General features: G+C 39.7%; 1 protein-coding gene across 3 annotated transcripts; it reads left to right on the top strand.

Moving 5' to 3' along the window:
• Positions 1-75020: 75020 nt before the first annotated feature.
• Positions 75021-809255, top strand: LOC122791582 (sodium-dependent neutral amino acid transporter B(0)AT2-like). Of its 3 annotated transcripts, none has more exons than XM_044059347.1 (14): positions 75021-75134; positions 231501-231615; positions 289232-289360; positions 512886-513137; positions 538939-539096; positions 553849-553975; positions 586700-586878; positions 631631-631741; positions 667479-667720; positions 703724-703898; positions 709893-710094; positions 752576-752735; positions 766662-766824; positions 803948-809255. In XM_044059347.1, exons 4-14 carry the CDS (start codon positions 512948-512950, stop codon positions 804308-804310), a joined length of 2070 nt encoding a protein of 689 aa, XP_043915282.1. In that variant the 5' UTR covers positions 75021-75134; positions 231501-231615; positions 289232-289360; positions 512886-512947; the 3' UTR covers positions 804311-809255. The 3 variants fall into 3 exon arrangements, with proteins under 3 accessions (XP_043915282.1, XP_043915285.1, XP_043915284.1); XM_044059350.1 differs by having other exon boundaries at positions 289235-289360; XM_044059349.1 differs by lacking the exon at positions 75021-75134 and adding an exon at positions 108344-108641.
• The last annotated feature ends 53245 nt before the right edge of the window (positions 809256-862500 follow it).

An 862500-nucleotide genomic window follows, 5' to 3' on the forward strand; every position in this document is an offset into this window, starting at 1 on the left:
GTCACAACACACACTAACACACACTAAAGCCCCTCACAAACACACTTACACACAGATACTTACCTGAACCGCAACACCAGAAGCGCTAACTCGATATCCCTTAACATCGGGATTTTGAATTTCGCGCTTCTGGTCTTTCAGTAATGTGGGGTATCGGGCTACTGGTCTCGGTAATTTGGGCATCAGGATTCTGAGCATTCGGTATTTCATAGGGGACCCATACACACACATATACGCACACAAATATATAGTTATATAGAAACATGTATCATATTAATATGAGTACAATATGTAGAATCCACATTAAGGCACACAAATTTTAGATGAGAAATTTCACATATTTTATTTTACAATAAAAAATATGTAAACAGAAAAGTCTATGCTGGCAAATGGAAAACAAATTTCCTCTGAGCCTCAGTAAGTTTTAGGGAGTGGTTATAAGGGTAATTATATGTTGAAAATAGTTTTGAAATTAATGATATGAACTGAGAGATGAGTTAATTCAGAAATTCATCTAGAGATAAGTAGAAAGATCAAACTTTAGTTACTTACATGGTGAGGTAGAAGACAGAGAGAAAGAACATCCCTCTAGGAAAAGTGGCATGTATGATGTATATGATATTAATGGTACAAATTAAAGTAAAGGAGACTAAGCATAAAAGGGCAAATAAAATAATTTAAATAAATGAAAAGAAAGCTGCAAGAGAGGCCAATGGAGTAACAGAGGAAAGTGAGTGAAGAAAAAAGGGGCAAGGTGATTAGGAACAGAGAGAACCTCCAAACACTGGAACCATCTCAGTCTGGATTCATCGCGAGCAGACCATGCTTACTTTTCCCAGTGGATTTTTTGAAAAGATCACCAAAGCAGTGGATGACGGTAAAACAGTGCACACCACATAACTTGACCTGGCCAAAGCTTTTGAGAAAATCCCTCACTCAAGCATAGCAGAAAAGCTAATTAAACTGAATAAATCCGCATGGCACTCCTCACAGGATTGTCAGCTGGCTCACAAATAAGATGCAAGAGATCAAAACAAGGGAAGCTACCCCAACAAGAGACTAGTCACCAGTGGAGCCCCCCAAGGTTTAGTGCTGGAACCTCTTCTGTTCAGTATCTGCTTCTCTGAAGTTAAAGCCAATACTGAATGACTCTGGCTGTCTAGGTTTGTGGATGACTACAGTCTAGGAGTAGTAACTGAATCCCTAAATGTCATTCCCAAACAAATAAATGGTGCCAAAATAATCTTTTGAGAGGTCATCTACTCTAGGTAACTACCAGAATGACAGCACTCCCCTAAGAGTTGACCCAGTTGTATGGGATGTGGGTTAGTGATCTAAAATTTGACCAGCATGTGTTCACTGCCATAAGAAAGTCTAAATCTAGAGATGTCATTGTCCCCCTTTACTCAGGCCTCATTAGGCCAGTCATTGAGTATAATGCCCCCTTATCATGTATCTATCTGTTCAGACACATGCATACAAGGATACAATACCTAAACAATATGACCTACATAGTCCAACTCAAAGCCCTGTCGCTATACTCGGTATCCTACAGACTACTGAGAGGTGAGCAGTATTTGGCAAACAAGGCATACTTCATCCCTATGCTGATGAACCTACTGCACATCAGCAAGTCAAATGCCATCAGAAATACTTAGTCTAGGGATCTCAACTTCTTCTGGATCATCAGCAGAACATTGTGGAGGAACAGGTATATCTCACAGAGGATACAACTGCTCTGGAACAGACTCCCACTTCAAGTAAAACAAAGCTCATCCTTGTACATATCCAAGTGCAAGCTGGATCTATGAATGGGTATTAGAATACTTACCAAAGGACTGCCCCCGTACAGAGGCATCTCTTAAAGGCTTTATCCCACACTTGGGTCCCCTCAAATAATCCCCGTTAGTCTCACCAGGGGTAGTATACAATTATCAACCATGGGATGGGAAAGACCTGTTATTTACAAGTTAATTCAAGCACCATAAGGGAACTGGAGAGGCTTAAAATGGTCTGTTAGGGCAACTAGCCTAGTACTTACCTATGAACCTAGAATAGGAAGGGGGAGTTCACAGAAAAGGGTGTTACTGCCCAAGAACAATGGAGTAGAGCCAGGTGATCAGACAGTGGGAGGAGTTAAGGTCATATGAATGTGAGAGTGGAGGTGATTTTATGAAATAGAAGAAATATAAGAGCAGGTGGATCTGATACTGTTGTCAAGGAAAATAGTGAGGGGAAGGATGTCGGGCAGGAGAATGCGTGTGGAATGAGGGAAAATGGCCATCAAGGGGGTATTGCTCTCACCTGTCCCTGATTTTTGGCTCATAGTTTTGTTCTATCTTTTATAAATGTTTTGATTTTCTTGTAAATCACTGAGGATTATAGACTCTCAATAAAGCCAACTCTTAGTTTCATACTTCTTATTCTTCAGAAAATACATTGTTAAAAAAAATCTTGCTGTTTTATTAACTTTCTAAGCAAGTTTTTTGGCTTTGTCCTTGACTGGCAGGCTGCATATAGCATATGGTAGAACTAGACAACTCTTCTACATTAGTTATACTTACGACAAGATTAACAAAGGTACTGAATGTTAGACAGTTCTCATACAAAGGTACTGAATGTTAGACAGTTCTCATACAAAGGTACTGAATGTTAGACAGTTCTCATACAAAGGTACTGAATGTTAGGCAGTTCTCATACAAAGGTACTGAATGTTAGACAGTTCTCATACAAAGGTACTGAATGTTAGACAGTTCTCATACAAAGGTACTGAATGTTAGGCAGTTCTCATACAAAGGTACTGAATGTTAGGCAGTTCTCATACAAAGGTACTGAATGTTAGGCAGTTCTCATACAAAGGTACTGAATGTTAGACAGTTCTCATACAAAGGTACTGAATGTTAGACAGTTCTCATACAAAGGTACTGAATGTTAGGCAGTTCTCATACAAAGGTACTGAATGTTAGACAGTTCTCATTCGGTAGACATTTAAACTGTTTTGTACTCAGAAGTAGCTATCAGCCCCAACACTATACCAAGCAGAAAAATATTTTCATACTCTGCAGAGGCAGAATATTGTTCCTGAAGTAGATGCTAACTACTGCATAATATCCAGTAACTACAATAAGGAAAGCAGATGCAGGGATATGCGAAAACCAAGATATATACCAAGGACAATGCAGAAAGAGGCATAACATCTGGTGATGACAAGAAAAGTAACGACCGTAACGACCTACGTTTCTGAAACCAATGCAACAGAGCTCCTTCCTTCCTTGTGCTTAGCCCAGCTCTTCTGGAACAGCAGAGCAGTTTCTACATCAGGCATAAATAACACAATGTATTCGCCACAATACAAACCTTATCAATAAAGCCTCTTGAAGATTAGCTTGACGTAATTATTTTAATGATTCTTTAGCTGTGTGCCACAATAACAGGTCAAAAACTGAGATGAGCAGTAACACTGCAGATTACAGCAAATCTAATGTCAAGGTCATTGAATTTTCAGTGGTATTTTTTTGTTTTTTTCTCCCTATGCTATACCTTTAGCACTTCAGTTTAGTTTCAGTATTAACTGTAGTTAAATCCATGCACTTAGATTAAAAAAATATAATTAAGAATGCATTACAAAGAGGTTTAACTGTGATAGACAAAAAATCGCTTATATCTATATATATATTTGTTCGAATAAAGTCACTGTTCATGTTTGAACTGCACAGTATATTTCTATATAGTATATATATATATATATATATATATATATATATATATATATATATATATATGTGTGTGTGTGTGTGCATGTACACACATATATATGTATATACAGACGCATGCACACATACATACACTCATATATATATATATATATATATATATATATATATATATATATATATATATATATATATATATATTAAATGCCCGTCATAACTTTAATCCAGACCTGATTATACAGGATAAACATATATCATAAAAATATGAGTCTAATACCGTCTCCAAATTAAAGTACACAAATTTTAGATGAGATATTTCATGCTAGAATCAGAAATATTTAAATAGTAACATAATGGTCCAGATTCCAGAAGAGTTGCTCTTTAGTGTAAGTCTGCCCTGATTCCAAAATATATGCTGCCATTGTAATTGACCTACTTTGGTGTAAGACCTATCTATAAACAGGCTTACACTGGGGACCACATTCCAAAACACCTGCTCTCAGACTGCTCTCAGTGTAAGTGGTCACACTGATAGCCAGTCTATTGGAATTGGGTCTAAAGTATAGGCTCTCAAGTGACAGAACAATAATTGAATGTAAAGTGAGAATAAGAATATTTTGTTTTAAAACACTGGACAGAAGGGGGAATGGAAACAGACTAAGGAGTGAAGCAGAAGTACAGTAACTCCAAGCAGCTTCAGTAAGTTTTAAGCAACTAAATGTTAAGGCAAATTGTAGGTTGAAAAAGAATGGATAATAAATGATATGAGCTAAGTGATGAGTTAAACAGAAATTCATCTGGAGATAATAAGCCAGATCGAATATAGTTGCTAAACCTAATGAGGTATCAGATAGAGAGAAAGAACAGCCCTCTAAGAGAAGTGTCATGCAGGCATACCTCTCAACAAGAAATCTGGACAAAGGCTAAAATAATGTGAGAACAAAGGTCCAAAAAGTAGAGACAAATTTTAAATATAGCTGTTATAAACTTGGTTGCTAAAATAACAGATTTTGTGTTAGCATGCATTTTTTCCGAAGGATATGAAGTCAAACTCAAATGTATGTCATTATTTAGTAACTTCAATCCTCAATAGTTAGAAAACCACACATTTTATGAGGAACAGACTAGAAATACATAGCAAACATCGGGACAGTTGAGGTATGCATGCAGGATATTAATGGTGTAAATTAGAGGTAAGGAAATAAGGATATAAAAGGGAAAATCCATATAATTTAGATAAATGAAATGAAGTCTACAAGAGAGGGCAATGAAGTAACAGTGGGAAATGAGTGAAGAAAAACGTGGAGTGGAAAGTGATTAGGAAGGTTTAGGAGGGAGAGTTAAAAGAGAACGGGGTTTCTGTCCAAGGTCAGGGGAGTAAAGCTAGATGGTTAAAGATTCGGAGTTAAGGTAGTAGGAATTTGAGCCTGGAAGTGATTTTGTGGAAGAGTAGGGCTATAAGACAAGGTGGGTATTATGTTGCTGCCAAAGAAACAGAGAAAATTGTGAGAGAAGGGAAGGAGGCAGGCAAAGAAGAGTGTGTGCGGGGTGAGGGTTGAATGGTCATAAAGGAGACATTTATTTCAACTGTCCCTGATTTTGCCTCATATTTTTCCCTGTCAGTCACAACATTTTTGATTTTCTTGTAAATCCCTGAGAATTACAGTCCGTCACTAATGCTTTAGAGTCTCATACTTCATATCCTTCAGAAAATGCATGTTGATGGTGCTGCAGATTAATAAATAATATTTCACTGGGAAAAATATATGGTCCTTGTGTATGTTTTGGGTTACTTAGATGTGACCTTTGCTGGTTTAAAATGTAATGCCCGATTCAGTTCTTTTTAAAGTTTTTTGCCTGAAGCACAGAAGCATCCTGAGAGAGTTAACACTTAACTGGGGAACAGTTTATTAAATGTAAATATCAATAAAAATAAAAAAAAGATTCATACTTTATCCAACACTTTGCAAGTTTATAAAATTAGCTTCCACTAACAGTAAGAAGAAGCCAGTCAAGGCCGTTATTAACTTACCTCAGAAATGATCTTGAGATATACAAGCAAAGCTACAATCATTAAGATGGGGATACAACAATAAAGCTTCGAAGACCAGGAGATTATGAGCTTGTCATTTAACCTTCTGAGCCTGTGATGTTATGTGAACCAATGATCCTGTAAATTGTGTGTGCGTGTGTGGGGAGGGGGTGCACATGTGTGCTTAAGTGTGTGTGTGTGTGTGTGTGTGTGTGTGTGTGTGTGTGTGTGTGTGAGTGTGTGTGTGTGTATTCTATGATGGACTGGCATCCTATCCAGAAATGGTTCTTTTAACTTATCACTGTCTCTTGCCCAGATAGGCTTCACCTTCTTCTCAATCATGAAAGTGATGAAGAAGGTATTAGATAATAACATAGCAAATAAATAAGCAATACATATGAAGCTTTAAAATCAGTAGTGTTTAAGATATGCTGTGAACCTCCATGCTAATTTGTAATCATCATTGCAGTTATTATAAATGACATTTCTGATTACTTTTAAGCATGTTCTAAACTATAAAACTACTTCATGTTAAAGAATGTATTTCTTATTTTAAAACAATAGATATCGTAATTTAAGCCAGTCCGACGCCCAACCTTCAAGGAAGGCACACCCACTCACGCATGCACCTACCTGCATGTCTTTAAATGTCACTCGACCGCAGGGAGGACTCAGCACCGTAAAAATTCACTGTCGATCATTAGCAGACCAGAGTTCCACTGTGGCGTCCCCTAACCGGGAAAAGCCGAAAGAAGATATCTTAATTTAAGCATCCTGTGTTGTTTTGTGCTTTCCTGTGTAGCTAGTTGGAAAGAAACTCTTTGTTTGATTTATATTTTGTTTTATTTTTTTACCTCTGATTTACACTATTTATTGTTAAACAGGGACAGATTGTAGGAAGGCATACCCTAGCCCTCCTTAGGGACCTATCTAGTTATAACTTGTACTGTACTTGTAAGTGGTTGTGAGCAGAACTACCTCAAATATTCATGCACTGCTCAGAGACATAGTTATCATCTTCATATGACATGCATGACTGGTGCTGTGGGTCAGTGTAGCTCCTTTATGAAGTACTTCCCTTTTTACATAGTTAGTTCAGTGTACTTCATATACTGTTGGCTGTATATTGTTTGTGTTATTTCTTTATACAAATTGACAATTTGTTAGTTGTTCTACTTTCTCTGAAATACTTTATTATTGAGTTAGATATTTTTTCTTTTTACTTCTTTACTGTAGTTGTTGTCACTCAGAATGGATTCATTAAATGAGTTGCCATTAATGCTTTGCTGAAGCATAAGTGTTGTGTACAATCTACTAAATGCTGAGTATATATAAGAGTAACATATGATAACACTGGAGACTTGTGTTTCTCATGTCAAAAGTTGAATGATTTACTTTTAATATTTTTTATACCCCCTCCTCTTCTGCTTCATTCTTTCTGGCTATCCCAGTGTCTCTGTCTGTCATCACGTCTTTCTGCTACTCCTTCCTCCCTTGGACTACTCCAAGTCAGCTGAGGCTAGCATGGAACATTTATTTTTTTATTTATTTTACATTTGTTAACCAGGGGTGTCTGACTGAGCTGAAAAGGCCCTTTTTCAGCAGAGACCCAGGGAGAAAAGCTCCACACAGAAAAATTACAGATACATTTAGATATTTACACATGATCAGTATACACACAAATTACAACAGACATGTTTTACAGTGGTATGCAGCACATCAACAGTTACAGTGGAGAGAACAAACAAGAAAATATTAATTTAAAAATAAAGGTAATCAATAGATTTGTGGTGTACAGCTGAAATTTGGAACATAGGTAGAATGTATATCAATAAAGTGCGGTTTTTGGTGCGCTGTTTCCATCTTCATTTTTTTACTAGAATGTATACATAGTACACAGGTACAGTACATACATTGTATACTAGCCAGTGTTTGTGAGTAAGAGTGAAAACTTCATCATAAGGACTTCAACATAAGGGCATCCTGATGGGTAGTGCTGGCAACTGCTTCTACTGTTGATGAGGAGTGTTTTTTTTAATAATTTGCCCTTACTCTCCTGACCCCACCCCTGTATTTACTGAAAACATCCGAAGGCTATTTCCCTCTGAACCACACCTCCTGCCAGGTAGCGTATTCGATAAATGTCCTTCCCCCTAGATGGGCATGCCCATCCTCCCTGCCAGCACCTCAGATGCCCAAACTTCTAATCGAACTGGGGTTGCTTGGGCCATAGTAAGGGCTTTATCCCTCTGTGTCACTCCACTGGTCACTATTTGCTTACTGTTATTGATAGTAAATACAGACTTGGTAAGGTTGATTGTACAACTGGCACAACTTGGAGAATCATTAATACATATATTAATGACTGGGCTGATGAGATAAATAATATCAGGCAAAGTGCAATCAGAACACATTTAGAAAAGAAAGTGTCCTCGGCTAGTAAAGATCACTCAACCCTTTTTAAACTTGATACTACAAATGACAGCTATGCAATACGGGATACACATATATAGCAATCTGAAGATTCATAACATGAAGGAGTAAAGAAAAAAGAAAAAAGGGAGACAGTCACAACAAATAACTAGGAAGAGAAAGAAATTGTCTAATGTCTAAAATGCTAAGTGAAAATGCACTAAACAAAAGGTCACTACACTGATATGTCATACCTAGATTACATGGAGATAGCATTGTTCAGTCACCAACATTCAGTCTACAAAAATGACATCATTGTTCCAACAGAGAAGTTAAAAAAAAGGCAAGGGGCAAGCTAAAAGAAAAAAAAATCCAAATTGAACTTGGAAGGTTTAGAAAAGATTGTAAGGAAGAAGAGAAGAAATACCGAGATTGGCAACATGGCTCAGGCTGTGAAAAGTACAGTTGTATAAGCTGAACTTACTGTAACAATAGATATTCAAATGATGACTGCTGCAGTAGCCTTATATATATTAGTTATATCCTGCTAAGGATGTAACAGCTGGTCATTCCTTCCACAAGCCCAAACTGTCAAGCAGCTTGAGATGAGCAGACTAAAAGACATGTTTGGGTACGAAGCCCTTAAGAGCTTTCCTGTCAGCAGAGACAGTGAGGCTGATCCCTGAAAGGACAAGACTAGGAATAACAAAAAATAAGTGTTCACACCCTGGAATAAAAAACACACCAAGAAACAAGAGAAATGGAGGGAGGGAGCAGCTATTGCAACAGTGATCATTATAACATCTAATGTAATGTTAAGTTAAACTTACCCAGCTGCGTTATGTTTTTCATATTGATCACTGCTGCAGTAGCCTTAGCTATATGGGTAGCTTATCATGGCTAACTATAGCTGAGAGGTAGAAGGAGAAGGATCTAGAAGCTCCTGCAGAAGTGTCCTAGCAAAGCAAGATCTAGACCTAGAGAAGGAATCTGGCTTATAGTGATTTGTAAAAGTATGTACAGAGGACCAAATAGCAGCTTCTATAATACTTCTAGAATCCGACCTTTTCCAATAAGCCACAGAAAAAAAACAAGCTCCTTGTAGATGTTGCCTTGACCCTGCCTGGAATAGGTTGCCATGGTGACTATAGCAAAAGGTAATAGCCTTAGACAACCATTTTGAAATAGTCTGTTTTGACACCAGTTGTCCCTTCTTCTTACCTTCAGAAGAAATGGACAATTGATCCAATGATTCAAAAGATTTAGATCTCAGGATAGTACCTGAGTTGACTGTAGACATCCAGGGTATGTAGAATCCTTTCTCCTTCATTTTTAAGTTCAGAAAAGAAAATGGGGAGATGGATAGTTTGACTTAAAGTAAACTTGGATACCACTTTAGGCATAAAAGAAGAATTTGTTCTAAAGGAAACCCTGTCCTTGTGGAAAATGAATTAGAGTTGACTCACCATAAGAACTTGCAACTCAGATACCGTTCTTACAGAGGTCAGAGCAATCAATAAAACTGTTTTCCATGTTAAAAAACTCAAGTCAACCAGATCATCTGTTTCAAATGGAGCAAGTGTTCGTTTCTCTAACATAAAATTAAGATCTCAAGGAAGGGACACCGGTTTACCTGAAGGCCTCTTACATAAAACCCCTTTCATAAACATCTTGAAATGTGGCTGCCTTGAAAGAAGAGGATCCATGGGTAGTAATGCTAAAATGGTTGATAAATGAACCTTGATAGGGGATTAAGAAAGGCCATAGGATAGCATCTCACACAAATATTGTAACACCAGGGAGCAACTAGCCCTGAATGGGTGCTGGTTATCTTGTTAGCACAAATTAGAAAATCTTTTCTATATGCTAATATATGATTTTCTAGTAACAGACTTTCTTGCTTCCATTAGAATTTGCTGCACAGCCTAAGAAAACAGATGCCTAAAAGGAATTAAGACCCTATCATCCAGGCAGTCAACTGAAGATGATTAATGTAGGGATGTATCAAACACACCTGTTCTTGTGTGAGTAGATCCATTCTGTGAGGAAGCTTGAGGTAATTTCCCCTGGCCATTTCTAAAAGTAGGGAGAACCATGGTTGCCTGGGTCAAAAGGGAGTCACTACAATGAACTTGGGGAATTCCTTCTGAATCTTCAGAAGTACCCTATCTATTAGTGGAAAGAGTGAAAAGGCATACAAAAAACATTCCTATACAAAGAAAAGGCATCTGTCTTCCAGACCTTCTTGCATGGAGCCTGGAACAGAATTATTCCACTTGATTGTTCAGAGAGTAGGCATAGAGGTCTACTTGAGGAACTCCCACAAATGGATCAAATCTTGGAAGACCCTCAAATCTAGTTTCCATTTGTGAGGGTCTGCCCTAGTTCTGCTCAGCTTGTCTGCCACATAATTTTGTTCTGATGGAATGTAGGCTGTCTGTAGAGTGATATTGTGATATGAAGCTACATCCCAAGCTTACATGGCTTGTCTGCAAGGGAGGTACAACCTGGTTTCCCCTTGCCTGTTAATGTACCACATCACTGTTGTATTGTCTATAACCACTTAATGAAGTCCAGGGGGGCAAAGATGGTACAGAGAATTGACTGCTTTGATCAGGGCAAGCATCTTCTTGATATTTATGTGCCTGCATCTGTCCTTGGTGTCTCACACATCCCCTGTACTTTTATCTCTCTGAAAACTACTTCCCAAGCACAGTCTGAAGCATCTGTGGTGACTGACTGCTTTGGAGCAGGGAGACAGAAGGGGATACCTTTATTTAAGGATATTTGTTGTCTCCACCGAGTGATTTCTCCTGACAAACCTCATTACTGGGATATGAAAACATAAAGGGTGTTGATGCTGGGACCAAAGATATTTCAGATAATACTGTATCTATCTCATGTGAAGTCTTGCCAGGGGTATCATGAATCATAGATGCCATGAGGTATTCCCTCACATTGGCTGAAGTCTGATTGGAAAACTTTAGAAACAGATCAAAATAAAGATCTGTTTTTTTTCTTGTGGAAGAAAAGCTCTTTCAACTAAAGCATCTAGTTGACATCCGAGGAGCACAATCCTGTGTGAAGGAGTCATGAAAGACTTGTACAAGAGATTGCTCACCCAACAGAAAGATTCCTGACATTTTGAAAAAGACTCTGCAAAAATAAGTATGGCATCTAAGTGGATATCCTGTATCCTGGAATTAGCTGTAGCTCGAGCTAGACACTTTGTGAACACTCTTTGTGCAGTGAATAGTCCAAAGGGTAAGGCATATAACTGATAATGTGATCCAGGCCAACAAAACCTGAAGAAATGCCTGAAGTCTGGATGAATAGGAATGTATTGATAAGCATCTTTTAAATCTAGTTACCACGAAACTTGAAAGAGTAAGAAGAAGCAACGAGTTGTGAACTGACATAATTTTGAATTTGGGCATTATTACAAAAGGTTTAGGAAAGAAAGATCTAGAAGTGGACTCCAAGCATTTTCTTTCTTTGGAACTATGAACATCTTTGAATAAAACCCCTTCCCCACCTGGAAAGGAGGAACTGGTTCTATCAATCTTCAGAACAGTATATCATGAAGAACTGATGAAAACAAAATAGTCTGATCTGCAGGATGAGGACTGACCCCCTGGAAAGGAAGAATTTCCTTCCACTGCCATCTTTAACCCTGATGAATGGTTTTCAGAACCCATTTATCTGAAACATTCTGTTGCCAAAGAGAAAAATGGAAATTCTGACTTTCTGGAAGAGAAAGAGGGCCAGGATGGGGGGGGGGAGGGGGTGACAAGGTCTCTTGAATAGTCATTCAGGCTTGTTGGACTATTCTTGTTTTTTTGGAGGTTTGAGACTTCTTTTTGGAACCACCTTGCCGCTTCTTATTAAATGTTTATTTACCTGAATTATGTGGAGGCTGTTTAGTCTGTTTTTGCTGAAATTGGACGAAGAGAACAAAAATCCCTTGGACAATTTGGAAAAGGAGGACTGCAAAATCTTAGAGATTCCCTGACTCAGCTTGCCAAACACTAAATACCTATCCAAGGAAAAATTTTAAATCTTATTTTTATCATCATTTGTAAGTTTCTGAGAATGGAGCCAAGCAAACCTACATAAAACCATACCAGTGGCCATAGCCCTGGAAGAAGTATCAACAGAGTCATACACATACTGCGAACAATGAGAAGTGACATGTACAGTAGAAGAAACTAAGTTATTTAAAGCAAATGTTTTCTTCTCAAGAAGAATCTGTAGATAAAACATTCCTTATGCTTTCACAATGTCAGAATATACTATGAACCTGACAATTTAAAATTCTGAAATTCAGAATTTCAGAAGTATACACTTTTTCCCATATCTATCAATACTTTTCCCATCTTTATTAGAAAAGGTAGGACTGGAATTAACTAAGTGCTTAGAAACAGAGGAGTCAACTATGGTTATAGCTGCTTGGTCAGGTTTGGAACAGTGTATACAAATTTAAAGGACTGAGGAACTTTATACATCCCGTCTGCCTTTTTAGGGACAGCTGGCTGACTATCAGGAAAATTGCAAGCAGTAAGACACACATCCTCTAAAGCAGACAGGACAGGAGGAATGGGTGTAGCTTCTGGAGCATTTTTTTGTAACAACTCATAGTATTTTTTGAGGGACTGAGAAACCTTGGCATTCTCACAATGAAAACACCGGGACATTCTAGCAATAGTCTCACAGAAAAAGAAACCCCCACAAGGAGAATCAGAGAGTTCTCCTCTGAGTCTGAATCAGAAATCTGAGGACAAAATCCTGAATCCATCCCTGCATCTTCCTGTTCAAATTCAGGATCTTGAATTTCTTCAGGAAAGGCGGTATCCCTCTTTCTTTTACTGGAAACTACTATACAAAAAGGATTAATACAGCCTGACTCAAACCCTCAGACAGTCCCAGTAAACTATTACTATCCAAAGAAACTTGATGAGGAGTAAACACATGCTTGTTTTTCTGTTTCTTTTTGACAGGAAAAATGGGGCCAACTGTGGTACTAATATCAGCAACGGCTTCACCAGGGACTGACAATGCATTCTGACACAAAAGAGAAACCTTTCCTGTTCCCTCTCCCAGGAGCAACAAGAGTAGTTCTCCTTTGCCCACTGAGGGGACCGCAATAGCTGCAGAGGACATGTCTAACCCCCAGTCCATAGTGGCTGTAGGTGCTACACCAGAAGGATCCGGGGTAAAATATAAGTGGTCTGAGGTACAACAAATCGCCACAGCAGAATCACCTACCTGTGGCCAAAGCAAATTGTTAGCCTGCTGTGGTGGCAAAGGCTGTTTGCTTAACTTTTTCTTTTTGTTCCTGGAAGAAAGACTGACCATGGGTGTGACAATCTGTTCTATGGTCAAGCCGAAAATGGTGCTTCTATCCTGGGGAAAACAAAAAACAATACCAGTAAAACTACCAGTCCAAAAAAGTTACTTTTTTGACAGAAAAAAACACAGTAAAAAACTCTTTCAAATCTTATGGCTGCCTCACTTAAAATACACACAATTTCTCCATAGAGCATAGTTTAGTAAGATAACACTACATTTAAACTGACAAAAACTATGAGTGTTCCACTTGAAAGTAGAGTGGTTTAATGCAGTTTGGTGGTCTATTCCATGCACCAGCTACTGTCTCAGAGAACCAGTTAGTTGACTTCTCATTCATATAGAATCATCTGCATAACTAGTCTGATGAATCTCTGCTTCTTTTTGATGACCCCAAACATTCCCAGAAGTAATTGTCACTAAATGATCAACATGAAATTCTGTACAAGTTCAGATATTTTAGTCTTTCATAATAACTTACATTTTCACATCCATGGAGGCCCTTGGTATATTTCTGCTGTATTATTTCCAGTTTACACATGCTTGTTTTCTGATAAGGTTTCCATATTGTTATTCCATATTCAAGTTTGGGTCTAATGTAACTAACAAACAACGACTTCATCATTTCTGATTTCCCAGACTTTATAAATCTTTTTATACATCCTATAGTTCTATAACTATAATTAATTAATTGGTTGATATGATTAGAAAAAAATCAAAGTTGTCTCTATCCATATACCCAGGTCCTTAAATGAATCTACACTTTCAGTCATTGTGTACTGTATTAATTATTCACCTTTCAATTTATGTCTACAAAATTTCATATGCTTAGTTTTTTATGTATTTATCAGCATATTATTTTCCTGTGCCCAAATGGTTAATTTAGTCAAGTTCTTTATTAGGCCTGCCCTATCTGTAATATATGAAATCAGTTTACCCATTTTTAAGTCACCTCTATATAGACTGTAGAACACCTCAGATGAAAAAGATAGATCAGAAAGTGTATGGGCCTAGGAAAGAGCCCTGTGGGACACCCTGACTGTAACCTTGAATTTTACCTGCCGAATTACTATATGACACTTGTCACATCCCATTTCTTAACCAGTCAACTATCCATCTTATAGTTGTTTTAATTTTTGTGCTTGACCCCATCAAATGCTGAAGCTATATAAATTACATAACAGCACAAATTTTCATCCATGGCTGTTACTATATTGTTATAGAACATCATGTTACAGGCGGTAGTAGATCTAATTTCAACATATGCATGTTGATATTTTGTTTGATGTCCCAGCTTTTCCAGTTCTGACAATAATTTATCCTATATAACCTTCTCCATTATTTTTCCACAACATGAAAGTAAACTTATGGGTTGGTATGACTCTGGGATTTTTCTACTCCACTTTCCTTTAAATACTGGTTTAACAAGTGCATGTCTCTAGTTTAGAGGAATCTCCCCCTATTTATATGCCCTAGTAAATACCAAATATAATGGTACTGTAAGTTCATGCCAAAGAGTTCTCATGTCATTATTAGTAGTTCTGCCTCCTCCATGTACTTTGTTTGGATCCAGTTTGTGTAGCTCTTTTTCAATATAATATAATTTGATTTCAGTATCTGAAGTTACCTGAATGTCAGTAGAACAATTGATTACCCCCTTTGTGGAGTCAAACTGTTTTGCAAAAGAGTTTATAACTATATCTATAATCTGTTGTGTCTGAGAATACATTTTATAATCTACATACAGTTTATTAATTTGTATGTCTTGACTCCTACCACATCTTATGTATCTATAAAATGGTTTCCTGTTATACTCAATATCTTTATATAAATTTTCTTCAAATTTTTCTTGATCTTGTCACACACTATGTTTAATATGTCAGTTCAGCTTATTCATTTCAGTTTTCAAAGTCATAGTTCAACCTCTTGTTAGCTCATCAACAGCAGTTTCTATAAGTGCATATAAATCAAGAGCCATTCACAAAAATTTATTCCATTGAACCTGAAGACATTCTTTTTTTTCAGGAAGCAAGTCCCGCATGTGGGAAGATACCTCCCACCCTTCAAACATGTGTAGATAGATACAGATATAAATACAGATATAGATGCATACACACAGATATATATATATATATATATATATATATATATATATATATATATATATATATAAAGTCTGAGATCGCACAACATTGTAGAAAGATGAAAGATGAAAACTTCACTACTGGTGAAAGCACTTCTGGAAAACAGATCTCAATCTATTTGTCTATGCTGAAACTGCACTCTGTGACTTGACAGGAATAAATACCAGTACTGTAGATTGTGTGAACATGGTAATAGAGATAACCCAGGAACAGGTTACAATAGTTGTATTAAATAGATCAGTAAAGTCAAGTGCTGATGACTTAGGCAAATTCATAATTTCTTGCATGAAACACAAGAAGGAAAAAATATATAACAGCTGGGGACTTCATTGTACCAGAGACAGACTGGAATGACATTCGTTCTTCAACATTAGTAAGGAAAATATTTACATGATATGTGCAGGGACAACAGTTGTTGCAGACTGTAACCAAACCTACTAGGGAACAGAACACAGTGGATATTGTTTACATTCCTTAGGAGATGACTGTTACTTCATGTCAAGTTTTACCACCCTTACAGTGATCATGGGGTTAAAAAGATTAAACTACTGTAAATAAAAATTCTGCCAGACTAAAATGTAAACCAATGCACAGAAGATTAATAGCAAAATATACAGAAGTGAAACAGTTACTTTGCAAAACTAATTGCAGTTATGCATTAATTGAAAAGACAGCTGAAGGAGTGAGACAAGTTGTGAATGGGAAACAGAATGCAAAAAAGTAAAATAAAATAAAAACATGTTTAATATTAGGATCTAGGCACACAAGATCAGGAGGATATATTTGTATAAGAACAAAATAATTAAGTTGTGATATAACAAATGTATTGTACAGAAACAAGACCAAACTATAACTTTGAAAACTGAAATAAAAAAATGGTTCATCAAACTAAACATAGTATGAGACAAGATCATAAAAAAATTTGAGGAAAATTTATATGAAAATTTGAGCAGAATATAAAGCTATTATATATATATATATATATATATATATATATATATATATATATATATATATATAATGCAGGAGTAAAGACATACAAGTATATAAACTGTGTGTGTAGATTCTAATATGTATTTTCAAACACAATATATTATAGTCATTTTTTACAAAATCTTATAAAAATCACTTTTGCCCCACAAATGGAGGAGGCAAATAGTGATAGTAACATCCAGGTAACTTCAGATACAGAAATGAAGTCAGACTATGTTGAAAAAGTACTTAGCAAACTACACCCTAGTAAAGCACAAAGAGGCGGTGTAATTAGTAGCAATGACCTGAGAACACTTAAACATTAATCTGTTATTTGCTATGTTATTTAAGTATTTAAAAATACCTCAAGATTGGAGACATGCACTTGCTAAACCCAAATTATCTAAACAATCATATCTTAGTTTGGGATTTACTATGGAGTTGACTAGTAAGAGAAGTTTTATTTGAATTTAGGTTTTATTTTTTGCCACTGTTTTCATTGTTTGTATGAAGGAATGAATTGCTTGTAGACAAGAAGATTTACTTAGATTTATATTTTGTTGTTTTACTTTAATTTTCACAGCTGGTTGTTAGAAAGAGATAGGTTTTAGACAGGCAAGCTCTAGCCATCCAAAGTGCCCTAGTCAGCTATAATTTCACACAGACTGCAGAGTGGACAATCCAGAGCTCATCTAAACAATCCTATATTGGTTTGTGATTTATTGACTTTTACTGTGAAAAAGAAGTGCGACTACTGTGCACATTTGTATATGATTTAAAGGAATTACAGTTTTTGTCTGACTATTAGAACTTGTGTGGTCAGAACAACAACTTTCCTCTACTTACTTTAGTATTTAGTTGTATATTGTTTCGGTGATTTTTCTCATAGAAGTTAAACTAGGTTCTCTTTAAATTCTTTTACTGATTTTGATTATTCTTTTCTTTTATAATGTTTTATTCTTTTGAAGCTGAGTATGGATTCCTTAAATAAATATGCCATTAATGATTTACTAAAGCACAAATAGATTGTACAGTGTAATAAATGCTATGCATATTTAAAGGTAACACCTGATAACACTGGAGATCTGTGTTCCTCATGTCAAAAGTTGGATGATTTGCTTACCATTATTATTAGTAAATCTAGAATTACTGATGATGATTGCACTTGTGCCATTGGCACGGCTTGGAGAACTGTTGTTACATATATTAAAGACTGGACATGTGAGATAAATAAATTAGCCAAAGATCAAATAGAACATATATAGGAAATAATGTGTCTCCTGTCTGTAAAGATCATTCAACTCCTATGAAACAAGACAATGCCTCTGACAACTTTGGAATTCTGGATACAAGTATTCAGCAATAAAATACTGTAAGAAAAATGAAGGGAAAGATAGATGTTGACAATATGGCTCAAGCTGTGGATGTACAAGCTCAGCTGGAAGAGAACTATATGCTTGCAAATTTAATGTTGTTGTATCTTTCAGCTTTTCCTGGTTAGGGGTCACCACAGCGGAACTCTGGTCTGCTAATGATTGGCAGTAGATTTTTATGTACCGACTTGCCAGGCCTGACGCACAACCTTCAACGAAGGTATGCCCATTCATGCATGTCTCTACACAGAAGACGCTTTAGCTGAGAATCGAACAGGACAACGTCTTCCTGTGAGGCGACAACGCTACCGCAGCACCACCACCGCAGCATGCTTGCAAATTTAATACACAATGAAAACAGTGAGACTAATAAGAGTCATGGTGATGAAGATCATTCCTTTGTAACAATTGATAGAGCAGATATTACTGTATTAGACGCTAAAGAGTCATTAGATCTTGTAAGGAAAGATATTCTTGTAACTGGAGACTCAGTAATTAGAGGAGCTGATACTTAACATTTGCAGAGAAGATAATGAACATCGAATAGTGTTAGGCTTGCCAGGAGCAAAAATAGAAGATGTGAGACAGGCCTTGGAACACCTTAATGTAAGGAAGTATGTTTCTGTTTTTATTCATGTTGGTACAGAGGATTTCATCCACAAGGACTCTCTGAATGTTAGTAGGGAACTTACAGCCCTCTTAGTTAGTAAAACTTGTACTGGTGTTAGGATGAATTTTTCACAATTCACAAATAGAAAAGATAGTCAGGTCACCGTGAAAGAAAAGATTTTGTGGTTAGATACCTACATGGAAAAAATGTCCAGTTTAAAAAAATGGAAATGTGTAGAGCATCCAAGCCTAGTTTTGGGCACACGTGATCAGACAGGATGGCATGTATTTTTTCAAGATCAGGGAAGAGAAATTTTACAGAAGATATTTTGCAATATTTTCTCTAGGCAGAATTTTTGCCAGGTCGAAAATTTAACAGTTCCCAGATAGGAACACCTGATGCATCTCTGATGGTTGTTACTGTTGGAGCATTAATAATAAAGTTTTTTTATTGGAAAATTTGCTGCATTCCCACAAGATTGATGTTATTGTTTGTGAAATATGGTTAAAGAACAATGACTGGAAACCAATTCTGTCAGGGTATAAATCTTTTTACTGTCACAGACAGTCTAACAAAAATTCAGGTGGAGGTGTTATGATAGGGATTAAAGATAGTTATGACACCTGTGATTATTACATGTTCAGTGTTAACACCAATACTATAGACTGTGTAACTGTGACAATAAAGACAACCCTGAAACATATAACAATTGTTGGAGTGTATAGACCACCAAAGTCAAGTGCTGATGACCTAGAGGAATTCATACATTTCTTACAATAAACAGAAGGGGATGAATAATATTAGCTTGGGACTTAAATTTACCAGACACAGACTGGAATAATATTGTTTCAACAACATTAGTAAAGACAAATTCCTTAAGCCACCTGCATACAATATGCAGATGACTCTACTTTCATTTGTTCAAACAAGACCATAGTCTCTCTCCAGTCCCTCACTCAAACTGTATTCAACAGTGTTGAAAATTTTGTTCATGCAACATTGCCTCCTCCTGAACCCCAAAAAACAAAAATATTACACTGCGCTCCGACTCATAAATCACCTCAACTGTACTTCACAATAACCTCAAACAATGCAACTAACATAACCCCAGACACTACAACCCATCTACTAGGAGTAACAATTGATAACAACCTTAACTATGATGACCACATTAATTCTACAATAAAGTGTGTTAACAAAAAAACTAGGCACCCTTTACAAAATCAAACCCTTCCTTATCCCCTCAGCCAGAATGACTATTGCCCAGACCCACCTTATCTCTACCCTGTTCTATGCTTCTGCGATATATACCAGTCTGTCTAAAAACAACCTTACCAAACTTTCCACCAGTTATAATAATATAGCCAGATTTGCCACTGGCACCCCATTTAGAACTCACCACTGTCTCAACCTCAAACAACTGGGATGGCTAGAACTGCAAAACCAACTACTTTGTCAACAACTTGTTATCACCCAAAAGATCCTTTTTCACCCTAACAATACCCCTATCCTCACTAATCTGATTGCACCCTTCAAAAATTTTGAAACACTACGCTCGGCTAAATAGCTCCTTGTTTCCACCATTAAGTCAAAAAACAAAGCTGGGGACTCACTTTTCTCCAACACAGTAGGTAAAAACTGGAACCAGCTTCCTACTGAACTTTCCACCCTTGCTTCCACTTCCCTATTTAAAAAACATCTTAAAGAACATCTTAAATCTCATTGGCTTTGTCCATGCTCTAACCCTGACTGATATCTCATTCCCCTTCTTGCTCTCTCTATACTTCTCTTCCATACTATTCTTTGATGCCTACTTTGCAATTTATAATCTCCTTCATATTACAAAAAAAAAATGTATTTTTTGTCTATCGCTCTGTATTTTGATATTAACTTCAACCTACTAAAAGACTCAGTACAGTTTTGTTCTGACCATTGTAGCCAATGTACTGTAATTCACTTGACTACTACTATATATTGTATTTTTGTCACTGCTAGTGCTTGGAGCTTTTCTCCCTGGGCCTCTACTGAAAGTGGACATATATCCAATTAGACTAGCCCGGTCAACAAATGTAAAATAAATAAATAAAATAAAATAAATAAAGAAATTATTCACAGTGTATGTTCAGGAAGAAAGAATGGCTTCATATTGTAAAAAAACTACCAGGAAACAGAAATACTAGACATTGTTTGTGATCCTAAATAAATTACTGTTACTTCAATCCAAGTTTTACCACCGTTGATATGACATGATCATGGGGTTATGAAGGTTAATTTGTTGCTAGATAATTCTGCCAAATTGAAATCTAAACCAATGCACAGAAGATTAATTACTGATTATATGGAAACAAAGCAGTCACTATGTAAAACTAACTGGAGTGATGTGTTCAGTGGAGAAACTGCAGATGAATGTGAAAAGTTTTGAATAAGAAATTGTTTGAGTGCAAAAAATTAGAATCTAGACATACAGCATTGGGGGATATATTTCCATAGCAACAAGATACCTGATTAAGGTGAAAGACAAAAAATATAAGAAATGGAAGACAGGCCAAACTACAGCTTTGAAAACTGAAATAAACAAGCTGTACATATAAATTAAGCATAGTGTGAGACAAGATAAAAAAAGAAGGCAATTTATATGAAGAAATTGAGCATAATAGGAACGTTTTTTATAAATACATAAGATGTGAAAGGAGTAAAGACATACAAATTAATAAACTGCGAGTAGATTCTAAAATTTATTCTCAGACACAATAGATTATGGATATATTTACAAAATCTTATGCAAAACAGTTTGGCTCCACAAAGGGGGTAATAATTTGTTCTAGCAACATCCAGGTAACCTCAGATACTAGAATCAAATGAGATTATATTGAAAAAAAACTGCATAAACTGGATCCAAACAAAGCACAGGAAGGAGACAGATTTAGTAATAATGACCTGAGAACACTTCAGCAAGAACTTACAGGGGTCTGAATGGAGAGATTTTAAGTCAGCAAGTAAAGGAGAGTATTATTGCTGAAATTGAATTCATCCCCAAGTGTTGGTGAGTACCTTTGTGAGTTGGACCCTGTTTTTCACACGATCTCACCAAGATGGCACTGATATATAGACTGTATTTATATAGCATGTATCATGGATGGAAGTAGGTTAAAAATTTAAAAATGATAGCTGGGTGCTCAAGACCCAGGATAAAAAAGTGTCCAATCCTGGTAGGCACACTGATGCCAGGACTGGAAAAGATGACAGTGCAGACTCCTCAAAATATGGCATTCCTACAGTGGGGCCAGGCCAGGCACCAGTGGAGGATGGCCCCCCCTACTGTAGAAGGAAATAGTAGTCCACAAAAATCACAAAAACTGATAGGCCAAAGAAGAGCCATAAAGACGATGGAGTGGACTATTGAGGATAAGAAAGACATTATGTATTGTTACTATTATGCAAAAAGCCCTTAATTTCCAGACATGATATACAAAACGATTAAGAGAGAAATTAGAGGAAAGAAAAATACTTACATAAGAAAAACTGTCAGAAGCTTCAAATAAAAAAATTTATTTATTAAAACAACAGATTTGTGAAAAACAGTATATAGATCAAGACACTTTGATCTGTTTGGAAAAAGAAGCATTTGAAGAAGTGAAAAAATATAAACAGTAAAACCTAGATATTTTTGAAAAGTATAGAAAAGAAATATGGACATGGGAAGGAAAGAGAGATTTGATATGGTGCAATATTTATGCAAAGGAAAAAAGCCAAATTAATCAATACAAAGAAGGCAGCCCCAAAGATGTTCAAAGAGAAATACACAAAAAGGCATCCAGATATGGAAAATTTCACAGTAAAAAAATAATATCACAAAGAGGGAATGTAGAAAAGAAGATTAGTAAGTAGAAGTTAAAAAAATAGAAGTTAAAGTTATGGAGTGCCTGTGAAGTGAAGGATTTGGTGTAGAAGGTCTAACACAGGTTACATTACAGCATAATGGAATGAGTCCCCAAAGTAAGGTGAAATAGAAAGATCAAGAGACATCTGAAGAAGAAATATGGACATGGGAAAGAAAAAGAGATTTAATATGGTGTAATATTTATGCAATGGAGAAAGCAAAACTAACCAATACAAAACAAGTAGCACCAAAGATATGTGAAGAGAAATACAGGCAAAGGAATCCAGACATGGAAAACTTTACATACAAAAAATAAGAAGACAAAGTGGAAAAGCAGAAAAGGAGATTAGTAATGGAGAAGTTAAAGAAATAGAAACTGAGGTTATGGAGTACCTGGGAAGTGAAGGATTCAGTGTAGAAAATTTAATTCAGAAAGCACCACAACAGGATAGAGAACTGGATATCCAAATTAAGGGGAAACCAGTGGAACAGGAAGCAATTGATCAGGTGCCATATGAAGATATTTTGGACCCTTCCACAGGAAACCAGTATAAACATTCACTTGAAGCTGGACAGCAAGAGTAGGAACAGGAAACTGTGGAAATTCTGATGCAGTCAGTGTTAAGGAGTGATAAGCCAGTGAGTTCCCATATGACAGAGCAACGGATGGCACAGGATGAAATTGAAGAGAATATGCTACTGGAAAATTCCATAGAACTTTCTATAGAATGCCCACAAGAAATAGAAAACAAAAAATGTGCTCTCAGTTTAGAAGAAAATGAGCTAAGAGAAGAGTTACTTGATTTAGTACATAAACAGACATATTAAGATCAATGGAAGAAGTAGACAGCAGAAGGTCAATAAAACTCAAAGTCAGAAGTTTGATAAAACAAATGAACACAGTAATTAGGACTGTCCACAGAGATCCATGCAATATAACAGAAGTAAATAGAATATATTACTGTGCAGCTAAATTAATATCTGATAAAGTTCTACCACAATAACACTGGGTAATGAGGGAAAGGAAGGAGAGAAATTGGATACCATCATGGGAGTATTGAATAGAGAAAACTAAAAAGAAATTAAGACAAGAAGTGTCACTGTTACAAGAATATAGAAGATGGAACAGATCAACAAAAATACTAAGAAAGATTGATGTGATAAAACCAATATGCAGTACTAGAACAGACCAGCATCTATCATACACTATCGCAAATAACAAACTAAAAATCTCAGCACAGGCGGGAAAACTTAGAAGATATGCAGATAAATATAAAGGAAAAGTACAAAATAAGCAATTAATTGATAAACCAAAAATGTTTTGTAGAGAACTGGGAAACAAGGTAAAAGGAATTGAAAGACTGCCAAAAAACAAGAAATATATACATTTTGGAGAAGTGTCTATAAAGACCCTGTGGAACATAACAAGGATGCTAAATGGATAGAAGAAGTAAAAGAAAGAATAAGAAGTTTAAAGGTACAGGGATATAAAATGGGATGAAGTAACAGCCAGAGAGATTGAAACAAAGGTAAGAAAAGCCTCTAATTGGAAAACCCCAGGTCCAGATGCAGTACCTAACTTTTGATTAAAAGTATTAACATCTTTGCATTAAGATTTAGCCATGAGTAAGAACTATTTGTATGCACACCCTGAACAGACACCAACTTGGCTAACAACAGGAAAAACGATGTTCCTACTTAAGAATGACCCTGCAAGCTACTCTAAAAATTATAGACCAATAACTTGCCTTCCAACGATGTATAAACTATATATTGATGTTGACAGAGTTTATAGTCACTTAGAAGAAAACTCAATCCTGGCAGTAGAACAAAAGGGCAATAAAATAAGTCATGTGGAACAAAGGATCATTTGTTGTTAAAATCATAGTGGAGAACTGTAAAAGGGGAAGAATCTAAGGATGGCATGGACTGACTATAAAAAAGCATTTGATATTATCCCATATTCATGGATAAAAGAGTGCCTGAAAATGTATAAGATACACCCTACACTGATTGACTACATTACAGTGACCATGAAACAGTGGCAGACCACTTTGCAATTAAGCCATGATAAAGGACAAATTATTATCCAGGGATAAAAATTCAAAGGAAAATATTCTAAGGTGACTGTCACCGCTGCTATTCTGCCTTGCCCTTAACCCATTAAGCTGTCTACTTAACAGCTTAGGCCATGGCTATAATTTGGCTCCTAGAAAACAACAAAGTGTAAAGACTTCTCATCTTCTCTTTGTCAATGATTTAAAACTGTATAGCACATCAGATGAACTGAAGCACAACTACAAGTTGTCAAAACTTTTTCAGATGCTATAAGAATGTCATTTGGTATTGATAAATGTGCAAAAGCAACTTTTAAAGCAGTAAAACTTCATCACCAGAAAAATATCGGTTTGGGACAAGAATGTGATATAAAAGAACTAGAGCAAGAGGGAGTGTATAAATATTTGGGAAATGATGAAGGATCAACAATAAAACATGAAGAAATGCAAATAAAACTTAGTAATGAATACTTTAGAAGACTTAAATTAATCCTGAAAACAGTGTTGACATCTAGGAACAAAATCCAAGCTATACACCAATTTGCTCTTCCTGTCTTAACTTAGAATTTTGGAGTGATAGACTGGCCCCAAAATGTGTTGGATAGATTAGATGGGAAAACAAGAAGGATGCTTCATGCTCACCAAATGATTTATAAAAATCAGTGCATACATGTATAGATCTGCAATCGTGGGACTCTACACATATCTATCTGCTGACCTCACAAGACCCAAACAAAGTGAAAGTTTTGAAACATGAGAAGAATAAATCTAAGATGACTTCTCTGCTTAATCTAGCAAAAGCATATCATCGCATCATCATGGGTGGTTCAGTGGTGCAGTGGTTAATGTTGTTTCCGCACAGCAAGAGCTTCTCTGGTTTAATTCTCAGCTGGGGTGCCTTCGGGGTGGGTTTACTCTGGGTGCTCCGGTTTCCTCCCACATTCTAAAGACATGCATCTGGAGTGTTCTGCCTGGGCCTCTGCTGAAAATAGGCTCTGTTCTAGTCGGACTTTCCCAGTCAACAAATGTTAAATAAATAAATGTCGGTGTCAAGCAGGAATGGAAATCACAATAGAAGTAGATAAAAATCAGGCAGCAACTGAATGCGCCAAAAAAAAAACAAACGAAAGAATATAAGGTTAAGGACCAGATGAGAAGGCAAGAAATGTGGAAAATGCATAAATATAGTTGCAAGTATAGAAAACGTCTGGAAGAACCTTATGTTGATCAGGAACGAATGCAGGAATGGTTAAGGAGAGGCAAATTCAAACCAAGAGATGAAAGCTTAATATTGGTGGCCCAAGATAGTGGGCTATGTACACGTTGGTTTACAAAGTCCATTGAACATGAGGGGGAAACAGACAAATGTAGGTTTTGTAAAACTGAATTGGAAACAGTCGCACACTTCATTGCTGGTTGTGACATATTAGTGGCAGAAGGACTGTAGACTGAAAGGCTTAATAATGTGGCAAGACTGTTGCACTGGGGATTGTGCAAACATTATAGTACTGAATTAGCTGAAAAACACTGGAAACATGAGCCATAAAGCATCATAGATAATATTGAAGGTTACATCACATGGGATCACCCATTACTAACAGTTCAAAAGATAGATGCTAGAAAACGGGATATAGTGGTCCATGAATAGAAGACAAAAGTAGCATTGATAATTAAAATCACCACAGCCAGTAACTACAGTGTCTTGCATATAGAGAGACACAAAGTCATAAAATATCAGGTTCTGCAGGCAGAAACGAGAGCAAATTGGAAGAAAGATACCCAGGTAGTTCCAGTAGTAGTAGGAGCAACGCATAGGCGGCAGAACCATAGAGCGAGGGGGAGGGGCCCCCCCACACACTTTTACAGCTGCAGCCCCCCCCCCACACTTTTACAGCTGCAAGACCTGTTTTAGGACCCAATGGAAGATTCATGAGTGTGTCGCATGAATATTAAACACAGACGTGCACGGGTTCCCAGTCATGTCATTGCTGCCAGAGTCACCCACGGTAAGCATTGCTATTTGCTGGCTTGTATACCTATTTCATTTCTTTATGCACAATTTTCTTTACTGCTTTTTAACTCTTGAGCATGTGTCTTAAGTTTTTTTGGCCAGTTGTTCAATTTTGTTTTTGTTAGCAACTGTATTCCACTTTGGAAACTGCCATAAAATACAAGCTTTCTGAGTTCTGAATCTCTGAACACACACTTACATGCATTTCTCAACAAATTGTTCACAGATTAAGTGATGCACCTAGAAACGATTCTCAAATGTGATTTCAAAGAGATATCCAATTTTTTAACTGGGACGAGGCAGTTTTTGAAAGAGTATATTTTCTTTAGAGGGCCAACAAACGGAGAGCATTTACAAAGCTTATAATTTCGAGTGACACCCCTGATCACAGCATCACAATTCCTCATTATGTGCTTTATATTGCTCAGGTGCAGAGCAGATAATAGGGAATCTACTAACTTCATAAGGTTATTCATTTAAGCAATCTCAACATTGGGATCACATGCCAGCTTCTCTCTGTTCCTTATTTTGGTTCCAAGTTTTTGTAGTAACCACACAACGGATCACATAATTTGATCAGCAGCCCTTGCTGTGGAGATCGTTTACAATTTCATCAAAGTTTAGTCCCTCTTTTGAATGGATTATATATGCCCTCTCTTGTCAGACATTCAAATAAAACATTTTTCTCTTCATTGTTATGTATTGCATTACCTGTTTGCTTGTAAAGTGTAGCACCGGCTCTACCCTGGAAATGTATTTAAACAAACATACACAAGTAAATGAATACTCGACAAGCTAACCACTTCACAGAAGCCTCCTTGAGACCCTGTATTAGAAATACCAGAATTTCACCCACCATTGATTTACTTTCATTACTTTTTTCTCAGCCTTTCGTTTTTATTCTTAAATACATTTACATAAACGCAGGACAAAGACAGAACAGGCCACCCTGATAGCTGATGGTTTTGTGCTGCGCTGCTCATTGCAGTTTCAGTATGTTTGCAGTCTGCACTTTGCTAAAGGTTTTTTTGCAAGTAAAGAGGCATCCCAGTGGGGTTAGACATGGGCATGCACTGGAACTGGAAACTATTTTCTCTTTACCTTTGTACTTCAGAATTAAAAGAAAAAGTTTGATGGTGCCACGACAAAATAAAAATAATAACTAAAGTGCGGGGTGCAGGCTTATATTTCATCTCCTTTTTGGTGCATTTTACTAACTGTTTTGTGTAAATAATACTTTTCTTTAGCATACATGGCATTTTCCCATCTCACAAGTCAAAGAGGACAAATGTAATCTGATTGTATCACAGTGTAAAAATATCAGGCAAGGTCCTTGGAAGATAAAATCTCGAGTGTAGTTTCCATTGCCTTCTAAATTTCAGAATACACGTTTCCTTTGTGTCAGTCATTCTTATAACACAAAGCTAAACAAGTTCTAGTGATTTGTAGCACTATGGTGTTAAATAGGATGGAGTTGTGGTGAATGCATGTTGTCTAACTCATGTCACATATATGGTTCTACATAATCTCAAACAAGTAACCGCAGGTTACGGCTTAGGTGAGGAGAGGAGAAACAATATAATGTCTAAGCACAAAAAACAAAGATATAGCTGTTGTGCTTATCTGACTATATTTTTTGTCTAAGCGTTATTTCAAAAACATTACAGACTACTCAGACCCGATCTACAACTGTGTAAATGAATAATACTCATGTCATAGATCTGTTCACAGCTTCTTTAGAGAAGGGATTGTTCATCTAAAAATAATCATTTTTATAGTTAAAGGCACCATTGAAATGGTCTGCACATATTTTAGACATCATCATCTTCTTTCGGCTGTTCCCGTTAGGGGTCGCCACAGCGGATCATCTGTTTCCATTTCTTCCTGTCGTCTGCATCTTGCTCTGTCACACCAACCACCTGCATGTCCTCTCTCACCACATCCATAAACCTTATCTTAGGCCTTCCTCTTTTACTGTTACCTGGTAGCTTAATCCTTAGCATCTTTTTCCCAATATACTCAGCATCCCTCCTCAGCACATGTCCAAACCAATGTAATCTTGCCTCTCTGGCTTTGTCTCCAAACCTTCCAACCTGGGCTGACCCTCTAATATACTTATTCCTGATCCTGTCCACCCTCATCACACCCAGTGCAAATCTTAACATCTTTAACTCCACCACATCCAGCTGTAACTCCTGCCTTTTTGTCAATGCCACTGTCTCCAACCCATATAACATAGCTGGTCTCACTACCCTCTTGTAGACCTTTCCTTTCACTTTTACTGGTACTCTTCTGTCACAAATCACTCCTGACACTCTTCTCCACCCACTCCATCCTGCCTGTACTCTTTTCTTCACCTCTCTTCCACACTCACCATTACTCTGAACTATTGATCCCAAGTATGTAAACTCATCCACCTTCGCCACCTCTACTCCTTGCATCCTCATCATTCCTCTATCCTCCCTCTCATTCACACACATATATTCTGTCTTAGTCCTGCTAGTTGCCAATTCCAAAAGACTTGTTCTCAGTGTAAGTGACCATTTACACTGAAAGCAGGCTGAGAGCTGTCCCTGTAGTAAGCCTGTTTATATATAGGCCTTACACCAAAGCAAGTCAGTTACACTGAGAGCAAGTCTTTCAAAATCAGAACATAATTTCACTGGGAGCAACTCTTATGTAATCTAGCTCATAGGGAACAATGTTTGGAGAAAAGTGTACATTGTTTTATGTGAGAGAGGGTGAGGTTGTGAATATAAAATTAGCATGGTGGCTAATTGCTAGTAGAATACATAACAGAAATTTCTGACCCTACTGCTGGCAGTGAGTGGTTTATTTTAAGATAATTTTAACTTTTAACAAACTTCACCAGGCTTAAAAATAAATAAAATTCAAGCCAATGTACTAGGTTGAATGTTTTTTTTTTATTTTTTGGCACATGAAATAATGACTTGTACTTATATTGTATGCCAGAAACATTAATGGAGACCTGACATATCATCTGTGTCACAAATTTTCATATTCATGTAGCCAACCTTCTGTTCCCTTAATCAATCACCATTGATGTTATAGGTTTTCCCAAAATAAATCCTCTTCTTAGGAATGCGTTTCAGCTACTTTATGTATGAGCAAGCTTTATGTTGTGTCAGTTAATTCAGCTTCTTATTCAAGACAGGTAGGCTAGTATGAAAGCCCTATTTTCAGCTATGACGCTGTTTAATTAAAAAAAAGTAATACAGTAGATTCAAAGCAGTACAGTTACAATATCACTACTTAAAAACTACAAATTACAAAACAGACTGTGAAAAAGGGAGATACTGCCCGCACAGCTATCTGGAATTTTTTAAATAATTATATGTCATTTGTGAATATCAACATGATCATATAAGATGCTTGTGTTACAACTGTAATAGAACTGTATGTCGTGTATATCAAACCTGTTTGTACAGACGTGTGTTGAAAAAGGTTTTTGCAAAGTGCTCAAAATGTATCCATAGTGTGCTCTACTGGAACAGAACAGAACAGAAATGTACATGCACTATTGTGATTGTTTAAATGTATATATTTAAACAGCAGAAACTGGAACATAGGAAGTTGACTTCAGTCTAGCAAAACTGGGCTCTGTGTTAAGCTGAAACTGCTGCCGGGCTCTGTGTTAAGCTGAAACTGCTGCCAGGGTCTGTGTTATGCTGAAATTGCTGCTGGGCTCTGTGTTATGCTGAAACTGCTGCTGGGCTCTGAGTTATACAGAAACTGCTGCCGGGCTCTGTGTTATGTTGAAACTGCTGCTTGTTAGACACTATAGCTAAACTCATCATTGAGCATCTGTTATCAGTATACACATTTAAAGGGAAAATGTAAACACAAGATTTTAAAAGATATTGGAAAAACAAAGCACAAAATCAGAACAGAATAGCATCCCAGCACAGCGTTCTTCACACACAAATTTTAAATAGTGCATTTGCTGGAAGGATTTCCTGTTACAGCACAGACATCACATTCACACTACCACTTAGGAGAAATATACAATTAAAGATAAATATAAAAGAGCAAATTAAAAAAAAAGCATTTGCTACTTTGGGTTGGATACAGTGCTACACACACAGAAAAACACAAGAGGATTTTTTTTTCTCTAGCACAGCTCAATTCACACAATATAGCTGGGACACTGGAATGATTCACACTTTATTTAAAAGGGGAGAAGAGGCAAATTCTTTCATACTGCCTGTTAAAAGGCAGCACCAAAAGCAAATAAATAGCACCACACAAGAGAAAGAAGCAGCATTTCTCTTTCACAGCTTGTTTTACACACTATAGACTTTGCGCTTCCCAGATGTCTCTCCTTACATGCATAGGCTCAGATGATTGAGTTTATCACATCAACACCCACCACTTAAAACATAGCTCAGTTCTCACTGTATTTGGTGCAGGTAAGTTTCTTATATGTAGAAACTCAGAATAAGCACATCACATTCACAACTCCATTTAAAGGGAGAAACAGACTAAGACATACAAATATGAAGAGTCCACATAATTGGGTAAAACAGCACCCCACCAGCTTACAGGAGTTCCATCAAGCACAGAGTGTTTTTTATTCACTAAAAAACCTAGAAGATCAGCAAATGAACCTATCACTATATCACTTAACGAGCAAATAAAACACACAAGGAAAATTAAAGTGGAAGAACTACTCTGGTTAAACTGTAACAGTAGATCAATGCATGTGTGTGTTACTTATTCCTGGTGGTTAGGATGACCAAGGCTCAAACCCTGGGCCTTAGGTACAACAGCCTGCATTCTCTACTCACACCACCATATCTGATTCAGAAAGTCCACAGCTCTCAACCATCTAGATTAATCGGTGAGAACAGAATTCACTAAATAATGATAGTGCTTTAAGCTTCAGTCTTCCTGTCTTTTTTGGAAACACAAAGCACTGTTTTAGCAACTTTCTAAGATTATACAAGCAATATTTAAAATGTGACCCTGGTTTTGGCCCTTTGCCCCCCCCCCAATAAATTTTGTCTTTTTCCAGATTTCTTCTGCTGTGAAATTGAGAGATTTAGGTGTGTCAAGTGGATGGTGCAGTGGTGGTGTTGTCTCTTAACAAGAGGTCCCTGGATCGATTTCTGGCTGGGGTGCTTTCTGTGCGGAGTCTGTATGTCCTCTCTGTGTTTGTGTGGGTTTCCTTTGGGTGCTCTGGTTTCCTCCAATGTTACAAAGGCATATGTCTGGAGCATTTCTCCCTGGGCTTGTGCTGAAAATTGGCTTTGTTTCAAGTCGGACTTTCCTGGTAAACAAATGTTAAATAAATAAAACATTTTACAAGGAGCTGAGAGCTTCAGGGGAAGAGACATTTAGTGCTGCTTATTCCAAGTCTGTTTGCATTGTTAGCAGCACAACAGATAGTAGCCTTACTTTTGATGCAGAAGGCTGTGTGTTCTACTCCCACAGTATGCTGCAGCCCTGTGAATGTCTTCCTTTAGAGGAATTATCTAGTAACTATGAACCTGTTATCCGTTTGCCATCCATTCCCTATTGCAGTATTACTAGCTTATAATTTTTAATGTAACATAGGTAATTCATTCTTCAAGGGCAGCAGCCACTTTTATTTGTAGATGAATAACAGGAGCAAACACTTGCATCACTAGCTGGATTGCCAACTTGCCGACAGGATGCAGGAGGTCAAAATAGGGAAGAGACCAGTCTCCAATGGAGTCCCCAGGGTTCGGTGCTGAGACTTTTTCTGTTTGGCATATATATCTCAAAAGTAATAGGAAATACCAAAGGGCTTTAGCTGGCTAAGTTTGAGATGACTGCAAGCTAGGAGCAGTTATTGAATCCCCAAATTACTTAACCATCATGCAGGAAGGTTTGTCCCAAATAATAACTGATGTCAAAATCATGACAATGCCCTCTGAGAACTGACCCAATTGTTTGGCATTTAGGAACGTGTGTGTACAGTGACCTAACTTTTGACCAACATGTGCCCAGAGTCATAAGAAAGCCTTTCTATATTGCACAGCTTATAAACAAATTGATTGTGACTAGATCTAGAGATGTTGTTATCCCCCTTTACAAAGCTCTCATTAGATCAATCATTTTGTATAATGCCCACTTTGGCATGTATCTGTCCAGCTCCGTGCAACAATTGGAATCCCTTCAGAGATACCTTACTAAAAGGATACAAGTCCTAAGCAATAGCTCTTGCATGGACCACCTCAGAGATTCATTACTATACTCAGTATCCTACAGAGTTCTTAGAGGTGACATGTCTGGCATACAAGGTATCACCGACCTAATACAGATGGACCTACTGAATGTATGTCAGCAAGTCAAATGGCATCAGAAATACTCAGTCCAGGTATCTAAACTGAATGTTGTGAAGAAATGGATATATATCACAGATGCCACCACTGTTCCAGAACAGACTATTCATAAAAATAAAACAAAGCTCATCCGTCCATATTCAAATGCAACTTGGATCTAAAGATGGGTAATAGAAAATTGTACTCCAGGATTGCCCCTCATGCCACTAATGGATAGAGGCAGTTCCTAAATACTGCATCCCCTAAAATTATCTCTGGTATGATCACAGTTATTCTCACTAGGGCTAATATACAATTATCAGCCATGGGCTAGGTAAGACCAATCAGAAAATGTTAATTCAAGCATCAAAAGGGAATTGGCTAAGCTTAAAATGTCCTCCAAGTGAACCTATGTTGTGGTACTAAACAGTTATAAAAAATTGCCTTTTTTAGATCACTAAGTGCCCCTCCCACCCCCCCCCCCAGTCTTCAACAGCTTCCGGCGCCTATGGAGCAACGGGTCTTATAAAAAATAATCTACAGTAGTATTTAGATATGATACCAATACATGAACCCCATACAAACTGCAGAAGGAGTCATTGCTGGGCACATTGCGGGTGCTGCAAAGAGCACTTTTGGCTGACATCAAAGATTGAAACAATACTAATTTCAGGAACTTTAATCGTACTTTGACTTAGGAATGGGGTCCATTCTCATCATGGTATTAATAACCCAAAAGATATGGAGGAATTAAAAAAGGGAGACATCATTATATCTATTATTCACTAGGTAATATAAATATGGGGAGATTCCTCAAGATTGGAGACATGCGCTTATTAAACCTGTCTTCAAGGGAAAGAGGAGTAGGACCAACCCAGAGGCATATGTATTATGTATGCATGTATCTGGAGCATTTCTCCCCAGACCTCCACTGAAAATAGGCTCTGTCCTAGTCAGACTTTTACAGTCAACAAATGTTAAATAAATTAAATATGGACCCTTAAGTCTACTTTCATGTAGTGGAAAAATATTGGTGGAACTTATTGTTGGAATTGGATAGGTCAGGACTTTAAACCATATATCAGCATGCATATGTTGAAAACAGATCTATTACCACCTGTAACAGCTAAAAATGGAAAATTGTGCTGTGATGTAATTTATATAGATTTAACTTTAGCATTTGACAGGGTCATACACAAAAAACTTATCAATAAATTAGAACAACTAGATATGTACTGCATGGCTTACAAACAGACATGGCAAGTATAATACAGCAATTGGACAAGTAAAATTCTTGGTTAGAGTCAGGGTGTCCCACAAGGCTCTGTCCTAGGCCCTTACTTGTTTAGATTGTATCTTTCAGACCTATTTTTTCATCTGAGGTGTTCTACAGTCTATATGCAGATGACCTGAAACTGAGTAAACTGATTACATGTGTTACAAATAAGGCATATCTGCAAAAGAACTTGACTAAATTGGCCATTTGGGCATACGAGTATATATGCTGATAAATACATCAAAAACTAAGCATATGAGATTTGGGAAACATAAATTGAAAGGTGAATATTTAATACAGCACACAGTGATTGAAACTGTAGATTCATTTAAGGACCTGGGTATATGGGTAGATCCAGCTTTGAATTTTTCTAATCATATCAGCCAATTGGTTAATGATAGTTATAGAACTATAGGTTGTACAAAATGATTTATGAAGTCTAGGAAATCAGAAATGCTGGAGTCTGCATGTCCTCCCTGTGGTTGCGTGGGTTTCCTCCGGGTGCTCAGGTTTCCTCCCACAAGCCAAAGACATGCTGTAGGTGGATTGGACACTCTAAATTGGCCCTAGGTGTGAGTGTGTGCATGTGTGTGCCTTCTGTGGAAGGTTGTGTGCCGGGCTGGCAACTCAACACCGGAAAACTCCACTGCCAATCATGAGCGGACAGGTGATCCACTGTGGCAACCCCTAACTGGAAAAAGCCAAAAGAAGAAGAAGAAGGAAATCAGAAATGCTGAAGTCATTGTTTTAGTTACATTAGAGCCAAACTTGAGTATAGAATAACAATATGGAAACCTTATAAGAAATTAAGCATGAGTAAACTGGAAAGAGTACAGCCGAAATATATCAAGGGCATCCATGGATGTGAAAATTTAAGTTATTATGAAAGACTAAATTATCTGACCTTGTACAGTGTCTCTTATAGATATACAAGAGGAGATCTTTTTCAGGTATATAGGACATTTAGAGACAACTACCTCTGGGAATGTTTGGGGTTATCAAAAAGTACAAGAGAATCATCAGATAACCTATATAGAAGATTCTATATGAATGAGAAGTGTACTAATTGGTTCTCTGAGAAAGTGGCTGATGTATGGAACAGACTACCAAATTACATTAAAGCAAATACTAGTTTAGATATTTTTAAGAACACCCTGGGCACTTATTATGGGAACAAGTGTTTTTGTATATTGGCAGGCTAGAAGGGCATTAATGCCAATGCTTAAAATATTTGTATGTATGCACATATATATGTGTATATTTAAAAGAAATGGGAAAAGGACAAACCCAGAGTCACATAGAGTGATAAATCTACCTTCTTGCTGTGGAAAATAATGGAGAAGGTTATGTTGGATACTTTATCATCAGAACTGGAAAGGTTAGCACTTGAAACAATATATCAGCATGCACATGTTGAAAATAGGTATATCACTACTTAGAACATGATCTTTATTAATAATAATAATAATAATAATAATATAACAGCTATAAATGATATAGTGTATTGTAATGTAATTTATAGAAACCTATTTTCCACCTTTGATAATGTCATACACAAAACATTGATCACTAAATTAGAACAACTAGGTATTAATGCAATCTTGTTAAGATGGATAACTGCATGGCTTACAAACAGGGCATGGGTGGTATTATATAGCAAATGGATAGGTGAAATTCTAAATTGCAGTCAGGATGTCCCACAGGGTTCTGTTCTAGGGCCATACTTGTTTACATTGTAACTTTCTGATTTATCTTTTCATCTGGTATGTTCTATAGTCCATATGCAGATGACTTGAAAATGGGAAACTAATTACATCTGTTATAGATATAGCATATCTGCAAAAGAACTTGATTAAGCTGACTAGATGGGCACAGGAGAATGATATGGTAATAAACACATTGAAAACTAATCTACTAAACATACGAGAGTTAGGAGACACAGATTTAAAGGTGAAGATTTAAAATAAAACACCGATTGAAGCTATGGATTTATTTAAGGACCTAGGTATATGGATTGATCTAACTTTTAATTTTTATAATATCAACCAAGTGATGAATGATAGTTATAAACCTATAGACTATATAAAGAATTATAAAGTCTAAGAAATCAGAATCATCATCATCATCATGATAAGAAATGATGAAATTATTGTTTGTAACTCACATTAGACCTAAATAACCATATAGAATAATAGTATTATAAAAATCTTATAAGAAAGCTAGCATCAGTAAATTGGAAAGAGTACAGTAGAAATATACCAGGGACATCCACATATGTGAAAATTTGAATTTATGTCATAAGATTAATGTTTCATACCATCGACTGTCATATGGATGAGACCATATGGTCAACATTCTGATATGTTTAAAATAACCCAAACATTAAATGCATTTTTGCATCGTGCAGGCCCCCTTGAGCCCCTTTCATCCACTGCTAATGTTATATACCAACAATGAGATTCCACTACAGTGGGGAAAAGTGCAAATTGCCTTATCCTCACTCTATTGAAATCTCTGTAAAAACAGTCTTCCTGCCATACAAAGCAGGCAACAGAACATCAACCATAGGCTTGTCACCTTATGAAAGTCAACGTTCTGACAGATTGAGCTTATGACATACATCCAAAAATGTAAGGTAATATGAAATATTAAAATATCTGAACCTGTGCAGTGCTTCATAAAGATATTTACGAGACCTTATTCAGGTATATAGGGCATTTCTAGATAGATACCTTTGGGAAGGCTTGAGGTTATCAAGGAGTACTAGAGAATCATCAGATAACATGTGTAGGAGATTATATAGCAATGAGAGGTGTACCAACTGGTTGATTAATAGAGTTGTTGTTGCCTGGAATAGACTACCAAATTATATTAAAGCAAGCACTAGATTAGATATTGTTAAGAACATCTGGGACCTTTATTATAGGGATGCCTGTTTTGGTCTTTTGGCAGGTTAGAAGGGCAGTATTGCCCATGACTGAAATATTTGGATTTGTGTGTGTATGTAAGTTATGAATAGTTATTCAGCATTTTAAACACATCTACCTTCCTGATGACGTATTAGCCAAGATGGCAGCTCCTTGTGTGGCAGCGGCCTCTCTTGCTCCCAATGTGCATTTTGTGTTTTTGTGTTGAATTTGTGGATTATGTTGAGCTATTGTCTGTCTGGAGAGTTTGTTCTGACTTCATCAGGTGTGCAGTTAGCCTGCAGCCATGGTCTGTTGGATCGTTGGATTTGTTTGTGTTTGAGATCTTGTGCTGACTAGGGCCGTTCAGGTGGGAAGTTGCTCTGGATGCAGTTGGCTTTTGTCTGCTGAGTGATCAAATCAAAAACTGTTGATCAGATTGACCGGACTGGTTTTTGAGCATGTTGCTGGTGTTGGAAATTATGTAAATGATGTTGGAGATGAGACAGTGGCAGCGTGGATGGAGGAAATTGTGGGGAGATCATTGCACTGGTTGTGGCTGTTCAGGCCTTCAGGTAACGGTAATTATGATGGATGCAGGTAGTGGAAACCTGACTATGTCAGACAGATTAAATTTGGAGTTGAGGTTCTACTGGTCGGAGGGAGCCTGACTGGGACTTTGGATGTTGCTGGTGTTGGAATGGAGATAGTGGCAGTGTGGAAGGACCACATAGATGCAGTCACTGTGATTCTGAATGAATTGTGCATGGTTGATGAAACTTTTGTGCCTTCATTTGGCTCGGACTCTGCTATTGTTGTGTTTTTGTGTATGTTTTTGGGTTTATGTTGTATATGAGCTTGTTTATCTGTATATGAGCTTGAAGAAATTAAATTTCATTCAGTTGTGCAATATTATATGTTAGGATATTCTAGTACTCACACAATCTTTAAATAGGCAAATTTTTGTTTTAACAGTTTTCTATTAAATTTTAGTAGTGGTCTATTAAGGTCAGAATGGTTTCTAGCACTATGATTACTACTGGATAAAGTGTCAATTGTACTGGAAAATAGCCAAAATCAGCAAAACAGGTTTCCCAAAATGATTAGTGATGGCTGGAGGTTTTGCATTAATTACAGTTATTAGTCTTGTAGAGTAATGGTGAGTGTGGAAGAGAGGAGAAGAAGAGAGTACAGGCAGGATGGAGTGGGTGGAGAAGAGTGTCAGGAGTGATTTGTGACAGATGAGTACCAGTAAGAGTGAAAGGGAAGGTCTACAAGAGGGTAGTGAGACTAGCTATGTTATATGGGTTGGAGACAGTGGCATTGACAAAAAGGCAGGAGTCAGAGCTTGATGTGGCAGAGTTGAAGATGTTAAGATTTGCACTGGGTGTGACGAGGATAGACAGGATTAGGAATAAGTATATTAGAGGGTCAGCCCAGGTTGGAAGGTTTGTAGACAAAGCCAGAGAAGCAAGATTGCATTGGTTTGGACATGTGCTAAGGAGGGGTGCAGAGTATATTGGGAAAAAGATGCTAAGGATGAAGCTGCCAGGTAACAAGAAAAGAGGGAGGCCTAAGATAAGGTTTATGGATGTGGTGAGAGAGGACATGCAGGTGGTTGGTGTGACAGAGAAAGATGCAGAGGACAGGAAGAAATGGAAACAGTTGATCTGCTGTGGCGATCCCTAACGGGAGCAGCTGAAAGAAGAAGAAGAAGTCTTGTACAAAGTATTGCTCTGGGCTGAGCAAAGATGATTGGTCGTTTTGCCACTTCCTTAATGGAATTAATATTGTTTTCAGTTTGTTACATTTTGTATGCATGTAATATTATTTGGATTTATAAATCTGCATATGACAATATTTGTGTAGCTACAACTGACATGTTCAATAACAATGGGAAAGAAACTCAAAATAATAATTTATTGGTTATCATTAACATCTGTAAAACCGCAAAACATGTGTCAGGTTTCAAATACAGTGCAGGAAAGCAATGGAACTGATGGACTGTTGGCAGGGAAAATGGCAAAAGATTTAAGAATTTTTAAAAATAGTCTGGATGCATGGTTTAGTGGCCTATAACATCACAGAGATTAGATTGTTATGAGTTCGAAGAAGGTCCTTAGTCACTAACATACATGGAAATATTGAAGCATTGCTTCTTACCAAGACAGATTACCTTTCCAGAAAGTATAGTCCCTGGCTTGTTTCTTCTTATTAGAATATCATTTCTTTTTAAAGTTATTTTCCGTATAAACTCATTAAGTATATTCTTTAAGTCAGTCATAGGTAGAAGCGTTTGGAAGTCAGTGTATAAACATTGGGTCACGGAGGTTGGTTTTGCCCCTTTAGTTGTGTTTGCAGAACTTTCGTAGCTTTTCAGCATGCTGTTTAACTTCTGCTTCCATGGTTTACTTTTCATTCTGGCAATTATTGATTTCTCTTATTTTTGCTTGGAGACATTATCTCTGTCATCTATGTTCTTAAGCAGCCACAAATGACATGACCAATGTAAACAGAAATCCATATGCACTAATACCTGAAAACTTGTTTTGCTGTTACATAGTTTGTTAGCTCATAAAACAAAAAAAATGCATAGTTCAATTGTTTCAGCATCTGACCATTAGCTTGCTCTATTTAATACAAAAAATTATTATATACTGACATTAACCTAATAATTTATATTTTACATGAAAATTGCTTAGTATCTTTCCTTTTTTAGAAATAAATGTAACAGAAAATTCACTGTATATTAATCTGATGATTAATAAGTCTCACTGAAAGGTACATTTTGTAATTATTTCCATTGAGAAGTATTTTATTTATTTATTTATTTATTTCAATTTAACCAGGAAAGTCCATTGGGCCAAGGTAGCCCGTTTTCAATGGAGGCCCAAGGAGAAAAGCTCCAGACAGAAAGACAATATACAATATACAATGTATTAGTACAGCATATGAGAACAACAGTTTAACATTCAATATACAGCAAGGCAAGATTTTACATATCTTGAAATATATGAGCTGAGTCAATCACTTATAAGATATTAGCAAAAACAATAAATTTATGTTCATGTAATACACTACATGTATTTAGGTAAAGGAATTTTAGAGAGATGAATTGAAGCAGTGGCAGAGATTAGAGTAGAATAGAATAGGGATAGGCATCAGGAATCAGGTAGGATAGGCACAGGAGCACTCCCAGAGGGAGTAGAGGTGAGAGTGGAGTAGGGTTTTAAAGGATGGTAGGTTAGGGGTAGTTCTAATGTAAGGGAGAAGAGAGTTCCATAATCTGGCAAGGGAGAATGATAGTAGAAGTTGCCCTGGTGTGTGTAAAGGCTTGTAAAGTTCTAAGAGGTTCTGATTTGTGGATCTAAGTGTTCTATGTGACTGGTGAAGTTTTAGGGAAGAGGAGAGTGATGGACAGTTAGAAGGTTTGAAAATTAGCTTGTGTGCTGTAGTTAGTTGAATGAAATTTAGGTAGCTTGGGAGTTCCAACCAATTTACTGCATGTAGAGAGTTGCAATGGTGAGTAGAGGATTTGGATCCTGTGGCAAACTTTGAAATTTTGTTATAACATGAGGAAAGTTTAGATTTTAGGGATGATTGGTGTTTAGAGAGTAGCGGAGCTCCATACAAAAAAGGGAGGGTAGGAGGTAGGTGGTAGATAGGAGTTGTCTAGAAGACAGAGAAAGGTAGCATCTGTGTCGATAAAGCATACCAAGTTTTTGATGAGTCTTTTTAATATTGTTTTTTAGGTGGGTGTCAGATTTTAGCTGGTCATCGATAAGAACACCCAGAAGTTTTGTATGGGGAACTATTTCAATAGTTGTTTTGTTTAGGCTAAGTATAGAGAAGGATGCTTTGTCAGCAGCAGTATGTCTAGAAGGGGTAAATATCATTATTTTAGATTTGGAGGCATTTAGGGCTAGGTGATTGTCAAGCATCCAGGACTCAGTGGAGGAGAAGGCTTCTTGCATAAGGTTTATTAGTAAAGGAAGAGTTTTGGCTGAGCAGATGATAGTGGAGTCATCTGCGTATTGCACCAGTTTAGCATTGGGGATCTTTTGGTGGAAATCATTGATGAAAATGTTAAATAATAAAGGACCCAAAATAGAGCCTTGGGGTACACCTGTTGGGTTGTGAAGGAAAGAGGAAGTGCAGTAGTTCCATTTTACAGCTTGTTCCCTGGCTGAGAGATAGCTGGAGAACCATTTGATAGATGAAGAGGAGAGATTAAGATGGGAGAGTTTAGAAAGTAGATGCACATGAGAGAGAGTGTTGAAAGCCTTAGATAAGTTGAGGAGGAGCGTAGAAACTATGTTCCCAGAGTCACGAGCAGAGTTAATGATTTCGAGGAAGGAAAAAAGGGCAGTGGTGGTGCTATGTCCTGGTATAAACCCATGCTGGGTAGGAGTTAGGAGTTGGTTGTCCAATAGGTAGAGTAATACTCAGAGGTGAATACATTTTTCGAGTATCTTAGAGATAGGGGATAGAATAGCAATAGGGCGAAAGTTGGAGATTGAACAGTTTGTACCTCCTTTATGGAGGGGGATGATGAAGGCTTTTTTCCAGAGGTATGGTACATAGGACTCCTGAATGGAGCAATTGATTAGGATGCTGATTGGAAGGGCTATGCCATCAGTAGCTAGTTGGAGAAAGTTGGATGGAATGTCATCTGGGGCATTAGAGCAAAGTTTTAACTTTTGTAGGAGCTTTTTTATAGTGTGGGTAGGAATGGATATGAGAGTAAAAGGGGAGGACTTAGGGTTCATGGATGTTAAGTTTTTGTTATCAGTTAAGTTGGGGGGTGTTGTTAGGGAAAGAAGAGGTGAGTTTGACTATGGAGTCAATGAAAAAGAAGTTGAATTGGGTAGCTAGGTGGAGGTCTGGTGTGTCTGGGTCAGGGCAAGGGTTCTATTTTTTGCCTGGGGATAATATTGATGAAATACTATTCCAAAATGTTCTGGGGTTGGTTTTATGATTATTTTGAAGTTTAAGGTAGTAGGATTTGCAGTCAGTGGCTATTTGTTTTTTTACTTAATTTCGCAGTTGCTTGTATTCAGCAAGAGAGTTGGAAGTTTTGCATTTTTGGCAGTATTTCCAGATTTTATCTTGGTGATGCATAAGTAGTTTTGTGTCTTTAGTTAGCCAGGGGGCTGTTTTGGATCTGAGTCTTTTGGTCCTACTGGGGGCGAAGTGGTTAAGTATATCAGTGAAAATTCTATTGAAATGTGAGACTGCGGCATCTAATGGGAGGGACTTTAGAGGGTTCCAGTCTATCTGTTTTATGGTATTAGAGAAAATTAGGGGGTTAAAGTTTTGCATGTTGTGGGTGGTAATGTGTCTGTGTTGAAAGAGGAAGATGGAGGGGGAATGGCATATGTAGGCAGGGAGATGGTCACTTAGGGAGTCTGCGAGAGTTCCACTATCAGAAACTCGGTTTGGGCGGGAGACTAGTATCCAGTCAAGGATGCTACTTGTGGTATAATCTTTATTTGGTCTAGTAGGGGTTTTGATTAGCTGTGTGAATTGATATAGGTTGATGCTTTGAGAAGGGGTAGATGAGTCAATGGAAGACCAGTTTATGTTGACATCGCCTAGGATTATAGTCTCACTATTTATGTTGGAAGTGAACCAGGCAAGAATATCTTCCAGTATAGGGATATTGCTACCAGGAGGAATGTACAGGGAGGCAATGCATAAAGTTTTATTGTTATTTACTTTGAGAAGGGCGAGGGTTAGCTCGGCAGTGTCAAATGAGGGTACAGGCTTAGTATAGGGTGTTACTGTTAAGGAGGAGGAGAAGAGTAAGGCTACTCCTCCACCTTTCTTTTGAGGTCTGTCACTTCTTATAAGTTTATAGTTAGGGAGCATAATTTTGGTATCTTTTATGTGTGGTTTTAGCAAGGTTTCTGTGATAGCAACAATATCAGGTTTGTTATGAAAGATCCAGGCATGAAAGGAAGGTATTTTATTACAAATTATTTATTCCCTCTTATCTGAAAATCATAGTATGTTAACTTTAAAATCAATGTTTTTCCAGATTCTGACTACATATATTATTTTATAGTGTAAATGCACCTGGAATTTCTTGTTAAGCATAATTATTTACAAATATTTCTGATTATACACTTTTTATTAATAATTTTTATTGATTTTCATGAAATAAAATGATACAAGAAATATGATATATAAATATACATAATATATGTCTTAAGAACATCATAACATGAAACAATAACTATTTACAATGTCCATAACAGATATAATGTCATTGTTGTGATTATTTTTTATCTAGTAATTTTTCAAGCTTTAGCCAAGTTAATTTCTTATGTGTCAACTTAGTAGTTCTTTCTGAAATAGTTTGTAACTCCCTATTTCATACAACTTTAGCTAATAATAAAAAATCTGCAAATGATGTTTTTTTTTTACACTTTCAGTTTGATGTAATGATTTTTCTTGCAATTGCAAGTAAGGACCAAAGAAGGTGCACCTGTATTTTGGTGATATGCGTTGGTATCGGTGCATTGAACAGTAATAATGAGTCAGACACTTCACACTTGTCTGACCACAAGGCTTTTATGAAATTTCTGAACTTTATCCAAAATGGAGTTACTATTTTACATGTAAGAAACATGTGTACCCAATCTGCACAGTGTTTCCTCACATCTCCAACATTTATTAAGATTATTTTTTTATATCAAATCCATTTATGTTGGGTAATAAAGCTCCTATGGATGTATTTCCAAGTGAAGATTTTCCAAAAAGGGGATGTCGTTGTGATGTTAATTGATTTAAGGATTAATTCTTTATCACTATCTGAAAAAATGGATTTCTTTATTCTTTCTGTGAAATTCCATAAGGAGTTCTCTGTGATTTGCATAGCAGTTCTTAAAATGAGAGAATATTATTAATGTGCAAAGTGTTTATTTCACAAAGAAGGGAAAGTATCTTGGGTATAGGTGCTGTGTTGGTGATATGACATATTTTAAATTCATTAACTATGTATTCGCTAAATATTTGTATGTTCAACCAGTTTATTACATAGAAACTGGTGCCAGAAAACTAAACCATTTTCTTCCATTACTTTTATTTTAGATACATTGAAAGAGTTAAGACATGTCTCCATGTATGCTATGGGAAATATTAAAAATCTTAAGTTTTTATCATATGATTTTTGTCCATTATCTTTTTAAAAGTATCTAATATATAGTTAATGAAAAGAGAGTTTTGTTATTCTTATTGGCATTGTACAAATGGTCTTTGACAACAAGGAAGAGTTTTTTATTCTCTGAGAAAATATTATTGTCAATAGTTGTACCTATGCCAAATAATAAAATACTTGCATGGAGATTTTTCCAGCTAGAAATATATTTGGAGTTTAACCATTGACTTATTACATTAATTATGGTCGATTATGCATAAAGTTCTAAATTTGGAAATGCTATTCCCCATCTTTCCAGCTTCTGTAATGCCATACATGACTAATTCTTGGCTTTTGTAAAAACCAAAGAAAATGTATTAACATAGAATTTAGTTACTTCATTAATTTTTTGAATGGGGAGGCAATTAAAGTTTGGAAATAATGATCATTTTTATTGATGACAGTCTTTTTTCTATCGTGAGATACATTTTATTCCATCTATTTAAAAATTCCTTAACTGGAGATAATAGGTATTTATAGTTTGTTTTTAAAGTATTGTTCCAGCTTGATTTTATGTATATTCCTAAATATTTAAGAGTGTCATTTGCTCAGTTAAAACTGCTATGATTTCTTAATAAAGTGTCTACTTTTTTATTTATTAATAATGTTTCAGTTTTGGTGAGATTAAAGCTTAGGCCTGAAACCTCTTCAAAAACCTGTAGGGATTTTGTTATATGATCTATAGAAGAATCTATATTTCCAATTGTTAGCATGATATCGTCTGCAAAAAGTTGTATTTTGGAATTGTAATTTCGACTAACAGAAAATCCCCTTATATTACAGTTTGCTCTTATGTAGTTAGCTAGAGGTTCTACTGATAAGGCAAATAATAAGGGGGGAAAGTGGGCAGCCTTGTTTAGTACCTTTTAGGATGTTGAGCAGACCTGATAAGAAAGCACCAGTTTTGATGTATGATATTGAGATTACATATAATCTGTTAATTATATCAATAAAATCAGGGGAGAAGTTATATACTTCTAATCCTTTAAATAAACAGGACCAATTTATAGAGTCAAATGCCTTGTTTAAGTCTAAGTTAATAATTGATAGTTCTTTTTTTTCTTTTCTACTAAGGATAGGAGCCTGATGACACTGTCTTGTACTCTTCTATTCAGGATGAAGCCTGTTTGATCATCAACTATTAGATTAGGCATCAGTTGACTTAATCTGTTAGCTAATATTGATGTAAAAATTTTATAGTCTACATTTAATTGTGAAATGGGATGATAAAAGTTACTACTTTGGGGTCTTTGTCATATGGGAAGTCATGGCATATTTCCTGGAGGGGAATAAGCTTGTCTTTTTTTCTAAATTCCTCAAAAGCTTCTAAAAGTATCTTTAAGGTATTGTCTGGGGGGAACTTTATAAATTTCTCCTATTAATCCATCTAATCCTGGACCTTTATTATTCTTAAGACTTTGAATCCTCTCTTTTAGTTCACTTAATGTTATTTGTTTGAGAAATTTGGTAGTCTGTTCTATTGATAATTTATTGCCTATGTTCTCATTTAAGAAATTATCTTTTAGGACATTGTTGTTAATATTTGGATTTGTGTTATTTATTATTTCGTGATGCTTTCTAAAAGTCTCAGGAATGTCTTCTAAATTTGATACAATTTTAGTTTTATTTTTGGTTTCATCAACAATTTTCCTTATATGTTTGACATTAGTTAAGTTTTTTTATTTCTAATCTATGCATGTTTTTGGGTTAACAGAATAAGACTGTATTTTGATTCTTTCTAAATGTATTGCCACTTTGTGATTAAGAATTTCCATGTAGTCAAGATTTAATTGTTTTAGTTCTGTATTTGCATTTATGTCTATATTGTTCAGATTTCTTTTTAGTTCATCAATTTTTGATTGTATTTTTGATAGCATACTATCCCATTCCTTTCTTTTGTTTAGGTACCAGGTTTTGATTTTACCAAAAATGCAAGATTTCAGGTTATCCCAGACAATAACTTTAGAAGTACTATCATTGTCATTTATGTCTAGAAATATTTTTATTTCTTTCAGTAACCATTCTTTAAAACCAGTTAGTTTAACAATGTATGCTGGTATTCTTTGCCAATATACTAAATGAATAGATTTCATGTTGATTTTAAAGAATATAGCATTGTGGTCAGACATTGGACAGGCTCTAATGAAAACTTCCTGAATTTTTGAGAATAAATTGTCTGTACCCAATACCTTATCAATAGTAGTTTGTGTATGAAATGTGTATGAGTAATGTATGTATTTTAGGGATTTAGGTTCTATTTTTTCATAAATATCTTATATTTGAATTATTGATGAAGTTATTCAATCTTGTAGCAGGTGCAGACATCTTAGAATTATCATATTTAGTAGTGTCACTTCTAGAAAAAATACAATTGAAGTCTCCTACATATATTATATCTCCTTTAGATTTGATTGAAAGTAAATCAAGATATTTATTCACTGTTGCAGCACCGATACCGAGTATCCAATAAGTGTTGGCTAATGTGATTAATTTTTTTATTGATATCTAGAATAATTAAGCAGAACATGCCATTTTTGTCATTTATGTGTCAATTATTTTAGGTATTGGTAATGTTTTCCTCCATAATATCATGGTACATCTTCTTTTGGTCTGAAAATGGGATTCTGCAAGTATAGAGTAGCCATTAAAAGACATCCTGTCCAAATCTTCTTCTATTATATGAGTTTCTTGCAAGAATGCAATATCTACTTTGGTTAAGCTTCATCTCTTTATAGGGTTGTTGAGTCCATTTACATTTAAGGATATACATTTATAAGAAAACATTCCTATAGATTTTCTTAGATACTAAAGATTCTGTTATGAACATAACATGTACACTGAGCGTGACTGTTAAACATTTAAAACTATTTACAAGTCTAAACATGGAATATTTAATTCCTGGTTTGATGAGAAATTCATCTAAACCACCTGCATCCATCCTAAGAACAGTAATCTTCATCCGTTCTGTGCTACTGCCATTACAATAACTGTACAGAATGTAATAAGAAGACAGAAAAAAAATAAAGAGCTACTCCTCAAAATTATTACTGACTTGAATAATAAAATATCAAAATGTATGAGATTAAGGTTAACAGATTATGTGTGGTAATTATGTATATTAAAAGTAATTATCTTTATACAACCAAATCTTAGAATTATCTTAAAAATAAAAGACCTATGTGTATTATTGCAGAAGTAGAAAAATATTAATGTATTTAGGTAGCTTATGGTTAGCTATGAGTCTAAAAAATTATTCAGATATATTTAATAAAAAACACAGAACTATCAACAATTTTAAATAAAAGCTAGTAAGATTCCAGATAAGCAATAAAGTTAGGCAGATCACTTAAATCTGTACTTGGCTCAATAGTCTGCATCTATATGGTGTTACTATTTTCTATCATTAGAAAAGAGGAATGATGTTAAGTAAAATAAATCTCTAAAATTATATCTATTGGCAGTCTGTGTAATCAGCAGTTCATTTACTAACATTTTGGGATGTGAAAAGAGACTAAAGTATCTGGCAGAATCTCAAGCCGGCACAAGCAGGAAACGCAGACTTCACAAAAGAAGTATCTCACATGAGAATGTGAAACAAATCATGCAACCATATGAAATGAGAGTCTACTTTGTCTGAAAAATATAACTAAACAGGGACTATAAACTTTTTATAATGTAAACATCTTGTCTTCTCTGAGTAATATATAAATGTACATTTATTAAACTAGAAAAGACAATAGCTATCCAAAAACTAGTAACTCTCTCTGTCATTTGATGAGAACGGGTATTGCAAGTCATAGCCAGAACAAGTAAAAAAATTATTAATGCCTGACACCTGTACATAGTGCATTGAGGACAACTATAAACATAAATGTGTACAAATGATACAAATAACACAGTAATATGCAACAGTTAAGCAGCAAATGCTATAGAAACACAACAAAGGTAGGCTTGAATATCACATACCTATAATGTTACATATATATATATATATATATATATATATATATATATATATATATACATACATATACTGTTATACAAACATAATGTAACAGGTTGTAAAATTGCTGTCATCAATAGAAATATCACAGTACATATGTAAGGGTGGTCATAGCAGAATGAAATGAGTACACATACCTAGGTACATATTATAAGGATGATTGTGTGTCAGACATATAGAGCCATAACTATGTATACTTAGGTAAAATAGTGCATGTGAACTACGAAGGGTACAAAAGTACAGGATTACTAACCTGTGCACACATGTCTTAGAATAAGCAATGTTCAAAAAGTCTAGTTATTAAAGCTAGAAAATAAAACAGGTATCCAAAAACTAGTAAGTAACCCTCTCTGTAAATTTGGAGAACTAGTACTTTTTTACAGAATGTAATTAAATAAGAACCTTGGTCTTTTAGGAGCATACATATGTTACTTTCATCAAATTGGAGATACAGGTAAGTCAGTTAAACTGAAGAAAGCACAATAATTGTCATAAAAAGAAAAGGAGAAAAACAGACAAATAAAAAACTCTCTGTATGTTAATTATTTTCATTAACTGAACATGTAAAAGCCTTTCTGCAAACCTATCTGCAAGCTTCAGTTAAATGCTTGTTTAAGTAGCTGCATTATTACAAATGATTAAAACACAGAATATGCATTTTAATAAGGTCAAAATATAGTTTACCATAAAAAAAAATTTCTATGACAATATGCAGCATTTAGCACTTACATAGAGTAAATCCTTTCATTTATTGATAGTCCTTTTATTTGCGATGATTCTGTGGCATTAACTTCCTTGTTCTCATCAAATAACATCATCTAAGCATGCTAAGAGGTCAAAGGTCACACTGCATGTCTATTCGCGTCATTAAATGATGTAATCGGCTTACAGGCAAGCAGGAAGAGTTCTAGGCTCGAGAAAGTTCTTTTGAAGCTTTTTGAAATTTCGGCGGCAGAATGCAGCACGAAGGTATTTTAAACAAGTAGATTATGCTAAAAATGTTGTATGGCTCTCATGCATAGCAAAAAAAAAAAAACAGGCAGAGAGAGTTAAGCAAATAAAACAGTAAAATGTTTAAAATACTTCTTTTTAAACAGTAAATCTGTACATTTTAAAGCCCTCCTTCCCCTTCCACTCCCCTCAATTTTAACAAACTTTGTTAATGTAAAATTAGCATTATTTACGTAAAAAATAAAGACATTTCTGCCATCTATCTCATGGTGATTTAGAGCCAAAAGTCTGTGTAGAATGTTTGTATGGTGACAACAGATGCATACATTGTATATAAATCTTACTATAACTTTATATAGTAAGTATGGTGTGCTAAAAGTAATAAGTTTAAAAGGAAGTAGTGTGTATCATTTGTATATTATCTGAAGTTATTTGAGGGCTATTATCAGTTATTAACTGCATCTGTGAGATTAATGGAAAAGTGTGAATGAATAGAAAAGAAAGATATCAATAAGCACTGCTAGCGATGATGTTACAACTGATGCAATGCATAGTCTGCATAATAAATGTTTGCTGTAAAGTGTTTAGAATGCTGCAGCTTATTTTAAATAAATATTTAAACAAGTTTGTTTATACTAAAGTATTTAGAAACTGTATATATTATTATGCAAAATGAAAGGAAAAGAATGAAAAATAAAGGAAGAAAAAAAAGAGGGGAGCAGGAGTGAGAAATAGAGAAAAGTATTATAGAAGAAAGCAAGCTTGAGTATATATGTATATAGTAAATAAGTAGAAAGTTTGTACCTTATGGTTTCATTTGTTTCCTGTGTTTTCAGAAGTACTGTTTGTTAATAAGCTTTGAGAGTAATTTTTTAGGCTATTTCCCATTAAGCTTTTACTAGATTTGTCAACTGTAGTTATTTTGCCATTAGTAGCTTGTCTTTTCAGACTGGGCAAAGAAAGGTCCATTTCTTCTACTTTCTCAAGTAGGTTGCTTTTTCTCACAAAGGCTGATGCTTCTTCAAGAGAACTGAATATTTTCTGACCATCCGAAAGGGTAATTTTGATTCTGTCCGGAAACATAATCTAGGCTTTAATGTTGGCTTTTTTTAAGTCTTAAATAAGTGGGACACATGCTTTTCTCTTTGTGATCACAGTGGAAGTGTAATCATTGTCAAATCTTATATTTTTCCCATCGATTTGGACTGGATTTCCTGACCATGCAGCTCTTAGTTTTAAGTCTTTGTCTTGTGTAGATAGGAATTTTACAATGATGGATTTCACAGCAGTTGAATTTTTTGATGCAGGTATATATGACAGGGACCTGTGGGTTCTTTTGATTCCAAAAGATAAAGATTCAGGGAGGTTTAGTATTTTTGGAAGCCAATCATTTAGGAAGAGGATCATATTATTTCCTTCCATTTTCTCTGGAACTCCATAGATCCTAATGTTGTTTCTTCTGGATCTACACTCCAGGTCTTCCACCTTTTCTAGTAGTTGATTATTTTGTTTTAGTAAAAAGTTTATCTGGTTATCATTTTCCATTTGTCTGCCATCTATTTCATTTACTGATTCTTCTATAGCTGCTATTTATTTGGTCAGAATGAGTAGTAATAATTTCCTTTAAGTCGTCAATTTGTTTCTTACTTACTTTCTTCATATTTTCCATAATCTTCTCTAAATTATCCATTTTCATAGAAAGATCTAGAATACTGGTAATTATTGTTTGAAGTTCCTTTTTCATGTCTTGTAGAGAAGCCTTTGAGTGACTCATAGCTGTTTCAGTCTGTAACTAGTGACAGAACTTCTGACTGGGAATATGTTGATAACTAATAAAATTAAGATTTCTTCTGATAAGGTTGTTCACAATTTCAAGATGAGTAGTTGTGAAAAAATTCTTCAATATTTTTTGAGTTAAAATAGAAAAATCCTGTCAGAAAAAAATAATTTCAGGCAGAGCATGAAGAAGGTGCAGCTAACTCCTTGGCATCCTGGCCACCTGATTATACACTATTGATATGCACCTTGGTCTTCCATCTTGGTCAACATAAGGTTTTCCTTCCATCATGTTTACCTTTAATCCTTTTTTCCCTTTTCTGACCAATTCTGCTAGTTTCTGCAATCTGAGATGGCTCTTGTGCACACAAGAATCAGTCTTATCAGTAATCTGTTGCTCATTTGCGTAACATAATACCCTGTAAATACTTAATAAATACCTGGAACAAAAACTGCAGCACATTGTACTTTATACATGACTGCACACCTTAGACTGGCACTCTACATAGCTCTCAACAATCCATGATTCTGCAGAAAGCCCTTGATTTTGCCTCTTATTTCTGCTATGTCTACTACAAGTGCTCACATGCTATTAGCTTGTCACACATTTGTTCAAAGTTACTTACTTTAAATGACAAACGCCCTAACTCCCATTAGCCTAATCATACTGAATTACCTAGCCCTCCCCGTTACTTGACCCTAGTAAATTGCATAACCCTCACTCCCACTGTCCTAAATTTAACACTAAAACTATCACACAGTCCTTAGCCTTAACCTGAATACTCACCCCCAGACCTCCCAACTGTCCCGAATTGCTTAGTTTTTACCGAGTTTTGGGGTCCCAATGAAGGGGTGCCACGATTCCTGAGTGGCACCCCTTCATTTCCGATTTTTTAATTTATTTATTTAGATTTCGCACTTTTAGAGCTGACATCATCACGTGCGCAATGACGTCAGCTCCGTTAACCTGTCGAATTAAGCTCAGATGTACGCAAGTGTCCGTTTGAATACTCGAGTTACCGTTTTGCCGGGCAGAGTCTACTTTTCAGCTAGGCCATTTTGAATATTGGAGTTGCCATTATGATTCTGCCGTTTCCACTTTCCAAGCAGATTTGCTTTTGTTTGAATACTTGGGGACTGCTGCAATCCATAACTGCACAGTAATTAGGAATTCTGATGACAGGTACCCTTTTGCTTAAGGTTTCACCATGTGTGTGTGTGTGTGCGCGTGTGTGTGTGAGTGTGTGTGTGTGTGTGTGTGTGTGTGTGTATGTGTGTATGTATGTGTGTATGTGTATGCGCATGTACTCTGTCCTGAGACGGTCTATTTACTAATTATATAAAAATATTACCTTTACATGCATGTACTTTTCTTACTACTTTGAAGTATAGTTGCATTTGAAAGGGTTCTCTCTCTGTCAGTCATCCGATATCCTTAGTGGCATTACTTTCTCATTTAACCATCTAACTAGTACCTTTTACCTCTGCTATATATAACGAGTGAGCACTTTTTGTGTTGAAAGTGTTTGAAGAAACTTTTGTGAGTACAATCTCCTTTCTTGAAGGTGAAGATTGACATCTCTTGTATATACAATCAGATTATATATGTTAAAAAATATAGGTGTTGCAGAATCAAACAGCGTGTATTTATTGTTTGGGAAGCTATTCATTTGGCATTCATTTCTTCTGTGAACTGAGAATTTTTGCATAAATACAAACATTTATTTTAAATATCTATTCCCAGTCAAGGTATATTTAAGCTTTCTGGTGTCTCCCTTGGCTTCAATACTATGGCTGCTGCTGAGCAGGCATATTTAGTGCTTACCAACTGACAATTATGAACCATAAGGCAGGTTTCTTATCACTTAAAAAGAGGGCTAGGAGGTAATTTATTTTGTCATGATCAGGCCTTTCAGTGTACTGTTTTAATTTGCCACCCTATAATAGTGTTGCCTACTTTCTGAAAAGAGTACCTCTAACAGACTGCTTTATTCCTTATTTCATCTTTTTCAAACTGGTACACATTTAGCAGGAGAAGAGCAGGTGTGTGAAATGCTGGTGTTTTGTGATTTTCCTACTCAGAATTATGACATAAACAATGTTGGGAATGTTACTCTTGTGAAAACATGTAAACTATCAAGTTTGTTCAGAACTATGATGTGAAGAACAGCAGTTTGTCTGTCAGAATATGGTAATCAGTTTGTTAGACCGCTTTGTTTCTTAATTTAAACATGGTGTGAGAAGGTTATTGTAATGTGGGACTAAAGCAGTTTCATAAAAGCACCCATATGACATCTGAAAGTTGTTTAAATCAGTAATTCCTTATTAGGAAGAATGAAGATAAATACAAAAATAAATATGGCACTAGGTGATAACTGGAAATAGATTTTAGCCACACAACCCTTTACAGAGTTACACATAATCATGAGATGAACTTGTAGCAATCAGTTTAATAAAAATGGATTTTCAAACCTGATCTGTTCTAGAACTCTGTCCCCAACCTCCCTACCACAGCTGGTATAATTCCAAATGTTAGATAATAATTATCTGTCATATTAATTTTTCATAAAGATATGAAAACCAGACCTCACAAGGGGCTGACAATTAGGGCTAAGTAAGTCATGCAAGACTAAATTTCACTGTACACTTTGTACTTTCTAAAGCAATTTCCTGGAAACAGCTTGCAGTGTGACATGCGCAATGACAAGAAATTCTGGGTCAAATGCTAATATGAAAAATAAAAACCCTGTAAAGCTCAAAATGCAATTTTTTATCACTAGGTTTGACAGTTGTTAAGGAATCATGCTAAGAATGTCATTTAGAGGTTGCCAGTTGCTCTGTGAGGCCTAATATCAGGTGTACATTAAAAGCACTTCAGCTGCTAACCGCAATATTATGACAAGCAGGTCAATGCCTGGTGTGCTTAACTTCATAGTGTCAGTCAGCGAATGTTGTCTCAAAACATGAGCTTTTTTCTCTAAATTGTTTTTTATGGAGATCATGTATATCATACCTGAATACATAGTTCAACTCATTTGTACACAGACAGACAGTTTTCACACATCGATCATTATGCACATATTCGTTACAAATGCATTAATTGTTATGATTCTTATTCATTACATATTCTGAATATATACATATATATATATATATATATATATATATATATATACATATATGTGTGCGTGTGTGTGTGGTGCCATGTTTTGGTTGTCTGTTCTTCAATTTGCGTTCAAAAGTTGGTATCCCACAATTCTATTGGAGCGGGTGGGGTTACATAATTATGTATGCAAATTAGATGTTAATCAGCGTACAGATTTGTACCTATTTTTCATGGGTCTTGTCCAGATTGAGAGGTATGCTCACCCCCTAACCCTACAACTCCACTCCCACTCCCTAAGCCTAAAGCCCCAATTGCTCCTTAACCTTAAAACTTCCCTCCACTCCATAAACATAAATTCCCTGACCACTCTCTAAACTGCTTCCTAAACCTAAAGTCGCAGATCATTCTCTAAACCTAAAACTCTACTCCCCTCTTAAACTTAAATTCTCTAATCACCCCTAAATCTAAAACTCCCTTCTCACTCCCAATTGCTGCATAACCCTAGATTCCCTTAAAGTCTCCTCCCAATTCCTGCCTGAAAACCTAACCTACCTCCCACCCCCTCCCACTCCCTCCCTTTCCAAAGCTGCCGCACTTCCCTTACTCAAACTCAAATATTGTGTTTGAGCAATGTGCAGTAGCTGCACTCTCTCACCATGCCACTGCTTCAGCACATTATTCAAGTATGAGCAGGAGCAGTAGCCCATGTGAACTGCAAGGCACAAAAGTCCCTGCATGCAAGACAGTGAGTCTCTGGTAAGCATAGGAGAGCCATTTTTGCCCTGAACCTCATAAAATGTTTTATTGTCTGCTAAGTCAGTGAAGATTGCAGTCAGTTAATAATGACAGACATTAGGATTTCATATGTATTATTGTTCAGAGAATGCATGCTGATAAAAAATGTCTTTCTATTAACATTTTAAGTGAATTAGAGTAATAATGAAACCTAAAAGGGAATGCCCAGCTGTGCACCAAACCTATACAGGATGGTACCACTTACACTGAACCTGAGAAATTAGCCAACCTGCTAGCTGACAGATTTAGCAATAACTTCGCCCCCCTGTTCTCACAAACATACTCCAAAGCATTCCTGACACCAGTCCTCTACCAAGTATCTCCAAAGAACAAGTCATAGAAGCGCTCTCCAAAGCCAAAAGCACAGCCTCTATGGGACCAGATAACATCCCAGGCTGCTTATTAAACAATCTAAAACAAGACCTAGCAGAAACACTGGTCACTCTCTTTAACCATAGCCTGAGCACTGTCTTTGTTCCAGCATAGTGTACAACAGCAACAGTAATCCCCTTGCACAAATGGGGTCCATCAACTGACCCTAGGAACTATAGACCATAAGCCTAACCAGCCTTATCTGCAAGGCCATGAAAAGAATCATTATGGACCTTATCCACAAGGACATAGGCAACCTACAAACACTTGACCTGACCCCATCTGGTTTTGTCAAGTGTAGATCTTGCTTATTAAACATAGTGGACTTGTTTGAGAATGTCACCAAACCCCTGGATGAGGGCAAACAGTACATACCACTTATCTTGATTCAGCCAAGGCCTTTAACTCACTCCCCCTCTAAGGTATCACAGAGAAACTCTCCCAGCTGGGGATTAACCCATACATCACTAGATAGGTAGCCAACTGGCTCACTGACAGACTGCACAATGTCAAAGATGGGGAGTCCACCTCCACCAGTAGACCAGTTACCACTGGATCGGTGCTGGGTCTTCTACCATATGGAACCTATTTCTCTGAAGTCCAGGTGAAGGTAGCAGGCCTGTGGCTTACCAAGTTTGCAGATGACTGTAAACTGGGCGCAATCATAGAGTCCCCCAATGATGTGAACATATTACAGAAGGGGCTGAGACAGACAAATGACTGGTGCCAAACTCACGGACTAAACCTTAACACAAAAAAATGCCTCATTATCCCCTTTGGCAAAGAAGTACCCCCTGCTAGTTATGATATAGATAGCACCCCTCTTAGGTTAAACTCAGTGGTGTGAGACTTGAACACAGACTGATAGTAATCTAAACTTCAATCACCATGTGTTCGTAGTGGTAAGAAAAACATTCTACATTGTGCATCTCATAAATAAGGGCATCACATCCAAGACTAGGGAGGTTATAACTCCACTGTACTTGACCCTAATCAGACAACTAACTAACTGAGTACAATGCTCCCTTCTGTATGCACCTCACCAGACACATGCAGCAAGTAGAGAGACCACTGAGGTTTCTAACCAAGAGAATCCAGGGCCTCCAAAACATGACCTACATGGAAAAACTGAAAGCCCTGCCACTGCACTCTGTATCATAAAGGCTGCTGAAAATCAACCTGTACATGGCCTACAGAGCAGTCTCTGACCCTGTCCTAATGGAAATGTTGCACATCAGCAAATCAAATGGAACAAGAGTAACTCACTCCATGGATCTCAGCCTAGCCTGTGACATTAACAGAATATGCTGGAGAGACAGATATATTTCCCAGAGACTGCCACTCCTCTGGAATAAGCTCCCACTCCATGTGAAGCAGAGCTCCTTAATGACCCTATTTAAGTGCAACCTTGACAACTAAATGGGTGACCATAAATTCATCCAGGGGTGGCACCTATATCCCTCATGGACAGAGGCAGTAGGTGCTGATCACAGAATTGCTCTGCTAACTACAACCACCTAACTATGGTCAATAAGAGTACTCTGCTTTTCATATGGCTAGGCTTGTAAAGGCCTTAGGGCCATTAGCCTGGTAACCTCCTATGAACATATAAACCTATAGTTAAAAATTATCCCTGATTTTGGGCATTTGTCCTCCATTTTTTGGAGGGCATTTTCTTGATTCTTGAGCAAAGAAATTGAATACTATGTCTGAAGTGACTTCTAAATATGCACATGAGATTCAGCATGCTTAATCTGTAAAGAGAGCAATCACATTGAAAATAAAAGTAAGGTGCCCTGTATGGGTCAAACAAACTACTATAGTCACTTGTATACTGCATGTAATTAAACAATTTCACTAATGTGAACGAGATAATAGCAATGTATTTGGGGTACAGTAATTATTTTGGATAGGTTAACCAATCACAATTCAAAATTCGCCATGAATATACTTAACAACATTTTAAAAAAAAAGCAACAGTCACACCACAATGCCAATAATCTGTTTAAAAATTAGCATAAATGTATATTCAAAAACATATTAACAAAAGGCAGTGGTAACAGAAATGCTCGCCACCAAAACCATGTCTACCAATGCAACAAATTGTATATTTAAAAGAAAAGCACACTGAATGTAAACATCATTTCACACACACACGCACATATATATATATATATATATATATATATATATATATATATATATATATATATATATATAATATAATATATATTTTATGTATACATTAATTTAGGAGTAGATCTCTTTGCCCACTGCTGCCTTTACTGATGAAGTGAAGTAACATTTTTTTTTTTTTATCAGCAGCATTCTTTACCAAGTGTTGAGTTTATCAAATATTGGAACGTGGAAGGAAATGTGTCTATATAGGGTATGTGCTTAGAGTTACAGTAAGTCAGAATGTGTGTTAATGCAGAAGCTTTCAGATAACAAGAAAATTTCAGAATTTGGGAAGAGAGAGTGTGTGTGTATGATTGTTTGCAGAGATTAAAGAAAGTCAGTGGACACAGAAATGCCCACCATCATAATCATCTCAACCAATGCGACAAAGTGTATGTTTAAAAGTATACATAATGAATATAAACATCATTATGTGTGTTTATATCTATATCATATACAGTATATGTATATATATATATATATATATATATATATATATATATATATATATATATATATATATATATATATATATATATAGATAGATATATATGTGTGTATATAAATATTTTATATTTATTTTTTTTTTATTTTTATAGGTTCATACTAGGCTATCTGCCCTAGGGCATTTATAAGCCTAGCCAGAGTGTGTTTGGCTTTCGCCACCCATTTTAAATTAATTTTGCTATGCCCTTTTTCGAGGTTAGTATACTGTGCCTCTGTCTAACAGTGACACAGAAGTGATACCCGGGGTAAACCTACGATCTCCCATCCACTCATCAAGATTCCTCTTGAAGAGAGTCAATGAGGGACGCTGCCTAACCTGGACTGGGATTGTATTCCAGAGTGAAGGGAGCCTCTGGGTTATGAATCTGTCCCTCCAGCATGTCCTATTTATTTCAGTGCTGAGGTTCAAGTCTCGAGTGCGTAGCTCGATGGGATTTGGATTTTCTGAGGTGCAGCATGTCCATTAATTCCGGGTTGGACATGGCTTTATACGTCAGGCACAGATCGCCTCTGAGCAGGCGGTATGCCACTGAGTAGAGCTGGAGTTTCTTTAACTGGGCAGCATATGGTATCTGTTTGAGCCCTTTGATCCTCTTGGTGAGGTACTTGGGGTCTTTCCAGTTGCTGCAGGTGTCTGGTAAGGTACATCCCAAAAGGGGCATTGTACTCCATTATGGGCCTGATGAGGGATGAGTAAAGAGGCACGATGACCTCCCCTGATCTAGATGTGAATCCCTTCATGATTAGGTGGGCTATATAAAATGTTTTTCTAACCACTTTGGCCACGCGGTTGTCAAATGAGAGATTGCTATCAACTTGGGTCCCCAGGTCCCTAATTACTTCTTCTGTACTTAATGGAATACCACCTATGTGGTAATTTGTGGGCACTTTGTTTTTGCCAAAGGGGATGACTATACACTTTTTGGCATTTAGCTTGAGGCCATGGCTCTGGCACCAGTTGTCTGTTTCTATGAGGCCCTTTTGGAGGATGCTTGTGTCGGCTGGAGAGTCGATTATGGCGCCTAGTTTGCAGTCATCTGCGAACTTGGTCAGCCACAATCCTTCCGTGTTGGCCTGTACCTCCGAGAAATATATACCGAACAAGAGAGGTCCCAGGACTGAGCCTTGTGGGATGCCACTTGTAACTGGTTTGGAGTCTGACATGGCTCCAGCAATTCTAACCATGTGGGTTCTGTCCTTGAGCCAGTTTGCAACCCATCTAGTGACATAGGGGTTTATATTTAAGCTGGTGAGCTTATCTATAATGCCCGAGTGGGGTATTGTATCGAAGGCTTTTGCGAGGTCCAGGCAGGCTGTGTGGACCACCTTCCCCTCGTCAATGGCCTTGGTGACTGTTTCAAAGAAATCAACCAGGTTTAAGAGACAGGATCTGCCCTTAACAAAGCCGAACTGGGTAGGATCCAGTGTCTGTAGGTCCTCAATATCTTTATTTATGAGGTCCATGATGATCCTTTCCATAGCTTTGCAGACCAAGCTAGTCAGGCTTATGGGGCGATAGTTTCCAGGATCTGTTGAGGCACCACCTTTGTGGAGAGGGACCACTGTTGCTGTACGCCACTCTTTGGGTACATATCCTGTAGTAAGGCTGAGATTGAACAGTAGTTTTATGTTTGGATTTAGCTGTTCTTGGAGTTCATGAAGGACGCAGCCCGGGACACCGTCTGGTCCCATTGATGCTGTTTTTTGCTGTGGAGAGGGCAGCTCTTACCTGAGCATCTGAGATGTCAGGGGGGCAGCACTCTGCTGGGATACATATTTGCCCTTTTGGTGGGGAGGGGGGGGAGAAGTTTGCGCTGAACCTGTCAGCTAGGATGTTGGCAATGTCTGTGGGTTTGGTGTAATTTTTTGTCATTTTGGACTAATTCTGAGCATATCTGGGAATTCCCACCCAGGTTCCTAACATAACTAAAGAAAGCCTTGTGATTATCCTTAGTGTCCTGTGCAATTTTTCTCTCGAAGCTGGCCTTAGACAATTTTATGAGTGCCCGTAGTTTTTTGCTAATACTGATCAGAGATGCCTTCCCTTTTTGGGATTTTGCTCCATCATGTAGTAGCTTCCTCCTTCTATTGTATAGATTGTTTATGGCTGGGGTCCACCAGACAGGACGTCTGCCTTTGGAGGATTGGGTCTTGGTTTTATTTGGTATTGCATGATCCTTGCATTCCTGAAGGTGTTCATAGAATGTGTTTATAAAGGATTCTGCGGTCTGGGCCGTATTTTCCACAGGCCCAGGGGCTTTGAAGGATTCCACCTCGGTTTTGAGGAGTGTGAAATTTGCTTTAGAGAAGTTTTTCACTGTGGTTTTCAGGGCAGGGGATGGAGTCAGGATGTGAATATCCAGTGAGATTAGTTTATGGTCTGATCTTACCAGTGAGGGATACACTTCTGGTCTGGAGCATAGAGTCCCCATGTTGGTGATGATCGGGTCCAGTTTGTTTTCCCATCTTGTGGGAGTGGTAACAAGTTGTTCCATAGCATTTGAGTTTATAAATTCTAGGAACCTTTGGGCTAGGATGTTGGAGCTAGAGTAATGCTCCCAGTCTATGTTTGGGTAGTTGAAGTCGCCTAATATAATGGTGTTTGGAGAGACCTTCATATTTTCCAGTGTTCTCAGGAAGGCCGAGTGGGGTTCCTGGGTTTGGGAGGGTGGTCTGTAGCAGGCCATAAACTGGAAGGCAGTTTTACCCACTGTTAGTTGCACATGGATAGTCTCTGATGCTTTGTACTGTGCCACCAACCTGGAAGTGTGGGTATCTTTGACGAATATTGATACTCCCCCTCCTTTTGTGGTTCAGTCCAAGTTTTGGGGCCAAAAAGCATGGTATGAGGTATAACCTGGTAGTTCTGGGGTGCTCTCGGGAGCCTTGAACCAGGTTTCTGTTACTGCACAGATATCGATGTTCTCCATGCTAGGGAGAGTTTTGAGTGCATGCATCTTGATGTTTAGACTTCTGGCATGGAGTAGCATTACTCTTAGTTTCTTATCCCTTGTGATACCTATGGAGGTGGGTTTGTCTTTTGAGCCTTGCCTAAAAAAGGCACTATGGGGGTAGCAAGAGCCTTTGCCAATATCCGAAAGCCCAGGGGTGACAGGGCTAGTCCAGCTGGATGTATGTCCATTTTCAGTACAGGCCTGGGGAGAAAAGCTCCACAAAACACTGTATTATTTATATTATATGACAGTTTGTACAGATGTAGGTACATTACAGATTTTAGCAATTCTTTACATTTCCTTACATTACTGCTTACAGAATCTATATACATATATATGGATAGTTATAAGAAGATATTTATAATGACATTAGATTAATATACAAAAGCAAACTCTCTTTATGGTTAACAGAAAAGCAACTAGTTTATACAGGCATAGTGATAAGTACCCAAAGATAAAGGAGGTAGTTAGTCAGGGTTAGCACAAGGGCACAACCAATGTGTTTTAAGGTATAGTTTCAGTTTGTTTTTGAATAGTGTTATTGAGGAAAGAGAGGTCAGGTCACTGGGGAGTGAGTTCCAGGTTTTGCCCACGGTATTAGAGAACAAAGAGTCACCAGCCATATTGTTGGTTTTACCTATTTGTACAAGTAGTTTATTTGACGAGCATAGGGTCTTAAGGTTATGATAGGGGGTGATAAGGTTGGTAAGTATTGGGGTGTTAGTAGGTTGATACAGGATCTCGTGGGCAACTATTAATTGGTTAAATAATAGTAGATTTGGCAACTCTAGCCATCCTAGTTGTTCAAGAATATGACAATGATGGGTTCTGAAAGCAGAGCCAGTGGCAATATTGTTGTAGGAGATAGCCAGCTTGTTCAGGTTGTTTTTACACAGATTAGTATATATAGGGGAGGCATAGAGGAGAGCAGAGAATAAGTGGGTATGGGCAATAGTAGCCCTGGCTAATGGAGTCAGAAAGGGTTTGATCCTATAGAGGGAGCCTAGTTTTTAGTTGACTGTTTTTATAGTACTATTAATATGAGTATCAAAGTTAAGGTTGTTATCAATTAGTACCCCTAGAAGTTTTGTAGTGGGATTAGGAGACATGACAGTACGATTGTTTGATATAACAGTAAAGTTAAGTGGGGAGGCCCTACGGGTGGGAGTGAATAGTACGAGTTTTTTTGGGGGGGGTTCAAGATGAAACAAAGGTGCAGAAGTCATTTCTCGACTGTATTAAACACATTTTGGGTTAGGGTCTGTAGGTCAGATGGAGAAGTGGCTGAGCATATTAACGTGGAATCATCTGCGTATTAAATACAGGTAGCCTGAGGTATTACAGAATGTAGTTCATTAATAAAAATAGAAAATAGGAGAGGGCCTAATATGGAGCCTTGAGGGACACCAAGGGCAGTGGGGAGGTGGGTAGATAAATTGTTCTCCCATAGTACAGCCTGCTGTCGATTGTTTAGGTAGGATTGGAACCATTGTATCGCCAGTGCATCTAGTGACCGGTTTTTGAGTATGCTTATGAGTAGCTGGTCGTTAACCATATCGAAGGCTTTAGAGAGATCAATAAAGAGGGCTGAGGAAAGAGTGTTATTATTGTGATTTTTGTTAATACAGTCAGAGAAGGATGAGTATATATATATATATATATATATATATATATATATATATATATATATATATATATACATACATACATACATACATATATTTATATAAATATATATAAAGCCATGGATATATACATTCATATATTTGACAGCAGTTTTCCTTGTCAGCTGCTCCTGTGCTATGAAAGTGAAGTGCCATTCCTTTCGTATCAGCAGTATTCTGTATCAATTCCTGAGTTTATTACACTTAAAAATGTGAAAGGATGTATGTGTATATGGTGTGTGTATGGAGTTACTCTAAGTGAGTATGTTTGTTAATGCAGAAACTTTCAGATATTAGGAGAGTTTCAGTCTTTGGGCTGGAAGTGTGAGTGTATGAGTGTTTGCAGGCTAGGGTTAGAGTAAAGGTGAGGGAAAAGGGAATAGCTGTAGTGTTGTGCTTGTGTTTTATTTAGGAAAGGTGTATGCAACTTGCTAGTAACACACAATATGTACATAAACATTTCTATACATATATATAGATATAGATATAAATATAGATGTGTTTATGTACATATACACACACACACACACACACACACACACACACACACACACACACACACACTAGACAGCTGTATAATTTATTGCTTCCACACTCGGTATCTAAAATTGAGTTGACCCTTTTGGTAGGCATCTGTGATTGCATAGCTTTATAACCTGAAATCCACAACTAACATCAAGTTCTGCCTGGTCAAAGTACTGTAAACGCAGCTCATGCACGTAATACTAGGCTGGAATCAGTGACTGAAACATATTGTCTGCTTTGTAATTGCATTTGGATGATAAAGCTTTGAAATCAGTATAAATTATTTCCATATGGACTATAAAACTAAATGCAGTGAATGTCATCCTGCCTCATTATAATGTTTGCAGGAGTTAATATGTGGAATAGAGGTTCAGTACCTAAGTGGCAAGGAAACAAATGCATATAGAACATTTTCTAAACAGATGCTTTTCCACAATCCCAAGGCAGAACTCACAGAAGCTTGAGTACTTCAGTAAGGCATTAACATTCTGACCTAATAGCCAAGACATTGCACTGAATTAAAGTCCCAGGCTGCAGAAATTAATAAAACCCTGTTGTGATGGATTGTGTTACCTTCATAAAGAATATCATATGCCCAAGATTTAAACTAGGCTTGAGGTCTTCTATTTACATCTAGAAAAAAATAATATAAATGAAGGACAAGCTTTTTTTAGAATTGCAGAACTGCCATGAAGCTTTAAGGTACTTTTTACAGTCACCTGCATTAACTTGTTGACCATCTGAATTGCCCACAGCCCCTTTATTACTCATTAATCTATTTCTATCAGCATATGGATAATCAGGTTGTTGCGGTGAAAATGTCATCTTGGCATTGGCTATTAGATGTTTTTCTGCGAAATAAGTTAATCTTTATTTCAACGAGTAACAATCTAAAAATACACATTTCCACATAACGTTTACAGGAGCACAGAATACCTATATCATAATTTACTGTTTCAGTAATAATAATACATTTAACTACAGTATAACACTAATTTAAAATCAGCTTGATACATAATATAATACAGATGCTGATTTTATCAGGTACATTCATATTTGACACTGTATTATCTAAATATTCACACAGTACATATCTCAGATGATACAATATACATACCATAAATATATTTTCAAGGGTCCTATAAAAATATTTTTTTTAGATTTCAAAGAGGGACAGTATTATAAAGTTACAAGAGGACAAAAGAAATTATACATTCTTTTCATGTTTCAAACCATTCAAGTTAATCTAGTTAGCCAACCGATTCAAAGATGACCATCAGTAATTCATAATTATTTCATACTTTAACATCTTGATAGCAATCTATTAATACTAGTAATCAATTGTATCATTGTGCATTCGCCATGGGAGTCTCCTGGCTGGATATGTCTCTCATGAAGCTCTTTTTAATAGAGCAGTGTCTTAACTCCAGTTCATCCATAATTTCTATTACATAAGTTACTGTTGGAGATACTATTGACTTTGATTCCTTTGTAATAGCTTTGCTAAATTCCAACATCAACAAGAGTATTACTGCACAGTCTGATGTAGTACACTTTACCATATCCCAACAACATTACCATTTTAGTAAATTTTACTTCTCTCCTCAATACTTCTATCAAACAATTTTCCATATTAATTTTAAAAGCATTTAAATTGGATCATGACCAAAATGTGCTGCCATGAAACAAATACTATTTCTTCACACAGGTATCAGGGAGACTCTGCAGTTGGATACAGCTTCCTCAGCTTTTGTGGAGTACAAAAATACTTTATTAGACACTTCTATGCAAGAATTCTAAATCCCTAGATTTGATAGCACACTGCAGTAACTTAACTTACAAATTAACTTCTGAGTTGCAGTAGCCAAATCACTGTTTAACTGAGTAATCCAGTCATGCATTGCTTTAACCATTGTTTCCATATTTAAAGCCTTTAATCCTTTATATGTACTTTGTCTGGTATATATCCCTGCACTGTTTCTTGGAGGTCCCCAACCATTTGCAATGTTATTAGTTCTATTCCTCAGGAATACTGGAATTTTCCTTGGGACAAACACCACTGACAGCATGAAAGATGGGTTTGATTTCACATTGAACTCCTTGTAAATGACTCAAACTAGTAAATAAAAATTCTCAGTACAAACCATTCCTATATACAAGTCACTGTCATAACTCTGCTCCAAGACATGCATGCTATTTAATTGAAGATTTTTTTCATTTATAAACATTTGATTTTTTTTTTTTAATATATAATTAATTAAGTGTGTTTTAATTTCATCATCCTTATAACTACAGCTCATGCAATACATATTAACAACACATTTTTCTTAATGTGGAGTTAACAACAACATGACTAGAACTTTCACCAATTTATGATTCTTCCATTTTGAATGAAACATTAGATATTTCAAACTTTTCTGGGAGCTCTTTTAAGTATGACAGTAATTTTAGTCTTTCAAATTCAGAAGTCTGCCCCTTTCCTGATATTTTCTGATACCACAGATGAGTCTGCCTTGAACTAATAATTTTTGTATTTCTCAGATTTATGATTGTTGGTTTGATTCTTTATTTTAGTAACTTAAGCATCAAAAGACTCAATGGGATATCATGCTTCATAAAGAACAAAATGTGAATATTTGACAGACTCATTCTCGGTCCACAGTAACTCTGTAAATATTGTCTCATCACTGCAATATTCTCTATTTCTTCCTCTAAAAATGATTTGTACTATCATTTTTCAGAACTCCTTCTCTTGTGATAGGATATTCTACTCACAGCCAGAAAAAAAAAAATCAGGAGGAACACATTGAATTTCTGGATGTATGATGTTTAGTTTTCAGACAAATTGTCATGAAGGCAGAGATTTTCTGCTGGGTGCAATTGCATCATTTCTCAAAGGAAAGATAAAACACTTTATTTAGAATCATTTCTGTATTTTTTGATATTCAGGATGGATAAGATAATTGAGGTGAACACACACTGCAAGTGCCAGCTTCATCAGCACTTTTAGCATTTGCAGTTCATACAGACTACTGATGACATGATACACATTTCAGAACTCACATCCTCAGATTGTATGGTGTTCTTTCCTTTTTTATCTTCATCCAAGTGTTCATTTCTCAGCTTTACCTGAGTCTTTATAACCCACTTTTTTACCAGTTTCTGCATTCTTCCAGTTTCTTTTTTTACCGTCCTGAATGTATTTTCCTCTAAGTGATTATTATTCTATTTGTCAAATCAAACAAATGTTAACAACAGTAATGGAAGCAGAAACAGTAAAATTGAAAGAATAGAGAGACCAATATGTTTCAGCCAGAAAATGCAATTGGCATTACAAAAGAAATAAAAAAAGAATGAAAGAAGAGGAGTGCAGACATGAGGATAAGGCAAGCAAGAAATCGTTAACAAAGTTGTCTGATCCCACCAACTATCTATTTTCCCCATTTCAGAATTGCATTGTTTTCTTAGCTTAATATAGTTTCCCTTTCTGTAGTCCCATTTCCTTGACTTGTTGCTTTCATTTTTCTCCGCTGAAAGTATACAGTGGCCTGATTAGTGCTGGCCGGGGGTGACTTTACCTCTATGTTTCTAAGACCTCCATCCCACCCTAGTATTGTGCTCATTGTTCTTTCTTTTCTCATACTTTATTTCCTTGCATTTTGGTAAACCAGATACACTCATTTGGTAAATGTGCCTGTGACAAAGACCCACATATGCAGACGTGCTCACATGTAACTTACCCAAAACTCAAAGGCCTCTCAGGCACAGTCCTCAGAAACTTTGCCTGCACACAAACAGGGCACTTCCCATCACAACACATAAAGCCACATCTTGTGTCTCAACAATCATGCCAATAAGGCAAAACACTCCACAACCCAATATTTTGGTCATAGGAGACTCCACTGTGAGAGAAGGCTGTTTAGCCGAGGCACTAGAGTATTTTGGATTGTAATAAATTTGCTGTGTGGATTTTTATTCACTGTGAAGTTTTTGGTCATTTTCTACATTTCTTATATCGCTGGTTTTGTTGTGGATATATATTTTTCTTGTTCTGTGGTTTTGTAAGGTTACAGTTAGTTGCCTGTCAGGGATCAGATCCTCCAGACCATGCAAGTACTCAGGTCACTTACTCCTAAGTGCCAGTATTGCTCAGTCATAGCCCATGTGGGTGTGAATGACCTGAGATGTACCTCCTTGGACTATATAAAAAGGGACACGATGAAGCTCTTAGAATATGTGTCACAGGGAGGTATGAGCCTAGTATTGAGCAGCATCCTACCATCTCCAAGGATGATGCCACAATACCAGCAGGTGCGAGCCTAGCATTGAGCAGCATCCTACCATCTCCAAGGATGATGCCTCAATACCAACAGGTGCGAGCCTAGCATTGAGCAGCATCCTACCATCTCCAAGGATGATTCCACAATACCAACAGGTGCGAGCCTAGCATTGAGCAGCATCCTACCATCTCCAAGGATGATGCCACAATACCAGCAGGTGAGAGCCTAGCATTGAGCAGCATCCTACCATTTCCATGGATGATGCCACAATACCAGCAGGTGGAAGCCTAGCATTGAGCAGCATCCTACCATCTCCAAGGATGATGCCACAATACCATCAGGTGTGAGCCTAGCATTGAGCAGCATCCTATCATATCCAAGGATGATGCCACAATACCAGCAGGTGCAAGCCTAGCATTGAGCAGCATCCTACCATCTCCAAGGATGATGCCACAATACCAGCAGGTGTGAGCCTAGCATTGAGCAGCATCCTACCATATCTAAGGATGATGCCACAATACCAGCAGGTGCAAGCCTAGCATTGAACAGCATCCTACCATCTCCAAGGATGATGCCATAATACCAGCAGGTGCAAGCCTGGCATTGAGAATCATCCTACCATCTCCAAGGATGATGCCACAATATCAGCAGGTGCGAGCCTGGCATTGACCAGTATCCTACCATCTCCAAGGATGATGCCACAATACCAGCAGAAAATGATTGACTTAAACAATTGGCTTAGCTACTGATGTCATTACAAATGGGTCTAATACTTGTCAGCTGGAAGGACATGGTTGACAGGCCATGTGGCTTTTCCAGGGATGGTCTTTACCTGTCACCTCTAGGCTTTCAGATACTGACCAAATACATTTTCCACCCCTGTAGTGCATTTTTTAGGCATTGTCGAACAGACAAAACTTCCAACATAACAAAAGCTGCTCAGGATAAGCTAAAGGTGTTACTGCTCATTGTTAGGAGTCTCAACGAGAAACTGCATTATCTGGAAGCAAAGCTTATCCTGTAAAATGCTGACATCTGTGCAGTTACCGAAACATGGTTCAAATCCATGGAAAGCTCAACTGCAGTGTGTGGCTATAATGCTTTTTATACATTCTAACCATGCACAGAACACAAAAGAGCAAATGGCAGAGGTGTATCTATCTCCATAAAGTATAAGCACACCTCAAGACTGGTTAAACAATATGACATGTTTGAGCTGCTCCATGTCCAACTAACCATGAGAAAATTCAGTGCCATATTCTTGCTAGCTACAGGTCCCCCACCATGAACCAGGAAATCCATACATCATACCTGAAGTTAAAAGAATCACTCACCATCCAGCCCATTACCATACTTATGAATGATTTTAACTACCCCTCCATTAATTGGGAGGCATGCACAACTGTTAGCATGCCAGCCCAAAGATTTCTTGACTTTGTAAATTCAAATGCCCTGGAGCAGCTAGTTTTCACTTGTTCTAGGGGAACAAACATCTTAGATCTGGTACTCACAAATATGGGAGAGTGCTGTACTTCTCTTCAGTGTGATGTTCTTACTGGTAAGATCAGATCTCAAAGCAGTATCCTTTGAAATAAAGGTAAAACTAGTCCTCCCACTTAACCCCAAAAACTTTAAGAATTTCTCTAAGGTAAATGAACCCCTATTAAGGAATGGCATGGCTAGTTCTCAGTCTCCCCCAAATCCAAAAAACACAAAAACCTATGCAGAGGCATACATAAAACCCTGTTTAACCATATAAACAACTGCACAGAAATGGCAGTGCCAGACCAAAATAAACCTAGATCAAGCCACAAAACAAGCCAACCTGGTGAACCCCTGGAATTAATAGGTTATACAACAAAAAAAAAGAAAATCCTATTGTGAAGTAAGAGGGAATGTGCACAACAGTGCAAAAAGTGCCTCATTAGTCTGAACAAGTGAATCAGAGAACTAGTCAAGTCTCATAAAGCAGACTTTGAGGTAAAAAAATCCTCTAAAGCTAAAAATAACCACAAAGCATTGTTCAGTTTTGTTCACAATCTTAAGGGCAACACCCAGCAATGTGCAGAATTAGTTGTTGATGGCATCACCTATACTCAGCTAGAAGATGCAGCAACTTTTCTGCTTGACAAATTCAGCTCAGATTTCACCATCCCATCACCCTTAGTTCTCCCCCAAGAAATACCCTCCACCACTCCACCACCAATTATCATCAAAGAAAACAGGTTGCCACCATGCTCTCTAAAGCTAAAAACATGGCTTCATTATGGCCTGATGATATACCAGGTTGTCTCTTAAATAGCTTAACTCAGGACTTATCAGGCCCATTAGGATCTCTATTTAACCTCAGTGTCCAGACTGACTTTGTCCCGATAGAGTGGAGGACAACAGTCATCCCTCTGCGTAAAGGGGAACCATCTACTGATCCATGAAATTACAGACGCATAAGTCTGACTAGTCTTATATGTAAGGCCATGCGAAGAATAATCATGGACCTTATGAATAATGTAACAAACATCCAAACACTGGACTCAACCCAATTCGGTTTTAGCAAGAGCAGTCATGCCTTTTGAATTTGGTGGATTTCTTTGAGAAAGCCACTAAGGCCATGGATGAGGGTAAGAAAGTACATACCACCTATCTCAATTTGGCCAAGGTAGCTGACACATTTCCAAACTCAGGTATTATAAATAAACTCATAAAACTGGGCATGAATCCCTATGTCACCAGATGGATAGGCAATTGGTTCATGGACAGGATACATGTGTTTAAAGTGGGTGAATCCAGATTCAGCAAGAGGCCAGTTACTAGTGTTGTGCCACAGGGCTCAGTGCTGGGACCACTCCTGTTTGGAATATACTTCTCTGAAGTCAAGGCCAATGTGAAAGGTCTCTAGAAGACAAAAGTTTGCCAATGACTGCAAGCTAGAGGCAATCATTGAATCCCCCAATGATGTAGACATATCTCAGGATGGTCTAGATCAGACAAATGAATAGTGCCAGAACCATGGCCTATAACTAAATGCAAAAAAATGCATTAATATACCTGTTGGGAAGTCAAATACCCTTGCAAATTGCAACATCAACAGTTCAATCCTAAGAGTAGACTCAGAGGTGAGGGATCTAGCTAAACAGATAGATAGTGGCCTGAACTTTGACTAGCATGCATCCACAGTGGTGTGGAAGTCCTTTTATGTGGCACAACTTATAAGTAAAGGTATGGCATCCAGATTTAAGGAAATTATAGTTCTGCTATACTCAGCCCTTATTAGATCAATAATTGAGTATAATGCACCATTTGGCATGTACTTAACTAGGCACGTGCAAGAGCTGAAGTGACCTCAGATGTTCCTCACAAGAAAATACAGAGTTTAAACAACATGTCTTATATGGCTAGAGTAAAAGCCCTATCCCTTTAATCTGTCTCCTACCAGCTATTAAGGTGTGACCTATGCCTGACCTACAAGGCACTCACAAATCCAGCCCTGACAGAGCTGCTACACATCCTCAACTCAAACAGCATGAGGATCACCCAGTCTAGGGATCTAAACTTCATCAGCGCCTCACACAAAACATGCTGGAAATGCAGATGTGTCTCAGAGATTACCCCTTTTTTGGAACAGGCTTCTTATTCACATTAAGCAGAGCCCTTCCTTGGCCCTCTTCAAATGCAGTTTGGATCAATGATTTGGATCAATGAATGGGGAATTGCAAATTCCCACCTGGAGTAGTACCTTTGTCCCTTATGGACGGGGGTAATCTGTAAGACACTCAAGGCACAGGCACAAATTGATGCCATCCTCTTGCCCCTGGGGTCCATATATTGAGTAAAATCACGTTGTATTGTCTAGGCTTGTAAGGGTCTTAAGTCGTTAGCCTAGCAGATTCCCATGAACCTATGAACCTATGGTTAAATGTCTTGCTTAAAATCACACAGTAGGCAAATAGACACTATGGCAATTAAGTTTAGAACAACAGGATAAAACTAATTAGCAGCTTAGCATTTAAATGTCCTCCCTGTAGTAGCTACATGAAATATGCCTAGTATACTTTTTTTACTCCGTTTGTTCACCTTTCTAGATTTACATGCTGGAATACTTCAGACAGCCTCCTGGAAGCCAAAGTCTTGCAGAAGAATAGTCTTGATTTTTTTTTGCCTGCTCCAATGTTTCATTCTGTTTCTTTTTCTTTTGTAATGTGTGTTTTCCAAGTATGGTGGATGATACAGTGTCCAACCACCATTGTTTTCCTCCTGTATAAATTTTCTGTGTTGCTGAGGTCCTTCTCCAGTCTTTGCATCTGTATTTTCCTCTTGCCCCTCACAGGTAATGTACTGCATTGCATGGCAACCCCTCTTCTTCCTAGCTTCTGTTATTTATGTATTTATTTATTTCAGTTAAGGCCTCTTATTATGTCTTGGGTTTCTTTTCTTCTAACAGTCAGTACAAGTTAAGAGGTTAATAAAGTGGCATAAATGTTTTAAGAAAGAGCTTGGATAAGTATCCCAACATGTATAAAATAATCTGATTATGGATTTCATTTTATTTGTATTTGCTAGGGATGTGGATGATACAGTGAATTGCTGGGGAGGCAGAGAGTCTGTCAGATTCAGATAAAACTCTTCTGCCCTTAGTCAAGAAGAAGAAAAATAATTGAAAGCAGATGAATCTGACTTAGGCAATCTATGGCCAGCTTAATGTGGACAGGCAAGATGTTTATTGCTTTTGCCGTAGCATACAGTCTGTACTTCTCTTTTTTTATATTTGCATTGGAGTATAATTTGTAATGTGTGGTCATTTGCAAATCTGTGCCCATTTCAATTATGCTACAGCTTTAAGAAGCCTGGATGCACTTGACATGTTAACTAAATGATTTTTCTGTTACACACAGGTAATACAGTATCTTGAGTATTTGGTTGTTGGTAACTGTAGAATGGAATTCAGTAATTAGTTTTAGCTGGTACATACTATTCAGAGTAAAGATTGCTATAATGAACTTTCATTTATTATCAGTTTCAGTCTGGTTCCTTTTCAATTATGCTACAGCTTTAAGAAGCCAGACTGCACTTATGCGTTAACTAAATTATTTTTCTGTCACAAACAGTAAGTGGGGTATCTTTAGTATTTGGTGGTTAGTAAGTGTATAATGGTATTCAGGGAACAGACTTACTGGGATATATTGTTCAGAGTAAGGACTGCTGTAACGGACTTGCATTTAGTATCAGTTTCAGTCTACTCTGAGTCCGACTTACCACCTAAGTTATCTTTTCTTGTTGCTGCACTGTTTACTCCAATTTTTTAAGATACTGAGCTATGCAAGATGTTGCTGCGTCTATTACTGTTGTCTTGCATCTTGGATTACTCATTAAAACTTTTGAATCTTTTAAAGGTATTTGTTGTAATACATTTATTTTTGTGAGTGATTGAGTTAAGAAATTAAAGAATGTTGGCACTTATATAAACCTCAACAGGAGGAAAATAAAAGAAGATGTGACTATGTTAACAAGAATCTTGTTAATAATTCATGTTACATCAGATGCCAAGTATAGATTTTTTTGACTTAGATAAGTTTCTTTATGGCATAAGTCAGTATATTCTTAGCCTTTCTCCTTTTTAAACTCATAACATTCATGCAACCAGACTCCTTCTGCCACTTGTTACCAAACTCCAAACTAAGACCACACACTGCAGCTTCCATAACATCTCCCAAGCATACATCTCAACTTCTTTGTGCAATAAATCTGGACAAAGCCTAAAATAATTGGGGACAAAGGCCCAAAAATAGGAACAGGTTTTGAATATTGCTCTTACAAACTTCGAAATTTGCTAGAATAATAGTATTTGTGTTAGCATGCATTTTTCTGATGGATAGGAAGTCTGAAACTCAAACGCAGGTCATGATTTAGTGACTTCAATCCTCAGCAGTTTGCCAGAAAACTACAAATTCTATGGAGGTCAAAGATATGTGCAAAAATCCGGACATCCTGTGAAAATCTAAACAGTCGAGAGCTATGCTCCCAAGGGACTGTATCACTTCAGAAACTTCAAAACAAACTTCAGTGTTTTTGTCTCAGATTTTGCTCTGTTCCTTCTAATCATAGCTTTCAACCTCTTACAGCAAGAAATTTGGACAAAGCCACAATTAATGGAGTAGCTCTTACAAACTTTAAAAAATGATAGAATAACAGCTTTTGCATAGCATGACTTTTCTGAAGGGTGTGAAGTCTGAAACTCAAATGTCTGATATTATTTCCTGACTTCAGTTCTCAGTGATTTGCCAGAAAACCACAATTTTAACAAAAACGGGCCAAAACTAGGAGGCAAAAATTAAAATCTGGACATTCTGCAAATATCTGTTCAGTTGAGCGGTATACTTCTAATTCCTTCTTAAATAGGTGATTTGAGGAGAAAGGGTGGTGGATTACAGTTAATAAATAATGACAATAATCAGTTATAGACTTATAGACTCGTTTAGTTCAGAAAATGTCAATTCACAGTCTGTTATTCTTCAAATTCTCAATTTAGTAGCAAAAATATTATAGAAAAGGTCAGATTATTTCTGGATTTGTCCCTGATTCTAGATGTAAGAGACTGGGAGCTATGGATACTAGGGCTGCTACCTTTTTATATGCCCAAAGTGGGACATTTCTGGTACAAACATCAGACTTTGGAGGCCGAAACATACCCACGGCAAGTACAAAGGACAGAACTTCACTTTTTTGCCTAAATAAAAACTTATTATTGTAGCATTTTAGTTGCTTATCCTGTTTCTTATAACATTTAGGTGTTTCAGATACAGAATAACTGTTTTATGCAACTATTACATAAAATATAGGAAGCAATGTTGTCCTAAAATCTCAGGACATTTGCCATTTTTACAATTTTTTGCAGGACACAACTGCCCAAAGAGGGACTGTCCCTCACAAAGTGGGATAGGTGGTAACCCTAATGGATACGAACAGCTATACTTCTCAATAAACCATTTGGACCTCCCCTAAGAATACAGAATTCCCAAGATGCTACAGCAAGAAAGAAGGTTGCGTGGCACTCGTGTGTTTATACACAGATCCCAGCTCCTCTTAAACAAACACAGTATTATGTATAATAATAACCTGGCATTTCTTAAACCTTTGAAAAAACGGTGTATAGTGTTAAATAGTCACCTTGTAAGCTGTCTCCCACGCTTTGAACCCAGTCAGAAAATATAATGCTTTAAATATCTTACTTTTATTATCACTTTAATGGTACTGCTTGCATTGTATCTCTCTTAATACCTCTTTTAATGTAATCCGCATTTATTCCTGTTTCTTAAAGTACAGTCAATAAAGAAGTGGGTGTGTCGGATCAGAGGTTTCTCATCGGAGCAATGTCTGCACTTCCCGGCTCTGAGTTGCGCCCCCATTTTTCTTATTGTAAAAGTAGTATTAAAATACCATTTAGTTGGCCAACAAAAGAAGAAAAACAATGTTGTAGTGTGTCCATCTCAGGAAAACATTCGATAACCAACTTGCAGCTGCCTCCAGCATTGTTTTTGTTGCAGCCCCTACCAACATGAATAAATAAATGAAACGCACCGCTAGTTATGAATAAAGTGCTGCCGGGTGGGGCTAGCTCGCACGGAGCATAACTACGAGCTACGTTGCGAACCATTCCACGTGGCGCACTGTCAGCGCCTGCAGTGTGTGAGAGTAGCATGTGCCAGGTGGTAGAGTGATGGTGCCCATGTTTGGACAGATGAGAAGGTGCAGCGCGAGACGGGCCTTTGGGTTGCAGTTCGGAAGCAGGTGAGTTAGCGCTGCAAGCGGTGGTGTGTGCTTTCTTATCAATGTTTATGTCGCCTATGCCCTGGGAGATCTGATTGTCATCGCTTTATTAACATCTGAAAGTATTATCTACCTTCTGCCTGTAGAGTGCGCTCAGTTTTTGCGCGGTCTTTTACTTCCTTTCTAATGATAATTATGTGCGTTTAATTTAGGAAGTCATACACTGTTAAGCTAACATCAGGGAGGAAAGGAACTTGAGCCATAGTCTGCCTCTCAACCTTCCAGTTCCAAAATATGGAACGCTTAATATCGTTAGCTAGGAAGCTGATATCCACAGGATGGTTAATATAAGCACTTTTCAGTGAACTCAAAATTAGAAACGTTCCTCGTAATAAAGTACAGTTGAGGGTTACAGTGGAAACGTATCTCTCAACTTGTAAGTTCAAAAAATCTGGACAAAAACAAAAGTTGTTGGGGGGGCAAAAAGCCCCAAATCAGGGACATATTGCTGTTATGGACTAGAAGGTTGCTAGAATAACAGGTTTTGCATTAACATGCATTTTCTGAAGGAAGCAATGTCTGAAACTCAAGTATATGTCATCATTTAGTGACTTCAGTCCTCAAGGACTTGTCAGAAAATTAGTAATTTTAAGAGGAACAGCCCAAAAATATGAGGCAAAAAAAAAAAAAACTGGACATTCTGTGAAAATCTGGACAGTGGAGAGGTATGAGTGGAAGTGATGATGCCTGCTTATTAAACACTTGTCTGTGATGACCACAGAATAGTTGAAAGTGGGTATTCTTCCACATTAGTTATAGTTTTCACAGAAAACTATAGATACAGGGCTTAACTTTGTTTATTTGTGTATGTATGTATAACTAATATATGTTTTTGTTTTAAACAAAATGTGCTGGTCTTTGTGGTCTGCATTCTTCACAACCCATTTCAGTTGTAATATAGTTAGAGATTTGGAAGGACAGAGGAAGACTACGTACTTTGCTCACCTCACTAGATGCAGTGTAGTGAGACATACACTTAGAAGTAGGCACAGTTTAAAACTTCATCTGGTATATCACCATTGAAGGTCATGACTTAGGCAGTCATTTTATTTATATACATAAATATGTATGTTTGTTTATTGGGGTAGTGCACTGATCTCAATGCACCATTCGCAGGCACAGCCAGGGATCACATTAGAAATGAACAAAAGATGTGTACATATACAAGGTATACATATTAAGACGCAAGAGTACACTACACCATTCAGTTCAGGAAACAGTTCACAATGAAATTATGTTTAGCAGAGATTTTTGGATAAGATGTAGCCATAATGACCGATATGGCTTATACTGCAGGGGTAGCAACATATCTTTATATAGAGAGCTATGAAGATATTAGAAGAGGCAAGTGTGAATGTTGCAGGAAAAGATACAATGGAAGGAAGACAGAACAATGTTGGGATAGGCATGCAGAGGGAAGAAGAGGAGAAAGGAGAGGAACTGAGAAAGATGTGAAGAGAAGGGGGCGGTAGGATGAAAGCGAGGCAGTAGGTGAGGGGATGACAAGATGAAATAAGGAAGGATGAGACAGGGATAAAGGGGAGTGAGAGAGCTGCAGGGTTCATGTAATATGACATGTGTGAGTGCACCTAAACTTTGGTTGAAGAAGTGATGTTCCTTGAGCTGTTGTCTGAAGTTAGAATTTTTGGACGTCTCTGAGGGAGGAATGGAGTCCCATAGCTTAGGGTCTAGGATAGAGAATGCAGTTTCATTTAAATCTGGTTATTTTCTTCCTGTAATAAGTGTCCTGAGCTATTTTAAGCCTTGATTGTATTCGCAATGGTAGATTGAATCTCATTATAGTCCTTGTAAAATGTAGGTATGTGTGTATATATCCAGGCACACACACACACACACACACACACACACACACATACTTATGTTTGTGTAAACCATACTTGCTGTATTAATCAACTTCACCATGCACATACAAGTGTAATCCATTGCCTGTTTACCTTCTAATCTAAGGTTTGGCTGAAAAGGTTCTTTTGGCCAGCCCACCTACCCAGCTGGCAAATAGTGACTTGATTGATAAAAAGAGAAGATGAATCTTTTGCATACCTAAATATATTGAATATTTTCAGTGTTAGGGTAAATTGAAACAGAAACAAGGAGTGCAACATCTTCAAGGTGACATGCAGTGTATGAAAGAAAGTATTTGCAATATAGAGAATAGTTTGAAGTATAACGTTTACTCAGAAATTATATTTTTATTGATGTGTATGAATATAAAGTGGTGGTACGATGGTAACGTTGTTACCTCACAGCAAGAGGTTCTCCCGTTTGATTCTGGGCTTGGCTTGGGAGTGCCTTCTATGTGGAGTCTGCATGTCCTCCCCGCGGTTGGGTAGTGTTCGAAAGACGTGCATGTGTAAATGGGTGTGCCTTCATTGAAGGTTGGGCATCGAGCTGGCACCTCAGCGTTTTGTAAAAAAATTACTGCCAATCATTAGCGGACCAGAGTTCCGCTGTGGTGACCCCTTACCGGGAAAATGCCGAAAGACCAACTACAACATTGATGTGTATGAATAATTAAGATCTCAAAAGTGACCTGTGTAATATTGTAAGAATGCAATGCTGTGTACTTAATATAAATGTTCTTGGTATCCTGGACTATGTCTAAACTATATTGCCACTGGATTGGTGCATTAACTTAAAAACAAATTCAAATAAGTAAAAAAATCCTATTGTTACACCAGATTCTAAGTCTTTGAAATGTATGTAGCTGATTATAAAACTGAGAAAAAATAACATTGTTATAACAAAGTCTGTACTTAAGAGCCTTGCTGTAATAATATAGCAAGGTTCAAATGTATGAAATTTGCAGGCATTAATGATCCTTCTGCTACCACACAGGATGATCATCACAGGACTGCATCAAAAAACTACAGACAGATTTCAGAGCTGTAACACACTTCTTACTGCCACATAAACAACCACACCAGAAGTGTGGTAGGGCAGTGGCTGACCAACAGTCATGGCTGATTAGAAATGCACATAATTTCTGGCTGCTGTTTCTTTGTGGGAGTGAGGGGTGGGCCCATCTTTTTAAGAAGGTAGACATTTCACACTCTTACTTTTTATTTATAGCTGGTAAGAGAGTTGTTCTTTCCTACTTTTGTAGACAACATAAGTTCTGTGTCATAGGCAAGATTATGTTAGGTGTGTAATCTGCCTGATTTTCTTTATAATAAGGGCCTTCCATATATCACAAATACATTCAGGCAGGCAGATAAGAAAATATAATCTGTATTGTTTGTAAAATAGTTAGCAGTTTGACTGTAAAAAAATCAGTTCTCAGGTACCAGTAGACGTGGTAAGGAATAACTTTACTGTGTGAATTCATATTGCATTCAGACACTTGGTTACCTACATCATTTTTGTATTTTTTTTTCATGAATGTGCATTAGTACAGATGTTTTAGTATATGTATTTTTCTTAGGTTGTTCTAAGATAGGATTATCATTGGACTAAAAGAAGGATCCAAGAGCAGGAGCTCTAACAATTCCAAAATTGAAGACTAGGAGAAAGTAATTTTCCTGATCCTAACTCCAAAGATTGCAGTTCCTAGCCAGCACCATGGTGTAGACATATAAAGCCTAGACTTTGGTACAGTCAGCCATGTTTCAAGTAGTAGCTTGGGTGTCTGATGGAAGATAGGCATGCCTCCCCTGTGTGTGTGTGTGTGTGGGGGGGGTTGCATTCCCTGTGGGCATACCATTGTGGTTTGACTTCCCTGATGGAGACCTAGGAAACAACTGCAAGGTGCTGCCTGAGGGTGGTTGGGAGTGCTGTGATGTCAATCCCTTACAGAAATGAGAGGCACTTCAGCACTGCCACCTGTTGCACATCTCAACCTCAGGGTGTTGCTGGGCATACACAGGGGTGGAGGGTGGTTGTACATGAAGGAGAACACTCCTTTGAAGCAGTGAGATGTTGCCATGGGCTGCATGACTCTCCCATTGAACCTAGATATGGGTCTGGTTTAGCTCAGAAGAGATAAGGTAAGTCTGGCAGACCTGATGGACTATGAGAGAAACTGGGAGCTACTGATGGTCAGCTCAGGGGAACCAAAAGGAGTTTTAATATATTACATTATCAGTCAGATCTTGGTTGTGAGAGTATTTTTTTTTTCCTTTTTATGGTTTTACTCTTTTTTTTCCCAGCAGACACATGATCATGGAGTTAGTGTATGTCTAAGTAAGGTGAAGGGGGCAAATTCCACACCTTTAAGTTGCACAGATTTTAGACTTAACCACAACGTGATTTGGGCCAAATAATGTAAGACCACAGATCATTTATGTATTTTACAAAAAGTACTTGTAAAAAGTATCAGGTTGTGCCAAAATTGAGTGCAGCATAACTAATGAGAAATTCAAACATAAATATTACATGTACAAAACCAAAAAAAATAAAAACAGTAGCAGAGAACCTGAATGTTCTAAATCATCTTGTACCTTTACTAAGATTATGCCACTACAAACTGATTAATACATAAAAGGAGTTCAAACAGTACAAAGTGATTACTTCATATTGTCTGTAGATGACATTGCATTGTGATTAATTCAGAATTGTTTGTTGTTGTTGTCTTTTGGCTTTTCCCGGTTAGGGGTCGCCACAGCGGAACTCCAGTCCGCTAATGATTGGCAGTAGATTTTGACGAACGCAGAGGTGCCAGCTCGACATTCAACCTTCAACGAAGGCACACCCATTTACGCATGTCTTTTGAATGCCCACCCAACCACGGGGAAGACATGCAGACTCCACACAGAAGGCACTCCCCGCACTCCAGCCGAGAATCGAACGGGAGAACCTCTTGCTGTGAGGCAACAACACTACCGCAGCACCTATTGTGAACTAAATCCAAAATATGGTAGTTCTGATTAGCATTCAGGATGAATGATTTGTTCGTAGATTCTGTATATAACATTACAGAGTGATTATTTTCATAAGTTCAGTTGTCAAGCTTATATCTTGCCTGCTTTCAAGGTTCCCTGATCTGGTGTTAGCTCTTCCAGCAGAGTATTTCAGGCATTACTTTGAAATAAAACTTGATAAGCTATTGTCATATAGACTAACGGAGAACAACTATATCATTTTAAGAAACAAAATATAGTAACAGTTTTTGAAGCCTTTCCAGGTAGTTCAAATTGCCTTATCCTATAATTTTTCTACTAAGAAATTATTCAAGTTGTTTCAGAAGACATGCTTCAGGGCTACAGAACGCTATGTGTTGTATTCAGTAATGGGTCAGATCAATGAGGTAAAATGTGGTTATCCCAAACGGTCCATAAATCTCAAAACAAACAAAAATATTTATTAGGAGATAGAAAGATTTCAGGTCAGCATCCTGAACACAGAGTCCTTCCTAGTAGTGCAACACATTTCACTAAACTTATTAGAGAGACACATCAATCAACAGTAATAATTGTTAGTGCATCAGGTCACTTTATCAACAAATAATCTTCCAAATTATGCCCTTATTTAGTCCAGTGAAGAGACAATATCATACTTTAAAATGTATTCTGTTTCTTTTTTTTTTTTCTGTAAAAAGAACATAGCTTTGTAGAGTACCAAATATATTTTTACAAGCCTTTGAAAAACAAACATCAGAATACTGATAAATAAGCATTATGGACCGACATAAAATGCTTCAATATGCCATTCAAAACATTGCCATTAATACAGTCCCTTATAGGTTCCTGTTTATAGGTACATACTTATCAAGCACTTTTGCCACTATAAAATAACCAGCAAGAGCTTTCCATATAGTGACATGTCTGAACTGCAGCTTAACGGCCTCTTTACCATTACATTTTAGAAGTTTATATCCCTATTTCTTTCTAAAAAGAGAAAGTATAACGTATTTTCACTTGCACTGCTTTTCTGATAAAATGATGACACTGACTTATTACTTGCTTGCCCAGTTATCACATCTTCTTTCTTAACTACTTCTGAAAGTTGCATAAAGTAAACCATTTATCATTAGGCAAGCTGAAAGAAGGTGGACCTAATTAAATCCCTAATAATTACACTGTTTTGTCAACATTAAGGTAATTTCTCACACATTTAAAGCATTAGCAATTACATTAGTACAAAAATCACCACTGTAGGCCATTACTGGAATAGGGGTGGCCGCAGTGGTGCAGCGGTTAGTGTTTCTGCCTCACAGCAAGAGGTTCTCTAGTTCAATCCACGGCTGGGGTGCCTTCTGTGTGTAGTCTGTATGTCCTCCCTGTGGTCGTGTGGGTTTCCTCCCACATCACAAAGACATGCTGTAGGTGGACTGGACACTCTAAATTGGCCCTAGATGTGACTGCATGCATGTGTGTGCCTTCTGTGGAAGGTTGGGTGCCAGGCTGGCAACTCGACACCATAAAACTCCACTGCCAGTCATGTGCAGACAGCTGATCCGCTATGGCGACCCCTAACCGGGAACAGCTGAAAGAAGGCCATTACTGGAATGGCCTTCAAGGTCCTGGTGTCAGTCCTAAGCTTTATATAAATGTAAAAATAATTTAAATCCACGTCCAGAGAAATATGTAGTCTCTCTTGAATAGGATGGAAAAGCAATTTCTGTATTGTCTGTACATAATGAACTACTTCATGTTCTTACTCTGTCATTGTGATCAGTTAACTAAAAGATCCTGTCTGTCCACAAACCTGTTAAATCTGCTGGGCAGAGTTTATACTCATACAATGTTGCTAAGGCTTGGAACTCCTTACATGTATCTATCAGGTCAATACCCTGTCTCCAGTCCTTTAAAACCATTCTGAAAGACTTACTAGCTAAAATCTGCCTCTGTTCTTGCTCAATCCCAGGATGAACTATATTTGTAAATATGAGTAAGTACCACCTATTCATACCTTAGACCTCGGCACTTGATATTGCAATTCCTGTTTGTATTATACTAGCTTATCATTAATTTCTCTAAACTGGCAAAAATTTATTTAAATATTAAATCATTGTCTTGTACGTTGTATCTATTCTTAACCAGTGTCAGATGCCTGGCAAATATGTGGAGACATGTAGTTTGCTTGTTGTAGGTCTGCCTGGGCTGTGGCAATCCCCACAACATGGTAGTGGTCCAGTAGCTTGGATGTCTGACAGTCCATTGTAGTGGGCATGTTGGGACATGCCATGCTTTGTACATGCTTGAAACCATGAATATGTGGAACCCGCTAGCATGTTTTGTGCATGTGTGTTATGACAGCATAAACATTGAGGGTGTATTGAGCAGTATGCACCGGTGGCACATATGTCTGTTACAGTTCCCTCTACGTAATTATTACATTCTGCAATATACTGCTGCTATTACTTATCTGTGCTTTAGGAGAAACACACCATTATTCTCTGAAGGAGAAACCTGGTCTCCTGTGTCTACTCATGAGCTGAAAAATGTAAAGAAAAATAAAGGAGAAACATCATGAATCATATATCATGATGGGGCTCTTGTATCTCTGAGTGCAGTGCTGTAAAAGTGACCTGGTATACATAATTATTGAAAATTTCTGGAGCACGCTGTCTGACTACTACTTTCCACTAGTGTAGAAGGATCAGGTGGTGCCTCTTGAGGTTACTGTAATGGTGCCTGTACTGCTCACCAGAGCAGATCATGCTAGTAACAGCATTTGCAACCCTAGCAAGGCTGTACCAGGCATCCATCTTATACTGGGGATCTTCAGAGGTGTCCCCTAGCAGGTACTAGTCCTTAAGGCCATCACCTTGGAGCTCCACCACCCTTGGTACCTTCTGAAGTCATAATCACTTATCAGGTCACTGTATAGTGGACTATGGTAGGTGACTCTCATCCATGCACATAGCTTCTGCTCAGATATGATGCATAACCAGCAGGCCTTTAGCTTGCACAACTTGTCATGGTATCATCATAGTGTGACACTGATATACATGGTGTGATGCTGTAAGGGTGTGAAATACAGCATGTAAGGGTTGTCACAACAGCACAGTAACCAGATTTGCTTCCATAAAATGATACTTTTACCCACATTCCCACAGGGGTCAGTGACCCACCCATGCATGTGCATTGCACGTTGCAGGTACTCATATGAGTGGACTGTGTTGAACAAGCTTCATAACACAGGCTTGCTCATGTGCATAATTCGATGAAGGTGCATTTCAAAGACCCACTCCAAATTGGCTTATTAGGATGATGCCATGCTGAGAACATGAATACCGTGGGATAAAATACTGCAGCCATTACGTTTGCTCATCTCAGTCTGGAATTTGTTACACAGAGCAAAAACAGAGTTACAGAGAACCTATACTGGAGAAATCTTTCAGTTTTCTTCAGTTGTTAAAAGGTTCACATGAGTTAAGCAAAATGGGACTACTGCCTGCAAATGTTGGTTACTGCTGTGTATATATGCTGTAGGTGTTTGATTTAGAGGCTATTACTTTTGGGAAGGGGGTTGAGCTTGTGATTAATCTTAGAATCTTACTTGTCTGGGGGATATGTACATGGACAGGCTGTGTACATGGTATAACTGTTGCATGTGCTGTAGTTAATAAATGCCATGTGTGGAAAGGTTTGATATGTGTTTCAGAAAGGGAGATGTATGGACTCCATTTTTAGGCTGAGGTATGTGCGTGTCATACTGTTATGTTTTGTACACAACTGTACATAACTACCATATGTTACCATATGCCCTACAATGTTCTGTAAGAGAAGAAAATGGACAATATGCCACTTGTGCATTCTCTGGGGAAGATATACAGTGGATGATACTCAGTGTGTCAGTGTCAGGTTGGTTGAGATATAGTAGTAGGCCACTACACTGCTAGGCCCAGTAGCACTTCCTCAAGTCTGGGGTTGGACAAGATGAATGGAAGCACACTTGGACCCATCCACACTTTGGGTAGAGGCAGTTTGTATGCTGCTGTAGGACATAGAAACACCAAACACAAATATATATCTGTATTTCTGCATGGCCTCCTGCTGTTTGTCAGTACAGCACCTAGTATTATCCTGTACTGACTGCATCTGAAAGTCTGTCCATTATAAATGTGACTTGTGCTAATCATGGGTGATGTATAACACAAGCCATGGTAACACTGGATATTTTTGTGTGGTGCTGAGAAATGAATGTGTGTAACATGACAACAGTTACACACCTTGTAATTTACAGGTAGACATGCCTGATGCAGGGAGAAAGAGAAAAAGTTATTCTGCCAGACAAAGATATCCTGCTGCAGACCCACAGTGAAAATGGTTGGCAGATGCTCTGAAAATACAGAACAGGACAGAATAAGCTTTTCGTGACCTTCTCTGTTGGGACCTTATTGAGCAAGTAAATGTGGTCTGTGGCCATTGTATAACACATGAGCAGGTGCAATGAAAGGTCGCCAGCATGATTGCTTGTGCCTACTCCAAGACATCCTATCTGGCAGAAGAGCAAAGGATCATGGTTGGGGGTTCATAGACAGTGTCACCTTCAGCAGACATGAAGGAGTTCTTGGCATCTTTGACTGTATGCATGACAATGTACTTATTCCCAGTAGAGGACTTGACCTTGGAGCTGAGGCATGTTTATTTTCACTAGTCAGTGGGTGTTAGTGAAGGGAACATTCGTATACTTGTGTATGTTTTAATTTCTCTCAGCTGTTACATTGCTGAGATCTTCCACCCTGAATATATGCATGCCTAATGACAGGGGTCTGTCTGAGCGTGCTGATGGCAGTCACAAACAAGCACAAAAAGTGTTCACAGTGTCCGTGTTGGACACTGGTAATGTGATGATCATATCCCCTTCCCCTTATGTAGATACATGATCTTGTGTTTGTGGAACCCACCTCTCAGTTTCAGGATGCCATAGAAGGATAATGGTTGTCCGTCCCAGCAACACAAGGAGTTCCACCTTCTCCAGCAGCAGAGATATCTTAGGTTGCCGCCAGCTCAAATGCTCATGATTGAGGTAGTATGGGTCAGTGTACTGGTGGCCGGCAATATATATAAAATATCTACCACTTTTCATTTGTGAAGAGCTATTACATAGGGATGGGCAGATGCCTTGCAGCCATAACAGAGGTGGCAGGGGTGGTACGTGGTCTATGTGAAAATCTGTGTGAGAGCCTGGGCCATTTATGTTGCATATTTGAAAGCTGGACAGGCGTTGTCCCCTTATAGCAAGAGGTTCTCCGGTTCGATTCTCGGCTGGAGCGCCTTCTGTGTGGATCCTGCATGTCCTCCCCGCGGTCGAGTGATGTTTAAAGTCATGCAGGTAGGTGCGTGTGTGAATGGGTGTGCCTTCTTTGAAGGTTGGGTGTCGGGCTGGCACCTCGGCACCATAAAAATCCGCTGCCAATCATTAGTGGACCGGAGTTCTGCTGTAGCAACCCCTAACAGGGAAAAGCCAAAAGACATTCGTATTTGAAAGCTGGCCAAGGAAGTCTGTATGCTGCAGATCTTCTTAGGTGGCCACCGATTGTGGCCAGTGCCATTCTCTTGGCTGGTCCTCCTTCACCTCTGGGATAAGCTTACCATGGGAGGGTGAGGACACGGGTTAATTCCCTTAGTACCACCAACTCAGTACCTCCATCCAGAGTTGAGGGCAGTAATGGATGCTGTGGACACAGTGGTGGATGGGGTGTTCGTGATGAAGCCAGCTGTAGTACATCATGCCACTCATTCTCACAGAGCATTCCATCCTTTGTGCATATCTTAAATTGTGCCTGTGATATTCCCCATAGAGGGAGCCCCTGTGGATGGGAACTTACATAGTTGTTGTGTATCTTGTGTGGATGTCCTTATCCATCAGACTCCAGCACAGTGCTGCATCTTTTGATGGGCATGCATTTATGCACACTTGCACATGCCCACCAGCATCACTCACTTCTTTCTTGTGTGTGTGTGTGTGTGTGTGTGTGTGTGTGTGTGTGTGTGTGTGTGTGTGTGTGTATATATATATATATATATATATATATATATATATATATATATATATATATATATATATATATATGTGTGTGTGTGTGTATATATATATATATATATATATATATATATATATATATATATATATATATATACACACACACACACCACACTGGTGACCTCACCCCTTCCTGACCAGGCTTCCTAGCTCCCCAAACTCACCTGACCCAGACAAAGAGGCACACACTCGCCCACAACATTGCCCACCACAGACATGCCCATTATTCGTTAACACCTGTGCATATGGTAATTGTGAACTGCTGTTAGCATTCTGTTACTGGGATGACCTGTGCCTGATGCACAGTGTGGCTTGTCCATGCATGGTATAGCATAGCCTGGTTTTAGTATTGCACACCTAGAGACAGACACAGAAACAGACAGACATACACAGACACACATGTTAATGCGCGCACACACACACACACACACACACACACACACACACACACACACACACACACGGAAATCTGCAGTCAAATGCACGTTTACTGTTTTGTTGCAGTTTCTACAATATGAAATATTCCACTATAACTCTACAAGGAAAGGAACTACTTTACTATGTTAAATAATACAAAGAAACAAATGAAAGCATCCTTTAAAAAATAGAAACAATTTCCTATGTCCTGTGCATGTTGGAGAATGAATGGACCTACCAGAGATGCAGAGGTATTGGGACAGTGGACCAGCAATGTATTGTATTGCCACTGTAATTAAATATAATTCACAGATGTCATGGTAATCTGACCCTTGGAGGCATTGTTACTGTTTTTTCTGTTCTTTTTCATGGTTCCCTTGCAATATTGATGCAGTACTGTTGTGCGAGCTTTTAAGGCAAAGACTGTATTTTTTATTCTTTTCAATTGAAATAAATACAGACTGCTGTATGAGAGGGATGGAAACTCTGTAAAAGAGACAGACAGTTGTCTCAGCTGATGGCTGAACACAAACCACCAGGGATGTTCTTCCAGCCACGCTGGCAAACTTGACATCAACAAGGCAGCTAAAAGTGCCCTCCAGCATGTTAGTTTCTGAGGTGAACATCCTGTGGCAGACATTTAACTATTTCCATGATTATAGCGGTGTTCTCTGTAGTCCTAAAACTTAAAATATGTGCTAACCAAAATGAAGTAATTACTCAAGCCAGGACAAGTTTAGAATTCTAATGTCCCAATGTATACATTTTTTTCTTTAATGCATTCTGTAGTTGCATGCCTCATTGTAAATTAAATTGTCAATCTTCAGCAGGCTGTTCCCAAGGAAAACAGTCTTTAAGAAGTTTCCACTTCGTACTTGTCCTCGTAGTACACTTGTTATTGTTGCTGTAGTAATATTTTGCATAGCTTGTTTTTCATTTGAAGCAGTTTTCATCTCATGATATCCTACAGTTCAGTGTTTGACAAGACATGCTACGTGATATGTTCTGAGATTAACCAATGATTATTGTAAAAGGTGACTGTACAATTCACAAGTTAATGTTTTCTGCACCCTTTACTAGTTATTTACAGTGTATTCAGATTTCTCCCAGAATGAACCTGAAAATTGCCCATGTGGATCAGCGTTCTACCTCATCAGTTAAACAAACAATACATAGAGTAATAAAATGTGACACATGACCAAGTCTGAGTCTGGACACTTGGATCATAGTGGTAGTGTGTGCATTCATGCTTGTAATGTTGACTCGTTAAGGAAAATTGTCGGTCGTTATACATTTGTACTTTGGAATACTGTTGAATAGTACTTTGAATAATATAAAATTTTTGTTGCTCAGAAATTAGCAGAGATGTAAATGAGTGATGTTTTATAAACTGACAAGGTCTGAATGCTAGTTATATTTTCATAGGTAGGTGCTAGGCTATCTGCCCAAGGGCCTAAGTAAGCCTAGCCAACAAGGTTCACTGGCTTACGCCACCCAAGAAAGTTATTTTCCTGTGCCACTGTTGAGCAGAGCCACAGAAATGATCTCCGGGGTGTATTTCCTATTTCCCACCCACTCAAGATTTTTCTTGAAGAGTGCTAATGAGGAACTTTGCTTGACATAGATGGGTAGCTTGTTCCAGAGTATGGGAAGTCTCTGGGACAGGAATCTATCCCTCCAGCATGTCCTGTTTATTGTGGTGACAAGGTTTATGTCCCTAGAGTGTGTAGCTCGGAGGGATTGGGATTTCTTTAGGTGTAGCATGTCTAACAGCTCTGGGTTTGACATAGCTTTATATGTTAGGCAGAGATTACTTCGGAGTAGGCAATATGCTATGGAGTAAAGCTGGAGTATTTTAAGACGGTCAGTGTAGGGCATCTGTTTGAGGCCAGTAATCCTCTTTGTGAAGTACTTCTGTGGCATTTCCAGCTGCTGCAGATGTCTTGTGAGGTACATTCCAAAAGGGGCATTGTACTCTGTAACGGGTTTAATGAGTGTCTAGTAGAGAGGAACAGGTTTAATGAGTGTCGAGTAGAGGGGAACAATGACTTCTTTTTTCCTGGATGAGAACCCTTTTGTGATGAGGTGTGCCACGTAGAAGGACTTCCTGACTAATGTGGCGATGTGATTATCAAAGGAGAGACTACTGTCCACGTGGGTCCCAAGGTCTCTTATCACACATTCAGTGTTAAGCAGACTACTGCCTGTATGGTAGTTCATGGGTACAGAACTTTTACCAAAGTGGATGACCATGCACTTTTTGGCATTGAGCTTCAGGCCATGCTCTGACAACAGGCATTTGTCTCAGTGAGGCCCTTCTGTAGGATGGCCACATCATTTGGGGACTCTACTCTGGTTCCTAGTTTGCAGTCATCTGTGAACTTCGTTAGCCAGAGGCCTTCTGTGTTAGCCTGTACTTCAGAGAAGTAGATACCAAACAGGAGAGGTCCCAGGACTGAACCCTGTGGTGCTTCACTTGTCACTGGTTTGAAGTCAGATTTGGAGTCTGCAACTTTTACAGTGTGGGTTCTGTCAGTAAGCCAGTTGGCAACCCATCGTGTGACATCGGGGATTTATACCTAGTTTAGTGAGTTTAGCTGTAATTGCAGAATGGGGGATAGTGTCGAAAGCCTTGGCGAGGACAGGATAGGCTATGTGAACCACCTTACCCTCATCTACGGCTTTGGTGACTGCCTCAAAGAAGTCGATCAGGTTCAGGATGCATGATCTGCCTTTCACAAACCCAAACTGGGTGGGGTGCAGAGTTTGGAGGTTACCAATGTCTTTATTTATGAGTTCTATGATTATACGTTCTATGGCCTTGCAGACCAGGCTCGTCAGGCTAATAGGGCGATAGTTGCCGGAATCAGTGGTGGCTCCCCCTTTGTGGAGTGGGATAACTGTTGCTGTGCGCCATTCACTGGGCACAAAGCCTGATGTGAGGCTCTGATTGAGCATGGTGCTTAGGCGGGGAGCCAATTCGTTCTGAAACTCATGTAAAACACAGCTTGGGATATTGTCCGGTCCCATGGATGCTGTGTTTTTGGCCTTAGAGAGTGCAGCTTTTACCTGCATAGTTGTGATTATAGGGACTCTGCATTCTTCCTGTATAGATGTGGGCCCTTTATATTCTATAAAGCACAGCCGGACTGAAGGAGGGGTAGAGATAACAGAACATCTTGCGATATTTCTAACTGAGGGGTTGTGAACTGGACCCCAACCTTTGCTGAGTGCTGTATCTATCATAGGAGTTGTTTTTTTAAATGATCTGCTAAAGTGCCGTGGAAGAGATTCTATATTACATCATTAGCAACAGCAATAGTAAGTTTAAATAGGAAGTATAAATGTAGACAGGCACACTGAAACTGCAGAATGTGATTTCTCGACCCACACAGTTCAATTCCTAGTAGTCGAATATCTTTCCTTTTGAGAGCTGAACACAACGTCTTCACTGTCTTCATACTGATATGAAGTCTTCTGTTCCTTTTTTTCCCATTTATTTTGTCCTTTTGAGTTCCATATCAATGTCAAGTTTCTACCTTTTATATTTCAGTCTTTGTTAAAGACCTTTTGCTGTATGCATATTGGTATATTTATTTTTTGCATTTTATTCATTTCATAGTTGCATTAGGCCTCCCCGTGTTTTACTGCATGGCCTTTCGGAAAAGACATGAAAGTTAACTCTTTGGAGAACATTTGATCCATTTGTCCATCCATTTTCTGATCACTCAGTTTATCCTTTATAGCGGTATGGGGACTGTAGAGCCTTTCCTGGCAGCCAGTGGGCACAAGGCATCGAAACTTGCTGTGAACACAGTGCTAAGATAGTCCATCTCAGAAAGCATAGTCTGACTTGAGCAGTACATTCACACCTATGAGCTGTGTAGAGAGTGGCAGAGGAAACCAGAGCACCCAGAGGAAATCCATGTGGATGTACAGGGCATGCAAACTACACTTGGAAGGCATGTCAGCCAAGAACTGAACCATAGAACCTCTTATAGGTTCCTAGGTAGTTACCAGGCTATTGGTCCAAGAGCCACATTTACAAAAATATCGCTGATGTGTCGGTACCCCAAGGAATTTAGCAAGTAACAATATAGGCTTGTACTCAAGTGTTCAAATGGTTAACCCTGCCCATTAGGGACATAGGTGCCAAACCAGTGGTAAAGTTGAGATTTCTCATCCATTGGTCCAAGTTACATTTGAATAAGGTTAGGAATGAGCTGTGCTTCACATGAATGGAAAACCTGTTCCAGAGAACGGGTAGGTTTTGAAACACTTACCTGTCCCTCCAACATGACTTATTTATGTTGCAGATGAGGTTTAGCTCCTTGAAATGGATATTTCTGATGCTGTTTATTTAGCAGATGTGCAAACAAATCCTTAGTGTGTGATCAGAGAATGCCTTTAGTTTAAGCATAGACCGCTGCACAGCAGTCTTTAGGAGGCAGAGTAAAGAGATATGTCTTTGAGATGGTCCATACAAGAATTATCATTTACTCCCTATATTCTTTTGTGAGAAGCCTCTGTGGTCTCTAAAGCTTTTACAGGCACCTGGTCAGGTACATGCCAAAGGATGCATTGTACTTTGATTGGTCTGATGAGAGCCTAGTACAGCAGAACAGTGACCTCTCTGCACAACTTATAAGTTAGGACAGGACATCCTGGTCCAACATGGAATGATCTTCCAAAGTCCGGCTACTGTTAACATACATTCCCAGATCTCTGACCCCTGGCTCTACTTTTAGGTGTGCATTATCAATGTGGTAATTTCCAGGGATGGCAGTCTTTCCAAAGGGTACTACTATGCATTTTTTCACACTTAGTTTTAGTTCATGGCTCTGGTACCAGCTGTTTGTCTGCATCAGGCCGTCTTGAAGGGTTTCTGTTTTCTGTGTCTTTTGGGGATCCAGTGACCATCTAGTCTGCAGTCGTCTGAAAGCTTGGTCAGCCAGAGACCCCTGACTTTTATCTTGACTTCAAAGAAGTAGATGCCAAAACAGAGGTAGCATTGCAGAATTTCTTTATCCTGATGGTAGAGCTCTTGAGTTTGTGGGGAGAGCAGGCCAAAGACCAGGTTATTTACTTGAAATCAGGCAACACAGTAGTAACATGTGTAATAAATTGTCAGTTGGTACTGTTAGAACAAAATTGTGGAGATGCTAATGTGCAATTTCATTCTTCTCTGTTTAATGCTGAGCAGAACAAGTACAAGAAGTACATACCTCATTACCCCGACTCCTTTTGTTAATCTGCAGTGGACCTGGTGCAGGAAATTGGTGCCAGAAGCTGGACTAATTACAAATGAAGTACATTGCCTTATATGAGATTTATGGGGAAGCAAGAGTAGAAGATTATGGTGAATGGCATTTTTGTCTTCACTAGGCATTTTCAGAAGTGGACAACCAAAAGGCCCATCCTGGTAGAAGAGGTCAGGGATTAACTCGTGGAAACCTCTGAAGCAATACAAAGGTAGAGAAGGGCAATCCTGCACATTGCTACCATCAGCTGGCTTCAGAAGGACATAGGTTCATAGGTGTTTACTAGGCTAATGACCACAAGGGCCTTTTTAAACCTAGCCATGCATCCCAAATCTCTGACAAGTTCCGATACCCTTCATAAGTGTAAGCAGGGACCTGAGAGATGAACCATTTACAGGTTACCTGTGTCCATTGGAGACATAGGTGCCAGACCAGGGATGCATTTTCGGTTTCCCATCCATTTGTCCAAGTTGCACTCGAATTGGGTTAGGGAGGAGCTCTGCTTCACATGGATGAGGAGCCTGTTCCATAGACTGGGTAATCTCTGGGATACATACCTATCTCTCCAACAAGTCCTATTTATATCACAGGCAAGGTTTAAATCTTTAGAATAGGTAATTCTGGTGCTGTTTGTTTTGTGGATCTGCAGAACGTCCATTAAAGTGGGGTCTGACAATGCCATGTATGCCAGGCATAGATCTCCCCTAAAAAGCCTATAGGAAACAGAATACAGGGATAGGGCCTTGAGGCGGTCTGCATAGGACACTTTACTTATGCCCTGTATTCTTTTAGTGAGGAACCTCTGTCCAGTTGTTGGATATGCCTGGTTAGGTACATACCAAAGGGGGCATTGTACTCAATGATAGGTCTGATGAATGCCAAATACAGTGGAACAATGACTTCCATGGACTTGGATGCCATACCTTTGTTTATAAGTTGAGCAACATAGAATGATTTCCTCAGCAATGTAGACGCATGATGGTCAAAGGCTAGATTGCTGTCTGTGTGTCCCTAAGTCCCTGACTACTGGGTCATCTCTAAGGGGTGTGTGGTCATTATGATAGTAACCCGGGATGGATGACTTCCCAAAGGATACTATTATGCATTTCTTGGCATTTAGTTTTACTCCATGGCTCTGACATCAGTTGTTTGGCTGTGTCAGCCTCTCCTGGAGAACATTTGTGTCATTGTGAGATTCAATGACAGCTCCTAATTTGTAATTAACTAAATATAGTCAGCCAGAGGCCACTGACATTGGCCCTGACTTCTGAGAAGTAAATGTCAAAAAGAAGCGGTCCAAGGACTGATCTCTGAGGGACTCCACTTGTGACTGGCCTCTTTGTAGAGATGAACTCCCCAATTCTAACTTCCTGGGTCCTGTCTATGAAACAGTTGGCTATTCATTGGGTGACATACGGGTTTGTAACTAAACTCTTGTTTGTCAACAATGCCCAAGTGAGGTATTGTGTCAAATGCCTTGGCCAGGTCAAGGTAGGCAGTGTGAACAATTTTGTCCTCGTCCACTGTTTTGGGTACCTTCTCAAAGAAGTCCACAGGGTTGAGTAATCATGATCTGCCCTTTATGAAACCAAACTGGGTTGGGTCCAGTGTGTGGAGGTTTACAATATCTCTATTGATCATCTCCATGATAATTCTTTCCGTGGCTTTACATGTAAGACTACTGAGACTTATGGGTCTGTAGTTTCCAGGATCTGTAGCTGGCCTACCTTTGTGCAGAGAGATGACTGTTGCATTTCTCCATTCATGAGGTGTGAAGCCTCTTTTGAGGCTACAGTTAAATAGTAATTCCAGAGGCTCTGATAGGTCATGTTTCATGCTATTTAGAAGGCATCCTGGGATATTGTCTGGGCCCATTGATGCAGTGTTCTTGGTCTTAGAGAGAGCATTAAGAACCTATTCCCTAATGATAGTAGGGGGAGTTGTATTTGATATTTACTGAGGGGGGGAAGGTTGAGGGGGAGAGAGGGGGATAAAGTTGGAGATTAGTTTATCAGCCAGGAGATTTGCTATGTCTTCTGATTCAGTAAAGGTGGCTACATTTACAATGAGCTCTGCACACAATTGTTTAATGCCTTTGAGGTTGCTGACATAGCTAAAGAATGCTTTGTGATTGTCCTTGGCCTGGGAGGCCAGACTTGCTTCAAATTTGCCTTTGATGGATTTTATTTGTCTTTTGAGTTGTTTGTTTAGTTTGAGTGTGCTTTTATCCTACTGGGTGCTGCACCTCCTAATTGTTGCCATGATTTTCTTCCTCCTGTGATACAGCCTATTGATTTTGTGAGGGTGAGTTGTTTTTTTTGAGTTAGTGATGTACATCTTCCTGGTGGGTACAGCTGCCTCTATGCAGCTATTAACATGCTTGTACATGGTTCCTTTGAACAGTTCTGCATAGGCAGCAGTGTTCTCAGGGTTTATGGGGGCTTGAAATTTTACCAGGTTCTCACTTAATAGCAGGAAGTTAACCTTAGAATAGTTCCTGAATATTCCAGGTTTAGCTGGGGGTCCAGGTTTTATTTTACTTCAAAGGAGACCATTTTGTGGTGTGACCTTACCAGGGAAGGCATTACAGTAGGGGGTGTGCAGCAGTCTCCCATGCTAGTGAGGACCAGATCCAGTATGGTTGCACCCCTCTTTGGTGTATTGACTATCTGGTCCAGGGAGTTTGTGTTTACAAAATCCAGGAATCTCTGTGCCTGTACATTTGGTGTTGTATAGGAGTCCCAGTTAATAGTGGGTGTAATTAAAATCACCCATGAATATGGTTTTGGGTTGGATGGTTAGTGTTTCTAATAAGTTTAAATACATGGTATGGCTTTCCTGGTTCATAGAGGGGGACCTATAGCTTGCAAGGAAGTGGTATAGGGTAGGATGATGATGCCAAACATTTTTAGGTGAAGAGAATGCTACAAGATTGGGGACTTTAGCATCCATATGTGGTACATAAGGGATAGCCATTTGGCTCTAAAATAATAGAGGCAATGTAGTTGGTACTGCCTTAGGTTTCTGTTGGAAAATTTGAGGAGCTTTGTTTAGAATATGCTTTTTAACAGCATATTTTAAAATACTACAGCTGAGTAGGAAGATAGGGCAGCCTGTTGCCTTCAAAGTAGCTAACGAGAGCATTTTAGAAGACGAGATGTGTATGCACATTGGCAGGTTCAAGACAAATGAATTGTCCAGGGTCCATTGGGTATGGCTATAGACACTGGCAGACTATTTGTGAAGAGTAAGAGTTTGGTTCAGTGTTATTAGATGGAAAGAGAGACCAAGCGGGCCCCTTCTTATGTCAATATCATGGGGTCCTGCTCATAGAGTATTTGGTAGAGCAGTATTGCATAAGAAAGTGGAAGCTGTCAGACTAGATGCTGGGAGATGTTATTGCACAAATAGGACTATCTAGAGAAAGCACTAAAAATGTGACTTTGGAGCACTTCATCTGCATTTCGTTGTGGCTTTGTTACAGTTTCAACAAGGTAAAACAGATTGGATGAAGTTTCAACTAAATGGCAGAATTATGAAAAGCAATTTCTGCAAGTGGTGACAAGCCCATTGCACCCCTGTGGGGGTGCCTCTCTCCCGCCCACTATATATATACACCACCTTTTTGATCAAACATATATGTGGAAACTAACAAAAAACAAATGGCTTGAATCATTGCTAGCACATAAATACAAAACATATAGGCAGTGATTTCATATTGAAAATTTTTTAGGAGTTCCAGTGCGGGGAATAAAACAAATAAGTTAAAACTCATTCACTTTACCGTTGACCAAGTACTGGGAAGCATCTTAAAGACCTATTACATGTAAGGCATGCTAATAAAATAAGTAGCTTTAGCTGCTTTTATTTCAGCTCAAGTTGATCCAGTGAGGAACCTGTACTGATAGGCCATTTGTACATACGTTAGGGGACTAGAGCATTGGCAGCAACATACAGGAATGGGACACAACCTAGGTTTTGGTGACAGACTGGGAGCCATCAGATAGGCATAAAATGGAAATGGTTCAGCAGGGAGATAGAGCAGCACTGCTGTTGCAATTATATTTATTTTTGGGGGCCGGGGGGGGGGGCAATAATCTGTGCCAGATACTCATAGGAAGATTATTGAGAACCATAAGACATGAAACAGAAGAGTCTTTAGCAAGTGGCTTTAAAATGACACTGATGTGGTCAGATATAGTGAGTGGGTAAAATGCCAGCTCAGTACAGGCAGTACAAAGGCTTGGGCAAAGTGTAAATGCCTACATGGATAAGCAGACTGTGGGCGATGACATATGTATAAACTACTTGGGAGTTAAGGTTAAGTAGCCAGAAATGGGGATTAAGATGGGATCACTGGTCCAGTCCGGACATTTGGTTCTTTCAGTAGATTTGAGAGCAGCCGTGAGTCACATTTAATGTTAAAAATCAGAAATTTCAAGACTGACAACTTCCCAGACTAGTAGCTATAGAATCAGTTAGTGAGACAAAGGTTTGGTTCTGCATATTGAGTATGTCTAAAAGGAGGTGTGCATGGTGAATGGGGGAGGGGGAGAATTGTCCTTTCCTTGGGTCACACTATTCGGGATTAGTATGAAGGGCAAAGGGTGTGTGTGTGTGTGTGTGTGTGTGTCTGTGTGTGTGTGCGTGTGTGCGCGTGAGAGCTTATGCATACATCATGTGTATGTGTGGTTATGGGGACTAAGAAATGGAAGTTGTCATCCAATCATTTCACAAAGGTGATGGCTCAGGAGAAAGTCATGGGACTTCCTACCTAGCATCCCCTTCCTGGAAGATTGTAAGGCAGCATCTGATGTTGTAAATCTTTATTCATTCCTTACTGTTAGGACTTCGGTTCCATCCTCGGAACCGACATGGCCGTTTCCAAGCTCACGCCAGCTAAAACTCTCAGCTAAGACCTGCCTGTAATGCCCCACTCATAATCTCTCCAGATCTCGTTTGCCGCGTTCCTTGTCAGACATGCCTAGCCATCTCTCTCAAAGCTAAATGGAAAGTTGTGAATTTTTTGTGTAGTAGTCAGTTTTGCCTTTTCTTACTAATCGCCTATAACCTGTTTTCTATTTCCTACCCTTTACCTTTGGTAGTTAAATCTCTACCATCATTGGTACTGTCCCTCTCTCCTGCCTTTGATAGGCCTTCCTTTACCACTTGTGGTATTTTTAAATACCATCGTTGGTATTTTCTCCTTTTCTTTCATTTGTTGTTGTTGTTGTTTCCTTTAGGATAGCCCTTTGTTGCCTGTACTATGTCAAACAAAGTTAAGTTTGCGTGACAAATGTGGGCGTAAGATGCCCAACTCGGACGGCCATGCTCTATGCGTTTACTGTTTGGCCATGGACCATATAAATGATGATTGTGATATTTGTTCCAGTCTTAGCAATTGCACTTTAGCAGAGTGCAAAAACAAGCTAATTCTAAAAGGTTTAATCAAAACCCCTTTTTCGGAGGCTCTCTGTGGGTCGGAGGTCTCTGCTTTCTAAGACCAAAAACCACACAAGGAAAAACGGAGTCCTTCGGTACCTGCATCTCTGTCAGTTACGGAACCGACTCAGCTTCATGCTTCTACGGCACCCTCGGCGCAGACCTCTTCAGCACCAGGCCCTGTGTCTTCTCCCTCTGTGCCATTTCTGACTCCTGTTTCGGTTCCAGCCTCGGCACCATCGGCTTCGGTGCAGTCCTTGGTTCCGACATTGGCTTTCACAGCCATACCTACTTCAGCACTATCTCCGACCACGGTGCCGATAGCTTGCTCGGCTCCACAGACTATGACTTCTGCTCCTAAAGTCGAATACCTTCCAAGAACCAGATACTCTCCAACATACAACCCTTTTTTGGGGCATCGGTTTAGTCCCTTTCTTGGAAGACCTGATTCTCCTTCAGCAGCCTTCTGTAGATCCTCCAGGAGTCTTTCTGAACTAGATGTAGTGTGGGTTGTGGACCAGCTTCTGGCAGCTAGGGGCTTGCCCACTCCAGCTAGACCTTCCATCCCCTTTGGGTCGGTACCCTTCACAGCATATTCTCCTGTTTATCTTCCTCCGGCCTCGACCCAGGCCCTGGAGATCTCGGTACCAATGTCCACCGTGGTGCATACTGTCTTGGCCCTGACTGCGGAGTTTTCCCTGTCGGCACCGACCACCCTTGCTGCATCAGCTCCATTGGAGCTGGTGCACTCTTGGAGCAGTGTTTGGACTGTCGGCACCTTGGTACCTAGATGGCACCTACTTTTTTGCTGGCGCCATCTATGTCCACGGCTCCGACAGCTTCCAGTCTTCTCGGAGCTCCTCACCTGGAGGTGGGCTCCTCGGGGCAGGGTGTGACCCCGGTTCCGGGCTCCCATCCCTCCTCGGGCGGCCCTGCCTTCCAGGTGATGGAGAGGGTTCTTGCCTCCACGGGCTCACAGTCAGCATCAGTGACATCGGCAAAAGAACCCCCTTCTAGCATGCAGCTGTCCCAACCTCCTACTGTGGGATTATGGGCACACGAGCCGCAAGACCTCCCTTTGAAGGGAACCCTTTCTCCTGAGTCCTTCTCAGAAGATCCCACTGGGGAGCAACCCCGGAAGAAACGGTGCAAGAGGAAGCACCTTGATTCCCCTGAGGAATCTATCACTGAGGACACCGATTGCGATGAGGGAGAAGGGTCCCCATGGTCTCCCCTAGACAACGTCTCATTTGGAGACATTCTTGAAATCCTCAAGCAGCGGGGAGGCTGGAAGTCCTGTAATCCTTCTTCTAAGGTATCGTGGTGGTGGCCACCAAGAGGGAACTGGCAGAAGAGGGAGTCTCGGGCCATGGACAGACTAGGGAAGAGGACCTATGCTTCATTGACCTTTGGTTGCTGATTTATCTGGCACACTTAACTCGCCTCCAAAGAGACCTAATCTCTGAAATGTCTTCTCCTCTTTGGTGGGGGTACTGCCTGATGAGGTGCGTGGCACTGTCACCTCGCAGCTAGCTACCTTTGAATCTATCTCAGACTCCTCGATGCATCTGATATCTCACACCAACCATCGAGGGGGCAGCTCTTGCTGCCGCATCAGGCATTGTCATGAGACGTCATCCTTGGATGCGTTTGTGTGATTTCACAGACCCCTTTAAATCTTCCTTCATCAATGCGCCTATCGACAAATCTGCACTTTTTGGTCCCAAAGTACGAGACACACTAGCATGAAGTGAGAAAGACGGAAAGACCGTGTCTGCTGTGGGCATACGTTTTTCCACCCCCCAGAGGTCCTACTCCAGGAACCAGAGGGAAGGAAAATTGTGGTTCAAGAAATCCCAAGGATCTTTTCGTGACACTCGTGGTGAGCAACCCCCCCCCGGGGTAGGGGGGGGGCAACTCATCTGAAGACTCCCCTTTTGGGGTAGAGGTGTCCGCATAACCAGGGCACTAGAGATTCCTTCTCTGGCCGACCCTACCAGTGCTCCTGAGCAGCGGCCTGATTGCTTTCCTCTGGAAGCAGTCAGGGGTTCTTTTTCTCTGCACCTACCAACCTGGCAACTTATTACTACCGATGTCTGGGTGCAGAGAATAATATCCAGAGGCTACCAGATACCATTCGATTTAACCCCCCTGACCTATCAAACGAATCCCCGATGTGCCACCCAATCAGAGGGAGGTAGCAGTCTTAGAAATAGAAAAGCTGCTAAGAAAAGAGTCATCCAACCAGTCCCACCAGACCAGAGAGGATCCGGGTTTTACTCTAGGTTCTTTTTAGTGCCAAAAAAGACAGGGGACTGGAGACCAATCTTGGATCTCAGCCTATTGAACAAATTTATCAAACCTCAAAAATTCCAGATGGTCACAGTACAGTCCATTCTCCCCTTTCTAGGAAGGGACAACTGGATGTGCTCTATAGATCTCCAGGATGCATATTACCACATAAAGATGGATCATTGCTCCCGGAGATTTCTCCGCTTCCGGCTGGGAGCCAATCACTTCCTGTTCAGGGCACTGCCATTCAGTCTCTCGAGAGTCCCCTGAGTGTTCACCAAATGTTTGGCAGTTGTAGAAGCTCATCTTTGACTACAAGGATTCCAGGTGTTTCTATATCTAGACGATTGGCTCCTTACTACCCCGACCATGAGTCTTCTAATCCGCAGCCTCTGTTACACTCAAGGCCTCGCTTTCCGCTTGGGGATTACAATCAGCAAGGACAAATCTCAAATGTCCCCAACAGAAACACAAATTAATCGGAGTAGTTTTGACACAATATCCTGTCAAGCTTCTCTCCCTCCTCACAGGCTTTTGAAAATAAGACACCAAATCCAAGCCCTTCTTCCACAGACCCTTGTACCAGCATGCCTTGTACTGCAACTCTTAGGCTCCATGGCAGCTGCCATTACCCTAGTATGACTGGCGAGGTTGCACATGAGAATAATACAGTGGCTCCTTTCTTCACAATGGTTGAGCTTAACTCACCCACTCAACCACATGATACGTCTTACAAACCTTTGCAAGGAGGAAATGCTATGGTGGATGAAGTCAGAGTCGAATCTTTGGTGTCGACTGTTCTACCTCCCATGGCCACGGTGACCACGGACGCTTCCCTGTTAGGGTGGGGGGGGGCATTTCCAGGGACAGACGATCCATGGCACCTGGTCCCCCATGGAGGCCAATTTGCACATAAATGTCCTTAACTGAGGGCAGTTCTCTTGTCGTTGCAAGCGTTCCACACGCCCCTCCCTTCTGGGACTATTGCAATTCATTCAGACAACATGTCAGTTGTCTGGTATATCAACAAGTAAGGCAGAACCAGGTCTTACCCCCTGTGTTGGGAATCCATGAGGATTTGGCACTGGGCAATAGCTTCCAACTGCTTTCTTATAGCAACGCACATTCCCGGGAGTTCCAACCTTATTGCGGACAATCTGAGCAGGAACATCCTGATGCCTCACGAGTGGTCCCTCAGTCCTGTAATAGTGGATTGGATTTTCCACTGCTGGGACAAACCTAGCTGTGATCTGTTTGCTTCCCCCTTAAACAACAAATGCAGAAACTACTTTGCCCTGATCCCCCCTCAGGGGGAACCACCGAGGGATGATCTAACGCACGATTGGCCCCTGGGTCTACTGTATACCTTTTCCCCCATTTTCCCTTCATCCTGAAATTCCTCCAGAAACCTCAAAGGTTGAGAAGCAAAGTGATCCTCATTGCCCCCTATTGGCCCTGTCAAGTCTGGTTCCCATTCCTATGGCCTCATCTGATTCACAGCCCATGGATCCTGGATCACTCTCAAGATCTGTTAGCTCATCCTCAGGGACTGATTCACCCCAATCTCCACAGCATCAAGCTCACAGCTTGGTTCCTCTCCACTTCCAATGATTGCCAGGCTGCCTGATATCTCATCTCCCATTCGTGAAATCCTTCTGGCTTCACACAAACCTTCCACCAGGAAAATGTATTCTAGCAAATGGACTAGGTTCTTTATTTGGGCCAAAGATCAGAACTTAGATCCTTTCTCTATGCCTATTCAAAAGATCCTACATTACCCGACGACTCTTCTACATGCAGGAGCCTCAGCATCAACAATCACTGTACGTTTAGCATTACATTTATTTGATAATTTTTCTGTTATGTCACATCGCCTGTGCAAAACCTTTTTGAAAGGAGTATTGCACATTAAACCTCCTGTCAATCCCCCCCCATAGAACCCTGGAACTTGACCTTGGTACTTCAGTCATTAGCAGGCCCTCCTTTCAAGCCCTTTGACTCACGTGATATAAAGTTTTTGTCATGGAAGACTCTACTTCTAGTAGCACTTACCTCAGCGAGAAGAGTATCTGAGCTGCAGGCCTTGAGTGTCGAGACCTTACTTGAACTTTTACAGAGATAGGGTGTCCCTTCGTACTAACCCTTCTTTCTTGCCCAAGGTCATTTCTGTTTGTTCCATTAACCAAAGTAATTTCAGTTTTTTCCATTAACCAATCTATTGATCTGCCGGTTTTCTTCCTTCAGCATTCAAACAGAGGGGAGTATCTGTTGCACACCCTTGATGGTCATAGGCAGCTTCGTTGTTATTTAGACAAGACTAAATCTTTCAGGAAAATGGATCAATTGATTGTGGCCTTTGCAGGACCCAGATTGGGTAAACCTGTCTCCAAAGTGACTCTATCCTCCTGGCTTAGAAATGTTATTACCTTTATCTACCATCAAAGTAAGCTATGCTTACCTTCCAGAATAAAGGCTCATTCTACTAGATCGATGGCTACTTCTGTGGCATTTCATTCCAGAGCCTCTATGGAAGATATCTGCGCAGCAACCACTTGTGCAAGACCCCATACCTTTATCACTCCTTACAAATTGGATTAGGCCTCCAGGGGACAAGCATCTTTTGGTTCTATGGTGCTTAGGAATATCCTTCCTTAGGGCCACCCAGGACTCAAGTAGTTGGAGACTCAGTCCTAACACTAAGGAATGAATAAAGATTTACAACATCAGATAAAGAAGTTATGTCTTACCATAACGTTCCATCTGTGTTGTAGATCTTTATTCCTTCATTACTTCCTGCCCTCCTTCCCCCTGCCTGGACTCCTGGTGGACTTTAGGAATTCCTGGTTAGGGTATTTGCTCAGACAGAGCCTCCTTCTGTTTTTCTCTTACTATCTCTATATTATAAGGGTTGTCAAACTCGATCTGGACAGACTGAGAGGGACATTATGGGTAGGTCTTAGCTGAGAGTTTTGGCTGGTGTGAGCTTGGAAACGGCTGTGTTGGTTCCTAGGACGGAACTGAAGTCCTAACGGTAATGAACGAATAAAGATCTACAACACAGAACATTATAGTAAGACATAACTTCTTTTTTTATGTGAACTTCAGAATGATGCAATTGGAAAAAAAAGTCTTTATTTTGTTATGAGGCCTAATACTGGTAGTGCTGCGAGCTTTGTAGAGGTGTGTATCAGACTAGACTTCTGAAAATCTTGCTTTATGCAGCTCTGCAGTATTTATATGGTTAAATTAACAATAAACACATGATTATGGGCATTAACTTCATCTTGACGTTGTTTCATTTACATTGAATACTGTTGGGTTATATGATTTTGAACTAAAAGTAAGGATGCAAGATATTTTTGACTGGAGTCATTCGTAAAGTAGCCAGCAAGAGCAATGCCTTATCACAGACAATTAAGGGTATGAGACAGATTTATATATGAAACTAGGTCTACAAATGGTAACTGTAGAGGTTAATACTACGATAGCACAGTTATTGACCTATCCTTTCCCATGTTTCCTACAAAACTACTCCACTGTAACAGGTAAGATGCACTGTAACTGTTTACGTAGTGCCTACAGACATTATTTAAAAAGGAAAAAAGTCTTGTACGTTGTATCTTGAAGACCCCTCTTTCAGTAGAGTTCATGGGCTTTTTCTGTGTTGGGTAATTGTTACAGTCTGTTTGACCTTTAGGTTTCCTTGTGGTGGTTTTACGCTTTGTGCAGTGAGTATAAATGGAGTCTTTCTTATACTTGACTTTATACTGCATTGATTTCTTTCCCAGTGGTACATTAGTTTTTAATTTTGTGTTAATACATTGGGTATCCTGCATAGCCCACATTTGTTCCTGCTTGCAGATGTTTTACTTAAATTAAACTTTTTTTTTTGCTGGGATTGTGATCGTTGGGATATTAATTTGGTATACGAAACCGCACTTGCCATTTCACATCCATTTTTTCCTTATCAGTTTCACATTCAAAAAGTGGCAGATGTTCACAGCAAACTTTTACTGAAAGTGATCATCATTCAGGCCTAGGATTTAGTGAGTTGGGCATGACAGAACAAGGATGAATCGTATGTAAATGCTGAGCATGTTTTGGGTAACCATGGTGCTCACTTTATTTTTGTACTTTTCCACTGCTAACCAGAGGCACCTTGAGAATGCTGTCTGGTTAACTTACTTTCTTAACCCAACACAGCATGCAAAGAGAAACTGAGGGTTTCCGATTCACTGTTACAGGATAACTATAGCCTTAAACTCCTGACCCATGCCGCCATACAGTATTTTGTAAGATATTGTAAATTTAAGATAGTCAAAAGGAAAAGGATACTGAGAATCTGAAACCCATTGTCTCCGGAGTGGTTCAGCAGGTTTCAGTCAAACTGAGTGACTGGTGTTACACCTGTACCTAGACTGGTTGGGAGAATGCCTTGAGGCAGTTAGTAACTTATTTTCTCAACACGTGGTAAGAGTGAAAGATCACACTAGCAAAACTGGGATTCTGTGCCCCCACTTTAGCATGTGCTTGTGTGTGATCTTGGCACTGATGTTTTATTTACATCTGAGGAAGAGTAGGCAAAGGTGGCGGCAGTGTGAAGATAAAGTAAACAAACTGAGTCATGTGCAGAAAGGGAAGTCTTGCCAGGTAAATATGCAGTCTTCATCAAAGAATAGACCTACAGGAGTAGAACAGTTGTGTGTGTGTTTGACATTCACAAAGTATCGCAGGATCTGCTGTTTAACACGGGCAGGAATAAACAAAAGCAAACTGACAAGGAAATTCTGCATGTTATCTGAGAATTGATTTTAGTTACTGTAGATGGGGGAGTGGACAGAGATATATTGAGTTTGTGTGTAAGAAGTGAGGGAGAAGAAAAACTAACTCGTCAGGGGTTGTGCAGCAGTAATTAGAGGCTTAGTAGCCCAGATTCCTTTTAAGATGTATAGCTTCTGAAGTCTGTGCTGGTTCTAGGACCTAATGAGACAGAGGTACATATAGTTTGGACAGAGAAGGGCATGATGCAGTATGTAATTTTATTGAGTAGTTTGGAGACTGTTTCATTAACCTTGACAGTTCTTATGGTGAATTTGCTTTTCAAATTATTTATTGACTCAGCAGTATATGTACGTGTTTTGTACAAGCTGCTCTCTGATTTTGGGTAAGTGTGTTACTTGTATGCATGGCAGGAAGTTTGAGTAGGTTTCCGCTCATGAAATGAAGGGGCTAGTCACAGGGCTCAGATGTTGTTCCTTCTCCAGATTTTTATTTCAGTAAATATTGTCTGACTTCGGAATAAAGCTTTTGCTGTTCTGGAGCAAGCATGCACTTACAAAGGAATGTCATAGCCCCTTATTGTTTTGGATATTCTGTGTAAGGATTTTGATGTTGTTCCATCATGGAATTGGTGCTTTGAACGCAAGAATGATGCTGTTGGAACACATCATGTGTAAGATGTGTAGAGCAAGAAAAGTCACAAGCCGTTCTCTGAGAAGCTGCCCATTGCCCAGCTTCTGCCACCATTTCATCCCTCACTTATTTGCAACTCTTTTGATACCCTCCATAGAGAAATATTCTACAATTAAGTATTGTATGGATTCCTACCACCTTCTCAGGGAAATAAATTGTCCTTTAGACTGCACTAAACCGCAGTCCTTAAATCGGCCATAACTCCTGAGCTCCATTTTGAGTGAAGGTGGATAAAAGTAAAACTGACTGGGCTTGACCCATAGTGGAGAAGGGACTTGACCCATAGTGGAGAAGGGACTTGACCCCCAACTCTGCTGGAACAGTCAGTAGTGTACTGCTTAATAGAGGGGAACAGCAGTAGTGGAAAACAGAGTAACATAAGACAATCGAGAACCTCGGCCATATAACACAATATAAATAGGATACTAATATGTGACCCCAATTAAGTATATTATCCCAGCTTTACTTCAGTAGACCGAAATTATACTTAATTGAAACTTACTTTACCAAGAGAACATCACTGAAGTTTAAATAAAGCAAAGCTTCACATTACCACATTTTTTACAGGGAATGGAAGAACTTGGCCAACATGCAACATAAAAACACACTGCATATCTCAAACCCATCCAGGAAGGGGGGGCTGCCCCCCCCAACTAAATATACCAACTCCAGGATTGCACTAAAGTAGGGAAAAGGGTACATTTCTCCATGTTGGCCAAATGCCTCCTTTCCCCTGTAAATGTGACCCTCTCAATGGCTAATGCACCTAGAATTTCTAAACCTTTTCAAGTTATAATAGGAAGATGTGAGCTTAAGTATTATGTTGTTTCCGGAGGTCTGTTACGTCCTGCGGCAGGTCTATGTACCGGCTAGGACACTTCATACGTAGCATTGCTGTCATATCTCTAGGGACATGCTATGCTTGGCACTGCTGGCTGTAAGTTTTGTAAGGCTAGCTCTGCTGTTTGATGCATGTTTTTTTGCTAGGTACTGCTTTTGATACTTCTCTGCAGTTTTGTCTGGGCACTGGCGTCTGATGCTGTGACATTTTATGCAAGCACATGTATCTCCAGGAACATATTAGATCTGACCCTGCTGTTTGATACAGTTTTATGCCTGTCACTAATGTCACATGCTGGAACACTGTATGTGAGAAATATCTTTGCATTTGCAGGAACACTTATGCCAACATCTGTAGGAATACTTTGTCTAATTTGCTGTTTTGGTGAATCAAAATACTAGATGTTATAATAGTAATAGGTGGTGTGTGTGTATGTGATGAAAAGAAGAAAAAAAAAAAAAAATATTATTTATTTATGCATACTAAATCTGACAGACAGGAAAAACATGTTTAAAATCTTTTCTCTTTTTTGTTTTTATGTTTTATAATTAAGAGATTTCAACTGTAATTTAACTAAGAGAAAAAGAGAAAAACACAAAGATGAAGATAAGAAGTTATTATACATTTTAGGACACAAGAAGGGAAAAAAGAAAAGAGAATGTCTTTATCACAAAGTGATATTTAAGGCAGAGGTTATGTCATATGTTCTAATATAAAATATTAGTGGAAGCAGAGGGAGGTGTGGTGATTATTGGATTTTCTGATCAAAGAGTTATGTGTGAAAGAATCAAAAATAAAATACACTTTATACCAGACACTGCTGGTTTGACCCTGGGACACTGCCTGAGTTTTCTGCTTGATGCTTGGATGGTTTATGTCAGACATTTTGGTTTCACTGTCTGTGGAGACTTATGCTTGGCATTTTTAATGTAGGGACATTTTATGGCAGATGTTTTAATAACTGCAGGGGCACATTATGCCTAGTGCTTTTACCTCAGTATCCGCAATGACTCATTATATCCTTCATTGATATTTTGATACTTGTACAGAATATGCCTGGTACTGTTCTGTGAAGGTGGGATGCTGCATGCCAGAAATTTCTGTCTCCATATCCTCAGCAGAGAGTTATATTGGGCACTTCTGGTTTGGTGTAGGTCAGGACATTTTATTCCTAGCAGTAATTTTTGATGCTGGGACACATTATACCAGCTACTGTTGTCACAGTGTGTGTGGAGATAGTTTGTACCAGGCATTACTGTCTCAGTATTTGCTGGGAAATTTGTCTGGAACTGCTGGTTTGACATTGCCACATGTGCCTGACAATACGTTCTCATTATTTTCTTGTACACTTTGTACTAGACAGTATTGTCTCAGTAACTGCAATTTGTAACAGGCACTGCTGTCTTAGTATCTAGAAGGACAAGTTATGCCCAGCTGCGTTGTTTTGGGGACACAATATGCCAAGCATTGCTGTTTGTTGCAAACGCACTTCATGCCAGCCAGTACCGTTTTGATGCTGAGTTTTATCTGCAGGGACATTTTATACCTGGAGCTGTTTGACATAATGTCACTTTATAGTAGACCCTGTTGTTTTGGTACCTGCTAAGACTTTTTTTACCAGATGTTGTTGTATCAGTAACTGCTGGCTACCTTTTATATTGGGCAGTTCCATGTCAGTGCTTACTGTAATCATTTTAAACCAAGCCTTGCCGTTTCAGTATCTGTTGTGACCCTTTATACCAGGGTCTCTTTTACATTTGACATTCTTGTTTGTAGAGGTAATTTATTCCAGACACTTCTGCTCGACAGATACACTTTATGTCCAGCAGTAATGTTTAGGTCATGATAAATTTTACACCTGATTGTATTGCATTACTAGCTACAAGGGCATTTTATGATCACCACTGCTGTCTCTATTCAGATATTTTATTCCAGGTACTGCTCCCTGTCTTTTCCTGCAGGGATACTCCATTATTCCTGGCACCTTTCTTAAAGCATATTCGTAGAGGATTTGTGTCACATTAATAAATACTGCCTTCTTGGCAAACCCTCATTTTCTGAAACACTTTCTAAAGAAGTTAGGTAATGTAGCTGTGCACCTGTGCTTTGTTGTATAACAAGTGTGAGAATCAGGAATGTCAGGAGAGGCATATGACCACTGCCTGCAGATTCCTTTGTCTGCATTTTAATCAGCCATGCACACTCATGCCAAGGGTGTAGCCAGGCATACACATTGTATTCTACACAGTACATTTTTTGTTTGCATCACTCAGCAGCATTGTGACTGTTTGTTTTTGAGAGAGAGAGAGAGGGGGAGGGAGGGAGGGGTTTGCTGTTATCCTTTCCACACCTCTTGAAAGTCTGTTCCGTTCCCCAACCCATTGGCCCTCCCATGAAAGCTGTTCTCGTTGAGACTGCCTGAAGGCTATCTATGACATTGTATCAGATTACTTATAAAAAAGGAGAAGCTTTTAAGAAGTTTATTTTCTCATTATGCATTAAAGAGGCTACATGCTTTCATAACGACCAGCAAAGCTATAGCTCCTCATAAGCAAAGAAACAAGGTGCCACAGTCAATAAAGTATTGTTTTAATGTTTGAGAAACGCTAACAGTCCTTCAGATAAGGAAAGGCAGGCAGTATGTGTTCACTTTGGCTGATGCAATCACTGGAGGGGGAGTGTTAGCTGTGTGGCACATGTTGTAATCCCCCTTCGCTTAGCTCACTTGTCTCTTCTGTACAGTCCGAACTCTTTAGGATATTTATATAGACACAGAAAATAACCGCTTACCAGGTAAGTTGTAAATATAATTAGTATTTTGTTCTGGTTAGGTATCTTTCTTGATTACCACTTTGCCTGGTTCCTGTGATCTGTATGTAGTAAATGTCACCATACTTGCAGCAAGCTATGTAGATTCCATTTCATTGTAGACACCTGTGAGGTTTGTGTACCAGGGAGCCTGGGGAACTGTGTGCTGTAAATGCAAAGGGCCTTTCACTGTGTGAGACTGAAATGCTAGATGTGAAGTGTCACTCTTGTAAAAGTTGCTGCTTTATTTAAAGTTGGGATCAAAGGAAATGAAATGCTTGACACTTGTGTGTGATGTAACAGTAACATTACATTGGTGACTGTTTGTTTTTCGTTTTTCTCTTTCTTAGCTGTGAAAAAGCATTTTTCAGCATGTCCTATCCCATTGTAGTATATTTGCTAATGTTGACATTTTATGTGCATTGAATTTTGAATTCATTTATTTGTATAATTGTAACTAGGTAGTTGTGCTATATGTTGCACAGTCCTGTTTCAAACATGGCTTGAGGGTAAAACTTTAGTAACTAATTAATTGAATATATAAGACACCTTAAGCTTTTTGGGAAATGATGACATACTGCAAACAGATATAGTTACATGGTTGCTGTTCTGGGACTCTTGAAGAAATTACAAGATGACTAATTTTATTATTTAAGGTGAGTCATGAGTGTTTCAAGCATTTTGTTTTCAAACCCAAGTACTTTTCTTATTATTTCTTTTATTTATTTAGTTATTTACATTTCTTGACCGGGAAAATCCGATTGGACACGGGCCCTTTTTCAGCGGAGGCCTGGGGAGAAAAGCTCCACAATAAAAACAACAATTACAAGTTACAAGAAGTATAGATAGGTTTTTGTTTAACAGTAGTAGTAAACAGTTATAGTTCAAAATGAAATTAAGTATTTAGTTAAATGGTACAACACTTATATCACTGGTGCCATAAAGACTAGCAAGTATTTTAATAGCTGAGCTAGCAGCTATTACCCCTGAATAACAGTGACTAAGATTACAGCTGAGATATAGGTTTACAAGCAATGTATTTGGCTGCAATCCATGGTAGTTAGAGGGGTGGTAGAAAGGGATTAGAGAGGTTGGGGTAGAGATGTTAGAGAGGTTTGTTACAGGGGCGTGTCCACTGCTCTTTTAGATGAGATTTTAGAGCAGATTTGAAGTTAGTGTGTGATGACACAGAAGTTATAGTGTGAGGAAGGGTATTCCATAATTTTGCTATGGAGTAGGAGAAGAGAGCTTCTCCAGCAAAGTTCCTGGTTCTAGTTACCTGTAATTGATTTTTGTTGCTATAGCGTAGTGGTCTGGTGGTATGATAAGGTTGGAGTAGATTTTGGAGGGAAGAGGACTTTTAGAGGATGATTTAGTAGTTTGTGGGCAAGTGAGAGTTGGTACCATTGAAGGATGTGAGGGAGTTGTAGCCAGCCTAGTTCAGTAAGTGAGGTGCAGTGGTGGTTACGGTAGTTTGTGCTAATGGCAAACCTTGCAATTTTGTTGCAGCAAGCTTCGAGTTTACCTAACTTACTTTGCCTTAGGTTGGTAAATATTGGAGAGGCGTAGAGTAGGGTGGAGATAAGGTGGCTATTAGCAACTGGATTCTTGGATGTTTTGGTGAGGAATTGCTTATTTCTGCATAAAGCTCCTAGTTTTTTGTGTACTTTTATATGGTTAATGAGATGTGGATGTCAAACTTGAGGTTATTGTCAATTTCAACTCCAAGTAGTTTGGTGTGGTCTGTTGAGGGGATAATGGTGCTGTAATTGGCTTTAATATTAAATTGGTGGGTGTTTAGATTGTGTTTGGTGGGTTGGAAGATGAGGAGTTTTGTTTTGTGTGGGTTAAGTATTAATTGTGCATTTGAAAGCCAAGTTTCAACTGAGGAAAAGGCTTCCTGTGTGGTCTTTTGAAGTTCAGGTAGGGAGTGAGCTGAGCAGATGATGGTGGAGTCATCTGCCTACTGTATGAGAGTGGCTTGTTTGGTAGCAGAGGCTAGATTATTAGTGAATATGGAGAAGAGTAAGGGTCCAAGGTTGGATCCTTTGGGAACACCTATTGAGAGAGGGAGTTGGGTGGATATATCATTATGCCAAACAACAGATTGATGGCGGCCAGTCAGGTAGCTCTGGAACCACTTTGTGACAGACTGAGAGAAGGATATAGTATTGAGGACTGTGATGAGTTGTTTATGAGAGACCATGTTGAATGCTTTAGATAGGTCTAGGAAAGTTGCAGAGCTGAAATAACCATTTTTTTATGTTGAAGGATTGTATTATTGAAAGCAAGTAAGGCAGTGGCTGTGCTGTAATATGGTCGGAAACCATTTTGTGTGTTAGATAGGAGGTTATTATTAAGGAGGTAATTTAGAACTTGGGTGAATGCATCTCAAGTATTTTTGATAGAGGAGACAGACTTTCTGTCCCCCTCCCCCTGCAGAAACATACCTTACAGTTTTAAAAAAGAAGATGGGAATAAATTCCCTCTCTCCATGGCATCTACCAATTCCCATGGGTGCTGGTTAACTGAGAGTTTACTGTACATATATTTTACAAATAGGCTTCTCTCTAGGGTCATACATGTGTGTAGTTTGTGGTGTCACTGAAATCATGATCATAATCCAGTTTTGTATTTTTTTGCACTTACACCCACATTTCCCATACCATGGGCCAGTAGTTGGTGAATTCTGTGGAGGGCCCACCTTTGTGGAGGGGGATAATGTGGGATATTTTCCATTGTGAAGGGATATAGCTTTCAGATAAAGATCTTTCTTAGCTTAGTAGAAAGAGTTTTAGGGCTACTACAAAGTCAGAACACTACTAGTTAGTAGGCTGATGATGGGGGAACCCTTGTATGAAACATGAGTTTATAGAGGGAACAATGGGTAAATCTGTGGATAAAATGAAGGTCTAAGTATTGTAAGGCATGAAAGGTTGTTGGTACACATGGTGACCATAGAGTGAAGAATGAAGATTAGAAAGCAGATTGAATGTTTCACCGGTGCAGCTAAAGGTTATTCGTTCTTAAAATAGTGATTTTCATTATGAGGATGTAGTTGTGTGAATTAACCATTTCTGTGGAGTAAGGTTTGAAGGAGCATTGCATTAGAGGAGGAAGTAGGCATAGGGTTAAATGAGTCACAGAGGAAAGGAATTTACTGTTGTAGGCAGCTTGATTTGTTGGTTTATTTTAGTTTGCAGGTGATTGTGTAAGTGAATAAATTTTCATTCAGTCCATGTTCAGTACATGTTGTTGCTTGCTATTGTTTCTTGTATTTAATGCTTGTGTAAAGCTTTTACGATTACACTAAACTCTCAGTTAACCCAAACTCAAGCAACCGGCAAAAAATATCAAAGAAATACAGTACAATTTTCACGTGTTGCACTTTCTGTCCCCCTCCCCCTGCAGAAACATACCTTACATTTTTAGAGTTTTAGAGTTTTAAAAAAGAAGATAGGAATAAATTCCCTCTCTCCCCAGCCCAAAAACAAGTCAAACTAAACAAATGGTGTAGGATACAGTACTGCACAGTATCAGTCAGGCCTGTTTGTAATAGTAACTCTCATGCAACCAGAAACTACAGTTGTCCAGCATCTACCAATTCCCATGGGTGCTGGTTAACTGAGAGTTTACTGTACATATATTTTACAAATAGGCTTCTCTCTAGGGTCATACATGTCTGTAGTTTGTGGTGTCACTGAAACCATGATCATAATCCAGTTTTGTATATTTCTGCACTTACACCCACATATCCCATCCCATTTGCTGCTATTTGGTTTTGAACTGTCCCTTGTCCATCCTACCGTGCTGCTCCTTTCTGGGCAGTCAAAGACCTATTCCTTCTTTGGGCATGCCTGCTAACTTTTTGTAAGGAGGACTCTGTAGCCACCAAATATTAGAGCCAGAGGGTAAGAACTCGTGAGGAGCTGTGGTCAGGAGCTTGAGCCATCATATTACAGTTGGTCAGTAAAAGTCCCTGTGTGAGATGTAACATGCTGTGATGCTACACATTGGTCTTTGGGTCACTTCTCTTTTCAGCAGTTGGATGTCTATGATCTCTGCCAGTAGTGAAGTAGACTGTTGCAAAATTCGCAGCTTTGCATCTTCACCACCCCCACCAGTATGGGAGAGCTCACCTCCTGTTGCTTCATCCTGTTCCTCTAACTGTTTCTTCCTTCTGGCACACTGACTCTTCTTGAACCAAAGTCAACGGCTGCATAGGCAGTCGCCTGGCTTCTTCACCAGCAGACTAACCATCTTATATGATTTCTGTGATATTGCAGTCTTACATGATGGCAGTTACCAAAATACTTATTGCTTCAGGAGGAGAGAAAGCAACAGCTGAACATATACATTACATATATTTGTTTTTGCATAATAGTTCAGCCGTACGTGAATGAGAAGGAGAGGTGCAGTTCTTAAAACATCTCCCACAAGCTGAACTCTGATTTTGTATAATTCTTAATAATAACTTTAAGTCTTTGAAAAAAGCATGGTGTTCTGTAAAATCACTAGTTGTCCAATCCTGTAGGATTTGCTATAAATATCATTTTTTTTTTGTTGCTTTGTGTGTTTTATTAAGGTATGAATTTACTTCAGACATAATGGTATGTAAAATATCTACATGTGTACTGATACTTTGTAGTTATGCTGTGAAGATCCTCCCCCACTTATATACTGTACATTCTGGCATGTAAAGGGAGTATCTGGCTGTAAACTCTATTAATAGAGCACAGCAGACTTGGAGAGGGGAGACATGTTAGCACTCGGCACATAACAGAAGATGCAAGCAGATTCACAGCACATTTAAAATAATGAGCTTTGGTCCCCATTGGTCGTATAATTTTACCAGATTTCATTTACTGAAAGTGTCTTAAACTTGAGTGTAAATGTCTACTCACTCATCGTTGTTTAGAGCAGTGCATGACTGGTATTTTTTCACTCTTGTCAGAGGTATCTCTTCCTTTATGTCCCATCACAACTTAATTTCTTAACATTGTACAATATAGTTGAAGACCGACTCAGGCATGTTCTTTATCTGTAAACTGTCTAGAAACAACATAATTGTAAGGAGGAAATTAGGTGGACTGGTCATTAGGACTGTAGGTTAAATTAGCCTAAAACTATACTGTTACCAGGAAGAGTTAATGGTTAGGTAGAGGCTGATAATGTAATTCAGGAATGGCATAAGGACTGGATGGAAAAGATGGAAACATGAAGAAAGGGAGAGTTGTTACTTGTTACCAGGTACAGGGGCTGTGAGGATGCATTATGTTTTATAGGTTCATGGTTGATTGCTAGGTTAATGACCCTAGGTGGCCTTTTTAAGGCCAGTCATGCTTCCCAAATGTATCTGACAAGTTTTGATACCCTAGGATTGTTTTTGGTGGTGCTGCAGTAGCGTTGTCGCCTCATAGTAAGATGCTGTCTGGTTCGATTCTCAGCTAGAGCGTCTTCTGCGTGGAGACATGCGTAAATGGGCGTACCTTCGTTGAAGGTTGTGCATCAGGGCTGGTAACTCGGCATGTAAAAATCAAATACCAATTATTAGTGGACCGGAGTTCCGCTGTGGCGACCCCTAACCGGGAAAAGCCGAAAGACACAACATGTAGAACTGGGCATGGATGGTCAAACATTTATATGCTGCTTCTGTCCAGAAACATAGGTGCCAAACCAGGGATAAATTTCCCCCTCAGGGAATTGTGGGAAGAACTGGTCTGTGGTTTGTATGAGGTTGAAATTACTTGTGAATGATGTCAGGTGGTGATGTGCGATACCTGGTTTAAATTAAATGGGAATTGTGGAAATCTGGAGTAATATGAAATACTACCAGAGGCACAAAGGAAAAATTCAAAAAAAATAACAGTGAACTTGTACCCCAGTGGAGGGGCAGAGAGAAGGTTGAAGGGGAAAAAGAGAGGATGGGGTGACAGGTGTACTTTTATATTGGGAGATTCTTTTATTTGCAACGCTGGATGGAAAAGGATGTTTGGTTGTGTGGTGACTGCTAGGTCTCCTGCTATAAAGAGCATGCAGTCAATAAACATAGAATATACCTGCTATGGTTTATGCAGACTCAAGCACATGGCATACACAGACCAACTAAAGTCCCTATCACTAAACTCTGTATCATATAGAATTCTTAAGGGAGACTTATACCTGGCTTACAGAGCAATCTCAGACCCAAACCTAATGAACTTGCTGCATATCTGTAAATCAAAAGGGACTAGGGCCACCCGTTCCTGGGGCATAAATATGGCCTGCGACTTAAATAGGACATGCTGGATGGGCAGATTTATCTCCCAGCGACTGCCACGTCTTTGAAATAGGCTAGCTATTCATGTGAAAGAGAGCACCTCTATGACACTACTCTAAAGGAACCTGGATGAAGTGGATGGGGCATTGTAAATTCTTACCAGGAATAGCACACACAACCCTCCTGGACATGGGCAGTCATTACTAAGTGCAATCTTGGATATTAACTAATATTTCTACAGCATTACAGTGGGATGAAAAGGCTAGGCTTGAAATGACCTCCGGATAGATAGCTTAGTAATATCCTATGATCCTGTAAGATGCTGTTTATGCAGTGGTTTAAAACTGTAGAGTTTGTGAGAGTTTTATGTATGTGGGGATACTATTCCAGCGACTAGCAATATATTGGGAGTAGAGCATATAATGCATGATATGTATGTCAGAGATTGCTTTTTCTTTTTTAGAAACCTGCAATATCCAGCATGAATCACTGAACCTCTGGAACCGGCTTTGACATTTTTTCTAAAGAGGGCAAGTCTGTGTCTTCCCCTCTACCTGTGGCCTAATGACTCGAAAAGTTGATTAACTGTGATCACCATTGGTAGTTCTGTAAGATGACTGTTCCTTAATGAACCCTTTCCAGCATGGATGGAGAAAGGTGCATAAACTGTACAGAGATGAGAATATACAGTGTGCATTTCATTGTTCAGATGTAGCAGAATTTCTGTGCATGCTTTTTGTATAACTGAAACTGCTTCTCTTTTTACTAGAGTGAGAATAACATAATTATGTGGTGAATTTAGCAAGAAAATGTGAGCACTACAGTTTGTTAGGCTAAATTTTAATTAAAGAGATGAAGGATGTGATGGCTTCTATCCAATTAAATATTTGTGCGGTGCATGCTCAGAAATGCAACTGCAAAATGGCTTCCACATCATCAGTAGTTAACATAATATTAACTGAAACAGAAATCCCCCCCCCCCCGGAGAGTGGAAATGATCCTCTCTTAAATTGATTTTTTAAGAGTGAATTTTAGGAAGCTGTAGAATGTCTGTGCAAAGGATAGAAATGGCAAGCAAAGCAGTATAACAATATAGAATATTATATGAAAATATATACAATTCTAGGTGAAGTAGTAAACTTTGTTATTTAGGAGTGATGAAATGAAGTCCTGACATGTCTCTTGCATTCTTAGCACTTCTACAATGTGAGCACACACAGCACCTGTATTGATGCATGTCCGTGTCTGAATTCTTCAGAGAGAAAACCTTGACTGTTACCCTAGACTTGAGCGTGGCTAGCCAAATCTGAGTGTGAGTATCTTTGTCCACTGCATCATGTTACTCATGTGTGGTAACCCTAACCCTTCACTTCACCCCCAACACTAAATTTTATGTTAAGAAAAAACTTATCTTTAACAGTATCACTACACAAGACACTCTGATCCACATCTCATGTATTATATACACATGCAGAACACTAAAACTATCCCCTTACCTAGGCTTTACTCAAACCGTAGACCACAAGCACTCGTGCACACACTCATACCTCACTTATCTGCACTAAATGCAGACACCACACTACCTACAACACTCAACGTTCCGTTGTTTGATCAGCTGAGCACTTGAAAAATTGTGCTACTTTTAGGAAAACACAGCAGAACACTTTCAGTGAAAGCACCACTCCAATATAATGTATATCTGTGTGTGTGTGTGTATGTGTGTATGTGTGTGTTTTTAAATATCAACTATCCTTAGGCTGTCCCACCATAGTCCCACAGGGTTAAGTGCAGGGACCTTACTGTTTTTGTTCTAAACAGCAACAATCCGGCATGCATTAGAGTCACGCTGCTGATGTATGTATATGACTTGTTTATGCAGAGACCATAGAATTGTTTCAAGGAATTCAAAGTCTTTTCCTTTATTGACTATCCAGAGTAACCATGTGGTGTAGTCCAATCTCACCTTCATTTTTACATATGGGTTCGGAGACGATCCTCTGCTCTGACTCTGCCAATTTACAAGCTCGAAGACTTCTGGTTGGCTTGTGGCTAAGCAGGTATCCCATAGTGCACCAGTACAAACCTCAGATCTCATTTGCCGGTTCGACAAGTTCGGTTGTGCTTCTCTTGGCTCTGGCTAAGTGTTAAAATTCTTCTATTTAAATTTTGTATTACAGTTATTACAGTGTTGTAAGGTGATATTATCTTAGGCAGTAGTGTTTGCCCTTTTCAGTGCATTCTTAGTTTAAACTTGTTGTTAGTTTGGTATCCTGTGCACCAGTTTAAAGTTTTTGTAGGCGCCGTTGCGCTTCTTTTCTTATCAGGTAGTTTAGTTTGTGGCGATTTTCTGCTGATAGTTAACAGGGGCTCTTGTTATTCTGTTGTCTTTCTAGACCGTTATTGGCAACTTAGTTTCATAACTGCGGTGGTGGTGCTGCGGTAGCGTTGTCGCCTCACAGTAAGACACTGTCCTGTTCGATTCTCAGCTAGAGCGTCTTCTGTGTGGAGACATGCGTGAATGGGCGTACCTTCATTGAAGGTTGTGCGTCAGAGCTGGCAACTCGGTATGTAAAAATCTATTGCCAATCATTAGCGGGCCGGAGTTACGCTGTGGTGACCCCTAACCGGGAAAAGCCGAAAGACGCAACACAGCACAACACTGGCAGCTTAGTTTCCTTAATCTGAGATTGTATTTTTGGCTGGGATCCGCTGGTTATTTGCTAAGGGCTGGATTTCCTCCCTTAGTACGTTAGTTCTTTCTTCTATTTGTTCCACATAGAATTATATACAGCTTTCTGTGTGTGTGAGTTTTCTGATCTGTTTAAATTAGAAGACACAATTTCTGTCTCACCGGGCTGGGCCCGCTTAAGTTAGAGGACCTAGTCCTCGTGGTACTTCTTTCTGTACGGCTGGGCCCGTTTTAGTTACAGGACCTAAAAATTGTTACCACTTAGTTATTTACAATTTTCTGTGTGTGTGCGTTTTGTGTTCTGTTTAAATTAGAAGACCTAGTTTCTGTTCCACCGGGCTAGGCCCGTTTAAGTTAGAGGACCTAGTCCTCTTCCCTCATTCTTCTTATTCTTCCTTTTGTTTGTGTTTGTGTGTGTGTGTGTGTGTGTGTGTGTGTGTGTGTGTGTGTGTGTGTGTGTGTGTGTAATGTCTAAAGAGAGTAAGGAGCACAAACCTTCGGGTTTTAAGAAGTGCATGAAATGCTCCCAAAAGATGTCTTTAATGGATGGCCACAGTAGCTGTGCCTACTGTTTAGGGGCCATCCACCTGCAGGAATCGTGCTTGTTCTGCCATGCTTTCTCTCCTATGGTGTTACAGGAGAAAAAGAACAAGTTTATACTCGAGGGTCTACTAAAACCATCTTTTGAGGAAGTTCTATCCAGTTCTTCAGCCTTCCTCCAAGTCTGGCAAATCTAAGTCTTCAAAAATGCCTTCTCCGGCACCGGCTGGTGTCTCGGAGCTTCCTTCTAAACAAGTCAAAATCTGCCTCCTCTACTCCACTGCCTTCGGAGCCAAAGGAGAGCACTATTGTGGTGTCAGAGTCTGTTCCAAGTGTTTTGGAGCCGATCTCGGAACCGATTGAATCCGCAATTGAATCTGCTTCTCGGAGCCAGTCTGTGGATTCCCTACTGGTTTCCGCATTACTAAAGTCTCCAGTGCCCCCTAGATCAAGATCCCCTACTATGTCTTCCAGGAGCCTTTCGGAAGAAGATGTGGAGAGGGTAGTGTTGAGGCTCCAGCTCCGACCCAGTCGGCTCTGGAACCACTTGATCCAGCTTTGTCCTTGTCTGCTATTCCTCCTCCGAGCCATGTTGGCCCTTCGGAGCCGGAGTGCTTGGTGCCACCGGAGGTACTATTGGTTCCAGCTCCCATTGTCGCTGCTTTGGAGCCAGGTTCAGCTCCGACATGCTCAGTGCCATCCGTCGTGTCCAGGGGCCGCAGCTCTCCTGTCTGCGCTGACAGGGAGGGTTGGAATCTATCTTCGGTTCCGAGCCTTCCTCTCGGTGCATCGGCCAGGGTGAGCTTGGACCCTGCATCTATCTCTGAGCCGATGGCTCTGGCTCCTACATCAACCTTTGTCTCTTCGGAGCCGGAGAGGTCGGCGTTTGAGATGATGAGAAGCGTGCTGTCTCATTCTCCAGCCCCTACCAGTGGTACTAGCACTTTTTTCCCCCGAGAGCACCCATTTTGGTCTCAGCCCCTACTCTCTCTGGAGACAGCAGAGACCCTCAGTCTCAGGAGCCATTGGCTGGAGGCCCCCCATTCTTCCGAGGTCTCCCCTGAATGCCCTTTCTAGGAGCCTCCCCGGAAGAGGCTGTGTAAGAGGAAGCATTCCAAACTGAAAAAAAATTTCCAAGACAAGAAAGAGGCTCCTCAGCTGCAGCAAATGTCCATAAAATCCCAAAAAACAGAACTGAAAGAGGCAGCCAAAACACAACAATAAGAAGCCGACTATTTATTAGAAATAAAATGAAAAAACAATCCAAACAAGGCACAAGACTTAAAATTCAGTAAGCGCTTTCACATTCAAAAGGAATGCTTCTTCAGACTATTAACTATTGACTTAATTGGTACCATTTAAAAAGCTTTAACATTTCATTGGCAAGCCAATCACTATTCGGCTCATGAATATTGAATGAAAATAATATAGTACATCAAAAACCTTGTGGATAGTTCATTAAAAACATTTTTAAGACATTTTTAAAGCATTTTAACAAGTATGATATAATAATCTCACATTTATAAAAGTGTATAAATAATATATATATAAATGTGTATGTGTGTGTGTGTGTGTGTATATATATATATATATATATATATATATATATATATATAAATGTGTGTGTGTGTATATATATATAAGTGTATATATACAAAGAATACATATAAGGATCTAATCGTATGTATTGATAAATCCATATGTATTGAGAACTGTATCATAGAAGGAATTCTTAAGCAGACTTACTTACAGCTTACAGGCAATCTCAGACCCACCAAACCTAATGAAGTTGCTGCATATCTGTAAATCAAAGGGACTAGGGCCACCCCCTCCTGGGGCATAAATATGGCCTGCGACTTAAATAGGACATGCTGTTTATGTATGTGGGGATACTATCCAGCGACTAGCAATATATTGGTATGTATGTCAGAGATTTTTTTTTTTTTTTTAGAAACCCTGAACCTCTGGAACTGCTGACATTTTTTTCTAAAGAGGGCAAGTCTGTGTCTTCCCTCTACCTGTGGCCTAATGACTCGAAAAGTTGATTAACTGTGATCGTTGGTAGTTCTTGTAAGATGACTGTCAGATGTAGCAGAATTCTTGTGCATGCTTTGTATAACTGAAACTTCTCTTCTCTTTACCAGAGTGAGAGTAACATAATTATGTGATGGTCTATCAATTATTAAATATTTGTGGTGCATGCTCATGTAACTGCAAAATGGCTTCCATCATCATCATAGTTTTAACATATATTTAACTTTGAAACAATCCCGAGAAAGGGAAAATCCCTCCTTAAACTGATTTTTAAGAGTGAAATTTTAGGAAGCTGTGTAAACTTTGTTATTTAGGACTGTTACCCTAGAGCGTGGCTAGCCAAATCTGTAAAACTATCCACCCCTAGGCTTTACTCAAACCGCAGACCACAGCACTGTTGCACACACTCATACCTCACTATCCTCTGCTCTGACTCTGTGATTGCCTAAGCTCAAGACTTCTGGTTGGCTTGTGGACCAGTACAAACCTCAGATCTCATTTGCGGTTATTTAAATTTTGTATTAGTTTGGTATCCTGTGCACCAGTTTAAAGTTTTGATACCGTTGCCCTGTAGGCGCCTGCCTTCTTTTCTTATCAGGTAGTTTAGTTTGTGGTGATTTTCTGCTGATAGTTAACAGGGGCTCTTGTTATTCTGTTGTCTTTCTAGACTGGTGGTGCTCTTGATGGCGTTATTAGCCCTCACAGTAAGACACTGTCCTGTTGACCCTAACCGGGGAAAAGCGAAAGACACAACACAGCACAACACTGGCAGCTTAGTTTCCTTAATCTGAGATTGTATTTTTGGCTGGGATCCGCTGGGATCCTGGTTATTTTTCCTCCCTTAATGCGTTAGTTCTTTCTTCTATTTGTTCCGTTATATATACAGCTTTTTGTGTTCTGTTTAAATTAGAAGACCTAGTTTCTGTTCCACCGGCCAGGCCTGCTTTTGTTAGAGGACCTAGTCCTCTTCCGTGTGTGTGTGTGTGTGTAATGTCTAAACATGAAATGCTCCCAAAACTGCCATGCTTTCTCTCCTATGGTGTTACAGGAGAAAAGAACAAGTTTATACCTCCGCACCGGCTGGTGTCCGGAGCCTCCTTCTAAACAAGTCAAAATCTGCCTCCTCTACTCCACTGCCCGGAGCCAAAGGAGAGCACTATTGTGGTGTCAGAGTCTGTTCAGCCAGTCTGTGGATTCCTACTGGTTTCCGCATTACTAAAGTCGGAGCCTTTGGAAGAAGATGTGGAGTGTTGGCCCGGTGCTTGGTGCCACGGGAGTTCGGGAGGAGTGCTTGGTGCCACCGAGGTACTATTGCATCAACCTTGTTCTCGGAGCCGGAGAGGTCGGCGCTTGAGATGATGAAAGCGTGCTGTCTCATTCTCCAGCCCCCTCAGCTGCAGCAAATGTCCATAAAATCCCAGAACTGAAAGAGGCAGCCAAAACACAACAATAAGAACCGACTATTTATTAGAAATAAAATGAAAAAACAATCCAAACAAGGCACAAGACTTAAAAAATTGGTACCATTTAAAAGCTTTAACATTTCATTGGATGAATATTGAATGAAAATAATATAGTACATCAAAACATTTTAACAAGTATGATATAATAATCTCACATTTATAAAAGTGTATAAATAATATATATATAAATGTGTATGTGTGTGTGTGTATATATATATATATATATATATATATATAATATATCTATATATATATATATATATATATATATATATATATATATATATATATATAAATGTATATATACAAATAATACATATAAGGATCTAATCCTATGTATTGATAAATCCATATGTATTGAGAACAAGGGCGCCCGCAGGCAGGTGCAAGGGGGTGCACTTGCACCCCCCTGGATTCGGCTGGCCTGGAGAATTCATTTAATTTAAAAAAAAAATGTTTTTTTTTTTTAGTGTTAAGTCGCACAGACGGAACAGGTGTTTTGAGAGGTGTGAATAGGTAGTTAGGGCGGGGATGTTAAAAGATGTTGGGGACGAGGGTACAAGTAAGATAATTAGGTATTTTCAAATGAAAGTCTTCATCTTTGTAAAAGTTGTTCATGTTAGTTTATCAGAACTATAGGAATGACTACTTGTTCAGGTTAGGAATCTCCATAGACCTTCCCAGTCTACAATGCATCCAAGTCCTCCCACCCAACATATATCATATATCAACCACAGCACAACCCCTTGCAGAATGTTTCATGCAGTTAAGCATTATCCTGTAATGCTAATGTCCCCTTTACCGAATCCTAAACTATTTTCCATACCAGTGTGTTATCTGCTTTGGAACTGTTCTTAGAGAGTGTGATATTACTCTTCCAGGGATGTAGGACAGTGAATTCTGTATGAATTAATCACATGAGGCTGCCCACAAAGGGTGTGGGGGTATTGATGCTGAACAGAAGATATGGCAGAGGCATTACAGAAAGTTTGTAGATTTAGGATGGATGGAGCAGCTTATTGCGTCATGTTCATCTCTACTTGATGTTGCCAAGTGAGCTTTATTGATGCATTAATGATGTTTTAGTAAATTATTTATGAAACATACAGGTAATACATCATTGATTAAAATTAATTTAGCAGTCACTGGGAAGATGGATGGCTTTTTGAAAAGTCTCAGTGGCTTATAACAAACTTGTTTTCCTACATCCTTACTTTATTCATGCAGGATGTCAAATTTATCTGAAAAAAGAAATGTATTTTGAACTGAATTCACTGAATATGTTTGGGGCTGTATTCACCCAGTATTGGCTTTGTTCAGGTATTTATAGGTTTTGTGCTAAGGTTGAGAGCCGTACGTAAGAACTGAATTCACTGAATATGTTTGGGAGCTATATTCCCGTGCTAAGAGGTTGACAGCTGTGCTGTGGTGAGAACTGAATTCACTAAATGGTAGAAAACAGCTGATTTGGGTGGTGGTATGTACTGTTCTGACTGTTTTGCACAGGGTCCTCTGGGTTCAAGACAAATAAATTTTGGCTTTTCCAGATTTCTTGTGCTGCAAAGTTCAGAGTCTGCTTGCATTGTTAATAGCACCACAGATAGTGCCCTTGCTTTTGATGCTGAAGGCTGTGCGTCAAACTCCCACAGTAGGTAGATGCATTGCTGATACTGTACTGTGTTGTAAAGGGGATGGATGCTGCAGTCCTTTCTGTTATCAGTTTGCTATCCATTCCCTATTGCAGTATTACTAGCTTATCATTTTTTATTGCATGCAACAAAGGCAATTTATTCTTCAAGGGCAACCTCTTTATTAGTTACAAATTTCTTTAATGTGGATTTTACAGAGATTGTGCATATTTTTTACTGATACTGGTGGACTATAGAAGGTTAACTTTTATGATGGAAATGTTCTGAATTGGGCAGTTTTGTCAGTGGTGTATGCATTTTGTTTAATTGTTTCTAACAACTGTACTGTATTGTACAAGGAATATAATGTAATACAGTCAGGAAGGTGTATCAAAGAGCATGTGTCCTATGATTTTGAAGACAGCCCAGAGTTAATATTTATCTGCCACTGGCAAAATGTATTTTCTAAGTTTTAATGTTAGTCTATTTTCATTGTGAGACTGCTGCATTGCTTTGTTTAACAGATATGTATTAGGGTTTGTGCTGTAAAATGCAAAATAAAATGTTCAAATGAAATCCTAAATCATACATAGAAGTAAAGCAGTATGCACATTACAGTGTTTATGGTAAATGGGCAAAATAACCAAGGAATGGGACATTGATTGAACTATACCTCTCAGTTGTCCATATCTTTGCAGAATGAACAGATATTTGCTTCTTATTTTTGGTTTGTTCCTCATAAAATTTGTGGTTTTCTAGCAAATCATTTAGGAATGAAGTCACTAAATGACACATAGTTAAACCTCTCAATTGTCCCCAGTTTTGGCTCAAAAGTTGCTCTCCCTAATCCCCTCCTCCAAAATGGCAATTTTGGAAGAATGTGGGGGGTTTACAATTGTATATAGCTAATGATGAGAGTTATAGATTACTTTTATTTCAAATGCATGTAGATGCTCTTATTTTGTTAGCTGCTCAAGTTAACAATGTTAATACTAAAAGGTGTCCCTTTTTTTTTCTGACTAATAGTGGCAAGTTATTAAAGATTGAAGTTAGAAAATAATGGCAGACATTTGAGTTTCAGATTTTATACCCTTCACTAATGCAAGATCTACTACTGTTCTATTATCTAAGTTAATAATGCAATATTTAAAATCCTTATATTTTTGGGCCTGTGTCCCACTTCTAGTTCTATGTATGGCTTTGTCCAGATTTCTTGAAGTTGAGAGGTATGAGTCCAAAAGACAGTCACTGCTATGAGGTATGAGTCCAAAAGGTCGGTCACTGCTATATAACTTCAAACATCAAACAAGGCAGCAACAAGCGCGTAAGGACTGCCACCAGTTCATTAGTAAGAAAACAGTTTATTTCATAAAGGAATTTGAATCGTATTTTTTCTCTGGTCGCTGAACTGGTGGCAGTCCCTACGCTTGTTGCTGCCTTGGTTGATAATTGAAGATATGAGTGTTAGAGCCATCACTGTCAGCCAGAGACATTTCAAATTATGACATACTTATTTCACCCCACCCTCCATTGTAGTGGCTCTGGATGTGTCCAAGGAAGGCAAGGAGCAGTTACGGTGTAAGTGTGCAGAGCATTCCCCATCCAAGGTAGATCACAAATACGACCGTGGCTTTTCATCTGTCCTTGATTTTGCAGAATGTTCTGGTTTTCTATCAGATTTTTATACTGTTGATTTATGCTTCTTATTATTCAGGAACTGCATGCTGTCAGAGTGCCCTGTTGCTCTGTTTAAGTAGCCATGGTTTAATGAACATCAGGTAAGCTTGTCGGAGATTGTAAGATGCAAGTAAGCTTTAGTAAGCATATTGTTAAAAATTACCAGCATTGAAAGCCTTTGTTGCCATGCAGAGAATATTTACATAACTAGATAATGTATAAGCCTTTGGTATTGAAATGCATATGACAGTATTTGTAATAGAAGGACAGGATTACAGTATTTTCAGAAGCTCATTACATTTTATTGGAGACCAGTGTCTTATAGCAGTGTCTGTGTGTTAGTACACTTAGTTGGGTGGCTTTAATGGTATATGGTAAATAAGCATTGCTACCTTACTTAAAAGCCAAGCCCTGCAATAACTAGGTAAGCTCCACACTGAAGTCAAAACACAATAGCTCTGGTGGGTAAATGTACTCTGTAGTAATCAAGAAAGGCAAATGTTTGAAATAACTACAGCTTACGTGCAAACACAATAGGTAGTGATGAAACAATGCTCTGCTAAAAATGCTTTAATGCTCCACATTGCTGAGCTGCAGATCAGTTATTATCACTGGCTACCAGGATTTCACCCACTTCAGATCAAGCACGGTGCTGTTCAGTGCAACCTTCCCAGAACTAATTCAAGTCTGACCAGAATTATTTTGTGTGTGTGTGTGTGTGTGTGTGTGTGTATGAGGGAGGTAGCATACCCCTCAGCTGTCCAGGTTTTTGCAGAATGTCCAGATTTTCCCATATTCCTCCTAAAAGGATTGAAGTTGCTAAATAATGAGATTTCAGTTTTAGATGTCATATTATTTAGAAAAATGCATACTAACACAAATCCTGTTACTCTTGCAATTTTCTAAGTTTGAGAGCCATATTTATAATCTGTCCCTATTTATTTTAGGCTTTGTCCAGATTTCTTGCACTAAGGTTGAGGCCTTGAGGGGTATGGTATGTTTGTGAGGGAGAGAGAAAGTGAAATGCCCAAGCTAGAGTTAGCAGGTGGAATTTATTTTCAAGTGCATTTTCAAGGAACTGTGAGTTTAAGTGAAGTTTACTGCTGCTCATGCCAAGTCTATTTACAATGTGCAACTGTTTTGTTTAGCAAATGGTATCTCTACTGTGGTATAAAGTTTTAAAGCTATGTTAGTAGCACCACAAGTAGAATACTTGCATCTTAATGTAGAGGCTTGAGGTTCTATTCCTACAGCATGTACATTCGTATGCTGCAGTCCTGAGGATGTCCTCCTTTGGATGAGACGCCTAATAACTATGAACCTGTTTTTCAGCTTGCCATCCATTTTCTATTGCAATATACCAGCTTACCATTTTTTTTTAATTTAACATAGGCAATTTATTCTTTGACTGCAGCAGGCACTGAATTTGTAGATGAAACACTGAAATATACAGTTGTTTTCTAGCAACATCTTCATTAGTTTCATATATCTTTAATGTGGAATTATTCGGATTACTTTACTTCGGCAGAGACACTCAAACAAGTGTTGCTGTATAATACAAGGGATATAATTCAATTGTAAATTATAATTAATACAATCAGGTAAATCAAAACTCTTGCATGGCCCTAACAGTGTGCAAAGAGCCTATTGCTTGAAAACAGTTCAAAGGTAAATAACCTGCCACTGGCCAGATGCATTTTCTTTGAATATGGATTTCAATGCTGTTTCATTGAATGTGAGTTTCAAAAGTAGAGAAGCTTTAATGCCAAGTCTGTTTTCATTGTAAGACTATTGCTTTGTTTAGGTTTAGTAAATGTCTCAGTGTTTGGGCTATAATGTTTGAAATAAAAGTTTTAAATTAAATCCAACTGCCTGTAATCATTGTAGAACTAAAGCATAAAACAGTATGCACACAGATTTGAACAGTGTCTACGGCAAATGGGGAGAAATAGCCAAGTAATGGGACACTGGAATGGATGTGTGGGCAGGGATTGGGGTGGACTTGGGCGGGGCTGTGTTGGCAGGGGGCGGGGAGAGCTATGTGGGTGGGGCTCTGGGTTTGCACCCCCCTGCAAAAAATCCTGCGGGCTCCCTTGATTGAGAACTATATATACACCTTTAAAAAACTTTTTGGATGAACTTTGTCATGAATTATAACGTTTTTTTATGGATAGCGTCATAAAGATATGGCATATAGCTATTCATTTATCCTTGCGTATGAAGTATAAACTGTTGTATATAAACTGTATATCTATACTTAAACACTACATATTTCATGTATATACAACTATACCTGATAAAAACTGTGTGTATATACATAAACAGACAGTACTAATGTATACTTATCATAACTTTTATCAAAAATATGAAAACATTTTTGAATAAAATAATAAGAAATAAATACATGAAATAACATATATAGAACACATATATTAATGCCTATATAATGCTTATGTGTTTTCTCATGTTTAAGATCCTTAGCTGCTAGAAAGGGTCTCATGGACACCTTATCATTGAGTCCCAGCCCTCTATCTGCTTGTAATCTTAATATCCATCTCATTTCTCTCTGCTCTGTATAATTCTTATAATTCCCTGGAGTAGCATTCTTATATATAATTTCTAATACCATGAATTTAAAACTGTGTGATGTGTCTTTGTTTATGATATGTTTTGCTAACGCATTATTTTCATCCTCCCTATTTATTGCATAAATATGTTCTTTCACTCGTTCCCTTAAGGTTCTATTTGTCATTCCTACATAGAACGAGTTACATTTACCACAAATAGCAAGGTAAATCAAATCACGTATTCTGCCGTATTCTGCAGTCAGCATAACTATTAAACTCATATTCCTTTCCTGTCTCTGGATGTATAAACGTGTGGCCATTTAACATAAAGGGACATTGATTGCAGCTCCTGCAAGCAAAAGTTCCTTTTCTGATGGATGTTGGTGTTTGTTTTTCATTCTTTTCATAGCACAACATGCGTTTCAATGATTTTGTATTTTTATAGGTAAATCTGGGATGTTCTCCTACCATGGCACCCAGTTTTTCATCTACTGTTAATATATTCCAATTATTAATAAAAATTTCTTTGATCTTCTTGTTGTTGTTTGTAAATGAAATTACTGGTTTATTCATATAGGTCATGTTCCTATCTTTTGTTTGTGTGTTCACTTCTTTGTGTCGAGAGTATATATAAGGTTTCCTTTTAGAAGCTGTCTTAACAATGTCTTGGTGAAATAACAATTCAGTTTCTTCTTCTCTATATCCCCTTTCTTTGAATTCCCCATGCATCATTTCAACAGTTTCATGGAATGTAGATTCCTTCCTAGTTAATCTAGATATCCTCAACACTTGCCCTTTGACTATATTATTATAAATATGTGGCGGGTGCATGCTGGTACGATGTAATATGGAATTGTTTCTACGTTCCTTTCTGTACGGCTGTGTCTGTATAGTATTATTTTCATTGATAATGTCAACATCTAAAAACTCTGTATTTGATGCTGACCATTTACCTGTCAAAGATAGAAAATTGGTGGTTCCGTTTATGTAATAATGTAATTTAATGTAAGAGGAAGCCTGTTGACTCCCAGGATGAGTCCTTGACATCGGACGCTGACCTGGAGGAGTCAGAAGGGTCCCCCAAGTCGTCTCCTGATGAGGTCTCCTTCATGGACATCTTGGAGATTCTTAAGGAGAGGTGCGACTGGCCCACTGTCAACCCTTCTCATGAGGAGTCTGTGTACCTGAAGGCTTTCGGGTCTCATCCTTCTGCCTCTTGGGTGTCTCCACCTTTTGACGAACTAATGGATCTAGTTAGTCGAAAGGTGTGGGATACTCCTGATGCCATGGAGCCAGTCCCCAGGAGACTCAATAAGTTTCTGTCTGCCCGTCCTGGTAAAGAGTTTTTGTCTAAGGGCGTTCCTGTAGATGCCATGGTGGTGATGGCAGCCACAAGGAAGGAGCTGGCGGAGATGTTTTCCTCTGTTCCTCCACCAAGTAAGGATTCTCGACAGATGGACAGATTTGGGAAATGTTTCTTTAGTTCAGTGGCATTTACTCTTTTATCGTTGAACTATCTCACTCACTTCACGAGATTACAGAGGGATCCTATACAAGGTGTGGGTACTGAGGGAGTCCCTGACAAGATCTCTGCTCAGTTGTCCACCTTAAATTCTATATTTAACTCTTCCATGCGGCTTATCTCCTATGCGGCTGATGGAGTGAGTAGAGCAGCGGGTTCAGGAGTTGCCCTGAGGCGTCACTCCTGGATGCGCTTGTGTAATTTTGTGGAACCGTTCAAGTCTACTTTCACCAGTGCCCCATTTGATGGTTCCTCTTTGTTTGGTTCCATGGTGAAGGACACACCCACTCGGTGTGAGGAAGAAGGAAAGACTCTTTCTGCCGTGGTAGTATGTTTTACTGTTCCCTCTCAACCATAGCCCAAAGATCAAAGGGGCGGTAAAATGTGGTTCAAAAAGTCCCAGAGGGTCTTTCCGAACACACAGGGTGAATCCTCCTTCAGAGGCGGAGGAGGAAATGGGAGACGTCAACCCTAGAGGCAAGGGGTGGTCCGCAATACCAGCAAGGCCGTGATTCCTTTCGGGGAAAGCCTTATCAGAGCTCCTGATGTGAGGCCTGACTGTATTTATCTGGGGCTGGTCGGGGGTCGCATTTCTTTGTAGCCAGAAGCCTGGCTAAATATCACTCAAGACAAGTGGGTACAAAGAGTTGTTGCCAGAGGCTGTATCATACCCTTTTCCCTTCCACCGTTTGTTCCCAAGAAGATCCCAGATGTACCACCCAATCACAGGGATCAGGCAACTGTGGAGATCAACAAGTTGCTTTTAAAAAGAGTCATCCAGTCCATCCCAGCAGACCAGATAGGATCCAGAACTTAATCTTTTTATACCAAAACAACCCGGAGATTGGAGGCCAATATTGGACCTCAGCAGGTTAAACGAATCCATGAAGAACAAGTTTTGGATGGTAACTCTGCAGTCAATACTCCCATTGTTAGGGAAAGACTATTGGATGTGCTCTCTAGATTTCCAAGATGCCTACCACCATATATATAAAAATGGACAAGGCATCCAGGAGCCATCTATGCTTCCGGCTGGGAGCCAGTCATTATCAGTTTCGTGCTCTGCCCTTTGTTCTCACCACAGCCCTCAGGGTGTTCACCAAATGCATGGCAGTAGTGACAGCTCACCTGAGACGTCAAGGATTCCAGGTGTTTCCGTATTTGGATGACTGGCTCCTGACCGCCCCCACCAGGCATCTACTCCTCCAAAACAGAGACACCACTATTCAACTTTGTGCTCAATTAGGGATCTCCATAAATTGGGAAAAATCTGCATTATTGCCCTCTCAATCTGTGATTTTTATAGGCGCAGAGGTAGACACAGTGAACATGATAGCTCGTCTCCCCACCGACAGGGCACAAAACTTAATCTTTCAAATTCAATGTCTTCTTCTGTTGTGGAAGGTCAAAGCGAAGTGGGTTCTTCAGCTCCTCTGGACTATGGCTTCCACCATTCTATTAGTACCATTAGCCAAGTTGCACATGAGAATTCTCCAGTGTCTTCTATCTTCCCAATGGTCCTTCCAATATCTCCCGCTGAGTCATCCTATCCTGCTGACGGAATCATGCTAGATGGACCTTCATTGGTGGATAGCTCCCAACCAATTGATCACGACGCTCCCTTTGTTCCTGCCCAACCCATTGCTACTGTGCCCACGGATGCCTCCCAGATCGGGTGGGGGGGCATTATCTCGACAGGACTGTCCAAGGCACATGGGAAGAACACAAGGCTCACCTGCATATCAGTGTTCTGGAGATGAGGGTGGTGCTTCTGGCAAGCACTTCATGACCTTCTTCCTCTTGGGACTATTGCAATACAGTCAGACAGCATGTCGCTAGTTTGGTATATCAACAAACAGGGCGTTACCAGATCTTACCCACTCTGTTGAGAGGCCATGCGAGTTTGAGAATGGACAATTTCTTCCCAGCACTTTCTGGTTGCAACACACATTCCAGGGACGACCAACGTGATAGTTGACAAGCTCAGCCGGGCGATCCTACTTGCTCATGAGTGGTCTATGGAACAGGAAAGAGTGGAACAGATTTTCCACAAATGGGGACAGCCTTACTGCCACCTCTTTGCCAGCCCAGTCAATACCAAATGCAGCAGCTATTTTTCCCTCATTCCCCCTCTGGGAGAGACGCCCAGAGACGCTCTGGCTCACAATTGGCCCATGGAACTTCTGTATGCTTTTCTCCATTTCCTCTCATTTCCAAAGTGATTCAGAAAGCCAGTCGGCTGGGAAGCAAGTTGATCCTGATTGCTCCTTACTGGCCTCGTCAGGTCTGGTTCCCTTTTCTCAAGCCTCTTCTCCTGGATGATCCTTGGATCCTGGACCCAGCTTCAGATCTGTTGACTCACATGTCAGGTTCACTACATCTCTCAATCCACACCCACAGGTTGACAGTGTGGCTGCTCCAGTTCCATCCTTAGTCAGGCTTCATGCTGTATCATCCTCCGTATCACATATTCTTATGTCCTCCCATAAACCTTCAACTAGGGGGCTGTATGGCAGTAAATGGAAAAGATTTTCTATTTGGGCACAAAATGAATGTAGATCCCTACACTGTTTCTATCCCTGTGATTTTGGAATTTATCGCTGAGATTTTTCAACAAGGAGCTGTTGCCGCCACTATCAGAGTCCAGTTGGTGGCGATATCTCATTTTCACTTAGGGTTTCCAGATAAGCTATGCAAGACCTTTTTGAAAGGAATCGCTCTTTTGAGACCACCACTGCAAGAACCTGTGGCTTCTTGGGATTTAAATTTTGTGTTGTCCAAACTGACTTCTCCCCCATTTGAACCTTTACACTCATCTTCATTGAAATTTTTCTCTTGGAAGACTTTGTTTTTGGTAGCTATTACGTCAGCTAGACTGGTATCAGAGCTACAAGCTTGGTCTCTTAAGCCACCTTATTTGATCTTTCACAAGGACAAGGTGTCACTGCGTACTAATCCCTCCTTTGTCCCCAAAGTTTGTTCCCCTGCTACCTTAAATCAATCCGTAGAACTCCCAGTTTTCTTCCCTAATCACTGTAATGCAGCTGAATACCGTTTTCATCAGCTGGACGTTCATAGACAACTACGTTTTTATTTACAGCGGACCAAGGAATTTAGGAAATCAGATTAACTGTTCATTTCCTTTTCTGACTCCAGATTGGGCTTACCAGTTTCTAAAGTGACACCATCTAACTGGATTTCCAGTTGCATAGCCTTTATCTACAGTTCGGAGGGCAGACCTTTACCCTGCAGGATCAAGGCTCATTCTACCAGGTCGCTGTCTACCTCTGCAGCCTTTCAAGCCAGGGTTGCACTTGATAATATTTGTGCAGCAGCTACGTGGGTTACCCCTCACACTTTTATTACACATTACAAATTGGATTTAGCTTCCAGGGGTAGAGCATCCTTTGGCTCCACGGTGCGTAGGAGTATTTTCCAGTGAGCCACCCAAGACTAAGGCGCTAGGGACGCTGTCCCACATGTAAAAATGAAGGTGAGATTGGACTACACAACATAAAGAAGTTATGTACTCACCATAACGTTCCATGTTGATAGTCCATCTCGCCCTTCATTTTTACCAACCTGCCCTCCTGCCCCCATCCTGGAAGATCTGGAGATAATAATAATTTGGTTGTCTTTGGTTGGAGACCCTTTAGTATTGGTTTGTCTGTTATAGTTTTTTTTCTTTTAGTGAGCAGCAAACAAGATCGGGGGGTTGTACTGGTGCACTATGGGATACCTGCTTAGCCACGAGCCAACCAGAAGTCTTCGAGTTTGTAAATCGGCCGAGTCAGAGCCGAGGATCGGCTCCAAACCCATATGTAAAAATGAAGGGTGAGATGGACCACCAACATGGAGCGTTATGGTGAGTACATAACTTTTTTTTTTTTTTAATAATGTATGTAATGCTCTCGCTTACTAAATTCTGAATATATGTGTTGTTTAACTTTTGTAGGAAAAGTGGCTACCCTTAATCATTGGAGGATGATTCCTGAACTTTTTTTGCTGAGTTTTGGGGTTTACCTCTTTTAAACTCTATCATTTTGAGTTTTCAAGGGGATTTCTGCATGTCTCGATTTCTGACGATGTGAATGTATGCATGACTTTTATGACACCTTGTCACAGGAATATTTCCATTAACGGTAGCTAAAAACAGATAAATATTTGAAATACTGCTTGGTAACAAATTTACTAAAAATACATTTTTGTAGTGATTTTATGCCCAGTCTAAAAGTGCAAAATTAAATGTATAAGAAGCACTGCTGTAGTTCTTCGTGGTCCTTCATTCATACGAATGATGAACAGATGATCTGTTTCTCACTGCATGAACGTAACTGGTTGAATGCTGCTTGTGTGAGACTGCTGGGAGTTGCTCTGAGAAGTTTCTCCTTTTCCAACTGTTATGCAGCTGTGGAGTTAATGTATATAAATTAGAGGGTGTGGGGGTTTCTTACTCCCACTTACTCAATGTGGGATGGTTGTGTTCTCAATCAGCTATGTTCACAGATTTTTTTTGCTTATTTTTTGATCATTAATGGGGAAATGGCCTGTATTTTTAGCATCTAGAATTTTTTCATATAGACAAAACTGGCTAATTGCTAGTCATCAGAAATGTGACTGTTATGTTAAAAAAAAAAAAAAAAAAAAAAAAAAAAAACCCGCAATCTTGCTAACAGGGAAGTATTCCTACACCAAAATAGGGATTTTTGAATAACTAATTATAAATCTAATGACTGACATAATTCATTATTTGGTGGACACATTGCACTAAATGACTTGTACTGCAAAAAACTCTTGTCTAACTGCAGAACTTTGTAAAGTGCTTACATTTTAATGAGACTTTGTAGAACACTGCCTTTAAAACCAGTGTACTCCACATGCTAATTTAACCGAAACAAAAGTAACTTTATAATAATAAATACTGCTCGTGTCTTTCAAAAGTGTAACTTCTGAATATTAGGTAGTGTACTAACTTTTGTATATTTTAAATAGATACCTTACTTTAATGCTTTGCATACTTTTCTGCTGTAAAACATTACCTCAGAAGTTGGGAAATGTATGTACAATCTCAACATTATCTTGTAAATGTGGGACATAAAAATCCTCACTCCTTGGATAAAACACAGTTAAAGGATGAATACAAAAAATATTTGAACAGTTTTTTGAAGTATACACAGTTGCAACTTTGCTAACTCTATATTGTTGCAAAATCATTGCTCATCACTTAAACCTCGTTGAGCTGTGAGCATTTGAAGTCCAAAAGATATTGAAAACAGGCTTTGAAGAAGCAAATAAAACAAAACAGAGCAGCTGCAGATACTATAGGGTGCATAGGTGGAACATGCATATTTTTATGGATTTTGAGTATTCTAAATATCGCTGGAACCTCTAGGTGATCTACCATCAGGAGCTAACTGTAGTCAGGGACACCTTGATCTGACAACTCCTTAAGAAATAATTTAATCTTATGTTGTGTCTTTCGGCTTTTCCCGGTTAGGGGTCACCACAGCGAAACTCCGGTCCGCTAATGATTGGCAGTAGATTTTTTACGTGCCGTGTTGCCAGCTCTGACGCACAGCCTTCAACGAAGGTACACCCATTCACGCATGTCTCCACACAGAAGACGCTTTAGCTGAGAATCGAACAGGACAACGTCTTACTGTGAGGCGACAACGCTACCGCAGCACCACCACCGCAGTTTAATCTTATAATAAAAAATATTAATCTCATTCTTAGAAACTGTAATGTATTGGGACTCATTATTAAGCAGATTCTACAACCTGGTCAAATAGTCAATGGTATCCATCAAAACCATCCCACCCCCTTTGTCAGGCTTCATTATTCTAAGGTCATGCTTTTTTGCAGATTTATTCATTAAAAAACATTCCACTTTAGTTAAATTAATAGCTACGTGACCACTCAATTGCCTGGCAAACTTACAAATATATGACTAAAGGTAGGTATATTGGAGCATTTATGAAATAAAACCTTCAGGCTTAATTTATGCATGTAAAGCTTTAAGTTCACTAGTATATCAGCTATATCGAGCTTAAATTTAGGGACAAATGTGAATCCCTTTCTAAGTAGCCTAAAATGTTCCTCCTTAAGTTCTTGGCTATAATCAAAAATCTTGAAACCATAATATTCCTGCACAACAGGATAAATTTCAATGTCAGACTCGCATAAAGCACCATTAACTGAAAAAACTAACACATTTTAATGCCTGTATCTCTTCTGATAATATTGACTGATAGAATTTCATGTATCACAATGTGAATTCACTCTGTGCCCCATATGTGTTCGTCTTCCTCTGTGCTGCTTTCTCCGATCGCTGGAGCAGAAGAAATTGCACAGGGTCTAAAAAAATCACCATTGTTATCATTTGGTTCCATATTCTCATCAACTGAATTATTCTAAGCATCATTATAAAAGGTATAGTTAACTTTTCTGTTACCACCCAAATAATCTCCTCTAGTAGATTGTGTGTGTGTGTGTGTGTGTGTGTGTGTGTGTGTGTGTGTGTGTGCATGTGAGTCTTCTCTGGGCTGGCAACGTGACACCATAAAACTCCACTGCCGGTCATTCTGCAGACCATTGTTTCACTGTGACGACTCCTAATGGAAAAAGCCATCAGGAGAAAAAGAAGAAGTTTGTAGTCAACAAATTTTACCTTGTACAATAAATACATTTTTAAGTGATGTATCCAGTGAATTAATTTCATCCAACAATCTAGCCATCTTCTTTTCATTAAACCTAATTAAAACGCTCATTATTTTACAGCCACATTCATCAAATGCCATAATAAGTTTGTTTAATAATGAGGCATTCCCTACTATACCATTAGGGAATTTCCACAACTTGAGTCTGTTAGGGACCCTCACTTGTGATACATGTTCTAGCATTGTCTAATTGCAGTGTCTTATATTTTACATTTTTGTTTCAAATGTTCTTAATTGTTCTTTAAGGGTCAAACTTGCAGATGGAGCTGAGTTTTCCGGTGAAAATCAGTGCAGGATTCATTTAGCCATGTATTAATATCCAAACCTTCATTCCATGTTTGTGGTACGTTTGCATTGATTGCATGGGCTCTTGTACCTGGTTCACTTTCTATATGAACTGACTGAATGTGAGATTAAGAATGAGATTTCCACTCTATCAGCAGTGTAGGAATGTAAGTGAATTGGAGAAGAGCACCTGCAAGCCATTTTTTTTTTGTTTGTGCAACTTTAACTGGATGGAGCTACTGCCATCACATGTATCACCACCAGCGGTGTTTGTTAGCTTCAAACTCTCCTTCTGTGCCAGATGTTGTGCAGCAATTTGTCACATGATTATGGTACTGCCTTCGTCACTTGTGGGTTGTGTGTCACATTAAAGGCAAAGCCCCCATCCTTCTTCTGAGTGCATCAGCCTACAAATAGCCACTTGTTGATACCCTCTAACCTGGCTCCTCAGCTGCTGATCAAACTCTGGACATTTGGGTCATGGACAAGGCTCCACCCCTTTATGCCATGGTGCTGGGGTTCAAAATGCTATGCTGTTCAGAGAGATGCAAGAGGCAGTGCCTTCAGTGATACCTCACCTATGATCTGGAGCACTTCCCTTCAATGATACCTCCCCTATGATTTGGAGCACTTCCCTTTAGTGTTACTTCACCTATGATCTGGAGCACTTCCCTTCAGTGATACCTCACCTATGATCTGGAGCACTTCCTTAATTCAGCAGGTACTTTTTTACCCCTAAAGTTAGCTTAAAAGTGCTGCTAATGCTGGCAGATTTGAACGATCTAGAATAACCTGCTCCTCTTACCCATGTTTACATAAGCATCCACCTGTGCGCCGTGTGTATATTATTAAAATTGTACTGTCCTGTTTACTCTGTTGCTTCTCAAGTTGTAGTATTTGTACATTCATACCTGTGCCATGGTTTGTTTGCAGAAATGTATGTCTTACTTTATCTATGAAATGGCTGCATATTTTGTAATCAAATGCTCAAGCGAAATATACAGGTCTTGTTGGTCTGTGTTTATGTGATTACAAGTGTTACATTTTTTTTCTTTTGTTTGGTGACTTTACATCATAGTAAAGGATAGTGATAATTGTATTGCCTATTATATTTAATGCATGTGCATTGCTTGCATTAACCTATGTAATTTGCAAAACTGTGAATTAAGCAATCCAAGTTACTGGTCTGGCAGATTTGACTATTAATTTATTGTGACCCTCCCTAGTTTTGAACATAAGTGCCACATAATGAGATGAGATTTCAGTCTCTGGAGAGTTTAGTGGAATTGATAGAGCTGGGGTAAAGTACAAAACTTTAGTTGTAGCTACATTAAGATAAAGACCAATAGTCAGCAAATTAATTGGAGAAGGAGTTTTGTTGCTGGGATATGATGTCCCAAAGGGCTAGTGGCCATGAAGAGTAATGTTTTGTTGTTTGTGTGTTGGATACGTTTGGAAGGAGACCTGTAAGTCCTAAAACAAGAGGCTTAAGAACAGAGAAGCACTCAGCAGGACATCAGGAGGCTGCTTGAGGTTGTCTTCCTACATCAGATAACTGAGTTGTTCATTCTAAGTAAGTGGAGGCCTAACTGACAAATGTAGGAAAGAGACCACTTATAACAAAGTAGTGTAAGTAATCTGTCAACTCCTGAAGTATGGTTCCCTTACCGTGGCCAAGTCTGTGGCCACATTGAGAAGGAAGAGATGTTACACTCCTTGATATACTGCAAAACAAGTCTGTGTGTGCATATCCTGAGTACATTTGACAGTGGCAGTAGGAGTATTGTACATTAGGAAGTGTTGTAGGTGCTGGCATGGCCCTTTTTTTGTAGAGAGGAATGAAGATAACTTATTTCCAAAGATGAGGAATGTAGGAATAATAAGTGGAGCAGTTTAAGAATAGATACCAGCCATGCAGTGCCATCAGCTGTAAGCTTAAAGAATTCAAATGGGAGACCATCACAAGAAAGCAAGGAGAGCTTGATGTTTTTATAAACACTTTACAGGCATAACTATCTGGTCTCTATCATTCATGCTGACAAAGGCTTTTGAGTGTAAGTCCTTCAAATTTATGACATGATGGGACTTGTGGCGTACTTGAGCATTCAGTGGTGCTGTGAGGGAGTTACCCCTGCATATGAAGTGACATAGTCCTGTCTCTCCCCACACTAACAATTTTTGCATTGCTTTCTCATCATGTCTCCAGTTTCACAACTGGAGCTAATGACCTAGGTGCTCTAGCAGCATGTCTGGACTCCAACACAAAAGGAGAAGAACAGGCATTGCCTTATCACCCCCCACCCACCTGCAGTCCCTGGTGTGCTTGATAAATAAACCAAATTCATCTGGGTCTCAAAATGTCAACAAGCCAGAGAGAATGTTGCTGCTTTTACTTTCCCATGTCTGTGCTGTGTCAGGATGTTGAAAGGAAGCTGCTGTTGGACCTTTCACTGAGTCCACATTAAGGAAGTATAATTCTAACCATTTAAACCACTTCACGGTAAACGTAGAGGCATTGATTTGTGTGTGTGTGTGTGTGTGTGTGTGTGTGTGTGTGTGTGTGTGTGTGTGTTGTGTTCCTAGTGACCGTATATTGATAGGCTTATGTGCTCTGTACTGTGATCAACAAGCAAAGATTGAAAAATAATTGAAGTCTAACATCGCTCCAAAGAAGGAAATGTTGCCTGAATGTAAGTTTTTACCAATTCTTGTATGCTTTATATGCTGAAGACTTTTATCAGTTCTGGTGTCTGAGCACAGAGTTGTGCACTGTCTGTCTTGTCTGTGTTCAGTTTCATCCTACGTACCTTCAGTTTTCCAGTCCAGTCTCCTGTCATTTGCTTAACTTCCTGTTCACACTCTGCTTGTAGCGGCATGTCATCTGCATACAACAGATTTGTTAATTTCTCCCTGTGACCTGTTTTCTAATGTAGCCCATCATCTTTTTATAAATGGGGACTCAGAGCTGAACCCTGATACACATCCATTCCCACCTGGAACCCCTGTTTGAGCCCTTACACTGTTCATAATTGTGGCGTTAGGTCCTGGTATGTAGAATTCTGCCATTGTTTCTCTGATTTAAAGTATCTCAAGACTGCCCAAATCAGCTTCTTGGGATATTGTTATATGCATTCTTCAAGTCTAGGTATTCCCAGTTGGACTTTTTGTATTTTTTTCCATTTTTTTTCTTCAGTTCTTCATCTCCAACTTCTCTGCTATCTGTCTCACTGCATTTGGGTCAGTTATACAGTATCATGATCTGAATTCAGACTGTTCATGTCCCATTTTGCTTTCTACTCTTCTGTATATTCATTTATAAGTCACCCTCTCCATTACTTTCAAGCAGTGCACCAGGAGTTTGATACTTTTGTACTGTCCACAGTTGTGAATGACCTACGGGCACTAAAATGCTTATTTTCTACTCATCTCCGATATATCTTTTTTTTTTTTTTTTTATACTGTGATGAGTTCCAATGTGTCGACATTTCTACCCCTAACTCATCAAACACATGATCATATCTGTGGGGTTTTCATCTGAGTGCTTTCTGGGCATCATTTTCCTTAGTGCACTTATGTACTAGAGTAGTTTCTTCTTTCCTCCATAATTTATGCATGGGACAGTACAACTGCTGTGGAGTCTTCTTCATCTAGAAGATCCTTAAAAGTACTGCATCTGTCACTAATCTCCTGTAGACCAGTTAGCAAATTGTTGATGGCAACCCTTATGAATGCTGTCTGCCAAGTGTCTTCTTTAACTTTCTTTCTTTATTGTCTTTCATCTTTATAGAGCTTCTTTGTGACATCCACCGAGTCATTTTCCAAAACTATTAAGATTTTTTCCGACGCCTTTTTCTTTGTCACTGCAGCTGCTTGCTTAGACTCTTAGCCAATCAATAGTCCTTCTTAGCCTCCTGTTTCTTCTTGCAGCTCTCCTCCTTTCTTTGATAACTTCCTGGATATCTGCATTCCATCAACAGCTTTCTTTATGTACCTTATTTCCACACCTGGCTTGGACTCCTGTTCTGTAGTCCTCACATATGCTGTTATGAGGCCCCCCCATTCATCTTCGGCTCCACTTATTTCCTCCTTTTCCTGAAGTGCTAGCACCATGAGGATTTCCTTGAACTCCTGTGCTTTTGTTCTAGTCACTTTCCAGGTCTTCATACTAGTCTCTGTTGACCTTACAACCTTCTCTGACCACTGCATTAGGGAACCTGTTAGTTACTGAAAATTATTGCTGTTGCGTATACAGGCATCAGTATGGTCATACTCCAGATATGGAATATTAGATGGTATTTAGAGTTGATTGGACATCACACGACTAATGATGTTTGTATGGGTCCTGTGAAGAGAGGAGCAAGAGTCAAGACAGGAGATTTAATATTTATCTGTATTTGTAAACCAGAATAGAGCCAGTTATCTTGATGAACCATTCACAATTACAGACCGAGAAGAGAAAGATGACATTATAAAAATCTAAATTATTGTAACAACCAAGTAATTAATACACAACCAGTGCAGTTCAAATGGTGATTTCACATAATTGGAGAAGTTCCAGATAGGCTTATGTTACAGAGGAAATTTTCGCATAGTAAAATTGACTGTTTGTAATGCACATGTTACATTTGTTGTACATGTCAGGAAGACCAATTTGTCATGTAAGATAAGTTTGAAAAGTTATGGAAAATAATAGAAAGGGCAATGTGGATAAGAAGGTGGAGAGTGGGAAGGGAGCGTGAGGAGGAGAGAGGTGGCGAGTGGTAGGAAATGGTAAGATAATGATAATTGATAATGTGAGATGGGAACCAAGGGAATGATGGTGTCTGTGGAGGTTGGAGGGCAGAACTAGCTGCCAATAAGTCTTGGGTGGTCTGCTTCAGTGTATAAGAGAATGGGTAGTTCCAGAGAGCCTTAGAACAAAATTTTACAACTGCGTTCTTCAGTGTACTACTCTGGGTAGCTACCCAAAGAGCAGAGTCATTAGAAACTATGTAGGTAGCACTTGTTCTAACTTTTTTGGTTCCTTTATAAGACCTAGAAGAAAAGAGGGGGGGTGTCTATACCCACAAGAGAAGGTTAAGCTTAAAAAGAGTTGCAGTGTGTGTGTCTTTTTACAAAGCTGTTTCTTTGCAGGGAGTACTATGTTGACCCTTTTAGTCATAGGTGTATTTCCGTTCAGTTGTAAGTTGGCATTTCATGGTCACACTAGATTGACCCCTGTAGCTGCAGGGGTGGCATTTACTGTGAATCAGGTCTTGGGGGTTCAGTGTGCTGGGAGTGGGGTGACCAAAAGGCAGGAAAGATGCTTATGCAGCTGTCTGCTAACAAGCAGCTAGGGGAGTACTGTCCTTGGAAGTAATGCTTATACAAAATGGTTCCATAGGTTACTGATGGGCAATGGTAGACCTGAGAAAGACGTTGTTAATTATCCATTGTATGTTGCATTCGGCCTGCAGGAGGCTAGGCATGGGCATGTTTATGGGTTGTATTTACCTCCAGGTTGTGATTACCTCTCTGTGCTGTAGCCCTGCTCCTTTTTCAGATTGCATCCCTTCAGAGCTAAAGGAGTACTATTGCAGTTGTAATAAAAGGTAAAGGAATAATCAGGCAGTTTGTGACCCTAAGGCATGAGGTGGGGGGTGGCAGCAGGAAAATGTCATTAGCCATTGATGTTCTAAGAGGGTCACTGTAATAGTATATTACAACATTTGGGTTTACCCATCTGCCGCCCTACCTCATATCAACTAAATGACATTAATGACAGTTTTTATAAAAAAAGTGTGCCAAGTAACATCCATGTTTTTTTGTCGGCTGTACCATTTTTCCTGGGAGGGCCAATGCTGGTCTTTTTAACCTCCTGAAGGTCTCTATATAGCTGCAAGATACATCCAATTATCATGTGCCTGTTTCATTTCTTTTTGCCATCTTATTACCACAGATTCCTTATACAGAGCTAGAACTATTTAATCTGTGTAATTGCTCACACTAGTCCTGTGTTGATCATTTTTTGTAATCTCTGTAGAAATTCAGAAAAAAATCCTTGTAAAGTATGCTGTTATCTATTTATATTGTATTAAACTATTTATATTGTATTAAACTATTGTATCTGCTTTTCCACATTTATTCACAAAATGCAAAGAAAGTACAGCGGCAAAAGGAAGAAAAAAAGGATAGACCTGTTAGGCCTCACAAAGGAGAATCTACTACTTGTAAGTTGTTCACCAGGGAATACTTGACAATATACAGGCAACTGCAAGGCAGCAGAAAGGAGTTGCGTTGGACCCTTCACTGGGATGACATCCAGCTGTCTTTGGAACACAGAGATATGAGCTTTTGCTGTTACTGGTGATGCACCTGAGGAGAAACTAAAAATAAAAAGTAAAAGAGGGAGAGAGAAGTAAGCCCTTCACCATGTTCTTCTGATTTTGTGAATGATTTCTGCTTCTCAACCTTTGAGAGATTCTGAAAATGGGGATAATTATTTTTTTCCAGAATGTTTTTATTCATTTTATAACACAATAACTTAACAGTATAGTAACACACACACACACACACACACACACACACACACACACACACACACACACACACACAAAAAACTATATACAATCTCCATAACAATTAAAAAAGCAATATACATAGGAGAACACTTAATATTTCTCTAACAGATTAGACAGTTTTGTCCAAGCAATTAAAGACAGGAGTAGATTGGGATTTCCAATTTTTAGTAACCATTTTCCTTGCTATAGTGAGGAGAGACCATAGTAAAAATGTTTGGGTTTTAGGAATGACTTCAGGAACATTGAAAAGTATAAGGGAATCGGAAATTTTACAGTTGTCATTCCATAGAACTTTATAAAGATAGTTAAATTCTAACCAAAATGGGGAAATTATTTTGCAATTAACAACCATCTGTATCCAGTCAGCATCAGGGTGTCTACATCTCCAACATTTAATTTCATATTTCTTGTACTTTATTGCTAGTCTATGTGGGGTGAAAAAATATCTCTGTAAAAATTTCCCTGTGTATACATGCCAGAACAAGGCAGATGTGGCTTCCTTTGCCAACTGTAAACAAAGTTTTTTTTATCTTTTTTCTGAGAATACTTATTTATTAACTTTATTTTATTTATTTATTTTACATTTGTTAACCAGGCTAGTCCAACTGGATACAAGTCCATTCTTCACTTGAATAATTCCAAAAAGAAACATCTTGTTTTGCTAAAATCGTTTCTGAGAATTTTATAAATAACAGATATGTATGAAGTGTTCTTGGGTGAGCTGTTAATAATTGTTGAGATAAAGTCCAAGATTTTTAAGTTACTTTTATTGTATGCCTCAGAAGGTACGAGCTTGGTATGTATAAAATCCTTAACAAGTTTGGATGTCCAGCCAGTTGCAATTATGTAAACTATATCTGCTGATCAAATAGTCTGCAGAACTTATTTTATTAGCTGAGAGAAATTCTGACATTTTCTGAGTATCAAAAGATATCAAACATTCCTTTGTGTAGGCAATAGAAAACATAATTATTGAGCTGGAGCGTGGCCAAGATACCAGACTCCTAGCAGCACTGAACATTAGCTCTGCTTATAACATTTTTATTCTGACAGGAAATTTAATCTAATTTTTGGAAATACTAATCCAAAAGTAAATCAGAGGATTTGTGAATATAGGTCCTTTATTACTTTTCAAAAATTAGCACTAAAACATAAGTTTTTATTATTTTTTCCTGTCAAGAAGTTTTTCCTCAAGAAATCCAAGTATGAGTAACTCAAAGAACTCTCATCAAGACAGTGTGGTAAAGAAGGAGCTGCAAATATTAATTACTATTCAAGAACTATCTATAAAAATGGACAAACTAGAGAATAAAATAGATACTATTAAACAAGACTGTAGTAAGCAGCAGGACATTCTTAGTGAAATGGCTAAAAGCCTTCTGAGCAAATTGCTTCTATCGAAGAATCTATAACAGATATGGATGGCAGACTGATGGAATGTGAAAGTCAAAATGAGTTTCTTTTGAAACAGAATACAAAACTAACAGAAAAGCTGGAAGACCTTGAAAGTAGGTCATAGAGAAACAACATTAGAATCTATGGAGAACCAGAAATGGAAGAGGGAACTGGTATGATACACTTTCTTAATAACTGGCTTCCAACAGCACAAAATCTTCCTGAAGCCTTTTCCATCGGTATAGAGAGGGCTCACTGGTCTCTAGGAAAACCTGCTTCAACAACAGTTTCTCCTAACCCCAGATCCAGCATTGTTAGATTTTTGTCCTCCCAAGATAAGGATTTAGTTCTGAAGTCTGCGTGGAATAATTCTCCCATCAAGATAAAGGACAAACTCGTTTATTTTGACAATGACTATACTTCATCTGTAATATCTAGAAGGAAAGAATGTGTTCCCTTGATAAAATCTCTTAAAGTTAACATCAAAGCACAAATTCTCTTTCCCTCCAGGATAAAAATATTTTTACCAGAAGGTGAGAAGATCTTTAGCTCTTAGTCAGAGGCTTTGGACTTTATTCACAAGAAAAAAGTACTAACTGATATAGAGGACATGGAATGGTCTACAAAGAGTCTGAAAAGACATGCAACTAAGAACACTTGGACTGTCAAAGTGCAAATAAAAAATTAAAAGACAAATAGGATTGTTATCAAATAATTCTAAATACTTACTTGCAGAACTCTTTACATAATGTTTTATTGGAATATATACACAAAGCAAAGGTAAAGTGCCTTTATTTTACATAATATTTTATTGGAATACATATACAAAACAAAGGTCTTTATTTTGCATAGGCATATATCTATGTATGTATACATGTATGTGTGTGTGTGTGTATGTGTGTGTGTGTGTGTGTGTGTGTGTGTATGTATATATATATATATGTGTGTGTATATATATATATATATATATATATATATATATATATATATATATATATATATATATAATATGTGTATGGATCTAGGACTGTTGAACGAAAGTTCAATAGTCTGAATCCACATTCACCGAACACACTTTAACGAAGGCACTTTCACTGAAAAAACGCTTTTGTTAAAGTGTGTTTAAAAAAAAAAAATAAAATAAAACATTACTTTTACATTTTTGCAGGGGGGCAAGCCCCCTTGCACCCCCGTACTTAAATATTCTCATGCCAAGGTTGCACTACAGTGGGGAAAAAGGAAAGTTCCTTTATCCCCACTGTAGTGCGATCTCCGCAACAGGCATACTTACGTGAAAGTGTTTTTAGGTGGAAATCACTTTTGCTCAAGTATGCCTGGCCGAATTTCTTTCGGTTATGTTGTCTTTCGGTGAGCCGTACGGATCCCATACACATATATATATATATATATATATATATATATATATATATATATATATATATATATATATATATTTATGTAGTGTGTGTATGTTTGTATGTACATGTGTGTGTATGTTTGTATGTACATGTGTGTGTGTGTGTGTGTGTGTATATATATATATATATTTATTTATTTATTTATTTTCTTCTTCTTTCATACCATATGTTTACTATAACCGAGGCGCAGTTAACTTCATTATATATTCATTTGGGATACAAAAGTCATGCTATCTTACTATTAATTCATGAGTTCCAAAGTAAAGCATTCATGTGTGTTAGTGGTGGGGTATAGAGTTTACTGTTTAGTCTATTATGATTACACTGTATGGAATCCCCCCAACAAAAGTGCCCTTAGGAGATGGTTTACTTAAGATAGTTTTGTTTCCTCTTGACATTTTTGAAAGATGTTCATATCCTGATTAATATATATGTCTTTACTTAAAATCTGCATTTTGTAGTGTAATATATCAACATTCATTACATTAACTAAATGTTCTAATTTTAATTCTTAACCTAATTTCATTGAAGGGATGAAGTTGTTGATTTATGGGGAAAATCTTACTTTCCCAACATTTTTAGCGAAGGGCTGTTCATGTTTTTTTCACTGTGGAGGCTGCTCGTGCCCTTTTTATGCTTCTTTAGAATGGAGAAAACTTAGTTGTGTGAAATTCACACCAAAAATGCCTTTTCTAAGCCTCTGTGACTGTTCATGTGCACGAGCATCTACAGGGCACTAGCAGCAAGCTAGAGAAGCTGGAAGCAAGAATACAGTAAGCGATGACATCACACAACCTTTGAACTCATGCATGACTCAGAAACCAGGAAGCAAAGCTGAAAATGAAACTAGAAGAAAAAATAACCATTTTTTTTGTTGTTGTTTTTTCATCTTTTATGCATCTAAAGGTATGAAATCACTTTAAATGTGTATTTTTAACAAGCTAGGACTTTAATGGAGTGATTAGTAGTCTACTGAGGGAAAATTGCATTTTAATGCTACTGTATGTCTGTTGCTTTGAAACGCTGAAGTCTGACAGGATACCATTATTTGCTTTGATAGCATGCCCTAAATGATAATGTATTAATATTTGACTACTTAAAACAACTAATTTCTTTAATATTCTGAATGCAAAGATATATATATAGGATTGAGTCTCCTTTTCCTTTTGCTACTTTCATGCTTAAGCAACTTTAATCTATATTAGGTATTCTCATTGATGCAGATTTAAAGTAATATAATCAGACTCCGTTGCAGTGATAGTTATGATGCTGTGATTCAATCCTTGTATGACCACATACACTGTAGGAATGGATTGTTAAAATGTTCTAGGTCACTCTATTCTGTTCATTTAGTATTAATAGACCAACATATGGCCCCCCTTTTTTTTCTGTATTGCTGTAGTTATAAACACAAGAGACTGTAATGCAGGTATAAAATATATATGTATTAGAAGCTTATGCCGATAAAGCAACTATGTTAACTGATGAAACTGACTCCTTATTATTCTAATACCTGCTAGTGGTTTACACAATATTACATACAAATCCACTGTGATTGCCTGATGGACTTTTTATGTTCATATTTGTTTGAGTTACCTTAGAAATGCTTTACTGTTTGTGTAAACTACATTTAAAGCAGAAGCTGTTTATGTATGTTTTTGGTGTGTGAGATGGTGTTAACGGGTGGTTTAGTTAATTTATTAACTAAATCTGGAACATGTATGTATGCTTTCTTAGTTATTGGCTTCAGAATTTGTTTCTAAAGATTTTTGACTCATCCATGATACATAACTTCATAAATTACTTCGTTATTATACTTGGAATATATTATTGATGCTCTAAATATAACTTTAACAAATGATATATAAATGCTTATTAAATATTAATGGCTTAAATAACAATGTCAAAAGAGCTGGTTTAATTAAATTCATTAAAATGCACAGAACTCAGATAATCTTCTTGCAGGAAACCCACTTGCTGGAGAAGGATTTGCAAAAATTATAATTTAATGGTTTTACAGTTCTCATGGATTCCTACTTTAGAGCCAAAAGGAGAGTACTATTTTACTATGGAATAATACTTGTACACTACCTAAAATTTTAAACACCTTTTCAGATAAAGACAGAATGTTAAGCTTAGTAGTGCTAGAAGTTAATAAGAAATGCTTCACACTGGTAAACTCATTTTGGATTCCTGGTCTAGGAACTAAATATGTGAAGAAATACTTGTATCTCATTACTTTACATGCAAAGGGAGAAATTATTCTGGTGGGAGATTTCAATTGCTTGTTAGATGAAGACACCTCTAAAAATAGTAAGGTTAAACTAACGACACAAGCTAAAAAGGTAAACAGTTTTATAGCCTCAATGAATTTTAGAGACAAAATTCACTTCAATACACTCATTATTCTTTCTGATTTGGCGCACAAACTAATATTGATAAGATTTTTGTGTCTAACAGTCTTTACTCTAGAATAAGTGATGTTGCAATACAGTCATGCCCACTCCCTGGCCACAATGCCTTTTTGTTCAGCTTGACTGTGAAAAAAGATATGATAATTTTTCAAAGAATCCCAGCCTGTGTTACTAAGTTAAAAGGTTTTAAGGAGTGGTTATTAAAATAAATGCATTTATGGAAAACGACAATAATGGTGAAGTAACAGATATCATAATTGGGGATGCATTAAAAGTTCACATGTTTAGTGGAGTTAAAACTTGGTATTTTCGGAGGAGAAAGGAATGGGACAAGGAACTTTCTGATTTACAAGCCAGAATAGAGAAGTTAAAATCAAATGATAAAGCAGTACTTATGAAAATTTCTAAGCTAAACCACAAATATTTATAAATATTGAATTATAAGGTTGCTATAAGCTTAGAAAAGATTAAACTACAGTCCTATTCAGTAAATCCCAGACATTTACATAAACTAGCTATCAGATCCAAACAAATTAATAAACAAAATCACATTAATGAAATTAAATACAAGAATAATAACACAGTAAAAAGAACAACTGATTTAGGAGAGATATTAGAAGCCTTTAGAAATCCTTATCGGTCAATCAGTGACATGCAATCACCACTAGATTCAGACGATGTAATAGATATATTTCTACAAGAAAATATTAAGACTAAACTATCAAAACAACAAAATAGTACCCTAAATAAACAAGTAACATTAGCAGAAGTGAAAGAACAAGTTAAAAAATCAGAACGATAATAAAGCCCCAGGGGTAGATGAGATAATCCCAGAAATATATAAAATTCTTCTAGAGCACACAATAAAGTTATTATTAAACACATTATCCATGGTTAAACAAGACTTAATTTTCCCTCCCTCGTGGAAGTACTCAATTTCCCCCATTCTGAAACAAGGTAAGGACCCCCAACCATGTGCATTCTATAGACCCATATCATTGTTAAATATTGATTATAACATTTTCATGTCTATCCCGGGCAAAAGACTAAAGAATATATTACCCAATCTAATACACTTTGATCAAACTGGCTTTATTTTACATAGAAAAGTACAAGACAATATTATTAAGCTATTATCTCTAATAGACACTGCAAACAAAACCAAGAAACAATTGACTATTATTAGTCTGGATATTGATAAGGCGTTTGATTCCCTTAGTTGATCCTACTTATAAAAAAATCTTTAAAGAATTTTACTCTACTTCAGATTTCACTAAACTGATATTAAATATTTATAGTGATTCTACAGTATTTGTTAAGATTGGTTCATGTCTATCATCCCCAGTACAAATTCATAAGGGAACTAGACAAGGTTGCCCTCTATTCCCATTATTTTTCACTTTATTAGTGGAACCTTTTGCTTCATTTATTAGAAATATCCCAAATATCAAAGGATTTCAAGTTCATGAGGGATACTGTCCAAAAGTTCAGCTTTTTGCTGACGATATTTTGCTAACATCCAGTGACATATCATGAATGCTATAACTCTATTTGGAAAAATCTCAGGGCTCAATTTTAATCAAAATAAAACCAAAACTCTTTTAGTCAATAAGAAAATAAATAGCAGTTTGCAAAAATACAATACATTCAACTGGGAAAACGATAAGATAGATTATCAATAAGTATTAAGAATAAGTGGAGTGAGGCTATTAAATTTAACTTCACTAAACTGGTAGCTATAATCAGTGACTTGACTAAAAAGTGGAACAAAATGTTTTTCACCATGGAAGACAGACTTACATTAATAAAAATTATCATTGTGCCCAAGATTTTATTTTACATATACTCAATGATTTTTACCTCCTCCTAAGAAATTCTTTAAACAAATAGATTCCCTATTACTAACTTTTCTATGGTTCCCAAAGAAACTAAGAATAGCCTATAAATGGCATGTCAGAGCCTGGGACAGTAATGGGACTGGCTTTCCCAACATAGAATTATATTCCAAGTCTGTTATTATTAACATAATACTGCACTGGATTTCATCCATATGCACCTCTAGCTGGAAACAACTACATGAAATGCATATAACTTCCTATGAGAACTCCGAAACCCAGTTTAAGGAAACCTTTGGAATTAACAAAATATTTTGGATACTCCGTGAATATTGCTTATATAATAAGAAATGTAGCCAATTCTCACATGGTATAAACCAAATATTTTATATTTTCAAAAATATAATCAACAACAGTTATAGTCTATAGAACACCTTTTTCATTACATTTCCCATAGCTTATCCACCAGATTGCCTAGATACCTTCAATATCAATAAGATGTGGAATCTTAAAGAGAATAATCTAAAGTTTTGGCACCAGTTTATAGACAATAAGAACATCCAACCAGTGAACTTTCTCTTAGCCAGATATAATGTCTGTCGAGATAATCGGCTCTTTATTTAATCTTTAAGACAGTTTGTTGAAAATAAAGTGAGAGTGTCAATAAATCTGAAAACTGATATTATACCAAGATTGATACAACTATTCATATGGTGTAGTTCGATGAACATTGAACATAAATTAACCTCATCACTTGTATATAAAATCCTATGAGAAGACTTGATTACTTTGACCAAGCTTTTTGGAATTACTCCATAAAGATTAATGGTGAACCTTTATCTAACTATAATAAGAAACGGTTATTAAATTCAATAAAAAACACTTCATCATCTTTATATTGGAGACTATATACCTGGAGATTTATTCAGAGAAGCTTTTATACTCCACACAGAATTGACCTTATAACCAAGGGTAATGAAAGCAAATGCTGGAGGTGTGGTGACATTCTTGAAGCCAACTGGGTTCATATGTTCATCGAATGTCGAACTCTTACAAAATACTGGAGTGATTTTAGACATTTCGCAAAAGCCCTGTGGTCTGATAACTGTCAAATTACTAGCTCTTTGATATTATTCAATGTCCCCTACCCCAAGTGTAATTCCTAGACATCAGTTGCCTGTTCTTTGGTTAATTTTAGCTATTGCTTGAAAAATCATTACATTGAACTGGAAAAATAAGCAAGATCTTATGTTTACTGAGTTTATTTCAATAGCAAAATCTGTATGTAAAAAAGAAATGCAAACTGTTTATCAAAGGTCATCAAATGTAACACACAAAAGACTAGCTTGCCAAAAATTGGAGAGATTGTTAGATAAATATCGATTACCTTTCTTGATTAAAACAAATGTTTATTATGGATGTTTGTAAATAGTGTAAATAGTCATGTTTTATATTTATTTTTAATACTTTATGTCCATGTTTATTAACAAAATTTAATAAAAATGTGTTTGGAAAAAAAGATAACATAATTATTAATAAATTCTTAATTAATTATTAGAAAACATAAGCTTTTTAAACAGCAATATTTGTTTTGTAAGAGGTATTAAGAACAACTTTTGACCTTTCACTTTGAATGTTTATTTTTAAAATCCATATAAAGACGTTTGTATATATTTGAGTATATTGTTCAAGCAATGTCCTATTACTATTAAGAAGTAAGGTTTCATGTATTGATTTCCATATGATGTATAAGAAGTATTATTCCAAAGAAACTATGTTAATGCATGCAGAGTTTAAATAAAAATCACTATTTGGAAACACTATACATCCTTCATCCCACTTGTGGTATGCCAGAGAAGAGAAATTCTTGATTTTATTTTTGGGATAACAAAGGAAGTTGAGTAATAAGTTACTAATTTTCTGTTTAATTTTGACAAGGTGGGGGAATTTATTAGAGCTTGACCAATGAATAAGATTTTTAGGTAATGGTATCATTTTGATTAAAGTTAGTCTGTCTTAAAATGTGAAGAAGAGTCTGTTCCAACTGTCAGTTAGACTTGCAATTGAGTTCATAAGTTGTTGGTAATTAGATGTGCGTGATTTTTTTTATAATTAGATTCAATAATGATACATAGATATTTAATATGCATGCACTCCCAGTTTGTCTATTTTGATCTAAGTTTCATAGTAACATTTTTATTCACTAGAAGTGCCTGAGTTTTTTGTGATTGAATTTTAGACCTGAGATGTTTGCAAAGAAGTCTACATTATGTAATAGATTGAAAATTCAATATATTACTAATAGGTCATCAGCAAACAGTTGTATCTGTTTATATACATGGCATAGCACTAGTGAACATGGGGGTAATTCTTCATAATTTTCAGATTTTGGCCCCAAATGATTGGAGATACTGTAAATTATACGGATAATTATTTTTAATCGTCTACATGAGATGTCCTCTTCTCCAAGTAAGAGGTACAAGAAAATGAAGAGTGTTCCAGAATCAAGTTGAGGAGTTCATTCAGCTTATAAGACTTTTCAGGATGTTCTTAAGGCTAAAGATCAGAGTCTTGATTCAGTGTCAGCAATCTCAAGAACAGGTAGCTGAATGTACGAAGCACCTTTGGACTCGTAAGATCTGTATAGCATTCTTATTAGCATAACTTTAATACAAAACTTTAGCAGGGAATACTTAACATAGTACAGGAAACTGAAAGGCAGCAGGAAGGACCTGTGTTTGTCCCTTCTCTGGGATGACATCCAACTGTACTTTGAAACTTTAGCACATTTGCTGTTTGACGGTGAATCAAAAATGTCAGAAAAATGTGGTAAAAAGTATACTGTTCTAGCATTTTGACTGCTGAATTATTTAGCCAATATGGTTTTCCTGACAGACTTCTGTTGTAAAGCATAAACTGGAACTGTTAAAGGTACTACCAGCTTCTGTTTCACTAATTAGACTGGAGAAGCTTACTGGTTATAGTAGGTAAGATGGAGGTTCCTACCCTGAAGTGTACTTATGATGGGTACTTGCCTGTTTAAAGTCTTTATTTTTTATTCAGAATGGTTATAAAATGCTTGTATTAGTGACCTACAGAAAAAAGGGAAAACAATGTTGGTCTTTAAAGAAATTTGTAAGTCTCTCAGTCCACAATTCAGAATTTCTACCCTTAACAGAAAAGCCCTCTTTTGGAAAAAGAAAATCTATTCAGCAGTGTTGTGCAAATGGTCAGTCTAGGTGGAAGCAAACTAATTGTACAGAGTTCGAGGAAGAGGCAGATGCAACCAAAGGTCCACCAAGTGACCATCTGCATTTCTATGGTGGCTTTCCCCAGTATGCCTAGCGGGTAGCTTTCAATCTCATTTTCTTCATGGCACATAATAATTATAAACAAATGGATACTTCACACATTTAAGTGAAGGTTATTCAGTGGTGTTTCTTCACAAACCTCAAATGCATCTGTTTTTATAGATATAGCAGGCTGTAAATGTAATGCATCAGGCACTGTTAAACATGAGACTGCTGCTAAACATATAGGACCAATGTCAGTGTTAAACCATGATTATAAAATATTTATGCCAATCATGGCAGAAAGAATGGCAAAGAGCTTCCAGGGCATGATAGATTTAAATCAGTGTGCTTTTGTTGAAGGGAGACAGACTTTTGAGGATAATATCAGTAAAACATTTAATACCTGGGTAAAAAAGAAAAGCACAGATGAACAAGGATACCGTAATGATAATTGGATTAGATTCAGTGAAGGCATTTGGCAGGGGCAGCTGATGATTTTTGAATCAAGTATGCTCTGAGACTTGGATTTCTCAGGAGATGGGTTGAACTGTCAGGTAGGGGCTAAGGCAGTCATTAAAGTGATGTGGACAATGCCATGCTATCTGAGCCTTTCAAGAGACACTCTACTGCTTCTGTTTGCACTGTACATAAAACCATTAGCAGTCAAAAATAAGTGAGCCCTCAGTATGAGTGTATAATTGGTATGGATGTCAGGAAAAATTAGCATTATTTGCTGCTGATGATTTAATTTCTCTGTATTATAGATCCTCAGGATGATATAGCCAAGATGTTTGATATACAGTACCATAGTAACAAATTATAGGGCATAAAGTTAATGGAAAAAATTGACAATTATATGCCAATATGAAGTAGCATAAAATAATGAAATATTTTAGTCTGGCTAGACACAAACCCAGCGCAAGCAACCTGAGTTATAAATAATTGTCTTTAGGCTTTTTCCAGTTGGGGGTCACCACAGTGGAACTCCGGTCCGCTAATGATTAGCAGTGGGTTTTTACTGTGCCAAGTTGCCAGCCCGACGACCAACCTTCAAAGAAGGCACATCCATTCACACATGCACCTACCTGCATGTCTTTAACGTCACTCAACTGTGGGGAGCACATGCAGACTCCACAGAGAAGGCGCTCCAGCTGAGAATCGAACAGGAGAACCTCTTGCTGTGAGGCAAAAAAGTGAAGATGACGTGCATGGATCTTGATATTAAAGTTCAGGCAATGCCGACATTCCTGGTATAACATGATTGTAGGATAAGCATATTTTAAGAGACCAGACATGGGAGAAAATAGAGATGAGATAATTTAATATGGGAAGAAAAAAAACCAAGAGTAAAATGGAAAAGGCTGGTAAAGGCCAGTAGAAAAGGGAGGTGTATGACTGATGGACTCAAGAGTTGTGTTACATTGCTTCTAAGATAAGGTTAAACTGCATCATATAGACTGAAAGATGCATAGCAAACTGGAAGCATATGTGGAAGAAGCAGATGGGACCAGGACCAGAATTAATAGACTTGCACATGTCCAAAGATGGTGAATATTGGCTGCCTGCAGACAATCTTTTTTGGATTTTATACTAATTCATGTTATTCAGGCCACGGTGGTGCAGAGGTTAGCATTGTCACCTCACAGCAAGAGGTTCTCCCATTCGATTCTCAGCTGGAGCGCCTTCTGTGTGGAGTCTGTATGTCCTCACCTGTGGAGTCTGTATGTCCTCCCCCGCGGTCAAGTGACATTTAAAGACCTGCAGGTAGGTGCGTGCGTGAATGGGTGTGCCTTCTTTGAAGGTTGGGTGTCGGGCTGGCAACTCGGCACCATAAAAGTCCACTGCCAATCCTTATCAGAACGGAGTTCCGCTGTGGCGACCCCTAACCGGGAAAAGCCAAAAGACATTACTTTTACTAATTCATGTTATTTATCAATTTGGACCCTAAAGTTTCAGTATCTGTTTGTTGCCAACTGACTGACTGATTGTGCTGGACTATTTGCATTTTGTTACTACAGCTGGACTTTATACCTGGATTTAATGTAGTAGACCGGAGCACTGGAGATGTCATTTGTGTATTAGAAACAGTAATTTTACTGTGTTGTCTCCAATGCTCATCTTGCTACGTAATTGTGACATTGAAGCTGTGTATTTCAAAAGCTTTGGTGTGCATTGACTTTTTTTTTTTTTTTTTTACTTTAGTCCAAGTTGTTTGCTATGGTTTACCGTGCAGATATCCATTCTTGTTACCATTTGTTTGCAACTTTGTTTTATGTACAACATTTGGATACTTTGTAGTTGTTTTCCTCTGGGAATGCATAATTGGTTTATTTCTTATTGCTGGGACTTGTTCATCTAGATTTCATCTTTCCTTGAATTCTGAATTTGTTTGTGTGTCAGTTTATTTAAGCCAGTGGCGTGTTAATTAGTGTGCAGTCATTAAAGGAGGCTGTGATTTTATCCACATATTTTATTCCTTTATTTGGATAGTTTGTTGGATATCAGGACACTTCTTCCTTTGTTTGCACATTTCTGAATATTTTTATTGGCACTATTTTGCAGAATTGTTAGAATTCAATAATTTACAGTCCTTACTTTTATACTATTCTTCAATTTGTTGTAATTGTGTATGTGAAGATTGGGTAAAGATGGGCGAAGGCTGCCAGCCTAGTCAAATAGAATTTGATATATAACTCTATCATTTGTATAAATAAATGTAAAATACAGGCTTGTTTTTTTAAATGAAAGAAAACACTAAAATGTGAACTTCATGATTGTTGCAACATTGCTATCTGCTGTAACGAAAACCAAGCCAAGCATTTCAAATGCTCTTTGAAGTTACAATTATCAAAAAATGGTGCAGAAGCGTCTGGCTGAACACATTCTTTCTATTGTCTTAACTTAAGAAATGATTGCTTGAGTGTACATGTGAAATGTCTTTTGTTGTTGTAGTTTCCTAAGCAGGTGTTAGCTTGCTAAATAATGCAGTTTGTGGCGTAGGAACTCTAGGCTAAGTGTCAAGATGATGTAATGTGAAGATTGAGAAAACCTAAGTGTCAAAAATGATGCAATTTGGGAGGGCCTTAGCAGAGCTGTTTGTTAGTGTTTTAAAAACTATTGTTCAGTGAGAGACTGCAAACATTTGTCTTGGACCATCAACCTGCTTATGCTCTATATGTCTGTAAGTAGAATTATAGCACTGTTTTCTCTTAAGAATGGCTAAAGCTTAGAAAGTTAGGTTGTGTTTTTCTTTGACATCAGACCTGTCCTACTGTATTATTTTAAGTTTCTGTGTGATCTCTGAACTCTTAAATATCTCTGTGGTATAGTAGTATTGTCTTGTGTTTTATTTATTAGTAAGTATTTTAAAAACTTTTACCTGTGGCTAGTTTGTGTAGCAAAGTAGGTTCTAGAGTACATTGCATATTATAGAGGTTACTGCAATAGGCCACTCTAATAAGCCTTAGACTGTAGTCACATTACCAATTGGATAATAACATTGCACAGTAATAATTGGACACCCTCTTGAAGGCCTTTGGGTAGCTGATAAATTATTAAGCTGGTGGTGGCAGTAATTAATAACGTATAGTCTGGGTAAAGGGGCACAGCTGGAGAATCTGTGTCCGCCTTTCCCAGGAGTGTCTGTGAAGTTGTATAAATACTTATCTCAAAGTGTGGGTGTGTGTCAGCTACCTGGGCAGGGACACAAAGCACTGGTGGGACAGAGAGGGTACTGGAGGTTAGCTTCCCAGCTAGGCTGAGATCTGGACCCTATAGCTGTACCAGTGGGGAGTCTTATTGTGGACCTGGATAGCCCCAAACTGACTGTATGCACTTAAGGGAAATTGTACTTTACTGTGTGTTAGTTATCCTTTCCTCTTCTAGGAGACAACTTCCCTGGTGTTAGTGGTGAGGATTAAGGCTCCTTGATTGCTGGGCCAGGGCACGGTCGGCACAGTGTACATGCTTCATTGCTCTATTTTTCTTCACTTTTATTTGTACTAAATGCTTAGGTAATAAGCACTATAGAAAAATTGAAGTTGTGTTTTTGGAGCCACTCTATAAAGTTTGATGTCACTAAATGTGTCATATGAAGGAACACTGAATATAATAAAAACATACAAAAATGGATGGTATAGTTGACACTGACAGGGACAGAGGTAGAAAGAAAAGCAGAGAAGAATACAATGGCAAATAGAAGAAATTAAAAGGAGTAGCAAGCTACTGAACATAGAACAAGGAGAGAATAAAAAAATGGGCAAGAGAGAAGAATTTGGTTTAGGAAGACATGAGGAATTTATAAATGTGGGCTTGGTGCAAGAATGGGGAACGAAGAGGAGCTTGATGGTACTTGAGGGGAAATACCCAAATTAATAGACCTATTAATAGGTCAAGAACAGAAGTAGCTTCCAGTGAAAGGCTGATAAATAGATTTCAAAAGATATTCGTTGAAACTTTTAAGGGAAAAGCAGTGAGGAAATAAAGGCTAACTGTGGTTAGACTGTTGTGTTATCATCTATGTGAACACATATGCCAGGCCTCCAGATACGGGATCAGGTCTAGGAGGTTTTGAGTTTTTGCATGGAAGTGTCTCCATAGATACTTTTACTCACCACATAGGCTACCTAAAATGCAGTGACAGGTAGATGATAGATGCAACACAGTAGAAAGGGGAAGTTTGGAACATATTTTTTAGGACTGCAGTGAACTAACTAGATAGAAAACGGACATAAAAGAAACTGGAAGATAAAATATGGGGAACAAAAGTAAAAATAACAAAGAAATTATTCCTTTTGAGTTGGTATCCTGTTTTGCAGTAGCCCAGACATAGCCAGGCACTAATAACCTTAATAATGATTACACAGAAGAAACACCATTACCAAAATGGAAATCTAGAGGAACACTAACATTAACAGTATTAATTGACCTAATGAATAAAACTGAAAAGGGAGCAGAACTGACTTATAAAGAGAAACGCAATAGCTTTTGAAAAATAAGGTTTGCAGAAGAATTATAATGTATAATGATTGGAAACTGACATACCGTGATAGATAATTTAAGAAGTGCATTCATTAGATAGTGCTAAACTCAAATCTTTTAGCTAGAGTAATGTGGGGATAGATAAACAGTGATAAACGGGTCATTGTCTGGTGAAAAAGTTAGTTGTGCACCACACATAGACTGCACCATCTATAATAATTGTGTATACTGCTGATGATAAATAAAAAGTTGTATTAAAAAATACAGCAGGTACCTTCAAATGCATTAGGGCAGGGTGTCTGTCTATTCCAAACCATTTCCAATTCCCAAAAAAACAGGATGTGGAAGACCAGTCATAGACATGTCTGACCTGAACAAATGCATCCACACAAGGTATATCAGGAGAGCAACTGTAAAAGCACATCTCCTTTAGAGAGTGATTTCTACATGGCAGCACTGGAAGAGGAAAAGGCCTACTTACATGTGTAAGTCCATCTCACAGAAGGTCCTTAAGATTTAACATACCTTAGCTTTGCTTTCATTTCTGTTATTTTGGCTATCTACAACTCCCAGGAGTATTTACAGATGAGTAAAGTCTTTGAACACCCCTAGAAGTAAAACATAACTCCCCTTCATTGAGTTACTGCCTAGCAGTAACAAAGTTGGTGGAGCTTCTGCCATACCATTTAAATATGATCATTTGGATGTCAGTCTTTGGGAATAAATATAACTTATAAAACGATCATCTCTGTCTCCTGGCCACAGAAAAGAGTTCCTAACTCGGAACAAGATTAAAGTGATTCAGAGGGACCTCACAGACTTTTTTCACCAAAACGGATAATAACATGGCAATTTTGGTATGCTGCTTTCTTGCACTTTCCTACATCATTGGGCAAGACTACACTTGAGAATTGCAGGCAAGTATCTAATAAGTCCATGGAATTACCAGTAGTTTATTTATTTATGTATTATTATTTAACATTTGTTTACTGGGAAAGTCCAACTTTGAATGAACCAATCTTCAGTGGAGACCTGGAGAGAAATGCTCCAGACACGTCTTTGTAATGTGGGAAGAAACCAGAGCACCCAGAGGAAACCCACACGAACACAGGGAGGACATGCAGACTCCGCACAGAAGGCACCCCAGCCAAGAATCAAACCAGAGAACCTCTTGCTGTGAGGTGACAACCCACACCACTACACCAATGCATTGTCCAGTAATACCCTTCTTTTGCCTTCTTCAGGGGTAGAGTTTCTGACAACATGCTTCCCTGGGAGCACACTAAGTGACATTGGCTTATAGAATAGAAACTCATGCATGAACTCTCAGTAAATGTGGGAATCTCCATGACTTGTATAGGCACCAAACAAAGTAAGCACAAGTCCACCTTTGATCCTCAGAGGGAAGAATGGCACAATTGATAAAAATTCAGCAGGACAAAAACTTGCCAGGAAGTGGTTAAACCCAAATGTTACATTAGTGTATCAGGATGTTATCTCCTTGAAAGGTATATTATTACTATGAATATCTTGCACAACTCTACTGTTTGTGAATTGCTAGCAGTCTGTGTCCTAGGCCATCCTGAAATCATCAGTTCATTTAAGTTGTCCATTGCTACACAAGTAACCGACATGCTTGGGGTCATTTCTAAGTTGCAAGCCACTAAAAGCTCACGGAAGCAGTACAGGTAATGCATTTTGGACTGGAACATTGACGCATCACACCATTACATTTGTTAGCTACCAAACGTATACTGCAGTTTTCTTGCATTTTGGACTGGAACATTGACGCATCACACCATTACATTTGTTAGCTACCAAACGTATACTGCAGTTTTCTTGCAGGCTAGAGTAGTTGTGTTCTGTCATAGTCTGCTAATTACTAAATTAGCCATGGATTTATCTTCCCTTACATGATCTCTCTTCATACACTTTATACATTGCATGGGAATGACCATATACTTCATATATATTTTTCAGAAAGTAGCCATCATATATATGGTTAACTCTGAGTTCCAAGGCACTAAAGGCTCGATCTAGCAAACTTATATGCATTCATTTGCTTTTAACTGTCTTTAACCAGTTCAGGATTAGGGAGGCTGTGGATGCTGTTTCACCACTCTGTGAGTAAAAGGCTGAGAAATAAAACACTGTCTTACACACACACACACACACACACACACACACACACACACACACACACACACACACACACACACACACATGTAAACCTACAGGCATTTTGGAAGATTCGCTTGTAAATCTAGAGTGTGTCTTTAAGATGTGAACTGAAACAGGACTATCTGACAGAGATCCATTTAGTCACAGAAGGACATCCAGAGTCTGCAAAAAGGTGCCAAAATGGAGAACCAAGCACTCTGGGCCAGCAACACTAACCACTCTGTCACCCTAGCAGACAGTATAGACAATACCTTTTAGTTCCTGGATCAATTACAACGTGTTACCTATCAGTCACTGCACAATACAACTGCCTTTAGATCAATAGCACAGACAAGTACTAATGCTGACATGAATTTAGCTGAGCTACCATTTTAGTAGTTCATAGCGTTTGTACATACATCCAGAATACATGCGTATATAATAGCTTCAGTCTTTACATCTGTCATTATGTACATATTTTATACACAAGCCTGTCAGGAAGTGATGAAGAGACTAAGTATTATTGGGATGTCATGGATAATATACCTTTTCATTGTTCTTTGCATCCTAGTGGTAGAGGGAATTGCACTTTTCGGCCTTCCTGAGAAAGCCTACTCCAGAGTGTATAAAGGAGCCTTCATCTGATAATTAAGGCTTTCCTTTAGGAGAAGCAGTCAGGATTCTGTCTTATCCATTGAAAAGTGGATCAACTCTTTGCCTTTGCATAGATGCTGGCAGGGCCATGACAGTTTTTTTGTTATTCTTTCTTGTCTCAGTTCCTTTCAGACCATCAAGCCATACTCCCAGCTGACTAGTTTATTTGTTCCTCTTTTGTCATTGAAAGACTCCATGAGGGAGAGGTGAGAACCCAAGATGCTGGTTGTTATCCAGTAGGATGTTAGGCAATTTTGTTATGCCTTTTTTTCTCCCTGTTAAATGGCAGACAAGGTGCTGAGCTGCTAAGAATGTGCACTTCCACACAGCAGTAGAACTTACCTATAAGGCATGCAGTTTTGGCTGTGATTGCATCTTTGAATCTCTGCCATGGAGCTCTCCACTAGTCATTTTCCATGTGGCTTACCTTTAGAAGGACTTAGTCTAACTTTCTCGCCCTGAAACAGGAGAGCCTACCTCAGCAAATCACTTCCATTGCTGCAGGCTGATAACTCCAGTGCCCTACCTGCTGATAGAACCTTGGCCATCCAAAATTATAGGAGTTCCATTTCTGTATCCCATGGACTTGCCAGAGTTTGCCAGTGTAGTCTACATTTTTTTTGCTTGACCTATAAAAACTAATGGTCTGCAGCACTTGGTTTTGGCACACAAAATGCCACCAGTATACCTAAATATCCAAAAAGAACTAGGCATGCCCGATTATTTTCTAACATCCAGGCATAACCACAGCTCAGTATTTGATGTTTGTGCTTCTAGAGTGCTAGACATTGATTCAGGTTATCTGTTGTGAGCCAAATTGTGGTGATAAAATGAAGGCCATGATGTGAAGATCTAATGTGTAAACTATATGAAGATGAAATAAATCACTTCAGGGGAAAAATGAAAACTGTTTTACAACCATAGAAAGTCATATAAATGAAGATATTGGACCAAACTAAACAAATCGTGAACAAAACAATAGTAATGGTATTTCCCTGTCTGACAGGAAGAACCCAGAAATGGGTAACAAATCTAAGAGATAAGACCTTGTACAAATATCTAAATAGGCTAAACAGCCAAAGAAATTGAAGAAAGTAGCCAAAAACATGACCCTGCATGAGACTAGCGGAAAGTTCACTCAGCTGTTCATGATGCTGTCCTGTTAGTGGTTACAGTGAAGAGGGCCACGCCTTATTGATGCTTATAGCACTAAGTATACATAAGCAGAAGGCATATGATTGTGCTCCATGGTGTGTACTGTACAGTGTGGTATAACCATATGTCGTTTCTGGACTACCGCTGAGCACCATTCAGTACCTTCACCTGCTAACTGAGACCTGCGCTGTCATTGTCAGCATGTTCTGTCTTGGCATAGATCTCCACCAAGCTTATGCCTTGTCTTTGTTCTGTTTATAGTTTTCATGGGCATCATGTCATAATGCAGTTGAGATTTTCTAGTTTGTGGATATGTGGATTGCATCTTTGTTTGCAGATGATGACCTCTTTGCCTCATATGACTGTGATTACTGGCATGCACTGGAACAGTTGGATACTGAGTGTAAAGTGTGTGAATTAAAAAAAAAAATCTGTGTCTCCTAGTCAGAGGTTATGGGTCTCAATCAGAAAAGACGAGATTGCTGTCTGCAGGTGAGGGAGTGGGAGCAACTATATAAGGATGAATGTAAATATCATGAGGTCTTGTTCATGAGTGTGGATAGAGGAGGATGGAGATTTACATGGAGATGGGCACAGCAGCAGAAGTACTGGATATGTTTCCTTAGAATGTGATGGTGAAACGTGAGGTGTCTCGGAGGATGAAGCTATTGGTTTATAACTTGGCCTTTGTCTCCACCCTTACCAGTGGTTGTGAGGTTTGGGTAATGATAAGATGTGATTGAAAATGTATCATAAGTGATGCTCCTTCACAGCACTGCTGGACTTACAGTACTCAACAACATTACGGGATAGGCAGTCTGAGACAACCTTAGAACAGTGCTGCTGCTTCTCTTGTTTGAGAATATATGTAGGTGATTTTGGCAATTACTGAGGAAGTCAGACCAGAGAGGTAACTATGCCCTTTCCGGGGAATGCCTAGGGATCATATAGGATGAACATGAGAATGTTATCAATGACAGGGAATTTGGCCAGATTCACTTGGACTGCAGTTGGTGTGACTTCTCCATGAACCGTAATGTTAACCCTCAGTAGGTATTATGTGTAACTTGGCCTTTCTTGCTTAGCATGCACTGGAACTGCCTGTAAAAATGTCCATTCTTGTTAAATGTGGACTGTTTATTGATTGTTGTTAATAGCAATGCCTTTTGTTTCCATACCTCTGTTACATTATATTTGAAAAAGCTTATTCCTATTTTATACTTGGTACCAAACATTTGTGCACTTTCTTTTGCAGGTAGTTGAATGCTATCTTTGCGATTTGTACTACAGTCATTTTGTACATAGAGTAACCGTAGGTCATACTTATGGTACTGATTTTCCTGCTGTCCATGATGCTAAATGTCTGGAATTGTTATATTAATTACTTTGTGTGTCGTGTATAACTACTTACTGACTTGCACTCTTGTATTGTGTATAATCGTTTCACTAGTGGTATCTCTTACCCAGCCCTCCATTATAGAAGGCTACTGCTTTAGTAGGATTACCCAGTAACAAATTAAGTGCATATATAATTACATGTATACTCTGGTCTCCAGATATTATTTCTTATTTTATTTTATTTATCCTTTGTTGACTGGGTTAGTCCCACTAGGATAGTGGTCTCTTTTCAGGTACGAACTGAGGTGTTTTTATACCATTAGAAGTTTGCCAAGGGCATTGGGGAACCACCCCTGCTCTTTTCGATAGGTGTCATGGGATCTTTTACATCCTCCTGAGCTACCACCAACTCAAGCAGATGGGGCCTTGGTTTAACATCTCATCTGAAGGGCAGCACTCTCAGGAGTGTAGCACCCCCTTATGCCCTGCTTCAGTGTCAGCAGCTGATCTACCTGGTCTTGGAACTTATTTTCAGAGTAAAACAATAAAATTAAATACTTAATTTTGTAGATCAGCTTTGATGCACTTGAGTAGTTGGACTATAGATCCTTTATTTGCTGAATCTTTTTTTTTTTAATTTATCAACATTTCAAGTCCCAGGTCGTAAATTAAACTGTAGTCTGTAAAACATTTGATGTTATGTGATCCTATCTCGCCTACATTCTGAACTGATGGGTTCGGAGCCGATCCCTCGGCTCCGACTCGGCACGCTTATGCTATAGAGCGAGGCCTCTAATTGGCTGAGCTATCTTTATCCCAGGATGCACCACCACTAATCCCCCAGATCTCGTTTGCCGCTATCAAGCTTAGACGTGGTCTCAACATTGGCTGGGCTAAGTACTATTTAGTTAGGCTTTTCCTGTCACAAATTTCTTTCTTTTGAACCCAAAAGCTGTTTTAACAGCTATTGTTGTCACATCAGTGTGTTTGGTGAATTTTCGTTAAATTCGTGATTTTTTTAGTCGGGGAAGGTTTCCCGTTTTAGAGGGGCCTTCCCCTGTTGCTTTGCTGGTTGTACATCTTTCTTGGGTCAAGCACCCGTTTAAGTTAGAGGGTCTTGACTCTCTTTATCTTTTTGTCTGTTTATCTGTTTAGTGTAAAAAAAAAAATATATATATATATATATATATATATATATATATATATATATATTTTGAATTGTTGAAGTTGTTGTTTCAACTTTGTTTTTGGCTAAATTTAGTGTTTCTTCACTTAAAGTTCTGTGGTTAAAGCAGTGATGTCTAAAGAGCACAAACCCTCCGGGTTTAAGAAATGCACGAGGTGTGGTTTTAAAATGTCCATAACGGACGGCCACGCCTCGTGCGTCTATTGCTTAGATGCTAAGCACTTACAGGAGTAGTGTAGTGTGTGCCACGCGTTCTCTTCCAGAGTCCTCCAGGAGAGGAGAAACAAATTAATCCTCAAGGGATTAATCAAGCCTTCCTTCGAGGAGGCTTTATCTTCCTCTCCGTCTCCTTCTAAAAAGAAAAAAGCGTCGGCTCCGACCAGTCAGTCGGAACCCACCGCTAAAAAATCTAAGCAGACTTCTCCATCGGCTCCACGGACTTCGGCGAGGTCGAACAGTCTGCCTCGATGCCTCCAGCCTCGACCCCTCTGGTTTGGAGCCGAGGTCTGGGGCATCGAGGCGGGTCACCCTCATCGGCTCCACTGATATTGGAGCCGATCAGGGTTACCGGCTCAGACTCTTCCCCCTCTGAGCCGAAGTCCTTATCGGCACAGAGGGAAATTTCCTTGAAACCTTCCTCGGAGCCGATAGTTGTTGAGTCCTTTCGGAGCCGGTCCCCGAGCCCTTTGGAGCCAATGGAGAAATTGGTTCGGGCCCGATCGGTATCCTCGAGATCATCCAAGATGTCTGATTTGGACATCGACAGGGTGCTCCTTCGACTCTTCCAGTCTCCGGTGTTCCAAAAGCTGGTTTCGGCTCCAGCCCATTTGGCTTTGGAGCCGATGGTCCACTCCCCTACTGTGATTCCTCCTCCAACAGCTTCGGCACCGTTGGAGCCGGTGCTGGGGGAACCTGTGGAGGTGTTAGGGTCGGGCCCGACCCTTGCTCCAACTCCGGCTCTTGGGTCGGAGTTCAGTACACGGACTTCTTCCTTCGGCCCTGGGGGGGAGGCTTCGGGATTGATGCTTTTGGTCCCAAGTCTCCCTCTTGGTGCGTCGGCGGCGGGAGTACCGTCCACTGTTGTGGCCACGGAGGTGGGACCCTCCCAGGATTCTGGTGGTCCCGCCTTCAGGGCTATGAGGAGTGCTTTAGCCAAATCCTCCTTGGCTACCTCCACTGTTTCCCCAGCTCCTTCCCTGCATTTGGAGACTGGGTCATTGGCAGTCCCCCTGTCCTTAGACAGCGGAGCCCCTGGGCCTCAGGTTACCCCCGCTGGGGTTTCTCCCCCTCCTGGAGGTCCTTCTGAAGCCTCTTCGGAAGAACCTCCCAGGAAGAGATCGTGCAAGAGGAAGCACGTTGACTCCCCTGATGAGTCTCTGACATCCGACACTGATCTCGATGATGCAGAAGGGTCCCCCAAGTCGTCCTCGGATGATGTCTCCTTTGCAGACATCCTGGAAGCCCTAAAACAATGAGGCGGCTGGCAGTCCAAACCTCCCTCTGCTGATGAGTCGGTGTTCCTGAAGGCCTTCGGGGTTCAGCCGTCCGCCTCCTGGGTGTCTCCACCCTTCGACGAGCTCTTGGATTTGATCTGTCGAAGGGCGTGGGAACACCCAGACTCTGTGGAACCGGTGCCCGCTCGTCCGAACAAATTTCTCTCAGCGCCCCCTGATAGAGAGTTCCTTACTAAAGGTGTGGCTGTAGATGCTTTGGTGGTGGCATCTGCTACCCAGCAAGATGTAGCAGAGGCTTCTACGTCCGTCCATCCTCCTAATAAGGAGTCTAGGAGCATGGATCGGTACGGAAAGCGCACCCTTAGTTCAGCGGCCTTTACACTGAGGTCCTTGAACTACCTGACGCACTTTACCAGATTTCAGAGGGATCTGATTAAGGAGCTATCCGATACCCTCTTGGGTAACCTGCCTGAGGAGCTGGCCCAGACGGTTGGCTCTCAGCTGGCTACAATGTCGTCCATTTTGAACTTCGTCCATGAGGCTCATTTCGTATGCGGCCGAAGGGGCGAGTAGAGCAGCAGGTACAGGCATTGCTCACGGAGACCAGCCTGGCTCCGCCTGTGTCATTCGCGGAGGCCTTTAAGTCTTCATTTGCCGGCCTTTGATGGGTCCTCCTGTTTGGACCCAAGGTAAAGACACACTAACCCGCTGTGAACAGGAAGGTAAGACTCTGACTGCCGTGAGGCACGATTTTCCACTCCCTTTCGGCCTTATCCCAAGGCTAAAGAGGAGGAAAATGTGGTTCCGTAGATCTCAGAAGCCTTACTCCTCTCAGCAGGAAGGTTCCCCTCCAGAGGCAGAGGAGGGGAAATTCATCGGAAGACGCCGTCCCAGAGGCGGTAGAGGCCCTCGCAATACTGGAGTCCGCTAGTCCTTTCGTGGCTCTTCAGCCTTTCATAGTCCCTGAGGGATTGCCCGGCTGTGCTGCTCGGAGCCAGTCGGGGTCATTCTCGAAGCACCTGAAGGCCTGGGAAGGGATCACTCAGGACCGATGGGTGCTTGGATTATCGCGGAGGTTACTCCATCCCATTCTCTCACCCCCTCAGTCCAAAAATCCCGGACCCGCCACCCAGTCAGCGGGATACGCAGCCTCAGAAGTTTCAAAGCTGCTGCAAAGGAGTCATCCAACCGGTCCCCGCAGACCAGATCGGATTAGGGACTTACTCAAGATTCTTTTTGGTGCCAAAAAAGACCGGGGACTGGAGGCCCATTTTGGACCTCAGCATCCTAAACCGTTCAGTCAGAAAGTCCAAGTTCCGAATGGTCACTCTACAAACCATTCTCCCATTGCTGGAGAAAGGTGTTTGGATTTGCTCCATAGATCTCAAGGACGCGTATTATCATATCATGGTACATCAAGCGTCCAGGAGACATCTGCGCTTCAGCCAAGGAGGCAGTCATTTTCAGTTCCGTGCGCTGCCCTTTGGTCTCACCACAGCCCCCAGGGTGTTCACCAAGTGCTTGGCAGTAGTGACTGCTCACCTGAGAAGTCTAGGATTCCAGGTGTTTCCGTATCTAGACAACTGGCTCCTAACTGCCACCTCCAAGCATCTACTTCTGCGGAGCCTACAAGCCACCATATCACTGGGCAATTCCCTTGGAATCACCTTCAATTGGCCAAAGTCTGTGTTGCGGCCATCTCAACGAATAAGATTCATAGGGGTAGAGATAGACTCAAACCAAATGCGGGTCTATCTACCTACAGACAGAATTCAAACCATACAAAATCAAGTTCGAGCCTTACTTCCCAGGTCCAAATCCCCAGCCAGAATGGTCCTGCAGCTATTGGGATCCATGTCTGCCACGGTTCTTCTAGTCCCCTTGGCAAGGTTGCACATGAGAATCCTCCAGTGGCTTCTTTCAACTCAGTGGTCCTTTCAGGAACTCCCTCTCAATCACCTCATATGGATCACGGAATCTTGCAAACGGGAACTTCGCTGGTGGCTAGTGCCCTCCAATTTGGATCAGGGACGACCCTTTGTTCTTCCTCCTCCCGTGGCCACTTTGACCACGGACGCCTCCCAGATGGGGTGGGGGGGGCATTCCCTGGGCAGGTCAGTCCAAGGCAAATGGCGCCCGGAAGAGACTCTTCTTCATATCAACATCCTAGAAATGAGGGCAGTACTCCTGTCCCTTCAAGCCCTTCACGATTATCTCCCTCAGGGCGTAATTGCTGTTCACTCAGACAACATGTCAGTTGTCTGGTACCTGAACAAACAGGGAGGGACCAGATCCTATCCTCTTTGCAGAGAAGCCATGAGAGTTTGGGAATGGGCAGTCTCGACCAAACGCTTCCTACCGGGCAAGTCCAATGTCATAGCCGACAGATTGAGCAGAACCATCCTCTCTCCTCACGAATGGTCTCTGAATATGACAGTTGCAAGTCAGATTTTCAGCGAATGGGGAGTTCCGTGTTGCGACCTCTTCGCGACTCCTCTGAATGCGAAGTGCAAAGAATTTTTCTCCCTAACCCCAGCTCCGGGGAAGAGCCCCATGCACGCATTAGTCCATCCTTGGCCCACCGGCTTGCTTTACGCCTTCCCTCCAGTTCCTCTCCTCCCCAGGGTGATTCAAAAGGCATCTCTCTTGGGGAGCAAAATGATCTTAATTGCTCCTTACTGGCCTCGTCAAGTGTGGTTCCCCTATCTTCGGAAACATGCTCTGGAAGGTCCATGGTTCCTGGACCAGGTCCCAGACCTACTGGTTCATCAGTCGGGACTATTCCACCAGTCCCTACACACCTTAAAATTGATGGCCTGGCTCCTCCTCTTCCGACGATAGTCAGGAGTCATACATTGGATCCAGATGTCGTGCACATATTATCTTCAGCCCATAAGTCTGCTACAAAGAAACTGTATTCTAGCAAATGGAAAAGGTTTGCTATTTGGGCTCAACTCCGGGGCCTGGACCCCATTTCTATTCCCGTGGCAGAAGTACTAAAATTTCTGACCTCTCTTTTCAATCAAGGCTCTTCAGTTTCTACCATCAAAGTACAATTGGCAGCAATTTCTAATTTTCACGAATCCATAGACCCACCTTTAATGAGCAACAGATTGTGTAAGACCTTCTTGAAAGGTGCTGCTCTATTAAGACCTCTGATTTCTCATCCTGCACCTCCATGGGATCTCGAAGCGCCTTGACTTCTTTCCCCTTTGAACCGGCAGCTACCTGTGATCTAATATTTCTATCATGGAAGACAGCCTTTCTGGTGGCGATTACTTCTGCCAGAAGAGTTTCAGAACTTCAAGCTTTGTCCGTGAAACCCCCGTACTTGGTTTTTCATAAAGACAGAGTATCCCTCAGACCAAATCCTTCCTTTGTTCCTAAAGTTTGTTCTACTTTATGCTTACAACAATCGTTAGAGCTTCCAGTTTTTTTCCCAAAATACTCTAACAAAGCAGAGTTTATATTCCACACACTAGATGTCCACAGACAGTTAAGTTTTTATTTAGATAGGACCAAACAAACAAGGAAAACAGATCAGTTGTTTGTATCCTTTGCAGATAACAAATTGGGCAACGCTGTCACAAAGGTCACTATTGCCAAATGGATCAGGGACTGTATTACTCAAGCTTATGTTTATTCTAACAAAGAGCTTACCACCTCTGTCAAGGCTCATTCTACAAGGGCTATGGCTACTTCGGTAGCATTTAATTCTAAGCTTGCTATTAGTAACATTTGTGCTGCGGCTACATGGTCTTCCCCGCACACCTTCATTTCCCACTACAAATTAGATGTGGCATCTAGAGGACGAGCTTCATTTGGTTCCACAGTGCTCAAGAGTGTTTTCCAATGAGCCACCCGGGATTTAGGTGCTAGGGACGCTGTCCCATCAGTTCAGAATGTAGGCGAGATAGGATCACATAACATCTTTTAGTTATGTACTCACCATAACTTCAGATGTTTGGGATCCATCTACATTCTAATAACCACCCTCCTTCCCCTTCCTTGGAGATCAGAGGATATCAGAAGGTCCGAATCCTGTTTCATCTTGAAACATCTAACAATGTTATATAACCAAGTTGTGCATGTGTGCATGAATGCGGACAAACAAGATCTGGGGGATTAGTGGTGGTGCATCCTGGGATAAAGATAGCTCAGCCAATTAGAGGCCTCGCTCTATAGCATAAGCGTGCCGAGTCGGAGCCGAGGGATCGGCTCCGAACCCATCAGTTCAGAATGTAGGCGAGATGGATCCCAAACATCTGAAGTTATGGTGAGTACATAACTAAAAGATATTTTGTTAATTGGTGTAATTCCCCATTTCATCCCTTGAGTTTGTATCACTGTAAATTTTAGGAAGGCTTTTTGTGAGTTGAAGCCTTTATCTTCCAGCTTAGAAGTAAATATTACCTTATGATCTGCAATAGTATTATATAAGATTTGCGCTTGAGTGAGTATTTTTGGAATTGTATACAAATTTATGCTGCAGATTTCAGAATGTAGCCCCCTGCCCTGTAGGAGTAGCGATGTTAATTAGCCAGTCAGGCATTCTGAAAAAAGTGACGTAATGCATTCTGTAACTTAATTTAAAATCAGACATTGTAAGTATGCCACAGCTTCTTTATTTTACTCTGAATTCTAGAAAAGGTCATCATAAAATATTAGTTATTTTAAAATCTTCGCAGTGGAGAACAAAGAATGTGCTTAGTTGTACCTGTAGATATGACCTTCTTGTTAAGTCGGAGTTGCCCATATACTGGAGGATCAGAATTTAGGCAGAAAAGATGTAACTTGTAGGTTACCTGGGTGAACAATGGCTTATAAGGAGTTAGGCTGCACTTTGCTGCCTTTGTCAGTGACCTACCAAACAACAGTTGCTGCAGGGTTTGTTCTTGCCTTTAGAAACCATTCATACCCTTTCTTAACATCATAACAGGAAATCACCTGATGCCGAGTCTTTTACAGGAGTGTACAGGAAGCTAGTTCAGTTCAGGTGGGTATGCAAGGACTCTTGTTTATTCATTCCAGTTCTTGGTATTTGATTTCATCTGCAACAGAGAAACAACTCACGTGTGTTTTACAGCTGTACACAGTAACAGTAATTCACATAGTCACGTTTGTCTGAACGCCTTCTCTACTTCCAGCAGAATACTAGAGTTGTTACATAAAGTAACACTGGCGTTCATTGCAAAGGCAAGGTGGGCCCTATAATACCATTTTATGTAAACGCGTAGCTGTTCTACTTCTGTTACGTATTTTTATTTTGTAGTACCCAAAGCAGTTATTAATGTGTTGATAAATAACCAGACATGCTTAAAATATGCTTCTGTTTACACATGCAACATTTGAAGCTTGGATATATGAGTAGATAAGTCAGTGCTGTAATGACAAAAGTTAAAATGTTATGACCTTGAAAATTATCAGTATATGAGCACTCCACAACATGGAAATTTTTGTCAAGTGCTGTAATGTTATGTGAAGTGCACATTCATTAGTTTTTTTTTTTGTTTTTTTTTTTGGCACCGTTTGGCTTATTTGTTCCTCATCAACCAGACGAAGGTTGGCAGGGAGGGGCTATCATACAGGCAGCCACCTGGGGTGGTTTGAATTTTTTTTTAAGTTTCCCCATCCCTGATGATATTTAACAGAGGGGTGTGCAGTGATACAACAATGGATAAAGTCCACTCACTTCCACAAGGAGTGGTCCCTCCAGGCATCCCTGCCCCACCCCCTAAGGCATAAACAGTGATCTACCCGCTTATCACCAGGAAGATGGGGATATAACCAGAGAATTTAATTTTGTACTAATGTTCTTATTGCTACCTTCCAACCCACCTGACTTTTAAAAAATTGACACATTGCCTCCCACAGCACTTTGCATCTCTAAAACCATTATATATATATATATATATATATATATATATATATATATATATATATATTTTTTTTTTTTTTTTTTCAATCTATTTAATTCTTATTGGCGGCATTAATTTACATACTATGGCCTAAAAAAGCCGTGGTTTCTTTAAGTAATGTTTAGAACATTATACTGAGTAGAGCACGAAGAGTATGCCTAGTTGTACCCTTGCTCAGTACTAGTTGTGCCTCGAAGTGCACATAGCCTCTCCCTCTCCTGGGAGAGGTGAGCCAACCATGCTTCTTCATGTGTTTCTCATTGCCTGGTTCTTCCAGTGCTGGGGCTGCTAGTTGAATCCTTGACACCAGTCAGGCATGTGTCCTTGCATATTCATTACATGTTATTGCAGACACAAGTCTGCTCTGGGCAGGCAGAATCTTAATAAACAGTAGCTTAGTACATGGCAGTTAAAGGTACCGTCCACAACAAAATGCACTTTGAGTAGGTAGTTTTCAGACAAGTGTGGAAGAGTTTCATAAACTCAGATGGACTGCATTCCAAAACAGCAGCCTAAAACTGGCAGCATTACACAAACACAAATGCAAAACGCAAAGTGAGAAAGAATTAGACTGCTAAGGCTGAGAGAAGAAAAGAAGTAGCTGAAGGAGGCCTAGTGCATGCAGTCATATGCAGTATATTCATAATAAACATGCATCCATGACAGTCTGTTGGACAGCAGCTAACAGCCAGTGCAGCTAGTGCATGCAGTCATATGCAGTATATTCATAAAAAACATGCATCCATGACAGTCTGTTGGACAGCAGCTAACAGCCAATGCAGCTAGTGCATGCAGTCATATGCAGTATATTCATAATAAACATGCATCCATGACAGTCTGTTGGACAGCAGCTAACAGCCAATGCAGCTAGTTTTATAGGAAGCAGTATTCCAGATAGGGGTGTGGAAAATAAAGCAAAGTGAAATCAAAATATCAAAAAAATATTTTGGTATACAGTAAGGTTTTAGTGAAAACTGCGCAGAAATACTTATACTTTGCATTTTCTGTCACTGCACAAGTTGTAATAAGAAATAAAAATTTATCGTTAAATGTTGACTGGATGGAGGAGATGGGGGAGAAAATATGACGTAGTATATGTCATACAAGCCATGAGCAAAAAATTTATTCTGAGGGTAATACTTATTTCAAGGTGTATTGCTTGCTTGCCATTACTGCAGGCTTATTATGAAATCCTCTGTTGTAGAGAGGAAACCAGCGTGTCAAGAAGTGGCTTGCCTTTGTCATGATGCATGTTAACTTTCACTCCTAGAGATGCTTAGAAAACTGGAACATTGTAAATAAATCAACTGGGCAAATAACTACGTCACTACTTGTTTTACAATTTGGTTACATCAAATGCCACGGTGGTACGGCGGTAGCGTTGTTGCCTCACAGCAAGAGGTTCTCCTGTTCGATTCTCGGCGTGGCTTGGGAGTGCCTTCTGTGTGGAGTCTGCATGTCCTCCCTGCGTTGGGCAGCATTCGAAAGACATGTGTGCATAAATGGGCGTTCCTTCGCTGTAGGTTGGGCGCCCAGCTGGCACCTTGGCATTTCGTAAAAATCTACTGCCAATCATTAGCGGACCGGAGTTCCACTGTGGTGACCCCTTACCGGGAAAAAGCCGAAAGACAAGCAACAACTGTCATATTTAGTGCAGCCGTTTAAGCTTTTTATTGCGCATTTATTTTCATTATCTTTATTCTTGACATTCTTTCACTCTTTTTCTAAGAAGACACTAAAAAGAACTTTTGCTGAAACCCCAGTTATGAAAAATCTCCAGGGACCATAACTAGCGACCGAGCAGCTGTTTAGTACCGCCTTTATATAAAGTTTATAGTTACTGACCATGAATCAGTATCCTGTGTACAGTAGGTCAAAATGAAGTTCACAGTGCTGCGTTAATGTTATTCAAGCAAGTCGACATTTAGCATTCACACATTTCATGGCGATGCTGATAAAGACAACATTGATATGTCATTAATCAGTCCATATATCTCTAGTTTAATCACTGTATATTAATCAGATCAGACAAAAGTAGTAGAAGTAGCGAACCTAAACTCGTCTTAATAAAGGATTTTCTACTTAATAAAGGATTTTCTACTGGAGTCTGTGTACTTAATAAAGAACTTAATAAAAGATTTACGACTGAAAACAGACTGCCTGCCTTGCTTGGATTACTTTTGAATACTTAGTAATTCTGTACAATTATATATTTTTTAGTATTATTTTTTTTTTTTAATTGACGAGTTTAAGTTTGCTATTTCTACTACTTTTGTCTGATCTGATTAATATACACTGATTAACTAGAAATATATGGACTGAAAATCTTCCACACAGAGAAGTTTCTTACACTGGTTTGTTTTTAGTCCCACTACACTTGTTTTACTGGGTTGTTTTGAGACTTCGGGGATACCACAGAGATTACTTGTTTTTTTTAAAATCAGTGTAATAAATACAAATAATTTGCTTTACCTTTCAGCTTTAATTCCTGTTAGCTTTCTGACTGATATTGGGCATGTAGAACAACTGTCTTCTCTTGCCTATTTTGTTACTTTGCTCATCCCAGTTTTCCAGCCATGCATGGTACAATTCTATTTGGATTTACCTAAACTCGTTTTACCTGACCCGTGTACTAACTGAAGCCACACTAAAGTTGCCATGTGCTTGGTGATAAGGAGAGTTTCCGTTAAAGTCAGGGATATAATAATTTTTGAGTATTAAACTGATTGACTGTTATTTAAAATCATTGGTAAGGAGGCAGTAGATCTGTCTAATAATCATAGTAAAAAAACAAAATCCATGCAGTACTTTAATCCAAGATTACAAACACTAGCTGAGGTACTAAATGTGTGCTTTTTGGAATAAATTATTATATGGATGTTGTTGCTATGAGTTTGTCATTTTTAACTTGGTTGTTATTGGTAAGGAGGCACTAGAACAGTATAATAATCGGGTCTATATTATATCATCGAACGCTTAAAAAAGCGAACACTGATTGATTGACCTAATTTAAGCAAAAGCTTACAATCTCGAACTGTCAGATCAGCAATTTTTTTCCCAGGGGAAAAAAATCGCTGATCCAAAACACATACACACAACACAAGCACACCAAACAAATTGAAATCCACACACATACACCTAAAATCTGATACCTAACCCTACACTAAACTATGCACATACCACTAACTACCCACTTACCTTAACCCAAACTGTAACCCTAAGGTCCGTCACTATCGCACACTCACCTCACCCGCTCCCTAACCCTAACTCACTTAAATCCGCCCTAACCCTCATGTCCACTCAATCGCACACAAAACTAACCCGAGCCCTAACCCTAACAGTCACATCCACACAATCGCACACTTACCTGAATCCGACCGGTAACTTTCCACCATAACACTGAAAATACCGAAGCAAAAGCGGACAACGAATTCTTTCCCTAGGAAAAAATTTGAGTTTCTGCTGCTTCGATATTTTGCAGTTTCGTGAAAATAAGTTTGATCAATCAGCGTTCGCTTTTTTAAACGTTCGAGGATATAATATAGACCCTAATAATCATAGTACAAAAAATCCATGCAATACTTATGTTGCCATGAGTTTTTTTTTTCATTTTTAACTTGGTTATTAGTAAACAACACACACAGTAATTTAGACATTGCTATCAGGACAGTGGTTCTTTCATCTTCTTTCAGCTTTTCCTTGAGGCAGGGGCAGCTATAGATTTCTCCTTCTCTACTGTCTTCCCAGCTGTCTGATGACCTTTCTTCAGGAGTTCACTGATTTACTTGTTTATTTGGTGCTTGACTACACATGCTGGTTAGCTGTGGGCAGTTTTAATCTTTGGTTGATAACAAATCAGTGGAGCTTGCCATGGAATTTCTTCAAATTCTGACAGGCCTCAATAGCTCAGCAGTTTTCTTGTGCTTCCTGTAATAAGAGGATATTAATTGGACTTCATTTTCTCACTTAACATGCTTGTATGTGAACAGGAGTTGGATCCAGAGTTATCTAATCATTATATCTGAGACATTTCATTTTAGGCTCCATTTATTTTGGTCACCTGATGCCTCCATCTGAATATGTGGGAAACAGCTGAAGCTGTGACCTGATTAGCCATTTGGATTAAAATATTGGTGATCCTCCTCTATTGCTTTTGATTTCTCTGTAGTAATTTTTCTGTGCTGTAGATCAGTTTGCCTCTGTTCATGTGTCTCCCACCCCTACCGTTTACTTCTAAATGGTGACTTGCTTATGATATTCAAAAGATGTATGCAGGGCAAAGTGTTGAGCACATTTGTAGGTGGTGAGACCTGTTTTGGATGTCCTCTTTTTATCATATTGTTCAGAAATCTCCATAAGAAGGCAGTTTTTACCCCATGCCTGCAGCCATTTTGTCATTATTGGCTGTTCTTCATATAGTATTCAAGGCAGGCTTGTTCAGCTTTTTGATAGCTTGTGCTCCATATTTGGTCCCATCTGCAACGCCTTTTTTGGCCTTGTGAGAAGGCCACAATTTTTTGTTTGTGGGTGAGGTTGTAAAATTGAGCTATCTTCCTGTTTGCACAAGTGCAGTGTACCACACTGGTCTCATTGTGAGCCCAACAGATGTTTGCTTGCTGGACTGTAACTTTTGATTACACCGAGAAGACCATTATCATATTTTTACTCTCCATCTGATGTACTTTAGGATTCTGACTCTTGCCTCAGAGTGTGCAAAATTCTGTAATCAAGTCATTAAAAGGAGTGATTCATTTTGAACATGTCCTGTACTGTGGAATTTGCACTGGTTGCTTGGGATGGTGTGATTGCTTTTAATATTTTAGTACTTGCCCGGGGATGAGGGTCTTATTTTCCTAAAACAGCATCTGGTTCTCTACACACCCACCTGCAAGCCTTTCATGACCAGTATTTCCACCTGACCAAAAAACACGTTGTCATTCAGTAAACGCCTACCTGCTAGCTGTAGTCTACTAATGTGGATTTTAGTTTCACAGACTTACTACATCTCTGAACTTTTGCTTATCTAGCCTCTGTCTGGTCGAATTCTCTACTTTGCTGGGTTCATCCCAGGCAGGATCTGCTTAATAACTAAAGTGCTGACTGCTGAAGTTTCACCAATTTGCTGCCCGGTACTCACATTGCACTTTATCCTCAGATGACAGTGACTTAAAAAAAAATTGTAGGGGGCACCCACCCTCAACACAGCACACTCGTGATCTATAAATATACTGCCTCCAAAGTGACAAAAACTCGAAGACAGTATGTTTACAGAAACAGCCTGTGTAAGTGTCTCCCAGTAGAATCAGTAAACAGCTGAATGGTGAGTAAACAAAAATAATTCAGGAATAGCTGTGTTATTATATTTATTACTGCAATGCCGCAGTTGCATTTTTTTCACTTATTTTGTAAGCTTCTATGTGATTTATATTTTAACATTGCGTAGTCCTTGGTTTCAAGCTTCATTAAAGTGCTTTCTGAGTCACAGTTAGGAAATCTCTGAACTCTCTCTTCCAGTTGTATAGTTCTTAATGAACTAACAAGCTTAAACAACACTGTTTGTCTTTTCGGCTTTTCCCGGTTAGGGGTCACCACAGTGGAACTCCAGTCCACTAATGATTGGTAGTAGGTTTTTATGGTGCCGAGTTGCCAGCCCGACACCCAACCTTCAGCGAAGGCGTGTCCATTCACTCATGTCTTTCAGAGGCCACTCGGCCGTGGGGATGACATGCAGACTCCACACAGAAGGCACTCCAGCTGAGAATCCAACAGGAGAACCTCTTGCTGTGAGGCAACAGCGCTATTGCTGTACCACCACGGCTTAAGCTTAAACAACACTATAAAGAATTAAAAATTCTTTATAAGCTTAAAGAACACTATAAAGAATTTTATTGTGCAAGTCTTGGAAACAATTTTGCACAATAATTTCATTCACTTTGAAGGTGAATACTTTAGACAGAGTAAGGGGGTTGCAATGGTGGCTAGTTGTGCCCACATCTGTGCAAATTTAGTCATGTGGATGGGAAAGGAAACATGTCTTTACATCTGACTACAAAGATTATTGAGTGAGATATCTCCGTTTCCTGGGCGACATTTTTGTTCTTTGGAAAGATAAGGGAACAGGGAAACATAATTTTGTGAAATTTATCAACAATATTTCTCTGTGTTTTACATTCACATACACACATGCAGACAGTAGTATAGATTACTTAGATGTGACTTTATAAACACCTAGATGGGAAGGGGTTCGCCTCCAACATTTTCAGGAAACCAATGTTTTCAAACAGTTATTTGGACTAAGACAGTTGTTACCCCAGTTATACAAAAGAAAATATATATATATATATTTTTAAAGGTCTGGCCATTCGAGCTACTAGAATGTGCTCCAACTTGGAAATTTTTAAAACAGAATTGGGCTTCTTATTTCAAATGTTTCAGGAAAGAGACTACCCCAAAGATGATCTTCCTAAAATCAGTGAAGAAGTACTAGAGGGATGGGTAACTAAATTTAAACCAATTGTAGGAAATACTCAGGACCTCCTGGTGTCTAATATTAATTGTACAGATAGCATGGTGGTGCCTTATGGCAGTGGAGCAAAAGATATTAAAGACATCATTATTAACAACTGGGTAATCTTTAAAAGTAACCCTGAAATATTTGATATTCTTGGAGCAGCTCCTCAGTTTGTATACAAGATGGGAATAAACTTCTTGTTCAAACAGTCCAAAATTTATAAAACACCAAGCAATAGGGGTACGGCCAGGTGTTGTTCATGTAACCAATGTAAATATATATTAGAAAAATCAGTGGTGCAACTGAACAACATAGGTATGAGGATCAGTCCTAGGGAAGTAAATTGTAACACAAGACGATTAGTCTATATAGCTATATGTCAGCAATGTGAATTTTATTACACAGGTAAAACAGAAAGACCAGTCAGAAAACACATAGATGAACATTTTATGCTTTTTCATATATGAACATTTGTATGCTGTTTCAAAGGGTAATGTCAACAGCGCATTATTTAAGCATTCTCAGAACTGTCAAAGATTCACTCGATTCAGATTTGGAATTTTAGACATTATACCTAGGAATACAAGAGGAGAATGGTGGAGCTTGATATAGAAAGGAGAGAATTATTTTGGCAAATGAAACTTAATGCCACAGCTTTACCAGGACTTAATGAAAATGTATCTATTATTCTCATGCTTAAATTTAAAGCACAACAACTGTAGAGAATAAAAATGTTTTAAAAAAAAATCTAGTATGTGATTTTAGTGAATTAGATTGGCTGAACATTACTGAAAAGTTGGTGAAATTCATTTAGTTTATTACAATTTTATTATTGACATTTTATTAATATGCTTATTGTGGAAAATATTTTAAGATCACTATATAAAGAAATGTTATCACAAAGAGTAAAGAGATACAGTAAACATTGTAATGTGTGTTTTTTAAGTTTTTATATTATAGTATTTTATCTTTAAGAAATGCATCATCACTTAATAAGCATTTAAGGAGATTTAATGGATTTTGAAAAATATTCTGAAGAAGTCCTACAAGAAGGGACAAACGCGCTTGACAATTTTTTAATTACTTGAATTTTAATACAGTGGTGGAATAAAACATATCTTTTTTTTCTCACAAAGATTCAGATTGTTCAGCACATCGAGTTGTAACCTTCGAGTTACAAGCTTAAAAAATGTCTTTCTTTCATGTCTGATAGAAAGGTAAAAAACTCTATGAATACAAATAAATTAAAGTACAATCAAGGTGATCGTGTCAGAAATGTCTGAAATTGATTATTAACCTCATAATAAGGTCCCAGACCAGACGTTCATCCTTTGAAAATAAAAAAAGTGGTCTGGGACCTTATTATGAGGTTAGTCATCCATTTTAACACTATCACATTGACTGTGTTTTATTTATATTCTTACTATAGTTTACATTTCTATTAAATATGAAAGAAAGACATTTTTTAAGCTTGGAAATGGAATTGTTTATTTATATATTTAGAACACAAACACAACATGGTTACAGACCGCACCACAGTACAGCCATTATCCTTTTCCCCTTAACTCTGTAAACCGGCAGAGTGACAAAGGTGAACTAGTTTCAGCTGTGTTCCTAGAGTTACCCGAAGCTTTTGATGCTGTACCACATCAACATCTACTCGCTGAACTCTGTTCTAAACGTCTGACAATCCCCCCCTTGCACAGTTCCTTAGTTTTCAGTCTGGAAGGCAACAAGCAGTCAAATGGCAACAGGACCTGTCCTCCTCTGTCATCATTGTCATAGGTATCCCTCAGGGACCCCTTCTGTCCAATATTTTAATAAAGATGGTTTACATTGCCATAGACCGAGCAAATTTTAGTGCAACACACAAGATGATTCAACTTTAATATGTACAGCCCAGCATATCCAAATTCAAGACGTCACTCAAGTGTCTTTCTCTTCAACTGAAACTTGGCTGAAAAATTCAAGCCTGCTCTTTCCCCAATAAAACAAAATTGATGCTCTTCTCTCCCTAAACAATGTCTGCATCAAAAACAATTTATTTTTGGGTATACCTGCAAAGAACAGTAAAATTAACACAGTACCACATACTAAATTACTGGACTTTGTACTAGATGACACTCTTAAACTTGATGCATATATTTTTCAAACTTAAGTGGACCTACCAGAAGCTTGGCTCCCTTTACAGGGCCAACAGTACTTTGCACACCCAGCCTGAAAAACACTAGCCTCATAATATTTGCTTCCAACCTAGTTGTATCCCTCACCTATCCTTACAAACATAATCTCTACACTGAAATCCTAACTAGCCTTCTTTTATAACAAAGTAGCTAAATTTGCTACCACCATTGCAAACTCACCACTGCCAAACCTTAAAACAGCTAAACTGACTAGAGCTTAACAATTGCTTAACATACTCTCAGCTAGTTACTGCCACATACTAATAATGGATTTTCCTAAAAAAATCCCCTGCATTAAAAAATATACTATTGCCCTACACCCCCCAAGAAGCCTCCATTCTGGTGATGTCTACCAAGCACTTGTAAGGCAAATAATTCATCAGGGGGCTTGCTATACTCCTGTTGCATCTCCAAACTCTGGAACACCATCTCTATACAAGTGTAAATGACTGACATTCTCCCCAGCTATAAGATCCAGCTAAAACAGCACCATACTTAGTCCTGGTTATGCTCACGTTCATTACCAGGTTGAGACCTCTAGTGAAAGCACAAACTTCTCATTACCTATCCTTAACTTTTTTACATCCCGTAATCGAGTTAGTGTGCCCCTAACAACTTTTCCTTCTGCACTTGAATCAATACACCTCTCTTCACCCACCTTTTAAACAACACTTCTCATCCTTCTCTTTAACTGTCCCCACCCACCTCTCTACCCGTCTCATGCATTACCTCTATACTTAAGTTCTAAGCCTTCCAGATAAACCAGTTTGGAACAAGCAGCCTAGAGAAACTAATCATATACCCAAGTCTATCATTCATATGCTATAACTACTGTTCTCATGTACAATACTAATATATCCCCTCCTACATACATTTTATAACTTCTCAACTGTGCTCTTCATTCTATCTCTTGAACGTTTTGCAAACCTTTCTGTACCGAAATGTAAGATCACTAAACTTCTTTACAACAGTGTTTTCCCTTCAACAGCATACATCTGTTTACTTCCTGAAAGAATTTAGAGCTATAAGGACTATAGATAGTTATAAAAAATTATGTAAATATTTTATGTATATACTTTTCTCCCCAGACCTCTGCTGAAAATGGGCTTTGTCCAGTTGGAGTTTCCTGGTCAATAAAGACATAGAGATATTGAAACTGTCTGGAAGTATAAAAGAAGTTCCTTGAAAATGTTTGTCAATCTACATCTTAAAAAATGTCTAAGCAGTCAGATGATAGTGTTAAATAACCTTTGCAGTTTTGGTGCCTGCTTTTGGTAGCGGTCTGATTTAACGTGGAGGTTACTATTAGACCCTAGCAAGGTCTTTAGGGCTAATGATTATGAGAATCAGTATTGCTTGTTCGAAATCTGTTATATTAAGGTTTTATTATCATGGGGCTTGCAGAATTTCATTTCATGGGTGAGCAGCCAGTCAGAGTTAAAATAAACCAAAACTGTCTGCCAGAGTTGAAATATGACAGATTAATGGGCAAAACCATGTGGCATAATGCAGTCCATTAAAAGCAGTCATACATTCATTATATACAGGATTGGGATTGGTACAGCTGTCATAACCAATTTGTTAATGTGCTTGAGAAATGGATTCAAGAATTTCATCTTGCCACTGAAGTTCGAGGGTATTTTTTAATCCACTACAAAAACACGTAGTTAAGATTGATGACCTGATCGTAATTCTTTGTAATACCTGAGGAGTTATAACTACGCTGGTGTGCTATAACTTAAAAAAAAATTAAAAAAAAAAATTACAGAACTGTGTTTGACCACTTTAAAAGCTGTAAAATACTTCTTTGCGACACAGTGTCCAGAAGTAGAATGCAGCACTTTTCAACAAAGAGTTTTAAAATCTATTTGACACTTTGCTATGCCACTGTTTTATTGTTTGTATGGCAGTGTGAAGTCTGTTACAGCTGTCAAAACTATCTGTAGGTTTCTGAAGCAATTCTGTCTTATTCAGTGTAGCAGCACATGCCTCACTAATTAGTAATGAGGCTCATATGTATGAACTGTACTGTAACAAGCTTGTAATAGCATATGAACTTTTCTGTAACAATGTTATGTTATTGGTGCACTCCATTTCTTTTGAAGTTTTTATCACAGTTGTAAACTGTGCATAACATTTAAGGTAATCTGGCACAACCAGAGCTGCAAATGATGGAGTACATCAAACCTCTAGTGTGAATGGCAAATACCAGCAGAAAAGCATGGAGATGTTTAAGGGATCCTGCAGTCTTTCTTCACCATTAAGACTGCAGTATTAAATGATTAAGCAATAACCCACGCCTGGGTGTGGGTAATGCTGGATTTACCCACGGTTGGTGTGGTTTGGTCACGAAGGCAAAGCCCGAGTGGCCAAACAAAGACCACCTTGGGTAAATCCAGCATTACCCACACCCAGAAGTGAGTTGTTGCTATTATGAAATGACATTACTTAAGAAAAAAAATACTTACTTTTCTTAAATAATGGCATTGTATAATGCCTCCGTGCTGCCCTTCCGAAGCTGGCTGATATTCTGCGGCAGTTCTGATGTACTGTGCATGCATTGGAAGCAACGGAGAAAGCAAGATCTCCATTGCTTTTTAGTTTAACATAGCAAGATAGCTTTAAAAAAAGCAAGGGAGATCTTCCTTTGTCCATTGCTTTTTTTTAAATTTGTCTCGCTATGTTAAACCCGTTTAGCATAGCAAGACAGTTTAAAAAAAAAAGAACAGAGAAGGGAAGATCTCCGTTGCTTTTTTTAAAGCTATCTTGCTATGTTAAACTCCTTTAACATAGCGAGACACTTTCTATAAAGCAAACAGATATCTTGCGTTCTCCGTTGCTGTAACAAAAAAAAAAAAAAAAAGACTTATACTAATGGGAAAGGTACGGGCGACCGGACCCTTTTCCATTAGTATATGTGCACGCTGACCAATCAGCGTGCACGTTTTGGAGTATTAATGTGGGGGTCATTGTATAATACAAGATATTGCATCATAATGAATAATTACTGCACATCCTCCACCCTTTTTGGATTTGTCATGTCTGCAAATATTGAACTTTTAAAGTGAATGTTTACCTCCACACTCGTATATAACCTTTACCGAAGGCCAGAATATCAGAGGTAGATTAATTTATAGCTATTCTGAGTATGTGTGTATTTCTGTAGTGACATTATCTCTCTTCCATTCCAAATTAATTTTTAAATGCTAAGAATAGTGCTCCTGAAATAAAAGCATGTAGACAATTATAAAATGGAAAAGCTTTTCTAAAGGTCACCATTATTTACATTTCAGTACAAAAATGGAAATGTGAAAATCACTTGCATGTGTAGTTAGTCTTTAACAGTAAAAATAACAGGCCTTTATGTATGTTTTAGCTTTTTGACTGGTGCTTCATCATCAAATATAGCAAAAACATCATCTCCTAACATAGTCTGGGAAATGGCACTTTTTTTAACCAGTAGTGCAGTGCATACCCTTTACCCATCTAATGCCAGGTGCAGTACATACCCTTAACCCATATAATTAAGTTTACATGCATTACAAATCTTCAGTTTCTTCCTCTTCTCCAAGAACAGTTGTATATTCCTGTTTTCACTATTATATCATTTACTTTTATTTGCTGTTTCTTTTCTTCCTCTTCCACATTACTGTTCTTATTAAGATAATACACGTGTATCCCATGCAAAAATATATTTCTATGTCTTAATGATATGGCACTTTTCTTGAGTAAATGCCTTCTTCCATTAGAAAGTGTATCTGCATTTTGGCTCTATATTAGAACTCTGAAGTTTCAAAGCTTTGAATGTTCTAATATCAACCCCTATTCAGCGAAAGATGAAAACATCAAACATACAGAACAGCGAATATTTTCCTAGGGAAAAATTTTGCTGTTCCAAAACACATACACACAACACAAGCACATCAAACAGCAATCCACACACATACACCTAACCCTACACTAAACTGTGCACATACCACTAACTATCCACTTACCTTAACCCTAACCCTAAGGTCTGTCACTATCGCACACTTACCTCACCCGCGCCCTAACCCTAACTCACCTAACCCACCCTAACCCTCATGTCCACACAATCGCACACATACCTAACCCGCACTCAATCGCACACTTACCTTAACCCAACCTGTAACTTTCCACCACAGCGCTGAAAATACTGAAGCTACAGAAATGGACAACCAAATTCTTTCCCTAGGAAAAAAATTGGTTTTCTGTTGCTTCAGTATTTTCAGCTTTCGCTGAATAGGGGTTGATATTAGAACATTCAAAGTTTTGAAACTTCGTTGTTCTAATATAGACCCTGCATTTTCAATGCTGGACTCTTTCATACGGCATGAAACCTTCCATCTTGGCTTGTGGACAACACTGTGCTCGTCTTTGTTATACCATGACAGCACCTTGGTGGTTTTGTATTTTATCCACCCAGCTACTCAGTCATCTGGAATGAAAACAATCTCTGTGTTCAGATAATTGAGCTACCATGGTTAGTATGATCTCTTTGCGAAAATCAACAGTTTTTTAATACAATGCGAGATACACAGTCATATGAAAAATCAGTCCATTGCACTTTAGCTTAACAAGCGTTCTGCCAAGAGGAATATATCTTTTCAAGAAACTGTGCCCTGTAATGTTACCCTCGTGTGATGTTTTTAAGCTATACAAATATAGAAAATCAAATCCCTTTCCTTTGCATAAATAAAAATATAAGTACTGATACGACTATGTGCATTAACATATCCCAAAACAGTTATATACACCTCCTTAGTCAAACATAGACAAAGACAAACAGTAAAAAAAAAAACAGACATACTGAGTGTTATAAAAGTTAAGGTGTTATCCTTACAGATATGTCACAGGGTTTTATTCTCACTTCTTTAAAGAAAATTTGCTAGGATTACAATGGTCCACAAGGGCAGTTACCCTAGCACGTACCTATGAACCTATGAATGGAAGTCATAAACATCACTTTTACTCCTTTATATCTTGTCAGTATATTTGTATATTTCCGTACGAATCATTTATGTAAACTTTGCTTATTTTTCTAGTTAGATCTCATGGCAAATGTTTCCTGGCTTGTCAGAGCAATGCACAGCCACAGTTATCCTTTTAACACCTAATGGGACAAAAACTTCCATTCCACTCGTATCCTCGTGAAATGTTCAGAAAAAAAATCCATGTCATTTTTATTACTTTTCAAACTTAATTCAATTATTCATCATCTTTATATACCTTGGAGGCCTTGCTTGACTACTCCACCACCATAACATCTTAATTTTTTCCTCTTGTCAAATGAGTCCATACTTTATCTGTTGCCACTAAAAATGAGAAATGATCTCAAAAGGAACATCTAATCTTAATTTGGATTAAAGGTGAAAATTGTTTTCATATCTTCACTGTCAAACAGATAATAGATTCTGTTCTACATTATACTGCTAGCATCTTAAGTCATATAACTAAACTTGCTCACAGGAAATGATTGTACGTTTGCATAAAGTAAAAAAGGAAAACATGCTTAAAATCCAACTTCAAATCCAAGCTGTGCTTTTCTCTTGAAATTACTAAGGTACTGTTATAAAAAATTGGGAGTCAACCTGTGAAGGTGGGCGGTTGGGGTGGTTTGAAAATTCCAACTTGAAAAAGTGGTCAGTGTATTGACTCATAAGAAATGTCCCTAACATTTAAGTACTGTCCAATATTAGTAAGTGAGATGATGTCAAAACAGCAAAACACATCATTGCTCTACATTAGAGTCGTAAATCATTTGCAGCCAAAGCAGATGTATTCCCAGATTAAGACCCTGGTCACTCACTATGAGAGATGATGGCACCATTTAAACATGTTTGAACAAATAATTATTATAGAGCCATTTTCATTAATAAAGATCCCTTTTGTTAGCAACATGTTGTATCCCCTACAGTAAGTGAGTCCTGCCACTGAAATTGGCTGACAGTTAAAAAAAAGATTGTACAATCTGTAGTAGGATTGCCAGAATCGGTCTTTTCTAGTCTTAGGTTATCCTGTTGCAAAGAACACATATCTTGCAAAGGCTTTATTTCAAGTTTTAGCTCAGATAAGTATAATTCCACAACATCATACCATTCTGCAACTTTGAAATAAGCTTCCATCAGGTCAGGAAACAATCTATCCCATCTAGAGAATGCACTAAACACTGCAGAATACATTAATTTAAATATATATTTTTTCTAAAGCATTCTCTTATTGCTTCAGTAAATTAAGCTTATTGATCAGAAGTTTCTGAGCATAGTCCGTATCAAAGCCATTCTTCTTCTTAATTAAATGTATTGTCTGGTGACCAAAGTTTATATAACACTAGCACCTTCTCATTACAGGATTCAGACTGAATTAATACTATATATGGGCTCCCATGGACTTTTCTAAACCCAATTAAAGAAGTAGAAAATCCTAGTCAGTGCAAAGAGTTTTCATTGAAAAACCTGCTTATGTCACTAGTTTCTCTTGCATATATTTCAAACAGTTTAGTCCCTCTTCTCCCTCTGTTGTCATAATCATCCGATTTCTTTTCCTTTTTAGCTTTAACTTCAAGTTGACTAGTTTGAGTGACTGTGCATGTCATTGAAGTGATTGCTTTCTACTTGATTTTTTTTCCTGCAGAGCTACAATGACATCATATTACTCCTAGATCTCATCAGCTCTTCCACTCCACCCAATTTGAAATGCATAGTTTATTCATCAATTTTCTTAAGTTCCAATGGGACTTATTACTTCTATAAATGCATTTGGAGGTTACGTCTCAACTTTTTCTTAAACTTCACATATCACTACCAGCCCTGAATCCACGTGCTTAATCATACGGTCTAACAATTTGGTAGTCGTCAGTCTTTTCCCCAACATTTTCAGTCAGTTGTCAACACAATCTTACAAATGCAGAATAAACTGTTTGCTAAATTACCACTTGTTGACATGTTTGTGAACTATGCATTTTTGTCAGTTTAAGTAATTTTAAATGAGAATGGCTGAAGGAGATGCCATTCTTCCTGAGCCACTTTGAGATCTCTAAATAAAAAAAAAACTTTTAACATCACAAAGATAACCGAGTACCACCCAAAAGTGTTGTGTATTATTTGGTATGCCTTTCCACAAATATATTGAGCAAACGGCAAGGATGTTTAAGAAGATGATGCAACGACACCTTCTGTGAAATTAGATCAGATAGCAAAGTGAGTTAACATTACATTTCAGAAGTCATCATCATGATAACGTAAAGGAATTTCAATGTGCATCACTACTGTTTTGGAAAGGTTTGTTTGTGACCGTCCAGTTTAACTGAAATTGCAAAGATCTGAAGTAAAACAAATACACGTTTTATACTATTCACCAGATGCATCAGCTATAATAATGATATCTAGTATTATTTTACAACAGCATCATATATTTTTATGAAGTGGGTTCTGTGAGACATGGGAAAATGGAATTTTTTAAACAACTTTATTGAATTATCACTTGTGACATAGGCAAACTTACATTTATATAAAAGTAATCAAAACATATTAGCAAGTTCACATTTATAAACACTGTACATCACATATATTGTAATTTTTATTCCTTCCTTCTCCTAAAACTCATTCCTCCTGCAAAACTTAGCAAAACTTATTTTTTTTGCATGTATCGTTCCCACAATTTCCATTTTTTTCTGCGTGATTACTCATACCCTTTTCTAAATATCCTACTTCCTCTTTTGTCTCTGTTACAATATTCACTACTTCAGGTGTAGTTGGTTTATATTTTCTTTTCCATTTTCTAGTAATTATTTTTAGCAGCCACCAGAATTAAACGTAACAAGGTCCTATTATGTCTGGGCAGTTCAGATCCTGCATCCCAGCTCAAAAAATAATTTCCTTACTTACACTCATTTTATTACACAGCACTCCTGATGCAGTACTCTGTATGGAAATTTTGAAGTCTGCCAACTCATTACGCTCCCAAAACATGTGTTTTCTCTTTCTTCCCAATCAGACCTCCAACATTTGCCATCTTTCTGAGGAAAAATTATTTGGAGTGTACTTGAGGTATAAAAGTGTCTATGCATACACTTCCAGGCAAAAATATCTTAAATACCAGCACTGTGATACTTCAGCTGTGCCACTGAGCAATGCTCTACCTAAATCTTATCTTTTTTCTTCCTTTACTACTATACTTCACAACCCCCCTTCTCACAACTACATAATTTTACTCTTTTTACTGTCCTTTACCTCCCACCCCCTCGACTTCTACCCCTCTTACTTCTTCCTCTCCACCAGTTTAGTTTAATCATTAATGATATTTTAAGAGCTTTTCTCTTTGTAAATCTACCTTTTTGTAATTTTTAGCTATTAGCCATGCTGAATGTATATGAATTGTTAATTTTCATTAGTACATGACTGTATGTTGCTTTGTACTCATATTTCATATATGGCATGAATGTATGTAGTCTGTTACACTTCAGAATCTCGAACTACTGAAATATTGAACTTCAGTTGAATCTGCAGTTGTGGAGGAGCGTACATGACGTGGGATTCCCTGTGTTCATAATTTGCGGTCTGGTATGTGGATGTAGATGGAGGTAAGTGATGTTTTAGGTAGGGATTTGAGTGTGTGTGTGTGTGTGTGTGTGTGTGTGTGTTTGGAGTTTTGAGGTGTGGGTTAGGGTAGGTAGGTAAGATTGTGAGTGTGTAAGTGTTGAGAGTTGTATTTGTATGTGATGTGTGTTTGTGCAGGGGGAATGTAGAATGTGTAGTGGTGTTTTTTGTGTGTTTGTGTTTTTAGTGCATCCTCGGAGTTAGTATATATAACTGGGGTGGGGTGGGGTGGGGGGTGGCTTGCCCCCCCCCGCTTATATGTAGGGTGCATGCGTGTATTTGTTTTGTTGTGTTGGTTTGTAGTACAGGAGGGAAGGTGTAAGTGTGATTGTTTGTGTGTGGAGTATGTATGTGGGTAGTCGCGATTTTAAATTTCGCTCTTTTGGAGTTTTGGGTTTTGAAGTTTTCGGCTTTACAGTCTTGAGCCACCAGCCCAGTGGACTAACCCTGTAACAAAAGACAAGTAAATAATTAAAATCCTAAATGTTCTAGATTTTGTTGCATTATTTGAGAACTATACGTCCTCCCTGCGGTTGAGTGGCATTCAAAAGACATGCGTGAATGGGCGTGCCTTCGTTGAAATTTGGACGTCGGGCTGGCACCTCTGCACCATAAAAATCTACTGCCAGTCATTAGTGGACCGGGAAAAGCCGAAAGAAGAACAAGCAAACAGATGTTCTTCCATTGTTTCTTTGTGAAGTGCATATGTAAACTCTATCTTTTGCGACCTCTTCTGATTGATTCCTATAGTTTTCATGCAGTGTTTTATATGTTGTACTAATTGTTGAAGAGATGGAAAGAGTACTTTGAGGGGTTGATGAATGAAGAGAAAGAGTACTTTGAGGGGTTGATGAATGAAGAGAATGAGAGGGAGAGAAGATTGGATGATGTGGGGATAGTGAATCATGAGGTACAGTGGATTAGCAAGGAGGAAGTAAGGATAGCTATGAAGATGATGAAGAATGAAAAGGCTGTTGGTCCAGATGACATACCTGTGAGAGGATGCCTGAGGAATGGAGAAAAAGTGTTTTGGTACCGATTTTTAAGAATAAGGGTGATGTGCAGAGCTGTAGTAACTACAGAGGGATTAAATTGATCAGTCACAGCATGAAGTTATGGGAAAGAGTAGTGGAAGGTAGGTTAAGAAGGGACATGATGATTAGTGATCAGCAGTATGGTTTCATGCCGGGAAAGAGCACTACAGACGCGATGTTTGCTCTGAGAGTGTTGCTGGAGAAGTACAGAGGAGGTCAGAAGGAGTTGCATTGTGGTTTTGTAGACCTAGAGAAAGCATATGACAGGGTGCCTAGAGAGGAGTTCTGGTATTGTTTGAGGAAGTTGGGAGTGTCAGAGAAGTATGTAAGAGTGGTACAGGATATGTACGAGGGTAGTGTGATGGCGGTGAGGTCTGCGGTGGGAGTGACAGATGCGTTTAAGGTGGAGGTGGGATTACATCAAGGATCAGCTCTGAGTCCTTTCTTATTTACAATGGTGATGGACAGGTTGATAGACTAGATCAGACAGGAGTCCCCATGGACTATGATGTTTGCAGATGACATTGTGATCTGTAGTGAGAGTAGGGAACAGGTGGAGGAGAGATGGAGATATGCTCTAGAGAGAAGAGGAATGAAGGTCAACAGGACTAAGACAGAATATATGTGTGTGAATGAGAGAGAGGATAGAGGAATGGTGAGGCTGCAAGGAGTAGAGGTGGCGAAGGTGGATGAGTTTTTAAATACTTGGGATCAGTAGTTCAAAGTAATGGTGAGTGTGAAAGAGAGGTGAGGAAGAGGGTACAGGCAGGATGGAGTGGGTGGAGAAGAGTGTCAGGAGTGATTTGTGACAGACGAGTACCAGTAAGAGTGAAAGGGAAGGTCTACAAGAGGGTAGTGAGACCAGCTATGTTATATGGGTTGGAGACAGTGGCACTGACAAAAAGGCAGGAGTTTGAGCTGAATGTGGCAGAGTTAAAGATGTTAAGATTTGCACTGGGTGTGACGAGGGTGGACACGATTAGGAATAAGTATATTAGAGGGTCAGCCCAGGTTGGAAGGTTTGGAGACAAAGCTAGAGAGGCAAGATTACGTTGGTTTAGACATGTGTTGAGGAGAGATGCAGAGTATATTGGGAAAAAGATGCTAAGGATGAAGCTACCAGGTAACAGGAAAAGAGGAAGGCCTAAGATAAGGTTTATGGATGTGGTGAGAGAGGACATGCAGGTGGTTGGTGTGACAGAGCAAGATGCAGAGGACAGGAAGAAATGGAAATGGATGATCCGCTGTGGCGAACCCTAAAGGAACAGCCGAAAGAAGATGATGACTAATTTATCCCCTTTTAACAGCAGTTTCTGTTCTAGATTCAATTAAAAATTCAACCAGTGCAGGTCTTTTATTTAGGATTCCTGTATCCCTTTCTCTTTGTTAGTACTCTGATATCAATTCCTGATAGGGAAGACAATCACTAGCCTGCAATCCAAATGTGTTCTAGGCCTCTTCCCATTCTATTACTTTTCCCTCTGTGATTATTTGTTCCGAATACCTTGGTTCCTTTGCCAGCTTCCTCCAGTAAATACCAGACTCCTCTTGACTATTCTTTGTACTCCTAACTGCAGTTATCCTTGTTGGCAGAATATCCTTTCTGCATTCCCGTGCTGGCTTACTTCTTAGGTGCTTTCTGCTACTTTATGGATATAATTTATTTATTTATTTTTTAAATATAATAAAATAAAAAATAAATAGGTGCTTTCTGCTACTTTATGGATATAATATTCTGTATGACTGTTGCTGTTCTTAAGGATCTGATTCCAAAATTCCACATTTTCCTTATTTCTTCAATTACCACTTGCTTCATCATCATAATCCCTTTCCACTTTGAATTGCAGCTTTCTGCTTGTGTTATTTACAAGAGCCTTAATTGTGTAACTTTAAAGTATCCCTTCAAATCAGGTAATCCTAAACCTCCTTGTTTTATTGGGAGGATCAGCTTGTCCCACTTGACACTTGCCCTCTTTCACTCACAGAGAAATCCTACAACTCTTTACTAGTTGATAGAAATATACCTGACCAGTGTATAAAGTTAAAGGGGCTAAATACATGTTTACTGCTTGTATCTTGCTATCCATAGCCTTAGGAAAGAGCTTCCAGTTTCTCAGTTTTTGTATTATCTTTTGTTTTGTCTCTTCCCACATATCCTTAGATACCATAACAGAATCCTTTTTAATCCATACTCCTAAATACTTCATTGTATCATGTCCCCATAAATATAGGCATTGCTAAACCAATTCCTGTGTGGGTACATAGTTAATAGTTGCAGCCTTTGTTTTTATCTTCATTCATTTTATATTCTGAAAATATGAAACTGTCTCTGAATGTTCCACAACACTGAAATGTCCCTTTCTGGTTCCATCAGGTACAAAATAATAGTATCTACAAATAAAGCCAGTTTTTCCTTGAACACCATACCAGTTATATCCTTGAATTTCTTAGTCCCTTATTTTCTTTGCCAATGGTTCTAAATATAACAAAGATAGGAAGGAGGACACCCCTGCCTGCGCCTGCTTCCTGTGTTCAGACACAACTTATCAGAGAAGAACCTTCCCACTTTGATTTTTGCCTCTGACCCCTTTATATATTCTTCTGATTAACTTTATTATTGTATGAGGAATATAAATACCTCCATCTCCTTAATCTTAAAATACCAGATTACTTAGTAATCGAATGCTTTCTCTGCATCAAGACCCACCAATATCAGTGGTACTTTCTTACATCCTGCTTCCTTCTATATCATCATTGCTCTGTTAATGTTGTCAAGTGTTTGCCTCCCCTCTACAAAACCACATTGGTCCATCTGTCAATCTTGGCATCTTTGCCATTCTTTTAGTTATTATAAACACAGCCACTTTATAATTATAGTTTAAAACTGAAATGGGCATATTTGAAGCTAGATCAGAAGGGTCTTTTCTATCTTTAGCTATTAAAGTTACCACAGCTTTTTTCCCAGGATGTTCTTGCCTCCCCTCCTTTTAAAATGCTGTTAACCACCACCTTCCAGATGTTTATCACTTTCTTCCTTTGTAGCTTCCAAACTTCCACTGGAATACCATCTGTTCTGGAGGACCTTCTTGCGGATCGGTTATGCATTAACATTTTTATCTTATTGCATTCTATCTCAGCTGTTAGTTGTTGAGTCTCAGCTATGTCTAACCTTGGCATAATTAAGTCTTCCATAAATATTCCCATTTGTGCTTTTTCTTGACATCTTCAGTTCTCTGTTTTATATAAATTTTCATAACATTTCAGAAATATCTCTTAATAGCTCTAAAGGATCTTGTTTATTCGTTTTGTTATAGGCTACCCAAGTTTGGCAACAACTCTTTCAACTTTCTGTTGCTTGAGTCATTGTGCTAAAGATTTGTGCTCTGGAGTTATCAAAAAACAGTTGCTTAAAAACAATCTTCTAAACTCATGGATATTATCCAGGTACTCCCTTATTTTCCATTTAGCACTCTACACTTTTGCCTCTTCTTTGTGAGATTCCCCTTATTTTGTAATATTTAACCTTTGTCAGTCCCTCTGAATAACTCTTATCATTTCTTAACCTGATCTTTTTTTCTTTTATTTCTATCCCATTTTTAAATTCCACTTATCCCACTCACTATTTATAATTTCTGGAACACTTTCTATCTTCCTTAATAACTCTTGGATAATTTCCACTACTCATTTCTTAAATTTCTCTCTTTATAACTGGTAGGGGAGTCAGCGCCAGTGTTTCATCTTTACTTCATAACCCTGCACGTGTATCTTATTAATTATTGGTGCACGACCTGAAATAGTGATTGGATGTGTGTCAAAGTTCTCAATTAAATGCACCTGTTCCTTTGAGATATAATTTTTGTCTAGTCTAGCCCAGTTTTTTGTATCTTGGTGTATAATTAATATGTAAATTCTGAGTTCTTACATTTCATACCAAATATTTTCATAAATTCCTTTAGAAATCTACCTTTTTTGTTATATTTTTCTTTCTAGACCCTCCAGGTACATCCTTATTTTTGGCAAAACAAATTCCAGTCCCCACCTATGAGTTATATTCCCTGCTGGAAGCAAATTATTTCTCAAAAAAAAATGTTATGGTCCATAATAGGAGTTTTTAGGTGGCATGTAAATACACGCCACTGCAATCCTCATACCTCAACAATAGCCCCTTCCGAGCACAGATCTGCCAGTGTTATTATTTTCTTCTCCTGTCACTACCAAACCTCCTCTAGCAATTAATGTAAGTAGTCTTCTTTTCCTTCATCCCTGATGTTCTGCAGAATATCTGTCCTGAAATCCTTTCTTTATCAAATATAAATGCTTAGTTTTTTTCCAAATGTGTCTCCTGTACCTCTGTATTCCTTAATACAATTGAGTGTTCTTTCCTTTTTGACCATACTGGTGAGACCATTCACATTCCAAAATAAGATGGAAAGTGTTGTATTGGTAAGAAGTCATTATTCCCTTGTATTAGATATGGCAGTTTTTTAATGTTGTTTTTCAGCTTTTGTGATACATGCACTCATTAATGTTTAGCAGGTTAATCCTTTATGCATTTTTTTTCTTATCAGCACTGGAACCGATGCCATATTTTACAAGACTTTTTATTTTAATAAAAACCTTAAAAAACGGGTTCACTATGTAATCCCGAAATTCAGTATTTTGAAATTACATAGCCAAACACACCAAATACTGAAACCCTACAACCGCGAAATTCAAAATCCCAACAGTACACTGCAGATGTATCACACACAAACACATGCACATGCACACAACTTCCCCCCAACTCAAATATAAAATCCTGCACTACAGATAAGCAGGGGGCAAGTACCCCGGAGCCCCCCCCCCGCTTATAGATACTAACGCCGAGATCGCACAATCAGACACACAAAGGTAACTCACTCCCACACATTTTACACACCCTCGCACACAAACATCACAGTGCAACACACACTGACATATCCTAAAGCCCCTAACCAACACACATGCACATATATACTTACCCAAACTCACAACTTACCATTCACACACCATAACACCAGAAGCGCTAATTCAAAATCTCTGTACTTTGGGATTTTGAATTTTTCGCTTCTGGTGTTCCGGGATTTCAAGACTTCACTATTAAAATTTCAAAATACTGAAATTCATGATTTCAGTATTTCGAAATTATATAGGGAACCCTTAAAAATCACACTCATTTAGAACTGGATGGGGAACTAGTTCTTGAGCATGGGAATCCTCTGAGACACATATTTGTCTAGCCAACATGTCTTATTTATGTCATAAGCAAAACTGAAATCTTTGGATCTAGTGGTTCTGATCCTGTTTATTTTGCAGATGTGCAAAAGGTTCATCATAGATTGATCCAAGAAAGACTTGTATGCCAGGCATAGATTGCCTCTCAATAACTTGTAGGAGATTGAGTATACAGATAGGACTTTAAGGCAGTATGTATAGGACAATGTGTTTATACTCTGGATTCTCCTGGCAAGGAACCTTTGTAGGAGTTTCAGCTGTTGCTTATGTCTGGTCAGGTACATTCAGATGGTGGTGTTGTACTCGATGATGGGTCTGATAAGGGCCGAATAAATTGACAGTATAACTTCCTTGGACCTGTATGCCGTGCCGTGGCTTATATGTTGGGTGATTTAGAGTTCTTTTCTTGCTACCTCAGCCACATGTTGGTCAGATGCCAGAGTACTGTCTACATATGTCCTCAGATCACTGACTACTGTGTCAACCTTTAGGGGTGTCTTATTGATAGAGAATTAGCTTGGGTGGCCGTTTTCCCGTAACACACTAAACTGCATTTCTTCTCATTGAGTTTTAATCCGTGTCTTTGTCAGCAGTCATTTGTTTGTGTTAGACCCTCTTGTAATATGTTTTGTGTCATGGGGAAATCTGTAATGTCTTCCAGTTTGCAGTCATCTGTGAACTTGGCCACCCAAAGGCCCTTGACATTAGGCGTTACATGTGGGAAGCAGATGCTCAAATAGGAGTTGTCAAGGTACAGAGGCCTGAGGTACCCTGCTGTTGACTGGTCTTTTAGTGGAGGTTGCTTCACCAATCTTGACTTCCCGGGTCCTGTCTGTGTCCCAGCTGGCAGTCCAGTGAGGTATGTAGGGATTTATGCCCAGTTCAGTGACTGTCAGCTATACCCAAGTGGGGTATTATATTGAACACCTGGTCGAGGAAGGTGGTATGCACCATTGTTTCCTCACCCATTGCTTTGGTGACATTCTCAAAGAAGTCCACCAGGTTTAGTAGGCATGACCATCCCTTGATAAAGCTAAACTGGGTTGAGTTCAGTGTTTGAAGGTTGGCTATGTCTTTGTCAGTCATTTCCATGATAAATCATGGGCTTGCATATTACCCTAGTCAGACTAATAGATTTATAGTTTTCGGGGTCAGTTGATGGTCCACCCTTGTGAAGTGGTCATGATAGGTCTTGTTTCAAGGCATTTAGGAGGCATCCTGGGGTATTGTCTGGGCTCATTGAGACTGTTTTTCACCTTAGCAAGATCTGCCAGGACCTGCTAACTGTTAGTAGTTGGGGGGGGGGGGTTATGCTAGTAGATATTTCATGGGGGAGGCAGGGAGGGAGTAGGGGGTCAAGGTTGTGCTGAATTTGTCAGCCAGTAAATTTGCTCTGTCACTGAGCTCATTGAGATGGCACCACTGCCCACCAATGTGATATACTGATGTGTGCTGCCCTTGAGGTTTTGGACATAGCTGTAGAAGACCTTGGTTATCTTGGTCTCATAATTGACCTTGTTATACTTAATCAGTCCTCTTTGTTTCATGTTTAGTTTAATTAGAACCCTGTCATGATGGGAGTTACTCTTTCTGATTTTAGCCATGACTTTTTTTTTCCTTTTTTATACCCTGCTAGTGTGGTTCGTTTCTATAGTTTGTTTTAGGTTTGCTACTAGTAGGTACAGTAGCCTGTATACAGCTATCTGCATGGTTCTACATGGTCTCTGTTAACAATTATGCATAGGTTGCTGTGAATTTTGGGTTGTGAGGGCCACTGAATTTTGACAAGCTATTGCTTAATAGGATGTCAGTTGTTTTGGAATGGTCTGTAAGTGTTGTAGTATTTGCTAGGGCTGCTGTGCTGAATTTTATTTTGAAGTTGACAGCTTTGTGGGCTGACCGCACCATTGAGGACATGACATGGTGGGAAGCACTCTGCCATACTGCTGAGTACCAGACGCAGTATGTTTGAACTGTCTGCTGGGTGTGGGCACTGTCTGGTCAAGGGTATTTGTGTTAATAAAAGTCCAGGAATTGTGCTTGCAAGTATGAGGCAGTGTATAATTCCCAGTCTACAGATGGGTAGTTAAAGTCTCCATGAATAAGGTATTTGGTTTAATGATATTCATGGATATGATAAGGACATTTTGAAAGTGTTGGCCATTCTCTAGGATTAATTAAGATAGGCAACATTTTAGGGACAGGGGTCTCACTGTGGTTCTGTAATTACCTCGTAAATATATCATATCTGAGGAGCAGTAGAAACACAGTCTGACCTTAGAAACCTCACCTGAAGAGTACTGTAAGGTCAGTCTTAGGACCAGTTCTTTTTTCACTTTTCATATTTATTGCCAAACAGGATGTCCCACACCTGAGTATAATTACCTATGCAAATTACATTTTATTGTGAAATTCAAATATCTAAAGTTTTCTGATATCCACCATTCCCATTCAGTAATTTTCAAAATATTACTCCACTTAAGGTTATACTGCAAAATATCTAACTTGCTTGCTCCAGAAGCAAGAAAAGCCCCTGCTTTAAATGTACTGTTACCATAGTATCCAGTGCCTCTCTTCTATAAACCACAGTAAACAAGATATGCAAGTTTATTATGCAGCTGACCCCAAACACACCACTGTCAGCTCATTGGTTGCAAAAACCACATTGTCTACCACTGTCTGGCAGAGATACCTTACTGCTAGCCACCTATTGTTATACTAAAATAATCAATAAGTGATGCTGCCCTTCTAAACTTCACATTTGGAATCATATTCTCCTCTTAGAAGTAACGGTGACAGTACATTTACACCATCTAGACCTCCATGATATCAGTCTGCTGGAACCATCTTCCTGCAGATATTAACAATGAGCAATGACTGGGTTTAAAATAACAGCAAAATACCTTTTTATAGAATATGAATGCACTGTCTTTGGAACAGTGGGTGACTGTGTATACAGATTGCCTACACTGCAGTAGCTTGCAAAAGAACTACACTTCTGTTTGTTGTGTAATTTGACATGTTTTTCATTTCTGCAAATGTCATGTTATTTCCTTGTGTGTAGCAACTATTGTCATGTTATTTCCTTGTATGCAACAACTATTATTAATATTGTGACGTCCAGTTAATATCCCACTGAACTGCCACCAATAATGTGACATCCCCTACTATCCTGCCTCAGTAACTAAGGAACTTTAATCCTGACTATTGACTCCAATGTGAGACCATCACTTAAACAGGAGTAATATTTCATGGTTTTCCCTAAGAGCACAACAGGAACATGCTCTATAACCTGGGACTGGACTGTATACTTTTGTCCACCCCTAATGTAACTCCATATTACACACTCCAGAGCAATGTGTCCCAGTTTAAGACCTCTGATACACTCACACTTAAATAAATTGAATCTCACACATCCAAACACAGAGCAACTAGAAACATTCCAGTGGCATCATGTGTAGATTATCTGACTCTGAGACGGTCTGCATTTAGAATCTCCTGTGCAAACATACACAGACATGTAACAGACCACTGTTCAACTCTTTAAACATTCTGATCAAACAGAGAGCATCAATCAACATACAAGAACTTATTTGCAATACCATAGCTGGTTATGCTGGCATATATTACACAGGTTAATCTGAATTAATGTGCAACTTCAGCCAGACATGCTAGCACAGATGACAGTGTCTAATTTCTTCAAAGATGCCATCAAACATACCATAGTACTGTACTGAAAGTGTAATGTAAATTGGAAGTATACCAAATTATCTGTTTTTATGTGATCTTTATAGACTGAAAAGGGATGTTCATCGTGCATACAGCTGCAGTCATAACAGATGGGTTCTCCTGCCGTCAGGTGGGTCCTCGGTCGGCCAAATTCCAAAGTCTAGGTCCAGCGTCGGTTGTCGTCACTTTCTTTCCTGATGTCAGTGCGACAGGGGTATATAAGACACAGCCGACGCCATTTTCTTCAGTCTTTTTTGCCGCGCGGTGCCCGAAGCAGAAGCAGTTTGCAAGTGCCGGTCGGCCAGCTCCTGAAATTACGAAAATTTGGAAACCGAAGTCTTCTTTAAAGCTAAGTACCCCATTGGGGAAACTTTTCTTGCCTCAGACCGATGTCAGACAAAGTTAACAATTGTATTTCTTGTGGGAAGCAAATACCGCATAAGGATTTCCATTCCCTCTGTATACTTTGTTTAGGCCCAGACCACGATGTCTCGGGCTGTCGCTTTTGTGCTACTTTCAATAAACGCACTATTAAGCGTCGGGCGGAGTTCGCCCAGCACTTTTTTGGTAAAGCTTTTGATTATAAAATGTCGTCGGAGACTCAGACTACTGTTTTGTCCAAAAAATGCAAGGACAAAGACCGACACGCGAGGTCCGCGGTCTCCACCGACACCACGCCAAAACCGACTACATATGGTCCGGTTCTCAGCGAGGCACCTACGCAGCCCCTGACTACCGACGACACTTCTCTGGCGGTGTCTTCTGTAACCGAGACCGCAGGTGCCTTGGCCCGTACCCTGACTACAGCTACCAAAGCCACTGTGAGTGTTGAGCCTCTTAATGTGGACAGGTCCACTTCCATCCATGGTGTCTTCAGACACTCATCTTCCTTTTCCATAAAGGCCTTTACTAAGTCCAAATCAGCCATGCATCCCAAGAGGCCTGTTGCACAGGGCCCATCTCCAGGTCCCATGCCTAAAAAGCAGATGCTCAAAATGGTTGAGGATTTAATTACTCTTATCAGGGGTTCCCAACCCCCTCCGGACAAGAGACCCAGAGTGGAGGAAGATTCTCCCTCTTCTGACCAGGGCTCCATTATTTCAGAACATTCTGATGAAGAGGAACACTCATACTCCCCTTTTGAAGATTCTGATGCAGAGCAGTCCATTCCTTCTGTATCTCCCCCAGAGGATTTTTCTTTCGGGGAAACCTTGCACACCTTGAGGGAACACTTCCATTGGGAAGGCCAAGGTTTTTCAGATTCCAAAAAAAGATTTAGGGAATTTCTTTTGCTACCTCAGCACAGACCTCTGGCGATTCCTCCTGTCTTGGACATACTTGATGATGTTTACTCGGAGGCTTGCCTTAATCCGGATTCCCTTCCTCCTGCCCCAGTCAAGCCTGATAGGTACTACAGAGTTCCTAACTCACACCAATTTCTTTACAAAAGCCATAATGCTGACCCTGAAACCATTTCTCAAGGCCCCAAGGGAATTAAGGCCACTACTGCTAAGAATCCATTACCTTCCGAAAGAGAGTCTAGATCCTTAGAAAGGTGGGGAAAAAGGTATATACCTCGGCCACCCTAGCCATGAGGGCCTTAAATTGTCAGTTCCATATGCTTAAATATCAGCAGTTTCTGTTATCACAATTAAGGAATAAAATTTCACAACCTGAACAACCAGATTTGAAGGAGTTGCAGGATATGATGCATAGTGCAGAACAAGTGGGTAAACACACCTTACAATGTGGCTATGATGCTCTAGAGGCCTCAAGTAGAGCTGCTGTTACAGGATCAGTCATTCGTAGACATGCCTGGCTTAGGGAACAAACCTTGCCTGATCTTGTTAAAGCTAAACTACTAGATGCTCCTTTACAAAAGGATGTATTATTTGGTACTAATGCTGAGGAGATACTACGGAAAATGGAAGAAAAAGCTAAATCTATGCAAACTGTCAAAGCTTTTCTACAGGTACAACCACCACGCTTTAGGAGAAATTGGCCTTCAAAAACTGGTCCTTTCCAGCCACGGACAAGCCCCAAAGAGGTAGATACAGGCGCACAAGGGGCAGAGGACAATCTCAAGGATCATATAGAGGCAGACAATGGCAAACTCCAGCACCAAGAGGTGGCGAAGACAGTGCACAACAATACAGGAAACAAACCCAATGACTTTCCCCTTTGCATGCCAAGCAAGTCTCAGCTGGCAGCACCCTTGGGAGGAAAGCTGGCATTATTTTCAAAAAAATGGCATATTATCACAACAGACAAATGGATCCTGGACATTATAAACAGAGGCTACAGATTTCATTTTCACACTCTTCCAAAAATGAGAGGCATGCCGAACCTGCCACACAATCAAAGGGCAGAGGCTCAAATACAAATTTCAAAGCTCATGGACATGAAAGCTATTCACGAGCAAGGTCAAGGTTTTTATTCCAGACTATTCCTGGTACCAAGGAAGGGAACCGATTGGAGACCCATTTTGGACTTATCCATCCTAAACACATTTCTACTCGTACCAAAATTCAAGATGCTCACCTTACAGCAGCTTCTTCCCATGCTGGGCAAGGAGTCTTGGCTGGTAACATTGGACCTCAAGGAGGCATACCTGCATGTCCCAATCAGACAAAGCTGCAGAAGATACCTCAGATTTCTTGCAGGTTCAATCCACTATCAATTCTCTGCATTGCCCTTTGGCTTATCTACTGCTCCCAGAGTATTCACGAAATGCCTGGCATCAGTAATTGCCTACTGCAGACTTCAAGGGATACAAATTTACCCTTATTTGGACGACTGCCTGATCCAAGCGGACAGCAAACACATACTTCTGGAACATCTGGCTTATGTAACACGGTTATTGAATTCTCTGGGATACACAGTCAACAAAGAGAAATCCAGGCTAACACCATCTCAGAAAATAATTTTCCTGGGTGCCAACTTGGACACAAACACCCAGATGGCCTATCTTACGCCAGAAATACAGGGGCAACTAACTCAGTACTTCAAAATACTAGCAAATTGTACCAGGCTAACTGCAAGGAAAATCCTGCAGGCTCTGGGCTTCATGGCATCTTGCATTCTTCTAATCCCATGTGCAAAGTTGCATATGAGGAAACTTCAGTGGTACTTAAAAAACCTATGGTCTCAACACAGCCACAGTTTGGAAACAATAATACCACTAATCCCATGTTTGCAAAAGGAATTTCTATGGTGGGCCCAAGCATGCCAAACAAACACAGGTCTACCATTCTGCAAGCCTCAAGCAAATCAAGTCATCACAACAGACGCCTCAGACTACGCCTGGGGGCACACATGACAGACAGGTGCATTCAGGGCAAATGGTCCCAAAAGGAAAAGCACCTTCACATCAATCAAAAGGAAATGCTAGCAGTGATAAATGCAATTACAGCTTTCAAGGACCTCCTGCATCCAGGGCAATTATTGATAAGAACAGACAACACCACAGTAATGTGGTACATAAACAAACAAGGAGGAACACATTCATACCCCCTGTGCAGGCTGGCCATGTCACTTTGAAATTTGGTTCTGGAATGGCAAATCGAACTTCAAGCACAGTACCTGCCAGGTTTGGAAAACACGCTGGCAGACAATCTAAGCAGAAATATGACAGACCCGCACGAATGGAAGTTGCATCCTCAAGTGTTTACAAATATAATCCAAGCGTGGGGAAGGCCAGACATAGATCTCTTTGCCTCCCACAGGAATCATCAATTGACAAAATTCTGCTCAAGGACATTCCATCCAAAGGCCTGGAGAGTGGATGCCCTTTCTTTCAGTTGGACAGCACGGACAGTTTACGCCTTCCCACCTTTGCCTCTTCTGCCCAAGGTACTCTTGAAAGCAAGAGCAGACAGACCGAAGATGATACTGATTGCTCCAGACTGGCCAAGACAACACTGGTACCCACTCCTGAGGAGCCTAACACATTCTCCTCCCTGGACCCTACCTCTAATGCCTCTTCTACTGATTCAGCACAGCTACAAAACTCTTCACAGTCAGCTGAAAACACTCAATCTGGCTGCATGGAAAATTCCTTAACACCACAACAGACCCTACTCTCCAAGGTGGTGCAGGATGTCATTTTGGAGGCCAGAAGGCCATCTACTAGAAAGGCTTACTCCGCAAAATGGAAACAGTTTTGCGCTTGGAATGAGAAAAAAGGCCAGGATCCTAGAAAACTGAATTTGCCTCAGATATTACAGTATCTAGCTGAGCTGTTGAACAGTGGACTTTCATTTTCCTCCATCAAAATCCATGCCTCAGCCATTTCTGCAGAATACAACACTGATCCACCCTTATTCTCTCACCCACTCTTAAGACAGTTCCTCAGAGGGGCTAAGAATATAAGACCTCCAAGGAAACAACCAATACCAACCTGGGATCTTAATTACATTCTAGAAAAATTAACATTGCCTCCCTTTGAACCAGCTGCCTCAACAGATTTGCAATATTTGTCCTGGAAAACAGCTTTCCTTCTGGCCATTACCTCAGCTCGTAGGGTTTCGGAACTACAAGCCCTCATGGCTGTGCAGCCCTTTCTCATCTTCTATCAGGACAGGGTTTCCCTACGAACCAACCCGTCATTTATGCCTAAGGTAGTATCCAGGGTATCTTTAAATCAGGCCATACACTTACCTACCTTTTACCCCAATCCTAAAAACAAAGGGGAAAGGCTGCTACATTCCTTAGACATCCATAGACAGCTACGTTACTATTTGGACAGAACAAAGCCTTTCAGGAAATCAGAACAACTCTTTGTGTCCTATGCTGTAGGAGCTCAAGGGAAGCCAATTTCCAAACAGACAATTTCAAAATGGATAGGCCACTGCATACGGTTTTGTTACTCCTTTCATGGTAAATCTGTACCTGCAGGCATCAGATCCCAATCCACAAGGGCCACAGCTACCTCTGCAGCCTTCCTCAGAGGAGTCCCTACCAAAGATATTTTGGAGGCAGCCACTTGGAGTTCTGTGCATACCTTCACTAAACACTACCACCTACCTTTATACTCCAAAACTAGAGCAGGCTTTGCCACTGCTGTGTTGCAGGGCATTCTGGCTCCTCCCAGTTCCACCTAGTGCCTACCACCCTGTGCGTAGCTTTGGGATTCTACCCATCTGTCATGACTGCAGCTGTATGCACGATGAACATAGTACAGTTTTGTACCTACCATAAATGTAGAAGTTAGAGTGCTAATACAGCTGCAGTCCAGGTTTCCCTCCCTCCTTCCCCTCTGGGTACAGACCTAGTGGCTAACTCCTCATCTTACAACTTGATTGGGTTATCCTTCTATGATGTATTTGCTTGCAACTACTGGTTTTTGATTATATTGCAATGCATGATTATATATTTTTTTTATATATATATATATATATATATATTTTTTTTTTTTTTTATATATATATTGCCTTCCTTCTGGGGGCACCTGACATCTGGGGCAAGAAAGACTGAAGAAAATGGCGTCGGCTGTGTCTTGTATACCCCTGTCGCACTGACGTCAGGAAAGAAAGCGACGACAACCGACGCCGGACCTAGACTTTGGAATTCGGCCGACCGAGGACCCGCCTGACGGCAGGAGAACCCATCTGTTATGACTGCAGCTGTATTAGCACTCGAACATCTACATTTATGGTAGGTACAAAACTGTACTTTTACAGATCAGTCTGTCCACATCAGTTAACTCGTAGAAGTAGACTGAGAGAAAACAAGCTAGTCCATGGTAGGTAGGTAAGTAAGTAGATAGATTGACCGATGGATCAGTAAATGGATAAATGAGAAGTTAATCCTCCATCCTCCCCAGGAGTACCTAAATGACTGAGTTCCTTAGAAACTGATTTAAATACCAAGGCTTACGACTTCCTCATGCAACTGATGTAAACATTTTCTGAGTACCTATGGTTTTCTGAGATCTTTGCTGTGCTGAACCTAAAGCCTAGTGGTGGACTTTCTGAACCCTTACTAAATGGGAGGTAGTACCAGTGTCATGAATTTACTGGAAACAAGAATTCCTCATGCATTGATATCGCTAAGGGGCGATCTCAGCTTACTTTCAAGAATCTTTCATGGCTGTAGCTGTAAAAAGCTTTGTAAACTTTATATTAAGCTACAGCCCAAGTAAGGTTACTGTACCCCTTGGTGAAATGACCATGAGAATAGCATGGAGAATGTCAACAGACTTTAATGGGCATGTCTCTGTGCATGTGTGGTGGTGCATCCATTTAAGTCTATGAACACATCCAATGCTAATTCCTAAACCGATGTCACTGAAAGTAAAGTTTGCCATTTGCCCTCAATGACGTCAACATAATGAAAATAAAAATGTATGAAGGATTTTAACTAAATACAGAATGCATATATTCAGTAATATGGGCCTAAATGCTTCATGGCAGTGTACACACCACATGCTGTGGTGCAAAAGATAAGAAATGTGAACAATGCACTTTATATCACAGGGAAGTGATCACTTAGATGTGAAACGGAAGACATCCGTGTTTAATATCAGTAGCAAAGGTCATACTCCACTATGATATTTTCATACACAGTAGACATTTGCTGTAATGTTTTGCGCTGTGAATTCTGCCATTGAGGAAAATTGCAATTCTCAAGCTACTCTCTAAAGAGAGCTGAAGTTGATTCTCCTGAAGAACAGTGCCATTGTTGCCAAAACATATTCAAGCCGTGAACACACCCTTAACTTCAGCTTGTTTTTAAGTGTTTTTATCAGTGAAACTCTAATAACAAAAAGGCATAATTTTACACATGCAAATAAGATAACAGTAACGTTAAATAAGAACAAGAGATTACTTAACATGAACTGAAAAAATTTGCTTACAAAAGAAAATTTTGACACATTTTAAGTTTGACATTTTCACTTTGTGCATCTTTTTAGGCAAGTCTCGGTTTACCTACTTAGCCTGGTGAGTTGCAGTTTTGAATTGGTGAATTTAGCAGCTAAAGATACCAACAGATTATTAATAGCTGAAATCTAGATAATGATGTTGTGAATGTAGAGCAAAATCTGACCTGTATTGGCATAGTGTGTTAGGAGCAAGTTTTGTCTCTTAGCTGTCGATAGTGATAGTCAAAATATCTTTACAAAAGGAAACAGAGCTTTCGCAGTCAAAAACAGCCGTTTTAAGTTGTTACAGTTGAAATTACTTAATTCCTTGGGCAATCATTGTTAAATGACAGGCTGTGATAAGACGCATTGGCTTGCAGAATTAACAATAAGAAAGTTACTAAGAGACTAAATTCACCAGTGTAATGGGATTGATAACTTTCATGGTGATATTTACTCTATTATAGGGTTTGCCACAATATCTGGTAAATCTGACACAACTTTTTTTATGGTGTAATAGCTGCACAGCACATTTCTGACATTACAGTGGCACCACCTCTGTTATATGCATTTAGATAAGTAGTGTAAATTTAATAACACTTGATCGATGCCACAAAAATGTGTCTGAGATGAGCAGAATAAAATTAAGGTATTGGCTGTAATGGTAGTAGCCACTGGGCACAGATAAGATGGTGTGCTTTGTCCACACCAAAACTGCTAACAATCTGTGTATGACTCTCTGATGTTTAAGAATGATTCTGAACCTTGAAAAAGATTGATTCTGTCACTTTGCTTTAAAGGAGGTCAGATAGTAATACTTGAATCACAGAATGATGAGATGGTGCAGAAAACAAATAAGGCAGCAGAACTGATGCAGTGTCTAGATGTGTTGATATAGCCAGGAGCGTGTAATTATAGTGAATTGCCATAACCGCAAATGCTGTTTTCAATATTTTTTTTTTTTGCTTGCAGGCAACTGTGTGTGCAACATCTGGAGATTTTTTTCCATTCTTCATTGTAGTACAATCTTTGAGGTGTTTTATAAAATTAGCAGGGGGTATGGTATGGGGGTGCAGGGTAATTTTCGCCATTCAGTCTTTTTTGATATATGTTATTTAAGCATTCTTTTGAGCTTTTGCTCTTGACTGAGACACTCATGCAAAAGTAGTAATGAAACTTCGCTTTCTATACCCTAAAGAAAGGATGAACAAAGGAAATATAATAGAACCATTTTAGTAACTCAGATGTGAATGTACAAGAGACCAGCATATTTACGAGAGGCTGAGCAAAAACAAGGAGCACAGTTTGAAGATGGAGGAGTAGCTGAGGGGTGATGTAAAAAAGCATTTTTTTCTTTCAAAATTCTGAAAGCAGATGCCTAAATCCTGAGTGATAGATAGCAAAAGCCTAAAAACACAAAAAGACTGAACCACAAAAAACAGATGAACTGAAAAACATTAGTGCAGTGTGTTAAATCATTAAGCAAATTTAATGTGATGGGTCAAGCCCTTTATACCTCCCATAGTAATCCCACTTAATGATTTTCACTCCTTGGTTACACCTTCTTAGAGTAATACTAAAAACACAACATTTTTTTTATTTTTATTGTTACTCCTAGATGGTACAGTCTGAGTCTGACAATAATTAAGAATGAGAATGTTGGGTTGCAAAAGGAGTACTTCCCCACCCTCTGCTTTAACATGTCGCTTTTTAATATTGGTGTTTTTTGGCCATTTTTTGACTTAACTGTGTTCAGTCTTTTGTTTTCCACTATTCATAATTCACTGTTTCGCTTTCCAAAGCTGTGAGACATAATTATTTTTTTCAAAGGGTAGTTGGTGCATGGATTAGGCTTCCTTGGAAGTTGTGCAACTGAAAATTATGCTGAAAGACCAGAATACACAAAGGAGACTTAAAACAGTTGTAGATGAATGTAGGAAGAACAAGAAACTATAGCTCATTCATTATGTAAGGTAATGGGTATACTAAATGGGTAAAGCAGTCATTACCTGCTAGGAGAGTCTTTGTAAACTGACTCACTAGAAGCAGTGGGTAGAAGTTAAAGGGAACTGACTTGCAGAGATATAATAACCAGTGGAGAACCACCAGGTTTATGGTCCTTTGTGGCACTTTTGGTTTAGATATCACACTGTATCAGAATGCATGCTAACCCAGTTCCTGTGTGACAGATGTTAGTGCTGTGGTCATTGATGGAGGCTTCAAGTGTACTGCAAGACCTGGAATAGTTTGCAGGGTAGGAAGATATGGCAGTTGGTGTTTAAAGTAGGAAAAAATGCAACAATAACATATAAATGTTATAAATATTTCTGTGGGTAATACAGGGAAAATCTGAAAGCTTGGTGGAGTGACCTTGGCAGGACAGAAGTGGAAAAGGATACAGCAGGTATATGTGTAGTCAAAGCATTAGCTGACTGAGAAGAGATTGAAGTGAGTGGCTAATGCTGGCTTGCCCACTTTTGGGGGTAGAAAGAAGAGCGGAAGTCTGGAATTGTAGCAGTTACTGACAAGGATCCAGGGAGAAAGTTTATAGAAAGCATGGAGTACCCTAGCAATACTGCATGCTGAAGGCAGTTTGGCAAATGCAAGGATGCATGCAGATAAGGGTCACATGAAGGTAAGCAAAGTGCATTTTGCAGAATGCTACACAAATGAGCAGAAATTCCTACCAGTTTTATCTGATGGTCACCTGGTGCCCTTCATTCTCCCCTAGAAGGGCAGTAATTATGGTTGCCAAAAATCTACCCCTCTGGAAAGGTGCCCCCTCAGGGAGTGACGCAGACAATATTAAGGAGAATGGAGGCAGTTGGTGGCGTGAAGAGCCACTGGCTGCAGGGAGCTCAATTGTCATAGTTGCTAGCGGCCAAAATAAATCTTATGTTCCCATATTTGAGTTTCATGTACCTTCTTTTATTTGTGTATTATAGCTCCTCTGTGTTGAGGTAAGGGGTATGATTCAGAGTCCTCATTTTTTGATTTCCTCTTAAATAGGCAGCCATATCAGCAGAAGTAAATGCAAGCTGAGAATGTAACAAACTTTAACTTTGAAGGTTCCTTGCAGGGGCTCCCCTTGTCACAACTTTGCAGCAGAAGTGCCCTATGCCAGAAGATTTGGAGGAGGGAATACTGCATCTGTTACACAGAACCCTGTAAGTCAGACCGAGATGGTGATTATTTCATTTATATCTGCTGTAGCTTAGTCTGTATGGCTTCCACAGATGGAACTGTTTAGTGAAAATCTGAAGCAGTGTCCCAAAACCCCAAGCAGGAGTGGAGAGGACATGAAGACAGCTTTAGGATAGGTGTCATAAAGAATGTTTTAGTTTTGTGGTAGGAATCCTTATTATACTGCTTGGTAATGAAATAGGATGATTTTTCTGAACAGACAGGTCTGTCAACTTTCCTAAATTGGACTTCCAGTAACAGTCTTTCAAAGCCAGGGAAGGTTATCAATGAAAAGACTGTGGTAAAGAGAGGAAAACACGTATCAGATTTTGAGGAAGCAGGGTACAATTTACTTACTTTAGGTTTTCATTTGTTCTAAAGGTAACCTGTCATCTGAATGAGAGGTAGTATGATGTATAAAGTTATAATAGGCCCCTTAGGAAAAAGAGGAAGTAAGAAGTGCCTTAAGAAAGCACTGATTGCCAAATATGAATTGGAGCAGAGAGACTTTTTATTGCAAGATAAATAGTGAGTGTTTCTTTACGGAAGGAAGTGTGTCTGCTAAAAAGGGAGTTTGTGAAGTGTGAGTATTATGAGCATGAAAATCATGTACTTCTGAACACAAAGGTTTTGTAGAAAAAAAATCACTATCTGTTGTCTAAAATGTATATTAAGAATTGATCAGTCAATAAATTGCCCATAGTGTCCATTAGCTTGATTTTGTTATAGTTGCTATACATACAGGTTAGTACTTAGTCTAGAGTGGAAAGCAGTCTCTTTCCTTGAATTATCTTAAGTCCAGTGGACAGTAAAGTACTCATAACTGTATAGTTCAGATTTCTGCATGATTCAGGTTTCCATGTCAGTGCTGAAGTTCCCTAGCAGAAGAACCTTTATTGAAGAAAGATTGTTGGCTCCAGTCATACAAGTATGAAAGCAACTGTTTTGCCTGAAAGAGTAGTAAGACATTGTTAATGAACGTTTCTGTCCTCGCACAAAAGGCCTGCATAAGCACATTCTTTCTAACATCCTTGTATGATAAAGGGCTACAGTGACAAAGAGCTTCAGTCTGTAGAAAGTTGCCATAGTTCCTCCAACTTTTTTTGTACTCAGCATATAAGGCAGTTTATGTATCCTGAAGAAAAGCCTTTAGCCAGGTTTATAAGTGCCTCCATGCCTCTAAGTCATGGACATTTTCTAATTTGCATGATGTAAATTTAAATGGGGTGATGTAAGAAAATCTGCATTTTTCTAGACTGTGTTTGTGAGGTTCACAAATTATAGGATTATAGTGTCATAGTAAATTACTAGGCTATTGACCTGGAGGTCATTTTAAGGGTTGTAGGAGCTATTCCCGGTAAGAATTTACAGTGCTCCATCCACTTATTCAGGTTCCTCTTGAACGGTGTCATAGAGGTGCTCTGTTTCACATGAAGTGGTAGTCTGTTCCAAAGACGTGGCAGTTGCTGGGAGATGAATCTGTCCCTCCAGCATATCCTGTTTAAGTCACAGGCCATATTTAAGTCCCAGGAACGAGCCCTAGACCCATTTGATTTACAGATATGCAGTAAGTTCATAAAGTTTGGGACTTTGGTTGCTCTGCAGGCCAAGCGTAAGTCTCCCCTAAAAAGTCTGTACAATACGGAGTATAGTGACACAGATTTTAGTCAGTCTATATAAGGTACATGCTGGAAGCCCTTGATCTTCTTTGTTAGAAACCTCTGAGGTCTCTCTAATTGCTATAGATGCTTAGTACGGTACATACTGAATGGGGCATTATACTCAATTATGGGCCAGATAGGTGGTGAGTATGGGGGGGGTTATAATTTCTTTTACTCTGGAGGTGATGCCTTTACTAATAAAGTGAGCTATGTGGAAAGCTTTCCATAGAACGGTAAACACGTGGTGGTCAAAGTTAAGGTCGTGGTCAACCTGTGATCCCAGGTCCCTTATTACGTCATATGTACTTAGGGTATTGTTATTGATTTGATAGTGTGAAGGGACATTTTTCTGTGCCGAAGGGAATGATGATGCATTTCTTTGCCTTCAGTTTGGGACCGTGATTAATACATCAGTTGTTCGTCTGTTTGAGACCATCCTGGAGTATACTGACATCATTTGGGGATTCAGTGATTGCACCAAGTTTGCAGTGATCTGCAAACTTTGTTAGCCACAACCCTTTAGTTTTGACCTGAACTTCTGAGAAGTATATACCAAATAGTGTGTGGGGGGGGGGCAGCACTGACCCCTGTGGCATTTCGCTGGTAACAGGTCTGCTGGTTGATGCAGTCACTCGCTTTGATGAGTATGTGTCCAGTTTGTGAGCCAGTTGGCAACCCATCTTACAACAAAGGGGTTTACATTCAGTTTGCTAAGTTTATCATTAATGCCTAAATGTGGGATTGTGTTAAAAGCCTTTGCTAAGTTGAGGTATGCTGTGTGCACAGATTTGCCCTCATCAATTCCCTTGGTCATACTTTCAAAGAAATTCACCAGATTTAACAGGCAGGATCTGCCCTTCACAAAGCCGAATTGGGTAGGGTCCAGGGTTTGGAGGTCACCTATGTCTTTATTTATCAGGTCCATAATGATATGTTCCATGGCCTTACAGATGAGGCTAGTCAGGCTTATGGGTCTTTAATTCCCTGGGTCTGTTGCTAGGCCACCTTTGTGGAGGGGAATAGTAAATTTAAAAGCGGGATCTATCAGCACCAATACGACATAAACAAGAATGACGAAAGAAATGCTCTTGCAAAACACGTGATAAAAAATCCCACACATTCTTTTAAATACACTTGTATAGAAAAGGTGGGTTCTGATCAAAGGGGTGGACTTCATGAATTGCTCCTAGAATATAAGAAGTTGATTTTGCAACTCAGAAGTAATGCTCTGGAGCTCCCTGGGCTAAATGAGTCTGTCTCGATCAGCAGTGTTTTGAAATTAAAGGCTGAATATGTTTTTTTCCTTAGATTTGTGTTTTTGAGCTTTTTTTAGTTATCACAATGCTGTTATTTTTGTTCATATAGTATGTATGTGTTTTTATACACATATTTTATCAAAGTGTTTTTTGTAACAAGCAAGGTTTTGAACTATGTAAAAACATGCTTTTTTGGAATTTAAAGATTTTTAAATTGCACATATTGGAGTGGATTTAGTATCATGTGACTGTGATGTACCTATTTAAACATTTCACTGTTGTATGTTGGTGTTCTGAAGAAGTTGGAAACTGTTCTGACGAAAGAACTAAACTTTTATTAAAGTGGAGTTCTGCAGTACATGGTTTTACTGTTTTTTTTTGTCAATGTATTTTGAGCTTTGTACAGTAAATCAGTTTGTAATGTTTTGTGAACATGTAGATCAACCACATAGCTGCCTTTCTGATGACTGTGGGCTGTGATGTTACTCTACTAAGGAATACTTCCTTCTCTGCTGAGCTAACTGCCCTTAGGTCCATTCTTAGCCCATCAGTCTTACCATAGTACAATAGACTGATGACGCTGCCATACACTAGGACAAGTCACTTTGCTGCCCAAATTGCGCTTCAAGACAGGCATGTATTTCAATGGCAGCTGCTTCTGTAGCAGAACGAGTTATTTATGGCTCCATGGTAAGGGTTACTGAGCCATAACAGAATCCTACACAAAGTGCCCAGTTGTAAATTTTTTCCTTACTGGGGCCTCTGGTTTGCTAGCTATGAATGAAGAAAAAGGTTTTGAACTTTGAAGGATTTCTGATATCGTTCATTTTGGAAATGTATGCAGATTTCTGTGTCCCATCCCGTGACGAATAAATTTTGAAGAAGGGATTTTAATTAAGGTCAGTATTTGACATGATTAAAAACTTAGAAAGAAGAGTGGTAGACACAGCCACATTATCCTTAACTGGGATCTTGCAAGGATTCCAACTGCAAAGAATCTGATATTCTGGCACTCTTTTTATCACCGAGCAGAAATGTGTTCTTGGACATTAATTTCAGTAAGTTGACATTAATGTCAACAAGCTCACTAAAAGTGAGGTTTTGCTAGGATTTTTAGAACAGAGTTAATTTCTGTGCATTAAACAGAACTTTCAGTACAAAATTCAGATGTGACATTTCCTTAAGAGGTAATTACATTTTCAGCTTGCAGATCTCAAGGCAGGTGTGGTGACAACGAAGAACCACTTCTTGGTAGATTGCTGTCTCACCCTTGACAGCGACACATAATGATGATCCAAGATCTAGGAAAGAGCCATTGGGTGTGCCACATTCTTCACATCAGTGAACCAATTTTTTCTGTTGAGTAAAAGGTTTCCTATTTCCTTCCTACTGTATGTATTCTGTCACCTGTGTGAAAATAGCTATGTATTCGACATTAGAAAACCAGCATCTAAGCAGTGAGATAGAAAGCCCCCAGTACCAGATGAAGCACTCTGCCTTGTTGTTGAAGGAGAAGGACCTCTCTCAGTAGGAGTGGTAAAAACGAAATTAATATTTCTTTGTTGGGAGAGAACCATGTCTGTCTACACCATAATAGTAAAACCAGGATAAAAATTAAATTAGTTTCTTTTAAAGAATTAGTGAGCAAAACAGCTGTTTTTTTCCAGGATCTTGACATGGTATTTTAATACCTGCTTTAGAATTTGGGTTCATGAGTACACTCTAAATATGCAAATGGATCCCTATGCAGCTGAACTCCAGGTGGCCACCATATCCTGAAAAATGGAGGGACTAAAGCTGCCATGTGTAATCCTGATGACCTGTTAAAACAAGAGTGTCTGCTAGAAAGTTTTCTGTGTCTGGAGGATAAAGTGCTTGCAACTGTAGATCCATGGACAGTGTGGTTAATATTAATTGCATGGCCAACCTGAAAAAGTTATAAAATTTTAATGTACCTTACTTATTTATATAACACGATTTGTGTAGTTGTAACTGTTTTTCCAAAAAAAAAAAAAAAAAACTGCAGTAGTTATGATTTTCCAGATTTCCTTTAGTACAAGAAAGTTGGGCAAAGTTCCCTTCTTCACGACACAAACTGGTAAAGACAAAACTCCAAAGGTGAGCATAGAAGTTCACCAGAAACTTTAATGATTAGCGCTTTCGTCCGTTCAAAAACAATTGGACTTCATCAGATAACAGTTCTTCAAGTCATTCAGTCTTTTATAACACACAAACCTCTCTAGTAATTAGTTAAATCAGCCAATTACAAACTAGTTCATAGGTTGGTACTAGGCTAGCTGCCCTAGGGCCTATGCAAGCCTAGCCATAACAATTCCCTGGATATTTCTTCCCACAATATTTACATCTCCAGGCCCCTGTCTAGCAGGGCGACTGACATGATCCCCAGGGTGAATTTCCTATCTCCCATCCAATCATCAAGGTTCCTTTTGAAGAGGGCCAAAGAGGCGCTCTGCTTGATATGTATGGGCAGTCTATTCCAGAGTATGGGAGAGTCTCTGGGTCAGGAACCTATCCCTCCAGCATGTTTTGTTCATTGTGATGACAAGGTTTAGATCCCTGGAGCGTGTAGCTCTGAGGGATTGGGATTTCATGTCCAACAGCTCAGGGTTTGACATGGCCTTGCATGTTAAGCAGAGATCGCCTCTGAGTAGACGATATGCCACAGAGTATCGCTGGAGTTTTTTTTAGACTGTCGGTATATAGCATCTGCTTTAGGCCTGTGATTCTTTTAGTGAGGTATTTCTGTGGCCTTTCAAGCTGTTGCAGATGTCTTGTGAAGTACATACCAAACTGGGCATTATACTCTATAATGGGTCTAATGAGGGATGAGTACAGTGGGACAATGACCTCCTTTTTTCTGGATGAAAAGCCCTTAGTGATGAGGTGTGCCACATAGAAGGATTTCCTGACTGTTGTGGCAATGTGGTTATCGAAAGTGAGACCACTGTCCACCTGTGTCCCTAAGTCTCTCATCACACTTTCGATGTTTAGTGTCCTGCCACCTATGTGGTAATTCATGGGTACATGTTTTTTTCCAAAGGGGATAACTATACATTTCTTGGCATTAAGCTTGAGCCTATGGCTGTGGCACCAGGCATTTGTTTCTGTAAGGCCCTTTTGTAGAATATCCATGTCATTTGGGGATTCAATAATGGCTCCCAGTTTGCAGTCATCTGCAAACTTTGTTAGCCAGAGTCCGTTAGTGTTGGCCTGTACTTCAGAGAAGTAGATGCCAAACAAGAGTGGTCCCAGGACTGAACCCTGAGGTACTCCACTTGTCACTTGTCTGGAGCTGGATTTGGAGTCTGCTACTTTTACTGTCTGGGTTCTGTCAGTAAGCCAGTTAGCAACCCATCGAGTGACGTAGGGATTTATGCCCAGCTTAGTAAGTTTATCTATGATTCCAGAGTGGCGGATGGTGACAAAGGCCTTGGCGAGGTCCAGATAGGCTGTGTGGACTGCCTTACCCTCGTCCACAGCTCTGGAGACTGATTCGAAGAAGTCAGTTAGATTCAGGAGACAAGATCGGCCCTTCACAAACCCAAACTGGGTGGGGTCTAGTGTTTGAAGGTTGCCAATGTCTTTGTTTATAAGTTCCATGATAATGCGTTCCATGCCCTTGCAAATCAGGCTTGTCAGACTGATGGGGTGGTAGTTCCTGGGATCCAAGGTGAATCCTCCCTTGTAGAGCGGGATAACTGTAGCTGTGCACGTGTGTGAGCACGAAGCCTGAGGTGAGGCTATGATTAAACATGACACTTAGGTGAGGTGCCAGTTCATTTTGTAGTTCATGTAGTACATAGCCTGGGATGTCATCTGGTCCCATGGATGCTGTATTCTTAGCTTTGGAGAGTGCGGTTTCTACCTGTGTGGCCTTGATTATCGGAATTTGGCAATCTCTTGGTATTGAGATGGGCCCTTTAAGGGGTGAGAGTGGGGTGAAGTTGGCACTAAATCGATCTGCCAGGATATTGGCAATATCCTTGGGATCAGTATATTTAATGCCATTCTGTTGTAACTCAGAGCAGATCTGGGCATTGCCATTTAGATTTCTGACATCATTATAGAATGCCTTGTGGTTGTCTTTGGAATCTTTGGCAATCCTATATTAAAGTGACAGATACAAAAATTCCTTAAAATGTTATTGTGACCTTACCTAAAGGTATAAAACCATGTATGTTTTCATATTAAAATTCACTTTTTGATAAAACATGAATTTACACTCCACAATTATCATATTGTCACTACTCCAAAAAGAAATTTAAATTATATATGAATCATATGAAACGTATAATGCACAAAAATTAATACACGAAAAATAGTGAAAAGATGTTGAAATAAAATGAAAAGAAGCCTTATAATCCTAGCTTTCTAAGGCACTCAATTTAAGCAAACAGTAAATGGAACTAAGGTCATTCAGCCCTGGCCATGAACATGCATTCGGTCTGAGTTGCCAAAGTAACGCCTTCCTTTCCAGATGAAGGCCTATGGGTCCACCTCTTGGATCAGACTGAATCTGGGTTATCACCATGTATTTGAATGAGTGACTTGGGCATTCAGTAGTTTGCTTCGCCAATGAGCTAGTATCCTTACTTTTCTTAATATTGTATTTGTGTTCATAAATTCTGTCTCAGAGTCTACGTTCTGTCTTACCAATGTAGAACCCGAGACAGCATTCACAAGTACCCAGATCTTGTACAAGACAAGTACACAAATCTTGAATTACAATTATACTTATTTTTCAACTGAAAAACTTCCCCTCTGACCATGAATGTATTCCCTATTTTTATTTTAGTACAATAGGGTCAAAAAACACATCTAATCATTGCCCCTGAATTACTTTTTTTCTCTTTATTGTTCATATTATCAAAAATATTTTTAAAATGAGAACCCTTTCGATACGCTATACTAGGTGTAACGCTCACTTTCATTCTAATCTGCTTCTCATTCGATAATATTCGCCAGTTTTTATTTAGTACCCATCTGATTAAATTATGTTGGCCGTTATAAGTAGTAATGAAGGCCAAACTGTACTGGGTGTTGGAATTATTCTCTACGTCCAAATTATCCACTACATTATGATCCTGACTAGAAACTGCTCTATTCTCATTACCATTAAGTGAATTATTAAATGTACGTTTATTATTATTATTAGCATTATTAAACAAAATGGGGTGGAAAAAAACATTCTCCCTTTTATTCATAACCTCCATTTTAAGCTCACTCAACAGATCCGGTGGATATCCCCTCCTTGAGAACGTATCACACAGTAGTTCACATTCCTTAATGAATTCAGTTTCTTCAGACACCATCCTTGCAGCTCTCACCAGCTGGCCCTTCACCACTGATCTCTTCTGGTGATAAGGGTGTGCGTTGGTGAAGTGCAAGAATGTGTTAGAATATGTGAGTTTTCGATAAATTGTTGACACATATTTGTTGTTGATTCTGTCTACCATTAAATGAATGTATCATCTGGAAGGGGACTGAACAAGAGCTATCAGAGTTTATTGATTATATAAATAATACATCTCAATTTTTAAAGTTTAGTCAGGATGCGAGTCATGAGGAACTTTCTTATTTGGATGTTCAGTGGATAATTTGGACGTAGAGAATAATTGCAATATCTTGCAGAGTTTGTACAGACCAGTTGTGTATGGGTCAAGAGTATTTCCTGATGCACAAAATTACATACTATAGTAGGAAAGGTATTGTTAGTATTAATGTATGGATGAGAAAAAGTTCAGATGTGTAATGAAATAACATTTTATTCAGTTGAGACTCAACATATAACTAACATCTTTAAGCCTTACTGTAACAAAAGCTCAAAATATCACAGTTTAAACCATCACAACACGATAATCATTTTTACAGAGTGCCGTATCGTATGACTTAGAGGCTTTGTCCTCACTCAACATGACCTGTAAATAAAGTAACTCCATGGTTGCACAGAGAAAAAAAAGTTTTCATTTTCTACAATCTATTTGACTTCAGAGGTGGGAGTACACAGCAACTGCGGGAAGACAGCATCCATTATATTGAAATCAGCAGCACAATTGGTAAAAGTTCACTGCAAGATATGTGGTATTTCAATTGCTGACAGAGTGTCATGCAACAAATGGCAGCATTCCTGAGAAATTCCATGAATGTGTAAGTGGTGAAGAAGTTCAAATGGAAATGAACCACAAACCTTTGCAAAAGCATATTCAGAAGGTCTTTCTACAAGAAACTTTCTTGATTGGAGAGGAGCTTATTTAATTTTATAGAAGTATGATTTGTAAGTTAAACATGAACAAGGCAAGGACCTACATATAGCATAAATATTTGGATACTATCATAATAACCAAAAACAGACGAAAAATAGATTTGAGAGCTGTCCTGATACTGTCTTTAAAATGAGTGAGAGGCAGGCCAGGGGTAAATTTTATCAGTAAGGAAGGAATTACAGTGTTCTTTTTTTAAATAAGAATTACGTTGTGCATTTGACAAAATGGTAGCACTCAGTCAGCTCAGAAGGTTGAAGCTTTAGAGTATACATGATTGATTTAGGGTATAGTAGCATTCAAAGAAAGGGCAAAGGATATAATGCTTTGGATAGAAATGTTGACCCACATTGAGAGGAAGTCATACAGAGTTATACCATCTGCATTGATGGATAAAACAAAAATCCAAAAGAAAAGATGGCAGCAAAGAGCCAATCTAATTATATAATAATTATATACAGTCTAATATATAGACACAACAATTCCAAATTTATTGAAATAATCAAACCGATAAGCAACAAATGCAAGTATAACTAGTGCGTTATATTGTTGAGATGTAATACCTGATATCCTATCTGACAGTGGTCCACAGTAGAAAAGGAAGGAATTCCAAAGACTTATGCATGGGTAAGAATTCAGGAAATTCAGTCATGTAACTCTCTGCTCACAATGTCTGTATTGTAATGACAAGTAGAAGGTAGTGCAAGATCTCATTTAGCAAAAGCTACGATGATGGTTAACTCTCTTTTAGAATACAGTAATACTGCACTGACTCTGTCTCTTACAAGCTCAGTTATTCATGAGCAAAAAGTTGAAAAACAAATTAAATTCTTCAGCTAATCTGTTGGTGATTGAATATCAACAAAAGTAAGCAAATCACTTTGGAGAAATCAGCTGAGAGAGAAATACTGCAATGATGGAAATTCCAAGAAACTACCAAGAAATCGCCAAGCTAGTGAAGGATACAAAAGCCCTGGGACCGTTTGCAGTCTGAAGCTTGAAGCAGCTATTAAAGAAGTTAAACTGAGAGCCTCTGTTGTTTATGGGAAAGAAGGAAAGATGTATAGAAGGAATCCTATAACCTCTGCAGACAAGAACTGTGTCAAAGTTCCAAGGAAAAGAACATTCAAGAATAGCAACCAGTCTCTACCTTCTTGCCGCAAAATCCTGAGTCATGGTAGTTAACTGGAGAGAACGACTTCTCAAACTTTGTCTGCAAAAAACCTATACTATTACAATAACTGTCCGAAAGGCAAGATGAGATGTCAGTTGTAAATACTCTGATCAATATTCCAGATGTGTTCGGCAGTTGATGAAACCAGACAAATGTGGAGACGGTTCAAAAGTTAACCATGATTCTAGGTACTGAAAAGAAGCATTTGTTTAAAATGTATTTTAAATATGTGCAAAAGTATTATTTTGATGTAACCAGGTCATGACGTGCTTAATAGAGAGACTTTTAGTCATGTCTCTGATTATAACCAGGTTATGTGTTTCAGACATGAATGTTAAAGTAGTTCACCTGGAAAACAAAACTTGAAAGGTAAACGACGTAAATGTTGAGATCAGGTAACTCGGGCTATAATCAGTGAGAGACCCAATCATATTTTTTTTTTAGTGAATGGAGCTTTACCTGCTTGAATGTACTACAAAAGTTGAGGGAGAAAAGTGTAGTAGCTGCCACACAGAGAGCTACCACAAAAGAATATTGTGAAGTTGTTAAACACTTTTCTGAATGAAATATGACATGTTTATCAGCTTTCTGAAGCTCTCTTTCTGATGGCTGCTGACTGCTGTTAATGCTCTAGCATGACAGCAGAGCTTAGCAGCACTGTAAGGTGCTTGACAGAAGCTTGTTTAGAATTTCTGATTTTCCCCCAATTTCAGAGTGAAAAATACACATGCTAGTGTTGAGATTGATTTTAAAGTGATCAGTGTAACAAAAGACATACTATGTCATGGAAATACTATACTGTCTATATTTTATCATTTAAAAATCAAGATTTGGAATTTGTGGTAGATAGCTTTAAATGCTAATGAGCTCACGACAGGAAGTAGGATGTCATGCGGTGCACTACCTTTCTGTAGTGTTCAGGCCGAGTGAGGACCACATAGAGGTCAGACCACAACGACAGTGCCTTCATCTTTACCATCCAGACACAACAGAAGATGTTTGTGGGGTGGGGCTGTTTGCAGAGTGGGCTGTACAACCCATCCAGCACTATGAAGACATGGAAAATATTGTTTTTTTTTTCTGTGTGTGTGTGTGATTGTGATTCTCTGGGTTTCCACATTGTAGGTATAGTGTAAGAACTGGACTGAATGTCTTTTACTTACCTGGAGAAGTACTGGACAAGTGCCGATCATCTGAGCTTCTCCTTTATGTGCCAAATCTTTTTTGTAATTTTTAGAATAAAAGTCTTTATTAACTGTAAGTTTGATAAAGATGGTTTATTATTTAGTAGCAGCATACAGTGGAGGTAGATATAGTAATTCAACGAGATCCAAACAGGTCTTATACTAATACCGTACCAGATGACTTCTATAGTTCTGAAGAATGAATTATACTGTCAGTTGTAACATCTTCTTCTTCTTCTTCTTCTTCTTCTTCAGCATGTAACTCTGAGTTCCAAATTGTTCCTTTTCTCCATAATGCAGAATCAAAATAAATGAAACTGTTTTCTGTAGTTTCGGGCCTTTTACTGACTTCTGAAACAACTCACTGCTGTATATTTGAACTGCTGGATCTCTAAATGGACTTCTCTGCTCAGTCTCCTTAGCATCCAAACTGAAACAGCCTCCTTAGCATCCAAACTGAAACAGCCTCCTTAGCATCCAAACTGAAACAGCCTCCTTAGCATCCAAACTGAAACAGTCTCCTTAGCATCCAAACTGAAACAGTCTCCTTAGTCCCCAACCTGAAACTTCTGCCTAGAAGGCATCTCTCATAACATTAAAACCCTATAAACTTCTTAGTTCTACATGCCTCTTTAATCTTGGTTTCAAAGCCTTGTACCATCTAAATAATTTCTGTTTTTGTACCAAATGTTCCATCTTATATCACTGCTTTGACCTGAAGGTTATTTCACTGTGCTCGTTTGTATCATTCGTTGAAACAAAACAGTGTAAGAAACTTCTCTGTGTGGAAGATTTTCAGTCCATATATCTCTAGTTAATCAGTGTATATTAATCAGATCAGACAGTAGTAGTAGAAGTAGCAAACTTAAACTCATCTTAAGTAAAAAAATAAATAAATAAATAAATAATAAAAAATATATAATTGTACAGAATTACTAAGTATTTGAAAGTAATTCAAGCAAGGCAGGCAGTCTGTTTCCAGTCAAAAATCCTTTATTAAGTACACAGACAAGCGATCCAAGTAAAACAAAAATAGAGTAATACGTTTTCTTACAAGCTTTCTAAATATATATACTTTTTATCAGGCAAGGTAGTTTTTTTTGTTTTTGGACCCACTATACTTGTTTAGTGGGTTGTTTTGTGACTTTGGGGATGCCACGGAGATTACTTGTTTTTTTTTTAATCATTCATTGAAGCATTCCCTTCTATCGAAACTGCACTTACTTAAACTGCATGTAAAAAGTGAAGTATAAAATGAAGATATAGGCCTGCTTTAATATGGCTGCATTTCTAGGCCTATGGAAAGAGAATACTGTATTTATGGTGGTTTTTTTCTGGCAAAACTGTATTTATGTCAAGCTTATAATTACATATAGGTTCTTAAAAAGTGGGACATGCAAGTTGTTATGCCATTCAGTTTAATGATGCTGAAATGGCTCACATGATGTAATATATGCGTCATCTTTGAGTTTCACTTGTTTGCCATTATTGGCTAGGATGTTGTCAAGGTAGATCACAGGGATCACTCACTTTGTAGTATTTGTAAAACAGAACAACCTAATCAATTTATGGAAACATAGTAATGTAGGTACATTAATAATAAGATTAAATTTAGTTACTTTTGTTTCCAGGTATGTAGACTTCTCAGACTTCTCTTCTTTTCAGGACTTTGCTCTTGATGATCATTGTAAGCACAGATAATAGTTTTATACTATCAGGGCTCAGTAGCTCCATGGGGATAAGACATCTGGCAGGAACACTTAACTCTTTGTGTATTGTGATAGTTTTTTAAATATAGAACATATTGGTATTTGCTTTTGCAGTTGCTCTTTTCAACTTGAAAGAAAAAGACTAAATTTTGTTAAAAAAAATCTATAAGGTGTGCATATTGAGGTGTGTCAAGTTTTGTGACACTGGAGTTGGTGTATGCAGGTGGGTTGAAATCCCTCCGTATGGCATTCACTGGCAGTTGTAACCCATTGTTTGGATGATTGTTTAAGACAGCATGTGTTGTTGCTTAGAACAACAGGTTAACAAAATAAATCGCTCTGCATGCTACAGTCAAGATAACCCAGAGAGAGAAGTGAGAAGGTGGACTAAAGTAATTGGTAATTGAAGACGGAACAGGAGAAGCAAGGGGATTTCAGCATCACTAGTAAGAAGGAAAAGGGAGACAAGAACAGAGTAATGTAAAATAAATGAAAGCTTCAGTAAGTCCAGTGGAGAAGACGGGTGAGGAAGGGCTGGTGTAATGCCTCACTGTAGCAGCTCTCATGTAGTGTGTCAGTGTCTTGGGCTTATTTACCTGTCCAGAAACTGGTGAGCTGATTGATGGAAGAACTGAGTGCAAGTTGTCACTCTTGATTTTTCAGGGGGCGGAGAGTGAGCAGTCTGCATTGTCATTTGCCATGTACTGGTAAGCTTTCTACTATATTTTCCCTTTCACTGCCACTTAAATGATGTTGGATTTCTTGAATTTTATCATTAGTGGGAAGAACAGAAAATCTCAACTTCTGTTGCCCTTAGTAAGACTGCAGTGACAATGTCAGGACCTGTTTGGTGGGCCTGCCTAGCACAGGTCAGTGAGTGGGTGGGACTACAACTTATTTAAAAGGAAAAATGTGAAGAATAGTAGGAAGGCAGCAGAAAGTGTAGTGCATTAGAGGCCAGGTGGAAGGAAAGTAGTAATTGGATACTTTTCTAGACTATATTGGTAATAACGTAAGGATACCATGACGTATATTTTTATATTTTCTACTGAAGTGAGCCAGAAACATTAAAAGCTAAGTCAGCCTGAGAAATGAGCCTTTTTAACTTGATGTGAATTATAGGATAGTGAGATCTGATAAGCTATGCGCAAATTGGCTGGAACACAGAACGGAGTAAATGGCAGAGGTGTGATATGGGACATAGAGTTTGTAATAGAAGTGGAATCCTTTTGTTATATGTGCTTCACAATAGCTTCAAACAATAATAGTCATTAATAGGTTGATGTTTTTCACAATCCCTCCCAATTCCATGTTTTCATTTTTTTCCAGGATGCCCCCCCAAATTCCTCCTGACCCTAATTTCACCTCAGTCAGACTGAGCTTAATGTTATCCATCAGCTTTTATTGCCTTTTGACACACTTGTCTTGCTGTCTGACCCAGGTAGCTCTGACTTTCCCCTAAGACCAAAGCTCTGTGGGATCTTGGGCCAGGATCTACTTTGTGCATTACCCTTTAGCAGCTTCACTTAATGTAGGATTTGAGCTATGGCATTTCTACTGTAGTCCTAACCCCACCATTTTTTGTGATGTAAGCATCTACATCCCTACATGGAATGCCTGCAACTGTTTAATGGTGCACAGTCTATCTTTTGCGGATGCAGACAAAGGCTATCATCGCTTGTGTAGCCACAGTCTGTGTTCTTCTAAATTCCAGCGCCATGCTTATTATGCAGACCTTTGCTTTCGGTGCTAGCCATCTGGGAACCCCCACATCTCTTCTCCCATATGGTTCCCATTCCCATCCAAACCTGCCTGGCTTTCCCAGTGACTGTACCACTGTTTGGAATCTGGTCACCTGGGTCACACTTGCGCCTTCATCTGTCTACACCACAGAGCTGGGGTCCCTGCTAGCTTTTGGTAGAATGAAGAGAAACCTAGGCAGTCAAGGTCAAAGTCAAGCTGCAGTACTGTAGGGGATGTCGAAACTTTTCCAATACCAAGGGTTAGAAGTCTGATACTGGTGTCTGGTTGCTGCTGAAATTAATTTGATACCCATGGAACAGCCTGTAATAATAACACAGCTGTGATGGGATGTTGGGAAAGTGATAAATCTGTTCTCACCTGTAGAAATATGAGCATTCACAGTACAACAAATGGAGGTACCCAAGTAGTATATACAAGCACAATTATGCAAAGCACCATAGGCATGAACTCAGTATAACTTTGGATCTCTTGGAACCTAATACCCTAAGAAGTAGATAAAGGGAGGGCAGCTTTTTTGCCTCTAATAGTAATATAATAGAAAACAGTCTGAAATATGTGACACACTAAATACCACTGAGTCAGTGAAGATACAAGGTTGATCTTTGAAGGTGGCATTGTCTTTAGGAAGCAAGAGAACCGGAATTATGAATTTCAGTATTCATTCAGTTGATAATTGTTATTTATTAAGCAGATGAGTGTGCTAGATACAGTTTGTATTTTGCAGATATGACCTGACCGAATATTCAAAACTCTGTGTAGGCTGTGAATGGTATTACCTATAGCAGAAACTTATAACCAACAAGGCAGTATATCTAACCACTATAGTCAAGGGTGTTACTAACATGTTTCATGGAAGTCAAACATATAATCTGCTACACTGTGGTATAAGGTGGATTGCAGTAGCCTACACAGTAAAACTGCTGACATATAATTAGATTGTTTCATCAATAACTCCGTGACTGGGAAGTGAGTGATGGCAGGCAACAGAGCTCACACAAAGATATGAAACACCCCTGGGCTGACGCAAGCAGGGAAGAAGTTTAATTAGAGTTACAAGAAAAGACTTGCGTTTGGTAAGTTTCAGAGGTGAAGTAGAGAGGGATAATTGTTTCAGAGAAAAAGGTGATAAGTTCCACAGCTTTAGCATTGTAGAAGACAACCTGTGGTTAAAGGGGGAACCTTAAGAAGAAGTGCTAATTGGAGACAGCAGTTAATGATTAAACAAAGAAAACACTGGCAGGTAGCAAAAATGTCATGTCTCTTATTTAAATGGTCCAAGCTCCTGCAGCCACTGTTTAGAAGTCTTAGCTGTTGTCCCGATGCTTTTCCAGTGTGTCTATAGATAGATAATGTCCTGTAGCGAGCCCTAAGGAGAGTAAAGTTTCGACACGTTTCTTGGCTTTATATTTGTTATTGGCATTTTCATTCACGTTTGGACCATTGGAATTGTGTATTTTAGTTAATGTAAAGCTGAGTGGTTTCTAGATTAACATTTATGATCAATCTGGAGAGCTGTTGAAAAAGAGTGGTAAGATGTGAACTGAGGACTGATTGGTAGCTGCATATAGGTTCATCGGTTCATATTAGGCTATCTGCCCTAGGGCATTTATAAGCCTAGCCAGAATGTGTTTGGCTTTCGCCACCCATTTTAAATTAATTTTGCTATGCCCTTTTTTTGAGGTTAGTATACTGTGCCTCTGTCTAACAGTGACACAGAAGTCATACCCGGGGTAAACCTACGATCTCCCATCCACTCATCAAGATTCCTCTTGAAGAGAGTCAATGAGGGACTCTGCCTAACCTGGACTGGGATTTTATTCCAGAGTGAAGGGAGCCTCTGGGTTATGAATCTGTCCCTCCAGCATGTCCTATTTATTTCAGTGCTGAGGTTCAAGTCTCTTGAGCGTGTAGCTCGATAGGATTTGGATTTTCTGAGGTGCAGCATGTCCATTAATTCCAGGTTGGACATGGCTTTATACATCAGGCACAGATCGCCTCTGAACAGGCGGTATGCCACTGAGTAGAGCTGGAGTTTCTTTAACCGGGCAGCATATGGCATCTGTTTGAGCCCTTTGATCCTCTTGGTGAGGTACTTTTGGGGTCTTTCCAGTTGCTGCAGGTGTCTGGTAAGGTACATCCCAAAAGGGGCATTGTACTCAATTATGGGCCTGATGAGGGATGAGTAAAGAGGCACGATGACCTCCCTGATCTAGATGTGAATCCCTTCATGATTAGGTGGGCTATATAAAATGTTTTTCTAACCACTTTGGCCACGTGGTTGTCAAATGAGAGATTGCTATCAACTTGGGTCCCTAGGTCCCTAATTACTTCTTCTGTACTTAATGGATTACCACCTATGTGGTAATTTGTGGGCACTTTGTTTTTGCCAAAGGGGATGACTATACACTTTTTGGCGTTTAGCTTGAGGCCATGGCTCTGGCACCAGTTGTCTGTTTCTATGAGGCCCTTTTGGAGGATGCTTGTGTCGGCTGGAGAGTCGATTATGGTGCCCAGTTTGCAGTCATCTGCGAACTTGGTCAGCCACAGTCCTTCCGTGTTGGCCTTTACCTCCGAGAAATATATACTGAACAAGAGAGGTCCCAGGACTGAGCCTTGTCGGACGCCACTTGTAACTGGTTTGGAGTCTGACATGGCTCCAGCAATTCTAACCATGTGGGTTCTGTCCTTGAGCCAGTTTGCAACCCATCTAGTGACATAGGGGTTTATATTTAAGCTGGTGAGCTTATCTATAATGCCCGAGTGGGGTATTGTATCGAAGGCTTTTGCGAGGTCCAGGTAGGCTGTGTGGACCACCTTCCCCTCGTCAATGGCCTTGTTGACTGTTTCAAAGAAATCAACCAGGTTTAAGAGGCAGGATCTGCCCTTAACAAAGCCGAACTGGGTAGGATCCAGTGTCTGTAGGTCGCCAATATCTTTATTTATGAGGTCCATGATTATCCTTTCCATAGCTTTGCAGACCAAGCTAGTCAGGCTTATGGGGCGATAGTTTCCAGGATCCGTTGAGGCACCACCTTTGTGGAGAGGGACCACAGTTGCTGTACGCCACTCTTTGGGTACATATCCTGTAGTAGGGCTGAGATTGAACAGTAGTTTTATGTTTGGGTTTAGCTCTTCTTGGAGTTCATGTAGGACGCAGCCCGGGACACCGTCTGGTCCCATTGATGCTGTGTTTTTTGCTTTGGAGAGGGCGGCTCTTACCTGAGCATCCGAGTTGTCAGGGGGGCAGCACTCTGCTGGAATAGATATTTGCCCTTTTGGTGGGGAGGGGGGGAGAAGTTTGCGCTGAACCTGTCAGCTAGGATGTTGGCAATGTCTGTGGGTTCGGTGTATTTTTTGTCATTTTGGACTAATTCTGAGCATATCTGGGAATTACCACCCAGGTTCCTAACATAACTAAAGAAAGCCTTGTGATTATCCTTAGTGTCCTGTGCAATTTTTCTCTCGAAGCTGGCCTTAGACGATTTTATGAGTGCCCGTAGTTTTTTGCTAATACTGATCAGAGATGCCTTCCCTTTTTGGAATTTTGCTCTATCATTTAGTAGCTTCCTCCTTCTATCGTATAGCTTGTTTGTGGCTGGGGTCCACCAGACAGGACGTCTGCCTTTGGAGGATTGGGTCTTGGTTTTATTTGGGATCGCATGATCCATGCATTCCTGAAGGTGTTCATAGAATGCATTTATAAAGGATTCTGCGGTCTGGGCCGTATTTTCCACAGGCCCGGGGGCTTTGAAGGATTCCACCTCAGTTTTGAGGAGTGTGAAATTTGCTTTAGAGAAGTTTTTCACTGTGGCAGGGGGTGGTGTCGGGATGTGAACATCCAGTGAGATTAGTGTATGGTCTGATCTTGCCAGTGAGGGATACACTTCTGGTCTGGAGCATAGTCCCCATGTTGGTGATGATCAGGTCCAGTATGTTTTCCCCTCTTGTGGGAGTGGTAACAAGTTGTTCCATAGCATTTGAGTTTAGAAATTCTAGGAACCTTTGGGCTAGGGTGTTGGAGCTAGAGTAATGCTCCCAGTCTATGTTTGGGTAGTTGAAGTCGCCCAATATAATGGTGTTTGGAGAGACCTTCATATTTTCCAGTGTTCTCATGAAGGCCGAGTGGGGTCCCTGGGTTAGGGAGGGTGGTCTGTAGCAGGCTATAAACTGGAAGGCAGTTTTACCCACTGTTAGTTGCACATGGATAGTCTCTGATGCTTCGTGCTGTGCCACCAACCTGGAGGTGTGGGTATCTTTGGCAAATATTGATACTCCCCCTCCTTTTGTGGGTCGGTCCAAGTTTTGGGGCTGAAAAGCATGGTATGAGGTATAACCTGGTAGTGCTGGGGTGCTCTCGGGAGCCTTGAACCAGGTTTCTGTTACTGCACAGATATCGATTTTCTCCATGCTAAGGAGAGTTTCGAGTGCGTGCATCTTGAGGTTTAGACTTCTGGCGTTGAGTAGCATTACTCTTAGTTTCTTATCCCTTGTGATTCCTATGGAGGTGGGTTTGTCTTTTGAGCCTTGCCTAAAACAGGCATTATGGGGGTAGCAAGAGCCTTTGCCAATATCCAAAAGCCCAGGGGTGACAGATGCAGGCTGTCCCTAGCGAAGCATCGTGGCTTGTCGAGCATGTCATCCCAGACTGACAGGCATTGGATCCCCTTTGAATGACACCAATAATTAAGCCAATTCTTGAAATTGATCATCTTGTCTTCATATTGTGGCATCATTCTTGGTGAGGGTAAGATGCTACTCAAGGTCAGGGTCATACCGGCCTGGGCCACATGCTCAGAGAGCTCCTCTATGTCTCTTTTCATGTAGTCCAAGGAGGTACGTCTCAGGTCATTCACACCAGCATGGACAATGACTGAGTCATATTTGTACTTGCCTTGGAGTGACCTGAGTGCTTGTGTTATGTGGCGGATCCTAGCGCCCGACAGGCAGCTCACCGTGACCTTCTCCTTGTTCAGCCTGGTGAGCGGGACGTCAGTGTGCCTGATGATAGAGTCACCTATTACAAGTGTATCAGGTGTGTTGTTTAGCCTTAAGGGCTGTGACTGTTCGGCACACTGGCTTTGTGAGCTATGTGTTGCACGTGTTTTGTTTTGGGGTACGGTTGCTTGGGTGTCTGCTTTGGAGGTCTCTGCTGCTTAGGCAGATTTTTATTTAGAGCCTCCAAGTATGTTTTTGTGTGTTTATGTGTTTGGTCTGCTGTCGTGGTAGGTCTATGTGAGACTGGAATTGTACTGAGTGTAGTTTCCTTCTCCTCCTGACTGGTTATGCCAGTACTGAGTTGAGAGAGCTTAGCCTCCAGTTTGGCTATATGGATGCATCTCTCACATGTGTTGGAATTTATTGGGAGGAGGAGAGGGTTGTCTGTGTACATGAGGCAGTTGTAACATTGCCTCAAGATTCCCAGATTCACCAGCTGGACTGGAGAGAAGATTGACAACTGACCTTTGGACATGCTAGAATAGTATTGGGAATTCCTTTATAATTGAAAAAAAGGGCCAGTGGGGAACAAGGTACTCGAGAGGACTTTGTGAGAGTGTAGTGCTTTTAATTTTTTAGTGCTGACTTATATAATTGCTTTAGTGAGCAAGTGCCTTTAGTGAGCAAGTGCCAGGTAACTTAAATGCAATGTGTTACAGGTAACTTAAATGCAAAAATGACAAACAGTAACTTTCTTTTAAGTGAAACAAGGAAATGAGTACAGTAAGCAATGCAGATATCACTAGGGATCCACAGAAGCGCTGAAAAGCCACGTTTTAGGTGGTATTAGCGTTTCAGGGAAATAACAAGCAAACAAACAACACGCATACAAACAGCTGGATTCAGCAGGCCTGGATCTAGTCTATGCTACAGCAAACAAGGTGTACCAATTTCAGTAAGAAGCAGTTCAAATATGCAGGCACTATAAGCCTTTAACCAGAAATTCCCAGCTCAGAAGGGCAGAGTCCAGCCTCTCCTCCCACAAGAGTGCAGACCACGAACCCTTTTAATGTAAAATAACTGGCCTGAAGCCCAAGTGCTTAAACCAGAATTCATACACTTTTAGAATAACAGACACTGAGCCCTCAATCAGCAGTTCCCAACTTGGAAGGATGTAAGCTACCTGTCCTGCAACTACAGTGCAAACCACAAACCTTTCTAATGTAAAACAACTGGTCTGAAGCCCAAGTGCTTAAACTAAAAGGCTTAGAATGAGTTGCACCAAGAAGTAATAAATACAACTGAGTACGTTTAAGATGACGCAAAAGCAAAATAAATTAGGAAGAAACACAAATACAGTAAAAGCAGATAATTTTTTATTTTTTTTTCAGAAAAGTAGCAAAAACAGTAGTAAAAACAATTCACATGCAGTGCAAGCTGGCACACTTGAGTATGTAGCAATATTAGTCCACACACAGTTTGAAAAAATGTAATTAAATTAAAAAGGACTAAAAGCAAGTGCAGAAAGGGTTTATTAGATAGAATGCGGTAAAGAGATGGGACTGGGGGAGTGTCCTAGATCAAATCTACAGTGGGGCGGGCACTGCAAAAGCCACCAAATTTAAACTACAACCAAGAACAGGGAGGGGGGGGAGACAGTTTCAACAGAGCTAGATCTGAGGAATCAGTCCAAATTATAAAACCACAAAAAATGCAGAAAATATACTTAAATCAGCTTATGTCCAGTTGATGTATGCAGACAAATCTCAGTAGCAAGCAACTCAATTTAAAATGATTACAAGAAATGTGACCAACACAGGTTTTAATGTTATCAGAAACCCCCCAAGCTAATTAACACTTAAAGGAATTTCAAAGCAGTCTGACAACTAGTGCAGAGCTTCAGAGACACACACAAGACAGTTTCAACAGAGCTAGATCTGAGGAATCAGTCCAAATTATAAAACCACAAAAAATGCAGAAAATATACTTAAATCAGCTTTTGTCCAGTTGATGTATGCAGACAAATCTCAGTAGCAAGCAACTCGATTTAAAATGATTACAAGAAATGTGTACTGGTGACACAGAACAGTCACTGGTTATTGTTTATCCACTGTCATTTACATATGTGTTGCATTTCACTGGGAAAGTACACCTGACTTTGCATACAGTCGTAGTATTTGCTTCCTAATCTCACCACAATTTGTGCAGCGGTCCCTTAGTTTGCTAACATGTTCTCAGCTAAACCTTAACTCTTACCATGTGATTATTTTTAACTTCTTATTGTATGTAGCCAGGTCACTGAATAGAATGCTGTGCTTTGCACTTTTACCATGCAGTTTGTAATGTTTAATATTTCATTCTTTGCAGCCACCTCACAGAAGAGATAAGAACAGTACTCATGCTCATCATATGGTATGCTTGGATTAAGCGGTCTGAATCATTTACAGATGGTCTTTTTATCCTGTTCCAGTAAATTCTAAAGGTAAGGCATATCTCTCTAGCTGCCTTTTGTTTTTTGGTTGATAAATTTTATTTATTTTACATTTGTTTACCAGGACATTGGCCATTGGCCCATTTTCAGCAGAGGCCCGGTGAGAAAAGCTCCATTAGCAAAGAATTATAACAATAGAAGTAATACATTATATACACTTACAAGTGTAGATGAGGTGATTAAGCAATTATATGTTATAGACATAAATGGTTCAGACAGAAAGTGAAAACATGAAATAACAAGTATTATACTGATAAATGATGACATGAAATAATACAAAACGGGAAGCAGAGGGAATATCAATAGAGTCACAACCATGCTTCTGAGTACTACATGGTATAATCTCGTTATAGACTAGATAAGAACACTTGAAGTTTAGTACTAGAAAGGAGAGAACAGTTAGAAGGGGGGGTAAGGATACAGTTTGATAGATTTGGAGTAACAGAGAGAGAGCATAGTATGTATGGATGAAAGGTAATCATGGGATTAATGTTCCGGGTTTAGTATAGGAGCAAAGCCTGTTGTTGGTGAGGTATCCCCTTAGTAGTAGTTTAAACCTGGGAAGTGTTGGTGGTATTGATTATTGTTTGGGGTATGGAATTATAGCACTTGGATATTTTGTTTGATAAATATGGAGTCCTTGTAACTATTGTTGGATTTGGTTACCTTTAGCAGGACTTTGTTGGTAGATCTTAGTGATCTACAGCTGTAGTAGGGCTGAACTAGGTCCCTGAGAGCTGGGTAGTTTGGATGGTGGAAGACATTGTGAGTGAAAATTAATTGCTTGAAGGTTAGAAGATGGGGGTAGTTCAAGCCATTTTAGTTGGTGCAGTGAAGTGCAGTGGTGTAATCTATAAGCGAGGTATGTGGCGAAATAATGTAGTGTGTGTGTGTATGTATGTGTGTGTGTGTGTGTGTGTGTGTGTGTGTGTGTGTGTGTGTGTGTGTGTGTGTGTGTGTGTGTGTGTGTGTGTGTGTGTGTGTGTGTGTATATATATATATATATATATATATATATATATATATATATACACACACACACACACACACACACACACACACACACACACTCATGCATTTTCTAGTGGAAGTTACTGATAATTAGATCTGTATGCAGCGTGTCATGTCTGTCAGAGTGCAGTTCAGAAAAGCTGTTGTTGAACAGCAACATTTCTAATGTCTCTTAATTTAATTGTCTTGACTGTGTTTATATATACTGTATGGATATACTGCATGGGGTCGAATGTGAAGTTCTTTTCGCACTACATGCTGTTTTTCAAGTTTTGGAACTTCTGGAACAGTTTTCTTCAGAAGTGTAAGTTTTTCCTTTTCTAGGATGCCTGCAAAATATCACATCAGTGTGTGGCAACAGCCTGATTCATTTTCCAATCTTCGTTGCAGAAGTTGGTGAAAATGTTTCATTTATCATATTTCAAATTGCAGATATTGAAACAAGTTATATTACAGTATTTTTGAGTAAATTTTAGACCTTCCTTTTGCATACAGTAATTTTGTTTTTTCACTGTTTTGTGTGAATACTTTTGAGCCATTAGTTACTGTTGCAACTCTCTGTCTTTGGCTCAGATTCTCTTCACTTCAGTAACCAGTGCCCCAGAAGCTACAAAATAACGTGTTCAAAAAGTTTAAACCTTTCATTTAAAATTTTGAGCTGTATCTCACTGTGAAATGAATTGCAGAGAGGGCATAAGTGGTCCAGTGTGCAGAGTTTCTTCATACTTGTGGTGAGGAAGTTTGGCAAATTTAGCCTTAAGGAGAAGGAAGGAGACAGTTGGCAATCATGAAAGAAATACTTTGTGCATAGCCTATGCCAAAGCAGAATCTTCTCTGCATAAGGGATTTCTTTTCCACTTGAAATCTAGGCCTTCAGGAGTCACAAGATGTTTCAGCCCAGTCACTTGAACATGGAGTGAAAGGTTAACGAGTGTGGAGACTTCATAATTCACTGGTAAGAGCAAAGTTATATACAGAAATGATCAAGTCCGAGACAGACCATTAACTCCATGCCTATAGCTCTGACTGTGCTGTGTTCCACCCCACATCTGCAGTGATCGTTGTGTGGGCTGATCTGTCTCAATGTAACCTACAGAGCTTGAAAGATAGGACCATACACAATGTTCTTTCAGTGTAGCTTAATCATGGCACTGAATTTCTGGCATTTATTGTGCCACAATGAAATGGCTTAAATGTAAGGGTTAAGTTAAGGAAGTAAAGCAAAAATCTGACTGTCCTCTGACTGTGTACTGTATGATGTCCTAAACTCACATTGTATAGTCTGCCTTTCAAGTATATTTTATATGTATTGTCTGTTAACATTAGAAATGTATTATTTGAGTTTTCTCCCCGGGCCTCTGCTGAAAATGGACTTGTATCCAGTTGGACTGTCCCGGTTAACAAATGTAAAATAAATAAATAAAAATAAAATCTGCTTTACTCATTTAATTGAAAAGCATTTTCATATGTTTAAATTTAACCCATGACTCTGAGCTCCAGGCAGATACTATTCAGCCTGCCAGAACACAGGAATTTGTTTTGTTAGAGTGCTGGGCTGTGTGTGAGTAAGTTGAGATTCAGTCCTGGCACTTGATAAAGTATTGGATGTGTATTGAATATATGTACTTTCAAATATTCAGCTTAAAAGTATTGCTTAGGGATGAGAAGTGTGTAAAATACGTTGTGAGTGAAAGTAAGGGCAAATTAAAGCTCAAAACGAATAAAACAAATAAAAGTAAGAATAGTATTGCTGTTGGCACCATTTATGAACCTGTATAGTCAAGAAATAAATGAGCACTTAGATACCACAACCAGTTAAGTAGTGTGTCTTCAGGCACAACAAAGCACATTGCTGAGCTACTAATCATGTTACTAGGTTGTGGGAAAGTTAGAACAGTTTTGCAAAAATGTGTAAAAGTTGAAATAAATCTGTGCAGCAGAATTTGTGTAGTAGAGGCAAGTAACCAGAATAAAACATAAATATTTACAGGCATAGTTGAAATGTGTAATTCAGATGTAGTACAGTTTATGAGTAGTAGTAGTGAATGGTAACCTCAAACTTGACAACAATGGGGGCCTGAATGCCGTTTTCTGTCAGAAAATCACTGAATCTCTTTAATATTGAGTATACATCTCGCCATATACTTTTAACATACTCAGGGCAGAAATTAAAGCCATTGGATCAAACTGTGCTTTTTGAGAGTTCAGTACAGTTGTAACAGTAATAAGCTGGTAATCCAGTTAGTATTTTTGGAAAAGTAGTTAAGGCAACAAAATATTTGGTCAAAGTGTTTATAAGAAACTTGATATAATTAAATGGATTTATATTGTGCAGTTACAGAATGATTTGCAGATTTTTGTAGGCAGCAGCTTGACTATTTCTGATAGCATTTTTAATTGTACTGATGCTAGAAATGAGAGTATGAAAAGCAGCTGGAAACACAGCACAAGTATTCATTGGAGTCTCTGCATGTATTTAAACAGTTACAGATTAACTGAACTTGTTGGAAACAATGGCACAGCCATTTCTCCTAGGAACTCCCTAGATTCTTTTAGAAATATGAAAAGGTACAAATGTTTTAGCAAGTGTGGCAACATTTAGGGTCATGAAGCAGAACACCAAAAATTTAGTGAGAGATGTAGAACTCCGTGAAATCATATCTTCCAATGTTTTCATGTATCACCCATGCTGCAGAATTTTAATTATGTGAGGCATTTTTGCACCAGTCTGTTTTTCACTGTAGTTGGAATGGGGGAAGAGGTAAAGGTTGCAAATGGGATTTCGCCCCTTGTAGAATCCCTATAAAAATACTTTCCTGCAGTTTTTTGTCAGGAGTTATGAAGCAGTGACTCACAGTGGATGTAGATTCTGCAGATGTTGTGCAGAGCTATTCTGATTTATTTGCTAGACTGAGTTGTCTGCTGGGACAGTACCACAGAAAGATTTCACTCGACTCTCTTAACTTAATAGAAATAATTTAAAACACCTTTTACAGACAGAGACATGCTGTTTTATTCTGTGAAAATGCTGCACACTATTCTTTCCTGAGGATTTACATTGCATATGGATGTATAAGTTTTGAGTACTTTAGCTGTTTGTATTGTAGCTTATTTGTTACAAAACACTGTATTTTTCATATTCATGTTTCTTGTATTAGATGCTTATGTACTGTTTCTTTGGTTTGTTGTTCTGTTTTAAAAGCAGTAAAACATTAAGCAGAATTGATTATAACAATTGTATGTGCATCAGGAAACACTAGCACATAGAAGTAAAATAGAACAGGAGCTGAAGTGCATGGAGGCTTTAGATATAATTGTTAAGTAAGTGAAATGGATAAATAATATGGTGATAGTAAAACAAGCCAAGCTTAGAATATGTATAGTCCCCAAGTACTTAAAGCAAACTAGATTAAAAGAGAGCACTGTTGACTTCAAACAGTTGAGACAGCTGCTGTGACTGTGTCTAATACTAAATTGGCAAAGTAGGTTTGATGAAACTACGAGGTAACTTAAAACTGTGCACATTCAACACCTCTCAGGGCAGCTATAGGTGTCTGAGATTACATTTTGAAATATCTTCTACAGAAGTGTTTCACGTAGCAATAGTTATATGAAGGGCTAGAAGGATCAGTCTGATCTTCTATGTTGGGAGGTACCAAAATAGGACTGGATTTGTGAATAATCAAGTTGCTGAATAAAATGAGGCAAAAAGGATTGAAAGTGAATATCAAACAGTGTCAGATATGAAGCTGATCTTATATATGCTTATATGTTGTAGTGCTACTTGGGAAGTTGTTAGCATAATGCTGTATGGCTCTGTTTGCAGGGATAAGGCAGACGTTTGGAGATGTTATAAAGCTGGACGCTGAGACACTACTTTAAAGTTCTGTGACATTTCACAACCAGTAATACTTTTAGATAGGTGCAACAAAGGCCTAGTGCACTATTACTGCAGGTAGGTAGACAGTAGTTGCATGGGTGAAGGAGTGTGACAGATCGTCAAATACTCTCTCTACTCAAACAGAGAGAGAAAAACTGGCTATAATATTTGGTTGTCAGACATTCCATTATTGTGTTTATGGGAAATAAGTTAAAGTATACTTGGGCCATAAGCCACTACAGAACATTTCCCAGAATTCTCTTCAAAAGGCATTGGCAAGACAAAGGGTGTTACCAAGCTTGCAGAAAAATGACCTACAGGTTCTAGTATAAATGGAGACAATTGATGTATAGAGATGATGCATGTGACAGAGCTTACTTGGAAGAGCATATATCAGCCATGCTAAATAAAGATTTGGCAGTTCTGTGTGTTATTTCACAATTATTGTATCAACAGAAAAGCTTGAAGAGTTTATAATCTGCACAAGAGAGGACAAAAGAATACTTTTAATGAGACAAAGTCAAGAATAGTTGGCTAGGTAATATGAAGTCAATGCAGACATGCATGAAAGTGCACCTCCTATATAATTAAGGCTTAAAGGTTAAAGGTGATACAATTGTCATTCCTTCACAACCTTGAGATGTTGATATGCAAGATTCCTGAGTTACATATTAATATAACAAAATGTAAGTAAATACCGATGTTTGTGTTGGTGTCATAGATGATTAAGTAAATGACTCACAGATGTGAAATTTGCAGTACTTTCAGGAATCTGAAGTCTGAGGGAGGAAGTACTACCTCATGAAATACCACATTTTCCTTGAAAGAAGTTTTGAGCAGATTTGTTTCAGTATAAATATGTCCTTTACCTACTTTGTGTTGACTGTTACATGAAATGCCTAGTAGCAGTACATTTTACTTAAAACTAACAATCATGCAGTGATCACTGTATTGAAACAATTTTTGCTAGATTCACTACATGAAGCATATTGGACAAAGGTCTGTAGTCCATAAGCCAAAACCATCTTATGGTTGCTAAATTTTGAGAAATTAAACATACTTCCACAAGTCCTAGATGTCTGCAAATTACTTGCTTAAAGTAAAACTCCACCTTAGAGCTAAAGAAATGTATTTTTTCACTCTTTTTTGTTTTTGAGCTATTTTAACACCTCAAAATTACTCTGACTGCGTCTTATAAAATTTTAATATGTTTTCTGCAAATTGGCTGCCAGTGAAGCTTGACACATGTATGTGATCTTAATTTTCTTCAAGCCTTTGTTTCCCATAATCCATTTCAAGTCTGCTTTGTATGAGTAGTAGTGTATTCCCATGCCATTTACATGTAATGGGATTAGTATAAGTCATTGTCGTCTTGTATACCTTCTGTAACAGGACTGCTTCTTTTATTTCTTGACTGGCCCCTCATTTGTGTGTGCCTAAGGGCTTGTTTTATAGTATACTAAGAAGTTATACAGCTGCAACAAAACAAGTAATTCAATTGCAGGTCTTTATTCAAAGTGTCTTTTAGTAGTCCAAGAGACAGGCCTACAAAAAAAGTGGGTGGTCTTTCCTTTCCTTTGATCCATGGCAGGGAAATGAAAGTTTTATAAAGTACAAGTAGGTTCCAGGTATTAAAAACAATACTGGAATCGTATTGTATGAAGTACAGCAACCTTAATATTGAGTTAAACTGTAAGAGAAGGTGGAGTTTTCCTTTAAGTAGAACACATGGTCCAAACTGTATAGAATCTCATGAGAAAGTGTGACAGCTATAAGATTTCAGATTACTTTTTTCAGTTTAGGAATAGAAGCTCATCTGCCCAAGTTGTGTGACTTTCAGTGTTATGCTTTCTGATGAGCAGATGTTTAAAAGCTCAGTTGCCACCTTCATATTCATTACTAGTTCCATAAAATCCAAGAAATTCATATATTTTTATTTATATATCTTTATTTAAGATTTGCTGCACACTTATCAGTGGCATATTTTTAGGGGAGACTCAAGGTTGTATTCACATTTACGTGGGGAAATTTGACCAAGAACATTTCCTGATCTTTTTAATAAGGGCCATGGGATATTTTTACAACCACCTGAATATGCCTACCATCTCAAGCAGATTTATTGAAAAAAAAAGTATTATAGAAGTTCTCTAGTGATAGATTGATGAAAAATATTTTGTATTAGCTGAAAGGGGCAAGGGTGAGTATCTTCACAGATTTTGGAATTGATGCATAGAAATGTAATATACCTACCACAGTGATATGGAGAACACTCAAGTTTATCCTGCATACAAGGTCCAGATATGTTGACATCTGGGAGGAATAGAAAGCACTTAATTAAAGAGAATGGATTTAAAAAAGCTTGGCTATTAAAAAAGCTTTCTGATTTTAAAATGTTGCATTAGCGTGCCGAGTCAAGATATTTCATAGCTTCAGCCACTGCAGCAGCGATCAATATGAAGAACTACTTATTTCAGATCAGTTCTCAAGATGTGGAAGATTTATCAAGACCAAGAGACAATGAAGTGACTTTACGTTAGGTATACAAACTCTGTGAATGTTAAAGTGATTATTTTCTTGAATTTTGTATCAAGGTTGAGTATTTTGTCTACTAAGTGAATTGTAATACATCGTATGACAGACTCGGTGTGGATATAGTTTTATTTGTATTCAGTGTATTTAAATGTAATGTTTTGTATCTTCATTGTTTTAAAATAAAGGGGAGTTGGCTTTTATGATTTATGTTGTTATGCATACTTAGATATACATACAGTGGATATAAAAAGTGTACACACCCCTGTTAAAATGCCAGGTTTTTGTGATATTAAAATGTATTTTTTAAGGGTGTGCACACTTATGCAACCAGCTTATTGTACGCTTTTTATTTGTTATATTTTTCCCCTAACAGATTTGTTTGTTTTTCAATTGAATTGTATAGGTTATAGGTCACACTAAAGGTGGGAAAAGTTTTGAAATGATGTATTGTGGTCTAATTTTTTTATATCACAAAACCTGGCATTTTAGTAGGGGTGTGTACACTTTTTATATCCACTGTATATCTCATGATACAGTAGTCATGTCATTAAGTATTAGTTGCCAATAATTGGGTCATTGTGATATGTGATATCTGTGTGCAAAGCTGTTCAGTGCACAGTTTGTGTAATATCTATTCATTTGTTTTGTGTGTGTGTGTGTGTGTGTGTGTGTGTGTGTGTGTGTGTGTGTGTGTGTGTGTGTGTGTGTGTGTTTGTGCGTGTGTAATACAATTAACAACCAAGAGGAGGATAACTTTGTGTCCCTTAATTTTAAAGCATTTCTTAACTCTTTACTTTATGAGACACTGTTTATACTTTGAAATGCAAGTAATTATTATTCTTTTTGGGTATCTGAGATAGTGAGCAGGAAGGAATCACATCACATGCTGCATGTTTTCAGATATTATTTTTTAATTTGCAAACACAGTGTAGATTAACTTAAGTTCATTCAGTATTAGGAAGGTTAAAAATGTCATTGAAGATACTTAATCTGACGCTTTGCCATGCGTTTCTTCAGAGCATCTGTGGTGTTTTGCTATATCAAATACCGTATAACTCTTGTTGGTTATCATTTTTTTAACTTTTTTAAAGTATAGGTATGCAAGTGAAACCAGAGAGACTCACCATATTTATTATGCCTGTTTAGACACCTGTTTTTCAGTTTGTTGTTTGGAATTACTATCCACTGTGGTCATTACTGCATTATCTCATCTAAGTTTAATCACATTATTTTGCACACTTTACTGCAAACAGCAGTGTTTACAAATGTATGGTGTTCTTTTTGTACTTACTCTGTTAATGTGTTTTTGCATGGAAACAACATTCAGATTATGTATTTACTTCCTTTGGGTGCTTCATGTTGTACTTAGTTCTGCATTTACAGTGAATCCTTTGATTTAAAAATGTTCTGCCTGTTTTGGGTCACCATATTTTTCTGCAGTATACAGTGATGCACAGTTATCCCTGAGTTGCTGATGCACAGTTATCCCTGAGTTGCTGTCAGATGCATTTTCAGTTTCCTACATGTTCTGTATTCCTCAAGACACAGTTATTGATATGCACAAGGTTGACTCTCTTCTCCCTTGGTTACAGGTTTACAATAATTTTGAAACAGTACTCAGAACCCACTGGGAATGTGTAGTTATTAAATATACAAATGCAGTGTGAGACCTGGAAATGTATTAATTAAAACTGTATCTTTTGATGCTCAGAGAAGGGGAGTTTGGTTTTCTAAGGATAGATGTAGCATGAACCAGACTGTCACTTGCAGGTGGGAAACGCAATAAGTTGACGAATTTTAAAGTTGTTTGACACTTCAGTAGGGGCTAGATGTCCTGAGACATACTGGTAAAACAGGCAGGAGCTTATTGTAAATAGAACCACCTATACTGAGCCAGAGCATATAGCAAACCTACTGGCTGACAAATTCAGCTCCAACTTGACCCCTCTGTCCCCCTCAACCTTCTCTCAAGAAATAGCCTCAAATATAACTTCCCCTGCTATCACTAGGGAACAGATCCTCAATGTTCTCGCTAAGGCCAAGAACACTGCATCAGTGGGCCCAGACAATATTCCAGGATGCCTTCTAAATAGCATGAAACATGACCTATCAGGCCCTCTTGAATCGCTGTTTAACTGTAGCCTCCAAACAGGCTTCATGCCTCATGAATGGAAAACACCAGCAGTCATCCCTTTGCAGAAAGATGGACCATCTATAGACCCTGGAAACTGCAGACCCGTAAGTCTCACTTGTCTAGTATGTAAAGCCATGGAAATAATTATCATGGTAATGATTAATAATGACACAGATAACCTCCAGGCACTGGACCCAACCCAGTTTGGTTTCATAAAGGGCAGGTCATGCCTACTCAGTCTGGTGGACTTCTTTGAGAACGTCACCAAGGCAATGAATGAGGGCAGAATGGTTCAAACTGCCTTCCTTGACCTGGCCAAGGCATTTGACACAGCACCCTATTCAGACATTGTTGTCAAACATAAGGGATTAAGTGCAAACCCTTATGTCACCCAGTGTATAGCCAGCTAGCTCACAGACAGGACCCAGGAAGATGGAATTGGGAAGTCCACCTCTAAAAAGTAGTCATTCACAAGCAGGGTCCCTCAGGTATTGGTCCTGGGATTGCTTTTGTTTGGCATTTACTTCTCTGAAGTTAAGGCCAGTGTCAGTGGCCTCTGGCTGACTAAAGTTGCTGATGATTGTAAATTAGGAGATGTCTTTGAATCACCCACTGATACAAGTATCCTCCAGGAAGGGCTGACGCAGACAAACAACAAGTATCAGAGCCATGGACTAAAACTAAATAGTAAGAAATGGATAATAATTTCCTTTGGGAAGTCATCCATGCCTGGTAACTGTCATATTTTACAACACATCCCTAAGAGTTGACCCATAGTCAGGGACTTGGGGACACACATAGACAGTAATTTGGCCTTTGACTGTCGCATGTCTATGATACTGCAGAAGCCATTCTGTGATGTGCAACTTATAAACAAAGGTATGGCATCTAGGTCCAAGAAAGTCATTGTTCCACTGTATCCTATAATTGAGTACAATGCCCCCTTTGGTATACACCTAACTAGGCATACCCAACAGTTGGAAAGACCACATAGGTTCCTCACTGAAAGACTACAGGGCGTAAGTAACATGTCCTATGCAGACCACCTCAAGGCCGTATCCTGTATTCTTTCTTCTACAGGCTGTTAAGGAGAGATCTGTGTCTGACATACAAGGCATTGTCAGACCCCATTACTGCATATCCACATAACAAAGAGCACCAGAATTACCCTTTCTAAGGACTTAAACCTTGCCAGTGTTATAAACAGGAGATGCTGGAGAGACAAGTATGTATCCTAGAGGCTACCCTTTCTCTGGAACAGGCTCCTCATCCATGTGAAGCTCCACCCTACCCCAATTCAAGTGTAGCTTGGACAGTTGTATTGGGAGCAGGAAATTCATCCCTGGTTTCGCACCTACATCTCTAATGGACAAAGGCAGCCTGTAAGTGGTCCATTTCCCAGGACCCTGCTTGTAAATGTTTCACCTCACAAGACCCTGCTTACACTTATCAAGGGTACAAGAACTCATCAGAGATTTGGGATGCATGGCTAAGCTTAAAAAGGCCCTTGTTCTCATTAGCCTAGTTAACATCTCTGAACCTATAAACCCAAGTCTTAAGATGGCTGTACTTCTGCTTAACCTCTACCAGTGATGATTTTTTAACACCTATAAATGCACAGTTTATTTTTCCAGTTATTTAACTACTTGAGCAGATAGAGAGACTGAATTGTTTTGAAGAATTTTAAGACCTGACTTGGGTTCAGAAGGCACACAGAACAGTTGCATCAGGCTTGTAGTAATGTGATAATGCAAAGCATTTTAGCAAAATAGTTTTACATAATGTATAGTTCAGTGTAGTCTGAATTATTTCCTCACATTATCCAACACTTTCAGTGTCCTGAATTCCCTGATTTGTTTTATTAGTTAGCCTGGGTCAGCATGTAGAAAAAAAATTGTCTAAAGGGGCATATTACTTGGCACACAGAGAACCATGTAAATAACAACATGTAGAAAAAGAAATTAAGTGTACAATGCACTGATCTGAGGAAATTTATATTAAATACAGTGGAGATGTAAAACAAAGTCATGCTGATAAAGATGATCTTGTCATATTAATGTAAACTATTACATCCAATGATTTATGTAGTTCTAAATGGTTGTTATTTAAGCAACAGCTTTCATGGTCTGTGTTAAAAGGGATTTATTTTAAACTGTCAAGTGCACAAATCAACGAACTGCAGAAAAATCAAACTCAAAAATTAAAAACTGCAAAACATCAACCTTCTAAAAAGATAAATGTAAAATAACATGGGTACAATCTGAATTGCATCCGGAGGGGGGGGGGTGCCCTCCACACCCCCCACATCCCTTGCTAATTACTTATGCCAACTAAGAGATCACCTTACATCTGGGAAGGGGCAAAATCTGTTTCCTTGCTGTATCATGATTTCTGACAGGCTGCTACCAGCTATATCAATATTATAGCAATAACCCACGCCTGGGTGTGGGTAATGCTGGATTTACCCATGGTTGGCGTGGTTTGGTCCCGAGGGCGAAAAATCCATCTGGAGTTAAAGAGACTTGAACTGGAGACCAAACGTTTGGAACTAGAATCAGCAGAGAGACTGAGATGTCTGGAAGCCAAAGAAAATGAGAGAGAGCATGAAAAATAAATGCTGACTCTTCGCCAGGGTCATGTAGGTAATGGGGAAGGGAATAACCAAACCTCAGAAGCAATAAAAGTCAGTAAAATTCTTCCACAATTTACAGAGGGTGATCATTTTGATAGTTTTATTCATATGTTTGAAAAGGTATGTAAACAGTATAATGTTGACCAAGGGCTTTGGGTACGGTTCCTGACCCCCTTACTCCATAGTAAAGCAGTAAATGCTGTTTCTAAATTGTCTGATACTGATTACTTAAATTATAATGCAGTTAGAATTTGTTTATTGGAATGCTTTAAGTTAACACCTGCAGCTTATATAAAAAAAGTTTTGTGAACATAGATGCAAGGCAGATGAAAGTGTGTGATTGTAGTGCTGAGTTAAGCACTTGTTTTCATAGGTGGGTGAGTGGGTTTCATGCCACTACTTTTGAAAAACTGACAGACCTTTTGGGGAGGGAACAAGCCCTTAGCACTTTGCTGAGGACATGAGAATCTGGTTGTCAGATAAAGAATGCAACACCACAGATGAGTTGGGGAAAAAGGACACCTACAGCTAGCAAGCAGGACATTACTGCACAGGAAAGGGATACCAAATGCTGCACATGGGTATAAGGAAACCCATGGTGGGCAACCTAAACTGCCCGAGCAGAGTCTGCCAGTAACAGACGAAGCCTTCAGGCACACAGCCAGGATCAAGAGTTAAATGTTTTAAATGTAACCAGTGGGGCCATGTAGCATATAGATGTCTATGGAGGCAAGGTGAGGGACAAAAGGTAGGGGAGTCAGCATGTGGCAATAACAGTTATTTGGAGACAACAAGAGTACCAAGCTACCACAAGACATTATATCCTATCTTAGCAGATGAGAAGTAGGCCACTGCCTCTAACCTAACCATTGTGAAACCTGCAATGGTTAAAGAGGAGTGCTACTTGCTTGGGCACTTTACTCCAGTCAGATGCCTTTGGCTAGGGTTCGCTTTGACTGGGAGGGTGGAAAAAGAAGCAAGCAAGTAGGTGTTTGAAGATATCTCTGCAGATGTCTTGGTATGGAATGATTTTGATAATGCAGTACCTGGTGTACATGCAGTAACACAGGGACACAGACAGACCGCACATTTAAAGCCAGGACTGGTGAGGTGGCTACTTCAGGGAGGGAACTATGCTGTAGCAGTGAGATTGAAGGTGTGCCACAGCTGCTGGTGGGTACTGATGTTCCCTTGAACAGTGTGACTGCAAGGGCAGAGGTGAGTAGTAGTACTCAGGCTGACAGTGAGGCACTGCTGTCAGAGGATACCAGACTTCCTGTGGAAGAGGAGCTCAGAAGGGTTACAAAGAGAAAGTTCATATAGGCTCAGCTCTCAGACCCTACATTACAAGGCTTGAGGGAGGTAGCTAGGGAGGTGCCTGATTCTCAAGGAAAAGGGATTCCGTATACTGAAACAAAGGGTTATTGTTTAGAGAATGGACCCCTGAGGGAGAGCTAGAGGGTGAGAGAATGCAGCAGTTGTTAGTGCCCAGAGCCTACCATCTGGCACTTCTAGCCATAGCCCATAATATTCTCTTTGCAGGTCATATGGTATAAAGCATACCAAGAGACATATTATGCAGAACTTTCATTGGCCTGGGATTGCAAAGGATGTAACAGAGTACTGCAGGACCTGTGAGCAATGCCAAAATGTAGGCAAGGCAGGAGACAAGGTCAAAGCTCCTTTGATGCATTTGCCTGTGATTGAGGAGCCATTTCAGAGGGTAGCTATGGATATTGTGGGGCCTCTGAGTACCCCAGGTTCCATAGGGAAGAAGTATATCCTAGTAGTAATAGACTATGCTAGCAGGGCTCTATGGTACATACCCAGAATGCCAGATAACAGACGACCAAATAACCGAGGCAAAAAAGACGAGTCATTACATACACAAACGTCCACATTGCCAAAATGTTTCCCAAGGTAAGTAACCACTGTAATCATGTATGTGAAGATTTGGCTTTTTCATTGTTATTTCATCTTCGTTTCAGTTATCTGGTATTTCAGGTATGTAAAGTAGACCTGCTACCAGATACCCTGAAGCGGTGGCCGTGTTCTCCTTTGAGGCAGAAAAGGTGGCAAATGCTTTTCTAGGCATTTTCATCAGGATAGGTTTCCCAAAAGAAATACTGACTGACAGAAGTGCCAATTTCATGTCAGACCTGATGGCTTGTCTGTGGAAGCACTGTGGGGTGAAGCACCTAAAGACCACCCCTTACCACTCCCAGACTAATGGTCTGGTTGAGAGGTTAAACTCTAAAGACCATGCTATGGGCATTTGCAGACCAGTTTAAGAGAGACTGGGACAAATATTTGCCCAATCTGTTTGTTTACAGAGAGGTGCCCCAGGAATCCAGAGGTTTCTCACCTTTTGAGTTACTATATGGGCATGGGGGGGGGGGTTAGATTTGATTCACAGTGAGTGAGATGGTGAGTGTGAAGGGCACAAGGAGTCTGTTGTGGCATATGTCCTAAACCTCAGGACAAGGTTCAGGGAACTCATGGGCTTGGCCCAGGGGAACCAGGCAGGAGCCCAGGAGCAGAAAAAGGCCTGGTTTGACAGGAATTCTCGAGCCAGAGAGTATGCTGTGGGGCAGCAGATTATGGTACTCTTTGCTGTCAGACACAATAAGCTGCAGGCAGTGATGCTAAGTACATGGTGGAACTGCTAGGCAGGAGGTAGAGGCATAAACTGTACCATGTTAACAGCATGAAACCTTACCACAACAGGGAGGTCCTTGTGCTGGATATTTGCAGTAGGAGGCAGGAAGAGTCTGAGGGGGATCTATGACTACAGGGAGCCAGCCAGCAAAATCACAAGTTACTATGGTGGAGCCTAGGGTTACAGGCATATGATATGACAGTGCAGCACTGTACTGCAGTTAACAATGCCAAGGCAGATGGCATGTCAAGACATGATATGGGGTAATGTATTCCCAGAAAGGGTAATCCCTCTCAAGCAATGTTTGTCAAGGTGCACTTGAAAAACTAGCTTGAGTCTGAAGTGGGGGGAGTGTGACAAAAGGAGGTACTGCAAGCACAGCTACCTGAAATTTTGTATATAATTATATGTCATTTGTGTATATCAAACTGATTCATACAAGATGCTGGTGTTACAAATGTATTAGAACTGTATGCCATGTATATATCAAACTGATTTATACAGACATTTGTTTTGAAAAGGTATTTGTAAAGCGCTTGTGTTTGAAATGTATGCAGTGTGTCTTTCTGGAGAGAACAGAAATGTACATGCACTATTGTAATTGTTTAAATGTATATGTTTTGAGAGGAAAGTGGAGGGTTAACCTCAGTCCAGCAAACTTTAGAAAATATCTGAAATTAAATCACTTTATAGGCTAGGCCATAAAGATGCTATCTCACATGTTTTACAGCAGCCAGAGACATAAAGTCTGTACTAAGAAGCTTTCTGTATTGTCTTTGGGGTGTTCTGGAAACATGGAGGAATGCAATTGTTTTATGACTTCCAGCACCTGCAAAAAATCTGAGCAGAAGCCCTTGAGTGTATATGTTTACAGGTTGCTAAGTCCTGCCAGCTTCCAGCAATGGGGGGTTTTGCATGGGAAATAGAAGTCGGATGACAAGAAGTGATGTCATTCTGCAAGCTATCTCAGAAGTAATATTTTAGATATTATTTTCAGAAGTCGCTTAGTGAGACAGAGCATTCTGTATTCTGTTTTGTGTCTAACAACAACAAGAACCATTCACCACATCATCTGCCTTGCTCTATTAAATAAGTTATCAGGGTATTGTAACTCTCTTAGAAACAGATAGAAATACAGTGAAGCTTAGTTTAGATATTGTTTTTCTTAATTTGTCCAAGCCTGCCCTGCAATGTTATTTTAAATATTTCCTGTTCTGAACTTTGATGTCACTCTGAATATATACTTAGTATTTTCTTGTTGTTTTGTTATTTATTATTAAATATATTTAAACCTTTCATTGTGGCAGATCTTTGTAGAAATATTTAAGTTTTGAGAGTACTTGCATATTTATTTGGTGACTCTGTTTGGACCACTCCTAATAGCCTTGCTCTTGGTTAAACTACCATTTGTATTAATATTAATTTCACTCCATATATTGGGTACCCTTGGAAGAGCCTTAAGGTAGCTGGCAGGAGCGTCTGGTGGCCATCATAACTACCTTATATTCTGAGCAGAAGGGGTCATAGCTAGTAAAACTTTGCCAACCTTTCCCAAGTGTGTGTGTTTGTAAAACAAATCTCCAAGAGTGTGTGTGTGTCAGCTACTTGGGCAGACACACAAAGCACTGGTTGAACAGAGAGAGTGTTGGAGGTCTTGGATTGGAACCCTGGCTAAGGACTTAACTCCATAGCTGTGCCAGTGAGGAGTCTTATTGGGGATTTGGAGAAAGAGGGAGAAACCAGCCCTGGACTGACTGTGCTCTCTGTGTGCTGTTAAGGGAAATTACACTATACAAAGAGCTGCATCTGGAAATACTGTATGTGTACCTGTTATCCTCCCAGTGAATCTTTCCCACAGGTGCCAGTGGTGATGATTGAGGCACCTTGATTACTGGTCCAGTGGTGGGTCATCACAGACTGTAGAAAGAGTAATTTGAATATGAAAAAAAATGAAGGGAATTTAATAATGTGGCAGTATCTTTGTGAAATAAAATGCTTGATACTTGGTAGCATTAAGCATAACTTATTTTAAGCCCCACGTATAGTTTTAGCAAACATTTCTAACAGTCTTAAAATAATACTGATGTAAGCCTGGATTTGAATTTGTGTAAGTCATTCACAATGCCAATAATGAAACTAATTAGCTTTAAAATGTGTCAGTGTTGGCACTTGACACAGTAGTTTTGAGAGGTTCATAGGTTCATAGGTTCATAGGTTCATAGGTTAGTACTAAGCTAACTGCCCTTGCGAGCCATTTTAAGCCTAGCCAATTATCCATTGTGAGACTCAAACCCTGCATGTTGTGTTTGTAAGGCAAACACCTTAACCATTAGGCCACCCTCCCAAACCCTACAGGTGTTTCTGAAAAGTATCTGAAATGTGTTAAAAGCTGTTTACAGTATTTAGAGTAGTCTATTTTGTGGGTGGCCATGGTGGTGCAGTGGTTAGCATTGTCGCCTCACAGCAAGAGGTTCTCCAGTTTGATCCTCGGCTGGGGTGCCTCCTGTGCGGAGTCTGCATGTCCTCCCTGTGGTCGCATGGGTTTCCTCTGGGTGCTCCAGTTTCCTCCCACATCCCAAAGACATGCTGTAGGTGGATTGGACACTCTAAATTGGCCCTAGGTGTGAGTGCGTGCATGTGTGTGCCTTCTGTGGAAGGTTGGGTGCTGGGCTGGCAACTCGACATGGTAAAAACTCCACTGCCAATCATGAGCGGACAGGTGATCCGCTTTGGCGACCCCTAACCAGGAAAAGCCAAAAGAAGAAGAAGAAGAGTAGACTATTTTGGCTTTAGGCATTCTTAATTGTAAGCCATATCAGAAAATGAATGCACCCCCCCAAAAAAAAATGCTATGAATTATAATGTATGTTAGTCAGAATACTAACTCTGCAATAGAGACTTTCTAGGTATGTTTCATCCTCCAAGAGGTGCTTAAACAAATTGATTTCTAGAAGGGATGTGTATACATGGCATGCAGCTCCTTCATCTGGTATTAGTGTGTTTAAAGCTACAAACCTAATATATGATTGCCAGTTTTCCTATTTTGTAAAATATATTTATGCATTCTTTGAAGTGGCAAGCATTATGCTGCACTTGTTATTTTAAATTAACCATAGCTTTACACTAAGAATATCATCAGATTTGTACTTCAGATGTGATTGTTCAAAATGCATTTTAGTGTATGAAGCCTTTCAGTCTTTAGAATCCTGATCAGCTCTCAAAGTGTCCATTTAATTGTCTTGTTTCTTTGCTGGTCTTGCAAATCTGGAATATTTGATAGCACAGCTCTTTCTGGAATTTTGATTTTTATGGGGTAGGGAACAGTTCTAACCATGTTACTACTTTACATGTAGACATGGCATGAGGAACCTTTCTGTCTAACTCTTGACTATCACAGTTCTTACATGTTGTGTTTTCTGGTAACTGTACTAGCTGTGACAGTTGTAGTTGTTTTTCTTCCTTGACCTTTGTATTTGTGTTAAGTCCTCCTTTACAGTGTTACATTTTCCCCAAAATTACATAGGAACTTCTTAGTGTCTTCATTATGTAAATGTGGTAGCCTTCTGCATTTTTTTTCTTTCTTTTTTCACTTGTTTTTCTTTCTCCTCTGATTTCTTTCCATCATTTCCCTTACTTTGTATTTTAGGTTTCAGCAAATCAGTTGAAGTAGCTAGTTCCTTTTTCAGACATCTCATTTTTAATATTTGAGATGGTTTGCGACCATTCCCCTACAGTGGTTTATTCCTATATTCCAAAACTCGAAGATGTCCATCTTCATACCTTTTGCTACACCTGTTTCACATGAGATTTTTTTCACTGTTCAGATACTTTTATCTGTTTTCTCCTGTTTGTTACAGTTCAGTAGATTTGTTGCTGCATGCCTCAACTCTCTCCAATGCACAAACCTTCTGAATTCCTGAGCTTTGTCTTATGTACCATTGTTACATATGACAGTGCTAGGAATCCCCTTTCTCAAAAATATAGAACTTAATGTTCTAATCACTCTTGCAGTTTTGTTTGTCAACATGGTTATTTCAAGGTATGGCTGCGGTGGTGCAGCGGTTAGCGTTGTCACCTCACAGCAAGAGGTTCTTCGGTTCGATTCACGGCTGGAGCGCCTTCTGTGTGGAGTCTGCATGTCCTCCCCACGGTCGAGTGACGTTTAAAGACATGCAGGTAGGTGCATGCGTGAATGCATGTGCCTTCTTTGAAGGGTGGGTGTTGGGCTGGCACCTCAGCACCGAAAAAATCCACTGCTGATCTTTAGCGGATTGGAGTTCTGCTGTGGCAACCCCTAACCGGGAAAAGCCGAAAGACATTAGTTTTTAGAGTAATAATCTGTGCACATGAGGTACCTTGTTGTTTGAACTGAGTCAAATCTGTACCTGCTTTATATTGTGGAAAATCTGATATGCTAGTATTAATTTATTTGGATTATTTTGAATTGATATTTGTGTCCATTACATTTAAGCTCTTGCTGTTTCTTTGCATTTTGCTATTTCATGCTGTGATTCATATATTTTCTCAAGCATTTGTCTTCTCAGTTGACTGGGAACTTTTTTGTCAACTTTAAGCATTAAGCACTACACGCAGCTTATTTCTTAATTGAAAACCTGTACTATTGGTTTCCTTTCCTTGTATGATGTGTTTTGCTTTGGCTAGCCTCTCATTGTTGCTTCTTTCAATAACTACATTTTAAATCAATGTCAACACTTTAATAGAATTATTTTAGTGTTTCTTTTGTCACAGACAGCTTGGACTAGACAAGTGATTTTTAGTTTCCCCAACGGTTGTGCATTCTTCTCTGGGAAATATGTTTAATGCGTCTGTTATGTGCACATCTTTCCCTGGACTGCATTTTACTCTCCAAGCATAATTTTGTAGGTTAAATAACGTCATTTGCAGTCTGTAAATGCTGGGCGGCCATGGTGGTGCAGCAGTTAGCATTGCCGCCTCACAGCAAGAGGTTCTCCGGTTCGATTCTTGGCCGGGGTACCTTTTTGTACAGAGTCTGCAGGTCCTCCCTGTGGTCGCGTGGGTTTTCTCCGGGTGCTCTGGTTTCCTCCCACATCCCAAAGACATGCAGTAGGTGGATTGGACACTCAAAATTGGCCCTAGATATGAATGCGTGTGTGTGTGCTTTCTGTGGAAGGTTGCGCACCAGGCTGGCAACTCGACACCGTAAAACTCCACTGCCAATCATGAGCAGACAGATGATCCGCTGTGGTGACCCCTAACTGGGAAAAGCTGAAAGAAGAAGAAGCAGTCTGTAAATGCTGTTGGCCCAAAGGTAACTAGTCGGTCATCCTGTATGATCCCATCTCCTATAATGTTCTTACTGCCATCTGTTTCAGCACAGTTGGCTTTTTCACATCATGAATATTCAACACTTTAGCTTTTATAACTAGTTTATTTTGCATTTCAAAACTATTATCTTGTTTAAAACTAAATTCCCAAACTACCTCTTGCTCTACCATCCAGAGTGTCCACAGAAACCAAATAAACAAAGGATGTTATTCCAGGTTCATCCTGGTGCCTAGGAAGGAAGGTCCCTTGAGACCCATCCTCAACCTGTTCTATCTCAATACCTTCCTAAGAGTACCTGCTTTCCGCACGCTGACCCTCCAGACTCTGTTCCCACTCGTTCTGCTTCAAGTCTTCAGGATTACCCTTGATATCAAAGATGCTTATATCTGCACATTCCCGTCCATCCCACCTACAGGAAGTTTTTACACTTCTCTGTATCATCATGGCATCTTCAATTCTGTGCCTTGCCCTTTGTGCTTTCTACCGCACCAAGGGTCTTCACCAAACGCCTTGCTCAGATGATTGCCCACTACAGACTCCAGGGAATACACATCTTCCCATATCTGAACAACCTTCTTCTTCAAGCTACCTCCACAGAGGAGTTAGAGCGAAATATTGCCTTTACCATCAATCTTTTACAAATTGTGGGGTTCACCATAAAATGAAACAAACAGGCCATGGTGGTGCAGCGGTTAGCAATGTCATCTCACAGCAAGAGCTTCTCCAGTTCAATTTTTGGCTGGAGTGCCTTCTGTGCGGAGTCTGCATGTCCTCCCCGCGGTTGAGTGAACATTAAAGATATGCAGGTAAGTGCGTACGTGTGTGGGTATTCCTTCTTTAAAGGTTGGGCACTGGGCTGGCAACTTGACAACGCAAAAATCCACTGCCAGTCATTAGCAGACTGGTGATCCACTGTGGTGACCCCTAACTGGGATAAGCCGAAAAAAAAGACCATAAAATTAAACCAATCAGTTTTCACCCCTTCACAGGACCAAATGTTCCTGGAGCGCAGGATACAAACAGATCTTATGAGGGCCTCTGTTCCCCCACAAAAGGTACAGGACCTTATCTCTTACTTCCAAAATAATCTGCTGGTTTACCATATCACAGCCAGAGAGTTCCTCAGGGTCTTGGGCCTCTTGGCATCCACCATTCCCTTGGTCAAACTCCACAAGAGAAAATGGCAATGGTATCTAAAATCAGTTTGGATGCAACACCAGCACCCCTTAGAATTCTCCTTTCCCCTCATCTCCCCTCATCCCCTGTCTGAAGAGGGAACTTCAGTGGTAGATGCATCGTGTCCCTCGAACCAGGACTACCGTTACACCCTCCTGCTTCTCATCAAGACATCTGCACAAGCACCTCAGATATAGGTTGGGGAGCAACCTTCTGCCACCTGAAAGTACAAGGAATCTGGTCTCCATCTCAGTTGAAGGAACACATCAATGTATGGGAGATGAGGGAACTGCTATTGGCCATGCAGATTTTCCACTCCTTATTCCATCCAGGACCTCTAAAGCTGTTCACAAACAACATGACAGTCCTCTGGTATGTCAGCAAACAAGAGGGAACCAAATCCTGTGTATTATGCAAACTGGCTCTTCAGGCTTGGGAGCTGGCAGTAAAATTCAGGTAACCCTTCAGGCAACGTACATCCCTTCTTCTCAAAATAGTATGGCAGATTACCTGAGCAGGTCCCAGACACCATTCCATGTGTGGATGCTTCGAAGGGATGTGTTTCTAGACATTGTCCACCAGTAGGGTATTCCTCAAACAGACCTTTTTGCCTCCCCCATGAACAGACAACTTCCACAGTTTTGTGCCAGAAAACCCTATCCTCTGGCTTGGAAATTGGACACCTTTTCTTTCTCTTGGGAGGGGATGTTTCTATACGCATTCCCTCCCCTTCGCCTCATACCAAAAATCCTGTCTAAGATTCAGTGGGACAAACCAAAAAATCTTGCTGGTGACTCCCTTTTGGCCAAGACAGCAGTGGTTCCTCCTCCCTCTGCATTTAGCCAAGGGCAATCACCACAAGTTACCGTACAGAGTGGACCTCCTCACACAAGACAAAGGGACACTCATCCATCTTAACTTGGCGACTCTTCAGCTGACCCTGTAGGTGATGGGGTACCAATCCCTTTCAGACACCTGTTCTCTGAGGACATCCTCACAGTCATGCAGGAGGCCAGGAAACCAAATACCAGAAAATCTTACTTAGCAAAATGGAAGAGATTTTCAGTCTGGTGTCTGAAACAAAATCAGGACCCATTAACAGTGGAAATTCCCCTGGTTTTGACTTATTTGTGAGAATTTCTCAATGCTAGTTTGGTTTACTCTTCAGTAAAAGCTCATATGTTAGCCATATCTGCCTGTTTGACTCTGTCTCCCCCTTTGCTAACAGATTTGAGCCAAAACATTTTCTCAAAGGCATCCTACGCGTTAGGCCTCCCAGGAAACCTGTCCAGCCTCCCTGGGACCTTAACTTTATTTTGGAAAAGCTTGACTCTCCCACCCTTTGAGCCAGCTTCCTCAGCTTCTCTTCAGCGCCTTAACGTCAGGCAGATGAGTGCCTGAGTTACAGGCTCTCATGTTATCTCCACCTTTTCTGGTCTTCCCCAAAGACAGGGTCTCCCTGCACACAAACCCCTCATTTATGCCAAGGGTAGTCCATGACCTATCTCTAAATTAGTCCATCACTTGCCTATCCTTTTTCCTTTCTCTCCAGAACAATAGTGAGAGGATACACCATACTTTAGGTGTCCAGAGGCAACTTAGATTTTATTTCGATAAGACCAAGGCTGTTAGAAAATCAGATTAACTTTCTGTTTCTTACCATCCCAGGGCTCCGGGGCAGGCTGTGTCCAAACATACTATTTCCTCCTGGAGTTCCAAGACTATTTCCTTCTGCTACACTCATCATGGTAAGACTCTGCATTCCCCTGTTAGTGCTCATTCCATCAAGGCCGTGCATCATCTGGGGCCTTTTTCAAGGGATTGGGCACTAATTCAATTCTTGAAGCAGCTACGTGGACCTCAGTCCATACCTTCACCAAACACCATAAATTAGATGTAATTTCTGAATTTAGAGCAGGGTTTGCCAGAGCCATACTGTTAGGCTTCCTGGAAAGCTCCTCAGCTACTCCCTCCTCCCTTACTTCATGACCATTGGTATTCTCCCTCAAGGACATGTAATAGTTGTGTAAAATCTTACCATAATGATAGATGTCTTTCTCTTTTCTGTTGCAGTATTCCCGTCCCTCCCTCCCTCCTTCCCCCTGGACTTGCTTCTTCTTGGATGATTCTTACCCTACTTCCTTAGGCTGGCATTCCTCCTAGGATAGTCAGTTCTGAGGATGGTGTGCATGTACATCACTTTTATGGATGATGTCCAATCAACGCCTATGTGTGATATACCACGCACCCTACAGTAGTAAGTCTTTTGTATACTGGCCAACGTCGGGTCACCTACGGTGGGGAACTCCCTCATGTTATCAATACTGCAACAGAGAAGAGAAGGTGAAAGGGGGATACCTGGAAGTCTGTCTTGGACCTTTCAAAGCTAAATAAGTTTCTCAACATCCTAAAATTCAAAATGTTTACGTTGCAAAAATTACTGCATATGATCTTACAAGATGCTTTCATGGTCAATGTTCATAGGTTCATAGGTGTGTACTACGCCAACAGCCCTAGAGCCTTTAAAAGCCTAGCCCATAGAATTGCCCTGGCCCTTCAGTGTTCAGTGGGCTACCATTAATGTGGTAATTAGTGGGAACTGAGTTTTCCCAAAGGGTATGACAACGCATTTTTTGGCATTAAGCTTAAGGCCATGGTTTTGACACCAGTCGTTGGTCTCAGTGAGGCCTTTCTGTAGGATGTCTACATCACTTGGGGAGTTAATAATGGTTCCCAGCTTGCAATCGTTTGCAAACTTGGTCAGCCAGAGTCCCTAAAAGACACATACTTCCATGTCTCCATAGCAGACAGTCGGAGAAAGCATGTACAGTTTGTAGTAACAGGCTCTTGCGTCCAATTATGTGCTTTATCAGTTGGACTATCTGCTGCTCCCAGGGTTTTGACAAAATGTTTAGCTCCTCTGATAGCACATTGCAGAACTCTGGGAGTCCATATTTACCCTCCATTTAGATCACTGTCTCCTAGGGTTCATAGGTCAGTACTTGGCTATCCATCTGCAGACTGTTACAAGCCTATCCAATAATCAGAGGTCAGAATCAAACCCTGTAGCTTGTACCTGTGAGGTTATGACCTTAATCATTATGCCAACCCTCAGGCAAGGAAAATCCACATCAGAGACCCGAAATGCCTTGCAGATCACCAACGACTGCTTTCAGAAGGTAGGTCTCACCTTAAATTTTTAAAAATCACAATCACTTCCTCAACGAGTCCTCATAGATTCAATCCAATAGAAAGCCTTCCTTCCTTCCTCAAGATTACATTACTTTCTTGACAGGCTGTGTGACCAGTCTGCTTCCAAAGCAACTCATCCCAAGGAATTCCTGAGGATACAGGGTTATTTGACATTGTGCATTATCATGATCCCACTTCCAAATTTACACTTGCGAAAATTTTAGTGGTTCCCAACCCCTGGAAACCCTATTGCCACTCCTTCCATACCTAGAAATGGAATTCCTTTGGAAGAACACCACACAGAACACAGGGTTGAATTTCTGTTTACAGACATTGATGTCCCCTTCAAGCTCATCCATCTCAACGTAGTCCAGAATGATACATTTAAAAACAGAATGTCTGGGGTGTTCTAATAAGTGTTTGGATAAGGCGTTCCTCGGGCATTTACGTCAGATGTCAGAAAGATGACCAGATGTATCCTGCATGAAAAAGATACTACTACTACTATAGGAAAAAGGAAAATCACATCCAGTGCAAAACATTTAAAGGATTTCATTAATTTATATCATTTGAATGATATTAATAATCAGACAGATTCTAAATCATTACCATATACTTTTTTTTCTAACAGACATAAAACTTATTCAAGAATAGATAGAGTCTTTATTTCTAACCAACTGGTAACAGACCTAACTGATTCTAAGATAATTTCATGCCCTATATCAGATCATAATTCAATTGTCTTCAAATTTATGGTAAATATTACTTATAATGTTCAGATCAAAAGAATACCAGCATACCTAACTCAACTAAAAGATTATAAAGATTATATACTTACAGAGGTGCAACATTTCTTAGACTTAAACACTACACCTGACGTCTCCATTATTTACATTTGGGATGCTCTAAAATCTTATTTATATGGATAAAGTATCAGATGGTATAATAATAAAAGGAAATCTTGGGACAGGGAATTAATAGACATTCAAAACAAATTAGACTCATATAAACATAATAATAAGGAAAATATTATGGACAAAAAAGTCATTGAGGAAATAAATAAATTAAATGAGAAATACAAAGAAATTTTAAGTCACAAAGTCAAAATAACATTAGAGAAATATAAATTTTTGTCTTACTCAATAAGTCCCAAATACTTACATAGACTTAAAAATAAAACAAAAAGGCTGAATAAACAAAATCACATCAAAGAAATTTTCTCTCCAAGGAAAAAGAAGAATGTCTCTAGTTTACCAGAAATATTAGATGAATTTAGAAATCACTTTCATAACATTAACCATAATAACATTAATATGGATTCTAAAGACAAAATAAAGAACTTTATAATTGCAAACATGAACAAAAAACTTAATAAACAACAGACTAGATTAATAGATAAAAAATATTTCATATACAGAGGTTATCACACAAATAAATAAACTTAAATCAAACAAAGCACCAGGTAATGATGGTATTATTCCTGAGATTTATAAAATCCTTCCTAAGAGTACTTATTCATTAATACATAAGGTTTTAATTTCAGCTCAAAATGAATTGTCAATTCCCCCATCCTGGCAATACACATTTATTTCACCAATTTTGAAACCCAATAAAGATCCAACTAGATGCACTTCATATAGGCCTATTTCATTACTTAATGTTGACTATAACATGTTCATGAATATATTTGCTGACAGATTAAAGACAATCATTCCAAGTATAATAGATATAGATCAGACAGGCTTTATTATAAATAGAAATACTTTTGATAATATAAGGAGAACTTTAACTCTGATTGATTATGCAAACAGAAAAAAGAAAGATTTGACACTCATCAGCCTTGATATAAGTTCAGCATTTGACTCAGTAAGTTGGGACTATTTGTTTATCTTATTGAAGTGTACAAATTTCTCTGATACATTTGTGAATTTAATTGAACATCTATATAAAGGAGCATTGGCTTACATTAAAATAGGAACATATGTCTCACAAAAAATACCCATATTAAAAGGTACAAAACAAGGGTGTCCACTTTCACCATTATTATTTACTTTAATAATGGAGCCTTGGGCTAATTTGATTAGAAACAGCAATGATATAGAAGGATTTGATATAGACGAAAATACAATATCTAAAATCCAACTTTTTGCAGATGATGTTTTAATTACATCAGCAGGAACAAATTCTTCTATGCAGTCATTATTTGATAAGATGACAGATTTCAAGAATATTTCTGGTTTGATATTTAATGAAGAAAAAACTAAAATATTACCAATATACACAGGGAAAATGTTCTCACTAATGATTTTCTCAAATACATACCCAGTTCAGGTCAAATAACTTATTTAGGCATAATATTAACTAAAGATATTAAATCCATTATACATAATAATTATAGTAATTGTCTTCATAATATACAAAATCATTTCAATAGCTGGAAAAATATGTTTTTTACCATGGAAGAAAGACACACAATTATTAAAATGATAATATTCTAGAAGATATTATACATAATACAATCAATAATACTCCCACCTACAAAAATAATTATTAAGAAATTAAATTCACAAATGTTAAATTTCTTATGGGCACCTAATAGACCTAGGATTGCATTAAAGAAACATACTAATAGTTGGTCTCAAGGGGCATATCATTTCCAGACTTTAATTTATATGCTATCTCTTCTATTATAAAAGTTATAACATTGCTAATAGATCAGTCATATGTTGCAAAATGGAAGGAATATTGGGAATTAATTAGCATGCACTTCACAAAAATATCGTTAATACACAAAAATACTATTATAAACAATCCCATGTTATGGTTACTAAAAGAGTTTTGTACCTCATCTATTACACCAAAATATATAGCTAGTTCCCCATTAAATATTATTATTAGATATCGTAATTTTATATATATATACATCCTAAGTATAAGGAATGGAATTTTATCTTATTTCCTATAATGTATACACAAGGTATTCTTTTATCGTCCACCTCTGAAAGAACTCTTCTAGTCACAGAGAATAATTTAAAGTATTGGTATCAGATGCTGTCTGACAATAAAGTAAAAAATGTAGACTTCTTAAAGCAAGAATTTGATTTGAGAGAAACATGTTGGTTAGAGATTCAAACTTTTAGACAACATCTTACTAACAAACTTGATTTAATGTCTTTAACAGTTAAAGAATCGGTTCCAATACTGATTGACTACTTGATATTAAATTTACAACATAGGGTTTCTGATAAAGGTAAGCTCTCACACATACATAAAATTATTAGAGATGAAACCTATTATAGTTCAGATAATTACTGGAATTATTTAAATTCCATTAATGGTGAATTGCCAAAACAACAAGATAAACAATATATATTGGAATCTGCTTATAAAACTACTTCTTCTATTAATTGGAGACTTTTTACCTGGAAATTTTTACATAGATCTTTCTATACACCCTTAATGATGAATAAAATAAACAATAAAGACAACATATGTAAGAGATGTACTGTAGAAATAAATGCTGATTGGGCACATATGTTTTACGATTGTATAAAACTGAAGGAATATTATAGCAATAACCCACGCCTGGGTGTGGGTAATGCTAAATTTACCCACGGTTGGCATGGTTTGGTCCCGGTGAAGCCCGAGGACCAAAAGCCAACCGTGGGTAAAGTTTGCATTACCCACACCCAGAAGTGGGTTATTGCTATTATCATGACATTATTTAAGAAAAGAAACTATTACTTTTCTTAAATAATGGCATAGTATAATGCCTGTTTACTGCCCTTCCCCAGATGTCTGGCATCCGCAGCAGTTCTGATGTACTGCGTGCCTGCGCAGTACATCAGAGCTGTGGGCAAAAGCAACAGAGAAAGCAAGATCTCCGTTGCTTTTTTTTAGTGTCTCGCTATGTTAAATGAGTTTAACATAGCGAGACAGTTTTAAAATAAGCAACGGACATCTCCGTTGCTTATTTTAAAACTGTCTCGCTATGTTAAACTCATTTAATATAGCGAGACACTAAAAAGCAACAGAGATCTTGCTTTCTCCGTTTTAAACATTGTCGCTATGTTAAATGGGTTTAACATAGCGAGACAGCTTTAAAATAAGCAACGGAGATCTCTGTTGCTTATTTTAAAGCTGTCTCGCTATGTTAAACCCATTTAACATAGCCAGACAGTGTTTAACGAGTTATACTAATGGAAAAAAGTCCGGGCGACCGGACCTTTTTCCATTAGTATAACTCGATTTACAACGGGCATGCTGGCCAATCAGCGTGCACGTTTTGGGGGGGGGGGTCATGGTATAATGGATGTTAATCAATGATTTTTTGCAGGCTCTTTTCACAGATAATTTCATAGTCTCTAAATCACTTATATTATTTAACACCCCTGTTCCTAAATGTGTTAAAAAAGTTAAACTTCCTTTATTATGGTCAATTCTAGCAGTGGCTAGAAAAATAATAACCAGAAACTGGATTTCAGATACTCCTCCTTCATTTAATGAATTTAAAAATGTTATGATTGAAGTGTGTCATATGGAACTAATGACAATAAAGTCAAGAACCATTAGGAAAACATCTTACTATAATATATGGGATACCTTACAAAACTTGTTAAAACAGTCTTAGTTTCATTAGTAAGATGTTACAGTTTAATTAATTGATTTGATTTAGAGTGGATGTCTTTGTAAATACTTTAGTTGTTTTATCAAATGTTATAACTGTTTATATGTTAACTGCTTGCATAAGATTGTTATAATATTTATTTTGTATGTTAAAACTAATAAACTTGTTTAAAAAAAAAAGAAAGATGACAAGAAATCCTCCTTTTCAGTTTATTCATTGTCTTACCCGCATAAAATGCAAGGCATACACTTGGCCCTATATACAACTTTTTCAGTATTACAGTTACCACCTGCTGAAGATTTCACCAACTTTTTAAGATAGGGGCAACTCAAATGAGTCACACTCCATCAAGTACTCACAGAAACTGCAGTTAGGTGGCCCACAGATTTTAATGCTCATGTCATCCTGGTGTTCCTTAATTTTCTTTCCCACGTAGCTACATATGCTTCTGCTTTTTTTATATACAAAAGTATAGTACTCCCCTAAAACCCCTACAAGCTGCTGATTGTCAGTGAGGATTGATAACATAAAACAAACTGTTCCTCTGACCAAAATTCACCATAAAACACCTCAAGAGTTAGACAAAAATGCTTCAAATTTTATTGTATAAGCTTCTGGTATCTTGGCTAGAAAGCCTTCAAGGAATAACTTTCTCATAAAGCTGCAGCTCTTTTAAACACCATGAATAAAGTGTCCACTTAAACCAATTGTCCTGTTAACATTCAATTAAATCCCACACACCCAAAATTCAGGCATACTTTTACCAGCAACAAGAATGAAAAAATAGCAAGAATATAAACAGTTTTAGAATGACAATATTCTTCTTCTTTCGGCTTTTCCCAGTTAGGGGACACCACAGTGGTTCACCTTGTCCGCACATGATTGGCAGTGGAGTTTGTTCAGTGTCGAGTTGCCAGCCTTCCACAGAAGGCACACACATGCACACACTCACACCTAGAGCCAATTTAGAGTGTCCAATCCAGCTACAGCATGTCTTTGGGATGTGGGAGGAAACCCACACGACCACAGGAAGGACATGCAGACTCCGCACAGAAGGCACCCCAGCCGAGGATCGAACTGGAGAACCTCTTGCTGTGAGGCGGCAACACTAACCACTGCACAACCGCGGCCGCCCTAGAATAACAATATTCTTAACGTCCATTATTTTGACCTGCAGAATACAAAATATTAAATATAAACATATCCAATGACCTAACATCATTTTTTACATCATTTTTACATACCCAAATTGACATCCAAATTCATCCCCTGAGGATGCATGGTCCCTAGATTTACAATAAGTTTAGCTTCCAAACTTAATAATTTACGTGTAAATTCACCCACATGACATCCTCACCAAAGGGCCTTGCCAATATACTAAAAAAGAAACTGTCAATGTTACCACCATGAGAAGAGCAAAAAATGCTGGGCAACTGGACTATCTAACCTAGAATTCCGTATGTCTCCCAAATTTTCCAGAATTTTTAATTTGACTTTCCTTTTTGTCTGCCCAATATTACATTTAGATGGGGAATGCCCACAGGCAAGAATCACACCTGAATCGATCTTTCACCCAAAACTTCCTTCCATTAATAAGTGTGTCATGAAGATTTCTAATTTTATTGCACACTTTACATTTTCCACAAGGAAATGAGCCTGCTTCTCCCTTAAATTATTTGTGTCTTCAGACTTAGCAATTCCTTCATATTGCTGTCCCATATGAAAAAGTGACTTTATTGGGAAACAAACTGCCCACCACGGAATCCCTACTTATTACTGGCCACAATTTGTTCACAAGTCCCATGAGGGTATCCGAAAATGGGGAAAATTTTGTCACAAAAAATACATCATCTTTTTCCTCCAAAGCACATCTTTCACTTCTCAGATTCTTACACTCACATATCTCTTCCCTTTAACTTTATTCATGGCCTCCTGCATATGAACCCCCAGATACCCCATCTTGAGCAACCTGTTTTTCACTTTAAGAAACTCCAACTCCAAAATCTGTTTATCAGATGTATTAGCAAAAATGAGTTTAAATTCCTTATAGGACAGATTTTAACAAATGTGGGGGTGAGAGCTTATGCTGTGGTATCCCCCTGTAATACAAATAAAACTCTACGTCAAGAAATTGCATTGACTTCTCATTGGTTCTATAAGTAAATTCCAAACCAAATGAGTTCAGACCCAGCACTTTCATAAACTCCTCAAATTCCCTATGATCACTCCTACATACAAAAATCAAATCATCATAGTTCATAGTTTAGTACTAAGCTAACTGCCCTTGCGAGCCATTTTAAGCCTAGCTAATTATCCCTTGTAAGACTCAAACCCTGCACCTTGTGTTTATAAGGCAAACACCTTAGCCATTAAGCCACCCTCCCAACATGAAATAAATCGCTTATACATCACTACCTTTTTCTTCTAAAACAATGTAGGATAGATTAACATATTTTCAAAATACAACATAAACAAAATAACACAGTGAGGGTTGCCCAGTTCTCCTTAATAATGACTTTAATTGTATTCAAATCACAGGTGTAAGCTAGAATGCAACATCAGTGGTGTTTTGGGGAAAAAATAATTATGCTGGCAGCTGAAATTAAATGTCTATTAAGAGTGTGTTGAATTTACATAAGCTGCCACACGATCTGTAAATTTTTTTTTAGGGAATTGGGAATTTGTGAGGAAATAGTTTTATGTAATAAAGGTACCAAACCTACTAAATAAATAATAATAAATGATGTGTAGAATGTGTTTGTGTGTGTGTGTGTGTGTGTGTGTGTTTAGTTATTTTAACCTCAATTCTGATTTGATTAGAGTTAGTAAACTCTTGCATCACATGAGAGTTTTAAATGGTAGAGTCAAAGCACACTTTTATACATGACTAGTTTACTTTATTCACTGTTTTCTGTATTTTTGTGTGGTTTTTCTGCTGGTTTTCATTGTATAAACATGTTTGGGGGGTTGTAAACATGAAAACTGTCATGACAGGTGTTTTCTTTTTTCTCTCAATTGCAAAGCACTGACATGTTTTCTGCACTGTGAATAATTTAGTTTTTATGCACACTAATACATATGGATGGATGCTTATTAGATATTGTTACACAGATATATATTTACAGTGTTCTAATTGGATAATGTTTATGGTTAAATAGCTATGTGTGTTTTTTCTTGTATCTATCTAGTTAGCTCTTTTTACGTATTTACCTATGTGTATGATTTTTAGTTCTTGTCACAGACCCGATTAAGGCTTTATTGCATTAGTTAGCCAAAAGCACTTTTAGTTAAGTCAGTCTTTTTATATGTATGCTATGCTTTTCTTAATATGCGATTTTCAAATGTGGGATGCAAATAGGTAGTGTTTTCCTTAACTAGGATTTAGTTTGATCTAATCTATAGTAGTGTGCAAGGATGTGTACTTGCTGTTTTTAAACTTATTACCTGCGTTTTTGCTAATCCGAGCGTTCGAGATTTTGATTTTTCGTCTGTGTAATCTTCTTTTGGCTTTTCCCGGTTAGGAGTCGCCACAGCGGAACTCCAGTCTGCTAATGATTAGCAGTAGATTTTTATGGCGCCGAGATGCCAGCCTGACGCCCAACCTTCATCGAAGGCACGCCCATTCACGCATGTCTTTCGAACGCCACTCGACTGCGGGGAGGATATGCAGACTCCACACAGAAGGCGCTCCAGCCGAGAATCGAATGGGAGAACCTCTTGTTGTGAGGTGACAACACTACCGCTGCACCACCACGGCTTAATGTCTTCCACACCTACTTCTAAGTGTATAAAGGTTGGTATGTTTGACATTGTGAAGTATTTCTTAGGTTCATAGGTTCATACTAGGCTATCTGCCCTAGGGCATTTATAAGCCTAGCCAGAGTGTGTTTGGCTTTCGCCACCCATTTTAAATGAATTTTTCTATGCCCTTTTTCGAGGTTAGTATACTGTGCCTCTGCTAACAGTGACACAGAAGTGATACCCGGGGTAAACCTACTATCTCCCATCCACTCATCAAGATTCCTCTTGAAGAGAGTCAATGAGGGACTCTGCCTAACCTGGACTGGTATTTTATTCCAGAGTGAAGGGAGCCTCTGGGTTATGAATCTGTCCCTCCAGCATGTCCTAGTTATTTCAGTGCTGAGGTTCAAGTCTCTCAAGTGCGTAGCTCGATGGGATTTGGATTTTCTGAGGTGCAGCATGTCCATTAATTCGGGGGTTGGAAATGGCTTTATACGTCAGGCACAGATCGCCTCTGAGCAGGCGGTATGCCACTGAGTAGAGCTGGAGTTTCTTTAACCGGGCAGCATATGGCATCTGTTTGAGCCCTTTGATCCTCTTGGTGAGGTACTTTTGGGGTCTTTCCAGTTGCTGCAGGTGTCTGGTAAGGTACATCCCAAAAGGGGCATTGTACTCAATTATGGGCCTGATGAGGGATGAGTAAAGAGGCACGATGACTTCCCCTGATCTAGATGTGAATCCCTTCATGATTAGGTGGGCTATATAAAATGCTTTTCTAACCACTTTGGACACGTGGTTGTCCAATGAGAGATTGCTATCAACTTGGGTCCCCAGGTCCCTAATTACTTCTTCCGTACTTAATGGATTACCACCTATGTGGTAATTTGTGGGCACTTTATTTTTGCCAAAGGGGATGACTGTACACTTTTTGGCGTTTAGCTTGAGGCCATGGCTCTGGCACCAGTTGTCTGTTTCTATGTGGCCCTTTTGTAGGATGCTTGTGTCAGCTGGAGAGTTGATTATGGCGCCCAGTTTGCAGTCATCTGCGAACTTGGTCAGCCACAGTCCTTCCGTGTTGGCCTGTACCTCCGAGAAATACATACCGAACAAGAGAGGTCCCAGGACTGAGCCTTGTGGGACGCCACTTGCAACTGGTTTAGAGTCTGACATGGCTCCAGCAATTCTAACCATGTGAGTTCTGTACTTGAGCCAGTTTGCAACCCATCTAGTGACATAGGGGTTTATATTTAAGCTGGTGAGCTTATCTATCGTGCCCGAGTGGGGTATTGTATCGAAGGCTTTTGCAAGGTCCAGGTAGGCTGTGTGGACCACCTTCCCCTCATCAATGGCCTTGGTGACAAGAAATCGACCAGGTTTAAGAGGCAGGATCTGCCCTTAACAAAGCCGAACTGGGTAGGATCCAGTGTCTGTAGGTCCCCAACATCTTTATTTATGAGGTCCATGATGATCCTTTCCATAGCTTTGCAGCCCAAGCTAGTCAAGCTTATGGGGCGATAGTTTCCATAATCCGTTGAGGCACCACCTTTGTGGAGAGGGACCACTGTTGCTGTATGCCACTATTTGGGTACATATCCTGTAGTAAGGCTGAGATTGAACAGTAGTTTTATGTTTGGGTTTAGTTCTTCTTGAAGTGCATGTAGGACGCAGCCCGAGACACCGTCTGGTCCCATTGATGCTGTGTTTTTTGCTTTGGAGAGGGCGGCTCTTACTTGAGAATCTGAGATGTCAGGGGGGCAGCACTCTGCTGGGATAGATATTTGCCCTTTTGGTGGGGAAGGGGGGGAGAAGTTTGCACTGAACCTGTCAGCTAGGATGTTGGCAATGTCTGTGGGTTCGGTGTATTTTTTTGTCATTTTGGACTAATTCTGAGCATATCTGGGAATTTCCACCTAGGTTCCTAACATAACTAAAGAAAGCCTTGTGATTATCCTTAGTGTCCTGTGCAATTTTTCTCTCGAAGCTGGCCTTAGATGATTTTATGAGTGCCCGTAGTTTTTTGCTAATACTGATCAGAGATGCCTTCCCTTTTTGGGATTTTGCTCCATCATGTAGTAGCTTCCTCCTTCTATTGTATAGTTTGTTTATGGCTGGGGTCCACCAGACTGGACGCCTAACTTTGGAGGATTGGGTCTTGGTTTTATTTGGGCTTGCATGATCCATGCATTCCTGAAGGTGTTCATAGAATGCGTTTATAAAGGATTCTGCGGTCTGGGCCGTATTTTCCACAGGCCCGGGGGCTTTGAAGGATTCCACCTCGGTTTTGAGGAGTGTGAAATTTGCTTTAGAGATGTTTTTCACTGTGGTTTTCTGGGCAGGGGCTGGGGTCAGGATGCGAATATCTAGTGAGATTAGTTTATGGTCTGATCTTACCAGTGAGGGATACACTTCTGGTCTGGAGCATAGAGTCCCCATGTTGGTGATGATCAGGTCCAGTATGTTTTCCCTTCTTGTGGGAGTGGCAACAAGTTGTTCCATAGCATTTGAGTTTATAAATTCTGGAAACCTTTAGGCTAGGGTGTTGGAGCTAGAGTAATGCTCCCAGTCTGTGTTGGGGTAGTTGAAGTCGCCCAATATAATGGTGTTTGGAGAGACCTTCATATTTTCCAGTGTTCTTAGGAAGGCTGAGTGGGGTTCCTGGGTTTGGGAGGGTGGTCTGTAGCAGGTTATAAACTGGAAGGCAGTTTTACCCACTGTTAGTTGCACATGGATAGTCTCTGATGCTTCGTGCTGTGCCACCAACCTGGAGGTGTGGGTATCTTTGATGAATATTGATACTCCCCCTCCTTTTGTGGTTCGGTCCAAGGTTTGGGGTTGAAAAACATGGTATGAGGTATAACCTGGTAGTGCTGGGGTGCTCTCTGGAGTCTTGAACCAGGTTTCTGTTACTGCACAGATATCGATGTTCTCCATGCTAAGGAGAGTTTCGAGTGCGTGCATCTTGAGGTTTAGACTTCTGGCGTTGAGTAGCATTACTCTTAGTTTCTTATCCCTTGTGATACCTATGGAGATGGGTTTGTCTTTTGAGCCTTGCCTAAAAAAGGCACTATGTGGGGTGGCAAGAGCCTTTGCCAATATCCGAAAGCCCAGGGGTGACAGGTGCAAACCGAAGCATTGTGGCTTGTCGAGCATGTCATCCCAGGCAGACAGGCATTGGATGCCCTTTGAATGACACCAATACTTAAGCCAATTGTTGAAATTGATCATCTTGTCTTCATATTGTGGCATCATTCTTGGTGAGGGTAAGATGCTACTCAAGGTCAGAGTCATACTGGCCTGAGCTACATGCTCAGAGAGCTCCTCTATGTCTTTTTTCATGTAGTCCAGGGAGGTACGTCTCAGGTCATTCACACCAGCATGGACAATGACTGAGTCATATTTGTACTTGCCTTGGAGTGACCTGAGTGCTTGTGTTATGTGGCGGATCCTAGTGCCCAACAGGCAGCTCACCGTGACCTTCTCCTTGTTCAGCCTGGTGAGCGGGACGTCAGTGTGCCTGACGATAGTCACCTATTACAAGTGTATCAGGTGTGTTGTTTAGCCTTAAGGGCTGTGACTGTTTGGCACACTGGCTTTGTGAGCTATGTGTTGCACGTGTTTTGTTTTGGGGTAGCGGTTGCTTGGGTGTCTGCTTTGGAGGTCTCTGCTGCTTAGGCAGATTTTTATTTAGAGCCTCCGAGTATGTTTTTGTGTGTTTGTGTTTGGTTTGCTGTCGTGGTAGGTCTATGTGAGACTGGAATTGTAGTGAGTGTGGTTTCCTTCTCCTCCTGACTGGTTACGCCAGTACTGAGAGAGCTTAGCCTCCAGTTTGGCTATATGATTGCATCTCTCACATGTGGTGGAATTTGTTGGGAGGAGGAGAGGGTTGTCTGTGTACATGAGGCAGTTGTAACATTGCCTCAAGATTCCCAGATTCACCAGCTGGACCGGAGAGGAGATTGACAACTGAACTTTGGACATGCTAGAATAGTATTGGGACTTCCTTTATAATTGAAAAAAAGGGCCAATGGGGAACAAAGTACTCAAGGGGAGTTTGTGAGGGTGTAGTGCTTTTAATTTTTTAGTGCTGATTTAAATAATCGCTTTAGTGAGCAAGTGCCAGGCTTTGCAGTGGGAATAGGGTGTTTATTATGAGAGCTAGATCAGTTCTAAGGGAAAAAGTGAAGAGCAGACTTTGTGCAGCCGAGAATGGTTTAAACCCAATTAAGTGGCGCTGCCCGATGCTGCTCTATGTGCAAAATTGCGCAAAGCCGCGCTAAATCAGGTTTTATACAGGGGGACTTCAAAGAGCAAGAAATTGGCTCAAAACGGCCAATAGACTACCAGATTCTTGTGCTGGGAACACTCATCCAGGGATAGATAGGCCGCTCCAAACTCCCCACTGCCACTGGTGAACAAAGAAGCCTCCTTTTATCCAAGAAAGGAAATGGGCAACACAGGAACTACCAGATTCTTGTGCTGGGAACACTCCTCCAGGGATAGATAGGCTGCTGCAAGCTCCTCACTGCCACTGGTGAACAAAGAAGCCTCCCTCTATCCAAGAAAGGAAATGGGCAACACAGGAACTTTCCAAAAGTCCAGAATACAGCAAAGCCTGTATTTGGACTACTCTAGGTCAGGAAAGATGGGAAACAAGGATATTTTTTTTGTTTATTATTTTTTTTTCTTTTTTGCAACAAACAGCAGGAAAGTGCAATAAATATGTAACACAGGCTAGCGCACTTGAGCGTGTAGCCTCAACAGGTAAATGCAACAAACAGGGCAAACTTTAAAAGTGCAGGTGCAAAAACAACTTTGAACAGTTTAAAAACAGTTCAAGAAGCAGAAATAATTGCAGTTTAGCTAGATCGGACAGTCGCCCAGTAGTAGCAGGAAAAAAACACTTTTATCAGGTTAGCAGTCGCTCTTTTAGCCTCTCTGCTGCTGGCACCACTCTGCAGGACCACGAGGAGCTTGGCTGAGTAGTAACAAGTGCACAAACTGCACCAAAGCGGGTTTTATACAGGGGGACTTGAAAGAGCTAGAAACTGGCCCAAAACGGCCAATAGACTACCAAATTCTTGTGCTGGGAACACTCCTCCAGGGATAGATAGGCTGCTCTAAGCTCCCCACTTTGTTACCGAGAATTGCTTGCCTGTGATAAATAAAGGCTTGTTGATTTGGAACCCTACCTGGGTTTCATGATTTTTGGAAATTATTGTGACTGAGCTCATTAACTTTTGGAGGTGTCTTACATGGAAGAAGGCAGAGTATTACTGATAGCTTCCTATTATGTACATTTTGTTTTATTAACTGTATTAAGTAAATAATATGATTCAGTTTTTGTGGACTGACAGTTATTTCATCTTTTTCTTTCACATTTCTTTCACAGGTCCAAAGTTGTCTGTTAGTGGCTTCAGCACATTTAGAGAGATCTCTGCTCTCTCACAAGCATAACACACTCTTAGGACAAGTATACCAGACAGTATTAGAATTCACCATTTTCCTGGAAGCTCCAGACATTGAGTTTTGTTGCTGTACACCAGGATGACAACTTTAATAATTTGCATGACAGTTTATGAAGGTTGTTTGAAAGGTACTGCAGTGCACCAGAAATATAACCGAGCAGTATATACAACACAAGAGCTTCTGTCTGAAAGTTAAGTCATTTAACATTGACAGTATATGTGACTTAACGGGTAACCAGAATAACATTAACATGTTACTCATTTGTCAACTAGACTGTGTATGTGCTTTGTATATTTTTACAACATCACCTACAGCTTTTGCACTAGAAAGGGCAAACACAGGACATAGCACCTCATTGTAACATTACTAAGAAGATGGGACGAAGCTTGTATGACCTTGTTGGCAAACCGTAGCTGGAATGCTGTGATTTTTATTTCATACTCTGAGAGAAAGCAGCCTTTTTCTTAGAATTTAGTTAGACTCAAAAGGTGACCTAGTTCTCATAGTGAGAACTGAGGTCAGTTTGTTTTTGTTTGCCAGAGGCAGAGCTGAATGCTGGCATGGTGTTTAGGCCAAACACTTTCTGATGGTAATGCCAAGTGTTTTTTTTTTCTCGCTTTATGTAAGAAATTGTCAGTGACTAAAGGCAGTGAACACTTCACCAGCAGACAGTAAAAAAACCCTTTTCATATAAATGAAATTAAGTTGGCCCAGTGCACTGAGTATAACTTCCTCTCTTGGCCTATCTTTCTGTGACAGACTGATTCATTAGCATTTTTTGAATCATGATGTTCTTTTATGAATTCCAGTATCTGCTGGCTTCTAATTAAAACCCAAACTTTGGTGTAGCTAAAAGAAAACAATGGCCTGTTCATGTTCATAGTAACAATGCTGATCCTGTCTGCAGTGATACAAAATCTGTATTGTCTATTAGAGGAGGTACCTTGGTGCATTGTATTCTTCAGAACAGTCTGTCCAGCACATTTTTTCTACCACATTTCCACGAAGTGTTCCTCAAACAATTCACTGTTGTCACTGTAGGAATGAAGGAAGAGACAGGTGTAGCTACCCTAATGACATCCAGACCAATGATGTCTTTCTTCTAAAAAAACGTGATTGTCGGAACCAGCCTCTGATGCAAAATGTTGGGAGAATAGCATGCACTGCCATTCAAGCTACAAGCCTGGAAAAAATATTTGCTTGGCACCCCCCTAAGTAAAGGGTTACAAGTGTGTGTCTTGTCTACTGTTTGAGTTACCAGTTTACATCTTTTTACATTGGTCAAATTGATTTTCTTTTACTTACAAACTGAGCTTTACAGCTTTGTAACATAAATCCTAATGACTTTCCGTTCTTAAATGCTTTTGCTTTGTCATTTTTGGCCTGTACAGTCTGACACGTTTCACCGTTTATTGCCATGGAAGTTTAAAAATATCAAGTTACAAGTCAGGGAGTTGGAAAAACAAGACTTTTAAGTGTTTTAAAGAGTCAGTATAGCCAGGATAGGGGATGAGATTGGCTTCCTATTGAAATATTGAGTGCCAACATGCTAATAAAAAAAAAAAAAAAAAGACTGAAAATGCAGGAAAAGGGTAGATGTGGAACATCGCTCTTTTCCGTTAAACCTCTTCCACCTCTAAATGTGGGGGGCAAGCCCCCCACCCCTCGAACTTAATATATATTAACTCCAAAATCACCGTTATTCAGAGGAAAGGTAATATCCGAGAATTGGCCATCTCAGGCTTTAGTATACGTTGTCTGTTTTTTTTTTTTCAGCCATTCAATTTCCGTATTTCGTAACTTCCTCTTGCAGGTCCCGACATTTGAAATGATTAAGGATGATATTTTCAAAAAAAAAAAAAAAGTGAAAACAGCATACTGCATTTTGAAATTTATTAGGGGTAGGGAAGCACATTAGGGGCCGTGTGATAAAGCATAGGCCCAAGGTATATGATTAGAATTCTTTGATCCCATCGTGTTTAATTTTGATATCTCAGCAAAAGAAGTCATATTTATACTGAACTCATCAGTTTTTTGTGTATGTCAAGCTACCACTCTCAAGAGTCTTCCTGATTGGATGTCTGGTGAATGGTTTTATCAATGCAGTATTTGCTGCTGATGAGAGACTTGAACTCTTAATCTTTTAATGAGACAAAATGTAATGACACTTCTTGTAGATCCTCTCTTGATACACCTTTCAGCACTCTTTACGATACCTTACTGCTTATTTTTTTTGGACAACTCAAGTGTCATGACTTGCCGTAGGCAATGTTTTCTTTCCTCAGAAGTTTACTCAGACTCTCATTACTTATCTGATGCAGATGTCTCCCATTTTTCTCTAATTTCTTTACTTTAAGAAATTTTTTTACAGTAAATCTTGATTTTTAAAGCTGTGGTAGTTTTTCATGTGAATCTGTTTATTACCTTGTCTTCTTTCTCCAGTTAAGACAGAGTCCTGGTTTGTCTGTCATACAGAGCTTGACTGATTCTCTTTCACTGTCTTGTACTTGGAAGTCGGAGACAGAAATAAAGCAGATAAAGGAATTAACTTCCTTTCATTTTATGACCCATATGCATCTGATAGACCAGTATCTTGCAGTGGAGAGTTCCTATATTCCAGTAAGGGAACATGGTAATTACAGTTACTACTTTGACATTCCTTTAAGTGTTTCATGGTTTGAATTGATTTTTAAACCTGACCATTTGACTGTCCATTATTAAGGCTGGAAGTGACATAATAGAACTCCCATTCCAAGAAACACTTACATTTTGTAGTTGATGACTGCAGACCATCTTCTGACCCCTTGAGGAGTACCATTCTTTGGGAAGATAGCATTTAGTGTACATAACACCTTGTTTTAATTTTATTTAATTCGTCTTCATGACTTCGGTAAACTTTAAATAGCTGTTGTATATCATATACATATTTTGTTGGTACTGCAAAAGCTCAATATGCATTTTGCACCATTGTCTTCCTAGAACTGAGTAAGACATGTCTAGTTATTATGATATGAATAATGTTCACCACCTTTCTGTGCAATTTGTTCCATCTACATTGATATTCCTAGCCAAAATAACACAACTGACACTTTTTCTTCCTCTCTTGGTACATCCACATGTATTACCAGTACGATAATTGGTGATAAGGTACTAGAATGAGTGGTTGATCTAGGAGCTTGTAGGACTGAACTGTCGCCAGAGGTTAATATCTTAGGGAGTGAAGGAGTTTTCTTCTTTTAGAGATATGCACATAAGAGTGTGAAAGACTAACTGGTTGTAGTGCTTCTTTGCTAACAAGGCCAAATATATCTTTAGTCAGAGTGTTGCAGGAAGAGCGTTCAGTACCAAAGTGGAAAAGGGATCCAAACCTCTTGAGGTGCAAAAAAGCAAAATGTATCCATTCTCTTTGCAAGCCGTCTGCTCTCTATGCTAGTGTATTCTGTAAATTTCCTGTGTACCCCCACCCCTTGCATGAGCTGTCTCATGGAACAGGCTTCCCATGTCTGTACGAAAAATAAACCAGACTCATGAATTCAAGAACGCTCTAAAAGATTACCTGATTTCTATTCGGACATGTCAGTGTAAATATCCTACCTGAACTGCCTACCCTCTACCCTATCCCGCTCTCACTCCCTTGTTATTATCTTGTTCCTGTTACGCCAGCTCATCCCTTATTCTTCTCTATTTTCTTCACCAAACCTCTCTACTAACTTTATCTCACCATCCGCCCATCTTGTACCTAATCCCTCTCTATTCTTAATATCCTGCCTTTAGTCCCCTTCTGAACATACTTTTCTTTATCTGTTTGACAAACTACCATTCCACTAACAGGACACTATCCTTGCACACTATTGTTATTATGTTTCTGAGTCTATTTCTATGTGTCTGTATTTACATATATTTATAAAGCTGCATTTATATTACTTCCTGTACCTCTGTTACACTAAACATTTCTGTATAATAGATGTATGTAATAATGTTTTATATTTGTAATGTATGCATATGGTACTCTTGTATCTTATTTTGTATCTTACTAACTGTTGTGACTTACTGACTTGTACTGTGGAGCTTTGCTTCCCGGGCCTCCTCTGAAAAAAAGGGCTATTGCTCAGTTGGACTACGCCGGTTAACACATGTCAAATAAATAAATAAATTGATTTAGATGGAACTGTCATTTTCTTATGTTGATGGGAAATTCTGTGCAGATTATATCTTCATTAAATGAAAAATAAAGTTGAATTTGTTTAGGAATACCACTTTTTTGCTCTGGGTAGCCAAGCATTTATTTCCATTTATATTTGAATTTTCATGGATCTTCTGCTTATTTCCTATCATAGGTAGTTGTGGTCTGAACCAGTAAATTTCCAAGTCAACTCCCAGCAGATCCTTTTCCTGCCCTTCTAAGTATGAATAATTCAACATATCTCTTGTGTACATTGCCCTCCTAGAATATAACTCACTTTCATATCACATTTCTATAAATGTTAACAGTGACATTTTTTGCAGCCTCTGTGGGGCTTTGTGCAGTGACATTTTGAAAACACTGTTTAATAATGTAATGTCGCTCTCAGATTGAACTTGGTTTCAGTACAGATAAAACAGTCAGATACAGTTGCCGTTAGTTTCTTTAGTTTCTAAGTGTATCTTTTCTGACATTTATAACTGCACGAGCTATATGTACATCTTTTCTCTTCCTGCAGAATTATTAAACCAGTACCATTCTGGTTGGCATTAATTTGTAATATAACTAGCTTATTCACTACATTGTCTTTGTTGTGGTGACTGTTTGATTAATTCCAAATCTTTTCCTGGTCCTTGCACCAATGCCAATGTCATATCATATTCTATTAATTTTCTTGATGGAACTGTCAATCCAGGAAAATTCAGAGTAAGCTTTGGAAGAAACTGCAACATACCCCAAAAATGCCATAATTGCATATTTATTCCTTGATGGCAGTAATTGTGTAAATCTTCTGACCTTCTCATCCCCTAGTTTCAAGCCTTCGAAAATTAAAATATGATTTATGCATCATAACTCTGTAACAGCTTGAGGTTGTACTAATCCACGTTGTTTAATAACAGCATCCATCTTGTTGTGTTATTCTCTAGGTTCATCAAAAAAGTATGTCATCATTAATGTTAATGACACCATCAAGCCCTTCTGTCATTAGCACATTAGCTTTCTGAAACATTTTAGATTTCCCCCCACTGGGCTGTTTGTTTTTTGTGCTTCTCACAATGCTCAGCTGCATTGTGGTTCCCCCAAAGACTTTACTTCTCTGAATCCATGAGCACTGTTTTGTGGCTTTACTTGCAATTGACCCTTTCTGGCTAGAGACACTGGCTTCCACTCTGATGATGATAGACCTCCCACAGGAATTAAGTGACCCTGGGAAGCCACCATAGTTGTTAGCAGAGGTTGGCCTTTTCATAAATTTTTCCTTGTATGTTGTGACATAATTTTAAGTAGGCTAGGAAAGTAATGAGGCATGGTCTTCAGTCCATCCCTGCACTAAACCAAAAGGTGGTCGTGCCTCCCAGATCCACTCAGTCACCCAACCCAACCCAGCCCAGCTGTCCTTTAGAGCCCTAGTCTGCACCTGTGCTGTTAAAAAGTGGCCTGCCCCCACCAGCACTTTTCCCTGCCCCCTGCCTCAAAAAAAGCAAGCAGGCAGAACCTTTCATTCTGTTCTGTTCCACTGCTAGTTCCAGCAGGCATCCAAACTGCTGATTGAATTTGGGTCCCGTGCATCAGAATTAGGGCTTTAGCTCTCTATGCTAGTGAGCTGACTTTTTTGAAATATTTCATGTACTAATGAAATGCCATACAAACATCTTACAAAATCTTTTTATTCTGATAGGCATGTACACGGCTTAGAAGTTTCTTTATCTAGCCTGTTTTTCCAAAATCCTTGATTAATAAGGCCTTTTGCCTTAAAACAGAAGGGTGACCAGATTGCTGTTTCTGGGGAAGACTTATCTGTTATCCCTGCCTTTGACAGTGGGAGTTAAGTTGGTAGCACTGTGGGTGCAGAAGTTTTATGTTACTTGAAGTGCAGATGGGCTGTATGTGAGAAGTAGACTATCTGTGACAGGGGACTAGTTCGGAAGGTGTGATTCAGCAGGCAGTGCCAGCTGTCACATCACAGGGATAGGCTGTCGGTTTTATTACTGTGCGCCTGCCTTGTAATGATGGCTGGTAAGCAGAGTCACCAGTGTGGAATATAGTTTGTTTCTACTGTTCTGATGCTGATCAGTGTAGTGAGCATTGAGAAGCATGGCTCTCTGGTACATGTTATGTTGTCATCACATGTTGAGCAGTAAAAGAAAACCGCATGTGGAACCTAAGGGGAAAAAACATTGCTCTGAGACAACAGATGATGGCCCTGAACATTTCACCGACAGAGGTACATCCACACGTATTACCAGTACGATAATTGGTGATAAGGTACTAGAATGAGTGGTTGATCTAGGAGCTTGTAGGACTGAACTGTTGCCAGAGGTTAATATCTTAGGGAGTGGAGGAGTTTTCTTCTTTTAGAGATATGCACAAAAGAGTGTGAAAGACTAACTGGTTGTAGTGCTTCTTTGCTAACAAGGCCAAATATATCTTTAGTCAGAGTGTTGCAGGAAGAGCGTTCAGTACCAAAGTGGAAAAGGGATCCAAATCTCTTGAGGTGCAAAAAAGCAAAACGTATCCATTCTCTTTGCAAGCCGTCTGCACTTTTGGTTTCTGAGAGGAAATTATCTGTACTGTGGAAGGGAAGGAAGGGTTGTTATTCACTTCTGGAAGTACAAAATACATGTGGTCAGCTGAAGGAAATGACTTCCCAGGTAGAGTTTGCCTGATAACTGACACTGGAAGGGTCTGTGGAATGGAAGTAGACACTTCGGCATGCAAAAGCAGAGGAATCCATACTTGTCTAGGCTGTTAAGGACTTGTGAGAATGATCTTTGACTTGTATTTGCATTTCTTTGTGAACTTCACCATAAGAAAAAAAATTGAGAAAAGTATTAAAGAAGTCTTGACCAGAGCATCCCTGGGGTATTCCCATGGTGAATGCATTAGAGAAATGGAGCTTCTGCGTTTGGCATTAGTTATAGATGCAAAAAGGCTCCAGCAAAGCTTGCCCCATCACGATATGACTACTGAAGAGTTGTGAGGCAGCTCTTTTGGCATCAGCTGATAACAGCTGAGCCTCTCTGCAAGTGAAACTCTCAGACTCTCATGGTTTAGTGAAACAAGGAGTATGAAGGAATGGGTACTCCCACTTGTTGATATTACTATACCACACTAATTTTACACCATATGTAACTCTATTAATGCATACTCTTCTGCAAATTGTATAATATTGTAACAGTGCTCTACATAACATTTTTATTTTTTACATTGTTAGTTCTGTTATTTTTATTCTGCCTGTATTTACTTTCATGTACTTTGTCCACTTTTCTGAGCTTTTCTCCTTGAAAATCCACTATTTGGCCCAGTCATACTATCCAGGTTCAAAAACTGAAGTAAATGAAATGCTGTCAAGAATGGATTTCTGTCACTTCCAGAGGTGGGAATTTCTGAGAGGCATAGGCTTGCATACAAATATTTCAAGTACGGGCATTAAAAGCCCTTCTAGCTTGCCAATATACCATAACACTTGTTCCTATAATAAGTGTCCTGGCTGTTATTAAAATATCTAAACTTGCACTTACTTTAATGTAATTTGGTAGTCTGTTCCATGCATCAGTTACTCTGTCACAGAACCAGTTAGTACACTTCTCATTCCTATAGAATCTTCTACATAGTTTGTCTGATGATTCTCTAGTACTTTTTGATAACCCCAAACATTCCCAGAGGTAGTTGTCTCTAAATGCCCTATATACTTGAATAAGACCTCCTCTTAGATATCAATGAGACACTGTACAAGTTCAGATATTTTAGTCTTTCATAACTTAAATGTTCACATCCATGGATGCCCTGTCATGTTTCTGCTGTACTCTTTCCAGTTTACTCATGCTTGTTTTCTTACAGGGTTATAATATTGTTATTCTGTACTCAAGTTTGGGTCTAATGTAACTAACAAACAATGACTTCATCATTTTTGATTTCCTAGACTTTATAAATCTTTTTATACAACGTATAGTTCTATAACTATCATTAACCAATTGGTTGATATGATTAGAAAAACCCATATACTGAGGTCCTTAAATGAGTCTACAGTTTCAATCGCTGTGTGCTGTATTAAATATTCACCTTTCAGTTTATGTCCCCCAAATCTCATATGCTTAGTTTTTGACGTATTTATCAGCATATTATTCTCCTGTGCCCAAATGGTCAATTTAGTTAAGTTACTTTGCAGACATGCCTTATCTGTAACACATGTAATCAGTTTACCCAATTTCAGGTCCTCTACATATAGACAGTAGAACACCTCGGTGAAAAAGTTAGGTCTGAAAAATACAATCTAAATAAGTAAGGGCCTAGGACAGAGCCCTGTGGGACACCCTGACTGTAACCAAGGATTTCACCTGTCCAGTTGCTGTACGATACTTGCCATGTCCTATTTGTAAGCCATGCATCCATCTTATCAAGAGTACATCAATATCTAGTTGCACTAATTTATTGAGCAATGTTTTGTGTATGACCCTGTCAAATGCTGAAGTTAAATATATATAAATTACATCACAGCACAATTTTTCATTCATAGCTGTTATTGTATTGTTATAGAACATCAAGTTACAGGCAGTAATAGATGTGTTTTCAACATATGCATGCTGATATACGGTTTATCAAGTTACAGGCAGTAATAGATGTTTTTTCAACATATGTATGCTGATATATGGTTTTATGTCCCAGCCTATCTGGTTCTGACAATAACTTATCCAATATTACCATCTCCATTATTTTTCCACAATATGAAAGTAGACAAGGGTCTGTATGACTTTGGGTTTGTCCTACTCCCCTTTCCCTTGAAGACAGGTTTAATAAACACATGTCTCCAATCTTGTGGAATCTCCCCGTATTTATATGATCTAGTGAATAATGTTAGACTTGTCCATGCAGGGGTCCAATCTCCTTGGCAACTTTGCAAATCATAATGCCCCACCCAAGGGCAGATGCATCTATGGTGATTTCTGCCAAGAGAGTGGGTACCCAGAATGGATCTGCTGTCTTTAAATTTGAACAGATCATTACTGTTCAAGATGTTTTTTGCAGGGTATGGAATTTTGTAGTAGATGGGACATGGAATCTTGACAGTTGAGAACAGTGGACTGTTAGCATCCAGTGAACACAGTTATGTAATAATTTGCTTAACATGCCATAGGAATGAGAGTTGGCTTGAGACCCTTTATTTTGAGACAAAGATGGCCAAATGTCTGGGATTCCAGAAGCACAGAAACTTTGTTTTGGAGAAACTGAATTCTGTCTGTTGCCGTAATGCATGGGGCTATTAATTAGTTGTGTGAAATCATATAAGTTCATGTTGGATGTAGTGGAGTTAGAGGGTATCTCCAACTAATTGATATTGACATCACCTAGCAGTAGTTTTTCTTGGGGAATTGCTACGGCTGTCTAATGTAGGATATGTTCCAGTGTAGCTGCCTTGTTGCTAGGAAGGATGTAAAGGGCATTAATACATATTTGTTAATATTTGTTTATTGTCAGGAAAATAATTAGAGGCTCTGTTGAATTGGATTTGGTATTAGTTTGTTGTAGGGGGAAATGTGGTAGTTTTTGGGGAAATATTAAAGCAATACCACCACCCTTTTTCTTTATGTTGTCATTGTGGATGATAGCATAGCCAGGGGTGAGTCATTTTGGAGTCATTTATGCTGGGTTTAAGCCAAGTTTCAGTTATACCAAGAATATCAGGCTTGTGTTTGGTAATTCAGGCATGTAGTTCAGTACTTTTACTTCTTCTACTTCTAATATTTATGTAACAAAAGTTAGATTACCAGGGTGGGGGGGGGTTGACCATTGTGGGATTAGAATAGTGTCTGGAAGGGAATTGGTCTTGATATTGGTTGTTGTAGGTGGTGGCGGGATTAGGATGAATGTCTACTCCTAGGAGGATTTTATTTTATTGGGATATTATTCGTTCTTGTTTTTTTTGGAGAGTGTTTTCCACTTAATCCATTTGAATTCAAATCAAAATAAAATGTAATCAGTCTGTATTTGAGGTAAAGGTGAGGGGCATCATTAAATAAGTTTTGTGTAATGCGTGTTGAGTTTAGGTAGGAAGTGTATGGATAGGTGGTTGGGATGGAGTTGGAGAGATGTTGAGAGTTGTCCTTGAGTCATGGGAGAATGAGAGATGGCTCCGTAGGAAAAGAATAGAGGATAAGCTGGGAGGCAACATGATTAAGCAAAGGGAGCTATATTTTATTGATAGCAGATATTGGAGACGTAGGTATCAAAAGTGAAGTAAGAAGTCTCAGGGTAGGATATTTATTTGTGGTGGAGTCAGGTAGGAAGGAAGTATCTTCTATGAAGGAAAGAGTTAGTTATGTTTCTGAAATGTAAGAAATAGAAGGTTTTGAAAGGATATAGTATGATGATGTAGTTAAGATAGGAAGTAGTGAGTGTTTATTTGGGGAAGTAGAAGCTGAAATGTGAAATAATAGGTACTGTTGGAGAGGGGGTTGAGTATGAATAGATATGTTGCAAAGCAGTATGGAAAGGAGAAGAGTTGTTGGAAATGATGCTAAATGCTAGATGAAAGCTGAAAAATAGAAACTCGAGTGTTTATTTGATAGTAGAAAAGCTGTTGGGGTAGGTCTATGGAATAGGTATCACAGGTGAAATGTGGATGTGGAAAATATAATAATAATGGTATAGCAAGAGGCGGTAGGGTAGCAAAGCCGAGTATAGTTGGATTTCCACCATCAGGTCAGTTATTACAAAGTGCAATCAGTTTGTAACCAATACAAAACAATTAACAAGGAAACTCAAGGTAGAACAGGTTTGCTTTCATTTACTGAATGCAGAAACCAGGAAGCTAGTGAGACTAAGTAACTGGCAATATGCAGTGTGATCTATATGCCAAGAGAAAGGACTGTGGCCAACTTAATAAGTGGACCTTAGAGTAGAAGCACTACTCCTTTGAGAGGAATGTCACAACCACTTACAGCTCAGGGCAGGCAGGTATTTCACTAGTTAAAGTAATGCCCAGCAAGGCTCTTTGTGTTTAACCTGCTTACGTTGTTCAAAGACAGTGAAACCTCAGTGAAAATGTTTGAGGGTTGGGCCTTGTGGCAGACCTCTTGCAGTATCTGGGTCAGGGAAGGATGTAGTGACCACAGACTCAGAAGGGAAAGGAGAAAAACTCTGCTCCAGTGTAATATTACATGGAGGGAGTAAAGTTAATATTCATACATGTAGATGGAGGAAGGACCATGTTGAGTCAGCACAAGAGAATATGGGATATTATGAAAGTAGGTTTAGCAGGAGGTATACTAATAAAGAACCACAATAGTAGTGTATTGAGCTGAAGAGAGGAAATGATCAGGACAGCTCTACACAGATAAGCACAGTATAAAACCATAGCTTAGTAAACATTCATTGGATTAACCTTTATGTCAGAAGAGTGTTAACATATACCAAGCCATCAGTAACTGAAATTGCATATATACTTGTTAAAGGGCACAGGCTTAATATAAATAAAGCTTATCTGACTTGAATGAAATGGATACCAGTGCAACACACTACCAAGGTCTTTTCATTGTCCTGCACAGTCTTAGAACAAACAAAAGGATGATGGTGACTGAGTGGAAATGGAGATCACAAGGAACAAAACAACATAAACATATAAAAAAAAGTCACCTTTCATCTGTCTGAAGTAGTAATTGTATTTTTCAAATCTGTTTAATAGCCATTTCGTAACTGCTAGGGAAAACAGCTTGTAGTGTTTTTTTTTATTTTGAGAAATAAGAGTCAGAATCGGCTGCAATCCAGATGTTCTTCGTGTTTCACTGTTGCAGCCATCACCTGTGGGTTATCCCTGCTGTGGTAGCCCTCAGCTGGCCCAAATACCAGAGTCACTGTTTTTCTGCGTCGGCTACTGTTGCCTGTAGTCTGACATCAGGTCGTCAGTGCTATAAAGCAAGGCAGCCGACGCCATTACATCAGTCTTTCTTGCCGTGGAGCCCACAGCAGAAGCAGTTTGCAAGTGTGCCGGTCGGTCACTACCGGAGTTTGAATTACAGCTGAAAATGTCTAAAGCTAAGTACCCCGTTGAGGGTTCCCTTTTTCTTGCACTAACCGATGTCCGAAAAAGTTACCAGTTGTCTCACCTGTGGTAAGCAGATCCCACACCGAGCTTTCCATTCATACTGCATCACTTGTTTAGGCCCAGACCACGACGTCCCCCGTTGATGGTTCTGTGCCCTCTTTAACAGGAGAACCATTCACCGTAGAGCTCTTATTGTAGACAGGTGTTTTCGTCTTCTGTCTTCGCATTCCGAAATGGCGTCTGTCAGCCAACAATCCATGGACTTTCTGAAAAAACGCAGAGATAAAGATAGAGACAGACCATGCAAGGCTAAGCCTTCCGACGACTCTACCGCTAAGCAGGTTGTCAGTTTTCCGGAATTCAGTGAGGTGCTTTCACAGCCCCTGATGCCCGATTTGATATCTACGCAGGCCTCTAAGGAGACCCTTTTGGTGTCCAGAATGCCACAGAAAAATCTTCTTCGTCTTCTGAGCCTTTGGCTGTCTCTGCCTCGGTTGGGTCCAGAGCAGCGACACAGGCACTGGCTTCTGAGGAGGCCTCTCGCACTACCGAATCTAGACAAAAAATGTCTTCTCATCTGACTGCCGTTTCTCTCAGACCGATGACCACTCTTAGGCCTAGAAGCCAGGCCACTCCTAGAAAATCGGCCTCTAGCCACCATCTTGCTCCTGCTCCACCACCCCAAGCACAAATGCTTAAAATGGCGGAGGATCTCATTTCCCTTATTAGAGGTAGTCAGGCCACAACGTTTAAAAGGAAAAGACACCCTTCTCCTAAAATTATGACAGAACAAGATTCTGAGGAATCTGATTATTCAGATTTTGAAGAGGAACAACAACGTCTGACTTCTTATAAGGGTTCAGATGCGTGGAATCCATTACTTCTGCCACCCCACCAGAAGAACTTTCCTTTGGGGAAACCCTCCACACCCTCAGGGAACATTTCAAGTGGGAATCTCAGGATTTCCCCCAGTCTAAGAAAAGACTTAGAGAGTTTCTGGACCTGCCCCAGCACAGAACCCTGGCCATCCTCCCTATTTTAGAAGTCTTGGGTGATGTTTTCCATGAATCCAACTTAGCCCCTAATGCCTTCCCACCTGCTCCCAGTAAACCTGACTGGTATTGCAGAGTACCGGATTCTCACAAATACCTGTACAGAAATCCTGCTGCAGACCCAGAGGTCATTACACAGAGACCTAAAGGAGCTAAGACTAGTTCTGCCAGGAATTCTATTCCTTCTGACAAGGATTCCAGGGCTCTGGACAGATTGGGTAAAAAAGTATACACTTCTGCAACCTTAGCTATCAGAACACTCAGTTGTCAGTTCAATATGTTAAAATATCAACAAACCACTTTGGAACTATTGAAACAAAAGATTTCAACCTTTCCTGACTGTGCCAATTCGAAAGAGTTAGCAGATTTACTGCACTCTACTTGTCAAGTGGCCAAACACTCATTACACTGTGGATATGACACCCTAGAAGCCTCAAGCAGGGCAGCAGTGTCAAGATCTGTCATTAGGAGACATGCATGGTTGAAGGAACAACCTCTCCCTGATCATGTCAAGTCTAAATTAATTGATGCATCCCTAGATAAGGACCACTTGTTTGGAGTAAAAGCAGAAGAGGTGCTTAAAAATATGGAAGTCAAAGCAAACTCTATGCAAACAGTAAAATATTTCTTTCAGGTTCAACCTCTCAGATTCAGCAGGAACTTTCCCTCTAAGCACTGGTCCTTCCCTGCACCTAGCAGACAGGGCCAAGGTAAGCCCCGCAGGGACAGACCACCCAGGCCCCTATCCCAGGGGCAGCAGAGAACCAAACAGTGGACCACTTCCGCCCCAAAGGCAGGGAGTTCTAAGCCACCCTTTTATGGCAAAAACTCTTAATGACTCCCTCTCCTCCCTCTGTCCACCTTTCTCTCACCAGAAGCTGTGAGGAAGGCTCTCCCTCTACAAAGAAAATTGGCTTTCTGTAACAAAGGACCAATGGATCTTAAAGATAATTTTTCAGGGATACAGATTCTCTTTCAACAAACTCCCAATTCCAAGAAGGTACCCAGACTTACCTCCAAATCAGTGGACAGAGGCATTGAAACAGGTCCAAATTCTCACATCCCAGGGGGCAGTAGAACCTGTCCCCTCAGATCAAACAGGCAAAGGCTTTTATTCCAGGCAATTCCTTATTCTTAGAAAAGAGGGCACTTGGCACCCCATCCTGGATCTGTCCATTCTGAACACTTCCCTGGTGGTCCCCAAATTCGAAATGCTAACTTTGAAGCAGCTGCTGCATATGCTGGCAAAAATGCCTGTCTAGTGAACCTAGACCTAAAAGATGCCTACCTCCACATCCCCATAAGGGAATACTACAGGAAATTCCTGTGCTTCAGAGCAGGCTCACAACACTTTCAGTTCTCTGTGCTACCCTATGGCTTGTCTACTGCATCCAGAGTATCCACCAAATGCTTAGCCCCGGTCATAGCATTTGGCAGACAGAGAAATATACAGATTTACCCTTATCTAGATGACTGCCTCATTCAGGCAGAGTGCAAAGAAAAGCTGCTCCAGGACCTTCTCTTTGTCAAAACCCTCCTAACTTTCCTAGGGTTCACCATCAATGAGAAGAAGTCAAAGCAAACACCCTCCATAAAGATCATATTCTTGGGAGCACTACTGGACACAGCATCCCAAATGGCCTTCCTATCCCCAGAGAAGCAGAGCTTCTTGCCTCTCTACTTTACCCAGCTGGCTTCCAGAAGTCACCTCACTGTGAGGAAGTTCCTGCAAGCCTTGGGATACATGGCATCTTGCATCCTTCTAATTCCTCTGGCCAGGCTTCACATGAGGAAACTTCAGTGGTATCTAAAGAACAGTCCAAATGAAAAGAAAGTATGGTACTCCACGACAATCGAAGCTGACCCACAGTATAAAATTCAAAAATCCTTTATTAGAACACAAGTAAGCGCTTTCACGTTTGCATCAACGCTTCATCAGACTTTCAAAATATCTCAAACAAAACTCCATATAAATACTATCACTTGTTCAAAACAACCAATAAAATCCTAATTGAATAAAATCCTAATTGAATAAACATTTCAACGCTCTTAAAGTTCCCTCACTTGTGTACACACACATCACTGATTTACTTAGCAGTTTCTTTGAAACCCTTTCTTAAAGATCGCCCCGTCAAGCAATGATATGAAGTTATATATTGTATTACAAGTTGGTTATAGTTAACTGTTTTTACAAGAAAATAAATGTCGTAGATGTCTGCTTATATTTAATATTTATCATATCTATGTTTTATGCTGTGCTCTAGAATTATATCCAATTCTCTGCTGCTAAGTAAATCAGTGATGTGTGTACACAAGTGAGGGCACTTTAAGAGCATTGTAATTATATTTATTCAATTCGGATTTTATTCAATTAGGATTTTATTGGTTGTTTTGAACAAGTGATAGTATTTATATGGAGTTTTGTTTGAGATATTTTGAAAGTCTGATGAAGCGTTAATGCAAACGTGAAAGCGCCTACATGTGTTCTAATAAAGGATTTTTGAATTTTATACTGTGGGTCAGCTTCGATCCGCGGTGGTGGTGCTGCGGTAGCGTTGTTGCCTCACAGTAAGACGTCCGGTTCAATTCTCAGCTAGAGCGTCTTCTGCATGAGACATGCGTGAATGGGCATACCTTCGTTGAAGGTTGTGCGTCAGGGCTGGCAACTCGGCACGTAAAAATCAAATGCTAATCATTAGCGGACCGCAGTTCCGCTGTGGCGACCCCTAACCGGGAAAAAAGCTGAAAGAAGAAGAAGATACTGTGGGTCAGCTTCGATTGTCATGGAGTACCATACTTTCTTTTCATTTGGACTATTTTTGACGTTGTGAGGTGGTACTTTACCCATTTGGTGGTTCTCTTTTTATCCGGTATCTAAAGAACCTTTGCTGTCAGCACTCTCAGTCCCTAGAGACCTCTCTTCCTCTGATCCCCAGTATAAGGGCCGAGTTTCTGTGGTGGGCAGGGGCCTGTACCAAGACCAAGGATCTTTCCTTCATCATCCGCCCTACTGGGCAGACCATCACCACCACCGTCTCAATCAGAAGGAAATGATGGCAGTACAAAAGGCTCTGACATTCTTCAAACCTCATCTCAGGCCAGGGGTTCTCCTTATCAAAACAGACAATACCAACAGGGAGGGACCCAGTCTTACTCTCTGTGCAGGCTAGCCATGAACCTCTGGCTGACAGCCTCCTCCATGGGATTACAACTGATTGCCCAATACCTACCAGGGATCATCAACCCCCTGGCAGACCACCTAAGCAGAAACTTACTGGACACTCATGAATGGCAGCTCCACAGAAAAATCTTTTTGCAAGTCATTCAGGAGTGGAGAACTCCGGAGGTAGATCTCTTTGCTTCGCACCTCAACCACCAGCTGAAAAAATTCTGTACCAGGGAGTATCACCACCTAGCATGAAAGGTGGATGCCTTGACCTTCTCCTGGAACTCCCTCTTTGTGTACGCATTCCCTCCTCTGCCTCTTATTCCCAAGGTACTGATCAAGATAAGAGAGGAGAGACTAAATGCCATCCTCATTGCTCCAGATTGGCCCAGACAGCATTGGCACCCCTTAATGCGCAGCCTGACATTACAGCCTCCCAGGCAGCTTGCCCTGATCTCAGACCTCTTGACCCTGGTGGGGGGGGGGGGTGCTGCACCCAGACTTGCAGACTCTCCAACTATCAGAATGGCTAATACTTTAAAAGCAAACAAGGGGCCCCTGTTAAGCAAACAGGTCCTTGACATTATCACAGAGGCCAGAAGGCTCAGCACCAGGAAATCTTATGCAGGGAAATGGAAAAGATTCTGCTCCTGGAGCCAGTCCAGAGGGGGCAGTACCTCACAACCTTCCATCCCTCTTATCCTGGACTACCTAGCCAAGTTGCTTAATAATGACCTCTCCTTCTCTTCTATTAAAATCCATGCCTCAGCCATTTTAGCTCCTTTCGATACAGACCAGCCTTTCTTCTCACATCCTTTGATTAAACAATTCCTCCGAGGTGCTTCTAATATCAGACCTCCAAGAAGGCCACCCATGCCAGCCTAGGACCTGAATTATGTTTTAGAAAAACTAACCTTACCACCCTTCGAACCTGCTGCTTCAGCAGTACTGAGATACCTCTACTGGAAGACTGCTTTCCTACTAGCTATCACCTCAGCCAGAAGGGTTTCAGAACATTAGACACTCATGGCCATTGAGCCCTTCATCATTTTCCATGGAGACTGGGTCTCCCTGAGGACTAACCCCTCCTTTATGCCCAAGGTGATATCTGATGTGACCCTCAACCAGGCCATACATCTACCCACCTTCTTTCCTAACCCTCAAAACAAGGGGGAAAGAATTCTGCACTCACTAGACGTGTACAGACAGCTCCGATACTACCTGACCGTACTAAACCCTTCAGAAATACAGACCAGCTTCTTGTCAGCTTTGCCCCAGTGGCAGAGGGGAAGCCCATTTCCAAGCAAACCATTTCCAAATGGATATCACACTGTATCCATTTCTGCTACAGACTACATGGGAAATGACCCCCTAAGTCTGTTCGTACCAATTCCACTAGGGCAGCCTCCAATTCCACAGCATTCTGCAGAGGAGTTCCCACCAGGGACATCTTGGAAGCGGCCACCTGGACCTGTGTCCATACCTTTACAAAGTATTACCACCTACCTCTTTTGTCTAAGGCTAGGGCAGGGTTTGCCTCTGCAGTTCTGCAAGGCATGCTTACCGATGCCTAGGTCTCTAATCCTTCCACCCCTCTCCTCAGCTTTGGGAATCCTCCCACAGGTGATGACTGCAACAATGAAACATGAAGAACATAGTAGAGTTGTGTACACGTACCGTAAATGTAGATGTTCAAGTGTATTCACTATTGCAGTCCTGGTTTCCCTTCCTCCTCCTCCTTATATCCTCTTTCCTTAGGGGAACATAAGCTTCTCACGGTGGCTTTTAGCCACCAGGACCACTTTACCATATTTCCTTGTGCTTCTGACAGGTTAGGGCAAGAAAAACTGATGCAATGGCATTGGCTGCCTTGCATTATAGCACTGACGACCTGTCGTCAGATTAAAGGTGACAGTAGTTGACACAGAAAAACATTGACTCTGGTATTCAGGCCGGCTGAGGGCTACCACAGCAGGGATAACCCACAAGGGATGACTGCAACAGTGAATACACACGAACATCTACATTTATAGTAAGTGTACACAACTGTACTTTTTCACTACTCCAGGAAAATAGTGCTTTTTTTTAAATTTTTTTATATTTACCTCTCATGAATTTTGTGGGTGTTAATAGACTAAAGTTAAGGTTTTTTAAGTGATCTTCCTAGATATTAAAATGTTGAACTTCTGTGTTTTGTCACGATAGACTTTGGTGGCTTTTCCAATACTTGAATGTTGGCAGCCTAGTCTTAAAATATTGTCTTTCTTATTTTCTTGGCAAATATTGCCAACAACCATTATCAGGACAGTTATCTGTCTGTTTAACTTTAATAATTTGCTATGTAACTCAGAGTCTTATTTTTGGGTTTTCTGTTCAGTTTTAGTAACTGTAGATTCTTCTATCTCTCTGTTAAATTGCTATATTTAAAATTAAAATTAGAATACAAAGGTGATGTGTTAGATTTCATTGGAGCAGCCTTAGTTTTTACCGTACAGCCTGCCTGAGATTTTAGACTTCATCACTTTTCTGATTTAGCTCCTGGCATGTAGCCTGAATGTCTAAGTAGGCTGTATTGTAATGCAATAAAACCTGTATTGGTTCAGTAAAAAGTATTGCAACAGTCTGTGTTTTTTTTTTTTTTTTTGCTTAATACCAGCATGATATTTCTTCAGTTTTAATTTATGCACACAGATAATGTTGTAGTAATATTAATCTTGATCAGTCATAGTTAATGAAATATAAGTTATGTGTGAGTCATATACCATTGTTTACAGTTTTGAAAAGTGAATTTATGATTGCTTTCTTTAGCAGGTAAAAATATTGAGTGGAAGATCACACCTGTATTGGATATGACTGGATTCTACGTTCATGTTTCTGGATGCATACTAAAATAATGTTAAAACTGTCTGCAAATTTGTCATCAGTAAATATCACACGGTATGTTGCTGCTTTAAATTCATACATGAGTAAGTACTTCAATACTGTTACGCTTGCTAGATTATAAATTTGTAAACTGTCGAATATGTAATGCAGCAGTTTTTTCTTAAATGTTCAGGCTTTGCACTATACAGTACTTGTGTATTTATCATACTGAAGTATGTCCTCACTTTTCTTTAAGTTGCATACAAAAAAACAGAAGGTTTTTCTTTTACTGATAAATTTAAAGGGTTCATTTTGAACCTGGAAGGATCACATAGGTGATCCTCGTAATGCAGTGCTAAAAGTGCAAAAGGGAAATGTATACTGTCCGTCTTTGTTGAGGCTGTACAATATTCTCCTTACTCTGAGATTACAGCAGTGTCATAGGTGTGTATAAACAGCAGGGGTGTGAGGGGCACATGTTGACACACTGACAAGGAGTGCAGGTCACCCTTTTTAATTTCTCCATATCTTTTGGATTTCTAATACCATGATGGGAATGGACCCCATTCCTAAGTCAAAGTATGATTTAAAGTTTATGAAATTAGTATTGTTTCAATCTTTGATGTCAGCCAAAAGTGCTCTTTGTAGCACCCGCAATGTGCCCAGCAATGACTCCTTCTGCAATTCGTACGGGGTTACATGTATTGGCTACATATCCAAATACAATTGTAGATTCTTTTTTATAAGACCTCATACTACTGTTAGAACTGTCTGGGTATATTTCCCACATTGCTCTGGTTTCTGCCTGCAGATCCTGATATTTTATGACTTTGTGTCTCACTGTATGCAGCACAGTGTAGTCACTAGGTGTGGAGATTTCAATGGTCAATGCTACTTTTGTCTTCTTTTCATGGACCACTATATCCGGTTTTCTAGCATCTATCTTTTGAACTGTTGGTAATGGGTGATCCCATGTGATATAAACTTCATAATTTTCAATGATGCTTTGTGGCTTATGTTTCCAGTGTTTTTCAGCCACTTCAGTACCATAATGTTTGCACAGTCCCCAGTGCAACAGTCTTGCCACATTATAATGCATTTTAGTATACACTCCTTCGGCCATTAGTATATCACAACCAGCAATGAGATGTGCGACTGTTTCCAATTCAATTTTACAAAATCTACATTTGTCTGTTTCTCTCACATGTTCAATGAACTCTGTAAACAAATGTGTATGTAGCCCACTATCTTGGGCCACCAATATTAACCTTTTATCTCTTGGTTTGAATTTGCCTCTCCTTAACCATTCCTGCATTCATTCCTGATCAATATGAGGTTCTTCCAGAAGTTTTCTATACTTGCAACTATATTTATGCATTTTCCACATTTCTTGCCTTCTTATGTGATCCTTCACCTTATATTCTTTCTTTTGTTTTTTGGTACATTCAGCTGCTGATTGATTTTTATCTACTTCTGGTTTGACTTCCATTCCTGCTTGACACCAGTATGCTTCTGCTAGATTAAGCAGAGAAGTTATCTTAGATTTACTCTCCTCATGTTTCAAAGCTTTCAGTCCGTTTTGGGTCTTGTGAGGTCAGCAGATGTGTGGAGTCCCACGATTGGAGGCCTATACATGTAATCAATTTCAAGGAGGCCGTCCCTCCTTCGGAACGGAGTATGTATAATCTTGGTATATACTGATTGTTATAAATCATTTGATGAGTATGAAGCATCCTTCTTGTTTTCCTATCTAATATATCTAACACATTTTGGAGCAAGTCAGTCACTCCAAAATGTAAGTTAGGACAGGAAGAGCAAATTGGTTTATAGCTTGGATTTTGTTCATATATGTCAGCGCTGTTTTCAGGATTAATTTAAGTCTTCTGAGTATTCCTTACTAAGTTTTATTCTCATTTGTTCATGTTTTATTGTTGATCATTCATCAATTCCCAAATATTTAAACACTCCCTGTTGCTCAATTCTTTTATATCACATTCTTGTCTCAAACTGATGTTTTCCTGGTGCTGCAGTTTTCCTGCTTTAGAGGTTGCTTTTGCACATTCATCAACACCAAATGACATTCTTATATCATCTGAATAAGTTTTTACAACTTGCAGTTGTGCTTTCAGTTCTTCATCTGATGAGCTATACAGTTTTAAATCATTGACAAAGAGAAGATGAGAAGTCTTTACGCTTTGTTGTTTTCTAGGAGCTAAATTATAGCCATGGCCTAAGATGTTAAGTAGACAGGTTAATGGATTAAGAGCAAGGTAGAATAGCAGGGGTGACAGAGAGTCACCCTGGAATATCCCCCTTTGAATTTTTATCCCAGAGATAATAATTTGTCCTTTATCATGGCTTAATTGCAAAGTGGTCTGCCAGCGTTTCATGGTCTCTGTAATGTAGTTGATCAGTGTATTGTGTATCTTATACATTTTTAAGCACTCTTGTATCCTTGAATGTGGAATACTATCAAATGCTTTTTTGTAGTCAGTTCATGCCATACTTAGATTCTTCCCCTTTTTACAGTTCTCCACTATGACTTTAACAACAAATGATCCTTTGTTCCATATGACTTTCATTTATTGCCCTTTTGTTCTACTGCCATAATTGAATTTTCTTCTAAATGACTGTAAACTCTGTCAGCATCAATTCCTATGTATAGTTTATACATTGTCAGAAGGCAAGTTGTTGGTTGGTCTATAATTTTTAGGGTAGTTCGCAGGTTCACTCTTAAGTAGGAGCATTGTTTTTCCTGTTAGCCAGATTGGTGTCTGTTCGGGGGGCGCATATAAATTAGTTCTTACTCGTGGCTAAATCTTCATGCAAAGATGTTAATACTTTTAGCCAAAAATTAGGTACTGCATTTGAGCCTGGGGTTTTCCAATTAGAAGATTTTCGTAACTTTATTTCAGTCTCTCTGGCTGTTACTTCATCCCATTTCATATCCTATACGTTTAAACTTCTTATTCTTTCTTTTACTTCTATCCATTTAGGATCTTTGTTATGTTATATAAGATCTGTCTCCAAAATGTATCTATTTCTCTTTTTTGGCAGTCTTTCAATTCCTTTTACCTTGTTTCCCAATTCTCTATAAAACTTTTTTAGGTGTTCTATCAATTGCTTATGTTTTACTTTTCCTTTATATTTTTCTGCATATCTTCTAAGTTTTTCCGCCTGTGTTGTGATTTTTAGTTTATTTGCGATAATGCATGATAGATCCTGATCTGTTCTAATACTATGCATTGCTTTTATCATGTCTATCTTTCTTAGTATTTTTGTTGATCTGTTCCCTCTTCTATAGTCCTCTAACAGTGAGGCTTCTTGTCTTAATTGCTTTATAGTTTTCTCTGTTCGATACTTCCATGATGGTATTCAATTTCTCCCCTTCCTTTCTCTCAATACCCTGTGTTCTTGTGGTAGAACTTTATCAGTTATTAATTTAGCTGCACAGTTATATATCCTGTTTATTTTTGTTATATCACATGGATCTCTATGGACAGTCCTAATTGCTGTGTTTGTTTTGTCAAATTTCTGACCTTTGAGGTTTTATTGACCTTCTGTTGTCTGTTTTTTTCATTGATCTTAATATGTCTATCTATGTCTATTAAATCAAGCAACTCTTCTCTTAACTCATTTTTTTCTAAACTGAGGGCACATTTTTTGTTTTCCATTTCCTGAAGGTATTCTATGGAAAGTTCTGTACCATCTTCCTGTGGCACATTGTCTTCAGTTTCATCCTGTGCCATCCGCTGCTCTGTCATATGGGAACTCATTGGCCTGTCACTCCTCAACATTGAATGCATGAGTTTGCACAGTTTCCTGTTCCTTCCCTTGCTGTCCAGCTTCAAGTGAATGTTTATTCTGGTTTCTTGTGGAAGGCTGCAAAATATCTTCATATGGCACCTGACCAATTGCTTCCCATTCCACTGGTTTCCTCTTAATTTGGATATCCACTGCTCTGTCCTGTTGTGGTGCTTTCTGAACTAGATTTTCTACACTGAATCCTTCACTTTGAAGGTACTCCATAACTTCATTTTCTATTTCTTTAACTTCTCCATTACTCATCTCCTTTTCTACTTTTCCTCTTTGCCTTCTTATTTTTTGTACTGTAAAGTTTTCCATGTCCAGATTCCTTTGCCTGTATTTCTCTTCAGATATCTTTGCTGCTGCTGTTTTTGTATTGGTTAGTTTTGCTTTCTCCTTTGCATAAATATTACATCATATTAAATTTCTTTTCCCACATCCATATTTCTTCTTCAGATGTCTCAAGATCTTCCTGCTTCTCCTTACTTTGGGGACTCACTCCATCATGCTGTGATGTTCATAGGTAGGTACTAGGCCATCTGCCCTAGGGCATTTATAAGCCTAGCCAGAATGTGTTGGCTTTTGCCTCCCTTTAAGACTAGATTCCTGAGCCTCTGTCCAGCAGGGCCATAGAAGTGATCTCAGGAGTAAATTTACGATTTCCCATCCACTCATCAAGATTTCTCTTGAAGAGGGTCAGCGAGGGGCTGTGCCTAACATGGACTGGGATTCTATTCCAGAGCGAGGGAAGCCTTTTGAATATGAATCTATCCCTCCAGCATGTCCTATTTATTATTGTGCTAAGGTTTAAATCCCTGGAGCGTGTAGCTCTAATGGATTTGGTTTTCTTGAGGTGGAGCATGTCCAACAATTCCGGGTTAGACATGGCCTTCTACATCAGGCAGAGATTGCCTCTGAGTAGGCTGTAAGCAACTGAGTAGAGCTGGAGTTTCTTTAGTCGAGCTGCATAGGGCATCTGTTTGAGGCCCACGATCCTCTTGCTAAGGTATTTTTGAAGTCTCTCCAGCTGTTGCAGGTGTCGGGTAAGGTACATCCCAAATGGGGCATTGTACTCAATTATGGGCCTGATGAGCGATGAGTAGAGGGGCACAGTAACCTCTCTTGATCTAGATGTGAACCCTTTTGTGATTAGGTGAGCTATATAGAAGGTTTTTCTAACAACTTTGGCAATGTGACTGTCAAAGGAGAGGTTATATCTACTTGGGTCCCCAGATCCGTAATTACTTCTTCTGTACTTAGTGGATTACCTCCTATGTGGTAGTTTGTGGGCACTTTGTTTTTCCCAAAGGGGATGACTATGCACTTTTTGGCATTTAGCTTGAGGCCATGGTTCTGACACCAGGTATCCATCTCTGTAAGGCCCTTCTGGAGATTGCTTGTGTCAGCCGGCGAGTCGATTATGGCTCCCAGTTTGCAATAATCTGCGAACTTGGTAAGCCACAGTCCTCCCGTGTTTGCCTGTACCTCAGAGAAGTATATACCAAACAAGAGGGGTCCCAGGACTGAGCCCTGTGGGACACCACTTGTAACCAGTTTAGAGTCGGACATGGCACCCGCGACTCTTGACCATGTGAGTTCTATCCCTGAGCCAGTTTGCAACCCATCTTGTGACATATGGCTTAATGTTTAAGCTAGTAAGCTTATTTATGATGCCAGAGTGGGGTATTGTGTCGAAGGTCTTTGCGAGGTCCAGGTAGGCTTTGTGGACTACCTTTCCCTCATCTATGGCTTTGGTTACTATTTTGAAGAAGTCAACTAGGTTTAAGAGGCAAGATCTGCCTTTAACAAAGCCGAATTGGGTAGGGTCCAGTTTTTGGAGGTTCCCAATGTCTTTGTTTATGAGATCCATGATGATGCGCTCCATAGCCTTGCAGACCAGGCTAGTCAGGCTTATAGGGCGACAGTTCCCGGGATCTGTTGTGGCGCCACCTTTGTGGAGTGGGATCACTGTTGCTGTACGCCATTCTTTGGGTACATAACCTGTGGTAAGGCTGAGTTGGAACAGTGAATTTATGTGAGGGTTTAGTTCATTTTCGAGCTCGTGTAAGACGCAGCCCAGGATACCATCCGGTCCCATTGATGCTGTGTTTTTTACTTTGGAGAGGGCTGCTTTCACCTGTGTGTCTGTGATGTCTGGGGGACTGCATTCTTCTGGGATAGACACTGGCCCTTTTGGGGGGGAAGGGGGGGTAAAGTTTGCACTGAATCTGTCCACCAGGATGTTGGCAATGTCAGTTGGTTCAGTGTATTTTGTGCCATTTTGCACCAGCTCAGAGCAGATCTGATAGTTGCCACCCAGATTCTTGACGTAGCTAAAGAACGCCTTGTGATTTTCTTTAGAGTCTTTGGCGATTTTTCTTTCAAAGCTAGCCTTTGATGATTTTATGAGGGATCGAAGTTTCTTGCTAGTACTGATCAGGCATGCCTTCCCTTTTTGGGATTTTGCCTTATCATGTAATAGTTTCCTCCTTCTGTTGTATAGTTTATTTATGGCCGGGGTCCACCAGACTGGTCTCCTGTTTTTGGAGGAGTGAGTCTTGGTTTTACTTGGGATAGCATGATCCATGCATTCCTGTAGGTGCTCATAGAGTGCATTTGTAAAGGATTCTGAGGTTTGGGTAGCACGTTAGAACTTCTACACCAAATCGTTCACTTTGCAGGCACTCCATAATTTCAACTTCTATTTTTTTAACTTCTATTTTACTAATCTTCTTTTCTACATTCCCTCTTTGTAATATTATTTTTTATTGTGAAATTTTCTATATCTGGATTTCTGTATTTCTCTTTGAATATCTTTGGGGCTGCCTTCTTTGTGTTGATTAATTTGGCTTTCTAGTTTGCATTAACATTGCACCGTATCAAATCTCTCTTTCTTTCCCATGCCCATATTTCTTTTTTGTACTTTTCAAAAATCTCTAGGTTTTGTTGTTTATATGTTTGCACTTCCTCAGATGCTTCTTTTTCCAAACAGATCAAGGTTTCGTGTTCTATACACTGTTTTTCACAAATCTGTTGCATTAATGAATACAAATTTTTATTTGAAGCTTCTGACAGTTTTTCTTGTGGAAGTAGTTTTCTTTCTCTAATTTCTCTCTCGTTTTGTGTATCTTGTGTCTGGAAATTCTGGGCTTTTTGCGTAATAGTAACAATACATAATTTCTTTCTTATCCTCAGTAGTCCACTTTATCGTCTTTATGGCTCTTCTTTGGCTTATCAGTTTTTCTGATTTTTGTAGACTGCTACTTCCTTCTAAAACAGGGGGGGGGGGGCATCCTCCCCCTGGGCCTGGCCTGACCCCACTGTAGGAATGTTTCTGTATTTTGAGGATACTGCACTGTCATCTTTCCAGTCCTGGCACCAGTGTGCCTACCAGGATTGGGCACTATTTTATCCTGGGTCTTGTGCACCCAGCTGTCTTTTTTTAATTTTTAACCTACTTCTGTCCATGATATATGCTATATAAATAAAGTCTATATGTCAGTGTCGTCTTGGTGAGATTTTGTGAGAACAGAGTCCACTTTGTGAAGGTACTCACCAAGACTTGAGGGTGAATTCAGTTTCAACAATGCTGCCCTTTTCTTGATGACTTATCATGTCTCCGTTCAGACAGGACCCCCTGTATAAATGCTCCAATGATATTATAGGAAGTTTCAAGATTTGTTGTAAATGTTTGTCATCACATTTTTAAGTTTTGTACTTTCAATGGAGAGATATAATTGTTTGCTTTATTTGCATATTCCTTTTGAGGGAAATATCAAGAACTGGCCAGTTCATTTTAACAGCTGTTAGAGCCACTATCATTATTTTAGTCCAAGACCCTGTCAGATGTTCTCAGTTAAGGTGACAAACATGTTGCTGTTATTCAGTCTTCTTCAGTAAAATAATGGACTTTAAATACAATTTTCAGTTAAGAAGTAATGCGTCTCTGTTGTTCCTTTTAGCATAAAACCAAGAGAGAAGTAAAATGCAATTTGGTTAAAAAATGTGGAAGTACAGCAGGATTTGCTTTATTTTAGCTTTGACAAAAGGCAGAAGACTACAAAATTCTTCAACTTCAGTGAAATCTGCAGATGAAAGATATAGGGCCGGATTCATGAAGGCTTGCACGGAGTCTAAGACTAGACTAAGACTCCATGCAGCCAACATGTCTGCCGAGCAATCCAGGGGCGTGCAAGAGAGCTCCTAAAACGACTCTTACACGGACAGGGTTAGGTTATGCAGATTACCTCATTTGCTGCTGAAAGCTATGCAAATGAGGTAAATTTGCAATCCAGGAAACACTAACCTGCCCGAGTAGGAGTAGTGTTATTTGCAGAAATGTACTCAGTTGTCAACTGAGTACCATTCTGCAAATAGCAAAACGGAGCCGTGACAGCTCCAAATAAAGGATGCATGCAGTTGAGGAAGCATGCCAGTGGCCAAATATATGGCCATTGGCATTAATTTCCGTTGCAAAATAAAAAAAAATATATATTTTTTTTACCTCGATCTCCGATGTTTAAGAGCAGCGCCGCGCAAACGTGCTGCGCTCTAAAAACCAGAAAACCAAAAAATAAAAGCCACAAATGGGGATTTTATTCAAAATATTAATTTTCCATACAAGTGAATGGCAGGCTGAAGACAACATGGCTACTGAGTAGAGGTTTCTAAGGGGGGAAGCTCAGTCTGAGAGATGTAACTAAGCATTAGTAGGCAATCCTATGCAAATGAGGATAAGGATAGTGAATCCCAATATTTCCTGCTATGTGAACCATGTCCCTAGAGTGTAAGAGTAGGAAAAGGGGAGTAACAGAGTAGGAGATGGGTGATATCATGAGGGGGTATGTATGAAAAAGACTGTAAGCTTATTGGAGCAGAGTGGCATGTGGTTGCTGTGAGTTACTCAGGACTAAAAGAGTGTGTCTACAGTTGTCTAAACTGAAATCAAGAAACTGAAGGTGTACGCCATGGCTATCACTAAAGTTTCTTGCAAAGCTGCTTTCACTGTGTGCGCGCGTGTAAACCTGTCTAAGCCTGTGTGCACGGGTGTGCTCCCGTGTAAGCCTGTGTAAGGCCGTCTAAGCTAGTATACACGAATGTGCACCTGCCTAAGCCAGTGTAAGCCTGTGTGCGCGTGTTTGCGCGACGCTGCCCCCTGTGGAAACAAAATGGGAAAAGGAAGGAAAGGAAGTAGTAGGAAGTTAACCAAGGAGAACTAGCAGAGCTGCCAGGTGAAATCAATCAGAATCAGCCAATTACACAGGCAGTACACTAGCCCAGCCCAGCCCAGCACCCAAAACTCTGCAAACAACATTCCCCCATGTTTTTCTCAGAAACACTGCAACACTGCAGTCAACCAAGAGAAGTGAAAACTTAAAAAGCTGAAACTGAGACATAAAAATGTTAGGGGCTGCCATGGCTGTTATAAGGCAACATGTGCAAGACGCTGAGGGTGGTGCCATTGTGAATGCTGCTGAGCAACCCACAGTGAGGGGACGGAGAAGAGTGTACAGACCCAGGGTAACCTACCAGGGGCTACATGAGCTGGAGATAGTGGAGCGCTATAGAGTGGACAGAGAGCTCCTGCAGCAAATTGTTGAGCTGTGCAGGCCACGCCTTACACACAGAACCAACAGAGGTGAACCCATCCCAGTGGAAACCAAGGTATGTGTTGACCTAAGAATACTAGCCACAGGTACCTTCCAGAGACCAACTGGTGATATGATGGGGATTTCACAGGCATCAGCATCAAGTGTACTGCACCAGTTCCTGAATGCCATGTCAGCGCATGTCGGTGATCATGTATATTTCCCCAATTCCCATGAGGTATTGGCCAGCAGTATGCGTCTCTTCCAGCAAATAGCGGAATACCCTGAGGTAGTGGGTACAATTGACTGCACGCACATACACATCAAAGCACCAGCTGGTGAGCGGGGAAGGGCCTACATCAACCGCAAGGGCTTCCACTCCATCAACTGCCAGGTCATGTGCGATGCCCAGGGCATAATACTGAATGTGTGTGCTGGCTGCCCTGGGAGCTACCACGATTCCCATATCTGGCATCTGTCGCAGCTGTTCCAGACATTTGCAAATGGGGACATCCCTGATGGTCACCTAGTGGGGGATGCTGGATACGCACTGGAGCCGTGGCTGATGATATCCATCAGAAATGCACACACACCTGAACAAGAACTCCATAATGAGGTGCACGCACAAACACAAAATGTAATCAAGCGTGTGTTTGGGATGCTCAAGTCACGGTTCCAGTGCCTGGACACATCTGGTGGAGCCTTGCAGTACTCACCAACTACATGTACCCACATTGTTATGGTATGTGCCATGCTACACAATATGATCCTGTGAAAGCAACTGCAGCAGGAACAGCATGGGGCAGGGCCAAACCCCCCCACCATTGCCAAGGCCTGCACAGGCACAGCGTGACTCAGAGGAGGAACAACTTGAGCCTACCCAAGTAGCAGAAGGAGGCATGCCCAGTATGCCTCCTTCTGCTACTGGGGTAGGCTCAGTAGTAGAAGGAGGCATGCCCAGTATGCCTTGTCCTTGGCAAAGAAGCAACGCATAGCACATACACTGGCACAGTAGGAGCCCTGGAAATGATACCTCTCACTGACTCGCACATAAAATAAAAGGGATGCCTAACTTGACACTACCTGTTTCCAAACATGTATAGGGAGTGTAGTATGTGCATCCGACATAGGCAGCCCTGCAGCACCACCTGAGGCATGATTGCCATGTTTTAAGCAATATAAAGCAGTGCTAAGCAGCTTTTACCAATATATAGTATATGTAAACAAAATTGCTCGTGTAATGTTGGCCAAGGTCGGCCAAAGTTGAGTAAAGTCAGTTAAACATGCTCATATCTGCTTTACTGTACCTTAAGCAGTCTGGTCTGGCCAGCATGAAAATAAAAAGGAGTGACAGGGCTTGAACCCAGGATACTGTGCACTGTAGTCACAGTACTGAACCACTAAGCCATGATAGCATTACAGTGGTACAGACACAGCAGGACAATTGTACACTAATGCAAACACAAAGCAATGCTGTATCATGCCCCTAATGAGACAAATGGGTAACCTCACCCACATGCCTATGCAGACAGAGAACATCAGGCCAGGTGTTGTGATGTGGTTTGTGTAGGCTATGAAGTCGCAATCTAATATATGTTGCAAGGACGCTAAGACCTGTAGTACACTAGTATGCCTCAAGCCAGTACGATAGGCAACTGTACACACTGTAATGGTGTCCTGTACATAGCAGTGCAGGCACAGCAAATCTGTATAAGTGTCAGGTGAAACCCACATCCTATGTACACCCACAGTAACAATCCGGTGTACCCATGGTTAGAAATGTACAAAGAATAGCTGTCCCCCCTGTATGTAGAAATGTTGATAGGTCTATGCAAAGTTTCTCATGGAAGCCCTGCAGGCACAGCATGATCCCTGTTGATCTATGACACAAAGGTGAGCCCTGCTGTAAAAATACACCTTGATTTACCATACACATATGGTATAAATGTGTATACTGTGCATGCTCACACACTCCAACAAATGTAGTAGATTTCATTCTGCATCACACTGAAAGGTCATACTGGGCATACTCACACACTTAAACAAACAAAGCAAATGTCAGGCAGGAAGATACTGAAAGGTCATACTGGGCATGCTCACACACACAGGCTAAATACGGATGTGATGATAAGGGATCTATGGACAAATGTGTATAGTCATCTCTACTTCCAGAAACACATTCACAAAGTGGTCTGAAAATCCTGCTATGTGTACACACAAAGTGCCAAGGTCTGTGCATGTAGGTCAAAGGAGGTTGCCACAGCAGTCATCAGACCTGTCAGAGACTACCACAACACACTTGCGAGGAATCTGACTAGGCACATTCAGCAACTAGAAAGAACAATGAAGTACCTTAACAAGAGGATTACTGGCCTCAAATAGTTGCCATATGCAACAAGAATGAATGTAACCCAAGCTGTACTCAGTTGCATACTGTCTACGCAGGAGATCTCCGCCCAACAGACAGGTCCATGTCATGGTTACACTCAGATCTGTTCTGAGTTACAGCTCAATGGCGCTAAATGTACAGAGCCAACTGATATTGGCAACATCCTGGCAGATAGGATCAGTGTTAACTTTACCCCCCTCTCACCCATGAAAGAGCACATGTCTCTAATGGAAGACAGCAAAGTTGCAGACCTCATGGCTGCACAGGTAAAAAACACTCTCCGAAGCCAGTATCACAGCAGCCACAGATAACTTCCCAGGCTGTGTAGTATCTACTTCCCTGAAGTAAACATTAACATGGAAGTTCTGTGGCTACTGACATTTCCAGAGGACTGCAAACTATGAGCCATTATTGTAAACACTAAAGATGTGGACATCCTGCAAAAGGGCCTCACTGAGACAGATGGCTGTTGTCCAAGCCATGGGCTGTAGCTCAATGCCAAAAGGTGCATTATGATCACCTTTGTTAAAATCTCTGTAGCCAAGAGCTACAACATAGGTGGTAGTATACCTCACACTTTAAGTGTGACAAGAGACCCTGGGTCACGGGTGGACAGTGGATACAAATGTGATAAGCACATTCCCACAGAAGTCATGAAACCCTCTTATGTGGCACACCTAATCACAAAATGTGTCTCATGCAGAAGAAAAGAGGACATTGTTCCCCTCTACTCACCACTCACTAGAACTATAAAAGAGTACAATGCCAGTGTTGCTATGTACCTCACAAGACAACTACAACAACTGGAAAGCCAGCAGCAATACCTCACTGTTAAATAAATTTGTTAGAATCGGACTGTAAAAATCATTGAGTTATTCAAAAACAACGTCAATCAATAACAAACAATAATGCAGGAGAACTCAGATATCTTATTCTCTAATGTACATTAGGAGGCAAAAAACCATACACAAAGTTTGTATAGAATTTTGACTAGTTTATTCGTACAGTGTTTGCCATTTTATAGCATTTACAATCAGCTTTTGCCCACCTCACTGACGTGGTCAGTGACAGGGTCTTTACATCATAGTAACTTAGTAAAAAGTGCTGAATTTGTGTTTTTCAAAAGTCTTTTTCCCATGAGAATATTACAGCCTTGCAAACACCTGGTCAGTCACGATGACCTCCTGAGGATGTAGCCAATTCAAGGTTCTCTGATTAGTTCGAATACAATAGATGTATGTCTTCCTTAATGCCTTCCTTTGTCTTCCTCGTACCCAGCTGCACTATCAGAGATAGTGCACACAAGGCTACTCTCCTGGTGGAGGCAGGAAAGAGGACACACATGCGAACAGATTTATTATTTTCTAACTTTGCAAAATAATCTTTACTTGAAAGACATGAGCCAGGCTGTGTGCAAGCTGCCAAGGTCAAATTTCTGATTACACTGCAGCTTGTGCTTCAAGCAATAATATGCAGGTTTATTTCTACTATTATTCTAGTAAGACAGAATTAAATGCATTACATAACTTTGTTCTCTATTATGGATTTAAGTACATTTATTTCTAACTAAAGCACACATTTCTCCATATATTTGATCACACAACTTATATATGTTTGAATGTTTAAATACACATCTTCCTAAGCAGCACACATTGTAAATATATTTTTCTAAGCAGCATGTATGTAAATATATTTTTCTAAGCAGCATGTATAGATTTTTCTAACATTCTCCTCCTGTTAATGCATTTAATTCTGTTTAAAACATAAACAATATTATTTCATTCCTCAGCCTTTCCCTTTCAAGGGCTTTCAGCTAAGTAAGTCATTGGTTTTATATTTCAGAAAAGCATCATTTGAAATTAATCTTTTAATTTCAACACTTTGGTAAAAGTTTCAGTAGCAGATATATCAACAAATTTTGATTAATCTTTTCATGCAGGGAATTTCACAGTAAACACATGCTCCTATTAGGAGTATACCCACACAAATAGCAATTAAATGTTTAATAGGATGGAACCCCACCCCCCCAAACAGATTCTGGAAAAAGTCCGTCAGTGGGTTTGGGCCTGGTTTAGTCATTGCTGATACTTGCTGAATTACCTTTAGGTGGTCATTGATTTCATGTTGGTTGTCTGGAATGTACGCACAGCATTCTTCTTCGTGTACCACCTCTTGCCGCTAGGGTGAAGTAAAGAGCCATTCGATTTTGTAGCACAACAGTTTTTATTGCATTCAGTTCATTAGTCACCAATTCTAGGGTGGAAAAAGTTGCATTGCTCATGACTTTTTGACAGCTTCCTCAGCTCCCAGATCGATTTGACTGCTCCATAGGCTGGTGGCATTCCTGCCCTGGATATAACACTGTTGCCCAAGTTTATATGAGTCAATTTACTTTTGTCTTTCACTGAATTATGGCCTTTTCAACCAGCTTCGATTTTACCAACTGGATTCACAGGTTTTTTTTTCACTGGACCTTCAGATTCTCGAGCTGTTTTCTTACGTTTCGTATTTTACCCAAAGGTAATTCTGCAGTATGTCTTATTGCTGAAACCAGATAACCCAAAAAAACAACTGCCGGACCAATTCTCAGGTAACCATTTATATGCCTTTTTCCCACAAATAAAATCATTACTTTGGTACTGATACGTGTTATCCCTGCATGAAACATTTTTCTATTCTTAATAGACAATTGCTTAGTTAAGACTGGATTGTCACATACTGCATTTAATGTAGTTTTCATTGAACTCAGATATGAATCATGGTTGGTATTACAAACAGTACCCCCACTTTTGACTTTAATGTAACATTTATAAGACATTGTTATATTACCATTACTCCAGCCCACCTGGAGGGTATTACTTTTGTAGAGACATACAACTCCTTTTTGTGTGAACAGGTAAAAATAAAGCAATTTTGTCCTGTGATCTCACAGTTTCTGTATATAAAACTTTCCAAAGTCTTATTTTATCCCCAGAGGGACAGAGGACGTTAAAGTCTATTATATTTTGTTGGTATAGCTGTACAAACTCAGCAATTTGAAATGTGCATAGTTTCTGTATACACTTGCTTCATGGCCAGGTACGTGTTAAAGTTTGGATGCCAGTCTATAAACAGTTCATCACGTCTTTTCACTTTCACTTGTGTGGTTGAGTGCAGGGAAAAACCACAATAAGAGAAAAATTGTCACACTTATAGTTAACAAATACATAGTTAAAATAATTATGCAATAGTTCTTGGGTTGCTCTGCTTTTTTGTCTTCTTTACTCTTGGCCATTTTGCCCTTGTGTATCAGTCACAAAGTTTTTATTCAGCTGAAAGTTCTTTTGTCTGAAAAAGAGTTAAACTGCAAAACAGATTTATTTATAACAGTTTCTTTATTTAATTAGCTAGTGAACTGTCAGCCTCCAGCCCTGCAGGCATGAGAGCTTTTTACTGAGGCACATAATATGCCCTTCCAAATACTACTTTAAAGGGGATTAAACCCTTCACATTTGTTACTGTTTTCATGCTCAGCAATGCTAGAGGTAAACAGCAAATCCAATTCTTCTGAGTCTTACTCATCAACTTTCTTAACTTGTTTTTTTTTAAAATCCCATTGTACCTCTCCACCAGTCCTGCTGACTGTGGGTGGTAAGCACAGTGATTCCTTAAGGAAAAGCTTCTACCCATTTTGAAAACATATCTATGATCACTAAACAGTATTTTTTCCTTCACATTTATTTAACTCTATGAAGTCCATACAAATAGTATGGAATGGATATGGTGGTGTAGGGAAACTCCTTGCTTGTTTTAAATGCTCCTTGTGCATGGTGCTTGTTACAAGTATGACAAGCTGCACAAAATTTTATTGTATAATTTATGTATCCATATGTTTGGAATATTTTATTTACTAACTGTACCATCCCCCTGTTGAGACATGGCTCTGCCCATGGCTCAACAAAGCTGCATTTCTAAATAAATTAGACGGTAATATTGTTTTTTTCCTTTGGAAATGTACAGTCCATTTTTAAAAATTGCACCTCGTTTTACCCAGTTTTGTTTTTGCTGTTGTAGTAAGCATTTGCATTGTTTTAACATGTTTAAATCTAAAATCTCAAAGGGCTGTAATTTTTATTAAAAATAAAGTTTCTGAGTCTGAGGCTGCTTGCTTTGCAGCTGCATCAGCTCGTGCATTACCTTTTGAAATCTTATCCTGTTGTTTTGTATGAGCTACACATTTACAAATAGCTACTTTGGTAGGCAACTGAATAGATTCTAATAGCTTCAAAATAAATTAGCATGATTAATAGGTTTTTCACTGGATGTAATCATCCCTCTATTTTCTTTATTATTGTGCAAACACATGCACTGTAGAAAAAGCATACTGATTATCAGTATATATGTTTACTTTTTTGCCTTTTACTAAAATACATGCTCCTGTCAAAATTACCAGTTCTGCTGCTTGAGCATACAAGTTGTGTGGCAAAGTTTGTGCTTCTAAATTTTTAGTGTCTGTAACTACTGCATACCCCACCAGATTTTTCCTGTAGGACCCCTTCTGCATGAGCCATTCACATAATATGTCACCTCAGCATTATCCAAGGGCATATCTGTAAGATCTTGTCTAGGTAAGGCTAACTGTTTATATGAGGTTGACTCAGCAGTATGGTCATACATGAAAGATGTCTAGCAGGAGAAAGGTATGCAACTTTTTCTTGTAGCAGAATTATTGCAACTGCATGAGGCATTCTCAATGTGAGAGGGTGGAATAACACCACTGAGGCTGAAGCCTGTACTGCCATTGCTGCTGAAACTACTGCTTGTACACAGTGAGGCAAAGATTGCACCACTGGGTCTAACTGTGATGAATAGTAAGCTATGGGGCATTGCTTATTCCCATGTTGTTGCTTTAATACTGATGTCATGTACCATTGGAAGTCTTAAAACTAATGAAGAAGCTATTAACTGCTTTAACCTGCAGAAAGCCATTTCTGCTTTTGTTTTTCATTGTAAAATAATTTGGTACCCAGTTTCAACAAAAATTAGTTGTACCTAGGAAAGACATTATTTCTTTTTTAGCTGTTGGTTTGGGTGCTTGCAAAATTGCTGTTTTTTTTTCCCCTTTTCTCTTTCCCACTATTTAGTATTTTACCTTTACTGAATATCACATATTCCAGGTATCTAACCTGTGTTTTTTTTTTCCCAAAGTTTGTAACTTACTCTTGTTTACTTTGTGTCCTTGTATTACTAAAAATTTTAACAATGCTACTGTATTCACCCTGCACTGCTGCTGGGTGCTGCTAGCAAGATGTCATTTACATAAAGTAAAATTTGACTACCTTCTGGTGGGGTAGACCCTGCCAGATTGCTAGCCATTTTTTGTGCAAATATTATTGGGCTCTCACAATATCCCTGTGGTAGTCGTGTATATGTATACCTTTTACCCTGAAATGTAAATGCAAACCAATATTGACTATCAGGATGTATAGGTATTGAAAAGAAAGCATTGCTTATATCTGCCACAGTAAAATACTTTTGTTGTGGCTTTAAATCATTTAACAAGGTATGTGGGTCTGGCACCGTAGGTGCTTTAGGTATTACTGCATTATTCACAGCTTATAAATCTTGTACCATCTGCCATTCCCCGTTTGCCTTTCTTTAACAGGAAATAGGGTGTATCACATGGTGAATCAGGAGATTCTACCAGTACTCCTTTTTGAGTAATGCTGCTTATTATAGGCTTAATTTTTTTTGCATTCTTTCCCAAAATGTATTGTTTTTTCTGTGGTCTAAAAGCTGACTTTGGGGTAATTGTAACTGGTCCTGCTGCTTGAATAAGCCCTACATTTAACTTGCCTGTTGACCACAGAGTTGTTGGAATTTTACACAAGGCCTTTTCTTTTTCTTTTAATAAAAATGCTAATCAGCTGTCCTTACTAGATTGCAAGTGTACAGCTGTATGTGTCTGTGTCAACCAATTCAGTTTTGTTTTTATATCCCTTGTCCTGACATTTTTAAATCAGTCTGTTTTCCCATTTTGTTACCTTTTTTTTTTAAGTCTGCCCATTTAAAACTTTTGTTTTTTGTCAAGCTGACATGTGGCAGTCTATTGGACTTATACAATCTTATGAACTCCTGAGGTAATGAACAGCTTACTACACTGTTTCCCTCAGTATCCCAGCATAAAGTTTGTAATATTAATTTGTCAGCAGGATTTTTACTTATATTTTTTATTAGGTCCTGGTGTGCTACAGTAGTATGGAGTACAATGTAACAAGTGCTGCTGATCAGTGTCAAGGGAGGGTACCTTACTGATGGCTACGTTTATCAGTTCTTTGGTTACTGCCCCTGGACCAATCATAACTAGGTCCTGGCTGTACCAATAATAGGCTTCACCCTCTGATCACACCACAAGAGCATTCATTTGTCTTTGTGCTTCCATACCCTGCATGGTAGGAACTACTGCTATGCCAAATATCTGCACAAGGTCTTTTCCCAGTAAGTTTACTGGATATTTTTGCAGAAACTACAATTTTACTTTTCTGAGTCATACCTGAAACAGGGTCAGTTATTGCTATATTATGGGAAAGTGGTTCCCTGTATAGCTGTCTATTTGCTGCTTTTACTAATATATAATTAGGTGATTTAGAATGTTTTGGTAACTTGGAGGGTGTATCAAAGTCCGTGACGCTCCTGAGTCACACAGGAATTTGACCTTTCTTCCCTCCACCAGAAGTGTTACTTCTGGTTTTGTATTTGCTAGGTAGAGCTCCAGGCTCAACAATGCTAAATCTAAAATTTTATTTTCATTTTTATTCTTTACATCTGTTTGTACTTCCTCTATTCCCTCTACTACATTCACATTTTCTTTTTGTTTATTAACCTTTCCTGATGATTTTTGGTTATTATCACTATTATATAGTCAGTCCACATCTCCTTTATCTTCTGTTATTGCTTTCTTATTTTGTTTATAGTCCCTAGCTAGATGCCCTTTTTACCTGACTGTAATACAAATACTTCAGCTCCGTCTTCAACAGTGAAGACTTGTGCCCTTTTTTTCTTTTACTATTAAGGTGTCTTTCAGTACGTCTAGCATACTCAAGTAAGGCTTGCAGCCTGCTTGTTCAGTGATTTATCATATGCCTTGTAATAAAACTACTAACAGAGGCAATGCAACCTTTTAAAAATGTATATATATATTTTTTTTAATTGTTATTTTAAGCATTTTAATAATCTAGCATAATATCCATCTACTGTCTCATTTCCCTGCTGTATGCATTAATTAATGCAAGTCCAGTCTGCTCTAAGTTTTCATTTTTCAGAGATTCTGTCTGTTAGACCTTTCACTCTGTTGTCTAAAAATGTTTCAGAATTTTTTAAGCTTCTGTTTTTCTTTTGCCTGACGCCCTGCATCAGATTAAAACTTGTTTAAGGAGTTTAACTAGTGAAAGTTTATCTAGTTTACTATCAAATTTATAGTTGTTAACACATTTTGCAAAATATCTCACATTATTTGCTTACTGTAATTGCATATGCTTCACATTATCCGTTAGGGGCGGATCTCGTGATCTCTTAGTGCACTGATTTCCCATGTCTTAAAAAGACTGTTACGTAACCCTTCTCTTGTACCACGTGGTATCTTATTTCCCCATATCCACAGTAGTGTCTAGAATGACTGTTTACTTTGCTTTGTTATTCCCTGATCTATGACTCAAGATACAATACTTCGACTCTCTCTCTCCCTGCTATCACAAACCTTAGCAATAGCACAGTGTAACCTGGTCCCTGATCTAAAACAAAGACAAAGAGGGAAATTCTTCTTACCTGAGCCTCCTGCTCTTATTGTTTCTCCTTGGGGCCCAGTCTTCCGCTTTTCAGCCACAGATCAGAAAGTGGACAGCCTCTTTACATACAACAATTCAGTCGGAGGTCTTTTCACTTTAAGAAGAACCATTCTTTTCGCAGCTTCTCCTGCAGATTTATTAGCACTTATGCACTCTGTGACCTGCAGCTTACCAAGGGAATTCGCACGATTAGGACCAAAATGTTAAATAAATTTGTTAGAATCGGACTGTAAAAATCATTGAGTTATTCAAAAACAACGTCAATCAATAACAAACAATAATGCAGGAGAACTCAGATATCTTATTCTCTAATGTACATTAGGAGGCAAAACCATACACAAAGTTTGTATAGAATTTTGACTAGTTTATTCAGACAGTGTTTGCCATTTTATAGCATTTACAATCAGCTTTTGCCCACCTCACTGACGTGGTCAGTGACAGGGTCTTTACATCATAGTAACTTAGTAAAAAGTGCTGAATTTGTGTTTTTCAAAAAGTCTTTTTCCCATGAGAATATTACAGCCTTGCAAACACCTGGTCAGTCACGATGACCTCCTGAGGATGTAGCCAATTCAAGGTTCTCTGATTAGTTCGAATACAATAGATGTATGTCTTCCTTAATGCCTTCCTTTGTCTTCCTCGTACCCAGCTGCGCACTATCAGAGATAGTGCACACAAGGCTACTCTCCTGGTGGAGGCAGGAAAGAGGACACACATGCGAACAGATTTATTATTTTCTAACTTTGCAAAATAATCTTTACTTGAAAGACATGAGCCAGGCTGTGTGCAAGCTGCCAAGGTCAAATTTCTGATTACACTGCAGCTTGTGCTTCAAGCAATAATATGCAGGTTTATTTCTACTATTATTCTAGTAAGACAGAATTAAATGCATTACATAACTTTGTTCTCTATTATGGATTTAAGTACATTTATTTCTAACTAAAGCACACATTTCTCCATATATTTGATCACACAACTTATATATGTTTGAATGTTTAAATACACATCTTCCTAAGCAGCACACATTGTAAATATATTTTTCTAAGCAGCATGTATGTAAATATATTTTTCTAAGCAGCATGTATAGATTTTTCTAACACTCACAAAGAGCATTAGTGGCCTGAAATACATGCCTTACACAAACCATCGCAAAATGCTCCATCCGTACCCCCTTGCATATGGCCTACTCAGAGGTGTTCACTGCGTAACATCCAAAGCTATGTCAAACATGCAGCTGTTGGATATGATCCACGTAAAACACTCACAATCACCCTGACCTTGGGACCCAAGACCACGAGTGAAATACAAAAGGAAGTGGTGTAGCCATTTACCTTATGGATATCCACACCTCCAGGTTACTGCCACAGCATGAGGCCTTGGACACCATGCAAGTGCAACTAACATTGGGAAAAGCTGCCCATCAGATTGTAGCTTGCTACAGATCATGTACCTTGTCTCAGGAACCTCACTCAGTATTCTGGAGAACAATGGCAAATATAAAGGTCCTATCAAACACCATTATATGAGGAGATTACAACTACCCAAACAATGAGTGGGTGAATTACTCGTATACAATGTCCTTTGCCCAGTGTGTACTAGAGTTAAGAAACTCTTAACACCCTGGAACAGCTGGTCAGAATGCCCACTAGGGGTGACAACATACTGGACATGATCATCACCAACATGGGGTACCAGTGTTCCACAACAGAGATAAACCCCTAGCTGGTAATATCAGATCATTAAGTAATCACACTGGACATCCACATCCCGCCCCCACACCCAGTCAATGAAGCCACTGCGAAGACAATTTCAAAAGCAAAATGCACACTTCCCAAGACCAAAGTGGAAAATTCCAAAGCCCTCTTGCTATAGGATAATGGTATATAATCTGCCAAATCATTTACAAGTGCATTCTATGAGCATCTACAGGGATGCATGGATCGAGACATTACAAATAAAACCAAGATGCACCCCTCCAAAAATAAGAAAACAATCTGGTGGTCGATGCCCATAAATAAGCTAGACAACAGAAGGAGGAAACTAACACCTGATAGAGCCAGCTTCACTAAAGGAAAGGCATCACTGATTATTATTAGGATGAAACAATGATCGCTCATAAAATAATCCAAGCAGAGTTTCTAAAGACAAATTGCCAAGGAATATAAGAATAACAACCACAAAGCCTTCTGTAGCTATATCAGACGTGTAGGTGTCAACTTCCAAATATGCTGTCAGCTACTGAAAAAAGTAATGACATACACCAAACCAACTTTCATTGCCCACACCCAGGGGGACAAGTGCAGTGTAAACTCCCCCCATCACCCCCAAAAGGGCCTGTGTCTATCACAGAAGGATGCAGAGACACAGACGTCACAGACATGCAGGTAAAGACAGCCCTCACCAAAGCTAAGAACATAGCATCAATGTGACTGTAAGTTGTCCCAGGTTGCGTCTTACACTAGGCCCACAAGGAACTACACCCTCACCTATATTCACTGTCCAGACTCAAGTGTATCACAGGCTATGTACCCAAAGAATGTCATACACTAACAGTCATCCAGCTCCACAAAGTGTGTGCCAAAACAGAACCTGGAAACCATTGCCCAACATATGTACTCAGCCTGGTCTACAGAGCTATTGAGCAAATCGTCATGGAACCCATACACTGAGACATTGGAGATCTCCAGACACTGGACTCTACACAACTTCGCCTTGTTAAAGGCATAGCCTGGCTCCCAAACCTAGTTGACGTATTTAAAACAGTTACCATGAACATAGATGGAGGTGAATGTAGTCCACACAGCCCACCTAGACCTCACTAAGGGCTTACCACACCATTCCCCACTCCGTCATCATGGACAAGTGTAGCAACTTGAACATGAACAGCTATGTCACAGGATGGGTGGCCAAGTGGCTCACAGATCAAACACATATGTTCATAGTTGCGGGTGCCATGTCCAACTCTAAGCCAGTCACAAATGGCATCACACAGGTCTTGGTCCTGGGACACCACCTGTTCAGTCGATACTGCTCAGAGGTACAGGCAAGCACGGCAGGTGTAAGGCGGAACAGATTTTCAGATGACTGGAAATTGTGGTCCATAATTAACTGTACAGCTGACACAGACATCCTCCAGAAGTGTCTTACAGAGACGGATACCAGGTGTCAAAACAATGCCCTCAAGCTGAATGGCAAAGAATGCATAGTCATCCCATTTGGGTAATACAAAGTGCACACAAACTACCACATAGGTGGTAATCCAGCATGTACGGAGAAAGTAATTATGGCCATGGGGACACAGGTAGATAGTAAACCTACCTTTGATGATCACATGGCCAAAGTGTTTAGACATTCCTTCAATGTAGGCCATCTAATGTCACCTAATGTAACACACTTCGTATAGTCTGATGATGTCACCATCCTACAAATATACCTGTGGAAAAGAATACTGACAGTAATATGTATAGCATGTCGTGTTAATGCGTACTCCTCTAGTGTCATGAAGTAGGTAGGGGTTTGAATCCTGCTCTTGGCAAGTGTGTGTGTGTGTGTGTGTGTGTGTGTGTGTGTGTGTGTGTGTGTGTGTGTTCCCCTTGGGAAGGAACAACTTTTAGGAGAGTAGTGAAACACCTCAAAAGTGCATCTGTGTGTGTGTGTGTGTGTGTGTGTGTGTGTGTGTGTGTGTGTGTGTGTGTGTGTGTGTGTGTGTGTGTGTGTGTGTTCCCCTTGGGAAGGAACAACCTTTTAGGAGAGTAGTGAAACACCTCAAAAGTGGTAATATAACCTTTGTCAACTCTGATGATGTCAGCATCCTACAAATATACCTGTGGAAAATAAAACTCCCAGTAATCTGTATAGCGCGTCGTGTTAATGCGTACTCCTCGAGTATCATGAAGTAATTAGGTAGGGGTTTGAATCCTGCACTGGGCAACTGTGTGTGTGTGTGTGTGTGTGTGTGTGTGTGTGTGTGTGTGTGTGTGTGTGTGTGTGTGTGTGTGTGTGTGCGTTTGTGTGTGTTCCCCTTGGGAAGGAACAACCTTTTAGGAGAGTACAGAAACACCTCAAAAGTGGTAATCTAACCTTTGTCAAGTCTGATGATGTCACCATCCTACAAATATACCTGTGGAAAAGAATACTCCCAATTATTCGTATAGCGCTTCGTGTTAATGCGTACTCCTCTAGTATCATGAAGTAGTTAGGTAGGGGTTTGAATCCTGCACCGGGCATCTGTGTGTGTGTGTGTGTGTTCCCCTTGGGAAGGAACACCCTTTTAGGGGAGTAGTGAAACACCTCAAAAGTGGTAATCTAACCTGACAGTAATGTGCATAGCGTGTCATGTTAATGCGTACTCCTCTAGTATCATGAAGTAGTTAGGTAATGGTTTGAATCCTGCACTTTGTGAGTGTGTGTGCTGTATGTGTGTGACACTGTTGGTCAATGTGTTGTGGGTTTTGCTTTTACCACTGTATGATATATCAGTATGCATTGTACATGTGAGCTAGCTGTGTGTCAAATACATCTGTACATGTTACCTCAATGATTGCATGTGTGGGAACCCTGCTTTCTCCAAGAACACAGCTGTTATCCTTGCCAGACTGTGCTGCTGCTTCCCAGACCTTTGGTCACATCTGTATGCTTGTGACAAGGACAGCCACTGCAGTGATCCCTGGCCTAGGTCATCTGTGTCACACAAAGTCATTACGATTCCTATTGGAATGTGTGAGTGAGGGTCTATAGCCGAGGTATATGTCTGACCTGTTCAAACGCAGCAAAGTCTGTCCATGATGGCTATTCATAGGTGTAGAACAAACTGTGGATATGCATGCAGACCCCTTATTGCTTATGTGATCCACCAAGGGATTCCAAAATACCTTTGGAAATGTGATTAACAAATGAGAGATGACATAACACTTGGTTGCATGTACACATCGGTACCTGTTCATCATGCTGGTGGCTACTACCTATGTGGTACTGTGGGGATAATGTGTTCCTTAAAGGTGGATGACTATGCTTAGTTTGGCTTTTAGCTTTACATCATGGGTTTGACAACAGGCATCTGTCGGTATGATACCCTTGTGGAGTATGTGTGTGTCATCTGGAGAATTCATTATAGGCCACAGTATGCATTACCAGACGTGGACGGACATATCCCTACTGTGATTGCTTGTACCTAAGAGAGCTATATGGCAAACAGGAGTGGTCTCAGTAATGGGTGCATGTGAATACCAGTGGTTACTGGTAGTGTATAGTACCTGAAGGATCCAAATGTTGCTGTGTGTCCTACATCTGTGTGTCGGTTGTCAAGACATCATCTAACGATTGGTTATGGTCAGGTTGTTGAAGTGATGTATACCACCAGAATGCAAAACAATGACAGATAGTAACAGTATCACCCATAGCACAGTGTCAAACCATGTCATGCACACATGTGCAGTCAGGTTCCGGAATGTGTGTAGTACAATGCATACTGGCCACCAATAGAAACTATGGAGTGTTACTGTGTAATACAGAGCATGTCACCCTGGCCATGTGTCCACTATGCACGTACATGCAGACAGTGCACCTCCACCATATTCACAACTGTACACCTGCAAATCTGTGCTACACACATCCCACACATACTGTCCACTCTCTAACACATTCAGCCAATACTGCACACATCAGCCAACTGGCACGTGGCCGGATAATACACAATTGGAACCAACACTGGTGTAAACAACTTTACAATGACAATCATAGCTTTAATGCATCATGCCTGCTCAGCTACACCTTCAAGCATATCATTACACTCTACAGCTGACAACATGCTAACATTGCTATACTGCTATATAGACACCCTGTGCATCAGCACCATGGTAGCCTGATCCTGCATCGATGTTACAGATGACAGGAGGCGGCACAGGTTTCATCATATGCACAGGGTGTGTTGTTAGTTCGCCAGAGGCCTACAGTGAGCCATGCAATTGACATGTATGTGTGTGTGAGGGGCAAGAATACTGGAATGTGCCAATGTTGTTGTAATGTCTGTGGGTATGTGTTAGCCCTAGGTGTCTGGAGTATGTGTGTGTGTCTGCATGCACACAGTTCCACCATGTGGCTGCCATATATGGGTATTTGTGGGACAGCCACAGACTGTACCTGCGAGGCTTTACAGATCACCGTCTCTGGCCACGGATACGGTACCTGTGCCTGGCAGGGGTGCTACTGACACTATCAGGCACTAAGCCAGACTGGGTACTATCCCCAGAGGTGGATGAATGTACACTGGGCACAGGTCAAGGCTGGGACTGTCCAGACCACGTGCACGTTGTCTTCTAGGACATTCTATTGACAGCACACCTCCAACATTGCTGGGGCTGGTACTGGCACTACGGGAGCGGCTGTGGCTTGAGGGACGCCCGCGGCGACTGCCAGCTGCTGATGTTGCTGGCATACGTCCACGTCGACGTCTCAGCCGTCCCGCACTGTCCTGACACATGGACATGACATTGCGGAGGATATCTTAATGTCTCTTCCCAACGTCTGTCAGTGACCTCAGTGTAATGTCGGATGGCACCTGCTAGGTCATGGATAATGTCAATGACAGCATTGTTATGGGCCCTCTGTGCCCTTAGTCCCAGGCTGGTGTACCGTTCAATACTTGCCTGTACCTCCATGACAGCCTGGAACATGCGTGACGTTGTCAGACCTGTGGCACATCTGCCAGTGGCATGATGAGCAGCAGTGCTCCTACGAGAACCCCTGGACATCTGCCTATGTGATACCCTTCCAGACATCTGGGTATGGCTGCTGTGTCATGGATACCACACTGTCCTGGCCAATGCCAACAGTACGCTGTCCCTCGGCTATGGGCATTGATGATGGATGTATTGTCAGTATGACTGTATGCATGGATGGGGTGGACAGCTGTGTACTGTCGATTGGTGGCCCAATGACAGACCCAGGGAAACATGCCTGTGCCTCAACACACCTATCTTCATTATCACTATGTGGCTCAGTGACATCAGTTTCCCTGCTGCAGTGAACCAACCCTAACACAGCACCTGTGGGAGGGAGACAGGAAACACACTTTACGACCTGTACATGATGTTGGCACACATGAACACATGAACACATGCACACAAATACACTCCTCACTACAGCAGATACCCACACACACCACCAGCAATCCAAAACATACTTAATAGTGGTTGAAGGTGGGTTACAGTATCACAAGGCAAACAGTCATATCACACATGTCAGCATGCAGAAAGTTTGTTGCTCAAGACCATGCAGTACGAGTGTAGACAGCCCGTGTTAATAACAGTATACATGGCTTTGATGCATGTGTGTGTTGTTGTTCAGTGATTGGCCTCACAGCCACTTGTTACATGGGTTTGTAAAGTGCCCAATAGGGAGCATTGACTAACATGAATGTGTTATGTGTTGAAGAGTGTCACACAGCCCAATGATAGGCCTCTACCCCTCAGGTATATTATGTGTGCTGTGTGGATGACATGCGGGATACTGAAGTGTGACCTTTCAGCGGGTGTCTGGATACGCAATGTGTAGCATGTTAAGGTGTACTGCGTATGACAAAGTTGTGTATGTTGTGTACATGTGTATCAACTATGCCTATCCAATGTCCAGTACGGTGTTGCCACAATTGTGTGTGATGCTCTGTGTATTTCATGTGATTGAAGCAGTTACTGTCATTACTGAGATGTGCATAGTCTCACAGCAAACATGCACAGCATGCATTATGCGTAGGTGTGTTACATGTACATGGCCTACACCTCGCCTGTGACATGCACATTTCATTAGCAATATTAAAATTATAACACACTCACCAGCATCGACCGGCTGCCTTGCTGTCACACCAGAAGGACCTACAAGAATATGAGACAGTTTGTCAGTGGCCACAACTGTGCCATTGCTACTGTTAGTTTGCTAAACTACAGTAATACAACAGTCGACAGTCACAGGCGTACAGATTATATTCCAAATATCAGTACTGCACAACACTATGCAGCACAACTGCTAAACACACAGTACACATGTCACATATGCATAATCTACCAATACAGGTAACAGTAGTCTACAGATAGGTCATGTTACCTGCACTCTCCATGTCAACATGCTGGGTGGCTCCGGCCTCCATGATGACACATGTAAGTTGCTGTTCCTGTGGTTGGGCAGGAGCCACCACGCTTAGGAGCAGCTCCTCCACTCTGGTGAGGGGGGATGAATGGCATCCCCACCACCTGTGGCAAGCTGTTGTCGACGGATATCAGATGCACGCTGCCAGACATGTCTAATTAAATCACTGCAGTGATGGCGTATCTGCTCATATGTCCGGTTATGCATGCCTATGTCATTTACCCGACGAACAAGATCTTGCCACAATGCAGTCCGCTCATGCTGGTCCTGGCTGGTTCTAGAGAACAGCAGGGTGTAGTGCTGCACCAGGCTGTTGTGTATTTCTGCTTCCTCTTCAGCTGTATAACACGGGTTTCTTTGGTGGGACATACCCCTGGAAGACAATTAAACAAGACGTTTGAGCAAGTCATGTGGCACACTTAACATCCTAAAGTATAGATGTCAATTACCCACCATATTACGCATCTGATTGGTTGTCAGAGGATACACATGTTCAATAGCAGATATTAGTGCTCAGGCCACAACTGGCTGACAGTGCCTGCCACGCTCTATATATCAAACCATGTTCTGCACAGCAGCAAAGAGAAGCCAGTATGTAAGACTGTACACCAGTACATGGCACACTGTATGTGACACAATGCACCACCTAGCCACAGGAGGTATATATATCAAGGTAATGCATAAAGAAAGATGTCATCCGTTGCAATGAATGTAAAGTACAGTTACAGTATTACCAGCATACTACAGTAGTCTTTGAAGCCAAACCCCTGCCTAACATATGTGCACAGTTGTTAATATAGGTGGCATAGTGCTGTACTAGACTATACATGTTGCTAGATACACACCTATACCCTGTAACACAGATATGATTGAGGGCATGGTACAGGCATAATTACACACACATCAGACATACATACAACACACAAATGTATGCCAGCACAGATGAGCTTTACCTGTGTACCATACAGTACTGTGTGTCACTACTTACAAAACCTTATGCCTGAGGTATGTAATCTGTGAGGGCTACAGGGAGCACACAAAACTGTGTTTCCAGGCAATGTGAACATACACCATACTGTACTGTTTAGGCCTACAGCTTCAGGTAGTACTACAGTTCATATGGGAGTTGGATTCACCAGCAGTACCACTCACTAAGCATACATGTATTGCCTTAGCCTACAATGGGACACCACAGTCGACAACAAGGGACTACGTCACACCGTATGCCATACTACTTTTTCTGCCTAGCAATAGCATGCACATCTTTTGCTGGGATCACAGCTAGGGCACAAACTACCATGACAGATACAATTTCACACTACGCTATCACACCTTTACAGACCTTGCACACATTCACCAACACATTCACCATCACACTCAGTAAACCTCACATAGCAATTATTGCACTAAGTACATGTGTGTGTATGCATAGTGTCATGGGTAGGTAATACATTATTGGCCCTAGGGCCTACAGCAGCCTAGCCATACGCTACCCTGGCATTTGACACACATGTAATTTAATTTCACTTGCCCCTGTTAACCAGAGCCACAGAGGTGATTCCCGGGGTGTATTTTCTATCTCCCAAACAATCATCAGGAGTATTTATGACAACTGCTAATGAGGAGCTTTGTTTGCTATTGATAGGTGGTTTGTTCCAGAGTATGGCATGTCTCTGAGGTAGGACTCTATCCCTCCAGCATGTGCTGTTTAGTGAGCTGACAAGGTTTAGGGCCCTAGAGCGTGTATCTGGGAGGGATTGTAATATGTTTACATGGAGGATGTCCAACAGCTATGGGTGTGACATAGCTCTGTATGTTAGGCAGAGGTCTCCTCTGGGTAGGCGGTATGCAACAGAGTGTAGCTGTGGTTTTGTGAGTCGGTCTGCATAGGGCATCTGTTTGGGGCTGGTATTACTCTTTGTGAGGTATGTCTGTGGCCTTTCCAGTTGCTGTAGTTTTCATGTGAGGTACATACCACATGGGGCATTGTACTCTCTAATGGGTTTTAAGTGTGATGAATAGAGGGGAATACTGACCTATATTTCCCTAGATGAAATACCTTTTGTGATGACGTGTACCACGTAGACAGAGTACATGACTAGTGTGGCACTGTGATTATCAAAGGGGAGGCTACTGTCCACCTGTGTCCCATGTTCCCTTATCACACCTTCGGTGTTAGGTAAACTACCACCTATGTGGTAGTTAATGGGTACAGTGTTCTGGCAAGAAGGGAGGCACTGCAGTGTCAACACTGACCTTCAGTCCATACCTTGTTCACCAGGCACCTGTCGCAGTAAGTATGCCCCATGTCTCTCTCCCTCTCTCTCTTTATATATATATATATATATATATATATATATATATATATATATATATATATATATACACACACATATATATACACACACGCACACACACACACACATACATACACACATACATATAAACATCCATTGCTGTACAGATAGATGTACATATAGGCACATATACAGCCCACTATTCATGGTGGGAATATCAATTATGCAACAGTTGTAAGATATACAGTTATGTAATAATATTGCACAGTGTTGTGCAGACTGCATTGAAGGTGTCCTCAGCCCATGTAGCTTTAGCAGGCCTCACTGGCTGCAACACTGCAAAACTGACAGAGCATACCCACAGCGTTTAACCACCACATGTCATATACCAGCACTGCATGCTGATTTCTTTGCCACACACTACAACCTACATAGAAATATGCACATAACCTTCAACAATGTATATATGTATATGTATATATATATATATATATATATATATATATATATATATATATATATATATATATATATATATATATACACACTTCACAAACAGTTGCAGTATGTCCCTTGCCCTATGCACATGTACAGATACATATAGATACGTACTGCTGCCACATATGGATGATTCACAGTTTGTAGAGTACTCTTCAAAAACATCTACTACATGCCAGCAAATACATATGTGTTACATACCTTTCCTTTATGTTTCTCTGTTCCGTCTGTTTTTAAAGGAAATATTTTTTTGTTTATAATTTTTTTTTGGTTTGTGTTTTCCCTGTCTGTTGCTGTTGCTCTTTCTTTTTCTGTGTCTCTCTGTTTCTGTCTCTTTGTCTGTGTCTCTGCCTCTGTCTCTCTCTCGCTCTCTCTCTCTTGCACCTTCACAGCCCCAAGGGTGGCTGTATAGGAGGGGCAGGCTCACCCGTGCTTTTCTAGGTATCTGCACATGTGCATGTGATGGCCTCTGCACCAATTGGTGCCCACCATTTACTAATTGCATGCAGCCTGCTGTGTGGTAATTGCAGTACTCACTGTCATAGCAGCCCACTGCTATAAAATGCTAAGTTAGGTAGGCGTAGCCCTTTCAGCTTTCCAAAGTGGGGCCCATGCTTGTTTGCTATGGACACTGTTGTGTCAGTCAGAAGGTTGGTATACTTCTTATATGTGAAGCTAGGTTTGTAGCCAGTGATTTGCATGTTGTACTCAAACCTGAATGTTGCTGCTTCTAGTGCACACTTGTCAGTGTAGAATTTTACTCACCCCTCCAAATGCTTACACAAGATACATGGGAGTATGTACTTTGTTTTCTAATTAGACAATTAACTGCCATACAAAAGTTGTTATTGCAATGTATTCTTCTGGCACATGAACTGTTTGTGAACTACTATACTGTATATATTAATTAACTCACTTCTGAACAGTTTGTTGTTTATTTGTGTTGACATTAGCACAGGCTGCTCAAGACAACTGGACAAATTTCAGTGCTGAGTATGCCTATCTACATCCTTGGTAGAGCCTGAATACACAGGTATATTGTTCTTTTGGGGGTAGGGGTGCAGAAGTACAGAGAGCATTATATATTATTGTATGATGTTTATCTTGCTGAACATACAGGGTCGCTGTGTACCTGTTAGTCTAACAAGGCAAGTAGTCTGTCTGTGTTGCTCCCACCTGTGGACATATCCAGATGGTAGCCAGAGGTTAGCCTATTATTCTTTGTCTGTGCACCACACCAGTCTTTTCTGCACTGGAACAATGACATTGTCACAGTTGGTTGCTACCAGTACATTGCTACATCCTTTGATATTTCTGTGTTGTACTCCTACATAAGGGTATGCTTGTGTGACTCGTTCCAAAGCTATTTGCAGAGTGTGTAACACCAAAAAAGCTGAAATGTGTGTGTGTTTCTACTTCTGCCAGGCTTCTGATACACTCAGGTATATATTTAAACAGCCTCAGGGAAAGGTACATATAAGTGAGGTACACCTGTAATATATTACAGACATTAAGTTGAGACTGTGAGAGAATCTGAGCATATGTATTAATACACCTTTTCTGATGTGCAAGCAGTGTGTACTCTTACTTATTGACATTATTCATTAAGTGTAATTCCCCACTTTTCGGCCTAACTTCAATACTTTTCAGAGGAATTCTGAGGGACACAGCTAACATTTGTTTATGAATCAGGGACATCCATGAAAAGCAGTCACAGTTGGGAAGTATGGCCTCTGCCCTATTCAAGGATGCCAGTGTTTATCCTGCTCTGATACTGTGTGGGGTTTGTAAAGTGCTACTGTAACTTTATTTCCTGCTAGAATGGCTGGTTCTCTTTTCACAGTTATGTCATGCAATTCCACAACAACTGCTGGTAAAGATCCACAGAACAAGATTTGTGTTATGGCATTCCTATTTCCCTTTTACATTCACTCATTGTAATGCATGATATATATTATTACAGCACCAACTTGTTGTATGTCTACTGTGGCTTAGTGGTACTTCATGCAGTGTAGTTTGTCCAAGGTCCGGGGTTCGAGACTGACAGAGGTGTTTTATTTTGCTGCTCAGCAGAACAAGGGCCCTGCCATGCAGAGTGACTAAGGCACTTTAAGCAGTTGTAAGCGGGTTTGCGCAACGCTTAGAAATACTTAGCTAACCGCACACATGCGCACACTCGCTCAAACCCGCTAACTACTGCTTAAAAGTGCGTACTCCCGCTAACCCCCGCGCTAATTTCTTTGAAAGAAAAGAAAATGGGGAGATAGGAAAGTGGTGAAATAGGGGGCACAAAGAGGGAAAGACAGTAGGGAAACCAGCTCTGGGTGTGCAGGACGGGTGTAGGGAAGGTCCATAGCTGCCCATTTCTTTACCAGCAATAGCTGTGCATATGTTAGAAATTTGGAGTGAGATTTGAAACCTTCCACCCCTGAGAGAGGGGTGAGGACAACAAAGTATGTTGTACTGCCAATTATAATTATCAATTTACATGTCCAGAGGACATGTGTGCGAAATGGGCAGCTATGTACTGGGCGTAATTTTTTTGTGGGAACAGATTGCCCTTTTTTTTTTTTTTTTTTTTTTCAGGTGAGAGTGAAATGTGAGGTAGAGGAAGTAGGTATATTTGGGGAGGTAGGTTGGGGAGGTAAACCAACAAGACAAACAAGACACATACAGGGGTGGAATATGACACATGGGGTGGGTGAACACAATTGATGGGGATGGATGTTTGGAAATCATAAGCCCACGAGCCCATAGATGGTAACAGTGGAACTGAGATCCCCACCCATGGGCAGTCACCACTGCACCTTCACAGCCCCAAGGGTGGCTGTATAGGAGGGGCAGGCTCACCCGTGAGTCGTGCCACTCTTGCCTCGAGCTGGCATAGGGGATCAGTGACTGAACGCTGGATCTCCCTACGCACCACAGCCTGGACCCTTCGGAGGGTGACAGGTGGCCCTTCTCCACCCACGCTTGCATGGGAGGGACGAGCCCCATCCCCTGCAGTGCTTCCACCCAAAGGTGGCACAGGACCAATGGAGGAGGGGAGCCCTGGCTGGGCACCAGACCTGCTGGTGCCAGGTGCAATTGCCAGCTGAGGAGGGGCAGGTGGGTCCGCTGGGACCGGCCTTCCCATACGTTCTGTGTTTAGATGTGTTTAATTACAACATAGACAACAGCATTCCAAATTAGTTGTAACAGCATGCAGTAATATTCCCATTAACCCAACACACCAGGGTTCCAACAGTTGAACAGCAAGCATAACACATGCATATATTGAACGACCGTGGACATTCCAACAGCATGCAGGGATGATTGGTGGCAACAGGCCACCAAGATTGTGGTGTTTGAACAGGGTGCATGCATCATAGTAAATGCAGATATTTATAGAACAATAGGACATATGTCCCAACAAATGTTTTGGGATTACACATACCCATTGAGGTGTGGAATTGCATTGTTTATGCACATACAGTAGGGTGTAAAAAGATACCTCCATTAACATCTTATAAGTACTTATAGTTTACACTACATTCCTATTGACTGCAGGTGTATATCCCCTACATGTATTATTACACTAGGCAACGTGCATTAGGTTGTGTGATGGGTTTGGCTAGTTCATTTTATACCCGATCTATATCTGACATACTAACTGTCCAAGATGCAGATGTTACTGCTACATAGTTATATATTTTATTTATATTTATGTATCTACATATCTGGATGTGTTCACGTGACATTTTCAGTTATATTTCTACAGAACCCTACATTTCAAGTAGCACACTCACTTTTCTGGGGAACACATTAACAAGCTACTCGTGTGCCAGATCTGCCTATGCATGCCAGCCATTAACCAGCTGTTGAGGACTGTATATATGCTTCACAGCTACTGCCACTTCCTTCATCCACTTTATATGGGACTGCCCAATTGTGGGTTGACAGCGCTTAATACAACAGTACTATTTATATAATGCAGGGGTACAACAACATTTTAAAGTAAGTGACACAGACACACTCCAAGTATTATACCTTTATTAATTACATTACACACTTTTCTAGAGGCTCTCTCATTTATTTGATATTACAGTGCATGCAGAAGACTTATTCAAGATGTATTATACCTTTATTAATAGGTTACAACACTCTTGTTCAGGCTTGCTCACTTATTTTATATAACAGTACATGCAGAGATATTATTCCAGACTTATTTTACCTTTATTAATGGGTTACAACACTCTTTTTCTGTCTCTCTGACTTATTTTGTATAACTGTACATGCAGAGAAATTATTCAGGGCATTTTATGGCTCTATTATTGGGCTACAACACTTTTTTTCAGGCTCTCTCACCTATTTTATATAACAATACATGCAGAATAATTACTAACCTGCCTGGTGGCACAACCTTAGCAGCCTATCTGCATAGGCTTGCTGATTCGCAGCACGGACACCTGCAGCTCTGAAGTAAATGAAGGGATATTGAGACATACCTATCCATTATACAGACTACATTAGCATGTCTTACATACTTCATTCCATGGCTACCTACTCAGTAGTGGGGCATCTTGCATGTCACGGGCCTCCTGTATCCATTGGTTCAGTAGGTCCTGCTTCCATCTCTTGAGGTCTGCATGGTGGTGACGGACCTGCTCACCAGTCTGAGAGACGCCTGTGGCACTGGTGAGATCATGAGCTAACCGGTTACCTTTATATGTATACATTTTGTTCACTAATACATAGGCCATTTCAATGCTTTTTACTAAAATTTCATTCATATATGTCAGGAATTATTTTATATATTAATTTAAAACATAAAATTGACAGGGGAGTGGTGGGACTAGAACCGGGAATGCCTCCTCTTTGTGCGAACGCTCTACCACTATGCTATTGCTATTTGGCTTGATTTGCATAAACATTTCTTAATATACTCTTCGATGTCGGAATTGCTAACTGCAGCTAAGCAATGGGCACACCCGCGCAAATGTGCAAATACGGGCAGCTATATCGGGAATTATAAAAAGAAAAAATCAGTTTACATTTTACATTTACAAAGGGGTTTAGTATGTGGGGATGTGTACTGTTTGCTATGTGTGCATTTCAGCAGACTCACTCATTGCATTTGTCATTTTCACTTTATATGGTTGCAGGGGCATGGATATTTGGACTGCTCGGCAGTCCGACGCGCCCCCTGCAGTCTTACACGCTCCGTGTAAGCCTTCCAGTTGAGTCAGCGCCCTCATGCATATGCATGACGTGCTGACGTCATAGTCTTAAACGGCAGTCTCCGAGTAAGACTTGGTTAGTCTTACTCGGAGGATTACTGAATCCCACCCACAAGCTTAAGATTTTATGGAAAGGCTGTGTGTACAAATCACTCTCATTGCAGTTTCTTTTACAGGAACTTCCTGCCATATAAGAGTCTTCCATTCATGTTCTGTATCTGCCCTCCCTGCTATAACTACCTCTGGACTTTTCAGACATTATCTTCAGTGATTAAAAATGAAAACAAATAACCATGTTTATACAGAACAAACAATAATTAAGAAAGATGAAGTCAAAGTATACATGCAGTTGTCTAGGAGTCACAAAATTAACTTAAAAGTCATTTCCAGCCTACAGTTAGCGGATGCAACCATGAAGACCACTTTGCCAGAACTCTGAAATGTTTGCAGCATCATATTCAGCCAGCCAACAGCAACATCATTGTGATGGCTTGTGCCTGTTACGTCAGGGCAGCTAACAGTTTAAAAAAAGAACACACTGCTGATATGAAGCACAATAAACTGCATTTGATATACCATTCTACAGTGGCTGGAAAAAAATCCATTCCTTGACAAAGTGCATCAAACTCATGCTAGGAAAATACCCAGAAAACAGTTTAAGACTGCATTTGTTCAGGTAGTTTAGCAGAGTTCTTACACTAAAATTATTCACCAGTGGAGTCTCCCAGGCTTCTTTGCTGAGGCCTCTCCTGTTTGGCATCTACTTTTCTGAAGTAAAAGCCAATTCCAAAAGGCTCTGCCTGACTAATTTTGCAGATGACTTGTAAGCTAGGAGCAGTTATTGAATTCCCAAATGATTTGACCATCCTGCTGGAAGGTTTGTCCCAATTAAATAACAGCTGCAAAATCATGGACTGAAACTAAAAAATGTATTTACTGTATCCTTTGGGAAGTCATCTACCCAAGGGAACTACCACATTGACAGTACCCCACTAAGAGTTGACCCAATTGTTTGGGACTTAGGAAGTTATGTGGACGGTGACCTAATTTTTGACCAACATGTGTCTGTTGTAAGAAAAAACTTATGTATCGCACAGCTTATAAACAAAGGGATTACGTCTAGATCTAGAGATGTCATTGTCCACCTTTACTCACATACAGCTTGTAAGCAAAGGGATTACGTCTAGATCTAGAGATGTCATTGTCCACCTTTACTCACATCTCATTAGGTCAGTCATTGTATATAATGCCCCTTTAGCACTTATTTGTCCAGACACATGCAACAAATGGAATGTTCAAAGAGATACCTTACTAAAAGGATACAAGGCCTAAACAATATGGTCTACATGGACCAACTCAAATCCCTGTCACTATACTATGTATCCTACAGACTGCTAAGACATAACCTGTGTCAGGTGTACAAGGCAGACTTCTACCCAGTACTGATGGATTAACTGCACATCAGCAAATTAAATGGCATCACACATACATGGTCTAGGGAGTCAAACGTCACCTGCAACATCAACAGAATGGCTTGAAGGGACAGGTATATTTCATGGAGAATACCACTGCTATGGAACAGACTCCTCATCCACATAAAAAAAGTTCATCCCTGTCCAGTTTCATGCACAACTTAGATCTATGGATGGGAAACTGAAAGTTTATCCCAGGACTTCCCTTTGTACTGGTAATGGACAGAGGCAGTTCCTAAATGCTTTATGATATCTATGATATGATCCCAGTTATTTTCATTAGGGGATAATAAATAATTATCTACCATGGTATGGGTAATGCCAGTCTATAACCAAATGGGATAGGTTATTTCAAGCACAAAAGAGGAAAGTGGCTAGGCTTAAAATGGCCTGCAAGGGCAACTAGCCTAGAACTTAACTATGAACCTGTTATCACATACAGCCCTGCTCAGCCTGGGAGTTGAACACTATTAATCTCTTAAAAAGGGATAATTGAACTTTTATGTGTGTGTACTTAAAGGTGCATGTACATATGCTTTGGCATCTTATGGGTCCCTGTTATTGCTGCCTGGAATTTTTCCTTTGTTTCTATGAGTCTTTCCTAGTATTGCCAAACAAATGAAAGCATCACACAGTCCAAATACAGCCCCACATCTTAAGCTGTGGGTGCATTCATAACTAAAGTACTGCTAGAAGGGGTTTAGTAGAACAACCACAAATAATTCAAACAGTAGGTGAGGTCAGAACTCAAAAAAAAAAAACAAGTTAAGTGACATAGCAGCAGCAGCAACATGGCAATGCTTAGTAGCTCCAAACTGCAAGTATAAAAGGCTTCTTTCTACCTGTGGTCGAAATACGTCAAGACTGTACAAGTACAGTATTGCAGTGTAACGAGACAGTGATGTACAGCAAAAGAAACTGGAGAGGTCTATATAAATATAGTGAAGTACTGTGTCTCAGCTTAAATACAGGACTGACCATGCAGTGTGTGCCTTCAATTAAAAAAAAAAAACATATAATCAGTGCAAGCACTAAGAGTATAAAAGCAAAAATAAAATGTGCTTGAGGTTTGTCCTCGCAAGACAAATTATCACCACATTGGGCAACACATCACTTCTTAGCCTTTTGGCTAAGATCAAGTATAGTAGTAAAAACGGCTTGGATGATGGACATATCCAAGCAGGAAACCAACATTTAAGCATCTCATTCCCACTCCCCTCCCCCACCTTCAGCTAGCTCGTCCACCATGTGGACTTACTACTCAATCACAGATCTCCAGGGCTGCAGTCTGACCTCCATCCTTCTGCATCATGTTGCCAGCAAAACAGTCTTTTCTTATAGCTTAGTTAATGGGACGTATCCTCTGTGGCTCTACAGTAGAATGTGGAATTATTTGAGCTCCATTGTGTAGGGACAGATTATAACTAGTTTCCATAGTAAAGGAAAGTAATTTTTCTTTATGGCAGGGTTAAAGAAAATGGAAATAGGATTGGTAAGAAGTGATACATGATGCAGAAACTTTTGAGAAATACCATTTATAGGTATTACTTCAGAGCCTTTCAGCGTTTTTGAGCAAAAAGGCTAACAGATGGTCATGAGACGTTAATTAGCCGGTTATGTTGAAGGTGCATGAGTTAGGTTTGAGTGCGTAGAATTATGTCCTTTGTAATATGTGGAGTGCTTCTGGGTGGTGATGTGTGATGAGGAATTGAGATTTGGGTTTGGTATAAAGGTTATCCTGGGGGGGGGATTCCTTGCAAAATGTCTTTAGATCATACTGAAAGTTATAGAAACATTCCTTCTTAGCACTGCATACAAGGAATCTGTACTGTATAACTGTACATTTCTACTAGTTTTAGTAAGGTGATAATAGGTGGTCTTTGGTCCATTGTTTTAATTTGTAATATAAAGTAAGTAAGTTGGATATCATTCTTAGGGATCTGGTTTGGTGCAGAGAACTTATCACATCAAGGTGGGAGTTACTCAAATAGTTGACAACTTCAAGAATGGCAATATTTTTAAAGGGAGATCAGTTTGTGATGTGCAATAGCTGGTTATACAAGTCAGTGTCAGCATAAAATGTTGTCTCAATAGTGGTAGGAATTCTAGATCATTTAGAGGCATTCAGGAAAACAAATCTTGAAGAGAGGGTTTAGATACCAATAATGTTGGAAGGGGTTTTGAGATAAGAACATAGTCAAAAGTGGATTATCTGTATTTTTGGTTTAAATAGTTGATTTGTTTAATTTACTAGTTGTATAGTCATACAGTGGGACATATGTATTTTTAGGAGTCTGTATGATGAGGTCAGTCAATATTAACATCACTCAGTACAATAGATTATCCACAAGTAACAGCATATTAGAAGAATCTTCTCCTCAGGCCTTCCCCACCCCACTCACTAGGTGGGACCTCCTGCAAGTCTTTCTGTCCCAGCTGAGCCCAAAGAATAGAGGCTGATACTAAGACATACACACAGATGCTGATGTCTAATGAGACTTGTTCTTTTGGGTGTAGCTGCACATCCATATTGAAAATGAGTGGAGCTTTTACCAACACTAAGCCCAGAGTAGGCCTCTTACAACCCAGAAGCACCTCTGATCTGTTGCCTGACTCCCAGCACTTGCATGCAACATGTGCATCACCTCATGTACGAGTGAGTCCAGACCATCACACCTTTTCATGCAGCAGGGGAGGGCGCACCTTTCTTCAGGTTCCTGGCAGGGGATATGCAGGACCTTTTGTCTTATAAAGACAAATATAATTAACCTGTCTTCATTGTAGTTCTCCACAGGATGGCCCTTTCATCCTTTTTGAGATGCTTAGGATTATGAAATCCACAGTGCGCTGGCCTGCAGTTACCTTGCCTTGCACCTAAAATGCCTCACTCAGTATTTAGAAAAGAAGGATGAGTGACCTTGAGTCATTGTGTGAAGCCCTGATGCATTATTATTCACGTGTGTACTTCCAGGAAGAGAGATGCTGTTTGTGAATTCTTTTAGAATGTAGTGGTGTCCACAACAAGCATACCAACATGGATTTTTACAGGATCTATTTAGTCTAGCTTAAGTCTCAGAGACCGCTGCAACTTTCCACCTAATAAGAAGTCTAAACGTTTTTTTAAATGATTTAGTATTAGTTTTCTGTACAGTTCTGTTACACTGGGACATCAGCCTCTGAACTGTCTCACCTTTCCAGGTTCCAATTGCTCCTCTCTAGATTAGGTTCTGGAAAAGCTTCAAGCTTCCTTGATTCAGGAGTCAAACACGAACTGCCGACCAAATTGATTTTCTGTCAAGCACTTTGGCAGCAAGTCTTCTCTGGATTTTATTTTTACATGGTTTTTCCTAAAATATTTTTTTCTTTCACTCCTGTCTGCTTTCAGTTCCCCCCATACAGGTCTCGATGTCTTGTCTCTTTCAAAATCCTACACTGCTTTGCATCACCACAAATGGTGCCAATGGCAGAGAGAGAGAGAGCTGACTAGAGGAGGTTGACAGCCCAGCAGTAGCAGAAATTTATTGTGCCCTTCACCTTTGTCCAGTCTTTGGCCTCATCTTGGTAACCTGAGGATCTGGATTCATCCCCCAACAGCAGGGTCACACTGCTTTAAGGGAAGACCCTGATTGTCACCAGGTTTGAAGGCCACCAAAAAGCACCACTCCTTGGGCCACACCATAAATGAATTTAAGCTGGGGGTCTCACTGTTAGCCTAATCCCTAGTTCTGGTGCTTAGCTTTTGCCCCAGCAGCACCACAAGGGCCTACCATGCCTTCCCCCGATATGTGCACAATCCCACATGTGTGCCTCATGATGACTACAGAGAACAGCTTAGCAAGTCTAAGCACACACCCCACTCCATAGCGCTGCCTACCGTGCACACCCTTCACCGAAAAATTGTTGTACTCCAACAGACCAGATAGAACCCAGAATGGACAAGCCAGCATCAGTCTTACTCCTATTCTCCCTTCTCACCTGGTCTGCTGGGTCGTAATCAGGGCTTTATAAAATGATTGTACCATTTATAAAGGTGATGGTTCAAAGGTTCATAGGTTCATAGGTTGGTACTAGGCTATCAGCCCTAGGGCCTATACAAGCCTAGCCATAACAATTCCCTGGCTATTTCTTCCCACATTATTTACTTTCCTGGACCCCTGTCTAGCAGGGCGACTGACGTGATCCCTGGGGTGAATTTCCTTTCTCCCATCCAATCGTCAAGGTTCCTCAAAGGGAGATAAATAGAAAATATCTTTGCATTTTGTTAAGGGATGATCTGATAACATCTTTTAAATGAATAAAGCATAGGATTGCACATCTGACATGCTGTGCAAGAATACTAAAATTAAAAACTTTTTTGATTTAGGTGGTACAAACATAAACAAATATGTATTTCTCATTTCTGTCCTTTATACATGCAAATTAAGAGATAGCATGCAATTTTAGATCAGTTTTAAGGGTATTTGGAAATTTATATTGATTGTATTTACATGACATTCAGTTGCATATTTAGGAAGGTAAGGCATAAACAAATTTTAGCAAACAATATATGCTTTTTATGCTTCAGTCATGAAATTATAATATATACGATGACTGATGTGCTAGAGTGAAAAGCAACAGCTGTCATCGAGATTGTTTGACACTTTATTTTTATAATGTCCTTCACTCATGCTTAGTATTCTGGTTTTATTTATCAAAGTTGCTAATCTTTTCAGGATTTTAGAATTATTTGTAAATTATGGTACAGGCTTGAGTTTTAAATAGCAGGAAGCAACTGTCTACATCTGCTTTTGTGAAGAACTTTCTCAGCAGTAGTTATGTCATTTCAGATGTGGACTTGACATTTCCATGTTATTTATTTATATGTAATTTTTTTGACACAAATTTTGGAAGTGTCCATCAGAAGAAGGCAGAGTATTCCTAATAGCTTCCCATTATGTACATTTGTTTTAGTAACCATTTTAAATAAAGAATATGATCCAGTTTTTTGTGGACTGGCAGTTATTTAATCTTTTATTTTTTTCTTTCATCTTTTTGTCATGCGTCCAAAGTTTGCTGTTAGTGGCTTCAGCACGTTTAGAGAGATCTCTGCTGTCTTACAAGCATAACACACTCTTAGGACAAGTATACCAGACCGTATTAGAATTCACCATTTTCCTGGAAGCTCCAGGCATTGAGTTTTTTGCTGTACTCCAGGATGACAACTGTAATAATTTACATGACAGTTTATGAAGGTTGTTTGAAAGGTACTGCAGTGCACCAGAAATATAACCGAGTAGTTTATACAACACAAGAGCATCTGTCTGAAAGTTAAGTTATTTAACATTGACAGTATATGTGACTTAACAGGTAACCAGAATAACATTAACATGTTACTCACTAGTCAACTAGACTGTCGGTGTGCTTTGTATATTTTTACATCATCACCTACACCTTTTGCACCAGAAAGGGCAAACACAGGACATAGCACCTCATTGTAACATGACTAAGAAGATGGGATGAAGCTTGTATGACCTTGTTGGCAAACCATAGCTGGAATGCTGTCACTTTTGTTTCATATTTGCTTGGAGAGAAAGCAGCCTATTCTTAGAATTTTGTTAGACTCAAAAGGTGGCCTAGTTCTCATGGTGAGAACTGAGGTAAGTTTGTTTTTGTTTGCCCAAGGCAGAAGGGAAAATGCAGAACTGAATGCTGGCATGGTGTCTAGGCCAAACACTTTATGATGGTAATGCCAAGTGTTTTTCTCTTGCTTTATGTAAGGAATTGTGAGTGACTAAAGGCAGTTTCCAACTCACCAGCAGGCAGTAAAACCCTTTTCATGTAAATAAAATTTATTTGGCCGAGTGCACTGGGTATAACTTCCTTTCCTGTCTGTGACAGACTGATTCATAATCACTTTTTGAATTGTGATGTCCTGTTATGACCTCCATTATCTGCTGGCTTCTAATTAAAACCCAAACTTTGGTGTAGCTAAAAGAAAACAATGGCCTGTTCATGTTCATAGTCACATTGCTGAACCTGTCTGGGTATGCAGTGATACAGAATCTTTATTGTCTGTTTGAGGCACCTTGCTGCATTATACACTTCAGTACAATCTGTCCAGCACATTTTTTTTCTGCTACATTTCCTACCCTGATGACATCCAGACCTGTGATGTTTTTCTTCTAATACTTGATTAAAACAGTGATGGTCGGAACCAGCCTCTGACATGAAGTATTGGGAGAACAGCATGCACTGCCATTTATGCAACAAGATCAATAACAATATATGTGCCTGACATCACCAAGTAAAGGGTTACAAGTATTATTTCTCGTCTACTGTTTGAGTTCCCAGTTCAGATCTTTTACATTGGTCAAATGGATTTTGTTTTACTTGCACATTAAGTTTTACAGTTTTGTAACATAAATCCAAATGACTTTCCCTTCTCAAATGCTTTTGCTTTGTCTTTTTTGTACATCACCATCTGGCATTGTTCAACATTTATTGCCTTGGAAGTTTAAAAATATCATATAACTGGTCAGGAAAGTAGGAAAACAAGACCTTTGAGTGCTTTAGTGAATCAGCCATGCCAGGTTAGGGGATGAGATTGGCTTACTATCGAAATGTCGGCACTCAAAATGAAGTGCCAACATACCAAAAAAAAGTCTGGAAATGCAGGAGAGGAATGAATTTCAAACATCGCTTTAAACTTTAAACTTCTTTCTTTATGGAGGCAAGCCCTCTTGCACCCCCAGATGTGGGGGGCAAACCTTCATCACACCCTGAAATTATATATATTAACTGCAAGATCGCCATACCTCAGAGAAAAGGGAATATCCCAAGAAATGGCCATCTCTGACTTAGTATATGTAAGTCTGTTTCTTTCAGCCGGTCTCCATGTTTTGGGACTTGCTCTAGCAGGTCATGACATTTCAAAAGGTTACCTGTGAGATTTTCCTTCCAAAAAAAGAGTTGTTAAAACAGCATACGCAGTTTGAGAATTCATTATAGGTGAGGTAACACATTAGGGGTAGTGTAATAAATCATAGCCCCCCAGAATTAGGCATATGAATAGAATTTTTCCATACTGGAATTTGCTTTGATTCCATCAGATTTCATTTTAATATTTCAGTAGCAGTACACACACTTAAACTGAACCCATCAATATCTGAGTGCATCAAGGCGCCATGCTCAAGGGTCTTCCTTACCGGGATGTCTGGTGCATGGCGATGTAGTTACGTCAGTGTAGTACCTGCTGCTGATGAGAGACCCGGACGCTAATCTTTTAATGAGACAAAATGTAATGGCAGTTCTTGTGGATCTGCTCTTGATCCACCTTTCAGCACTCCTTAGACACCTTACTGCTTATCTTTCTGGGCAACTCAAGTCTCATGACTTGCCATAAGTAATGTTTTCCTTCTCCAAAAAGTTACTCAGAATCTCATTGTTTGCCCTAAGGAGATCTTCCATTTTTCTCCAAGTTCTTTACTTTCCGAAGTTTTCAAAGCAAATCAAATGCTTCAACAAAATAAGTTCCTAAAGTAGTTTCTTTGCCATCCTGTTGAATTATCACCTTGTCATTCTTCACATCAGTCCTGGTTTGTCTGTCATAGTAGAGCCTTTGTATTGACTGATTCTGCTTCACTCTCTCTACTACTCAGAAATTTATTCTGAGTCCAGAGTAAAACAGATAAAGGAATTCTTCCCTTCGTTTTATAACCCATCAGTATCCGTGTATCTGACATACCTATATCTTGCAGTGAAGAGTTTCTGTATTCTGGTAAGGCAACATGATAATTATTGTTACTGCTTTGTCAGCTGTTTGAGTGTTCCACAGTTTGCGCTGTTTTCAACCTGACCATTTGACTGTGCATTGCTAAGAATTAGTGACATACTGGAAACCCCCATACCACAAAACTTTAATTCTGCAGTTGATAACCTCAAACCATCTTCTGACCCCTTGAGGAGTACCATTCTTTGCGAAGATAGCTTTTAGTGTATGTATAACACATTGATTTTTTTTGTCTGTTTGGTTTTTGTTTTAGCCATCTTCATGACTTCAGGAAAATTTAAATAGCTGTTGTATATCATATACATATTCTATTGTTAGTAGAAAAGCCGTCTGTGCATTTTGCATCATTGTCTTCCTAGAACAGAGTATTGTTGTTTGCATATGTCATTTGGCAAAAGTTTTATACCAGATGCCCTTCCTGACGTAACCCTCCCCATGTATCCGGGCTTGGGACCGGCACGAAGGAATGCACTGGCTTGTGCATCCCCGGTGACTGGTTGTCTTGAATTGTTATTGTGATATGAATCACATTCACCACACTTTATTTGTTTCATCTGCATTGACATTCCTAGCCAAAACAACACATCAGAGACTTTTTCTTTACTCTTGGTTATTTTCAAGTGAGACTTGTGTGTTCTATTCATCATCTCCTTTCTGAATTGATTTGGAACTATCATTTTGTTAACTTTGATGGGAAGATTCTGCGCAGATTATTTTCTTTAGGAATGCCTCTTTTTTGATCTGGGTACCCTACCATTTTCGGACATTTATTTCCGATTTCTCATGGCTCTTCTGTTTCTTTCCTGTCATGGGCAATTCTTGTAAATTTCCAAGTTATGTCCCAGTGGATCCTTTTTCTGGCCTTTTATGTGTGAATAAGAACATATATGTTGCATACATCTGCCCTCACTTTCATGTCACCGCTTTAGAAATGTTAACAGTGACATGTTTTCCAAGCTTGATGGGGCTTTGTGCAGTGACATTTTGAAAACACTGTTTAATAACTTGAGGTGACTCAAACTGATCCTGTATTTTATAAACGTACAGATAAAACCAACAGTCATGTACAGTTGCCTTAGTTAGATTCTAAGTATATCTTTTCTGACATTCGTAACTGAACATAAGATATATATATATATATATATATATATATATGTATATATATATATGTTTTCTCTTCTTGAAGAATTATTAAACAAGTACCATTCTGGTTAGCATTAATTTGCAGTATAACTAGCTTATTCACTTGAAAATGCTTCAGTGTATTTGTCGTGGTAACTGTCTGATTAAGTACAAACTCCTTTCCTGCTCCTTACATCATTGCCATTGTCACATCATAGGTTCATAGGTTCATACTAGGCTATCTGCCCTAGGGCATTTATAAGCCTAGCCAGAGTGTTTGGCTTTCGCCACCCATTTTAAATTAATTTTGCTATGCCCTTTTTCGAGGTTAGTATACTGTGCCTCTGTCTAACAGTGACACAGAAGTGATACCCGGGGTAAACCTATGATCTCCCATCCACTCATCAAGATTCCTCTTGAAGAGAGTCAATGAGGGACTCTGCCTAACCTGGACTGGGATTTTATTCCAGAGTGAAGGGAGCCTCTGGGTTATGAATCTGTCCCTCCAGCATGTCCTATTTATTTCAGTGTTGAGGTTCAAGTTTCTCGAGCATGTAGCCCGATGGGATTTGGATTTTCTGAGGTGCAGCATGCCCGTTAATTCCGGGTTGGACATGGCTTTATACGTCAGGCACAGATTGCCTCTGAGCAGGCGGTATGCCACTGAGTAGAGCTGGAGTTTCTTTAACCGGGCAGCATATGGCATCTGTTTGAGCCCTTTGATCCTCTTGGTGAGGTACTTTTGGGGTCTTTCCAGTTGCTGCATATTCTGTTCATTTTCTTTATGCATAGTCACCCCAGGAAAAATTGAAAATAATAAAGCATGCCCAAAAATGCCATAATAGTATGCTTATTCCCTGGCGGCAGTAATTGTATAAATGGTGTGACTGCCTCATTACTTAGTTTCAAGCCTTCAAAAATTAAAATATAATTTATGTATCTTAACTCTGTACCTGTCATACTCTTTGTCATTCAGTTTCAGGTTGTACTAAGCCACATTGTTTAATAACAAATCCATCTTGTCATGTTATTCTGTAGTTTTATCCAAAAAAAAGTACATCATCAGTAATGTTATCACCATCAAGCCCTTCAATCATCTGAAACACTTTAGATCTCCCCCCACTAGGTTGTTTGCTTTTGTGCTTCTCAGGGTGCACTGCTGCAGTGTGTTCCCCCCAACGCCTTTACCGCTCTCAGACCATGAGTGCTATTTTGTGGCTTCACTTGGGTTTAACCCTTTCTGGCCAGGGTCACTGGCTCCCACTGGATTGATGACAGGCGTGTCACAGGTGTTATGTGATCCTGGGATGTCACCTTGACTCCTTGTATGTGCTGTTATAATTTTAAGTAGACTAGGAAGGTGGTGAGGCATAGTCTTCAGAACATCCCTGCCTTAACTCCAGGGTTGGTAGTGCCTCCCACACCCACTCAATCACCTAACCCAGCTCAGCCCAGCAGTCCTTTTGAGCTCTAGTCTGCACCAATGCTGTTGAAAAGTGGCCTGCCCCCACCGGCACATTTTCCTGGGGTCTATATTAGAAGACCGAAAATGTAAAATTGCGAACGCTGTAAAAAGCGAAAATGCCGGAACTCTAAGTGCTTTTTTGAGATTGCAGTACAGTGAAAAATTGGAATATTTGCCCTTTCCTCACTGTAATATGATCTCAGAGTTGGACTATATGTTTAGTGGGGGGTGGGGTGTTGGGCACAGCCCCCACAATAATGATTTTGAGGTCCAGCATTTTCGCTCTTTAGAGCATTCGCGATTTTAAACTTTCGGTCTTCTAATATAGACACCATTTTCCCGTCCCCTGCCTCAGAAAGACAAGCAGGCAAAACCTGTCATTCTCTTCTCTTCCCCTGCTAGCGTCCAAACTGCTGATTGAACTTGGGTCAGCTGTGTCGTACTCGGGGCTTTAGCTCATATGCCAGTGGAGCTCACTCTTCTGAAACCATTATAAAATGCCATACAGACATCTTACAAAATCTTTACCTTCTGACAGGCATATACATGGATTAGAAATTTCTTTCTCTGGACTGATTTGTCAAAATCCTTGATTAACGAGGCCTTTTGCCTTAAAGCAGGAGGATGACCAGATTGCTGTTTCTGGGGAAGACTTCTCTGTTGTGCCTGACTTTGAGAGGGGGAGTTAAGTTGCTAGCACTGTAGGTGCAGAAGTTTTATGTTACTTGAAGTGCAGGAGAAGTAGACTATCTGTGACAGGGGACTAGTTCGGAAGGTGTGATTCAGCAGGCAGTGCCAGCTGTCACATCACAGTGATAGGGTGTGGGTTTTATTACTGTGTGCCTGCCTTGTAAATGTTGGCTGGTAAGCAGAGTCACCAGCATGGAATATAGTTTGTTTCTACTGTTCTGATGCTGACCAGCTTCCAGTGTGATGAGCATTGAAAAGCATGGCTCTCTGGTACATGTTATGTTGTCATCACATCTTGAGCAGTAAAAGAAATCCGCATGTGGAACCTAAGGGGAAAAACATTGCTCTGAGACAACAGATGATGGCCCTGAACATATCACTGCCCTCCTTTGTGAGTGACAGAGGTACGCCCACACGTATTACCAGTACGATAATTGGTGATAAGGTACTAGAATGAGTGTTTGAACTGAGAACTTGTAGGACTGAACTGTTGCCAGAGATTGATGCGTTAGAGAGTGGAGAAGCTTTCTACTTTTAGAGATATACAAATAAGAGAGTGAATGTGTATCTTGGATGAAGAAATAATATCCTTTTGATAGTTCAGGAAGACTAACTGATTACAGTGCTCTTTTGATAACAAGGTCAAAAGATGTCATCAGTCAGAGTGTTGCAGGAAGAGCTGGCAATATTGTTGTATTCTAGCTGAGGATGTGGTTTACTTCGCTGGTAGTAGCTAATTGCTTTGGTTCCAGCACAGACAGAACTCTGGTTAGGAACACGGCTGAGCACTATTCTATTTGGAATTGAGGAGGTGACTTGTTGCACAGGAGGAGGTGCATGAGGAGTGCAGTGAACTGTAAGTGGTAGTGGCACACCGAGGTCAAAAGGGACAGCGTACATCGGAGAGCTACAGAGAGGGAGTGATATTTAAGTGAGTCATGAGATGTATTAAGCGGCACCAAATAATTGGCCATTAGGCTGGAGTTTTCAAATGGCTAACAGTGAAATGACCAGGATGACCATTTCAGGATCCATGGTTAGTGATGAACTTAGTTTTCAAAAACAGAAATCCTCATTATCAGTAGGAGTGGGTAATGTGCATATAACTGCTAGGATGTCTTCAGTACTGTGCTAGATAAGTCACAAATAGAAACTTGGTAAAGTCATTCAGTAAATTCCTTTTGTTATTGGGGAAACTTTTACCACTGAATGAAAACATGACCTTTGGGATTAATGCAGGAAAATTATTTCTTTGAGGTATAATGGGGAGTCAGACATTTGGACAGAAAGGATCAAACTTGTATGGAGGAGGGACCAGTAGGATGCCAGTCTAGTTCAAAAAAGAGAAAGAAATGTAATATAGTGAGTATGGATAGGCTGTATTTAACAAGGATGGAAGGGTGGGTTATATGCTTGGGCGCTGGAACCATACAGTGAGGGGGAGGGAGCACCCCCCCCCCCTTTTACAGCAGTAAGACCTGTAGGACCCATGCGTGCATTGTGCGCTAACATTCAAACACAAAAGTGCGCGGAAAGGAAGCTCCATTTTATGCAGGCTGAGGTAAGGAGAGTGTGTGTGTGAGGTTCTGTTTTGTTATGCTGAGTGTGTGATATGCAGCCAAGACAGGTTGGTTTAAGTTTACCAAAAAGCTTTTTTATGGTGTTAGTTTGGATGGGCTTGAAGTAAAAAGCATCCTTAGTTTCTTTAGGAGGATTAGGGAGAGTAGAGAGAGGTAGTGGGAAGTTGCAGCTGTTTTTGGAAAGAGAAAGTATTGCGGTACTAAAGAATGAATTAAATTGTGTAGCTATACTATCTTGAATGTTAGCCCCTAATGGGATTGGCGTTGATTGTTGACCGAGTTGCAAGAGTATTTTTAGGGTAGACCAGAATTTATGTGGATTATTTTGGGCTTTATTTAAATGTCACATTAGAAGATTTTAAGCTTATAATAGTGCTGTAGACTTAAGGTAGCATCAGAAAAAAACTTTAAAAACAGTAATAATTATAAGTCCTTCTGTGGTTACATTAACTAAGAAATAACACCCAGCAGTTTTGTAGACTTATCCAAAATTTCACCACCCACTCAGACTCAGTAGATATAGCAAACAAAATTAGCAGACAAATTTAATGGCTGTGCTGTTCTGGAAGGAAGCTTTGTTTTTATGCAGGCTGCACTGGTCTGGAAGGAAGCTCTATTTTTATGCAGGCTGCACTGGTCTGGAAGGAAGCTCCGTTTTTATGCAGGCTGAGGTAAGGAGTGTGTGTGTGTGTGTGTGTGTGTGTGTGTGTGTGTGTGTGTGTGTGTGTGTGTGTGTGTGTGTAACACGTCCTTTAACCAAGCATGTCATGTCAAACTTGGGGCATAGTTTTTACTTTATGGTAATGCAAGTTTTATTAATACAAGTCACTGCCTCAGGAAGCAGAGTATATAGGATTAATTAACAACCCTGATGCTGAAGGCACCAGTGACAGGTAGTGGGATTGAATGGCCAGCATGTGCTCACTTGTCCTGAATGGGAGTGAAGCACTTTGGCCTGCTGCAGTGTCAGCACCTACACATGTATGGAATACAGTGTTATAGGCTGGCCATGAGTAGTTTGCCTTTCATGGATGTATTCAGGTTTGCACAGCACATACTCTATGACTTGGGTCATTTGAGAGGGATTAAAGCCTGACAGAACCATAGCTTAATCATCCACATACTAAGAGTTTAATGTCTCCATAGTATAGCCATATATTGTCACCATATAAACAGTAACACTCCCAAAGCAGTTCTGCTGGGAAATCTTAACTGAATATAGTATGGTATCTGCAACACTGATGTCTACCTTTATTGTGCTGAGGAATCACAGAATGTCTGGTGAAGCAACATCAGAGGCAGAAACTACTTGCGGTAAACATGGAAATTCCATTACACTGAAAGATTCAGACAAGCTGTGGAGTAACACAGCAGTAGTGCTTCTACCTGACCCAGTTACTTTCCAGGGTAATACCATCAGCATTCATATAAGTCATCTTACTAATTTTTACATAAAAAATTAAAGGCCTGAAATCCTTCAACTACCCCTATAGATTACAGCAACTCTGTTTACGCCCAGTAGCCTACCAGATGCTACTAGGTGACCAGTCTCTCACTTTCTGAGCCACAAAAGACCCGTTCCTATTTGTCCTCCATTTGCTTACAAAAGCAGAGGCTCTACAAATACTCATACATAAATGTGTATGCTAACAGTATTAACTCATAGGAGAATAGACAAGCAAGGGGACTGTGCAATTACAACGATTATCTCATTTACCACCATTGGAGCTCTTTTGAGTTTGTACTTTTAACTTCCAATGGGTGTGGCTTGAGCCTTTAAACAATTAAGTTATTGCCTCACAGCTGAAACAAATGTTCTTATCTGTGGAACATATATGTGTCTAAACTGTAAATGGCAAATTAGTCAGCACAAACTACTCTACATAGTGGTAGCAGTCATTTGACTCTAGGTCTAAACTGTCTTTTATAAGCTACAATAACCACAGTAAAGATTAACTTTTTTTTGTAATGTTATATAAGCAGTTTGCTGTATATGAGAAAACATTCAGACAAGACACATGCTGCCAGCAGCATTTCAACTGTTTGCCTTTGTATGAGGTTTAATAGTTCTGTCTATGTCACGTGAATGTTGATATATTTAGAAAACAATTACAATACAAATAAATAGTATACAAATAATATTCAGTGTCTCTTTAGCTGTATTAGACGGAGAGATACATAAAAACAATTGTATTTGCCATCACATAAGCTTTAAGATAAAATATTTTATTACATTGTTTATAGCATGGTTTTGGAATATTAATGCAAATATGAACAACCAGTGTTAGACACCTAGAGGCATTAGTAAGATGCAACTCAGAAATGCCTGAAGGCATCACAAGTCTGTAATGGGTTAAGTTACAGATTACTGAAGTAAAGTTAAGTTACTGAACATCAGCACGTCAAATGGCATCAGAAATACGCAGTCCAGGTATCTAAACTGAATGTTGTGGAGAGATGGATATATACCACAGAGGCTACCACTGTTCCAGAACAGACTATCCATAAAAATAAAACAAAACTCATCCATCCATATTCAAATGCAACTTGGATCTAAGGATGGGTAATAGAAAATGTACTCCAGGATTGCCCCTCATGCCACTAATGGATAGAGGCAGTTCCTAAATGCTGCATCCCTTATACGGGTCCCCTCAAATTATCTATGGAATGATCACAGTTATTCGCACTAGGGCTAATATACAATTATCAGCCTTGGGATAGGTAAGACCAATCAGAAAATGTTAGTTCAAGAATCAAGCATCAAAAGGGAATTGGCTAAGCTTAAAAAGTCCTCCAAGTGAACTTATGTTGTGGTAGTAAATAGTTATAAAACATTGCCCTTTTTAGATCACTAAGTGCCCCTCTCACCCCCCCCCCCCTGCAGTCTTCAACAGCTTCCAGCACCTATGGTTATATGCCACAAATCTTAAGTGAAACTTATATACCAACAGTAATGAAAGTTGTGGAACAGCAGGCCTGTGCTAAGTAACAGCAGGACTAAAAATAGCAGGCATTAGAACAGCTTGCACATACAAACTTTCCCAGGCCACTTTGGTCTCTCCCCTTATCCCACAGTACACTGCAGTGCCATTCTCTCTAGATGATTTCTGAGCTGTGTGAAGTGAAAAGGGTGGTGGGTATATTACAAAGATCAATATGTTCTGCCAGGTATGGACAAGAATTATGAATGTCATGGAGAAGCTTTAACTTCTGGGCCACCTCAGGAGGTATGGATCCCTTTTTCAATTCTATCTTATCAAGACTAGAATGTTTTGCCAAGATTTTCAATTCTAGACATGATCATTCTTCTGTTCAAGTTCACCTGACAATATATTGTTATGGCAAATATTTAATTTTCATGTCTGTTAAAAAAAAAAGATCCATCCTTGGTTGCAGCACTGCAGAGTCCCAAGCTAATCCTCCTGGTCAGTCTCCCATATAAAAGCATGCCCGTTATAATGGTGGAACCAAAGGAAGACCTGGACCTGAAATTCACACCCATGTTATAGCCCCTTACAAAAGTGCTGAGAAAAGACCATATAGCTACTGTACAAAAGGAAGAGGTTTGTTGTACTTACCTTAACAAAACTGGATGGAATCAATGAGCTACTTGGCTAAGATGACGTTTTCTCTATGAGAAACATACAGAGAGTTAGTGAATACTTTCTTTTGTATATACCTAGTCTTTTGCATATAAAATAATGGATGATGTACATCAATACAGTGAGGAAGGTATTCTGTCTGGTTAGATTATTGAGGAAAGAAAAATTGGATGTCGCTGCATTGATTGATTGATGTTGAATTCTTTAGTGATTTTGGGTGCATAATATGGTGAGAATTTGTTTGTGTGAAGGACGAAATAAAGGGAGCTGACTGATCAGGCCTGCAGTGTAGAAATCCTCCTGGTTGAAGTGATGACCACTAGAAAGAGAGGCCTCCAAGGAAAGGATTTTAACTTTAGAAGTGCTGCACACTCAAACAGAGGGAAAGTTAGTTTTCTAGTTCAAAGCTAAAATCTCACTGGGGATCATTTGTCAATGATCTCTGTAGGAGTGTACCTTTAAGAAAGGCTTTGCATTCCTTTAAAAATCCAAAATATGAAGAATCTGGTAAAAATTAAATATGGCTCTTAGGTGAACTTTAATAGAAGAGTGACTAACTCCATAATTGAAAATCTCTGCTAGACATTCCAGACCAGATAGAACTGAAGTGGAAAAGGGATCCAAATCTGCTGATGTGGTCCAGAAAGCAGAACATATCCATTATGCTTGTAAGTCTTTTGTACTTTTGGTTTCCGAGTGGAGGAGGAGGAGACTATCTGTACCACTCTAGAAGGGAAGAAAGGGTTGCTAGCCACTAACTGAAGAAAATAACTGCCCAGGTATATGTTGCCTGATGACTGAGACTGGATGTATACATGGAATGGAAGTGGACTCTCCAAAAGGCAAAAGCAGAGAAGGCCATGCTTGTCTAGGCCATTACGGACCTGAGAATTGTCTTTGACTTGTATTTGCATTTCTTTGTGAACTTCACCATAAGAAGAAATGAGAGAAAAATGTTAGAGTCCAGGTGGCCATTTCTGGACCAGAGCATCCCTGGAATGTTCCCCTGGTCATTGCATTAGGGAAATTGAGCTGCTGCATTTGGCATTAGTTGTAGAGTCAAAAAGGCCTCAGCAATGTTTGCACCATCAGTATGACTACTGAAAAGTGTGAAACCATTCTTGCGGCATCAGCTGATAACAACTGAGCTTCTCTACAAGCGAAATGGCTTCGAGTAGGATGGGATGGACTAGTAGAAAATGACTGAATGGCGTAGACCTTTCTTCAGCTCTCACGGCTTCTTATAAGTTCATAGGTAAGTACTAGGCTAGCCTCCCTTGTTGGCCATTTTAAAAGTAGCTAATTCCCCTTTTTGTGCTCGAAATAACCTGTCCCACTTGGTTATATATTGTCCTTACCCATCCCATGGTCAGTAGTTATATATTAACCCTAATTAGAATAAATGGGTCATACCATAGATCATTTGACGAGACCCTGGCATGGTATAAGGCATTCAAGAATTGCCTCTGTCCATTAGTAGTACAAGGGACAGTCCTGGGGTAAATTTGCTGTTTCACATCCATATATTTAAGTTGCGCCTGAATATGGACAGGGATGAACTTTGTTTTACGTGGATGTGGAGTCTGTTCCACAGCATCAGTATCTTCTGTGAGGTATACCTGTTCTCCAAACTGTTGATTTAATGTTGCAAAAGAAATTTAGATCCCCAGAATGAATATTTCTGATGCCATTTGACTTACTGAGGAGCATCAGATCCATCAGTAATGGGACGACAATGCCTGATGTGCCACACACAGGTCACCTCTTAGCAGTTTGTAGGATACCAAGTTTTGAGTTGATCCATGTAGGACATGTTGTTTAGCCCTGTATCCTTTTACTAAGATATCTATGTGGGCCTTCTAGATGTTGCATGTGTCTGGACAGATACATGCCAAAGGGGGCATTATATTCAATGATTGGCCAAATGAGGGCTGAGTAAAGGGGGACAGTGACATTCTTAAATCAAAACACAATCCTTTGGTTTATACATTGTTCAACATAGAACGACTTTCTTACAACAATAGACACATGATCAAAAGTTAGGTCATTGTTCCCAAATCCCAAACAACTGGGTCAACTCTTAGGAAATTTCTTCTTTTTCTTGAAACAAGGAGTATGTATAAATAGGTACTCCCACTTGTTGATATACTATAGCACTCTGGATTCTGACCATATCATAATGTATTTATTACTTACTTCTCCTGCAAACTGTATAATTTTGCATTATGCTCTGCATAATATTTTTCTTTTTTGCATTTTAGTCCTATATTATTTGTATTCTACCTGTATTTACTTTCATGTACTATGTCTAATTTGCAGAGCTTTTCTCCTCGGAACTCTTATTTGCACAGTTGGACTAGCCTGGTTCACAAACTGAATAAATAAATAAATACATGTCAGAGTAGATTTTTTGTTACACACAAGGGTGGGAACTGCTGAGAGGCATAGAACTGCCCCTGCAGGGGTGCAAACACCTAGGCAACTTTGCAAATCATAATGCCACCACCCAAGGGCAGATGCATATATGGTGACTATTGCCAAGGGAGTGGGTACCCAGAATGGACTACTCTCTGTAAGCTTGGGCAAGTGGATTACTATTCAAGATGTTTTTTGCAGGGCATCAAATTTTGTACAGAATGGGATATGGAATCTTGACAGTTAAAGGTAGTGGACTGTTAGGGTCCAGTGAAGCACAATCATGTAATAATTTGCTTAGCATACCATGGGAATGGGAGTTACCATGAGACTCTTTATCTTGAGATGAAGATGGCCAAATATCTGAGATTTCAGAAGCACAGAAACTTTGCTTTGGCGAGACTGAATTCGGTCAGAAGGATTGCTTGCTTTGCATTCTAAAGTGTCCAGACTTCAGCTGATAAAAGTGAGCATATGGAGGGGATGAAGCTGAAACGTCTCTGGGCTTAATGTTATTAGCATAGAGTGTAGCAACTTCAACACAGACTCAAAACCAAATTCTTGGAGAAGGAACAGTTAGGCCAGTTGTTCAAGTAGTGGAAAACTTTGACTAGATAGTTGGGTGCCATGACAGAGATGCATTTGAGGAACACCATGGGGGCTGAGGTAAGAGCAAATAGAGAAGTCTTTAATTGGTAGTGACTGTCTCCAGATAGGAATTGAAGAAACCTCTTGGACTTCTTGGTAGTTTTGGTGTGGAATTAGCTTCCTTGACATCCAAAAGAGCCCAAGAACACATTTGGTCTCTTTCAGTGAAGCATAGAAGGATTGGCTGCACCATGACTATCCAAATGATTTATTTTGAGATAAAAGTAAAGTTATTGTATGGTCTTCACTGCATCCTAGAAAAGCAGTGGTAAGGTGGCTGAAATTTGATGCCAGCAGCAGGGGAGGGTTTTGCACTTCTTGTTTTTCTCCATATGTCAGACATATGAAGGGACCATGGAAGTGGGGGGGGGGAGTCATGAATTGCTACCTTGGTGTTCCCCATAAGATCTTCAAGTTTCAGCCATGCATGCTGGAGGATAGAAATGCCAGGTCCTGCGCCTCTGACCAAACATTCTGCACTGTAGTATGTTGCTCTCTTTGGAAGTACGTGACTGGTGAGAGAATAGCTGATTGAGACAGTAGCTTATATTTGAGTCCATCAGGCAAGCACTGAAAGTAACCTTCAGCACATTCAACAGTGGCAGGACCATTCCATGATGGCTAGGGGGTGGATTGAATGGGTTTCTGCACCATCTTTTGCAGGAGGACACAGGGGTAATTAGCCATCCCCTTCTGTCTCAGTATTTCTGGGATTGTTACAAACCTGGGGTCTTCAGCAGGGATGCTGTAAAGTTTCTGTCCATCTCTTTGTTGGTACCTGCAGTGGGAGATTTCATAGAGGAGTCACTTTGCTTTATCTTGCATGCTGTCTTACATAGTATCTTTAGAGATAGGAGTCTAAAGAAGATGAAGACTTATTTATGAGGCTTAAAACCTAGGTGGATGCTGCAGAAGGCCTTGGGCCTCTCTGTCCTGTTTGTGATTTTAACATCTGTCCAAGCGAAGATTTTTTAAAACTGTTTATTACATACCCTCATCCATTCTACTTGTAGTTAACTAAGAAATTGAAGAGGAATTAAGATGTTTCCTGTGGTTGAGGCTTGGGGCAAGGACTCTGTGGATATTTGTTATTTTAGAGGATTAAGTGATTACAGATGTTGACACTATAGGCTTTGGCTCCAAGGGCATGGATGGTTTTGCTGCTTCTTGAGCTGAGATCAAATTTTTAAACATGACAGAAACTCCTTTCTGTCTATAATCCATACAAATCAACTGGCTACTGTCTGTACTGTAGTTGCATGGCAAAATCTTGGAACTAATTTCCAGGAATAGTCAGTACTTCATCAAATGTACAGTCATTCAAGTTTCGGTTAAAAAAATTACCATCTAGTATATAACTCTGCTGTGTTCAACACCGGGGTAGCACCTCTTATTAATATTCATATTTCTTAACCTCTGCCACCATCTGTCTTACCGTAAATCCCTTCCTCTTATTACATACAGATTTGGACATTTTTTGATGAAGCTCGTGCCTGTGACATTGTTAATCATTCCTTCCTACTGAAAGTGTTCCCGTCTTGACCTGCCTGTGGTCCTGCCTTGGTAGTACAGAAACTGCCTTGACAATTGATCCTGCAAGTAAGACTGGAAAGCACACTGTCAGCACTTTATAAGATTCAAGCAGAAGTAACCCAAAGCTCTGTTCTTCATATCTTTTACACTGTTTTGCTAGCCCCTTTCTGTCAGTAAAATCTGACTTAAATCATTACTTTATGCTGTATTTGTGGTGTCACTTCTCTGATAGTTTAGTGATGAAAGCAGATAGTACAGAAGGACAAAGCAGTCAGTACTACATGGTTAAAAACAGACATCCTGTCAATAGTAGCACAACGAAATGCCTGATGCATGACACTTTGGGTCAGCAGAGTACCCAGAATTATAGCCTATACCATGCCAAGATAGGCCATTATGGAAAGAGTCAGAGGGTATAATAGTACCTGCGAATTTTGCTGGATCCTTTTAGATCCTAGAAGTACGATATGGATGGTGCGCATGTCAATCCGTGAAAGAAGGTTTCAGCAGATGTAAAGAAACCAAAGCTAGTTCACAGAAACCACCTTCGACAAAAGTGGAGTTTGCCTTTTTCTCCACTATTGTTTGACCTTGGAGTTGGTATATGTAATTACAGGGTTATCCCCCACATGGGGGTGTAGGGCAGCTTGCTTCCTTGCAAAAAAATTGTTTCATTGTTCGCTGAAGGCGGTTTTCGGTGAACTGGTTTCAGTTTATTTGCGTTCATTGAAACTACCTTTGATAGATCGACATGAGTCCATACTGACTCACTAAGGAACAGTTTAGCCACACACCTTGGCATGGTTTAATAGATATGTACATTTTTGTTTCCTGAAGTCTAGACTGAAAGTGCATAGGTAGTCCTCCTAGTACAGCTGCTTACTGGTTCTCCCTGTTTGCTACTGCTTTCTCAGCAAACCAGGCAGCAATGAAGGCAGGTGCCAGTAGTATCTGCTTGTTCTTGATAATGTTACCAGGAAGGGCACAGCATTGCATACCCACTCAGGACCAACTGGCATTCTGTTAAAGAGTTAATGTAGTCAGAAAGAGTGGCATAGTGAGCATCATTGCTGCATCAAAGCAAGAGCTTCACTGATTGGGCACTTGGCTGGGACATCTTCTGTGTGTAGTCTGCATGTTCTTCCATTGTTCATTCCGGGTTTCTTTGTGTACTCCAGTTTTTTCCAACATCCCAAAGATATGGTAGAGATTGGTGACTCTGAATTTTCCATGGTGTGTGTCATGCAAATGAAAGGCCTGAAAATCTATTTCTATTCCTTACTTGCTTAATAATCTCTGTGGATAACAATGGCAGTTCATGGGGTCACTATAAAAGTCTTGGATGACTGAATAGTAATAGCTGGATGGTCAGGAACAGAAACTTCCTGTATTTTTATCATACCATGGATTTTTGTTCATTTCTGATTTGCCTTCATGACTCTTAAAGTAGGTTAATTAGTACTAGTGTGTCCAGTTTTTCTGCAAAAAAATAGTTTGATATTGGTTGTCATAGTAATATTATGCTGTTTTTGGTGAAATGTTCTTTTTTTCCCATGGTGCACTCTGTATCTTTCCTTTTTACATCAATTTTACAACCATTTCAGTTAGAATGAACTACTCTAATCACTATTTAAGGATTGCTAGATGGAGTATAATCTTTACTTGTTTAATCAGTGACTTTCTTTACAAATTTACATGGACCCTTTTGTTTTAGCTATTGAGACTATGTACATTAGAGGCTTTTCTGGAGTACAAATTTTTTTAAAGTTTTCTCCTCTGCTTAGTTTTTTTGGTTAGTGCTTTCAAGTGTCCTTAGATGCTTATTCAGATGTGACATCTTTTCTCTGCAGAGCAGTATTTTTTTTTCATTACTTTTATGATTTATTTTATTTGCACTGTTTGTCTGCTAAACCTGGTGGATTTCTTTGAGAACATCAGCAGGGCAGTAGATGATGGGGAACCATGCATACTTCTACCTGGAACTGGTAAGGCATTCAACACAATACCTGCCTGAGGCATAGTTGATAAACTCAGCGAACTGGGTATAAACCCCTGCATAACTCACTGGATTGCCACCTGGCTCACAGACAGGACCAAGAAATTCACGATTGGTGAGAACACCTCCACTAGAGACCAGTCACCAGCAGGGTATGTCCATGCTCCATGCTGTTACCACTCCTATTTTGGCATCTTCTTCTTGGAGATAATGCTAATGTCAAGGGCCTTTGGCTTACCAAGTTCACAGATAACTGCAAACTGGGAGCTATCATAGAACCCTCCCATGACATGAACATCTTAGAAGAGGTTCTAACACATACAAATGACTAGTACCAAAGTTACAAAGTAAAACTCAGTGCCAAGAAATGCAGTACACTGCCTTTTGGGAAAACAGCCACGCACATTAATTACTCCATTGATAGAACACCCCTAAGAGTTGACCAGGTAGTCGGGTGTCTGGGAAAATATGTAGACAGTAATCTGGCCTTTGACTATCATGCAGCCAGGTGGTAAGAAAATCACCCAACATATAAGAAAAGGTATGGCATACTGGCCCAAGGAAGTCATTGTGACACTTTATTCTGCCATTATCAGAGTCATCATTGAATATAATGCCACCTTTGGCAAGTACCTGACCAGACATATACAACAGTTGGAATGCTCACAAAGATTCCTTAACAGAAGAATCCAGGGTATAAACAAATTGTCTTATATGGAATACTTTAAAGTCCTATCTCTGTACTCATTCTGTTGCAGGTTACTGAGAGGTGATCTATGCCTGGCATACAAGGCATCCTCTAACCAGCTCAGCTGGACCTTTTGCAGATACACAAAATGAACAGCATCACAGCCATTAGATCCAAGGATTTAAATTTTGCTTGAGATTTAAATATGACACGTTGGAGACATATGTTTCTCAAAGTATCCCCATGCTTTGGAAAAGCTCCCCATTCATGTGAAGTAGTGTCCATCCCTAACCCTATATAAGTATAACTTTGACCAATAGATGGGAAATTGCATAATGTGAAGTTGTTCAATCTAGCCATTCATTCTTCACTGATGGGTTCGGAGCCGATCCTCAGCTCCGACACGACCGTTTAGCAAAGCTCAAAGATTACCAGTAGCTCGAGAACAAGCCCCTTATCCCATGATGCATTGCTGGAATTACCTCAGATCTAGTTTGCCGCAGCACTGATCTCTTGGTTTCCAGCTCTGCTCGAGACTTTTTCAACGAATTAGCAAGTTTTTCTTAACAATTTTTCATATATTTCAAATCTACTCTATTGCTTCATGTTTCCCTTATCCAGAATAGTACTATATTTTTGGGCCTCGTTAGTTTTAGTGGCCTTTCTTTGCTAGTGTGGGCTTCGGCCTTTAGTAGTGTAGTTTTAGTGTAATTTTGTAGTTAGGTTTTTTTTTGACTAATATACAGTTCTTATGTAGTTCTATATATATATTTAGATATACATATATATATATATATATATATACATATATATATATATATATATATATATATATATATATATATATATATATACAGTGTGGCCTTTTGGGCATTGTTAATATTGTGTGTGTGTTTTCTTAGTTGCTTTCTTGTTAAAGGTGATAGAATTTGTTTCTTATTATGTCGGAAGATAAAGACAGACATCCTAAGTCTGGTTTCAGAAAATGTCCTGACTGTGGACAAAAGATGTCTGTCACTGACGGACACGTTCAATGTGTTTATTGTCTGGTGAGGTGCACCTTCAGGAGTCCTGCAGTATCTGCCACTCCTTTTCCACTAGAGTGCTTGCTGAGAGGAAGAGAAAGCTCATGGATCAGGATCTTCTTAAGTATGCCTTTGTGGAAGCTTTGACTGACCAGGATGGAGCCATGAAGTCATTGAAGTCCTCTAAATCCTCTTCAGACTCCAAGTCTAAGAAAGTGGTACTTGCTGTGACTTCGGCTCCACAGCCTTCGGAGCCGACAGTCTTTTCCTTTCGGACCCGGGACACTGCCTTGGAACCGGTCTCTGAATCTCCTTCTCCATTACTCCACTCGGCACCATTGGTGCATTCCTCCAGGTCCTGTGTTAATCTTTTAGATTCGGGCATGGACCAGCTGGTACAGAAGCTCTTAAAGGCACCAGGCCTAGCTAAATTGCTGTCGGCTGCGACCCAGGTGTCGGAACCGAAGACTACTACCCAGAAATTGACTGCTCCTCCTCTGAGATGTAGCGGGTTTTCGGAGCCAGGAGAGACCGACCTGATGGTTGTAGAACCCTTGGAGCCGAAACCTGTCCCAGTGTCATCGGCTGTATCTACTCGGATGTCCTCGGCGCCGACTGAGGACTCTAGGAGCTGACACTCTCCGGTCGGGTCCGGGGATGATAGTCACACTGACCTGTCGGTGCCGATTGTTCCTCTCGGGGCCTCGGCGTGGGTGAGCTCGGCTCCTACCTCTGGCTCTGAGCCCACTGCATCGATGCGGGAGGGGATCACAGTTCCTTCAAGTCCGTCGACTCCTTCCTATCGAAGCCGTAATGCCTTCGAAGCCATGAGGCGAGTACTGTCTCCTAAGGCTTCCTCATCACCAGGTCTGGCATCTTCTTCCCCTAAAGTGCAGGTGTCTGCTCCTGCTTCCGTCGGCCACCCCAAGCGTGGAGACCCAGAGCCTCAGGTAGTCCCACTGGGCGCCCCTGCTCTTCTGAGACTTCCCCAGAGGTTCCCACTGAGGAAGTTTCCAGAAAGAGAGTGTGCAAGAGGAGGCACTTGGACTTCCCACAGGAGTCATTGACATCTGACACTGACTTGGATGAGTCAGGACTGTCCCCTCAATCCCCCTCTGAGGACATCTCCTTTGCGGAGATCCTTGAGATCCTTAGGCAGAGGGGAGATTGGCAGTCCAAAAACCCTACTGAGGATGAGTCAGTTCTTCTGAAGGCTTTTGGGTCTCAACCTTCCACCTCCTGGGTGTCTCCACCCTATGATGAGCTTATGCAACTGGTCTCTCATAGGGCATGGGAGTCTCTGGAGTCCATGGAACCTGTCCTTCGGAGGCCGAATAAGTTAATCTCTGCCCCAGCAGATAAAACCTTCTTGTCTAAGGGAGTCCCTGTTGATGCCATGATGGTGGCGGCAGCCACCAAGAAGGAATTGTCTGAAACTTATGTGTCTATCCATCCTCCTAACAGAGATTCTAGGATCATGGATCGATATGGGAAATGCATGTTCAGTTCAGCGACTTTCGCCCTTCAATCACTGAACTATCTGACCCATTTCACCAGACTGCAAAGAGACCTCCTTAAGGAGTTGGGAGATACTCTTCAGGGTGCTGTAGCTGCAGGTGTCACTGACAAGGTTTCTGCCCAGCTTGCTACCCTTAATTCCATTGCAAACTCGTCCATGCGTCTCATATCATATGCAGCAGATGGATTGAGTAGGGCTGCAGGAGCAGGGGTTGCTCTTCGTAGGCATGCCTGGAAGAGCCTCTGTTCTTTTGCGGAGCCCTTCAAATCTTCATTCGTAAATACCCCGTTTGATGGCTCATCCTTTTTTGGGCCTAAGGTAAAGGAAACATTGACCAGGTGTGAACAGGAGGGAAAGACTCTGTCTGCCGTCGGAGTCCGCTTTTCTACCTCTACTTGACTTTACCCCAAAGGCCAAAGGGGAGGAAAGATATGGTTCCGTAAAGCCCAAGGAGCCTTTCAGGACACACGTGGAGAACCTTCCTCCAGGGACAGAGGAAGAGGTAATGGAAGATGCCACCCTCGCGGCAGAGGGGGTCCGTAACACCAGGGTGACAGAGATCATTTCTCTGGCCAACCCTACCAGTGCTCCTGAGAGGAGGCCCCACTGTCCTGCTCTGGAGGCAGTCGGGGATCGCTTATCTTTGTACCCAGAAGCCTGGTTAGATATCACAAACGACAGGTGTGTACAAAGCATCATTTCCAGAGGGTATTTCATACCGTTCTCCGCTCCGCTCCACCCATTCCCGTCAAGAGAATCCCGGATGTTCCACCCAGTTACAGGGAACAAGCAACCACAGAGGTCCGCAGGTTGCTAGACAAAAAAGTCATCCAACCAGTCCCAGCAGACCAAACAGGATTCGGAACTTACTCAAGATTCTTTTTGGTTCCAAAGAAAACAGGGGACTGGAGACCCACTTTGGACCTCAGCAGACTGAACCAGTTTGTAAAAAAAAGAGAAGTTTTGGACCTCAGCAGACCAAACAGGATTCGGAACTTACTCAAGATTCTTTTTGGTTCCAAAGAAAACAGGGGACTGGAGACCCATTTTGGACCTCAGCAGACTGAACCAGTTTGTAAAAAAGAGAAGTTTTGGATGGTCACACTTCAGTCCATACTCCCCTTTTTAGGGAAGGACAGTTGGATGTGCTCCATCGATCTCAAGGATGCGTACTACCACATAAAAATGGCCAGACCATCCAGAGATCATCTGCATTTCTGGCTGGGAGCCAGTCACTACCAGTTTTGAGCCCTGCCCTTTGGTCTCACTACAGCCCCCAGAGTGTTTACCAAATGTATGGCAGTGGTCACGGCTCACTTGAGGCGTCTAGGATTCCAGGTCTTTCCATACCTAGACGATTGGCTCCTTACCTCCACCACCAGGCATCAACTGATTCAGGCAACAGAATCCACTCTGACACTCTGCATCCACTTGGGCATTACAGTCAACTTCGAAAAAGTCTGCCTTGTCGCCATCGCAGCATATCGTCTTTATACGGGCAGAGTTAGACACTTCAACCACCACTCTACATCTTCCAGTCGAAGGAGTATCAATTCTTCACAAACACATCACATCAATGGTTTCAAAGAACAGAGCTCCAGCTGCAGAGGTCTTGAAAGTACTAGGTTTGATGGTGGCAGCAATTTTAGCCATTCCATTGTCAAGGATGCATATGCGGATTCTTCAGTGGCTCCTGTTCACACAATGGTCTTACCAGGAGTTGCCAATGAACCATATGATTCTGATTACAGACTCTTGCAAGAGGGATCTTCTGTGGTGGTTGACGTCTCTACATGTTACAATAGGACGCCCCTTTGTACTTCCCCCTCCAATAGCCACTGTGACCACGGACGCTTCCCTGATAGGGTAGGGGGACATTTTCAGGGAAAGACTGCCCACGGCACATGGATGGATCAAGAGTCACATTTGCATATCATTGTCCTAGAGATGAGAGCAGTACTTCTGGTGTTGCAGTACTTTCAGGACTCTCTCCCTCTAGGGACAATTGCTATACAGACAGACAACATGTCAGTGGTCTGGTATTTGAACAAACCGGGTGGGACCAAGTCTTACCCCCTTTGTCGAGAAGTCCTGAGAGTTTGGCAGTGGGCTGTGTCATCCCAGTGCTTTCTGTTGGCAACGCACATCCCGGGGAGATCCAACGTGATAGCGGACAAGCTGAGCAGGGCAATATTGTTGCCACACGAGTGGTCCCTCAAACAGGAGATTGCGGACAGGATTTTCTGCAAATGGGGCCAGCCTTGCTGCGATCTTTTTGCCAGCCACATCAACACCAAGTGCAGAGGCTGCTTTGCCCTGATCTCCCCTCCGGGAGAACCCCTGAGAGATGCACTCGTGCACGATTGGCCCCCGGGTCTCCTCTGTGCATTTCCCCCAATTCCTCTGATACCCAGATTTTTGCAGAAAGCGAAGTCGCTGGGAAGGACTGTCATTCTTATAGCCCCTCATTGGCCTCAGCAGATTTGGTTTCCATTTCTTTACCGTCATATCTTGGAGGATCCCTGGACCCAGTTCCAGACCTTCTGACACACCCGTCAGGGGACCTCCATCCTTCCTTGCAATCACTGAAGCTAACTGCTTGGCTGCTCCAGTTCCCCATATAGCCAGGCTTCATAATCTTTGAGATGACACAAGTCAAATTTTGTTGGCTTCCCACAAACCTTCCACCTGAAAATTGTATCTGAGTAAGCGGAAAAGATTTTCCATTTGGGCTTCTAACAAAAACCTTGATCCTTACCAAACTCCATTGTCATCCATTCTAGAATTCTTGAGATTTTTCACGAAGGAGCTGCAGCTGCTACCGTTAGGGTCCAGTTAGCAGCTATATCTAATTTCCATCTAGGTATTGATGGACTGAATATTATACAACACCAGTTATCAAAGGCCTTCCTCAAAGGTACTTTTCACATGAGACCTCCAGTGAAGACTCCTTATTCTCCCTGGAGCTTGAATTTCCTGCTTTCCCATATTATTCTTTCTCCCTTCGTACCGCATCTTCTTGTGAGCTCAAGTTTCTGTCATGGAAAACTATTTTTCTAGTAGCCATTACTTCTGCCCGCAGAGTGTCAGATCTTCAGGCATTATCTATCAAGCCTCCATATATGATTTTTCATCCTCACAGAGTATCCCTTAGGACTAACCCTTATTTTCTGCCTAAAGTATGTTCTGAGACAAACATAAATCAAGTTATTGAGTTGCCCGTTTTTTTTTCCCCAACCATACCAACAATTTAGAATACATGCTGCACAAACTTGATGTTCACAGACAGCTTAGATATTATCTGGACATAACAAAAGACTTCAGAAAGTCAGACCAACTTTTTGTTTCATTCTCTGAAGCCAGAAAAGGTAGACCAGTGGCTAAAATGACCCTTTCTAAGTGGCTTTCAGAATGCATCACCTACACTTACTCATCTGCTAATAGGTCTTTGTTGCATAAAGTGAAGGCACATTCAACCAGAGCAGTCTCTACTTCGGCCTTTCAAGCCAAGTTACCTCTTGACAATATCTGTGCTGCATCCACTTGGTCTAAGCCTCACACTTTTATCACTCATTACAAAGTGGAGAAGGCCTCCAGGGACAGGTTTTCCTTTGGTTCTACCGTCCTGAAAAATGTACTCCCGTGAGCCACCCAGGATTTAGGGTGCTAGGGACACTACCCATCAGTGAAGAATGAACAGCGAGATTGAACAACTTCATATAAAGAAGTTATTTACTCACCATAACGTTCCATGTGAGTTGTTCCATCTCGCCTTCATTCTCACGTCCCTCCCTCCTTCCCCCACCTGGCTGACAGTTGACCTGGAGACTGACTTCATCCTGGTTATTCAATGTTTCTTCCTGTCTGGGGGAGATTAGTCCTCTTACTAGGATATGGTACACGCAGCAAACAAGATCTGAGGTAATTCCAGCTATGCATCATGGGATAAGGGGCTTGGTCTCGAGCTACTGGTAAACTTTGAGCTTTGCTAAACGTCCATGTCAGAGCCAAGGATCGGCTCCGAACCCATCAGTTAAGAATGAAGGCGAGATGGAACAACTCACATGGAATGTTATGGTGAGTGCATAAGTTCTTTTTCATCCTGGGTCTTGACCTCCATGCCTGTGATAGACAGAGGAAGACAGTAACTCTGTGCAAACTAACATAACACTCCCCCCCCCACATAACCTTTAGAAACTTCCTAACTAACCTACCCCTCCTAATAAATACCCATGATACATAGAGAAGAAGGCAGGGCAAAAAACAAATAGCTTGCCAAGTGGGCTTTTCCTGGGCCAGAAATCTTAAATGTAATTGACAGTAAAGTATAGTAGACAGGGAGACAAATTCCTAAAGAAAATGTAATGTAAACACAAAATAATGTACATTGGGGAAACTGAAAAGCAAAGAAATGTTGCACAGAGAGAAACGGGCAAGCCATGTTTTATTTGTGTTTGGCAATGTGGTGCTCCTTTTATCAGGAGAGCAGCGCACTGTTTGATGTGGAAAAGTTGTGCTTAACATACAGTTGTCTATCAGGGAAGATGTTGACCAGTTACTCTGAAAATAGCTTTTTAAAATCCAGAACATGTAGGATATTTGTGCAAAATCTGTCACTTATCTCTGTGCTTCTTACAGATATGAACCTGTTTCGTATTTATTTTATTTATGGGGCTCCTAAATCACCAAAGCCATTTACTAAGAATGATTGCCACAATGAGATTCTGACAAAACTGTAACATTACCCCATAGGTCTGGCAGCCATGGAGTTAATAATATTAGTTGCGGAGTACAGGGAGACCGTCTTACATGGAGGTGTGAAGGAGTGCTTTGTCATTACGTTGGAAACCTATTCGGTCAGATCACATCCATACACTTGACTAGTGTGTACTTCACCAAGTGGTAAACACTGAAGAGTTGCTAACAGTGCAGAACTGTTGCATTGTGTGTGTTTATACATGTTCTTGATGTTTTTACTTTTTCTGTCAACATGTTAATTATCTTAAAAGTTAAAAGCACAGTTAATGCTTTTACACTGGTTAAAAACTATATTCAAATTTATTTATTTTATTATTTATTTATTTTACATTTGTTGACCGGGATAGTCCGACTGGATGCATGTCCATTTTCAGCGGAGGCCCGGGGAGAAAAGCTCCAAGGGTAAGCAGATACAGCATTACATAATACCAGCATTACGTATTACAAACAGACTATTTACAGAGATTACATAAGTAAGCAAGTTAAACAAGTTCCACAGGTTACAGTTAATCCTGAGCACAAGTCAGGATTAAATTAAATTACACAGTAAACTGGTTAACAGATTTTTACACATTCTAGAGAGAGTTAGCCAGGCTTGATACATTGACATAGCCAGTTAAGTGACAAATGTTGTTTGAGTCTAGTTTTAAATTGACCTAAGGTGGAAAGTAAGGTAATATCAGCTGGAAGAGAGTTCCAGGTTCTACTTACAGAGTTTGCAAAGAGAGAATCACTGGCTGTGTTATTAATTTTGCTAGTCTGAATTAGTAGTTTGTTAGAGGATCAAAGCGGTCTAGGATTGTTATAGGGGGTGATAATATTTTTAAGTGCAGGAGTATTGTCCGGATTATAGAGGATTTTATAGGCCATAATCAGTTGGTTATACTGGATTAGGCTGGGTAGTTCAAGCCACCCAAGCTGATTTAGATTGATGCAATGATGTGTCCTAAAAGGCAGCCCAGTGGCAAACCTGGCAATGTGGTTGTAGCAAATTGAGAGTTTGTTAAGGACAGTCTTGTTTAAATTCGAGAGTAGAGGGGATGCATACAGAAGGGTTGAAAGAAAGTGAGAGCGAGCTATGGCAATTTTAGCTGGAGGGGTTAGGAAGGCTTTTATTCTGTAAAGTGACCCTAGTTTTTTATTGATGGTTTTGATAGTTTGGTTAACATGTAGGTCAAATTTTAGATTATTGTCTATGATGACACCTAATAGTTTTGTAGGTGGGTCAGGGGAGATTATTGTGCCATCATTTGATTTTATGGTAAAGGTGAAAGCGGTAGACCTACGTGTTGGTGAAAATAACAGCATTTTAGTTTTTTTGGGATTTAGGATCAGACGATGTTCAGAATGCCAGTTTTCTACTGTAGTAAAGGTGGTCTGGGTAGCTGACCATAGCTCTACTGGAGATGTGGCTGAGCAAATCAGAGTAGAGTCATCAGCATATTGGATACAGCTGACTTTTGGGATGACAGTATAAAGGTCGTTAATGAAGATGGAGAACAGCAAGGGCCCTAGTATAGAGCCTTGTGGTACTCCAAGGGTGTTAGGTAGAAGGTTAGAGAATTTGTTCTGTCAGAGGACAGCCTGCTGTCGACCATTCAGGTAGGATTGAAACCATTGGAGGGCTCCACTATCTAGACAGAATATTTGCAAGGTGTGGATTAAAAGTTGGTGATCAGCCATATCGAATGCCTTGGAAAGATCCAAAAAGAGGGCTGAGGATATATAATTGTTGCGATTGTGGTTTATGGTGTTAGTAAAGGCTAGGAGGGCTGAAGTAGTGTTGTGATGAGGACGGAAGCCATGCTGAGTGTCTGCCATAAGGCGATTCTGGATTAGGTGGTGCATGAGTTGTCTATGAATACATTTTTCCATAATCTTTGCAAGTGGAGAGAGTATAGCTATTGGCCTATAATTGGATAATTTAGTAGAGCTGCCTCCTTTGTGAAGTGGGATTACATAGGATATTTTCCAGATGGTGGGAATTTTAGCTTCTACTATGGTTCGATTGATTAGTATTGAGACTGGGTAAGCAATAGCATCAGCTGATTTTTGTAGGTACTCTGCAGGGAGTTTATCAGCAGAAAGTGTAATGGGTCTTAATTTTTTGATCAAGGTACGGATAAGCGAAGTGGCGACTGGTTGGAAGCTGAACGCGAGTAGGTTTCTAGGGGTGCTACTTTCAGAACCAGGGGAGCTAGGAGGTAGTTGGCTAGCTAGGGCTTGAATTGTCTCAGTAAAGAATTGGTTAAAACTATCAGAAACATCTTCAGGGGTTTTATCAATAGTAGCAGCAGGGATTGGGGTTGAAGTTTGTCCAGGATGTAGTAGATTATTTAAACCTGCCCAAAACTTCTGAGGGTTATTTTGATTTACTGTCTGTAAATTACAGTAGTATTGTTTTTTGTCTTGTAAAATTGATTTTTTTGGTTTCGTTCCTGGATTGCCTGTATTTAATGTGATCTTAAGGGTCTTTAGAAGAACGCCATAAAGCCCATGCTTTGTTTCTAAGGGTAATTTTGAGTTTAGACTCTATAGAAAGCCATGGTGCAGTTTTTGCCTTGGTTCTCTTTGAACGAATAGGTGCATGCAAATCAGTTATCTCAAGGAATTTGTTGTTAAAGTATGCTACTGCTTCCTCTAAGGGGAGGTGTTTTAGAATAGACCAGTTACATGAGTTTAGTTCTTGTTGGAATTTGGCAGGGTCAAAGTTTTTATTGTTTCTAACCTTTCTGAGTAAGGGTTGTTGGGAATTAATGGTTTTGTGCTTAATTACATATGTGAGAAGGTGATCGCTTAGGCCATTAAGGAGGGTACCAGAGGTATACAGTTGGGGGTAACTGTTTATGAGTACCCAGTCAAGTATACTTTCTTTTTGGTTGGGTTTACCTGTCCTTGTAGGGGTGGATATGATTTGTGTAAATGCATGCAGGTTAATATGGGTGGTTGGGGATTCTGAGGAACAGGTGCCCCAGTCTATGTTAAAGTCTCCAAGTAGTAGGGTTTCTTGGGGGTAGTGACATGATAGCCAGTGCAGGATATCTTCAAATGTAGATCTATTGTTACCTGGGGGAATGTACATACAGATGATATTAACGCATTTATTTTTATTAAGTTGCAATTTGGTGGCAAGAATCTCTGAGTTATTAATCTGAGGAGGTTGTATTACATCTATGGTGACATTCAACTCAGATTTATAGAGGACAGCTAACCCACCCCCCTTCCTCGAAGCACCATCCAGCCTGTGTATGTTGTACCCAGGTGGTAACACTTCATTGTCTTTAGCGTTAGGTTTTAACCAGTTTTCAGATAAACAGAGAATCTCAGGGAAGTGGACATCCAGAAGTGCATGCAATTCATGTACCTTGTTATTAATGCTTCTAATATTGAGATGACAGACTAGGAGAGAGTTAGTTGGCCTATTAATTGTAGGTTTGTAGCTTAGATTGCAAGTAGAGGGGGTATGTGTATCTGAAGTGAGTGGGCCAGGGTTGGGGTGAATATCACCACCAAGTATTAGGTTGAGTCTATACTTGGTGATGAACTTCAGGAATTTGTTTATTAGTTTGTGGTAGTGTTTGGATCTAGAGCTAATGTGCCTGGGGTTGAGATGTTGATAGACTGAACAAGATGTTGGATAGGATCTGGTACTGTAAGTATGGTTGAAGGTGGAAGGATTTACAGCTGGGGTGATAGTATGGCCTTTTGGGACCTGAAATCCCATGAGAAACTGGTTTTCATACAAGGTAAGGAGGTATGGTGTGAACAAGAGGGGTAGTAAAGAGGAGTATATCATGATCTGTGATTCAGCTAGTGAGTTAAGGAACTGTTTTACCTGGTGATGCAACACCAGAAGATAGAATGGTGAGGTAAAGGTACTGGAAGGGGGATGGGAGAATGCCAGATGAAAGCTAGTAGGTGCTATTAAAATGTAGGTAGTAGAATGGGGGTGGGTGTAATTATCCCAGATGAAAGCAGATAGGATCTAGAAAGTGGGGGAGTGGCTATAGAAAGTGGAGGAGTGGCTGTAGTACTATAAATTTAGAGGTACTGGGGGCGGGAGGGAATTGGGGGCAGGGAGGGGAGCGAAGAGAGCCCGAGCGTAGCTGGGCTATTGCAGTTTACAAGGTTTCCTAAGGTGTCCTAAAGCTATAAGGTAAGTATTCTAGCTCTTAATGTAAGAGTCAATTTACTTCAGTTAGAGGGGAAGGAGGCAATCACTCAAGTAGAAACAAAGAGCCCTATGGCTGACCAATATGGTGACCTGCTTAATTACAAAGCACTGTAAGTGAAAGCTTAACAAATGCTTTTTGTGTGTGCAACCTACTCTGTTTAAATGTTGAGAGAAACTGATTGCAGTCCTGTAGACACCGTTTTGTAGGGAACTGTAGAGTTCAACTAGGAAAAGAGAAAAGCAGAGATTCTAGGGTAAGCATGAAGGCAACAACAGGCAGGTATTATATAATAATGCATTCAGAAAGGTTTGGTGGGGGGGTAAAGTAGCATACTTCAGAATTAACTAAGATTTATAGCTAAGAAACCTAAGCAAGAGAGCAATGCAGTAAATAAACACTTGCCAGATTTTTAAAGATATACCAGAAAAACTAAATCAATTGTTCACAATTGTACAACTGGAAAATTGCCAGTAAAAGCACTTCAGGTATAGCTAGCCCAAGTTATTCAAGTCATAAAAGCACTTCTTCAATGTGTGTGTGCAATTTAAACATTAAAAAACACATGCAGCAAGGAGGAGCTCTTGATTATACACTTTCTCTAGGTACAGTTTCAGTTTAAACACAAATATTACCACAGAAATTCAGTAAAGTCACTAGCTACTTATAGAGCCTCTGAAAAAAATAGAGCAGTCTGTGCAGAATCCGAATTTAGCAACAGGTCATTCAGTTACACAAAAAACAGTAAAAGATCCATACAATGAAGAAACTTACACTAAGTCACACCAGGTCAGCCAAGGGGGGAAAGAGAGAGGGAAATCCTAAGCACCTAGATTTGAAAATGATGCCTGTACTGAATTGTAGCAGTTTAACCTGTTTGAGGAAAGAGGGGGTGGGGAAAAGAGAAGGCAGTGGGAGTGGTTACAGGGAATACCCTGATTGACTCAAGACACCACACCAGAGATAAGTTGAATGTAAGGGCCTAAAATCTGCACTCAGCACGGTGTTATTTGCACTCAGTACTTTAATTTTAATGTTACTTGCACTCAGCACTGTAATTTCACTTATGTTTAGCAGGAAAGACAGACCAACAGTATACAATTTTGGGAATTTTTACAAGGGTTACTTGTTCAAATGTCAGGCTATTGCAGTTTACAAGGTTTCCTAAGGTGTCCTAAAGCTATAAGGTAAGTATTACAGCTCTTAATGTAAGAGTCAATTTACTTCAGTTACAGGGGAAGGAGGCAACCACTCAAGTAGAAACAAAGAGCCCTATGGCTGACCAATATGGTGACCTGCTTAATTACAAAGCACTGTAAGTGAAAGCTTAACAAATGCTTTTTGTGTGTGCAACCTACTCTGTTTAAATGTTGAGAGAAACTGATTGCAATCCTGTAGACACCGTTTTGTAGGGAACTGTAGAGTTCAACTAGGAAAAGAGAAAAGCAGCGATTCTAGGGTAAGCATGAAGGCAACAACAGGCAGTTATTATATATTATACCATGATCCCCCCAAAACGTGCACGCTGATTGGCCAGCGTGCCCGTTGTAAATCGAGTTATACTAATGGAAAAAGGTCCGGTCGCCCGGACTTTTTTCCATTAGTATAACTCGGTTTTTTAAAACACTGTCTCGCTATGATAAATGGGTTTAGCATAGCGAGACAGCTTTAAAATAAGCAACGGAGATCTCCGTTGCTTATTTTAAAGCTGTCTCGCTATGTTAAACCCATTTAACATAGCGAGGCAGTGTTTAAAGCTCGAGAAAGCAAGATCTCCGTTGCTTTTATAGCTATGTTAAATGAGTTTAACATGCGAGACAGTTTAAAATAAGCAACGGAGATGTCCGTTGCTTATTTTAAAACTGTCTTGCTATGTTAAACTCATTTAACATAGCTTCCTAAAAAAGCAACGGAGATCTTGCTTTCTCCGCTGTTTTGCCACAACTCTGATGTACTGCGCAGGCGCGCAGTACATCAGCACTCCCGCGGATGCCAGACATCTGCGGAAGGGCAGTAAACAGGCATTATACTATGCCATTATTTAAGAAAAGTAATAGTTTCTTTTCTTAAATAATGTCATGGTATAATAGCAATAACCACTTCTGGTGTGGGTAATGCTAAATTTACCACGGTTGGCTTTGTTTGGTCCTCGGGCCGCCCGGAACCAAACCACGCCAACCGTGGGTAAATTTAGCATTACCCACACCCAGGCGTGGGTTATTGCTATAATAATGCATTCAGAAAGGTTTGGTGGGGGGGTAAAGTAGCATACTTCAGAATTAACTAAGATTTATAGCTAAGAAACCTAAGCAAGAGAGCAATGCAGTAAATAAACACTTGCCAGATTTTAAAGATATACCAGAAAAACTAAATCAATTGTTCACAATTGTACAACTGGAAAATTGCCAGTAAAAGCACTTCAGGTATAGCTAGCCCAAGTTATTCAAGTCATAAAAGCGCTTCTTCAATGTGTGTGTGCAATTTAAACATTAAAAAACACATGCAGCAAGGAGGAGCTCTTGATTATACACTTTCTCTAGGTACAGGTTCAGTTTAAACACAAATATTACCACAGAAATTCAGTAAAGTCACTAGCTACTTATAGAGCCTCTGAAAAAAATAGAGCAGTCTGTGTAGAATCCGAATTTAGCAGCAGGTCATTCAGTTACATAAAAAACAGTAAAAGATCCATACAATGAAGAAACTTACACTAAGTCACACCAGGTCAGCCAAGGGGGGGGGGGGATCCTAAGCACCTATATTTGAAAATGATGCCTGTACTGAATTGTAGCAGTTTAACCTGTTTGAGGAAAGAGGGGGGTGGAGGAAAAGAGAAGGCAGTGGGAGTGGTTACAGGGAATACCCTGATTGACTCAAGACACCACACCAGAGATAAGTTGAATGTAAGGGCCTAAAATTTGCACTCAGCACTGTGTTATTTGCACTCAGTACTTTAATTTTAATGTTACTTGCACTCAGCACTGTAATTTCACTTATGTTTAGCAGGAAAGACAGACCAACAGTATACAATTTTGGGAATTTTTACAAGGGTTACTTGTTCAAATGTCAGGCTATTGCAGTTTACAAGGTTGCCTAAAGCTATAAGGTAAGTATTACAGCTCTTAATGTAAGAGTCAATTTACTTCAGTTACAGGGGAAGGAGGCAACCACTCAAGTAGAAACAAAGAGCCCTATGGCTGACCAATATGGTGACCTGCTTAATTACAAAGCACTGTAAGTGAAAGCTTAACAAATGCTTTTTGTGTGTGCAACCTACTCTGTTTAAATGTTGAGAGAAACTGATTGCAGTCCTGTAGACACCGTTTTGTAGGGAACTGTAGAGTTCAATCTGTTTAAATGTTGAGAGAAACTGATTGCAGTCCTGTAGACACCGTTTTGTAGGTAACTGTAGAGTTCAAACTAAGTCACACCAGGTCAGCCAAGGGGGGGAAGAGAGAGGGAAATCCTAAGCACCTAGATTTGAAAAATCTTGTACCTTGCTGTATGTGTTTAGACCATGAACTGGCCCACTTACCTGATTAGCAGACATTATACAGCTCACATAAAACTGCTTAAGAAGGTATTTTGGGGAGCTGAATAGTTAATAAAAGCTGTGGCAGCAAAATGAATAATCAAGTTGGAACGTGAACATGATTAGAAATGTACTGCACAGTCCCATCCATTACAGTGATGACTGGGGGGATGTGAGCTGTTAAGCATTTCTGCTACAGAATCCAAAGAGATGGAAAGTTACAGCTGAGTGCAGAATGTTACTTCAGAGAGTTTGTCACATTTATGTAAAAGTATACATAGTCACTGTATCCAGAATTAGTGATACAGAAAAAATGTAGATGATTTAGATTTCATAATCACAGGAGAGTTTTTATGTTTATGGATAGTGTAATAAAGAGCCATTAAAGATCATGTACAAGTCTTTGAATCCGAACAACTTCAGTTTTCATCCTGGAACCGAGTTTGGATATGTACTGTACAGTAAGTGAGTAGATGTGTTATTTATTACAATATTAAATCTAGAAAAATAACTTTAAAAGTACATTTGGAGTGTTCTGCCATGTTTTTACTTTCTTGGAGCATTGTCACACCTATTGCCTTGACATCCTTCTGTGTGTGATGTGCATCTTGCCTCAGGGCTGTACTCTGAGAGATCAGCGGACAGTAGAAGTGTTTTAATTAACTTAAAATAGCAGCTGACCAACATATCGTCTTACTTCTTATGAACAGGTTTACCACCTTGTAGCTGTACCTTTTAAAGTCTTGGAGGCAGATGTTCTTTGTGTTTCACTGTTGCAGTCATGACATTTGGGTTATCTGCTTGCAGGTTGCCCTCAGTCGGCCTGATTAACAAAGTCTTGGGTCCTGCGTCGGTTGCTGTCCCCCTTCCATGATGTCAGGTTGTCAGGGGTATAAAACATGCAGCCAACGCCATTACATCAGTCTTTCTTGCCGTGCGGTGCCTGAAGCAGAAGCAGTTCGCAAGTGCCGGTCGGCCGACTCCTGAAATTTACGTTTTTGAGTTTTCAGAACCAAAGTCTTCAACTAAAGCGAAGTACCCCATTGGGGAAACTTTTTTCTTGCTCCTTACCGATGTCAGTAAAAGTTAATAATTGCATTACTTGTGGAGAGCAAATACCTCATAAAGATTTTCATTCGTACTGTATTCCTTGCCTAGGCCCTGACCACGACGTACCTTGCTGTCGGTTTTGTGCTTTATTTAATCTGTGCACTATCCGTCGTCGGTATATTTTTGCCTCTAAATATTTTGGTCTCTGTTTAATTATCCGGAAATGTCATCGGTTAGCCATCCGACTACCGGGATTCCGAAAAAATGCAAAGATAAAGACAGAGACAGGCCACCGAGGTCAAAAACTGCTGACAACGCTTCTCCTAAACCAGTCACAAGTTTACCGGTACTCAGTGAGGTGCTCTTGCAGCCCCTGATATCTGCTACTTCTGATTCGCAGGCCTCCACTGAGACCCATTCGGAGTCCGGTATGCTGCGAGATGCTTCAACTATGGAACCCGTGGATGTCTACCTTGGATGGGTCCGGAGCTGCTGTGCAGGCAGCAGCTTCTGAGGGTGTATTCAGGCCTACGGACTTGCATATTAAATCGACGCTTCCTTCATTACTTAGGTCTAAATATCGATCTATGTCTAAAAAAAACTGACGCCCAGGCCACATGCTGAGGCCTCTATGCCTAAAAAACAAATAAGAATGGCTGAAGATCTAATAACCCTAATCAGGGGTAGCCAACCTCCCCCTTCTAAGAGGCCTAGGACTGAGGTTGATTATGAATCTTCTGATCAGGATTCTGTTTTTTCTGACTCTTCTGATTATCTGGATTTGTCTTTACCTACTTATGAGGATTCTGATGCAGAGGACTCTATTCCCTCTGCTTCCCCTCCTGAGGATTTTTCTTTTGGTGAAACCTTACATACTCTAAGGGAGCATTTCCACTGGGAAAGCCAGGATTTTTCTGATTCAAAAAAGAGGCTTAGGGATTTCCTTCTCCTACCTCAGCATAAGCCTTTAGCTATTCCTCTCGTACTAGACATTGTTGATGATGCTTTCGCGGAATCTAGTTTGGCCCCTGATTCTCTTCCTCCTGCTCCCAGAAAACCTGACAGATACTACAGGGTCCCCAAGTCCCACAAGTTCCTTTTCAAAAATTCTATTGCAGGATCCAGAGACTATTTCACAGGGGCCCAAGGGTATTACGGCTTCTACTGCTAAAAAGCCTACCCCTTCTGATAGAGACTCCAGGGCGCTGGATAGATGGGGTAAGAAGGTTTACACTTCTGCAACCTCGGCCATTAGGGCTTTAAACTGACAGTTTCATATGTTAAAATATCAGCAACATGTTATTGGACTGCTTAAACAGAAAATGATGTTGATTCCTGACTGTGTGGAAAATAAAGAATTACAGGATTTAATGCATTCTGCCAAACAAGTTGGAAAACATACTTTGCAATGTGGTTTTGATTCATTAGAGGCCTCTTGCAGGGCTGCTGTTACTGGGTCTGTGCTCAGAAGGCATGCTTGGCTTAAGGAGCAATCTTTGCCTGATCATGTTAAAGCTAAATTGTTGGATGCTCCTTTAAATCAGGACTGTCTGTTTGGCAATAAGGCTGAGGAAGTTCTTAAAAAGATGGAAGATAAAGCTAAATCTATGCAAACTGTTAAAGATTTTTTACAAGTTCAGCCTCCTAGATTTAGTAGGCACTGGCCCTCTAAGAATTGGTCCTTTCCAGCCCCTTCCAGGTCTTCTCAAGCCAAACCCAGACACAGCAAAAACCCCAGGTTTCAGTCCCAGGGGACTCACAGAACTAAGCAGTGGGGGGCCTCTACTTTCAAGTCTGGGAATAATAAGACCCCCATGGTAAACTGTCTCAATGACTTCCTTTTAAAATTTCCAAGCACTTATCAACTGACTGCCCTTTTGGGGGGAAAGATTGTTCTTCATACAAAGAATTGGGAACTCATTACCCAGGACAAATGGGTTTTAAATATAGTGTCCCAGGGATACAGATTTCACTTCCATACGTTGCCAACAACAAGTGGGTGGCCGGACCTACCCCCAAATCAATGGGCAGAGGCCCAGAGACGAGTACTTTCTCTCTTAAGCATGGGGGCTATTCATCTGGTACCAGAAGAGGAAAAGGGACAAGGTTTCTACTCAAAACTTTTTCTAGTACCCAGAAAAGACAATTCATGGCGTCCTATCCTGGACCTGTCTACACTAAACACCGTTTTGGAGATTCCAAAATTCAAGATACTGACTCTTCACCAGTTACTTCCTGTGCTAGGCAAAGATGCCTGGTTGGCAGCACTAGATTTAAAAGAAGCATACCTGCACATCCCAATCAGGGAATCTTGCAGAAGATATCTTTGCTTCAAAGCAGGCTACTTGCATTATCAGTTCTCTGCACTGCCCTTTGGCTTATCTACTGCGCCCAGGGTATTCACAAAGTGCCTAGCTCCAGTTATTGCATTTTGCAGGCAAAGAAATATTCAAATATACCCATACCTGGACGATTTTCTAATTCAGGCAGAAAGCCAGGACATACTTTTGAATCATCTGGCCTTTGTAAAATGGGCTGTAACTTGTCTGGGTCACCATAAACGAAAATAAATCACACCTGGTACCCTGTCAACAAATTATATTCCTGGGAGCAAGCTTGAATACAACTTCCCAGATGGCTTACCTCACACAAGAAAAGCAAATTCATTTGACAACCTACTTTAAACAAGTGGCCACAAAACCCCTGCTATCTGCAAGACAACTGCTATAAGCCTTGGGGTTCATGGCCTCCTGCATTCTTCCAGTTCCATATGCAAGACTGCATATGAGGAAACTACAGTAGTATCTAAAAAGCCTATGGTGTCAACATTCTCAAGACCTAGAAACAATGATTCCTATCATACCTCGCCTACGCCTAGAGTTCCTTTGGTGGGCAGAGGCCTGCCACCAAAACAAGGGGCTGCCTTTCACACCACTCCCTGCCACCCAAACCCTAACAACAGATGCATCAGACTATGCATAGGGGGGCTCACCTGGCAGGGAAGTGTATTCAGGGCAAATGGAACCCAAGTGAAATGCACCTGCATATCAATCAAAAAGAAATGTGAGCTGTACAGAATGCTCTGACAGCCTTCAAGGACCACATTCTTCCAGGACAACTAATGGTAAAGACGGACAACACCACTGTTATGTGGTACATAAACAAGCAGGGGGGTACACATTCTTACTCCCTCTGCAGACTAGCTATGGCATTGTGGAACACAGCCTTGAGCTACCAAGTGCACCAGGAAAATTAAATACACTGGCAGACAGACTAAGCAGAAACTTCATGGACCCACACGAGTGGAAACTGGAACCAAGGATTTTCAACATGTTGACAAGCAAATGGGGGAACCCAGATATAGACCTGTTTGCCTCTCCCCAGAACTACCAATTGGACAAATTTTTCACAAGGACTCCCCACAAGCAAGCCTGGAAAGTGGATACTCTGTCCTTCAGCTGGAAAAACCTATCAGTCTATGCTTTCCTCCCTCTGCCTCTGCTCTCCAAAGTACTACTAAAAATCAAACAGGACAAACCAAGGATGATTTTGATTTTTCCAGGCTGGCCGCGACAATACTGGTACCCCCTCCTGTGCAGTGTGTCACGGTTATCTCCATGGCACCTGCCTCAGACTTCCTTCCCTGCTGTCTCAGCAGGGGAACCAGATTCTGCACTCTCAGTTTCCAACATGGAACTTTGCAGCCTGGCTAATTACTGAATCTCTCCTTTACCATACCTCAGCAAACCTGTGATGGATATCATCTTAGAGGCAAGGAGGCCTAGTACTAGAAAATTATGCTGAAAAATGGAACAGATTCGGTGCCTGGAACCAATCTCAAGGGATGAGCATAGCAGCGCCCAATTTACCTCAGATTTTACAATACTTAACTGAGATGCTTCACAAGGGCCTGTCATTTCCTCCATTAAAATCCATGCCTCAGCCATTTCAGCTCATTATAACACAGAACCTCCCCTCTTCTCTCATCCACTGCTCAAGCAGCTCCTCAGAGGGGCCACAAACTTGAGACCACCCAGGAGAACTCCAACCCCAGCCTGGGACCTTAACTTTGTCTTGGAGAAACTCACTCTACCTCCTTTTGAGCCAGCTGCTACTGCAGACTTAAAATTTATTTCTTGGAAAACAGCTTTCCTTTTAGCAATCACTTCGGGTATCTGAATTACAGGCCCTTATGGCAGTGGAGCCTTTCATCATCTTTCCTGCGGACAGGGTGTCCCTCAGAACCAATCCATCCTTCATGCCCAAGGTGGTATCCAGTGTGGCTCTTAATCAGTCCATTCATTTGCCAACCTTCTTTCCCAATCCACAGAATTAAGGGGAACGGGTACTGCATTCATTAGATGTGCACAGACAACTTAGATTCTACTTGGACAGGACTAAACCTCAAAGGAAATGTGAACAACTGCTGGTAGCATTTGCTGCAGGAGCAGTGGGGAAGGCTATTTCAAAGCAAACCATTTCTAAATGGATAAGCCATTGCATTCATTTCTGCTAAAAGCACCATGGAAAACCTGTTCCCCAGGGGATCAGACCTCACTCCACTGGGGCTGCATCTACCTTTACAGCCTTTCTCAGAGGCGTCCCTACCAGGGACATCCTAGAAGCTGCTACCTGGAGTTCTGTACATACTTTCACCAAGCATTATCATTTGCCAATTTTCTCTAAATCCAGAGCTGGCTTTGACACTGCAGTCTTGCAGGGCCTTATAGCTGGCCCTAATGCTATCTAAACTCCTGCTCCCAACCATAGCTTTGGGCATCTACCCAAATGTAATGTCTGCAACAGTGAAACACGAAGAACATAGTACAGTTGTGTACACTTACCATAAATGTAGATGTTCGAGTGTATTCACTGTTGCAGTCCTGGTTACCCTCCCTCCAGCCCTCTAACTTCTTTTGGCTATACCTCTACTTTCCTTTACTATGCCTAAAAGCCTTTTTGGTGTATTTGCTTTTTTGTTGGAGGTATATCTTTGTGCTTTTATGTTTAATTGCTTCCCATTAGGGGGGCACCTGACATCTGGGGCAAGAAAAACTGATGTAATGGTGTCGGCTGTATGTTTTATACCCCTGACAACCTGACGTCATGGAAGAAGGGACAGCAACCGACGCAGGACCCAAGACTTTGTTAATCAGGCCGACTGAGGGCAACCTGCAAGCAGATAACCCAAATGTAATGACTGCAACAGTGAATACACTCGAACATCTAGATTTATGGTAAGTGTACACAACTGTACTTTTTGTCATTTAGCCACAGATAAAAGGATATCATGTTAGAAAGTGTATTCTAAACATCAGCTATTTATAGTATACTGACTCAGCATATTGGAGAACATAAATTGCAGTTGTATAAACTGTACAAGAAATATATTTACTGTGAACAAATGGCATGGGCATATTTAGGCTGTTTGCTGCTACCATACCCTAGCGTATTCCTTTAACATAGAAGCTGCTAGTAGGTCTTTGTAAGTCATGTTGAGCAACTTTGCATGGAAGGGAATGTATCTGGTTGCATGAACACTATATGTCTTTTTAGGCAGTTCTGAAAATTATTATTGTTTTTAATTTCCAAAACAAAGACCACCATTGCTGTTGATGAATTTTGGTGCTTGAGCACAGGGGTGACTGATTTCAGGGGGAATGGTGAATTTTAAAAAGGAAAAGGGTATTGTTAACCTAAACACAGTATATTTAACTGTCCATTTTTACTAGAGATTGCAGCAGAATATAAGCTTATACGCAACTATGATGAACAGTTGTATTACTTGAACTGTCCCCCTGAATCTTTATCATCTGTTTCCATTTTGAGTTATAATTTTCTGCTTGTGCTATGTATAAGTGCCTCCTTAACTGTTTTGATCAGAAATACCCTTTCAGATTGGTTAATCCTAATCCGTCCTGTTCTATTGTAAGAATAAGCTTATCCTACTTGACTCTTGATGTCTTTCCTTCCCAGATAAAATCCTTCATCTCTTTATTAATTGCTATCCACAACTTCTCCTCTGGTTGATAAAAATATGCCTGACCTGTGTATAAGATTAAAGGAACTAAAAAGATTTTAACTGTTTGTATCTTACTATCAGTATCCATATAGCAGAGCTTCTATTTTCTCAATTTTTGTATTATCTTTTGTTTGATCTCTTCCCACATAACTTTAGCTGCCACATCGGTATCCTTTTTAATCCATACTCCTAAATACTTCATTTTATCATGTCCCCATTGTGATGACCCACCATCGTCAACCAGTAATCGAGGAGTCTCAGTCCTCACCACTGGCAACAGTGCGGGAATGTTCACTGGGAGGATGACAGGTGCACACACAGTATTTCCAGATGCAGCTCTCTGCATCAAGTGCAATTTCCCTTAAGAGCATACAGAGACCACAGTCAGTCCAGGGCCAGTTTCTCCCTCTTTCTCCAGATCTCCAATAAGACTTCCCACTGGCACAGCTATAGAGTTGAGGTCAATAGCTGACTGACCAAGGCAAGACCTCCAGCACCCTCTTTGTCCAACCAGTGCTTTATGTCTCTGCCCAAGTAGCTGACACACAATCTCTTTGAGGTTTGATTTACACACGCACACACTTGGGAAAGGCTGGCACAGGTTTACTAGCTATGCCCCCTTCTGCCTAGAATATAAGGTAGTTATTGCTGCCACCAGTCACTCCTTATCAGCTACTTTAAAGCCCTTAACAAAAGGTGTCCAGTCTTACTGTGTAATATTAATATTAACACAAATGGTAGTTTGACCAAGAGCAAAGCTATTAGGAGTGGCCCACAGTGTCACCAAATAAATATGCAAGTACTCTCAAAACTTAAATATCTCCACACAGAACAGCCACAGTGAACGTTTTAAATATATTTAATAATAAACAATAAAAGAACAAGACAGTACTAGATATATATTCGCAGTAACACCAGTGTTCAAAACTACTGGACATATTTAAAACATTGCAGGACAGTCACAAATAAATAAATAAAAATATTTAAACTAAGATTTATTATATTCCTGACTGAATCTAAGAGAATTATGCAATAATCTAAGAACTTACTAATAGAGCAAGGCAGATGATGTGAATGGATCTTCAAGCTGTTGTCAGGTCTAAGACAGAATGCAGAATTCCCTGTCTCAGTAAGAGAGATCTCTCATTAATATTACAAATATTACAGCGGGGATAGCTTGCAGAATTACATCATTTCTTGTCATCTGACTAGTTCTCAGGTGAATCCTCCACTGCTGCAAGCTGGCAGGATTTAACAACAACCTGTAAAAATACAGAGACCTCAGATCTTTGGCAGATGGTTGAAGTCATAAAACAATTGCATTCCTTCATGCTTTCAGAGGTAGTAATTAGTTCACTCCAAAGGCAATACAGAAAACTTCTCAGTACAGACTCTGTATCTCTAGTTGCCTTGAAAACTGAAAGATACCATCTTTTATTGAATAGCCTATAAAGTAATTTAATTTCAGCTATTTTCCTAATATTTGCTGGACTGAAGTTAACCTCCTGTATTCCAGTTCCACTGTTAAAATATGTACATTTAGACAAGTTACAGTAGTGCATGTACATTTCTGTTCTCTTCCAGCAGGGCACATTGTGGATGCATTTCAAACACACTTTATAAAATATGTTTTCAACACATATGTCTGTACGGACCAGTTAGATATACACATGACACAGTTCTAATATAGTTGTAATACAAGCATCTTATATAAATCATGTTGATATTCACAAATACCATATAATTATTTACAAAATTCCAGATAGCTGTGCTGGCCGTATCTCCCTTCGTTACACCCATAAGTATTGATACAGCTGTATGATGATCAGTTGTCTTGACAGGAGAGTTGCATTTCCATGCTTAAACTCAAAAGACTGTTGTTTATACAAGATGCTAAGTTTCAATATTATATGAATATTGTTAGGTTTTCTGTTTAGGAAGACACACTATCAAGTCATTCTAAATGTTGCAGGTACGCTCTGGTGTTGGGCCTCCTCTTCCTCCATTTATCCCAGATCATCTTGAATTGCTGTATTCCTCACAGGACTACACCTTCCCTGCATTGTAAAAGAGGTTATTATCATCATCCCCCTCCACACAGTATCTCAGATCGTCTTGAATCAGTAGATGCTTCACACTCACAGGACTGATTTCTCCAATATGCTGCTATGACAACTGCCCTTTTCTGTAGTCAGTTTCATCCCATGTGTTTTATGTTATGCACTACAGTCCTATATCATCTGCTGAAGTTTGGAGTCTACTTGTAGTGCCATGTCATCTACATACAAGCCGTTATTACTGTGTCTTCTCTAACCTCTTTACTGATGTAGTCCATAACCAGTACAAACAGGAGCAGACTGGGAGATTAACTCTGATGCTGACTCACTCACTCATACTGCCAGCTCTCATTTCTGTCCAAACACTGTTAGTGGTTGAACCACTGGGCCCTTGTGCATAGCATGCAGTAATTCTACCAATGTTTCTAGGAGTTCATATCATTGCAGGATTGCCCAATTCAGCTTTCTTATGACATTGTTATATTCTTTCTGCAGGTCTAGGAATGCTCAGTTGGACTACTTCCTCATTTCCAAAGTCTTCTCCACAGGTTATTTGCATAGCATTCTGATGTGAATCTGAAAGGCTGATTTCCCATCTTAATTTTTGCTACTCTGTGTATCCGTGTACCAGTCACCCACTCCAGCAATTTAATGCAGTGTGACAGGAGTTTGATACCTCCTTACTACACACAGTTGTGAATATCCCCTTTATTCTAATACACTGGCACAAAAATACTTATTCTGCAGTAATCTCTATATGTCTGTCTCTCTCCACACAGTCAGTAAGTACCCTCATGAGCCATTTCTCCTGTGGACACCCATTTAGATCATATATCCAATGACTTCTGAGCCTGATGCATTCCATGACTTAATTTAGTGCATCTTGTACCACGCCTAGAGTTTGTCTGTTGTAAATCCAGCAGCTGTTGGTTAGTAGGCTACTACCCATCCAGTGTCAATTTGCCCAGATTGGGTTATTTGGGATAGCAAATACTTGGAGAAAAGCAATTAACCTGCCAGAAATTAACTAATAATCTGTACATTGAATATAAAAATAGGTTCATGATGGGATGCACAAGTCAGGTTTCTTATAAATATGTGAGAATTGTGATTACTAGTCTTAGAAATAAAGTTGTTCTGTTTTGATGTCTGTCTTTAGATCTTAAGGTGAATAATTCTTCTAAATTAATAATGCCCAATGTACATTAATAACCAAGATTAGGATGTCACATAACTAATAACAAAAAATGACTGAAATAAACAGAGCTAATAAATGAGAACACTCAAAACTGCAGAAGGTAACCAAATGGAAAAATGCACAAAGTAATTAGAATCCTTGGTTACCACCATGGTCAGATAAGTAAAACTGCTAAAACAAATTTGTATATGAATGACTAAAAATATTCTAGAATATATTCTTAAAAAAATTCGAATGGAGAGCTGCTAAAACATTTCCAATAAGTGCTTTCAGCTAAAATGCCTTCATCAGATCATAGTATTCCCTCTCCTTTGTCCAATAATAAAATCCATATACAGACCAACCATGTGCTACCATTCAGTGCACACCCTCATATAGTCCAATAGGAAATTTACCAAACATTACTAGTGGTAAGACGACACCTCTTGATGCAAACCAATTAAAGCCCAAGTTTCTTCATACCAGATGGTACATAACCTGGTGTCTAGCCAATAGTAAAGACCAAAGTCTATCCAGGAGGGTGCTACTATTCAGTGCAGACCCTCATGTAGTCCAGTAGTAAATTCCCCAATCATTATTAGGAGGAAAGCAACGCTTCATAGTACAAGCCAATTGAAGCTCAGGTCTTCTCGTGTTGGATGATACAAAAGTTTACGTAGTTATAGTAATACATACACTGAATTACTTGCCAAATGGCAACTAGTTAACCTGGAAACGAGCTTTAAATACATGAATTTGCTTATTGACTATTTTAAACCAGAAGAAATGAATATTGCGGAAACAATAAGAAACAAGCAAAGCGAGTTAGAACAAATGGAATTAAATGATTTCTGCCAACAGAAACTAGAAACTCTACAGTTTAATTTAAACATGTATGACAATAGACTGAAAGAGCAGAAAGCAAAGAAATTCTCTCATGATTTCCAGGACTTTAAAAAGGGACATATTTATGAATGGCCCAGAGAAGAAACAGCAGGAAATATGTGGCACAGAACTTCCTCTAAAAGGAAACCAAGCTCAAACTATGAAAAATCGAATAATGATACAAACCGAAATAATATAGGATGTCTAAATTCCATTGATCCTAGCATTACTAATACTGAGAAGTCAGTAAATCAAGTAAGTGAGAGAACAGAACTGGATATAGAGATAATAGCAACCAATTCCAGAGAACAGAACACAAGTAAATCTCTCCAAACGTTAGCTGCACAGGAGATAGAGCTAACTATGAATTCCATGGCAGCCACTAGACAGAAAGATGGTGCAGTACATGTGCCCCTCAGTTATCAGCTTCCGGTTTTTATGAAACAATGGTTTCACAGGCACCCAAGAGCACAAAACCAAGAAAGAAAGAGGAAGAAACTAACATTTTGAGATGTAGTGAACACAATTTAGTGATCAACTTCACAAACACAATTTTGAGTTCTGACCAAATATCCATACTAGGGAAAGGACTTAGTTTCATTCCCTCTCTATCATTAGACTTGAATTAATTTGTGGTTGATATCAGATTATTTGGAAGAAATGTTACTCTTAAATCTATTTTTCGCACGGATAATGTACGAGCACCCCAAATACTCAAACAACCAAGTACATTTGTATCTGTCAATGATCCCATGGTTGAACTCTTTATGCAATTATGTGAAAATGAATTGGAGAAAATCAGAAATGGAACCAACAGAAAAGAGAACTTCTACAATATGACAGAGAAAGAAAAAGAGGCACTATCTCAACTTTGAAGAAAGGAAGATATAGTTATAAAACCCGCTGACAAAGGAGGGGCTATTGTAATGGACTCTGTGTGTTGTAGGAACAGGATGAGACTTGTGTTAAAGTATGACCAGGCATATAGTAAAATCACCAAAAGAGAGCTGGACACCTTAATTGTGAGTTTCAAAAACAATCTATATGACATGTTCATGGAAAGGCGTTTGTCTAAAGAGTTATATGATTTTTTTGAAATAGCCAAACCCACCATTCCTAGTATCAGTGGCCTATGGAAGATCCATAAAGACCATATTAATCCACCACTAAGACCAATAGTAGCAGGTGGGGGTTGGCTGACTGAACCCCTTTCCATGTTCATTGAAACTGTATTGAAGAAGACCTTACCGTATGCAAAAGCGATGCTTAAAGATACAGGTAATTTTCAGATGTATCTGTTGGCAAAAACAGAAAATACACTGAGGAATAAAGACTTGATCTTGGTCACTATGGATATTACTAGCCTCTTCAAAGTAATCCCGAGCCACTATGGGATAGAAGCCATATGCCAATTTTTACATGGTATTCGGTTGTAATCATATTTGCTCTGCTCCCTATTGGAGTTAGTTTTGGAAAATAATGTGTTTGTTTGTGGCCAAGATTACTTTTGGCAAATTTTGGGATTAGGCATGGGCACCCCATGTGCCAATAGTTATTCAAATTTGGTGCTTGCCTATTGGGAACAGTCGGAGGTTTTGAGTGGTAACAACCCATAGTGTCGCCACTTGCTGTACTATGGTCGTTTTGTAGATGGCATTTTTATTCTATGGGAGGGTGATGAAAATCAGTTGACCTCATTTACTGAGTACCTTAGCTCAAATACTAATTTCTTAGAGTTTAAAGATAATTATTCCAAGGAGCAAATTGATTTTTTTGGTTGCCAAAATTGTACTACAAGAAGGACCTAGGCTAAGCACCACCCTTTATAGAAAAAGTACATGGCAAAATCAGTACCTCCATCGAAATAGCATGCACCCTGGCCATATTTTTTACAAGATTATGGAAAATCAAGCAACACGAATTTCTAGACTTTGTACAGAAGAAACTGATTTCAGTAGGGAATATCGGATGCTGCAGGATAACCTTATTGAAAGAAGCTATAAAGAAAAGGACCTTGCCATGAAAACAGACACCAAAGAATTGGGAACTCATAAAGGGTGACACTGTTTTGGGAAAAGGGAGAACCATGGGGTTGATGCGTTGGAAAGTAATAAAGTCAAAAGGATGGATCAAGTCAATTGTATGCTAGCATATAGCACTGATAATAGAGAAGTTTGTGGCATCATGAAGAGATTTTGGCCTATCTTGATGGAAGATGACAAAATAAGGAATATTCTGGATGATTATCCAAAATTCACCATCAAAAATAAGAAAAATATTAAAAGACTACTTTGCAATAAAGATGGCTTTGAACATAAATCTTTATCTAATAGAAAAGGAACTTTTAAGTGCAATAGATGTAAAGCCTGCACATCCATAGATAGTAGCAATGCTTTTATACATCTTGTCACAAATCAAAGTTATTCTTTTGAAGTTTTTGCCAATTGCAACAGTAAACATGTGGTTTACCTTGCATCCTGTAATTTATGTAATTTTTTTATGTTGGCAAAACTGATCAATGCCTAAAAGATAGGGTCCTCCATCATCTCAGAGACATCAAGAATAGGGACCTAAAAATGTGCTTGCACTTCATGTTTCAGCAAACCCTTTACACAGCTTCAAATTTAAAGCCGTGAAAAATGTTTTTGAAACTGCCAGAGAAGGTGATGTTACCAATCGGACAGAAACTTGGGAGATCAGCTGGATTATAAATATGAGAGCTGATTGCTATCCGGGACTTAATCATTTAGTTCCACTTAACCCCATCTTAAAAGGAAGACGACTCTCTATCCATCCTAATAAGGATAATTGATTAGTGTTTGTATAATATGTAAATGTGGACTGATTCTGAACCATTAAGTTAAATGGCTACACCCTTGTAAGAAGAGAAATGGCTACAATGGCTCGAACTAAGAGGTCAGCATATCGAGCCCATAGATGGAACATTCATTAAGAAGATACTAATAGTGACTCAATAGAGACTTCAGGTAATTATCTGAATACATAGACTAACAAGAGATTCAATAACGTGATCTGATTAAAATGAGTCTTCAACACTATTGAAGTGGAACATCAGTGTCTCTTTGACTAAGAATTATGAAGACTGTAGTTTTTTACTTTGAGCAGAAATAAATATAATTAGCGACTAGACTTGTGTCCTTTCGAAATGGAACCATAGAGATGGTGACTCCACTGTTCGCAGGAATGTCACATTCTCATTTCAAAGTCTTGTATTGATTAATAAGTTATTTTCAGACTAGTACTTCCCAAGATTTGTGCAAAGGGACACAATGACCAGAGTTCTTTATTATCCATGCTGTTAAAATAATCCCAATGTCATGACCAGAATTCTTTCTACTGAAAGAAGGAACATAGTATAAGATCATTTTTAAATCCATTTGCTGGAACATGACACAAAAAGTCTGTGATCATCCTGTTATATAGGAACAACTCTGGATAGTTATTAGGATGACAGATTTTGGGGTATATTTTGACTGTTGTTTTATGCATAAGATCAACCTAGGGATTGAATAACCAAGTTACATCAATTTTTTGTGGACTCTCACAAAAGCTGACGTACAATGAAACGAAGTGAACGACTGATATGAATTCAGTTGAATTGAATAATCAAGTTACGTCGATCTTGAACCAGGACTTTTTTTTATTTGTAGATTCGCATAAAAGCCGACGCACACATAAGATAATATGTCTGTAGCCTATTTCACCCTCTGTAAAAGCAGGAACTAACTACCATCAGTTGCCTCGAAAGGCAGTAGAAAAGGCTTGATTGTCTTTTAGCCATATTGCTGTATGTGACATAAGTAAACAACTTCGGTTAGACACCAAGTTAGGTATCATCCAACACGAGGAGGCCCTGAGCTTCAATTGGCTTGTACTATGAAGTGTTGCTTTCCTCCTAATAATGATTGGGGAATTTACTATTGGACTACATGAGGGTGTGCACTGAATAGTAGCACCCCATTGGATAGACTTTGATCTTTACTATTGGCTAGACACCAGGTTATGTACCATCTGGTATGAAGAAACCTGGGCTTTAATTGGTTTGCATCAAGAGGCAATGTCTTACCGCTAGTAATGTTTGGTAAATTTCTTATTGGACTATATGAGGGTGTGCATTGAATAGTAGCACCTGATTGGTCTGTATATGGATTTTATTATTGGACAGAGGAGAGGGAATACGATCTGATGAAGGCATTTTAGCCGAAACCTCTTGTCAGAACTTTGTTAGCAGCTCTCCATTTGAATTTTAAGAACATATTCTAGAATCTTTTTATTCATTCATATTAAAATTTGTTTTAGCAGTTTTACTTATCTGATCATGGTGGTAACCAAGGATTCTAATTATGAAATAAACAGAGCTACCTGCTATTATAGGTTCATAGGTATTTAACTAGACATGGAGTCAAGGAGGCCATTAAGGAGCTCAGCCCAGTTTCCCAACTGCCTTAGAGCACTAAGTAACTTAATTAGAGATGTATAATAGGCAAATGAAGGCAGACAGACTTGAACCCACAACTATAGAAAGCAGCTTGCTAACAGTTCTCAGCCTTAATCCACTACACTAATTGCCAGGCTAAAAGTTTTATCTCTTAAATTTTCTTGCTGTTCTTTTGCAGCCCTCATTTAATTTCCTTTTTTGTCTGTTTAAAATATTGAACTGTTTGTATAAATTGATTGGCCCAAAGCCATTACTAACAAATCTGGAAAACAAAAGTTTACCCAGTGTAACCTCATGAATGCTAAGCTTGAGAAAATCAGCTTGGCCGCTGTAGTACAGTTAGTGTTACCCTTTAACAGAGAGTATGTAGGAAGCAAAAAAGGCAAGATGCTAATGCAAACCATCTCGTTGAGCTATGTCAGGTTCAGTTTTGCAGTTAAAAGTCTGATTTCTGACCACTGGGCTGAGATAGAGTTAGGCAGAAGAGTTTCAAGAGGTTGTATGTCAGTGAAGGATAAGACATCTCTGACTACATGGCTGGAGCTCTCAGCCTGATGAAAAAAGATAAGGGGTAATGCTTAGTGAAAAGGGCTAAGGGTTTGTTAAGTCTTATTTTGCTGCAAACCTTGTGTGTGAAGAATCCAAGAAAACTGTTAGAAGCACTGATGCTTCGAAGTCTAACATTTCATTACAAATTCTCTGTGTGAAGGAATACAAGTGCACTGATGAAAGTGAACTGAATTCAAAAAGTTTTTTTTTTGTCACTGTAAGTAAGCTGTATCTTGAAGACAGAAAGGTGGTGCTGGTTACTTCTTATTAGGATCCATCTTCAGAGACTCCAACCTACATAGGTCTGAGTTACCAAACTGAATTTTTCTGTCATTATGTTCAGGGCCGGCCTTAGCTGATATGGCACCCTAGGCGAAGTAGTGCTCTGGCGCCCCTTAAGCCCCACCCACATCATACTCATGAAACACCCCTACGAGTCACACCCACAGGTAGGTCACTCCCCAAAAATGCCATTCACTTCCCAAGAAAAGCAGTCCAGTCATTTCCTTTAATTATTTAAATGCATAGAAGAAAGGATACCTTGTAATGTAGTTTAAACTGCAAGTGAAGATGGAAATTTCCTTTAATAAACCTGCTTTATCTGCTGCTCCTTCATACATACTTTACTATAAAAGTCATGTCTTCAGAAAATAGAAGCATAAGTGTCTTGGTTCAAAGGGTTGCTTAGGTTAATCTAAACAGTTTAACCTAAGCTCTGGGTAGGTGGGCAAACCTTACAGCTCAGGAAAGTAGAATAGCAACCTCTCTCCTCCCTCTGTACAGAAGCTTAAGCTAAAATAGCACAAACACAGATAGCCATTTGATAAACAATACAATCTTACAATGGAAACAGGCTTAGCATGAACAGTAAAATTCTCTGCCACTGAAATTGCATGAAAACCCATATTTATAGAAAATGCATCTGGTCAGTGGAGGATTAAGTTTACATTTGGGCTGTTTTCAAAACAGACTCCTTGCACACATTTTTATATATCATTATATGTTAGATTATACACGTACTCTTTGGTTAAAATAAGTCAATAAATAGGGAACAGCACAATTTACAACTTCAAAAAAGTAATCAGATTAGTAATACTTGCCACACATAACTGTCCAGTCATTTTTTTTATAAAGTGCGACCTGTCAGAAATAACCAAATTCACACCATTGGCAGAAACAAGTCTCACTTGCAGACCCACAAACAAACACCAGAGATGGCCCATCAGATGATCAGCACAGCAAGTTCACCCAAACCATGAGATGCATCCAAAATTGTATATAAAGATCTGGAGATTACTAAAAGACCAAATATTTGTAGTAAATGATTCCACATTCTTGATATTCCTTAGTTACAAACCTATCTCCAATAGTAATATTATTTCACGACTATTTACAGAACCATACTATGCAATCTAGAAATAGAATGACTGGAAGTCAATTTAAATGACAATATTTAAAACAAACCTCTTTCAAAGCCTCCAATCTTACTATACTGTCTAGCTTCCAAAATGCCTTGACTGTTCATGCTACTCCCTTTGCCAAACTATGTTATGCCTGGTGAAGACAAGCATCAATTTTGTTAGCAAGGTGTGTCTGGTAGTTTGTAGTCTACTGTTTGATGTCCTCAATGACAGCAGTGGCTAAATTTCCAGCACCTCCCTTGGGCCCCCTGCCTGCCCCATATAGCCTGCAAAAGAAGGTGCAGTTTGACTTGGCGTACTTGCGAGAAAGGGGTTTACTTACTGGAGGAGCCAGGTTAGGGAGTGGGAGTGAGTGGTTTATGTGAGCTCACCAATCCCAGATGAAGGGACTGGTGTTATGCTTACAGCCAAAGTGCACCCTAGTGAATCCTGTAGCATGTGTCTTTGGCTGAAGGCAGATTTTAATTCATGTATTCATTCATTCAATAGCTGATAGTGAGAACAGGTTGATGCTGTGGGAAGTGATGTTTTTAATGAATATATTCACTCTGCCAATTTGGGTTTCCCCTTTCTGTGCATACCTAAAAATCCCCCAACCCTAGATGCATTCATGATTACATGAAGACTGCTCCCAGCTTTCATCCACCTTAAAGGAAGACTGGCAGTCTTATAGGTCACAGACCACCAAGATCATTCTCTCCCTGGACAGTGAGGCCCACCCTCATCAGGATTCAGCAGGGATGACTGGGAATAAGGGGGACATATCAATGGTGAGAAGATGGATACCAAGAATGATTCATTAGCATATTTGGACACTGAGTTGTTGAATGCTATCTCCACAGAACTGGGGACAGGAAAAGCACTATAAAATACACAATAAAAACAGCAATGATGCAGTTATTGTTTTATTTGTTCTTTTTATATTTACAGTGACTGAAGTAAGATTATGTGGCTGTGAATAACAGCAACAAATTAAAATACCAGTATTTGCATTCCTTACTTTAATTATAATAAGGTCTGTGCTTAAGTGGAACCCAATTTAAGACAAATATTTGGCCTAAAATTCTTGCATAATACATGTGCATAACTGGTAATTACTTCATACTAATCTGATGTAGACTACATTTTTATTATAATAATAAAACTGTGATATCCTGGCTCCTGATACAATTACAGTAAAATTATTTGGTGAGATGTATTGAGACCCAGTAGGAAAATAAATTCTCTCTCAGATTCTAGATATTGAAAAAAAAAAAAAAACATACTTCTCTCACTACTACTTAAGCAATAACCCATGCCTGGGTGTGGGTAATGCTGGATTTACCCACGGTTGGTGTGGTTTGGTCACGAGGGCAAAGCCCAAGTGGCCAAACAAAGACAACCGTGGGTAAATCCAGCATTTCCCACACCCAGAAGTGGTTATTATTATACAATGACATTATTTAAGAAAAAAAATAATTACTTTTCTTAAATAATGGCATTGTATAATGCCTCTGTGCTGCTCTTCTGCAGCTGTCTGGTATTCCGGAGCAGTTCTGATGTACTGTGCATGCGTATGCTTACGCAGTACAACAGAGCTATGTGTAGAGGAAGCAACGGAGAAAGGAAGATCTCTGTTGCTTTTTAAAAGTGCCTCGCTATGTTAAATGAGTTTAACATAGTGAGACAGCTTTAAAAAAAGCAACGGAGAAAGGAAGATCTCTGTTGCTTTTTTTTAAGCTATCTCACTATGTTAAACGCATTTTAAGATAACAAAATTACAGCAACGGAGCTCTTCTGTTCTCCATTGCTGTCTAAAAAAAAAAAAAAAAAGACATACTAATGGAAAAAGTCCGGATGACCGGACCTTTTTCCATTAGTATAAGTCTGATTTACAATGGGCACACTGACCAATCATCGTGCACGTTTTGGAATATTGATGGGGGGGTCATTGTATAATGTTCAATAATTCCATGTGGAAGACACCTGAGTTCTTTATACATTTACTACCTTCCATTCTAAGAACATGGCCTGCAACATTCATTTTACTTCTGTTTCAATAACTTACATTTACGGACTTGTGTTACTATTGTACAATATCACGTATGCCATTGTATTACCTACAATAGAACATGACCCCATGCGGCATGCAGCTTTCAGTTTCATGCTTTCATACTCCTTCTGTTTGTGTAAGCACACAGGAATCTAATACAATTCACAGTGCTGTATGCAGAGCTGTCCCCCCGCACCTTGGAAGCAATGTGGGTAGTATTTTCTTTATATAGCTATTCTTAGATTGGTTAGCCTAAATTTGTTATTTCTTTTCCTTTTCATTTTGTATCTGTTTAGATCAGCTGATGTATTTAGTCTATTCATAAATAAGAAATTCAATTAATTTTTCACTGCTATAAAGCATATGGTTTATTTACAGCTGTCTGCCAATGGATGGAATTAAGTTAATTGCTGTCAAAATAGTGCAATTATTACTAGTCTGAATCTATCATTCTTTATTTAGTGACTAAGATTCCTATATCAATTTAATAGGGGATTAGTAGTGTGATTAAAACATTTGACTATTCACAATTATTAAAGATATTGCTAGATTTTTTTAAAATCTTCCAGAAGACACACATCTCTAAAAATATTACATTAAGATACACAGATAAGGCTACCTTTTAGTACTGCCCTCCACAGGATCATAGAATCATAGGAGATTACCAGGCTATCGACCTGGAGGTCATAAGCCTAGCCATTTCAACCCAATATAATACCATAGCAGTACTATTCAATACCTAATATTGCATGTAGTGATGACTATCCATGTCCAGGAGGGTCGTGGGCACTATCCTCAATAAGAATTTATGGTGCCCCATCCACTTGTCCAGGTTCCTCTTGAACAGTGTCATAAAGGTACTCTGTTTCACATATATTCATAGCCTGTTCCAAAGATGTGGCAGTTGCTAGGAGATAAATTTGTCCCTACAGCATGTCCTATTAAAGTTGCAGGCCATATTTGTCCGGTCATTACTGAGAAAAATTTAACAGTTGCTGTTCTGCTTAAAATATTCCCCAAACATCTAAAATATTAAGTTAACTACAACATTCTAAAGAATTCCTTAATATTCTAAAACATTTTATATGATGAACACAAGCTTACCATAACTAATCTCTTGTCACCTATGCACATGTTAAAGCAGCTACATTGATATTTATTACCTTACTTTACTTTATGCAACAGGACATTATTGTAAGCCAAGCTCTTTATTTTATTTTATTTCTTCCTCTTATAACACATTAGCACCCGGTCCCACGCGATAGTAGCAAATTCCACCTTATTCATTGCTCAAATGATCCTGTCTCCTGTGCTGTTTACTACTTCCTAAGTGCTACCTTCTTACACTTTACTATTTCCCCTTCTCTATCTCTGCATCACTGTGGTTAGTATCTGGATGGCTTCTAAGCAACCTCTGCAATGCCATGCTTGAAACTGGTTCCTAACAAGCACGCACATTGGAAGTGAGTAATATGTGGCTTAAGCAAATAGTACTTCAGCTTTACTTGGGACAACCATAAAAAAAACACATAAAATACACAGTTATGTCCAGGTATAAATCTGTGTTAACTAAATTTACACTATTTTGTAATGTGTACAACATTGGTCATCTTTTCAAGCCACCAAACAGCCCCGCATTCAAACCAGCAAATAATGAAAGCCATCTTGCACACCTCTAGGTACATTCCTAATCAGCTCAAGAAGTACATGATGGTCATAGCAAAATTGAAAACAAGTGGCAAACTGCTGTAAGTAGACACTGCAACATCTTCTCACATGTAGACTAGCAGTTTTGAGCTGCCACTACAAACTTGCACACATGTAAATGGCTTCAATGACTGTGCCAAGACATGATGTACAGACCTAACTATGACTGTACAGATATAGTCTATACCGATACTCAGTCAGCTTCCATGAAGGCTTTGAAAAAGTATAACCCCTGGGAATGTAATAAGAGGGGGAAAAACATTTTGTAAGATTATGCAATGTTTCCCAAACAAATATGAAGAGAACAAACACAATTAACAATAAGTAATTAAAAATGTTCAGAAACCATTTTGACGTTTGCTTATTAAAGAATTCTGGCCATTTAGTAATAACTTTACTTAATAAACACCTGGCTGCAGCCAATGTACTCCAATACAAAAAAGTCTGGTGTTAGTGTGTAAATATAAGCATGCTTATTTCCATGCAAAGCCAATGGGCTCTTGCAGTTCAGTCAACCTGCGTGCTTCAAATAAAATAAAGAAAGGAATATTATAAAGATTATGGCCATAATGTAAAACGGATGGTCTTGCCACTGAAGCGGGTGGAGGAGTCAAATAGCTCACCGTATGTCTATATCATTTATGTTTCACGGGTACTGTCTAAAACTGTGGGGACGCTTACTGTTAATGTTTCAGTGAATTATGGTTAGCCTAACCAGATCGAGTGCAGCATTCTTATACCTGCTCCAACACTCTTTTAAGGAAGGCGGCAACTTGTAGTTGCACTTTCATAACATATAGGATCTGCATCTAAAAGCTTGGAAAAAGCTGCCCATCCCCAAAACATAACATATACCGTTCCTCGTTATAGCAGACTCTTGAACCGCGAAGTAACGTTTTTATTTATTTATTTATTTATTTATTTTTTAAACTGTTCTAGCTAACCTGCAGCTGTAAGTGGGAGGGCACTCACCCCCCTCCCCCATAGTTCCGGCTTCCGGTAACACTTCAGTAGGGCGCCGAGAAGAGCACAAACTTTGTTAGTCCAAATAAATCAAAACTGCGCCCTTTAAGAAGCTGGCCTTTACGGCGCCCTAGGCGGTCGCCTAGTTATGTTGTTTGTCCTAAGACTGTATTGGAGAGGTGCTGTTTTCTCTTTATGACCTACAATCAGTCCACCATATAAGCATTATTCTGTGGGTGGCATTTCTAGGTAATTCCTTTGTGGAGGGGTATTGTCACTTGGACATTAGGAAGGCTGTTTATGCATAACACTTCCTGGGTCCAGTGATGTCACAGTGGGGCATGTGTATGAACGCATATGGCACCACCTAACAACACCTTTGTGTGAAATGTTTTCTGGATATTTGACTCTGATGCCTCAAACCTTTGTTAGGTACTGGTGTCATACTGGATCCTTCCCTTGCTCAGTCCCAAGACAAACAACTGACCTTCATCTGTACTGCTTCCTTGCTGGCCATCTGTTCTGACTGCCTGGTGTTGTCATTGAACCTGGGCTACAGACAGCATGATCAGACACTCTTATCTTTGCAGCTTAAGCAAATTAAAACTTAAGACTTTTTGAAATCCCTTATCGACCACTTGCATGCCAACACATGGTTAACATTGTATGCTGTTGAAATATAAATAGAACTCAGCATTCAATAGTCCACTAATGAGTTCAGCATTATAACAATAGTTTAAATGCAACATATAATACAAAGCCAGAGAGAGATGCAGTTTTCAAATATCATGTCAATTGTCTGAATATCAGAGATGTGCAAGAGTGAAAGTTAATCTTTCACCAGTCATGGTGTCATTAGCAAACTGCCTGTCTCTGCTATCAAACTCATATATATGGTATTTTTTGAACAGAGCTGGCACACTGGTTACTGCATTTTTTCCACATGTTCCAGCTGTTACCATCCTCATTTTCTTTGTCATTAAGCTGACTTTTCTGTCTGCTCTGTTTGCTAGCACTCATCTGCCTCTAATGTCTTTGTCAGTCCCTAAAAATTGAGGTAGGTCATATCTGCTGGGATCCTAATGTCTGCCTGAGGTGTGACCCAGTTATTGGTATGCGTCTGAGTTACCAAACTGTGGTCATCTATTACCACCCCATACCACCTTGCATTATTAACATGAGCAATTAGTATACAATTTGCCTTTTTTTTCAGAAAAAAAAAAATCATTTGATGTGGTCAAAATTCACCTTGATGGACAGTTCCTTGATTAAGTTACCATTTCGTAGAACAATATATTTTTTATCCAATGAATTCCAGTGTTTCTTACTGAGTTCTCCTAGCCCTTTAACTGCTGCTTGTGGAGTGCCTCACCATTTGCTTTCTGCACACCACTCATAACTTGCTGAACTCTGCTTTATGCAGCACCTCATGTCTGGTTTCAGCTAAGTATCTATTCTTCAGTTCCCTAGTTCCATTATCCTGATGATTCTGGTACGCTGAAGTCACCTTTAATTGTTTTAATCATTCATATCCTTACTGAGTCACTGTTCCAGAGCTGGTATAATCTTTCTGTGTGTGACCTCAGAGTTTCCCTGAAATGAAGTACGTCATGTCTTTGTTCCTCAGCATAATCTGATGTGATTGTTCACTGAGTCTGTAAATAAAACTTCTCGATATTAATTCAAGAGGACTTGTGTGCGTGTGTGTGTGTGTGTGTATATATATATATATATATATATATATATATATGTGTCCACTTTTCGAGATTATCTTTTCCAGTGATTTGTACCGAGTGCAAAATCACTGGAAACTGCTTTTTTTAAAAGCCAGGCTTTCTGTGGCCTGAACTGGTGGCCATTTCTTTTCACACTACTCACACTCTCCAGATCTTTTTTCAGTAGACCTGAGCTGCTTCTTTTCCTGTTTGTGCACAGATGTCTGATTTGAAAAAAAAGTCTAGGGTTTCTTCCCCTTATTCCTTTCATTTTAAAGGGTAAAAAGTATTTTAACTTGTCAGATCTCCTCAAAGAACAGCCCTGCAAAACTCCTTGTAGTTTGCAAGTTCATCTGACTTTGGACCCGCACTCTGTAGCACATGAAACTAAAAGTCCCATTACTAAGGTATGGCGTAGATGACTGCGGCCAGAAGGCTGAGTCAGTTCTAGATGTTTATTATGCTCTGCTTAGCTGAAACTAATTTTGTATTTATTCAACTGGATGAGATATCTGTGCTTAGAACATATGGTTGAAAATTTATTCTTTGTCGACTGTTGGGCACTCTGCAGACAGTCTGTTTTTCTGATTTCCCAGGGTGTTTAGCCCAAAATGTTCAAGTAGATGTTTTAATTATGCTCTTTCAGCCCAAATTCCTCTCTTTTAACACACATAATAGCCATACCGCTCAACCTTTTGACACATGAAATCTGAACAATTCAAAATGGGGGACAAAGACCTAATAATGAGATATTTTTTAAAATATCGCTCTTATAAACTTAGAGAACGTCTAGAACAACAGGTTTTTGCATTAGCATGCATTTTCTGAAGGATATGAAGTCTGAATCTCAAATGTATGTCATTTGTATTGACTTCATTTCTCAAAGATTTGCCAAAAAACACACATTTTAAGAAGAACAGACCAAAAATATGAGTCAGAAATGTGGACATTTTGCAAAAATCTGGATAGTTGGAAGGTTTGATAGTGGCTGAACTGCATGCTGCTGTAAGTTACTCTTTCACTGTTACAGTTAGTTTTATAGCAGATATTCAAACAGAGCTGTGCCTAGCTTTGATTACTTATTCTTATACCACTTCACAGTCTCTCTTCTTACAGGGTCTGATGACCTGTTACCACCTGCACTCTCAATGAATTCTTTCTTTCACAATTGGTACCATAACTGCGGTGGTGGTGCTGCGGTAGCGTTGTTGCCTCACAGTTAGACGTTGTCCGTTCGATTCTCAGTTAGAGCGTCTTCTGTGTGTCGACATGCGTGAATGGGCGTTCCTTCATTGAAGGTTGTGCGTTAGGCCCAGCAAGCCAGCACTGCCAATCATTAGTGGACCGACGTTCTGCTGTGGCGACCCCTAACCGGGAAAAGCTGAAAGACACAAACAACTGGTACCATATATTTTTCCTTTCCTTGAAGCCGCAACGCTCTTTCTGTCTAGGTATACCCATGTTGGTATTCTCTTTCTTCCAGCATCTGTTATCCTTTACAAGTTTTGATAGCCATTAAGAAGTCAGTCCTGCTTGCCATGGCGAATATGCTTGAATATGTTCTGCATGGTTTGCAGTACAGTGGTAGCTGCTGTGCATAGAGGGCCTTTAAGAGTAAGACAATGCAAGCAGGCAAGTCTCAGTAAGGAACAGGTGCAGTTGGGGAAAGATAATAAACACAGGAACAGCGGCATTCCAGATTCCTAGCCTTTAGCTTGAAAAGGAGTCGCAAAGTGGAGTGTCAGAAGGTTTACTATCAAAATGTTGACCGTCACATTGTTGAATCCACTTACGTGAATTCCAACCTCCGACTTCTGAAAAATCCTAAAACCGATATTCCGAACCACAAAATCTCACCCCTTTTTTGACCCATGTTAGCACTTTTTTTTTAGGTGTAGAGTGGTCAGAAATGTTGCTGTTCAGTTTTATTTCAGCATTCTGAAATTTCTGCATTGCAGCTTTCGCTTAATAGGTTCCAGGATGTGAATAAATGGTGAAACACAATCAACATTTTGATGTTAAACTGTGTCAGAAAGCTACACATGCTGCAAAGGAAGTAAAATCCTGGAAGTTGAAAGATACTGGAGATGTAATGCTCCAGGTAAAAGGTTTTGGATTGCACCGACTGGATTCTCTTGCCTGTATGGATTAACTCAGACAATGGAGTAAAGTGTAAAGCTGTAAGTTCTGTTGTCTGTGGCCATCTTTTGGAATGTATTGCCAACACAAATCCCTATAAAGTCTGTACAAATTTAAATTTTGATTCAGTTTGGATTTGTTATAAACTCAAAAACGTTTGGACAGTTTTCATTGCCAGATAGATTTACCTTGGAATTGATACTGACTGTTCCAAGATATTTTGTATTTATCTGATTTCATAAAGATTTTTTTTCTCATAATCAAACTGATCTTCAGATTGCAAAACTGGCACTAGTGACTGATTTTGTAAGTCTTTACCATTTACTATAGTCAGGCATACCATTGTATCACTGAAGATAAATAAAATAACACATACAGGCGAGAGATGGATTGCATGCCACTCTTTTTTAACTTTCCAAGTAATAATATTTTTTCATGAGTGACGTATTACCTCCTATGGGAAAAGATCTTACACAAAAAATTTCAAAATAACAATCAGGTGGTCAGTAACTTAAGCAGTACACTCACCACACACAGTAGACCCAACACATTGACCAACATTTCCTGAGACTGCACTTCAGATTGAAAAACACTGCAAAACCACTGCAGCGTCCTTATAGTATCATCCTCTCTGGTAAGATCCGACCACAGAGCGGTCACTTTCAAAGTCACCATCCCTCTCCCCCAGCTAGGATCAGACATAAAATCTTCTCCAAAGCTGATTACAGCTTCCTGAGGGATGGTATAAACAGCTTCACAGCCCCCTCCCCCTCTGTAGGAACTGGCACCAATATCCAAAACTACACCAAAGCACTATACGACCATTTATATAGTTGTATGGAATCAGGCTTACCCAACAGGACTAAATCATCTTCTGCAAGGAAGAGTAAACCTGTCTGGTGGACATCTGCAATAAATAAACTCTATAACTAAAGGAAGAAACTGCTGTCTAAGACCAAGAAGGAGCAGGTGCCCAATTGGAAGCAATGTCTCCTTAGCCTGAACAAGCAAATAAGAGCACTAGTGAAATCCTCCAAAGCAAACATTGACTCCAAATTGGCCACATCTACTAGAGACAATCATAAGGCCTTCTTCACATATGTCTGCAACCTCAAAGGAAGCACCCAGATCTGTTCAGAACTGATGGTCATGAACACTACTTATACATATGCTGTAGATATAGCAAACTTGCTGGCTGACAGATTCAGCAAAAACGTTATTCCTCTGTCCCCCCATCAGTAAATCAGGACATCCCCAGTACCTGCCCCCTTCCCCTTATATATATGGAACAGGTCATCACTGCTCTCTCAAAGGCAAAAATTACCACCTCCGTGGGACTCGATAACATCCAGGCTACATCCTATGTGAACTCAGGCAGGAACTTGCAGCACCACTAGGCACCCTATTCAACCAAAACCTACTGGCTTCATCCCAGCTGAGTGGAGTACAGCCACTGTCACCCCTTTACACAAAGGTGGAGTGTCCACTGATCCAGAAAATGATAGACCCATGAGCCTAACTAGCCTGATCTGTAAGGCCATGGAATAGATTATCATGGACCTCATCAACAAGGACATTGGCAACCTCCAAACACTTGATCCCACACAGTTTGGCTTCGTCAAGGGGAGGTCATGGCTGCTAAATTTGGTTGTCTTCTCTGAGACAGTCACCAAAGCCATGGATGAGGGGAAGATGGCCCCTACCTTGACCAGGCCAAAGCCTTTGACACTATTCCCGACTCGGGCATAATAGATAAACTCTCTCAACTAGGCCTCAATCCATATCTTACCAGATGGGTGGCAAACTGGCTCACTGATAGAACCCACGTAGTCAAAATAGGGGAAGCCACCTCCAGCAGTAGACCTATAACAAGCGGCATACCCCAGGGTTCAGTCTTGGGGCTTTTATTATTTGGGATATACTTTTCTGAGGTGCAGGCCAAAACCAGTGGGCTATGGCTGACCAAGTTTGCAGATGACTGCAAACTGGGTGCTGTCATCATTTCCCCTAGTGATGTTGACATCTTTCAAGAGGGTCTCACTTAGACAATTGACTGGTGCCAGAAACATGACTTCAAGCTGAATACCAAAAATGCATCATCATCCCCTTTGGGGAGAGTGACGTCCCCACAAATTATCACATTGATAACAATGTCCTAAGCACTCAATCAGTCGTGAGGGATTTGGGCACCCAGGTTGATAGCAGCCTGACTTTTGACCACCATGTTGCTTCCATTGTAAGGAAAGCCTTCTACATGGCCCACCTCATAAGTAAGGGTATCTCATCCAGGGACAAGGAGGGCATAACATCCCTGTATTCTTCCCTTACAAGATCCATTATCGAGTACAACGCCCCTTTCGGCATGTACCTCGCAAAGCAAATGCAGCAGCTAGAGAGACCACAGAGGTTCCTCACCAGGAGAATCCAGGGCCTCAAACATCTACCATACACAGATAGACTAAAAGCCCTATCCCTCTACTCTGTCTCATACAGACTCCTCAGAGATGACATCTGTCTGGCGTACAAGGCGTTCACGGACCCCACCTTGATGGGACTGCTGCATATCCACAAGTCAAGTTCCACTCGATTAACCCACACGCGCGGCCTCAACCTGGTCTGTGACATCAACAAGACTTGGTGGGACAGATTTGTGTCCCAGAGACTCCCCAGTCTATGGAATAGGCTCCCTCTCCTCATCAAACAGAGTAACTCTTTACCCCTTTTTAAGCACAACCTGGATAACTGGATGGGAAACAGAAAATATACCCCTGGGATTCCACCCATGCCCCTGCTGGACAGGGGCATCGGGTGCTGATTTGTCTAAACATGGGCTAAACTCATGGCTAGGCTTATAAGTGTCTCAGGGCCAATAGCCTAGTAACTTCTTATGAGACATTTAAAAACAACCGTCCTAAACCCCAAAGACCTCCAAGACATTCATCCAACAAAAAGAATCCTCAGAAACCACACAAGCACTCCTCCAAAATAGTACCCAGCACAACACATAGAGCTACACCCTTTGGAGCCTCAACTATAAAGCCCATAAAGCAAGCCATTACACTACCTAATATTTTCGTCATAGGAGACTTGTTTTTGAGAGATACTTATGCCCCGCTCACCAGGATAAATAAGGAGAAAATCACGGTCAGTTGTCTGTCAGGGGACAGAATCCTCTAAATCAACCATGCACTCGTGTCATTAGACCACAAGTACCAGTATGACTCCTTTATAGTCCACGTGGGTGTAAATGACCTGAGATGTACATCCATGGACTATATTGAAGAGAGATGTTATGGAGCTCTCAGACTTGGGGTCCCAGGCAAGTATGTGCCTGACATTGAACAACATTCTGTTTTCACCAAAAATGATGCCAAATTCTGAACAAAATATGACTGACTTCAATAATTGGCTTAGTTTCTGGTGTCTTTCTAAAGGGGTACAGTATTTGTCAGCATGGGAAGATATGGTCAACAGACCACGGTGGTTTGCCAAAGATGGTTTCTACCTGTCCCCTCTGGGCTTTCAAATATTGGCTAAACCATTGTCCTCCATCTTAGTGCCTTTTTAAGTCAGTGCCAAACTGACAAACCTAGCAACATAGCAAAATAAACCCAGTGGAATCTAAAGGTGTTACTCTTCAATGTCAGGAGCCTAAACAAGAAACCACTCTCTCCAGGCTGTCCTCACCCTGGAGAATGCAGATATCTCTGCAATTACTGAGACATGGTTTAAAGCCGCATAGGGCACCTCAGCAGTGCAGGGCTACAATGCCTCCCACACATTTAGGCCAACTACTGCACAGGCAGGTACCAAAGGTGGAGGTGTTTCAGTTTATATCAGTAACAAACTAACCTCAGGAAAAGTCAAATAGGATGAGAAGCTTTAGCTTCTCCATGTATTTATTTCCATAGGCAAAGCCCCATATTATATCATATCCTTTCAACCTATGGGTCATCCTGTATGACCAAAGAAAGCCATAGCTCATACTTGAACTTACTGGAGGCTCTCACCATTCAACCCAATACCATATTCACGGGCAACTTCAACTACCTCACTGTAAATTGGAATACTTACACAACCCCAAACTTACAGGCCCAGAGATTCCTAGACTTTGTAAACACAAACACCTTGGACCAGATAGTTTACATACCCACTAGGAGTGCAAACATAGTCAAACTAGTGCTCACAACCATTTTAGAAAGCCGTACTTCCCCAAGTGTAGTGTCCTTTCTGATAAGGGCAGACAACAAAGCTGTCTACTCTACTTCATAATAAAAATTAGTTCTGCGATCCTGGCTATCCCTGTTAGATTTTAGGAACTGTTCTAAGGCAAACTTCCTGTTACTAAGTGATAAACAGTCAAAATGTCAAGCCCCCTCCCAAAACACAAAAACCCTGAGAAACACAGCTGCCTATGCAGAATTGTTCAAAGAAACTGTATACAAGCGTGTCTGTAAATGCATAGAAACGGCTTTACCTACCAGAAGTAAGTCCAGAACTAATACATAAAACAAACCAGCCTGGTGGAATCCAGACATAAGTAGGTTGCGTTGTACATCAAAAGAAAGAAAGTCATAGAAAGATTAGAAAGTGCTACACTAAGCATGAATAAAATACTTTATTCAATTTAAAAAACAATTGAGATGGCAGATTGTGTACTAAAGCCAAATTTCAGGTAAGATAACCTGCCAGGCAGAACAACCACAAGGCTTTCTGTAGCTATGTCCAAAACAGCAGAAGCAGCACACAGCAGTGTGCAGAACTGTTAGTAAATGGAGCTGCCTACATGAAGCTGAAAGTTGTAGAAAATCTGCTAGCCAACCGATTCAGCTCCAGATTTACCCTTCTCCCCTGGCTGCCTCCCCCAGGAAAATACCTTCAGACAATACCCCAGCTATCACTGGGGAAGCAAGTCCTAGATGCACTCTCATCATCAGCAGCAGAAATGACAACCCCCTTTATCCCATTTTCTACGTGAGGTCGGGGTGTTAAGTCAATTGTTAGCTTGTCTCGTGACTCACCACCTCTCACCTACCTTCTCAACAGTCATTCCTGAGTGTCCTAGGTCTTTCCTTTACACAGTTCATCCAACTCTGTGCTGGACGGCCCTGTTTCCTCTTGCCTTCTTCCTGTGTGTCCCAAAATCATCTTCACCAGATTGCCATCTGTTTTTCTGCACATGTGCCTGAAACACTATAATCTGTGCTGTTTGACCTTCTGTGCAGTTGGAGCTACTTTGGATTCTGCTCTGATGTCCTCATTTCTTTGTTTGCTCCACAATGTGTATCCTACCACCAGTGTCAGGCACTTTGGGTTCATCACCTCTAGATTCATCACCTGCTCTGCCTTTATTTCCCAGGTGTCTGTACCATACAGTAATACTGTTCACACCACTGTTTTATACACCTCACATTATACCCTCTAGCATTCTTCAGATCTGATGTCAATTTTCATTCATTCCTCCACGTGTGGGTTCCGGATCTGAGCTTGGATCCTACTCGGATGCTTTACAAGCTGAAGATTTGAAGCTCAAGTCCTCCTCTCTCTCCCATAATGCCTCATTCCTCCAAATGACCTCAGATCTTGTTTGCCGCTCATACAAAAAGCACTGAGGTTGTGTCGCTACAGCTCCTTCCACTTCTTTAGTGGATATTTTTTTCGTAAGTCTGTTTTAGCAATTCCTGTTAATGCTTCTTATTGTCTTATCTCTCTCTCTCTCCTTCTATTTTTTTTTTTTTTTTTGATTTTAAAAGTTAAAAAGAAATAGAAAATAGTAGCAGTAGCGTGCACTTCTTTTCCCTGCTTGTTTCTTCCATGCGGTCTGGTCCTTCAGTTTCTTTTCTTTTTTCTTTGCTCTTTTCATAGGTCTCTATCAGTTTTGGGTTTGTCATGGCTGAAAAATCTGATGAAACTTTGGGATTCAAACATTACACCTCCTGTGGGCATAAGATCTCGTTATCTGATGCCCACAAGGAGTGCGTCTACTCTTTAGGCCCAGCTCATTTAAATAGTTTCTGCTCGGTGTGTGAGGGGTTTAATCCATGGGCATTGGCAGACTGCAGGAACAATCTGGTGCTTAAGGGGTTGCTTTCTTCTTCTGCTGCTGTTGCTCAACCATCTACTTCAGGGGCTCAAACCCTTTAGATCTGACTTTCCTGGGTTCTTTCCCTTCTGCTACTCATGCTCCCACTGCTGTCTCAGAGCTTGGCATCTCACCATCGAAGTCTCCCTGCTCAGAGACCTTCCCCAAAAGAATGTCCAGACCACCTTCAGCCTCCTCCTCCATCAGGTCTTCTGGGAGCTTATCCAAGCATGAGGTGGATAGATTAATGAGGAAATTCCTGAAGACACAGATCCGGACGTGGGTTTAGCCAGCTCTGTCCCTTTCTGGATCCATGAGCAGACATTCTCTGTTCTGCCCCGTGGCTCCTTCTCCAATCCGACCTCTTGCCTCGGAGTTGTCGGATCCGATGGCCCTGAGAACAGAGATGTTGGCAACGGTAGTGGTTTTTACTTACAGTCTAACTGCCTCCCTGACACTGTCGGCTCTGACAGCATTGGGGCTCAGTGCATCTCAAAACCGAAGCTTAGACATCAGATCTGGGGGGGGGAGTTCAGTTAGACTCCAAAGTTTTCAAAGCTGTCACTTCCCCTCGAAGATTCAGCATTTGACAGCTTGGCTCCGACTCCCCCCTTGAAGCTGGGAATTGCAAGGGCTCTGTAGAAGCCAGCTCTGACAAGTTTGTCTCTGGTGAGGTGCCTCTCAGGTCTTCGTAGCCTGTCTGCTTTTGAGTTGGTGCAGAGGGTCCTGTCCCTTCCTAGGAGACTCCCGGTTCTCCCTCCATTGGACCCGATCCCTACCTCCATGGAGTCTGTGTCTGAGACCTCTCATCAACAGCTGAAACAGCCTGTGCTTTAAAGCCTTCAGAAATTCCCTACTGTGGAACCCCAGATTTCTTCCAAGACCTCCCCAAAGCATCCCACCAGAGAGGCCTTTTGGAAGAAGTGTAAAAGGAGACACTTGGATTCCTCACAGGAATCTGTCACTACTGGCACTGACTTTGAGGAAGGTTAGGGGTCCCTTAGATCTCCACCCAACTATGTCTCTTTTGCAGACATCTTAGAGATTTTCTGTCAGAAGGGTGGATGATTCTCCCAAAACCCTAACCCGGAGGAGACGGTGCTTTTGGAGGCTTTCGGCATGGGCCCATCTACATTCTGGATGTCCTACCCTGGCAGATCCTCTTATTGACTTAGTTTCTTCCAGGGCATGGAAGGACCCGGACACCATTGAGCCCATACCCAATTGGGCTGACAAGATGTTAAGTGCTTAGAAAAGAGGAACAGAAAAGAGGAACCCTGATTGATAAAGTGCACTCTCAAGCATGAACACAAAGTCAGGTAAAAAGAAACTTGAGTGCACACCATGGTAGAACTCAAAGCACTTTAATAAAACAAGAATGCTAAAGCAATGGTAAGCGCTTTCACTACCATCAAGGTAGCTTTATCAGACCTAATTAAAACAGTCTTCCCTCCACTATTTAAATACAAACCATCCAATCAAGAACCAAGAATCATACCTCCCATTACTTAAAGTTGCAATACACCTTATTAAAACATTATTTCTTAGTACACACATAAAAGTAGAATAAATATTTACACATATTTCAAAAGATAGGCATTTATCATCCAAAAAATAATAAAAAAAAAATAAACAAATACATATAATAAAATGCAATAGTACATCAGTGTTTTAGAGGGTGAGAGTTTAAGTGGGGTTTCAGGGATGCATGGTCATTGATGCCTGGAAACGTATCTGCATCTAACCGTGTCCACTGTTACTCCCTTTCTTCTGTGATATTCTTGATGTCACCCCCTCTAATGTTTGTAGCTATAATCTCTAAAACTAAAAATCTAAAACTTTGCACATCACCCTTGTCAATTACATGTTGTCCCAATGCACTCTTGGCCTTCTTGTTCCTCACACCTCCGATGTGTTCTAAGATATGTTCTTTCAGGCGCCTATTGGTCTTCCCTACATAGTATACAAACACACTGAACAATAAGAAAAATAAATCACATCTTTTGTATTACAATCAGCGTATAAAGATGTCTCTATAGCAACCTCTTTCTGTGAATGTTCAAAATGATTGCCTGCGTGAAAAAGTTCACTCTGTGTGTGACAATGGTGTATATCCTTTGCTGGCACTGTTATAGCATAACTGTCTCTTTAGTGACTTACTGTTTGTAAAACTGAAATTAGGGTACTTCCCAATCAACCCTCTGAGCTTCTCATCCATACTTAATATACCCCAGTTCTTCTTGACAATGTTACATATCTTATTGACATTACTGCTATATGTCAGGGTTAACCTAGTCACACTATTTCTATGAGAACACCCCCTATCAATGAGAGTACTATCACATCTGTCTGAAAAATAGGGACAACCGCTGGTCCCTCATTCTTCAAGGCTTCAACAGTCAGGGCATCCACCTCATTCACCTTGTACGCTCTTTGTAAAATACTAGTCCGTAATTCTTGTAATGCTGCCTTCATATCCTTGTCATTATTATATGATCTCATTATTCGCATTGCTTGGCCTTTCTCAACGTTTTTATAGACATGACGGGGATGCATACTCCCCTTGTATAAAAAAGCATTCTTCTTACATGGCTTTTTATATATAGAAGTCCTAACATCACCAAATAAACTTTTACTGATTTTAACATCTAACAATTCTATGACATCAGATGAATATAACTAAATTTTAAAATTGACGTAGTTGTGTGTAAGTAGTCTACAAAACATATGGCCTCTTCAACAGGTCCCTCCCACAAGACAAAAATGTCATCCACAAACCTCTTATAAATCAAAATGTATCTACAAAATGCATTATTCAGCATAACATTCTCCTGTTCCCATTGTACTAAAGCCAGGTTAGCGTAGCTGTTCGCACAAACTGTACCCATTGCTACGCCAACCTTCTATAGATAGAACTTTTCACTGAAAACAAATACATTGTTTTCTAAAATCAATTCTAATAAACTGCACACCAAACTAATACCTTTATTGTCTAAATCTGTTTTGCTTGACAGAAAGGTTCTAATGCTCTCTATCCCCCAGTCATTGGAGATAGCAGTGAACAAAGAGTTCAAATCTAAAGTTAGAAAAATCAACTGAAGTGTATAGAGATAGGGCATTTTGTCAATCTGCATAGGTCATAGTGTTTATGCCTTTTATTCTTTTTGTGAGGAATCTCTGTGGACTTTCTAGTTGCTGCATGTGCCTGGTCAGTTACATACCGAAGGGAGTGTTGCACTGAATGATGGGTCTGATGGCCGAATACAGAGGTACTTTAAATTCCCTGACCTAGATGCCATACCCTTACTTACAAGTTGTGCAACCTTGGACATATGATGGTCAAAAGCTAAGTTGCTGTCTACATACTTCCTCAAATCCCTAACTACGGTTACCGGTGTTTTTATCAATGAGACAGTTTTCCAAGGTAGCCAACTTACCAAAAGGTAATATTATGCATTTCTTGGCGTTGAGTTTTAATCCTTGGCTTTGGCCACATTTCTTTGTCTGTGTTAGATCTTCCTGTAAGATGTCAGTGTCTGGGAGATTCTAGGATTGCTCTTTGTTTGCATTTATCTGCAGACTTGGTCAGTCATAGGCCCATGACATTGGTCTTGACTTCCAAGAAGTAGATGCCAAATGGAGCGGACCCAGCACAGTACCCAGAGGGACTCCGCTGGTGGCCGACCTTTTTTTTGGAGGTGGTATCCCTTATCTTAACTTCTTGGATCCTATCAGCAAGCCACCTGAATATCCAGTGTGTCACATGCGTTTAGGCCTAATTCTGTGAGTTTGTTTACAGAGTCTGAGTGTGTATTTTATCAAATGCCTTTGCCAGATCAAGGTAGGCAGTATGCATCATTTTCCCTCATCTGGTACATTGGTGAGGTTTTCAAATTCCAACATAGCATCCTGTTTCAGCAAATTTGAAGTTTGTTTGCTATTGATGTAGGTCGAGTCACCTCCACCTTTAGTCCCTGCCTCTGCAGTTGCTGCTGTAAATTTGTGGAAGGCACTGAAGCTTTGCACTGCCATGGTGTTCTCCCTGGCTTTAAACCATGTCTTGGTAACTGCACAGATGTTTGCATTCTCCAAGGTGAGGACAGCTTGGAGGGAGTGGAGCTTTTTGTTTAGACTCCTGCAATTTAGCAATAACACCTACAGATTTCTGTTATGCTAGAGAAACTTGCTATAATGGATTATTAACTTCATGAATAACAAGACATCACATTATAAAAGTAAATGTCTAGTGTTATTACTTCTTTTAAGCAAAGATCGTACAGTCCTTTAGCTGGGTTCCACTAGTTTGTGTGTATTCGTCATGCCTTTGTGATAGGTTTTAAAAAAAAATCTAATTGTGGTGAACAAGCATGTGGACATGAATGCACTTCTGTATATTTTTCAGCTACATTTACTTTATTGAAACCAGGTTTTGTTTTAATTTATTTCTATTTTGCTTGAGCATAGTGGTGGACTGGACCACAAGGGGCCTTTCTCAGCCACACATGTTTCACGGCAAAGTAGCCAACAATAAAAAGAAAATAAAAAGTCTAAAAACTAGAGAAGAGTACATGTAAAAACAAAGTACAGCAAAATATGTATCACTTTAAAACAGGAGAGAATTCAACAGCAGTAAGAAGTAACTAATTAGACCCAGCTACCATAGGACGGGGTTCTAGATGTATGTCTTATTTCACAAACATTCAACTTGGGTGACTTGTTTTGGCATTTGTCTTTCAAAGCTAGTTTGATGGTAACTTTTCTGCGACTATGAGGACTTCAGGTAACAGATTCTGAATTTTCCTTTAAATGGGGAATTCTGTTTAGGTACGTGAAATGGTAAATCCTTGAAAACCTCACAGAAATTAAACATAAAATCATATCTCTCCAGAAGAGTTTTTTTTTTTTTATTCCATCATAGCCTAGCAAGCTGAGTTAGGTTAGTTTGCAGAAGGTAATCTCATTTTTGTGCCAGGAAGGGTTGGTAATGATTAAAGGTAGCAGCTTGCCATGTTTGTAGAAAATTAAGATACAGTTGCTGCAAATGTTAGGCATTATGTACCATCAGTTTTGGCAATTCTTTGGAATTAATGTGAGAGATTTGTATCAGATACTCCCTCCCTCCCTCTGTGCACCACCCGAAACTGCTGTTTCAAGGAATAGGATGTGAATTTATTCTAGTAGCATTATGGCATGTTTTCATCTGTTTGTAGTTTTTCAAAGGATTGAGGGCTTGATGTATATCCTGTGTGCAAGTGAGTTCAGCAGGTTCATCTGTTGCTCCTAATTCTGTATGGTCACACTTTGTGCAGTTCTGCTGTTTCTCATGGAGATTGAAGCCTGTGCTTCATCCACAGAAGTTCCATCTGACATGTCATGATTCTCACGTAGCATTGCAGATTTGTATACCTATAAGGTATACAGTGTTGTATTTTACTTGTTCATATTCAAGCTGCTGTTGGCTCACGTGTTAACAGTGGAATGCTCATCAGTGTATTTGAGAGTTTGTCTCCAAATATACTGTATCCAAGTTACTATGTCCTCAGGGGCAGTATATTTACAGATCATGGGTGTGGGAGCAGAATCCATACATTTGTGATCCAGTGGAGCATCTGCCTTGCAAAAACACCTTTGATTAACTCACTTCTGATGGCAAGTGTCACATTGTCGGCCTAGCTATCTGGAATTTTGTAAATAATTATATGTCATGTGAGAATATTAATATGATTTCTATAGAAGTGCGACAGAAGGAGATACTGCCAGCACAGCTATCTGGAATTTTGTAAATAGTTATATGTCATTTCTGAATATCAGCAGGATGCAACTGCTTATGTTACCACTAAATTAGAATTGTATGTCCTATTGTATAGACGTGTGCTGAAGAGATATTTTTATACACTATTGTAATTGTTTAGATGAATGTATTTTAACCTTGCAAAACTTAAGAATAGTTGAGATTGAAGTACTTTATTGACGGGCCATAAACAAGAGATGTTATCTTTCAGTCAACAGGAGGCAAGATGTCTACAGTAGGGGAGTGTCTGTGTTGTTTTGTAAGTGTTTTATTGTTTTATGTCTTCTAGCAGTTGCAGACATCTGAAGGCTATGTATTTTCACAGAGATGTATTAAATGCTACCAGCTGCAGTGGGGTTTAGCCTGGGAAACTGAAGTCAGGTGACAAAAAGTGATGTCATGCTACAAGTATCCCAGCGGTAATATTTGATATAAATTTAAGAACTCTCTTAGAGAGAAAAACAGGGCATTTTGTATTTTCTTTGACCCTGAAAAATCCATTCACCACTTCTGCCTGCTTGTTGTTCTGTAAGTTATTTTTTTTTGGACACAGTAACTCTTTTAGATTCAGATAGGAATATAGTAAAGTATAGATTAGATATTTTTTTTATTTGAGACTGTCCTGTAATGTTGCTTTAAATATTTCCGGTGATTTTGAACTCTGATGTAACTCATTACTTACTGAGTATTGTCTTGTTCTTTTATTACTTGGGTTTAAATATATTTAGTAATATCTTTGTGGTTGATATCTGTGAGACATATTTGAGCTCTTTGAGTACTTGCATATCTATTTGGTGACACTGTACAGGATACTCCTAATGGCCTGGCTCGTGGTCAAACTACCATTTGGATTTATAGTAACATTACACAGTAAGAGTGGACACCCTTTGCTTAGGACCTTAAAGTAGCTGATAAAGAGCTGACTGGTGGCAGTGATAACTACCTTATAATCATAGGTGTTTACTAGGCTAAAGACCACAAGGGCCTTGTTAAGCCTAGCCATGCATCCCAAATCTCTGACAAGTTCTGATACCCTTGATAAGTGTAAGCATGGGCCTGGAAGATGAACTATTTACAGGTTACCTGTGTTCATTAGAGACATAGGTGCCAAACCAGAGATGAATTTCCGATTTCCCATCCAGTTGTCCAAGTTGCACTTGAATTGGGTTAGTGAGGAGCTCTGCTTCACATGGATGGGAAGCCTGTTCCATAGACGGGGTAGTCTCTGGGATGCGTACCTATCGCTCCAGCAGGTCTTATTTATATCACAGGCAAGGTTTAAGTCTTTAGAACACTAATTATGGTACTGTTTGTTTTGTGGCTATGCAGGAGGTCCATTAGAGTGGGGTCTGACAATGCCCTGTATGCTAGGCATAGATCTCCCCTCAAAAGCCTGTAGGAGACAGAATACAGTGATAGGGCTCTGAGGCAGTCTGCACAGGACATATTACTTATACCCTGTATTCTTTTAGTGAGTAATCTCTGTGGACATTCCAATTGCTGGATATGCCTGGCTAGTTACATACAAAAAGGGGCACTATACTCAATGATAAATCTGATGAATGCCGAATATAGTGGAACAATGACTTCCTTGAGCTTAGATACCATACCTTTGTTTATAAGTTGCACAACATAGAATAATTTCCTCACCACTGTAGACACGTGATGATCAAAGGCTAAATTACTATCAATGTCTGTCCCTAAGTCCCTGACTATCAGGTCGACTCTAAGGGGTGCATTGTCAATATGACAGTTACCAGGGATGGATGACTTCCCAAAGGCTACTGTTATGCATTTGTTTTAGTCCATGGCTCTGACACCAGTTGTTTGTCTCTGTCAGCCCATCCTGGAGAACATTTGCGTCAGTGTGAGATTCAACGACAACTCCTAATTTGCAATCATCTGCAAATTTAGTCAACCAGAGACCACTAACATTGGCCTTGACTTCTGAGGAGTAGCTACCAAAAAGGAGCAGTCCACGGACTGATCCCTGAGGGACTCCACTTGTGACTGGCCTCTTTGTAAAGGTTGACTTCCTAATTCTAACTTCCTGGGTCTTGTCTTTGAGCCAGTTGGATATCCACCAGGTGACATACGGGTTTGTACCTAACCTCTTGAGTTTGTCAACAATGCCAGAGTGGGGTATTGTGCCAGGTCAAGGTAGGCAGTGTGAACGATTTTGCCCTCATCCATTGCTTTGGTGACCTTCTCAAAGAAGTCCACCAGGTTGAGTAGGCATGATTTGACCTTGACCAAACCAGACTGGGCTGGGTCAGTGTCTGGAGGTTTACTATATCTCTATTGATCATCTCCATAATAATTATTTCCATGGCTTTAAGTATAAGACTAGTGAGACTTATGGGTCTGTAGTTTCCAGATCAGTAGATGGCCCACCTTTGTGTAGAGGGATGACTGTTGCTTTACTCCATTCATGAGGCACAAAGCCTGACTGGAGGCTACAGTTAAATATAATTCCAGAGGCCCTGATGGGTCATGTTTCATGCTATTTAGAAGGCATCCTGGGATATTGTCTGGGCCCATTGATGCAGTGTTCTTGGTCTTAGAAAAAGCAATAAGGACCTCTTCCCTAGTGATAGTAGAGGGAGTTATATTTGATATTTCCTAAGGGAAGGTTGAGGGGAGAGAGGAGTAAAGTTGGAGCAGAATTTATCAGCCAGGAGGTTTGCTATATCTTCTGGCTCAGTATAAGTGGCTCCATTTACAATGAGCTCTGCACACAATTGTGTACTGCCTTTGAAGTTGCAGACATAGCTAAAGAATGTTTTGTGGTTGTCCTTGGCCTGAGAGGCCAAACTTACCTCAAAATTGGCTTTGGTATACGTTATTTGTCCTCTGGGTTGTTTGTTTAGTTTGATGAGAGTGCTTTTATACTGATGAGTGCTGCACCTCCTAATTTTGCTATGATTTTCTTCCTCCTGTTATACAGCCGATTTTAGATAGTTCTATATTTCTTCCTGGTGGGTACACCTGCTTCTATGCAGCTGTTAACATGTTTGTACAGGGTTTCTGTGAACAGTTCTGCACAGGCAGGTGTGTTCTCAGGGTTTATGGGGGCTTGAAATTTTGCTAGGTTCTCATTTAATAGCAGGAGGTTAGTTTTAGAATAGTTCCTGAATATTCCAGGTTTAGCAGGTGGTCCAGGTTTTATTTTTATGTCAAAGGTGACCATTTTGTGGTCTGACCTTACTAGGGAATGCATTACAGTAAGGGTGTGCAGCAGTCTCTCATATTAGTGAGGACCGGATCCACTATGGAATTTACTACCCACTGATCTCACTACACAAATGTCACTGCCACTCTTTAAAAAGAATGTAAAGCTCTTTCTTAAGACACACTGGCTCTGCTCCTGTACTAACCCTGACTACCTTTTCTCCTTTCAAATTACAACTTCTCTTATACCTAATAATTTCTGACTTAAGAATCTAAATACCATGTTATTATATATATAATGATGTATACATAGATATTGTATCTCAAATACAATACCCATTGATTATTACTGCTAGTTCTACTACTTCCTTAGACTAATGCATCTTTTATATACAAAAAAAAAATTATTTTATAACAACTGCTTTTTTAGTTCTGGGTAAGTTTTAACTGCTATCACTTTTTTTTTAAATGTATGTATGGATTTTCTATTCTTTTGTTTTTTGGAGCTTTTCTCCCCGGGCCTCTACTGAAAATGGACATGTATCCAGCTAGACTAGCCCGGTCAACAAATGTAAAATAAAAATAAAAAAAAAAAAATACAGTATGGTTGCACTCTTGGTTGGTGTATTGACTGTCTGGTCCAGGGAGTTTGTGTTTACAAAATCAAGGAATCTCTGTGCATGTACATGTGGTGTTGTATAGGATCCCCAGTTAGTAGTGGGCTAATTAGTCACCCATGAATATGATATTGGATTGGATGGTTAGTGTTTCTAATAAGTTTAAATACAAGGTATAAGTTTCCTGAGTCATAGAGGGGGACCTATGGCTTGCAAGGAAGTGGTATTGGATTTTACCTATGGTGATTTGAACATGGAGCAGCTCAAGTGCATTGTCCTGTTTGACCAGCCTTGAATTATATTTATTTTTAATGTAAATGGAGACACCTCCACTTTTAGTCCCTGCCTGTGAAGTAGCTGGTCTAAATGTGTGGAAGGCATTATAACCTTGAAGTGCTGGTGTGCTGTCCGCGGCTTTAAACCATGTCTCAGTGACCACACAGACATCAACATTCTCTACAGTAAAGAGAGCTTCTAGGGAGTGGAGTTTTGTGTTTAAACTCCTAGCACTGAACAGTAATACCTTTAGATTTTCTTGGTTTTGATTTGCTAAGTTGTAAGTACTTTCAGTCTGACATTGCCTAAAAAGGCCTTATGGGAGAAGGCAACGTTTTAACTAATATTCAAAAGCCTAGAGGGGAGAGGTGTTGACCATCTCCTTCCATGCTGACAAATATTGCACCCCCTTAGAATGACACCAGAAACTAAGTCGATTATTAGTCAATCATTTTTTGTTCATATTGTGGCATCATCCTTGGAGAAGGTAACATGCTGTTCAATGTAAGGCTTATACCAGCCTGAGACACATATTCTGAGAGCTCCGTAATGTCTCTCTTCATATAGTCTGGGCAGAAGGGGGCATAGCTAATAAACCTGTGCCAGTCTTTCCCAGGTGTTTGTGTGTGGTTGTGTATAAATCAAATCTCAAAGTGTGTGTGTGTCAGCTACTTGGGCAGAAACATGAAAGACTGGATGGACAGAAACAATGTGGGAGGTCTTGGCTTGGTCACTCAGCTGAGATCTCAACTCTATAGCTGTGCCAGTGGGGTGTCTTATTGGGGATCTGGATAAAGAGGGAGAAACCATCCCCAGACTGACTGTGATCTCTGTGTGCTCTTAATGGAAATTGCACTTTACTGTTTGTGTACTTGTCATCCTCACAGTGTGTACGTTCCCCCTGTTGCCAGTGGTGAGGATTGAGGCTCCTTGATTACTGGGCCATTGCTGGGGCATCACATATTAATTGGTGGGTAGTGATGGGATATCCACATCACATATTAATTGGCTTGCAGTGGTGTGGTTATTGAATTCCTGTTGCCTGTAAACAGTGGTCACTGAAGGTGTTTGTACTCTGTCAGCCACACAGTGAACATTCAGAGTTTCATATCACAATCATTTTATTTATTTTTTGTTAGTTAGTTAGTCTAGGAGAGCAGGCAAGCATGTCAGCAGAGGAGTATAGCAAGCTGGCAAGGATCCATTTGGCTGAGATGTGCCAGACTAAAGGATTGGTGCATGCCAACCTGACTAAGGCAGAAATTATTGAAGCTTTAGTCACAGCTGAATCACAGAATAGCAACCAGGAGGACAATCAGACTGACCTTGGGAATGTACATCTCTCAGAAAAAGGACAGTTCAACCTTTCCACAGAGGACTTAAAAATCCACCTGGAGATGGACACTTGAACTGGAGGCCAAATGTTTGGAGATAGAATCAGCAAATAGACTGAGGCGCATGGAGGCCAAAGAGAATGACAAGCTGAGACATCTGGAAGCTGAGGAGAATGAGAGGCAGAGGCAACATGAGAAGGAGATGCTGACTTTGCCAGGGTCATGGAGGTAATGGGGAAGGGAGTAACTGAACCCCAGAAGCAACAAAGGTCAGTAAATATCTTCCGCAATTTACAGAGGGGATAATTTTGATAGTTTCTTTCATATGTTTGAAAGGGTATGTAAACAGTATAATGTTGACCAAGGGTTCTGGGTATGATTCCTGACCCCCTTACGTCATGGTAAAGCTGTAGCTGCTATTTCTAAATTGTCTGAAATTGATTGCTTAAATTATAATACTGTTAAAAATTGTCTGTTAGAATATTTAAGTTAACACCTGAGGCTTATAGGAAAAAGTTCCTTGAGCATAGATGCAAGGCAGATGAAAGTGTGTGTGATTATATTGCTGAACTAAGCACCTATTTTCATAGGCGGGTGAGTGGATGTCAGGTCACCACTTTTGAAGGGCTGGCAGACCTTTTATATACACACATACATACATACAAATATTTCAAGCATCGGCATTAATGCCCTTTTAGCTTGCCAATATACCAAAACACTTATCCCCGTAAGTGTCCAGGCTGTTCTTAAAAATATCTAAACTAGTGCTTGCTTTAATGTAATTTGGTAGTATGTTCCATGCATCAGCTACTCTGTCAGAGAACCAATTAGTACACTTCTCATTCCTATAGAATCTTCTACATTGGTTGTCTGATGATTCTCTAGTACTTTTTGATAACCCCAAATATTCCCAGAGGTAATTGTCTCTAAGTGCCCAATATACCTGAATAAGATCTCCTCTTAGATATCTGTAAGAGACACTGTACAAGTTCAGATATTTTAGTCTTTCATAATAACTTAAATTTTCACATCCATGGATGCCCTTGGTGTATTTCCGCTGTACTCTTTCCAGTTTACACACGCTTGTTTTCTTATAGGGTTTCCATATTGTTATTCCATACTTAAGTTTGGCTCTAATGTAACTAACAAACACTGACTTCATTATCTCTGATTTCCTATACTTTATAAATCTTTTTATACAACCTATACTTCTATAACTATCATTGACCAATTGGTTGATATGATTAGGAAAACTCATAGCTGAATCTACCCATATACCCAGGTCCTTAAATGAGTCTACAATCACTGTATGCTGTATTAAATACTCACCTTTCAATTTATGTCTCCCAAATCTCATATGCTTAGTTTTAGATGCATTTATCAGCATATTATTTTCCTGTCCCAAATGGTCAATTTAGTCAAGTTATTTTGCAGACATGCCTTATCTGTAACACGTGTAATCAGTTTAACCAATCTCAGGTCGTCTGCATGTAGACTGTAGAACACCTCAGATTTAAAAGTTAGGTTTGAAAGATACAATCTAAACAAGTAAGGGGCTAGGGCAGAGCCCTGTGGGACACCCTGACTGTAACCAAGGATTTCACCTGTCCAGTTGCTGGATGATACTTGCTGTGTCATATTTGTAAGCCATGCAGCTGTCCATCTTATCAAGAGTACACCAGTACCTAGTTGTTCTTATTTTTTCTTATTTATTGATCAGTGGTTTGTGTATGACCCTGTCAAATGCTGAAGTTAAATCTATATAAATAACATCACAGCATTTTTTTTCATTCATAGCTGTTACTTTATTGTTATAGAACATCATGTTACAGGTGGTACTAGATCTATTTTCAACATATGCATGCTGGTATATGGTTTCAAGTCCCAACCTATCCAGTTCTAACAATAATTTATCCAATATTACCTTCTCTATTATTTTTCCACAGCAAGAAAGTAGACGTAAGGGTCTGTATGACTTTGGGTTTGTCCTATTCCCCTTTCCTTTAAAGACAAGTTTAATAAGCGCATGTCTCCAATCGGGAGGACTCGCCCCATATTTATATGACCTAGTGAATAATAGATATAATGGTACTTACTGTAAGTTCTTGCTGAAGTGTTCTCAGATCATTGTTACTAATTCCATCTCCTCCCTGCAGTTTGTTTGGATTTAGTTTGTGTTATTTTTCAATATAATCTAATTTGATTCCAGTATCTGGGGTTACTAGATGTCACTATGACAACTTATCACCCCTTTCATGGAGCCAAACTGTTTTTTGCATAAGATTTTGTAAATATATCTATAATTTGTGTTATCTGAGAATAAAATTTAGAATCTGCACACAGTTTATCAATTTGTGTGTTTCTACTCCTTCCACATCTTATGTATCTATAAAAAGGTTTCATTTTATGCTCTTCAAAGTTTTCTTGATCTTGTCTCACACTGTTTCATCTGCTTGTCCTACTTGTTTATTTCAGTTTTCAAAGTTTTAGTTGGACCTCTCTTCCATTTCTTATATTTCTTGTGTCTCACCTTAGTCAGATATCTTGCTCTTGTGGACATATTCCTCCTGATGTTGTAGGCCTAGATCCTGATGTTAAACATTTTTTTGATTTTTTTTTGCACTCAAACAATTTCTCTTTCAAAACTTTCCACATTCCGTTTGCAGTTTTTCCACTGAACACCTCACTCCAGTTAGTTTTACACAGTGACTATTTTGCTTCCATATAATCTGCAGTTAACCTTTTGTGCATTGGCTTAGATTTCAGTTTGGCAGAGTTCTCTAGCAACAAATTAACCTTTATAACCTCATAATCACTGGATATCAATGGTGGTAAAACTTGACTTGAAGTTGCAGTAATTTCTTTGGGAACACAAACAATGTCTAGTATGTTCCATCCCCTGGTAGGTTTTTTACAATCTGAAGCAATTGTTGTTCCTGAATATATGTTGTGAATAATTTTCTTACTAACATTGTTGAATCAGTATTATTCCAGTCTGTTTCTGGTAAGTTTAAGTCCCCAGCTAATATTATTCTTCTCTCCTGTGTTTCATGCAAGAAATGTATGAATTCCTCTAAGTTATCTGCACTTGACTTTGGTGGTCTTTACATTCCAACAATTGTTATGTGTTCCAGGGTTGTCTCTGTTGTCACAGTTACACAGTCTATAGTATTGGTATTATTGAACATGTAATAATCACAGGGCTCATAGCTATCTTTAATCCCTGTCATAACACCTCCACCTGATTATTTTGTTACAATGTCTGTTACAGTAAAAACATTTATACCCAGACAGAACTGGTTTCCAGTCATTCTTTAACCATGTTTCACAAAAAATAACAGCATCAGTCTTGTGGGAATGTGACAAATTTTCCAGTAAAAAAAACGTTATTATTAATGCTTCTAGCATTAACAACCATAAGAGGTGCATCAAATGTTATCTATGAACTGTTAAATTTTCGACCTGGCAAATATTGCAAGATATCTGCTGCAAAAATTCTCAACCCATATCTTGACAGATGCACACCATCCTGTCTGAACACGCATGCCCAAAATAATGCTTGGATGCTCTACACATTTCCATTTTTAAAACAGAACATTTTTCCACGTAGGTATTTACCCAAAAAATCTTTTCATTCACAGTGACCTGACTATCATTTCTGTAGGTGATTTGTGAAAAATATGTTCTAACACCTGTATAAGCTATACTATCTAGGAGGGCTGTCAGTTCCCTACTAACAGTCAGAGAATCCTTGCTGGTGACATCATTTGCACCATAACATGAATAAAAACAGTTCCATATTTCCTTACATTAAGGCATTCCAAGGCTTGTCTCACATCTTCTGTTTTTGGTCCTGGCAAGCATGATACTGTTCAATGTTCATTATCATATCTGCAGATATAAGTATCAGTTCCTCTAATAATTGAATCTCCAATTACAAGAATATCTTTGCTGGCCAGCTCGGAAGAATCTTCAGCTTCTAATGCAGTAATATCTGATCTATCAATTGTTACAACAGACATATCTTCATCACCGTTAGTCTTATTAATCCCACTGTTTTCAATGTATATTAAATTCTCATCCAGCTGGTATTGGAAATCCACAGCTTGAGCCATGTGGTCAGCATTTGTCTTTCTCTTCTTTTTGTTTACAGTAATGTTCCTCAATCCTTCCATGTTCAATTTTGATTTCTTCCTTTTCGCTTGTCCCTTGACTCTTTTTTCTGCCTTCTCATTTGGAAAGATGATGCCTTTTTCTGTAGACTGAAGGTTTTCCGATAGAAAAGTATCATCATTCCCTGTCACCTGTGTGTTAAACAAAGCAGTGTCGTTTTTACTACGTAATCTTTTTCTGTTACAGTCATTAATCGGTTTCTTTTTCTTCCTTATTTGTTGAGAACTTCTTCCTTTCTTTCTTTTTTTGTTTCCTTCTAAAGAAACTGGATCCTCAGATTGCTGAGTACTTGCATCCAGAATTCCAAAATTGTCTGGCATTGTCTTGTTTCATAGGGGTTGAATTTTCTTTGCAGAAAATAGATGCATCATTTCCTAAATGTGTTCTGTTTGTTCTATGCCTAAATTATTTATTTCATCAGTCCAGTCATTAATATATGAAACAACAGTTCTCCAAGCCATGCCAATTGCACAAGTGCAGTCATCATCATTAAGTCTAGATTTACTTCTAACAATGGTAAGCAAATCATCCAACGTTTGACACGAGGAACACAGATCACCCATGTTATCAGCTGCACTGTATAAGATATTTGTGCATTAGCAAATCATTAATTGCATACTTGTTTAAGGAATCCATATTCAGCTTCAAAGTAATAAAATATTGTAAAAGAAAAGAACAATCAAAATCACACTCGCACTTATTTTTAGCAGTAAAGATTAATAAATCAGAAACCAAGATAGGATTGTTTATATACGTTCAGGATTTTCCTCTATGCAGTCTGTGTAAATTTATAGCTGTTTAAGCCCCTTGGGGTGGCTAGAGCTTGCCTGGCTAAAACATATCCCTTTTTATAGCTGTTTAAGCCCCTTGTGGTGGCTAGAGCATGCCTGGCTAAAACATATCCCTTTCAAACAATCACCAGTGAAACTAAAGGTAAAACAACAAAATATGAATCAAAGTAAATCTTGCTTACAAGCAGTCCCTTCCTACCGACAAACAATGAAAAACAGTGATAGCAAATACAGTATAAATTCAAATAAAACTTCTCTTACCAGTCACCGCCACAGTAAAACACAAACCAAGTTAAGATTGTTTAGAGGTTTACTATCAAAACATCGAAGTTCAAAAAAAAAAATGTGCAACACATCAAACAGGAGTTGCTACTTCCTACATGCTAATTAGGTTAAAATGTCTACTCTATTGAATGAATTCAGCAGATTTGACATTTATGTCAAATATCGAACGTGATGTTTGTGTAGATGCAAACGCAAGTTAAACACCTATGCTAGCATTTGCATACCCACACCCCCTGCTAACTAAATATTCCAACTCCAAGATTGCATTACAGTGAGGAAAGCGATACATTTCCCAATCCGCATTGTACCGCAACTCTGCACATAACATTGAGTAAATATCAGTGAATGCAGAGTTGCATTCACTGATATTTACTCTAATTCTCCTAACATTCGGCAACATGGAAATCAGCCAACTGCCATTCATCTTTCTGTGTTCGCCGAACTAACCTTCAACATTTTGATAGTAAACCTTATTTAGTTATGCTCTGGATTTTCCTCTCGGCAGTCCGTGTAAATTTATAGCTGGTTAGGCCACTTGGGGTGGCTAGAGCTTGCTTGTCTAAAACCTATCCCTCTCTAACAACCAACAGTGAAATTAAAGGTAAAACAACAAATATGAATCAAAGTAAATTTTGTTTACAAGCAGTCCCTTCCTACCTACAAACAGTGAAAAACAGTGATAACAAATACAATTTAAATTGAAATAAAACCTCTCTTACCAGTCAACCCCACAGTAAATCACAAGCCAAGATAGGATTGTTTAGATATCCTCTTTTGGTGAGGGAACAAACCGTTAGCACTTTCCTGAGGACATGAGAGTCTGGTTAGTGGATAGAGAGTGTAACACACCAGACAAGTTGGGGAAAAAGGAAGACCATGTACCGAGCAAGCAGGGCATCACTGCACAGGAAAGGGATACCTAGTGCTGCTCATGGGTCTAAGGAAACCCATGGTGGGCAGCCCAGACCGCCCCAACAGAGTCCAGCAGTAGCAGGGGAAGCCACTAGTCCAGGTACATGTCCAGGATCAAGGGTTAAATGTTTTAAATGCAACCAGTGGGGCCATGTAGCATATAGATGTCCATGGAGGCAAGGTGGGGAACAAATGGTGGGAGAGCCAGTAAGTGGGAATTGCAGAATGCCTGCAGTAAGTTGTCTTGAGACAACAAAGGTAGCAAACTACCACAAGAGATTATATCCTATGTTAGTAAATGGGAAAGAGGCCATTGCTAAGAGAGACACAGCCTCTGTCCTAACCATTGTAAAGCCTGCAATGGTTAAAGAGGTGCACTACTTGCTTGGGCAATCTACTACAGTCAGAACTTTAGGAGAGACCCCATTCCAAATACCTTTGGCTAAGGTTCATCTTGACTGATAGGGTGGAAAAGGAAGCCAGCAGGTAGGTATGTTTGAGGATATCCCTGTAGATGTCCTGATAGGGAATGAGTTTCATAATGCAGTACCTTGTGTGCATGCAGTTACATGAAGTCAGACTTGGAGGCAAGCATGTGGGTCTGGTAGCCTGGGGGAGACCCAGACAGACCGCACACTTGCAGCCAGGACTGGTAAAGTAATTACTTCAGGGAGGGAGATACCCTGTAGTAGTAAGACTGAAGGTGAGCCACAACTGCTTGTGGGTACTAAAGTTCCCTTTGACAGAGTGACTGCAATAAGCCCAACTTATTAAATAACAGATTGCAGCCATCAACTGGATCCATATTGTCCCTGTTGGCTACCCCATCATCAGACGGCGCCAAACCAAAGACCTTTATATCATTCTTATCGGCACACAAGCCTTGTAATATATTCAGATCCATGACAATAAGCTCACAATCCTCACCATATAAGATAGCTCCAAAACTCCACTTATACTGAGCAAAGAAAACACTACTGCTTTTATATTAAAACTCCAATTGTGTAGATTAAATCACTGAAAGAGAAAAAAGGATCATATCCCCATATGGGATGTGTGCCTTATTGGGGATATGATGCAACAGGAAAAGTGTAGTAATTAGTTATATAAATGCTCCTTATGTTTGTGGCTTTTGTTAATATGGTTTGTTCACTGAGGAAGGCAATAATGCCGAAACTTGTATGAATGGAATAGATAGAGCTACAATCAATTTTTGTTAATAAAAGTGTGCTTCTAACACTTTGGTGCTGGTTATTTTGTTGAATCCAGTGAGTAGTAGTACCCAGGCTGACAGTAAGGCACCACTGTCAAAGAATACCAGAGTTCTGTGTAAGGGGAGCTGGGAAGGGTTACCAAGAGAGAGCTGAGACAGACTCAGCTCTCAGGCCCAGGAGGTAGCTAGTGAGGCACCTGACTCTCAAGGGAAGAGGGAAGCTGTATACTGGGACAAAGGGTTACTGTATAGAGAGTTGTCCCCTGTGGGAGGGTGAATGGGTGAGAGAATACAGCAGTTGGTAGTGCCCAGAGCCTACTATCTGATACTTCTAGCCATAGCCCATGATATTCCCTGTTCAGGTCATATAGGCATAGAGCATACAAAGGGACATATTATGCAGAACTTCTATTGGCCTGGGATTTCCAGAGATGTAACAGGGTACTGCAGGACCTGTAAGCAGTGCCAAAAGGTAGGCAAGGCAGGAGACAAGGTGAAGGCTCCTTTGATGCATTTGCCTGTGATTGAGGAGTCATTTTAGAGGGTAGCTATGGATATTGTGGGGCCTCTGAGCACTCCCAAGTTCCACAGGGAAAAAGTATATCCTAGTGGTAGTAGATTATGCTACCAGATACCCTGAGGCAGTGGGTCTCTCCACCACTGAGGCAGAAAATGTGGCAAATGCTTTGTTAGAGATTTTCAGCAGAGTAGGTTGCCCACAAGATATACTGACTGACAGAATTGCCAATTTCTTGTCAGACCTCCTGGCTTGTCTGTGAAAGCACTGTGGGGTGAAGCACCTGAAGACCATCCCCTACCATACCAGACTAATGGTTTTGTTGAGAGATTAAACGCTACACTCAAGACCATGCTACGGGCATTTGCAGACCAGTTCAAGAGAGAGTGGGACAAATATTTGCCACATCTATTATTTGCTTATGGAGAGGTGCCCCAGGAATCCACAGTTTTTTCACCTTCCTAGTTGCTGTATGGGCATAGGGGGAGGGGACGTGTCTAGAGTTGATTCAAGATGAGTGGGAGGGTGTGTGCGAATCCCACAAGGAGTCTGTTGTGGCATATGCCCTAAACTTCAGGGCAAGTCTCAGAGAGCTCATGGGCTTGGCCCAGGAGAACCTGGTCAAAGCCCAACAGTAGAAAAAGTTCTGGTATGACAGGAATGCTCGAGCTAGAAAGAATGCTGTGGGGCAGCAGGTTATGGTTCTCATTCCTGTCAGGCACAAAAAACTGCAGGCAGCCTGCGAGGGACCCTTCAAGGTGGTAAGGAAGGTCAGTGATGTTAACTACAAGGTAGAAATGCTAGGCAGGAGGCAGGAGCATAAATTGTACCATGTTAACATGATGAAACCTTACCATGATAGGGAGGCCCTTGTGCTGAGTATTTGTAGTGGATGGCAGGAGGAATCTGAGAGGGATCTGGTGACTGATCTCCCCAGTGAGGCTTGGACTGATACCTCAGTGGAAGGGGTAGCAATGTCCCGGCAGCTATCCCCTACCCAGGTTCAAGAAATCTGAGCAGTGTTACACGAGTTTGGGGACATGTTCACTGGGAAACCAGGGTGCACCCACTTGGTGCAGCACCATGTGGATAGAGGATCCCAAAGAACTATTAAGCAGGCCCCTTATAGGGTGCCTGAGAAAGTCAGACAGACTCTGAGGGAGGAGATACAGATAATGTTGGAACTAGGAGTAATCCAGGAGTCTAGCACTGGGCTTCCCATGTGGTGCTGGTACCAAAGAAGGAAGGCAGCATCAGGTTCTGTGTGGACTACAGGAAATTAAATAGTCACACAGAGTCAGATGCTTACCCCATGCCTAGGACAGATGAAGCCCTAGAGCAGCTGGGTGGGGCTAAGTAGCTTACCACTATTGATCTTACCAAGTGTTACTGCCAGGTGCCCTTGGCTCCCAGTGCTAGAGAGAGAGTTCAGCCTTTGTGACTCCTTTTGGTTTGTATGAGTTCACAAAGATGCCCTTTGGGATGAAAAATGCCCCAGTGACTTTCCAGAGACTGGTAGATCATATCCTACTAGGATCAGGAGATTTCACCCTTGCTTGCCTGGATGATAATGCCATCTACAGCTATTCCTGGCAACAGCACCTTCAGCATGTCAGGGAGGTGCTTGGCAGACTACAGAGGGCAGGGTTGACCATTAAGCCCAGCAAATGTCCGGTGGGTATGGCAGAAGTCTCCTACCTGGGACATAGGGTGGGGAGTGGTAAGATCAGGCCAGAACCTGCCAAAGTGGAAGCCATTCAGGCATGGCCTGCCCTGTTACCAAAAAGCAGATGAGGGCATTCTTAGGGACAGCAAGGTAATACAGAAAGTTTTTCCCCAATTATAGTATTATAGCTTCTCCCTTCACAGACTTGACAAGGAAAAGCAGGCCAGACAAGATAGTGTGGACCCCAGCATGTGACCAGGCATTCCAGAAGCTTGAAAAACAGAGGAACAGGAGTACACAGCTTTCACCACAAAAAGAGAAAATAGCCACGAACAAACAGGACTTTAATGTGAAGCGCTTTTCGTCTGCTTAAGCAGCAGACTTCATCAGACATTCCAGAAGCTTAAAGGAGCTTTGGAGGACCCCCTGTGTTAGCAAGTCCAGATTACAGCAAAGTATTTGTTGTGCAAGCGGATGTTTCAAACCATGGGGTGGCGGCTATACTCAGCCAAGTTTCCTCAGAGGGGGAAGAGCACCCAGTGGTATTTCTCAGTTGGAGGCTCCAACTTAGGGAGGAATATTATGCAGCTGTAGAGAAGGAATGTCTAGCCATAGTGTGGGCATTGCAGAAACTTCAGTCTTATATGTATGGAAGGAAATTCATTGTAGTTACAGACCACAATCCCTTAACATGGTTACATCGAGCCAGCCCGCAAAATACCAAGTTACTAAGGTGGAGCCTAGGGTTGCAAGCATATGATGTGACAGTGCAGCACTGCAGGGGGTTAGTAATGCCAATGCAGATGGGCTGTCAAGGCAGGGAATGGGGTAAGGTATTCCCAGATAGGCTGAACCCACTCAAGCAACGTTTCTCAAGGGTCACTTGAAAAACTAGCTTGAGTTTCGGGGGGTGGAATGTCACATTGTCAGTCTAGATATCTCGAATTTTATAAATAATTATATGTCATTTGAGAATATTAATATGATTTATATAGAAGTGTGACAGAAGGAGATACTGCCAGCACAGCTATCTGCAATTTTGTAAATAGTTATATGTCATTTGTGAATTATCAGCAGGATGTAATTGCTTGTGTTACCACCATGTTAGAACTGTATGTCCTATTGTATAGACATGTATGCGTGAAGAGATATTTTATACACTCTTGTAATTGTTTAAATGTATGTATTTTAACAGGAGATTAGCTTGCAAAACTTAAGAATAGTTGAGATTGAATTACTTTATTGATGGGTCATAAACAAGAGATGTTATATTTCAGTCAACACGAGACATGATGTCTACACTAGGGGACTTTCTATATTGTTTTGTAAGTGTTTTCTTGTTTTATGTCTTCTAGCAGTTGCAAACATCTGAAGGCTATGCATTTTCACATTGAGATGCTAAATGCTACCAGCTGTAGTAGGGGTTTGGCCTGGGAACTGAAGTCAGGTGACAAAAAGTGATGTCATGCTGCAAGTATCCCAGCAGTAATTTTTTATATAAATTTAAGAACTCCCTGAGAGAGCGAAACAGGGCATTTTGTATTTTGTTTTTGATCTGGAAATATCCATTCCCCACTTCTGCCTGCTTCTTGTTCTGTAAGTAAATTTTAGGGCATAGTAACTTTTTTAGATTAAGATAGGAATATAGTAAAGTATAGCTTAGATATTTTCTTTATTTATTTGAGACTGTTCTGCAAAGTTGTTTTAAATATTTCCTGTGATTTTGAACTCTGATGTAACTGATTACTTGCTGAGTATTGTCGTGTTCTTTTATTCCTTATTATTTATTATATTTAAACCTGTCTTTGTGGCTGATATTTGTGAGACATATTTAACCTCTTAGAGAATTTGCATATCTATTTGGTGATACTGTATAGGCCACTCCTAATAGTCTGGCTCTTGGTCAAACTACCATTTGGATTTATATTAACATTACATAGTAAGATTGGACACTATTTGCTAAGGGCCTTAATGTAGCTGATAAAGAGCTGGCTGGTGGCCGTGATAACTACCTTATCGTCTGGGCAGAAGGGGACATAGCTAGTAAGCCTCTGCCAGCCTTTCCAGTGTGTGTGTGTGTGTGTGTGTGTGTGTGTGTGTGTGTGTGGTTGTGTATAAATCAAATCTCAAAGTGTGTGTGTTAGCTACTTGGGCAGGGACACGAAGCACTGATTAGACGAGAGTGCTGGAGGTCTTAGCCTGGCCACTCAGGTGAGATCTCAACTCTGTAGCTGTGCCAGTGGGGAGTCTTATTGGGGATCTGGAGAAAGAGGTAGAAACCAGCCCCAGACTGACTGTAATCTCTGTGTGCTCTTAAGGGGAATTGTAATGTGTACCCGTCATCCTCCCAGTGTGCACATTCCCCACTGTTGCCAGTGGTGAGGATTGAGGCTCCTTGATTACTGGGCCAGTGCTGGGATGTCACTGCAAGTATGTGCATTTTTGAAAAAATCAGCAGCAAATTGATGGAGTGTGAGCATTTGTGATTCCGCTTATTAATCTAGATCCGGTCTGTGGAGTGTTGGGTTTTTCACTTGCAGGCATATAGTCTGAAATTGTTCCAGTAGTCATAATTTTGTTATAGACTTTGATTCTCTTACAGACTGTATTCTCTGATGTAGCATTTCCTATCTACCCATAGCAAATAATGCTCAGCAACTCATTATTAGCCTTTTTGAACGCTGTGATAAAATCACTGATCTTAAATGGCTTGAGCCATCCTGCTTTGTGTAGAACTAATCCAATATGAGAATGGAGGAAAGAGACTTTGCCAATAGGAATAACTGCAGGTGTAAGTACAGAAAACTGGCAAGGGGGCCGAAAGTTATTGGCAAAACCTGGCAACAGAACCAAGATATTGGGAGCAAATAACTCAAGAAGGAAAGGTAATAAAGTGGGATGAAACAAAGGAGACATTTGAATTGCAAGCTAGAGACTGCCTTCTCTACCAAAGCTTGATCTCCGAGTACAGGCAAAGAGAAAGGGGTAGGAGAATTTTATGTGAAAGACCTGCTCTGGTAGAGTCTTTAGCTGAATTTAGCACAGAAGCAGCTGTCAAAAGGGGGGAGTATTAGTAAGGCATAAAAATATTGCATGAAAACTATAAGAATCAATCAGAAGAGGTTAGAAAAGAAGAGAGAGTGGAAAAGCAATTTACAAGAAAAGAATGAGAAGATGTTTAATTCCAGAAGGTTTAGGACCTTTACTTGGAAGTGTTTGCATAGGTATGTTTGTCCCCTAAACAGACCGCAAAGAATTTTTCCTTCAGTATATAGCAAATGTTGGAGGTATGATGGAGAAGAAAGAGGTAACTGGGAACATATGTTTTTAGAATGTAATGAGTTGGCAGATTTTAAAAAATCTCTGCAGAGTACTCTTGTCTGTAATATTGAGGGAGCAAATGGTTGCTAAGTAAGGAAATTACTGTTTTGAGCTGGGAAACAGGATCTGAGTTGCCTAGACATAGTAATCCCTTGTTACATTTAATTCTGTTGAGTGCCAAAAAGCAATTACTAAAATAGAAATAAAAGTCTAAAACAACTGTATTTGAAGTATTGAATATTATAAAAGCAATAAAAGAACTGGAAGATGGATCTTTAGAAAAGTGAAGGAGCAAATTACGTAGAAGTAAATGGAAATTGTGAAACCAGTACATGCAGAATAATGTTCAGGAGGAGAAGTAAGGTTTTAAGGGAAGGCAGGAATTCAGCAATTTTTTGTAGTGTTGGACTGACGACAGCAAAGAAAATATATGTGATGTATTTTGTATTTAAATGGAAAAAATGTTTTGTTTTCTTTTCTGCTAATGTTATGTTTGTCTGTGTCTTAATTGATAATAAGTTTAAAAAAGGTGTACAGTCACTGTACTTGACATATAGCTAGTAAATACACAAAATAACTCAACAAATGTTATTCATTGTTGTTCCAAGAAACTTAATTTCATTCTATGTACTTTCTTACCATACTGTGTCAGTCTTCTGGGCTGTTTCAGTTTATTCACAAAGCAAACATGATCTGTCAGTGTTATTTTTAACTTCTCTTTCATGGTTGTCTTCCTTTATTAAGAAAGCATATGTAATATGTTAAAGTTAATTTTAACCTCCTACTTTGCTCTTTGGCTGTCACATTTCCATTTTACCTCACTGTCCTGAAATAAACCCATATGGATTCTTGCACAGTCTAGTTGTGGGTGACTATGTCAGCGACATCAACAAGGAAGCAGGGAGTTTTTTTTTTTACCTGTCCCTGTTTTCACACTGCAGCACTGATCTGTGCAGTTGTGTTGTGAAAAATGCAAATATTCTAATATTTTTGCAAAAGTTATGATTCCAGCTCTAAAGCATATTTATGTAATATGAAGATGCAGAGGCATTTGTGTTCTTTGCTATTCTTAATTTTGTTAGTAAACTGAAAACAAATCCATTGCATTAACAGAAGATATGGATTATCCTACAGAATGTCAGGTGCATTTATTTGTTTTTTAATTTTGTTGACTGATGTCTTACTGCTCAGGCATGTTTTCCATGGAGGCACTTGAATTAGTTAGTCATTAACCTTGTCCCAAGAGGTAGCAAAATAAAATAAAATGTTTTAACTTTGGTGCAGTTTTGCTTATAACTTGATGACGTACAAAAGGAGGTTATATGCAACATAAAATGTAATCAAAATAAAAATGTAAAACCGTACATGTAGGTGTATTACAGCAGCATGTTTTGTCAAGTGAAACAGGCTTGAAGTTAAAATCTATAGGTAACATGTCTACATGAGCTTTGCCCTCTGATTGAAAACAAGCTGAGGTTGTAGGCATTAAAGAAAGGGGGTTATATCATCAGGATGAGAGTTGAAATCTGAGTGGGGAACTACAAGCCTGTTTACAGCTACAATTTAGAGACTACGCATCTTATCATGGGTGCTGTTCTTGGCTAGTGGCTGTTGATAGTGTTTCCGGAAGGCATGAGTGTTACCTAGTGAGTAGGAACAGAAGGCACTTTCCCATGATTCACCATCAGAAGAGCTGGCTCCCATAGTTTGAGTTCTGGCACTTCAAAAAATGAACTGTGATCCAAACAGAAGAGCAGTGAAATCTGAAACTCACTATTACACCTTACAAGGACACACCCCTGCTATCTATATATTACTAACTCTGAGATTGTTCTATTTTGGAAAAGGGGGGATACCCTGAGATAACTCAACCTTGGATTTGCTATAACTTTTCTTCATTCTCAGTTGCAGTTCTGCACTTTTGAAAATAATAATTATGGTCCTCAAAATTTCAGCCAGCATTCCTTTTCAACATCTGTTTGGGCTTCTTGAAATATTTAGGAGATCAGCACCTTTGGACCTGGTTTTGGGGAGAGGGATTATTGTACCCCATTTGGGCATCACACATAGGTGGGCATTTTGAGTTATTGCCTTTTTTGTCAAAAACTCCAAGTTTGTTTTCTTACTCCAGGTCAAGAGACTTCCTAAGAGACTTTTTTTATTTACTTGCTTGCTTATGTATTTAAATTAAGCTGGTCTGACTGGAGAATACCTTATTTATGGGGGGGGGGGCAGTGAAAGAAAAAAATATCCTGTGGTTAAGAGCATTACAAATTTAGGTAGAAAACAAAGTCAGGCATCACCCTGTTACAGTGGGAATAGGGTGAGGTGTATCCGTCCATTTATACACCGCTTGTTCTGCTGGCGATTGCAGTGGTAACAGACTGTGCAGAGTATACCAGATTTCCATATACCCAACAGCAGTCCCCAGCTCATTTCCAAGTAAGGTGAAAGATGTAGTCCCTCCATCTTATCTTGGATTTGCCCCAGCATCTCCCCCCATTGGGCTGTGCTTTGTACACTTCCCATGTCAGACGTGTAGAGAGCATCCTCAGTAGGTGCCCAGATCATCGCAGTGATTTGGCTCAGTGGCTGCGATCTAGGATCCTCTGGTATCGCATGCTTCACGTTCTATAACAGAGAATCCAGCCATCTTGTGAAGTAACCTCATATGATCTTTGCATGGTTCACTTACATTTGAAACTTCAGCAGCAGAAGACCGGACATCTTACTTGAGTTTCAGAATGTTGCACTCTTCTACCTCTTAGCCACATGGAGTTCTTCCCATGTTGACATCAACATGCCCAAGGTGTAAGGAGGACATATGCTCATACAATGCTCATGCAATCTTTAGTTTTTTTTGCCACAGTTTATATGCACATGAATGCATGTATCTTATTATGTTCTCAGTTTGTCTGTTCATCCTGTCTTCCAGATTAAGCAAATAAGTGCCCCACTGGGGAAATTATTTCTTCCTTCCTGTATCCTTATTATCATAGTAGTTTCTGGGCATTAGGGTGACTAAATATCTGAAATTACCAAGACTAGTAACTTGGAGGTTACTAAAATTTTTAACAGAGTTCATTAAGACAATAACCAAGACCAGTCTGCACAGCGATTTCCATATTCAGTGCTTATTTTCTCTGAAGAGAAGGCATGACTTTGCTTCTTGTCCCAATATGTCCTGTCCAGTAAGAAAAATCATAAAACTGAGAGCTAAATCAGTCCTAGAATACCTCAGCAAGAAAACTCTGGATGCCTTGTCCAGGACTGCAATGACATCAGCCAGGTTTTTCATGGACACATTGCAGGGGAAAAAAAAACAGGTCAACTGAGAATTGACCTTGAGAGAAGGAATATTCGAAGGCTGACACTTTTTTGTTCAGACTGTGAAGGCCCCATAGTCTGAATGGTGTTGGGTGTGGTGAAGCACTTTTGAAGTCCACTACTCCTACTTTGAACAAAGCTTCTGGCATTGTCCTTCTGGAGGCCACTACAAATTCTTAAAGCTCCCAAAATGAAACCATTCCATTGTCATTCTGTCCAGATGCTCATGTTGTGATTACCTAAGCAAAGGTCAGCATTCTCTGTCTGTCTTAGTTCACAAGGACATTTGTGGAACCACAGTATAGGGCCGGGATGCTATCCTGTGTACTGAGACCTCCAAAGTAATCTTTACCCCAAAAGTAGGACCAAGTTATCCAAACCTTGGGCACAGACAGTCTTGCCACAGATTGAACTGTGCGAGTCCTCCACCCATCCCCATTCCCAGGCTGCATCTCTAGATCACATAAAGCTGTGTGACATGAGTTTGTCTTATTCCTTTAAATCCTGCAGGCTTCCTTTCATCTGCCCTGGGTGTCAGTGGTCCCTGTTCAAAAACAAAAAAATAGAATCTTCCCATCAGAGGACTCAGATTCCTCATATTCCGAGGTGGATGAACTGGCTTGTTTCCCATGTGTATCCCCCTTCATCTATTGCTCATACACCAAGGTCACTTTATCTTCTGTTTCCCCAACAAGATTTATGATGAAGGATCGCTTTAAATTGGGAATGCACAGTTCTAAAAGGCATACAGGAATCTTCTGGAACTACTATAGAGAAAACTAATAACTATATGTCCAGTCAAACTTCCCAACCTCCTGCTCCTAGAAAGTCAGACTGATTCTGTTGGGTTGGTGATTCCTAAAACTACCTGTGGCGAAATCCTTTTGATGTTTCATCTGTGTTGTCCATGGATGACAGCAAGAGGTCTAATTGGGTTTGAGCCAATTTTCCAGTTCCCATTTCCAAGGAGAGTGAGATACTCAACTGCTTTAGGAAAAAAAAATATTGTCTGGCTGTCCTTGCCTTCAGGGCCTTAAACTGCCAAGCACCTCTGCTGAATCACCAGTAGACTGTCCTGCCCTGTCTCACGTAAAGGACAAGGCCGGGAATATTGAGGATAAGATCCTGAAAATTAATATTCTAGAATTATGCTGCTTCATTCCTCACATTGGCTGGAATTCTATCAAGCGTGGCTTGGAAAACTGTAGATGTAAAATGCAAGGCAGCAACTACTGGCTCAGGCATTAGGAAATATGTCTGTTTGGGATCATGTCAAAGCCCAGTTCTTTAATGCATCACTGGACAAAGAGCTGCTGTTTGAACTCTCACCAGAACAAGTTTTTTGGAATGGGAGGCAGGATGGGGTGGGGGTGGGAATTCCATGCAATATGTAAAATAATTTCTCACAACTACCCCGCCAAGAGTTAAGATTTCTACCAGAGGCAGGAAAAAGTATAAATAACAAAAGGTATTAAAAGGCAGTATAAGAAAACATGCCAAGTTGACCAGAAGAGGAAACACAAGGTCCTTCTGGGACAAGACTCTGAAAGAGAGCAGCTGTCATTCACCCTCACTTCTCCCCATTGTCCACAGATCTCACCACAGCCTATGTCCCTACTTCTCCCATCATTGGCACCCAAGAGATAGGGCCACATTGCCATTGTTCTTGGTTATTGGAAAAAAACATTGCACTAGACAAATGGATTTTGCAGATCTTGGCTCATGGAAACAAGTTTCAGTTCTTACAAAAGCTAAAGCTCTTGGGTATCCCACCAAATGACAAAGAAAAAAGAGAAATTAATTTGACATCTCTTACAAATTCTTTTGTTGCAGGGTGCTGTAGTGAGAGTTCTAGAAGAAAACAAGACATGTTTCTGCTGAAGTCTGTTCCTCTTCCAGGGAAAATAATGGGCACAGAGACCTTAGATCTGTCAAAGGTGAACTAGTTTCTGAAAGTACAGTTATTCTGTATAATAGCCATGCAAGTCCTTCTAAATTTTCTTTCCCTCAAGTCTTTATTGTCACCCTGAACCTGAAAGATTGTTACTTTCACATACCCATAACCAGGGAGGATAGGCCTTATCTCAATTTTAAAGAAGGAATTTGTCATTTCAAGTCCATTTTCTTACCCTGTGGTTTACTTGCTACATTAGTGGCATTCACAGAGTGCCTGGATCCATTATTTGCTTTTTGTAGTGCCAAGAGCATTCACATTTAACCCTGTCTGGATGTCTTCCTGCCTCTAGCAGAAACCCTTCAACAAGCACAAAGGGAACTACAAGTCACTCTGGCCTGCTTCCAAAACATAAGACTCTCTTTGAATATGCCAAAATCACTCCTACCACCCACAAGGCAAGCATTGTTCTTCAGAGTCCATGTAGATGCTATTCACCAGCAAGCCTTTCTCTCTCAGACAAAAGTCTTGTTCCTGACCAATTACTTCACATCTGTATCATAGCAAAACCAGATCAGTTTCTCGGGACAGTAGCATACATGGTCTTCTCAGTCCTTATGGTCCCTGTAACTAGTTTGATTATGGGAAATCTCCACTGATACCTCAGAAGCAGATTGTGTCAGCAGCCCTACTCCTTTTACCATCATATCCCTCTTTTGTCCTCTGTCAAGAAGGGGTTCTCATTGCGGAATAGTGGATACAGCCAGTGAGCCATAATCTGAGGTCTTTTTCAGGCTAGGCCTCAGGCATCATAGAAGCTGAAGAAGAAAGCATAAGTGATGGCAATAATATTTGCCATCAGAGTCTTCAAACCCATTTGGCAAACAAAGATCCTACACATCCTCAAAGACAACACCACAGTACTGCAGTACATCACTGCCCAAGCTTGACTGTGAAAGCACTCAGTCTGCCCAGGAAACAGGAATGACCCTCAGAGCATCCTACATCCTTTCTCAGGAAAACTATAAATAGAGATGAACAAATTGATGATGTGCTGTAAAAGAGAGTCAACTTAGGTAATTTTGCTCAGGGCACTAATTCAGAAAGCCTGGGCAGTAGACATGTGCTCCATCAGATGGACAGGTCATTTTATTTCTGTACACTTTATAGGTTCACAGGTAGTTGTTATGCATGTAGTAGAGAAGGCCATAAGTGGCCAAGCCCAATCCGCACTGTACCGTGACTCTACGCATAACATTGAGTAAATATCAGTGAATGCAGAGTTGCATTCACTGATGTTTACTCTCGTTCTCCTAACGTTTGGCAACATGGAAATCAGCCAACTGCCATTAATCTTTCTGTGTTCGCCGAACTAACCTTCAACATTTTGATAGTAAACCTTATTTGGTTATGCTCAGGATTTTCCTCTCTGCAGTCTATGTAAATTTATAGCTGTTTAGGCCACTTGGGGTGGCTAGAGCTTGCTTGTCTAAAACCTATCCCTCTCTAACAACCAACAGTGAAATTAAAGGTAAAACAACAAATATAAATCAAAGTAAATTTTGTTTACAAACAGTCCCTTCCTACGTACAAACAGTGAAAAACAGTGATAACAAATACAATTTAAATTGAAATAAAACCTTTCTTACCAGTCAACTCCACAGTAAATCACAAACCAAGATAAGATTTTTTAGGTATACTCTTTTGGTGAGCGAACAAACCGTTAGCACTTTCCTGAGAACATGAGAATCTGGTTAGTGGATAGAGAGTGTAACACAGCAGACAAGTTGGAGAAAAAGGAAGACCCTATACCTAGCAAGCAGGGCATCACTGCACAGGAAAGGGATACCTAGTGCTGCTCATGGGTCTAAGGAAACCCATGGTGGGCAGCCCAGATCGCCCCAACAGAGTCCAGCAGTAGCAGGGGAAGCTACTAGTCCAGGTACATGTCCAGGACCAAGGGTTAAATGTTTTAAATGCAACCAGTGGGGCTATGTAGCATATAGATGTCCATGGAGGCAAGGTGGGGAACAAATGGTGGGAGAGCCAGTAAGTGGGAATTGCAGAATGCCTGCAGTAAGTTGTCTTGAGACAACAAAGGTAGCAAACTACCACAATAGATTATATCCTATGTTGTTAAATGGGAAAGAGGCCATTGCTGAGAGAGACACAGCCTCTGACCTAACAATTGTGAAGCCTGCAATGGTTAAAGAGGAGCACTACTTGCTTGGGCAGTCTACTACAGTCAGAGCTTTAGGAGAGACCCCATTCCAAATACCTTTGGCTAGGGTTCATCTTGACTGGTAGGGTGGAAAAGGAAGTCAGCAAGTAGGTGTGGTTGAGGATATCCCTGTAGATGTCCTGATAGGGAATGAGTTTCATAATGCAGTACCTTGTGTGCATGCAGTTACATGAAGTCAGACTTGGAGGCAAGCATGTGGGTCTGGTAGCCTGGGGGAGACCCAGACAGACCGCACACTTGCAGCCAGGACTGGTAAGGTGGTTACTTCAGGGAGGGAAATACCCTGTAGTAGTAAGACTAAAGGTGAGCCACAGCTGCTTGTGGGTACTGAAGTTCCCTTGGACAGAGTGACTGCAATAACCCAACTTATTAAATAACAGATTGCAGCTGTCAACTGGATCCATATTGTCCTTGTTGGCTACCCCATCATCAGGCGGTGCCAAACCAAAGAACTGTATATCATTCTATCGGCACACAAGCCTTGTAATATCATATTCAGATCCATGACAATAAGCTCAAAATCCTCACCATATAAGATAGCTCCAAAACGCAAAGAAAACACTACTGCTTTTATATTAAAACTCCAATTGTGTAGATTAAATCACTGAAAGAGAAAAAAGGTTCATATCCCCATATGGGATGTGCTCCTTATTGAGGATATGATGCAACAGGAAGGGTGCAGTAATTATTTAGTTATATAAATGCTCCTTATGTGTATGGCTTTTGTTAATATGGTTTGTTCACTGAGGAAGGCAATAATGCCGAAACCGGTATGAATGGAATAGATGGAGCTACAATCAATTTTTGTTAATAAAAGTGTGCTTCTAACACTTTGGTGCTGGTTATTTTGTTGAATCCAGTGAGTAGTAGTACCTAGGCTGACAGTAAGACAACACTGTCAAAGAATACCAGACGTCTGTGCAATGGGAGCTGGGAAGGGTTACCAAGAGAGAGCAGAGACAGACTCAGCTGTCAGACCCTACATTACAAGGCCTCAGGAAGGAGGTAGCTAGTGAGGCACCTGACTCCCAAGGGAAGAGGGAAGCTGTATACTGGGACAAAGGGTTAATGTATAGAGAGTTGTCCCCTGTGGGAGGGTGAAAGGGTAACAGAATACAGCAGTTGGTAGTGCCCAGTGCCTACTATCTGATACTTCTAGCCATAGCCCATGATATTCCCTTTGCAGGTCATGTGGGCATAAAATGTACAAAGAGACATATTATGCAGAACTTCTATTGGCCTGGGATTTTCAGAGATGTACCAGGGTACTGCAGGACCTGTAAGCAGTGCCAAAAGGTAGGCAAGGCAGGAGACAAGGTGAAGGCTCCTTTGATGCCTTTGCCTGTGATTGAGGAGTCATTTTAGAGGGTAGCTATGAATATTGTGGGGCCTCTGAGCACTCTCCTGGTTCCACAGGGAAAAAGTATATCCTAGTGGTAGTAGATTATGCTACCAGATACTATGAGGCAGTGGGTCTGTCCACCACTGAGGCAGAAAATGTGGCAAATGCTTTGTTAGAGATTTTCAGCAGAGTAGGTTGCCCACAAGAAATACTGACTGACAGAGGTGCCAATTTCTTGTCAGACCTCCTGGCTTGTCTGTGAAAGCACTGTGGGGTGAAGCACCTGAAGACCACCCCCCTACCATACCAGACTAATGGTCTTGTTGAGAGATTAAACTCTACACTCAAGACCATGCTACGGGCATTTGCAGACCAGTTCAAGAGGGATTGGGACAAATATTTTCCACATCTATTATTTGCTTACAGAGAGGTGCCCCAGAAATCCACAGGTTTTTCACCCTCCAAGTTGCTGTATGGGCATGGGGTGAGGGGACGTGTCTAGAGTTGATTCAAGATGAGTGGCAGGGTGTGTGCGAATCCCACAATGAGTCTGTTGTGGCATATGCCCTAAACCTCAGGGCAAGGCTCAGAGAGCTCATGGGCTTGGCCCAGGAGAACCTGGTCAAAGCCCAACAGTAGAAAAAGTTCTGGTATGACAGGAATGCTCGAGCTATTGAGTATGCTGTTGGGCAGCAGGTTATGGTTCTCAGTCTTGTCAGGCACAAAAAGCTGCAGGCAGCCTGGGAGGGACCCTTCAAGGTGGTAAGGAGGGTCAGTGATGTTAACTACAAGGTAGAAATGCTAGGCAGGAGCATAAATTATAGCATGTTAACATGATGAAACCTTATCATGATAGGGAGGCCCTTGTGCTGAGTATTTGTAGTGGATGGCAGGAGGAATCTGGTGACTGATCTCCCCAGTGAGGCTTGGACTGACACCTCAGTGGAAGGGGTAGCAATGTCCCGGCAGCTATCCCCTACCCAGGTTCGAGAAATCTGAGCAGTGTTACAGGAGTTTGGGGACATGTTCACTGGGAAAGCCAAGGTGCACCCACCTGATGCAGCACCATGTTAATAGAGGATTCCAAAGAACTATTAAGCAGGCCCCTTATAGGGTGCCTGAGAAAGTCAAACACACTCTGAGGGAGGAGATACAGAAAAGGTTGGAACTAGGAGTAATCCAGTAGTCTAGCACTGGGCCTCCCGTGTGGTGCTGGTACCAAAGAAGGAAGGCAGCACCAGGTTCTGTGTGGACTACAGGAAATTAAATAGTCACATAGTCAGATGCTTACCCCATGCCTAGGACAGATGAAGCCCTAGTGCAGCTGGGTGGGGCTAAGTATATTACCACTATTGATCTTACCAAGTGTTACTGCTAGGTGTTCTTGGCTCCCAGTGCTAGAGAGAGGTCAGCCTTTGTGACTCCTTTCGGTTTGTATGAGTTCACAAAGATGACCTTTGGGATGAAAAATGCCCCAGTGACTTTTCAGAGGCTGGTAGATCATATCCTTCTAGGATCAGGAGATTTCATCCTTGCTTACCTGGATGATACTGCCATCTACAGCTATTCCTGGCAACAGCACCTTCAACATGTCAGGGAGGTGCTTGGCAGACTACAGAGGGCAAGATTGACCATTAAGTCCAGCAAATGTCCAGTGGGTATGGCAGAAGTCTCCTACCTGGGACATAGGGTGGGGAGTGGTAAGATCAGGACAAAACCTGCCAAAGTGGAAGCCATTCAGGCATGGCCTGCCTTGTTACCAAAAAGCAGATGAGGACATTCTTAGGGACAGCAGGGTAATACAGAAAGTTTGTCCCCAGTTATAGTATTATAGCTGCTCCCCTCACAGACTTGACAAGGAAAAGCAGGCCAGATAAGGTAGTGTGGACCCCAGCATGTGACCAGGCATTCCAGAAGCTTAAAGGAGCTTTGGAGGACCCCCTGTGTTAGCCAGTCCAGATTACAGCAAAGTATTTGTTGTGCAAGTGAATGTTCTAAACCATGGTGTTGGGGCTGTACTCAGCCAAGTTTCCTCAGAGAGAGAAGAGCACCCAGTGGTATTTCTCAGTTGTAGGCTCCAACGTAGGGAGGATTGTTATGCAGCTGTAGAGAAGGAATGTCTAGCCATAGTGTGGGCATTGTAGAAACTTCAGCCTTATCTGTATGGAAGGAAATTCATTGTAGTTACAGACCACAATCCCTTAACATGGTTACCTCGAGCCAGCCTGCAAAATGCCAAGTTACTAAGGTAGAGCCTAGGGTTGCAAGCATATGATGTGACAGTGCAGCACTGCAGGGAGTTAGTAATGCCAATGTAGATGGGCTGTCAAGACAGGGAATGGGGTAAGGTATTCCCAGATAGACTGAACCCACTCAAGCAATGTTTCTCAAGGGTCACTTGAAAAACTAGCTTGAGGTTTTTTGGGGGAGGGTGGAATGTCACATTGTCAGTCCAGATATCTGGAATTTTATAAATAATTATATGTCATTTGAGAATATTAATATGATTTATATAGAAGTGTGACAGAAGGATATACTGCCAGCACAGCTATCTGGAATTTTGTAAATAGTTATATGTCATTTGTGAATTATCAGCAGGATGTAATTGCTTGTGTTACCACTATGTTAGAACTATATGTCCTATTGCATAGGCATGTATGCTTGAAGAGATATTTTATACACTCTTGTAATTGTTTAGATGTATGTATTTTAACAGGAGATTAGCTTGCAAGACTTAAGAATAGTTGAGATTGAATTACTTTATTGATGGGCCGTAAACAATAGATGTTCTCTTTCAGTCAACACGAGACATGATGTCTACATATGGGGACTTTCTGTGTTGTTTTGTAAGTGTTTTATTGTTTTATGTCTTCTAGCAGTTGCAAACATCTGAAGGCTATGCATTTTCACATTGAGATGTTAAATGCTACCAGCTGTAGTAGGGGTTTGGCCTGGGAACCAAAGTCAGGTGATAAAAAGTGATGTCATGCTGCAAGTAAATTTAAGAACTCCCTGAGAGAGCAAAACAGGGCATTTTGTATTTTGTTTTTGATCTGGAAATATCCATTCACCACTTCTGCCCGGTTGTTGTTCTGTAAGTACATTTTTAGGGCATAGTAAATTTTTTAGATTAAGATAGGAATATAGTAAAGTATAGCTTAGATATTTTCTTTATTTATTTGAGCCTGTCCTGCAATGTTGTTTTAAATATTTCCTGTGATTTTGAACTCTGATGTAACTGATTACTTGCTGAGTATTGTCGTGTTATTTTATTCCTTATTATTTAATATATTTAAACCTTTGTGGCTGATATTTGTGAGACATATTTATCCTCTTAGAGAGCTTGCATATCTATTTGGTGGCACAGGCCACTCCTAATAGTCTGGCTATTGGTCAAACTACCATTTGGATTTATAGTAACATTACACAGTAAGATTGGACACTCTTTGCTAAGGGCCTTAATGTAGCAGATAAAGAGCTGGCTGGTGGCCGTGATAACTACCTTATAGTCTGGGCAGAAGGGGACATAGCTAGTAAACCTTTGCCAGACTCGTGTGTGTGTGTGTGTGTGTGTGTGTGTGTGTGTGTGTGTGTGTGTGTGTGTGTGTGTGTGTGTGGTTGTGTATAAATCAAATCTCAAAGTGTGTGTGTTAGCTACTTGGGCAGGGACACGAAGCACTGATTAGACACAGAGAGTGTTGGAGGTCTTAGCTTGGCCACTCAGCTGATATCTCAACTCTGTAGCTGTGCCAGTGGGGAGTCTTATTGGGGATCTGGAGAAAGAGGTAGAAACCAGCCCCAGACTGACTGTGATCTCTGTGTGCTCTTAAGGGGAATTGCAGTTTACTGTGTGTGTACCTGTCATCCTCCCAGTGTGCACATTCCCCACTGTTGCCAGTGGTGAGGATTGAGGCTCCTTGATTACTGGGCCAGTGCTGGGGTGTCAGAGCAAGTATGTGCATTTTTGAAAAAAATCAGCAGCAAATTGATGAGTGTGAGCATTTGTGATTCTGCTTATTAATGTATATCCGGTCCGTGGAGTCTTGGGTTTTTCACTTGCAGGCATATAGTCTGAAATTGTTCCAGTAGTCATAATTTTGTTATAGACTTTGGTTCTCTTACAGACTGTATTCTCTGATGTAGCATTTCCTATCTACCCATAGCAAATAATGCTCAGCAACTTATTATTAGCCTTTTTGAATGCTGTGATAAAATCACTGATCTTAAATGGTGTGAGCCATCCTGCTTTGTGTAGAACTAATCCAATATGAGAATGGCGGAAAGAGACTTTGCCAGTAGGAATAACTGCAGGTGGAAGTACAGAAAACTGGCAAGGGGGCCGAAAGTTATTGGCAAAACCTGGCAACAGAACCAAGATATTGGGAGCAAATAACTCAAGAAGGAAAGGTAATAAAGTGGGATGAAACCAAGGAGACATTTGAATTGCAAGCTAGAGACTGCCTTCTCTACCAAAGCTTGATCTCCGAGTACAGGCAAAGAGAAAGGTGTAGGAGAATTTTATGTGAAAGACCTGCTCTGGTAGAGTCTTTAGCTGAATTTAGAACAGAAGCAGCTGTTAAAAGGGAGGAGTATTAGTAAGGCTTAAAAAATATTGCATGAAAACTATAAGAATCAATCAGAAGAGGTTAGAAGAGAGAGTGGAAAAGCAATTTACAAGAAAAGAATGAGAAAACGTTTAATTCCAGAAGGTTTAGGACCTTTACTTGGAAGTGTTTGCATAGGTATTTTTGTCCCCTAAACAGACCGCAAAGAATTTTTCCTTCAATATATAGCAAATGTTGGAGGTATGGTGGAGAAGAAAGAGGTAACTGGGAACATATGTTTTGAGAGTGTAATGAGTTGGTAGATTTTAAAAAATCTCTACAGAGTACTCTTGTCAGAAATTTTGAGTGAGCAAATGGTTGCTAAGTAAGGAAATTACTGTTTTGAGCTGGGATACAGGATCTGAGTTGCCTAGACATAGTAAGCCCTTGTTAAGTTTAATTCTGCTGAATGCTAAAAAGCAATTACTAGAAATGGAAATAAAAGTCTAAAACAACTATATTTGAAGTATTGAATATTATAAAAGCAATAAAAGAACTGGAAGATGATCTTTAGAAAAGTGAAGGAGCAAATTACGTAGAAGTAAATGGAAATTATGAAACCAGTATATGCAGAATAATGTTCAGGAGGAGAAGTAAGGTTTTAAGGAAAGGCAGGAATTCAGCAATTTTTTGTAGTGTTGGACTGACGACAGCAAAGAAAATATATGTGATGTATTTTGTATTTAAATGGAAAAATGTTAAAATGTTTTGTTTTCTGCAAATGTTATGTTTGTCTGTGTCTTAATTGATAATTTAATAAGTGTTTAAAAAAGGTGTGAGCAAGCTTCAGTCACTGTACTAGACAAAGAGCTTGTAAATACACAAAGTAACTCAACAAATGTTATTCATTGTTGTTCCAAGAAGCTTAATTTCATTCCATGTACTTTCTTACCACACTGTGTCAGTCTTCTGGGCTGTTTCAGTTTATTCACAAAGCAAACATGATCTGTCAGTGTTATTTTTAACTTCTCTTTCATGGTTGTCTTCCTTTATTAAGAAAGCATATGTAATATGTTAAAGTTATTTTTAACCTCCTACTTTGCTCTTTGGCTGTCACATTTCCATTTTACCTCACTGTCCTGAAATAAACCCATATGGATTCTTGCACAGTCTAGTTGTGGGTGAATATGTCAGCGACATCAACAAGGAAGCAGGGAGTTTTTTACCCGTCCCTGCTTTCACACTGCAGCACTGATCTGTGCAGTTGTGTTGTGAAAAATGCAAATATTCCAATATTTTTGCAAAAGTTATGATTCCAGCTCTAAAGCATATTTATGTAATATGAAGATGCAGAGGCATTTGTGTTCTTTGCTATTCTTAATTTTGTTAGTAAACTGAAAACAAATCCATTGCATTAACAGAAGATATGGATTATCCTACAGAATGTCAGGTGCATTTATTTGTTTTTTAATTTTGTTGACTGATGTCTTACTGCTCAGGCATGTTTTCCATGGAGGCACTTGAATTAGTTAGTCATTAACCTTGTCCCAAGAGGTAGCAAAATAAAATAAAATGTTTAACTTTGGTGCAGTTTTGCTTATAACTTGATGACGTACAAAAGGAGGTTATATGCAACATAAAATGTAATCAAAATAAAAATGTAAAACCGTACATGTAGGTGTATTACAGCAGCATGTTTTGTCAAGTGAAACAGGCTTGAAGTTAAAATCTATAGGTAACATGTCTACATGAGCTTTGCCCTCTGACTGAAAACAAGCTGAAGTTATAGGTATTAAAGAAAGGGGGTTATATCATCAGGAGGAGAGTTGAAATCTGAGTGGGGAACTACAAGCCTGTTTACAGCTACAATTTAGAGACTACGCATCTTATCATGGGTGCTGTTCTTGGCTAGTGGCTGTTGATAGTGTTTCCGGAAGGCATGAGTGTTACCTAGTGAGTAGGAACAGAAGGCACTTTCCCATGATTCACCATCAGAAGAGCTGGCTCCCATAGTTTGAGTTCTGGCACTTCAAAAAATGAACTGTGATCCAAACAGAAGAGCAGTGAAATCTGAAACTCACTATTACACCTGACAAGGACACACCCCTGCTATCTATATATTACTAACTCTGAGATTGTTCTATTTTGGAAAAGGGGGGATACCCTGAGATAACTCAACCTTGGATTTGCTATAACTTTTCTTCATTCTCAGTTGCAGTTCTGCACTTTTGAAAATAATAATTATGGTCCTCAAAATTTCAGCCAGCATTCCTTTTCAACATCTGTTTGGGCTTCTTGAAATATTAAGGAGATCAGCACCTTTGGACCTGGTTTTGGGGAGAGGGATTATTGTACCCCATTTGGGCATCACACATAGCTGGGCATTTTGAGTTATTGCCTTTTTTGTCAAAAACTCCAAGTTTGTTTTCTTACTCCAGGTCAAGAGACTTCCTAAGAGACTTTTTTATTTACTTGTTTATGTATTTAAATTAAGTTGGTCTGACTGGAGAATACCTTATTTATGGTGGTGGTGGTGTGGGGGGGGGGGGGGCAGTGAAAGAAAAAAATATACTGTGATTTAGGTAGAAAACAAAGTCAGGCATCACCCTGTTATAGGGGGAATAGGGTGAGGTGTATCCGTCCATTTATACACTGCTTGTTCTGCTGGTGATTGCAGTGGTAACAGACTGTGCAGAGTATACCAGATTTCCATATACCCAACAGCAGTCCCCAGCTCATTTCCAAGTAAGGCAAGAGATGTAGTCCCTCCGTCTTATCTTGGATTTGCCCCAGCATCTCCCCCCATTGGGCTGTACTCTGTACACTTCCCATGTCAGACATGTAGAGAGCATCCTCAGTAGGTGCCCAGATCATCGCAGTGATTTGGCCCAGTGGCTGCGATCCAGGATCCTCTGGTATCGCATGCTTCACGTTCTATAACAGAGAATCCAGCCATCTTGTGAAGTAACCTCATATGATCTTTGCATGGTTCACTTACATTTGAAACTTCAGCAGCAGAAGACCGGACATCTTACTTGAGTTGTCAGAATGTCGCACTCTTCTACCTCTTAGCCACATGGAGTTCTTCCCATGTTGACATCAACATGCCCAATGTGTAAGGAGGACATATGCTCATACAATGCTCATGCAATCTTTAGTTTTTTTGCAACAGTTTATATGCACATGAATGCATGTATCTTATTATGTTCTCAGTTTGTCTGTTCATTCTGTCTTCCAGATTAAGCAAATAAGTGCCCCACTGGGGAAATTATTTCTTCCTTCCTGTATCCTTATTATCATAGTAGTTTCTGGGCATTAGGGTGACTAAATATCTGAAATTACCAAGACTAGTAACTTGGAGTTTACTAAAATTTTTAACTGAGAGGTCATTAAGACAATAACCAAGACCAGACTGCACAGCGATTTCCATATTCAGTGCTTATTTTCTCTGAAGAGAAGGCATGACTTTGCCTCTTGTCCCAATATGTCCTGTCCAGTAAGAAAAATTATAAAACTGAGAGCTAAATCAGTCCTAGAATACCTCAGCAAGAAAACTCTGGATGCCTTGTCCAGGACTGCAATGACATCAGCCAGGTTTTTCATGGACACATTGCAGGGAAAAAAAAGCAGGTCAACTGAGAAATGACCTTGAGAGAAGGAATATTCGAAGGCTGACACTTTTTTGTTCAGACTGTGAAGGCCCCATAGTGTGAATGGTGTTGGGTGTGGTGAAGCACTTTTGAAGTCCACTACTCCTACTTTGAACAAAGCTTCTGGCATTGTCCTTCTGGAGGCCACTACAAATTCTTACAGCTCCCAAAATGAAACCATTCCATTGTCATTCTGTCCAGATGCCCATGTTGTGATTACCTAGGCATAGGTCAGCATTCTCTGTCTGTCTTAGTTCACAAGGACATTCGTGAAACCACAATATAGGGCTGGGATGCTATCCTGTGTACTGAGACCTCCAAAGTAATCGTTACCCCAAAAGTAGGACCAAGTTATCCAAACCTTGGGCACAAACAGTCTTGCCATAGATTGAACTGTGCGAGTCCTCCACCCATCCTCATTCCTAGACTGCATCTCTAGATCTCATAAAGCTGTGACATGAGTTTGTCTTATTCCTTTAAATCCTGCAGGCTTCCTTTCATCAGCTTTGGGTGTCAGTAGTCCCTGTTCAAAAACAAAAAAATTGAATCTTCCCATCAGAGGACTCAGATTCCTCATATTCCGAGGTGGATGAACTGGCTTGTTTCCCATGTATATCCCCCTTCATCTATTGTTCATACACCAAGGGCACTTTATCTTCTGTTTCCCCATCAAGATTTATGATGAAGGATCACTTTAAATGGGGAATGCACAGTTCTAGAAGACATACAGGAATCTTTTGGAGCTACTATAGAGAAAACTAATAACTGTATGTCCAGTCAAACTTCCCAACCTCCTGCTCCTAGAAAGTCAGACTGATTCTGTTGGGTTCATGATTCCTGTCCATGGATGACAGCAAGAGGTCTAATTGGGTTTGAGCCAATTTTCCAGTTCCCATTTCCAAGGAGAGTGAGATACTCAACTGCTTTAGGAAAAAAAAAATATTGTCTGGCTGGCCTTGCCTTCAGGGCCTAAAACTGCCAAGCACCTCTGCTGAATCACCAGTAGACTGTCCTGCCCTGCCTCACGTGAAGGACAAGGCCGGGAATATTGAGGATACGATCCTGAAAACTAATATTCTAGAATTATGCTGTTTCATTCCTCACATTGGCTGGAATTCTATCAAGCGCGGCTTGGAAAACTGTAGATGTAAAATGCAAGGCAGCAAATACTGGCTCAGGCATTAGGAAATATGTCTGTTTGGGATCATGTCAAAGCCCAGTTCTTTAATGCATCACTGGACAAAGAGCTGCTGTTTGAACTCTCACCAGAACAAGTGTTTTGGAATGGGAGGCAGGATGGGGGGGGGGGGGGGGAGTCCATGCAATCTTTAAAATAATTTCTCACAACTACCCTGCCAAGAGTTAAGATTTCTACCAGAGGCAGGAAAAAGGGTAAATAACAAAAGGTATTAAAAGGCAGTATAAGAAAACATGCCAAGTTGACCAGAAGAGGAAACACAAGGTCCTTCTGGAACAAGACTCTGAAAGAGAGCAGCTGTCATTCACCCTCAAGTTCTCCCCATTGTCCAGAGATCTCACCACAGCCTATGTCCCTACTTCTCCCATCATTGGCACCCAAGAGATAGGGCCACATTGCCATTTTTCTTGGTTATTGGAAAAAAACATTGCACTAGACAAATGGATTTTGCAAATCTTGGCTCATTGAAACAAGTTTCAGTTCTTACAAAAGCTAAAGCTCTTGGGTATCCCACCAAATGACAAAGAAAAAAGAGAACTTAATTTGACATCTGTTACAAATTCTTTTGTTGCAGGGTGCTGTAGTGAGAGTTCTAGAAGAAAACAAGACATGTTTCTGCTGAAGTCTGTTCCTCTTCCAGGGAAAAGATGGGGCACAGAGACCTTAGATCTGTCAAAACTGAACTGGTTTCTGAAAGTACAGTAGTTCAGGATAATAGCCATGCAAGTCCTTCTAAATTTTCTTTCCCTCAAGTGTTTATTGTCACCCTGAACCTGAAAGATTGTTACCTTCACATACCCATAACCAGGGAGGATAGGCCTTATCTCAATTTTAAAGAAGGAATTTGTCATTTCCAGTCCATTTTCTTACCCTGTGGTTTACTTGCTACATCAGTCGCATTCACAGAGTGCCTGGATCCATTATTTGCTTTTTGTAGTGCCAAGAGCATTCACATTTAACCCTGTCTGGATGTCTGCCTGCCTTCAGCAGAAACCCTTCAACAGGCACAAAGGGAACTACAAGTCACTCTGGCCTGCTTCCAAAACATAAGACTCTTTGAATATGCCAAAGTCACTCCTATTACCCACAAGGCAAGCATTGTTCTTCAGAGTCTATGTAGACACTATTCACCAGCAAGCCTTTCTCTCTCAGAGGAAAGTCTTGTTCCTGACCACTTACTTCACATCTGTATCATAGCAAAACATTATCAGTCCTTATGGTCCCTGTAACAAATTTGATTATGGGAAATCTCCACTGGTACCTCAAAAGCAGATTGTGTCAGCAGACCTATTCCTTTTACCATCATATCCCACTTTTGTCCTCTGTCAAGTAAGGGTTCTCATTGCGGAATAGTGGATACAGCCAGTGAGCCATAATCTGAGGTCTCTTTCAGGCTAGGCCTCAGGCATCATAGAAGCTGAAGAAGAAAGCATAAGTGATGGCAATAATATTTGCCATCAAAGTCTTCAAACCCATTTGGCAAACAAAGATCCTCCACATCCTCAAAGACAACACCACAGTACTGCAGTACATCACTGCCCAAGCTTGACTGGGAAAGCATTCAGTCTTGCCTAGGAAACAGGAATGTCCCTCAGGGCATCCTACATCCTTTCTCTGGAAAACTATAAACAGAGATGAACAAATTGATGATGTGCTGTAAAAGAGAGTCAACTTAGGTAATTTTGCTCAGGGCAGTAATTCAGAAAGCCTGGGCAGTAGACGTGCAACATCAGCTGGACAGGTCATTTTATTTCTGTACACTTTATAGGTTCACAGGTAGTTGTTACGCATGTAGTAGAGAAGACCATAAGGGGCCAAGCCCTAATTGTCAAATGTCCCTAAGCATTATCTGGTTAAGCAACTTGCTTAAGATAACACTGTAGGCAAATGAAGGAATCAAACCTTGTACACTGGAAGTAGCTAGTTAACAGAACATAGCCTTAATCCACTGTGCTAACTTCTAGACTTTTTATCCCAATTCCTGTTCTCCAATGGGTAATTTAAAAGACATTGGAGGCCAGGCCAGAAATGCCAATCACAAGCTCCCTTTTGGCATTGGAGGGCAGGCCAGGAATGTTAATCACAAGAATCACAAGCTCTTTTTGTGGCACACGCAGCATTGGCTGTCCATTTTGTTCAGTATTGTAAGAACAGAACCTATGCTGCTGCCTCAACATGTGTACTTCTTGACCCAAAACAAGGGATCTGTTCATTACATCCCAAACAGAGAACTCTAAAGTTGCCAGCATAGTTGCTTTAGCTCTTATTACCTTTAGGCACATTTTACAAGGATGTGCTCATTATCTTGAGGGAGGCTGGTAAACCAAAAACAAGGAAATCTTACTTAGCTAAATGGAAGAGATTGTCCCTCTGGTTCCAAAGGAGGGTTCAGGACCAAGGGCAAACATTGATGTCCATGATCCTCAAATCTGTCAGACCATTACAAAATTAAGGATGTATTATACCCCTGTGAGGGCACATGTGTCTCAACTGTTTCAAGTTACCTGTCTTCCCCCTCATCGTACTTGTTGCCAGTAAATCAATTCATAAAAGTGGTCTTGTATCTAAGGCTCCCCCAAAGAAGGAACTTACTCCACAATGAGACCTCAACTGAGTGCTTGAAAAGCTTACATTAGCACCCCCCCTTTGTGTCATTTGTTTCTGCATCCTCAAAGCTTCATAGATGGAAAACTGTCTTCTTAATGGTTGCAACTTCTGCTAGAAGAATTTCAGAACTACAGGTCTTCTTGGACAAAGAACCCTTTCTGCCATAGGCACAGGTACACTCTCTTCACCAACTCTTTCATGTCCAAAGCAGTAACATAGCTATAATTGAATAAGGCTGTAATCATCATAGTTTTCTTCCCTTTCCCCCAGAACAAAGGGGAGAGGATTCTGCATTTCTGAATGTACATAGGCAATTAAAAGTTTACTTGAAAAGAACCAAGGCTATAGGAAAACAGAGCAGTTATTTACATCCCCTGCAAGGATGCGGAAGAAAAACCTGTCTCCATATTAACCATTTCAAAATGGTTAGCCCATTATGCCTATTACAGTTAATCCTTTCATGGCAAGGCCATCTCTGGACATGTAGGGGCACATACTAGTGAACCACACCAGCTGCTATTTCCTTTCTTAGGGGTCAGCACTTGGTCTGTTTTAGAATTTGCTGCCTGATCCTCAATCCACACCTTCTGTAAACATTGCAACGTAGATATGGTCTCCAATGCTGGGTCTACTTCAGTAGACTGAACTGTTACTTACCTGACTCCCACTTGGCCGAGACGAAACCACAAACAACTTCAGTAGACCAACACCCGGAACACCGACTTTTCACATGAGGTAAGAGACCACTTGGCCATCCTGTTGAACTTTACCCTTTGCCCCCCTCCCCCCCGTGATAGTGCGGTCTCGGAGTTGGTATATTTAGTTTGGGGGGTGTGGGGGATGAAGCCCCCCACATCGGTAGGTTTAGTTTTGTTTCATTTAGTTTTTTTTTTTTTTTTTTTTTTTGGGATGGCCAAGCAGTTACTTACCTCGCATGAGAAATCTGTGTTCCAGTTGTCAGTCTTCTGAAGTTGTCGGTGGTTTCATCTTGGCCAAGTGGGAGTTGGGTTAGTGAAACGTCTGTCTACTGAAGTATACCCCCAATGCTAGGGCAAGATTTGCCTTGGCCATCCTGAAAGGATTACTTTAGCCAGCACCTATACAAGGCCAGCCAGACATTGATCCATAAGCTTTGGAAACCTTCCTAAATGTAAATACCACTGCAGCAGTGGATCTTACAATGAACATAATACAGCTGATTTAGCATTTTATCCCATTGTCAATGTTCAAGCAGGTTTCCTTTTGCAATGTTTCCCTCCTTGTGCTCGTTGTCATAATCAGTGGGCATTCATGGGCTGTGGTGGGTACATAGTTACCCTTTCTCCCTAATTCACTCTCTACTACCACCACAAGGCGTATGTCCTCCTCAGGTAGACCTAAAAGTTGGAGAGTATGGTTTAGAGGCTCTTATAGAGTGTCATAGGTAGGGTCATCCCTTTTTTCCATTCCCCATTTGGCTGCTTAGTTCCGTGGATTAGCCACATTTTCCTTGAGGCTGCCAGGGCAAGAAGAAACCAAAGATGGCCCGGATGTATGCTCCTTTTATATCTCAAATTTGCTGACATTCAGATGGGAGGTTGTCCATTTAACCAAGAGGGGGAAGAGTACAAAGCTTTGGAAGTCAAGCCAGATATAAGGTTTTCTGTAGCAGCAGTCCCAATTGTAAAGACTACTGTGAGAGTGAGCATACTTGAACAGCTACACTTATGGTAAGTTCCTACACATCATTGCTTTCTGTTGCTTATATTCATGATCTCATTGTTTCAGTTAGTACCCCCCAAAGCTGTTGCCAATAGGTGAGGATAGTGATACAAATTCATCAATAAATGAGAATAACTTCATTATGGCTTTACCACTGCAGTACCATACAACACCTACAGTAGTGCCACCACCCTGTCCATCTACTTATCAGTCTTCTGATCCCCTCTACTTCACTCGTGAACAAAACCCCAAGATAAGAGTATGCCCTCCAGTTAAGGTAGCAGTTCCTTCTTCATCTGCATATAATGGTATACTCTTTTCTTGGAGAGACCCAGGACTTTTTAGTTGGAGGTGATGGTTTTCATCATACACTCTTCACAGTCAACAGTGAACTGCTCCATTTTATGATGGACATTACTGACACCTGGTGCTAAGAGGCTGACATCATCTGCAAGCCTCTCCACAGAAAGTACTCCAGAAGGGGGAAGGCTACAGTGCCTTCCACACATTTAGATCAACAGCAGCACAGACAGGAGCTAACAGTGGAGATGTCTTGATCTTCTTAGCCACTTCCACCAGAAGACTGGCCTTCATTATAAATACATCTCCAGGTTGGTTAAACAAAATAATGCCTTGGAGTTTATCCACGTCCAAGTGTCCATAGACTAGGTTCCTTACTGTGTCCTGACCAGATACAGGTCTCCCTCTATGAGCCACGAAGCTCACAGTTCTTACCCAAACTGACTAGAGGAGCTCACCATCGAACCAGTCCTCTGTTTATTGGGAAACCTACTCCGCCTCAAACTCACAGGTACGTTTTGAACTTTATCAACCCAGACACCATGGAGAAGATAGTGCACACTCCAACCAGCAGATCAAATACATTGGACCTAGTATTCACCAATATGGGAGACTGTTGCTATGCAATCCCCCCCCCCCCCAACTACCACCACCGTCACATCCTCATTGGTGAGTTCGGACCACAAAGTTGTCTCCCTTGAAATAAAAATCAACAAGAAAAACCCAACTAAATCCATAACAGTTATGAACTTTTCTAAAGCAAACTCCTTCCCATTAAGTGACAGTCTTGTCAAAATTCACGGCTACCCCAAACCCCAAGAACACAGCTAAGTATGCAGAATTATTTACAGAAACCTTGTACAAACATGTAAATGGCTGCATTGAGGCTGCCATACCTACCAGAAGTAAGCCCAGATCTAACACCAAAAACAATCCCCCACTGGTTGAATCCTTACTTCAACAGGGTATATAACAAAAAAAAAGTCATGGTCAAAATTTGAAAGAGCAACTCTGAGACAAGAGCTGTTTGATTCAACTAAATAAGAAAGTTAAGATGCCTAATAAAGGCAAACAAAGCCAATTGCCTAATAAAGGCAAACAAAGCCAATTATGAGGTCAGCATAATCTCCCAGGCTAAGGACAATCACAAAGCTTTCTTCAGTTATATGAGGAACCTTAAAGATGATACTCAGCAGTTTCCAGAACTGGTGGTAAATGGCACACCCTGGCTAGGGTGACATAACAAATTTACTGATTGACAAATTTAATTTTAACTTCACCCCCTCCACTCCCCGTGATACTCCTTGTGAAATCCCTTCCAGCATATCCACCAAATTATCAACAGGAAGCAAGTCCTGGTGGTGCTCGCTAAGGCCAAAAACACTGCTTCAGTGGGCCCCAACAATATCCCCTGTAGCTTCCTAAATAGTTTAAGGCATAACCTATCAGGACCACTTGTGGCACTCTTCAACTGCAGCCTTAAAACAGGTTACATGCCATCTGAATGGAGGGCTGCAGTGGTCATCCCTCTTCATAAGGGTGGACCATCAACTGGCCCCAGGAACTACAGACTCATCAGTTTGACAAGTTTGATATGCAAAGCCATGGAACAAATTATTATGGAGATGATCAACAAGAACACTGACAACCTACAGACACTCGATCATTCCAGTGTAGCTTTGTTCAGGGAAGGTCTTGCCTACTCAGTCTGGTAGACTTCTTCGAGAGGGTCACCAAGGCTATGGATGAGGGGAAAATGGTGCATATTGTGTCTATATCATATGCTTGAAGTTTTATAACTTCGAACGTTAAAATATTGAATTTAAATGTTCGAAGTTATAAAATTTCGAACATATGAAAAAAAAAAAAAAAAAAAAACCCAAACCCAAAACTAACGGCTGTAGGCAAGGGGGCAAGCCGCACTGTGCCCCCCACACCCCCTGCTCTTTAAATATACCAACTCAGAGACTGTTTTGTTTGTTTTTTTTTTGTTGTTTTTTATTATATGTTCAATGTTTGAAATTTCGAATATTTAAATTCAATTATTTAACGTTCGCAGTTTTCAAACTTCGAACATATAATATAGACCTATGCATATCACCTATCTTGATCTGGCCAAGGTGTTTGATACAATGCCGCACTCAGACATTGTTGACAAACTCTGGGAACTAGGCATAAATCCCTAGATAAATTGCTGGATTGGCGGCTGGCTCACAGATAGGGCCAGATAGGATGCAAGAAGACAGGACCTGTGAGACCACATCCAATAGGAGACTGGTCACCTGTGGAGTACCCCAGGGCTCTGTGTTGGGCCCACTTCTGTTTGGTATCTACTTCTTGGAAGTGAAAGCTAATGTCAGAGGCTTCTTACTCACCAAGTTCACATATGACTGTAAATTGGGAGCTATCATAGATTCCCCCCTTGACAGCAGAAAATCTTTATGGACAGATTTAGGCCAATAAAGCCAAACCCCACTAGCTCTGGATATGTATGTTTTGGCCTTCTTATGACCTTGTCAGTACAGCATAAGTGGACTGTTTGGCTAAAGACTTAAATGGGAAAAAGGAAAAGTCATGGACATTTGAGAAGCCATATAGCTGAAACACTTGATGTCCTTAAAGGGTCATTTGCATATATCCCATGAGCCTCTATTACAGGAGGTTTAAGATATCACACTGTGAAAATCTAGCTTGGCTAGCTTTTCTTGTAGTTTTTACTAACTGGTTTGTCTGTGTGACCTTTCTACTGTTTGGTTTGGCTGTTAGTTGGGATGTTTTCCAGATACCTTAATGGTTGTAGACATCCGCTGGGTTTAAAGACCCTGTGTTTCCATAGTATACCCAAACAGTCCACTTATGCTTTGCTGAAGAGGTCATAAGAAGGCTGAAACATGCATGTCCACAGATAGTGGGGGTTTGGTTTTATTTGCCTGAATCTGTCCGTAAAGAATTAAATAGGAAAAAGCATAGACATTCAGAAGCCATATAAATGAAACACTTAATGTTCTTAAAGGGTTATTTGCATATAAACCATGGGCCTCTATTACAGTAGGTTTAAGATATCATACAGTGAAAACTGTAGCTTGTCTAGGTTTTTCTTGTAGTATTTTTTTGCTAATAAGCCCATAAAACAAGGTAAGGCACAGTAGATTGTTTATCACAATATGTGCATTGCAAAACTGATCTTCTTCTTTCGGCTTTTCTCGGTTAGGGGTTGCCCGGCGGATCACCTTGTCTGCTCATGATTGGCAATGGAGTTTTATGGTGTTGAGTTGTCAGCCCAGCACCCAACCTTCCAGAGAAAGCACACACACACATGCAGTCACACCTAGGGCCAATTTAGTGTCCAATCCACCTACAGCATGTCTTTGGGATGTGGGAGGAAACCGGAGCACCCAGAGGAAACCCACGCGACCACAGGGAGGACATGCAGACTCCGCACAGAAGGCACCCCAGCCGAGGATCAAAGCGGAGAACCTCTTGCTGTGAGGCAGCAACGCTAACCGCTGCACCACCGTGGCCAATTAACATTAAATGTAAGCAGTGGTTGCAGTACTCTTCAATATACCTGGATGTGTACAGTGTTTTAGCTGTTTAGTAAGGGGAACGTATGGTAGAATTGTTGCCTTACAACAATAGGTCCTTCATTTCTATTCTGGCCTGGAAAGTCTTGTGTGGAATCTGCATGCCCTCCCTGCAGTTCCACGGGTTTTCTTCAGGTACTCTGGTTTCCTCCCACCTCCCAAAGACATTCAGTAGGCTGATTTGTTCACTCCATATTTTCCCTAGGTTGTATCTCTCAACTTCTTAGAACAAGAAATCTGGACAAAGCCATAAATAATGGGGAAACAAAGGTCCAAAGCTAGGGACAATTTTTAAAGACTGCTCTTACAAAGATAGAAAGTTGATAGAATAACAGGTTTTACATCAGCATGATTTTTCTGAAGGATATGAAGTTTGAAACTCAAATGTCTGTTATTATTTTTTTACTTCAGCCCTCAATGTTGTTGTTGTTTTTCTTTCAGCTTTTCCCGGTTAGGGGTCGCCACAGCAGAACTCTGGTCTGCTAATGATTGGCAGTCGATTTTTATGGTGCCGAGGTGCCAGCCCGATGCCTAACCTTCAACGAAGGCACACCCCCATTCAATGCCACTCGATCACGGGGAGGACATGCAGACTCCACACAGAAGCCACTCCAGCTGAGAATCGAATGGGAGAACCTCTTGCTGTGAGGTGACAACGCTACCGCTGCACCGCCGCAGCTTACTTCAGCCGTCAATGATTTGCCAAAAATTTGTTAGAAAAACAAAATTTTATGATTAACCGACCAAAAATATGAAGCAAAAATCTGGTCATTCTGTGAAAATCTGGACAGTTGAGAGGTGTGTGTGTGTGTGTGTGTGTGTGTGTGTGTGTGTGTGTGTGTGTGTGTGTGTGTGTGTGTGTGTGTGTGTGTGTGAGATACAGAAGAATGGTCTTGCAATCTGCTATTTTTCCCTACTTGCCTAGTAAACTGGGTGCTGGCTGTTTACGGGGTTGTTATAAAAAGTTGGATGTGACTCCTGAGCATGGATGGATGGAAGGAAAAGACGGTTAAGATATTTCTAGGAATAAAGATACAGTAAGTCAAACTGATGCGCAATTAAAGCTATGTATTACCAGAATAAGCAAGCTGGCATAGTATGTGCTATGCTACTGTAATAAGGGAAGGTTCCAGTTGAAGTATCAAATAAGACATAAGGTAGAAAATGAACAGTTATTAGATGCCTATTAGTAATAGTTAAATATTGGCCAAGCTATATCATTAATTGTTCGGGAAGACCTTGTTTGAACATATTTTCATTTCCTGTTTCACATAGGTTGCTGAGAAGTTGCTGCTTTGTTTAGAGAAATGAGCTGAAAAACTGTAATTTCCATACGAGTCTTGTTTTAAGTACATTTTACTGGCATTTCATTGCACAATTTAATGGTTCTAGCAAATGTATGCTATTTGAATCACCTGAAAATGGTGTTAGGGGAAAGCTTCACATCCATAATCCAAGCCATTTTTCAGAGTAAGATTGGAAGTTTTGACTCTGTTTTGTGAGTTAGTGCTTGCTAGATTTTATTGCTGTTAGTAATTGCAGGTGGGGAAGTCTCATTCATTGATAGCCTGTCACTGCCTATTTAAGTGGTACATTTAGGAATATTTTCTGCTTAAAAACTTCAGCTTTGCCCGGCTAAGATCTAGCTGTATTCAACTGGACGTATAAGAGAATTTAAGTATCTTTTATCTGCACATTTTTCAAATAATACGGCATTTAAATTGAGTTATTTATGTTACATTGAATATTAACTGAACTGGAAGTTTTGACTCTGTTTTGTCAGTTAGTGCTTGCTAGATTTTATTGCTGTTAGTAATTGCAGGCGGAAGTCTCATTCATTGATAGCCTGTCACTGCCTATTTAAGTGGTACATTTAGGAATATTTTCTGCTTAAAATCTTCAGCTTTGGCTGGCTAAGATCTAGCTGTATTCAACTGGACGTATAAGAGAATTTAAGTACTTTTTATCTACACATTTTTCAAATACGGCATTTAAATTGAGTTATTTGTGTTACATTGAATATTAACTGAACTGGAAGTTTTGACTCTGTTTTGTCAATTAGTGCCCCACCCTTCCTCCCTGTTTTTGTTTTGGTTTTAATCTTGGTCGCTTTGAAACCGCCCACCCCTCTTGTAAGTTTGTGTTTGGATACTCCTTCTGGGCCCATCTCATTTGCTCACTCAACTGAGTGCAGTGAGATCATATTCTGATTTCAGGCACTCCTACTGTGTACCAAGAGAGCATCTGGTAAAGAAAAAAAAATGTTTTAAGTTTGTTTCCTGCCTTTCCTGTAAGTGGTCTAGACTGTTTGTAGGCTTCTGAGCCCCCAAGCCTTTCTGTTTTGGAGGGAAGCCTTCTAGTTTAATTTTGTTTCTTAGAACTAGCCAGATGTTCTTCATCCCACATTGCTGCAGTCCTAACACTAGGGTAGTCCGCTGTCCCAGTCGGCCCGAATACCAAAGTATAAGGCTGACGTCGGTCAAGGCGCATTAGTCTGACGTCAGGACGTCAGGGTACAAATGCGCATGACCGACGTCATATCCTCAGTCTTTTTTGCCGCATGGTCCGATGCAGAAGCAGTATTGCGAGTGCAGGTTGGCGTTCTGAAATTTTCTGAAGTCGGAGTTTCAGACCGAATCAAAGTTGGCTAAGTACCCCGTTGGGGAATATTTTGTTTTTTTCTTGCCTCAGTATTTAACCGGATGTCAGAAAAAGTGAATAACTGTATTTCTTGTGGGAAACAGATACCTCATAGGGATTACCATACCTTGTGTATACCTTGCTTAGGGCCTGAGCACGACGTTGTTGGATGTCGCTCTTGTGCTAGATTTAACAAACGCACTATAAAGAGAAGATTAGACTGTGCCAGGTTAGTTTTTGGGAAGCGTTGTAATTATAAAATGCCGTCGGATGCTCCGACGCCCGCTTTGTCTAAAAAGCGCAAGGACAAAGCAGCAAAGCCTAGGTTGGAAGAACCGTCTGTCCCGGACGTCGGTTCTTTAGAGGGCTCGGTGGAGCCGGAGGTTTTGCCAGAAGTTACTTTGGAGTCTCAGGGAGAGACTTTACTGTTACAAGATGTGTCCTCTCAGGAGGTAGGCCAGGCTGAGGGGGCTTCTCAGGTAGCTGTTCTCCCCTCCCTTCCTAAGGTGGTTAGGCCCTCCCTTTCTGTTTCCAAGGCTTCTTTGAGAGGCAGGCCAGGTTTAACTTCAGTGGGTGTTTCTCCTAGTTCTTCAGGGTCTCTGCCTAAGAAACATATGCTTAAAATGGCAGAAGATTTGATTACTATGATTAGAGGTTCTATGCCCCCTCCTGATAAGAGGCCTAGGGTGGAACCTGAGCTTGAGAGTTTTGAGCAGTGTTCGGAGGCTTCTGAGTCTTCGGCTGAAGACTTACAGGAATATCCTCCTTATTCTGATTCTGATGTAGATGATTCTACTCCTTCGGCTTCTCCTCCTGAGGATTTTTCTTTTTCAGAGACTCTTCATTCCATGAGGGAGCATTTTAAATGGGAAGGTCAAGATTTCTCTGATTCCAGGAAAAGGCTTAGGGAATTTTTGTTTTTACCCCAGCATAGGCCTTTGGCTATACCTCCTGTTCTGGATGTGGTGGAAGATGTTTTTGCGGAGGCTTCCCTGAACCTTGATGCTTTGCCTCCTGCCCCAGTTAAACCGGATAGGTATTATAGGGTGCCTGAAGCTCATAAGTAAAAGAGTCCTAGGGCAGACCCAGAAACTGTTTCTCAGGGGCCTAAAGGTGTTAAGGCTTCTGTTGTTAAAAATCCTGTTCCTCCTGATAAAGAGGCAAGGGCTTTGGATAGATGGGGAAAGAAGGTGTATACTTCTTCCACTTTAGCCATGAGGGCTTTGAATTGCCAGTTCCACATGTTAAAATACCAAAATTATCTCCTTTCACAATTGAAGTCTAAGGTGGATGCTCTGGCGGAAGGTATTGAGTGTAAAGAGTTGCAGGATTTAGTTCATGTTTCTGAACAGGTGGGTAAGCATTCTTTGCAATGTGGTTTTGATGCTGTACAGGCCTCTTCGAGAGTGGCCGCCACAGGTTCTGTTCTTCGCAGGCACGCCTGGCTGAGGGATCAGAATTTGGCTGAGCATGTTAAGACAAGGATTTTAGATGCTCCGTTACAATCTGATGTGTTGTTTGGTTCGCCTGTGGAAGCAGTTTTAAAGAAAATGGAAGACAAGGCTAAGTCTATGCAGACTGTTAAAGATTTTTTGCAGGTTCAGCCTCCGCAGTTTAGTAGAAATTGGCCTACTAAGGGGTGGACATATCCTTCTTATGATTCCCAGTCTAGGGGTAGGTCTAGACGTGGTAGGGGCAGAGCTCAAGGTTCCTTTAGGCCTAGAACAGGGAGTTCACCTGCTCAGTCTTCTGGTGAGGGCAGGGGTCAGTCCTTTCGTAAACAGACCCAATGACCTGCCTTTTCAGCTGCCAGAGCCTTCTCGTCTGGCAGCACCTTTGGGAGGAAGGCTGGCACTTTTCAAAGAAAATTGGAGTTTAATTACCCAAGACAGATGGGTATTGGATATCATTCACCACGGTTACAGGTTTTATTTCCATACCTTGCCTCCTTTCAAAGGCATGCCAGACATTCCTCCTCTACAAAGAAAAGAGGCTCACAAGCAAATTTCTCTGTTACTCCAAATAGGGGCCATTCAGCCGGTTCCTGTACCAGAAAGGGGCCTAGGATTTTATTCTCGCCTGTTCCTAGTACCAAAAAGGGGAACACGTGGAGACCAATTTTGGATTTATCTATCCTCAACACTTATCTGGACATTCCCAAGTTCAAAATGTTGACGTTACAACAGCTTTTACCTCTGCTGGGAAAAGATCATTGGATGGTAACTTTAGATCTCAAGGAGGCTTACCTTCATGTGCCTATCAGACTAAATTGCAGGAAGTATCTGCGTTTTCGAGCTGGGAATTCCCATTATCAGTTCTCTGCATTGCCCTTTGGCTTATCTACTGCGCCCAGAGTATTCACAAAAGTTCTGGCTCCAGTGATAGCTTACTTCAGGCTAAAAGGAATACAAATCTATCCTTACTTGGACGACTGCCTGATTCTGGCTCAAGAAAAGGAAGTCCTTTTTCAGCATTTGGAATATGTGATAGCAGTGCTAAGATGCCTGGGGTATTCTGTGAACGAAATAAAGTCCAGTCTAGTACCCTCTCAAGACATGTGCTTTCTGGGTGTGAGACGTAAACAGCAACCCAGATGGTCTTTTTAACCCCGGACAAACAAAAGAATCTTTCCCTTTACTTCCATCAGCTATCTCTTCAGTCCGGGCTGACTGCAAGGACAGTCCTTCAAGCCTTAGGGTTCATGGCATCTTGTATTCTGGTGCTTCCCAATGCCAAACTGCATATGAGGAAGCTGCAATGGTATCTCAAAAATGTATGGACACAGCACTGCCAGGATTTGGACACTGTCATTCAAATAATACCTTGCATTCAAAAGGAATTTTTGTGGTGGGCTCAGGAATGTCACCTAAACAAGGGACTCTCTGTGACCCGGCCAGAGGCGAGTCAGATTCTAACGACAGATGCCTCAGACATAGCTTGGGGAGCTCATCTGAATGGAAAGTGGATACAAGACAAGTGGCCTGCCAGACTACAGCATCTACATATCAACATGAAGGAGATGTTAGCAGTCCAGTTTGCATTAATGGCTTTCAAGGAGTTACTTCTTCCAGGGCAGGTGTTGATTCTAACAGACAACACAACTGTCATGTGGTACATCAACAAACAAGGGGAACACATTCTTATCCTCTATGCAGGCAAGCAATGATTTTGTGGGAGACTGCGCTCAGCTTGCAACTAAATCTTCAGGCAAGGTTTCTGCCGGAGCACAGAACTCCTTAGCAGATGTGTTAAGCAGGCAAATCATGGATCCCCACGAGTGGAAACTGGATCTTCATGTATTTCGGAAATTGACAGTGTCATGGGGAACTCCAGACATAGATCTGTTCGCTTCTCCACTAAACCACCAGCTGCCAAAGTTTTGCACGAAAAGGTTTCATCACACAGCTTGGAAAGTGGATGCTCTTTCTTTCAGTTGGAAAAATCTTCATGTGTATGCCTTTCCACCTCTGCCTCTCCTCCCAAAGGTACTCCTAAAGGTCAGACAAGACAAGCCAAGGATGATTTTAATAGCTCCAGATTGGCCTCGGCAGCACTGGTACCCATTATTGAGGAGTCTGGTAAGGAAGCCTCCATGGCCTTTACCTTTGATTCCACACCTATTGTCTCAGAGGGACGGTCATCTACTCAATGTCAAGCTTCACTCTCTTCATCTAACAGCCTGGCATATTCTGTTTTGAACCACAGCAGGTCTCAACTTCCTCAACAAGTTTTGAATGTGATTATGGAAGCCAGAAGACCTAGTACAAGGAAAGTGTACGCAGAAAAATGGAAGAGATTTTTATTTTGGAGTGCAGCAAAGGATTTGGAGGTTTCTGAGCCTAATTTGAGTGTGGCTCTTCAATATCTTACAGAGTTATTGGACAAAGGTTTGTCTTTCTCTTCCATTAAGATTCATGCTGCAGCAATTTCAGCTCACTATGATTGTGACCCACCATTGTTTTCTCATCCTTTGTTCAAGCAATTTCTTAGAGGGGCAAAGAATATAAGACGCCCAGGTAGAGCTCCTACTACTGCTTGGGACCTCAATTTTGTGTTGGAGAAACTTACTCTACAACCTTTTGAGCCTGGCTACTGCTGAATTGAAATACTTGTCATGGAAGACTGCTTTTTTGTTGGCCATTACTTCTGCAAGAAGGGTTTCTGAATTGCAGGCCCTTATGGCGGTTGAGCCTTTTTTGATTTTCCATAAGGATAGGGTATCATTACGTACTAATCCTTCCTTTATGCCTAAGGTGGTCTCTAGTGTGGCTTTAAACCAAACTATTCATTTGCCTACTTTTTATGCAGATCCCCAAAATAAGGGGGAAAAGATTTTGCATACTTTAGATGTACACAGGCAGTTGCGTTATTATTTAAGCAGGACTAAGGATTTTAGGCAGTCTCAGCAGTTGTTTGTTTCTTTTGCTTTGAGTTCTCAGGGCAAGCCTGTGTCAAAACAAACTATTTCTAGGTGGATTGGGTTTTGCATTGCATTTTGTTATTCCCATCATGGCAAAGAGATTCCAGCTGGGATTAGGCCTCATTCCACTAGGGCTACTGCCACTTCAACAGCATTTCTAAGGGGGGTGGCAACTAAGGATATTTTGGAGGCAGCTACTTGGAGTTAAGTGCATACTTTCTCTAAGCATTACCACCTTCCTCTCTACTCTAAATCTAGGGCTGGTTTTGCCACGGCTATTTTGCAGGGCATGTTGACAGCTCCAGCTTCTTTATGATTTGCCAGCCTCCCTTACCTCTGCTTTGGGATTCTACCCAAGTGTTAGGACTGCAGCAATGTGGGATGAAGAACATAGTACAGTTTTGTACCTACCATAAATGTAGATGTTCGAAGATCCACATTGCTGCAGTCCAATTTACCCTCCCTCCTTCCCCTCTGTGTTTAGGGGTGGTTGTGTGGGTGGGGTTGTACTTTTGTAAATTGTATATATTGTATATATATTTGGTACAGGAGGGTTTGGTGTTTTTTGGTTTTGGCCTTATCTTTTTAGGGTCTTCTGACATCTGGGGCAAGAAAAGACTGAGGATATGACGTCGGTCATGCGCATTTGTACCCTGACGTCCTGACGTCAGACTAATGCGCCTTGATCGACGTCAGCCTTATACTTTGGTATTCGGGCCGACTGGGACAGCGGACTACCCTAGTGTTAGGACTGCAGCAATGTGGATCTTCGAACATCTACATTTATGGTAGGTACAAAACTGTACTTTTTCTAGTTTCAGCACTCAAAAAAAGTTACTGTCAGCTGCCTGTCAAGTGCCAGGATCCGCCACATAACGCACGCACTCAGGTCACTCCACAACAAGTACAAATATGACACTGTCATTGTCCATGTTGGTGTGAATGACCTGAGAGGTACCTCCCTGGACTACATGAAAAGAGACATAAAGGAGCTGTCTGATCTTGTAGCCCAGGCAGGTATGACCCTGGCCCTGAGTAGCATCCTGCCATCACCCAAAATGATACCACAGTACAAGGAAAAAATGATTGACTTCAACAATTGGCTAAGCTTCTGGTGTCATTCTTATGGGATCCAGTATTTGTCTGCCTGGGACGACATGATCGACAGACCACGATGCTTTGCCAGAGATGGCTTGCACCTGTTGCCCTTGGGATTCCGGATACTGACTAAGGTTCTTGCCACCCCTATAGTGCCTTTTTTAGGCAAGGTTCAAATGAGAAATTCACCACTGTAACAGGTACAAGCAAGCAAAATCTGAGGATAATGCTACTCAATGCTAGAAGTCTAAACCCCAAAATGCACTCACTCGAGGCACTTCTTCAAATGGAGAACATTGACATCTGTGCAGTGAGAGAGACCTGGTTCAAAGCTCCAGAGAGCACCCCTGCATTACCAGGCTATAATTCATACCACACCTTTCGGCCACCTAACCCAGAACGAAGCACTAAAGGTGGAGGCGTGTCCATATTCATTAAGGATATCCACACCTCCAGGCTAGTTGAACAGCATAATGCATCCGAGATTATCCAAGTGCAACTAACTCTGGGCAAGACCGCAATCCAAATTGTAGTTTGCTACAAACCCCCCACCATGCCCCAGGATTCCCACTCCTCATTTCTTGATACACTGGAAAGTATTAGGGTACAACCTAACACCCTAATAATGGGCGATTTCAACTACCCCACCATTAACTGGGAAAACTACTCATGTATCAGCTCTTTTGCTCAACGTTTTCTGGAATTCATAAATTCCAACGCCTTGGATCAACTTATTCACACCCCCACCAGGGGCAGTAATATCCTAGACCTGGTCATTACCAACATGGGCAACCAGTGTTCCACACCAGAGGTCAATTCCTCGTTGGTCAGATCTGACCACAAGCTAATCACCCTAGACATCCACATCCCGCCCCCACCCCCAATTAGGGAAACCACCATAAAAAACTTCTCCAAAGCCAACTTCACACTTCTTAAGACAGAAGTGGCAAACTTCATGACATCCATGCAGACGGATAATAGAGTTACGACTGCTGAATTCTACACAAATGCACTTTATAAGCACTTACACGAATGCATGGATCATGCTATCCCTAATAGAACCAAGATGCTATCCTCCAAAAAAAGGAAGCAGATCTGGTGGCCCTCTGTCATAAACAAACTCTACAACAGAAGAAAGAAACTGTTGCAAAAAAGAGTAAAATCCCATGACTGGAGGAATGCCCTGGTCAACCTCAGTAAGAAGCTGAGATCTCTCATAAAATCCTCCAAAGCTAGTTTCGAAAACAAAATTGCCACTGACTCTAAAGACAACCACAAAGCATTCTATAGCTATGTCAAGAATCTCAGTGGCAACACTCAGATCTGCTCTGAGTTGCAGCACAATGGCACTAAATGTGCAGAACCAACTGATATTGCCAACATCCTGGCAGATAGGTTCAGTGCTAACTTTACCCCCCCCCTCCACCCCCTAGAGGGCCCATCTCTATACTGGAAGAATGCAAAGTTCCTGTAATCACGGCTGCATAGGTAGAAAACACACTCTCCAAAGCCAAGAACACAGAATCCATGGGACCTGACAATATCCCAGGCTGCGTTCTACACGAACTACAGAATGAACTGGCACCCTGCCTAAGTACCATGTTCAGTCATAGCCTCACCTCAGGCTTTGTGCCCACTGAATGGCGCACCGCAACGGTTATCCCACTCCACAAAGGGGGAGCCACAACGGACCCCGGGATCTACCGCCCCATTAGCCTGACGAGCCTGGTCTGCAAGGCCATGGAACATATCATCATGGAACTTATAAACAAAGACATTGGTAATCTCCAAACTCTGGACCCTATCCAGTTCGGATTTGTAAAAGGCAGATCATGTCTCCTAAACCTGATTGACTTCTTTGAAGCAGTCACCAAAGCTGTAGATGAGGGTAAGGTGGTTCACACAGCTTATCTAGATCTCGCCAAGGCTTTCAACACCATCCCCCACTCTGGAATTATAGATAAGCTCACTAAACTAGGTATAAATCCCTATGTCACAAGATGGGTTGTCAACTGGCTCACGGAGAGAACCAATACTGTGAAAGTAGCAGACTCCAAATCCGACTTCAGACCAGTGACAAGTGGAGTACCACAGGGTTCAGTCCTGGGTCCTCTCCTGTTATCCTGTACTTCAGAGAAGTAGATACCAAACACAGAAGGTCTTTGTCTAACAACGTTTGCAGATGACTGCAAACTAGGAGCCATAATCGAAACTCCTAACGATGTGGATATACTACAAAAGGGCCTCACTGAGAGAGATGCCTGGTCTCAAAGCCATGGCCTGAAGCTCAGTGCCAAAAAGCGTATTGTCATCCCCTTTGGTAAAAACTCTGTACCCATGAACTACCACATAGCTGGTAGTCTACTTAACACCGAAAATGTGATGAGACCTTGAGACACAGGTGGACAGTAGTCTCTCCTTTGATAATCACATTGCCACAGTGGTCAGGAAATCCTTCTACGTGGCTCACCTCATCACAAAAGATTTCTCATCCCAAAATAAGAGGTCATTGTTCCCCTCTACTCATCACTCATTAGACCCATTATAGAGTACAACGTTCCTTTTGGTATGTACCTTACAGGACATCTACAACAACTGGAAAGGCCACAGAAATATCTCACAAAGAGGATTACTGGCCTCAAACAGATGCCCTATGCAGACCATCTCAAAAAAACTTCAGCTTTACTCCGTCGCATATCGCCTACTCAGAGGCAATCTCTGCCTAACATACAAAGCTATGTCAAGCCCAGAGCTGTTGGACATGCTCCACTTAAAGAAATCCCAATCCCTCCGAGCTACACACTCTAGGGACCTAAACCATATCACCACAATAAACAGAACATGCTGGAGGGATAGATTCCTGTCCCAGAGACTTCCCATACTCTGGAACAGACTACCTATCTATGTCAAACAGAGCTCCTCATTAGCACTCTTCAAGCAAAATCTTGATGATTGGATGAGAGATAGGAAATTCACCCCGGGGATCACGTCTGTGGCTCTGCTGGACAGGGGCACAGGAAAATAATTTTCTTGGGTGGCGAAAGCCAGGGTACATTTTTGGCTAGGCTTATATAGGCCCTAGGGCCAATAGCCTAGTACCCTCCTATGAACCTATGTGTGACATTATTCTGTGAAGTATTTTTAACATTAGTGTTTTGATGCCTTTTGGTATTGTCTTTGAGAAAGTAAGAAATCTTGCATAATTTGATATAAACCATCTTGCCCAAGTTATGATTCAGTTGTTTTTTTTTTTTTTTACTTGTATGGATTTACTGCAATGTTGAACTGACCAGTAAGAACTTTATTGCTATAATTATCTTTATCTGTGTGCTGTTTCTTGCACTAGTCTCTTTTTTGACAGTGTATTATGACGGTCCCTTCCTTCAGAAATAAGTGTCCTTTTTGGCATATGTGTAAGGTTGGTAACCCTAAACCAACTCCTTTGTAGATGTGTACTTTGCTCTTTTCAGATGATAAAATATTTTAAGGAATTAAGGAGACTTTCTTCTTAGTCTGACATAGTACTATATACTACCACCTAGTGGCCCTTTAAGGTAGTTCAAGCCATGTTACTTTCTTTTTATCTTCAATGTGTGGGGAGACTTTTGATGGCAACTCTCATGACCAGTTGCATTTTTGTTATGTTAATTGTAATAGTATACTATGAGTGTGCAGGTTTGCTCTTCATGAGCTGCCCTAAATGAAATATTTATTGATATTCTTTGTCTAGAAAATATGAGTGAACACATAAAACTCTGTGCAACTCATAAAACAAGTCACTTTCTTGGCACTGGGTCAGATTGCAAAAAAAGTTCTTAGCCCCAAGATATAATTGTGACAGTATTCAACGTATAGATTTCCACTCAATACAACATAAACCAGCATTAAACAAAGGTGTGCAAAATAAATTCCAAAGACATGGAAAGTTGAAGGTTTTATTAAGTTTAATAAGGTCATACTGTTTTTTTCTGCCTGTTTGGAGTTTATTTTATGCCGGCTCATTTGTAAAGTTTCAGGCGCAATGTTTGGTTGTGCACTAGTGAGCTGTCTGTTGCTTTGTGCAAAATTATTTCTTCTTTGTGACAGTACTGAGACAAGGGATGATTTAATATAACTCTGATCACAATTGCATCATAGAATTTGACGAAAGGTCACACAGATAAATCATTTAGTGAAAATCACCATGAAAGACCCAACTAAGATGGAGTCTTCACAGTGTGACACTTTACACTTCCTGCAGTGCGACCTTCTTACCCATTGGTTTGAATGTTATAGGGAATTCTTTGCAGGTACCTTAATGTTTATGGACATAAGGCTTGGCTTTAAGCTCTGTGTTTCTAAAGTATTGCCAAGCGTACCTGTCAATTGTACAGATTTTTGCCTCATATTTCTGGTCTGTTTTCATAAAATTGTGTTTTGCTGGAAAATTTGTGACAAAGCATTAAAGATTAAAGTTAGAAAGTAATGACAGATATTTGAGTTTCAGATTTGTTAACTTAAGATGTAATGATCAGGCTTGAAAAGGAATCTAGCTACCTGACCCAGCACTGATTCACTGTAGGCTATAAGAACTGACAGGCGCACAAAACAATAAAAATATATTTCAAAGCATAACTTCTGGAGAATAGTATTTCCTTGGTTAAATATAAAACCATTCAGTTATGGGAACTAATGTTGGCCATGTTATTTCAGGCTTAAAGGAAGATGTAAGTTCTAGTTTTAGTTGTTGTATTGACAGTCCTGCAAACTGGCATGCTGTGTGTGAGTAAGAAATTGTGTACGCACATTCTTGGATAGACTGCTGTGCAGAAATAATTTTTGTGCTATGCATCAGCTGAGTGCTGAGATAAGCTGTGGCTGCCCCCAGGAACCTAAACTGGATAAAGTGGGTATAGGAGATCAAGTGCATTTGTAGCAGCTGCTTCTTCAGCTGTTTAGAACTGCAAGTGCAGTTTACTACAGAATCTGTTATTGCAAATCTCCTTTGTAAAGATCATTGCTGCACTGTAAATCCTTGGCTATGGGAAATAGCTGAAGGTAGATATCCATGGGCAACCGTAATGAAATAAGCTCCTTTTCTGCCCCACATGATGGTTTGACATACAACCTAAAAAAGGTGGTGTTTATCTTGAACTGCATTTTTGGATAATTAATTACTTGTATTGACTTATAAAAGTTGTAATTTTTGAACTGGAAGCTCTTAAGTTCTGAGGTCTAACATACATGAGTGCTGAAGACAAATTACACCAAATTTTCCAATTTTTGTGCCCTTTTTGGAGAAATCCACCAAGTGTCTTCTTGTGAACACTGTATTACTTTTTTGGGGAAAAAATTACCGTAGTGAGTAGAACTGGAGATAGCTCATCTAAAACCCTGTGCAGATCCCCAGACTGGTGCACCCTCAACTTGAAGTTGAGGACCGCAAAAAAAAAGCTTCTTTTCCAGCAACTATAGCAAGTTGTTTTTTAAAACTACTGCAGGGAGCTTACTACAATTACTGCCACACATTCACCTCACACTAGGTGCTTCAGCTGAGCTGTAAATGTAGTATCGACATTCATTTGTAAAGCCACGATATTCTGCAGCTTTGTAAATAAATGTCAGTATTGCAGTCTAGTATACCATCAGCATCTGCTTTCAGTTATAAACCCATGATATCCTCGCAGATTCATAAATAAATGCTGGTACTGCACCCCCACTCCATCAATGTGACAGCCTTTTGTTTCAGAAGCACTCCATCTACTCCAGACCACCGTCTGACTGCTACTTGGATTTGAAACTTGGAGGGTGGGGGGATTTGTCTTATTCTTTACACATTTTGTAACATGTGATATTGAAGATGAAGAATCATCTCTTCTCTTTCCCCCATCCAAAAGACATCTTCTTTGACAGCATTGGGAATCTCATGCAGGACGTGGGGCTGCAAGGAAGGGCCTGAATTCAGAAATGTTATTTGAACCTCATTGGTGTGGATAATGCCAAAATCCTGGTGGTCATTCCAGTCTTTTAGGCTTATATGCCTTTGAATTGACATCCTTAGACATGATTTCTAGCTGGCTTCTCCTAAAAAAATGACAGGCTGTATAGAATCAAATGTAAAAAACATAGCAGATCCAGTGTTTGTTTCATTAGAAACAACAAGGGAGTCTAACTTAGTTTGAGGGTTGAATTCTTTTAAATTATGAGAGTATATATGGGGCTACTTTACAAAAAGATGTACAGTTATGTTGTTCTAGCACACTGAGCCATTAATTGCCAGATGTACACAGTGTAAACTGAAGACATTCTATACCTCTCAACGTCAAGGCAAGAAATCTGGGCAAAACCTGACAAAATGGGGGGGGGGGGGGCAGAAGCCCAAAAATAGGGACAGATTTTAAATATTGCTCTTATAAACTTAGAAAGTTGCTACAGTAGCAGAGTCTGTGTTAACATACATTTTCTGAAGGATTTGAAGTCTGAAACTGAAATGTATATCATTATTTAGTGACTTCAGTCACCAGATCATCCCAGTGATTTGCCAGAAAAACACTCATTTTATGAGGAATAGGCCAAAAATATGAGGCAAAAATCTGGACATTCTGCAAAAATTCTGGACAGTTTAGAAGTATTATTGTTTCAGAGATTTCTGATGAATCCTTGAAAGCAAAGGGTGTGCAGACTGACCTAAACTCCTTTCAGAGCGGGAAATCACTATTTTGAGCATGCTACAGTAGATGTTTGCAGCAAAAAGTGGAACCATAATGTGAAGGTGTGCCTTATATAAACCTCAGCCCATGCTAGAAGTGATTTTTTCTACACGTCAGTGATTTGTAGTGCATATAGTTTTGTCATATTGTCATACTGCTTGTAATTGTAACCAACACTCTTGAGTTATGTATAATCAAGTAGTATACACATGACAGATTTATTTTGTATGAGCTCTTTCATTGAGGTATTATGTCAGTGTCTTTGAAAAAAAAAAAGAAACTCCAGTATTCTGAGGAAGACAGAGATGTACAGCACGCACCATAGTGTTGCCAGGAATGTCACGAGTCAATGGTGCCTCATTTGCAAGATGGCCTTTGATCTAAGATGATCCATTTCCTCCTCTTAAACCTGTAAGACTTGCACCTCATTTTGAAGTCAGTTTCACAATGAAAGCTTTCCAAGGCAAAAACTCCTCCCCTCCTTCTATAATGCAGTGCATGTCTCTTATGTCTTCAGACTTCCTTTCCCACTCATGAGAAAAAAATGGCCACAGGCTATTCTAATTTATAAAAAAAAAGTTTGCTTTTTGCCATTTTTTTTTTCCAGGTCAGATGTTTCAGATTTATTTTACCTAGTCATTGTTCTGGTGAATTGCTGGATTCTGCTTCTACCCAGACCATGTTTTACTGTTCCTTTTGCATTCTGCTGCTGGCTTCTGTCACTTTTGTTTGGTTGCTCATTGTTGTTTGGAAAGTTGGAGTTTCTTGTTGGTTTGCTTCTGTTTTGTTTACAAATATTTGCTAGTAGTAGTTTTTGTAGGATTTCTTGGCTAGGGTGGAACTTTCTGGATTTAAGTGTGGTCATACGCATGCTTCATTTAGGTAATCTTCATTTCTTTTTCGTGTGACATTTGTGATAGCTATGATAACTGTACCCTGAGAGGAATTAAGAATAAAATACTTTTACAGAGTTTATTGTCTAGAGGTGGCAGTGATGGGGCAAAGACCACTTCCTCTCTCCCCCCTAAGCAGTTTCAAAGCCCTCTGGGTAACGCACCTAAAAGAAAGGAGGAGAATTCCTGTTACCATTCAGATTCGTAGGTTCATAGGTGTGTACTAGGCCAACGGCCCTGGAGCATTTACAAGCCTAGCCCATAGAAGTGCCCTGGCATCATGCCGCCGTTAGTTCCTGGTGCCTCTGTCAAGTAGATTCAGTTAACTTCTCGGTGTTATTATTGATCAAAATCTGAAGTTCAACTTACACATTGCCCAGACTGTAAAAAAGTACACAAGAAAACTCCAGAATAACCACAGCCAGAACTCATCTTCTGCCAACTTTACTATACGCCTCACCCATCTTTACCAACCTCTCCAAATCAGACCTAACCAAACTAGATGCCTGCTATAATAAGATAGCTAAATTTGCCACTAGTTGCCCTCCTAAAACCCATCATTGTAAGACCCTAAGACAACTATTTTGGTTAGAACTACCCCACCAACTCATCCTCACACAACTCTCTGCCAACCACCAAATGTACTATAAACCTGATAAAACGCCAGCTCTACAAGGCCTCCTCAATCCCTATATAAGTACCCGTCCACTAAGATCCACTAATAAAGCTCTAATTGAAGTAACCAGGAATAAAAATAGCTCAGGTGACTCTCTATACTCCTACTACATTGCTAAACTGTGGGATGCCTTACCACTTGAAATTAGAACTATAACCAGCTTACAAAACTTCAAGCATCACATTAAAGCCCACCTCACTAATTCCTGGACTTGTACATGTACTGGGCATGGGTAGCCCAAACCATGGAACTAGCTGATTTTAAAATTTTAATTGCATATGTAATGAGCATTAAATTTAAGTCATATGACTACTTTATGTTGTTTTTTTCTTTCTTTCTCACTGTTAATATCCATCAGATTTTAAGTCTTCACTTTGCTATATACTGTTGCTGTTGTAATGTATGCTACCTGTATATAAGACTAAGTATCATAATAGCACTCTTATTGTATACAATGTCACTACCTGGTACTACTGTAAGAACTGTTTTCTAGAAGCATTGTTATATAAGATTATTGGTCTTGTCTCCCACTTGACCTCTTTATTCTGTTTTAGTCTTTTTACCGTTATGAATGTCTGTTACTATTTTTTTTTCTTTATTGTATTATATAATTTTCTTACTACTAACTGGACCTTTTCTCCCCAGGCCTCTACTGAAAAAGGCTTTTATACCCAGTCAGACTCTCCCGGTAAACAAATGTAAAATAAAATAATAATATAAAATAAGTAGAGCCACTGGAGTGATCCCCGGGTTGAACTTTCTATTTCCCATCCAGTCATCAAGATTTCTCATGAAAAGGGCCAGTGAGGTGCTCTGCTTGACATGCATGGGCAGTCTCTGGGTTATGAACCTGTCCCTCCAGCATTTTCTTTTGATTGTGGTAATGAGGTTGAGGTCCCTGGAGCATGTGGTGCGGAGGGATTGGGATTTCGTTAGGTGTAACATTTCTAACAGGGCTGGGTCAGACATAGCTTTGTAAGGCAAGCAGAGATCGTCTCTTAATAGACGATATGAGACAGAGAAAAGCTGGAGTTTTTTTGGTCTGTCCATGTAGGGCATGTGTTTAAGGCCTAGGATCCTCTTCGTGAGGTACTTTTGTGGCCTTTCCAGCTGTTGCAGGTGTTTAGTGAGGTACATGCCAAATGGGGCATTGTACTAGATGACTAGCCTAATGAGAGAAGAGTAGAGAGAGAGAGAGAGATGATGATCTATTTCTTCCTGAATGCAAAACCCTTGGTAATGAGATGTGCCACATAGAAGGACTTTCTGACCACAGTGGCAATGTGATGGTTGAAGGAGAGGTTGTTGTCAACCTGTGTCCTCAGATCTCTTATAACACCTTCAGTGTGGTAATTAGTGGGTACTGAGTTTTTCCCCAAAGGGAATGATGACGCATTTTTTTGACATTAAGCTTAAGGCCATGGTTTCAACACCAGTCGTTGGTGTCAGTGACTCCTTTCTGTAGGATGTCTACATCACTTGGGGAGTTAATAATGGCTCCTAGCTTGCAATTGTCGGCGAACTTGGTCAGCCAGAGTCCCTCCGTTTTGGCCTGGACTTCCGAGAAGTAGATGCCAAACAGGAGAGGACTCAGGACCGATCCCTGTAGGACTCCACTCGTGACTGGTTGGCAGTCTGACTTGGAGTCTGCTACTTTCACACTGTGGATTCTATCTGTGAGCCAATTTGCAACCCACCTAGTGATATAGGGGTTGATGCCTAGTTTGGTGAGTCTGTCAATAATTCCAGAGTGGGGAATGGTATCAAAGGCCTTGGCCAGATCGAGGTAGGCTGTATGAACTGCCTTGCCCTCATCCACAGCTCTGATGACTGACTCAAAGAAGTCAACCAGGTTGAGCAGGCATGATCTACCCTGCACAAAACCAAATTGCGTTGTATCCAAAGTTTGGAGATTCCCTATATCCTTGTTAATTAGGTCCATGATGATGGGCTCCATAGCCTTACATATCAAACTTGTCAGGCTAATAGGGCAATAATGCCCAGGGTCTGTAGTCGCTCCCCCTTTATGGAGAGGGATTACTGTAGCGTTGAGCCATTCTGTAGGGACAAAGCCTGATGTGAGGTTGTGATTGAACAGGGCACACAGGTGTGGTGCCATTTCACTTTGTAGTTCATGTAGAACACAGCCAGGGACATTGTCGGGTCCCATGGAAGCTGTATTCTTGGCTTTGGACAATGCAGCTTTAAAATGTGCTGCAGTAATGCTGGGTGCCTGGTATACTTCCAGTATTGTGATTGGTCCTTTGGGGGGGGGGGGGAGGGGTAAAGTTGGTACTGAATCTTTTGGCCAGTATGTTGGCAGTATGTTACCCAGAGCAAATCTGGGTATTGCTGTGGAGATTTTAATATAACTATAGAAGGCTTTGTGGTTGTGTTTAGTGTCTGCCACAATTCTGCCTTCATAACTAGCTTTAGAGATTTTGATAGGGGATCTCAACTTTAGTTGTGGCTAATAAGGGAGTTTTTCCATTCTTGGGACTTCACCTTTTTCTGCAGCAGTTTCTTCCTTCTGTTGTAGAGTTTGTTAATGGCAGGGCACCACCAGATTGGCTTCCTTTTTTTGGAGGATAGCATCTTTGTTCTGTTGGGTATGGCTAGTTCCATGCATTCATGTATGTGTTCGTACAGTGCATTGGTGTGTGATTCGGTGGTCATGCGCCTATTTTTCATTTGCATGGGTGCCGTGAAGTTAGCCACCTCTGTTTTTAGGAGCCCATAGTCAGCTTTGGAGACGTTTTTCATGGTGGTTACCTTTGCTGGTGATGTGGTTGAGATGTGGATTTCCATGTTAACTTAGTGTTGAGCAATGGTTGCCCATGTTAGTAATAACCAGGTCAAGGATGTTGAGAAAGGAGAATTGAGATTATGGAGTCCAGAAAAACGTTCTTTTGCTATTTCCTCTCTGTTTATTTCTGATTCAGAAAGAAATATGTCAGACTGAGTAATGGAGCTCTAGCTTTGGAGCAAGAGATGACTTGACTTTGTTCCTCAGTGACTTCCTGTTTCAGGTCTGTAATGCCCACTTTGTCACGTAAAAGCATCACCATTGGAAATGTATTTCTTTAAGATGATAGATGCTTTCTGCAGGCCCAGATTAAAATAGGCTTTATCCTTTCCCTCTGTTTCCCCCAAGGTGAATGAAGATTTCTGCTGCTTTTTTAAACCTATCTTCATCTGGCCCAGTTTTGGCCCCATTTACCACGGGAACTGGGAACTTCCATTTTTTTTCATTGTCATCTTTGATAGGGCTCTTTGCTTTGGTGATGGTCAGTACAGTCAGACCCCAGATGTTTGTAGCCTTGATGCTAGCTCGGCCACTGACTCAGCCATTCCAGCACTGACTTCTTTGGTGCTGACTATCCCTTTGGCCCCAGGACTCACAATCAGTAACCTAAGGCCGTGTCTTCTGTGCTTCTCTGGATTTCAGCTTCATTGGCTTTCATTCCCTCACTGCCAAGAGACTTGGCATTGGGTTCAGAGTTGCTAGGCCCCTAGATGTTGGGGCTGATAAACCATTCAGTGCCAGAGCAATTATTTCAGTCTCAGTGATAGCTAGGCATTGGTCATTGTTACTGTTAGTTGCACTGCACCCCAGGGGCCGCACTGGGAACTGGCTACAGCCCCAGTTTTCCCCCAAGACCCCTCTTGCCCTGAACCTGGTCTCAATAGATCTTATCAACATCAGTCTAAGTTCCACCTCTCTTTCGCATCTTCAGATATCTTCCCACTAAGGACTGGTGATGTGAGAAGAAACATCTCAACTTACCCTCAATTCTCTTATCCTGAACACAGATGATGGGGTAGAGGGAGATTCCCCCCACCCCCACCAGATGATCCCAGTTTGGGGTGATTCTTAAATTTATGGACAAAAAAGGTTTCTTTGGTCTTAGGAGAGGCTTGGAAGGACCTTGATGTAGTGACTGACATACAAGAAGAAAAGAAGACCTGCCCTGGCCACCTCTGAACTTAGATATGCTGGTAAAGTCACCCATCATGGATTCTGTTGTCATGGCAGCAGCCCTCAAAAGGGTGCCTACTCCTAAGAGTTCAGCAGTCCAACTCCTTATCTAAGAGTACAGGGTTATGGATCACTTCAGGAAGCATGCATCTGTGTTTTCCACATTTGCTTTCAGTGTGCTGAGTTATTTATCACACTTACTCAGATTCCAAGGTGATCTTGCAGATGAGTTTTACAAGATATTAGAGCAGTTACCACAAGATCACTCAGAGCTCAAGTTGAAGTTAATTTCCAAGGTGGCTGGTATGGTTTTAGTTTCTAATCATCCATGCTGTTGGCACATACTACCATAGACTGATAATCCAAGGCAGCATGAACAGGTGTTATGACCCACCATCATGCCTGATTGTTCTTAACTAATTTTTTTACCAAAAAATCTTAAGGCATATTTTTGAGTACCTCTGTCAATGGCTTTACCTTTTTGGACCCAAAGTTAGAAAAAAGTTTCAAGTAAACAAGGGACATGGCAAGAATCTCATGTCTGTGGGTGCCAATTTTCAGGAAAAAAATAATAAAAACTATGGACATTCAGTAATACTCAGAAAAGTCCCAAGCAAATATGGTTTAAACTTAGTCCTCACAACAATAACAATGGAACCAGCAAACTGGCAGGGGCTAACGTATCTTATCAAATCTTCCAGAATGGATGCCCACTGACAGGCAGAAATAATCAGCAGAAGAATGGTTTCCAAGATTCATAATCAGCAGGCATCCCAAGCAGAACCACAGAAGGCTTGCCCAGTTACACAGCTCTGGAAGAGGACAAGGATCGTATGATCTGATATTGTTAATCCTCGTTCATTCCTTACGTATGGGTATCGGTTCCGACCTCGGAACCGAGCCGGCCATATTCCAAGCTCGCGTCAGCTACAAACTCTCAAGCTAAAACTCTTACCCAGAATTCCTCTCTCCCTGTTTCCTCAGATTTTGTTTGCCGCATCGTCATTCGGTCGTGTCAAGCTACTTCTCTTGAGCTAAGTGCAATTTTTTTTTCGTCATACTAAATTCTAAAACAACCTTTTCTCACAGAAAAGTTATTGGATAGTTTTTTCTTACCTTATCGCATTTAGTGATTATCCTTTCTTGAATCCTTTCAATTCCTTTCCCCCTCTTTACTACAAGGTAATTTCTTTTTTACCATCGTTGGTAAACACCCTTTCCTTCTTACCTTTGGGTAATTCTTGTACCATTGCTGGTATTTTTTCTGTTTTTTCCTTTTTTCTTTCCAACATGGCAGATAAAAAAGATAGTCCAGGATTTAAAAGATGTTCAGATTGTGGCCATAAATTACCTACTTCAGATGCACATTCCCTGTGTGTCTATTGCTTGCATGTGCCTCATTTAACAGTTGACCCGCCCTGCAGGATTTGTAAGAATTTCTCTAACAGGACCGTTGATTGAGAGAAAAAATAAATTGATATTGAAGGGGCTACTTAAATCTCCTTTTTCAGAGGCTTTTTCTGGGTCGGAGGCTTCAACCCCTCCAAGATCCCATAAGAAAGAGTGATGAACATATAAAGACCAAGTCTCTTCCTTCGTCCCCTGCTGGGGTCTCCCACGAACCGAGACCCAAGAAAGCTAAGCTTTCCACTTCGGATTTGACTTCTTCGGCTCCAGCGCTTTCAGTACCTAGACTTTCGGCACTGAGGCCATAGGTGCCATCTGTGACTTCGGCACCAACTAACGTATTGGTATCGAGGCGCTCCTCGGTTCAGGCTTCTTTACCGGCATCTACTGTCTGGTTGATGCAGACTTTTACGACGGTGGATTTTTCGACGCCCATTACCTTTTCGGCTCCGACAACTTACACGGCACTGACTACCCTCTCAGCACCGACAATTCAGTTATCACCGATATTTTTGGTTCCAGCCTTAGCGCCAACAACCACTTCGGTACCGACATTATCGCCGGTGCAGACCATGACTTCCGCAGCGATGATTTCCTTGGTGGAGACACCTGTAGTTCAGTCCTTTACAGCTCCATTGTTTTCAGTGCAGACCTGCAAGGTGGGCACCGAGCTTGCTCCATCTTTGGATAGACCTGACTCACCTTCAGCCATGTCCGTGAAATCCCCTAGAAGCCTCTCTGAACACGACATGTAGAGTTTTGTGGATCAAGTGCTTTTGGCGAGAGGTATCCCACCCCCCCAGGACCTATCCTTCCTCGGGAGGTGATCACCCTTTGCCAAAGACCCTTACTTATTCTCCTCCTTCAATGCCTTTGAAGCCCCTTGATATAGCACAGTCTTCCCCCTCTACAGTTCCCTTTATGGACCTCACTAAGGAGCCACAGTTGCCTTCGTGGCAGGAGAGTTTTGCTATGACCCAGGATGTCAGCTGTGGCGTACATAATTTGGTGTTTCACAGCCATCCAGAGACTCCGAGTCAGCAGGCTGAGCCACTTAGGCGAGGGGTGACCCTTGTCCTTGGACATTCACCCCTCTTCAGGTGGACCGGCCTTCCAGCTAATGGAGAAGGCTCTGGCGTCGACTGGTGATCCTGTGCTATCACTCTCCCCACCCTCCTCTGGACCGCTATGTACACAAGTCGCTCCTGGCGGACACCGGGCACAAGGATCTCAGGATATACTCCCACAGGAAACCCCTTTTGCGCTGTCTTCCCCAGCTTCTCCCTCTGAGGAAATTCATCAAAAAAGCTCTGCAAGAGGAAGCACATAGACTCCACAGAGGAGTCCCTTACTGAAGACACAGACTTTGATGATGGGGAAGGGTCCCCTCGCTCACCCTGTGAGGTATCCTTTGGTGATATTCTTGAAATTGATGAAAATAACTAAACAGGATACACCACGAGAACACGTACTTTAAACGAATTTCCTTTATTCCAAGCAGTAAAATACACAAGGATAAGCGCTTTCGCGTGCTTCTTGCATGCTTCTTCAGATCTATAAAACAGTATCAATCCTTATTCCTCTTATAGCAAACAATACTTCCAATCAAGCTAAACAATTGGATAATTAAATAATTGACTGGTCAGAAGAATTTTTGATGTTAACCTTTTAAAGAGACTCATGCCCCTGTTATACTATTGACATATGCCCCAAGCACTCAAGGTGACTTTTACATTCCTCTTATTATAATGGTTCCTCAACAAAAAAAACTAATAAAAAATAATAATAAAAAATCCAGATGGTATTTTCCTCAAAACATTTGTATATATAAAAACATAAATAAAAATATATGTTCACTTGAACGGAACATAGGGAAATCACATTGTACTTTGGTTAGTCAATTTAAATAATTTCTAACACTTATAAATATGCAAATATATCCATATAATAAATAAATTTCATGTGCAATATATATCAGTCAACGATTTACTACAGAATATGTATAAATGAATGAATGAGTAAATGAATAAAATAAATAAACATAATACAACTAAGCTTCTTGGTGATTAGTTTCTGACTTCATATCCAGGATTCTGTTACAAAATAGAGAATTGTGCTTCATGTCCTGTATCGGAACCTTTATGAAATCTACAGTACAGACATTTTGCATTCACCTATATTCGCTAGTGGACTTCCTTATAACGTTGTAGAAGTATGTCTTGTTAAACACTCAGTATGTATATAAATAACAAATTTAAAACATGAAATTTAAAACATGAAATTTAAACCATAAATGAGGAGATTCCTTACAAAAACAGACAAAATATCAGAGTTCAGTATTGTGTTTAAATTCAATTATATAACTCAAACTACCTGCAAATGGTGTAAATGTAGAGCAAAAATAACTCAAATGTTTCTGATGTTGAGATGTTTCAAATTTCATAAGCTTATATCTAGTCTTATATTGGTCACATGGTATGTTGATTTATATATGAGGCGTATATCTCTCATATCCATTCTAACTTTTTATAATTCATATTTAGTGGGAAATAATAATTGATATTTAATATTTATAATGTTTAGTAAAAATAATAAAAACCAAGAAAATTCATTATTAAAAATGTACATGTATCAAAAATTATTATACCTATCACTACTTAATATAACAAGATGTTACTATACATTCTGATCCATAGTATATAATTCAGTCGTATTGTTCCCAATACTGAAAATGGTCAATATGAAAAAATATATATAAATTAAATAAATGAAAAAATTCATCATAAAAATATATAAATGAACATTTCATAAATTAATCAATCCTTGAATCTGGAAACTCTAAGCATATTTGTCGGGTCTCATTCTAAATGTTAGCCCAAACTTATACCCGATAGAGCCCACTGATTAAGCTGTTAAGGACACTCATAATTAAAAAATAAATAAATAAATCTCATATGAAGAATCTTATATAAAGAATAAATAAATAAATCTCATATGAATAGTCTCAAAAAATTCCATAAATTTAAATGACCTATTCATAGAATCTAGCCATAGCAAATAACTTATAAAAATATAATTAATGAATTTTTTAAGACCTTGATGTAAACCAAAAACCTCCTTAACTGTGTGGTTCCTGATCATGGGTATGCATTTAAACAGACAGTATGAATATGTATACTAATCAAAAATGTATACAATAATATGAAGGAATGACCATAACTGACTTAATTATTCCAAAAAAGGTTTCACTGAGACATAATTATTAATCCCTGGGTCTCTGTGTGCCCCTGACCTAAAGATCCACTCCATCTCTAGCTTCGCTAGGGCATTATTATTGTCACCCATCCTGGAAGCACGCGAAAGCCTTATCCTTGTGTATTTTACTGCTTGGAATAAAGGAAATTCGTTTAAAGTACGTGTTCTCGTGGTGTATCCTGTTTAGTTATTTTCATCATTTGATACTGCTGTTTGCTACTGGATACTTCAGGAGGTATAGCGGTAATTAGTTTGCATTCGATATTCTTGAAATTCTTAAACAGAGAGGTGACTGGCAACCCTCGAACCCGACCTCTGAAGAGTCTGTGTTCCTGCAGGCCTTTTGCACCCAGCCCCCTACCTCCTGGGTTACTCCACCTGCCGACGAACTGGTCTGGCTCATCGTGCAGCATGCGTGGAAGGCTCCTAACACCGTTGAGGCCATTCCCCGGAGGCCAGATAAAATTTTGTCCCCTCCTGCTACTGACCCCCATTGGTCCAAAGGTCTTCCTGTAGATGCTTTGGGTGGTGGCGGCCACAACTATAAAGGACCTGGAGGAAGAAGAAAGCCAGACTGTCCATCTGCTCAACAAAGAGTCCCGGGCTCTGGACAGAATAGGGAAGCGTACTTTTGCATCAGCGACCTTTGCAATCAGGTCCCTGAACTATATGGCACACTTTACCAGGCTTCAAAGAGATTTAATTTCTGAGCTCTCAAACTTTGGCTGGTGCTGTGTCTGATGAGGTCCGTGACAAAGTGGCCTCTTAGCTAGCCACCATTGAATCGATATCTAACTCCTCCATGCGCGTGATATCTCGCGCATCAGAAGGAGCACCTAGAGTGGCGAGTTCAGGATTGTTCTGAGATGACACGCCTGGATGCGCTTGTGTAATTTCACGGAACCTTTCAAGGCTTCCTTTTTCAACGCTCCCATTGAAGCCTCTTCATTGTTTGGACCCAAGGTTAAAAGCACACTGGCCAGATGTGAACAGGACGGTAAGACCCTTTCTGCCGTGGGTGTCCATTATTCTTCTCCTCAACGAGCTTTCTCCAGAAACTAGAAGAGTGGGAAGATATGATACAAAAAGTCTCAGTGTCCTTTCCGTGACACACAGGCCAAGTTCTCCCCTAGAGGCAGAGGGGGAAACTCACAGGGAAGATGCCCTTATCGGGGCAGAGGGGGTCTGCGTAACCAGGGTTCCAGGGACTCTTTCTCTGGCCAATCCTACCAGCTCTCCTGAAGAGCGGCCCAACTGCTTTCCTCTGGAAGTGGTTGGGGGTCGTTTCTCTTTGTACCCTTCTGCCTGGCTAACCATCACCACCGATTCTTGGGTACAAAGGATAATAACCAGAGGTTATCATATTCCCTTTAATCTTTGTCCCGCTCCCCCAACAAACTTACCCGACGTTCCACCCAGTCAAAGGGAAGAATTAGAGATATCAAAGCTGCTAAGAAAAAAGCCATCCAAATAGTCCCTCCAGACCAGATAGGATCCGGATTCTACTCAAGACTATTTTTGGTGCCAAAGAAAACCGGGGATTGGAGATCAATTTTGGATCTCAGCATATTGAACAAGTTTGTAAGAGTACAAAAATTCCAGATGGTCACAATACAGTCTATCCTCCGCTTTTGGAAAAAGACGATTGGATGTGCTCAATAGATCTTCAAGATGCGTACTACCAGATAAAAGTGGACAGGCCATCAAGAAGATTCCTTCACTTCCGTGCAGGAGCCAGTCACTTCCAGTTCAGAGTACTGCCCTTCAGACTCTCTACAGTCCCCAGAGTGTTCACAAAGTGCATGGCAGTCGTCAGAGCTCACTTGTGACTACAAGGATTCCAGGTGTTTCCATACCTGAATGACTGGCTCATCTCTGCCCCCACCAGACATCTATTGGAAGAAGCTCTGGCATACTCTCTCCTTTCTGCAGAAAGGCTAGGCATAACCATAAATTGGCAAAAATCCAATCTCACCCCATCTCAGTCCACAGAATTCATAGGGGTCATCTTGAATACAAAGGATTGCAGAGCATCCATTCCAGAACACAGAATTCTAAGGATAAAGCAACAACTGATCCCAATCCTTTCAAGGGAGAAATCCACAGCTCACTCTGTTCTACAGTTGTTGGGTTCCATGGCAGCCTCCATCATCATTGTCCCCCTGGCCAGGTTTCACATGAGGCTTCTACAATGGCTACTGCTCACCCAATGGTATCCCTTTCAGTACCCTCTTTCAGCCAAGATTCGGGTAACTCACAGGTGCAAGCAGGATTTAAATTGGTGGATGACCCACAACCCGTCACAATGGTCTCACCCATTCTTCCCCCAACATCCCAAGGCTACAGTGACCACGGATGCCTCCCTGATGGGGTGGGGGGGCTATGTCAGGGACAGACAGTCCAAGGTACTTGGTCCAAAATGGAGGCCCATCTGCATATATATGTTCTAGAGCTGAGGGTGGTGCTTCTGGCATTGCAAGCATTCCATCCCCTGCTGCCGTCTGGGACTATTGCAATACAATCAGACAACATGGCGGTGGTCTGGTATATCAACAAACAGGGCAGAACCAAATCTTACCCACTCTGTCAAGAGGCCTTGAGGATATGGCAATGGGCGATGGCTACCAACCATTTTCTTCTAGCAATGCACATTGCCGGGAGTTACAACGTAATAGCAGACAGACTCAGCAGGTGTATACTACAACCTCACAAATGGTCCCTGAATCCCTTGATAGCGGCGGAGATTTTCAGCCACTGGGGTGTTCCTTGCTGCGACCTGTTTGCGTCCCCGACCAATTACAAATGCAGCAACTATTTCACCTCGATTCCCCCTCTGGGACAGTCACGCAGGGACGCTCTAGTCCACGATTGGCCCTTGTGTCTACTTTATGCATTTCCACCTCTCCCCCTCATTCCCCAGTTTCTGAAGAAAGCCCGCCGGTTGAAGAGCAAAGTGATCCTCATAGCGCCATATTGGCCTCGTCAGATTTGGTTCCCCTTCCTTTGGCCTCACCTGCTAGATCAACCGTGGATTCTCCATTCAACCCCGGGGTTGATTTCCCATCCGCAGAATCTGATTCACCCCATCTTGGACAGCCTGAAGTTCACAGCTTGGCTCCTCCAATTCCCTTGATTGCCAGTCAGAATGATCTTTCTTTGCCAGTACGTGACATTCTTATTGCATCTCATAAGTCTTCCACCAGAATTACTTAACTAAGCAAGTAGAAAAGATTTACTTTTTGCCTGAAGAAAAAACGGTAGATCCTTTTTCAGCACCAATGTCGATACTACTCGAGTATCTAGCCACTCATTTTCAATCCGGTCTGTCGGCCTCTACCATTAGAGTTCATTTGGCTGCAATATCTAATTTCCATGATGGTGTCTAAGACTCCTCTCTTATGTCACACAAATTATGCAAGACTTTCATAAAAAGTGTGAATCATCTAAAACCCCCTTTTAGAGAACCTACTCAACCATGGGACCTGTCATTAGTTCTACAAGCTTTGACAATGCCACCTTTCGAACCAGCTTCTTCTTGCGACCTCAAATACTTTTCATGGAAAACCTTGTTTTTGGTCGCCTTTACTTCTGCCAGACGTATTTCTGAGCTTCAAGCGTTATGCATCAAGAGTCCATATTTGATTTTTCATAGAGATAGAGTGTCATTGAGAACTAATCCTTCCTTTCTGCCAAAAGTGAACTCTGAAATGTCCATTAATCAAACCATTGAAATGCCAGTTTTCTTCCCCAACTATTCAAACAAAGGAGAGTATTGCCTACATACCCTAGATATTCACAGGCAAATTTGCTTCTACCTGAACAGGATTAAGGCCTCTCGTAAATCAGACCTGTTATTTTTGGCCTATTCTGGACCTAGATTAGGATGTGCTGTTGCTAAGGTCACATTGGCTAAATGGTTGAAAGACTGTGTGACTTTCATTTATAGACAACGTAATATTCCATTACCTACTACCATAAAGGCTCATTCTACAAGGTCGGTGGCAACTTCTATTGCCTTCCATGCCAGAGCTTCTTTACATGACATTTGTGCAGCTGCAACTTGGGCTACCCCTCATACCTTCATCAATCATTACAAATTGGATTTGGCCTCCAAGGGAAGAGCATCTTTTGGTTCTATGGTGCTCAAGAATGTCCTTCCATGAGAGCCTCCCAGGAATAAAGGTAGCTGGGGACTCTGTCCCATACATAAGGAATGAACTAGGATTAACAATATCAGATAAAGAAGTTATGCCTTACCATAACGTTCCATCTGTATTGTTGATCCTCGTTCAGTCATTATGACCCTCCCTTCTTCCCCCTCCTGTGGCTTCTAGTGGATTTCACCATCCGGTTCTATTAGGTCATTTGACCAGAGGTAACCTCTACCTTCTTTTGACTTGCAAACTCAATCTGAGGTAACAGGGAGAGGGGAATTCTGGGTAAGAGTTTTAGCTTGAGAGTTTGTAGTTGACGCGAGCTTGGAAGATGGCCGGCCTGGTTCCTAGGTTGGAACCAATACCCATACGTAATGACTGAAAGAGGATCAACAATACAAATGGAATGTTATGGTAAGTCATAACTTCTTTTTCTCACTGATTATGTGAGTGCCAAAGCCACAGTAATTACTTACCTAAAGCCACTTTCAGTGAACCTCATGCTATTTTTTTGCAAGAAGGAAGGCTGTCCTACACCCCTGTGAGGGGGACACTTTCAACCCCATACTTATATATACTAACTCCAGGGTCACATAGCAGTGGGGTATAGCTCCTTTGGCACTGGAAATGGCTTTCACTGAATTGAATTCATGACATTGGCACTGAGGAGTGGTAAAACAGCTGACTGGCTCCTCTTCCTGCATAGCTGTCCATCATGCTGGACAGATAAATCCAGAGGCTACAAGATCTCTAATACCCCACCACAACTGCACTCCCTACCCTTGCCCTGTGTTTCGTGCCATCACAGAAAGGTGGTACAAAGAGAAACAGTCCCTGTCATTCAAAAATGAGCATCCTAGCAGGTCTACCCAAATCAGACTAGGTCTGGATATTATTCAAAAATTTTTCTGGTTCCGAAGAAAATGAAAGACCTCAGGGCAATATTAGACCTAATCCCCCAAAACGAGTTTATTCCAGATCAGACATTCAGGATGGTCTTGTTACAAACAATTCTGTATGCGCTTTTTGGTCCTCTAAGACACTTCTTTGTATATCAGAATAGCCAAGGAGTAGAGCAGCTTCTTATACTTCTTTGTAGGAAGCACCATTACCAATTTGCATGTCTGTTCATTTGCAGTTAACACAGCCTCCAGGCTGTTCACCAAATGTATGCTTATGGTTGCATCTCACTAGAGATTGCAAAGGACAGATGTTTTTCTCTACTTGGATGACAGGCTCCTAGCTATAGTGATGCTAGACATTCTGCTAATAGCAGAGGACTATGTACTTTCAAAGTTCTAGTCCATTGACATAACGGCTAACACTGCAAAGTTACAGCTGAAGTCCTCACATTCCATTTGTACATTAAACATATGATTTGCAAGATTAGTCTTACTTAAGAAAGCATTCATACCATTCAAAGAGCAGTGAACTCTGTTCTTCAGCAAACCTCAGTTCCAGCTCAGCTGTGCTTTAAAGCACTAGGTGTGATGGCAGCCACTGTATTCTTGCTACGTCATACAAGCTGTTATATGAGGACTATTCAGTAGTGGTGCCAAATGTTGGTCTCCCTGACCAGTCAGATTAGAATATTCAATACCTGAACATCTCAGTGGCATTAGTGGATACACACATCCTGCACTTCTCTGGGCTATAATTCCCATCTCCTTACTCATATAAGATGGTTATTATGGGTGCCTCAGCACTGCCGTGGGGTCATCGTTAGGGGAGGATGGTCCAAGTCATATGATTACAAGTGGAGGCCAGTCTGCAAATCACTGTGTTGGAAATGAGAATAAAAATTTTCCCTGTAAGCCTTCCAAGAGTCTCTTACAAGCTGCATTAGTCTTTTATACACACAATTTGGCAGTGGTCTGGTACATAAAAAATAGAACAGATCCCATTTGCACCCCCTTTGCAGAGAGGCTGTGGCACACTGGGTCTGTTGTTATCTACTTATGCCTTGCGAATTGTCCCTAAATGGATCAGTAGCATTGAGAATTCCCCGTTTCTGGAGAAGGCCTTGCTGTGGTCTTTTTGCATCCTTGACCAACGAAGTATAGAAACTTCTTTTTCTTAATCCCCCTTCCTGGGCAATGGCCCAAGGATGCTGTTGTCCAGAACTGACCTGCAGGGCTCCTTTGCCCCCCTCCCATTTCCTCTCATCCTCAAGTTCATTCAGAAACTGAAGTCAACAAGTCCAAGGTTGTTCTGTTTGCTCCCATTTGGACTTGGCAAGTTTGGTTCCTAGTGCTATGCCTTCATCTTTTGGAACAGACCCTTTCTCTGAGGCCCTTCAGAACCCTACTGAGTCAGCAAGCTACAAAGCTTTACCTGGAATATCACACTCTAAAGTTGTATGCTTGGATGTTCTGCTTCCATTGATAACCAGGGATGCTATATACACTCTCAGGGGGCATCAGTAATCCTTATTCTGTCCTTGAGATCTACCTAACATGAGGAAACCATAAGGGCAAGAGGGCTAGATTTGCAGTATGCCTTACCATTTATGGTCTGGTTGTTTTCAGCTCCAGCTCCTTCCTTTCTGGATTATCTTTTCTCAATTGTTTAATTTGTGACTGAGTTACTCTTCCAGCAAAGTTCATTTTTAGACTTTCCTCAGAGGCACTTCTGTCATTAGATTTCCTCTAAAAAAAGTCCCATTCCTTCATGGAACTTAATGTTTATGGTTGAAAAGTTGACACTGCCACCCTTTGAACAAGCCTCTTCAATGGAATAGAAATTTATTTTCTGGAAAAAATATTTTCTTGGTGGCAATCATTTCAGCTAGGTAAATTTCCAAACAGGCCCTTTGCTCTGAGTCTCCCTGTCTGGTGTTTCATAAGGAAAGGGTGGTTCTATGTACTTATCCATTATTCATGTTTAAGTTAGCCACAGAGATAAACCTAAACCAGGCTATTAATCTTTCTGTGTTTTTTTTCTAATTACTTGAATAAAGGGAAGTATCTTCTTCATTGTTTGGATGTACAGAGATAACTGAGGTTTTAATCTTCGTAGAACAGTCAGTCAGAATTGGCAGTCACTCGTATCTTTATTTATTTATTTATTTCCAGTTTGATGACCAGGGAGGTCCACTGGGCTCAAGGAGCCCATTTTTCAGTGGAGGCCCGGGGAGAAAAGCTCCATATTACATAGTAAAAATAGTACAATTAAGCAAATTTTAATATTATATAGTAGGACTAAGCAAAGTATAACAGCAAAATAGATGAATATACATTACATACTTACACGATGACTGGATCATCCTAGATATGAGAGTTATGTACTTACCCTAATGGTATATCTGTAGTACAGGGTTTAAGTTGTACAGAAGTTGAAAATCATCAGTGAATGATATACAAACTAACATTTGTAAGAAATCGTATGTTCTTGTGCACACTATAACATACAACCGTAGATTTTCAAGCTTACTATGGTAAGATGGTTCTCAAAATACATCAAATTCCACTAAGAAAAGTGAGGCAAACCTCTTCCAGTGCCTCCAGCAGTTCACTCTATTAGAGCTGTGGCCATGTGTAAAGCCTTTTTTGTTAATGCATCTCCAGATGAAATTTGTGTAGCTGTGACTTGAGCATTTCTACATGCTTTTGCAAGACACTATGAGCTGGACGTGAACTCCAGGAAAATGGTCTTTCTTTGGTAGAATCATATTGTATGGGATACTTTTGCAGACTGATCCATGAAGTTGTGCTGGGGACTTTGACCTAGACATTGAAGAGGATGGACTGGATCATCCTAGATATGAGAGTTATGTACTTACCCTAATAGTATATCTGTATGATTTGAGCACATCATCTTGGACAGACTCTCCCTCTTTCCCCTTCCTATTCCATGGGATGAGGCCTAAAAGAGAATTGGTAAGACAGGCATTTAGTTACGTAACGTTTAACTGTCAACTGCATACTCAGAAATCTGAAGAGAGTGGAAAGGTGCTTTGCATTGTGGGAAGAGGGGAGGAGTTAGGACCTCTTGAAGTTTTCTGCATTTAGCCCACTTGAAACTACAGTACAGTTTCTAGAGGTGAAAAAGGATGAAATTGGAACATATAACTTTCATTTGCATGAGTATATGGGAATATATGACCCCCAGGGTGATAGTAGAACCCTTTCACTCACAAGTCTGCACAGCTACCAGGGGGAAGAGTTCAGGCCATAAAAGGAAACTCTGGCTGCCCAGGTGACTGCAGTCGCCTTAAAATCAATTCTCTTACCTGTGTGTGGTGGGGAGATCAAGTGAGTACGATCAGAAATGTAGAAGTGGACTTGATAGTAAGCAGAAAAAAATTACAATCACAGACTGTCTGCTTCCTTTTCTTCCAGCACTTTCTGTTGCAGAGATCCACTTGCATCTGCACATTGCATGACATGAAACTGCCTGAGATACAGTCACTATTTTTAAAAGAGTAGGAGGTCGTTCTACATTTTTCTTTAATTTAGAAACTCGTTAATTATATTTATTACTTATTTTATAATGAATATAATTCATTAACTGTGCTTTAAATCAGTTACATTTTGATTTCTATTAATATTGGTTTACTTCCTTTATGCAGGTAAATTTCCACTGAAGTAAATTTGTACCCCTACATCCTTGTCAATGTGAAGTTCAAGGTTGCAGACTAGTTCTCCATGTTATTTTATGTTGATTATACTGACCTATTCCATTAAATATTTATTTCTTCTCCCAGGTCTTTGTTTCACTCAGTTGAGGTATCCCCTGAGTTTTTATCTCCGTTTCCCACCTCTGCAGCTCTAATCATGTCAAACTACATTTTGAGATCTTCCTGGGAAAGGTAGAATATGAGCTTGGGATGTATAAAATCCTTTAACAGACCTCCCTTTATCCACACACACATCTTCAAAAACTGGCATTTTATGCCCAGTTTTCAGTTTAGAATTTTTGGTGGTCATAGTACATGGCACATATGGATGTGCTTATTATTACACCCCCAGTTGCATTTTCAGATCATTAGCAGACCGGAGTTCCGCTGTGGCGACCCCTAACCGGGAAAAGCCGAAAAGACAAACAAACCATCTCCAACATACAACAGACCAGGAGCAGGAGGATCTTTTCCTGTTTTGCGTTAGAACAGTTGAAATACTAAGAAAATTGTGGTTGAAAGAATACATAGCATTGTACTTAAAAGCACTGCTGTAATGGACTTTTACTTTGGCTTGGTTAAGCTAGCATCACAAGCTTTATTTAATCACTTGTTCACAAACAGCAAATGCAGACAAATGCACATCTTTTTTAGGGACAGTAAGATACAATATAAATTTAAGTTTTTGATGCTGTAGAAACCAAGACATGTGGAGGGAGATGCAGTGTATCTGCAATCCCTAGAATGCAGATAGGAGTTAGCGCTGGTGAAGAGCTACATGTTATGATTGGCTGCTTTTTTAAAACTTTCTGTATTTCATGGAAGAGGGTGATATAGCTAGGCATTCATTTAATGATATTTAATTTAGAAGCATTTTTTAGCCACATTATTTGAGTTACAGAAAGTTTTAAAAAATAGCCAATTGTGTAGCGTAGCACTTAACTAGCACAAACTCCTTTCTGAATTCCAGAGACTTTGTGTGTGTGTGTGTGTGTGTGAGACGTGTCTGTGTGTGTGTGTGCTCGTGTGTGTGCGCATGCATGTGTGTGTGTGTGCATGTGTGTGCGCACGCATGTGTGTGTGCGTGTGTGCGCGCGTGTGTGTTTGTGTGTGTATACGTGTATGTGTGTTAGCATTTGTGACGAAAGGAGGTACTGCCAGCACAGCAATCTGGAATTTTGTAAATAATTATATGACATTTGTGAATAACAGCATGATGCAATTGCTTGTGCTACCAAATATATTACAGCTATATGTTATGTGTATATTAAACTATTGGTACAGAAGTGTGTGTTAAACAGGGTTTGTACAGTACTGAGCTTCAGTGATGTGTCCACAGTGTACCCTACTGGAAAAGAACAGAAATGTGTATAAACTATAAACCTGTGCAAATGTATATGTTTTAATAGTAGAAACTGGACCATGCAGAGTTAACTTGCAAAACTTCAAGAAAATAAGTTGAAATTAAATTGTTTTACGATTGTGCTATAAAAGTTAGTTTCAGTGCAGCAAGGAGACAGGATGTTTAGCACTCTTATGCCTTCTGCACTGTTTTGTAAGTGTTTTATTGTTTTATGTCTTCTAGCAACTGCAAACATCTGAAGGCTATGTATTTTTCACAAGGACATGTCAAATGCTACAGTGGGGGGTTTAGCTTGGGAACTTGAGTCAGGTGACAAAAACTGATGTCATCTAAGCTAACCCAGCAGTAATATTTGATATTAATTTAAGAACTCTCTTGGAGAAAGACTGTGTTTTGCATTTTGTCTTGGACCTAACAAGAACATCCACTCATCACATCTGCACCTGCCTTGCTGTAAGTAAGTTTTTTAGGGCATAGTAACTCTTTTAGATATAGTTAGGAATATAGTAAAGATTATTTTATATGTTTTCTGTACTTATTTGAGACTGTCCTGCAATGTTGTTTTAAAATATTTCCTGTGATTTTGAACTCTGAAGTAACTACGTTGATTTACTGAGTATTGTCTTGTTCTTTTATTATTTATTATTAAATATATTTAAACCTAGCTTTGTGTCTGATATTTGTGAGACATATTTAAGCTCTGAGAGTACTTGCATATGTACTTGGTGACACTGTACAGCCTACTCCTAAATAGCCTTGCTCTTGGTCAGATTACCATTTGGAATAATAGTAACATTGCACATTAGGACACCCTTTGTTAAGAGCCTTAAGCGGCTGATAAGTAGTGGCTGGTGGCAGCTGGAACTCCCTTATAGTCTGGGCAGAAGGGGACATAGCTAGTAAAGCTGTGCCAGCCTTCCCCAGGTGTGTGTGTGTGTGTGTGTGTGTGTGTTTGTATATAAATCAGATCTCAAAGTGTGTGTGTGTGTGTGTGTCAGCTACTTGGGCAGGGACACAAAGCACTGGTTGGACAGACAGGGGGGTTGGAGGTTTTGGTTTGGCTACTCAGCTGAGATCTCAACCCTAGAGCTGTGCCAGTGGGGGGAGTCTTATTGGGGATCTGGAGAAAGAGGGAGAAACCAGCCCCAGACTGACCGTGGTCTCTATGTGCTCTTAAGGGAAATTGCACTTTACTCTGTATGTACTCGTCATCCTCCCATTGTGTACATCCCCCACTGTTACCATTGATGAGGATTGAGGCTCCTTGATTACTGGGCCAGTGAAGGGGCATCACATCATACAAGATGCTGGTGTTACAAATGTGTTAGAAATGTATGTCATGTGTATATCAAACTGATTTGTACAGACATTTGTGTTGAAAAGGTATTTGTAAAGTGCTTGTGTTTGAAATGTATGCATAGTGTGTCTTACTGGAGAGAACAGAAATGTACATGCACTATTGTAACTGTTTATATGTATATGTTTTAACAGAGGAAACTGGAGGGTTAACCTCAGTCCACCAAACTTTAGAAAAATATCTGAAATTATATCACTTTAGACTGGGGCACAAAGTTGATATCTCACAGGTTTCAAAGCAGCCAGAGACACAAAGTCTGTACTAGGAAGCTTTCTGTTTTGTCTTTGGGGTGAACTAATTACTAGTCTTAAAGTGTGGAGGAATACAATTGTTTTATGACCTCCTGCACCTGCCAAAGATCTGAGCAAAAGCCCTTGTGTGTGTATTTTACAGGGAGGTGCTAAGTCCTGCTAGCTTCCAGAAATGGGGGTTTCTTCATCTGACCTCTATAACAGCCAGGTAATTTCTGAGGGCTCTGGGGTTCATGGCATCCACCATACCTATGCTCCCTCTGGCCAACTTCCACATGAGAAAGTTTCATTGGTTTCTGAAGTCAGTTTGGCTTCAACATGCGCATCCCCTAGACTTTGTAGTTCCTTTTCTGCCTTGTCTCAAGAAGAAACTTCACTGGTGGATTCAAAGGTTTAGGTTCATAGGTAGGTGCTAGGCTATCGGGGCTGGGACCTATGTAAGACTATCCAAAAAGGTTCCCTGGCTTTCGCTACCCAAGGAAATTATTTTCCTGTGCCCCCTGTCAAGCAGTGCCACAGAAGTGATCCCCAAGGGGAATTTTCTATTTCCCATCCAGTCATCAAGATTTTTCTTAGAGGGCCAATGCCAAGCTTTGCTTGACATGAATGGGTAGTTTGTTCCAGAGTATGAGAAGTCTCTGGGACAGGAATCTATCCTTTCAGCATGTTCTGTTTATTGTGGTGACAAGATTTGGTCCCTGGAGCGTGTGGTTCGGATAGACTGGGATTTCTTTAAGTGTAGCATGTCCAATAGCTCTGGGTTTGACATAGCTTTATATGTTAGGCAGAGATTGCCTCTGAGTAGGCGATGTGCGATGGAGTAGAGCTGGAGTTTTTTGAGACGGTGTGCGTATGGCATCTGTTTGAGGCCAGTAATCCTCTTAGTGAGGTATTTCTGTGGCCTTTCCAATTGTTGTAGGTGTCTTGTGAAATACATGCCAAACGGGGCATTGTACTCTAATGGGTCTGATGAGGGACAAGTGCACAGGAACAATGACCTCATTTTTTCTGGAGGAGAACCCATTTGTTATGAGGTGTGCCATGTAGAAGGATTTCCTGACTACTGTGGCGATGTGGTTATCAAAGGAGAGACTACTGTCCACCTGTGTCCCGAGGTTTCTTATCACACTTTCAGTGTTTAGTGAGCTACCACCTATGTGGTAGTTCATGGGTACCGAGTTTTTCCCAAAGGGAATGACAATGCATTACTTGGCATTGAGCTTGAGCCTATGACTTTGATACCAAGCATCTGTCTCTGTGAGGTCCTTTTGTAGAATGTCTGCATCATTAGGTGATTCTATTATGGCTTCCATTTTACAGTCATCTGCAAACTTTGTTAGCCAAAGACCTTCTGTGTTGGCCTGCACTTCAGAGAAATAGATGCCAAACAGGAGAGGACCCAGGACCGAACCCTGTGGTGCTCCACTCATCACTGATCTGAAGTCGGACTTGGAGTCGGCTACTTTTACTGTGTGGGTTCTGTCAGTGAGCCAGTTGGCCACCCATCTTGTAACACAGGGATTTATGCCCATTTTAGTGAGTTTATCTATAATTCCAGAGTGGGGGATGGTATCGAAAGCCTTGCTGAGGTCAAGAAAGGCTGTGTGCACTACCTTGCCCTCGTCTACGGCTCTAGTGACTGCCTCAATGAAGTCAATCAGGTTTAGTAGCCATGATCTACCTTTTACAAACCCAAACTGAGTGGGGTCCAGAGTTTGGAGGTTACCTGTGTCTTTGTTTATAAGCTCCAAGATGATACGTTCCATGGCCTTGCAGACCAGGCTAGTCAGGCTAATGGGGCAGTAGTTTCCCGGGTCCGTGGTGGCACCCCCCTTTGTGGAGTGGGATAACCATTTCTCTGCACCATTCAGTAGGCACATAACCTGAGGTGAGGCTATGATTGAACATGGTACTTAGGTGGGGTGCCAGTTCGTTCTGTAGTTCGTGCAGTACGCAGCCTGGGATGTTGTCTGGTCCCATGGATGCTGTGTTCTTGGCTTTGGAGATTGCGGTCTTTACTTGTTCATCCGTGATTACAGGGGCTTTGCATTCTTCTGGTATTAAGATGTGCCCTTTGGAGGGTGAGAGGGGGGTAAAGTTAGCACTGAACCTATCTGCCAGGATGTTGGCAATATCAGTTGGTTCTGTATATTTAGTGCCATTGTGCTGTAGCTCAGAGCAGATCTGAGTGTTGCCATTGAGATTCTTGACATAGCTGTAGAATGCTTTGTGGTTGACTTTGGAATCAGTGGTGATTTTATTTTCATAACTGGCTTTGGAGGATTTTATGAGGGATCTCAGCTTTTTGCTGAGGCTGACCAGGGAGTTCCTCCAATTTTGGGATTTTACTCTTTTTTTACAACAGCGTTTTCTTTCTGTTGCAGAGTTTGTTTATGGCAGTGGACCACAAGATTGGCTTCCTTTATTTGGAGGATAGCATCTTGGTTCTGCTGGGGATGGCACGATCCATGCACTTGTGTATGTGCTTATACAGTGCATTTGTATAAGATTCAGCAGTCGTACCTCTATTTTCCATCTGCATGGGTGTCTTAAAGTTTCCATTTCTGTCTTAAGAAGCATGAAGTTGGCGTAGTAATAGTTTTTGACAGTGGTGCAGTTGTCTCTAAATCCAGGATTCCCCTATCATCCCACTCTTCCCTCTCGGGAGTTGTTCACAGATGCTTCAGATATGAGATGGGGTGCAGATTTTGACTCCCTAAAGTTGCAGTGGGTGTGGTCACCTTATCAACTAAAAGAGCCCATCTGTTTCAAAAAGATGAGAGCTCAGGCTTTACATCCTCTTTTCTCCCCAGAACCTCTCAAGGTGTTTACAGACAATACCACATTGTTGTGGTATGTGAACAAACAAGGAGGGACAAGATCTTACCATCTTTGCCAGTTGGCACTGCTAGTGTGGGATTTGGCTATCCAGTATCAAGTGACGTTCAGGCAGTCTACTTTCCATCTGGTCAAAACATTGTAGCAGACACTCTGAGCAGGTCCTTAACTCAGTCCCATGAATGGATGCTTCACAGGGATGTGTTTCTGGACATTGTCCACCAGTGGGTACTCCTCAAATAGATCTTTTTTCCTCCCCTCTGAACAGACAACTTCATCTGTTTTATGCCAGAGTCCTAGGTCCTCTGGTTTGGAAGGTGGATGAACCATCTTTTTCTTGGAAGGGGATGTTTTCCTATGCTTTTCTTGCCCTCCCCCTCATTCCAAAAGTCCTGTTCAAGATTCAGCAGGATGCTCCCAAAATGTTGTTGGTGACTCCCTTTTGGCTAAGACAGCATTGGTTCCCTCTTCTGCATTTAATCAAGGGCAGTCATCACAAGTTACCTCACAGGCTGGATCTACTACTCACACAAGACTAGAGATATGTCATTCATCCTCACCTGTCCACTTTTCAGGTGACACTGCTGGTGACAGTATTTTGATTCCACATAGACACCTTTTTTCTGAGGAAGTGCTTAGGGTTCTGCAGGAGGCCAGGAAACACAATACTAGGAAATCCTAGTTATCCAAATGAAAGAAGTTTTCTATTTGGCATCTTTCCTGTAACCTGGATCCACTTTCTGTGGACGTTCTCTTGGTTCTTTCCTATCTGTGTGAGTTGCTCAATGCTGAGTTGGCTTATTCCTCTGTTAAGGCCCACTTAATCCAATATCTCTGCTTGTCTAAGTTTATCTGCTCCATTAGCTTCTAGATTTGAAGCTAAACAATTGCTTAAAGGTGTCCTTCATATTAGGCCTCCCAGGACGTCTGTTCCTCCTCCCTGGGATCATGATTTTGTTTTGGAGGATTGACTCGGGCTCCTTTTGAGCCTGCAGCTTCACTTTCCATGCAACATTGCTCTTGGAAGACTGTTCTTTTGTTAGCCCTTACTTCTGCAAGACTGTGTCTGAGCTTCAAGCCCTTATGGCTTGTCCTCCTTTTTAGCTGTTTCATAAGGACAGGGTGTCCTAGCATACTAATCCTTCTTTTATGCCCAAAGTGGTAAATGAGTTGTCCCTTAATTAGTCTATTCATTTGTACACTTTTTTCCCTTCTCCACAGTCTGCCAGTGAGAAGGTACTGCACATGTTGGATGTGCATCGGTATCTCAGATTTTATTTGGTTAAAACTAAGACTATTAGGAAATCTGATCAGCTTTTTGTTTCTTTCCATGCTAGGTCCTTAGGATTAGTTGTGTACAAGCAAAACTGTTTCTTCTTTTGTCTCTAAAGCTATTTCTTTTTGTTATTCTTTTCATGTTGAGAGCCTTCCTTGTTCTGTTAAGGCTATTCTAGTAGAGCCGGGGCTTCTTCTGGTGCTGTTTTCAAGGATTTGGATACTAAATCTATTCTTGAGGCAGCTACCTGACGTTCTGTGCATACATTTACCAAGCACTACAAGTCAGATGGAATCTCCAGAGCTAGAGGTGGTTTTGCTAGGGCCCATCCTTCATGGCTTCCGAGAGGGCTGTGCTGGTCCTTCCTCCTCCCAAGTTTCTTCCTGAGCTTTGACACTCTTCCTAATGTTCTGAGTACTGCAACAGTGATATGGAAGGACATAGTGCAGTTGTGTAAAATCTTACTATAAGGGTAGATGTCCTCTTCACTGCTGCAGTATTCCCTCCCTCCTTCCTCCTCCTGGTCCATTTATCTTCTAGATGTATTGGTTACCTCTTTTTTCCTTGGACTGGCATTCTGCTGGGACTCTCATTTCTGAGAATGGTACGTCAAACATCACCTTTATACCCTACGCTAAGTGAGGTGAATACGTGTGACATACGGCATACCTTAAAGCAACATAAGGCTTTGGTATGCTGGCCGGATGTCAGGCCATCTACCATTATGGTAAGATTTTGCAGAACTGTACTTTATGTGCCTGAAAGGGAAAAAGGTCTGATTTATGAGGTACTGTATGGTCTAATTTTAGATTACTGGGGCAGTTTCTTTGGCAGATTATGGAACTGATTTTGAACAAAGATTTAGATGTGCAGTTATAAACAAGTTCTCCCAGGTGAACATACCTCCTCTTCCATCTGCCTCCTAGCCATGATTCACTGCTCATGATGGATACATTTTAAGTCCCATGCTTTTTACCATCTTTGACCTTCTTGCTTTTAGGTGTCTTCATTGCAATTTCTCCTTACTTCCACCCTTGCGTGTACTGTTTCATCTACTAACCTACTCTCTTCCACTGGTATAGTTGCATGCATTTCTTCTCTTATTTTCAGTCAGATTTTCTCCATTCCAAACCACTGTGATGACTAGGTTGTCTCCCCCCCCCCCCCCAAACTATGTTTACTGACCCATGAGATTTCCATAGCACTCCATGTTTGTCTCTTTCACTTAGATTTTCCATCGTAAATATGGGTCAGTAAGTGAATTTATTGCATGTTGTAATATGTCTGGTGTAGTATTACCCTGCAAAACCTGAACCTGATAAAAGTTAAGTGTACTATGCACCATGTGGTTGTAGCATAGTTTACTCGCACTTTCTGGTGGTTAAATTAATGTACTAATTTCTATGGTTGCTACTGAAAATGATGCATGTTTTGTTGTCTGGTTAACAAAATGGAAAGAAATATTTAAACGTTTCTTTTCTGTTGGTAAACAAGATCCTGCTTTATTACCTGCAGGCAATAAAAGTAAAAGTAAAAGTCAAAGAATGTCATGATCAAAAGAAAGCTGTTGAGTTTTAGTAGTCAAGCAGGTACTTGTCTGCATTTAAAACTGCAGTTATTAAAAATGACATTTACAGACTGAGCTATTTTTTTTAATAAATCAAGAGAGTAGCCCTTCAGGCACATTGGTTTGTGGTAACTATATCTGTATAAAAGTGTGAGATTTTTGAGCTGGCTAGACTTTATTTTTTATAAACTTGCTCCTGAGCATACTTCTAGATTGGTATGTATTCATCTCAGTAAAGTTTGCTTAGCACTACAGTTTGCTTCAGTCTTAAACTCTGCATAGTACCACACTTTGCTTTTCTTCCCTCTTGTCTTTGCCCCATCATTTTTACCACCTAGAGCTCCTGGTCATGCCTTACCTGGCATAGCACTTAGCAAGTGTTGTTCCTTTATGCAATTCACTCAAGATAGAATGTTGGCCATCAAGTCTCTTAGTTCTCCCTCTACCATTTGGCTTCTCAAATGCTGGGTCTGCTGTTTGAACCCCAGTCACCTGCTTTATAGACAGGGCCTCAACCTCCAAGTCCATAAAGCCAGCCTGCAGTACAACAGTTGCATTACATTATCTACCCTGCCACTTTCTTGCTGGTATGACATAAAAATGTTGTAAAATTGAGCTTTTTCCTAGAATGTATTAAATCAGTGTGTGTGTGTGTGTGTGTGTGTGTGTGTGTGTGTGTGTGTGTGTGTGTGTGTGTGTGTGTGTGTGTGTGTGTGTGTGTGTGCATATATATATATATATATATATATATATATATATATATATATATCTATAGTGGATATAAAAAGTGTACACACCCCGGTTAAAATGCCAGGTTTTTGTGATATAAAAAAATGACACCACAATAAATCATTTCAAAACTTTTCCCACCTTTAATGTGACCTATAACCTGTACAATTCAACTGAAAAACAAACAAATCTGTTAGGGGAAAATATAAAAAATAAAAAACTATAACCTGTACAATTCAATTGAAAAACAAACAAATTTGTTAGGGAAAAATAAAAAATGTACAATAAGCTGGTTTCATGTGTGCAGACCCTTAAACTAATACTTTGTTGAAACACTTTTTTAATTACAGTGTTCGGTCTTCGTGGGTAGGAGTCTATCAGCATAGCACATCTTGACTTGGCAGTATTTGCCCACTCTTCCTTGCAAAAGCACTCCAAATCTGTCAGATTGCTAGGGCATCTCTTGTGCACAGCCCTCTTCAGGTCACCCCACAGATTTTCTATTGTATTTAGGTGTATGCTTGGGGTTATTGTCGTGTTGAAAGGTGAAATTCCTCTTCACCTTCAGCTTTCTAGCAGATGCCTGAAGGATTTGGGCCAAAAGTTACTGGTATTTGGAACTGTTCATAATTCCCTTCACCTTGACTAAAGCCCCAGTTCCAGCTGAAGAAAAGCAACCCCGAAGCATGATACTGCCACTTCCATGATTCATCGTGGGGATGGTGTTCTTTTGGTGATGCGAAGTGCTGTTTTTGTGGCAAACATACCTTTTGGAATTGTGACCAGAAAGTACAACCTTGGTCTCATCAGACCATAACACATTTTCCCACATGCATTTGGGAGATGTGATGTATTGTTTAAGAAATTTTAGCCGAGCCTGGATGTTTTTTCTGTGTAAGAAAAGGCTTCCATCTTGCAACCCTAACCCATAGTCCAGACATATGGAGAATAGAGGAGATTGTTGTCACATGTAGTACCCAACCAGTACTTGCCAGAAATTCCTGCATCTCCTTCAGTGTTGCTGTAGGTCTCTTGGCTGCTTCCCTGACCAGTTTTCGTCTTGTCTTTTCATCCGTTTTTGGAGGGATGTCCAGTTCTTTGCAATGTCACTGTTGTCCCATATTATCTCCACTTTTAGATGATTGTCTTCACTGTGTTCCATGGTATGTCCAATGCTGTGGAAATGATGTTCATTGTGTTTCACTGTTGCAGTCATTACTCTTGGGTTATCCTGCTGGCAGGCTACCCACAGTCGGCCTGAATTCCAAAGTCTAGGTCCAGCGTCGGTTGCTGTCGCCTCTTCCCTGACATCAGTGCACCAGGGGTATAAAAGATGCAGCCGATGTAATTTTCTTTAGTCTTTCTTGCTGCGCGGTGCCCAAAGCAAAAGCAGTTCGCAAGTGCCGGTCGGCCGACTCCTGAGATTTTCTCAGACGAATTTCAGATCCGAAGTCTTCATTAAAGCTAAGTACCCCGTTGGGGAAACTTTTTTTCTTGCTCCAGACCGATGTCAGAAAAAGTTAATAATTGTATTTCTTGTGGGAAGCAAATACCTCATAAGGATTTTCATTCTTACTGTATTCCTTGCCTAGGCCCTGATCATAACATTGTTGTCGGTTTTGTACTTGATTCAACCAACGCACTATTAAGCGTCGGTTTTATTTTGCTTTTCATTACTTTGGCTGAAAATTCAATTATATAATGCCGTCGGAACAGCCGACGACCGGAGTTTCTAAAAAACGCAAGGAAAAAGAGAAGGACAGGCATCTGAATCCAAAACCAACAACGAGGTTTCCGCTAAGCTAGTCACCGGTTCGCCGGTTCTCAGTGAGGTGCTTTCGCAGCACCTGACGCCCGCTACGTCAGAGCCACAGGCCGCTGACGATTCCCACGTGGAGCCAGCTAGGCCTCTGGATACTCAAGGTATTGGACACACGGAAATCATTCCCTCAGATGGGTCCGGAGCCACTGAGCAGGCATCGGCTTCTGAGGGTGTTTTCAGACTTACACAGCTATGTGTAAAGCCTACTTCAGCTTCTAAAGCAAATACTAAAGCAGCTTTAAAGACAAAGAAACAAGTGCAGCATTCTCCAGGACAAACTTCCATGCCTAAGAAACAGATGCTCAAAATGGCCGAAGACCTTATTACCTTGATCAGGGGTTCCCATCCCCCTCCTGATAAGAAGGCTAGGCAAGAGACAGACTATGACTCTTCAGATCAGGTTTCCATTTCCTCTGACTCCTCTTCTGTACAGGAATACTCTCTTCCTCCCTATGAGGATTCTGATGCTGAAGAATCAATTCCTTCAGCCTCTCCTCCTGAGGATTATTCTTTTGGGGAAACCGTGCATACCATGAGGGAGCACTTCCACTGGGAGAGCCAAGATTACTCAGAATCAAAGAAAAGGCTTAGAGATTTTCTTTTACTTCCTCAGCACAGGCCTCTTGCTATTCCCCCAGTGCTAGACATTGTAGAAGATGTATTTTCAGAGTCCGGCCTTTCTCCAGACTCCTTACCTCCAGCTCCTGTTAAACCAGACAGATATTACAGGGTTCCAGATTCACATAAATTTCTGTATAAAAACCTTGCTGCTGACCCAGAAACTATTTCTCAGGGTCCCAAAGGGGTTAAGGCCGCTACTGCAAAAACCCCTATCCCTTCTGACAGGGATTCAAGGGCACTAGACAGATGGGGGGAAAAAGGTTTACACTTCTGCTACTTTGGCTGTGAGGGCTTTAAATTGTCAATTTCATATGATTAAATATCAGCAATACTTAATGTCACTGTTAAAACAGAAAATGTTGGCCAATTCTGATTGTGCAGAAAATAAGGAAATGCAGGATTGATTGCATGCAACTGAACAAGTGGGAAAGCATACACTGCAATGGGTTTTGATTCCCCGGAGGCCTCCTGCAGGGCCGCAGTTACGGGTTCTGTCATTAGGAGGCATGCTTGGTTAAAGGAACAAAATCTGCCTGATCATGTTAAAGCAAAATTATTAAATGCTCCATTACAGCATGATACTTTATTTGGTGTTGAAGCAGAGGAGGTTTTGAAGAAATTGGAGGACAAAGCGAAATCTATGCAAACAGTAAAAGGATTTTTTTACAGGTTCAGCCACCAAGATTTAGCAGGAACTGGCCTACAAAGAATTGGTCCTTTCCAGTGTCAGACAAGCCACAAAGAGGCAGATGCAGACGTCCCAGAGGCAAATCCCAGCCCCAGGGCTCATACAGGCCTAAACAGTGGGGCGCTTCTACCTCCAAAAGTGGAGAAGACAAAGCGCAGCCATACAGGAAACAGTCCCAATGACTTGCCTCTGCCAGCACCAAGCACTTATCTTCTTGCAGCCCCCTTAGGGGGAAAACTAGCACTTTTCTCTCAAAATTGGCACATGATCACCCAGGACAAATGGGTATTGAATATAGTGTCCCAGGGCTACAGGTTCCACTTTCACACCCTGCCAAAGGCAAAAGGTATGTCAAACCTGCCACACAATCAATGGGCAGAGGCACAAAAACAAGTTTCGTCCCTTATGAACATGAGGGCCATTCAGCAAGTACCACAGCAAGAGCAGGGACAAGGATTTTACTCAAGACTTTTCTTGGTACCCGGAAAGGACAAAGCCTGGAGAATAATACTGGACCTGTCTTTTCTAAACACATTTCTGGACGTTCCAAAATTCAAAATGTTAACTCTGCAGCAGCTTCTGCCCATGCTGGGTAAGAAGGCTTGGCTTGTAACTTTGGACCTAAAAGAGGCATACCTGCATATCCCAATCAGACAATCTTGCAGAAGATACCTCAGATTCATAGCTGGCTCAATGCACTACCAATTCTCTGCACTGCCCTTTGGCTTATCTACTGCGCCCAGGGTCTTCACAAAATGACTGGCACCAGTAATTGCATTTTGCAGACAAAGAGGAATTCAAATATATCCTTACTTGGATGACTGCCTTATACAAGCAGAGAACAAGAACACTCTACTAAAGCATCTGGCGTTCATAAAAAGATTATTAATTTGCCTAGGGTACACAGTAAACGAAAAGAAATCAAAACTAGTACCCTCTCAAGAGATAATATTCCTGGGTGCAAGCTTAAATACAACTGCCCAGATGGCTTATCTCACGCCAGACAAACAAATGCAACTAACTTCTTACTTCAAAATGTTGGCAACAAAGACCCAGTTATCTGCAAGAAAAATTCTGCAGGCTTTGGTCTTCATGGCATCCTGCATTCTGCTAATTCCATATATCAGACTGCATATGAGGAAACTTCAATGGTACCTAAAAAGTGTCTGGACTCAACATTGTCATAGCCTGGAAGCATTAATTACCCTCATTCCTTGCCTGCAACAGGAGTTTCGATGGTGGGCACATGCCTGTCACCTCAACAAGGGACAGCCATTCACTCTACCCACAGCCAGGCAGTCAATAACAGCAGATGCATCAGATTATACCTGGGGAGCACACATGGCAGGAAAATATATTCAGGGCACATGGTCCACAAGCCAAATGCATCTTCATATCAATCAAAAAGAGATGCTAGCTGTTCAGAATGCCCTGACAGCTTTCAAGAATCTACTCCATCCAGGACAACTACTGATAAGGACGGACAATACTACAGTCATGTGGTACATAAATAAGCAGGGAGGCACACATTCCTACCCCCTCTGCAGACAAGCCATGACTTTGTGGGACACAGCATTGACTTACCAAGTACACCTGCAAGCACAATTCCTGCCAGGAAAGAAAAATACTCTGGCAGACAAACTAAGCAGAAACCTCACGGATCCCCAAGAGTGGAATCTGGATCCACAAGTCTTCAGCATGATAACAAAGGAATGGGGATGCCCAGACATAGATCTATTTGCCTCCCCTCACAACTGCCAACTACAGAAATTCTGCACAAGGACTTATCACAAGCAAGCATGGAAAGTGGATGCTCTGTCATTCATCTGGAAAAGTCTAACAGTATATGCCTTTCCTCCTCTGCCTCTCCTCCCCAAGGTACTCCTAAAGGTCAGACAAGAGAAGCCAAGAATGATTCTGATTGCCCCAGACTGGCCATGCCAGCACTGGTACCCAATCCTAAAAAGCTTGTCTCAGGGCCCAGCCTGGACAATGCCTCTAATTCCTCACTTACTGACCTAGCGAAACAATCAGATTCTGCACAGCCAACTCAGGACCCTAAATCTGGCAGCATGGCAGATAATGTAACCATTCAAAACACAGCTCTCTCTAAAGCAGTGATGGATGTTATTTTGGAGACCAGGAGGCCCAGTACCAGAAAATCTTATGCAGAAAAATGGAAAAGATTCTGTGCTTGGAACCAGGCACAAGGAATTGACACATCTGTACCAAATATTCCTCAGATTTTACAATACCTAACTGAGATGCTGGACAAAGGCCTATCCTTTTCATCAATTAAAATTCATGCCTCTGCCATTTCAGCTCATTACAATACGGAACCTCCTATTTTTTCCCATCCATTGCTAAGGCAGTACCTCAGAGGGGCCAAAAACATAAGACCTCCAAGGAGAGCCCCAATACCTGCATGGGACCTCAATTATGTCTTGGAAAAACTCACACTGCCACCTTTTTAGCCAGCCAATACAGCTGATATAAAGTTTTTATCTTGGAAAACAGCTCTGCTCCTAGCAGTTATCTCTGCAAGTGGAGTTTCAGAGTTACAGGCACTCATGGCTGTGGAACCTTTCATCATTTTCCATCCAGACAGGGTTTCTCTAAGGACGAACCCAACATTTATGCCTAAGGTAGTGTCCAGTGTGGCCCTTAACCAAACCATTCACTTGCCTACCTTTTATCCAAACCCACAGAATAAGGGTGAGAGACTTCTGCATTCCTTGGACATAGACAACTACGCTTCTACTTGGACAGAACTAAAGCTTTCAGAAAAACTGAGCAACTTTTAGTGGTATATGCTGCAGGATCTCAAGGAAAGCCTATCTCAAAACAGATTATTTCAAAATGGATAGGCCACTGCATTCATTTCTGCTACTCACAACATGGCAAATCAATGCCCAAGGGCATTAGGCCTCATTCTACCAGGGCAGCAGCCACTTCAGCAGCCTTTCTCAGAGGAGTACCAGCCAAAGACATTTTAGAGGCTGCAACTTGGAGTTCAGTGCACACTTTTACAAAGCACTACCATTTACCTCTCTACTCTAAATCCAGAGCAGGCTTCACCACTGCAGTTCTGCAAGGCCTTATAGCCTCTCCTAATGCTATTTAGGCCAAGCCACCCAACCTCAGCTTTGGGATTCAACCAAAGAGTAATGACTGCAACAGTGAAACACGATGAATATAGTACAGTTGTGTACCTACCATAAATGTAGATATTTGAGTGTATTCCCTGTTGCAGTCCAGGTTACCCACCATCCCCCTTTTCTTTGCTGGGACTTACCTATACTTCTCTGTCTTATACAAGCTATGTGATGTATTTGCTTGTAGATGAAGGAAATGTTTATTTTACTGCATGCATAATTATTGGCATAATTTTTTTAGCCTACCATTTTGGGGACACCTGACATCTGGGGCAAGAAAAACTGAAGAAAATGGCGTTGGCTGCTTTTATACCCCTGGCGCACTGACTTCAGGGAAGAGGCAACAGCGACCGACACCGGACCTAGACTTTGGAATTCAGGCCGACTGCAGGTAGCCTGCCAGCAGGATAACCCAAGAGTAATGACTGCAACAGTGAATACACTCGAACATCTACATTTATGGTAAGTACACAACTGTACTTTTTTGTGCCTTTCTCCTGACTGATACCTTTCAACAATGAGATCCCTTTGATGCTTTGTAAGTTTTCTGCGAACCATGGCTTTTGCTGTAGCAGGCAACTGAGTAAATTTCAGGAAAATCCTACTAGGACAGCTGAACTTTATTTGGGGTTAATCAGAGTCTCTTTAATTGATGGCAGGTGTGAACCCAAGAAGACTGAATGCTGTAATTAAATCAAAAGGTGCTTCAGCAAAGTATTAGTTTAAGGGTATGCACACTTATGCAACCAGCTTATTGTACTTTTTTATTTTTTATATTTTTCCCCTAACGATTTGTTTGTTTTTCAATTGAATTGTTCAGGTTATGGGCCACGTTAAATGTGGGAAAAGTTTTGAAATGATTTATTGTGTTATATCACAAAAACCTAGCATTTTAACAGGGGTGTGTACACTTTTTATATTCACTCTGTGTATGTATGTATGTATATATATATATATATATATATATATATATATATATATATATATATATAGTTACGGGTCCACTTTGTAATTTCAAAATACTGAAATCTCAAACTTCAGTATTCCGAAACCACAAAGCCAAATCCCAACCATAACTCACAAACTCGAACAACACAACAGCGAAATTCAAAATCCCATACTCACAGTACACATACAGTACACACATAAACATACACAAAACTCCCCCCCCCACAGTCAAACCAATCTAAACTACATATAAGCACCCCCATGTGGGGGGATGCACCCCCCCCTACTTATATAGTCTAACTCTGAGATCACACAAACAGTAACACAAACGAAACTCACACACACACATCTTACAGTCCCTCAAACACACACATAACAGTCACAACACACACTTAGACACACTTAACCCCTAACCAACATACTGGCACACACAAACTTACCAAAATAAAACCCAAACATCCACATTCCATACCACCGGAAGCAGAAATTCAAAATATCCATTCTTCGGTATTTTGAATTTCGTGTTTCTGCCACTTTCGGAAATGTGAGTATTCGACTTTGTAAATTCGAAGTACTGAAATTTGGGATTTCAGTATTTCGAATTTACAAAGTGGACCCATGGTTACACTTCAAAACATCTAAAACTCATAACATCTAAATTCAAAACATCGAGACCACAACATCTGAAATCGAAAACATCTGAAACCCACAACATCGAATTTCATAACATCGAAAATGTATAATATGGAATAGTGTATCGTGAAACATGTAAATGTTATAGTTTAATCTGTTATTCTTGTGGTATCGGTATGAGATGTTGTAGTTTTTATTTATATAGTTATTATTTATATAGTGTAGGAATTTATGCTATTTATATAGTGTTTATTTTGCCACTCTGCATGTGTTTTTTAGGCTATACAGGTAAGTGATATAGACATTATGTGTACATTCTTTATGGTGATCACGATACAGTGGGGTTAGGAAATTAAGTTTTTCCCACTGTAGTGGGATCTCGCAGTTGGTATATTTAATTTACGGGGGTGTGGGAGGCAGAGCCCCTCACATGGGGGTGCAGGGGGGCTTGTTGAGGAATTGAGGAAAACAGTAGATAAACTGTTCTGCTGTACGGCAGTCTCCATTTAAGTGGTTCGAAGTTTCAAAACCTCGATCTTATGGTCTCAACCATAAAAAATTCAGTTTTGAAACTTCAAAATTTAGAAGTAGACCCATACATATATAATATGTACGTGCCTCAGTCTTCCGTTGTTTCTCATTGTCTTTTCTTAGACCCTGCACCTACTTCTGATGTGCAGGTGTATTCTGTTGTCATCTTTACCCTGCCCTGCCCTTAAAAGAGTGGATTGCCTTCCCATTACTGAAACAGTGACCTGAGATGTAACTGTATTATAAAAAAATGTATACATTTAAGCAGTTTGACTTTATAGCCATAGTACTGTAATGATAATTTAATAAAATTACTGTATTTGGACTCGATATTCCATTACCACACCATATAAACATGATTAGTGTTTGCAGTCTACATCCTTTCTGTGCCTTTTCTGAAACCATCCAAAACGCTTCCATATATCTGTGACCATAGGAGGTACTGCCAGCCATGCCAGGAGAAGTGGGGCAGTGGATGTGTAACATATGCCAGCACTGCTAGCTGGAATTTTGTAAATATATGCCATTTGTATATCAAACTGATTTGTACAGATGCTTGTGCTGAAAATGTATTTGTGAGGTTTGCTTGTGTTAAAATGCATCACTAGTGTGCCCTGCTTGAAAGAAAAGAAATGTACATTACAAGTGTTATTGTAACTGAATTAAATGTATACATTGTAACAGCATATACAGGAAGGGAAGAGGTTAATCCAGCTGATCTTGAAAAATATTCTTGAAATTAAATTACTTTATGGGCTAAGCCATGAAGATGCCATCCCACAGTTTTGAATGGAGCCAGATAAGTAATGTATATACTAGAGAATAAGTTGTACCTGCTGGAGGAAGAGCGGAATGGTTTTATGGTTTTATGACTTCCAGCAGCTGCACCACATCTGAGCAATGTTCTGTCTGTGTATATGGTAACGAGTAGGTGCTAAACCCGGACAATTTCTTACAGTGGGAGTTGCATAGAAACCAGAAGTCAGATGACCAAATGTATGTGATATCAGTCTATACAGAAATAATGTTTTAATATTAGAGGAGACTGAAGTCTCAGGAGCATTCTGTATTATGTCTTGGATCTGACAGCATGGACCACTCGCCCATCTTGCCTTGCTCAGTTCAGTAAGTAGGAACAGTAATTCTTTTAGTGAGTCAGGAATAGATAGTGAAACTAGTTAAATACTGTTTTTTGTATAACTGTGTGAAACTTTACATCAGTGTTATTTTTAATACTTCTGTGGCTGAAACTCTGGTGTTTACTGTAAATAGATATTTAGTATTTTCATGTTCTTTTATATATTTATTATTAAATATATTTAAACTTTTCATGATGGCTGGGTATTTTTAGAAAATATTTAAGTTTTGAGAGTATTTCCACATTTTTGAGAGTATTTGCCCATATTTATTTAGCCAGTCCTGAAAGCCTAGCTCTTTGGTCAACATTACCATTTGTATTAATATTCATTTCACTCAGTATAATTGAATACTCTTTTAAGAGCCTTATAGTAACTGACTTGTGGCAGTGAAACTACCTTATAGTCTAGACAGAAGGTGGCATAGCTATAAATCTGTCCCAGCCTTTTCCAGGTATGTGTGTGTGAAAACTAAATTGCAAGTGTGTGTGTGTGTGTGTGTGTGTGTGTGTGTGTGTGTGTGTGTGTGTGCGTGTGTGTGTCAGCTACTTGGAGCAGGGACACGAAGCACTGGTTTCACAGAGAGGGAGCTGGAGGACTTGGCTTGGACACTCAGCTGAGGACCTAACCCTACAGCTGTCCCAGTAGGGAGTCTTATTGGGTACCTGGAGAGAGACAGATAGGGCACACACTCAGCTCAGGGTTTGGGTTTCTCTATGTGCTCTTAAGGGAAATTGTGCTTGATGCAGAGAGGTCTGCATCTGGAAATACTGAGTGTATCCATTTGTATTCCAAGTGAACGTCCCTCTCCCGTGTCAGTTGTGAGGATTAAGGCTCCTTTATTTCTGGCCCAGAGTGGTGATGTCACAATAAGAAACATGCAAAATCATTCTGAGGTCAGTGAGACAGACTACAGCTTTCAAGAAAAAGGGTAAGAATTCAAGGTTGCTTAACAACCATTTTATAAATAGTGAATTTTGACAGTCATGGTTTGCTCTTGTCGGCTTCTGTACCACTGCTTGAGTTCCAAGTGGCTAAGCTGCAAATCTCCAAGCACCGGTTCTCATACAGAATCATTGCCAGTACTGTTTCTTCAGTGTCCACAATGCTTTGTTTTGTTTTTTTTTTCTCTCTCTTTTTAATATTTTTCTTATTTTTTCTGCAGTTGTGTGACCATGGAGTTAGTTTATCTGTAAGGGGGTACGGGTACTGGGGTGCAATAGTAAGCCACCCTCCATGCAAAACTTTTTTATTCACTGTATCTGAATGAATCTGATACTTGTTCTGTTCACCATGTTGTAGTTTTGTCCCAATATGTTGTGTTTGTCTAGCTGTAGCAATGCACAGACATAACTAAGCAATTCATAATGAAACTAACTATGTTATATGTGTTTTCACTAAGGGCTCTAGTTTCCTCCGACATTTCAAAGATATGTTGTTAAGTGAATTTGTTTCCCCTCTAAGTTGCCCATAGGAGTGCCTTTGTCTGCACGTGTGAATGTATGTGTGCCCACTCACCTGTGTGTGTCTTGTAGTGGTACTTTGTCCTCTCCAAGATCGTTTTTACACCTTATGCCTGTTACATGCTGAGATAGGCTGCAACTCCCACACATCCCTGAATAGGAAAAGCTGGTATTAGAGAATACATGAAAGAATGAGGATGCCATTGATTTCATGAAGACCTGAAAGATCTATTCATGTTACAGGGCTATTGCACTTTTATTGAGCAGGAAATCACCATTCCTTTCAGGAAGTTGTATCATCTTAGTGCTGAATATTATGTGTTCACTGAAAGCAGACAAAATGAACAGTGATGAAGTCAGAAATTGTGGACGATTGTTTTATGATATGGAAAGGATCCCTATTGGAATTAGAAGCTTATGTACAATACCTCAATAGCTCAACTGACTTTTTAAAGTTTAAAATGGAGGCTTCAATTAGTATGAATTTCTTGGATGTAACGCTGTTTAAGGTTAATAACAGATTAAAATCTAAGGTGTTCAGAAAAGAGGTAGATGCTTTGAGGTATGTGAATAGGGACAGTATGCATGCTCCACATATTTTTAAAGGAATAATTAAAGCACAATTTATAAGGTTGAGTAAGCTGAATACAGTTGAGGATGTTTTTTCTGAACAGGTAGAAATTATGTCATTAGAGTTTGAGAGAAGTGGTTATTCTAAACATTTGATAAATAAGATAAAGAAGGAAGTAATAGATGGTAGACAGATTAATTATAGACCAATATTGGCGGTTGGTAATGAGAAAACAAATGATGGTTCTCCTGCAGTTGTTGAAACTTTGAGGTATATGACAACATACATATGGAATGTTTGTAATATAATAGAAAGGAGTTGGCCAATTTTATTGGCTATGCCTGAGATAAAATCAATTGTAGGTGATAAACCAAGGTTTGCTTACAGGAGCTGTGAAGCCCTGAAGCAAAAAATATGCTATAAAGACTTTCAGGTTAAAACTAGAAGTAAAAATGGTTTAGAAGGGATGATTAAATGTTATAATTGTTCCTGTTGCAATGATTTATATGAAGGAGACACTACATTTCAAAATCCAGTAACAGGAGAAGTCTTTGCTATAAAAACATTAACTGCTTGTAATGAGGAAAAGATAGTGTATCTGGCTACGTGTACTTTATGTACATCGTTCTATGTGGGCAAAACGATCAGAAAACTAAGAGAGAGAATAGTGGAGCATAAATCTGAAGTAAGAAGAAAAGTATTCACAAATGCTCTGAGTAAGCATGCCATGGAAAAAGGTGAAAGACATGTATTTAAATTTAGGGTATTAAGTAAAATGGCAGTGAGCTTAAGGAAAGGTGACATTAACAATCTTTTGGAGTTAGAGAACTTGAGTGGATTATTAGGCTACAGGCGGATGTACCCCCTGGCTTAAATAATGCGGTTAGTTTAAAGCCAGTATTAGTTAAAAGGCAGAGAGAGAAGCTTTAATAGGTTATGACAAGTTTCTAGAACCTGATGTAATACACCATAGGATGTTAGACGCTACCAGTGACTTTTTTATTGTGTATAGATATATTAAACACTTATATAATATTTGTATGTTATTAATAATTTTTTATGTTTTATTTTAAGTAGAAGAGTTTTTATGTAAAGTAAGATTTTTTGTCCCTTTTAGTATTTTTTATTTTTTGACCTTTATGAGTTGCATATTACTTTTAGTTTTGATTGTTAATTAGGGAGTGGGATAGGCTGAAGCATGTGATTTTATATTCTCCTATTTAAATGTTGATTCTTTTGTAATGATTCATACTGATGAAGGGTGTAGACCCGAAAGCTTTATCTAATAAAGTTCTTGGTGTGATATCGTGAAACAACCAAGCAGGAATGAATATACACAAACCAACACAGAGACCGATGGAAGCTGCAACACTTTATACTGGCACCTCGGCTAAACGCCTTCAAAGGAATAAATGCAATACTGCTAGTTGCACCTTATATAGTATAAAAAATCCAATTAGTGTAATTAACAAACTCTGCGACTTATAGTTCTGGTAATTATACACAAATTGTCAACTTAAGTAAGTTAGACATCACTTCTGATATGCAAAAGGTGTTGTTAAAAGGCAGTAAATTTGTGCCAACTAGAGTGCCGGCTCTTTCTGATTTGCTATTTGAAGTTAAGCGTTTTTGTCGTAAGCTCTATTTAAGGGCATTTTTTGAGTCAAAACGTGTCTTGGATAATGCGCTAACAACAAATTCTGTGTTAAATGTTACCAATGATAACAATTTAAATGTTTCAGATGTCAGTTATGATAGTAATGTTGACATTAGTTATTTAGTTAGCACTGAGCATTCATTAACTACAGAGGATTCCTTAATGGACCTCTCCATATATGAATTTCAGGACGACATCAGTGCTTCCTTTGAATTAAGTCCTGCTGAGGGAACCAGTTCTGTTTGTGGCACAATCTCTGTGTGCAATGAACGTTTCTTTACGGGCTATGGTAAATTTTCCATGCCCCATTTGTCTACTCATAGCTCTTTTTGTCCCCCTAAATGCTCAGCTGCCCTAAGGGTTTTTGAGAGTGCTTTATGCAAAAAAGTTGAAACTGAATATCTACTTTTTTCCAAACAATTCATTGAATTTAATCTTACTAAACAGGAATGGCTGTCATTAAAACAAATGAAGGCAGTGTCTAATGAATATAAGTTCTGCATTGCTGATAAGGGCGGCAATTGGGTAATAATGGACAAATGTCATTTTTTAAAAATGAACTTTGATCTTTTGTGTGATGAAAGAGTGTATCGTGAATTATCCACTAATCCTGTTGTTGAATTCAATCTTGAATTGTTAGATTTGTTAGAAAGGGGTGAGAGGCTGGGCTTCTTTAGTAGTAAGGATGTGAAGAGCTTACATATTAATGATCCTAGGGACCCTACATTCTATACTCTTCCCAAATTACACAAAAATTTACAGGACCCACCAGGTCGTCCAATTGTTTCTTGCTGTGGTGGCTTCTTGGAAAATGTGGGAATATTTTTAGACAGCATTTTAAAAAAAGAACTTAAGAATGTAGGCTCCCATATCAGCAATACTAATCAATATTGTGAGCTAGTGCACAATTTAAAGTGGGAAGATGATTTTTATTGGGCTACAGTGGACGTCAAGGCCCTTTATACAAGCATTAAGACCAAGTTTGGTCTGGAAGCAATTGCTAAAATTTTGGGAGATGGTCCACGAACAACTTATCTTATGTTACTGTTGGAGTTTGCTTTGACTCATAATTACTTCACCTTTGAACAAAAATTCTTTCTCCAGAGGGAAGGGACTGCAATGGGGGCCAATTTTGCCCCCACTTACGCAATCTTATTCATGTCTTATTTTGAGACCAGTTTTTTATATATTCTTGATTTTTTTCAGACCAGAGTTGTTTCCTATCATAGATACATAGACGACCTAATTTTCATTTGTAAGGGCAATAAGTTGGAATTTGATGAGTTTGTTTCCAAACTGCATGAGAATAGATTTGGTTTGGAATTTACTTACAGTCTCAATGAGTTTGAGATTCATTTTTTGGACATATTATTATATGTAAATAATGAAAGGAAAGTACAATTTAGGCCTTACAAAAAATGTACAGCTTCCAACAATTTCCTATATGCCACTAGTGCACATCCGCTTCATTTAATTGAAGCACTTCCCTTTGGGGAATTTAAACGTATTAGTGAACATACTTCGGAGAGAAGTATTTGGAATTTGGAATTTGAGAACGTACGAAAAAGGTTGTCAGTGAGGGGATATTCTGAAAGTTTAATTAGCAAGAGTTTAGATAGATTACTTAATACAAATAGAAAAAGCCACAATTTTGGCCAAGTTTATGCAGCCAAATCTAGAGATGAAGTGGCTGTTCGAGTAGACAAGGATAGATTGTTTTTTGTTACTAAGTTTTCACCTTTCTCTGTAAGATTAAAGAATATTGTTGATTTTTTGTGGCCCATTGTTGTCAATAATGAAGAGATTGGCCACATGTTTCCGGACCATGTGTCCTTTTCCTATGGCAGATATGCCAATCTTAAGGAAATTTTGAAACACAAAGCCACTATGCGTGGCAGTTCCGTTAGTATCAACAATTTACCTTTTGGCATGTTCAAATGTGGAACTTGTAAGGTGTGTCCGAAGGCAAGGAATTTATCAGACAGTTGCATTAATGGGGTCAAATACACTGCACATAACTTTTTTAATTGCAAATCATGTGGAGTAGTGTATTTGATTGGATGCGATTGTGTTCCACCTAAGTTCTATATTGGTCAAACTAAAAGGCAGTTAAAAATTCGCATTTTAGAACATCTAGGTGACATTCGTAATGTTAGAAATGATAGCCCAGTTTCCCAACATTTTAATCTAGTTCACAATGGTATTTCTGATTCATTATTCTTTTGTGCTCTGGCCAAACCTGAATTTCTTTATAATGGAAGTTTCCTACAAAGTTTGTTAAAATTGGAAAGCAGATTCATTTTGAAATTTAGCACTTTAAAACCTAGGGGCATGAACTTAGAAGTTAATCTCACCATGTAATTTCGTATTTCCTATTTAAAATTTGTATTTAATTTTTCCTGGATGTATGACCATATGCAGCATTAGATACATTTGTATAGTTTTGTTATGCATATGAATGAAATTTGATGTTTCAAGCATATTTCATAGGATGTGCTCACATAATAGTTGTTGTCTCTTTAAATATTTGGGGTCAATTAAGGTGTTTGATAATTACACTAATTGGATTTTTTATACTATATAAGGTGCAACTAGCAGTATTGCATTTATTCCTTTGAAGGCGTTTAGCCGAGGTGCCAGTATAAAGTGTTGCAGCTTCCATCGGTCTCTGTGTTGGTTTGTGTATATGTGATATCGTGAAGTCAGAAGTCAGCCAGCTTCCTGAGAAACTAAAGTAGATGAGGGCTGCAGGCACTTATATGATGAAAGCAGTTCTGTTGAAACTGTGTTTTTAGCAAACTTAGTTTCTTTTTTATTATATTTTATTATTCTGAAATGGAAGCTGAAATTGCATTGAAAAACGGGTGTAATTTTAATAGAGCTTTCTGAATTTTGTGAAAACACTGGTAGTGCAGTTGAGGTCTTCCTTTATCTGTATTGTATAAGAACATGAAAATGTATCATAAAAATAATGATTCTGTATAGACTGTCAGTATTTAACTTGAAAAAAATCTATTTTGTTGATATTTATTGCCAGTCAAAATTTAGAAGTGAAGGAATTCAATTTTACAGTTATGTGTAAAAAACTGGACATTGTATAATGAGTCAGTTCCAGTGTGTGGGTTACTGTATAATAATGTCACACTTTGCTTGCTGTAGGGGGTGCACTCTGCTTCATCTTGCATTTCAGTCCATGTCAGGATTGGCATTCTTACTTAGCAGCACACTGATGGGCTTTATTTCATAAGTTCATTAGTTTCTGTTCATGATATCTGCCTTCCAGTTTCCAACAGACTCCCTTCTCTTGATGCCTCCTAGAGCCTTTGGGCCTCCACATACAAAAAATATGCTGTAATGCATAAAATTGGGCCACTTCCCCAGCAGAAAACACACATGCATATACACACTCAGTCACACTTGAAATAACCAAGCTTTAACTTAGGACATTATTCCTTTAACTTTGATTTACGGTCAGATAGACATACATCCTTCAGCTAAAACAGGACCAAATCTTTTAAGTTAACAGCATTTTTCAGAATTAGTTGGGGCTCCAAATGAAAAAAAAGATCTTGCTTCTCAAGGGAGGCTAGCCTCACTAATTGAGAATGACTAATCAAGGCAAGTTACACACATAAAAATTCTTAGGGTCCAACTGTCCATCACCCTCACATATTTTTTGAGGTTGCTGCATGGTAGACCTAAGACCTTACTTGTCAACAGTGGTACCTGTATAAACAAATAAATTATACCAAGTTTGATAATGTGACCTAAGTAAGTGTTGTATTAGGTAAAGTTAATTTTGATTCAAATAAAAAAAAAAATACAAACAAGTCAACAGATACAGTCTTGAAAACTTCAAAGACATTTTTCAAAGCTTGTAGGAGACCAAATAAACTTGAACTTCTTTTCACCTGCAGTTACTTAGACAATGTGTATGAGTTGTATTAATAAAACCTAAAGAAACTGACTTGTGCCAGTCTCTGTGTCATAGAGGGATAAAACCCTCGAATAAGAAAATAATAAACCAAGCGTCCACCATGGCTGATAGCATAAACCACTTTAATACAGACAAAAAGGATAAGCGCTTTTACACTTTGTATTTATGGATATGATGCATAACTAATAAATGAAAACCACTTCTATAGTAAAAACAAAAGCAATTATCCAATTAAAATAATTCACTATTGATGCGATCTATGCTTCTTAAGTAATGGCTTTAAAGGAATAACAGCATTAAGCCCTGGGAGCTTATCTGCCTGTAACCTAGTAATCCATTTAGTCTCTGCCAACTTTAGCCTGTTATTAAAATCTCCCCTTTTCAAATCCACTGGTATTATCTGCAAAACCAAAAATTCAAATGTATGATCAGAGTGTAAAGAAATATGCTTTGCAAGTGCATTAAGCAAATTGTTATGTCTTATATCTCCTAGGTACTGCAAAATGCGTTCTTTAAGCATCCTTAGGGTCTTACCTACATAAAAGGAGGTGAAGTGTCTGCACCTAGCCATATAAACTAACCCTTTCAACCTACAATCAGCATACAAATTGGCCTTAAAGTCAAAACCCATACCATTCTGCTTAAAATTACCATCCTTACAAATGGACAAGCCTTGCAAGTCCTGCAAAGAAAGGTACCCAAATGACCAGACACTAAAGGTGAAATAGTAGTTGTTCTATAAGAAAGTTGTCTTTTTAAAGACAAGTTGTTCTTGAAGGTAAAGGAAGGCTTATTACCTACCAGTTCCCTAATTGTTTCATCTGACAATAAAATTGGCCAGTATTTATTATTAATAATATCACAAATATGATGAGCATTATTACCATAAGTTAAAGGCATCCTAATCAAATTGTTGGTGTGCCTTTATGAAGAACTGCAGTTGGCTTGAGGCTCACCAACCCTGTTAAAATACGGTTTACCCCTTGTAGCACGCATAGAGTTTACCTCTATTATGGTATTCTTTATCAGAGTTTTCTCATATCCCCTATTCAATAAATCTCCCTCCAAAACAGTTAATGCATTCTGATATTCAATGTCCTCAGTGTGTAAACAAATGTAAAATAAAATAAATACAAATAAAATAAATAATCATGACATTCTCAAAAACTGACACTTGGCGATGTTCCCAAAGACGTGCCTGGGATGCATACTTTTCTGATGGAGAAGAGCATTCATCCTACAAGATTTCCTAAAAAGGGAGCTATGAATGAGGCCACTAGCCATAGTAGTTTTAGTATCCAAAAATTCAATCGAGGTACTTGAATAATTCACCTCAAATCTAAAACATTCACTACTAGACTCAAGATATTTCACGAAGTCCAGCAGAGTATCAGCATCTCCCTGTCATAGAATAAAAACTTCATCTTCATATCATCTATAATGTACAAGGTACATCAAATAATCATTGTTGAGAGGCCCACCCTGCCTTCCCAGTCTGCAAACACCAGGTTGGCATAACTGTTAGCGCAGGTGGTCCCCATCGTTACACCCTTCTTCTGCCTGTAGATCGTATCTTTGTATATAAACACGTTGTTACACAAAACAATCTCCATCAGAGACCCCAGTAAATCAACATGCACCCTGGAATAATCTGTATAAGTTGATAAAATTATTTTCAAAGATGCTATCCCTAAATCATGAGGTATACTAGTAAATAAAGTCTTAATATCCATGGTGACTAGCAATACATCTTCAGAGAACACACCATGAGTTCTGCTGAAATCACCTAGATTACTTAAAAAATGAGCAGTGTCTTTCAGGACAGCCACAGATTTTTCTAAGGGTTTTTGAAGTTGATTCTCAAGATATATTGAAATAAATTCAGTAACCCATCCCCTCCCTGAAACAATGTGGTGGAAGCTGGGATTGGTTAAAGACTTATGCACTTTAGGTAGCCCATGTATAGTCGGCACCTTCGGCTCAGATACCACCATAAAGTCATACATTTCTTTAGACAATGATTCATACATTAATAATTCATACAATTCATCATGTACCCCCTTAATAATCATGGATAGCATAGATTGTTTTATATGCTCATAAGTAACAATAACATAAAGCATTTCCTTCATTGCATTATCGTAATAAACAGAATCCAAAATAACTGCCACCCCTCCCTTACCAACTGGGTGTATAAATTTACTATCATTATTATGGGTTAAAACGGGATAAAACCCTGACTATGATCCATATGATCAGAGTTCAGTTAGCTGCTTAGGTGCTGGAAGAGACCGGTAGGGAGATGGGTGTGAGAGGCTAACTCCAGCTCAGCCATCCTAGGTGGAGGAAGTTGGTGTGGTCCCTGTCAGCTGATTGCTGCCATAAGAATGGAGGCTCACACATAAAATATGGTCGGGGAGGTGTTAGTTGACCCCAGCTTATAAAAGGTAGCTCTCATTTGGCATGCATATATGAACACACACATGTTTGAAAGAGCATAGGCTATTCTGTTATGATGTGGGTGTACACATCATCCACCATAGGTGGGATTATGGCCATCCCAATAGGGTGCATCCTAAATGATAAATTTCCACTGGAGTGTGCACAGTACTTGTCTGGTCCAGTAGCAGACAAAACAGGTCAATTTAAGGTCCTAGTATGGGGAGGGTAAGCCAGACATACCTGGCTCAGAGGGACGAGTTGAGATGAGGATGGGAGCAGGGCCACAAAGCATCTTTATGTCTGCCTGGATGACAAACCTTTGGGATGACTCGCACCTCTGTGGTGGGGCTATCCATTATGGAGGAATGAATGGCCTTCAGTGTGGCCAATATGGCAGAATGGCTCAATATTCAGCAGAAACTGCATTCATGTAGTTATATGGTATTTTCTGAAATAGTGCATTGTTACTTTAAACGTTTTCCAGTATGTACATAAAATGCAGTATAGCATATGTTTCGTTGCTAGTTTATGGTGTTGCTGGAGAAGTGGAGAAGTTTTTGGAAATGTAAGTTAAAGTAAAACGTAGAAGTTAAAATATTTGTCAGGTAAGTTTTAGATAGATATCAACGTGTTAAAGTGAGTAAAATGTTACTTTAAGTAGGTACGTAGTGGTATATGAAAAGGTAGAGCTGTAAGTGTATGGTAGGTAGTTTAAGTAGTTAGAAAAGTTTATAGTTTAACCTTTCTTCAATGTAGTGCAACCTCAGAGTTGGTTTATTTAATGTTTGGGGGGTGTGGGGGTGCAGGGGGGCATAGCCCCCATGAAAAAGAATAGGTAATCCCAAACAGTTGACATTTTTTGTGGTTTTTGATATTTTGGATTTGATCATGTGTTGTTACTGGTTAATTCAGTGTTCTGAAAGTCTATCTGTTTTTCTGGTCTCGATGATTTTGTAGTTTAATTATCTGGTTATACAATGTTTTAAAGTACAGCTATGTGTGTGTGTGTATATGTGTATGTATGTATATATATATATATATATATATATATATGTGTGGATCTACTTTGATATCCCAAATTAACTTTACACTGAACCACACAATTTTGAGACTTTAATCCCGAAGGTTTAAATGCCTGAAACTTTAATAAAAACTCGACTACCACAATACCAAAACATTTAAAGCTCGACCATCAAAATATTGAAAAACCTATACTAAACGTTAACGTCCTGACGTACACCAAAACATATCTCACAAAACTGAAACAATTTAAAATCAAAATACCTTTACTTTCCCACCAAATAGCATATTTAAACAAATACATCAGCATTTTACAAGCATACCTGGCTTTAAAACAGTACACTACCCCCCAGGACATTCTACAAACCAGTGGGTATATCCTCATTGACATTCGACATTTGAGACAGACGTGACGTGAAATAAATAAAAATATAACATTTTATATAATGTAGTTTTCTTTAGTTTTTGCAGGGGGCAAGCCCCCCACACACACCCCCTTGTGAGGGACTACACCCCTCCTAAATTAAATATACCAACTCCGAGATCGCACTATATTGTAAAAACGGGCATATTTTCTTTTTGGTGTTACATACAACCCCTTAAAGTGGTAGCGCACTACTTAAACACACCATTTCAGCTTACGTTCCTTTTCGATGTTTTCACATTTGAGTATGTAAACTTTCAGGCATTTAAACTTTCAACATTATTGTCTCTGGTAATTTGGGATCTCATAGTAGTTCCATATAGATATATATATATATACACACACACACACACACACACACACACACACACACACACATAGATAGATAGCTCTAGATATACATATATACATTTAATGAACATTAGATCAACTTATCTTATTACAGAAGATCGACAAGCTGGTACTAATGCTCAGGGACATAACGTCAGAACATCAAATCTAAAATCATTTGTTTCTGTAGCTGCCCAGCAACCCCCACGTGGGAGCTATGTCCCCCCACACACCTGCTGACAATCATATACAACTCCAAGCTTGCACAATACTGGGTGATGGCATATTGTCCAACCTGGTGTTACGTCAGTATTGCACCATTCTGTCAATAATGTTTCTTGTCAGCAAAAAAAAAAAAAAAAAAAACTAGGAAAGGCATCCATGAACTTGGCTGAAGTTATTTGTTAAGCATAGGACCTTAGCATTTTAAAAAATTCAAGTTTAGAGTGAACTGGCATGTCTTTTGATTATGCATCAAGTATCTTTGTTGCAAACTGAGTGATTCTTGTTTGAACAACAGGTTATTCATATACATCTGTTTCTTTCTTTGCAGCTCTGTGATTCTATATATTGGCTAAAACACCAGAAGTTTTGTCAAGTATTGTGTTCTTCCTGATGGAGAAGGCAAAGGGGGTGATGGACGACAGTGGAACTGTGGAGTCCAGTGCAGGTTTGCTTCCAGAACAGTATTCCAAGCGCCCTGCCTGGGGGAACAAACTACAGTATATTCTTGCTCAGGTTGGCTTCTCGGTAGGACTAGGCAATGTCTGGAGGTTTCCTTATCTCTGCCATCAAAACGGAGGAGGTACAAACTTTGCTATGAAGTATTTGCTATTGTAAAAATGCAAACGGTAGTTGTCTATGTTAAACCATCTGATCGAACTGATGCACTGATAAAGAAGACTGTAGTACTGAATGGTTATCTGTCATTGCATTGGAGCCACAGATTATGGAGTAGACTATTTATTTATTTATTATTTATTTTACATTTGTTTACTGGGTTAGTCTGACTGAGCTTTTGGCTCATTTTCAGTAGAGATCCGGTGAGAAAAGCTCCTCAGAGAACAGAATTTAACAAAATTCACTCACAATCAGCAAAACATTCCTATCGGGTTACAATAGCAAATGAAATGATTAATAGCAACATGATTGATTTTTAGGTTTAGACATCATATATGCAAAAGTTGGATGGAGAGAGGCTCTGCAGTGCAGTAAAATTTAACAAAACTAGTGCAATTTAGGGGAGGAGAAACTAGTCAGCCAGTGATGTCTGTAATTTTTGACAGGAAGAACAATGCAAGTTGCAGTTAGTTGCCATCTAATGCTGGAAGACGTTATTATGGGAGACTTGCTGGCTATCTTAGGCACCAAGCATTCTGTTTCTAGTCTTGTTGGTAGTCTCTGTCTTCCTGCAGGGAATGACAACTCATGTTGGGAATGGGAGAAGTTATTGTACTTGGTTAGATGTTAAGTAAAAATTTTATTTTATTTCAACCCATTCCATTGATAACAGAAGAAGCAGTTATGGGATTTCAGAGAGTTCATGGTCCAAATAATGAGACTGAGTGAGTGGTAACTACTGTAACAAAGGAACAGGATATTTAATATGTTGATTAAGAAATGTTGCAGGTGTGTAAAAATTCACTTTTAAAACCATTATTAAAAATTGAAGAAATTTTGACAAATTGTGAATATCCTTTTAAAGAAGTCTGCTTTGCTTGTGTGTGTCTCCACACACACACACACACACACACACACACACACACACAAGCATGTGAGTGTCTGTGTGTTTAGACAGATAAATGTGTGTGACTTGTGGCATCACAGTATAAGTAAATATAAATTACAGGCTACAGAGTGCAAATTTTTGCAGGTGATGCTTTGGAATATAGTTTGCAAAAAAATTGTTTGAATGTACTTTTTTAATGATTGCAAAGCTTTTTAAAGTTCCTGCCCAACTATTCAGTACTAGAATGACATTCATTACATTTAATTTTCTTTGTGTATGCATGACGGAGGAGTACGTGCCAAGTGGCTACAGCACAGCCTGAGAACTAAAACATTTAACTTCATGGACTTTTCTTGGTGGTTACTATGGCTATGTTCATCCTTTCCACAAGCAGCATTCAGCATCTTCCAAGCATGCAGCCATGATGACGCCACCTGTGAGGTTATACATCAACTGCATAAGTACATTGGTTGTCTGTAGCCCATCTTTTTTCTTTTTCTTTTAATTTTGTCATGCAGATAAGATCTAGTCCCTTCTGTCACAGATAAAAAAATCCTTTGATTGCAGTCCCTTTGAATAGTCTGTTTTTGTTTCAAAATTTGATAAAAAGATGGTGAAATGAGTCTCCTTAAAAGACAAGTGAGAAGAGTCCTTGATACCCGGAGGTTGTACCAAACATTCAGGTGAGATTTTGCATGTAGAGTAAGCTGGGAACTACAGCACCTAGAGACAGAGCTTCTCTGAGGATAGGGTCACCCCCATTTAGCTTGGGGCTGAACCTGTTCTGGGCCTCTTGTTTTATAGGGGACCTAAGACCTGGTGAGGTGCAGCCTCTGCTCCCACCTTTAAAATTGTATCTCAGAGTATATCCATTGCCTGTCATTTGATCAACTTCATCCTGAGTCCATCTGTCCTGATCATGAGGAGTGGCCCCTTAAGTCATCAAGTTGCATATCACGTGTTGTTGTAGCTAGGGCTTTGCTCTTCGGATTTCTCCCACATCCCTGCTGGAGTCTTCATTCCTGGTAGAAGAGGAGCCACAGAGTGAGCTGTACATCAGTCAGCAGCCCAAGTACGAGATGTCATGCACTGGCTCAACTCTAGGTGGAAGCTAGAGTTGCAGGTTTTTACCCTTATGAGACCCAAGGTAGGCACTGATGCTAGGCCCTGCATAGTCCTCTTCTCTTTGTATAATATGACTTCCAGAGCCTGTAATGGGTTTGGGGTTTCTTCCCTGGTTGTATTCCCAGAAGGCTGTTGGGAAAACTCTCTTTTATGAGAAGGACAACATTTCAAAGGACAAGAGCTCCCCTTGCTGTTTTAGGGACAATATCTCTTTCATGGAAGCTCCTTGTCACTTGATGACTTGTTTGTACTTGGGCCTAAGCTGTAAATCCACAAAAAAGCTCACACCAGGTGTAGTGCAGCAAGCAAAATTGTAATCCAAATTCAAGCACAGTGCAGTAAGCAATAGTGATGCAGCAAGCAGAGATAAATCCAACTTTGAACTCCCAAGTTTAATCCAAATTCAAAACGTAAGCGCTTTCGTCCCTTAAAACATTAATACAGGAACTTCATCAGACAAAGTACTTTACATTCAGCTTCCTTTTAAAAGGTAAAACTTGTGACCTCACTTCCTCTCCTCCATCTATCTACAAAAACGTTTTTAAAGGACCACTGCTTTTTTTTTAAATGCAAGTACAACACAATAAAAAACTGCATGTATAAAACCACATAAATAATGCCATGCTATACAAATACAACACAATAAAAAGCTACATTTCTAAAATCACATAAATATTACTATAGTTTGCATGTAATCTAAACATAAAAACAGTTATTTTAAAATCCTAAAATGCAAAAAGAATATTTAAACCATCAAACTCTAGCCTACTGAATGTGTTGATAAGTAATTTAGGTATTAAATCCTGGACATTTAATATTTAGCAATATCAAATCTTATCTTTTCAAAGCTTTATACTGGAAATTGACCGGCTGTCATTCAAGCCTGGCCAATGAATACAGTCTAGTCAGATTTGTGTGTTTGAATTTGGACTACAATTTTGCTTGCTGCACTACACCTGGTGTGAGCTTTTTTGTAGATTTACTAGTTTGCTGTCTTTATCTTCTGTTCTTGGGCCTAAACTGTGCCTGAAGGATGTCATTGCCAGACTCCCTAATCATCCTTCTGTTATAGTCTGCCTTTGACAATGTAGTCATGGAAGCAAGAAGATACCCTTACTCTCCTGCTACATTCCCAAGGAGAACTTTTCAGCAGAGGATCGATGTAATATATTGCCTAAAGGACAAATTCTTTCCTGTCTCAGGGAACCTTCTGTGTTCCATGAGCATATGCCCTGTTCCATCTCAGTTGCTAGTCAGGATGTGCTGAGAGAGAGACAGGACAGGCAAGAAGGTAAATTATTCTGCCTCAGAAGGGTTTAAGCCCTCAACTATGCATCTCACATGTTCAGTTTCTAGGCCTCACTGGTTGTAATGTCTCTGTAGATTAACTGACGTCCCTTCCTGAGGATCTCACCTTCACAGTGGAGAGAACCATGTTGGTACAACTCCTCCTTGGTTATTGTTTGCTGTCTGTGGTTGATTTTTATAATCATGGCAGACAAGACTATATGCCTGTAGTGGATGGCATGAATGTGATTGCCCACTCAAGGTGAATGACTTCTGTTGCTTGATTATCCACTTGACTTAGGCAGGGTTTTTGGGCAGAGACTTCAGAGCTGCCAGGTGCTTTCCTTAATACTAGACAAGTCCTTCCCTTGTTCAGGGGAGGATCCACTTCCTTTTTGACTGAGTTGTTTCTTTTCCAGAAGAGGGAAGGAGCACCAAACCCTCCCCATGTTTAATGTCAACAGTTTTGTCCCTGTTGGTCTAAATAGGTAGAACAGATGCTCATAAAGGTCCCCAGACGATTCCCTATCTGTTTCAAGAATTATCTTCAAAACAAGTCAGAGCCAGCACAAAGTGTGGTTTAACAATATTTAATGCACAAAAACATATAGTAACATGGGTGAAGGGAAAAAACCTCCCAACAGGTTAAAACGCACTTTGTGCTGGCTCTGATTTGTTTTGAATTTGCTTGGAACTGTAGAGCCTTTGCACTTGCCATACGTGCGGGTTGGATTGACCTTAAGTTTTCAAGAATCATGCGAGGAATGTCCTCTGTCATGGGGTGAGGGTGGGGGATAACTGATCCCCAGGCTTTCTTGATGAAGTAGCTGCCTTTTTGGACAGTGAAAGCAGGGGATGACGCCTACTGCTGGTCACTCTGCTCTGTTGCCCCTTTTCTTCCTACTTGTAACTGTGCAGAGGCTCAGGAGCTGTGAAGCAGATCTAGACTCCAGTGCTAGCATGAGCTAGGTTAGGCTAGGTTGCTACTCTTCCTGGAAAAGAGAGGGCTGGGCCCTGTCCTTCCAGTCTACATGGAACTGCCATTTGCCTGGCCTTATGTGCCTTCATACCCCTGTTTCAATGAAGGAAGTCCCTATAGTGTCAGGCCATCATCTATCCAATTGGAATGGTGGGGATGGGCTGTCTCTTAGTTGTTGGGATTTTAACCCCCTCAGGTTTCTGGAGATAGCATCATAGTGTGAGGCCTCAAGACTGCTACTGGTGGTGGCCAGGTATCCAAGGGAGGGGAATCATTCTGTTACATTCTTCCCTGGGTTTTAGTTGCAAATTTCCCCACTTTGGATTCCTTTGGAGGAGGAAATGTCATGAGTGATTTTCTCCAAGTTCCGTGGTGGCATTGCTGTGGAGAATGATTCGACTAGCTGTGGAATCCCTTGTAGCCCACAGGACCATGTGCTCTAGGTTGGAATCCTTCACTCCCATGCCTTTTGCACCATCATAATGGAGGGCTAACCTTGCCAGGGCTTGTCTTCCTGTAAGTAGGGGGATGGTTCGAGCTGTACGAACCCAGTCTGCCTTTATTGCAGGAAGGTTTCCCTTCAGCTGAGGCTGTTGGGGATGGCCATGAGCTAGCGCTCATCATCGTTGAACCTCTCCATGCCGGTTATGAAGGTAAAGATGAACTTTGTCAGGGTGTCAGTGGAATGTGTGGCAGGCTTCCTCCTGCCATCCTCATGTCCCCTACAACACTGTTCTTGGTGGTAGATGACTCACTTGAGCTCTCACCTGGAACGTTTATGGTATGTTAGGACTCTGCCTTCAAAGTTTCTCTTCTTGGCACTTCCATATCTTTGATTAGACATTAGGGACATAATCTGTACCCCCTCTGTGGCATCACAAACTCCACCTCAGTATAAAGCTCAGTTTCTGTATTTAACACAGTTGGTTTGTGTACTTTCATTCCTTGGTGTGAGTAGGAACATGTCTGGAGTTGCTCATAAGTATTCCCATTCACTCATTCTGTCTGCTTCTGTGAGAAATCATTTTACATTCTCAACTTATCTCCCATTTTTAAAGGCACAATGTGGTCCTTGCCCTTTTCCGTGGTAGCAGATTTGTGCAGAGTGCTTTTGTTTTAGTCTCACTGTGGCTTTCAAACTGTAATAGGGAAGCAGAAGTAGAAATCCTACTCTTTATTGTCAGCTGATGAAACAGTGAAAGGGAGTATTCCTATATTTCACCAAAGCTACATACACATTGGAGTAATACATATACAGTGGATATAAAATGTTTACACACCCTGTTAAAATGCCAGGTTTTTGTGATATAAAAAGTGAGACCACAATAAATCATTTCAAAACCTTTCCCACTTTTAATGTGACCTATAACCTGTACAATTCAATTGAAAAACAAGCAAATCTGTTAGGGGAAAATATAAAAAATAAAAAACGTATAATACACTGGTTGCATAAGTGTACACGCCTTTAAACTAATACTTTGTGTGTGCACACCCTTAAACTAATACTTTGTTGAAGCACCTTTTGATTTAATTACAGCATTCAGTCTTCTTGGGTACACACCTGACATCAATTAAAGAGACTCTGATTAACCCCAAATAAAGTTCAGCTTTCCTAGTAGAATTTTCCTGAAATTTACTCAGTTGCCTGCTACATCAAAAGCCATGCTTCGTAGAGAGCTTACTAAGCATCAAAAGGATCTTATTGTTAAAAGGTATCAGTCAGGAGAAGGGTACAAAAACATTTCCACAGCATTAGATATACCATGGAACACAGTGAAGACAGTCATCAAAAAGTGGAGAAAAAATGGGACAACGGTGACGTTGCAAACAACTGGACGCCCCTCCAAAATTGATGAAAAGACAAGACAAAAACTGGTCATGGAGGCTGCCTAGAGACCTACAGCAACACTGAAGGAGCTGCAGGAATTTCTGGAAAGTACTGGTTGTGTACTACATGTGACAACAATCTCCTGTATTCTCCATATATCTGGACTATGGGGTAGGGTTGCAAGACGGAAGCCTTTTCTTACACAGAAAAACATCCAGGCCTGGCTAAAATTTGCAAAACAATACATCGTGTCTCAAAAGCATGTGGGAAAATGTGTTATGGTCTGAGACCAAGGTTGAACTTTTTGGTCACAATTCCAAAAGGTACATTTGGCGCAAAAACAGCACTTCACATCACCAGAAGAACACCATCCCCACGGTGAAGCATGGTGGTGACAGTATCATGCTTTGGGGTTACTTTTCTTCAGCTGAAACTGGGTCCTTAGTCAAGGTGGAGGGAATTATGAACAGTTCCAAATAACAGTCACTTTTGGCCCAAAACCCTTAGGCATCTAGAAAGCTGAAGATGAAGAGGAATTTTACATTTCAACACGACAATGACTCCAAGCATATATCCAAATCAACAAAAGAATAGCTTCACCAGAAGAAAATTAAAGTTTTGGAATGGCCCAGCCAGAGACCAGACCTAAATCCAATAGAAAATCTGTGGGGTGACCTGAAGAGAGCTGTACACAAGAGATGCCCTTGCAATCTGATAAATTTGGAGCGCTTTTGCAAGGAAGAGTGGGCAAATATTGCCAAGTCAAGATGTGCCATGCTAATAGACTCCTAACCAAGAAGACTGACTGCTGTAAATAAATCAAAAGGTGCTTCAACAAAGTATTAGTTTAAGGGTGTGCACACACAACAAAGTATTAGTTTAAGGGTGTGCATACTTATGCAACCAGCGTATTGTACTTTTTTTTATTTTTTATATTTTTTCTCCTAACAGATTTGTTTGTTTTTCAATTGAATTTTTTATATCACAAAAACCTGTCATTTTAACACGGTCGTGTAAACTTTTTATATCCACTGTATGCATACAAACAAATATTTCAAGCACAGGCATTAATGCCCTTCTAGCTTCCAATATACCAAAACACTTGTTCACATAATAAGTGTCTAGGCTGTTCTTAAAATATCTAAACTAGTATTTGCTTTAATGTAATTTGGTAGTCTGTTCCATGCATCAACTACTCTGTCAGAGAACCAATTAGTACACTTCTCATTCCTATTCAATCTTCTACATAGGTTTTCTGATGATTCTCGGGTACTTTTTGATAAGCCCAAACATTCCCCGACTTAATTGTCTCCAAATGCCCTATATACCTGAATAAGATATCCTCTTAGATATGTGTAAGAGACACTGTACAAGTTCAGATATTTTAGTCTTTCATAATAACTTAAATTTTCACATCCATGAATGCCCTTAGTATATTTTCGCTGTACTCTTTACAGTTTACTCACACTTGTTATTCCATACACAAGTTTGGGTCTAATGTAACTAATAAACAATGACTTCATTATTTTTGATTTCCTAGACTTTATAAATCTTTTTATACAACCTATAATTCTGCAACTATCATTAGCCAGTTGGTTGATATGATTAGAAAAAACTCATAGCTGAATCTACCCATATACCCAGATCCTTAAATGAGTGTTCAGTTTCAGTCACTGTGTGCTGTATTAAATAGTCACCTTTCAGTTTGTCTCCCAAATCCCATATGCTTCGTTTTTATGTATTTATCAGCATATTATTCTCCTGTGCCCAAATGGTCAATTTAGTCAAGTTATTTTGCTGACATGCCTTATCTGTAACACATGTAATCAGTTTACCTAATTTCAGGTCATCTGTATATAGACTGTAGAACACCTCAGACGAAAAAGTTAGGTCTGAAAGATACAATCTAAGCAAGTAAGGGCCAAGCTTGGACAGAGCCCTGTGGGACACCCTGACTGTAACCAAGGATTTCACCTGTTCAGTTGCTATATGATACTTGTCATGTCCTGTTTGTAAGCCATGCAGTTATCCATCTTATCAAGAGTACATTAACACCTAGTTGTTCTAATTTATTGATCACTGTTGTGTATGACCCTGTCAAATGCTGGTCAAATCTATGTAAATTACGTCACAACACAATTTTTCATTCATAGCTGTTATTATATTGTTATAGAACATCATGTTACAGGTGGTAATAGATCTGTTTTCAACATATGCATGCTGATATATGGTTTCAAGTCCCAACTTATCCAGTTCTGACAATAACTTATCCAATATTATCTTCTCCATTATTTTTCCCCAACATGACAGTAGATTTAAGGGTCTGTATGACTCTGGGTTACTCCTCCTCCCCCTTTTCCTTAAAGACAGTCTTAATAAGCACATGTCTCCAATCTTGAGGAATCCCCCCATATTTATATGACCTAGTGAGTAATAGATGTAATGGTACTGTAAGTTCTTGATGAAGTGTGCTCAGGTCATTGTTACTAATTCCATCTCCTCCCTGTGCTTTGTTTGGATCCAGTTTACACAATTCTTTTTCAATGTAATCTAATTTGATTCTAGCATCTGGAGTTACCTGGATGTCATTCAGACAATTTATCACCCCTTCTGTGGAGCCAAACTGTTTTGCATAATATTTTGTAGATATCTCTATTATATGTTGTGTCTAAGAATAAATTTTAGAAGCTGCACACAGTTTATCAATTGGTGTGTCTTTACTCCTTCCACATCTTGTGTATCTATAAAAAGGTTTCCTATTATGCTCAATATCTTTATATACATTTTCTTCAAATGTTTCTTGATCTTGTCTCACACTATGCTTAATCTGTTTGTCCAGCTTGTTTATTTCAGTTTTCAAAGTTATAGTTCAGCCTCTCTTCCGTTTTTTATAGTTTGTAACTCTCATCTTAATCAGATACCTTGTTCTTATGGAAATGTATCCCCTGATGTTGTATGCCTACATCCTAATGTTAAACATTTTTTTGTACTCAAGCAATTTCTCTTTCAAAACTTTCCGCATTCCATCTGCAGTTTTTCCACTGAACACCTCACTCCAGTTAGTTTTGCACAGTGACTGTTGTGCTTCCATATAATCTGTAATTAACCTTCTGTACATTGGCTTAGATTTCAGTTTGGCAGAATTATCTAGCAACAAATTAACCTTTATAACCCCATGATCACTGCACATCAATGGTGATAAAACTTGATTTGAAGTTACAGTCATTTCTTTGGGAACACAAACAATGTCTAGTATGTTCCGTCCCCTGGTAGTTTTTTTTTTTACAATCTGAAGCAATTGGTGCTCCTGAATATACGTTGTGAATAATTTCCTTACTAACATTGTTAAATCAATATTATTCCAGTCTTTCTAGTAAATTTAAGTCCCCAACTAGTATTATTTTTCCTCCTGAGTTTCATGCAAGAAATGTATGAATTCCACTAGGTCATCTGCAATTGGCTTTGGTGGTCAGTACACTCCAACAATTGTTACATGTTCCAGGTTTGTCTTTACTTTTACAATTACACAGTCTGTAGTATTGGTATTATCACTGAATATGTAATAATCACAGGTCTCATAGCTGTCGTTAATCCTTTTCATAACATCTCCATCTGTTTTTTTGTTAGAATGTCTGTTACAGTAAAAACATTTATACCCTGACAGAACCGATTTCCAGTCATTGTTCTTTAACAATGTTTCACAAACAATAACAACATCAATCTTGTGGGAACATAGCAAATTTTCCACTTAAGAAAACTATTATTAATGCTCTTAGCATTAACAACATCAGAGGGGTCTATATCATGTATTCAACATTCCAAAATATCAAACATCATAAGTTCGAACTTGGAATTTCAAATATTGATAACATCAAACGCTCAGAATAGCAAATTTTTTCCCAGGGAAAAAATTTGCTGTTCCGAGAAACATACACACAACACAAGCACACCAAAATAAATGAACCACACACAGTTGACAAAACCCAACCCCACACTAAACCATGCATACATTACTAACTATCCACTTACCTTAACCCGCACCCTAACCCTGAGGTCTGTAACTATCGCACACAAACCCTACGAATCTATACACAAACAAACTAATTAATACACACACACATACAGTTAACAAAACACAACCCTACACTACACCATACATACATTAGTAACTATCCACTTACCTTAACCCGCACCCTAACCCTAAGGTCCGTAACTGTCGCACCACAGTGGAGGAAATAGTGAAGCCACGGAACAGCCCACCAAAATCTTGCCCTAGGTAAGATTTCGATGTCCCGGGGCTTCGCTATTTTCACCATTCAATGTTTTGTGTTCAATATTTTAACTTTCGAAGTTTTCAATCTTCGAAGTTATGATACAGACCCCATCAGAGATGCATCAAATTTTGCTATCTGTGAATTGTTAAATTTTCTACCTGGCAAAAATCGTGCCTACTGTTTGTCAAATACTGCAAAATATCTGTTGCAGAAATTCTGTTCCCTGTTCTTGACAGATGCACACCATCCTGTCTGAACACATGTGCCTAAAACTAGGCTTGGATGCTCTACACATTTCCATTTTTTAAAACAGGATATTTTTTCCATGTAGGTATTTATCCAAAAAATTTTTTCATTCACAGTGACCTGACTATCCTTTCTATAGGTGATTTGTGAAAAATATGTCCTCACACCAGTACAAGCTATGAGGGCTGTCAGTTCCCTACTAATAGTCAGAGAAACCTTGCGGGTGACATTGTTTGTACCAAAAGGAATAAAAACAGATCCATACTTCCTTACATTAAGGCGTTCAGAGGCTTGTGTCACATCGTCTATGTTTGTTTCTGGCAAGCATAGCACTATTCGATGTTCATTGTCATCTCTGCAGATATAAGTATCAGTTCCTCTAATAATTGAATCTCCAATTACAAGAATATCTTTGGTGGCCGGCTCTGAAGAATCTTCAGCTTCTGATACAGTAATATCTACTCTGTCAATTGCTACGAAGGATAGATCTTCATCACTGTTAGTCTTATTAATCCCACTGTTTTCATTGTGTATTAAATTCTCATCCAGCTGGTATGGTAAATCCACAGCTTGAGCCATGTAGTCAACATCTGTCTTTCTCTTCTTTTTTCTTACAGTAATGTTCCTCAATCCTTCCACGCTCAGTTTTGATTTCTTCCTTTTCACTTGTCCCTTGACTCTTTTTTTCTACCCTCTCTGTTGGAAAAATGATACCTTTTTCTGCAGACTGAAGGTTTTCTGATATAAAAATATAATCATTCCCTGTAACGTGTGTTACATAAAGCAGTATCCTTTTTACTACATATTCTCTTTCCTTTAAAGTCATTAATCAGTTTCTTTTACTTAACTATTTCCTTTCTTTCTTTTTTTGTTTCCTTATAAACAGACTGGATCCTCAGATTGCTGATTACTTGCATCCAGGATTCCAAAGTTGTCTGGGGCATCATCTTGTTTCATAGGGGTTGAATGATCTTTGCAGACAATAGATGCATTATTTCCTAAACTATTTGTTCTATGCCTAAAATTATTTAGCTCATCAGTCCAGTCATTAATATATGAAACAACAGTTCTCCACGCCATGCCAGTTGCACAAGTGCAGTCATCATCATTAAGTCTAGATTTACTTCTAAAGACGGTAAGCAAATCATCCAACTCAACTTTTGACATGTGGAACACAGATCACCAGTGTTAGCAACTGTTACATTTAAATATGCATAGTAATAGTTACTGTTAGTGTTCTATACTTTCTTCGTGAGTTCTTTTGCAGTCTTCACTGAACTATAAATTTAACAAGCCGCAGTGGTGCAGCGGTAGCGTTGTTGCCTCACAGCAAGAGGTTCTCCCGTTTGATTCTCGGCTGGAGCTCATTCTGTGTGGAGTCTGCATGTCCTCCCCAGAGTTGAGTGGCGTTCAAAAGACATGCATAGAATGGGCGTGCCTTCATTGAAGGTTGGGCGCCGAGCTGGCACCTCGGCAGCCTTAAAAAAAATCTACTGCCAATCATTAGCGGACCGGAGTTCTGCTGTGACGACCCCTAACCGGGAAAAGCCGAAAGAAGAACAAGAACTGAGCTATAAATTTAACCATGCGAATGTGGGTAGTTTTGAGTAGCCATCATATTCTAAAATTCCTCAGTGCTGTGAAAATCTCTTCATTTCCATTCTTGCATATCGTGGACCTTTTTCAGATATTACCACGTAAGGAATTCTGTGTTTTGATACACTTGTGTTAGCCACACTGTTGTAGTGCTGCTAACTTCAGTATCTCAGGAAACTTTCAATACTAATTAAGTATTTCAAAAGTGACATGGTCTCATAATTCAGGTGGATAAGTCAGTACATTACCTCTTGCTTTCTTGGAACGTAATAATAAATTATCTCTTCTTCTAGATTATAAACATTACAAACTGCAGTTTTGAATGGCTTGTTTTGTTTGTACTAACATTTCTGTGTAGAATTAAACAATTCCCAAACAGCAAAGCTGTATGAACACAAAATGATGAATGAAAACAGCTCAAGAAAACTAAATGATGATTTCATTCCATAAATTACATTGAAACTCCATATTCAGTAAGCGCTTTCGTGTCCAGCATGAGACTTCTTTAGACTGAATAAGGTTTACACAAACCACATTCTAAATAGCATAAGATCACATGAGTTAACTGCCAAATTAATTCACTAATGTTTAACCCCTTGTTCTTTAGCTAGACTACAATGTCTTCTTTGTTATTTAAACCTGGTGAGTAACATGCATGCAACCTTACTTCCCACAAGTACTCACTCACCCTAATTCATCTTCACATACATTTGCTGTCATACTTTTCTATTTGGTCTAAAACAATAAACTTAAAATCCACCTTACATTTACCTAACTTATAATGTTTACTAAGGGCATTCTTGTCATTCTCTGTTTGAATTGCATACTTATGCTCATAGATTCCCCTGTATAGTGCCCTTGTAGTATGTCCTACATAAAATGATGTGCAAGAGCTGCATGTAGCCAAATAAACAACAAACCTAGATTTGCAAGTGAATCTCTGCTTTGTTTTAACTTTCATATCATTGACTAAAACCTCTTCTATATCTGTGTATAAGTGTGTGTGTGTGTGTGTGTGTGTGTGTCTTTCGGCTTTTCCTGGTTAGGGGTCGCCACAGCGGAACTCCAGTCCGCTAATGATTGGCAGTTGATTTTTTTTTTACGTACCGGCTTGCCAGGCCTGACGCACAACCTTCAACGAAGGTACGCCCATTCACTCATGTCTCCACGCAGAAGACGCTCTAGCTGAGAATCGAACCGGACAGCATCTTACTGTGAGGTGACAACGCTACCGCAGCACTACCACCGCCACAACTATGACATTTAAATATCTAGGTTTGTTACTCCTTCTTTTGGACATACGTTTGACTGAAAATAAATTTTGAAATTGTTCCACTTTTTTGCACAAATACTAGAGTCACCTACTGCTTTGGCTAATTCTTGGTTACTTTTTAATATCTACCAGTTGTTGGTTACTATATTTTTGATAGCCTTAGCATCCACATTATTTGTTATTTGCATTGATAAACTATAAGTTGAATCTTTTTGGCTTTTTTATATATTTGTTCCCCTGCTTTCTAAACTTACAAACCACCTGAAGGAGTCAGTTTGTGCAATAAGTTTATCAGTAGAGGGTATCCTGTAGGATTAATTCAGGCTAATTTTTTTTCACACTTGTAATTTTTGAATTTGAACAGCTTTACCTAATAACCATAAATATTCTGCACTTTATACACTGGTGGCATCACTTTACTCCCTTTCAAACTCGGTGATATTAATGTTTAAGCAGACATTATGTTGCACTATGTACCAGTATCTAGTGTAAGTTCCATACTTTTATTGCTAATGGTAAGCATTTAATCCCAGATTTCCAGCTCCTTCTCTTTCAGTGCATTCATCTTGCAACACCGTTCACTCTGTGTACATTCTCAGCACAAATGTTACCAACAAATAACAGTTTTCTTTATTTTGTTTTATTATATGCAGTCTCTTTGACACAACATTTGTTTCACTTTACACAGTTTAATAAAGTGACATTGATAAGGGCTTTATCTTTATGTATATCACCAGTGAGGCTCACAGTAACCATCATTAGGGGGTTGTCTGCACCTTCTCAGCAGCATGCAAGGATATGGAAAATGGGGATTGATATAATGGTTAAGGTGTTTAGCTCACAGATACAAGATATGGGGTTTGATTCTCACCTTTAGGGAAATTGGCTAGGCTTAAAATGGCCATCAAGGGCAGCTAGCGTAGTACCTACCTATGAACCTATATTTCTTGCTAGCTCATGTGAAGTAGTCCTTGTGCTGGATTGGTAGTTCCACTTGGGACCATGAGTTCTCTTCCAAGGTGTCCTACAGGGTTGTGTGTGACTCACAAGAATAGGTTGCAGATGCTCCAGTGAACCTTCCTTCATCATTTGGGCCCATAGGTTCAGCTCAGGTGTTAAACATAAATCAGCTGTTTGCCATTTGTTGAGAACTGCCATCTTAGATGTGAGAGTATACCCAATGAGAACATAGGCTGTACCAGCGGTAGGCCCTGTGCAGGTTTCTTATGACAATGTGCTGCCTCCTGCATGAGCCCTTTCTCTTGTCTGTTATGTAATCACTGCATCTTGCACCAGCTAAACTCCAAACCCTTCCCACAAAGTTTTGGTTAGGAGAGGAACTTTTTCTCTCCCCATGTCATGTCTGAAGTTTCCATCTTTTACAGGGACTAAAATAATGAAACATTCTGGCCTGACTGCTCTCCCCAGATGAGCTAATTATTTACAGAGACTCCCATGGGGATGAGGACCACCATGGATTAGTATGTTTGTCTCACATGACCACCTTCTAGTCCTCACTAATAGATAAAGCCCTGGAAAGCCATGTGATCAGGGAGGACCTGTTCAGGATGATTACCTTGTCTTCTACAGTGGGATTTCATGCAGATGTTAATTTTTACTATGCTAATGGCTATGTTTAGAAACTGGGGGATGTGCCTGTACTGGATGAGGTAGCTTCCAACCTTTTCCTTTAAAGATAACATTGGGCAAGCCGCCACAGTAATGTAGAAGGATAAATCCCTGACTATGGCCCAGGTGACATGGGTGCAGTTATCAGCTTGGATGACTGACAGTGCAACAGGGAGAGATGGGCGTGCCTGTCCCAAGTGAAGGGGTTTTCATCAGTGACACTTCACTGTGGAAGGCATGATTCATTGATGAAAATTGCCTTCAAATAAGATTGACAAGCATGTGAGGCAGGCCAGGGAATGGATAGGGCATATAACAAAAAAAAAAAAAAACAGAGTGGAAGCAGCAATGGCCAGGCCATCAGGATGCCCACAGGAGTGACAACCAGCCCCAGACATATTGAAGTAAGGTGGGGGGGGGGGCTGGGACAAGTTGGTAGACCTGGTGTGGATGTAGGGTATTGGGGGTTGGGCCAGTGTAATTATTGATTTCCCAAAGGGTACCCAAAAAAGAGATAACATTAAACATAACATTCTGGATACTGTCTTCCACTGTGATGTCCTCTTGATCAGGTGCCCCATGATCTGGTAGTGTATCTTGAAAGGAAGAAGCTGGTGTTAATGACAGTGTAGGCTGTATGGCTTGGAGCACTGCTGCTATGGACCATAGGATTTAACATTGAGAACCTTCCTTGGAAGGTCTTTGTTTGAGTCTAACATGTCAGCAGTTATTTTCTTGGAGGCTTTATGCAATTGTAAGTTGTTACATTGTGAGTACATCCATAGCCCCGAAGACTATAGTGTTTTTTTGCAGCTTTCACAATTTAGCTGTTTGTACTGACTTCATGAAGAAGTTCCCACATTTGTTGTAGCCGTCAGTTATTGAGCAAATATCTGCAGAGGCATTCTCTGCACTTCCTGGGAGATGAGCACAAGAAGAAGAAGCCCTGCAATATGTCCCAGAATTCAACCAGGTGACCCACAGGTGTTGGAGAGAAAAACTCTTGGCTTACCTCACTTACTAGCTGGCTAGTGTTAGTAGAATGTGCCCACGGCAGGGATTAAGGATCCCTGGAGCAGCCCCAGTGTTTTACAGCCTCTACCAAATAGTCAAGGAAAGGATGGAGAGGCCTCAGTTGCATTCTCCTGGAGATGGCTGTTTATAAAATGGGCCTCTGTTCTCTTTCTGTCACTGTATTGCCCTCAGCTAGTTAGGACTCATGTTCATGCTTGTCATCTTTTTACCAATCAGCTGGACCTCAGCCACTATTATACTGTTTCTAGGAAGCAGTCACTTGAGTCACAAAGACATAGCTTGGTGGACGTAGTCAAAATGAAAAACACTCTTCTTACCAGTTCTCCCCCCCGGGGCCAACAAGGCATTTAACTCTGTTAAGAAGGGTCCACCAGATCTTCCCATATTAGTCTTAAAGTTCAGATCATAGAGTTTATACAGCTGTTTTATAGCCTTGTAACACTTGCACAGACAGGTTAGGGATGCACCCTTAGGGGATATGACATGATTCCAACAAGGATCCTAGTGCAGGCAACTCAGGTGCTTTAGCCACTCTTGGCATGCACACGCCAGTCTCCAGGTTCCTGTCAACCAACACTCAGCATGCACTGCTTCTCCAACTCTTCCAGGTGTGCAGAAACTTTACTTTTTCACGTTCGAGGCTGCTGTACACTGTTTTGGTGAGTTTCTCCATTCTGAATGTTGCGTAGCTGTGGAGTTGGTGTACATATGTTTGGAGCATGTCGAGGGAGATACAGGGTCTTGACTCAAGGCAAAAACACTTGCTTCAAGTTGCTTGTGTAAATTATATTTAACAGGCAGTTTTTCAGGTATTGTGACTGAGGAACTGCTATACAAGAGCTCATGTTATGCTCTTTCATAGTATAGAAGCAATGTGCATGCGCATGTATTAAGATTAACCCAGTTCTCGGCCACATATGAACTTGCCACTGTAGGAGTGGGTGAGGGTAGGGGACTTCCTGTCCTCTCAGATTCTTTCAAGGAACCTGATAGCCTTGTGGCCATTAAATCTGAACCAGATAAGGATGAGTCTTTCCTTCCCTGTGGCTGCTAACAAGATGACACCTCTCCATCTCAGGCTTACAAAGACATCTGTGGGCTAGTCTATAGTCATCAGTTCTTCACCCCAAAAGTACCGCATTGTTTTCCCAGGGAAGAAGGAAGAGTCTTATGTAATCCTCTCTATGGCACATAATATCAGGGTAACATATGCGCAGTCTTTTAAGTTTCTGGGCTCTGTTTCAGAGAAGGGAGATACTTTGTATAAACCCATGGCTTGGTGATCGTGATCATGACCAGGCATTCTTGGGCTGACCCCTGCATGATCACTTTGGACTTGCAGCAGAGCCAGTATGTTGCCACTTTGCCATCAGAGAAGGAGTCTGTATCCATGAATAGAATAGGTAAGAATATATTCTTTGCCATATCAGGTCTTGGAGTCCTCAACTACTTGTCTCACCTGTCCAGATTCCAGTCCAACCTAGTAGATCAGGCATTGAAAAATATTTTCCTTCTTCCTTCAGTGTCAGCTTTAGGAGGAGATGGGTAAAGCTCCTCTGTAGCCCTTCCTCTGTTGATACTTTGTCTAGGCTTAAGAATGTGCCTGTGCAGGATGGCCTGGTTGCAGCGGTTCTTGCTTAAGGAGGAACTCATATAATCTATCCTGGATGACTGTTTCAAGGAAGGGGTATATTTGGCCATCTTCTCAGGAAAAGAAGATACAGTTGTGTAGATATATTTCTCTTCACTGTTGAAGCATTCTTAACATTAGGGATCTCATGCCCAGAGCAGCCCAACATTCATCCAATGTACCAAAGCCTAATGATCTTGTATGCCGTATATTACAGTTGTGCTCCCGGCACAGAACATAGGTCATAAAAGTGCTGTATGGTTGCACTTACCCAGAACTGAGTTGCCCCGGAAGTGAACAGTCTCCATAGGACAAAGGAGTCCATGCACAACCAGAAGGAAAAAATGCAGAAGAAAAAGAGGAAACCCTCAGCCAGAAGGGAATCCAAAACAAAATCTAGAACAACCAAGAGGGGTTTAGAGGGATGGAGCGAATACTGTAACAATGAAGAGAAGGACATCTAGTGTAATGGTAAGATTTTACACAACTATACTCTGTCCTTCTATATCACTGTTGCAGTATTCTTAATGTTAGGAAGAGTAAAAAAGCTCAAGAAATAGAATGGGAGGTAGAAGGCAGAGAACAGCCCACAGCAAAACCCTATATAAAATGACTCTAGCAAAACCTTCTTTGGCCCCAGAAACCATGTCCAACTTATGCTTAGTAAAGGGTTGCACTGAAGAGCAAGTAGCAGCTTCAAGATTGGAACTGTTGTCCAACCCTTTGAAGAAAGCACCAGAAGAGGCAACAGCCGTAGTGTAATGAGCTCTAACAGAAGCAGACAAAGATTTGCCATGATAATAATAATGAAAAGAAATGGCTGTAGGAGGTGAAGCATGAAGAAACATCCCCTTCCAAGAAAAAGAAAGGGTGTCCGACTTCCATGCCAGATGACGTGGCACTGTGGAACAGAAGAGAGGGAGCTGCCTGTTCAGAGAGGGAGGCAAAAAGATCTACCTGAGGAATACTCCACCAATGGGCAATGTTCAGAAACACATCTTCGTGAAGCATCCATTCGTGAGCCTGTGTTTTGACCCTGCTAAGAGAATCTGCCACTAGATTGTGCTCTGAAGGAATGTATACTGCCTGTAGAGTTGAGTGATAACTGAGAGCCACCTCCCAAGCCTGAAGAGCCACCTCCCAAGCCTGAAGAGCCATCCTGCTGAAGAGGATTTTTGCCTCCCTGCTTGTTGACATACCACAACACTGTATTGTTGTTTGTGTACACCTTCAATGAACCTAGAGAGAACACGGGGTGAAAAGCTTGAAGGACCAGAATTAGAGCTCTCATCTCGTTGATGTTGATAAGGTCTGACATCTAATGGGGGGCAGAGACCCTGAACTTTCAAGTGACAAAACAAAACCCTCACCCGCTGTCTGAGGCATCGGTGAGCATTTTGTGAGAAGGGAGAGGAGGATGAAAGGGTAGGCCTGGATTGAGAGTAAACTGATGAATCCACCACTCAAATCCCTTTTTAGACAAGGAAGGCGAGGCACTCTGAAATCCAGATGGTGGCAGTGCTACAGCCAAACTGACTTGAGGTACCATTGCAGCTTCCACATATACAGTCTGACAAGAGGAAATATTGGAATAGAAGAGGCCATGAATCCCAGGGCCTGAAGAAGCTCTCTGGCTGACATGGCAGTCAGAGGAAGAAGAGACTGAAAGAAGGCTGACAATGACAAAACCTTTGGAGGTGGAAGAGAGGCCAAAATTGGCACTGTCTGATTTCTGCATCTCAGATACACATGATCCTTAGAGGGAGTCAGGATGGAGTATTGGTAGTTGATAGTGACCCCCAGAATTTGAAGAAGAGAGATGGTGAACTCCAGATCCTGCAACAGACAACTGGGAGAAGGTGCCTGAAACAATAGGTCATCTAGATAAGGAAAAATCTGAATGCTTTGGAGCCTGCACAAAGAAATCATAGGAGCTAGGCATTTTGTGAATACCCTTGGGACAATAGAGAGGCCAAAGGGCAAAGCAGATAACTGAAAATGAAAGGAAAAAACAGAGAAACATAAAATCTTTCTGAAAAGAGGGTGAATAGAGATTTGAAAGTAAGCATTCTTCCAATCCAAAGACAGCAGAAAAGCCTGGGGTAGTATAAGAGGAAACAGGGTTTGAGTAAGCATCCAAAAAGAAGGGACCTTGAGAAAGATATTGAGCAGGGAGAGATCCAGAATAAGTTTCCAAGTGCCATCCTTTTGAGGAACCAGGAACATCCTGGAGTAAAACCCTTTCCCCACTTGGGAAGGGGGAGCAAGCTGAATAGTTTCTTGCTTCACTGGGGACCCAAGACCTCCGAGAAATGAGGAAGTTGCTGTAGAGAAGGTTGAGGAATCCCTGAAAAAGGAGGGAGAAACTTCCATACCATAAAGTAACCTTGACAGATGACAGAAAGAACCCGGGAGTCTGAAGTGATGAGAAGCTAATTTGAAAGAGAAGGGAAAGATGAAGGGGACAAACGAACCTGATCTAACATAAGGGGAGGGCAAATTGACAATGAGAAGCAGGCGTATCAGATAAAGGAGCCTTCTGGGCTACAGAGATCTGTAAAGTCTTAGCAGAGGGGACCCACCTAACACCCTTCCTGCCCTTGGAGGCCTGGCAGGATTGCCTGTGAACAAAAGCAGATGTGGAAAGATAACTCGTGTGGAACTTAGGGATGGGAGAGGCAAAAGTATGTTTAAGGTCCTGCAAGGCTTTGCCATTCTGTTGAAGAGACTTCAACAGGTCAACAGCAGCAGTCCCAAAAAGATATTTATTATCCAAAAGAGCATCCTACAACATGGCTTTAATTTTCTCAGGCAAAGACTGGAGATGAAGCCAAGAATAGCACCTCATGACAGACCCAAACGCCACAGCCTTGGTACAGGCATCAGTAGCATCATAGCTACACTTAATGGAGTGGTGAGTTACTTGAGAAGCAAAACCTGAAATAGATAAGGCAGAAGATTTGCCTTCAGAATCAGCAAGGTCAGAAATAACCTGATAAGCCTAAACAGTCAAGGCCACAGCATACCTGGTCATGTGGTTCTAGTAATTAATAGCCCTAAAGGCCAAAGTAGAAGTAGTGCAAACTCTTACCAATTCTCTCCATTGCCCTACTAGCCTTATCAGAAGGCAAAAGTTTGGAAGCGGGCAAGATCTTGTATGGTTTGTCAGAAGAGACTGACACCACAGCAGGATCAGCAGAAGGACATTTAAATAAAAATTAGCAATCCTCAGGACCTTATAGAATCTATCAGGTTTCTTACGAACAAAAGATTGAGAATCCGGAGAACTGGAAACAGCAATGAAAGTGTCTGACAAGGCAGCTAACACAGGAGGAATTGCAGATGGTTTAGGAGTATCCACTTGAAGCAACTCATAATATGTCCTCTGAATATCGGACACTATACAGTTCTACTAGAGCTGTTGGGGGAGGTCTAGATTCCACTTTTCAGAGGAGCCATAGAGGCTGTCCTTCCTTTGGAATGAAGCTATTCCAAAAGTAACGGAAGGCTTCCATTCTGCTTGGATGCCTCAGGTTCTGGATGGCGACACTTTTATAGAGAATCATGCCCCTGCTGCCACAAGTAACCTTGTTGATGTTGATGGACATAATGAATGCCTTCTGGCACATCTTTATGTGGGATACAGTTAGGAAGTTCCTTTGTGTTGCCATGAGTTGACTCCATTTTTCGTACAAAGTGCTGAAGTCTGGACTTTCCTATGCTTCCACAGTGTTTATTAAGGTGTTGCCCTTGGTCTGTGCAGCTTTGCAGAAGAAAGAGATGTAGTCGTTCCTTAATGTCAGTGAGTGACTCCTGGTGCCCTTCTCAGGGGATTCCCCAAAACATTATTATAGTGGATGGCTACAGTCCCTGAGAGTGAACATAAACTGGAAGAAATCACTAGATTCCCATCTCAGGGGATTGTCTTCATTTGACACTCTCCTGTGTCAGTCATACCGACCGATGGAAAAACATCCAGTAGGTCATGAATTAGCAACATGAGTAAGGATGCAGTGGGGAGTCCAAGCTTGGACCCTCACATGCGTTCAGGCCTTGATGGCTTTAATGGTATTCACTGTGCCACTTGTACAACTGAGGAGGCAAGTGTTGCATTGGACTTTAAGGTGCCAGTAGTTAAAAGTCTCCACATGCTCATAGACATAGATTTCCTTTTTTATGTTAAATCCCTTTTGCTGGTCTCTGGAGATGAGGATATTTTCCACCAGGCTTTCAGGTGGTCTGTCATTCCTATAGCAGAATTTACTGCTTGTGATGGATATGTCAGTAGCAAGATGGGGCGCTCAACCTGGCTGATCCATGGCAGAAGGGAATGGATCCCCTATTGAGAAGGGAATCCACTGTATCCATTTGGAGATGTGCATACTACTCCTAGCCTTAAAAACATTGCAGGAAAAGCTGTTTCCAGGGTACCGCCTAATTCTTTGTGACAGCCTGTCTATCATATGGTATCTAAAAAAAGATTGGGAGTATGAGATCGTGCCGTCCTGTCCATAAAGGTGATGCACATTTAGTAATGTGCTGTAGATAAGAGCATTGCTCATTAGTTCTTATCCATGGGTGAATTAAACATGCTGGCAAAGTCTATGAGCTGTTCATACACTCTTCTCTTGGAGATGCATATTCAGGATTTGTTACAAGTTTTGATCTTCTGGAAGTGGAGCATTTTGGAAGTTGAGTGGATTGCCGCTTGAGAGATTATGTTTCTACCAGTCTTCTACTTGGTGACAAAGGACAAGGGCAAATCTGCAGTGGACATGTTCCCCACACATTGACTAGATAGTCATATATGCCTTGCCGCCATTTCCTCGGATTCTTTGTCCTTTCACAACATTTAGAGAAGAAAGGACAGATCTTCTCTTGATCGTTTCCTAATGGCAGAGAAGAATGTAATTTCAGGCTTTCAGTTGTGTAGCATTACAGTGAACCCTCTAGGTACAAGATAAAGGATCCTTCATAGTTGGGGCAACAACCAGTTGTGCTTTAGGTCCTGACTGTTCCTGCAGACTCTCTTATCCTGTTGGATTTCCTGAGCTGGGCTGTTAAATGTGTGTGTAACATCCTGAAAGCCTTTCACCTAGCAGATGTACTTTGCCAGTTGGAAGATGTTCATCATTTGGTTGAAGTAGTTTACTAACAGTTCTGCCACATGTTGGAGTCCTAAATGATTTTGTCTTCTGTTACTCCAAAACTGTAGTGCACATGACAGCTCTTTCTGCTAGTCATGCCCTGTGACCCATCACCAGCTGGTCATGTAGTTCCTTTGAAAATTGCTGCAACTCCATTTGTCTTTAAGGAACCCTATCTTTCTGTGGTATCTGAACTTCATGTTTCACAGAATTTTCTATCCCTCATTTGAGGATGGCTCTGAAGTCCATTTCTTGGAAAATTATGTTTCTACTTGCAGGATTTTTATTTAGCCCTTTATTTGTAGGAAACATTAGTTGGCCTTTCACTGCAGTTCATTAGAACGAAACTGTGTTTTCTACAGAGAATTGTCTTTAAACCATTCTATTCACCAGATTTTTTTCTACGTATATAATCCAGTACAGTGCGAGTTCTGATATGTAGTACCTTATTAGGCCTTACCTGAAGTAGGCATAAGAGTTCAGGAAGACAGCACAGCCGTTGGCCTGTTTTGCTACAGAGAGGGAGAGAATTGTAGTGATGAAGTAAATCCTTTCTTTTCTAAATTGAACTGCTAGTTGCTTTGCCTTTTGTAACAAGACAGTTAAGCACCTGTTAGAGGAAAGTCTGCTGTCAAAGGTCACTACACCAGGAGTATGATTGAGTCAAGTGCTTGCTTTAAAATACTTGTCTTGCAGATAATTATGCTGTTGCCAGTCTGACAGTAGTTCAAACCTTATGGGAGAACCACACCCACAGACTCAAAAAACATGTTTGTTTCATCATGGTTTGGTGTTTTCTACATTTTAACACCACTCTGAGACTAGTTACAGGTTTTTAAATATTTTTATACATAATTTCTGAGTCTGACCACATGGGGTCTGGCATCTTGAAGTAATTCTTATTGTTTAGTCTGCCTCTAGGTATCCCACAATGCAGTGCTTGTCTGTAAAAAGTTACATCACACAGGCCTCTTTCTTTCTAAAGTTCCTGTCACTGCATAGATTTTACATGCATCCACTGCTGTCTTTCAGTCAGTTAGTTTTAAGTAACATTTCATGCCGTTCAATGACTACCTAAAACACAAACAGTGCAAATGCCACAGAACAGACTTTCAAAGTGCTTTTTACTGCTGCTTCTTTTTAGAATGGCTAAACTGCAGTTTTATGTGAAGCCTGAATTGTATTACTTTGACTCATTTCCCATCCCCCTTCACACTTAACTTCCCTAGCTGTCAAAGTGCTAAGGGTGATTTGAGATGTTACCTGCTGTGATTGACAGCTCACAGCAGGAGACTTGATTCATGTACCATTTCCTTGTTCTAGCCTTTACTTTCTGTATGGGTAGGGGAAGGACCCGGGAGCTGTGACATCACAGCATGGGTGGGTTTTTAGGACGGTCCTGCTGATGTCAGTTTGGGGAGGGAATTGGCCAGAAAAACTACCTGTATTCAGTGGCCTTGATGACATCAATGAATTGGAGACTTTTCCAGGGCGGGTTAAGGTACTGTTCTAGTGGAGAGAAACAGTCCATTTAAAATATTTTAAATGCTGTGTTGTTGCTTATTCATAGCAGGAACAATAAATAAGGAGAAAAAGGACAGAAAGGTTGAGCATTTAATAATAGAATCCCATTGTTGTCCTTTAACCAAGTATTTTTGCTTAGACAATGATTCCAGGAGTCATGCCTATCTTGTCACCTTTGCTCTCTGGGGCTCCGCATTCTGAGCTGCTACCTTTAGGCCTTTTTTTTGTTCTAACCTCCCATGAGATTTCCTTTCACTGCTTCACATTCTTCTCAACAGTTGCTCACTACAGAAGGCCTCCATAGTGCATTCATTCATTTTCTGATGCCTGCTTTATCCTATTTAGGGCTATGGCAAATCCATGCCCTATTCCTCCTGATAGAGTAAGTCAGGGAATCAGTCATTGACAGGACAGCATCCATCACAGAGTGTGAATAAGCATGCTCAAGTGTACAGGCAGTTGGGAGGATCATCACTTCATCCTTTCAGCAAAGTGTTTGGGATATAAGAGAAACAGGACCCTCTCTGAAATATTCATACAGACACTGGTAAGACGTATACTCCCCACAAAAGGCACCTTGTCTTGGTGCTGAACAAGATATCAAAGAACTGTGATGAAGCAGTGCTAATTGCTACACCACTATATGTACCACTATAATCACAGTGTCAGCTGATTTATCTCCACTGTCTCTATGGCCTCTCTATCCTGCTGCTGTCAGTGAAGTTCCCTGTAAGTTGCATAATTGTATAATGTATTATACTTCTGCATGTTAAATGCCTGCTTCCAGTCTTTCAGGCTGTTCTTGGTCAGTAGATCGGAGGTCAAAGTAAGTGGCACTGAGCCTTAATCTTGCTTCCATAGCCAATGTGTGACATCATGCCATGCCTATCCAAAGCTCAGGAAAAGATTGTGTGGTGGACTGGGGATATCATAAAGAAAATCCCAACTAGATGCCCACTGTGGTGGGCCTCCTTTCATGTTAGCTGATATAGTGAGTGGGTATCTTTTGTTTACAGTGAAAATAAGCACATTTAAATCATTCAATTCCATTTTGCTTGTGGAAATTTATATGTATTTAAAATCTGGTTTTAATTTATTATCTTGTGTAACATAACATGTACAAGCATTGCTACTGGAGCACTGTTAATTATTAACAATGTGACATCCTTCTGTATTTCACATTCTTCATTGTATTGCTGTGTGGTTTCCTAGTGAATTCACTGTTTGGCATCATAGAATGTTGTAAGGTGTTTTGTGGCTATCCCGGGTTTTGTAGCTGATGTAAATGTGCCATTTTGTTCCAGGTGCCTTTCTACTTTTGTATTTCATCCTGCTTGTCATCATTGGAATTCCTTTATTTTTACTTGAACTTGCTGCAGGACAGAGTATTCGCCAAGGCAGTATTGGTGTATGGAAGCATATCAACCCCCGTCTGGCTGGCATTGGGTTTGCCAGCTGTGTGGTGAGTGAAGTAACCAAAACTGTACTGTCTCATGCTAGTAAGGCAGTTTGCCTTGAGGCTATTAAAGATGCAGACTGTACTGAATAAGTTAACTGTACTAACAGGAAAGAACCAATCTAAAAAGAACTTTATTAAAAGGATGCTAATTGATGTAGTGTGTTAGGTAGGTTCAACAACCTCTAATGACAGAAACTGACAAAAGTGATGTAGTATATGGCTTCACAGTGTTAATAAGATGATTGGAGTGTGACAATAGTTGAGATCTCTGACAAGACGTCTGAAAGGAGCCTTTGGAGCTCCAATAGGAAAGGTGTTAAGTACAATGTGGCTGGTCTGCATTCCCAACTGGGAGCAAGCCGTCAAGTTCTGAGTGTTAAAAGCAAACAGCCATTTTCAGATCATTTCAAATATCACACATGCACATATATATTATTTATGCATTTATTTTTATTTATTTGTCAACCAGGAGCACTGTTTGGTTGTATATGTATAACGATAAATACACACACCATAAGAGTTTTCATACATTGTCTTCATAGCAGCAGGATTTTTACTGTGAAAATTGTCAATAGTGAAGTTTATCAAATTGTTTTCGCTGACTGGCAGGTCATCAACGTTAAAAAAATTGCAGGATGTTTCTCTTTCTTCTTGGTTGTGCAGCCAAAGAGTTAGTGTATATACCAAGTTATGGAATGCAGGGACAGAACCCTCATGTCGGGGCAGGGATAAACTCCCCCACATAAAAAGTATTCTTTGAGGTATTTGTTTAGGAGACAGATATGATGTTAACGTAGGCATGTGTTGGTTCACTGTTTACTTTAGGGGGCTTAGATTAAGCTTAGGGTTTGATCACAAATCTAAACACATTGATTATATTTACAGTTGTATTTACATTATAAGATCAGCATGTTTTTATGTAGTGCTTTTTTTAGGCAGCCTAGGTTAGGGTCTTGGTTTGATTGTAAATGTAATCACATTGGTTATATCTGCAGTCACTTTATTTAGATCATAAGGTAAATATGGTTTGATGTACTGTTTACTTTAGGAGTTTTGAGTTTGGTTGCAAATGTTAATGCTTTAGTTACATTTGCAATAATTGGATTTAGAGGTTTTCTGCTTTTCAGTTAAAGTTGTAGATGAAATTAATATAGTGTATCTTAATGTAGTATATTCATATGTAAAGTGTATGTGTGTGTGTGTGTGTGTGTGTGTGTGTGTGTGTGTGTGTGTGTGTGTGTGTGTGTGTATACATGCATGCATGCGTATCACTCATCTGTTGTATATATTTTTTTTCTTAATTCCTGGCTGCACCAGTTAATAAATGACAAATAAATAACATAAATATATATTGTGTAGTAAGTTAGGCAAGCTGGCAGTTCTAACTGGAGTGGAACCGTTAAGCATTTAGGGATACAGGCACTTCCAACAGGAAAACATGCATTAAGCACTGGGGCTTAGGTTAGCGAGAAGGACACAACTAGATATCGTGCATTAAGATAATTGATTGTGCTGAACTTGAAATGGTTATTTTATTTTATTTTTTTAACAAGAAACATATTTATTAACTATCACATATGACATAGGCAATCATACATTTAAATAAGTGAAAACAAACCATAATGACATAATTTTAGTTGCAAATATTAAACATCACAAGCCATGTTGACAATTTTAGTTGCAAATATTATACATCACTTATAATCCTATCCAGTCATTGTCAGTCAAACATTAAATAGCTTATTCATATCCTGTCTTCTTTTAAACCGTGTTCCTCCTCTGCATGTATTGTTACCCATTTTTTTCTATGTAATTTGCTCCTAGCTTTTTTCTAAAGATCCCAATTCCGGTTGTTTTATCTCTGTTACTATCTTCACTACTTCTAGTAAAGTTGTTTTAGACTTTGATTTTCATTTTCTAGTAATTGCTTTTTTGGTAGCCACCATAATTAGAATCAGCAGGGCCTTACTATATTGTAGGGAATTCTGATTCTATATCATAGCTCAAAAAACATCACTTCCTTGGTTACACCAATTTGTGCTCACCCAGTATCTCTGATAGAGAAATCTGCATGGAATCTTTACAGTGTGCAAACTCATTACACTCTCAGAAAGTATGTTCCCAATGACTTCTTTCTTCCCCATCACACCTTCAACATGTGCTGTCTACCCGAGGAAAAAATATTTGGAGTCTACTTGGGATATAAAATACATATGTAAGCACTTCCAAGCAAAGATCCTAAATCTTCTAGGTTTTGTTGCATATTTGGGAAACATACATATATCCCCCATTGTTCTTCATGAATTGTTTATTCAGTCAATCTTCCCAATCCTTTCTAACCTCCTCTGATTGATTCTTATAGTTATCATGCAATATTTTGTATATTGTGCTAATAATTCATTTTTTAACAGCAGCTTCTATTCTAGATTCTACTAAAAAACTGTACCATTGCTGTTCTTTCCAGTAGGATCCCCCTATATTTTTCTCTTTGCCTGTACTCTGATATCAAGCATTGATAGGAAAGGCAATCTCTAGCCTGCAGTCCAAGTAAATTCTTGACCTCTTTCCATTCTGTTACTTTTCCCTCTCCAATTATTTGTCCCAATACCTTGATTTTTGTCAGTTTTATCCAACGAATTCCAGCCCCCCCTTGCCTATTGTCTGTTTCCCTAATTGCAGTAATCCGTATCGGCAGAATCTTCTTACTGCATTCCTGTGTTGGCTTAGTTCTTAGAATACTTTCTGATACTTCATGAATATAACATTCTGTATGGTTATTGTTATTCTCCTTAAGGATCTGCATCCCAAATCCCATTCTGTCCTAGTTTCTTGAGCATCCCACCTAGTCATCATCATCCCTTTCCACTTTGAATTATAGGTTTCTGCTTGTGCTATGTATAGGTGCCTTAACTGTATAGCTCTGAAATACCCCTTCAAATTGGGTAATCTCAAATCGTCTTGTTCAGTTGGAAGAATCTGCTTATCCCACTTGACTCTTGCCGTCTTCCCCTCCCAGATAAAATCCTTCAGCTGTGTATTAATTGCTATCCACAACTTGTCCTCTGGTTGATAAAAATATGCCTGACGTGTATAAAACTAAAGGGACTAAAAACATTTTAACTCCTTATATCTTGCTACCCATATCCATTTAACAGAACTACCAATTTCTCAGTTTTTGTATTATCTTTTGTTTAGTCTGTTCCCATATATCTTAGCTGCCACACCAGAATCCTTTTTAATCCATACTCCTAAGTACTTCATTTTATCATGTTCTCTTCAATGTGGATATTGCTGAACCAATTCATCTGTGGGTACATAATTTAGCTAATGTCTTTTTTTAGCTTCATTAATTGTGTATCCAAAAAGGTTTGAAACTGCCTCAAAATGTTCCACAACACTGAAATGTCCTTTTCTGGTTTTATCTTGTATAAAATAATATCATCTGCAAATAGATCCAGCTTTTCTTGGCTATCATACCTATTATATCTTTGAATTTCTGAGTCACTTATTTTCGTTGCCAGTACTTCTAAATATAGTCAAATAACAAAAGGGAAAGAGGACACACCTGCCTGGTTCCTCTGCTCAAACAGAAGTTATCAGAGAGGAACCTACCCACTTTAATTTTCACCTTCAATTCCTCTTATATCCTCCTAATCAACCTTCTGATTTTATCAGGGAATGCAAATGCTTCCATTGCCCTGCTCATAAAGTGCTAGTCTACTCTGTCAAATCCTTTCTCTGCATCCAGACTCACCAACACCAGTGGTATTTTCTTACATTCAACTTCCCTCTAGATCATCAATGTCCTGTTAATGTTGTCAAATGTTTTCCTACCCTCAACAAAACCACACTGATCGATCTCTATCAATTTTGGCATCACCTTTGCCATTCTTTTACCAATTATAGCAATAAACACTTTATAATCATGGTTTAGGATTGAAATGGACCTTTATAAAGCTGGAGCTGATGGGTCTTTACCCTCTTTAGGTATTACAGCCACCACCGCTTTCTTCCAGGATGTTAGTGCTTTTCCTCCTCTTAAAATACTGTTAAACAAAACCTTTTAGATCTTTATTAATTTTTTTTCCTCCTTGCTTCCAAACCTCTGCAGGAACACCATCTATTCCTGGGGACTTTCCTGTGGATTGGTTATACATCACCATTTTTATCTTGTCTTACTGTTAGTAATTGAGGTTATCTACCTCTATACTTGGCATATTTAATTCTTCCATAAACATTTACTTGTGTACCTTTTCTTGATCTCCATATTTATCTGCTTTATACAGACTTTCATAAAATTTCTGAAACATTTCTAGTACTACTACAGGATCTCTGGTTATCTTCCTTGTTACAGGCTCCCTAAGCTTGATGACAACCGTTTCTACTTTCTGTTGCTTGAGTAGTTGGGCTAAAAGTTTTTGTGCTCTGGCGTTATTATCAAAAAAAAGTTGCTTAACAGCAGTCTTTCTAACCTCATGTATATTATTGAGGTAATCCCTTACTTTCTGCTTAGTATTCCGCAATTGCCCTTCCTTTTGTTCTGTGAGATTCCCTCTATTCTGCAATAATTTTAACATTTGTCAGTCTCTCTAAATAATTCTTGTTATTTTAAATGAAATGCAGCTTGTTCACCTGGCTTGAATGACAAAATATCTTTAATGCCAGTGTTGAAACAAAGGGCTAATGAAGTGTAGAACAAGCTGCATCATTATATCATGTACATTGTTACGGTTTTGATGTTTTACTGTTTTGTAATAATGCAATATATATGTATACACTTTTGGATTATATTATTTTGAATTACACATTACTGTGTTATTTTTAGGAGTGTGGTTCAACTTGATATTTGTGAATATGCTTACACATGTAATATGTTTGTTTGTTTGTATTGTATGTAGGTACATATATATTTTTTAAATAAGGAGACCATTTAAAAATATGCAATTTAATTAATTTTTCATGAGTAGGGAGAAGTGATTGGTTGTAAGAGATGGCTCTACTTGTATAACTGTATGGATGTTTTATGGCTCTTATTAACTCTGAAGAAGCCATTTGTTTATGGTGAAAGCGCTTAGTTTTTTAAGAGCACTTTAATAAATTGTGAAGTGGATTTCTCGTCTGTGTTAGTTTTTATTAATTCTTGTTACTTCTTAACAGTATATCTCTTTTATTTCCACCCTATTTTTAAACTCCACTTTAATTTTATCCCACTCACTAGCTATATTTTCAGAAGAAATTTCTATCTTCTCTAATAACTCCGGAATAATTTCCACTACCCATTCCTTAAATTCCTCTGTGTCTCATTTTTATTTCATTACCCTGCGTTTTTATTTTAGTTATTATTGACGCATGATCTGAAAATAGTTATTGGATGCATATCAAAACTTTCATTTAAATGTACATGTTCCTGTGAAATGTAAGTTCTGTCTAGCCTAGCCCAGTTTTTGTATCTCGAGGAATAATATGTAAAATCACTCCGAACTCCTACTATTGAATTCACATCTTCCACGTCAAATATTTTCATAAATTTCTTCAAAAATCTACCCTCCTTTGTTATATTTTCCCTTCTAGGCCCCACAAACACATCTTCACTACTGCAAATCAAATTCCAGTCTCCACCTATAAGTAACATTCCCCACTGAAAACTGATTATTTCTACCAGAATTTTCTTAAGCTCCATTACAGCAGTTGTAGGTGGAATATAAATACATGCCAGTGTAATCTTTCTCCCTTAGCTGTAGCCCTTTAGTACTACAAATGCACCATTATTATCTTTTTTATCCTCTTCTATTGCTATTGGAGCTCTTCTTGCAATTAATATAAGTACTCCTCTTTTCCTTTGTCCTAGTTATACCTACCAATCTAACCATCCTGAAAACCTTTCTTTATTAAATTCTCATGTTCACTTCTTTCCAAATGAGTCTCCTATAGCATAGCTATTTGCACTCTACATTTTTGAATAAAATTCACTACTCATTCTTTTTTGTATTTCTCTGTCAGACCATTAATATTTAAAGATAATATAGAAAGTGTCATATGTTAAAAAGTTATTATTCACACCTTTTGTTTGTAACAGCTTTTTTGTTAAGAATCTAGTTCCAGCTTTTTTACTACGTGCACTCACTAATGTTTGGCAGGTTGATCTTTTATGCATTTGTTTCTTGTCATATTCATTTAACCCATGTCACATCTAACAGAAATTTTTGTTGTGTTGAAAGCCCTCAAAAAAAAAAAAGACAAAAATAAATAAATAAATACACCCCAAATGCATCACTGAAACCTATTAACTTAATACTAACACACAAAACTATGTACATCTGCAAATATTGAAGATTTAACTTCCTAATAGGAACAATTGTCCCAGAATTGGCAGCCACACCTACAGACTTGGGTTAATGTAAAAGGAAGGTTATTCATGCTAAGATGCATGGTACAGCCTGTGCTTCTACTAAGTGCTGTCTGGTTTTGTCTTATCTTTATTGCTCTCCCAGAATGGGAAAACACTTGAATGCTTCCAGAAAATGTTATCTCCTAGCCACTGAAAGAAAGCTATTAAAATAAAAGTATTCTGTTTTTATTACTGTTTATGATATTGTCTCAGTAGAGACATGAGAACCGGATACAGAGTTTACTTCTACAAGCATTTATTTATTTATTTGCTAGATGAAAACTTTGTTATATACAATGTTCTTTTTATTTATTTGCTTTCTTTTAAAACTTGTTACAAGATCAAGCCAAGGGCCTTAATCCAGCCATTCCCCTATGCAAGAATGAGAAAAAGCACTCTCTCCCTCCTCTCTTAAGTGTTCCTCCAAACACTGACATGGAGAGCATATGCTTTAGAGTCCGGTTCAAGTTTAATAAAGTCAAAAAAGTCCAATATTTCCAGGTTTTCTTTTTCTGCAATGTTTCACAAATATAATTAATGCTTTGTAATTCCACATTTATTTGTCATTTTCCAAGTTTCTGGTTTTATTCCTGTTTATATCCATCTCCCAAGTCTAGTCTCTGCTTCATTTCCACTGTACTCTTGGTTCTTCTAGTCAACTCTTATGCTTTTTTTCTGTCTCTCTGAAACATCTTCCATTGAAACATTGGAAAAGGTTTCACTGACATTGTCTCTCTGTGGTCTTTACTACCAGAAGAACAAGAAGCAGAGTTTCCTTCTTCTGTTCACAGATCACTTTTTGTTGGACAAACTTGTGTATTTCCTCCTTAGTATGTTCTGTATCAAAAAATGATTTCATCCTTCTAGGAAAGAATATTCTGAAGATAGCTGGCTACATCAGTTTGAATCTCATACCTGCTTCTTGACATTCCCTTATTAGTGGAATACATTTACTCCTCTTCTGCCTGATGTAGAGTGAGTAATCATTTTCCAAAAGTGCTCCACTGTCTCCCACTTTTAGGACTTTGTCCTTCTTCCAGAGTTTTGTCAGAATCAACTCCTTCTACTGGTAGGATTGCATCTTTACTATTAAAGGTCTAGGTTGCTTTCTCATCACCAGGTTTGGGGTATACACATGGTATGCTTTTCAATTAACTACTGCTGTGGAATACCAGTTCAGTTGCTTATTTGTGCTTTCATAAAAATAATACAGTCTGCTCCTTCCAGCTTCTCTGGTACAGCAAAACATCTCAGGTTTTCCATATGTGCTCTGTCCTCTAATTCTGTTATTTTTTTAAACATCTCTTCTTCGGCATTCTCATATTCAGCCAACCTTTTCTTCATTTCGACCTCTGATATGTAGTTTTATCACTTCATCTGAATATCTGTTTCTTCCTTTTTTCCAGCCTTTTGTTGTTTTAGTTGATATACTCAGTCAGTGTTTCATTTATTTTAGTCAGTTCTGAGTACATTTGACTTATTTTTCCTATAGGTTACTGAAAGTTATGTCTTGCACCAGAGCTGGATATTGTACCATTTTTTGCTGAACAGCTGCAGAATTCTTCTCGGTCAGTGTTTTTTTACTCGCCTTTTGTGATTGATTTTCTTTCAGGTTCTCTGAATTTCTTTTTTACTGGCATGCAGGCAGTATACTTACTAGCCAGTTACTGAAATTTACCTAAAAATAGGAGTTTACTGGCTCTGTCTTCTGCATTTCTGTTTTCGCACTGGGAGAGCTGAAATTAAGCTGTTACTCGATATGCAGCCATCTTGGAAGCCCCCAGCTTGAAATGGTTATTGAGCATACTCTTGATAGTCCAGTCCTCCCTGGCATGAAGTGACCAGCAGTAGCTAGTCACAGGCTAATACTTTTAACTAGAATGTGATAGACAGGAATATTGTATTAGGCAGAGTGCAATATTAGGTAAGCTAAGCCAAACTGATAATGATATGTGAATTCTCCAGGTTGGCAGTCATAACTGAGTGAGTTTATATGTAGATTATTTCACCAAAGCTCATATTATGAATGGAAGTTTTAGGCTCAGAGAAGAGCTGACCATCAATATCCGATGGAGATTTTTTGAACTGAATGATAATTTTTTTAGCTGAGGAAACTGCAGTGACTAAAACAGTGACTGTTTTATTCCTTTATTTGTTATAAACTTAGATTGTATAAACAAATCATAGGTTCATAGGTAGGTACTAGGCTATTGGCCCTAGGGCCTATATAAGCCTAGCCAAAAAGGTACCCTGGCTTTTGCCACCCAAGAAAATTATTTTCCTGTGCCACTGTCGAGCAGAGCCACAGAAGTGATCCCCGGAGTGAATTTCCTATTTCCCATCCAGTCACCAAGATTTTTCTTGAAGAGTGCTAATGAGGAGCTTTGTTTGATATAGATAGGTAGTTTGTTCCAGAGTATGGGAAGTCTCTGGGACAGGAATCTATCCCTCCAGCATGTCCTCTTTATTGTGGTGACAAGTTTTAGGTCCCTAGAGCGTGTAGCTCGAAGGGATTGGGATTTCTTTAAGTGGAGTATGTCCAACAGCTCTGGGTTTGACATAGCTTTGTATGTTAGGCAGAGATTGCCTCTGAGTAGATGATATGCGACGGAGTAAAGCTGGAGATTTTTGAGACGGTCTGCATAGGGCATCTGTTAGAGGCTGGTAATACTCTTTGTGAGGTATTTCTGCAGCCTTTCCAGTTGTTGTAGATGTCTTGTGAGTACATACCAAAAGGGGAGTTGTACTCTATAATGGGTCTAATGAGTGACTCGTAGAGGGGAACAATGACCTCTTTTTTCCTGGATGAGAAACCTTTTGTGATGAGGTGTGCCACGGAGAAGGATTTCCTGACTATTGTGGCGATGTGATTATCAAATGAGAGACCACTGTCCACCTGTGTCCCAAGGTCTCTTATCACACTTTCGGTTTTAAGTTTACTACCACCTATGTGGTAGTTCATGGGTACAGAGTTTTTACCAAAGGGGATGACAATGCACTTTTTGGCATTGAGCTTGAGGCCATGGCTTTGACACCAGGCATCTGTCTCCGTGAGGCCCTTTTGTAGGATGTCCACATCATTAAGAGTTTTGATTATGGCTCCTAGTTTGCAGTCATCTGCCAACTTCATTAGCCAAAGACTTTCTCTGTTAGCCTGTACTTCAGAGAAGTAGATACCAAACAGGAGAGGACCCAGGACTAAACCCTGTGGTACTCCACTTGTCACTGGTCTGAAGTCAGATTTGGAGTCTCCTACTTTCACAGTGTGGGTTCTGTCAGTGAGCCAGTTGGCAACCCATCTTGTGACATATGGATTTATACCTAGTTTAGTGAGTTTATCTATAATTCCAGAGTGGGGGATGATGTTGAAAGCCTTGACAAGATCTAGATAGGCTGTGTGAACCACCATACCCTTGTTTACAGCTTTGGTGACTGCTTCAAAGAAGTCTATCAGGTTTAGGAGAGATGATCTGCCTTTTACAAACCCGAACTGGGTAGGGTCCAGAGTTTGGAGATTACCAATTTCTTTGTTTATAAGTTCCATGATGATACATTCCATGGCCTTGCAGACCAGACTCATCAGGCTAATGGGGCAATAGTTCTCGGGGTCCGTGGTGTCTTCCCCTTTGTGGATTGGGATAACAGTCGCTGTGTGCCATTCAATGGGCACGAAGCCTGAGGTGAGGCTATGATTGAACATGGTAGTTAGGTGGGGTGCCAGTTCATTCTGCAGTTCGTGTAGAACACAGCTTGAGATGTTATCAGGTCCCATGGATGTGGTGTTCTTGGCTTTGGAGAGTGTGTTTTTTACCTGTGCAGCCGTGATTACAGGAACTTTGCATTCTTCCGGTATAGAGATGGGCCCTTTAGGGAGTGAGAGGGGGGTGAAGTTAACACTGAACCTATCTGCCAGGATGTTGGCAATATCAGTTGGTTCTCTATATTTAGTGCTATTGTGCTGTAACTCAGAGAAGATCTGAGTGTTGCCATTGAGATTCTTGACATAGGTGTGGAATGCTTTGTGGTTGTCTTTAGACTCAGTGGCAATTTTGTTTTCGTAACTAGCTTTGGAGGATTTTATGAGGGATCTCCGCTTCTTACTGAGGCTGACCAGGGAGTTCCTCCAATCATGGGATTTTACTCTTTTATGCAACAATTTCTTTATTCTGTTGTAGAGTTTGTTTATGGCAGGGGACCACCAGATTGGCTTAATTTTTTTGAAGGATAGCATCTTGGTTCTGTTAGGGATAGCACGATCCATGCACTCGTGTAAGTGCTTATAAAGTGCAATTGTGTAGGTTTCAGCAGTCGTACCTCTATTGTCCATCTGCATGGGTGTCGGGAAGTTTGCCACTTCTGTCTTAAGAAGTGTGAAGTTGGCTTTGGAGAAATTGTTTATGGCAGTTTCCCTAATGGGGGGTGGGGGCAGGATGTGGATGTCTAGGGTGATTAGCTTGTGGTCAGATCTGACCAATGAGGAATTGACCTCTGGTGTGGAACACTGGTCACCCATGTTGGTAATGACCAGGTCTAGGATATTGCTGCCCCTGGTGGGGATGTGGATAAGTTGATCCAAGGCGTTGGAGTTTATGAATTCCAGAAAACTTTGAGCAAAAGAGTTAATACATGAGTAGTTTTCTCAGTTAATGATGGGGTAGTTGAAATTGCCCATTATTAGGGTGTTGGGTTGTATCCTAATATTTTCCAGTGTACCAAGAAATGAGGAGTGGGAATCCTGGGGCATGGTGGGGGATCTGTAGCAAGCTACAATTTGGATTGCGGTCTTGCCCAGAGTTAGTTGCACTTGGGTAATCTCGGATGCATTACGCTGAGCAACTAGCCTGAAGGTGTGGGTAACCTTAATGAATTTGGACACGCCTCTGTCTTTAGTGTTTCGGTCCAGATTAGGTGGCTGAAAAGTGTGGTATGAATTATAGCCTGGTAATGCAGGGGTGCTCTCTGGAGCCTTGAACCAGGTCTCTGACACTACACAGATGTCGATGTTCTCCATTTTAAGGAGTGCCTCGAGTAAGTGCATTTTGAGGTTTAGACATCTAGCATTAAGTAGTATTACCCTCAGATTTTGCTTGCTTGTACCTGTTATGGTGGTGAATTTGTTATTTTGACCTTGCCTAAAAAAGGCACTATAGGGGTTGCAAGAGCCTTAGCCAATATCCCGAATCCCAAGGGCGAGAGGTGCAGACCATCTCTGGCAAAGCATCGTGGTCTGTTGATCATGTCATCCCAGGCAGACAAATACTAGATCCCCTTAGAATGACACCAGAAGCTTAGTCAATCATTTTGTCCTTGTACTGTGGTATCATTCTGGGTGATGGCAGGATGCTACTCAGGGCTAGGGTCATACCTGCCTGGGCTACAAGATCGGAGAGCTCCTCCATGTCTCTTTTCATGTAGTCCAGGGAGGTGCATTTCAGGTCATTCACACCAACATGGACAATGACAGAGTCATATTTGTACTTGTAGTGGAGTGACCTGAGTGCGGTGTTATGTGGCGGATCCTGGCACCTGACAGGCAGCTGACAGTAACTTTCTCCTTGTTTATACTGGTGAGTGGAACATCCATGTGCCTGACTATAGAGTCACCTATGACTAGAGTGTTAAGTACGTTGTTATGCCTTATGGACTGTGGTTGAGTGGCACACTGCGTTTGTGGGCAATGTGTGATTTGGGTTGTGTTGGGGGGTGGAGGTTGTTTGCGTTTCTGCTTTGGAGAGCTCTGTTGGTTGGGCAGATTTTTATTGAGAGCCTTCGCGAATGTAGATGTGTGTTTTGTGTTTCTATGTGTGTTGTGGTGGTGTAAGTTTTGAGGGACTATGTGATGAGTGTGGTGTGGAGGGTGTTGATATAAGAAGTATAATGCAGTTAGATTGTCAAGTCTGATTTCACAGCAGATGATGTCTATAAAGGGAAACCCCAGTTTGGTGATGCTTTCCCCTATCCTTCATGGATTTTTGTCTGTTGTTATAGTTGCTTAATATTTATTTATTTATTTATTTATTTTACATTTGATGACTGGGAATGTCCGACTGAGCTAAGTAGCCCTTTTTCAGCAGAGGCCCAAGGAGAAAAGCTCCAAGAGAGATTATATGATTGATATACAAAGTAGTAATGCATAGACAAGTCACAAAAAGTGTACATAATATAAGACTCATACAATCTTGATTACAGTGAAGTTTAAGTAGTAATAAAAACATATTTATGTGTGATTAAATCTGGAGGGTGTTGATATACGAAATAGAATACAGTTGTTAGGAGGGATAGGAGACGGACCTACGAGAGAGTTAAGAGCTAGAGGAAACAGGTTTATGGGGGATGGTTACACTGACATATCCATTTAGTTTGTAGGTGTTGTTTGGTGGCTGTTTTGAATTGTTTTTGTTGTTGGGGGGGGGGGGTCCTAATCCCTTACCCAAACTGAAATAAATAATGACTGCTATATGTTGGAAAATGAAGATATATAATGTGAGTGTGTTGTAATAGCCATTTTCAGAAGGGCTTAATCGTTCCAGGAAATACCACTTTCAGTGCTAAACACAAGTTAGAGAATCATGATATGGACAACCAGCTTGCTTAATTTCACCTAAAATTGTAGTAGTTTTGATCTGTCATTTAGCACAGAGTATTAAAGAATCAGCTGCTGAAGGGCTTCATCCTATAATCATATGTTTGTTTAGGTTTCCTTTTTTCCACTTGCACTCTTTGGAACTCAGCATGTCACATAAATCAGAGCAGTCCTGGATGCCTATTAGGTTTTAACCTGGTTAACAAGTAAATAATAAATGTTTGATTCTGTCAGGTATGGAAATCAGAATATTTAGAATTTGTTAATCAGTGTGTATGAGTTGGTATGCAGATGTTAGCAATCTACGTTTTTCGGTTTAACTAACACTTTTGCTCATTTTGTAAGAAATATATTTGAGTGTTGTATGTTAGTATTGCTGTGAAAGAAGTTGCAGTTTGGCAGCAAGTAAAGATATCTAATGTTCCACATGAATTAACTGAAGCCAAAAATTTCTGTGAGAAATAAAAAAAAGTCCAAAAAAACTTTATGAATCTGTGGTGTTTTTTTTGATTTGGTTAATAAACAAACATAGTCACATTAGTTTTTGTAGAAAGGCAAGCTTGGCTGCATACCTTACAAAGTAGAAGTCTGCATTCCTCCCCTCACACACTAGTATATTCTAACCCTATAGCTGGGTGACCTTAAAGTGAGAGAGTCTTGGTTTCTGTGCAAAAACAAGTATTATTCCTTTCCAAACTGTGAAACTTCTGTGACAGAGTACATTGGTAGGGAGAATGTTTGTGTGTGGGGGTGGGTGCAGCCTGTCATAGCCGACCTTAGGCATAGGCCAACTAGGCGGCCGCCTAGGGCGCCGGTCTAGCAGGGGCACTTTTCTGGTATTTATTTGATGTAGTTAGACCAGGATGGGGGCACCAGGAAGTGTGGTGAGGGGCGCCGTGGTGCCCTTTTGCCTAGGGCACCAGTTGACCTAAGGCCGCTGCTGCAGCCTGTTTGGAAAAAAGTCACACTTGCACTTTTCCTTTTATCTTCTTAACTTTGATGAAATCATGTAAAATCATCCTTGGCCTACCCATTTTTCCAACATACACCAGTCTGACTTATTATCTCAATAATTCACTTCAAAATCCCTGCAGTTACCCATTCTTCATCTCCATTGTTGTACACTACTCCTGTAGTATGAAACACACACACAGACTCATACAGACACACACAGGCACACACACACACACAGGCACACACACACACACACACACACACACACACACACACACACACACACACACACACACACACACACACACACACACACAGTCTTGCCTGTAGCTCTTCCTATCTTTTGCTGTTTTCATTGAGTTTAAAATTTTATAGGAAGACACTATTTCTCTAAATGTTCCTGGAATTGTTCACACCCAACTACCACCACATACATACACATGCACCCTTCCATAATTTTTTTCATTGGAAAAAATGCCTCCTTTCTGTACCTTATGTTGGACAGTGTAGTAATTGTACATTTGTTTCTTCTTCCTTTGCTGCATTGTCTATATTATGACCATTCATTAGTTTTCTACAAGGCTTCTGACATAGATGCTGGTCTGAATCAGCTGCCTGTCTCTGTTTTTTTCTGCCTGTGTCCTTTCAGAGATATGGTGTCAGGGATATTGTACATGACCGTTTTCTGTCATAAAGAATTAGGACATATGCTGAAAGTTATTTTCAATTTCGAGCTGCATTCTACATGCAAACAGAATGGCTTAGTCTTCCTAGCATTATTTATACCACATATGCTTTTTTAATGTTTTATTTTTTGCCTTGTTTTCTAGGTCTGCTCATTTGTATCTCTGTACTACAATGTCATCATTGGCTGGAGTCTGTTTTATCTTGGCAATTCATTTCAGTATCCTTTGCCATGGGAATCCTGCCCCTTTCTACCTAATCAAACAACAGAAGGTAAAGACTGTGCATGGAAATTCTTCTAATCCAGACCAATTGCATCTAACAGCTAAATACTTTTTTTTGCAAACATGAAACTACTTGTCATTTTCCCCATGGTTTCATTGAATAGTAGGATTGGTGTGCCGCCATGGTCCTAGATGAGGGGTAGACAGTACACTGCATGCCTGCATGTTAACTGCAGTGCCCATATTCACACTGGATGGTACATACAGTAGTCTGTATCTGGAATGTGGGTTGTATCCATTCTTTCTGAACATTACCATCTGTGTTGCACAAGGAAGGCAGTGGGATCCAGGTAGGAGAGCGATTAGGGTTTACAGATTATGGGAATGCAGACACCATCTGTTTCTGAAGTGCCACTGTAATTTCCTCATCTGTGGTCACAGTATGCAGGAAGCTGTGTAGCCAAGCACTCAAAGAAATTCCCTTGTTGAAATTACTTCCCGCTCCTAGACACCTTGTAAAAAGAGGGTCAGAAAGAGTGTTGTGTCCTGTGGTAAGAAAACCTTCTGAAGGTCGGTGTTAGAGTCCCTAGAAAAAATAGATTCTACAGTGGAGTTAAGTTAAACTTTTTGGGGTTGCTGGAGAGGCTGAGCTCCCTGAAGCAAATCAGAGTAAAGTTCAAGGCCTTGTGGATCCCCTCTATAATATCTGTTTGACTGAGGCAGTCTTCCATCGATGGGTAAATGTGGATGGCATTTGTCTTGCAAAAGGCTATTATTGGAGCCAGGCATTTGATAGTTGACTACCCATAGGGTAAGGAAGTGAATTGGTATAGTGCCCTGTGTAACATTAGGATAGGCCTCCTTCTGGTCCCGAGTGACTAGGAATGTTTGTGAGGATAAAAGAGAAGAGAGAGAAGCCTTTGAAAGGTCAGCATCTTGAACTTTGGAATGATAAATAATTTGTTTACTCTTGATAGATTTACTATGGGGTCCCCACATATCTTCCTTTCAGGGCTCAAGGAACAGTCTTGAATAAAACACTGTTTTCTTGTGTCCTGGGTACTGAGTACTGGCCCCCTGATCTAGGAAGGGAGCAGCCAGTTGAGTCATGGCTGTGGTGGATCACAGGCTTCTCCTGTGGTTTAACTTGCATTCTTTTCTAAACTTCCCCTTTTTCCTTTGCCAGTCTTATTTTTGTCTCGTTTAGGGAACAAAGCCCAAAATTTGATTGAATCATTTATGCAGAACTTTAGTGGTTGGGATTGAAAAATGCTGCTTGACAGACTACAATAGTCCTGCTCTTCTCCTTCAGACCTATAAAGACACTTTCAGCAGGAGTTCAAAGAGGAGGTCCTCAACCAAATGGGAACTGAGAAGCTGTATATTCACATGGCTGGGAAGGACTGACTTCTCAGCAAAACATGTCTCTGAATAAGTAACCATGTAGCTTCTGCCCTGCAAGCATCATACTGACATTTCTTGAGGTGGTTGGCTGCCTTGGCTGGAAGGTCACACAGGTCAGGATATTCTTCCTCAGATCATTATCCAGGATCCCATCTGCCTTGGCTGTCATCTTCTCCAGCAGGGTTTGCAGGAAGGTAAGCATGTGACTCTATCAGTTTACAGTTCCTAAAGTCAGAGTAGGCGAAACATATGCAATTTTCCCCAGAACTGTTTAGTATTCTACTATTTCTGTGACTGGGAATAGAGTTCCTGAATAGAGCCGTAGAAGATCCTTTGATAGAATATATGGGCACCATCACTGATTTAGTCAAAAAATTCTTGTATAAGAATGTATGGGAATCCTTGAACCTTCTTCTTCTTCTTTAGGCTTTTCCCAGTTAGGGGTCGCCACAGCAGATCACCTGTCCGCTCATGATTGGCAGTGGAGTTTTACAGTGTCGAGTTGCCAGCCCAGCGTCCAACCTTCCACAGAAGGCACAAACACACATGCACTCACACCTAGGGCCAATTTAGAGTGTCCAATCCACCTGCCGCATGTCTTTGGGATGTGGGAGGAAACCGGAGCACCCGGAGGAAACCCACACGACTACAGGGAGGACATACAGACTCCGCACAGAAGGCACCCCAGCCGAGGATCGAACCGGAGAACCTCTTGCTGTGAGGTGACAATGCTAACCACTGCACCACCATGGCCGCCATGGGAATCCTTGAACCTATACATGAAAAAATTTCCATGTGGGGTACTTATCTTTTTTGTGGAAGTAGACCAGCCAGAAGACTGATGATGTTAAAATCATGCACCTGTACTGAACTGAGTAGCAAGAAGGATGTAAAGATGGCATTGGCCTACACCCCCATACTATTGACATCTTTCTGTGGCAGTTCGAGGGAGTTGTCAGAAGCATTTTAGAGAAGGTGCATCTCTGGAAGTTGTGCCAGCTGTCATACTGCCTGTAGGCAGGATGCCCACAGATGATGATTGCAATAGTAAATAGCTGATGAAAATCTGTTTCTGGACAACAGTGTTGTGGAACTCAGAGGTCCTTCATAGCAATGGCTGCTTCTGAGAGAGTAGTCTGTCTCAGCAGAATTCTTGAGACAATCCCAGACTTTACTGATAGAATAGATCATGGGGCTGTCCATTATTCAGAACAGGATATTGTATTCCCATATATTTCTGGACTCCATTGGGATGGTTGAGCTTTGTCCCAGTCTGGACATCAGTAGCTTTAACTTACTGGTATGTTTGAATCAGGATTGTGACTCTCCAAGGAGAGCTGCCCACATTGTCGCAGGGCATCTGAATGGTGTCTTAGGTTCATAGGTGTATATTAGGCTAACCACCACTAAAGCTTTTTTAAGTTAGTCCATTCCTCCCAAATCTCTGACAAGTTCTGGTACCCTTGATAAGTGTAAGCAGTGGCTTGAGAGATGAAACATTTACAGATTGCCTATGTCCATAGCAGATGTAAGTGGCAAACCATGGATGAATCTCATCTTCCCCATCCAATTGTCCAGGTTTCACTTAAATTGAGGTAAGAAGGATCTCTGCTTCATGTGGATGGAGAGGCTGTTCCAGAGGAGTAGTCCCTGAGATTTGTACCGGTTTCTCCCGCATGTCCTGTTTATATCACAGGAAAGGTTCACATCTTTAAAACAGTTAGTTCTGGTGCTGTTTGTTCTGTAGATATACAAGAGGTTTTTACCTGTTTTGTCATCTTCTAGCACTATTAGAGCTCCTCTTGCAATTCATATAAGTGCTCCCCTTATCCTTTGTCCCAGGTATTCAGTAACCGTCATGAAAACCTTTCTTTATCAAATTCACATGTTCAGTTCTTTCCAAATGTGTCTCTTGTAGCATAGCTATTTGCATTCTACATTTTTAATGTAGTTCACTACCCTTTCTTTGTTATGTATATATCTGTAAGGCCATTTATATTTCAAGGTAGTACATGTTTGGCAATTCGGCAGGTTGATCTTTCATACAGTTGTTTCTTGTCGTATCCATTTGAGCCCATGTCACATCCTACACAACTTTTTGTTTTATTCAAGGCTCTCAGACAAAAGAAAAACACCCCAATGTACCCCTAAAACCTAATAACTTAATACTAACACAAAAACTATGCACATATTCAAATATTGAAGTTTTACCCTCCTAATAAGAACAATTGTCCCAGGTTGATAGCCACACTCACAGGCTTGGGTTAAAGTAAAAGGAAGAGTATGCATACTAAGATGCATGGCACAGTCTGTGCTTCTACTAAGTGCTGTTTGGCTTTGTCTTATCTTTATTGCTGTCCCTGATTGGAAAACAATTGAATGCTTTCAGAAAACATTACCTCCAAGCAATCCTGCTCTTTTGAATAAACCTTTCTTCTTTTTTTATGTTGCAGTATCTAAATTTCTTAAAACTGAATTTTTTTATTTTATTTATTTTAGTTTGTTTACCAGGATAGTCCATTGGGCCAAGAAGAGCCCGTTTTCAATGGAGTCCCGGGGAGAAAAGCTCCATGAACAACAATATAATATGAAGAAAATGCATTTACATTTATGTAGTACTATTGAATAATGATGGTATTACACAACATGACAAAAATCCACGATTGCAGTGAAAATAGTCAAAAGAGCAAAAGGTAAAATTACACACACCTGCGCACGCATACACACACACACACACACACACACACACACACACACACACACACACACGTCAATTACAATAAGAAAAATCCATTGGTGCATATTCCTGTTAGATTTGTTACAGTGTGAAATAACACAGGGTTGACATTACAGTTTTACATGAAATCTTAGGAGAGTTAAAGTAGGATGGGGATAAGAGGTGTTAATTGTTGAATGTAAGAAGGGGGGGACAATAAGAAAAAAAGTAGAGCAAGAGTAGGAATAAATGAGAAAAGTGAAGATGGTAGTCAGAGACGCTCAGTATGATGAAGAGGAGAGAGAAATAAGAGTGTGAGAAATGGGGAAAAAAGAGGTGAGTGATGTGGGATGAGAGCAGGAACATTCACAGAGGGTTTTGAGATGAGAATGAAGTAGGGTCTTAAAGGTAGAGTGGTTGTCTGTAGTACGAATAAGAGGTGAACAAGGTAAAAGAAAAAAGAAGGGGAAAAAACAGAGGCACCTGTTTAATTTAGTATCCCATTTTACTTACAGTTAACTCTTTTTCTTTCCTCTTACCTCTCCTAAATGTTCTTCCACACATAAATGGCATGAAGTAGAGCATACACTTTGGAGTGCCCTACAAATTTATTAACAAAGTCAGAAAAGTCCAATAATTCCAGGTTTTCTTGTTCTGTCATATTTCACAAATATAATATATGCTTTGTAACCCCACATTTATTTGTCAGTTTACAAGTTGCCGGTTATATTCCTGTTGATCTCCATCTCCCAAATCCAGTCTCTGCTCCGTTTCCAAAGTATTCCGGGTTTTTCTGGTCAACTCTTGTGCTTTTTTTGTCTCACAAGCATTTTCCATTGAAATTTTGGAAAAGGTTTCAGTGGCACAGTCAGTCTGTGATCTTTATTACCAGAAGAACAAGAAACAGAATATCTTTCTGTTTCATAACTCACTTTTTGTTGGACAAAATTTTGTATTTCCTTAGCATGCTCTGCATCCAAAAAATGATTTTGTCCCTCCAGGAAAGAATATCTGAAAATAGCTCAATACAGCATCTTTAATCTCATGCCTGCTTCTCAACATTCCCTGATTAGTGGAATAAATTTTCTCCTCTTCTGCCTGGTGTACAGTGAGTAATCATTTTCCACAAACACTCTACTGTCTCCTACTTTTAAGACTTTGTCTTTCTCCCACAGTTTTGTCAGAATCAACTCCTTCTGCTGATAGGATTGCATCTGTACTATTAAAGGTCTAGGTTGCTTTCTCATGGCCTGGTTTGGAGCATACACACAGTGTGCTCTTTCAATTAACAACTCCTGCTGTGGAATACCACTCCATTTGCTTATTTGTGCTTTCACAAAATTAATACAGTCTGTTATGTTGTACAGCAGAATATCTCAGATTTTCCCTATATGCTTTGTCCTCTAATTCTATTATTTTTGGAAACCTCTCTTTTTAATCATTCCCATATTCATCCAGTCTTTTCTTCATTCGACCTCTGATTTTTTGCAGTTTCATCACTTCATCTGAATATCTTTTGAAAGCTTCCTCCATTTTTCCAGCCTTTTCTTATTTGACTTGATATACTCTATCAGTGTTTCATTTATTTTAATCAGCTCTGAGTACATTTGACTTACTTTTTCCTCTAGATTACTGGAAGTCATGTCTTGCACTAAAGCTGGATCTTGCACTGCGTTTTGCTGAACAGTTGCAGAATTCTTTCCAGTCAGTGTTTTCACCTCACCTTTTGTGACTGATTTTCTTTAAGTTTGCTGAGTTTCTTTTTTGCTGGCATCCAGGCAGTGCACTTATTAAATTTACCCCTACATACGAGTTTTCTAGTTCTCTCTTCTGTGTTTCTGTTTTCACACTGGGAGAGCTGAAATTAAACTGTTGCTTGGTGTGCAGCCATCCTGGAAGTCTATGGGGATAGGGTTTTGAGGTGGACTGCATAGGTCATGTTACTTATGCCCTGTATTGTTTTAGTGAGGAACCTCTGTGGATGATTCAGTTGTTGGATAGGCTTAGTTTTGTACATACCAAAGAGGGCATTATACTCAGTGATAGGTCTGATGAATGGCAAATTCATTTAAACAATGACCTCCTTGGCCCTAGATGCCATACCTTCATTTATAAGTTACTCAAAATAGATCAATTTCCCAACTACTGTTGCATGTGATGGTAAAAGGCTAGAATACTGTCTGTGAGTATCCCCAAGTCCTTGACTAGTAGGTCGACTCTTAGGGGTGTGCTGTCAGTATGGTTGTTAGCAGGGTTAGGTGACTTCTGAAGGTTACTGTTTCACATTTCTTGGCATTTGGTTTTAGACCATAACTCTGACACCAGTTGTCTGTCTGTGTTAGCCTTTCTTGGAGAATATTAGTGTCAGTGGGAGAGTCTACTCCTAATTTGCAATTTGCTAAAGATTTGGTTAGACAGAAGCCCTTGATGTTGGCCTTGACTTCAGAGAAATAGATGCCAAAAAGGAGCAGTCCCAGGACCAATCCATAAGGGACTCCACTTCTAACTGGTCTCTTTGTAGAGGTGGACTCCCGGTTCTAACTTCCTGGGTCCTGTCTGTGAGACAGCTGGCTGTCCACTGGGTGACATAAGAGTTTATACCTAACCTCTTGAGTTTTTCAATAATGCCTGAGGTGGGTATTGTGTGACGTGCCCTGCCCAGGTCAAGGTAGGCAGTGTGAATCGTTTTGCTGTGATCCATTACTTTGGTGACCTTCTCAAGGAAGTCCACAAGGTTGAGTAGACATGACTTGCCCTTGACAAAACCAGAGTGGGTTGGTTCCAGTGTCTGGAAGTTTCTTATGTCATTCTAGATCATTTCTATGGCTTTACATATGTGACTAGTGAGACTTATGGGTCTGTAGTTTCCAAGGGTCTGTAGATGCCCCATCTTTATGCAGAGGGATGACTGTTACTGTTTTCCATTTGTGAGGCACAAAGCCTGTTTGAAGGCTATGATTAAGTAGTGATTGCAGAGGGCCTGACATGTTGTTTCATGTTCTTTAGGAGCCTAAGATATTGACTGAGCTCATTGATGCATTGTTTTTGCTCTTAGAGAGAGCATAGAAGACCTGTTTCCTAGTGATAGTAGTAGAGGGCTTTGTATTTGATGGTACTTCATGAAGGGATGTTGAAGGAGTGAGAGAGGTGTAAAGTTAGAGCTGAATTTGTCTGCCAGTAGGTTTACTGTATCTTCTGGCTGGTTTAATTTTTCCAAGTCTTTTGTGGTTCTTATACCATGACAGGAGTTGACTCCATTTCTAAGTCAAAGTGTGATTAATGTTCATGAAATTAGTATTGTTTCAGTCTTTGATGTTAGCCAAAAGTGCTCTTTGCAGCACCTGCAGTGTGCCCAGAATTGACTCCTCCTTCAAGTCATACAGAGTTACATATATTGGTATTGTATCTAAATACAATAGTACATTGTTTTTTATGAGACTCGTTGCTCCTACTACTATTGGAACTGTGTAGGTATCCTTCTTTCCACATTGCCTTCATTTCTGCCTGCAAATCCTGGTATTTTATGACTTTGCGTCTCTCTGTATGTAAGACACTGTAATCACTAGGTATAGCAATTTCAATGATCAATGCTTTTGTCTTCTTTTCTTAGACAACTATATCTAGTTTTCTCACATCTGTTTTTTGAACTGCTGGTAATGGGTGGTCCCATATGATATAAACGTCATCATTCTGTATAATGCTTTGTGGCTCGTGTTTCCAATGCTTCTCAGCCACTTAAGTATTGTAATGTTTGCACAATCCCCAATGCAACAGTCTTGCCATATTATTATACCTTTCAGCAGACAGGCTGTCTGCCATTAGTTTATCACACCCAGCAACAAGATGCATGATTTTTTTCCAGTTTGTTTTACAGAACTTGGAGTGTGTCTGTTTCTCCCACATGCTCAATGGACTGTGTAAACCAGCATGTACTTAATCCACTGTCTGGGCCACCAATATTAACCTTTCATCTTTTGATTTAAATTCACATCTCCTTATCCATTCCTGCATCAGATCCTGATCAACTTGAGGTTGTTCCAGGAGTTTTCTGTACTTGCAACTATATTTATGCCTTTTCCACATTTCTTTTCTTCTTCTTGCCTTCTAATCAGATCCTTCTCCCTTGTATCCTTTCTTTTATTTGGCACACTCAGTTGCTGCCTGATTTTTGTCTGCTTCTGGCTTTAGTGACATTCCCACTTGGCACCAATATGCTTCTGCTAAACTAAGCAGGGAACTCATCTTAGATTTGTTCTCTTCATGTTTTAAAACTTTCATTATGTTTGGATTGGTGAGGCCAGCAGATATGTATGCAGTGCTACAATTGCAGATCTGTACATGTAATCATTTTCGAAGAGGTCCATACCTCCTTCAAAGCGAGGGGATATATAATCTTGGTGTACATATCATCTGATAAGAGTGAAACATTTTTCTTCTTTTCCTGGCCAACTGATCCAGTACCTTTTAGGGCCAGTCAGTCATCCCAAAACTGTTAGTCAGAACAGGAAGAGCAAATTGGTTTATAGTTTGCACTTTGTTCCTACATTTCAGAGCTATTTTCAGTACTAATTTTAATCTTCTAAAGGATTCCTTGCTGAGTTCTGCTCGCCTTTGCTCATGTTTTATTGTGTTTCCTTCATGATTTCCTAAAAATGTATACACTCTCTCCTGCTCAAGTTCCCCAGGCTGATAATTTCTTGGTGCTGTAGCTTTCCTGGTTTAAACATTGCTTTTGCACATTTATCTAGACTCGTATCATCTGAGAAAACCAATTGCAGTTGTGCTTTCAGCTCCTCATCTGATGAAATATACAGTTTTAGATTAGCCACAAAAAGAAGATAAGTCTTTTGCATTTTGTTGTTTTTTGGGAGCCAAATTGTAACCCCAACCTGATCTTTTAAGTAGACAGCTTAATGAGTTAAAATTAAAGGCAAGACAAAAGAGCTGTGGTGAGAAAGTCACCATGGAGTATCCCCCTTTAAATGTTTATCCCTGGCATAATAATTTGTACTTTACCATAGCTTAGCTGCTTAGTTGCATAGTGGTTTGCCACTCTTTCATGGTCATAGTAATGTAACAGATTAATGTAGGATGTATCTTATACATCTAAGTACTCCTTTATCCATGAATTTGGGGTGCTGTCAAAGGCTTTTTTGTAATTTAGCCATGCCATACTTAGATTATTCCACTCTTTCCAATTCTCCATTATGACTTGGTTTAATAATAAATAATCCTGTGTTCTATATGACTTTCTTTTGTTACCCTTTTCTTCTGTTGTTTTGATTGAGTATTCTTCTAAATGAGTCTAAACTGTCAGCATTAATTCCAGTATCTAGTTTATATATTGTTGAAAGACAAGTTGTTGGTCTATAATTTTTAGGATTGCTTGTAGGTTCACTCTTAGGAAGGAGTAGCATCATTTCTCCTGTTAACCAGGTTGGTGTCTGTTCGGGATGTGCATGTAAATAGTTCTTATTCAGGGCTAAATCTTTGTGTAAAGATGTTAATACTTTTAGTCCAAAGTTAGATTCTGCATCTGGGCCTGGGGTTTTCCAGTTAGGAGCCTTTCTTAATTTTGTTTCAGTCTCCCTGGCTGTTATTTAATCCCATTTTATTTCCTGTATTTTTGAACTTCTTACTGTTCTTTTACTTTTTCTCTCTATTCAGCATCTTTGTTATGTTCCACAGGGTCTTTATAGATATTTCTCCAAAACTTGTCTTCTACTTCTTTTTTGGTGGTATTTCTATTCCTTTTGCTTTGCTTCCCAGTTCTCTATAAAACTTTTTATCTTTTGTCCATATGCGTTTTGTTTTTCTGCCTGTGCTGATATCTTTAGTTTATTATTTGCAATAGTGTATGATAAGTCCTGGTCTGCTGTGGTACTGTGCATTGCTTTTATCATGTCTATGGTTCTAAGTAGTTTTGTTGATCGTTTCTCTCTTCTGTACTCTTCAGACAGTGACATTTCTTGTATTAATTGCTTCATAGTCTTCTCTGTTGGATACTTCCGTTATGACATTTGATTTTGTCCCTTTCTTTCCCTTATTGCCGTATGTTTTTGTGGCTTCATTAACAATGAGCTCTGCACACAATTGTGTATTGCCTCTGATGTTGTGGACATAGCTAAAGAATGACTTGTGGTAGTATTTGGTTTGGGAAGCTAAATTTAGCTCATATTTGGCTTAGTAGACTTTGTCCTTGCTTTTATCTTACTGGTTGCTACACCTCCTACTTTTTGACATAATTTTCTTCCTTCTGTTATACAGCCAACTAAAGATGCGATTCCACCACAATGTTGTTTTTTGAGTTGGTTCTGTACTTATTTCTAGGGTACAACTGCCTTTGTGCAGTTATTAACATGCTTGCATAGGGTTTCTGTGAAGAGTTCCAAGGAAGGCAACAGAGTTCTCAGGGTTTAGGGCTGCTTTACATTTTGTCAGCAGGTTACCATTTCCTAATAGGAAGTTAGCCTTAGGGTAGTTCCTGAACATTCCAGGCTTAGCTGGGGTTCTGGGTTTTATTTTTATTTTAAGGAGACAGTTTTTTTGTCTGACATTGCCAGAGGACATTGCAATAGGGGGTTGTATTGCACTCTCCCATATTAGTGAGGACCAAATCCAGTATGTTTGCACCCCTGGTTGACGTATTGACAGTCTTGTGCAGAGAGTTTGTGTTTACAACATCCAGGAATCTCTGTGCTTGCACGTTTGATGTTGTTTATGATTCTCCGTTAATGGGATGATTAGAGACACCACCATCTTTAGTTTCTGCTTGTGTAGTAACTGGTCTAAATGTGTGAAAGGCATTATAGTCTTGCACTGCAGGGATATTCTCTTTTGCTTTAAACCATGTTTTAGTGACTGCACAGGGGTCTATATCACTTGAGTGAACGCTTAATTGCATGAATCTCTATTCGTCACACTGTATTAAGCAAAAGCTCGATTAAGCGAACGCTCAGTTAAGTGAAAAGTTTCCTGGGGAAAAAATCAGCTGCCCACCCACTGATCAGAGCAAACAAAACTAAAATTAAAACTCTGCAAAGTGGAGGGTTTTGTCCCCCACACCCCCCTAACTAAATATTCCAACTCCAAGATCGCACTACAGTGGGGAAAAGGGCAAATACCGGATGATGGTCAACCACATCCTTTCCCTGGGAAAAAATTTGCTTAACCGAGCTTTCGCTTAATATAGTTCAAAAAGTAGCGATTCGCTCAATTAAGCATTTGCTCAAATGATATGCACCCACTGCACAGACATCAGCATTCTATAGGTTGAGGAGAGCTTGTAGGGAGTGGAGTTTCTTGTTTTGTTTGTTGATAGTTCTTTTATCTTGCTGAATGCCAGTTAACATTTTATTCATTCATTCATTCATTCCTTTATTTATTTGAATTTGTTAACCAGGGTGCAGTACTGATCTCAAATGACCAATTTCAGTTTCAGCACAAGAGGAACAAACAATAAAAGTTACATTTGTCAGATATAATATGATAAAAGTTACATTTGCCAAGCATAATATGATAATGTGAATACAGGGTCAAAACAAATGCAAACCTATGCATTTTTGTATAAACTATTTAGAGAAACATATAGCAAGTCGTTAACTGTATAGCAGTTGAATGGAAGAATTACACAGAAATTCCGATAAGCAGCTAAGGCAGATGTGTTACATGAGGGGAGAAGGATGATATGAATTAGGCTGTGTGTCTAGAGAGAATGAAGTTGCATTTTGCCTGAGTTTTAAGATGTGCTTTTGTTGTGAATGGAATATGGGGTAGGAAGAAGTGTGATTCAGATGAGAAGGGAGAGATTACCAAAGTGATCTGTGCACTGCAGTTTTAGCTGAGGGGTTTGGACCAGTGAATTTGAGTGTTTCAGACTTCTGAGATTATAAGATGGAGTTTGTCTTATGAGTTTAGTGGCTAAGAAGGGGAGATACAGAGCCTGGTCATTTCGAAATCGGAACAGTTGAGCCAAGAAGGATGTCATCTTTTTGACTGGAAGCAGTTTTGTTTTTTCTCAGATGTTAAGCATTGGTGTTAAATGTTATTTATAAGGTAATAAATCAGCAGATTTTATTAGCGATTGACTAGATGGATGTGGCATTTTTTTTTTTTTTTGGATGCAGCAGCTACTAGAAGGAAACCTTATTCTGGCTGTGAGAGCAGTGTACTTTTTCCTGTGGCTGTTATTGCTGAATGGGGGGGGGGGTTCTTTACCAAAAACAGGAGTGAGGTAATCTTTTTACATGTATTCGCTAGACATGGATGGAAAGTGAGAGAAGGGTCTAGCCAGACTCAATGGTATAAAAGAGTGGAGGTTTTCTAAAGGATTCTTGAAATAGTCAAATATTATCCAAAAGTTGTAGATTTTACTGAATTTCTTATCAAAGAGCAGGATTTTATTTTGAGGAGATAAGTATGTCACAGCATATCTGCTATTTTTGTTGTTAATCCACTGACTAACATAGCGGAACCCTCCTTGTACTTGTTGCAGCGTATCAAGAAATTGAAAGAGATTGATTAGAGAGGAGCAAGACCATGTCAACTGCACATAGTAAGGAGGGAGATGTGGCAGCTCATGTCAACATTGTTAATATTTATAGAGAATAAGATGGATACGGATAAAGCCCTGAGGAATGCCTTTAGAAGGATGGAGGGATGAGGGTGAGATTAAGGAACTGAGGATAACAGTGAAGTGTTGATTAATGAGACGGTTTTGGAACCAGGATATGGCATCTGGGCTGTTCCCCATTTTGACTCTGTGGTCTACAAGGTTGCAGTGATTTGCAAGATCAAAGATTCTGGTGGTCAGTCAGAATGACACCAGTAAGAATTCCTTTGTCCATACCTAGTAGAATGTCATCAGCAAGGGACCAGAGTGTGGACGATTTCTGGCTTCATGACCAGAAACCATGTTGCTTATGGGAGAGGTAGTAGAATTGGCTGATGTATTGTGAGAGCTTGGAATTATCTCTTTTATGAGGCATTTACTGTCTGCAAAAAAATTAGATGCTCAAAATGAAAAAGACCCGCTTACAATAGTTTCTAAGGACATAAGAATTTTCATCAGTCTGTTTATGGAGAAAAGTCAAGAGATAAGAGTACCCATAATCTTTTAATGCATATAGTCAGGAATGCATTACATAAAGCACCACATGGTTTACAGAAAATGTTGTTATAACTAGAGAGTCATCATTTGAGATTGAATTATAAGCCAAAAGGTCAGAAACATGCAGCAGATATGCTGTGACATTCTCTTCTGCAGAAGCAGAAAAAGGATCTAATTTGAGATGCACTGGAAGTTAACAGAGTGATGCAGCAGCTACCTAATTTGAGATGCACTGGAAGTTAACAGTGATGCAGCAGCTACCTAATTTGAGATGCACTGGAAGTTAGCAGAGTGATGCAGCAGCTACCTAATTTGAGATGCACTGGAAGTTAGCAGAGTGATGCAGCAGCTACCTAATTTGAGATGCACTGGAAGTTAACAGTGATGCAGCAGCTACCTAATTTGAGATGCACTGGAAGTTAGCAGAGTGATGCAGCAGCTACCTAATTTGAGATGCACTGGAAGTTAGCAGAGTGATGCAGCAGCTACCTAATTTGAGATGCACTGGAAGTTAACAGAGTGATGCAGCAGCTACCTAATTTGAGATGCACTGGAAGTTAGCAGAGTGATGCAGCAGCTACCTAATTTGAGATGCACTGGAAGTTAACAGAGTGATGCAGCAGCTACCCTTGATGGAGAAGAAGCTTAAAGAGTTTTGGAGATGTACTGAGGAAAACCCCCTGGATGAAAATACTAAAAGAAGTTCCTTGAAGGCATGACCAAACCAGTGGAGAGTCATTCTGAAAGAAATCCGGTGTTAATTTTCATTTAACAAAGAGATCCTTGCTGTTTAAGCAGGCAAACTGATACTTCCAGAATCGTTGATCAAGATTCTTTTAAGATGTCCAGGCAAATTGTACAAGTAGATCAGAACCCTTCTGTATGGAATTTTATCAAAATAACAATCAAGACATGTAGTGTTTGTTCAATTCCAAGAAGCCAACTATGTAATGCTTGCCATATAATAATGCAAGAGAAGTAATGCTATTTATAGGTTCATAGGTAAATACTAGGCAAGCTGCCCTAGTTGGCCATTTTAAGCTTTGCCAGTTTCCCTTTTTGTGCTAGAATTAACCTATTCCATTTGGTTAGAGATTGACCTTACCCATCCCATGGTCAATAATTATCTATTACCCCTAATGAGAATAACGGGGATCATACCATAGATAATTTGAGGTGACCCATGCATGGAATAAAGCATTTAGGAGCTGTCTTTGTCCATTAATAGTACAGGGGGCAGTCTTTGAGTAAATTTTATTTTTCCCATCCATAGATCCAAGTTGCACTTGATTACGGACTGGGATGAACTTTGTTTTATATGGGTGGGGAATCTGTTCCACAGCAATGGTACCCTCTGCGAGTTGTACCTGTCCTTCCAGGCCATTGTTTTGATGTTGCAGAAGAGGCTTAGGACCCTATACAGAGAATTTCTGATGCCATTTGGCTTGCTGATGTGCAGTAAATCTATCAGTACTGGGTTGGAGGATGCCTTGTATGCCAAACACAGGTCACCTCTTTGGATTGTAAGATATTGAGTATAGTGACAAGGATATGAGTCGGTCCATGTAGGACATGTTGTTTAGGACTTGTATCCTTTAGTAAGGTATCTCTGTGGGCATTCCAGTTGTTGCATTGCCTGGACAAATATATGCCAAAGTGGACATTTTATTCAATGACTGGCCCAATGAGGATTGAGTAAAGGGGGAATGACATCTCTAGATCTAGACACAATCCCTTGGTTTATAAACTGTGCAATAAAGAAGGACTTTCTTACAATAATGAACTCAAGTCAGTCAAAAGTTAGGTCACTTCTCACATAATTTTTCAAATTCTGAATAACTAGGTTAACTCTTAAAAGTGTATTGTCAATGTAGTAGTTCCCTGGAGTAGATGACTTCCCAAAAGATAAAACAAAGCATTTTGGCATTTAGTTTCAGTCCATGATTTTGACACCAGTTATTTATTTGGGAAAAACTTTCCTGCAGGATGGCTAAGCCATTTGGGGATTCAGTGACTGCTTCTAGCTTCTAGTCATCTAAAAACTTAGCCAGCTAGAGTACTTTAGAATTGGCATTTAGTTCGGAAAAGTAGATGCCAAAAGGGGAGGTCCCAACACAAAACCCTGGTGGACTGCACTGTTGACTAGTCTCTTTGCAGAAGTAAATCAGTCCAGTAAATATAACCCAAAGGCAAACACAGCAAACCTGGAAATCCAGTATTTCAAGAAAAATCCAAGTGTATAAACTTTCCGTAACTGGATAACAGATTCCGTTCACAAAATTATTCCGTTTGTAAAAAGCAGGTTTATTGGCAAGCAACAAGTACGCGCTTTCACATTAGCTTCATCAGACCGTTAAAATTCAAATCTTACAAAAGTATTCCATTTGTAAAAAGCAGGTTTATTGGCATGCAACAAGTAAGCGCTTTCACATTAGCTTCATCAGACTGTTGAAATTCAAATCTTTAAAATTAAGTAATTGAAAAGATTTGAATTTTAACGGTCTGATGAAGCTAATGTGAAAGTGCTTACTTGTTGCATGCCGATAAACCTGCTTTTTACAAACGGAATACTTTTGTGAACGGAATCTGTTATCCAGTTACGGAAAGTTTATACACTTGGATTTCTCTTTAAATACTGGATTTCCAGGTTTGCTGTGTTTGCCTTTGGGTTATATTTACTGGACTGATTTATTGTTATCTTGTTTCAACAGAGAGGCATTTACCACATTGGGAGCTAATATATTACTTCGTCTTTGCAGAAGTAATTTCCCGTCTTAATTTCCTTTGTTCTGTCTGTGAGTCAGTTAGCAGTTCAGAAGGTGAGATACAGGTTTATACCCAATTTATTTAGCTTTTCTACTATGCTGAGTGGGTAATTGTCAAAAGCTTTGGCCAGGTCAAGGTATGTAGTGTTACCATTTTGCCTTCATCCACTGCTTTGGTGACCCTTTCGAAAAAATTCACCAGATTGAGTAAACATAACCTGCCCCTGACAAATCCAAGCTGAGACATGTCCATTGTTTTGAGGTTTCCTATGTCCTTGTTGATTAGTTCCTTGATAAATCTTTCCATGGCTTTGCATGTGAGGCTGGTCTGACTTATAGGTCTGTAATTGCCAGGGTCTGTGGAAGGTCCTCCCTTATGCAGTGGATTGACTGTAGCTGTTCTGCAGTCACTTGGTACAAAATCTGTATGGAGGATGAGGCTGAACAGTGTTGTTAGGGGTGTGGCTAAATCATGCTTTGTGCTGTTCAAGATGAATCCAGGGATATTTTCCACCAATGCCGTATTTTTAGCTTTCAGTAGTACTTTTAGGACTTGGTCTTTTGTGATAGCAGTAGGTGAGCTAGTTTCAGGTATATCTTGAGGGACAGACGGAGGGGGGAGAGAGGGGTAAAATTAGAGCTAAATTTATCGGCCAGTAGGTTTGTTATATTTTCAGCTGCAGAGTAAGTAACATTGTTGAGAAACAGCTCAGCACATTGCTGCTTTGTGCTTTTGGGATTATGGACATAACTAAAAAAAATGCATTGCTACTGTCTTTGGCTTAGATAGCTATTTTAGTCTTATACTTGGCTTTGGTGGATTTTATTAAGCTTTTGAGTTGTTTGTTTATTTCAGTGACAGGGACTCTAGGACTGTGGGAAGTGCTCTTCTTACTTTTGCTAGAAATTCTTTTCCTTTAAAAGCTTGTTGATATTGTGGTTCTACCATGTGGGTTTGTTTCCGGGGTTTGCCCTGCACTTGGTCCTATAAGGTATGTATAGTCAATGGAGTTAACTTTGTTTGGTGGGTATTTAAAGCTTACCAATGCATCACTTAGGAGTAGGTAATTTGTCTTAAAGAAATTTCTAAAAGTACCTTAGGTGGAAGGGATCTCTGGTTTCAGTTTTATTTTGAAGGAGATTCCTTTATGGTCAGACCTAACAAGGGATGAAGATACACAAGGGATGGTACAAGATGCTCCCATATTAGTAAGAACAAGGTCCAATATGTTATTTCCTCTAGTGGCTACTCTGACTAATTATTCCAGAGCATTTGTTTTGACAAGGTCCATGAATATATGTGCCTGTGCACTAGTGGTGGTGTAGGTTTCCCAGTCTACAGCTGGATAGTTTAGATCATCTAGGAAAATAGCATTGATTTTAATACTGAATGATTCTAGTTCCTGTAAATAGGCATTGTAGCTTTATTGTGTTATATAGTAAGTTCTATACCTAGGTAATTTATGGTACAGGACCTTTCTGATGGTTATTTGGACATGAAGAAGCTCTAGAGCATCATACTGCTTTACCAGTCTTGATGTGAGTCTCTTCTGGATGTAGATTGAGACACCTCCATCTTTTTTCACTACCTGTGCAGTAGCTGATCTAAACATGTTCAAGATCTTATAGCCCTGCACAGCTGGAGTGCTTACTGCTATCTTAAACCATGTCAGTCATTTCACAGATGCCATTGTCCTCAAAATGAGAAGGGCTTGTAGGGAGTGGAGTTTCTTGTTTAGGCTCCTAACATTGATTAGTAACACCTTCATATTTTCTTTTGCTTGTTTCATTATGTCATAAGTTTATCAGATTGGTATTGCTTAAAAAAAGTCACTATGGGGGCATACACTCTCTTTGCCAATGATCAAAACCCTAGAGGTGACAGATGCTGGCTATCCTGGTGAGGCAGTATGGTGTGTCAACCATAACTTCCTGTGCTAACAAATACCCCCCCCCCCCCTTTGAATGACACTTAACTAAGCCAATTACGGAAGTCAACAATTTTTTGCTCATAACTCATCATCATCCTTGGAGAAGGTAAAGGTAGAATGCTGCTCAGTGTGAGGCTCATACCTGCCTTGTGCACACAGTCTGAGAGCACCATCATTTCTGTCCTCTTATAGTCCAGCGAGGTGCATCTCAGGTCATTGACATCTGCATAAAGTGTGACAGAGCAATACTACTACTGTTTGTTCAGAAGCTTGAGTGCATGCGTGAAATGATGGATCCTGGCACTAAACAAGCAACTAGCCGTCACTCTCTCCATGCTCATGTTGCTAAGAGGCACACCTGTATGCCTTACAATGGAGTCACCTATAACAAGAATGTTTAGTTGGGTTGATGCCTGCCTTACAAGCTCAGCATCTCTGACTTTGGGACTCCTTGTGCTATGTGAGGAGGTAGGCTTAACTTACTGAGTGTGCTTTGTGCCTGTGTTGTGTTTTGGAGATCTTTTAGTTTTCGGCAAGTTAATCTTTAGGATTACAGTATATGATGGATTATGTGTATTGTAATGGCCTTGGAGAAGCGTGATGTGCAGTGTACTATCAACGATTTTTGTATCCAAGTGTACTGCATGGGAGATTTTTCCCTCCAAGGGTATTATATATGTACATCTCTCACACACTTCGTTATGCTATTTGAGTAACAAATGATCATCAGACAGCATGAGACAATTCTTATATTGTCTCAAGATACGTATCTCAATCAGGCTGGCTATAGAGGTTATGGGAAAGTGCGGGTCCTTGATACAGGCAGGCATGTCTTTGGGGGCATGGGTAACTGTAACTGCTTGGAGTTTGGTTGGATTTGGTATAAGTATTTACAGTTTAGTACAAAATAACATGCATGGAAATGTTCTGCCACCAGCGAAAACCAGCAAACTAATTAAAGTAAAAAAACTTGTTAATTTAATTCTAAAATGAGTGCAAGCAGTATCAGTACACTCAGTATTAAGCAATTTTATCAAAGGTCTTTCAGGCTGCAAAGTAATACTTATGTGCTTATTGTCAACAGCCAATAAATGGAGAGAGGGAGGAAATTATGTTTTCGTTATTGTACGGGGCAGGCAACAACAGATACACTGGGTTTAAGAACATAACCAAATCAGGGTCAATGGGAGGGAAAAACAATTAGACAGTTAGGTCTGAGCTGACTGGCTTGGAACTGCCTTAATGCAAAGATTAATCCTGAGCTAGCCTGACATGCACTCAGTACATAGCTTAATACTAATATTTAGACAACTTAAACAGCAAAATGCAGTGCAGCTATGGCTTAAAGACCTAAGCTAAAGCAGATGAGTCTTAAAAATTAATTAAAAATCAGATTAAGAAATGAAAACACTAACCTTTCTTTCTCTTTATAATGGAACTAGTACACTGCAATGTTACACATGATATTTTATTCATTTCCAGGAAGTTATGTAATTAGGGCAGTGTAAATCTTTTTTATTCATTTAATCTTTCAATTATGTATTCATTCATTCCTCCTTGTCTGATTACCTATGCATTCCAGAGCAGGGTCATGGGGTAGCCAGAGCCTGTCCCTGCACTTAGTGAATACAAGGCATAGAAGCTCATCCTGAATGGACTTGAATAGGGTGCAAAGCCCATCCCAAGATACACTAACTCTGTAATATAACATGCACACGTAAGGACAGTCTAAAGGATCAGTGTCTTACCTATGGTGTTTGTCTGGAATGTGGGAGGAAACTGGAACACCAGGTGAAAACCCGCATGGAGGATTTGTAAAGTCAACAAAGAAGGCTTTTCTCAGCCCAGGAACTAAAAAAGTGAACCAGGTGCTTGAAGGCAGCAACATTAACCTGTGTGCCATTGTGTTGTCCAAGTCATTGCCATTACCAAGGAAATTTCTAGCTGATATGTGCTAATTATTATTCAGAGTTTCTTGAAGTCATAAAGTTAACTAAGACTGCAAATCAAAGTGTCAGCTTTACAAGGAAGGTTATATTTTCCAAGAAGTCATATGCCAGTTGCTGTAGTTGTCTGTCAGTGGTGTACAGTTGTTAGTACTAAGTTCAAGACTTTTGCACTGCATTGACATTTCCAGCATATTATTTCATTTCATAGTTATACGCAATCAGTAAATGTCACAGAAACCCTACAGTGGCTGTCACCTAATATTAATGTAACTGCCACATAGCGTTAATGGAATATAGAAATACTTCACTGCAATGTGCTAGTTTATTTGTTTAGTTATTATTAGGTGATAAATTAAAAGGGAGAATTGTATGCCTACTTCATTTTTTGATTTGTGAGAATCAAAATCGTGTTCATGAGAGACTGGGAGAGAAGCCTTCAAGACAGTGGTTCCTTTAAAGGATACGTCACAACAACAAACACACTGAAATTGCACTCCACATATTTAAAAAATACTGTACTAAATTCAAAAATGATTTTTTTGAGGGGGACAGCCCCCTGCACTTCCCACACACCTACCACTTTAAATATACTAACTCCAAAATTGCCCATATTCGTGGGTAAGAGAATAATCCCTTACTCGTCCCAACTTTGAACTACCTGGAAGTCAATGTGCTTTAGTGTGACAAATGAGGATTCATTTATCCTGTCGTGATGTTAGGAAATAAGGACTTCCAGTGTTCTGCGGCAAAGATAGTGAAGGCAAATAATGGACATCTAAATGCTGCCATAGAATTGACAGCCATGATTTAGAGAGAGTTGAGGATTATAGTGTTATGGGTTGTATTTGGAACTTTATTTTCTCAGCTAGTACTTGGTGGTGGTTAAAAATGGAGCTTATATTTAATTCTGAGAAGGATATGTTGGCATTGAGGGTGAAAAAATTATATTGATTCTGCTTACTTGCTGCTTGCTGTGGGATAGATTTGAAGTGTTCTTAAGACACTCAGTCTTGCTGGCTGGATTCTGCTAAAATTCAAAGTCTGGTTATATTTGCATTCACAGTCTGTTGTATACAGAAACTTGCAGAATATACACTGATGAGAGAATATACTTTGCAGTATCAACTTTAGAGAGCAGTAGCAAATAACTTTTTATAATAAACCAAACGGAACAACGTTGCAGCTTAAAAGTACTGTTCCAACTTTACTTCTCATATAGTACAGATGATGTGAGAGATATAACATTTACCTTAGGACAAATGAGTCCCTACCATACCTCTAACATAACTGGATTTATACAGCTCTTTATATACACTTTTTAGTCATGCATAAACATATACATTTCCTCTTGATATTCTATTTTGGAGAATTGCTCATCCTGTAGAAATAATACTAAGCTTCCTTGTTTAACAATGTCTTGTAAGAGACCATCTTTTCTGACAGTGTGAACATCCTGTAACAGTGTCCTGTTGTCCATGCAGAAAACATATTTTGAGGAAACACATTGTCCTGTATTCTATTTGGATCTTTGTATAAGAACATCTGTTCTTGTGCCAATGCTGATAAGCATATCCTGTTTTCCATGCAGAAAAACATATTTTTGAGAAAACATATTGTCAGAGATCAGCTTTTCTGACAGTGTGAACATCCTGTATTTTATTTGGATCTTTGTATAAAACATCTGTTCTTGTGCCATGTCCTGTTTTTCATGCAGAAAAACATATTTTTGAAAACACATTGTCACAGTGTTATTGTCCATTCTTTAAAAGCAGATTTTACATTTTGCTCTTGCATACATCCTGTTTTTAAGTCTGTAAGGAAAAATGTCCATTCAGCAGGTTCCTTATTTTCCAAGCCATGGTCATTTAGTATGACTGCTGATCACATATTACTAAACTCTGTTTCTGCATTTAAGCAAGCTTTTTCTTTCAGCATATTTACAACATAATTAATTTCAGCATTATATTAATAAAATCTAACAATTCCCTCTGTTTTTAAACCTACTCAAAACATTTTATATAGAAAACACATTAAGAAACAAACCTTTAGTTTGATACAACAAATCAAAATGCAATTTTACATAGTTAATACAATGATATTAAAGTATTACTACCAAAACTGAATGTATTTAACAACTTTTTCTTTTGCATACCATTCTGTGAAAATATTTTTTATCAGTTATGAGCTGTGTCTGCTTTAATGTTATTTTTTTTTAACTTGATCAATTTATTCTTTTGCAATCACAGAATTTAATTTATGACTTAGAACTGTTTCATTAACTCTTTGCAACTGTTGAATTAACTATAAGGGACAATAACTATGTGCTACTGCAAGCATTTATACACTGCTGAAAATATACAGTCTTAATGTCATTTTAACCATCACATTGTGTTCATGTCTCTGAACTGCTCATTAACATCTTGGTAAAATACTGAACTGGGCTTAGATAATAAATATTTGAAAGCAATTATTTTACTGGGGTAAAACCAGTGATATTACAACTTGACAAATTACTTTTGAACTTATTACGATGTATCCTGTACAGTATGTATTTACACAGACTGTTTGCTATTTATGCATTTCAATTTACTAGGTATACTGGACCCACTTGTTTAAAACATGTTTTTTCACACATATTTATTACTAGACATTCATTTAATTTGTACTGAATTCTTCTGCATTTGTACATACAATGACTATAAACTACATTTAGTCTAATCTTACAAATTTAATAACATTAATATTAAGCAAAATCTTGGAAAATGTTTGTCTCTTTAGAAATATCTAGTGGAATTGCCACCAAATGCATATGTCCTGTTATTTTAAACTATATACTCAGCAATTAAAAATATTCATGCTTTTTTATACCAACATTGTTTTGTCAAAAACATATTGAAATAGTGACCATTCTTGCTATTAGAAACATTTATGCATTTTGCATATCTTTATTCTCTCTTGTATAGCTTTAATAAAGCAATTTTAAATCATCTCTTGTTTTTTAAACCATCTCTTGTATAGCTTTACAATTTAACAGGTTGTAAATAAATTTAATTCTAAACAATACAATAATAACCATTATGATAGCTATTAACAACTTGTAAAATATCTCACCCTATCAGGTTTAATCCAGTTTACCAGTATTTCTAATACACTAATACCTGTTTTTTCCTCTCCCTAAAAGAGTATTGTCAAGAAGGAATGAGATATTTTTTCCTGTAGCTTTATTTTAGACCCTTATTATTTATTTTTATGTAGCTTTATTTCAGACCCTTGTTGTTTACTTTTCCTGTAGCTTTATTTCAGACCCTTGTTGTTTATTTTTTCTGTAGCTTTATTTCAGACCCCTGTTGTTTATTTTTTCTGTAGCTTTTGTGCAGTACTGCTTATACAGTCAGTGTAAAACTGAGAAAGTACCCCTCCCCCTGTAGTACTTCAGCACTGTTTACCTGCCCTATGCTGTGAGAATAGAATGTATGTCAGCCCAACACTTTGGTTATGCATTTATTTTATTAGGTTACTAAATAAAGCTTTCACTGTATATTACATCTAGTAGGTATTTACACCCTCCTGCACAATTGATTTGAACTGTATGTATACTATAGCCCATTTGCTGGCTGTACTTGATGCAACCGAGTGTTTTTTTGTCCTTTTAACATTTACTTGCAAACAGATTATAAGTGACATCTATGCACAATTGTGACATTTTATTACAATTACCAAATAGTGTTGCCTGTAAACATTTTAACAATTATGTTTTAATAACAGTGATGCTTTAGAAAAACTCAAGCTACTTGCCTGGCAATCAGTCTTGTTGTTTATCTTATCTTTTCAACATTTCCTGTAACTATTCATTCATTCTAGGAAGGTCTGAGCTCACATTTCATACTCTATAAACTATAATTAATTCTTTTGGCATTTTTCCTTTAATGTGATTGTGATTTGCATAACTATGCATTTATACAACATAAATAGACATCATTTTACAATTACCTTACATGGATTTCAGTATTTTTTATTTATTTATCTATTTAACTGTCCTGCCATTAATTTTACAAAAACGGTTTGACTAATACCATCTGTGATTTTATTTATTTTTAAAATTCAGAACTTTAACTGTTTGGTGTTACTATACAATTATAACAATTGTAAAAAAAAAACAAAATAGATATTAGCTTAATTAACATATGTTTATTTATATTTGCTGTTGTCTACCTTTTGCTTTTGTGCATTGTAAACAAATGTACTCTAGATGAAAAGAACACACATGCATGTCTGTCTTGTATCTGTATATCTTTATACAAGCATGTCATGTCCCTACCATCCTAGCATGCATGCTTAACCATTTTCAAAACATAAACATATTATAAAATATATTTCTTTTGCACAAGATTAACTGTGTATGCAGGACATTCCCAGTCTTTGTCAGTTGAGCTCATTTATTTCCTTTATCCTGCAACTGCTGTTGAATTTCCTGTGATGTTGCATGGTCTTTCTGACATTCTTTAGTAAGCTGTTCTGCTGAATTTGAAACTCCTATGCACTTTTGAAAATATGTGTGTATAACTTGTCTAATCTTCCTGAACTGATTGTGTCTGTCTTTTAGAAGTTTATTACATTCCTTTGTAACAAAATGTACTAGGGGTTCTATCAGTAACTGATTTGACTCACATGTGGTGACAGGACATAACTGTTCAATATCAGAATGTAATGGAAACACTTTACCCTTAGTTAATTCTTTATCATGAACAGATCTGTCTTTACAGTCTATTTTTTTAGCAATATGATGCAATATTATTTTATGGCATAATACACAAAATGCAGTTTTTGTTGAAGCACACACTAAACATTTGTCATTTTCATGGTTTTCTTTGAGATACCAGTCAAATATTGTAATACATTTGCATAATGCCTTACTATCAACCTGCCCTAATAAGGTTTTACATTTACTAATGTGCTGTGTATACCAACATAGCAATTTACTAAAGTTTGGTTTACTCCTGCATAAATTATAAATAATATCCATACTGTCTAGTAATATACAAACTGTCTAGGAATACACAAACTATGTATGAATATACAAACTGTCTTAAGAATATACAAACTCTCTTAAGAATATACAAACTGTTTAACATCATCCACACTAAATATGTGACACAGAAACTCTTACCAGTTAGCAAGAAAACAGGTGATGAAGCTGTTATTGCAGATGGCTAGAAATTTTTCAGAGTCACTTGAGCTGGTGAAGCACAACAGGCAGCGGACTACTGTGCTAGTGGACATTCACCTTTTCTTGAAGAATTTATGGCACTGCGAATTTCTTGAACTAGTCTCACTCCGGATTGTAGACGTCTAAAAAACTTTACTACTGCAAGCTGCATAAATTGGAATACTTCTGTTTAGGATTTACACATACGTACAAATGGTAGTTACTGCAATTTGACTGAAGTGACCCTCTGCAGGGCTTACCATCACTCCCCCTGTGTTTGAATTGCAGATTGTAGGTTCCAATGCAGGCTAGCTTGCCATTGAAAAAATTACATGGAGCTTCTTACTGCTTGGTGTGATGGATTTGAAGTGTTCTTAAGACACTCAGTCTTGCTGGCTGGATTCTGCTAAAATTCAAAGTCTGGTTATATTTGCATTCACAGTCTGTTGCATACAGAAACTTGCAGAATATACACTGATGAGAGAATATACTTTGCAGTATCAACTTTGGAGAGCAGTAACAAATAACTTTTTATAGTAAACCAAACGGAACAACGTTGCAGCTTAAAAGTACTGTTCCAACTTTACTTCTCATATAGTACAGATGATGTGAGAGATATAACATTTACCATAGGACAAATGAGTCCCTACCATACCTCTAACATAACTGGATTTATACAGCTCTTTATATACACTTTTTAGTCATGCATAAACATATACATTTCCTCTTGATATTCTATTTTGGAGAATTGCTCATCCTTTAGAAACAATACTAAGCTTCCTTGTTTAACAATGTCTTGTAAGAGACCATCTTTTCTGACAGTGTGAACATCCTGTAACAGTGTCCTGTTGTCCATGCAAAAACATATTTTGAGGAAACACATTGTCCTGTATTCTATTTGGATCTTTGTATAAGAACATCTGTTCTTGTGCCAATGCTGATAAGCATATCCTGTTTTCCATGCAGAAAAACATATTTTTGAGAAAACACATTGTCAGAGATCAGCATTTCTGACAGTGTGAACATCCTGTATTTTATTTGGATCTTTGTATAAAAACATCTGTTCTTGTGCCATGTCCTGTTTTTCATGCAGAAAAACATATTTTTGAGAAAACACATTGTCACAGTGTTATTGTCCATTCTTTAAAAGCAGATTTTACATTTTTGCTATTGCATACATCCTGTTTTTAAGTCTGTAAGGGAAAAATGTCCATTCAGCAGGTTCTTTATTTTCCAAGCCATGGTCATTTAGTATGACTGCTGATCACATATTACTAAACTCTGTTTCTGCATTTAAGCAAGCTTTTTCTTTCAGCATATTTACAACATAATTAATTTCAGCATTATATTAATAAAATCTAACAGAGGGTATCTAGGAGAATGAGGTATAGTGTTGCTAACGACTTATTCTACAAAGTGGTAAAAACATTGCATTTCATAGATGCAAAATAGTATGTATTGGCTTTACCATGGGAGATGGCCATAAGCTGACCTGGCTCACCGTGGAGGTGTCCCAGTGTTATATACCTTACCACAAGATGTGGACTTGTTTGTTTGCATCATTGTGAGAAGTGGCCGTATGTTTATCTGTTTCATCACTGAAGGGACCCTGTAGTTTGCTTTGTTGTTGGAGGTTGCTCTGTAATAAGCTGCCTTTGTGGGGAGGTAGCTTTGTGTTTATCTGCCTTGTTATGGGAGGTGGAAATATATTTGACTATCTTACTTTGGAAGAGTATACACTGTAATTTGGTTTGTTGTCGGAGGTGACTCTGTGATAATCTGCCTTTCCGATGGAGGTAGCTCTGTGTTTATTTGCCTTGTCATGGAAAATGGCCTGTGTTTATCTACCTCTCTATAGGAAGCTGTCCTATAATTATCTTCCTCACCATTTGATAGTGGTGTAACCCTCTGTCAGTTTAACTCACTAAAGAAAGTAGCCCTTTGCTTACCTGCCTCACAGTGGGAGGGGCCCTGTGTGTAGCTTCTTAAACTGTGTAGGTCACCTTGTGCTTACCTGTTTCACTGTGAGAAGTAGTCTTGAATTTATCTGCTTGACTTTGAGAACTGTCCCTACATTTATCTACCTCGGCATGGTATGCCGTCCCTTTATTTGTCACTGTAATTATGGAACTTAGCCTGTTGATCATTTGCTTCACCTCCTGAAAGGTGGGATATTGCCCATGTTTACATGCCTCATAGTGAGAAATTGTGTTAAATTGCCTCAGTGTGTTAGGTGTTCCTCAGTTTATCTGCTTCACAGATAGTTTTGGCTCTGTGCTGTGCTGTCTCACTAAGATAGGTCTGTGTTTATCTGAGATACAGACTTGAGTTTACTTGCCTCATTTTTGGAGGTAGTGCTTTGCTTGTCTGGCTTATCCTGGAATGTTGCTTTCTGTTTATCTGCTTCACAATGAGAGGTAATCCTGTGTTTATCTGCTTCATCTCCTGGGAAGTGGGCCTTGTGTTCAATTGCATTACCATGTAAAGTGTCACTTTGTTTTACAGCGCAATCCTGTGTTCATTTGCCTTACAGTGGGGGGTTCCCATTGTCTGCCGCACTGTGGGATGTGGCTCTGTGTTTATCAGATCTCACTGTAGGAGAAGGTCCCTACTAGCGTTCTTCATGGAGAATGGACATCACTCAGAAAAGAGAGGATGCAACACTGTCCATTCAGATTCAAAAGGAGAAAAACTTTGTGAATTGCTTATCCAGTCTCTCTTCCTAATCCTTTCTAACCTCCTCAGATCGAGTCTTATAGTTATCATTGCAGTATTTTATATACTCTATTAATTATTCCTTTTTTAATGGTAGCTTCTATTCTAGAGTCTACTGAAAACTCTACCAATGCTGATCATTCGTTTAAGACCCCCCCCATTCCTTTCTCTTTGCCTATACTCTTATCATTCCTCTATAGGGAAGGCAATCTCTAACCTGCAGCCTAAATTTTGGCCTCTTCTCAATCTATTACCTTTCACAAAGAAACAATGGGAGGATATATGTATGTCTCCCAAATATGCAACAAAATCTAGAAGATTTAAGATATTTGCTTGGAAATGTTTACACACATATTTTTATACTGCAGATAGACTCAGAGAATTTTTCCTCAGGTAGACAGCAAATGTTGGGGGTGTGATGGGGGAAGAAAGTGGTACTTGGGAGCATGTTTTCTGGGAGTGCGGTGGGTTGACAGACTTTAAGGATTCCTTGCTGGGTTCGCAGATTGGTATGATGAAGGAGATGATTTTTCTGAGTTATCATACAGAATCGGAATTGCCTAGATATGGTAAGGCCTTGCTGTGTCTAATTATGGTAGCCGCCAAAAAAGCAATTACTAGAAAATGGAAATCAAAATCTAAACCAACTATATTAGATACAGTGAATATGGTAGCAGAGGTAAAACAACTGGAATTGAGAATTTTAGAAAAGGGTAGGATCAAACTGCATGGGAAAATATGGGAATTGTGGAAACAATACATACAGGGGAGGAATGAGGTTTAAAAGAAGGCAGGACTTAAATGAGATATGTAATGGTTGACCGAAAATGACTGGATAGCTTATAAGTGATGTATAATGTTTGAAACTGGGAGTGTGGCAGTATGGTCTGTGATGTAAGACACTTGCAACTGGATTGTGTCAGTGTGGTTTGTTTTCATGTATGTAAATGTATGATTGTTTATGTCATGAGTGGTAGTTTAATAAAGATGTTTCTTGTTTAAAAAAAAAGGACAAAAACTTTAAAATGTTATTTCCTGCCAAGTATTCCTCTGTTCTGTTCTTTCAGTATCTGGTCATATTCTACAGTTTGCAGCATTTCTTTGATTCCTAGACAACACTAAAATACTACGTTTTCTTTTTTTTGTAGGTGGATAGGCTGTTACTAGGCTAACAACCACTAGGGCTCTTACAAGCCTAGCCGAGCACCCCAAACCATTTGGATTCCTGAGTATCATGGGCATCTATACATTAGGGTCATACTAGTATGAAGATTACTAAGGATCTGTATGGGGTGTAGATTAGGATAAAACATTTCTTGACTGCCTCTGTCCATAAGGGACATGGGAACCAGATCAGGGGTAAATTTACAATTTCCCATCCAGTTGTCAAGGTTTTTTTAATAGGGTCAGGGATAAGCTCTGTTTTACATGGATGGGGATCCCATTCCATTGTATGGGGATCTTTTGGGACACATATCTGTTCCATCAGCACATTCTGTTTATGTCACAAGCAAAGTTCACATCCCTAAATCTAGTGTTTCTGATGCTGGTGCTGTTTGTTTTCCGCATGTGCAACAGATCCATCAGGTCTGGGTGTGAGAAGCCCTGTAAGCCAGGCAAAGATATTCTGTCAGTAGCCTGTCGGTGACCAAATACAGTGAGGAGCCTTTAGGTGAATTTTCCTGGTGAGAAACCTTTGTGGGCATTCCATCTTTTGCAAGTGTCTGATTAGATACATGCCAAAGGGTGCAATTGTATTCAATGATAGGTCTGATAACTTCCTTGGTCCTGGATGCCTTCTCTTACCTGTAAATTGGGTGACATAGAATCTGAGTTTCTTATTGTCTTTGCTACGTGTTGATCAAATGCCAGATTGCTGTCTACATATGTTCCCAAATCCTTTACTACTGGGGTGACTCTTGGGGGGTATTTTATCGATGGTGTAATTAGCATAGGTTGACAGTTTCCAATTTTTTTTTAGCATTAAGCCTTAGGCCATGGCTTTGGCACCAGTCATTTGTCTGTGTTATACCTTTTTGGAAGATGTTGGTGTCTTGGGGGAGTGTATAGTAACTACCAGTTTGTAATCATCTGGGAACTTTGTGAGTCAGCGGCTTTGAATTTCAGCCTTGACATCTGAGAAGTGGATGCCAAACAGGAACGGGCTCAGCACAGAGCCCTGGGGTTCTCCACTGGTGAGCGGTCTCTTGGTGGAGGTGGTGTCACCCACCCTGACTTCTTGGGTCGGGTTTGTGAGCCAACATGCAATCCAGCGAGTTTTGAAGGGATTAATGCCTAGCTGAGAGAGCTTGTCAACAATGCCTTAGTGGAGTATTGCATCAAATGCCATGGCCAGGTCAAGACAGGCAATATGCACTGTTTTAACTTCATCCATTGCATTGGTGACCTTCTCTAGCAAAGCAAAACTAGGATGGGTCCCATGTCTGCAGGTTACTGATGTCCTAATTTATCATTTCCATGGTAATTCATTCCATTTATTTGCATATTATACTTGTTAGACTGATGGGTCTGTAGTTCCCTGAGTCAGCTGATGGTCCACCCTTATGGAAAGGAATGACTGTTGCGGTCCTCCATTCATTTGGAATGTAGCCTTTTTCAAGGCTGTAGTTGAAGAGTGCCTCAAGTGGTACTGATATGTCATGTTTTAGTCTGTTCAGGAGGCAATTGGGAATGTTGTCAGGACCATGGGAGCAGTGTTCTTAACTTTAGCCAGTGTGGCCAGCACCTGGTCCCTGCTAATAGTTGGGGAAAGTATTCTGGAGGGGGGGTGAGGTGTGAACTAAATTTATCAACCAGTATATTTGCTGTGTCACCCTGACCAGTGAAGGTAGTACTTTTCACTGCCAGTTCAGAGCACTGCTGTGTGTTGTGTTGCCCTTAAGGTTCCGGACATAGCTGAAGAAAGCCTTGTGATTGTCAGCCTGCAAGACTATCCTGACTTCATAGCTGGCCTTCTTGGACTTAATAAGACCTCTTAGTTTCTTGTTTAGTCATTCAATAGGTTCTAGTTTGCATTAGAATGGTTTCTAACTGTTACTGTTTTTTTGTGGTTTTTGGGTTGATTTTTACTTCAAAGCAGACAGCCTAGTGATTCGGCCTCACTAGTGAGGGGATGAAATAGGGGCAAGAGGCTTGCAATGCTTTCCTATGTTGGTGAGTACCAGATCCAGTCTGCTTGATCCTTTGGTTGGACTGCGCACTTTCTGTTCCAGAATGTTTGTATTAATAAAGTCCAGAAAGCATTGTGCCTGTAGGTTAGATACAGTCTATGTTTCACAGTCTATAGAGGGGCAGTTAGTCAGCCATGAATAAAGGGTTTGATTGGATGGTGAGCGCCTCTATTAGGTATAGGTAAAAGTTATAAGACTCTTAAAGACATAGAGGTTGACCTGTAGCTAGCCATGATATGGTGAGGGGCCTTATCTATAGTGACCTACACGTGGATAAACAATATGGTATCATCCTGTATAACCAACCTAGAGGTATGTTTGTTGCTAATGTCGATCAAGACATGTCCACATTTGGCCACAGTCCTTGCTGTTGCTGGTCTAAATGTGTGGAAGGCACTGTAGCTTTGCATTGCCGGAGTACTTTATACAGCTTTAAACCAAATCTTATTCACAGCACAGATATCTACATCCTCCAGAGTGAGGAGGGCTTGAAGGGTATGTAGGTTTTTGTTTAGGTTCCTAGCACTGAGTAGTAACACCTTAAGGTCACTTATAGACTTTAACATCAAGTTGGTAGTTTTGTATTTTTGGCATTGCCTGATAAAGGCTCTAAGGGGGTCAATAAAGTTTTAGCCAATTTCCGTAAGCTGGGGGGAGGGTGACAGGTCTAGGCCATCCTTGGCAAAGCAATGTGGTCTTTTGACTATGTCCTCCCATGCTGACAGATATTGGATTCCACTGGAGTGGTATCAGAAACTAAGCCAATTACTAAAGTCACTCATTTTATGCTCATACTGTGGCATCATACTTGGTGCAGCCGGAATGCTGTTCATTGCAAGGTTGATAACCCATCTGTGATACATATTCTGAGAGATCCATTATGTCTCTTTTCATAGCGTCCAGTGAGGTATGTCTTAGAGCATATACACCCACGAGAACTACGATAAAATCATATTGGTACCTGAAGTGCAGTGACTTGAGTGCATGTATTATAGTGCATATCCTGGCTCCAGACAGGCAACTAACCATTATCTTCTCCTTATCTGACCTGGTGAGTGGGGTATCTGTGTGACATTCAGGGGAGTCCTCAATGACAGGACTATTAGGGAAAGCATAACTCGCCTTATGGGCTCTGCACTTGGGGGACCATTGGGTGTAGGCTTATGTGAGATGTTTGGTATTGGCTTTTGGTGTGTGTTTAAGGGATTGGTGAGGATTAGTGTTGCTCTTAGATGGCTTTGAAGGTCTTTGAGATTTGGAAAGGTTTCTTTTAAGGGCATTTGTGTGTGTGTGGTAAGTAAAGCCAGTGTATAGTAAATAGGTCTTATATACTGATTATTTTCACTGGAAATTACAGAAATTATGAAAGTTTATTGCTGTCGTGGATTGGCAGGCTTCTCCATCTATGCACTGCATAAGCATGTGTTTGCACATTCGCTTACACATGCAGACACACACACACACACTCGCCACTCACTTCAGAATACATGTTTAAAGTATTTATCTGTGATTGGTACTCATTTTTTGACTTTGTCTGTAAATGTTTGGCTCTACAGTCAATGTCAAACTGATTTCATAGCTCCAGTTTTCTGAATGTACTGATCACACAGACAGATAGAATATAATTTTCCCTGCAAACAGGATGTTGGCAGAGCTACATTGGCCAGATTCAGTTAATGAGAAGTACATATTGGTTGTAACAATCATTAGGATTACTTGGGGACAGTGACTAGCACTGTTTTTGCCATCATTGTCTCTAATCATGATGGATATGTTTTTCTGTTCAGTTGTTCCAGAGTGCGCTATGAGTTCCTCCACAACATACTTCTGGTACAGAACAGCACTCAACATCACTGATGCTATCGAGGATAATGGCGGCATGAATACCAACATGATCATCTGTCTCTTTGTTGCCTGGCTTATCGTCTGCCTCGCCATGATTAAAGGAATCAAGTCTTCTGGAAAGGTATGTATTAGTGTATCAGTAGCATAGTGGTTTTTAGGTTAAGCTAGAAACTAGGAGAAAATTGTATGGCAGACATCACACTGTATATATATTCAAGACCAGCACAAGTCAGTTTACCACCCATCATTTATTTTTTATTTACTGTTTTTTGACCAGATTAGTCCTATTAGACCACTGGCCACTTTTCAGGGGAGGCCCAAGATAATATTCATACTGTCTAGGGAAATTTGGCCAGGGCACCAGGGGACTTCCCATACTCTTTTCTGTAAGTACCCGTGGGATTGTTTACATCCACTTGAGCTACCAGTAACCCAGTCAGATGGGGCCTTGTTTTCACATCTTATTTACGTTGTATAATTTTCAGAGTGCACAGAGTAACGTTTTGCAGTGCAGGCTGCATTTTGCATTTTTATTTTCTTGTCCAGTCCAGTGAAACTGTGTCAGAAGAGAAGATAAGCATAAGCCATGTAGGATCCCGGAGTCCTACAGACAAGCAGGAGGTGAAGAAGTAAGAAAACTTTTTAAGTTACTGAGGATTTCCAAAGTAAATAGAACAGTTTGATTGCGATAGTCCTAAAGTTATATGGTTTTGTATGGATTTTGTAAAGATTTCCAAAAATTGAAAGCCCTATCTAGTATTGATATGTAAACAGTGCCCAGAGTGAACTGAGTTTATAGACAGGCTAAAAAAAAATCAAGGTTTTTGACCACCCTGATTTGATCAAGGGGTACTGGCAGATTTCTCTCTCCCCCCCTAAAGCCAAGGAGAAGACAGCACTCTCAACCTCTGAAGGTAGTTTTCATTACAGTGTTTTACCCTTTGGACTTCAAAGAGCTTCTGCCACTATCTATAGATTCATGGACAAAATTCTGAAACCTCACACCAGGTGTTCAGCTTTGTACCTTTATGGCATGGTAATCTATTCAGAAGATAGAGAATTACTCTTAGCCAAAGTACAAGATGTACTTAAGTCTTTAAGATGGGCAGGACTTAAAGTTAAGGCTCTCAAAACTAGGCTTAGTATGACAGAAACCATATACTTGGGGTATGTAACTGGAACAGGGGTAAACAGACCCCAAAGAATTAAAAGTAGGAGCTGTAAAGAACTGATCTATGGCCAGTACCAAAGGACAAGGGAACACATTTTTAGGGGAAAGTCTGCTGTAAAAAAATTGTACCCTGCTTTGCTACCATAGTCTCTCGTATATCAGACCCGGCAGAAGTTAAAACTCCTCTCTATGTAAGGTGGACCCTGATAAGGCTTTTAATTTCCTGAATGCGCTGTTATGCTCAGAGCAAGTCATATTTGCCTCAGACTGCAATAAACCCTTTATTGTGTATACTGATGCGTTTGAAGTGCTGCACACCCCCTACTGTAATGCCTTCCCTGGTAAGGTCAGACCACAAAATGGTCCCCTTTGAAGTAAAAATAAAACCTGGACCCCCAGCTCAACCGGGAATATTCAGGATCTATTCTAAGGCTAACTTCCTGCTATTAAGTGAGAACCTAGAAAAATTTCAAGCCCCTATAAACCCTGAGAACACTTCTGCCTATGCAGAACTGTTCACAGAAATCCTGTACAAGCATGTTAATAGCTGCATAGAGGCAGCTGTACCACCCAGGAAGGAGTACAGAACTAACTCAAAAAACAAGTCACCCTGGTGGAATCACAAAATCAGTTGGATGTATAACAGGATGAAGAAAGTCATGGCAAAAATTAAGAGGTGCAGCAGCCAGAAATATAAAAGCGCTCTCATCAAACTAAAAAAAAACAACTCAGAGGGCAGATAAAATCTACCAAAGCCAAATCTGAGGCATGTTTGGCCTCCTAGGTCATAGACAGCCACAAAGCATTCTTTAGCTCTGTCCGCAACCTCAAAGACAATACACAATTGTGTGCAGAGCTCATTGTAAATGGAGCTACCTATACTGAGCCAGAAGATACAGCAAACCTCCTGACTGATAAATTCAGCTCCAGCTTTACTCCTCTCTCCCCCTCAACCTTCCTTCAGGATGTATCATCAAATATAACTCCCCATGCTATCACTAGGGAAGAGGTCCTTAATGCTCTCTCTAAGACCAAGAACACTGCATCAGTGGGCCCAGACAATATCCCAGGATGACTTCTAAATAGCATGAAACATGACTTATCAAAGCTTCTGGAATTACTATTTAACTGTAGCCTTCAAACAGGCTTCGTGCCTCATAAATGGAGAAAGGCAACAGTCATCCCTCTGCACAAAGGTGCACCATCTACAGACCCTGGAAACTACAGACCCATAAGTCTCACTAGTCATATATGTCAAGCCATGGAAAGAATTGTCATGGAGATGATCAGTAGAGATATAGTAAGCCCCCAGACACTGGACCCAACCCAGTTTGGTTTTGTCAAGGACAGATCATACCTACTCAACCTGGTGGACTTCTTTGAGAAGGTAACCAAAGCAACAGATGAGGGCAAAGTCATTCACACTGCCTACCTTGACTTGGCCAAGGCATTTGACACAGTACCGTACTCGGACATTGTTGACCAACTCAAGAGGTTAGGTACAAAGCTGTATGTCACCCAGTCGATAGCCAATTGGCTCACAGACAGGACCCAGGAAGCTAGAATCTTCTACAAAGAGGCCAGTCGCAAGTGGAGTCCCTCAGGAATCAGTTCTTGGGCCGCTCCTTTTTGGCATTTACTTCTAAGAAGTCAAAGCCAATGTCAGTGGTCTCTGGCTGACTAAATTTGCAGATGATTGCAAATTAGGAGCTGTCATTGAATCTCACACTGACAGATGTTCTCCAGGAGAGGCTGACACAGACAAATAACTGGTGTCAGAGCCATGGACTAAAAGTAAATGCCAAGAAATGCATAATACTGTCATTCGGGAAGTCATCCATCCCTGGTAACCATCATATTGACAGCACACCCCTTAGAGTTGACCCAGTATTCAGGGACTTGGGACACACATAGATAGTAATCTAGCCTTTGATAATCACGTATCTACAGTGGTGAGGAAATCATTCTATGTTGCACAACTTATAAACAAAGGTATGGCATCTAAGTCCAAGGAAGTCATTGTTCACTGTATTCGGCATTCATCAGACCTATCATTAGGTATGTACCTAACCAGGCATATCCAACAACAGGAACGTCCACAGGTTCCTCACTAAAAGAATACAGGTCATAAGTAATATGTCATATGCAGACTGCCTCAAGGCCCTATCCCTGTATTCTGTCTCCTACAGGCTTTTGAGGGGAGATCTATGCCAGCATACAGGGCATTGTCAGACCCCACTCTGATGGACCTCCTGCATATCCACAAAACAAACAGTAGCAGAATTACCTGTTCTAAAGACTTAAACCTTGCCTGTGATATAAATAGGACCTTCTGGAGAGATAGGTATGTATCCCAGAAACTACCCTGTCTATGGAACAGGCTTCCTATCCATTTGAAGCAGATTTCCTCCCTAACCCAATTCAAGTGCAACTTAGACAATTGGATGGGAAACCAGAAATGCATCCCTGGTTTAGCACCTATGTCTCTCATGCAAACAGGTAACCTGTAAATGGTTCATCTCCCAGGCCCATGCTTACATTTATCAAGGGTATCAGAACTAGTCAGAGATTTGGGATGCATGGCTATGCTTAAAAAGGCCCTTGTGGTCATTAGCCTAGTAAACACCTATGAACTAGGGATAGGAACTGTGCTGTCCTGGGAAAGTACGTGAAGAAGAATACCCTGTCTGTTACTTCTGCAGGAAATTAACAGAGTCTGAGATGGAATATTCTTTTATAGAGAAAATATGTCTTGCTATTAAGTGGGCATTAAATTATCTGCAGTAATATTTATTAGGATGCAGTTTCACTCTAATAATTGACCGTACACCCCTTCAGTGGTTATACAAGCAAATGAATGTTAAAACGAAGTTTTATAGCTGGGCCTCGGTACTTCACCCATTTCGTTTTATAATCAGATAAAGGCCTGGCCATAGCCACATGAATATAGATGAGTCTGTTCTATTCAGTATAGAACTAGGGGTTTTATGCTATTATTTTGGTTGTTGAGGCATTGCAACTATTTAATAAGTAAAAAAAAAACTATTTTTATGCTCTGTATTTTGTATGCATTACAGTAAAAAGCTGACTGGTTTTTATATATATATATATATATATATATATATATATATATCAGCATTGAAATGCGGTAGTAAAAGCATGTCACAGTTTAGGTAATGTGGAACACCTAAAAAGTCGTGGTTAAAAGAATGACTAAAAGCTCAGTTAGAGATGTTTGCCTCTCTTGAAGAAGAATTTTGTTATTAAGAGTAGAACCCTGACCTGAATGAGTTATGGAGTAGTAGGAGCTTATCTGTCTGTTTACCTAGGAGTTATCCATGGATTTACTTAAGGAGAGCCATGAGCTTACCTGTGGATTTACCTAAGGGATACCATGTGCTTACCTGTGAAATTACCTAATGAGTACCATGAGCTCACCTATGGATTTACCTAAAGAGTACCATGAGCTTACCTGTGGATTTACCTAAAGAATACCATGAGCTCACCTGTGGATTTACCTAAAGAGTACCATGAGCTTACCTCTGGATTTACCTAAAGAATACCATGAGCTTACCTGTGGATTTACCTAAAGAGTACCATGAGCTTACCTGTGGATTTACCTAAAGAATACCATGAGCTTACCTGTGGTTTTACCTAAGGAGTACCATGAGCTTACCTATGGATTTACCTAAGGAATACCATGGAGTTCCTGAAGAGTATCAGAATTCTGTTTGTGGATTTACTTGTTTGTACCAGAAACTTTATTCTGGGTATATGTGACAGCCTGACCAGACATGCAATACTGAAAACCGTAAAGAATTTTGTAATTTCATTAAGAGGCTTTATAACTGGACTGACAGTCTCAGAATGTAAATAAAATATGTTTGTTTTTGCTAAAGCTGAACTTTGTTTTAGATTTTGTTTTGTAAATAATCTACACCTAACAAACAGTAACAGTCTTCAAGTCTATTGTTTGTACCACATACTTCATAATTCACTCTGTTTTCTATGTCTGCCTAAGCTGCCATATTGTTGAAGTCCATCACCAGTGGAAGTTAGTATTCATTGCCAGTAAATGCTTGTTAAATGTAGTGCCATTGCTGTGCTGGTAGCTGATATAATCCCATACCACTGTTGGAAATATCAGTAGTTTGCAAACTATGAATATAGACATACTCCAGAACCTGTTCTAGAACTGTGTTCTTCTTCAAAGCACAGGCTAAGCTGGCTGTGTGCCTGTAACTGCCAGTCTCTTCGAGTTTTCCAGATTTTTGAAAAAGATCTACCAGTACTGACTTCCACAGAGAGAAAAGATGACTGTAAGACAAAAAAGAGTAATGCACAAGATAAACAGGAGCTGTTTACTCTACACCCTCTTTCAAAAACTTAATCAAAATTATGAGTACCACAGGAATAAAGTGTAAGCAGGAAATTCCTATTGTGAGTTTTGTAATCAGTTATAAAATAAAATGGTAGAAAAAATACATTACATGGTGTAGCTGAAGGGAGGTTAAGGAACCATTTATCTGACATGGAGGTAAAAAGGAAGAAAGTTGTTCTTGAGCAGTTTGGCTTCCAAGGGTAGGTCAGAAATAAGCCCTAAGTTACTGTTCTATCAGATGTCACAAGATGCTTTATTTCTACCCTGTGACTAACCTGTTTACAGAATAGCATAGGAATGCTATAGTTTCTAATGTGGTTGTTATGAACAAAGAAAATCTTTTCAAGTATGAAGTTCTTTTTTATCAGTGCTGCCACAGACAAGCAAACCTACCCCTAGCCCACCGTGAGTTTAATGAGATCAAACATTTCACTGCATACCCATATTCAGATACCTACATTAAGTCTGCACTACTTGAGTGGGTAGTATTTATCTTGAAGACTAGAAAAAGTAACACTGGTGTCTAATTATATCTTGGGACCAAACCAAATACACGCAAGGTGGAACAAGTGCACGGTTCAAACCAAGAGCATCCAAGTAAACCAAAAACGAACCAGCACAGGGGAGAAAAGTGCCTAAATCTTATTTTATTGTGGCAATATCTGGAAACTGCATACTGCAAACCGGTTTCGGCTATATATCCAGCCTTCCTCAGTGCAATAAAAATAATCTAGATAGCACATCCTGGTTATTCCTTATATATCCAAGACTATTAAAGGTGTATACACCTTGAAAACAATATATATATATATATATATATATATATATATATATATATATATATATATATACATATATATACACACACATTTCAAATGTAAAGAATATAAAATAAATATGTATGTATAACATTTAACCTAAAGAAATCAATCCATTAACTTAAACAAAACTTCAAAAATTCATAAAGTCATAAGCTGACACCAAATGACTAATTTGTTTCATTTAAACCATGTTTGAATAAAGCTCCAAACCTGGTAATCCATGAGGATTCCATGTTATTTAATCTGTCATGCCAGCCTGCTTTAAGATTTCTTTGCATATCAATGATGGTGAATTTAAATTGTGCGGTTTGGTGAATCATGGTATGTTTATATAGGGCATTAGAGATTTTATGATTTCTGATGGCATTGAGGTGTTCACTTATCCGATGTCTAAGTGGTCTTGAAGTTTAGCCTACATAAAAGGAAAAACATGTACACATGGCCTAATAGATCACCCAATCAGTACTGCAGTAACGAAAAGTTTTTATCTGGTATACCCTAGAGATATTTCAACTAGTAAATTCTTTGGTCTTAAAGATATGTCTGCATGCACTGCAATGACCACAAGGAAAATAGCCTATCAATGGATCACCAAATAAGGTTGTCTGAATCGGTGTGGACGGAGTGTACCTTTTGTAATGTTTGAAATAGGAGTTGATAGTTCTACCCCTACGATAGGAAAAAGCACATCTTTCAGGTAATATCTCATTCAAATGTTCATGAGCCCGCAAAACATCCCAATGATTATTGATAATGTCTCTGAATGGGGGTGTGTTGCTACCAAATGTAGTAACAAACCTAATGGGTTGAGATGTTACTGTCTTGGGTCTATCATGTGAATGTTTATATTGTAGAAGTTGTGATCTGGGCATCTCTTTAACTTGATTGATAGTTTGGGTAATGCAATATTTATGGTACCCTCTACTTATCAATCTATCAGTCAGATCTTGTTCACATTCTATGTGGGATTCTTGAGTAGAACAAATACGTTTCATACGTAAAAATTGAGATTTGGGGATGTTATTGATGATGTGGCAGGGATGATAACTGGATGCATGCAAAAGTGTGTTGTATTGTGTAAATTTCCTATGTACACGAGTTGCCAGAGTATGATCAGCCTGTCGAGAGACTAATACATCCAAAAAAACTATTCTTTGGTGTTGTATAGTTAAAGTAAACTGAATATCCCATGTGTTGTTGTTCAAATATTTTGCAAACTCATGTACTAAGGTCAAATCCCCCCGCCACACCATCCAACAATCATCTAGGTATCTTCTCCAAATATCTAGTTCTTCCATATAGATATTATTATGAGAATCATATATAAATTGTTCTTCAAAAAATCCCATGAACACATCTGCATATATGGGAGCAAAAGATGCTCCCGTAGCTGTGCCTCTTATTTGCCAATATGCTTGTCCTTCAAAGTAGAAAATGCTCTTAGTTAACACATATTGGGTCAGTGTAATTAAAAAAATTGTAGAATCCTGGAGTATATAATTGGGATCTATCTAGCCAATATGCAATAGCTGATAAACCAGCATCATGTGGGATGCTGGTATAAAGGGAAGTGACGTTTAATGTACATAGCCACCAATCTGAGTCCAATTGTGTGTCTTGAACAATATTTAGAAATTCTGTAGTATCTTGCAACCTGGATCTGACCATAGATAATAATGGTTTTAAATAATATGTGAGGAATGCTGATAATGGTTCAGTGAGGGATCCTTTCCCGGAAACAATAGGCCTACCGGGTGGGCATGTTGGATGTTTATGGATCTTTGGAAGCAAGTATAAATACTGAGCAGTGAGATCAGAAACCTTGAGTTGTTTGCATGTATGTTTATCAATAATACCTTCCTCAGTGGCCAAATCCAAAAAGGAATCAATATGTATTTTGAAATTAGGTGTTGGATCCACCACCATATGTATGTAAAACCGGGCATCGGACAATTGTTTGTGGGCTTCCGCTTGGTACATCGACCAGTCCATTATTACAATTCCTCCCCCCTTATCAGCTGGTGCAATGACTATGTTGTGATTGGAACTGAGTTCCTGTAGCGCTTGTTGTTCTTGAAGAGTTAAATTGTGTCTCATCGGCTGATAGCCTAAAGAAAAATGTAGATCCTTTGTAACACATTCTTTAAATATGGCTACATGCTTGCCCATGGGAGGTTGAAAATCTGATCTCCCAAATTGGAACCCAGTAGATCTTTGAGACTCATCAGAATCTGAAAAAAATATTTTTAGGTTAATCAATCTACAGAAATCATTGAGTTCATTGACCAATATGAGTTCAGGGCCAAAAGATGTCGGCACAAAATTTAGACCCTTGTTGAGTAATTTATTGTGGACAGATGACAATTCAAATGAAGATATGTTATGCACATTATTTATTGACTCACAATTTTCTGTAACAACAGTTGCAGACTGTGTGTACTTTTCCCTGTGTTTTCTACCACCTCTGTGTCCTGAGTCTAAAGGGTCTGTTTTCTTTTTGCCACTGGGGACTCCTGGTTGGAAGGGCAGTCGTAATCTGTAGCAGAAGATGTATCATCTTTTGAGGTGTCACTTGTTGTTTGAGTATTTTTTCTAAGTATGAACCTAGGCCTTTTTCTCCTGTTATTAACTTTATTACTAGAGTCAAAAAACGAACACTTTTCTGAGTGACAAAAGGTTTCCCTTTTTCATAGTCAGCCGTATCACGTTGAAATTTATGTGTTTTCTTTTTGATAAGTTGCTCCTCCAATATTGCTAAATCTTTGGACAAATTAGTTAAGTGATTATTATAAAAGTCTTGAGCCTCTAGACAGTTGTAAATTTCTACAGTCTGTGAATCGATCATACATTCATAATAAGAAATAAGGGTATCAACAAATAACATAGAGGCTTGATGTTGGGTTTCTGCCCAGTCTTTGGGCAGCTGTTGATCAATCAAACCCACTAGAGGTTGAATATGAATTCTTAACCCCCGGGGTGTAATATTTTTCAATTTATATGCCTTAAATAACTTAAGATGCCAGATATTGGCTCTTAAAGTTCTTATATTTCTAGTTATTTTTTGAAACAGTGTGCCACGGAGATAGCCTGTTATAACGTACTCATCCAAGTGACAGTTAACTGCAAGGTTCAGAAAGCAAAAACCAAACAAAATACATATAGAAGAATGTGGTTGTTGTTAAACCCAAGCACTAAAGTGAAAAGCATACACCAGTCACAAAAGTCCGTACATCCACCTGTTGAAAAGTCAGAAACTCCACAAATATTGATCATTGGATCCCGACAAGAAAAATAGAACCTTGCAGTTAACTGTCACTTGGATGAGTACATTATAACAGGATATAATAGATATATGTTTACCTAGGAACTGTTTTCTTCCTGTTATAATGGTCTATCGGAAATTGCCGAAATATTGAACATTTTTTGAACTTTAACCTTTTTTGAGCTGCTTCCAATAGTTGGGACCATTTATACATCACCTAATATGTATTAAATTATACAATTCTGGTTCAATAATATAATAATCTAGGGCATTTTGCAGTATATGCAATTTTGACCTATTTCAAGTAGTCAGCTATATTCCATAGAGTGTTTTACTGTTTTTTGCTCTTTATTATTTTCGTATGTTTATGCTTGGGCCAATTATGGACATTGTTCTATACTATTGACAACTGCGTATATTTAAAGCCAATTGAGGTACTTTGGTGTAAAGGTTTTCACACATAACTTGAGGAGTTTGGTGTGCATATATATTTTGGCCATTTATCTTTTGATCGAACATTGGATGTTTGTCTCCGACTTGTAGGTCATACATTTTATATTGGATTCAGTCAAAGCCACGTATATGTGGAATATTGTTTATATGTAGATTATATTGAGTGTAAAAGGGGCCCACTATTTTGCACTCTTTGTTGCTTTATTTTTACTTTTAAAAAAATACATAGATATTATTTATAAATGGTGCACCTTGATTAATATCACCATTGGGTGAGCTGTCAATATATGATATTGTTGGCTGAGATGCAGTTGGCCATTTTATGACAAATATACCTAACTTTCATTTATATTTGGTATAATATACTGGCTGAGACGTAGGCCGGCCAATATGTTATATTTTGTAAATGCTTTGGTAGAGAAGTAAGTCAGCCAAACATGTGTTTTTTCCTCCTTTCCTCGTATATTGACATTGGTTGATGCATTTGAATTTTATGGAAATGTATGTAATTCCTTCTACATCATAGTAGTTGAGACGAAGGTCGGCTACTTATATCAAACCAATTGGCAATTTTTTTCTAAATATTTTTCTGAGAGCGTTGATTGATGTGTGGACCATTTTTGTTACACACACCTTTTTTGATGTGACTACAGGTCAGACATTGACATTTCTATGTTTTCATTGGCTTGGAGACTATTCTTAATGCACAGCAACCTCAAGTTTATTTTCATATCTTTAGAAGATTCTTCAGATATGGTGATTTCATATTCATTTTGAAAAATTTTGTATGTTATTACCACCTGGTACAAACATTTTTTATTGCTTTTTAGGTTTGAATACCTTAGAGATATGAGTGGCACAATGGACTTAAAAGGTATCCTGCAAGGGTTATCTGCAGACAAGGATAATCTGGAAGTTTTTGGTTTAAGCCTATCTGATCTTAATGATCCCAATACCAACAAGGGGGATGCCAAATATCTCTGTGGCACACTGTTTCAAAAAATAACTAGAAATATGAGAACTTTAAGAGCCAATATCTGGCATCTTAAGTTATTTAAGGCATATAAACTGAAAAATATTACACCACAGGGGTTAAGAATTCGTATTCAACCTCTAGCGGGTTTGATTGATCAACAGCTGTCCAAAGACTGGGCAGAAACCCAACATCAAGCCTCTGTGTTATTTGTTGATACCCTTATTTCTTATTATGAATGTATGATCGATTCACAGACTGTAGAAATTTACAACAACTGTCTAGAGGTTCAAGTTTTTGAGTCTGAAGACTTTTATGATGATCACTTAACCAATTTGTCCAAAGATTTAGCAATATTGGAGGAGCAACTTATCAAAAAGAAAACACATAAATTTCAACGTGATATGGCTGACTATGAAAAAGGGAAACCTTTTGTCACTCAGAAAAGTGTTCGATTTTTTGACTGTAGTAATAAAGTTAATAACAGGAGAAAAAGGCCTAGGTCCCTACTTAGAAAAAATACTCAAACAACAAGTGGCACCTCAGAAGATGATGCATCTTCTGCTACAGAATATGACTGCCCTTCCAACCAGAAGTCCCCAGTGGCAAAAAGAAAACAATCAACAGACCCTTTAGCCTCAGGACACGTAGAGGTGGTAGAAAACACAGGAAAAAGTACACACAGTCTGCAACTGTTGTTACAGAAAATTGTGAGTCAATAAATAATGTGCATAACATATCTTCATTTGAATTGTCATCTGTCCACAATAAATTACTCAACAAGGGTCTAAATTTTGTGCCGACATCTTTTGTCCCTAAACTCATATTGGTCAATGAACTCAATGATTTCTGTAGATTGATTAACCTAAAAATATTTTTTTTTCAGATTCTGATGAGTCTCAAAGATCTACTGGGTTCCAATTTGGGAGATCAGATTTTCAACCTCCCATGGGCAAGCATGTAGCCATATTTAAAGAATGTGTTACAAAGGATCTACATTTTTCTTTAGGCTATCAGCCGATGAGACACAATTTAATTCTTCAACAACAAGCGCTACAGAAACTCAGTTCCAATCACAACATAGTCATTGCACCAGCTGATAAGGGGCAGGCATTGTAATAATGGACTGGTCGATGTGCCAAGCGGAAGCCCACAAACAATTGTCCGATGCCTGGTTTTACATACATATGGTGGTGGATCCAACACCTAATTTCAAAATACATATTGATTCCTTTTTGGATTTGGCCACTGAGGAAGGTATTATTGATAAACATACATGTAAACAATTCAAAGTTTCTGATCTCACTGCTCAGTATTTATACTTGCTTCCAAAGATCCATAAACATCCAACATGCCCACCCGGTAGGCCTATTGTTTCCGGGAAAGGATCCCTCACTGAACCATTATCAGCATTCCTCACATATTATTTAAAATCATTATTATCTATGGTCAGATCCAGGTTGCAAGATACTACAGAATTTCTAAATATTGTTCAAGACACACAATTGGAATCAGATTGGTGGCTATGTACATTGGACGTCACTTTCCTTTATACCAGCATCCCACATGATGCTGGTTTATCAGCTATTGCATATTGGCTAGATAGATCCCAATTATATACTCCGGGATTCTACAATTTTTTTAATTACATTGACCCAATATGTGTTAACTAAGAACATTTTCTACTTTGAAGGACATGCATATTGGCAAGTAAGAGGCACAGCTATCGGAGCATCTTTTGCTCCCATATACGCAGATGTGTTCATGGGATTTTTTGAAGAACAATTTATATGTGATTCTCATAATATCTATATGGAAGAACTAGATATTTGGAGAAGATATCTAGATGATTGTTGGATGGTGTGGCGGGGTGATTTGACCTTAGTACATGAGTTTGTAAAATATTTGAATAACAACACATGGGATATTCAGTTTCTTTAACTATACAATACCAAGAAATAGTTTTTTTGGATGTATTAGTCTCTCGACAGGCTGATCATACTCTGGCAACTCGTGTACATAGGAAATTTCCACAATACAACACACTTTTGCATGCATCCAGTTATCATCCCCGCCACATCATCAATGACATCCCCAAATCTCAATTTTTACGTATGAAACGTATTTGTTCTACTCAAGAATCCCACTTAGAATGTGAACAAGATCTGACTGATAGATTGATAAGTAGATGGTACCATAAATATCGCATTATCCAAACTATCAATCAAGTTAAAGAGATGCCCAGATCACAACTTCTGCAATATAAACATTCACATGATAGACCCAAGACAGTAACATCTCAACCCATTAGGTTAGTTACTACATTTGGTAGCAACACACCCCCATTCAGAGACATTATCAATAATCATTGGGATATTTTGCATGCTCATGAACATTTGAATGAGATACTACGTGAAAGATGTGCTTTTTCCTATCGTAGGGGTAGAACTATCAACTCCTATTTTACACATTACAAAAGGTACAATCCGTCCACACCAATTCAGACAACCTTATTTGGTGATCCATCGATAGGCTGTTTTCCTTGTGGTCATTGCAGTGCATGCAGACATATCTTTAAGACCAAAGAATTTACTAGTTGTAATACCTCTAGGGTATACCAGATAAAAACTTTTCGTAACTGCAGTACTGATTGGGTGATCTATTTGGCCACGTGTACATGTTTTTCCTTTTATGTAGGCCAAACTTCAAGACCACTTAGACATCGGATAAGTGAACATCTCAGTGCCATCAGAAATCATAAAATCTCTAATGCCCTATATAAACATACCATGATTCACCAAACCGCACAATTTAAATTCACCATTATTGATAAAATTGATATGCATAGAAATCTTAAAGCAGGCTGGCATGACAAATTAAATAACATGGAATCCTCATGGATTACCAGGTTAGGAGCTTTATTCAAACATGGTTTAAATGAAACAAATTAGTCATTTGGTGTCAACTTATGACTTTTTGAATTTTAGAAGTTTTGTTTAAGTTAATGGATTGATTTCTTCAGGTTAAATGTTATACATACATATTTATTTTATATTCTTTACTTTTGAAATGTGTGTATATATATTGTTTTCAAGGTGTATACACCTTTAATAGTCTTGGATATATAAGGAATAACCAGGATGTGCTATCTAGATTATTTTTATTGCACTGAGGAAGGCTGGATATATAGCCGAAACCGGTTTGCAGTATGCAGTTTCCAGATATTGCCACAATAAAATAAGATTTAGGCACTTTTCTCCCATGTGCTGGTTCGTTTTTGGTTTAATTATATCTTAAGCAACTGTTGCTTTAAATATAGAGGACTTGTTAGTCTTCTTTCAGATTAATTTGAAGAGATGATACTGATAAAACAGAAACATTGGACTTAACAGGAGACGTACCATTTACCAATTTGTATAGCCACCTCATTATAGTGGTTGCTAATAAAGACATCGAGAACAGTAACACTGCCAGCCCTGTCAAGACAAAATATGTCTATCCAGTACAGCAAGGAATGGTGGAATCGTCAGCAACTTGAGTAAGTCTTAGAGAATTTTGAGTTTGCACTAAATTGGTTTAAATTTGCAACACCCAATGAAGCTAAATTTTTCAGACTGCTTTTTACCTAAAATCACATTAAGAACAGCCAAGCAAGAAAGTGAGTGGAAATAAATATTAATGTCATGATCTTCCTGAAAACCTGAAACTAGAATTTTTATCACTGTCCATCCAGGGCAACAAAATTGTGTTATTTTTTGGCCCTGCTTTTTCTATAATGTTGGGAATTATCAGAGTATGTACCAAGGAAAAATCTTCAGCTGAGTTTGTGTAATAACAAGTGCCACAAGAGAATAAGAGTGACCCAAGGCTCCTAAAGCCAATGTATTTCAGGAAAAAATGCTGATGATATGAGTCAGACTGTGAGCCCCTTAGCCCTGAAGCAGCGTTTGTTGTCTGGGACAGATTCTGGCTCCTCAGCCCGCTGAGCCATTAAGTGAAGGCAGTAACTGCTGATGTTGAATAGAGTAGCTGACCTGCCTGGGATTAAGCTCAGTAACCCTACCAGGTAAAAGTTTTAACTACAAGATGCAATGTGCCACCAAAATAGTGGAAGGTGAGAGGAAAGTACATAGTAACAAGCATGACACTATTCTTAAATCTGTTTGCAGCTTAGGTTTAATAAACACGGTAGTGAGAAATCAGGCTTGCACTGGGGAACACAAATTAGTTGACAAATAGTAAAGAAATGATGTCACTGGAGAAATATCCATTCTAATATTGGGAGTTCTGTCCAACCTGCAGGCCTTGATATATTTTACATAAAACACCACTCCCCACACCGTTTTCCCATGCTAACAGTCCTGAGAATGTGATGACATGGGACTGTCATACCCCAGTCCCTCTTCTCCTTTGCCTGTTTCTCTTGTATTGCTGGCAATATCCATATTTTCAGATTCTTGGCTAGCCTGCAGTTCTGCCATTTTTCTCCATCTGCTAGTGCTGTGTGGCATCGAATTTAAACCCTTATTTGCTCCTTTCCTTCCTCTATTTCATGTTTGCCTTTCTGAACATCCTTCTTGTTTATCCCCGTTTCCATTTTCTCCCTAATTCTTCCATGTTTTATGATTTGTTCTCCTTCAGATGCTTTCTTATTCCTTGTCTTTCTCCTTCCTCCCCCTCCACTTTAACTTTGAGTATAATGGTTTCTGTATAGCTGCCAGACCTCTGCTTCAGCTGTACAGCCCTGTTTTTCATGCTGCTTGCATAGTTTCCCTGTCCTATTCCTAGCATGCGCCATTTTGAAAATTCTAATATTCCATGCCTGACATATGGTTTCCCCAGGTGTTTGTGTGTCCATGAGACCTCAGTACAGGATGATGTCAGGAAGTGTCTCTTCTGCCATTACCCTAACCCAGTAGAACAAGGATGTGCATCCCCAGCACACACTCTTGGTGAATGAGAGTAAAGACTCCGTCATCTCCTCCTCTTACTGTCTCATGTGAAACCATGTAGGTATGCAGAGTGCTGTCTTTCAAGTTCTCAGAACACATGTGAAGCATTGACTCTCTTCCCACAACACAGTGGGTATGAACTCAAGCCTAAGGAATCATCTTCCTTTTAGGTCCCCTAATTTGGTTAGTTGCTTACCAGTAATGCCAACTCATCCTTTCTAGCTGTTTTCTAATAATATTCATGCTGTGTGTCATTGCTGAGTATATTATAGAAGACGATAAAGTGGGAGGCAAAAAAATGCATGGGATAGCCTTTGTGACAGTACTAGATCATACTCTGGCCTCCTAGCCATTTATTCTTCCTATCACACCTTCCTGTTACACGCCAGCTCTATACAGCTTCCATGATTGGCAGGACGTGATGTATCTCCTTTTTCTCCTGAACAGTAATGTTGCAGGAGAAATGTTTAGGGATATGGCAAGAGAAGGTCCCTCTTAATTTTTCAGAATCTGCCATGACCAATTCTAAAGTGGTGGAACTCCCTGAATTAGAGACTTTCAAGAAAAAAATCTTATTCCTATGCCAGGTTCCCTTTTCTGCTAATCATCCTGGAATACCCAGCAGTATGTGGTACCATGACATTTACATAATTGTTGATACCCTTATTTGAGGGCTGATGTGGAATGTCATTGTTTTCTTTTCTAGATGCAGCCTCTTTGTGTCTACAGTACCAATAAAGTTACATTATTGTCACACTCTTCCATCAACCCTGTAAGTGAGTAGACCTAAGTCAAAGAATCCAAGGCCATTGGCAGCTTTGGTAAGATAATTTATTCCTCTACCACACTGGCTCATCAGGCTATTGGCTAGATGCCTCACCATGTATCCTACTTCTGATCTTCTTTGCCAGAACATGGCATGTGGAAACTATCCATTCATCCTACCACTAACTAGGATAAACAGATGACTGCTGAGGAAATGTTCAGTATGACCTCTAAGATGGAATTTTGCATAATACATCTCATCTGACACTGCAGATGCAATGTACAGAATGGAGACACTTGACACTAACCTCCATAAGATGCCTTACTTGACCTTTTCTCCTTTCAAGAGGAACTGCACCAGGCCGTGTTAGATATCTCTGAAGCCACCTTTTTTGGAAGCCACACATGATAGCATAGAAGATCCTCCGATAAAAAGAATTATGATTTTAATCTTGTGGTGGTGCATATATACTTCTCATTTTTCTTCTGAATTATCTTATTCAGTTAGAAAAATTAAGACCTTTCCAGTATCAGAGGGGCCAAGTATCAAAACATGTAACCAACCTTTTCGATGCCCACTGTCAGCCCCCCCCCCCCCCAGGGGCTGTTGTCCTAGTCATTTCAGCAGTACTTTTGAGTAATCCCCAAGGCTTGTCCATGTGAGACAGCAGTTCTCCAAGTTTGTTTTAGTTAGGAGAGCCATAATCTGTGATTGATGGGTTGTAGATATTAAAGACTGTGTTGTTCATTCAAAATGTGTAAGAGGAGCTTCTGGTGGCACTTGTGCCTTCAGACAAAGAGATTATACAAGTGGTATGAATAGTAGATTAGCAGATGATTAAAGTTGTAATCTTTATCCTGTTGTCCTGGATTGGTGTTGCTTGGTCTTCTTTTGTGTACTGGGCTACTTTCATTTAACCAGACCATGCACTTGGGTCACCTCTAAAAAGATACTTGGTCTTAATGGGGTATATCCTGTTTAACAAATACATGTACATATGGTCCCTCCACGGGAGGGAACAGGATTCCACTGCTGTCTGTTTCTTCCCTCATAACCAGTTATAGATTTAAGAGAGTGCTACCTTCACATCGGTCGTGTAATGTTTTGTGTGATGACAGTGAAGGTTCTAATTTAGCTGATTTGACTAACTTTGGGGGGCATGATTGATGTCAGCTTAGACCAGCAGAAATTGTTAACCATTCAGGAGGTGTCTGCACTTCAACTTGGTTATGTAGCATTTTCAATGGATAGTACTGCGTTTAGCCGTTCCTCTGCTCTCAGGGTGTTATGCAAGGTGATAGCTGTAGCAGCAGAAGCCCTGCAAGAATCAGACCACATAATGTTTCCATACTTGGATGAATGACAGCTTGAGGTACCATTCCTTTACACCCTTGTATCGGTTGTGGCCTGATTTTCTCCATGGCTGCAGTTCATAGAATTCCTTAGGTGAAGATTATCTCAGCACCTTCATTTGAAAATAATTCTACAGTATTGTGTTCGGCAAATAAAACAGATGTATTTTATGTGGGGACAGGGACCCCATATCACATGCACCCCCTTCTAATAATAACCCCAAGGAGGCAATTTGTTGAAGGGGAAAAATGCCTCATTGCAATGACCAAGTTGCTTTCTGAGCAGATGTTTTATTATCCACTTGGCCGTGTGTCACATATCCTAATCTCCCTCATTGTCACCTGGGAAAATTTCTTTCTACTTTGAATTTCATTTCCTTCATATGTATGGTGATACACACAGCCTAGGTCTGTGCATTTCTGCCAGTAGAAAGGGATACGGGAGCTTTTGGAGCTGATACCCAAAGTCACATCCCAGAAAGGCCTATGAATCCATCTTCTGTTATACACATTGGAGCTAATGGCTGCTGCATTCTTTACTGGGGCTTTGGCATGACTTCACTTGTGTACCACAACAGATGTTGCATTGCATTTTGCTACAGAGCCATCATTCCTTTTAGGATCTGTTTGTGGTGTCAGAGCACTGCTACTGCAGTTATTTAGGGTGGTTACTTCTCATCCCACAACCTTCAGATGGTGTGGTCCTTCCTGCCCCTTCTCAAAAAAAGTTCCTCCAGCACAGCTAATGACTTTAAATGGCTAGGTGGACAGGCCACTTTAGGTCAGCATGAGAGCAAAGCCTCTGGATTTCTGTGGAGAAAATTCTGTGCATCAGTATTTTAGAGTAAAGTATTTTTTTATAACTCTACAAGCCCTTGAAACATTTATGAAGCTTAAACCTCTGTTGGTGAAGTTAGACAACCAGTTTGAAGGGTGATTGCTCAGTATGTAGGTTGTGATTTGCTGCTGTGTTCTTCTCAATATTTTTTCCAAGTATGGGATGTGATCACTAGACATCACAACGGTTTGTTGGATTGTCCCTGCTGACCTCTGTTGGATGCCACTGACCCCACTGCCATGCACCTAAGGCTCCTGCCTTGATCTGCTGTTCCTGACATAACACTTTGCTAGATGACCCCCTCTCTAGAGAAGAATAATTTATGTGCAACAGGATTTAGACAGCTAAAGACGTATGATTCAGAAGTTCATGGGAGTTGCATGCAACCGACATTCTATTGCAGCTGTCAGTGTTTTCTACAGTCCTGAGTAATCCTGGAATGCAGACATGTAGTGTTGCTATCGTACCTGCATGGAACTCCTGTGCCTGGTCATATCCCTTTGTTATTTTGTGCCAGAGCAAATTATTCCATTGGTCTTCTTAAGGACAGATGGCCAGCAACAGTTGTTCTACTCCTCCCCAGACTGGATTTCAGAATATCAAACTTTCTCTTCTTATAGGTTCATAGCTAAATACTAAGCTATCAGTCTGCATACTATTATAAGCCTAGCGAATATCCGGCAGGTAGAATCAGACCCTGCATCTTGTGCCTATATGGTGAAGATCTTAACCATTATGCCAAATTCATCCTAAAAGTGAGAATCAAACCCTGTATCTTGTGACTGTGAGGTAAACACCTTAACCATTATTCTTATCCCCAATCCCCTTTTTAGTTCTAGGCTAGCTGCCTTTTAGGCCATTTTAATCCTAGCCTGTTTTCCTTTCAAAGGTGTGAATCAAATCTTGTAGCTTCGGAGTGTGAGGTGAGCACCTTACCATTATACCAACCCCCCATTCCCTTCCCTAGGCATCTGCATCACAGATAGAACCCCTCCCTCTGCAGTGTCTGGTTAAGCGCTGTAGTTGTTTTATGTGGGCATATAGCTTTAATGTTAGAGACAGTAGTGTTGATTAGCATGTTATGTGAGCAGATTGTTCAGTTGTACAGTAGACTTATGGAGTTAGACCAATTTGCCTATGTGTTATTCCAGGCATTAAATACTTGGCAGAAAGAGCACAATAGCAAAAAAAGCTCCAAGGTACACCAATGGCACAAACTCCAGAAATCCTTTACGAAACAACCTTTATTGTGGCAGACCTTCATCAAATAGTAAGCGCTTTCACGTTCAGATAACGCTTCTTCAGACTTCAATGTTTGATGGATAAGTTATAGACGTTTATATACAGTTTATAAAACTCAATTGGTCAAACAATTAAACAATTAACTTGATGAATGCTTAAAGTGCCAGTGCTTAATAAACATATTATTCAACAGATATCTAAAAAACAAACAAAAACAAAAACTTCAGAAATATGTAAGGCATAAAATAGTTTTCTATGAATATATAATACACTACTGTCGTTTTGTTGATGACGTCTTTTTGTTATGGAGAGGAACAGCAAATAAGTTAAATGAGTTTATACAATATATTAATGGGACCACTAACTTTTTAGAATTTCAGAGTACTCACTCTAATGAGATGATACAGTTCCTTGATGTCTTGTTAACCAAGGGACCCAATGGTGTAAATACGGGAATGTATAGGAAGCCTTGTTGGAGGAATAATTTACTTCACCGTACTAGTATGCATCCTCGACATGTTCATCAAAATGTGGTAATGAATCAGACCCTAAGAGCCTCTAAGTTGACCACAGATGAGGTAGCATTTAACGAACAAAAGGGTGTCATAGAGAAGAATTTTATACACAGAGGATATAATAAACAAGCAGTGCGCAATACAATAACTATGGCAGGTAAACTAAGAAAAGATAGAGGTCGTCCATTCTACCATAATAAATTAAGTACTACTAATATGAATAAGAAGGAGGTGTGTACCTCCAAAAATAGACTTGTTATACCCTATACCAATAGGAATAGCCAAATAAAAAAGATAATAGAGAATAATTGGAAGATTCTAACTATGGACGAGAAAATTAAGACATTAGTTGATGGAACACCTAACATAGCTTACAAGAATTTGAAGTCTCTTAAAAGACTTCTATGCTATGAAAGGGTAAAAGTAGAACATCCTAAGTCACAAAGGGAAGGCACCTTCCCCTGTCGGACATGTAATCAGTGCAGGTTTATTACTACAGAAAATGCATTTATTCATCCTTATACTGGTAGAATATATACCTTTAAAAGCTATACTGACTGTAGGTCTAAGAATTTAATCTATTTAGCTCAATGTCAGTTGTGCTTAAAATATTATGTAGGTAAAACCAACCGCACTTTACGTGAGCGTATAAGAGAGCATGTATACGCCATAAATAAAGAAGATGCTACTAACGCCTTAGCAAAACATGTCATGGACGAAGGGTCCATTCATCATTTTAAGTTTAAGGTCTTAGAATTAATTAAGGTTGATAGTAGACTAGGGAATGTTAAGAATCGCACAGAGGAGGCAGAGAATAGGTGGATTCTTAGACTTCAGGCACATATACATGGTCTAAATGACAAAATTACACTAAAACCTTTCCTAGCAGCCAAGGCTTTTAAACATTAAGCTATTAAATGTTGTTTCCTTTACATGTTTTTAAAGCGTTTTTAATGTGCTTATATTAATATAGTTTCATGTTAAACCATTTTATGCCTTACATATTTCTGAAGTTTTTGTTTTTGTTTGTTTTTGTTTGTTTTTTAGATATCTGTTGAATAATATGTTTATTAAGCACTGGCACTTTAAGCATTCATCAAGTTAATTGTTTAATTGTTTGACCAATTGAGTTTTATAAACTGTATATAAACGTCTATAACTTATCCATCAAACATTGAAGTCTGAAGAAGCGTTATCTGAACGTGAAAGCGCTTACTATTTGATGCAGGTCTGCCACAATAAAGGTTGTTTCGTAAAGGATTTCTGGAGTTTGTGCCATTGGTGTACCTTGGAGCTTTTTTTGCTATTGTGCTGTTTGCCGTTCGTTGCTTTTGCTCTTCCAAGGTACTTTACCCAGCACAGGTGACTGCTTTTCTCATACTTGGCAGAAAGAACTGAAAAAACACATCTGTAGATGTCAAGGGATGTGTTTCTGTGTTTGAATTACTGAAGTATAATTCACTGTGGAAATGTAGCTAAACTGTACCATCCTGTAATTCTTATGCTTCAGGGAAGTTTCTTAGAAAATTAGAAGCTTGTTTTGCAGGAACGCAGTGTATTACTCACTGCAAGTAGGTTAGTTGAAAAGTCTCAGAAGGTCCAGACTGATGATATTTGGGAAGAACCCATGAAGTGTTCTTTTGTTGAGGAAGGAAAAGGCAAAATAATAGCACTTAGAGAAAAAATCTGCAATTATCAGCTCAAAATAATTTGCAGTTTGAGACATTTGTTCTTTATAAGACCACAAAGTCCTATGGGGACTGTACCTGTTTATGTAACTGAGCTGAAGAACAAAGACTAAATACTGTGAATTTGATGAGCTGCATGATTCTTTAGGCATAGAATAATTTTGTGGTATAACAAATCATGAAACAGCAGGCAAAGTTTTAAGAGAAATAGAAAAAAAACTTATAAAAACTGTTAATATGTTCAGAGTTAAAAGAATTAACTGATAAAAAAGGAATGTGTGTGTAATAAAATGTGAATCAGAAAGTAGGAAAGTGAGAAATAAAGACAGGATGTGTTGTCAAAGTACTAAGTATGAAAAAAGAGATTGATCTGAGAATGTGAATCCAGAATGGAGACCAACTTTTAATTCAAACTTACGCTAGTTCTGGTGCTATGTATGAAATGGGTTATTGTCCTGCTTTTAATCAGGCTTTCAGAATCCGTGGTAGAACAAAACATTGTTTGTTAAAAATTCATGTTGAATGGGAAAATACTGTGAAAATGGAAAAATGATACTATGAAATTTTAAACTACATCTAACATGCTGAGAAAAAGAAAACGGGTCAGATTCTGACAGTATGACAATACAATACTGAACATTTACTAACGGAATGCCTTCGAGGATACCTCAGACAGCAACATTTACACCATCTACAGGAAGGGCCTTAAAGATTACTTACAGCTCGCTATCATTTGTAAAAGCTTTCAACACAAGATGCCACTCTAAAACCACCCCTTCCTCCTTTTGTCTATCACAAAAAAACCCTTAACCACACTCTTGAATCATGCATAAGCAATACTATCCACATTAAATAAGACTTGTTCTTATAATCAGCCTAGTAAAACATTTTCATCTCAAACTCCTAATTCACTCAGTGTCTAGTCCTTAATTGGTCATTTGGGATCAGTTTTACTTTTTCATTTTCACTCCACCTTTAGGACTTCCATTCATTCTGCTAATACTTAGCTGGGATTATGACGGCTTGTCTGTCCTCATTCCAACTTATGACTTCAGCTCTCTTTCCAGGCACTTATGTTCACTATTGCTGGATACAGCAGTATTATCACTCCACAGGGTAATGGTATGATGCCTAGTGATCTGCAGTTCTAAGAATAGTTGCCAGTGCTGTACTTGTCACATAATCTACTTTTGCTTTTTTGTACAGTTTACTAATACTACATTTGTCTTTAGTTGTAAAGCTTATTTTTACTGAGCTTGTAACCATACTGTAATCTTTAGATGTAATGTGTGTCTTTTGCTGAGTTTGTACCATAGGATCAGTACTTTGCCCAATTAGTAAATCAAATAAATTGGAAATGTGAAATAAACAGAGGTGTGGAATGTAATGAGGAAGAGATGTATGCACATTGTTAACTTGTTGTGGCCACTGAAAGGCATCATTAGGTCAAAAACTGCTAAAATCTCCATAGAAAAATCTTTAGTACAGATGACTGTTACAACTAGTTGAACATAAAGGAGAAAATTCTCATTTTGTATGTTGTGTCTTTTGAGAAGCTGGAAACAGTAAAATGAATTCACACTGTAAAAGGAAAGACTGCATGGATTCAGAATCAGTCACACTGTCATTGAGCATCTCTGATACTATGTGCAAATATAAGAGTGGTACTCTACAGTATTTATTCACAGGCTTAAGAATTTTTCAGAAGAACAGGCTCGGCATAACCAAAAACAGCTCATGTGCTTCTCTGTGTGTGTAAAAATTCAAAACTAAAACCAAAAACAATCTGTAAAACAGAACATTCACTAAGTGCTTTCATCCACTAGCATCAAAACAGACTTCATGAAATCCGTTTTGATGTTAGCTGATGAAAGCACTTAGTAAACATTCTGTTTTTCAGTTTGTACATTTTTTGGTTTTAGGCTTGGTGTAATGTTTAAGGTTTTTGTCTCCAAAGCACAAGGTACAGGGTTCAAACCTGACCTCAAGCTACTGGCTGCGTGGAAGTTTGCATGTTCTCCCTGTACCACTGTGAACTCTCCCCCACCTCTCAAACACATGCTGGATATTTCTACTTCAAGGCTGTACTTGAGAGTTATGTGAACAGAGTGTGTACCCAAAATTGAAGAGAGTCGTGCAGCAACATGGACTCCATGAGGTGCCTACTGGGGAAGAGTTGTGCAGACCAACCATTTTAGGCATCAGCTGTAGTGCACAGTATTCTCTAGACAAGAAGATATAGATTACAGACTGTGCACCATGTCAGGACTAGCCACTTTATGATGTTAAAAGTGGGTGTAGGTAATTTGGTCATGTTGACTAAAAATCACCAAAATGGGCATATGTATTTGCCAGTGATAAATAGGTTCAAAATTCAGCCTACTCCAACCTATGCCAGGGACCCATACGAATGGTGGGATGGGGTCTGTGTGACCCTATTTGCTAGTGTATGTGCCAACCATAAAGCCCAGCAGCCTTGGGTCAATAAGCTACTGGGGTCTGTGTGACCCTATTTGCTAGTGTATGTGCCATCCATAAAGCCCAGCAGCCTTGTGTCAATAAGCTACTGGTAGGCTGGTGTCCAGTTGCCCAGCCTGGGTTACCTGGGATAGCTCTGTTGAACAAAAAGCTGGACATAAAGCCAGTCATCCTGCCAAAAATGAGCTAAAGATTACTACACTAAATATAGGTTGACAGACTGTATGCAGCTTAAAGGTGACTGGAAATCATGTGTGCCCAGGAGACAAGGTGAAAGGGCAATGCAGCAAAGCCACTTAGCTTGGCATCCAGAGTCTACTACTCCGGAGATGGACAGATTAGAAATGTTGTGGGAATTTGTGTTGAAAGAGTGTCTGCTAAAGGCAGTGAGGGCTGTAATCAGAATTAGTGACATACTGTAGATATATTAATTAACAAATTTCGCATGACTTCTGTGGCTCTGCTTGACAGGGGCACAGGAAAATAATTTTCTTGGGTGGCAAAAGCCAGGGTACTGTTTGGCTAGGCTTATATTGCCTAGTACCTACGTATGAATAAATCAAAATCAAATTTTTTATTTTTTAATAAAAAAAAGACCTGCAGACTAAGGGGGAATCACATCATAGGTTAACAAGAATCTACCGTAAAATATCTAGGAATTGAGTTATGCAAGGGTAATAATTAATTAGTCTCAAAAAACTGCAATAATATCATCAATAAAGTCTCTGGAAAAAGGGAACAAAGTAATATTAACATTTGAAGATAGACTACAGTTAATAAAAATGGTTTTACTGCCCAAGATCCTATATATAGCCTTGTCAATACAACTGTTACCAGAAAGGAATATACTTAAAGAAATAAATTCATGCCTAATAAAATGTTTATGGTTCCCAAAAGAAACATAACAGCTTTAATATATCATATCAGACCATAGAACCAGGGAGGATTAAACTTTCCTGATATAGAAACATGTATAAAAGCATCAATATCTAAAACAATCTCAGATTGGATAATTTACTTTGCAAATTGGAAAGACTTACTAACTGTAATAGCAATAATTGAATTTGATTTACAAAAAAATTCAAATAGACTCATTTAGGAAAATTGTTAATGCAAATATAGATTTAAAAATCTGGTTTGATCTTTTAACACCATTTATAGTCACAAAGAACTTTCCACATAAAATATATAGAGAAAGTATTAATTCTTGGTAACAGAAAGGATTTGTTTGTTGGTTCCAATGTATCAAAGAACTAAAAGTTTTAGATATGCAAGTAATAAAAACAACATACAAAATTCCACAACAGGACTGGCTAACTTTACAGAGTATTCTGTCATATTCGTAAGATTTAAGTAGAAAACTTAAGAATTCTTCATTTAAATAAATACCTAAATTTACGAAATACATATATGACATCATACATAATGACTTTGACATGGGGAAACAGTATTTCAAAAATTTGCAAAATATTGATAAACTATAAAACAACACCCAAAACCTCTTGAGGAAATATATAAGAAAAGGATACTCAATACAGTTAACTGAAGATGTTAAAACAAATATCTTATTATCGATAAAATATACATCCTTTACACAATACTGGAAAGTTTTTAATTGGAAATGCTTGCACAGAGCATCCTTAACCCCAGACAGAATCAGTAAAATTAGTTCTTCCATAAAAGGAATACGTTGGAGATGTGAGCAAGTACACAATGCAGATTGGAACCACATTTTCTTTGATTGTGTTAAAAGTAAGCCATTTTGGAATGGCATTAATAACTTTCTACAAGCTTTATTTAATGAATCATTTTATTTAACTAAAGCTCTTCTGTTATTAAATGTGAACGAAGGTCCTCATTTGAATAGGTCAAACATGCATCTAGTATGGACTATACTTTCAATTTCAAGGAAGTGTATAACAAGAAGATGGAATGCAAACAATAACAACTTGGGAAGACTTCTACAGCCTATTGAAGACCACAGCATTATTGGAAATTAAAATTAAAGAACTAAGAATTTATCCAAAGCCATTTATCAACAACCCTTGGGGAAAAGTCTTATCGTTGATTGACACTGTACAATAATTGATCAGACAATCTGATAATGGATTGGACATACTTATAAAGTAAGTATATACATTAAGATCTGTTATAGTGTCAGGCTAATATAAATAGTCTACATAGTTATTTAAGATGTTATGTATAAATACTATGGAATTCATTCAAATGTATTTGAAAAATAAAAAAAAATTGAGAAAAAAAAGAATTGGTGACATACTCATGGAAGTCAGACTTCAGTATAAAGACAGAGCAGCATTCATAACATCAACCTATACTCCACAGCAAGGTTGTGATGGCAGAGAAAAAAATGCATTCAGACAGCATTTCCAGGATCTGTTAAGTAAAGCAGGACAGTATGAGTTGGTATTGAGAGTGGGGGACCTGAATCCTCATATTGGGACACGCACAATGGGATAAAAAGACAGCTTGAGTCCACATGGGTGGGGCAACAGGAATCATGAAGCTGAGACCATTAGCCAGAATTTTGTCTGGCTATTGGCTTGATAGTGGCCAACATTTAGTTCACCAGGAGAAACATTTACAAGATCACACACAAATGTGTTAAAAATGCAGCACAGGTAGACCCCCTCCTAGTATGGAAGTGGTTTGGGTAAGAACCAGAGTTTTCAAAGTCATCCCCAGTGAAACCGTGTGCCCAATACATAAACCACTGGTGACCACAAACAGCTGCAAGCAGTGGCCAGAAAAAAATATAAGGTCAACAAAGACTAGCCAGTAGACCAAGCAGTTGACTGTAGTGAAAGTATTAAAGTTCAAGGAAATACCCAGGGCTCTAGAACCTCAGGAAGAAGTGGAGATAGTGGCAGATGAAAATGAATGGCGGCATCTCAAAGCAGCATATGTGAAGAGTATAGCAAATTCTTGCTGCCACGTCATGTGTGTAAATAAAGTGCACAATGAAAGCTGGTGGTGGCATGCAGAAGTCCAGGAAGTTTATCAAAAGAAGGAAAGAGTGCATAGTGAGAGATAGAAAAGATGGCCAGGCTAAGAAAGAATACCGATTTGGCTGTCAAAGATGGTAAAAGAGTAGTCACAATAGCAAAGAACAATGAATCAGAGACACTCTACCAGCTTCTGGAAAGTGACTCAGAAAACGGTACTAAGAAACTCTTATTAGCTTATAAGGAGAAGTCAACATAAGGGATGCAAGCAACACTGTGATCACCAATCCAACAGATGTCCGAGGCAGATGGAAGGATTACTTCCAGCAGTTTCTGAGTAAAGAGAATCCTACAGAGGCTGCTCTGCCCCATGCATGGTCTACAATAAAAGATGAAGAAGTAAGAACAACAGTAGGAAAATTGAGTGAGGGAAAGCATCAGCTTGAAAAAAGAGAGAGCTGGTATGATAAAGATGTTTGGTTTGTTTGAGGAAAAATAGCTCTTGAGGGTGCTAGTAGTGGTAAAGGGAGAAAGGTGTATCTCAGATGACTGGAGAGTAAGCATTCTAGTACCACAGGTACCAATATGATTCTGTCAAAGTCCATGTGGGTGTAAATGACCTGAGGCATGCCTCACTGGACTATATGAAAAGAGGCATTATGGATCTTTCTGAGTATGTGTCACCGGCCGGTACGTGCCTTGCATTGAGCAACATGCTACCTTCACCAAGAAGATGCCACAGTACGAACATAAAAAAAGAGTTGATTTTAACAATTGGCTTAGTTTCTGGTGTCACTCCATGAGAATCCAGTATCTATCAGCATGGGGGGTATAGTTAACAGACCACTTTGCTTTGCCAAAGATGGTCTGCACCTTTCACCCCCCCCCCCGGTTTTCAGATATTGGCTAAAACATTATCCATTTCATTGCAGCCTTTTTTAGGCAATGTCAGACTGACAGAACTACCATATTACTTAAAGCAAAAAAAAAAAAATCTCAAAGCAACCTTAAGGTGTTACTGCTCAATGCTAGAAGCCTAAACAAGAAATCCACATCCTACAAGCTCTTCTCACTTTGAAGAATCTAGACATCTTTGCTGTTACCGAGACTTGGTTTAAAGCCACAGAAAGTACTCGTGAAGTGGAAGACTGTATTGTCTTCAACACATTTAAACAAACAGCAGCACAGACAGGGGCTAAAGGCACAGATGTCTCAATCTACATTAGCAGCAAGTGCAAATCTTGTTTGGTTAAACAGGATGATACCCTGGAGTTCATCCACATCCAAGTCTCCATAGACAAGGTTCTGTGTCATGTACTAGCCAGCTATAGGCCACCCTCTGTGACCCACGAAGCTCACAGCTCTTACCTAAACCTACTAGGTGCACTTCCCATCCCACCAAATGCCCTATTCATGGGAGACTTTAACTACCTCTCTATAAACTGAGAAACCTACACTGCCTCTAAGTCACAGGCACAGTGTTTCCCGGATTTTATCAACACAAACACCCTGGACCAGATAGTGCAGTCTTCAACTAGAAGATCAAACATATTGGACCTAGTACTCATCAACATGAGAGAGAGAGTTGCACTACCGCCACCCCATCCCCTTGGCACGTCCTCGTTAGTGAAGTTGGACCACAAAGCTGTCTCCCTCAAAATAAAAATCAACCTGAAAAGCCTAGCTAATACTGAAGCAAACTACATCTTATTAAACAACAGTTTGTCAAACTTTACGGCTTCCCCAAACCCTGAGAACAGAGCTACTTATACAGAATTGTTTACAGAAACCCTGAACAAGCATGTAAATGGCTGCCATATTTAATAGAAATAAGCCCAGATCGGACTTCCAAGACAGCTGCACATTGGGTAACAGCTTAATTCCAGCCCTCTAGTGTGAAAACAACTTAGCAGAAAAAGCCAGAGGGATTATATTTCTGGGTAAATTTCAGTAACAAGCTAGTAAGTGCAGTGCCTTGATGCCAAGAAAAAAGAAATACAGAGGACCTAAAGGAAAATCAGCTACAAAAGTTGAGGAAAAACACTGACTGGGAAAAGTACTGCAGCTGTTCATCAAAAAGCAGTTCAAGCTCCAGACATGAGTTCCAGTAACCTAGAGGAAAGTATAAGGCAACTGCACACCGACCTGATTAAAATAAATGAAACACTTATGGAGTATATCAACTCAAACAATAAAAGGCTAGAAAAATGGATGAAGCTTTAAACAGATATTCAGATGGGTGATAAAACTGAAAAGTCAGAGGTTGAAATGAACAAAAGGCTGGCTGAATACGAGACTGCTCAAAAAGAGTTGATTCAAAAAATAGTGGAATTAGAGGACAGAACACATAGGAAAAACATGACATTTTCTGCTGTACCAGAGAAGCTGGAAGGAACAGACTGTATTAATTTTATGAAAGCACAAATAACCAACTGGACTGTTATTCCACAGCAGGAGTTGCTAATTGAAAGGGCACATAGTCTGCATGCTCCAAACATGGCTGTGAGAAAGCCACCTAGACCTTTAACAGTAAATATGTAGTTCTATCAGCAGAAGGAGTTAATTCTAACAGAACTGTGACAGAAAGACAAAGTATTAAAATGAGAGACAGCAGAATATTTGTGGAGAATGATTATTCATTGTACACCAAGCAGAAGAGGAGTTAATTTATTCCATTATTCAGGGAATATCAAGAAGCAGGCATGAGATTAAAACTGCTGTACCCAGCTATCTTCAAAATATTCTTCCCTGGAGGGACAAAATCATTTACTGGTGAAGTACATGGTAAAAGGAGGAAGTACAAAATTTGTTCAACAAAAGTGAGCTGTGAAACGGAATTCTGCTTCTTGTTCTTGTAATAAAGACCACAGAGAGACTGTGCCACTGAAATCTTTTCCATTGTTTCAACAGAAAATGCTTGAGAGAAGGAAAACAGCACAAGAGTCGACTAGAAAAACCAAGAGTACGCTGGAAATGAAGCAGAGACTGGATATGGAAGACGGAAATGAACAGGAATAAAACCAGTAACTTGAAAATTGACAAATGTGGGATTAAAAAGCAATAATTATGTTTGTGAAACATGACGGAACAAGAAAATCTGGAAATATTGGACTCTTTTGGACTTTATTAAACTTGTAGGGAACTCTAAAGCATATGCTCTACTTCATTTCATCAAAGTTCGGAAAATACTTAGGAGAGGGAAAGAGGAGGGAGAAAGTAAACTAAGTAAAAAAAGAAAATGTTCTTAATGTACTATTTTTATAGTACATGATTTTCTTTGCATGCATAAAGTAAAGTTTTCTCTGTTATTTTTAAGTGTAATGGAGATACTAATGTAAACAGGTGCTCCTGTTTTTTTTTTTCTTTCTGCCTTCTTCTCTCTTTCTCCTTCTGCAGTTTTAAGAAATGTAGGCACAGCAGTGTAAAAAAAAAAAAAAAAAAAGTAAGCCCAGATCTAACACCAAAACCAAACAACACTGGTGGCTTCATTACCTGAACAGGCTGAATAATAAAAGAAAAAAAGTCAAACAATACCAGAAACACTATCTCCAAGGATCTGAACTTTGCGATGTAAATACAACCTGCTGGAGGCACCAATTTGTGTATCAAAGGATACCCACACTATGGAATAAGCTCCCCAGCAGTAAAGCAGAGTTCATCCCTGACCCTGTTCAAAAAAACCTTGATTCTTGGATGGGAAATTGGAAATTCGCCCCGGTCTGGCCCCCATGTCTGTGATGGACAGAGGTAGACAGTAAGTACATTTATCCTTTTCTAACATTCTCCCTTCACCACATAACCTTTAGCTACCTCTTTACTAACATATCCCACATACTCCACCATATAGGCATCCAAGGAACTCTGGGGCAAAACTGGGCTGGGTTGCATGGCTGGGCTTGTAAAGATCCTGTTTTTTATTAGCCTAGTATGAACCTATGAAACTATTCAAATCTGTGGTACTACAGAGGTATAAGACTCATGGCACACTGCATGAAAATGCTGGAAAGGATGACTGATAAACAATTGTCCTGAGTAATAGAAAGTAATATGGGAGATGAACAGTTCACATTCAGATCAAGAATAGCACAACTGACCCAATGTATGTAGTGAGACAGATAGTGGAGAAAAAGTCAGAAATGAGTGCAGTGGTTTGAAGTTATGGAAATATTGATAGAATTTGTGCTGGCTATGTGCAGTGGCCCAATTACACGAGTGTGAACAGTGGTCGAACTCACAGAGGAGTTCTCCTTGAGTGTGCATCAAGGTTTATCACTGAGCCCACTGATGTTCATACTGGAGGTGGATTACATTAACGAAAAGATCTTAGGGAAGAGATAACAAAGGTGCTGTGTGCAAGATATGTGACGCTGCATCCAGATTCTGATCAGCAAATGATAGGGGACTAGAATGCAAAATTGAAGGCTCATGAGATGAAATTGAATACAGAAAAGGCAGTTGCCATGACAACAAATGAGGGAAATTGGAAGAAACTGAAAATTGAGATAGAAGGAGATATAGTTCACAAAACACCTTCAAGTTTCTATGAGAGGTAGATGAGAAGAATGTATGTCTGAATGAGAAGGTCTAACCTAGAATCAGATATTCTGCAGTCAACTGGCACAAAGTGAAAGGGGTAGTGTGCGACAGAAGAATCCCAAACAACCTGAAAAGTAAGGTGTACAGTGGTTCGACCAGTACTACTGTGTGGTACAGAAACCCTGGCAGTGAAGGTAGAGCAGTAGAGGAAGCAAGAGACCATAGAGAAGAAGTGTCTGAGATGGGTTTAAGGTGTGTTCACTGTGTGATTGGTAGAGAAAGGCTGACAGAGCAGAAGCAAAAGTTGCTCCATTTGCAATGAAGGTAAAAGAGACTCTGGTTCAGGCAGATGTTCAGGAAAGTAGAAGACAATTTGAAGATCATTTGGGAGAGAACTCAGACAAGAGATATGTCATTAAGAAAAAAATCAGAGCTAGGAGAATGGTTTAGTAATATGATCGCTGTTGTAAAGGACAAAATTCAGTTTTGTATTAATCTACAAGGTCTAAATGAAGTAATTGAAAGGGAGAAGTACCTGTTTCTTACAGCTAAGAAAGTAATCTTGAGAATGCCATGTGCAACGTTTTTCTCAGTATCAGATGCAAACCAGAGTTTTTGTCAGATAAGTCTAGATGTAAGCTCCAAATAGTGTATTAAATATGTTGTTAGGAAGATATAGACTATACTTCTGTTTTGTATTTCATTAGCACCAGAGCTGTTGCTCAGGTAATCGAAGGCATGTAAATTGTTGTAAACATAACTGATAAATAAATGTTAATTTATAAAAACAGCATGACAAGATACTGATTGAACTGTTGAACAGATTAAAACAGCGTAATGTCAAGCTAAATGAGCAAGTGTAAACTCAAGAGTGACGCTTCTAAAATACATGGGTCATATTCTGATTTCAAGATGTCTAAAACCTGATTTAGAAAAAAAATCTGAGTAATTCTGCAGATGTCTAGGTCAGTAGACAAGTAGGAATTACAGACGTTTTTAGGACTGAGCTTTCTCTTTATATGTTTTAGATAACTGTGACTCTAAGAAGTGTATTAGGGCAAGATTAGCTTGGGAATGGAGTTACAAAGAGGAAAAGAATTTTGAAATGATTTGAATAAGTCAGCTGCGTCACAAGTAGATGCCTCACATTTTACACAGTTGCATTATTTCAGTCAAGCACACTTACGTATGCAGAAAGCAGAGATGCTGAGAGAAAATTAACTATTAGCAGCCATATTTGAGTGTGACAAATTCCATGATCGTGCAAGTTAAAGCTCAGATGGAACAGACTACAAAGCCTTGCAAAGTTTATTCAGAAAACTATGTACAATGCCACTCTGAGATGACAGTTAACAAAAGTATGAGTGAACTGAAATAAATATAAGGCAAGTAATTACATATAGCAGATACATTGAATAGAGAATATTTTCCAGAGAATCATGAAAAATTCCTAAAAGAGTTAGAGATTCTTTAACTAATGCTACAGTTAACATTAAAATAAACCGTAAAATAATTTCAGAGGAGTGTTGATGCGGACTTAGAAATGCTGCTTCTGAAGGATTTTACGGTGAAAAGGTGGCATGAGCAAAAATTATTAATAAGGATAGAAATTCGCAATTATTTTTCTATCAAGGCAGAAATGAGCTTTGTTCAAGAGTTAATGTTTAAAGCTGCCGAAACATGCTTCAAACTCATCTGAGAATAATAAAGTGCAAATCCAGAGCAAGAGATGTTTCCACTAATTATGTCAAGTCGTATAGCATAAATAGCATACAGTTGTGCCATAAACAACGCATACAGGGAAAACAATACAAAATGCCAAAATATACTGTTCCAGACCATCAGTGGAGACAAGTGGGTACAGATTTGTTTTAATCCAGAGTAGTCGTACATCTCATATGTATGGATTGATGTTCGTCGTGTTTCACTGTTGCAGTCATCACATTTGGGTTATATGCCTGCAGGTAGCCCTCAGCCGGCCTGAATACCAGAGTCTTGGATTCCGGCATCGGATGCTGTCTCTTCTTCCATGAGTCAGGTCATCAGAGGTATAAAAGATGCAGCCGATGCCATTACATCAGTCTTTTCTTGCCATGCAGTACCCGAAGCAGAAGCAGTTCGCAAGTGCCGTTCGGCCGACTCTTGAAATTTTCATTTTCGAGTTTCAGAACCGAAGTCTTCAAAAAAGATAAGTACCCCATTGGGGATCTTTTTTCTTGCTCCAACCAATGTCAGTAAAAGTTACCAATTGTGTTACCTGTGGAAAGCAAATACCTCAATGATTTTCATTCGTACTGCATCCCTTGCTTAGGCCCAGACCACGACGTCCCTCGCTGTCGGTTTTGTGCCTTGTTCAACCCCCGAACTATTCATCGTCGGGCTAGCTTTGCAGCAAATTATTTTGGTACTCTGTATCAGTACTCCATGATGGCTTCATTAAGCCATCTGACTACCAAACTTCCGAAAAAATATAAAGACAGAGACAGACCGCATAGGTCCAAAACTGCCGACGACGCTTCCGTTAAGCTGGGCACCAGTCCACCGGTACTCAGTGAATTGCTTTCGCAGCCCCTGATACCCACTACCTCAGATTCGCCGGCCTCTACTGAGACCCATTTGGAGTCCGGTATGCCGCGAGATGCTTCTTCGACTATGGAACCTGCGAATGTCTCTACCTTGGATGGGTCCAGAGCCGCTGTGCAGGCACCGGCTTCTGAGGGTGTATTCAGGCCTACAGACTTGCATTTTAAACCAACGCCATCTTCTTCATCCAGGCCTAAAACTTGATCCACGCCTAGAAAACCAACGTCCAAACTGCATGCTGATGCCCATATGCCTAAAAAACAAATGCTTAGAATGGCCGAAGACCTTATTACATTAATTAGGGGAAGCCAGCCTTCCCCCTCTAAGAGACCTAGAACTGAATTTCCTTCTGATTCTTCTGATGACCAGGATTTGCCCTTATCTACCTCTGAGGATTCTGATGCAGAGGAATCCATTCCCTCTGCTTCCCCTCCAGAAGATTTTTCTTTTGGTGAAACCTTGCACATTCTTAGGGAGCATTTCCGTTGGGAAAGCCAAGATTACTCTGACTCCAAAAAGAGGCTTAGGGAATTCTTACTCCTTCCTCAACACAGGCCTTTAGCTATCCCTCCTGTTCTGGACATTGTAGATGATGCTTTTTTGGAATCAATCCTTTCCCCAGACACTTTACCTCCAGCTCCCAGAAAACCTGACTGGTATTACAGAGTACCTGACTCTCACAAGTTCCTGTTCAAGAATCCTACTGCGGATCCAGAGACCATTTCCCAAGGACCAAAAGGCAGTAAGGCTGCTACCGCCAAAAATCCTACCCCTTCTGATAAAGATTCTAGAGCCTTGGACAGATGGGGTAAGACGGTATACACTTCTGCTACTTTGGCCATTAGGGCTTTAAATTGCCAGTTTCATATATTAAAGTACCAGCAATATATTATAGGACTACTTAAGAAAATTATGTTGATTCCTGACTGTACTGAACACAAAGAATTACAGGATTTAATGCATTCTGCAGAACAAGTTGGTAAACGTACTTTGCAATGTGGTTTTGACTCTTTAGAAGCATCTTGCAGGGCTGTTGACACTGGGTCTCTACTTAGAAGGCATGTTTGGCTTTAGGAGGAAAACTTGCCAGATCATTTTAAAGCTAAATTACTGGATGCTCCCTTAAACCAAGATCGCCTGTTTGGCAACAAAGTAGAAGTCCTCAAAAGGATGGAGGAAAAAGCTAAATCTATGCAAACTGTTAAAGATTTCCTACAAGTACAGCCTCCCAGATTTAGTAGGCATTGGCCTTCAAAGAATTGGTCCTTTTCAGTCTGTTCCAGGCCTTCTCAGTCCAAACCCAGGAACAGCAGACCACCCAGGTTACAGTCTCAGGCTGCGCACAGGCCTAAGCAGTGGGGGCTCCCACTTCCAAAGCAGGAAGTAGTTATCCACCCCCCCCTACGGAAAAATGGCACAATGACTTACCCTTAGCCCTTCCAAGCCCCGCTCAACTGCCTGCTCCCTTAGGAGGAAAACTCGCCCTGCATGCAAAAACCTGGGAACTCATTACCCAGGACAAATGGGTTTTAAATATAGTTTCCCAAGAATACAGATTCCATTTCCACACCCTACTAACCCCAAACGGTTGACCAGACCTACCCCCAAATCAGTGGGCGGAGGCCCAACAGCAGGTTCTCTCTCTTCTAAGTATCAGAGCTATTAAGCCTGTGCCAGCAGAACAAAGGGGACAAGGGTTTTATTCAAGACTTTTCCTGGTACCCAGAAAAGACGGCTCCTGGCGTCTTATCCTAGACCTCTCGATTCTAAACACCTTCCTGATAATACCAAAATTCAAAATGCTAACACTTCAACAGCTGCTTCCTATGCTAGGCAAAGATGCCTGGTTGGCAACCTTAGACTTAAAGGAAGATTACCTGCACATTCCAATAAGGGAATCTTACAGGAAATACCTATGCTTCAGGGCAGGCTTCATGCACTATCCATTCTCTGCACTTCCCTTTGGCTTATCTACTGCGCCCATGGTATTCACAAAGTGTCTAGCTCCAGCCATTGCATTTTACAGGCAGAGAAATTTTAAAATGTACCCATACTTTGCCGATTGCCTGATTCAGGCAGAAAGCCAGGACTTGCTGTTAAAACAACTGGCATTCGTAAAGAAACTTCTAACCTCACTGGGGTACACCATAAACAAAAAGAAATCTCACCTAGTACCCTGCCAACAGATTGTATTCCTGGGAGCAAGCATGGACACAGTTTCCCAAATGGCTTTCCTCACTCCAGAGAAACAAGTTTATTTGACAACCTACTTCAAACTTTTGGCCACAAAGCCCCAGCTATCTGCAAGGAAAATTCTGCAAGCCCTGGGGTTCATGGCCTCTTGCATTCTACTAATTCCATATGCAAGACTGCATATGAGGAAACTACAGTGGTATCTAAAAAGCCTACGGAGTCAACATTCTCAGGACCTAGAATCAGTGATTCCTATCATTCCTTGTATAAAGACAGAGTTCCTTTGTTGGGCAGAGGCCTGCTACCACAACAAGGGGCTCCCTTTCACTTTACCCCCTGCTGCCCAAGCCCTAACAACAGACATATCAGACTATGCATGTGGGACACACTTGGCAGTGCAGTGCATTCAGGGCAAATGGAACCTGAGACAGATGTACCTGCATATCAACCAAAAAGAAATGTTAGCTGTACAGAATTCCCTGATAGCCTTCAAAGACCGCATCCATCCAGGTCAATTATTGGTAAAGACAGATAACACCACAGTTATGTGGTACATAAACAAGTACCCTCTCTGCAGACTAGCCATGGCTCTGTGGAACACAACCTTAAGCTACCAAGTGCACCTACAAGCTCAATTCCTGCCAGGCAATCTAAATTCACTGGCAGATGACATAAGCAGAAATCTCATGGACCCACACGAATGGAAACTGGAACCAAAAATATTCAACCTCTTGAGGAACAAATGGGGGACTCCAGAGGTAGACCTGTTTGCCTCCCCTCAGAACTACCAATTGGACAAATTCTGCACAAGGACTTCCCACAGTCAAGCTTGGAAAGTGGATGCCTTGTCCTTTACCTGGGAAAGCCTCTCGGTTTATGCCTTTCCCCCTCTGCCTCTCCTCTCGAAGGTTCTGCTAAAGATCCAACAGGACAAGCCAAGGACAATACTGATTGCACCAGACTGGCCACGCCAGCACTGGTACCCCCTCTTGCGTAGTATGACACTGCTGGAACCATGGCACCTGCTTCAGACCCCTTCGCTGCTCTCCCAGCAGGCAGGCCAGATTCTGACCCTCAGCTTCAAACCCCGAACCTTGCAGCCTGGCTGATTCCTTAAGCTCTCCAATAGCATCCCTCAGTAAGCAGGTGCTTAATGTCATTCTGGAGGCAAGGAGGCCTAGTACTAGAAAATCCTATGCTGAAAAGTGGAAAAGATACTGTTCCTGGAGCCAGACTCTGGGGATGGGCACAACGGTGCCCAGCTTACCTCATATTTTTCAGTACTTAACAGAAATGCTCCACAAGGGCCTATACTTCTTGTCAATTAAAATTCATGCCTCTGCCATTTCAGCACATTATAATACTGAGCCCACCCCTCTTCTCTCACCCCCTGCTAAAGCAATTCCTTAGAGGGGCCAAAAACATAAGACCCCCCCCCAGGAGAGCCCCTACTCCAGCCTGGGACCTTAACTCTCCCTCCCTTTGAGCCAGTTGCAACTGCAGAGTTGAAATTCCTTTCTTGGAAAACAGCCTTCCTTCTTGCCATCACTTCAGCAAGAAGAGTGTCTGAATTACAGGCCCTCATGGCAGTGGAACCCTTCATTATCTTCCATGCGGACAGGGTTTCCCTCAGGACCAATCCTTCCTTTATGCCCAAGGTGGTGTCTAATGTGGCCCTAAACCAGTCCATTCATTTGCCTGCCTTTTTCCCTATCCACAAAACAAAGGAGAACGAATACTGCACTCTTTGAACGTGCACAGACAACTTAGATTTTATTTCTACAGGACAAAGCCTCTCAGAAAATCTGAACAACTGCTAGTTGGCTTTGCTGCAGGAGCAGAGGGGAAGGCCATTTCAAAGCAAACCATTTCTAAATGGATAGCCCATTGCATTCATTTCTGCTACAAGCACCATGGAAAACCTACCCCACAGGGGATAAGATCACATTCCACTAGGGCTGCATCTACCTCTGCAGCCTTTCTCAGAGCAGTCCCTACCAGGGACATCCTAGAAGCTGCTACCTGGAGCTTACTACATGCCTGTTTTTTCTAAATCCAGAGCTGGTTTTGCCACTGCAGTCTTGCAGGGCTTAATAGCTGGCCTTAATGCTCTCTAACGTCCTCCTCCCTTCCTTAGCTTTGGGAATCAACCCAAATGTGATGACTGCAACAGTGAAACATGAAGAACATAGTACAGTTTTGTACACTTTCCATAGATATAGATGTTCGCGTGTATTCACTGTTGCAGTCCTAATTACCCTCCCTCCAGCCCCCTGACTTCTCTTGGCTCTACCTTTCCTTCTTGTTTAGTGTATTTAAGTTTTCTGGTGCATTTGCTTTTTGGTGGAGGTGTACCATAACATATAATTGCTTCGCATTGAGGGGGCACCTGACATCTGGGGCAAGAAGAACTGGTGTAATGGCGTTGGCTGAATGTTTTATACCCCTGACAACCTGATGTCATGGAAGAAGAAAACATCTGATGCAGGAATCCAAGACTCTGGTATTCAGGCTGGCTGAGGGCTACCTGCAGGCAGATAACCTAAATGTGATGACTGCAACAATGAATACACTCGAGCATCTACATTTATGGTAAGTGTACACAACTGTACTTTCTTCCAACATCTTTGAATTAATCAAACTTACACATAACAGTTTGTGTGATTAGTGCATTGTAAATTTCATGATCTTGATTCATAAACCTAGTACTTCACAGAGGTGGCTATGCATACATAAACATATACCTACACCCCAATTTGTAAACAATGGATACATTATCAGGTAAACCCATGCCAGGAAGGGCTTTGCAAATAGCCACCACCCCTACCCATGGTTAGGTCTGCCCACAGTAACCGTGTACTAACTGGTCCTCCATACATAACTTAAAGGACGAGAACTGCATACGAACAGTAGTTGTAGTATGCAAAACCAATCCATTCCTCCTCCTCCTCCATTTATGTATTGCTCCTCTTAAAAAGTTGTATGGAAACATCAGTGCAAATTGTGTTTAAAAAAGAAAATAAAGAAAAACTGCCTGTTACACAGCTGCTTGTGGTGCAGTCAAACCTGTTACCCTAGGCACACACACACACACACACACACACACACACACACACACACACACACACACACACACACACACACACACTCTTTGCTTACAGCAGTTATGCTACAGTTCTTCAGCCAATGGTAGCACTCACTCAGCCGAATCCCCACAATACATTATATGGCAACGATGTGTCATTTACAGTCAGGCACAATGTGAAGGGTAATTTTCTCAGTCACTCTTGCTGAATGACTGCAGTGGACAAGTACTCTAAAGTTCATGTATAAGGTAAGTCCAAGGAATCTTCTGCTCTTAAAATGAACAGCAAAACTAATAAAAATTGACCCTTGATGTAGAGCATCCAGATATTCATGAAAAGTAAAAATTATCTCAACATGTCATCAAAGTATGACCACACATCTGTCTCCAGTCAGTACGGAAGGTTGTGTTAGCAATGCCATGCACAATTGAGCAAACTGACTGCGAATTAGTTACATAGTTGTGACTAATAACTTATAAATTAAAAATAACAGGAATTTATGTAATATCTTAACTAGTATATTACCAAGAGCACTTACAGGCTGCTATAATATGTGGCATAAAGAGCAGATCAGCATAAAGTCCAGGAACAGTAACAGTCAGAGATACTAAACGCAATTAGTGTTCCCTTAGAAAGCCAGTAGCAGGCCTTAGGGCTGTCAAGTTGAGCTCCATTACAGCAGCAGTTAGAGGTCTAAAATCTAGAGTGACCACTGGGCATCATGCTTGTTTATAACCTGAATGGTAGAGCCAAGAGCAATATGATCTCTGTATAGTGACTCATAGGGTAACAGGCAAGAGATAAGTGCAATTGGTATTTTTATAGCTTCTGAAGCATGTCTGTACAACCTATTTATGTTTATTGGTGGTTGCTGTGTGCATGCTGTTTATCGTTTTAAATAGTTTTGGTACATACATCTAATGATTGCATCCATGAGACTGGTGTACTTAGTACACAAGTCAGCAGTATGCACACCAGTACGTGATTCAGAACACTATTGTACTGGTATGTTATTAGTATGATCCAGGTTTATGAATCATGTTAATGACATGTCTACTTATTATTAACTGAGTAAGACTATATTTATGAATGCGGTAGTATATTCTTGGGGTAAAATAATATTTGGTGTTCTCAAATTTGGCAGTGGTCTGCAATACACAAGACAGAAATTTAGAAGATATGTGCATGAATGAGAATTCAACTTATATAGCATCTAGTCATTACTGTTATCCAATGACGTGCAAGAGTTGTAATGTTTTCTCCAGGTATGTCAACTCATTTAGAACAAATAGTGCAAAAACGTGTCATCTGCAGTGCATACCATAAGTGAACCCAAAGGATGAAATGCTAACTTACCCAGTTCCAGATCCCCTGTGAAGCCAAAGAGGTACAGGTGTGTTCCAGTTCAGAGTAGCTCTCATCTTATGTATGTGGATTATTATTTCATGTTCCCTGAAATAAACTCTCTCTCACACACACACACACACACACACACACACACACACACACACACACACACACACACACACACACACACACACACACACAGCAATGTTATGTGTGATTAGTTTATTCAGTTCTGTATCCCTGAGAAATACTCATCATTCTGTGTTCTGGCAGTGGTCTGCAATACCCAAGCTGGGAATTAAAAAAAAAAATTGTGCATGAATGGGAACTCTTATATTTAATGTCTAGGCCATACTATCTTCCATGGACAGCTAAGAAAAAATATTCAAGCATTGAAGAATCTCATAAAGAACTATAAAAAAAATGCTATGAGACTTATCTTGCAGTCCTGGAATATAGGAGCACTCCTGTGTGAGAAATATATCTCTTACCAGCTTGCTGATGTGCAGAAGATCAACATAATTTCTTTACAGCTGTAGAAATCCTGCTGTAATAGAAACTGTGAAACACTATCAGATTTACATGATGGAGGAAAATAAGAAGGCAAACACAATGGTAAAGTCTGCAGCTTGAAGCTGCTGTTAGCAAAACATCCTGACAAAGATCCTTTGTAGTTTGTGGAGATGACAAGCTGTCTAGATGAAATTGTAGGCATCTGCATTAGACAAATACATCAAAATTTAATTTTAAGAATAAAGGCAGAAAGCCTAGTTGCAAGGAATTAGAGACGATGATACTGAGAGTTGAGAGTTGTAGAGAAAAAGACTACTGAAGTTTATTGCCCAGGGGATACTGGGCAAGACCTGTCCCATAAACAAGATAAAAAATCCAGGGTAAATAGTTATTTATTTATTTATTTACATTTGTTGACCGGGAGTGTAAATAGTTATGTTAAATTCTTCAGCTATGGTAGACTGCTGAAAAAATATACAGACATATCACCTGTTCCAAAATTAAGAATGATTCTAAGGCTGAAAAGTTGCATTACTAAAAACTTAATGAATATATAAAAAAACTATGATTTTGATGTAGATAGTGCATGGGATGCCAAGTATAATGTTATGGTTAATTTATATAATATCTGTTTATAGGTTTTAAAAAGAAAAAGATATATTCAGAAAGTCCAGGACTCGTATTGTCACTGCCTAGTGGCCATTCAAATATGGTTTCAGGCCCTTTGAAGCTTGGATTCCCAGATGATGGTTATGTTCTGTACTTAGACAGCCACAGACCAGTATAGACGAAAGTCTATCTGATAATAAGCCCCCACAGGTAATGCTGATCTTGCCAGCAGAACTCAGTTAGTGCCACATGTATCCCAAGTGGTAAGGGTTTCCTACTGTTACCCATAGGTCCCCTCTTCATGAGATGTATCAGTCTTATTTTAGATACCTTTTTGTCCTGGATCTCAATCATTCCACTATCAAGGTTCATGTTTTAGCTTTTCATGAGTTGTTGAAAGCAGCATTCTGATTTGCTGTAGGCTTAGACGCTGTCTGAACTAGGGATTTTAGTACATGTTACCTCTGCAAAATTTGGCATAGCATATTTCAAAGATGCTGGCTAATGGGTGTAAAGAAGAGCCCTATTATGTGGTCTTTCAACAGTGCTATCTTCCTGATGGTAACTGCCATTTCCTCTTAGGAAATGCTGTCTGATTTATCATTTTACTGCTGCATTAACCTTCTAGTATTTTTCCCATTGCCACAGATGACCATCCACTGCAACTAGTTCCTCTCCTTGTTCACCTGGTCTGCCTGTCCCACCTTCGCCTTAACCCTGAAAATGTATACTTCACACAGGAGATATCTTAAAGCTATCTGTAATTTTACCTGCAGAGAGTTCATGAGCATAGCAATATTGATCAGTTGTTTCTATCCTTAACCTTCAGTAAGGAGAGTACAGCAGTGACCAGACACACCGCTCCCTGTCATTTTACTAAAACCATGTCTGACAAAGCAGAAGTGGCCACTGTGACTACTTTGTTTTGCCAAGAACAGCAGTTTGGAATGAGTGCAAATTCTGGGTTTTCTACAGCTAGCTTTATGTTTTCCTCCAAAGTATGACAACTTCAGAGTTGATAGCTTTAGTTAAGTAGAGAAAGGGCAGAAGAGCAAGACCCCTTCCCAGTATAACGATACCAACATTTTGTATTTTAATTTGTTACATTTCCATCCAGTTAAACCATATTTAGTGAAAAAACGTTCAATGGGTCATGTATCGGTTTTGTGTTTTTTCTGATTACATTATTGACCCATATTCCACAAGTATTACACAACTGGATTTGTAACTACACTGTATGTTGTCACCAGAAAAGGTAACTGAACTTCAACCAGAGCTGGTAAATGGTGTTTCACAAAGGAATGGCTTCTTCCAGTGCTTGCTTCAGAAATGTGGGCGTGCATACTTTCATTCGACACCATAACTTCACCTCCACCTCTGGAGCAGAACATTCCTTGCAAAGACACTGCTTCAGAGCATCTTATCATAAAAACTCTTCTGCTCTCCGCTTTGGGTTTATTTTGGGATACTGTTTAAGATTCTGTATAAGTCTTCTACCCACTACAGAAGGCATCTTGTTGCAAGATGTGGTAAGTATAAGAATACGTACTAGCGCAAGTGATCTTTGAAGGTGCCATCTTTAGAGGGTGTTGGATTTCAGCTTTCTTTCTCCATCCTACATTTTGACGCTACAGCAAAAATCTTCATAATTAAGCCATAAATTTATAATTTTATATTTTTAAATTTTCTGACAGGTGGGACTTGGTTCCAGCAGGAGAACTGTGAATTAATGTTGTGTGCACATCTCCTAGTCTTAGTTTTGGGAAACCACATTCTGGCAGTTGAGAGTATGCATAAACATGGGAGCTCAACAGGTTTACATCAGTGACAATAAAGCAGGTACTAGACTGAAATAGTTGTTTCACCTATTGCAGAGGGCCCTTTCAAAATTCAGTTGATGTAGTGAGTTATGCTGTGTATATGATATATTGCTGAATGAATCCACTTCCAAAGCGTAATCACTATTTTGGGGGAAGTGAGCACAACATTCCTTGCCATTTTAACTTTGTAATGATGGAGTGTCAGCTCTTTTTCTTTTATAGCCGTTTGAAACGGTGAAATAATAAACCCAAATGTCAGCTTTAAACTTCCAGAATTAGATTTAATTCAGTTAATCTGGCTGAACTAAGTTTTGACTCCTTTTTTCCTTAGGTGATGTATTTCAGTTCAGTGTTCCCCTACGTTGTGCTGTTATGCTTTCTGGTGCGTGGGCTTACACTTGAAGGCTCTATGGATGGTGTTCGATACATGTTTATTCCAAAGGTAACAGAATGTTTACCATTCCTGTCTTCTTTTCATATCTTTTGTTGTCTTGGAGTACATTTGTTGTTTGTGTCATTGCACAAATACCTTATTGTATTTAATTTTCATTTTGAAACAATTTGACTTCACTTCCTCACTGCATTCAGCCTGGTACTGTTATTCAGTGTAACATGCTTTTGTGACGAGAGACAGTTTCATGGTCCTCTTAGCAAATCAGCTTCACATCAGAGCATTAATGAAACGATTTGCTGTTGTAATTTTGAGTTTGGGCTTTTCTTATGATGGAAGAGAGCCTGAGTAATATGTCTGATTAGTGAATGAGTGACTGGGGATATGTTGAAAAACACAGGCTCCTGTAAGAGAAGTGGGATATTGCTAAATGGACACGTGTCAGGAACTGAGAATCTGTACTTTGGTCCAAAAGAATTAGAGTGAAACAATATTAAGTATACAGTTCTGGGTGGAAGTGGGGAGGGCAGCCCTGATATTAGGGGACTGGAAAGAACTGTATATGCAAGAGTAAATAAGGCTATATGCTGTACAGCTGTATTTCCACAATTACCTTACAAATCTATATATACCTCCTGGAGCTGTATGCATAGGCAGTGTATGGCAACCACAAAACTCATGACTGTGAAAGGAATCAGTCTACTTGTTGTCCACAAGAACTGTAGCTGATTGCCAGAGCATTGAAAAGACAGATGTTTACAGGTCTTGTATACAATTCTATTTTATTCAGGGCAGCAGACATCTGCTGGTTTAAGTAATGGCTCAGATCACAAAGAGGTGTGGCTCAGGGAGGAGAAATGGCTGAGCCGCAATATGTGAAATACACAATGTTCTTTGAGCAGCATCATCTCGACTTTACTTATAGATCTGTTTTGTATTTAAGGCATGTAAGTACTGCAGCCCGTTTTAATAAAGCTTATAATGGTCCCTGTGCTCAAAAAGAAACAATTGTTGAATTCAGGGGCATGATTTATTAGTACCAAATAGTTCAAAATCTTTTACTTTTTATAATTTAAATATACTTTATGTACCTCATTTTACTTAGAAATTAATAAAAAGCCATGAATTACCAAATAACATTGCTGTTTTTGAAAATGTAATGGGGTGTATTTTTTGAAAACCAAGGTACAATGCAAGGGAGAGCAGCCATTCAGCAAGAATTAAATTATCTCCCCACTCCTAACTCCCTAAACTAGAAATCCCTCTATTTGTTTCAAAGTATTATGCTGTATTGCAAGATTGCATTATGTGTGATTACATTTTCAGCCTAGCCGCATGTTTGTTTCTTTCAGTGGGAGTATAACCATGGAGTTAGTATATTTTATTATTATTATTAAAATGTTATGGTGATCAAGTTCAATGAGGGGAACAGGGACGTAAAGAATATCATTCTAATGAACTGGGCCATTCTTAAAACTGATGAGTTGTTCCAGCACATAGGAGAAAGACCCACATTTACATACAAGGTTGACAAGAGCATCATACAAGTGTTAGAGAGGGACCCCAAACTCCACAAATTTGGAACAACCGAAAGTGATAGATGTAGTTACTGTCACCATATATTTAACAAAGGGGAAATTGTTCTGAACAACAGTTTCAACAACAAAATTACTTTTTCAAGAGGAGACTGCAACACAGATGGTGCGGTGTACTTATCCCTCTGTGAACCTTGTTGTCATTTTATGTGGGGAAAGCAGAGAGGAAACTTTCTAAAAGAATTTATGATCACCTATGACATAAGAAAATGCCACAAGAACAATGCGTTGTACAAACACACCTGTGTATGTGAGGGCCGTAAGAAGTTTATTTTTGGAATCTTAGAAGTAGTTCCACTAGAAGCTAGAGGAGGGGAGCTTGGGAAAGGAAAATAGAATATAAGGAACTGTGGCAATTTAGATTAGATGCAATGCACAAACCAGGTTTAAATGAATATGTCACGATTAATCCTGTACTTTAATGAGAGCTGCTAAACTAATATTTTTCACTAATGTTGCTTATTTTAATAGAGTATATGCATTTTATATAGAATTTTAAACAGAGTTTTTGTACAATAGGCACATGTTGAAATGTGGGTATATTTATGTATGTTTGGTTACAAACAATATAGGAAGACTTTGTTTTTTACCATGTTTCTAGCATATTGGTTATGCTTATTTTGTTTCAGATAGTGACTGTTTTCACTGATGGTAACAAATGATGGACATTAAAGGGTTAAGGAACTGGCATGAGGATGCAATGTGACTGGGTGATGTATGTTTTAAGTTGTATGTAAGTCATGTGATTTTATATGGCATCAGGTTCTGAAGAAGTCCTTGAGGGGACAAAAGCACTTAACCTGTTGTTTTTCTAATAAATAGTTGGAACACACTCTTGAACTGGACAGCATATGGTTCTTCTTGGTTATTGGTACTTTACTGCATGGATTGCACACAAAGGTGGATGTTCTTCATGTTTCACTGTTGCAGTTATTACATTTGGGTTATCTGCTTGCAGGTAGCCCTCAGTCAGCCTGATTAACAAAGTCTTGGGTCCTGCATCGGTTGCTGTCCCTTCTTCCATGATGTCAGGTCGTCAGGGGTATAAAACATGCAGCCGATGCCATTACATCAGTCTTTCCTGCCTTGAGGTGCCTGAAGCAGAAGCAGTTCCCAAGTGCCGGTCGGCCGACTCCTGAAATTTTCGTTTTCGAGTTTCAGAACCGAAGTCTTCAACTAATGCTAAGTACCCCGTTGGGGAAACTTTTTCCTTGCTCCTTACTGATGTCAGTAAACATTAATACTTGCATTACTTGTGGAAAGCAAATACCTCATAAAGATTTTCATTCGTACTGTATTCCTTGCCTAGGCCCTGACCACCTTGCTGTCGGTTTTGTACTTTATTTAAAAAAGCACACTATCCGTCGTCGGTATATTTTTGCCTCTAAATATTTCGGTTCTCGGTTTAATTATCCAGAAATGTCATCGGTTAGCCATCCGACTACCGGGATTCTGAAAAAATGCAAAGATAAAGACAGAGACAGGCCGCCGAGGTCCAAAACTGCCAACAACGCTTCTCCTAAGCCAGTCGCCAGTTCGCCGGTACTCAGTGAGATGCTTTTGCAGCCCCTGATACCCGCTACTTCTGATTCGCAGGCCTCTACTGAGACCCATTCGGAGTCCGGAATGCTGCGAGATGCTTCAACTATGGAACCCGCGGATGTCTCTACCTTGGATGGGTCCGTAGCCGCTGTGCAGGCACTGGCTTCTGTGAGTGTATTCAGGCCTATGGACTTGCATATTAAACCAATGCCTCCTTCTTTACTTAGGCCTAAATCTCAAACCATGCCTAAAAAAAAATTTAAATAAATAAAACACCGCCCAGACCACATGCTCAGGCCTGCATGCCTAAAAACAAATGATAAGAATGGCTGAAGATCTAATAACTCTAATCAGGGGTAGCCACCCCCCTCCCCTTCTAAGAGGCCTAGGACTGAAGTTGAATATGAATCTTCTGACCATGATTCTGTTTTTGCTGATACGTTTGATGATCTGGATGTGCCCTTATCTACTTATGAAGATTCTGATGCAGAGGACTCCATTCCCTCTGCTTCCCCTCCTGAGGATTTTTCTTTTGAGGAAACATTACATACTCTAAGGGAGCATTTCCACTGGGAAAGCAAGGATTTTTCTGATTCAAAAATGAGGCTTAGGGATTTCCTTCTCCTACCTCAGCTTAGGCCTTTAGCTATTCCTCCTGTACTAGACATTGTTGATGATGCTTTTTCAGAATCTAGTTTGGCCCCTGATTCCTTGCCTCCTGCTCCCAGAAAACCTGACATACTACAGGATCCCTGAGTCCCACAAGTTCCTTTTTAAAAATCCTATTGCAGATCCAGAGACTATTTCACAGGGGCCCGAGGGCATTAAGGCTTCTACTGCCAAAAATCCTACCCCTTCTGATAGAGACTCAAGGGCGCTGGATAGGTGGGGTAAGAAAATTTACACTTCTGCAACCTCGGCCATTAGGGCTTTAAACTGCCAGTTTCATATGTTAAACTATCAGCAACATGTTATTGGACTGCTTAAACAGAAAATTATGTTGATTCCTGACTGTGTGGAATATAAAGAATTACAGGATTTAATGCATTCTGCTGAACAAGTTGGAAAACATACTTTGCATTGTGGTTTTGATTCATTAGAGGTCTCTTGCAGGGCTGCTGTTACTGGGTCTGTGCTCAGAAGGCATGCTTGGCTTTAGGAGCAATCTTTGCCTGATCATTTTAAAGCTAAATTGTTGGATGCTCCCTTAAATCAGGACCACCTGTTTAGCAACAAGGCTGAGGAAGTTCTTAAAAAGGTGGAAGATAAAGCTAAATCTATGCAAACTGTTAAAGATTTCTTACAAGTTCAGTCTCCTAGATTTAGTAGGCACTGGCCCTCTAAGAATTGATTCTTTCCAGCCCCTTCCAGGTCTTCTCAAGCCAAACCCAGACACAGCAAAACCCCCAGGTTTCAGTTCCTGGGGACACACAGGACTAAGCAATGGGGGGGGGGGGTGCCTCCACTTCCAAATCTGGGAGTAATAAGACTCTCTCCTATGGTAAACTGTCTCAATGACTTCCTTTTAAAATTTCCAAGCACTTATCAACTGACTGCCCCTTTAGGGGGAAAGATTGCTTTTCATGCAAAGAATTGGGAACTCATTACCTAGGAAAATGGGTTTTAAATATAGTGTCCCAGGGATACAGATTTCACTTCCACATGTTGCCAACACCAAGTGGGTGGCTGGCCCTACCCCCAAATCAGTGGGCAGAGGCCTAAAAACAAGTACTTTCCCTCTTAAGCATGGGGGCTATTCAACTGGTACCAGAAGAGGAAAAGGGACAAGGTTTCTACTCAAGACTTTTCCTGGTACCCAGAAAATACAATTCATGGCGTCCAATCCTGGACCTGTCCACTCTTAAACACCTTTTTGGAGATTCTAAAATTCAAGATGCTGACAAAGGTGCCTGGTTGGCAACACTAGATTTAAAAGAAGCATACCTGCACATCCCAATCAGGGAATCTTGCAGAAGATACCTACGCTTCAAAACAGGCTACACGCACTATCAGTTCTCTGCACTGCCTTTGGCTTATCTACTGCGCCCAGGGTATTCATAAAGTGCCTAGCTCCAGTTATAGCAATTTGCAGGCAAAGAAATATTCAAATATACCCATACCTGGACGATTGTCTAATTCAGGCAGAAAGCCAGGGCATACTTTTGAATCATCTGGCCTTTGTACAAAGGGTTCTAACTTGTCTGGGGTACACCATAAACGAAAAGAAATTACACCTGGTACCTTATCAACAAATTATATTCCTGGGAGCAAGCTTGAATACAACTTCCCAGATGGCTTACCTCACGCCAGAGAAACACATTCATTTGACAACCTACTTCAAACAAGTGGCCACAAAACCCTGCTATCTGCAAGACAAATACTGCAAGCCTTGGGGTTCATGGCCTGCTGCATTCTTCTAATTCCATATGCAAGACTGCATATGAGGAAACTACAGTGGTATATAAAAAGCCTATGGTGTCAACATTCTCAGGATCTAGAAGCAATGATTCCTATCTTACCTTGCCTACGCCTAGAGTTCCTTTGGTGGGCAGACGCCTGTCACCAAAGCAAGGGACTACGTTTCACACCACCCCCTGCTGCCCAAACCCTAACAACAGACACATCAGATTATGCATGGGGGGCTCATCTGGCAGGGAAGTGCATTCAGGGCAAATGGAACCCAAGTCAAATGCACCTACATATCAATAAAAAAGAAATGTTAGCTATTCAGAATGCTCCGACAGCCTTCAAGGACCACATTCTTCCAGGACAACTAATGGTAAAGACGGACAACACCACTGTTATGTGGTACATAAACAAGCAGGGGGGGTACACATTCTTACCTCCTCTGCAGACTAGTCATGGCATTGTGGAACACAGCCTTGAGCTACCAAGTGCACCTACAAGCTCAATTCCTAACAGGAGAATTAAATACACTGGCAGACGGACTAAGCAGAAACCTCATGGACCCACACGAGTGGAAACTGGAACCAAGGATTTTCAACATGTTGACAAGCAAATGGGGGAGCCCAGATATAGACCTGTTTGCCTCTCCCCAGAATTACCAATTGGACAAATTTTGCACAAGGACTCCCCACAAACAAGCCTGGAAAGTGGATGCTCTCTTCTTCAGCTGGAAAAACCTATCAGTCTATGCCTCCCCCCCCCTCTGCCTCTCCTCTCCTCTCCAAAGTACTACTAAAAATCAAACAGGACAAACCAAGGATGATTTTTATTGCTCCAGACTGGTCACGCCAACATTGGTACCCCCTGCTGCGCAGTGTGTCATGGTTATCCCCATGGCACCTGCCTCAGACTCCTTCCCTGTTGTCTCAGCAGGAGAACCAGATTCTGCACCCTCAGCTTCTAACACTGAACCTTGCAGCCTGGCTAATTACATAATCTCTCCTTTACCATCCCTCAGTAAACCTGTGATGGATATCATTTTAGAGGCAAGGAGGCCTAGTACTAGAAAATCTTATGCTGAAAAATGGAAAAGATTCTTTGCCTGGTACCAGTCATAAGGGATGAGCACAGCAGCGCCCAATTTACCTCAGATTTTACAATACTTAACTGAGATGCTTCACAAGGGCCTGTCTTTTTCCTCCATTAAAATCCACGCCTCAGCCATTTCAGCTCATTATAACACAGAACCTCCCCTCTTCTCTCATCCACTGCTCAAGCAGTTCCTCAGAGGGGCCAAAAATTTGAGACCACCCAGGAGAGCTCCAACCCCAGCCTGGGACCTTAACTTTGTTTTGGAGAAACTCACTCTACCTCCTTTCAAGCCAGCTGCTACTGCAGACTTAAAATTTCTTTCTTGGAAAACAGCTTTCCTTTTAGCAATCACTTCAGCTAGAAGGGTATCTGAATTAAAGGCCCTCATGGCAGTGGAGCCTTTCATCATCTTTCATGCGGACAGGGTGTTCCTCAGAACCAATCCATCCTTCATGCCCAAGGTGGTATCCAGTGTGGCTCTTAATCAGTCCATTCATTTGCCAACCTTCTTTCCCAATCCACAGAACAAAGGGGAACGGACACTGCATTCCTTAGATGTGCACAGACAACTTAGATTCTGCTTGGACAGGCTCAAAGGAAATCTGAACAACTGCTGGTGGCATTTGCTGCAGGGGCAGAGGGGAGGGCTATTTCAAAGCAAACCATTTCTAAATGGATAGGCCATTGCATTAATTTCTGCTATAATCACCATGGAAAACCTATCCCCCAGGGGATCAGACCTCACTCCACCAGGGCTGCATCTACCTCTACAGACTTTCTCAGAGGCCTCCCTACCAGAGACATCCTAGTCCTAGTATGTACCTGGAGTTCTGTACATACTTTCACCAAGCATTATCATTTGCCAATTTTCTCTAAATCCAAAGCTGGCTTTGCCACTGCACTCTTGCAGGGCCTTATAGCTGGTCCTAATGCTATCTAAATTCCTCCTCCCAACCATAGCTTTGGGAATCTACCCAAATGTAATGACTGCAACAGTGAAACACAAAGAACATAGTACAGTTGTGTACACTTACCATAAATGTAGATGTTCGAGTGTATTCACTGTTGCAGTCCTGGTTACCCTCCCTCCAGCCCCCTAACTTCTTTTGGCTATACCTCTACTTTCCTTTACGATGCTTAAAAGCCTTTTTGGTGTATTTGCTTTTGCTCCCCATTAGGTGGACATCTGACATCCTGGGCAAGAAAAACTGATGTAATGGTGTCGGCTGCATGTTTTATACCCCTGACAACCTGACGTCATGGAAGAAGGGACAGCAACCGACGTAGGACTCAAGACTTTGTTAATCAGGCCAACTGAGGGCTACCTGCAAGCAGATAACCCAAATATAATGACTGTAACAGTGAATACACTCAAACCTCTACATTCATGGTAAGTGTGCACAACTGGACTTTATTTGGTTTTCTGGGTGTGCACTGTTACAGGCAAGAGTGAATGAGCTTCTTTTTCTACTGCTTTGTTGGAATTAACCGCAGATCATTTGATAAAACAACTACTGAGAACTTTTCTACTGCCTTACTGACTAAAAAGAAATTTGGACCCATACTATGAAGGAAGAAGATTCTGGCTTGACTGTTTGCTGCTGTATGTACCCATTGCTTACCTTTTTGACCTCACTAAAGAAGTATTGGTCTGTTTTCTCCAAAGATGGAGTTATAGTGGCAACTTGTGTTCTGTTTGCCTTGTATTTTGTGACCAGCAGGACATGAACTTGAATTAATACACATATTTGGATCCACAGAGACTTGTATTCAACCCTAAGCCTCATTTTCGGGACACTGAGTGACTACAGGGTACCTATCAAATCTGCGAATGCTCAAAATTTCGAACATTACATGGTCGAGACCAAACGTTCGAAATTTTGAGTGCTCGAAGATAGACTTTCAACGGCACCTTACAGTGCAGATAGGGAGAATTTCCCTTTTCTGCACTGAAGTGCGGTCTCAGAGTTGGTATAGTTAAGTAGGGGTTGTGTGGGGGATGCAGGGGGGGCTTGCCTCCCTGCCTACACTGTTAAAGTGTTTTTTCTGTGTTTTCTTTTCTTTTTTTTTTCTCTATGTTAGAACATCCAAATGTCAAACATTTGGTCTCGCCCATGTAATGTTCAACATTTTGGATGTTCGAACATTTAACATAGACCCTGACTACACTAGTCTTCTTGAAGAAGGTGAGACTTATGTTATATAGTGAAAAGATTGTGCTGGCTTGTTTCACCACTTTAGTTTGCAAAGGATTGCCTGGCTGCTAAACTGTTTGGTATATTTGACCTCACTTTCCTAGTGTTGGTCGATTCCTCCGCCTGTGGAGTTACAGTAACTCGGTTACCTGTTCTATTACATTACTCTGTGTGCATAGCCCTAAAAAGCTTTGAAAAGACACTAGAATTGGATATGAGTATTTGGGGCTGACATTTATGAACAAGCCCTTATCTATAATATACACCTGCTTATCTGGGCTTTAACTGTGCTTCTGGTTACTCAGCTGTGTTTTGACTTGGAATAATTTGAAAAGCCGGTTTGCTCACACTTTTCTTAACACACTGAAATAGAGACAATTTAAGCTTCTATTAGTTGTGTTCTGACTTGCTTATGGACTTTACCATTACTTTCGAAAATGGAGGGGGAATCCGATACATCTACACAGTCATATTCCATTGGCTTATTAACACAATTGATTGAGCAACTGACACAACAAGTTAACCAAATCATCACTACACTGAATTCTCTTCCCATAAACATTTCCAACATTAGTATCAACAACAGGGAAGTAACTGGTAATACAAACTCTGCTCTTTTGGTACATTCTGGGAATGAAACAGAACAGTTTACAGACAACAATGGAAGAAGCTACAGTAGCAGAGTGAATAGAAGGCTGCGTGAATCTAATATGATGGCTAATGCACGAGATAACACAAATGGATATAACACAACTAACTATGATGGCAGGAGGGTCTTTAAAAACTGGTTGAACTATGACTACAATTTTACTAAGCCTGCAATGACTGAACAAACAAAGTTGAATGACAAATAGGTTAGTTTAAAAGAAAGACTGAAAAGTTTTGAATCCAAACTGGAAAAACTGAAGTCTTTGCAAATAGAGAATGTTTATTTAAAAGAATGTTTAAAACGTGAAGAAATTCCTAGAGGGTTGAGAATGTACAGATTTCCTTTTGGTGTAGTAAAAGGTTCTAAAGAATATTTCTGTTTAACTGATATGTTCAACAGACATGGACTTGAACTACTTGAATTTATAGTTAAATTCAATAGCGCGCGTATTGAAGCTCTTATAAAAGAGGTTACTAGTTTGGAACAGTTCATCACAAATGATTTACTATTTTTTGGATATGAGAACAATTTTGACAGCATCTTCTTTTATGTTAACAAACATGTGGAACAGGTAATGAAGAGGAAAGAAAATAAATGAATGTGTGACAGTAATGAATATAGAGAAGGGAATGCATATCCTTTACATGAGGGTACTGGGTCAGCTACAAATGTAAACACCAGTGAGTTCAACACATTAACAGACACAGCGCAAGGCTCTGTGGAGAGAGACCATTATGATGAGGATGGTTACACAGAGGAAAGTAGGTATAATAGTTGGAACCAAGAACCCCAGATTCCATCTTGCCTAGATGATTGGAAAGCATACAAAACTTGAGGAGTAGGGGACATTTTTTACCACAAGGTCAAATGAGACCAGGTATGAGAGGGAGAATGAATCACGGGGGAGTAGGGGAGACAGGTTGAACAGGAGATAGGACAACAAACAATCAATCAAAAGGAGGCTCAGATTATTGCCAGCTATGGGTGGAAAGATGTTAACCCAAAATGGTTTCCACATTTTAACTATAGAGAAAAGGAAATTGACACTGTATATTTCAGTTTATGAAAAAGGGTTTAAATTTGCTCCCAGATCTAAAGGAAACATAGCTGACACAATGATAGAATTAAAGTTATTTACTAGGAGGTTGAACTTATCTTTCCTAAACACAACAACTTATGTACTGAAGAAAAAGAACACCTTTAACTCCTCACTATGTAAAGCTTTACAAACTTTTGAAAAAGCTTGCAGAAGGGATCTTTATGCAGCATACAGTCACAACAAGAGGAATTTTAGCAACTTAACAAAAGAAGAACATGACTTACTTGAAGAGCTATCTAGAGGCAAATCAGTCAGGTTATGAAACCCGACAAGGGGGGAGGGGTGATGATAGCAGCACACATCGATTATGTAGGCAAAATAATGAACATGCTCTTAGATGAAACTAGGCACACCCCAGTTTTGAGAAATGAGATCAATATAGCTCACAAGAAAATACATTTTTTTTCCTATAAGATGTCCTTTTGCAGGGTTTAATCACCCCAGATACCCTTGTTTTTTTGATCAACAGGAACCCATTTATTCCGGCGACATTTGATACCCCAAAGCACACAAAAGTGTGGAGGACCCCCATACAGGTTAATTGTAGCTGCACAGGAATCAAAGACATACCCCTTAGCTGTTTACATAGACAGGAAGGTTAAACAGGTATGCAGTAAACACATGCATATCCTAAGAGACCTGTAAGACTTCTTAGCCAAACATGACATCAACAGTTCCAAAGACTCAACTTGTTTTCCGACGGTTGATGTTGTTGATCTTTTCTCTAGTATACCACACCAGGAAGGTTTGGAACTTTTTGAGGATATACTCCTAGAAACCAAATTGCTTTCCGTCGATTACACTGGTTTCTTGGTAGACTTGCTGGAACTTGTACTAACCAATAATTTCCTATACTTTGAAGGTGAATATTTCAAACAGGTTAGTGGAGTAGCAATGGGAGCTGTGTGTGCTCCAACTTTTGTAAACATGGTGATGTTAGGATGGGAGAAGAAGGCTATACTAGATTCCATCTATTCCCCACTATGGTCTTGCTGTTTTCGATTTTTAGATGACCTGTTCTTTGTATGGAAAGGGAACCCCACAGAGATTGAGTCATTCTTGAATTACCTCCAGGGTACATCAACCTTCCTGAGGTTTACACACACTAAGAACACAGTATACATTATCTGGACATTCATCTTAGAATATTGAAAGAAACTTGTACAGCTACGATCTATAGAAAGGACACATACTCTAATGACTTTCTGCACTTTAACAGTGGGCATCCAGGTTACCGTAAAAGGAACTTGGTAAAGGGACAATTCATTTGTGTGGCTAGGATGAATTCTAATGAAATTTTGTTCAAAGAAGAACTGGACAAAATTACATCCATGTTCTAGGAGAGGGGTTACCCACAGAAATTGTTAAGAACACTTAGGGAGGAAGTGGTTTGCAACAGAGACATCAGGTACCCATTTATATTGGGGAAGCTGGATTTATTGGAGTGTATTGGACAGAGTAAAAGCACGGATACTAAAAGTTTACAAAATGTTATGGTGATCAACTTCAGTGAGGGGAACAGGGACGTAAAGAATATAATTCTAAGGAATTGAGCCATTCTTAAAATTGATGAAGAGTTGTTTCAGCACATAAGAGAAAGACCCACATTTACATACAAGGTTGACAAGAGCATCAAACAAGTGTTAGAGAGGGACCCCAAACCCCACAAATTTGGAGCAACCAAATGTGGTAGATGTAGGTACTGTCACCACATATTTAACAAAGGGGAAATTGTTCTGAACAACACTTTCAACAACAAAATTACTTTTTCAAGAGGAGACACAATACAAGTGGTGTGGTGTACTTGACCCTCTGTGACCCTTGTTCATTTTATGTGGGGAAAATGGACAGGAAAACTTCTAAGAATTTATGAACACCTATATGACATAAGTAAATGCAACAAGAACAATGCGTTGTACAAACACACCTGTGTATATGAGGGCCATAAGAAGTTTATTTTTGGAATCTTAGAAGTAGTACCACTAGAAGCAAGAGGGGGTGGGCTTGGGAAATGAAAATAGAATACACGGAACTTCCATGGCAATTTAGATTAGATGCAGTGCACAAACCAGGTTTAAATGAATGTCACGATTAATTCTGTACTTAAAATGAGAGCTGCTAAACTGTTATATTTTTTACTAATTTTGCTTATTTTAATAGAGTATATGCATTTTATATAGAATTTTAAACATAATTTTTGTACAGTAGGCACATGTTGAAATGTGGGTATATTTATGTATGTTTGGTTTTAAAAAATATAGGAAGACTTTGTTTTTTATCAAGTTTTTACCATGTCTCTATCATATTGGTTATGCTTATTTTGTTTCAGGTAGTGACTTTGTTTTCACTGATGGTAATGTATGATGGACATTAAAGTGTTAAGGGACTGACATGAGGATGCACTGTGATTGGGTGATGTATGTTTTATGTTGTATATAAGTCATGTGATTTTGTATGGCATCAGGTTCTGAAGAAGTCCTTGAGGGGACAAAAGTTCTTAACTTCTTGTTGTTTTTCTAATAAATAGAAGCACACTCTTGACCTGGACAGCGTGTGGGTCTTCATGGTCAAATATTAGCTGCCCCAGTAGTGTCTTTTTCAGGCATTGCTAAACAGATAAACTTTCCAACTTAGCAAAATCTGCTCATGAAGGGCTAAAGGTGTTGCTGCTCATTGCTGGGAGTCTCAACGAGAAATATATTCCCTGGAATCACTCCACATCCTGGAGAGTACTGACATCTGTGCAGTTGCTGAGATGTGGTTCGGAGGTGCGAAGGGTGCCCCGGCAGTGCAAGGCTAAAGTGCCTTCCATACATTCGGACCACCCACTGCACATGAAGGGACAAAAGGTGGAGGTGTATCAGTCTACATAAAGGATAAGCACACATAAAGGCTGGTCAAACAATATGACACTCTTCATCTACTTTATGTCCAACTAACTGTAGGTAAAAAATTCCTTAGCATATCTTTTCTAGCTACAGGTCCCCAATCATGACCCAAGAAAGCCATATCTTATACCTGAATGTACTAGTATCTCTTACCATTCAGACCAACACCATACCCAAGGCTGATTTTGACTATCCCTCCCTTAACTGGGAAGCTTGTACAACCACTAGTACAACCAGTAACATGCAGGCTCAAGGATTTCTAGTCTATCAGTACCAATGCCCTGGAACAGCTAGTCTGTACTCCCATTGGATCCCCCCCCCCACCAGGTGTAATGTCCTCACTGGTTAAATCAGATCACAAGTGTTCTCCTTTGAAATAAATATTAAGCTAGACTCCTCCTCTAACCTGAGAACTTTTATGAACTTTTCTAAAGCTAGCTACCTCCTATTAAGTGACAGCACAGCTAATTTCAAGTTCCCCCAAACCCAGAAAATATAGAGGCCAATGCAGAGGTGTACTCAAAAGCACTGTACAACCATATAAACAGCTGCATAGAAACTGCAGTACCAGATTGAAATAAACCTAGATCAAACTGCAAAAACAAGTCACTCTGGTGGACCCCTGGTATAAATAGGTTGTAGAACAAAAGAAAGAAAATCCTGTCCAGAAGTAGGAGAGGATGTGCACAACAGGGCAAAAACTCTCAGTTTAAACAAGCAAATCAGGGGACTGGTCAATTCTTGGAAAACCAACTTTGAGGTAAGAATAGCCTCCTGAGCAAAGGCTAACCATAAAGCATTTTTCAATTATGTCCGCAGTCTTAAGGGAAATACTCAACAATGTGTGGAATTAAATGTACACAGCACCAGCTATACACAGCCAGAAGATATAGCAAATCTGGTGGCTGATAAATTCAGCGTGAATTTCACCTCTCCATCACTTCCTGTTCCTGGAAACACCCTCCACCATTCTTCGACCGGTTATCAAAAAGAACAGGTAGTTACTGTGGTCACTAAATCTAAAAACATGGCCTTGATGGGTCCTGCCAGTATCCCAGGATGCCTCTTAAATACCTTGAAACATGACCTGTCAGGCCCACTAGAATGTATGTTTAACTACAGGTACCAGGCAGGCTTTGTCCCTGGAAAGTGGAATAAAGCAACTGTCATCCCTGTGCATAAAGGGGGACCATTAACAGACCCAGGAAATTACAAACCCATAAGTCTGACTAGTTTCATATGCAAGGCCATGAAAAGAATAACCATGGACCTGATAAGCAATGACATAGAAAATCTCCAAATAATGGACACAACCCAGTTTGGCGTTGTTAAGGGCAGATTATGACTGCTCAGTCTGGTGGACTTTTTTGAGAAGGTCACAGAGACAGTGGATTAGGGTAAAACAATGTATACTGCCTATCTTGACCTGGCTAAGGTATTTGACACAGTTCCCCACTTGGGTATTGTAGAAAAACTCACAAAATGGGGCATAAATCCCTATGTCACCAGAGGGATAGCCATTTGGCTCACAGACAGGGCACATGTTAGAGTGGAAAAATCCAGATCCAACAAGAGGCCGGTTATTAGTGGTATACAACAGGGCTCAGTGCTGAGATGTCTCCTGTTCAGAATATACTGCTGTGAAGTCTAGGCTAATGTAGATAGCCTTTGGCTGACCAGGTTTGCTGATGATTGCAAATCGGGGGCAATCATTGAATCCTCCAGTGACATAGATGTCCGTTAGAAAGGTCTGACCCAGACAAATAATTTGTGCCAGATCCATGGCCTAAAACTAAGTGCAAAAAATGTGTAATTATACCATTTGGGAAGGCAAATACCCCTGCAAATTACAACATTAACAGCACACCCCTAAGAATGGACCCAATGGTGAGAGATCTAAGTACACAGATAGACAGTAACCTGAACTTTGACCGCCATGTATCCACAGTAGTGAGTAAGTCCTTCTATGTGGCACAGCTTATAAGTAAGGGCATGGCATCCAGAACCAAAGAGGTTATAGTCCCACTGTAGCCTGCCCTCATCAGACCAAGAATGGAGTACATTGCACCTTTCAGGGTATACCTGACCAGGCACTTGCAACAACTGGAGTGACCTTAGAGGTTCTTACAAAAAAATACAGTGTGTAAACAACACGATGTTCATCGTGTTTCACTGTTGCAGTCATTACAGTTGGGTTATCCTGCTGGCAGGCTACCCATAGTCGGCCCGAGTTCCATAGTCTAGGTCCGTCGTCAGTTGCTGTCGCCTCCTCCCTGACTTCAGTGCGCCAGGGGTATAAAAGATGCAGCCGATGCCATTTTCTTCAGTCTTTCTTGCCACGTGGTGCCCGAAGCAAAAGCAGTTCGCAAGTGCCGGTCGGCCGACTCCTGATATTTTCAAATTCGAATTTCAGATCCGAAGTCTACATTAAAGCTAAGTACCCCATTGGGGAAACTTTTTTCTTGCTCCAGACCAATGTCAGAAAAAGTTAATAATTGTATTTCTTTTGGAAGCAAATACCTCATAAGGATTTTCATTCTTACTGTATTCCTTGCCTAGGCCCTGACCACGACGTTGCTAATTGTCGGTTTTGTGCTAGATTTAACCAACGCACTATTAAGCGTCAGTACGATTTTGCATTTCATTACTTTGGCAGAAGATTCAATTATATAATGCCATCGGAACAGCCGACTACCGGAGTTTATAAAAAGCGCAAGGAAAACGAAAAGGACAGGCATCCGAGGTCCAAAACCGACGACGAGGCTTCCGCTAGGCCTGTCGCCGGTCCGCCAGTTCTCAGTGAGGCACTTTCGCAGCCCCTGACGCCCGCTACCTCAGAGCCACAAGCCGCTTCCGACTCCCACATGGAGCCAACTAGGCCGCTGGATACTCAAAGTATTGGTCACTCGGAAACTATTCCCTCAGATGGGTCCGGAGCCGCTCAGCAGGCATCGGCTTCTGAGGGTGTTTTCAGGCCTTCACAGTTATATGTAAAGCCATCTACAGCTTCAAGGGCAAAGACTAAATCAGCCGTAAAGACAAAGAAACAAGTACAGCATTCTCCTGGACAGGCCTCCATGCCTAAAAAACAGATGCTTAAAATGGCCGAAGACCTAATTACTTTGATCAGGGGTTCCCATCCTGATAAGAGGCCTAGGCAAGAGATAGAATATGAATCTTCAGATCAGGTTTCCATTTCGTCTGATTCCTCTTCTGAACAGGAATATTCCCTTCCTCCCTATGAGGATTCTGATGCTAAAGAATCTATCCCTTCAGTCTCTCCTCCTGAGGATTATTTTTTTGGGGAGACCCTGCATACTATGAGGGAGCATTTCCATTGGGAGAGCCAAGATTACTCAGAATCCAAGAAAAGGCTCAGAGACTTCCTTTTATTACCTCAGCACAGGCCCCTTGCTATTCCTCCTGTTTTAGACATTGTAGATGATGTATTTTCAGAGTCCGGTCTATCTCCTGACTCCTTACCACCAGCTCCTGTTAAGCCAGACAGATACTACAGGGTTCCGGATTCACATAAATTTCTTTACAGAAACCCTACTGCTGACCAGGAAACTATTTCTCAGGGTCCCAAAGGGGTCAAGGCTTCCACTGCAAAAAACCTATCCCCTCTGATAGGGATTCAAGGGTCCTGGACAGATGAGGGAAAAAGATTTATACTTCTGCTACCTTGGCTCTAAGAGCTTTAAATTGTCAGTTTCATATGCTTAAATATCAGCAATATCTTATGTCACTGCTTAAACAGAAAATGTTGACAAATTCAGAATGTGCAGAAAACAAAGAAATACAGGATTTATTGCATGCAGCTGAACAAGTGGGAAAGCATACTTTGCAATGTGGTTTTGATTCTCTAGAGGCCTCCTGCAGGGCCGCAGTTACAGGTTCTGTCATTAGGAGGCATGCTTGGTTAAAAGAACAGAATCTGCCTGATCATGTTAAAGCAAAACTTTTAGATGCTCCATTACAACATGATACCTTGTTTGGTGTTAAAGCAGAAGAAGTGTTGAAGAAAATGGAGGACAAAGCTAAATCTATGCAAACAGTGAAGGATTTCTTACAGGTACAGCCTCCCAGATTTAGCAGGAACTGGCCTACAAAGAATTGGTCCTTTCCAGTGTCAGACAGGCCACAAAGAGGCAGATAAAGATGCCCCAGAGGCAGATCACAGCCCCAAGGCTCATACAGGCCTAAACAATGGGGTGCTTCTACCTCCAAAAGCGGATAGGAAAAATCACAGCCATAAAGGAAACAGTCTCAATGACTTTCCCCTGCCAGCACCAAGCACTTATCTTCTGGCAGCTCCTTTGGGGGGGGAAAGCTAGCACTTTTTTCACAAAATTGGCACATGATCACCCAGGACAAATGGGTCTTAAATATCGTATCTCAAGGCTACAGGTTCCACTTTCACACCCTGCCAAGGCCAAACGGTATGCCAGACCTGCCACGCAATCATTGGGCAGAGGCACAAAAACAAGTCTCATCCCTCATGGACATGAGAGCCATTCAGCAAGTACCATAGCAAGAGCAGGGACTAGGATTTTAGTCAAGGCTATTCTTGGTACCCAGAAAGGACAAAGCCTGGAGACCAATACTGGACCTGTCTATCCTAAACACATTCCTGGATATTCCAAAATTCAAAATGTTAACTCTGCAGCAGCTTCTGCCCATGTTGGGCAAGAAGGCTTGGCTTGTGACTTTAGACCTAAAAGAGGCATACATGCATGTCCCAATCAGACAATCATGCAGAAGATACCTCAGATTTATAGTTGGCTCAAAGCACTACCAAATCTCTGCACTGCCCTTTGGCTTATCTACTGCGCCCAGGGTCTTCACAAAATGCCTGGCACCAGTGATTGCATTTTGCAGACAAAGAGGAATACAAATGTATCCTTACTTGGACGACTGCCTTATTCAAGCAGAGAACAAGGACACTCTACTACAGCATCTGGCATTTGTAAAATGGTTACTAACAGGTCTAGGGTACGCAGTAAACGAAAAGAAATCAAAACTCGTACCCTCTCAAGAGAGAATATTCCTGGGTGCAAGCTTAAATACAACTTCCCAGATGGCTTGTCTCACGCCAGACAAACACAGATAACTGACTACTTATTTCAAAATGTTGGCAACAAAGACCCATATATCTGCAAGAAAAATTCTGCAGGCTTTGGGCTTCATGGCATCCTGCATTCTGCTAATTCCATATACAAGACTGCATATGAGGAAACTTCAATGGTATCTAAAATGTGTTTGGACTCAACATTGCCACAGCCGGGAAACAATAATTACCCTCATTCCCTGCCTGCAACAGGAGTTTTGATGGCGGGCAAAAGCCTGTCATTCAACACGGGACAGCCATTCACCTTACCCACAGCCAGGCAGACATTGACAACAGATGCATCAGATTATGCCTGGGGGGCCCATATGGCAGGAAGATGTATTCAGGGCACATGGTCCACAAGTCAAATGCATCTACATATCAATCAAAAAGAGATGTTAGCTGTTCAGAATGCCCTGACAACCTTCAAGGATCTACTTCATCCAGGACAACTACTGATAAAGTTGGACAATACTACAGTCATGTGGTGCATAAACAAGCAGGGAGGCACTCATTCCTACTCCCTCTGCAGACTAGCCATGAACTTGTGGGACACAGCATTGACTTACCAAGTACATCTGCAAACAGAATTCCTGCCAGGAAGGATAAATACTCTGGCAGGCAAACTAAGCAGAAACCTAATGGATCCCCACGAGTGGAAATTGGATCCACAAGTCTTCAGCATGATAACAAAAAACTGGGGATGCCCGGACATAGACCTATTTGCCCCCCCTCACAACTGCCATCTACAGAGATTCTGCACAAAGACTTATCACAAGCAAGCATGGAAAGTGGATGCACCATCTTTCAGCTGGAAAAACCTAACAGTATATGCCTTTCCTCCACTGCCTCTCTTCCCCAAGGTACTCCTAAAGGTCAGACAAGAGAAGCCAAAAATGATACTGATTGCCTCAGACTGGCCCCGCCAGCACTGGTACCCAATCCTAAAGAGCTTGTCTCAATGTGCAGCTTGGACATTACCTCAAATTCCTCACTTATTGACCCAACAAGACGGTCAGATACTGCACAGCCAACTCAGGACCATAAACCTGGCAGCATGGCGGATAATGTAGCCATTCAAGACACACCTCTCTCTAAAGCAGTGATGGATGTTATTTTGGAGGCCAGGAGGCCTTGCACCAGAAAATCTTATGCAGAAAAATGGAAGAGATTCTGTGCTTGGAACCAGGCACAAGGTATTGACACGATTGTTCCAAATATTCCTCAGATTTTGCAATACTTAACTGAGATGCTGGATAAAGGCCTTTCCTTCTCATCAATTAAAATTCATGCCTCTGCCATTTCAGCTCATTACAATACAGAACCACTTATTTTTTCTCATCCATTACTAAGGCAGTACCTCAGAGGGGCCAAAAACATAAGACCTCCAAGGAGAGCACCAATACCTGCATGGGACCTCAACTATGTCTTGGAAAAACTCACACTACCTCCTTTTGAGCCAGCCTCTGCAGCTGATATAAAATTTTTATCCTGGAAAACAGCTCTGCTCCTAGCAATAACCTCCGCTAGACGAGTCTCAGAGTTACAGGCACTCATGGCTGTGGAACCTTTTATCATTTTCCATCCTGACAGGGTTTCTCTGAGGACATACCCTACATTTATGCCTAAGGTAGTGTCCAGTGTGGCCCTTAACCAAACTATTCATTTGCCTACCTTTTACCCAAACCCACAGAATAAAGGTGAGAGACTTTTGCATTCTTTGGACATTCACAGGCAGCTACGCTTCTACTTGGACAGAACCAAAGCTTTCAGAAAGACTGAACAACTTTTAGTGGCATGTGCTGCAGGATCACAAGGAAATCCTATCTCACAACAGACTATTTCAAAGTGGATAGGCCACTGCATTCATTTCTGCTATTCTCAGCATGGCAAATCAGTGCCTATGGGCATTAGGCCACATTCAACCAGAGCAGCAGCCACTTCAGCAGCCTTTCTCAGAGGAGTACCAACCAAAGACATCTTAGAGGCTGCAACTTGGAGTTCAGTGCATACTTTTACAAAGCACTATCACTTACCTCTCTACTCTAAATCAAGGGCAGGCTTTGCCACTGCAGTTCTGCAGGGTTTGATAGCCGCTCCTAATCCTATTTAGCACCAGCCTCCCAACCTTAGCTTTGGGATTCAACCCAACTGTAATGACTGCAACAGTGAAACACGATGAACATAGTACAGTTGTGTACCTACCATAAATGTAGATGTTCGAGTGCATTCACTGTTGCAGTCCAGGTTACCCTCCCACCATCCCCCTTTTCCTTGCTGGAACGTATCTGTACTTCTCTATTCTATACAACCTATGTGATGTATTTGCTTGTAGATGAAGGAAAAGTTGTTTTTTCTGTATGCATGCTTATTGGCATAATTGATCCTACCATTTTAGGGGCACCTGACATCTGGGGCAAGAAAAACTGAAGAAAATAGCGTTGGCTGCATCTTTTATACCCCTGGCGCACTGACGTCAGGGAGGAGGCGACAGCAACCGACGCCGGACCTAGACTTTGGAACTCGGGCCAACTGCGGGTAGCCTGCCAGCAGGATAACCCAACTGTAATGACTGCAACAGTGAATACACTCGAACATCTACATTTATGGTAGGTACACAACTGTACTTTCTATGTGGATCACCTAAAAGCCCAGTATCTTTACTCTGTTTCCTACTGACTATTAAGGGGTGATGTATGCCTAACCTACAAGGCACACTCAAATCTAGTCCTGATGGAACTGTTACACATTCACAAAACAAACAGAACAAGGATTACCCAATCCAAGGATCTAAGCCTTGCCTATGATGTGAGCAAGACATGCTAGACAGACAGATATGTGTCTCAGAGATTACTCCTCTGGAACAGGCTACGTATTCATGAGAAGCAGAGCCCTTCCCTGACCCCCTTCAAATGCAGTTTGGATCAATGGATGGGGAATCATAAATTTACTCCTGGAGTGGTGCCTATGTCCCGTATGGACAGGAATAGTTTGTAATATATCCAAAGGTATAGGCACAAACTTAAGCCATCCTCTAGTCCTTGAGTATCAAAAATCTGGGTAACAATGGCTAGGCTTGTAAAAGCTCTTGAGCCATTAGCCTAGTACTCTGCAATGAACCCATGAACTTATTTATATTTGCAACACTTTACAAACCTTCAATTACATGGGCAAATCCACATTTCTGTCATGGTATTACAAACCCAAAAGAAATGGAGAAATTAAAGTGGCATGGTACTAGACTGTAGGCCTCCAAATAAAAAAAAAATCCTTTCATTGGTTACACAGGACAGCAAAAGTAGAATTCAGTTTTTTTTTAGACAAACATAGAGTTATATACACAAATTGAGGAACAGAGGCTGGAATTTAAAGGGATGAATACACATTTTGAGGTGTGAATATCTCTAACTCTTCCCTGTCAGGTGTAAGCTCTGTAGTCAAGGGAGCTCACCGTATTTTTTGCAGGGGGGGGTGCAAACCCAGAGCCGCCCCCCCACATGCAGCCATTCCAGTGTTCCATTACGTATTTATTTCTCTCCAGTTGCTGTATACACTGTTCAAAACTCTGTGTGCATACTGTTTTATGCTTTACTTCTACAATGATTGCAGGTATTTGGATTTAATTTACAACTTTTATTTCAAATTTTATAGCACAAACACTGACAGATATTTGCTAAACAAAGCAATAGTTGTACAATGAAAACAAACTTCACATTAAAACTTCTTTACCTTTGAAACTCACATTCACTGAAACAGCATTGAAACCCACATTCAGAGAAAATGCATCTGGCCAGTGGCAGGTTAAGTTTACCTTCAGGCTGTTTTCAAATCATAGGCCCCTTGCATACATTTTAGGACCATGCAAAACGTTCTTTGATTCATCTTCCTGATTGTATTAATTATAATATATAATTGAATTATATCCCTTGTATAATACAGAAACATTTGTTAGAGTGTGTTTTAAATTTAGTTTTGAACATTTTTCCAGAAAGCAATGAAACAAAACATATGAACCAATAATGACAAACTGCCCAGTTCAGAACATTTTAACTATAAAAGTCCACTCAAACTTCTGTCATTACAATCCACCAATATCATTCGGTATATGCAACCTCTGCAGAAGTAAAAGTCATCTGAATAATTCCACGTTAATAAGATAAGAAACTAATGAAGAGGTTGTTGCTAGAAAATAACTTTATATTTCAGTGTTTGATGTACAAATTCAGTGCCTGATGCCCTTAAAGAGTAAATTGCCTATGTTACATTAAAAAAACGGTAAGCTGGTATATTGCAATAGGGAATGGGTGGCAACTGAAAAACAGGTTCTTAGTTACTAGGCATCTTATCCAAAGGAGGGCATACTCAGGACTGCAGCACCCCACTCCCTTAAAATACAAATCTACATGCTGTGAGAGTAGAACCCACAGCCCAGTACATCAAGATGTAAGTATGCTACCTACTGTGCTACTAACACTGCTTTAAAATTCTGTGCCACAATAGTGATACCATTTGCTAAACAAAACAGTTGCACATTTTAAGCAGATTTAGCATGAGCAGCAGTAAACTTCTCTTCCCCTGAAGCTCACAATTCCTTGAAAATGCACTTGAAAATACATTCCACTTGCTAACTCCAGCTAGGGCATTTCACTCTCTCTCTCACACACACACACACACACACACACACACACACACACACACACACACACACACACACACACACACCTCAACCTCTTAATGCAAGAAATTTGGACAAAGCCTAAAATAAATAGGGACAGATTACAAATATTGCTCTCATGAACTTGCTAGAATAACAGGATTTGTGTTGGCATGCATTTCTCTAAAGGATATGACATCTAAAACTCAAATGTCTGTTATTATTTAGCAACTTCAATCCTTTTTAGGAGGAATATGGGGCAAAAATCTGGATATTCTGCAAAAACCTGGACAGCAGAGGGGTATGCTACCTCCCTCTTATATATATATACATACATACATATATATATATATATATATATATATATATATACACACACACACACACACACACACACACACACACACACACACACACACACACACACACACACACAGTCTGTGCGACTGGACACAAAGAGCATTCTTAAAGAAGAATGCCTTTAAAAAAAAAGAAAAAGAAAATTAATTTTGTGGCCAGCCCATTCCAGGGTGCACCCCCTTGTACCTGTCTGCAGGCTCCCTTGTCTGTAGTAGACTTTCAACAAATTCATTTTTATAGCTCTCAGTGTATTTTTGAGAGATTTTAAGCTTCCAGTGTTTAAGTGGAAAGACTAGGTAAATAACAGACAGAGTTGGTTTTGGTCACTTAAAATTTTGCCAATGGAAACCAATAAACAAATAGTTCAGATGCCACTGTACAAAGAAGAAATTATCTTCATTTAATTTTCTTAATAGAAAATAAGTGTGAAAGTCCAGCTGCAGATACCTATTAGTACATCTTAAATAATACTGTAGTAAAATAAAATACTAAGTGGTAGAGAGTGGAAGATTAAAAACTCGGGACCTGTGGAAACAGAAGTGACAGAGACTTTCCAAAATAGTTTATTTTATTTTTATTTTATGTTACATTTGTTGACCGCTGGCTAGTCCAACTGGATACATGTCCATTTTCAGTAGAGGCCCGTGGAGATGAGCTCCATTAAGCTAATAGATTGCAAAAGAAATAACAATGATAATAATGACTTACATAAAGGTGCACTACAACAATAGACTAACAAAAAACAATTTACATGAGTGTCCGATACAAGATGAGCTGGCATTATTACAAGAGAGAAAGAGATAAAAAGTAATTAAAGAGGTAAAAAAAAAACCAATTCACACAGTAGCGAGCTTAATATTCATCATAGAGAAGGCTAGCAAGTAATATACTCTGAGAGATAACAAAGAGCACTCTAGTTAGCATGATTTTAGGTAGCTTTCAAATTCTACAAACCAAGTGAAAAAAATAGCAAATATGTACATGGTATACACATGTAGAACAGTTATTTTGTGGGTTTATACTCGGGGATAGTTTCCCAGGAAGACTAGGCTAAAAACAGCATTCAGTAAGCTTACTGGTCCCACTATCCAAGGTCAGGAGAGAGGTATGCAAAGAGGGCAGAAAAAGATGAGATAAGGACATGGAAAGAAGGAGGGTATTAGTCCGGGTTGGTACACGGACATAGCCATTGTGTTTTAAGGAATGTTTTTAGTTGCTTCTTGAAAAGTGGTGTTGAAGAAAGAGATGATAGTTCACTGGGAAGCCTGTCACCTGATTTATTGTTGGATTTATGGATGGCTACTAATAATTTATTAGCTGAGCGTAGGGTTAAGATTTTTGTAAGGGGTGGTAAGGCTACAGAGTATTGGAGTATTACTGGGATGATGTAAAATCTTTTAGCTGATAGTAAGTTGCTGAAATAGAAGCTGATTATGCAGTTCCAGCCATCCTAGTGGTTTAAGATTTTGACAATGGTGGGTTCTAAATGGGGAGCCAGTGGCAAATCTGGCAATGCTATAATAGGAGGTTGCCAGTTTATTGAGGTTACTTTTGGATAGGTTAGTATAAATGGGGGAGGCATAGAGGAGGGTGGAGATAAGATGTTTGTGGGCGATGGTAGTTCTAGCTAAAGGAGTAAGTAAAGGTTTAATCCTGTAAAGGGAACCTAGTTTTCTATTAACTGATTTAATGGTTAAGTTAATGTGAGAATCAAAGTTAAGGTTGTGGTTGATTGTTACACCTAAAAGTTTAGTGGTTGAGAGAAATGTGAAATTTCTAATTTAAATGCTTTTTATATTCCGCTCTATTGTGGGTCTGTCCTCCCATGTGAAAAGCTAGTGGGAAGAGAGTTGCGTGACTGTTGCCCAAGAAACAAGGATAGATTATAGATAATTTAATTTAACTTGTATACAAGTCAGGCACTGAACAGTTTAATGAATAATTTCAATATTGGATGTTAAGGGAAAGGGGATATTACTTTTGATCTGAATTAGCATTATTAATTGACGTAGGAGTGGGTACAGGAGATTTAATTAGGTATAGTTTTGTCATCTAAGACAGGTGGCTGAAAATTATATATTTAAGGAAGGGGGAGTAGGAGCGAGGGAGCACAGTCCTCCCTCCCTGGGGGGGTTGTACCACATTGAATGGAACAGTTTTGTTGAGTTTTTATACAGAACAAACTTGATGTCAGTTAAAAGAACATGAACAGTTTGAGTATTTGAATGTCAATACAGATATGTTACAGTTAAGTTTAAACAATGATAATACCATTGATCTACGTACCGTTGTGCTTTCACATCTACAAAAGCAGCTATTTCCACATAAGCTTTCTTAAAATTTACAAGAGAAAAATGTGTGCCCTATACTCCTGTATTTTGTGGACAGAGATGGCTGACTGAAAAGTTTCACAGTATTTAGATTATTTTCTGCAGCAATTAGTACGTATTTTTGTTTTATATATAGGCGATAACTGCAGATTTCTTGAAGCTTCTTAAAAATTGCACATTCTAGTAAATGATGTTTTGGTGGTGTCAGATAAGACGTTATATGAAGGTGTTTCATACACTAATAGTTAAGAAACTCTGAGTCAGGTATTAGTATATATAAAACTGATTTTCCTAATTTTAAAGTAGAATTGCTTGTTTCGCTGATGTCATTTATACTACATATAAATGTATTTGTTTAATAATGATTTATCTGGTTAAAGGCACAGCAGTATATTACACTAACCTCCTTCTATGTATGCCAGTTTATGTTGTGTCTGAAGCCCTTGTAAGTTGTAATGCAATCCATTAATAAATAGCTTAACCACTGTACTATCATTATCTTGATAATTTATATTTGTATGGCACAATGATAAGGGTTATTTTAGAGCAGTTTCTACATTCATTGAATAAGCACAAATATTTCTTTTGAACATGCATGTAATACGGATTAATTTTCATTTCTGGATAACATGGTGACATTATAATAGAGCCGTATCGTTGTCAAGTCTGTATGTTAAACCTGTAGACGATATCTGCATATTGCATGTCATTGTTTGTTTAACAAATTTATAGAACGTGGTTATGATACAGACCAAATTAGACGGGATATTGAGACTTTACTATTTGTATGATGGATTGAATTGTCTTATAAGGATGATACTGTCACAAAACATGTTGTTTGAATAAGAGTATGAGGCATGTAATTAAAAGAACTAGAGGTATTTTATAGAGCAGTCCATTAATAGCAAAGTTCTATGCTGAGCATCTAGAGTTTATATTTACTGGAACAAGCTAATTTCTAAAGAATTTATCAATAGCTTGTGGTGCTTTAAGAATATGAGGTAGTCAGTTGAAGTGATGCTATTTACATTATTGGTATGTTTTTAATAGTTAAACTCAGTTAAGTGAGACATGTTTGGTTCTAGTAGTTTGGCTAATTATCATGAAACTATTGTAAGAACTAATAAAATATCACAAACCCCGGTTAGGAAGTGGATGTCTTAAGGCAGCTAAAGGAATACAACTTATTTATTTATTTATTTTTGTATTTGAATAGTATACCCCTACTAAGCATATGTATACTTACCTTGCTAGTTTTCTACCTACAGTCACAGTACTGGCGCCCTTTGTATCCTATCTGGACTATATGATATCAGTGAAATGTATAACATGTATTTTCATTTTGTATTTCTATCTGAGAATAAATAAATATTTGTATATGTACATTTTATATTGTTATTTATAAATGTGGAGCTTTACTCCCCAGGCCTCAGCTGAAAAAGGACATTTTCTCCAGTCGGACTTTCCTGGTAAACAAATGTAAAATAAATAATAAATAAAATAAAATATGGAAGAGGAGGATAATCGAAAAAGATATGGAAAATGTAGTTTACTGTATAGCTTTGTCAGAGCATTAAGCAGAAAAGCAAAAAATTGAGAATGTGAACCTGTATGAAAGATTCTGGAATAGCATTAGATATGGTTATGCATGAGCTGTGGCAGCTTTTCAGTGTGTTAATGAGATATGCTGAACAATTATAGGGCTCCAAAAATTATAGCTGTAATTCTTTGTGAGAGGAATATGTTACTGTTTTACCCTTAAAACAGATGTGTTCTGAAATTCAAATAAACCTATTGAGACTGATGGACAAGATAGTGGTCTTCATTTTTGCAGTATCCTAAACAGAAGGGATCTCCTGCCCAGTGCAGCCCAATGCTCAGCCACTATACGAATGCTAATGATCTTGTATGCCCCTTATGTCACATTTATGCTTCCTGCACAGAATGTAGGGCATAAAAGAGATGTATGGACACAGCTACCCAGAACTGAATTGGCCCATAACAGAACAGTATCCATAGGACAAAGATATCCATGCACATTTATTTATTTATTTATTTAACATTTGTTAAAAGGGAAAGTCCAACTTGGAACAAAGGCAATTTTTAGTGGAGTCCCAGGAAGAAATGCTCTGGATGCATGTATTTATATCATGTGAGGAAACCAGAGCACCTGGAGGAAACCCACACAAACACAGGGAGGACATGCAGACTTCACACAGAAGGCTCCCCAGCCAAGAATCGAATCAGAGGACCTCTTGCTGTGAAGCAACAACACTACCACTGCACCACTGCATCCACATCCAGAAAGAAAAATGCAGAAGAAAAGGGGAACCCCTCAGCCAGAAGGGAATATAAAATAAAAACCAGGATAAACAAGAGGGGGTTGGAGGAAGGGAGCAAATACTTTAACATTGAAGAGAAGGACATGTACTGTTATGGTAAAATTTTATACAACTGTACTATGCCCTTCTGTATCACTGTTGCAGTATCCTAAACAGAAGGGAGAGTAAAAAAAAAAAAGGCTCAAGAAACAGAATAGGAGGTGAAAGGCTGAGAAAAGCACTCAATAAACCCACATAAAATGGTTTCAGCAAAACCTGTTATAGCCCTAGAAAAGCTGTCCAAGTTATAATGCTTAGTAAAGGTATTCATTGAAGATCAAGTAGCAGCTTCAAGGATGGAATTCCATCCCCTTGAAGAAGGCACTGGAAGAGTTAACGGCCCTAGTGGAATGAGCTGTAATAGAAGTAGACCAAGATTGCCATGAAAAGTATTGCAAAAAGAAATGGCCTTAGATATCTTCCATGTCAGATGGCATGGCAGTCTGAAACAGAAGAGAGGAAGCTGCCTTTTCATAGGGGAGGCAAAAAGATGTACCTGAGGATTACCCCACCAATGGATAATGTCTAGAAGCACATCTCTGTGAATCATCCTTTCTTGAGCCTGTGTTTTGGGCCTGCTCAGAGAGTCTGCCAACAGATTGTGCTCTGATGGAATGTGTACTACCTGAAGAGTTAACTGATAACTGAGAGATACCTCCCAAGCATGAAGAGCCATCCTTCAGTGGAGGTACAATTTTGTGCCTCCCTGCTTGTTGACATACCATATCACTGTATTGTTGTCTGTGTACACCTTCAAGGGCCCTGGAGAGAGCATGGGTGAAAAGCTTGAAGGGCAGAATCAGAGCTGTCATCTCTGTGATGCTGATATGATCCGACTTCTGATGGGAGGTGAGAGACTCTGAACTTTCAGGTGACCAACAGAAGCCTCACCCTCCACACCCCTGACCCCATGTATGAGGAATAGGTGAACAGTTTTTGACAAGAGACTGGAGGCTGAAATGGCCACCCTGGGTTGAGAACAAATGGTTGAATCCACCACTTGAATTCCTTCTTTAAACAGGGAAGGAGAGGTACCACTGAAATCCAGAGGGTGACAGTCCTGCAGCCAAACTGTCTTGACGTACCATTGAAGCATATGCAGTTTGGCAAGAAGAAGCATTGGAATAGAAGAGGCCCTGAATCCCAGGGTCTAAAGAAACTCCACAACTGGATGGCAGTCAGAGGAATAGGAGACTGAAAGAAGGCTGTCAGTGACCAAACTTTTGGAGATGGAAGAAAAGCCATCATTGGCACTGTCTGAAACCTGCATCCCAGATACACATGATCCTGAGTGGGAGTAAGGATGGACTTTTGGAAGTTGACAGTGAAGCCCAGACTTTGAAGAAGAGAGATGGTGAACTCCAGATCCTGTAACAGGTGACAGAGAAGAAGCACCTGAAACAACAGGTCATCTAGATATGGAAAAATCGGAATGGCTTGGAGCCTGCAGAAAGCAATCACAGAAGCTAGGCATTGGGTGAATACCACTGAGGCAGTAGAGAGGCCAAAGGGCAAAACAGATAACTGAAAATGAAAGGAAGATTTAGATAAATGTAAAAAACTTCCTGAAAAGAGGATGAATAGGGATATGAAGGTAAGCATCTTTTAGATGCAAAGACATCAGGCAAAGCCATGGGGAAATAAAATAGGAAACCGGGTTTGAAGAGTAAGCATTGAAAAAGAAGGGACTTTGAGAAAGGTGTTTGGCTGGGTGAGATCCAGAATAAGTCTCAAAGTGCAGTCCTTTTGTGGAACCGGGACTGTCCTGGAATAAAAATCCTTTCCCCTTGGGAAGGGAGGACAGGTAGAATTGTTCCTTGGTTCATCAGGAATCCTAGAACCTCCAGGAAATGAGGAAGTTGCTCTAGAGGAAGTTGAGGAATCCCCGAAAAATGAGGGATAGACCTCCATACCATGAGGTAATCCTGATGGATGATAGAAAAAAAACAAGAGCCTGAAGTGATGATACACCAATTTGGAAGACAAAGGGAAAGCAGAAGGGACAACGGAAGCTGGTCTAAAAGAAGGGGGGAGGTGAACTGTCAAAAAGAAGCAGGTTTATCAGATAAAGGAGGCTTCTGGGTTACAAAAATCAGAGACGCCTTAGCAGAGGGGGCGCACTCACCATCCTTCCTGCCCTTGGAAGCCTGGCGGGGTTGCCTGTGAACCAAAGCAGATTTTGAAGGCTAATTCCTCTGGAACTTAGGGATAGGAGAGACAGAAATATGTTTAAGGTCCTGCAAGGCTATGCCTTTCTCTTGAAGAGACTTAAACATGTCAGCAGCAGCAATCCCAAAAACATTTTATTATCCAAAGGAGCATCCATCAACTTGGCCTTAATGTCCTCAGGCAGAGACTGGAGAATAAGTCAAGAATAATACCTCATGACAGACCCAAAAGCCTCAGCCCTGGACGAAGTATGAACAGCATCATAGCTACATTTAATAGAGTGGAGAGACACATGAGAAGCAGAACCTAAAATAGATAAGGCAGAGGGTTTGCCTTTAGAGTCAGGGAGGTCAGAAATAATCTGACAAGCCTGAGCAGTCAAAGCCAGAGCATACTTGGTCATGTGGGTCTGGTAATTAACAGCCCTAAAGGCCAAAGTAGAAGCAGTGTAAACTTTCTCCATTGTCCTACTATCCTCATTAGAAGGCAAAAGTTTGGAAGAGGGCAAAAGCTTAGAAGGTTTGTCAGAAGAGACTGACACCACAGCAGGATCAGCAGAAGGACGTTTAAGTAAAAATTGACAATCCTCTGGAACCTTATAGAACCTGTCAGGTTTCTTAGGAGCAGGAGACAGAGAATCAGGAGACTTGGAAGCAGCAATGAAAGTTTCTAACAAGGCAGCCAACACAGGAGGACTTGCCCATGGTTTAGGAGTATCTACCTGAAGCAGCTCATAATATCTCTTCTGAATACTAGACACTTGAGAAGAATCCCACTTAAAGTATTCGATCATCCTGGCAACTGAGTCCCTAAAGAACAATTTCTCAAAAAGAGAGTCTGGGCCAACAAACTCCTCTTCATCAAAACCATAAGCTAAAGGTGAAGGCATCTGTGAAGAGTAGAACAAAGACCCCTCATCAGACACTGAATACTCATCCAAGGAATCTGGTCCTGTAAGCCATTTAGCAGGGGTATATGTCAAAGGAGGTTCTAACACTTGGAGAGATTCGATAAGAGAACCCAGAACCTTCTCCCTGATCTATATCTTTCTCTTTCCCCCTCCTTTCTGGGAACTTCCTTGTTACTGCCTCTCCTAACTCATACATTCCCCCCTTGTACTTACTAAGCTAATTATAAAAAATGTATTATTTTGCTTCCTATTTGCTAGCTTCCTAAGATATAATAGCTTCTCAGTTTTTTCTATTGAAATGTTTCCTTTTCTAGTCTGTATCATCTGTAGTGTTTCTCACCAGTATGTACTACCTGAAATGTTATGCTCTAAGCTGTATAATTTGTAGATATTGTAATCCTATCTAAAACCTATTGTAACCTTGTTTCTGGAGCTTTTCTTCCCAGGACTCCATTGAAAACGGGTTCATCTTGGCCCAGTGGACTATCCTGGTAAACCAACTGCAAATAAATAAATAAATCTGCGGAATCCCACTAGGCCCCTTCGAGATAATCAACCGCAGTTCCCCCTCGACGTCTGGAGCAGACACCTGAAAAGCCTCAGAGGACGTGCAAAAAGATGGCTTCATGCTAGCTACCAATGGGTTTGTGACAGAAGTATCTGATGTAGATGCCGAACGACCTACAGAGATTTTACTTGCTTCTAGAGGAATGTTTGGTGGAGGCTGGACAGCTGAAGTATTTGGCTGAGACTTCTTGGCCTTCTTCTTACCTAGTGGGAATATCTTGGGGTTAAAGGATTCTGCCATGGTACCCTGGGCTAACTGTTTAAGCCATTGGTTTTCAAGATAAATGGCCAGGAATGACAAACAGCTTCTGAGTGTCTTAGGCACAAATGCTTTAATGATACTACAAGAGGCGTGGTCGTAGGAAGTACCAAAATAAAAAAATATACTGTTTGTGACAATCCTTATGGGGAATCTGCATCCCACACTGACATTTTCCATTTTTGGATGACATGAACTCAATGTAACAAAAAAAAGGCAACCCCAAACCTCAGCGGGGCACTTCCCTGTGGGCTAAGTATTCAGTAGAGCAACAGACCAACTAGCAATAATGGTGTTCGAACTGTCTGGAGTGGATTTTTTAAGAAACCTTTGGGAATTCAGAAGACTTATTGATTGATTTTTGATTGATTGCCATTAATTGCAGCTGGAAGAACTACTGGGAAACCTGGACTAACTTTTAGTTTTTCGATGGTATGAAAAGGAACAAGTTTATGGCAGATTTGGCAACTAGAGAAAAAATTTGCAACTGAGGATTGTGCAGTTTGTGGCTCATGTTTTTTTTTTAAACTGCCTTGCTGCAAAGATCACAGTTTGTGGTGGTGATTAAAGAGAATTGCAGACATAAAATCAAGTATAAGCCTTTCATTTCATAGAGTGATTAAGATTTTTTTATTGGCAAGCAGATGTTTACTAACTCACATTCAGCAATGGCCGAAGACAAAGTTTACCATATTCCTTGGACTGTCAGACTAGGAATCTGACAAGAAGAGACGCACAAGGCCTGTTATGTGTGAAATGTAGAACAGAAAAGAGGTCAAGTATTTCAGTTTTTCTGTTTAAAAGTTAGTTCCCCCAAATGTAGGTTCAGTGGTTATTTATGAATATTCTTACACTGATATCATGGTTGGGGGATAGCTTGCTATACAAGTGGTGGGAATTTTTTTATTAGGCCTCTGTATATTTATGTAGGTATTATCTGATGAATTAAAAAAAATTTGAGAGCACCTTTAACTGAGCTGAGTATAAATCAAGGAATTACTGCTACAAGCGTTAATATTATTGATGATTTTTCAGAATTCCTGTATAAAATTAGTGTTTTTTGATAGTTGGATAAAAATAAGCTACATATTTTAAGATCAACATTTCATGTATGATGTTTGATGAGTGAAGTGTGTGTCTATGTTAGTGATATTAATAGTTTGATATAGTTTCCTCTCAAAGTGAGATTATTTGCATTTCTGTTTATAATAAACATTTAACCACATGTATGTGGCCATTTCAAATCACTGACTTTTCTGTACTCTTCCTGCTTCTATAACCTACCTGTTTCAGCTGAGTCCAAGAGAAGAATTTTGAGAGGCATTGTAATAAGTGATGCAATAGTACTCATAAGTGTGATATGTTGATCTTTGAGAAGAGATGAGATTATATGAGAATGCTTATTTTGACTGTGAGAAATGATTAAGGTGATACAATGATTTGTATGACGTTTACTAAAAGCTGGTAATTTTATTTTGGTTTTTGTCGGTGACTAGAATGTTGAGGTGGTATTAGGACTGACTGTATTAAGGTTTGTTTTATAGCAGCCAAGAGAAGCTAGAAGATGATTTTCTTTATCCAGATGAAGTCTGCTTACCTTAACCGACTTGAGGCTCTGTAATATTGTTTACTAATACGACTCATTTATGTCTCTGAAAACACTTATGAACTGCATCTGGCTGACTAGCAGCTTTATTGTAAAATGAAGGGTTTGAAAGGTGTTAAGTAGTGTTATGGAAAGGGAGCATCGGTGTGATGAGCTTCATTGTGTTTCTACCTCTAGTCAAGGTTGGGGTGTATAAAATGTGAAGGATGAAACTTTGACGAGATCAAACATGATGCTCAGTTAAAATGCTTTAAGGGATTCCCAGGAATAGTATGCCTATTACAGATTTCTCTCTTTGACCAGTAAAGCCACGAGCATTTTAGGTTTATGGCATATTGTATGAATTTATAAGGTTCTTTTACTTTTGTTGAGAGGGCTATTTCTGTATAAGGGCAACCTGGAATATGATATGTATTACAGGATTGGGTTTGATTATAACAGACAGGTATTGGTTGTGTGTTTATTGGTGTTAGTAAATTTGTGATTGAAGTGAATGGGTCATGTTACACACTGGTGATTCATTGGCTATGTTTATATGATAATGGAAGCGTAGGCATATTAGGAAAAGTAGGCATATTAGGGTGATTTGATAAACAAGTTAGGTCTGTGTTGCTATGTTGAAAATAACCACAATATAAGAATCATTTACACGTGATAATGTTATAAGTTGCACTGAAAGATAGAATCCAGTTCTTATCAGGGTGTTTTAGCAAAATTCTTGAGTATCATTAACTAGCTGCCGCCAAGAATATGCAGTCCATGAGGCCATTAAGGAGCTTAGCACAAATTCCCAGTTACCCCAAAGCTCTGGTTAGAAGGTGTAAAGAGTCAAACCCTGTACCCTTGACATGGGAATCTGTTTATTAACAAGTCAAGAGCTTTAGTCCTCTGCATTAACTGCCAGACCACATTTATTGATCATTTCAAATCCTTGGCTTTTTTGTACCAGTTTATAATGTTGAATGTTTACAGAGGCAGTCCAATGTTTTATCTACACTTTTATATTTTTTGTTTTAATTGTTAAATGGTTTGTGTTAAGATGAATGTATGTGATTTTAGTTTTTCATTAGGAATGAAGAATAAAAGTGATCCCTTTTATAGGGAAATGTGAAAAATGACTTAGCTGCACATAATAGAGACATAGTAGCTCAAAATATACGTTTGCTTTGGTGCTACACGTTGTCCAAGGAGATATGCCTGCTTAACGTTCCAAATATTATAAACTACAGAACCAGATTTGGAATGGGGGTACAGAATAATGTGGTTATGTACCTTGAACAGACAGACTTGAAGTCTAGAACATAAAAGGACAGAAAACTCAATGCAATTTATGTTCAGTTGATTTGTTCTAAAATGAATTTCTCATCTAATCATATTTTTTTGGGGGGGTCACTCTCCTTTTTCTCCCTTTGTGCTTTTTCACTGAAAAAGTAAAATGAAGATTAAAGGAGAGTGCAAAAATAAATAATTGTAGAAAGGAAGTCACACTTTGAGATTAAGAACCCTAAATATTATTTTCAATATGATGAAGAAGAAAGTGTAAATTTATCTGTTACCAGGTCCAAACCATATCAGAGAAAAAGAAACCAGTCTTCAGAAGCTGAAGGTATAAAAAAACAGGTAACAGTTCATTTGATTAATAAAACTCTGAAACAAATTGTTGTCAGCTGTCAAAAATACAATATTTGAAAAATGCAAAGCGCTACAAGAGAAATTGGAGGGAGAAAGAGAAAAAATGAGACGTAAACTTTTAAGAGGCACACAACACTAAGAACATTCTACTTGCTGAATAGCATAAACTTGCAATAAGTGCAACATTGTTATGAAACTACTGCTTCATTGTAGCAGTCCAGAATAATGGGATGGAATCTCAAGGCCTTTGTAGTAAGCAATTAGCATTGATTGTTAAAGACAAGCAGTGTTCCTTTTCGATTATGTTTAAGTGACATACATTTTGATATTATTTATTTTTTCAGCTTGAAATTTGGGGAGATATCCAGGTCTGGAGGCAGGCAGCGACTCAGGTTTTCTTTGCACTTGGCTTGGGCTTTGGCAGCGTCATTGCATACTCCAGCTACAACAATCGAAACAACAACTGCCATTTTGATGCCTACCTTGTTTCCTCTATCAACTTCTTCACATCAGTGCTTGCCACTTTGGTGGTATTCCTAGTACTGGGTTTCAGGGCCAATGTCATCGCAAAGCACTGCATTGAAACGTAAGTGAATTTCATATTTCACTTGCTAAACTGTCTGGTATATTTTATAGTAATTTCTAGCTGTGTTCTGTGACTTAGTTAAACATGTTTTTTTGCAGTTCTAACTACTGAACATGGCTTTTCATGGGAGAGTTGAGAGATAGCAGTAGATATACTGAATGTTAGTGATGGAAGTTAGTGCTTTAAGTTAGTGCTTTGGGGGATACTGTCTGGGAAACAGAATATCTATTTCATAATAGCATAAGGTTCGGAGAGAATTTGTGTGGTTGTATGTACTGCTATGAGTAGTTTATTGGACAATAATAAGACATTTTCATTTCACTGCCAAGAACATGGGAATAAGTACAGGGTTGGTGAGATGGCTTTAACAGTGAGAAAAAAAAACACAAATTAGAAGGCTAAGTCGAGAAGTAGTTGTTTTTGGAAAAGTGCATTTGTGGAGATACACAGGTGTACACACTGGGTTGAGTTTTTATCATTATATAAAGCAGGCATTTCAGATAAGAATAATTTGATTCTTCCAGTATTATTCAGAGATGGGGCCTGTGGTTTGTGGGATAGGATGTGGATTGTCCTGAAAAACACATGAAGAAATGAGACTTTCTATGCCTAGAGAGGACATCTTGTGTAAAATCATATTGGGTAGTGCAGTTCTGTGCTAGAAATCCTTCTGAGAATTATGTGAAGGGAGATGTTAAAACAGTTTAATGAGGAAAAAGTACTAAAGTGAATTTATAAAGTCAGTATATGAAATTGTTAATGAAAGTCAGTAAAAATGTCAGTATGTATTGTCAGAGGAATTTACTTCAAGAACATTTAGGTAATGACTTCATTACTCAGGAGTTTGGTTAGATCACATTTGAGATACTGCATACAGTTTACAGACCTTCTTAAGGTGAAGGAGATAAATGTGAGTGGTTCAAAGAAAGGCTACTAAATGGGTGAGAAGAATGTATTGTTGTTATGATTTATTTGCATAGCAGTTTGATTGTGTCTCAAGGTGTTACATTGGACACTTGCGAGGACAGCTAGAACCACCCTTGTTTTTGCAATTCATTTCCAGTTTGCAGTCATTTCCTTAACTAAATCTAGTTAAACTTATATGAGCTTGACTCAGCAAACCTTTTGAAAATGATCTGTTTACAGTAAGATACATATATGAGATGCAACAAAAATACAGTATTAGGAAATCATGAAAAATTAAAGAATTGTTTCTGTCCTTACGTTATGTGTACTGTTGTCAAGGACATTGCAGATTTTAGTGTGTGTGTGTGTGTGTGTTTGTATTTGTGAGTGTGCTTGTGTGTGTGTGTGTGTGTGTGTGTGTGTGTGTGTGTGTGTGTGCGTGTGTCTATCTGTCTGCATCAGACACTGTATTAGTAAATGCAGTGCTACTCAGTGAATGACATAGGATGCCAGTTAACGTAGCTATATTTCTTGGAAGAAGTGTTTGAGCTGTGACAGTGTAGTAAGAGGATGCTGCTGTCTAATGCCACTTGTAGTGTGACTGACAGAGTGGGGTGGAATCTTGAAAGAAGCAACCAGAGAATCAGTATATCCGTGTCCTAGTGCTGGGGTTCCCAAAGTGTGCACCGCGGCGCCCTGGGGAGCCGCAGCTTCCTCACAGGGGCGCCACAAACTAATAAGCTTAGTTACTAAGCTTATTAGTTCGCAGTTTATTTTGTGGCTGCGCTAAAGGTTATATAGCATTGCAGTACATTATAGTGAAAAAACAAGAATGAATCATACATGTAACAACAGCCCATGCTTATGTCTTCATTCAGTCAAGGTGCTTTTCTGAAATTACTTCAGCTCAGCAAAATCTGCCATTGTAGACACTCAGCAATTATTTCACCAGCTGATTGGGAGTACCTGGGTGGGTTGCTTTCTCTACTGTTTCGCCCTCTCACCAAAGCCCCGCCCCTCAACTGGCTGTAATTATCATTCGGCGGTGGCATTTCGTTTTACGGACGAGTGGACATAGCCGAGGACTATGGAAAACAGTGAGGAGAGGAACCAGGATGCAGTGGAACAGATGAGCTTGTACAGTGGTACCACGGAAAGTCTGGCTGGCAGCAGGGAACTCAGCTCAGATTTTGAGTTCAATGGATACGCTAGCGATCTGAAAACCAACTTTTAAGGCTTCATTGGCAGTGCTCAGCAAGCATCTGTGGGCGTAATGTGTTGGTGTCTAGTGGGGTCACAGTTACAGTGACACTTGAATAATGTAGGCTGCCTTTGGACTTGTGGAGTGCTCATTTGAGTCTGAGCAGCAGATGGACTTTGAGATATCCAGCAGTGGGTTATTTGTTGACCTACTTTGGTCAGTGTTTCTACCGCTTCAGACACGTACACAATACAGCAGCAAATATTTTTGCCACAGTAATTTTTGCGAGTATTATCAGTCCCATGACTCACCTAACACAGGTACTTGCCCCTTCCTCACCTCCCGCACTGTCACCACAGTTTCTACTCAATTGCGTTTGCCTGTACACTAACCCCTGTTTTGTTGTTAAGGGGCCTTTTCTGTGTGCTTTCCTGTTTCCTTTTAACTTCCTAGATTCAGGAAGGTAGTCTGTTGGCATTATTTCTGTATCAGCTTTCCACCTCCACTTGAAACTTGCTTTATTGCACCCCGTGCAAGCATAAACATATTTTGCAGAGGTTTACACCTGATTAGTTTTGGCATAGTAGTCTGGTGTTGTGCTAAAAGCTGTATGTGCTACTTTTTTAGTATTGTACGTTAGCTCCTCTTTGCCCGAGTTTTATGGAAAATTGGACCGCCCTAGCTGAAACTCTTAATAAGAGAAGTTAACGAGTAAACAAGAGTTGTAAGAGTTTACGTTATGGGTGTTTAGTGTTGATAGTAAATTGAAAGCATCTGCTTTTCATTGATTGAGGAAGTGGGATGCCCTGAGAGACGTCTTTGTTATAAACATAAGCTATTACTTTTGAGTGTAAACCCTTTGGCTCTTAGACGAGTACATTAGCTGAGTATGTTGCATCTCCCTGAGCGTGTGTCCTTGTGTGTCATAGTCCTGTGCAAGATGCTACTAGTGCAGTACCCCAAGGACTCTAAACTAGACATGCATATTAGTCCAGACGGGCATGGAGAGAAGCAGCAGAATGGCAGTTGGAAATTCATTCTTTTTTGTCATTGGATTGTTATTCTGATTTGTTGTTGCCATATGTAGACAGTATTTTTTTCGGCTGACGTCATTGTGGATGATTCTGCTACTACCCTGAATTGCATAGAGACAGGCTAAGAGTAGCTGTAGCACCATCCCCACATCACAGTAACATGAAGAGAGACGCACTTTGAGTGGTAGATACGTTTTTCCTGTTGTCAGCAGACATTACATCACCCTAAAATGCCCGCCAATTAGTGAATCAATTCTTTCAACAGTACTGATTGTTTCATGTCAACCCCTTGCCTTCTGCGTACATGTTTTAATTATTTGTATTGTGGAGCTTGAGGCTGTGGTGGCAAACAGTTTAAAGCTCAGTGCTTCAGACAAGGCTGGGATGGACACAGGAGCATAATTTAAACATGTATATCAGGGAATAAAGGCGAATACATCATGCACTGCAATTAAACAAATTCCATACTTATTTTTCTTTTCCCTTTAATGTCACCAGATGTTATTTAGTGCTCAAGAACACTTCAGTACCTTTTAATGTCATTTACATTTCGCCGTGCCCCATATCATGAATAGTCCTACCATTTTTTGCCTGTTCAGTTCTCACAGTTTCAAAAAGGAATCTCCCTCAGCCTGTGTAATTTAAGGTATACATCATCTTCTATAGTTCTTAGATTTAGTCATCACAGTGGTTCCCAAACTTTTTCGAAATTCTGGACAGTTGAATTGAAATGTATGTTTTTGTGATCTTAAATACCTGTGTTATTAATTTGTTCAATTACAGTTACATTTTTGTGATCTTAAATACGTGTGTTATTTATTTTTACCTAACTAACCCTTTTAATTAAAAAAAAAAAATTATTTTGCAAAGTATACTTGTTAGAATTTGACGGCGGGAGGACACCTGGGGAAAACCTGGATTCAACGAGGGAGCCGAGAATCGATAAAGTTGGGAACCCCTGTCCTAGTGTATTGCTTCTCTGAAGTAAAAGATGCCTTAGAGAACTGAGCTAATCAACATTTATTAATGTATAGAGCAAGACTTAAACTGTGTTGGTAATAGGCAGCCATTCTGCTTCCTTGGTAGTGAGGCATTGTTGTCTGTCAGCCCTTGTAACAAATCTGCATATTTTGTTCTGTGGGGTTTATAATCTTTGCTGATTACAGGTAGCGCGAGTGAATGGAATGGCATACACAAGTATAGGGAGCAATACTGCCTTTCATAGCATAGCATTCGGCCTGCTTAGTCAGGAGGTTGCTGAAGCCATGTGTACTCAGTTTCCTAACTTGTTAATATGATCAGCTGATGGGGGCTGGGTCATGCCAGATACTTGGGTACTTATAAGCCAAGGTATAATCAAAAGTTCTGCCATCAGAGCTGGTAATACTCCAACGTAACTTTCATGCTCAGCTGATTATGAGGCCTGCATTGTGAGGTCAATACGTGGTTGAAGGAGAGGTCAGTAAAATATAGGGAATTTCGTCATACTGAGATAATAGCTTAGGGAAGTACTTAACTTTGGCCCAAATTTTATATGTTTCCTTTTATTGTAGAGCCACTGAGGCATATCACTAATTTAAACTGTGAATGCACAGCCCCCCCCCCCCCCATTTCCAGAGACATAACTTCAACTACTCTCATTGATACACCATCCTGGTATCACCCCTACTAAGTAATGACACTTGTAATCCCCATATCCCCCCAGCACCTTTTCCTATGTGTGTACTTCAACATATCATGTAAACTTTGAGTATTTCTTATCAAAACAAATGTCTTCCTGCTTCCTGTTTGTATCTTTTTATGTAACTTTCAACCTGAGCCTGCAGTCAGTCCATATGGATCAATGCTCCTCCCTGGTAAGCAAACATAAATAAATAAACAAACAAAACAAAGTATTCACTACAGTCAGCAACTGTCTTAGAAGCGTGGAGAACAGCATATGTTACCTCCCTACCTAAACAATGTGTAAAACCTTAGGTTGAGTCCCTCTGGTGTGTGGCATTGCTCTCCTGTCTTGCACAGTTCTTGGGGAGGGCAGCAGCAGTTTTTAGTTTAGAAAAAAAAAACACTGGAAAGCACTGCAGACACACAAACAAAATTTCATTTTTGTCTCTGCACCTTTCCAGTGTTTTTATTTTTTTTTATTTATTTTTTTTTTTGGTGCTATTTTTACCACAATTAGTTTTTTTCTATTATCTTTTAGTTTTTAGTTTAGCTTTATTCGTTTGTAAACAGGGACAGTCAAGGAGCAGTGCCTGCTTAAATGATTTGCTCAGATGCACACAACAGGTGAATGAAGACTTAGGGGATCAAACCCAGGACTACAGGATGCAGCTTGTCAGTATCTATAACCTTAGTGCTTTGGGCTAAAGTGTGAGTGCAGTACTGTTGTGATCAGACTTACATACTCGTGGCTTTTTGAGTAATCAGCAGCTTGACTTTCAAAATGAACACAGTACCACCACAGCATTCTTTTCACTCATCAGCTGTAGATTTAGCTCAGTGGAAGAAGTTACCCTTGCTGGGGTGGTGTCTGTGTATATGACCAAGGCATTTTATTCCATTGGTCACACGGGAGTGCTAAATAAGCCAAACCTCTTTGGTCTAAAAAATTCTATTTTATCTTGGTTTGATGGATATCTGAGCAATAGAAACTTTGGAGTGACAAAGAGAGCAACATAAATCCTAACTGCATGTTACCAGCAAATGTGCACCTCGTCAGCCAGTACTTGGAACCTTTTTCATAGCTTTCCTTACTGTGTACTCATGCTAAAGCTCTCAAAAAAAAGTTTGTACACCAGTAACATCAGTCACAGACAGTTATACCTGAAAAACGTATAAAGTGCCTTGGCGCAGCTCTAACAGGCCAATGCAAACTGGATTATGTAGTTCATTTAAGTAAAGCCTCGTTTATGCTACTTGGAACACAAGCTCTCCTTAATATGCTTAAGGGTAAATAGTGCATTCCTGTACATGAAGAGCCTGTGTTAAAACTGTTCAATTCATCAGATGCCTGGCAGTGGAACTGAACCTTGGTTTAAACTTCTCAGCTTGTGTCCATAAGACCTAACGTAAAACACTTGAGTCCTTGCCACCTGCTACCTTGTTAACAACCTGTTAAACCTGTTAGCAAATATATAAGACAGCTATTTGGAAATTATTTATTAATCCCAGATCTTGAATTTTCTTTCCCAGTTTTGTAGCTTTCTCAGCAAAGAACTTGTTAAAACAAAATTTGTTGTTTCATGAGTGGTGCCCCAAAAACTGGTGATTACTTTGTTCTCAAAGCCTGCTTGGCTGCCTGTCATTTGGACAAATTTCTTAATTAAAAGGTTGACTTACAAGTTTCGTAACCTTGACTTTTACATATCTTTGCAAAAATGTTTCAAGGTAGAACAAGTAATGAGAGCTATGAAGATCAAGTCTAGTAGCTTCATTATGATGGACATTAGGATACTCTGCTAACGCAGTTTCTGTCTTGAATCTTAAATCTTGAACACCTCTGAAATCCTTACTTCTGGAAGATGCTGCTTGTATTTTTACAAATGCGTGATACATTTTTAAAAATGAGTAACAGGAAGGGGTTAAGACGTTGAATATGGTTTCATTGGCAGAGTGGGGGGGTGTAAACTTATATGAAGGCACCCCCTTAACAGTAGGTTTTTAAAGAGAGGTCAGTGTAGTAGTAAATCATAACGTGGCTTTACTGTTAATTGTAGCTGTAGTAATGCAGATGTGTTTTTTCCATAGATATAGCCTTTCTCCTGCATATGCCAACAGTGATGTCTTGCATGCATCGTTAATGATGTTATCTGGCACATATCCTGCCTGTAAAAAGCACTGGTTTGCACCAACCTCAGTTCCATCAAGTGAAAAAAAAATGCAAAGAATAATTCCTTCCTTAGTCTTACACCCATTTACAATTGATGGTACTAGTGATTTACTTGCCAAGTTGTAGAGTATCTTCTGTGAACCTGCACTGTTCGGGATAATAGTGGTGAACAGTGGCTAAGCCTTGGACATGTTTTAAAGCAAATGTAAGTGTTCTTCAGCAAATAGGCAGCAATCTGTGAATAGTATATGAGGTGCACGTATAGTGGATACTGCCTTTGCTACTGGAATCTGCCTACCTAGAGTACATCTGTGCCAAATATTGGACTGATCCCACAATGGTGCATAACAATTTATGCTGAGGGGAATTGGTTGAAGGATTAATGTTCTTTGGTATAGAGTACTACAAAAGGTTGTTCTGTTTCACAAGACTTTATTTTATAGACCTTAGGTGTAAGACAGCCCTGGACTGTGATATGTCTTTTTCAGAGAATCTTGAGAAGGGCTTTTGTTTTCTTGGATTTCATTATGAACCTCTTTAGATTTCACATCCCTACTACCTGGGTTTATCAGACATTTTTATGTCCATATATCACTCATGATTTTCTCGGCAATATCCTTGACTTCTTATAAGAATCTGAAACTTTTTTTAACATTTTCTGTGCTAGACATAATTCAGGTGCTTCAGACCTACATTTCAGTGACTTTAATTTTGTAAATGCATATAGTTGTGAATATTGTATGCAGAATTAAGTCAAAACATAAGCAATGAGAATGGATCTCTTTCACTGCAGTTTACCTAATGCAACAACACGTATTTACTGGCTTTTGAAACAGTTCCACTGAAGGAAAAAAATAATGATCAGGAATTGTCAAATGTTCAACCTGAAATTGGTTCACCTGGCTTGACCTCTGAACTTCAGATGTGTTGGGAAGAATCCAGTCAACCAACAGATAGTGAGCAGACATATGGTTGGTGCAAGACAAAATTGCTTATTTGGGAAATAAATGCCAACAGATGGTGCTACTGACTTCGGAATGAGACCACCACTGGCCTATACAGGGGAAGGTATTCAGCTGTAGAGGAAAAAAAGCACAGCCAAATTCCTGCAGTTTTCCCGGCAAGTTCATATGTTATGATTTACTGCTGCAGTGGCCTTAACTTTAGAAAGATCAGAGAGAGAGATAAGATAGGGACAAGTAATACTGTAGAAGGACATAGGCAGTAGGAGGAGTTATGAGTCTCTAATTGCTAGAAGATTATTTAAAAGGAAAAGGAAATAAATATTTTCTTGGGAAGTGTGTTAAACCATAAAATGCTGTATTTTTAGGGTAGTTGATAGTCTTAGTTTGGAATAGGATAGCTGGAGGGAAACATTAATTCATTAATGGGGTGGAATAGTTGTCTAAGGACTAAATGCAAACTTTTAAAGATCTTGCATTTAGATAGTCTGTCTATTCTGTAGATATTGTAATGTTTGGTAAGAATGCCACAAGCAGGTTTTCATCATAATGTGTTACTTATAGTTCCTCTTTGGAGGTCATAAAAGTAGGTGTTAATCATAAATGTGCACCCGTTTTCATTATTTCTTTCTTCAAAGGGTTATGTTTAGATGACCACAGGAAATACTAGAGAAAGGCCGAAGAATGGTCCACCTCTTCTACTGAAAAGTATTATTTTTCTTTTTTTTTTTTTTTTTTTGTTTTTTTGTTAGGGGCATCTAGTAAGACATCTAGCTCCTGTTCAGTTTCATCGCACAAAGATAAAGCCCTAACTGCCCCAGATGGATCAACTGGCAACTCAGGTGTTGAAGAGGCCAATGGGTAGGGACAAGCACCCAGTGCTACCTTGACCATCTGGGTAGGTTGCTGGTCCAGCCAACTGCCCCACTGGCACCAACTGAAAAGAAATGTACTGGGTAAACAGAGTGTGGGGTTGAACATGCATTTGACTATGCCAAGACGCTTCTGAATGGTAGTATTCATACAGTGCATGTGGAAAAGCACATAAGCTCACTGAAGGAGATGTGACAGAACTTTACATCTACAAGTTCATATGTCAACTAATGGTGGAGGATTAAGACCATTAAATAGAAAATCCCTCATGACTGCCACCATGACTGGGTCTTTCCCAGATGATGAGAAATGAATGGGCAGATTCACAGCAAGGGGCTTGATTATCAGGATATACTGGGACCAGGAAGAAGCATCTCTCTGGCTTGTTGCCCATACTCACTGTATGCCCATTTATTCCCCCAAATAGTGCCTGTCTTTTTTGGTGGAGTGAAATTTGAGAAGCAAGCCATGGGCTGTAATGTTACTGATGGTAGTTTGGCATTTGTTATCCTAGGGATACAGTTTGCAGTCTGACATTGTGCTAAGACATGTGGGTTATAGGTACTTTCTTGTCCCCTCACCTCCACCAGGCAATGTTTAAACAGTGACTGAATCACATTAGAGAACAGTGAAAGGGCCTCCCTCCCAACTTTTGGCATAATAATCAGTCTTAGCATGCATCCTGCATCCCAGCAGATCACCTTTTCTGCTGAAACCTGTGTTATGTTTTGGCTTTGTAAAACCTGTAAGATGTTTGTTAGTACTTGGACATGTTAAGAAACATGTCTTGTAATAGCATTTGGATTACAGCTTGGCTTGACTGATGAAAAATCCATTTATGGCTTTGAATCAAACTGCCTATATCTGATCAGCATACAAGAATACACAACCTGTAAAAATACTTGCTAATCTTGATATTGTGTATATTTGTTATAAATAAGAGCTGAAATATGTATGTATTGTAAAATCACTAATACGTAAATTATTTATTGTGGAGTGGAGTGTACTCCAATATTACCTAAGATTGACCATCTTACTAGATGTGATGAGAAGACTAGATCATAAAATCTCAGCATTGTGGTGTTGACAGTCAGTGGGACTAATGTTACTAAATGCAAGTCTACATATCTGCTGAAGTTGTAGCCATAATATACTATAAGTTTTCCATTTAAAAATGAGTATTGGTACAGGGGTTTCTGCTGAAGCAGAAAATGTGCACTGGCAATGTGCCCATTGACACATTCATGTCTTACTTTGTGGGGCCATCTGCAGTAGATGAGACAGCCCCCCTCATGTGAAGATTCTATAAGATGTATAGCTGCTATGTTCGGGGGAGAGTGTGCCCTGAGAGGGTAATGTAGTGGTATTGCTGTAATGAATTAGGAATATGCACACAGCTTTATGCTGTACAAATTTATCCTAATCTGCTTCAAAGGAAAGTTCCCACATTTGATGCCAAGAAAGCTTAACAGGCTTTCTGAATCTTCCTGCAGTTGCCAGTTCCCCAGCCAGGGCCCACAACGCATCTTCCAACTGGGGAAGAAGTACAACATGTAATACAACTTAATCTTTATCCTTATCAAAAAGAGAAGTAAAGAGGAAACTGGAAGCATTTCTAATGTTTGCAGGCTAGCCAAAATCTAGAAAAGCTGTTATGGGGATTATTAGGAAGGATTCCAAGTGTGATGCTAAACAGGAGTTGGAAGGGAGGGAAAATGGAAGGTATTAGGAAGACTAACCACAACCAATGCCTCCTCTTGCTTCTACAGCCATTCCTTTGCAAAATGCAAATTCTTCCTTGGCGGGGCTCTAGCTGACATTCCCTATCAGTTGACAATGCAAATGGTGACAGGAGAGGCATTTCCTTAGCAGTCAGTTTTGGAAGTAAGTTGTTGGACTCGAGCATTACTCGGATGGGGTCTACTATTTTCCCCTAGCACAAACTATGAGGTAGATGCTGTGTGCAGGAAGTCTACTTCTGTGACTTTGCCAGGGTCAAGAACTCTGCACTGAGACTTCAGCAGGCTGTTGTTGTTGTGAACCTGTGGTCATGTCCAGAGCATTGGGCCTGTGCTTACTGTTAACAAACTGGAATGTAGTGCAGTGAGTCAGGAGTACAGCAGTAAAGAATTCAGCTCTGCACCAAGCTGTTCCTGTCAAGCTAATAGTATGTCGTCCACCCTTAGGCAAGCACCAATTTTCCAGCCTACAGCTAAGGATGTGGGTTTACCCCTCAGGGAGCTCATAAGGGTATTTTTCTCCTTCCCTTTCTGAACCTCCATGGACAGGTCTGTCAGTGGGGCCAAGATCACCCTTTCTAAGCTGGAAAGGAATAGGGTTCTTTTTTTTCCTGTAGAGACTCACTCCCAAAAGTACGACTGGGGGATTAGATAGTGGAAGCATCCTGCAGAAGATTCGTTTGCCCTCTCTGTAGCCTACAGAGAACCCAAACACTCTTGTCTCTCATACTCCTGCAAGACAAGAATCAAAGCATGAAAAGTTAACATGCTCAACAAGAAAGCATGTTGCTGTTCATTTATGAGCTTAGGAACATAAGTTACATGTCTCTTCTGTCTCATTTCTAGTCCTTGCATATTGATCAGGCACAGGAAGAGCAGTCAGAGCTACCTGATTCTGAGGTTAAGGAATCTCTGGAAGAGGCTCACTCTGGCCTCTTCTTTGGGTTTCCATATTGTCCATTCCACATTTGACTGTACTGAGGCTGTTAGGACAGCAGCTGCTTCATGTCAGTGTATAGGACATACTAAAGGTACTCTCCCTTCCAGGACAGATTGTGTCAGACTGCTTTGGATGCCTCTTTCTGGTGATGTTTCCCAACAGCTGTTGAGGATCTAGCCAGCTCTGGTGGCATAGAGAGATAATGTTTGGACAATGCCCCAAATGACTAGCATGTGATTAATTGGTCAGGGGCTTAATAGAGCTGTGAGAGAGATTGGATGTGCTTATCCTGGGGGAGATGAGGCTAGAGCTGGTCACGGGCTGTAGCAGCCCTTCTGAGTAAGCAGACGGGCCCTTGACTTGGGGAAGTGTGCTTTGTTAAGCTGCTGATGGGCAGTAACCTTCACTGATCAGGTGCATAGGAACATGCATTTGTGTTAGGGAAGGTGTTGTGGTCTTTAAATTGATGCCGGGCACATGTCCTTCTGCTCAGGAGACAGGGGAGGTGTTAGGCTAATAACTAAAAATGTCTTAATTGCTACGATGTTGGTAAGAGGCCATAAAAACTCATGGCTACCTAAATGACTCTACCTACCTCCCACCCTACCCCAGATAGCTCTTTCCCTAGTGGATCTGGGATGATTCTTATCACAAGGGAATGAAAGGGCTCTGGTGTGATTGGGGGGGTTTGTTAATTGTGTATGAGGGCAAAAAATGCAAACAGAAAAAATATTGAATAGTTCTAAAGAAAGGGAAGGCATTATCAACCTTAAAAACTATGCACATTGTCCACCCAACCTTCTTCTGTTCTTCACTCAGATTAAAAAAGTTGGCAAAGAGGACAAAGCAAATAAGTTGCTTACAGATAGCGGTAGCAGCCTGAGGATCAAGCAGTTTTACCTCCTTTGGGGTCTACCCTGTTAAGTCTCAAAGACCAGTTGTGCGTGGGACTTTGCAGCAGTCCCGACTAATGTTCAGGACAACTCAAATGAGACTTTCAGTCATGAGTTTGCCTGCCATCATTTTCCACCATGAGAGACAGGTAGGTTCTAAAAGTCATATCAGCAGGTCACAATATTTAGATCTTCCCTATTCCCTCATCATCAGCTTCTTTTGGGCATCATATCTCCAGAAATAGACCTAGAATGTGTCTTATTGCCAGACAGGGTTGTTCATTATTTGGAAAGAAGGGGGTATATTCTCACCTCTTCCTCATTCTGAAAAAGACAGGATATAATCAACTTCACTGACAAAATGTGGTATATGTACGTGATTCTGTACACAGTCATGTCATACTGCATGGAATCCGGATGGTGCTACCACATTTTATGTGTAACTTTTGCAATATCCTGTACACTAGTCTCACTTTTCTTTAGACCAGCAGCATTTTCAATGCAAGATACTACACTCTGGCCCTCGTGTGTCTTCAGCAGTATTGGTAGCAGTAGCAGAAGTCTTGCAAGAGGGGTTCATTTGTTGTCCCTTTATTTTTGTGACTGACTTCTGCTGGACCCGTTATAAAATTTCTTGGAAAAGGATTTAGGAGTTGCAGTGAACTAGAATAAGTCACCTGTTATTTTGGTTTAGAAGATTGTCTTCTTCTTCTTGGAAATACTCCATCTTGGATGATGGTGTTTCCTGTTAGAGGAGAGGACGTGGGATCTCATGGCTTTGGAATCCTGTATCAGAGAGCAGAAATAGTTGACAGCTCATACCCTTTTTCATTTCTTGAAATGGTAGCAGCCACTCATCTTAATAGTTCAATTGGCACACCTGCATATGAGTTGATGGACGATGAAGTGCCCCCGACTTCACTGCTACAATTCTCTTTTAGGCCTTCTCATATAAATATATATATATATATATATATATATATATATATATATATATATATATGTATGTGTGTGTGTATATATATATATATATGTATATACACAGTATATATATTTACAAATAATGTGTGTGTGTGTGTGTGTGTGTATATATATATATATATATAAATATATATATATATATATATATATATATATATATATATGTGTGTATATATATATATATATATAGAGAGAGAGAGAGAGAGTGCAGTAAAAAAGTATTTGCCCCCTTCCCGATTTCCTATTTTTTTGCATGTTTGTCACACTTAAATGTTTCATTTCATCAAACAAATGCAAATATTAGACAAAGATAACCCAAGTAAACACAAAATGCAGTATTTAAGTGATGATTGTATTTATTAAGAAAAAAAAACTATCCAAACCTACATGGCCCTATGTGAAAAAGTAATTGCCTCCTAAACCTAATAACTGCTTGTGCCACCCTTAGCAGCAACAACTGCAATCAAGCATTTGTGATAACTGGCAATGAGTCTTTCACATCGCTGTTGAGGAATTTTGGCCCACTCTTCTTTGCAGAATTGTTTTAATTCTGCCATATTGGAGGGTTTCCGAGCATGAACTGCCTTTTTAAGGTCATGCCACAGCATCTCAATTGGATTCAAGTCCAGACTTTGACTAGGCCACTCCAGAACCTTCATTTTGTTTTTTTAAGCCATTCAGAGGTGGACTTGCTGGTTTGTTTTGGATCATTGTCCAGCTGCAGAACCCAAGTGAGCTTCAGCTTGAGGTCACGAACTGATGGCCAGACATTTTCCTTCAGGATTTTTTGGTAGAGAGCAGAATTCATGGTTCTATCAATCACGGCAATTTGTCCAGGTCCAGAAGCAGCAAAGCAGCCCCCGACCATCACACTACCACCACCATGTTTGACTGTTGGCATGATGTTCTTTTTCTGAAATGCTGCGTTATTTACACCAGATGTAAGTGGACGCACACCTCCCAAAAAGTTCAACTTCTGTTTCATCAGTTCACAGAATATTTTCCCAAAAGTCTTGGGGATCATTAAGTTGTTTTTTGGCAAAAGTGAGACAAACCTTTATGTTCTTTTTGGTCAGCAGTGGTTTTCGCCTTGGAACTCTGCCATGCATGCCATTTTTGCCCAATCTCTTTCTTATGGTTGAGTCATGAACACTGACCTTAACTGAGTCAAGTGAAGCCTGCAGTTCTTTAGATGTTGTCCTGGGTTCTTCTGTGACCTCAATTTCTTTATATCGCGACATGATGCCTTCCTTTTTGGGATCTTTTGGCCTACTTTACTTTGTCTGACAGGTTCTATTTAAGTGATCTCTTGATTCAACAGGTCTGGCAGTAATCCGACCTGGGTGTGGCTAGTGAAATTGAACTCAACTTTCCCAAAAATGTGATTAACCACAGTTACTTCATGATTTAATAAGGGGGGCAATTACTTTTTCACATAGGGCCATGTAGGTTTGGATATTTATTTTTCCTTAAATAAAATCATCACTTAAAACCTGCATTTTGTGTTTACTTGGGTTATCTTTGTCTAATATTTAAATTTGTTTGATGATCTGAAACATTTAAATGTGACAGACATGCAAAAAAATAAGAAATCAGGAAGGCGGCAAATACTTTTTTATTGCACTGTATATATATATATATATATATATATATATATATATATATATATATACACACACACACACACACACACACACACACACACACATACATGTTGCTAAATTTATTCACAAATCTGAGCAGCTTTTTGTTTTATTTCATCCCAGGCCTTTAGATTTGGCTGTTTCTAAGCAAACCATCTCTTCTTGGATTTCTAAGGCCATTTCTTTTTCTTATTCTTTTTATAGCAAATGTCTTTCCTCTTTAGTAAAGACTCATTCTGCCAGGACGTTTGCTTTGTCTGCTGCTTTTTTCAAAGGGCTGGATACCAGCTTCATCCTTGAGACTGCTATTTGGCCCTATGTTCATGCTTTCACTAAGCATTGCTAGTTAGATGTTATTTACAGGGCCACAGCTGATTTTTCCAGGGCTATCCCGCATGGGTTTCTGGAGGGCTTTTCCATGCCGTCCTTCTCCCATGCTTCCTCTTGAGCTTTTTTACTCTCCCTCATGTTATGAATACTGCAACGGCGATATGGAAGGAGTATTCGCTTCCTCCCTCCTGCCCCCCCTCCCCACTCTAGCTTGTTCTTTCCTGCCCTCCTGGACCAGGGGCTCTTCTTTTTCTCCTTCTGGATGCACTTATTTTTCCTCATTCCTAGAGGCATTCTGTTCCTCCTGGGGCTTTTTCAGTTCTGAATGTGGGCATTTGTACATCATCTTTATGCCCTACGCTTTGCTCGGGGAGCATACATTTGATGTACAATGCCTATAAATATTAAAAGCTCTGTTGTACTGGCCAGACATTGGGCTATCTTCGGCAGGAGATCCCTTAGATTATGAATACTGCAACAGTGAAGAGAAGGAGATCTACTATTATGGTAAGATTTTACACAACTGTATTTCCCACAGGGCCCTGTCCTTAGATACAGAACTGTAGTTCTGTGAAGTTTTTCTGGTGCCCAGTACTGTTCCCTTATCTGGCCCATCCTTCTGAATTCTAAGTTGAAAGTAAAAAAAAAAAAAAAAAAAAAAATAGGTCTTCTAAAATTTTTTAAACTTGATGATCAAATAAATGTAGGACCAACAATGAAAAAAGTACTGTCAAAAAGTAAAACTCAGCTTGTTGCAGTTAAAGCACTACACCTGAAGATCTTCAGTCATGACTGGAAATACAATATTTCCAAATGCCAGTACTGTATTTATGCTCATGGCTGAAGCACTTTATATGTGCCACCACAGCATTGGCATCTGACACCATGCCTCCTAACACCTTGTGCCCAGAGCAGCCCCCCCCCCCTTTGTTCTATTTACTCTTCCACTTCGACCACTTCTCTTCTCCCTTTCATTAACAAACTTACCCAGGATCTGCCATGGACCAAGCGCATACTATATGTAGAAGCTATTGTGTTTACCAATGCCAACAAGGACCGTAACATATTATCTGGGAACTTTCATGAAGACTGAAGAGCCGTTTGGAACTGGCTTCATAATAACAGGCTGACTTTCAACATCTGAAAAGGTACTGTAATGCTCTAGAACACTCCCAAAAAGTTATATACTAGCCAAACATTAAGTATCTTTGACCCATTAATCAGTGCCTTGCCTTGCATTGAACAAAAAAAGTATCTGGGACTTGCCTCAAAATCTCAGTTTCAGTGCTCACATTGATTCTCTAATAAAGTTCTGACTCAAAAGAAAAAGTCAAGAGAAAAAAACTTTTTATTTTAATATTGCATAAATATTTAAGCTGCACTTATAAGTGACCTGTATGGTGATACTTTTACCAGGAAATTTTTATGTTTGCATGTTTAGTTTCTTATAGGACCTTAGTCTTGTAGCTTAATTTGCAGCTGTGGGAAGATAGAAGTGCAGTATAATGTAGAAACACTATTTCCAGAAGTAGAACCCTGCTGGGCCTTAGTCTTTTGTCTCATTCACATTTATGGCAGAATTGTGTATTACTTCCAGATGTCAGCCTTATTTAGTGATTTATTACTGCATTTTTTCCATAAACAGTGTTTCTGGTAAATTTATACCTAGTCTGGTGCCTTAAACTGTACTAGAATTTCAACGGTGAGAGTATTTTTCTGCTCCAGAATTTGTGTTTGAAGTGCTTTTACTGTGTTGATATTCCAGTTTTGCTCCTACAGTTTTATATTCTGCTTATTATTTACATGCTTAAATTTGTACTCTAGCAACGTCTCTTCACCTATTCTTTGTGTCTGTCCCATCTTCCATTGAGACATTAAGCTAAAGTTCCTGAAATTCTAACCTGCCTGGAGTCATTGACCTGTTGCTCAGGGAAGTTTAATTCCAGTGCCTTTCTGTTCCCCTGTTCTTTGTGTCTGCCCCACTCCCACTGAGACACTAAGCTAAAGTTTCTGAAAGTGCTCTAGCATTGGCGTTATTTGACTGGATACCAGCTAGCATGCTTCTTACTTGAATTTTTTCCCCAAACTTTTCCTACTGTTGTTTTATAAGGCTATGTCTCTGGCGTCCGCCCCTTATTGTAATTGATTCCCAAAGTCTCTCCCTCCCCTCTTTCATTGGTGTTGTCTGTTGTACAAGCTACTTAAGCACTCTTCCTACTTATTAGTAAGATAATCCTTCTATGAAGCTCAACTTATAAGTAAGGGCATCGTATCTAGGTCCAGAGAGGTCATCATACAACTGTACTTGTCCCTAGTCAGACCCATCATAGAGCGTAATGCCCCCTTCAGTATGTAGCTGACCAGAAAATGCAATAAATGGAAGTCCACAAAAGTTCCTTACAAAAACAATACAGGGAGTAAACACAATGCCCTATGCTGATCACTTCAAAGCCCTGTCTGTGTACTTGGTATCATACAGACTTCTGAGAAGTGATCTTTGCCTTGCACACAAAGCATCCCTGGACCCTGTCTTGATGAACCTTTTGCACATCCGGAAAACAAACCACAGGAGAACTACTAGATCAATATACTTAAATTTTGTTTGTGACATAAACATGACATGTTGGATAGACAGATATCTTTTCAGAGAATTCCCATTCTGTGGAACAGTCTCCCTATCCATGTGAAGCAGAGCCCCTCCCTTACCCTATTTAAGCGCAGCTTGGACTAGTGGATGGGTAATCAAAAATTAACCCTTGATGTGGCGCCTATGCCTGTGTCTCTGATGGACAGAGGCAGTCAGTAAATCACCCCCATATAAATCAAATTTGTGGCTCCCATTTGAGTTGCATAGCAAGACTTATAAGGGCTCTAGTGATCATTAGCCTAATGTACACCTAGAGGAACCTATGAACACAGCTAAAAGCTTCCTACAGGATCTCAAACCTATTTACCCTTGAAGCCATACAAGCAATGGACCATAAATGTTCTCCTGCTAAGACTTGGAATACTGTCCACATAGTGCTACATTTTGCTGTTCACACAAACCACTGAAGAGTAAAATCCTGTGATGCGTACATCTTGCTGGTAATAGATAATGCCTTGCACACAGTGCAGACTGGAGAAGTTGTTGACCGCAACTGAGCTACAAAATATAAGTATCTTGATTTTTTTTGATTATTTTTACAGATTACTGTTTTTACAATTTAATATCTATAAAGCACTTTGTCTATTCAGTATATTCACAAATCCTTATCTGTTTAAAAACTTTCATTTGTCTCTCTAGTGCTTGCTGTCTGTAGGCTATTGTGTAAACTGAAACATTTCCTCTGTGTAATTATCTCTTGGCTAGTGGGGGCTGGTTCTTTTGTGTTCTTGTAAAAAAAAAAGAAGTTGTTCTGGCTTTAAGCCCTAACTTTAGAAGTTGTTGACCAACTGAGCTACAAAATATAAGTATCTTGATTTTTGATTATTTTTACAGATTACTATTTTTACAATTTAATATATATAAAGCACTTTGTCTATTCAGTATCTTCACAAATCCTTATCTGTTTAAAAACTTTCATTTGTCTCTCTAGTGCTTGCTGTCTGTAGGCGAAATACTTGGTGGCTTTGCAGTTGCCAGCCCCTACTGTGACACACCTCCCAGTCTAGTGTCATTAGCTCATTCTGCTTAATACAGAGAGAACATTTGATAAGGCCTTCTGTTCCTCCTTTTAACCTTTCAAAAAGTAAAACAAAACTTTTTTTTTTCTCTTTTGCCTGAACCTTCTTGTGTTCTGACTGTCCTTCTCAAACATTTTGGAAATATACAGTATATTTCAGAGCATTTGTTATAACTGTATTTGCTATAACTGATTTAAGTATTTTTTTCTGGCTTTTTGAATATTTACTGCTTAGCGACTGCATTTTAGCCTGTTTATACAGCTCTGCATTCTATTTAAACTGTTTTTGTGTTGATTAACTGTTTTGCACTTTTAAAAAAGTTATTTGTTGCTTAATTTACCTGTAGGCTAACACAAAAGCATTTATAGCATTTACTGTCTGTTTTTCCTCTGTTTTCTGCAAAAAAAAAAATAAATAAATAAAAAAAAAAAAATCTTGTTTTCCCGCCTTACTGAACTAGAATAGTCCAGTCTTCAGAGTTTGCTGATCTCTGGGCTTTGGCTTGGTTCCTGTGCTATTCCATATCCTTATTTGGATAAAGGGAAGCTTCTTTGTTCACCAGTGGGAGTGGGAAGCACTGAGCAGCCTATTTGTCCCTAGAGCAGTGGTTCCAGCCAGAAACTTGTAGTCTATTGGCCATTTTGGGTCAATTCATAGGTCTTTTCAGCCCCCTGTAATAATGCCCGCTTTTTCGCTTGTATTCAACTCAGCACAGCTCCTCGTGGTGTCCTGCAGAGTTCTACAAGCAGCAGAGAGCAAAATAGTGACTTTTTCCTGATTTAAGTATTTTTTTCTGGCTTTTTGATTATTTACTGCTTAGCGACTGCATTTTCGCCTGTTTATACAGCTCTGCATTCTATTTAAACTGTTTTTGTGTTGATTAACTGTTTTGCACTTTTAAAAAGTTATTTTTTGCTTAATTTTACCTGTAGGCTAACACACTCAAGTGCGCGTGCTCAAAAGCATTTATAGCATTTACTGTCTGTTTTTCCTGCAAAAAAAAAATAAAAAAAAAAAATCTTGTTTTCCGCCTTACTGAACTAGAATAGTCCAGTCTTCAGAGTTTGCTGATCCTTTGGCTTGGTTCCTGTGCTATTCCATATCCTTATTTGGATAAAGGAAGCTTCTTTGTTCACCAGTGGTGGGAAGCACTGAGCAGCCTATTTGTCCCTAGAGCAGTGGTTCCAGCCAGAAACTTGTAGTCTATTGGCCATTTTGGGTCAATTCCTAGCTCTTTTCAACCCCCTGCTATAAAGCCCACTTTTAGCGTGATTTAGCGTGGAGTTGCCCATAGAGCACCATCGGCAGCCAAGTTAAACAAGGTTAAATTATTTCTGGCTCCGTAAAGTCTGCTCTTCAATTTTCCTTAGAACTTCTCTACTTGCAACCTAAACAGTCTATTCTCTATCTCAAAAGCTCAGCACTTGCTCCTAAAGCATTTTTATATAGGTAAAGTATTTATACTAAACAAAGTACTACATTAGCCTAGAATTGAGTACCCATTTCCTATAGGTCCCTTCTGACTCAGTTACACAGCAAACTTTTTCACTTTTTCTAGCGTGTGGTCGGGGTTGCTAGCGTCCTCTCCTGTTCAGCTGGTGAATCTGGGCATCTTGAGGCAATGTTACAATTGCCTCATGTACACAGACAACCCACTCCTTCTCCCACAAAACACAAATACATGTGAGAGATGCAACTATATAGCCAAACTGAGGCTGAACTCTCTCAACTCAGGACTGGCAAGACCAGACAGGAGGAGAAACCACACACCACAAACCCAGTTTCACATAGAACTATCACAACTGCAAAACAAACACATAAACACACAAAGACATACTCGGAGACACTGATCAAAAATCTACCAAAACTACAGAGGCCTCCAAAGCAGACACCCAAGCAACTGCCACCTCAAGACATAAGACATGCAACACATAGTTCTCAAAGTCAGTGTGCTAAACAGTCACAGCCCTTAAGGCCAAACACAATGCCAGACACACTTGTTATAGGTGACTCCATAGTCAGACACACTGACGTCCCACTCACCAGACTGAACAAGGAAAAGATCACAGTAAGCTGCCTGTCAGGCGCTAGAATCCAAGCACTCAGGTCACTCCACAGCAAGTACAAGTATGACTCAGTCATTGTCCATGCCGGTGTGAACGACCTGAGGCGTACCTCCTGGACTACATGAAAAGAGACATAGAGGAGCTCTCAGATTATGTAGCCCAGGCGGTATGACCCTGACCCTGAGCAGTATCCTACCCTCACCAAGAATGATGCCACAATACAGAGACAAAATGATCAGCTTTAATAATTGGCTTAATTACTGGTGTCATTCTAAGGATCCAATGTCTGTCTGCCTGGGATGACATGCTTGACAAGCCACGCTGCTTTGCAAGGGATGGCTTGCACCTGTCACCCTGGGCTTCCGGATATTGGCAAAGGCTCTTGCCACCCCATAGTGCCTTTTAGGCAAGGCTCAAATGATAAACCTACCGCCCTAGAAAACAAAATGGAGAAAAACTAAGGGTAATACTGCTCAATGCCAGAAGTCTAAACCTCAAGATGCAAGCCCTCCTCAGTATGGAGAACATCGATGTCTGTGCTGTGACTGAAACCTGGTTCAAGGCTTCTGAGAGCACCCCAGCACTATCAGGTTATACCTCATATCATGCTCCGCCCCAAAATCCGGACCGAACCACAAAAGGAGGTATCCATATTCATAAAGGATACCCACACCTCCAGGTTAGTGGCAACGCATCTAAGCATCGGAGACCATCCAGGTGCAATTAACCATAGGTAAAACTGCCCTACAGTTTGTAGCATGCTACAGACCACCTTCTCAAACTCAGGAAACCCACACAGCCTTCCTGAAGACACTGGAGAGTATGAATGTCTCTCCAAACACCATCATATTGGGTGACTTCAACTACCCAAACATAGACTGGGAACATTACTCAAGCCCCAACACCCTAGCCCAAAGGTTCCTGGAGTTCATAAACTCAAATGCTATGGAACAACTAGTCACCATTCCCACAAGAGGAGAAAATATACTAGACCTGATCATCACAAACATGGGGACAAAATGCTCCACACGAAGTATATCCCTCATTGGTGAGATCAGACCATAAATTAATCTCATTGGAGATCCACATCCCGCCCCACCCCAGCAAAAGACCACAGTGAAGAACTTCGCAAACTTCACACTTCTTAAGACTGGAGTGGTATCCTTCAAGGCCCCCCAGTGGAAACCACAACCCACGCTGCTGAAACCCTTACAAATGCCTTCTACGAGCACCTCCAGGAATGTATGGGTCAAGCAATCCCTAATATCAAGACCCTTTCCACCAAAGGCGCCCGGTCTGGTGGACCCCAGCCATAAACAAACTCTACAACAAGAGGAGAAAGCTACTACATGACAGAGCAAAATCCCTAAAAGGGAAGGCATCTCTGATCAATACTAGCAAAAACTACGATCACTCATAAAATCATCCAAGGCCAACTTTGAGAAAAATCGCTAATGACACAAAAGACAATCATAAGGCCTTCTTTAAAACCTGGGTGGAAACTCCCAGATATGCTCAGAATTAGTCCAAAATGATAAAAATCACTGAACCCACAGACATTGCCAACATACTGGCAGACAGGTTCAGTGCAAATTTCTCCCTCCTCCCCAAAAGGAGAAATATCTATCCCACCAGAGTCTAGCCTCCCAAACATCTCAGATGCCCAGGTGAGAGCTGCTCTGCAAAAACACAGCATCAATGGGACCGGATGGTACATGAACTCAATGAGGAACTAAACCCACACATAAGGCTGCTGTTTAATCTTAGCCTTACTACAGGATACGCACCCAAAGAATGGCTGACGGCAACTGTGGTCCCACTCCACAAAGGCGGTGCTTCTACGGACCCTGAAATTACTGCCCCATAAGCTTGACGAGCCTTGTCTGCAAAGCTATGGAGAGGATCATAATGGAACTCATAAATAAAGACATTGGGGACCTACTGACACTGGATCGAACTTGGTCAACTTTTGAAACAGTCACTAAGGCCATTGATGAGGGTAAGGCAGTTCACACAGCCTACCTTGACCTAGCAAAAGCTTGACACAATACCCCACTCAGGCATCATAGAAAAGCTCACCAGCTTAGATGTAAACCCATATGTCACAAGATGTCAAGGACAGAACACACAGGGTTAGAATTGCTGGTGCCATGTCAGACTCTAGGCCAGCGGTGTCCCACAGGGCTCAGTCCTGGGCCCCTCTTGTTCGGCATTTATTTTTCTGAAGTGCAGGCAAACATAGGGGATTGTGGCTGACAAAATTTGCAGATGACTGCAAACTGGGCACCATAATTGACACTCCATCAGACACAGACATCCTCCAGAGAGGTCTCATAGAAATGGATAACTGGTGCCAGAGCCATGGCCTTAAGCTAAATGCCAAAAATAGTCATACCCTTTGGGAAAATAATTACCACATAGGTGGTAATCCATTAAACACGGAAGAAGTTATCAGGGACCTGGGGACCCAAGTTGACAGTAACCTCTCTTTTGACAATCACATTGCCAAAGTGGTTAGGAAGACCTTCTACATTGTCCACCTGATCATGAAGGGATTCACATCCAGATCAGGAGGGGTCATTGTACCCCTGTACTCTTCACTTATCAGACCAATGATTGAATACAATGCCCCATTCGGAATGTACCTTACCCGACACCTGCAGCAGTTGGGAAGACCCCAAAAGTTCCTCACCAAAAGGATAAAGGGGCTCAAACATATGTCATACGATGCCCGACTGAAGAAACTCCAGCTCTATTCAGTCGCATACCATCTGCTCAGAGGTGATCTCTGCCTGACATAGAAGGCCATGTCCAACCCGGAATTAATGGACATGCTCCACCTCAAAAAATCCAAATCCACCAGAGCCAGCAAGAAACTTAAACCTCAACACGGATATAAATAGGACGTGCTGGAGGGACAGATTCATCACCCAGAGACTCCCTACACTATGGAACAGAATCCCAGTCCATGTGAGGCAGAGCCCCTCACTGACTCTGTTCAAGAGAAATCTTGACGAGTGGATGGGAGATCGTAGGTTTACCCCGGGAATCATCTCTGTGTCACTGCTGGACAGAGGCACAGCAAACTAATGGGTATAGTATTCTCATCCTAAGGGGTGGTGAAAGCCACACACACTCTGGCTAGGCTTATAAATGCCCTAGGGCAGATAGCCTAGTATGAACCTATGAACCTATGAACTGGCATCCTCTTTCAGCCAGAGCTTCTTTTTTTCTTAGCACCCTAATTTTTAAAATCCTTCATGAGAGATACTGTCCTCCAGTTCTTAATAAACTGATTTAGAAGCCAAAGCTGCTTCCTCAGAGTAATGATAGTCCGTAACTGCCGAGGTCTTCTGACATTCTATCTGTGATGGAGCCTTCTCTAAAATTGCTTCTGCCACATGGAACAGCCTTCAAGATCATTTAAAGAAAACTGAACAACTTAGTTTGTTCAAGAAGTCACTAAAAGAGCATTTTATTAAAGACGCTGCCTGTAAATTCTTCCCAGTAATGGCTGATCTTGTCACCCATTATTGCACGTAACAGTTAATACCTGTTTATTTCAACTGCAGTGTAACAAACTTTTTTCTTCCACTTTCTTTCTTTTTCTTTTTTGTCTTTCTTTCTATTTGCACACAGCAATTCATCAGTACTTGAAGCTTAGCAATAACTGCAGTCTATTACTGTTTCATTTCCTTATCTTCTAATGAAAGAACATCAGGATGGATGTTGCTTATTCACTAGCTTATTGCTCATTATTATGTCCTAGTGGTCATTGTCTTACCAATGTACATCGTCTTCCTCGCAAGTGTTGACGTCAAAGTTGACAACTTCTTATTTATTTGTTGTGCACTTGCCCAGTTTATGTATATCTAAATGCTATATAATACTTTTGGTTCTTTATTGCAAATCTGTTTAAGTATTGTTATGTTAATGTTATATTGCTAAAATCTTGTTTTGTTTATATTCACATTATTCTTGTATTGGTTGATTTTATTGTAATATTTTTTGTTTTTGCGTACATAGTCTCATCTGTGCCTGAAAAATGGACAGTAGAACAATGCACCTACCTGATTAACAAATAAAATAGATAAATAAATTCGGCCAAGTCATCTGTTACCTGTTCAATGCCCTGTCCATGTAGAGCATTGAGCCAACAGTGACTTATGCTTTGTGATATAAATTCATGACATCTGATGACCTTGTCTATATTTTCTGCATATTGATCCATGGCGAAGTTTCAGGTTAATTTTGTAATCTCTGTGGTGTCAAGCTGATTAATGCTACAATGCTTGAGGTTTCCAGTTTCAGCTCTTCGTGATCATTTAACAGACAGTTTTATTTTGTATAAATTGATTCAGAGAAACACTATTTCGGCAGTGCAATTTAATGCAGTAGCTCACAGGTTTATAAGCCCATTTTGCAGTTTAACTTATAGTACAAGTATATATTCAGTGTATATCTCTTGTACCAGCAGCAGAAAGCATAAACATCCATAAGCTGCACATACATTCATCAAAATCTAATTCTGGTGGTACTTCAATGAAGTTTTTAAAAACAAGTAAGATTTTTCAGTATCTAATGCTTATTATACAGTGACTGGCCATTAACTTTCCAAAACGAGCACTCTGATTGATCAGCCCAACCAGTGTGCTCATTATAAATCGAGCATATACCCAAGAAAAAAGTCCAGTCCCCAAGACCATCATCCATAATATGTTATTAAAATTTTACTTTTCTTTCATTTTTTTTATTTTAAAAAATAAAGTTACAAAAACCAGAGACTTAAAGCAAACAAGAGAGATGGGACAGAGACAAATACAAGGATAATCAGTTACATCATACAAAACTAGAAAAACGTACCCAATTATCCTTGGATTTTTCTCTCTCCTGTCTCTCCCATTCATTTGACATCTCCAGATTTCATTGTTTTAATTGGGGGAGGGGAAGCAACAGAGATCTTCCTTTTTCCATTGCTGCCTTTATACAGCACTGATGTACTGCGTAAGTGTGGGAATGCTAAGTCCCATATGCATGAGCAGTACATCAGGGAAGCCCAAGGATACCAGAGAAAAGAACACCACAATGTGGTTATAAAAGGGCATTATTTAAGAAAAGTAACATTTGTCTTAAATAATGTCATTGTATAATAGCAATAACCCACAGCTGGGTGTGGGCAATGCTGGATTTACCCACACCCAGCCATGGGTTATTGCTATATTATAAACTGTCTTTGCTGTTAACAGTCATAAAATATGTACAGTGCCATCTAAAAAGAACAGCCTCATCTAAAATTATCAGCTGTGTAATTTGACTCACCTTGCTGTACTTCTGATGTTATGGAGAGGCTCCAACCTCTTGAATACAACATCATCCAGTAACTTGAAATATTACTTGATAATAATACTTTGACTAACATGATTGCCGAAATATTAATGCTCATAACCAAAGCACTAGGCATACGATGTATCTTAATCCCTTTGTGTTGTTTTCATCCATCTTTTCACTGCCCTGTAAACTTCATAACTGCAAGTAATATGCTGAGATGTGGTATGCTCCTGATTGGACTCTAAATGTCACTGTTTGCTACTTTATGTACTGTTAGACTTCCCTGTTTTGTCATCAGTGAGAGCCATACCAGCCATGGGCCTCATTGTTACAAAGAAGGAGGAGGATTATAGAATCACTGGAAATGCAAGACATTTGAGCCTAGTGGCCATTTGTGCCTTGCCAGTATCAAAACTTAAACCTTAACTCCTTTTTTAGTGAGTGGCTAAGCATGTCAAGCCCAGGTGAATTTGTGAATACCCACCCAGTCATCTAGTTCCCATTTGAAGAAAGATAATGCATTTGTACTGCTTAATTTGAAGTAGAAGTCTGTACCAGAGGTGGGAAGGTATTTGTGTAGTGAATCACTCTCTCCACCAAGTTTAATTTATTTGCTGAAATTTAGATCTGTGGTCCTAGTATTATTGGAATTGTTTGATTTATGGAGATTTAAGAGATCCTGGACTACTGGATCCTAATGACATGGAATCCAAGGCACAGAGAACCACTTAGGAGTTGGCAGAACACAGAGTAAAGGGAAGTGCTTCCAGTCTTTTCTGGTATCTTAGCTTTTAAGCCGGTGATCTTTCTGGTTAAGTATTCAAGTATGTCAACAGATATTGACTTTTATCAGCTCTCCAACATGGCTTTCATAATGCCTTTAGCACTACCACTGCTTTACTTACTGCAATATAAATGATGGGCTACTTAAAGCAGGAGTTTTTTTAGCCATAACCTGAACATTTGAGACTGTAAACCATGAAATCTTACTTCACAAACTGAAAAGGCATACATTTGGTGACAACACTGTCGACTGGTTTAAATATTAACATGCATATTGTAGAGCATTTCAAATCTATTACTGCACATCATAGTTATGTCAAGGCATGTTTAATGTTGGGGTGCCACAAAGCTCTGTACTTTTCCCACTCCTCTTTACCTAACAGTTGACCTTCCACTTTAACTCACTTGATATGCAGATGACATCCTACTCCTTGAAGCCAACAAGCTTGTTAACTGAACTTCAAGAACCATTACAATTTGACTTCTGTAAGCTGTGTAAGTGGTCAGTAGATTAAAAAAAAACTTTTGATTTATCCAGATAAAACAGATTTGATGCCATTCACGTCACCACAAAAAGTATCATCCCCAAAACAACTACTGCTACAGGACCCACAAGGAAACATTATTCCCAATATCTCTGAATTTAAATCCATAGTGGTTACATTGGACCCGTTTCTTATCTTTACTTCAAATTAAACCCCATCTCAACTCAAGGTATGTTATGAAATCTCTCACCTTCTATCTCCTGTTGCTAAGAAGGTGATAGTTAAAAAATGTCCTTCTTCCTAAGCTTGAGTGCTGCTTACCAATACTGACTGTACACTCTGCTTACAACAAACAAGGAATTCTATTTGCAGAAAATAAGATCTTCATATTTACCTTATCAGCAAATATCCCAAACCCACCATTGTGACCTCATTAAAGAACCCCGCCTGGCTACCAGTTAATGACAGGACTTATTTCCTGCTCAGCTGCCTTAGTTTCAAAATTTTAAATCTAGGATACTGCCCACTTCTGTGAACCAAATTACCCTTCAGGGAACCACTGTACCCTTTAATGCTTAACAAAGATGATACCACCATGCTCAGTTGGCCCAAATTTAAAAAAATCCAGTAGTTTAAAAAGCCTTCTTTTAACTAGGGTGTGCTATATGGAACCATTTACCCAGTGAAATCGGAGAAAAAAAAATTGTAGAAGAATTCAAAAACCTCCAATGGTATTGGAGACAATGATTAGCAATCTATGAAATATTTATTACTGTTTGCCTCTGTCAATCTTATCCACACAGCAATTTAGAAGATTTTGTTTATTGTGTACATATACATTTCCAGAATGTTGTTAGTGAATATATTCTCTTGCATTGATTTTGTATTTTTCAGTTATGTTGCTCCTTCCTTGACTGTAGAGGAATGTACCTTTTGTAGTTGTTTAATACTCATTTGTTCTATCCATTATGTAATGTAACTTTATTGTTCACTCAGCACTATTTTTTTGTATTATCTTATTGCTTTGTGAGCCCAAATCATGGCTGAAAAAGGGTCAATTGACCAGTCCACTTACACAGTAAGCAACATAAATAAATAAGTAAATAATGTAAGACAGCAGAAATTAAGTAAGTAAATAAATAATGTAATGGGGCAATACCTCTTTATATTTGGATAATATTCCTTTTACAATCAATCGTGCTAAGTAAAAGGTCTTCCTGACCACTGCTGCAGCATAGAAGTTATGAACTTATATTCTAAGGTCTTTAACTACATTCTGATTTTAAAGTGGAATGTTGTTTGTGCTATAAGCTAGAGGAAGGGGTTGTCTGGTGAAGGTACCAATAGTGCACTTTTTAACATTTAATTTGAGCCTATTATTAGTACACCAGGTTTTAACAAGGGTAAGATCATCCTTAATGGTTTGGGCATCAGAGTGTGACTTCAAAATGACACCTAGTTTATAGTCACCCACAAAGCTGGATAACCAAATAGAATGTCAAGAAGCAGCTATGAGATTCAAGCTGCTGTATCCAGTTGTCTTCCGAAAATTTTTCCCTAGAGGAGCAAAGTCATTTTTTGATGCAGAACATGCTGAAGGGGAAATACAAAAGTTTGCCTAACAAAAAGTGAGCTGTCAACCAGAAGGGGACTATGCCTCTTATTTTTCTGATAAAGCTCATAGAGAGGCTTTACCAGTGAAACCTTTTCCAGTGTTCCAAAGAAAAATGCTTCAGAGACAGACAAAAGCAAAGGAATTGACTAGAAGAACTAGGAGTACGTTGGAAATGAACTAGAGACTGCGATGAGGAAATTAATGAATAAATGTGGGATTACAAAGCATCAGTCCCATTTGTGAAGTATGGCTGAACAAGAAAGCTTGGAAATATTGGACTTTTTTGACTTTGTTAAACTTCTAGGAGACTCCAAAGTATATGCCCTACTCTGTCATTAATTTTTGGAAGAGTATTAAGGAAAGGAGAAGAGGAAGGAAATAGGTAACTTTGTTCTTAGCAGTATTTTTATAAAATGTGATATACACCGAATGTTAAAATAGTAAAGCTTTTTCAGCTATTTTTGAGTGTAATTGGGATACTGAAGTAAACGGGTGCCATTGTTTCCTTCTGCTTTCTTTCTTCTTGTTTAGTTTTAAGAAATGTAGGTGCTACAGTGTAAAAAGAGAGGAAAACCTTGACAAAATCATGTTTAAGATAAAGGGTTGTATTCTTCGGTTGTTGAGGTGAGGGACAGGTTGTAAAAGTGCATGTCATGATATAAGTACAAGCTACATGTTTTTTCTTACATTGCAGAGGGGAATGACTGGATTAAGGCCCTTGGCTTGATCTAACAAGTTTTAAATGGAAGCAAGTAAATAAAAGAACACTAAATGTAATGAAAAGTTTCATTTAGCAAATAAATGTTCACAGTGCAATATAAGAAGCTTGTAGCTTAAGGCAATTGTGTACCTAGTCCCTGTATGTCTATAAAGACAAGTTGATAAGAGGGCAGTAAAAACAGAATACTTTTTTTCTTTCAGTGGCTAAAAGATAATGTTTTCAGAAAGCATTCAAGTTGTTTTCTACAACTGGGAAAGGATTAAGGATAAGACAAAAACAAACAGCACTTAGTGTAATAACTTTAATTATAGCTCAGTTAAAGCCTATGAATGATGTAGCTGTCAATCTGGGAAAATTTGTTCCTATTAGGAGGGTTAAACTTCATTACTTGAAGATATGCATAGTTTTGTTTATTTGTAATAAGTGAATAGGTTATGTGGATATTCATTTTTAGGGTTTTCATTAGATGTGGTATAGGTTCAAATGGATATCACAAGAGACAATTGTGTACAAGATCAACCTGTCAAACATGAGTGTAAGCATTTAACACAAAAGCAGAAACTAGACATTTAAAAAAAGCTGTAATAAATAACAAGTGGAAATAACTTCTTATCATAATGGCAACACTTTCCATATTATCTTTGAATGTGAATGGTCTCACAGGTATATACAAAAAAGAAAGAGTATGAATGTGAATGGTCTCACAGGTATATACAAAAAAGAAAGAGTAGTCAACTATATTAAGGAATGCGGAGTCAAATAACTTTACTACAGGAGAGACATTTGGGAAAAAACTGAGCATGTGAATTTGATAAAGAATTTCAGGATGGTTATTCAGCGGAATATCTAGGACTCTGGGACAAAGGAAAAGGGGAATACTTATATTAATTGCTAGAGGAGCTCCAAAAGTGATAGAAGAGGGGAAAAAAGATAATAGTGGTAGATTTTTAGTCCCAAGGGGCCCTTGGCAAGGGAGGAGGATTACGCTGGCATGTATTTTTATTCCACGTAAAACTGCTGCAGTTTAGCTTAAGAAAATTCTGGGAGTAAAAAATCAGCTTTCAGCAGGGAATATTACTTATAGCTGGTGACTGGAATTTGAATTGCAACAGTGAGGATGTGTTGGGGGGCCTAGAAGGGAAAATATAACAAAAAAGGGTAGATTGTTGATGAAATTTATGAAAATGTCTGGTATGGAAGATGCAAGTTCAGTAGTTGGAGCTCTGAGAAAATTTATGCATTATTCCCCAAGGTATAAAAACTGGGCTGGGCTGGGCTGGACAGAAATTATATTTCACAGGAACATATGCATTTAATTGAAAGTTTTGATACATATCCAATAACTATTTCAGGTCACACATCAATAATAAATAAAAATGCAGGGTGATGAAATAAAATTGAGGCAATGGCACTTCCCCACTTATCTGTTAAAAAGAGAGGAATTCAAGGAATGGGTAGTATAAGTTATTCAGGAGTTATTAGGGAAGATAGAAATTTATTCAGAAAATATAGCTAGAAAGTGGGAAAAATGAAAGTGGAGTTTACAAATAGGGTAGACATAAAAGAAAGAGAGATATGATTAAGAAGTAACAATAATTATCTGTAGGGATTTTCAAAGGTTAAAGTATTGCAGAATGGGGACAATCTCACAGAAAAGGAAGCCCAACTGCAGAGTGTTTAAGAGAAAATAATGTACTACCTGGATAATATGCATGAGCTTAGAAAGATTGCTGTTTAAGCCACTAACCCCAGAGCACAAAGGCTGTTAGAACCACAGCTCAGGCAGCAGAAGGTAGAAAGGGTTGTTGCCAAGCTTAGGGATCTTATAACAAGGAAAGTAACCAGCGATCACATAGAGGTATTATATATATTTTGGAAATTTTATGAAAATCTGTATAAAGCAAAGAAATGTACAAATCAAGAAAAAGTACAAATGAAAACATTTATGAAATAATTAAATTTGCCAAGGTTAGAAGTAGATGATGCTCAGTTATTAACAGTTGGGATAGCAGAAGATGAGATAAAATAGTGATGTATAACCAATCTACAGGAAAGCAGGGAATATTACTTCCTGTGAACGTTTGGGAGCTAGGAGGAAAGAAGTAAAGATCTGGAAGGTTTTGTTTAACAGTATTTTAAAAAACAAGAGAAGCATCAACATCCTGGAAGAAAGTTATCATGGCTGTAATACATAAAGATGGTAAAGACCCATCAACTCCAGCTTCATATAGGCCCATTCCAATTGTAAATCATGATTATAAAGTTTTTTATGTCTATAATGTCTAAAAGAATGGCAATTGTGTTATGAAAATCGATAGGTATGGATCGATGTGTTATGTGGCGGGGAGGAAAACATTTGACAGCATCAGTAGAACAATGATGATCCAAAGGGAAGCAGAATATAAGAAAATACCACTGTTGGTGGTTCTTGATGCAGAGAAAGCATTCAAAAGAGCAAGCTGGTATTTTAATGAGTAGGACAATGGAAGCATTTGCATTCCCTGACACAATAATAAGGTTAATTAGAAGGATATATGTGGGATAGGAGGTGAATATTAAATTGGGGGGGGGTTCTAAGTTCTGCTTGAACAGAGGAAATAGGCTGAGTTATATTTAGAAATATCGGCAAAGAAAATAAGGGACTCAGAAATTCAATGATATGACTGGTATGGTAATCAAGAAAAGCTGGCTTTATTTGCAGATGATGATATTTTGTACGTCATACAACCAGAAAAGGGCATTTCAGTGTTATGGAACATTTTGAGACCGTTTTAGTTCTTTTCAAGATACAAAGTTAATGAAGATAAAACAAAGGCAATAGCTGTAAACTATATACCCACATATGAATTGGTTCAGCAATACCCATGTTTATAAGGACATGATAAAATTAAGTACTTAGGAGTATGAATTAAAAAAGGTTTCTGTTATGGCAGCTAAGGATATGTGGGAAGACACTAAACAAAATAAAATACAAAAACTGAGAAACTGGAAGCTCTTTTTTATGTACAAGTTAAAAGCAGTGAAAATGTTTTAGTTCCTTTAGTTTTATACACAGATCAGGCACATTTTTATCAACCAGAGGCAAAGTTGTGGATATCAGTTTATAACGGTTGAAGGGTTTTATCTGGGAGGGGAAGAAGTTAAGTGTCAAGTGGAATGTGTTGATCCTTCCAGTAGAACAATGTGGTTTGGGATAACCTGATTTTAAGGTATATTTCAGAGCTATAAAGTTAAGGCTGCTATACATATAACAAGCAGAAAGCTATAACACAAAGAGAAGAGGGATGATGAAATGGGGAGAAACTCAAGAAATAAGGATAAACTGGGATTTTGGATGTCTTAATGATGCAGATAGAGATCCTTATGGAGAATAACAATAGCCATACAGAATATTATATTCATAACGTAGCAGAAAGTAATCTAAGAGCTAAGCAACCACAGGGATAAAGAAAGGGTATTCTGCTAATAGGCATGACTGCAGTTAGGGGTACAGAGAATAGGCAAGAGAGGCCTGGAATTTACTAGAAGAAACTGACCAAAGTACTAAGGTATTGGGAGTAACTAATTAGAGAGGGAGGGAGAGATAATAGAATGGGAAGAGGTCAAGAATACATTTGGACTGCAGGCTAGAGACTGCCTTCCCTATCAATGATTTGATAAGAGTATAGGCAAAGAGAAAGAAATAGGGGATTTCTAAGTGAAAGACCAGCACTGGTAGAGATTTTAGTAGAATCTAGAACAGAAGCTGCTGTTAAAAAGGGGATAATTAGTGGGGCATATAATATATTGGACGATAATTATAGGAATCAATCAGCAGAGGTCAGAAAGGATGATAAAGAGAGATTGGATAAGCAATAAACAAAGAAACAATGGGAGAAAACATATGTATTGCTCCCAAATATGCAACAGAGTCTAGAACATTTAGGATTTTTGCTTGGAAGTGTTTGCATAGGTATTTTTGTACTCCCCCAAGCAGACTCCAAAGAATTTTTCCTCGGGTAGATTGCAAATGTTGGAGGTGTGATGGGAAAGAAATAGGTAATTGAAAACATATATTTTGGGAGTGTAATGAGTTGTCTGACTTTAAAAATTCCCTGAAGAGTACTCTGTCATAAATGTTGAGGAAGCAAATTGGTTTAACTAAGGAAATTATTTTTAGAGCTGTGATACAGAATCCGAATTGCCTAGACATAGTAAGGCCTTGCTAAGTTTAGTTCTGGTGGCTGCCAAAAAAGCATTTACTAGAAAATGGAAATCAAAATAATCTAAACCAATCATATTCGAAGTAGTGAATTTAGTAGCAGAGATAAAAGGACTGGAAGTGGGATTTTTAGAAAAGGGTAGGAGCAAATTACATAGAAAAAATGGGAGTTGTATACATGCAGAATAATGTTTTGGAGGAGGAATGAGATTTAAGGGAAGGAAGGAATTGAATGAGCTATGTAACATTTGATTAACAAAGATTGTACAGAAGAGTATATGTGTTGCATAATGTTAGCAACTGGAAATATGTCAATACGGTTTGTTTTCATTTATATAAATTTATTATTGCCTTTATCATAAGTGATTATTTAATAAACTTTTTTTGTTTAAAAGAATAAATTGGAACAACTAGGTATTGATGTATTCTTGATAAGATGCGAGGCTTACGAATAGGGCATGGCAAGTATCATACAGTAATTAGACAGGTGAAGTTCTAGGTTACAGTCAGGGTGTCCCCATGGGGCTCAGTTCTAGGCCCATACTTGTATCTTTCAAATCTATCTTTTTTACCTGAAGTGTTGTACAAGCTGTATGCAGATGCTTTGAAAATGGGTAAACTGATTACTTGTTACAGGTGGGGCATATCTGCACAACAACTTGACTAAATTGACCATTTGGACACAGGAGAGTAATATGCTGATAAATACATCAAAACCTAAGCATATGATATTTGGGAGACACAGTCTGAAAGTTGAATATTTAATAACAGCACACATGAAATTATAGATTTAATTAAGGATCAATATATAGAAGTAGAGCCATCCTTGAGTTTTTCTAATCATATCAGTCAATTGGTTAATGATGGCTGTAGAACTGTAGGAAGTATAAAATACCCTTGAGAGCACAATTTGGACTTGGCTAGGCTTGTAAGGGCCCTGGGGCTGTTAGTCTAGTAACCTCCTATGATTCTGTGATAAAGTGTGAGAAATTAGAAATGATGAAAACATTGCAAGTTACATTCGACCCTCACTAGATCTAGTTTAAGTAAATTTGGAAGAGTATATATATATATATATATATATATATATATATATATATATATATATATATATATATATACATGGATGTGAAAATTGAAGTTATTGTGAAAGACTGAAATATCTGAACTTGTATCGTGTTTCATATAGATATTTAAGAGGAGACCTTGCCTTATTCCAGTACATAGAGCATTTAGAGACAAATACCTCTGGAAATGTTTAGGATTATCAAAAATTAGTAGAGAATCATCAGACGACCTATGCAGCTGATTGCATCAGAATGAGATTAGTTATTTAAGAGTAGCTGATGCATGGAGTAAGCTACCAAACTGCATTAACACAAGCACTAGTTTAGATATTTTAAGAACAACATGGACACTTATTATCAGAATAAATGTTTTGGCAGGCTAGAAGGGCATTATTGCCCATGCCTGAAGTAATTGCATGTATGTTTATGTATGTACAGAGGCCAGGAGGGGTAGGGTGGACCTTATGATCTAGGAGAGGGCCAGAGTCCAGAGATGGTCAACTGTTGAAGATAAAAATAAAAAAAGACAACATTCTACTAAAGTAGAGGAATACTATGTAAAGAAAGATATCTGTAGAGCATTGTTAAACCAAGTGCAATCTCTTTTGTCAGACTCCTTAAGAAAAAGTGTCTCCATGTCTGCATTTTATTTGCATGAACCCATGAAAATGACTGAGTTTCAGAAGTATTACTTTTGTAATGGTGTTCACTGATACTCTTCATTCTTATCCTTTCAGGAATTGGAATGAGATACAGTTCCTTGTCAGTAATGGAAGTATATCCATTGATCTGCAGGGTGTGAACGTCTCTGAGCTTTCTGTTACAGAATACAATGTATGGTATCAGCTAATCAATGAAACCGTTAAGGAGCATGGCATAACAGACTGTAACCTGGAGAATGAAATGAAAAAGGTAAAAACAACTTTCTGCTGCTTAGACTTCTTTTTCAGGTCATCTTCACAAGCCTGAGGTTTCTGGCTGTAATTCATTACTGAGGTTTTAAAGTGCCATTTGCCTTTTGTTTCTTCTTTTTACATCTGGTCACCCCTCCCATCAGGCTGCTCTCTCTTCAGAAGATCTGTCACATTCTTTTAGAGAGCAGATTGCCACTTATATCCCATCACAAATGCCCTGCTATACCACTGGATTCAGATATCCAGACTTGCATGCCAGTCTTAGTCCTTCTGAGGTGTACAGTGGAGTGCGTGCACTTTTTGTGTAAAGTTTTGGATGCAAGTAAAGTCATTCTAGAAGTCTTGTTATCTTGGGTGGTTTGGAGCCATTTAATCCTTCTGAGATGCTGATATAGAGTGACGCTTTTGACATCCTACATGTGCTATGCAAGGCTTTTGTAAAACTGTGAAAGTAATGAGCTGTCATGCTGAGTTTTGTGGGCAGTGTTTTTAATCAGTGATAAGGAACTTAGGGTCAAGGCTCTGACATATTGAGATCCTTTTCATGCATCTGCTGGCACATGGATTAGTAACAAGAGAGTGACGTACATAAATTTGGAGGAATAAAATTATTGATATAATCCCTGCTTATTTGTATTCCTTCAGCACACAGAACAAGGTTACCTACATCTTTGTCTTGCTGGGCTTTATCTTTAAGTCTTATTTTATTGTTTTTTTCAGTTTTCATATTCAAAATATGTTTTACTTGTTAGTTTATTACACAGTGTGTATTTACATTCCTTTCATTTCACATGTTTAACATTATAATAAATGAAAGGACAGGAGTGTATCTAAAATGAAGGAGTAAATTACTTTCTTTTTACAAGTCACAGCCAACTGCTACAGAGCTTTGGTCAGGGTAGTTGGTGCTTGTCATGGTGGTAACCCCAGCACCCATTATTAGACACCAGTGGTTAAACCATCAGGTTGAAGAAAGAGACATGCTATGAAGTGTTAGTAAGGCTGTCTTCAGGAAAGAAAACCAGCAGCTGTGATAGTTGTTGAAGGGAAGGCTCTGGCATGGGGGAGTTTGGATAAGCCTTGGAGACTGAGTTTCACATTTCCTCAGAGAGGTTCCAGCAGACCATCAGGAGAATCTGGGGGGAAAGGAGGATATTGCTGATGCTGTTCTCAGCAGGGTGAAGCAATATTGACCTCAATAGCAGACATTTCTTAGCGGTGAAAGAAACATTTGGAAAATTCCTGAGTCTGGTGGATGTGCTCTTGGAGGAGGAGACAGTGCAAAAAAGCATATAATGGGACTGAAGCTGTTTCTGCAGATGGAGTAACTACAGTTATTAAAGAATTCTAATGCGGCTACCCTGCAGTATTTTATGAAATCTGCCCAGAGATGCTGAGGCAGCTAGACATTTTTGGGCTATCTTGATTAAAACACTTTCATTGCTGAGTGAAACACTTTGGAAGTATCTTTGGGTTGGCAAAATGTAGTGGTAGTTCCTATTTTCAATAAAGGGGAACAGGAGGGTGTGTTCAACTTAGAGTGTTTTTTCTCTGTGTCCCTGGGAAAGCTTTTGATGTAGTGATGGAAGAGAGAAACTTCATCCAGTACTCAAATTGCTGGCCCGGCAGGAGCATAATGGGTTCACTTCTTGACATGGGACAGTGCATTGAGTCCTCATACTTGCACATTTATTGAGGTGTGGTAGAACATCATCAGTACTGTTTGTGTGCATTATGGAGCTGGAGAAGCTATATGACTCTGTACTAAAAATGCCTTTTGATAAAGGTGCGATGACAGAATTTGGTCCCATGGCCAGAGCTGCATGACATTTGGTTTCTGTGTTTGAGGACTGAAAGTTGTTTGTGTATTTATAGTGTAACTCATAGATCTGTCTCAAAAATGTGTGTGTGTGTGTGTGTGTGTGTGTGTGTGTGTGTGTGTGTGTGTATGTGTGTAGCGTAGCTATATATCTTTTTGGTTTTTTCAAGGTAGTGCCAGGACTTCCAAAGTTGGGCTTTTTCTCCACTTTTCTGTGATTTTTTTGCAGACAGGATATTAAGGTACAGCCTAAGGTATAGAGTGTATCTAGTAGGAGGATGGTAAGAGTCACGTTTTTTTTGTTTGTTTACAAATGATTTTGTCCAGTTAGCCTCAAGTGACTGTTGATTCCAATGTGCACTGGAATAGTTGTAAGAAAAAGCAGATCTGCTTCAGAGGAACCATCAGCTTTATTGTAAAATACACACTGACTTTCTAATAAAGTTTTTATATCTCCCCCAAAGTCCTTTGTCTGCAGCTTATCTGTCACAGAAATATATGTAAGAATATATGTAAGAATATTCTCAAGAAATTACCATACATTTTGAAAGATTTGTGGCATTGTTTGGATCGGGTTAGGAATACCAATATTGATGGTTGTGAGGAATTTTGGTTTTTGACCATTGATGTAGTCAATCTGTTTTTAGTGATCCCCCATCAGTGTGGAATGGACATGTTTAGTAATAGTTTGTTAAAATACAGTGATTTTCATTTAGTGAAGAGATGCCTTTTAACAGAACTATTAGAAATGGTACTATCCAACAATTTCATTAGCTTCAATGGTGAATATTATAAACAGGCAACAGGGGTAGCGATGGGAGCCAGATGTGCACCCATCTATGCCAACCTGGTATTAGCAGATTGGGAACAAACTTTTGTATTTAACTCAGAATATAAGTCCAAATTATTGTTATATTTACGATACCTGGTCAATATTCGCATTTTCTGGAAGGGGTCCAAAACCGAAGCTGATGCATTTATAGGATATCTGAATCAAACAACTGAGTTTTTTTTTAAATTTACAAATCATATTGACAAACAGAACATTGAGTTTTTGGATGTTCAGTTATATAAGAAAGAGGGCCAAATTCACTCATTTTCCTTAAAAAACTTATACTAATTCCTTTTTACATTGTGATAGCTGCCACCCTGACCACCAAAAGAAAAATGTGGTAAAGGGGCAAATGATTCGGATATCTAGATTAACTAGCCAGGAAACAATTTTCCAAACTGAAATAGTACACCTGATTGATATGTTTAGACAGCGAGGTTACCCTTTGGAATTACTTAACAAATTTAATACAGAGATAGGAAAGAGAAGACACTGTGATTTTAGGCCCATCTTGTTGGATATTACGAGAAAGGACAATATGGCTTATATTTCTGTTACAGGCAACCCTAGTCAAAATTATTCTTCTAGTACGGTTTTGGAGTTTAACCAAACAGGAACTAAAGTTAGGAATATTATGAACAGTGTTTGGGATATTGTCTTTACCCAAGAAATTAAAGATGCGCTTGGTCCAGCTCCTAGATTTATTAACAGCAGAGGGTGTAATTTAAAAGAACTATTTGAAAAAAATACTGCGCAGCAGGACAATAGACCATCAAGAATGAGTAAATGCGGTACATGTAGTGCGTGCAAATACATTAATGATGGACCATACGTACAGATTAGAAGTTACAAGAGGTCACTTAGGTGTCCTGGACACTGCAACTGTAATACTAGGATGGTAATATATGAGGCCACTTCATAGGTAGGTACCAGGCTATCGGCCCTAGGGCCCATACAAGCCTAGCCAAAAAATGTACCCTGGCTTTTGCCACCCAAGAAAATTATTTTCCTGTGCCCCTGTCGAGCAGAGCTACAGAAGTGATCCCTGGGGTGAATTTCCCATTTCCCATCCAATCATCAAGATTTTTCTTGAAGAGTGCTAATGAGGAGCTCTGTTTGACATAGATAGGTAGTCTGTTCCAGAGTATGGGAAGTCTCTGGGACAGGAATCTATCCCTCCAGCATGTTCTGTTTATTGTGGTGACAAGGTTAAGGTCCCTAGAGCGTGTAGCTCGGAGGGATTGGGATTTATTTAAGTGGAGCATGTCCAACAGCTCTAGGTTTGACATAGCTTTGTATCTTAGGCAGAGATCACCCCTGGGTAGGCGATATGCGATGGAGTAAAGCTGTAGTTTTTTTAGACGGTCTGCATAGGGCATCTGTTTGAGGCCAGTAATCCTCTTTGTGAGGTATTTCTGTGGTCTTTCCAGTTGTTGTAGATGTCTTGTGAGGTACATACCAAAAGGGGCATTGTACTCTATAATGGGTCTAATGAGTGATGAGTAGAGGGGAACAATGACCTCTTTTTTTCTGGATGAGAATCCTTTTGTGATGAGATGAGCCACATAGAAAGATTTCCTGACCACTGTGGCGATGTGATTATCGAAGGAGAGACTACTGTCCACCTGTGTCCCAAGGTCTCATCACATTTTCGGCATTAAGTAGACTACCAGCTATGTGGTAGTTCATGGGTACAGAGTTTTTACCAAAAGGGATGACAATACACTTTTTGGCATTGAGCTTCAGGCCATGGCTTTGACACCAGGCATCTGTCTCAGTGAGGCCCTTTTGTAGTTTGTCCACATTGTTAGGAGTTTCGATTTTGGATCCTAGTTTGCAGTCATCTGCAAACTTTGTTAGCCAAAGACCTTCTGTGTTGGCCTGCACTTTAGAGAAGTAGATACCAAACAGGTTTGCTTATCATGTACTGCATTTTACGTTGGGCTGACAACAAGGAAGCTTAGACTTAGGATATTGGAACACAGTAGGAACATCAAAAATAAAAAGACCATGAATGCCCTTTACAATCATAGTAGGACGTGTTCATTTTAAAAAAATATATATTTTATGTGATAGATAAGCTGCAGACGAAGGACTTTGGCAGAGATTTCAAAACTTTATTAGAAAGTCAGTGTGTATTTTACAATAAAGCTGATGGTACCTCTGAAGCGGATCTTCGTTTTCTTACAAGTTTTTTGGTTTATTATTTTCGCATTGGAATAGTTTACTGCAGATTTTGTGAAGCATTTCTCCAAATTAGAGTCTGTGTTGCTCTTCTGGAAATAATGGACTGCTTTTTTGTAGGTGAGAGGAGAGCAGCTACCCCTGGGTGGAGGAGTTTATGAGGATATCAGGAAATTGACCAGTGGATGAGTGCAGCAGCAAGACTACAGGCATGGTACTAGACTGTGATGGTAAAGTGGGAAATGGTTTGTAGGGTGAAGGCCTCAGTTTGCTGGTCAGTCTTTGTCCCAATCCACACATATGGTCATGAGCGTGGAGTTTTGAGTAAAAGGATGAGATCACAAATGCAAGTGGCAAATGAGGCTTCTTCATAGGATGCCTGGGCTCACTGCCTGGGATGTAGTGAGGAGCTCAGCAAATGGAAAGCATCTCATAATGCAGTCAGTACTCCAGTGAGTTAAAAGGAGATATGTGAGGTGATTTGGGCACCTTGTTTGATTGCCTCTTGAGAGTCTTTCATATGACATATACTAAGCATAGCGCACAGGAAGGAGGCCAGGAAATGTTGAAGGGCTTATATTTTCCAGCTTGCATGGGAGTACCAGAGAGGCTTGCAAGATAAGCTGTAAACCGTCATTAATGGTAGGGAAGTCTGGTCTGTTTTTCTTGCGTTGTTACCACTATGACCCTCACCAGGACAAATGGTTTAGTACACATGAAAGCATGGATGGACAATTTAGGTGTAGAGTTTATGGAAGGTAGGACAAACTTGAGTACTTGAAGTGAACCCACAAGACGAGGAGAGAACATGCAGACTACACATGATCAGTAACCACAAGTAAGGGATGAACACCAGACCACTGAGCTGTGAGACAGAAGTCTTAGCTACTGTACCACCAGTCTGTTGCAATTCCGTTAGTATTCAGTTAGTGTGCAGCTTATGTTCCAGTGGTAACCTTTTTATGTTAAATGTATTTCTGGAAACAATCAGCTTGCACCTTTGGGTCATTTTATATTTTCAAGAGACTAAAGAAGCAAGAGTGCATCACTTCCAAATTAGTAATGACTCTTCTAGTCATGCCACTCTGTCATTATAGTAATGCAACCAAACGCTTTGTTGAATTTCATTATAACCTAATCTACTGTTTTTATTTTAGGGTGTGGAGGGTACTGGTTTAGCATTCATCACTTTCACAGAGGCCATGTCTCACTTCCCTGCTTCTCCGTTCTGGTCTGTGCTTTTCTTCCTGATGCTTCTGAACCTTGGCCTTAGCACCATGTTTGGTAACATGCAGGGCATCATCACACCTCTGTTCGATAACTTCAAATTCCTCCAGCGCAGGAAGACCCTTTTCACAGGTACAGGCATTTTTGTTCCCATTCATTTTCTAGGTCGTGTAAATCAGTTATTCTGTAAATGTTTATTAAGAAAATCACTGCAGAATTTCTTATGCATGTTTAATCTCCTTAAATAATGTGATTTATTAATTCTTGACAACTGAAGATGAAGTGATATATAGTTGAAATTTTCATAATATTTGGTAAAAGAGGATGCTTTAAAGTTGCATTATTTTTTCAGTAATTATATCCTGGAAGTTTAGTGGAAACATTTTGGTTATATGATTGGTGCAGAAATATTGTAACAGTAACACACTATTCTGACCATCTTTAAGGTCTGTCTCTCCCTCTTTTTCTTTTCTTTCTTCCCTCATATTTCCAGCCTGCCCTTCATTTGTAATGTGTGTGTGTGTGTGTGTGTGTGTATATACATACATATATATATATATATATATATATATATATATATATATATATATATATATATATATAGATCTCTATCAGTTGATCAGGTTTTCAGAAACTCGAGTTTCATATGCTGGAGCCCATATGATCGAGTTTCTGAAAATGAATGGAGATCGCAGTGCAACAAGGATCAGGAAATATGCCCTTTTTTTTCACTGTAGCACGATCTCAGAATTTATATATGTAATTTGCAGGGGGGGGCAAGGGGACGACCCACTAAATAAATGCAAAAAAAAGTAGATTTTTGTGGGGGGAATTTTGATGCTCAAGTTTTTGGAAACTCGATCATATGGTCTCATCCGTATGAATTTCAAGTTTCTGAAAGCTCGATGATCTGACATAGAACACAGATTCATATATATATATATATATATATATATATATATATATATATATATATATATATATATATATATATATATGGGTCTGCTTTAGAATAACGAAATGCCACTTACCTGAAACCCATATCAGTGAGACGAAAACACCGACACAAACACGTAAAAGGAATAAAACCAAACCCACCCATAAATGAAATATACTAACTCCGAGATTGCACTATCCTGGGGGTAAAGGGTAAAGTTCAACAGAATGGCCAAGCGGTTACTTACCTGGAGTGGTTGCTCAGTTAGTCGGTGTTCCAGGGCATCGGTGTGTTGGTGTTTTCATCTCTGTGATATGGGTTTCGGGTAAGTGGCATTTTGTTGTTCTAAAGTAAACCCATATATGGATCTACTTCAGTAGATCGAACGTACATATAACCAAAATTTACTTTAACGAGACAAGTAGATCGCAATTTGAAAATTATGAACATTTACAATGTTGAAACTTCTAAAAACGAAAAAGCAACTGCGCATGTCAGACACCACTTGCATCATGTGAAGGGAGCTCGCAGTGTACTGACAGAAACAGCTGCTCCCTTTAAGCACTGAATTTAACATAGATCTCTATCATTTGATCAGGTTTTCAGAAACTCGAGTTTCATATGCTGGAGCCCATATGATCGAGTTTCTGAAAATGAATGGAGATCGCAGTGCAACAAGGATCAGGAAATATGCCCTTTTTTTTTCACTGTAGCACGATTTCAGAGTTTATATATGTAATTTGCAGGGGGGGGCAAGGGGACGACCCACTAAATAAATGCAAAAAAAGTAGATTTTTGTGGGGGGCATTTTGATGCTCAAGTTTTTGGAAACTCGATCATATGGTCTCATCCGTATGAATTTCAAGTTTCTGAAAGCTCGATGATCTGACATACAACACAGATCCACACACATATATATATATATATATATATATATATATATATATATATATATATATATATATATATGGGTCTGCTTTAGAATAACGAAATGCCACTTACCTGAAACCCATATCAGTGAGACGAAAACACCGTCACAAATACGTAAAAGGAATAAAACCAAACCCACCCATAAATGAAATATACTAACTCCGAGATTGCACTATCCTGGGGGTAAAGGGTAAAGTTCAACAGAATGGCCAAGCGGTTACTTACCTGGAGTGGTTACTCATTTAGTCGGTGTTCCAGGGCATCGGTGTGTTGGTGTTTTCATCTCTGTGATATGGGTTTCGGGTAAGTGGCATTTTGTTGTTCTAAAGTAAACCCATATATGGATCTACTTCAGTAGATCGAACGTACATATAACCAAAATTTACTTTAACGAGACAAGTAGATCGCAATTTGAAAATTATGAACATTTACAATGTTGAAACTTCTAAAAACAAAAAAGCAACTGCGCATGTCAGACACCACTTGCATTATGTGAAGGGAGCTCGCAGTGTACTGACAGAAACAGCTGCTCCCTTTAAGCACTGGATTTAACATAGAAATGTACCTTTTTAAAAGTTTTCAAATGAAGATCGTGGTGCAGTGAGGATCGGTAAATTTGCCCTTTCCCCCACTGTAGTGCAGCAGCAGAATTTCCGTATATAATTTGCAGTGGGTGTGAGGTGTACAGCCTACCACAAGACTTACCCCCCTGCATAAATGTTGAAAATGTTAAATTTTTATGTTAAATGCAGTACTTAAATGGCACTGTGTTTCTATGACTACACAGTGATCTCCATTCACATGCTGCTAGTGGTACCTGACATGCGAAGTTGCTTGTTTGTTTTTACAAGTTTCGACATTGTAAATTTTCAAATTGCAATCTCATCTCGTTAAAGTAAGTCTAGGTTATGTGCACATTCGATCTACTGAAGTAGATCCACGTGTGTGTGTGTGTGTGTGTGTGTTTATATATATATATATATATATATATATATATATATATATATATATATATATATCTGTACAGACGCACACATGTGTATGTATGCATATCTGTCTATCGGGTCTATATCAGTTCACCGAAACGGCTGAAGTTCAAACACCATATGTTCGAACTTCTAACCACGAAGTGCAAAAACATCGAAGTCTTAGAACAGCAATTTTTTCCCCAGGGAAAACAATTGCTGTTCCAAGAAACACACACACACAACACAAGCACACCAAAAAAACAGCAATCCGCACACAAACACTTAAATCCTACATCTAATCCTACACTAAACTATACATACACTACTATCTATCCACTTACCTTAACCCAAACCCTAAGGTCCGTCACTATCGCACACTCACCTGACCCGTGACCTAACCCTAAAGTCTGTCACTATCACACACCCACCTCACCCGTGCCCTAACCCTAACGTCCACACAATCGCACACTTACCTGACCCCGACCCGTAACTTCCCACCACAGTCCTGATAATCGCAAAGCCTCAGAAATGGCCCACCTAATTCTTTCCCTGGGAAAGAATTCAGTGTTCCACGGCTTTGTGATAATCAGTGTTCAAACTTAACAGTTTGAACATCTGGTGTTCGATCGTCAACCTTTGCGACGGACTGATATAGACCCAGTCTATCTATATAGGCATACATCCGTGTATAAAATCACACACACACAAACACACTCTCTCACGCACACACAAAAAAAAGTGTGCAAAGATATGTGTGTGTGTGTGTGTGTGTGTGTGTGTGTGTGTGTGTGTGTGTATGTATACATATATATATATATATATATATATATATATATATATATATATATATATATATATATATATATATATATATATAAATGTCACATTTTTGTGATATAAAAAATGAGACCACAATAAAACATTTCAAAACTTTCCCCACCTTTAATATGACCTATAACCTCTACAATTCAATTGAAAAACAAATTTGTTAGGGGAAAAATATAAAAAATAAAATACTTACAATAAGCTGGTTGCATAAGTGTGCACACCCTTAAACTAATACTTTGTTGAAGCACATTTTGATTTAATTACAGCAATTGAGTCTTCTTAGGTACACACCTCCCGTCAATTAAAGAGACTCTGATTAACCCCAAATAAACTTTAGCTGTCCTTGTAGGATTTTTCTGACATTTACTCAGTTGCCTGCTACAGCAAAAGCCATGGTTCGCAGAGAGCTTACAAAGCATCAAAGGGATCATTGTTGAAAGCTATCAGTCAGGACAAGGGTACAAAAAAAATTTCCATAACATTGGATATACCATGGAACTCAGTGAAGACAGTCATCAAAAAGTGGAGAAAATATGGGACAACAGTGACATTGCAAAGAACTGGACATTGCTCCAAAATTGATGAAAAGACAAGATGAAAACTGGTCAGGGAGACTGCCAAGAGACCTACAGCAATACTGACAGATCTGCACGAATTTCTGGCAAGTACTGGTTGTGTACTACACGTGACAACAATCTCCCATATTCTCCATATGTCTCAACTATGGGGTAGGGTTGCAAGACGGAAGCCTTTTCTTACACAGAAAAACATCCAGGCCCAGCTAAAATTTGCAAAACAATACATCAGACCTCCCAAAAGCATGTGGGAAAATGTGTTATGGTCTGATGAGACCAAAGTTGAACTTTTTGGCCACAATGCTAAAAGGTAGGTTTGGCACAAAAACTACACTTCGCATCGCAAAAGAACACCATCTCCACGGTGAAGCATGGTGGTGGCAGTATCATGCTTTGGGGTTTCTTTTCTTTAGCTGGAACTGGGGCTTTAGTCAAGATGGAGAGAATTATGAACAGTTCCAAATACAAGTCACTTTTGGCCCAAAACCATCAGGCGAAAAGTTTTGCAATGGCCCAGCCAGATCCCAGACCTAAATCCAATAGAAAATCTGTGGAGTGTCCTGAAGAAGGCTGTGTGTACAAGAGATGTCCTCGCAATTTAACAGATTTGGAGCGCTTTTACAAGGAAAAGTGGGCAAATATTAAGATGTGCCATGCTGATAGACTCTTACCCAAGAAGACTGAATGCTGTAATTAAATCAAAAGGTGCTTCAACAAAGTGTTAGTTTAAGGGTGTGCACACTTATGCAACCAATTTATTGTACATTTTTTTATTTTTTATATATTTTTGCCTAACAGATTTGTTTTTCATTTGAATTGTGCAGGTTATAGGTTCATAGGTTCGTACTAGGCTATCTGCCCTAAGGCATTTATAAGCCTAGCCAGAGTGTATGTGGCTTACACCACCCCTTAGGATGAGAATACTACGCCCTTTTAGGGTTTAGTTTACTATGCCTCTGTCTAGTAGTGACACAGAGATGACCCCCGGGGTAAACCTACGATCTCCCATCCACTCGTCGAGATTTCTCTTGAATAGAGTCAGTGAGGGGCTCTGCCTAACATGGACTGGGATTCTGTTCCAGAGTGTAGGGAGCCTCTGGGTTATGAATCTGTCCCTCCAGCACGTCCTATTTATTTCTGTGTTGAGGTTTAAGTCACTTGTTCTTGTGGCTCTGATGGATTTGGATTTTCTGAGGTGGAGCATGTCCATTAATTCAGGATTGGACATGGCCTTGTACGTCAGGCACAGATCACCTCTGAGTAGGCGATATGCTACTGAATAGAGCTGGAGTTTTTTCAGTCGGGCAGTATGTGACATTTGTTTAAGACCCTTTATCCTCTTGGTGAGGAACTTTTGGGGTCTTTCCAACTGCTGCAGGTGTCGGGTGAGATACATCCCAAATGGGGCATTGTACTCAATCATTGGCCTGATAAGAGAAGAGTACAGGGGCACAATGACCTCTCTTGATCTAGATGTGAAACCCTTCATGATAAGGTGGGCAATATAGAAGGTCTTCCTAACCACTTTGGCAATGTGAGTGTCAAATGAGAGGTTACTGTCAACCTGGGTCCCTAGGTCCCTGTTTACCTCTTCCGTACTTAATGGATTACCGCCTATGTGGTAATTTGTCGGTACCTTGTTTTTCCCAAAGGGTATGACTATACATTTTTGGCGTTCAGCTTAAGGCCATGGCTCTGGCACCAATTATCCGTTTCTATGAGGCCTCTCTGAAGGATGTTTGTGTCTGCTGGAGTATCAACTATGGCGCCCAGTTTGCAGTCATCTGCGAACTTTGTCAGCCACAATCCTCCTATGTTTGCCTGTACTTCGGAAAAATAAATGCCGAACAAGAGGGGTCCCAGGACTGAGCCCTGTGGGACACCGCTTGTGACTGGCTTAGAGTCTGACATAGCTCCAGCAACTCTGACCCTGTGGGTTCTGTCCTTGAGCCAGTTTGCAACCCATCTTGTGACATATGGGTTTATATTTAAGCTGGTGAGTTTGTCTATGATGCCCGAGTGGGGTATTGTGTCAAAGGCTTTTGCAAGGTCAAGGTAGGCTGTGTGAACTGCCTTACCCTCATCAATGGCCTTTGTGACTGTTTCAAAAAAGTCGACCAAGTTCAGAAGGCAGGATCTGCCCTTGACAAAGCCAAATTGAGTAGGATCCAATGTCTGTAGGTCCCCAATGTCTTTGTTTATGAGTTCCATAATGATCCTCTCCATAGCTTTGCAGACCAGGCTCGTCAAGCTTATGGGGTGGTAATTTCCAGGGTCCGTAGAGGCACCGGCTTTGTGAAGTGGGACCACTGTTGCCGTACGCCACTCTTTGGGTACGTATCCTGTAGTAAGGCTAAGATTAAACAGCAGCCTTATGTGTGGGTTTAGTTCCTCTTGGAGTTCATGTAGCACACAGCCCGGGACACCATCCGGTCCCATTGATGCTGTGTTTTTAGCTTTAGAGAGGGCGGCTCTCACCTGGGCATCTGAGATGTTAGGGAGGCTACACTCTGCTGGGATAGTTATTTCTCCTTTTGGGGGGGAGGGGGAAGAAAAATTTGCACTGAACCTGTCTGCCAGAATGTTGGCAATGTCAGTGGGTTCAGTGTATTTTGTGTCATTTTGGACTAACTCTGAGCATATCTGGGAGTTTCCACCCAGGTCACATTAAAGGTGGGAAAAGTTTTGAAATGATTTATTGTGGTCTCATTTTTTTATATCACAACAACCTGGCATTTTAACAGGCATGTGTACACTTTTTTATAGCCAATATATTTTCACATATTTATCTGTACATACGTGTATATCTGTGTGTGCATGTGTGTGTGATAACAAAGGGTATCTCTATGGATCCAAAGAAGTCCTTTCCCTTTTGTATTCTGTATTGATCAGGCCTGATGGACAAGCGCTTTCGTCTAAAGATGACTTTATCAAATCCATAGTATTAAATGTTATCTAAGCATTATCCTGTATACATACACAGTCTGTAGGAAGGGCCTATTGGTGAAAGCATTAGTCATTTGTAGTTTTTTTAAATCGTTACTAATACATTCATGCCAATAAAGCCAAACCCCACTAGCTGTAAACATATCATGTTTCCCCCTTTTTCTGAGTTTGTCAGTACTGCATAAGTGGATTGTTTGGCCATAGTTTAGAAACACAGAGCTTAAAAACAAATTTGTTATCCATTAGGGACATAACTAGGTCCCTTAGGTCTATGCACCACCACATATATGATTATGACTATGTAGTTGTCCATGTAGAGGGGTGAATGATCTTAGACTGTTCACCTCAGGGGAGATGCAGAAAGCAGTATCATTCAACTCCCAACTGAAGTATTTTGAGAATTTCTAGCAATGAATAATATCCAACAATGATGCCTAAATTCAGGGATAAAATAATTGGCTTTTGCAAATGGCTCATAAGTTGGTGTCATTTTAGAGGGATCCAGAGAGTGTGTGTGTGTGTGTGTGTGTGTGTGTGCGTGTGTGTGTGTGTGCGTGTGTGTGCGTGTGTGTGCGTGTGTGTGTGTGTGTGTGTGTGTGTGTGTGTGTGTGTGTGTGTGTGTGTGTGTGTGTGTGTGTGTGTGTGTGTGTGCGCGCCTGCGTGGTATGAAGTGGTCAACAGACCCCCTGTAGCCTTCTCCCCTTGGTTTTCAAATATTGGATAAAATATTTGCTACCACCATGGTACCTTTTTTAGGTAGAGATCACCTGACTGACATCCCAACATAGCAAATCCCGATCTAGGTAATGTCAGGGTAGTGCTACTGAATGTCAACAGCTCAAACAACAGAATCTCTGAACATGAGGCCATAAATACCCTTGAAGATAACAGCATTTGTGTGATTACAGAAGCCAGGTGACAGTCTAGTCTCAGCACTCCCTGTATTATAGAGTGTAGTGCCTGTTAGGCATTCATATTCACTGGCAGCTACTGTACAGGGACTATCTGTGTTTCTTCATAACCACATCATCTCTCACCATATTTTACATAAGACAGATCTCCCTGAAGTCCGAGTTGCACTTAATAAAATTTGTTGTCACATTATACACAGTTACACAACCCCATCTGTGAATGCTTCAGAACATGCAGAGTACCTTAACCAGTTAGAAAAGTTAACAGTCAAACCAAATACCTTTTCATATGGGTGACTTCAGCTGTCCAGACATAAACTGATAATTTCTTTCAACAAATATGCCCGGAGATTTCTGGACATCATAAATGCCAGCATACATGATCAAATTGCCCCTTACCCACAAGAGAGGTTTTAATCTTTTCGATTTTTCCTCACAGATGTTTCCTCCTATTTCATAGCCTTATGATGTTACTTGCTCCGTAGTCAAATCTGACAGTCTCACTGTGACCCTCTTCCTATAAACCTACTTTGCAGTGCCAAGCAACTCCTCCTTATTCAGGGATTACTCCAAAATCAGTTACTTACTGTTTACTAACCCTGTTGGTAAGCACAAATTATATTGTTCCCCAGCAAACCTTGTACTTTATTTTTGTAACAAATCTTGTTACTCTTCCAGATTTTGCTTCCTCTTGTTTTGAAGCACCTGTTCCAGTCTGACGTAACTATCTTATCGAGTATTAACCTAAATACATATGGTGGAACTGTCATATCCACAGACTGAATAAGAAAAAGATATTGGACATGTCTAAAAGATGTCCACCTCCCTCCTCATTGTAAAAGGGATTTAAAACAGGTAAGAAGATCTCTCAAACTTACCATTGGGAAATGCAAGATCAGCTATGATCTTAGGCCTGCGACTAATTCAGAAGACACCCAAAAGGTCGTCTTTAGCTGGATTAGGGAGCTTGGAAGTGACCAGCATTTCTGTACTGGATGTATTACTAATGGCATCTTTCTCTGACCCAAAGTATGTTGCTAATATATTTGTGGACAAATTCTTTCCCAGCATCTACTCTGTCACCCTGTTGCCATTCACACTCCCCCTCACAAAATTTTTTTGTTGCAAGTTGCTTAGAGATTTTCCAAAATTAAGAATTCCAAGTTCGTGAGTCCTGAGAGATTCATGATGTTTGCGAAAATGCCAAGTGCCATCTAGCAAAGCCCTCCAACTCTTCAACATGAGTTTCACCTTGGGTTTCATCTCCAAAGTATGTAGAACAGCTGTTACAGAGCCCTTGCATGAAAGTGGCATGTTTACCAATCCTGTGAGTTACAGGCCTGTTACTGTTATTTGCAAGTGCGTGGAGCATACCTTAACTGAACTAATAAAACTGATATTTGTGAACCTGTATCCCTAGATAGTCAGCAGCTTGGCAGTATAAGTCAGATCATGTCTACTCTTCCTTGCTTGAGTTCTTTGAAAGAGGTACTTTGGCCTTGTTTAAGAGGATACAGTCCACTCTGCTTCCCTTAACCTGCCAAAGGAATATCCCCATACTGGGATTATTGTCAAGGTCTCCCAGTTCAGCTTGAACCCATACATAGTTTGCTGGGTAGCGGTCTGACAGAACTCATTCCATTAAGGAGTGTTGTCATAGATAGAAGAGTCATCAGCAATGTCACAGAGGACTTTGTCCTAGGCCCCCTCCTCTATGGTATATATTTCTGTGAAGTAAATACTGATATCAAGGGACTGACTGTGGCTAGCCAAGTTTGCTAATGAATGCAAACTGGAGGTGGTTGTCAAATTCCATTCTGAAAATTAAATTCTTTAGTAAGTTCTAGACCAAACTAATGGTTTGTGTAATAATCGTGGGTTGACTCTCAATGGGGGCAGTATATGCAAATGTACTGTCTGTCATGCATATAGAGCCAGTGAGGTACAGAGACCTTCTGTTATCTATAAAACATTTCATTCAGTCACCCTTTCATACATGCTAAGTGCCCCCCATAGGAAGTAGCAGGCTACTACAGCTGGGGAGCAAAGGGCAAGCAGCCTGAAACTGCTATGAGTACAAGGCAGTAGCACAACCTGGAAAAAAGTATGTTAGAGAGGAGAAATTATTTGAGAATGGATTAACATCATGACCTTTATCTAGAATTTCTGTGGGCCACTATTAAGCTTTCCGAGGGCTACATACTCATGTTGGAGATTACAGCCATAGACACACTATAGTATTTCCTAACACCTGTAAAACCTTAGTGAGATTATCTTGTTGTGAAAGTATAATCTGTTTCAGGACTTCAGGATTGTCATCTAAGGTAAATTTTGTCAAAAATTAGATTTATTTAGCATAGCCCCTGTGTATTCACACGTTTCTTTTTCTTATGCATCTCTTTAGCTGACTGGTTCTAAATGCAGTATTTTTTTAATCGTGTTTTTTATTAATTAAATGACAAAACACAGTGAACAAAACAAACAATAGGGAGGGGCCTATGAATGTATATGTACGTATCTGTAGTATAGATATCTAGCATGTGTTGTTTTGTATAATTTTTAACAGAACGAGAATGTTTCGTTGCCAACCTTAAACGCTTTATCATGTAAACGAACAAAAACACAAATAGAATATGAAAAAAAGATTATTGGGTGAGAATATTTGTTGCAAAAGACATTAGTACAGTTATGATATTTGCCATGTTGGTCGACCACTAGATTGGGAAAACTGACCTGCACCACTAGGAGGTTGGCAGTTGACTGTGGCATCCCAGATGAGAGTATCATTATACACTTAGGAACCAGCAGTAGAATGAAAAGTAGCCATACACATAGCAAAGCATGCTGAGATTTGCTTTATAGACTGGGAAAACTGAGTGTAATTGATAAAAACTTCTGTGGAAAATTCAGGGGAGATTCTACGTGCTATTTATAGAACTAGGAGTAATTTGGCCAGGGCATCAGGGAACTTCCCTTCTCTTTTTGATAGGTGCCATGGGCTGCTTTACATCTATGTGAGCTACCATCAACTCAAGCATATGGGACCTCGATTTAACATCTCATCTGGAGGATGACATACACAGGAGTACTGCACCCCCTTAATGCTGCACTGTAGTAACGGCAATCCAGTTACCTCAAGTGGGAATAGAACCCTCAGCCTTCTAGTCTTCTAACACCAAAGGTGAGTGTGCTGACTGTTGCACCACTAATGCTGCTTGTCAATTATATGTTACAGCCAAAGACCTGCTTAGAAAAGTGAAGAGGTCTTGGTGGTCTGTTACGTAGCAAAAGGACTATCCTGAATAAATCTTATTTCTTGAGAACACTGTGTCAAGAATTTATAGCTTGATGTATGGAAGGAGTTTAGGGGAAAAAAAACATGATCACTATACCTCTCAACTGTTCAGGTTTTCACAGAATGTCCAGATTTTTACCTCATATTTTTGGTTTGTTTCTTATAAAATTTGTGGTTTTCTGGCAAATCACTGGCATCATCTAAGCACTGAAGTTACCAATTGATGACATACATTTGATTTTCAGACTTCAAATCCCTCTGAAAATGTATGATAATGCAATCTCTGTTACTTTATCCACTAAGTTTATAAGAGCAATATTTAATGTCTGTCGCTATTTTGGGGCCTTTGTTCCCCCATTTTGTCAGGCTTTGTCCACATTTCTTGCACTAAGAGGTTGAGGGGTATGACGATCACTTCCTGATGAAAAGAATCAATGTAGTGGGGATACCTAAACTGTGTATGTGCAGCCTGATCCTCATCATTGAAAAAGCAGTACTGGTAAAGTCCCCCATTAAAATGGGTTGAGATACTTCGTAACTTTACTCTTATTGAGTTTGTTTAAGAAAGTGACAGATTAGATCATTTAATTCTCCCTTTTTCTTTCATTTGGCAAGTGTATTCAAACTGATGCAAGACTTACAGTTATTCCACAGAAGCTTTTTATGGAGTCTTATTAATGGATCTGGTCAGGTCAGATGAAATTTGCATTATTTAGTTATTGCAGAAGTAAAAGATCCTTTAGAGTATGTTTATTTTGACTATGGAGTTAATAAGCAGGATTTAAGGTTTGTTCAGTTTTTTAATCTGTTGAACTGAACATTTGTGTGTATAAAAGTGCATATATCAGGTATTTTACTCTTGGGTATCTGAGCTCATTTAATGAAATGTTTGTACTTAGCGTTAGATGTAATTGAATTGTATCACTGGTATTTTTAAGAGGAAACAGAATTTATTTGGCAGAGTTTAATTTGTAAATGGATGCTCTCCTGTGCTCATTAATGGCTTTTAAGAAAGAGTAGTCTTTCTCGGATTCTGAAAATATAGAAAGATATAATCAGTGAAGGAAGAAATATTATTATATTTGTCATATAGCTTAATGGCCGTTAGTTAATTTGTGGTTAAGTAGAATTTTTGGACAGTGGTTTCTGAAGATATCATAAAGAGATATCTGCAGCCTTGCCTGGTACCTGTCAAAAGCTTTATAGTGGGCTGATAAAGTAGCACTTATAGCAAGAAAGTGGAAACAAGAGTCCAGCAGAATTTTTACAACTTGAATACAACTTTCTGTGAAGATAGATTTTTTTTTTCCAGAATTGCACTTTTGATCAAAAACTTTACTTGCGCCCAGAGCAAAGAAATACATGTTAATTGTCTTTGTTACTGTGATACAAAATCATTTCCAACGTTACATTACTATGTTGGGAGTTTCTAGATTCAATGAAGACAGACTAAAACTTTGATGTGACTTGATTCTCCCTTAGCTGGAATAATTTAATATATTTTAATATTAACATTTATTCATTAAATAAGGCAGTAGTTTTAATTAGGAGGGGATCTGAGTTAAGTTTATAGTAAAATTGTCCTAGACTGATTTAAATATTTGTAGGTAGTGCCTTTTATTTTTATTTATGGTTGTGTAAATTTAAGGGAGTATGGGGTAGCTGATATATGAGCTTCTTATAAAAAGAGGCATTAAAACAATCCAGTCCTGGAGCTTTTTGCAGTTTAAAATTTGAGATTACATCTTCAAGTTTTTTCTTCAGATATGTTCACAGTTAATTTGCTGTTTAAATGCTCTGGAAGCACATTTGGACTGAAGGTAGCTAGAAATTGTTCTATATCCTTCATTTATTTGTTACTTTAGAGGTGAAGATTTGTCCGTATGTATCACACCATCTGTGATGATGCCTTTTGTCTTTGTAAGTAAGGTGCTACTGTTTTTGACTGATTTGATGTTGCTCAACACATGACTTAATTTAAGTGGACTATCCAGACCTTTTGAGGGAATAACTTTGCATTTGGCATATCTGTCTCCTATTTTGGATTCAAAATATGACTGACTGGGGACAGGAAGTGGTTTGAATTCATGCAAAGCCTTTGCTAAAGAGTCAAGTGTGCCTGTCTGAAAGCCATGCTAAAGTTCATTATCAAGTTGAACATTATGATTTTTCTTAGTCAAATTTTTTTCCTGTTTACACTTCTAAAATATGACGATTTACTAATAAAATGCCTCTAACTGTGGATTCAAATGCAGTCCATCTAATATCAATTGGAACAATGTCTTGGAATTCTATAAAATGGAGCATGTTTAATGAAGTTATTTTGTCTTCTGTATCTTTCTAAGTAGCCATGGATTCAGTCTGTAGCTTGGAGCTATTATAGCTCTTGGTGAGAAAGTAATTTTAAGGCATATTAATGAATGGACTGAGAATGATCATGGTTCTGAATTATATGTACTGCTGAATTTTAAAAAGGACTTGGATGGAAGACAGAAATCTGTTCTTGATCAGGATCTAGGTGAAGAACAGAAAAAGATAAATCTTTACCTCACAAGTACATGGCACAGTGTGGATCAAAAAATCATGATTATCCATGAAGTCATACAGTAATTGTTTGTATCTCTGTCTTATGGCAAAATACAGATATCCCCTATGTATTACAGGATGAACCCAAAGTTCTAGTCTTCCATAAGATGATTTGGAAGAAATTTATGAGACTGTTTGGTGTGTCCACACCTAAAACATAAATTGAAACCATCACATTGAGGAAATACGGTGGTGGTGCTGCGGTAGCGTTGTCACCTCACAGTTAGACGTTGCCCATTCGATTCTCAGTTAGAGCGTCTTCTGTGTGGCGACATGCATGAATGGGCATCTTCGTTGAAGGTTGTGCGTTAGGCCCGGCAAGCCAGTACGTAAAAAATCTACTGCCAATCATTAGCGGACCGGAGTTCTGCTGTGGCGACCCTAACCGGGAAAAACCGAAAGAAAGAAACAAACAAACATTGAGGAATAACAGTAACGGGCTTGTACATTTAATGATAATGAATCCCCTCCTTCTTTTTCCTTGGCTTGCAGTGTTTTTAAAGGAAAATCTTTCTTTTTATTAAGTTTCCTACCTCATTCCAATTATTTTTTTTACCTGAAACATAAATGCATGGTATTTATTGTTTCCTATAGACTTCAAACTTCAAAACACACGTATGAGTTTGTTGTGTGAAGCATATGCATGTATTCATTCTCATATTGCAAGATACCAGATACACTTTTCTCTTCAAAATCACCTATGTGCTATGTAAATTCCAAGATGATGTAATTAATAAAAACATCTGCTAAAGTTCTTCTGGTGTATTATACATTTATTGAGGATAAGAGTTTGTTAGGAAGTGCAGCCTGAATGGGAAATGATTCATTCTTTATTGCATATTAAAACACTAGTGCATATATCTTATTATAAACATGTCAGTGAGTATGCAGTAAAACACAGTACGGCGGTGAAAACAAAACACTAATAGTAGCTAACCCCCTTCCCCAAGACCAAAGCTTAATGACTCTTGTGGTAGCAAGCTTCAGTGATGAATGCACTAAATCGGACAAAAACAAAATCACATCTCCCAGGGTAAAAACTTCTCTAGATTAAATTATTGCAGTTGTAATCCTTCCGTTTACAAGATTAATCCATGTTCTATGAATTATTGCCACTGTTCCGCTCTACACGGAACTTCTGTGTCTCTCTGCATATATCGTGTAGATTAATGGGCATAAGGAATTATGAAGGCTCTAAACAGTAAGTGAGCACATCAGTCTAAGATATACATTAGAAAATCAAACCATTTTATCTTTTGTTCATTTGCATTAATAACATAGAGCAAGCTGTAATATGCTGTAGTTTCAACGAATGATTGACAGAGTAAAACATTTAACTCAAAAACGAAGCTAGCACCATACAAGCAAGCCCAGCCTTCTTTTATTGTGGCACAATAAAAGAAGGTTGGACTTGCATGTATGGTGTTGGCTTCGTTTTTTTGAGTTATACTGAGAACTTTTGGCCTCTGCATCAGCCTTACTTGCGAGGGGTGTGTATTTGGATTAGAGTAAAACATTTACCATAGTAGACTAATCACCATTGACTGTGGTAAAGTATCCCCACTATTCTAGATACAACATACAGACTAACTTAGGGTTAGCCTAAGTTAGTTGAGTGAATAGAATTAATTTCACAGTAACCTCCTGTTTTGCTGTTTCTTGTCTAAGATATTCTGCTTAATTTCAAGGATGGAACAGATCAAAGCCACTGATGAGATGGGATTTATATGATGCCTTTTTTATAGTTCAAGGTGCTGGATAGATCACTAAAAGTCAGTGTAAGTAGTATATAGTTAGGTAACACGTACATGCAAGTCTCACTTGGAACTAAGCATATAACATGTTTATTAGGTGATGTCATAAATCAGAGTATCATATACTGGAAGAAGGTTAGAATTCTTACTCCTACAAGTAGACAAGTAGACAAAGGGTGAAATTTAGCTACTACCATAATCAGTAATTCTCTGAAGGGAGAGTTATACGTCATTATTATGTTATGCACTGACAACAGAAAGGAAGTCTCAGTTGTACTAATTGCCCCACACCACATCTCCAGTTCCAGCTTGCACGATGAAAATTAGTGTGACTGCGAATCAGTTTTGCATTTGGTGAATACTTGCTGTGCAGACGAGGTCAAGCACATTACATTATAAAGACTGATGCTATAACATTTGATGGTATCATTTGTGTTCTTGTATGTTTGTATTGACTGCAGTGACCAGCAAGCACGCAAACCCTACAGCATGGAATAAGTTTGAAAAGACCTGACCTAGAAGTGAAACAAATTGGCCGATGCAGATGTGTATGATCCATGTTCTTAAACTTGCTATGTTCATAATAATGTGCTAGTGCTTCTCTTAGGGTGAGTCAGTAGTAACTCCACCTTAGATTTTGGATCTGGCCTTATAACACATGAATGAAAAGGGAACTGGAATAGTCTTTGGCAAAGCGACTATGTAAATGATACTGAGGGAAGCATGAAGATGCATCAGCAGCTCAGTTTTTACCAGTATGATTTCACACCTTCCTTCACTAATAGCTTAACTTATTTAAAATTTAAATTACTGTTATCATGTGTGTAGACAGGGCTGGTCTAACTACACATCACTGGCAATAAAATAAAATTTTCAGTGAAAAAGAGCCTTTCTTATAAAGAATGATTCAACTCTGGAGGGCAAGCCATGTCAGATATTGCTAATAAGTTAAATAATTAAGAGACTAGGTTATTCCTTTTAATGTGACTAGATTGGAGAAAACAATTAATGTACACTGAGCTATTGAAAATAAATATTTTATAGTAAATAATTTACTATAACTGATTTTTTTTTAAACAAGAAACATCTTTATTACATTATCACATATGACATAGACATTCTTACATTTGTATAAATGAAAACAAACCATCATGATAACAATTGTAGTTGCAAACATTATACATTACAAGCCACAATGACACAACTGTAGCTGCAAACATTATACATTACTTAGAATCTATCCAGTAATTGTCCATTAAACATTACGTAGCCCATTCAAATCCTGCCTTCTTTTAAACCTCGTTCCTCCTCTGCATGCATTATTCCCACAATTCACATGTTTTCCTATGTAATTTTCTCCTACTCTTTGTAAAGATCCCAGTTCCATTTGTTTTATCTCTGTTGCTATATTTACTACTTCTAGTACAGCTGCTTTAGATTTTGATCTCCATTTTCTAGTAATTACTTTTTTGGCAGCCACCATAATTAGACTCAGCTAGGCCTTACTATGTTTAAACAATTCTGATTTTGTATCATAGCTCAGCTGATTCTTGATGGAAATGCGTAAAAAGGTAGAATTCTTCTACACAACAGTAAAAATTATGCAAAACTAAAGCAGACTAGCACTAAGCATAAATAAGCAACTTTGTAAATGAACAATATCAGCTTTGCACCTGTTCATAGGTTCATAGGTTTATACTAGGCTATCTGCCCTAAGGCATTTATAAGCCTAGCCCAATTTTTGTGGCTTACGCCACCCCTTATATGAAAAAATACTGTGCCCATTAGTTTGTTGTGCCTCTGTCCAGCAGTGACACAGAGATGATTCATCTCCCATCCACAGGTCTAGATTTCTCTTGAACAGAGTCAGCGAGGTGCTCTGCCTCACATGGACCGGGATTTTATTCCACAGCATAGGGAGTCTCTGAGTGATAAATCTATCCCTCCAGCACGTCCTATTTATATCCGTGCTAAGGTTTAAGTCGCTTGCTCTAGTGGTTTTGGTGGATTTGGATTTTTTGAGGTGGTGCATGTCCATTAATTCGGGTTGGACATGGCCTTGTATGTCAGGCACATGTCACCTCTGAGCAGACGGTATGCGACTGAATAGAGCTGGAGTTTCTTTAATCTGGCAGCATATGACAGATTTTGGAGTCCGTTTATCCTTTTGGTGAGGAACTTTTGGGGTCTGTCCAATTGCTGCAGATGTCGGGTGAGATACATCCCGAATGGGGCATTGTACTTGATCATTGGTCTGATAAGTGAAGAGGGGAACAATGACCTCACTAGATCTGGATGTGAATCCCTTCATGATCAGGTGGGCAATGTAGAAGGTCTTTCTAACCACTTTAGCAACGTGAGTGTCAAAAGAAAGGCCACTGTCAACCTGGGTCCCCAGGTCCCTGATAACCTCTTCTGTGCTTAGTGGATTGCCACCTATATGGTAGCTTGGGGTTACCTTGTTTTATCTGAAGGGTATGACTATACATTTTTTGGCATTTAACTTCAGGCCATGGCTCTGGCACCAGCTATCTGTTTCCGTGAGTCCCTTCTGAAGGATATCCGTGTCCGATGCACTTTCCACTATGGAGTTTGCAGTCGTCTGCAAACTTTGTCAGCCAAAGTCCTCCCATGTTGGCCTGTACTTCTGAGAAGTAGATGCCAAACAATAGGGGGCCAAGGACCGAGCCCTGTGGGACACCACTTGTGACCGGCTTGGAGTCTGACACAGCGCCAGCAACTCTAACCCTGTGGGTTCTGTCCTTAAGCCAGTTTGCAACCCATCTTGTGACATATGGGTTTACATTTAAGCTGGTAAGTTTTTCTACAATATTGTGTAAAGCCTTGCAAGGTCAAGGTAGGCTGTATGGACTGCCTTTCCTCATCAATGGCCTTGGTGACTGTTGTTCAAAAGGCATGATCTTCCCTTGACAAAGCCAAACTGGGTCGGGTCCAATGTCTGCAAGTCCCCTATATCTTTGTTTATGAGCTCCATTATGATCCTCTCCATAGCTTTGCAGACTAGACTTGTTAAGCTTATGACCTTTGTGGAGTGGGACCACAGTTGCCGTGACGCCACTCCTTGGGCACGTATCCTGTGGTAAGGCTGAGATTAAACAGCTGCCTTATGTGCAGGTTTAATTCCTCATTTAGTCAGGTAGCACACAGCCGGGGACACCATCCGTCCCATTGATGCTGTGTTTTTAGCTTTAGAGAGAGCAGCTTTCACATTTGAGATGTCCGGGAGGCTACACTCGGCTGGGATAGTTATCTCTCCTTTGTTTGCACTGAACCTGTCTGCCAGTATGTTGGCAATGTCTGTGGGTTCAGTGATTTTTGTATCATTTTGGACTAATTCTGAGCAAATCTGGGAGTTTCCACCCAGGTTCCTAACATAGCTGAAAAAGGCCTTATGATTGTCCTTTGAATCCATGGCAATTTTTCTCTCAAAATTGGCCTTAGTTGATTTTATGAGTGCTCGTATTTTTTACTAATAATGATCAGGGGTGACTTCCCTTTTATGGATTTTGTTCTATCATGTAATAGCTTTCTCCTCTTATTGTAAAGTTTGTTAATGGCTGGGGTCCACCAGACTGGACGCTTGCCCTTTGTGGAAAGAGTCTTGGTTTTATTTGGGATTGCCTGATCCATGCAGTCCTGGAGGTGTTCATAGAAGGCATTTGTAAGGGCTTCTTGTGGTTTCCTCTGGCTCAGGGGCCTTGAAGGATACCACACCAGTCTTGAGTAGTGTGAAGTTTGCTTTAGAGAAGTTCTTCACTATGGTCTTTTTGTTTGGGGTGGGGGGATGTGGATTTCCAGTGAGATTAGTTTATGATCAGATCTCACCAATGAGGGATATACTTCGGTGTGGAGCATTTTGTCCCCATGTTTGTGACAATGAGATCTAGTATATTTTCTCGGAACAGTGACTAGCTGTTCCATGGCATTTGAATTTATGAACTCCAGGAACTAGAAAGTTAGGGCTTGAGTAATGTTCCCAGTCTATTTTCGGGTAGTTGAAGTCACCCAATATGATGGTGTTTGGAGATACATTTATACCCTCCAGTGTCTTCAGGAAGGCTGTGCTTTCAGGTGGTGTGCCTTCGGTAGACATTGTACAACTTTGAGTCAAGTAACTACAGTTCCTGCCTCTAAAGTGGTAACCATTATGAAGAATCATAAATAATACAGCCATTTCAAGAAAGGAAGATTTGCTTTAGCTTACAAATATGGGTAATCCAAACACACAACAGGCATAGAGTTCAAATTCAGTTATTCACACACACACACACACACACACACACATATATATATATATATATATATATATATATATATATATATATATATGTGTGTGTGTGTGTGTGTGTATAGATATATATATAGGTCTACCTGAAAGCGCCGACAACAAATACCTTTCCCAAAACACACACAACACAAGCACACCAAAAACCTTACAAACCTACACTAAACCTTACAAACACAACTATCTATGCACTAACCCAAACCCTAAGGTCCATCACTATCACACACTTACCTTACCCGCACCCTAACCCTAACTCACTTAATCCGTCCCTAACCCTCAAGTCCATCACTATCGCACACTTACCTTACCTGCACCCTAACCCTAACTCACTTAAACCCCCCAAACCTAAACTCCATCACTATCGCACACTTACCTTACCCACACTCTGACCCTAACGTCCGTGCCTATCGCACACTTACCTTATCATGTCGGTGTTCTCAGCGTTGGGATAATCAACTGTCGGTCTTCTCCATTGTCGATCTTCCAGTGTTCTCGTTGTTGACGTTTTCAGGTAGACCATATATACATACATATACACAGACACACACATATATATATATATATATATATATATATATATATATATATATATATATATATATATAGGTTCATAGGTTCATACTAGGCTATCTGCCCTAGGACATTTATAAACCTAGCCAGAATGTGTTTGGCTTTCGCCACCCATTTTAAATTTATTTTGATATTCCCTTTTTCGAGGTTAGTATACTGTGCCTTTGTCTAACAGTGACACAGAAGTGATACCCGGGGTAAACCTACGATCTCCCATCCACTCATCAAGATTCCTCTTGAAGAGAGTTAATGAGGGACTCTGCCTAACCTGGACTGGGATTTTATTCCAGAGTGAAGGGAGTCTCTGGGTTATGAATCTGTCCCTCCAGCATGTCCTATTTATTTCAGTGCTGAGGTTCAAGTCTCTCTAGCGTGTAGCTCGATGGGATTTGGATTTTCTGAGGTGCAGCATGTCCATTAATTCCGGGTTGGACATGGCTTTATACGTCAGGCACAGATCGCCTCTGAACAGGTGGTATGCCACTGAGTAGAGCTGGAGTTTCTTTAACCGGGCAGCATATGGCATCTGTTTGAGCCCTTTGATCCTCTTGGTGAGGTACTTTTGGGGTCTTTCCAGTTGCTGCAGGTGTCTGGTAAGGTACATCCCAAAAGGGGTATTGTACTCAATTATGGGCCTGATGAGGGATGAGTAAAGAGGCACGATGACCTCCCCTGATCTAGATGTGAATCCCTTCATGATTAGGTGGGCTATATAAAATGTTTTTCTAACCACTTTGGCTACGTGGTTGTCAAATGAGAGATTGCTATCAACTTGGGTCCCCAGGTCCCTAATTACTTCTTCTGTACTTAATGGATTACCACCTATGTGGTAATTTGTGGGCACTTTGTTTTGCCAAAGGGGATGACTATAGACTTTTTGGCATTTAGCTTGAGGCTATGGCTCTGGCACCAGTTGTCTGTTTCTATGAGGCCCTTTTGGAGGATGCTTGTGTCGTCTGGAGAGTCGATTATGGCGCCCAGTTTGCAATCCTCTGCGAACTTGGTCAGCCACAGTCCTTCCGTGTTGGCCTGTACCTCCAAGAAATATATACCGAACAAGAGAGGTCCCAGGACTGAGCCTTGTGGGACACCACTTATAACTGGTTTGGAGTCTGACATGGCTCCAGCAATTCTAACCATGTGGGTTCTGTCCTTGAGCCAGTTTGCAATCCATCTAGTGACATAGGGGTTTATATTTAAGCGGGTGAGCTTATCTATAATGCCCGAGTGGCATATATATATATATATATATATCGATGAATGTGTGTGTATTATATATAGGTGTGTGTGTGTAGATATATATATATATATTTTATATATATATATATATATATATATATATATATATATATATATATTTTTTTTTTTTTTTAATCTGAGGCAGTTGGTATTTTGTATGAAGTTTTATATTGCTATCTTTTCCATGAAAAGGACACAGTAATTGGATAAGTTATTTTAAAATTGATCCTACATTGTGTTGAGAACTGAATCATGGATGCCATATTGAATGTCTTTATTCTGATGCTTTTAATTAAGTGTGCACTAATTCATAGGTTGTATAGCCCTACTGCACAAATATTTTATTTTATTTTTTTATTTTACCTCCCAAATGGAGACAGAAGGCACCAGCTTCACAGAGATGTTTCATATTACTCAGCCTTGGAAGATTACCTTGTGAGGTGCATGTAGTACTCTATGTTGTAATCTATTACACATGATGAAAGCGCTTTGGCTGGAATAACCACATGACTGAAAACTTCTTGTACTGCCATTTTGACTTTATAGTTAGGGTAATCTTCTCCAGACCCTTGATAATTCTATTAAATTCTATTAAATCTTCTTGCTCTACCTTCTAATGAAAAAAGATAGTTCTTAGGGAAGTTGATGAAGCTATTCAAATCGTTTACTTTACGTAACATTTTATTATGACAGTTTTATAAGGATGATGGCCTTTTTTTCATATTCTTTGAGGCATGCATCCAGGTTACACAATGAATTGTTAATGTCTTTTATCCGTACTTGTACGTCCCAAATTGATGTATTTAAATGATCTAATGCTCTTTTCCTGTGCTGCCACTCTTTTCTTTAAACTGGTACAAGATATTTGTGTGTTCCCTGAACTAGAAAACAAATATATATGGTTTACTTGACACCAGCAGTTCACAATGATAAAGACTTTAATAATTTAAGATTAGATTCTCTCCCACATATGGACAGAAATTTTACAGATTTCCTGGAGGTGACCTGTGGAAATTAACTTTTTATGTTTTTTCCCATCAAGATAATAAAGTGAAATGCTCTTCTCTGTGGCTCAGTTTATATATTTGCATATATCTGTAAATGAGGTCACTAATTTTATATTTCCTGATAATTTGTAAGATGCTGGATTGTTATTGTAAAACTAGTTGAACTTTCCTTTTGATTGTCTCCATGCCGCACAGTAAAATAAAATCTACTTTGCCTTTGATTTAGGGTTGTTGATAGAGTAAGGCCTGTATGGAGTATAACTCATAACTTGTCGGCCAATGGTTCTTAATCTTTAATGTCCACATATCCCTTTCACTAAGTTTCATAATCCAGAAAAATAGTAAATATGGATGTTCTTCATCTCACATTGCTGCAGTCATAACCTGTGGGTAGTCCGCTGTCCTCGGTCGGCCCGAATACCAAAGTATTAGGCTGGCGTCGGTCATGGGCGCTCAGATCTGACGTCAGTGCGTCATGGTATTAAAGCGCATGACCGACGTCATATCCTCAGTCTTTTTTGCCGCATGGTCCGAAGCAGAAGCAGTGTTTGCAAGTGCCGTTCGGCGTTCTGAAATTTTCGTATTCTGAGTTTCAGACCGAAACCAAGTTGGGCTAAGTACCCCGTTGGGGAGTATTTTTGTTTCTTCTTGCCTCAGTTCATTCTGGATGTCAGAAAAAGTGAATAATTGTATTTCTTGTGGGAAACAGATACCGCATAGGGATGACCACTCTTTCTGTATTCCTTGTTTGGGGCCTGAGCACGACGTAGTCGGGTGTCGCTTTTGTGCTAGATTTAATAAGCGCACCATTAAACGTAGGTTAGATTGCGCTAGGCTTGTCTTCGGTAAGCAGTGTAATTACAATATGCCGTTGGATCCTCCGACGCCCGCTACCGCTAAGAAGCGCAAGGAAAAATCATTAAGGTCCAAGCAGGATGAGTCGTCCGTTCCGGACGCCAGTTCTTTAGAAACTACGGTGGAATCTGTAGATCCAGCCGAGGTTTCAGTTGAGTCTCAGGGGGAGCCGTTAATTTTGCAAGATGTGGCCTCTCAGGAGTCAGGTCAGGCTGAGGGAGCCTCTCAGGTTGCTGTACTCCCTTCTTTGCCTAAGGTGGTTAGGCCTTCTCCTTCTGGCTCTAAGGTACCTTCCAAGGTCAGGCCTGGTTTGCCTTTCTCTGGTGTCAGCCCTAGTTCTGCAGGTGCTGTGCCTAAAAAACACATGCTTAAAATGGCAGAAGATTTGATTTCCTTAATCGGGTTCTATGCCCCCTCCAGATAAGAGGCCTAGGGTGGAGCCAGAGGTGGAAAGTTTGGAACAGGCTTCAGATTATTCAGAGTCTTCGGCTGAAGACATTCAGGATTTTCCTCCTTATTCTGATTCAGACGCAGAGGATTCCAGTCCTTCTGCTTCTCCTCCAGAGGATTTTTCTTTTTCAGAATCCCTGCATTCTATGAGGGAGCATTTTAAATGGGAAGGTCAGGATTTCTCAGATTCCGAAGAGGCTTAGGGAATTTTGTTTTACCACAACATCGGCCCTTGGCTATACCTCTTGTTTTGGATGTTGTTCAGGATGTTTTCTCTGAGGCTTCTCTTAATCCAGACTCTTGCCTCCTGCCTGTTAAGCCAGATAGGTATTACAGAGTGCCAGAGGCTCATAAATATCTGTATAAGAGCCCAAGGGCTGACCCAGAAACTATTAGCCAGGGTCCTAAGGGTGTCAGGGCTTCTGTTGTAAAGAATCCAGTTCCTATGGATAAAGATTCTAGAGCTTTGGATAGGTGGGGTAAAAAGTGTATACCTCTTCCACTCTAGCAATGAGGGCTTTGAATTGCCAGTTTCATATGTTGAAGTACCAGAATTTTCTCCTTACTCAGTTGAAATCTAAGGTAGATGCTTTGGCAGAGGGCATAGAGTGTAAGGAATTACAGGATTTGGTTCATGCCTCTGATCAGGTGGGTAAGCATTCTTTGCAGTGTGGTTTCGATGCTTTACAGGCTTCTTCCAGGGTGGCTGCCACTGGATCAGTTATTCGCAGGCACGCCTGGCTTAAGGATCAGAACTTGTCAGAGCATGTTAAAGCTAGAATTTTGGATGCTCCTTTGCAGTCTGAAGTTTTGTTTGGTTCTCCTGTGGAGTCTGTCTTAAAGAAAATGGAAGACAAGGCTAAGTCTATGCAGACTGTTAAAGATTTTTTGCAGGTGCAGCCTCCTAAGTTTAGCAGGAATTGGCCTACTAAGGGATGGGCTTATCCTTCTTCTGATTTACAGTCTAGGGGTAGATCTAGACGTGGTAGGAGCAGAGCTCAGGGTTCTTTCAGGCCTAGAACATGGAGTTCCCCTGCACAGTCTACAGGTGAGGGCAGGGGCCAATCCTTTCGTAAACAGGCCCAATGACCTGTATCTTCAGCTGCCAGATCCTTCCTGTCTGGCAGCTCCTTTGGGAGGAAAGTTGGCACTCTTCAAGCAAAACTGGCTTTTAGTCACCCAGGACAAATGGGTGTTGGACATTATAGACCAAGGCTACAAGTTTTATTTCCACACATTGCCTCCTTTCAAAGGCATGCCAGACGTTCCTCCTCAGCAAAGGGTAGAGGCTCACAAACAGATTTCTTTACTTCTTCAAATGGGGGCTATACAGCAGGTCCCTCCGTCAGAAGTGGGCCTAGGATTTTATTCTCACCTGTTTCTTGTTCCAAAGAAAGGAAACACTTGGAGGCCAATTTTGGATTTATCTATCCTCAACACATACCTGGACATTCCAAAATTCAAAATGTTGACGTTGCAACAACTTCTGCCTCTGTTGGGCAAAGATCACTGGATGGTAACTCTGGATCTCAAAGAGGCTTATCTTCATGTACCTATCAGGCCCAGTTGCAGGAGGTTCCCAAGCTGGCTGGGACTTTACATTATCAGTTCTCTGCATTGCCCTTTGGCTTATCTACTGCCCAGGGTGTTTACAAAGGTTCTGGCTCCAGTAATAGCCTTCTTAAGGTTAAGAGGAATACAAATTTACCCTTATTTGGATGATTGCCTGATTCTTGCTCAAGACAAAAACAAGCTACTTCACCATCTACAGTATGTTATGGCAGTGTTAAGGTGCCTAGGGTATTCTGTGAATGAAACAAAGTCCAGTCTAGTACCCTCTCAAGAAATGTGCTTTCTGGGTGTGAGACTGAATACAGCTTCCCAGATGGCTTTTTTGACCCTGGACAAACAGAGAAACCTTACACTTTACTTCCAACAATTGTCTCTACGGTCCAGGCTGACTGCAAGGACAGTCCTTCAAGCCTTGGGGTTCATGGCATCTTGTATTCTGGTGCTTCCCAATGCCAGACTGCATATGAGGAAGCTACAATGGTATCTCAAAATGTATGGACTAACACTGCCACGATCTGGACACTGTCATTCAGATAATACCTTGCATTCAAAAGGAATTTTTGTGGTGGGCTCAGGAATGTCACCTAAACAAGGGACTCTCTGTGACCCGACCAGAGGCGAGTCAGATCTTAACGACAGATGCCTCGGACAAGGCTTGGGGAGCTCACTTCAATGGAAAATAGGTTCAAGACACGTGGCCTGCCAGACTTCAACATTTACATATCAACTTGAAGGAGATGTTAGCAGTCCAATTTGCATTGATGGCTTTCAAGGATCTACTTCACCCAGGACAAGTGTTGATTCAAACAGACAACACAACTGTCATGTGGTACATCAACAAGCAAGGGGAACCCATTCTACCCTCTTTGCAGGCAAGTTATGATTTTGTGGGAGACTGCTCTCAGTTTGCACCTCACTCTTCAGGCAAGGTTTCTGCCAGGAGCACAGAACTCCTTAGCAGATGTTTTGAGCAGACAGATGGTGGATCCCCACGAGTGGAAATTGGATCCTCATGTATTTCGACAGTTGACAGTGATATGGGGGACTCCAGACATAGATCTGTTCGCTTCTCCACTGAATTTCCAGTTGCCAAAGTTTTGCACAAAGATGTTTCATCCAACAGCTTGGAAAGTGGATGCTCTATCATTCAGTTGGAGCAATCTTCACGTCTATGCCTTTCCTCCTCTGCCTCTCCTTCCCAAGGTGCTCTTGAAGGTCAGACAAGACAAGCCCTCCATGATTCTAATAGCTCCAGATTGGCCTCGACAGCACTGGTACCCTCTGCTGAGGAGTTTAGTATGGGAGCCTCCTTGGCCTTTGCCTTCAATTCCACACCTTTTGTCTCAGGCAGGCATTCATTTCCTCAATGTCAGGATTCAGTCCCTGCATCTTACAGCCTGGCATATTCTGTTCTAGAACCTGGAGGGTCGCAGCTTCCTCAACAAGTTTTGGATGTTATTTTGGAGGCCAGAAGGCCTAGTACAAGGAAAGTTTATGCTGATAAATGGAGGAGATTTTTTATTTGGAGCAAAGCAAAGAGCTTTGATGTTTCCAGGCCTGATTTGAGTGTTTCTCTTCAATATCTTACGGAATTATTAGACAAGGGTTTGTCTTTCTCCTCTGTAAAAGTTCATGCTGCAGCCATTTCTGCTCACTATGACTGTGACCCACCATTATTCTCTCATCCTTTGTTTAAGCAATTCCTTAGAGTGGCAAAGAACATAAGACCCCAGAGCTCCTACTCCTTCCTGGGATCTCAATTTTGTGTTGGAAAAGCTTACTTTACCTCCTTTTGAACCTGCAGCTACGTCTGAGTTAAAGTTTTTGTCTTGGAAGACTGCTTTTTTGTTGGCCATTACATCCGCTAGAAGGGTTTCTGAATTACAAGCTGTAATGGCAGTTGAACCCTTCCTGATTTTTCATAAGGATAGGGTATCTCATGCACTAACCCTACTTTTATGCCTAAAGTGGTTTCAAATGTGGCCTTGAACCAATCTATTCATTTGCCTACTTTTTATGCTGATCCCAAAAATAAAGGGGAGAAAATTTTGCACACTTTGGATGTTCACAGGCAGTTGCGTTATTATTTGAGCAGGACTAAAGGGTTCATACAGTCTCCACAGTTATTTGTTTCTTTTGCTTTGGCCTCTCAGGGGAAACCTGTTACAAAACAAACTGTTTCTAAGTGGATTGGCCATTGTATTGCTTTTTGTTATTCTAATCATGGTAAGGAGATTCCGGCTGGAATCAGACCTCATTCCACTAGGGCTACTGCCACTTCTACTGCCTTTTTAAGGGGTGTAGCCACTAAAGATATTTTGAAAGCAGCTACTTGGAGTTCAGTGCACACTTTTTCTAAACAGTACCATCTCCCTCTTTATTCCAAATCTAGGGCTGGATTTGCCACTGCAGTCTTACAGGGCATGTTAGCAGCTCCCAATGCTTTATGATTTTGCCAGCCTCCCTTTACCTTTGCTTTGGGATTCTACCCACAGGTTATGACTGCAGCAATGTGAGATGAAGAACATAGTACAGTTTTGTACCTACCATAAATGTAGATGTTCGAAGATCCACATTGCTGCAGTCCAATTTACCCTCCCTCCTTCCCCTCTGTAGTTTGGAGTGGTTGTATGGTTTGGGTGGTAGAGGTTGATTGTACATAGGTTTTTTTTTCCATTTTTGGCTGTGGCCTTTCTTTTTAGGGCCTTCTGACATCTGGGGCAAGAAAAGACTGAGGATATGACGTCGGTCATGCACTTTAATACCATGACGCACTGACGTCAGATCTGAGCGCCCATGACCGACGCCAGCCTAATACTTTGGTATTCGGGCCGACCGAGGACAGTGGACTACCCACAGGTTATGACTGCAGCAATGTGGATCTTCGAACATCTACATTTATGGTAGGTACAAAACTGTACTTTTTAATTTTTAAAAGTTTAATATTTAATTATCACTTATGACACAGGCAAATCTATATTTATATAAAACAAATATTATACATCAGATATATTCTTCTGTACAGTTGTCATCAATCTAACATTAAATAAATTGCTCAGTTCTTGACTTCCATTAAATTTCACTCTTCCTCCAAAATTTCATTCTGCATGTATTGTTCCCACAATTTCCATTTTTTTTCTATACAATTTACTCCTACCCTTTCTAAAGATCCCACTTCCAATTCTTTTAACTCTGTTACAATATTCACTACTTCAAATATGGTTGATTTTTATTTTCTAGTTTTTTGGTACCCACCAGAATTAAACCTAACAAAGTTTTAGTATGTCTAGGCGATTCAAGTCCTGGATTGCAGCTCAAAGAAATTATTCCCTTCATTAGACCCATTTGCTCACCCAGTATTTCTGACAGGCTAGTCTGTATGGAATTTTTAAATTCTGACAATTCATTGCACTCGCAAAACATATGCCAGCAGGGGTCTCCATTACATTATCAAAGTTGCACTTCTCTGGAATTTAAAACCATGAGACGACTATGCGGAAAATTACTTTAATGAACAGTCAGATTACCGGAATTTTACTTCAGGAAAGGAACCATTTGGCAAACATGGGGAAATTTGACCTTTCCCCATTATAGTGCGATCTCAGAGTTGGTATATTTAGTTGGGGGGCTGTGGGTGTTGAAGCCCCCCACTTGGGTGGGTTTGATATGCTTTGGTTTCTTTATTTTGCAGTGTTGGCCAATTCTTTCCTTTCCCAAAGTAAAATTCCAGTGATCTGACCATTCGCTAAAGTAGATATTCAGCATAGGTGTCTCATTGTTTTAAATTTCGGAGAAGTGTAATTTCTATAATGTAAAGTAGACTTGTCCCCAGTTACCTCTTTCTTCCCCATCACACTTCCAACATTTGCCATGTGCCTGAAGAAGAATTCTTTGAAGTCTGCTTGGGGTTTAAAAATACCTATGCAAACACTTCCAAGGAAAAATCCTAACTATTCTAGACTTTGTTGCTTATTTGGGAGCCATACATATGTCCTTCCACTGTTTCCTTGTAAATTGCTTATCCAGTCTCTCTTCCCAATCTTTTCTAACCTCCTCTGATTGATAACTATAGTTATCGTGCAATATTTTATATGCCCTACTAATTATCCTTTTTTAACAGCAGGTTATGATCTACATTCTACTAAAAAAAGCTACCAGTGCTGGTCTTTCAGATAGGATCCTCCTGTTCCTTTCTCTTTGCCTATACTCTGATACCAATCCTTGATAGGGAAGACAATCTCCAGCCTGCAGTCCAAATGATTTCTTGGCCTCTTCCCATTCCGATACCTTTCCATCTTTAATTATTTGCTCCCAACACCTTGGATCATTTGCTAGGTTTCTCCGGTAAATTCCAGGCCCCTCTTGCCTATTTTCTGTATGCCTAATTGCAGTCATCCCTATCACTAGAATTTCCTTTCTCCATTCCCATGTTGGCTTCGTTTTTAGGATTTTTTTCTGCTGTTTTATGAATTTAATATTCTGAATGGTTATTGCTATTCTTCTTAAGGATCTGCCTCCAAAATCACAGTCTCTCCTCATTCCTTAAACTCCCCCCCTCCTGTTTCATCATAATCCTTTTCCATTTTGAGTTATAGCTTTCTGCTTTTGCTGCGTATAGGAGCCTTTTAACTGTGTAGCTCCGAAATGCTCCTACAAGTCAGGCAATACAAAACCACCTTGTTCTATTGGAAGGATCAAATTATCTCACTTGACTATTGCCATCTTCCCCTCCCAGATAAAATCCTTCTTTACTTTATTCTCTATCCACAGTTTCTCCTGTGGTGGCTAACAATGCCTGACCTGTGTATAAAACTAACGAGAAAAGAAACATTTACATTGCTTGTATCTTGCTATCCATAAAACAGATTTTCCGATGTATCAGTTTTTGTATTATATTTTATTTAGTCTCTAAGTACTTCATTTTACCATGTTCTCATACGTATGGGTATTGCTGAACCAATTTATATGTGAGTACATAGTTTACAGCTTTTCCCTTTGTTTTCTCTCTCATAATTTTATATTCCAAAAAGACTCGAAACTGTCTCAGAACATTCCACAACAATGAAATGTCAATTTCTGGTTTTATCAGGTCCAAAATAATATCATCTGCAAATAAAGACAACTTTTCTTGATTACGATACCAATTATATCCTTGAATTTCTTGTTTTTTTTATTTTGTTTTTTTTTTACCAGTGTTTCTAAATATAACTCAAGTAACAAAGGGGAAAGAGGACATCCCTGCCTGGTTCCTCTGCTCAAACAGAAGTTATCAAAGAGGAAACCACCCACTTTAATTTTTGCCTGTGATCCCTCATATATCCTCTTAATCAACTGTATAATTTTATCAGGGAATGCAAATGCTTCCATTGCCCTATTCATAAAATCCCAGTTTACTCTGTCGAATGCTTTCTCTGCATTAAGACCCACCAACAACAGTGGTATTTTCTTACATTCTGCTTCCGTCTGGATCATCTTTGTTCTGTTAATGTTGGCAAATGTTTGCCTCCCCTCCACAAAACCACCCTGATCCATATTTATCAATTTTGGCACCAACTTTGCCATTCTTTTAGCTATTGTAGACATAAGCACTGTATAATCATGGTTTAGAATTGTAATGGGCAATATGAAGCTGGATCTGATGGATCTTTACAATCTTTAGGTATTACAGCCACCACAACTCTCTTTCAGGATGTTGGTGCTTCTCTTCTTATTAAAGTACTGTTAAACAAACCTTCCAGATTTTTATGACTTTCTTCTCTCTTGGCTTCTAAACTTCTAGAGGAATACCATCTATTCCTGGACACATTCCTGTAGACAGGTTATACATCACCATTTTTATCTTGTCTCCTTCTTTCCTGTTAGTAATTGAGCCTCAGCTACCTCTAACCTTGGCATATTGAATTTTTCTTCATTAAACATTTACATTTGTACTTTTTCTTGATTCCTACAGGTCTGTGCTTTATAATGATTTTCATAAAATTTCTGAAATACTGTTAATACTTTTACTAGATCTCTGGTTATTTTCCTTGTTATAGGCTCCCTAAGCTTGGCAACAGCTCTTTCTTCTTTCTGTTCCATGAGCTGTTGTCGTGAAAGAGTTTGTGCTCTGAAGTTATTATAAAAAAAAAAGTTGCTTAACAGCAGTCTTTCTAAACGTACTCATGTTATCGAGGTAGTCCCTTATTTTCTCTTTAGCACTCTGCAGTTGTGCCTATTCTTTTTCTGTGAGATTCCTCCTGTTCTGCAATACTTTAACCTTTGTCAGTTGCTGTAAATATTTCATTACTTCTTAACCATACCAGTCTGTATTTTATTTATAATCAAATATAATATTGAAAGTGATTTTTTTAAATGTCTGGTTTCGGCTTTTGTGTCATATGCATAGACTAAAGTTTGGCAGGTTGATCTTTTATACAGTTGTTTCTTGTCATATATATTTGAACCTATGTCACATCTTACAAGACATTTTGTTTTAATGAAAATCCTCAAACAAAAAAAACAAACACCCTGAGAAGGCCACCATAACCTATTAATTTAATACAAGCACACAAAACTATGTACATCTTCAAAGAATGAATTTGAACCCTCCTAATAGGAACAGTTGTCCTGGATTGACACACAAGCTTGAACTGACCCACAATGAAGGTTGTCCGTGCTACGACACATAGTACAGCTTGTGCTTCTGCTTACTCTAAATGCTGTTTTTGTCTTATCTTTATTCCTCTACCAGATGTGGAAAACAATGTGAATGCTTTTGGAAAACATATTTTAGCCATTGAAAGAAAAACATATTCAGTTTTTATTGCCCTTATCAGCTTGTCTCCATAGTAACATGAGAACCAGATACACAGTTGCCTTCAGCTACAAGCTTCTCATGTTGCACTGTGAACATGTATTTGCTAAAGGAAAACTTTTCATTACATTTAGTGTGCTTTTATTTCCTTGCTTCCACTTAAAACTTGTTAGATCAAACCAAGGGCCTTAATACAGTCATTCCCCTATGCAGATGTAAGAAATGTTTTACTAATATCAAGGTCTTTTGTCCAGACTTTTCTTCTCTTTCTACATTGCAGTGCCTACATTTCATAAAACTGAGCAAGAAGAAAGAAAGAAGGAAAAAAGGGCACCTGTTTACTTTAGTATCCCTATTACACACAAAAATAACTGAAAAAGCTTTACTGTATAACATGCAGTATTTGTCATATTTTATAAAAATACTGTTAAGAACAAAAAATATTTTACTTTTTCCTTCCATTTCCACTCTTCTTGCTTTGGCCTTCCTGAGAATACTGGAAAATATGAAGGTCTCTCCAAACACCATTATATTGGGTGACTTCAACTACCCAAACATAGACTGGGAGCATTACTCTAGCTCCAACACCCTAGCCCAAAGGTTCCTAGAATTTATAAACTCAAATGCTATGGAACAACTTGTTACCACTCCCACAAGAGGGGAAAACATACTGGACCTGATCCTCATCAACATGGGAACACTATGCTCCAGACCAGAAGTGTATCCCTCACTGGTAAGATCAGACCATAAACTAATCTCACTGGATATTCACATCCCGACCCCACCCCCTGCCCAGAAAACCACAGTGAAAAACTTCTCTAAAGCAAATTTCACACGCTTCAAAACCGAGGCGAAATCCTTCAAAGCCCCCGGGCCTGTGGAAAATACGGCCCAGACCAAGGAATCCTTTATAAACGCATTCTATGAACACCTTCAGGAATGCATGGATCATGCAATCCCAAATAAAACCAAGACCCAATCCCCAAAGGACGTCCTGTCTGGGGGACCCCAGCCATAAACAAACTACACAGTAGCAGGCGGAAGCTACTACATGATAGAGCAAAATCCCAAAAGGGAGGGCATCTCTGATCAGTATTAGCAAAAACTACGGGCACTTATAAAATCGTCTAAGGCCAACTTCGAGAGAAAATTGCACAGGACACTAAGGATAATCACAAGGCTTTCTTTAGTTATGTTAGGAACCTGGGTAGGAATTCCCAGATATGCTCAGAATTAGTCCAAAATGACAAAAATACACCGAGCCCACAGACATTGCCAACATCCTAGCTGACAGGTTCAGTGAAAACTTCTCCCTCTCCCACCAAAAGGGCAAATATCTATCCCAACAGAGTGCTGCCCCTGACATCTCAGATGCTCAGGTAAGAGCCCTCTCCAAAGCAAAAACACAGCATCAATGGGACCAGATGGTGTCCCGGCTCGTCCTACATGAACTCCAAGAAGAGCTAAACCCAAACATAAAACTACTGTTCAATCTTAGCCTTACTACAGGATATGTACCCAAAGGGTGGCGTACAGCAACAGTGGTCCCTCTCCACAAAGGTGGTGTCTCAACGGATCCTGGAAACTATCGCCCCATAAGCATGACTAGCTTGGTCTGCAAAGCTATGGAAAGGATCATCATGGACCTCATAAATAAAGATATTGTGGACCTACAGTCACTGGATCCTACCCAGTTTGGCTTTGTTAAGGGCAGATCCTGCCTCTTAAACCTGGTCGATTTCTTTGAAACAGTCACCAAGGCCATTGATGAGGGGAAGGTGGTCCACACAGCCTACCTGGACCTCGCAAAAGCCTTCGATACAATACCCCACTCGGGCATTATAGATAAGCTCACCAGCTTAAATATAAACCCCTATGTCACTAGATGGGTTGCAAACTGGCTCAAGGACAGAACCCACATGGTTAGAATTGCTGGAGCCATGTCAGACTCCAAACCAGTTACAAGTGGCGTCCCACAAGGCTCAGTCGTGGGACCTCTCTTGTTCGGTATATATTTCTCGGCGGTACAGGCCAACACGGAAGGACTGTGGCTGACCAAGTTCGCAGATGACTGCAAACTGGGCGCCATAATCAACTCTCCAGCCGACACAAGCATCCTCCAAAAGGGCCTCATAGAAACAGACAACTGGTGCCAGAGCCATGGCCTCAAGCTAAACGCCAAAAGTGTATAGTCATCCCTTTGGCAAAACAAAGTGCCCACAAATTACCACATAGGTGATAATCCATTAAGTACAGAAGAAGTCATTAGGGACCTGGGGACCCAAGTTGATAGCAGTCTCTCATTTGACAACCACGTGGCTAAAGTGGTTAGAAAAACATTTTATATAGCCCACCTAATCATGAAGGGATTCACATCTAGATCAGGGGAGGTCATCGTGCCTCTTTACTCATCCCTCATCAGGCCCATAATTGAGTACAATGCCCCTTTTGGGATGTACCTTACCGGACACCTGCAGCAACTGGAAATACCCCAAAAGTACCTCACCAAGAGGATCAAAGGGCTCAAACAGATGCCATATGCTGCCCGGTTAAAGAAACTCCAGCTCTACTCAGTGGCATACCGCCTGCTCAGAGGTGATCTGTGCCTGACGTATAAAGCCATGTACAACCCGGAATTAATGGACATGCTGCACCTCAGAAAATCCGAATCCCATCGAGCTACGCGTTCAAGAGACTTGAATCTCAGCACTGAAATAAATAGGACATGCTGGAGGGACAGATTCATAACCCAGAGGCTCCCTTCACTCTGGAATAAAATCCCAGTCCAGGTTAGGCAGAGTCCCACAATGACTCTCTTCAAGAGGAATCTTGATGAGTGGATGGGAGATCGTAGGTTTACCCTGGCTATCACTTCTGTGTCACTGTTAGACAGAAGCACAGTATACTAACCTCAAAAAAAGGCATAGCAAAATTAATTTAAAATGGGTGGCGAAAGCCAAACACACTCTGGCTAGGCTTATAAATGCCCTAGGGCAGATAGCCTAGTATGAACCTATGAAATCCCCTACACGTTTAACAAAGTCAAAAAAGTCTAATATTTCCAGGTCAGGTTTCCTTGCTCTGCTGCAGTTCACAAATTCAATTGATGCTTTGTAATCACACAATTATTCATTAATTTCCGAGTTTCTGGTTTTCATCATGTTGACTTCCATGTCTCTTGTTCATTTCCAAAATACTCCAGTTTTTCGAGTCCACTCCGTTTTTCTTTTTGTCTCTTAAGCATTTTCCATTGGATCACTGAAAAATATTTCACTGGCATGGTCTCTTTATGAGCTTTATTATCAGAAGAACAAGAAGCAGAATTCAGCTCTTTTTGATAGCTCACTTTTTGTTGGACAAACATTTGTATTTCCTCCATAGCATGTTTTCATAAAAAATGACTTTGACCCTCCAGGAAAAAATGAAATATTCTACAGATAGCTGGATACAGCAGCCTTGACTCTCACACCTGCTTCTCCACAGGCTAGAATAAGTGTATTCCTGTTCTTCTTGGCGTGCAGTGAGTAATTATTTTCCATAAATACTCTACTGTCTCCAACTTTTAGTACTTTGTCCTGCTGCCACATTTTTGTCAGAATCAACTCTTTCTGCTGGTAGGTTTGCATCTTTACTATTAAAGGACTTGGCTGCTGTCTTATAGCCAGATCTAAAGCATACATGGTGTGCCATTTCAGTTAACAGCTCCTGCTATATAATACCAGTCCAATTGTTTATTTGTGTTTTTATAAAATGAGTATAGTATGTTCCTTACAGTTTTCTGGTACAGCAGAAAATCTCAGGTTTACCCTCTGTGCTATGTCCTCTAATTCTACCATTTTTTAAAACATCTCTTCTTGAGCAGTGTCATACTCATCCAATGTTGACGTCTGAGTTTGTAGTTTTAGCAGCTCATCTGAATATCTGTTTAAAGCTTCATTTATTTTTCCAGCCTTTTCTTATTTGAATTGATATACTCCTTCAGTGTTTCATTTATTTTAATCAGCTCTGAGCTCATTTGACTTATTTTTATTCTACATCACTGAAAGTCATGTCTTGCATGAAAACTGGAGCTTGAACTGCTTTTGGCTGAACAAATTCATGGTTATTCCCAACCCGTATTTTCTTACCTTTTGTGGTTGATTTTTGCTCAGGTTCTCTAAATGTCCTCTTTGCTGACATCCAGGCAGTGTACTTAGCATCTTGTTAATTAGTGTAGAATACTTAGCAATTCAAGAAACAGTGTGCAAAGGTGAACACACCCTCTTGAGGTTGGGCAGCATTGTTGAGCTCAAGGCAACACCAAAGGTGGAGCCCTCCATTTTAGGCCAACTCATAGAACCCACAAGTTGGATGGCTGCCTACCTCCTGACCCTTGCTGTTGGAGGAACGAATGAGATAATAGGGCTGCCCCAGTAGGAACAAATGGGACAATGTTCTCACCCATCCCAGGGATGTTCAGGTATCACTGCCACAGAAGTAATGGGACAGTTATATAGTGGTTGTGGAGCCATCAAGCAGGATCCTGCAGGGGTGGGAGAATATTACAGGAAGGGTAACCCAGTGCATAAGAACTTGGGAAATCATGACAAAAGGCAAATAGTGCTGCATATATATCAGTGTTACAAACTAAAGTTACTAGCAATGCCAAAAATGTCAGACATTCCCACCAGCACCAAAAGACCAAGCATATCTGGTTCCCCCTCCATAGTACAAGAGCTTTTGCAACCAAGAGTCATACAGCCTGTATCTCCAGAACAGATGATTGTACTCAAGACTGTTCCTAGTGCCAAGAAAGGATGGCGTATAAAGGTTAACATTTGACCTGTCAAAGCTAAATACTGTTTCAGGTTTTAAAAATTCAAAATGTTGACATTGCAAACCCTTTTACCAGTCCTGTTCCCTCAAGCCCCAATATTTATCCTCAATCTCAAGGATGCCTGACTCTGCATACCCCAGTAGATGGGACTACAGGTACTTTTTTAGGTTTGAAGTGAGAGCTCGTACAAACAGTGGACTTCTTTGTCTTTTGAACTGGATGCTGCACCCAGAGTTTTTACATAGTGCCTGATTGCAGTAACTCCTTATTGCAGAATCAAGGGTTCTGACAGGTGTAAGAAAAAGAGATCCTTCTCCCCTGGGAAAACAAAATCTACCCAGGCCATTTATATGCCCGATGTGAGGAGCATTTCACCAGTGTTTCATTTGGCAAAGCCTTAAACACAATGATAGAACATTTTAAATGGGACATGAAGGTGATTCTGAATACCAGTAGGAGATTCTCAGGACTTATGGGAATGAAAAACAGACCCTTAGTGCAGATCAATTTGAGGATGCATTCAAGAGTGCAACCCTCAAGGCTGATTCCCAATCTCCTGCCTCAAAAACAAAACAAAAAAAAAAATGCCAGACAAGTTCTTTAGGGTTCAGAATAAGTGAAATTACCTTTATATAAAAAAAAAACACCATGGTGGACCCAGCTGTGTTTTTTAGATTAAGAAAGTGGTTGCAGTTGACTCCAGGAATCAACACTCACCCCATATTATAAGAAAAAAAGTGCTGTAGTAATTTAGAAAAATAAAAGGTTTACATCTCCTCTATACTAGGGATTAAAGCCATTAACTGCCGGATTGAATTAGATACTGGAGCCACTTAGATGGAGTACGTGACCTAAATCAGACTGCTTTTAAGTTTGGAAGGCCTGCTGGTTAAGTGTTAGTATGATGTTATTTATTAATGTAGTAGCATAGAGCTTTAGCACTGTACACATAGGTCTGAGTGGCTGAGAAGTCTACACATTACCAAAAGATGGAAACTGACATTTGTTAAACACCTTATTAGATGGTGAGCTAGGTTTTGGTTCCCTTCCTAGGAAGAAACTAAAATTTAGAGGAAAAAGAGAAAACCATTTAAACAGCATTTTCATTTCCCCACCAGAAGTATAAGTGAAACTTTCAAAAAGTGTCCTCTTTATTGTAAGCATTCAAGGATGAAGTAGTTCAAAGAAGTGGCTTGAAAAGTAGTAAACCTGGAGTGGAGGCAGACACCAGGACATGCAGCAAGGTATGAGGAGGGGAGTGGTCCAGCCATGACAGCAGGAGTTAGAACAGTTAGAATTGGTTGTACAGTTAGACTCTCCTGCACCCTCAGCACCCCTTCTCTCTACCTCCTCGCCTAATATCCATTTAGGAAAGCAATTTTTTTCTCAAGAAAAGCTAGTTTGCAATGAGCTCAGACCATTAGGTAAGTAATGTAATTGCATCTGGTTGCATAGTCCAGATACTTCACTTCCTCTTTCTTGTTATGCCACCTAGTAGCCCCAACCACTTATTAGTGCCACTGCCAGTTTTGGCACAATTTTTTTTTCGTGGAACCAGTCCTAGATTTATTGAAATAAAAATTAGTGAAACTGAGAAAATTAGAAATATTAGCTTTGTAAAGCCTGCTTCTTCTGTGTGTGTAGACTGCACTAATGGGGACCCTGGACTTAAAGGTTACCTATCTCCACAAACTAAGTCACAAGGAACACTAAGGCTTTCTCCATTTTGTGGCAGGGGAGTAAAACTGCCAGTATATTTTTTGCTGTTAGGTCATTCAGTTATGCTTGTAGTGTTTATCAAATGCATAGTCCCAGTATTTACCTACCTCATGCTATAGGATATGCACATTTATCTTTACCTAGACACCTGTGTGAACAGGCTTCCAAACCAGAGGAGCTGTAGAGATCCCTGCAGCACACCATCCATGGTTTGACCAGCTGGGGAATCTCCTTGAATCTGCACAAATCTGGGCTAAAATAGCACCTTTGGCCACCACCTTCTGTGTTTTGTTGGATGCAAGATGCAGGCAGATTGTCCCTGATTGAGGAGAAAAGTCTCCATTTGGGTCAGTTTTTCATTCAGGCACCGCATTGAGAAAAACAATAGCTTACAGAAATATTTCTGGCTTACATCTCAGGGCTCCAAGGTTCATTCCTTTCTGTGGAGTATGTATGTACACTGTGTTTCTATGTTTTTTTCCAGGTATTTTGTTTTTCTCCTACCTTCCAGAAGCATGTTAGTTGACTGGGGAGGTTTGCCATTTGATAAGGGATAACTGGAGGAGCACCATCTCACTAATCTCAACTAATTGAATATACATATCCCAGTATGGATTTATATTTATTGGCTGAAAGACTGCTGTTGCATGATCCGTTTTCACCTCTGTGCCTGTTTCCCTTTGTTTTACCATGGCATTAGTATAACATGAGTTAAGTATATGTCAGAAACAAAGCCCAACATTGTTTTTGTAACAGTCTGTAACTGATTTCAGCTACAGTTTTGTCAGGTTTTTTTGGATGAGTTTGGCTGGTCTACTTGGCTTTCAGGAGAGTTCTATTGTGGGTATTTGTAGTAGGTCCATTGGCTATAGTAAATTGTGTTTGTGCATATACTGCATTTACACTCACCCTTATGGCCTGGGTTGTCATTTACACCCAGTTAACAAATGTTAAATCAGATAAGATGCACTTTATATCAAAGACATTTTTAGATGTCCAGGATTACATGTCAGCTCCAGTCTTGATGTTTTCCTAGGCCAGATGCCGCTTGTAAAAAATACAGTAGTACTTCAGGAGCCTGTGTAATCATCCCACTCATCCTCTGGAGAAAATGCTATCGATGATCCTCACTTTAAAAAGGGAATTCAACTGATGGACTTACTAACTGAGACATCTGACAGAGCTGCATTATCTAATGCAGTGCTGTATGCCAAAAGAAACCTGATATAAAACCGTTCAGTAAAAAAAGATGTATACAGACAGAGAAGAGATAGAGTAGCTTATGAAACAAGTGAAGATACAATAGAATTTACAATGCCCAGATTTTTTTCCTTATCACAGTGTTTGCATTTTAATGACATACTCACTAATTCTCTTGTATGAGTTGTTCCTGGATACTGAAGATATTGCAGCACAGAACTAATAGAAAGCAAAGAGGATTCCTTCAAAATCATTGTGGTGGCTAACACAGCCATTATCTGAAGTCAAAATAACACTTATTACTTCCCACTGTTGGAGATAGCGTCACTCTTGAAAGACAGAAGACAGAGCTAAGAGAAGAAAAATGACTGAGCTGCCTCCAAACAGGTGTCAGAAACTAGCCACGGAGCTTAACCATAATCACAAGCACACCATATAACCAAGAGTGAAGAGCTGACCCATTTTTCCAACATTAACCCAGTCTCCGACATCAGCCAAATCAAGTCCAGCGGACCACAGTGATCCTTGTACATAATGATTAGACCCCTGCATACATCACCTGTTATCAAAAAATGGTCAAGAACCGCAATCCCATCAAGCTGACATCACATTGTATAATTGAGTAGTCAGTAATACATGTTGTTGCATATAATTTTATGGATAAGATTTCTGATTGCTTATTCAGATTATTCCTGAGTAAAAAGCAAAAAATATAAAAGCAGTAACAACATACCAAAGAGTTTCAAATATTGAAATAAATAGTTGTAAGTTCTCCTATTTCCTTACTTTTACTTTGTAATATTATAATGTAATTAGGACTTGGATTAGAATTTTGATATTACCTGACAGTATATTTAGTATTAGAAAAGCTAGATATGTAAGAACTTAGAAATATTTAGTTAAATATTATCGAGAAATACACATTTAAGAAGTCTTTTTGCACATGTTTTAGGGTGTTCAGTTCTCTGCATTTTCTTGTTCACATCAATCCAGTTATTCTTCTCCCAAGTTCTTTTTAAAGTAGGTGATGTCCAGTCCATTTCTTCAGTGAATGGTAATACATTATTATTTTTGACAAAGGATGTAGCTTCTTCAATATTGTTAAAAGTTCGGATATCATTGACTAGATGAATTCTAATTTTTGCTGGAAAGATTATTTGAGCTTTAATTTTGTCTTGTTTGAGGAGTTTAAGTGGCCAGCAATTCCTTCTCATTTCAATGGTTTTTGTGGAGTAGTCATTGTTAAATCGTATATTATGTTGTCCATATTTTTAAGGGGCTTTCTCCCATGCTGATTTAAAGACCAGTTGTCAGTGAATGAAAAACTTTATTACTATCGACCTTGGAGAAGTTAGTGCGTTTCTTTGTATCGGTTTATCTATGGCTCTTTTGATTCCATAGTAAAAGCTTTCTTGTTGTTAAGAAATTGTGGGATCCATGTGGAAAGTAAGGAGACAATACCCCCACACACAGTTTTTACTGGTAGTCCAAAGATCCTTATGTTACATCTTCTTTCTCTTTTGTCTAAATCATTCAGCGTATTTGTTAGCCAAGAGTTTTTTTTTTAATAGAAGGTCTGTGTTTCTTCTTCTTTGAGTCTGTGTTCTATATCAGTTAAATCAGTCTTTTTATCAGTAATTTTTATTTGCTGTTGTTGAATCATTTCCTTGAGAATGTTAGTTTGACTGTTTTCTCTCAAGTTTTCCAAATTTTCTTGAAAACCACCCATTTTTAATGATGGTTCTTGAAATATAGTCATTATGTGCTGTAAATCTTTCTTCAGTGAAGAATCAGAATGAGAATGTTTCAAGTTCCTCATTTGTAGATGTAACAGATACGTTTCTGAAGTATTTTGACAGGAAGAGTTTGATGAAACTATAAATTTTTCAAGTCTGTTGTACTGAAGATATATGAATAATTTTATGAAGAAATTTTCTTTCTAAAATTATTTTTTCCTGTATATTTTAGGATAAACTGCAGATTTCTGAAAAGTTGCCGCTTTCTGTTTAAAGATCTTTGATAATTAAATAGTTAAACATTAGAATCCCCTGCCATTTTTCAAGTACCCATTCTAGGCTCTAAATGGTAATACTAAGTAGTAAAATTAAGAGCATGCTTTTCAGTGATTTATTTATTTTTTTTTTTTTTACTGTTGTGTTGTTCACATGTGAACATTTGCATTTTATGTGCTGAATTAGCTTTCACTTCATGAATAGCAATTTGGGACATATGATATTTGTTGAATTTATGCTAAACACTTTTGAAAGTTTTATGGCTGGTGGTGTCTTCTGTGATCGTCAGTAATATTGTTACATTCTGGGTTTTTCTTCATTGTTTTATTTTTCTCTCCTTTCAGTGGTCTGTTGCATTCTTGGATTTGTCTTTGGCTTAATTTTTGCCCAGCGCACAGGAAATTACTTTGTCACAATGTTTGATGATTATTCTGCGACACTGCCACTTCTTATTGTTGTTGTTTTTGAGGCCATTGCAGTTGCATGGATCTATGGGACTGACAGGTAAGACATGAGCCATGCTTCCAGTTTTCTTTTCTTCCTTTTTGTCCTTCCTATTTTAGAATATTAAGTACTTGTCAATTGTTTTTGCCAAACAGGAAAATGACATTTAAGACCAGACAAGGCTACACTGAGAGGCAGAATGATGAGGACAGACATCAAACTGCAGGAGTGCAGAGTGGAAGGTAGTTTTAACAGAAAGCAGTACGTAATGATACTGTGTTGTACATCATTGGACTGACTTCCTCTGAAGTACTTTTTCCTTAAATGGGGAGTTGAGTACTGCGGCTGATGTCATGACGTATGGTAGAAGTAGATTTTTATGTTGAAAGAAGTAATTGCTAAGAGGGGGTAAGAAAATGGGCTGATTAAAGTATGTAGGCAGCTTAAACCATAATCAAACTTCAGGGGTCCTAAAGAGAAACGCATACTGGAATAAAGGTTCTCCATGCATTGGATCGTGAATTTGTAATGGGACATCTTGGACAGACAGATTGAGTAGACGTCAGAGAAAGGGTGGTGGTTATAAAGACAAGTTTCTGAGTAAAGACAATCAGAATAGAAAGAGTAACAGATCATATTGTATGCTGTTTATGGCCACCTAGTCTGCCCTTTGTCTTCAAGTACCTCATTCTCCTTTGAACCATTCATTGCTCATCTCTTACAGGGATAGCAGAACATTGGTCATGGAAGTCAGAAAATTGTGTATTGTCATCCTGCACGGACACAGATTTTTCTTCAGCTGTTAACAGCTTCTTCTGTTAGCCAGCAGACTTGGAAGAAGTCCTCTACACTATGCTGCTACAATGTTACAGACTGATGCAGTCAAATTATGCCTAGCTAGAGAAAGCTATGTGGTAAAAGAGGCCATGTCCCCTGTTGTGTGCCCACTGAAAGCTCAAAAGCAGTAATTGTGGTCCTTGAAACAGCAATAATTTAATTATAAATAAGGAGAATGTGTACTAATTCCAATACTGTGGTAGCTTGAATGTTTCAGCTACACCAACAGGAGTTAATGTGCTTGAGGTGGCACAAACCCCCATGTACAAGAGGCACAAAGAAGGCCCCCCTTCAGCACAAGCACCATAAAAGTTAACAGAAATTTTTTAATGTATTTTGTGTCATAATTGAGCTTACTTTTTGTAGTGTGAGGAACTGCAGTGTTGGGTCTCACATCTCTAGCAGAGAGCCCTTACTCCCACAGTGCATCATTCTGACATGAACTGTACTCCTGTGATCTGAATCACAAATTTCCCCCTCCATATGTCAGCAGTGGCCACTTATTCCAGTCCTCCCTACCCAACTACTCCAGCTTCTGAGCCATTAATTGAACCTGAGTCATCTGTACCAAACACAAGGCTTTAACCCTGTTTGCCACAGAACTAGTTGAAACAAAACAGCTTTCATTAGCTTCTTGAGATAGTCATGAAAAAAAACTTAAATAATTAGGAAGGGAATGATAATAATGCTCTGGAGAAGATAAAGACTGCAGCATTAACTGGCAATAAGAAACTTGAAGAAATGAGCTAAGTAGTCATTGTTCCTATGAATGTCTTAAATTTTAGATTTTTATTAACAGTAGTCATGCTTGGTGGGCGGCCGCGGTGGTACAGCGGTTAGCATTGCCGCCTGACAGCAAGAGGCTTGTCTGGTTCGATTTTCGGCTGGGGTGCCTTTTGTGCAGAGTCTGCATGTCCTCCCTGTGGTTGCATGGGTTTCCTCCGGGTGCTCTGGTTTCCTCTCACATCCCAAAGACATGCTCTAGGTGGATTGGACACTCTAAGTTGGCCCTAGGCATGAGTGTGTGCTTTGTGTGCCTTCTGTGGAAGGTTGGGTGCCGGGCTGGCAACTTGACACAATAAAAACTCCACTGCCAATCACGAGCGGACAGGTGATCACTGTGGCGACCCCTAACCAGGAAAAAGCCAAAAGAAGAAGATTAACAGTAGTCATGCCTGGAATAACAAAGTGAACCAGTATAATATAATCATGCAGTCTACTATTTTCTAATCGTTTGGCAAGCTTGCCAGCATTTTGAGTTTCACTTCTTTTCATAGGTATTTATGAGATGTGATTATGTGAGGTATTGCCATCTGTGCCAGGGAGAATAAGGCAGTGCATGTGTAACATATGCCAGCATAGTTAGCTGGAGTTTTGTAAATAATTTTGTGTCACTTGATTATCACACTGCTTGTGTTAAAAATGTATCAACAGTGTTATAACTGATTAAATGTATATGTTTAAACAGAGAATTCTGGAAGGGAAGGGTAAACATTATTGAAATTGTTGTATAGCTTTCAGATACTGCAACAGATCTTAGCAAAGCTCTGAGTATGAATTGTACCAGAGTCAGGTGATTAAATGTGATATCATTCTATAATCAGCACTGAGAGGATGGCATTCTCACAGCAGTTTGTTTTGCTTTGTTTTGTTTTCTTTGGAACCTGATGTAAAAGATCTAGATCAGTTATCACAGTCAGTTGAGTTCAGTTAGTTCAGTTGAGTTCAGTTCAGTTAGATGGTTAGAAGCTCATCACTTTGCCTTGTGGAAATAAGCATCTCAGTACCTAATCCTGCCTTACTATATTAATTAAATTATCTAGGAACCAGTTATTCTTTAGACAGTTAGGAAATACTTTGAGATTAGTTAAGTAGTGTTTTTCTGCTTCTGATTGAATCTGTCCAACTGTGTTCTTTTTATTTCTCCTGTGATTCAAACTCTGGTGTTTATTGTACCTGGATATTTAGTATTCTCTTATTTTCTATTTTATTATTTGTTTGTTAAATATTTTCTTACCTTTCATTGTGGCTGGTCTTTTATATAATACTTTTAACATCCTGAGAGTACTTGTGCTTATTTTAGTGATGCCATGACCACTTCAAAAATCCGTGCTGTTTTGGTTACACTCTACCATTTATATTAGTATTGATTTTACTCAGCATAATTGGATACCCTTGTAAGAGCCTGAGAGTGGTTGACTAGTGGCAGCGTGGCTACCTTATAGTCTGGGCAGAAGGGGTACAGCTAGTAAATCTGTACCAGCCTTTTCCAGGATGTGTGTGTGTGAAAATCAAATACCTAGGTGTGGATCTGTCAGCTACTTGGAACTGGAACACCATGCTCCAAAGCAAGTTTTGTTTGGGATCTAGAGAGACAGAGAGTCCAGTCCCAGGTCTGGAGCATGTTTCCTGTGGTCTCTTGGGGGAAATTGTGCTTGATGCATAGAGCTGCATCTGAAAATACTGTGTAAATTAATTCATGGCTTTAATGACCGTCTGTCAACGGTGTCAGTGGTGAAGATTGAGGCTCCTTGATTACCGGCCTGAGGTAAAGAGGCCGTCACATATTGGCGCCCCCCCCCCCCAAAGACTCGAGCTAGTTTTTCAAGTGACCCTTGAATGCTTGAGAGAAATGGGCCTGTCTGGGAACACATTAACCTATACCTTGTCTTCAGAGTCCATCTGGATTGTCATTGCTGACCCCACTACTATGAAGGGAAGAGATCAGTACTGTTAAATAAATTTGTTAAAGTCAGACTGTAAAATTCATCTGGCATTAAAAAATAATGACAGTCAGTAACAAACAGTAATGCAGGATAACTCAAGTATCTAAAACTCTAATACTCTAATGTACATTAGGAGGCAAAAAACCATACACAAACTTGTACAGAATTTTGTCTGATTTTATTGGTGCAACATATGCCATTTTTATATGTTTTACAATCAGCTTTTGCCCACCTCACTGACGTGGTCAGTGACAGGGTCTTTACATCATAGTAACTTATGAAAAAGTGCTGAGATGGTGTTTTTCAAAAATCTTTTTCCCATGAGAATATTACAGCCTTGCAAAGCACCTGGTCAATCACAATGTCCTTCCGAGGATGTAGCCAATTCAAGGCTCTTAGATTAGTTCGAATACAATGGGTGCATGTCTTCTTTAATGCTTCTCTTTGTCTCTTTTCTTGTTTACCAGCTGGACATTATCTCTGATAGTGCGCACAAGGCTATTCTTCTGGTGGAAGCAGGAAAAGATACACATGCAGACAGATTTATTATTTTCTAACTTTGCAAAATAATCTTTACTGACAGACATGAGCCAGGCCGCTTGAACGCTGCCAAGGCCAAATTTCTAATTACACTGCAGCTTATGCTTCAAGCAATAATATGCGAGTTTATTTCTACTATTATTCTAGTAAAACAGAATTAAATGCATTACATATCATACTATTTTTCAACCTTTGTTCCCTATATAGATTTGAGCACATTTATTCCTGTCTAAAGCACACATTTCTCTATATATCTGACCACACAACTTATATATGTTTGAATGTTTGAATACACATTTTCCTAAGCAGCATATATGTAAATATATTTTTCTAGGCAGCATGTATGTAAATATATATTTTCTAGGCAGCACATATGTGAATATATATATTTTTCTAACATTCTCCCTCCTGTTAATGCATTTCATTCTATTTGAAACATAAACAGTATCATTTCATTTCTTAGCCTTTTCCTTTCAAGGACTTTTAGCTAAGTAAGTCATTTGCTTTATATTTCAGATAGGCTTTCACTTGGTATCAACAAATTCAATTCCATGTCTTGGTACATAGTTTCAGTTACTGATATGTCAACTAAGTCTTTAACTAATTTTTTCACACAGGGTATACCGCAGCAGACACATGCTCCAATTATGAGCAGTACTACACAAATTGCTATCAGAATATTCATAAGGACCGACCCCACCCCCAAATAGATTCTGGAAAAAGTTCACAGTGGGTTTGGGCCTGGTTCTGCCATTGCTGACACCTGCTGTATTACCTCCAGGTGATCATTGATTTCATGTTGGTTGTCTGGAATGTGCACAGCATTCTTCTTTGATAAGCGCAGTACCACCTCTCGCCGCTAGGGTGAAGTCGAGAGCCATTCGGTTCTGTAATACGACTGTTCTCATTGCATTCATTTCATCAGTCACAAGTTCAAGAGCGGAAAAAGTCGCATTGCTCATTACTGAGGAGTTTTGACAATTTCCTCAGTTCCCAAATCGATTTGACTGCTCCGTAGGCTGGGAATATCCCAGCCCAGGATATAACACTGTCACTCAAGTCCATATGAGTCAATTTTTCTTTGTCCTTCACAGCGAATGATCCTTCCAGCTTGCTTCAATCTTACCCACTGGATTAGCAGGTTTTCTGACTGTATTCTCGGCTTGCTGAGCTATATTTCTCACATTGCGTATTTTACCCAGGGCAATTCTGCAGTATGTCTTATGGCTGGAACCAGATAACCCAAAACAACTGCCGGACCAATTCTCAGGTAACCATTTATAGGCCTTTTTCCCACAAACAAAATAACAGTTTTCTACTTTAGTACTGATGCGGGTTAACCCTGAATGAAACATTTTTTATCTATAACAGATAATTGTCTATATATTTCAGGAGTTTTTGCACATCTCTCAATGTTGTTTTCATCAAGCTTAAATATGAACCATAGTTCGTGCTACAACTAGTACCTTGGTCTACAGGTTTTATATAACATTTGTAAGACACAGTTATGTTACAGTTACTCCAACCAACCTGGAGTGTGTCATTTTAACAAAACAAACAATTCCTTTCTGAGTAACGGTAAATATAATGCCACTTTGTCTTGTGATCTCACAGTACCCGTGTCAAATAATAGGTTTTCCCAAGTTTCATTTATCCCCAAGGGGACAGCAGACATTAAGAGTCCTCCATATGCTGTGGGTATTGCAGTACAAACCCAACAATTTGAAACATTCATAGTCTCTACATAGACTCGTTTCATAGCCAGGTATGTGTTGAAGTTCGGGTGCCAGTCTATAGCCAGTCCATCATCACGTTTATCAATTTCACTTCTGTAGTTATATGCAAGAAAAACCATAACAACAAAAAGGTCACTATAAACATGGTTAATAAATGTATGATCAGCAGGCCAGTGAACCAATGTCTTTGGGGTTGCTTCACATTTTTATTCACTCTGCCTCTGGCCATCCTGTATCTGTGGAATGTCAGTGTCCAATTTAAATTCTTTGAGTGGTTTACAGTGCGTCAAATGAACCCAAGATGATCTCTCAGCAATTTTTACTGCAGTAGGTGTTGCCAATAGTACCTGGTACGGACCTTCCCACTTTGGACTCGCCCAGTTCTTTCTTTTGATGACTTTCAGCCAGATCCAGGACCCGGGTCAGCACGGCCTCGGTTTTGCTTCTCGTTTATCTGAAAAGAGTTCAACTGCAAAACAGTCTTATTTGTTAACAATTTCTTCATATAACTAGCTAATGAGCCATCGGCCTCCAGCTCTGCAGGCATGAGGGCCTTCCATTGTGGCACACAATATGCTCTTCCAAACACTACCTCAAAGGGTCAAGCCCTTACATTTGGAACAGTTCTCATGCTCAGCAGTGCTAAAGGCAGACAGCAAATCCAAGTCTTTTGAGTCTCACTCATCAATTTTCTCAACTTGTTTTTCAAAATTCCATTGTACCTCTCCACCAGTCCTGCTGACTAAGGGTGATAAGCACAATGGTTTTTCAAAGAAATCCCAAAAAATCTCCCAAGCTGATGTATTGTCTGGTTTACGAAATGTGTTCCATTGTCACTATAGATTCTTTCCGGTATGCCAAATCTAGGAATGATTTCTTTCACTAAGGCTTTGCTACTGTTGCTGCATCCAGATTCCTGGTTGGAAAAGCTTCTACCCATTTTGAAAACATATCTATGATCACTAAACAGTATTTTTTCCCTTCACATTTATTCAGTTCTATGAAATCCATACAAATAGTATGGAACGGATAGGTGGTGTTGGAAAGCTCCTCGCCGGTTTAAATGCTCCCTGTGCATGATGTTTGCTACAAATATGACATGTTGCACAAAATTTTTGTGTATAATTGTAATCCGTATGTTTGGAATGTTTTGTTAACTAACTGTACCATCCCCCCTGTTGCGACATGGCTCTGCCCATGACTCAACAAAGCTGCATATCTAAATAAATTAGATGGCAATATTGGTTTTCTCTTTGGAGATGTACAGTCCCTCTTCAAGGATTGCTCCTCGTTTTATCCACTTCTGCTTTTCTGCTTTTGTAGCTAATGTCTGCATTGTTTTTAACATTTCTAAATCTAGAGTCTCAGAAGGTTGTAGTCCTTCATTTAAAAACACAGTTTCTAGGTCTGAGGCAGCTTGCTTTGCAGCTGCATCAGCCCGAGCATTCCTTTTTGAAATTCTATCTTGTTGCTTGGTATGGGCTGCACATTTACAGATAGCTATTCTAGTGGGTAACTGAATAGAATCTAACAGGTTCAAAATCAATTGTGCATGGTTAATCGGTTTGCCAGTAGATGTTATCATTCCCCTGTTTTTCCACTGTTGTGCAAAGACATGCACTGTAGAGAAAGCATACTGACTGTCAGTATATATGTTAACACATTTGTCTTTCGCTAGAGTGCAAGCACGTGTCAAAGCTATCAATTCTGCTGCTTGAGCTGACAGGTTATGTTGCAGGGGTTGTGCTTCTATGATTTCGTTATCAGTCACTACTGCATAACCTACTAGGTTCTTTCCCGTAGGACCTCGTCTACAGGACCCATCCACATAAAATGTCACCTCTGCATCGGTTAAGGGCACATCAGTAAGATCTTGTCTAGGTGTGGTTATTTGTTCCATTTCCTGTAGGCAACTGTGTGGTGTGCCATCTACAGGAATCGGAAGTAATGTCGATGGATTTAATGTCGTGCATCGTTCAATTGTCATATGGGGTTGGCTCAATAGTATGGTCATACAAGAAAGATGTCTGGCAGGGGATAAAAATGCTATTTTTTCTTGCAGTAAAATTATCGCAACTGCATGAGGTACTCTCAACGTGAGAGGATGAAACAATACCACTGAGGCCGAAGCTTGCACTGCCATAGCTGCTGCGACAACTGCCTGTACACAGGGTGGTAATGATCGTGCCACCGGATCTAACTGTGATGAATAGTAAGCTATGGGGCGTTGCTTGCCATGTTGTTGCGTCAGTACTGACGTCATATATCCCGCCTACAATCTACAGTTTGGAAAAATCTCTTATGGTAATTTGGAAGCCCTAAAACTAACGATGAAACTATCAGTTGTTTTAGTTTGCAAAAGCTGCTTCTGCTTCCGTGTCCAATGTAGTGTTTCTTGTGCTGCCATTGGTGCTTTAAATATTAAATCAGCCAATGGAGCCGTTTCTAAAGCATAATTGGTATCCAACTTCGACAAAATTAGTCGCTCCCAAGAAGGACATCATTTCCTTTTGGTAGTTGGTCTAGGTGCTTGTAAGATTGCTGTTTTCCTATCTTCATCTAATGTTCTACCTTCTTTGGATATCACATATCCCAGGTATTTAACCTGTTCTTTCCAAAGTTGCAATTTATGTTTATTCACTTTATGCCCTTGCTCAGCTAAGAATTTCAACAATGCTATTGTGTCTTCCCTACATTGCTGCTGGGTAGGAGCTGCAAGCAAGATGTCATCTACATAAAGTAGTACTTGGCTGCCCCCTGGTGGAGAAAACCCCGCCAGGTTGCTAGCCATCTCTTGTGCGAATATTGTTGGACTTTCACTATATCCCTGTGGTAGTCGGTGTACGTATACCTTTTGCCCTGAAATGTGAATGCAAACCAATGCTGGCTGTCAGGGTGGATAGGTATTGAAAAAAATGCATTGCTAATATCTACCACGGTGAAATATTTTTGTTGCGGCTTCAAATCATTTAACAAGGTATGCGGGTCTGGCACCGTAGGTGCCCTTGGTATTACCGCATCATTCACAGCCTGTAAATCTTGTACCATCCGCCATTCCCCGTTTGCTTTTTTAACAGGAAATAGAGGAGTATTACATGGTGAATCCAAGGATTCTACCAGTATCCCTTTCTTAAGTAATGCCATTATGATAGGTTTGATTCCTTGTTCTGCATCCTTGCTCAAAGGGTATTGTCTTTTCCTTGGTCTAAAGGCCGATTTTGGTGTTATAACTACTGGCCCTGCTGTTCGAATAAGTCCTACATCCGATTTCCCTGTTGACCAAAGAACATTTGGTATTTTACTCAAAGCTTTTTCTTCTTCTTCTATCAAGAACGCCAGTCAGCTGTCTTCACTCTGTTGTAAGTGCACAGCTGGGCGTGCTTAACCAATTTAGTTTTTGTTTTGTACTCCTAAGTCCGATAACTCTAAGTCAGTTAGTTTCTCCCATTTTGTCACTTTGTCACCCAAGTCTACCCACCTAACATTCCTGTTTTTGGTTAGGCTAACATGTAGTTTATTGGATTTGTACAATTCCAAGAACTCCTGAGGCAATGAACAACTCACTACACTATTGCCCTCAGTGTCCCAGTATAGAGTCCGTAGTATTAGTCTATTTGGGATTCCTGAACAATTTTGTTCATATTCTTTATCAGGTCCTGATGTGCTACAATAATATAGGGTACAATGTAACAAATGTTGCTGATCAACATCGAGGGAAGCACCTTGCTGGTAGCTACATTCATCAGTTCCTTGGTCACTGCCCCTGGACCGGTTGTAACCAGATCCTGGCTGTACCAATAATAGGCCTCACCCTCTGATCACTACAAAAGTATCAGTTTGTCTCTGTGCCTCCATACCATTCATGGTAGGGACTACTGCTATGCCAAAAGTTGCATAAGATCTCTTCCCAATAAGTTCATGGGGCATTTGGCAGAAAGTACTATTTTACTTTTCTGGGTTATACCCGAGATGGGGTCAGTTATTGCTATATCATGGGAAAGTGGTTCCCTGTACAGCTGTCCGTTTGCTGCTTTCACTAATATGTAATCGGGTGACTCAGAATGTTCCAGTAACTTTGAAGGGTGTATCAAAGTTCGTGATGCTCCTGAATCACACAAAAATTTGACTTCTCTCCCTTCCACCAGAAGTGTAACTTCCGGTTTAGTGTCTGCTAAATAGAGTTCCAAGCTCAGTAGTGCCAAGTCCAAAACTTCACTTTCCCCAACTTCTACATCCGGTTGCATGTCATTTGTTTCTTCTAAGGCATTTACATTATTCCCCTGCTCATTAGTCTCTCCTAATGACTGCCGAGCAGTATAACTGTCATCTAGTCAATCCTCATCATCCTTATCCTTTTTTTCCACAGGTGCCTTGCTCCTGCAATCCCTTGCCAAATGTCCCTTCTTACCGCAATTGAAGCATTCACCTCTTTTTTTCCTGTCCTCATAAAATTCTGAGTTTCTGTCAGAACGTTTGTTACCCTGAGCATTTCGCTTACCCTTTTTGGCTGTTTGTACTACAAAAACTTCCGCACCGTCTTCAGCTGTGAAGACCTGCGTTTTCTTTTTCTTTTTACTGTTAAAATGTTTTTCGGCATGTCTAGCATACTCTAGCAAGGCTTGAAGCCTACTCGTTCGGTGATCTATCATATGCTTCGTGACGAAGCTATTGATAGGGGCAATACAACCTTTTAAAAATGCATTCTTCAACTGCTGTTCATATGAGCTATCATTCTTTTGATTTTCAGGAATAGTCATACCACTATGGTTATTAAAACATTCTAATAATCTACCATAGTATGCGTCTACTGTTTCATTATCTTGTTGTACGCATTGGTTAATACAAGTCCAGTCTGCCCTAGGTTTCCACTTTTCAGTAATGCGGTCTGTAAGACCCTTCAATCTAGCATCTAGTTCTGCGTCACTATGTGGGAGTGGCCTGAGTTGCGCGTCACGGGCATTCCAGGCGCCACAAATCATGTGCCAGTCCGGACCTAAAATTTGTCTAACTACTTTTTCTACCTCTTCCCCATTCAGGTGGTAACTCAATCTCATGCCCTGCAAATCTTGTACAAATTTCTCAAAGTTAATTTTTGGATGGGGAATTCCCTCTGTAGCTTTCCGGATGTCTTCCGGTGTCCATGGTCTATACACTAAGAGAGTTGAGGCCTGGCCCTCCTGTCCTGCTTGTGGGTTTGGTACTTCAATTAATGGACAGATTTCCTCACTCTCATCTAATGAATTTCCGCTTGGTTGAACATCTATAAATGTTTGACGTGTTCGGGATCTAGTTCCGATAGGTTCTCTTACAAATGGTTGTCTTAATATCCCTGTTGTGTCCGGATAACGTGGGGGGGGTCCAGCCCGCCCTCCCACTTCATATTCTAAGTAAGGCATCGGAGGAGGTGGTAGGGGAGGGACCGATGCTACTATTGTATTATTATCCTCTTTGTCTAAAAACAATGCTTTTGCATTTTTATTTTTCTGTTCCCTTGGTTCACTTCCTCAATCCACCTATGTGCTTGAGGAACGCCCAACTGTTGTTGTTTTTTGCCTGACCTTCTGCGTCAGATTTTAACTGTTTCAAAGTTTTACTAATGATATTTTATCTAATTTACCATCAAAGTCATACTTATTAACCCAATTTGAAAAATATCTCACATTATCTGCTCTTTGCAATTGCATATACTTTGCATCTTCTGTTAGAGGTCACGTGACCCTTTAGTGCATTCATTTCCCATGTCTCTGAAAGAAAAAGAACTGTTACGTAACCCTTTCTCTTGTACCACGTGGTATCTTATTCCCGTATCCACAGTAGTGTCTAGAATAACTGTTTTACTTTGCTTTGTTTACTTCCTGATCTATGACTCAAGATACAATACTTGACTACCTCTCTCCCTGCTATCACAAACCTTAGCAATAGCACAGTGTAACCTGGTCCCTGATCTAAAACAAAAACAAAGAGAGGAATTCTGCTTACCCGAGCCTCCGCTTACTGTTGAAACTTCTTTTTAGGATCCAGTTTTCCGCCGCCACAGATCAGACAAGTGGACAGCCTCTTTAGATACGACAATTCAGTCGGAGGTCTTTCCTTCTCCTGCGCAGGTTTTGGTGCCACCTATATACTCTGACCTGCAGCTTACCAAGGGAATTCCGGCACGATTAGGACCAAAATGTTAAATAAATTTGTTAAAGTCAGACTGTAAAATTCATCTGGCATTAAAAAATAATGACAGTCAATAACAAACAGTAATGCAGGAAAACTCAAGTATCTAAAACTCTAATACTCTAATGTACATTAGGAGGCAAAAGACCATACACAAACTTGTACAGAATTTTGTCTGCTTTTATTGGTGCAACATATGCCATTTTTATATGTTTTACAATCAGCTTTTGCCCACCTCACTGACGTGGTCAGTGACAGGGTCTTTACATCATAGTAACTTATGAAAAAGTGCTGAGATGGTGTTTTTCAAAAATCTTTTTCCCATGAGAATATTACAGCCTTGCAAAGCACCTGGTCAATCACAATGTCCTTCCGAGGATGTAGCCAATTCAAGGCTCTTAGATTAGTTCGAATACAATGGGTGCATGTCTTCTTTAATGCTTCTCTTTGTCTCTTTTCTTGTTTACCAGCTGGACATTATCTCTGATAGTGCACAAGGCTATTCTTCTGGTGGAAGCAGGAAAAGATACACATGCAGACAGATTTATTATTTTCTAACTTTGCAAAATAATCTTTACTGACAGACATGAGCCAGGCCGAGCTGCCAAGGCCAAATTTCTAATTACACTGCAGCTTATGCTTCAAGCAATAATATGCGAGTTTATTTCTACTATTATTCTAGTAAAACAGAATTAAATGCATTACATATCATACTATTTTTCAACCTTTGTTCCCTATATAGATTTGAGCACATTTATTCCTGTCTAAAGCACACATTTCTCTATATATCTGACCACACAACTTATATATGTTTGAATGTTTGAATACACATTTTCCTAAGCAGCATATATGTAAATATATTTTTCTAGGCAGCATGTATGTAAATATATATTTTCTAGGCAGCACATATGTGAATATATATATTTTTCTAACAAGTACACTAAAGCTCAAAGCAAGACAGAATTGCCAGCATACTTTAAAGATGATCTGGTGATGCCAGATAAGGACTAGTTGAAAAGCCTAAAAGTGGAATGATGATAATGATGATGATGATGGATTGAGGCAAAGATCATTGATCTTTGATACCAACTTGTAGGGATGGGAGATGATATGTACCTTCTCCAGGGAAAGAGTGAACAGTACAGTAACCAACATTGCAATTTTAAATATTTCTGTAAAATGTCATTGATAATAGATAACTCCTTGGCACGGAGGAATAAAATCCCTGACTGAACCTCGTTACCTGAGTTTGATTAGTGGTCCATGTTCTACAGGAGCCTGACAAAGAAGGAAGTGCGGCTTGCCTATCATTAGGTGGTGGGGGTCACTGCACCATTGGTAGTTAGCAGCAGGGTTGTGTGGGTATATGTGTCACACATCGCAGGATAGGAGAAATGCACTCAGCACCACCAAACTGCAGACATTAGCCTTCAATGAGTATGTGTAGAAACATCTATGGATCAAGGGGGGATATTTTGGGTGACATCAGTGATGTGGCTGCATATGTCTTCTGCCAAGTGGTAGCTTTAGGCAAATAGAATCAACCTGAGTTGAGAGGAGTGGACAGAACAGGTCATACTCTAACCTGGAGACATTTATAGACCAGCCCTTAAATGTAGGCAGCTCTGGTATGGGGGTTGGGAAGTGAAGCCAGATCCTCAGGCCACTGGGATGAGGGCATTCCTTATCCCTGTAGTAAAAGTAGATGTGGTGAAGTAGGTCCTTGCACAAGCTACTGTCATGTATGCCTAGGGGATGGTTTCTTCAGGTCAGCTGTCATTCCAGCCACCAATTGACCATAGCTAACTGGGGAACAAATTGACGCAAGACCCATGAGGAGGGAGGCTGGAGTTTGGCAGGCAGAAAGGTGTCAGAAAATAATATAAAAAGAATTGCTTATGGCATTTGGAGGTAGTTGTGAGGATAACAAAACTACATATAGCCTGTTGTCTTTATCATGTTCTTCCTTTGTTTCTGCACAGATTTATGGATGACATTGAAGACATGTTGGGTTATCGCCCATGCTTTTTGTACAAATATTTGTGGAAATATATCTGTATCCTTGCTATGATTGGCCTTCTGCTAGCAAGCCTCATCCGTGTGTGTATTGATGGGTTCAAGTACAAGGCCTGGAATGTGGAAAAGGTAAATTCTAATGCAGACATTTATTTAATACTGAAGAAGAATTGGGTGCTTTTTGAAGATGTCTTCTTTGTGATCCCATGATTCAGGAACTGTTAGCTTCTTAGAGACTCTGTGATGTTTTATGTCATCAAGTACTGTCCGGTATACATATTTGCTTGCAGCAATGTCCTGGGGAACACAGGGTGAGTGCAGCTGTGTCCAGTATTGTGGTCTGCAGGCTACATATTCTTGCACAATCATGCCATTCTGAAGGGGAATCTGCAGACACTTGCTGAAAGGGTCTATGTAAATGGTTCAGCACCTTGGTAGAGTGGTGGCTGAGGATCCCATGCTTGTACAGCCATCGACGTGACAGTATGGCCATAACCTGCTGTGTCCATACCTCCCAGCTGTGCAGATTCACTCAGATTACCCAGAGGCAGTGGTCATAATTCTGGACATTACCCCTTCACATTGTGGCTTACGAGCAGGTTTGTAGCCACCCATTTCTGTGTTTGCAGGCAGGGATAGTATATGCACGGCTGAGTTTCAGACTTCACACACTCCATGCTGTCCATGCTCCTATCCCCCCCATTATTCTGTCCTCTTCCAAACATTATGCAAACATTATCTGAAAAGTTCCCTATAGTTATCACCTCATCCCAGCAGTAATTTGGTGTTGGTCCACAGTTCATGCAGTAGGACATGTTGGACATGTTACTGAGATTTAATACACTGAACGGAAACAATAAAAGCCGGCAACTAACGAAAAATTCAAATAAAACTGTTTAATTGTGAGCGCTTTCGGCTAGGAAATACCTAGCCTTCATCAGACAAAACAGTTACAATAAGCAAGCAGGTTCATTTTATGCTTAATTAGGCATTATTAATTAAACAGCCCAATTAAAGATATTTAAAGGCACATATCATCAGTAGGCAATAGTAAATAGTTTTATTTGAATTTTTTGTTAGTTGCCGGCTTTTATTGTTTCCGTTCAGTGTATTTTATCAGTTTTTCGTTTGTGATGTTACTGAGATTTGTCCACATGGCCTTGCATTTGGGTTCTGTGGACTGTATTATGTTGTTATTTGGGAGTCCATGACATAACATACATTGGCAGTACAGATGAGACGCAGGGCTTTGGCAGAGGACTGTAGACCATTTGGTAGTGATGCAGGCCAGCTGCATCAGGTTGTTGCATTGTGTCACTCCTACATTCCCAGACTGCAAGACACTATATTCCCCTGGGGTGACAGGGTAGGTGTGCAAGGTGCTAATGCCAATACTTTCTGTCATTATTGATCCAGTGGTGTGGATGCTGGCAGGGTGCTGCTAACAGCTAGGTACACACATGCATGGGACACCTCTTCTGCATGCTGCATTCTTTGGCTATTACCATACACAGGTGGGGTCATATTGTACTCATTCCCAACAGCAGGGAGAAGACCAGAGAGGTACCTGTGGGTGCTCGTGGGGTGAGCTGGGTGCAAGTGTGCTAACAGTTATGGGTAGCACTTCTTTTAGTAGTATTGAGGATAGCTGCATCATTCACTAGTTCTTTCACTACTAAATGCAGTTAGAAATTATTTTTTACTCTGTAATTTCATCTATGTTAGTCTTGAAAGTTGTAATTTTTTAGTTTGATACTATGAGTGTGGAGTCAGAATTTCTAATAAAGTAACACAAATGTGATGTACAAGTCTGTAGATTACCTGCATTAAGAACAGCTGTAGCAGTGAAGAATGAAGAGTCTAAAAATTGATGTCTGATCATCCAGTCGTATATGAGATTCATTGATAAGTTTTTGACTTTGTCAGATTTAGTTATACCTGTAGTGGTTGGTATTGTGCCATCATCATTGAGCCAAGGCTTGTAGTGGCTGGTATTGTGCCATCATCGTTGAGCCAAGGCTTGTAGTGGTTGATATTGTGCCATCATCATTGAGCCATGGCTTGTAGTGGTTGGTATTGTGCCATCATCTTTGAGCCAAGGCTTGTAGTGGTTGGTATTGTGCCATCATTATTGAGCCAAGGCTTGTAGTGGTTGGTATTGTGCCATCATCATTGAGCCAAGGCTTGTAGTGGTTGATATTGTGCCATCATCTTTGAGCCAATGCTTGTAGTGGTTAGTATTGTGCCATCATCATTGAGCCAAGGCTTGTAGTGGTTAGTATTGTGCCATCATCATTGAGCCAAGGCTTGTAGTGGTTGGTATTGTGCCATCATCATTGAGCCAAGGCTTGTAGTGGTTGATATTGTGCCATCATCTTTGAGCCAATGCTTGTAGTGGTTAGTATTGTGCCATCATCATTGAGCCAAGGCTTGTAGTGGTTGGTATTGTGCCATCATCGTTGAGCCAAGCCTTAACGAAGCATGTCTTCTCATTCATCTTTCCATCAGCACAGCCTGCAGTCTGCAGACACTAGTCTGCTTACACTGCTTCTTGACATTACTCAGCACATTCTGCTAAAGTTCCCAGTGCTGCTGGCAGAACTTTCCAGTATTTGCCCACATTAATGGTTCCTTGTAGGTTGTCATAGATTGTTACTTTCATCCATTGTTGCAGATATATTCTGGAGCTTTCATCATTGACTATACTGTTTCTCATTGCAGCTAACTGAAAGGCAGTACAGATTTGGATACAGAGTCTAAACGAGAATATTTTCAGTAGAAGTAACCCTGATGTAGTCTTATTCACAGAAACATAGCAGTGGCAGGCAGGAGCAACTGGGCCTGTGCAATCTTTTCCATGTGTACTGCATTAGCCATATATCCCACCTAATGTTTTTTTCACCTTCTTGATGTGACTGTTGTGTGCTGCACTAGTTCAATGTATTAAGTACCTCCATTATGTTTTCTTCCACTGCTTTCTCTGGAAATCTGTTTTGTTCATTCAATTCCTTTGATAGTCACATTGCCACAGTAGTCAGGAAGTCCTTCTACGTGGCACACCTCATCATAAAAGGGTTTTCATCCAGGAAAAAAGAGGTCATTGTTTCCCTCTACTCATCACTCATTAGACCCATTATAGAGTACAACTCCCCTTTTGGAATGTACCTCACAAGATATCTGCAGCAGCTGGAAAGGCCACAGAAGTACCTCACAAAGAGGATTACTGGCCTCAAATAAATGCCCTACACTGACCGCCTCAAAAAACTCTAGCTTTACTTTGTAGCATATCGCCTACTCCGAGGTGATCTCTGCCTAACATATAAAGCTATGTCAAACCCAGAGCTGTTGGACATGCTACACCTAAAGAATCCCTCCAAGCTACACGCTCTAGGGACCTAAACGTTGTCACCACAATAAACAGGACATGCTGGAGGGATAGATTCCTGTCCCAGAGACTTCCTATATGCTGGAACAAGCTACCCATCTGTGTCAAGCAAAGTTTTTCATTAGCACTCTTCAAGAAAAATCTTGATGAGTGGATGGGAAATAGGAAATACACCCTGGGGATCACTTCTGTGTCTCTGCTGGACAGTGGCACAGGAAAATAACTTTCTTGGGTGGCATAAGCTATGATACCTTGTTGGCTAGGCTTACGTAGGCCCTTGGGCCGATAGCCTAGTACCTATCTATGAACCTATAATATCCATTCTATAAAAATATTTCTTAATTTTTGTTCATTAAGACTGTCACGTTGGAGCTACATATTCTGTCCCCCTCACATCGGAACATGTGAAAACATTTATGTAAGTATCTCCATTGACATTGATCCCCCAGTTACCCAATGCAGCTGTTGTTGTCTTCACCATTATCATCCTTATGTCACAGCATTCCCCAAGTTATTTGCTCACTGGATACTGACTTTACCAGAACATACACTTTGTGCAGCAGAAAGTGGCAGGAACATCATTGCCTGCCAGTGGAGCAGTGCAGGTTATAGTTACTTAACAGGAACATCATTGGCTGCCAGTGGAGCTGTGCAGGTTATAGTTACTTAACAGGAACATCATTGGCTGCCAGTGGAGTAGTGCAGGTTATAGTTACTTGACAGGAACATGTTTGGCTGCCAGTGGAGTAGTGCAGGTTATAGTTACTGGACAGGAACATCATTGGCTGCCAGTGGAGTAGTGCAGGTTATAGTTACTTGACAGGAACATCATTGGCTGCCAGTGGAGCAGTGCAGGTTATAGTTACTTGACAGGAACATCATTGGCTGCCGGTGGAACAGTGCAGGTTACTTGCTTGACAGGAACATCATTGGCTGCCAGTGGAGCAGTGCAAGTTATAGTTAATTGACAGGAACATCATTGGCTGCCAGTAGAGCAATGCAGGTTGTAGTTACTTGACGGAACATCATTGGCTGCCAGTGGAGCAATGCAGGTTGTAGTTACTTGAGTTTCTGTAAATCTGTGGGCATCGTCCTTCAGTAACTCAAGCAAGGAGGGTGCACATAGGTTCATAGATAGATTAGGTTCATAGATTAGTACTAGGCTAACTGCCCTTGCGAGCCATTTTATGCCTAGCCAATTATCCCTTGTGAGACTCAAACCCTGCACCTTGTGTTTGTAAGGCAAACACCTTAACCATTAGGCCACCCTCCCAAGTATGATGTATTTGTGGAAGACAGATTGTATGGGACTGTTCCTTGCTCAGTGATACACCGATAACAGGCAGTTTACTCTTCTCTCTGTTTCATAGATTCATAGATTCATACTAAGCTAACTGCCCTTGCGAGCCATTTTAAGCCTAGCCAATTATCCCTTGTGAGACTCAAACCCTGCACCTTGTGGTTTGTAAGGCAAACACCTTAACCATTAGGCCACCCTCCCAACCCTGGTCCATGTTATGTCCACAACACCAGTCTAGAAAAATTTGGTAGTCTATTTGCTACACTTGCCTATGGCAGATGCCCTCACATGTATTTCAGGATGAGCGAGAAATATTGTGTCCTCCAATTCAACCTGTGCACAACTCCTAGACTGTCTATGCAACACAAGTCACAGACAGTGTAATTTGGAGTAAAATACCTTGCACCAGTGTATCCATCTACACTGTCTATCTCTTGTAAATGTTGTTTCCTTATTGTACTGTACTTCTATGTGTGAGATATTTTAAGGGTTTGTTTTTCATTGTGACATTGGTCATCTGTGGGATCTTTGATAAGATCAGTCCACATACTGTAGGTAGCCATGCATGGAGGCCATTAGTCTTCTAATCATGTTTTTCTCCATACGTGTAGCCGTATCTCTTCTACCCTAGTCTTTAATAGGAAATGCACACCCACAGAGTCCTTCAGACTTGATTTTACAGTTTAACTAAGCCACATTTCTTCTTCCTCTTGCAGAAAGCTCACTCTTCATCTCTTACATGCCAACATCCATATAGCAATCAGATGGATTCTGTCAGAAGGCAGACATCATTAGCAAATACCAGTCCAGTAAAAACAGGCAAATTTTATAAAAACAGTAAAATTTATCTTTTAAAGTATTCTCTAAACAAACAAACAAACAAAAAAAACAGTTCTTATCACTACTAGAGATCAAAAGGCCAGAGAATGTTCAATAAACGTACACAACACAGAGGAGTAACCATTGATGTCAGGTGGCATAAAAGAACACAGTGTACAAATGAAGTGCACTTTCATTTAGAGAAACTCCTTGTAACAAAAATCGTCTAAGCTTATAGATGATAGCTGTAAATTCCTTAGCTCTTTCAGATGACCCCCCCCCCCCACATCATAAGAATAACAAAGAAAGTGGGAAAGAATAAATGAGTCTGTAAGGAGAGAAGGACTTGATGGTGTTGGGAGAGGTGGGGATAAAAAAGGGCAGTCATCCAGTTTGTCTTCTCATCATTCCCTTTTTCTTCTAAGTTCAGATCAGAACTGCCACCGCATGTCCTTGTCACTCCATCCTGGCCCAACAGGTCCTCATTTCAAGCTCTCCGTCTTTTAACCTCTTCAGTGATTATTCTTGTTAGGACATTACAGTTATATTCAGTGGCAGAATGACTTTCCTCTTCAGAAAATCCAACAGTCTGCTGCACTTTCAAATGCAGTGTGTTCACTGTCTCAAATGGAAATGTTTCTTTATTTGAGAGGAGATGTATTCCGTTTCATATGTCTTACCTCATGTACTTGTTTGACCTAGATGTCTGTTATTCCAGAGTGAAGGTGCATGCTTCAGCCATTGCGGTGTATTTTGGTTTCACAGGGAGGCGCTCTGCTCAGTATGTACTAGTTTAATGATTTTCACAGGAGTTTCTTCATCTCTATCCTCCTCTGAAGATCTGTTTTCTTCCTTGGAGCTTGAAGTTTCTGCTTAGTGTTCTGTCTTGTCTGCCTTCTGGCTGGCTGGACTTGAACTGTATTTCTTAGAAGACCTTACTCCTGGTGCCAGTTTTGTTGGTTCTTCTTACTGTTTTAAAGCATAGGACACTGGTATTGAATAAAGAACTGGGTACACTAAGTACCAAAATGGTGTCTTATGGTAATAATAGTATTGCACAGCTGTGGAGGATTTTTCCTTTCTTTTACATTTGCAGTTAAAACTTATACTATACATGTAGAAGAGGTGTTGTATGCCTTAGAACACCTCCATGGTCTTTGTTTCTTAGGATCATTCTTTTGTTTCTTTTGAGATTTTGTTTGTTCCAAAGCATATCCTATTTTATCTACTAAACATATTTCTAAGTTTAAACATTTGCTGTATCAAGCACCCTATTTGGGGATCCATATCAGTGGGGTGTCTTGTGTAACCCTCTGTCTGAAGTAGTTAACTTAATTTTATCTGCAACCTGTGGGTATACGGATCCATATCGGATCCGAGCCAGCAACTTTTTTTCTAGCATCTGCTCCAAGCTCCTCCCCTTACCCATAATGCCTTACCATCTCGTATCTTCCCCCAGATCTCGTTTGCCACGCCAGTAGTGTCCATCATGGTCTCCTTTGCTCTGAGCTCAGGGATAGTAAGTGGTATTATTACTTGTATCTAGTGTGTGCTTGAGTGAAGTTTTTTCCCTTCCTCCCCTTGTTTAGTGTATCGCTTGTTCGTCGGTTAAAAAAAAAAAAGTTTTGCAAACTTGGTAGAGTAGATGTTCATCGTGTTACACTGCTGCAGTCATCACATTTGGGTTATCCTGCCGTCAGGTGGTCCCGCAGTCAGCCAGAGTTCCAAAGTCTTGGTCCGGCGTCGGTTGCTGTCGCTTCTTCCCTGACGTCAGTGCGCCAGGGGTATATAAGAGGCATCCAACGCCATTTTCTTCAGTCTTTCTTACCGCGCGGTGCCCGAAGCAGAAGCAGTTTGCAAGTGCCGGTCGGCCGACTCCTGAGATTTTCAAATCGAATTTCAGACTGAAGTCTTTAATAAAGCTAAGTACCCTGTTGGGGAACCTTTTCTTGCCTCAGTCCGATGTCAGAAAAAGTTAACAATTGCATTTCTTGTGGGAAGCAAATACCTCATAAGGACTTTCATTCTTATTGTATTCCTTGCCTAGGCCCAGACCACGATGTCACAAGTTGTCGGTTTTGTGCTATTTTTAACAAATGAAATATTAAACGTCGGTTTGATTTCGCCCGACATTATTTTGGTAGGAAATTTAATTATACCATGCCGTCGGAGCAGCCGACGACTTGAAGGCATGAAAAACAGAAAGATAAGGACAGGCAGCCGAGGCTCAAACCAGACTCCGAGGCCTCTGCTAGGCCAGTCGCCGGTTCTCCAGTTTTCAGTGAGGCGCCTACGCAGCCCCTGACGACCGCTGATTTAGAACCCCAGGCGGCATCCGATTCCCAAGCGGAGATTGCTAGGCCTCCACATCCTTTATCTTTAGGCCCTTCCTTCTCCATGGCTGAAGGAGATTCCGGTGCAGTTGAAACGCCTTCAGTTGCAGAAGGTGTCTTCAGACCAACTACACTCACTATTAAATCCTATGCAAAGCTGAAAACCCCTTTAAAAGCAAAGTAGACTGTACAGCAGTCTCCAGTACAAGGCCCCATGCCTAAGAAACAAATGCTTAAGATGGCTGAAGACTTAATTACCCTAATCAGGGGTTCCCATCCCCCTCCTGATAAAAGGCCAAGACAGGAGGAGGACTACGCTTCCTCTGACCAGGTTTCAATTTCCTCAGATTCTTCTGAGGAACAGGAATACTTTTTTTTTCCCCCTTATGAAGACTCTGATGCTAAAGTGTCTATCCCTTCAGCATCTCCCCCAGCTGACTACTCCTTTGGGGAAACTTTACATACCATGAGGGAACATTTCCACTGGGAAGGCCAGGATTACTCTGATTCTAAGAAAAGGCTCAGAGAGTTTTTTTTACTACCCCAGCACAGACCACTTGCTATTCCACCCGTATTAGACATTGTGGATGATGTTTATTCAGAATCTAGCCTTAACCCAGATTCACTACCTCCTGCACCAGCCAAACCAGACAGATACTACAGAGTCCCTGACTCACAGAAATTCCTATATAAAAGCCCTGTTGCTGACCCAGGGTCCCAAAGGGGTTAAGGCCTCTATTGCTAAAAATCCTGTACCCTCTGAAAGGGATTCTAGAGCACTAGACAGATGGGGAAAGAAAGTATATACCTCAGCTACTCTAGCTATGAGGGCCTTAAATTGCCCGTTTCACATGCTGAAATACCAACTATATTTGATGTCTCAGTTAAAACAAAAAATGATCACACATACAGAACAGCCTGATTACAAGGAAATACAAGATTTGTTGCATGCAGCTGAACAAGTGGGAAAACATACTTTGCAATGTGGATTTGATTCATTGGAAGCTTCTTGTAGAGCAGCAGTGACAGGGTCTGTCATACGTAGGCATGCTTGGTTAAAAGAACAAACTTTACCTGATCATGTTAAAGCAAAGTTAATGGATGCACCTTTACAGCAGGATGTTTTATTTGGTGTAAAAGCAGAAGAGGTTTTAAAGAAAATGAAGGATAAGGCAAAATCTATGCAGATGGTCAAGGGTTTTGTACAGGTTCAACCCCCTCGTTTCAGCAGAAATTTGCCAACCAAAAACTGGTCCTTTCCAGCTTCTGCCAGACCACAAAGGGGCAAATACAGATGCCCAAGGGGCAGAGGTCAGTCACAAGGCTCTTACCAGCCTTGACAATGGGGTGCCACAACCCAAAAAGGAGGAGAAGACAGGTTTCAAACTATCAGAAGACAAACACAATGACTTACCCCTCAGACTGCCAAACAAATCCCTCTTGGCAGCTCCCTTGGGAGGAAAACTAGCACTTTTTGCAGACAGCTGGCACATCATCACAAAAGACAAACGGGTCCTAAATATTGTATCTCAAGGATACAGATTCCACTTTCACACTTTACCAAGGATAAAAGGAATGCCAAACCTGCCACCAAATCAATGGGCAGAGGCTCAAAAACAAATTTCAGCTCTCATGGACATGAGAGCCATTCAACAGGTTCCTGCACAGGAGCAAGGACAAGGATTTTACTCAAGACTCTTTCTAGTTCCCCGAAAGGACAAAGCCTGGAGACCCATTCTGGACCTTTCACTTCTAAACACATATCTGGAAGTACCCAAATTCAAGATGCTCACACTACAGCAACTTCTTCCCATGCTGGGCAAGAAGGCTTGGCTAGTAACGTTGGACCTCAAGGAGGCATACCTGCATGTCCCTATCAGACAAAATTGCAGAAGATACCTCCGATTCATAGCAGGTTCAACCCATTACCAATTCTCTGTACTGCCCTTTGGCTTATCTACTGCGCCCAGGGTCTTCACAAAATGCCTGGCACCAGTAATTGCATACTGCAGACAAAGAGGAATTCAAATATATCCATACCTGGATGACTGCCTTATTCAAGCAGAAAGCAAGGGCATTCTTTTAAAGCATCTGGCGTTTGTCAAAAACCTATTAAGTTGCCTAGGGTGCACAGTAAACGAAAAGAAGTCAAAACTAGTGCCCTCACAAGACATAATATTCCTGGGTGCCAGCTTAAATACAACGGCCCAGATGGCTTATCTCACGCCAGACAAGCAAGGACAACTGACTCAATACTTCAAAATGATGGCAAGAAAGACCCAACTCCCTGCAAGAAAAATGCTGCAGGCCTTGGGATTCATGGCATCTTGCATACTACTAATACCATATGCAAAACTGCATATGAGGAAATTACAATGGTACCTGAAAAGCGTATGGACTCAACACAGCCACAGCTTGGAAACAATAATGCCACTCATTCCCTGCCTTCAACAGGAGTTTCTATGGTGGGCTCAGGCATGTCACCTCAACAAAGGTCAGCCTTTTACCTTACCCACAGCCAGGCAAACTATAACAACAGATGCATCGGATTATGCCTGGGAAGCACTCATGGCAGGACAGTGTATTCATGGAAAATGGTCTGCAGATCCAAGGCATCTACATACCAATCAAAAAGAGATGCTAGCTGTACAAAATGCCCTAACAGCTTTCAAGGACCTCCTACATCCAGGACAACTCCTAATAAAGATGGACAACACCACAGTGATGTGGTACATAAACAAGCAAGGGAGCACACATTCCTACCCCCTATGCAGGCAAGCAATGATCTTGTGGAACACAGCACTGACCTACTAAGTTCAACTACAAGCACAATTCCTGCCAGGAAAGAAAAACACACTGGCAGACGATCTAAGCAGAAACATCATAGATCCTCACGAGTGGAAACTAGATCCACAAGTATTCACAATGATAACTCAAAAATGGGGGAGCCCAGACATAGATCTGTTTGCTTCCCTCCAAAACTACCAACTACGGAAATTTTGCACAAGGACATACCACACACTAGCTTGGAAAGTGGACGCCCTCTCATTCAGTTGGAAAACATTGACAGTGTATGCCTTTTCTCCACTGCCTTTTCTGGCAAAGGTGCTGCTGAAAGCCAGATTAGAGAGGCCACAAATGATACTCATTGCTCCAGACTGGCCACGCCAACACTGGTATCCAGTACTAAGGAACATGGCTCAAGGCCCACCATGAATTTTACCTCAAATTCCTCACCTGCTCACTCAGCAAAACAATCAGATTCTACACAGCCAGCTCAAGACTTTAAATCTGGCTGCATGGCAAATTACTTAAACAACCAGTCAACACTTCTCTCTAAAGCTGTGATGGATGTCATTCTGGAGGCCAGGAGGCCCAGCACCAGGAAAGCCTATTCAGACAAATAGAAAAGATTCTGCGCCTGGAACCAGGCTAAAGGCCAAAATCCCCTTGTCCCAAATTTTCCTCAGATTCTACAATATTTAACTGAGATGTTGCACAAAGGACTTTCCTTTTCTTCTATTAAGATCCACGCCTCAGCTATTTCAGCTCAATACAACACGGATCCTCCTATATTTTCACATCCATTACTAAGACAGTACCTCAGAGGGGCTAAGAACATAAGACCGCCCCGGATAGCACCAACACCAACTTGGGATCTCAACTTTGTTTTGGAAAAACTTACACTAACGCCCTTTGAACCAGCTTTTACAGCTGATCTACAATTTCTTTCATGGGAAACTGCCCTGCTGCTAGCAATAACTTCAGCACGAAGAGTATCAGAGCTACAGGCCCTAATGGCAGTGGAGCCTTTCATCATTTTTCATCAAGACAGAGTCGCCTTACAAACTAACCCTTCCTTTATGCCAAAGGTGGTATCCAGTGTGGCCCTAAACCAAACCATTCATTTGCACACCTTTTATCCAAACCCCCAGAACAAAGGGGAAAGGCTCCTACACTCTTTGGACATTCACAGGCAATTATGTTACTACTCGGATAAAACTAAGGCTTTCAGAAAATCTGACCAGCTCTTTGTATCCTATGCTGCAGGATCACAAGGAAAGGCTATCTCAAAACAGACCATTTCAAAATGGATAGGACATTGTATCCATTTCTGCTACACACACCATGGGAAACCTGTACCTGGTAACATTAGACCCCATTCCACCAGGGCTACAACAACATCAACAGCCTTCCTCAGAGGGGTACCAACCAAGGATATTTTGGAGGCTGCAACTTGGAGTTCAGTACATACCTTCACCAAGCACTATCACTTACCTCTATACTCTAAAACCAGAGCTGGCTTTGCCACTGCAGTTCTGCAGGGCCTACTAGCTTCTCCAAACCCTGTTTAGTTCCACCACTCATCCATAGCTTTGGGATTCAACCCAAGTGTGATGACTGCAGCAGTGTAACACGATGAACATAGTACAGTTTTGTACCTACCATAAATGTAGATGTTTGAGTGTTCACACTGCTGCAGTCCAGGTTACCCTTCCTCCATCCCTTCTGACCTAGCTGAACTTTTCTATACCTTTTCTATCCTGTACAACCTTTGTGGTGTATTTGCTTGTAACTGAAGGTATTCCTTTTATTCCTTTTATATGTTTTATTAGCAATATGTATTGCCTACCTACTTGGGGGCACCTGACATCTGGGGCAAGAAAAACTGAAGAAAATGGCGTCGGATGCCTCTTATATACCCCTGGCGCACTGACGTCAGGGAAGAAGCGACAGCAACCAACGCCGGACCAAGACTTTGGAACTCTTGCCGACTGCGGGACCACCTGACGGCAAGATAACCCAAGTGTGATGACTGCAGCAGTGTGAACACTCGAACATCTACATTTATGGTAGGTACAAAACTGTACTTTGTTAGGCCTGCCCTTCCCCCTACCTGTGTTTGTGTGTGTTTTTTTCTGGTAGGTAGTGTTTTTACTTTTGGGTGCAGGACTATGGCTGATCAGCCGAAGCCTGTTTTTAAGAAATGTACAGAGTGTGGCCATAAGCTCTCCCCAGCTGATGGTCACACTCTGTGTGTGATTTGCTTGGGAGTGGCACATTTGTCCACTCAATGTACTATCTGCACCGGTTTCAATCCGAGGACCCTTAGGGATCAGAAGGCCAAGTTAGTAGCCAAAGGCCTTCTCCATGCTGGAATCTGCCTTGGCCTCGGTCTCTAGTATTCAACCTCCCACCCAGACAGGGACTCAACCTCCCTCTTCTTCTTCTGGTGATGGGTCTACTAAAGACAAATCTACAGTCAGCGTGGCTGACAAGGAAAAAGAAAAAGATAAAGAAAGGTGCAGAGAGGATAGGGAGAAGAGAAAGGACAGACATCGCAAGAGATCCCTGGACAGGGAGCTCTTTCTTAGTCCCCCTTCTAAGACCATGAGGCCTGTTTCTCCACGGCCCTGGTCTCCTCGTTTCTCACCGGAGCCGTTGGAACATTCGGACCCGAGGCCTTCCTCCCCATTGCACAGACCAGCCAGATCCAAGTCGGTGGCCTCTTCGAGGTCGACTTGGAGCTTATCGGACATGGACATAGACAGGATGATGCGGAGATTCATTCAGACCCAAATACAGATGGGAGTCTTGCCAGGCCACTCTCCCTCTGAAGGGGGGACCTCCATGCCTTTTTTCCACCCCATCTCTCCTTCCCCGATCCATGCTTCGGCTTCGGGGCTCTTGGATCCGAGGATTTTCGTAGCTCGTAGCTCTGCGCCAACAGTTCCTCCAACCTCGACTCCGGCTGTTACCTTGAGTTCCTCGGATCCGACTTGTTCGGATTCAAGCGACTCTCGGAGCCGCAGACAGGGAGTCGGACCAGAGGGAATGGATTCTTTGGCTCCGACCTTTTTAGATCCGATCCGTTCCCTCGGACCTCAGTCTACCCTGGCTTCGGCTCCGGTCCCCACTTCAGATCTGGGGAGGGCGTCTTCCTTACTGGGTGCTAAGGAGGTCCGCTCTCCCTCGGCTTTAGAAGTGGGGAGAGGGTTGTTTCCCAGGGATTGAGACCCCAGCCCATCCCCTTGGATACCACCCAGGTCCCCTGGATTTGGCAATGACTCCCTTCATCCTGTCTCAGGGACAGCCCATGCTAGAGGATCCCCAGGATGTTCATCGTGTTTCACTGTTGCAGTCATTACACTTGGGTTATCCTGCTGGCAGGCTACCCGCAGTCGGCCTGAATTCCAAAGTCCTGGTCCGGCGTCAGTTGCTGTCGCCTCTCCCTGACGTCAGTGCGCCAGGGGTATAAAAGATGCAGCCGACGCCATTTTCTTCAGTCTTTCTTGCCGCGCGGTGCCCGAAGCAAAAGCAGTTCGCAAGTGCCGGTCGGCCAACTCCTGAGATTTTCGAAATTGAATTTCAGATCCGAAGTCTTCAATAAAGCTAAGTATCCCTTTGGGGAAACTGTTTTCTTGCTCCAGACCGATGTCAGAAAAAGTTAACAATTGTATTTCTTGTGGGAAGCAAATACCTCATAAGGATTTTCATTCTTACTGTATTCCTTGCCTAGGCCCTGACCACGACATTGCTAGTTGTCAGTTTTGTGCTGGATTTAACCAACGCACTATTAAGCGTCAGTACGATTTTGCATTTCATTACTTTGGCCGTAGGTTTAACTATATAATGCCATCGGAACAGCCAATGGCCGGAGTTCATAAAAAGTGCAAGGAAAAAGAAAAGGACAGGCATCCGAGGTCCAAAACTGACGACGAAGCCTCTTCTAGGCCATTCGCCGGTTCTCAGTGAGGTGCTTTTGCAGCCCCTGACACCCGCTACCTCAGAGCCACAGGCCGCCTCTGACCCCCACGTGGAGACAACTAGGCCTCCAGATACTCAAGGTATTGGGCCTTCGGAAACTAATCCCTCAGATGGGTCTGGAGCCGCTGAGCAGGCATCGGCTTCTGAGGGTGTTTTCAGACCTACACAGCTTTATATCAAGCCAACTTCAGCATCCAGGACAAAGACAAGGAAACATGTACAGCATTCTCCAGGACAGACTTCCATGCCTAAGAAACAGATGCTCAAAATGGCTGAAGACCTAATTACTTTGATCAGGGGTTCCCATCCCCCTCCTTATAAGAGGCCTAGGCAAGATACTGAATATGATTCCTCTGATCAGGTTTCCATTTCCTCTGACTCCTCTTCAGAACAGGGATATTCTATTCCTCCCTGTGAGTATTCTGATGCTGAAGAATCCATTCCTTCAGCTTCTCCTCCTGAGGATTATTCCTTTGGGGAAACCCTGCATACCATGAGGGAGCATTTCCACTGGGAAAGCCAGGATTACTCAGAATCTAAGAAAAGGCTCAGGGACTTTCTTCTACTACCTCAGCACAGGCCTCTTGCTATTCCACCTATTCTAGACATTGTAGATGATGTATTTTTAGAGTCCTGATTGTCTCCCGACTCTTTACCTCCTGCTCCTGTTAAGCCAGACAGATACTACAGGGTTCCAGATTCTCATAAATTTCAATATAAAAACCCTGCTGCTGACCTAGAAACTATATCCCAGGGTCCCAAAGGGGTCAAGGCCTCTGCTGCAAAAATCCCTGTCCCCTCAGATAGGGATTCAAGGGCACTAGACAGATGGGGAAAAAAAGTTTACACTTTTGCTACCTTGGCTGTAAGGGCTTTAAATTGTCAGTTTCATATGCTTACATATCAGCAATACTTAATGTCTCTGCTAAAACAGAAAATGTTGACAAATTCTGAATGTTTTGAGAACAAGGAAATGCAGGATTTATTGCATGCAGCTGAACAAGTCGGAAAGCATACTTTGCAATGTGGTTTTGATTCACTGGAGGCCTCTTGCAGGGCCGCAGTTATAGGTTCTGTCATTAGAAGGCATGCTTGGTTAAAGGAACAGAATCTGCCTGATCATGTTAAAGCAAAATTATTGGATGCTCCATTACAGCATGATATGTTGTTTGGTGTTGAAGAAAATGGAGGATAAAGCTAAATCTATGCAGACAGTAAAGAATTTCTTACAGGTACAGCCACCCAGATTTAGCAGGAACTGGCCTTCTAAGACTTGGTCCTTTCCAGTGCAGACAGGACACAAAGAGGCAGATACAGATGCCCAGGAAGCAGACAACAGCTCCAGGGCTCATACAGGCCCAAACAATGGAGTGCTTCTACCTCCAAAAGCGGAGAAGACAAATCACAGCCTTATAGGAAACAGTCCCAATGACTTCCCTCTGCCAATGCCAAACACTTATCTTTTGGCAGCACCTTTAGGGGGGAAGCTAGCACTTTTTTAACAAAATTGGCACATGATCACCCAGGACAAATGGGTCTTAAATATAGTCTCTCAGGAATACAGGTTCCACTTTCACACCCTTCCAAAGGCAAAAGGTATGCCAGACCTGCCACACAATCAATGGGCAGAGGCACAAAAACAAGTTTCATCTCTCATGGACATGAGGGCTATTCAGCCAGTGTCACAACAAGAGCAGGGACAAGGATTTTACTCAAGACTTTTCTTAGTACCAAGAAAAGACAAAGCCTGGAGACCAATTCTGGACCTGTCTATTCTAAATACCTTTCTGAACGTTCCAAAATTCAAAATGTTGACTTGTAGCAGCTTCTGCCCATGCTGGGCAAGAAGGCTTGGCTAGTAACTTTGGACCTCAAAGAGGCATTCCTGCATGTCCCAATCAGACAACCTTGCAGAAGATACCTGAGATTCATAGCTGGCTCAATTCTCTGCACTGCTCTTTGGCTTATCTACTGCACCCAGGGTCTTCACAAAATGCCTAGCACCAGTAATTGCATTTTGCAGACAAAGAGGAATTCAAATATATCCCTACTTGGACGACTGCCTTATTCAAGCAGAGACCAAAGACATTTTACTAAAGCATCTGGCATTTGTAAAAAGATTACTAATTTGCTTAGGGTACACAGTAAACGAAAATAAATCAAAACTAGTGCCCTCTCAAGAGATAATATTCCTGGGTGCAAGCTTAAATACAACTGCCCAGATGGCTTATCTCATGCCAGACAAACAAAGGCAACTGACTTCTTACTTTGAAAGCATGGCAACAAAGATCCAGTTATCTGCAAGAAAAATTCTGCAGGCTTTGGGCTTCATTGCATCCTGCATTCTACTAATTCCATATGCAAGACTGCATATGGAGGAAACTACAATGGTATCTAAAAAGTGTTTGGACTCAACATTGTCATAGCCTGGACACATTAATTCCTCTCATTCCCTGCCTGCAACAGGAGTTTCAATGGTGGGCACAGGCCTGTCACCACAACAAGGGACAGCCATTCTCTTTACCCACAGCCAGGCAGACACTAACAACAGACTATGCCTGGGGAGCACACATGGCAGGATAATGTATTCAGGGCACATGGCCCACAAGCCAAATGCATCTTCATATCAATCAAAAAGAGATGCTAGCTGTACAGAATGCCCTGACAGCCTTCAAGGACCTACTTCATCCAGGACAACTGCTGATAAAGACAGACAATACTACAGTCATGTGGTACATCAACACGCAAGGAGGCACACATTCCTACCCCTCTCTGCCGGCAAGCCATGATTTTGTGGAATACAGCATTGACTTATCAAGTACACCTGCAAGCACAATTCCTGCCAGGAAAAACAAATACTTTGGCAGACGAAATAAGCAGAAACCTCATGGATCCTCACGAGTGGAAACTAAATCCACAAATCTTCAGCATGATAACAGGGAAATGGGGATGCCCAGACATAGATCTATTTGCCTCCCCTCACAACTACCAGCTACAGAGATTCTGCACTTGGACTTATCACAAACAAGCATGGAAAGTGGACGCCCTTTCATTCAGCTGGAAAGCCCTTACAGTATATGCCTTCCCTCCTCTGCCTCTCCTCCCCAAGGTACTCCTAAAGGTCAGACAAGAGAAGCCAAAAATGATCCTGATTGCCCCAGACTGGCCACGCCATGACTGGTACCCAATCCTAAAGAGCTTGTCTCAATGACCAGCCTGGACATTACCTCAAATTCCTCATTTGCTGACCCAACAAAACAATCAGATCCTACACAGCCAACTCAGAACCCTAAATCTGGCTGCATGGCAGATAATGTAACCATTCAGAACACACCTCTCTCTAAAGCAGTTATTTTATTTATTTATTTATTTGCAGTTGGTTTACCAGGATAGTCCATTGGGCCAATAAGAACCCATTTTCAATGGAGTCCTGGGGAGAAAAGCTCCTATTACAAAAAAATTACAGCAGTTTACAATTTCTATCATCTGTAGGTTAAAGACCAAGCTTAAAAAAACAGTGGTAACGAAAAGATTACAGCAGTTTACAACATCATTCATTTGTGGGTTTAAGACAAACAAACATTAAGCAAAAAAAAGCATTGCTGTAGTAAATATATAGTTTCTTGAGTGGAGTAGTAGGATTAGAGAAGAACAACATGTTATTACAGTTGGCTTATTATTTGGAGTCTGGTAATATGATATAGTTGTCTGAAGGGAGTGGAGAATAGGTTATGAGGGGTGGGAGCAGGAGCATTCCCATGATGATGTTAGATGTGAGTGCAATGATTTTTTAAAAGCAGGGAGGTTGGTGGTGATGCGGATGGAGGGAGGAAGGAAGTTCCATAGGTGTACCAGGGCAAAGGACAGGAGGTTTTGTCCTGGAGAGCTAGGGGGTTTGTACAGCTCTATTAGGTTTTGGTTATTAGATCTTAGAAGTCTTTGTGGCAGGTGCATTTTAAAGGTAGAGCTGAGGAAGGGACAGATGGAGGGATGAAAAATGAGTTTGTGAGCAAAAGTGAGCTGTGTATAGGAGAGATAGTTGGGAAGCTCTAGCCAGTTAAGTTTGTGGAGAGATGCACAGTGATGGGTAGATGATTTGTGGCTAGTGGCAAATTTGGCAAAAACCAAACGAGCCAGCATACAGTGACCTGAAAACACTTTAATGGTAATAAACCATAAAAAACAACAAAAGACACAGACCGGTTTCGGCCTGATCAAATCATAGCCTTCATCAGTGTGAAAAACAGAACATCAATTGTTGAAACTTAAATAAGCCCATCTACAATCTCATTGGTTGTGTCAAAAATATTCATTCAGACCAAGTGGAAATAATCCACCCAGTTTCACAATCCATTTTTTCTCTTTGGTATTTAAAATAGAGTGCCACCCAGGCCCCCCTGGATTTGGCGATGAAACTGGGTGGATTATTTCCACCTGGTCTGAATGAATATTTTTGACACAACCGATGAGATTGTAGATGGGCTTATTTAAGTTTCAACAATTGATGTTCTGTTTTTCACACTGATGAAGGCTATGATTTGATCTGGCCGAAACCGGTCTGTCTCTTTTGTTGTTTTTTATGGTTTATTACCATTAAAGTGTTTTCAGGTCACTGTATGCTGACTCGTTTGGTTTTTGCCTGATCTGTCTCTGTTTTGAGCCGTGCATTTGCTCAACGTGCAGGAGTTCCCTTTTTGACGTTACGCTTCCTCTCTCTTCCTGCTGGGGGCATGTGATCCTGTTACTGACTGTCAGTTATTCTGCGGTCTTCAACTCATCTATATTTTGGTTAGTTTGGACTTCTACTTTTTACCATTACATTGGTTTTGTCTAAATTTACATCATTTATCCAGGATTATTGTTTTGGTGTGTTTCTTTTTGGTTTATTAATCGAACTAGTTGATAAACCAATTGTTGGCGTCATACCACGATCTTCAGCGGCTCTCTTCATTCGCGTGGATTTTTGTCGAGCAGGGCAGGAGTTGCTAGCATTTTTTGGCTGATATGCTGATCATTTCTGCCTCCAGTTTCGAGCTTTTTTAACAGCTGCTAAGTGTCGACATTCTGTAAGGTTTTATTCAACAAGTTTTGCCACATTTAAGGGCTGTTGGATTTTGTTCACAAAAGTAGTCTGTGAACACAGGTACTGTTTACTTTATTTCAACTTTTTCTTATCGCTAAGAAGCAGGGATTAGATCAGGACTTGGACGGTTTTTCACCAATGCATATAATGGACATATTTATTAATAATCTATTTTAGATTAATGTTGCTGTGTGATTTATATTTTTTGAAACGTTTATTAATATATGTATATATTCCTTTCTTCATTATTGCCCTTGGCTTTTTTATGTGCTCATTTGTATGTTATGGTCATTTGGTGAACAGTATTATGATCGGACCATCTGTCTTGTTGGGATCTTCCTATGCGTTTTAAACACTTTCTGTTGCTGCAACGCTACAGATTTCATTTTTCTTGGGACCAAGTGATTTATGTGATGAGACTGTAACTTTATTCTTTGGACCATTGGCTCACATGAAGGAACCTATGTTATCTACACGAGTCAGTGATTACTGATACTGTTTTCATCCATCCACGTTCGTGTTTTAAGGACGAAGTGGTTATACCAGCTTCTGGGATCTGTTTTCATATATATCATAATATTGTGGAACTATTTCATGATTATTTCATGTCAATTTGCTTGTAGTTGATATGCTTCATATGTTCATGATTATTTGAACTGTTGCTATTTGTTTGACACTTCATATTTCATCTCATGTATTTGTATCCAATTTTTTGCTAGGATATATTTTTTACTAATTATTGTCACTAATACCAATTAACAAAGTTAGGGATTGTTGATTCTTAACTGTTTTAGGAATTGGTGGCCCAACTTTTTTACAGTTCAAATACACCTTATGGCTTAATAAGTGTATGTTTCATACAGGGTCAGACAGTGTTTAGCTTCTTTAAGGTCATTTGGATATCCAAAACATAATTTTTTGGGTTTCCCTTATATAACCCTCTATATGTTTGAATCTTTCTTGGTGCAGGATTTATAGATCAGATAGTGTGGTTTATATTGACCACAGGAGATCGATTTTCACACTTCACATTTTACCATACTGTTTTGTTGGTTGTATTTCTTTTTCCTCAGTCTATTTTGAGTAACAGCAGTTGTTGTACTGACCTATTGTTCAGTTATTTTCCTGTCTCAGCACTATGATTTGCCATATTGGCCTTAGCCATATTAGTATTCAAATTTACATTTGCTAATACACGAATCATTTTATGTATATCAGGGGCACAGCCTTAATTTAGTTAATAACTTTTATAGACCTTTTTTCCTTTTTCTTTTGGGCTGTTATTGTCCCTTCAATACTTTTATTAAACAGCTGACGTAGTTTTGTACTATTATTGTCAGCGGATATTGTGGACCATGGATCTTTCCAGTTTGGTGACAGGATTATCTGCAGACAGGGAGGACCTAAGAGCTTTTGGCTTGGGTTCTTTTCCACAGGAAAATTCAACTACCATGGATCAATCAGATTCAGAATCAATTTGTGCACTAGCATTTGAACAATTACATACACATCTTAGATCACTTAGATCAAACATTTGGCACTCTAAGCTGTTTAAGGCCTATATGGCTAAGGGGATTACCCCTAGAGGCTTGAGAATACGTATTCAACCCCATGTGGGGGCTGCTGACCAGGAACTTACTGAACAGTGGTCTTCAATACAACAACAAGCAACTATGTCCTCTGTGGATGCTTTATCCAAGTTTTATGATAGAACTATTGATTTGGAAATAGATACAGTCAACAAGCTGGTTGGTGATGTGAAACCCTTTGAGGGTGAAACCTTTTTCAATAAACAACTCAATAAGGTAGTGACAGACCTTAATATTTTAGAGAATCAACTACGCACCAGGAAACTCAAATAATTTCAGCGGGATCAGGGTGACTATAAGAATGCCAACCCTTTTGCAAGTTATACTAAACAGGTTAGATTTACACCCAATTCCACTAGGACTCCCAAAAGAAAAAGACCTCGCTCTATCCTCAAAAAATCGAGCCTAGCATCTGGCTCTTCAACTGAGGATATTTCATCATGCACTGATAATTAACTACAGTCAGTATCAGGATCACCGTCCCCCAAAAGGATACCAGATCCTATCCCTTTAGGCCCGGATACCACCGGGGGGGTAGGAAACACAGGAAGCATAACCAATATACAAGGTCTGTTGAAAATGGTCATGCAGAAATAAATGCCAATGTCAACAACAATGTTTTAAACCTGTCTAATTTTGTTTTATCACCCATTCAATTGTTGGTTTTGAATAAAGGACTTTCTTTTGTACCTTACTTCATGATTTCTGATGATATATTGGCTCAGGATGTGGTATCATTTTGTAGAAATCTCAATCTCAAATTGTTTTTAGGTGATACTGGTAACTATAGTGGTGATAGATTTATATATCATAAGTCTTCATTTAATCCACCCATGCATCCATTGGTACATCAGTTTCAAAACAGGATTCTCAAAGATCTTTATTTTTCCAGATCTGATGTACGGTTCAAATCCAACAACATTTCCTTGGCTGAAAGGGAAGCTATTTTGGAACTACAGAATAATAAAAATATTGTTATTATTTCTGCTGATAAAGGTGGGGCTGTTGTTATTTTAAACTGGTGTGATTATGACAAAGAAGCCATTAGGCAACTGTCGGATCAGAGATACTACTCTCCTATGGCTATCAATCCAACTTTCAGGTTCCAAAAACAAATTGAGGAGTTTTTACTTTGGGCTAGGGATGAATCTATCATTACTAATGATACTGTACAACAACTTATGGTTCATGATCCAGCAACCCAATATATCTATTTTCTACCCAAAGTTCACAAGGACCCCATTAATCCCCCTGGCAGACCTATTGTTTCAGGTAGAGGGTATATTACGGAACTTTTGTCATTATTTCTCACCAAACATCTTAAGCCTTTACTTGGTTTGATACGGTCAAGACTACATGACATCACCAACTTTCTACAAATAATTTCAGATAGTCAGTTGGAGCAAGATTGGTTGATGTGTACCCTTGATGTTAGTTCTTTATATACTAACATTCCACATCAGGCTGGTTTGGAAGCTCTGTCCTATTGATTGGATAAGGCGGGTTTATACCAACATACTTTCAATTGTTTTTGGTTGAATTAGCCAAGTTTGTCCTTACAAGTAACGTCTTCTTCTATCAGAATAATTGTTATTGGCAAATGAAGGGCACCGCTATGGGAGCTTCGTTTGCACCCATTTATGCAGACTTATTTATGGCTTTTGTAGAACAACAAATTATTTATGATTGCCAAAACAATTCTTTTTTGGAATATATTGACATTTGGAGACGTTACTTGGACGATTATTGGATGGTATGGAATGGTGATACACATGGCTTACATGAGTTTATATCTTATCTCAACAATAACATCTGGGGCCTACAATTTACTGTTCATTATGATAGGAACATTATTACTTTTTTAGATGTTTCCATCACCAGATTACCTGACCATACATTAGGTACAGAAGTATTTAGGAAACATCCTGAGTACAATACCATTCTTCATGCCTTGAGTTTCCATCCACCACATGTTGTACGTAATATCCCTAAATCACAATTTATTCGGATAAAACGTATCTGTTCTCATGATTCTTCATTTCAAACACAGCGAAGGATCTTACTGACAGATTTAGATCCAGGGGTTATGGCATGGGTTATGTTACAAGTGCCAATAATCTGGTTAATTCCTTAGATAGGCAAAACTTATTGGACTGTAAGGAACATGCCAAAACAAACTCTGTACCCCTTAGGTTTACTACAACCTATGCCAGAAATTCTGATCAATTAATACAGAGTGAACATAGGCACTGGAACATTTTGCAATGTGACCATGAAGTAGCAAACATAATACCTGATAGATGTCTATTTTCATTCCGGAAAGGGAAAAAACTTGGTTCTTTCTTTAACCACTACAAACATGGTACTATGGATGGACATTCACAATTTTTGCAGACAACACTGACAGGTGACCCATTGATAGGTTGTTTCCCATGTGGCCACTGTACTAACTGTGATAAGGTGAGCAAATCCAAACAGTTTTCTAGCAGAAATTGTTCATTGGTTTATGATCTCAACTTTTTTGCTAACTGTAGCAGTGACTGGGTGGTTTATCTGGCCACATGTCAGTGTGATTCATTCTGTGTTGGTCAAACCTCCAGACCATTTAGAATTAGAATTTCTGAGCACATCAGCAATATTAAAAACAAAAGGGCTAATAACGCACTCTACAAACATCATTTGGTTCATAAATCTGCCAAGTTTACTTTTATGATTATTGACATTATACAAGGTAACAGATCTAACAAGACAGGGTGGCATTCTATTTTAAATACCAAAGAGAAAAAATGGATTGTGAAACTGGGTGGATTATTTCCACCTGGTCTGAATGAATATTTTTGACACAACCAATGAGATTGTAGATGGGCTTATTTAAGTTTCAACAATTGATGTTCTGTTTTTCACACTGATGAAGGCTATGATTTGATCTGGCCGAAACCGGTCTGTGTCTTTTGTTGTTTTTTATGGTTTATTACCATTAAAGTGTTTTCAGGTCACTGCATGCTGACTCGTTTGGTTTTTGCCTGATCTGTCTCTGTTTTGAGCCGTGCATTTGCTCAACGTGCAGGAGTTCCCTTTTTGTAGTGGCAAATTTGGCAATTTTATTATAACAAGAGGACAGTTTTGTTTTGAGAGATGATTGTAGGTTTGTTAGGAGAGGGGCACCATAAAAGAGGGAAGGGATGAGAAATGTAGTAGCGAGAGTGAGCTTAGTAGATGTAGTGAGGAATCGATTGTGTCGGTAGAGCATGCCAGGTTTTTGGTGGGTTTTTGTTATGTTTAGGTGTAGGTGACTATTGAATTTAAGCTGGTCATCAATCTGGACTCCTAGTAGTTATGGATGTTATTTTGGAGGCCAGGAGGCCTAGCACCAGAAAATCTTATGCAGAAAAATGAAAGAGATTCTATGCTTGGAACCAGGCACAAGGAACTGACACGCTCGTACCAAATATTCCTCAGATTTTACAATACCTAACTGAGATGCTGGACAAAGGCATATCCTTCTCATCAATTAAGATCCATGCCTCTGCCGTTTCAGCTCATTACAATACGGACCCACCTATTTTTTCTCATCCACTGCTAAGGCAGTATCTCAGAGAGGCCAAAAACATAAGACCTCCAAGGAGAGCTCCAGTACCTGCATGGGACCTCAAGTTTGTCTTGGAAAAACTCACACTGCCTCCTTTTGAGCCAGCCAATACAGCTGAGATAAAATACTTATCATGGAAAACAGCTCTTCTCCTAGCAATAACTTCAGCAAGAAGTGTCTCAGAGTTACAGGCACTAATAGCTGTGGAACCTTTTATTATTTTCCATCCGGACAGGGTTTCTCTAAGGACAAACCCAACATTTATGCCTAAGGTAGTGTCCAGTGTGGCTCTTATCCAAACCCGCAGAATAAGGGGGAGAGACTTCTGCATTCTTTGGACATACACACGCCTTTACTTGGACAAAACTAAAGCTTTCAGAAAGACTGATCAACTCTTAGTGGCATATGCTGCAGGATCACAAGGAAAAGCTATTTCAAAACAGACTATTTCAAAATGGATTGGCCACTGCATTCATTTCTGCTATTCACAACATGGCAAATCAGTGCCTAAGGGCATTATGCCACATTCTACCAGAGCAGCAGCCACTTCAGCAGCCTTCCTCAGAGGAGTACCAACCAAGGACATTTTGGAGGCTGCAGCCTGGACTTCAGTGCACACTTTTACAAAGCACTACCACGTACCTCTTTACTCTAAATCCAGAGCAGGCTTTGCCACTGCTGTTCTGCAGGGCCTCAGCCACTCCTAATTCTCTTTAGGCCCAGCTTCCCAACCTCAGCTTTGGGATTCAACCCAAGTGTAATGACTGCTACAGTGAAACACGATGAACATAGTACAGTTGTGTACCTACCATAAATGTAGATGTTTGAGTGTATTCACTGTTGCAGTCCAGGTTACCCTCCCACCATCCCCCTTTCATTGCTGGGACTTATCTGTACTTCTCTATTCTATACAACCTATGTGGTGTATTTGCTTGTAGATGAAGGTTATGTGCATGCTTTTTTATGATCAGAATTTTTTTAGCCTACCCTTTTGGGGGCACCTGACATCTGGGGCAAGAAAAACTGAAGAAAATGGCATCAGCTGCATCTTTTATACCCCTGGCACACTGAAGTCAGGGAAGAGGCGACAGCAACCGACGCCGGACCAGGACTTTGGAATTCAGGCCGACTGTGGGTAGCCTGTCAGCAGGATAACCCAAGTGTAATGACTGCAACAGTGAATACACTCGAACATCTACATTTATGGTAGGTACACAACTGTACTTTAATTTCCCTGAGGAAATCCCTGCGGCTCACAAATCCCTTCTGAGAGTCCCACTGAAGAGGGTCACCGTAAACGCAAGTGCAAAAGGAGGCACTTGGACTCCCCCCGAGTCCCTCACTATGGACACTAACTTAGATGAAGGAGAAGGTTCCCCCAGGTCACCTCCCAAAGATGTCTCCTTTGGAGAAATTATGGAGTTCCTCCACCAGAGGGGAGGTTGGTCAGCCCCAAAAGCTTCTGGGGATGAGTCAGTGTTCCTGGAGGCCATTGGCACGGGCCCATCTACTTCCTGGGTGTCCCCGCCAGTGAACCCCTTGGTGGACCTCATCACCACGAGGGCATGGAAGGAGCCTGACACAGTAGAGCCCATCCCCAAACGCCCTGACAAGATTTTATCTCCCTTTTCCGACAGACAACCTTGGTCAAAAGGAGCCCCAGTTGATGCTATGTTGGTTGCAGCGGCCACAAAGAAGGAACTAGCACATGAGAGTTCCTCAGTCCACCCTCCAGACAAGGAGCCCAGATCGGTGGATAGGTTTGGGAAGCGCATCTATTCATCAGCGACCTTTTCAATCCATGCGCTGAATTATTTGGCACATGTGATCCGGCTTCAGCGAGACCTTGTTTCGGAGTTTGCTGAGTCGCCCCCAGAGTTTTTATCGCCGCAGGACAGACAATTGTTTTCAGCGAAAATGTCTACTCTGAAGTCAGTCTCAAATACGTTGCTGCGACTCCGTTCCCATGCCACAGAAGGAGCAGCTAGTGCAGCTGGGACAGGCATAGCCATGAGGCGTCATGCCTGGCTCAGGTTGCGTCAGTTCACGGACCCTTTCAAGGCATCGTTTATCAATGCTCCATACGATGGTTCTTCCATTTTTGGGAAGACAGTACATGACACACTTGTCCAGAGTGAAAAGGACGGGAAGACTTTGTCTGCCGTCGGGATCCGCTTCTCTAACCCACAGCGGTCCTTCTCTAGGAATCATAGAGGGCAGAAGAAGATGTGGTTCCAAAAATCTCAGTTTTCCCGGGACTCTCAGGACAACTATTCCCCCAGAGGCAGAGGAGTACAGGATCGACGCCGACCCAGAGGTAGAGAGGGTCCCAGGAATTTTGAGTCTAGGGAACCTTTTTCTGATAGACTTTCTCAGCAGCCCTCAGGGGTTGCCCGACTGTCCTACTCTGGAGGCAGTCGGGGAAAGATTGTCCTTACACCCAGCGGCATGGGAGTCCATTACGACAGATCGCTGGGTGTTACAGATAATATCCAGAGGTTACTCTATCCCATTTGTTGCCCCTCCAAATATTCCAAAACACCTCCCGGATGTTCCACCCGCTCACAGGGAGGCCGCAGCTCTAGAGGTTTCAAAGCTGCTTGTCAAATGAGCCATCGAACAGGTCCCCCGATCAGTCTGGATCAGGCGTCTACTCAAGGTTCTTTTTGGTGCCAGAAAAGACGGGGGAGCTCAGGCCCATCCTAGACCTGTCAGCATTAAACCTGTCTGTAACCAAACAGAAATTCTGGATGGTCACCCTACAGTCCATTCTACCTTATCTCCGAGAGTGCGACTGGATGTGCTCGTTAGACCTCCAGTATGCTTACTACCACATCAAAATACCCAGAAGCTCCAGGAGGTTTCTGTGCTTCCGGCTGGCAGCCAGTCATTTTCGGTTCAGAGCCCTACCCTTTGGTCTCACCACAGCCCCCAGGGTGTTCACCAAGGTAGTGGCAGTTGTAGCGGCTCAACTGAGGCTTCAGAGTATTCAGGTGTGTTTCCATACCTGGACGACTGGCTCTTCGCTGCGCCCCTCAAGCATCACCTATGTCTGGCCCGAGATTACTTCATTCAGTTGGCAGATCTACTGGGAATTACAGTCAATGTTCAGAAATCCCAATTGCGACCAGTACAAGTTCTAGACTTCATTGGGGCACGGCTAGACACTTTGCAGATGAAGGTATTCTTAAATCCTGACAGGATCTTACACCTCAGGTGCCACATAGCGAACTCCAAGTCTCCAAAGGTGAGCGAGGTTCTCTGGGCTCTGGGCTCCATGGCTACCGCCATATCGATTCTCCCTTGTGCGCGCCTTCACATGCGGGTTCTTCAATGGACTCTGTCTGTTCAATGATCTTGGCTAGACCTGCCCATGGAATCTTCAATCAAGATCAGTCACATCTGCAGGACGTCTCTTCTTTGGTGGTTAAGTTCACCGGAGATATCAGAAGGACGCCCCTTCATGTCATCTCCAGTCCAAGCCACAGTGACCACAGACGCCTCCCAACTCGGGTTGGGGGGACACTGTTTGGGAAGGACAGTCCAAGGCATGTGGTCCCAGTCAGAGACCAAGTTGCACATAAATGTTCTAGAGATGAGGGCAGTGCTTTTAGCATTGGAAGCCTTTCATACTGACCTCCCTCTCGGATTGATTGCAATTCAGTCAGACAATATGTCGGTTGTCTGGTATATCAACAAGCGGGGGAGCCAGATCCTACCCCCTATGTCGCGAGGCCATGAGAGTGTGGGAATGGGCGATCTCCACCGGTCGGTTTCTGATAGATGCGCACATCCCAGGGTGCTCCAACATTTTGGCGGACAGATTGAGTCGGGCCATTCTGATGCCGTATGAGTGGTCTCTGAAACAGTAGCGGAGGACATCTTCCTTGCATGGGGTCAGCCTTGCTGCGATCTCTTCACATCTCCTTCCAACGCAAAGTGCATCGAGTTCTTCGCTCTGATTCCCCAGAGACGCTCTAGTCCATGCTTGGCCCCCCGGTCTTCTGTATGCTTATCCACCTTTGCCACTCATTCCGAAGTTTCTTCAGAAAGCTTGCCGACTGCAGTGCAAAGTTATCCTCATTGTCCTGTTCTGGCCTCGTCAGATTTGGTTCCCATTCCTTTGGTCTCAACTCTTAGCTCCCCCGTGGGTTCTGGATCCCTGCCCAGATCTAATCTCCCATACGTCGGGGGCCCGTCCGCCTGATCTGGGCAGCCTGAAGCTGACAGCCTGGTTGCTCCAGTTCCATTAATTGCCAGGACTCCCGGTATTTCATCCCCGGTAATTCCATTCTGGTGGCTTCTCTTAAAGACTCCACTAGGAAACTTTATTGCAGTAAATGGAAGCGCTTTTCTTTTGGGCCTCACAGAGAAAAGTAGATCCCTTTACAGCCCCTGTTCCAGCGGTGTTGGATTACCTGTCTGGCATTTTTCAGCAAGGAGCTAGTTCCTCCACGGTGAAAGTACAATTGGCAGCCATTTCCAGTTTTCATGTTGGTGAAGACAACATTGCCTTAGCCTCCTCTAGGCTGTGTAAGGCTTTTCTTAAAGGTACTTTTCTGTTACATCCACCTGTCAAGGATTCAGTGCCTCCTTGGGACCTTACTTTTGTTTTACAGGCATTGGTGGCTCCTCCTTTCGAACCTGCAGCTTCGGTGGACTTGAAATTTTTGTCCTGGAAGACCACTTTCCTAGTCGCCATTACATCTGCTAGGAGGGTTTCTGTGCTTCAAGCTCTGTCTGCTGTGCCTTCGTATTTGGTCTTCTACAAGGATAGGGTCTCTCTCCATACTAATCCTTCCTTCTTACCCAAAGTGGCATCTGAAGCAAACATAAACCAGTCCATTAATCTGCCCGTTTTCTTTCCTAACTTACAAAATAAAGGTGAATACAAACTCTATTTGTTAGATGTTCATAGACAGCTTTGTTTTTATCTTCATAGAATGAAGTCTTTCCGCAAGACTGACCAATTGTTTGTTTCCTTTTCCAAAGCATTTATGGGAAAAGCTATTTCTAAAGTTTCTTTGGCCAGATGGATCACTCTTTGTATTTCACATGCCTACAAAGCAAAAGGTTTATCTCCTCCTGGTATTGTTAAGGCTCACTCTACCAGGTCCATGGCGGCTTCTGCTGCTTTTTGGCCTAGGGTGCCTTTGGACGACATTTGTGCAGCAGCGACCTGGGCCAATTCACATACCTTCATTTCCCATTACAAATTAGATCTGATTTCTAGGGGTAGAGCATCTTTGGCTCTGCAGTGCTCAGGAATATCTTTCCATAAGTGCCTCCTAGGATTGGAGTAGCTGGGGACTCTGTCCCACAGGTTGCAGATAAAATGAAGTTAACTACTTCAGATAAAGAAGTTATGTATTCACCATAACGTTCCATCTGAGTAGTTATACTTCATTTTTCTGCAACATTCCCTCCATCTGCCCCCCCGGACCTTGTCCTGTCTTTTCAGGTTTGGTTCATTGGGCTGAGTTGCTTATGTTTTTAGTTGCAGCAAACTCGATCTGAGGGAAGATAGGAGATGGTAGGGTGTTATGGGTAAGGGGAGGAGCTCGGAGCTTGGAGCAGATGCTAGAAAAAAAGTTGCCAGCTCGCATCTGATACGGATCCGTATACCCACAGGTTGCAGAAAAATGAAGTGTAACTACTCAGATGAAACGTTATGGTGAGTACATAACTTCTTTTTTCCTCCCAGCTGGTGTTTGAATTGTTGATCAAACAGTCAATTCATCTTCCATCATTGTTTTTGAGGGCTGAATCCAGTAGGGTACATATGCTCCATATAGAATATGTTTGCTTATCAGTTATAGTTTTAGTTATGTAGTGTACTTAAGATCAGCTGTCCATCAAAGCTGAACTAGCTTATTTGCTAGACTTGCTAGCAGGTTTTACACCTAAACAAGGATGTGGGGGGTCTGGAAACTACAGCTTTAAATATTGAGCAAAATTGTGCTATTTGTATTGCAGATTGAGAAGTTTTTTAGCAGCTCACAGGACAAATTGTAGTAATTCATTGAAAATAAAACACTGTCTATCCTTACGGAGGTATTATAAGAAGCCAGTGACTTAAAACACATTCTCACTGTGTTTAAACTGAGATAAAAATGTGTTCTGTAATGGCTGGGTCATGTTATGGAGACACAAACTACATTCTGGAAATCAGGAGAGACTAAAAAAATGTCAGTCCAACAGTCCCTAGCCTTGACAGCCATTTTGAAGTCATAACAAATTAAAGTATAATAAACAGAGTGATTCTGATACAGTAGTATAGCACAGAATATCATGATATGAGACATGTATAGGTTCACCTAAAATGATGTAAACACAAAATAAAAAGTCTACATGAAAAATACATCAACTGCTTTATTTACATGTTTTAAGACAAAATCTTGGAGCATGCAAATAAAAAAAAAATACATGTAGATTGTTTGTTGTTTAGATATTTTATTTGTGTGAGATCACTGTAATACCATGGTTGTGGGATATGTACTTTTCCTGATATTGTGTGATCTCAGAGTTGTTTTTAGATTAGGTGGGTTGGGGGGGGGTGCCTCTTGTAAAAACATTGTTTTTTTTAATTTATTTTTTTGTTGTTGATGATTTTATAACATTTTTCATGTCAATGTTTTTGTGATTAGATCTTTTTATAACTTGGGTATATGTTGTTGTTGTTGTTGTTGTCTTTCGGCTTTTCCCGGTTAGGAGTCGCCACAGCGGAACTCCGGTCCGCTAATGATTGGCAGTAGATTTTCACAGTGTTGAGTTGCCAGCTCGACATCCAACCTTCAACGAAGGCACGCGTAATATAATACTAGTTTTAGGATGGGTTGTGATTCCCTGTAATATATTCAAGTCAGGCACATGTAGTGACTTACTGGCTGTCTTAAAACTAGGTTAGGAACTGGCAGTGATGTCATACACTCAGGTTGTGTGTGTGTGACATCACTGCCGTATACTCTGGTTGAGGACATGTGTTGACCTGTGTGTCATATACACAGATGCAGCAGAACAGTGATCCAAGTATTATTCATGTACCGCAATAACTTCAGACACCATGTAGTTCAAGCTTAAGAGGATGCTTAGAATCTAATGAGCACCCAAGCAATTTAAATAAGTGGCAACCAATATGAAGTAAGATTCTGTTATTGAATTAATTAGTGCAGCAAACTCATAAGAAGAAAGTTTTATCAAATCTCTGTTGAGTCTGTTTGGTGCCAACAGCTTGTATTTTTTAATTTCACCAATGGTAACTCCAAGTTGCTTCTTCTGCGGATAAGAAACAGATAACACAGTGACTCCAACAGCATCACTACCTCATGTGTGTACTTTTTTATAATATAAAGCTGTTGGATTAGTTTCAGCTCACCTTTTTTATTTCAGTTAGATGCTCAATCTTTTTAACCCTGAACCTACATGTATTCTGTCCAATGTACTATTTATAAAAAAAAATACAATTGCAAAAAGTAGCAAAACTGTAGAGTAACAGTCCCATGTAAAATGTCCACTGCTGTAGAATTTTACACTACTAATGTTAGCACCAAGTAGTTTTTTGCAACCAGACAGAATATTTTCCACATGCAGATGCCCCTAGCAGACCAGTAACTACCAAATTCTAGAAATGTCATTATTAGAAATTAGCAAATTTTGCTAAATTTCACTTTCTCTTGTAAGTAAAGTTACTCTCAATGGATTTAGCTCTCTTTATGCTGACACCTTAGTTACTGTCACCCAGTACTGAATTACTAATATTGGTGAGAAATTACTGTATGTTGTGACAAAGTATATTATTCCCCCTCGCCTCCGGTGAAGAATAAATTGCCAGTGGAAATTTCTTGGACAATGCCATAAACTGAACCATTTTCTGTCTGACAAGTATCTAACTGTTGGCTCTTATTGGCCTTTACCTCATGTCTTGCTTTGCCCGTTCAAAATCTGTATTTCTTGTTATATTTGTTCAAGTGTTATGGAGTTTACCATAGGGCAGTAAAGCAAGTTCATTAACACCTACCAGCAGTCAGTTGCTTAAGTGTTGCATTCCTGACTTTCAGCAGGCTGGATTACTATTACATAGCTGTGAGTTGGAGGGAACATTAAATGTGTGAAAAACTGTTGGCTGAGAAAGAAAAGCAGATTTTCACATTTCTTTATGTGTCTTACTAGCAGTAACTGAAGCTTGTTCATAAAATTGTTGTGTACATACACATGCGCGCGCACACACACACACACACACACACACACACACACACACACACACACACACACAGACACAGTGTCTTTACCTCTTTAGTAACAGTACCTCTTTGCCTGTCTTTATGGTAACCCACCATCGCCACTTATACCAAAAACACAACTACTACACACTCTTGAAATAAGATGTCTGTAATATTTTTGCCTGGTAGCCATGGCTAAAGCAGTTACCCTTTGAAAGACAGATGCCATCAGTTAATAAGTGACTGATTTGTGACATATACTGTTATAATAATAGATAAATCACCAGCCATAAACTGTTAAATTTGGACAGTGACATTCTTTATATAAAATTATTAAAGTAGGCAATTTAATGGGAAAAAACATATAAGTGCAGATACGTGATTGCAAAGAGGAATATAAAATAAAATATTTGAACAGGTAAATGGCAATGGAAAAACAGTCTGTTATCCAACGGATCTTTACTTACCACTGTCTGTAGATTTTTCTGTAATCTGTCCACCTCTGACTTTTAAGAACATTCAACATTTATAGAAGACTCACAGGCAATAAATTCCATTTAAGTACTCTCAGTCCAGAAAGTCAAGTGCACACTCCAGAGGTAAGGCACAGACTATATGACCTCAACAACTTCTCTCCAAACTTGACTCCCAGATTCTGTATGTTTGGTTTAGATTTCATATGTAAGCATGTATGGCATCCCAATTTTATAGAAAACTCTGCAGTCCATTTGTGGTTGTAGCTGTTGAAAGGAAGTGTCAGGCTTAGGAAGATAATGCAACGCTGCTGTTGTTTGTGCTTGCTTTAAATCAGTTGATAGATCTAATATTTTATACAAGAAAAACCATGCTTCCTATGCATTTTTTCCACATTTTATGTATTTTGCATATTGCAAGACTCACAGGTTTCACACAACGTTTACATCTCACATATTTGCAGAAAATAAATGAAAAATAGCAGTAGATCTTGTACATTTTTACATCTGTTTACTAAATCTTTACTAAAAGACAACTGTAAGTTTCACACAGCCTGCCCTAGTTGTCTTGATGTCTTTCCCACTTGAAAAAAAAAACAAAAAACAGAGGGTTAGAGGTAGAGAAATGACCCAACTAGAAATGTAGGAAGTATGCATGCCTGATTTTATAAATGTAACCTGAGTGAATCATACTGAATTACTCAGCTTTAGCAACAAAAATGACATAAGGAACAGTACAAGTGCTACTAAGAACAGATGTGTAGTCTTGCTCAGATGTTCTGCAGATAGTTTGTGAAAGCTGTTCTGATTTTTTTCCATATTGATAAATACTAAGGTTATGCAACAATAAACTGGTCTTCCTAGAAGCAACACATAAGACATACCATTACAGAATGTAGAGATTATGATTGCAACGGTTGTCATAAAGTTAACAAGCGCAACTCTTGCCACTGCCTTTGTTTTATAGGGAGGGTCTGCCTCTTCTATTCGCTGTCGTGTTGGTGCCCCTGTTGATAAGTTTATCGTGGAATTAGACAATGACATTGTGCAGAGTTATAACAAATGCACTTTACTCTGTGATCGAGGAGTATTACATGTTAAATGCCAAAGATTGAAACTACTTGTGACATGAAGTAAAGAATTCATAAAGTTGTACTTTAGCTAATCCAGAGTAACTCTGCCATCTGTTGTGCTAGTTACAGTAGCATCTTGAAATTTAATTTTTGTGGTATGCTCAGATGCAATGAATCTAGCACAGAATGCATTTATGTTTAGAAAGTCAGTAAAAACATTATCAGAGGAGATGGCATTACAAGATTGGATAAGCCAGCAGTCGTCTAAATAACATTGTAAGATAGCCACACTGGAATAAAAGACATTGGTGTGAATGTTGTACATAAACTCAGACTCAAAAGTAGCCCATAAACAAATCCACATAGGTGTAAGCAAATTATACCGCCATCGGTATCCCTTCGACCTGGCAGAAATGCTTATGGGGACAACAGCACAATTAGTCATATTAGTATCATTTGTAAAGTCATGGAACTCCTAAATAAAGTTGGCATTGGGCTGCAGTTCCTTGACCAAAATCAATTTGGCTTTAAAAAGGGTAAGGCCTGCCTACTGCATCTTGTGGCCTTCCTGGCTTTTGTTAAGACCTTAGCTACTATGCTACACTCTTTGACTTTGCTAAATATTATGCCCTGTATAACCTGCTGGTTAGCAAATTGGGTGACTGAGAGAACACACAAAGTGTGGGTTGATGTTACATTTTCTTGTAAAAGATGTATTACTAGTGGCATCTCACAAGGCTCCATATTGGGGTCCCCTCTTCTTATGCATATACTTCTCTGCTGTCCAAGCTGACATTAGGGGTCTGTGTCTGCAAAGAATGCTGATGGTTGCAGATTTAGTGCTGTCATTAATTTTCTAACTAATGCCCATTTCCTGCAAGAGGATTAAATCACACTGGTACATGGTACTGTAACCATGGATTTGAGCCCAGTGCTAAAAATGTAGTACAATGCTTTCTGGGAAACAAGAACAACACTGCACCTGACACATAAATGATACCCCACCATTGTTAGGGACTTGGGCACATTCATGCACAATGAGTTGTCATTTGACCACCATATGTCAACTTAAGAAATCATTCTTCCTGGCCTTACTGATTGCCAAGGGCATGTCATCCAGATACAAAGTAGTTATTGTCTGTCACTGCTCAGTCCTAAATCAGACCCATAGAAAATATAGTGCCCCTTTAGCATTTACCTGTCAAGGCACATCACCCAACTTGAAAGCTCACAATGCACCCTAACCAAGAAATTGATTAATATAAGATCCTGAAGTTACACAAGCAGCTAGGAGTCCTGTTACCTTTTTCTGTGTCTTACAAGGTTTTCAGTGATGACGGCTGCTTGGACTATGGAGCTATGGAAGAGCCAGTCCTGCTTAGCCTCTTGCACCTCTGAAAAACTGGAAATTCCACCCAAACCCATTCCAAGGACTTAAACCTACATCACAGTATAAAAAGGCCCAGTTTATGCAATATATAACTTCCAAAGTATCCTTCACCTATGGAACAAGCTCCCAGTCTAGGTCAAGCAAAGTAGCTCCATAGCCGTCTTTAAAGGCAGTCATGATGAGTGGTTGGGATCCATATATTCACCCCTAGGCTGTTTTGTCAGGCCCTTACAAGTTGAGGAAACAAACAGTTGATTTGCATTGGCTAGGCTTCCAATGGTCTAATGGTCCAACTGCCTACTAATAACTTGTAAACGTAAAATAATGTTATTATCTAAATCGTGACAGATGACATGCAATAAAATTGAGAAAATGTATCTGTATATGTATAAATTCACATTACTAGTATAAAACTTCAATTCCCTCTTCTACCTACTTATAGAAATAGATGTTCACAAGGACTCTTCTTCAGGAGTCACTATAAATCAGCCATTTCCCATCTGTATGTCATCCAGCAGCTGTAAAGTGATGGCTGTATCCCATCTTCTGGCTGGAACATGCAGCATAAAGTGTGAAAAGACCTGCACTAAGAATGTCAGAAAGTGCTACAGTAAGTCAGCCGCAACCAGTAACTACTGCAGAACTAACAGTGTCTAAATCTTTGGGGTTTGGTGTGTTCAGCAATAGGTTGGCAGGCCATTAGTGTAGATAGAACATTCCTGCTGACTGTGAGGCCACTAGTGTAGATATGACATTCCTGTTGACTGTGAACTCCACAGAGAAATAAATACTATCCCTACCTGTTACTGGTTTTAGAGTGCTACACTATACTGTCACAATGTACCTTTGGTCAAAACTGTCACTTTCACAAAAATTGGATGGACATGATAAAGTATTTTGTGCATGGGCTTCTTCTGTACCCAACTTATAAATCATCTATGGGAAAAGGAAGTGGTGACATTGACCAAATGATTCAAAAGAACTTTTTGATGGTCTTGTTTAGCAGAAACAGCTTCAAAAAACGTTATGATCTTCTTTTTAGGTACTTGTGAAATAATGAAGTCAGTAATTATTAGTTTTTCTGCTTGAGTAGAACTGAAGTAAGAAAATAATGGTAATATGTCTTGTTTTCAGTGATTGCGGTCTCATTGTAACATTCAGTGTTCTATCCTTACGAAGTTTAAAACAAGAAACAGCTTTTCATTTCTATCTCTGCTTTTTGTCTTTGCAGGCAGAGGAGGTAACACGGGCATATCCACCCCTGGCTGTTGCCCTTCTACTTGGCCTTATAGCGCTTGCTTTCCTTCCCATTCCAGTCATGTTCTTCCAAAGGCTCATTCAGGAGAGGATGGAGACGAGGGACGCTGGCATATATGCGCAGTGCAGTACCAGAGATGAGTCAGCCGTTCAGATGGAGGACATTACAATAGATGGCACTGGTCTCAAAGCAGATGGATACAGCTTAGTAGGAGCTGATGCATGTGATGAGGAGGAGGAGAACCAGAACCTGTTGTTGCAAGAGGATGAGTGCTGTGAAGAAAAAGGCAACAGCAGTATAAATGCAACTAACATTAATGATACAACAGCAACATAGCTGCAATTAGCCATGCTGATAGAAGAGCAGCTTAGCTGTAGTTAACCAGGGTAATACAAATGCGGCTAACCAGGAGGTTGGAGAAAGTCAGCAACTCAGATTTCTAAATCAGGATCGGACAGAATCATGCAGTAACTTTTTTTTTTTCCGGACCTTCCATGGAAGTACAGGACGTGTTATAAAAAGTCACACCTAAGACATGTAAAAGTACATTTTATGCAAGATAAAAGGAATTTGTCAGAATGTTTACATTTGTGAGACAAAAAGTATTGCAACTGCATAGTGCCAGAATGGCACTGATGGTGAAGCTCCAGGTGAAATGTGTATAGTCTGGGTTAATTACCTGTGCTATTTATTTATGTACCTTTGGAGAGAATCAGACAAGTTCCATTCTGCATATTGGTGACAGCTGTCTGTTGTAAGAACAGATTACAGACCTTAACAAATTGGTAGCTACCTCTCTACTGGGTTAGTTCTTATTCAGTGGATTTTATAATAAGCTGTAATATATCTTTAGACTGACTATATTACTGAGTGGCGGTGCCACACTGTGCCAAGGCATTTTTGCTTCCATTAGAATATATGTCATTGTTTTATTGGCTAACATCATCAGAATTTATGCCACTGTGTCACTGGTTAACATGCTTCCATATATGTACACTTTTAAAATGATACACACAAAGACTGTCAGTTTTATCCTTCACATGTGGGAATACTTTCAGGAATCGGACTTCATCTGTCTTCTTGGTGGGTATGCATTAGATTTCATGGCTGCCATGTTATCACATAACTTGCAACGTCAGAAGAAGAACAAAACATTGTAAAGTGTTAAAAAAGCAGTGCCATTTGCTACCTTTGCAGTACTTTGTTTTGAAAGCTTGTCTGTCTCATCTATAACATGGAATGGTTGCTTACTAGAATTTAATAGAAATGCACCATTACAGTAGTCTTTGATATTAATTTAAATTTTGGTAGTGACCTTTGACTCTTGGAGTGAGGTAACTATAAATATCTGTGTTTCATTAGGGCACAGCCATACATACTATTTAACTGCTATAATTCATAGTATTTAGATTTTTGGTCTATATATAAGTTGACGTTGCCTGGATCTGCCAGTGTTTTAAAATTTTAAGTATTATATCATTGAATTAGCCACGTGGTGGAATAATTGTTACGCATAGTACGACAGTACCTACCACTCTGACCTTGTACTATTATTTTTAAAGACCACCAGTGTCCTGTTTCTTGTTGAAAACGTGGTAACTACTATTGTCCATCATAGATTACTGGAAGTATCAAAGCACACCCTTTTCCAGGTGTCTGTAGGCAAAACTGATACAGTCTGTCAGATAATCGTCCCTCTCCAACCTTTTATCTCTTTTTGTAACTTACTTTTTACAGTATTTTAATGTCTGCCAATGAGTTTGGACCAGGAAATTGTGTTCCTTTGAAGATAACTTAATAGCCATCTCCTTGATAATTGGAACTCAGTATAGGTTTAAAAAGAAAATGTTTTATATTTAGAACCCTGCTACTGCTTTCTGGAATGTTGACACATTTCAGGTGATTTGCTTTACTAGTAACCACATCATATTGGCACTCGTCTTATCTTTAGTTGCAGTCCCTGAAATTCTAGACTGTGTACTGTATAAGATCTGGTAAGATGAAGTTCATCTTTGGTAATCAGTAGGAACTTACCACCACAGCCATTAGAACTACTTGGTAGACAAATATTTCCCAAGTGGGCAGACACTCATCTTTCCCATCATGAACCACACAGTCTTTCCTGTCTCTCTGTGTCTGTCTCTCCATTTCTTCCCACATGAAAGCGTTGTATCAGAAGAAATTATCCCAGCTTGCCCTGTTGTTATAACTTGAAGGAAAGTGTATGGTGCAGGTTGTGACTTATTATTTTTGTTTGAGTAGCAGAAAGTTTTCCTTTCCTTTTTCAGAAACTTTGTTTGGGAGGGGTTGTCCTTCACTTTATACTATTCAGTTAGTTTCAGAATGTGCCTGCACTTGGGCCGTTCACCACCCCAGTGGCTGCAGTCAGCACTTTTGTAGCACTTAGAATCTTCTCCCAACAACAGTCATTGTACCATATGATTTGGATTTAATAAAATAGCCAAAGTCATCATGAAGCCTTGGAGAAGTTCCTTTTCTCTCAATAGATTACAATTACAGTTATAATAGATGGCACTGGTCTCAAAGCAGATGGATACAGCTTAGTAGGAGCTGATGCATGTGATGAAGAGGAGGAGAACCAGAACCTGTTGTTGCAAGAGGATGACTGCTGTGAAGAAAAAGGCAACAGCAGTATAAATGCAACTAACATTAATGATACAACAGCAACATAGCTGCAATTAGCCATGCTGCTAGAAGAGCAGCTTAGCTGTAGTTAACCAGGGTAATACAAATGCGGCTAACCAGGAGGTAGGAGAAAGTCAGCAACTCAGATTTCTAATCAGGATCGGACAGAATCATGCAGTAACTTTTTTTTTCCGGACCTTCCATGGAAGTACAGGACGTGTTATAAAAAGTCACACCTAAGACATGTAAAAGTACATTTTATGCAAGATAAAAGGAATTTGTCAGAATGTTTACATTTGTGAGACAAAAAGTATTGCAACTGCATAGTGCCAGAATGGCATTGATGGTGAAGCTCCAGGTGAAATGTGTATAGTCTGGGTTAATTACCTGTGCTATTTATTTATGTACCTTTGGAGAGAATCAGACAAGTTCCATTCTGCATATTGGTGACAGCTGTCTGTTGTAAGAACAGATTACAGACCTTAACAAATTGGTAGCTACCTCTCTACTGGGTTAGTTCTTATTCAGTGGATTTTATAATAAGCTGTAATATATCTTTAGACTGACTATATTACTGAGTGGCGGTGCCACACTGTGCCAAGGCATTTTTGCTTCCATTAGAATATATGTCATTGTTTTACTGGCTAACATCATCAGAATTTATGCCACTGTGTCACTAGTTAACATGCTTCCATATATGTACAGTTTTAAAATGATACACACAAAGACTGTCAGTTTTATCCTTCACATGTGGGAATACTTTCAGGAATCGGACTTCATCTGTCTTCTTGGTGGGTATGCATTAGATTTCATGGCTGCCATGTTATCACATAACTTGCAACGTCAGAAGAAGAACAAAACATTGTAAAGTGTTAAAAAAGCAGTGCCATTTGCTACCTTTGCAGTACTTTGTTTTGAAAGCTTGTCTGCCTCATCTATAACATGGAATGGTTGCTTACTAGAATTTAATAGAAATGCACCATTACAGTAGTTTTTGATATTAATTTAAATTTTGGTAGTGACCTTTGACTCTTGGAGTGAGGTAACTATAAATATCTGTGTTTCATTAGGGCACAGCCATACATACTATTTAACTGCTATAATTCATAGTATTTAGATTTTTGGTCTATATATATGTTGACGTTGCCTGGATCTGCCAGTGTTTTAAAATTTTAAGTATTATATCATTGAATTAGCCACGTGGTGGAATAATTGTTACGCATAATACGACAGTACCTACCACTCTGACCTTGTACTATTATTTTTAAAGACCACCAGTGTCCTGTTTCTTGTTGAAAACGTGGTAACTACTATTGTTCATCATAGATTACTGGAAGTATCAAAGCACACCCTTTTCCAGGTCTCTGTAGGCAAAACTGATACAGTCTGTCAGATAATCGCCCCTCTCCAACCTTTTATTTCTTTTATAACTTACTTTTTACAGTATTTTAATGTCTGCCAATGAGTTTGGACCAGGAAATTGTGTTCCTTTGAAGATAACTTAATAGCCATCTCCTTGATAATTGGAACTCAGTATAGATTTAAAAAGAAAATGTTTTATATTTTTAACTCTGCTACTGCTTTCTGGAATGTTGACACATTTCAGGTGATTTGTTTTACTAGTAACCACATCATATTGGCACTCGTCTTCTATTTAGTTGCAGTCCCTGAAATTCTAGACTGTGTACTGTATAAGATCTGGTAAGATGAAGTTCATCTTTGGTAATCAGTAGGAACTTACCACCACAGGCATTAGAACTACTTGGTAGGCAAATATTTCCCAAGTGGGCAGACACTCATCTTTCCCATCATGAACCACACAGTCTTTCCTGTCTCTCTGTGTCTGTCTCTCCATTTCTTCCCACATGAAAGCATTGTATCAGAAGAAATTATCCCAGCTTGCCCTGTTATAACTTGAAGGGAAGTGTATGGTGCAGGTTGTGACTTATTATTTTTGTTTGAGTAGCAGAAAGTTTTCCTTTCCTTTTTCAGAAACTTTGTTTGGGGGGGGGGGGTTGTCCTTCACTTTATACTATTCAGTTATTTTCAAAATGTGGCTGCACTTGGGCCATTCACCACTCCAGTGGCTGCAGTCAGCACTTTTGTAGCACTTAGGATCTTCTCCCAACACCAGTCATTGTACCATATGATTTGGATTTAATAAAATAGCCAAAGTCATCATGAAGCCTTGGAGAAGTTCCTTTTCTCTCAATAGCTTTCTGATCTTCAGAAGAAGGCATTTTGCACCTCAGAACCCATCTCTTGCCCTCTGAAAAGTCTGTAGAAAGTCTACCATATTATTCTATAATCCGGCTTAGTCATCCCTTCTTTGGTGGACGACCACCAAGATGCCACCAAAACAGCTTTCGAAGATGCTGAAGTTGTCCCCTGTGACCAATAAGCAAACGATATTTTCCTCCCTCTGAGGGAGTGTTAGGTTTGGACAAAGACTCCCTAAGCCAGTCTTGACTATGTCAGTATCAGCCTTTCTAGATTTTCCTCCACTCAAAGCTTCAGTTGTTTATTCTCTAGATGCAGAATCCAGAGCTGTGCTTCTGCCACCTTGTCTCTATCAGCACCCGGTTACTTAATCCATTTGCTGTATTTCCAGAGGTATGTGCCCAGTGATCTGCAACAAATAAGAGAATAGTTGCTGGAGGATCTTTTAAAAGAGATAGTTGCTGGAGGATCTTTTAAAAGAGATCAGGACACAAACAACCACTTCTTCTAGTCTTAGCACAATCATGGTCTTTGGCCTACAATACTGCTGGAAGGACTGCTAGACCATTAGCCTTCAGAGCTGCCATATACTGGCAATGGCTGATACACTATACTGGCCTTTCTAGACTCACTTTTACAGGACTCTGATGTTTAACCCTGAAGTTAAGCATCTTAAAAGTAAGAAACAAGGGTAAACCCTCAGTGCTGTTGCTGTTAAGTGTTTCCCTTCACAACATATCTTTTGTAGAATGTGGACAAGGTAACATCAGATGTGGTTCCATTGTGACATACAGCAATAACAGCAAAGTGATAATAGAAAAAAAAACTGTCTCTAGTCTGGATCCAAGCAAAGTTGTGGGCTGAGGGGCTGGAATCTCTGATATCCCTCAGGAAGATATTGTCTGTCTCAGGATCAGTTGGGGAAATCCTGACTCAGTGGTTAACTATAACCCATAGGAGGCAGTCAATAGAGGCTCTCCCTTTGTATCCCAGGATTCAGAAAAATCTCCAGGAATAAATGGGCAGAGGAGATTAAAAACAAAAGTTACTTATTCCTCTTCCACTTTTTCTTCCATCAATAGATTCCGTTATTGTTTTTGATAGGCATACTACTGCATCAGAGGTCAATAACAACGAAATAGGTGCAAAAGCTTCCTGACAAAAGAAACATCCAGGATGTCGCACATGGCTAGAAAGGCTTAGGATACTGTTTTGTATTCTTTTTAGTGCCCAAGTAAACTAAGGACCTCACATTCATCCTAGATTTCAGCAGCTGAAACACAACTGCCCCCCCCCCCCATAGTAACCAATGTAACACTTCTTGCCTGAACAACTGTTTTTTTTTGTTTTCCTGTTTCATTACAGGGTGCTGTAGTTTAGCAGAGAGTCTCTGCTCCTGCTGTTCCTGTCCCTGAAGATGACAGTGAGCTTTATGAAATCTTAGGTTCTTCCAGGGCAGAATCTTAATTTCATCAGTGTTTGATTCGGCACAGCAGTTTCTCAAGCATTCGTCTTCCGTGACAGGTTGCTGTTCTGCAGCAAATGGTCTAGCTGTGAAAACATGCCTGAAGGCCCTGAGTTTAGCACCCTTGTCAGTTTTATGGTACCTCATGCCAGGTTCAGTATGTGAGCTTTCCAGTGGACTCACTGGTTTTGGTGGTTCCAGTATTTTGATTCTGTTGGTTATCCCATCTAGCTATCCAAAACATTTATCCTGGTGTTTGGGTCTAGCAAGATTTTTACACAGGAAACCATTTTCAACCCCTGGCTTTGTTGGAGAGGGATAGAGAGTCCAGGAGGGCTATTTACACATTAGTGTCTTAGACATGAGTCCTTTCTAGTTTTTCAGGACATTCCAGTCATTCAGACTACATGATTGTAGTCCAATATATCAACAAATGATGGGGATGCCTGGACTTTCCTTCTGCAGTAGGCATGCAGATCCCTTTGATGATTCTCATTGCAAGGGAGCCCATTTCACTAGAAGACAGATAATAGTGTATCGCTCAGCCAGTGACCGTTTAATTCATTAATTAATTTTACATTTGTTTACTGGGATGATCGACTGGGACAGTGCCCATTTTCAGTGGAGGCCTAGGGAGAAAAGCTCCAGTCTAAGCTTACATACAGGTTATCACAAGGCTTAGGATACTGTTTTGTATTCTTTTTAGTGCCCAAGTAAACTAAGGACCTCACATTCATCCTAGATTTCAGCAGCTGAAACACAACTGCCCCCCCCCCCATAGTAACCAATGTAACACTTCTTGCCTGAACAACTGTTTTTTTTTGTTTTCCTGTTTCATTACAGGGTGCTGTAGTTTAGCAGAGAGTCTCTGCTCCTGCTGTTCCTGTCCCTGAAGATGACAGTGAGCTTTATGAAAGCTTAGGTTCTTCCAGGGCAGAATCTTAATTTCATCAGTGTTTGATTCGGCACAGCAGTTTCTCAAGCATTCGTCTTCCATGACAGGTTGCTGTTCTGCAGCAAATGGTCTAGCTGTGAAAACATGCCTGAAGGCCCTGAGTTTAGCACCCTTGTCAGTTTTATGGTACCTCATGCCAGGTTCAGTATGTGAGCTTTCCAGTGGACTCACTGGTTTTGGTGGTTCCAGTATTTTGATTCTGTTGGTTATCCCATCTAGCTATCCAAAACATTTATCCTGGTGTTTGGGTCTAGCAAGATTTTTACACAGGAAACCATTTTCAACCCCTGGCTTTGTTGGAGAGGGATAGAGAGTCCAGGAGGGCTATTTACACATTAGTGTCTTAGACATGAGTCCTTTCTAGTTTTTCAGGACATTCCAGTCATTCAGACTACATGATTGTAGTCCAATATATCAACAAATGATGGGGATGCCTGGACTTTCCTTCTGCAGTAGGCATGCAGATCCCTTTGATGATTCTCATTGCAAGGGAGCCCATTTCACTAGAAGACAGATAATAGTGTATCGCTCAGCCAGTGACCGTTTAATTCATTAATTAATTTTACATTTGTTTACTGGGATGATCGACTGGGACAGTGCCCATTTTCAGTGGAGGCCTAGGGAGAAAAGCTCCAGTCTAAGCTTACATACAGGTTATCACAAGTCATAGAAATTATAAACAAAATTTACAAAAAAATGAATGTTAACACATTTACAGGATAAAAATGTAAAAACAAAAGTATATACATAGTATCAAATAGAACATACTTGAAACACTCGAATATAGACAAATATATGGTTTCATTTATATATGTGGAAGAACATAACATTAGTTAGGAAATTAAGCAGGGAGAATCACTTAAGCAAAGTAGTGCATCACTAGCAATACTTCCGTGGTGAAAGTTGCAGGTAGAAATGTAACTACTTATAGAGAAGTAGTGTTGTTAGAAGGGATATGTTAACAGTTAGTAAGTACAGCCAAACTGTATAAGTAATGCTAAGTTAATAATTAACCTGGAGTATTACATGTGCAAAGCCACGATTCAAATAAGTGTCTTTTGAGAGATATTTTGAAATGATCAGGATTGCTTATGGATCTAATACTATGTGGAAGGATATTCCAATTTTTAGTAACAAAGTTAGAGTAAAGAGAGTTGCCTGCTGTATTGGATACTTTGGGTACTTGGAGTATGTCTTAGTTCAGTATTCAGCATCCTTCCTTCTCAGAATTCACTTTACTGCACCACTATGCTCTTCTTCTGTATCATCACCTTAGATTATTTGCAATTTGCAGCAATGACTTGGCCTTACCCAAGTACATTTATGAGATACTATAAGCTGAGCATTTTTTTCCAATTCCAGATCTGCTTTTAGGGCAATTGTCACCACTGGTGTGTCCTCATAAGGGTGGCAACCCAGGAGGAATAGCTGGGGACTGTGTCTTTCTTCTTACCAAAGAATGATCTCTTCTTATTATATATGACAGTTATGTACTTAACATAATGATCACTGTTAAGAAGATAGTCCATCTCCAGTAACATACTTTCTCAAAATCCCCTACATTTTACTTTTTCTGACTCTGCTTTCTCCACTCCTCAGTCTCTTCTGCTGCTTTTCCCCCTAAATGTCCAAAATGAACCCCTGAAATGGAGAGAGAAAGAGAGAGCGAGATGGTGGGGCTGTGTGATGGATAATGGGAAAGGACTGGAGGTGTCTGTCAGCCTGGAAAAGTGTTATCTGCCAAGCAGTCCTAATGCCTGCAGCATAACTCCTATTGGTTACTGAAGATGGGTCATCTTCTTAAAAATCTGATACTATTATAAGTACATAATTTTCAGTTCATTATTACAGAAGGTAAAGATCAGATTTGCTTTGTCATTCAGGTTACACATATAATGTGCCTTTATCCAGGGTGATGCAAAATATGTGCAGTTAAACCAATGACAGTTCATTGGCTTCAAGTATTGAGCATCTGTTCAAATGTTTACTCTTCAACAGCTTTGTCATTAGAAATAGCCTGAGAGTGAGTTTATCAGCAACTTATTCTATCGTGATTATTGCGGGCTATCATCTCTTTTGTTGGAGTTGTTGGTCAAGTGTGATACTTGAGTTTGTCTTAAGGAAACATGCCAGATGTGCACAGAAAAGTAGCCACTATCAACTGGTACATTCTTCTATCCTGCTTCCGCCTTACATTGTTACATTACTTGTATGTTATGGAGACTGTTTCCAGCATGCATTTTACCTTCACAAATGGCTTCTTTACAAAGCTTCTGCTAGGGCATATGAAGTCATAAATTCCTAATGAAAATGTAAGAAGAGTGTTAAGTCTAATACCTGTAGGGTTACCACCTTTTCAAATGCCCAAAGTGGGACATTTTTGGTACAAACGTCAGATTTTGCAGGCCAAAACATACCCATGGCCAGTACAAAGGACAGAACTTCACTTTTTTGTGTAAATAAAAGCTTATTCTTGTAGCATTTTAATTGCTTATTCTGTTTCTTATAACATTTAGGTGTCACAGATACATAATAGCTGTTTTATGCAACTATTACATAAAATATATTAAATAATTTTGTCCTAAAATCTCAGGACATTTGCCATTTTTACAATTTTTTGGCAGGACACAACTGCCCAAAGAGGGACTGTCCCTCGCAAAGTGGGACAGGTGGTAACCCTAAATACCTGCAATTCATCTCACATTAGGTGTTAAAACTTTCACTAGGTTTTATTTCAATTTGACAAATAGCAGATATTTTGTTTTTAAGTGTGTAGAATACAAATTTTACTTAATCAAAAAAGTAAGAGCATGGCAAGTGATCTACAAATGTGACTTGCAAAAACTATAAAATTAGAAAGCTTTTAAATTTAAAATAGAAAGCAGTACAGTGACTGTACCACTGTATTTAGAAAAATGTTTTTTGTTAGGAAACTGCAGTTACCATTATTATGATGTAGTGACAGTTGTGTTGCAGCTGTTATCAAACATATAAGATAGGGGTTAGTGCCTCAGATGATGTCTAAGTTGACTGCCATGGAAATGGTGACCATTTTATAAATGCTGTTATGAAAAGAAGAAATTAACTCATTGATGGAGGAAATGGTTGCAGCCTTGTATTTGCTCTCCCAGTTTTTATCAAACTAGGAAATCAAATAATCTAAATAAAACCTTTACATATGCATGTGAACTTAGTTGAAAGGATGATTTTGGACCTTCATTATACAACTAATGGATCTATTTACAGACTGCCATGGACAGCACCAAGAAAAAAAACGTGAATGACCGTCTGGTGGCACCCCTTTTAATCACTTTCAGCTCTGTCTGCAGCAGTCTAACCCACTAACCTAATTAAATCTACTGTGAAAGGCAAAACCCTGAAAAATTGTATGGGGAAGTTTAGCTTCTAGTATGTTTGCTCTTACAGCTAATCAGGTGCACTTTTGACCTACTTCCAAAGCCCTGCACTGTGTGTCCTGATCTGCTTTTATGAATTGCAGTTCTGTGTGAACTTCAGGCATACTTAATGTTAAAATATACCATCTTGCAATTAGTATGACCTTTTTAGTGTAGGGATGTCCAATTATGGCTACTCAGCCTCCCACCCCCATTAGCTTAACCTGACCTGCTCATCTTTTTACATGTCATTCTGATTGAGCCCTACCAAAGCAGCCTGACTCCATTTGTTGTAAATATTTGCTTCCCAGTAGACTACCCCACCCCTGTTACTGTATCTTCATACACTAAGATACTTACCAGGGCTCTGGTTTCCCCTGCCTTGAAAATAGCTTCCTCAGCTGCAAGAGCCCAGATGGCTTGTCCCTGTCAAGGATAGGGTAGGACTTTTGGACATAATTTCATAAGTAAACAAGTGGCATAGGGGTTAGAGAAAATTACTTTTGCCATACATTTAATGCACACTTTTACCAAATTAGGTCATATGAAAAACCATGAGATATGAATTGAGTCAAGCTTGGAATGATGATATTTGGCCTTCATTATTCAACTCACTGGCTGTCTTAACAGGCATCCATAGGCAAGACCCAGTGAATAATCATGCATCATTCCAACTGTACTCCTTCTATCTACTCCAGTGCCTCTCTTTTACCACAAGGGGAAGTCTAGTTGATGACATTCAGCAAGTACCTCACCAGATCAGATCCTCAAATATTTTTTTATAAATTTAGTACAAAGTCTGTAATACCCTTATTTAAGAGGTATACCTTTTGATATCTGTTTTAAGACAGGGTGCAAAAATAACAGCTTTCGTTTACAGTCATTCACCATTGCAGTAATCCATTCAGTGTTTTCTTGAACTTCTCAGTTGTAAGAGCCTTTGTATGGGCTCAAACCATATAAAGTAGTAATAGTTTGCATTTATACCTCAGGTATATTACACTTTTTGTTGATGTTAGCAGAAACACTTCTACTCTTTTGCCAGGTAATTGTAATCACTTCTCACAAACACTTAGCAAATAGGTTGGAGAACATCAGGAGAGCAGATTCACACAAAATGAGGTAGTGCTTACACTCTACAGGGCTCTGATCAGAGACTACGCCTTGAGTACTGTGCTCAGGTCTGGAGGCTATATCAGGCTTCCCTGGTGTGCTCTTTTTATCTTCTGCCATCATTTGCACCATACAAGCGGATAATAGAGCAGAGTTCTAAACTGGAGCACTAAGACACAGATATGAGGTAACCATTTGTAATGTTAGAAACTGCATCGCCAAATTCCATCCTATAGAAACTGAATGCCAAAAATCCAAACATACATATACTAAGTTGAGATTACAAACTAGTCTTGACATTTCAAAAGGAAGCCAGATACAAGGCTCATAATAACTTGAAAGATACTTATTCTGAAATTATGGTCAGTTATGTGAGCCTTCCAAACCTTAAGTAATATACTTGTCAGGATGGGAGAAAACAGAGTGAAATAGTTTTGAAGCTCCATATGGCACATAGTGTTGGAGCTGAAACAATTTGAGTTATATGGTACTGCATATTGTACTGACAGGCCTCAGTGAAGCCAGTTACCATGGAGCTGTTTATTTTCTTAACAAAATGTAGTTAGTATGGTGTGATGTGACAGGCAAGAAGGCACAGATATAATGCACCCTCTGTTCCTTGTGTCACTGTAGCAGTTATATTTCCAGGCTTTAGCAGTGTTTCTTCAACCAATAAATCCCTACTCATGTAGCTTGAACCCAATACCATGCCACAGCCTATGTTTTTTTTTCTACTAGAAAAGCTTCACTGAACAAAGTAAATGTGTATGCAGCCTTTAGCTTAGACAAAATCTGTACAGTAAAGAAAGTATCTTCAGTGCAACTAAAATTAAAGACTCCCTGACCCATGTGCAGAAATGTGAAAAGGTGTTGTGGACAGATTTATTGTTTATTTATTGACATTTGTTTTACTGGGAAAGTCTGATTGGGTGTGATTCCCATTTTCACCAAAGGCCTGGGGAAAGAAGCTCCACAATAGTACAGTTTAACAATATTTTTCTTAGTTCAGCATATTGCAGTACATTGTTAAATTTCAAACAAAAGTATGTGGTACACAGAACAAATGTGTACAAAAGAATATCTGTCACTTCATTCAGCTATCTCCCAGAAGTGAGCACCATTGCATTTCACTCAGAAGTGGTTATCAATCACAGCCCAATCTTCCTTGCAGCTTTCTACTTTCACATTTAAACTGTTCTATGAAAAATACTGTCCCACATTGAAATACAAATATTTAGTAAAAATCTTCATATAGCCTTTATACAATGGAAGACAGGAACATAACTTTTTAAAGATCTCTATTCAGCCTTAATATTGGAGGAATGAGTTTTAGTAGTATCATGCCAGACAACTAGAATCACCTTTTGCATAACCTTAGGAAAATAACAGGCAAAACTAACTTCAACCAAAAGGTGATTCAGACAAGTGCAGTGGTACGTCATTTTTGGTATGTAATAACATATCTAAAAATGACCTACAGCTGCACTTGTTTCATAAACATAGTATATGTACTCTTGTCTTCAGCATGAGGCTATAAGCCTATATTGTACAGTACTGTAGTGAAAAAAGAGAGCGCAATTAATGTAATCCTTAACAATAACCTGTAAGTAGCCAGATTTGTATATATGTAAGCGTATTACATTTTTTTTTATTTTCCTAGACAGTACTAGTAGACGTGTTAAATTATTTTTAGTACTAGTAAACATGTTAAATTATTTTAAGTGTCTTCAAGTGTATGTTCCAAGGTCTAGCTGTATGTTAAGAGACGCTTAAGAATTTTTTCTCAAAAGTCTGAATCACATGTGTACTATATTCTGTATTGTTTTGAAATATTCTGGACTACTGTTTTTGCAAATGCTGTTATGCCCACTGTCTAAAAAGGGTCCAAGGATCAACTCACCTACCAGATCCAGTAAATAAATAAAATGCCCACAAGTTAGATGATGCAGAGTGAGCCACTGAAAGTGAATTCATTAGCTTTCTATTCAGATATCTTTCTATTTTTTAAATTTTTTATTACATTTTAAACCAGTGTGAAATTACAATATACATTTTGCAATACATAACAATCAAATAAGAAACAAATAAAACTATATACAGGATCCACATCATAAATGTACATTGAACAAAAACCATTAAAACTTTTCCAGTAAGTCTCTAAGTTTTTGCCAAGGCAAATGTTTTTGTCTGATATTTGATGTTCTGTTATGCACAGTTTGTTATTCCTTATTGCATACATTTTTATGCTAAGCAGATAAGTTCAGTAAAGGAGAGGATATTTTTATTTTTTCCAATTTATTGTGATGACTTTCCTGGTAATGGCCAGAATGGACCAAAGGAGAGGCACTTGTGTTTTTGGTATGGAGTCTGGAATTGGGCATTAAATAAAATCAAAGAATTTATGACAGTACAATTTTCTGACCAAAATGCTTTAACAAAGTTTCTGAATTCTACCCAAAATGGAACAGTCATTTTGCACACTATAACCATGTGAAGCCAATTTTCATCTGAAACCTCACCACACCTCCAGCATTTTATTTTCTCTTTTTTTGTAAATCAGGGCAATTTTATGTAGTGTTAAAAAGCTTCTATGTAAATACTTCCAAGTAAAAAGTATCCAATAGATTGACAAGGTGGTATTACTTACAGACTTCAAAACTAATTTTTTATTAATTTCTGAAGAAAGTTTTATTGTTAATTTTTGTTAAATAATCCCAATAAGACGAATCAAAGACAATAAATTCAGCTCTTAAGATCTTATACATTTTTGATAGACAAGACTTATTTTTGATCATATCACTATTAATTTTAAAGAAAAATTCTAAAATTTTTGGTATAGGTTTTGCATTTATATTTAATGGTATTTGTAGTTTATTATTAACAAATTCCCTAAAAATGTGTATATGTATCCAGCTATTTTCTTTATATTATATCTGGCCAAGAGGTGATCAGCAGTATGTATTTTATTTCCATTTAAGAATTGAAACCAAATTTTTAAATAATTTTCTACAAGATCAATAATTTTACTTAGATTAAATAATTCCAAACAACCATTGGTGTAAGATATAGGAAACATCAGAATTAATAAATCTTCAACCATATAATTACTGTCCATCACTTTGCTGAACATAGTTAAAACATAATTAACACAATGAGTAGAAACAGGAAAATGTCTGGTATTCATACAAAAATCTTTTATGACCCAATAAATGTTATTAATGCCTGATTGAAAAATTGCATTTATTTCAGATACACTATATGAAATTAAAATTGTTTCATGTAATTGTTTCCAATTTGAGGTATAGGAAGAATTTAGCCAATGACAAACTATATTTATAATGGAAGATTTAGCATATGTTAGGAAACCCAATTCCACTTTCTTCCCAGTTTTTTATGCCATTCAAAAGCTAGTCTTGATTCTTGGCAATACCACAAAAACTTAAGCAGTATAGAATTTATGTAGCTGTTTAATAGTTTTTACACAGAAGTAAAATCAAAGAATGTGTATGAAATAAACATTTCAGTAAAATTATCATTTGTATCAATATGAGTATCTTCCATTGTAAAAAACATTTTTTTTTCCAATTTTCTGTTCGTTTTAATATTCTGTTAATTAGAATTTTATAATTTGCAGTTACTGATTTGTTCCATCAAAATTTTATAATTCACAAATATTTAAGTTGCTTATCCTCCAGTTGAATTCCTTATATATATTTTTAAAAAGATATTTTTTTTATTTTATCAACAGTGTTTGTTTTATGATTAAAATTTAGACATGACTTCTTTCAAATATTTTATTAAATTAAGAATATGTTCTAATGAAGATTCAGTGTCACCACGTGTTAATAGAATATCATCTGCAAATAATTGAATTTTAGAACTATAATTATCTTGTATGAAAACCCCATTATCTTTATATTTGTTCTGATAAAAGTAGCAAAGAGCTGTATTGACAAAAAAAAAAAACAATAAAGGGGATAAAGGGCAGTGTTGCTTTGTTCCTTTTAGTATTTTGAAGGAACTAGACAAAATAATCCAATTTTAACAAAAAATAAAGTATTATTATACAGCTTCATTATTAACTCTTTAAAATCTAAAGAAAATTTATATTCTTTGAGCACTTTGCATAAATATGTCCAGTTAATAGAATCAAAAGCTTTATCTAAGCTTATGATTGAAAGTTCTTTCTTATTCTTATTAGCAACATCTATCAAAGATAAAAGCCTAATGGTGTTATATTGTACTTTTCTGTTTAAATAAAACCAGTTTGGTTTTCTTCAATTAGTTTTGACATCACATGATTTAATTTTTTTTGCCAATATGATCATAATTTTATAATCAACATTTAAAAGAGAAATGGGACGATAAGATGAGCATAATTTTAGATCCTTGCCTTGTTTCAAAATAAGAAATAATAAAAAATTCTAAGCGGGAGGAATATTTGATGTATTTCTAACCTCTTCAAATTGTTTTAAAAGTATTCTTAGAATATTATCAGGAATTATTTTATATATCTTAGGAGTTATGCCATCTAGACTGGGGCCATGTTATTTTTTAAGTTGTTAGTTTGTTCTTTCAGTTCCCTGAATGAAATTGATTTATCTAATCTTACATTTTGCTCTTTAGTTAATTTATGTTTTATATTTTCCATTTGAAAGCTGTCAGTTAGTTCACTATTATCTAGAGTTGATTTGCTAGTGTTAATTAATTCATAATGTTTCCTAAAAGTCTCTAATATATATTTTACATCTGCTGCTTTTTATGGTTGTTATTAACTTTATATGTAATCTCTTTAATATGATTTATGTTATTTAATCTTTTTGATCTAATGACTAATATATGTAAATTTGGAGGATTAATAGAGAATGATTGTAAGTTAAGTTTTTCCATGTTTATTGAGAAGTTATGATTTAATATTTCTATGTATTTCTGATTTAAAGCTTTCAATTCAGAATCTGTAGCCTTATCATTAGGTTTTAAGCTTAAATTTAATTTATCAATTTTTGATTGTAAAACAATTCTTTGTCTCACTCCTTTTTTTTTTTTGCCAGGGTAACAGCTCTTGACTCTACCATTTATAAATATGCTTTTAACGCATCCCATAGAATAACATAAACAACTTCACCATTGTTATTAAATTCTATAAACAGATTTAATTACTTTAAAAGACATTCTTTAAATCCTTTAATTTTCATAATATAAGCTGTTTTTTTTTTGTCAAAAGATTAAATCATTAGATTTTATACTAAAATTAAAAGTAATAGCATTGTGATCAAAAGACATGAAATTATTAATACTGCATTAATTTTGGAATATAGTCCATTAGATGTAAAAACTTTATGTATATTTGTTTGAGTGCCAAATCTAAATGGGTAATGTGTGTAATTAAGGGAATTTGTCAATTTTAAATTCTATTTATCTTTTAGATTCATTGAGTTTATGAAATAATTTAATTGTTTGGCAGTGGCAGATATTTTTTTTTTTTTTGCTGGTTTCTCTTTCTGATAGAATGCAATTATAATAACCAGGCAATAAACATTCTCCTTTCACATATAGAGTTATAATATGTAAATATTTTTGTTATGTTAGAATCAATTCTAGGAATCCAGTAAACATTCACAAATGTGTAATACTTCTTATTGATCTCAAGTAGTACCACTACCCTCATACCATTTTTATCAGAGTAAGTATCAGCTACTCTAGGCATAGTCAATGACATCTTCCATAGTATGAGTGCCTCTCCTTTTAGAACTATAGTGTGAGTGTACAATAATTGAATAATCTTTGAATAACAACCTGCCTAAATCCTTTTTCAATAAATGTGTTTCTTGTAGAAAGACTATATGGGCTTTATTTATTTTAAAATATTTAATTAAGCTACCTCTCTTTGTGGGATTATTAAGACCATTAACATTTAATGAAATACATTTATACACTGACATCTTTAAAATAAAACAGTTCTAAGAAAGTTAAATTATGTTTTTTGGATCAAGAAGCTGTATTTAATTTTAACAATTTTTGTTATGGACAAAATCAATAAACCTAACTATTAAATTAATTATAAAAATATTTACACCCCCTAACATGGAATAAAATATTTCTGGTTTGATGAAGTAATCATGCAAACCTCCCACAGTCATCACTCTGTTACTACCCAATGTCTATTGCTACTACCTCTAAAATTGAACTATTTTCAATATATATTAGAATATAAAGCGTTTTCCTAATATCAATCTGTTTTCCAAAATCAAACTTCAATTTAATATTTAAATTCAAGCAATATTAATTTTATAATCAAATTTCTAATAATAAAAAAGACAAAATAAACTCCCCAATAAAATTGTAATTTTGTAGATTAATATTATCTATTGATTATACATGTATATTATTTTATTTCAAAATAAAAATATCCATTGCTTTGTAGAACACGTCTTATTTTTTGACTCTCATTAATTTCAGTGTTAATACAAAGACTGAATATTGAAGAATCTGATTACTGTAAATTAACAAGTGTCAGATCTACTATTCAAGCGATTACTAAATGATAAGTCTCTTCTGCCCTTGTCAGTGTCTGTATGTAAAATTACATTAAAGATACCATATTTATGACATTCTGCACCAATGGTCCAACTCTTTAAGAAAAAAGAAGACTGCAACAAATCATGATATAACCGATAAATTAAACAACAATACATTACAAGTCCCCCTACAGTGACTAGATGGCTTAATGTCTGCCTTATCACAGCTAAGACAAATGTTATCTTTCTTCCATATTTTTTTATCTTTTTCTTTACTTTGGCTTGATGTTTTGCAGTTTAGCAACTATTACAAGTGTGTTGCCCTTTCCTGTCAATAGAGTAACCTAATGTATTTTTATCCACTACTTGGGTCTTGTCAAATGTGTTTTTTTTTTTAACATTAAATGGAATGATTCCTTTTTTAACTTGAATACATATGCAAGAAATAATGATTAGATGTCATGTAGTTCTCATTCACTGATATAACTCAACATTAAGGCCGGTTAAGTTACAATATTTAACATGAAATTGTACAGTAACAGGTTTAGTTTAGGAACCACCTGTGGCAACTGCAGCAGCTTCAACATCAGTACATCACATCAATGATTACTAGTGATATGACTGATGCAGATAGGTGTAATTTGCAAATACAGGCAAATATTAACTGCACAATATGTTAATATTTCTAAAGTTCCATTAGTAACCACTTGCTTACTCTGTAGATTGTAGTAGTGAACAAGAATAAAGAAATTCCAAGAAATAATATTTAGAAAAAGAGAAACTACAGCAGCCTTACAAAATTCATCAATTCCTTCTCACATTTACATGCCAAAGTCTACATTATGAAGACAATTCTACCTTTGGTAAGCACAACTGACAAAATGAATAGTTCAGAGTATGAACATGAGGTCTTAAAAATAAATAGTTCTTTTACTGAAAGTGCTCCATGGCAGAGTCATTATCAAATCTGTGATGAAAGTAGATTTGGAAGCCTGCACTTTGACATAATAATGTGCCTGCATTTGATTCCCTGTACTGTTGCATGTAAAGCATTCTTTCTTATTCCCTTTTCTAATACATTTACTAGTAGCAACAAAATCTGTCTTGGTAAGTAAACTACTTTATAATTTGTATAAATCCACTGTGTGATGTATTTAGTACACAGTGGTTAGTGATGCATATAAATTTGCTTCCTTCTGATATGTTGCAATATCTGATCATTAATAAGATGCACTGATAATGTAGCTTATTAATTATAGCCTCAAAATGTATGTACTCCCATAGCATTAATAAATACAGCTATTGCTGTTCTGTATGGCTAATTATATACTCATACACACTACCTACTACTAGTTGAGTTAGAATGCAAATACACATATTCTTACACATGAGAAAGTATAACAGTTAATATTCATTTTTCTATCTGAAATTACAACTTCTAGTTCAAGGGACCTCAAATGCAGCATTTACCTTCAAAAATTGCTTATATTAAAAACGCTTATAATAAGCAGTAATTACACATTATAACTGAATCTAAAAGTCTGTCTTTTCTACATTCTGTTCTGTAATAAAAAGATTATATTTTTTAACATTTTATTTTATAGAAATAAAGAGTCCATATTACAATTTATATAAAAAGCTTGCTTTCACTTTCTTTAGATTCCTGTCTTCATTATCTCCATCTCAGCATTCTGTCTGGTGCGTTTTCTGAAAGTTCAAACTAGTATCCCTGTTGCTTCTGTCATTTACAGTGTCTCTGTGATCCTCTGCACTGTGAAATATAGCTCACAACTTTTACCAATGCAAAAACGTGTGTGTGTGTGTGTGTGTGTGTGTATATATATATATATATATATATATATATATATATATATATATATATATATATATATATATATATGTTCTGACAGGAAATACACTTTATAAAAGTTGTTTAAAGAAGTAGAAAGCTCTTGTCTGCTTCAGGTGACCTGTATTTTTTAAAACAAACGTATTTAATGGATTTACAAGCAAGCTGCTAGAATTTACATGTAAAACATCCATTTAAACAATCTATTCTTCTGTATTTAACACAAACCTCTCTCCCACCATCAAATTTAATTAATTACCTTTTAACTAATAACTTATTAAAATAAAGTAAGAAAAGTACAGTACAAAGCAAAATAAAGAATTAAAGAAAGATAAATACAACACTAGTATGCATTCATGTGGCATCTATTATAACTATATAAGGAACATATATCTTAAACTCCTACGTTATAATATAATTAAAATCTATTTTTAGTTTTAACACTTCTATATTAACTTGAGTGAAGTAGTACTATATTTGTCAGTTTGTCTATTTCATTAAGATGAGTAAAGTACTATTGCTAAATTGACTTGATTTGTAGTATTTTGATTTTAGCTAGTAAAGAACCTAGCATAATTTAACATTAATCTATAAATGCAGAATGGTAAATTACTGTTTATATTATTGTTTGATAAATTTAGAAAAATAAAAAGGTATTACCTTGTAATTGTGATATTCCTTAGAAAGTATTAAACAGAGTTTCAAGACCATAACACAATAAATAGAATAAAAAAGATATTACTTTAACTTTTTACTATTTTTTTTCTTTAGTTGTCCATCTATTTTTAGTTGCTTGTCTTAAACTTGTTAGAGGCCAGTCCATCCATTTTTAGTTTGTCTTTAACTTGTCAGAGGCCAGTCTATTTCTTCAGATTTGTCCAAACGTTTATTTTTATGTGCAAAGTTTTGAGCTTCATCCAGTGTATTAAAGATTTGTTTACCTTCAGGAAGAAAAATCTTGATTTTAGCAGGGAAGATAATTTGAGCCTTGATGTCTGACTTATTTAGATTTTTAATTAGAGGAATTCAGGCTTTTCTGTTGGAGATCACTGAAGAAGTCGAATCATTGTGAAATCTGGTGCTTTCTCCATTTATTTTATTGGAAAATATGACCAGGATATTGTAATACCAAATCTTTATCCTGAGTAGAGAGGAATTTAACAATAATAGAGCTTGGCATAGATGGATTATTTATTGAATAAGCATTTGAGAGAGATTTATGAGTTCTCTCTGTTCCAAAGGAAAGTGACTCTAGCAGGTTTAAAGTTTTTGGCAACCAGGTATTTAGAAATTGTACTATGTTGCTACCTTCTTCTTTTTCTGGAACTCTATATATTCTAATATTATTTCTCCTGGACCTGCTTTCCAAATGTTCTACTTTCTCCATAAGAAAAGTGTTTTGTTTCAGGAGAAATTCTACTTGATTCTTATTTCAGTCAGCCTTCCATCTATATAATTTACTGTTTCATCTATAGATGTAATTTGATCTGAATGCTTTTTGATTACTTTATTAAGTAAATCAAATTGTTTCTTACTGTCTTGTTTTATATTATCCATTTTACTTTCCAACTTATCCACTTTGACTGAAAGGTCTTGAATAGTTGTAATTGATTGTAGCTCTTTCTTCATCACACTTTCCCGAGAAGAAGCTTTAGAGTGACTCATGACTGGATCTGACTGAAAAACTTCTGACAGGATAAAAACTAAGTAGAATCTCAAAAACAAATTTTCTTCTTCTTGAGTTCAACACAGAATTAAAATATTTATGTATATATTTTCTTGGCACTGAAGTTAAATATTCATGTCAAAATGACTGAAAAGAGGCAGAGCAAAGTTTTTATGCTGCTAGCTGCTTGGCATTTTGGCCACACCCCCATATTTCAGTTTTTCATGTGAACTTCAGGATGACATGAACTGATCTCAATGAGCAAGTGAAAGTTTTTTTTCACACTTTTTGTCTCCTGGAGCTGACCAGCAGACCCCAGTTCCTCTTCTCAATCTCTCAATCAAGGAGACATGGGAGTGTTTGCCTAACTTTATTCCCTGCCCCCACATGTGGCCCAGTAACACCCCATGGATGGCAGACCATACCAAACCACTCCTCAATTCCACAAGGAGCTGACAGGAGGCCACCCTGCCCTCCCCAGGAAGCACTTTACAGTCATTTCCCTGGTCTCTACCAGGGAAATCTAACCATGATGTGTGCCCCATGCACATGCCCCTCCCCTCCCAGAATGAGCATGCCATTCTTCCCTGCCAGTGCCTCAGACACCCAAGCTGCTAATTGAACCTAGGTCACCTACATTTCAGGGCTTTATCACTCTGTGCCACATCTCTGGCCATTGAATAGGTCAATGAAAGAAAGCAAAAAAATACAGCTTTTCAGAGAGTCCTCAGACTATCATTTTATCAGAAGTACCTGCAACATACTGGTATATCAACAAATACAGAATGTGTTTTTTACAACAAAGACTTGTAATTCATGGTGTCAGTGCTTCAGGATACTTTTGAGTGTCACTGCATATAATTGGGAGCCAACTATTTGTGGGGTCTTTACTTTAGATTCATAATGACTTTCACTGGTTTTATTGGTAAGCGTAATATGGGCATGGCTATTTGGCCACAGATGCATCCCCAAAGTGATCAGGTTCCTCCAGACCTTTCTGTTAAGCATATAATGTACATCACAATGTAATAGGTGTTAGTTTGCATTCTGGAAACAGCATCAGGAGTTATGTGTTTCTAAAGGTTGTAATTTAAGAGATGGCCTGAGGGGGTCACAGATTAAGTTTTCAGGATTTTGAATTGTTTAGTACTGTTGGAGGTACATTCTGTTGTTCAGAAAATGGCCTGTAAACACAAAGTAGATTTGTACTTGGGTATTAAAGTTACTGAAAATTTGAGCTCTGCTTTTTCCCTTATGGAACATGTTACCATTAGTCTGATCAGATGTCACTAGAAAGGATAGATAATGTGCTGTCATTATTATTGTTATTAATGAAAACTAGAGCAGTTACATTAGCCAGTGTAATACATATTAAATAATTCAAACATTCAACAGCTATAAAATGCCAAATTACAAAACACAAATTAATTGAAGATGGCTAAGATATGTTTTAGAGGACATAAAAGAACCCCTTTGCTCATTGCCTGTCATCCTTCCAGAAGAGGCTAGAAAAGTGCATACAGCCCTTGCCTTTATTTACATTTCTAACAACTTATACAAGTAAAGTACCTAACTGATCAGTTTTTAAGTGAGTAATAAAAAACAAGCAAAGTAAAATGTGAAAGAAATACAAATATGAAGTACACAGCACCTGGGGCTTAATTTTGTGTATCCAAAATTATCACATGAATGTATACAGTTATGCAGTGCTGTATATTCACATCTGATAATCACTGTTCATTTTATTTCTTGATTTAAAATTAGTGGTATATAAATCAGCATATCTGAAAATGTGTACAACTTTAAATTCCAGTAGTTACCTCAAGGCCCTAGTTATTAATTATTAGCGGACCGGAGTTCTGCTGTGGCGACCCCTAACTGGGAAAAGCTGAAAGAAACAACAAAGAAAGGCAAGTACCTGATTAACTGCCGTTGAGGGCATAGCATTTAGGAGTTGCCTTTGTCCGTTATTAATACAGGTGGCAGTCCTGGAGTAAGTTTTCTGTTTTCCATTCATAGATCTGTATTATGCTTGAAAATGGACAGGAATGAACTTTGTTTTATGTGGATGGGTGTCTGTTCCATAGCAGCAGTATCCTCTGTGAAGTATACCTTTCCCTCTAATCAGTCATGTTGATGTTTCAGAAGAGGCTCAGATCCCTAGATCAAGTATTTCTGTTACCATTTGACCTACTGATGTGCAGTAAATCCATCAGTAATGAGTCACAGAATGCCTTGTATGTCAAACACAGGTCACTTCTTAGCAGTCTGTAGGATACCAAGTATAATGACTGGGCTTTGAGTCAGTCCATGTAGGACATGTTGTTTAGAACTTGTATGCCTTTAGTAAGCTATTTCTGTGAATGTTCCAATTGCTGCATGTGTCTGGACAGATACATGCCAGGGGTGGCATTACATTTAATGATTGGCCTAATAAGGGCTGAGTAAAGGGAGGCAATGACATCCCTTGATCTATACACAATCCCTTTGCTTATAAGCTGTTCAATATAGAATGACTTTCTTTCAACAGTAGACACATGTTGTTCAAAAGTTAGGTCACTGTCCACACAAGTTCCCAAATCCCAAAAAACTGGGTCCATTCTTAGGGTCATATTGTTATTGTTGTAATTCCCTGGGGTAGATGACATCCCAAAGGATGCAGTAATGTATTTTTTGGCATTTAGTTTCAGTCCATGATTTTGACACCAATTATTTATTTGAGACAAATCTTCCTGCAGGATTGTTAAGCATTTGGGGGTTCAATGACTCCTCCTAGCTTACAGTCATCTATAAACTTAGTCAGCCAGAGCCTTTTTGGTATTGGCTTTTACTTTAGAAAAGTAGATGCCAAGCAGAAGAGGTCCCAGGACAAAACCATGGGGGAGTCCACTAATGACTGGCAATAATTTCCCTGATTTTATTTGCATGCCAGTTGGTGATGCAGGTGATGACATAGATGTTTATGCCCAGTTTTAGCTTTTCTACTCTGCCTGAATGAGAATTGTGTCAAAAGCTTTGGCGAGGTCTAGGCATGTAGTGTGTACTGTTCTGCATTTATCCATTGCTTTGGTGACCTTTTCAAAAAAAACACCAGGTTGATTTTTTTTTAATTATTTGTAAAAGCACTTTAGTAGTCTGCAGTCTGTAGCTTGTGCCAGACAACATGCAAAGCTGTGGGGCTTAAATTATTCATTGGTTGTACATCTCAGATGTGTCCTCCTATACATTTTTAACTAGTTTTGTTATCTGCCTAGATCAAGTACAAGTATATGTTGCATATTAAATGACTGCTTCAACACTGCAGATATGTCATGTCTTGGGACATGGAGCTATAACCATAAACAAGTAGCTAAACTATACTGCTGCAGAGGCCTGATGGTGATTCTAGCTACTCTCAGTTCAACTTTATTAAAATACTTACAAAAACCAGAATTTGGTAAAAGGAACAAATGAAGAAACGCAAGGAATCAAAAGCAAAAGAAGAACAAAAAAAATTATAGAAATATTTATATTCAGAAACGGGTATTTTAGAACTGGAGTAGTACATGCCAGTAACTGCCTACAACTAAAAGGCACAAATCAACCTGTTAAAGACATTCAACTAACTGAAAACTTGAACTTAACTGTAACGTGACTTTATGTAGCATGAGCGGCTTCGCAGATGGAGTCACAAAGCATTTTTGTAGTTCTTGTTTGATATCAACATTGGCACAAAATATAATTATAGACAAGTTCATTTGATGATTTTGTTTAATCTAGTAGCCATTATGAAATATTCAGTACAGTACTTGTGCTTTGTGCCTTGTCCAGAACATATTTTACCCTGGAAATATATTGATGAAAGGAAAAGATGGAAACCCTAGGCCTTTTGAGCAAGTGCCTGCCAGGCTATATTGGAACAAAAGTCAATTCAAACTTAACCTGAGGTGAATTGTAATACCAAAAGAACACACAGCAAGAACTTGTATCAGAAAATCAACCTGACACTTGTCAAACCAATATGCAGACATCAAAAATGTTTCATTGGCAGCAAAATGCTAGTTGGATAATCCGAAAAAGAAAATGTTACCCACAGATTAAAAAAAAAAGAAAGATGTTATTCTTGACTGGTCATCATAACCCAACATACAGGTCCCACAGAGAATACCGTTTTGGCAGAAAGTATAGCTGCTTTCAAACTGTGATGAGCAAGCCTCCCACACAGACACACACACAGTGTGGTGGGATACCCTCAACTGATAAATATGGGTTTAGTAATTTTGAGCAAACCTCTCAAAAGTCAACATCTGTTTGGTCAACAAAAACAGATGATCAACAGGTGGGTGGGGTAAACAAACCAAGGTTAGGGGAATATGCCCTTTTCCCAAGGAGTGTGCACTCTCATATATATATATACATATATATAAAATTACCAGAAGGTGGGGGTGGCAAAAATAAACACACACAGACAAGGCATATTTTGAACATAAGAACAAGAGACATTTTGGAAGAGTTGGTAAATATTTCAGATTTGCAATTTCTGCACCGTTTAACCTTTGTTGTTAAAATATATTTGCAAATTAAATTTAGCTCATTAATTTTTGATATGGGGTTTATTTTGTGCAGGTTTGCATGGGAGTTGAAGATTATGGTAAGAAGTGGGTGCAAAGCATAAAGAACTAATCCATCACAGGACCCACTCACACAGACAAATTTTGGGGCAGTTTTGAGGATCACTGTGTCATCTGTCAGGATGTCCTTGGGATGTGGGAGCAAATCAGTAACACTGACAAAAAAATCATGCATTACACAGGTGTCCAAAGTGTACATATACCAATATATACATGTTTATATATACAGTGGATATAACATTTGTACACATCCCCGTTAAAATGCCAGGTTTTTGTGGTATAAAAAAATGAGACCAAAATAAATAATTTCAAAACTTTTCCCACCGTTAATGTGACCCATAACCTGTACAATTCAATTGTAAAACAAATCTGTTAGGGGAAAAAATATAAAAAATAAAAAACGTACAGTAAGTTGGTTGCATAAGTGTGCATACCCTTAATCTAATACTTTGTTGAAGCACCTTTTGATTTAATTACAGCATTCAGTCTTTAGGGTACACACCTGCCATCATTTAAAGAGACTGATTAATCCCAAATAAAGTTCAGCTGTCCTAGCAGGATTTTCCTGACATTTACTCAGTTGCCTGCTACAGCAAAAGCTATGGTTTCAGAGGGCTTACAAAGTATTTCTACATATTCCACTCTGTACTGCTGAACTAGGTGTGGCTGTGCCACATGCAGTAAAATGGACTGTCTGTCAAGTGGTCATGCAACAAAAGTGGTTTTCAACCATTTCAATTAGATCATTTGTCATTCAGAGAAATGGACAGTCAACTAAATGTTGTAAAAGATCAGTTTATTTTTTAACGTGAGTTTCAGTCGTGGGTTTTGGTCTTTCAGGTTCAATATTCTGATATTCAGTGATGTGTTTTTTTAATGTATTGAAGGTGAAGCATACATGTATATTATATATAGATAGAATGTAAATATCGTATTATATATAGTTCACCTCCCTTTGGTCAAACATTTAAAATATTGAATGCGTTTCTAGCTGGCTTGTGAAATTGCATTCTCATAAGGTTGAAGAATGTCAGCATATGCTTGTGGGAGATTTCTATAGAGTGGGCAATAGGAATTTGCTTTTTACCCTACTGTTGTGTGATCTCAGAGTTGATATATATAAATTATAGGGGGTGTGGGGGTACAGGGAGCTTACTTCCCTGCATATAAGATGAGATTTTTGCTTTAATGTTATTTTAGTCATTTGAGTTTCAGTATTTCAGCATCAATATTTTGCAGTTAGCTGATTTTTTTTGATATAATGAAGGTGAACCATACATGCTGCACTGTTTCCACAGAACAGCTGAGCTTGAATCATGTATGCTTGGCAAAGTATGTCATTTGGGAGGAAGACTGACTTATTTATTCAGTAACTGTTGTATAATTGCACCGTCTTTCTCTTTACTTGAAAATAATGCAGAACTGTATGTCTGATAGCCAAACAGAAATCATGTTTTCATAATTCCTTGCCTGCTTTTCCTCAGTGTGGTGTGATGTCTTTATTGCATGGCATTTCTGGTTGTGATGTCTAGCTTAGCCAATGCCAATTCCTTCTGGTAGAAGCAGTGTATTTACTTTGTCTAATTTCAAAGTTTAGAATTACCTAGGTACTAAGCACATATTCTTAACAAACTTTCACTTTATTAGTTAGGTTTTGCAGACATCTAAAAGATCATCTCCAGTGAAACAAGGTGTCTGTTCTAAAGACTTCTCTTCTGCCAGTTTTTTTCCTGTATAAAATACAGAAAATTCCTACTGAAATCATGTTGCCAGTTTGTAAAGTTTTCTGCTTACAGAATCATCTGTTTTTAAAGGTATGAAAGGAGTCTCCAAAACACAGTCTTGTATATAAGAGTATATATAGTTCTGGATGTAAACAAGGTTTAAACAGCTGTAGATAACAGACTTTTATATGTGAGTTTCCACCTTTTTAAAGATGAAGTTCTTGTTATAGCTTTGTAATTTAGTAAATTTGTATTGTGAAACCTGTTAAGTTTGTAACCTACTGTGTTTTTTAAGTTGATGTTCAGTTTAGTTTTAGTTTTGACGCTCTACAGCATATAGGTTAGCTGTGTTGTGCACCTTACCATCTGTTGTGCCAAACACCCAAGTTTAGGTTATTGTACTTTGTTTGAGGAGGGGTTCAAAAGGGTGATGTTCCAGAGGACACTTCTCATCTTAGTTCTTGACTTTAACCAGATTTGTTTTGGTTTCCCTAGTTAGTTACCTACCCATTTTATTTGTTGTATCTACAGGACAGAGGTGTGGTGGTGGGATGTTATGTCCTGTGTGTTCTTGTATCTTCCCACCTTCTGATGTGCAACATCAAGGTAAGACAAATGTATAGATTACCATGAGTGGCCGTTTGCAGATGTCTGTCTTCATCCCCCAGACTATCTTGTTAGCTCATGGCAGGATTTCTAAGCTTAGGACTATTAGACAGTGCAGACCCACTTCCATATTAGAAGATCTGTACACCAGCCAGTCATATCCTATCACCAGTTATTTGTCCATCTCATGAGTTCCTAATGAACCCATGGCAAAGAATCTGTTGTGGAAGAAAGAGGTGGTTCAGCCTCCTTCTGCAGTTCATTTTGTGCATTTGTTAACTGGGTAAGCCCACCTGACACAAATGTCATCTTTCAGGAATAACCCAGAAGCACTGTTGGTTTAGTGACTTGCTCAGAGTCATATAATAGGCACACGGAGGTGGAAGTAATCAGATCCTTTACCCTTGATTGCATGAAGCAGTTCAATAACGGACCACAGCCTTAATCCTCAGCACTAGCTGGCAGACATTGTGTGACCTTCTTTACATTTGTTTTTTACTTTTGCCCAGACAACCAGTCTGAAGGGTAAAGGATCAGCATGTGGAATTGATTAGTTTCTCATCTGTGGCCCTTTCACTTTATACAAGTTCCAGGGCAGTGGAATGCATTTGGTTGCATCTTGTGGCTCCAGGGCAAATAAGAGATATTTATAATCTTAAAGGCAAAATTGTTAAAACACATCAGCATTGTTAAAATATTTATATCTAATTTATTTGTTAACATCAGTAAACATAATTTTGTTAAATATTAATCTGCATCTCTTGTCTTAATTCTTCAGTTTCTGAACAAGAAGGCTACAGTTACTATGGCTTTCAAAATAATAGGTCAGTGATGGAATTAAATTTTCTTATTTTCTGGGCTCTGTCACTGTCTTAAGATAATTCATTATGTCAACAGTTGTTAGGTTTGGAATAAGTTGATGTAACTTGCTTCCACCAAGGAACAAAATAAAAGTGAAATGTGTAATTTGTTTTTTAAATAATGTATTTTCTTGCCATAAGGCGTTGTACAGTATTATTGTTAAATACAATTTATACGTTTTTGCTTTTTAATCTATTAAAATTGCTTTCATTTCCTGCAGCATGGTGTATAATATAATATGAATAAAATATTACTAATGAATTACTTTGTGACTGCGGTGTTTTAGCATTTGATGGGCTTTAATATTTTCGCTTCTTGATACCTGCATTCCTGTTGAAATTTCAGTTGTGGTCAAAAACAGATGTTACATTGAGAACCACATTTGGATAATTTGGTTGGGTTTATCCTGTCTAGAGATCAGCATTTGGTATCTTTGCTGGAAGTGTCCATATTCAGGGATGATCACAAGCTCCACAATGATGCACACCATGGTGTTACAGGACTACTTTTTTTTTTGCTTGTTGATTATGGATCTCAATCATTACTGTCACTGGTAAGTTGTTTTGTTCCACCATCCTTTGTCCCTCCCCCCATTTTGATGCATTTCAGATTTGAAAGAATGTAAAAAGAAACTCGTCTTGTGAATTGTGAGAGGACATTTATTCATGATCAGTGGGTGGATTGGGATTTTGTTTCACTTGAGACTCTAGTTAAAGGATTGGCTGGACTTTTTGCTTTTTAGCTAGCTCTGTATTTTTCACAGCATCTCAGATCTTACAGGGTTTCATTTCCATTCTTCTTCATCATTGCTGCAGAGAAACTGAGAAGTCCTTTTCAGCTCCCACCTTGGGGATTGCATCCAGGGGTGTTCATGCCACCTTTCACCCACCCGACTTGATCTTTTCTCCATCCAGTTTGTTCATGGCAAGTGACTACTGGAGTCATCCTGCAATGGAATGGGGTACTCAGGACTGAGACATCTCCCAGAGTCAATCCCTCGGCCAGTCAGGACTAGTTAGTCCTGGTAGCAGAGGAGCTGCAAGTTGAGTCTATGCCTGAGGCAGTTACCCAGGTTGAAGAGGTATTTGATTGACTTTGTGGGGTCTTGAGTAATGTATGTAGGGCTCCACCTATACAGAATTTGGTGAGATGCCAAAACTTTGACTGGCATATTCTTGTCCCTCTCTCACACCACCACTGATGTGTGCATGGCCATCTACAAGCCTCATTCAGTTCCCCTCCAAATAAATCAATCAAGTGTTTATGTTCCTTACTCCTAGCATGATATAGACCTGGTATTTGAGGCACCCTCACCACATATCTCTCAAAGGGGGTCAACTGTGCGGGTATTCATTCTGAGATGGAAGAAGCTCCAGAATCTCTGGTTTTCCTCCAGCTCCTCATGATACTGAGTTATCTTAAATTTAAAGAGGTTATGTAGTATATAAGCTTGGGCTGTACTTGGTGTATCATCAAGCTCCATGGTAATCCATCTTATGGAGCCAGCCTTGCTTCAAGTTGCCCTTAATGTGCTGGTGATGCCCCAGGAGGACTGAATCCCTGTATCATCCTGTAGTAAATGGACACGGGGCACCGCCTCAGTACTTCAAGGCTAATTTAGTCTTCTGTGGTCTTAATGAGTATTCAGAATTCCCTGAGGTTTTGCCTATTTATGTCCACCTGACCGACACGGTGACCAAGAGGAAGGCAAGGCTGGTAATGAGAAATATTCCTTCTCCTCCATTCAGCTATGCCTCTCACCTGTCAAACCACTCTACAGATCATACCTTGGTCTGAGGTCAAGGAGCATCACACTGGTGACTTCCTTGTTGGCAGAACTCCATCTTTACTCTCTTTTCTGATAGAGCCTCCAGCTGTGGCTATTGGGTTGGCTGCATTCATCCCCTAAGTTTTCACCTGGAAGCCATTATTTGAAGTTTCCTTTTTACTGAAAGAGGCTGTTTGGGCAGGAGTTTCAGTTACCAATTAATGCCTTCCTTAATACCAGGCAGGTTCCTTTTTTAGGCTGTTTGGTTCCCTGCCAGCAGACCTCTTTCTCTTCTTGGAGGAGGAGGTTCCACAAGTCATGAAGTACAGGGTCTGTATCAACTTACAGAAATACAATGTACTAAACATAATACAGAATGTACAATGTCAAAATGTTGAAATCAAAATAGTCCCACATCATAGCACTAAATGTATAATGTCAAAATGTTGACATCAAAATACATACTCCCCTACATGTGTAGAGAACTGGACTTTACCCCCACCCCCTTAGCAGGCCCATGTTAGCAATTATTTCTGTGTTTCACCACAGCACAATGTACATATGTAGTATGTTTGCTGTTAGCAGGTATTTTAAGAGCAACATAGTAAAGTTTTAACATTTTGTCATTATTAAGACTTTCAGTATACTAATATTCAATAAATTGTCACATATCCAAGACACAGTGTCAAAATTTTCCCCACTCATCCTTGTCTAGGGTACAGGGTGGCACTTTTAGAGGTCTATGTCTGGCCTCCCTGGTAGCCAGGGTGTCCAGCATTTTGTGGTGGAAGATTTCTTCAGAAGCCCTTCTGGGACAGCTACTCATAAATTAGTACCAGTACAGGAGCTACTTCTTGGGTTTTCCTCCCCTTACTGTTTGCTTGCTTCTTGTGTGGGATTCGTGAATGAGATGGGAAGTAGGCCTGGACCCCTACTCCTGTATTCTTCCCTTATCAAACCCATCATTGAATAAGATGCCCCCTTTGGTGTCTACAGACCCAAACATTTCACTTGACTATAAAGGACCCAAAGATTTCTAACCAAGAAAATTAAAAGCCTTAAATCCTTCAACTCTCTCAAAAGAATAGCACAAATCTGCTTGTACTCAGTAGCCTACTGGCTGTTCAGAGGTTTCCTGTGTTAGCTTTTTGTGCCATGAAGGACCCAAACCTGTTTGACCTCCTATTTCTTCACAAAACTAGGGCCTCTACAAACACCTACATTACAGAAGTAAACCTACAGCAAAGCATAAAAAAACAGAGTTAGAGGCATAGGTTCCTAACAAAGTGGATTCTCAGCTTATGGAATAAGTTACCACTATAGGTCAAACAAAAACTAGTCTTGATGACTGGTTGGGTAGACAAAAAATTACACCAGGCTTATAATGTAAGGCCCTGCTTGATTTAGGAGGTTTGCAAAATTAAGTGTTTAACAAGGATGGCAAGAACTTGTGTCTACTTAATGATGTATATAGTTGGGTATCTTTTGGTCCCTGTGATCGTTTGCCTAATATTATTCCAATACCTCTCAACCTCTTAGCCCAAGAAATCTGGACAATGTCTGAAATAATGGGGGGAGAAAAGCCTAAAGATAGGGACAGATTTTAAGTATTGCTCTTCTAAACTAAGAAAGTTGCCAGAATAACAAGATTTCTGTTAGCATGTGTTTTCTGAAGGATATGAAGTCTGAAACTCAAAATGTTTGTCATTTTTAGTGACTTCAATCCTTGGTGATTTGTCAGAAATCTAAAAATTTTATGAGGAGCAGATAAAAAACATGAGGCAAAAATCTGGGCATTCTGCAAAAATCTGGATAGTTGAGAGATATGATATACCTTTGTTCCTGTGTTCTTTTCCCAGTGGGCAGTGGAGACTTCTCCTGCCTTTGAAAGAAGAAGAGACAGTTTTTTTCTTCATGGCTAAAGACCACTATTCCACTGATATCAGCTTGGCCCTATCTCCCCTTTAGGTGAAGGTGGCCCCTAGATTTTGATCATACCCTTTCTTCTAGGAGGATTACTTTTCCTCTAATGTGCATGTTGAGATTCCTTGTCCTCCCCTCTATGGGAAGAAGAGGGGTCATGGTACTTCAGAAACAGATCTGTCCAAATCTTTTCAATGGCACTAGCCTAGTTAGAGTAGAACCTCTTCATCTCATCATTTGGGTGTGTTGTGGCATATTTAGCAGGACTAGGATTCTTGGGTTAGGGATTGTCCATTAGGGTGTTTTCCTCTAGATATGTAGTTCTTTTGGACTCTACACTTGGCTTTCAATGTTATGCAGTGACCCTTGCACTTTACTGGTTGCCTCATTTGACTAAGACCTGGCGTCTTAGCTCCAGACATGTACTGTAGGAGAAGTCAGAGTTGGCTGGGAAGCACATGCTTTATGATAACTTGGTTAATCAGACACCCTGATGATGGATGATTTAATCTCTTCTTGGTGGAACTTTCCCTTTAGGGTTCTTGAACTTTTTTAACAGGCATGCCAGTCTGCCATATGGTACTTTTGCCCTATGGTTTGGGAGTGCACCCTACATTACTTCCAGCTCTGCCTATATCATTTGGGGCATGCCCTTACCACTGCACTGGGAACCCTGATCTCTCTGTTTTCCCTGTTCTTATAGGAATGAGTCTGTCACTATACAGACACTTTTCTACTGGTTCCACGTAAGGCAAGAACCAAGAAGAAATAATGGTTCATGATTCCCAGGAGTGGTGTGGTCCTCTGGGAAGAATGATTACTCCCTGAAGGAAGCTGATTCAAGATCACATGGACTTTTGTTCATCTCCCAGTGCTTCAGTAGAGATGAGCCTTGGCCATCTGATGGAGGAGGACATTGGATTTTGTGTGACAGTAGTCACTATGCCTTCTAGCTTGGGCTGTGTGTAGTTTGCTTCTTTTGATGCAGCTGCCTCCATTGCATATTACTTTTCTCCTTGATTGGTTTGTTTGCCATGCTGTTTTGGATCTACAAAACTCCCTCACTAACTAACCTCCTTGATCTGTGCCTATGGTGTACAGATAAGTATTATCCGTACTCAGCCTTCTTGCTGGCCCTGGTGTGATTCTTTGACACTTTCTAACTAGATGGTTTCACTTCTTGGATACAGTCCAACTGAAAGATCCATTAAGGAGGGTCTTCAGTGTTAAATATAAAATACATGTTTTACAGTGTCTGATAAACAAAGGGACCCTGTTTAGTAGATCAGGAGTACTCTTCCTCTGCCCCTCCTCCTGCAGTGAGTGATTTAGCCATCTGACTTGGATTATTAGATTCAGCGCAAGCTGGGCAGATAATTATTTGTATGTATGACTTGTTAGCATTGGTGATGCAAATTTTCTTTATAGTTCTTGATTAATGGGTGAATGCTAACTAGTGTCAAGGGGGCAAACTACTGGCCTCAGAGAATGCTTGTGTAGTTAACCTGCTATGTAATTGCTTGCATCACCATGGGTGAGAATCCATCCTGAATGTGGGTACGTGGAAAAATATGCCAGATCCTAATTGGTGGAGGAGATAAACATAACTATCAGTGACCAACAGTTGTATTAGAGGAAGTCACTATAAGATCCATCAGGAAGATCGTTCCTGGTACCCTAGGCAGGAGCATAAAAAGCAAAAGGTAAATAAAGTGAATCACTTGTCTAAGCCAGCACTAGTCTACATAATTTTTCCCTGCACTATGATGGTTACTAGTCGCTTGCCTGCAAGGTCATCATCTTCCAGTGAGAAGTAATCATCCTGCTTATCTGTGGATGAGCAAGAGGTCCATCATCTCTTTTGGGAGCAAGAGCCTGAGTGCCCCCACCTCCTCCCCTCAACCTGTCACTGGAGCAAGTCAATGTCTTTCATGCAAGTGAGATATGGGCCTGAAGCCACAAAACGTTTCTGGGTCTGAACTCTAGCCTACAGAGTAGAGTCCACACTTATCCATTCTTGAGTGGTTGGCTGCTTGGCAGAGAGGGCTGAGAGGTACTAATGGGCCCTCATACACACATTTAGGCCCTCTGGGTTTCTCTACTCCTTTACTGTTCACCAACAGTTTCAGCAAATAATGGAAGATGTCTGAGCAAGTACATGAAAACAGATTTCAACTGTTAGGAATACTGCTGGCATTAGGTCCTGAAATAGCCTCTCACTCCCTCATTACTACATGTAATTACTCCACCTTGCCACTGCATATTTGGTTGACATCAAGCTCAGTCTATACTGACTGTTTGGCCTATGCTGCTTTTTCATCCCTTATATGGAAAAGGCATCATAGTTGACCAACACGCACTAATCGCCTGAGCCATTCTCTTTCAATGGTCACCAGCTTTAGAGGGATGGAGCTTCCTGCTCCAAGGTCTGACAGGAACAATGAGGCCCACCATTCAGGGCTATTTTCCTAAGAACAATTCCTTTAAATCAGGCTTCAGGCTCATGAACTCTTATTTCACCTTCCTGAATCTTCTTGTTGCTTATCTTGGAAAGACAGAAGCGCAATCCTTACTATTCCCTTATATCCTACTGATAGAAGGTAGAAAAGTGATTCTGTATGTTTGCCTCAGCATGGAAAACTATCATATATGACTGGTCATTTCTTGACATAGTATGTGTTTGAAGAGCTGCTGATGTGATTCCATTCCTAGCTTTCCATGGGGTAGTAGACACTATCCTGCGAAGGTAAAAGAGAAAGGTGTTCTTCTCTAGTCTGTCTGTGATCTCCAGGAAGCCAGAAGACTCACCACTCAAAAAAATTTTATATACCTAAGTGGAAGAGATTCTTCTGTTGGTGCCAAAGGAATGGGCAGGACCCCAACCAGAGGTAGCTTCCATTCTGAAGTATCTGTGTGAGCTCCTACATACAAGTTTGGCCTACTCTTCCATCAAAGCCCATTTGTCAGCCGTCTCCTCTTGCTTACCTCTCACTCCCCCACATGTCCAGATCTAAGGTCAAGTTATTCCTTAAATGGGTCCTGCATCTTAGACCACCTAGAAAGCCCATTACCCTTACTTGGGACCTCAACTTTGTGCTGAGAAGCTTACCTTACCTCCTTTTGAACTTGGCTACATCAGCAAACTTCAAATTCTGCGCTTGGAAAGCTATTCTACTTCTGGCCCTTACTTCAGCCTAGAGAGTTTCAAAGCTTCAGGCACTAATGGCCATTCGTCCCTTTCTTATTTTTCACAAAGACAGGGTGACATTCAGGAATAATCCTTCATAAAGTAGTGCATGAGATGTTTCTTATTCAGGCCATAAACCTACCTACCTACCTACCTTCTCTCCCAACCCACAGAATCAGGGGAAAAGGATACTGCATTCTCTGGACATTCACAGACCTCAGATTCTACTTCGACTAAACAAAATCCATTTGAAATTCTGATCAACTATTTATTTCTGTCATGGACTCTGAACTGGTCCAACTGGTATCCAAGCAAACCATTGCAAGCTGGATCTATAAGGCCATCTCATTTTGTTACTCTGTACATGGCACATCCTTGCCCTTATGCCCTTGAACTCACTGTACTAGAGCAGTAGCAGCTTTTGGAACTTTCTACAAAGTAGTGAATGCCAGGTCCATAATGCAAGCTGCTACCTGTTCATCTGTATACACCTGCACTAAACACTACAGGATAGATGTCATTTCAAAATCCAGAGCTGCCTTTGCTAGGTCAGTCCTATCTGGCCTCCTGGACAATTCTTCTGCCTTTTAACCAACCACCCTTTCCCTTTAGCTCTGGGAATTACCCATGTGTTAAGGATACTGCAACAGTTATTTCAGTCTGGACATAGTACAGTTGTGTAAGAACTTATTATAACAGCAGATGACCTACTGATCACTATTGCAGTATTCCTTCCCAGCCTCTTTTCCTTCTATACTTTTTTTCTCCTTCTTGAGTCTTTCTCCATTAGTTCATATCCCATAAGAAACAATCTATAACTGGGGGGGCTTTTTACTACTTCATACTATGCCTTTTGTAGCTGACCTGTTTTCTGTATCAGGGGTCGCTGGTTTGGAGATAGTCTGAGGAATTATACTGATATGTCTGCCTATATATCCCTACACTTATGAGCTGAGATCATACATTGAATGTAGGATACTCGGAATGTAAAGATTTGGATGACAGTGGTAATAATACATGCGTTAGGAACACTGCAACGGTGATCAGTAGGACATCTACTGTTATGATAAGTTCTTATACAGCTGTAATTTGCCTAGTAATATATCTAATAGGGTATATAATAGATGTATGAGGTGGTAGCATTGGCAATATATTACCCAGGTGGAGATCATCAAGAGCAGAGCCAAGACACCAAGGGGAAGGATTGTACTGAAGATCTGAAGGACTGGAGATTCTGGTGCTTTCTATGAGAAGTAGGAATAATGTTTCAGTGCTTAGATACATAGTTTGAATAGACAGAGTTGCCAAATAAGTATAGAGATTTTTGAGTACAGGTAAGGATTTTGTCAGTGGCAGAAAGGTCTCTGGTGGGAGAGTAGCACTGAAGAAAACAGCATATGGAAAGGCATCTAGTAGGTTACTAAAGAATTTTCTGATCTACTTTTAGCTGGTAAAACTTGATCAAGTTAGGGAGCTGTGTCCACTGTAGTTGTGAAAGAACTAAGCAGTAATGTGCACTGTTTAAGAGGTTTACAGCAAACTTAGCAATTTCATTGTAACATTGTTCTATTTTTTTTTAAAATCTAGGAAACATGCAAGGTTGTAAAGATGAGAGCATCACAGAATATTTTTGGGAACAACAGGTATACTGGAGCCATTGGTTCTTGCCAGAGTTGGTAAATTTGCCTTATACAAGAGTCCTAGTTTCTGGTGATTTTTTTTATTGCTTGTTGAAAACAGTCTCTCAGATTTCAACTATGATTATGTCAAGTAGTTTTAAATTGGAAGCTTTTTCAATGTTAATATGATATAATGACATGACTAGAAAGGTAGAGTTGTTGTACTTTTTAGATTTAGGAGTAAATAACATTATATTTGCTTTCCTGTTGTACAGTATTAGGTGGGAATGTTGGAGCCAAGATGCAGGAGAATAGAAGAATTCCTGAGTGTAAGTCAGGAGTTTGGTGATGGTAATGGCAGGAAAAAATAAGTGTGGGATCAGTAGCATACAGTACTAATGTAGATTTTTTGGAGGCCATGACCAAGTCATTTGTGAAAATGTTAATATCAATGGACTCAGTATAGACTTCTGTTGTACTCCTACTGGGAGTATTTAGTAGGTTGAAGTGATATATTCACATCTCAAACATTGGAGTCTCTTGCTAAGATATCTGCTGAACCATAATATAGTTTAAATGGAGAGGCCAAAAAGAGAGGGTTTGTTCATTAGTTTAGAATGAGAAACTGTGCTGAAATCTTTGTAGAAGCCCAGAAAGATTGAAGCTACTAATAGTTTCCAATCATTTCTGTGCTGATATATAGTTTTGTGAAACACCAGTAGGGCTGTGTCAGTGCTATGATGATGTCAGTAACTGTAGTGAGTTCTAGTGAGCAAGTTGATGTTAAGAAGGTACTGGAGAAGCTATGAATGTACATGCTTTTCCAGAATTTTTGTTGTGGGCTAAGATAGTGATGGGTTTGTAGTTTTGGTAACTCAAGGAAGTTGATAGCTTTGTGTAACTGGAAGACCATGGAATATTTCCATATTACAGGAATGTAGGATTCTGGTAACGGTTTCTTAATAAGAACTGATGTTGTGTGCTCCATAGCTGGAGTTTAAAGTATTTGGCAGGCAAATTGTCAACTGCTAGGCTAGTTAGCTTTAATCTGAAGATGTATCTTTTTGTGCTGGTGATAAGAACAGATTTGAGAGGAAAGCCCCGAGGAATAGGGTCTATATTATATATTCAAACTTTCAAAACTTTGAATCCCATATGTTTGACAACATATGATCAAAGTTTGAAAGATCGAATATACAATAAAAAAAAAAAAAAAAAGAAAAACTTACCTCAATGGTGCGAGCAGGGGGGCAAGCCCCCCTGCACCCCCCACACCCCCCTACTTAAATATACCAACTCCAAAACCACACTTCAGTGCAGAAAAGGGAAATTCTCCCATTCTGCACCGTACGGCACCGTTACATTTAACCTTCGAACTCTTGAAATGTCGATCATATGGTGTCGACCATATGACATTCGACATTTCAGGCGTTTGGTGTTCTAATAGGAACCCGAGGAATAGATGGTATTCCTGTGGATGTTTGGAAGCTAGGAGGGAAAAAACTAATAAAGATCTGAAAGGTTTTGTTTAACAGTATTTTAAGAGGAGAAGTACCAACATCCTGGAAGAAAGCAGTGATAGCTAGAATACCTAAAGAGGGTAAAGATCCATCAGCTTCAGCTTCATAAAGGTCCATTTCAATAGTAAGCCATGATTATAAAGAGTTCATGTCTATAAAGGATAAAAGAATGGCAAAAGTGATGCCAAAATTAATAGATATGGATCAATGTGGTTTTGTGGAGGGGAGGCAAACATTTGACAGCATTAAAAGAACATTGATGATCCAGAGGGAAGCAGAATGTAAGAAAATACCACTGCTGTTGGTGGGTCTTGATGCAGATTGTTTAATGACTCTAATGTTTCTGATAATGATGGTGATACTATTACATATCGCAGATTAAGTACATTTTCTCCACCCCTACCAGCCCACATTGAATTGCTTGTTAAAATGCGTGAAGATGCCCTGTATAAAGATACTGAAAGAGGGAGACTGGGTGCTTTTCATAATTTGACAAACACAAAGAAAGAAGCCTTACAAGGCTTAATGAACAATGATTTGTTAGCTGTTAGACCGGCTGATAAAGGTGGGGCAGTTGTCCTTATGAACACTGTTGATTACATCAGAGCTATGAATGAAATGCTGGATGATCGTGATGTGTATGTTAAAGTGGATAGATCTTATGTTAGAATAGTTACTAATAGGGTGCATGATTATTTACATGAACTATTAATGAATATATCAATCACTGAGACTTTGTTTTTTTGAAAGTGACTCACCTGGTTATTCCAGTGATCAAGGGACTCCCCAAAATATATAAATCTTTGGTATCACCCCCCCATGAGACCCATTGTGTTGGGAGGTGGTTGGGTTACTGAATCACTTTCTGTTTATGTTGAAGGTAAATTAAAGAAGGCAGTTCATATGATTGACACCATATTGAAAGATACTATGCACTTCTTAAATTATATCAATGAATACATTGCCAAAAATGATGTATCTTCTCTTTTGATGGTTACCATGGATGTTAAGAACCTGTTTACTTGTATACCAAATGATTATGGTATAGATGCTATAAGAAGTGTTTTATTACAATGAAAAGCCTTCTCTAATGTTGAAGTTGAGATAGTTTGTACATTCTTGGAGCTTATTTTGAGTAATAATTTGTTTCTATTTTGTGAAAAGATTTTTCTGCAGAAATGGGGTGTCACTATGGGCACCCCTTGTGCTAATTCCTATGCAAATTTAGTTATGCACTTTTGGGAGTTAAGCCATCTACATAATAGTCCACATTTTAATTTTAAATTATATAGAAGATTTATGGATGATGTTTTTATGTTTTGGGATGGGGATCATAACTCTTTGCTCCAATTCATACAGCAGTTAGAATTAACTACTGATTTTTTGAAATTTACTGTTACTGGCTCCTATGATCGTGTTGATTTTCTTGATGTATCTGTTTATAAGAATCAAGATGGGAATGTTCATACCACATTATTTAGAAAATCATGCTGGCGGAATGGGCTTTTGAGCCATGACAGTATGCATCCCCATCACATTTTTCCAAATATTATTAAAAGCCAATATATGAGAGTTCAAAGGATATGTGAAGGGAGTGAAACCCTTGATTCAGAGATGCACAAAATGAAAAGCATGTTTCTGGATAGAGGTTAAAGGAAGAACATGATACAGAGAGTGGAAAGGGATATAACAACACGTTAATAATGTGCAGTCTGAAGCTGCAGTTATTTCCCCACCCAGTAACAATGTTCAAACACGGAATAGGAAATATTTTTCCTTTACCACGGACTATACTAGTAACAACAAAGTGGTAAAAGATATTGTTTACAAATATTGGCCACTTTTTGCTCACTGATGATTCCACCGCTAGAATTGTAGGTGAGACTCCACATTTTACATTTTGCAATAATGCTAACTTGAAACAGCTTTTATGTAAGGATAAGAGAAACAAGCATTCTATAGAGAGCAAACGATTAGGTACTTATGCATGTAGGAAGTGCAAATTTTGTGATGATTTATGCACACAACAAACATTCAACTGTCCCAACACTTTGTTTAAATTTGAACCCAGGTTCTATGCTGATTGTGATACTAGTAATCTGGTGTACTTGGCTACATGTGATACATGCCCATGTTATTACGTGAGCAAAACTACTCAGAGGCTGAAGGAACGTATAAGTAAACATCTATATGAAATACGCAAAAATAATTAATTGAATGCTTTGGCCAAGCATGTAATGACATCTCCTGATGGTTGAAGTTGAGATAGTTTGTACATTCTTGGAGCTTATTTTGAGTAATAATTTGTTTCTATTTTGTGAAAAGATTTTTCTGCAGAAATGGGGTGTCACTATGGGCACCCATTGTGCTAATTCCAATGCAAATACAAAAATATCAGAGGGGGTGATACCTATAACTTCCTTGAACAACAAGAACTTCATTGGATACTGAGGTTACAAGCACATAAATATCCAGGAATAAATAACAGTATCTCTATTAAGCCTGTATTGAAGGGACACATGCTGAGAAAGGTTTGAATTTGTGTTCTGTGTTTTTAATGCTCAATTGATATTTAATCAGCTTTAATTGTTATGAGCTGCTGATTTGTTATACTATTGTATTTAAACTGAAGGTTTTTATTTGATTTCAGAGGATCTGATGAAGCGTACTTGATACATGAAAGCGCTTGTCCTATTTTATGGTTTATGTCAGTATTAAAAGAGACTTTTTATTGCCGTGGCTGTCCTACTGGTATTTTGTTATCATGGTGTCGACCATATGACATTCAACATTTCAAGCTTTTGATGTTCTAATAGGAACCCGAGGAATAGATGGTATTCCTGTGGAAGTTTGGAAGCTAAGAGGGAAAAAACTAATAAAGATCTGAAAGGTTTTGTTTAACAGTATTTTAAGAGGGGAAGTACCAACATCCTGGAAGAAAGCAGTGATAGCTATAATACCTAAAGAGGGTAAAGATCCATCAGCTTCATAAAGGTTCATTTCAATAGTAAGCCATGATTATAAAGAGTTTGTGTCTATAAAGGATAAAAGAACGGCAAAAGTGATGCCAAAATTAATAGATATGGATCAATGCGGTTTTGTGGAGGGGAGGCAAACATTTGACAACATTAAAAGAACATTTATGATCCAGAGGGAAGCAGAATGTAAGAAAATACCACTGCTGTTTGTGGGTCTTGATACAGAGAAAGCATTTGACAGAGTAAGCTGGGACTTTATGAGTAGGACAATGGAAGCAGTTGCACTCCCTGATAAAATTATAAGGTTGATTATGAAGATATATGAGGGATCACAGGCAAAAATTAAAGTGGGTGGATTCCTCTCTGATACATTCTGCTTGAGTAGAGGAACCAGGCAGGGCAGTCCTCACTCCCCTCTGTTACTTGTATTATATGTAGAACCATTGGCAAAGAAAATAAGGGACCCAGAAATTCAAGGATATAAGTGGTATGGTAGTCAAGAAAAGCTGGCTCTATTTGCAGATGATATTATTTTATACCTGACAGAACTAGAAAAGCACATCACAGTGTTGTGGAACATTTTGAGACAGTTTCAGATCTTTTTGGAATACAAAATTAACGAAAATAAAACAAACGCAATAGCTGTAAATTATCTGCCCATACATGAATTGGTTCACCAGTATCCATATTTATGGGGACATGCTAAAACGAAGTATTTAGAAATATGGATTAAAATTATTCTGGTGTGGCAGCTAAGTATATGTGGGAAAAGACTAAACAAAAGATAATGCACAAACTGAGAAAATGGAAGCTCTGTTATATAGATGTCAATAGTAAGATACAAGCAGATAAACTGTTTTTAGTCCCTTAGTCTTATACACAGGTCAGGCATATTTTTATCAACCAGAGGAGAAACTGTAGATAGCAATTAATAAAGAGCTGAAGGATTTCATCTGGGAGGGGGATACAACAAAAGTTGTGGGACAAGTTGATTCTACCAATAGAACAAGGCAGAATGGGATTACCCAATTTGAAGTCTGAAGTTAAGGCTCCTATATATAGCACAAGCAGAAAACTAATTCAAAGTGGAAAGGGATGATGATGAAATGGGGGGGGGGGGGCTCAAGAAACAGAGAGACTGAGATTTTGGATGCAGACTTTTAAGGATAATAACAATAATCATACAGAATATTGTATTCATAAAGTAGCAGAAAGTATACTAAGAACTAAGCCAACACGGGAATGAAAAAAAGGAGATTCCGGTGATAGGGATGAATAGGGATGACTGCAATTAGGGATACAGACAATAGACAAGACGGGGCTGGAATTCACTGGAGAAAAACTGATGCGGAAAAAGGTGAAGTCCCAAGACGGAAAAGACACCCTTATCAGCCTCAACAAAAAGTTGAGATCCCTCATCAAAGCCTCTAAAGCTAGCTATGAAAATAGAATTGCAGCAGATAGTAAAGACAACCACAAGGCCTTCTATAGTTATGTAAAGAATCTCCATGCCAATACCCAGATTTGCTTTGAGCTACTGCACAATGGTACCTCCTATTCTGAGCCAACAGATATTGCCAATATACTGGCTGGCAGATTCAGTGCCAACTTTATCCATCTCTCCTCCACCAAAGGACCAATCACAATACCAGTAGATTGCCAGGAACCCAGTATTACTGCAGCACAGGTTAAACAGCACTGTACAAGACCAAGAATATAGCTTCTATGGGACCTGACAGTATCCCTGGCTGTGTTCCACATGAACTACAGAGTGAACTGGCACCACACCTGTGTACCCTGTTCAATCACAGCTTCACCTCGGGCTTTGTTCCTAACGAATGGTGCACTGCTACAGTCATCCCTCTTCACAAAGGAGGAGCGACTACAGTCCCTGGGAACTATTGCCCCATTAGCCTGACAAGTCTGATATGCAAACCTATGGAACACATCATCATGGACCTAATAAACAAGGATATAGGGAACTCCAAACTCTGGATACCATACAGTTTGGTTTTGTGAAGGGTAGATCATGCCTGCTCTTTGAGTCAGTCACCAGAGCTGTGAATGATGGCAAGGTGGTTCATACAGCCTACCTTGATCTGGCCAAAGCCTTTGATACCATTCCCCACTCAAGAATCATAGAAAAACTCACTAAGCTAGGCATAAACCCCTATATCACTAGGTGGGTTGCAAACTGGCTCACAGATAGAACCCACAGTATGAAAATAGCTGACTCCAAGTCAGACTGCCGACCAGTCACGAGTGGAATCCCACTGGGTTTGGTCCTGGGTCCTCTCCTGTTTGGTATCTACTTCTCTGTAGTCCAGGCCAACACGAAGGGACTCTGGCTGACAATGTTTGCAGACAGTTGCAAGTTGGGAATTATTAACTCCCCAAGTGATGTTGACATCCTACAGAAAGGCCTCACTGCGACCAACGACTGGTGTCAGAACCATGGCCTTAAGCTCAATGCCAAAAAATGTGTCATCATCGCCTTTGGGAAAAACCCAGTTCCCATGAATTACCACATCGATGGTAGTCCAATGAACACAGAAGACATTATAAGAGATCTGGGAACACAGGTTGACAGGAACCTCACTTTTGACCACCACATTGCCACTGTGGTCAGAAAGTCATTCTATGTGGAACATCTCATTACTAAGGGTTTTGAATCCAGAAAGAAAGAAAGAGGTCATTGTCTCCCTCTACTCTTCCCTCATTAGGCCAGTCATCAAGTAGAATACCTAATTTGGCATGTACCTCACTAGACACCTGGAACAACTGGAGAGGCCCCAAAAGTACCTCACAAAGAGGATCCTAGGCTTAAACACTTGTCCTATATGGACAGACTCAAAAAACTCCAACTATTCTCTGTCTTATATAGCCTACTTAGAGGCGATCTCTGCTTGACTTACAAAGCCATGTCTGACCCAGCTCTGTTAGAAATGCTACATCTAAAGAAATCCCAATCCCTCCGGACTACACATTCCAGAGAGCAACCTCATTACCACATTCAACAGAACAAGCTGGAAGGACAGATTTATAACCCAGAGACCGCCCATGGTATGAAATAGACTTCCCATATATGTCAAACAGAGCATCTTAGTGGCCCTCTTCAAGAGAAATCTTGATGAGTGGATGGGAAATAGAAAATTCACCCCGGGGATCACTCCAGTAGCTCTACTTGACAGAGGCACTGGGAACTAAGGTCAGGTGGCACAATGCCATGGTAATCCTATGGGCTAGGCTTGTAAAGGCTCCAGGGTCATTAGCCTAGTACACACCTATGAATCTATAAAACTGGCAAAGGTACCAAGGTATTGGGAGCAAATAACTAGAGAGAGAAAGGTAATAGAATGGAAAGATACCAAAAAATTATTTGAATTGCAGATGTGAGATTGCCTTCCCTATCAAAGATTGAGATCAAAGTATAGGTAAAGTGAAAGAAATAGGAGGTCCTAAATGAAAGACCAGCATTGGTAGAGTTTTTAGTAGAATCTAGAACAGAAGTTGCCATCGAAAAGGAATAATTAGTAGGGCATATAAAATATTGCATGATAACTATAAGAATCAATCAAAAGAGCATAGAAAGGATTGGGAAACGAGATTAGATAAGCAATTCACAAAGAAACAATGAGGGATATATGTATGTCTCCCAAATATCCAACAAGGTCTAGCAGATTGAGGATCTTTGCTTGGAAGAGTTTACATAGGTATTTTTATACCCCAAGTAGACTCCAAAGAATTTTTCCTCAGGTAGACAGCAAATGTTGGAAGTGTGGTGGGGAAGAAAGAGGTAACTGGGAACATATTTTCTGGGAGTGTAATGAGTTGGCAGACTTTAAAGATTCCCTGCAGACTGGTCTGTCTGAGATACTGGGTGAATAAATTGGTGTAACTAAGTCAATGATTTTTTGAGCTGTGATACAGAAATTGAAATTGCCTAGACATAAGACCTGAGTCTAATTATGGTGGCTGCCAAAAAAGTAATCACAAGAAAATGGAAATCAAAGTCTAAACCAACCTTACTAGAAGCAATGAATATAGTAACAGAGGTAAAACAACTGGAATTGGGACTTTAGAAAAGGGTAGGAACAAATTACATAGGAAAAAGAGGGAATTGTGTGGGAACAATACATGCAGAGGAGGAACAAGGTTTGAAAGAAGTCAGAATTTGAATGAGCTATGACAGTGACTGAATAGATTATAAATTATGTACAATGTTTGCAACTGCAATTGTGTCAACATGGTTTGTAATGTATAATGTTTGCAACTGGCATTGTGTCAGTATCGTTTGTTTTCATTTGTTTAAATGTAAGATTGTCTGTGTCATACATGATAATTTAATAATGATGTTTTTTGTTTAAAAAAGTAACAGATTTTAGAGAGGAAGTGGTGGTAGTTTGTGTGTCAAGTGGCTGAGGGAGGTGGGAGTGTCAGGAATAATAAAACATGTTGCTGTATTTATGAAATGGGTCTTAGATTTGCAGGCTATGTTGATATTAGTTTTTTGATGTGAATGGATTTGATTGCATGGCCTTACCAGAGTTGAGAAAATTATTTATAGATGACCAGATGTTTATAGCTGAGGTAGACTGAGCATGTTTTAGGCTTATAAAATATTTCTTTTGTTAAAATATTCATGAGATTTTGTAGTGTTTCATATGCACCTATAGTCTTGATAGCTATTTTGTGTTCTTGTGCCTTTCATTTCTACCTTGTTTTGTTTCTAGGGACAACCAGAGGCTGGATTAAGTTTTACTCCCTTCTTGTTTAGAGTAAATGTTTTAAGAAGTTAAGAAGAAATGTTTTTAAACTTTCGTATAGATTCATCCGGGGGAGGTATTTTAGTATATTCCAATTGCACAGTCTCAGAATGGATGTAAAGGTGTTTTGGATAAAATTTGAGAAGTTATTAGCTAGTTTGTAAGTGTATTGTTTTGGAGGTTTAATACAACATCTGATGGTGTACGTGGGGTGGTGATCACTGAGGGTGTCAGGTAGGGTGCTGAGTATTTTTATGGGCTTAATGGATAGTAACTAGTCAAGTGTTGATTTTTTGTGAGAAGTTTTATCACACCTATTAAGGGTAGTGATGAGTTTACATCACATAAGATAATAGCTGTATGGGTTATATGGATTGATGTCTTCAATTATCGGTATGTTATTTTGGTTGTTTTTATGGATGTTAAGGGTGATAATGTTTATTTTTAGTGACCAAGATTTCTGTATTTAAGAAGAGAGTGGAGCTTGGATAAGGAAATATTTCTAGGTGGTTTAGTTATACAATTGCTGATCCACCAGCTTTATTTTTATTTATTTATTTATTTGTTTATGTTCGTACTCAGATCTGAGAATATTAAATCTTTGAGGAGAATATTCTCACATTTTTATTTTTAAACACCTTTATTGAGTTATGACTAAATGCATAAGCAAACATACATTAAAAGAAAAGAAAACAAATCAAATTAATATTTTCCATGTACATACATTATATATCACATATCTTTTTTTGTAACTATCATCAGTCCTGCATTACATAAATTGATGAATTCCTACCTTCCCTTAAACATCAATCCTCCTCCTATTGGATATTATTATGCGTGTGTTGTTCCCACAATTTCCATTTATTTCTATGTAATTTGCTCATTCCCTTTTCTAAAAATCCCTCTTCCAGTTCTTTAATCTCTTTTATAATATTCAGGACTTAAAATTCACTTGGTTTAGACTTTGATTTTCATTCTGTAGTAATTTTCTCTACTAACTGTTTTTTTTTTCTGGTTAGCAGAATTAAACTTAATAAGGCCTTACTATATGTAGGAAATCCAGAGACTGTGCCCCAGGTCAAAATAATCATTTAGTTAATTACAGCCATTTGTTCACCAAATATTTAAATCTGCCAACTCATTACACTCCCAAACCACATGTTCACAGTTACTTTTTTCTTCCCATCATCCCTCCATTTGTATCTACTGGAGGAAAAATTCTTGAAGTCTACTTGGGGTATAAAATACCTATGCAAACACTTCCAAGCAAAGAGCCCAAATCTTCTGGAGTTTGTTGCATACATGGGATCCATACATATGTCCTCCCAGTGTTCTCTTATAAATTGCTTTCTTGGTCTCTCTTCCCAGTCTTTTCTAACCTCATCTGATCGATTCTTATAGTTATCATGCAATATTTTATATGCCATACTAATTATCCCTTTTTAACAGTAGTTTCTGTTCTAGAGTCAACTAAAAACTCTCACAGTGCAGGTCTTTCACGTAAAATTCCTCTAGCCTGTACTCTGATATTAATCCCTGGTAGGGAAGGAAGTCTCTAGTCTGTGGTCCAAATGTCTACATGGCCTCATCACACTCTATTACTTTTCTATAGTTATTTGCTCCTAATATCTTCTTTCCTTTGCCAGTTTTCTCCAGCAAGCTCCAGCCTCCTCTTGCCTATTTTCTCCACCCCTACTTGCAGTCATTCCTACTGGCAAATTTCATTTGTCCATTTTCATGTTGCCTTAGTTCTTAGAATACTTTCTGCTGCTTTAGGAATATAATATTATATGTAGTAGTTGTTATTCTCCTTATGGATCTGCACCCAAAATCCCAATCTCTCTCTCTCTATTTCTTTCTCCCTTCTACATCATCATCCCTTTCCATTTTGAATTATAACCTTCTATTTATGATATATATATATATATATATATATATATATATATATATATATATATATATATATATACATATATATATATATATATATATATATATATATATATATATATGCCTTAACTCTGTAGCTCTAAAATATACCTTCAAATCAGGTAATCCTAAACCACCTTGTTTTACTGGAAGGATCAAATTATACCACTTAACAGTTTACCATTTTCCCTCAATTTTTTAATTATTGTCCACATCTTCTCTTCTGGTTGATAAAAATATCCCTCACCTCTATATAAAATTAAAGTGACTAAAAACATTGTCTCTGCTTGTATCTTACTATCCATATCCATAAAATAGTTTCCAGTTTTTGTATTTATCATTTTATTCTCTTCTCACATATCCTTAGTAGCTGCTATAGCAGAAGCCTTTTTAATTCATACTCCAAAATACTTAATCTTATAATGTCCCCATAAATATAGGTATTCCTAAACCAGTAAATGTATGGGTGCATAATTTACAGCTATAATCCTTGTTTTATCTTCATTAATTTTATATCCAGAAAAGACTCAAAACTATCTCAAAATATTCCACAACACTGATGTGTTTTTTCTGGATTTATTAGGTACAAAATAATATCATTTGCAAAAAAAGCCAATTTTTCTTGATTACCATACCAATTATATCATTGTATTTCTGAGATCATTATTTGCATTGCCAATGGCTCTAAATATAAAGCAAATAAAGAGGAAAGAGGACACCTCTGCCTGGTTCCTCTGCTGAAACACATCTCATCAGAGAGGGACCCTCCAACCTTAATTTTAAATCCAATCCTTCATATATCCTCCTAATTAAGCTTATTATTGTATCAGGGACTGCAAATGCTTCCATTGCCCTATTCATGAAATCCCAGATTTATTTTTCGAATGCTTTCTCTGCATCAAGACCCACCAACAGCAGCAGCATTTTCTTACATTCTGCTTCCCTCTGGATCATCATTGTTCTATTAATGTTGTCAAATGTTTACCCCACCACAAACTGCAATGCGCTCATATTTGACTTGAATTTAAGACAAGCTTTGGTTAATACTAAGATGTCAGAAGACTGTATGACTATTCATGAGTAAATATCAGGGCGTTTTTGTAGATCCTTCTAATACTGATGTTGTAAAAGCCAGTACTTAGGGGTGTTATGTGTATGTGTTTTTCTTTTTGAGATCTTTTGCTTTTTGAGTTGCTAGTGGTGCTGGAGTTTGAAGGGATGTGTGTGGGGCCTGGGTTAGACTTTATATAACCACAAAGTTGAAATGGCGGAGTATATTAAATTAATGCTGTGGTTGTTTGTATTTCTCGGTTTATATTTATTTTTAACTTTGGGGTACTAACTATAATTGTCTGTAATAAATATTTTGGTTTGATATAGTGAATATATTTGATTTTGAACAGTTTTGTGGTAATTGCCCAGGAGGAGTCGGTATAATTTATTGATAGATTGTTAGGGGTGGGAGGTGTTAGTGAAAGGAGTTAGAGTTGGTGATATAGTGTAAGATGTGCTAGTGATGTCAGTAGAACATGAAATAAAGGAAGAAAAAGCATTGTGTTGTTATAGAAAGGATACTGTTGAGTGTTTGGTATGTCGTGAGATTAACAGAGTTGTTGAAAGGAAAGGGATGGGTACTGTAAGCATCAAGCCAGATAGAGAGTTAGTGTTGGTGCTTAGAGGGGATCAGAAAGTAGTTTCAGCTGCTGGCGAGAGGATGAGATTTGTAGAGGGGTATACCTCAAGTACGTAGGAGGTAGAATAATATGTGGGTAGTTTGCATGTGAATATTAGGTGCGTATATGGCGTTGTGGTAGAAGAAGTGTTTGGAGTATGAGTGGTGTGTTTGGTAGCATTGCAATACTAGGAGATGGAGTAAAATAGTGAGAGAGAGGGCTTAGGAGAGCTGTAGAGAGGTACACAATAAAGTAGGCAAACAGCAACAAGGAGAAAATCAGTCCCAATGTAGAGAAAAGCAGGTTAAAATACTAGAGAAACAACAATGGGACAACCACGGCAAAGCACATATATTTAATAAACAATAAGCAGTAAACAGATAAGTGCTTTCGGAGATGCCTCCTTCATCAGATCAATACAAAAAATATAAAATCAGTCTACATATAAATACACTTGAAAAACCAATTACATTAATTAAAACCTTTAACAAATTAACATTTTCTAGCCTTTAAAATAGGTTTTAAAGGTATAAAACCATTTAAGCCTGGTGGAACATCAGCTCTCAAACCAGCTATCCAGTGGGTTTCTTTAACTTCTGTGGCGTTCTTTATATCACCACCTCTAGGTGCAGGACTGTAAATGTCCAAAGCCATACATTTAAAATCATGCTGTGGAAATTCATTAGTGTGTTGAGCTATTGCACTTCTTTGCACATTTCTCCGTATATCACCCATATGCTGCAAAATATGTTCCTTTAACATTCTATTGGTTTTACCAACATAAAAAGAAGTGCATTCTGAACAGGTCCCTTATAAATCACAATTTTTAGTAGAACAGCATACATAGTGTGAACACTTATAAATCCTTTTAATAACAGGATGCTCAAACACATTATCAGTCTTAATATACCTGCATGCCTTACATATTTTACATGGACATGTACCTGATTTACCACTATATAATTTACCTAGGTTATTCTTATCACCAGGTCCTGGTCTATAACATAACAGACTCTTTAATTTACGATTTCTCTTGTAGCTGAAGCTTGGCACATCACCTACTATAATTTTCATCCTGTCATCAGACAATAATATCTTCCAGTTATTTTGTATTATATTCTTTATATATTTAAAATCAGTACTAAAAGTAAAGGGTATCTTTACATATATTTCTCTGTCCCATATTAATTGAATCTCCAGAATTCTTTGAATACCAAGGTCTACCTTTTCCATCTCTCACGGACTTGACCCTTTCTGATGCTTCCCTAACTTCCCTACTTTTGTAACCACGTTCTAACAAATTATTCTCTGTTACATTTATATGATATAGAAAATCACTTTCCTTACTACAAAGTCAGAAAGTTCTCAGAAGCTGATTATCCCTGACATTCTTAAAAATATGGTGGGGGTGCATGCTAGCCCTATCCAATAGAGCATTTTTCCAGCATGACTTATGGTATAACAGGGGGCAAATGAACTATCAGGCAATTGAGCTGCCTGAAATTTCTGTCGGCCAAATGAACTTTAGGTGAAATGAAGGTGACTCATATATATATATATATATATATATATATATATATATATATATATATATATATATGTATATATATATATATATATATATATATATATATATATATATATATATATATATACACATATACACATATATGTATATATATAAATATATATATATATATATATATATATATATATATATATATATATATTTCCCTGATGAAAGAGCGAATGCTAAAAAAAGGCCAAACATTAGAACATCTGGCACGGATAACCAAAAACCTGGATGCTTGAATAGAACACCAGAAACACAAAAACTGTTTTTTTGGCAGGGGGCACCCCCAAACCACCTGCTAGTTATATATACCAACTCCAAGATTGCATTTTCTTAGTGGCAGTAAGTTTTCAGAACTAGTTTCATCTGGCCAAAGTATTTCTGCATCTGTACTGTTTGGTTTCTGTCCTGTGTTATAAACCAGATATACCTGTTGCTCAGGCTGCTGCAGAGAGATTGACCTACTGTCAGCTGTGATATTGAGAAAAGATAAGCGTTTATTCTCATTTTATGCCTGCATTTTGATTTAATACCTCTGTAATCTGTACAACTGTACTTATTCTTCTTCTTGTTTGTCCCCACCCACCTGCCATGTTCTTGTTTTGGTGTTAGTGTTGGTGGCTCTGGAATTGCCCGCCCCTCCTGTAAGTCTGTATTTGAACACTCCTCCTGAGTCTGTCTCATTTGCTCACTTAACCGAATACAGTGAGATCATATTCTGAGTCTAGTGTTCACTCTACATAATACAGAGAGAAGATTTGAGAAGGCCAACCCACTTAGGTTCTTCCTTCCTCTCTCCTTGCTCTTTACTAACAAAAAAAAAATTTTCATCTGCTTTTACTGTATTTGTGTTTCCTACTACTTTATTTTGCTTTTGCCTCTTCTTAAAAGTACTTAATTTTATTTATTCTGCTGCACTTATTGCTGCTTGGTAGTAGCCTGATTAAATTGTAAATGTTATTCTAAGTCTTTTGGTTTAAGCACTTGGGCTTCATACCAGTTGTTTTACATTAAGAAGGTTTGTGGTCTGCACTGTTGTGGCAGGACAGGTAGCTTACATCCTTCTAAGCTGGGAATTGCTGACTGAAAGCTCATTGTCTTCTATTCTAAAAGTGTGTTAGTTCTGGTTTAAGCACTTGGGCTTCAGGCCAGTTATTCTACATTAAGAAGGTTTGTGGTCTGCACTCTTGTGGGAGAAGAGGCTGGATTCTGCCCTTCTGAGCTGGGAATTTCTGGTCACAGGCTTATTGTGCCTGCTTATTCGAACTGTTTCTTTTTGAAATTGGTGCGTCTTGTTGCTGTAGCATTGGACCAGATTCAGGCCTGCTGAATCTAGCTTTGTTTGTATAACTTGAGCACTGATCAAGGCCATCTTTTTTGGAGAAGGTTCCCTTGCACCCTAGTAGCGAGAGTGTGCAGTCTGATTGAAGAGTGCTGGAACAGGGCTCAGTTTTGAGTTTTTTTCTGATTAATTGGGTAACTTGTTTAAACCAGATTGTTTGTTTTCTATTGTTTTATATATATATATATATATATATATAAATTGCACTTTATTCATCTGCTTTTACAGTATTTGTGTTTACTAGGGGCATTGACTACAACTTTGAACTGAGATATATAACAATAAGCATCTTTTTGTGCGCATTTAAAGTGTTTTTTTGATTGTATCTGCTTTATTTTCTGAAAAAAAAAAAAAAAAAAAATATATATATATATATGTATATATATATATATATATATATATATATATATATATATATATATACCACATTTGCCCGGTTTTGCACGCCGGGCAGCACCAGTTAGCTAGGGTATAACTATTCCCGGCTCCACAAAGTCTCCTGTTCAATTTTTCCCTTGGAACTAGACAAACTTTCAACTTAAGCACTCAAGCCATTCATTTCTCAGCCCGGCACTTGCTCAAAACTCATAGCAAGCACTTATAAACCCTAGCACAACAGAAGGACAAAGCTCTTTATTCGACTTTACCAGCCATTCAGTAAAACAGTTTACTGTACCTATCCAGGCATGTACAAATGGGAGTTTCAGGTCTACTCTCCAGTCCAACTGGTGAATCTGGGCATTTTGAGGCAAGGTTATAACTGCCTCATGTACACAGACAACCATCTCCTCCTACCACCAAACACTAATACATGCGAGACATGCAATTATACAGCCAAACTGGAGGCTAAGTTCTCTCAACCCAAGACTGGATCAGACAGTCAAGAGGAGAAGGGAAATACTGGCATCACACCACCAGTCTCACATAGACCCATAAAATCAGCACCGGCAAAAAACACACATAAATACATGAAAACATACTCGGAGGCTCTAAATAAAAATCTGCAAAAGCAACAGAGCCCTCCAAAGCAGACATCCAAGCAACCTTCACCCCCCCAACACAAACCATGAAACACATACTTCACAAAACCAGTGTTCCACGCAATCACAGCCCTCAGGGCAAAATAACATACCCAACATACTAGTAATAGGTGACTCTATAGTCAGGCACACTGAAGTCCCACTCACTAGGCTGAATAAGGAGAAGGTTACTGTTAACTGCCTGTCGGATGCCATGATCCGCCACATAACACAAGCACTCAGGTCACTCCAGAACAAGTACAAATTTAACTCTGTCAATGTCCATGTTGGTGTGAATGACGTGAGCTGTACCTCCCTGGACTACATGAAAAGAGACATGGAAGAGCTCTCTGATCACATAGCCCAGGCCGGTATGACCCTGATCCCGAGTAGCATCCTGCCCTCACCAAGAATGATACCACGGTATAAAGAAAAAATTATCAATTTCAACAATTGGCTAAGTTTCTGGTGTCATTCAAGGGGGATCCAGTGTCTGTCTGCCTGGGATGACATGCTCGACAAGCCATGCTGCTTCGCTAGAGATGGCTTGCACCTGTCACCCTTAGGCTTTTGAATACTGGTCAAGGCTCTTGCCACCCCCATAGTTCCTTTTTTAGGCAAAGCTCAAAAGACAAACCCACCACCGTAAATAGCACAAGTAACAAAAATCTCAGGGTAATACTACTCAATGCCAGAAGTCTAAACCTCAAAATGCACACACTCGAGGCACTCCTCAGTATGGAGAAAATTGATATATGTGCAGTAACAGAAACCTGGTTTAAGGCTCCAGAGAGCACCCCAGCACTACCAGGCTACAACTCATACCATACATTTCGGCCGCAGAACCCGGACTGAAATACAAAAGGCGGGGGAGTATCCATATTCGTCAAGGATACCCCACCTCCAGGTTAGTGGCACAGCACAATGCTTTAGAGATTATCCACGTACAACTAACAACAGGCAAAACTGCAATTCAAATTGTAGCTTGCTACAGATCACCCACCATGTCCCAGGACCCCCATTCCACATTTCTGGAAACACTGGATAACATGAAGGTCCTACCAAACACCCTAATATTGGATGGTTTCAACTACCCAAACATTAACTGGGAGAACTACTCAAGTAATAACTCCTTTGCCCAAGATTTCCTAGAATTTATAAACTCAAACGCCCTGGAACAACTGGTCAACACTCCCACCAGAGATGACAACATATTGGACCTGGTCATCACCAACATGGGCAACCGGTGTTCCACACCGGAGGTCAACCCCTCGCTAGTTGATCTGACCATAAACAAATCACTTTGCATATTTACATTCTGCCCTCACCACCTGGACAAGGAAACCACCATGAAAAACTTTTCAAAAGCAGACTTCACGTTACTTAACTCGGAGATGGAAAGTTTCAAAGCCCCCATGCTAAAGGATAACGCTGTCCAAGCTGCAAAATCCTTTACTAATGCATTCTATGGGCACCTATAAGAATGCCTAGATCATGCTATCCCAAGCAAAACCAAGACTCACTCCTCCAAGAAAAGGAAACCAGTCTGGTGAACCCCTGCCATAAACAAGCTATACAATAGAAGGAGGAAACTAGTACAGAAAAGAGTAAAATCCCAAGAAGGGAAAACATCCCTGATCAGTATCAACAAGAAACTATGATCCCTCATAAAATCGTCCAATGCGAGCTTTGAAAGAAAACTTGCCAAGGACTCCAAAGATAACAACAAGGCATTCTTTAGCTATGTCAAGAATCTAAGTGGCAATGCTCAGATCTGGTCAGAGTTAGTGCAGAATGGCACAAAATACACTGAACCAACCAATATTGCCAACATCCTGGCAGACAGGTTCAGTGCAAACTTCACCCCCCCTCTCACCCCCAAAAGGGCCCATAACCATACCAGAAGAATGTAGAGCCCTGGAAATCACAGACACTCAGGTTAAAATAGCCCTCTCCAAAGCCAAAAACACAGCATCAGTGAGACCGGATGGTGTCCCAGGCTGCATCCTACATGAGCTCAAAGACGAACTAACCCGTCACCTAAACACACTGTTCAAACTCAGCCTCTTCACAGGCTACATACCCATAGAGTGATGCACAGCAACGGTTATTCCTCTCCACAAAGGTGGAGCCACAACAGACCCCGGTAACTATCGCCCTATAAGCCTGACTAGCTTGGTCTGCAAGGCTATGGAGTGCATCATCATGGAACTCATTAACAAAGACATTGGGAACCTCCAAACACTGGACCCTACCCAGTTCGGCTTTGTTAAGGGTAGATCAGATCATGCCTCCTAAACCTGGTGGACTTCTTTGAGACAGTTACCAAGGCTATAGACAAGGGAAAGGTGGTACACACAGCCTACCTAGACCTCACAAAGGCCTTCAACACCATTCCCCATTCTGGTATTATAGACAAGCTACTAGACTGAACATAAACCCCTATGTCACAAAATGGGTTGCCAATTGGCTCATGGACAGAACCCACATGGTGAGAGTTGTAGGAGCTAGATCTGACTCTAAACAGGTTACAAGTGGCGTTCCCCAGGGCTCAATCCTAGGACCCCTCCTGTTTGACATATACTTCTCAGAGGTACAGACAAGCACAGGAGGACTATGGCTGACCAAGTTCACAGACGACTGCAAACTAGGGGCTATAATTGACTTACCGGCTGACACAGACATCCTCCAAAAGGGTCTCACTGAGATGGATACCTGGTGTCAAACTCATGGCCTCAAGCTAAATGCCAAAAAGTGCATAGTTATTACCTTTGGAAATAACAAAGTACCTACAAACTACCACATAGGTGGTAGTCCCCTAAATACGGAAAATGTAATAAGGGATCTGGGGACCCAAGTAGATAGTAATCGCTCCTTTGATAATCACATTGCCAAAATGGTTAGAAAATCCTTCTATGTGGCCCACCTAATGACAAAAGGGTTCGCATCCAGATCAAAAGAGGTCATTGTGCCCCTCTACTCATCACTCATCAGACCCATCATACAGTACAATGCCCCATTTGGGATGTACCTTACAAGACACCTGCAACAGCTGGAAAGACCACAGAAGTACCTCACCAAGAGATCTCAAACAGATGCCCTATGCAGATCAGCTGAAGAAACTCCAGCTGTACTCGGTTGCATACTGCCTGCTCAGAGGTGACCTCTGCCTGACATACAAGGCCATGTCCAACCCAGAATTGATGGACATGCTCCAACTAAAGAAAACCTTATCCCCTCGAGCCACATGCTCTAGGGATCTAAACCTCACCACAACAATAAATAGGACATGCTGGAGGGATAGATTCCTGTCCCAGAGACTTCCCATGCTTTGGAACAAGATTCCAATATACATTAGGCAGAGCTCCTTGCTAGCTCTCTTCAAGGGAAACCTTGACGAATGGATAGGAAACAGAAAGTTTACCTCGGGGATCACTTCAGTGGCTCTGCTGAACAGATACACAGGGAACTAATCTAAGGGCGCGGCGAAAGCCAACACATTCTGGCTAGGCTTATAAATGCCTTCGGGCAAATAGCCTAGCACCTGCCGATGAACCTATGAACCTATTAAAGTGAGGAAAAGGTCAAAACCCCACATTAC

The sequence above is a fragment of the Protopterus annectens genome, chromosome 17.part0, assembly GCF_019279795.1.
Source record: "Protopterus annectens isolate FY-2018-M chromosome 17.part0, PAN1.0, whole genome shotgun sequence".
Classification (NCBI taxonomy): domain Eukaryota; kingdom Metazoa; phylum Chordata; order Ceratodontiformes; family Protopteridae; genus Protopterus; species Protopterus annectens.

Coding starts and splice junctions, on each gene's coding strand:
- LOC122791582 (XM_044059347.1), top strand. CDS start 512,948: ATGGAGAAGGCAAAGGGGGTGATGGACGACAGTGGAACTGTGGAGTCC. Junction 667,721..703,723: donor GCAAAGCACTGCATTGAAAC/GTAAGTGAATTT, acceptor TTATCCTTTCAG/GAATTGGAATGAGATACAGT. Junction 752,736..766,661: donor TGGATCTATGGGACTGACAG/GTAAGACATGAG, acceptor GTTTCTGCACAG/ATTTATGGATGACATTGAAG.